Genomic DNA, 1,153,433 nt, shown 5'->3' on the forward strand with positions numbered 1-1,153,433 from the left:
TGACTGAGCCACCCAGGTGTCCCAAAAGCCAATTTTAACATATGCAAGAGTTAAACAGACATTCCATAAAAGATGTACACATGGAGAATAAAGACATGAAAAGACCCTCAATTTCTGTCATTAGGAACATGCGAATTAAAACCACAATGAATTAACACTACACAGAGTGACTAGGATACCTGCAGTATTAAAGGTGAGCCATGCCCAGTGTTGGTGAGCAACCAGAACCCTCATACACTGCTGATAGAAAGTGGCACAACCACTCAGAAAAAGTTTGTCAGTTTCTCTTTTGTTAATCTGCTGTTTTATTTGGATAATTTCTGCTATTTCATATTTCCTTTCCTGTGCTTCTTTTGGATTTAATTTGCTCACCTTTTTTGATTGTCTTAAGGTGAAGGTTGAAATCATTGAGAATTTCTTTTTATCTAACATAGGCTTTTATGCTCTAATTTCTAATTACTGCTTTCGCTGCCTCTGCGTGTTCTGATACACCATGTTTTTCTCTTTCATTCAGTTTAAAATGCTTTTTAATTTATACCTTGATTTCTTCTTTGAACCATATGTGATTTATAACTGTGGTATTTAGTTTCCAAATATTTGGTGATTTTCTAGCTATCCTTCCATTACTGATTTTTACTTAAATTTCATTGTAGTCAGAAAACATACTTACATTAATAAGACTATTTTATGGACCAGAAGATGGTCTTAGTAATTCATGTGCACTTATAAAATATGTGAATTCTAATGTTGGATAGAATGTTGTGTAAATGTCCGATAGGTCATGTTAGTTGATAATGAAGTGAAATTCTCCCATATATTTATAGATTTTTATGTCTATCTGTTCCGTAAAATATTGAGAGACATTCTCAACTATACTTCTGGACTTGTTTCTCTTTTTATTTGTGTACATTTATGCTTCATGTATTCTGAAGCTTTGTTATTAAATGCAGAAATATGGAAAATTGTTATATCTTCTTCACTTCATAACAGAGATTATTATGAATTAATTCCTTTAAGATTATAACATGATCCTGTTATTCCTGGTACTAACCTTTACTGTGAAATATACTTTGATAATAAATTTGCCATTCTACCTTTCTTTTGGCAGTGGTAACGTGGTATATCCTTTTCTATCCTTTCATCTGATTTGTGTCCTTATACAGTGAATTTCTTTTAGGTGGCACGGAGCTAGGCCTCTTTATAATAAAAAAGACTCTTATGCTCTTTGATTGGGTGTTTACATCATTTACATTGTGTTCTTTGACATAGTTTGGATTAAATCTCTCATCTTGCTATTTGTTTCAGTCAGTCCTTTTGTACTTTATCATAATTTTCCTCAGTTTCTGCCTTGTTTTGGATTAATTCAATGTATATGTTTTATCATTCCATTTTATCTTCTTTCCTAATGTTTTAGTTTTACCCATTTATCTGTATATTTGGTTTTTCTTTAGGGTTGATATTATACATCTTTAACTTCCTTAACTATTTTAATAACATGGGAGGTGATAACACCAGAGCATTCCATTTCTCCTTTCTCATCCTTTCTTATATTATTAATATACATTTTATTTCAAAATATGTCAAAAATTTTATAATGAATTATTGTTTTATTAGCCAATTAATTTTCAAAGAGAATTTTTTAAAAGGAAGAATTATATTCACCCACATATCTATCATCTGTCATTTTTAATTCGGTCTGAGCAGCTTCCTTTAAGCTTCCTGTATGTTGTAGTGCAGATATGCTAATGATGATCTCTTTCCACATTTGTATGTCAGAAAAAGTTGTTATTTCAACTTTACTTATTTATTTATTTTTAAGTAGGCTTCATGCCTAGCATGGGGCCCAATGCAGGGCTTGAACTCATGACCCTGAGATTAAGACCTGAGCTGAGATCAAGAGTTGGATGCTTAACTAACTGAGCCACCCAGGCACACCTTCACCTTCATTGTCGGTGGATATTTGTACTGGGTACAGAATTCTCAGTAATGGTAGTTTCAGGTTGTTTTGCCTTTATGTTCTGGCTAATACTGTTTCTGACAATAAATAAGTGCTTTGTCATTTTTCTCTTTGTTCTTCAGTACACAATATGTCTCTTTTATATCTGGCTGCTCTTAAAATTTTCTCTTTACTACTTTTAAAGCAATTTGATGTGCCTTGGACATTATTTTTTTCAAATATTTTTTATGCTCCTTCTGTGACTCCAAGTATGCATAATATTAGGCTTAATTAGCTTGTCCCATATTTTGAAATTTTATTTTGTCCCATATTTTGAAAACTTTTGCCATTGTATTTCATTAGGATAGTTTCTGTTGCTGTGCGTCAAGTAGACTAAGATTTTTCCTCATGATGTTTACTCTGCTCTTAACTCAATCTAGTAAAGTTTTCATCTCAGACAATATATCTTTATCTCTAGAAATTTAATTTTGCATATTTCTTAACATAGTTTTGTATACTTTCTTGAACATATGGGATGTATTTATAATTCTCTGTTATGTCTCTGTTTAGTAATTCTATTATCTGTGTCTTTTTTTGTTTCTATCAATTTTTCTTCTCATTATTGGTCATATATTCCTGCTTCTTTCATAAATGTTCATTTTTTTATTAGATGGCAGGCACGATGGATTTTTTCTGGTTGAATAATTGTATTCTTTATATGTTCCTAACTTGTATTCTGTGGTGCAGTTAGTTTTCTTAGGATCAGTCTCATCCTGTGAGACTTCCTTTTCAGGTTTGTTAAGTTGGTCTAGAGCAAGGCTAAGTTCTTTAACACTAGTTATGCATCATCCTCTGAGTCCTCTACCTGATGTCTCATAAAGTATTACATTTTTTACTCTGGCTAGTGAAGATGAATTATTTCTGGCCATTTGTGACCTTCACAGATCTTTCCACCTGGCCCTTAAATGGCACTCCTTTCCCTGGCCCTGAGTAGTTCCTCACACTCTTACCCAGCTCCACATTTGGATGAAGATTCAGGGGGAACCATCTGTTGATTTTTTCAGCTCTCTATGCAATTTTCTCCCTCTGTGAGTCTTTCTTTGTTCTGGTCCCTGCCCCCCAAATTATGGCTTCAAGTGTAAAATGAAGGATACTTTACCAGGTTGTTGTCAGGATTAAATGAGATTGACCATGTTGCAAACATGATACACTGTCTCTACTTATTAAGCATGTACCAAATGTTAGTTCCTGTCTATTCCTTCTCCTTACCCAAGAATAAATTAGGATGATTTGAGTATAAATTTAGCCTATAGGATAACTTATTATTTTTATTATTTTTAGGAGTAAAGAATGGAGAATAATTCACTCCCTTAAAAGCTTTGTCTTAGAAACATAGCATCAAGACATACTTTCCACTATGCTTTGTTGGATTAGACTCACCACTTTTACCCTTCTCCCTAAATTGGACAGAAATTAAACAGAATGAAAGCAGTGAATTACTTACCCATGCTTCATACATCACATGTCAGTGGGCTGCCTTCCACCTATAAAGGTATCAAAGGTAGTCTATGCCTATGCCCACGTAGCCAGCTTCCAAAAGGAGCCCGAGGATCCTGCCTCCTGATAGTCATGACCTTGCTTATCTGCCTTCAACAATATATCAGGGTTGGTCCGTACACTCAATAGAGTAAAGCAGAAATAAAGAAATGACAGCCTGTAACTATGGAAACAATAGTCCATAAAAGAAGCCTCTGGCTTCACTTTTTCTCTCTCTCTTGCTTGAATCACTCACTCTGGGGGAAACCAGCTGCAACTGTTTGAGAAGTCATACAGGGAGGTTCATGTCACAGGGAACTGAGGCCTCCTGCCAACAGCCAAATGAATGACTTGGAAGTGGATCCTTCTGCCCCAGTCAGGCTTTCAGATGATTGCATCTTCAGCACACATTTCAGTACAACTTCGTGAGTGATCTTAAGTCTGAACCACCAGGTAAAAGGCTCCTAGTATCCCTATCTTCAGAAAGTGTTATATCTTAAATGTTTCATGTTTTAAATCACCACATTCTGGAGTAAATTTTTATACAGACTAGATAACTAACACTGACTTCAGTACTTGGATGTGGGGGTGCTGTCATAACAAAAATCTAAAAACTTGGGAGTGGCTTTGGAACCAGGCAGTGGGTAGAAGCTTGAATGATACTCAGAAGAGTATTCATGAGGAAACTGTCTGCCAAACACAGCGGACTTTGAGAACGCTTCCTGTGATGGCTTAAAGGGATGTGAGGATCATACTGGAAAACAGAGGGGGGAAGATCCAAGGCATGTGGTAACTGAAATTTGAGCAACATTTTCATCTACAATAATACGGAAAGTAGAAAATATGTTTCTTGAGATGGACAATACAGCGAGGGAGTTTTCTGGGGAAAATGTTACCAGTGTCTCCTTTTTTTCTCTCTGCTGCTATAGTAAATGAGAACAAAGAGTGGTAAATAAAAGGAAGGGAATGAAGAATTAGGATGTGATTGTTTTGAAATTTTTAGGCCTCTGAAGATAGCGAGGGATGCTAAAGAAAAGAAATGGTTTCTGAGCAAAGAGCAAATCCAGGGACCTGGAAACCAGTTCCAGATGCAGGAAATACTATAACTGAAAAATGCTTTGATAAGCTCTTTGGTAGATTGAAGGCAGTGTTTCCATGTACCTTTCAGTCAAGCAGAAGGCCTTCCAGAAAAATTGGGCTTCTAGAAAATTTGAGGGCATTATCCCTCAGCATTACCCACAGAGACCTACAGTTCAGATGTCTTATTGCAATGGGATTTGTGATTTGGGGTCATGTCCAAGAGAGTGAACCCCAAGAAGATTCACAAAGTTTTTAAGAGGATTATGTCAGTACAAACAATGCCAGCTTGGAGCAAAAGGGACAGAGTACACAATGAAAGGCCTCTGGACCCCCAAACTTCAACTAACAGGAAATAGGCTCAGAAGACTACTCACCTGCAGTTAAGAGGAAGAATGGTTCCATGCAAATAAGAGCCCGGGCGATAAAGCCAAGAGCTTTGGAGAATAACTCCTGGACAGGAGTAGGGCTAAGCTGTAACAAAGAACTTTCAACATTTTTCAAACTCGACCTCAGAACTTCTAGGAAACATAACTGCTGTGTGTCACTCATTTCTTTTTTTGAAAAAGAATGCAAGTGTATATAGAAGTTGGTCAATGCTTCTGTTAGGTGTATGAGGGGCAGGTGACTGGTTTCTCTAGGTCATAGACTGCAAATTGAAAAGAACTATAATTTGAGGATTTTAACATATGAAACTATATCCAAGGATCTTTATTGGCAACTGGGCTTTCGTTTGATGACAAGATTCTGGACTTCAAGCAGATGCTATAGTGGATGAGGCTTTGGGGGCCTTGAGTATATATTGTATATTCACATATAGTAGGGATATGAATCATTAGATCCAGAGAGCAGATTGTGGTAACCAGCTTGTAGGATAGCCTCTACTGATCACCACCTCCTAGTACTCATGTCTTTATATATTCCCTTCCCACATTATGCGGTGGTTCTCTGTGTGTCCAATAAAATAAAACAGAATAAATTGTGAGGCTTTGGAAACTATAGGTCGTAAAGTGTACTGGAAATTTTCTTTCTCTCTTTCTCTCTCTCTCTCTCACTTGCTCTCTCGCTCACTCTCGCTCTCACTCTTTGTCTTTCTCTTTCTTTCTCTTTCTTTCTCTTTCCATATAGGAAGAGACATCTTCCATGTCATGAGCACCCCTCCAGATGATTGCAGCCCCACTATACAGCTTGGCTGAAACCTCATGACAGACCCTGAGTCCAAACCATCCAACTAAAAAAGGTTGACTTATGCTGATAAGTTTGGAAGTACTTTGTTAGCCAAAAATAGATAATTAATATACCCCATATGCAAAGTAATGGTATGCAGTATAGCTGGTCTGAGAATCACCCTGTCTTATTGCGCCAACAAATAAAAAATAAAGTGGGAGAGGGTAGAATCTGTCATAATCACTGAACAACAGTTGCATCTAGATATTTGTATTTGCTAAATGACTTGCACTGAGTTTTTGGCTGCAGTTTAGGCATGTTAACTAGTTGAGTTAGATGTACTGTTACTGCCCACCCACCATGTCAACATTGCTTCTATCACTTTCATGTTGCCATTCATACTTTACACACATAGAATTACTTATAATTCCCCAGTGTCTTATTTTTAGATACATTTGTATCTGATTTTTCCTTTACCCTAATATCTTCTTGTCCAGCTGATAAACTTCTCATCTTCAAGACCTTGTTCCAGTATTCCCCCTTCCATAATGCTTTCTATAATGCTTTCAAGAAAATTGGTTCATCCCTTTGTCTGTTAATGTGCCTTGACTATAATTCTTCCTAATATCTATTATACTACAACATCTCTATATTCTCAGTGCTTCATATAGTGCTGTGCAGAGAATAGGTATTATTAAAGTACTTCCTGGTTAAGGAAAAATGGACAGCTGAGACAACACTCTAAAGATAACTGATGAATATGAAATATACAATAAAAGCTTAATAACTTGAAATTCTAGAATAAAAAGATGTAATATGCAACAAAGTAGTGAGAGTTATTATTATACTATTTCTAAAATATTAGCACTTTAAAAATTACAAATATTCCACATATCACAAAGGCAAGCTACTTGATTTATTATGGAATAGAACTGGACTTTTATTACTGTGGGGTAGGATTGAGGGAGAGCTGTGTTTTCTATTCTGGAGATTATTGGTAGGACTAGTTGAGTATAATAGTTATAAAGACTTTGTGTCCTTATTAATATTTCCAGAGACATAAATTATGTTTCACAACTGGCATATCTGGTGGTGGCCAAAGAGTGGCCAAGCAATCAGACTTAACTAAAATTGAATCCCAGATTCCATATGATTCATTAAATAGCATGGGCAGGGCCTCAGGTGACTTCTCAACATGCATTTTCTAAACACCTTCCCATTAAGCTTGAGTTTAATAACAGACATGGACCCTACCCATTAGGTTCTTACACTTGAATACAAGAAATAAGGAAATGTGGAAAATGACTTTGAGAGAAAGATAGATGAGATGGTATAAGAGATGTAACAAATAAATATAAACGGAAGAAGGAAACAGGAATTGGGAATTGTGGGTAATAAAAGGTATGATAGAGAATGGCATCTCAGAGAGGTTTAGAAGTGTAGACACACACACGTATATTCAATCATTCATTGACTATAAGCATCAGAGTAGTGCAGGATTAAGAGCATCAGTCAGAGCCAGAAACAACATCTGGAGTCCTGCTTTTCCATCTTACTAATTATATGACCTTGAATATATGGAATTACCTTTCTGAGTCACAATTTTGTCATACATAAAATGAGGATAATAATAGTGCCTAGGGTTGTCATAAGGATTATGTAAGACCATCCATGGAAAAATAGTATACAACCTGGCACATATGTGGCAACAAATACATTGAAGGTATTATTGCTTCTATTATAGTTATTATTATTACTACTCTTATAGCTACCTAGAGACCCACAAAGATGAATTTATCTCTTTATTGCTTTATACTCTGCCATGAATGCCAACGTGATGCCTGATGGCCATGCCATGATCCACATGGTCATGAGAAAAGGCCAAAAGAAAAATACAGTGATAGAGATGTTCATCTGTTTTCACTGAGCCTTTGAACCATACAAGCAGCATCTTATTGCAAGACTGCTATTATAGGAGAGTCATAATTCATGAATTTTAAGTCACTGTTAATCAAGTTTTATTTACTTGTATCCAAAAATACTCCTGGCTGATCTATTAGCCACCCAACAAAACCCTTTCAGGATGGCTTTGTAGCAGGCATTACATGGCATGATGATTTTGATAGGTGCAAGTAGTCCCACATTTGTTTCAGAAGATAATAGCTCAAAGGCTTGCTAGATTCCAGATTGGGAGTAGGGAAGAGGACGGCAGCCTCCTGAACTCAAACTGCAAGTCTGTACCTTCCATTCCCCATATCTCCATGCCCAGGAGAATCTCTGTTTCCTTGGTAAAATGGAAGTAAATAACCGAGTCTTGTGAAAAATGAACACAGTTGGGGTCACTGGGTGGCTCAGTTGGTTAAGTGTCCGACTTCGGCTCAGGTCACGATCTCATGGGTTTGTGAGTTTGAGTTTTGCGTCAGTCTCTGTGCTGACAGCTCAGAGCCTGGAGCTTGCTTTGGATTCTGTGTCTCCCTCTCTCTCTCTATTCCTCCCCCGACTCACACTGTCTCTTTCTCTCTCTCAGAAATAAATTAAGATTAAAAATAATTAAAAAAATGAACACAATCATGTATACAAATTTTCTTCCATGGGGCCTGCAATGGAACTCACTCATCATTGGTAGTGATTTATGTATTCTAGCATCATATTACCATTTCCTAGTAGAGTTTCTTGAAAAACTCCCAGTTTTTTTTTAATATGTAATGACCTACTATTCTTATTTGAAATATAAGTTCCTCCTGGATAGGGCCCAAATCTTCTATTAATCCAATTTATTTCTCTTACCCCCCAGTCCTACTTCCCAGTCAGTAAGAGCCCAGCTCAGAGAACATGTTGATTGAATTGACTATTTCCAAGCTACCGTTAAGTATAACACTTCTCCCTATCTCTTATAACTGTCCCTTCACATATTTAAAGCTGCATCACACCTCCATGATATAAATGCAAAAGACCTGAGAGTTTTTTTGTTAAACAATTCTGTCATACTAATTTATTCTTAGAGGTTAAAGTTTCTAACAGATAAGAACCAAAGCTTTTCCTTGACATATACATTTATTTCCTGGATATAATAAGGAGAAGTTTGCAAACTGTGAGAGAGTTTCATCAGAAAAGCTCATTTTGATTATATTTTAAATGGTGATAATAAGGAAGCATCCTAAGTAATGGCTCTATTAGCATATTTCTTAGAAATCTTGTTAACTCTATGTGACAGAGTTGAATCTAAATTAATGAATAATTTAGAGATAAGAAGTTTCTGCTGTGATTATAATTTGCAGTTTCTTGAAGTTATGTAGTAGAATAGTCTTAAGGCCATAGGCACGGGGATCAAATAGACCTGTCTGATTTATCCTGATCCTATCTCCTGTGAGATTTTCAGAAAAATTACATAATACCTCTAAGCCTCATTGTTCATCTGTAAAATGTTGATGATCATTACATTCATTTAATAGAGTTGGGAGAATTAGATAAAACTATGTATGGGGAATGCTTTAAACAAGGCTGGCATATAGTAATTGCTCAATAAACACTGGCTGGTCATAGTGTGAGTTACAAGTATAATATAGACACCAGTTTGACTCTCCTTGCTTCTTAATACCTGGATTGGATTAGCTTGAATCCCTCTGTTACAGACCAAATTTCATGTCCAATGTTCCTGAAATTCTGAAGGAGGTCTATTCTCATGGTCATGTTTCACTCTGCATGTCTGATTTCATATTGTTCTTTGGTATTAATTTCAGGATTTTCCTTTTATTGCTGTTTAGTGATAATTTAAGCAATACAAAGCACATCCTCCTAATTTTCTCATATAAGTTTAGTTCTTACTAGACCCTATTGCCAAATTCAGCCTTAAATTTCAGCTTTCTATAGCCACAGCATAGAAATCTCCTTAAAGTACTCTGCCAAACAACTGGATTGACCCCGCCTACATTCTCTCTCCTCCTTATCTAATAATAATTATGCCACTTCTACCTGCCCCCTCCCTCCCAGCCCATATGCATGTTAGAAAGCCGCAAGGGCCATTATTATTTTGTGTTTAAAACGCCAATGTTTAGGGTGCCTAGGTGGCTCAGTCAGTTAAGTGTCTGACCTTTGATTTCATCTCAGGTCATGATCTCGCGGTGGTGAGATCGCAGATCATGATCGCAGATCTGCTCTGGGCGTGGAGCCTTCTTAACACTCATTCTCCCTCTTCCTCTGCCCTCCCCCATTTGTTCTCTCTTTCTCTCTCTCTCTCAAAAAAAAAAAAAAAAGATAAAGTTTAGTTTTGAATTTTTTTTTCAGTATTTTGAGTACTTTTGAGTCAAAAATTCATGTATCCTCATTCTGGTCTTATTATTCTTACCTATCCAAAAAGAGAACTAATATTTTCCCTGTCCAATATGGTGCTTGTGCTGGATAAATTAGAAAATCAATATTAGTATGTTTTATGAATTATAAAACATGATACATAGGTTACGTTGAATTGAATTGGTAAAACATGGTAGAATACAAAAAACATGGACTCTAATGTCAATAAAACTGGTGGGTGACCTTGAACAAGTCCTTTTACCTCCATTTATTTCACTGCCTCCTAAAAATGAGGCAAATAATAATAGCCTTTGACAGAGCTGTTATAAAAGCTAAGAAAAACAATGCTTTTGAATATGTTTTTTTTTTTCTCACAGCATTGTTGAAAAGGACTGCTCAGTGAATCCCATTCCTTTTCCTTTCTCATATATTTGGCTCTAGGAATCAAGAATATTGTCTGTTAATTCATGTCCGGAGAAAGATGTTGGTAAATCTGCAGCTGACAGGTGGCATTCTCCCGGCTATTGGAGGCACAGGGAACAGTACTGACCTTTGGCCTTGTTTGGACCAATGCTCATGGAGATGATTGCTTTAAGAACATTCGGCCTTCCTGTGATGTCTTTTTAGCTTCATCAGTTAGACGTCACTGTCAGCTTGCTACCCAAAGACATCAGTAGGTGACAGGCTTTCTGCTTGGTACTATTGACCAAGGAGCCATTATATCTGGTTTCTGCAGAGCATAAGGTAGAAATGACATAGGTCATACTGCTGACCCCTTAAGAAAAAAGGGCTGTAAAATCACCATCACAATTAACTGCCTTATGTAATAAATATTGAGTGTCTTTAATGTACAGCACCGTGCTAGTTGCTGGAGTTGCAGACAAGGACCCCGCAGGTGGTCTTGTTCCTTTTTTTTTTTTTTTCAACGTTTATTTATTTGTGGGACAGAGAGAGACAGAGCATGAACGGGGGAGGGGCAGAGAGAGAGGGAGACACAGAATCGGAAACAGGCTCCAGGCTCTGAGCCATCAGCCCAGAGCCTGACGCGGGGCTCGAACTCACGGACCTCAAGATCGTGACCTGGCTGAAGTCGGACGCTCAACCGACTGCGCCACCCAGGCGCCCCTCTTGTTCCCTTTTTTATGTTATTCTCAAATAAGAGACTTCTCTGAGGCTTCAGTTTTAATTCTTCATACGACCAGCTTAAGCAAAGAACTCAATATAAGTAAATGTTCACCACAGAGAAAAAGGAAAAGAAAGTTTTGAGTCTTGAGATCTCATAGCATGCTAAGAAGCCATTGTGTTCTTAATGGGGTAGAACTTAACAGGAGTGGAGTATGTAAGAGTGGCAGGAGAGGAAGCTGAATAAATAGGGGTCACAGCAGTAGACTGCTGAAGATGTCATGGCATCTATTTTATCTAGCAAGAAATCACAGGTTTGTTAGCAGGTAAGAGACCTTATCAGAAAAGTGCTCTAGAATTGTCACTCTGATATCACTTTGCTTTCCTTTTCTTCCAGGGCATGTGTAATTCTAGACTAGTCCCAGCTCTTGCAAATATCTTTCTGAGGCCAGTGCTTTGCCCAGTGAACTCCCCTCTTGACTTTGATTACATTAATGCTCTGAACTTAGACTCTGGGGGAAGACCTAGGCCCACAGCTGCTATTACTCTGCAACCCTCTGCTACCCTCTTCTGGTGGGAGTCTATTACTGCAATTAGATCTTCAAATCCAGATGAATCTACCATCTCTAGGTGTGGTTGGTAAAGGTTAAATTAGGAAGAATGACTTGAGACAGATGTTATAGCCAGAACCAGCCCCACACTCTAGGTAACCAAGTCCTGTCCCATAATTTGACATCTGAAGGCTATGATGAGACTTTAGACGGTGGGCCAGCCAAGCAGGCTGTAGCAGGCCAGTGACCCATGAAATTATTGACATGCTTCCTAAAAGAGGGTAAGCATGACATTAGTAATGAAAAGATTAGTTTTCATTAGTCCACATTAAGAAGCACAGGAAGCAAGTAGATAAGCACCTTTTTTATCATCCACTCCTGATCATCCTGTTTAAAATTATAATCTTCACACTTCTATTTTCATCCCCATTTCATTTTTCTCCATAATAATGTTTAATCGCCTAAAAGGCTATACTTACCTGTTTAATTTTATTAATTGTATATATACACATTAGAAACTAATCTTCAGGAAAACATTTATTTTTTTTCTTTATTTTTTTTTTTTGGTCACTACTATATCCCCAAAACATAGGTTAGAGCTTGATACCTACTAATTGCTCAGTAAACAACACCTGTAGAATAAAGAAACATAAGTAGGAATCAGAATCTGGTCAGTAGCGCATAGGTTGGGGCCAGAATCTGCCCAGTACAAATACAGTGAAGTCCTCCATTCCTGCCACTTAGAGACCCAGGCACAGGACAGTAGATATGAGTAGAGTTACCGAAACTGAACCCAACATTAGTCACACTTTGGGTAAGCGTGATTGAGGGGTTTGGCTGGAGTTCTTCAATGTTACAGTTTATAAGAATCACCTGGGGGCACCTGGGTGGCTTAGTTAAGCATCTGACTTTGACTCAGGTCATGATTTCATGGTTTGTGAGTTCCAGTCCAGCCAGCATCAGGTGAGCTTGAGCTCTACTTCTGATAAAATTGAGCCCCACTTTGGGTGAGCCCCGCTTTTCTTTCTCTGCTCCTCATGAGATTCTCTCCATCTTTCTCTCTCTCTCTCTCAAAAAACAAAACAAAACAAAACAAAACAAGAATTACCTGGGAAGGGAAGTTTGTTTGAATGCAGATTCCTGAATCCCCACCCCTAGAAATTATAATTCAGTGCATATGGATCGGAGTTCAAAAATCTGGATTTTTAACAATCATCCTCAGGACATTCTGATACATGAAGTCTTCGGATGGCACTTTGAGAAAACAAATGAATCTTTTATAGTTCAAGATTAAAATCATTCTTAGAGATTGAGGAAGATCCTGAGGGTGGGGATTTTACCTGTGGAAAAGAAGGGTTGCAGAGGCTGGGAACAAGTGAAGCCTGACAGTGTTAGAGCATCATTGCCTGCTCAATTTCGGCACTTGTTAAAATGTACTTTCTGCAATCTTATGGTCAAAGATTAAATTTTAATATACAAGTGACTCTGGTGCCAGAGCTCAAAAGTTAGACTATGAGAAATACTGGCATAAAAGGAAAGGCAGTGAGGGAAATTTAAAAATATATATTTATCATATGCATGTGGCAGGCATTGTGACAAGAGAGCTTTACACAGAGGTAAATATTGCCATCATTATCTTACAGATGAACAAAATGACAATCACCCACCAAGTAAGTCCCTGTGTTACACTGGCAGGAAAGATTACTCAAATACTGAATCTGCAGTCCATAGTTCTTGTACTGATCTTAGGTTATGTAGTATTCACAGTGATTGTCACATAGTACATTCTTAATATGGCCAACTATATATAGTTATATAACCCTTCCACAATCATGTTAGAGAATCTTTGTCATCATCCAAAACATTCCCTGGTGTCATTTTGCAATTATTCCCTTCCCCCAACACTAGCTCTTATCAAAAGATGATCTGATTCTATCCTTACAGTTTGCCTTTTCCAGAGCTTATGTAAATGGAATCATGCTTTATGTCACCTTTCGTGTCTTGATTACCATAGCTTTACACTAAACATTGAAATAAGATAGTGAGTCTCAATCCTCCAACTTTGTTTTCTTATTGTGAATCTTCTGCCTACTCCAGTTCTTTTACTCTCCAAACAAATTTTAGATTAAGCTTATAAATTTTTACTAAAAGTTAAAAAGCTTGCCAACAGATTGACGTAGCTTGAATTTAATCTGTAGATCAATCTGAGAAGAATTTGGGTCTTCTAATCAATGAACACTGTTTATCTGTTCATCAGCTTGAATCTCTTAATTTCTCTTGGCAATATTTGCAATTTTCAGCATACAAATCTTACACACATTATTAGATTTATCGCTGAGTATTTCAGACTTCGGTGCTATTGTACATATTATTGTCTTATTTTAATTTCATATTGTTTATTGCTAGTCCCATAATCCTAAAAATGAGTGTATCCTTAAATCTTGTATCCTAGGTGACTCTTTTCCCTTACCTCAATAGCCCCTGGCTTCTATATAAAATACAACTAAATTATGTATATTGAATTATGTCCTATAACTTTGTTAAACTTACTTATTAGTACTGGAGGCATTTTTTTTTTTTGGTATATTTTTGGTGATCTTCCCATGTAGACTATACTGTCATCTATAAATACTAATTTCTTCCTTTTCAATTCATATTCATTGTTTGTTTTTATCTTGTCATATTGCTTTAGTTAAGATCTACCTCCGGTAAAATATCCAATAGATTTAGTAACAGAAGACACTTTTATTAGCCCTTGATTTATAAGGGAGAAAGCATTTAATCCTTTGCTCTTAGGGGAAAGTCTTTCATAGATGCTCTTTATCAGGTTGAGAGAATTCCTTTATTTATACTGTACTTGGAGTTTTTATTACAAGTAAATGTTTAATTTTTGTCAAATATTTTTATACATCAATTTAAATCATTACCAAGTTTTCCTCTTTTCATATTTTGTTCATATACTGAATTCAATTATTTTCCAATGTTGACATAATGTTTCATTTATGAGATGAAAGCTACTTATCATAATGTGTTATACTTTTTAATATATTGATGGGTTCAATTTCCTATGATACACAAGGAAAATATTATCCAAACTTGAAGCTAATTGACTTCACAATAAGTGACAAAGATGGGCATGATGTGTAAAGGGTCAATTCAACAAGAATATATAATGATCTGAAATGGGTATGCATATACAGAGATTCAAAATGCAAAAAGCAAAAAATCTAATAATAAAGCCAAAAGGGCAACTAGACAAATCCACAATTATAGTTTTAGAATTCTTTGCTTATCTCATAATAATGGATAAAACCAGTGACAAAAATTTGTAAGAAAAGCACTGAGCTATCAACCAACTTGGCCTAATTGTTTTTATGGTACTCTATACACAACAAAACATAAAACACAATTTTTCAACTGTGTACAGAATACATCAAGATAGATCATATTCTGAACCTAAAAAAAGTCTCAACAAATTTAAAAGGATTGAAATCATAAGAGTATGTATGTAAACCATAATGGAATTAAACTGAAAAAAAGGGTAAATTTCCAAGTATTCAAAAATTATAGAACACATTTCTAAATAACATATAAATAAAGAATAAAGCTCAAGGGAAATTAGAAAGCATTTTAAAACAAGTCAAAATGACAGTACAATATATCAGAATTTGTTAGGTGCAGCCTAAAGTGTAATTAATGGAACTGAAAACACCAGTAAAAAGCCTGAAATTTATGTTTTAAGACTCCAACTTAAGAAGCTATTAAAAGAAAACCAAATTGGGGCGCCTGGGTGGCGCAGTCGGTTAAGCGTCCGACTTCAGCCAGGTCACGATCTCGCGGTCAGTGAGTTCGAGCCCCGCGTCAGGCTCTGGGCTGATGGCTCAGAGCCTGGAACCTGCTTCTGATTCTGTGTCTCCCTCTCTCTCTGCCCCTCCCCCATTCATGCTCTGTCTCTCTCTGTCCCAAAAACAAATAAACGTAAAAAAAAAAAAAAAAAAAAAAAGAAAACCAAATTAAGCATGAAACTGGAGAGAGGGAAATAGTAAGTGTAAATGAAGTAAAAATCAATGAAATAGAAATATGAAAAAAAATAGAGAAAGTTTAATGAAACCAAAACTTTGTTCTTTGAACAGATTATTAAAACTGATAAATCACTAGACAAGATTGAAAAAATACAAATTATCAATTTTAGGAATAAATAAGTCCCTGATATTGAGAGAGATGGATCACATGCACATGTGTAAGTCAGGGAACCACAGAGGGAGAGGAAGAGAGGGAATCTTAAGCAGGCTCCAGGCCCATGACCATGAAGTCATGACCTGAGACAAAACCAAACGTCAGACACTTAACCAACTGAGCCACCCAGGCATCCCAAGAAAACTATCCTTATTAAAGTGACAATAATTTATATCAAAAGGCAAAGGATCTGAATAATCAAAAATTTTTTTATAATTTTTTATTGTAAAAAATACTAAAAATTTTCACCATCATCACCATTTTTAACTATACAGAGACATAATGTTAATTATATGCATATTTTAATGCAATCAATCTCTAGAACTTTTTCATCTTTCATGACTGAAAATCTACATGCATTGAACAATTCCCCTTTCTACTTCTTTCCATGTTCTGTCAACTACAATTCTACTAATAGTTTGACTAATTTAGATACCTACTATACATAGAATCATGCAATATTTGTCTTTTCCTGACAGGTGTATTTCATTCAATACAATGTCTTCAAGGTTTATCTATGTTGTAGTAGATGTCAAGATTTCCTTCTTTTTTAAGGTTGTATAATATTCCACACTATGTATTATCACATTTTGTCAGTCCTTTCAATGATGAGCACTTTGGCACTTTGGCAATTGTGAATAATACTGCATTGAAAATGGCATGTGCAAATATCTCTTTAAGATATTTGCTTTGGGGTATATACCCAGAAGTGGGATTGCTGAATCATATGGCAGTTCTGTTTTTAATTTTTGAGAAACCTCCATATGGTTTTCCGTAGTGGCTATATCATTTTACATCCCTACCAACAGTGCACAAGAATTTTAATGTCTTCATGCCTCTACCAATACATTATTGCTATTGTTATTATTATTATTATTGATAGTGGCCATCTTAATTGGTTTAAAGGGATATCTCATTATGGTTTTGATTTCCATCTCTGTGATGATTAATGATATTAAGCATATTTTCATATATTCATTGGCCATTTATATATGTCCTATAGAGAATTGCCTATTTAAATCCTTCGTACCTTCTCCTAGGAACTTGAAGGGATGTTGTTGTCTAGTTGATCTCCCAAAGACTTCTTAGTCAAAATGTAGACTTCATTTCCTCTCTGGATTTCCTAATCTACCACAAGGTAAAAGTTCCTTTACTGTCTTGCTGGCTTCATGAATATCAGCTTTTATGTTGTGTGGGGACTGATTCAGAGCATTTATACACCAACAGTTGTATGCACAGAATAAGATGAAATTATTTGTTTCCTAAGCAACAATTTTATGGAACATATGAAGTTTTCCTTTGAAGGTGTGTTAAATGGTAAAATTTACTATTTACTATTTTAATTTGCTCATTTTTAAAGTAACAGTTTATGAACCATGTGCTTTAGTATGCATAGATTGTTAAATTAGGTAACTAAATTCTGACCAAGTTCTAACTTGTGCACAAGGAGGGCCAGATGTTCTTTTCTGTGGGAACTCTACATGGAAAATACAAAAAGGGTGGTGGGGTGTAGGTACAGAAGGAAGGATGGAAGGAAGGAAAAAAGATAGGAAGGAAAGAAGGAAAGAGACAGGGAGGAAGGAAAATAATTTTCTAATGAACACCTACCCATGGCATTGTTGTGTAGATGAAAGCAAGATGCTTGGCACTTATTGTATGCCCAATCACTGGTAACATTATTATTTTTTACTTTGTTAACCAAAAACAATTATTTCTGTGTCAAAACTTAGGCAAGGACTCAAGTGTTAAATGTATCAGGAAAATGGTCTGCAGTGGTGTCTGAGATCGCATATTTAGGCCTAGCACATCCCTGTAGGTAAGACATTGATACTAATTGATAGACAAATCTTTCCTTTATTTGCCTAAATTGACATTAGAATGTAGAGATGTATAATCTGGGTGAATTTCACCCAATTCCTTCAACTATTCAGCACCTCCTGTTTAGAAGACTTTATGTGAAGTATTTCATATATCTTAGCTCTTTAAATTCTGACATGGCTAGAAGAAAGGCATCATTTTTGGTATTTTAAAGATTTGAAACATATTTATAGATTTTAAGTATTCAGATAAAGCTTGCAAGAGCTATTTAAATCTAGAAACTAGAATTCAAACTCAAGTCAGATCCTTGATGTTCAACCACATACTAATCTAGAGGTCCCCTGCTTTCTTCTTTCCCCAGGAACTTGGCGTGGCATTCCCATAAATACAAAAGTACCTAATATTTGGCAAAAATGTGCTAGATAAACCAAGGTATGGGTTATCTAGTAGAGTAAGGAATCCATAATACCTGATAATCTAGGTTATGAGTAGAACACAAATCAAATTATAAATTATTTGGTAGTACTTTCCCACCAGAGACCTTTAGATCCAGTTAATACTACAATTTGATAAGTACATTTAACAGCAGTTCATGGTGATATTATTTCACACCTGAAACCATATAGATACCTCATAACAAAACTGCTACAGAATAGGTTCAAGGAGAACCCTAGGAGAGAATCACATCCTGTCCCTTTTTTCTTTCTCTGTCTTAAGTCACCTCAAAAATAAACCTCAACTATTGGGTTCTCACTCTCTAGACCACTAGTTGGGGGAATGAACTTCATTGGCTACTCAAGTGAAACCTGTCCCTTGGTAGTACTTTACTACAAGCTGGGGGACTCAAAATTGGGTCATGATACCATTTAAAAATGATATTACAGGAATATTATAGGATATATATATATATATATATATATATATTATAGGATATTATAGACATTGGAAAGAAGTTAAAATATATGACTCTTGTTATTTGTTGTTGTTGTTGTTGTTGATTGACTCTTAGATCCCTCATTTTTCTTGTGGACTAGATGTTCAGGTTTTGTTTTTTTGTTGTTGTTGTTGGTTTTTTTTGCCACTACCAATGTGTTCAACAACTCATTTCATTTTCCTTCTGAGTGTAAATGAAGATTATGTTTTCCAATTTCCCTCATAATTAAGTTGGGACACTTGACTTAATGCTGGCCAACAGAATGTGGGTAGAATTTATGCACATCATATTTAGGTCTGGCTATAAAACCCTTACTTTCTCCTTTCCCACTCCATAGACTTTGGAAATTATGTATTGAAAATAGCAGTGCCACAAGATAGAAATTACTTGGGTCCTAAATTAATATGTAGCTGAAAAGACACTATTTCTTGCATCTCAACCCCAGCTGCTCCATTGTCCCTCCTGACTAACATGAGCAACCAGTAATGAGGTTTAAGGATATATCTGTTGCAGGAGCTAGGGTTAGTTGTGTTAACACAAACTATTTTTTTTAATATCTATTTATTTATTTTTGAGAGAGAGAGAAAGAAAGAGAGAGGGAGAGTATGTGAGCAGGGGAGGGGCAGAGAGGGAGGGAGAAAAGCCCTCAATGATCAGTGTGAACCTGACCCAGATCACAACCTGATACGATGTCAAGTCCATTAACTGGCTGAGCTACATAGGCACCCTTAACACGAATTAATTTATCTGTGGATTCTTGGGCTTTTTTCAGAACAACAGCATTATTGGATAGGAAAACTTAGAATTCAAATCTCATGAGAAAGAATTTATGCTATTAGTAACGTATGACACAAATGCTGTAACATTCCTGCATGGTACAATGAAAACAGTATTTTTCTCCAGTCAAATACAATATAGCATTGGTGCAAAGATTCTGAATAAAAGATTAATATATAGAACTTAGCAAAATAGTGGAAGCATAACAACCTAATACCAAATGGAGCTTATTCTAGAAATAAAAGAATGTTTTATTATTGGGTAGCGCTACCTAATTTTAGCAAGAGTGACAATTTCCAAAAATGTTACAAAGATTGTCAGAATCCAACATCTATTTTCTATAGAATAGCAATCGATAGTTATGCATCATTTGCTGGAAAACATTTTCTCATTAAAATAAGAAATAAAACAAGGCTACCATTTATTACCACTATAATGTAGCATCATTTGTGAGTTATGAGGCAGTGTAGTCAGAGAAAGGAAGAAAAAAAAGAAGCATACAAATTAGAAAGGGTAGAAAATTATCATTATCATTCTCTGGGGATCACAAAATTGTTTACCGTAAAACAAATCAATTTTGCAGAACTGTTTAAAGTCAAATAAAAATATTTACAAAAAATAAGAGAATTTTTTAAGCTGAAAATTAATTTATAAAAGCCTATTAGTTTAAGACAGAGGACACCAAAAAATATAATGAAATTAAGACTCCCATTTCAAATAAAAATGAAAGGAAAGTAAACTTACAAACAAAGAGAGAAGATTTCAATTAAAAAAAGCACTTAGAGGACAATTGAGGGACACAAAGGAAGGTTTTTAAGGGAAGCAAAAGATAAAGACAACAATTCTGCCTAAATTGCTTAAAACTTAACACAATGCCAATAAAAGTGCCTCGAGATTTATTTGTTTTCAGGAGGAAGTAAGAGAAACAGATTTTTGTGTGTGTGTAAAATAAACAATTGGGAATAACCAGTAAAATTCCAAGAAAAGATATACACCAAAAAGGAATTAACTTTATCGGATATTATATCGAAAAACCATTATAGTTAATACTGTGTGATAGAGGTTAATGGAAAGACTGATCAATGGACTAGAATATAAATCAAGAACAGGGTTTCTCAACCTCTGCACTCACGACCTCTCAGGATGCATGGTTGTTATCAGGTGCAATGTAGTACGTTTACCACAAATGTGGCCTCTAACCAACATGTACCAGTACCACTTCCAAGTTATGACAATCAAAACATCTCCAGACGTTGTCAAATGTTCCTCTGGGGACAAAGTTGACATTAGTTGAAACTATTGATATAAAAATAAATCCAAATATACTTGACTATTTAGTTTTTGAAAAAGGTGGCCTTGCAAGTCTATGGTGAAAAGATGGGTATTTAATTTTATGGTTACTACAACTGGATAACTTTCTGGAATAAACAAAATTATATATATACCTCACAATTTAGCACAAAATAAAAATTTAGAACAAAATAAAATCTGGTATTTTAAAAACTGAAAATAAACATAGAAACAGATTAGAAGCCATAAAAGAACTGAAAAAAAAATAAAGGAGAAAAGTTTGATAATTTTGGTTCCTTAAAATTTTTTTTAAATATTATTTAATCAACACACACACAAAAGCCCAAAAGTCAACAGATAAATGAAAAACTGGAAAAATAATTGCAACTCATATCACAAAGATCTGCTTTTCCTGTCATAGAAAGTTTTATGCATCAGTAAAGAAAGCATAATAAACTCAAGAGAAAAAGAGGAAAAGGCTTGGGATGGCTGATAGAAAAAGAACTACAACTGACTGTTAACTATATAAAATGATATTTTAACTTATTCATCATAAGAAAAATGCACATTAAAATCATACTGAAAAGTCACTTTTCTTTTATCATATTTGTCAATATCATACATGTGAGGCACCTGGGTGGCTGAGTCAGTTAAGTGTCTGACTCTTGATTTAGGCTCAGGTCACGATCTTGCATTTCATGAGTTCCAGCACTGTGTTGGGCTCTGGGCTGACAGTGCCACCTGTATCTCTCAAAAATAGACAAACATTTAAAAAATACACTATGGGGGCACCTGGGTGGCTCAGTCGGTTAAGCGTCTGACTTCGGCTCAGGTCACGATCTCGCGGTCCGTGAGTTCAAGCCCCGCGTCGGGCTCTGTGCTGACTGCTCAGAGCCTGGAGCCTGTTTCAGATTCTGTGTCTCCCTCCCTCTCTGACACTCCCCGATTCATGCTCTGTCTTCCTCTGTCTCAAAAATAAATAAATGTTAAAAAAATTTAAAAAATACATTATGCATGTGATGAATATACGATGTTAGTGAATGTGTAGGGAAACAAGTTTATCTTGGGGGATGAGGATGCACTAATTAGGAAAAGAAGGGGATGAAATTAAGAGCATTTAAAAATACATATATCCTGCTGAAGTATTAACTAAAACAACATATATGGAGGGAGTTTTAGGAATAACTGTCAATATTATAACTGAAGATATTCTTTGGATATGCATATTCACAGTTGTGTGAAATGTTATGTTCAGTCTGGAAACTATTTATAGACACTGGTTAAAAATTATAGTATGTCTATACAAAGAAATCCTATGCAGCAATGAAAAATAAATCAAAGAGCACTACTTGCACTGATAAGGAAAAAAATGGTGCCAAACAGTGCACTTAATATGCTATACTCCATTTGTGTAAAGATAAAAATAATATATATGCATTTCAGATTATATTGGAAAGCACATGAATAATAGGAGGGATACTCAGTTACATTACTCCATTAACTTTTAAATAGTATATCATATGAATTTTAAAGTATTCCAAATGAATAATACATACAGTTTTAAAATGCAATAAAGGCATAGTAGCTGAAAGCATCCAGAGTCAGCAAACAGTATGTCCAGTGTGGCTGCTCTGGTGACCCAATGATTGGAGTTCCCTGTCTCAGAATCACAGCTAACCAATGGAGGTATTATCTTACGAGCCTCACTTGACCAGTAGGAAGGGACTGACTAGATAAAAATAATTTGCCATCTTAGACCCAGGCTTAAGGCTACTTAGATGGAAAACTAATCATGAACATTGCAGGGGCATGGAAAACAACCACCCTTCCTTAAAACGGTTTTATATTTTATACTGGAAAATATTTATATTGGAAAATAAATATTGAGGCAGCTGCCATCAGGATATATAAGAGCTCTGTAGGACTTCTTTGTTTTTACAGATCATTATTGACTTTGAGTTTTTTATGGGTGTACACATTAATCATTTTATTCTCTGGGGACCCTCTTTAGGTCTTAATTCATCCTGGAATGACCTGTCACAGTATCCAATGGGTCTCATTCCCTGGATGACATTCTTTCCCTCTACCTTTATGTCATATTATCCATATAGTATCCACACTGACATTTCTCACTAGGGTTGAATCTTACCATGAACCCCAGTAACCTATCTCATAGTGAAAGTTGCATAACCCTGGTTGGACCATTTTCATTAGAGGAATACAGGATGTTTGCTTCTCTGCAGAGCCCCAGTAGATCACCTGGGACTAGAATGTCTCCATCTATCATACATCAAGGATCATCAGACACTTTAGTGCCATTATATACATATCAGACTGCTTCCTCCAGATGGTAATTCCCACCCAAACCCAACATGACTTTGTTACCCTTCTTTGGTCATCATAGACAGAAATTCTTCTTATATTTACTCTATGAGGCAAGCTTTATAACACGATCATTTCCTATAGTCTTTGTAAGTTAGCCTCTCAGCTGAAAGAATACCAGCAATATAAGGAAGGAAGTAGGCCAAGTATTAGATAAAGCAGAGAGGATAAGCAGAATCACTAGGGGAGTGAGTATTAATTCATTTATTCTAAAAATATTTTTTGATTGCCAGGCACTATGCTGTGTTAGAAATACTGACATGAGTAAGGCTCAGTTCCTGTTCTCAGGCACTCAGATATTATTAGAGTAACTTTCATCAAAACTATTTTCAAATTTTCATAGACACTGCCAGTGGCTTCATAACTGATGCTTTCATGCATTTAAGAAATATCATCAATGGCTACGTTGTATTAGTCTGGGTGTTACTTTTTGATGAAGGCTCTTTGATATCTACTGTGAGTAATTACTGCAGGATGGATGCTCTTTGATATCATGACCTGTAGGCCCACAAGGCATCTTAAAGAGGAAAAAGGGCTATTTCCATTGTGCTGCTGCTCTTGCTTCCCAGTTACAGGTAGACTTTTAGCATATGTAACAGCGTATAACTATAACTTTCTAACATTTGATCACAAGATCTTAAGTTTCTTAAATTTCTGTCTCCTGGGTGCTTTCAAAGTGCTTGTCAACTGCCTTTATGTAGCAGCCTGTACAGTGCTCTCTCAGACCGTTGTTTTCTCCCCCATGTACCATACTTGATGGTGAGAGTCCCAGAACGTAGGGCAGTTTGAGTATATGGCTTAAAAATTGGGATGCCATATTAACAAATAAAAATACAGGACACCCAGGTACATTTTAATTTTAGGGAAACAAAAAAGTTTTTTTAGTGTAAGTATATCCTATAAAATATTTAGCACACACTTATGTTAGAAAAATAATTCATTAATCTGAAATTTAAATTTATCTTGGATTCCTATTTCTGTCTTTAAATATTATTTGCCTAAAGGACACAATTTAAGGGTGCTTGAGTGGTTCAGTCAGTTAAGCGTCTGACTCTTGGTTTTGGCTCAGGTTGTGATCTCACAGCCGTAGGTCATGAGGTTGATCCCCATGTTGTTCTCTGTGCTGACAGTGTGGAGCCTGATTGGGATTCTCTCTCTCCTTCTCTCTTTCTGCCCTGCTCCCACTTTCATGCATTTTCTCTATCTCAAAATAAATAAATAAACTTTAAAAAATAAATGATAAAGGACACAATTTAATCACTAGCAATGAGAATTTTAAAAATCATCATTATGTCAATCCTATTACCAAATATACCAGACTATAGTCTGGATATTCTACCTTTATGCCTACATTTATATATAAAAATAAAAACCATATATGTGTAACTATAAAAACCACAGATATACTCATATATTTATTCAATGTATTATATACCTGTTTCTAATTGGAAATTGATGATTCATAATAAAATCCATACAATCAAATAAAAAAGAATTGGATTAAAATTTTGAAGTAACAATTATGGATCTCACAAAATTCAGAACTTACATTTAGATAGAATATGTTTATAGTAGAAAATGCCAAGTTTTCTAGGGAACTTTCTTACTTGTATCTTGCATATTATTTGGTGCAAGATAAGTCATATTTAGAATGTTTTGAACTTGAAAATCAGTTTTGGGTTACTAACTTAATTCTGAAGCACAGCTTATGCCCCCAATAGTTCTATTCCCTCACTAGCTCTTTATTGGTGTTACAGATCCTTTGTTTCCATGGAAGAAGGAAATCTATGTTTATATGCATTTAATCAGAGAAATAAATATAAGGCTATTCTGCTCATCTATTGCCTATCATCTATATAAAACTTCAATTTGTAGTGCCCAATACATATTTATTTCTCTTTCTTGCACTTCTTTCTTGAGATGATAATTTGTTATCTAAGTTAAAGGCATTTAAGTTAAAGAGAGTCTTCCTTGGGATGCCAGGAATAGAGGAAAGATTTTAATTCAAAGATTCTGAAAATAAATGAGAGAAGATAAATTTTTCTTATTATTCAAAAGACTTATGGAAGTGGTCACCATGGAAACCAGACATGAGACCATAGAACATCAAGAGATCAAGAAGAGAGGTCTTGGGTCGAGACTCTGAGTCTTACATTTGGAATGCTGACACAGAGTTTAAACTTCACTTCAGGATAACTTCTTTATAAGTTACATGATTTGTTTTAAATTATGCCATCTTGGAATTTGACAATTTTTGTAAAATTCTACTTTGTACAGTCTTCTTTTCTTTCTCTTCTTCCCTTCCTTCCCTCCCTCCCTTTTTCATCTCTCCCTAGCTCTTTTTCTTTCCGTCTTCCTTTCTTCATTCATTCATTTTTCTTTTTCTTTCTCTTCATTTTCCTTTTTCCTCTTCTTCATCTTTTTACTTTTTGAGTGAAGATGTATGGTGAGAAATTTGAAAAAAAAAAAAAAAAGATAGGACAAAACCCCTTGGCTTATAATAGTACTTAGAAGTAGGAAAAATGATGCAACATTAAAATCTAAAATGAGACCAATAATTGAAAAATTGATCACTTAAATATTCTAAGTGAATATTCTAGCTAGTTAAGAGTGAACTCGTAGTTCTTCTAAAGTTTTGACCCTTTCTCAAGGCTTTCCTTATGTAATTATATATAAATATGAATAGAAGGTAGTGAAAAATAATCATCAGTCAGTATAATTACAAATACAGGAAACTGTTTAGAGAAATTTCAATTAAGACAATCAGAATACAATTTATATTCATGTATAATATAAATGCAACTAGACTTTCAGACCTGGAGGTTGTTGTACTTTGTAACCTTTGTACTCAGTGCAAATGTTGATATGTAATAGCCACTCAATATTTGCTCAAAAGTCTATAGATACATTAAAACACATCCATACACACACACACATAAACACATATATATCATTTTAAAAAGTTGAAAATATGCAAACAAACAAAAGTTACTGGACAATAAAATTATTTTTCTTTCTTTTTTTTTTTTTACACAGAACATTGAATCAGTGATCTTGTAATATTTTGAACACAGTTATTCCCGAAGATATTTTCACAAAATGAATCACTAATATGCTTTTATTTTGCTTTCTTCTATTTTCTTAGAAATTGAGTGATACCTATTTGAGATTTTATAATAAAAACATTTTGTTCTAGAATACATGAATCAAGTATGTCAATATTCAAAATTTACACTATTTATATGTCAAAGAGTAGGAGTGTTTGCACGGAAAAAAGGCAGCATAAGATACTGGAAATAGCACAAGTGTTGGATTTCAGCATGTTATTTTACTTTTTCAAGTTGCTATTTTAAACTTGTGTGATTAGGGGAAGTTACTGCACCTCTCTGGCTTTACCATCTACTTCCTACAATTGGTATGAAGAATATTTGGAGATGATATGTGTGTTTCTGATATAAAGTATACCTTTAAAGTATTTAGAAATGTGAAATGTGGGAGCCTATTTAATTTTTTTTTTTTTACATTTTATTTATTTTTGAGAAACAGAGTGAGACAAAGTGTGAGTGGGGGAGGGGCAGAGAGAGAAGGAGACAGAATCTAAAGCAGGCTCCAGGCTCTGAGCAAGCAGTCAGCACAGAGCCTGATGCGGGGGCCTGGACCCACAAACTGTGAGATCATGACCTGAGCCAAAGTCGGACGCTCAACAGACTGAGCCACCCAGGCAACCCTGTGGGAGAGCCTATTTTAAAAGATTCCCATACTCAGTGGGAACTAACAGGCCATTAATTTCACAGAACTTATTTTTCTGTGATCAAATTATACTTTGCTTAAAATATGGTATCTACACTCTTATTACTCTTACTTATAATTTATGCCATATTAATTTAAAATGAACACAAATGGTTTAAATCGATCAGGCAGTTGTTCTGAATATTGGCTGCACATTATAATCATCTGTGAAGGTCTTTAAAAAAACAAATTCCCTGGATCCCCACATGATACTAATAAAATCAGTGGTTTTAAAACTTTCCTAAATAATTCTAATGTGTAGTCCACATTCAGAACTCCTAAACTAGAAAGTTTGTGGATCTGAACTTATTTTAGGCTGCTTTAGAATCTAGCTTATGAGAATCTGGATGGATTGATAGAATATATTCATTAATTCATTCATTAAATATGTTTGCTAACCACTGCATGCTAAGCACAATACTGAGTACGGGGAATTCGTAAAATATGATGCCTACTCCCCCCCCCCCCCCCCCAAATTTGCATTATATCAGAGGAAGTGGAAACCTAAATGAGTAACTATGGATTAAAATGCTCACTAAATTATGCCAATAATAGCTAAAATTGCATGGTCACTATGTCTAAGGCACTGTTCTAAAAACTTAACAGTAGTGAATTCCTTTGATATTAACAGTGATCTTAAGAAGTGGTTACCATTCCTGACTATGAGGAAACTAATGCACAGAAAGTTTAAATAATTACTTTACACAACCAGTAAGCAATACAACCAAGAGTCAAATTCATGCAGACTGACTTCAGAAGTCGTGCTCTTACTCAGATAGTACATATGCAGCTTCTCATCCACAATACTTATAACTAACAATGTGCTGAATGCTTACCATGTGCCAAGATCTGTGCTTTACAATTATAGCTTATTTAGTCTTTACAACTAACTTATGGAACTAGTATTTCCCCCATCTTACAGATAAGAAAGTTAAGAACAGAATTGAATTCTGTTTATTACTTCAACTGTAGCTCATGGGCTCTTGGGCCATCTGCCAATGTTCTTGGTAGATCCATGTGCCTAGCATAGCTCAACATCCCTGCTAAATCTTGAAGAGATGTAGAAACCAAATATTTAGCAAAATAAAAGAAGGTATCAGTTCATCAAGTTTCAAGTTTCTGGCATTGTGCTGATTACATAACTTTAAATTATTGACTTCTGCTCAACAAACTACTTATAAGAAAATGAAACCTTGAAAAACAACAGAAAGCTCCTAAATCACTATGGTGAATGTTAGATACAATGTTAGATTTTAAAAGGTTAGGACGCCTTATATTTCAGTGTATTATGAACAGTTGCAACAGTTGTATGCACACCACTGAGAACATAACTGTCTCATGTATATGGTGCAGTTTCAAGGGATTCTATTAAGTGAAGATTCCAAATCCTGTTTTGAAGGATAAAATCTGTGTAACTTTATACTTGGTCATTTAAATGCAAAACAGAATGCTGTTGCCATTATATTTAATATATTTTTTATTGTAGTTGAAATAAATCATTTCTTTTGCCAAAAACATTAACTAGGAGTTTCCATAAGACCTTGCCCTGCAACTTAAATACATTTACAAAGAAATTCTACCAGACTAGAAAGTGGTTTTCCAATTTCCACATGTCTAAGAGTGAACCTCAAGTTCCAAGCTATATGTTTAGTGCTTTGCCCATTCTAATGTACAGGATGCAAATAACTCGAAATTATAATAAATTAATCCTCATATACATCATTATCATCACCAGATACCATGTACTTATCGTGTTTCAGGGACTGTACAATTGCTTACCCCAATATTACCCTAGCACCAACCCCACTAGAAAAACACTATTTTCGTATTTCAGACAAGGGAAATAAGAAATCTCTAGTCAATATAAAAAGGTAACCCAGAGAGGAATTTTATTTCGATATTTAAGACCCTAATAATCCAACACCATTATCAAAAATCTTGCCTCCATGTAGTTTGCACTGGACCAAAAAAGCCAGATTGTAAAGTAATGTGAAGAAAAAAGAATCATGATTTGCTTGAGATCTCTATAATACTTTTTGTTTTGCACAGTGACTTTATATATGACCAAGAAAACAAGGTATTTTGTTTTAAATTATAGTTTCCATTTTCTCATTTCCACGTAAGGAAATGAGGTTTTGAGGTTCAGTAGCTTGGCCAGTCCCATAGTAGGAAAAGCCAGAGCCAGTTTTAAAGTGTGAATCTCTTAGGCTTGAAATCCAGGAGGCACTATGATTCACCCTTTGAGTTGGGGCTCAAAGTCTCTTTGGATCTGATTATTCACTCTGGGCTTTAGGAAGGTGTTTTGCCTATCACAATGACAGAGTTAAGTGTGGCCAATAATCACAGAGTGGAGATGAGTTTCTCTGTGTTTGCCACATGAATGCCAAGAGCACTGGTTGGACAGGACTTCATCTAGGAAAACACTGACTGAAATGCTTGTCATTTCTCAAGTTCTGAGAAATAAAGATCTTTTTTTATTTTTTTCACCCAATATCAGACAAATGAAAAAAATTCCTGGGGCCATATTCTAAATCTGGCCTGCTTGGAGATAGAGATATGAGTGACTCTAGACCCATAATTTACAACTTCTTTGAATCAAATTTCCATATTTTGTCTGGGACCTAGATCGAAGTTTTATATAAGACCATGTAATATGAAAAAGGTTTTTATTTTTGTTGTAAAATCCTTCTTGAAGGCATTGAGTCTTTAAGGACAATTTATACAAGGGGCTATGTAATATTAGCATTTACTAACAAAATTCTTTTTCAAAGAACAAACTCGTTTTCTTATATTAGATAACAATATTAGGTGAGACACTTGCCCTTCTTTTTGTTTGCTAGTGAACTCATAACTAAATATTTTCTGATAGACCACAGATCCTGCACTCGTCAAAATTACTGGAGTGTTTGTCACCTCCTCTTTCTGCGTGGCTTTCATTTTCTATTTCCAATGACTTTTATATAGAATTGTTTTGTTCACATTCAGAAAATAGATAGCTGAAATTTATTAAATATAATCTGATAAAGTAGCGACCTCCATGTTGCAGTTAAGCAAACTGAGATATAGTGAAGGTTTTCCAAGCTCTAGTTCATTGACACCAATGTCCTCTACTTTCTAAAACATGGTAAATGTTCTCCTGCCCCACAAGTTCCAGTGGTTGTTCCGTATACCTGTAAACCCCTTCCTGTCTTCTTTCCCTCTGGTCAACCATGTCTAACCCACACAAACACAAACACACAGGAAACATTCTTTTCATGGTTGATTCTTGGATCTTTACCCAACATCACTATTTCAGAGATATATTTTCATGCTTTACGTTTTTTAAATGTTCTATAGAAAGATACCCAGGCCCTTTTCATGTCATACTATTCTTTATAACCTACTTGTCCAGTTCTTCATTGCCGCTTCCACAAGTTGCAAGACATATTAGTTTTTTCGTGTGACCCAACCTTTACTGGACCTTAAGTTTTTTAAGGACAAAGCTAATTCTACTTCATTCACCTTTGCATCCTCAACACCTAGCCATGCCTAGTTCATGGTAGTTTAATAAATATACAACAAATGGCATGAACAAATCAATAAATCAGTAAGCATATATATGACTATACACACATACTTAATAGCTTTAGGTTTCCTAAAGTCAAGCCAATATGTTGTTCATCATTCTCTTGTAGTCCTTTTTATAGTAACAGGCCAAAAAAAAAAATGCTTGATGACTTACAAATAATGGAATGAAAATAATTCACTTGGAGAAATTATTTTAGAAAGTTACTTATGATCTGTTATTTGACGGGTTCAGAAAACCAGATAGTTGTGAAACATTTAGGAGTACAATAATCCTTTCAGAGTTTAGAACATAAGCTGGCTAAGTCTAAGAAGCACAAATGTAAAAACAGAAGAGGGTAAGGGTGGGTAAGTGTGCCCAGGTTGGATACAAGTGCTGTCACTCAGTAGTCTTACAGACCTCCTGCAAACATTCACATGGCTTACTATCACTGATGCCAACTAGAAAAATGAAGGGTGGTGTGTACAATGTATACCTCTATTTGCATATTCATTTAAACATTCAAACATTTATTGAGTGGCTTCTATGTGCTAGAATTTTCTTCCAAATCTTTGGAATAAATCAATAAAACAAAGATTACATTCTTTGAAGAGTTTACATTTAATGGGAGTGAGGGAATAAACAGACAATAAATAGCAATGGCAACAAATGCGTAAATGATATAGCATACTGGACTGTATTAAGAGCTATGGGGGAAAATAGAATTGGGTAAAGGGGATCAGGAGCACTGAGATCATGAGGAAGAATAGTTGGTAGTATTAAATAGGTTAGCCTGGGAAGGGATCATTGGGGATGAGATTTTAGCAAAGATTTGAAGGAGAGAATTTAGCCCAATGACTACTTGGGAACAGAGTATTCCAAGCAGAATAAACAGCTAATGCAAAGACCATTAGATCGGAGCATGCCAGGCATGTTTAAGAAATAGCAAGGGGGCGCCTGGGTGGCGCAGTCGGTTAAGCGTCCGACTTCAGCCAGGTCACGATCTCGCCGTCCGTGAGTTCGAGCCCCGCGTCAGGCTCTGGGCTGATGGCTCAGAGCCTGGAGCCTGTTTCTGATTCTGTGTCTCCCTCTCTCTCTGCCCCTCCCCCATTCATGCTCTGTCTCTCTCTGTCCCAAAAATAAATAAAAACATTGAAAAAAAATTAAAAAAAAAAAAAAAAGAAATAGCAAGGGAGTCCTGGTGGCTGGAGTAGAATGAGCAAAGAAAAGGGAAGAGTACTAGCAAATGAGGTCAGAAAGGTAATGGAGTGGGGACAGATTATGTAGAGTCATGGTAAAGAACTGGGTGTTGACTCTGAGTGAAACGGAAAGTTACTGGAGGGTTTTGATTTAAGCTAACTTCTTTAAAAAACAAAAATAAAGAAAAAAAAAACCACTCTGGATGTTGTGTTGAATGTAGCCTATAGAAAAAAAAAATGAAGAAGCTGAAAGACCGTTTGGAAGCTATTGCTATAAGCAGGTAAAAGATGACAATGGCTTGATTCAACACAGTATCTGAAAATTGTTAGATAGGGGTAGCATTCTGGATATATATATTTTTTTATTTTTTTAATATTTATTTATTTTTGAGAGAGAGAAACACAGAGCACAAGTAGGATAGGGTAGAGAGAGGGAGACACAGAATCTGAAGCAGGCTCCAAGCTCTGCGCTATCAGCACAGAGCCCAACGTGGGGTTCGAAATTGTGAACTGTGAGATCATGACCTGAGCCAAGTCAGATGCTTAATGACTGAGCCACCCAGGGACCCCTGCATAAATTTGAAGGTGCAGCCATTTGCTGACAAATTGTTAAGTGTGAGAGAAAGAAAGGAATCAATGAAAATTACAAGTGTTACACTTAATTATAAGTATAAATAAATTTTTTCATTCCTGTATACTATTCTATAAAGAATTACAATATTTTGATTATTAATATCTCATGCTAAGGCAAAAGTCATACCTTTGAACATTTTACAATCCAAACTTGTTTGGGGGACTTAAAACATTGTTTCTTTTCTCCTTTAAATTTTAATTTTACCTAATTCACACTTTACCAATATGAGGTAAAGCTATACTGTGAAATGTCACTGAGCAATTTAAGATTATATAATTTTGGGGGTGCCTGGGTAGCTCAGTCATTTGGACATCTGACTTTGGCTCAGGTCATCATCTTGCAGTCTGATCTGTGAGTTCAAGCCGCATTGGGCTCTGTGCTGACAGCTTAGAGCCTAGAGCCTTCTTCAGGCTCTGTGTCTCCCTCTCTTTCTCTGCTCCTCCCCTGCTTGCTGTCTCTCAAAAATGAATAAACGTTAAAACAATTTTTTTAAAAACAAATATATAATTTTTTTTACTTCTCAGCTGAAAATATCACTATTGTTTAACACGAGTGAATGTCCTTTGCATTTTACCTTTTGTTGCAGAGGAAGTGGATATGTGTTGGTAAACTATGTATTACGTTCATAGAGTGCTTTATCATTTTTGGCATGCTTTGACATGTCCTATCTCATCCCATCCTCTCCACAACCCTGGGAGACAGCAGGGCAGGAAACATGTGTAGGAAATTGAAGAGTAGCCACCATGAGAACCCTTTCTTACTTAGGTTTAGCCCACTCATTGATGTGCTTTGAGCCAGTTTCAACTGATGATGAAGGATGAGGAACTTAGTGTGTCCTTTGCTCACTCAAAGTTTAGTGGCCCATGCCAGAATCAGATTTATGACCTTGTCCTTACCATCAATGGCCCAGACAATTGGGCTATAAAACCATATTGTACATCAAACCTAATCACATCTCCAGAATCAGCTAGCCATTAGATCCCCTTTATTTTCCTCAGAACCCTCACAATTTTTGTATTTTCTCATCTCTACCATCTTTCTCCTCTTTCTTACTCAGGAAGATCAACCACAGCTTTGCTGGCCTGTCTACAAAGTACTAAAGCTTGCTTCCTGGGTTGCAATAAAAGAATCTGAGAAATCAACAATGTCACCATCAGAGCACACATGAAAATGGGGAAAAGAAAGATGTCATTGTTGAAAGATCAACAAGGTGTGGTAGATAACATCTTTTTCTTGTTGAACCCTGAAGCTATCAAAAAACAACTTGTTTTGTTTTCAAGGGTCTGGTGGGAAATCTCCATCCCTAATATATTCATCAGGACCAGCTCCCTTAACTTGAGTGTCCTCAGCTTTTGATCCTCCATCCAACTGCTGCAAGCACCTGGCTGCTAAAATCCAGCTGGGGAAGTATCATGGGACTACTAATAATATTGCTGCAATGTCTTTCTTTTCTTTAAATTAAGCCATGCAATTAATTTATACCAATCTCCTTTTCAGAGGCAGAAATGAAGTCTGTTTTGGAATTTAAAGATAACTTCAGTATTTTTTTTTTTTTAACCATTTTGGTAGTTACGGGGGTGGTGGGGGAAGGAAAGGAAAGTCATTTGAGTTAAGTAAAACATATTTAACCACCACGGAGAAAGAAATTTTAATGGATATGGAAAGAATCGTTTGTAAGACGCGCAGACAAATGCAAAATGGTATTATTAATGAGTAATGCCATTAAAGAGACCGTTCTTTCTAAGCACTCACACCTCCGAATCATCTTGGGGTTCCCTGACTTCCTGGCTCTCTGTGCCCGCCAGCAGCGACGCCCCTTCTCCCAAACACTGTCAGGGGTTTCAGTGCCACCGTCAGAAAGAAGCTTATTATCTACCTGCTGCCCCGGCTTCTCGCTGAGTGACACCCCACCCACGCCTCCACGCACAGCTCTTCTCCTTCCGCGGCTCCCAGAGCGAAGCTGAAGAGCTGCAGAGGGAGCCCGAGGCTCCTCTCGCCTGAACCCCGAGACTACGAGGCTCCACGCTCCAGGTCACCCGCCGGGTCTGTGCCCCGGCCGTTCCGGCGCCCCCCTCCCCCGCCCCCACGCCGCGCGCTGCAGGAGTGGGAAGCGGCCCTGCGCTGCGCTTCCAGCTGCGTCCGCCCGAGCGCGGCACGTGCTCCAGGCGCTGGCGCGAGAGAGCGAGCGCCACCGCCGCGGGCCCCGGGGCCGCTCCGCCTGCCGCCGCCGCTACCACCGCCGCCGCCACTGGCGCTCCAGCTGCGGCCGAGGCCGGCACGCGAGCGCAGGAAGCCCGCGAGGAGCGGCTGGCTGGGGGCGCCGGGCTCAGGGCGCGCACCTGGTAAGCAGAGCGCCGTTTTCTTTCTTTCAGCCGCGAGTCACCACTGAGGGAGGATAGCGCCGGAGCCCCTCCCCCAGCACGGGGATGGAGAGCATTCAGGCGAGGGGCGGGAGCTTGGGCGAAAGACACCCGGGAGGGCAGGTGGTGGGCAGGTGGAGAATTGGTGGAGCCAGGGACACTACGAGGTCCTGCAAGTTTAGAAAAGTCACCCTGCAAGGACGTGTTCTGTGTGAATCAGACACGAATTTCTAGTCAGGAGCCCCGGCTACCGCGGCTTCGCTCCAATGAGAGGTTTATGAAGATCGTTTTGCTTTTATTTGCATAAGTGAGGGACTTAAGTGGGCTCGTTTCCATAGAAAACGAACTAAAAAAAATCAGAGGAGAAAATAGAGATCTGAGCCAAAGGAGGCGTTTGGATCTCTCTCTCTCTCTCTCTTTCTCTCTCGCATACCGATACATGTGCACAAAAGGGTGCATAACACGGGAGGGGGGAGCTTATCTATCTTTGAGACCATTAAGTATTTGGGGGCTAACAAGAGCATTTGCTGGTGCTTTACCTTGAAAAGAGGCAGCACAAGACGGACCTGGTGGGGTGTGAATGCCAGTGTTCATTTCTAAAATGACACTTCCATGAATACACTACAGGAGGGAGAGGTTTTCTAGAACAGGGGGCCATTTTAAGGGGGTGCACCTGTAACTCTGGACCTATATGCTCAAGTTCCTGTACTCCCACTGGGGATAAGGAAACATCCTTACACTAGGTTTCTTTTGGGAACTTTGGCAAAGGATGGGGTCAGAGAGAGGGATGGGGCGGTGGGGGGACTGTTGGGGGGAGAAAATGGAGTTGAGTAATGAGTGAATGGGGCGGTGGAAGGAGCGGGAGCCTCGGAGTCAGGTTTGGCATCACTGTATTCATTTAGTTCCAAACTGGGTAGTCTCTGGGCTGGTCTCTAGGAAAATGTGTGACCTTGAAAAAGTCCCTTAACCTTTGTGTGCTCAGTTTCTCCATTTGTGTCATTTCTGCAAAATGTAGAGAGATTCTTCTGTGTTTGAGGGCACTAGAGTTCCATGCAGTAGTGTCTGTCTGTGATTGTATGGGTTTTCGGGGCTGCATACAAGCAAGGAAGAGAACCCAGAAAATCCAATAAAGGAAGCTTCAGGACATTCTCTCTCAAAGTATCGAAGACATTTGCAGGGTTCTGGCTGTGGGGTTGGTGTAATGCATGCTGAGAGGTCTGTCGAGATGGGTGAGAAGGACAATCGGACACCTAGCCTATAACCAAGGGAACCTAGAGTTCTGAGTGATGTTTGAAGAGACTCAGATCCATAGAGCCTAAAGTCGCTTGCTTTTTTAAGGTAGCAATTAAAGAAGGAGGTTTGGTGCAAAGCTGTGAAGTTCTTTGAATCTGAGCGTTTGGGAAATAATCTGGAATTGATTCTAACACAAGGAAAATGAATGGCATCTCATTTTAAAGGTTGGGCACTCCAGATGGCAGGAAGATTTTAAAGTCAGATCTGAGAATACTGTAATCCAGGCAGAATGGTTAGGAGGGAGAGGGGAATGGATATTCTTCCTGAGACAAGGGATCTTAGGTTCCCAGGAGGCAACTGGCGTCTGCCCATTGTCCTTGACACCTCTGCCACTTGTCTGAAGAGGGCACAGGTATTTCTTCCCCCTCAGTGTAAGCTCATTCTTAGATCTCTGGGATCTGCATCACACGTGCTGGTATATGAGGGTGCACATGGGAAAACACAAGTCCTAGGCGTGCCCCTGAACCCCTGATCCTCTTATCATGTGATCATCTGGCTGTGGGGCTGGTTTACCCATCCAAATTCGACCCGAAGTCTGCGTTCCTAAAGGAACTCACTGTGCCACTTGGTGGCACCAAAAAGTTGCGCTGAGAACTCTGTTCTCTATAAATACAAACTACCACCCCTCCCTCCTCCGCGAGCTCCCCTTCTCCCCTTCCCCCCTTTCTCAGTAGCAGGGAGATTGCTGCACACACCGCCCTCAGCTCTGCTGTTCTGTGCGCACTGAGCACAGGAGATGAGCTTAAGATCATCTTGGTGGGGAGCCCGGGAATGGAGAGGCCGGCTCTGCCCCGCTGATCAGCACAGCCCAACTTTATGGGGGGCTAGCTAGACCGCGTCTCACTGCCCGCTGTGCGGCCAACAGGGGGGTAAGCTCGCTAAGGGTCTGTGTGCCCAAGTGTCCCTGTGCCCGGGAAGGATGTAGGAGCTATCAGCTTGCTGGGTAGCTCACAGTTTGGTTTGGGAGTGGGATGAGTGTGGAGCAGGGAGGCCAGACCTCCAGGTTGAAGTCCGCTCCATTTGCTGATGGCCTTAGTTAAACCTGTTGGGAGAAAGGGCGAGAGCAATGGGGTAAAAGAGGGAATGGCTGCAAGGACTGAGAAAGGGATTCTGCATGCCTTCGGATCCGAGTTTCCGCTCCCTAAGGCCAGGTGCGCGTGTTTAGTATGCAGACTGTGCTGCCCCAAACCACCCGAGGGCTCGGGATTGAGAGAAGCAAAGGTGGAGAGGGAAAGGAAGGAGAATCGCTTCCCAGTAGATCGGTAAGCTGCCGCGATCCTGGCGCCTGCTGCAGGAGGAGGGGGGACAGCGGGTGGTGCTGAAAGCACAGCTTTTTCAACTCAGGCTAGCGTGCTGCTTTCTGAACCCCAGTCTGCACCCTCCCGCTCTTTCCTTTCCTGTGGATGCATCTTTCCCTTCGGACACAAAGCCTGCTAGTTACCGGGGAGTGGCAGCACAAGCGGCATGCCGAGGAGGGAACCCAGGCTACAGTGACTTGGGGAAAGAACCCCAGTAAGGCCCGAGAGCTAGCTGATGATCAGAGCCTAACCTGGACTTCCACCTCGCAAAGAGAGGTGAAGAGTCTGCCTGGAAGGCTTGTGGTACTGGTGTTGGAATTTCCAACTGCCCTCATTTCCCTCCGGAGCAGGTGCTGTGGGGAAGGGAAATTGAGGAGAGGTTAACAAGCACTTGTGCTTATTTAGGCACAATCTTGGTGCTGCCTCAGCTGAACTGTAAGCTTGAGTAACCAGGCAGATAGATGCTCCAACACTTTACTTCCTGCTAAGAAATTGACACAGGCCAGTGGGAAGGCAGCATCTCCCTTCCACCTCTTTTTTCATTCCCTACCTATTGTTTTATTGTTTTGAGTCCCTTGAGACTGGGTCAGAGCTAATCTGTATTCTTAATGCTGACCTCTGGCCATTTGAGACAGCCAAGTTAACATTGCCTTGTACTCTGTGCAGCCTCTTCCCCCCAGTGGGGCTAAACGAAGGTTTTCTGTAGAATACTCCTAGTTATACAGAATTCTAGGCATTATTTGGAGTTTTGCCATGTTCAGGTATGCCACCTCTTGTTAGTTGTGGTTTGTGCCCCTCATTACCATTCTAGAGCACAGGGAATTTTCTCCTTTAATTTATCTCTTATATCTGTGAATTACACATTGAAGAGCCAGTTGTGACTATTTCTGTCCTTTATAGATTTCAATTTTAGTTTGAAAGGATGTTTAGTTTGAGACTTGAAAATACTGCTTGAACTCATCAGGTTAATGCACATCCCATGAAATCTCCAGCCTTCTCCAGTGGGGACCTTTTCAGCACTACGGACAGATCCCTTAATGTTTCTTAGGAGAAGAATGTGGCTAGAACACTTTCCACATAACTGCTTCTTTTAAGAGAAAAGCTGTCCCTAGTTCTTTACACCCTGCTTGACAAAATGTATAATCCAGGTATTTTCGTTGCATCCCCTAGATATCTGCTATTACATGAAAATATTTTGGCTGTGAGCTATCCTCTAATAGAAACCAAACTGGGTAATGTTCATTTGTTAAAGGACATACTGAGATTATTCGGGGAGAGGGGGTGGCATTTGAATAATCCAATTCAGTAGTTGTCCAGTTCTTCACTTTGCATCCACGGGGAGACACAGGCCTCTGTCATCACTTCATAGTGCAAGTGATGGACATGCCAAAGTGAAAACTGTCCAACCACCACAAAATATCTATTACTTTTATGACTAAAGGATTTTAGTAACTCTAATGTTCTCATTTTTATTCGAAACACATTGAAGATTTTATAGGAGTCTTATTATATTTCCTTTTATGGAATTGTCAGAGCAGTTTAGATAAACATCTAACTTAAATGCCAACAAACCATAGGTAAAATTACATGTAGAAAATATGAACTGACACTAATCATGGAACATATAGTACTTATTTGTACCCCATTCTCCCCCAGGCTTTCTATCCTCATGGGATGAAGACAAAGATGAATCCAACTATTCTTATACTGTTCGCCATGTTATTTTAATAGATAGAGTATAAATTGACTTTATAAAACAGTGAAGACTATCTTTTGACATCCATTGAGATATGCTGAAGCTATCCATTGGTTTGGAGTTTGGATATACTGGAGATGTATGGCTACAAAGCAGGAACATTCTACAATTTAGAAATATGTGTTCTTTTTAATATTCAGAGGAATGTTAATGCTAGTCCTGAAGCATCAAAATAAATATATTTTTAGTTCATGATATGCTTATATAAACCAAGAAAATAAAATTTGAATTTTGATTTTGAATTTTCAACTCTTTGTAAAACGCAGTATCTTCTTGGTGTTTCTTGATTTCAGTCAGTTAAAATTTAGTTCTAAAAAACATTATGCCATAGGCTTGCTCTCATTTCCTTTAAATTCACAGAGGAAGAAAAAAAAGTCTAGATTTTACCAGTCATAATCTTTTTTGAATTATATGTACCTTTATTCAGAAGGAGAACCAAGCAGGATTCTTGGTGCAGGCTCATCCCTGCTCCAATAATTACCCTTTATTGAGCACATCAGGCACCATGCCAAGCATTGGTGTGTTATTTAATCCTTGTAATAATTATGCAAGGCAATATTTGTTCTTATTTTTCTGTTGTTAAAACTGAGTTCTTGTTGTTGTTTCTTCTACTATCATATAACAAGGGGATGGGAAAAATAAATAAATAAATAAATAAATAAATAAATAAATACACACATCTGATTTATTTGGAAATCAAAATTACCTTCTTTCCATTACGTAGGTAACTTTAATCTATGGTGTGGCTAAACATCATGGAATTGTTTCAGTGTGGTTTCCAGTGAGTTGTGTATGCTTGGGAGGGCAGACCCTTGCAAAAAAATTGCCTGAGTTTGAATCCCAGCTTTGTGGCTTAATAGCTACATAACCTAGGATGAGTAAGTTAACATTGCTCTGCCTCTGTTTTCGTCCTTTTAAAAATGTTGTAACACTAAGTCTCACTGAGTGATTATGATGAATTAATTGTACAAATATTAGTAAAGTTCCAGACCCACAATGAACAATGTAGAAATGGTAGTTATGACTATAAAACCGATGTAGGCCTTTGAATATCAAATGTTTTATAGCTTTCCTGTGTTATTGAATTTAATCTTCCCAGCACCCCTGTGGTTGGTACATAGTTTGCTGTTTCAAATATCTTCTCTTATTTTAGTTAAACTAGTTAGCAAATTTAAAGGAAATATGTTAGATGTGAAAAAAATGTATCTTATGTAGATATGATTCTGTTGGTCTATGATTAATTCCCTAATGATCAGTTTTCTGGCTGTAGGCCATTGCTCTTAAATTTTGAGCATAAATGTTCTGAAGAAAATTAAAAGATAATAATCATGATGGTGCTAGTGGGCACTGTAATAATAATAATAATAATAATAATAATAATGTAGTCTGTTAACATTCATAATATTTTGCAGAGGAGTAATTGAAAAATATTTTTTCAAAGTCAATTTTCCTTAATGCACAATCATGTAGAACTCTTTAAATACCAGGAAGAAAAGTAAATAATATAATTATATATTGCTTTTTTTAAAAATAAAATGAGATTTTGAAAAACCAACATATAATTACTATATAAAATATTCTCTGTCTTGTTAAAATTAAAATGAACTTTGTGTTTTGTATTAAAAGTAGACTTTGAAATGGTAAAATATATTGCAGGATACTCTTCTCACATTCATTTATTACAACTTATGGATACTCAGAACCATGCTTATTTAATCTAAGACAATATCATCCTTCACTCTCATGGTTTAATCTGTATTTCTCAAAGTTGAAATTGCAAGCATCAAAACAATATAATACATCCAGAAACAAGTTACAAAGTAAAGAAGGGCTAAAACAAGCCTATTCCAAACTACTCTTCTTAAATTATTAGGATGTTTCAGGAAAAAGTTTTGTGGGGCTGACAAATCCAGAGATTAGCTCATAGTTGTATTCCTTTTGATGTTTTTGTAGACCTTCCAGATATAAATCAGCAGCTTTCAACTGGGGATGACTGTGACATGCAGGGGACATTTGACAGTGTCTGGGGGCATTTTTATTTGTCACAACTAGAGGAGGTGTGTTGGCTATTGACATCTGGGGACCAGAGATGCTGCTAAACATCCTACAATGCACAGGACAGTAAACCTCCACAATAAATTGTCTAGTCCAAAATGTTGGGAAACTGTGATCTAAATGATTCCAGAAAATAGAGTTACCTATATTTATTTAGTTGGTTTGTATGGTTTACAAATGTAGATGGTTGACATTACACAAACTTTTAATGGAAAGCAGAGTCTCCAGAATGTTTTGCAATCAATGCATAAGGTTTAACCAGCCAACCCGTTTGGTCTTTTGGGAGACATTATCATCTGATTATGTTGAGTGTGGGCTTTGGAGCCAGAAAGAATTGGGTTCATATCCTGACTCTGCCATTAATTATAGGTATAATATGGAATCTGGCAAGATTCTTCACCTCTAAACCTCAGTTTCTAGAGATATTTAACATAGGTAGTAATCATACCCACCTCACAGAATCAATTTGAGACTTAAATAATGCTTACACATTATTTAGCACAAAGTAGGCACTCAATAAATATTAGCCATTAATAAGTAACTAGAGATTGAGCTAGAAATGCAAAAGCACATTTTCAAGCACCTGATGATAAGTGATATAATATGCACAATAATGCTTTATAGTCTTTAGAGGTGTACCATAAATAACAAGAAAGCAGCTGAAGGCTGCAGAATGGGAAGATGCTTGGAATCCCTGCTTGATAATTAAATTGAGACTAGTTAACAGTAGATTACATCATTTTTATTGCTTTGCTGTAGAAGGCTGTTTTGGGTCTTCATGGACTACTAAACCAGTTGTTTCATGATTTACGGTGATTTAGTGAGCTTTATTCTACTACCAGCACCTTTTAATTAATGCGTAAAATTACAGATTTCATTTTTGTACAGTGTTATTTTATAGCCCACTTTTGGTTTAAGGGACTTTTGTTTAAAATATGTCATATTTTTAGATCTGGGCTAAACAGAAAGGGTGCTGGACTTTCTTGTTTACAAGGTCACAGATGTGTGCTTGAGATAGCTCCAACAACGAAGCTTTCCTAGACTATAAAGCTCTCGGTATCATACCTCACAGTATCTCTTATCTATGGGATGCACTTGTTTTCAGGAAAATACATCAAAGGCATTCATGGCATATGCAATATTGACACCCCTGTCTATTTGCGATGAGGCTATTGCTCAGGCAGAAGGAATCATTTTAGTGTTGATATCCTGAACTGTGTGATTTGCTTGTGTGGGGATTAAGTTATATAAGAGACATCTGTGCCAGAAAGATGGTCAGTGTTTGAGAAGATTGTTGAAAATAAAAGACAATGCGAGCTGTGAATCTGGTTACAGTGTAAGTTGCCATTTATGCAAATTCTACCAACCAATATTTTTTCTTCATGTTCATTTAGGATACAATATGAGACTGTATGATTGCCTGAGGCAAAATACTTATGCATATTAAATAGATGTCTACTGTTTTCTATAATGGGATGGTGCTTAGTTTTATTATGCTATGAGCCAAGAAATATGTTATTGAGTAAAGCAGACTAGTGCTTCTGAAAATAAGACCCTAAAGCAATCTATTATACCAGTTACACTATTTATGTAAACTCCTATCATTTACTGTTTTTGATTAAATTAAAAATCTCCATATTATTAGATTGTAGATCTATAACATTATGGAAGCTTTTAAATCATTGTATTAGTTACTTCCTCCCCATTATCCATAACAAGAACCTGATTTTTTCTATTTTTGCTACCAGCTTGTAACCTCTACCACCTCAGGGTTACAATTTAAAGCAAATAATTCATTCTCTTGGAGACTCTATTTCTTGATTATATGAAATGAGATACTCAGATTCTCTTGGCAGTAATTTTGTTGTAGGTTGAAGTGGGATTAATAATGGGGAAAGCCTCTATAAACTGCAAAAGTAATATGGTATTATTTTCCGTCCTTTTTTTTTTTCTACCAGACCCTTGTTAAGTAAATGAATGTTCCTTGTGGTGAGATAACCAAGGAGAAATTGCCTCACGTGTGAACATGAATACAAGCAAGAGGGAGCAGATCCTCATTGTGTGGTACCCAGAATTGATGAGATTAAGGATAAGGGACTAAGAGTGAAGTTGTTATTACCTTTTAAAATCTAAATTGATAGAATATAATATGTGAAAATATTTATGCCATCATGCATTTGTCCTATGCAAATACTTTCAAAAGTAAGTAGAATGCATTACTGTTTATAACAGTAGGAAAATCTATAAATAACCTAAATATCTAATAATAGAGGATAATTAAAACTTGGTATAAACATATAATTGAATACTATGTGACCGTTAAAAAGAAATCAATGTTCTGAATATGAATCTTGCTTCTGATAGTTGCTTGCTTTAGAATATTAACCAAACCATTCTACCCAAGCCCCAGATCCCTCATTTGTAAAGGCACAAAATTGTTTATCTGATAATTTTTTATGATGATTAAATGATATTTTATGTGAAACGCTAAGCATGGTAGTGCCTACCACGTGGTAAGCTGTCTCCATATTTTAGTTATTGTTGTTCCCATCAACAAAATTAACCAATATGGAAATATATTAGCAATGTGTTATACAGAGGAGAGCAAAATGTGTAGATTTCATACTAACACTCCATTTGAATTAAAAAATATGATAAAAAAGTATATGCTTACAAAATTATGGAAGAGCAGATACCAAGCTGTAGAAAGTGGTTAAACCTGGGTTTTGAGATGGAATTTTGCTGGGGTATGGTCTCAGGACTGCCAAAAATCATGTAATCTTCATGGGTCTCAGTTAAATTGAATTACCTACAGGGCCCTCTCTGTTACTTTGATGTTATTTTCCTTAGTATGTTGAAAAGCCATGGGAAACATTAAAGGTTTCTACCTGTTACTTTGTCAGTCCTTGCTTTTCTTTTTGAGGACCTCTGTTGCCTGGACCCATTGGATGGAGGGAGTTTTATTACCTATTTTTCAATTTTCCAGGATGGAGCAAGGGATAATATCTTGGAACTCAGTCAGGTAGTTGACCAGAAAGGCAAGTGGAGGCAATTCACTTTACATTATTTCTTCATTGGGCAAGATTTATTGAACATCTGTTTTGTGCAAGGATTATATCAGGTGCTATATATGGAACAAATTTAACCTTTAAGGGATCTGAAGTTTGTTAGAAGATAAAACATGTATAAATAGCTACAATATTAGCTTAGTAATAAACACAAGAAAGTATTGATAAAAATGTCATGTGAGTTCAGAAAATAGAGCAAACACTACAAGGTGAAGGATCTGGGAAGATGTTATAAAGTGACTATTTTAAAATATTATGTCATTCAATCCTCATTAAAACTCTTTGAGGTGATACCATTATCATTCCAATTAGGCTCAGAGAGGCTAAGTGACCAAGGGCACATATCCAATAAATGGCAATATTAGGATTCAAACCCAAGTCTACTTGACTCTAAGCCCATGCTCTTAAAAACTCTGCCATAAAGGCTATCAAAGCAAAACCACATCAGGGATCAGAAACAGCATGAACAAAACCATTGGGTAAAGCAGTGTAAAGGAGACACAAATTTGCTTGACTAGTAGACCCCTGAGGAAGGGCAGATTCAAGGGAGATAAAGCCACAAGGGACACTGGGGCAGAAATTTAGAAGGTAGATCCCTCAGTCCCACATTAAACTAATATCACAAATAATATATTTTCATAGTAAATGCAGAAATTTAGAAAACACAGATAAAGGCAAAGAAAAAATTAAAAGGTACACATATTACCACCACCCAGAAAACATCCTATTAATGTCGGTGTGTATGTTTCCAGACTTTGTGCATGCATACACACTCAATATTTTATATTTGTATGTTAATATTTTAAATTATATCAACATTTTTTTTAGTCTCCTTTGCTGGTTTCTCCTTATCTCGGAATTTAAGCCCTGGAATTCCTTGGGGCTCAGTCTCAGAACTAGTTTCTTTTCTATTTCCACTTCCTAGGTGATTTCACTTAGTTTCACGATTTACCAAAAATAATATCTGTATAGTGTCGCCTCCCCTATTTATGTCTTCTATGCAGACCTCTCTCAGAAATTTAGCCTCTTATATCCAGCTGCTTACTAAATGTCTCTTCTTGGATTTCTAAAAGGTATCTAAAAATTGATCTATCAAAAGTATCTTCTGTTAAGCCCACCCAAATCTGCTCCTCCAGTTTTTCTGTCTCAATCAATGTATCACCATCTTTTATTTGCTCAGGCTGAAAGCATGTCTTCATTGATTCGGATCTTTCATTCACATCCCAAGTCAGATCTGACAGCAAACCTTCCACTCTGTCTTTAAGATATGTTCAGAATCCCACCAGTTCTCTCCATCAATACCACCGTGTCCCCTTGATACAAGCCACTGCCATCTGTCCCACCTGGATTTTTACAGTAATTTCCTAATTTTCATCTCAGTTCTGCCTTTGTGCCCTACTTCTTGTTGAACTGTTGGTCATTGTGTATCTGTCTTCTATTGAAAACTCTTCCAGAAAATCATTGTCGCATGATGTTAAAGCCCAGACTTCTAAAGTCCAAAAAGAATCCACATGGTCGTACTATCTCCCCACTTTGCTTCCTCTGTCCCCATTTTTGCTTCGCTGCAGTCATACTCACCTTCTTGCCGTTCCTCAATGTACTAAGCAGAAGTTGGCCTCAGGGGCCTTGCGTTTGATTGTGACTTTATCTAGAATGTTCTTTCCCTAGATATTTGCATGACTCATTCCCTTACTTCTTTTAGGTTTTTACCCAGATTTTACTTTTAAAGTTTCTACTTCTTAGGCTACATTATTAAAATTCCCCCATGTCTCTAACACTTTCTATCTTCCTTCCCTGATGTATTGTTTCTTTTTAACCCTTATTACTGTGTACATACAATATTTTACCTCCTTATCTTGGTTATTGCCTGACAATCCCTCTCCCCCCCCATCCCGCCTTAGAGTATAGGCTTTAGGAGGACATGGATTTATGTCTACTTTGTCGATAACTGAAACCACAGGGCCTGGAAGAGTGCTTGGTACAGAACAGGTACTGATAAACACGTGCTGGACAGATGAGTGATGGTGCTAGAGCTAGTGTATACCCTACTAGTCTATTTGGAATTTATGTTCTATTAACTTCTTATATTTTGGGAACACATGGGCTTGCTTGTTTAACCTTATAATAAGCTAAGTTGTAGCACAATTCTGTCAAATTTCCAAGTCATACTTTATTTTAAAATGTACTTTTCAGGTATCTGAGCTTCATAGCTAATATTGATGAAATATAGCCATTGTGTACATCTGGGGAGGATTACAAAGCAGTCATTGCTTTATAATCTAGCAGGCCATAATCTAGTGGGGGATACTAGGGCAATATAAATACATTTGTACTAGACAGTTATACACATTTCGACATTCTAAGTGCTGGATTATCTCTTTTCCTGAAATTTTCTTCACTCTCTAGTTTTCAAGGAAACTCCTATAAGATTCTATATCCCTGGGATGTCGAAACTGTGTTTGGCTAGCCCTTCTTGTTTTTCATGGACTTTTGAAGTAGAAGGAAGGGACAGTAAGGCAGCAAGGAATAATGAAAAGAGTGTGTGATGGAGTCACTAGGCATAGACATAAATTCTAGCTCCATCACTTTCTAAGTGATTAGCTAGTGTATGTATGTATGTATGTATGTATGTATGTATGTATGTATGTGTGTATGTATGTGAGTATAGTTGACACACAATGTTACATTAGTTTAAAGTATACAATGATTCAGTAACTTTATATGTTATGCTATGAGTGACCAGATAATTTTCAAGTTATCAAACCCTCCACATCATTTGTAAAATAGAGATAATAAAATAATACTTATGTCTCAGGGTTGTCACAAGGATTCTTGCCACACACATGCCACATGCAGATACTCAATGCATTTTGAAAATAATATCTTGGGGAGGACAGAATGTATTTTATTGTTTGCAACCTGCAAGCCTTGTGTAATGTCTGTAAATATAAAGTGCCCAGGACATCCTATTCTGGCTTTTCTTACATCACATGTTCTTACTTTCTCTCCTTACTTTCTGATTTGCCTTTGTTTCCTTAGCTGGCTTTTCCACAATCTGACGTCTCTGTGGGGCTTACTTCTCAGCTGCACTTTTCTTTACTTATACTTGCTCTCCAGGTGACTATATTCATTGCAAAGATTTTATGTATTGGTGACCCTCAGTTTATATGTCTAACCCCAAACACTCCTTTTGGTCTAGTCTTACATACCCACCTTCCTGTTTGTCACCTGTACGTAGGTGCTTTAAAAGTATCTCAAATTTAGCGTGTTCAAAAGAAAATTACTATGTTTTTCTCTGCCTCCATCCATTTCTGTACCAGTAGATCCCATATCTTTTAATGGTACCAAAGTACACTAATTTTTAGACTCAAAACCCAACTTCTCTCTACCTTGTTATGCACATCCAGTCTATCAGTAAGTCCAGCTGTTTCTGCTTGCAAAATATATCTGATTGTGTCCACTTCGTTTCATATCTACTGTCCCCAGTAATAGCCAAGGCACTATAATTCCTTACTTAGATTATTTATGTCTTCTAATCAGATTTCTTCTGTACATTATCCAGAACAGCGAGTAGCTAGAACAACCTTTTCTAAGATTGAATTGTGCCATTCATTTGTTTACGTCTCCTCAATGGCATTCTGTTGCACTTAACGTCCAAATTCCTTGTAAGAGCCTACAGGATCCTACATGGTCTGGCCCTTTCTTATGTTTGCAGCCTCATCTTGTACCACTATTGCTCCCATTCTTTATGCTCTAGCCACACTTTTCACATGAATGACTTCTTTTCATTCTTTATTTTGTTGTTCTTTGCATTTACCCGGCTCCAGCTAAAGTCACCTTTTAGAGTACTGATCTGCAAGCCCCATGAGTATAGGAATCATGTACAACCTGTTCTCTCTTGCGTATTTAATTTCCAGGACAGAATCATAGCATAGGCATGAGCCATAAATATTTGTTAAATGAGTTAATGAACAAGTGTCTGGTGTATGATGGGTGTTCAATGAAAGATAATGATGGCAATTATCAATGTACATCATTGTGCTTCTTTGTTACATTAGTTTTTCCCACTCAATAGTAGATATATCTTGAATGAGTTAAATCATTAATTTAACTTATAGGGAGCTAAATAATAGGAAGGACTATTTCAGTGTTATATATTTACATATATATGTATATATGTTATGTCTCAATATATAGGTCTTATCTAAAATAATTTTAACAAATAAAATTCATGGGACTACTTTAGTTTCATCATTTTGATAGCCCACCTCTAGACTTGCATATCATTTTGATGCTCTTATGTAATAAAAATGAGTCTCATTTTGTTATTGGGTTTGTTCCTTAACATTGTAGATTTAGTAAAACACTGTAATTCCTTTTACCTAAGATTTTTTTTTTGTCTGCAGTAGAATTCACATGTTTATGAGAATAAGCATCGATCTCTAGGTCTTTGGTTTAAGCAAGTGAAGGGAATGCTTGAGAATATTCGGATAATTTCCCAAAAGAGAAAATGATATCAGTCTTTATTCTGTGCTCCTTGTCTACAGTGCCAACTTCTATACCAAAACTTATTTTTTGCCCTAAGTATTGCTAAGCACCTAGTTATTCTGGAACATCTAGTTATTTGATTTTTTAAAAATTTTAATATTTAGCATTATGCAAGGGAACCTTTCTGTTTTGCCATAAAAAATGAGAGAGAGGGGGAGAGAGAAATCCTAAGCAGGCTCCACACTGTCAGTGCAGAGCCCGATGCAAGGCTGAAACACACAAACCACAAAATCACAACCTGAGCCAAAACTGAGAGTTAGAGACTCAACCCACTGAGCCACCCAGGTGCCCTAGGGAATTAGTTCAAAGCAAGTTGAGATCCTTGGCTGGCAGAGAGGACAACATACAAAATAAGTCTCTTATTCTTTCAATAATCCAGATCACTAATTTGTCAGTTCCCTTTTACAAACTATGCTAGAATTTGCTGTAGGCAACTTGGGACAAATTCCCTTTTTCCCAGGAGTTTAAACTGAAATAGATGACTACTTTCAAAGCTGTACTAAGTTTCTACTTGGAAGGATAATTCCAAACATGCATCCCTGCAGCCCTTTGGGTCTTCATGATATGTAATTTTTTTTCCTGCATCAGAGATAGAGGACTGATTACTGTGAATTTTATTACAGGACTCTGTAATTACTTTGAAGACTCTGGAGGACTGAGTAGGTTGCCAGAGAATTTTCTGTCCTCACCACCTAGCTACAGAATGCCCTTGGAAATTTAATAACAGAAAAGGTCATGTCCTGAATATATATATAGTCTTATTCAATATACAAGACATTTGCATAGTTGATATCTTATGTTGATTCCCATAAGGTATCCTGGTACATATGATGGGACTTTTCAGATGAGGAAACTCTGGTACTGAGAGGTTAAACAGTTTATTAATAATTCTTAATAGCAGAACTAGAATTGAACTGAATATTATTTTTTCCACAAACTGGTACCCATTTCCCTATGTCTTTCTACCTACTTAGGGAACATTTTACTCTGTAATACCCCAAGTCTCTCCCTCCTTTCCTGTAGTTCATTTAGCGTGGAAATACCTACCTGACCTCATAATGTCTTTGTACTATATTATATGGAAATGAGACACAATACTTATTTATTGGGGAGATTGTTCAACTTGCCTTACACTGCATTTGAAGAGGGACTATGTAGCTTTTCTTTAAAGTAACTTTATTTTTGCAATTTCATAGTTAATACATGCTTACTGCCCAAAATTAGTTTTTTAAAAACAAAAAAATACAATCACCCAGAGATAACTAATGTTTATAATTTCGGAGTGCATACTCCCTGAAGTTTTCTGCTCATGGCATAGTTTTGCTTTTAGGATGCTTTCTCTCATCTTCACATAAGAATATAGTTTGGCCTGCCGTGCATAAGATTTTTTTTCGTGTACTCCAGAAGAACAAATGAAACAAACATTAATATAAGTGAAGTAGTATTAATATAAGTGAAGTGAAATAATATAAGTGAAGTGAAATCTCTATCAGATTGCTTCATCCAACCACAAAATTACAACAGATACAGACAAAGGAGATTCTGAAATATTTTTAGATTCTTTTTTCAAAAAGATTATAATCTTAATCTATATCGTCAAAGTCTACTAGTATAGACCATTAGAGTTTCTCAAAGTAGCTGCACTTACATTGTTAAATGCACATGCTATTTTTTTTCCAGGTTTTGAAGATCATGATCACATGGATGCATCTAACTAAATGGTACGTGGGGACATGGTGGTCCTTTAGAGAGCACATCTAAATTACTGGCTAATTCCTTGGTTTGCCACCCAACATAGGACATTGTTTGATTCTATCTATCAGAAGTCTCCTAAATTTTCCCCACCATGCTGTCTTTATTAGCTTGAACTCTTTTCCTAAAATGGTCCTTCTGTTGATCCTGTCAGTTCTGCTTTTGAAAGAAGATGTCCGTGGGAGTGCACAGTCCAGTGAGAGGAGGGTGGTGGCTCACATGCCAGGTGACATCATTATTGGAGCTCTCTTTTCTGTTCACCATCAGCCCACGGTGGACAAAGTTCATGAGAGGAAGTGTGGGGCAGTTCGTGAACAGTATGGCATTCAGAGAGTGGAGGCCATGCTGCACACTCTGGAAAGGATCAACTCAGACCCCACACTCTTGCCCAACATCACACTGGGCTGTGAGATAAGGGATTCCTGCTGGCATTCGGCTGTGGCCCTAGAGCAGAGCATTGAGTTCATCAGGGACTCCCTCATTTCTTCAGAAGAAGAAGAAGGTTTGGTGCGCTGTGTGGATGGGTCTTCCTCTTCCTTCCGTTCCAAGAAGCCCATTGTAGGGGTCATTGGGCCTGGCTCCAGTTCTGTGGCCATTCAGGTCCAGAACTTGCTCCAGCTTTTCAACATACCTCAGATTGCTTACTCGGCAACAAGCATGGATCTGAGCGACAAGACTCTGTTCAAGTACTTCATGAGGGTTGTTCCTTCAGATGCCCAGCAGGCACGGGCCATGGTGGACATAGTGAAGAGGTACAATTGGACCTATGTGTCAGCTGTGCACACAGAAGGTAAGCATCCTTTACATTCATTGATGTATGTTTTATTACAGATCTCAGTTAAAAATTCAGGTTTTGGAAGACTAAAATATTCCTGATTATTTGGGATCTTTTTAGTTGCCCAGTTATAGCAGTAATATAAGAAGGGGATGAGTGACAGATGCCTACAGGAGCATAGATTTAAGCAAATATGAGTGTTTATGTGGCATGATTTGGTGAAATGGAAAACTGTTTTGGATTATGTATTGCGTTATCTATACTTCTGCTATAATGATGCTAGAGATTTTTGAGTTTTCTAGATCTTCATTGAACACCTCATAATTGTCACATTTAAAGTTGTTCCAACTGCTTATTGTGTTTGATAAGGAGAGGTACACATAAATTCAGGTAGGAGCTCAATGCAGCCAGGTACAGTCTGCTTTGAAATATAGTATTTCATATTCTGGTATACTGTGACAGAAAATTACCAAACAATTTAGTCTTACCACTATTTTTTCAATAGAGAGTATAGTTAACTCTGGAATGATGATATGTATGAATTAATTTTATCCTTGTGTAGAATATACTCTTAAAGTATAAGTTTTAACAATTCAAAATCACATTTCCTTTGAAATTTGTTGCTTCTTATGCTCAAAGCAAAATGAGAAAGCAAAATATGACTGAGGTTCTGTAATAATTAATAATAACATTAGCCCTTTTTATTGGTTATGGTACTTTGAAAATGTTTTCATATACATTACTTGTTAGTTAATGACCAAGGCTGTTTGGGATAGGTTTGGTTTGACTACAGAAGTTAAGTGACCCAATGTGAAACTCACTAGTTACACAACACTCTAGCACAACTTATTGCATATACTAAAACAAGAAGGTACAGAATACTTTTTATAATTCATTGAATCATCATGAGGATTAGTTAAGATTGAAGAATCTTGCAACAACATTATCAATGTGGTCCAGAGAATCCAATCCTGTAAAATGTGGATTGAGTTACTGAACAGTTTATTAAATGACCAGAGTGAGCCTGCTTCAGAGGTTGGCAACCAATCACCAATCAGATGTAGCAAACTATTCATTATGAAGTAGCATAATACAGATTTCACTGTGTGCCCACTCAGTAGCAGTAGTCGGAGCTACACAAACGTAAAATGGGCTTTTATACTGGACTGAGATATTTTTATGCCTCTGGAAATTTTTACGTGTAAATTTATTGTTTATTTATCGAGATATTGATATATGGAGATTTTGAGCAATGGATAGGTGATTGGACGAGGACACCTTGGAGTTTCTCCTAATGCTGAGATTTTTCAACATAAAACTATTTCATTTTATTCTCACAACAAGCCAGTGATACAGATGATCTCGATATTTTATTCCCATTTTAAAATACAAATGCTTTAAGAGTTTAAATCATCCATCCAACATATATCTAATAGTAATTTTAAGAGTAGGACTCATAGTTACTTGTAGTTTATGGTCCTATAATTGTTATTCCAATGGAATAACACCTGAGGATATATTTATACAACACGTATTCATTAAGCACAAATACATGTAAGGACTTCTGATAGTCCTGTAAAGGACAGCCGTATATTTTATATATCACTACCCTCAATGGGTATGCAATCTGGCAAAGGACATGAGGCATGCATTAATACTTATAGAACCATAATTCAGATAAGAAGAAGTTACAAATATGTCTCTAAAATAAACAGAAAAAAAAATCAAGTTCCTCTCTGTGGTGATAAGGGCCATGGTGGAAATCTTCAAAAAGGAATTTGACAGTTGGGTTTTAACAGGAAGAGTACTGATAATTGGTGAAAATTAAGAAGGGTTGGATTTCCGGAAAAGGGCATGAGGAAATATGAGAAGGTGAGAAAGTAAAAAAATATTTACAAAACGCCAAGGATAAAGTTACGTTTTGGTTTGCCTGAAGTCATAAATTTCATTAGGGGCTTCCCTCCAGCTTCAGAAGAATAAACCTTGGTCTCTATGTAGGACATGACAATTCAAGATTGTGTTCTAAGAGAAATTAATGATCATAACCATTGGCTGTTACTAATTTAAGCTTTCAATTTTTTTAACACAAATGTACACTGATAGTGAGCTAATAAAATAAATTATGATTCATCCGTCTAAGTATTATTACTTAGCTATTAAATTGAATGAGGGAGTCTGTAGGTAATGAAATAATAATAATGAACTCCAAAATCATTTTAGGTGAAAAAGGCAAGGTGCAGTTTTGTGTAGTGGCATGTTATTTGTGTAAAATGGAGTTTGTATAAACCATTTGATTGATTTTCAAAGAACTGCTCTCAGAGAAGAACAAAACTGGTAACAGTTGCTCCTTTTGAGGAGGAAATTGAAGAGTTAGGGGATCAGGTAGAATGTATAACTTGTGTGTGCAAACCTTTGAAGCTGTGTACTATAAGCATAAACTACCTATTGTGACATAAAAATTAAAACATTCTATTTGTGGACAAAAAATAAGCCATTAAACATTCCATTGCCAAATTCAGGCAAATTTAATTATTTTTGCCAAAAATAGGTCAGTAGAAATGTTATTGCAAAACACTGTGGTATTTGGATACCACAAGAATTTAGGAGAGAACAAACCTTGAGACTGAACAAAGACTGGAAGAAATATTTTGGCTTATTTATTTATGTGGTTTAGTCAGAAAGTATTTATATTGTTTTGATCCCAAGCAACTTTGTGTATAATGAGGTTATGTAGGATTATCTCTTAAAATTTGTGAGTATAAGAGTGGTGTGGTAGGAAGTTTCATGAGGCAAAAAATCATATCCAGGATCAGAAAAGTGCTTGTGTAGTGAGATACACCTCTGTTGGGTACTGTGGAAACTCCCCAAGATGATTCCTGGTTTTCTGGGGCCTGGCCTTTCAGAAAGCCTTTCAGAAAATGTGGGATTTACCATGAAATGGTAATAGTAGTTCTTCCTTTAGCCTCTTTTTGTTGCTGGATTGGGATAACTCTCTCTAGACCCAAATTGCTCAGCCCCAGTATCTCAAAACTATTCCTATCTTCCTTTGACCAACTGATATTACTCTTTCTTGAAGAGTATTGAACTTTCTTTCTTTTTTAAAAGTATTTATTTATTTTTGAGAGAGAGAGACAGAGTGCAAGCAGGGTAGGGGCAGAGAGAGAGGGAAACACAGAATCCAAAGCAGGTTCCAGGCTCTGAACTGTCAGCACAGAGCCTGACATGGGGCTCAAACTTGTGAACGGTGAGAACATGACCTAAGCCGAAGTTGGCCACTTAACCAACTAAACCACCCAGGCACCCCAGACTGTTGAATTTTCCAAATGCTTTCACATGAGGCATTGAAGTCTATGAAAGGATGCTGTCCCATTTAAATCCCCTATCCCCCATCCCCAAATTGCTCATTTACTTTATACTTAAGCATGGTAGTACTGTGTCACTCAGTCCTCTTGGCAGTGATCACAAGATGTTCCTTCAAGAAAGTGTTGCTGTCACAGAATTCCAGAAGAGAGCACAAGGAGATTTGGGTTTTAGCTTCAGCGTTAATCACTTACACTTGCCATTTTCTTGATTTATGGTTTTTCTCTGGCAACAGAACTGAGTATTTACTGTGGCTTGTTGTACCATGCAGGCATTGTGCCTAGGCCTTCTAGACCAACAGGTCAATAGTATGAAAGTAAAACAAGAAAAAATAATTAAGGCAGACCACACTAGCTCTTCAACTGTGTGTAGGAAAGGAACATGCAATGACTCTGAAGGAAAAATGTTAACTTCTTTCAAAGGTGTCAATCCAGTCAGCACACTCTCTGCTCTAAGAAAATTTAAGGGGTCCTTTGCCTCAGCACTCTTACAAACCTTGGTATATGTGCCCATTATGGCACAGGATCAGTGGTGCTTGCCTGTTTGGAGAGTGACAGACTGGCTGCTTTGATGACTTCCTTTGCTTTGTAATTTGATAGTTCCCTTCTACTCCTGTGTGGCACCCGCCATGTGATTCCTTTGCTTAATAGGATGTGGTGGAAGTGAGGACTTCCTTTCTACTCTGTCTTAGAACACTATCATCACCATGTGAAGGATGAGAGCACCCAGGTTTTCCAGATAAGGCCATCTTAGACCACTTAACCTCAACTATGTGAGAGCAGTCAATGAAGATCAACACCGTTGCCTTTCTGCCTCTCACAGTTAACTGCAGTCACACATACAGCCCAGATGAAGCCATAAACATTACTCAGCTAACCGTAAATTTATGAGCAATAATGAATACCTTCAAGACTATAAGCAAACTCATCACCATGACTTTAACTGCCCCACTTCCCAATTGGATACTACTACAATGTTTACACTTCAAAATTAAAACAAAATAAATGCATTAACATGAATTAGTATTCTTTATATTTAAATGTGAAAACAATGTATTGTTCTACAAATGTGAAATAAATGCTGTGGGCCAGAAGGAAAATTTGGTCTTTCATTCATATTCCTGTAGCTAAAGACTTGATAATTCCCTTAAAGCCTTGATGCTTTAAATAATCAGACACTTATATACATTCCATTATTACATGCTTTCCCTGAATCTAGCCCAATTTCATTGAGAAAAGCAATTACAGATTGAATTTCATGTACAAAGTCATGTATATTGTACTTTATGGATGCCTTATAGGATTTTTATACTTCACAATTTTTGCCGACTTTAAATTCCACTATACATCCAACGGGCCTATCAGAGTTCCTAGCATATAATAGGTATTCACAGACTATTTGCTGAATGGATGAATTTGTGTTAGAATAGTACCTCACTATTTATGAATAGATAGCATGTAGAAAAATAGCAGGCACTTATAATTTTTCACAGTTTGCTTCTTTTTAAAAATGAGGTGCCAAGATGCCTCCCTTGATTAATTGTAAAATGCTATTCACACTCTACTCCTTTTTTGTTTGCACTGGTTCTTGAATTTATTATTTCTATCTAATGATATAGGAATGCTAATTTGTTCTAGCCAAAAAGCATGTCAGTGATGCTCTTGGGGAAAAATGTACGAATAAGTTGTACTGGTAAAATGACATCATTAAGAACATTGTCTTTCAGGTTAACCTACGTATTGCAATGTTGTACCACTTTTAAGTTGTGATATGGTTTTCCATCAATTATTTTAACATGTGAAAACACTCAAACTTTAGTTGAAAGATTTTCAAAGTGATTCATAGTATATATGCTTAGTTTAACTTTTAAAAAATGGGACTACATTTTCCTGTTACATTATTTCTACTAATTGGGATTGTATCAAGACAACAATTTAGTATGAAAAGACAAGAAATGTCATTACGGGCCTTATTGGTATTTTTAAAAGGGGTTTCATTTTGTTTCTCCAGGGGTTGAATAATGTTGGGAGTTGAGATGGATTTTTGAGATGATCATGATAATAATTCAGACACAAACTATTGTTTAGCTTTGTAAAATGTTAACATTGGAGGTGTCTTAGGTGAGCAAGTAATTTAATACCTCTGTTACTGTGGGGAAAACAGACAATAAGGACAGGTAATTGAGTTTTGGAACTCAATATTCCTGACCAGAATTCAGTTTCCACATCATTGTTAGGAATAATTACTTAAGTTCTTTCTTTTTATTTTTTTAATTTCCATTGAGGAAATTTTATTGCTGTATTCCCTTTTTCTTCATCTCAATGATGCCAGTCTGCTATGTTTTTAATTTTTTTTTATGTTTATTTACTTTTGAGAGAGACAGAGACAGAGCATGAGCACGGGAGTGGGAGGGGTAGAGAGAGAGAGAGAGAGAGAGAGGCAAAGAATCTGAAGCAGGCTCCAGGCTCTGAGCTGTCAGCAGAGAGCCCAGTGCGGGGCTCAAACTCACAAACTGTGAGATCATGACCTGAGCTGAAGCCGGATGCCTAACCGACTAAGCCACCCAGGTGCCCCTCAATCGGCTGTAAGTTTTAATGCCTATCTGAAGTCATAGTAGGTACTACAAATGAATTTATTAATGTAAAAGTTAGCTTTGAGAAATGGCATGATCTCTTTGCTCTTGAACGGTGAATTAGAGGAAGTGCTTCTTTGCCTGAGTCACTTTGAAATATTTTCCTTTGCTTCACAAAAAATCTGGAAAAATTATACCCCCATAAATCTTTGTGATTATGAAATGTTTGGGTAATTATATTGGTTACCCTGATACAATAATACATAAAAAAAACAGAAGATGCAGAGACTTCTAGCTGGGTTCTTCATTAAATTAGATCACAGAACACTAATCTGGAAAATACAGTGGCAACTTTAATAGTAAATAAGTAATTTTTCATATTCATACATCACTGTCAGAAACTTCATTGTTAGTAATGAAAGAAATACAGGTGGCCTTGGGAAATGCTTCTCACCTTCCATTCCAGATAGAATAGCATATGGACTATTAGTGGCTAGCCTCTGAGGGAGTTATTATTGCCTTGCTCAGGGGAAAAATAGAATCCATTGACATATTTAGCTGTGGCTTGGACAAGATCTTCCCTATTTATAGATTAGATCTGAAAAATTGGACTTTAGACCAGGTTTGACTCTGACTCACCTATAAAAGCCTCATGACAGAGATAGTATCCCTGTTTCCACCTTCTCAGGCACTATTTCTGTCCATTCACTGATGCAAATACCAGAATTTCCCTCCCAAATACTCCATGCCCAGGATGATTAAGTTAGAAGGAACTTTATTTTCAGAGGTTATCACTGCACCGATGCCCCAACACACACAGACACAAATATCTGGGGGGATACGCAGTTCCAACTAATCAGATGCTTCCTTTAAGGAAGATCATCATCATCTCTCTCTCTCTCTCTCTCTCTCTCTCTCTCTCTCTCTCTCTCTCTCTCTGTCTCTCTCTCAGAGAGGGAAAGAGCATGCACCTGATGGGAGAGGGGCAGAGGGAGAGAGAGAGGGAATCCTAAGCAGGCTTCATGCTCGATGTAGAGCCTGATGCAGGGCTTAATCCCATGACCCTGGGATCATGACCTGAGCCAAAATCAAGTCAGACGCTCAACCAACTGAGCTACCCAGGCACCTCAAGGAAGATCATCTCTTAGTGTGTATGCCTGTTAGATATATTTAGCATTTCTCTATTTTGTGGATGTGAGCTGCACACATTGTGTGTTTTTTCTTTACCTTCCTTATTCCAGACCCTAAAGAGATAACATTATTTTCTGAACTTTAGAGTTTGAATATTCAGAATGTTCATTCATTCTATTTATTAAAGAGATAGTCACATGACACCATTCCTTAATCATTAGAACTTTATTAGCTTCTAGATTTATAAAGTTTACTCTGAGTAACAAAGGTTGCTACTGAGTGAAGAAAACTGGAATGGGAGGACATGGTATGAGGTGCTTCTGTTCCAATTAACACAACTTCTGCACAGCAAACTCTACCCAGTACACATGAAGTAAGTACTTAAGAAAAAAACAAGGATAGGACTTCACAAAAGTCTAAACAGAGGATCTTTTCCCTTTCCTCCTTTTCTCTGTTTTCTTTCTGCCTGTCTCATTTATCACATTTTCCTCATCTCTTACTTGTAGTTGTTATACTTTGTAGGTTCAGTGAATCTGGTCAAGGGTAATAGCATCATTATTTCCTTAATTTGAAAATGAATACATGAGAGCTAAGGATTACATTCATGCTATTTTGGAGGTGGGGAAAAATAAAATTAAAAGGACAAGTTTTGCTAAAAGAAATGTCACTGACATCAGAGCTAAGAGTTTTTACTATGTGACTCTGAGAAAATCACTTCAGCTCCTTCTTTTATTTGCCCTACGAAGAATGGCTAGAAAGTTCTTGGAGGTACCTTCCAAGACTGATTTTCTGTGACTTGCTTTTATGCTTCCACAGGCTACACCTGGGATGGGTTAAATGTTGGGCATTACATTTAAAATAAATGCAGCTAGGGCATGATCGGTTTAAAAGAGAGTGGTCAAAATGGTTGTTAGACTTGAAACCATGCCTTCAGGGGCGCCTGGGTGGCTCAGTCAGTTGAGCATCCGACTTCTGCTCAGGTCATGATCTCACAGTCTGTGGGTTCGAGCCCCGCGTCGGGCTCTGTGCTGACAGCTCAGAGCCTGGAGCCTGTTTCCAATCCTGTGTCTCCATCTCTCTCTGCCCCTCCCCCAGTCTCACTTTGTCTCACTCTGTCTCTCAAAAATAAATAAATATAAAAAAATTAAAAAAAAAAAAGAAACCATGCCTTCAGAGAACGAATTTAGCACACACAAGACATGGCAGGGACATGACTGCTACCTTTAGTATTTGGAGAATTCAGGTGGAAAGGAACTGTACTCACTCTATGTGGCCAGGAGCATAACAAGAGAGCTAATTACTGAAATATCAGGGTAACAAATTATAGTTCAATTTAAAAAAAAGGTTATGTTTATTCATTGACACAACTGTTCACTGAAGAAATTGTGGGTTAGTTTTCTGTAAATTCTGTGCACAGCCTGGAATGGATAATCACTTGGAGGGGCTGTGGAAAATGAACTGAAACCTTATTTCAGGGAAGGAAGGAGTTGGACTATTTGTCCTTTTTGATAACTTCCAATATTGACAATCAAATGCCATTTAATTGAGATTCTATTCTGTGATTTAAAACATGACTACATATACTGTGATATTTCATTAATTTGTTTACTTATTCCACAACACATTCTAAAAAGTCATCATTTCATAGATTAGAGAATAGGTATGGAAAGAAGTAATTTCCCCCTAATACTGCAGCTAGTTGGTGGCAAAGCAAGGATTTGGAGCCAAGGGCAATTCTTTTTAAGTGAACCCACACTTCCTCCCTTTATATTGGGGTAGTTGTGACTAAAGGAAGAGTGGAATGCACTCTTATTGACTCTTTTTCCCTCTTTAGGAAACAAGACAACTCTTTGTTTTCCCACCGAGAAAATCTTTGAGCATGTTTCTTGTGTCTTTTTATTCAGCTTTGAAAGTAACACCTTTCTTTGTTCCCATGGAAGGAATTAATTATAGTAAAAAGAAAATAAATTAAGGAGGATGCTTGTGGCAACAAGTTGACCTCACAGAAGAACTTTTTGTGAGTCTGATGATAAGTACAGACTGTATCTGGTTGTTTTTATTCACATTTCCATTGCAGACGCCACACTCTGTCCTTCAGATGCCAATTATAGGAGGAAGCAGGATGGTACACATTTTTTAAGAACAGGAGAACATATTGTTAAATGATGTAGCCTTATGTATGAAAGACCTCTTTGGAATTCATCAGAACTAGGAGTTATGAAATCTCATTTTGGCACATTTGCATATATTCCAGAAAGACTTCTCAACTTAACCAAATGTTGAGTTGAGATTTTTTGGCAAGAGGTGTGATCGTCAGCTTTGTTCATTTCAGGGGACTTTGAAATGAGTGATTATGCCCCAATGATGCATTTTATGTATCATGGAGACTTTCAAAAGAAAGAGATTGCCTAGTCAGTGTTTAGTTTTATTTTTTCAAAATGTACATCATAACCCATTGTAAAACCTGTTTGGTGGCTTGAGACAAGCAGTTAATGTAAAGGTGAATAAAATAGGATAGAGTAGAATATAAACATCAGAGTATTACATGAGAGCAAGGGTAGGTATTGCTTTGTACATTTTTATTTTAGTTGTATGTAACCATATGTGTCCTGTGGGCTACCATTTGAAATGTATTTCATACTATGTCTTACAGCTAAAAAAACCTTGAAAGCAATTTATTCTACTTTTCTTTTTAACATCGTTAGTACATTTTTTGCTAGAGAAATGTAATATACATACTCAGGTTTATTCTTTTGTGACAGTATCATTTGGTTTGTCTCCCTGGTGCATGGGTTTTAAGTCTTATTATTAAAAAATAAGCAATGATCTAAGGCACCCATAGTGGGAAATGGCAAAGACTTTGAGAAAATATAAATAATTAATATGCTGTTGATACATGGCATAACCATCAACATAGGATAATGGTGAGGACACCTGCCCAGGAAGTTAGGGACAATTTCCTAGTCTGAGTTTTTATCAGAGATCAGGACAAGCCTGGGAACATTTTATTGTTTTAATATCCCAATATAGCACATTAAAAAATAAATACAAATGACATTACAGTTTTGGTACTAAAAGTGTACATGTAACAAATTCATACATCTACCCCCAACTATTACACACACACACACACACACACACACACACACACACAGAAAGTAAATACAATGCAGCAGTATTCCTAAGATGGTTCTTTGTTACATAAAATAAGTCATGGTACATATATATGTACCATGTATACATATATGTACATATACATATATACATATACATGGTACATATAATATGGTGTGTAATAAGGCACAAGTTTAAACATATAAAGTGATAGCTTTATTTCAGTTTTTTTCTTGAGTTTTCTAATGATTACATGTACAATCACATATGCTATGTAGTTCAGTCTACATTTGAGGTCTTTTGAGAATATGAAGATGAAGCCAAATATCATTAGTAAGAAAAAGTGAGATAAGATAGGACAGAGCATTTTTAGAAGTAAAAGTAGTTTCACAAAATGGGTAAACAACATTGGGGTCATGACCTTAAATTCACAAAGTTTGTTGCAAAGACATCTCAGGAATCAGTTTCCTGATACTTTGCAACCATTTTATTTAAGTAGTATGAACACAGGTTTGAGTGTAAATCCTGATTAACAAGTGTTCTTGCATGTGGAGGCACTTTGGACTAAGCCATTTAATTTAGTTTTCTCATTATCAAATTGAGATAATTCCTTTCACATAATACTTGTGAAAAAATAAATATAAGGCATTTAGCGTCAACCTTAGCACACAGCAAGTGCTCAATAAATGTCTTCTAAATTAGTTTGCCAAGAAATTGCCTTGCCTTATTTGGAAATGAAGACAAGATCCATAACTAAATGTTTCACTTTGGCTTTACTTACTTAAATTGATTAGTGAATGAGGTGGAAAATTAGGAAAGTGACCAGTAAATGCAGTGAGTTAGCTTTTTACCAATTTTCCTTTTGGAAGTTGGGTTTGCAATCGTATAATACAAGATAGCATGCTTAGCTCTTTGGCACAATTATTACTATGTCCCACAACCTCACCTCTAATTGCTGAGAGATGTTATGGTGTAATAAAATGAGCAGTCTGGAAATCCAAGAGCTAGACTATTAAGATGGTTATCTTCAGTGTGTGTGTGTGTGTGTGTGTGTGTGTGTGTGTGTGTGTGTAGGGGTTGGAGGTATGGGAACAGAGGAGGTTGAAGATGGAAAGTCAGTGCAATACCTTAAGTACTTCCGAATCATGCTTACTTTTATAGTAAGCATGAACATCTTTTGTAGTTAAAAAAAGGCACAATGGATACATGATTTCTTTGTAAATTTCAAGTCAGACAGGCTCTTGCCCCTTAACTAGTCAGTAACTGTGACTTTGCTAATGAAAACTATATTGTTGCACACTGAGGCATGCATAGGCCTGAGTATAAAACCAAGGGGAAGTAATATGGGCTTTAGAAAATAAAACAATTAATAGTTAGTTTGAAAACTAAACTAATTCTCTTTTGTAGATCATTGTAGCACAAATAATATGAATGGCAATAATACTAACTATTATTTATCTAGCCTATACTGTTACTGTTATCAGAAATAATCAGTTTTTCATAATCTATGAATTGATACCAGATATAAATTTTGGTGCTTTTATTAGCATATTATTAGTAATGCTATCTGAATGTCAGTCCTACCCATAGCTACAATGAAAATAGAACAGAGAATAAAAAGGATATGTCTTCCTTCATTTTTCTTAATGAATCTAAAAAGGGACATATTTTATATTTGTCAGTTTCTTCACAAACCTCCTTGATATTTCTTTGGTTATGTAACCTTTTCTTCCAGTCATATATGTACTTTTCACCAGATTAGGGTTGGGATTTCAAGCCTTGAGTCTCCCTAATAAGAGTAGAGAGTCATTATCCTTTCAGAAATAGGTATTATTGCATTGCTATATGGTGAATTTTTATCCTTCAGAGAAGCTGGAGAAATATAAAAGTTATGTAAGACATATTAAAGTTTCATGTTAGTTTACTTTCAATTTCATGGAATTTGAAAAAATTGAATTACAAATGAAACTGGTAATTAATATGTGTTTTTTGAAGTAAATTGATAAAAGAGAGAAAAAATATATCAAGATGCTGAAAAAGTTAGCTATCTGGCTGTGTTATTCATTATCAAACTTAATTTGGTTATTTTCAATCCCTAAATCAGTCCACTCATCCCTTATCACATGAGTATAATTAGTTCTCATTTTTTTGTTCTGAGGAAATAAAACTTTATAAACAACCATTAATTTTCATTACACTTAATGTTAAAACTCTAGGCTTTATTAAAAATATATATATACTGAAGAATCAAGCTGGCAATATTAATTATATGGATTTATATGTATTTTTATTGATAATAAATCCTCACATAAGTAATAAAATGCAAAAAAAATACAAGTTATTTGGGAGTTGGTGGTACTTTAATTTGCCAAGTTGCTTAAAGTTATAAAAATAATTAAAAACTGGCAGCAACATTTTTGATTATTTGAGAAAAAATTTTGCACAAAATATATCATACATTCTGGACAAAGTGCAATATATTTCAATGCAAGTATATACTGTATAAAAGCTCACCTAATGGACCTCAAGATCTATGTGATGCCATGATAAATGAACTAACTTATTCATTAATAAATTAGTATTATGGGAATATATTGTGTTAGACATTGTGGTGCACACTGTGGAAAAATACATGATGAAGTACTTGCCAGCACATAACTTTTCTTAGATGTACACTGTTCTGACCTCATATTAATGTAAAACTTACCCTCAGAGAAAGAATATGGTTATATGTAAGCAGAAATTTATAAAATGATACTTATGTGGCAAGGGATGAGCATATAAAGAAACTAGATTGAAGGAAGGAAGTCTTTTTTTTTTATTTTTTTTTTGGAAGGAAGTCTTTTTAAGTATAATTTGGAAAATTATGGCAAGTTTAAAAATGTTTTTATAAGAATTTCTATTTACTGTCATCACTAAGTAATACCAGTGAGATAAGTAATCCTAGAAGCAGAATATTCACGATTAAGGTGAATAGGGATGGAGATCTTCTGCCAGAAGTAAAAAAAAACAAAAAACAAAAAACAAAAAAGGAAAGTAATGTGTTGTTATTTGTGGTTATTTTGTTTAGTACAGTGTGGTTCTTATATTTGCCTAATACTTAATATTCTGAGATTGAAGGAAACCATGTAGAGAATCAGAGGTTACCTCGTTGTATCCTTTTGTTTATACAATTCCGTGTCCCTTGATCTAGGATGAAGTCGATAAGTATTATTCTATTCAAGATAGTCTAAGTTATGTACCATTAATATTTTTATATAAAATAATAAGATTTTAATCTCCTTCACTAACATATATTGCAGACAACCTCAAACAATAAACTATAAAGTGCATAATCACTAGTAATTAAGACATTCTCTGGCTTGTTTAACAAAATTGAGGTCATTTCTTTTTATGAATTTAGATCTCTGGTAATTATCTCATAATATAGGACTCTGGGAAAACTTACGCACTTTTTTATTCCTTTTAATCATACTGTATTTTTCCTGATACAAATTTACATTCTTGAGTGAAATTATTCATAAACTCAATCCTAAACTCTGATTTTGATGTTTCTTTGCTTCTTTCTTGAAATTCTCAACCTTCTGTCTCTTCCTGAGTCTTAGTTCTGAATCTTAAACTCTATCATACTTTTCAAATTCTTTTGAGTGATCAGTAGAATTGTTTTACTGAACTGGTTTCACTTACATAAATAGCACCATCCTTGAAGGAGGCAGTGAATTTTGTGACTGTAGAGAATAGTACTTTGGGTTTGTTTGGCAGGAATTTCTCTGCTAGCCTTAAGGCTTTTTACATGCCTTTGCTTTTACCTTCACTCTGTCAGTAGATAGCAAACCATATTGCATATGACTTTAAGGTTTAAAGAGGTTGAAGAGAGTTTAACACTTGTGCCATCCATAGGAAGAAAGAGTATCATTGACAAATGTGATGAATAAAGGTAGGCTCTCAAAATTTTAATATACAGTATACGAAGGTGGCCATGATTAGACTTTCAGAATTGTACGCAATTTCTAATCAAAAGGCAACTGAAATTGATCTTAACCATTCCTGAAAAAGAGGCAAAACTCCTACTGAAGTGATTGAACTTGAGTATGGAAAACTACCTCTTATCCAATTAGAGTGCTGAAGAATTTGTTTTTGAGATCAGTGGAGAGAGCATTCATCATGGAATTGCTTTGGGGACTATGTTCGATTTCCCACTTTGGGATGACCTTGGGCAGTTCACTTAACCTTTCAGAATACACAGATCCTCATTTTTAAGATCGTAGCTGGTTATATCTGCACCCCCTGTACTAATCTTTTGTTAGAATGGTCAATTGAATAATCAGTTAATGCACTTTATAAATTTAAAGCTGCCTGATGTGTTAATTAATTAAATATCAAATGAGTACTCACTGTGTGCCAAGATCTATATGCTTGGGCTAGGCTTTTATAAAGTACTGAGTACAATAGTGTGAAAATCAGATCCTAATCAAAGACTTCATTAGTGATGTCTTCACCACAATAAAACAGTGAGATTTTGACTGCCAGATATAGTTGGGGGTGGGGAAAGGAAGGTGAGCTCCTCCACATCATGTGCATGTCCGTAGGTAACAGATGTTGATAAAGTGTCAGATCTGAAATACACATCAAAACCACAATGAGCTACCACCTCACACCTGTCAGAATGGCTAAAATTAACAACACAGGAAACAACAGATGTTGGCAAGGATGAGAAGAAAGGGTAACTCTCTTACCCACTGTTGGTGGGAATGTGAATTGGTGCAGCCACTCTGGAAAACAGTATGGAGGTTCCTCAAAAAGTTAAAACTAGGACTACCCCACAACCTAGCAATTTTACTAGTAGGTATTTACTCAAAGGATACAACAATACTGATTTGAAGGGGCACATGCACCCCAACGTTTATAGCAGTGCTATCAACAACAGCCAAATTGTGGAAAGAGCCCAAATGTCCATCAACTGATGAATGGATAAAGAAGATGCAGTATATATGTACAATGGAATATTAGTTGACAATCAAAAAGAATGAAATCTTGCCATTTGCAATGATGTGGATGGAGATAGAGTATTATGCTAAGTGAAATAAGTCAGTCAAAGAGAGACAAATACCATATGATTTCACTCATGTGGAAATCTAAGAAACAAAACAGGTGAACATAGGGGAAGGGAAAAAAGAGAGTAAACCGCAAGAGACTCTTAATTATAGAGACTAAATCAAAGTTTGATGGAGGGAGGTGGATGGGGGATGGGTTAAATGGGTGATGGGCATTAAAGATGGCACTTGTTGTGATGAGCACTTTGTGTTATATGTAAGTGACGAATCACTAAATTCTACACCTGAAGCCAATTTTACCATATATGTTAACTAGAATTTAAGTAAAAACTTGAAATTAAAAAAAGGGAAAAAAAAATGAGATGACCTGGCAATTTTAGCAGTGGGAACACTGCAGAATTGAAAGAGCTCAGATACTGAATTCAGAGAAACCTGAAATCATATCCCAGCCCCATCACTATTTGCTGTGGATGTGAAGCCAGTTTCCTAAGCTTCAGTTACATCATTTCAGAAAAGGCATGGTTATCAATATTTTTGGTTCATTGGATAGTCATGATTATTGATTTAGTAAAATACCTAACACACAAAATAGTAAAAAATCTCAGCTGCCTTTACTTATTGGGTTTTGTTTGTTTGTTTTTTGGCCTTCTTGTTTTATAAGAGAAACTCAGGCCTAGGAAATTTAAGCTACTTGTCTAAGGTCATGGAGCTCTTGGTGCCAGGACACTGATCGGAAAGTAAGCTTAATGTTCAGAGATTTTTTATTTTAAGAACACTCAGTTTCATAAGCAATTATATTTTTATTACTTGAAATATGTACTTATTTACTCCTGTTACTGAGTTTAAGGGCTTGGATGCAATGGTTAAATAGACTAGATTTTAAACTAATTACTTGACCTCTGTGAATCTCAGCCTCATCAATTATAAAGGATTGGTGAGTGCTGATGATAGAAGACAGTCACAGGGCTTTCACCATATCCCGGTACTTTTCTGAGTACTCGTATATATGTTAATTCATTTAATATTCATATCAATCCTATGAACTAGTACTATTATTATCTGTTTTATAGATGAGGAAACTAAGTCACAAAAAATGAGAATAATGTAGGTAGACCTACATTACATATTTGTTGTGCAAGTTAAATGAGCATTTAAAAATACATAAAACCCTTGTTTATGATGTGCCAATTTTAGTAGGCAGGCAATAAGCATCATCAATTAATACTAATTTGGATATTATAATTACCATTTTTTGGGCCTAGTCATTAGTTCAAATATAATACCTTGGATTACCTTTGCACTTCTATCATTCTGGTGTCTAAAAACAACTTAAATGATTATTTATTAAAAGAAAATAAAGAAGGCAAAAGTGATATATTAATAAACATGCATATTATTTCCAAATGCAAAAGTCATACATAGATATTATTTAACATTTGGAAAAGAAAAAAGTGCAGAAAGAATTTTAAAAATCATTAACATTCCAACAGAAATAAAAATATTTTGATGTCTTATTTTTTATTATGTAAAATTTTATTTTAAATGTTTATTTGTTTTTGAGAGACAGTGAGCACTTGAGAGTGGGGGGCGCAGAGAGAGAAGGGAACAGAGGATCCAAAGCAGGCTCTGCACTGACAGCAGATAGCCTGATGTGGGGCTCAAACTCACGAACCATGATATGACCTGAGCCAAAGTCGGACACTTAACTGACTGAGTCACCCAGGCACCCCTCATATACAGCTTTAAAAACTAATTGTGGGGCGCCTGGGTGGCTCAGTCGGTTAAGCGTCCAACTTCAGCTCAGGTCATGATCTCACAGTTTGTGGGTTCAAGCCCCGCATCGGGCTCTGTGCTGACAGCTCAGAGCCTGGAGCCTGCTTTGGATTCTGTGTCTCCCTCTCTCTCTCTGTTCCTCCCCCACTCATGCTCTGTCTCTCTCTCTCCTTCAAAAATAAATAGAAACATTAAAAAAATAAAAAAAAATAAAAAATAATTGTAATTAATTTAAGAACTATCCATAATTTTGTCTTTTTTGTTTTTTGTATTTTTTGTTAACATTGTAGAGAGAATTTTCCTATATTGTTCATACTCTTTATGAACATTGTTATCTATAAATATATAATTTTTTTCCACAATATTAAATATTTGGAGATCTTTAGGCTGTTTCAATTTTTCAGAATTCTAAAAATCATATAAATGAGCTTATTTTATCTGGTATTTACCTCTGTGTTTATTTATTTTTTAATTGACAAGACAAAACACAAGCAAACAATATTAAATTCATGTACAGCTTGAAGGGTATGAACATTTTTAAGGCTCTTAAAATTTATAACAGCAAGATTTTAAGTTATTTCAACAAATAATTGTTGGCATAAAAAGTTCAGGTAAATAGAAATATATTTGTCTAATGAATAGCTTGCTTAAGAAGCAAACATTATATTTTCTCCCTCCATGGATCACCCAATCCAAGGTGCTTTTAAAATAAAGTTTGGGTATTATGAAATAGAATTTTGAAGGTTTAAACATAGAGAGTGTTCATTCATCAAGCATGAGGTGGTTATTAAACCTTTGTGAGAACTCATCTCTAGGATAAATCATCCTTTAATCTTCCTTTGTAAGCTTTGCTGTTCGTCATACACGTGAATTATATTGCAGCTTTTGTGATATTCCTTTAAAAAACAGCTTTATTGATATATAATTGATATACAAACCCTGGTATGTATTTATTGTTTACAATTGGATAAGTTTGCACATATGTATACACCATTGAGACCATCTTTTAAATACATCTGCACTGAGTGACCTTGTCCTTCCTAAACCACATTTTACCCATCTCTGAAGCCGTGTTTGTCCATCTTCCTCCATGGGCTATTTAATCAAACACACATGTGTCATTCTTATCTATTTTCTCTCCTAAACTTCACAGTGTTTGTCCACATTATTAGAACACTTGCAGTTTGGTTTCTATATCCTATGGTCTTAATGAGAAATGGCAGGGCATAATTGTGTGCTCTTATGCACACAATTTGGAGTCAAATAAACTGGATCTAAGATTCTCACATTTATACTAACTTGGGAAAATCACATAACCAATCTTAAGCACTTAGTTTAGACATTTTAAAGAAGTCGTTCTTTCTTTTTAATTTTAATTCTAGTATCGTTAACATAAAATGTTTTATTAGTTTCAGGTGGGCAGTATAGTGATTCAACAATTCTATACATTGCTCAGTGCTCATCATGATAACTGTACTCTTAATCCTCGTCACCCATTTCACCCATCCCCCCATCTACCTCCCCTCTGATAACTACCAGTTTGTTCTCTATAGTTAAGAATTTGGGGTTTTTGTTTGTCCCTTTTTTACTTTGTTTGTTTTATTTCTTAAATTCCACATATGAGTGAAATCATATGATATTTGTCATTCTCTGATTGACTCATTTCACCTAGCATTATACTCATTCATTCATTCATTTTTATGGGTCAGTAATATTCCATTGTATATACCACTTCTTTATCCACTCATCAGTTGTTGGACAGTTGGGCTGTTTCCATAATTTGGCTATTGGAAATAATGCTGCATTAAACATAGGCGAGGATATATCTTTTTGGGTTAGTGTTTTCATATTTTTTTGTGTAAATACCTAGTAGTGGAATTACTGAATCATATGATAATTCTATTTTTAACTTTTTGAGTAACCTTCATACTGTTTTCCACAGTGGTTGCACCAGTTCGCGTTCCCACCAACAGTGCATTGCATGAGGGTTCCTTGTTTTCCACTTCCTCACCAGCGCCTGTTGTTTCTTGTATTTTGATTTTAGCTATTCTAACAGGTGTGAGGTGATATCTCATTGTTTTGATTTGCATTTATTTGATACTCAGTGATGTTGAGCAGCATTTCATGTGTCTGTGGACCATTGGGATGTCTTCTTTGGAAGAATGTCTATTCATGTCTTCTGCCCATTTTTTCATTGGATTATTTGGGTTCTGGGGATGTTGAGTTATATAAACTCATATATATTTGGATATTAACCCTTTATCAGATATTTCATTTTCACATGTCTTCTCCCATTCCAAAGATTGCCTTTGAGTTTTGTTGACTGTTTCCTTTGCTGTGGAGACTTTCTATTTTGATGAAGTCCAAATAGTTTGTTTTTGCTTTTGTTTCCTTGCCTCTGGAGACATATCTAGAAAGAAGTTGCTGTGGCCAGTGTCTAAGAAGTTACTGCCTGTGCTCTCCTTTAGGATATTTAATGGTTTCAGGTTTCATATTTAGGTCTTTAATCCATTTTGAATTTGTTTTTGTGTACGGTGTATGAAAGTGGTCTGGTTTCATTCTTTTGCATGTTGCTGTTCAGTTTTCCCAACATCATTTGTTGAAGAGACTGTTTTTTTTCCATTGGATATTCTTTCCTTTCTTGTTGAAGATTCATTGACCACATAGTTGTGGGTTCCTTTCTGGGTTTTCTGTTCTGTTCTATTGATCTATGTGTCAATTTTTGTGCTACTACCATACTGTTTTGATAACTACAGCTTTGCAATATAACTCGAAGTTTGGAATTGTGATCCCTTCAGCTTTCCTCTTCTTTTTCAATGTTGGTTTGGCTGTTTGAGGTTTTTCGTGGTTTCATACAAATTTTAGGATTGTTTGTTCTAGCTCTGTGAAAAATGTTGGTGGTATTTTGATAGGGTTTGTATTAAATGTGTAGATTGCTTAGGCAGTATAAACATTTTCACAATATCTGTTCTTCCAATCCATGGGCATGGAATGTTTTTCCATTCCTTTGTATCATCTTCAGTTTCTTTCATAGTGTTCAGAGTACAGGTCTTTCACCTCTTTGGTTAGATTTGTTCCTGGGTATCTTATTGTTGTTGGTGCAGTTGTAAATGGTATTGATTCATTAAGTTTCTTTATACTGCTTCTTTATTGGAATATAGAATTGCAACAGATTTCTGTACATTGATTTTATATCCTGCAGCTTTACTGAATTCGTGTATTAATTCTGGCATTTTTTTGGTGGAGTCTTCAGGGTTTTCTATATAGAGTATCATGTCATCTGCAAATAGTGAAAATCTTACTTCTACCTTGCTGATATGGATGCTTTTTATTTCTTTTTGTTCTCTGATTGCTGTGGCTAGGAGTTACATGCAGTACTATGGCAAATAACCACGTGAGAGTGGACACTCCTGTCTTGTTCCTGACTGTACAGGAAAAGCACTCAGTTTTTCCCCATCGAGGATATTATCTGTGGGTTTTTTCATATGTGGTCTTTATTATGTTGAGGTATATTCCTTCTACTTTTTGAGGGTTTTTTTTTTTTAATTGCGAATGCATGTTGTACTTTGTCAAATGCTTTTTCTGCTTCTGTTCCCTTTAAATATGTATGCCAAGGGGAAAAAAAAACCAGTTACCTTTGAAAAAGAATGTGACCTGCTATCATATTATATCAGAATCTTAGGAACAAAGCGCTAATTATTAAGGAAATTTCAATTTCTATCCATGGACCCACTAAGTATGGATGGGTTAGTATATCTGCCTTTTTTATATGTAATTAATTGTTTTCATATTTAGTTCATTTCTTGTTGTGTTGAATTCTTCCTCAAAAATACTATTCTGACAAAATAATTAAAAATTATTTTAAATTGTGTTTCTACAAAATAATTTGTACCTTTCCTTCCCTTATTAATTGTTAGGTTTATTTTTGCCATGAATTCTATCTTTGTATCAGAAAAAAAGATGTACCATTAGAGATGGACCAAGACGATGTTCTTTTTTAACACCTAAAATTATAATGTGCATTGGTCATACAATATATAAGCTGAAAATTATGGTAGTCCAGTTCTGGTATTTGAATTGCTAAAAATTAGGTAATAAAAATTCTGTTGGAGTAAGATATTACATAAATGTTAGTTAAAAATAATGAGAGTGGAAGCTACTTGTAATAACGAATGACAAATTTGTTTACGTCTTTCATAGCACGTGTCAACATTCTGAGTACATGGATGTCAAATAAACACATATTGAATTACATTTATTCAAAGTTGAACTCAAATATAACCATATATTCTAATAAGGGCACAAAAATGCTAATGTGGAATTGTTTCTTTTTAAGGCCTAAAGTCACACTCTTAGAGGTTAGACTGGGGTGACTAATTTATGAGATCTTGGTCTGTACTCCAACCTTGGATTTATGGTTTCTTACTTGATACAGAAGTGTGAAAATCTGAAGCTTTGTCATAAACGAGTTTTATCTAGTAAAATAATTCTTCGTGACCTTCTTTGTTTCAATAGTCTATTGGGCACTATAGCTTAGTTACTAATTGCTACTAGGCTTTGAAATACTTGAGTGAGTAGCCAGGTGTGGTATAGGGCAAGAATTTGTGGGCATAGCTAGTGAGCAATCATCCAACAAGAAAAAGTGGGTGAGGGGTGTGAATAAGCTGGTCCTTGCCTCCTGAAAGGGTGTGAGGATTGTCCCTTGTGTGTCCCATATGTATGTGAAAGGATGTGTGACTGTCCCATGTACAATCACTTGGCCATTCTTTACTTCAACACTTTGTCATATGGGTCACTTAGGACATATGACTTCAATTATACATGAGATAGGGTGAGAAAAAAGTTTTTTTTAATATATGAAATTTATTGTCAAATTGGTTTCCATACAACACCCAGTGCTCATCCCAAAAGATGCCCTCTTCAATACCCATCACCCACCCTCCCCTCCCTCCCACCCCCACCAGCCCTCAGTTTGTTCTCATTTTTTAGGAGTCTCTTATGCTAAAAGTTTTAAATAACCATAAGAAATTGTTTTCCCAGATGGCCTTTGATACCACCCTGTCGATTTCTCTTTTTTCTAAATTTGTATTTAATTCACAGGGAAAGAAAGAGTGATTAATCTATTGTGTTCTTTCTTTCTTCCAACAGAGGCTGAGAATATGAGAAATAATAACAGTTTCACACACATTAAAGGACAGTAATGTGTATAGGTTTTCATATGCGTGACCTCATTTGATCTTCTTATTGACTTGTAATGTAGATATAATTATTGTCGTTTTATAGGAACCAAGGAAGCACAAGTACAGAGAAAATAAACTTACAAAGTTATAGTATGCCTTAGACAAAATTTCATTTTAGGCATTTCTGATTCCACAAACTCTTATATCATGCTTTATTCAATATTCTAAATTCAAATGCTACAGAAGAGTAGAGTGTTCCTATGAAATCATGACCCTCCAATTCCATTCATGGAGGTAACTACTAATGGCAGTTTTGTAATTTTCCCATATAATTTTTCAAAATCAGTTTCTTTTAGTTTTTCCTTTTCTTTCTCTCCATATCTTAAGCAACATATAATTTTTAAAGTTTATTTACTTTGAGAGAGAGAGCACGCATGAGTGGGGGAGGGACTGAGAGAGAGGGATAGAGAGAATCCAAAGCAGGCTTTCTCTGACATGGGGCTCGAACCCACAAGCGAGATCATGACCTGAGCCGAAATCAAGTATCAGCTGCTTAACCAGCTGAGCTACCCAGGTGCCCCTGTTAAATAATATTTTTAACAAAAATGTAATCCTATTCACTTTCTTTTGTAGCTTATATTTAAAGAGCAACAGCAATGACAATATGGCATGGATACCTTTTCAAGTTATAATGCATCTTTTTAGTGTAATTTACTTTCAGGTCATTCTTAGGTTCTGTTGCATTTCTTCTTTGTAATTTTATTGGCTCCGCATTCTTTATGTCTGCATTACCTTTATCTTATGTTTTCACTGTTGGTGAAGTCTTCAGAATTGGACTGCATTTTCCTGTCTTCTGTGTCTCTTGTTGCCATCTTCAGTAACTTCTAGACATAATTTCATGTCCATCTCAGGTACTGAGCTCACAATTCACCACCAGCCACCAATACAGATAGAAAGTGTTATCACTTAAACAGAACTACATTTTTTCCCTGGCAGTCAAGGACACAAGTGGGGTTTTCCCTTCAGAGCAGTAAAGTATTGTTCATGGTCATTTTTTTTTTCTTTCATTTCCCACTACTCCACACATCCTTACACAAGAATGTAGAGGGAAAATTGAGGCCAATATAACATGAACAAAACTTTCTAGATTACATCCTTACTACACTTGGTTTTCAGCTTTCAGTTCTTCTGCCAACATCTTACAGATTTCTGGCTAAGGAAAGACATCAAGAAGAGAGAAATTAATCTTTCACGGTGGAAGACTTGCCTAATCATGGTGTAGAACTGATTTGATTACTTGTCATTTGAGATCATCATTGTAGAACAGCCAGTTCTGGTTATTTAAGGAATTTACTATAATGCAGGGCTGGGACAAAGTGTAGAAGATAATTCATAAACAGTGTTGGGGCACAATGTTAGGTTGTAAGGCTTAATCCATAAATTTCAATCTTAGGCAAGGGTGTTCGATTTGTTCTTTCCAATTATACAAACAACAATTGAAAGGATTTTATTAAAGAGTTGAGCAAAGTAGAACACATTGTTTTTCTAATATTGTTGGCCACAACGTATTGGAATAGGACGCACATTTTTGAATCTTGGTATATTTTGGCTAAAAGAATAATATGGTAATATTAATGAATGTGTCTGCTGGTATTTTGTGTTTAATAAGGTCTACCTCAATTGAAAAACAAAATTGTATTATTTGGAACAATTAAATTAAAAATCAATTTAATGCTGAAATGGGCTGCTTCATTAATTCATAGAATATCATAATCATTTGTAATATGAGGATTCTGAAATCAAAGACAGGCTGGGGAGTATTTTAAAGTAGCAATTGTGCAGTTGAGTATACCCTTCCCAGTGTCTCTAGCAGGTAGGGTGAGCTGCCTGAGTCTTTATTTGTATAATGTTTCAATGAGTATCATCAGGGTAAAATAAAAGACTCTTTATAGGAGATGGGCAACCTCAAGATTAACATTAATATATTTTTAACAATATTTTAAAATATATGAAGGAATCCACTCTAAGGTAAAAGAGCATCAGGGAAGTGATGAAGCATGGATGGCTGGTCATGGAAAGACACTGCTATGTCTAGGACTAGAGTTACACATTAGTCTATCACCTTGACATTAGAAATTATAACCTCAGGGGCTCTTTTTTAAAAAAAAATTTAACTTTTATTTATTTTTTGAGAGACAAAGAGAGGCAGAGCATGAGCGGGGGAGGGGCAGAGAGAGAGAGGGAGTCACAGAATCTGAAGCAGGTTCTAGGCTCTGGGCTGTCAGCACAGAGTCCAACGCGGGGCTCAAACTCACGAACTGTGAGATCATGACCTGAGCCGAAGTCAGACACTTAACTGACTGAGCCACCCAGGCACACCGGGCTCTTTTTTGTTTTTTAAATGTTTTTTATTATTTTTGAGAGAGAGAGAGCACAAGTTGGCGGGGGAGGCAGAGAGCAAGGAGACGCAAAATCCAAAGCAGGCTCTAGGCTCTGAGCTGTCAGCACAGAGCCCAACACGGGGCTCGAACTCCTGAACCCTGAGATCCTGATCTGAGCTGAAGTTGGATGTTTAACTGACTGAGCCACCCAGGCACCCCAGCAGCAACCTTTTATTTCTTTTAAAATTATGATAGGTAGCATGCATCTGGGAAGTAGAAGGATAAAGGCAGTAGAAGAATGGGTAGATCCATGTTGTATACAATGGAAAGCAGAAAGAAAGAAAAGGGATAATGTTTTCCCTTGGTAGTAGAAGATAGACTGCTCTCCAGATTTATTCCAGTATTCTGCATCTTCCCACTCAACGAACACACTCACACTCTCACACACACACACACACACACACACACACACACACACACACATGCCTGGCATCTACTTCATTCATGCCCTAATTGATCAGGGGAGCGTAGTGATAACACCCTGGGATATCATATATCACTGTTTGGGAGAAATATCTGGAAACTTGCATGAGAATCATCTGGGAACTTGTCAGAAATACACATTCTTGGACCCTACCCCAGACTCAATGAATCAGAAACTTGGGCATGGAGGTGGCAATCTGTGTTTGAGGCATTCTGATGCAGGCTAAAGTCTGAGAATTAAATTTCTGGGAATTTCATTTTAAACAAAATTTCTGAAAAGCAGTTGCTCCTACATTTTAATTTTTAAATCTTTCTAGAACGAATTCAAAGTCCACCGCCTCCTTTAACATTTCTGGAGCCCCATGTTAAGTGAGTTCTTCTTTCTCTTGACATACTGAAAGTATTTCATGCTACACTTAGGAACCTTGGAAAACTCAGTCTTGTATTGCAGTTCTGTTTGGACACATTTTATTCCCATGGCCAGGCTAACAAGGAGAGTTGTACTTACTCTTATTTTTTTTTTTTTAAATCTTGCTCATAGCCCGTCATGGATCATGTTAAATAGTTGGTGAATGGTGACTATGGAGTCAAGGTCCCATGATATCACAACACTTGAAATTTTAGTCTATACCGTGCGCATTGAATCCTTTGGCCACAAAAATCAGTTTTCATTGGTATAGAAATAGAAATCATGAAACAAGTATCAGTTGGGGGCCAGGCACATATTCATTTAAAATATATCATGAATACCTGCTGTAAACCAGGCCTCATGTAGTATACTGGGGAAAAATCGGATCTTGCATCTGCCTTTGAGAGACATACAATCTGTCTTTGCTTCTATCTCTCATGTTGTCTTTGCAATGACATCCCACCTATGCCAGGCCGTACCCAATCTAAACCAAACCCTGAAGACACAATTTACCATATAACCTATTTTATTTTCTTAAGAACACTTATTATCTCAGATTCTCATGGGTTTTTTTGTTGTTGCTATTCTCTCGTTTCTTGTCTGCTCTTCTTCCAACTCGTCAGAGACTTCGCCCAGTATCCCCAGTGCCTAAAAGAGAACCTGGTACATAATATTCACTTATGAAATAATTTTGAATGGTTGAATTACTTAAAGGATAAACAATGTTATGAGGAAAACATTGCAACTCCCTTTGTAAGAGAGGAAACTGAGGCTCAGAGAACTTAAATGAACTGATTTAGAGCCTGGAACTCAGGCTAAATTTTTTCCATTTCTAAAGCTTTTGTTCCTTAGCTGCACTGGACATCTCCACATGATTTCCCCCCTTTAGTATCTCCATCTCTCTTTTTTCAAGGGTGCACAGGTATTTGAGCTGTAGTTCTCAGTACGCATTGCTTGCACTTTAAAGCTGCCTACTCAGAATGGTAGGAAGCTTTGCCATTAAGGGTTTCTTTGAATTAATATTCCTAGGAATACTCAACCTTGCCTAGAACAAGCTCTCCCAATACTTTTGGTATCTGCATTCCCAGCTTGTGGAAGCTTCCTTGAACCAAATCAAGGAAGCAGAAAGGGAAGATTAAGGGAGCAGTTAGCCAATGGATTGCTGCTGCTTTGAACTGACAGCAGGAACCTAGGCCATGAGCAGCATTTAAAGAGTCCTGTGCAGGTAATGGGGTGACCTTGTTGGGGGTGATAGCTTTCCCCACCTTTCTGAATACTGTTCTTTCTCTTTATGATAGGGAAGCAGAAAGCTCCTGAAGAACTTGTAAGATTTTTCTTCTTGTTGGGATTCCCAACATCCACTGAATCTTATTCATTTTATTTCTTCTGTAGTATGGACATTTAAATCTGGCCTTTTCTCATTAGCTTTAAAATATTCAGTATCAGATTGTTATACTAACAAATTCATTTATTATATAACACTGTGGCTATATAAAGATAATTCTGACATGGAACTTAGATGGAGAAATGAGGCAATTCCTCCCTCATGAGGACTCTCCCAGTGCTTTGGAAAGGGAATAGACCCAGTAAGAAGAATGTACCAGACTTGAATCCTAGTTCTGCCCCTTCAGATAGCATTTATCCCTTAATAAGCCTCCATTTCTTTTTATGTCAAATGGGATTCATCATGATTACATGGCAGGGATTTTGAGAATTAAGTGAGATAATGATTGTGAAGTCTGTTAGGACCTTGGTTGGCACATAGTAGGTACTGCATCAATGGGTGTTGAATTTACTATTTTAACATGGGATAATACATAATGAATTAGCTCCCAGGTGTAATGGATTAGTAATGTATCAAAAGTTAGTCTGGGATTTAGGACTGGAATTGATGTTGCCTACAGTTCTGTGTCTAGGCTGTGTAGGCCAAATTATCCGGAAGTCTTTAAGGAGGCTACCTACTAGTCCAATTGAAGGAGGACCATCATGGTGACTCTTTGGTTTGGTTTTATTCCTCTAGTTAATAGCTCTATAATTAGATTTTTCTAAGTGTTAGCACCCACCAACCTTTCATAATTCCAGTAGTCTGTCATTAAATTCTTCACTGGTTCACATTCTCAGTATGGACCTCTGTTATTTCTTCACTTGCTGGAAAGATGACAATGTAGCCTCAGAATGCTTTCTACGAGTGAGCATGCTCTGCAATTTCTGTGGTGGTAGAAATAATGGAATATGTTATTAAAGTTAAATCTTTCCTTAACATATATTTTTGTGCTGTAAACATGGGATTGAGGCTCCAAACACCTGGGCTTAATTCTAGTTCTGCTATTTACCATCTGGTAGGATCTGAGACTTTTACTACTCCGTTATAAAATAGGGCCAGTAATGCCTACCTAACAGGGTTATCATGTGGATTAAATTAGATAAGATCGTGTGTATTCAGCACCTTGAAAGGGAGAAATTAGCAATTGTTAATGCTTTTGCTTCCCTCCTGCCACAAACCATGCACAGCTGCATGTAACCCCTCCCCCTGCCCAGATTTTGCACAGAAGAGATCTTGAGGCACGTACTAAGGTTGCCGCAGCTGCAGCACATAAAATAGAGCTCAATGTGTGTGTGAAGAAAATGGTAATAAGTGGGGCTTCCAGAGTCACGTCACTTACTTCAGGCAGTGCACCGTCTGCCATTAAATCATATGAACAGTTAAACCAAAGGTCGCCTATTCATCACCCTATTTTATAGCAGAAAAATTTCTGCAGTTTCCAGCATCAGAAATAATGCTTCCACTCTGAAATTTGAGGTGTATTTGAGATGAAAAGGGACATTTTTAAGATGGTGTTTTTCTTTTCACTAAGCCTACATGGTATGAAAAGGTAGAAGAGGGTAACTTTACAGTAGAGAACCTAGTAAACATGACCTCAGGTGATCAAGTTTAAAATAAACAGTGATCAGCCATATTGGTTGTGTGCACCCTTGATGTCATGTGATGAGAAAGGCACTTTCTCTGGCAGTCCTCCTCCCCAAAACATGTCACTCCAGTCTAATTATGAGAAAAACATTAGATGGACAATTCCGCAAAATACCTGATCAGTACCCCTCAAAACTGTCAAGGTAATCAAAACCAAGAAAAATCTGAGAATCAGTCTTGAGTGTAAAGAGACATAGCAACTAGATGTAACGTGGTACCCTGAATGGGATCCTAGCCAAGAAAAATGAAACCAGGTAAATACTAAGGGTAAAGAGTAAAGTATGGACTTTAGTTAATAATACTGTATCAAAGTTCATTATTTGTGATGAATGAACCATACTAAAGCGAGATGTTAACAATAGGAGAAACTGGGTATTGAACACATAAAGATTCTCTACTATCTTTGTGATAATTCTATACATCTAAAATTATTCTAAAAATCTTTATTCTTATCCTTCAAAACTGAAGTCACTCCTTTGGGAAAACTTCCTCTTTTATAAACCTATAATCTCATATCTCCCCACTCTCCTCATACCCCACTATGGTTTGGGTTAGCATCTCCTGTCTATTTCATATCATATTGTTATTACAATTGTTTCGCAGGACTAAATGTTCCTTAAGAACAGGTATTTGGTCTTTTATCTCCATATTCTGGTGCTTTCCACACTGTTTGGGATATATGGTAGATAAATGCTCAATGAGTGGCAGAATAAGTGGAAAAATGGAACAAATCAATGTTAAAATCAATAGATGAGTTTTTAAAATGAATGAATAACTGAGGGGACAGGGATATTAGGGCTAGCAGATACCATGAACCGTGATTGTGCTGAGATGTTGGACAAGAGCAGTAACTGAGGGTCCCGGCTGCAGCCCCGTCTCACAATTTGTTGCAGCACTGATAACATAATCACTAACAGGTGGTTCCTTTTTGAGGTGCAGTGCTAGGGATTCTAGGGATTGGAAATGGTACTGGGTGCCTGCTTGTGTCAAGCACAGCCATTTCATTGACAGAGACTCCACGTACCCTGCCTGTGGGTGTCATTCATTAATTGATTTAACAAATGTGTAATGACAAAAGCATCAATAATCGATAGCATTTATTGAATACATGCCATATAAATGTATATAGTCCTATATTGTGCTGGCTGCTATAGTGGACTGAGTTCATTCATGCAACAACTTTGAGTTGTAGATTAATATCTTTAGTCCTATTTTACAGATGAGGAGATTGCAGCGGAGAGGTTAAGTAACTTTACCTAAGGTTGCATATAAAGAGGCTACCATGCTCCAGACACTGGTTATGCAGTGGGAATTGTGGGAGAGATGAAGTGGGGAGATGGGTGGCAGGGAGCAGAAACAGAGTGCTACTTTTCCTTCTGCAGCAGAAATCTGTAGTAAGGACTCAAACAAAATCTGACACAGTGCTTGTTAGAGAAAGCACATTGTTATTTTTAAGAGTTCAAGCCAGGATCAGATAGAGTTGGACTGGAATCCTGCGTTTTCAGGTAGTAGCTTTGTTACCTCGGCCAATCAGCCACAGCTTTCTCTTAGTAAGAGTGAAAATTCTCATTCTTCTCTTGCAAGGTAATTGGGAGGTTCAGTGATTTGTGTCAGACACTGGACTCCTGGTAGGTGTTTGATCAATGGTAAACGGCAGTTCTGTTACGTGTGGGGAGACAAGAGAAGCACAGTAACTGGTGGGAAGAGGAGGAGGAGTTATGCTGAGGCCAGGTTTCACTGTCCATGTATTTTCCTGGGCCTTGCTGGAATATGAATTTTAATGAATGTGCCTGCCCCATCAATAACATTTTCAAGAGAGCTTATTTTGTAGAGAAGAAAGTAATACTAGTGACATGTCTGCTTACTTTCCATCCAGCGTTGTTTACAGACTAGAGCCATGGTCATACCCAGCAGTTCAACTTTGATGGTCTGAGGGTCATAGAACAAGGGCACACTGATGAATTCCTGATTGTCAACAGAGTCAAGTACAGGCTTACTTTTTTTTAGTTGTTTTTTTTTTAAGCTATTTATTTATTTTGAGAGAGAGAGAAAACGTGTGTGAGTGGGGGAGGGGCAGAGAGAGAGGGAGAGAGAGGATCCCAGCAGGCTCTGTGCTGAGCCTGATGTGGGCCTTGATCCCAGGAACTATGAGATCATGACCCGAACTGAAATCAACAGTTGGACGCTTAACCGACTCAACCACCCAGGCGCCCCCAGGCTTACTTTTACATATAGTCTATTTTGTAGAGACACAATGTTAGAAGAGACTTGAGAGCTGATAGTATTTATTCCCCTTATATTCACCTCTGTGTAGTCATCCATGAGAGAATATGAATGACTTCTTGGTGTTACTGATAGTGACAGTCTTGCTTCTTATATCTGGTAATAAATATATATAGCTTCTCTTTCTACCAACTATTTATTTATTTATATTTTTATTTGAATATCGTTGGCACACAGTGTTATGTTACATTCAGGTGTACAGCATAGTGATTTGACAAGTTTGTATTTTATGCCAAACTTACCACAAGTGTAGCTGTTATTTGTCACCATAAACATTATTACAGTACCAATGACTATATTTCCTATGCTATACCTTTTATACTTGTGATTTATTCATTCCATAACTGGAAGCCTCTCTCCTTCACCCATTTTGCTCATATCCCCATTCCCTTCCTTTCTGGAAACCATCATTTATTCTCTAGATTTATATGTCTGGTTCTGCTTTTGTTTATTCATTTGTTTTGTTTTTTTTTTAGATTACACATTTAAATGAAATCATACTGTACTAGCAATTTAAAATATCCTTATTTTATAATCTTATTAGAAAGTTTTTGTGTAAATGACTATTAATTAAATTCCATTTCCCCATGGAAAACCAAGTGAAAGCAATATTTAATTTAGGATATATTCAAGACTTTTATCCTTGTATCCCTTATGAAGTAGAAATTGGTATCCATATGCCAAATCTGAAGAGACTGTATGTTCCTCTTTGCTTTGAGCTCTCTAAAGAAGCATGGCTGCTGAATTATGTGCAGATATATAGAACAGAACATGATAATGACTTTATATTATACCAACTCATTGACGAAAATGAAATCACTTAACTTCTTTAAGTTCTGGTTTTATCCTGTCTAGAAATGGAGATGATAATATCAACTTTTTAGAGATATTTAAATGACTATAGAAAATGTATGTAAAGGATTACCCATTGGCCAGCAAATCCTACATTCTCAAAATATTGAAAACATTGCTAATAATTTCTTTCTGCAAAACTGATACTAAAGACATTATCAATCTTGTTCAAAGTCCTTATATAAAGGAATATCAGCATGAAAAATTTCTGAGATAAATTTTATGAAGATATATGTGTATATGGAAAAATCAATGTTTTTCCATGAAAATAACATATAAAGATATGTATAATATAAATATATAATAAATATAAAGTATATTTTATATATTGTATTATATATACATGGTACTATAGATATACATAAACATATAATGGTGATGGATGGACTTTTTTTTTTTCTTTTTTGTTTTTACCTAAACTCCCTAAGCTTCCAGGGAGCTCAGTGCTATAATAAATTTCTATAGACAGTATTTTTTTCCCTTAGATTATGGATACCTTTAATTCTTTTTCCTTCCAAATGAATTTGGAATTTCCTTCCAAATTGGTTATTTGATTTCAGAAATCTGCTCCTTTCATTATAAATCACACTAAATCACTTTTAGAAGCAATGAAGACCTCAGTTGCAAACATATCATGCCCTCTATTTCAAGAGGAAGAATGAAAACAGGGAAGTTAAATGGCATGATCCTTACTTAAATCACATTGTTAGCTAACGGTAGACTCAAGGAGAGAATAACCAGGTGATGACTAATGTTCTTCCAAACTGGTCTGTGTAGTCACACTCAAAGTTTTAATGAGAGCTCATGAAGCTATTTTCAATCAATTAACTTTCATTCATTCAGGAAGCTTTTCTAATGGAAAGCTCAGTGAAAACCGTCCAAAGTATTTAACATATATACTGGAAAATGGCAATTGGTGCTATCTGTGCTCTTCAAAAATGCACAGAAGAAAATATATGTTTGCTGTTTAGTAGCTTCAGGGAAAAATGAGCTGACCATTGCCTGATGAAGAATAAGGCTCAGATATCCACATGAGGGCAGACTCATATCTAGAAAAATTTCTGTTTGCCCATGAGTAACTACCTCTAAATATTACCTAAGGAATATGCCTTCCAAATACTGCCAAGACACCCATTGATCTCTTTTCAGTCATGAGAAGCAGTGGCAGGAAACGAACAATAAAATGAACAGCCAACACATTTTCTCGGAACCAGCACCGAAGTGATATCATGAGTTACCTCACATCAAAGGGAAACAAATGTAATGAGATATAAATTTTAAGTTGTGTTATCTGGAATCACTGACTTCTGTATAATAATGAAGTTTACAAATTATATAACGTAGGAATCTTATGAAGTGTATTTATGAAATTTTAGAATTGTGCTCAATTCACCCATAAAAAATTTGAGGTTTAGACAAGCTAAGTGATCTATCCAAGTTCAAATAAATATTAAGTTATGGAATATTATTTAAACCCAGATCTTTGACACATTGTTCTGTGTTCTGTCAGCGGAACCATGTTGTGTTGTGTTTTGTGTGATTCCACTGATTGACCTAAGCATCAGGGTGTAGTCTTTCACATGGTACTGGCCACCTTGTGAACCAGCCTTGGTAAAAGATGAATGGGTGCAGATTACCTGAGCACCTGCAGTGGGCACTCTGCTCACAAGAAGTAAGCAGATCCAGAACCAGGCATTGAAGCAAGAGGAAGGAGCAGCCCCATCTGAAGGAATAATAAATTTAGGCAACAACTTCTAGGCCAAATTCGGATCAGCTCAGCAAACTTTTTTGTGCTTTTATGCTATGCCAGAACTGTTGACCAGTAGCACACATTTTGTTCTTTATACCGTGTGCTATGATACTGTATTATAAAAAGGGTCCATGGTATTTGCAATTTTTTTTGCAAAGAAATTCTTGATTAAGAAATAGAGGTTGAGTTACTAGCCACAATTTTGGAAAGATAAGGGAAGATGCCTGGAGTGCTGTGTGTGCGCGTGTGTGTGTGTACCTTGTATGTGATGCATGCACACGTATACATGCATATACATGTGGTTGGGATGTTATTAGTGATTACGCTGGTGAATCTTTTAGTAGAAGACCTGATTTATTGATGTTAGCCACTCTGTTTCCTGAACTAGTGTTGCATATGTATATATATAGCTTTATAGATTCAAATCTGCCCATACCTTTTATCTATAATGTCCTCTATAAGGACTGAGAGATCACACAATTAAGCAGCATGTAACCTCTACTCATTAGTGATTCACATTCTAGTCATTGAGCAAGGCACATACCCAAATAACTTCAATAACCATCTGGTAGACTGTGGTGAGTGCTATAAAAGGGTTAAAATTGCTAAAGGGTCACAGAAGGGACATTAGATTTAGAGTTGGGATGTAAAAACCGTTTCTCAGTAGAAATGACATTTGGCTAAACCCTTAATTATGAAAAGGATGGTGACATGGGATGATGAGTAGCTTTCACAGTTTATAGCTATTGCCACAACCAGGAGCAAAAGGATTTCTGCCTGAGAGTAGTTTGGGGTAAGTCTGACCTCACAGAGCAAAGATTTGAAAGCAGGTCAAAATATATTGAGTTGTTGGGGGGTTAGGGTGGGGTTTGGGTACCTGATTTTTGTTATTCACTCTCCTCTCCACCAGTATCCTGATTAAAATACGATGCCCGTAAAATGCAATGCAGAGATCTATAAATCAGCTTTATTCAGGTGTCACATGGAAGATTCTATACTCCTTCCTCTGGTGCTATTTTAAAAAATAAAAGAGGAGTTAGAGACCAATATAGAAGTTTCCTTCTAATACTCCCCTGAAGGCAGAATTACACACAGACATTTGTTCTATGTGGGCCAAGGCAGGAACATTCAGTGAATAGTGCCTGTTTTCTCCTCCAATAGCTATTGACAAGTCTAGAAAAACAATATGTATCTGTTTATTTCCAACATTTGTCATTTATCACATTTACAGAACTCTTACATGAGGTGAACTAACTTGTCATCCTAAAGACTGATCTAATCTGAGCTGAAAGGGAGATAAAACCGCATGTATCCATTTGGTCCACAGGGACTTAGATTCAGTGAAATATGGAGAATGGATCATATTAAATTTGTAATGATGCAGTTAATGAATAATGAATGTTCTGGTGTCTGGTGCTATCTTTGAATAATCATCTGCAAACATATGTTTTTTTCAGGACTTCATGGGATGTTGATTTTATGCAAACTAGAAATCCTCTACCATCTGTAATGGCAAACAAATTCTCAGTGCTTTGGCTAATAATAGAGCACCAAGTGAAATTTTATGAAATTTTTCAAATAGTATGGAACAATTTCTTAACATTGTTCTTGAGCATCGCTTTCATGCTCTTTGACCATTTGGGTTGGCTATAATGCTGATGTGCCGAGGCTTTAAAAAATGTAATCTTTGGTCTCTGTGTGGTCTACAAATTTTGTTAAATTTTGTGCGTGCTTTGAGTACATGTATCCTATGCCTTTCCTTCTTTGTCATATTAGGGTGTGGGTTGCCAAAAAATTCTGTTCAGTAGTATCTTTTGCTTCTTTTAGTAGCCTTGGCCATAGAGACAGAATTACATACACACTGAATTATAAGGTAATTATATTTTTCTACTTACCATGGATTGTAGCAAAAAGACCTCTATTTGCAATAAGCAAATTCACTCTCTCAATTCATGGTAACTTGATGCCAGGGCTCAGTGAATTAGATCTGGATGCTCTAACCTAAGGAATGTGAACCAGCATGTTAAATCCCTACTATGTCTATAGATCTTTACTTGTTAGTATAATTTGCAGGTATATTTTGCATTCTTTTTTCCAGAGCTCCATTGCAACAGAAGTCTATTCACTCTGCTGTTCACTTTATCTTTAATTTCTTTTCCTTCAATCATGTATTTTCTACTTTATTTTTTTTAATTTATGATAAAATTTTTTTCTTTCTTTCTTTCTTTTTTTCTTTCTTCTTTCTTTCTTTCTTTTTTCTTTCTTCTTTCCTTCCTTTCCTCCCTCCCTCCTTTTCCTTCCTTCTTTCCTTCCTTCCTTCCTTCCTTCCTTCCTCTCTTTCATCAGTGTGAAAAATACATCATCTATTAACCTGTGCATTATTGCCATGAAATAAGCGACATGGGAGATGAAATAACTTGGTGGTTAATAGAACTAGGTTTGGAATTGAAGTGATTTGGGGTCAAATCCAGACTTGGCTCCTTACTAGTTATGGAAGAAGGAGCCCATCATTTAACCTCCTTAAATGCAAGTTCCTCATCTATGAAAACATCTATGAGATGATGTTGGTATTTTGTAGATACTAGAAGGAGTGACAACATCCATTAATAGCAATGTCATGAATATTACATACAATAATGTCAGCAATACATTTAGTGGACTTGGTCATAGTGAAAACTCAGTTAACGGTCAAGATGCTGTTACTGCTGCTTCAGCAGTAGCAGTGGCATGTTGGTGGTGGTGGTGGCGGTGGCTGTGGCAGTGGTGGTGGTTCTAGTGTTGGTGTTGTTGGTGGTGTTGGTGGTGGTGGTGTTGGTGGTGGTGGTGGCAGTGGTGGTGCTGCTGGTGCTGGTAGTGGTGGTGGCAGTGGCGGTAGCGGTGGTGGTGGTGGTTCTAGTGTTGTTGTTGGTGGTGGTGATGGTGGTGGTGGTGTTGTTGGTGGTGTTGGTGGCAGTGGTGGTGGTGTTGCTGGTGCTGGTAGTGGTGGTGGCAGTGGTGGTAGCGGTGGTGGTGGTGGTTCTAGTGTTGGTGTTGGTGTTGGTGTTGGTGGCGGTGGTGCTGCTGGTGCTGGTAGTGGTGGTGGCAGTGGCAGTAGTGGTGGTGGTGGTGGTTTTAGTGTTGGTGGTGGTGGTGTTGGTGTTGGTGGTGTTGGCGGTGGTGGTGCTGCTGGTGCTGGTGGTGGTGGTGGCAGTGGTGGTAGCGGTGGTGGTGGTGGTTCTAGTGTTGGTGGTGGTGGTGTTGGTGTTGATGGTGTTGGCGGTGGTGGTGTTGGTGGCGGTGGTGGCGCTGCTGGTGCTGGTGGTGGTGGTGGCAGTGGTGATAGCGGTGGTGGTGGTGGTTCTAGTGTTGGTGTTGGTGGTGTTGGTGGCGGTGGTGGTGGTGGTGTTGGTGCTGGTGGTGGTGGCAGTGGCAGCAGCGGTGGTGGTGGTGGCGGCACGGGTGGATCATTGTGCTTTTGCAAGTGTATCATACCCATTTCCCTTTGAAAATACATTGCAAAATTCTAGTCATCAGTGTTGGGATGCCACTATGACTGAGGGCAATTTTCTGTGAAGTTCTGGTTTTCAATAATCAGTATTAATTCTCACATGTAGGCAAACTGAAAAATTCTTTCGCAGCTCCTGATGATTTATCTAGAATATAGAAAAATCCAGCTAGACACACTGAATTGAAAATATAGATGTCATCTCTCCTTTAAGGTATTTTTATAAAATCTGCAACCGTGTTAGCCTGAAAACCTTGATGAATACATCATTAAAATTTTTTAATCCTCTGCCCTCAAAAACTAACATCTAAATTAGCATTGCACTATTATGTTAAAATAAGATAAGAAATCTGACTGTAAATTACTGAAAGTAGGGCTTATGAAGGATTATAGGAGCTATAAAAGGGAAAAAAAGACTAATGCATTAGGAAAATGAAGCAGATGCACTATGAACATTAATTACAGCTCACCAAGGTTTTGTTTACTGAGGTTAGCAGGTTCTAAGTCATTGCGTTCTCTTAGAAAATGGCCACAGTTAGCCTTGCGCCATAATTTGTAAAACAGGAGATATTGCTTCTCTCTAAAAATTGAACCATGTAAAACTAACCACAGATTTTCTTATTGTCTTGAAAATCAAAGCAGGGAGGGACTTGTGGTCCACTTAACAACACTAAGACTTCTCACTTTCGTATTTATGAGTCATCCTCCACAGATCCAACTTTTCTTTTGCACATTCATGGTATGGAGTATTACATATGGAAAAAGTATTGGAATAGAAAGGAAGAGACCTTTGTTCTAGGAGCTGTTCTCCCACTATCCTGCTCTGTGGTTCCCTATAGTCATTGTAGTTCTCTGTGCTTGTAATTTCTCATCTACAAAACGTCATTTGTTTTATATCACTCATTCTAAACATTTTGAACCACAACCCCTTTGAGAATACCATGAAATCTGTGAATTTTCTTGCCAGAAATATGGAAATCTTCTCAAATAAACTTATATGCAGTTTCAATAATTCTGTGCCATCCTGACACTCTTACAGCTGCATGGACCTTAGATTAAGGACCCTTACTCTAGGCAATTGCTATTGTCTATTGTAGCTCTATAATTCTCTGATCCTTAGGCTTTTAAAATTTTTCCCTCAAATAGCTTATACATTTTATGGACTCAGGGGAATGTGTATGTGAAAAGACTCTAGGGAAGAATTCTGAGATGGGTGTGTCCATTTTGTACTTTCTTTAGCTTTGGGTGTACTGAGATTTGGGCATGTTACACAGTTTCTCTGGGTCATCTTTGCAGGGTAATGCAGTGCAAAAATCTTGGACTTTGGGATCAGATCTCAGTCCACATTCTGGCTACTTCATATTTCCACTCTGCCACTTTAAGGGAAAGTACTCTTCGGGCATGCTTTCATTGTATATAAATCTGCCTAATAGTATGAGGTCTTGAGGCTTAAAAAACTCAGTTAAAAAACGATTTGCCCAGTATTTACCTCAATCCCTTGCACTGATTCTCTGTCAAATCTGAGAAGATACTGACAGTGGTTACCCTGCATCCCCTCCCCCTCCTCTCCCTTTGCATCTCTAACCTCTTCCCTCTCTCAGCTTGTTCCAAGTCCTCATACTTTCTGTGTTGACTGCGGTATACCTGGGGTATGTGTGCTTGGAGCGGCTCCGATTCTTAGGTAGGAGTCGTCATACATGTCAGAACCATCTTAAGATATGTGTAAGTCTATGTAAGGGTATGTAGGTACCGTTGCACGTACACTTGCAATTCCCAAAGTAATATTTGTATTAAAATATGCTCACATTCCACATTTAAAAGTTTTCTGTTGCTAAAAATGTGAAAGCATTTTTATGTTTTATGATTTTGAGGTTCGAGTTTTAAAAATTCATTTTTCTATTGCTTTAATATGTGTATGCATCTGAGTGCATGTATATTTATATATGTGTATAATATATACATATATAGAGAATTGTAACTAATTACTTGAGGTATGTTTCAATTTGCAGATATTTCATTAAAATTATAAAATTTTAATTTCACATTTTTTATGGTTTGGAGACAATGATTATTTTGTTTAGGTCTTAAGTGTTTTTGGTAGTCTGTATAATTTTATATGTATTTTATTTATCATTTTACCTAGTGGATACAATGACAATGTGGGTCTTTTTTTCAGCTTTGCTGAGGTGTGACAATTAAAATTGTTTTGTAAAATTAGTTTTATGTTTGTCATTCAAGGAAATTTAGGCTAATTAGTGATTGAAATGAAGCTGAATATAACAATCTAATTCTTAACTTTTCAATTTTTTTTACAATTAAAATTAGGTCATTCAAGTTAAAAGTATAAGGAATATCAAAGAAGGAAAGGAGTTAAGAATAACGCCTATAATTATGTGACTTAAAATTTAGTGTCATTCCATTCATGCATGCTAACCTGTCAGCTTACCTTTGTTATAACAAATTAATTCATTTTATACACTTGAAGTTAACTTATAAACACTGGGAGTATTCTCAGTATTTTAGTTTTGTTTGCATTTTGTTTTTGTAGCGGGGAAAGAGGCAGAGATGAGTAAGAATGATTAGACACTGAGAATGTCTTTTATATGGTGTTTAAAGTGATAGGGTTATTGGCAACTTAGACTCTTCATTAGTGATATGTCCAGAGGTATCCTTTGTCAGTTACTTTTTGAAATAATATGTCCAAATGCCCTTAATTAGGAAACAAACTCTAAAGAAATAATAGGCAAATGAAAGTGCAGGGATTTTATTTATTTATTTAAAATTTTTTAGATATTTATTTTTTCAATGTTTATTTATTTTTGGGACAGAGAGAGACAGAGCATGAACGGGGGAGGGGCAGAGAGAGAGGGAGACACAGAATCCGAAACAGGCTCCAGGCTCTGAGCCATCAGCCCAGAGCCTGACGCGGGGCTCGAACTCACGGACCGCGAGATCGTGACCTGGCTGAAGTCGGACGCTTAACCGACTGCGCCACCCAGGCGCCCCTAGATATTTATTTTTGAGAGAGAGAGAGAGAGAGAGAGCGCATGGGGGAGGAGCAGAGAGGGAGGGAGACACAGAATCAAGAGCAGGGTCCACACTCTGAACTGTCAGCACAGATCCTGATGTGGGGCTCAAATCAATGAACTAGGAGATCGTGAGCCAAAGTTGGACACTTAACCGACTGAGCCACCCAGGAGCCCCAAAAGTGCAGGAATTTTAGAAGAATCCATGCACATCTGTTGTTCCTTCCATCCTCTAAATATGCTTTCTGTTGATTGCTTTTACTGAAACCATTACTTATGTATGACCACCTGGAAATCATAACTTATTGTATAGTGTGAAGAAACAGAACTTTGCCTAGAATTTGAATCCAAGTTAAGAAGGGATATCTTTAAACTTATACCAAGAATATAAGAAAGTAGAGAGGTCAAACTATATTCTCCAATATTAGAAGTTACAATGACATTTTGTACTGCATGAGACTACAGAACTTTAGTTTATGATGAAAACAAGAATAACAACAGAACTATTGTGTTCCTTGAGTTCAATTACAGTGAAAAGACTAGCAATTGGTGAATTATCATTTATCATCTACTCTAGCTGTAGTTTTGAATATATGCTTTTAAATCTTTTACAATCTTGGTTTTTATGTAAACATAGCAATGAAGAATAACATTTAGGTGGGTAAATACAGACTATGTAGTAAAACAATTTTACAGGAGAATAGGCCTTGTGTGTTTATGTATAATGGAGAGAAATAACAACAGAGAAAATGCATTACTTGTGATAGTGTTCTGAGCATAGTCAAATTTAATTTTATTTGGAATATTTGCTTAATTATCCAGTTAACCATGACTCTTAACTTTTGTTAGCAAAGTCAGTAGTTTAGGTAGTAAATATTCTGTATCCTACAGTTTACATGTAGGCACTTGATAAAGCTCTTTTTTGCAACATAAGATTTCAGTGAACAAATTTTGGTCCAAAGAAATTTTTTCTCCTTTATGCAATACTATTATTTTACAGACTCCTTTTTATTTTTTTTTATTTTTTAAATGTTTATTTATTCTTGAGAGAGGGAGACAGGGCATGAGCGAGAAAGGGGAAGAGAGAGAGGAAGACACAGAATCTGAAGCAGGCTCCAGGCTCTCAGCTGTCAGCACAGAGCCTGTTGTGGAGCTTGAACTCATGAATTGCAAGATCATGACCTGAGCCTAAGTCAGACGCTTAACCGACTGAGCCACCCAGGCCCCCCTGTAATCAGAAGTTTCTTAAACATCAACCTGTTCATGATGCTCCTCTGCTTTAACTCCTTAAGTGCTTCTGGATAAAACCCATAGTATTTAGGAAGATATACAAGACCCTCCATTATCTGTTCCCTTCCTACTTCCCAAGCATTATTTTTTCTCTCTCACTGACTTACATCTATACCTGATTTATAAATACCCTAAACATGAAATAATGGAGAACAACAACAGTAACAAAAACCACTCCCATTGATTACAGACAATATGATCAGTCACTGAATTGGAGTTTTTATTTAACCACCCATTCAAAAACATACTTCCTGAATACCTGCCATATACTTGGCATTATACTTAGTGGAGAGATCCATTGCCAAGCAAAGAACACTAATCTTATAGGTCAAGCAACAACAGATACATTCCAGGCTTTCCTGGAGTAGCAGTCATGGAGCTGAGAGGAATGCCCATTCTCACCCAAGTGAATGTAAACTTTCATTTTTGTTGAGAACTACAAAAGAAAGAGAGCAAGTATGATAGGGGCATATGACCTAATCAGGAAGAATGGGGAAGGTGCACTTGACATAAGACGTGGAGAATGACTAGAAATTATATAAGCAAAGTGGGAGACACAGGGGTCCTAGGTAGAGGCAGTATGTAAAATACAAAGTGTAGGAGGGGGCATAGACATGTGTGAACTGGAAGAGGGCCAGAGTGGCAGGAGCACAGAGCATGGGGGGAAGGTGAGTCATGAAAGTGACTTTAGTGAAACAGGGGACAAATCATGCAAGACCACATAACCTTTCATTAATTATTTGGTTTAGAAGGCAATGGAAATCATTTGGGGCTTTTAAACAGAGGTGTGCTTTTACCTGGTGTTAATTTTGAAAAGGTCCCTCAGCCTTCATGGTTAGAAGCAGAGAATAGGTTAGAAGCAGGGGTCTGAGAGAGGATGTCTGCTTATACTTATGCTAGTATGGAAATGTTGGGGGTAAAAAGAAATACATATATTTCTGCAGTAAAACTTATTTCATTTAAGCCTCACAACAATGTTATGAAGTAGGCTTAAAAGTCCACTTTACAGATCAGTCAGTTGAGGCTTAAAGGAGTTATGTAAATTTTCTTAGTCCCATAGGAACACGTGACATAGACCACAGAAACCAGGAGTCTGAATTGTAAATTGTATTTTATTTCAACTAGGCTGCTTTCTTTCCATATTCTGCCATGTCTCACTTTTCTATAATTCTGTTTCTTCAACTTGTAATGTCCTTCCATTTAAAAAATCCCTGTAAGTCTTCTCCAACCAATGCTACTTCTGGCTTCCAGTCCCTGTCAGTACCTGTCCCCTTATGATTTCATAGCACATTGTGTTTTCCTGCTATTTCCTTATTTCTTTCTCTAATAACTTGTAAGCTCCTAAAGACAGGGAGTAGGACTTTTATAGTCAACGCCTAGCAAAATGTCAAATGTATCGTGGGTAAGGAAAAATTTTAAATAAAAGGAATGCTTAAGATTATCACCTAGACCAAGTAACTCAAACACCCCTTTGCTAGCATTCCTAGCAAAGGGCCACTGAAGATATCTCTTGACAATAAATTATTGACTACTTTCTAAGTGTCAGCCACTAAGCTAGATACTACATTATCATATTTTATGCTTATGAAGTCTTTCTAAAATAGATGTTATTGTGTCCATAATAACAGATGAGGAAACTGAGTAACTTATCTAAGATCACCAGCTCCACAATTCAAACTTAAATCATTCCGAATTCAAAGATCTCTGACTTAGGGGTGCTTGGCTGACTCAGTCGGTTAGGTGTTTGACTTTGGCTCAGGTCATGATCTCATGGTTCATGAGTTCAAGCCCTGTGTCAGGTTCTGTGCTGACAGCTGAGAGCTTGGAGCCTGCTTCAGATTCTGTGTCTCCCTCTCTGTGCCCTCCCTTGTTCGTGCTCTGTCTCTCTTTCTCTCTCTCTCAAAAATAAATAAAAACATTTAAAAAAATCAAAGATCTTTGACCTAGATTGCAATGCGTCCATCCCTATTACATTTGTTTGGTCTTTTTTTAGCTCTCCAGTGCTAGATGGGAGATAACATTTTTTTAATGTTTATTTATTTTTTTAGAGAGAGAGAGAGAGAGAGAGGCAGAGAGAGAGAAAGGGAGACAGTGGATCTGAAGTAGGCTCTGCACTGACAGCAGAGAGCCTGATGCAGGGCTCAAACTCACAAACCACCAGATCATGACCTGAGCTGAAGTGGGACTCAACTGATTCAGCCACCCAGGTGCCCCAGTGGGAAATAACATGACTTTCCTTAAAAAATTACATACCTTCCCTACATCAAACAAACCTGACAGAAACAGGTGATTCTTCCTGGCTTCTGTGATTTCTGCTCTTTCCAACCTAGAGCATGTATGCTCTACTGTTAGTGTACAATGACATGCATTCAAGTTTTGCTGAAATGATGAGAAATCTTTCAACAAGTTTAGGAAACAACTGTTTCAAATATATTTCTTTTAAAATACATTAAAAGCTATAAACCATGGTAAAATATTTTAACAACCAGTTGTGGAACCTTACTTGTCAGCATCAATCTAAAGATAGACTCACCTAAGTAAGAGCTTTGCTAAATGTTGGCCCTGCTTCCAGCACATGAACTCCGTCCAGAGTTGGCAGTAGTGTCCTAAGCCCAGAAGTAGCTGGGTCTCCCAGACTGGGTTCCAGTTTTGGAGGTAAAATCATTGAGTTCTCCATTGCATGTAACCCATATATTATCTCCCTGGGCTTCATAGCTCTCTAAGTGGATCTGAGGAACCAAGCAGATCTCTGTTTGAAAGGCATGTTTTCTGTAGAAGAGAAGGGACTTCTAGTCTCAAAAACATGAATATTTCACCCCATTGGATGTGGGATCAAAAAATTGTAGATTTGGGGTGGACCTTATAGTTATGTAATCAACTTCCTTTTCTCACTAACCTTAAAAACAGCGTGCTTGGCCATGCTTTATAGAAGACAAAAAATGGGTCTTAGAAACATAAAGGTAACTTACTCAAGTCCCACAGGTTAATTTCAAACCAAGGTCTAAATGATACTAGAGCCTAAACTCTTAATCATTAAGACCTTGTCTTCAGAGGCTTCCCTTCATTATCTTTGGACTGCTGTATTTTTCCTTTTTGTTTCAGGTTAGATATCCCCAAATCCTATGAGCTTCTCTTACATGGTACGTCTTTATTCTGTCCTCACCAATGGCCCCCAACTGTGGTTACTAAAGTGGAAAAAGAAGACAGCCCCCCCCATCCAAATATAGAATATCTTTAACTGAGACAATCAAAAGTGTAAATGCAAAATGATGTGAGAAGCCCAATTTTAAATTGCAGCATGTAAGTGTCAGTATTAGAGACTGTTTCAGGCTTCTTAGAATTTCAAACCTACTAGTGGTAAAATAATATGTCAAAATATTGCAAACAATATTTTCTTGCTGAATAAATCAGAAACTTACCTTAGAAATCTAAACATAGGGACGCCTGAGTGGCTCAGTTGGCTGAGTATCTGACACTTGATTTTGGCTCAGGTTATGATCTCACCCTTGTGTGAGATCCAGCCCCATAAGGCTTCATGCTTAGCTTGGGATTCTCTCTCTCTCTCTCTCTCTCTCTCTCTCCCTCTCCCTCTCCCTCTCCCTCTCCCTCTCCCTCGCCCTCGCCCACTCTCTTCCCCTCCCATGCTTAAGCTATCTTTTTCTCAAAATAAATAAACATTAAAAACAAATTTAAATGTAAATCTTCTGGAATTTAACGTAGAGGGTTATAAGAGATCATTTGATCTAACTTCTGACATTTAGGAGAAAGTTGTAGTATATTCATTCATAAAAAAATATATAGTATTTAGCACCTATTAATTTTCCAGGAACTCTGTTGCCTTCTTTCTAATTGCATTCTTCCACTATCTTCAACTCCAGTAACTTTTGATTCCATGAAGACCTAAAACCCATTGACCTTATTACTTTTTAAATCTCCATTATCCTTCTCAAATCCTCATGACCATTTCATTCAGCTTATGTTTCTTTTTTTTTTATTTTTTTTTTAACGTTTATTCATTTTTGAGACAGGGAGAGACAGAGCATGAACGGGGGAGGGTCAGAGTGAGAGGGAGACACAGAACCTGAAACAGGCTCCAGGCTCTGAGCTGTCAGCACAGAGCCCGACACGGGGCTCGAACTCACGGACCGCAAGATCATGACCTGAGCCGAAGTCGGGCGCTTAACCGACTGAGCCACCCAGGCGCCCCACATTCAGCTTATATTTCAAGTTCAACTTTATACTCCCTCATTGACATAGCTTTATTTTCTCTTGTACATAGTTCCTGTCATCATCCTTGACTGGTACAGCTGCAGCCTCGGCTTAGCCCACTTTCTCTTTTTTTTATACCTGCACTTGAACCACTCAACAGGCCTGGAGAAAACACACAGTGATACTGACTGGTTTTACTTTAATGTATTATCATAAACGCTATGTGGCCCCAATTTACTGCCTGTCAATCCTACAAGCACATTTTGTTAGTCCATTCACCCTCCTAGTGCCCTAAATTACTATTTCACACCTGTTCCTCTCTTACAAAATCTGTAAAATTTACCTGGCTCTTTACATTCAATAATGACCTTTCTTCTTATTTCACGGAGAAAATGGAGAAAAATCAGGAGTGACCTTAATGTTCTTACCGAGAGATCCACCAAGGCCCCTGAAACCCAATGCATTTTGCTTTCCCTGCTGTTATAATGAATGAACTGTGTATAAGGTCCTAAGGACTACTGTGGTCATGGGGATGTGGCTCCTTTCTTCAGTGAATGTACTACCTAGTAAAGGTGGTAGCAATTGAACAGACACCTGTGCATGATGACTTGATATCAGAAAATTTGGGCAGTATTTCCACATTGGTCATTATCTAGCTGCATAACTTTGGGAGTGGGTGAAAATAAGTCTCTTAAACCTAATTTCCTAGTCTTTAAAAAAAAAATAGAGACAGGGGTATCCACTACCCATATTATAAGATTTTAATGAGATAACAAATGTGAACATGTTTCTTAAATTATAAAACATTTAAGCATGGAAAATAGTATTACTTTGTCAGAATTAGGGCTACATGGTCAGCTGCATAGGCTGTGTACTGAACTAATCCAGTAGAAGGTGGGAGGGAGGCTTTCACATAGACTTTGATGCTAATGCACCACTTAGCCTTATGCTACATGGCTGCCTTGATGGATCCATTCAAATAACAAGTTGTTTAGATGTTCAAGGTAGTGTGTTCCCCTTTGCAGTTCATTCTAGCTTTCTGATTTGCAGAGCACTATTAAAAATCAGTCATTAATCCTTTAAGACCTAGTTCAAGTGTTGCTCTTAGAGCCTTCCATGCCATCTAGACAGTCCTTCCTCCATGCACTGAGAATTCCCATTATTTGATTCAACCTAATGCACACAACACTGTATTATCTTATTTTTTTTTCCTCAACCAACCCCTGTCTGTCTCTCTTTATACCATGCCCTCATTAGGCAGATCCCTAAGGGTAAAGATTTTAAGGGCTATGTTGTGGTCTGTTTGTGTATCATTTTAGCAAGATGCAGCCTGGTCCTGTAGTGGGTTATTGAGCCTAAAGCACTATGTTGTCTGTTTTCAATACCCTTCTCTTGCTTCATCCTTTCATCCACGGTGGAACCTGTGAGAGCAGAGATGGTGTCTAGCCTGTAGTTGCTTCCAGTGCTAGCATGATGCCATCAACCTCATAAATACTAAACAAATGTTTGTGGAAACATGGCAAGGCAAGAAAAACATAAGTTCTTCCATTTATTCAGCATAACTGTTCAAGCACATAATCTGTGCCTTGTCATGAGAAAAGTGCTGTAAGTAGCGCAGTGAACAGTAACAGGTACAAATTCCTGCTCTTTAGATTATATTCTACTGGTGAAGATGGGCTGTAAAAATAAACAATCAATGAAGCCTACAGGATGTGTGTGGGATAGGCTAGATGGGATGTTAAGTAAGATTCCCAGGACAAACGTGTCTGGGGAGGGGACTTTTGAGAATAATTCCAGGGAGTCCAGGGAGGGGGGGATGTGGCTGTCTAGGGGAAAAGCATTTTTTCTGAGCAGTGGGAAAAGTGCAGAATGCTTGACAGAGATGGGAAGTCTTTGAAGAGTTTTAAACAGAAGAGTGGTGTTATCTGTTTTATGCTAAAATACAGAAACAAAAATACAAGAGAGTGCATTGATTGTAAAATGTACAATTGATTTTATTAAGTACTAATTTCCATTGGTTCTGTATATTTTATTGGTGCTGCACACATGCAAAACAAAGGTTGCTCTTGTTGCAAAGAATATGTTTGGAGAATATATTCACCAAATACACCCATCATGTATTTGGTGAATAAAGGAGCTCATGAACTGGAACGACGGATTGCCAAGGGGTAAGTCTACCAGGATTGATTGCAAAAGAAGCCTGTCTTTATTTGGGAATCAGGGTCAACAAATCCAGTTATAAGCATTAGCAGCTTCTCACTTTTGAGTATTTTTTTTTAGGAAATGAGGGCTCCAAAACAGGATTTTTCTAATGTTCTTGAATGGCAAGATCATGCATATCCGGTTTGCTAAATATATCCACCAACTCTTTCCCTGATGCAAATAAGTTACACATTTTAATAAAATTCTTCTGTTCCTTGTTATGATTTTATTTAAAGTATAATCTTTTGGAAATCTTAATTGTCTTCCAGATTTGGCACTTAACATCCTTCTTAACCTAAATACAGTTATGAAAGCAAGCTGAAAATAGATAAATTTGAAATAGAAGCCAGTGCATTTAAGCCAAGAGGTTTAGAAGACAACATGTGCTCCAAGCACTTCCTTTATGCCCACATGCCTTTTAAAATGTTATCACCATCTTTCCAGAACTCTCTTGGGGAAGAAGACAGCTCACAGTTCCAAGAAATATAGGTGCTTCTTATTTCAATATAAGTGGAAATCACCCTGAAGCGAGAGCATTAAGAAAAAAATAGGATTTAGAATTTTTCCTTTAGTAATGACAGTCTGCCTAAAAATATATGTGTTTTGTTTTTGTTGGCTTTATTATGATTAATGTGATGTTATTTAAAGTCTTTGATTTATTTTTAATAAAGCAGGATGCTGATTTAGGGATTTTAAAAATAAGCTTTCAATTTTAAGATAATTACAGATTGACATGCAGTTGTTAAGAAACATACAGAGACCTCACATACCCTATACAGTTTCCTCCAATGATGTTTTGCAAAACTGCAGTACAAATCATGCCCCAGATAGTGACATTATTACAGTCAAGACATGGACCAGCTCCACCGCTACAGGGATCCCTCATGCTTCCTTTTTTTCCTTTATATATTTAATATTTATTTATTTTTGAGAGAGAGAGAGAGAGAGGGAGGGAGAGGGAGAGGGGGAGAGGGAGAGAGGGTGCATGGTGGGGGAGGGGCAGAGAGAGAGGGAGACACAGAGTCTGAAGCAGGCTCCTGGCTCTGAGCTGTCAGCACAGAACCCTACACGGGGCATGAACACATGAACCAGAGATCATGACTTGAGCTGGAGTTGGGTGCTAAACCAACTGAGCTACCCAGGTGCCCCTCTTATGCTTCCTTTTTATAGCAGCAGCCTCTACCCTCCCCATTTCCACACCCCTCACTCCTGGCAACCACTGATCTCCATTTTTGTTATTTCAAAAATGTTATGTAAATGGAACTATATAGTATGTGACACTTTGGGATTGGCTTTCCTTTTTAGCGTAAGTCTCTCTGGAGATTTGTATAGATTGTTGGATATATTAATCAATGGCTTGCTCCTTTTTATTGACAGGCGGTGTCTGTGGTATAGATATACCACAATCTGTTTACCCATTCACCCACTGAAGGATATCTGATCTGATTCCTGGTTTTGGCTACGACTAATAAAGCTGCCATAAACATTTCAGTACAGTATTTCTGTGTGTGAACATAAGTTTTCATTTCTCCAGGATAAATACCCGGCAGTGCAGTTGCTGGGTTGTAATGTAGTAGAAAGCTTGTTTAATTTATGTTTTTCCCCCAAGAAACCTCCAACCTATTTTCTAGAGTGGCTGTGTCATTTCACATTCCTACTGCTGATATGTGAATAATTGGTGGTGCCATTCATTTCTTAACATTTTTAGCCACCCTGTAAAGTGGGTAGTGATGTCTCTTTATTTCTTTTGCATTACCCTGATGGTTATTGATTTTTGAACACAGTTTCATATGCTTATCTGTCATCAGTATATCTTCTTCAGTGAAATGTCTGACCAAGACTTTTGCCCATATTCTAATTGGACTATTTGGGTATTTGTCCATGTATTCATTTTTACTGTTGAATTTTGAGCATTATTTATATATTCTAGACAGTATTCCTTTGTTGCTTATTTGGTTTACAAATATTTTCTCCCACGCTGTAGCTTGTTTTGTTTCATTTTAACCTGCTTGTTATGGTCCTGTGCAGAACACAGTTTTTAATTTTGATGAAGTCCCATTTATCATAGTCTCCTTTTATAAATCCTGCTTTCCATGTCAATTTTAAGAACTGTTTGCCTGGCCCTAAGTTATGAATACTGCTTCCTATATTCTCCTAAAACTTTTATAATTTTATAAAGTCTATGATCCATTTTGAATTATTATTATTATTATTAGTAGTAGTAGTAGTATTTTTTGTATAAGGTATGAGGTTTAGATGGAAGTTCTTTTTTTGGCCTATGCATGGTGCCTTACATCTGCATCATTTGTTGAAAAGGCTCTGTTTTCCCCATTGAATTACTTTACTCCTTTCTCAAAAATCACTTGGCATATTTGCATATTTGTATGGGTTTATTTTTGAGTTCTCTGTTCTTTTCTATTGATTTATGCATCTATCCTTCCCCCAGCATCAGATATTGTTACTGTAACGATCTACTAGATCTTGAAACCAAGTAGACCGACCTTATTTTTTTCCTCCAAAATTGTTTTAGCTTTTCTAGTTCCTTTACCTTTAGATAAAACTTTTATTTTACTTATTTATTTTTTAAGTTTATTCATTTATTTTGAGAGACAGAGAAATGAGGAGGGAAGGGGAGAGAGAGAGAGGAGGACAGAGGATCTGAAGTAGGCTCTGTGCTGACAGCAGGGAGCCTGATGAAGGGCTCAAACTCACAGACTTGTGAGATCATTACCTGAGTGGAAGTCAGATGCTTAACTGACAGAGCCACCCTGGTGCCCTGATAAAAATTTTAGAACTATCTTAGTTTATATCTACAAAAAAAGCTGTACATGTTTTGTTAGATTTATACCTAAATATTTCATTTTCTTGAATGATGGTACATGGTACATAGAGTTTCTACTTTTTGTATCCACATGTTTATTGCTCATATATAGAAATACAATTAATTTTTATATGCTTGTCTCATATTCTCCAGCCTTGCTAAACTCACTTTCTAGGTTAGGAGTTGTTTTGTAGATTTCTTGAGATTTTTCTGTTTAGACAATAAAGTCCTCCACAAATAGGGATAGCTTATCCCCCTCCTTTTTTTTTTACATCTTTATACCTTTTATTGCCTATTGCACCGGTTAGAACATCTAGCTCTGTTTTGAATAAAAATGGGAAGATCAGGCATCTTTGATTTGTTCTCAAACTTAGAAGAAAGCATTCATTCTTTCACAATTAAGTTTGACTTTAGCTGTTAATTTTTGCAGATGTTCTTTATCAAGATAATGAAGTTCCACTGTGTTCCTGTATTCCAGAGAGGGTTTTTTTCTTTTTAATGAATTGATGTTGAATTTTGCCAAATGATTTTTCTACATTGATTGATACGATCACATGAGTACATATGGTGTGTTACAGTGATGATTTTCAAATATTGTACCAGCCTTGCACCCCTGGAATAACCACCGCTTTGGTCTTGGCATATAATTCCTTCTATATATTGCTGAATTCTGTATGCTAATATTTTGTTAAAATATTTTGTGCGTATATTCAGGGGGAATATTTGTCTTTAGTGTGTTTCTTTTTCTTTTTCTTTCTTTTTTTTGTACTAGTTTTGATATCAGGGGAATACTTTCTCTGGTTTGAGTATCACAGGTATATTAGCTTCATAAAGTAAGTTGAGAAGTGTTACCTCCTTTTTTCTGGAAGAGATTGTGCAGAATATGTCTTATTATTCTGTAAATATTTGGTAGAATTCTCCAGTGACACCGTCCAGAGCTGGAGTTGTTTTTATTTTTCCAGAATTTTAAATTATGAGTTTAATATCTTTAATAGTTATAGGCATTAAAATTCAAATTATCTGTTTCTAATGGGAAGGTTGTGGTTGTGCTTTTCAAGGAATTGATTCATTTCATCCAAGTTGTTAAATTTATGTTTTTAAGGTTGTTCATAGTATTCATTTATTATCCTTTTGATGTTTTGAGAGCCTGTGTTGATATCCCACATTTCACTTGTGATATTGATAATTTGTGTCACCTCTCTTTTCTTTCGGTTTTCTTAAAGGTTGGTCAATTTTGTCGATTTTTAAAAAAGATCTTGTTCTTTGTTGCATTGATTTCCTTGATTTTCTATTTTCAATTTCATTGATTTCTGTAACTATCTTTATTATTTTTTTTTCCTTCTGCTTGCTTTGGGTTTAGTTTGCACTTGTTTTTATTCTTAAGGTGGATTTATTTTACATTTATTTTTAGCCTTATTTTTATTGATTTGAGACTTCTCTGTTTTACTCATGCAAAAACATTTAAGTGCTATAAATTTCTCAGCTGTGTTTAGTTGTGTTACACAAATTTTGATATGTTATATTTTCAATTCAATTCAGTTTCATATATTTTTTAAAATTTTCTTGAGACTTCCCCTTTGACCATGGATCATTAAGATGTATATTGTTTAATGTCTAAGTATTTGGAGAGTTTCCTGTTGTCTTTCTATTAGTGATTCTGTCTTAATTCCATTGTAGTCACACAGTACACTGTTTATGACTTCAAATCCTTTAAATTTGTGGAGCCTTGTTTTATGGAGCCTTGTTTTAAGAATAAGGTCTATCTTGGTATATGTTCCAAAGGCACTGTTATCTTTCTTTTAGTGATTCTATCTTAATTCCATTGTAGTCACACAGTACACTGTTTATGACTTCAAATCCTTTAAATTTGTGGAGCCTTGTTTTGTGGAGCCTTGTTTTAAGAATAAGGTCTATCTTGGTATATTTTCCAAAGGCACTGAAAAAAGAAAAGTTTATTCTCCTGTTGTTGAGTGGAATGTTCTATAAATGTTCTTGATGAGGTTGAACGGTTCTGGATCCTTACTGCTTTTCTGCCTGGTTATCCTATAAAATGTTGAGAAGGGTGTTGAAGTCTCTCACTAAAATTGTGGATTTGTTAATTTCTCCTCTCAATTCTGTCAGTTCTTTCTTCACAAAATTAGCAGCTTTATTGTTTGTTGCATACATATTTATGTTTGGATTGCCTTTTTAATCATTGCATATAATGTCCTGCTCTATTTCTGGTAATTTTCTTTGCTTTGAAGTCTGCTTCATCTGACATTAATAGAGCCACTACTGTGTTGTTGTTGTTGTTGTTGTTGTTGTTGTTGTTGTTGTTGATTATGGTTTTCATAATACATCTTTCCCATTATTTTTTTAACCTGTAACCTGCCTATATCATTATATTTAGAGTTTCTTATGGGCAGTATATCATGGGTTATATTATTTTAATCTATTCTATCAATCTCTTTTAGTTGGTGTATTTAGATCATTTCAGTGTAACATTGCTATATTATGGTTAAAGTTTCCATTTTATTTTTGATTTCTGATAATTTTCTGGTTTTGGTTTCTCTGGGCTTTTTTTCTACCTTCCTGTTGGATTACTTGAATACTCTGAAAGTTAATTTTGATGTATTTATAGTGTTTTCGAATGCATCTGTTTGAATAGCTTTTATAGTGGTTGTTCTAGGCATTACTTTAGATACACATAGTATATCACAGTCTATGATGTTATTTTTTAAGTTCAAGTGAAGTGCAGAAAATGTACCTATATTCATATGCTTTTCCCATTCCCTGATTGTAATTACCTTAAATATTTCTCTTACATTCATTTATAACCATATCAGATAGTGTTATAAATTTTCTTCAACTGTCATACATAATTTAGGACACTGTAGAGAAGAGAAATGTAATTCATTTACTCATATTTCATTTTTTCTACTCTTATTTCTTCCTTTCTGATGTTCCAAGATTCCTTCTTTTACTGTTTCTTTCTGTTTAGAGAACGTACTCTAGATGGTCTTTTGATATAGATTTTTGATACTACATTTTCCTTGTTTTACTTCATTTGAAAATGTCTTATTGCCCCTTCATTTCTGAAGAATATTTTTGCTGAATATAGGTTTTCAGTTCAGTGTTCTTTCTTGCAGCCTTTGAAAAATATTTTGTTACTTCTTTCTGTCCTCCTTGGTTTCTGATAAGAAATTTTCTGCCAATTCAAATTCTTTTTTTCTTCAAAGGCAAGGTGCCCTTACTGTCTAATTGCTTTTAAGAGTTTTTGTCTTTACTTTTCAGAAGTTTAACTATAATGTGTTTTGGTGTGGATTTTATTGGGTTTATAATGTTTGGAGTTTCCCCAACTTCTTGAATCTGTAGGCTTATGTCTCTTACCAAATTTAGGAAGTTTTCAACCATTATTTGTTTCAATACCTTTTCTGCTCTATCTTCTTTCTTTTCTCTTTCCAGGACTCCAATGACATGATAGTTACGTTTTTTGTTATAATCTCTGAGATCCCTGAGGCTCTTTTCTTTTTTAATCCATTTTCTCTTATTTAGATTCAGTAATTTCTATTTTTTTTTCACTGATTCTTCTGCCCCCTGCATTCTGTTGATGAGCCCATCCATTAAGGGTTCTTTGTTATACTTTGTTTTTCAGTTACTGTATTTTTTTTTTGGTTAGTATATTTTTACATTTTCATTTAGTTCTTTATATCTTTCATTTCTTTGATGAGACTCCTATTTTTTCATTATTTTAACTGATTTTCATAATTTCTTATCGAAACATTTTAAGATAACTATTTTTTACAATTATTTTTTTATTTGAATATAGTTGACATACAATGATATTTTAGTTTCAGGTGTATACCATGATGATCTGACAAGTTTATCTATTATGCTGTGTTCACCACAAGTGTAGCTACCATCTACACCCACACATCACTGTTGGGATATCATTGACTATATTCCTTATGCTGTGCCTTCTACTTCCGTGACTTATTCATTCCATAACATGCTTGTATCTCCCATGCTTCTTCACTCATTTTACGTATCTTCCCTCCTTCTGACCCTCTTTCAGATGACTACTTTAAAATATATGTTAATATCTCAGTCATGTTGTTCCTGCATCTACTGATTGTCTTTTTTCATTCAATCTGAGATCTTCCTGTTTCATGGGATGAGTGTGTCAGTGATTTTCTGTTGAAACCTGAATATTTGGGGCATTATGAGAATGTAGATCTTATTGAGATCTTCTGTTTTAACTAGTTTACTTTGACATTGCTCTAGCAGGGGAAAGATGCGGTGTTACTTGTTACTGTCAGGTAGGGCAGAATTCCAAGTTCCCCATTTGGTCTCAGTTGATGCCCAGGGTGCGAGTGCTTTTCATTACTGCTGGGCAAGATTAGGACTTACAGGTCCAAATAAGGCCTCCCACTGACATCACTGGGGGTGGGGAGGAGGCAGTACTTTCATTACCACTCCATAGTGTTGGAAGTTCTGACTGTCTGGGAGGCCTCTCTGGTGCCAACCTATCAAGGAGGGTCATGGTCCCTCAGTATTGCCAGGTGAGAGTAGAAATTTAGACTCCACACAAGGTTTTCACTAATGAGGGTGTTGCTTTCTTAATACTGCCTGGCAGTTATTAGGATCCTGGCTTCTTACATCTTATTTCTTCATCCCTAACACTACCATGATAGGGGGATAAGGTAACTCATTATAGCTTGGCAAGCATATTGTAATACCATTGACTATATTCATCTTTCATTATTTTTTGATGCTAGAATAGTCTCTGGAATATATTAGCTGCTCAGAAAATGGTAACTAAATAATCTGAATTCCTTCTTCTCTGATTAGATGGGTCCTGTCTCTGGCCTGTGATTGCAGGTATTTGCCCTGGTTCAGCTTGTGTGCTTGGCCTCTTTTAAAACATTTATTCTCAGAGTGATCTTACCCGTTTTGATGCCTCCCAAGTGTTCATCACCAGCTGCTTTCCTATTTATAGCTTTCACTTATAAGATACATATATTATGACAACATGGATGAATCTAGAGGACAGAATGCTAAGTCACAGAAGGACAAATACTTTATAATTCCACTTATGTGAGGTATTTAAAATAGCCAAACTCATGGAATAAAAGAGTGTAATAGTGGTTGCCATGGGCAAAGGGGCGGTGGGGGAAATGAGGAGTTGTTCAATGGGTCTAAAGTTTCAGTTCTGCTAAATGAATACATTCTAGAGATCTGTATAACATCTGTTAAGAAGGTATGTTGTATTTTGTGTTCTTATCACAATAAACAAACAAACAAAACCAAAAAATAAAGAGTCAAAAGGAAATTCTGGGAGGTATTGACATATCTGTTACTTTGATCACTGGTTTTGCATAAGAACAAACTCATCAAATTATATACACTAAAAAGTATAGTTATCAGTTATATATCAGTTATACCTAAAGAAAGCCATTAAAAGGACAAATACATTAGGTTTGTATCATCATCCCCAAATCTGCACATCTAAAACCTAACCAACTATCTCTTTATTAAAATAACATTTTTCTTTTCCTGATTCCAACTATAATGTCAGAGATACCACTCTCATTCCTCTCTTTAAGACTTGACATACTTAATTCTGCTCTCTTCCTCACCCTCCATACATCATTACCTGCCAAGTCTTGCCAAATCTTTCTTCATGATGCTTTGTCATCTTTGTTTCCCTTTACATTCTCCTTCTGTCAGTCAATGTAACCCAGGTTAACAGTGTAGAAATATCAAAGTATTTTGTTCCTGGAATGCTGTAATTAACTAAATTTGCCATATGTATTTTATAAACACAAAATTTTTCATTTGATTTTCCTCATAATAATTGTTTAATAATTTGCTGTTACCAACAAGATTAAGTATAATATGCTTTAACTTGGAATTCTGGGGTCTTGTAAGTCTCACTCCAATGCATGCTTCCTTCTCTATGATACTTCTTGGGCAAATATATTTCCTATAATGGAAAGAGTTCAGGAGATAGTCAATTTGAGTTTTAAATACAGCTCTGCCACTTACTGGACGCTGGACAAGTGACCTTATTTGGTGACTTTTTTATGTATCAAATCAAGGTCTATAACTAGAAGATCCCTAAGGCTAATTTTAGATATATTCTAAAAGAATATAAAAATACTGCATTCTTCACCTACTGTATTTACTCCTTTCCCTCTAGAAAACCACATTTCTTTGTCATATTTGAATATCCAATTTGCTGTTATTTCTCCTACCCAGTGGATATGCTAAGTGAGGTCCATTAGTGGGTTGTAAAAACAACTCAGTGAACAGAAAGTGAATTAAAAAAAAAAAAGTTTTTAAATATTTATTTATTTTTGAGAGAGAGAGAGAGAGAGAGAAAACACAGGGGAGGGGCAGAGAGAAAGGGAGACACAGAATCTGAAGCAGGCTCCAGGCTCAGAGCTGTCAACACAGAGCCTGATGTGGGCCTCACACTCACAAACTGTGAGATCATGACCTGAGCCGAAGTCGGATGCTTAACCAATTGAGCCACCCAGGTGTCCCAAAAAGTGAATTTTTAAATAAACCAAAAAGTATATAAAACAATAGTGTAGAAATATCAAAGTACATTAAATGCATTAAAAATAAGTATACTTCATGACTTTTTGTTCTAAATACACACACACACACACACACACACACACACACAGGACATGATATAAAATGTTTCTTACCACAAGTCAGTAAAGTTACAAGTACAGCTTTAAGCCATACACCTCACATTCATAAATGCAATATTTGAATCATAGCAACTCTGTAGGACAGTTTTCTAGGTGGTGCCAATGACTCTTCCTCCTACTGTCCTGTGATTCCAGCTCAGTAGTGTTGGTTTTCTTCAACCTGGCCCTGACTCTTAATTTCAGACATAGCTTTAATATCTGTCTCTGGAAACCTTTGGTTTGATACTATGTGTAATTCTTTCCTGCTTCTAGCATCATAACTTCATTTTTGACATTCCACATATCTCAATATAGCTCCTGTCCTGATACAGGCCCCATGATGTCTCAGATACTCACCAGATAGCTTCAAATGGACAAAGTACAGCAGGAGAGAAGAGACAGGAGGAGAATTCAGATTTTAAAAAATTAGGTAGATGTTTCCTTTTGTTATTTTTGTCTTTAAGAACAAAAGCAAATGGAGAGTTACCACCTATTTATGGCATTTTGAATTTGTTACTGTTCAGATTTGTTAAGTAATTAATTCTAGTCATGCATGGTGTTCATGCATACGTGTCTGTGCGTGCTTGTGTGTGGTAAGTGTGCATTGTTTCAACCTGAATTATCTTGCATGGTTTATGAAGCCCAAATGAACCAAATGCCACCATTTCTTCCCTTCAGACCTTCAGAAGTCCTCTAGAAGTTCATCAGTATTTTTCTTCATGTTTTTGAAGATATTATTTTATTACAGGTATAGAGATAGCATTTCTCATGAACTTCAGAGACAAAGGCATAGTTGTAATCAAATTTTGTGCCTAGAAAATAGGCCATTTTGTAGTAAAACTATCCCACAGGGTTTGTTAGCTAAAAAATTGAGTGATAATTAAAACTTCCCTGAAAAATGTGAAGCTATAAGGTCTCACATGAGTATGTATTTGTTTTGATTAACAACTAAATATCATTGTCTTTCTGTTCCTATGACGGCTTTAAAATTTATTGCTTTAGCTTTTTTCTGTTTTTTTGTTTTAAAGATCATATCTAGGGTAGATGTCAATCACTGAAAACTCTCTGAATGAAGAATTCAGAAGAAAGCAATCATATGGTTCCTCCCTAGTCTATGCCCGTGGCTCTAGCTTATGCTCACTCATTGTACATTTATATATATGTTTTATCATTTGACATTTCCAGATCTGGGGCTTGCTGGATGCCCTTCCCATATTTGATACAACTTATACACTGTTTGTCAATCATGTTTTCATGAAATGAAAACTTGCATTTAGAAAATGCCAAAGGAGGGGCGCCTGGGTGGCTCAGTCAGTTGAGCGACTGACTTCAGCTCAGGTCATGATCTCACAGTTTGTGAGTTCGAGCCCCACGTCAGGCTCTGTGCTGACAGCTGGGAGCCTGGAGCCTGCTTCAGATTCTAGGTCTCCCTCTCTCTCTGCCTCTCCCCCACTCATGCTCTGTCTCTGTTTCAGAAATAAACATTAAAAAATTAAAAAAAAAAAAAAGAAAATGCCAAAGGATTTGCACCCTGGGGATCTCAATAGCTCAGCAGACATCATAGTTATTAATCAAGCCCATCTGGAGGGTTTCTCATTGTCTTTGCCCGGGGCCATGTACTGCATCATTAATGCATTAAACATCTTTCATAACATGTAGCTGCTACACCCCTTCTGCACTTTGCACTATATACCTCCCTGGCCTTATTTTTAAGTCATATGTTTACATATGGCTTTGTTCTGTCCAACTATCTCTTAGTGGTTCTCCTGTTTCATGTCTATTCACACGTGGGTGCTAATTGTTTCCTATTTTCTCTGTTTGAAGGCCTCCTGTTCTACTCTTACCCCCAAATCTCTCCATGTTTTTTAAATTAAATCTTGGTTATAGTGTCATCATTTCTCTGGGAATTGTTTTTACTACTCTCATACATGCAGGGTTTTTAGTTTTTTTTGTTTTTGTTTTATTTATTTTTGAGAGAGCAGAGGGGAAGAGGGCAGAGAGAGAAGGGGACAGAGGATACAAAGTGGGCTCAACGCTGACAGCAATGAACCTGATGTGGGGCTCACACTCATGAACTGTGAGATCATGAGCTGAGCCAAAGTCAGATGCTCAACCACCTGAGTCACCCTGGCACCCCATCATACATACAGTTTTTAAAGGTTAGGTGCTCCACAGCTAGACAGAACATATTTTGTTCATTTCTGTATCTCTCTCTAGTCTGGCAAATTATAGAAAATAAACATCCTTTAAATGATTTAATTTGGATAATAATTGCAAAAATGAGTGAAAAGATAGGTGAATATTCTGAGTATAACATAAGAGGCAAGTTATTGGTAAAGCATTTCCTAAGATAATTAAGATAACTTAGGTCTTATCTCATTGAAACCAGGGAGCTCTGTGGATCTAGTCAAACCCTACCTCTCTGGTCCTTGGATCTTGATCCCATGGAATCAAATGCACACTTGAGACGATGGTTTAGTAAACAAAACCTTGTGATGTGAAGTAAATTCAAATCCTCATCCTAATCAAATCCAGAAACTCATGGCACAGTGACTAGTCTTTTAATTTTTTTTTTACATTTATTTATTTTTGAGAGAGAGAGAGCACAAGTGGGAGAGGAGCAGAGAGAGAAGGAAACACAGAATCTGAAGCAGGCTCCAGGCTCTGAGCTGTCAGCACAGAGCCTGACATGGGGCTTGAACACACAAACCATGAGATCATGACCCGAGCTGAAGTTGGACGCTTAACTGACTGAGCCACCCAGGCGCCCCACGGTGACTAGTCTTTATAAAGGAATAAGTGTTGACTCAGTGAAATACATTTGGAGAACCTTGCATCAGGCATTCTATACTGATAAATGCCCAAGGACAACAAACAAAGGGCCAGAGATAAGTTTGGATGGGAGGCAGGAGCTAAAGGACAGAGTACCTTGTATGCCTAGATAAAATGCTTAATATTTGACTGGAAGCGATGGGTAGGGGACAATTTTTAACCACACATTTTTGTTAAACTCTTTATTTGGGAATAATTTTAGATTTGCAATGAAGTTGCAAAGATAAAACAGATGGTTCTCAGATACCCTTCACTCAGCCTCCTCTAACGTTAACATGTCACATATTCCTGGTACATTTGTCAGGAGTAAGAAATTAACTTTGGCTTAATATCATTAACTAAAGTAGAATCTTTATATGGATCTCTCCAGTTTTTCCACTAATTGCTCTTTTTCTGTTCCAGGATCCAACTCAGGATATTATGTTGTGTTTAGTAGTGTTGTTACCTCCAGTCTTTGATAGTTTTTCAATATTTCCTTGTTTTTCATGGCCTTGCCATAGTTTTGAAGAGTATTACTTACTCATAAACTTTAAAAATTTAACTATTTTGGCATAAATGTTAATTCACCTGCAGTTAAAAAAAATACAAACAAAACCCCTGTACCTTTTTTACCCACTTTCTGCTAATGGTAATATTGTGCAAAACTATAGTTCAGGTGTTATCAGGATATTGGCATTGATATAGTCAAGAAGCAAGAGTTCAGTTATCGGGATCCCTCACGTTGCCCTTTTATAACCACATCCACTTTCCCTTCCTTTCTCTCCCTTGACTCTTGTCAACTACCAATCTGTTGTCCATTTCTATAATTTTATCCTTTCAATAATGTCGTGTAAATGGAACCATACGGGGCACCAGCGTGGCTCAGTCAGTTAAGCATCCAACTCGGTTTCAGCTCAGATCATGATTTCATGGTGTGTGAGTTCAAGCCCATGTCAGGCTCCGTGCTGATGGTGCAGAGCCTGCTTGGAATTCAGTCTCTCCCTCTCTCTCTCTCTCTCTCTCATTCTCTCTTGCTCTCTCTCCCCCTCCTACATATCCTCTCAAAATAAATAAATAAACTCAAAGAAACAATTTTATATATATGTGTGTGTGTGTGTGTGTGTGTATGACTTGGGAGATTGATTGTTTTTTCATTCAGCAAAATACCCTGGAGATTTATATAACTTACATATATCAGTAGTTTGTTCCTTTTTGTTGCCCAGTAATATTCCATGGTATAGATATACCACTTTATTTAAATATTTGACCATTGAAGGACATCTTTTTCTACTTATTATTAAAATGACTATTGGGGCGCCTGGTGGCTCAGTCGGTTAAGTGTCTAACTTTGGCTCAGGTCATGATTTCGCCGTTCGTGAGTTCAAGCCCCACATCAGGCTCTGTGCTGACAGCTCAGAGACTGAAATCTTCTTGGGATTCTATGTCTTCCTCTCTCTCTGTCCCTCCCCTGCTTGCACTCTGTCTCTCTCTCTCCTTCAAAATAAATAAACACTAAAATATTAAAAAAAAAACGGCTATGAAGATTTGTGTACACATTTTTCTGTGAACATGAGTTTTCATTTTCTAGGATAAAGGCCTAGTGGAGTTGCTGGGTTGTATAGTAGTGGAGTATTTATTTTTATATAAATTGACAAACTGTTTCCAGAGTATATAGATAATTTTAAATTTCCACCAGCAATGTATGAATTATTGGTGTTGTCGTTTTTTATTTTAGATAACCTGATAGTCATGTAGTGGTAACTCATTATGGTTTTAAATTGCATTTCCCTGTTAGCTTATGGTATTGACCATCTCTTCATCTGCACATACGTTTCAGTGAAATATTTCTTTGTATCTTTTGCCTCTTTTCTAATTGAAGAATTATTATTATTATTATTATTATTATTATTATTATTGTTATTTTCATGTTGAGTTTTGAAAGTCCTTTCAGATATGGTTTGCAAATACTTTCTCACAGTCTGTAGATTGTCTTTTTATTTCCTTCACATGGACTTTCACAAAGCAAAAGCTTTTAATTTTGATTCAGTCTTATTTACCAGTTTTCATTTTATGGATTATGCTTTTGTTGTTAAGACTAAGAAATCTTTGCCCAGCCCTAGATACTAAAGATGTTCTCTTATGTTTTTGTTTTTTCCTAAAGGGTTTATAGTTTTATGATGCTATTGAATCTGTTTTGTATATTAGGTAGAGCATCATTTCTAGGCCTATGGATATCTACTTCCTCTAACATCATTTCTTGAAAAAGCCATCCTTCCTCCATTGTGTTGTTTTTTGCACTTTTGTCAAAACTTGTTGAGCATATTTGTGTGAATCCATTTCTGAGGTTTCTGTTCCACTGATCTTTTTGTCTATCTTTCCTCCAATACTACTCTGTTACGATTATTGTAGCTAACTAAACCTTACTATACTTAGCCATAGATTTTTAAAGACATACATAAAGCAAAAACTATCTTAATTTTCTTTTTGTATTCCACATTACGGATCTAAACGAAAGGCAAATGATTTTTACTAACTATAAATCTGGAAGTGAGAATGAGGGATCATGGAAAGAGTTCTGGACATAAATCCAGGTCCAGTTTCTGGCTTTCTTATTTCCTTGCTTGTGATTTTCATAATTTCACTTAAACTCTGTGGTCTTTGTTTCCTAAAAACATACCTCACCCAGATGTTGCAAGACTGAAAGAAAGTAAGATAAATTAAGAAAGCAGTTTTCAAACATTAAAAAAAAAAATTATTTATTTATTTTTGAGAGATAGAGAAAGGTAAAGAGAGAGGGAGAGAAAGAGAATCCCAAGCAGGTTCTGCCCTGTCAGTTCAGAGCCTGGCGTGGGGCTCCGTCTCATAACCCTGAGATCATGACCTAAGCTGAAATCAAGAGTCTCATGCTTAATGGACTGAGCCACTCACACACTCCTCAAACTTTTTGATCTCCATGTTTCTTTGCATTCTTAAAAAATATCAGGCCCCCAAAGAGCTTTTGTTTATATGGTTTATATATATTGATATTCTCCACATTAAAAATAAGAGGGCACCTGAGTGGCTCAGTTGGTTAAGCATCTGGCTTGGGCTCAGATCGTGATCTCACAGTTTGTGAGTTTGAGCCCTGCATTGGGCTCTGTGCTAACATCTCAGAGCCTGGAGCCTGCTTTGGGTTCTGTGTCTCCCTCTCTCTCTGCCCTTCCCCTGCTCATGCTCTGTCTCTCTCTGTTTCTCAAAAATAAATAAATGTTAGAAAAAATTTTTAAAAATAAGAAATATTGGAAAATATTTATAATTTAAGACAATAAAATAGTAATTATATGTTAAGTAACAATTTTTATGAAAAATAGTTTTCTTTTCCAAAGCAAAAATAATTATTCAAAAGAGTGTTTTTTTTTCTTTAAAGTTTATTTATTTTGTGAGAAAGCACAAACAGGGGAGGGGCAAAAAGAGGGAGAGAGAGAATCCCAAGCAGGCTCTGGCCCCATTTGGGGCTCAAAACCACAAACTGAGATCATGACCTGAGCTGAAACCAAGAGTTGGCCTCTTAACTGACTGAGCCACCCAGGCACCCCAAGAGTGGTTTTTTTTTTGTAAATATCTTTGCGAATTGTTTAAATGTCTGATTTAATAACACAAGACATTTCAATTCTCATAGCTGCTTCAGCATTCAGTCTTTTCAATATGTTGTTTTGATTTAAGTATTTGACAAAATTCTAGCATCATGCAGTTAGATAAATGGATATGCCTCATCAATTCCACCATGAAAGTCTACAAGTGGCATCTTCTAAAAGGTTAGATGCATTATAGCATCTGATACGCATATCAGTGAAAAATTTTCACTCGTTTACAATAAAATAGATTGGCCAATTTTTTTACTTTGAATAAATTTTTTATCCTTTCCTGGTTTTGTAATCTGTCTATTGGCCATTTGGAAAATATTGGTTCACTAAGTTATGAAGATCTTCCAAACTTAGACACATTTCATTATATTCTTTCAAGAGATCTCATTTGTTAATATCATCATTGATCTCATCAATAGTCTTTAAGTATTAAGATACTGTTAAACTCATAGTAGTGGATAAAGTTTTCCAAAATTCTTTCTTTTTTTCTTTTAGTCTCAAGTTTTATCATTGGCATAAAATACGGTCAGTTTTATTTGAAATGATGGAGTCACTTCATTAAATTTGGAGAAAAATCAGCTAAATATCCAGTCTCTCACTACCATTTGTATGTTAGTCTTTCTTTCAAATAAAGTTGCACTTGGCTAGTTCATCTTATAATTCAGTCTCGCAAGTGCTGTTCCTAGAGATACCAGCCTACTTTGGTATGCAGCAAAAGTGCTTCATGAGTACCTGCTATTTTATCATGCAGAACACTATAAGATGTGCATTTAAAAAAAGAGTTGATCTAAGTGAAACTGGAATTCTCTTTTTAATTTTAAAAAAAATGTTTATTGTAGTTTTAAGAGGGAGAGAGAATGAGAGTGTGCACATGCTCACTGTGGTAGGGGGAGGGAGAGAGAAAGAAACAGAGGATCTGAAGTGGGCTCTGTGCCAACAGTAGAGAGCCTGATGCAGGGCTTGAAGGCACCAACTGCGAGATCAGGACCTGAGCCAAAGTTGCAAGCTTAACTGAACCACCCAGGTGCCTCCCCCCACCCATTTTTTAAAAATTTTCATTAAAAGTGTGTCGTGGTGAAAAAAATTCCAACATTTACAGTTTAGTACTGATGTCAATTCATATTAAGGGCCCAGCAGTTTCACCAACCATTGCTTTTGCATCATCGGTGCAAGTGTCCATGTAGTAGAAAAAGATAGGCAATGTCTTAGTGATACTATGTAAGTCATTTTGACATAGTGTAGCCTCCCGAAGAGGGGTCCATGTCCATTCTGTGAAAACTGCTGAAGTAAAGCATTATATAAAACTGGAACACTCTGTTGGTGTTTGTAGTAGGATTAGGATTTGAATTTACTTCATATCAGAAGGTTTTGTTTATTAAACGTTTGTCCCAAGTGTATGGTAGGTTCTGCAGGATCAAAATCCAAGGACTGGTGAGGTGTAGGGTGTGACCAAGATTCACAGAGATCTCCTGTTAAAATGAGCTATAGCTTTCATTATTTTAATTTTCTTAGATAATGGTCTTAGTTTATACTCTGAACATTCGCCTATTGTTTTATCCACTCCCGTATTGTGTCCCTATAATTCGCCAGACTGTGAGGGTATAAACAAACAGAATAAGTCCTATCTAGCTGTGGTGGCATCAGGTGGGTCACACCACCTTTCTGGAGTTGTGGGCAGGGGGATAGTCAGAAAAAGAGTCCAGAGAAAATGAAGACTCTGCAACCAGGTCTTGAAGAGTATGGCGAGAGAGAGTGAGGGGTGGAGCGGGGTAGCAGGCCTTCTTCCTGGAGGGTGGCATTCATGACTCTGTGCTAATGCACCAGGGGTCAAAAGCACCCAATGAATGATTAAATTGCATCGAATCAAACGCAATACCAGGATTTAAGTTACAAATAATGCAATTCAAGAATGAATAAAACTTTTAAAATGGCAGTTTAACAACATCTTATATATAAATATAAAATCTCCTTGTCTTGATATTATCAGGTAGGTGTTCTCAGAATTTGAAGACATGAAATGAAGTATTTCTTTGGGATGCTATGCCTTGGAAAATAAAAGTACCTCAAGCCTCTCTGTAGGTTTCCCCACCAGTACTATAATTCAAATGATAGGCTTCCTTTCTCTTGGTGTTTTTAATAAACCAGGAGTTTACATAGTAAACTGAGTATTACATAGAATCGACACCCTTTAGATTAAAAATATTTTTTCTGACAAGTGTAAAGTGAACTTCATTTAGCCAGGTTTTACTTTTTTCACTTATTTGTTTAAATTTAGGGATGTAACTCTTACAGTTAAGAGAATATTGCTAATTAGTTGCATAATATACATATAGTCACCGTACACATAGAAGCTTTAGGTGCTAATTAAGATAAATTGGGAAAACAACGAAGGGGGAATAGAGTTTTACTTGTGTGTGAATTTAAAGTAGGAAGAGAATTGCTGGAAGAAAAAATTATAATGAATTAATCTAAAAGTTACTATGCCCGCATTGCAAAGACTTGTCTGTTAGTATCATAGCATAATAATGTGCTTAAAAATGTAAATGTGAGGGGCCCCTGGGTGGCTCAGTCGGTTGAGCATCCTACTTCCGATCAGGTCATGATCTTACAGTTTGTGGGTTCTAGCCCCGCATCAGGCTCTGTGCTGATACCTTGCTCAGAGCCTGCTGCCTGCTTCAGATTCTGTGTCTCCTCTCTCTCTGCCCCTCCCCAACTCATCATCTGTCTCTGTCTCTCAAAAATAAATAAATGTTAAACAATTTTTTAAAAAAATGTAAATGTGAATGCCTTGCAAAAGAAAAAGTGAAAAACCAGGGTCTATCATCATTGTGAAGGTTAGCTTAAGTTTTAACTTACTTGGGAAAATAAAATCAGCAGGGATACATATAGGAGAGTTCTGCCCTTCAGCTGAAGCTAAAACAATGTGGATTAACATAGACTTCTCTACTGTAAATTATTTATTCATTCAATACACATTTAATGAGTACCAAATATGTGCTAGGCCTTGCTATTCAAGGGACAGAACAACAAATAAAGTGCATTCAGACTGTAGCCTCAGGACCCTTCCCCTATTAGCTCATGAATCTTTTCTCTTCCAAATTGCCCCAGAATTATTTAAATGTAAATACTTAAAACTACTTAAAAATCAACTGCACTCATCTAGTCTTTCGCTGTTTTTAAACTCTTTTGCTCACATATATTCAAAAAGAATGTGCTCAGCCACACACACACACACACACACACAAAATCACATGTACACAGAAAAGGTACATATGCACACACTTGTACATTTTTATGTTGGTATCTAAAATGTTTAGTTATAACTTTCAACGTTACAAAGGACATGATTTCTGTTCATTGTATGTACATTTTAAAATAAACCATAACATCATTGATTTGAATGTAACCAGTGAATCTAAAAACTGTGGTGATTTGATACTCAGGATAAGCCCTTTAAAAATACAAATGTGGGAGGGGGGCTGGGTGGTTTAGTCAGTTTAAGAATCCAACTTCAGCTCAGGCCATAATCTCATGGTTCATGGGTTTGAGCCCCATATCAGGCTCTGTGCTGACAGCTCAGAGCCTGGAGCCTGCTTCAGGTTCAGTGTCTCCCTTTCTCTCTGACCCTCTCCTGCTCATGCGCTCTCTCTCTCTCTCTCTCTCTCTCTCAAATATACATGAACATTAAAAAAAATGAATGTTGTAAAATAAATACATAAATAAAATAAAAATACAGACGTGGGGCACCTGAGTGGCTTGGTTGCTTAAATGTCCCCCTCTTGATTTTGGCTCAGGTCATTATCTCACTGTCATGGGATTGAGCCCCAAATTGAGCTCCATGCTGGGTGTGGAGCCTGCTTAGAATTCTCTCTCTCCCTTTCTGTCTGCTGCTCCCCTGCTTGCTCTCTTTCTCTCAAAATAAATAAGCTTAAAAAAATGTTACAAATACAAATGCAGCAGAGCCTGGGTGGCTTGGTTAAGTGTCTGACTTTGGCTCAGGTCATGATCTCATAGTTTGTGAGTTGGAGCCCCGTGTCAGACTCTGTGCTGACAGTTCCAAGCCTGGATCTTGCTTTGGATTCTGTGTCTCCCTCTCTCTCTGCCCCTCTCTTGCTAATACTCTATCTCTGTCTCTGTCTCTCTTTCAAAAAATAAACACTAAAAAACAAAATTAAAAAAAATACAAATCCAATTTTCATTAAAAGTCACAAAATTAACATCATTTCCAGTTACTCTTGAATGTGTATTTTCATTCTACTCCCTTCAAAAAACTTTATCCTATGTGTTGTTTTTAATCTATTTAATGTTTCTAAAACAAAGAAAAATGCAGATAAATTGTGCATGTATATATGTGTGTACACACACACACACACACACACACACACACCCATATATACATATTTCTCCTGTGATTAAAAAATTATTTTGGGGGCGCCTGGGTGGCTCAGTCGGTTAGCGTCCGACTTGGGCTCAGGTCATGATCCCATGGTCCGTGAGTTTGAACCCCACGTTCAGCTCTGTGCTGACAGCTCAGAGCCTGGAGCCTGCTTCAGATTCTGTGTCTCCCTCTCTCTCTGCCCCTCCCCTGCTGATGCACTGTCTCTCTCTGTCTCAAAAATAAATAAAACATTAAAAAAAATTAAAAAAAAATTAAAAAATTATTTTGGATTAAGATATTCTCATAAATATTTTAGCATTAAATTTATCAAAAGATAAAATACTATAGATTATGAAATATAATTGTTGCATATGTAAAATAATTTATTAGAAATGCCAGCTTTTTATAAGCTGGATGAAGCTCTGTTTTTGTATTATTTATAAACCTATGGCTAAATATTACTTAATGTTAAAATTGAGATGTTAGCAAAAGATTTATATATCCCTTTTTTCCCCTGCATTTCAATTTTATAAATGCAAGAGTTATGAAATACTGTTTACATAAATAAAAAGATAGGCTGGAAAAAGTTCTGCTATTCCAATGACACTGCACTTGATCTTAGCCAAAAGGCCGAGAAGCGATGTTATTCCAATGACACTAAATTCTTTGAACTATTTCAGATTATTTTTTTTAAATAAATCACATGATGAACAATGGGAAGTAATTTTAATGGCCAGCCGGTCACCTGATAGAATATTCCTTCAATTTTGAGAGCATTATGGCAAGACCAGTTCGACCCTCTGTGATTCGAGAGGCTTGTGTTGCTTGAACAGACTGGCTGCTCTCAGAATCAGCTAAGCATTCACTACAGAACCCCAGGGCCCCATATTCTCCTTTCACCTGCCTATGGCTCTTGCCACTGTTCATCAGGGTCAGATTATTTAAGAGTTACTAGCAGCATCAGGGATGAACCTCTACAATGCTGAAAAAGAAAATGAATCCTGGGTCTTTGTTAAATGCATTTTTATTAGAACCAGGACACTTTTAGAGAAAGTGGGAATTTAATGAAGGGCTCTGAGACATCCCGTGGTGGTTCTGTCTTGTCCGACACGGGAAGTCTTTGCAGACTTAAAGGTGTATACACCGAAGCTAGGAATCATGCATGGAATCGCGGCTCGTCCACTCGCTGGGTTGGTGTCTTCTGACAAGTTGCTTACCCTCTCTGAGCCTCAGTGTTCTCATCAGTAAAGTGAAGGTAATATGCACCTAGTAGAGAATGTGAGGATAACATGACATAACAGTTCTGAGCACTTTGTACAGTAACTGACCATACAAGGCACCCAGAGAGCACCAGCTGCTCTCTCCCTTCTCTCCAACAGCAACCTCTCAGAGCAGGTTAAGCTGAGGAAGATTGATTTAAGTGAAAGAGAAACTTAACTGCTATAAACAAAAATGTGCAGACTTTTCTGTACAGTGTCAAATAGAGCAGATGATATGCCTAAGGATTTATACATAGAAATAATAAATGCTAGGGTAGTGGCACCTGGGTGGCTCAGTCGGTTGAGTGTCCGACTTCGGCTCAGGTCATGATCTCAAGGTCTGTGAGTTCGAGCCCCGTGTCGGGCTCTGTGAAGACAGCTCAGAGCCTGGAGCCTGCTTCGGATTCTGTGCTCTGTCTCTCTCTCTCTGTCAAAATGAATAAACTTAAAAAAAAATTTAAAATTAAAAAAAATAAATGCTAGGGGACATGAAAAGTTCTGTGCAAGATTTCTATGAGATCGGATGCCTTGGTGATGGAGTTATGTTGCTGGTCATGAGAAGGTAATTCTTCTCTCTACCCATCTTTACCAGTGCATTTTGAAGTCAAACAACACCTCCTTCAAATGTGAATACAGAGCCTCAGAGTTTTGAGGGAATCTTACTAATTCCATCTCCATATACAAAATTTCCTTTTACAGCAAGTTACCCTTCCTTAAACTCTGAAGGTGACAAAGTATGGCAGCTCAAAATAAAATCTTAATCTTGTCGCTGTAAAAAGTGCTTCTCACCTGCAGCGGTCTGTCACTCAGACCAAGTCTCAACCTCTTGCACATGACAGCACTTCAGATATTCACAACCTTCATATTTGATAGCAAGTAGATAGTGCCCTTGAAATTTAAACTTGTGCATTCTGAGTAGAGCTCAGAAGTTTTAAAAATTGAGCCTATTTTTTAAAGACTTCAGCTATCAATAATTATCATTTAAAGTTGTCATATGTTGAAACCATTTGGGATGAGTCTCCGATCATTTAAAATGTATCTTCATAGACAAAGGGTCTTTTTAACATTTTCCAATTAATCTATTATTTGAAAATGCAGTTTTGCTGGACTCTTATTCTGTGGACACCAGAAGTACTATTTCATTCAATCTGTAAGAAAATTAGAACAAACTGAGAGTTTTTGCCCCAATATTGACCAGTTTACTAGAGATGAAATTATTCATTTACTGTCCTCTTGAGCAGGATTATTAGGGAAAATATGCTAAACCTAGAGGAAAAATCAGCGTATCTAAGTATTTTTATTATGTTTATAGGGCGAGTTTAGTGGGAATAGGTCTTTACAAGCAATCTAAAAGAACTTCCATTTTTATTTCGGAAAAATAAAATGTTTTATGTGTTTGAATTTACTGCTAAATTGCACCACTGTAATATAAAAACTTACTCTGGATGCTTAATTCAGCAAACAATTATTGAGCGTTTCTTCTGTGTATAATAGAGTGCTGCTAATAATGGAGAACACAGTGTTGAAAAACAGCATCATCAACTTCCTCACAAATCTATTGTGAGTGAAATTTACATAATAATAGCTATTATTGATTAGTTTTATGCCAAGCCATGTGTTCAGCATTTGGATTTTTAAATGTATTCCTTACAACAACCCCATTTATTAGATATTATTATCTCCACTTATTAGATAAAGAAACAACATCTTTGGAAAATAAGAATCAGGCTAGGAAAGTCCTATAAAACATAGAGTTTAAGAAAGGAGGGGAAATAGATTCACAAGACTCCTAGGACTGAAGTACATTTCAACAAGAGTTTAGAGCTTATTCTTCAAGATATTTTGGAGAACTCTGAAACGGAAGCAGTAATAAAACAATAATAAAGTTTAAGGAAACTTTATATCTTTTTTTTAAAAAACAGAAAGTTTAGAAATACAAAGTTGTAAGACTTTGTAGGCAAAGCATTTAACAAAATATGGTATCCTAACATCTAAGATGGCAAACTGATGTGGAAGCCACAGGTGGGTGAACTGATAACTTGATAATGTTAAGAAACATGCAGATTCTCCAGGGGTTAAGAATTTGGGTTCTGTATTCAGAATCTTAATTGTATTTCCTACTGTACTCAGTTTGTCTGTAAAATTGTCATAGCCTATTGAATAGTTGTAATACATCTGTCCTGGATTTTACTAAGAATCAAAACATGGGAGCTATTATTTTGGATGAAATAATTGACAACAACCTAGAAGTCGTTACCTAGTGGTATACCGTGCCCTCTAATCTCAGCCATGTTCTTCTGGACATTTGCATTATTGATTTGGATACTGGCAGAGATAAAATATTGGTGAAATTTGGAAAGATTCAAATCTCTGAGATCTCACTTAAAAATATTAAACATAGTGATAACAATAACAATGAAAGGATAATATATCGTTTGCTGAGTCCCTATTATATGTCAGATACTTCTTATATATTATCTGTAACCATCACAGTAACCTAGAAGGGTTAGCATTATTATTGTCCTTTTACATATGAAGGACTTGAGGCACAGAGAGGTCAAGGAACTGACCTTCAGTTACACAGCCTTAGCAGTCTAGGGGTACAAAGGCAGATCTATCTCACAGAAAAGCTCAAACCCTTCTGTTACATTCTGTTGTCTCTAATGAGATGACATTTCATACAGATAAGTTAAAAATTTATTTTAGGTTAAAACATATTGTGCTTGAATATGAATAGAATAAGGTATCTGTGGTTTTCTAAAGCTCTCATTAAAAAAATCATAAAGGGGCGCCTGGGTGGCGCAGTCGGTTAAGCGTCCGACTTCAGCCAGGTCATGATCTCATGGTCCGTGAGTTCGAGCCCCGCGTCAGGCTCTGGGCTGATGGCTCGGAGCCTGGAGCCTGTTTCCGATTCTGTGTCTCCCTCTCTCTCTGCCCCTCCCCCGTTCATGCTCTGTCTCTCTCTGTCCCAAAAATAAATAAAAACGTTGAAAAAAATTAAAAAAAAAATCATAAAGACTAGGGCATCTGGGTAGCTCAGTCAGTTAAACATCTGACTTCAGCTCAGGTCATGATCTCGCGGTTCATGGGTTTGAGTCCCACATCAGGCTCTGTGTTGGCAGCTCAGAGCCTGGAACCTGCTTTGGATCCTGTGTCTGCCTCTCCCTCTGCCCCTCCCTCGCTTGGCCTCTTTTTCTGTCTCTCAAAAATAAATAAATATAAAAAATAAAATATGTATAAAAATCATAAAGACTTTAACTTACTATAAATTAAGTCTCAATTAGTAATAGTATGGTGGTGTTTTCGTGATAACCACTGTAGGCTCTAGGAATGATAAAGATGTATCCTGTGAAGATCTGTCTACCACAGAGCTGGGGGCATGGGAGACAATAAATGGTGGTGGTAGTGCTCCTGCTGAAGATGATAATTCTTTTTTTAATTTTTTTATCATTTATTCATTTTTGAAAGTCAGAGAGAAACAGAGCACGAATGGGGGAGGGGCAGAGAGAGAGGGAGACACAGAAACAGAAGCGGGCTCCAGGCTCCAAGCTGTCAGTCAGCACAGAGCCCGACGTGGGACTCGAACTCACGGACCATGAGATCACGACCTGAGCTGAAGTCAGCCGCTTAACCAACTGAGCCACCTAGGCGCCCCTGAAGATGATGATTCTTAAACTGAGCAGCTTTCCCTAGTAGAATTGTATTGCATTTTGGATTCAGGGGCTCTCATATAAGAAGGGCCAAATAAACTGGTAAATATCTCAGAGCAGAGTGACTAGATAGGTTTCAAGTCTAAGCCACATAAGGTTAAAGGAACCAGAGATATTTGACTTAAAGGAGAATTAATGGCCCTTCTGTATGTTACTTTTCCTCTTGAAAATTCATGTACATTTATATACATTATATTATACACACGCATACACACATGTACACACACATCAGAAGTATGTATAGAATTATGTATAGTGTTTGGCAGTTTAAGGTTATGGGGGAAAGCAATAAATCACTAAAATGTCAGTCTTGCACAGCAATCCTTTCTGTATCGTAAAACCAAAAGATATTCTTTTTGAATTCCTGGTGAACCTCGTATATAATTTCAAAACCTCAGCTGGCACAAAGGTAACCTAATACTGTGAAGTTTACAAAACAAGAATGCATTTATCATTGGAACAAAAGAATGAATACATACTATAGGCAGTGGTTATGACTCTGCATTTTGTAGAGCACAGAAATAATTTTATGACAACTCCTAGATTTCATTTGATGTGTAATACATCTGGGTCCAACAGCATTGACTCAATAAATTGTTCTTCAGAGACAGATCATCAGTGACCTTGTAATCTGCCCCTACTGCAAGAAATGGCAGTCTTCACCTATCAGGGATTTTACCCTGATAAGGGTAAAATTAATTTACCCTTTATCTATTAATTTACCCTTTATCTATTAATTAATAGATAATTAATATTATCTATGCCCATGTGCCCCCAAGTAATATGGAGGTCTTTGGGGAGGAGGCAAGTGAAAGCAAAAGGCTGCTGAGTTAAGACCAGCTGTATTTAACTTTCTCCTTAGCACTGTTACTAACTCCCTTACCTCATTTGACTTGGACCTTGTCAACCTATTAGAGCTAAAATGAAAATGAGTGAGATCCTCTAGGTCTTTGGTGCTTTTTTTAAAAATGTTTATTCGTTTTTTGAGAAAGAAAGCATGAGCAGAGGAGGGGCAGAGAGAGGACAGAGGTTCTGAGGTGGGCTCTGAGCTGACAGCAGTAAACCCCATGTGGAGCTCAAACTCATGAACTGTGAGATCACGACCCAAGCCAAAGTCAGACTTTCACCTGATGGAGCCACCCAGGTGCCCTTGTGCCTTTTCTGACACGATCTTTTGCAGGCTTATACTTGGGATTTGTGCCAGAACTATATTCCTTAACTAGCCTCCCATCCTGACTTCTCCTGAACAGTCCTCCAGACTACATAACAAAAGCTTGTACTAGGTACTGTCCTTTTACTGTCTTGAACCTAACATGGGGTCATCTTTCATGTTTTTCACCCAATCATGGGAAATCTTCAGAGAAGCCCTCGTATTCAGATATATTAGGATCTTTGAGGAGGTAAGGATGAAACATGGAATGAGATGCCTTTAATGTAATAGCATTGAAGTATTTAAGCAGAATCTGAATGATCATCTCATAAAAAAATTAGAAAACGAGGCAAGCTAAAAATTCTCTTTCAACTTAGAAAACCAAAATAGCTGACGTTTCCAGCATCACCGTTTCCTTCTTAGCCCAGTTCAGCTGTTCTCTGTCACTGTTCCTTGTTAAACACCAGGAAGTCAAGGTGGGTGGCCCAGAAGGCAGTTCTCGCATCAATACCCTGGTAATATGCTGACTTATCCTGGTAATGTATTCAGTGTCATAAATGTGTTAATGTATCAGAGATTTGTTTAACTTTTGCGGGTGGTTTGCATAATGAGTGGCTTTGCTTTGATGGTAGTACTAGGGAAAGGCTTTTAACCTTATTTGGCTAATTCCTTGGAGATAGAAGTTTCAAAATATACCTCTTAGGGGACTAACAAGGTCTAAGTTTGAGATATTGTTGCAGTCATTTCTCACTGCATATCTCAAAGGTCCATTTCACTGGAAATGGATAGTGTGTTAGAACTGTGTGAGACTGTGGAGTCTGTTATAGCCCGGTCAGTGCTTTTACTTAGTCTTATGAGACTGAAACACAGGAAGGTTCAAACTCATCCTGCACAAGTAGTATTTGAAAGGAAAATTTTCATTTAAGTGTTAAATTTACAGCCTTCACGTTCTGGAATTTGAATAGTCGTATTACCGATTTCATGAAATCCGTTTTAACTGGTGAAATCCCATCTCTCAAATCTTGAACGGTCTTGCACATTGAGGAGTGAATGTGCTATTTGGGGCTAGGATGACGTAAGTATCTTTTTAAATACTGATTGATTCATTTACACTGTAATTTGGTAAGTCACAGGCATTTCTTGAACCCGTATTTTATGTCAAGTTTAGTAGCATTATTTCCAGACATAAGTAACTCTTCAAATATGGTGATTTTTTGAGGCAATTGATGTAAAAAAAATGAAGAAGAAAAGCAGGCGAGTGAAAGTCCTGTAAGTTGCTTCCTCAAGAAACAGTCAAAATAGGGGCAGCTGGGTGGCCCAGTTGGTTGAGCGTCCAACTTTGGCTCAGGTCATGATCTCATGGTTCATGGGTTTGAGCCCTGTGCCGGGGTCACTGCTATTAGCGCAGAGCCTGCTTTGGATCCTCTGTCCCCCTCTCTCTGTCCGTCTCCTGCTTGTGCTCTCTTTCTCTCTCAAAAATAAATAAAGACTAAAAAAAAGAACATTCAAAATACAGAAAGTTTTCAGAGTTACCCAGCATCCTGATCACTTCATAGGAAACCAACTGCTGAGAGACATTGCTGTGTAACAGATAACCCTAGATTTCAACACTTAAACAAAAAATACTTATTTTCTTACAGTTTCACTAGGTCAGGAATCTTGGAGCAGTTTATCTGGGTAATTCTGACCCAAGGGTCTCTCCTGAGTCTCATGTGAAAGCTTGGGTCGGGGAGCAGTCTCTCCCAAGTTCCTCAGGCCTAAGTTCCTCGGTGACTAATGGCTGGTGATTTCAGTTTCTCACCACATAGGTCTCTCCTTAGGCTACTTGAATGTCCTCACAACATGTCAGCCAGCTTCTCAGAGACATAACCTGTGTAAGATGGAAATCTCAGTCCTTTATATTCTAATCATGGAAGTAAGAGGTCATTACTTCTGCTATATATATCCATTAGATATGAGTCAGTCAACTCAGCCAACATTCAAGCAGAGGGTAACTGAACTCCATTTATTAAAGAGAGGAGTATCAAAGAATTTGTTGACATAACTGAAAAACTATCACATGGATACCTTATGGGAGGAGCATTTATAGACCAGTATGGCTTAGTGCCCCTAATTCCAGCTCTGAGAGAACCCATCTGGTAAACAGGAAAGAGCACTCACTGCTCAGGAGAATGAGAAGATGTGATTTCTTGTTCTGATATTAACTCAAGGTGCAATCTAAGTTAATGGTTCTCCAACTTTAGTGTGAACACAAATACCTTGTGAGATTGCTAAAACATGGATTTCCAGGTCCCGTGCCCAGACATTCTAATTTGGTGAGTCTCAAGTAAAGCAAGACAGATTGAATTTCTAAGAAGTTCTCAGAGGGTGCTGATGCTGCCAGGTGGGACCAACTTTAAATCTCAAGACTCTGATTAAACCATCTTCCTCAAATGTGGCCCATGGGCCAACAACATCAGTATCACCTGGGAGCTTGTTAGAATGGTAATATGCTCCAGTCCAAAGCTACTGAATCTGAAATAGCAATTTCACATTTTCTCTATGTGGCATTCATGGCATTAACATGTGGCAAGCACTGCAATCCAGAAAAGATTGTTTTGCATATCAGGGCCTCAGTTTTCACTTCTGTTAAAATGGCTGTTTTGATCTTATTTCAATTCCAACAGTACTGTGGGATGAAAAATTGAGGGCTGAAACCAGACATCTGGGACTGAATTGTGCTTCCGCTAGCCTTACTTTCTACATGAATAAGATGGGGGTCATAATAGCATCCTCCCTTGGTGAAGCTAAGATGAAATAGCATTATGAATATAATGTGCTTAGCTTCCATTTGAACAGAGTGCTAGAGTCTGACATTGGTTTTACATGTTTACATGAATATTCAGGTTGCATGCAGCACAGCGCTGTTTGTGAAATTGCTTGTTATGTTGGTTCCACCTATTTGATTAGTTAATTTAGTAAATTTACTGATGCTGTAAGTGGAATGATTCCAGCTAATGATTATTGATTTGAACCTCAAGGAGAGAGAAATAAAATTGGTTCCTAGGTAATTACAACATAAAATACATATATTGAGTGTATGCAGATGATGATTAAAGATTATGAATATTAAAAAAAAAAGCGATATAAAATTGGGACCAAGTTGGAGGGAGGCAGATTATGGCTCACAAAGTAATTAAAACAAAGATGAGAGATGACTGAATGAAAACCAAATGGGTTTGCCTGTCAAGTGGACTGTTCTTCACTACTGGAAGTCAAGCTGTTAGGTATCCTGAAAATGTATATTGCACAGTGGTTTCTGTTTTGAGAACTTTAAAATAGATGATTTCCAAGGCCCCTGAAATTCTAATATGACTCAGGGAAGTCCATATTTTGATATGAGACTGTTGTTTTCCTCTGAGAGTTATTGATGAGCTTCCACCAAAGGACATAGCAACTTGTATTGCTGAGTAGGTAAGAGTATATTATTAGGAGTATATTATTAGTAGGAGTCATTCAGACCACAGTTAGAATCGAAGCTCTGCCATTTACAACCTATGTAACACGGGCAAGTTATTATACACCTGTCGGCATCTGTTTTCTCATTTGTTCATGGCTTTAAGAATAGAACCTGAGTCAAAATATGCTGTGAAGGCCATATAAAATAAGCCATCTGAGGGATTTAACAAAGTTTGACACCTGGTAAACTTTTAATAAATGTTAGCTGTTCTTATCCAAAATATTTATCTAGGACATGCATCTCATCAATTTTCAGAACCCTCACTTCTCTTCCAGCTATAGTGAGGGAAACCCATGTCTTACAAACTAAGTCATTTCCTGCATTACACTCTGACTCTGTAGCACTCACATGGCATTATTTTTCTGTATCCTCAGAATAATATAACTAGATACCCCCAAGTAAAATTTTACACTCACCAGAGCCTCTATATTTATTTTCAATGATGAGTTTTCTTTAATTTGAAGAGTTTTCAGTAGGTCTGTATTTGGACTGACTTGAGCAGACTTGCTAAACTACCGAAATTTGGTGTGCATCGCCTTTTCTCTTCCCAAGCCTTCTTTTCATTACAGCTCTCACAAAATATGGCTCTTTCTCTATTTTTCCCATGTATCATGTACCATTGTTCTAACTAATGTATTTAACAATCAAATCTGTTATCTGTTACATTCTTCCCCACTATTTAATCTTAAAATCATTTAAATTTCTTTTTGGAGTTTATATGATCACTTCTTTACACATTTCCAACTCACATTTCACTGGCAAGTATCACCAGTAGTTTCCAAATTACAGACCCAAGGTCTCTTTTTGATCCCTAACTTGCTGAACATCTTGTCCCATTTGATTGGTTAATTTAGTCCAGCCCTAAACTCTTTCTTCTTGTGGCATTCACAGCCTGTTTCTGTTGCAGTACCCCTTCCTTTGGTCAGGTAACAATGGCTGACTCTGTCCCTAATCATGGATAAAAAGATGAAACTTTCTTGTTTCTGATTCTTCACTTGTAAAACTGAGACAGCGATAGTAATCTTGCCTAGTATGTAAAGGAGCTATACCTAAATCTAGCAACATGGTGCTTTGCACATACTAGTAAATAGCAGCTATTATTGTTTCCTTGTAGTTTCTTTTTCAATTCTCTACCTGCCTTTAGGGTTTGTGAATATTCAAGGTTTTTATCATAGTTTTTTTTTCCTTCACATTTTACATAGTTTCTTCATCAAATCTGTCCACAAGCTTCAACTACCATTTACATGCAGAAGAATGTCAAATGTGTATCCCATGTTTTAATTTCTCTTAGTTCAAGAATCAAATATCTAATTATTGACTATTCATCTGCATAATGATGTCCCACAAGCACATCAAATTTCTTTGCCTGAAACATCACTCATTAATTTTGCACAATCTGTTTCTTACCAATTAATCTATTTTCCTGTGTTTGGTATTCCCATCCATGGAGTTATTGAAGAGAGGGTCTTCACAATAGTTATTGAGTACCCTAATCAATCACTCCTTGTACTTAATTATTACCAAGTTTTGGCTTTTGCATTTTTCCTCTCCTACTTACTTGCCTAATTTAATGAAGTGAGAGACAGACATTGAAGAGATGACAGAGAAGAGATATCAACAATTCAGGAAAAAGTTTGGATGGTTTTAATCTGATACCGTAACAGTGGGCACAAAAACAGAAATCCATAGACAAATCATCATGATACAAAATTTATATACCAAAAGGCAAATGATGGCATAGGTGTCAAAGTATTCTGAAATATCAGTGCTCTTTATATATCAATGGGATTCCACATTGAAAACTACATACTAATTAGGCTGATATTTATTCATATGGTTAATATGATCTTGGAATATTAGATTCATTAATTCACGCATTCATTCACACATGCATAAATTAATTCTACAAGCATTGAGTACATATTTAAAGAATTGTTATAAGACCTTAAAGTAAAGATATAAACATTGTCAAGGAGCTAACAGTCTAAAAGGGGTGATAGGCAACTGCATATAGGGTATATTGTTTATTAGTCAAGTTAACAGACATTTTCAGTTTTTTCCTTCATTACTGTATCTACTCAAGAAGGTGGGAAAGTAAATGCTCACCTCCACAGACTCTCTTGCAACTAAAGTTCTAGCTATAGAGAATTTCTAGAGATAGCTAGAAAACTTTTGATTTCTTGATAAAAAGGATATAATCAACTGACATGACCCTTTATCCTCTTTCACCACGCTTCTGATCTTGAAGACAAATGTGGTATCTATAGATATAGTCAACTTACAATTAGGAATTGAGAGTTTTGGGATAAAAGGCCAAGATTCTAAGCATGAAATAGAAAATTATGAGTCATAATCTCTCTAGAGTCTTTTCTTTATCTTCTTCCAGTTTCATTTTACTTGGGTCATAGCTCTTAACCTTTACCAATTTAATCTTCTAATTTTTAACTTTTTTTAAAATTTTGAAATAATTTCAAATTTATAAAAAAAAGTTAAAAAAATAAACAGAGCTCTTGTATACCTTTCACCCCGATATGCTTGTTAACATTTCTCATACTCTGAAAAAGTTGAGAAGTTTCAGAAATGATGCTCCATTATCCCTTGTATTAGTTTCTGTGGATGCCATAACAAATTGCCACAAACTTGATGCTTAAAACAACAGAAATTTATTTCCTCATAGTTTTGGAGACCAGAAGTTCAAAATTAGCATTACTGGGCTGACACCAAGGTGTCAGCAGGGTGGTGCTCCCTCCAGAGTCTCTAGAAGATACTTGTTTTTGTTTTATTGTTTTTGTTTTGTTTTGTTTTTGCTTCTTCCAGCTACTCATGGCTGTCCACATTCCTAGGTTTATGTCTACATTACTCCAATAAAAGCTCCTATCTTCACATTGTCTATTCCTATTCTGACTACCAAATCTCCCTTATCCTCGCTCTGGTAAGAACACTTGTAATGTCTTTTGAGGGCCCACTTGGATAATCCATGATAATTTTTCCATTTTGAGATTATTACTTTAGTCATATGTACAAAGACCCTTTTTGTCTCAAGGCGATATTTATAGGTTACAGGTATTAGGACCTGAAATCTTTAGGAGATCATTATTTTGCCTACCATGCCCCTTGATTCTCCAATATACAGTTCCTAAGTACAAGAACATATTCCCATCCAAGAGTATTATGCTAAGTGAAAAAAATCAGAGAAAGACAAATACCATATGATTCACTCATATACAGAATTTAGAGGAAAAAACAAATGAGCATTGGGGAAAAAGAGAGAGTGAAGCAAATCAAGAAACAGATTCTTAACTATAGAGAACAATCTGATGGTCACCAGAGGGGAGGTGGATTCGGGGGAATGGGGGTTAAGGACTGCACTTGTTGTGATGAGCACTGGGTGTTGTATGTAAGTTTTGAATCGCTAACTTGTACATTTGAAACTAATGTTACACTGTATGTTAACTATACTGGAATTTAAATAAAAACTTAAAAAAAATTTAAGGCACAATATAATATATCCATAAAAATGAGGAAGTGAACATTGATCCAATATTCTTATGTAGTCCACAGACCCCATTCGGATTTTCATAATTATCCCAAATACATACATATATATTTTTTAAGTGCAGGAGCCAATCCAGGATAAACTATTCCATTCATTGTCATATATGAATAATGTCCTCCAATTTGAAATAGTTCTTTTGTCTTTCCTGACCCTAACATTTTTGAAGAGTATAGTCTATATACTGTGTAGAATGTTCCACCATTTGGGTCTGTCTGATGTTTATCATGATTAGTGAATTTGCATATTCTGGGTACGATTATTACAGAGGTGATGCTGAGCTCTTCTCAATGCATCATATCAGGAAGCAAACAATATTAATTTGTGCCATTACTGATGATGTTAGCATTTAAAACATTTATTTATTTTTGAGAGACAGCATGATTGGGGGAGGAGAAGAGAGAGAGGGAGACACAGAATCCGAAGCAGACTCCAGGCTCTGAGCTATCAGCACGGAGCCCAGTGTGGGGCTTGAACCCACGAACCGTGAGATCATGACCTGAGCTGAAGTCAGACGCTTAACTGACAGAGCCACTCAGGCACCCTGATGATGTTAGCATTTGTCAGTTGATTAATGGTGTCTGTCAAGTTTCTTCACTGGGAAGTTAAAAAGTATGTGATATGTATTAACCAATAAATAATCAATATGTATCTTATGAGAAGTTATCTTCAGAGTACGTGAATATCTTGATTCTCATCAATCTTTCACATACCAGATTTCCCATCCATTGATGATATTTGCCTGAATCAGTTATCACTATGATGATTGTCAAATTGTGATCTTCTCTTTCAATAATTCATTTTAGGGGGTGCCTGGGTTTGCTCAGTTGGTTGAGCATCCAACTCTTCATTTTGGCTCAGGTCATGATCTTGGGGTCGTGGGATTGAGCCCTGCTTTAGGCTCTAGGCTGAGCATGGTGCCTGCTTAAGATTCTCTCTCTCTCTCTCTCTCTCTCTCTCTCTCAAATACAAAACAATAAATAAAAATTCATTTTAGATTTATTAGTTGGCATAGAAGCATTCTATTCACCCCATTTATATATGTATCCAATTATGTTTTTATATTAGTATAGTCTCATGGATTCTTATTTTACTCAAAAGATTACAATCTGTTATCATTATTATTTAGTTGATGTTCATATTGTCCCAGAGTTAGCTAGTGGGAGCTCCTTCAGGCTGCTTCCTTTGTTATTTTGACATGATGCCCATTTCTGGGTGCAACATGATGTTACCAGATCATCCTGTATTTTTTTTTTTTCTTCAGCCCTGGAGTCAACAACGTATCTCCAGGAGGAAGTATTTAGAAATAAATACTTGAGCACTGTGTGTGTTCTTTGTGACTGGAGATGTCTGTGTGTCAGAATGAGATAAGAAATATATGTGTGCAAGGAATATGTGTGTGTGCATATATCTGCCTGTTTCTATATCTTACCTTAATTTTAACTAGAGCTATATCATACTGGATCATTTTTCATATAGTTACTTCCATTTCAACATTATCTCTTTTCCTAATTCATAAATTCCCTTTTCAACAATGAAAAACTTGTTTTCCATTATCCTTAATAGATTTACTCATGTGTTCAATCTTGCGTGTTTACCAAACTCATCGCTGTGACAGCAAAATGCTGGATTTTGGACTCTGTCTTCCCCACTGGGTTTACTGGCGGAAATCTCATCCAAAGGAAGGGGAGAGGTTAGGGGAATAAAGATGATGGAAGAAGGATGATGAAGGCCATTTAGAAAGCTCAGCCCCTGAACTCTACCCCCTGCACTGACATGCTGACTCATAGCTAGACCCCTATCTGCCACTGGCCAACCCCCTAGTTCTGGGTGCACCAAATGAACGTTGAACCCTGAAATAGGGAAAGGAAGGAGGAAGGAGAATGGAACAGTTAGAAATATTGATTGCAGACATGCAGCACTCATCATACCAGTATGTTGACCCAAAGCTAGATCCTAACATGCTATCCCCTGTCCTCAGAGGGCATGCCAGCCAAACTCTTGGCTAATCTGCTAATTACTTAATTACTTTAAGCTAAATCTGCTACTAGCTTTTCGACAAAAATCAGTATCTTTTCTTCCCACATGTACAGTAAGTCTTCATTTTTCAGCTTCACTTCATTTTTAGTTAAGTGGGACCAGATGCTGGAGTTTTAATCACTGTACTGCAAGTACAAGTGATGTGTGGAGTTTCTGGACCAAGACTTTTAAGAGAAAGCTATACCTCTTTCACCTCCTTTTTCTTCTGTCCACTAGATTACCAGTTAGGGAAAGTTAGGGAAAGCAGCAGCTACAGGATATAAGAAGCAGGGATGCCTGGATTGTACTATGGGAAGCAGAGCCACCCACATTGAACTATTGGGTAGTGAGAAAGAAGCTTCCATTTTATTTGAACCACTCCCCTTTCAAATGTCTATTTGCTAAGGATGGTGATTCAAATTACCCAAACTAATACATCTTTATAAATTAATATTTTCCTTACAGTAGTATATCTGCTGACTACAGTTATGCATAGGGTAAATATGGGTCACTCAACCCATAATGGAGTATGGAAGTGAATCAGAAAAGGTTCCCCAGAAGAGATAATGCCTACTTGGGTCTTGAAAAATAAAGTATTAATTAGGCAAGCAAAAACTGAGAGTGTTCCCATTAGAGAAAACAGCATTATCTAAATAAAGGTTCAGAGGGTGGGTGTCAGTGGAAGTTGTGTTCATTGGAAGTCAGGTTTCTTGAAATAGCTATAACTCAAAATGTATGAAGACAGTGGATGGAAACATAGATGGGTTTATATATTTTGTGCTGAATTTCCTTTTGCGTATGGAACTAACTCATTGTTCAGGTGGAACATTGCAGGGTATTCATGTACTACATTTTTTTACATCAGTTAATTTCTTCCATGTTCATTATGGTCTCATGTCTAAAGAATGAGATGTAAAATAAATTTTTATGCAGAATTAGTACTGCTATAAACATCTGAGCTTTGATGAAGCTATTAACATCAAATCTACATAGTACATCTTTAACAAATAAGAGTTAAAAGTAATTTCAGTTCATTGGCTGTAATCTATTTTATTAGCACCCAGGAACCTTTTCTTAATGGGAGTTTCAGGAGATGAATGATTGATTTCAGTAAATACATCACTGATACGAAGATACTCTTGATAAAAAAGTTAGACTGGTTGTATCTCACAAAGGGCACTAAGATCTTAGTTTAGAGAGTAATTGAAAAAAGTCATATTGGCTTAGTGAACTATGTATAACAAAAGAAATTATTTTCATCCCTAAAAGTATCAGGAGAGCATTAAGTTTGGGCTGTGAACATAGGTATCTGCAAGTGTTGGTAGTGCCTCACATGGTTGGTGACTAAGCTTAGTTTCCATAGCAAGTGAAATACATAATCAATGATAGAAAAATTAAAAAGTGTTTGAAAAAAGCCTAGATGTTTTAGATCCTCTCATAGAATGCACAGTTGAAGGGGACAAGAGTTACATGACTCAAACATCTTCTTGTGTTCTCTATTTCATTTCCTCTTCACCCACAATCCATTGCCTTGTTCCATATTCATTGCCATTGCCCTAGTCCATGTCCTCATTGTCTCCCACCTGAGCTAACTGTCGTGCATCCAGCATTGTCCTCTTCTGTCCATAATACATCTTCCATGCTGATGCTGGAGTTTTCTTCTTAAAAGTCCAATCTAATTATTACCACCTCTAAAAATTCCTACAATTGCTAACCCATAACCTAGAGAAGGAATCCAAGATTTATTGGCATAGCATATAAGCCCTTTGATTATATGCCCCTCTCCTACTTTTTAAATTTAGTTTTTATTTTTTAAGTGTACAATTCAGTAGATTTTACTGTATTCACAAACTTGTGCAAAAATTACCACTATCTAATTCCATAACATTTTTATCACCTCCAAAAGAAACCTTGAACCCATGAGCAGTCACTCCTCCTATCCTCTGGAAACCACTGATCTATTTTCTGTCTCTGAAGCCTTGCCCATTCTGGACATTTCGCATAATGGATTGCGTACAATATGTCCCTGCCTGCTTTTTACACCCTCTTTCTTTTACAACCCTATCTCTCATAGCCTTTGCTCCAGCTATGCAGTTCTAATTGTAATACTGTACTAATACAGACTAACTACTGGACTGGACATTCAAAATTAGCAGTGGCTTTAATGAGATATGCACATTTCTTTTCCTCGTAAAAGACTGGGCTGAACTTTTTCATATAAAAGCCTTCATGAAATTATCAGAGGCCCAGGCTCTTTCTATCCTGTTGCTCTACCATCAGCACATGGCTTCCCATCACGTCCCAAATTCCAGCTCAAAGGAAGGGCAAAGCCACCTATCTCCTTCATGGATATTTGTTGGTCCTTCATGTGATGTGTTAAGCTATCTTCTTCACTTTTGCTTGTTCTGCTGTGTAATCTGGTAGATGACTTTGGCAAGTATTTCCCTCTGCCCGGCCTGCCTTTAGTGACTTCCGTAACAGCTGCATTCCTTCTGTGCCTTTGGCCTTAGAACAATGGTCTACACCCTTGTAATTTGGTCTCTCCATTTTCAAGCAGCCATCCACAGGGACTCCTATTTTCTTTCTGTTCCTGTAAGTTATAGTAGTGTCCTGTTGTTAATCTTTGATAAATAGAGGAGCATTCAGCTTATCTGTATCTTCCTTGATAAGTTTGGATGGTTTGTGATTTTTAAGGAATTTACTGTGTTTGGCTTCTCATATCTTCAGTCGCTGTGTAACAGATCTGTTCTATGAAAAACTTTCTGACTGAAACATACAGACTGGTTTCTGTTTTAATTGCTGAGCTATGTCTGATAGAATATATGACCTTGAATTCCACATGTCAGTTTTGTACTTCTTTTGGCCTAGGTGCCTAATCACTAACTTTAGCAGATTGTGAGAAATATAACTTTTTAGTCTGGATGGCCATGAACACAGCTAAAAATCATAGATCATGTTCTATGAGAGAAGGCAGCAGTGAAAATTAAAGAACAGCCAACATTATCTGCCATAGTGTGCTTCTTGGTCACCTAAATACATTTGTGCATACTTACTTCCTCCCACATGGAAAACATATGTCATATCTAAAAAGGACAGTCTCAGAGACCTGCCCAGTGACTGTATTTGGCACAAAGTCCATGATCTCTAGGTTATAAGTACTTGCATATATCAGGTCTAGCTGTAGTTCTTCACAATCCAGTGACCCATGACATATCCAGAATGCAACACTGAATTAAGAACAGGATAGCCGTTGTGAAACTCCCATATAACTTGTCAAATTCATGGGCAGTGAATTGCTCAGTTTTCCCTTATAATTTTAATGTCTGGGAGTATGTCATGATGTCCCTTATTTCATTCCTAATATGGATATTTATATATTTTCTCTTTCTTTTTTTTTTTTGGTTACCAACCTGACTAGAGTTTTATTAAATTTTTTCAGATATGCAGTTTTTAGTTAACTTGATTTTTTTCTGTTGCTTTTCTGTTTTGAATTTCAGTGATTTCTGTTCATAACTTTATTATTCCCTTTTTTCTATTTGGTTTTGGATTTAATGGTCTCTTCTTTTTCTATTTTCTTAAGTTGGAACTTATGTTACCAATTTAAAATCTAGTTTTTTATTAGGTAAGCATTTAATGCTATAACTTTCTCTCTAAAAACTTAATTAGCTGTATCTTACAAATGTTTTTATCTCTTAATTTATATATTCATTCAGTTTAACTTGTTTTTCTTTGACAGTTCAGCTTTGATCCTTATGTTATTTAAAGGTGTGTTGCTTATGCAGCATTATTTACAATAGCCAAATTATAGAAGCAACCTAAGTGTCCTTGTATAAATGAGTAGATAAAGAAGATATGGTGTTTATACAGTGGAAATGACTCAGCCATAAAAAAGCATGAAATCTTGCCATTTGCGTTAACATGGATGGAGCTAAAGAGTATAATGCTAAGTGGCATAAGCCACTCAGAGAAAGACAAATACCATATGAATTCAGTCATATATGGAATTTAAGAAACAAAACAAACAAAGGGTTAAAAAGAGACAAAGCAAAAAACAGTCTTAAGTATAGAGAACAAACTGATGGTTACCAGAGGGAAGGTGGGTAACAGGATAGGTGGAATAGATGATGGGGATTAAGAGTACAATTACCTTGATGAGCATGGAGTAATATATGGAGTTATTGAATTGCTATATTGTACACCTGAAACAAATATAACACTGTATGTTAACTTCACTAGAATTAAAATAAAAATAAAACTTCTTTAGTTTTCAAATATTTGAGTTGTTTCCCAGACATATTTCTGTTACTCATTTCTAGTTAAATTCTACTTTTGCACAAGAATACACCTTGTATAATTTTCAGTTTTATAAAATTCAAGGTTTATTGAATGTCTCAGTATATCTTTTGACTTGGTGAATGTTCCATATGTGCTTGAGAACAATGTGCATTCTGCTGTTTCAGGCTAGAGTGCTCTGATACGTCAAGTTGGTTACTAGTGCTTTTGAGGTTTTTTATGAGTATCCTGATTTTTGCCCACTTGTTCTTTAAATTAGTGAATGGAGTTTTGAAGTCTCTAGCTACAATTGTGGATTTGTGTATTTTTTCTGTTCTAACAGTTCTTGATTTATGTATTCTTAGGGTTTGTTGTTCATTGCAAACACAAGATTTTTTTTATGTCTTCTAGAGAAATGACCCAGTTATGTAAGTTTTTATTTCTGATAATATTCCTTGTTCTAACTTCTACTTTATTTGGTATTAGTAATGCTACCTCAACTTTCTTTTGGTTAGGGTTTTTTTTTATTACATGTCTTTCCATCTGTTTTACTTTTATCACATGTAAGCTGTATATTGAAAATAAGATTTTTTAGATAACATATGATTATATGTCTTAGATTTTTATTCATTCTGACAATCTTTTAGCTGGTATAGGTGTTCACCTTTATTGCTAATACAGACATGGTTGGATTAAAATACCTATAGACATAGATATTTTATATTTGTACCATCTGTTTTTTTTGTTTCATTTTTCTTCTTTTTCTGACTACTTGGGTTAACTATGCATTTTTAAAAGAAATTTTCAGTTTGTTTTCTTTCAGCACTTTTAAGATGTTACTCCATTGTCTTCCAGCTTGCATGATTTCTGAAGAGAAATCTGTAATTCTTTATCCAATTAGACTGTATATAACTTGACTTCATTCTTTGGCTACCACAAAGAAATTATCGTTGTCTTTGGTTTTCAAAAGGTTGAATATGATGTGCCTACATCTGGTATTTTGGGTATTTATCCTGCTTATTGTTCTGAGCTTCTTGGATCATTGATTTGTTGTCTGTTAATAATTTTAGAAAATTATTGTGTCTCACATAATCTCCTCAGGTATGTCTCTATTTGCAGTTTGGGGCCAGTTTGTTGCCATGTGACAACATCCCTGAGAAACATATGGCTTTAGTGTAGGTTTAAGTCTGGAAAATCTGGTCTTCTTTTTACTCCTTTATAAATCTTGTCTATTGTACTGTTCTCAGAATAATGGCAGCTATCTTTGTGTTTAGATGGGAATGTAATACCCTTAATTTGATTTTTGCTACTGCAGTAGCTCCAGTGTCTGACTAACATTTTTTAATTAAAAAGATTTGGTGCCGGCGCACCTGGGTGGTACAGTCAGTTAAGCGTCCAGCTCTTTTTTTTTTTTTTTTAATGTTTGTTTATTTTTGAGAGAGACAGAGTATGAGCAGGCCAGGGGCAGAGAGAGAGGGAGACATGGAATCCAAAGCAGGCTCCAGGCTCTGAACTGTCAGCACAGAGTTCTACATGGGGCTTGATCCCACAAACCATGAGATTATGACCTGAGCAGAAGTCGGATGCTCAACCGACTGAGCCACCCAGGCATCCCAAGTGTCTGACTCTTGATCTCAGCTCAGGTCATGATCTCACAGTTTGTGAGTTAAAGCCCCACATCGGGCTCTGCACTGATGTTGCAGAGCCTGCTTGGGATTCTGTCTCTGCTTCTCTCTGGCCATCCCCTGCTTGTTCTCTCTCTCTCTCTCTCTCTCTCTCTCTCTCTCTCTCTCTCTCTTTCTCTCTCAAAATAAATAAATAAACAAACATTTTTTTTTAAATTAAAAGATTTGGTGCCATATTCTTCTTTTTTACAGCTAAGATGCTTCTTTTGAAGCTTCGCAATATTACTGTTTCAGTCTAAGATTTAAAAAAAAATCAGTTCACCTTTCCAAATGATAAGACCACAAGTTACCAGAATATCTGCCAATTTGGATTACAAGCTGCATATAGAGTGCCTCATGTAGCTTATTTGTATAGTCTTCAATCTGCATGAACTCCTAAGTTCCAGTCCAGTGTGTTCCATCTCTTCTGAGCCCTTACTAAAATATTAAGGAAGAATCTGATATATATCAATATTCTGAATATTTCCAATCAATTCTTCATGAGTGTAAAGTCTCTCAGGAAGTGGTCTGCTTTTTCAGTATTGTGGCAAGTTTTACCAAATATTTGCCACCATATACTAAGAGTTGCCAAGTTTCCAGAATGTATTGTTTGCTTCATAGCTTTTCTCTATTACTTCAAAGACAATGCCACATATTTTATATGTTGTTAGAGAAGCATCCCATTTTAAGGTACCAAAGCCTAAATTGTTTAGAATATACATTCACATACTATTAAAAAATCTGAACAATAGACTGAAAGTGGCTAAAATAAGATAGAAGATAAAAGCCCAAGCTAGAAGATATTCAAAAGCACAAAGTCATCATGGTCTCTGAAGTTTTCTATCCTATTATTTATTCCATAATATCTTTTATTGGTTGCCTTTACCTGCATAATCCAAGGTGGCTTAATAGTATAATGGTATTCCAGCCAAAAGAAATATAAAAAGGATGTTATTTTAAATTTAAAACATAACATGGATGTTGCATACATTACTCCTGCTCATACTCAATTATCAAAACTTACATAAGTGGCAATATCTAACTAAAAGAAAGGTGGAGATGTAAATTTGATTTTGGATAACTATTTGCTTAACTATTCATGTTTTTATTAGTATCAAAGAGAAAGGCATAATGACTATTAGGAAATAGATAATAATTTTCCATATACATCCTATTACTTAATATGAATTTGCATTTACCTTGTCATTTACATTGCCTAAAGTAACTGTTTCTCTTGTTTTCCAACTTGTCAACTTATGTTTCTCTTGAAGCTGCATTTTTATATCACTGAACCGTCTCCTCTGCCACAAAGCAGTTGTTTTCTCCTCTGCCACACAGCACTTTTTCTAGGTTCTTGAAATTATTTAAACTCATACAAAATAAGTTGTTTTCTCCTCTGCCACACAGCACTTTTTCTAGGTTCTTGAAATTATTTAAACTCATAAGGCAGAAACTACATCTTACTCATTTTGGTATTTGATGTGTCTAGCAAGGATATGATATAAATAAGAAGCTTAATAACTGTAATGAATGAATGTATTTTTAATTATCAGATGAGTATGTGAGTTATTGGATGGATGGATGGATGGATGGATGGATTATGAATAAGTTAATAAATGAATGAGTGAGTAAGTGGACAGATTTGCAAGGGGATCAACATACAGATAGCTGAGAGAATTAAGAGTTAGGGAATCATTGGGTAGGTGAGTAGATCAATGAATGAATGGATTACATGAATTGTTAGATGAATGGATGAATAAGTGGGTGAAGGGGTGGATGACACAATGAGTGGATGGATGGATTGAAGGATGGATGCATGAATAGATAAGGGATGAGTGTATAGATACACTCATAGAAGGAAAGGTGGATGAATTGGTGCATCATTAAATTAATGGGCAAATGGATGCATAAGTGTTTTGGTGAGTGAATGGTGAGTGGATTTTTATATACATAAATATCTGAATGGACGTTTTTGCCATACTGCATCAGTTTAGGAGATAGAAAAATCTGGATTTTTAACACATCTCTGCCATATCTCTCTGATTTTCCCAAATTACTTAAACTCTGTGCATCTCAATTACCTTATCTCTAAAATCAAATTATAATAAATACCTTGCAAGTTTTTTGTAAGGATAAAATAAGGCATTATATAATGTGACTGGGTGCCAGTCCTATGTTCCATAACCAGTAATTGCTATTACAGTAATCATTATCATCATCAAATACTCAACTAACTTTTATTTCCTGCACATTTGACAAGTCCTTGGATGTATATGGAAATATATATGTAGTTGTGGCTCTCTGCCTTCTAGGATCTCTCAGCTACTGTGGGTAGATAGTACATACGCTTTAAAGGATAACCACGATTAATTAAAGGAATAGTCAGTGCCAGATGACAAATTTATTAGGAACTGAAAAAAAAAAAAAAGAGAAAGATCATGAAAAGTCAAGCACATCTTGGAATGTTATGTTGGAGTTTGAGAGGTAAAGGGAAAGAAGATTAAAATAACAGAAAAGATGATAACATCTTGTCTGTACTTCTTATTAAGTTGCAAATTATCTGAAAGATCTAAAAGTGGAAATGTGTAAGTAGCAAAAGTTCCATTTAACTGTGGAAAAGAAAATGAGGTCTTAAGACGAATGAATGGCCCAAGGACAGACAGTGACTTTGACCCTGGCACAATTGCAAATGGCACCCTCAGTTCTTGGCTGCTGTGCCTCTTTGGATTTGCCAGTGTTCTTAAAATAAGCAAAATATCTTTTTAAAAATGCTGTAACATTTCTCTGAGGACAACCTGGCTGAGTTATTTTGACTTAAACAAAAAAAGCAAATCGCTGGGAACAGCTCAGCTGCTTGAACATTGCACCCATTTGTTTATTTGCCTGTCTGAATGCTAAGAACAATACTCTGAAACAGTGATTCATTTATGCTGCCTTCTCTCAGTGTTCTCCTTTTACCCCACCTGGCTCTGGTCAAGCTTCTTGGATTGACTTGACTTGACTTGATTTATATATCTAGGTTATTCCTGAAGAAATTATCACCCAGGGATCTAGAGGCTCCTGAGTTATAAATCAAAGGGTTAAGAATACAATATAGCAGTTATTTTAGGCTCTGAAGTCTAACACAGTTGGGTTCAAATCCAAACCCTACCAACCGTTAGTCAATATCATAGAAATTCTGGTATCTGTTTACTCACTTACTCTGATGGGTCTATGACTTTTTTTTTTTTTTAATACACCAGTGGAATCAGAAAAAGTGGGTGACTTTATCAGAATCTACTTTGGGCTTATTATTTATACTAACTACAGTCCTGTAGGTTCATTTGGTTTCAGATTTGTGCTTTCATTCTACTGAACTCCTTTACTGCTCTTTTTGTCCCATGCTATCAAATGTAACTAACTTTATTAAGTCACCAGCAGTGATGAAGAATCCAGGATAAATAAATTAAAACATCTTCGTTTCTCACATTTTCCTAAGTATTCCAAAATTCCTGTATATTGTAAGTTTGCCAAATCTTCTTTCTGCTTCCACATTTGCTCTGCTACTGCCCACTCTCACCATATAGTGTGATTCTTTTACCTTAAAAATTAGTTCTGTTACATGAAGCATTAGCCAGAAATCAACATATTAGCAGTGGATGTTCCTTCCTAGAAAACTTTGTCTTTATTCATAGAGTTTTTATATTTAGCAATATTCTTTTTTTAAATCATAATTGTAAACACTTGAGATGTACAACATAATTTTATATATACATATGATATGTATATATAAATGATTACTATCATCCAGCTAATTAACATATTTCTTTACAGAGTAATCTCTTTTTTTGTGATGAGAGCACCTGAAATCTACTCTCTTATCACACATAGTTGCAATTATCTAGCAATATTCTTAACTGTGCCCTATTTTATAAGGTAGTTGTAAGAATTAGATAGGCTATGTAAAGTCTGTAGAGTAGAGCCTGACAGTAATTGTTTTAAGTGTTAATTGTTAGATAATGTTTCTACCCTGCTTATACCCTTTATGTAGTTCCCAAACTCATTCTTAGTAACTACAAATTGACCAACACATTACGCTGATCCCTGTGACTTCTCTGACCTCATGCCTGTACTCAACCCTTTCAGTCACTTTGCCCTAGGCAAATGGTCTACTTGCTCTTCCTCAAAAACTCCAAGCCCAAGTCAACCTCAGGCCCTTTGCATGTGAACTACCCTCTGGCTAAAATGTGCTTTCTCCCAGTAGTCTGTATGGCTTCTTCCCCTGCCTCATCCAGAGGTGTACTCAAACATCATCTTATCAGTGAAACCTTTGTTGAACATCATATATTTTTATTAAGTTTTTATTTTAATTTAAGTATAGTTAACATACAGTGTAATAGTTTCAGGTGTACAATTTAGTGATTCAACAATTCCATACAATACCCTGTGCTTATCACAGCCAAGTGCCCTCCTTAATCCCATCACCTATTTAACCCATCCCCCCACCCCTCTCCTCTGGTAACCATAAGTTTGCTCTCTCTAAGAATCTTAATTTCTTCATTTGTCTCTCTCTCTCCCCTATTTTTGCCTTTTCCTTGTTTGTTTTGTTTCTTAAATTCCACATATGAGTGAAATCATAAGGTGTTTTTCTTTCCCTAACTGACTTATTTCACTTAGCATTCTCTAGCTCCATCCATGCCATTGCAAATGGCAAGATTTCATTCTTTTTTATGGCAAAATAATATTCCATAAAAAAGAATGAAATATTTTATATCTATATCTGTATGTAAATGTATCTCACATCTTCTTCATCCATTTATCTTTTGATGGATATTTGGGCTTCTTCCATAATTTCACTGTTGTAAATAATGCTACTATAAATATAGGGGTGCATGTGTCCCTTTAAATTAGTGTTTTTATATTTTGGGTAAATTTCCAGTATGAACACAGTATTTTAAATTTCATTGAATATTTCTTCCTTATGTAAAATAAGAGAAGAAAACCTTTCCGAGTTCTTACTGTATCATTTCTCATGTTAGAAAGACTATTGACTTTAATGATTTATTCCACCCCATCTCGTCTAAGCATAGAAAGTCAGTAGTAGTATGATTAATAGCAAAGCACTGACCTCTTATCACATTTCCTTCTTGGCTGGGCAGTGGTTCTAACTCAGAGCTCTCTGTCTCTTGCTGACTCAACCAAGGTCAATAACTCAACACTTTCCCAAATCAGAGGTGAAACTCTGTATATGCTTGTGTGTTTGTATATGTGCCTGTATGGGGTAATTATAGTCTCTTGACTTGTTCCCAAAATAGATTATTTCAAAACTTTAAAAGAACAGGTTTTGAGATGAATAGTGTATTAATTCATACCTATAAAAATGTGTTTACTCTGGGACTTTATATTTTTAAATTAAATTTCAAAATTTAAAATGCATGCAGAAAATAAAGTTATTTCTATAAATAACATATTCATGTACATTGAAGCTAATTTAAGACTCTTTTTTTATTCAGTATCTGAATGTTGAAAATTATATAATTTGAACATTAGTAAAATTTTACGTAATTTTATCAGTTTCTTAGACCTATCTGTCTCTAATAGACACTGATACTTTCCTGCATGTATTTATTTCAAAATGATATCACCATTTTTATTTTTTCTCTAAAATTGCTGTGATCATCTTCAAATTTGCATTTTGAGTTACTAACTTTAAATTGTTGACACCTTCAATGGATCTTTTTTTGAAGAGCAATGATTAATGTAGTCCAAAAACCTGAGGGGACTCAGAATCTTTCACAGGGTCCATGAGATGATAACCACTTTTATATTATACTAGACTATTATTTACCTGTTTTGCTCTCATTCTCTCATGAATGTCTGATAGAGTTTTCCATAGCCTTATTGACATGGTATCACAACTGATTGAATGCAGACGCAAATATGAAAATCCAACTGCCTTCTATAAATCAGATGCTTTATAAAATTTGAAAAATGTAAAAAACAAAACAAACTAGCATCACTCTTCTCACTAAAATTCTATACTTTTTCAAATGATTTTATTTTAGGGGCGCCTAGGTGGCTCAGTCGGTTAAGTGCCTGACTTTGGCTCAGGTCATGATCTTGCGGTTTGTGAGTTCGAGCCCCGTGTCGGGCTCTGTGCTGACAGCTCAGAGCCTGGAGGCTGCTTCTGATTCTGTGTCTCCCTCTCTCTCTGCCCCTCCCCTGATCATGCTCTGTCTCTCTCTGTCTCAAAAATAAATAAAACATTAAAAAAATTTTTAAAAAAAGATTTTATTTTACCTTCTTTTAATGTTTTATTTATTTTTGAGACAGAGAGAGCATGAACAGGGGAGGAGCAGAGAGAGGGAGACACAGAATCTGAAGCAGGTTCCAGGCTCCAAGCTGTCAGCAGAGAGTGCGATGCGGGGCTCAGACTCACAAACCGTGATATCATGACCTGAGCCGAAGTCTGATGCTTTAGCAACTGAGCCACCCAGGTGCCCCAGGATTTTATTTTGTTTTTGAGAGAGAGAGAGAGAGAGAGAGAGAGAGAGAGAGAGAGAGAGAATGAGAGAACAAGTGGGAGAGGTGTAGAGGGAGAAGGAGAGAGACAATCCCAAGTAGGCTCCATATTTAGTGTAGAGCCCCAACTCGGGGCTCAATCTCACCACCATGAGATCATGACCTCAGCCAAAATCACGAGTCAGATGCTTAACTGACTGAGCCACCCAGGTGCCTATACTTCTAAGTTTTGATTGATGGTGGGTAGCAAAGAGGCAAAGGACATAATTCAGCATGCTGAAGTCTTTTTTTTTTTTAATTATTATTCAATATGCACTCATTATAAATATTTAAAAGTTTAGATACCCTTTGAATATCTGTACTTTGACAACTACAGATTCTATTTGGATTGATGGAATATTGCAGCTTGTTTTGATGCTCTTATGAATTATGTTTATACTTCAAGAAATTGCAAGTATATTTCTGCTTCTTGCTCTTCTTTGTATAGTAAGAATATTGTTTTTTCGTGGTACAGTACTCCATAAAAATTTGTCCTTTTCTTAGCATCATAAAAACAAGTCATCTTATCTTCAATGTATGTCTTTTAAACTGAATTTCTGATAGCATTCACAGTATTGCTAGATATTTCACCTTCAGTGGAAAGAACTTCCGGAAGTTTAATCTCTGAACTGGAAGAGAAAAATAAAAGAGATCTAATGATTCTTCTATGAACTGCATCATTAAACTATTGCAGTTAATCTATCTAGCACTACCATTTTATTTCCTTTATCTGCACACAATAACTTGAAGTGAAAATGGACAAAATTAATATAGAGCATAGTTATTTGATCTAAAAGAAAAGTCATGCACCTTATGCACTGATATGTGGGTTGCATTACTGTCTCAGGTGCAATGTTCTTAAACTAATGACTAATTCTTGAAAAAGATGCTGACTTCTTCAGAAGGTTTGTGTCATCAGCATTGTCCTCTACTGGGCATTTGCCTAAAGAAAACGAAAACAGTAATTTGAAAAGATACCTGTTTGTTGCAGCATTATTTACAATAGCCAAGATATGGAACCAGTCATGACTCGTTTTGATGCTACCTCATTCCTCCCTCATCGCCAACCATGTCATTTATCACTAAATTCAAAGTCTTGTCATCCATGGCCTGGGATAGTTGATGTAACTTCCCAACTTGTTTTCTCACTGAAAACTTGAGCTACCTCGAGCATATGTTTTTTTTAAAGATGTAACCATCCTGATCTTTGTAAAATAGAAATCCACTCAGAGCCCTCCCCTTCTGAATGTTTCTTGGATCCCTTTGCCATGCTCTATAGGTTCTTTGTATGCCTTCTGCTCCAGCCGCCCTGTGCTGTTTGCTGATCTCTAAATATGTTTCTCTGAGGATATGTCCTTAATCTAAAACAGCCATCCCTTTCTCAGTAATGTCATCAGGAAAATCCCTACTCATTGCTTAAGTTTTGCTTTCAACACTCCTGCCTGGGAGAAGTCTTCCCCAGCTCATTCTGACAGAATGAAGAGACCCTTGTCCTTTCACACGGGCATAGCAAACTCTGTGTTGCTTGTCGCTTTTCACCTGGAATTGCTGTTATTATTACTACTAATTACAAAGCACTTATTAAAGCCCAAACATTGGACTAAGTACTACATATCTTTATGCACATTGCATTATTGAATTGTCACAATAACCCAGTGAGGTATGTCTTTTCAGTATCCCCCGATTCTGGGTCAAGCAAAGCTAAGGGGATTTCCCAAAATTAAACGATCAGTTGATCAAGCCAGGAAATGAATGGAAGTCAGTGTACTTAAAGTTATATTTTGAGCTGTTTTGTAATTCTGCCTTTCCTACCAGATGAGTCCTTGACAATAGGGACGATGTAACACGTATCGTCCATCTCCAGCCTAACAGAATGCCTAACATATAACACATGCTTCATGAATATTTGTTGAATAAATGAATTAAATGCCTATCAAGTTATGGTAAAATATGTTTTTTAGAATAATAACTGAGCAAGAAAGTAATTCACTCAGTTAGAATAAGTTTAATTATGATAAATGCCACCTGTTACTAAGATATATTTTGTTCTCTGACTACTTAAGAATCTTGCTGAGGGAGCTGCCTTCTGAGCACCGTAGCAGTTTTCATGTGCAAAGATTGTGAAGGCAAAGTGTTAGGTGATTATTTATTCTGACAAGATTATCAGGCCGAGGGGATCCCGGGCCAACCTGCTACTCTAAGCTCTGTGCTTTCACATTCTCACTTCCGAGTAGTATCAGGAGTAGCTTGAGTAGAGTTTACGTTTCCTCCTGTTGCTGTTTTGTGAAACTGATGGTCTGGAGTCAGTGTGACAAAAACAACTGAAGCACAAATGCTGTTTTCCCATCTTGATTTTTTGAAAGAAAATCCTTAAAACTGGTGTTCAGAGCCAATTTTATAAGCAGGCACTTTGGAGGGATTCCAGTGGTCCTCGTCTCAAGGTGCTTGTTGACTACTAGCTAGTAACACGTACGTTCAGACATCTATTTACTGTGCAAAACATGATGTCAAGGTCAGAATTGCTAAGAGAACCCTGAGGAGGGAGTGATGACTTCTGATAAGAGAGAAAAGGGACTTGCTGTCATGGAAGGCACCTGATCTGTGTCCTGAAAATGCAAGACTTAGTAGGTGAAGGGCAGGTGAAAATGGCTCCCTAAGAGAACTACACCATATCTACATAAAAGCAAGAGGGTTCAGGGAGAGGAACAAGAGATGATTCGAGCGTAGGTGAAATGTAAAGAAATTTGATAGGAAGAATACGGGCATTGGCGCTAATGAAGAAGTGGATGGTGGAGGAAGAAATGTAGCAGATTATACATATATATTACTATATCTATATATTACTATATCTATATCTATATCTATATCTATATCTATATCTATATCTATATTACAATCACCAAGAGGCAATATACATGGTATACAAAATGTAGTGATTTTCAAGATAGAATATAAACTTACATATTCATCGGTAACTTACTGTGAAATCTAAATATTCAGAATCAGATTTTTCTGAATCATTGTTAATGTACAGCAGCAATCAGTGTGCAAAACATAAGGTGAACTGTTCAAACTATTTTGTATGGCAGATTTTAAAACAGTTTTTTCTCCCTCACCCTATCTATTCTTTAAAATCATAACACTACACCCCTTGTAGTTGTGTTACTGATCAAGTTACCATATCTTAGTCTCCATTTATATCTGTGTAAAAGCAGTATACAGTTGCTTACTTGTTGACTTCTTTGTTGTTGTTAATATATACTTGAAGTGTGAGAAAGGTCATAATTTTTATAAAATTTATTCACATTATTTTTTGGGAACTTAGTAAGTGGGTAAGTATCTCCATGGATTCCAATATTTTGGAAAACATAATAAAGAGTTCCTTCTCTTCACACTATTAAATTTCAATCCTTCAGCCTTTGCCTTGCACTCTTCCTCCATTCACCTGTCCCCAGTGTCTTCTCCTCCATGTACACAGTAGACAGTGAGGCTGGAAGAACCATTATTGCAAGCTGACTGAGCTCCCAGCAGTGGTAATAAAATCCACCAGGTCACTGCAGGGCAGAACAAGGAGGGAGTGGCCAGCACTGTTTTGCCCAATATAGTAGCTACTAGCCACATGTGGCTGTTTAAATTTAAATTAATGAAAATCAAATGAATGAAAATTCTTTACTTCTAGCCACATTTCAAGTGTTCAGTAGCTACAGTTATCAGCTCAGGTTTATAGAGCATTTCCATCACTGCAGAAAGTTCTCTTGGACAACGTTGGACTCTAATGTTAGATCTGAGTATAATACTAAGTTGTTAAATAATTGTCGATCGATTATCTATTCTCTCTGGGCCTCCTTTTTTTTATGTAACATTATGATAAACACAATAACACTGGCTTTCCCTACCTGAGGGAGCATACAAAGAAACGTTAGCTAAAAACCTTTTCTAACATTGTGTTAAAAATCACTATAAAGTGTCACATGTCACTGTATTATTTTTGGGGGCTCATGTTTTGATGGTGGGGATTTCCATCCTGCAGTAATTTTTTTAGGTCTGCATCATTATATCCCAGGCGGAACATTTTGGGGACTGTTAATATGGAGGATACCAACCCCGTTTACTATTGTGCTTTCTTCAGTCTTCATTTGGGAGGGAAAATCATTTAAACTATGGACTCACATGTAACATTGGATGAAACAACTCAGAAATGTCCAGAATGTGAATCTAACTCTAATGAAAGTTGAACAGCATGTTGATAACTATTCTTCGAATAGTAATTTTGTCTACAGCACTTAAAATCTAAAAGACAATTAACATGAAAAATAACGTGTTTCTTTCAGTGATGTTTACATAAGTCTTGGTTCCATGACATGCCCATTTAGGTGAAATGCTTGTCTTGAATCCTTGTAAGGCAGGATGCTACATTACAAAGGTCATACGCAAATGGCTGTTGAAATATCTTTAGCAGCATAAAACATTTAATTATATGATTTTCTGCCTCACTGTGAATTATTAACTTTTTATTAACTTTTCCTTCTCCATAAAATGACATTTTGTATTTTTTAAATGAGTTGTGTGATTAACTGCCATGGATATTGGGATCAAATTATTCTGTAGATAGCGCACTTGCCTAATAGAGGCTCGCTGTCTAGTATTTATTCAGGGGACAGAACACCCCACAGAGCCTGACATTGATGCCCATGGGGACAGGGAAGCTCATGAAGGTGTAGGCTTGTGTCGTCAATGGCTTATAAGGGGTCAGGATATGTGACTTTAAGGGACCCTCAGATTTTATATAGTCAAGTTATAGTTCTCTTGAACACACCTTCTTGTACTCCTTTAAAGATACTATCTGAATGAAGAAAAATATAAAATAGGCTTCTGCAATGTAAAGAAACATGACCCTTCTCAAGTTTCATTCGAAGAACCCATTTGTGCCAGATTATATGCTTGGAGCTTTTGATCTATTTGGAGAGACGTGTGTGTGTGTGTGTGTGTGTGTGTGTGTGTGTGTGTGTGTTTATGTGTTTACATCACAGTGAAGGTATTTATTTAAAAACTGGAGTGTTGATGTGTCTTGATCCCTCCTCTTTTCTCATAGCCCTCATCAGTAAACTGGGGCCCTTAAAAACTGCAAGGTATTATAATGGACTGGAATGAATTTTATCTGTAATATCAAGGTTTTTATGTTATTGTCTTAACAACATGAGAACTGGTAATTCAGAAACCTGGGTGCTTTCTTCAACCACTATTCATGTTACTGATTACTGTAAAGACAATTTAAGATTATAGGCAGTTTGGAAAAAGGAAGGAAAAAGAATAATCCATAGTCCCACCCCTCAAATATGGTTGTAGTGGCCACTACTTTTTTATTTTCCTTTTCATCTTCTCCCTATTCATTTTAGAAGATTTTTACAGATAAAAACAATCATGGGATAGCAGATGGAAATAGGTATCTACTCCCTTTTGTTTTTATTCTCACATAAGAAATGGAAACACTTGCTTAAGATTGAAGATAAATTGTTCTGATGTTTTAAAAAAGATATCCATTGTCTGATTTTTCTCTAGACACCCGCATTGATAGGACAGTAGACATTCTGACAGCCTCTGAGCCCTTGTGACATTCCACGATAGAAATGTTGGTGATAAAGAGCTCTCTTGCCAGTGAACCCTTTCCCAGGTACTGAGAGATTGAGAGGAAATAGTTGACTAAGTTGATGATAGAAGTTTTTTTGTCCATTTTGGAATATGAATTTTGCATTAGAGCATTAACGTGTTTATTCAACCATTCAACCAATACTTGTTGAGTGCCTAGGACATACCATTTACCATACAATTCACCAGCAATTGAATGGTGAGAAAGGGAGAAAATGTCTGCTCTTGTGCAGCCTCTAGGCTTGTGTATGAGACATACAATTAAACGAGCAGTTACAATCCAGTGAAACCAATGTCATTGCAGTGAAAATAGCTTTTAGTGCATATTAAAAAATCTAGGAGGTCAGAAAAGCCTTTGGTGAAGAAACTTAAAGGATGAATAGTTTTGCAGGGAAGGAGTAAATACTGGTGTTCCAGAGAGAGAGAGAGAGAAGATAGTGTGCATGAGCTTAGAGAAAAAGCAGAGAGCATGGTGGTGTGTGGTGAAGAGAGAGAGATTTTGCTGAAAGCTAACACTGAAGTTGGCAAGGGCATCACTCCAAAGGCCCTCCTGTGCAACCTAGACCACCTTATGAAAAAGTCGTGCAGAGAAAGTTGGGGAAAGCTCAGTGAGTTTTAAGGAAGCATGTGGTGAGGAGAGAATTGCATTTTAGAAAGATCACTCTGCCAGAAGTACAGAGTAATCAAAACTAAAGGGACTGAATGCACCCCTGTGTTTGAGAGATAATATACAGTTTGTTTAACAATGTATACATACATAACACATACGCACATGTAAATGCAGACATAGATCTAGGCCAGAATCAGTAATCAGTAATCATATGGCACTTGTTTATTGGGCATTTAACATGTGCCAACAGTTGCACATAGAATGTCTTATTCTCTCAAAATCCCTGTGGTATAGATATTATTATTTATAATTCAGAGAAAACTCAGGCTCAGAAGGGATCAGCAAGTTGCCTAGACTTCTCTATCACTAGAAAGCCCATATTGTGTCTACCATACTGTGCTCCTTTGTTATTTAACCAAGAGAACTGATATGGACCATTGTTGAGGTTTGATAGATTGAAAAAGCAAACTCAGATTGAGTCAGTTCTCACCTCCTAACATATAAAGAGAGGTTGTCAACTAGCCAAATGACTGAGATCTGCAGTTTAACCCATTCTGCTTCCAGGGAGGCCTGCAGTTCCCCAGAAGGTAAAAGTTCTTGTCCTTTAACTTCTCATGCCTCTCAAAAGCTAATTTTTCAATATCCCAATTAGCCCACAGATAATTTCCTTACATTCCAACCTTGGCTCTTACCTCACAGTTCTTGAATAAAACATTTGAAAGCTAAGACTGTTCTGGAAATGGAACTGATCCTGGAAATGTTAACCACTCTCTTTCTTGTTTGAATTCAACAATTTTGCCTACAAAGCAGAAGAGAAATAGACATGAATCTGTATTTTTTGGTGTAAAAAATTAGACAACCTCCCTCTCTCTGTGTCTGTCTCTGTCTCTCTCTCTCTTCCACACACACACACACACACACACACACACACACACACACACACACCTGACATTTGAGGAAGAGAAATTATGAAGCAGAAATTTGTAGACAGACTTTCTCTAATAAATATATTTTCTAGCTTCAGTCCTGGATCTTTGCCAACACTGGAGGTATCAAATAACTGGAATGTCATTTATGTGTCCCTTTGTACATTTAAGACATTTCCAACTTCTCTCCCTATGAGCATCTCCTTTGATCCCATCAATAAACCTGTGAATTCACTGAAAGTTGGACTTGGGAGGTGAAAATTCTGTTCAGTGATCACAATAAAATTGGTTTGGCTACAAAATAGCTTTTAGCTTTGTACTCTCAAAGAAAATAATGCCCAAAGAAGAGTTTTCTTGTAGTATGAGAAGATGGCATTTTGGACTCTCTGCCCTGAATCCCTGATAGCTTTTCTTAGTATTTTTCTAATTTTTAGTCTTGCATTTCTGTTTGCCTTACCATTCTAACAGTAGACTGCCCCATGCCAAAGGATATCAGTTCATAAATACTTGTTACTTCATAAATACTTGTATTGTTTTTAATAGTCTGTAACTCATTTCCTAGTTCCTCATTTTTTCCCTTACAGTTAATATGTTTACTGCTGAAAATTTAGAAGGTATTTCTAGGTAAAAAAAAATTTAAAAAATTCTCCAGAGATAATTTTGCTGCTTTCTCTCTCTTGTGGACTTTCCCTCTCTGTATGTGGTTGCATATTATACACAAACATGCATTTCTCATATACATATATATATATAGGAGAGAGATGTATGTGTATATATAGATGTATGTGTATATATAGAGATGTATGTGTATATATGTATATATATATATACACATCTCTCTCTCTCTCTCTCTCTCTGTGTGTATATATATATATATATATATATATATATATATATATCACATGTCTCTTAATAGGTTCTTCTTATAAATATTTTCAGTTATTTTTTTCAATTGCCAATGAAACGTAGATTCAACTGAATTACTACTATGTGCCGGGAGTTTGACTAAACTCAATTCTAGAGTTGTAATGAGAAAGAGTAGTTGTTCCTAATGGTGTCTAATAGATAACAGATAAAATATTGAATCATAAGTGATATGTAAAACATTTTAAGCTTCCAAAATATTTTTTCTGATGATTATATATTCTATGTGTATTAGATATATATATTTGCTATCTTAAAAATGTTGCAGTGACTATATCCTTATAGATTACTCTGTAATACATCTATATTTACTTGATTTGATTTTTCTTTTTACTTAGACTTTATTTTTTAGAGCAGTTTCGAGTTTAAAGAAAAATGGAGTGGAAAGTTCAGAGAGTTCCCATATAACCCTTTGTGTTCTTAAACATTAGGATAACAACTTGTGTTAGTATGGTATATTCCTCACAATGGGTGTATCAGTCTTGACACATTATTATCCACTAAGATCCATAGTTGTAATAGGGTTCACTCCTTGTGTTCTGCAGTTAAGTTGTTCTGACAAAAACATAAAGTCTTTATTTGCGTAAGTATTCATTTTACAGATTAGTTTCACTTCTCTGGAAAGTTCCTGTGTTCTACTCGTTTTTCCCCCACTGGATATTTATTTTAAAATAATATATTCCAAAGGTTTCCTTAAGCTTATCCTTAAGTTTCTTTAAACTGAAAGTCTTTGCCTTATTATATTTATATTTGGTGTCTTATAATAACTAACTGATACTTCATAAACTGTCCATATTACATTGCCTCAGGCTCAGTCATTGATCTGTTCAATTACTTCACATATATTTTTCAAATAGGGTAATATTTCATGACTATACTTTTCATGGTAAAATTTGTTCATTTAACAAATATTTAGTTGGTATGCCTACTGTATTTCAAAACTGGGGTACAAACTGGAATGTAATGGAAATTGAGTTGAGCAAAGCATTTCCCACATAGAGTTTACAGTCATGGAAGAAACACAGTGAACCAGCAGTTACAACACAGTGTAATGATTATATTGATAGAAGAAACTCAAAACTAAAGGAGCGCAAAGGTAGAAAAAGCACAACACCGAAGGGAAAACAATTGGAAGAGTGTGAGTTCATGGATGAAAGAAGGTGAGTTCCCTCTAGATGGCGCTCAGATTTAAATTGGGGTCTTATGCCTTGCTCACTGTATTTTTATTATAAACCCTAACTATAGTGGCCAGAAGTTGCTCATACATCTTATCAGGGTAGCTTCCAGGGACAGCCAGGAAATCAGGTATCTGCTTATCAGTCATCAATCCAGATAGTAAAGATGGAGCAAAGCAACTTGATTGTGAGACCGTCGTTTTGTTGGAAACTGCATAGTGCCATTCCAGATATAAAACGGGAAGGGACATTTTTTATGGGGCACTGCATGCCCCAATTGAAGGCAATCCTTCTTATTTGCTTCCTTTTCACTTTATTTGCTCTTGCCTTTATTACTCTTCTTTCTTCTTTGTATTATATTACTTTGGTCCAAATCTCATTTCCCCTTTTATTGTGCTCAATGATTTCCACGATTGACTTTATCTGTTTGAGATCTGATATTTTGCACATAGTAAGAGATCGGTAACTATTTCTTGAATTCATGTTTCCTTTTGTAAGTGAGCCTGGTCCTAAGAGTGATAATCAAAAAAAGGGTGCATGTAAGCTGGACAGGGTGTCGGGTAAAAACGTATCTGCTCCATGTGGTGGTAGAGACTCAAAACTTCAAGGAACTTTAGGAGATCTTCCTTGGACTCTGTGTCCAGCCAGGTTCTATCTAAGTTAACAAAGAAACACAATGCTTTCCCTGTTGGAAATTTCATGAATATGTAATTCATGAAAGAAGGAGAGAATTACTAAGGTCTCATTTTTTACTGCCATGGGTAAAATTTTGTTTTAGCCAACAGAGAATTGTGTAAACTGGCAGCAGCACATCACCTTAACCAAAGCACTAAAAGTGTACCATCTGTCCTTTCTGAACCACACTGGGAGCTTAATGAAAGAACCTGCATCTGACTGAAACTGGTTTGAATACCAATTCCTAATTCATTAATTGAGGAATAAAGTTCCTAATGCTTTGGACAACTAATATAGGAACTCAAATGTTTGTTTATGCCAGTAATTTTAAAAATAAAAAAAAAATGTGGCCGTTTCCTTCTTTTCTTCATTTTTAGAAAGGGACTCTTATATAGAAGGCCAAAACATAAAACAGGTAAAAGTGAGATTGCTCTGGCCAAGATGGAGTTGAGTTGTCCAAAGCCCCCTCCTTTCTCTCCTACCTGCTCTTTGGGCCTTCCTTCTTTTTTCCACTCTCCCAGTCACCTCTGATTTCCATGGAACCAAGGTTTCTGCTGATCACACTTAAAAGCCAGAGGCTGTACAATCCAATTTTCTAGTGTTGGCTCCAGAGCTTAGCCCTTAAAATCACAGTTGTTTCCCAGGAACATCTTCACACTCACACAAAATATTGATATTATTATTGGTAGTTTGGGGAAAGAAGACAGGAGTGAGGTATTTTATGTATAGCAGAATGTTCAGTTACTGCTTTTTCCTTAACTCTGAACAAGGTTGTTCAGTAAGAGGAGGGGAGCCCTGGTGATTCCCCCTCTACCCGTAAAAGCAGATCTTTCCTTGTGTTACTGATAGATGATATTAGTCTATTAATCAACCAAATTACACCAAGAACAGAGAGCGTAGTCAGCAAAGGCTTAAAAACCAGAGATAATGTTGGAAAGTTACACCAGACCTTTGAATGATGAGTTCACCAGGTAGAATGTGGAAGGGATACTAGGAAAAGGGAATAGCAATTGCTAGAGCACACAAGGGACAAGAGCACATTCTGTGTGGCTGCACCTCCACAGCCTGCATTGCTAAGCGCCGGAGTGGACTCGGGAGGCGAGGCGTGTGAGGGACTGTTGTCCTAATCAGGAGTTTGTGTCTGCCTCTGCATGGGAAGAAATAGGATTTGGGGGAAAGCTGTTTAAAGTTGCTTAGCCAGTAGGAATTCGGCAAACATTTTCAGCAGGAAAAAACAAACAAGCTGAAAATAAGGAGTCATCAACTTTAATGGAAAAAACATCAAAATAATAATGCAGGAGGTAGGATAAAATGAGAAAACTGTTTAAGTCACACATGAGGTTTTAGAAGTGATATAGTAAAAGGGAATTTTTTTTCATAATTCTAGCTATAACCTTTCATTTAACTATCTTGTGAAAACTTTTCTTGATCATGTGTTTCCTATTTCTCTAAAACAATACAAGGGGTGCCTGGGTGGCTCAGTTGATTAATCATCTGATTCTTATTTTGGCTCAGGTCATGATCTCAGTTTGTGAGATTGAGCCCTGCAAGCCCTGTGTGGGGTTCTACCCTGACAGTGAGGAGTCTGCTTGGGATTCTCTCTCTCCCTTTCTCTGCCCCTCCCCACTTGCACACTCTGTCTCTCTCTCAAAATAAATAAATAAACATTTTTAAAAATTCAATATATTCGATCGATTTTAAAAGCCAAAGAGCTCTTTACTGATAGAGTTGTTGGGTTCCTCAGTGAGTCTACCTCGGCAGACTTGCCCCATAGGTAAACATTCTCACCCTGATTAAAGCACAAGAAATAATAAAGCAGTTAGATTAAGAATGCTCCAAGTGATAACTGAGTGATTTCACTGACTGGTATTCTGTTAGTTGTGTGAATGTATGTTCCCATTTTCTCCCAGTGCCCTGTAGGGAAGCCAGATTGAATAACTAACCTAATGCAATAATAATAATAATTTTTGAAAAGGTCATAACCATTTGCTTCCTAAAATAATTGATTACTTTGTTGCATGGACAGATCTAGAATATGTGACAAAGAAAATTTAAGGATGCCATTATACATACATTTGGTGTTTGCATTTAGTTAAATGATAATTTACAAATTCTAAGCATCCTAGTGAATTGAAGTCTTTGTTTTTAACTCTTGGTAATTCAGTGCATTTTCTACCTGGAATTTGAGTCAAAATGGCTAACGAGAATTGTAAAATTATTAGGGTAGAAGTGCAGCTACAAGCCACACACTTATTATTTAAAAATAAAGGAATAATTAAGCAATTATTTTATTTTCCTGCCCTGACCCAAACACACACACACACACACACACACACACACACACGTACACATACAGATGTACACAACTTGATTATATTTTTTCCCACTTGTAAACCTTCACCAATTCTCTGTCACCCAAAATCTTGACTTTGTCCTAGAAGATCCTTTCTAATCTGGCCTCTCCCTATCTTTCCATCTTCAAGTTTAGCCTCTGTGTCTCTGCATCCTTTGTACCTATCAAAGTAAACTTCTCACTCAGCTTATCACAAGACAAGGCTGTAAGAATGAAACAACCCCCTTCTTAAAAAGCCTTTCCAAGACCCTGGGGTGGCTCAGTCAATTGAGTGTCCGACTCTTCATTTCAGCTCAGGTTATGATCCCAGGGTTGTGGGATGGATCCCTGTGTCAGGCTCCGCACTGAGTATGGAGCCTGCTTAAATTTCTCTCCCTCTCTCTCTCTTTCTTTCTCCCCTCCCCTGCTCTCTCTTGTGTGCTCTATCTAAAAAAATATTTTTAAAAATTAAAAAAAGCCTTTTGATGAGGTTAGTAGCAGTGACCAATTTAACCTTGACTATGGAGCTCAAATGTATCATTCTTCAGGTCAAAAATTTAAGAATATCAATTCTCTGTCCAAAACGATTAAAGTGCCACACATTTGACATTGGTTATTCATAGTTATGATTCACAACAACCTCTTGAGGTGAGTTTTATCTCTATTTTAGAGAAATCAGAGGCCCAATACAAGTGATGGTGTGTGACCAAAGGCGCAATCAGATCTATCAGTACCTATTATATTTCTATTACATTAAACTACTTTCTATGAGGGCTAAAGGAGAGGGGGAAGTCCCACAGGGCAGTCAGAGTTCTCACTTGGAAGCCTTGTGCAACATCATTAATTGATAAAGATATCATAAGAGAATGAAAGTTTTCATGGGAAGAATATAAACTTTGTTCTTATTTTGAAATGTTATCAGTGAGCAATAACAATATATTGAGATGGATGTGTACAAGAGAAAATTAGCCATACATAGTCAGACTTAGACTTGAAAATTTCAGAATTAGCAGTATTTATTTCATTATATATAGAGACTGAGAGTGAGAGAGTGGGAGAAAGAGGCAGAGGGGGAGAGAGAGAATCTTAAGTAGGCTACATGCTTAGCACAGAGCCCAACATGGGACTTGATCCCACAACCCTGGGATCATGACCTAAGCCGAAATCAAGAGTCAGATGCTCAACTGACTGGACCACCCAGGCACCCCAGGAATATTTACATGGGAGAAGAAATGGTGGACATGGATGAGATTACCCAATTGCTGCTAAATCTGAGGCTAATGTATAAAAGGGAAACTTAGATTTATTTTATGATGATTTCTAGTTGTCTGGAGAAATTTTAACAGCGTCTAATTTTCACAACTGAGAGTTAGTTTTGATTAAATGACTACTATAAATTTAAAAACTGTACAGAGCTCAAAATTTATTGCCTAATATGTGAGAAAAAAGATAATATTGGTCATAGAGTTCAGGAGTTCTTTACTAACGACACCTATGAGAAGCTGTTAAAGTGTATCAGTTAATCTCTCTAAACCTTAGAGTAATACCAGCTATTAATAACAACAGCAGTAATGTACTCAGATGGGACCACTTGCCCCTTGCTTCCTAGGGAGTTGTAAGGATTCAAGAAATGGTTCCACGTTAATGGAGCCTTGCTTGCATGGTACATATATTGCTTTAAAATTTTTGGCATGGGCCTCTACATTACATCCTGCAGTTGTTGCAATGAAAAATGAGAGAACTGGGACATCACAGATGTTGAAACCTATTTGTTGAGGTACTGGTAGAGCAAATGCAATATTATAACCATCAATTAAACCCAAAGCATCAAAGTAATTTCAAAGTTCAGCACTGACTGTCACACTGGTTTTGAATTTTAACACTGTTATTTTAAAGAAAGATGAGAAATCAATGTCATCAGGTCTTCGAATAGAAGATCTTGTATTGTGTTAGGCTGAGAAGTCATTCTGTAGGGCAACAGAAGCCCTGAGAGTGGGTTACATATGTGAGCAACCTGCTCAGACTTAACTTATGGAAAGTGTAACTCAGAGAGAACCATTGAGGGCCATCAGAGACTGGTGGGGGGTGGAGAGAGGGGCTGCTGCAGGTAACACGGTTCTCATTCGAGAAGGAAATAGGTAATGGGCGCATTAATCTGGGACTCAGTATGAACTGCAATTGTTCAGTGTCTCTAGCTTTTCTTTTCATTATAAAACAAACTAAAGGTTGAAAGAATGGTGCAATGCATACTCACGTATCTCTCACCAAATTTGCCATCGGTAACATCTCATACTGAACTTCCCTTTTGCTGAACCATTTGAAAACAAGCTGCAGATGTCATAACATTTCACTCACAAATACCTCAGTATGCATATTTCAAGAATGAGCCACTTCTCTGGCAGAGCTTCAGCACCATGACAATACCTAAGAAAGTCAACACGAATTCAGTAACATCACCAATACACAGCCTGTACAGATTACCCCAGTTGTCTTAAAAATGTCCCTTATGGCTATATTTTGTCTTTGTATTTGTGTGTGTTTTGTTTTTATATATTATATCCAACCAATATTCATAGAGTCACATTATTTCTCCTTGGTGTCTCTTCATCAAGCAACAGTCTCTTTCACTTGCATTGTTTTTCATCTCATTGAATTATTTGAAAGTCAGGGTCAATTGTTCCAAATACCACACAGTCCCCATTTGTCTGACACTCTCCTCCTGGCTAAACTTAAGGCAAACATTTCAGGCAAGACCACCCTATTGGTGGTAGTGTAGGTCTCTCACAGCATTACATCACATGCACAGTGTTACTTGGTTAAGACTAAAACCATGAGATAGTCTCCATTGTAAAGGTATCTTTATGGTTTAATGATCTTCTCTAAGTCAATTATTATGACAGTGGTTCTGTATTTGTAGATGCGATTTTTCTGTAAAAGAGCTTCTCTTCCCTTCCCTTCCCTTCCCTTCCCTTCCCTTCCCTTCCCTTCCCGCCCCCTCACCTCCCCTCCTGTCCCCTCTTCTGTTTTCTATTTTCTCTTCTCTTTCTGTCTCTGCCCATTTCCTTCTCTTATTGTTATGTGCACATGGTTCCTCTCCTTCCTTTTTTTTTTTAATTTAAATGTGTTACGTTCCATTAACATCATCATTCTTTTCTGATGTACAGTTTGTTCCAATTTTGTTACTGGGATCTCCTTTAAACTGGCATCTGTGTTCTTTTGTACTGTCCCCATTAGGCTTTTAACATCTCCTTATTTTCTGGCACAACAAGGTGTTCCAGGCTCACCTTGTACTCTTTCTGCCCCAGACTGGAATCAGCCATTTCTCCAAGAAGCTCTGGTTCTTATTATTAGACAATGCTAATTAGGAACAAAAATCTAAATTCTGAAGGTTCATTGCCTCTGGTATGTCATTATTCTTGGCCCTTTCAGGGGATTTAGTTAGGAAGAAAAATGCATGTGTATGTGAGCTCATGTGTGAGTAGATTCATACTGGTGGTTCACATTGAAATACAGTCCTACAGTGTTCTTTCTCACTTCTTCTCTCTGATACCTTTTGAGTTTATTCTGAGACAGAAAGAGACAGAGCAGGGGTGGGGAAGGGAAAGAGAGAAGAGAGAGAGAGAATCCCAGGCAGGCTCTCTACTGTCAGCACAGAGCCCAACATGGGGCTCCAATTCATGAACCTGAGCTGAAATAAAAAGTCAGATGCTTAATCCATGAGCCACCCAGGCACCAACCCTCTCTATATTTGTATTTCTCTTCTCCTATAGTGAATTATCTTGCTTCCCCCAAAATATCCATATTTGTCTCTTCAATCCCAGAATGTGTCCAAAGTAGTTTCTTTATTGTACCACCAAGATCACTACAAGTAAATCATCTAAATAAAGTTTGAGATTGTTTTTAGTTCTTTTTATTCTTAAGCTATATTGTACGTTGGTTTTACAGTAAAAATACTGTATTTAGGATTACTTGAATTAATTTTTTCCTGGTGTGAATATTTTAGCAATTTTTCATGGAATCAAAATTACTTTATTCTCGTTTTATTCACTTCCAGAGTGTTTTTTCCTTTTGTATTTGTTATATTTTTGAATAATTAATCCATTTCTGTTTCTTGAAAGTTAAAACTATATGAGGTAATAAACTTAGAGAAATCTTTTTTCAACGTTATTTTTATCAAAAAATCTCCTTTGGCCCAAGACAATGAAGTAAAAAAAAAAAAATGTTGACTATCTGTTGAAGCTGAAATGCTTTTAAAAGTTCTTCCAAAAAGATACAAACCTGAAATGAGATCACAGTATGTGGGGTGATTTCAGATTAGGAAAAAAAGGGCCACTTAAGTAATGTTGCAGATTGAAGCTAAAGCACAAAGAAGAAAGAAAACTACAATTGGTTTATTTTGGAGAATTTTGATGTGTGTCAGCTAAGCCTGGGCCACTTATAGGTCCCATGCTGGTGTATTTGGATGGGTTGATCTAATGTTGTTAAGAAGCTCCAAGTTTAGAACTAGGCCACTCAGCTCTGAGAGAAATCACTAAACCTCATTGAATGATATTCGACCAAGTCTACAATCTGGCTTCTTCTCTTTCTGCGTTTCAACTCTTCGTGTCATCTTTGCTCTGTCTGCTACAGCCACCCCAACTCATGCGCAGTCCCTTGCACACATGCTTTTATCATTTCTGTATTTTTGCGCATTGGTTGGAATGCCCCTCCTCTGGAGTACTTTTCACCTGGAAGCTACTACTTCTAAATACAAGTCTTTATGTAGACATTAGATATTATGTTTCCTTCCTGTCCCTCAACATTTGTTTATCCATTACCTACTAAATGTTAGGAGAGCTCATAGTATTTCACCAAATATACATACACTCTCAATTATTCCAGTCTGGCTTTGTGTTTGCTTTATCTGTTCTAAACTGTGAGCTCCTTGAGGGCCAGCTTCAGGGGCCCAGCACAATGCCTAACACATAGGGGTGTCCAGTAGATGTTTGCTAAAGACCAAGTGAGAATTACCAAAGAGGAAGGATCATGATTTCTTCCTTTGTAGCCCTCATGTGGAGATAAAATATGCACACAAACTACAACTTTTAAAAGCTATTAGCTTCTACTGTCCTTTGATCATTTTGTCCTGTTTTTTCCCTAGTGCTAGGATTATTTTCCCTAGTCTCTAGGATAATATTGGTATATCTTATTCGTCTGAGCTTCATGAAAATGCAATTAATGTAGGCAAGCTTGGCTATTTGATTTCAAAATTAATTGTTTTGTATTGTAAAGATACTATTTTAAAGTAGGTACACCTGGAACCCAAGTTGTAATGATAAAAACAGAGCAAAACACAATTTAGTAAACAATTCAGATCTTACAAGTGATATTGGGGAATGAAATCAGAATATATGTTGTGGTGATCTCAAGAGGAGAGAAATTATTTCAGATGTGCCAGAATAAAAAGGGATTCTTGAGTCATCCACAGATGAATTAGTCATCAACTAAAAATATAGAATATGCAAGAAAAAATATTGCAGAAGATGAAAAATAGAGCAATTATGTATTTGAAATATAGCACAATCAAGAACTTTTTAGGCAAGTATCAGGGTAGCAAGCACAGTACAAATACACAGCTATGGGGACAAAAGAGAATATGGACTATAATCCATTCTGGAACATGGAAGTGGTCTGTTTTCAAGAAGCAACACTAACATAACTTAGAAAATCTAAAACAAATGTAAATTTTACATATTTGATCCCAAAACATGCAGATTTAAAAATATAACCAAATGTTACTGTTGCATTCAAATGATTAACCTGTCTTTACTTAAACACCATTATGGTGCAGGTGCAATATGAAGACAGTAAGTCAATGCAGAATGTTTTGTACAGAGGTACTTGAGCATCAGAAAAACTGAGTTTGGTTCTACCACTTACTGAATGAGCAACTTTAGACAAATTACATGACTTCTCTAAGGCACAGTTCATTCTTTAAAAAAAAAATAAAGGCACAGTAATAATTACCTCAAAAGATTATTGTGTGGATTAAATTAGAAAATATGTGAAAAACATTAGCACAAGGCTTCAAATATAATACATACTCAATAATCCTTTTTTTCTTATTGAAGATCTGGCTTTTTCTCTTAATTTTTTGAATAATGGATGTTCAGCTCTTCAAAGATGAAAATATTAAAAGATTTCTTCACCTTTTAAATAACAATATATTTTCAAAAAACAAAACAACATATTCCATACTCTGCAGTCTTCCTAACCTGCATAAAAAGTACAAAAAAGAATTTTTTCTTATCCATAAGACTCATTGTTATGAACATTTGTTAATCACATTTTGTTTTAATACAACCATGTTTTCTAAAGTTTTTAAATCATTACAATTATTTGCCTCTTTTGTAAATGACACTATGTCATGTACGGTTTTATGTCTTCTTTTTTTAATTTAAAAAGAGCATGCACAGGTGGGGGGGGAGAGAGAGAGAGAGAGAGAGAGAGAGAGAAGAGAGAAAAGAGAGAGGGAGAGAGAATCTTAAATAGGCTCCATGCTCAGTGTGGAACTCGATCCCATGATCCTGGGAACATGACCTGACCTGAAATCAAAAGTCAGACACTCAACCAATTGAACCACGCAGGCGTGCCCTGTATTACTTCTCTTTTTTGCCCACATAGTCATTGCCTTTGCTCATTGATGGCAGTGTGACTCGGTCACAACCATCTCTTCTAACTTTCTGTTTCTATTCTGAAGTATGCTTGGATTGAGTTTGCCTCAAAATCTGTCTCTAAAATAAGAGGACACATACTGTACGTGAATGCCTGAAAGGCTGTCTTAAAAGAGATGCAGAGAGTTCAAGGATTCTGTGGACTACAATTTGTTTGGAAACCTTTTTTTTTTCCTTCTAGTTATTGAGAGTATATTTTGTTTAATTTGGAGTTTGAGACCTATGAATGCTAGAAAAAGAAACATTACTACAATTGCTTTCATTTGGTTCATTTATTATACTATGGCTCATAAATGGTGATACACAAATTTATATCAGAAAGAAAGCTCTGTTGTCATTGTTTAGAAAATGAGAAATCCATCAATTAGATTTCCATCATTATAAATGACAAAAGGAGAGAATTGTTAAGAAAAGCAAGTGTAAATATTGCTTTATCAAGTCCTCAAATTACTTTCATGTTTTCTTTATTCTACTTAGAGGATATTATTAATAATGTCATTTACTGTTTGATTTTGAGCATTTTGAAATCAAGCGTATATGATGTTTGGTATGGAAAATCATGAGGACATCCCCACACATTAAGGTCGAGGCCACTTGACTTCTTTGTGCTCTAATTAAGCTCAATACTTACTTTCTTTCTTAGAGGGCCCAAACAAACATTCTTTTCTTCAGATGACTTTGAGTATTTTTTTTTTACCACTGTCACCAATGTCATTTATTTGTTCCTGTCTATAATAAATTATAAGTTATATAGCATGGCGAAGACTGAAACTGCTCTTTCTTTACTAATCTTCTTTTTAATGTTTATTTTTATTTTTGAGAGAGAGAACACATGGGGGAGGGGAAGAGAGAGAGGGGGACAGAGGATCTGAAGTGGGCTCTGTGCTGACAGAAGAAAGCTGGATGTGGGCTCGCACTTATGAACCATGAAATCATGACCTGAGCCAAAGTCTGACACTTAACGGACTGAGCCACCCATTCACCCCTTAGTAATCTTGCTTCTAACTTCTCCAACTCCTACTTTCTATACCTCAATTTCTAGAAGAGTCCTGTATGCTGTTAGTGATCAAAGTGACTAACATTTTATAAATTGTGCCCAGGCTATAGTCTTCTCTCAATGGTAGGTTTAAATTTTAGTAGTCCAGTTGGTTCAAATGAAATTAATTGAGTGAAGTACCTGGCTCTTTAGGTGCCTTACATCCTGCTAATTTTTTGTGAACAAATTGATTAGTAATACTTCTGTTACCATTCATAATGATTTAAAATTAATAAGTTAAAATATCATGGGGGGAGTTTTTAATTATGGCTTTAGTCTCCATATCCATTGTTATATCTTTCGTATTAAAGTATTTGTTCTTACTGCATATTTTATATAGTTGTGTCAGATTTCCTTGATTGCATGTTAAATGCCATTTTATTTCATATTGTTTTTCATGTTTTCACAACTTTCCTTTCTTTCTTTAACATGGTAATAAACAGAAGAAAAGTGTGAGAAACAATAATGAGAAAGCTGGATGAGTCACATGTGTCTTACTGTTATTGGCCTTAATAGTCTAGCCTCTCTTTCCTTCAACAAGTGCTTTTATTTATTAAGATTTCACTTATGTTTAAAATAATAATCTGACTAATAATAGTATTCACTGTATATTGACTTCTTGCCAATTCCAGGCACTTGGTTAACAAATTTTCATGTCATTTTTAATCTATGCTATCGCCCTGCAGGAAATGTATTATTCAGATGAGCAACTCAAATCTTCAGCAATTTAAATAACTTAATTAACTCATATAGCTACTAGGTGGCTGCAGTGATATTTGATCCCTGGCCTTCCTGAGACTGTTTCCATAACTGCCTGTAGTCTTGATATTTGTATCCATTAATAATCAGCAGTTCCTATTGACTTCTGATAATCAGAAAAAAGGAAATGTGGGATTTACTTGATAGAAGATGTTTTAAAAAAACATAAAAATAGTTGTAATCTGCATGCCATCTAAATATTGCCAGAAAACATTAGGATTAATTGGGGCTTATATGTTCCCCAAACATATACTAGTCAGCCAACTCTCTTTCGAGAAATCATAGAATGTATATTTAAAAAAATATAAAGAGAATAACCAACAGAAAACAACATGAAAACATATGATGTATACTGTATATGTAAAGGTTATTCATCCTGTAAAATTTCCTGTAAAATTTCTATTTTATTGGGTTTCTCTGACAAGAATATCTCTTTCCATTAATCCAGTGAAGAAATAAGGCTCAACATGACGACCCATTGTTCTTTATTATTTTTTTTAAGATTATTTATTTATTTATTTAGAGAGAACATGCGCAAGTGGGGAATGGGCAGAGAGAGACAGGGAGAGAGAGAATCCCAAAGCAGGTTCCTGCACCATGAGTGCAGAGCCTGATGTGGAGCTCAAACTCACGAATCACCAGATCATGACCTGAGGTAAAGTGGGACGCTTAACTGACTGAGCCACCCAGGTGCCCCTGTCGTTTACTCTTATGAGGTCATCTGGTAATGGAAGAAATTAATGCCCAAACCACACTGATAGCTTGCAGGAACCCTTCCTTATTTATTTGGAAGCATGTTTGTGCATAATGACTACAGAACCACCTTGGAGCTAGGCAAGCATGATTGGTAATTCCTGCTCTATGGCTTTGGAACCATGTGACTTTCCCAGTCTTATTTACCTACTTGCAAGCTGGGAAGTCATTACTTCCAGGTAGCAAGGACTGGATGAGTAACAATTTAAAAATACACAATTATTTCTTGTCATCATCCCTGTCATCTTCTCTCTTCACTATTCCATTCACCCTTGTCATCTTAATCCATTTACTTTATTTTTGGCATCCTCTAAACTGAAAATTGAAAGCCAGCTCACAACACAGTTCCTTTGGAAGAGAACATGGGGTTGTAGAATAATAAAATCAGAATCTTAATCTCAGCTCTGTCATTTCCTAGGTTGGGACCTTGATGAAGTCACCTAATCTTTCTATACTTCTGTTTTCTCATTTGTCATATGGGGATATTAATTGTCAGAAAATTATAGTGTTGATGTGAAAATTAGATGAAATTGTTAGCTACCACAAAAGCTAGCACCATGCCTGGCACATACTAGGCCCACAGCAGACAATTGACAGATGTTAATTTGCCCCTTCCCTTTCCTTCACTGGAGCTTTAAATCATAGAATTTTGCAAACTATCTTGTGCATTGGTGGTCTGTTTCTGAACACCAGCATTTTTCAGATTTAACTTTCAACTCCTTTTAAAGGAAAACATTCACGTGAAATCCTACCACTGACATATACATTATTTTTACTCAAAATATAAAAGCACTGCATTATGAATTAAATACTAGTGTTTATAATGCCCATTCAATTTTAAGTAGAGAGATTTTTAAATAAAATTTAAATTACATTAACATCCAATAAAACTAAAATAAAATCATTACTGTAATACGATTATTGATGTTATTTTTTCTGAAATGAAATCAGGGTGTGCAACATGAGTATAATTCCGAATATGAGTTTGCATTTAGCATTATTCTGTCTCATTGTACTATGTGATGACTCAAGTCTCCTGTCACTTTTCTTTACTTCTGTTAGTCAAATCCTTTATTTTCTACATTGAGTTATGGTACTACTTAATCTCCACTTCATGTGAATAACCGTCTACATACAGTATGCCACTGTTTTGTTTCTTAAAACTACATGGCCAATAAATCGGATGTGGCTCTGGGCACGGAGATGTGCAACAGTATTTGGCCCTTAGATTATCATCCAAAAGATAAGAACTATTAACTTTTTGGGGTTATCCTTGACGTCAGTTGACAAGGTTTGAAAAATTTATAGACTCCATTATGAGCCCTGTTATCAAAGAATAGCAGATCACTATTTGAAAGATCCTTCCTTATTCAAAGACCAAACAAACAGAAAAAGATGCAAGAACAAAACGAAACCTTTAGTAATTCTTTTGATAACATTATTAAGACAGAAAAAATGGAGATGAAGCAATTTGGGGCAGTGTGAAATGAGTTTTTTTTTTTCTTTTTTTTCTTTTTGGTTTAGTTTTTAGTCATGTTATAGCAAGCATGATTTTTATGCTGTTAAACCCATTTTTCAAAGAAAAAGGTATAAGTAAGATAAAAACCAGTGTTAGGACTATAGCCCTCGTAGTCCTTGCCTTTTTTGCTAGTATTTCAGGGTACATTTTTATTTCAGTAGGTCTAGATCTGGTTCACTTTTATATTCCCTTTAATGCCTAGTGTAAGTAATGCATGTTCCAAGCCATTTATTGAAGGAAGAAGTGATTTTAATCTCTGAAGAGCATTTTTAAAAAGGTTTTATTCTTATCTCCCTGGAGCAGAGTAGGCAGCATATATGTAAGGAAATGAATGAATTAAGTAATACTTTTTAATGTAGTTTCTGGGTTTTCATGATTTGGGTCTAATGAAAGAGTAAGTAATGGATAGAATTAGGAAAAATGTCAAATGTGACTAGACGATTGTGTGATGGTAGATTGATTTAAGACTCTAAGTAGATCCAACAAGTGAGACTGAATGGAATATATGACATGGAATGATGAATGAGAACACTAATGGAAGTATTTAAATTTTTAGAAGTGAGGGAAAATACCCAAAGAGTAGCATGTCCACGGATTTTGAGAGATGAGAAAATATGAACAGTTGAAAGGCTATTAACATGCAGTTCGTCTCTAATACATCCATTTGAAATTTAGCAATGAACAGTGAGACAGGAGAGTCCCAGCCAAAGCAGCAGAGACATTTCCCAAATAGAACTCCAGCTCATGGACTTTGACATCGACATTCATTGCTGTTATTATTTTTTTTTTATTCTTGAGTCTCATTGAGGGCAAAAATGACACATTTCTTTTCCACTGGCAAGTAGAAGCATGTGCTTAGCAAAAAGAATTGCTCAGAACATTTGTACTGCACAGCCGAAGTATTTTCTGAAAACCTCCCAGTTTTTCTAGTTTATTAAATGCTACAAAGTAATGTAAAGTTTAAATGTTAATCACTTATGAGTGACCTTTCTGAATTGCCCATTTGGAAGGCTTGTCTGTGAGACAACTTAAAAGAATCTCAAAGAGTGTGTTTATCCAAATAAAATTGATTTGTAAAAAGGTCATCTACATGATTTAGAGACACATGGGTCAAGGCAAGTAGATAAGTAATTGCAAATTAAATGTTAACAGTTTAGGTGGTCTTTAGTGAAAGCCCACTGGCATTTTGGCAACATCAGGTTTTAAAGACTTTTTATCTAATGAATCAACAGGGCTCAGAAACTTCCGTGTAACACTCCCTTGTCTAGAGTGCATTTCAATTTGAAGTGAGCCAGTATGATTTAAAAATATTGGTAACCTCAGAAAGTATCTAGTGAATACCAAGTATATATAAAACAAAGAATGATATTTTTTAAACTGAAATATAGTTAACATACAGTGTTACATTAGTTTAGGTGTACAACATAGTGAGTTTACAATTCTGTACATTACACTATGCATACCATAAGTATAGTTGCCATTTGTCACCATACAGTGTTGTTACAATATTATTGACTGTTTTCCCAATGCTGTACTTTTCATTCTTATGACTTACTTATATTATAACTGGAATTTTGTACATCTTAATCCCTTTCACCTATTTCACCCAATCCCCACACACTTCACTCATTTAGCAACCACAAGTTTGTTCTCTGTATTTAACAAGGTCTGTTTCTGTTTTTTTGCTTATAATTTTTTGTTGTGTTATTTTGTAATTGTTTTGTTAGATTCTGTATATAAGTGAAATTACATGGTATTCTCCTATCTCTGACTTAGTTCACTTAGCATTATATCCTCTAGACCCATCCATGCTGGTGCAAATGACAATATCTTGTTCTTTTTTATGGCTAGGTAATATTCCACATCTTCAATGGACATGGGTTGTTTCCATGTCTTGGCTATTGTAAATAACACTGTAGTAAACATAGAGGGGCATGTATCTTTTCAAATTTGCATTTTCATTTTCTTTGGGTAAATACCCAGTAGTGGATCATATGGTATTTCTATGGTTAATGTTTTATGGAACCCCCATACTGTTTTCTACAGTGGCTGCATCAATTTACATTCCCACCAACAGTGCACAAGGGTTCCTTTTGCTCCACATGCTCATCAACACTTGTTATTTCTTGTCTTTTTGATACTAGCCATTCTGACAGATGTGAGGTGATATCTCATGTGGTTTTGATTTGCATTTTCCTAATTATGAGTGATGTTGAGCATCCTTTCATGTGGCCATTGGCCATCTGTATGTGTTCTTTGAAAAAATATCTATTTAGGTCCTCTGCCCATTTTTAGTTGGATTATTTGGGGTTTTTTTTTTAGTGTTGTATAAGTCTTTATATGTTTTAGATACTAACCACTTAACAGATATATGATTTCAAATATCTCCTCCCATTATTGTTTTGTGAATGGTTTCCTTCCTTGCGCTAAAACTTATTTTGATGTAGTCCTAATAGTTTATTTTTGTGTATGGTGTGGGAAAGCGATACAGTTTAATTCTTTCGCATATACCTGTCCAGTTGTCCCAGCACCATTTATTGAAGAGACTGTCTTTTCCCCCAAGACATATTTTTGTCTCCATTTCATAGATTAATTGACCATGTAAGTGTGATTTTATTCCTAGCTTCTCTATCCTTTTCCATTATCTATGTGTCTATTTTTGTGCCAGTACCATACTGTTTGGATTACTAGAGCTTTGTGGCGTATCTTGAAATCTAATATTGTGATACCTCCAGCTTTGTTATTATTTCTCAAAATTGCTTTGGCTAACAAAGAGTGATTTTTAAATGACTATTATACCATGACCTAAATATAACAACACTTAGCATGTTACTACATGTATAGCTATTCCTCTGATTATTCGGTATACACAGGTATTATAAAATCTATGTAGTATTATTTATATTATATTACATTTTCACTACTAATAGATAAGAACAGTAATAATAACTAAGTGGGATCAAGTGTTCACTATATGCAGTGAACTATGCTGAGCATCGCTTATACATATCTTGAACATTTCCATCTCACTAACTGAATGAATATATGTACATTATAATTTTAATATCTGCATAGCATGTCAGAATAGCATAGAATGACTGTCCCATAACTACCATCAGGCACTTATGTTATTTCCAAATATTCCATGCTGTATATATAAACATAAGGTGATTTTTTACAATCGAATATTTCATATATCTTACATTATTATTTTGGGGATAGTTGTTACAAGCATAATTCTCAAATCGAAATGTTTACATATCCCATTGAAACATCATTATTTTATTGTTGTATCAAAAAGGTAGAAAAAAAAGTGAGGTTTTGATATGGATGGATGAATTATCATCCAGTAACCTCATGTCAATTTATATCTCCATTAATAATTCATGAGACTTCTTTCCCTACAGTCTTGCTTACACTGTTGTTATCATGTGTTTCAATCTTTGATAAGGCTGGTCAACCTTGAAGCTGATCCAGGGGGATTTACTTGTGGAGGCACTTATAGATGGGTTCATGTATTAGGACATCTTACTAGATGGACCAAGTAGTGAGCCCTCAGAACATAAATAATGTTACATATCTGGAGACAGAAGAGAAGGTTTAAATAGTATTATCACTTTATTTCAAATGTGAACTGTAAAATGTCTGAAAAGTATTTGAGCATACTTTCCATTTATACACAAATAGCAAATGACAATAAAAATAAGATAATAAGGGCATTTATTCCCCAAATGGGGTATGACAGCATATACAATACAATTTCCAGGTTATAATATAGAGCCAGTACAAGGGAAAAACAACAATAACAACTGCATTTTATCTCTTTCAGAACACAAACTAGGGCTAAGAATTTACACATTTCTGTCCTTGCTCATGCCATCATTTCCTCAGCCTTGCTTTCCAGGCCTGTTCTAGGTTTCCTTACCTGTTTGTACTCAACTTATCACTGGGACCTAGATCAAATGCTCGTGTCTACTTTGGAGCTTTCTTGATCTTCCTAATTAGAATTGATTGTTTTTCTTTTTGATTTCCCAATATTGTTTCTCTGTTTAGTTTTATTTTTTATGATTAATTGTTACTAAGGTCACTTCTCCCATTTGGACGTATATTCCTTGAGTGGGATGTATCTTCCTCACCTTTGCAGTTTTACCAGAACTCAGCTTCACAATGCCTAGCAAAGTGTATACTTAAAAATATTTGTTTAAAGAATAATATGTAGTGTTCATTTATAATGCTTATTCTTATAGCCATAATATTCTAAGGTCTTTGGAAAAATTTTTTTTTTTCAACGTTTATTTATTTTTGGGACAGAGAGAGACAGAGCATGAACGGGGGAGGGGCAGAGAGAGAGGGAGACACAGCATCGGAAACAGGCTCCAGGCTCCGAGCCATCAGCCCAGAGCCCGACGCGGGGCTCGAACTCACGGACCGCGAGATCGTGACCTGGCTGAAGTCGGACGCTTAACCGACTGCGCCACCCAGGCGCCCCAGAAAATTTTTAATTTACTTTTTGATGTTTGTTTATTTTAGAGAGACAGAGAGAGCACAAATGGGGGAAGGGCGGAGTGAGAGAAGGAGACAGAATCTGAAGCAGGCTCCATGCCCCCAGCTGTCAGCGCAGAACCCAACATGGGGCTTAAATTCACAAACCACAAGATTATTACCTGAATCAGAGTCTGACACTCAATGAACTGAGCCACCCAGGCATCCCAGAGAATTTTTTTTAACTAAATTATTTTCAGGAAAATTTCCAAATTTTTCACAGTAGTCACACATCTGTAGCATATATAATGGTTTTTTTCTGCATTCTGTCATTAGAATAATGTCCTCCTTTTTTTATATTTGGTCTAACTTTCCATGGCTGGAAATAATAAAATCAGAAATCACACTCCCTCACCTTTATTTTTTAAAAATCTACTATGCTTTCACTTTATCAATAATTAAAATGGTTCTTATGGCCACTTCCTTTTGTTCTTTACCTATCAAATGAATGTGATATGAAGTCATATTTGAGGGCCAAATAATCCAAGTTGTGTTTCTTTGTGTAATGTGCCAGATTGTTACGTAATCCATCATTTTCCTTTGCCTGAGTTAACATAGCCAGTCTTTCTTTGGCATATCTTATGTTGGCAGGGCTTGAGAAACATACCCAGCAGTCAAGTTTGGAGAGATGACAGTCTCTTCTCTGTGTCTAACAACTTTATGTAACTATTTATATATGTACTTTTTGATATATCACACTGACACTGTATAACTACAGTGTCTAACAACTTTATGTAACTATTTATATATGTACTTTTTGATATATCACACTGACCCAATAATCTTATTTTAAGAAAAACTAGGGGAAAAAAAAGAAAAACTAGGGCAATAAAACAAAGATCCTCAGTCTGTTTACATGTAACAGAAATGAATCAGAATAACGTATGTATCACTTATATGTAATAGTGATCCAGTCCACGTGAATTGGGGAAATTTGTTTTCAGTTTTTAATCTTTCTGAGATCACAGATTACTTCTCAGATTACTCATATTTAATTAGAATACATTTATAACATTAGCAATTGATAAATATATTTGATTTATCCTTTGTAACATTTTTAAAAAAAGAATCTGTGAGGTCTCATTAACTTTATCAGTTCATAAAATACTTACTGATAAATCAACAAGATGGTAAACTCACAAAAGGGAAGATTAATAAACCCAAATTCTGTTGCCAGCTCTTAATTAGTTTTAAGTGGACCATTGTCCTTACCAAACACTTTTTGTGATAAATTGAAATAGCCTCAAATTTTGATCTTGCCTTTGGCTGTACCTAGGACAATCTGAATGTGAATAACAGAACTTCCTGGGGCACCTGGGTGGCTCAGTCAGTTGAGTGTCCGACTTTGGCTCAGGTCATGATCTTGTGGTTTGTGAGTTTGACCCCACATCAGGCTCACTGCTGTCAGCTTATCAGTGCAGAGCCTGCTTCAGATCCTCTGTCTCACTCTCTTTGTCCCTCCCCACTTGTGCTCTCCCCCAAAATAAATAATTATTTAAAAAAAGTAACTTCCTAATTAAATTTGTAAAATACCAGTATTTCGTTCATGTTTAATAACAATTCAAGATGAGTACATGGTGTTTGTTTTCTTTAAATGTTGGTTTACAAAGCATTCTTTTTATTTTTGGATTTATTAATATGATTAATTAATTAGTTACAATTTTATTTTAGATGGTAATTTAAAAGAGTATAAGTGATTGATGAATGGATAAGAAGATGTGGTATATATATATACAGTGGAATGTTATTCTGCCACAGAAAAGAGTGAAATCTCACCATTTACAATGTCATGGGTGAATATAGAGAGCATAATGCTAAGCGAAATAAGTAAGTCAGAGAAAGACAAATGCCATATTATTTCACTTATATGTGGAATTTAAGAAACAAAACAGGGGCACCTGGATGGCAGTTGGTTAAGTGTCTGACTCTTGATTTCAGCTCAGATCAGTATCAACAGCAGGGAGCCTGCTTGGGATTCTCTCCCTCTCTCTCTCTCCCCCTCCTCTGGTCATGCAAGCTCTTTCTGTCTCTCCAAATAAATAAAGTTGAAAAAAAAAAACAAATGAGAAAAGTAAAGAAAAAAGAAAAAGAAGCAAACCAAGAAATAAACTCTGAACTATAAAGAGAACAAATTGATGGTTAACAGAGGGGAGGTGGGCATGGGATGGGTGACATAGATGATGGGATGGTGTACTTGTGGTGATGAGCACCAGGTGATGTATGGAAGTGTTGAATCACTGTGTTATACACCTGAAACTGACATTACACTCTATGTTAACTAATTGGCATTTAAATAAAAACTCTTAAAAGGGGAAAAAATAAAATTCTATTTTAAAACATAAAACAAAACAGTGTAAGAGCTTCTTGGGTCTTAGTTGAGTACACATACCCTTGGAAGTGGAGATTGAACCAGTAATCCAGAACCAAGAACCTATTATACATGGAAGGTAGAATTCTAATTTTTGAGTATTTACTGTACCATGACTTGGTTATTATTGTCCCTATTTCTCATGATAAAACTGAAGTTGGAAATATTTATTTACTTGGTCACTTATTTGGCTAGGAAAAGAGCTAGCATATGAACTTAAGTTTGTCTGACACTAAATCTTATATTCAGCAGCCAAAATACCCAAGAAATAAATGCTTGAATGTATTTAACATAGGTGCATACCTCTAGATAATATTAAGGGAAAGAATCTTTCCATCCATAACTCTTAATATCATTTTACTATAATCATGCATCTACAAAAACATATGCTAGCAGATGGTCTAAATATTAAAATTATCTTCATGTAGGTAAACATAAATTTCAAAATTAAAACATAAAATTTAGGCTCATATTTGGTATACTTAATTAAATGTTTGAACTTCATATTTACTGAATTGTATATGCTATAAGAGTCATCTGGACTATCCCTTCCAGTATATGTTGGGACAGCCCATACTTAATTGTCATTTTTTTTTCAGTATTCGTTGATTCAAAACGTTTGTAGTGACCAAACACTAGAATTAATGAGGGATACTTTTAAGTGCTTTTGTATTTTATTAATCCCAGGAAAATCAACATTCTTTAGAAACATATATGTGAAATATGTTACCAATCTATAAATGGAGCTTGGTGTACTTATGGATTCATAGACTCCTCACATCATGTCTTTGGTGCTGTGGTTAATTGCAGTGCACAATGTGGAATCATTGGGACAGACTGTTATTCTCATTTCAAAGATAAAGTAACTATGTCCCAGAGAGAAAGTGATTTAATCACCATTATATAACTTGTGAGCACCTTACTATATTCAGAATCCAGAATTGCTAAATTTTGGTCTTATACAGTTTTCTCCACAATAAAATTTAACATCATTTTTGCTTGTGGTCCCTTTGAGAATCTGGTGGACTTTTAGCCCAGGAGAGTGTACACATGCCCATCTGTATAAAATGCACATAATCCTAAAGGATTTCACAATCCCATTAGAGACTACTCACAAACCCTAGGTAATAACACTTGTCAAGACTACCATCTTTATTCCTATGTTAAAAAAACAAACAATCTGGGAGGTGGAGTGAGAGTGGGCTACCAGAACATAGGTCTGAAATCCTAACGGTTGAAGGAATCTTTAGATCACATTTTTATGCACATTTTCCTCTGGATTTTAGCAGGAAGCACTTGATATAATGTGCATTTATTAGAGGTTTCATTTGAGCTATAAATAATGTCTTTGGAGAATGTTTTTAAGGAATCTAAATCTCACTATTATTTCATTAAACTTCATTGAGCGCACATACAAATAAAACAAATGAACAAACGAAACAAGAAAAAAATAGAGTGAAAATCCTTTCTGCCTGTATTGGTGGTTTAACTTTGTAGGGTTTTCAATAGTAATGCCAGCCTTTAGCTAGAGAAAAGATGGAACAGTTAATAATGTGGCTTATAAATATTGACGAGCATGATCTTCCCCCAGAGACATTGCCTACCAATTCCTGTGGATTCTGGTTGCCAAGAGACAAAGTTTTGCCCATTTAAATTAAGTTCAGGGGTCTGGCAAATACCAAATTTATGATAAAATGCTAAGTCTTCTGTGGTAGAAAAATGTCTGTTGAAATCATTTAGGCCTTTTAAAATGTAATCTTCTTTCTAAATAATGACAAATATGTGCAGCTTTCAAACTGAGGTGTTTTTTTTTCTTTTCTTTTTGGGGGGGTTGGCATTCACATTGCAAACTCTAAATAATGATGCCTTCTCCCAAATAGTCAAAACAATCTAACAGTGAGGTCTTACTTCTAGAATACATTCTTTCTGCCAAAAATTCTAAAGGCTTTAATTTTCGATCCTGGGGTATTTGGCTGTGTGCAAATAGCACTAGCAGATCGGGGGAGGGCCAACAGGAGGATGGAGCTTCCTGGATGACTGTGCTGATTTCCTTCCTTTTGGTACCTCCTCAGTCCTGGTGCACTGAGCTCAGTTCTTCCAAACCATTGAGGGAGAAAGAGGCCTTTCTTTATTCGAGACATTGTGAGGCTGACAGTGAATGAGTATGGTATGCCTTAGAGTTTTAGCCTTCTGAGAAAAAGACCAAAAGGCTACAATAAATGGAAAAGCAATAGATGATAACATTTCAGTGTAAATGGCTTAGATATGTGAATAGTTGAAGTATGAACATTTAACTGTTAATTAAATATTAAATAGTAGAAGTATAAATGCTAAATATTTCATTAGTTTATCTACTTAAAACAGAGGGACTAGATTCACTTATTCATTGGCTAGTATTTGCTGAGTAGCTACCATGTGTAAAGGACCATTTAGGAATGGGATCAACAGGGAGCAGGGAGTAGCCTTTGAGGGACTTATGTTTTGGTGAGTTCTGCATTGAGGCCCTTCAAAGAGTGGATCGCTCAATGATTTATATGTAAAACCACAACTTTATGTTACTTTAGAAAAGCTTTATAGGGAAACTTGGAGAACTGCTTCAGGGTATTGCTGTTTCTATGTTCCCCTCCTTCCCCCCTTCTCGCCCTCCTTTTCTTCCTCCTCCTCAATTTCTTTTGCTCTCAATATAATTCAAAATTAAGATATTTTTATCCTATTGAGTGTAGGTTGTGGTAGCCATACCTAGTGCCATAAATATTATAATTCTTGATTATACTATCTTCTGGAAAATGTGAACATTCACTTTTTCATAAAAGTTTTTTAAAAAGCCATTGTAAATCTTATTGAGAAAACCTTGATTACCTGAATATTTTCTTATCCTTACCTAAACACCAAGAGCAAGTAAAGATGACAGTCACCTTCATATTTCATTTTAGACAAGTTTTAATCATCAATAAAAGGTTTTTCACTGTCCTTTTAATTTTCCTAGGCAGCTTACTGTAATTTCATTTTTTTATGTTTGAGAAAACAAAAGGTCATAAATATTGCTAAGAAATAGTAAAATTATTTTCCTTGTCCTTCTGATGTATTCTTGACCTTTAATTCATTGTGAAGTTATTCACATGTTGTTTGAGGTGTACCAGTGAAGTGCTGAAGGGTTTGGGGGGGGGGTATGTCTCCTCCCTTGGGGTTCAGTGGAATAGGCAGTAGGGGAGGTAGGATGTATGCTGAGGCATTATCCTTAGCACCCCTGCTTCCCCTACCATGGTCTGACTTCTATGACCTTTAACCTGGATTACTCTAACTGTTCTCCAGCCTTCTCCCCTTGGCTCCTGACAGTCTATTCTCAACACAGCAACCAGCGTGATCCTTTTAAATTATGTCAGTCATGTCATTTAGTTGCTCAGAGTCCTCTGTTTTGTTATCTGTCACTCCTCACAAGAATATAAGCTTCATTAGGATATCAAATTTTATGTGCCTAGTCATTACTATATCCCTAGCACTTGGAAGAACACTTGACATATAGTAAGTATTTCTTCTTATTTGTTGGAATGAATGGATTCTGGAAGCAAATTTGTTCCAAAGATAGAAATTTGAGTATTATCAGGCTACAGATGGTGATTGAAAACATGGAAGGAAACAGATTAGCTACTGAGTGAAGCAAAGAAAATCAACCTTAGCCTTTTAGAGATATTTCCAAAAACATATGCAAACTGGTTGTGTTAATGGACACATGACATCTACACGCTTTATGATTTATCGTTTAGGGTATTCACAGAATTTACCTCATATGATTCAAAAAAAGATACTTTAATGAAGAGACTCCACATAAATGTGTGTTAAGCACCAAGGGACCAGCAACAGCAGGAAACCATTGCTACCCACTAGAACTGATGGAACAAGGAGAGAAAATCGTATTATGAGCCCAGTGAGATATGGAGCTGTGGGTGCCAACCAGAGGGAACTGTAGTCAGGGAGGGATGCAGCTCTGCAATGGGAGGTGCAGCTCTGAAATGGGAAAGGAGGAGAAAGAAATATCTTGAACTCTCTCTTCTATACCACCCATTCCTACTGCTTCCCATAAACTAAACCCCACTGGAAGCCAAGCAAGAAGGGATCCCAATTGCTGTCTCTTTAAGAATAAGCCTTCTTGGGCATAAAACAGGCAAAGAAGTCTAGAGATTTGGTTTCCAGTGGGTGGGAACAGGGAGACAGGGGATAATTGTCACAGGACACAATTACTTTTCTGATTTCCTCACTGGTCACAGGACCCTGTGCTTAATTCTGGGCACCACCTTCTAACATGGTCATTGACAAATGAACACAAGCTACCTAATGCAAGCCACTGTGAATGAAAGAACTGGGATTATTAAGCCTGGGAACAGATGATTTAAGAAAACATACAGAACTGGCTACATAAATTGCAAAGCCCACTCTAAAAGCAAGCTGTGGGATCATTGTTCTAAAATTAATGAGACTGTCAGAACTGTGATGGCAGAGGATTAAACCAAGCATGTTGCCTTTCTACTCCCAGGTCGTGTGCTCATGTAGGTAGCCCTGGCAACATGTTAGCCTCCATCACACATTGAAGGGACTGTCATGTAAATGATTGCTCAGTGGGTGAAGCTTTGTCTGTGTCTTAGGATGGTAAAATCCACATCCAAGGAAGTGCATTTTGTCAAGTGTTCTTTGTTTGCTTGTATTTTTTAAATAAGTTGATCTGTTTGATAACAGAATATCCTTCCTATACCTGGAATTTTCTGTGCTGAATTTAGCTACACTCGGTCAGAGATGCTATGGAAAGGGTTGCATGGTAAGCAAGATATTGGACAAAATGACCAACATGGATGTTTATAACTGTAAGGATTATAAATCTAACCTATTCTTTGACAAATATTACATTAAGAGCTGATATATTATCCTCAATTGTAGACAGATTAACTGGATTTATACACACACATACACACACACACACACACACAGAAATGATTAGCCAGAGTGTACTTCTATGGACTTTTTCTTTTTTCTTTTTTCTTTTTTTTTTTTTTAAATTTTCAACGTTTATTTATTTTTGGGACAGAGAGAGACAGAGCATGAACGGGGGAGGGGCAGAGAGAGAGGGAGACACAGAATCGGAAACAGGCTCCAGGCTCTGAGCCATCAGCCCAGAGCCTGACGCGGGGCTCGAACTCACGGACCGCGAGATCGTGACCTGGCTAAAGTCGGACGCTTAACCGACTGCGCCACCCAGGCGCCCCTATGGTCTTTTTCTTATGGAGAGATCTTGCAGGTCTTTTTCCTATACAATTGTGATGCCCAAATTTTAGGCATTTGCATCTCCATTATTATTAGGGCTTTATTATGTTTTTGTAATTATACTATGGTAAATATGTGACAATGTACAGAAATATAGGACAAATGCATAGAGGGCACAGGCCAGTCTTTGACTATAGAGTTAGTTTAGGGGCCCAAGACCAGAATCAGAGCATCTTGATTTCCATCTTGTAGTTTTTTTTTTTTTTTCATGAAATATGAGGGAATAAAGAAGCTCCTTAGTATAAGCCACTCCCTTATGAAAATAATAAGCATGGATTTGTTTGATGACAGTAAATTGTCAGTATAGCATTATTATTATTTTAGTTGCACTAAAGTAAACTTATAATTTAATGTGCTATCTTGATGCAAAAAAAAAAAAAAGAAAAACCGTTGAAGAACAAAATTGTGTCTTGTACTCCACAATCTCAACTTTTGAGCACTCTACTACTCTGCTACACAGCAGTTACTTATGATTGCTCACCAGCACCCCAAACTGGTAGATGCTATCAGTTTATCTGGTTTATATTAAGGAAATAATGAAGTTCATACTTGGATAAGGAATTTATTGTTACTAAATAGTTCAAATTTCTATGTTCCCAACCACTACCTCCAAGAAGAGAACTTTTAATTCTCCCAAACAAAATTGTGCACAGACTCCAAAAGCATGATACAATTAAAGTTAAAACCACCATTTGAAGTGAGGATAAAGAGCCCAGAGCCCCACCAATTCACTACCAAGGCCTCACATCTAATTTTAACTTCTGAGATAACACAATGTGTAAACCAACAATCTAGTTCAACCTCCTCAATTTACAAATAAAAAACTCGGAGAGATTGGTGTCTCAGTCAACATCACACAGCTTCTTAGATTACAGCCAGGATAAAGAACAAGGCTGTGAACCTCAGTGCTTTTTTGAGTACAGTATATGACCTAGGCTAAAGTCCTGTTGGTACGTGCATGAACTACTCACACTGCCAATCCTACAGATAGAAACATTTAGAGTATTCCATCAGGGAGGGAGAGCTTTACCTTTGAATCCAAGATACATAAATGCTTGCTAATTTGTTTGTTTTAATTTTTCCTGGCTTATTTTATTATTACTTTTCTTTTTCCAGTGGGAAATGAGCAGGAAACTCCAGATAGATAGAGAAAGATACAGACACCCACACAAGCTATGCAATTATAGTGTCCTATAGGCAAAAGGCTTGTTAAAAAATGGATCTTTTTTCTTATGATTCCCCAGAGTCCAGCCAGTTATCCCTGTACCTGGAGCTGAGTTGTGTACACCAGTCCTTTTTTATTGTTATTAGACTCTGTGTGGTGAATTTTTATCGTTTTCATTTCTTTGGGAGCAGGTGAGTCACATGGAAAAATCAAGATGTGTCTGGGAAAAAAAATATGTTCCTATTTATAAAGAAACCATTTTGTTCCAAATGTGATGAGGTGTTTACTTGTTAGTTTAGGATATATGCTCATTCCAGTAGAAGATTTAATACTTAAAAATCAGAAAGATTTTGAATTTCTCTTTGCTTCCCTCTTCTCTAGCTACCAAAAAGTCCAAAATGTTTTTTAGATTTCAGTTTGCATGAAATTTTAAGACTTGTATTGAAATAAAATATATTCTACATTTTATTTTTTAGTGATAAGCCCACTTACGTAGCTACATATTTATGTGCATAGATATTTCAGCTACTGGCTTCTTGCTTGAAATAGGTCTTAAATACCTCTGCTGGTTTGTCATGTTTTTGCTTATAAGTGCTTCAGATTCAAATGCATAGGTGAAAATATTTCTTCTTGTCTGCTTGACAATTTCATATATATATATATATATATATATACACACACACACACACACACATATATATGAGCAATTGCTTCAATAGTTTGTTTAATACATTCCCTGCTTATAAGCTCAGTTAAAGAAAAGCCAATCTAAACTACACTCACCAGAACATAATGGTGCAGCCTCTGTGGAAAACAGCTTGGTGGGACCTCAAAAAGTTAAATGTAGAGTTACTACATTACCATAAAATTCTACTTCCAGGTGCACACCCAAAAATTCAAAAACAGGGACTCAAAATATACACTGATACTGTAAAAGCACTATTTTACAATATCCAACAGGTGTAAACAACTCAAATATCCATTGAGAACAAAAGGCAGTATATCCTTACAATGGAATATTATCCAGCCATTAAAAAAGTTCCATTCCATGCTACAAGGGTGAACCTTGAAAAAATATTATGCTAAGACAAATAAGCTAGACACAAAAAGTCAAGTATTGTATTATTCTACTTATATGAAATATCTAGAATAGGTATATTGATAGAGACAGAAAGTAGGTTAGATGTTATCAGGAACTGGGGAAGGGACAATGGGAAGCTATTGGTTAATGGGTAAAGAGTCTCTAATTGGGATAAAAAGCTTTTGGAGATAGTGATGATGGTTGTACGACATTGTGAATGTAATGAATGCTGCCAAATTTTACACTTAAAGTAGTTAAAATGGTAAATTTTGTTATTTTATATTTTACCACATTTTTTAAAAAAGGAATAAAGTATACCTACCATCTCTAGAGGAAAAATAAAGACAAACAGCAGGAAAAATCTTATTTGCCCTCAAAATTACCATCATTGAAATAGCTGAGGCTGCCTACTGTGGGGCTCTGGGTGCCTGATTTCAGATGAGAATGTATTTATTATTATTGTGCTCCTTATCCCTGAGAGGCATTGCTGTGTGGACTGTGCATATGGAAGTGAGCCCTTGTGGTGCTTACATAGAAGTGGGGAAGGCTGAGAAACATCAAGCAAACAGACAAACAAAAAGAGAAAAATGCAAGTTGTAATAATTGCCATAAAGGAAAGAAGTCACGGTATGAAATATTGTGTGTGTGTGTGTGTGTGTGTGTGTGTGTGTGTGTGTACGTGTGTGTACGTGTGTGTATGTGTGTACTGTTGGGGTTGGGTGGAGGAGGACCCTCTTTCTAAAGAAACATAGGATTCAGAGTGAAGAGAAAAATCAAAATGAACACAAGGTCAGAGGAAATAGGGAAAGCAGATCATTGTAACCATTCAACCACATGTTAGTTGTAGATAAAAAAAAATAATAATAATATGACGTAGTTTACCTCACACATCAGCCACATTGAAGGAGTAAATAGATGTGCAAGAACAAAGTGCCAACTTTGCTAATATAAGTGTAAGTGTAAGATGAGTTTTAGAATGCTATTACATAGTATTTTGCTAGTGACCCAAGACTGCTAGAACAATGTCTTATAAATCATCTATTTCCCTTGAGGTTTCAGAGACAATTGTATACTCAACAAACAATGACAAATGAGAAATAAAAGTTCCACATTAATTTTAGTTGGGCTAGTGCCTATAACTGCCAAAGAAACTTTTTGGAAAAGCTGGATTGAAGTATGTGAATTAGACTCAGTATTACTAAGCAAAGTTTTCTACCTCAAAGTCCAAATCTTACCACTAGCTGGTTGCAAAGATCAAAGTGATGAAAATTCCTGAGCACCAAAGTACCAATAAAAAGCAACCAGGAAAGCAAGGTTGATAGATTTCCTTGGGGAGTGGAGAGAAGAGAGAGCCACATGCATTTGGGTGACCTCATTCTATTAATATGACCCATTATTCAGTGGGCATCCTGAAATCTGAGCAATGAGTTTAAAATTTTCTCTTTGGTGGTATGTTAGGTTAATCTGAGTTATGAAAAGGATTTTCAAAGGAAAATAATAGGGAATAATAATGCATACCAATCAGAGAGAAAAAATGACCAAAGGTTTGGATATTGTACTTCAATCTACCTAGGAAATGAAATACAGTAGTAAAAGTAGATACAATAGGATAATAAGCCAAAAATCAAACTTAAGGCCATATTACTTTTGGAAAACAGGCAAAAAATTAGCCTCTTTATGCTTTGGGCAATCATTTTTAAGTTCACAGGAAAATAATTACCTAATCTGAGCTAGGGGCTGTATGTAAAAGATGTATTTCAGAGGAAAGAGACTCCTGTAGGAATGATTGCAAGGATGCTATTACTACTGACCAGACCCAAGACAATGGTGTTTATTCATATTATCAGAAAAGTCTAATAATTTGTTTTCTCTTTTATCACATAAGAGAGATGATATCATGACTATTTTTTTCAAGAAACCTATCATGTAATTCTAGGCTTTTCAGGGGCAATACCTCCTATTGCAGCTACCGGATAGAAGGCAGGCACAGCGGGTTTGCTCTACTTTGAACAGCACTGCAAGATAGGCAATGTCAGCATGTAACTCTAGTCACAATTTTATTTCTATTGCATATGTAATTTGATCAACTGTTAAAAATATAATGTTTGTAAGAAAAGTATAAAATGTGGGAAAGGATAAAAAGAGAAACATTGCCCCAAGTTTTATCTCATTTTGATAACCATAGTTAGTATTTTAGTAAATAATTTTATTTTTTTCATGGCAATGTTTTATAATATAATTTTACCAGTATTCTCTTCTTTTGCTGAATACCCTCAGGTAATATTGTTTCCAGTTATGGGGGGTCCTTTGCAAATGGTATGAATCACATACAACAGAGAGAGCACGAGATGTTTTTAAAGCTAGTATTTATGAATACCACCACTGCCAAACTTTCTGCTATCAGATTCTGTAACTATATGTGTTTACACAGTTTTATTTAAACTTTTAATAATTCTGTAAGGATCATTTCTTAATTGCTGCTCTTCGAAGTTAAGTGACCAGATTATACAGGATGGAATGGCAGAGCTGGGATTTGATCCATATCTGCTTGATTCCATAACTCTAGGTTTTCACAATTATGTTATTTAGCGCTTCTCCCTTGTAAATTATAAAATTTTATACAAATTTTCCATGTAGTTGTAATAATTTCAAATATAGAGATGAGTAAAAACAGCTGCAGAGAAGTTGTGATATTTTAAAGTCATACACATATTTAGTGATAAAATACAACATAAGAGGCTGGGCCTTGGGTTGTGGCCTAGCACTCTGCCTTTCAAAGTCTATTCTCTTGTGATGAAATAGTATTTTATTGTATTTCCATCATTTTCTCTTTCTTAGTCTTCTCTTTCAGTTGCATTCAGTCTCTTTCTTGTCCACACATGGCACTAGAAGCATGCCTGGGCAGAGCAGAAGCACATAAGACCAGAGGGGATTTCTGTGGGGCTTTTGTGGGAAGCTGGAATATGACCAGCTGTGACTGTATGGTTATTAGGCTCCCATCCAAACTCTACAGTGACACCTACTAGCTAACATTAATGGGGTGGGTCCTATATGCCAGACAAGCCTCTAGGCTTTACATGTACTTACTTAATTCTCATAATTATCCCCATTATACAAATGAGGACACTGTGGCACAGAGAAGCCAAATAACTTATGCAAGGCCTCACAGCTAGAAAAATGGAACTTGAACTCTGGTATCTGCTTCCAAGCCAGCATTCTTTACCTATTAGCTAACCTATCTAAAATCCTCACAGTAACTCTTAAATTACTAGGACAGCCAGACAAAATAAGGTTGTAATTGGCTACTATAGATGTTCAAACTTGACATTACTTACTATTTCTTTTTATTAATAATAGTAACTGATGGTGTGCCTACAATAGGCAAAATGGGTCATTGCAGCCAAATGGACTGAAGGCAAACGTGACTCAGCCACAACAGTAGGGTGCACACAGCCCACATAGGAGATAGCTCTGGAGCTCCTGGTTCTAGTGAACAGGGAGCACTGCACTACAGTACACCATACAGCCTCTTCTTCATAAGGCCATGACTTTCAAAATCAGGAGATGTAGCTGACTTTCCTAACACACAGAAACAAAGACAGAAAATAAGACAAAATGAGGAAACAGAGGAATATGTCCCAAATGATAGAACAGGAAAAAAACAACAAAAGAGTCAAATGAAACAGAGACAAGCAATGTGCCTGATAAAAGATTCAAAGTAGTGGTCATAAAGATATTCACTGGACTTGAGAAAAGAGTGGATGAATTGAGTGAGAACTTTAACAAAAGAGGTAGAAAATATTAAAAAAAAAGAACTAATCAGAGGTGAAGAATTCCATGATTGAAATAAAAACTTCACTAGAGGGATGGAGCACCTGAGTGGCTTAGTCAGTTGAGTAGTTTTGATTTCAGCTCAGGTCATGATCTCATGGTTTGTGGGATCAAGCCCCAAGTTGCGCTCTGTGCTGACAGTGTGGAGCCTGCTTGGGATTCTTTCTCTTTCCTGTTCTCTCTGCTAATCCGCTGCTTGCATGTGCTCATTCTCTCTCAAAATAAATAAATAAACATAAAAATACACTAGAGGGAATCAATAGCAGATTGGAGAAGTCAGAAGAACAGATCAGTGATTTGGAAGACATGGTAATGGGAAGCAATCCAGCTGAATGGCTAAAAGAATAGAGAATATTAAAAAATGACAATAAGGTAATTCAATGACATCATCAAGTATAATAATATACACATTATAGGGATCTCACAAAGAGAAGAGAACAAGAAGGGAACAGAAAATTTATTTCAAGAAAAATAGCTGAAAACTTCTCTAATCTGTGGAAGGAAATTGATATTCAGATCCAGGAAGCACAGAGAGCCCCCAACAAAATTCAGCCCAAGGAGGTTTACATCTGGACACATACTAATTAAAATGGCAAAAAGGAGTGATAAAGGGAGAATTTTAAAAGCAACAAGAAAAAAACAGTTACATACAAAGGAAACCCATGTAGGTAACAGCTGATTTTTTCAGCAGAGATTTTGTAGGCCAGAAGGGAGTGGCATAATATATTCAGTGTGCTGAAAGGAAAAAACAAAAACAAAACTTGCAACCAAGAATACATAGCAAGGTTATCAGTGAGAACAGAAGGAGAGATAAAAAGGCTCCCAAACAAAAGTTAAAGGAGTTCGTGACCACTAAATTTTATAAGAAATGTTAAAGAGAATTGTTTGAATGGAAGGAAAAGACAATAAGAGGAGTAAGAAAATTATAAAGGAAAAAAATTTCACACATAAAGTCTAATGTGTAATAAAAGAGGTAGGTTAATAACTTATTAAACCAGTATGGAGGTTAAAACACAAAAGCAGATTCACAAAATAAAAAGATGTAAAGTGTGACATCATATACATAAACATGGTGGGAAAGTAAAAATTTAGTGCCTTTAGAATGAGTTCAAACTTAAGCAGCCACGGTAATATAAACTGCTATACACATAAAATGTTATCTTTGGACCTAATCATAACCATAGATCAAAAACTTATACACAAAAAACAGAGAAAGGAATTCAAGCACAACATTAAAGAAAGTCATCAACCCACAAGAGTAGAGATCAGGAGAAGAAAGGAAGAAAGAAGAAATACAAAAACAACTGTTAAACAAGTAAAGTGGCAATAAGTATATATCTATTAATATTTACTTTAAGTGTAAGTATACTAATGTTCCAATCAAAATACATAGGGTGACTAAATGGATAAAAAGACTTATTTATATACTGCCTGTAAGAGACTCATTTCAGACCCAAAGACACATGCATATTGAAAGTGAAGGGATAGAAAAGCATGTACCATGCAAACGGAAACAAAAAGAAAGCTGGGGTAGCAATATTTACATTGGACAGAATAGACTTTAAAACAAAGACTATAACACGAGGTAAAGAATGATACTACATAGTGATAAAGGGAACAACAAAAGGATATAACGATCATAAATACCTATGCACCTAATATGGGGTCACCTAAATACATATAGCAACTATTAACAGACATAAGAGACATAGTGATAATAATACAATAATAATAGGAGACTTTAGCACCCACATACCTCAATGGATAGAACATCTAGACAGGAAATTGACAAGAATACAGTGGCTTTTAATGACACATTAGACCATATGGACCTAATAGATATGTACAGAACATTTCATCTAAAAATAGAATATACATATATTTTTTTCAAGAAGATATGGAACATTTTCCAGAATAGATCACATATTACACCACAAAATAAACCTCAGTAAATTCAAAAAGATTGAAATCATATCATATATCTTTTCCAACCACAACAGTATAAAACAAGAAATCAATCACAAGAAAAAATCTGCAAAGACCACAAATACATGATTGCTAAATAACATGCTACTAAACAATGAATGGGTCAGTCAAGAAATCAAAGAGGAAATAAAAAAGATATGTGGAGAACATCTGACAATGAAAACACAACAGTGTAAAATCTTTAGTATGCAGCAAAAGCTGTTCTAAGAGGGAAGTTCATAGCAATTATAGGCCTACTCAAAAACCAAGAAAAATCTCAAATGATCTAGACTTATACCTAGAGGAGCTAGAAAAATAAGAACAAAGCCCAAAGCCAGTAGAAGTGAGGAAATAATAAATTTTAGCACAAAAATAAATAAAATAAAATAAAATAAAATAAAATAAAATAAAATAAAATAAAATAAAAACAAAATTTAAAAAAACCCAACAAAATAGAACAAATCAATAAAATCAGCAGCTGGTTCTTTGGAAAGATCAACAAAATTGATCAGCGTTCCACCAGACTCATCAAGAAAAAAGGAGCTAAGACTCAAATAAATGAAATCAGAAATGAAGGATGAGAAATAACATCACAGAAGCACAAAAGATTATAAGAGAATATCATTAAAAAGTATATGCCAATAAATTGAACAACCTGAAAGAAATGGATAATTTCCTATAAACATATAACCTTCCAAATGGAATCAGATATAGATACACACGCGCACACACAGGACTATTACTTAGCCATTAAAAAGAAACAAGATCTTGATGTTTGCAACAACATGGATAGATTTAGAGGGTATTTTGCTAAGTGAACTACAAGAAAGAGAAATACCATATGATTTTACCCATGTATGGAATTTAAGAAACAAAACAAATGAAGGAAAAAAGAGACAAAGAAAAAAAAAAAGACTCTTAAATACAGAGAACAAATTGTTGGTTGCCAGAGGTGAGGTGAGGGCAGAAAGGATAAAATATAAAAAGGGGATTAAGAATACACTTATAGTGATGAGCATTGAAATATGTATAGAATTGTTGAATCATTTATTGAACACCTGAAACTAATATAACACTGTGTATTAATTTTAAGTGAATTAAAAAGTATATTTTTTGAAAAATAATAGTGAGTGATTATGCCTACTTTAACTTTCCTGTATGGATCCCTGACCACTTTCAAACATGGTATTGTGTTCTAATCTAATTTCTCCATGCTAATTCACCCAGTTTTTTTGCAGGGGAAGACTATGTTTAAGTGGGATTAAGTGATTTTCACAAGGTCACATAACTAGTATGTGACAAAGATCAAAATTTATGCCACATTTCCCAATTCCAAGTAAAGTATTATATTCATTATACCATGATTGTGGTTATTTTTAATACAGATAATTTCCAAAATTTTGGCACGTATTTATTTTTCAAATACTTGCCAACATCTGTTTCTCCTAAGTGTAGGTTTGCTTCTGCCTAAAATGGAAGTAGACAAAAATAATGCAGAGGTTAATTTTTTTTCCCAAATGGAAAGCATTACTTCAGTAATGCTACTTATACTTTAGGGAGATACCTTGTGAGATAACCTCTTGCAAATAACTCACAGATTTATGTGTAAATATTTTCAAATTTTGGGGATGGTATTAAAGTATTAAAGTATGTCTTGCATCCTAAAAAATTCACTTTAGAGAAACTCTTGTTTCAACTGCCCTGTGTGTTGTTGTGTCTAATCAAAATGGCTCAATATAAATGCTGGAAGCTCTCCAGTGTCAGCTGAAATTAACAAGCCAGTAACTATAAATGGTTTTGATTTACTTGTCAATAAACAACGGTTCTTTTATCTGCTTTAGAAAGATGCTTTAAAATTAATTCAAGTTTACCAAACACGGACAACCAATATAATTCAATTTCTACTCTTTGTTAAGTAGATTTAAGGGTACTTCAAGAATTTTGAATATGGTATTTTTAAAGTTCTTAACATTCTTTAGATCTTGCTTTTTGTCTTCTAATTTTTTAAATTTTTTTTTTCAATGTTTATTTATTTTTGGGACAGAGAGAGACAGAGCATGAACGGGGGAGGGGCAGAGAGAGAGGGAGACACAGAATCAGAAACAGGCTCCAGGCTCTGAGCCATCAGCCCAGAGCCTGACGCGGGGCTCGAACTCACGGACCGCGAGATCGTGACCTGGCTGAAGTCGGACGCTTAACCGACTGCGCCACCCAGGCGCCCCTGTCTTCTAATTTTTAAAAATGTTCTGAAAAAATTAAAATGTAAGATTTGAATGTAGTAAATGCATATATTTCTCTTCCAGGCCCCAGAACCCCTTCCTGCTCAGGCCTTCTGCAGGCTTTATGTTTCCTGAAGGCAGAAACTGTTTTGTTCATTTGCTCATATCTGTATCTGGCATTAGAAGATGTCTAATAAATGCCTTCTAGAATGAGTGTTAGAGAGATCCTGAAAGAGTCTTGCACTCAAACTCAGCATGACAATCCTTTAGGAGAATCAATCTAACAAGAGATCTCTACCTCTGTAATAGATTAACCTCTTTGTTCTCAAGGGCATGTTCTCTGCTCTCTGCTAAGCCCTGCTTTCAGGGCCCTCATAAATGAATATTGAGCTATCCTTGGGAATAGGTGTCCAGACATGTTTTATTTCCCCACTGTCCCCTACCTCATAATCTTCCCCTCGGTGACAATGATTTATCTTCAAGAGTAACATTTTCCAGTTTTTGAAAGATCAACAGATAAAACATATGAACACAACAGGCCATCAAGTCCGTGTGATTGGATGCAAATGTATGACACATTCATGCTCCCAATGGAGCTCATGATTCAGTCATATAATCATGTACTAATAAAGAATGAGTATACTCTGACTGGATAGCAAGGGCTTCCATTTATGGGGTCTTTTATATTAACATAATAATCCTAGGAGTGCCTGGATGGTTTGGTTGAAGAGCCAACTCTTGATTTCTGTTCAGGTCATGATCTTGCAGTTCATGAGTTCAAACCCTGCATTGGGCTCTGTGCACACAGTGCAGAGCCCACTTTGGATCCTCTGTCTCCCTCTCTCTGCTCCTCCCCTGCTCTCTCTTTCTCTCAAAAATAAATATACACTAAAAAATACTTACAACAAACCCCATAATAATCCTAGCTACTTAACAGATAATACAGTGTAATAGCTCTTCTTTCCAATCCAACTTTTTTGAATGGTGGTTTTCTAAAAGATATATCCATGTCCTAACCCCCAGAGCTGTGAATGTCCTTATTTACAAGCATTATATACACAATATGTACATATATTTATGTATGATTTAATAAATATATAATGCATTGCATTGACACACTTTATATTTGTAGGTTTACATGAGTATTTTATCTCAAACGTATGGCACACAGATACCTAAGATTCCACCAAAGAAGTAATGGGAATATTCAAGTTATCTTCAGTATTTAAAGGAACCTAAGAGATAGCATATGATACTTGACGTAGGGTAGCACAGGCTGATAGAAATTGAGGTTTATTTGCTCTTGGCTAGAATGGTATCTCTAAGAGGGATGACATTAGTTTGCTGTCACCAATCAGAAGTTCAGATTGATGGTTATTTACAACCTTTGTGAATAAAATATGGCAGCATGAATTAACTATGATTATATTTGGCAACTAAAATGTTTCAGAGTATGCACTCTAAGTATAAAATAAATACTCAAATGTTCTCTATGTGGTGAAGACTTGACAACTAGCCACAGGCTTGCATTCATACACACATAGTCTTATACCTGTCACAATGCCTTTGTCTTCACTTTTCTATGCACAAAATCAGTTTAGGTTTACTCTTAATATATCCAGTTTGTGAATTCTTCATCTTTCTGAACTCCATCTTTTTAATGCATCCTTTTCATAAGTTGGCTATGGTTTTCTATCTGAAGGTGCCCCTCTTCCTAATTATTTATTTTATTTTCAACTGAAGCAGTCAGTTCATGCTGTAATCTTATTCCAAACCCTGAAGTGGCTTTCCACCTCACTCAGAATGAAATCCATGGTCCTTAACTGGCCAGTAGCCCTGAAGTTCTTTCACACTATCATGCTCACCCTCTCCTCCTAACATTCCCACCCCCTTAACTCGCCTTTGATCACTCCCCTTCTACCAAAGGAGCCAGTTGACTTGCTTTTCTTTGAAAATATCAGAAATCCTGTATCCTCAGGGGCTTTGCATTTGCTCTTCCCCCAGACAGAGATATACCCCTCTCTTCATATAAGTGTGTGAATAAATCTGATAATCAGGAGGCCATCCCTGGCTACCTGCTCTAAAATCACATTTCCTTTTTAATTTTCTATAATCTTACTCTTCTTTATTTGCACACATATCATGTTTATTTTTGTGTTTGGTGTCTTTGTCTCTTTAAGAGAGTGTAAGCTCTGTAGAACCAGAGAGTGGCTTTCATGTGCTCACTGCTGTTTCTCCAGGTCTTAGAAATATGTCTAGCATGAAGTAAGCAATAATAAATATTTTCTGAATATATACATTAATTTCTTTATTGATCGTTAAACATTTGAGCACCTAATAATAATCACATTTGTTGAACTCTTAGTATGTACCAGAAAACATGCCAAGCAAGTTACAGGGACCACTTTAATTCTTACAAAAATCTTTGGAAGTGAGTTGTCTTATTATCTGCTATTCACAAATGAGTAAGTGAGGCTGAAAGAAAGTGAGAAACTTTCCCAAGGTCACATAGCTGTTAGGTGGCAGAAGGCAGTATTTAACCCTAGATATCCTAACTACAGACCCCAAGTACTTTCACATTATGTTATATCAGTATTGTTCCAAATGCAGAAGATAAGCTCTTCCCTGCTTTATGCACCCTGAAACTTTATGAGAGAAAAGAGCACCGTGTAATACAATAGGATGAGGGCTATTACAAGGGGCTATAACAAGGTGAAGATGGGAATACTTGAAAGCTTCTCACAAGATCGTCTAAATCATAAATAATGACAATTCAGCCATGTAAAGAAACGGGTGAAAGGATGGAACCACTCCCAGAAGTAAGAACAGCCTGTGTAATTCCAGAGTTGTGAAAAAAACATGGCTCATTTGTGAAATTCATTTTGGCTGTCTGCATAGAAGGTGGGGGAACAAAATAGAAGCATTTGGCTTTTTTAGCCCTGGGTTTGAGATGCATTCAGAGTAGGAGGCTTCAAAAATGTTAAGTAATTAAAAATAAACAACCCAGAAGAGATGAAAATAAAATATCAGAGGCTATGGGAAGATCTCTGTTGAGAGCAATCAAGCAAATGATCACTTTTCAAAGGCCAAGGAGAAGACAGACCTCCCTCCTAATTGGTAAACTGGGGAATATTGCTGAAAAGTTAATGTGAAAACTTGATAGCAAAATTCCCTGTGATTTCCAGAGCTCATTCACAAGGGTGCATGTATGTGAAAGGAGCATACATAACCTGGATCCTTGTTTTCCCCAGGCTTTGTTGTGTGGTCAATATAGCAATTAAGGCAGCATTCCAAGATAATTCAGAAATGAAAGAATATTAAGGCTGGGAACTATCTCAGGAGATGTCTAAGCAATTAGTCAGGAAGAGCTATGTTGGAATTCTACTTCTGCCCCTTCTTAACTTTGGGATTTTATGCAGATTATAATTATCTCAAATCTCTTGAATATAAAGAGGGAAAGAAAAATATCTTTATATCACTTTATAGGTTCATTGTGAGAATTAAGTGAATTAATGTATGTGCAAGGATCTAACAGCATTGAAGTCAGACAGTAAGAAATAGCTGTTATTTTGTTACTATTCAAACTAAACCATTTATTTTGTTGATTAAAAAAACAGATAAGGGAAAATGACCAAGAGGAACTTGTTTATTACCTGGTCCTCCAGCTGCCATCAGAGCTCTCCATCTCACCATCACCACCAAACAACTTTTGATGACATTAAAGATCTTACATCTGACCTAAAAATTCCATCTGATTTTCATCCTCTGTTTACCATCCTCATAAAATCAGGGACCTGCTTCGCCTTCAAGTGAAGTCTCCAGAGTTCACGTCAAATATGGGGGCCAGATGTGGTTAGCAATACCTGAATGACTCTAAAGTGACAAAGCCTGTGTTTCATAAAGTGGCTCTGGCAGCACCATTTCCCCAGAAAGCCATATTGAGTCAGTCTGGACTATCTATCCCTTGTCTGCACTACAGAACAGGTTCTTACCTCCATGTTACTATTTGTTCCATCATCTACTGGATTTACCTATTTAGTGGCCTCTTTAGAATGTAAAGGGAGATGCAATGCCCTATTGATCTCTGAGTCACCTGCTTCTAGCACAGTGTCTAATATAACACATAGTAGGTGTTCTATAAAATTTAATACATATTTTGTTGCAGTTAACATGAGCTCAACAGAGAAAGTTTTTACTGTTTTAATTGCATTACTACTATGAGGATGACTCTGACCATTTAGCTATTTAAAATGGTAATTTTGACAGGCATTTTTTGGACATACAGGATTCTCTATGTTAGTTAAAAATTCACCTAAGTTCTTTAATATTCCGTTTGGCAAAATAATCATTCACTGTACCTACTTACATCTAAGCAGTGGTGCATTGAAGTTTGTTCACACCAACTCACGGGAAGCACCTGTGTGCATCTCTTCCCAACGCCATGTTTAGCAATTTCACACTGGTAACTTGAAATTGGCAATGGTAGGAGTGTTTGTCATGTCAGGGCTTTTTATCTCCAAGAGAGTAGGTGGTTTTGCACTTATCAGCATATAACTGTATATAATCCACTCTAATTTGTGTACATCTACATTCATGGTTTTATCTAAGGTAGAGCTATGTCTAGTTTTCTGGTTCCATTTCATTCTTTATGCCACATAGGTGCCCATAAATAATTTGTAGCAGAATTGTTTGCATATATAGCAGAGACCCATAAAATAAGCAATTAATTAATATGGGAAAGTCTCCATATATAACTTGTTTCTTTCCTAATGTATCTTTTAAAGTCTTCGTATATTATAAATAGCAGCTGGGAGAATCAGCTTTGTGAGTAGATCCAGCTCAAAGTTCAGTGTACTGGACATAGAATCTTTGTGGAGCTAGGAAACAATGCTGTTGCTAAAAGTGCCAATAAATTTCATCAACTGACCAAAAGTCTCCTTTGTCTTATTTATTTGGACAAAGAAATGTGGAGTTGAGGTGGTTCTGCAGATTATTTTGGAATGTAAGGCTGAGATTGTTTTATACCCCTTTGCATAGAAAATATGTAGGCTTTTTTTTCCTTTTAACTTCAAATTTATATTCATGATAATAAAAGATTATTTCATGCTATTCCAGTATTATGAATAATTGTTTCATGTCACTAAATGAAGCCTGGATTTCAAACTGCAGCTCATTATTATAAAGCAATCTTTGGTTATAAATCAGTCCATTTCCTCTGTCATTACTTGAGGGTGGAAGCATTCAGGAATATGAGTGTGTTTTAAAATTCTATTAGAATACTGTTCTCAGTTCTTTTTCTCGTAAATAACCAGTGAGGCTACTAGGTTTTTCTCCCAAATATAGTAAATGGGAAAGAAAGAATTTTTATTGCAAAATGTAAATTGGTTCCACATCTCCGCCATCTCAGAGAGTGTGAAATAACATTTAACTGTGATTGATAGATGTCTGATTATAACCAGCATCTTTACTGATGAGATTTCTCCCCACACTCCCCTCCCAGGCAGAATGTTGGTGTCTTTAAGATGAAATAACTTGAGAGAACAATGAATTATTTTGGCAGATTTTCTAAGAGGAAATTCCTGGGAAACTGCAGCGAACACCATTAGATTTTAAAAATCCAAGCTTGTATTAAAAAGATCTCAAGATCACAATCAGATAACTAGGAAACTATCAAGTGACAAGAACAAAAACATAAAGAAATTATAAAGCAGAGCATGTATATTCTTTATATTTTGTTACTCCCTACACTCTGACCAACTAAGAGAAATTGAGATTTAAAAGGAATATTTTGGTAAAGTCTAGGCATTTTTCGTTTCCCCATCATTTGTTCATTCCTCCTTTGATTTTATGAATAAATCCTTAGTTGAGTAAACTAAGTTATGTATTGGACATCTAAAAATTGCTGTAACAGTCTCTGATCTCAAAAATAGTAGCAAGCCAGACAGATAAACAGATATGCAGTTTGAATATAATAAATGGAAAGAAAATTGCATCATATTTTGTGTGAACACCAAGGAGATATAAATATCTGGGTGAAATGTAAATGAAAAGGGAACATTATATATATTTGAGCACCTGTGATACAGCAGCTGCTATGCTAGCTGGCTTTCTGTAGCTTATTTCTCAATAATGCCACAGACAACATATTTGCATTTTACAGATGAAGAAACAGAAGCTTAGGGAAATTAAGTAAGTGGTGTTTCAGTTGAATTGTGTCGTTTTCAAAAGATAGGTTGGATTCCCAACCCCCAAGTACCTCAGAATGTACTTGGATGACCTTATTTGGAAACAGGGCCTTTACAGAGGTAATCAAGTTAAAAGTAGACTATAAGGTTGGTCCTAATTCAATGTCACTGATATTCTTATAAAAGGGGGAAATTGGGGCACAGAGGCAGATGTGCATAGAAAGAAGACAATGGGAAAACACATGGAGAATGCCAAGGGAAGGTGGAGGATTGGACTGATGCATTCATAAGACAAGGAATGCCAGTGATTGCCCTCAAAACGCTGGAAGCTAGAAATAGGCAATACAGGTTTCAGTGAATCATAACCCTGTATTTTGGACTTCTGGCCTGCAGAATTGTGACACAATAGCTTTCTGTTGTATTGAGCCACCTAGTTTGTATTACTTTGTTATGGCAGCCTAACTAATGAACTCCAAAAAAAACAGAAGGCTAGTAAGTAGTTACTCACAACAACCCTTTTCTGGTCCCAAAGCCCACGTGTTTCTTCCTACACAAAGGAAGTGCTTTTTACCCAAAGTGTTAAGCATGAGTTTAAAGTGGAAACGTAAGGAAAGTGTCTTCCTTTATTAGAAAACTGAGTTGAGGCTAATTCTAAAGGCCCTGAAGAATGACCCAAGTATTAAATCAGTCCTGTCTTAAGGAGTCCTACAGATCTCAGTAACAAGTTAACATGGTTGATAGTCCCTAGAGTTGTTGTTGTTGTTGTTGTTGTTGTTGTTGTTGTTTGTAAACTCATCAATATAGAAACTCAGTTGACTGGTATGTAGAATGGTAAAGCTTAAAAATGTATTTTCTAAAGATTCCAGGCTATCATAGCTGCCTTAGATTTAGTACTCAAGTACTTAATTGTCTAAATGCCACAATTTTGACAACTGCATCCTGCCTTGTAGCTGTTCTAAAACTGGATTTTTCTGGTTTCCTATCCATATTTTACCTAGAACTCTTCAAATATTTTCAGACTGATATTTTTCATTTTCCTATTCAGAATCCAACATAGTGAAATCTAAAACCAATGTTGATTGTGTGGTGGGTAGTCCAGCAAATTTTTATCAACAGTGCATTTGTGTTCAATGTCCTGAAATAGGTATAAGATCTGTTCTTCTGAGGAAGGAAAGAAGAGTCAGTTCTATTTTTATCTCTGTTGATAACTGGATAAAGCCAAATGCTTCTACTCACTTTTATATTCAAAAATAAAAGAAACTTTAACATCACACATGAATGAAGACTTTAAAAATCTATGAGACCACACGAAGGGTATGTTCAATATTTATGTATAAAAATACACATAAGCACAATTTCAAGATCCAAGACATTGTATTAATACTATACCTTACATAAAAAATAAAATATAACAAATATGATTTTGGTAGATGATTTAAGAAAATCTTGCTTTAAAATGCAAATAGTTAGCAATATTCATGCTTCATTACCATAGAAATAACTTTATAAATAAGGAGCTTATCACAAACTCTGCACTTAACTTCCCTAGAAGGTATTGTTCTTTTAAGATAATGATTAATATGTTTTAATTTATTAAGCTGCAAAAAATATATCTTAATTATATTTTCATCAATATTTAGAGAATACACTAAAGTTTTAGCTTATTATAATTCTTTAAATTCTATAGAAAAAAATCACACCTCTTTTTTTGTCAGAATTTTTAAATTATATTTCTGACCTTTTGACAGATGTATTGTAGCTCATTTTGTTCATCGTAATAGCAATATGATCAATTAGAATATGGTGGAGTTTTTTTTCCTGTTTTTCTTTCTTCCATCTCTTTGATTCTCTACGACCAGAAATTCTTCACTTTTAAGGACTCAGGTGATTGGATAGAGACCACCTGAAAATCCAGGATAAGTGCCCCATCTCAAGGTCCTCAACCTTAATCACCTCTGCAAAGTGCCTTTTTCCAAGTAAAGTAATGTATCTGTTGGATTGTTAGATTAGGATTAGGAATTAGGGTATGGACATATTTAGAGGGCCATTATTTTGCTTTTGACAGGCAGAAAATAAATTCATATGCCAAGTCAAATATAGAGGTAAAAGAGGCATTTTATTTCTCAAGATCTGAGCTGTGAAACTTCATACAACAAACAAAAGCTGAGGTAAAATAATATATATTTGAATGGTAAATAGCTTTAGACAGTGTTAACTCTGGAATAAAATTTCTGTATCTTACTGGAATCAGGTTAGTATAAATCTGATGTAGATTTTGATGAGTTAACATGTATATTATTCATCCTGAGAAACACTAAGGAAATAAAACTTAGGTAAAAAAAGACTAAGTTGAGCTCTCAGTAGATGCCAATGGTTTTAGATTGGGGAGACTTGTATCACTGAATTACATAACTAATTCTGTTACACATTTTCATCATGTGTAGATTGGAGGTAATTCTGAAAACTACTTCTTAGGTTATAGGGGTTATGAACATGAATGAGTTTTGACAACAGGTAGACTGGAATTTTGAATCCTGACTTGTAGCTTTGTGACTTTGAGCATATCATTTAACCTCAGTAAGACTGTGTCTTTTCATTGTAGAGAAGGAATCATAACCATACCCATCTCTTAGTTATACCATGAGGATTACATAATAATACATTTAAGAATTTTGCACAGGTAATAATAAATGTTGACTATTATAATTGGGTTGTAAAAATATTTTTGAGCTATAAAGAATATAAAATATTACTATCTGTAATTATTATTTTTCCACAAGCTGCTCTGCCTATTATTCAAAGCAAAATGGACAGGTAAATCTGAGGAACCAATGAATAGTTATTACTTGGTTTCTTGATATGTATGATAATATTTAATTAATAATTCAACATTGTAGACTGTTATAAATTGTCTTTGCTGTAAAAATATTTGCTGTTCACTGGTGTAGATTATACAATAATCTCTCTCACACATATGTATCTATTCTTCTTTTGAGACCCTGATAATGCAAATGTTAGTATGCTTGATGTTGCCTAGAGGTCTTTTAACCTATCCTCATTGTTTTATTTTATTTTATTTTATTTTATTTTATTTTATATTTTATTTTATGATTTTTTAATCCTGATTTTTTTGTTTTTGTTTGTTTTTTTTAATGTTTATTTATTTTTGAGAGAGAGGCAGAGACACAGACAGAGTGTGAGCAGGGGAGTTAGAGAGAGAGAGAGGGAGACACAGAATCCAAAGCAGACTCTTGGCTCTGAGCTGTCAGCATAGAGCCCAACGCGGGGCTAGAACTCATGGACCATAAGATAATGACCTGAGCTAAAGTTGGACGCTTAACCAACTAAGCCACACAGGTGACCCATAATCCTCATTTTTTAAAAAATTCTTTTTTTCTTAGCTGTTCAGCTTGAATGATTTCCCTATCCTGTCTTCCAGATTGCTGGTCTATTCTGAATTCTCTTATCTGCTATTGATTCCCTCTAGTATATTTTCATTTCGATTTTTAAATTTTTTTGCTCTGATTCATGCTTTTTATATTTTCTCTTTGTTGAAGTTCTCATGGAGTTCATCTGTACTCTTCTGTCAAGTCCTGTGAACATCTTTATGATCATTACTTTGAACTCTATCTGGTAGATGCCTTGTTTCCATTTTGTTTAGCTCTTTTTCAGAAGTTTGTCTTTTTCTTTGATTTGGAATGTATTCCTCTGTCTCATTTCGTTGGACTTTCTGTGTTTGTGTCTATGTTTTAGATAGGACAGCTACATCTCCTTGTCTTAAAAGTAGTGCCCTTATGTAGAAGGGGTCCTGTGATGCCCAGTAGTGTAATCTGCCTGGTCACCAGATCCAGGCACTCCAAGGGTGATCCCTGTGTGGGCTGCATGAGCCTTCCTACTGTGAGTAGGGCATGACTGTAGTGGACACACTGGTGGGCAAGGCTGGCCTCCAGTGTGGGTGGCTGAGAGTTCTGGCTGCAGCTGCTGCTAGCTTGCCTGTGGGTGAGGTTAGCCTCTGGTATAGCTGGCTGAGAGGCCCAGCTGGAGCTGCTGTGGGGGTGCTGGTGGGCGGGGCTTGCCCCACCACCTCTTCAAAGCAGGTTTCTCTTTGGAGGGGTACCTGGTAGGGCTGGTTTGTTTGGTGGAGCAGGTTCACAGGGAAATGCTGAGGTGGGGCAAGCAATGGTAGCAAGAAAGATGGAGAATGTCAGAACTGGCTCCTATCAGCTTAGGGCTAGCTGGGCTGAAGGAGGGCAAGAAAAATGGCACCTGCCAGTACTTCTGTTCCCAGAGAAAGTTCCATCGTATCTCTGCCCTCCAGAACTTGCTTTAAAATTAGTCAATAAATATCCTTCACATATAACCCAGGTGCTTTTCAAACTGCCTCCTTTGCTGGGTGTTGGAGTGAGTGATATAGTGTGCTTGCCCAGAGTCTCAGTTTCCTATAACCCTCCAACTCTCCCAGAGTTAAACCCTGCTGATTTACAAAGCTCTCAAAGTAAAGCACTACTACTGATTTTCAAAGCCAGATGTTATAAGAGCTTGTCTTCTCTATGTAAATCCCCAGGGTGGAGGGTGTCTGATGTGGAGCTTGATCCCCCTGCTCCTCAGGGAGAACCTCCATGCCTGTGATATCCTACCCACATGTGTGTTTCCCTGTGGGGGTTTGGTTCTGTGCTGCATCCCTGCCCCTCCTACCCTTGTGTGTGTGTATACACACACACACAAACACCTATTTTTAAAATTGAATTGGGGCACCTGGGTGGCTCAGTTGGTTAAGCGTCCAACTTCAGCTCAGGTCATGATCTCACAGTTTGTGAGTTCGAGCCCCACATCGGGCTCTGTGCTGACAGTACAGAGCCTGGAGCCTGCTTTGGATTCTGTGCCTCTTTCTCTCTCTGCCCCTCCCCCACGTGTGCTCTGTCTCTCTCTGTCTCTCAAAAACAAAAACAAATACAAATGTAAAAAAAATTTTTTTTAATTAAATTGTTTGTTTCCTTGTTGATGAGTCTTGAGAGTACTTTCCATATTTCAGTACAAATCCTTTGTCAGATTTGTGATTAGCAAATACTTTTTACCAGTCTGTTGCTTGTCTTTAAATTCTGGGAATATCTTTTGGGGCGCCTGGGTGGCTCAGTCAGTTAAGCATCTGACTTGGGCTCAGGTCATGATTTCACAGTCTGTGAGTTCAAGCCCCATGTCAGGCTCTATGCTGTCAGTTCAGGAGCCTGGAGCCTGCTTCCGATTCTGTATCTCCCTTTCTCTCTGCCCTTCCCCATTCATGCTCTGTCTCTGTCTGTCTCGCAAAAAATGAATAAATGTTAAAAAATAAAAAAAAATTCTGGGAATATCTTTCACAGAGCATAGGTGTTTCATTTTCATATAGTCCAATATATCAATGTTGTTTTAATTTTATGAATCATGTCTTGGTATGAGATCTAAAAACTATTTTCTACTCAAGGTCACAAAGATATTCTCTTGTTTTCTGAAGAGCTATAGATTTAGATTTTATATTTATACCTATGACCCATTTGAGTTAAATTTTAATAAGATATAAAGTTTCATAGAGGTCCATTTCTTTACATGTGAATGCCCAATTTTTCCTAGCTTCAATTGTTTAAAAAGACTATCCTTTCTCCTTTAAATTACCTTAGTTGCCTTTGCAACTAAGTCAAACGACAATTTGCCATATGTGTTTGGATCTATTTCTGGACTCCGTTTTCTGTTCCATTGACCTATGCGTCTGTGTTTTCACCAATAATGTTTGGTCAGTGTAACTTTAGAGTAAGCCTTGATATCAGGCAGTGTGAATACTCCATTTTTTTTTAATTGGCTATTCCAGGTCACTCGCCTTTCCATATAAATTTCAAAATGAACTTATTACTATAAAAAAATTCTGTTGGAATTTTGATGGGAATTGTATCAAATCTGTGGCTGAAGGTGGGGGAAAATATCATCTTAACAATACTGAACTTTCTAATTCATGAACATACAAATCTCTCCATTTGTTTAGCTCTTACCAATTCCTTTTATCCAGGTACTTGTCAGTCTGTGGAACGTACACTGTTTTGTTCTGATATACTTTAAATATTTAATTTATGTGTGGTGCTATTATAAATGCCACTGTTTAAACTTTGAATTATAGTTACTTATTGCTTATGCTTAGAAATATGATTGATGTTTCTGTGATGTTGCTGTATTTTGTGATGTTGCTAAATTGACTTAATCTAAGAGCAGCTTTGTAATCCTTGGGATATTTTACCTAGACTATTATGGGAAATGATGTCTGTGAAAGGAGATAGTTTTATTTTCTAATTTCCAATCTGAATTTATCTTAGTTATTCTTCCTGCCTTACTGCACTGGTTAGGACTTTCCAGTATAATGTTGAATCATAATGATGGAGGGGACACACTTTCATTGTTCCTGATCTAAAGGCAATGCATCTATTCTTTCACATGAAGTATAGTGTTATCTTTATATTTTTGGTATATGTCTTTTATCATGTTACTGAGGTTTCTCTCATACTTTGCTAAGAGTTTTTATTGTGAGTGGATATTGAATCTTGTCTGAAGCTTTTCCTGCGAATAGTGACAGAATCATATTATTTTTTTCTTTATTATCTTAATATGATGAAGTATACTGCTTGATTTCTAAATGTTGACCTAACATTGCATCCCTAGAATAAACCCCACTCTCTTGTGATACACTGTCTCTTTTTTAAATTGCTAGAATTGATTTGTTAACATTTTATTGAAGATTTTTCTTGTCTGTAGTTTTCTTGTAATATCTTTCTCAGACTTTGGTATTAGAACAATTCTGGCTTTATAATATTAATTGTGAATTGTTTTCTTTTATCCTATTTCCTAGAAGAGATTGAATAGAAGTGATATTATATCCTCCTTAAATGTTTGGAAGAATTGGGTAGTCAAATGATTTAAACCTGGAGCTTTCTTTGTTTGAAGAATTTTACATATTAACTTTTTTTTTTTTTTACTAGATACGAACTATTGCAATTATCCATTTTTTTCTTGAGGAACTATTGGTATATATGTCTTTGAAATAATTGTCTCCTTTCATCTAAGTTGTCGGTATGTAATCATACAGTTGTTAATAGTATCCCTTTAATATATTTTTAATGCCTATAGACTGTGTAGTGGTGTCCTTGTTTCACTCCTAATATTTGTGATTTGTGCCAATTCCCTTTTAATCTTGGTCAGTATGGCTAGCTGTTCAGCTTTGCTTTCATTAATTTTCTCAATTGTTTTTCTGCTCTGGAATTTATCAATATTTTCTCTCTCTCCTTCCTTCTTTCTGCTTATTTTGAGTTTAATTTGCACTTTTTTTTCTACCTGTTTGTTAAGGTTGAATCTTATATTATTGATTTAAGACCCCTTTTAATTTCAAAGTTAAGCATTTAATGTGATCAATTTTCTTCTAACACTGACCTACTATATTATACAAATTTTGGTATGTTTCTTTTAATTTTTGCCTAATCAAAATAATGAATGCTATGAGTTCTATACATAGACCCTTTGAGGCCATGGAGATGAGGTAAGAAACCCTATAAATGTGGAGTAGACCCAGAAAAGCAAATACAACATCTCTTCTCATTTGAATGATCCCTGTAAGATGGCTGGCTATCAGGGCAAAAGATTCTCAGATCAAATGTTTGGAGCTAATTTACTCAACCCACACTCACCATCCTCTATAACTTGCCTTTATGTTGTGTTTTCAGTCCAACAACCTTCTCTTATACTGTGGGATTATTGCCCTCCAAGCCAAAGTGGATTATATGTCATTGATTAATGATCTTACACTCTTTCATCGATGTGCCTTTCTCTCTTTACTTGAAATGCTATCCTTAAACTTCATGTCTTACAAAATAGCATGTAAATTCTGGTCTGCTGTATTTTATTATACTATACATTTTATCAAATTGTTATTTCCGTTTTAAAGTAAGCATTTTTTTTTCTGTAACATAGACTTCTCAAGGCATGGACTCTGTCAGTCTTCTATATATGCTTCTCAAGGCCCAGGACTCCAAATGTAAATGTTCAGTAAATATTTACTGTTTAATTTTGGTCTGTACATCTTTTAGCTTATTATCATTTAATGGAAGTCTTCAGGATTAAAGCACTGTGATAGCATACCTTTTCTTGGAAAGGTGGATCTGATTAGCATACAATATTTTACATAGTCTATTGTACTTACACTAATATTCAGAATATAGTTTACATCTGACATTATTTTCATCTATTCCAAAAAGTCCCCCATTTAAAACATATGGGTCTTGAAGGAGAAAGAAATTAGAGCTTCACCTTACCTTATTATGAATTTACCTTTTAGAAGACTCACTTCAGTGAATTTTACGTTTTAAATTATCCCTGATTTCCATCATTTATCAGTATTATCATTCTTAGATGATTGAATTTATATCATCACGTTGTATTTGTGTATTATTTTCTGTATCTTGACTTGCTTTTCTTCTTAGGCTATTAATTTTATTTCTCATGATTCTTTACATATATGATAACATAGTGTCTTCTGGAACATGTAGCCCTCATTAGTCTCATAAGGATTCCCAGGAGTAACCACATAATGCTAAATAGCATTAATTTCTTTTTTTTTCTGTACTTCTCATTTTTCTTCTAAATGAAAATCTAGTTTTTCCTAATAGCAAAGTGATAATTAGATTTTAAGTTTCTGTGTGATATAATGGAAAGAGAACTTGATTAATTCCAGAAGGCTGGTTTCTATTCCAAATATTTACTAGTTTTGTGATCTTCAGCAAGTTACTGAAGTTTTCTTAACTTCAGTTTCTTTATCTGTATGTTGGGTATAATAATGTCTAACTCATTCTCCAGTGGTTATTATGGAATTATAATATATCTAGCTGCCAGTAAAATGCAGTTGAGGTTACCTAGTTTAAAATTATAGCCATTGGTTAATACTTGTAAATTATTTTTCATTAATTAGCATTTTATATTACTCCAAAGAGTGAAAATGTCATGTGAATGAAAACTTCCCTATTATGCTAGCATCTTCTTGCTAATGTTGATTTACCTGAGTTAGATTGGTTACATCCTTCCTTTTATTTCCATGAACTTTAATTTGCAGACTACAAACATTATCTAAACCTCCTAATTTCATTTTACCTTTGCACTCTGAGGTCTGATCTATGTTCTAGTGTTCCATGTAACCAACACTGTTTTCTTCTTAGAGGTGCCTTTACAATTAACTCTTTCTTCTCCATTCCTGCTGTCCATGTCCAATCTCAGGCTCTTGTTATCTCATAATTGGTTTCCTTCAGCAGGTTCTCAGGAGATCTCTCACTGTGTTCTTGCCGCTAGTCACTGCTAAAATCACTTCCAGGAAAATATTTTTAAAATGCTATTTTCATTCTGTAACGTTCCTGCTTGGAACATAAAAATGGTTTCATTGTCTGCTGTATTAGGTTGAAACTCTTTACCTGGATTTAAAACAGTCCTGTATTTTAGTGCTTTCTCCTATTGCTAACACACATGGACCCTGTAATTTAGAAAAATCAGATAACAACCAGTAATATAGTTCATATCCGCTATCCTTGCTCAACTCCAAATGAAGTTCTTTCCCATATCTGGAATCCCGTCTCATCTACTAAAGTATTTCATTTTTTTAATTCTTTTTTTTTAAAAATTCAAAGTAGTTAACATACAGTGTAGTATTGGTTTTAGGAGTAGAAATCAGTGATGATCACTTGCATGTCACCCAATGCTTATCCCAACGAGTGCTTTCCTTAATGCCAGTCACCCATTTAACCCACCCCCCTACTTCCCTCCCCTCCAGCAACACTCAGTTTGTTCTATTTAAGAGTCTCTTATGATTTGCCTCCCTCTCTCATTTTATCTTATTTTTCCTTCCCTTCCTCTATGTTCATCTGTTTTTTCTCTTAAATACCACAATGAGTGAAATAATATGATATTTGTCTTTCTCTGAGTGACTTATTTTGCTTGGCATAATACACTATAGTTCTATCCACATTGTTGAAAATGGCAAGATTTCACTCTTTTTGATCACTGAGTAATATTCCATTTTATATATTTATACCACATCTTCCTCATCCATTCATCAGTTAATGGACATTTGGGCTCTTTCCACAATTTGGCTATTGTTGATAGTGCTGTGATAAACATTGGGATACATGTCCCCTTTCAAATCAGTATTTTTGTATCCTTTGGATAAATACCTCCTAGTGAGGTTGCTGGACTGTAGGGTAGTTCTATTTTTAATTTTTTGAGGAACCTCCATGCTGTTTCCAGAGTAGCTGCACCAGTTTACATCACCAACAGTGCAAAAGGGTTCTTCTTTCTCCACATCCTCGCCAACATTTGTTGTTGCCTGAGTTGTTAATTTTAGCCATTCTGACGGGTGTGAGGTGGTATCTCATTGTGGTTTTGATTTGTATTTCCCTGATGATGAGTGATGTTGAGCATCTTTTCATGTGTCTGTTAGCCATCTGGATGTCTTCTTTGGAGAAGTGTCTATTCATGTCTTTTGCCCATTTCTTCACTGGATTATTTGTTTTTTGGGTGTTGAGTTTGATAAGTTCTTTATAGATTTTGGATACTAACTCTTTATATAATATGTCATTTGCAAATATCTCCTCCCATTCATTCCATAGGTTGCATTTTAGTTTTGCTGATTGTTTCCTTTGCTGTGCAGAAGTTTTTATCTTGATGGTGCCCCTATAGTTGATGTTTGCTTTGTTTCCTTTGCCTCTGGAGACATGTCAAATAAGAAGTTTCTGTGGCCTAGGTCAAAGAGGTTGTTGCCTGTTTTCTCTTCTAGGATTTTATGGCTTCCTATCTTACATTTACGTCTTTCATCTGTTTTGATTTTATTTTTGTGTATCATGTAAGAAAGTGGTCCAGGTTTCTTCTGCATGTTGCTGTCCAGTTTTCCCAAGACCATTTGCTGAAGAGACTGTCATTTTTTCCATTGGATATTCTTTCCTGCGTTGTCAAAGATTACTTGGCTATCTGTGGGTCCATTTCTGGGTTCTCTATTCTGTTCCATTGTCCTGAGTGTCTGTTTTTATGCCAATACATTACTGTCTTCATGATTACAGCTTTGTAATACACAGTTGAAGTCCAGGATTGTGATGCCTCCAGCTTTGGTTTTCTTTTTCAGGATTGCTTTGGCATTCAGGATCTTTTCTGGTTCCATACAAATTTTAGAATTACTTTTTCTAGCTCTGTGAAGAATGCTGGTGTTATTTTGATAGGTATTGCATTGAATATGTAGATTGCTTTGGGTAGTATTGAAATTTTAACAATATTTGTTCTTCCAATACATAAGCATGGAATTTTTTTTCCATTTTTTGTGTCTACTTCTGTTTCCTTAATAAGCTTTCTATAGTTATCAGCATATATACATATTTTTTTTACCTCTTTGGTTAGGTTTTTCCTAGGTGTTTTATGGCTTTTGGTGCAGTTGAAAATGGGATAGATTCCTTGATTTCTCTTTCTGCTGCTTCATTATTGGTGTATAGAAATGCAACGATTTCTGTACCTTGGTTTTATATCCTGTGACTTTTCTGAATTCATGTATCAGTTGCAGCTTTTTGGTGTAGTCTTTTAGGTTTTCCACATAGAGTATCATGTCATCTGTGAAGAGTGAAAGTTTGATATCCTCCTGCTGATTTGGATGCCTTTTATTTCTTTGTGTTGCATGATTGTTGAGGCTAGGACTTCCGATACTATGTTCGATAACAGTGGTGAGAGTGGACATACTTGTGTTCTGGGCCTTAGGGGGAAAACTCTCAGTTTTTCCCCATTGAGGATGATATTAGCTGTGGGTTTTTTGTATATGGCCTTTATGAACTTGAGGTCTGGTCCTTCTATCCCTACTTCTTAAGGGTTTTTATTCAGAAAAGATGTTGTATTTTGTCAACTACTTTTTTGCATCTATTGAGAGGATCACATGGTTCTTATCCTTTCCTTTATTAATGTGATGTATCACATTGATTGATTTGTGTATACTGAATGAGCCTTGCATCCCAAGAATAAATCCCCCTTGATCGTGGTGAGTAATTCTTTTAATGTTGTTGGATGTGATTCGCTAGTACCTTGCTGAGAATTTTTGCTTCCATTTTCATCAGGGAAATTGGTCTATAGTTCTCGTTTTTGGTGGGCCCTTTGTCTGGTTTTGGAATCAGGGTAATGCTGGCCTCATAGAATGAGTTTGAAAGTTTTTCTTCCATTTCTATTTTTTGGAACAGCTTTGAAAGAATAGGTATTTTCTCCTCTTTAGATGTTTGGTAGAATTCCCCTGGAAAGCCATCTGGCCCTGAACTCTTGTTTGTTGGGAGATGTTTGATTACTGATTCAATTTCCTTACTGGTTACGGATCTGTTCAATTTTTCTATTTTTTCCTGTTTCAGTTTTGGTAGTTTATATGTTTCTACGAATTTTTCCATTTCTTCTGGATTGCCCAATTTGTTGGCATATAATTGCTCATAATATTCTCTTTATTGTTCGTGTTTTCCTGTGGTGTTGGTTGTGATCTCTCCTCTTTAATTTGTGACTTTATTTATTCGGGTCCTTTCCTTTTTGTTTTTGATCGACCTGGCTAGAGGTTTAGCAATTTTGTTAATTCTTTCAAAGAACCAGCTCCTGTTTTCATTGATCTTTTCTGTGGGTTATATATATATATATATATATATATATATATATATATATATACCATTGATTTCTGCTTTAATCTTTAGTATTTCCCTTCTTCTGCTGGTTTTGAGCTTTATTTGCTATTCTTTTTCCAGCTCTTCTAAGTGTAAAGGTTAGGTTGTATGTTTGAGACCTTCCTTCCTTCTTTAGGAAGGCCTGGATGGCTGTATGCTTCCCTCTTATGACCCTGTTTGTTGCATCCCAGAGGTTTTGGGCTATCGTGTTTTCGTTTTCTTTTTCATTGGCTTCCATGTACTTTTTAATTTCTTGGTTAACCCGTTAATTCTTTAGTAGGATGTTTTTTTTAAATCCCCAAGTATTCATGGTCTTTCCAAAATTTTTCTCTTTGTACTTGTTGAGGGCTGATTTGTGACCCAGTATGTGATCTATTCTGGAGAATGTTCCATGTGCACTCGAGAAGAATGTGTATTCTGCTGCTTTAGGATGAAATCTTCTGAATATATCTGTTAACTCCATCTGGTCAAGTGTATCTTTTACATCACCTATTCTCTCCTCTGCTTCTCCAGTCCTCATTGTGACTATTCCCAGTTGGTACTGCATCTCAGCGTTTTTTTATTTCAGCCTGATTAGTTTTTAGGTCCTGCAGCAGGGGTTTCTCTGGTGCCCTCTTTACTTTTTTCAAGCACAGCTATTAGTTTTATGATTGTTGTTCTAAATTCTTGTTCAGGTATATCGCTTATGTCTGTTTTGTGCAAGTCCCTGGCTATGATTTCTTCTTGATCTTTCTTTTGGGGAGAATTCTTCCATCTTGTCATTTCAGGTAAATTTCTTTCTTAAAAAATGGGCCATACACTGTCCAGGGCCTGGCGCTTCAGGAAGTATTTCTGGTGTATGCCATGTACACTCTGCTGTTGCGTTTTGGCTGCTCTTCCCCACTGGTCAGTCCTCTGCAGAGCTCCTCCTTGCTCTTAGTGGGGACTGTTTGGACCTTTACGAGGTGTGCTTTGATTTGTTTGCTAAAGTAAGCCTGCCAAGCTGACTGCCTCCAACTGTGGAGATCCTTCTGCCATTCCACAAATCGATTTCCTGGGTGTTCAAGTGATTTGACCTCAAAATAGGTGCGTTTGAAGGTTTTGGGTCCCCCTACTTCTCTGCCATCTTAACTCCTCCTCTCTGCCTTATTTCTTTTTTTAACCTTCCTTTATGGCCTAACTAAGGTTCTAATACCTCTGTGCAATCTATAACCATGCTGAATACTCTTGGCTCACATTTTTGCAGAGAATCAAGACATTTTGCAGACAAGAAAGATATCCCCTAGATTAACTTTGAAATTGAGTTTGAAAATCCAAGCAAAAGACCTGGTGACTAGTTTAGGTAACATCTCACCCCTTTAGGCCAATCACTGAGGCCAAGGGGCTAAGGAATTGCAAGTATCAGCAGATTAAATACTCATCTCAAGTAAACAGGCAGAGGAATCTGTTGCCAGGTAAGGGTTTCCAAGATACCATGTTGGTATCAATAATAATGGGTTCTTATTAAAGCAGGACCATCATCATTTACTTTTTTCATAGCTGGCCCATAGTTCTATGAGTTCATGACCCAGCATAGTCTTGAATCCTAAAATCGTTTCTAAATCTAACTTGCTTTTTAAATGAAAAGCTGAAAATAGACAAGAATTCCATCTCAAGGATTTCTCTTAGCCAGGAGTGCCCCATGGAGCCTTGGGAGGAATCAAAGATACCTTGAGGGACAGGGAGGAAATAAGCCACATTGGCAGCCTTCATGTGCTTCAGAGAATAACTTGCTATTCCTATGTGTTAGATCATCCCAAATGGTTTACTACACTCTAGTATCCCAAAGGTATGATTAAAGGATTAGAGTATGGGGAAAAGAGCAGACATTAGTGCAACAGAGTGAAAAAAGCCAACACTTTGGTACTATCCTGGGATTTCATCAGCAACAAAATGAGGACAAGAGAATTGGACCGTGAGTGATTTTATTAAAACACTGGGTGAATCCAATCAAGATGCTTTAGCTATTAAGTTCCCTGATGACAGAGGTTATTTCTGTTCTAATTTGCTATGTGAGGTGCTTACATAGGCAATAGAGATAGAGATCATGTTTTTAAGAAACACTAAAATGTTGTTACTTTGTAGCAACACTACTGAACATTCAGTGCATCACCATATCTAATGAGCAGCTTTAGTCTTAAATTTCACAGAAGAATTCTTGGCAATAGTTGAATTAACATTTGCCAGGTATCTAACTGGAGATATACATTAGGAGCCATTGGTGTTAGCTGAAGCCTTGAGAATAGAGGTAAACCATGTAGGAAGAATTTCTCTTTTTTAAAATTTTTTTTAGGGGCGCCTGGGTGGCGCAGTCGGTTAAGCGTCCGACTTCAGCCAGGTCACGATCTCGCGGTCCGTGAGTTCAAGCCCCGCGTCGGGCTCTGGGCTGACGGCTCGGAGCCTGGAGCCTGTTTCCGATTCTGTGTCTCCCTCTCTCTCTGCCCCTCCCCCGTTCATGCTCTGTCTCTCTCTGTCCCAAAAATAAATAAAAAACGTTGAAAAATTTTTTTTAATGTTTATTAATTTTTGAGAAAGAGAGAGAGCATGAACGGGGGAGGGTCAGAGAGAGGGAGACCCAGAATCTGAAGCAGGCTCCAGGCTCTGAGCTGTCAGCACAGAGTCCGACGCAGGGCTCGAACCCATGGACCGTGAGATCATGACCTGAGCCGATGTCAGATGCTTAACCGACTGAGCCACCGAGGCGCCCCCCCCCCATGAAGGAAGAATTTCTATTGAGAAGAGTTGGTCATAGACAGTCATGGCAAATACCAGTGTCTAGGAAAAAGAACTTATAAAAATTGTATGTGATTAGTAATATTAATACTTGCTGGCTCATTTTTATGTATTCAGCACTATTTATGTTCTAAGCATTTCACATACAAAATCATATTTAATCCTAATAATCACTTTGTGAGAATTTTATCAATGAGGAAACAAAGGTTTAGAGAGATTAAGTAACTTGCCCAAATGCCGATAAGTGATAGAGCCAGAATATGAACCCAGGTTTGATTAATTCAAGTGAGATTTAAACTTAGTCTAACTTGAGAGCTGTTCTCTGTAATGTGACTGTAATGTGACTACCTGTTACGAAGAAAAAACTAGGAGAGAACTAACAACTAACTTTTGTTGTATCTGTTTTGTGCCAGACATTGGGCTGGTGGCTGTTGTATTATATATGATGTGATTTAAAAAAACTAAAGCTCAGAGACATTGAAATAATTTGTCTAGACTCATGCATTTTGGAAATTGCTGATGAAAGAATCAAACTCTATATATTACTGACACCAGCGTCTTTTCCAAAAATGATTCCTCTCATCACAAAATTCTATTACTTTTTATCCTGCCTAAGGATGGCTGCAGAGGGTTTCATTCGTTTGCTTGGGAAGCCTAACAAAGAACCATAAAATAGGTGGCTTAAACAACAGAAACTTGTTTCCTCACACTTCTGGAGGCTGGAAGCCTGTGTCAAGTGGGCTGTCCTCCTTAGGGCCTGGAGTTGTGGATGGCTGTCTACTCCCTGTGTCCTCACATCATCTTCTCTTTGTGCGTGCTTGTGTCCTAATCACTTCTTTTTATAAGGAAATAAATCATATCAGATTTGGGACCACCCATATGACCTCATTTTACCTTCATTATTGAAAGTTTTTGTCTCCAGATACAGTAGTATTCTGAGATACTGGAGGGTTAATATTTCAACATATAAATTTTGGGGACACATAATTCAGCCCATGGATATAATGTCCACTGACACTACTTTTAAGTTACCCCCATTTCTCACCCCATTAACTTCCTAAGTAGGCTTCCTGCTTTCTCTCTAGTCTCACATGAAGTAATCATTTGTCAGTTTTTTAAAGAGCACATAGCATAATCCCAAAGACCATCATTCACTTTATATTCCACATGAACTCCCTCTGAGTTATATTACAAAGTAGGCCCTGCACACCATTGTGTTTTTGTTTCCATTATCACCATCCTAATTCATTCCCTTTTTACTTCTAAATTTTGTAATTACATTACTCTATCATTTCTCTTTAGACCACCACTCCACTGTATTGTGTCATTACTACAGTATTCTTTCTTTCTTTTTTTTTTTTAAGAAAAAAGTTAGTTTATGGGGTGCGTGGGTGGCTCAGTTGGTTAAGCATCTGACTTCAGGTCAGGTCATGATCTCGCAGTCCATGGGTTCGAGCCCTGCGTTGGGCTCTGTGGTGACAGCTCAGAACCTGGAGCTTCCTTTGGATTCTGTGTCTCCCTCTCTCTATGTCCCTCCCCTTCTCATGCTCTGTCACTGTCTGTCTCTCAAAAATGAATAAATGTTAAAAAAAAACGTTTTTTTTTAGTTATCTATTTTGAGAGAAACTGAGACACCACTAGTGGGGGAGGGAAAGAGAGAGGGAGACAGAGAAACCCAAGCAGGCTCTGCACTGTCAGAACAGAGCCCAGTGCAAAACTTAAAACCATGAAATCATGACCTGGGCTGAAACCAAGAGTCAAACACTTAATTGACTGCACCATCTAGGCACCCCATTAAGGTATTCTTTGTTAAGTGCAATGCAGATGTCATTTGCTCTCTCAAGCCCTTTTCATTGTGCCTCTTCATCTGTCGAGTTAGGACCTCCCCACTGTGATCCTGGCCTGGATCTGGTCCTTTTTGTCACCTCTGAGGTGGGAAGATTGGGTCTTTATCACATGCTTATCCATCTCAACCTGTGCTTGTTCTTTTAACTCCATCTGGAATGCTATCTCCCAATTGACCAAATCCATTCCTTCTGTAAGACCCAGCTTAATTCTACTTCATGTGCAGGCCTTTTACTGAACCCAGTCAGAAGTGATATAATATTCCTTTTTCCACCATTAAACTTTCACCTTTACAGTATTGAATCTTTACAAAGGAGTCTGAATTATAGGCACTGTAACCTCAATGGCCTCTTCAAAGTCCTAGAATAACCAAAAATAACAGAGACCATTGGCTAGCAGAATCTTAAAAGATTTTATTGGCATATCCATTGTGTGCTGGCAACAGTTCATAGAGGTATGCGTAAGAGAATTTTTATATTTTCAGTAGCCTATTGTTAAGCTTAGCCATTATTAAAAATTGAATTATTTAATTTATAATTAAATAAATTTTTAAAAATTAAATTATCAATAAATTCTAATGAAAACAGATTATTACTAATTATTTGACCACATTTTAGTTTTCTGTACACTTTAGGCTATTTACAGTGACAGTAGTTATATGGTCAATATACTATATTGGTATGCTACTGTGCATTCCCTTCCAACTCCATTTTTACTGACCTCATATCAGTAGCTTGAAATTGGTCATAGTGGGAATATTTACACTGTAGAGATTGACAAACTAAAAACCAGGGCTTGTTTTTTATTGTCTGGACTTAAAATGATGGAGAAAATCTTAACCATTCAGATTAAACTTAAGTTTGTCAAATCTGTAACCATAACATTGTGATTGCACAATATATAAAAAATATTCTTCTAGCATTTGAAACCATTTTGTGATTCAGCAAATAAGTTATTTGTATCATTGATCAGTAAGCAGAGTTCTAAGTACAATTATTTGGCTTCACTTTTATCAAACACATTAACATATATAAAAATTTCAGTTAATATTCATATAAAAATGCACCGGTCAATTGTAAACATACATTGCCTGTGGATATAAGATTTTGGCAAAATTCAGTGAAAGCCTTTTGTGAAAGTTAATTGGCTATATGGAATTTATAATAAAGAACTTGTGCATTTTATTATTTTTTAAAGTGTGTGCCACATGAATTTTATAATCAGTAATATTTGTAACACATACACACAGAAAACATTTCCCTTCAGAGAGGTAGTTGTTAAACATTTACCACCAAGCATCCCTCATATCATGGGAGATAAGCAAACACCTCGTCGAAAGCTAAAAAAAACAAACAAACAAAAAAAAAACAAAAACAAAAACCAGAAGCACTTGCAAATAATTTAAATAACCCCAATGTTTGGGGTGCCTGGGTGCCTCAGTTGGTTGATTGTCCAATTCTTGGTTTCAGTTCAGGTCATGATCTCATGAGTTGTGAGATTGAGCCCCATAGCACAGAGCCTGTTTGGGATTCTCTCTCTTCCTCTCTCTCTCTGCCCCTTTACTGCTCATGTTCTGTCTTTCCCAAAATAAATAAACATTAAAAAATTAACCCCAGTGTTTTACCTCCCCAATATCAGATATCACTTAAGATACCATTTCAAATCTTCTTGGTTTCCTCTGTTTCCAGGCCTTTGTTCTTAGTTTCATTCCCCGGCCAACAATACAATAACCAACTTTTCATGGACTTGTAATAATTTCACATGGGTACAGATCAGTAGTGTATCGCCTTGTGTTTTCTCCACATCCCTCTTATATTCTACTTAGGAGCTCCCTTGCTGTGCTAAGGCAGACTGCTTGGAACCAGCTTATGATAAGGGAGAAGATCAGAGAAAATAATGCCCTGAGGAAGTAATCTCTAACTGTTGGCAAATGAAAGACTGTGAACATATTCTTCTGCCTTCCTCCTCAACATGGCCTTGAGAAGCATTCTTTATATGGCTTCCTGAAAGATGGCCCAACAAAATGAGCAATCTAGTAGCCTCAGTAATCCACTTTTGTATTGGTTTCCTTTCCTTCCCTGTCTCACTCTTGGTTTCCCTCAGCCCTACATTATTATTTTCCCATAATCATGTGGGGCAGATGGAGAAAAGTTTGATAACGTATACTTCATGTGACTAAACTAGTCATTTGAAATGAGGTGTAACTAAACTATTTACCATGTCAAATGTGGTGACCATAGCATAACGTATGGAGAAGCTGAATCTCTCTGTTGTATACCTGAAACTAATGTAGCATTGTTTGTGAACTCCACTCAAAAAATAATTAAAATTAAAATAATAAATTAATTACCTGGACATAATGGAAGGAGAAAACAGAACAAAAGGATGTCATTTATAAGTCACCTGATGTGTCCAATTAGAAGCAATCTCTTCTTTCTTTAAACTCTTCTGCCTACATCTTATGTATGCATATGAACATATATATATATGTGTGTGTGTGTGTGTGTGTTTGTGTGTGTATCATATAGCTATATAAATATATACACACATATGCACATACATATATATTGACATTCTTATATCAGTCCTCTATATGTTAATTGATATTGTATTAACAGACAACACTTCACACCTGTCAGACCTATATAGTTATTTATTATTTATTTATTTCAACAAATGCTTGGATATTGAGTGAAATGGAACCTATTGCTCTTAAAAGTATTGAATCTGGGATCCATGGAAACTACCCAAGATTAAGAAGCTGGTAAGCTGAGTTAATCTTCCTCCACCTACCCCTCCCTTTCCCCCATATCAAGCAAGATTTTTAGTGGCATTTATAAGTATATAAAACCTAGAGTCAACTTACTAATGCTTGAAACTGGGCTTTTGTTTAAATGAGATCTAAAATTACAGCTTTCATGGTCCTAGACCAGGAGCTTTTTCCCTTGCCTTAAAACAGACACTTAGACACTCCTAGGGAATTTTTGGTACACACACACACACACACACACACACACACACACACACCTCATTTACAAGGAAATGTACATTTCCCCCCGTAGGTTTCCAGTTATGATCAACAGACAATTTTATTTTTATTTTTTTTATCAGCAGTTTTAATTCTTTTAGAAATATATTTAGGGAGTTTAGTTCTCCCTTGGTTTGACACATATAAAAACGAATGTATTTTGTCTGGTGGAGAGTTTATTGAATTGTTGGAATCTTTTAACAAATTGACATAAGAACATTAAGGAGACAAAAAGAAAAAAGCCTTATCAGACTAAGCAGATCTTATGAAGAATGAGATATCTAAAAAAGACCAACTAATACTTGATATGATGTCCAGAAAGTATAGGTAGAACAGATGATTGAATTCAGTATAGTTAAATAAATTGCAAAATTTCCCACTTTGATGAAGACTATTTTTCATATATTACCAGAGACATTTTATCTGATACCTTTCCATTAACTCTGCATCAAGTAGAAGTTCTGATACTTGGAACATCTAAATTTACAAAGAAAACTTAACTTAGGAATTATCCTTAAGGCTCAGAATACATATTGCGAGACATTGAAAATGGAATTTGGAGCAACCATATGTAAAAGGAATGGAAAAAATGGTTACAATTCTCTTCATAATTATTACAATATAACAAAACCACATAAGATGCAGGTCTAAAGCTTAAAGGATCCTTAGAGTGCATATCATTTTATAGATACAGAGAAAAAATCAGAAAAAAAGTTATGTGGTTTCTCCAAGACCATGCAGGTGGTAAGGTGAATAACAAGTTTCAAAAACTGTCCCCTTATGCTACCCAAGGTGCAGGTTCCTGAGCTGTGCAGCCCTTCACCATAGACTTTATCTTAGTCCAGCTCAGCCCCTTTGGACGACAGCGAGTGCAGAGCAACTTCAATAGCAGAGCTGCTTTGCACAGCTGTTTATAATAGATGCTCCACAATAATTTTTAAATGAGAAATCAATGACCCTGGAGGGCATTATGCTAAGGAAAATAAGCAGAGAAACACAAATACTGTATGATCTGACTTACACGTGAAATCTAAAGGAGCTGAACTCAGAAAAACAAAGGGTAAATTGGTGGTTGCTGGGGCAGAGGGGTGGGAGAAATGGGGAGATGTTTGTCAAAGGGTACAAACTTGCTGGTATAAGATGAATAAATTCTGAGGATCTAATATACAACATAGCGACTGTAGTTAACAATACTACATTGTATACTTCAAAGTTGCTAAGAGAGTAGATCTTAAATATTCTCATCAAAAATAAAGAAACTATGTGAAGTGATGAATATGTTAACTAACTTTATTATAGTAATCATTTTCATATATATATATATATATATATATATATATATATATAAACTCATCACATTTGCACCTTAAACTTATACAATGTTATATCTCAATTGCGTGTCAGTAAACCTGGGGGAAAAGTTTATACTCATTTTCTAGACTACATTTATTGAACAAATACTTAGGCTGCCTAAACTCTAGAGAAAAAGGGTAATTAAGATGTAATCCCTTTTGCTGATTAGTTCATAGTCTTTTAGAGAGTCAAACAAATAAATAATTACAATAAAACATGAAAAATCTTCTGATATTGGAGGTGGTCAGTGAGAGCACAGTAGAGGGTGTATATTTAGATCTGGAGGGTTAGGGAGTTCTGTCATTTTCCTCTGAGTCTTGAGTATGAGCCAGAATTAGCTACACAGAAGAATATCTCAGGAAAAAGGAGTGTGTGAAATCTAGAGATGTGAAAAAACATGGTGTATTTGGCGATCGGTATATTCTTTGGTGTGGCTGAAGCATGTGCTATATGCATAAAGAAAATGCAGGCAGTGAGTCTAGAGAAAAAGATTAGACACTAGATGATAAAAAATCCTGGGTATCATAAAGTGTTCTAAGAGGTTTAGATTCTAGCTGAAATATACAGGATGTCAATATTCTCTAAATGTATAATTCAGTACTCTCGAATAAAGATATGAGTATATAATTGTGTGTATGTAATTTTAAGAAAGGGTAAAAAGAAACAAGTGATATTAATTTTAAAAACACACTTTAACCCAAGACATCAAAAATTTTATCATTTCAACATGTCATATCATAAAGTATTAATGGGGATTTTTACATTATTTTATCATATGGTCCTTGAAATCTATTTTGTTTTATCATGGCAGAATATCTTAATTTGAATTAGCCATATGCCAAATGCTCTATAGCCACATGTGGCCAATGACTACCATAATGGACAGCATAGGTCTGAACTACAGAAAACTGTCACCAAGACCATAATCCTAGAATACATATTGCATGGTTGGCCAACTCCTGAAAGAAGCTTAATTTGGCAATGACACCACAGCCATTGCACTACATTCCAATTCTTTCTGCTCATTTCTCAGCCCTGCAGTAAATGATGGTCCAGACAGATATTTCTAAACTGAGTCCCTGCTGTCTGTATTGTGGGAGTTATAGTCCTTCCAGACAGAATCTAACAACCGCAGAAGCCAGATAGGACAGATATAAACTGGAGAAGGCAGTGGCAGGCCAGGGAGCTGCTGTCAGAGAAGTTACTTCTTTTCAGCAAAGTCTGTCAAGCTTGAACAGCTTTGGCTGTGCTGCAGAGATTTTCTGCCTTCAGCTGAGATGGGGGAATTTCCGGGTTGCCATTAGATCCAGTTAGAATCCAGGATCATAGGTGACTTGTGAGCTAAAACAGGCAAAATGAATAACTCACCAACCCACCCGACCCATTGACACACAGTTCTATATAGAGGTTTGTCCTTTCTGTGGAAATGGAATCACTCTTAATGAGACATGCACCGCAGGCTTTAGCTGTGAAGTTGACAGCTTACAAAAAAGAAGGAAGTTGAATTCTGGAGGGTTAGAGCAGGAATCTGGGTCATAATTTCTGTCTCGGCTTTTTTTTATTTTTCTCTAGAAAGAATAGTCAGAAAACGAAATAAGTCGACAACTCCACTATTTTTAAGATTATTAATAAAGTGATATTTTTCATTTTGCAAATCTCAATTTCAGCTACAATAACAAGGTAATAATTACAACACTGCGGAATTTTTGATAGAAAAACAAGTTTTTTTTTTTATCTTCCTTCTGTCCCTCTGCAGTCATTCTTCCCTTACCAGCAAAGATTTAGTTAAGTAACAAATAACAGATGATATGGCAAGTCTATTTCCAAAACCCCCCTCTTATTTTACAGGCCTTTGTCTATAGAAAAGCTGTAATTAAGCATGTATGTTTCGTAGGAAGGCTTTGATATTTAAACACCAATTCTCAGCAGTGATGTGGATTAGATCATGTAGTGCTAAACCATATATGTCTATCATATATTTAGTCATTAGGCAAAACACTTGTTAAACAATGTATGTTTGCTGAGATTAATTCTGTTCAATAGTATCAAGCATAGGTTTCAAATGAAACATTTAGTGGTGAGTAAATCCTTTTGGAAGAACCACAGAACTAAATGAGCAATTCTCACTCAATGCTTTAAGGATATAATATGCTGTAGGAAGAGAGCCTAGGCTTTTAAGTTTGACAGATGAAGCTATCAGTTATTTCACAAATTCCTTAGCATAAATACTTTAAAAATGTGAGAAATAATAGCCACCTCAAGAATTGGTTGGTTTAAATAATTATTAATAAATTATTATTAGTAGTAATATTGGAAGTGACCAATAATATTATTATTAACCTTTTACCAGTTAATGCCAAATGGTCTAGATTGATGATGATGATGGTGGTGGTAAAAATGATCATATATTGAGTACTTACTCTGTCTTGGGCTAAGCCTTTCACCTGAGGTACCCCTATCTAAAAATAAACAAAATTTTTCCTTTGATTGCCACATTCTCTGCCAATCACCACCATTCCTCTTTGCTTCTCTTCACTGCCAAGTGTTTCAAAATGTTGTCAATATATTATCTTCATTCTTTTACTCCCATTCACATACAACCTTCTCCCATCTTACTTTACTATTCACATAATTAATGTACAAAATAAATGCAAAGCATTTTGTTATGATGGTTTCCATGACAATACATTGTCTTGGTTTCTTCTTCTTCTTTGTCTCTGTAACCTTTTCCTTCTCAATTAATGCATAAATATTTGAATTCCTTTGGATATAATCAGAGCCCTCTTCCCTTCACATCCTACAATTTCATCTCTTACTGTTGCTGTCCATATTCTAATGGTCTCAATAGTTCCAATTTAGATTTCTATTCTCTGAGCCAGAATGTCCTTATTCATTTTTCTGTTTGGCATTCCTACTTAGCTATTTCAAAGATATTTAAAAATAAATTCTAAAACTTGATCTTTCTTTTTTTCTAAATTTGGTTCCCTTTCAGTTTAGTCTATCTCAATTATTTCAGCACAGTTATATGGATTAGAGTTATAGGAGCGTGTACATCTCACAACTTTTGATTCTAGGGCTCAACAACTTATAGTACAGAACCAAAGATGGGATTCAGAGTTGTTGTATTTAACATATGTGACAGTTACAACTCTCATGTATTCTTTCATTATTTATTTTCCTGTCCTCTGCCATGCATTGATTTGTATAGTCAAATTGTATCTTTGCTTTTTTTTTTAAATTTTTTTTTAACATTTATTTATTTTTGAGACAGAGAGAGACAGAGCATGAATGGGGGAGGGTCAGAGAGAGGGAGACACAGAATCCAAAACAGGTTCCAGGCTCTGAGCTGTCAGCACGGAGCCCGACGCGGGGCTCAAACCCACGGACCGCGAGATCGTGACCTGAGCCGAAGTCGGCTGCTCAACCGACTGAGCCACCCAGGCGCCCCTTGTATCTTTGCTTTTAAGATCAAATTCCTTTTTGTAGCCTTTTTTCCTGGTAGCCAGTAGAAAATTCACCAATGTAGTACACTGTTCTGCTACTGCTCGGTACATATTTTTCTGACCATATTCAGTAGCCCTGGTTAATATTCCCATAAATAATATTTTATATATATAGTTCAAATTCTAAGGTTTTTTTTTTCTGCTGAATTCACTATTGGAATATTGCTCAAATGTTGCTTAAGTAATCCATGCCTTGAGTAATGCCTAAAGTGATTTTGCTAAATGATATCTTTCTAGTACTTTCAATAATAAAACACTTTGAATAAGATATCATCATGTCCTATATCACACTGAATGCTGTGCTAGCTGGGTCATGTCATAGAAAGACTCCAAGGTAGGGTTTAAAATAATTGGTGCAAACTTGTAAATCTGTTTGTTAGCAAAAGTTTTCATAGCAGAGGCATTTATAATAATTCATGGAGTCATGATAAGGGTACATGATAGATGATAATGTTTTATGTACTCTAATCCTTTAGCTTTAAAATCTTCCCATTAATTATATCTCTAGCATCCCAAACATCTAAATCTCAGTTCTGTGGGCCTATTTAGGAATATTTCTTGGGCCACTTAACTTCCTTCTTTCTTTTCATTCAACAAAAATATGTACTACATATACATTGTTTTTGTTGTAAGGATATAAATGCCTATACTTTGAAGAACTTTATTGTCTAGTAGCAGGAGACAAACATAAATTAGTGCAATATAGAATTTGGAATTGCTATACTTACTGCACAGATGGTTATAATGAGGGAGAAGACATTTTTTTAAAAAGTAGAACATCTTTATAAAAGAGATAGTAATACAGTGAAAAGAGATGTTTGTCTCTCTGGCTTTTCTCCCTTCTAGTTGTTTTAGTTAACCACTAGTTGAACTAAGACATAGCCCACTCAACAAGGACAGTTTTGGCTAAGATCCCATGATGAACATTTATGGCCCCATGAAAGAGCAGGAAGTGGTGATGGGATACTGATTTATTGATCCTATTCACACATATTCTGGGGGATGGTATCATGCCAGGCAGTAACTCCCATGAGAAATCGCAGTGTTTTCCTTCACTGGTAGTTGTCAATAAAAACAAACAAAGAAACATTGTTTGTAATAGCAACTAGATATTAGTAGTAAAGGCCAATTGGAATACATTTTTAAATCACAGTTTATATTGAGAATCTTCATTTCTTTTTTGACAAATGATAATTTGAGCCAACTGAAAGGAAAAAAATGTTTTAATATGCAACATCAAGCTCAATATTTTTTTTAAGTGAATTATAATTTCCTAAGGTGAATACGTTTTAAAAAGTAGTTATAAGGTAAATGAACCACAATTATAAACTTCTCTAACAATTATAAGTAACAAAAATTATTCCCTTCAGTATTATAAAATAGATAAATAGGCTAAATGTTTAAATATCTAGAGTCTACCATGTGCTTAGTGTTGTATCTGTACTTAATTAATCCATTAATATTTATTAAATGAATAACTAGGCTACACTATTCCCTGTAGGAAGATCCTTGAAAAGGATAATCGAGTAGGTCAGCTTAGTTCCACGAGTATATGCTGGGCAGTGTTATGGAGATATGGTCTATATCCTAAATAAGTATACAGTCTGGGCAGTTGAGGTGAACCGGAAGGAATGGGTAAGATTTCAACATTGAGACATGAGAAAAGGGTATTCCAGGTGGAAAGAGCATCATGAATAAAAGTGATTAAGTAGGAATGTGTTGGCCATCCAAGGGACATAGAGAAGAGCATAGTAAGAAATAAAGAAATAAGACCCGTAAACATAATATTTGGTAAGGTTTTGAATAAATGGAAGACAGAAGATGGTGAAAGGTTATGTTACCATGTAAACTTCTATGGAAGGAATAGTGATGGTCTGATTATGGTGGGAGAGGTAGGAGTACAATGGAAAAAAAAATAAACAAATGTCAAAGAAAAGTATTTGAGTCTTTTTAGTATAATTCTATTAATTTAATTTTTATTCTTATGATAATTTCCCCCAACACACACACAATTTATAAACGTGAACCATATCTCAAATGTATATTGTGCCAGGAAAATCTCTTCGTTTCTAGATATATCCTGTTTATATTGCCATACTTTATTACCTTAATATGAAAGTATGTTTAAGCCTCAGTAACAGCAGTGGTTACTGATACTGATTGGTACCATCTGAAAGAGCCGTTATCTTTGATTATACATTATATACTAAAGGATTGCTTAGTGCCTTTAAACATAAAGTTCAAATAAATAATCTTAGGTTAGAAGAAAGATTTAAACTTATTCTTTAGCCAGTTTTGTTTTCAGTGTGCACTTTGGAGGCCCAAATGGATGCAGGTACTTCCAGCCGACATGACATAGGTCAAATAGTACCAGTGAAAGCAACTATTTACAATTGTCCATATCTTCTTTTCGATTTCAATAACTTTAAATTATGTTATTAAATTTTCTTCACTCAAATTGTACTTTATATTTTTCAAAATCTAATAGTACAGAAGGGTAAAAAGTGCATTTTAAGGTTCTTTTTCTTTTTTTTAACCTTCATATTTCTGAGTAGGAACATATGCTTTTTTAATGCCTACTTTTTAATTTATGGACAACAGACATCTCTTAATTCACGTATCTTCCCTTAATATAATTACATTAATAGATCAGTCTCTTATTTTTGAGATTCCAACAATTCTCTTAACCATTTCTCTTTCATTCTCTAAATCATGACTTCCAGATTGTGCGTGAAGGATTTCAACACCCAAGCTCACCCTACTTCCACTTCTCAACCTATCATCTTTTTCTTTAATTTTTTTGTAAAGGTTCATCAGATTTATTTCTGTTGCATAATGAGTTTTTTACTTTGTCTATATGTAGATTCATAAAGCTGAAAATCAGTAATAGGCATTTGCATCATTGCAACTATAAGTAGTGCAAGCTAAGAGTCCAGTAAAGCTATGATTATATTTTCTTCAGATAATTCCAAATCACCAGCCCTTTGCTGTTTAAAAGACTGTCCGATGGATTCCTTCCTGCTTTTACCAGTTACTTAAAATGAAGCCACAAACCACTTTCATATTCTACACCATATCTTCCTTTGTCACTTTTATTTCCCTGTTAGAAAAATAAGCTTTGTTTCCTTAGTTCTTTCTCATTCTGTGCATTGCTTGGAATCTATTTCATTTCCTGTAATAAATTTATGAACTTTTTAATAGTTTCCCCTTTATTTTTATTTATTTATTTATTTTAAATATGTCTCATGGGGCGCCTGGGTGGCGCAGTCGGTTAAGCGTCCGACTTCAGCCAGGTCACGATCTCGCGGTCCAGGAGTTCGAGCCCCGCGTCAGGCTCTGGGCTGATGGCTCAGAGCCTGGAGCCTGTTTCTGATTCTGTGTCTCCCTCTCTCTCTGCCCCTCCCCCGTTCATGCTCTGTCTCTCTCTGTCCCAAAAATAAATAAACGTTGAAAAAAAAATTTTTAAATATGTCTTTATTTTGAGAGAGAGGGAGAGTGTGTGCCCAGATGAGCTGGGGAGGGGCAGAGAGAGAGAGAGGGAAAGAGAGAATCCCATGCAGGCTCGACACTTCAACGCAGAGCCCAACACAGGGCTTGATTCCATGAACTGAGATCATGACCAGAGCCAAGATTAAGAGTTGGATGATTAACTAACTGAGCCACCCAGGTGCTCCTCTCCTTAATCTTTAAATGTGTAATTCCAGAATACAGTCTTTATATCAGTTACAGAAAATCTCAACATTTCAGGCCTCCAAATTTTATTGGAATGAATGGAATACATATTCCCATTTTTAAAAGCCAAATTACCATGGCTTGCTTTTATTAAATCAAAATTATTCTGCAGAATTTTCATGTCACACATATAATGAAACTATTTCCTATTTTAGTTTTAAAGAGTACTGCTTGGGTTTTGTTCTCAGAAAATCATATTTCCGCAACTAATTTAAGTTCATTCTTTAATCCAATGTTGAGTGCTAATGCTGTTTGCTCCATTATTTGTTTTAGATGCTCCAGGAGAGAGCAGTTTAACTGTACCTAGAACATTCTATAGTCCCAATAGGTGCAATTAATTGGGTTCAGGCTACCTATTAGATATGTTGTATATTTAACATATATTGTTTTATAATATATATTATAATTATGTATAATGTTTATTATATATAATATTGTATAACAATTATATATAATTATAAAATAATAATTATAAGCATTTCTTATCATGTTTAAACTAGATATAATGTTTAACGTATATAATATACAAAATATCCATATATTAAGCATTGTTACCTCTGATTTTCAGGTGAAAAAGCAAGATTTAGAGAGACTGTCCAAGCTAAATTAGAACTCAGATCTCTCTAATAACAAGATTCTCTCCCTATTACAAGCTGCTTCCATATAATTTACTGTATAAACAAAAACAATGTTAAAATATTGTTGGGAGAAGTGCTAAAGATTATGGGTTTGTCAGATATTTTTTCTTGTTTAACTGTGAATATATTGAGAACTTTTATTATTGTCATCACGATCACTGTGTACCTAATTTCACATTATGTATGCAAATACCCCAGCATTAATGATAGTATTAAGTGCAAGATAGTCAGTTGAAAAATAGAGGTCGCTAAAAATAAACCAGAGAATAATAGATTACTCAGATTAGTGTAAAGCTAGTAATTAAGGCCCTTGGGCACATTTTTCAGAGGGGGTCCTTTAAACTTTGTTAATTGCAAAATAGCTATATTGCCCATTTGCCATCATCATCAAGGTTCCTTGTTATTTTATTTCTGGAGAAAAAGGAAAGATGCAGCTGTCCCATCAGTATTTGTGGTGGGGACTTAAACTGTCCTGCCCTGCCCTTTACAGTTTATTCATGAAGATAAAACTACACAAAAACCACTCTCAGTGTCTGAGGATCTCATTTGCAGCAAAATACCTGTGCTGTAGGAAAACATACACAGGGTCAGGAGTGAGAAGATCTATGTTTAAACCAAGACTCTGCCACCTATTTGCTAAGTGTGAACTTCAATTTTATCAGTTGTGAGTGGAATTGGAAGATAATATTACCTCTATCACAGAGTTGGTACAAGGAGCAGTGAGCTATAATCTGTATGAACAGACTTCAAAAATCAAAATGTTATATAGATATATGTATTTATAAGTTATCTCTACTATACTCATATAGTGAAGCCAATGCAATTGAATGCCTTGTACTTCTTTATTCATTTGAGATCCCCTCATGGTGAAATTCCAATCCTCGGTCTAGTTGATTGTTAAGCTAGTTACATCCTTATGTGCCCCATAGCTTGGTTGTCTTGTAATAGGCTCCTATATTCTTAAAATCTTTCCCCCTTATCCACCTAATCTTTTGGAAACTCAGAAAACGAGCCTGTTATGATTTATAAAGCCTTAAAATGCTCTAAAAATATTGAAAATTGAAGTATCATGACCTTTATATCAGAAAAAGAAATGTAGATATAATTGGGCTTCTGAGTCTTCCAAAAGTCAGCCATGGATGAGTGGAGGGAGCAGAATCTGCACTCTTAGATTTGAGAATTCGGTGCAGCCTTCCACCTTCTGGGTATGTAACTTTGAGTAAGTGTAAACCTAACCATCTCATCTGTTTTCTTATCTGCAGAATGGAGGTCATAATGCATACCTCAGTATATTATCATGAGAGTTAAGTGAGACCACATATATAAAGGTCTTGGTACACTTCCTGGCATACAGTTGATTGTCAGTATTGATCACCACTTTCCATTAATTTAAAGGACCACCATCGGTCCTTGGCTCCCCAAATTTGCAGAGGACATTGGAATTATTCCCCCAAATCACTAACTTCCCTGTGGTTGTGTAGAATGAAAATTTAAATATTTTTCATAAGCTTATACATTTATCTGTAACAAGACTGAAATCTCAATGATCTGGAATTTTTTGGTTGGGATAAAGCCACTAATACTTATGATTGCTAATAGAATATAATATGCATAATATTCTATAAAAATATAATACCACACGACATATAATATTCTACAACAACATCTATACTATATTTAGTATATGTATTATATCTTTAAATACAAGAATCTGATCTGGTGGGATGAGACGGTCATGCAGTGAGAAGCAAAGGGAAGTGAGATAGAATAAAAATACAGCAGATGAAAGTCTTCTATCATCTCACACTAGAATATGAACTTTTTAAGTAAAGGGGGAGCTGAATTGCTTTTGCTTGTGCTTTTTATACTATTTTCTCTCTCATTGGAAAAAAATGTTTAAAGTTCAATGCATATAATGTAATTTCATTGTAAATTGCCTAAAGTGAACAAGTTAGTGAAAGAGCAAAAACTTATTCAGGTCTTCAGGCTCCAAGTTCAACACTACCAAATGACCATCATGCTCCCAGCCCTTCGCACTGTAATTGGACTCAGTGCATCCGGCACTCTCATTCACTACTCCTCTACTTATCTCTTTTCACACAGGCAACTATGGAGAAAGTGGGATGGAGGCTTTCAAAGATATGTCAGCCAAGGAAGGAATTTGCATCGCTCATTCTTACAAAATCTACAGCAACGCAGGGGAACAGAGTTTCGATAAGCTGCTGAAGAAGCTCAGGAGTCACTTGCCCAAAGCCCGGGTGGTGGCCTGCTTCTGTGAGGGCATGACTGTGAGAGGTCTCCTGATGGCCATGAGGCGCCTGGGTCTAGCAGGAGAATTTTTGCTTCTGGGCAGGTGAGTGGCAATGAGAAAATTCACATGAAGGTAATAATTTGGCAACATAAAATGGTGTATTTTGGTGCATAAGGACAGATGCTTTGGAAATTTAATCTGTGTAGTAGAAGTAGAACTTAAATATCATAAAACAGCAAAGCCTGGAAATAATCGTGGAAAATAAGTAGATTTGTCATGTGCTGATTAATGATGATAACAGGAATCAACACATGAGATAATGATTACTTAAGTCTTAAAAAAATGGCTGTAAGGAAATGAGATGGGTTCTTAGAGAATTGGATAATTTCATCATTCCCTCAGGAAATAAACACTTTGAGACTTTTTGCTGTTGCTTTTGAAATTGATTTTAAAAATAGTTATATAAACTTGTTTCTATAATATAGAATCCTAGAATTTTAAGTTTGAAAGTGAGGAATTCCTTCAGGACTAATTTTTAAAAGCATTGGAAATGGATTCATTATTTTACATTACAAAAGTGTTATTACATTGCCTGATCATCTACACTGTTACCAGACAAGTTTCTAAAACATTAACTTCTACAGGGATTGACTTTAATTATCTGGATAATTCATTTGATTGGCACAACTTGGCTTATTCCCTGCTGATGCTATTGACTCAGAATATTAGAGTTCTCTTAGAAAAACAGAAATAGTAGTGTGTGTGTGTGTGTGTGTGTGTGTGTGTGTGTGTGTGTAAAGAGAAAGAGATACTCAGAACCAATGGTACAGTTCTGGTCTGAAAGCTGGCAGACTTGGGACCCAAGAAGAGCAGATGTTTGGGTTCAGTTCTGAAGGCCAGAAAAGACCAATGTCCCAACTCAAGCATTCATGAAGGAAGAGTTCCCTCTTATTCATTCTTTTTTATTCTACTCAGGTCTTCAATAGGTTGGATGAGGGCCACCCACATTAGGGAATCAAGCTTCACCACTTAGTCTATTGATATATATGTTAATCTCACCTGGAAACACCCTCATAGACACACCCAGAATAATGTTTAGCCAAATATCTGGGCATCCCCTGACCCAGTAAATTGTCATGTGAGATTAGCCATCACAGTTAGTAAAATGACCCCATAGTTTGACTTTATGGATGCAGTTCACTCTTCTATAACTTTAAAAAGTTTTGTTATTGCATATCTTGTTTTAGTAGGCAGCCAATTAAAAAAATAGAGAAAACCTTCAGAACCACTGCATCTTTCTCAGTATTTCTGTCCACAATAGAACGCTAACTCACTTGTTAGTAATTTTTAATGGCTCGTTAAAGAAAATATGCTTCCTTTATTTTCTAAATGCTTAACTGACCTTCTGTGATCAGACTTGGCTCCTGCTTGGCTACATTTTATGAGAGCCACTTTATGTACCTAATGCTTTTCTGTCTGACCTGATGGCAATAGATTGATGGGACTATTTTAGTATGAGGCCAACTGTCCTTCATAAAAATGATATTGAGTGAGATTCCTTTTTCACTGATGTCATACATTTCATCTAAAATCATCCCTAGTTGGCAAGAGTGATGCACCAGTTAGTTTCATACAACCCAGGAACATTCTCACTGCCAATATTAAATTCTAAAGTGCAGTGTTACCACTGGGGTAAAAAGAAAAGGAAATAAAGAAGCTAGCTTTAAACCATCCTGTTTTCCTTCTAGGGTGTAAGAGATTCTGTAGCTCCTATCTGCTACTTTGCCAACATTAATGAGACAAATCGGCAGTATTTTTTTTTTTAGCTATATGATTTGTCAACATGTAAATAGTTTTTGATCACATGTACACAAGGAAAATAGGTAGGTATTCACTATATTTGCCATATTCCATCTGTATTTTTTATTACCAACAGTACCACAAGGCCAAAATTCTATATTTTATATATACAGATATATGTTATATATCTATATATATGTTATTTTTAAGTAATCTCTACACCCAATGTAGAGCTCAAACTTACAACCCCAAGATCAACAGCTGCACACTCTACTGACTGAGACATCCAGGTGTCCCTATTTTATATTTTTAAAATTTATTTTGTATATGTCATTTATTGGAAGTTCTCTCCATATCATTTAACTCATGGAATAAGAGATGCATAACTTTTACTTAGGTTTCTTAATCACTTCATTAATTGGCTAATAATAATTCAACATTTACTTGAGCACCAGTTCATTTCACCTTAGAGGAGTTTTGTTAGAAAAGCCATTCTTACTTACGACTTAAAAAAATAGGTTCCTATAGTTTCCACCTCTTGGCTCATATTCTTTTCTTTGAAAGTAACATGATAGTCTTTCAGATATTTGGTAACAGTATGATGGTTGGTCCCTTTCATCTTCCCTTTGGGATGTTCCTACTTCTTCCTTTTCTACTTCTTCATGGTGAAATGGCACTCTAGGTATTAATAAAACCATTTATCAAGACCATTTGTAGAATAATTTATGAACTGTTTTGTGCCAATTACTACTCTAAGCTCTGTACATGTGTTGCTTCATTTATTTATTTGATAGATACTGACTGGCTGTTATATGTTAAGATGGTTGGGATATGTCAGTGAATGAAACAGATAATACTCACTACCTTTATGGACCTTGCAGGTGGTAAATTAGGTAGAAGGTGGCGAGTGCTATGAAAGAAAAAATAAATGAATCTAAGAACAACTTCATGTTGAATTCTATTATCATCTCCATTTTATAGACAAGGATTCTAAGACTCAATTTATATTGAGTAATAGTGATGTGGAGAAGGCCATATAGATCTATGCATTGAAAACAAAATTAAATATAAGTCTGTGTAATTGAGACTGAGCATTTAGCACTGTGTTCTATTACTTTTCAGTAAATTTAAAATATTCCTATTCATAGGAGTGGAGGTCAAGGGTAGTGAGCAGAAAGGCAAAATTTAATAATTATGAGAATATTTAGTTCATTTACTCACTCTCATTTTCCAAGTGAGGAAACTGATACCCCCAAAGTTTGGATAACATGGTCAAGGTCACACAAAAGCCCAATTGCTGTGGCCCATAATCCAGTGCTTTTCTCTACCAGACTGTCTCCTGTAAAAGAGAAACAGTGGAGAAGTTGTCTGATAACAAACTCCAAGTTCTTCATAGATTCTGGGTATGTAAAGAAACTATCTTAGATAATTCAAATTTAAATTAGCATTTTTAACACTCACCCCTAAAAATTCAGTTCACCCTATAACTCCTATAGTTGACACACAATGTTACATTAGTTTCAGGCATACAATTTAGTAATTCAACATCTCTGTATGTTACGCTATGCTCACCGTATGTACCATCTGTCACCATACAATGCTATTACAGTATCATTGACTATATTCTCTATGATGTACTCTTAGTAATTTGAGATTATTTTGTTTGCATATATTCTCCCAATCTCCCTGCATGCTCTTTCCTTCCCCTACCCAACTCAGACCTGGTTGGATGGTTCTTAGAAATTAGAAGTCAAGGCTATGAGAAAGGAATCTATATTCAAGCTTTCTAGAGGGTCCCGTTTTGTTATAAATCTGTCCAGTTGTCATGGGACAGCCATGTTTAATAGGTCATTCAACAAAATGCATGGTGGGACTAATAAGATAACACTGCTGCTGAGACAACTTCATCGTCAACATATCTCGCCATCTGTACTGCACATCAGAAGGGTGTCAGAGTGATATAGACCTGGCTACTGTGTCTTCTCGCTTGAACTCAGGGTAATCCATTGTCTCATTGCCAATGACAATGTCCTGTCCAGATCCCTGAAATAGTCTTGCTAAACATTTTGGCCCTGAAAGCAGATTGGGATCAATAATATGAACAGTAATGAAATTTCTAAAGGTGCTTTTCTAGAATGGATACAGTGTTTTAGTTTTTTACTTGGGAAAATATCATTTGAGGTATATTATTTACAAGTTATAAACTTAAATCTGAACTTGGAAACAAGGACCAACTTTTAGCAAATTAACTACTTCAAGATTGGTTTTTATCTTGTCTATAATTAACTAACATTATTTATCTATTTGAATTAAGAATCTCTGTCCTTCAATATGATGATTGTTACCAGGCTGCCAGAGGAAATGTACTTAAATTTCAAAGCTATTTGGGAATTATAACCAGTATTTCTTATCAGGTGGTCACTCTACATCAATGTTTTTCAAAATGGAAAGGACAAGAGCTTATTCTAATAAATATCTTTGTGGCTAGAATTACAAACAATTGTTCTACTAGAACTATTATAGTAGGCATTCTTCAGAAGTAGACATTAGTCTTTATCTTTGCATATCAGGAGTATTCATTCTAAATTAAAGCCATTTTTAAAATAAGTATATTTGTCTGCACACTGGGCCATTCATTATCATTTAATTGTGATGAGAAAAAACAAAACAAAACTTATTTTCATTGAGTTCCTGTTATGTGTCAGGAGACAAGGAGAGAGGGAAAGAGAGTGGGGAAGAAAGGAGGAAACAATGAGAAGAGAGAAGAGTGGGGGTAGAGGAAGAGAGAGAGATTAATTTAATGCTCTAGGCAATGAATATGTTAAGTTTTAGGTACCTTTGAGTTTGGTAATAATGACCCCATTTTTTCAGGGGAACAAATTGAGACTCAAAGAGGTTAAATGACTGGAAAAGATCATACCAGTTTCTTATACTAGTGGCCATTCTGAGTATCATAAAGAGAGAAGTGTTAGCAACATAACTGTTTCTACACTTGTGATAAGCTCCATTTAATTTTGCTTTCTTTTTGCTTTTGTTGTTTAAGGTTACCCTTTGAAAATTAGATAAACTTAATAAAATGCCTGGAAAATTATTGAGCTTTTTGTGATGAATGTATAGTGCAGATAAATCTAGCCAAACTATGCTCTACTTTGCCTGGAGATGTTTTATACTTATCCACATTTGAGTTCAGACTAATTGTGTGATGTTCAGTCTATAAACAAGCAGTTATTTAGATGCATCTGACTCAGACCATGTGCAAAACTCTCTAAACCACGAGGGTTGAGCACAGAGGGTAAGGGGAGCGTGTGTGAAAAAGTTTGGAGAGGAGCCTAGGAGATAATATTTTCAGCCTTGTAGTATTTTAACATTTATCCCATTATTGGAGAAGCCTTTCTGTGGGGGTAAGAATATGATAGATGTGATAGTTCCAAAGATAACTTGGGTATAGATTATGGATTAGAAGTGATAGGGTGGATACAGAGGAAACAGTGTCCCTAATAAAAATGATACCATCAAGGACTAAGCAGCAGATCAAGAGCTATTTACTAATTAAAATGTGCTTATTATGTATTTGTTATGGTGTTATCAGGGTATATGCATATGTCCAAATTCATCAAAATGTATCAAAATTGATACTCAGTACATTGAAAAAAATCAGTAGGAGCTGTTGGGTGCATTGGATATTGTAGAGAAGCATGGGGAAGACGACAGGAGTGACTCCTAAGATTCTGGTGCTTTATAACAAGATGAGTAATGATCACTACGGAGATGAAGAGAGTTGGAGAAGAATCAGGTGTGAAGTAGGGAGGAGATCATGAGTTTGGTTTTGGATAAACTGACCTGATGTGCATTTCAAACATAAATATAGCCAAGAAAACTTGAGAATATGTCAGTCTGGAGCTCAAAAGAGATATATAGCCTGTAAATAAAAATGCGTGAATCATCTGAGTAATTTAGATTTATGAACAGAATGCATGAGTATGTAAAATTCAAGTTGGTGAAGTCTGAGAACTTAGCCTTGAAAGAAGTCTCAAAATGTTATGATTGGAAAAAGGATGAACTATGAAAAGACCATAGGGAGAAAGCAAATCCAGAGTTGGAGGAGGAAAACCCAGAGAATGTTGTGTCATCCCAGCAAGTGTGGAATGTTTAAAGGAGGGGCTACCCGTGTCAAATAATTCTAGATCAAGTGAAAATAATACTGAAAGGGCCTTTGGATTTATTGAGGTAGAAGCAATTGGTGATTTAGCAGGAGATGGACAAATGGAGAAATCAAAGTGGATTGAGAATGAAGTAGCTAAATGTTAAGTAGGAGCTGGGAAAATGAACCCATGGCATGTAAGCCACTGTTTTGTGAGGTTAAACTAATAAGAAATGGAGATTGGAGAATGATAAAACTATCTCTCAAGGAAAAATTGGGTCAAAAGACAGGTGTTTAACACAGTAATTCTTTGTTTTCCAAAAATGTAATTTATGATCATGAAAAAATAATTTTAACAGTGAACAAAGCTATACAGTGAAAAGCACTTATATTTTTATACCTGTGTTAGCACAGGGTATTAATAAATTATTTGGTACTTGCTAATTTTATAGGTGAAAACTGGCATCATAGTGTTTTAATTTGTAGTCGTTTATGAGATTCTATGTCTTTCATATGTGAATGAGTGATATATATTTATGTTTTCTTCAGACTTCAGGAACTTAGTTTTTTCTGTTTATTTTTCCTTATTGATTTATACAAAAGTACTTTATAAATTAAGTAGTTCATTGACACGTGTAGCAAATATTTTCCCTCTTGTTATTTAATTTTGACTTTGTGGCATTTTGGGCAATGCCAGCCTTTTTCTTTTATGATTCATAAAGATTTGTAACCTGCATACACAGCCCAGTCACAGAGATTTGGTTGTTTAATTTTAGGATCCAGGTAGGATAGGGGGTTTAATAAATGAGGGAGGACACTTAATTCCGTAAAACTCCTCTAAGATGTAGGAATCAGGGGCTGTTAAAGCAAAGGTGGATGGAGCAAGTTGAGAAGGTTAATTCCAGAAGTGGAACATATTTTTTTAATAAGGTAGGTATGTTTAAAGGTTTAAAAACAGGAAAATCACTTGATAGCCCCCATTTTCTTCCTAATTTTGGAGGCAAGAACAGAATGTGTAGGTGTTACAGGGCTAGGGGTAGCAACAGATTGAGAAGTTGTCACTAAAAGTTGAAGAACAAGGAAAATTACACTGTTAATAAGTGATTTTATATATTATCTTTGTTTTATATTATTCTGTCTGTTACAAGCAAGAGAGAGAGAAAGATCTGTCTATACTATAATGGAGAAATACTCTTAACTGCAAATTTAACATTTGCATATGTACTGTCTCATCAAGTATTGTAATGAATTGTCACTGTTAGGGTTATTTTAAAGGTTGATTAAACAACAGCCCTGTTCTCAAATTAAAAACCAATGGAAATGAGTCAAGGAGATTAATGTATCTCAGCTAATTACAGACCAAGTCTTTGATCTGTGACCAAATGGACTTCCTAACATGATTCCCCAACCCCAGAGTCACAGCGAGGGCTGGACAATAGCAGGACTTTCCTGCTATAGAAGATAGATGGCTTTCAGAATGACAGTAGGAAAACTCAGATTCAGAGTCCAGACTGCTCCATAAAAAAAGAAGAGGCTAAGTCACACCTTCTCAATTCTTCCTCCACCTTACCAGACACGCCAGTCATTAATTCCCAGGAGAAGGGAGGGAGATGGTAAAGACAAGCTGCATGTTTTCTTTTCGTGCTTTTCCCTCCTGAAGAGGGGAAAGCTCTCTGGAATGCTACTTTGTGAAATTTAGAGTGAGAAATATTCTTCTTACTCTCTCAAGTCCTTTCTGAAGTAGATAAAGAATATTAACTTGACTTCACAAATGAAGACTCTGAGCTCAGAGACATTACCTGTCTCAACAATATCACCATGCTTATTAGATGTGCAGCTGAAATGTAAATGAAACAAGTTGCATTGTAAGGTGCTATGGATCTGACAGCTGAAAATGCCTAGAAGGAGAACATAAGGCCTTAATGTTATTGGACAGAGAAAGATTCCTGTGTGAGGGATGAAAACAACAAATGATTTCAAAGGCCTCCTCCAGTACCGGGGCTTGAGCTTTAGAGGCACCTGTATCTCAGAGGGTTCTGGTAACTTTAAGACAAACTGCAGTTGCAAAATATATTTAAGTAAAATTTAAAATAATTGGATGATAATAATAGCTCTTTATGGAGTGCTTTTTATGTAACAAGCCCTATCCTGAGTGGTTGGTTTTCCTGCATTAATTTGTTAACTTTTCATAACATTCCTATTTGAAAGCTATTATTATTAACCTTCTTTTATTACTGAGGCACAGAGAGACAAGCAATTTGCTCTAGATCACACAGGCAGTAAGTAGCAGAGAGGGCATTAGAAGGTGGTCTGTATCCTTAACCACTATGGTAAACTATTGAAATCTCTGATGATTCTTTATTTCAATAATAAACTTGATTCTTATGGTATAAAAGATTAATTTATTTTTCTCTATTACTGAAATAGGCAATATTTAATAAAGAGAAATTAGCAATGAAAGATGACTGTGAAAGAGAGATCCCCCCTCTTCCTCCTCCCCTTACTCCTCCTCCTCCTCCTCCCTCCTAATATAAATAAAATCTAGAGCAATCCAGATTGTGTAAACTAGAAGAATTCAATTATTAGATAGACTCTTCAGTCTGCATTACTATGTTTCCATGGCAACAATCTGATGAAATTTATTTTTCAGCAAACAGAAAAGTGTAAAGTTTCTTTATAAGAATGATCAAGCACCTGTGAAGAAACAAAGGCAAACATAGAATATTATTCTGTGGTGAAACCAGGTGAAATCCCTTTGCTCTTCCCTTGTTTTCTGGAATACTAATATGATTTGGTGGAGTGAATATGTTATGTACAGGTTTCTGTTAGTTTGAGGATACTAGGATATCATTCTAAAACAGGGGCTGGCTAACTAAGTAAGGCCTGTGAATCAAATCCACCTTCTGTTTTTGTAAATAAAGTTTTGTTGGAAAAAGCACACTCATTTACACAATGTCTGTGGCTATTTTGGGGCTATATTTATAGAACTGAGTAGTTGTAACAAAGACTATATGTTAAGGCCTAAACTATTTATTCTGTGGCCTTTAAAAAAAAAGTTTTCTGACCCCTGATCTCAAGGGTTTTTCCCCCATCTACTGAGATAGCTCTGCTTACTTACAAATATTTTAGGAACCTGAGGAGTGTTTATTCAGAGTCAGTCCTGGTTTGCACATAAACTCTACATTCTTTTCAATTCTCCTTGAGGTTTGAAGGCCTCTTGTGGGTTGTGGGATCAGACAGTCCTAGGAATTTTGATCAGAGTTAGAGGCACAGGTTTGGGTGCTGTGTTTAGTGTGGAGAGGTGAGCAAGAACAAAGGAGTTTGTTGTTGTTGTTGTTGTTGTTGTTGTTGTTGTTGTTTTAAGCATTCTGGAACATAATGTTCAAAGCAGTTGAAGCGTACAGTGCAAATACCTCTTGGGGCCCTTTGTGGCTCAGTTGATTAAGCTTCTGACTCTTGATTTTGGATCAGGTCATGATCTCATGGTTGTGAGATTCAGCCCCATGTTGGGCTCCATACTGAGCATGGAGCCTGCTTGGGGTTCGCTCTCTCTCTCTCTCTCTCTCTCTCTCTGATCTGATTCTGTCTCTCTCTTCAAAAAATATAAATATAAATAAAAGTAAATATTGAGCCACCTCTTTATTCAATCCTGAGTGATTTAATTTTATCTAAAATAAAAGAACGTACTAAGTTTAATAAAGAATGCACTGTTTGGTTGTAAATGTTAGTCTTTCTTAAAAAGTTATTTTTACTCCTCTCATTTACTAAATTAACTGATGACATAGATTAAAAAATTATCCTTTCTTCTTTTATCCTTCTTCCCCATTTTCCTGAGAGTTACTTTTCTAAAAAAGAAAATTTAGTTATGTAATCCTTCTACATAATAATCTTACTTGGCTCTCTTTTCTTTCATATTCAAGTCTCTAATTTGGCATACATGGCCCTTTAAAATATGGCCAAATCTGCCACTTATTTCCCATTATACTCAGAGGTGATATTTACAATATTGATAACTATTTACAACATGGGTCCAACTAGAACAGATGAGAATCATAATCAATGGGTACATCTGTGCCAATACATGCCACCTAAGTAGAGGAATTGCTACACTTCTATTCACCCTTTCACCACTATCAACTCCTTATCTTTCCTGTATCAAAACTCTAATAATTCACCAAACATACCAAGCTTACAGCATCACCCACACTGTCATCTCCTTGGAAAGATCTCCCTGCCTTTCTTACCGTGAAACTCAAGTGTGTCATGTGAGACATTATCCAACAGTTTCAAAGACTTCCTAAATTCTATTAGGACTTCCACAAATCCCTTAAAGCCCCTGTGACTTTCTGTTTTTCTGTTTTCCTCTCCCTCTTCTGCACTGGAATATGAGCTCTCTGAAGTGTGTGCAAAGGTTTATTAATCCCTGTGACTTCTGGTACCTAACATATTATGAACATTTGAGAATAGATATGACTACAGAAGAAAATCAAGTGTAGCTGTTATGTAGGGGTAGAAAAAGGCTTTCTCAACTCCAGTTAGCCTAAGTGAAAGGGAGGTTTTTCAAGCTCTTGTGGAATAGAAAGCATTATGTGAATGCAGGCCACTCTGCAAGGAAGCCAGCTAAAAGCCCCATGGTAGAGGGCAGAGGTAATTCCTAGGACACCCTCTGTGATTTCGCGTGAGAGGTCTATTTCACAGGTTTTAGTGTAGAATGGGAACGTCTGGCCCTCACAAAACACATCAGTGAAAAATGAGGCACTTTCTATGAAGCTAAGTCATACAATTGATCACTTTCAATGGTGAAAGTCAAATATTAGTGAAATGGTGAGATAAGGAATGCCATGACCATGTTTGTACACATGTCTGTGCCATTTCAAAGGAAGGCTTCACAGGTTTTAGCTCCTTGCGAATGGAAAGTTTAGTTTTTTCAGGACTCTGACCATAATGCATTAGTCTTGCCAACTAAAGTGAATGTAGATTAAAAATGGTTCAGTTGTTCAGAACACTTTAAAGCTTTATAGTCATCTACTGCCCTATCAAGACATGAATACGGATCTTTATTTTTCAAGATGACTTATAGAGACTCTCTAAATTTAACATTTTTGGACCTCTAAATCTGCTTTGTTACTAGAAGAGACCGGTTTTAGAGCAGCTTTGGGTTCATAGCAAAATTGAGAGGAAGGTAGTGACATTTCCCATAATCTCCCTCCCATACACATGCATGGTCTTCCCATTATTAACAACACTCCCTGCCCCGACCAGTGGTGAGTTTATTACAGTTGATGAACCTGCATTGATACATCATTATCACCCAGAGTTCATAGTTTACATTGTGGCTCACTCTTGGTGTTGTACATGCTATGAGTGCAGAGAAATGTATAACAAGTACCCATCATTATAGTATCATACAGAACATTTTCACTACTTTAAAAACCCTCTCTAAATTCTGCCTGTTCATCACTTTCCCCCCACTAACCTTTGGCAACCAGTGATCTCTTTACAGTCTCCATAGTTTTGGCTTTTCCAGAATATCATATAGTTGGAATCATATAGTATGTAGCCTTTTCAAATTGTCTTCTTTCACTTAGTAATATGCACTTAAGTTACCCTCATGGCTTTATAGCTCATTTCTTTTTAAAGAGGAATAATATCTCTTGGGTACCACAGTTTATTTTAACCATTCACCTACTGAAGAACATCTTGGTTGCTTCTAACTTGGTAATTACAAGTAAAGCTCTTATAAACATCCCTGTGCAGGTTTTTGTGTTGGCGTAAGTTTTCAGTTCATTTGGGTAAATACCAAGGAGCATGAATATTGGATTGTATGGTAAGGGTATGTTTACATTTGTAAGAAACTGCTAAACTGCCTTCCAAAGTGTATCATTTTGTATTTATATCAAGAATGAGTAAAAGTTCCTTTTGCTCCATAGTCTTGCATTTGGTGTTTTCAGTGTTCTGGATTTTATATTTTTTTATTAAATTTTTTAAAGTTTTTACTTATTTTGAGAGACAGAGACAGCAGAGGAAGGACAGAGAGAGATGGAGAAAGAGAATCCCAGGCAGGCTCTGTACTGTCATTGCGGAGCCTGATGCAGGGCTCAGACTCACGAGCCGTGAGATCATGACCTGAGCCAAAACCAAGAGTCGGGCGCTTAACTGACTGAGCCACCCAGGCGCCCCTATATTTATTTAATTTTAATATATTTTACAGTACTATATTGATAAAACAAAGTCAAAAAAGAATATTTTCCAAACTCCCAATTTCTAAAGATGAATGTTCCTATTTTTTTTTTTTAGTGTATAGTATAGTGTTAATGTAAATAGACATTACACTAATGCACATTTTTCCATTATTTCTTCTGTTTTTTCTTTACTTCTTGATTCTCACCCTACCTCACTCCTTTTCTCTCCTTCCTCCCAGGTAACAAATATGAATAACTTGGCTGTTTTATTCCTCAGATTTCTTCTTGATCTTATAGTGTACACATTCCCACCATACCAATTTTTCTTTGTTGTTGTTTTTTTTTTGGACTCTGAATATGTTCTGTCATACTTTTCATATACATAATCAAATATGGTTCTTTTGTAGATTCTGGATTTTCTTTGATCAAAATGTTTCTCTGAAAAAAAGAGAGAAAAGAAACATCACGTTTCTCTGAAACCAAGAGAGTACTGTTTTTTTACCTTTATTCATTTAATCCAACCAGAATTTTTTCAGTTAACTCACTACAGTATAAGATCCACCATTATTTTCTTTAAGGTAGATTCTCAGGTGTGCCTGCAGGAGTTATTCCATAAATAATCCTTTCCCAATGAAATAACAATAATGCTTTGTTTATTAAATTTTATGTTTTTAAAATTCTGTATTTTCTGTATACTAATTTTAGATTTTTCTTTGGTACCACTGTTTTCTCTTTTGCTAGCAGCATCGTGTTTTTATTATATTGTCTTTTTTTAAAAAAAAATTTTAATGTTTATTTTTGAGAGACAGAGTGAGAGTGGGGTGGCGTATGAGGCAGAGAGAGAGGGAGACACAGAATCTGAAGTAGGCTCCAGGCTCTGAGTTGTCAGCACAGAGCCCAATGCAGGGCTCAAACTCATGAACCAGGAGATCATGACCTGAGTTGAAGATGGACACTCAACCAAATGAGCCATCCAGGTGCCACTATTATATTGTCTTTTTAGTGAACTTCAATAACTAGTAATGCATGCTCCCCCCATTATTCTTATTTCTATAATTATTTTTATTAAATATTCTTCATCACTAACAACTTTAAGATTATTTTTCTAATTATAAAATTAGTTTCTAAATATTAATTTTTGAGGGGTTGAAATTTTAATATTAGATGTTCTAATCCAAAAATAGGGAACGAATTTTAGTCAAATGTTTATATCCCTCCATAAAGATAGATTACTTTATGAAGATTTTCTATTTTTATTGAATTATTACTGTGCTTGTAGTATTTGTTAGCATATTTTTATGTCCAGTTAATTTTTGCTGGTGTAGGGAGAGCAACTTGATGTTTGTATAATTCAAATTCCTTTTTTAATATTTGTAATTTTTTCCAGAAGCTTTGGATTTTCTAGATGTGCAGTAATTTTATCAGCACAAAATAATTGACTCATTTCCTCTCCATTACTTATACTGATGATTTAATTTTTCGATTTATTGTATTCACTCTAAAATTCTAAAACCTAAAATCTCTAAAACACTGGTGTGTAATAGTAATGATAACCAGTATCATTTTCTGTACTTGATTTTGATGAGCTTATTTCGTTATTTTACTAATTAGGATGAAATCTGTATTTTTTTTCCTTAGCGTATTTACTTCTTTTCTTCTTTTTACATTCATTTTAGCACAAGATTTGGTGCTCATATCTTCAGCACAAGCATTGGTTGTCATATATTCAGATCCAAATACACAAAGAACATACACACATGCTCACAGACACACATACACTCACACATACTCACGAACTCAGAACAAATAAAATGAGATGTGAAATTAGGACCCTGAGTGCTGATTTCACAGTTTTCTCTATCATGAAGAATACTTTCAAAAATGACACTTGGATCTGGTCAAGAAGGCAACCTGAACACACTAGTTTACCTTCCTTCTGCCTTCAAATCCATTGAACTGCCATGCCATTTCATTTAGAGTAAAAGCCACAGTCTTTACAATATGTCGCCAGAGTATCCCCACATGTATCCCCCACCCATCTCCTGTTGGTTCTCTCCTTTTTCACTCTGGTCCAGCCATAATGATCTTCCTACTGTTCCTCAAAAAATCTGAGTTGCATGTTCACTTCAAAGCCTATGTATTTAGTGTTCCCTTTGACTGAAACAGTCTTCTCTGAAGTCTTTACCTGAAGTTCAGCGTGCATTACCTTCTACTATGCTACATATTTTTCTTATTCACTTGGTTCATTGTCTTTCTAATCTGTGCCAGAAGATAAGCTCCAGGAGGGCAGGGAGTTTTATCATTTTGTTAATTTCTCTATCCTCTATCTCTGGAAAAACACCCCGTCCATAATAAGCACCTAATAAAAATCATCTTTAACAAGATAGAGAACCCTTAACCCATATTTTGGCAGGGAGAATTTTTTTTTAAACTTCCTGTTAGGACCCTGGAATCCTCAGAGATGAGAGATAGCATGTCTGTGAGAAAAAGCAAGTTTCACATCACCAGCCAAGTGAATCGTTTTATGATCTCAAAACAGCCGAGCTGGTTTCCTTGCTCTCACCAGCCTCATCTCACCAAGACACTCTCTGAACACCTGTATCTTCCTTCACCCCCAAACAAAGCTGTGGATAGAAACAGAGGCCTAAGGGGCACCTGGGTGGCTCAGTTAAATGTCTGACTTCAGCTCAGGTCGTGATCTTGCAGTTGGTGGTTCAAGCCCCATGTCGGGCTCTGTGCTGACAGCTCAGAGCCTGGAGCCTGCTTCAGATTCTCTTTCTGCCTCTCCCCAGCTCATGTTCTGTCTCACTCTCTCTCTCAAAAATAAATAATCATTAAAAAAGAAAAAGAAGAAAGAGGGGCCGAATATATTAGGACAAAATTAAAAGCTAATAGTTCCAGAGATCTCCATGAAATATGGGCACACATGAGGGGATGAGTCATGTGAGACCCAGAAAGATGAGATGTGCTTGAAGATGAGGGTATTAAAATGCAAGAGTGCTGATGTGGAGTAGTGCCAAATGAGGTCATGGCCCAGGAGGTGGCCCTAGGAGAGGGTGACTGAGTTAATATAAAGGTGAATGGCACTGCCAGTCACTCACTGATTGTTACTTACATGAATGTTGAATTTGCTAAGGTTTCTGTGTTTTTAGTGTCCAAATGTTCTCATCTCATCTCTAAAAAAAAAAAAAAAGAAAGAAAGAAAAAAAAAAGAAAAAACAAAACAAGGCCATTTGTCATGTGTACAAATCATTTATCCAGCCTGAGAAGAGAACAGTATTTTTGAAAAAAAAAATCCATTACAAATAAACTTTTTGTTTCCCACAATAGAATCTTCATTCTGGTAATATGCCAAATAACTTATAAGAGGTAACTACATTTAATATGGTAGTCCCTCAAGAGATTATTATAGCTTGGCAATTCCATTTTTATATTTTTGCAGTTTTTATAACAGGCTGGATTATGTGGTAAAATAATTGAAAAAAGCAGTGGTGAAAACTCCTGTGGGAAAATTTCATTTTTAAAAATATTACATAATCTTATGATTTCTAAGTAGACATGGAGGATATTTTTTAGCTTAGAATTTGCTACTGTACATTTTGAGGCAATATCATAACTAACAAAGTGCTAATACCTTATATTTCTGTAGTGCTTTAAAGATTACAAATGCTTTTATGTGCATTATGCAGTCTAATCCTCCGTGCCCAGTAAATGCATGATAACCATCAGGGAAAATATGTCCAGATGGCTGAAAATTGACATCGGCCACCCAAATAAACACCAGAATAGTGGCTACCAAGTGCAGGCCCATGGGCCCTTAGAAAGCTTTAATTAAAATTTCAAACGTCCACAGTGAAATTAAACAAACAATAATATGTACATGTCCATGCATCTGTGTCTGTGTATGTATAGTTGTTGTCTGCCCTTATTTTAAAAAATGATTTTTCCATTTATTTATTTCTTCAACAAGTATTTATTTGGTATTTACTATATTGCAGCACTATACATTGAATGTAAGGTAGCAAAAATGACCAATGTAACCCTGTCCTTCTGGAGGGTTTAAATAAACAACATAAAAGAACCAAATGTTTAATTCTATCTTTTCTTTATTAAGATATAATTGATGTACGAAATATTTTGGATGCATTGAAAGTATACAACTTGATGAGTTTGGATGTATGCCTAACCTGTGATACTATCACCATAGCCAGGGTACTAAACATATCTATAATTTCCAGAAATTACCTTGTGTTTGTATGTGTTGTATATGTGTTTTGGTAAGAATACTTAACATGATTATCTATCTTCTCAATTTATTTTAAAAAAATTTAAATTTATTGTATTGTTAACTATAGGTACTGTGTTGTACAGCAGATATCTAGAATTTCTTCATCTTGCATTAGTAAAACTTTATATGCATTGTAAAACAATCCCCCATTTCCTTCCCCATCAGCCCTCAGCAACTACCATTTTATTCTTTCCTTGTGTGAGTTTGACTTTTTATATACCTCATATGACTGGCATGATGCTGTATTTGTCCGTCTTTCACTGGCTTAGCTCTTGTAGCTTGAGGTTCTCCAGATTCATCCATCTTGTAACGAATGGCAAGATTTACTTCTTTTTATGGCTGAATAATATTCCATTGTATGTATATGCCATATTTTCTTTATCTATTCATTTGTCAATGGACATGTGGGCTGTTTCCATATTTTGATTATTATGGATAAAGTTGTAATGAACGTGGGGGTGCAGATATCTCTTCAAGATCCATATTTCAATTATTTTGAATAGACATCCATAAATGAGATTTCTGGATCATATGGTAGTTCTATTCTTATTTTTTTTGAGGAACCTTCATACTATTTTCTATTGTGGCTGCACCATTCTACATTTCTCACAACAGTGTATAAGGATTCCAATTTCTCCACATCCTCACCAGTACTTATGTCTTGTCTTTTTCATAATAGCTATTCTAACATGTATAAGATATCTCATTGTAGTTTTAATCTGCATTTCCTTGATAATTAGTGATGTCAGTCACTTTTTCATGTATCTGTTGTCCATTTGTATTTCTTTGGAGAGGTCTAGTCAAGTCCTTTGTCCATTTTTTAATTGAGTTATTTGAATTTTTTTCTGTGAGGTGTATGAGTTTCTTATATACTTTGGATATTGTCACCTTATCAGGTAAATAATTTGCAAGTTTTTTTTTTTCCCATTACATAGGTGGCCTTTTCAATCTGATTGTTTTCTTTGCTGTTACGAAGCAAAGTATAATAAGTGCATTGAAGAAATCATCTTTTTTTTTTAAATTTTTTTTTCAACGTTTATTTATTTTTGGGACAGAGAGAGAGCATGAACGGGAGAGGGGCAGAGAGAGAGGGAGACACAGAATCGGAAGCAGGCTCCAGGCTCTGAGCCATCAGCCCAGAGCCTGACGCGGGGCTCGAACTCACGGACCGCGAGATCATGACCTGGCTGAAGTCGGACGCTTAACCGACTGCGCCACCCAGGCGCCCCAGAAATCATCTTTTTTAAAGTAAAATATTCTTTCTCTATTAATTAAGGAGAGTTAATTTTGCTAAAAATTGGAAAACAAAAAATTGAATTGCCAATGCTCTGTTGACTCTAAATTATTTTGTCACCATGATCGTGTTTTGGACCTCATTCAAGGCTTCCCCATGATATGCATATACCTTTAAAGATACTATTTCAGAAGGAGTAGTGATGACTTTAAAAGCCAGCTTGACACCAACAGTGAGACTTGTCCTTTTCTTTTACATAAAAATAATTACTTTTTGTTGCATAACCCAGTAACTACTAAAGAAAATACAATGTATTTGTGTTCCAAATTAGAATGCAGAATATGGTTAACATATATAATGGTGTTTGAGCATGTAGTGTTAAAGGTGAAGTAAGTAAGGATGACTGAAAATATCAAAGAAAGCATGTAGTGTCATTCATACTAAAACCCACACTGCTTTAACTTTTTCTGGTGTTCCTTCAGAAATACATAAACAGTGATAATATTTCTTATGGATAGAACTGGTATTTGCCCTAATTAACTTAATTCCAAAAGCCATGATCATTTGAGTCCAGCTTGTCTTTCCTCTTTCATATTTTGAATGATTTAATCATATTTAAAACACAAAGCAGCTTTTTCAATTGTCTAGCATTCATTGCACCTCATTTGTGATTTATGTTATCAGTCTCATTTTACAAGGATTGTTGAGGTATTAGGGGAGAGACCCACAACTGTATGTCAAGTGATGTCTATTCCCTTGTCTTGATAAAAGTCATAGAAAAGATTGATTTGCTGATTGAAGACATAACACATTTCTAAATTAATATAATTAAGATGACAGAGTGGTAAATAAAGCAAATAAGACTGCCTCTTGTATTCCTGAATAATTAGGGCTGGTGCTAACATAATGCCTCTGGAGGGAAAAATTGAAGGCAACTGAGTGAAATAAGTGAAAACCTTTCAAACTTGTTTGGGTGGCATTTGCCTTATTGACTGGCAAAAATGGCATTAATCAAGGAAGAAGAAAGCAATATTGAGAAAAGAACAAACCTTAACTCAAACAAAGGATTCAAGATCCAGCTCAGTTGATCTTTAACCTGTTAATTGAGACAATGATGATCCTGAAGGTAAATTGAACAGACAACAGGGAGGTAAAAAGAATGAAAAGTTGCAGATGAAAATACAGGGATAAAACCCAAAGAGCAATATACTAAGAGTTGTGTAGGGTACTTAGTTTCAGACTACACTTATGGTCAGAAGAGAAGTGGTAGTTTTCATAACAACTCCTAAGTATTAACTCATATGTGTTTATATATCTAAGATTAAAAACATGTTGCTTAGGTTTACACAAATGATTATGTTTGAATTATTTGTAAATCTGAAAAAGAGTGCACAATATGAATATATGATTCCTAAAGGGGAGTAGTCGTTAAGAATGTTCAGTTTAACAAATACGCATACACACCCCCTCCCACACAGACACACGTGGATGCATGCAGAAGCTGGTTCATGACTTAGAACTTTCTAAATAAGCGATAGATCTCGTATATTGGCTGGTGGGGGAGAGGGAGGACAAAGTACATATAGGTTCAAAAAGGACAGGATCCCTTCCTATAATCTATCCCAGTAGTTCCTGATGTGTTCATCAAAGACCACTATTATCCACCAGTCTCCTCTACCACCCCAGCATATTCTGTAAAGCCTTAAAAGCCAATCCAAACAACTTCCAATAATGAAAGTTGAACACTGCTATTTAATTCCATTTTCTGCTGAATGCCTCCAAAATGGATAGGGGCAGCTGGGTGGCTCAGTTGGTTAGGCATCTGACTTTGACTTAGGTCATGATTTTGCAGTTTATGAGTTCGAGCTCTGTGTGAGGCTCTGTGCTGACAGTTTAGAGCCTGGAGCCTGCTTCAGATTCTGTGTCTCCCTCTCTCTCTGCCTTTCCCTGGCTCATGTTCTGTCTCTCTCTTTCTAAATAAACATTAAAAAATGAATAAAGGGATTTTTTTCTTAAATTATGCAAAGACAAAAAAGAATGGAAGAAGAGATGATAACAACACAAACTTTTAAATGGACAAGTGGTAGGAAGAAATAATGAAATAGAAAGAAAGCCAAATTGTCAGCCAAGAGATAATCCAATATACAATACAGAACCCACCCCCCCCCCCAACAGCTCAGGAATCTGTGATGGTATCTACCTCTGGAAGCTAAGGTAAAAAGCAGAAGTAATTACAATTTTGTATAAGTATCAAACACCTCCAGAATCCACTTGGATTTTGGCGGAAAAGGTGAAATTAATTCAGAGTATAAGGCAAAATAGAGGATCTCTGGATTGAAGGGCCCAAGCCAGTTGAGAGCTAGAACACTATACTTAATAAGTAAATAAGTAAATGTTTACACACCGAATATTGACAGCCTCCATCCTCTTCCCTACTTGGGATCCTCAAATGCAGGCAGCCAGATCCAGTGGAAATACCTTCTTCCCTGAAACATGTGACCAGCCCCACATCAAGGATAGCCCAATGACAGCCCAGTCACGACTCCCTGTTAAGAAATCCACAATAGACAGGCCCCACCCACAGGCACAGAATCTCCTCCTCCTGCTCCTCCTCCTTCTCCTTCTTTTTTAATGTCCCACTGTTAAAGATAAAGAGTCCACTGCATATCCTTGGACATCTGAGAAAAGCCTCTAACATGGAGGACAAAGCACAAAATCAATAAGAGGCTATTTGGAGGAAATAGAGACTCTTCAGGAAAATGAAAAGTTCAAATAAAGAACTAATAGTAATATTTTCAAATACATAAGATATTGCATCCTTGGAAGTAGAAGAAAATACTGAACATATGAATAGAATAATAAATAAAAAGTATATTTAATAAGAGAAAAACATTTATTAGAGAAATATGGAGAAACAAATTAAAGAAATATATAAAAATGTAAAACAAGGGGGAAAAGAATGTTATATAGAAGAGAAACTATAAGAAAACTAGAGAAACTGATTTAGGTATACCAACATTTAAGAGTTTGAAAGAAAATAAAGAAAATTAAAGAAATGCATCATTAAAATCATATTTTAAAAAATTTCTAGAATTGAAGAATACAAATTGCAAGATTAAAATGACCCTCTGAATACTTCAGTGGCTGAAAATCACTCCTCCCAATACTGAGACAAATTTTTTTCTCAAATTTCGGATAACTGGGGAAAAAGACTTGTATCAAGTTTCCAGAGAGAGGTGAGAGATAGTTGGGAGTAGATAGAAGAATACAGGAAGAATTAAAAAGAATAGAAATCAGGGGAGCTAAGATGGTGGCATAGTAGGAGGACTCTAGGCTTGCCTCGTCCCTGAAACACAGCTAGATAATAGATCATTCTGAATACCCAAGAAATTGACCTGAAGACTAACAGAACAAATTGCACAACTAGAGGGGAAGAAGAGGCCACATAGAGGAAAGTAGGAAGTGCAGAAATGTGGTTTGAGGCAGAAATGGATCTCAGGTTATCTGGAGAGGAGGTTGCAGAAAAAGAGAGAGAGGGAGGGAGGGAGAGATAGAGGAATGCACAGGGACAAGCACAAGAACACTTCAGCCATTGTCTTGGAAAATGAGAGAGGCTGATATTCTTGAGTTTTTGAAACCAGTGGGGCTCAAAACCTAGAATTTTATAGGTCCATGGGCTTGTCTGGGATAGAGATCTGAGGTCACTGCCCTACTCCCGGAGAGAAGGCAGGCAGACAACATAGAGGAAGGTGGAGTGATCTGAGGATTACATAAGACATACCTGGGGTGGGGAGGGGGCATGGTGATGGGGCAACTGTCCTCTCTTCTTGGAGCACATTGCCTCTCCAGGGACAAAAGAGCCAGCAGTTACCATTTCACTCCCCACCCCTCCACATAGGTGTAGAGACACCTGAAGGCAGCTAACCTGGACACGGTCTTGTTTAGCCGGCTTTGCTCCAAATTCCATGCTTCTGTGCTCTGGCACAACTGACCTTCTGGTTCAAACCTGGATTGATCCCAGAGCAGCAAGACCCTCTCCCAGAGAACCAGCGCAGGTCTCCACCATACCAAGTCCCTAAAGTTTTGAGTTTTAAAATTCAGCAGGCTTTAGGTGCCTTGTTAGTGCAGTAGGTATCACTCATAAAAGTCTCATAAAAGTCAGCAGGCTTGGCTGATACAGAGCCCAAAGTATACTGTGCTGCTCAAGGCAGGTAAGCAATCTGGAGACAAACAGCATGAAAACAGCGAACTGCAAAACACCTGGGATGCACGAGAGGAAAATTTTCACTATTCTGGGAGTGCTTTGAGAGTAGCAAGCATGGACTCCCCTTACCAGAGACAAAGGAACTGGCTGGCACCATTTCCTTTCCCCACCCCTCAGCACAAACCAATTTCAGTTAATAGCACACCACAGTAGTGGCAGGCTAAACCACTTACACCAAGTTCTGTCCCCCTGGCCTCTCCTGGTACCACTTTTCTCAGGTAAGTGTGCCTAAGGACCAGCAGAGTGGTCCCTTTCCTCAGAAGATCAGCACAAAACTCTGCATGCACCATATCCACTGACCATAAAGTTCTACAAAGCTTCAGTTCTATGGGAAATAATACCAGGTCTTATTTAACAAGCAGACCAGAGCATGCCTCGTTAAAACTCACCATACTCTGGCCAAGGCCCAAAAACTTCCCACTGCAGGCAAGGAGAACCCCTGCAGATGACTTACCTGAGAGATAGAGCAGCCAAAACACAGCAGCAGAGTGCACACAGCACACACCACAGACACTTCCTGAAGCACCAGGCCCTGGAAATTACATGACTTCTTCTTCACAAAACCATTACTCTCAGGAACAGAAAACATAACAGGATTTTCTAATGCAGAGAAGAATACAGAGACCTAGACAAAATGCCAAGATGGAGGAATTCATCCCAAAATAAAGAACAAGAAAAAGTCATGGCCAGCCAGAGATCTAATCAAAATGGATATAAGTAATATTCCTGATCCAGAATTTAAGGCAATGATCACTGGACTTGATAAAAGAATGGAAGACATCAGGGAGACCCTTCCTGCAGAGATAAAAGAGCTAAAAAGGCAATCATGCAGAAATTAAAAATGCAGTATCTGAGATTAGAAATCAATTGGATATTTTAACCAGAAGAATGGAAGAAGCAGAAGAATTAATAAGTGATACAGAAGATAGAATTATAGAAAATAATGAAACTGAACAAAAGAGAGAATGAATAATGATGTATGATGAGAGTAGAATTAGGGAACTCAGTGACTCCATCAAACATAATAACATTTGTATCATAGGAGTCCCAGAAGGGAGGGGAAAGGGGACAGAGAGTTTGAGAAAAATAATAGCTGAAAACTTCCCTAATCTGGGGAAGGAGGCAGACATCCAAATCCAAGAGAAATAGAGAACTCCCATCAAAATCAATGAAAGCAGGCCAACAACAAGACATATTGTAGTGAAATTTGCAAAATATAGTGACAAAGAAAAAACCTAAAAACTTCAAGATAGTAGAAGTCCCTAACTTACAAAGGAAAACCCATAACACTAACACCAGACCTCTCCACAGAACCTTGGCAAGGCAGATGGAAGTGGTATGATATATTCAACATGCTGAATCAGAAAAATCTGCAGCCAAGAATACTCTATCCAGCAAAGCTATCATTCAGAATAGAAGGAGATATAAAGAGTTTCCCAGACAACAAAAACTAAAGGACTTCATGACCACTAAAACGGCCCTGCAAGAAATATTAAAGGGGACTCTTTAAGTGGGAAGGCAAGACCAAAAGCAACAAAAACTAGAAAGGAACAGAGAAAATCTCCAGAAACAATGACAAAACAAGTAATAAAAATGACACTAAATGCATATCTATCAGTAATTACTCTGAATGTAAATGGACTAAACACTCCAATCAAAAGACAAAGTGTGTAAAAAATAATTTTAAAAAAGACATAGGGTGTCAATGTATAAAAAAAAAAAAAAAACAAGACCCATCTATATGCTGCCTACCAGAGATTCATTTTAGACCTAAAGACACATGCAGATTGAACATGAGGGGATGGAAAACCATTTATCATGCTAATGGATGTCAAACAAAAGATGGAGTAACCATACTTATATCAGACTAGATATAAGCCAAAACTAGATTTTAAGCCAAAGACTGTAACAAAAGATGAAGAAGAGCACTATATCAAAATAAAGGGGACCATCCAACCGGAAGATCTAACTATTGTAAATATTTATGCCCTAACTTGGAGGTACCTGAATATATAAATCAATTGATAACAAATATAAAGGAACTCATTGATAATAATACAATAATAGTAGGAGATGTTAATACCCCACTTACATCAATGGATAGATCATCTAAGCAGAAAATAAAAAAGGAAACAGTGGCTTTGAATGACACAATGGACCAGATGGACTTAACAGGTATATTCAGAACATTTTTATACTAAAGCAGCAAAGAATACACATTCTTTGCAAGTGCACATGGGACATTCTCCAGAATAGATAACATGGTATGTCACAACTTAGGCCTAAAGTACAAAAAGATTGAGGTCATACCATGCATATTTGCTGACCACAAAACTATAAAACTTGAGGTCAACCACAAGAAAAATGTGGAAAAACCACAAATACATTGATGTTAGACAATATGCTGCTAAGCAATGAATCAGTCAACCAGGAAATTAAAGAAGAAATTAAAAAAAAAATACATGGAAACAAATGAAAATGAAAACATGGTGGTCCAAAACCTTTGGAATGCAGCAAAAGCAGTCGTATGAAGGAAGTATATAGCAATATGTGCCCACCTCAGGAAGCAAGAAAAATCTCAAACAGCCTAACCTTACACCTAAAGAAGCTAGACAAAGGACAAGTGAACCCTAAAGCCAGCAGAATAAGGGAAATAATAAATATTAGAGCAGAAATAAATGATACCAAAAAAAGTAGAACAGATCAATGAAACCAGGAGCTGGTTATTTGAAAAAATTAGTAAAATTGATAAACCCCTAGCCACACTTCTTGAAGAGAAAAGACCAAATCAATAAAACAAGAGGGGAGAAATAACAACCAACACCACAGAAATACAAACAATTATAAGACAATTTTATGAAAAATTATTTCCACCAAATTGGACAATCTGGAAGAAATACATTCCTAGAAATATATAACTACCGAAACTGACACAGGAAGAAATAGACAACTTGAACAGACCCATAACCAGCAAAAAAAATTGAATCAGTAATCACAAAACTCCCAAGAAATAAAAGTTCAGGAAGATGGCTTCACAGGCAATTTCTAGTAAACATTCAAAGAGTTCATACCTATCTTCCAAAACGATTCCAAAAAATAAAGTAGAACTAAAACTTCCAAACTCATTATATGAGGCCAGCATTACCCTGATTCCTAAACCAGAGAAAGACCCCACAGAAAAGAACTAAAGGTCAATATCCCTGATGAATATGGATGAAAAAATTCTCAATAAAATACTAGCAAATCTAATCCAACAGTATATTAAAAGAGTCATTCACCACAATCACATGAGATTTGTTCCTGGCTTGCATGGGTGGGTCAGTATTCACAAATCAATCAATGTGATACATCACATTAATAAAATAAAGGATAAGAACCATATGATCCTCTCAATAGATGCAGAAAAAACACTTGACAAAGTACCACATCCATTCATGATAAAAACCCTCAACAAAATGGGTTTAGAGGGAGCATACCTCAACATCATAAAGACCATATACAAAAAACCGTAGCTAATGTCATCCTTAATGAGGGAAAACTAAGAGCTTTTCCACTGTCATCAAGAACAACACAGGGATGTCCATTCTCACCACTGTTGTTTAACATAGTATTGGAAGTCTTAAACTCCACAGTCAGAGATCAAAAAGAAATAAAATGCATCAAATCAGCAAAGAAGTCAAACTTATACTATTTGCAGACATGCTACTCTATATAGAAAACCCAAAATATTACTAGAACTGATAAATATTTTTCCATAGGGTTACTGGAGGGAAACTGGGCAGGGGAATGTGTTAAAGGGCACTTGTGATGAGCACTAGGTGTTGTATATAAGTGAGGAGTCATTAAATTATATACCTGAAACTAGTATTACACTGTAGATTGATGAACTGGAATCTGAATAAAAACTTGAAAGAAAAAAATGAAAATAAAAAGAATAGAAATCAATATCACTGAGAAAATATTGAAATCAATGAGAAGATATACCATATTCAGGGATTAGAAGAGTCATGGCAGTTCTATTCCTGCCCTGTCTGCTTCCATACTTTGTCACCATGTACCAGCTGAGCTATACTTATTTGAGCTCTTAAAGTATACCAAGCCTTCTTCAGCCTCAGGGTGTTTGCATATGATATTCTTTCAATCTGAATGCTCTTAGAGTTTTTAGCTCAGCTAATTCCTACTCATCCATCAAATATTAGTGTTGACACCACTTTCTCAGTGCATCTTCCCTTATTACCTAAAATAACTTCACTCCTGTTATATGGTTTCATATTATCCTTACTTTAAATCATTGTATTTGTGTAATTTGTAATTATATAGGAACCACCATTTTTCTCTATGTAATATCATTTTTCATAAGATTATAAGCTCTAATATGCCTGGCAGAGTGGCTAGGAACATAGTAGGTCACCTATCAAATTGAGTCATCCTGTGCTTAAATTATGTGTTTTTATAATTCTCATTCCAGATAAGACATAAATTCCGTGGGGCATAGATTATGTCTGTTTTATTTATCATTATGTTCACAATGCTTGGCATTTAGTAGTTGCTCATGGAATATATATTATGTAATGTCACTTAAATATTTGATACAAACAACAGTCCAAGATAGGAAATATCAAAAGGTACTTGACTAACGACTTCCAGTGAAATGATTGCTCATTAAAGAGGCATTCAAAAATTCAAGCCTCTCTTTATTCATCACTGAGTGATTTTTGTAGACTTGTCATGTGTCAGGTCCAAGAGGGACAGATGAGTTCATGGTGGGGAAGAAGTTAGGGATGCTGGCAAATGCTGTGGTCATCTCATGCAGACCACACCTCTCTGCTGCTTTCACGAAGTCATATCTGAACTTTACTCATGCTCTGGAATTTTCTAGGCAGTTAACCTTGGTTAACCCAGTCTCTTCTATCCTTTAAAGCCAGCCTAAAGGTTTAAATCTTCTTACATCAAGCCCTTAGTCTTTCTTGAAGACAGGGCTTTGTTGTTCATTCTTGATTTCATTACTGTTTTCACTGGAACACCCACTCCTCTCCATAATACTTCCCTATTTTTCAAGGGCCTTTTCAAGTCTGAATTCCCTGTGGCTGGAGAAGAATCTGGAAACATATACTAGGTTCAAAGTTTGAAGCAGTTTTTTTTTTTTTTCCCCAGTCTAGAATTTATCCTGAAGACAATAGACTTATGAGGTACTTTAAGCAGAAGAGATACAGGAGCAGGTTTGGTATCCTAAGGATCACTCCAGGAGGAAAACAGAAGTGGATCAAAAGGAAAACCAGGCTAGAGCCTAGGAAGATCAGCTGGGATATAATTACAATAATTCAGGAACTGCTAAGGGTCTGAAGTAAAGTAGTACTAGAGGAAAAGCAGAGAAACTAAGGGTCATGGCTTATACAGAATGGAGTAAGATAGGAAAAAATGAACCTCTCCTTTCTGGGGCTGGTCCTGGAACTAAGGGCTGTCTGCTCAGATGGTAGACATTTTAGATATATGCCCCTTTCCCCCTGCTTTATTCTCCCCATTTTGGCTCCTCAGGAAATTTTCCAAAGATGCAAACAACTTAAAAGATTTATGAGCATCTTTTTAAATAAGAAACAGGAAGCCAGTGAATTTAAGAAACCCAAACTGTGCTTTCACTGCTCACTTTTTGATGATTTACTCTCAGAAACTTAGAACAGCTCTTTTCGAATGGATTTTCAGGACAGATGCTTAATTATCTTGTTATTTATGGCCATTTTAACACTGCTGTAGAGACCTTTCAGGAACTCAGCTGAGGCCATCGGATCATTACCTTTGCTGACAAACTTCCTGACTTCAGTGATGCATATTTGCAGGCAGTGCCCTCTGTTTGTATATATTTCTAAAATGAGATCCTACATGTCTGAATATACAGAATTTTGCCTTTGCTGTGTGAGACTAAATTATCTAGTGCTCCAAAGAAAAGACTATTGACAGAACCAATTTGGTGCTTTTGTTGGCTTATGCAAATTTTAGAAAAGTCATTCTCTTAATGTTCACTATATTTTGTAATTAGAGTTTATATTTAGGAATCCATGCCTCTAAAAGATACACCTAGAAATATGTCATTCTATTTCAAAAAGGAGAAGGCATGAGGGAAGAGCATGTAGTGGAGACACCATTTGGTGTGGTCAGACATTGACTAATCACTGGGTACATGTTATTTCATTTGATTTTCATAACAAACTGGCAAAATAAAAATTATTCACTGCACTTCTATGGATGAACAAGCCAAAGCTCAGAGAAGCCAGGCTACTTGAGTAATTAATAAATGTCAGAGCCAAGTTCAAATCATAGTTTTTCCAGACTCCCAAATTTCTTTTTCCTAATACCTAACTGCAGGTAAGTCAATTGGCCAACGAGTACTTCATTTTCAAAAGGTATGTGGTTGGGGAAGAGAAGAATAGAAATAATAGGAAGATTAATTCTGCTGATTATATTGGATTTGTTTAAATTTGGGGCCCTTAAAAAAGGAATTATGCAATACACAGAAATCACATGGATTTACTAAGAGTGATTTAAGCAAAAGTGATATATTCCCCCCCCAACTTTAATATGAATGAGGGGCAAATAATGGTATTGCCATTAACAACATGTATTCTTTCATTCTTTTTCTCAAAAAGCGACAATTGAGATATTGACTATAGCAAAATAGCTGGTAAAAATCTATGTAGATATTATTGAGGATGATATAAAAATGGGAGTATAGATGAATTGATAGCTAGATATGAATTTGGATGAATTCATTACTTTATACATTAATATCAACTCAAAATAAGCCTTTAGTGACATATCTACTATACATCATGGACATCATCTATAAACTTATCATTTGCATTTGAAAAGATATTTTCATATCTTTGTATATTTTTTCTACTTGAAAAAAGTGAGCTATGGCTATCAATGTTATATGATTTGCCTAAGGTCACCAGCTCAGAAATGGTAGCATCAAGCCTCAAACCTAGTTATTTGATTACAGGATCTATGTCCTTTACACTCTACCTACACTGCCTTTTTGTTCTTCAAAACATTTGTATTAGTGATTTGTACGAAGTCATGTTACTTATCAAATTTGTCCTTCACAAAGAGCTGGAAGTTTCAACTAATGTGACTAATTACAGAATCAAAATCAGAAGGAAAAAACCTTCCCAACTGAAAGGTTGAACTTAAACTAGAAGTTGAAATTTAGTAGTGATAAATATAAACCCTGGCAATTAGGTTCTATTAACGCATTCAGTGACCTTGGAGATTTTGTCCAACTATAAGAATTTTTTGAGTGTACAAAATAATTAATGTTTTCTTTTTATTTCCTTTACTATATTATATAATTGAAATCTGCATTTACCTTTAACATCTACTGATTTTATGGAATATTTATATAGGGAACAATGATTTAGAGGCATATAATATGAATATTAGTCAGCTTTGTTCTGCAAATGAACTGATTGATACAGCCACTTTGAAGAGAATAATTTGAGAAATTGATGTAGAATGACTTAGGATTGAATAATGCCTACTGTATACATACTAATTGAATGTGTCATTCTGTTACAAATTTGCAAAATAATAATTTCTATGTAATGAATGTTTAACAGCAATGAGAAAATTATATGAATATCAAAGCAACCATGCATTTATATGTCTAATCTTGCTACAAGAAAGGGTATAACTTAATTACATTTGAAATACATATTCATCATTCATGAGCATTCTTTCAAAATGTAGGTTGGTCACATACTTCTGCACAAAACAGAGGCATTTAATAGAATGTCAAAAGCTGATTTTTTTTCTACATAATCATGATTATAACCTATTGCTGAATAAAGCCAGAGTTAATGGTGGCAGATAAACCAAATGTTCTGTTCCAACTTAAGACATGTAGGATTTTAGGGGCGCCTGGGTGGTTCAGTTGGTTAAGTATCCAACTTCGGCTCAGGTCATGATCTCAGGGTTCATGGGTTCAAGCCCCGCGTTGGGCTCTGTGCTGACAGCTCAGAGCCTGGAGCCTGCTTCAGATTCTGTGTCTCCCTCTCTCTGCCCCTCCCCTGCTCATGCTCTGTCTCTCTCTCTCTCTCTCTCAAAAATAAATAAACATCAAAAAAATTTTTTAAAAAGACGTATGATTTTATCTGTCTTCCAAGGCAACATCAAAATGAGACTATTATTATAGAACCTTTATTAGTTAATTTTCATTTTTTCTCTTTTTTATAATGGAGGTGGATTTGTTGTTTTGTAGGTTTATGTTTCATAAACTCTTTCTCTAACTTTTCAAAGCAAAGAGGAACTAAAGTTTTGATCAACTCAAGTAATGGAAATGTCAGTAAGCAATGTGCTCATGATTTTATAAGTAGTCCGTGAGTGCTTACTACTTCTAAGTTACCATGGAAGGTGAAACTATAGAAATGAAAGAAACAGACTTAGGGAAATAATATAGCATGGTGGCTAAAAATACATATTTCAAAGTAGAACAAAGCTGATTCAGGTCTTAGCTCTATGGATTACTGGGTGAGATGTCAGGCAAGTTATTTACCTAAATCTCATTTTTTCATGTGTAAAGTTGATTATCAAATAATCTCCTGTGACTTAACACAATGCCTAGCACAAAGTAGGCATTCAGTAACTTGATAAATAACTCAGTGTTTTCTCTTTCTCAAGGAGCTTACAATTTGTTTCTTCACATATTAAAAGTAATTTTTTTTTGTTGGTTGGTTGGTTGATGGATGATAAAAATATTCTTAATTAATTTGATGTTAATTTAAATTTAAATTTAATTTAATGTTAATTTAGTTCAATAAATTAGAACTCAATGTAAAATTTTAAATATGGTAAAAGATTATCAATTTCTAAGTTAATGTCATATCATGACACCAAATTGGAAACTAATTCTTCAGGATTTGAAAATTATGTTAAGTACAGCTGAAAATTAGATAAGTCATAAGTTAAAGCCATGAAGCAATAAGTCTAACAGGAAAAAAATGGATACAAAATGAAGAAAAAATTTCTTGGTATTATCCAATATTAAACTTTCTTGCATCAAAAAGACATTTTGTATACTGGTTACACTTCATTTGTAGAACTAAGCAAACATAACCAAAATTACTTGTGAAAAATTCCCATTTTTGTTCCTACTGCAAATTTTCAACCCAATTTGAATACATGTTAGGACCAATCAGCTATGTGTTAGGACATGTTAGGATCAAATAACTACAACTACAAAGCATCACAGAGTCCAAGTTTGTCATCTTAATCAACTGGTAATTTGGTTATTTAGTTTGTTGTTATATTTCATAGGCATTAATTTATTTCTTGTATGTGTATGTATTAGTTTTATTGCCTAAAATATGGTCTCAGTAAACATTCTATATAGACCTAAAAATGGATACATATTCTGCTGTTGTTTTGGTATAATGTTCTATAAATTTCAAATATCTCATGTTGGTTGACTGAGCCCTTATTGTTTTTCAGTTATCTTGATCTATCAATGATTGAGAGAAGGGTATTGAAATTTTTACTGTGGTTGTGAATTCAACCATGTCTTTTTTCAGTTCTATCCATTTTTATTTCATGTATTTTGAAACCCTGTCATTAGGTGCTTACATGTTTATCATTATCCTGTCTATTTAATGAATTGACACTTTGATCCATGGTAATATTTTTTCTCAATTCTGAGTCTGTTTCAGTTGAGTAGCCTTTTTTGATTAGGTTTGTGTTTTTCTACTATTATGTGTGCCTGGTAACTTTTTTATTGGAATCTAGATCATGAAAATGTTACCTTTGTGGTGGCTTTATGTGTGTGTGTATACTCAATTTTGTCTTGGGATACTGTTAGTTGGAAGCAGCCTGATCCTTACTGGTTCTTTTTTATAATTGGTTAGAATGGACTACAACTATGCTTAGTCTAGAGCTAAGTATTCTTCACCACAGAGGCAGGAGCCTTCTGAGTACTCAATGCCTGCCAATTATGTTTTTCCATTGCTTGTTATTTATGAGTTTTTCTACTTTGGCTTGTGAGAATAGGCACTATCCCATGACCTGTATACTCACTGGGTACTGTGCAATCTAATAATTTCACATGGCATATTACACAATTTCTAATAGTTAGCTCACATGCATGTACTGATCACTACCATGGTAAATACCTCAGGGAGGATTTTGGAGATCTCCAGGGTCCTCTTCTCCAGTCCTGTATCTTGTAAACTCTAGCAGTCTTTTTTTCCCCTAGACTCCTTGTTTAATGGCCTAGAAATTCTCTCAGAGCAGTAGGTTTATGTGAATTATAGGGTCCATCTTGCTTGTTTTCCATCTTTTATGGATCACTGCCTTTCATTGCTTGATATACAGTTTTGTGAAAACTTTTTTTTTTTGTATGTTTTGTCGACTTTTTTTGCTGTTTTAGATTCAGGGAGGTAAATCTGATCTCCGTTACAACACCTTGGTCAGAAGCCAGAGTCCAATGGCTCTAATATCTGAATCATTTACTAGTTGAAATTATTATTACATCCTAGAAGCAATTTGAATTTAGAAAACCAAATTTTGTTTTTCTTTATCTTTTGGATTAATGGCTAAATGACAAAGTAAATATTACTATGAAGATTCTATGTAAGATACAGATACAGAGTCAGTTGAAATGGGATAGAGAGAATATTTCTTTCGTAAACATTTTTGAGCTACTTTAGTCAGCATTCTACATTGTTGTTCAAACTTGGACTTATCTGGATAATCTAACATTTTTAACATGAATCATGTATTGTATGTGGGAAATGTATGCACAGAGTTGTATATCCACTTTACTTAATTTCTGAAGATAATGTGGATTAATTCAAAAGGTTCATAGTCTGTTTCACTTTATCATGAAGCAAATGTGACATGAAACCATTACTTGTCAAGATATATTCAGAAAACTTGCTCTGGAAGGAGATGAGGAAACTAGAAGACATTCTACCAATATAAGTCTTAAACTGTTTCAAGCATATGGCAGATTTTTCTTTGACATTTTCTTAACGAGATGTGGAAAATTGAAGTAAAGTAGGTGGTAGTAGAAAAAGCTGGACTGGAGCAGGTTGTAAAGTAGTACCTGAAAGGTGATTAAAATATCTCAATAAACCTATAGGGAGAACTCAAAAAGCCCAGCCTGGAGTGCTGTTCTTGGTACTGTGTCATTAAGTATTCATGAATTTAGTGGGTAGTATTTAATATCCCTTCCCTACCTGCAAGTCACAAGGGATACAAACACCAATAAAATCTCAGTAACTTATTAGAGTACTGAAAGACTAATGTTGAACACATTTATGAGTGATGCAAACCTGGTAAAAATCATCAATCTCTTGGGAAAGAAATTTAGAATTTTGTAAGATACTAGAATGGTAAAGCAATGTACTGAAACAAGAAAAAAAAGATAATATTAAAATGAAATAAACGTAAGGTCTTACACTGGGGTTAAAACCAAAACCAAATACAAATATATGGAATTGCGGATGAGGGTGAGGAGGTAGGACAGGAAAGCTGGGCTTTACCAGCATTTAGTAATAAAGGATATAAAAGATGAGGAGAAAATATATACACTGAGACTCAGAGGCCTTGGATTCAAGTCATTTTCTAGCTGTGAAACCATGCTCAAAATGTTTAAAATATTAGTGTTTATATTTCCCCACATGTAAAACCAGGTGTGTATTATGCCATTCTAGCTGCAAAAGGAGTATTATAACTCTTAGAATTCAAAGCTTTCTATTTTAAAATCTAGATTTGGGGGAACAAATGAAATTTTGTCTTTCATTATTAAAAAGATTTCATATTTTTTGCATCTCTTTATAAATGCCTTCAAGGTAGAGTCAAATATTAGCTGTATTTGTATCAATAATAATAGTTTATTAATGGAAAGCATTTAAGTCAAAAGAGCTCGTTCAGAATCTTCTTTTCCACTTACTGGGCAAGCCTAAGCAAATAATTTCCAGGTGTCATTTCCTTATCTCTACAATGAATGCACTAGAAAAGATTCTCTTCAGCTAGCTCATTCTGTAATTCTAAGAATATTATTCGTATATAATTGGACAGCTCTCACCAATATGATTTTGGTAGTTGATGGATCACATATAATTATATCAGGTTTGTGGTGGCTCTTCAGAGCCTCATCACTAAAATGGCTTTTCCTGCTGAGCTAACTGCAATATATATGTATAGTGGGACAATTTCTCTTGGATATTCATGGAATTACTATTGAAATGTAATGTTTCTTTTGGCAGAAAATGGTTAATATTGTATGTAGGTTATCATTATAATATTGTACCCTTCAGACTTATGAAGTGTGCTACTTCTGAAGCAAGGGAAATTAACTTCACCTTCCTCTTGCTACCACTGATGGCAGTAACATTAGGAATATCACCAAAGTGGCCTAGAGTGTACTCATTTAATGTATTATATAAGGACCTAATTCTCCCTTTACACTCTGGAAAAAAGATTTTCTTCAGGGAAAGTATAATGTCATCCCTGGCCGTTATCTATGATACTTGTACATTTGTACTGCCAGGCACTGGGGGGTTTGGCATGTTGTACCCTTGGTTGAGGACAGGCATTGGGCCTGGTAGAGTAGATTTGATTGGAGAAGGAAGGAGATCATCATTTATCGTGTGCCTGTGGTATGCTTTATATAAGATAGTTCATATCATATACATGACAGTACACGTATTTTGTTTCATTACTTCCCATCTTGTCAAACTTGTATTTTATCCTGTAGGTACTAAGTTACAGAGGCATATCTCTCTAGTTCTGATAAAATTTATTCTACTTTCGCTGACTGAGACAGAGTAGGTCCATTGAATCTACAGAAGTGCACCAAAGCTGATGTCAGACAAAACCATTTTCTTCTCTACTTCTCCAAGAAGCCTCCAGGAATCCTTTCTTCCCTTTGTGTCTGAAAGGACAAAGGTTCAGAATTTTTCTATATGTACAGAATACTAGGGAATACTGTGGGTTCTATAAAAGGTTTTTGTTATAAAATATTCAAAACAGGGTTTGTGATTCCTTATTCAGCTTATCAAAGTCCTCATTTCTTTATATTTTATAATTCATTTTAAGCCTTTTTTCTCTGTCCCCATTCTCTAGTCTGTCATAAAGTCTATTAAAATGTATTCAAAATATTTTTCAGAAAATATCTTTTGTTATTTGTCTTCAGTGACACCAGCTTCATCCATGTCCTGGTGGAGATACGTCTAAATAATTGAATTTTTGTTCTTCTAAGTTGTCCTTCTAATCTCTCATAGAATCATAGTTTATTGTAAATGGAAAGGATGTTGGAAGTACTTCTAGATCAATGGCTTTTGCAAAAGCAGGGAGCCCAGAATATTATAGCTAAGATAATTTTTTAAATGTTATCTAATTAAGTCTTCTCTTATTCCCATTGTATAAGTGAATGAACTCTGTTAACTTTTTAGTAGCAGATTCAGGTTTCCTGACTTCAGTCTGTTTCTGCCAAATACTGAGATAAACTTGAAAACTCTTTGAGGACAAGGAGACTGTCTGCCCATATTGACTTCCTCCTTGGCCATGATTGGCAATAAATGCTTAAGGAAAAACATACACTGTGATCCTGGGTAGACACTGAACATCTCTATACTTACATTTATATCTTACAGTGAATTTAATTGTGAGTGTTCTATCTGGCAACATATAAAATTATTGATAAAACCTATTTCTTTTCTTCCTATTCAGTCTCATTTTTGGAGGATGGGGGGATTTATTCTGCCAGTCGATGCCTTCTGCAGCATGCTTACCCTAATAGCCCCTAATTTATCTTCAGTATCTTCTCCTTTCCTAATTCAATCCTTGGTTTTCAAGAGTCCCCTCTAGCTTGTTCAACTTATTTATGGGCATTTATTCTCAGCTGTTACTTCATACAAAGTTTATAGATCTACAGGGAATATTAGGGCAGACGTGATGTTTAATAAAGACATATTCTCATGTGCTTATTTTTGTTAATGCTGCCAGATAGAGATACTAACCCTCCCTTATTCTTTTTTATATTCCCAAATCCTAATCATCTTTCAAGAGTCTGCCCAAGTTCTTCCCATCAAACCTTTCCCAACTACCTTAACCTCATAATTACTGGCTTTCCTGGGTCCCATGAGACTACCACACACAGTATTACTCCATTAACTCAAACTTGCTGATCCAGACTTCAGTTTTACCCAACTATTTTTCTCTGAAATCATCTCATTCATGGGGTCTCATCCCTAACAGTGAAGGGCATAGTATCAGAGGTCTAACCAAAACAGAAAATCCTATTGTATAAGCTCCTCAGTGGTTTCTGTCCTCAGTACTAACGGTCTTTCTGGCCTTTATTTTTTGTAGGTGAAAGTCCCTGTGTAGGGAGATAAAAATATAAGAGGCCCAGTCAAATTTCAGTGTCAAATTTAAAAAAAAAAAAAAAACACATTTGCCTAGTATCAACTATGCCAAATGTTGCATGGAAAATACACATGTTAAAAATATTAATTATTTTTTATGAAATTCAAGTTTAACTGGTAATTATATATTCGTATATGCCAAATCTGGCAAATCTGTCTCTGGGGAGTCCACACAACTTTTTGATATATTAACTGCATGGCACCTGGTCTCAGTCAATATTGATTTATTGTCCTTATAGGATGCAGTACTTTACATTTCTATAATGCTGCACTGTTTTCAAAGCACATTTATTACTTGAAGTTTCCCAAGTGTATGGTTAGTATCTTCACTGCTTATTAACTTGATTGCTTAATATCTTTGGGTTTCAGTTTTCTAGGATATAATATAGAGTTAATTACATATGCTTTGAGGAATGGTTAAAAGGTTACATGGAATGAACTGCATAAAGCAAATTCCCTGACAGATAAAAGAAAATAAATGACCTAATGAACCTACATAACCTCCACACTTCTCTGTTGTCACCCTAATTAACTTGCTTAAAATCACAGAGCCAGTGCATGGGGAAGCTGAGGGCTTAAGCTTCAATCAGCTAGTTACAGTTAAAACCTTGGAATATGCTCCACAGAGAGTAAAGGAAGCTCAGCATGAAGCTTAAGAAAATACACTTACTCATCACATTCTTTCCTTCGCTTGGATATTCCCCTATTTTCATGATGAGACTATTTTCCAAGAAATTCCTTGATTATAGGAAATATATAAGGCAATGTTCTTCATTTGAATCAGTTGCTCTGTGGTTTTTTTCTCAAGGATTCAAGAATTAAACAAAAAAAAAAAAAGAAGAAGAAGAAGAAAGAAAATGTTTTTAAGGAGTCTTGGTTAAACTAATTAACAGTCTCCACACAGGAACAAACACACTATTCAAAGATAAAGGAAGTGGATTGTAAATCTTTGTCCATTCTCCTCCGTGGATATACAAGAATGTTAATTAGTAAAACACGGATGCCAACAAATGCCAAAGAAGTGTCTCTCATAAATCTTTGTGAAATGTGAAAAATAGAAATACATCCTGGGGAATAGAATGAATTCATGTTCAGGGATCATATTTCAAGGTACATGATTAGTATTCATGAACATGGAATGAGCAGAATTCAGAGTGAACTTCTGCCAAGCCAGAAGTTCATCCAGGAAGACTGAGAGATTGAAAAGAGGAGCTGTTAAAATAGCTAATTTTGATCCCATTACTTTTATTTTTCCTGCAGTGATATTTTAGATTCCAACATAACATGCTGACACCTAGGAGTGTCATTTTCCACGGTTACTGTGTTGAAATGTGTTTTGAGAAATTGGTCACCTCTTACTAAAATCTAGAGAAACTTTCTTTTTCACTTCACAAAAGCTGCTTTCCACAATCCCATGCTATTTGACTGTAAATATCCATGCCATGTTCTTCTTTTTTTTCCTTTTATACTGGAGAAATTAGAAATAATAATTCAAATGCAGCATAACATTTTTAGTGTGTTTTCTGTTTATTTCTTTGTGTGCCTGCATATTCTTTTAGGAAAAGCAGTTTTTATAGTACATACACACTCTGCATATTACATCTAAAAGTTATGACTACAAAGTGATATGCAGTGTCTAAGGAGTCTTTTATCTTGCAAATTTTTTAGTGCTATAATTACTTAGGAAATAATGTCATTCCAAAATGTATTTTCCAGTGGAAAATTGAAATATGAGATGAAAAGCCTCTAATACACATGTCCAAATGCATTCCACATATATATAAGTAAAATGTTTATACAATAATTGCAAGTATATAGTATATATACTGTAACATACAATATGATTCAATAATATATATTACACAATGTTGCTTGTACACATGCCTATTATAGAATAAATAACTCAAATCTAGAAATTTGTAATTGAATATTTTACCAAAATATATGCTATAAAATGTCCAGTGTGGCCATTTTTGGATTAAAATTAGCATTCTATAAATGATAAATACTGAGAAAGAAATACTCTAAAGTGTTATAAAAATTCAATGGCAAGTAAGAAACAGCTTGTTAATTGGATGATAGATATAACTTAATTTCTTAGCACAGTGTATTCAAATAACACAAAAAGGTCTTATTTGAAAGATGCATTTCCTAACTTTTGAATCCTTAAAAAATAATAGTTGATATAAAGAGAATCTTCCTGTTTACTCTTTAATTGTTTTTGAAAAACATTAGATACAGTTTGCATATCAGATCTGTCTTTTAGTGACAGACTTGCTTAACAGCCTGATGGGCAATACTTACTTGCAGTTTTTAGGTTTCTCAAAAAGACAGACCATCAATCACTGCTGACTCACAGGGCTCAGCAGTGAGTGCTTAACAGAGTGGTGGTATTCTCTGGTGCAAGTCTGATCAATGGTAAATGTCACGTTAGCCCTTAGAGTGGGAAGATGTTTCACATAACCAAGAAGCAGTATTATGATTATTTTCCCATGTACCAAGTGCCTATGAGATAGATATAGGTCCTCGTGCTCTCCTAGACACTAACCCAGCCTTCGTTGTCACCCATTTGAGCAAAAGTCTCCTAAACAGTTTGTCCTTTTCCTGTCTCTTTAGATTTCAAAACAGCATCCTCACTGGAGACAGGGTATTCTTATTAACCCAAAATACAGTGACAAGATTTTATTAAATGAACATTCTGAGCTCTGAACACTGTTCAATGATTCAAGTGATTGTTTCTTTAATCATTGTGGTAACTAACAAAGCAGATTATGAGCTGGGTGTGAAAGTGTTTAAGTAACCTGCTTCAGATGACCCAACTAATAAATGGTAGAGCTGATGTCTGAATTTCAGTTTGTCTTATGTGAGAGGCCTTTCTGTTTCTTATAATGTCATGTCCCCTGCTGAGAAATTCGGTGGCTTCTCATTGATATAAGAAGACACAGTTCAAACTCTGTTGTACACACTAAAAGCTAGATATGATCTGCCTCCATCCTACACACCTTTTCAAACTTTTCTCCCAATCAAAGGAAATATACATGAACTCCATACGTTTTACTCACCTCCTTATCTTTGTGTATGTATTCTTTCTGCTTGAGAGGATAATTCTCTGCTTATTCAAAGACTGTATTTTCTCTAGATCCAGTTCAAAGTTCACTGTTCCTATGGTCCCTTCCTTGATCACTTTCTCCAAATTCTTGTAGAACTTTCTTTGTGCTTGACTTATAACACTGAATTGCTATTATCCATTGATGTGTTGTATCCTTCCTACTAGATTATAAATTCCTTGAAGGGAGAGTCTATTTCAGACTTAATTTTGCATTTAACAGTGCCTGTCTTGAATAGGATTGCAGACACAGTCTGCCTGAATCAAGGCTTGAGTGAATGGATGCTGCACCTTTACCTAAACAATAGAGTCATTTGATGGAACTTTTTTTTCCTTTCAGAAGAGGTAGAATACAGACTCACCAATAAGTTCAATTATGAAGAGATTTTAAAAATTCCTTTTCAAAATGGGCCTGAAGTTTTAAGATAGTTTTTAAAAACTGTCTAAAATTCTTATACTATCCATTCACTCATTCAACCAGCAACTTTTGAATGATGACTATTTGCAGAAATTATGGCTGGCAATGAAGATACAGAGTTAAAAAGGCAATGCCTTCCCCATCAAGAGACCTATAACCTAGTGAGAAATCTGTGTCAACAGATAATTAGTGCAGCATATAAAATGCAGAAGCAACTCAGGGGAAATAGAATTTTTATTTGCTTGGAAAAGGCAGGGAAGAATTCACTGAAGTAACATTTGAATAAAGTCTTTAAGGAGCAGGATTGATGTCTTAAAAATCTCTTTAAAATTTATGTTATATCTGACAGTTCAGGATAGAGGAATGAAGAGGTGGAGAGGTAACAGTATTAGCCATTAGTGACCCTGAGGACCAGTTAATTTATTAGGACCTTAACACATTAAACCAATGCAGGCATAAGAAGTTAGGGAAAATTTCATAGAGTACCAAAAATGCAGCCCAAGACTGTATTTTTGTGTGAAATCTCAGTTCCAGGTGTTGAAGGTAATAAAGGGCACCAGAATTGATGAGTGTGGCCTATTACATAATTAGGTATAAATCCAGCTACACCTTATGTGACCTGAGTAGTACTAACCACAGAGCTGTGTCTTCTTGAGCATCAGTCTATTCCTGGGAACTAGTTAGTGTCTACAATGGAGATTAACCAAAGGGTAGGGTGTAGTTTGCATATTACTTTCTTGGCACCAGAACTTGATTATCTAGAAGCAGAGCAAAGGAATTATATTTCATCTGTTAATAATTAAATTGACCATTAAAATTAATGACTAAAAAAATAATTAGGGAGACAAAGTTAAGATGGTGAAGTAGTATGGGGACCCTGAGCTTATCTCATTACTGAAATGCAGTTAGATAAGCATCAAATCATTTTGAACACCTAGGAAATTGATCTGAGGATTAACACAACAATCTGCATAATTTGGGCCAGAGAACTTGGCAGGTATGTGGTTTGAAGAGAGAATTGGGGAAGAGAAAATTGACAGAGATGTGGAAGGAAGGGAGCTGTTTTCATGGAGAGAGGACAGAGAAAGAAAGGGAAAGAGTGCAGCGCACTGGGATCATGCAAGAAAAGTACCCCCCACCCCCCAAAAAAATAGCTGGAGAGAAAGAGAAAGAGTGAGAACACTAACAGGGGACAGGACAAGAAATTTATTCCCCAAAACTATAGATGAGGAAAAAGGAGAGGGTTTAAATAATTCCAGGATTCTATAAACAGTGGAGCACAGAGTCTGAAGGTTTGGAGCTCAGTGTCTGGCAGTGCTCTGGTGAGGAAGTAGGGTTAATTTCTAAGAGCAGTCAGCACAGTCTGAGGGGTTCATGTGCCACACAGGGAGAAGTTTCCTTGCTTGGAGTACATTGGAAGAGAATACATGGCCTCCCCATGGGCAAAAGTACCAACAGACCCTGGAGAGCTGGCACGTTTACTGATATTGGAACAAGAATGCCAGAGTGGAGCAATACCTGGCACAGGCTGTGTGCTTTGGTTTACCATAAAATCTGAGCCTCTGCCACAGAGAGATTGCATGAAATTTTTCTGGGACAAGCTAGCACCTGGCCATTGCTTGGTGAGACCCTCCCCCAGAGAATCAGCGTTAGTCTACACCTTGGAGGTCTCTGAAGCATGGGGTTTTGAAACACTGCCCTGTCTGAAATAAAACTCTGGAGGGAGGTGCCACCCGGCAGGCAGACAGCTTGGACACAGACAAGGTAAAGGCAAGGAGCAGTTGGAAGCCTGATAAAAAGGAGGAGTACTTGATCACATGTCTGTGAAGACACAAAATTCCTGTGCCAGAGACTAGAGAGCTGGGTGAAGACATTTTCAACATTAGTGTGCCTGGGCACAGGAGCACATGCACATGCACAGATTTGTCTCCAGTGAGCTAAGAAGTTACACCACCAAGTTACACCAAGCCCTGCCCACCTGCTCCCTCAAGGACATCATGCAGAATATCAGCATAAATCCCTTCCACCTGCTTAGTCTACGGACTGTAGTGTGCTGCAAAGTTTCAGTTCTAGGAGAAACTTGATGTAACTTCATTCAGGTTTCATTCTGTTTGCTTGTTCATTTGTTCATTTCATTGCTTCTGTTTTTTCTATGTTGTTTCTTTCTTCTTTCTTTTCTTTCTCTTTATCTTCTTGGATACAGAAAGATTAATTAATTAATTAATTTTATTCTATTTTATTTTATTCAATATTTAAATTTTTACAATTTTAAACATTTTTCCCCTTTTTCTTTTTCTCTTTCTATCAAGCTTCTCTCAACAAGCAGACTGAAATGCACCTAGCCTCATCTGTTTGATTTTTGTTTTGTTTTGTTTTTAATTCTTAATTTTAATTTTATTATTTTATTTTCTTCCTCCAAAATGACAATATGGAGGAACTCACCCTAAAAGAAAGAACAGAAAGAAATGACAGCTAGGGATTTAATCAACACAGGCATAAGTAATATGTCTGAACTGGAATTTAAGACTGCAATTATAAGAATACTAGCTGCGAAAAAAAACAAAAAAAAATTAAAAAAAAAAAAGAATACTAGCTGCGTTTGAAGAAAAAAAGCATGGAAGACACCAAAAAATCCCTTTCTACAGAGTTGAAAGAGCCAAAATCTGGTGAAGCTGAAATTAAAAATGCTATCACCAAGATGCAATCTTGAATGGACACTGTGATGGCAAGGATGGTTAAAGCAAAGCACTGAATCAGTGATACAGAAATTATAAAAAAAAATAATGAAGCAGAAAAAAAGAGGGAAACAAGGCAAACAATCACCATACAAGACTTTGAGAACTCAGAGATTTATTAAAGAAGAATAACCTTCATATCATAGAAGTCCCAGAAGATGAAGAGAGAGAAAAATGGGCAAAAGGTTTATGTGATCAAATTTTAGCTGAACACTTTGCTAATCTGGGAAAGGACACAGACATCAAATTCCAAGAATCACAGAAAACTCCCATTATATTCAACAAAAACTGACCATCACCAAGGCATATCATAGTCTAATTCACAAAATACACAGACAAGGAAAGAATCATGAAAGCAGCAAGGGGAAAACAAGGTCCTTAACTGACAAGGGAAACAGATCAGAGTCACAGCAGATCTGTCCACAGAAAACTTGGCAGGCCAGAAACAGTGGCAGGAAATATTCAACATGCTGAATTGGAAAATATGCAGTCAAGGATTCTTTATCTAGAAAGACTGTCCTCCAAAATAGAAGGAGACAAAATTGCACTGGCATTTTTCTCAAAGCTAGAACAAACAATCCTAAAATTTGTATGGAACCACAAAGGACCCCAATAGCAAAAGTTGTGTTGATAGAAACCAAAGTGGGAGACATCACAATCCCGGACTTTAGCTCTATTACAATGCCATAATCATCAAGACAGTATGGTATTGGCACAAAAACAGATGGAATAAAATAGAACCCAGAAAGGGACCCACAAAGGCATGGCCAACTAATCTTTGACAAAGCAGGAAGGAATATCCAATGGAAATAAACACAGCCGCTTTAGCAAATGGTGCTGGGATAACTGGACAGAAACATGCAGAAGAATGAAAATGGACCACTTTATTATACCATACACAAAAATAAACTCAAAATGGGTGAAAGACCATAAATGTGAGACAGGAAACCATCAAAACCCTAGAGGAGAAAACAGGCAACAATCTCTTCGACATCAGCCAAGCAATTTCTTGTTTGACACATCTCGAAAGCAAGGGACATTAAAGCAAAAATGAACTATTGGGACTTCATCAGAATAAAAAGCTTCTGCACTTCAAAGGAAACAATCCAAAAAACTAAAGGCAACTGACAAATGGGAGAAGGCATGTGCAGAATGACCATATAGGATAAAGGTTAGCTCCAAATCTATAAGAACTTATCAACTCAACACCCCAACAACAATAATCCAGTGAAGAAATGGCAGAAAACATGATAGACCTTTTCCAAAGAAGATATCCAGATGGCCAACAGACACATGTAAAGATGCTCAACTCACTCATCACAGGAAATATAAATCAAAACCACATGAGATAACACCTCACCACCAGAGTGGCTAAAATTAACAACTCAGGAAACAACAGATGTTGGAGAGGATGTGGAGAAACAGGAACCCTCTTGCACTGTTGGTGGGAATGCAAACTGGTGCAGCTGTTCTTGAAAACAGTATGGAGGTTCCTCAAAAACTTAGTAATAGAACTACCCTATGACCCACTAGGAATTTACTCAAAGGATACAGGAGTGCTGATTCATAGGGGCACATGTACCCCAATGTTTATAGCAGCACATTCAACATAGCCAAATTATGGAAAGAGCCCAAATGTCCATCAACTGAATGGATAAAGAAATGTGGTTATATATACAATGGAATACTACTTGGCAATGAGAAAGAATGAAATCCTTCTATTCGCAACACTGTGGATGGAACTGGAAGGTATTATGTGAAGTGAAATAAGTCAATCAGAGAAAGACAGGTATCATATATTTCACTCATATGTGGAACTTGAGAAATTTAACAGAAGACCATGGGGGAAGGGAAGGGGAAAAATAGTTTCAAACAGAGAGGAGGCAAACCATAAGAGACTCTTAAATACAGAGAACAAACTGAGGGTTGATGTTGCGGGGGGGAGGCCAGAGAGGGGGAAATGGGTGATGGGTATTGAGGAGGGCACTTGTTGGGGTGAGCGCTGGGTGTTGTATGTAAGTGATCAATCATGATAAACTACCCCCCAAACCAAAGCATATTGTATACACTTGTATGTTATCTAACTTGACAAAATTACACATACATAATTTATTATATATGTAAAAATATAATATATTTATATTATATTTATATAATAAAAATAGTTGGAGAGATAAAGGGTTTTCCAGCCAAACAAAAACTAAAGGAGTTTGTCACCACTGAACCAACCCGGCAAGAAATTTTAAGGGGGACTCTTTGGAGAAAAAACAAAAAAAAAAGACTGAAAGCAACAAAGACTAGAAGAAACCAGAGAACATCATGAGAAACACCAACTCTATAGGCAGCACAATGGCAAAAATTCATATCTTTCAATAATTACTCTAGATGTAAATAGACTAAATGCTCCAATCAAAAGACATAGGGTATCAGAATGGATAAAAAACAAGACCCATGTATATGCTGCCTACAAGAGACTCATTTTAGATCTAAAGACACCAGATTGAAAGTAAGGGGATGGAGAACCATCTATCATGCTAATGGACATCAAAGAAAGCCCAATAGCCATACTTATCTCAGACAAACTAGGTTTTAAAGCAAAAGTGTAACAAGAGATGAAGAAGGATATTATATCATAATTAAGGTTTGTCCACCAAGAAGATCTAACAATTATAAATATTTATGCCCCCAACTTGAAAAACCAAAATGAATAAATTGATTGATCAGAAACATAAAGAAAGTCACTGTTAATAATACCATAATAGGAGAGGACATTAACACCCCACTTACAACAATGGACAGATTAAGCAAAAAATCAACGAGGCAACAATGTCTCTGAATGACACACTGGACCAGACCTAGCATATAGATTCAGAACATGTCATCCTAAGCAGAAGAATACACATTCTTCTCAAGTGCACCTTGAACATTTTCCAGAATAGGTCACATACTGTCATAGATAAGCCATCAGCAAGTACAAAAAGATTGAAATCATACCATGCATATTTTCAAACCACAATGCTATGAAACTTGAAATCAACCACAAGAAAAAAATTGGAAAGACCATAAATACTTGGAGATTAAAGAATAGACTACTAAAGAATGAATGGGTTAGCCAATAACTTATAGAGGAAATAAAAAGTACATGGAGACCAATGAAAATGAAAACACAAAAGTCCAAAACCTTTGGGATGCAGCAAAGGCAGTCATAAGAGGGAAGTGTATAGTAATCTAAGCCTTCCTAAAGAAGGAAGAAAGGTCTCAAATACACAACCTAACCTTACACCCAAAAGAGCAGGAAAAAGAATAGCAATAAGCCCAAAACCAGCAGAGAAAGGAACTAATAAGGATTAGAGCAGAAATAAATGATAAAGACATTTAAAAAGTAGAGCAGATCAATGAAACCAGGAGCTGGTTCTTGGAAAGAATTAACAAAATTGATAAACCCCTAGCCAGACTTATCAAAAAGAAAAAGGAAATGACCCAACTAAATAAAAACATGAATAAAAGAGGAGAGATCACAATTAACCTGGGAGAAATACAAAGGATAATAAGAGAATATTATAAGCAATTATATGCAAACAGATTGGGTAATCTGTAAGAAATGGACAAATTCTTAGAAACATACAGACTACAAAAACTGAAATGGGTATAACTAGAAAATTTAAACAGACCATAACAAGTAAAGAAATTGAAACAGTAATTAAAAATCTGCCAACAAACAAGAGTCCAGGTCCGGATGGCTTCCCAGAAGAATTCTACCAAATATTTAAAGAAGAGTTAACACCAATTCTTTTAAAGATGTCTCAAACATTAGAAATGGAAGGAAAACATCGAAACTCATTCTATAAGGCCAGAATTACCTTGATTCCAAAACCAGACAAAGACCCCACTAAAAATGAGAATTACTGACCAATTTCCCTTTAACATGGATGTAAAAATTCTCAACAAGGTACTAGCAAACCAAATCCAACAATACGTTAAAAGAATTATTCAGCATGATCAAGTGGGATTTGTTCCTGGGCTGCAGGAGTGGTTCAATGTCCATAAATCAATCAATATGATACATCACATTAATAAAAGAAAAGATAAGCACCACATGATCTTCTCAATAGATGTAGAAAAATCATTTGACAAAACACAGCATCCCTTCTTGATAAAACCCTCAAGAAAATGGAGATAGAAGGAACATACTTCAAGATCATGAAGTCCATATATGAAAGACCCAGAGCTAATATCATCCTTAATGGGAACAAAACTGAGAACTTTCCCCATAAGGTCAGGAACATGACAGGGATGTCAACTCTGACCATTGCTGTTCAACATAGTACTGGAAGTCCCAGCCTCTGCAAACAGACAACAAAAAGAAATAAAAGGCGTCCAAGTCAGGGAGGAAGAAGTCAAACTTTCACTTTTTGCAGATGACATGGTACTGTACATGGAAAACCTGAAAGACTCCACCAAAAAATTTCTAGAACTGGTACATGAATTCAGCAAAGTTGCAGGATATAAAATCAACATATAGAAATCAGTTACATTTCTATAAACCAATAAGGAAGCAGCAGAAAGAGAAATCAAGGAATCAATCCCAAAAACCTAGGAATAAACGTAACCAAAAAAGGTAAAATATCTGTACACTGAAAACTATAGAAAGTTTATGAAAGTAATTGAAGAAGACACAAAGAAATGGAAAAACACTCCATGCTCATGGATTAGAAGAACAAATATTGTTAAAATGTCAGTACTACCCAAAGCAATCTACACATTCAATGCAATCCCTATCAAAATAACACCAGAATTCTTCAAATAGCGAGAACAAACAATTCTAAAATTTGTGTGGAACTAGAAAAGACTCCAAATAGCCAACGTAATGATGAAAAATAAAAGCAAAGCTGGAGGCATCACAATTCTGGACTTCAAGCTGTATTGCAAAGGTGTAATCATCAAGAAAGTGTGGTATTCACTCAGGTATCACCTCACGCCAGTCAGAGTGGCCAAAATGAACAAATCAGGAGACTATAGATGCTGGAGAGGATGTGGAGAAACGGGAACCCTCTTGCACTGTTGGTGGGAATGCAAATTGGTGCCGCTCTGGAAAGCAGTGTGGAGGTTCCTCAGAAAATTAAAATAGACCTACCCTATGACCCAGCAATAGCACTGCTAGGAATTTATCCAAGGGATACAGGAGTACTGATGCATAGGGGCACTTGTACCCCAATGTTCATAGCAGCACTCTCAACAATAGCCAAATTATGGAAAGAGCCTAAATGTCCATCAACTGATGAATGGATAAAGAAATTGTGGTATATACACAATGGAATACTATGTGGCAATGAGAAAAATGAAATATGGCCTTTTGTAGCAACATGGATGGAACTGGAGAGTGTAATGCTAAGTGAAATAAGCCATACAGAAAAGACAGATACCATATGGTTTCACTCTTATGTGGATCCTGAGAAACTTAACAGGAACCCATGGGGGAGGGGAAGGAAAAAAAAAAAAAAGAGGTTAGAGTGGGAGAGAGCCAAAGCATAAGAGACTATTAAAAACTGAGAACAAACTGAGGGTTGATGGGGGGTGGGAGGGAGGGGAGGGTGGGTGATGGGTATTGAGGAGGGCACCTTTTGGGATGAGCACTGGGTGTTGTATGGAAACCAATTTGACAATAAACTTCATATAAAAAAAAAAGAAAGTGTGGTATTGGCACAAAAACAGACACAAAGATCAATGGAACACTATAAAGAACCCATTAATGGACCCACAGTATAGCCAACTAATCTTCAACAAAGCAGAAAAGAATATCCAATAGAAAAAAGATAGTCTCTTCAGTAAGTAGATGGTGTTGGGAAATTGGGCAGCAACAGGCAGAAGAATGAAACTGGACCACTTTCTTGCACTGTCACAAAAATAAACTCAAAATGAATGAAAGGCATAAGTGTAAGACAGGAAACCATCAAAATCCTATAGGATAAAATGGGCAACAACCTCTTTGGCCCCAACCACAGCAACTTCTTGCCCAACACGTCTCCAGAGACCCAGGAAACAAAAGCAAAAATGAACTATTGGGACTTCATCAAGACTTCATCCTTCTGCACAGCAAAGGAAAGAATCAACAAAACTAAAAGGCAGCCAATGGGATGGGAGAAGGCATTTGCAAATGACATATCAGACAAAGGGTTAGTATCCAAAATCTATAAATAGCTTATCAAACTCAACACCCAAAAAACAAATAATCCCGTGGAGAAATGGGCAGACAACATGAATAGACACTTCTCCAAAGAAGACATGCAGATGGCCAACAGACATAGGAAAAAATGCTCACCATCACTCATCATCAGGGAAATACAAAACAAAACCACATTGAGATACCACCTCACACCTATAAAAAAATGGCTAAAATGAACAGCTCAGGAAACAACTGGTATTGGCAAGGATGCAGAGAAAGGGGAACACTTTTGCACTGCTGGTGGGAATGGAAACTGGTGCAGCCACTCTGGAGAACAGTATGGAAGCTCCTCAAAAAATTAAAATAAAGATACCCTACAACCCAGCAATTACACTACTAGTTATTTATCTGAAGGATACAAAAATGCTGATTTGAAGGGGCACACTCACCCCAATGTTTATAGCAGGCCTATCAACAATAGCCAAATTATGGAAATAACCCAAATATCCATTGACTGATGAATGGATAAAGAAGATGCGGTATGTATATGTATATATATTTATATCTCCACACACATGCACAATGGAGTATTACTCGGCAATGAAAAATAATGAAATCTTGCCATTTGTAACAACGTGGATGTAACTGGAGTGTATTAAGCTAAGTGAAATAGAGGAAACAAATATATTATTTCACTGATATGTGGAATTTAACAAAACAAATGAACATAGGGTAAGGGAAGAAAAAATAAGATAAAATCAGAGAGGGAGGCAAACCTCCCTCCATTCCTGTTTAAGAAATTCTTGTTAAATAAATGAGAATTCAAGAAGTTCTAAAACTTCGAACTTACGTTTGAAAAAAATTTGGACCATCCTAGAAATACAGATGTTTAGGCTGCCTCCCTCTCCTCAGACCTACTGAATTAGAATCCTATGGATGTACCTGTGTTTGTACATGTTAATAGATTCCAAGTGTTATCAGTGTGCATTCCTTATTAATCACTAGTGTTAAAGTTCATTCTTTATATTGCACAGTTTGGAAACTGAGGTCTAGAGGGATTAAGTATACTGTTCAGGGCCATACAACTAGTAAATGGGAAGACAGGATTTGAAGTGTTATTTTCCTTTTCAGTGCTCTTGGCAGTACCTGACAGCTGCCCCTGAAGGACTTGACCTCTAGAGGCCTCAGGAAGAACTAGCAAGTCAAAGCCAATTGCAGAATAGAAGCCTGGTCAGAAATTTAAAATGGCAGTGGCAATGATGGAAGAAAGCATAGAGAAGAGATTATTCTAAAAAGATCAAATGCCCCTCGACAAAATTAGTCGGAAAGATATATATTTTTAATGAGATTAGTGGATTATCTCGTTGAATGAAATTTTTGAGCATTTATTATGTGCTAATTACTGAGAACAGGAAAAAGGAGAATACGTATAATGAAGCCTAGGCTTTACTCTTTGGTGTTTAAGACTTTTTTAAGTATTTTTGACTAGAAGTGAAGATTCATAGATCAATAATGTTAAATTTGCCTTGAAGCCTCTCTTTTGCATTAGTAAAGCTATACAGATGGTTAACCTGCCCTACTTTTCTGGAAACCAGCACTTAGTGTTTTAAGAAGCATTATTTTCTGTTTTCTATAATTCTATGGAGAAATGCCAGCACACATGAGCTGTTACATGTGAAGGCTTGTGAGACACAGTAGAATCTCAGGGTCCAACGCCTTAGTAAGCCATGTACTAATAGTTGCAATGATCCCCATTAGGTCTCTAATGCATATGTTTACAGGGGAGACACTGAACAAAAATCAATAAATTTATTAATTGAGATTTTGGCATCAACTTCTATTTGGAATTTCAGGTTGTTTTTTTTTTTTTTAACTGAACTAGAGGGGCACCTGGGTGGCTCAGTTGTTGGGCATCTGACTTTGGCTCAGCTCATGATCGCACAATTTGTGAGTTCAAGTCCTGCATAGGGTGAGCTCAAGCCCTGCCTCAGGTGAGCTCGTGTTCCACTTTGGGTAAGCCCTACTTCTCTCCCTGTCTCTTTCTTCCTCCCTCTCTCTCTCTCTCTCTCTCTCTCTCTCTCTCTGTCTCTCTCACTCTATCTCTGCCTTCCTCTCTCTCTTACTGCCCCTCCTGGGATTCTCTCTTTCTCTCTGCCCCTTGCTCACTTGTGTCTTCTCTAAATAAACAAATTGAACTAGACTTTGTAGTCTTTGAGCCTGAAACAAGTACAGAAGAAATCCTATTTTTGTTTTTTTATCCCCCACTTCATGTCCTTACTCTTAAACCTTGATCCATTTGATCCATGCATGAGTTCTTATCACTTTCATTCCAAGAGTTTACACACACACACACACACCGCACACGCACACACACACACACACACACACACACGGACATACAGGAAAAAGAGAATTTGTCTTCCTGATGCTTAGAAGAGCTATTCTAATTCCCTATTTGGTCAACCAAGGGAAGAGATTTCCCACAGCTTGGGAATATTCCTGGCCTTTACTTCATCGTGTAAATGGGAGCAACCAGAGAAAGGCCTAACTTGTTGTTAGCATACCAAATTCTCCGACTCCTGTCAGCATGGCCTATATAAGTTTTTCTCTTAGTACAGGTTATAAAACTTAACTGAGACTGTATATCTAGTAAATGGCAGGACCATAATTTAAATCCAAACTTAGGAATGTCAGCCTCCAAAGCAAATGTGCCTTCTATTTCACCACATTCACTGTCTATATGAAAGAAATCTAATTTTCCTATCATATGGGTCTCTCAGCTATGCCTCACTTTCCTTCCATTATCATATTGCTACACCTCTTGGGGCCTAAGAAAAAAAAACTAATGGGTCCTTGGAGATCAATTTATAGAATTTAGTTTAGGTGGTATGCTTAGAAAATAAGATGTCCTAAATTTTCTTCCATTAGGACTTGGATGGATGCTTATTACAGTAGATTTATTTGCCTCAGAGAACTACATCCATCTGTGTAGTTACAGCAGGATGTTGGTATTCTTGAATTTAACATTTACAATGTCTATTATCCATAAGAAAACCTAGCACCATGTGCCATGTAGTAGTTTATTGCTTTATATGCAAAGAGGAATCTCCAATCTAGAGACATACATGAACACCTCCTTTGGCCAGTTGTCAAGGATATACCTGCAAACATGCTTTCTTATCCTCCATTTGCAATTATTTATGCATTTGAGAAGAAATTTTTGTAATTCAAAGTTTTTCCACTTTATGGGAATCCCCTAATCTGTGGATGTGTCATTCTCAAATGTCAAAGGTTTACTGGTATGCCTCAGCACTGTCATTTTCTCAGGACTATATAGCCATTTCCTTTGCATTTATCAGCAGAGCATACCTGGGGTGTTACCAGTAGAAATAACCATATATATTCTTTTTTAATATAATGGTCATTGTATTTGAATGACATGGCTTGAAAAAGCCAGACTATGATTAAAAGCCAACACACCCATCCCTTCCATTCTTGTAATAATTTGCTATTAATAAAATTACTTTTACTTTCACTTATATCACATTTGATCCTTGTGGCCACACCTGGAGGTAGAATATCAGGTATTATTTTCTCTGGTTTATGAATGAGGAATATGTTGCTCAGGGCACTTAAGGGTCTTATCTAAAGTCTTGCATTTAGGCACTGATACAGATGGGACTTAAATCCAGGCTTCTTATCTATCAGAGCCTACTCTTTCCATTGTATCATGATACCCCTTGGCTAAACCATGAGCAGTAGTTCTTATAGTAGTTATAATAGAAGAGCATTAATTCATTTTTGAAATATTTACTGAGTGCCTGCCATTTTCTGGACAATGTAGTTGGTACTGAGGACTTGAGGTGAATAAAATATGAATCTTGTCCTTGAGGAACACATAATTTGCTATGGGAGATAAATTAATAATTTGATAACTGTTTTGCAGGTAAATGTTACAGACGTTTAAAACGGGTGCTTTATTACCACAAAATATTACATAACTCTGCCTGGGATGATCAGAAAAGAATTTGATATAACATAAATTCCTTTTGTCCAGAGATTTACATAACTTGCAGAAGCACTAGTGTTTTGGCTTAGGAGTTCTGAATAAGAACTGTACTAAATTGGGAATCAGGAGATTGATTTTAAAAACTAATTTACAGAGTGGCTTTGGCAATTCTTTCCCCTTTTGGGCCTCAGTTTCTTCCACTGTGAAATGAATGTTGAGTTAAATGATAGGTAAGTTTCTTTCTAGCCCCAAGGTTTGTTTGTTTGTTTGTTTGTTTTACTTTTCTCACATATGTGCAAAACTCCCTGCAGTGCTGTTTTCAGAAATTGCTGTTAAGATTTTTTTCCAGTTAGGAACACATTCATGATGTCAGTTTCTCTTTTCTCTGGAAGCTGGTTCTAACTTCCATTGTCTATAGGCCCACAGAGTCTGATGTTTGCCAGGAAGTCTGGGACCAAAGCCCAGACTGTTTCAATTGGGATTACTGATATGTGCTTCACTGCATTATCTAGTATTTGGTTTGAGCTGGGCACTTTCTAAACTATTCATGCCTTTCTCATTTATGTAAGTAAAGGGTAAGAAAATGTGGACTGAGAAATCTTTTGGCCTCTGTTTTCATAACTGCTGTGACTATAGATACACAGGAAAGCTAGCATTGTTCCAAAATGCCCCAAGACAGGTTGGACATATAAGTTCACATGCAAACTTAGGCTGAAATCATATCTGTTTTCCATTAGAGGTATGGAGTGTCATATTTTAAGATTAGAATATCTTTGTGATATGCAGTTCTACTTCTTTGTATTATTTATTTCATTGTATATTTGTCCATATTATCCATAACTGCACTGCCCTCAAATAAATTGTAATAACTTGATGCATATGCTTCAAAAATTTTCCATGTACATACATATGAATATCAGAGTATATCACATATATATAAAATATGTAATTCCCTTTATACATCCTATACAAATGGTAGCCATACTTCTAATGAACATAGTATAACATTGAGATGTTGAATCACTATGTTATACATCTGGAACTAATGTAACATTGTGTCAAATATACTTCAATAAATAAATATATACACATTCATAAAGACTTTTACAAAAATGAGATGACACTACATATACTGCTTTGTAGTCCCTAATTTAATTATTGCTGATACATTTCCATGTTAAATGACTAGCTTTAAATATTTATTTTTATCTTCATAAGTTATTTTGGAAATCAATAATAAAAATTTAGGTGCATAAGATTATTACTATTATAAACAGAAATGCAATGAAAATTCTCATATGAAAAGATGTGGACAATTTTAAAGCCATTATTTGAAAGCAAACTTCCTGAATGAAAGGACATATACTTTTTAGAATTCTTGATGCATATTACCAATTTGCCCTCAAAGAAGTACCAGAGGGTTTCTGTTTTTCACATTTTTGTCAACATTGGATACTAAACAATGATTAATTTTAAAAGTACTTAATTTTTTTTTTTACTTTATATCTTTGTCATTTACTGTGCGTGCAGAGCTATCTTAGAACAAGTGCCAAGGTTGCATGTGTGCCCCCTGAATCTTCTCTGATTTTTCGTAGAGTAGAATAGGTTCCACAATTGTACTTTTTCCATGCTCTTCTAAGGTTAATAAAGAGCAGAGAAGCACAACTTTGACTCAAAATCCAGGATTATAAATCCCAACTCCTTCCCCCAAATCCCTACCTATAAGGCAATATTTATGACCATAATGATAACTTTTTGCAATAGCACATGCTTTTTATTTTTTTTTTCAACGTTTATTTATTTTTGGGACAGAGAGAGACAGAGCATGAACGGGGGAGGGGCAGAGAGAGAGGGAGACACAGAATCGGAAACAGGCTCCAGGCTCTGAGCCATCAGCCCACAGCCTGACGCGGGGCTCGAACTCACGGACCGTGAGATCGTGACCTGGCTGAAGTTGGACGCTTAACCGACTGCGCCACCCAGGCGCCCCAGCACATGCTTTTTATAATAGCTTTTGCTTTTTCAAAGTCTTCCAGGTTTATTTTCTCATTTATTTTCCCTACCAATGTTGTTAAAACTAGAAAAAAATATGATATTTAAATATTAAAAGTTGACTTTTTAAAAAATAGAGAATTATGAATTTGATTATTTAAGAGGAAGATTGTGGTTCTATGCCCTTCCAGAACAATCACTGCACAATAACGAACTTTCCACTTAAGAATATTTTTTTAAATGAGCTGCATTTTGAAATTCTCCTGATAAGTTACCATTAATTCCACAGAACTATTTTCTATGTAATATACTGAACTTAGGGTCAAGAATTCCTAGCCCAAAATACAGTGCCTTGTCCATAGCAAATGTTCAACAAAAGTTTTTGGAATGAGTGGATGAGAGATTAATAAGACAAGTACCTGACCTCAAGGGATTTTTTTCAGCAAATGGAGAGAACAGGAGGAAAGTGAATTGAATGTTGTTGTCATATTCAATGATAAGGTTGAAAATAGAGTTGAATGCCACCTAACACTGATGTAGGTGGAAGGGATAGCATTTAGTGTCAGAAAAAATTTCCATCACAAATTGATACTTGGCCTGGGGACTTAAATCCTGAATAGGAGTTAATTGTTTGCTGAGTGAATGAGGAAAGAGCAGATGAGAAAGGAAATGGGATTCTAGTCCGTGAGAGGAAATCACAAGATTTTTACAAGTATGATAAAATACCTAGAAGAAAAATGACACAATGGCATTTTATCATACATTGAAATATTTTAAGGTTATTATTTTCTGTGCTTATGTCATATCTCTCCAATGAAATTTAGAGAGTTGTGTGCAGAGAGAGAGAGAGAAAGACTGTGAGCATGAGTGAGCATGGGCAAGAGAACTCCTTAACACTTGTGGTTAGCAACAATTCTTGAAACTATTTAAGTTCATAGAGTAAATTATATTTTCATAATCAAGATCGAATATAGGTGTCCTGACACCCATCTCAACTGTTTCAAACCACAATAGGATCCTATGTTATGACAGGTAGGAGAATCCAGAAAATTTAGAACCTACTTTAAAATAAGCTGTTATTACTGTTGGGAAATTAGTGTTGCCAGACTTATTCAATTTATTTTTTTGTGGCTCACAGTTGTTTTTTTTTTTTGGTATAGTCTTAAGCAAACCTCAGAAGTATTTAATGATAAAACCCTCTGGGCTATTACTGAGATTACTTAAGACATGCTTATTATATTTCGTATTCCTCAGGAGCTAGTTCTTTGATTTGCATTTGTGGATAAAAAAAACTGACTTAATGGAAACCCCCATCTTATTATTTTGAATAAATCAATTCTGTAGTGGTGATGCCCAAGCCTACACAGTCACTGAAATTAATTTGTAATTTATTAATTTAATAACAAACATTTCTTGATTGCCTACCTGTGTACCAAGAAATAATCCAAAATTTAAGAGTGAAATAAAATGACTCCCCTTTCCTAATATATATGTTTGTATACCTTCCTTCTACCTGTGTCATCAGGAAGAGAGATGAAGGCATCTGTTTATTCTGCATCTTTGCTGGAGAGCAATATTATTTCATGGCCCTCACAGAGGTAACGTGTGGCAAAGAATAAACACATATGACCCTAACTAAGATCTCAAGAATATTGTTTTCCATATACCAAGTTCCAGTTATTTTTTTAGGCTATGAATCAGGCATATATAATGCAGGACCCATGAAAGATGTTGATCCCTCTTTTGTGACCTCTCATGCATAAATGGAAATCAATCATGAAAATATCCTGACATTTACATTCTTTATGATTTGTTACCTGATTTTTTATCATCACAAATTTCTACAGAAGTAACAAAACTGAATTGAAGCTGTATGTGGTTTTCCGATCCATTTATCTGTCATTAGCATGAAACAACTTAAATTGACTAAACAATATAGTGACTGTCATGTATGTCTTTTAGATTGTGTCTTCCATAAAATTTGGAAGAAAATGGTGCTTTTTACAAAAATTGAATTAAGTTATTCAACAAGTATTTACTAAACACCTTTTGTTCCAAGTAACCCAGAAGTATGGTCTTAAAAATGATGGTAACTGCCCTAGAAAAAACCTTAAAAGTTTGATGGTTATTTTGCATGAATGACTCTTAAGAACTAAAACACATAGCAGCAAACCCAAATGCTGGAAACCTTGCTTTGGTTTCATTAACTAACCACACAACTGATTCCTTGAACCACATTTTGTTCATGGATCTTGTCTTTGTCACCACTTATTTTTAATTATGCTGGAAATGCAAGCAATCCTGAAGAAACATAATAGTGTTTATGCTAGCAGTAATAGTACACTAAGCAATTTAATTATATCCTTGAGATGATTTTCTGGACCAATTAGTTGAACCCATTTTCTCTGAGTAATTCATTGTAGTCCATTTCAGATTACTAACACATTTCATTAAATAAGTAACAATCCAGAAGACTGGCCAATTGTTTTTGTTTTTTTATCAAGAAAGCTTCTGAAATGTCTCTCTATGGCCTTTCTATTCAGTAGGGATATGTGACTATGAAATATTTTGTTTTCTCAAGCTAAAAGATCCACTGTGGCAACCACATTGGCAATAAATTGCAAACTGGTTGGGAACATAGAATGAATTCTAACTCTTCATTCACCACTTACTAGAGAAATTATTTTGGGCTAGTAACATAACCTCTTTAAGGTTTCATTTACGCATTTGTAAAATGAGGAATATAATAGTATCCAGGTGATATGGTTGCTATAGAGTACTATCCAGGCTAAGAACCTGTCACAGGGCCTTCTACAAAATAAGTATACAATGCTATAGTTACTGCTGCTGCTGCTGCTGCTGCTGCTAGTACTCCTACTACCACCACTACGACTACCATTGCTGATTTCTAATGACTTCTCAGATGCCTTCAAGCAATAATGTCATAAAACAATTCTTTTCTTGCCTTTCCCTATTATATAGAATTCATCCTAATAGACTATTCTATGTTCACGGTCAACTCTTCCTTCTTTTCCAGCTGCATTGTCCAGGTCAGGTCTTAACCTGTGTTGTGTCCCGAGGGAATCACAACCCTGCTGCTTGAACTTGAGTAGCCACTGTTATGTAATATGGAGGGCATGGGCTGCGAATCATATTGAATCAGAATATGTCACCAACTGTACAAACCTGGCCAAGTCACTTCCTCCTCTCTGGCATGCTACTTTCTCTTGTGAAATAACATTCACTCATTTCCAGCTTGCCATAATCTCTCTTATGAAATTCAACAAGTGGGGATTCCAATACCTTTCATATTCCAGTACTGTGGATCCTACCATCTTTCCATATGTCGAGCTCTGATTATTAAATACTTTTCCGTATTTTAATTTGAAATTTTTGTAAACTCTACTCATTGCATTTTGGTCTGTGGTCATTATTTGGTTTTGGTCATTAGAGCCACATAACCAAAATTCTTTCTAATGTAATTCACCTTGGAGGGTGGTAATTATGCCCTATGAGAGTTCTTTAGGTTTTACATCCATAGTTGTCTTAGGTATTTCTCATACTAACTGAGCTGTAGACTCATGGAGAGTATGGATCTCCATGCACCCCATCTAGGATGTATATCCATTAGGACGTGAATGTAATTTTTGGCCTAATTCTTTATCCAAGTTGACAAGACAGTCACAGTGACCATACAGTGACAGGATGTGACCCCTCATCCTAATACTCTCTCTTAATAGCATCATCATCCTCTTCATTGTTCAGGTTTGAAACTCTTCAATATTCTATATATATATATATATCTATTTATATATATTATGTATATATATATAAATAGAATGTATCTATTTTTATCTATATATAGATATATTATATCTATATATATAAATAGAACCTTGGATTGTGAGTAACTTGTACTGTGAGTGTTCCACAAGACGAGTAAACACTTCTAGTAAATTTTAACTTGATAAATAAGCAATATCTTGCAATATGAGTAGTACATGGTGCCGAATGTCACATGATCACAACTGAGCCAATGGTTCTTGAAATTCGCGTTGATATATGAGTGCTTTGGATGACAAGCATGTGTCTGGAGTGAACTATGCTTGCAAACCAAAGTATTGCTGTTTGTTGTTTTCACGTTCTATTAAGTTTACCTCCATGATGCTTGTCACATCCATTCCTATTAATACACTTTATTTCATGTTCTTAATCTCAGTTGCAGTAGATTCTTGGCCACATTGCTTGTATTATATTCACTTTCGATCATCTTCAAAAGGTTTAGCAGAATATTTCTCTTAAAATGTCACTCACCCAGGGTGCCACCGTGGCTCAGTTGGCTAAGCATCCAACTCTTGGTTTTAGCTCAGGTCATGATCTCACAGGTTTGTTGGTTTGAGCTCCGTGTAGGGCCCTGTGCTGACAGTGCAGAGCCTGCTTGGCATTCTGTCTCTCTCCCTCTCTGCCCCTCCCCAGTGATGCATGTTCTAAATAAATAAATAAATATATACATACATACATATACATACATACATAAAATTCATTCAGAGGTCTGTGATCTTACCTCAACTCAATTCTCTAGACTCACTACACTATCCCAGATCTGCCAGAGAATTTTAAGCCATGACAAACAATTTAGACTTAATAAGGGCAAAAATTACCCCACAAAGAGTTTTACAGAAGGGAATAAAACAGCATTTATTAGAAAGGCTGTTTTAATTTCAGTGCGAAGAATGGCTTGAATAATGTGGTAAGATGAACCATTTGGGAGGTTGTTGCATTAATCATGATGAGAGATACTGATTCCCTAAATGAGGGTAATACAGATGGGAATACATAAAAATGGGCATATTCCAGATATGTTGAGGATTCCAAACACCAAATTAATTATTCTTTCTCTGTCCTTCCCAATCTGTCCCTGATGCCTTCAGTTCCTTCCTTTTCACCTCATCACCAAGTGTGTCCCTATTTCAGTGTGAGCAAACATGGTTGGCTCTTCTGGTTGGTTTGTTTGGGCTCTAAAAAACTAGGTAATGACTATATAATAAAATAGAAGGAGATTCTATGACTTACTTAGAAACACATTCCAATTTTTTTCTTCATATTATGATAAGCACTTTGTGACTTTTTATTTTTTTATTTTTTAATGTTTATCTATTTATTTTGAGAGAGAGAGAGAGAGAGAGAGCAGGGGAGGGGCAAGAGAGAGAGAGAGAGGAGAGAGAGAGAGAGGGAGAGGGAGAGAAAGTGAGAGAGAATCCCAAGCAAGCTCCATGCTCAGCACAGAGCCCAAAGTGGGGCTCAGTCTTATGACTTAGAGATCATGACCTGAGCCAATATCAAGAGTGGGACACTTAACAGACTGAGCCACCCAATTTCCCCTATTCTGTTTACTTTAATTTCAGTGTGGTTAACATGCAGTGTTATAGTAGTTTCAGGTATACAGTACAGTGATTCAACAATTCCCCATCACCGAGTGTTCATAATGACAAGTGCACTCCTGTTTCACCTATTACCCAACCTACTGCCCTTCTGGTAACCATCTGTATGGGATCTATAGTTTTTTGTTTTGTCTCTTTTTTGCCTTTGTTCATTTGTTTTGTTCCTTAAATTTCACATATGAGTGAAATTAACTAGTATTTGTCTTTCTCGCGCTTATTTCACTCAGCATTACACTCTCTAGATCCATCCATGTTGCTGCAAATGGCAAGATTTCATTCTTTTTTTTTTTTTAGTTTATTTATTTATTGAGAAAGAAAGGGAGAGAGACAGCACAGCAGAAAGGGGCAGAAAGAGAGGGAGAGAAAAAAATCCCAAGCAGGCTCCAGACTGTTAGCACAGAACCTGACATGGGGCTCAATCCCATGAACCAAGAGATCATGACCTGAACCAAAATCAATAGTTGGACACTCAACCTCCTGAGCCACCCAGGTGCCCCAGTGTTTCGTTCTTTTTTATGGCTGAGTACAAGTCTATTGTATATACATACCATGTCTTATTTATCTATTCATTTATCGATAGATACTTGGGCTATTGTAAATAATGCTGCAATAAACATAGGGATAAGTGTATCCCTTTGATTTAATGTCTTTGTATCTTTTGAGTAAATACCCACTAGTGTGATTAGATTACAGGGTATTTCTATTTTTTAATTTTTGAGGAACCTGAATACCATTTTCCACAGTGACTGTACCAGTTTCCATTCCCACCAATGGTGCATGAGGGTTCTAGTTTTCTCCACATCAATACTTGTTGTTTGTTGGACCCTTTGAAATTTTTAAGAAATTTTTAAAACTCATGCACATAATCTTAAATCTCTGAGAATTCTTAATTCTTTGGGAATAGGGAATGGTATGATTTCCTTTAAGACCACTAAGAAAAAAATTTTCAAGGAAATACTATTAAATGATAGCATTTTATGATCAAAGTTATATCCTATACTTTTCTTACCTCTTCCAAAGCACAGAAGTATATTGGGTAGTCCAGGCAATATGTACTGACTAAATACTGCTGATGGATTTGTAGATAGAAAGTCTACTCAGTACCAGAAATCATAGAAGTCTTGTCTTAAATATGTTTTACTTCTTGAATGAAATATGTTAATGGCAACTCCTAGAAGAGTAGTTTCCCTGGCCACTACATTTATTTAGTTTTCTTCTGTTTCAAGAGTTAGTATCCATTGTGCTAATTCTGGCATGTAAATAGACCAAATTAGAACAATGGGACAAATATCTCAAGTTACCTATGACTGATTTTGCTCAGATAAGATTCATACATGCATACTCATCTAAGCGTGAGATGTGCTACTCCTACAGCAAAAATATCTGTGAGATTTGTCCAGCCCCCACTAAGTAAACTGTACTATTGGTTTAATTATAGGATTCAACCCTTAATGCCACCAGAAGAATAAAAAAATCAGAGTATTGAAAATAAAATTGGGTGCTGAGATGAAACAGCCTGAATGCTGATAGTCTTATTTCTGGGACTCTACATTGTGTCTGACTTGCTCTTCTGACTTTCTTTTATTTCTACAGATGTCCTTCTGCCTGTCCCTCTCTCTCTCAACCTAGGTAGTATAGTAATCAATGCCATCAAATCCATTTTACTCTTCTTTCAACGAAACTAAAACAGAATGCTACAAATATTTGAATAGGAAATAAATGACATAAAAGCCCAGGGAAAAACAAATGAGTTTACAGAACACAGGGTAAATACCGATTAAACAAACAAACACCAGCTAACCAACCAATAAAACCTTCTGGCTAGATGTTAAACATGGATTAACATCAGTTCCTTTTCTAACTATGCCATAAAATTGTAAGCTTGTAAAATATTAATATAATGTTTTAACATAAGTTAAATCCCCTTTATTTAATAGTACCCCATGTACTTCTGTATGTATTGTAATGTTGACCATTTAGTATGTATTGGTATTTTATAATTCTCAGAAATGCAATTTAGTAAACAAAACAAAAACCCCAGCAGTCCAAGTTATCTGTAGAATGTCCATTTATTGAACCTCTACTTTGTGACAGATTTGCATCTGTTACCTATCTAATCAAGAGAGCCTGGAAGTTGATATTGGTATCAGCTCAACATTAATGGCAACAGCTATTTGTTGAAGTTTCCTGGATCTACATTTGACTGAACATAGAAAGAAAATATGACAGAGTTGTTCTTCTAAGCATCTTATTATTTCCTCATATCTAAATTTCAACCCACAAATTTTACCTAAGATCTTCACTGACATATGACATTTTCAGTGAAGTTTTCATAAGTACCTCAAACTCAGCTAGCGTGAAACCAGGTTAATCCTACCATCTAGAGCTCCTCCTGCCTTCTTCTTCAGAAGTTTCAGTTCTGAAAAATGAGAGTCATTGTACAATATTTTTTGAAACCTTAACCCTCAAGTCTAATTGATGACTGATGTCTTCAGTCAATTTCTCTGCATTCATATTGCCACTGTTTTTAGATCTTCATCATCTCTTGCCATTGCTATTGTCTCCTATGTGGTCTTCCTGCATTCCCCCTACCATTCTTGCAATTCATCTCCCTCATTGCTGTCAGAGTGATCTTTCTAAAATTTAATTCTGCTGTTCTAATTTCCAGAGACTCCCCACCACATACAAGATAAAGTTCAAACTATCTATCATTGTAGTTCAAGCTCTTCATAGTCTAACTGTTGCCATCCTTTCTAAATCTACTTTTGGCTGTGTTCATTCTTGCTGTAAATGCTCCAGCCTCACCTTTGCAAAGTATATCAGGTTATTTCCTACCTTCAAATGATTACCTCTGCTGTCTAAAATGCTCTAACCCCCGGTCTTTGTTCCTCATTTCCACTTCATAAGTTTTCTCTCTTTTCTAGCCTAGGCATCCTGTCCTCTTATACTATCCCAAGAGTGTGCCTTGTGGCATATACATCTAATCTCATATATTTGTTTTAAAAGACTTATTGGGGCACCTAGGTGGCTTAGTCGGTGAAGCATCCGACTTCAGCTCAGGTCATGATCTCACGGTTTGTGGGTTTGAGCCCTGCATTGGGCTCTGTGCTGAAAGCCCAGAACCTGGAGCCTGCTTTGGATTCTGTCTGTCTGTCTCTCTCTCTCTCAAAAATTAATAAACTTAAAAATTTTTTTTAATTTAAAAAAATAATAAAAAAAATAAAATGACTTATTACATCTTATTTCTCAGTGGTATTTTTCTGTTTTAAGTGAGAAGAATATTATGCTTCATCTGAAGTTATAAATCTTGTGTGGTAAGATTTTTTATGAGGCAAACATTTCTAGTCAAAGTGCCTATTACATAGTAATAAAATATAAATGTTTTCATGTGTAGCTTTTTTTTGTTAACTTTCTTATTTAGTAAAGATGGACAAGATAGAGGCTAGACACTCAAAGAATTCAGTTGATGACAAAAACAGTCACATAAACTGGTAAGTACAGTGCACTGTGGTGTTGTATGTGTGAAAATAATATGAATAACATTTTATAAGTAATTAATGAATGGGTAGATAGATAGGAAGATAAATAGTGCAAAACAGCATGGAATGTCTGGAAAAACACTTAGAAATTGCCTGGCACATAATAGATGGTCAATAAATAATTGTGAATGAATTAATTTTAGATAATAGTAATTTTAACAGAGTCAAGGAAGACGTTATTTGGTATTTGATACCAACTAAACCTTGAAGGATATGTAAGACTTATGTAGAATATAAGGAAAGGAAGTATGCTGTAGGCCAGACAAATGGTATGTGCAAATACATAAAGGAACAAAAGAGCATTGTATATGAGGAAGCAACAAACATTTTAATACTGCTACAACATAGAATTTACTATTGGGAAAAGTGAAAGAAAAAAATCTCTGGAACTAGTGAAATTTTTAGCTTAATAGCTGTCCTGTGGACCAAGGAATTCCACCAGTATAGTTTAAAGACTTAGAAATTTTCCCTTCAGTTTTTAACATGGTACCAGAAGAACTTAAAAGGTTTCTATCATTCCAAAAGATAAAACTCATGACAAAATTTTCACAGTCCATACAAATTCTCTTGTATATTACAAAAAAAAAATCTTTTAAAAAACGGTTAAATGTGAATGATCAATGTTTCTATTTATGACACAAAATGAAAAATTATTATATATAGCAAATATCTCAACTGATATGTAGGCTTTGCCTAAATAACTCATTCTTAAACTTTCACTTAGAGAAGACCATTTCTTTTTTGCTTCTATGCTATTTAAATTGGATTTTGTCTTCAAGCCCTGACAGTTTATTTCATTACCCACAATTTCTTGCTAAGGAATCACACTCTGCTTCTTGGTTTTCCATTCTTCTTTCAATCATAGACTTGACTATTATAACTAGAAGGAACTTCAGCAATTATTTGTCCCATATTCTTCATCATCCAGATGTTGTAACTGAGAACCAGAGAGGGGAACAAACTTTCCTAGGTTCACATCCAGGACTGTTGTAGAACATGGTTCTACTTCTTGCTCCAGTGTTCTTCCCTCTAATTATGTTGTTGATCCAAGAAGACTGACTTTTCTTCCACAATTACCCTCCTTATCAATATACTCCCCAAGAGGCCAATAAGAAGATAGATGCCCACAAAATACCAATGGTTTATGGTAAAGGTGGCATAGAATATCAAAATATGAAATTTGGAAGTTTTCCTCATTCCCTTAGGCTATTATACATTACATTGTCTCCAAAAAGTTATGTAACCATATAAATCTCTACTTGATGTATTTTGCAACATAGCCTTCCATTTACAATTTAATAGCCTCTTTTCCATTTTCTCTAGCAACTGACAGAATTGGAAAGAACATGTAGTTGACCCTTTAACAACTTGGGGGTTAGGGTTGCTGACCTCCCACACAACTAAAAATCCATGTGTAACTTTTGACCCCCCTCCAATTTAATTACTAATAGCCTACCATTGACTGAAAGCCTCTTCTCTTCTCTTTAAACCATATGCCAATGGCATTCCATAATCTACAGGATAGTGATTAAGCTAAAAAGTTCACCAGTTCCTGAGATTTTTTTCTTCTACTTTCCCTGTAGTAAATTCTGTGTTGTAGCAATTGTAAAGAGTTTGCTGCTTTCCCCAATATATAATGCTCAGAAACAATGGATTAACACATGTTTTGTGTATGTAATATGTATATACTGTATTATTACAATAAAGGAAGCTAGAGAAAAGAAAATTTTATTAAGAAAATCATAAGAAAAATACATTTACAGTACTGTACTGTATTTATATTAAAAAATCCACATAAAGCAGACCTACATAGTTCAAACCTGTGTTGTTTGCTCAAGCATCAACTGTAGTTACTTTAAACAGAACTGGAAGTTGAGAAGAACTTTTTTTCCTTATCTTTTTTAAAAATTTTTTTAATGTTTATTCATTTTTGAGAGACAGAGAGAGACAGAGCATGAGCGGGGAAGGGGCAGAGAGAGGGAGACACAGAATCTGAAACAGGCTCCAGGCTCTGAGCTGTCAGTATAGAGCCCGATGCAGGGCTCAAACTCACAAACTGCGTGATCCTGACCTGAGCCGAAGTCAGACGCTCAAGCGACTGAGCCACCCAGGCGCCCTGAGAAGAACTTTTTTTAACCTGTTCCCATCATATGCACATTTTTGAGAGCTCAAATAATTTTAACATATTTTCAGTAATTTCTTCTCATTATTTTTACAGCCAAGTCTGACCATGTCTGTCTTTGTTCTCAAATAGAAAATGTCATGTGAAACATAGATGCTGGGAAACACAATATACCATAATTTCACTATATTTTTAAATGGAATTATTGGATAAAATATGATTCTCATAAAAGTCCTTTATAACACCCTGACTTTTCATGTATTTTACCCATGTGAGGTCCCTGGCCTCTCCCCACTCTATTCTTACTTTTTTCTGTTTATTCTTAGGCTCTTCCAGGCTAAAATTCTTCATGTTTCCTTGAGGATACATTTTTACCCCTATGTTTGATCTGCTTTGTTTCTCCTAAAAACTTTCCATCAGGTTTATTGTATCATATCCAAAGGGCCCATTAAATTTATTTACAAAAGAAAGAAAAACATTTTTTAAAGTTTTTCTGGAGCCCCCATTTACATATAATGACCTATTCTGATCTATGATGATAAGAGTAAGGAAATGTTTCTTGCAAACCTGTTAGCCAGCAGGATATAAAGAGAATAGCATCTATAATGTAAATAGTCATTACGACAACATTTATAAAACACCCACTTTGCCACAGAGATGAATAAGGTAAAATCTCCCCTTGAGAAATTCATAGCATATAATTAAGACAGGTATTTTGAACCTATATACCTACCTACATGACATCTCTACTTGGGTATCATACTGACCTTTCAAACTTAAAATGTTAAAAAAAACCAACCAAAAAACTAGATATTCATTCCTCCCCGCCACCATCACCAGTTCCCTGTCTCAGTTTAGTGGTATTTCATTACTAACACCAGAAAACAGGAAGTTATCCTATCTCTTCACTTCCTAAATTCAACCCATCAGCAACATCTGTTAATCTATTTTTAAAGTGGAACTTAAATATATTTGCTCCTTACCATTACTCCTCTTGTCTTTCTAACCCAAACCATTGAATCGCAGCTGGACTGTTTTGGGAGCCTTCTATTATTCCGGCTCCATTCTTGCAACAATCCCATTCACTCACCACACCCATATCCCAAAGACTCTTTTTGAAATCTGTAAGAGGCCATGCCACTTTTCTAATCAAAACCATTGACCCCTTCCATAAACGCCTTAAATAAATCCCAGTTTAATTTTAGACATCAGGTCTAAACATCATCTCTTCCAAAAGTCCTTTCCTGACTGCCCTAATTAAAACATTAAAACACACTTGAGAGCATGCATGCGCGCGCGCACACACACACACACACACACACTATATTTTTAAGTAAAGAGTTCTGTTATTTCCTTTATTATATATAATTATAACCTATAATTAATATGTTTTTATTTACTCTCTTGTATTTTTAGTCTTTTCCATCTGAAGACCATATTTAATGAACATCTGAAACATTGCAAAGGCTTAGTATTTTCAACACATGATTTTAGTTTTAATTCATACTACAAATATTTTTAGTGCCTCCTGCATGCCAGCAACTCTTCTTGGCCCAGGGTGAGCAAGACAAACAAAAGTCCCTGACTTCATGGAGTTTACATTCTAATTTATGGTAAATCATTGGATAAAAATATGATTTATTTATCTGTAAAAGTCTTTTCTACCACCCCAGCTAATGGCAGGGAGGGGAGATAGACAATAAACACAAATAGTAAAGCACTGAATATAAGAAAAATGAAACAGGGAAAGGATATTTCGAGAGTGTATGTGAAGGTGATGATTTAAAAATAAGGTGGTCAGGAATGACTTACTGAGAAGGTAATATTTGAGATGACTTAAAGGAGAGGAAGGATGGGGAGCCATGATGGTATTTATGGGAAGAACTGTCTAGACTGAGGACAGTACAAAAACAAAGGACCAGAAGTGGAAGATACTCCATACATTTCACGAGCAGCAAGAAACCCAGGGTGGCTGATATAGCATGAACAATCAGAAGAATTGAAAGAGATGAGTACAGAAAGCCAAAGAGAATTTACTGAATAATGGAAGAACTATGATCACTTTGGTTTTTACTTTTTAAAAAATATTTATTTTTGAGAGAGACAGACAGAGACAGAGCATGACTAGGGGAGGGGCAGAGAGAGAGGGAGACACAGAATCTGAAGCAAGCTCCAGGCTCTGACATGGGTCTGGACCCCACGAACTGTGAGATCATGTCCTGAGCCAAAGTCTGATGCTGAACTGACTGAGCCACTCAGGTGCCCCTGGCTTTTACTTTTAATAAGATGAAAAGCCCTTAGAGGACTGTGTGGTGTTATCTATACCAAGTCAGGGCAAGGCAATGCATTAAGCATTTTGTGAGCTATCACTTCAAATTCATTCTGGTTGGTGCAGGGATGGCAGAGGCAGCAAAGATTTCTTGGAGAAAATGATAGCTGAGATGACTCTCATTTATGTATCAAACTCCTACCCATCATTCAGAACACCTCCCAAGTGTCATCTCTATCATACTGCTGCTGCATCTTATGCATAGTTCTATTTCATTATGCTCTGTTTTTAATTTGTTTCTCTCCTAGGCCATGAGCTTCTTGATGCCAAAGACCATGTCATATTCCCGTCTGTATATTTAATACCTGGCACAATGGATAGCAAATACTTGATGTCTCTTAGACAAAAAAATCATAACAGTGGAGATAAAAAATGTGTGCTTCCTATTGGTGCTTCTGAAATAACAGATTTTTAAATTAAGAGGTTGGATATCTCCTAATGTGCCAGTTTATGATTGATGATATATTATCTTTGGCATCTGAGGAGAGCATAACAGTGCTGCCAATAAAAGCAAGATATTGTTTTATTTTCTTTCCAGTAGTTACCTTTAACCTTGCCTGCCACTAAATAGTTCGTGGTCATTATCACTGTTGCTAGCCATGTCAAAGATGACAAAATATAGATACACTTTTGCTTTTTAACTTCTTTTATGCTAAAATTTTCAGTAAAAATTGGAAACCTCACTTCATCAATAATAACATGCCTTTCCTAAACACTTACTATTTGCAGATATCTTTGGTAAAAGTACCTAATTGGGCCAAGCACCTGAATACTTGAGTGCATAATGGTATGTGTATGAGGATTATGTATTATTGACCAAAATATGCTTCTTTTTTTTTTAATTTAACGTTTATTTATTTTTGAGACAGAGAGAGACAGAGCATGAACAGGGGAGGGGCGAGAGAGACACACACACAGAATCTGAAACAGGCTCCAGGCTCTGAGCGGTTAGCACAGAGCCCGATGCGGGGCTCGAACTCACAGACTGTGAGATCATGACCTGAGCCGAAGTCGGATGATTAACCGACCGAGCCACCCAGGCGCCCCGACCAAAATAGGCTTCTAACAACATAACCAGTAACGTAATATTCTTATACATGATTGTTTCAGCCGCCTTTATACCTAATTCTTTGGTTTCACTGTAATTGTTTTGCATTACAAGAATATGGCAGTGCACACCTTCATTATATCTTTCTCATTGTTTAAAAACAGATCTTTGTCTATTTTTCTTAATCTGTTAATTTCCACATTAAGCTTCAGCATAATCTGACCTTCCTTCGTTCTTTATTTTTTTGATTATAGTTGACAACCAATGTTTCAGGGGTACTACAGAGTGATTAAAAAAGTTTATACACTTATGCTGTGTTCACCACGTGGATACTACTGTCTGTCCTTATATATCTCTATTATAATGGCATTATATTATATTACTATGGCATTATAAATATATTACTATATTCCTTAGGCTGTGCCTGTTATTCCTATAACTTACTGGAAATCTATATCTCTCATTCCCCTTTACCTATGTCACTCAACTTTCTCCACCTCCCTTCTGCAGGCCATCAATCTGGTCTTTGTATTTATAAGTCTGATTCTGCTATCTATTTATTTACTTATTGTTTATTTTTTTAAGATTTCAGTTACAAGTGAAATCATGTGATATTTGTATTTCCCAGTCTGACTTATTTCATTTAGCATAATGCTCTCTAGGTACATCGATGTTGGTCTCAAATGGCATGATCTCACCCATTTTAATGGCTGTATAATATTCTGTTATATATTTTACACACACACACATACACACAACCCACACACACACACACACACACACACATTAGTCCATTAGTCTATTGATGGATACTTAAAAAATGCTTCTACATCTTGGCTATTATAAATATACTGCAATAAACATAGGGGGTGCATATATGAATTTTCAAATTAGTGTTTTCATTTTCTTGGGGTAAATACCAAATAGTGGAATTATTAGATCAATGGTATTTCTGTTTTTCATTTTTTGAGGAATATCCATATCATTTCTACAGTGGCTCTACCAATTACAGTCCCACCAACAGTGTACAAAAGTTCTTTTTTTTTCCACATCCTCACTAACACTTCTTACTTCTTGTCTTTTTTATTTAACCATTCTAACAGGTATAAGGTGATATCTCATTGTGGTTTTGGTTTTCATTTCCCTGGTAATTACAGATGTGAGCATCTTTCATGTGTATTCTTTGAAAAAAAATGTCCTATTCAGTTTTCCTGCCTGTTCTTTGACTGAACTGTTTGCTCTTTTTGTTGTCGAGTTGTATAAGTTCTTTACATAGTTTGGATATTAATCCCATATTGGATATATCATTTGCAATACCTTCTCACATCGAGTAGGTTGTCTTTTTGTTTCGATGAGTTCTTTTACTGTTCAGAAACCTTTTATTTTGATGTAGTCCCAATAGTTTATTTTTGCTTTTGTCTCCCTTACCTACGGAGACATATCTAGAAAAATTTGCTATGGCAAATGTCAGAGAAATTACTGCCTGTGTTCTCTCCTAGGATTTTATGGTTTCAAGTCTCACATATAGGTCTTTAATCTATTGTTAGTTGTTTTTATGTATGGTATTAAAAGGCACCCTAACTTCATTCTTTTACATGTAGCTGTCTAGTTTCCCAGCAACATTTATTGAAGAGATTGCATTTTCCACTTCTATAACCTTGCCTCCTTTATCATAGATTAGTTGACCATATAAGCATGGGTTTCTTTCTGGGCTCTGTTCACATTACATTGATCTATTTTTGTGCCAGTATCATACTGTTTAATTACTACACCTCTGTAGTATACCTTGAAATCTGGGATTGTGATTACCTTCAGCTTTGTTCTTTCTTGAGACTACCCTAGCTCCTTGGGTTTTTGTGGTTCCATAAAAATTGTTGTATTATTTTTTCTAGTTTTGTGAGAATGCTGTAGGTATTTATTAGGGGACTTGCGTTGGATAATAAGGATATTAGATTCTGTAGATTACTTTGGATGATAAGGACATTTCTACAATATTGGTTATTCCAATAAATGAGAATGAATATCTTTCCATTTGTGTTTGTCATATTTAATTTTTTTCATCACTGTTTTATAGTTTTCAGAATCTAGGTCTTTTAACCTCCTTGGTTATGTTTATTCCTAGGTATTTTATTCTTTTTCATACAAATGTATATTGTGTGTGTAGGTGTGTGTGTGGTGTTTTAATTTCTCTTTCTGTTACTTTGACTGGTATATAGAAACACTACCAATTGCTGGGTAGTTACTTTTTTAAATAATTTTATTTATTTATTTATTTATTTAGTTATTTAGTTATTTATTTTTATTTTTTAATTTACATCCAGTTAGTTAGCATAATAGTGCAACAGTGATTTCAGGAATAGATTCTAGTAATTCATCTCCTGTGTACACCACCCAATGCTCATCCCAAAAGTGTCTTCCTTAATTCCCTTACCCATTTAGCCTATCCCCCTCCCACAACCCTTCCAGCAACCCTCTGTTTATTATCTCTACTTAAGAGTCTCTTATGTTTTTGTCCCCCTCCCTGTTTTTGTATTATTTTGGTTCCATTCCCTTCTGTTCATCTGCTTTCTATCTTAAATTCCTCATATGAGTGAAGTCATTAGATATTTGTCTTTCTCTGACTAATTTCGCTTAGTTTAATACCCTCTTGTTCCAACCACGTAGTTGCAACTGGCAAGATTTCGTTCTTTTGGATTGCCAAGTAATACTCCATTGTATATGTATACCACTTCTTCTTTATCCATTCATCTGTCAATGGATATTTGGGCTCCTCCCTACTTAAGCTATTGTCAATAGCACTGCTATAAGTATTGAGGTGCATGTGCTCATTCAAAACAGTATACCTTTATCCCTTGGATAAATATCTAGTAGTACAATTGCTGAGTCATAGGGTAGTTCTACTTTTAATTTTTTAAGCAACTTCCATACTGTTTTCCAGAGTGGCTGCACCAGTTTGCATTCCCACCAGCAGTGCAAACGAGATCCTCTTTCTCTGCATTCTTGCCAACATCATTTGTTGCCTGAGTTATTAATTTTAGCCATTCTGACTGGTGTGAGGTGGTATCTCATTGTGGTTTAATTTGTATTTCCCTGATGATGAGTAATGTTGAACATTTTTTCGTGTGTTGGTTGCCATCTGGATGTCTTCTTTGGAGAAATGTCTATTCATGGTCTTTTGCCCATATCTTCACTGGATTATTTTTTTTTTTGGGTGTTGAGTTTGATATGTTCTTTATAGATTTTGGATACTAACCCTTTATCTGATAGTCAGTGCAAATATCTTCTCCCATTCCATCGGTTGCCTTTTAGTTTTGCTAATTATTTGCTTCACTATGAAGAAACTTCTTATTTTGATGAGGTCCCAATAGTTCATTTTTGCTTTTGTTTCCCTTGCTTCTGGAGTCATGTTGAATAAGAAGTTGCTGCGGCTGAAGTCAACAAGTTTTTTGCATGCTTTCTTCTCTAGGATTTTGTTGGCTTCCTGTCTTACATTGAGGTCTTTCACCCATTTTGAGTTTATTTTTGTGTATGGTGTAAGAAGATGGTCCAGGTTCATTTCTCTGCATGTTGCTGTCCAGTTTTTCCAGCACCATTTGCTGAAGAGATGTCTTGATTCCATTGAATATTCTTTCCTGCCTTTGTCAAAGATTAGTTGGCCATATGTTTGTGGGTCCATTTCTGGATTTGCCATTCTGTTCCATTGATCTGAGTATCTGTTTTTGTGTCTGTACCATACTGTATTGATGATTACAGCTTTGTAATACATCATGAAGTCCGGGATTGTGATGCCTCCAGTTTTGTTTTTCTTTTTCAGGATTGCTTTAGCTATTCGGGATCTTTTCTGATTCCATACAAATTTTAAGATTGTTTGTTCTAGTTCTGTGAAGAATGATGGTGATATTTTGATAGGGATTGCATTGAATATGTAAATTGCTTTGAGTTGTATCAAAAATTTAAAAATATTTGTTCTTCTAATCCAGGAGCATGGAATACTTTTCCATTTTTTTGTGTCTACTTCAATTTCTTTCATAAGCTTCTATAGTTTTCAGTCAATAGATGTTTCACCTGTTTGGTTAGGTTCATTCCTAGGTATTTTATAGTTTTTGTTACAACTGTAAACGGGATCAATTCCTTGATTTCTCTTTCTGTTGCTTCATTCTTGGTGTATAGAAATGCAACTGATTTCTGTGCATTGATTTTATATCCTGCGACTTTGATAAATTCATGGATCAGTTCTAGAAGTTTTTGGTGGAGTCTTTTGGGTTTCGTGTATAGAGTATCATGCCATCTGTGAAGAGTGAAAGTTTGACTTCCTCCTGGCCAATTTGGATGCCTTTTATTCCACTGGGTTGTCTGATTTCTGAGGTTAGGACTTCAATACTATGTTGAATAATAGTGGCAAGAGTGGACATCCCTGTCATGTTCCTGACCTTAGAGGGAAAGCTCTCAGTTTTTCCCCATTGAGAATGATATTAGCATTGGGTGTTTCATATATGGCTTTTATGATCTTAAGGTGTGATCCTTCTACTCCTACTTTCTTGAGGGTTTTTGTCAAGAAAGGATGCTGTATTTTGTCAAATGATTTCTCTGCATCTACTGAGAGGATTGGTTCTTGTCCTTTCTTTTATTGATGTGATGTATCACATTGATTGTTTTGTGGATATTGAACCAGCCCTGCATCCAGGTATAAATCCCACTTGGTCATGGTGAATAATTCTTTTAGTGTATTGTTGGATCTGGTTGGCTAGTATCTTGTTGAGGACGTTTGCATCCATGTTTATCAGGAAAATTGGTCTGTGATTCTCCTTCTTGGGGGGGGTGCTTTGTCTGGTTTTGGAATCAAGCTAATGCTGGCTTCATAGAATGAGTTTGGAAGTTTTCTTTCCATTTCTATTTTTTTGGAACAGCTTCAAAAGAATAGGTGTTAACTCTTCTTTAAAATGTTTGGTAGAATTCCCCTCCTGCCCTGGACTCTTGTTTTTTGGGAGATTTTTGATGACTAATTTGATTTATTTACTGGTTGTGGGTCTGTTCAAATTTTCTATTTCTTGTTGTTTCAGTTGGTAGTTTATATGTTTCTAGGTATTTGTCCATTTCTTCCAGATTGACCATTTTATCAGTATATGATTGCTCATGATATTCTCTATTATTGTTTGTATTTCGACTGTGTTGGTTGTGATCTCTCCTCTTTCATTCTTGATTTTATTTATTTGGGTGCTTTCCTTTTTCTTTTTGATAAAACTGGCTAGGGGTTTATCAATTTTGTTAATTCTTTCAAAGAACCAGCTCCTGGTTTCATTGATCTGTTGTACTGTTGTTTTGCTTTGCTTTTTTTGTTTTGTTTTGATAGCATTGATTTCTGCTCTAATCTTTATTATTTCCTGTCTTCTGCTGGTTTTAGGTTTCATTTGGTGTGCTTTTTCCAGCTCTTCTAGGTGTAAAATTAGGTTGTGTATCTACCGTTCTTCCTTATTTAGGAAGACCTGATTGCTATACTTCCCTCTTATGACCACCTTTGCTGCATCCCAAGGGTTTTGGGCTGTGGTGTTATCATTTTATTGGCTTCCATGTACTTTTTAATTTCCTCTTTAACTTTTTGGTTAGCCCATTCATTTCTTAGTAGGATGTTCTTTAGTCTCCATGTATTTGTTATCTTTCCAAATTTTTCTTGTGGTTGATTTTGAGTTTCATAGCATTGTGTGCTGAAAATATGCATGGTATGATCTCAAATTTTGTACTCCTTGAGAGCTGTTTTTTTTTTTCCCCCAGTATGTGATCTATTCTGGAGAATGTTCCATGTGTCCTTGAGAAGAATGTGTATTCTGCTGCTTTAGGATGAAATGTTCTGACAGGTCCAGTGTATCATTCAAAGCCATTGTTTCCTTGTTAATTTTCTGTTTAGATAATCTGTCCATTGCTGTAGGTGGGGTGTTGAAGTCCCCTACCATTATGGTATTATTATCAATGAGTTTCTTTATGTTTGTGATTAATTGATTTATATATTTGGGGTCTCCCACATTTGCAGCATAAATGTTTAGAACTGTTAGATCTTCTTAGTGGATAGACCCCTTAACTATGATATAATGCCCTTTCTTCAGCTCTTGTTACAGTCTTTATTTTAAAATATAGATTGTCTGATATAAGTATGGCTACTCCGGCTTTCTTTTGGCAACCATTAGCATGATAGATTGTTCTCCATCCCCTTACTTTCAATCTGAAAATGTCTTTAGGTGGGAAATGGGCCTTTTGTAAACAGCATATGGATTGATCTTGTTTTCCTATCCATTCCATTACCCTATATCTTTTAATTGGAGCATTTACACCATTGATGTTTAGAGTGAGTATTGAAAGATATGAATTTATTGCCATTACGTTGCCTGTAGAGTTGGAGTTTCTGGTGGTATTCTATAGTCCTTTCCAGTCTTTGTTGCTTTTGGTCTTTTGTTTTGTTTTGTTTTGTTTTTCATTTTTCTCCTCTCAGATAGCCCCCCTTAAAATTTCTTGCAGGGCTGATTTAGTGGTCACAAACTCCTTTGTTTTTGTTTGGAAAACTTTTTTATCTCTCCTTCTATTTTGATTGACAGCCTTCCTGGTAAAGAATTTTTGGCAGCATATTTTTCCAATTCACCACATTGAATATATCCTGCCACTCGTTTCTGGCCTTCCAAGTTTCTTTGGATAGGTCTGCTGTGAATCTGATCTGTCTTCCCTAGTAGGTTAAGGACTTTTTTTCCCTTTCTGCTTTCATGATTCTTTCCTTGTTTGAGTATTTTGTGAATTTGACTATGATATGCCCTGTTGATGGTCAGTTTTTTTGTTGAATCTAATGGGAGTTCTCTGTGCTCTCTGAATTTTGATGTCTGTGTCTTTACCTAGATTAGGAAAGTTTCTTCCATGATTTTCTCACATAAACCTTCTGCCCCTTTTTCTTTTCATCTTCTGGGACCCCTGTGATTATGATGTTATCCCTTTTTAATGAGTCACTGAGTTCTCTAATTCTTATATTGCCCTCTTTTGCCTTAATCTCCTTTTTTTCTGCCTCATTATTCTCCATAAGTTTGTCCTCTATATCACTGATTCACTGCTCTGCTACATCTATCCTTGCCGCTGAGACATGTATTTGGGATTGCAGCTCAGTTATAGCATTTTAAATTCCAACCTGACTAGCTTTTACTTCTTTTATCTCCACAGAAAGAGATTCTATGCTATTTTCAACACCAGCTAGTATTCTTATTATCATGATTCTAAATTCTGGTTCAGACATCTTGCTTGTATCTGTGTTGATTAAATCCCTGGCTGTCATTTCTTCCTGTTCTTTATTTTGTGGTGAATTCCTTTTATCATCATTTTGAAGGAAAAAAGGAATTAATAAAGTAAAATAAAAATTAAAAAATTAAAACAACACAAAAAATCAATTAAAGGATGCTAGATCCTAGATGTGTTTTGGTCTGGTTGTTGAAAGAAGCTTGATAGACTAGAGGAAAAAAAAAATAAAAGGAAAAAGGAAAATGTTTGAAAAATTTGAAAAAATGAATACAATGAAATAGAATAAAATGAAATGATTAAATTAAAATAGAATTTAAAAATTCTACAAAAAAGTAAAAAATATAGTAGAAAAAAGTTAAAGAAAAATCTTTTAATAAAAACAGAAAATAAATTTTTTCTCTTTGTATTCAAGAATAAGAAATGAAAAAGGAAAAACATTGAATAGATGCACCAGCGAACAGAATAAAATATGATTGAAATTTCATCCAATTTCCCCTAGAAGTCAAACTATAAAGCACTTTGTAGTCCATAAACTAAGCAGGCACTAAGCTTTTGGTGTTCCTCAAGAGCACAGTTGGCCTAGTTGGGTAGGGCTTATTGTAACGGCTCCATTCTCCACTAGATGGCACTGCTTAGCATACTGGGGTGGATTGTTGTGGCACATGTAGGCATTTATGCACATGTACGGGAGGGGTGAAACTGGTGTCATGCAGCTGCGTGTTCTCTAGTGTCAGAACTCTGTGTGCTCCCTGTCTGGCAATCAAGCACCCTTCCACTCCCCACTTCTACACAGTCTGTGACCAAGTTGTCAGGTTGCCAGGCAGCACCTCCCTCCTTAGTTTTGTCTCAGAGGGGGCTGTGTTTCCCAACCCCTCACTTCTGGGGGACTGTGGCTTTGACCACTCAGACCCTCTGGAGGAGGGTCTGGCCTGAGTAATGGATGGGTTCTGTGCCACCCCCATCAGCTTTCACGTGACCGTGCTGCTGCCAATGCCCAGAGACTGAGCCCAGGTGCCAGCTCACCCCAGAAAAAGTTCACACAATCATGCAGCAGCAGTGTTTCATGGATTATCAAAATCACAATACATGTCTTGCACCACACTTTAACCTTAACATCCTTGTTCCAACACCAGTGAACATGGTTGTTCTCTGGGGTCCACTGGGACCTTTGCCTGTGAGGAGGCTGCACAGCCTCTACCAAATGTCCTCCCAGCAGGGAAATGGCCTCTCCTTGTGTGGCCCAAAGACCCCTCAGACCTTTCTCTCTGCTCCTGGGGATTCACCCTTCCCACCAGAGTTCTGCCAGGTATCAAGCTGTGGAGTTTCAGACTCTGTGCTCCCCTGTTTATAGAATCTTAATGGAATTTAAACCCTCCCCTTTCTCCTTTCTTCCTTTTTTGTTCAGTCCCTTGTAGCTGTTTCCACTCTTCCTCTTTCTCTCCAACTGCTTTTGTGGGATGGGATGCTTTTCCCAGACTCCCCCCACCTTATCTCCATCCTCCCTCCACAATACAAACAGCGCCCTGCCCTCCATGGCTTCTCTTTCTCCCCGTTCACCTCTCTGTGCTGTGTACCTGCTGAGTTCTTTGGTTCAGGTTGTGCAGATTGTTGTGTTAATACTCAAATCAGTTTCCTAGGTGTGCAAGATGTTTTGGTGTTGATCTGGCTGCCTTTCAGGGACAGGAGACACAAAAAGACTTCCATGCTATTCTGCCATGTTGGCCCCTCCCCTCTTCTTTCTAGATATTACTTTTTATCTTGCAACTTTACTTAATTCAGTTGTCACTTTAATCATTTTTTGGTGTAGTCCTTAAGATTTTAACCTCTTTAAAATGTACATAAGGCTTTATAAGGGGAGATCATGCTCTCTACATTTAGGAATCGAGTGAAATAATTACCAAGATAGAAAGAATAAAACTCTTGGGAAGTATGTAATTTGTTCACAAAAGTATTTATTTGATGGTCATTAATTGCAAGGGAACATAAATGCAATTTTAATGTTACTAAGGAACCAAATGCTTATTGTGGAATCGTTTCAGTTGAGATAGAAAGATAATCCCATACACTCCACCTCCACTGACAATCCTCTGCAGAATACATTTGGAATCTTTTAAGAGCTCTGTTTAATGTTAGTAATCAAAATGTTCTCCTTTTGTAGTGTGTTAGTTGCCATGGTGTGGTAAATTGAATATAGAATTTTACATTTCAAGACCTCTTGAGAATGGTTTCAAAATATTAGCTTAAGTTAAGTCTTCTCCTGTGAATAACATGGCATAAAACTATGAAAATATTTCAAGATAAATTTACCAGAAAGGATTATGTGATGGAGATAGGAGTTAAATATTTGCAACATGTGACCAGAGATTAACATTCCCAAAGATGGACAGTCCTTTATCTGCTAATCGGGTTTATGGACTTGCCTTGTGTTTGGATAATTCTCTAAGGAGAAATGAAATTCGGCATTTATGGAATTATTTTTAAAAGACATTCATTTCCTAATGCTGCAGTTATCTTCACTTATAAATTGAATATAAACTACCTATGGCAATGCAGTTTTTATTCAACACTATGGGAGAGGAAATGATATAGTGATAAAGAATACAGGCTTTGGAGTCTATCTGTGTTCTAGCCAGTCATGTGCAAACATTTAGAGTTTTGCTGACATTGGATTATTCACTTAATCTCTCTGAACTTAATTTTCCTCCTCTGTATTTCATTGTGGATAATATCTACCACATAAATTATTGTCATAATGTAATGTGATTTGCATTTAAAACACTCAACACAATATCTAGCACCTAGGTAAGAGTGGGCTCAGTGGGAAGAGAGCAGTGATCAACTAGTTCTCCAGTAGGTGTGAAAATGGAGAGTAGAAGTGTGGTTCCTATGGGTGGTTCTAAATCAGAAGATTTTACACTATGATTGAGTGTCCTATCTGATGGATCATTATCTAATTATGTGACATGCCTTATCTTTGACACCTGAGCTGAGCATGAGATTGCTGGGAACATAAACAAGATATCTGCTTACTTTCTTCCCATTAGTTGCTTTCTACCCTGCCTGCTTTCCACCCTTTCCACCCTCCTGTTTCTACCCTGCTTTACACCTTCCTCATCCTAAAGAGAAGAATATGATAGGTAAATTATGTCTTGTACTAGTGAATATATATAACTGGGTCTTGGAGCAAGAAAGTGGGGAGGTGACATGAGATTTGTAGCATTATGAGAAGATGGGAAGAAGTGCATATACTGGGCTCAGGTAAGCTGATATGAGGCTGACACCTGCACTCCACTGATTACAGGGAATTATTTTTTCTTATGTATATAGAAAGACTCACTGCTAGCAGATTTATGGGATCAAAAGGTGGAACATAAAAGTAATCACTAGTGTTTCCTATGAGCCAGTGTGTAAGATGCTTTGCAAGTGCTAGCTCATATAATCCTCCCCAAACCCTGTGAAATAGGTGTGTAAGATGTTTTCTAAGTGCGAACAAAAAAAAAATTAAGAAATAGAAGTGTTACTTCAATTCTGTCATTCAGAGTTACAAGGATCTTTGGTATCCAAAGTGATTATGGGTAGAATTGTCCTTATTATCCAGAAGGAGGACAAGGAAAAAAATAGAATTAAAAATCAGACTCCTGGAAAGTTATGGTTGTTATGTAGTAGACCTGACTATGGGACACATGCACCTCTCAAACTACCCATGCTTCATTGTTTTCCATTGTATTTGCTTTACTCTCATTTCTTCTCAACATGCATACCTACATACATTCTCTCTTTTTTTTCTTATTGAAGTAGTTTCTTAGAGCCTGCAGATATTTAAATACTTAGACAACATCTGGGGTGGTAACAGTCATAAAGTTATAATTATAGATGGGCAATCAGGAAAAGACCCACTATTTAATGCTGTATTGTTTACAGGATTTTAAAGACTCAGAGATGACTCTAATGAATAAATTGTTCGAATATAAGTCCATCACCTTGAGTTTAATTTGAAGGTATCTACAAATTACTGTAAGGGATGGTTATACCTCGCTAAATCTAACAGACAGCGTCCATGTTTTTACTATGTGTAAAGATGCCTTCACTCCATTTTGAAAGTGTGGAAACAGATACAATATTTAGAAAATAATTAATTTGGGTCCTAATCAGCATATTAATTTAGAGTCCAGACTTCAGAATCAGGCAGACTTTAGTTTTAGTCCTGGCTTTGCCACAGTCTCACACAATGATCCTGGGCAAATGGCTTAATGTCTCAAACAATAATGTCAGTAAAGGGCCTGACACCTTGCCTGACATACATAGTGAGTGGTCCATAAGTGAGTACACCCATTATCACTATTGGTATTTTTTTCTGAAACCTGTTAGAAATGCCAACGGGTCCGTCTTGGACCATTTGAATTGACATTTTAATTATTTTGGCATTATTTTAATAAAGGCACCCTTTCCTTGTAACATGGTGAAACTTAGAATTTTCCAATATACATAGCATAAAAAGGTACAGCTTCATTTTTAATAGGGATAATCTTAAATGAGCAAATACATGCAAAGTCACAGGGAAGTGTCTGGAAAAATGATATACACTTAGTAAAAGTTAGCCATCACTGTTAATACTACCACTGCTACTACTAATAATACAAAAACAATTAATGTTTTCTTATTATAAGTTCATTTTGATTTGGGGAACCTGGGTGGCTGAGTCGGTTAAGCGTCTGACTCTTGATTTCTGCTCAGGTCATGATCTCACACTTTGTGGGTTCAAGTCCCACGTCAGGCTCCTCACGGTGAGGGGGTCTCTCTTCTCTCTTTGCCCTTCCTCTGCTCTCTCTCTCTCTTTCTGTCTCTCTCTCTCTCTCTCTCTCTCTCTCCCAAAAACAATACTTTAAAAAAAGAAATTCATTTTTCTTAAATAATTTTAGAAAGAATTTAGACCTAATAATATATGTTTTCAAAAACATGTGATTCAAGGAAAAATCTGTAAAAATCTAAATAAATAAAAATAATTCCATGGGGTGCCTGGGTGGCTCAGTCAGTTAAGTGTCCAACTCTTGATTTTGGCTCCGGTCATGATCTCACAGTTCGTGGGTTCGAGGCTTGTATCAAGTTCTGTGCTGACAGCATGGAGTCTGCTTGGCATTCTCTCTCTCTCTACCTCTCCTGCTCATACTCTAAATCTCTCTCTCCAAATAAATAAATAAACATTAAAATGCTTTAAAAATAAATAAAAACTAATTTTGTGAATCACAATATTTTTCAATGCATAAATGCCACATTTTTATCCAAGAGGGATAGCATATAAGAAAGGCTTGGAAACACATGTATAAATCCAGTATTGTGTTAATGTGATTCTCAGGCTCCTCTGTCATGCAGCCACATTGTATGGCAGCTAAGAGTGTCCCTAATTCCTCTGCTCAGCATGGGGATCTCAGTTTTGTGGGCTTGTCAGTTTTCAACAGGTGTTCACTGAACTGAAAAGCAACTAGACCCAGGACTGTAGTTCTAGTAGAACCCCATGCCTGGGTTGTCTATGGTCAGCACCTCGAAGGTTCCCCTCTGTGTTCACACTTCTCAGGAATGCAGGGACCCTTCTGGAAGTCACTGAGCAGCAGAACAAGCTCACTGCTTGCCTGACAAATGGGCCTGGTTGGAAGCAACCAGGGGACCATCTGTGAGAATAAAATGTAGTTGTGATGGCCAGAATCACAGCCAGGAAAATCCAACCTGCTTGGAAATGCCAAGCAAAGGGCTGTACCACACCTTTGCTTCACAGAAACTGTATATCTAACACAATGCGTGCACAAAAGTATAGATATAGGCATAATTATAAATAGACTGGCTTGAATTCTGCATAAATCTGTAAACAAATGAAAGATTCATGGCTACATAATAAGTGTGTGTGTGTGTGTGTGTGTAGCTTCTGAGGTTCATCTCCATTTATGTAATGTTTTCATTTCTCTGCTGCCGATGCTCAGACCACATTCTGGTACTTTTTAGATTATCAGTGAACAGTACTGATAATCAAAGAGATATATCTTAAAGGTGTTGAATTTTCTCTTCCTCTCATGCTTCCTTTCTTAGTGACTCCTTCCCCTGTGTGCTTTGCAAAATAAGCTTTGCACAAAAGGTTACATCAAAAGAAAATATAGAGCACAGTAGCTTGGTTGTTTCTGTTCTGTCCCATTTGTTTGTTTCTCCAGCTCTGAAGCCATACATACAGCTACTCAGAAAGATGGGAATAATCCTGAAGTGATTCCAAAAAGGTTTTAAGACTTACTAGTAAAACAAAAAATATCTGTGTTGTGATGACTACCTAAATATAATGTGTGAGTGGATCAAAGGATGCTGCAAGTGTGTCTGTCTCTTGAGAGGTGCTCATTGGTAATGGAAGTTAATTTGGACAGTTTATTTTGATCACTTTTTCTATGTCTCTAATAACTCACTGATATAGCTATATATCTCCTACATATGTAGATATCCCCAAATGCAAACTAATACTTGACAACATTCATGGATTTATGTATGTACTCTCAAAGATACTGCCTGAATTAACTCTCTTGGCAATAAAAATTCTATGACATTAGCAATATTATTATCTCCATTTTCAAGATGAGCAAAGTGACTCACAGAGAACATATTTTCCCAGTATACAACTGGAAAGTAGCTTGGTCACCTTATCAGGAATAGACCAAGAAAAGAATTCTCAAACCATAACTAGTCTAAACCATGTTCACAACCACCTATAGGTTAAAATGTTTAGTTAAATTAAACTTTTTTTAATTTTTTAATGGTTATTTTATTTTGTGAGACAGAGAAAGACAGAATGTGAGCAGGAGAGGAGCAGAGAGAGAGGGAAACACGAAATCCAAAGCAGGCTCCAGGCTCTGAGCTGTCAGCACTGATGCGGGACTCGAACCCACAAACTGTGAGATCATGACCTGAGCTGAAGCCGGACACCCAACTGACTGAGCCAACCCAGGCGCCCTTAAATTAAAACTTTAAAAAAATAAAAATAGAGAAGACATTCAGTATTTTTCTAGTATTTTTAAAATTTGCAAAGATTTCCCAATAGAATTAATAGAGGAAATCCTTGATTAGAAAAAGCACCATAGTAGAGCAGAGAAGTAGCCTGGCATAATGTTAAGAGCATTCCAGCAGAGAAGTCAAGTGTTAAAATATAACTACACATTAATTATTATCATTATAAGTGCTACCAAAACAACAACAACCACAACAACAACAACACAACAATAAGGCTTTAAGGGACTATTTAAAGATGATCTTCATCATCTCCTTTATTTCTGAAGGAAAAGATTCTGCAGGAGAAATGAGACCTGAGTTATACTTTGCTAGGGAAAGGAGATGTGGGAGAACGTTCTATGCATAGGGAGTGGCATCATATTTTCTAGGAAATGAAAGAAGCCACAGTGGCTAGAGCATGGAGAACAAGAGGGAAATGTAGCCCAGTCCAGAAAAAGTGATGGGGGTCATGTCTAGGGTGGTTGTCGTGCTAAAGAAGAGGGAGATAATGCAAGAGACATCATGGAGTTGGCATTAATGGCCTTCATAATAGTGTTGATGTGTGATGTAAAAAAAAAAAAAAAAGATTGATTTGTGGAGTGCCTCGGTGGCTCAGTCGCTTAGACTTACAACTCTTGATCTCAACTCAGGTCAATATCTCACAGTCATGAATTTAAGCTCCACGTCCACATGTGTGGACGTGGAGCCTTCAAAAAAAAAGAAAGAAAGAAAGAAAGAAAAGAAAAAGAAAAGAAGAGAAAAGAAAAGAAAAAGATTGACTTGAAGCGGATGAGCTGTGGCTTCTGCTGTTTGGTGACTAAGAACCCAAATAAGGCAGGTTTTTTGCTGCATTGTAGAAGTTAGGAGGAAGAGAAGTTTCAAGGGTGATGAACCTCTTCAGATCTGTATGTGTGGGTAGCAATGAGTGTGGGTGTGCAAGGATATTAATTTCTTTAATTCTGAAATTAGAAATCTCTGATGTCATTTCCTCTTTCTCTTGCAAAAGCACAGAGCACAATCCTGTTATTGAAATCCTCAGATAATTGGGATTTTCTAAAAAGCAGAGAAATTGAACACCAATCCAAACTCAAACAGTGTTCTCGTTTTCCTTAGCCTCTGTTGCAGTGTGATCTTTTATACCCAACAGAACCTGATATATTTAAGACACCAGAGAACAAAATACGGTATGTTGGTTTTCTTTAGAACAAATGCCATCATGAGGCTGGCTTCAGCCAGATGAAGAATGAAGGGATTTCAATTGCCTACCCCTTCCCAAATTGCTGTGAAAGGCTAAACTGCCCTTACAGGGTTCCCATTTATAGCTCCAGCAGCTTAGCCGGACACATCTTCACCTATGCAGGAGGCAGTTGAGAATGGTGGATATCACAGGCTTTGATTGAAGATCCGATTTAAATCCCATGCCTACCACTCTCTTACTAGTCTGGTTTCTTAAGCAAATTTGCTCTCTGAGCATCCGATTCTCCATCTGTAAAAGACTTTAATGAGAATTAAACTAATAAGTGATACAAGTTATTATTATACAAAGTGAAGCCTTGGTCTAGATAGAGTAAGCACTTGATAAATGGTAGCTCATTTATTTAACCCAGAAGAGCTGCATGCCAAGATCTTGCTTCAGTAGAGAGCAGTGAATTATTATGTAAAGTATATTTAAAGTTCATGAAACTGAAGTGAAGATATCCTGATACATAATTTGAAACAGCTTTTCTTCCTAAATTAACAGAGGAACACTTTTGTTTAAAAATACCCAGCTGAACTAAGAACAAGACCTTGAATTGGTGAGATAAGTTCTCTGAGCCATAGTTTCTTCCTTTATCGAAAAAATCAAATTAGACTAGGTGATTGCTGCCCAGTAGAAATAGAATATAAGAGAAATACAGTATGAGTCACACATACAATTTTAAATTTTCTAATGGCAAACACAAAAAAAGTGAAAAGGAGCAGGTGAAAATTTTAAATTATATTTATTTAATCTAAAATACTTAAAACATTACCATTTCAACATGTAACAAATATAAAAATTCTTGAGCTAATTTGCTTTCTCTTTCTTGGTACGAAGTATTAAAAATCATGAGTGTGTTTTACACTTTAGTCCATCTTAATTCAGACCAGCCACATGTCATGTGACTAGGGGTTGTCACTCTGGACATCCTGGAGCTGGAGGGTCTATAATGATCTTTCCGTATCTAATATTCTGTGGTATTAACTACATATTTAGTCATTTGTTTTCCTTTTTATTTTCTTCCAAGTTGTGACTTAAATTCCAATTAGTTAACACACTGTGCAATATTAGTTTCACGTGTAGGATTTAGTGATTCATGTATACAATACCCAATGCTAATCACAAGTGCCCTGCTTAATACCCATCACCCGTTTAAACCCATCCCCCGCCCACGTCCCCCTCCAGCAACCCTCAGTTTATTCTCTGTAGTTAAGAGTCTGCTTTATGCTTTGCCTCTCTCTCTCTCTCTCTCTCTTTTTCCCCTGTTCATCTCTTTTGTTTCTTAAATTCCACATTTATTTTTCTCTGTTTTTATTGAATGTTATTTTTCATGAGCACATGGGTTTACCAATGTAGTGAGAGATGAATTTCTGATTTAACTGAGTTAAAAATGAGGAAAGGACATTTAAATTGCTTAGCAACTGCTGAGTGGCAATATGTCATATTTGTCCAGGAATCCATTCTGAGGCTAAGTGACAAATGTCCCTCTGTTATTCTTTTTGGAACTGATATATTATCAAATGATTATGTTTTAAATTAAACTCTGCCAAATTCTACTAATACATGTGCTGTAAATGATTTAACATCATTAAATGCCCCAGAATTGTAACCCTTATCAATTTCTGTCAGATACATTCTCTGCTGGAAGCGTATTCCTGTTACTCTCCTCTGCGTGATAAAATTCTGTTCAGTTTTAGTGACACATACTATCAATCACAAAGTAATAAAACAAATATATAACCAAGCCAACAAAATATTCCTGATTTCTGCATCATTAAAACAGAAACTATATGCATGCTTCATCAAGTAATTAAGAGCAAGGGTTTTTTTCAATAGATTTCTTTATGAATACGCTTTATTTTTAGAAGTTTTAGATTTACAAAAATGTTGAGCAGATAGTACAGAGTTTCCTCTTACCTCTAAAACAAGCACATAAGCATATTTCCCCTGTTTTTAACATCTTAAATAATACATTACAAATATTCATATGGTATATTTGTTAAAATTAATGAAAAATATTGATACACCATTAAGTAAAGTCCATACTTCATTAAGATTTTCTTAGTTTTACTTGATGTCCTTTTTCTGTTCTTCTGTCCCATCCAGAATACCACATTACATTAGTACATGTCTCTAGGCTCCTCAGGACTGTGACAGTTTCCTATTCTTTTCTTTGTTTTGATGACCTTGGAGAATTTTGATAAGCACTGGTCAAGTGTTTTAAGGAATGTTTCCAATTGAGATTTGTCTGATGTTCTCTTCATGGTCAACTGGGGTTAAAGGTTGTTGGAAGTTAGATCACAGAGGTAAGGTGAAATTTTAATCACATCATTTTAAGGGTACATATTATCAATATGATTTATGACTATTGATGTTGACCTTGGTCACCATGGCTGAAGGAATGTTTAGGTTAACTTTCTCCACTATAAAGTTACTTTCCCCTCCTGCTTCCATACTTTAGTCTTTGGAAGGAAGTCACTATACATACCCTCAGTTTAATAGTGTAGAGTTTTGCTCCCCTCCCTTTAGAGTAGAATACTTACATAACTTATTTGGAATTCTTCTACAGCAAAGATTTATCTATTCTTCCCAATTTATTAACTCAATTCAATTATTTACTTTTATCAGTATGGTCTTGTGGATATTTATTTTATTCTTTAGTTTGTAATCCGATAATACTGTATTTTGTTGCTCAAATTTTCCAGCTTTGTCCACAGAGAGTTCTTTCATTTTGTACTTGTGCCCCTTTTGACATACCTTTCATCAGTGTCTATTTTGTTGTTTTGTGAGAGCTTTCTAACTTTATAAGAGTACTACAAGATACTCTAGGGTCATCTTCATATATTTTTTGCACCTAGAATTAACCAGGTCTTCAAGCCGTACTGATTACTTTAATTGATCAAGATCCTGGATGCTAGGTATTGTACTGAGCCCTTTCAGCTTCCAGAGCAAAGGTCTGTGTGAACACTAACCCATGTTACACATATCCGTAAATATTCTGAATGTAACAGTCTGCATCTATGTTAAATTGAACATGACTTCTCCATGTCTCTAATTCTATTCTATTATCACGTGTATTACTTGCTGTATCTGTAAAATCCCACTTTAACGGTGAGAAAGTTGGCTCCCACTATCTGCTGCTATCCATTATTTAAACTATGCAATTGAGGGATACTATGTGTCAGTCATCATGCTTAAGCCATATGCCTATGGGAAACAACATTTATTACAGTACAGAACTTATGTCAGTTTCTTTTCCTTTATAGACTATTTATTCCAAAGATACTTAGGCTTGCACCTCCTTCAGTGAGCTTTTTCATGCATTTTTGTTGTTTTGTTTGTTTGTTTTTATTGTTATATTTTGTTTGTTTCATACATTTTTATATAGTCAGATACTCTTGTTATAGTCTGCATTCTTTCCTGGTATCTCCAAAATCCTAAATGATTTTTAAATTTGTATACATTAAAATTCACCCTTTATGTTACAAATTTACATAGGTTTTGACAAATGCTTAGTTGCATGTATCTACCAATATACTATCGTACACAATATTTTCACTGTCCTAACAATTCCCTGTGCTTCATATATTCATTTCTCTTTGCTTCCCAAACAACCACTGGCAACCACTATATATTTGGGCATCTCTATATTTTTGCCTTTTTCATAATGTAATAGAATTGCAATCACACAATATTTAGCATTTCGGACTAACTTTGTTCAGCTTAGCAATATTCATTTAATGTTCTTCCATGTCTTTCCATGGTTTGATAGCTCCATTATTTTTAACCATTGAATGATATTCCATTGTATGGATGTACCACAGTTTATTTAGCAATTATTCTCTCTGCATTATTCTCCTAATGCAGAATATCATGGTTGCTAATTCTCATTTTGGGACATTATTAAAGTCGCTATAAACATTTGGGTGCAGGATTTTGATGTGGATATTAGTTCTCAGCTCAATTAGCAACATACCTAGGAGTACAACTGGTGGATCTATGGATAGCATTGTAAAAAACTGCCACAACTTTCTTCCAGAGTGTACTGTTTTACATTCCCACCAGAATGAGTAAGAGTTCCTGTTGCTCTAATCCTCATCAGCAGGTTAGTATTGTCAGTCTTTGAATTTTAGCCATTCTAATAGGGTATCTGGTGGTATTCTCATTGTTGTAATTTACATATTCCCCAATGAGAAATGATGTTGAGCATCTTTTCTTATGCTTAGTTTCCATCTGTATATCTTCTTTGGTGAGATGTCTGCTCAAATCTTTTACCCAGTTTTTATTGGATTGTTTTCTTGTTGTTAACTTTTAAAGTTCTTTATTTTGGATAGAAATATTTTGTATCACATATTGGTTTTTTTCCGTATTATTTTCCCAGTATATAGTTTGTCTCTTCATTCTCTTAGCAGTATTGTTCTCAGATTACAGTTTTTAATTTTAATAAAGGTGAATTTATTTCTTTCTTTTGTCCGTGGATCTTGTTTTTGGTGTCATAACTAAAACCTCAGTGCCAAGTCCAAGGTTACTTAGATTTTCTCCTATGTTATCTTCTAAAGTTTTATAGTTTTGCATTTTACATTTACATTGTTTTTGCATTTAGCATTTGCACGTTACATAACCCATTTTGGAGTAACGTTTGTGAAAGGTGTAAGGTCTGTGTCTATATTCATTTTTCTTTTCTTTTCTTTTTTTTTTTTTTTTTAGAGAGAGAGAGCATGAGCAGGGGAGAGGGGTAGAGGGAGGGAGAATCCTAAGCAGCCTCCATGCTCAGCACTCAACCCGTGGCAGAGCTTGATCCCATAAGCCTGGGATCATGACCTGGCCCAAAATCAAGAGTCAGACACAGCTAACTGAACCACCCATGCGCCCCCTATATTCATTTTTTTAAAATGGATGTCCAATTCTTCCAGTACCATTTCTTCCAGTACCAGAGAATGAGAAGATTCTCTTCTGACACAATGAAAAGATGCTCAATCATCCTTATCATCAAGGAAATACATATCAAACCACATGACATATCATCTAACACACCTGTCAGAATGGCTAAAATGAACTCCGGCAACAACAGATGTTGGTGAAGCTTGGAGAATGCACACTGCACTGCTGATGGAATGCAAACTGGTGCAGTCACTCTGGAAAACAGTATGGAGGCTCTTCACAAGTTAAAACTAGATCTACCCTATGACCCGGCAATTGCAACTACTATGTATTTATACCAAAAGATAAAAAATGCTGATTGAATGGGTAACGTATACACCCAATGTTTATAGCAGCACTATTGACAATAACCAAAATATGGAAAGAGCCCAGGTGTTCATCAACTGACAAATGGATAAGAAGATATGATACACACACACACACACACACACACCCACACACACCCCTTATATATTGGCTATTGTTGGTACACACACACAGACACTGGAATATTACTTCACATCAAAAAGAATGAAATCTTGCCACTTGCAACAATGTGGATGGAACTAGAGTGTATTATGCTAAGTGAAATAAGTCAGTCATAGAAAGACAATATCATATAACTTCACTCATATGTGGAATTTAAGAACACAATAGATGAACATAGGGGAAGGAGACAAACGTAAGATAAAAACAGACAGGGAGACAAACTATAAGAGACTCTTAAATACAGAGAACAAACTGGGTTGCTGGAGGAGAAGTGTTTAGGGGTGGCGATGGGATAAATGGGGTGATGGTCATTAAGGAGGGCACCTTGTTGGAGTGAGGACTAGGGTGTTATAATGTAAGAATGATGAATCACTAAATTCTATTCCTGAAATCATTATTACACTGATAATGTCAACATACAATTAGGGATTTAAATAAAAAAATAAAAATAAAAGAAAAAGAGAGAACAGACCTTCTTCTCTCCCCTTGAATCACCTTTTCTCTTTATCAAAAGCTAATATTACCTATATTTGTATGGGTCTAGTTCGAGCCCTACTCATGTTTTTCATCACTGATCTCTGTAGTCCCATTATTCACCCATAATATGCGCTCTGTTTCATTACGATATAGCTATTTAGAGGAAAGTCCATTGAAGATGGTAATATGTTTCCTCCAACTTTATTCTTTTCTTCACTATTAGTGTTGGATAATTCTGGGTCTATTTGCTCTTCTTGTCCTACTGTACTCAACCATGACTTCCAGTGTTGAGTTAAATAGGGGGTTGATTAGAGAGGGGCATCTCTACCTTAGTTTCTAATCTTAGGTGGAAAGTACCAGTTTCTCATCATTAAGTATAATATCAGAAGTAGGTCTTTCATAGATATTCTTTATCAAGTTGAGAAGATTTCCCTGTAGTTTTTGATATTTTTAAAATCATAAATAGGTATGGATTTTGTCAAATGCTTTTTCTGCATCAACTGATATGATGACATGATTTTTCTTCCTTAGAATGGAAGGAATGTAATGTGATGTGATGGATTATAGCACCTGATTTCCAAATGTTGGACCAGTTTTGCATACATGGAAATGATCTGTCTGGGTAATTGCTTTTTTTTTGGAAGGTTATTAATTATTGATTCCATTTCTTTCATACTGTAGTCATAAACCTATTCAGATTATTTACTTCTTCCTGTGTGAGTTTTGGTAGTTTTTACCTTTTAAGGAGTTGTTACACTTCACCTAAGTTATCAAATTTGTGGACATAGAGCTATTCATAATGTTTCCTTATTATCTTTTAATAACCATCGTAGTCAGGAATTACTTTTACCTCTTTCATTGTTGATATTAGTAAATTGTGTCTTCTCTGTTTGGTCAACTTGACTAGAGGTTTATAATTTTAAATAATCTTTCAAAACTCTGCTTTTAGTTTAATTTATTTTCTCGATTGATTTCCTATTTTTAATTTCATTGATGCATGCTGAAATGTTATTACTTCCTCTCTTCTTCTTCTTTTTCGATTCAATTGCTCTTCTTTTTTTGGTTTTCTAAGGTGAAACCTTAGATTATTAATTTAAATATTTTTTCATTCCAGTGTATACATTCAGTGCTATAAATTTCCCTCTACTGCTTTTGCTGCATTGTACAAAATTTTGATGTTTCATTTTTATTTTCATTTAGTTAAAAAATACATTTTTTAGTTTCCCTAACACTTCTTCTTGGACATATGTGTGGAAAACATCTAACACTGTACTGTAGCATACATCTATACTCTTGCAAAGAGTTTTGCGGTCTTAGCTTCTCATTGTCAGGAATTGGGAAGCCAAGTTGGCAGTCTATGGGTTCAATGAGAAATAGAAAAATGAATACAAATAGTATTTTATTATTAAAATATTAAAGAGCATTTCTGACTTTGTGGAATCAGTTTTATACTGATGTGGATTTACTATCTGAAACACATTAATCTAAGTAAAAGTGTATAACTTTTAATAATTCTACTTCAATTGGATAATCTCTGTACTTAAAAATTCCAAAAAGAAATAAGGTGTAAAGTGTTTGATTGATAGAATTTGCATTTTTATGGTTGCATTTCTTGACTTTATTATAGTTTTTAAGTTTTTATTGGTAACAGCAACTATAATTCTTCGTTCTCAAATGCTGCATGCAATATATTTTTTCTGTTTGCAGTTAGCTTTGATGTGTGAATATGTAGAAAATTGTTATTCTAGCCATATTAATAGACATCCTCTTTGGCTGAAATAAGAGATTAGGAATTCTGAAAATCTGTCGCCTTCAAACCAATTAGTATGAAGAAGGCAGGAGAAAATCAACTTATACATTGGAAAAATATTTAGGCTTAATCTTTGTTTGTTTGTTTTTTGTCTCTAAATGCAAGGGGTGCAAACAAAATCCAGTTTCATCCCAAGAAAATAAATTGTTTATTATTGACACCATCATCATCACAGTTAGCATTTATTGAGCATTTGCAATATGCCATTGCCTCATTTAACCCTCAAAGCACCCAGTGAGATGGGGTATTAATGTTCTTTCCCTTTCACAGGTGAGCAAGTTGAGGCTTAGTGAGGTTAAATATTTAGTCTGAGTTCATGAAGCCTTCAAGTGAGTCAAAATTTGAATCTAGGCCATCTGATCCATCATATAATAGAGTATTTGATTAAGAGTCAGAGAAACCAGTAAAATACCATGAAATCAAAATAAGATGTCTTTTTTCAACATAAGGAATGTAACAAAAAATTGTACCATTTTCTTATTTGGGGAACCTATTAATAGAAGTTCTGTTTTGAAAAGTGCCTAACAATGGAAATAAAACATTGTATCATCATGAGTAGGATAGCAAGAATCCTGCCTATCAGCTGAGGATTTATAGTTGTCAAGTTGTGTAAGATAAAATTGGAGTGGTATATGATAAAATCCAGTGAGACTGTATTATACAGGACTTTGAGGACCAAACAGAGCTTAATCATATGTAGTAGAAAATAGAAGACCTTTGGAGTGTTACTGAAGAAGATAGTATAGCAAGGTGGAAGCATTGGGTCCCCTGAGACAAGCTAGGAACTAGTATTGGAATAGCAAGAAAGGACACGTTTGCTTTATATAATATTAGGGATTCATTCAGTAAACATTTATGACAGATACTATGCTAGAAGCACACTGAACAAAGGTGCCTTAAATATCATTTCTGTTGGTTTAAGCAGCTTATTGCCTAATATTAAGAAAAGGTAAATTAAAAATGGGGAGGAAGTACTTTATGATTTTTTAGAAGTCATTATGGAAGCCTATGAATGTCTCAGAGAAAGCACTCTGAGTGGTGGGAGTGACAGCAATGAGGCTGCCAGAGGGGTGGTAACTGAGTTTAGGTATTTGTTAGACAGCTAAAGAGGAGTGGAGGAAATCCCCGGATTATCAAATTCACAGCAAAGGCTCAAACTGAAGGCAACTATTATGGCCAACATTTACTGAGTGCTTACTATATACCAGGCACTCAGCAAAGGGTTATTCTTCTAATTCTCAAACATTCTTTGAGATAGGTACTCTTATTATATTCATTTTACAGATGAAGGGACTGAGGCACAGAAATGCTAAATAATTTGCCCAAAGTCACACAGGTAGTAAATGGAAAAACCCAAACTTGTTTAACATAAACAGTGTAATGACAGAGACTTACCACTGGATTATGCTGTCTCCATAGAAAATGGAGATCAAAGGTTAACTGAAGTGCTAGAATCAAATCTAGAATAAGAGTTCATATAGGAGTGCATATCACAAAGTAGAAAGCCAAATCACAATAGTCAATTCAAATTTAGGAGAATTAATTCAGAGAACAGAGAATAAGGCAAAGTGGCTTATCCTAAGTCAGCTAGAAAATACAGGCAGGAAACTCTTTCCTATAAAAGAATCAGAATCAGAGAAGCTTCTTGGCCAAGAGTCCCTGTCTGGCTAACCTTGGCCACATTGTTAATAATCCTCATCTTACCATACCAGAGACATCCTTACATTTCACAATAAAAACTAGTTTCAATTTTGAATTTCAGTGTTGAAATAAGTATTAAATAATATTTTAAATGATTCTTAATAATTTATTAGGTGTAACTATGATATTGTGAAATATATACATATATTTTAAATATCTGTTGGAAAGAAATACTAATGTGTTTACAGGTGAAATGCCCGGATGTCAACCTTTAACTCTAAAATACTAAAATGACCAAGATTTAGCTGTAAAATACTACAACGTCTATTTCTAAAAGATAGACAGACAGATGGGGAGAGAGAGAAGGAGACAGAGGTAGTTTAAGGTGGGACAAGATGACTGGCAAAATTTTGAAGAGAAGTGAATCCAAATGATGGATAAATGGGAGTCCTTCTTTGCATGTGTTTGAAACTTCCTACAGTAAAAAGTTAAAAGAAAAGTTTCATTTCAAAGTTTTATGTTTGTTTATTGATGTTTATTGATGTTTATTGTTGATATTTATTGAGAATGGGTAACTTTATCTTAGACAGTAGGTATCTGCTCAGTAGTCTCCAGTTCAACAAGGTAACTTGAAATGATTAGGCACATCAAATATTGTAACCAAGAATACCCATTTTTAAATCAAGACTTGAAAACAAAATACAGTTATTTTATGATATTTGAATATATTTGAGGTTAAATTATATAGCATTTTGTAAGACTAAAGAAGAAAAGGAAAAAAAATATTTCCTTAGAATAGTCTGCTTCTAATCTTGGGGAAATCAAAATAAGAACATTATCTTTCAAATCACTTAATTCAAGGAAGTTTCTCTTCAAGCTTGTCTCTCAAAATGAATTCAATTTATTCTGAATTTAGCTCTATTCCTAAATTTTATTAGTCCTTGCCCTTGGACCACTGATTGATGCCATTTGTCTACTTAGAGTTTTCCATTTTGGTCTCATTAGTAAAGGAAGATCTATCTGCTCTTCTATATTTTGAAGTGTTTTCTTCATTTCTGTTGCCTTCCCTGGGGACCAGGGTTCACTGTTGCTGGAATTTTCTTCCAGCCAGGATTTGGGATGTGGAATACCTGCAAAGGAGAGAAGAAATTGAAAGAAATATAATATGATTATGAGAGAGATGAGGAAATGAGATAAAGGGGACAAATCTTTTAAACAGAATCATTTGGGAGATCCAGTCAGTTGAAGTCAGCTCCATTTCCCACCTATCCTACAAAGAAAGATAGTTTGGAGTGTCATTAGAAAGATGGGTCCCAAGTTAGTGGGTATTATCAAACCCTAATGGTTTAGCTATGGACACTTCCTCTGGGCCTCCTTCTTGAATGCCTCAGGCAGTTCTCAGCAAGGACAGAAACTAGCAACAACAAAAAGTCAGGGTTTGGGATGCATTCTGGGGGAACCTCTCCCCAGAGTTTGCCTATAGCAGCCCTTTGCCAGAGCTATTGCTAATGGCATGCATTGTGTCAGTGGTATGTGAGGTAGCATCGTTCATGCTGGGGAGAATATAGAGTGGTGTCCAAGCATGCCATCTTCTTAGGGAGACAGGACTAGTACAGAAAGAAATAGTTAGAAATATGGGAAGTGTAGAAGTTTTACTGTAGAAGTTTACTGTAGAAATATTGGAAGTTAGAAATATGGGATATATAATGATGTCAATGTACAAATGAACTGTTCAGACTGAGAATTCTATGGGGTTCAGTGGAGAGTTAGGGAATGTCAAGAGATCTGAGTCATGGAGAAGCAAAAACAGGGGTGTTGGGGCCCATAGACCTGGGATAAAAATCTGACTATGCCACTTCCTGACCATGTAACCTCGTGGTGGTCATTTATACACTCTGGGATACATTGTTTTTTTTTTTTAAATCTGCAAGGTCTAATAATAATTATACTCAGGTATTAATAAAAAGTAAATTGTCTAGCAAAGAGCCAAGCATATAGCTGGTCTTCAATCAACGGGAGCCAACATTATTTGTCAGTATATTCTAGGGATTTTTTTTATTTCTAAATTAGTATATAGGTATATGACTATTCTTGGATAAGTAGGCCTTCCCCTTTACTAAAACTCAATGGTTGTCAAATGCTTGCCCTTTTTAAACATTTCCCAAGTACTATTTTTGAGATCCTAGAAAGGGCCTCTGATAGAATTGTTATTATTCCCTGGGTCAGGAATAAACTCCTCGAAATTGGAATCCAGTCCCAGAGTGCCACTGGCTCACCAAATGGGCCAGCCATGATTCCTTCCCATAAAGGTAGCAGGAGTGGGGACCAGCTCTACCACTTTTCTGAAGCCTTAGTTTCCTGTTAGTTTCCCAGTATGAACTGGGTCCAATGATACCTGCCTTTCAACGTTTATAAGGGGATTGAATGAGTAGGGTCTGTGAAAGGCGTAGAAATGTGCACCTTTCCATGACAAGTTCTTAATAATTTTTAGTTTCTTCTCTTCCATCCCCTATTCCTGGGCATCCATTTCAGAAGCTGTAAAATGAAGGGAATGGATTTTGTAACTTTTAAGGTCTCCACCAGCCAATAACTCAATGGTTGCTGAATATTACTTATAGCAAAGGTGACCTTGTCATAAATAATGGTTTGCTGCACAGAATGTCTGGCTGTTAATGTCTCCTGTCTGTTTGTAATGCATTGCCATTAAGCCTCAGTATCATTTTTTCTTATCCTGCCTTTTTCCTTTGGCCTTTCATTAATATTCTTCACTTGGAGATATTTAATGTAAATCAAATTGCTCTCATTTGGCTTTTTACTAGGTTGAGGTAAAAATTTATTCATCTATCATCCTAGATTTATAAATTCAGAACTTAGTAAATAGGCAGTACCTGTTTAATCTCCTTTTATAATTTACTGGCATGTTTCTCATAATAAAGTTCGTTTGACAAACCTGTAAACAGCTGCCCTGCTCACCAACCTTCAGTATCATTTTGATCTTTTCTTGAAACAGCTTTGAATTTTGCTTTTGATATTGCCTAACTAGTCAATATGAGCTTCATTACCACTGGCAATTAACTGTAATTCCTTACAGCATGTATGGCCAATCAGTGTGTGTGGTCAATCATCTAGCACTAATTAGAAGTATCTGCTGCTTCTGGGGCTACAATCTGCATTTTTGGTTAGTGATTAATTGTAGAAATTGTTGTTAGGTTTCTGATATTGATGCAATGGGGATTTTATTTGCCTCAATCTCTTCCAGACAGACAGGCGTTTGGTTCACTGATAATTTGGATCCTGCCAAAATGGCCCACGGCCTATCCTGAGGCTTTGTAATCATATCCCCTTTACTGTCACTGAATCCTGCAAGCCCCCTCAGATTTGGAGCCCACAAAATAAGAGATAATGTCCTCGAAGAGATCACCACTGAGGGTCATTTGGGAAAGTCCCAGGCTCTGTCATTCCAATCATGCTGAACATATCCAGCAGTGGAGAGGTAATGTCATGGGAGGTAAAGTGTGTATGTCCCAGATGTTTGGAAACTGAGGTAAGGATAAAGATCCAACATACTAAGGTTATCAAAATATCATCTGCCCACCACTCTCCCTTCCCCCACTCTCAGGATCTTGTGCCACTAAAAGTAAAACATAATCATGAGACCTATTGAATACCAAGATTCTGTGCCAAATAATCACCAGTTTGGGTGACTATTTTCTGTTGGGATTTCTTCAGAGCTTTGTATATTGCTTACCTATTGAAGTTCTACAGGGAATATGAGACAGCTCCTTAACTTTTGCTCTGAAAAACCTTGGCCCTGATATCCACATCCCCATGCAGGGGCAGATATGGAGTTCATATAAAATAGGGCTTAATGGGTGGCAATCTCATTGGAAGGAGAACCTAGGAAACTTTCTTAAAGCAATGTTTGAATAGCAAGCTTCCTTTTTTTTATATAGGATATAAAATATGGATAAGATTTTGTCTTTTCTGCAGTCCTGCAGAGATGTTAAGATAGGTTTTCCAGAGGGTTTCACACTTTGAAAGATTTCTCTATATGACATTATTATGCCTCTCCTCATAGCCCTTTCCACAGGAAGGAGACATCTATACATGGAGCATCACTAAGAGAGAAATCTGACTCTCATTTCTAAGTATAGTTCTTCCTTATCTTGTAACAGGGTTATGTACCAATAAACCGATCGTAAGCTGAAAATATCGTAAGTTGAAATGCATTTAATGTACCTACTGAATAGCAGTGCTTAGGCCTAACCTACTTTAAACATGCTCAGAACAGTTATATTACCTATGGTTGGGCCAAATCATCTAACACAATGGTTACTTTATAATGAAGTACTTTATTACTTTAAAACAAAGTGTTGAATAGCTCATGTAATTTTATTGAATACTGTACTGAAAGTGAGAAGCACAGTGGTTGTGCAGGTACAGAATGGTTGTAAGTATTGTGGTGGTTTACCTTTGTGATCATGTGGTTAAATGGGAGGTGCAGCTCTCTGCCCCTATCCAGCATCACAAGAGGATCATCCTGCATATCCTGGCCCAGGAAGTGACTCAAAATTAGAATTACAGCTTCTAGGGGTGCCTGGGTGGCTCAGTTGGTTAAGTGTCCAACTCTTGGTGTTTCGGCTCAGGTCATGATCTCATGGTGTAGTGAGACTGAGACCCACCTCAAGGCTCTGAGCTGACAGCATGGAGCCTGCTTCGGATTCTCTGTCTCTCTCTCTCTTTGCCCCTCCCCCACTCTCTCATTTTCTCTCTCTCAAAATAAATAAACACTTAAAAAAAAGGAGTGCAGTTTCGGGGCATCTTGGTGGCTCAGTCGGTAAGCACTGACTTCAGCTCAGGTCATGATCTAGCGGTTTGTGAGTTCGAGCCCCACCTCGGGCTCTCTGTTGACAGCTCTGAGGCTGGAACCTGCTTCAGATTCTGTGTCCTCCCTCTTTCTCTGCCCTACCCTGCTTTTTTCCTCTGTCTCTACCGTCTTCTTAAAAATGAATAAATGCAAAAAAAATTAAAAAAAAAGAAGTGTGGTTTCTATTAAATGCATATAACTGTCAAACCATTGTAAACTTGAAAAATCAGAAGTCAAACCATTGGTAAGTTAGGGACCGTCTATATCCTGCTCCTTGATTAACTGGCAAATTGGAGGAGTTGGTATTACGAAGAGAAAACTGGAAGAGAAATTAGAAACCTTGATTCCTAATTTGGCCCTACTTCAGGATTTGTCTTCTCCAGCCATCAAATTTTCGAGCTCCTTTAGTTTCCTCTTCTGGGAAATAAGGATTTTAATAATATAGTTTCTGCTTATCCCATAAAATTGGTGTGAAGGACAAATGAGATAATGGTTATGGAAGTGTTTTATAAGTAATTATGCAAATGTAAATAATTACTCTTACTACCTTGTCTAGAATTAAAATAATCAGAGATTGAACTCTATGACCATCTAGATCTTGCACAGCTCTAATTCCTATTATTAGGAATGAGTCACACAAGTGTCACTCAGTGCCACCTTTATGGCTATTTAAGAGTCTCTCAGCATCTCTGACACAACCTAACCTTACTTCCACTCTACATAGCTGAACTTGCTACTCAGAGATGGTAGTATATGTGTTTTTTTATGGTGTCCTCTTGCTAACACAGTCATCTTACTTGATGGGCCCACTTGTATTTTTAATGTGTTGCATTTATAACAGGTGTGTGCTTCTGTGGGCACTTGTCCTCAATTTCTCTGCCTTGATTATCCTCACAGCTGGATCTGTTTCCTCCCTTGAAACCTTCTGTTAACCTTCCTATCCAGACACACCACCACAAAGTTGGAATGACTGTTTCCTCCCATTGCACCCTGTATTCATTACTGGAGCACAGCCTCACTAGAACATGGATTCTTCGAACATGTCCCTGATCATGATCTATTCCTGAATATATGCACGGCTTATTGGAGGCACTTGATAAAGAGTGAATGCAGGGGGCGCCTGGGTGGCTCAGTTGGTTGAGTGTCCGACCTCAGCTCAAGTCACAATCTCATGTTTTGTGGGTTCAAGCCTGATGTCAGCTCTCTGCTGTCAGCACAGAGCCTGCTTCAGATCTTCTTGCTTCCTCTCTTTCTGCCCCTCCCCTTCTTCTAAATAAATAAATAAATAAACTTAAAAAAATGAATGAGTGCGTGGATTTAAGAATAATTGAATGAAAAAGCCCCATCTATCTGGTCAACCATGTCCACTCTTAAGATATTTGCTGGCAGATGTAGTGAGAAATGGCACCACTCTCAGGCCTACTGAAAGTTTAATCTGAACTGAAGCCCCTAGGCTTTTCCTGGCTGTGTGATAACTGTGCTGCTATGCCTACGAAGAGCAGGGGCCTTTAAGGTTTCCAAGTTGCAACATTCCTTCCTCCTGTGCTGGCCTGGTTATAGAACTGAAAGTTTGCTTCAATTCTCTGCTCTGTAGTTGGCCTGATTACCTGCCTGGTATTCAAGACCACTGATCTCACCTAACTCCTGACTAGTCCCATTTCCAGACTTGGATACTTATTCTTTTCATCATAAATATACTTTAATCACTACCATTAAACTTTTCATAAGCAATAGTTGCTGCCTAATTTTACAATTCTTGGTATTCCTTCTAGATATGGCTAATTACCTCAGGTGTATTCATTCTTCTATCCTGCACCCACGGTATACACTCCTCCTAATCAATTAAGACAGTGTGGAGAAAGATACTACCCATAGAGCATATCTGGAACATGATGAAACCATCCTGTTATATCTCCAATTGCTCTACCATTCTTGCTAGAATATACCTGTGCAGCCAGATTATCATTCTTCAGCCTCACCCTTGTGAGTAAGCTCTACCTTGTGTCTATGCTGCTGAGATCCTAACATGCCTTGTGTACTTACTGATCTTGGCTAGAGACAAGAGAGAAAAAAAATCCTCCTGGTTCTGACCAATCTTTATTAGATTAAATGTTTTATTTGATTAAAAACATGGAGTCTAGAGCCAGACCTGCTTAGGTTCTGGTCCTAACTCTGTTACTTACTGGTAGAAAGACTTGGGCAAGTTATCTAAGTTTCCTGTGTCTCATTTCCTCATCTTTAAATGAGTATATCCTCATAGTGTTACTGAGAAGATTGAGTTGAAACATGTGAAATGTTCAGAACAGTACCCTGCTCCATCCTGACCATATATATATATTCCCTAAAATATATGTGCTGCTCCAAGATTTCTATTAAAAATATTAAATGAAAAAAATATCTGAGTAAATAATAGATTACAGAAGTAATAATGGAAGTAAATATTAAATAAAGGTAAATGAGGGAGGGGATGGGAAGCTCTTCCTCATGGTAAAATTAAATTAGTGAGTGTAGAAAGAGTGATGACAATAGGGAAAAAGTCATCATTTGGTAAACATCACAGCAACTATTGTTTTAGCCAATATCATCAATGGATGGTAAATTAGTATTTTAAATAATGAGAAATTTCTGAAGGATCTCTCTACAATGCCCTCAGCTATTACAAAGGGAAAACTGGTAACCTGATATTAGAGAGACGTGACCAATATCATGTTAACCAAGTGATCACAATGAACACCAGTAGTGAGACATATCAATATCGCATGCCTGTTGATATGACTCCTTGAAAGGGCTCAAAATGGGTTCTGTTATATTTTTACAAAAAATGCACGATCCAAGTACACTCAGGAAGAAACATAGACAAACCCAAATTGAGTAATATTCTACAAAATAACCAACCAGTATTCTTCAGAAGTGACAAAGGTATCACAAATACAGACTAAAGATCTATCTGCCAAGATCAGTCAGCTGAGAGGTATACGGGTGACCATGTTAGATGAGGTAAAAGTAAGGATCAGGGCATGAACTATTGGCTGCTTTATATTATTTCAAAATTCAGTACTCAGAGAAGGAAAAGGAGTCTGCAGGTAGGAGCATTGTTTTCTTAACTGTGAAATAGTTGTTCATGTTTAAATAAACCATAAAAATTGTAAACTCAGAATCTTCATATTCACAGACACAGATGGTAGAAATGAGTCCTCTTATGAACAGCTATGTCACTAAGACATTTGCTACCAGCTGTTTCAAACAATAGTTGGGGCAGCTTTAAATAAAGGCTTGGAAGTGAATGAATATTTTTTTTAATGCAAATATTTAAGGAAGGCAGCATGTCAAGTGCAATTTAGGTTTTGAACACACCATTTTACTGAGGTTCTGACCATTAATTTTGTCATAGCATTTCTTAAATATCCATTTATTGCACAAACATTGAGACATAATATTTAGGTTACCAGCTTTACATTATATAATAAATCTTTTTATACTCTATTTTGTCATGTTTTATATTTATAAAAGATTTTATAACTATGCTAAAGTACAAATAATGAAATAACAGTATAAATATGGAAACATGAGTTTAAAAACATTTCAAAAACATGCCCTGTGTCTTCAGATGTTAGTAATAGTTCACAATGTTTTGGTGAAAACTACTCTCTGAATAACTGAAGTTAAAAAAATCTATTTTTATTAGATAAAACTTTCTAACCTTCTTCATTCTGGTTATTCATTTTCACATATATATTTCCAAGATATTGTAATTATCAATTTTATATCCCACCTTTTTTTAAGTAGGCTCTATGCCTAGCATGAAGCCCAACACGGGGCTTGAACTTATGACCCTGAGATCCAGACCTGAGCTGAGATCAAGAGTTGAACAGTTAACTGACTGAACCACTCAGGTGTTCCTATATCCTACCTTTTAAAATCACTCTAACACTTTTTCTGTGTGTTATGTCACTTTCTTATATTGAGAGCAAAATATTACATCATGTGCCTAAACATACCTTAATCATTCTACTATCACTGGAACTTTAGGTTATTTTTACTAATATTTATAAACAATGCTAGAACAAATACTCTTGTGCATGTATATAGTTTTTCTAAATTAACAAAAAAAAAAAAAATAGAAGCATTCACATCTAAAGTAATATTCTAGGGGCGTTTGGGTGGCTCGGTTAGTTAAGTGTCCAGTCAGGTCACGATCTCACCATTCATGGGTTACAGCTCCAGGTCGGGCTCTATGCTGACAGCTCAGAGCCTGTAGCCTGCTTCAGATTCTGTGTCTCCCTTTCTCTCTGCCCCTTCCCCACTCATGCTGTCTCTCTCTCTCTCTCTCTCTCTCTCAAAAATAAACATTAAAAATAAATAAATAAATAAATAAATAAATAAATAAAGTAATAATCTAGTCCCTAAAAGCAAAGTTACCTTCTGTAACCGATCAAAAAATATGTGGCATTTTAGTCACTGGATTTTCATTGTTGATAATACTGTTGATTTATGTTGAAATTATTAAATTATTAAAATCGTGAATACATTTATTCTGAAGTCCAAAGATTAAAAGGAAATCTTCCAAAGATACATAGTAAATTCATACAAAAAATAGGAAAGTGAACAAGGTTCATTCTTTTTGTGTAACCTTTCTTTCAAAACATTAAGTGCCTGGGGCGCCTGGGTGGCGCAGTCGGTTAAGCGTCCGACTTCAGCTCAGGTCACGATCTCGCGGTCCATGAGTTTGAGCCCCGCATCGGGCTCTGGGCTGATGGCTCAGAGCCTGGAGCCTGCTTCCGATTCTCTGTCTCCCTCTCTCTCTGCCCCTCCCCCGTTCATGCTCTGTCTCTTTCTGTCTCAAAAATAAATAAACGTTAAAAAAATTTTAAAAAAAACCATTAAGTGCCTAACATGAGAAACTCACCACTGCAGTCTCTTGGGCTCCAAGATGAGTAAGACCTAGTCTTGGACCTCAAGAAGGTTCCAGTCTATGGAGGAAAATGGTTGAGAACATTTATTTTTATGATGGTGGTTTCTATAATTTAATAATAATTATATATATTTGAGTATTTGGTATTAGATTATTTTTTTAATATTTTTAACGTTTTATTTATTTTTGAGAGAGGGAGACAGAGCATGAGTGGTGGAGGCGTGGAGAGAGAGGAAGACACAGAATCCAAAGTAGGCCCCAGTCTCTGAGCTGTCAGCACAGAGCCTGATGGAGGGCTTGAACATGCGAACTGCGAGATCATGACCTGAGCTGGAGTCAGATGCTTAACCGACTGAGCCACCCAGGTGCCCCGGTATTAGATTCTTGATGTGTGATTTTAATCCTCATAATAATCATTGAGATATAAGTTAAAGTATTCCCATTTAACAGATAAGGAAACCAAGAATTAGAAAGAGCAAGTAAATAGCAAAAGGGCACATCATAGTCGAGTTTAAAGTCTAAGTTCATGATTCTAAATTGCCTTTTATTATTGAAAAACCGGCATTGTTGCATTTTCTTTTAATTGAGGTATTAATTTCAGATGTACAACATAGTGATTCAATATTTGTATACATTGTGAAAGAATCACCACACTAAGTCTGGTTAACATCTGTCATCTTACATAGTTACAAAAATATTTGTTTTTCTTGTGATGAGAAGTTTTAGGATCTAGTCTCTTAGCAACCTTGAAATATGTAATACATTATCATTAAGTATAGTCACCAGGCTGTACATTATATCCCCAAGACTTACTTATTTTATAGCCAAAAGTTTTTGCCTTTCTATACCCTTCATCCATTTGTCCCCCAAGCCCCTGCCTCTGGCAACCACCAATCTGTTTTCTGTATCCATGAGCGCACATTGAAAAATGAGCACTGTTGATTAGATTAGTCTCTGGCTCATGCTTGGCCCAAAACTGAGAGGATGAGTATTCTCAGGATGAGCCAACCAGCATACCTTGGACAGGGTAACCACTTTCACTTCTGAAAGTACTACCACTAATTACACCAGGGCAAAAGGCTTAAATTCAGCCACTGTGGGCAAACCAAGACTGTGGGGACACTGATTATGCAACACCAGTTATAACAATAAAGAATATAATTCTGGTCTATATTGTTATCAGTGTAAGGTATACAGAAAAGTCTCAATGAAAATACTCCTATATAAAAAGCAAACACAAGGGGCACCTTGGTGACTCATTCCGTTAAACGTCTGACTTCAGCTCAGGTCATGATCTCACGGTTCCTGAGTTTAAGCCCCGCATCAGGCTCTGTGCTGACAGCTCGGAGCCTGGAGCCTGCCTCAGATTCTGGGTGTCCCTCTCTCTCTGCCCCTCCCCTCCTTGTACTCTGTCTCTCTCTCTCTCTCTTTCAAAAACAAATAAACATTAAAACATTTTTTAAAAATCAAATAAAAAAGCAAACATGAGAAATTCTCAGTGAATTAAAACCAGAGTCTCTTGGGGTAGCTCATTTGTAAACATAGTTCCATTTATTTGAAAGGTTCACAGACACGTGAGTTCAAGCCCCATGTCAGGCTCTGTGCTGACAGCTCAGAGCCTGGAGCCTGATTCAGATTCTGTGTCTCCCTCTTTCTCTGCCCCTCCCCTGCTCATGCTCTGTCTCTCTGTCTCAAAAACAAAATAAAAGCATTAAAAAAATTTTTGAAAGGTTCATGGGCATGGTAAGTATACAGTTTGGAGATTACGTAATTACTGCTCCCATTTATGAAGTTCCCACATGCAACTAAATAACACTTAAAAATATTTTCAACTATTTCAAAATATTTGAATTTCATTTAGTCTTTTAAAATTTGTTAAAAAGGAACATGTATCTTGTAGTATAGCTAGATGTGAATGAAGATTGGAGTCTAAAATCATGACAAGATGCTCCTTCACCTTTTATTTTATACAGATCTGGGGGAAAAAAATACCACAAGATGTCATGTACAAGTCTGTCATGTAGCTATCCTGTTGTTGGCCCCCTCAGTATCAGCCAATCAGGTCAGAGGACAGACCACCACACACGGAATTAAAAATCAGGAACTCTTATTCTGCCATTTACAGGCGTCATGAACTCCCTCAGTCTTAGTTTTTTATTTGTACAAAAGGAAAAAATGTGAAAGAACTTAACACATAAAAGACATTTAATCCATGTTACATGGCCCTAAATTTCATTAATTTTCATCAACATTTAAATTTTGGTGAATACCTCCTGGATGTAAGGCACTGGGGTCCCAGAGAAAGACACTGTCCCTGACTTCAACTTAGTTGTGGGGGCTAGACAGAAAAGGTCTAGTCAACTCTTAACACTGCCTATGAAAATATTGAGACCAGGATGTGCACCCTAATAGTACTGTACCTTTTGAAAGAGCCATCAACTATGAAATCTGAGTCTGGACATAGAAAGCAACACTTTATGAGAATTTGCTACTCTCTTTGCAGGCATGAAATCTTTTCACTACTTGAACTTCAAGTTGCAGGTTCATATTCAAATTGTTTCTTCCAGGGGCCATCTTTTCTTTTCTTTTTTTTCCTTTTCTTTTTCTCCTTTTCCTTTTTCTTTTTTTTCCTTTTCTTTTTTCCTTTTCCTTTTTCTTTTTTTTTTTTTTCTTTTTAGTCCTGGATTCCATAATCAATTTACTTAGGTAGATTCATGGTCCAGAGTTTCGTTAGATCTACTCTATGCACTTATAGGCTGGATAAATTTGGAGGCTAGGTGACAAGGCTACACAGCCAACACATGGGAACAGCACTGGTTTTCCAGTACTTTGCTAAACTATGCAGCCTCATTCTCCACATATTGGTGACAAATAATTTTGCATCCCTGGTTAAATGGCTACTAATGTAATGAAAGGAGCACTCTAATTTTGTAATGATGGATTATATTCATGCCCTGCAAGGGGATTTAACAACAGAGAATCAGCAAATGATACTGTTTCCTCATCCGTTCTTGTCCTGCAGAGAAATATGCCTGAGTGGGCCAATTGAAGGCAGGCACCATAGAAAATGATAGCAAAGCAGGACCCTGCCCTCTTCACACTCACATAATTGTAAGAAAGTTGGAAAGAGAGGCAGGGAATATCAACTCTTCTAGGTTATAACAGAAGTTTCTTGGTTGAAGAAATAAATAGCCTTGTTAGAAAGAGACGCCAGAGTCTAGCTGCTGGAATCAGCCTCTTCTGTCTCAGAGCTGACTCAGTCCCGTGAACCTAGCTTCTTGAAAAAGGTCCTGAGAAAGGAACAAAATAAACATCAGGACCATCAGAATGTATCTTTCTTTACCTGTGTAGGGTTGGGTAGGCATCAGATCAATTTGCATGTGAAAATACAAAGACTCTGGAAAAGTTAGTCTTTGAGTCCAAAAATAAAGTAAATTTCATATTATTACTTGGAATGGGTGGATTCCAGGGAAGTTTTTTTTTTTTCTTTTTTAATTCATTGTTTTTCTTTGTACTTCCTATGGACCTTATTTCTCATAGAATGTTAGAACTGGAAGGATCTTTAGAAATCATAGTGTTAAGTCCCTTTGAGGCTAAGAGAGGTGAACAGGTGTTTCAAAGGATGTAAATCGAGTGACCACTATTGATTGTCTAAATCATTACAACTTTGAGACTGCTGAAGAGAGTTACTACTCTGAGAGAATAGGCCTAGAGGGAGATAGCACAGTGAAATGGAGCCATGTGGTAACTCCAGACATAAATATAATTAATAATTATGTTTTTGCATTTGGCTTTCAGACAGTTGTCTGGTACACCCCCTTCATGACTATGCGGGAGAGTCTGTGGCTGGGTGTGCCTATTGTGTTGGTACAATGGAGAATGGTATTACCTGAGTCAGTGTCACCTGGACACTAGCATTTGACATATGACTTTGCAGATTTGAGAATAGGGTGAAAAACTGATGAGTTGTTTTCCAGTTATAAACTAGTGGAAATGCAGAAGCACCCAGTTATGCAGGTGTCGCCCACAGTACAGTATACACTCGGGCTGCCTCCTTAGCCAGGAAAGCAGGGGTGGGGGCAGTAGACACATTCCAGATTCTGTTTACTGCTCAGAGGGAAAGAGGACCCAACCCACTTCCAGATTCTCCTTGGCTCAGCATCTGGAGGACTAAGCTCACTCCTTGGCAAGCTGTTATTATAGACTGCTGTGTGAAAATAAAGCTGGCAGGGATGACTAGAGACAGGTAGGAAGTGACATGGAATAAGACAAACATTTTACCAGTGTGAAACCAAACAAGAACTTAATGGGCACAGAACATGTTAATCCTAAGGACTACTTTTATTTCATTTTCTGGCAAAATGGAATCCTAATGAAACTACATTTTTAGACTAAGTTTACTGACCACAAAATGCCATGGAAGCTGAGATTTCATTTCATGGTTAAATTAACAGTTATCTTCAGCAAATGAAGGAAAAGCCCATGAGACAAGAGTGAGAATGTGGTAAATATCAACATTAAAAACAATTAATAAATTTCATGGAGCACCTGGCTGGCTCAGTCGAAAGAGCATGTGACTCTTGATCTTGGGGTCATAAGTTTGAGCCCCACATTGGGTGTAGATATTACTAAAAAATAATTAAAAAATTAATATATTTCTGGTGTCATATATAAGAGAGGCTATCATTTAGAGCCAATAAATCATTATAAAAGCAGTGATAGCTTAAAATATGTTTATTTTGAAAGTGCACATAAAATGTCAAATCTCAGTGAGACCAGTTTATAAGTAGATTATAGAATTCACTTATTTTATTATATTATTAGCTGATTAAATACTAATTTAGTGAACCTAGATCCCATCCATGATGTCTCTCCCTGGTCACCTATTACAGCCATCTGGCTACCAAACAGTGTTACTTCCAGCTCTGGAATCCATTTCCAATTTACCATATATGTCGACTTTAATACACTCCTTAAAATTGCATAATTGGTGCCTTTACTTAGCACCTACTGTACTAGGTATTGTGTATTATAGAAAAATAATACACAAAACTTTTGCATCTGTGACAAAAAAAAAAACGGGATCCAGATGTCCTCAAATTAAAAACAGGTTCAACATATTGAGTACAACACCTGGAGTCTTTTATTTTACAAGGGAATTACAAAATAGGACTATTTGGGTCAACTTATACTGTAATATAATGTTTCTTGAATGTCACTCACGATTATTTCATATTTCAGAAATAATTTTTCATATCCATGCACTTCTTATACTACTAGTTTCTTTGTTATTTTTGAATAAAATCAATTCTATAATGAAAATAGTTTACTTAGAAGGAAACTTTGCTTTACTTCTGTAAATGGAAGAACAGAGTAATTTTAATAAAAGTAAGTGAACCATAAAAATACATGACTATTGAAATAAAACTATTCACCAGTAAGTACCTAAAATTGTCTTGTATATTCCCAGTGGTCCTCACAGCATGCTTTGGTAACTATAGCTTACCTACCGTCTTAGAAATGCAGAGCAGGCAGGCATCAGGAGACTCACTGATTTAGAATGTGTAGGAAACTGCTACAATAAGGGTGGGAATGATCACAGGCATACCTTTCCCCCAATTTTCTTTCACTACTGCATTTTGTTCTTACAGAACAACTGCCTTCTCTAAAGCTTATTAATTTCCTTGAGCTCCCCCAGAACCAAAAACATTTGCAAGAACAAAATCTGCACAGCTTCCTGAGAAATTTCTCTGCCATTATGTAACATTAGACAAGCAGAAAAAGCACCTGCAGTCCTGTGGGGTCAACTCTCAGAAATCTTAATATCTAACCACAAAAGCTTTGCTATTTCTAGCTTTTCAATTTTCACTTGTTAATGTGTCTACAACTACTATAGCATAAATGGAAGCATTGCTTATTTTCTCTAAATTAAAGAAGTAGGAAATTTGCTGGACTTGTCATATCAAAACATCCCCTGGCCCCCAATGTGCTTACATTGCAAACAGAGAGAAATCAGGGTCAGATAATCTGGGTTCTAGCCCTCACAATGCATGGTCTGAAGAAAGGATTTGATTTCACTGAATCTTAGCTTCTCTCTCTCTCTCTCTCTCTCTCTCTCTCTCTCTCTCTCTCTGTCTCACTCTGTGTGTGTGTGTGTATACACACACACACACACACACACACACACATATATATGGAAAAATTATTCTTTCTCTCAGTGTATATTTTTTTTCAGGCTTTACAGAATCTTCATGAACAGATGGGAGAATGATATATATGCTTTAAATATTCATTGACAGACTTTAATTTACAGTTATTGCATTTAAGATGCTGTTCTAGATGCTAGCGATAAACAGCTAAGCAGAATGTGGTCCCTACTTTCAAAAAACTTATAATGAAGAAACACCCAAAGGAACTTATAATATAATGTATAAACACCCAGAGAAACAAAACACTATAGTAAAAAGTAATGTTTTATCCTATAAAGACTAATTTTTTTCAATCTATCATTATATCTATTATTGCTAAATAGTTTTATTGGGCTATTCCTATGAAATCTATGTGTCAGGATGAATACGCTGTAGCAAAATTAAAGTGTTAAGGAAATTCAGAAAAAAATCAAAACTGCACTTAAGCAAATATAACTTTGCAAGGATCCTTTGAGGTTAAGCATCCAGACTCTTGATTTTGGCACAGGTCATGATCTCATAACTTGGGAATTCAAACTCCACGTTGGGCTCTGTGCTGACAGTGGGGAACCTGCGTGGGATTCTTTCTCTCCCTTTCTCTCTGCCCCTCCCTGCCTCTCCCTCTCTCTCTCTCAAAATAAATAAACTTAAAAAAATTAAAAATTAAAGAAAAAGAAAGTATCCTTTGACAAGGATCCCAGTTTAAGGCATCTGCTGATGTCATCCACTCCTGGAAAAGTATAGCCTGGACAGGCTGTCCAGTGTCTCCAGAGCAGAAAGAGTCCTATTTGCTTAGACACAGAGAGATGTGCAGAGACAGTCAAAAGGATCCAATGAGACTTTGTGTTCTGAGGCTGACAAAGTTTTGCATGGGAGGATTACTTTTGGCTCTTAATCAGCGATCACTTTATCTTCCTTCTCCACATATTCTCTCTTATTCTAAATTCGTTTCTTTAAATAATAGTCTCTCAATAGCAGTAAGAGGAAATTTGATGTCAGACATTTCTTATATTTATAACCCTATTCTCTGAATTAAGGTCTCCTCATCTGAAGAAATAAGTGGATTGTGTGTACTTTGACAGATTATGATAAACATGAAACCAGCACATTGACAAAGTGCTTAGAACTCAGCACAGTGTTAAGTACATAGTAGATATTGAGTAAGTATCAGTTCTTTCCCCAGAGCCAATGTTAAAGATTACTTTGTGTTTTTCAAAAATTGTGGCTCTCTTGGTTTTCAGGCATTTATAACACCTATTTATAACACTATACTTATTCCTATTGTATGTATTATTGTTAGTGCATCATTCAAAAACGTTGACTGATATGTGCATGAGCTAGCCACTGGATTCAACTCTGAATTTAGAGATTAATGAAACAGAGTCCTGCCTTAGGGAGCTTGCAGTCAAACACGAGAGACCTACAGCTCAACAAATGGTTTTCATACAACTTGGTAAGTGCTATGATGGAGACATATGCAAAGTATGGTAGGGCTCAGAGGAAGGAGTGCTGAAATTTGGTGATAGGCAGGGATGTTACAAAGAGGAAATGGATGAATGGTTATTGTTTCAGTCACTGAAGGAAGGACTAGAATGTGATCCAAGAAAACCTGGACAAATCTTATTCTGGGTTTCATTTTTGCGAGATCACTCTAATAATAGGGGCCTTGATTCAGTGGTCCTATGGAAGATTAAACTACAGCTGGGACACAATCACTCCTTTTATAGTCTAGAAGAAATAAATTCTTGTTATGGAAGTCAGCAAATTTATGTATTTTTAGAGGTGCTTAGGTTATCAATTAGATAAATAAAAAGGATGCTGTGATTGTCAGCCCTTAGGTTATCAAGGATGAACAAAAAGGATGCTTGAGCAAATATGCCCAAAGTAGCAAATATTACTAATTAATACTTTTTCGTATTGATCATTCAGTTACTTTCAGTAAACTTAGATCATGCCACTCCATGCCAGGCAGTGTGGATAGAGCAGTGGACAAGGCAAAGGCTCTCATTACTTAAAGGGAGATGGGAAAAACACATATTCTAATGATGTTGGTGTAACTTGGTAAGTGATAGTAAATCTCATTCATTAAACATATATTGAACATTTGAGCCATGATATAGGACTACATAGAGTGAGGTAGCAGCACACAGATATACTTGGCCTAGGCTGAGAATTCATGGAAAGCTTCTTGGAGAAGGTAACATCTAAATTGTACCAGAGGAATCTCAGGTGATATTCCAGGCAATGAGAATATTTCCGGCAGTAAAAAAAGAGTAAGCAATGTCACAGAGGACTGCAAAACAACATGGTGCTGGTGAGGAATAGCCAACAGTTCATTCCAGAATTACTAGAACATTACATATAAGGAAGAACTGGGAGGTGATGAAGATGGCAAAGCCTATATGACAAGGAACTCTATCAACTTTCTGGACCCCTTAAAAATACTGGCATTTTTTTATGGAGATTAGAATTTTCTGTCTTCAGTAGTGTCTTGATGAAGATTTTCTTTTAACTCCTAGTAATTAGTAATTACCACCTGGAGTATAATATTTATATGTTAGTTATCCATCCATTTGTTCACTAAGTATTCATTGATTTCCTACAATGCCCAATCATTATTACAGATTCTGACAATAAAGTCATGAATAAAATGCATTCAATCATACCCTCATAAAACATACTGTCTAGAGAAGGAGATAAATATCAAATAGACAATTACAAACTAACAGTTATGGGAGATACTGTGAAGAGGAAGTATGGGGTACTGGGAAGCCAGTAACTTTAGGGCCCAATATGAGCAGAGTGCCAGAGAAGGTCTCTTAAGGAAAGGTTATTTCAGTGGAGACCTGAAAATGTGTAAGATTTCAAAAGGTGAAGATGCAGTCGGAGTGAAGGGATGCCCCACACAAAGGGATGGCATGTGTTTAGGCTTTGTAATAGGTTAGTAACTCAATACTCTTATTTAAGAGAGAGATAGATAGCTAGTAGAGATGAGTAGAACTGAGCAGTCAAGAAAATGGTCAGAGATGGATGGGGAGACATAGGTTGTTACCAGCGCATGTAAGGCCTCGTAGGTTATCTTAAGAATTTGAACTATCTCCTAAGAGGGTTTAAGTTAGGATTTGCATTTTCAAAAGGTCACGCTGGCTACCAAGTGAACAAAGAGTTGGAATAGCTGCTGAAAGATCAGATATGTGGTTAGAGTAGAAAGCTTTGATGTTGGCCAAGATGGGGTCTGTGACTGCAGGGATGGAGAACACTGGAGATGCTAAATCACAGGGTAACTGCAGCTCAGAACCTCAGAGATACAGGCAAAGGATGCTCTATACTGAACAGTTGATTGTTACCTAGTTGCTTGAATTTTCAGATACTTCCCACATCTTTTTTAGAATTCATGTATCTTATTGACCCTTTCAACAGTAACAGCCATTTGATTGGAGAGATCAGCAAGAAAAAAGCAAGGAGCAACAGGGACTCTCATTCAGTGCTGGTGGGAATGCAAAATGGTACAGCCACTTTGGAAGGCAGTTCAGCAGTTTCTTACAAAGCTAAAAATACTCTTACCATATAATCCAGCAGTCACGCTTCTTGGTATTTACCCAAATGAATTGAAAACTTATGTTCACACAAAACCCTGCACACAGATGTTTACAGAAGCTTTAGTCATAATTTCCAAAACTTGGAGACAACCAAGAGGCCCTTCAGTGGGTGAGTGGAAAAACAAAGTGGGGTGCATCTACACATAAAATATTATTTAGCAATGAAAAGAAATGAGCTATCAAACTATGAGAAGACATGGAGAAACCTTGAAAGCATATTGCTAAACAAAAGAAATTAATCTGAAAAGCCTACATCCTATATGATTCCAACTATATGGCATTCTGAAAAAGGCAAATCTATGGAAACAGTAGAAACATCAGTGATTGCCAGCAGTTTCAGGGACATGGGATAAATGGGCAGAGCACAGGATTTTTAGGGCAGTGAAACTATTCTGCACAGTACTATCCCAGTGTACTATCCCAGTGTACTATCCCATTTGTCAAAACCCACAGAATGTACAACACAAAGAGTGAAGTCTAATATAATCTGTGAACTTTAGTCAGTAATAATTTATCAATATTGGTTTATCAATTATAACAAATATGCCACACTGATGCAATATGCTAACAATAGTGGATCCTGGGAATGGGGTGAGGGAGTATATAAGAACTCTGTACAGGAAACTTCTAAGATACTTCAGGTGTGTTTCCAGACTACAGTAATAAAACAAATACTGCAATAAAGTGAATATAACAATAAAGTGAGTCAAATGAAGGTTTTACCAGTGCATACAAAAGTTATGTTTACACTATCCTGTAGTCTGTTAAGTGTGCAAGAACATTGTGTTTAAAATGTACATACCTTAATTAAAAAAATACTTTACTGTTAAAAATTCTAACCATTATCTGAGCTTTCAGCGAGTTATAATCTTTTTGCTACTGTAGGGTCTTGCTTCAATGTTGATAGCTGCTGATTGATCAGGGTGGTAGTTGCTGAGCATTGGGTGGTTGTGGCAATTTCTTAACATAAGACAACAATAAAGTTTGCTGCATTGATTGACTCTTTCTTTCACAGATGATTTCTCTATAGCATGTGGTGGTGTTTTATAGCATTTTCCTGCAGTAAAACTTTCAAAATTGGGAGTCAATCCTCTCAAAACCTGCCACTGATTCATTAACTAAGTTTATATAACATTCTAAATTTTTTGTTGCCATTTCAACAATCTTCATAGCATCTTCACCAGTAGATTCCATCTCAAGAAACCACTTTCTTGGCTCATCCATACAAAGCTCCTCCTCATCCATTCAAGTTTTATCATAAAATTACAGCAATTCAGTTCCATCTTCAGGCTCCACTTGTAATTCTCGTTCTCTTGCTCTTTCCACCACATCTGCAGTTACTCCCTGCACTGAAGTCTTGAACCCCTCAAATTCATCCATGAGGATTGGATCCACTTCTTCCAAAGTCCTGTTCATGTTGATATTTTGACCTCTTCCCATTAATCACAAATATTCTTCTTTCCATCTAGAATGGTGAATCCTTTCCATAAAGTTTGCAATTTACTGTACCTGGATCCATTAAAGTAATCAATATCTATGGCAGCTATAGCCTTACAAAATATACTTCTTAAATAGTAAGACTTAAAAGTTGAAATTTCTTCTTGATCCATAGACTGTAGAATGGATGTTGTGTTAGCAGACATGAAAACAACATTAATTGTGTACATCTCCCTGAGAGTTGTTGGTGACCTGGTGCATTGTCAATGAGCAGTAATGTTCTGAAAAGAATATTCTTCCAGAGCAGTAAGTCTCAACAGTGGACTTAAAATATTCATTAAAGGGGCGCCTGGGTGGCGCAGTCGGTTAAGCGTCCGACTTCAGCCAGGTCATGATCTCGCGGTCCGTGAGTTTGAGCCCCGCGTCAGGCTCTGGGCTGATGGCTCAGAGCCTGGAGCCTGTTTCCGATTCTGTGTCTCCCTCTCTCTCTGCCCCTCCCCCGTTCATGCTCTGTCTCTCTCTGTCCCAAAAATAAATAAAAAATAAATGTTGAAAAAAAAATTAAAAAAAAAAATATTCATTAAACCATGTTGTAAGCAGATGTGCTACCATCCAGGGTTTTTTTTTTCTCCCATTTTTAGAGCACAGGCAGTGTAGATTTAGCGTAATTCTTTTTTTTTTTTTTTTTTTTATTTTATTTTTTTTTATTTTTTATATATATGAAATTTATTGACAAATTGGTTTCCATACAACACCCAGTGCTCATCCCAAAAGGTGCCCTCCTCAATACCCATCACCCACCCTCCCCTCCCTCCCACCCCCCATCAACCCTCAGTTTGTTCTCAGTTTTTAAGAGTCTCTTATGCTTTGGCTCTCTCCCACTCTAACCTCTTTTTTTTTTTTTTTTCCTTCCCCTCCCCCATGGGTTCCTGTTTAGTTTCTCAGGATCCACATAAGAGTGAAACCATGTGGTATCTGTCTTTCTCTGTATGGCTTATTTCACTTAGCATTACACTCTCCAGTTCCATCCACGTTGGATTTAGCGTAATTCTTAAGGGATTTTCAGGATGGTACATATCATTGGTGTTAAACTCATCAGTTGTATTAGCCCTTAACAACAGAGTCAGCCTGTCCTGTCCTATGAAGCTCTGAAGCCAAGTACTGACTTCTCTCTGGCTATGAAAGTCCTAGAAGGTATCTTCTTACAATAGAAGACTGTTTCATCTACCCTAAAAATCTGTACTTTAGTGTAGCCACCTTCATTATCTTAGCTGGATCATCTGGATAACTTGCTGCAGCTTCTACATCAGCACTTACTGCTTCATCTTGAACTTTCATGTTACGGAGATGGCTTCTTTCCTTAAACCTCATGAACCAACCTCTGCTAGCTTCAAACTTTTCTTCTGCAACTACTTCACCTCTCTGAGACTTTATAGAATTGAAGAAGGGTCCTCCTCTGGATTAGGCTTTCGCTTAAGACAATGTTGTAGCTGGTTTGATCTTCTTTCCAGATGACTAAAACTTTCTCCATACCCACAATAAGGCTGTTTCCCTTTCTTGGCATGTGTATGTTCACTGGAGTAGCAATTTTAATTTCTTTCTGGCCTAGTTTTCAGCCAATCTTGACTTTCAACATGCCTTCCTCACTATGCTTAATCATATCTAGCTTTATATTTCAAGTGAGAAGTGTGTGACTCTTCCTTTCTCTTAAACACTGAGAGGTCATTGTAGAATTATTAATTGGATTAATTTCAAAATTGTTGTGTTTGAGGAATTAGGGAGGCCCAATAAGAGGGACGGCTAGAACAAACACATTTATCAGTTGAATTTTCTATCTTTTATGGGCACAGTTTGTGGCACCCCAAAACAGATACAATAGTAACATAAAATGTCACTGATCACAGATTACCATAACACATCTGAAATATTATGAGAATTTCCAAAATGTGACACAAAGACATGAAGTGAGCAAATTCTGTTGGAAAAATGGTGCCAATAGACTTGTTGGATGCAGGGTTGCCACAAACTTTTAATTTGTAAAAACTGCAATTTCTACAAAGTGCAATAAAGCCATGTGTAATAAAATGAGGTATCCCTGTTCTTTCTGATAAAGTTTTCTGTAAACCTAAAACTGCTCTAAACTGATAAAGTCTATTAATTATAAGAATAATTAAATCATTCCATAGCCATTAATTACTAGAAAGTCCAAATTAAACAGACTGTTTTGTCATATAGCACACAATGGGAAATTTCTGGCTTTTTGCCAGGACATCTCCTTTGTCTTAGTGTAGAATTTTTTTTTTTTTTTTTTTTTTTTTTTTTTTTTTTGTATCAGTGCCTCCCAACAAATGTGAGAGATTCAGGAAATAGAAGCAGCTTCACTGAGAGTTCTTCATGTTATGGTCTCTGAAAAGTACAAAAGCCACCACAAAGTGATTCCCCCCATTTCTGGGTTTTCTCTCTGCTCAATGCTTAGAGATATGTCCAAACAATAGTCACAGCAAGGCCCTGGAGTAGGCTGGAGTGTGTCAGAAGCTCAGCACACTCCCCAATAAGCCACAAATAGCTGGAATTATATTGCATGATGTCATCAGGGTATCTCTTCAGTGATACCAACTCAAATTAACACAATTTGTTAATAGTGTTCTGTTTTTCCACCCTCCCCCTCTCCCCAAGAGGTCAAAACCAAGTATAATGCCAAGTATACTTATAGGCTAAATGTGTGGGTGTTGTTAGTGATTCTCAATAATGCCATGTAATTTTTACTAAATGTGGACCAAAAGAATGTTCAGTTATTGGATGTTTTCTTCTCATTGGCTTTGCTAATTAATTTGAAAATGTGAATTGACCCAATACTCAGTGACAGGCCATGTGTTCAGCTTGTGATAATTAGATATCACTAGTCATTCAGTCACACCTTATATCCCCAGTCTGTTTTTCTGGGGAGATATTAGGAAGCAATGAGGTATGTCTTCATAAAAGTGAACAGTCTTTCAAATTTGTATCCAGTATTGTGGAGAACAAAAGCTGCCTTTTCCTTTGTCAATTTCTTTTCACATATTTGAAGATCTTGGTTTAATAGGACATTCTTATCTATATTAACCTCAGAAGCATAAAAATTTCATTATAGAGAGAGACTTCATAGATATATATTTTGCACTCATTTCCAACAAACTATCAGTTACTTAAATGGCGCAAAATCAAGGTGTGGCTGTGCATTTATAACAGTGTGATTCTGGAGAGGTTTATTGTTTGGAATAATTACTGATACCTACCTTAAAAGTATAAGTATGCATGATTAATGCCACTTATAATGAAAGATAATGCTACGAACAGTAACTTTCATTCTTTTTTAATGTTTATTCATTTTTGAAAGACAGAGAGAGAGCACAGGCAGGTGTGGGGTGGTGAGAGAGGGTGACACAGAATCTGAAGCAGGCTCCAGGCTCTGAGCTGTCAGCACAGAGCCTGTGCGGGGCTCAAACTCATGAACCGTGAGATCATGACCTGAGCTGAAGTTGGACACTTAACCGACTGAGCCACCCAGCCACCCCTACAAACACTAACTTTAAAGTATGTTTTACTGTTGCTAACATGGAGTAAACATGCTTATCTAAATTCAGAAGAAAGGTCCTACTTTTAAAGTCCCTAGTTCTATATTCCTCAGTTAATAAAATCAAGAAAATATGAAGCAGTAAATTCTCTTTTTTTTCATGTTTTAATGTTTGTTTATTTTGAGAGAGAGAGAAAGTGCGCACATGAGCAGGGGAGGGGCAGAGAGAAACAGAGACACAGAATCTGAAGCACGCTCCTCACTCTCAATGCAAAGCCCAATGTAGGGCTTGAACCTGAAATCATGACCTGAGCTGAAATGAAGAGTCAGACGCTTAACTGACTGAGCCACCCAGGCTCCCTAAAGCAGTACATTCATATATTCAGATTCCTAAATGTTGCTGAGGTGGCTGTAATGATCAGATACAGCCTCTTCTGTGGACTTCTCAGCCCCATATTCCCACAAAAATATTCAATTTATGGAAAGAGGGGAAAGTTGTTGCTCTTTGAATGATGAAAATAGTATTATAGGTAACCATTACTGAGAGTGTTTCTGTGTCATAGGCATGATGATCAATGTTTTACATGTATTCTCTCATTTAGCCTTTCCAACAATCCTATGTTAAGGTTCTATTATTACCGAATTTATAGCTGAAGGGAATAAGCTTCAAAAAGGTTAAGAAATGTGCTTAAGATCACCTAAGTGATAAAGTGGTGATGCCAGGATTTGAACCCACATATCCAAATACTACATTATGGCTACCCTACATTAACTATGTGTACTTGTTTCTACTTACAGAAAAACATGTTGGAGGTTTGTAGACATTACTGAACACTTGTCGCTGTCAATAGGGACTGATTTTGAGCTAAGTAGTATAAGCTGAACAGGGACCTTCCACACCCCACTCCACACACATGGATGAATCTGACTCCATAGAAATGGTCTGAGTCCACTGCATGAGTCTGAGTCCATAGAAATGATCTTTGGGGAGGGTGCATAATACTTTCAGAGCTTAAACAGAAAGGTGCTCTCCAATGTTCCTTTTAAATCTTTCTACAGTGTGTTGACTTAATTTTGGATAAGCTGGGTAATTATTCACATTACAGAGAAAAGAATGCCTATGGTCTTCAGTAGCAGATAGTCTGTTTTTATTAAGTAAAAATATGAAATATCTGAATAAACAACAGATCACGATAGCTTCATATTGCCTGAAGAAAAAAGAGACAGCAAATACTCCAAAACAAAAGTAATCTTTTGTTATTGCTCCCAATCTATTGCCCAGACTATCAGTAAACTACCTCAGTTAGTCACCTCATTATCTCTCAGTCCATTATCCTGGTGGACTTCAGGGAAGAAGCTCTACCATAGTGTAGCATGGTGCTCTAAAAGGGGCTTTGTTGGAATTGTACCCTGTCTAGGATGAGTATCTAGTTATACTTGCAGTATGTTTCAAGCTAAAACTGTTTTGGCTATAATTTGTGGTTTAAAATATTATAGCCTTCATCCAGTTGATTGTATGAGAGGCAGGGTCCTAAGCAACTTTTAAGGTAGATGGCAGGTTTGCAGAAAAATGCTCATTCAAATACCTTGTGCCAGAGGCTGTGAGTAGCCTCTTAGTAAATTATTCATATTTTATGAAAGGATGCTCACCCCTTCCCTTCACCTAATTGTCTTCTAGGAACAGTTAAGATTCTGTTAGATCTTACTCATCAGTCAATATAAAAGACTCCCACTCCAAGCTCTCTCTAGAGTATTAGCTTGAGTTCACTGCCACTCATTGGTTAGATATTTGAGGAAAAGTCTTAGATTTTGCATAGTATAGTTATTCCATCCACAGAAGAACACACCTTCTGTGCATGCCTCTATAATTTTTCACATTCCATTCATTTATCCAACAAATATTGATTGTATGCCTCCTGGACACCAGGGCCTCTTTTAGGCTCTAGGGATACAGCAGTGAACAAAACAGACACATATCTCTGTCTTCATGGAGCTTACATTCTAGTATGGAGAGAATAGCAATAAAGAGATAAATAAAGTGTCTACCATGTTAGGTAGTAGTATTAAGAGAGTGTAGGACAAGGGATAGAGGATAAGTCCATTTTAGACGGCCTGGCCAGGCATGCTTCACCAGGTAGTGGCATTGGAATAACTACTGGAAGCAGATGAGGAATTCAGTCAAATGTCTCCTTCTCACTGAGGTCTCTTACAGAGTCTTTGCATTATTTGAGAAAAGGAGTCATGTGCATGTTCATTTGTAAATGCATGTATCCTATGAGTTAAGCTTTTAGAGTATAATAGTGAATTCAACTTATGCTCCCCCTCACATCATAATAGGGAAAACAGTCATAAATAAATTATTTCAATGCAGTAAAATATGTAGGTATAGAGACATAAAAAGCAAAATGAAAACTAGGAAGATAGAGAAGTGAGCTGAACCTAAAGAGAATACAGGGAGGCTTTAGGAAAGAGGTGATATTTGAACAGAGGATTAAAAGATGATAATGGCTAATAATAACAGCTAACCTTTTCCTTTTTGTCAAGAAAATTTTAACAAAACATGTTTTCGCATCTCCGTTTTGCAAATTACATAACTAGTAAGTGAATACATTTCTACTGTAAAACTTTCAAACAGAAATGCATAGAGGGGATGTGAAAGTTACACACCCACTCTTCCACTTCCGCTGGCCCTATAGCCTGGACCTAACCACTCCATTACTCAACAAATATGTGTGGAAGGCTTATGTTTTCATAAGCACTGTGTTAGATACGTTAAATATAAGGATTAAGACAACATGAACCTTGTCCTCAAAAAGGTTGCCCTCCAGCAATTTCAGGTAAACAGAACCACAATGGACAGGCATTAACATATGAAGACATATGTCATGTCACCTTCAAATGGTTTGGTAAAACCAGAAAGCAGAGAGTTTTAGGGATTAGGCCTTGAAAGATTACAAATCTTTCTGGGAAGATAAATCTTTTATGGATAGATAGTCAATGTCTAGATTATAAAAATCTGGGTCAGTAACCAAGGCATTTGGATTTAAAATATTTTTTGGGGCGCCTGGGTGGCGCAGTCGGTTAAGCGTCCGACTTCAGCCAGGTCACGATCTCGCGGTCTGTGAGTTCGAGCCCCGCGTCAGGCTCTGGGCTGATGGCTCAGAGCCTGGAGCCTGTTTCCGATTCTGTGTCTCCTTCTCTCTCTGCCCCTCCCCCGTTCATGCTCTGTCTCTCTCTGTCCCAAAAATAAATAAACGTTGAAAAAAAAAATTAAAATATTTTCTGTGAGAAGCCTTTAGAAATTATTTAAAAAGTGATATTTTTCTATGTTCATAGCTCTTTTGCCTAAATAAGAGCCTTTTCAATATTTTGATGAATTCCTTATAATCTTTCTAATGCATTAATAGATTTTATTTTAATTTTTCACATAATTATCCTTCTAATTATAGTTATTATAGAAAGTATGGAAAACACAGAGAAGTAATGGGTAGAACATAAAACACATCTGTAATTCTAACACCTAGAGAAAAATGTTAACATTTTGATGCATTTCTTTCACTTTCCTAAATATGTGTATATATTTCCTTAGTGTGTGTTATATATACCTACTGCTGTGCCATAGACATTTTTCCATGCCTTTAAAATATTTTTCAGAAACACAATTTAATGGCTAGAGAATAATATTCCGTTGTAAGGAAAGATCTATTTTATTTAGTTAGCTAATGTAGCATAGTGTTCAAAAACAAGGGCTGAGGATTCAAACGGAAGTAGGCTGAGTCTTTGCCCTGAACTTGTCCGCTGGATGTTTCAAGGAACTCAGTCTCTATCAACCTCAGGTTCTTCATCCATAAAATGGGGATTGAAAATGGATTTAGTTTATAAAGTTGTTACAAAGATTGAATCAGTTGTGGAAAATTTTCCAAAGCATAGTGCCTGGAAATATTAAACACTCAATAAATAAATGTTAGCACTCAATAAATAAATGTTAGCCACTGTACTCATTAAAAATATTAACAAATGTAATATTATATCTAATACTTAGTAAAACATTAACTATTTTTCTGATGTTTCAATGTTTATAAAGCAATTTTAACATACACAAAGACTAACAGATTTTTTTAGTTATATACTATATACTATATATACTATATACTATATATACTAATACTGGTTTTCTGTGATAAATAACTGATTCCTTATTTATTTTTTTAAATTTTTAACATGTATTTATTTTTGAGAGAGAGAGAGAGAGAGAGAGAGAGAGAGAGCAAGCAGGGTGTGGGGGAGGGCAGAGTGAGAGGAAGACACAGAATCCGAAGCAGGCTCCAGTCTCTGAGCTGTCAGCATGGAGCCTGACATGGGGCTTGAACTCATGGGTTGTGAGATCATGAATGACCTGAGCCAAAATTGGTTGCTTAATGGACTGGGCCACCCAGGTGCCCCAAGAACTGATCCCCATTTAAATGGCTCAGTCTACAGAGGACCTTTTTGTACTGACTTTTTTTTCCTTTAAAGAAAGGAAGCAGTTGCGTTATGTAGCTTTGCTATTAAGTCACAGACATACATGATGATTTGCTAATTTTCTAAATAGGAAGGATAAAAAAATACAGGCAAGTGGGCTGGCTTAGTGTCCATTAGTAGTACAAGTCAAACCAAGTTAGCCAAACCTGAACAGCCTTGGGAATCTACCTCTTGCCTAAACCCAGGGTTTAGGCTTATGTTGACCCACGTTGCCCATGACTTTCCAGACCAAACTTCTTCCTTACCAACAGCTCCCATGCCTTTTGTCCTAGGATTCCCTCTCAGAGTAATGCTCTGCTGGCACAAACACATACCTCTTTTTTTTCTATTTTTGCAGGACACTTTTAGAATAATACACAATCATATAATTCCAAAGCTGGAAGGAATTGTAGTATGCATCTAATTCAGTGTTACCTAAACGTGGCTGTGAATCAGAGTGATCTAACACCGTTGATAAAACAGAAATTCTTAGACCCAACCCCAGCTACTTTAATTCTGTATTTTTAATGAGCTCTATAGGTTATTTTCATATATAACCAGGTTTAGAAGATGCTGATTTGGTTCATCTACCCACCTAAAATAAAACTGAGAGGTAACTAAGGCAGGAATTATATCCTTTCTCCACTGTCTCCCTGATCCCTAATGCTGCATACCCAAAGCAAAAGCCCAGAGTTGGCACTTAGTAAATACCTGATGAAGTGAAAATGAAATCACAGTGTATCCTCAGCATTATTTTTTTTGTGTGTGTATGTATGTTTACTCATCCTTGTTCCAAAGTGGATTTAAGGCAGCTTACAAATATTCATGTAAAATCTCTCTCCATTCTGAATCAGGAGAGGATTCAATTGTAGAATAATCCAGGAAGGATCAACAGCAATGTCTGCTTCCTAGATAAATTCTAACTCTAAATTAGTAACATTCACCTTACTGATAATTGCATAGGTTTTTTTTTTCTTTAATGAAAAAATGTCATCATGGAGAGGTATTGCAATATAGTTGACAAATCCTGTGTCTTGTAGTCAGATAAAACTATATTCAGATCTTACTAGGCACCATGTTTAGCCCATAACAGCTCTGCAGTCCTGGGAAATACACTTTAACTGCTCATTACTATCATTTTATCACTGATAAGATTTCATTCAATTCATTTTGCTTCACAAGGATTTATTGAGCATCTAGTATATGACGGGTGCTATTTTAAGCATTTGGGGAACCAGACAGACAACTACAGCCGTCATGATACTTTTACTTTATAAGGCACAATGATGCCTATTTCAGAGGATTGTTATGAAGGTGAAAATGTACATAAAGGCTCCATATATTTACCCACATTCCATGAGTGTTCGTTCTCTTTGCCGCCTTTGATTCCTTTTAAGTGGTACACACACCCCAAAATACCATTGGAAATATAATTCTCCCAAATGGCCCTTTTTCTTCTAATTTGGCAGAAAAATTAGTAAGAGGGTGGGATTCAAAAAAAGACCCTTAATCTGTATTCAGGTTCTTTCTTCCATGCAGAATTAGTGGAATTTACAGTCTCATTTATGACTGGTGCCAGGGAGCAGCAGGTAGTCACATCCTTACAGAGTTCTAGATGCAGCTGTACCATATATACATGCTGTAATGTACATCAACAGGAAACATGCATCCGACTCATTCTTGTGTACATGAAACTCCATTTCACAGATTACTTAAGAACTTTATGAAGTAAGTGTAGAGGCACTTGCAAGCAGCAGAGGCAAAGCGATTGCCATCTAGGTGTGACCAAGCTGCAACTATGTCTTGAAGAAGGGGCCATAATGACTTCTAAAACTGCCAGACTCTTCAGTGGTATATGGCTGGACCTGTAAGCAGCAAGAGATGATCTAGATTCCCATCACTGTTTCCCAGAATGTCTCCATTAAAATAATTTTCCTCCTTTTTTACCCTTAATGACTACAGTGTTCCCGAAGACATGTGTTGTCATTTTTCAAAGCTGACCTTGTAGCTGACACTCACAGCACTTCCATGCATATCTTAACCTTGGGCACACCACTCTCTGAGAAACCTTCCCACCCTCCGTCTCTACCCACCACTGTTCTTATAGCTCCTTAAAACCCAGTTCATGGCCTGCAGCCTTTAGAAAACCTTCCACAGGCCCCCTTTAGCCCGTGGTAGCTCCTCCACCTTCTAGATTTCGCCAAAATGTATTGTCTGTGCCACTCCTTCACTGGTTAACTGAAACTACAGTTTCAGTTGTTAACTGAAACAACTACTTAAGTTGTTATCAAATTAGCAACCATGATTGAAAGAGCTAAAAACTGAAATCCATATTCTTTGCACAAAAAATCTACCTATTTGAAGTCTAAAAAAAATCTCTGATAAGTTAATTATAGGCCATAAGATTCATACATCTTAAAACTTCACAGTGTCAATCTTTTCCCTGTTACTGTCTTTGAAAAATGTACTGTTTTCAACTGGAAGAAAAAAATACTGGCTTCTTAATTTTCGTGGAGAACTGTCAATAGTTTGGGAGCTTTGGGGGAAAGATTGGAAGTGTTTTTCTCCCACAGCATTTTATCACTTGGGCCCCACGATGAATTTTAGTCTCCAAAGAAGGCCCTGAGTGCCTGAGCCAAGTTGCACATGCCTGCAGACATGAAGTTGCATACTTCTTCCTGGAGAAAAAGACTATGCTTCTTCCTTCCGTGGAACATTTACAACATCATATTCATGTCCCTGACATTTTAGTATTTGGTTATACAGCAAAATGTGTCTGGACATGAAAAGGAGATGGGTAAAGATACCTCTGTTCTTTCCCTGCATTGCACATGGCACAGCAAGATCTGTTGCTGTATGTGCCTTTCCTAATAAAAACAGCCATCACTAGCTGAGCACTTGTGCGACAGACACTGTGCTCAAAGCTTCATAATTATCAAGACTCTTTCATCTTCACAGCAACCTTAAGTGGTAGATACAATTATCTCTTTTCTCCACATGTCAAAATGGAGGCTTGGGAAAGAGGATCAGTTTACTTACCCAAAGCTCTTAATGTTATTCCCTTCACTGTACTGTAATAAACCATAAACTCCTTGGGAAGGAGGACATTTTTATTAATATTTATTTAGAAACCACTTGGCTAACATAGAACCAGACTCTTAGAACATGCTTAGTAAATATTTATTTCTACCAATGTCCAAAGTGAATTAGAGGTACAGTGTGGCACTATGCTCCTGGAATGCAGTTGCAAATTGTGAACATTGCAAAATGTTACTGTAATTTGCTAAGATCTTCCCAAAGCTAGAAGGGAATGGAAGGCAGGGATTCCTTTTTCTACACCAGGACCTTTCTATACCCAGGCACAGAGGCAAACATTAACCAAAAAACAAGCTTTGATGAATACCAAAGGCACCAAATAGGGAAAAAAATGTATAATTGTCAATTTTGTATAAACAGAGAGATAATAGCTTTTGGATTTTGTATTAGTCTTTATAATATTCACAGCATGTACAGGATAAAATTGCATCTGATTCTAATGATGTTCCTGAGATGGTGACAGGGCAAGTTATTATTTTTATTTTACAATTTAGTGAAATTACCCTGGTCAACCAACTGTCAATGATATGACCCAAGTCTTTGGCTCCTAGTCTGTTTTTCCTTAGAGATTATTGACATCAAACTATGGACAAGATTCACTCTAAGACCATTCTAACCTAAGATGACTATGTTACCTCTGTTATTTAAGACTCCTACCTTACCCTGCATGCAAGTAAGATATTAAGACCGCAACTCTGGTTATAAACTTTAGTCTCACTTTTCCCCTGAGAAACCCCAGGCTGTCCCTATAGTCAATGTCAGATGAAATGAACAAAATGCCAATGAGCCCACTAACAGTGTCTCATTGAATAATGCTTCATTCCTCTACCAAACAATAACAAAAACCCTAAATTCCAGAGAATGTTGGCTCTAATGAGTTCCTACAAACAGTAGACCATCTCTCCTTCCAACATATATGTGATGAAGGTGGGGAGGGCTTAGGAAATGGTGACTCAGGCATTTCAACCAAAGTAATGGACCTCAGAGCAGTCATACAATATGTCACTTGTTTACAATTTATTACTAAATCTCAGTACCTTCTTGAAGAAAGCAAGTTACATTTTGTGATTTATAGAATCATTTACATAAGACAAGAGGGAAGGATTTTAGGCTTGCAAGGGAAGGTCTCCTCATTCCTCCAGTAATTACTTCTGTATCTCTGTCACAGTGTTTTATATACTCATTCATCAAACATTTAATGAACAAAAATTGTGTACCATGATGGCTTCTTGAATGCAAAATGATTAAGATATAATATTTGCCCTCAAGGAATTAAGTCTTGGGTGTGGCGGGGGTGGGGGGACGGTGACGTGAAAGGAAATGTAGGTTACCATTATCAGAGTTAGTGGGTTATAATGGAATCTCTCTCCCTCAGTTCTGACATTGACCAGTTGTGTGACATTTTGGAAAAATTTCTGCACTTTGATTCTTTATTCTTTGAAATGTCGATAATATGAATTAGAGTAAGCACTTTCGAGTATTATTTGCTAAACACTGCTCTAAATGTTTTAAATAAATTATGACATTTAATCCCTTCAACAGTCCTAATAAAAAGATACCATATTATTATTCTGATTTTATAGATGAGGAAACTAAGCGATTAAATAACTTGCTCATAGTCATGTAGCTAACAAGTGGTAGGTCCAGGTTGTGAAGACAAGGAGTCAGAGTCCAGAGCGTGTGAACTGGAGAAGTACACGTCAGCATGAGAACCATAGGAGCTGTAAGGCAAAGGATTCTAAGGCTGAAACCTTCCACTGCCTTTAGAATAAAGACACGTTCCTTTAGGGAAAGCCCCTTCCAGTTGCCACTCCAGATACAGCATTGTCTCTTCTCAGCTTGACCCAGTGCCCTGGGAGTTAACACACGTGGACTCCATTCTTGGACTCTTTTGCCTTTGGCTGCAGTGGGGTTCAGCCACGAGGAGGCTGATGCAAGAAGTTTGAGGGAGGAGGAAGTGAGTTATTTACTCCTCTGGAGGGATCTCTTTCTGGGGGGTTATTTTCTTCTTTCCTAAGGTGTTCTTTCAGAGGACATCTTTACTCAACCCTCTCTATTCCTGGGTTTCTGTAAGGTCATGGCTTCCTCCCCTTGCTTCTTTGCTTTAAGGGCTGGTAACGAGGCTGCCCTGGCATTAGGATCTGGGTACGGCACTATCCCAAATAATTTCACCACACCTTGCCATCATCTTCATAATTATCTTCCCAAAATTGTTTTCTTATTTATCTTCTCAAAATGTCCTAATTATCCTAATCTGAGTGTCTCATCTGTTGCCTCCTGAAATGCAAACAAACACACTGGGCTCATAAGGTACTACATGATCAGCACCCCTGGCCCCAACTTACCCTTAATGGTGTAATTTTTCTACCTCAATTTTCAGTGTTTATATGACTGGACTTGTTGAAATCATCAAACTTGCATGTGCCTTCTTTTTGCATGGACTTTGCGTATCCTTTTCCTTCAGTTGAAATGCCCATTCTCAGCATACCCTTTCCTCTCCACAGACACAAACTCACACTCACACATACTTATACAAACCTACCTGATAGGTATAACAAGTTCCAATTATTTTTGAATAATTTAATGGAAGCAGGAACCAATGAAAGACTGTGTTCTTCAAATTTTTATCAAATAATTTTGATCCTTTAGAGTTGAGTACCTCATTATATTTTGCAAAGCAATTTATAATAGCATGTTTTATTTTCAACCACACTTACTCTGTGATGGTGGAGAAAATGAGCTCTGGGTAACTTAAGTGATTTGTCTAATTTGCTACAAGCAGTATGTGACAGAGCCATGATTTAATCTCAGGTTGGTGGGTATCCATGTCCCATTGTTACTGCCTCTCCTGGGCTCTTGCTAGCAAGCCAGGCCAACGTGGTCACCTCCTTAGCAAAAGTTTCTCTGAGGTCCTAAAAATAAAAGGAACTTTAATAAACCCTCTTAGCGATGTGCTAGAAACTGTTCTTTTCCAGAGATTTTTTTTTTTCTATTTTGTTGCCATTATGTTCTTCCCACCCACCAGTTTTAGGAAACCACACAAAACAACACTTTCTGTGGTAAACACAATTGCAACTTTGCAAGTGCTTCCTTTTTGAACAGATGAAGGAACAATGCCTGTCTTTAGGGAATCTTGTTTGAAACCTCTGCGTTGCAGAGTGCCACAATACTGAGAAACGTTAGCGGAGATAATTCAGCTCCTGGGGAAGTTTAATTTGAAACTATTGGAGTTGTGAATGTGGACACACAGCATTTTCCCTCTGGTTTGTGGAGGAGAGAGAACTGAAAGGACCTTTAGCAAGAAGCTGGAAGAGGCATCTTGGTAGGCAGCAGAGCTGTTTCTCGCTTGCTCTCCAACTTCGTCGTGCCAACTCCAGTGGCAGTTATTTCCTATTGAGAACACATTCGCTTGTTCAGTGTGTGTTTGTGAAGAGAGAGATTTTCAGACACTCAGATATAATGGGGCATTCACACATTCAAAACCCAGCTAAATTTGCCCCCAGGGCCAACGGGGATGATGCCAGCAGCACATGCTTGCCTGGGAATAGTCACAGAAATACAGCCTCTGTTGCCTTAGAGTGAGTTTGGGCAGCTAGCCCAGTATCCAGTGCTGTGGGTTCATTCCAGTTTCTGCTATGACATTTAATCCCTTCAATAGTCCTAATCAAAAGATACTATTATTATTCCCAGGCAGGATGATACAGGCAGCCTCCTCTCTAGAGCATCGTTTTGGTTACCTCACTTCAGACAACTAGATTCAGATTTCATTTCCAGGAAGTTCCTTCCTCATTCTGGTCCTCACTGTCATTGTCTGCTTTCTTCAATGCCAGTGGTCTTCGGAATTCTATTAGTATTGCAAATACAGGCTTGTCAGACCCTGCTTAAAGGATTCCTTGTTGCTCATCAGATAGAGGCCACATCGCTTAGCCTCTAAATGACCTGACCTCTAACCAGCCCTTTAGTTTCATGGTCAATCTCCACTTTAGTCTTCCCTTGGTTATTGTTACACAGAATCTCTCACTGGGGCCTTGACCATAATCACCTATCCGATTGTGTCTTTGCACATGACTTCCTTGCCATTTTCTTTCCTTGGTCTACTCACTGATCCTTCCAGATAAGTAAGCATCTTCTACTTTGGGAAGCTTTCTCCGGTATCTACTCTCTCCCTTTGCTGAACATGTTGACAGGCAATCGTATCCAGTTAGGTTACTTCCTTCATGTTGATCTACCTCTGTTAAAAGATTATGGCTTGAAGGATATTGTAGGGAGGTTGTTTAAAGGCAAAGAGAATGTTCAAATCCCATACTGGAAAAATGTTCTTCTCCAAAGAGTCCTGAAGAACTTACACACAAAGAATTAAAGTACCCTGCTTTATTAGATGGGTCACAGTCCATAGCAACGCTTCAGACCTAAAAGTCCTCCTTTTTCCTCAGCTTGAATCAAAACCTCAGGATTGTGTCCATCACTTACCAGAGGCCTCGTGGTACAGAAATTTGAATAGCAACACTCTCATCCAGATGTGGAGGGAAATAATTAGCAGGGATAAAAAAATGAGAGTCGGGGATGGTCAGGTTGGTTGGCTCAGCCAACTTGTACACCCTCATGTGGTAGAAAAGAGAAGAGGACTCTACATGTGTGCATGGCCTTTACATCCAAATGACACTGCTCATTTATTAATCCACCATATACTTATATATATCCAAATGCCAGACATTGATCTAAGTATTTTTAAATATTAATTTAAGAGGGCTGCCTGGGTGGCTCATTCAGTTAAGTGTCTGACTTCAGCTCAGGTCATGATCTCATGGTCCCTGAGTTCAAGCCCCACATCAGGCTGTGTGCTGATGGCTCAGTGACTGGAGCCTGCTTCAGATTCTGTGTCTCCCTCTCTCTCTGTCCCTCCTCCACTCACATTCTGTTTTTCTCTCTCTTTCTCTCTCTCTCTCAAAAATAAGTAAATATTAAAAATTAGATATTAATCAGCATAATAACAGTATGAGGTAGGTTTATAATATTTTATAGATGAGGAAATTGAGTCACATTAAATAATTTCCCCAGAATCAGACAGATACCAGGTGGCAGAACTGGGAGTCAACCCTAGACAAGACTACCTTGTTAATGACTAAACTGAGACCACTCAGATTATCCACTGGTTTCCCCTTGAGAGACTCAGAAGTGAGGTACACAGAGAGATGCAGAATTATTCCTTGAATCTCCTCCAGCAAGAATAAGTGAGAGAGAGAAACATCATTAATCCTCAAACACTTCAATCTGTATAGCATGTCAGTCAGTAGTTAACTTTACCGTAAGATCACCAGTTTCATGAGTTTTCTCTTAACAATGCCAAAGACTGGTCACAACTAACTAAATACCATCTCCTTTAATGAGACTCCAGTCCTGTATACAGCTGGTAATTCTTAAACTTAGCTTTAAGAAAAAGTAAAGATGCTGGAAAACTATAAGAGCTCATATCTTGGAGAATTTGTATAACCTTTCTTGCACAATAAAGAGATTAACCTGAAGGTAGATCAATTTCTGTATTGTCACAATTTGATCAAATGGGGTATCGTCATCTAAGGAAGCGGCTTTTAAAATAAGGTAATCTGGGGCGCCTGGGTGGAGCAGTCGGTTAAGCGTCCGACTTCAGCCAGGTCACGATCTCGCGGTCCGTGAGTTCGAGCCCCGCGTCAGGCTCTGGGCTGATGGCTCAGAGCCTGGAGCCTGTTTCCGATTCTGTGTCTCCCTCTCTCTCTGCCCCTCCCCCGTTCATGCTCTGTCTCTCTCTGTCCCAAAAATAAATAAAAACATTGAAAAAAAATAAAATAAAATAAAATAAGGTATTCATACATCCAGTTTTAGACCTGTTATCCCTGGACAACTGTTAATAGTGCCTCTTTCACCCATGGATTGGATGATAAATTATATGGCCACTTCGTCTAAAGGAACATCTCATGTCAGAGACTTCACTCTCCACTGTGGTGGATGATAACAATGTACAGATAAAATACAGTCCCTGCCCTCAAGGATTTCACAGGTTGAATTTCACTCCACTTTGAAGGAGATGAATAAAAATAAAATTACAGTACAGTGCAGTAAATGCCAGGATAGAAATGTTGGGACAAAGTGACTGTACAGTACAGGAGAGGTACTAAATGTGGAATGAAGTGTGAGGGCTTAGGTACTGCTTCTCAGAGAAAACACTTCAGCTGAATATTAAAGGAATATTTAATAGATATTAATATATTAATAGATATTAATATATTTAATATATTAATATTTAATGGATATTAATATATTTAGTATATATTAATATTTAATAGATATTAATCAATATTTGAGGATATAGTGAAAGGTAAGCATTCATAATAGAAGAACAACAAATGAAATTTTGTGGGATATGTCAGAGAGGTAATAATATATAGTGGTCAAGAAACACAGGATTTGGGATCAAAGTGTCAGATTTTGAACACCAACTCTCTGAAATGCTAGCTGTGTGTTATTAGGAAGTTACTGAACCTCTCTGAGTCTTGGTTTCTTCATGGAGAAAATGGAGAAAAATGATATCTAACTCATAGGGTAATGTTGTGAGACTTCCATAAGTTAATGTATATAGAAAACTTTAAAAAGTGGGTGACATGTAGTAAGTGCTAAAAAGATTGGTTATTGGTTTAATAAGACTGAAACATGCCAACTGTATACATATGAATATCATAAGTGTGGAGAGGAGGGTAGTTTCTTGTGTGACACAGCCAAGGAGTAAGCACCTGAACCTGACGGAAATAGTTGTTATTGAAGGGGAATGACACACACAAGAGTGATACAGTCAGATTGGATTTTTAGAAGATTATTCTTGCAAGTGTGTAGAGGAGATGCATTGGAGATGAGATGAGCAGGAGGCAGAGGGAAAAGCTACATCAGTAGGTGGTAAATGGGAGCATCACCTAACCCCATGTCAAAATTTTCACCATACTTGTGGGAAATCCTTGCCACAAAAGCTAATTAGCCAAATTAGCGTTGTGGAGATGAAATTTGAGCCTTCAACACAGTAATACTTTTAGCATCTATTTTTATAAAGGTTACATTTAGGGGTGCCTGAAATATTACAGTGAGAAGGTACCTAAAGAAATGATCCAGCCTAGTGGTTCACTTCCCTGGCTACAATTAAGACCCTCTGGGAAGATTCTACAAAATACCAATCCTCAGGTCCCACACTTGGTCATTTAAGTAAGGGTCTCTGGGAGTGGAGCTCAAGCATCGATGGGTCTTCAAAGCCCCCCAGGTAATTCTCATGTGAAGCCAGGAGCCAGGACAGAGAACCACTGCTGACCTCATCCAACCCCCACTCTGGACACGGGTGGAAAATGAACCCCATGAATTCTTATTCTTTCAGGATGTGGGTGATAATTGTGTTACCTGTCTTACCTATAATATATAAACATACTCTCTTATGTACTTACAACAACATTGGAACCACTCGAGCATTTGATACAAAGTCTTATTTTATAGTAAGTTTATGTTGATGCTTGGAAATGGGGACAGGGAACAAGGCATGAAAAGAAAATCACTAAAACCAGAAAACAAAGAGAGGAATAGCTTCATGCACACAAAAGGAAATAAGACCACATATACATTCCAGCAACCCAGGGTAGACAAGGCTTACTAAGTTATATGTAATTGGTTTCCTTCTGTGGTAGTTGGGAAAGGGTAGTTATGATAGAACAGAAAAAGCATAGTGATCAGGAAAAAAAAAATCCCATGAAAGCAAGGCGCTATGTCAGTCTTCTTCACTTTTGCATCCCCGGCATCAAGGACATCATTTTGCAAATTGACCAGTTCCATGCCTTAAAGACTAAATAAATGGAAGAAGGGAAGGAATGGAAGGAGAACAAAAGGGTCAGGGAGAGTTACTCCTTTGCTTTTTCTCTTAGGTCCATTAAGTCTTTCAGAATAGGCTCAGGGATGAGAAAATAATTTTCAAAATGTCCAGTTCCATTTTAATATTGGGCTTCTTTTTCTGCCCGAAGCGGCTTTGAATGTCTTTGGGAGAGGAATATGCAATGGTCCCATCCTAGGTCTGATGCTGTATGTAGAAAAGACATTATTGACATTGTTAGACACTGGGGGTTGACAGTTCAACATATGAGTTTCTGGGGAACATAATTCAGCCAATAACACCTTACTAGTGAGACTTAAATTCAATGAATCACATGGTTTTGACCCTATGAAATTATCCAAAAACACATTTTAAGTTACCCTCCATTACACATCACCTCCCCATAAAATCAAGTAAATACCAAAATAGTTAAAAGTGACTGAATTTCCTTTTGAAATCATAACACAATAACTGGGTCTCTAGGAAATAGACACCAAAAATCAGAAAAATGCACATAGGGGCTTTACTAGAGAGGATCTTGGTAACAGCAACTGTGAAGAATAAAGCAAAGCAGGACTGAACAGGAAGAGAAGTTGGACCGTGAGGCAGTTGCAACTGCAGAAAGATAACTTTCTGTGATCCTTTAGGACTCTTGAGCTACGTAAACTTTCAGGACTCCCCCTATTGCAGTGAATCCTCTCTCTTCATACAACTACATCATACAACTACAACCGTGGATGGGGTGTACCTTGGACAAAACAGCTTTCCTGTATCTGCCACAGTCTATTTCTTGTACTATTTGGACCTAGTTGCTTCATATACTGAGTTTACTTTCCTAGAAATATCTGCTACAAGATTTTGACTAGTCTTTTTTCCAAGGGAAATATACAAAAGGAAGGTGGTTAGGACAAGCCATAGCTGATCTTGAGTCCTTCACTGATACTATTGTTATTCTCTTCTTCCTGCACTACCAATTTTAGATTTGTATATTAACATTGTAGACTTCCCTTACTTCAGCACACATCCTCAGCTATGCTTGTCTTATTGGGTTACCTGCTGATTGTGATCCAGAACTTCATCCCATAGGGGTCTGAGCTCCTGGTCACTGTGTCCTTTATAGTCCATGGCTACTGTACTCATTAATTTTCTATCAAGATGAGACAAGGACATATCAAAAGATATTCCTGTGATTCGCCCAAGTGAAAACCCTATTCTTCCCTATCACTGTGGCTATTGTGTGTTGGTAGCTCTTCCTTCCTTATGATTTGGTCAATTATTTATGCCAGGATGGTGGTTCCTTTCCTTGATTTCTGCTTTCTTCACCCAAGAAATCTAAAATGACTGAGTGGCAGCTAAAGCTAACAATTTATTGAGATGCTTGCTGTGTCACCTCCTGAAATCATCTCTTTTTGGGAACCAGGACCTCTAGAACCACAGAACCTAGGTGTGTCCATGTGAGACACATAGAGTGATGATACCTGGGACCACTCATAGTTCCACTCTTGGTTGCTGAGCCAGTATTCTCTACCTATGAAAGACACAGCACCACTTCATTGATTAAAGCTATCTGCTGAATCTTAGAGAATGTCATCCCATCTTTGCAGGGCATTGTACCCAAGCTAAAACCTCAGTTATGCCTTTCAAGATGCTTTGCCATTACTATGTAAGGCAGACAGCTTCTGGGAGGTGCAATATGATAGGACCAGTGAATCCCATGGATATGTGACTACTGCCACCCGTGTTTGGCTGATCAGTGAGTCCCTTGGTCTAGCGCAACATTATGCAAGATCCCATATTGGTGGATCAAAGACTCTGTGAGCCACATATAGAGGTGCCAGCTGAGGCCCTGTGTGCAGGAAAGGTAAATCCATACTTGCATGTGTTGATATCCATGAAATTATTTCCCCTTTTAAGGCTGAAGAACAGCAACAAAGACAACATGTCCCAAGTTGTTGGTTGGTTTCCTTGAGCGATAATGCCATATTGGGGATTTGACCTTGGTCTCTGTTGCTTATAGGTTAAAACTTTGACAGTGCCAGTAGCTAGACCAATCTTGGAGAATAAAAGCCCATGCTGTAAAACCCATGCATAACCAATAGTTACTGTCTTTTTGAGCTCATTGTGCCAGCAATGGAATGGCCAGTGACAGAGAATGGCTGGTATCAAGAGGTTGTTTGGTGGCCCTTCTGTGGTGATGCTTTCTGATGAACTTTAACATGCAATATGCAATGCTCTTTACACTTTGGCCACTTCTATAGGTTCATACATATATCATCAGACACCTTTTCTTCTCACATGGAGTGAATATCCACCAAAGCTCTGTCCATTGGGAGGCTCTTCTCTCACCATAATTTAAAAAAAAATTAACTTTTTTTTTTTGAGAGAGAGAGAGAACGGGGGGAGGGTCAGAGAGAGAGGGAGACATAGAATCCTAAGCTGGCTTCAGGCTCTGAGCTGTCAGCATGGAGCCCAACGTGGGGCTTGAACTCACAGAGCACAAGATCATGACCTGAGCCAAAGTTGGACACTTAACCAACTGAGCCACCAGGTACTCCTCAACATTATTTTTCAGGGCTACCCTGAGAACATCTGTGATGTAGCAACAGGCCATTTTTTATCTTAGACTTTTTTTTCTCTTCTATCATTGGGTCATAAGAGACTCCCCATGCAGCCATAGGTGTTAGTCCTGGGATAATTACTGATTTAATAGTGATGACATGGGATATGGAGTATCTATTTATGAGGCATAGTAGCTTTTGTTGGACTGGCTTATTCTCAATCCAAAATATACCACTTTTTCATTGCACAGTGGAATGCTACTTCACCCTCCAGAAGTAAGGGGGTCAGACTTTGTATACCTCCATATCCACCAATCATTGGCAGACTACTCCCATGGATGGTTAGTGCCTAGAGTAGGGCAGGTTCCTAGCTTCTTTGGCTGTAGTAGCTTCCTGTATAGGAGCTCAGATGTGCTTTGTCAGTAGTCAACACTCCTGGCAGCTGACAGAATAAATACCCTTGTCCTGAAGAGAAATCTTCATGACCCCTCACAGCAACCATTGCACATATTTTAAAGGATAATACTGAACGAGATAAGGCCTAGGAAGTGAGGGAAGTTTGGTAACACTGACCTTGTTTGGAATCTGATTATACAATAAGTTTTTTATTTGTATATGTAAAAAAATGCTTTAATGAAAATTTAGGCCCAGAAATTCTCTATCCACATGTCTAAGTGTCCCTCACAAGTGGCTTGTTGAATACAAATAATTGACTATCTCAAACTATATAAAATGTCATACCAGAATATTTTAGACATCATAATCAAGGAAGGCCCTTAGAGAATAGCTAATGCAACTCTTTCATTTGTCTAAATGGGAAACTAGCACATAGGTGGAGTGATTTATCTATTTGTTACCACACCTCAGTTTTCTGCATCTATAAACTAGAAATAACAATAGTTGCTACTCATAGATTATAACCACTTCTAGAACATGGAGGCTCAGAAGGACCCAAGAACATACAACTAAAAGTGAATAGAGAGGGCATCTGATCTTAAGAAATATGGTTAGAAGTCCTTCAATTTATTCAATCCATTATATATCTATAATTTCTACTTCTAAAAACCTTATAGTTCAACAGAAGAGACTTTATTCATTCATCAGCAAATGTTTATTGATGCTTCCTCTGTAACTGGCACCCTGCCAACCTGCAGAAATTCAACAGTTAAGAGTACTTGCTTTCACAGTTCCTGCAGTCTAATTGGATGGATTCACATTTATCAAATAATCATAAAGTAAATAAAAACTTAACAGTTGTAATAAGTGCTCTGAAATAGAGAAACGTGGTTCCATGAATGTGCATAAAAGTGGAATTGACCTAATCATGGATGTCATGGAATATTTTGCTAAGGTAATGTCTACTGCATGGAGATACAAAGCATTAATAGCATTAACTAGACAAAGAAAATAAAAAGGAATATTCAAGGCAGAAGGAAAAATACATGCTGAGAATTTTTGCCAGAATAGGACATGGCACATATGAAGGGCTAAAAGTTTATTCTGGCTCGAGTAGAAAAAAACAGGAGTGTGCAGTACAGTGGGACTGGTAAGCAAGGGCCGGACCATACGGGGTTATGTTCAGGTTTGTCTTTACCCTGACAGAACTCACTAGATCGTTTCATCAAGGAAGGAGATAATCAGATTTGCATCTTTAAAATTTCCCCTAATTTCCCTGTGGAGGATGGACAGGCTGGGGACAGGATTGGGTGGTTATGGAGAGTTATGGGGTCATTGTGATTGTTCTGATAAAAGACGATGATAGCACAGACTATATTCAGCCGGTGGAGTTGGAGAAAGTGGATGGATTTGAAAGGTATTCAGTCAGTACCATGGACAACACCACATGCTAGATTACGTATGGGAGAGAAGATAATCATCAGGGTTTGGGTTACCATAACTGAATGGAAGGAATGCCAAGACAGATACATATAAACATTTCCAGGCAGGGACACCTGGGTGGCTCAGCCAGTTAAGTGCCTGACTTCGGCTCAGGTCATGATCTCATGGCTCATGAGTTCTAGCCCTGCATCAGACTCTGTGCTGTCATCACAGAGCCTGGAGCCTGCTTCAGATTCTGTCTCCCTCTCTCTCTGCCCCTCCCCCACTCATGCTCTGTCTCAGTCTCTCAAAAATAAATAAACGTTAAAAAAATAAACATTTTCAGGAAGAATGTGATTAAATATTTAATGTGTTTACTTAAAATCAAAGAGAATTCGATGAATTTAGAGACTTGGTCTTCAACATGGTCCTTAATTTTTGAATGGTAGATCATGTAAGAAATTGATGAAAGTTCTGAAACCTCTGTACAGGCCAAAAAAAAGTGCTTTCCCATTATCTTATGATTTTACATGTATTTTTTGAGTCATCTTCATCTATGTTAATTTCAATTCACATGTAATTTATGCAGTCTATAGGTCTGAGGCAAAACAAGCTCTACCAAATCTTTATTTTTCTAATTTCTACCCTGCCACTTCACTTGCACACTGCACCACACAAAGTTGAAAGATAGGGAACATGATTTCATGCAGCTGCTACAGTTATCCGTTTATCTTGTATTTTACTGTTGGTTAACAGATGAGTATCTAGTGGGCATTTGCAAAGCACTGTCCTAATTCTCACAGGGAATCACAAAACATAAAATGCTCATCTGGGAACCCACGCGAAAGTACATTAATCCTTAATGACGGAACCAAACACAAGGGTTACTCTGGCACTACCATCAGGAGAGAGCAGCTTTCCCTCAGAGAAAAACTGCCTTCTGTCAGCTCCTTTTTGAGTTGCTGGCTTCATGTGGCCTTGGGGGTGGGGGGCAGATAATATAGTTCCTTCTCCAGGGATAGTCATTTGGATGCAGCTGCATTTGAAAGAGAATTGCTGACTTACGATTTGATTACATGATGAGCATTTTATAAACATTCTATATATAGAAATTATATACACTACATGCTGTATACACATGAGACATAAATTATAAGCTAAAGCAGCTTCTGTGCCAATCCAGAAATAATGGAAAAGAGAATAAGTGCTTAAATTATAGCTGGCAGGCTTGGAAGGAAACAAAATTTTTAATCACATACAAAGAGATACACTATCACTTTCTCCAGAGAGTCTTTTAAAAGTATACAATCATGTGGGTAATCAGGCAGTTGAGTTTCCAACTCTAGATTTTGCCTCAGGTCAGGATCTCATGGTCATAGGATTGAGCCATGAGGTGGACTCCACACTGACTGTGGAGCCTGCTTAAGATTCTCTCTCTCTCTCTCTCTCTCTCTCTCTCTCTCTCTCCTCCTCCTCCTCCTCCTCCTCCTCCTCTTCCCTGCTCACTCTCTCTCTAAAATAATTTAAAAAATTATATATATATATATATATATATATATATATATATATATATAACCATCATCTGGACTTTAGAGAGAAGTTTGATGAAGTTCAAAGATTTTTTCTATTTCTCTCATTCAAAGGTAGTAACTCCACGTGCATACTGAGGGGTTTGCCACTTGCAAAATATGCAAAACCCTGTGCCAATAATTTATATACATCATCCTTTTTAATCCTTCGTAGTCACACTATGAGGCAGGTACCATTATAAAACCCATTTTACTGAGGACTAAACTGAAGATCAGAAATGTCACATAAGTTTCTCAGTGGGAATTCACTGTCAAATATCAAACACCATAATCAAATCCAGGTGTGTCTGACTTGGACTGTCCAAGCACTATCTTATTGACCATTTCATCTAAACCACACATCCCACCTAAGTGTAAATAATGATGAGTAGTTTAATATGCAGATTATCTGACAGTCTTTTTTTTTCAAATTATCTGTCATTCTTGTCACCACAGTAACACAACTATCAAATATATGTGTTGAACCATTAAAAACTATTAGTCTTCTTTCAGGGGCACCTGGGTGGCTCAGTCAGGTAAGTGTCTGACTCTTGATTTTGGCTCAGTCCATGATCTCATGGTTCGTGAGTTCCAGCCCGACATAGGGCTCCTCACTGACAGTGTGGAGCCTGCTTGGAATTCTCTCTCTGCCCCTCCCCCACACAGGTGTGCATGGGCATGTGTGTGTGCTCTCTTTGTCAAAATAAATAAATAAACATTAAAACAAAACAAAACAAATACTCTTTTAGGACCATCGTAATTGGAGGACACAGAAAATCTCACCAGGTAATACTCAAATATGAAGACCAAGTGTAATCTAAGTCATCATGTTAGAATCATATCAATGCTTCTTTGGTAATGGGAAAGGTAGACTTACCTGGGACCTGGATAAAATCCTCAAAAACTAAAAATAAAGCCATAGTTATTTCCTAAAAATACTGACCTGGGACCTTTTAAAGCAGTAGTATGATCACACCAAGTAGAAATATGCTCTTGTGTGAAAAGTTTCTTCTTAGTGAATCTCAGTATTTGGTCTTAAAAGCAAGTAGGACGGCTGCGCTAAAGAAATAATGGAAGTCCATATTTGGAAGGTGGATGAGTTAAGTGGTCAAGCAGGGATACAACATCTAAGATCTGTACTTTTTAAAAAGATAAACTCATTGCTACGTGGTTACATAATCATTTCTAGAGGTTGTTAAATTGCAGTCAGACAAGTCTTTTTGCTTCCTTTCTGAAAATATATTTGATAAAGAATAAGAGGCATACAAGTTCTTTGCTATTTCTTTCTCCTTGTCAGGTGCCACATCTACATGGCTACAAATATTCCCTCCCAGCTATTCTATAACCTTTGATCCAGACATATAACCCTGAAATTAGTCATTAAACTGGCTCAAGGCCAAGGCTTATGTGGTTAAATTCAGAGCTCATTTAAGAGCAGGTACTGGGGCGCCTGGGTGGCGCAGTCGGTTAAGCGTCCGACTTCAGCCAGGTCACGATCTCGCGGTCCGTGAGTTCGAGCCCCGCGTCGGGCTCTGGGCTGATGGCTCAGAGCCTGGAGCCTGTTTCCGATTCTGTGTCTCCCTCTCTCTCTCTGCCCCTCCCCCGTTCATGCTCTGTCTCTCTCTGTCCCAAAAAAAAAAAAAAAAAAAAAAAAAGAGCAGGTACTTAATCAGGAAGCTTAAAAACATTTCCATTTGACAATCCCATGTTTCTAAAAAAAAACATGTGTGATGGATGTGTTTTAGCATTCTAGCACATTCATATACAGGAGTAATAGTTCATCTTCCCCTAAATCCAATGTAATCAACAGCCTAAGATGGTTCCATAGCCATAGACACTCATATTTGTATAATATAAATACCCATAACCTTGCTTTCTAGAAGACCAAGTAAGTGCATTCCTGAATAATCTTCAGATCTTCAGCTGTATGATCATGATGTTCTTCCGATTTTTCAGTCATGCACTTAAGGGCATTTAGGGCCCCTAAACAGTCAAGGTTCTGTTTAAAGCTTGTTTAGGCTCATTATCCTGGTCCCATCAAAAAAAGTTAGATGCTCTAAAAAGTGTGCAACTGGAAATGAAATTATTCCCAGTGTTCTTTCCACCCTGATGTCCTTTGGCAGTCTTCGTTTACAATCCCACCACTTCACTTAAACTGTGTCCCATCCTTGCACTTACTATACTATGCTTTTTTGTGCCATTCAATGCACATGCCTGAAATGGTCTTCTCTCCTACTACACAAATCCATAGGAGACTCTTTCTGTGCTAATACACTACATAAATATGGCGGACTAAATGTCTTTAATAGGACCAATTCACTTCAAAAAAATCCAATACCCAGGAATTTGATTCACCAAGCTGATATATCAGAAAGAAAGAGATTATTAATAAAACCCAAATACCCAAGTCACTTTGTGAAGGAAGAAGCTGTCTGATTGTTCTACATATCTCTTTGTCCAGTTACTCTGGTAATAGAAGTTAACATAGCCACTATTTATTGAGTTCTGTGAAATAGGTACTGTTATCCCCAACTTGAAGATAAAGAAACCAAGGGTCAGAGAATTTGGGTGATTTGTTTACATCAAGAAGAACTAGGATTAAACCCATGTCTGTTTTATTCACAGAGTGTTCTTAATCATTACATTATTCTGTCTCCCCAGGGCTTGCTTATAAAGTTCACATTCAGTGGTTCCCCTGCCTGAAATGCCCTTCCCTCTCTCTCACCACTCAGATCCTAACATATGTTGGGAAAATTTCTTCCCTAGCCCTAATATTTCCTTCCTCAGAAGGAGCTTAATCAATGTATCTCTGGGCTTCTCTCTGAGGAGGTAGGATGCCTTCTCTTACTAGAAAGTATGGGAAGAATAACTAGTATCAGCTCATCTTTATCTTTCTTTTGTGGGGAGTGATCCTTATTTTAGAGCAAGAATTGTCCTGAGTTCCATAGGTTCAGCTTGTCCATATGGAAAGTTATGTCCAGGCCAGTGCTACCATGGTGGGTGGGTAAGTCTTCCTGTTTCTGGGGATCAGTTTTAAGAAGCCCACTTGTTTCTCTACCAGAGTTGTCTCCAAGTTTAGTGTCATTAGTGATTATTGTGATACTTGGCCCTACATGTTACTCTATTTCTCAACTTTTTCAGAATTCAGCAGGGATGAGGGGTGCAGTTTGGAAGCCTGCCCAGACCCCAAGATTCTGCTTCCTCTGAAAAGCTTTTCCCAAACACCAGATAAGAAATTGCCTTTTCTCTTCTTATCAACACAATCTTTTGTATTTTTATACTAGCTTTTATAACAGGTTAGCTATATTAGTGACACATTTATTGTTACCTCTGTGAAACTGTATCTTCCACAGAAGAAACAGTGTATCTTCTATGGAACTTAACATAGTATTTTGCAAATAGTAGGATCTCAGATGTTTTTTGGACTCAATTGAATATAATAGCTTTTATGTAATGTCATCTTTGTGTGTGGCTTTAAACTTTTTTTTTCACTTTCCTTAATTTCCCAGTTGGTTAAAAGCTGTAGGAGATACAAAATCCATTTTCTCTCCTCTGCAGTAGACCACTCAGTGAGGCAATTCAGGCCCAGTGGAGAAACTGTAAATGCTGGCCTTCTGGCTGACAATGTGCCCATCAACTGCTTCCATTAGGAGAACTGCCTGTTTGCCTCTCCTCCCGTCCTCTCTGATCACCCATCCTGCACAGGCCCTCAGGTGCAACCATCAGGAAAGGTTACTCTGGAATTAAGAGAAGGGACTTTGCCATAAAAAAAATGGCAACACTCTCATATTTAAAACTGAGGCATCTTCAGGAGCAGTTGGGAGCCAGCTGCCATTAAGTCTATTTCAGGCAAGAGAGAACCTCGCATTTTTAATTGAAAATGGAGTATTGTTCCATATCTTACAGTTTTATTCCAAATGAATATGAGCATGACACTGTTTCTGAAGCAATGTATTTAACACCTAGCATTTTAAGAGCTTGCACTTAGTGCTGAAGCACTAATTAAGCTTTACAGATGAGAAGCTAAGTGACTCATTAGAAGTCACAGAGAACATCAGTGACGAGGCTTCTGAATGTCATGAGGGCCTCCTATGAAAGTTGGGCTCTGCTCATTCAGCGTTATTTTTTTTTTTTAATTTTTTTTTTCAACGTTTATTTATTTTTGGGACAGAGAGAGACAGAGCATGAATGGGGGAGGGGCAGAGAGAGAGGGAGACACAGAATCGGAAACAGGCTCCAGGCTCTGAGCCATCAGCCCAGAGCCTGACGCGGGGCTCGAACTCCCGGACCGCGAGATCGTGACCTGGCTGAAGTCGGACGCTTAACCGACTGCGCCACCCAGGCGCCCCTCAGCGTTATTTTTTATTTGAAGTTCATGCTGTTAGTGATCATAATCTAATTCATTCACTCATTCATTCACCTGCGCCCATGCTTTAATACATTCAGAGAACTCTTACTGAGCACTTACACTATGCAGAACCCTATAGGAGGTGCTAGAGACAGAAATAAACAGATTATCGCTCTTGCCCTTAAGGGGCCCAAAGGGAAGGACAGCTCAGAAAATGAAATTAATTAGAGGACAGATACTATGAGATAAGGGTGCTATGGGAGGATAAAAGAAGTTTCTAGCCAGCTTGAGGTCTAAGAAAGTTTCCTAAAGGGAGGTCAGTTTTGAGCTGAACATGGAGGGCTTTCACAGAAGTTATCCAGAGACAAAAGAAAATGTTGCAGAGCCTCCTGAGTTTCCAGAGCAGAGTACTCCTCTGGAGAGAACTACAGCACATAAGGATTGAATCTGGGGCCATGCTCAGTTAGTAAATTGGACTCTATCCTTCTCCTCATGGGAGAGATTGTAGAACCATGGGAACAGCATGTAGGCTGTTGTAATATTCTTGTCTAATAAGAGTCCCTGAGATGGAGAGGAGTCTTGTTTGAGGGATATTTATGATAGAATGATAAGACTTGGTCCTGATTAAATGCCTGTTTATTGGAGGTGCATAGGAAAGGTCAGAGGAAAGACAGTAGAAGAGAAGGTGGGAGTGGTGGGTAATTCCTAAAAGTCTGGCTTAAAGTATTTAAGATATTACCCAGTAATAAGATACTACCCAGTGGTAATATCTATTAACAGTGCCAGGAAACACAAGGTAACAAGTGTGGGGAAATAAATGATAAATCCGGATGTTGACACTGGAGTATTTGTGGACTATCCAGGTTGGAGTGGACAGACAGAGTAGACAGCAGCTGAGGATTCCGGTCAGCAGCCATAAAATAATCCTCAATACAGAGACAGCGGTTAAAATTATGGGTGTAGATAGAATTTTTTCTACACGTAACCATATTTCTAATTGCTTTGACTGCCTAGATGGTGTTTCTTATTTCCAATACGAAGGTCACTCTTGGGTCTTCCTACATGGCTGAGCAGAGTATTATTTTTTTGAAATACCGAATGCCAGAAATATGACACATCTACATATTATTCTTAGGAATACAGAAAAATGACCACATGGGTCATTGCAATAATTAAAATGTTAAAATGTGATCTTCCTACCATAAGAGAGGAAAAACAATACAACTGTGGTTACAGTAGAAGAGGTATTTGACTCAAGCCCCTATTTGACTTTATTAGAAATGTACTGTCTTCTCCTACACCCCCTTTTGCTGCTCCCCTTCCCACCACCCTTCCCACCCTATCACCCCATGGAATTTGCATAACTGCACGGCAGCTCTAGCCCTCTCTTCCTGTTAGAGGCAACTTATTTAAAGAACCAAAAGGACAGTCTCCTCTTTCTGTTCTACAACATTTGTGTATCAGGTTAAGTAAACTTGTCTGTATGCTGGTTTTAAATTGGTTCTCTTCCAAATTCCACATGTGTGAGTTCCATCTGTAAAGCTAACTCAGATCACTGAGCGGACAGGTGAATAAAGATGTGAGGTCAAAACTGAATGTGGATTCAGTGATTAATCCACTAATCTACATTCAGTGATTAATCCATTAATCTACAATTCAGGTTGTACCTCTAGCGTTGGAAACCTTGCATGGCCCCTTTGCCTTCCAGTCCCCAAGCCTGATTTAGAAGAGTGCTTTACCAGACCATGTCAGAAACACTTGTATCTCTGTGACCAGAGTGACTACTTCTCGAGAGGAGGAAACATGCCATTTGTTTTAGTTGCCTCAGCACCTAGTGTGGCATCAAATCCAACACAAGAATTTAGTTAGTTATCTATCAATGCCAAACCATGACAAACCATATGAATTAGGAGCTGTTTCTTTCAAATAAATTGTAACTCATTCCAGAATTCGTCCTTTTAAAAAGATAAAGTATTATGAACAAAAATGCCATTGGGGAATTGCATATCATAGCCTATTTAATGAATAAATCCATTTCATTATATCACTTTTTAAAAATTATTTTTACTTATTTTTAAATTTTTTTTTACTAAAGTATAATTGACATATAATATCCTATTAGTTTCAGGTGCATATCATAATGATTTGATATTTTTATACATTATGAAATGATCCCCACAGTAAGTCTTGTTACCATCTGTTATCATATATATTACATATTCTTTTTTATGGCAAGTAATATTCCATTGTGTGTGTGTGTGTGTGTGTGTGTGTGTGTGTGCGTGCGCGCACACCACTTCTTCTGTATCTATTCCTCTACTGAGGAAGCAACTTAGGTTGCTTCCATATTTTGGCAAAAATAAATAATGATGCAGTGAACATAGAGGTGCATATATCTCTTCATATCAATGTTTTTGTTTTCTTTGTATAAATACCCAGAAGTAGAATTGCTGAGTCATATGGTAATTCTACTTTTAGTTTTTCGAGGAATGTTTATACTATTTTCCACTGTGGCTACACTGGTTTGCATTCCCACCAGTTTGCAACAAGGGTTCTCTTTTTCCCGCATCCTTGCCAATACCTGTTATATTTTTATCTTTTATGATAGTAAATCTGAGAGTTTTGAGGTGATATCTCATTGTGATTTCCATTTGCATTTCCCTGATGATTAGTGATGTAAAGTATCTTTTCATGTGTCTGTTGGCTATCTATGTCTTTGGAAAAATATCTATTTGAGGTCTCTGTCTAGTTTTTAATTGGGATTTTTTAAATCTTAAGTTGTGTAAGTTCTTATATTTTGAGTATTAACCCCTTATCATATGTGTGGTTTGCAAATATCTTTTCCTATTCAATACATTGCCTTTTTAAACTGTTTTTGTTATGTTTTTTTAATTTTATTTAAATACAAATTAGTTAACATATGGTGTAATAATGGTTTCAGGAGTAGAATTTAGTGATTCATCATTTACATTTAACACCCAGTGCTCATCCCAACAAGTGCCCTCCCTAATGCCCATCACCGATTTAGCCTATCCTCCCACCCACCACCCCTGTAGCAACCCTCAGTTTGTTCTCTGTATCTAAGAGTCTCTTATGGTTTGCCTCCCTTTCTGTTTCTGTCTTATTTTTCCTTCTCTTCCCTACATTCACCTGTTTTGTTTCTTAAATTCCACATATGAGTGAAATCATATGATATTTATCTTTTTTGACTGACTTATTTCACTTAGGATAATACACTCTAGTTCTATCCACATTGTTGAAATGGCAAGATTTATTTATTTTGAGAGACAGAATCCCAAGCAGACTCTGCGTTGTCAGTGCAGAGCCTGATGTGGGGCTTGAACTAATGAATCCTGAGATCAGATGCTCAACCAACTGAGCCACTCAGGCACTCTACCCCCTTGCCTTTTTGTTTTGTTGATGGTTTCCTTTTTGTGAAAAAGCTTTATAGTTTGGGGTAATTCCATTTGTTTATTTTAGCTTTTTCTGCCCTTGCCAGAGAAGACCAGTTTAAAAACAAAAAACAAACAAACAAACAAACAAAAACCACGCATTGCTAAGACTGAAGTCAAAGAGCTTACAGCTTTTGTTTTCTTCTAAAAGTTTTATGGTTTCAGGTCTTACATTTAATTATTTAATCCATTTTGAATTTATTTTTGTGTGTGGTGTAAGATAGTTGGCCCAGTTTTCATTTGTTTGCATGTAGCTGTCCAGTTTTCCCAATACCATTTGTTGAAGAGACTATCTTTTCCCATTTTATATTCTTATCTTCTTTGTTGTAGATTAATTGACCATATATGTGTGGGTTTATTTCTAGGCATTCGGTTCTGTTCTTTAATGTACCCATCTGTTTTCATGCCAGTACCAGACTGCTTTGATTACTACAGCTTTGTAGTATAGTTTCAAATCTGGGACTGTGAGACCTCCAGCTTTGTTCTTTCGCAAGATTACTTTGGCTATTCAGGATCTTTTGTTGTTCTATATTAATTTTAGGATTATTTGCTCTAGTTCCCTGAAAAATTGCATTGGTATTTTCATGAGGGTTGCATGGCATCCATAGCCTACTTTGAGTAGTGTAGACATTTTAACAATATTAATTTTTCCAATCCATGTGCATAAAATATCTATTTCTTTGTGCCATCTTCAGTTTCTTTTATTAATGTCTTACAGTTTTCAGAGTACAGGTTTTTCACCTCACCTCATTGGTTAAATTTATTCCTAGGTATTTTATTCTTTTTGATGCAATTGTAAATAAGATCGTCTTCTTAATATCTCTTTCTGATAGGTCATGTGTGTATAGAACACAACCAATTGTGTATGTTAATTCTGTATCCTGTGACTTTACTGAATTCTTTTATTAGTTCTAATACTTTTTTTGATGGAGTCTTTAGGGTTTTATATATATAGTATCATGTCATCTATAAATAGTGACAGTTTTACTTTTTTTGTTCAAGGTCTATAATATGCCTTTTGACAATCATGGAGTTCCTCTTCTCCACCACCACCCCCCCCAAAATAAAACAGATTGAGGTCTGTTCCAAGAATAAATTGTGAGCTATTAAGTTAGAATCAATTATTCTGAATCATATATCTGAAATCAGGGTCAAGAAAGCTGCTCATATTCTAAAATCATAATATAGAAGAGCTGATTTAACCATAAATGAAAAAAAAATAACACTGTGATGCCTGATATATGTCTCTGTGTCATATATGCTCAGCCATAACATTAAATTTTTTTTAAAGAGGTGCCTGTGTAGCTAGTTGGTTAAGCGTCCAACTTTGGCTCAGATCATGATCTCATGGTTTGTGGGTTGGAGCCCCATGTTAGGCTCTGTGCCGAAAGCTCAGAGCCTGAAGCCTGCTTCGGATTCTGTGTCTCCCTCTCTCTCTGCCCCTCCCCTGCTCATGCACTCGCTCTCTCTCTTTCTCTCTCTCTCTCTCTCTCTCAAAAATAAATAAACATTAAAAAATTATATATGCTCAACTACACTCTTATTTATCTGCATGAATACACTGACTGCTAGATAAGAATCATCTCTCCTAGACCTTTGCACAAAATTTTATCAGCATCTTTCTTGCTGTGCTATGCATTTGTTTTCATGTTACTCAACCCAGCTGGGTGGTGAGCTTTTGAAGGACAGTTTGTTTTGATTTCTCAGTATCTGTGATGGTGTCTGGCATAAAGAAAGAACTCCAAATATGTCTCCTCAATTAAGAAAAGAAGACTGTTTTTTTTTTTAAATTAAGGACCTCCCAGTTTAGTTTTGGATGGTATCTGGTGGTCACCTGTATCACCATGCTCCACAGCCAAGCTTCTGTCTTCATGCCAAGAGCAGTGCAGAGGAAAGAAGCCAAGGAAGGGTCATGAACTGATGTCACACACCATGAGGAATAAGCACAACCTCAATGCTGAGCAGGTAGAAGAAAAACAGAGCTGGGGATCAGAAAGTGACCTGGTAAAGTGGAGTCCAGATGCAAGTGAGAACAATGGTGCCTGAGGGACTATCTGGGATCAGGATCCAAAGAGGGTAATGAATTATGAAATGAAGAAAATTAGCAAGCACATTTGCAGTGTACAAGTTGCTCACTGTGGCCACACAGGCCCGTAATGAAGCAGGCTTTCTCTAGTGTTTATACTACCCCCCCAACTATAATATACTTTCATCACCTCAGTTGTTCCACTATTTTTGTAAAGACTGATACCTCTCAGTCATTCTCTGAGAATTCTTGATAAGCTCTTCAAAACTAGGTTGGGTACCCTTCCCGCAAGTTCATATTACCTTTTGTGCTACCAAATGCATCACAGTGTATGGAAATTGCTTATTCAGGGATCTGTTTTACTAACTTGTCTGAAAGTTACACTTATTCGTACAGTGCCTAATACAGAGTAGGCATTTGATAAATATTTCTTCAATGAAATGGAAAGAGGAATGTTTTGTTTTTCCATATGGACAAGAACTGTTGAAACACTGAGTTTTTTCAATATTACAGTTAGCAATTTCTAGTATTCATTCCTTCAACAAATGTTTATCAAGTGCCAATTACATTGTCAGGAACTATACACAATGCTGTGAGCATTACATTATAAATTTTATCTTTGTAATAACTCCTTCATTTAGTGTGTTTTCTATCAGTGCTTTTTATATTTTAAAATTAATTATAATAATAACCATGTAGAGGTGGTACTTTCTCTTACATTTTGCAGATGATGAAAGTGAATTTCATGGAATCTCACTAACTACTCAGGGTCTAATCTAATAAATTGAGGGGATGGCTGGACTCAAACTCATATCTGTCAGATTCAAAGGCAATTCTTTTTCTACAATGTATCTATAAATATTTACTTACAATTTATATAATTCTCTCACTCAGTGAGCAGATAAAGGATATTGGATTTTTTTTTAAATTTTAATTCCAGTATACCTAATATACAGTGCTATGTTAGTTTCAGGTATACATTATAGTGATTCAACCATTCTCTACATTTCTCAGTGCTCATCATAAGTGTATCCCTTCATCTCTATTGCATCCCTCCACCCCACCTCCCCTCTGGTAACTGTCAGTTTATTCTCTATAGTTAAGAGTCTGGGTTTTGTTTTTCCGTTTTTTGTTTTTTATTTTTGGTTTATCTCTTGTTTTCATTATTCATTGAAATTGTTCTTAATTTCATTGTTCTTAAATTCTACATATGCGTGAAATCATAGGTTATTTGTCTTTCTCTTACATTTCACTTAGCATTATGCTCTCTAGATTCATTCATGCTGTTGCAAATGGCAAGATTTCGTTCTTTTCATGGCTAAGTAATATTACATTTATGGTTGAGTAATATTACATCATATATTATATATATACATATATACAATAATGTATATATAATATATATGTGTGTGTATTTATACATATATATGTATATGTATAAATACACACACACATACACACACATACATAAATGTAAGTAATATTACATTTATGGCTGAGTAATATTACATTATATATTATATATATATATATATATAATGTACATATAATGTGTGTGTATGACCTCTTCCTTATCCATTAATCTATAGATGGACACTTGGACTGCCTCCATATGTTAACCATTGTAAATAATGCTGCAATAAACATAGGGGTGCATATATCTTTCCAAATTAGTGTTTTAATATTCTTTGGGTAAATGGAATTTACCAGTAGTAGAATTGCTGGATTGTACGGTAATTCTGTTTTTAATTTTTTTTAGGGAACTCCATATGGTTTTCTACAGTGACCCTACCAGTTTGCATTCAATTTGGTTCCTTTTTGCTATGGTTTGGATTAGTGAATGAAATGTTTTGGCAATTTTGTTTCTTTGAAAATGTAACTGGGGGCAACTGGGTGACTCAGTTGGTTAAGCATCCAACATCGGCTCAGGTCATGATCTCGCCATGTGTGTGTTCCAGCCCCTCATCGGGCTCTGTGCTGACTGCTCAGAGCCTGGAGCCTGCTTCGGATTCTGTCTCCCTCTATCTCTGCCCCTCCCCTGCTCTCTCTCTCTCTCTCTCAAAAATAAATAAACATTTAAAAATATTTAAAAAAAAATAAAATATAACTGAAAAAAAGAGTCTCAGGATAAATAAAAAGCTTTCTGGTTAGTTCTTTCTATGTGCCATAAAATTAACTTTAAATGGGGCACCTGGGTGGCTCAGTGGATTGAAACTCTTGATTTTGGCTCAGGTCATGATCCCAGGGTCATGGCATCAAGCCCCACATCAGGGTCTGTGCTGAGCATGGAGCCTGCTTAAGATTTTCTGTCTCCCTCTGCCCCTCTCCTTCACTCTTGCTCCCTCTCTCTCAAAATAAACTTTTTTTTAAAAAAAAATTGGTTTTTACTAGGCTATATTTAATTATGAAATTAAATAGATTTTATTCAAATATAGAAAGTCCCACTTTTGGTCAATATTTTTTGAATACTTTTGTATTTTGTACTGAAAATTGGAGACTGTTATTCTTCACTCTTGCCTAGGTATCCTCTAGCCTGGGCATCAGAAAATAACTTGTCCACTTGCACTTGAATTATAGTTATTAGGAATAAAGTGATTTAAAATTAAGTACAACTAAAGATAATCACAAAAGATTATATAGCAAGTAGATGTTAAGATATGAACTTTATTTTATCCACTATATAGTGCATTTAGGACATTTTTTTAAATACCCAATCACCTGATTCTAAGTCTTTAGTTTAAGTCTAAGTTTAAGTCTTTAGTATATAAGTCCAGTATTAAAGGTAGATCTCTGTCATACTGCCCTGCTCATTTCTCATCCAATACCTTTACAAAAGGTATAGCTTAATTGACCATTTAATATGAGCGAGTATGTATGTACAAATGCCTGTGAGTGTGGGTGTGTAAATACATAGAGTGAAGGGAAAAGGAAAAGGTTAAATTTAAATGAAGGCTTAAATTAAATATTTGAGACTTCTGAATAAGCTGTGTTAGACTGGAGGGAAGCTGCAATGATAGGTGATGTTCTGGATTTGATTCTCAGTATTACCACTACCTTGCAACTTAGATAAAGTTTTTAAACTTTCTTAACTTTTCTTACATATAGCATAGTAACACTAATAATTGATTAGCATGAGAACTCTAATGAGTTATTTAATGTTGGTTAAGGGGCTTTTCTAAATATAAAGCACCATGCAGATAGATATATATATTAAATTGAAAATTCCCATTTTTCCTCAGTGAAACTGTATAGAAATTTAGGTGCAAAGTATGGAAAATTCATTTTCCACCATCATGTGTAGATAGATGTGGAATGCATATTTTTTAATGATGAACTTCTGATACAGCTTTCTTACCATGGGAAATCCTTAAGTCTAGAGTTTTACCAGGGGGCCAAGGAAGACTCTAGGGAGGAAAGGTCCTGTCCAGTGAGAAAGTGTAGACCAGATAAAATATTGGGGAAGAGCAGGGGTCAGGAAGGAACATTTCCAGGCAAAATGAATAGAAAACTCCCAAGTGGGACCCTTATCTGAGGGTGTAGTAGAGGAGATAAAGCTAAAATAGAACTGTAATAGAAAGCAAAACCTCATCAGTGCCTTGAGTGCCATGAGATAGCAAAAGGATAATTTGAGGAGAGTTTGGAGAAAGATCCCTTCTAGCTGGGCAGTCAGGGAGGATGGGGTGGGAATATGTGGAGGGTGAGGAGAAGGAAGTTGGGGAGGAAGGGGGAGAGTGGCTTTGTTAAGAGCACAGTGCTGTCCTATGCTCTTTGCCTCACATTCTCATGTTTCCTATGGTTTTGAAGACCACCTCCCTTGCTGCTCATTCTGAAATTTATTGTCTCCAGGCTGGACTCCTCCCCTTGAGACCCCCCCAACCCCTTGAGTTCCAGATGCATCCATTCAGCTGCCTTTTCAACATCTCAACTAGAATGTCTACTAGGCATATTAAATTTAGCATAGTAATATGTATAACTTGATCTGTGCCTCTAACCCTTGTACCACCCCCAGATATCTCCACTTTATATTTCTGCCATGCATCCTTGAAGCCAAAACCTCTGGGCTTACCTCTTACTCCTCTCTGTAACTCTTCATATCCAACCAACAGCAAATTGCACTATGTTTAAGCTTCACGGTGTACACCCAGTGCAATAGTTGGTATCACCGACATTTGCACGTCTCAGTTCCTAGCCACCATTATCCCTTACCTGGACTAGTGTGTTAGGTTTCACATCACACTTAAAATAAAATGGCCTACAGATCCAACATGATCAGATCCCTCTCTTTACCACTCTCCCTTTTGTTCATTATGCTTCAATTACACTGTTCTTCATTCTAAGAACATACCAATGCTTATTTCTGCATCAGAGCCCTTGTGTTCCCTATTTTCTCAGGGAAATATTCTCTTTCTCAGGGAATATTCTCTTTCCAGACTCCCTATGCATGCTTCCTTCTCATTGTACAGGTCTCAGTTCAAATGTCACCAACTCAGAATACTCTTTCCTGATCACTCTAGCTAAATACCACAATCCCTTCCACAATTGTTCTTGATTATAGGACTTTACTCTCTTTTACTATGGCCTATATCACAATCTAACATTACTATGTATGCATGTGTATGTGTGTGCCTATTTGCCTTCATGCAACTCCCTCTGAAAGAGCTCAGTAAGAGCAGACACCCTTCTTATCTCTTATTACCACTGATTTTCCAGTGCCTGAGCCAGTGCTTAGCACATAATAGGGCTCATTAAGAATTTTTAACTGTTCAGGGATTTTTTCCTATATCATCAATTTTCATTTATCCAAAGTAGATGTTGAATCTTGCGTGAGAGCTCAAAGAATTCTTTTTAAACTACCAATTATATATGAATCTATTCAGAAAACTAATTTCTAAATAATAATACTTTAGGTATTTTATGTGGTTATTAGTGTGTGAGGACAGTGCCAAGTGACAGTCTCCATTCAGATACTTCCATGCACAGCTTATCACACTGTGCCCAGGAAATCATTAGCATGCTTTAGTCTAGCAGGAGATAGGTAAATACATACATATATATGTACATACAAGTAATAGGTGAAATATAAAATGCTACAGTACTAGATGACTCTATGCAAAGTTTATATGATGTGTCATCAGCACTGTTTTCCCTGGTGACAACTTAGTGGGAAGGATTTCTTGGTAAAGGAATAGAGTGAAAGCCATGTAATCAGGAAACATCAGGGATTCACAAACACCCATACCTCATGGGGGCATAGACAATACCATTAATGAACCACAGTGTGAAATTAATGCAGTTCCTTGTGAGGACAATGATCCTCTGAGACCCGCCTGTGGTGGCATTGTAGCTATGACTCATTGTCATAAATTGTTAGGAGGAAAAGTACTTTAAAAATAGGATAGAAACTATATTAATAACATAAAGTTTATATGAGTTGGGAGGAAGTATCTTGCTTTTAAAAGTTGAGAAATTAACTATTTAAGGTAGTAACGAAGTTGACATCATTGAAAATTCTCAGTACAAAATAGTTGCCTACAATGTTAGTTGATTAGTAGCACCTGGGTGGTTCATTCGGTTGAGCATCCAACTTCGGCTCAGGTCACGATCTTGCGGTCTGTGAGATCAAGACCCATGTCGGGCTTTGTGCTGACAGCTCAGAACCTGGAGCCTGCTTAGGATTCTGTGTCTCCCTCTCTCTCCACTCCTCCCCGCCTCTCAAAAACAAATAAACATTACAAAAATTTTTAAAGAATGTTAGTTGATTAAAAAACTATTCAATTTGGGGCTCCTGGGTGGATCAGTTAGGCATCAGACTTTGGCTCAGGTCATGATCTCACAGTCTGAATTCAAGCCCTTCATAGGGCTCTGTGCTGAGAGCTCGGAGCCTAGAGCATGCTTCGGATTCTATGTCTCCCCCCTTTCTCTGCTCTTCCACCACTCGTGTGCACTCTCTCTCTCTCAAAAATAAGTAGACAAAAAATTTTTTGAAGACTATTCAACTTAAACACCAGTAAGCTATTAAATAGCTATAATGAACCAGACATGTTGGAAATATCAAGAAAAAGAAGAATAAAGGGAAGGAGGAAAGGAGGAAGGGAGGGAGGGAAGAAAGAAAAAATACTCCTTTAATTCATGGAGATCACAAATTAGTGGTAGTATACACAAGTAAACAGTTGACTGTAACCTGTCCAACTGTGATTACAGATACCTGCACTAACAAGCAAACAAGCAAAGCATCACAAATGCATGTATAAAAAATTGATTCATTATTAAGAGAGAAGGGAGGATTGACTAAGGTGTCAGGAAGTAATTAATGCCAGAATGTGTTCTCGGATGATAAATAGGATTTAAAGAGAAAAAAGAAATAGTGCCCAAACATTTTTCAGTTGTCAAATAACTGATATTCTGGTGGTAGTTCCATATAGATAAATATATAGGTAACCCATTGTCCTGGATATTATTGCTACACATGATTATATCTAACACAATACCTGATTATAATCAATGTTTACTTCTTACTGATTTGAGCCATAAGCTCAGTGTTTTATTAAAATCATTATTCTCCAAGGCTAGGTTGTTGCTGAATTTTTACATTACATTCACCATAAAGTTGCCTGATGCCCTTGCATCTTCCAGGCTCTGCCTCTTTACTTCAGTTACCAACCCAGCAGCCCCACAGACATGTATTGATACATAAGGAAATAAGTTACCTATCCTGGGCCCTGAGTCCTAGTTTACTTAAAGTCAGTTTACTGGATTTAAATCAACCATAAGTTTTAAATTGTGCTAACAATATTGGTAATCTTGTTGTCCTATGAGCACTGGATTTTTCATTTATAAATATGTGGTGATATACCTGGTGGCCACAATTTGGATCATTTAATGAGTAGGACAAGTGATCACCATGAGAATAGGTAAATTTCTCAAAAAAAAATACCATGCAATATGAATAACAAAAAAGAGAAGAACTCTACCTCTAGAGTTTGTGAATAATGAGAAATATAATCCAGAAATGAAAAAAATGGAAAGAAAGAAAAGGAGCCAGAAAACCATTCTAAATCAAATAGCCCTGGTCATGAAACCAAAGAGGAGAGTTTCAAGAAAGGGCTCCAGATAGGTCAAAGGGAAAAAAAGAAAAAAAATTGTGATAGATAGATAGACAGACAGATAGATATCTCTGTGTATATTTACATGCATTGATTTACATTGACAAAGTAGTTTCTGTAGGAAGGGTAGAAGGGAAAACAGCTTAATAAAGACTTGAGATAGGTAAGGGACTGATGAGGAAGTGAAAGTATAAAGCATGCTCCAGTAACACAAGTTTTAAAATGAACATAAAGGAATAAATATGACATAACTTAGAAGAGGATAGAAACAAGTTAAGACCATTTTTTAAAGAATGTTGAGGCTGTGCAAATTTTAAGATGCAGGAAATGAGAGAATGCAAAGAGAAAAATTGAAATGCTGACAAGGATTCTGAGAGCAAGTCCATTCAAGTGTTTTTGAAGAGGAGAGTCTGAGATCTAGAAACAATGTAGGGCATTGAATCTAAGACTTAGAATCAGTCACGAAAATCATACAAAAGACAGAGTCTTGCAAAAGTCTTCTAATTGTCTCTTATTTATAATTCTCAACTACCTTTTTCACATAGCATTTCATGCCATGATGAATTTTTGATTACCAAATTTGTTCCAACATACTCCCTTTTGTTAAGTGATGTAGGCTCTTCATTCAAGAGGTCTCTCAATCCAGCTGTGTTGTTGTTGTTTTTTAATATATTACATTTAAAGAAGTAGCCTCTTCACGGACCTTCTAAGATTCAAGTGGGAAATCTATATCATGGACAGTCCAGAGTGTAACCCATACCATCATTCCTCCTTCACTATCTTCCTTATATACTTCTTTCTGAGTGCTTTTCAGAGCATCTGGAAGGCTCAAGAAGGAAAATGGTGAGGGCAATGTGATATAAGTGAGATGCTGGCATGATGAAAGATGAAGAAGGTGTGATATTTTGGTTTAATAATGACTGCTCCTGAGTTATTGCTCATAGAATACCAGCATCCACATCTGGAGAAGCCAGAAGGCTGATAGAAGACGTTTATGTAAGTAGTGGTTTAAACATTGAAATTGTAGCAACTCTTAGGTCTTTGGGTTTTGTTTGTTTGTTTGTTTCTTATTAAATAGATGAAACAGGTGAAGAGTAAGGAAGGTGTGAATCAGGGTGTGAGTGCCAAATTTAAGATCTCAAAAGCAGAAAACTGTCTTACTTAAAATGGATTTGTCCAGTATGTGGCCAAGCTTGTGTTTTCTTGAACTTCACTTATAGAAAGCAAGCTAAGTGGCATCAACAGAGATATCCCTCAGAATGACACTTGCTGTCCAACTTATTCACTTTCCACATGGTTTTTAAACTAATTTATTCTTTTTAAGTTTACTTATTTATTTTGAGAGAGAGAGAGAGAGAGAGAGAGAGAGGGAGAGAGAGAGAGAGGGAGAGAGAGAGAGAATGTGTGTGTGCATGAGCAAGCAGAGGAGGAGAGTTGGGGCAGAGAGAGAGATGGAGAGAGAGAGAATCCCAATCACCAGCAGGCTCCACACTGTCAGCGCAGAGCCTCACACAGGGGCTCGAATTCATGAACCTGAGCCCAAATCAAAAGTTGGATGCTCAACAGACTGAGCCCACCCAGGTATCTCTTAAACTAATTTAATCTAACTTCTCCCCCAACTTCTAAATGGAAGGTGCCAATAAAATTATTTGAACCCCAGGACATGGTGATACATAAAGCCAAATCTATGAGTGGACTTCCAGTTATATAAGGCAATAGAACCCACATGGATGACCAGAGGGATAGATGGATGGATAGATATACAAATAAGTACGTACATACATACATACATACATACATACATTTATGCAAGCTAGTTTGCATTTTATTTCTTTTATAACCTAAAATCCCTGACTCCTTATTCTCAGATTCATGTGTCCAGTGCAAAATTTTTGCAATCCCTAACTAGTATATCCAATATCTCTAAATGCATATTCAAAAGTCACCATCTATAAAATAGAATTCATAATTTCCTCTCCAAAACTGATTTTGCTCTGTGTACCTTCACTTAATGACTGGTACAACTAGCCTTCAAGCTGTTTAAGCAGGAGATTTGAAAATCACATAATCCTCTGTCTTCATATAGCTAGTATGTCTGAAAATCCCAAAGTTCCATTTCTCACAGTCTCTCAAATTTCTTGGGTATTTTCCATCTCGACTGCCATCCCCCAGGCTGCACTGACCTCTCTCTATAATCCATGCAGTCAGTACAGTTGCATCTTAATTTGCAACTGTGTCTTCTACTTTTGGCTGTCACCACTAATGTTTCATATTTGATGTAGTTTATAGAGTAATGTTTCTAAAATGCAAATATGATCCATCATTGCTTACTTGAAACTCTTCAGTGAGTTTTCATTCTTAGGACAAAGACTAAAATTTTTAAAGTGACCTGTGACGTTCCAGTGATGTGAGTTTGGGCACATTGGGCCACTCCCTCTCATTCTCTGTCCTGGCTTTCATCACTTCCTTACATGAGTCATCTCCTTTCTCTTAGAGACTTCAAATAGGGGCTTCAAATAAGATACTTCTTCTCAGCATCCTGCTTTACTTGGTTAATTATTACTGGCATATTTCTTTAGTTGTTAATTATCATCATCTTGTGAGCTCAGATTAAACATTCACATCTTCATGAAAGTCTTCCTGGCCCCCAGATGAGGTCAAGTCAATGTATGAGATTTCTTCATTGTTGTGCCTCTTTCTCTTGTAATCAATTAGTAATTTAAAATTATAATGTGATCTTGGTGTAGATGTTTTTATTCACTGTAATGGCATCACATATATCATTTTTTTTTCTTTTTTCTTTAGATGTTCTGTAACTAAGTTCATTGTCTGGCATATAGGAGTTGCTAGCTAAATGCATTGGATGAATGAGTTAATAAATAAATGAGAAGATTATGGAGGGGAAAGAACTAGGAAATTGCTAAAGTATGTTAAAAGGTTGAAAAAGAATGCTGATGGCCAGTGGACTTGAGAAGCAACAGTTTCTCTGGAGTGATTCAGATAATGGACAAGAGAGGAGAGGTTCAGGATGGGCTAGAGCAAATAAAAGTTTATCATGTTTGTAATTTTAAGTCCACATTATTCTGTATATTGTGATTTTTAATTTGCTAAAGATCATAAGTTCATTATTAATATTATATATGAATTCCAATATCTTAAAATATATAGACAGCATAATTGTCAGTAACTGATTATCTGACAGTAATAATAAAATTCCATGTATTGTGATAGTATGCAACATTAATCTAAAAATTTCCAAATTTTTAGTATTTAATGCAATAAAAGTCTTTTTCTTCCAGTTAAGTGTTTAAAGTAACAAATCAAACACAAAGATACAGCTTTATGAACAATGATGATCCATAGCCACATTTCAATTTAGCACCTACTTGTAATATTTAATGTTTTTGTTTTTTTAATTTAAAAAAAAATTTAATGTTTATTTATTTTTGAGAGATAGAACATGAGCAGGGGAGGGGCAAAGAGAGAGGGAGACAAGAATCCCAAGCAGGCTTCAGGCTCCGAGCTGTCAGCACAGAGCCTGACACAGGGCTCTACTCCATGAACCCTGAGATAGCCACCTGAGCTGAAGTCAGGCCCAACCAACTGAGCCACCTAGATGCCCAGTGTTTTTATTTTGGATACAAATGACAGATAACTCAATGTAGACTAACTTCAGCATTAAAGAGAACGTATTAGTTCATGTAACTGAAAAGTCCAGAGTGGTCTGGTTTTAGGTATGTTGTGATCAGAACTCTGACTCCATTTCCATGGGACTCTCCGTGAAACATGAAGCTGAAATAGATTTGCTCTCAGTTGGTTTCTCCCTCATGGTGGAAGAATAGCAACTAGCAGCTTTACCACTTCGTATAACATTGCCCTCAGGGAAAAAGAGAATATCTGCATCCCATAATTCCCAGCAAAAGTTGTGACTAAGCCAGAAAAAAATATAAATTCTAACTATACTGGCTAAGGTTACCTAAACCAACAGCTGTAGCAATAAGATAGATAACTCTGATTGACTGAGACTGATCAGGACATACATGTAGAGTTAAAATGTGTTACTACAAAGGAAGACAAAGATGAATATTGACGGGAAACCATTACCCAACATAGATCAGGGCTTCTGGATAATTCTGCAAATGTACAACTGAATAAAAATTGTGATATATATTATATAATATATAATATCATATATCTATATATATTAGAGACAGGGAAAGAGAGATACCTTCTAGTCACATAAATGCATGCAGTAAAATCAACATAATTAGACATTAACATAAATAAAGATATGAAGTTGCAGGCTGTCCACCAATAAAAGAACTTAGAGTTATTAATTTATAGAACAATTTGTTATTATCTTATTGCTCTAACTGCATTTCAACAGCTTTGAAGTATTTTTTCAAGTGGTTGGTTAGCAGAAGAGATTATTTTCATTTTTTAAATATAAATTGCTTTTCTGTAATTTCAGATGAATAATCCTTGAATTTTTTCAACAAAAAATGATTATGTCTTGGTCACCATTTGACCACAAACATTAAGTGCAGTGCTGATGCACAGTAGGTGTTAAATAAGAGTATTAAATAAACACATAGATGAATGTATTAAGTTTTAAAGACTCATTAACTTATTAATTCTGTAATTCTCACTTTAAAAATAATTACTTTCAGGGCACCTGAGTGGCTCAGTCAGTTAAGCACCCAACTCCAGCTCAGGTCATGATCTTGCGGTTCGTGGGTTTGAGCCCTGCATCAGTGTGCTGACAGCTCAAAGCCTGGAACCTGTCAGAATCGGTGTTTCCCTCTCTCTCTGCCGCTGCCCTACTCATGCTCTCTCTCTTTCAAAAGTAACTAAACATAATTTTTTTTAAATAATTACTTTCTTTATCTAGCAGCTTGATAATGATGAAGTACTTGAGTTGAGAGATTCACTATGTCTAATTCACTTATTCATTCCAAAATTTATGAACAAAATTGAGAATCTCTCTACAATACCCTATTCTAGGCAATAAGTAATAATCATTCTTTTTATACTTCCTATAGCATCCTGTGCATATATAAATCACAGCACTTACAATGTGTAATTTGTCATCCTTTAATTCAACAAATATTTACTCAGTGTTCACAATTTGCCAAGTACTGGGACATAAATATAACAGAGATACAATACCTGCCCCCAAGGAACTTGAGTATGTGTGGGTTGGGAATGAAGGTGAATAAAGAATGTATTATTTATCATTGCAACTCAAATGATAGCATAGATAGATAGTAGGTGCCTACTAAATATTTTTAAGTTTACAAATAATTCATTGAAGACTGAATTAATAATGTTCTTTGGAGAATTTTATAGCTCACTCGTTCCCCTGGAAGGGATGGGAGTGGGACTCAAGTCAATCACGGTTATAAAACCAATCAATTAAGGGAATAAAACACTGAATTAGAGAGCCTACATTTTATGAGGGTGTTACAATAAAATTCAAGACATTAAATTAAGTTTTATGGAATGCTGGTAACTTCCCTAAAGGATAAAATATGTTGACTTCCCTAATGATCCCTCTTGCCAAGTTCTTTGTTATAATGAACTTCAGAGCTTTTATCCAAGAGTTCATGAAACCAGAGCTGCAGTTCCCAGCACCTAATGTTTCTAACTCTCCAAACAGTATGTTTGATTCTCTTCCATTTAAGGATACCCAGACCCTTGATTATGGCTATAATTCTTTCTGCCTTTCCATACCTCATCCATTCTTCCCCGTGTTTAACTTTCACATGGTCACATTGGATTCCAAAGCCCTTCCTTTTGTTGATTAAACATAAATAGAATGCCCATTATGTGCCAAGACCATTACCAGACTCTTTAGGTGTAGGATATGGAAGAATGAGTCCAAGCATTGAAATCTGGATGACTTGAGAGAGGTCAAGACAATGCAGCTGACTAAGGGGGGGAAGAAGATGAGTTTGACTTTAAATATAGAGTTTCAAATAAGGATGGGACACCTAGATAGAATCATCTGAAAATCATTATGATTGTGGGACCAACTCTTTGAGGGGAGTTTGGATTTTCATGGAAGTAATAGTTAAAATGGAATACTTACCACCACTCACACATGCCAGGAAAATCTCCATTCTTGTGCCTGATGATCCCTTTATCTTAAAAAATCCTGTTTATCCCAGCCTACATAAAATCTATGGATAATGAAAACTCAGTTCAAATCCTTTCTTTTCTTTAAACCCTGCTCTGAATATCCTCATTCCTGTAAATATACCCTACTGTGTTTCTCTTCTAGTGTCCATCATAACACCTCTGCTTATAGATAGCCTTAGGTTGTTCTAAATTATTTTGTGTACTGAAAGTTTGTCAACCAAAAAGACTTTAATCTTCTTGAAGACAGAAAATATTACTTCCCCTCTCAAATACCCTACAGGCCTGAAGCCTCAGCATAGCCTCCAAAATACTTATCCATTTTAACTGCTCACGTATCTCTCTTTTCATTGTCATGAAAATGTTCTTCTTTAACAACTGCTACACTCCTTCCATTTATCCAGTATTAAGGAGTCTCTGTTTTATCAACAAGCAAAGAATTAAGTGTTGGGGCTATGGAACTAAAGTTGTTCTCCATTTCTTGAGGAAGAGAAACAGATAAACGATTGGAATGCAATGTGATACGTGGTGAATTGAAATTAAGATATGAAAGCATCTCTTTCAGACAGGTAGGATCACAAGAGGATTAGAAGAGAAGGCATCTGAAAAGAGGTCAGAAAACAGGTAGAGTTCATGAAATGAAGGGAAGAAAGTTGTGACTAAGCAAACACGAATGATTATTAAAATCATTCTACCTAAAATCAAACTATCTTCCTTGTAGTAGAGAATATTACAGGAAACCATGATATCTTCTGGGAACTTAGAGTAATCAGGGCATAGAGAAAGAACAGGAGAATGATGAGAGATAATATTGAGCAGAATAGTATCATGAATGGCTTGTGTGCTTTGGTAAGGAGTTCGGACTTTATTTAAAGACAAAGAAAGCCAAAGAAAATGTTTCAGCAGAGGTATGTTATTATTAGATTTGTGTTTTAAAAATCTCACTGATAACAGCAATGGAAGACCAGTATCACCTAATCCAAGTGAGAGAAGATGGGGGTCCTAAATAAATCTGTCCCTGGGATGGTCATGGGAAAAGGAATAGATTCCCAGGGTAATGAGGACATGGAATCACCATGACTTTGTCTCTGGAAAAAGGGAGCCCCTGGTAAGGAAGATAGACACTGCCCCTCCCCTAAGACTCCGGTTTGAACAATTAGAGGAGTAATAGTAGTATACATCAAGAGACATACAGCAAAGAGGGAAATAGTTTCTTTGGGGGAAAATAAGTATTGTAGTTTTGGGCAAGTTGTACTGGAGGTACCCCTGTATCCAGCTGTCTCCTAGGTGTTGAATACTCTGGTCTAGAACTTGAGAAGGACAAGGCTAGAGGTAGAGATCTAAAAGTAATTATATTAAAGTGGCAATTGAAGTCATAGAATGAAATGTAGAAGAGATGCTATAAGAAAGTTCAAGTAAAAAGTACCAAAGACAAACCCAGGGAGCACTAGTCCCTAAGGTGTAGGTGTAGGTAGAGAGCCTCAGCCAGAATGGAGAAGGCAAGGCAGTGAGAGGAGCTCCAGGAGAGTGTTGTGCCACAGAAGCCATGTGATAAGAGATTCTCAAGGAAGTAGTAGTCAGTGCAGCAAAGGTCAATGACTGTAAACATCCCTTCACCACCCAAATGTTACCCATAGTGATTTTCCAGTTCACTCTGCAATTTCTTCAATCTACCATATAAATAAGATATGCTGATTCTTCCCTCATACTTCTTTGAATCTTCTCAGTGCTTCTCTCTGTAAGCCTGAGCCTTACCTTCACATCGGCTGTTTCAAACACTGCAACACATAGATTGTTCTTAATTATACTTTTCCCCCCCAAATAGCATGGCATCTCCTGGTCTGATATGGACATTAAACTATAAACCATTGGGCCCTATCACCCCCATCTCTATTCCTCTTACATTGTCTAGGTTCATATTTTCTACTAAAAATAAGATACACTTCCCTGAACACCTTTTTCTCTCTTTCTCCTTCTGAAACATAATTTTTGCTCTAACTGAACATTCAGACATGTAGAGCCAGTACATTCAAACCATTGAGGGGCAATAGCAAACCAAAAAGTGAATTTTATTCCCCTAAAAATATCTATAATAAATGAATTTGGTAAGATGAGGAGCCAATGAATCTACTTCTCAGAAATAAATTATTCCTAAGTTGACAGGCTTCTCTGGGGTGACTTTAATAACTAGACATAGTTCCAGAGCAGAATAACTGAACTGCCTAAATTCACATTCTGAGTGTTATTTTTTTTTTTTTTGGTTGCCTCTTCTGATTGAATTGTGACTAAAATCTTGTACTACTCATTGCCAGTAATTTTACAGCTGCAGATCATCATACTGACTGTTATTTAGAACAAATGAATTTTTGTTTGTCTCTTTCCAAATCATCCTATAAGGTGTTATCCTGTAAGGTGATGCTTACACGGAACACTGGTTTTATTTTTCCTGTGCAAATTTATGTGCATCCATGTGTCTGTGCATGCACATATGTGTGCTTGCATGTGTTAGCATGTATATTGATGTGTGTGCACATGGATGTGACTGTGTGTATAAGACCTTAACTGCTCTAGAGAATGGATATTAACAGTGATTTTCTGGTTAGCAGAAAAAGTAAGAAAGTCATGTACCAGTTAGGTAAAAACGTTCTGTCCAACAGATGCACATCACATTAGGTTAAAACAACTCAACAAACAAATAGCAATAACAAACAAAATAACCTCCCTGTTATTAAAACATTGTTTACTGAATCCTGCTCAAAAGTTTCCCTAGTTGATGCCTGGTTAACTCAGTCAGTTGAGGGTACTACTTTGGCTCGGGTCATGATCTCACAGTTTGTGAGTTCGAGCTCTGCATCAGAGGCTGGAGCCTGCTTTCAGATTCTGTGTCTCCCTCTCTCTCTGTCCCTCCGCTGCTCATGCTCTATGTGTCTGTCTCTCTCAAAAATAAATAAATAAACATTTTAAAAAATTTAATAAAAAAAAGAGTTTCCCTAGTTGTAAAATTTCTTTATTATAATCTAACATGATAATATATTGGTCCTTAAACATAATGTGTTGCAGTGAAATTTAATTGAAAAGAATAGTTTTGCATTGGAGAGGAGTAAAGAAAATAAATGTCCAGTCTATCCTAGCATATGCCTAATGGCACATCATCAGTTCTTCCGTCCATCTAGAGATACTAAAGTCAGTATCCTACTCTGAACAAGCATGTTTTGTCATCTCTTAATAATTTCTTGTATCATCCCTAAATTTCATTTTTCCAATCTATTTTTCGCTTTTACCATCCTGTCCTGTTTTTACTGCCTCTTCATATGCCCTTGCTCTCACAGAGGCCCTTATTTTATGCTTTATCCATTCTCCCCTATATCTCAGCTCCTTCCAGGCAAGCCTGAGTTTCTTAATCATCCTACACCATAGTTGATTACTCAAACCAGTTCCTCAGCCTAACTCTCAAATGTCTTGTAAACCTGATCTTTACATATCACTCATTTGGCAAATCCATTCTATAATCCACCTTCTGGAGCCCTATTTCTAAACTGTTGAGAAATATGAGAGAAAAGCATGCAACTCTACTCTGTCATGACCCACACCAGCCCTCTCTTTCTCTCTTCTCCTTCAATCTTATTCCACTGAGATATGGCTTCTATCCTTACTCCGCTAGAACGTCCCCATGATGTTGTCAGATCCTAAGGACAGTTTTTAAGTCTTGTGTTTTGTGTTGGATCCATTGGTGGCTATATTGTTTCTTTTGAAGCTCTTGCCTTTCTTGGCTTTGTGTTAGTACCCTACTCCCCATCACTACACCATTCATTGTTATTCTATTCCCTCTTTATCTTTTCTTTATCAATTTCCTAAAAGCATATCTTCTCCTCCAAGTATTCCTTAAATGCAGGTATTATTTGGACTTAGACATTTTTCCCTTGCTCATGTCACACAAAACACTCTCACACTATTACCTCCTAACAATTCTACCAAATACTAATGTGTTGACAAAATTTAAATTAAATATCTCAGGCCACACTTCTCTAAGTTCTAAACTATATATGCATCTGTATTCTTGATGTAATCCACTTGAATATTTCACAAACATTTCAGAGTCAGCATATCTAATAAAACTAAACCCTCAATGTACATTTCTCTTTACTAAATTGTATATATCATGCAAAAGAAGAAGATTCAGAGTCATTCTAGATTCCTTTACCTTACCCCCAGTCTACAGAATATTAATTGACAAACCCTGCCTCTTTGAACACCTAAATATAGTATTTCTTACTTTAATCCTTTGCTTTTGACCCTGTGACCACTTGTGTTTCTCAAATGCTCATCAGTCCTCATCTGAATTATCGCAATAGCCTTCTAATATGTCTCGCCTTTCTTCAAATATTTGTGTATAGGAATCATCTATCAAAACTGTAAATTGAACTGTGTCACATTCATGTCTAAAACTTATGTGAAAACCAAACTGCTGGCCAGAGTGATGTCATCAAGATAGCAACATAGGTTGTTCTTGCCTTCAGTTGCCCTCACAACTAGCAATTATCCAGAGACAAGACATGGTTGTGGAAATCCCAGAATCAAAAATGAAGCTGAAGCTTCCCTTGAGCACACAGACTGAGAAACGTTGCACCCATTGTAAGGGCAAAAAGAGCAGCTACATGCAGACCCCATCACTCCTACCCCAGGCCAGCACAGCTCCAGAGCAAGATGGGTCCCTGAGCCTATGTTTTCTCCAGTGGGAAAAAAAGAATCCAAGGTAGGCATCCAGCTCCCCCAGTGTTGCAAGGTGCTTCCTAGGAAGTGCACTTGCTTCTCACCTCACATGGATCGCTGGGGAAATCCATGAGGCTTGACCACTGAGGACCACATAGAAACAGAGAATGGTGTTAGGGTTTTTAGCAATTAGCACTCAGCTCTTGGCAGACGACATTCTTCCTTGCAGCTGTACCTGAGTGGAGATCCTAACCAGTGGCTCTGCCCAACTGCAGAGCTGAGCCAGTTTCCCTGTCTGGCCAGGGAGCCCAGTGGGCAGTTCTGCCTGGTTGGTATCATCAGCCAGTGAGCTGTGCTGGTTGTAGAGCTTGTTCTGCCACTCCACCCAGTCAGAGAACCAAATTGGAAGCCCCACCTATTGTTGAAGATATCCTTCATACCCACATGACCAAGAAGTCTAACCAGAGAACTGGGGCAACTCCACAGCATAGCCTTCAGCTGTTCTCCCAGTGGCATCTGAGCAGAGAGCCCAGCCAATGGTTCTGCCAGTCCACAAAATTGAGTCTATGGCTCTGTCTGCCTGGCCAGGGAGCTTGGTGGACAGTTTTGCCTGATTCAGGCCACCAGCCAGTGAGCTATACTAGCCTTGGAACCTGTTGAATGGCACTGTTTGGGCATGGAAGCAAATCTGAACCCTTGACTACTGGCTAAATATAGCTTCAAGTCCTGCCTAACCAGGAAGCCTTACCAGAGAACACAGGCAGCTGTGGAGCCTAACCAGTGACCATTGGTAGTTTTGGAACCCAGTCTTCTTCAATCATACCAGAAAAATGAAATAGAAAACAACAGAATTGCAGCAGTAAGTCTTTACCTATCTATAATTAAACATAAATGGATTAAATTATCTAATCAAAAAGCATAAAATGGCTGAATGGATAAAAACACAAGATTCAACAATATGCTACCCACAAAAAACTCAGCTTTAAACACACATAGACTGAGAGTGAAAGGATGGAAAAGATATTCAAGCAAATGGAAACCAAAAGAAAGCAAGGGTAGCAGCACTTGTATCAGACAAAAGACACTTTGTTAAAAATGGTCAAAAAAGACAGGATAGGTTATTATGTAATGATAAAAAGGGCCAATCCATCAGAAAGATAAAACAATTGCAAATACTTATGCATCCGACATCATAAATTCTGAATATATAATCAAATACTAACAGAACTAAAAGGAGAAATAAACATCAAAACATTAATAGTTGGGGACTTTAATACCCCACTCTCAACAATGGATATATCATCCAGACAGAAAATCAATAAGGAAACAGAGGCTTTGAACAACACTATACATCAAATGGACCTATCAGACATATACAGAACATTCCTTCCTACAGCAGAAGAATACACATTTTTCTCAAGTGCACACAAAACATTTTCTAGGATAGATCATATGTTAGGCCACAAAACAAATCTTCACAAATTCAAGAAGATAGAAATTATGTCAAATATCTGTTTCTACCACAAAAGAATGAAACAGCAAATCAACAACAGGAGGAAAGCTGTAGCATACTTATCAAAAGGAACCAATATCTTAACTTCTAACACTATAGGTTAGTATTGTCTTTGTCTTAATTTAATATGAATGGAATAATATGTTTTGTGTATATTTTTCACTCAATATTATGTCTATATTACACATTTTGCTTCATGTAGCAGTAGCTTGTTCATTTTCATTGCTATCAGTACAGATATATGAATAAACCACAATTTATCATCTGTTTTACTAGCAATCAAAATTTTGGTTCTTTTCAATAAGACTATTGAAAATAGTTCTCATGTAAACATTCTTCTGCATACCTTTTGGTGTGTATATGGTAGCATTCCTGGTAGGGACATACCTAATAGTGGAATTTCTTGGTCATAGTGTATGCTTATATTCAGTTGTTATAGACACTGCCAACTACTTTTCAAAAATGGTTACATCAAGCTATACTTTTACTGTCAATGTTGAAGAATTGTAATTGCTCCAGATTTCATTCTGCACTTTGCCAATCTTTTTTTAACTTTAGCCATTCATGTTGGCGTGTAATGCTATTCATAGTGATTTTACTTTGTATTGCCCTAATGTATGAAGTGGAGCATTTGTTTCACCTATTGCCCATTTCAAAGATATTCTGTTAAGTGTAGTGTTCAAACATCTTGATCTTTTTTCCTATAAGACTTATTTTTATATTAATTTATGTGAATTCTTCATATATTCTAGATATCAGTACTTTTAAATTATCTATCAGCTATTTACCTACCTATCTGTTAATCCACCTGTTATCTATGTATCGACTTACACACACACACACACACACACACACTCTCCAGAGATCTTCTCTTAACTTGTGGCCTGCCTTTTCACTCAATCAGTAGTCTCTGTCTTTGCCTCTCTCTTTTATGTAGGCTGTATTCCCCAGCTAGAGCCTAACACAGGGCTTGAACTCATGATCCTAAGATCAAGACATGAGCTGAGATCAAGAGTGAGACACTTACCCAACTGAGCCATCCAGGTGCCCCCAGTGGTATCTTTTGATGAAAATGAATACATCAATTTCATTATAAATACTTTTAATAATCCTGATTTTATGGTTAGTCATTTTTGTGCTGTGTTTGAGAAATCTTTCTTATCCTAAGGTGATGAATATATTCTCCTTTTTGTTTGTCATCATCTAGAAGCTTTATTGTTTTATCACTTACATATATATCTATAATCAGCCTGGTTTTAACTTGCATGGATTAAGTATCAAGATTTTTTCCATATAGATATAAATTTACCCAGAATAATTTATTTAGTTGAACATTTTTTGTACCTCTTTACAGTGTTGCCTTTGTCAGAAATCAAGTCTCTGTATAATGTAGGACTCTGTTCCATTGGTCTATTTATCTATCTCTACAAAATTGTATAAAGTTGTGACTTTATGATAAGCCTGGGTATCTAACAGTGCATTCCCCAACTTTTTTTCTTCTTTATCAATATAATAGTGGCTATTCTTTGTCCTTTATATTTCCATACAAATTTTAGAATCTGTTCATAGATTTCCTCTATGTCTCACCCCTACCCACCCACCCCAAAAAACTGCTTAAATTTATTTTAATTGAATGATAGACAATGTATATGAAACATTGTAGAGATCATCTGAAGCTATGTCTAATAGTACATTCCTCAAGAAATTATTTGCTTTTCAAGGAGTTATAACAGAGAATGACCATTTTAATCTAATTCAGCATTGAGGTGATTTGAAGTTGGGCCTCGTTGTTGGGGTTTGTCTTACTGGTTGGGCCTGACAACTGGGGTATAGCCTTTAAGCACTGCAAATGGAAGCCTGGAATATTTACTGGGAGTTTTTCTTTTTGGGGGTCCAGAAGTCCAAATCTTTTTTCTTTAATCCACTATGTGTAACACTCTAACCATCTATTTGAGCCTCTTAGCCGTTGTTTATGCTCAACTTCTAAGCTTCACAGCAACTGCCTACCAGTAAGCAAATGATTGAGGAATAATACCAAATGTCTTTTTCACATCTGTGCTCTCTTCTCTCCCAGATATTTGCTGATAGTGTTTTTGGTGTAATGTTAGCCCAAAATTTAAAAAACTTTGAGCGTGACCGTCTGCTTTTGTTCCAACCTCTTAGCCACTCATCCTTGCCTTTCAATGAATTATGACTACCTCAAAGGGAAAGTCATACCTCAGTACATTTTTTTTTCTCTCCAGGATCTTGGTCCCTGAGATCTGGCTGACTTGACAGCTTTCTTAAAGCATAAGTGGATGTTTTTCAAAGTTTATCTAGATTTTCTAGTTGTCTTCAGGAGCAGGTTTGTCTAATCTATCATATATCATAGCTGAAAGTGGAAGTATCTGTTTAGTTTCTAATCTGTGGCCTACATTTTCCACCTGTTTGGGTTAATTATTAGGCCTGTAGCACCAAAATTCATGTAAGTGTTCAGACTTTGAGGTTATGAGTTTTGTCTGGCTTCTTAAAGAATGATTCTTTCTAAACCTTAATCTCACACCCAGAATAATTTTTGATTATTTACTGGTCTTCTACCACTTGTAAGTGTTCACTGGTAAACCATATCTGATAGATGTGAGACATTAACAACAGATTTGGTTTCAGTGGGTGTCATGGGAATATTTTGTCAAGGAAAAACATGTTGCCTCAAAGTGAAATGTGAACTGAAGAGAGTCCATTCAGTGTTTATGTACAGATACCAAGGTCTCTTGAGCATCTCCTAATAGCTTTTTCCCTTGTGAGTAGAAAGATTCTTAATAACTGTGCCAATGTATTCTAACACTACAAAGATAGCATTTTTTCAGAAGATGAATGCAGTGGTTTAAGGCAATTCTTTGTTTACAGTCTCAAGGAGGAAAAAAAAGAAGCCAATTCCAAGATGTGTGTGTGTGTCTGTGTGTGTGTGTGTGTGTGTGTGTGCGTGTTTAACAGAAATTAAAATAAATCTTTCCTCTGTACACTCTCATGTACAAAACCAGGTAATTTTGGACACATATTGGGATCAAATACCACATTAATAGGTTGTACAGGTTCAGTTTTTGTTTCTAGGTTTAGGTGGACTGAGTTTGAATCCTGTATAAACCTGGGTGATTTATGATTTTTCCACCTGAATTTTCTTCATGCAAAATGTGAAGATATAAAATATCATATAACATATAAAACATATAAATAATACATGGCAGAGAGGAAGTACATATAGAAAGTGCTGAGAACAATCAATGCCTGGCGGGCAGCAGACCCTAACTACTGTTACTACTCTGTAAGTTCTTATTTCCCTGTCTCTAATGCTGAAGTGTGGGTAAGGAATAACAGCTTTTCTTCTCTTTATTCCTCATACATGGCACTCTGCAGAGAAATGAGCATGTGCAATGTTGTTTGTTAAATTTTACTAAATGAAAGGATAGGTTAAATACTACAGGAAGGTTGAGGAAAGTATGAGGAAAATATATTAGATCTGAAGGACCTGTTTTAAGATATAAAGGAAGAAAACACATTGGTGTGTGTTTGGAGTGGAGGGGGTGAGTATATTCTCCAGCGTCATCATGAAATATGCCTTATTTCTTGGAATTTCATAGATGTTCTATAAATAATTATTACTCTGAACATTATGCTTAGTTTACCAGCATAATAGAGGAAATCAGTGGAAAGGGGGTCTGAAAACTAGAAGGTTATCCTAAGTACAGAAGCTTCATGAGAAAACATGAAAAAGGTTATAGAAAGCTGTGGGTACAATAGCCTGCTCATAACGCACTTTCTCTATTTAACTGAATCAATTATCTTACCATATTGTACATTTTACACAATTGCCTCAAACAGCTATAATATGACAAGGGAAGCAATACATTGTGCAGCTCACACAAAAAAATCTATTCACAAAAATTTTTCTCAGCTTCTCCTCTGTGAAGAATATGTATGGGAAAGAAGCATCCCCTGAGAAGCAAGTCTTTAAAGCAGAAGGGAGAATGCCTACCATCCTAAAGTCTAAATTGAAGCAAGGTGGATGTCCCAATGATTCCAACATATTAAATACTCTCTGTAATTTTTGGTGAATCCCCAAGCCTTTGGAAGCCTGTCTCTTGTGGCAAAACCAAGAATTTGGTCAAACCTCTACATTTGCATTCCCTTCCACTATTAACGTGCTTCAGTCTTCCAAGTGAAGAAATGTAGAAGAGAGGTGGAGAATAAGTAATAACTTTCTATGGCAGTATAGCAAATCACCACAAGTTTAACAGCTTAAAACAATACTTATTTATTATTTCATACTTTCTGAAAGTCAGGGGTCCATTCATGGCATAAGTGGGTTCACAACTCAGGGTTGAACAGGCTGAAATCAGGGTATTGGCGGACTGCATTCCTGTCTAGAGGGTTTTTTTTAGAAGAATCTACTTCCAGGCACATTCAGGTTTTTGGCTGAATTCAGTTCCTTTTGGATGCAAGCCTGAATCTCTGTTTCTTTGCTGGTTGTTAGCCAGGTGGCATTCTCAGCTTCTAGAGGCCACTAGAAGCCAGCAGTGGAGCGTCTCCTCCAGTTCTCTCATCTCAAATCATTCTCATATTTGAATTTCTTTGCCCAGGTAGAACCAGTCACATTTCAGGGATTACCTGATTAGGTCAGACTCACTGAGGTTGATCTCACTATTTTAAGATCAATTTATTTGTGACCTTAATTACATCTTGAGATTCCTTTTCAACAGCACCTATCTAGATTAGTGTTTAGTAAACTAGTACACTAATTAGTAATTAGTACACCAGAGAGCAGGAATCTTGAGTGCCATGTTAAATTTCTACCTATGTGGCCCCAGCCATACACTCTGCTCCCTATCCTTCATTGTATGCCTCTTAAATATGGTACCCTTAGGAAGTATTTCTCAGTGCTGTCATCACTGTATGTCTTACTTTGGAGACTCTATGAGGTATGGAAAGCACTGGAGTTTTGCAGCTAGAAATATCTGGATTTAAATCCCCTCTATATTTGCTGTGAGATTTTGAGTAGGTGCCTTAATCCCTCAGAGCCTCAGTTTCCTCAGTAGTAGAAAGTAGGGCTAAAAATAGTCACTGCTAAGGCCTACAGAGAATTAAGAAAAGTAATAAAATGGAAATCACCTGACCCCCATGATAGAGACATAGCAAATTTTAGCTTCCTGACTTTTTGTTCTTCTTTTGAATGTCCTAATATAGCTCCACCAATCTACATCTACTTATTCTTTATAAAGCCTTGGGGATGAGAAAAACTAAGATTTATAAACCCCAGTTATTCTCAGTAAATAACCATTTTCTTGAAAATTCTGCATTGTGCTTCTCTTTAGAATTAAACAATTCATTAGTGTTGAATGGTATATATTCGTAAGAACTTTTATTGAAAAGCTCAATATCCTTCCTTGTTTTTCACTATTATTTAGATTCTAAGACCTCCTACTCCCCCCCCGGGGGGGGAAGAAATGTTATATGAAGACAACCAAGCAGTCAGTAGACTCCCACTATTAGAAAAAAAAATCCTGAAATATCTTCTAAAATGCTATTGGTGAAAGATTTGGCAGGATGATGATTACATGTGGGTAGAACAGCAGTTTCCATAATAATTATGTGGGTTGTGAACAGATTTTGGAAAAAAAAAATGCTGGGATGCAGCCTAATGAATGTACTCATTAACCTTAATAGTATCAGGTAGAAAATGGAGAGGACCATTTTGGAGGGGGGAATCAATTCAGCTTTTCAGAGATATTTTATAAGGTGCATCTGACAGCACTGCATTCTCAATTAAAAATGAATATGTGCAGTTATCTGGAAAGAATTCTCTATAATTTGAAGTTTGATTTCTAAATTCTAATTTTCTAATAAGTTATATTAGACATTTCTTGTGTGCTTAGTATGTTCCAGGCTTTATAATAGACATAAAGATGAGATGTCCAAAATATAAAATTTCTAGTTGACTTGGAAAGACAGAAATAAATATGATGACAAATGCAAAACTAAAAGCATCATAATATTCCCTTCACGAGAGCAGAAATCTCATCTTCTTGTTCACCTGTATACTCCCACATTTAGAATATTAGTTACCCAATACTTGTTCAATTAATAAAGGAATAAATGTCCCAGAATCTTGGAAGTGGAGAGGAGAAAACTGTTCAGCCCAGGGAAGCTCAAGAAGGTTTTGATAAGCTGCATTCTAGCCCAGTCTGTTGGCTTCACAGATATTGGATTTTATCAAATCAGAGAACACATGAGGAGTTGAAGAGCTGACACTTTTGCAGAGGGAATAGTGTACTCAGAGGCCTGGAGGTGTGAACATGTGACATATTTGAGGCAGAGGAATCAATGTGTCATGTCTCTGATACACAACATGTGTGTGCTTAGTCTCTGCAGCATGGATACTGTGACAAAGCAGGACTGAAGAATGATCACGTGTGACTGGCACAGCCCCACCTCCACATCCCCTGACAGAAATTTAATGGCTGCTAACTTCTAGGAATAGTCATTCTGATGCTTACATTTTTAGTCTGGTGTTGCTCCCTTTGAAACAGACTCTGAGGTGATTTTTTATGTTGTTTGCCCACAGCAGATGCCTCCTCAAGAACTCTGTGGAGTTATACTAAATAATCATCTTGCCGTCTGAGAGAGTTCAACTAATGAAATCCATACCCATTGTATGTGATTAGCCTTCCATGTAAATAAATCAAGAAATTGTAAATGTTAAGGACTGAGAGTTTGGAAACACCCAGAATACTAATTGAGGTGACTAGGGAATAATCTCAGGGAGGTAGGATAGGAATGTGATTTTCAATGTTTCAGTGACTGGAAACCTAATGAATTATACTGTTTGCATATAGTTTGAGTAAAAAGGAAAAGGGATGTTCAGTCTGAAGGATAGATGAGGAAACATCTAATGGGCTGGAAGTCAGCATAACCCATTCAGGCAGGTCATGCCTAATGGACTGTTGGCTCCTTGAGCGCATGCACTAGAACCCACCACAGTGTCTGTGCAGTTTGAACACATAGATCTTCAAAATGCTTATTTAATTAATGAATTCTAATGAATAGAACATGGAAACTGAAACTAAAGGATCATCCAATGCAGTTTTCTGCGCTACATATATTTTTCTGTTTTCCATAGCTTAAATAACTTAAAATATATTAATAGGAAATGAGGAAGGGAAGAAAAGATTATATCATCTGTATTATACAGCTTTAGATTTTGATAAGAGAGACACTTTTTTAAAATTATTTAAACATCAGGGTGCCAGGGAGGCTCAATTGGTTAAGTGTCTGACTCTTGATTTCAGCTCAGGTCATGATCTCATGGTTTGTGAGTTTGAGCCCTGTATTGGGCCCTTTGCTGATGGTGGGGAGCCTGCTTAGGATTCTTTCTCTCTCCCCCTCTCTCTGCCCCTCCCCTGCTTGTGTGCATGCACTACTTTCTCCCTCTCTCTCTCAAAAAAAAAAAAAAAAAAAACTTTAAAAGAATAATTTAAAAAATAAAATAAAATTTAAACATCTCTAACATTTGATAATTAATAAATCTTTTTTCTTCATAATTTTCCAATATTTTTTATTCCTTTTGACATGTAGCCCTCAGGGGCTTCCACATTCCAGAAACATATTTTGATATTAAATCTATTGGTTATAAACCTTGAGGTAATTATTTTATAACCATTAAGTATTGATATGCTTTATATATATGTAATTTAGTAAAATAAATGATAAAAATAATAATTCTAAGGTTAAAATATTTCTCTTATAAGGACATAATGATATAAAGTATCAAATCTTTGAAGTTCTATAATTTTCATTATTTCTCATTTTCTGATTGCCAACAACTATTGTTTAGCATACAAGAAACTAAACAGAATGGGGTGGATTAATATAGTACTGGACCAAAGGTAAGAAAATTGTTAACTTGTTTTTTTTTAACATTCAAATCAACCGTATATGTCAAGAATAGGTAGAAATTCAGGAGAAAGGAACTACTAGAGAGCATATAAAGGGAAATCTAATCATCAGAGACCCCACCTTGTATTCGTTTTCTTTCTTTTTCAGCCCAAACCTATTCTGTTCCTCTACTTCACAGCCTAGGACATGGAGCTGCAATATCATTTACACTGTTGTTAATGTCTCCCCTAACTCACAAAATCCTCCTTTACCTCTATTCTCCGTACATGTCTTCCTAGGGATTCTTAGAATTCCTTACAAATAAGGCTCCACATCCCCACTGCTACTTCTTTAAATTCAGGCCTCCATCAGTTTCCTTGACCACTGCAACACATTTTGCAACTCGATTCCCTTAACACTGATGTACAACCACTCCAACCTGTCGCACTGCTACCATAGTTCATCCAATTCTCATCGGCTCCTCATTTTATTTCCCACCTTAAAAGCCACCATTGGCTCCCTGTTACCTGAATGAAAAAGTCAGGTAATGATGGTGTGATATAAAAGACCATTCGCAACTGGTCTTCCCCCGCTGACTTCTCATTGGCGCATTGCCCTAGGTGATCTACACAGCTGCAGTGCTTCATAGTCACTACTTCCTGAATCTCAAATACCTTCTCTTGTCTTAGAAAATACCATTTCAAAATACTGTTATCACTCCATTACCCATATGTGTCAAGTTCCATTTAAAACTGATCTTCCTACATAGAGTTAGTTGTTTTCTGATGTTCTCTCCCATTGCTGTTGTTTCATGCCTGCGATGATATTTATTTATATGCATTTATATGTCTGTCCTCTGTCATTCCTCTACTAGACTGTGAGCCCTGCCTGGTGTGTAGTATCTAATACCTATTTAATTTATGTGTTTCTCCATCTCAACACAATTTCAATACATCATAAATATGGTGAAGTGAATTTTTCTTCACAACATTCACTGGTGTGGGAAAGATCATACACACCTGTCCCATTTAGGTCTGGTTTGGCCATATGACTTGCCTTCATCAATGAAATGTGAGAAGTGATCTGTACCACTTCTGAGTAGACAACTTAAGAACCATTGCATATTTTTTCCTTCTACAAGATTGGCCACGTCCCAGGAGGAAACTGCTCTTTCAGACTATGTCTCAGAATGAAGGCGACATGGAGTAGAGTTAGAGACCATCTGTAATGAATCTAAAAGCTGAGCAAGAAATAAACTTTTGTACTACACCACTGAAATATTGACAGTTTATTGTCACAAAATAATTTAGTCTAAGATAGGTAGATTTTTAATAAATGTTGATGAAAATAAGGAAAGCTATAGAGATGGAGAAGATGAATTAGAACTGGAGATTTCGGGTCAATTTTGTTAAAAAAGAACCTTCTGTTGAAAACACATAAAAGTTCAATTTTCACGAATTGCTAATTATGTGAAATAATAGGAATTGAGGCTTGAGAGAAGAAAGGAAGAAGGGGATATCATAGAATAGGAATATATATTTTGGTAATGCAATCTTGAAAAGAAAATGAAAATAAATTCTTGCTAGATAATGTGTCCTAACGATGTCTTCAGGGAGACATTTAAAGGGAGAATATAAAGAGTCTAAGGTAACTACTGAGGAGGTGTTTTGAGAATGGGTACATAGAAAAGATTCCTCCTTTAGTTAAGCCAACCTAATCTAAAAATATTTTTCCTGTTCAAATGTCCAAGTCACTGTTTCCATAGTCAAAGAAAAACTGGAGGCCTGACTAAAACAACACTCAAATTAAAAATATATTTGTGTACTCAATTCTTGTTATTCACAGTATTTATGTTCCATAAACGTGCACCAAACACCAAATCAGTGAATACTGACCATTGCCCCCAGTGAAGATACAGGTTTAAATTGCTATGGGCCTCTGGTCACAACATTCCCATCAACTAGTCTGTACATAACCTTGTTTTATGTGTTTCTGTATTGAATAAGATTTCTTCTTTAATATATACTGTTTTTTCATTAACATTGAACTCATAACAAACAACGTTTTACTCATTACTCACTTTACTCATGCAGCTGATTTAAAGAATGCATTTTCTATATAGGATATATCACAGCCTTTTTTATTTAGGAACTCTAGATAACACTATGCTTGGGGGTTATTTTAAACAGTGAAATCAATGAAAAAAAAACATAAAAAATACAAGAACCCTTATACTAAATAGATCATGAAAAGGATACTTGTTTAGAATATGAAAGCTAAAACAAGAAAGCAGAGGATGATCTCATTCAACCTCAGCTGGGAATGTGCACATCCAGAGACTCAAAATTTTTGCGACTCTGTGCATGTGCACAAATGACCACAAAGGTGCCATGAGTATTGATTTGGGTGTTGCAAATAAATTTAGCAAGTAGATAAATCTTAAAATAATGAGGATTAACTGTATATCAAGGAATTGAAAGGAAAATAATGAAATGTATTATGAGGAGATGGTTAAAATGCCCACCAGTGAGGAGAGAAATTAAATGGATGGATGGATGGATGGATGGATGGATAGATAGATAGATGGATAAAGATAGATAGATAGATAGATAGATAGATACTAAATCTAGAAAAGTGCTTTAAATATGGTATTTTTAGTTTCTTTCCTTGTCTTCCTCCCCACTTTTTTTCCCCTTATTTGGTAAAATATATGTCCCCTGAAAGCATTTAGGTAGTACTTGACAGTCTAGTCTATCAGTGTAATGTAAAGCATTAGATCATAGAAAAGTACGTTCAAGTTTTTCTTGGCGTTTCATTTTGCATTTGGATTTATTATTCCTTACTTAGAGATACCCTATCATCTTAACACAAATCTTGAAAGCACACTTTTTGTGAAAATGTTAATATTTAATAACCTAAATGACATATGACACCATCTAACTTAGCCAGCAGGGAGTGAAGTTTCTTAAAACTTGCATAGTAGATATTCCCCTGTAAATTTGAATAGAATAACCCTGTTTTGTCAAATAGAAATTGGAATTTTCTGTTTACATTCACACTCCTCTATGATTTTTATTTTGCTGTTGAATGGAAACATCTGGAACTAAATTGTTTTAAATTCACAAGCCAAATGTATAGGCTGCTAATAAAACATCATCTTTTGCCAAATTCTTTTAACTATGGTGAAGAGATTTATACCTGAAAAAAAAAAGAACTAAAGAACATGATGAGAAATGAATCAATTAACACACTCTGGTGGGGATACTTTTTTTATGGAAATATTACCTCCAAAAAAGTTTATCAAGACAAGCTTTTTACAGTCCCCATTAAATTCAATGAATGAATTGTGAAGGGTAAATTGGACCCATTATAATCTTAAATTTCTTATGTAATATTCATAATCATAGTGTTACATAAGAGCGAGCTAGCATTAACAAAAGGAGCAATTTAAATTACCACTTCTTGGAGAATGGGGCTCTGCTTGACAAACAGAGCTTCCTGCCCCGTTTGCAATACGCCCATGCATCTCCTCCAGTGCCAGTGAGACCCACACTCTCATACCAGTGATATAATAAACCCTCCACAACAGAGGGAGAAAATGAGGCAAACAAGCCCACATCATTTCAACTTGTCAGCTTTAAATAAAATCTTCTGCGGCTGAAAATGAGAAATTTGAGGGAAGATAATGTGTGAAGTAACTAAATTCAACATTGGGACAAAACATATTGCATTACTTATTTTTTTTCCTGATCTTCCACAAAGGTTTTTGAAATTTCACCATAATTTTAATGAAATATCTTTTGTCAGAAATGACTTAGAAGAAGAAATCGTTTATTTTGTTTGTTTATTTTTTTTTTCTCCTCTTCCACCCACTGATGCCTTAGGAAACATCTCAAGTTATCCCAAGCCCCTGTGATATTTTAATGAGTAATCTGTGACCTTTGGAAAAACTCTCATTATCAGTTTTTAAGTCAGAGTTGGTATAGCAGAACATGCTGGAAAAAAGTACATGCTTTTTATACTTATTTTAATTAATTACTTACATAATACCTTCCCCAGTGCTGATTTTATATGTGAAATATTGGTGCATGGTCTCCACCTACAAAAAATATATAAAAGAGACAAAAATGCATTTGAAGGAAGATAAAAAGAAATTAACATTCTGATAAGTATATCTGAAATGGATGAAATAAACACTGATTGTGAATGTAAATCCTTTCCCTCTCCCTCTCCCCAGTGCCCACTTCCCCCAACCCTGTGTAACTCCAAAAACTTTACTGCTGTGCATTCAGGAGATTCCATTCTACTCTTCCCTTCAGCTCTCTCCAAACCCCTTCTCTTCCTTCTTTGTTACTGTTTTTTTCGGTATTAAAATATCCCTTTACTTTCTTTATCTTTCCTGAAAAAGTACTTGCCTTCTTCTAAGGAAAGACACCACCACTAGGTCCCAGCAGATACTTAGCACAAGTTGTGCCTATTCCAGTGGAAGAGGGTGAAAAAGTCAGTCTCGTTTGTCCTGAATGCCCCAAGGTGTGCCCAAATTTGATATAAACATCTTTTTATGTCTTTTATTTCCAATGTTGTGCCTCACTTGTTTTCCAAATAAGCTTAGAGTGCTTTCCTCTTGTACTATTATATTCTTATACCATTGTAACATGAAGTCTCTGATTTCTAATTCTTTTATCTTGAAATTCCTCGCTTACTTTGAGTGATCAGTGGATAGAATGAGAGTAATATTGAAGAGTATGATTCCTGACACTATGCTTGATATACCATTGTTAAGAAGTTGTGGTTGTTGTTGTTTTGTTTTGTTTTGTTTTTTGAGAGAGAGAGAGAGAGAGAGCACGAGCGGGTGAGGGTCAGAGGGAGAGGGAGAGAGAGAATCTCAAGCAGGCTCCACACCCAGTACAGAGCCTGATGAGGGGCCTGATTTCACGATTGTGAGATCATTACCTGAGCCTAAATCAAGAGTCAGATGCTTAACCCACTGAGCCCCCCAGGCATTCCTGTTAAGAAGTTTTTAAATCCATCCAATGCAAAACATGATTCCATATGTGTATTTTAAATATATTAGAGAAGTACCATGGGACAGGAAAGAGTATATGGACAGTGGATTATAGGATTTCAGTTTGAGGTGCTGAAGAATCAATATTTAACAGAATGACCATAATCAGCAGGTATTTTTAACCTCTCTATTATTTACTTGTAAAATATGAAAACAATGAATATCATGTCATAGGATAGTTAAATTAATACTAGGTGTATGTTAGAGATATTTTCATTTTTACTCTATGGTCATTGAACTAATTGTTATAAAGGAACAGAATGGATTTCAAGTTAACTTCACTTAGCCACTAAGCATTCAGTAAATAATGTGAATGGTGATATCATGCAGCTTCCATACAGTGTATGTGAAAAACAGTCACATTCTGCCAAAAGTATTAGGTTATTCTCCACAGTTTGAGGTTAGTGAGACTGGTGCCTTCTAGTACTCTTAGACCCTAAATTCCCATGGTGTATTATACTCTTTATTCTAAGTTTCTATCTCAGTAATCATGTAAGTATAATGTAGGACCATGGTGTGGCTGAGTAGCCATTTAATTACTGATCTTTTCAAAAGGAAAGCAAATGGAATCATTGGCTTAGAAGGTATCTGTTGTAAGCTGAGCTGGTTTTTGTCTCCCCACAGTGATGGCTGGGCTGACAGGTATGATGTGACAGATGGATATCAGCGAGAAGCTGTTGGTGGAATCACAATCAAGCTTCAATCTCCCGATGTCAAGTGGTTTGATGATTATTATCTGAAGCTTCGGCCAGAAACAAACCTTCGAAATCCTTGGTTTCAAGAATTTTGGCAGCATCGTTTTCAGTGCCGGCTGGAAGGGTTTGCACAGGAGAACAGCAAATACAACAAGACTTGCAATAGTAAGCAGATTTATTGTTTCATTTAAAGTGGATAAGGCTAGGGCTCCAATTTATGTAAACTGTGTCATGGGGATAGTGGCTATAATCTGTTGGAGAAGAGGACTCTTACATAAACAGAGGGGCTATTGCCACTTACAGTGATAAACAGGCTTTATTCTCACTAAGAACATATCAGAGAAAATTTTTACTCCACAGAGATTTAAAACAATTTTGTTATTTATATCATTCAAGAAATTGGCACTGTGCTAAGAGGGTAATGTGAGCTCTAGAGAGGAACTGCGATTGCCATCCCTGAAGGCAAGAACTACACTCTGCACATTTTGATTATCTTCAGCAGTTAGCACCGAGTTAAACACTTAGTAAGGGTGTCATATTCTGAAGAATGAATAAGGGGGCTCCTGGGTGGCTCAGTTGATTAAGCGTCTGACTCTTGATTTCAGCTCAGGTCATGATCTCATGGTTCGTGAGTTTGAGCCCCGCATCAGGCTCTGCACCAATGGTGTGGAGCCTGCTTGGGATTCTCTTTCTCTCCCTCTCTCTGCCCCTTCCCTGCTCTCTTGCTCTTGCACTGAATCAGGTGAATGTTAAAGGACAGAGCCAATTCCTACTTCCATCAATATATAGAACAGGAGCAGGGATAGGGTTTTATGTTTCAGGAGACATAATCTGAATGTTGCCATTCATTCTTCTACACTTATAGGGACTCATATTGTACCAACTATTGCTTTTTTTCCCTCCAACTATTGTTTTAGTTGTAAAGATAACAAGGTGAGGAAAACTAGTTCCTGCCCTTAAAAGGTTTAGTGTCTAGAAGGGAGATAATCCTGCCAGCCAATGTTGTAATCCAGTGCTATAAATGATATTATAAGAGCTAAACACAGGGTTTAGTTGCAATTATTTGTTGCACATTGAAAGGGAATCTTGACTCCAGTTACCAAGGTACGGCCAATATTGATCTGTATGTCAAAGCCTGCAAAAATTAAGGTTTGTCAAAATTGATAAGTGATTTGTTGATACTTCCTTATCATCACATTGTGTAACAAGAACCCCATATGCATTTGCATAGGAGTAAAGTGTTTTAATTGGTGATATGGGTGCCTTTATCTATGATGCTGGAATACAGGAGTGCATTGAGATAGTGGGGTTGAAATTATGGCCCACAAACCAATTCCAGTGCACAGAGAAGTTGTCACATACAAGCACAAAAATGAGAATAATGTAAATAATATAGTGAATTTTTTCATAATGCACTTTCCCTCCCAGTTCATGTCCGTCATGTTTTTGGTATCACTTCATTCTTTTGTGAAATTAAGAAGGGGGTGAATGATGATTTGTGATTATTTTAAATATCGGTATCTGGTAAAATAAGAACTTGGCATCTTTATGTCAGTTTCTGTTTGAGTAAAGAGGGGGGAGAAAGATGCTGAAGTGTGGGATATTGTATTGATCAGTGAAATCCAGAAATCACAGAAGTATGGTGTGTATGTTTGTTTCTTTCTGAGTTCAGATACTGCTTGTCCAAAATCTTCAAATGCTTATTCATTTCCTTTGTTTTGTTTTGTTTTGTTTTATTTTCATGAAAAAAAATATATGTGAATGAACAGCATGATGACTTCTGTTTCACAATTTCAATGTTTATAGCTAATTTCATATCTTTCATCATTCTATCTAGTTTCTGATGGACACAGACTTCTTTCCTCTCTTGAGATTTGGGGGCTATGCCTCTCTGTATTCCAGTTCTATGGTTGTGTACAGATTTCTATATGTAGCTACACTGGAGGAGTTATAAAGTATAAGCAATAGATTTGATCTCATCTCCAGTTATCCTTTATTAAGGAGTTAGTGACAGTCCCTAACCAGTGTGTCTAAGGTAATGTTTCCAACTGATCCTCACCCTTTTCCTCTTTGTGCCAATATTATTTTCCTTTTCTTTTTTGTCTAAAATGTCTTCCCTTTGAGGGGCGCCTGGGTGGCGCAGTCGGTTAAGCGTCCGACTTCAGTCAGGTCACGATCTCGCGGTCCGTGAGTTCGAGCCCCGCGTCGGGCTCTGGGCTGATGGCTCAGAGCCTGGAGCCTGTTTCCGATTCTGTGTCTCCCTCTCTCTCTGCCCCTCCCCCATTCATGCTCTGTCTCTCTCTGTCCCAAAAATAAATAAAACGTTGAAAAAAAAATTAAAAAAAAAATAAAATGTCTTCCCTTTGAAATGGTTCTTTGTTTCTCTTATTTTTTCCCCACTGTTGGAGATCTTATTTAGATATAGTTTTAAAAAACTCTTTAATTGATTTCCAAAGAACATTATTTCCGTGGAAAATGTTGTGTAAAATCCTCCCTTTTAGCCTGCTGTTGATCTCTGTCTTACACATGAATACCCAGATATGATTACTCTGCTCAGAACTGGCTCCTTACTCCAGTACTGGAAAGCACTCGTTAACCACTTCCCCCCGCCCCCAGAATCTTATCTGACAAGAGATGTCATTTTGTACATACATGGACACTTATGTGTAATACCTCTGTTATTCTTTTCAATAAGGGAAATAATATTATTATCTTTATTTTAAAGATTATAAAATGAAGATTTAGGAGAAAACAATAGCTTGCTCAAGGTCAGCTAACTATTAAACACTGGAACTTATAATTGAACTCAGATTTGTCTGAAGTTTAACCAGTATGGTATGCTAAAAAGATAAAATATTACAATTTTTAAAAATTGCCATAAAATTTGCTTTATATTATAGTTAATATATAGGTCAAAGATACAAAAAGGAAAAATCTTAAAATTATTTGTACATTACTATGGAATTCATAATAGATACCTAATTGTTCACTACTCTCTACCTTTGACTGTATTTCCTTATTCACTCACACGTCCTCTTAGCATCTTTATCCCCACCTCCTTAGGGGCCCCAAATAGTTTACTCATATTTAAATTACTAAATATTACCAGCATTTTCCTAAATATAATGCACTTAAGCCCTTTCATCAGGGAGTGTGCATAAGACAACCATTTTTGAGTTGGAGTGTTAATATTAGGAGTTTCCAATTCATGTCAATCAAGAAGCTTTGCTTTGCTCACTTTCTCCAGTACCTTAAATCTAATAGATAATTCAAGAAGAAAAATGGCTTCACACAAAGGATAGAAATACCCATAGCTGAAGTACTGCTTATTTTGTCTTGGGAGATTCTTTGAAGGCAAAGAATAAAAGTTAGGAAAGGTATCTAAATCTAGTAGTCCATAACTAGCAGTAGCCTTATAGAGAATATGCCCCATTAATATGAATTTTTTCACTGCCTGTTAGTCTTGCCTATTCTTATACATTATATAAATAGACACTTACATTATTTGCTTCTCTGTAATGGCCTTTTCCCCTCAAAGTAATGTAGTGATTTTCATCCCATCATTGCATGTATTAGTTTATTCTTTTTTTATGTTTTATTTTATTTTGAGATAAAAAGAGAAAGAGAGAGTGAGAAAGAAAGAGAGCATGTGCAAGGGAGGGGGCAGAGGGGGAGAGAGAGAGAGAGAGAGAGAGAGAGAGAGAGAGAGAGAGAATCTTAAGAAGACTCCATGCTCAGTGCAGGGTCCCATGTGGGGCTCAGTCCCATGACCCTGGGATCATGACTCAAGCCAAAATCAAGAGTCAGACACTCAACTGACTGAGCCACCCAGTTGCCCGTAGTTTATTCTTTTTTATTGCTGTGCAATATCCCTTTGTATGGATATACTACCAGAATTTACCTATCAGTTCTCCTATATGATAGACATTTGCATTATTTACATTTTTAGGTATTATAAATACTTTATGAACATTTATGTACATATACTATGGCAGACCTATATCCTAATTACTGTTAGATGTATACCCAGTATTGGAATTGCTACATCATAGACTACATATATATTTAGCTTTATTAGAAATTGCCAAGCAGTTTTCCAAAGTAATTGAACTAATTTCCCCTTTCACTGAAATGTATGAAATTTCAAGTTGCTTTGCACTACTGTCAACACTTGGTACTATCTTTTTGTATTTTAAACATTCTGTGAGTATGTGTTTGTATCATATTGTGATTCTGATTGCCTTTCCATGTGTATTACCAAGTTAAGTTCCTTCTCATATGCTTATCGGAAATTTGGGCATCCTATTTTGTAAAATGTCTGTTCAGGTCTTTTGCACATTTCTTTGAATTGTTTATCATTTAACATCTATTTTAAGACTTCCTTATATACTGTAGAGATGAGTCTTTGGTAGATATATGTATTGTGAAAATTGCCCACTTAGAGAATAGCTTATTCCTATTTCCTATCCCTCTCATGTGTTGTTTTCTATTTATCCACTTTGTTCTTTAATACTTATTCCTCTTTTACTGCCTACTTATGGATTAATCAATAATTTTTTTATCTTATTCTATCACCCCTCTTAATAATTATAATTTTGTTTCATCTCAGCATAATTCATTTAGAGTTTTCAACAGAAATTACTAAATGAATCTTTAATACAAACAACTTTATGTTGGTTCTTATTTATATTAAAAAATCTTGCAGGGGTGCCTAGGTGGCTCAGTCAGTTAAGGGTCTGATTTCAGCTTAAGTCATGATCTCATGGTTCGTGAGTTTGAGCCCCACATAGGGCTCTGTGCTGACAGCTCAGAGCCTGGAGCTTCCTTCAGATTCTGTGTCTCCAGGCTTTCTTTGCCTCTCCCCCTCTCATGCGCGCAATGTCTCTCTCTCTCTTTCAAAAATGAGTAAACATTAAAAAAAAATTTAAATCTTGCAAATATTTACATTTGTTTATCCCCTCATACTATATTTTGCTATTGCCATATAATTTATTTTTATCTGTATTATATATAAAAATATATAAATATAATAATATAAATATTATATATACATATGTGTGTGTGTGTGTGTGTGTATATATATATATATATGACTTTCTTCATATTGTTGCTCTAAATGGTTAACAGTCATATTTCCCCACTCCAGTGTTTTTCATTCCTTCTACCTGCTTGCTTTCACCTGTGATTTTTTTTCAGCCTAAAGAATTTCTTGTAGTGTTTCTTACAATATAGATCTACTGCCAACAAATTATATTGACTTTTTTTTCTGAGAATATCTTTATTTCCCCCTTTGTTTTTGAGGAGTGTATTCACCAAGGATAGCATTCTGTATTGCCAGGTTTTCTTCATTTTTTTTTTCTTTGAAAACAACATTTCATTTTTTTTCTCTGGATTCCATCATTTCATTGAAAATTTAGCCATCATTCTAATGTTGTGTCTTTTTTTTTTTTGGCAACATGTCTTTTTTTCTAGGCTTAAAATTTTTTTTTTAAGTTTTTATTTGACTGTGATAAGGTTAGGTGTGATTTCCTTTATATATGTCATTCTTTGGATTTCTTAAACCTGTGGATTAAAAATGTCTATCAGGGGGCGCCTGGGTGGCGCAGTCGGTTAAGCGTCCGACTTCAGCCAGGTCACGATCTCGCGGTCCGTGAGTTCGAGCCCTGCATCGGGCTCTGGGCTGATGGCTCAGAGCCTGGAGCCTGTTTCCAATTCTGTGTTTCCCTCTCTCTCTGCCCCTCCCCCGTTTATGCTCTGTCTCTCTCTGTCCCAAAAATAAATAAACGTTGAAAAAAAAAAATTAAAAAAAAAAAATGTCTATCAGTTTTGAAAATTTCCTAGACATTACTTCCTAAAACATTCCTTCTGCCACATTTTTCTCTCTCTGTTCCTTCTTGTGCTCAGATATACCTATTAGATTATTTGACTGGGTCATACAGGTGACTTTTTCTCTGGACTTTCTTTCCTATCTTTTTTTTCTCTCTGTTCTTCTATTTGATTCTTTTCTATTATTTTGTCTTTTATTTCACTAACAATGTTTCCACCTATGTCCAGTCAGCTGTTAACCAAAATAAGTTTTCAACTTCAGATATGTTGTTTTACAGTCCCAGATGCCCATTTAATTCTTTTTATAGTTACTAATTTTCTTTTGAAGTATTCTTTCTCATCTAATTTTCAATCCTTTATTCCATGTCCTTGAACATAGTGATTATAGTTATTTTAAGGCCCCTTTTTTTTCTAATTCTAACATCTGGATCTTCTGTCAGTCTTCTATTGACATATTTTTCATTGGTCACATTTCATGCTTCCTGATACAACGTATTTTCTTTTGTGTTAGACATTGAGATTAAATGCCGTAAAGATTGAAGTTTATATTATTTTCCCCCAATGATGGTTTGCCTTTTCCAGGTTCAAAGAAATTGAGATGAGGTAAGTTGCAACGTAAGACAGAAGTAGTCAACCTGTAGTTAAAAGTGTCTTTAAGGAACAATTGACATAGAATTTTGATGGAGAATCTAGATAGTATATCCTATGCCCTGGATGACTGACTCAGTCAGATTTTTGTTGTTTTTTGAGATTTTTTTCCTCCAGGCCCCTATACATACTGTTTCTAAATTTGGCATCCATTGTGAGGAAAAGACTACTTGAAGTTTGAGCAGTTTCTAATCCTCAGGTGGGGCTTTTCTTCCAAATAGTATAAAACAATGGGACATTTCAGCCTTCCTCTTCAAAATCTTGAGCCTCATGCAGCCCCCAGAATCAGCAAGTGAATCACAAGGGGAAAAAGCTATCATGTGGTTAGGTTTCCTGCACTTTATATATTGACATACCATATCATTTTAATATCCAAAAGTACTTTTGGCTTCTCTTTTTTCCCGAAGTGTCAGATACTATGTGAAGTCATATATTTTCCAGCCACAATTCATGTACTATCCAAGAACCTCAAAATGTGACTTTATTGAGAAATAGCATCAGTGCAGAGTTAAGATGAGAGGATGTACTAAAATAGGATGGGCTCTCAATTCCCCCAAAAGAGGAGAAGTGACACAGAGACAGACACACATAGGAAAAGTGGCAGGGGGAAGACACAGGCAGAAACTTGAGTGATGCAGCACAAAGACAAGAAATGCCAAAAATTAATGGCCACCACAAGAAGCTAGGAAGAGGCAAGGAAGGATTCTACCAAGAGTCTCAGAGGGAGCATGGCCCTCTTGACACCTTGACTTCTGACTTTGAGCCTCCAGAACTGTGAGAGAATAAATTTCTGCTGTTTGAAGCCACATAGCGTGTGGTATTTTGTTACGGCCGCCCTAGAAAACTAATGTCCCTTCATTCAGACCATGTTAGATTGGCAGCCTGGTCCAGAACCTGCAGATGCCCTCCAATGAGAAAGCAGTGGGTGACACCTGCCTACTTTCATAGGTCTCCTTTTTGTTTGTTCATTTTGTCTTTGTTGAGTCCATACATCTTCACTGCCTTGAAAATATTTTATTTTTGCATTTCTTTGGCCTCTTAAAGTTATATAGTAAAAGAATGTTCATGTGCTTTCTTCTCCACCCTACATAACACCAGAGGTCCCTCTTTTATATTTTAATCTTGTCACTCCCCTGCAATCCCAATTTGGATGCATAAACGAACCCTGCAGTTTATAATGTCCAAAATGTTCATACTTTTGTTAATTTCTGTTTTTATCTTTAAGCATTTAAAAAATTAAGTCAAACTATTTCTATACCCTTAAGTGTTTTAACTATGTGGTTTTTACAGAATCCAGGTTTATATACTATTAACAGTGAGCCCAATTTCAGTAAGTGTTACTTAAATTGAACAATCATGTTAGACTTGAATTATAAGTTAAATGACCAGTAACGATAATAAGTTAAAAGTATAAAGAATATAGTTTAATTTTTCCAATTGTTTAAGTAACCCAGTAATAAAAGCTACAGCTAATTAAATTAAAACTGTTTTCTAGTAACTGGATCCTATTCTATATTTGAACCAATTTAAAGACCCATTTCCTATACAGTTATTTGAACCAATTTAAGGACCCATTTCCTTTACAGTAATACTGTCACCCACTGACATTCATTTACCATCTCCTTTCTATGATTTCTCCCTGTCACTTCCAGTAGCTTCCAGAGGTGTCATTTATGACATTAACACACAAACATTCTCGCCTGGATGTCCTGAGGGCACCTCCAACTTACATATCTAAAACTCACCTCATTATAACTTTTCTAACCACAGTTCCAAACTTTGAGCTTCTCCATTATGTACCTCCAGTTTGAGTAAACGATACACCCATCCGGCCTGTCCCCCAAGATGTGGGAATAAGGGGTCTTCTCATATTCCATTCTCTCATCCTCACAGCCAACTGGTAACCAGATACTATTAAATCTACTGTTCATCTTCCACATCTGTTCTCTGTTTTTCATTACTGGCTGAATTCAAATCTTTATACCACTGCTGTGATTTGTTTCTTCATTATCTGTCACCTCACATATGAGAATAATCTTCATATCTAATCTTCTTTTTGATACCAGCTTCTTTCTCCTCCATTTTATGCTAAAAAGTAGCCTCAAAAGAGTCCATCTAAAGAATGAATCTCTTCGTGTTACTTCCATTCTCAATGCTCGTCCATGGTTCTCTAATGTCTACAAAAAAGGAATTCCACCCCTTTGCCCCCAGTCAAAACTCTTCAAATTTGCCATATGTATTTTTCAAATCTTATCGTCAATTCCTTAAGCCCAAGAAATCTATGTTCCAATCACTTCACGGCACAATTCACAGATTGTGCTCTTCCATTTTAGAGTGGCATGCCTACTTAAGTCTCTGCATTTTTGCTCCATGAAAAACCTTCTTCAGGATATTTGGTAGTTTCACTGAGCACATATCCTCATGGTTTCCAATAAATCCAGTTTCCTGTTCTCAAAGAAATTCTGTTTCCCTCATGTCACTTCCTGTACTTTTTGTCTTTTTTGACACGTACCAATCCAGATATTGAACACAGATCCTCCCCTCTCCTTATTTTTATGCCTTCAAGTAACCACTCACACTGACATTTATGTGTATGCCACCCTACTATCAACAAAATGAAGATGAGAAAAATGGGTGCAGAGCAACATAAAAGTCCTTTAGCCAGAAGGGCATTTCTGGGATTCTAATGATGTGCTATTTCTTGAGCCAGTGGTGATCACTAGGATGTATTTCTTTTGAGAAAAAATTAATGTGTTGTTATGATTTTTGCACTTCTCTGCATTCGTGTTCTAATTTCATGAGAGTTTACTTTAACTACCCCACCTCTAAATAGAAGTTCTGCAGCCCCTATATCCAGTGTAACATTCCTTCCAGTCCAAATTTCTCACAATAGATTCCCCCACACATTCTCACTCCATCAGATTTCTCCCACCATGTTGCTTTATTCCTGTCCCTTTACTTCCCTGTAACCCTTACCTCATTTCCTCACAATGTTTTTAAACACCACAGTAAATATTTCTCCATTTCATAGGTAGAGCTATTGAGCTGTTTCTTTGTTTTCTTGTCTCCTTTAAAATTCTGCCCTTAGATACAGGAGTACTGATGCATAGGGGCACTTGTACCCCAATGTTGATAGCAGCACTCTCAACAATAGCCAAATTATGGAAAGAGCCTAAATGTCCATCAACTGATGAATGGATAAAGAAATTGTGGTTTATATACACAATGGAGTACTACGTGGCAATGAGAAAGAATGAAAGATGGCCCTTTGTAGCAACATGGATGGAACTGGAGAGTGTTATGCTAAGTGAAATAAGCCATACAGAGAAAGACAGATACCATATGGTTTCGCTCTTAGGTGGATCCTGAGAAACTTAACAGAAACCCATGGGGGAGGGGAAGGAACAAAAAAAAGAGGTTAGAGTGGAAGAGAGCCAAAGCATAAGAGACTCTTAAAAACTGAGAACAAACTGAGGGTTGATGGGGGTGGGAGGGAGTGGAGGGTGGGTGATGGGTATTGATGAGGGCACCTTTTGGAATGAGCACTGGGTGTTGTATGGAAACCAATTTGACAATAAACTTCATATATTGAAAAAATAAATAAATAAATAAAATTCTGCCCTTAGAGAATGGATGCTGCTCACCTTTTGAGCCCAAAGCTGCTGCTAAAGTTACATCGCCAAACAGAAGGCCATTTACTCCAGAGAAAAAAATGATACCATCCTCAGAGGGGATAAAGCAACTACAGCAATATAATATTTTCCACTGGATTACACTGACATATACATAGATTTTTCACATCATTACACTATTACATAAACATTTTATGTTCAGGGGCTCTTGGGTGGCTTAGTCACTTGAGCGTCCAACTCTTGATTTCAGCTCAGGTCATGATCCCAGGGCCCTGGGATCAAGCCCCAGCATGAGGCTCCACACTCAGCGTGGATCCTGCTTGAGATTCTTTTCTGTCTCTCTTTCTTCCACTACACCGCTTGCATGTACTCTCTGTCTCCAAAGTAAATTAAAAAACAAACAAAAAAACAAACAAAAAATGTTATCTTCATCTGTCTCTGTTAAACTATAAATTTCTCCAGGAGAGGAACTGTCTTACTCATCTGTTTTCCAAATTCTGAGCATGATGCCTTATATAGAGCAAGCATGTGAATAAATATTGTTAAATGAATGTGACTTCATGTCTCTTATACCCAAGCAGAGTTACAATGGCTAGAGGATCTAGAACAGTGGTTCCCAGTCTGTAGGCTGCAGGTCCCAGGGTCACTGTTGATTTGTTGACTGATCTAGAATTCTTACATTGTTGAGCATTATCAGTGAACTGAACTATGCTTTGCATATCCTTGTGTGAACATGTGTATGCTTATACACATAAGTACCTTATTTTTATGCACAAGCTGCTGCAGTTAACAAATTATAAATTAATTTTTAAATTGCTATAATCATGGTAGCTTATTGCCATTAGGTGTTTTCTATAGTACAAACAGCATTTATGGAGTGTGTGGAATTTTTTGACATTAAAAGAATTGCCTATATTCAAAAAGGTTGATTCCACTAGCTTGGAGGTATCTCTTTTCCCTTTTTTTATAGCAAGTTTCCATCCAGAAGTGTCCACATTTTTTTTGATGAATATGTGTCATAAGGATTTGAGATGGGTTAGTTAAAGGATACTTCCTTATGCATCAGAATTTTTTTCTGCCATCTTGTTTGCTTTAAAAACACTTATTGGTGATTTATCCATTGCTCAAAACACTTCAGTATCTCTGAAAACATGACTGGAAAACCCAAAACAGTACATTGAGAGGAAATAATTATCTAATAAGAGGGGCTGAACAATAGTAAAGGCATCACAAGTGCCAAGTAAACAAAATGCCACAGCTAACCCCAGTTTAAATATTTCTCATCCTTGCACTACATTAACATTTCCAAGGTAGCACTTGGAAAGAAAACTAATCCAATGTAAAAAAAGGATTCTGTGGTTGCATATATTGGATTATTACATTCTGTATCCATTATTTTTAGAGATTCATAATGTATATCCACATGTTGGAAAAGAACAAATCCCATTGTAAACATTTTTAAATCCCTTTCTTTAATCCAGAATCTCCTTTTTGTTGTTTTGTTTTACTATGAACTCATCTTCTTATGTAACACTGATTAGCATCATACTTTTGGAAAGACTACACTGGAAAAATTTAATAACCATATCTTTAAAAATAAATTTGATCACATTATCCTAGTGTATGTGGTGAAATCTAATCAGAAACATACTTCTGTCTATATAACAGACAATGAGTTAAGTTAATTAGAATTTGATGTGTCAGTTTTGGCTTAATACAATTCTTGGATTTGTTACATGTTAATACTTCTCATTTTGAGGAGGGAAAAGTTTCTCCATCTTGGACTCTGCTTTAAAGAAATGGTTTCAGAGCCAGATCAAGGCCCCAGATATTAACATATCAAAGTTTTGAGACATATAATCTGTCATATTTCTTTTTTGAATTCCAAAGTTTAAGAAATAAGAGTAATTATCCATCCAAGTAAGTGTCAGTGTATGTAATTCTTCATGATGAATAGCTACCATCAAAAACTACTAAAAAAATAATCCTCGCATTAGGAATTGCAACAGTTTCCAAATTCTTAAGATATTGGAATTGGAATCCATGATGTATTAAAGATATTTAAGATAAACCAAAGAGAGACCTGACAAGCTTGCTCAATCAGTCACTTAAGGCATGCAAATGTGAAAAGCATTAGATTTACACCCAGAAGATCTATATTAAAAAACTCAATCTGTAGCCACTACTAGGCCTCTCTGAGTCTCTGTTTTCTCAAATGTGAGATGAGATGTGTATTAAAACTGATACCTAACTGGGGCGCTGGGTGGCTTAGTGGGTTAAGCGTCCAACTCTTTATTTTGGCTCAGGTCACAATCTCACAGTTCATGGGTTTGAGCCCCGCATTGGGCTCTGCGTTGACGGTGCAGAGTCTGCTTGGGATTCTCTCTCTCTCTCTCTCTCTCTCTCTCTAACTCTCCCTCTCCCTCTCCCTCTCCCTGCGCCTCCCCCACTCTCTCTCCTCTGTCTCAAAATAAATGAATAAACTTAAAAAAATTTAAAAACCTGATACCTAACTGACAGAGGACTCTAGTGAGGCTTAAATATGATGATGTATGAGGGGACACCTGGGTGGCTCAGTCGGTTAAATGACTGACTCCTGATTTTGGCTAAGGTCATGATCTCACAGTTGCTGGGATCAAGCCAGTGTTGGACTTTGCACTGACGGTGTTAGACCTGCTTGAGATCATATGGGATTTTCTCTCTCCCTTTCTCTCTCAAAATAAATAAATAAATAAACATTAAAAAAGCCAAAATAAATAAATAGGATGATGTATGAGAAAATGCTTAAAAGATGTGAGGGCAAAGTACCTGCTTTTAGCAAAGACGAAGTAACAGAGACTGGATTTACTCTCCTTCTTAAAATAATAAAAAGAACAAAAGACAATAATAAAAAGAACAAAACAAAAGTTTTCTAGATATTGGATATCAAGCAATGAAGGACAGTTATTCTTATGAAACAAGAAATAAATGAGGTATGCTTTCTGAGTTAAGAAGATGGAATTCTGACTTCAGAGAAACCAAGGAAGCTAGAGTTCTAGCTAGAGCACAGAAACAAAGAGAGGAGAGGTGCAGGAAGAGAGAACTCTGGAGATGGGCAGAGGTTCCCTCGAGTATGCAGCTGACTATTGATTACTGCATCTATACAAGGATAATACTTCAGATCTGGGAAAGGACCCTTATGGGATTAGAGAGACAGTGTGGCAGCCATATGGGACAAGGAACAGTGTCTGTCTCTAGCTGTCAGACTAGAAAAACTTACAATTCAGAAGGCTAAAACAACAGGGGAAATTTCATAGCATTAACTTGCTATATCGGAAAACAAAAATATCTCAAGTCAATGACCACAGCTCCACCTGAAGACATTTGGAAAAGAAGAACAAATTAAACTCAAAGTAAGTAGAATAAAGGAAGTAATAGATCAGAGTGAAAATCAATGAAATATAAACCAGAAATACAACAGAGAAAACCAGTGAAACTAAAGTCTGGTTCTTTTAAAAGATCAGTAAAATTGAAAAAAAAAAAACTGATCAGGAAAAGAAAGTAAAACAAATTACAAATATCAGGAATGAGAGACATATAGCATCACTCCAGAGACAACAAATATGGGAAGGAAAATAAGGGAACATTTTTAGAAACAATTCTATTCAATATTCTATTCAGTATATCACAAAAAAGAATTATATACCTCAAAAACATTGGTGTAAATATTTTAAACAAAATTTTAGTAAATTATATCCAATAATATGTAAAAAATATACTATATCATGACAAAATAAGATTTGTCCCAAAATGTAAGGCTGATTTAATATTCAAAAATTGATCAGTATAATTTATTGTGTTAAAAACCTAAAAAATTATTAACTTTCAAACGTAATATGAATTTATGATAAGGTTCTCAGCAAACTAGGAATAGACAAAAACTTCCTCAAGCTAGTAAGATTTCCCCATATGATCAAGTATTAAGGAGTCTGGCTCTTACCACCAGAGTTTCTAGACAATGAAACTAGACTGTGTCAGCTAAAGAAATAAAAGTTACTAGATTTGAAATAATTAAGTTAAAATGTTTTTACTAATGAATGACATAATTGCCTATCTAACAAATCCAATGGAATATTCATAAAGTTCGAGTGAGTTTATTAAGTTTGTAGTATAGAAGATTTATGTACAAAAATCTATTGTATTTCTTGGACCCACAACTAAATGGTCAACTAGTCTTCAATAAAGCAGGAAAGAATATCCAACGGGGGGAAAAAAGCAGTCTCTTCAACAAATGGTATTGGGAAAACTGGACAGCAACATACAGAAGAATGAAAGCAGACCATTTTCTTACACCATACACAAAAATAAATTCAAAATGGATGAAAGACCTAAGTATGTTATAGAAAACCATTAAAGTCCTAGAGGAGAACACAGGCAGCAACCTCTTTAACCCCAGCCGCAGTAACTTCTTACTAGACACGTCGCCAGAGGCAAGGGAAACAAAAGCAAAAATGAGCTAAGATAAAAAGTTTATGCACAGCAATAGAAACAATCAACAAAACTAAAAGGCAACCTACAGAATGGGAAAACATACTTGCAAATGACATATCTGATTTAGTATCCCAAATCTGTAAATCATTTATCAAACTCAGCACCCAAAAAAAATAATCCAGTAAAGAAATAGGCAGAAGACATGAATAGACACTTTTCCAAATAAGACATCCAGATGGCAAAGAGACACATGAACAGATGTTGAAGCATCTGAGTGGCTCAGTTCATTAAGCGTTCGACTTCAGCTCAGATCATGATCTCATGGTTCATGAGTTCGAGCCCCATGTTGGGCTCTGTCCTGACAGCTCAGAGCCTGGAGCCTGCTTTGGATTCTGTGTCTCCCTCTCTCTCTGTCCCTCCCCACTCATGCTCTGTCTCTCTGTCTCTCTCAAAAATAAATAAACATTAAAAAAATTAAAAAAAAAAGATTCTCAACATCACTCGTCATCAGGAAAATACAAATCAAAACAACCAGAGATACCACCTCACACCTGTCAGAATGGTTAAAATTAACGACACAGGAAACAACAGATGTTGGCAAGGATGCAGAGAAAGGGGAATCCACTTACACTGTTGGTGGGAACACAAACTGGTGCAGCCACTCTGGAAAACAATATGGAAAACAGTATTTGAGGTGCCTCAAAAAGTTAAAAATAGAACTACCCTATGACCCACAGTCGCACTCCTAGGTATTCACCCAAAGGATACAAACATACTGATTCGAAAGGGCACATGCACCCCAATGTTTATACCAGCATTATCAACAATAGACAAAGTACGGAAAGAACCCAAATGTCCATTGATTGATGAATGGATAAAAAATATATGATATATGGGGCGCCTGGGTGGCGCAGTCGGTTGAGCGTCCGACTTCAGCCAGGTCACGATCTCGCGGTCCGTGAGTTCGAGCCCCGCGTTGGGCTCTGGGCTGATGGCTCAGAGCCTGGAGTCTGTTTCCGATTCTGTGTCTCCCTCTCTCTCTGCCCCTCCCCCGTTCATGCTCTGTCTCTCTCTGTCCCAAAAATAAATAAACGTTGAAAAAAAAAATTAAAAAAAAAATATATATGATATATATACAATGGAACATTACTCATTCATCAAAAAAGAATGAAATCTTGCCATTTGCAACAACGTGGATGGAACCAGAGTGTGTTATGCTAAGCGAAATAAGTCAGTCAGAGAAAGACAAATACCATATGATTTCACTCATACGTGGAATTTAAGAAACAAAACAGATGAATATAGGGGGAGGGAAAAAGAAAGAAAGGGAAGGAAATCATAAAAGACTCTTTTTTTTTTTTTTTTAAAGACTCTTAACTATAAAGAACAAACAGGGTTGCTGGAGGGGAAATGGGTGGGGGATGGGCTAGATGGGTGATGGGTAGTAAGGAGGGCACTTGTTGTGATGAGCACTGGGTATTATATGTAAGTGATGAATCACTAAATTCTGCTCCTGAAACCAATATTATACTATATATTAACTAACTAGAATTTTAATAAAAATTTCAAACAAAACAACAACAAAACACTACATGATTTCAAGACTCAGTCTAAAAATAGAGTAATCAGAAGTGTAGTATCAGGATAAAGACAGACACATAGATCAATAGGGATTCAGACACAGACCCCATGTATATGGAAAACTGGTTTTGACAAAGATGTACAAGCAATTCAATGCAGAAAGAATAGGCTTTTTAAAAAAATGGCAGTGGAAAATTTGGATAGCTGTAGGTCCAAGGGAATATTACTCATTACCAGAAAGCATTGAACTATTGCTATACCTAACAACATGGCAAATCTCTAAGTAGTTATGCTGAGTGAAAGAAACCAGGAAAAGAAAGAGTACACACTACATGATTCAATTTCTGTTAAGCCTTAGAAAATAAAATCTACAGTGACAACAGATTCGTGGTTGCCTGGGGATGAGAGGGATTAAAATGGTCCATGAGGAAACTCATGGAGGTGATGGATACATTCATTACCTTGATTGTTGTAATGGTTTTACAAAAGTATAAATATATGAAACCTATCAAATTGTCCGCTTTCAATATGTGGAGTTAATGTATGTCAATTATACTTTAATAAAGCTTTTAAAAAGTTCTTAAGTACAAATACATAAATATATACTTTCCAGACTTACTCTCAGTCTTCAGAGAACTCTAGCAAATACCAAATCCTTTATCCCTTCTATCTCTTATGATATTGATGCCCATAACCAAATTGAAATTCATTTTTCTAGGATTTATCCTCTTGCTTTTAATCCCAAAGCTCATCCCCTCTGAGCAGCCTATGAAGCACTGTGTCCTAGTCTCTGGCATGGCTCAGTAGCCTGTGCTGTGCAGCGAATAGAAGAGCTTTGTAGTGGGTGGGGGACTGTATTAAGTTCATCTCCACCTATCACTCACCCTGTAACCTTGGGCCAGTTACTTATTCTTGCCTTTTCACTTATACAATTTAGATAATACTTACATTTTAGACTCATTGTGAAGATAAGACAAGACCATATATATGAAAATCCTAAAGAAGGATCTCTAGAAGTGTTGTATTAAACCTTTGTACCTATAAAATTATAAAAATAGGTTTTGCTTTAAGATACTTGTATTAGTGGCTCTGTTGGTTAAGCATCCAACTTTGGCTCAGGTCATGATCTCATTGTTCGTGAGTTCAAGCCTCATGGTGGGCTCTCTGCTGACAATCCGGAGCTTGGAACCTGCTTTGGATTCTGTGTCCCCCTCTCTCTCTGTACCTCCTCCACTCATGCTCTGTCTCTCCCTCTCTCTCAAAAATAGATAAACATTTTAAAAAATAATAAATAAGTAAATAAAAATACTTGTATTAAATTATTCTGAAATGAAATTGAAATGCACCATGTGGTATTAATAAATATATTTTCCAAAAATCTCCAGGCTAGGAAGGATGATTAACAGCATTTTATTTTATTTTTTTTCTTTTTTTCTTTTTTATTTTTTTTTCAATATATGAAATTTATTGTCAAATTGGTTTCCATACAACACCCAGTGCTCATCCCAAAAGGTGCCCTCCTCAATACCTATCACCACCCTCCACTCCCTCCCACCCCCCATCAACCCTCAGTTTGTTCTCAGTTTTTAAGAGTCTCTTATGCTTTGGCTCTCTCCCACTCTAACCTCTTTTTTTGTTTTTCTCCTTCCCCTCCTCCATGGGTTTCTGTTAAGTTTCTCAGGATCCACATAAGAGTGAAAACATACGGTATCTGTCTTTCTCTGTATGGCTTATTTCACACAGCATCACACTCTCCAGTTCCATCCACGTTGCTACAAAGGGCCATATTTCGTTCTTTCTAATTGCCATGTAGTACTCCATTGTGTATATAAACCACAATTTCTTTATCCATTCATCAGTTGATGGACATTTAGGCTCTTTCCATAATTTGGCTATTGTTGAGAGTGCTGCTATCAACATTGGGGTACAAGTGCCCCTATGCATCAGTACTCCTGTATCCCTTGGGTAAATTCCTAGCAGTGCTATTGCTGGGTCATAGGGTAGGTCTATTTTTAATTTTCTGAGGAACCTCCACACTGCTTTCCAGAGCGGCTGCACCAATTTGCATTCCCACCAACAGTGCAAGAGGGTTCCCGTTTCTCCACATCCTCTCCAGCATCTATAGTCTCCTGATTTGTTCATTTTGGCCACTCTGACTGGCGTGAGGTGATATCTGAGTGTGATTTTGATTTGTATTTCCCTGATATGGAGCGACATTGAGCATCTTTCCTGTGCCTGTTGGCCATCCGGATGTCTTCTTTAGAGAAGTGTCTATTCATGTTTTCTGCCCATTTCTTCACTGGGTTATTTGTTTTTCGGGTGTGGAGTTTGGTGAGCTCTTTATAGATTTTGGATACTAGCGCTTTGTCCGATATCTCATTTGCAAATATCTTTTCCCATTCCGTTGGTTGCCTTTTAGTTTTGTTGGTTGTTTCCTTTGCTGTGCAGAAGCTTTTTATCTTCATAAGGTCCCAGTAATTCATTTTTGCTTTTAATTCCCTTGCCTTTGGGGATGTGTCGAGTAAGAGATTGCTACAGCTGAGGTCAGAGAGGTCTTTTCCTGCTTTCTCCTCTAGGGTTTGATGGTTTCCTGTCTCACATTCAGGTCCTTTATCCATTTTGAGTTTATTTTTGTGAATGGTGTGAGAAAGTGGTCTAGTTTCAACCTTCTGCATGTTGCTGTCCAGTTCTCCCAGCACCATTTGTTAAAGAGACTGTCTTTTTTCCATTGGATGTTCTTTCCTGCTTTGTCAAAGATGAGTTGGTCATACGTTTGTGGGTCTAGTTCTGGAGTTTCTATTCTATTCCATTGGTCTATGTGTCTGTTTTTGTGCCAATACCATGCTGTCTTGATGATGACAGCTTTGTAGTAGAGGCTAAAGTCTGGGATTGTGATGCCTCCTGCTTTGGTCTTCTTCTTCAAAATTCCTTTGGCTATTCGGGGCCTTTTGTGGTTCCATATGAATTTTAGGATTGCTTGTTCTAGTTTTGAGAAGAATGCTGGTGCAATTTTGATTGGGATTGCATTGAATGTGTAGATAGCTTTGGGTAGTATTGACATTTTGACAATATTTATTCTTCCAATCCATGAGCACGGAATGTTTTTCCATTTCTTTATATCTTCTTCAATTACCTTCATAAGCTTTCTATAGTTTTCAGCATACAGATCCTTTACATCTTTGGTTAGATTTATTCCTAGGTATTTTATGCTTCTTGGTGCAATTGTGAATTGGATCAGTTTCTTTATTTGTCTTTCTGTTGCTTCATTGTTAGTGTATAAGAATGCAACTGATTTCTGTACATTGATTGTGTATCCTGCAACTATACTGAATTCATGTATCAGTTCTAGCAGACTTCTGGTGGAGTCTATCGGATTTTCCATGTATAATATCATGTCATCTGCAAAAAGCGAAAGCTTGACTTCATCTTTGCCAATTTGGATGCCTTTGATTTCCTTTTGTTGTCTGATTGCTGATGCTAGCACTTCCAACACTATGTTAAACAACAGCGGTGAGAGTGGGCATCCCTGTCGTGTTCCTGATCTCAGGGAAAAAGCTCTCAGTTTTTCCCCATTGAGGATGATGTTAGCTGTGGACTTTTCATAAATGGCTTTTATGATGTTTAAATATGTTCCTTCTATCCCGACTTTCTCAAGGGTTTTTATTAACAGCATTTTATTAGAATATGACATTAAAACACACACACACACACACACACACACACACACACATACACACTTATTTCCTCTTCCTTTTGATGGCCTTAGTCTTCATGTTAATGTAAGTGTTTTAGTCTAGTGTACCTGCTTTATAGCCAGGTGCCTTTCCTTGAGCCAATATATAAGCTAACTTTAATTTTAAATTTATGTCTGAGTGTCAGATGCTATATATGAGTTTACCCACATCACCATGGCAACTATGTGGGTTGGTTGTTGCCACAGCCCCCATGGCTGGCCTAGTGTTTTGACATTTCAGTAATTGCCAGTGTCACAACCTTTAAAAATTGTAGAGAACTGCCACCCAGGCCAGATGGTTACTAAATAAAGAAGCTCCTGTCCCCCACAGCTGTGATGTGGCACTGAGGTGACAAGAGAGCCTTTCGTCAAAGATATGATCACTTAGAAAATGATGTGAAAGAGCTTGACTGTTAAAAGATAATTCACATTGGTAAATTATTGTGCTCTAACAACATTGGGTAATACTGGGTGGAAATCAAGGGAAGCATAAGATCTGGTACTTGACTTTAAGGTACCAACATAAAAGAATAAAATATATTAAAACTAAATAAGTTATTTATCCCTTCAGCAAACTCTTAATTGAATGCCTACTATGTGCCACTGATTTATTTATTTTTGTTGTTGCTGGGGCTATAGCAGAAAACTAAGCAGACAAAATTTCCTGCCTTCATGGAGCTTACCTGCTTATTAGGGGGAGACAGATTAAAACAAACTAGATAAGTAAATTATGTATTATATTAGATAATGATAATCACTAAAAGGAAAATAAAGCAGGGAAGCAAGATTTAGAATGTAAGGGAGGATGCAGTTGAATAGGGTAGACAGAGATGACCTTTCTAAGAAAGTGACTTTGTATAAATCCAAGGAGGAGATGAGGGAGTAGCCCAGGTGGACAGGGGGGAAGATGTTACAGTAGTAGGAAATCATGGGTCAGAAGTTCAGAGAGGGGCAAGAGTTGGAAGGCCAGTGTGGCTGGAGCAGAGTTAGTTAGAAGAAACTAGGAGGAGATGATGGCAAAGAGGTAACAGAGGGAGAGATCTTGTAAGGTCTTGTTGGCATTGCATTGACTTTGGCTTTTACTCAACTGAAACCTTAAGCCATTAAAGGATTTGGGCAAAGGAAGGACTTGAACTGGCTTTTTAAAGATCACTTTGGCTGTCATGTTAAGAATAGTTGGTAAGTGTGGGCAAAAAAGAATGTAGGGAGGTAATTAGAAGGCTATTGCAGTAATCAAATGATAGATGATGGCTTGGATCTCAGCAGTAGCAGTGGAAGCAGTGAGTATTTTTAACTAGTGGAAGTGAAGCAGAGGGAACCTTTATTTATTGAGGGATTCTATATGCCAGGCACTGTGGAAGGGAGACTTAAGTACAGTTGTATCTCTTATTCCTCATATAATTCTCTTGGGTTATAGTAGTATAACTGTTTTTTTCAATAGACACTGAAGCTTAGAGAGATTCACTAGATTTTCCAGGACAAGTTGCACTGCAAGTACTTGTACCCAATCCAACTCCACAGTCCCCAGTCTGCTCACTATGCCACAAGATCTCTCAGTTTTAAAACATTGCTGAAATTCTTAACTAGCAAGAGTCATAGAAGTCTATTGATAGGAGAAATCAGTGAAAACCAGGGTATCCAAGGATCATTGGATTGGATAGCTTGGACATAGTATGGGTAAGTGGAGAGGAGAGACCAAGCAGAGAGACTAGCCTGAGAAAATGGGAAAGTAGTGCTGGAGTAGCAGAGTCCATTCTATTTGTATATGGACAATGACAGCACTTCGATTCACAAGTCATGGGATAGAAAGAGCTTGGTTCCGAGGTCACTTGGAAGACCCAGGACAACTTCACCATCTGCATCAGACTGTGATATGAGCAAGAAATGAATGTATTGTATTAAGTTACTGGAAATGCAAGGGTTGTCACAGAAGGTACTTTCATTGTCCTGACTTGATGTCTCCTCCTACTGCTGCTGATGGTCAGCAGCTCCTAGACTTTTGTCATGATACTTAAATGTTACTCTACTCCAGAGGGATTACAAGAATTAGAGAATCCATCTGTTAACCATGTTGATTCCCAATGACTCTCTCAATCCAATTTTTGCAATATGCCCAAGATATTTGAGCTGTTGCTTCTAAAATATTTTGCAGATTACTTCAAAGCCTCAGAGAAGATATTAAATATGACCTAAGTGGCACATGCTTTCTTTTCAAAAAAATAAAGTACTGATGCAAATTCATGGAATTTATTCAATTTTTATTATATCTTCTTTATCAAATTATCATTTTTGAACACTGATTAAGTAAGATCTTGAGCTAATTCAAAAGTCATAAGAGAGGATGCAAAGATTAGCTAGTGGTTGACCTCTTCCCTTGGGTATCTTACAATTTACCTGGGGATATTTTTAATGTAATGTTATAGTTGTTAAGTAGAAAATTAGTGAAAGAGGCCTTAAGAGCTTTAGGCATTAGAGAAGTGGTTATTGCTTGTGTCTGGGGAGGTTAGGGCTTAATGATATAGCTGATATTTAAGTTAAGTCCAGAAGTTTAGTTGGGCTATGAGTCTGACACAGATTATTCTAAGCTTTGAAGTCTAGAGAAATTAAGGATAGAGTTGAGAAAATACAAGGCCCATTCAGGTAATAGCAGGGTGAACTTGTTCAACTGGAGTGAGGTATGATATATAGTAACTGATAAGACTGGAAATGAAAGTGGGGAAAAGTTTCTTAAGGATTGTGCATGCTAGACCATGATTTGAAGAATTTTCTTTTACATATTAAGTAATTGTTGAAGATTTTTTAGCATGAAGGTTATATAATCAAAAATCCATTTAAAAAGCTTTATTTGAGGGGCAGCTGGGTGGCTCAGTACTCTTGATTTCAGTTCAGGTCATGATCTCATGGTTTGTGAGGTCAAGCCCCACATCCAGCTTGGTTGGGATTCTCTCCCTCCCTCCCTCTCTCCCCCTTTCCTGCTCTCTCTCTCTCTCTCTCTCTCTCTCTCTCTGTCTTTCTCAAAATAAATAAAAAATAAATATTTTTTTAAAAATGTTCATCTGACAGTATCTTTGGGAGTTTTTTGGATAAAGGAAAGATTATTGTTAGAAGTGAAATAAACTTTATTGTATTAATCCACTGGGAATGTGAGAATGTCATGGTAGCTACTATTGTATAACAGAAGAGCGATATAAACTTGGAGACCTTGTGTGGGGCTGAGAAAAAGGGAGGAGTCAAGGGTGACTTCAAGTTTTCAATTATAGGTGATTGAGAAAAAAAATTTTAATAGAAAAATAGAGAAAATAGAAAAAAAGGGATATCGGGAAGAGAAAATGAGTTTCCTTTCAAATATTCCATGTTTGAAGTTACACAGGCATAGAGACAGAAGTGGGACTGGTACTTTAGTAACATGCAGTGGGAATGAAGAGCCCCTGGTGCAAAATTACATTAAAAACAAGACTAGAAGCCTGGGTGGAAGCATGGAGAACTCCAGGCTAGAGGCCAATTCAAAACTGTCCTTAATGCCCATCATTCAGACAGTAACTGCAGAAGGAGCACGGACCATTCAACCTAAAAATATTCCTCAAAGAAATATGTCGTAAATGCATATATTAATAAATATGAAAGATGTGACTAAATTGATTGATGAGTGTCAAATTTTCAAAAAATGTTGTACACATTGGAGCCATCATACCAGAGTGGTTATGGGCCAGCTTTGGCACATGACAGGCTAGATTTATATACCCAGCTCTGCCACTTAATAGCTCTGTGACACTGGACAAGTTGCTTACACTCTCTTTCCTTACTTTCTTCAGATGTGAATTTGGGATGGCATTAAATGCCTACCTGATAGAGATCTTATATAGATGATGCAGTAGTACCTATGAAACACTTAAATGGTGTCTTAGTCAGCTGAGGCTACCATAACAAAATGCCATAGACTGGGATGTACAAGTAGCAGAATTTATTTTCTCACAGTTCTGCAAGCTCAAGATCAGAGTTCTAATATTATGAGGTTTTGGTGAGAACCTCTTCTTCATGGCTTGCAGACAGGTGCCCCTTCACACAGCAAAGAGAAAGAGAGCAAGCTCTCTGATGTCTCTTCTTATAAGGATCTTAATCCCAACATGAGGGCTCCACGCTTATGAACTCATAGGCCCCATCCCAAATACCTTGCAAAGGGCCCATCTCCCAAAGGCCTTATATTAAATATCACATTGGCAGTTAGGGCTTTTGAGAGGACACAGTTCAGTCCATAGCACTTAGTCTCTGGCATTTAATAAAATTCAATAAATCCTATCATTATCAGAATGTTTCTTCCACGCCATATTTTTCTCTAGTAGTTTCATAGAGTTGAAAATCTCAATACTTCAGAACAAATAAATGATTCTAAGAAAGAGTTCAGCCAAAGATTACAATGTATGAAAAATGTTACTCAAACAAATGAATTCAAAAACCCCTATAGGCCACACCACAGTAGAGAGCGACACAAGAGGTTTGTACATTTACAAACTATGTGCAAACTCTTGCTTCTATGGATGTTACAAGTTAAAATGTTTTCCATATTCTGTTCAAGTTGGCATATGCTACATCTGGAAATTCTAACAAAATATAAAAACAATATTCAAGGGTGTTTTATAGTTCTAGAACACCTTATCTACCATATAGTAAATTGCTTCAAAAGGGGAGATATTTTAAAAATCCTGGATAACTAGATATTACCAGTCATCATGTGGAAGATTTAGAAAAGAACACTGGTGTTTAATCTGACTATCTCAGAGGCACATGGCAAGTTTTCTCTAGTAGGAATTCCCTTGATGCCTGAAAATTTAAGTTTCTTATTCCAGTTTCTCTGTTGTCATTTTTCCTTCCTCTCATGTTTTTCAGTTTCTTTGGAGGAAGCAAAGAAATAGGCAAGGACTAGGGTTTCCCTCTGTGCTTTCGGGTAATATTTAATTAAGGCTCAATCTGCAATGAGACAGACAGACAAGAAAACTGATCTGGTGATTCTGTCTCTAAATTGAATCAGCTGGTTCAAATAGTCACAAGTAATTGGAGAGTGCTCTCTCTTATGAAATCAGCTTCCAGGGGTGCAAGGCATCTGCTGTCCCTGACAATGGAAAGCAGGAGTAGTGAACCAAATTTGATGTCTGCATTCTCTTTGTTTAATAATTCAACTCAGGAAATTTTTTGGTCCGTGGCTCTACTTCAATATTAAAATTAAATAATTTGCCTCTGTTGGACTGTAGGCACCCACATAAACCCATGGAATACTGGATAGAGCCAAGCCAGTAATTATTATAAAAATTAACAGAGAATTGGAATTCATATAATTAGTGAGTAGTTGTCCCACTGATAACAGGTTGCTTTTGCAAACAATTTGACTCCTGTCAGAGGTTTTGCTTGTAATCACTGGAAACCACTGTTAGCTTGGCTCTCTAAGGTAAAACAAATGAATATGAATATAAATATAAATAAATATTTGAAAGAATATTGAGTCCTCTCAGGATCTACTGGCTGCTGTAGGACCAAGTTTGAAAACTTGGACCAATTCCCTAAAGCCATGAAATAAGCCCTGCTTTTGGCTGTTTAGCCAGAATATAACTGCATTTGGCCCCTACCATTCACTTCATTATGAATAAATACCAGCCATCCTTTAGCTTGACTTCACTTTATACAGATTCCTGGGAGAAAATTTATAATTTACTGAGCCTGGATTATATATATTCCCATTACATGGCAACCAGGGCCCAGAGAATGCAGTGAGACAAGGCCACTTCAACTTCCCTAATGAAAGTATGATAAAGCCTACTAGAATCTAGGTACAATAAGGAGTTTATCAAAATTAGGAAGGGGATTTGGATTGTGTGAGGCCAAATAATGAAGATTACTATAGATTAGTTCAATAATTGTGAATACTGTAATTGGTCTCATTATCACTATCATAATTAACATGTAATATGCAGTTACTTGCTTGCTAGGCTTTATTCTTACCCACACTTTCCCAGCACTATCTCATGTTATACTCCCATCAATCTTGAGGTAGCTACTATTAGAGTCTGTTTATTAAAAAATGGAAGGGGATGCCTGGATGGCTCAGTAGGTTAAGCGTCCAACTCTTGATCTCAGCTCAGGTCTTGATCTCATGGTCGTGGGTTCAAGCCCCACACTGGGCTCCACATGGGATTCCACTCAGGTCTCCACACTGGACTCCATGCTGGGCTCTGCACTGGGTGTGAAGCCTACTTTAAAAAATAAAAAAAAAGGAAGGAAAAATGCTTAGTGAGGTTAAATGACTTTCCCAAGATTGCACAGCTAGTAAGTGGCAAAGCTGTGTCAAACCTCAGGCTGTACAATTCCAAATAAATTAACCCATGATCACATATATGGGATTGACTTCTCTGCTGCCAGTAAGCAATTTTACAGATTATTGAATACAGTAGGTACTTAATATTTGCAGAAAACACTGACTACAACAGTTCTGATATATAGTTGGTACTCAATAAATACTTGTTAAATGAAGAAAAGAATATATGTTACATATTTATTAAATGACCATAGTTCCCCCCAGCACACAGCTTTGAGCTTTGTGCTGAATTGGTGATCCCATGAATTAAAGAGATTGAAGTCCAGGCTATAATGAAATCATTACATATTCACAATGATAAGATGAACTGTGCATTTAAGCAGTAATGTATCTTTATTCTTTTTAAACATGATAATAGTTTAGAAAATATTTTTTTACACAAGAAACTGTGTACAGTTTAAAATTCCTTTGTGAATCATTTAACTTTTTAACTCCATAACTTTCTACTCTGATTTTTTTTTTTAAATGGATCAACCCTGGAGACTAAGCAGGGAAGGAGAAGTATTTCAGACACAGGAAAGAAACCTCTACAGATGGGCCACAGTTAATATACCCAAGGGCAGGTCTGCCTTGAATTCCAGCAATAATTAGACCTAAGAAGCAGGACTTCTCTCCAAAGGACAATGATTTTTCAATTCTTATTTGCTTCACTACAGATAGATATCATGCCAGAATGAACCAGCTCACAAATTTCTTTGGAGAACTGGTATAACTTGCCCTCATATCTATAGATTATAAATTAATAATACTAATTTGTAGTCATTGTAAAATGGTTTATTTTGCTCTTTCATTCACTTGCTCTGTCTTGATCCTCAGAAATTATGATTGTTGTTGTTTTATAGATGAGCAAACTAAGGCCCAAAGAGGCTTACAATGGCTTGCCCAGACAAGGACAGATCACTGACAAATAAAGAGCTAAAATTTTTGAATCCAAGCCTCTAAAATTATGTTATTTGTATTATATTGTGCTGCCTTCTATATATGCAAAACAAACCTGTGGAACACTAGGTAGAACCTAACAAATAATTATTGTAAAAATTAATAGACGAATTAGAACTCAAATTATTAATAAGTAGTTATCCAGCTGATAATATTAAGCCACCGTTGATTGAAACTTGAAATTTTGCAGAATGATGTAAAGCAGGAAAAATCAGTCTCTCACTGAGTATCAATTTCAAAGAGATTTAGCTTCATGGTTTCTATGCTACTAGGTTTTGTCTTCAACCCATGGCATTAAATATGAGTCCACTGGAAAGGACTTACAGTGTGTTGTATCTGTCTGGTACTCTGATGACATGTATCTGCCTGGTGACATGATGGCAGAGAATTAAGTTGGGACTAAGCCTAGGAGATAAAAAAGTTAATGTTTCAAAGGCTGGTTTCTTATATTACACTCCTCCATGATTCTCTATGTTAATACAGTGCTAGAGTATTTGAAAAACTATTCAGTCCAGATACTAGCAATGCTTTACAATTTGCTATGTTTTGTTTTGTTTTGTTTTGTTTTTTGGTCACTTTCAATTTCTTATTCTGTTATTAGTTATTATTAGTTATGTTCTTCTTTTTAAAATATTTTAATTCCAGTATAGTTGACTTACAGTGTTGTTACTGTTATACAATATAGCGATTCAACAATTCTATACATTGCTCAGTGATCATCATAATAAGTGTACTTTTAATCCCCTTCACCCGTTTCACCCATCCCCCCACTCCCCTCCCCTCTGGTAAGCATCTGTGCTCTATAGTTAAGTGTCTTTTTGCTTGTCTCTTTTTTTTCTTTGCTTGTCTGTTTTGTTTCTTAAATTCCACATATGAATATCTTTCATCATATGGTATTTGTCTTTCTTTGACTGACTTATTTTACTTAGCATTATACCCTCTAGATCCACCCATGTTGTTGCAAATGGCAAGATTTCATTCTTTTTTATGGCTGAGTAATATTCAAATATATAGTTTTTCAGATATTTCATATATATTTTTCTATATATAATATTCCAATATGTGTTTCTACATCCATTCATCTACTGAGGAACACTTGGTCGCCATCCATAATTTAGCCATTGTAAATAATGCTGCAATAAACATAGGGGTACATATATCTTTTTGAATTAATGTTTTTGTATTCTTTGGATAAATACCCACTAGTAGAATAACTGGATCATATGGCAATTCTATTTTTAATATTTTGAGGAAACTCCATACTGTTTTCCACAGTGGCTTAATAAGTTTACATTCCCAACAGTGCATAAGTGTGCCTAGCAACTATTTTCAAATGCAGTTGTTATATCTTATATACTATAGAGATATAATAAATAACTTGGGATTTATCATAGGTTAGTCACTCTAGATGAGCCAGAGAGGTAGGCAGAGTATAAGCAACATGCTTATTTTTATCTTAAGACAATGGGAATTCATTCAAAGTTTTTATGAGTGATGAGAATCACGGAAGACTATGGTGACATGATCAGATTTGTTTTTCAAAACGTATCTTTATGTGTATGGAGAGTAGATTAAAGGGTGGATGAAGCTAAATTGGTTGGGAGGCAATTATGGTAATAAAAGTGAGAGATGATGGTCATTTGGACTAAATCAGTGATGGCAGAGATGTAGAGAAGTGAATAGAGTTTGAAGATATATTGACAGGACTTGGATATGGGTATTTCAGAGGATTAAGAAGAAGTGAGAGAAAAGTGTCAAAAATGTATATTAAAAACTAGAATCTGACACACATAGATTTGTATTTGTCTTTCCCTTTTTCTTCCTCTACCCCCTTTTATTTTTTTATTTTTATTTTTTGTAATTTTTTATTTTTTAATTTTTTTAATTTTAAAAAATTTTAATTTATTTTGTTGATTTTTTTAATTTAATTTTTTAAAGTTTTTTTTAATTTAAACTTTTCCCTTTTTCCTCTTCATCCCCCCTTTTATATATAGTATATATAGAATCAACCCAAATTTTGGGATATATATATATATATATATATATGTGTATATATATATATATATGTGTATATATATATATATATGTGTGTATATATATATATATATATATATTTGCTTTATTTTATCTATATTTTAATCTTTTCTATTTCATTATTATTTTATTTTTATTATTATTGTTATTATTATTTAGACTAAGCATATAATTATATAATCAAGAATATATTTCTAGTTAAGATCTTTCCTAATTATACATTATCGAGGCAGGAATTTCCTAATTTCTGACATGCCAGAAGTTTATTTTCTGAAATTATACAATTTAATTTTTCAATCTGTTTGTCTTTAGAAAACTTGTTTATCATAAATGAACCTCATTTTCCTTGTATAAAAATTGAGGCTAATGGTAGTATCTACTCACAGGGCTTCTATAATGACTAATTAGAATACTGATAGTTCCCCAATAAATATTACTTATTACTATTAATGAAAACATTTTACATATACTTTCTCATTTCTCCTCAAGTCTTAACCCTCAGAAGACAATAGGGATAGTGATTCTCACTCCCAAGTGAAGTAAAATGACATTTGCAAAAGTGACTTTCTTATGTTTATATAAAGTTAGGGGAGATATTGGTGTGGAAAGGTCGGTCCATAGAGCCAGCCTGAACTGAGTTTGAAATTTCACTTTAGGTGAGACAGTTTGGACTCAGAGATTTAAAATGCCCAATAACATAGAGCTAAAATGTAGTAAAGTGGAACAAAGGCAGAAAATAATGTTAGGTCATATGTCTGCCATGAGGGTTAAATTAGGTAATGAATGGAAAGCACCTAGTATCCAGCATCTGTGGGATACTCTCTTCTCCCAGCTCTTCTCCATTAATGCCCACTTTTTAAATTATTTTGAAATAAAATAGTTTATATAAAATAATTACTGTCATAGTTAAAAGTGGAATTATTGTGATTTTAATGCAATATCTATAATGAAGAAGCTAGTACTAGTGGTACAGTACCTAGCACACTCAGCAGAGGGAGCTTCATAAATAGTTTCTGATAAAAATGATCCAACGTTAAGGGCGCCTGGGTGGCTCAGTTGGTTAAGGGTCTGACTCTTGATTTTGGCTGAGGGATGATCTCATGGTTTGTGAGTTCGAGACCCGCGTTGGACTCAGCACTGACAGTGTGGAGCCTGCTTGGGATTCTCTCTCTCTCCCCCCACCCTCGCCTCTTTCTGCCCCTCCCCCACTCAATGCACATGCACACTCTTTCTCTCAAAATAAATAAATAAACTTAAAAAAAATGATCCAATGTCTATCAAGTCTTTCTATCCTAATCAAATCTCTAGTATTAGACATGATAATTAATCTTTCACATGTACAATTTGTGAACTCTACATTTTGTTTATATACAGAGGGTTTATATGCTGAAATATAATTCATTTTTTCAATTTTCTTTTTTTTTTAATTTTTTTTCCACGTTTTCATTTATTTTTGGGACAGAGAGAGACAGAGCATGAATGGGGGAGGGGCAGAGAGAGAGGGAGACACAGAATCGGAAACAGGCTCCAGGCTCCGAGCCATCAGCCCAGAGCCTGACGCGGGGCTCAAACTCACGGACCGCAAGATCGTGACCTGGCTGAAGTCGGACGCTTAACCGACTGCGCCACCCAGGCGCCCCCATTTTTTCAATTTTCTATTTCATTTCAATCACACTGCTTATTAGATGGGGTTTTCAACTAGTATGTTATTTTTAATTAGAAGTAAAAGTCATAATGAAACTTAAATTTTTTGCATCACTTACTTTCAGAAGCATAAACTCTGGAACATTTTGTAAATTAAAAGGTATAGTAATTCTCAAATTTTCAAAGGTGGGGAGCAATGCTAATTTTACAAATAACTTTGAATAACCAAGTGATCTCTTGGAAATAAATTGTACTAGATATACAACAACACCAGCAAGAGCTTCCAAGTATTTGGTACCATAATATTATGGGGTCATGGCTTCTATACATACTGTCTTGAATTCTCACAACTCTATAAGAAGGTATTATTTTCCTTGTTTTCCAAATAAGGAAGGCCTGAAAAAGGAATTATTCAACTCTACTGGGAAACCCTAGCAAGGCTTCACAGTGGAGAGATCATTAAATTGTGTATCAGGATATGATAGGGGAGCACCTGGGGGACTCGGTTGAGCGTCTGACTTTGGTTCAGGTCATGCTCTCGCAGTTCATGGGTTGGAGCCCCGCATCAGGCTCTGTGCTGACAGCTGAGAGCCTGGAACCTGCTTTGGATTATGTGTTTCCTTCTCTGTCTCCGACCCTCCCCAACTCGTGCTTTCTCTCTCTCTCTCTCTCTCTCTCTCTCTCTCTCTCTCTCTCTCGTGTGTTTCCTTCTCTGTCTCCGACCCTCCCCCACTCGTGCTTTCTCTCTCTCTCTCTCTCTCTCTCTCTCTCAAAAATAGATACACATCAAAAAAAATTTCATGAAATAAAATAATATGATAGAAAGCTCATTGGTTAGGATGGGAATGTCACATCTTTAAGAAATATTATAAAACAAAATAGGGAAGAACAGTGGCAATGAAGATGGTTGGCCAGATAGGGCCAGTTGGAAAGCTGTGGCCTAGGAGTCTGGTCTTAGTATAGTAAGGAGAACGTAATGCTATGGCTTTTTGCCATGTACTCTTTTAAATAATACAACCACAAGCCTTCATATCCCTATGGAAGTCTTCCTTCATTTACATACCATATGGAAGTTCCTCACAATACTGTAATGTGAATGAAAGAGATACACTATCTGAAATCACATATCCATCACAGGCCTGCCAACCAACCGGCTGCTCACAGTGAATCATTTACATTTAAAATTTGGTGTTCTGCACATAGAAGTGTACAATCCCTGTTGAATTTCTGTAGCTCCCTGAAGATGCGTCTTCTTTCTGCAGCTGCTGCATTCATTTGCATTTCAATATGAACATTTAGAGGTCAACTGCCTGTATTTCAGACACAGTTATAAATTGGAGCCAAAGCAGATATTAGAATTTGGTATCTCTACAGGTGTATGGATACAGCTCTGGGCTCCCAGTGCTGCCATGCTTCCTGATATAGAAAAAAGCACATGATATAGTCTTAGGAAAGTCTGAATGAGTTATGTGATGTCATTGGTCAATTCAGCCCTTTCATGGACTTTTGTTTTTCCTTCTTGAGATCTCTAATTTCTGTCCAAGCCCCAGCTCACTTAACATGTCCTTTATTTTATTAATCTTAACCTATGGTCCCAAGAAGCTAGTTGCGTCTTCATTATAACACAAATTTCTTTGTCTGGCCCACTATATGTAAAGTTCCATACAGGAGTTCTATCCATAGTCATCCATCATTCATATGACCCACCATTACTGACAATGTTGAATATTATTCTGGGTACTGGAAAGCAAGATCAATGTGGGCCTGACCTGCATAGAACTCATTGCCTAGTGTGAACTAAATTCTGAATCTCATGGTATGTTTTGAGGCTTTTGCAAAAAACAGGTGCGTAGTAAATGTTAAATGAAGGAATGGATTGCTTACTCACCACAGCGTTAGGAACTGTGGAGCATACAGTGTACCCAAGACAGTTTTAGCCCTCAGGTGGCTCACACCCCGTGGTAGGCACAGACAAGCACATAGGTAATTCTAGTGCATGACGGAAAGTATTCCGTAGTAGAGGTATACACATATTTCTGTGGGAGTGTGTAATGGCAAAAGATGAATTCTGGCTTGGGGGATGTTCTGCCCTTCTGTCACAGTGAAAACAAATTATTGTGTCAGCCACTGAGCATAATTGGAATCCATTTGCCATATGCATAAGGAATGAATAGATTCAGAAAATAAATGACGTTAGGGAGAATTTGTTTCCCTGCTATTTATTTTCTCTTGCACCGTTACAGTATGTTATCAAGTGACATCTTCCAGATTTATAATCTCCTTCCTAGAAAATAATTGAATCCCTTCCCTCACATCTCCCTTTCCTTTACTATCCTTCCCCTACTGGTGGGTAGAGAGGAAATAACGGGGACAATCCAAAAGTATTTTAGTAGCTAGTGTAAGGGATAACACAAAGAACTGACTTGGGATTTTTAAAATATTTTTTAATAAATTTTTGCCAGATTCATTACTCTATGGTCATAGGTTAGTTTGCTGAAAAGAATTTTAAACCATGGTTTCCTTTGTTGCCCATATGAAAATAACACTAGTCTAAGAGTTTAAACACAAGATGCCAGCTGCCATTAACCAAAGGTGTGACTTTCAAGAAATCTTTTTCCCTCATTGGCCTTATTCTTCATCTACAAAATGAGTTCATTGGACCAATTAGGAAGTCCCAACATCAGAGGAATATAGGGGCTAAAGATGTGATATAAAAGAGAGAAGCAGGTTAGCATTTGCCGTGTGAGAATCTGAATGAAGCCAGTATTGTGACATCTGTTTTTTTTTTCCCCAAGAGTCTACAAAGCTGGATTCTCATGTAAGATTTCCACAAAGTAGCATTTAGCCAAACAAAACATATCTAAATGCCAATTTAGTCCAAAGGCATCCTTTCTGTAGCCTCTAGACTAGATGCTTTCTGAAGTCCTTAGTATCTTCTCTGATTCTGCCTTGTTAAGACACTCTGATTTCCCTCTGTTTGACAGCTACTAAGCTTCAAAGTTCTGATTCCCCAGATGAATTAAAGAACATATTTTTAAAAAGAACATATTTTAAGTGCTGTAAAATTAAATTGTAATCACAGATTGAAGGATTTCAGTTTCTGCTAATCCTTTTAGAATCTTCTCATTTGATTAAACAATAGTAAAATTAGGATTGAATGTTAAGTGTTCTAAATCAGTGATCCAGTTTTGAACAAAAATAAAATAAAAAGGGACCAGCCTCTCTTCCTTGCTTCCATTTCTTCTCTCCAGGCTGCTGTGAGGCAGATGGAGCCTGAGAGCAGCTTGCAAGTTTGGGTTGGCACAAATCCTCATGCCTGCATTGGGCTGGCCCATAGTGGACCCTAAAAAATAATCCTTAAGCAAAGTAAATACTGTTGACTAAAGTCCAGTTCTTTTGTGCATTAACAAGCCAACTAATTAACATGCCCTCTCTTTCCTAACGCTTACTGGGTATGAAAAGAAGTCTAGATAAAATGAGCTGTTTCATTGTGTGCACTCAGGACTTTAAAATTTTCCTAATAAGGTCAAACTTCTTGGGCCTCCCAAATTTCTTTCACTGAGCCCATGGGTTACATGCTGAGTGTTTCTGAGGAGAGAGATACTGTGTCACTTGTATCACCAGCATCCATCACAGTGTCTGACATACAGTATGGGTTCAATAAATGTCTGTTTAATCAATAACCTAATTAATCTCTGAATGAGTCAATGAATAAATTAACTAAGAACTAGAATTTCTCTCTAGGGCCTAAGAAGCAAGAACAAAGGAATTGAATAGAACTCTGAGTTCTATTAAGACATCTAAAGAAAGGCTGTGTCAACCAACAGAAAGTAAGGAGTTTGAAAATGTAGACAGAAGATCAGCAAAAAGGTGGTTGGGACCCTTACTGCTCTCACACATAATCATAGATAGTCCCCTGACTCCAGGTGTCATCTCATGATTCTGGACATTTCAAATATGATGTTATCTTAGATAGAAGGGTGATTAACAAAACAAAACAAGAAATCAGCCTGGTCAGCGTCAGGCTGCAAGTTGGTGCCCACCGTCTCTAGGCTGCGGTTCTACTGTCAGCCCAGTTTTCAAAGCCTCTGCAGTTTTCTCAGAGCTTGTTGCTTATGCGCCTGGTGCCAGGAGTTCATATTTGACTTTGTAGGATCACTTTCTTGAGCTCCCCCCTTCCCAGTTTCCCTGACATTTTTCAGCTCTCTCTCATCTCCGTCCTGATCCCCTGGGTAGAAATGTGCAGCTTTGGTGTCTACCTCTGTCTTTCACCTTTGTCCCTTTGACTAGATTACCACGGAAGCCACGATTTGGGGGAGAGGCTAGGAGAAATGAAAAAAGCATTTCCCCACACTCTTGAGACACAGTTCCTTTGGTCATGGAGAAGGGCTCCCACCTTAAAGTACAGCAGTTTGCCCCACTACCTCTGCAGGGCTGCCTGGGGCTCACACAGACCAAAACAAAAATAGAATTTCCTCCACTCTCTCTGACTCATAGGGAGCCCCTTTCCACTCTTCAGACCCGAAATAGAGGACTTCTCTTGGCGATCCCTCTGCCCACACCTCAGATTAGCCCACAGCTCCATGTTTTGGGGCTACCTTTGCACCCAAGCCTGGAGATACTGGAGGGAAAAGATCCAAGAATCTCACGCATGCTTCAGTGGTGTTTTAAATTCTGGTTTCCTCCCCCAACCCACCTGTTACCATTTACTTTTCAAAATCCTCTGAAAACTGTTCCAGTCATTCTGTCCAGGGTTTTTAGCAGCATTCAGTGGGAGAAATAGGGTGGAGAGGGCTTACTCCATCTTGACTGGACCAGAATTTTCTCAAGTAGTTTTATTAGGTGGTAAAAGCCCATGAGATTGCTTAAGGGGGTTGTTTGGTCCACCTGGCAGATCCTATTATAAACTGGCAGTATTAGTTTTGTTTATTGTTATTCTACAAAGGAATGACTGCTCTTGTAAACTGATTTGACAATCTGGAGACCAGACCTGGTATTTGGTGACATCCTGTCATTCATCAGGCCACATTCATGTACCTAACATATATTAATAGTACCAATTATATGTCAGGGGCTGTGCTAGGCACAGGGGCTACCTGTATGAATGACACAGAATCTCTGTCATTGAGGAGTCCACAGTGTACTAGAAACCAGCCAAAGGTCACCACCAGTGCTACAAGAGGACAAAGCAGAGCTTTAAGTCTAGACCAAAGACATAGGTAAATAGGCAACTTGTGTATAGGGTGTTCAGTGTGTGATAAATGCTAGCATCAGTGCTGTGGGCGAATAGAGCAAAACTTTAATTCTAAACTGGAGGAGGGTCACGACCAATTTCTGAGAAGACGTGAGTCTTAGACACACACAAAATAATAAATAGAGAATCTGCAAGAGAGTATGTTCCACATATATAGAGCGAAATGCACAGAGGCCCAGATACAAGGGAGAAGAGTTTACAATGTGACTACAAGAAGTTTCGAATATGTGGTATTATACAGTATCATGGGTCAGAATTGAGGGGTAAATCAAGGGCAGAAAAGAAAGGTCTGGAAAGTTGGGACAAGGTATTTGGAGTATAATTTGGTTATCAACTGAATGGTTTTAAAAGGAGACTAATAAAATCAGTTTTGTGCTTTAGAAGACCACTCTTTATATATCTACGCTGGGAATATATAGATTCCAGCAGAACAAGATTAGAGGCAGTAAGATCTGTTAGGAGGCTATTGCAGTAACCCAAGCAAGAAATTATAAGACATTCTGGAACTAATAAAAAATAAATCATGCCATGTCCACACAAGGAAACACTGTACGGCTGATAAAATAGTGCAGCACCAGAAACTCAAAAAGGAGTCTGATACCTGAGATAGATCCAGTCTGTCATCTGGTCATGTCAGTTCTGTTTTCAAAATGTGTCCTGAATCTGAATGCTTCTCACCCTCATCTAAGCCACCAGTGTCTGTTGCCTGGTCGGTCACATCGGCCACTGACTGATCTCCCCGTTCAATGCGTGGCACGGCACTTTTGATTCCCCATCCCCACCAACCTATTTCTCACACCTCAAATGTACACTAAACCATCAAGTTGCTTAAAATGAAAACCTGGACTAATCCATGATTCTTCTTTTTTCTTAATACCTCACATCCAACCCATTAACACATCCTATTCTCCCTGCTTCCAAAATGTACTTAGAATCCTATCCTAAACTAGGGCACCATCTTCTGTTAGCTTCCTATTTCCACACTCCCTCGGTTTTCCCACCCTCATTCAATCTTCATCCTCAAAATAAATTTTTTAAAATGAAAAGGATATCGTGACATCTCTGATAAAAGCACTCCAAAGTCCTATACTAGGCATCCCTTATCTCATTACCCTCCTTGTCTTACCCTTACTCACTATTCTGGCCTTTCTTGTTATTCCTCAAAAACACACTAGGCACATTTGCTCTAGCAAATGCCTCTACTTGTGAACATACGTCTTCCAGATCTTTATATTCTGCATATGAAGAAACAAGCCAGATCATTTGTAACAGAATTTGGATCAGGGGCCAAGTAACATAAACCATTTTACTTTATCAAGTGCTTTATAAATATAAACTCAGCTAATCCCTGTATAAATCAATTGCTTAGATATTATTATTAAACCCATTTTTTTTCAGGCACAGAGAGGTTAATGACCTAGGCCAAAGTCACACAGCTAGTACATGGCACCGCTGTGATCCTAACCTGCTGCCTGGTTCCAGAATCTGTACTCCCATTCTTTATACTCTGCTATTGTTAGTAGTTGATGTGTACTCTCTAACACAAAGTAAGGTATTTTGCGGATTTCACCCCCTTCTGATGTGTGTAGAGTTAGGGAACAGGTAGAGATAGACAGAGATCTAAGCCTGAGGAGGTAAGAGGCAGGAGAATTACCTAATTAACCAAATTTGCACCCCCATATACAAATACTAAAGCTATTGCATTAATTGCTTTTATATACAGCTACCACTACCCTGTGCACAAAAAGCTAGGCTTGCCAGCTACTGACAGGTCATCTTGATTTCCTTAGTTTCTTCATCTACAGTGGAAACAACTCCTAAACCTCCTTCAGTTTTATGAAATTGAAGCATTTTTAAAGTATTTATTTTGTTGTCACACATTTCAAAAGAGCTCTCTCAGCTACCTAAAGGTGATAACTTAGCCTGGAGCTGCTGCTTCTGATGGAGGGAAAGGCTGGTATGTAGGTGAGGTGGTGTAGGCATAATTTAAATGTGAATTTCTCTTAATTGCCCCCCTGTTGCATCCTGAATGCTAAAACAGATTAAGATATCCTTCTTTAAAAATTCCTCATCAAATTGACTTAAGGAGATATTACAAAGGTTAAATTTACATTGGTTTTCTTCTGCAGGTTTTGTTTGTTTTTTGAATTTGCAGTCCTTTGGTAGTGTGGGTGACAAGAGAAAATAGTTACCAGGAACTTCTGTAAGAGCCTAATGCTACCCACGTAGGTCAGGTGTTTGAAGATGCTCAGTAACAACAAATGATACAACAGACTGTGCACAGACACATGAGTCCTTTGGTTTCTGAGCTCCTGCTTTTTTTTGGTCAGCTCCTTTTGTGCACTCCTGGGCCCAGATTCTGGGCAGCGTTAGTGGACATTATTGGAAGGAACAGAAACATAGCACTTTCCAGGAAGGATTCAATCTTGTTACCAGTTTGTTTTCCCTCACTTTATCTCTTAAGTAGAATACTTTTTAGAGGTGATACAGTAATATCGTACGGGGACTATTTCTAGAGAAAGCAATATAGTATAGCAAAAAGGGCACCGATCTTAGTGTTAGAAATTCTTGTCTATTTTTGATTTTTATATCCACGTAACCTTGGAAAATCTACTTAAATTGTCTACACCTCAGTTTCTTTATCTCTGCAGTGTGAATACAGGTATTGATGCACATCACTGATACACGCAAAAATTATTTTGAAAAGTGCCAAACAAATGCAAATTTTCATTCTTGCCCCCATTCAGTTCAACAAACAGTTCACAGTAACCATGCCCTAAGCACTGTCATTTGATTTACAAATGAATAAGCCTCAAATGCTGCCTTTGTGCCAGTTGCTGTCTATTGTATACAAGGCAGAAAGAAAAATCAGGAAGGGAACCTGAAACATGACTGCCTGAGAGCTCTACTGCACATCATATTAGACCAGACCTTTGGCTTGCTTTTGTTTTCCAAAGTGGTGACCACAAAACATGGTGGCTAAAGGGCTTTATGATTTACATTTTGGTACAGTTACTATTTATGAAGCATCTATCGTGTGCCAGCCTCTGTGCAAGGTATTTATGACTTGTCGCCATTTAACAGGTGATTAAACTGAATCTTAGAGAATTTAAGTAACTTGCTCAAGTCACAGAGCTAGTAAGACATAAAGCAAGAATTTACATCTCCCTCTCCTGCTCATAAGAGGAAAAAACAAAATGAGACTCAAACCACCACCTATCTAGTAGCCACAAAAGCAACTATTGCTGACCTCCGATAAGGGTTAGGAGGCTGAGCTGATGTGTGAGTAAGACACATCCTTTTAGGGAGTTAAATGGAGGAAGGTAGGAGATGGACTGACGTGGGGACCGGATGTTCCAAATTCTCCTCTCCCTAAGTATGCCCACATTTCTATAGTATGTTGTGCAGGGTGCCTGAGATAGGTATAGAGAAAGTGGTAGGAAGTTTGAAAAAGCAAAGTTAATTTTAGTATCTATAATCATGGTTGTCTTCATGAAGGAAGTCCTCTTGGAGCCTTTGAGAATGGATAGAAATAGTGTTGGTAGGGTCAGGAAGGAAAAGAAAATAGAAAGGAGAATTAGAAGGGACGGTTCTTTAATTTACTCAACAAATATTTTTTGAGGACCCACTCTGTGCTAGGCACTATTCTAAGCACTGAGTAGTAAAGGAAACAGGCAAAAAAATCCCTGGCTTCACAGAGGTTACATTTTAATGGGTAGATGTTTTAGGCAATAAACAAGACAAATACATAATATTTTAGATAATGGTAAGGAGAAAACTACTGTCGGGAAAGGAGACCCACCGGGAGTATGTGTGGAGAGTGGGACAGAGATGAGATGTAGCCAGGGTGTCCCAAGGTCTCACAGAGAGGATGATATTTTAACAAAGACCTGCACTTAGGAGGGAGCAGGTTCTGAAGACCTCTGTGGCAGAGCCTTCTGGGTAGAAGGAACAGCAAATACAAGGGCCCAGAGGCAGGGGCACCCCTGAATATTTGAGAATCAGCAAGGAGGTGAGTGTGGCTAGAGAGGAATAATTCAAATCAAGAGTGTTAGGAGATGGAGTCAGAAGCATGAGGGGTAGGGTGCCATGAGTCAAGTTCTTGTATGTCTCTGAAAGTCATTGCAAGGACTGTGGCTTTTACTTTCAGTAATAAATGCCACTGAAAAGTTTGATCAGAGGAGTGTCGTGATCTGATCTACATTTTAAGGGAATTTCTATGGCTGTTGGGTTTAAAATTGGCTGGAGTAGGGGAGGAAGGGCAAAGATAGAAAATAAAAACAGTTTAAAGACTATTGTTATAATCTGGAAGAAGACGATGTATATTAAACCCGGTAGAACAACCAACAAAACTAAAAGGCAACCAACAGAATGGGAAAAGATATTTGCAAATGACATATCGGACAAAGGGTTAGTATCCAAAATCTATAAAGAGCTCACCAAACTTCACACCCGAAAAACAAATAACCCAGGGAAGAAATGGGCAGAAAACATGAATAGACACTTCTCTAAAGAAGACATCCGGATGGCCAACAGGCACATGAAAAGGTGCTCAACATCGCTCCTCATCAGGGAAATACAAATCAAAATCACACTCAGATATCACCTCACGCCAGTCAGAGTGGCCAAAATGAACAAATCAGGAGACTATAGATGCTGGAGAGGATGTGGAGAAACGGGAACCCTCTTGCACTGTTGGTGGGAATGCAAACTGGTGCTGCCACTCTGGAAAACAGTGTGGAGGTACCTCAAAAAATTAAAAATAGACCTACCCTATGACCCAGCAATAGCACTGCTAGGAATTTACCCAAGGGATACAGGAGTACTGATGCATAGGGGCACTTGTACCCCAATGTTTATAGCAGCATGTTCAACAATAGCCAAATCATGGAAAGAGCCTAAATGTCCATCAACTGATGAATGGATAAAGAAATTGTGGTTTATATACACAATGGAGTACTACGTGGCAATGAGAAAGAATGAAATATGGCCCTTGGTAGCAACGTGGATGGAACTGGAGAGTGTGATGCTAAGTGAAATAAGCCATACAGAAAAAGACAGATACCATATGTTTTCACTCTTAGGTGGATCCTGAGAAACTTAACAGGAACCCATGGGGGAGGGGAAGGAAAAAAAAAGGAGGTTAGAGTGGGAGAGAGCCAAAGCATAAGAGACTCTTAAAAACTGAGAACAAACTGAGGGTTGATGGGGGGTGGGAGGGAGGGGAGGGTGGGTGATGGGTATTGAGGAGGGCACCTTTTGGGATGAGCACTGGGTGTTGTATGGAAACCAATTTGACAATAAACTTCATATATTGAAAAAATTTAAAAAAATAAAATAAAATCTTTTTTAAGTAAAAAAAAAAAAAACCCAGTAGAAGTAGATTGGTATGAAGTAGTTTAATTATTAATGGTAGAAAAAATAAGAGTTGAGAAGGTATGAAGGAAAGAGGAGGGAAAAGCGACCCAAAAATATTCGACTTAATACCTAGTAGCATGGAGTTTACAGTGGAGGGGGGTCAGCAGGGGTGGGAAGTATGAAGCGAGCCTATGTAGAAAAGAAAATTATGAGAATTGATTACTAAGCCTGGGTCCAGTGCTTAGTCCTTAAATGGAAATGGGATTCCTCATCTTAAACTTATGTCAGGATGAGTTGTGCTGTTTTCTTTGTTTTCTGCTCAGGGAAAGTATCAGCATTTGGGCCAGCAATCAAGAAGGGGGTAATATGCCTCTACAGTTTGAAAAGTCATGAAAAATCATGCTACCTTTAGAAAATTCCTTTCTATCTCTCTTACAGAAAACTTTTTTCCCAAATGACAAGCTCTGTCTTTATTTCAGCTGTCACTTTTGCCTTCTTTCCATGTTCTCCCTATGTGTCTCAATCTTCCCCATTCTTCAGTTACCAGCCCTGGTAGTAGATTCTGCCTCCTGAACACTTTTGCCCATAACCATGGCCTCTACCTAGGCAAGGCCACCTTCAGCTATCATGGGGATCATTGCATCAGTTCTTCATAGGTCTTTCTGGCTCCACTCCTGTAGCCCTTTTAATCTTTCTCCATGCTGTAGCCAGATCAGTCTTCCTAAAATAGAAATCTGATCATGCCCCTACCTAAACACTGCAAGGGATCCCAGTGATCTTAAGATAAAGTACGTCATAAAGTACACTAATCTCAATGTGGTTTAAGCAGCCCTTCCCTCCTCTACTTCTCTACCTCTCCCCATTCTCTCATCTCCCATATCATGTTCTGAACATTCCAACCTTCTTAAAGTTTCCCAAACACAGCATGCTCTATCTCATCTATGAACCTTCAAACACGCTTCCCTCCACTCTTCATCCAGCTGATACTCAGCCATAATGCTCAGCCTCAGTGAGTCTCTGGGTCTGATGCCCCTCCTGACTCAGTCCTGCCTCAGGACTTACCAAACCATACTGCAGTGGCTTGCTGAGATGCTCACGTGCCTTCTTGACTCTAGGGCAAGCATCAGGTTTATCTTGTGCCACATATGTCCCTCGCTCCCAGCAAGTTCTAAGCAGTCATAAGTAACAGACACTCATTCCATACTGCATCAATAACCTATAACAAATGTTAGTTCTTTAATGAAACTTTCCCAAGAGCTGTCCATTGGAAGGGTAACTCGACATGTGCTACAAATTTATCACCTTCCACCTTTTGCTGTGGTTACATAATTTATCTCTATTATTGAACAAGTTCTTCTTAAGTGCCGAATCCATGCCCAATTTATCATTGTTTTGTCCCTAGATCGTCTACCAATTTTTTTATGTTCAGACTCTAACAATTAATTGATTAATGGAGTATAAATGTTATATTTTAGAATTTCCAAATAGGCCAGTTTACGGAGAGCAAATGCTTTGAGGTTGCAAGGGGTGCATGATAAATCCAAGCAGGTAAGTTGAGACAAGATGGTAGAAAATATAGTTTGTTTAGCTATGACTTACTGGTTTGGAAGCTGGAGATTTGTTGTGGATTTCTAAACCAAGGAGGTAATATTATCATAGCTGAGTACTAAGGAGATTAATCTGTCCTTAAAATAAGTTTATGATACAGAAATACAGTGCTTTCCTGCATCCATCTCCAGGATTGGTAATAGAGGAAGTTAAACTTGGTCCTGTTGGGGATTCGGGTCTTTCTTCAAGGTTTTTTGGGGGGAAAAACTGGAAATAGAAGACAATTATTAGACATACGAATTTCGGACCTCTATCTTTGTATTTACTCTGGTTCTAACTCTGATAAATTGCTCAGTGAATGCTCAAGTTATTCAGAATCCATGGGTATAGCTATAGCAGAATTAAATCTCATAGTTAATCCATAATTTGTTTCTCAACAGGTTCTCTGACTCTGAGAACACATCACGTTCAAGATTCCAAAATGGGATTTGTGATCAATGCTATCTATTCCATGGCCTATGGGCTCCACAACATGCAGATGTCCCTCTGTCCAGGCTATGCAGGCCTCTGTGATGCAATGAAGCCAATTGATGGACGGAAACTTTTGGACTCCCTGATGAAAACCAATTTTACTGGGGTTTCTGGAGATATGATCCTATTTGATGAGAATGGAGACTCTCCAGGAAGGTACTGTTCTGATTCTCTTCCAGACAATAGCACCTGAACAATCATCTCTTGATCCTAAGGTGTCTGTTTCTGTCTTTTGTAGTTATCTCGGCTTACTGGTCATATTTGGCCAGTTCTGACACCAGAAAGTGATGAAAAATAGAGAGGGGAAGCCCCATTTTCTGTAGCCAGGTACATTACTGATGCTGACAACAGACTCTTGGAACCATCATATTTCAGAGACCTGCACTTAGAGACAGGAGCCTCATGTTATTGTAGCAAATCAAAAGCCAGCCCTGTGGTTTCTCTGTACGTGTTTTCTGTTATTCTCTGTATTCTGCTGTCTTTTGGGGTCATAGAACTCTTCTGAAACATGAATGGTTCCATTTGTGGTAATTCAGAAATGGGGCTGAGGTGCTGTTACATTGTTTGCTGTACCTATAGTAAGTTATAAGTCATTTTATTATCCTGTAGCTGGAAGACTTTCTCCTTTCTCGAGGACTAAATTGCCTTTTCCTCTGAAATTCTACCTTTCATTATTTATAGAGGAGCCTGAGAAATATGAACTTACTGTTAATTATAGGTCAGCCTCCAGGGAAGTCATTAGGTACCTAGAACTTACCACTATTCACATCTATCTCAGACTCAAAATCCTTAAGTGACTGTACACATGAGACTTTTAATCCATGAGGGATAATGTTGTTAAAATGATATTCAGAGTTGTAGCAGGGCAAGGTCTTCACTCTGCCTTACATTGGCACAGTCAGGGTCCTCTGGTCTCCCACTGCAAAATCCCAAGTATTCTTCCAGCAACAGTTTATGCTTGACATGGTGTCTTTACACTCTGCAGCTGATCCTGCCAAGAGAAGGTTTCATGACTCCATGACTCACACCCCATGTGCCCACACATGTACCAGCCACCTTGGTTCTAGCTTGTTTCCACATTACTGAGGTGAGCTGGAGCTTGTCCCTGACTGCAGCTGTTACCATCTCATAAGCTGAGCTTTGAAGTGACAGTTACTTCCAAATCATGCAGCCAAGAGCCAAGCTATATATTTTCTCCATTCTAGAGGCTTGAAGAATATTGCTCCAAGCAGGCGCTTTGCCAAGAAAAGCTGACTTTTCATATATAGTTTTCTTCTTTTTGGCTATTCAGTATATCCATGGGGAGTAGGGAATACAAGTGTTCTATCGGGGCCAAAGAAAACTTCTCGTTTGTTGTAAGGCTTCATAGGGCAGGTCAACCAATGAGCTCAGTCTGTAGCCTCAGGTCAAGGGCTAGTCCCTGATATCTGCACATGGATTTACTATTCTTATGAGCATACCAATCGCACCAACATCAGCTTAGGACTTGTTCCTCAACTTTGATGACTACAGCTCCAATATTCAGAGTTTTCAAGGCATGTACCCAAGCCAGTTCCACAAAGCAGATAGTGAAGAAATGTCTCAGCTCTATTCCAATGGAAAAGCTTAATGGATCAGACAGAACATCACTGTCTCATTCATAATCCTCCAAATTTGCTGCAATAGGGTACATTTATGACATTGGTTCTTAACCTTTTTTAGAACACGAATCTCTGTTAAGACTCAAATGAAATTTATAGATGTTCTCTAAATTACAATATACATAAAATTTTGAAAACAATTTCCAAGAATTCACAATTGTCTAGAGATTCCAGAGTTACAAAATTATAAAGGTTTGGTATTACAGTAACCCATTAATAAATAAATCTGAATTGGACTCTGAGGGCATGAGCCAGATTCAGGAGGATGGTTTCTAACTTTTTATTTTTCCAATTAATCCAGTTCTATTTACAAAATAACTAAACTAATATTGACTGAACGTGTGTTCTGAGCCAAACACTTAGCTAAGTCCTCTACATTTTAATCCTATGAGGTAATGTTATCATTCTCTTTTCCCACTCCAGGCTCACAAAGTGAAGCTTACAAAGATTAAATTACTTCCCCAAAGATACAGTCTAATACATGATAGCTCAAGATTTGAAATCAGTCTCCTGGATTTCATTCCTAACATTACACAGTAGCCTGCCAATTAATCAACCGGGATCAAAATTAAAAACCCACTGTTTTTTGAGAAATGTATTGGGAGACATTCTGTTGTTATTTCTGTGGAGTAAAAGTTATGGTTCTGTTGGATCAAAGACATTCCAAACTGAGAAATGAACCAAAGGAGCCCTGGGGGTGACTAAGCAGTCCCCTAAAATGCCAGAGTCACAAGAGGAAGATCCTAAACAAAGAAAGCAGAAACAGGTAGCTCACTCTGGCAAACACACTTGGAGACTACTGGAGAATTCTTCAACCACTGCTTCTAAACCTCACATCTAATCAAACTACTATTAGTCCACAATTCTTTAATGAAAGCTTTGGGACCAGGTATGTTACAGAATTCAGGATTTTTAGATTTATAAAAGGTAACATAGTCATATAGTACCACCAGCATGCTGTGGAGCAGGCTTTAATCAACATATTAATATTTCTGTAGCAAAACACACAAATATTCACACAAAGTGTGATACATAGGCTATATGTAGCAAAACATACAAATATTCACACAAAGTATGATACATAGTATAAATAGCCCCATTACAGTGCAGGTCAAGTTCTATCACCAGATGAGTTCAGATTGGGTCATGTTTTGTTGCCAAGTGAGTTATAAAATAATTTTCAGAGCTCTAAGGTTTTCAGAATTATAGATAAGAAATACAGACCTGGACTACTTACCACCAATGGTATAGATCACAGGTCGGCAAACTGTGGTCTTCAGGCCAAATTGAGTCTGCTGTCTGTTTTTGTAAATCAGGTTTTATTGGAATACAGTCAGCCTCACTTACTTAGATAATGTCTATGGCTGCTTTCACACTACACTGGAAGCGCTGAGTAGTTTCAACAGAGACCATCTCACAAAGCCTGAAATATTAACTGTACCTTTACAGCCAAAGTCTTCTGACCCTTATATGGAGACCATTGAGAACTAAGGTTTATGAGGACTTGCCACTGCCTGGGACTGAACATAAATGGGCAGAGGAAACATGGAGTCAACATCAGACTAAGTACAACTGACTACTTAAAGCAAAAAATTTAACAATATATTGTGATATTTATAAGCGTGGCTGTGTAAAGTATTTGGCAACATGGCATAAAGAAAGGGGGTATAGAATTATACAATGGCAAGTTTCTTATCTACATTAAGTGACACAACATTAACTTTAAGTAGAATAAGATAAATAGAGTGCATATTTAATCCCTTAGCAAGAGGAATAGCTAAAAGACCAACAGAAGACTACTTTAAAATTTTTGATTAATCCAAAAGGTAAGAAAAGAAGAACACATGGACAGATGTGACAAAGAAAAAAAAAAGACTAGAACACTAGAAATTTGAAGATACTGAGCTGGTTTGCACAATGGTTCTTAATATGTGGCTCTGTCCACGGAGGGTCCATAGAGATGATTTGTTTCAACTTCCTAACTCTCTCTGGGGTGACAAAACAGTCTCAGAGAAAAGAAGAGGCATGCCCATTCCCATGCAGTCAGTTAGTAACAGAACAAGGACAATATACAATTGCCAGGCACAATCATTAAATTCAAATGAGAAGAATGTAACTTAATTTACACCCCCTCCATTTTCTTTATGTTACATGTGAAATGGTTCTATGTATATCCTGAAAAAATATCTCATTATTATTTATTAAAGGATTTGGTCAAAGCAACCCTGTGGTCTCTGTTTAATCTCTGATAATCCAACCCCAAATTCACAGATCATTATAATCACTTTGTTGCATGGACTTGTGTGTGGAGTGTCCATTTTGTTAACCAACAGACAATTTATCACATTTTTAAGAATTAAACTTTTAAAGAACACACACCTTAGAATTATATACTGAGCTGATCTGAGGAGCTATAGACATCTAATATTCTGTACAGTCAGTTCCCCTCACAATGTTGCAGTTCCCCTGACAACCTTGCTTCAGCCTCTTGGGTAAACAATACCTCACTATCTTCTGAGGAAGGAAGACTGCTCCAATTTTCAGGGACTTATAACTGCTTAGAAAGTTCTTTATTTCTGTTAAACTGAACCCTGCCTGCCTCTAGTTTCTACTTAGGGCTTTGATAGGACTTTTTTTTTTCTTTTTGGTTAGAACGCATTTCATGTTTTATTTTGTTTTTGAATGCTATATAAAATTCATTTTTTAAAATGTTAGTGGGGCGCCTGGTGGCTCAGTAGGTTAAGCATCTGACTTCAGCTCAGGTCATGATGTCGGGCTCTGTGCTGATAGTTCGGAGCCTGGAGTCTGCTTTGGATTCTTTGTCTCCCTCTCTCTGCCCCTTACCTGCTTGCCTGCTTGTGTACGTGTGTTCTCTCTCTCTCTCTCTGTCTCTCTCTCTCTCTCTCTCTCTCTCTCCCTCCCTCCTTCTCTCTCTCTCTCTCTCTCTCTCTCAAAAAATATTTAAAAATAAAAATAAAAAATGTCAGTATATTTCAACTGTAAATTGTGGTCAGTTAAGGAAGAGAGACGAGGGAAGGCAGAGAGAAAGGAGAAAGAAGAGAGATATTGCAGAAGACAGATCACACCTATCACACACAGTGATGAGAAAGAGGTTTCAGGAGCACAGAGATGTAGAAACCAAGAGGCTCAGTGAAAGACAGCAAGAGAGAAAGACAGGGAGAAAGAGAGGGAATGAAATAATGGGAAACAATTGCAGAAAGCTATTATGTGTTTCAATTCTTAGCTAATTAATTCTTCTCTCACTTTTGATGGAGAATAAAATCTATATCCTATCTCTGAAAATTGAAAGAATTCATATCAATTGATAAATGAAGGCAAAAAAAAATATTTTTCATGGAGAATTATTTTTACCTAATTTTTTTCTAATATACTACTACCAAAGATTTTTACAGTAATGTTATATTTTCATCACTACAACTACTAATGATAATATATCTGTGTTTGTCTTACAGATAAGAAATAATTACCAGAAATCTGGAGGCTAATAATTGCATGGGGAGGATTCATTCTCTCTAACATAGTTAAAACAGGTTGACAGGTTTGAACCAAATTTAAGGTTTAACTTTTCTTGAAGTCACTTCCCTGTCAAATATAACATTTTCCATTCTATACAGTTTTCATATTTATTTGTCAAAAACTGGATCTCTTCATGGTTTACCATTCTCCTACATAAAACAGATTTTTGTGAAAGGGAAGCAACGAGGGTTGATTCTTTGCTCTATCAAATAGTTATGGCACATTCTAATGGAGAAGAACAGCAGACTGGAAGTCTAAAGGCTGAGTTGAGGTTTGCTCTGCCACTTGTATACTCTGCAGTCTCGTACCACTCAACAACCTCACCAAGCTTTGGTTCCATTATCTGTAAAATGAAAAGTGTGTACTAGACCTTATCAGAGCTAAGAATTGGTAGGAATGGGTTGATGGCTCAAATGGGGCTCGCAATTAAACCCTCATATCTCTTCAAATCAGTAGCAGCAAAGAAAGAAACTTCCTGACACCGATAATTCTTTATTTTCCCAAGCCTAGAATGTCCAAAGGTTATTGGCCACAGAGTATTTGCTACACCGAGTACCTTTTGAAGTCTCAGAAGCCCATATATTTGAAGTAGTGACATAATATAGGAGTTTCTTTTTTAACCTTAGTGCTCTATTTTCTAATATCTCAACTCACTGTATTCTTAGTAGCCACTGGATAAATGTGACCGAGTGGAACGGTTTAGGACTCAGTTTTGTATCCTATAGATTGGTACTTTGGGTTTAGAAGTGGACTTTCGACAGTTACTCAAAATTGTTGCTTACTTCAGATAAAACACTTTAGGATAATCCTTAAGCTACTAAACAGTGAACAAAATTTAAGAATGAATTAAAATTCTGAAAAAGACACTACAGTAAAAAAAATGTGATTGGGAGTAAAAACAGAATGGTATTATTTTACAATGTAGATCCAAACAGACTGATTTCATATTTGTTCTGAACATTTCCTTACTGAGCATTGGTCTGAGTATGTCAATCTGTCACTGGAACCCAAAAGCTAGAAAGTTTCCCATCCATGTCAATTTGCAGATAGCTAAAACAAGCTGAGCATGAAAGGATGAAGGGATCACGTGTAAGAGCCCACCTTCCAATCATTTAAGTCCTAGGAGGAAAACACATAGGGTACTATGTGAAGACACTGTATACCTAAGACATACCCACAGTTTACATCTACATGAGCCAATAAAGTGATGGTATTGTTTATCCACTGTCCTGACACTAGAAAATTATTTCAAAAATGCTTCTCTGGAAATGTTCTTACATACAAGAAAAACCTTGTAAATAATCACATTAATTTTGCCTCTTTACATCTCTATCCCCATACTCAAAATGAGAACAATAGCTAATAAAGGCTGAGAACTCACAAGGTACTCCTATCTTCTAGCATTTTTACAGTGCTTTAGAAGCTATTTTCACACTTATTTTATTTTGTTTTTTATTTTAATTCCAGTTAGTTAACATACAGTGTTATATTAGTTTCAGATGTACAATATAATGATTCAACAATTTCATACATCACCCAGTGCTCATCCCAAGTGCACTCCTTGATCCCCAACAAGGATCAAGAACCCATCCTCCCATCCACTTCCCCCCTGGTAACCATCAGTTCTCTACAACTGAGAGTCTGTTTCTTGATTTATCTCTCCCTCTCTCCCTTTATTTTCCTCTTTGGTGTTTTTTTTGTTTGTTTGTTTGTTTCTCAAATTCCACATATGAGTGAAATCATGTGGTATTTGTCTTTCTCTGTCATATTTTGCATATCATTATACTCTCTAGCTCATTGCAAATGGCAAGATTTCATTCTTTTGATGGCTGAGTAATATTCCATTATATATACATATATAGTTAATATATTAGTATTATATATAGTATTATCATTTGATGAATGGAATTCTTATTATTCTTATTATTATTTAATAAGAAATTATCTCATTTGTCCATTCATCAAATGATTGACACATGGGCTGCTTCCATATCTTAGCTGTTGTAAGTAACAATGCTATAAACGTAGGGGTGCATGCATCCCTTTGAATTAGTGTTTTTGTATTCTTTGCGTAAATACTCAGTAGTGTGATTACTGGATTGTAGGGTAGTTCTATTTTTAAACATTTGAGGAACCTCCATACTCTTTTACACAACAGCTACACCAGTTTGCATTCCCACCAACGGTGCAAGAGGGTTCCCTTTTCTCCACATCTTCACCAATACCTGTTGTTTCTTGTGTTGATTTTAGCTACTTTGACAGGTATGAAGTGATATGTCTTGGTAATTTTGACTTACACTTCCTTGATAGTAAGTGATGATGAACATCTTTTCATGTGCCTGTTGGCCATCTGCATGTCTTTTTTGGAGAAATGTCTGTTCATGTCTTCTGCCCATTTTTAATTGGATTATTTATTTTGGGGGGTGTTGAGTTTTATAAGTTCTTTATAGATTTTGGATAGTAACCCTTTGTCAGATATGTCATTGGCAAATATCTTCCCATTCTGAAGGTTGCCTTTTAGTTTTGTTGATGGTTTTCTTCACTGTGCAGAAGCTTTTCATTTTGATTAAGTCCCAGAGTTGTTTCCCTTGCCTCAGGAGACATATCTAGAAAAAAGTTGCTATGGTTGATGTCAAAGAGGTTATTGACTATGTTCTCTTCTACGATTTTTATGGTTTCAGATTTCACATTTAGGTCTTTAATAAATTTTTAATTTATTTTTGTGTTTTCTATAATAAAGTGGTTCTGGTTCATCTTTCCTTCTTTTGCATGTAGCTGTCCAGTTTTCCCAACACCATTTGTTGAACAGACTGTCTTTTTCCCATTGAATATTCTTTCCTTCTTTGTCAAAGATTAATTAAACATATAATTGTGGGTTTATTTCTGGGTTTTCTATTCTGTTCTGTTGACCTATGTGTCTATCTTTGTGCTAGTACCATACCATTTTGACCACTATAGCTTTGTAATATAACTTGAAATCCAGAATTGTAACACCTCCAAGTTTGCCTTTCTTTTTCAAGATTGCTTTGGCTATTCACAGTCTTTTGTGGTTCCATACAAATTTTAGAATAGTTTCTTCCAGTTCTGTGAAAAATGCTGTTGGTATTTTGACAGGGATTGCATTAAATGTATACATTGCTTTAGGTAATATGGACATTTTAACAATATTTGTTCTTCCAACTCATAAGCATGGAATGTCTTTGCATTTCTCTGTGTCATATTCAATTTCTTTCATCAGTGATTTACACTTTTCAGAGTAAAGGTCTTTCACTTCTTTGGTTAGGAATAAGCCTAACCAAAGAAGTGATTATTTTGGGTGCAATCATATGGGTTTGCTTTCTTAATTTCTCTTCCTGCTGCTTCATGATTGGTGTGTAGAAATGCAACACATTTCTGTATATTAACTTTGTATCCTGAGACTTTACTAAATTTGTTTATCAGTTCTAGAAGCTTTCTGGTGGCGTCTTTCAGGTTTTCTATATAAACTATCATGTCATCTGCAAATAGTGAAAGTTTTACTTCTTCCTTACTGACATGGATGAATTTTTGTTATTGTTATTGTCTAATTGCTGTGGCTAGGACTTCTAGTACTATGTTGAATAAAAGTGGTAAGGGGCACCTTGCTGGCTCATTTGGTAAAGCATGCAGCTCTTGATTTTGGGGTCGTGAGTTTGAGCCCTATGTTGGCTGTAGGGATTGTTTAGATAAATATATTTTTAGAAATTATATTTGTTTGTTTGTTTGTTTGTTTGTTTAGAAAGTGCGCATGCATGAGAGTGAGGAAAGGGCAGAAAGAGAAAGAATCTCAAGCAGGCTCCATGCCCAGAGCAGAGCCCTACATGGGGCTCAATCTCACAACCCCAAGACCATCATCTAAGCTGATACCAAGAGTCTGATGCTTAACCAACTGAGCCACCCAGGTGCCCCATAATTTTTTTTAAGTGGTGATAGTAGACATCCTTGTCTTGTTCCTGACATTAGGGGAAAAGTTCTCAGTTTTTCCCCATTAAGGATGATGTTAGCTATGGGTTTTTCATATATGGCCTTTATTATATTGAAGTGTGTTCCCTCTAAACCTACCTTGTTGAGGATTTTTATCATGAATAGATGTTGTACTTTGTCAAATGCTTTTTCTGCATCTATTGAAATGATCTTATGGTTCCTATCTTTTTTCTTATTGATGTGATACATATCACATTGATTGATTTGGCAGTATTGAACCACCCTTGCAATCCTGGAATATATCCCACTTGATCATGGTGAATGTTTTTTTTTTTTTTTTTTGGTTTTGTTTGTTTGTTTGTTTTACTGTATTATTGAATTTGGTTTGATAGTGTTTTGTTGAGAATTTTTGCATCTATGATCATCAAAAATATTGGCCTGTAGTTCTTTTAGTGGTGCCTTTATCTGGTTTTGGTATCAAGGTAGTGCTGGCCTCATAGAATGAATTTGGAAGTTTTCCTTCCTTTTCTATGTTTTGGAATAGTTTGAGAAGAATAGGTTAAATCTTCTTTAAATATTTGGTAGAATTCACTGTGAAGCCATCTCTTCCTGGACTTTGTTGGGAATTTTTGGATTTCTGATTCAATTTCTATGCTGGTTATTGATCTGTTCAAATTTTCTATTTCTTCCTGTTTCAGTTTTCACAGTTTATATGTTTCTAGGAATTTATCCATTTTCTAGGTTGTCCAATTTTTTGGCATTTAGTTTTCATAATATTCTCTTATAATTATTTTTATTTCTATAGTGGTTGTTATACCTCCTCTCTCCCTTGTGATTTTATTTGTTTGAGTCCTTTCCCCTTTTTTCTTGACAAGTTCGGTTAGTTTTATCGATTTCATTGATTTTTTTTTCAAAGAACCAGGCCAAGGTTTCATTGACGTGTTCTTTTGATTTTTAGTTTCTACATCATTTATTCTGCTCTAATCTCTATTATTCCCTTCCTTCTGCTGGTTTAAGATTTTGTTTGTTGTTCTGTTTTTAGCTCCTTTCAGTGTAAGAATGTTTATTCGAGATTCTTTTTCCTTCTTGAGGTAGGTCTATATTGCTATAAACTTCCCTCTTAAATCTGCTTCTGCTATATCCCAAAGGTTTTAGAATGTTGCATTTTCATTTTCATTTGTTTCCATGTACCTTTTTATTTCCTTTAATTTCCTGGTTGGCCCACTCATTGTTTAGTAGCATCTCATTTAATCTCCATGTTTTTGTGAATTTTCCACACTTGTTCCTGTGATTGACTTCTAATTTCATAGTGTTGTGATCAGAAACTAGGCATGATATGAGTTTGATTTTCTTGAATTTGTTGAGGCTTGTTTTGTGGCCTAATATGTTATCTATTCTTGAGAATATTCTGAGAGGATTTAAAAAGAATGTGTGTTCTGCTTTTTTAGGATGGAATGTTCTGAATATCTCTGGTAAATCCATCTAGTACAGTGTATCATTCAAAGCCATTGTTTCCTTGTTGGTTTTCTGTTTAGATGATCTATTGATGTAAGTGGGGTGTTAAAGTCCCCTACTATTATTGTATTATCATAGATTAGTTGCTTATGTTTGTTATTAACTGTTTTATGTATTTGGGTGCTTTTTGTTGAGTGCATAAATATTTACACTTGTTATATCTTTTTGTTGGATTCTCCCCTTCATTATTATATGTCCCCTTCTTTGTCTCTTTTTACAGTCTTTTTTTTTAAGTATTATTTTGTCCAATATAAGTATTAGCTATCCTGGTTTTCTTTTGACACCTATTTGCATGATAAATGTTTCTTCATCCCTTCACTTTCAATCTGGTGTTTTTAGGTCTAAAAAGAATCTCTTGCATGCAGCATACAGACAGGTCTTGTTTTTTTATCCATTCTGTCACCCTGTGCCTTTCGATTGGAGTGCATAATCAATTTACATTTAATTATTAATAGATATGTATTTATTGTCATTTTATTATTTGTTTTGTGGTTGTTGTGTATCTGCTTTTGTTGATTTTGTTGGGAGATCTCTGTGCCTCCTGGATATGGATGTTTCCTTCCCCAGGTTAGAAAGTTTTCATCTATTATTTCTTCAAATAAATTTTCTGGCCCCTTTTCTCTCTTTTCTTCTGGGATCCCTATAATATGAGTGTTATTACATTTGATGGAGTCACTGATTTCCCTAAGTATATTCTCATTTTGCATAAATCTTCATTCTCTCTTTTGTTCAGCTTGATCACTTTCCATTACTCTGTCTTCTAGGTCATTAATTCATTTCTCTGCTTCTCCCAGTCTGCTATTCACTCTATCAATGTGCCTCTCTTTTAGTTTATTGAACCTTTTATCTCTGCTATGCTATTCCTCATCTCTGTGTTAAGGGTCTCATTCATGTCTTCCACTCTTTTTTTGAAGTCCAATGAATATCTTTATGTTTATTACTTTAAATTCTGTACCAGGCATGTTACTTTTATCTGTTTCACTCAGATCTATGGCCATGACCTTGTCCTGTATCCTCTGTCTTCTCATTTTGTCAAAGTCTGTGTGACTGCTTCTCTGTGTTAGGAAATTCAGCTACTTCTCTTGTTCTTAAGGGTAATAGCCTTATGAAGAAAAGGTCTTGTGGTGCTCTACAATACAGTGGCCCCTGTTCCTTAGGGACTGGCACTTCAGGGAGTATCTCCAGTGTGTGCTGCCAGTGCTCTGCTATTGTGCCCTGGATGCTTTATCCTTTAGGCCAATCATCTATAGAGGTTATCTTTGTCTGTTGTGGGCAGTGTTTGGTTTCCAGCCTGAATGTGGTGCATTTTGAGTAAGTATGGTCTGGTCTGCTTGTGAAATGAGACCTTTTGCCACTACCTCCAGAACCAAGGCCCCACAAAACTCCTGGGTCAGGAGATGGGGTGTCAGCAGGGGTTTGGGCCAGTCTTCTTGGGGAGGGGGACCACCAAGATGGGATTAAGGCAAGGGTGACTGGGAAGGGCAGTTCCACTGGATTGCAGGGGAATGACTTGGTATAAGCAAATTAGGTAGTGAGTGTCAGTGTTGGGCTGCTTACCACAGGTGGCTCTGTGTTTATGCTGAGGGGTGGTATGGGGGAAGGGTGCCTGCCAGTTCCTTTGTTCCTGGAAGAGCCTCTCTGTGAATGTTGCCTCTCTGGGACACACTCCAAAGTGAGCAGATACCTCTCCACTGTGTGCCCCAGGCGCTCTTCAGCTCAGTTTCCATGCTACATGTCCATGAGTTGTTTGCCTGCCTTCTCTCCAAGAGTAGCCCCCTCTATCCTTCTGGAGCCAAGTCAGCTGACCTTTAGAACCCCAGGCTTTAAGCCCCACTGGTTGCAAAAACTCATGAAATTCAGCCCCTCTCACTTTCCAAGCCAGTTGTTATGGGGTTTCATTTTCCCTGTGCACTCCCCTATGTGTTAGTCTATCTGTCGCATCTCCACAACAGCAACTCCTCCCACCACACCACAGCAGCTATGATCCATTTCTATTCCAGACTGCATCTCCACACCTCCTACCTTCTTCAATGTGGCCTCTTCTCTCTCTTATTTGTGGAGTTTTTTTCTGCCAGTCTTCAGGTTAATCCCTGGGGTATTTAGGATGATTTGATAGTTAATGTAGTTGTATTTGCGGGATGAGACGAGCCTAAGATCCTCCTACTCTGCCACCATCTTCCCATCTCATAAATTCTTTTCAGATTTATTTTAAATACCACTCCTGATAGTCTCTTTAGACAACGACTTAGCCACTGATAAAGTGTAAAATAATAAAGGTAAAATCAGTCCGTATCCAGATTATCCCCACATTCCCTACAGCTGAAGACAAGATTAAACATTTACCAAATTTGTTACTTGGCTAGTAAAGGAAAATTTTGTCATTTTATTTGAATGGAGATAAAAACCTTTCTATCTTTTTTAGAAGTCTAACAGTAGTACTTGTTTAAACTTCTTGAAGTTATTTCAAAACTGTTTTTCATCCTGCTGAGGTCAAGTCACCTTCTCACATGGGATTATCTTCTATTTCATGTATAAACTTGATGGTAAAAAAAAAAAAAAACAGTCTCTTAAAGGAAAGTGAAGCAGACAGGCTTTTTTGTTATTCTAAGTGTACTGTCATGGAAAATTCCAGTGTCACTAATATGATAGTAGATACATTTTTGGGAAATGAAATCTATTGCTTTTTCATAGCTGAATACTTATATTCTTAGCTGAATAATCATTATGTTCTTGTTCCTAAGGTATGAAATAATGAATTTCAAGGAAATGGGAAAAGATTATTTTGATTATATCAATGTTGGAAGCTGGGATAATGGAGAATTAAAAATGGATGATGATGAAGTATGGTCCAAGAAAAACAACATCATCAGATCCGTTTGCAGTGAACCATGTGAGAAAGGCCAGATAAAGGTAAAATCATGTTTTTTAATTTTTTTTTGTAAATTCAAAAGTATTCACTGTCATTGGCTATTTCTGAAACTTTTAGATACTTGTCTTACCTTTTACATTATAAGCTTCTAACGTCAAAATAATTTTTTTTACTTTTCTCTCATTAATTCCTTTTGATAGTATGACCTATAGTAGTCTTAGTAATTGGACTGATTGAACCAATTGACAGTTGAGTCATGTTTATCCACACTCTTTGTACTCATGTAAGCCTTTTAAGGACATGCTCCTGGGGATAGATAGTTAACGGTTGGAAAACACATTAATTCCTAATTAACTTAACAAATATTTGTCAAACTATTACAAATGTAATAGTTTATATCAGTGGGGAAAAAATAAGTAACACACACTTACTGCCAGAAGAATTGTAGTCTAGCTGAGGAAAAGTACCATAAGGCACAGATAAGCAACATCATATAAAATGCGATGATTTCATTAAGAAAGAAAAAAAAAACAGAGCTATATAAGTTCACATAAAAGAATGGGAGAAATTACTTCTGAGTAAAATGTTAGACACTGGACCATGAAGAATGGATATGATTTCAGAGCGAGATGTGGGAAAATGATCACTTACATAGAGGGAACAGTAATAGGAAAGATACAGAAGTGGTCGATTGAAGAATGTTCTGGAATAATAGTGAATAATCTAGAGTTCATTGCTTTAAATGGTTATTATAAAAGAGAAAGTCAAAATGATAAATTGAAGCCATATTTGTGGAGAGTTTTGAATGGCATACTAAGCAGATTGAACTTAATTTTTATTAACCAGGAGTCAGGATAATTTTGACAAAGATGTTGACATAAACTAGGCTATAGTAGGTAAAGATGCATGAGTAGTTATAAACATGAATAGCGAAAGAAGAGACAAGTAAGGACACTGATAGTGATAACAAGAATCCTGCATTATGGAAGAAACAGTGAGAATGGAGAGGGTACAGGGGAGGTATTTGAGAGAAACATTATATATATATATAGGTATACTTAATGAACCCTGGCTACCAACTGGAGGTCAGATTGGAGAAGAAAAAGAAGTCTAAGACAACTGCAATTTCAAGTCTTAGTAACTAGAAAGTCAAGCATAGAAAAATGGGAATGGTTTTAGAGAAAAGGCAATGGGTTAATTTGGCAGCCTATTGGTTTTGAGATATCTATCCAGTGATAGAAAACATTGGTCTACAACAATGAGAAATAAGGCTGAAGATACAGAGTGAATTGAATAGAGCTAAAGTTGGAGCTGTTAGAGTAGGTAAGTCACTGAACCGGAAAGTATACAGAGGAAATAAATGTGGACCAAGAACAGACACTGAAGATATACTTTGAAAGCATAAAGGGGGTAAGGGGAGGGTCCCTCCCCTCCAGTGGTTCAGTCAGTTGAGTGTCCAACTTCAGCTCAGGTCATAATCTGACGGCTCATGATTTTGAGCCCCGCGTTGGGCTCTGTGCAGATGGCTTGGAGCCTGGAGCCTGCTTTAGATTCTGTAGTCTCCCTCTCTCTCTGCCCCCTCCTGCTTGTACTCTGTCTCTCTCTCTCTCAAAAATAAACATTAAAAAAAAGCCTAAAGGAAGAAGAAAAGGTAGGGAATGAGGGACAACAGGGCCAGGGAGAGATAGAGAACCAGAAAGCAAGCTGTCATGCAAGGTGGTAGTCAGTGGAAAAGAGAGGTCAAGGAAGAGAAGCACTGAGGGAAAGACAAGAAAATTAGGGTTAGCCCTTCACCTGGGCCTTCTGGAAACAGAAGCTTGTAGATTAAAACAATAGAATGGTAACTGAGCAAGAAGTATGTGATGAAAAGCAGTTAAGGGGCATGTCTGATAGTTAAGGACATTGAAAAGTTACTTTTAGGCTAAGTAAGTTCTGGCCACACTTCCAGGAAATAAAAAGTCAGTGAAAGAGAGAATGAAGATATAATAAAAATAAAAGAAGTTTAGCTATTGAGGTATAATGCCCTAGGGGAAGAAAAATGGTATCAAATTATTCATCAAATAGTTATTGAAGTACTAGACTACCACACTTCAGGCAGTGTATATACCTGGAGCAGTCAGCCTTGGTCTTTTCAGTCAATCTCATGTTTACTCTGTTTAGAACATTTGAGGTGTTTATTCATTGGTGATTACAAATTAAATGGAAATAATTCAGTGTCAACTGTAAAACCTTCAAGGGGTAGTTCTGAAGATTTGGTAAGCATAAGACCAGAAGGAAGAAAGACAAGGTAAATAAAGATAAATAGACATTCATATTATCTGCTAAATGGCACAATAGCTTATGGAGTATCTAAATATTTCTGTATGTTTTGTTATGGTATACAACACGGGTTAATAAACCATAACCCATGTGCCAAATCCAGCCTACTGCTTGTTTTTGTAAATAAAGTTTTATTGAAGTACACCATGCTCATCTGTTTATGTGTTGTCTATGCCTGCTTTTGTGCTACAATAAATGGAATTTATCAGTTGAGTTGAAATAGAGACTGTATGGCCGACAAAGACAAAAATAATTTACTTTGCAGAAAAAGTTTCCTAACCTTTAATATTCAGTGACAGGCTGCATCTTGCCCAGTCATCTTGCAATTAGATTCTGTATGTGAAATTATTTTTAGACTCACTCAGAATATTGATTGTTCATAATTTCCATTTCCTCCTGTAGAAAGATAAGCCTGGATAAATTACCACATGGACATTGTTTGTTTTGACCTTTCACAGCAATACAGTTTAAACCTGTAACTTCAAAATGCTGAATGGCTGATTTGTGAGGTTTTTTTATATGTACTTTTCTACCCCATTCTACTGGGAATAACTTACACAATGGAAGAATTTGACTCCCTGTTATCATATTTTTAATACTAGTTATTTTTTAATGTTTAGTCTTTTTTTAATCCCAAATTTTATTTTCCTAATCACATATTATTTTCACTGTATTAAATATACAAGTGACAATATTTTCTTAATATGGCTTAATGTTGTCATTGAGCAATTTTATTAAAGATGTCAACATCTCATGCCATCTTTCAGATTTGTTAACTTAGCGTCCATGCAAGTACACTTGGTCTAGCAAAGGTTCAAATATGTTACATGTTGTTATTCACAAAGAAAGCACCACTACTTCCAGGATCTTCAAAAAGAATGGGAGTCACGATGTTACAGAATTGTCACTACCTTTTCATGAATGTGAAACAGAACATATATAATATGTGGGAAAAAAAAGGAAAATCAATTCTAAACAGAAGAAATACCAAGTTGTCACCACTGATGTAAAAAAAAAAAAAGACTATAATATTGGAGTTATTCTTAGAACAGGAAATGATTTTATTTTGGTAAAAAAAAATTGAAATTTACAAACCAATGCAAACTAAAGCACAGGAACTGAGCATATTTCTAGAAGGAAAAAAATACAGCTACTTTGTTTGCCATGCCCTCCTAAGAAAGAGAATCCTTCAGTATTTCAGATGTGCTTGTTTGCATTACAAAATGTAATAATTGTCCAACAATAGTTTTACCAAGTGTGGTTGAAATTACCTTAAAATGACATTTTTTCTCTATATAAATATTCATATGCATATTACTAATAAAACAGTTAACATTGTTAGAGTGTCCTACAGTTTACAAATCACTGTGCTATTAATCATCAGGAAACCCTATAAAGCTAGATATTACATGTAAAGCACTGGTCTTGGTTTGAAGAAGTCAGTCAATCAGCTGTGGAACTGTTCAAAGCTACACAACTATTTACTGGCTATAAGTAAGACCAGAACCCTGGTGCCTCTTGATTCTCAAGTCCAGGACTCTTGCACTGCATCTTTCAAAATATCATGAACTCTATTGTTTTTACGTTTTTATTTTAATTGCAGTTAGTGAGCATATTAGTTTCAGGTATGCAACATAGTGATTCAACAATTCCATACCTCTCCAGGTGCACATCACCCACAAGTGCACTCCTTAATCCCTATCACCTATTTAACCCATCTTCCCACCCCCTGAACTCTATATAGACCAATAAGGCACATTTATGAACATGAGTCTTGAAGCCCAACAGGCATTGTTTGATCCTTCATTTGCCCATATGTGTTATCTAAGCTCACCACACTTCAGTTTTCTCCCCTTAAAAAAAAGAATGAAATAAAACCAACCATCTTATTACAGAGCTACTCTAATGTTTTAGTGAGATAACAGTATATGGCATGCAGAAAATAGCCATTAGTCAGTATTATTATGAAGACTACTTTAGGTAGATTAAGCAGGTCTAATTAGCAATGCTGTCTTACTTATCTGTTTATTTTAAGGAAGGGACCATTCAGACCCTTCTGTCATTCTCTACTTGTGTGGTGGCATTGTCAAGAGTCGGCAAAAGGAATAGGAAATATATAAGAGGTGCCAGCTTACAATTGTATATGGCTACAGATATCTAGACACTGTTACTATTGAAGGTCATTAATAGAGTCAGCATGGAGGACAAGGAATATGCAGTGTAATCATTGCTGTGTCTGGTTATTGCTGGTTATTAATCACAGTTTTAATTATTTATAAGAATGTTTAATGAATGCTGTCTCTATTCCACAGAGGCTATTCATGCACCAGTGGTGGAAAAAAAATAAAAGACATCCATTTCTAAAGAATAACATCTGGGACTCCTTCAACTGTTAAATTATTTCAATTATTTTCCATTGCCTTAAAAAATCAAACAGATGAAGAGGTATATAATAGTCTCAATGACCTTATCCACCATCATCCCAAGCAAATCAAAGCTACTAGAATAGGAAGGAATGGGCTGTGAATTATTGAACCAGATTTTCATTAGAAATAAAGACCAAGAGATGAACTCCAGAAAAAAATTCATGTTGAGTCTCTTAATTCAATAGGAATTCCTAAGGATTTTTTTATCATATAAGTAGACTTTTGAACTTTAGCAGGTATACAATGTTTCTTGCTAACAATTATTCAACTGATGGAAGGAGCCAAGATAAATTTAGAGAGCAAAAGTTTTTAATTTGAGGGAAAACAGAAGACTCTGGGGAAAATTCAGTTATATACATACAAGTGTGAATGAGTGTGTATTTATATATAAGTACAAACACAGACGTTTCATTAAATATAGATATCTAGGGGCGCCTGGGTGGCTCAGTTGGTTAAGCGGCCGACTTCGGCTCAGGTCATGATCTTGCGGTCCGTGAGTTCGAGCCCCGCGTCGGGCTCTGTGTTGACAGCTCAGAGCCTGGAGCCTGTTTCAGATTCTGTGTCTCCCTCTCTCTGACCCTCCCCCATTCATGCTCTGTCTCCCTCTGTCTCAAAAATAAATAAACGTTAAAAAAAAATTTAAAAATAAATAAATAAATAAATAAATATAGATATCTAAAGCTAAGTAACCAAAGACTTGTATTTATTTTTTTCAATATATGAAGTTTATTGTCAAATTGGTTTCCATACAACACCCAGTGCTCATCCCAAAAGGTGCCCTCCTCAATACCCATCACCCACCCTCCCCTCCCTCCCACCCCCCATCAACCCTAAGTTTGTTCTCAGTTCAAAGACTTGTATTTAATTTAATTCTAAACCCTGTCAGCAACCAATTTTATGATGTGGGACTAATTGCTTAAACTCAGCTTCAGTTTCTGTGATTATAAAATGAGAATATTAATAAACACACTACCTATTTGATAACATTTGAAGTAATTTATGTTAAAGCCATTTCTGCTTTGCAAAGCAGCATATTTGAATAACAGATTGCTGGATTTTCATCTATACAAAAAAATAATCAAAACTTTAAATATTTCCCTTAGGTGATCCGGAAGGGAGAAGTCAGCTGTTGTTGGACCTGTACACCCTGTAAAGAGAATGAATATGTCTTTGATGAATACACCTGCAAGGCGTGCCAGCTGGGGTCGTGGCCCACTGATGACCTTACAGGTATACGTATCACAATGTCAGCATGGATACATGCTTCAAAAATTAACTGAAAAAGGATATACACATGGAGGAGGTCACATCTCAAGTACTTCTCATCTTGGTGGTATTGTTCACATGACAAAGAATTCCCTTAGGGACAGAAGCCTTCCCAATGCATGGGCTAATCTCAAAAATCTTTATATCTCAGGGAGAGATTGGTCAATATTCCTGCTCACACCCCCAAAGTAGATCAGAATTCCTAGGTTTTCTACTGGACATTTTCAGCCCATCCTCAGAAGAGTTTCAGAAGGTCCTAGGCAGGGTCCCAGTTAACCATCTATTTGAGGTGGAGAGGGAGAGCTGTTAGCCAATAAAAGACTAAAACATATGACATATCCAAGAGAAAAAAAGCACAGAGTTGGGTGGAAGTTGGTCTCAAACTTTGCTACTCTTAGTAATTTTCCTTCTAAACCAGGAAGCTCCAACAAATGAGTTTTAAAATAATGTTGGCACAGGGTAAAACTTACCTCTACTTGTTTTTTTTGTTTTTGTTAGTGTTGCTTGTTTGCTTTCTTTGTTTAACTTTTGTGTTGTTTGGGTTTGGGTTTTTTTTCCTCCAAAAATGTTAAGGAATATGTCATTGTGTTCTCAAGATTATAGTTCATGGCTATTCCTAATTTTTCCAATGTAAAAACAGAATATAATACCTTTCATCCTTCCTTCCAATTATGCAATAAAAATTTATTACATGCCTGTTTGCCCACCATTGAAATAAAGATATAGAAATAATGATGCAAACTCTATCTTAAAGAAGTTAATATGGGAAGCAAAAGGCAAAAATATGATTACAATATTATTAAAGGGCACAGATTTGTGGACATGGAATATGAGGAAAGGACCTATAGGAGTAGGTCTTCAAGGAAAATAAGAGACAAACAGTCTAGGCAGAGGGCCCACTATGTGGGATGTCAGATCATCTAGTGATTCGACAATTAACACAGATTTAGTATCAAACTCCTAGAGGCTAGAAGATTATAAAATCATCACTGTTAGACTCCATCCCTCACAGGATGAGAGATTAGCCATGATAGTTATATTAGCAATTCCAAAAGCCTGGTTCTAAAAATCCTGTGATCCTGGGCCTTTTGAGACCAGCTTACATTAAGGCTTTGTTTCAGTGATTGTCAGTGATTGGTATTTATACAGAAGACTTCTCTTTTCTTAAAAAGTAAAAAAAAAAAAAAATCTGATTTAATATAACATCCAAGTGCCTTCTGATAGCACTTGAGTCCTGTTTTCACCATTAGACATTGAACTTTCTGATAACTCATACATCCTGGTATCCCTAGAGCCAACTCAGTGCTAAACATAAAGCCTGCAATAAACGTAGTTGAATGAATGAGCTACAGCACACACACACACACACACACACACACACACACACAAATTGTGTTTAATATAAAGTAAAAGAACTAGAATAAAAATGAAAACATTAGGGAAGATACAATTTAAATTTGTAGTTATAAAAGTTCTCTTTGAAGAAATGGACATTAGTTGAGGCCTGAATAACAAATAGAAATAGCTAGCCAAGAATGGTGAAAAGGGCATTTCTGTCTAAGGGAAAAGCACACCTAAGGTCTGCCTATGTGGAAACAAATGGGAAAATCAGAAAGGTAGCAGGAACTAGATCATGTATAACCTCATAGCACATGTTCAGGATTTGAATGTTTGATATAAAGTATAATGAGAAACCATTGCATGGAGTATAGCAGAAGAAGAAAGCCCAATATGATTGAATGTATATTTTCAAAAATATAATTCTAGTAGCTGTGCAGGAGAATGATTTGGAGGGGACGGAAAGCAGGAGAAGGGACACAGGTTGGGTGGTTACAGCATGTTGCCATTGCAGGCAAGAGTTCTTGGTGTCTTGGACTAAACGAGATACTAAGTAAGGGAACCAAATTTTCTGCTTTGAAAACTAAAGAAATAAATGCATTCTTCGATAAAGACCAGTAGTTTGGTTTAAGACAAGATCAGTTTGACATAAAATTTGAGATTTTCAAGTATGACTTAATTAATTTAACAAATGAAGTCTGAATTAATTTAACAAACTCCTTAGTTTGAGCCAGAAAATGTAGTAGGAACTAAAATTCAAAATGCAATCTAAGTTTTCAGTAAACTTATAATCTAGTGGAAGAAAAATATGTAAATAGTAACAACACAGTATACTAACTGCTGCAGGTAGATAAGGAATGAACAAAGTATTATGGAAGAATGAAGGAGGGCATACTTAAGATGGGAGAATTCCAGAAAGCTTAATCATGAGGCATAATTTTCAGCTCACTTTTTAAAAAGTGAAGAAGATCATATTAGAGTGTGCCAGATCAAGGCTTTTAATGGCACCACCATTCTCCTAGATGGTGAGCAAAACCAAGGGAGCCATCCTAGACTCTTCTCTATGCCAGGCCACGCATATCCAGTCACTGGTCAAGCCCAGCTATTTGAGTTGCTAAATATTCTTATTCCCTCCTTTCTTCTCCATTTGTACAACTCTTCCCTTGATTAGGTTCTCAGATTTCACACTTGACCCTTGCAGTAATTTGCCAGTTTATTCCCCTACTCCCAAATGTATGCCACATGCCTCCAAGTCTACTTTTCATCTTGCTGCTGGATAATGTATCCAAAGTACAGATTTGTCCCATTTACTTCATTGCTCAACACTTACCAGTGTTTTCATATCTCTACAGGATATATTCCAAGTTTTTCAACATGGCATTCAGAATTCCCTCTCTTCCCCACCCTCTTATAATCTTTCTAGTTTCAATCAGTACCACTTTACAAATCTTTATGATTTTGCCTTCTAGTATCAAGGGCTGTTTAAATACTTTTCTACATACAATGCCATTTTATTCTTCCATGCCCATACATGTGTTATCTTCTCTGCCTGGAAGGTACTTCTCCTCCTCCTTTACTTGAGTAACTCCTACTCACCCTTCCTTATTCTGTTCAGATGTCACCTCTATGAAATCTTTCTTGATGTACTTAGACTGATAAGCCCCCTATTCTGTATTTCTAAAACAAATTCTGCTTCCCTCTTTACATCAATTTTCAAATTGGATTTTAATGGTCTTTCTCCTTATCTGCCTCTTCTACTGAATCATTAGTTTCTCAAGGACATAACTGTATGTCAATCGTATTACCATTCCCAGCATGTAACAGAATGCCTGGCACAGAGCAGGCACTCAGTCAATGTATGTCAACCTGCAGGAAAATTATGGGGAGTGTAACAAATGAAAATGAAAGCAGGTATTAGGGTCATCCTGTGAAAATAGCTATTAACTAAGGAGTTTGGACTTTTTCCTGTAAACAGTGGAGGGACAGGGTCTCCTGGGTGGCTCAGTCAGTTTAGTGTCCGACTTCAGCTCAGGTCATGATCTTGCGGTTTGTGAGTTCCAGCCCTGCATCAGGCTCTGTGCTGACAGAGCTTGGAGCCTGCTTTGGATTCTGTGTCTCCCTCTCTCTCTGCCCCTCCCCCGCTCATTCTCTCTCTCTCTCTCTCTCTCTCTCTCTCTCTCTCTTTCAAAAGTTAAATACAGATTTAAAAAAATTAAAAAAAAATCAGTGGAGGGACAGTGGAGGTTTTCAAGCAGAAGAATGAAATGTTTTTCCTCTGGCTATATGCATACATGTGAGTTTGTGTGTATGTGAGGGTAGAGGAGAAGAAGTTAGGGGGAATAAATGCCAAACTTAGAAAGGTCTCCACATTGATATTATGTGAAGTTTAACCTTTAATTGAGATCTACAGAATTTTCCCAAGGAGCCTATAGCTGTTTGCAACCCTATCTCACTGACCCTGATTCAAAGTAACAGATCACTTGGGGCTGCTCTCTAGCCAGAAGACTGCTCTGATGACTTCAGCTCTTCCAAAGCTGCCACAGAGAAGCTTGGGGCTAGCTTCAGGGAGTATTTTAAGTCTTTCTTCTACCCACTTACTTACCCTACTTCAGCCTATGACAGCTCAGGTCACCTTTGGGTCAGTACCCTCATGGTGATAATGGATAGCAACTAACACATACATTATGCTTTCTATATGTGTGAAAGGAGAACTGTTTGAAACATTTTACAAATGTTAATTTAGTTAATCCCAACACAATCCTGTAAGACTGTTAGTGTGGTTAAGAGATTTGAGCCTACTAACAACTGAATGATTATTTAGAAAAAAAAAAACAAACAAACAAACTAGATGTGGCAAACAACTGACATTAATGTCTATATATTCAGGCATATATTTGTATATATGTATATATTAATGGAAAGATGTCTGAAATGAAGGTTACTCACTGTTAGGAAAACATGTATGTGAGCGCTGGGACTATGGGTTACTTCTTCATACACACACATACACACATATATGTGTATGCATATAATATTGAATTATGTTATGAGCACACATTTCCATCAATGAAGCCATTAAAATAAATTTTAAGCTATCTATATTCTTAATAGCTATCATAATTATCAGGAACCAGGAACTAGGAATTAGGAAGACAGATAAAGAGAATTTGGCATGAAAACCAGGAAGACTAAAATAAAATTTAGATTTAAAACTGGAGGATGAGGGCACAACATAGACAGTGTCCCTAATCCATTGAGAACAAAGTAGTTATTCTCTGTCTAGCACTCTTATCTATGTTAGCAGTGAAAAGGATAAATGGGATCCCTGCCCTCAAAGAGATTATCATCCTAAATGTTGACAGAGAATAGTAAGATGTTGAGTGTTAACAACAGGGGGGACCAGAATGCCATAAGATCCTGAATCAGTGGAAGCAACTTAAATGAGATGAAAATTTGCCCCAGTGGACAGAGTACATGCAAGAATTAAAGTAAAGGTGGACATTGGCCAAACTGAAATGAGGAGAAGAGTGTTTGGGACATAGAATACAGGAACTGAGGACAACCCAGAGTATTGGGTGGAGGGAATAAGACAGACAAGCGAGGCCAAGATCAACCCTTGGAGGGCTTTGCAAGTCATGGGAAATATTTTGAAGTTTATTCTAATGGAATTTAAAAACCATTATTTAATCATTTAGTCCTTTGTTCAACAAATATATACCTAGCACTTCCTCTGTCCCAGGCAATGTTCTAAGGGCTGAAAATATTCCCATGACCAAAACAAAATTCCCTGCCTTTATGATGTTTACATTCTAGTGGAAAGAATAGTTTCAAACAAGGCAATTATCACCTCCAGGAATATCCAAAAACTGAATAAGAAAGGAAATGCAAACAGGGTGGGCTGTTTTATGAATATTATACAAATAGCAATGTAGAGAGTGAATATGCTTAAAAGCATGAACAGGAAGGGTAGTGATTTCAGAGCAGTGGTTTAATCTGCAGAGATAGAAAGGAGGGAGTTTGGTGGGAGTTAGGAAAGAGGTTTCAATTTTATCTGTAAGCTCTGTGTGTTTGATTTGAAACAATCATGACGAAATATCACTGTTTGCCAAATCTAGATTTTTTTTTTATGTTTGTTCTGTAATTCCCTGCATGTTTACAATCTTTATAACTTAAGACACTTCATACTAGTTGAGCTATTTAAATACTGAGTACTGAAAGATACAATTTAAAAATAAAGATTAGAATTGGGATTTTAAAAGGCGGTAAGAGAAAACCACAGCAATGAAATTTTGCAGATCACAATGTGAATCTATTTGTCTTTTGGACTATGATGATGTAGTGGGAATAAAGAGCAACGAAGAGATCTGATTAGGAATTAAAATCAAAAAGAGAAGGTAATTGTTTCCCTGAGAGAGGACAGTAACTAAAGTATAATCTGGCTGGAGCAAGTAAGGGGGGCTGAGGGGAATAGTGGAAGGCAACAATTTGGGTTCAGTGTTCAGAGAATTCCCTAACAGCCTCTGCCAAGACAATTTCTTCATTGCACACCATTCCCCACCAGATATATGCAAAAACTGTCCTAGAAAGAATCTTTAATTTGTTTTCTCTCAAAGAATTTGGGTTAGGTTAAAAGTAGCAGATCTTTGGCTCCTTAGTCTAAAGCCCAAGCCACAGAAACCCTTTCAGGTGGGTTTGCCAACTCTGGCAACCTTCCAACAAACCCAACTGAAAGGAAAAAGCAAAAACAACATGACTTTCAAAAAGTAACTCAGTGAGAAGCTTTATGACAGGAAGTTAGAATGAATTCCTGCTTTTCACTTATAAAGAAATGTATTTTATTCATTTTAAAGGCAAAGCTGTAAAATAGAAGGAAGGCAGTGCCTATCAGCATTTTAATGTCAATAGGAACATTCTCTGGGAAGTTTCTTTGGTTCCCTCAGTTACCTAATTGCTTTGGAGGTTGAAACCTTTGTATATTCATTAAGGGAGAAAAAGAGAACAGAGTCAAACAAAAGGGAGTTGGTGGGAACCTGGGAGGGATTGGAGGATGAGCTCCAAGGGGACAAAACACTGACAAGTTTTATAACTCCAGCATTTCAGATACTTTCTTCTTACAAATAATTACTTCATTTGTGTTCCTCAGTTTGTCCCACTTTTCTTGGGAGGTTTTTTTTTTGCCTTTTTTAAAAATTTATTTTTGAGAGAGAGAGAGAGAGTGGGGAAGGGACAGAGAGAGAGACAGAGACAGAGAATCCCAAGCAGGTTCTGTGCTGTCAGCACAGAGCCTGATGTGGGGCTCAATCCCATGAACCACGAGACCATGACCTGAGCTGAAATCAAGAGTCTAATGTTTAATCGACTTAGCTACCCAGGCACCCCTTTTCTTTGCCTTCTAATAAATAAGTACATTAAAAAAATCATAGGGAGGATTGATTTTCATTACCAAAAATTATAACTACCTTAGGCATTATCCTTTTGAATCCTATGAGGTAGATATTATTATTTTATAATTGAATTAATTAAGACCCAGGAAGATTCTGTAAACTGCTCAAACTAGTGACTAATTGACCAAACTAGTGGAAAATCAAGCCTAAGTACTGTGATTGTACCGTATTATGCCCTACCACCTTCCCTTCTCCACAATCACGTTTTGGAGTCCTGTTTTTGTTTTTTTGTTTTTTGTTTTTTGTTTTTTTCCAGAAAACCATAGAAAAGAAAAAAAAATTCAGCTTTCAAGCCGGTCATATGTTAATTATCTCCAAGTCACTCTGATATTTTCATTTAAAATGTGCTGCCTATTTATTACAATTCAATCTAGATGAGGAAAGGGGTAAAAAATTATTGCCATGTATTGAATATCATTGCTTCTGATTCTTTAGGGTAGATGTGTTATGAGTTTAGATGAGAAATATGTTTATTTTTATCACTACAATTGTAATAAATAGTTTCTGTTAATATTAAAAATGGAACAGGTTTTCATAATGGTGAACCTAATTTCTTGGCTTCTGGGTTAGAGAAAAATTTGAATAGGAATATATGTTATACAAGCTGATTATTCTATCATTCATTCAGCAAAAGTTCTTTTATCAAGTTTTTATACTGTTGTCAACTTGTGCTAAGTTCTACTGATAGAGATGTAAATGGAAGGTGTCTGACTTTCCGTTTATATAGAATCACATGTCCATAACAGAAGAGGGCTGACTTAAATAATTGCATTAAGAGTATAACATATGATACATGCTATAAATGAACCATATGGCAGGTTCACTGGCGGCACAGAGGATAGTACTCATGAGCAAATAGTTCTAACAAGGTTCAAACATAGCACTGGGCACTGGACACAGTGATCATGGAGATACAATTCCCACCCTCAAGTATCCCAGGGCCTGGGCAGACAAATATACAAATAAAGAGGCAATTTCAATTTAATATATTAAATATGCCAAGCATATAGTAGAAACTGATTTAATGTTTGTCCAATGAAAAGAATAAAAGAAAGAAGAGGAGGAGTGCCTGGGTGGCTCAGTTGGTTAAGCATCCAGCTTCAGCTCTGGTCATAATCTCATGGTTCCTGAGTTTGAGCCCCACATCAGGCTCTGTGCTGACAGTGTGGAGCCTGCTTGGGATTCTCTCTCTCTCATCTGTCTCTGCTCCTCCCCAAATTGCACTTTCTCCCTCATTCAAAATAAATAAATAAACTTAAAAAAAAAGAAGAGGAAATAAAGGAATGGATGAATAAACAAAGGAAAGGAACAAAGGACGAAGGAAAGTGTTAGGATGAGAGTATGCAGTGATTACTACAGGAACACTGAGAAGAGAAAATTAGCCAGTTCTGTAGTACCTTCTGGAAGGAAATGGAATTAATGCATGTGAAATGAGAAGTTAACCAGGTAAAATGGAGAGGAATTTTCAAGCAGAAGAAAAAGACTCTAAGTAATGTTACAACATATCATATCTGAGGAATGTGTCTGAAAATACTTTTTTCCAAAATAACAAAGCTATTCAGGAAAGAGTAAAGCACTATTTCACATTTGCCCTTCTTACAAAGCTGATATTATGGGGACTATCCTTTTCTAAAGACCAAACATCATAATGGTGACCAGAGGTAAAAGAAAGTAACTACTTTGTTTAACAATGCAATTACCAGGGGCGCCTGGGTGGCGCGGTCGGTTAAGCGTCCGACTTCAGCCAGGTCGCGATCTCGCGGTCCGTGAGTTCGAGCCCCGCGTCGGGCTCTGGGCTGATGGCTCAGAGCCTGGAGCCTCTTTCCAATTCTGTGTCTCCCTCTCTCTCTGCCCTTCCCCCGTTCATGCTCTGTCTCTCTCTGTCCCAAAAATAAATAAACGTTGAAAAAAAAAATTAAAAAAAAAAAAATAAATAAATAAAAAAAAAAAAAACAATGCAATTACCAGATCTCTAAATACCTTCTAGATTTTCCTTAAGTTTGCTACATAAACACCAATACAAACTACGGAAGGTGAATTTATGACAAATGTAGTATAAAAAAATACAGATGAGAATTTTGGCTGTGTGCATGACATGTCTGCAACAAATCATCTCTATTTTCTGTCAACAGCATAGTGGTTTAAATCAAAAGGCTTTGGAGTCAGACATATCCATGTTCAAATCTATACTCCATCAGCGATTCGTTGTGTGACTTTACGCAAATTTCCTTCTCTGAGCTTCATAAAATGAGCTTACATAAAATGGCGGTAATAGTAGTAATTAGTTCAAAGAATTATTGGAGAAATTAAATAGTATGCAAGTAGTTCAGTACCTGTTAACAGTTCAATTATACTATCAGTCTAGTATTAATAAAATTTTAAAAGATATAGTGATGAGAAAATAATACAGGTATAGATTAATTGATTGAAGTTGAATGAATGATAAAATCTGGAAAAGGTTCCAATCTCTCTCTATGGGGTGTCTTCCACATTTGAAAGTAAGATCCTTTAAATCAATGACTATCTAGCCCAGTGAATGGCACAGAATAGCCATTGAACTAACTTTTATAACTATTATAAGCATTTCCTTTAAGGTTACTCAGATTTTCTTCTTAGGCCTTCTGATTCTAAATGAATGGATTACAGTGCGTTAATGGTGATCTGAAAACCCCAGAAAAGTAGTCATGAGCCATAACTAAAAGGCATTTGCCATCTTTTTTTATAGCATTTTTTAAGTTTATTTGTTTATTTTGAGACACAGAGAGAGTAAGCAGGAAAGGGGCAGAGGAAGAGGGAAAGAGAGAATCTCAAGCAGGCTCTGCACTATCAGCACAGAACCCGACACAGGGCTCAGACTCATGAAATGTGAGATCATGACCTGAGCGGAAATCAAGAGTCAGACACTTAACTGACTGAGCCACCCAGCCCCCCCCCTTTTTTTATAGCAAGTTTTTTATTTATTTTGAGAAAGAGAGTACATGCAGGGGAGGGGCAGAGAGAGGGAGAGAGCATCTTTTTTTTTTTTTTTAAATCACTCTCAGTAATCAAAAGTTTTCTGGTTTCATTGAAGGCATCATTATCCACTTCTATTTTTCTCAATCACAAGAGAAAAAAATATATTTTTAATCCTCCCCAAAGGGATCTAGCATCTGTCGACTTCAGCATTTTTACATTTATATCCAGCTATGTGTTTGAAATAAAACTAAGGATAGCATTTTGGAGGGTCCCAGGGCTCAGTCTTTTCTATCTATATTTGCTTCATTGGTAATCTTACCCAGTCTCATGTTATTATTCTCAGTTATACACTGAAGAAATTTCTGAATTTAAATATATAGTCCCAACTTCTCATCTAGTCTCCACACTTGAATATTCAACTGCCTACCAGACATATTTATTTGAATGTCTAATAGATATCCCAAACTCTACATTTCCACAGATGCAATCCAGGTCTTTATCTTCCTCATACCCAAGGATGCTCTGCCCCTTAGCATTCTATATTTTACCTGATGGCAAATCCATTCTTTCAGTAGCTCAAGCCAATAACTTTGGAATCATCTTTTGTGTCCTCTCATGTCCTATAATCAATCAATGAGGAAATTCCACTGACTCTTCAATTACAGAATTCTACCACTTCTCACTACCTCCACTGTAAGATCCCTTGTCCTAGAAATCATCATTAATTACCTTTACTATTGAAATACCTCCTAAGTAGTATTCCTGATTCTACCCTTGCCCCTACCTACAGCCACTTCTTAATACCCTAAACAGAGAAACCTTTTTGAAAGGTAAGCCAGATCATGCTACTCCACTGTCTAAGAACATGCAATGGTTTCCTATCTCATTCAAAGTCAAAGTCCTTACAAATTTACGTTCTATGTAATCTGGCCCTTTGTTATATCTCTAGAGTACCTTCCCCTTCACTTCATCTCCCCTTCCCCTAACACATTAGTCCTTTTTTTCTTCTGTCAGATCACCTAAAAGGCTCTTATCCTAGGGTCATTGTTCGAGTTGTTCTCTCTGCCTGGAATATTCCACCCCCAACAACCAAAGTATTATCCTTCCTTCCTCCAAGTCCTTATCCAAATGTCTACTCTGAGCAACTTGTTTAATACTACCAGTTATCCCTCCTTACCCTTTTCTACCTCTGATTTTCTACATTCACATATAACCTTTTATTCTATTATTTTGTTTATGTATTAATTTATTTTTATTGATCATATGCATATTGTCAGTATCCCCAATTGGACTATTAAGCTAAAGAGTAGGGTTTCTTTTTTCTTGCATGCTATGTTCACTTTGGAATATGAAGCTCCTAGAACATAATAGATACTCAAGAAATATTTGCTGAATAAACCAATTACAGAATAGAAGAAAGGAAACAAATCCCCATGTGTTGAGTAACTGACACCCATTTTAATAGGAATTTTGTGTTCTGCCAGCTAATCTCCCTTATCCTCCAAAAAGGTTGGAATCATTATCTCCATTTTAGAGAAAACCGAGGTTGAAAATGTAAAATATCTGTGCTTGTAAAGCACAGTAAAGTAACAGAAATAAGGTTCAAGCCTTACTGTAAAAGCCCTTATAAAACTTTTGCTTTTTCTTTGATACGATGCTGTAGGCAATATGGAAATGAGCATGAATCACTGGATCCTTTCTAAAAGGATCTCTAAAATGTAATGAAAAATTTTGTGCAGTTGTCCTTTTCAAATAATGAGCTTGATGAAGCTGTTTTAGTTCATGCTGAAAAGAACAATGATTTTTTTTTAATGAAATTCCAGGGCTCATACATCAAAAAATTGTAAAATGCCTTCTTACTCTTCCAAATTCTTAATTTTCATTAACTGATAAATATGTTTATCCCACCAAATAAGTCAAAAAGTTGGAGTATTTATAAATGTAACACTATTTGTGCCAGGAGAAATAAAATTGCTAAAAGGCCCTCTCTCAAAGGAACTTCTCAAAATAAGTCTCAAAGAGAACATAAGCCAGTTTTCATCTTGCCAAAAACCATGCAATGAAAAATGTGCATTGCATTCTTCTTCACAATGATAAATTTGCGGCTAAAAACAATGTCATCTTGGTCAAAAACCACTCTGATATAACCAGACTGAAGAAAATCATGTGGTTTCATTGATTTCAGTTTTTGATAAATATAGCTTACCCAAAATAAATTATCACATTTCCCCCCAACAACATAAAACATTATAACACAGTGACTACCACTACATTACCTAGCCCACTTGGAAAATGCTTCATAAAGCATTGGTATATTATATGAGTAATATGAAACAGATAAATGTCTCCTATCTTGCCACCTCTTAAAAATCACATTAAGTCAAGTGAAAAATTTAGAGAGCATATGTGCTGCCTTGTACTTACAAACAATTTAAGGCAATATAATACCATTTACTTGGGGCTGTATATATATAAACAGGCTAGAAAGATGAAATGGGCCTGGCTTTTCCCCAGAAGAACATAGGACAATCTAATAAAACACACAGGCAATTTAGCAGATGTTGAGTCACTACTATTTTATGCATATACTCTTTTTCCTCCTTTTCTCACTTCATAATTATCATGCCACTCTTCAAGTCACATGTTATTTTATATGGTCCTCATTCTAACCCCTGAGATGGAGGCAGGAAGGGATTATGATCTTCCCTCCTAAAGCTTTTACTGACTTCCCATTTGAACTCTCAGCAGTAATTGCCAGAAATATTATAATTCTCTTATGACGCTCTGTTATGAGGCTGTAGAGATATGGCTCTGCACACCTGATTTCTGCATTTCACCCGTTTCTTTACATTTCTTCCTCTTTTTTCCACATCTGTTTTTCTCCTCCTGTGGTTCCTTTCACTTCAAATGCTCTCCAGCTCCAATCCTACCTTACTTGTCTTAATTAAAAATGCATGAAATAATGGTGCCTACCTAGTAGAGTGTGGGGTATTAAAGAAGATATGTATATAGTGCTCGGCACAGTGCCTAAAGAGTAGAGTCACAGAGCCCGAGTGTTTGACCAAGACACTGGTTTAAAGGAATAAATGACTGTCTTTGTGTCATCGTGGCACAGGCCAAGTGCCTTGAATGGAGTGGGTGCTCAATAATATGCACTGAACGGAGAAGTGAGTGGCATGCTGTAGTTGTGCTAGGTGAACATCTTTAATCTCCTTGATGGTAGGACAAGGCATTCATCTGGCCCCAACAATCTCTGTTCCTATATTTTCTTTTTATAGTAAACATGAGCATTTTAGTTAATAACATATATGCCGGTGACTCAGTTAAGAAATACTTACAATGAGGGGCACCTGGGTGGCTCAGTCAGTTAAGCGTCCGACTTAGGCTCAGGTCGTGATCTCACGGTTTGTGGGTTCGAGCCCCGTGTCCAGCTCTGTGCTGACAGCTCAGGGCTTAGAGCCTGCTTCGGATTCTGTGTCTCTCTCCTGCTCCTCCCCCACTCATGCTCTGTCTCTCTCTCAAAAATAAATAAACATTAAAAAAAGTGTTTGAAAAAAAAAAGAAATACTTACAATGAGCATAGGAGAAAGGAAGGAAAAATAAAATAAGATAAAAACAGAGAGGGAGGCAAACCATAAGAGACTCTTAAATACAGAGAAAAAACAGGGTTGCTAGAGAAGTGTTGGATGTTGGGTGGGGGGATGGACTAAATGGACAAGAGGCATTAAAGAGGGCACTTGCTGGGATGAACACTACGTATTATATGTAAGTGATGAATCACTAAATTCTACCCCTGAAACTAATACTACACTATATTTTAACTAACTTGAATTTAAATAAAATCTTGAAGAAAAAGAAATACAATATTATGACTCTTATTAAAATTCAGGAATTAGTAGGCTTGGGAAGAGAAACGATGGGCAAAATCCAAGGCAGAGTATACATGTAATTTTGCAACCAGCCTTAGGGAATATAAAGTAAGCCCAGGCCTTAGAACATTTCTCACATATTTCCAAGGCAAAAATAATAATAATAATAATAATAATAATAATAATAATCAAGACCATGTGGCAGGGCCTATGGGAACACAGAAGGAATACTGTGGGACCAGCAAAACTTCTGTCATAAAATCAGAAAGCCTCTGAACAATTTGATGGAAGACCAGCCATACAGGAGGAAAATGCCTTCCAGTATGCAGATTATTTGAAAAAAAAAAAATCATAAGAGTCTGACTAAAACCAGAGGAAAGGGCCTGGGAAGCCAGAAAATTAATAGAAATAAATATAAATGAATTGTAAAACACTCATTACAGCTGATAATATATATGTATAACTTTATTAATAGTCTATTGGTTTTAAAGGGATGACTTTAATGTTTTATTCTAGGAAAACACAAAAAAGTAGGGTTTTTTAAAATGTTTATTTATTTTTGAGAGAGAGAGAGAGAGAGAGAGTACAAACAGGGGAGGGGCAGAGAGAGAGGGAGACACCGAGTCCAAAGCAGGCCCTGAACTATAAGTGCAGAACCCAATGCAGGACTGGAACTCATGAACTGTGAGATCATGACCTGAGCCAAAGTCAGACACTTAACTGATTGAGCCACCCAGGCACCCCAAACACAAAAATACTTTTAAGCATTTTGTACACTCAGTCCTTATAAATTGCTTCACTGATGCTTTTCAGGTAATCAGTCTTTAATTTCTCATACATGAATTCCTCTACAAGAATTTCTCTAGATTAAAGCTCTCACTATAGGCAAGAGAAAGGATTGGAATTCTGTATCATTTCTGTTTCATGTGTAGAAAAATTGAGACTTAAATTGAGTAAAAGTCTCACATTCACAGGAAATAGTTGTATGTAAGTTGAAAATAAAGTGCATGTCTCCCACTTCTTCAATTGTCCCTCTTTTTTTTATTTTTTAAATTTTTTCAAATTTTTATTTAAATTCCAGTTAGTTAGCATATAGTGTAATATTGGTTTCAGGAGAATTTAGTGATTCATCATTGACATACAACACCCAGAGCTCATCACAGCAAGTGCCCTCCTTAATGCCCACCACCCATTTAGCCCATCCACACCCATCTCCCCTCCAGCAACCCTCAGATTATTCTCTATAGCTGAGTCTGTTATGGTTTGCATCCCTCTTTTTTCCCTTCCCCTATGTTCATCTGTTTTGTTTCTTAAATTCCACATATGAGTGAAATCATATGGTATTTGTCTTTATCTGACTTATTTCTCTTAGCATAATGTACTCTAGCTCAATCCATGTCATTGCAAATGGCAAAATTTCATTATTTTTGATGACTGTGTAATATTCCTGTGTGTGTGTGTGTATAACATGTCTTCTTCATCCATTCAAGAGTCAGTGAACATTTGGACTATTTCCATAATTAGGCTATTGTTGATAATAATGCTATAAACATCAGGGTGCATCTGCCCCATTGAATCAGTATTTTTGTATTCTTTTGGTAAATACCTAGTCGTGTAATTGCTGGACCACAAGGTAGTTCTATTTTTAACTTTTTGAGGAACCTTCATAGTGTTTTCCACACTGCCTGCATCAGTTTGCATTCCCACCAACAGCATAAGAAAGTTCCCCTTTCTCTGGTCCTTGCCAGAATCTGTTCTTTCCTGTGTTGTTAATTTTAGCCCTTCTGAGAGGTGTGAGGCAGTATCTCATTATGGTTTTGACTTGTATTTCCCTGACGATGAGTGATGTTGAGCATCTTGCCATGTGTCTGGCCCTCTTCTGCCCATTTCTTAACTGGGTTGTTTGTTTTTTGGGTGTTGAGTTTGATAAGTTATTTATAGATTTTGAATACTAACCCATCAGATATGTCATTTGCAGATATCTTCTCCTATTCCATAGGCTGCCTTTTAGTTTGGTTGATTGTTTCCTTCACTGTGCAGAAGCTTTTTATCTTCATGAATTTTCAGTATTTCATTTTTGCTTTTGTTTCCCTTGCCTCTAGAGATGTGGTCTAGTAAGAAGTTGCTTCAGCCAAGGTCAAAGAGGTTGCTGCCTGTGTTCTCCTCTAGGACTTTGATAGTTTCCTGTGTCACATTTTGGTCTTTCATCCATTTTGAGTTTATTTTTGTGTATGGTGTTAAGAAAGTGGTCCAGTTTCAGTCTTCTGTGTCCCTCTTCTTCTTTAATGTAATCACACATTCATTCAACCTGTTTAACTCCCTATTGTGTGCCAAGCACAGTACAAAAGCAAAGGTGCAGCATCCTGCTCTCAAATTTCTCACAGTCTACCAGGTAAAATAGACATGCAGACTCACTATGAGCATGATAGTTGTGCTACTATGTGCAAAAAAAAAATGTGGAAGTGCTGTGATAGACACAGGCCCAAGAGGTTGTCCACCTGAGAGGAACCTGCCCTTAGGGGTCAGGAAATCAGAAAAGCCATCCTCAGAGGACCTGTCAAATGAAAGAGTCAGGAGGAGTTAGCTAGTGAAAAGGGAGAGGGGAAAGGTAAAAACGGAGCAAAGTATTCTAATCAGCACATTTTACTATTTAAATTCATACACTGTGTTTTTCCTCTCTTGTTCATCCGCAGTATGACCGGAAGTCATATTTTTCAAAGCTGTTCGCTACAAATGTGCATCTATGATAATCCTTCCCCTTGGTACTCTGCAGTATCATTAAATCATCCTTTATGCTTTAATTATGAAATAAATCTTTCCATACAATTTCAAACTCCCCTATTAAATATAACAATATAAAAGAACAAAAATAAAAACTAAATAAAAGCTATAGCCCTGAGTTGTCAGCTCTCTGAGGGGATTTTATTAAGGGAATCTAAAACAAAAATATTCAATAAACCATGAAAGGCATGATATAGGCTGGATCCAATAATAAATGGATAGCTGTGAGTCCCCGATGTGGCAATGTTAGAAATATCTCACAATCAATCCTTGGGGATTTGGTGCCCATTCAAAAAAATTTCTACACTAGAAAGCTTTAGGGACGCAAAAGCAACAACTTAAAAATCAGTGTCTCTGGTCCAGCAGTGTAGGACATGTGTGCCAGGATGAGAACATTGCCGATGAGTTTGAACCCATGATATTTCTCAGAAGAAGGCAGGGACTTTTGTGAGGATAACAAATATCAAATATGTATGCCACCACCAGCCCCTCCTTGCTCATGGGCTGACACTGTTGATCATGATTCTCCTTCCTACTAAGTAGCCTTAAGACCCCTTTCAAAGAGGCACTTGATCAGTTTCCCTCTCCTAATATAGCATCCATTAATCAATTAGAAATCCCACAGGATTTTTATCCCAAAAAAGTTAGTTTATTAAACATTAATTGATTCTATTATAAAATAGAATTAATAATGCCTACCTTATTGATTATTATGAAGATTACTAAAATATCTAAGAGAACACCTGACATATAGCAGGCACTCAATAAAAGCCAATTTCCTCCTTTTTGTAATGCTGGCATAAACAGGAATGGGGTGGCTTCCTATTGAGGCAGTTTCAGATATAACTTACCCAATATTTTGGATACAGACTAAATTTTTATTTCAGGGAGTAATCATGGTATGCTTTGTTTCATGATTATAATAGTAAAAATCAATCAACTCTAGAGTAAGCCTTCCTCACTGAGAACTTTTCTGGCCTAAAGTAAAACATGTTACAATTAACAGCCTTCTTGAGAAGAGTGAATCTGAACTTTATAGTTAGATGGCACTTATTAATGAATGACTTCTGTATACTGCCTTTCTCTTTCCTCCACCCATGATTCTCAGATCCAGTGAATTACTCATAGTTGGATTAATTCATCAATCATAAAGCATTTATCATTGCCAAGTTAGTACCAGGAATATTTCCAATGTGAAACAAGTCACCTCTAGGCAGAAGTAAGCTCTTGACATACTTAGTTTCACTCTCTCTGGTTACCAGAATCTTTAATCTAAAATTCAGGTGTAATCCACTGAATTTAGACTTCTATCTATAATGGAAACCAAGAGTCTGTAACTTGGGACTTTTTAAAGGCAACAACAAAGGTTTGTGAAAATGACTTGATCCATACACCAGGATGAAAATTATAAACTTTCATTACATGGTAAATATATTAATTTCTGAATTGCTATGTTAACCATATGAATAAGGCACTGTACCAGGGATCCATTTGTGAGCAAACAAGACAAATTCCCTAACCTCAGAGTGTTATATCAAAGGAGGAGGATAAACCTTAACAATATAATCTCTCTCTCTCTCTCTCTCTCTCTCTCTCTCTCTCTCATACACATACACACAAGATAGATGACATTATAGTAAGTGCTACAAAGAAAAATGAAGTACCTAAATATAACGTACACACACACACACATGCATACCACTTCTAATTTTTCTAAACCATGGAAGTGATAAATAAATAAATCTATATCTATCTATATCTATATCTATATCTATATCTATATCTATACCTATATCTATACCTATCTAATCTATATCTCAAAAGATCAGGAATATGAACAATGCAGAAAGAATTCTGTCTACATTCTTCTGGTATCTCAGATCATCAGATCAACATCCTAGAAATCAAAATCTAGGCAAGTAAAGAAAGGAGTAAAGACAGACAAATGGTCTATGGATGGAACAGACTGAAATAAGCATGGTACTCATCACTTGTTGGGGCACCTGGGTGGCTCAGGCAGTTAAGGGTCTGACTTCGGCTCAGGTCATGATCTCATGGTCTGTGAGTTTGAGCCCTGTGTTGGGCTCTGTGTTGGCAGCTCAGAGCCTGGAGCCTCTTTCAGAATCTGTGTCTCCCTCTTTCTCTGACCCTCCCCCGTTCATGCTCTGTCTCTCTCTGTCTCAAAAATAAATAATTATTTTTTTTAATTTAAAAAAATAATTTAAAAATAAAAATAAAAAATATATGGAGCTTGTTAAGGAGTTCCTCCCTAACTTACTTATAGAATATCAGCAATCCATCCCAGGTTCTTTGACTCTTCATTCCTTCTGCATAAACAGACACCTGGAATGGGATTTGAAAATATAATAGTCTAGGAATTATTAACTACAGAAATATTAATCCTATAGGACTAATGCCCCCCCAAATAAGCATGTGTACTAGTTATTGCTAAGCAGTCATATTGTTTTGAAGTGTTCAGGAAATCAGTGGAGTATCCATTCTCTCACTAGAGGTATGGAAAGCACATTCCTGGAATCACAAGATGAAATGTGGATAATACAGTTTTGGCAGTCCACTCTACCTTTAAAAAGAAAGCCTCTTGTATTTTCAATATATATCACTTCAAGCTATGCAAGGATAGATTATACTAGAGAACCACAGAATAAGAATCAAGCATGAAAGAGGAGGACAGTGAGAAGTAGATAGCTACTTAAATAGATGTTATCAGAAAATAGGTTTTGGTTTTCTAGTGTATTTATCATCTGCATTTCTAGAAAGGACTGCAATGTTGTACATCCTCTATGAAACTCTAATATGCTTGCCAGGAGGGAACTTCATTGACATGATCAAGATTCTTTAATCTAAAACATAACATATGCTAAATTGATTAAATTTATAGTAAAACAGATAGATAGATAGATAGATAGATAGATACATTCTTAGTTAAACTTTATATATCCTGCTAGTATGTAGTAACTGACCAGTACACTAAGACTACTTCCAGCAACTTACCATTATACAAAGAAGGAAAGAGGGACTTAAAAAAAATCAATGGAAAAAAATGCCCAGTAATTCTAAGAAGGAAATAAAGAAAGATTTAGGAAAAATAACAGGGCATTCAGTGCATTTGTAAACCAATGCACACAGAAGAGGTAGTAATCAATGAGAATTTTAATTTATCTCATAATAGAATTAGCATTATTCTGAGATTTGGAAGAATATGTTCCATGATAGGAATATAGCAATGGAAGGATACCACCTTGTTCAAATAAATACTGTAGATCTAACAGTAGTAAAAGGGGAAAGATATAAGAGAAAGATATATCCCCAGAAGAGATATCTGTAAACATGAAGCTCAAAGCTTTGTGTGATCCCCCTGTAAAGGCTTTTTAAAAAAGAAAACTTGAATTATATTGTTAGAGAAAGGTGTGGTGGGCCATCCAATTGACCACTTTCCTTTGACTTCTGATACACTTCTTTCCTTTCAGCTGGTCTACCTTATGTCTTCCTGACATATGTTCTTCCTATGCCATTCCTTAATATTGGTGTTATGCCAGACTTCTAGGCTTTGCTCTCATCAATATCTGTGTGTTTCCTCATTAATTGCCTTTATTTCCATGTCTCTTATTTCCACCTGTAAACAGATGATTCCTAAAGCTATAACTTCCACCCTGATATCTCTTATATACCTCTGCTTCTACCTACTCAGTAACTCATAGACATTTCAAACACAACATGTCCAAATTGGAACTAGATATCATCCTCATAAAATGTGGCTATTTTCTTCCCGCAGCCCTCATCTTAGTTAATAGCATTGCTGTCAACTTGGTTAAAAGCCTCTCTCCTGACTCTTCTGTCTGCCTCATAATCTTTTTCAATGCTAGGTCTAAAATGTCTTTACCAGCCCAGTCTTTCCTTGAGTACAATGACTTAGTTTTTGCCCTATATCCCATGACTATCCTCTTGTGATATCCTTCTAACCAGTGTATTCACCTCCAACCTCCACCTGTCATCCTGACCTATGGTTTTTCTAATCTATCTTCCTCCACCCCTAATCCTGGCCCTGAGACAATATAGTTTATGGAAAGTTGTAGGTAGGGTTAGGGTGATCACATCTTAGAATTATCATGTAAGACATTCACACACTGGATGAGAAATCACACACTGCATTAATAGTTTATGGTTGGGCTGCCAACCAAGGACCAGTGATCAGTTGTATAATCATTGAGCTTGCTTATTCAAAATAAGATTCCTTTGTCTTATCCCAAATGTACTGATTAAAAATCCCCTAAGTTAGGCCCTTGAGTTGTATTTTTGTAGACTCTGCAAGTGATTGTGATGCACATCCGTTTTTGGAAACTCTAAGAACTTATCCAATTATAAGATTCAGTGATTATAACACTCTAATCAGAATCCAATTTTCTATTCCGAGAGAATAGTTACAAAAGTATTTTGTGCAATGGCAGCATCATTAAACTAAACATAAAGTCTTCTGAGTGGTTCACATTAAATGAAAAAAAACATGCATTTGAATGTATAAATTCTTGTAAATTTGTGAAAATATTCACACCACATTAGAGGCATGCCTTATGTACATTTCTTCCTATGTATGTATCTGATGGTGTTTTCTTTAGTTTCAGACATGATGTTAATGGGTTACATAGGAAGAGTTCAAGAATATGTTTGATGTAAAAATAGTGGTGAATGCTGTCACGGGAGAACATTTAGAATTACGGTGCTAATTATATCTATACAAAAGCAATTAAGATTTAGCAGAGCAGCAGAAAAAAGTAATAAATATTTATACATTTTTTTTCAGTTCATTATCTTTAGCTAATGAAAGGATTCCCACTTCACGTACCACATAACATGCTTCCTATACCAGTAAGTTACTGTGGACATTAATAGCTCATGACCTAGGAGGAGAAACAGGACCCTTTAGAATTAACTATAGTAGATAATAAATTTCATTGTAATATATGTCTTCTAAACAAACAATTATGGAAAAATAAGGGGAGGAGTGATTAATACCTATTTTTCTGTTGTAAAATAGTCTCTGCAAGGAACAAATCTCTATAAGTATGAAACTAAACCCCATTGTATACTAAAGCCTCAAATATTGAATCCCTACATATAATCAGTATATGTAAACATAGATGCCTAAAAATAAGGATTCAGGTATGTTCATTAGCAATGAGATATGTGTTTATTTATAATTAATGACATTATGCAAAATAATTATATTTAGTCTAGGCCATCTACATTTTTTAAGTTAAAAGCACTTCGTTTCAATATTAAATAATCAAGTTTTTAAAATAAGAATGCATTTTTCCATAGAAACAATTTTGTAAATTGTGCTGAAAATTCTATGCTAACTCACAAATTCTATTAAACCTATAATGAATTGGGATGCCTGGGTGGCTCAGTCCGTTAAGCCTCCGACTTTGGCTCAGGTCATGATCTCACTGTCCCTGAGCTTGAGCCCTGCATTGGACTCTGTGCTGTCAGCTCAGAGCCTGGAGCCTGCTTCGGATTCTGTGCCTCCCTCTCTGTCTGTCCCTCCCCTGCTCAAGCGCTTGCTCTCTCTCTCTCTCTCTCTCTCAAAAAATAAAGATTAAAAAAATTAAAAATAAATAAACCCCATAATGAATTTAACAATAATATTAATGGTACTGTTTGAAATCTGAGATCTTGAAGAAAGAGACAGGCAAGGCAGAAATAAGGGACAGAGAATGTTTCCTTTTTACAAGAGCTGCTTTTAGGCGTATTTTGAAAGAACCAAATGCTTCTTTACTACCAGTACTTATTGTCATCTCTCGTACCTCCTAGTAACCATTAGTATTCAAAACCACTTACTACAACACCCTTGATCATGGGTAATGGGAATTTAATAGAAAAATCTTACACCTATATCAATTAGGATTTGGGTTGGCTGCATACATCAGGGGGAAAAAGTAGCTTAAACAAGATAAATGTGATATACATAGTCTAGATCTAGTCAGGGGTTCCATAGTTAACAGGGATTCAGGCTCCCTCTATTTTTTCTCTCCCAAAACTCAGAACACATTTTCTGTCATTAGTTACCTTATATTCCAAGGTAACTGCTGGAGCTCTAGCCACCATGTTTATATTCCAGGCAGGAGAAGGAGAAAGCCAGAAAGGGCAAAAAGGGTACTCTCCAAGATGAGTCATGTTCCTTTAAGGAGTTCCCGGCTTACATCTCTCTGGGTAAAACACCATCACATAGCACATTGGACTAAAAAGGTTGCTAGAAAATGTAGTGTTTTAGCTGCACCCTTTACTACCCCCAACTGAAATTGGAGATATGTTGCTGAGAATAAAGGGGAGAATGGATATTTGTTGGCGAGTAGTAAAATATTCCTCAAATATCCAGTGCTCCAGATTGTTTAATTCCATTCCTACTCACTCAAGATAGTTTCTTTATTTTTATGTTTCTATTAAATGTAACACATGCTACTTCACACACACACACACACACACACACAGAAATGTGGCTAAAGCAGTGGTTCTCATCTTTGGCTGCACATTTAGAAGCATTTAAAGTGTCTTTTAAAATTCCTGATACTCAGACCAATTAAATTAGAAACTTAACACTGAGACCCAGGCCACAGTATTGTAAAAAAATGTCTCCAGGTGATTCCAGTGTGTAGCCCAGTTTGAGGACCACAGTCCTAAATAAAGAAATGTGAAAAGAAGGTGCATAACCTAAATGATGCCAAGTTTTGTCACTTTTTTCTGATGTGTAATGAAGTGATATAAAAACCTGCAAGCCATGAGTCGAAAATAATTTTAGGAGTATTGGCACTTCCCACACAGGCCAATTTTTTGTCTTTGGGGTCATTTTTCCTCTCCTGCCTCCCACTTTTCTTTTAAAGTGTCTTCTCTTGATAACACTGGAACCATAGAGTTCTCTGAAAATCCTAACTGTTCTATACAGTGGATTCAAGGACGGCATAGATGGATCCAATGATCACCATCCTTGATGTCTTGACCTCTTACGTAGCTCCACATCCATTTAAACTCTCTATATTGCCTCAAATAATTTTCAAATCTGTCCACACTTTTATCTCATTCCAAATCCACACAGCAACCAAAGGAATATTTAAAACAGGTCTGACCATGCCATTCCTCTCCTGTACATAGATCCCTCCCATGACTTCCTATTACTCTAGGACTCTCTGCACTGCAAGATCCCTTGCTGCCTACCTCCCAGCCTTATCTAGGCCACCCATTACACTTGGTAGGTGGCCTCCTTTTGTGCCTCCAATGCCCCCTAGCTCTTTCCTTACAATTAATCTCTGTGTGCCAAACCTACTGAATCCCCAAACTCAGCCAAACCAACACTTCCATTTGCTAATTCCTGTTGAAGGAGGCTTTTATTGCTTACACAGTGTCAGGAACCATGCTGTGCTTCTTAATGGCCTTTATCACAGTTGTAAGTAATTATTTAGAAGCACTCCCTCCCCAATTATTTTTTATGAGAGCAAAGAACATGTTCTTCACCATTTTGTTTTCAGAACCAAGAACAGCTCCTATCCCAGAGTCTGTGTTTAATACTATAAAGATAAATATTTTATGAATGAATATATGAAGAAATGAGTACTATAGGAGACTGAGATTAGAAGGGCAGATTGTAGTCAAAGTGAAAGGGTCATTGGCAGCTGCTTGTAACTTAGGCACAAGTGACCCAAGTAAATGTTTCTTCCTTTTTTTTCCCAATATGTGTCTGTGTCTCTGCAGGTTGTGATCTGATCCCAGTACAGTATCTTCGCTGGGGTGACCCTGAACCCATTGCCGCTGTTGTGTTTGCCTGCCTCGGCCTGCTGGCCACCCTATTTGTTACTGCAGTATTCATCATTTACCGTGATACTCCAGTAGTCAAGTCCTCCAGCAGGGAACTCTGCTACATTATCCTTGCTGGCATCTGCCTGGGTTACTTATGTACCTTCTGCCTCATTGCAAAGCCCAAACAGATTTATTGCTACCTTCAGAGAATTGGTATTGGTCTTTCTCCAGCCATGAGCTACTCAGCCCTCGTAACCAAGACCAATCGTATTGCAAGGATCCTGGCTGGCAGCAAGAAGAAGATCTGTACCAAAAAGCCCAGGTTCATGAGTGCCTGTGCCCAGCTAGTGATTGCTTTCATCCTCATATGCATTCAGTTGGGCATCATCGTTGCCCTCTTTATAATGGAGCCTCCTGATATAATGCATGACTACCCAAGCATTCGTGAAGTCTACCTGATTTGTAATACCACCAACCTAGGAGTTGTCACTCCTCTTGGATACAATGGTTTGCTGATTTTGAGCTGTACCTTCTATGCTTTCAAGACCAGAAACGTTCCAGCTAACTTCAATGAGGCCAAGTACATCGCCTTCACCATGTACACCACCTGCATCATATGGCTGGCCTTTGTGCCAATCTACTTTGGCAGCAACTACAAAATCATCACCATGTGTTTTTCAGTCAGCCTCAGTGCCACAGTGGCGCTGGGCTGCATGTTTGTGCCAAAAGTGTACATCATCCTGGCCAAACCGGAGAGAAACGTGCGCAGCGCCTTCACCACATCTACCGTGGTGCGCATGCATGTGGGGGATGGCAAGTCATCCTCAGCAGCCAGCAGGTCCAGCAGCCTAGTCAACCTGTGGAAGAGGAGGGGCTCCTCTGGGGAAACCCTAAGGTAAAGGTTGTGGGGGGGGAGGTGTGGGGCACTGGTCCCTGTAGCTGAAGCAGTGACATTTGCTTCCTGTGTCTTTTAAGTTTAAAATATCTGAGTGAATGAAAACTGTGGGAGGCAGGGTGCTGGGAAAGGGGCCTTGGCCTTCTCATTGAATGGTTTTCATGGGGTTAATTGGATGTAGAACCAGTTACTTATGCCAAAGCCAGAAACAGAGAAGTTGAGATAAAGAACAAAAGCAGAGTTTCGGCAAAAGAGAAGTGAGGTCCAAAGGGACAGGGAGAGCAAGGTTAAGTCATTAAGCCAAGGAAAGGACCTCCAGGTCCGGAGGGTACAGAGGAATATAGTGGACCAAATTCTAGTTCCCAGAACACAGTAGAGAATTTATTGTTAACAAAGATCAATGCTGAGCACAGAGTGCCAAGAACCTCACACACCTGACTGCGTTATGTGCCTGAACCTTTTCCAAGCTCAGCAGAGTCCTTGACTGTTCATCCCATAGAGGCATGTGAATGTAGAATTTATATTTTAGTTCTTAATGGGCAACTTGAACTCTTAAGGAAATGTCTAAGAATTTGAAAGGGTCAAAACAAAGGGACTTTGCATATAATCTTCCTAAACAACTAGCCAGTTTCCCATTGTGGCCCACAGTCCCACCCCATCCTTCATGCTCAGTATCCCAGGTAGTAGTTATTGGTCACCTCTTATCTGCAAATAAGCCAACAGCCAATGATTTACCCCTATGTGAGGCACTTCTCTAAGTGATAAATGACGCCTATAGCACTTCAAAAGGCAATGAGATCATCTTTTTTTTTTTTTAGCCAATTAAGATTTGTATCTTTAATAAACATGTGGAGAATACTGGCAGCATAGATTACTATATTCCATGTTGTCCCAGAGAAGTGTGGTTCCTTAAAGTCTGTTTAAGTATGACAGACTCTTAAGAACTGAAAGTGTAACCTATCATCCCATAGAGCTGCTCAGATTCACACCAGTGGTAAGCCTGGCTAGTAATCACTTGCTCCTTCCCTGCTTCTCTGAGGAAGGGGAGACGGTGGCCTCAACTAATAACTTCCCAGTATGGGGGAAAAGAGATCAGTGGCTTGGGAACAAATTGGGAGGTATTAAAAAGGCTACATAGGGTGTTACTGGGAATAAGGACTTCCTCCATTTAAGAAGGGCATATCAGTCAGAAGAGCTAGTCAGAACATTATCTGCTCACTCTACAGAGATTTGACAATTTTCCTAAAATCTAGATAAATAAGTGGAAGACAAACCACTTACAAGTGGAAGATAAATAGCTAAATATTATTGCTTGAACAGTTCTCTTATACTATCATTTAGCCTGCATGGAAAGTCCCACCTTTCCATCAGCCCTAATTCTTCAAAGCCTGAATAATGGTGATGATAAAGATACCATGTCTTCTGAGGATTGAAAAGCACTCAGAATACTTAATCACATAGCTTAATTCATTTGCATTATTAACTTCTATCCTTGCCTCTTTTATTTTTTTTTTCCTAATTCTTGTATGCCTCTCATTGCTTTCCATGTACATTGTTCAAGGTATTTAACTAAATTGTAAATCTTGGGTAAAACAACAGTGTCTTCTCCTACTTCAATAAATTGTGACAATATCATGGTCTGTCCACAGAAGGCCCTTCATATATTTAACTTGCCAGAATATTTTCCATCTGCTTTCTTAACTCCTCCCTCCCTAAAATATTCTTTTTCTGAAACTTCTGCAAGATCAGCCTTTTATTTTGTCTAAGAAAATGTATTATATATATATATATATATTTTAATTTTTTAACATTTATTTATTTTTGAGAGAGAGACAGAGTGTGAATGGAGGAGGGACAGAGAGAGAAGGAGACACAGAATCTGAAGCAGGCTCCAGGCTCTAAGTTGTCAGCACAGAGCCCGATGCGGGGTTCGAACTCACGAACCGTGAGATCATGATGTGAGCTGAAGTCGGACACTTAATCACCTGAGCCACCCTGGCGCCCCGAGAAAATGTGTTTTTCAAACTTCAATTTTACCAGCCTTTGTTTAAACTCTTTCTTCAAGTAACATGTACATTGTTCAAGGTACCTTCCAAGGCACCTTCCAAGGCATCCTGTGCCTTCCAAGGCATCCTGATAGGTAAAAAAAAAAAAAAAACAGGTTGCCAGAGGGATAGAATTGTGAGCTTGTGCCTAAGCACCCCAAAAACTCACTAGGGCAGGCTACTTAGACAGTGTGGAGCAGTAGTGAAGAACATGGTTTTGTAGCCAGTTTCTCCTGAGTCTGAATACTGGCACTGCCATTTCTTCTGTCTGAGGCTTAGTTTCTTCATCTGCCACGTTAAGATCATATCATCTACCTCAGAGGATTGTAAAAGAGTGAAAGAAATAATATATGTGTAAAGGCCAGGTACACAGTAGATATTTCAATGAACATATCAGAGTGCAGAGCTAGGCAGCTCTGGGATTGAACATTGGCAGCATCGCCCACCAGCTGTGGGACCATAGACAAATCAGTTAACCTCTCTATGCCTTAATTTCCTCCTCTGATGAATGAAGATAATGAAATACAGACTTCACACAGTGGTTGTGAGACTAAACGAGTAAATACATGTAAAGTGTATACCATGCAGGAAGCACTTCTTAAGTGTTTGTTTGCTATTATTTTTAACTACGTTAACAATTGTCAGTCTTCTTCCACACCTGAAAACTTCTGTGTCAGGTATGCAAACAAGATGATCCTAATAATGAAGAGAGCATCATAAAAGGCAGTATAGATCTATAGACACATTAATTACACAGCCTGAGCTTCCAGAGTATCTCCATTTTTACATGGTCTAGTTCCTTGCCAGATTGTAGAGGATACCGTTCATCCTAATTTAAGCAGAATAAGCTCCTTGGGAGTGAGAGCCTTCTCTATCTTGTCATTGCTGTGCCTCCAGTGCCTGGAAGTCCCAAGAAGGGTGCTTGACACATAGAAGACACTAAATAATCTTTGGTATATTTATTGAACAAATAAATTTGGCAAGGTAGTAATGCATCCCCTGTACTACTATCCCCTGGTGGTTCTACCACCTTTTATAACATTAAGCCTACTGTGATCTGTATTATAAATATCTCCTGCACTCCTGTGGTCCTCAGTTTCTGCTCAAGAATCAGGTCATTAATCCCATCCACTGATCTGATGCATTGCTATAATTCTAACATACCTCTAGTAACATTAAGTTACATTTTCAACTATTTTCTTTATACTTCAGTAAATAAGGGGCAACATAAATAACAAAATTCACTAATAGTGCCAATAGAAAACAGAAACTCTCGAGATTTGTGGCAGTATTTTAACTTGTGTTCGTTACATGGCCATGTAGTCCTTGATGATTGGATTTTGCATTCAGCATTATTTGAGTATGAAAACATCAAAGAGAATAAGGAGGGACCTTTGGCAATTGTTGGGTTTTCTGCATGCAGTCTTGTCAAATGCTGGTCTGTATGATTATAGCTGAGACAGGCTATAGTCTGATTATATAGTGACTTCTTTTTTGCCCTTAACCAGCACACTCAGACTGGAACCTGCTTTCAATAGAAGAAAGGCCAGAAAAAACTATAATACCCTTGTATCACACAATCCCCTGTCCCCTTCTTTTAAGCTATAACCCTAAAAAATAAATTAGATCCAAACTAAAATGATTTTCCTCTGTGTTTCCCATGAGCTCTCATATGAAGTATTTCTTCTCTGTTATCCAACACCAAGATGTTTAGAATCTTAATATAGTATTTATCACATTGTAAGACATAACTGGCTATGTATGCATTTATCTTCCCTTTTATTTTATAAAGGCCAGTATGTATAACATTATCTACCTCTAGGGCTTAAATAATGGGGAAACAAGTTATCTCAGAGCTTCTAGTATTTTCACATTTTATTCTAAATTACTTTCATTAGTTGGACTTCTCAGACTTGAATTCTGTAATATGCCAATAAACCTATCCATTGGGATCTATGGTGGGCTTAAGTAGTTGACTCTCTGACTGTAGGTCTCTGGGGAAAAGCAGCTGCTATGCAGGACCCAGCCTGGTTCTGCTTTCTTACATCTGTTACATGGAGAAGTGGGCTCCTAGAAACCCAGAGTGGGTCTGGGCCCTGTTTGAAAAGGCCTATGCATATCCCTTCCGTATCTGATGGCAGAAAGCTAGGGCTCCATTTTGAAGATGGCACTAATTTCATACTCTAGAGTGAAAATAATACCTCCCGAGATTATAGTGACTGTGTTTCCAAAAGTTAGGACACACTCTTGGAGCAGTAGATGTAGGACAGTAGATGCAAATACGGAAAGCTAGTTTATAGTTCTGGCTTTGGAGCCACACCTAGAATGAAATCTAGCTGTGTGAATTTGAACAAGGTATGCCAGTTTGTCTCCTTAGCTGTAAAATGGTAGATAACGATCCCTGTTGTGAGAGTAAATGAAGTGATGAGTGTTAAATGCTTAGCTATTAGTGCGTTAAAAGCATTCAATAAGTGGTAAACTTTTTAGAAATGTGTTCAGCTGCAAGTAAGAGAAAGGCTGATTTTGAGAGACTTACAGGATTTGTATGTGTTTTGCTTTCCTCACGTTACAAGAATACATAGACAGATAGCTCCTGGTGTTCCTCCAATGCTCTCAGTGGTGCCAGAGCCGACGTCTCTGCTGTTCCCCAGGCCTTTTACTAATGGTTCCACAACAGTTCCATGCATTGCATCCTTTTATTAGGGAAAACAACAGTCTTCTCAGAATCCCATAACAACTGCCTTTATGTCTCATTGGCCAAACTGTCTCACGTAGCTACCCCTGGCTGCAAGAGAGTAGTAAAAAGCTTGCATTGAGCTTTTACACCTTCTATAATGGAAATGGAGAGGGAGGAGGGAAATGGAGAAAGAGAAGCAAGTCAAGTGCTTGTAGGATAAGCCCATGAATAGTGTCTACCATGGAAAGTGGTAGTACCTAGCAGTAGTAGTGGCAGTAGTAATGGTGGTAGAATTATCTAGTGGTCACAAAATATTGAAAGTAGAAGCAATAATCTTTCCCATTTTTCAAATGTGGAACTTGGGGTCCAGCATGGTTAGAATACTTGCCCACAGTCTTGTAACTAATTAGTTATACAGCCATTCTTAACTCAAGCCTTAGCTTGTTCGCGTTAGAACTCAGCATTCCCCAGAATGTATTCTTCAGAAAGCTAGTCTCACAAATTGTTCCACGAAAAACAAAAATTATTTGGTCAAACAAGTTTGAAAAAACTCTGACTATTCTTTGAGAACCTTGTGACTTAGGGATAAACACTGAGAAGTTCTGCAGCATAGAAACCATTCATTTGTTAATTCTTTTCCATCACTTCCCAAGATGGTTGAACACAAGACTATTTTTTTCAAGTAATCTCTTAACATTCCGGAGAACCGGTAGCACAAAGGGGACTCACTATGGAAAATATCATCACAGCCGAAGGGAAGACACGTTTCTAGGGGACCAAAGAGTAATTCATATCTTCAGTGAGAGGGGGACCAGAAAGAGCCAATTTCCACCTCTGGGCATGTAAAGAGAATCACTTTTGTTCTCTGAGCACCTAAGGGAAAAACAGAGCTAATTCTAACAGATCTAGCAGTTTTCTGGGAAGTTAAATAGGCTCACCCTAGAGTACCAAAAAGAAAAGCACCCAAGAGTCAGTCATTCAATTCACTGAAATAGCAAAGGGAGATTTTTATTTAAACGGGAGTGAGTCACTATAGATTTCTTTTTTTTTTATATAGAAACGTACTATTTATGCCATCAATGTATAGAGGTCCCTGTGATTAACATTTTGGTTCTAGACACTAATTCTCCAGCACGACATGGTGCAGCATCAAATCACTGTCAAGCGGATAATGCCATGCTTCCATTTAAGGCCTTCACTTCAGCTGCAAATTGACAAATGAACACAAAACCAGTTCTGACCTAAATAAAGCATTGAATCTGATGAGTCTAAACTTCTGGCTCTCCAAGATTCAGAATTTCCAGGGTCGTGGGGCTGAGTTTCTAAGATGCAGTGGGCATCTCATGGTTTCATTAACAGCAGAGGCCTGTAGCTCTAAATCATAAATTTTCTCAGAAGGTAAAACCCTCTCTGGGCATTCTACTAAGGTGGCAGAAACATTAGCATTGCCTCCACCTTAGTTTTAGAAACTATCATTTGCCACTTTTGTTTTAATTAACTAATTAACTCTGCTTTCATTAAGATTGTCATGAGAGCCCAGTTAGACTGTCTGCTAAAGCAACTGCTACCCTTTCACATGTATCGTCCAAATCATAATGCGCCTGGAAAATTAGTTCTCTTGGGTGAATTCCAGTATACCTGGACTATTATCCAAGATCTGATGATTTCCAATTGTTTAGATTTCATTAAGGAATTATTAGTCTGTATGAAGTGATTTTCGTGTGATCCTTTCTCTTTAGAATCATCTGCTCTTTCCTTCCATCTTACTAGGGGTTTTTTATCATCCAGGTCCCAGCCTATCAGATTAAACTATCTCACAGATATGTCCTCATCTGGACTCTCAGAACATTTAGCACACATTCGTCAAACCTTTTTTGTTTATTATTCATTCACAAACAGAAGTGAGCACTGTCAGGCACTGGTAGGCCATGGAGAGTTGGGGGTTGTCTTGTATATATATACAATATTTTCACAACTATCTAATGCTGTCTTAAGAGTATTTATAACTTCCTCAGTGCCTAGCCTAGTGCCTGACATAGGAGTGCTCAGTGATGGATTCTGAATCTGGTAGAGAACAGCTTTCAGGGCTCACACTGCCATTACAGGGAGCAGAACCACTCACTGTGGACTTGATTGCCCAGATTTTATCTGATAATGCTTTGTTCTAAAAATATAAGAAAAAATAGTTTTTGCTAAAAGCAACCTTTTTGTTTTCAATCAAGCTTCCATTGAGTGCCAGCTCTGTGCCAAGCACTATTCTAGATTCTGGGGATACAAAGATAAGTAAAAAACAGTCTTTGAGGAGCTCTCAGCCTCCCAAACCTGCAAACAGGTTAAGTTCCATAAAGTGCTATAGTGCTGTGATAGGAGTCCATGGGAGAACCGAGGGACCCAGAGACAGAAGCAGCAAATTCTACATGTCAAGAATTAGAAAAACCTCCCAAAGGAACCAGTTCAAACAATAGATACTATTTAAATGCTTTCTCCCTGGGGTGCCTGGGTGGCTCCCTTGGTTAAGCATCCAACTCTTGGTTTCTGCTCAAGTCATGAGCTCACCATTTGGTGGGTTCAAGCCCTGCGTCAGGCTCCGCACTGACAGTGCAGAGCCTGCTTGGGATTCTGTGTCTCCCTCTCTCTCTCTGCCTTCCCCCACTTGCGCTGTCTTTGTCTCTCTCAAAACAAATAAATAAATAAACAAACTTAAGTAAATGTTTTATCCCTGCTTAGATGTCCTCAGGGTTCACCAGCTGGGAAAGGATAGAGCCAAACTTCCTTATGTGGTGGCAGGAAAGGCCCCTTGTGGTATGACTGCTCCCTCCTCCCCCACCCCTGGGCCAGCCTTGCATCTAGTCACTCCCTGCTTGGGTTTCCATTCTGACCTATTCAGTTTTCTTGCTTTCAGGCCTATACCAACACAGCTAATTCATTATAAAACACACCTGTCCCATCACCCTCAAGTCTCAGCTAACTCACACTCCTCTTTGATACCGCTTTTACTGGAAAGCCTGTCCTGACCCTCTGAGACTACATTAGATCCCACTCTTCATGATCTAAATGAGTTGTGTTCTTCTCCTCTACAACATTCATCATCCTGTGTTATAATTACATGTTTAATTGTAAGACTCCCTTGTACACACACACACACACACACACACACACACACACACTATACTGTGAACTTACTAAGCAGAGGGTCCATGTCTTTTTTATTTTCTGTGCCATTAGGAACCAGCACAGTGCCAGGCACACAGTTAACACTCAAAAATATTTGTAGAATAAATGGATAAATGGATGGATATATGAATAATGACATTTGAACTACACTGGCATTTGACAGAGAACATAAAGAAGGGCTGAAGATAGTGAATAATTATATTCATTGAGCACTTGTGATGAGCTACGTACTGCTCTAAACCCTTATATGTATTAATTCTTTTATTACTCAAAACAATCCTCATCTTACAGATGAGGCAACTGAGGTAAGCAGAGGCTAATTCTCTTGCTCCAATCCATAGAGTACATGGAGGAGGCAGGCCTCAAATAAAGACAGAATGGCTTCAGGGCCCACAAAGGTAACCATTAAATAATGGTTCTCCATTCCAGCTCTTCATTTTTTACAACGTGAACTGAGAAAAACTGGAATTGAATAGGTGTGAAATGTGACTTCCCCTGCAAGAGTTTCCCTGAAAACTGCTCCTGTGGAACTTTATGGTGCTGTACTTACTTGACATGGTCATGCTTCCAGCTGAGCCTGATCTGACTTGTATTTTATCAACTTTAATGGCTGCCTGACATCTTTTCTGTTTAGTGGGTTTTTTTTAAGTTTATTTATTTATTTATTTATTTATTTGAGAGAGAGAGAGAGAGAGACAGTGTGAATTGGGGATGGTCTGGGAGAGAAGGAGAGAGAATCCCAAGCAGGCTGCATGCTGACACTGCAGAGCCTGAAGCAGGGCTTGGATTCACAAAACCACTAGATGGTGACCTGAACCAAGAGTTGCACACTTAACCGACTGAGTCACCCAGGCGCCCCTAGTGGTGATTTTTAACTATCTGTATAGATTTTGTGAGAGAAAAATCTGACTGATTTGTTTTTACTATTTATAGTATTTATTATACTCATTAATATTACCATCTTATTATAACTAGGAATTTTGAGGATTTACTAATTTCCTGTATAATTTTTTGTTTGTTTTTTTGGTATGCCTAATCTCAAATAAAATCTCACAAAATAGGCATGGAATCCTAATGTTTCCACCCTGACCCCAGTCCATTTTAATTCCAGTTAGTGTTTAAACACTGTACACTAAGTACATCACTGAATTCTAGGAATATAAAGATAAATAAGACACAAACCCTGCCCTTAGGAGCAGCTCATGGAGTAGTGAGAAAGACCAAACCATAACCAAATCACTAATTTTGGGAATGTATGAAGTAGTAAAGGAGACTATACTCACGGAAGTCAGGCTCAAAAGGGCACTTTGCCCAATCTGCAGGTTTGCGGAAGGCTTCCCGGAAGGGTGATGCTTGCACTGAATCCCAAAGAATGAAAGATTAAGTGAAAATCTTGGGTGAAAATCATGGGGTACACAGTTTGGGGGAACAGATGAACAACAGCCCAGATGGATGACCCATCATGATGTGGTCAGGGAATTACAGCATATAAAGTGTGTGTGGGCAGGTGGCAGGAAATGGATTGGAGAGGCTTGTAGGGAAGGGGCTTAGCCTGATCAGAGGGCTGTGAGCTGACCACCTTCCGGCTGTCTCAACTTCCTTTCAACAGCCTTTTCTGTTTACCATCCAAATTCCTCATACTCATGGCCACTTCTCAACACCAACGTGATGCCTCCCCAGCTATCGCCAACCAAAACTTACGTGTCCTCACCCTTCCTCTCCACTAGACAACAAATTCATTTGTGCTTTTACAGTAATGATCATTAGTGACCTGCTTCATCCTTTATGCAGTAAACACTTATTGAGCAACTACTTTATTACAGAGACTGTGCTAAGTACAAATACATGATCTCACAGGATCTTCACACAACATTTTATAACAAAGTGTTATCCTCATCCACATATAAGAAAAAAAAAACTGAGGCATGAAGAAGTTAAGCAAGCTTTATTTAGTGCACAGCTAATAAGTAATAAATTTGGGATTCAAACCCAGATCTATATGTTTCTATAGCCCTTTTTTATTTTAATATTGCTTTTTTGATGGATTCATTTTCCCAACCATGTATAATCCACTTTGTCATTGTTGTTGATAAATAAAGTCACTGTGAATATATTTCTGCCAAATAAAATATTAACATTTTGATTCTAATTTTTACTCCCAGAGAAATGACCCTAGAGGTGACTTTTTTTTTTTTTTTTTTTTTTTTTTTTTGGCATACAGGCAGATCAGTCAAGGCGACATCATGGAACAAGTAGCCTGTCAGTGTCTCTCATGTTATAACTTGGCATAAGTACTGTGGTATAGGAAGTGAGCCTTGACAGCAAAGATATGGATTCCAATCCCGGCTCTGCCATTTACAAACTGGAACTTTAGACAAAGCATTTAATTCTGAGAGCCTCTGGACAATGAGGATGATAATACTCATCACGCTTTGTATTATGCACACAATGATCCTGTGATCCTGTGATCATTGTGCACATAATACAGCATCTCTCCCATAGTCCAGGTTCATGTGATGTGAGTTTCCTTTTTCCTAATCATGGGGTCATCTCAGTTCATGTCCACCCAATATACAGCTCTGGTGACATAATATGAGGTTCCATGACATCATTCTTCAGGAAATTTACTGGAATGGAAATATCTGACTTTGGGAATCTGGCCTGAATTACTAGTAAATCATTGCTACATCCTGGGAGCCCACAATTCTCTAAATTTCCATTATATTATTAGGCAGTAGGTTACAAAGTTTGTGTTAGTGCTTTTTCAGAAGTCAGGCTTTCCTCAGAGTTTGAAGGTGATTTGTGTTAGCCATTTTTCTCATTCCCCTTGTGGTTTTGGCAGTGAATTTATATTTCTTCATAAAAAAATATTTTGACTTTTAATTTGGCCCAGATGAATCTATTTTACTTAATGTTTAGAAACTACATGATGAATCACTATGGTAAATTTTGTACATAACATGATATGAAGCTCTGTTTGCTAAGGCAAGTGTGTGCTCATGTTCACTTACATTTAGCCAAAAAACAACAACAACAACAACAACAACAACAACAAAGCAAAACAAATAAAACAACTGACAGGCTCGCTGCCTGGCCTTGTTCTCAGGCTTCACGACTGCACACACTCAGGATAGCAGGAGCTGCCAGAGAACGTGACTCTCTCTCTGCTGAGTTAAAATGACATGGCCAAAATGCAAACTAATGACACTGTTTTCTCTAATTTGTTATTCATGTGGCTTTTTTAGTTGGGAAAAAAAAAAAGAGAGACCGTGAGTTGGTAAACAAACATAGATCTGTCACTGACCTTGCTCTTCCAAAACAAACAATAACTGAAAAACAAAGTTTGGTAAACTTAATGAAGCTCCCAGAGAAGATAAAGATAATTATAATCAACATTTGTTAAGGAACTACTAGTCCTGTGTGAGACACTTTTACCATGTGTATTACACACCATTGTCTTATAGAATAAAGCTCTCCAACCCCAGAGTTTCCGAGGCAGTATGTCTTGGGTTGGGGCCAGAGAGTTTGCATTTGTAACAAGCTCCCAGGTAATAATGATTAATATTGATGAATGAATGTGCTGGTGACATAGGGATCACAGATTGAGAACCACAGACTTAGATATTTTCAGCTAACAACAACCTTGTGAGTTAGATAATGTTATTATTATTCTCTGTTTTAAAAGTGAGAAAACTTTAAGTGCAGAGAGGTTAAGTGATTTGTCCACAATTGTACAGCTCTTAAGGGATGCAGGTGGGATTCAAACCCAAGTCTAAACACCCTGGCTTCTTCCACAGTAATTTGGCTGACAAGCTTTCAAAAGGATATATCAAGTGGGTAATTGTTCCTCCTTCCCGTTTGCCCCATACTAGGATTTTTGCTGTGTGGACTCAAACTCTAGGGCATTGCCTGCCCACCTGGGCATAAGAAACTAACACTGCTATTGCAAGAGGCTTGCTATTGGTTGGGTTATTAAGCATAATTTCCACTCTCTGCTCATAAATTCTACAGCAGTCTCAGAGAAGACTCTAGAATGTCCTCCCACCTTCTTCCCATATGACTCAAGGGCATACATTTTTGCCTCAGTGGAGCCAATGTCCAATCAGGAGATCAGCTGCCATTCCTCTACACTCAGGTCCAAACAAACAAGTGCATCAGTGCCAAATGGGAGGGCATGGTTAACTAATGGAGGGTGTGGGGAAAGTCCTTGGCATATACATTGACTAGTATTTCAGTGTTTGATCACCATATAATATTGCCATAAAAAGAAAAGCAAAAGCAAACCGGTGGAGCCACCTTCTTCAATTTTAAATGGAATGGGTAGAACAAGGAAGGTAATGGAGCAGTGTAATATCAACATGGATGTCCTCTATGGATGTCCTCTGTAGGAGGCAGAACAATAACCCTCAAACATGGTGACATTCCATTCCCTGGAATGTGTGAATATGTTACCTTACATGACAGAATGGACTTTGTGGATGTGATCATGTTAAAGATCTTGAGATGAAATTATCCTGGATTATTCAGGTGGAACTAAGGTAACCACAAGGGTTGCTATAAGAGGAAAGCAGGGGTATCAGAGCCAGAAAGAGATTTAAAGATGATACTCTGTAAGATCTGCAGCTCAACTAAGTGATTCTATTCTAACCATAACACTCCTTAAAAGATATCTTGGCTCCGACAGAGAGAGAGGAGATACTGGTCTTCTCTACACAAAACTCTGGTGAGGTTCCATGACATTCCACAAGGTTTTACTCTGGTCATATGTATCACACATACACACACATGTACACATTCTAGCAGAAATCACTGAGGGCAAGAACAATTTCTTATTTATCCCTAAGGTGGCTCTGGGCAGAAGCTCAGTAAATTGCTACTGTGGTCATACAGGAGGTAAAAAGGAGATGGAGCTCTACTGATCCCTGCTACTTATTATGATCCTCAAGGGAGAAGAGGTCCCCACTGCCCTACGTTGGCCATCTGTGTGATGTCCTGGTCATTTCACTCTGACCCCCACAGATGACTTGGTCAGAAGCTGAAGAGAGCAGTACATACTTGACCCATTGGTGGGAGTCAGGCACACCAGAGAGTGGGTTCTGACTCAGGGAGACACATTATGACATTGAGGGGAAAAGGCACAGTAGGAGCATCTGAGGGAAATGAGAGGGAATTTGAGTTCAGAGTGAAGAGTGGATGCTTCTCTCAGGGACTATCCAGCCACGGGGTACAGCCAAGTGTGCAGCCCATTGCTGGAGAATGGACTGGGGCAGAAGTACACAATGTCTCCTCCATGCACAGAGCTAGTGCCTGCCAGGACAGCAAAATGAGAACCAAATGTTCTAGCCCAAATGGACCAGCAAGCACTTTTCCCTTTCATTGGTTAACCAATAAAAATATAAGGAAAAATTGATTTCAGCATCCACTCATAAGAGAAGTCTAACTTTAGGACTTCTTTTAATCTAAAAGATGTTTGAAATTTTTGATGATACTTGAGAAAAACTGAGCAAATTGACTTCCGAGAGGAACTTACAAAGACACATTAGCAGAATGCTAATGTGCTGAACTGGAGCTAAACAGATGCAGACTTCTGATGTCTTGCCTATCTTTTTCACCTTCAAACTCCAAATCCCTGCATCAAAGCACATGTTATCTAATTTCCCCTTGGACATTTCCAGAGGCTTTCATTTAATTGTATTCACAGTGCAGACACTGCTTTGAGACTGCATCTCCAGGGAGAAAAGTGCCAGACAGAGAGCAAGTCGAGAGCTGACAGGAGCAGACAGCCTTTAACTCCAGGGCATTTCTAACCAATCCTCAGTTGTGCCAGTGAAGAACCAGGCTCTATGTGTCAATTGTTTACAGACTCTCCCCTTCTTTCTTCTTTTCCTTGCCCCCACAGCCCTCAGGCCCACCCGGATCAACAGGGGACTGGTCCCTCTTCTGGCCAGTAGGTGGCAGGCTGGGTTCTCTGGGCAGCTCCAGTGGCAGAGAGCATTTCACCTGGCTTGTGCAACGATAGAGGACTGCCACTGTGGGCTTGTACAGAGAGCTTGATGCAAGCAGCTGGAGGCAAACTTTTGTAGGAGCAGTGCTAACAGCAGATGTGCTGATTCCCAGATGCACTGACTGAAGAATACTCCTAACACAAACTTGTTGGTTTTCTAGTCATCATTGGTGACACATTCCCATACCTATAAAAATGATGTGACATATAAAAGCTGAAAAAAAAAATCAGCATTGCTTCCTAGAATACTGATGCTAGATTTTAAAAACATACATGTTATTGTCATACACTGTAGAGGTGCCTCACCTAAATATTTTCCTGCCACACACTTTGCCACCAGAAATGCCTTTCAAATTCAGTTGATCATGCTTCCAGTGTTTGTTCTTCTGGAATCAAACCAACTTTTATCAAGATCTTTGGTTTATTGGGGATGCAACAAGTGCCCATGCATACTATTTATTTAATGCAATTCATTTTTTTAATTTTAATTCCAGTATAATCAATATACAGTGCTCCATTATTTTCAGGGGTACGATATAGTGATTCAACAATTCCATATAATATTCAGTACTCATCATGACAAGGGTACTGTCATCCTCTTCACCTATTTCACCCATCCCCCCACCCACCTCTGGTAACCATCCCTTTGCTATCTATATAGTTAAGGGTCTGGGGTTTCTTGTTTGTTTATTTGCCTCTTTTTTCTTTGTTTTGTTTCTTAAATTCTACATATGAGTGAAATCATATGGTATTTGCCTTTCTCTGACTTATTTCACTTAGCATTATGCCTTTTAGATCCATCCATGTTGTTGCAAATGTGACTGAATATTCCATCATATATATATACCATCTCTCCTTTTTAAGTTTTTTTATCTATTTATTTTGAGAGAGAGAGTACAGAGGGGCAGAGAGAGAGGGAGAGAGAGAGAGAGAGAGAGAGAGAGAGAGAGAATCCCAAGCAGGCCCCCCACTGTCAGTACAGAGCCTGATGTGGGGCTCAAATTCATGAACCTTGAGATCACGACCTGAGCTGAAACCAGGAGTTGGCTGCTTAACTGACTGAGTCATCCAGGCACCCATATACAACCTCTTCTTTATCCATTCATCTATCCATGGACACTTGGGCTGTTTCCATATCATGGCTATTATAAATAATGATGCAATAAACATAAGGGTACATATGTCTTTTTCAATTAGTATTTTCATATTCTTTGGGTAAATACACAGTAGTGGAATCACTGGATAATATGGTAATTCTATTTTTAATTTTTTTGAGAAACCTTCATACTGTCTTCCACAGTGGTTGCACCAGTTTGCATTCCCACCAACAGTGCATGAGGGTTCCTTTTTCTCCACCTCCTCCCAACATTTGTTATTTCTTGTGATTTTGATTATTACCCATTCTGATAGGTGTGAGGTGATATCTCATTGTGGTTTTGATTTGTATTTCTGTGATGATTAGTGTTGTTGAGCATCTTTTCATTAGTCTGTTGGCCATCTGGATGTCATCTTTGGAGAAATGTCTGTTCATAGCTTCTGCCCATTTTTAACTGGATTATTTGGGGGTTTTTTGGTGTTGTATAAATTGTTCATATATTTTGTATACTAACCCCTTACTGGATATGTCCTTTGCAAATATCTTCCCCTATTCAGTAGTTTGTCTTTTTATTTTGTTAGCCCAATACTTTTCTTACACCCACCCTGCTCAGAAGGCTTGTTATGTCCATTATACCAATAAAGACACCAAAGTTTAGAGAGATGAAGACACTTATCCAAAGTGATGAGTGGCTAAACCAGTGTTTGAACAGTGCTGATGCAGTTAAGAACTTTAGCCTTAAAATGTAAGGCTTTCTCTAAAGCTTTACCTTCCGAAGGAGAAGCAAATCTGCCCTGTCACATGCTTAGTCACACCATTTCTGGAGGGCAACAAAGCATGAGGAAGGGGCAGGTAGCGTTTTACTTCAGTACAAGTTAATGAGTCAGAGTCTGTAGTATTTTGTACCTGAGTGTGTTCAGTGCAAGTAAGACGGGGTTGGGGTCTGCCAGTGGGAGGCAGATGAAGAGGACCCCAAGAACGGGGTGCGGCAGTCACTACTACTACTGGACTTAAAATCAAGCTTTTAGGCACTCCAGCCAAAAGTTTACACAGACAGAAACTATAGAAGACAAGGTGGAGTGTAGGATGTGGAAAGAGGATATCAGAATGATGTGTTTGACGCTGATAGCTGTTCCCAAGCATTTATGATGTGGCAGGGACTATTATCAGTGCCTCATAAACATTCTTCAGATCCTATTCAGATCCTAAGACAACCTCATGAGGTAGGTAACATTAGGATCCTCATTTGATAAATGAGAGAACTGAGGCACAGCAAGGTAAAGCAAATTGCCCATGGATAGATATCTGAAAAAGGTTGGACCTTGAATTCTAATCCCAGGAGTTTGTTTTTAGAGTCCACAACCTTAACTACCAGAAATTATAAACACTAATACTATATTTGAAATTGCTGTAAAGAGTTTGTAGGAATCAATGAAAGGTCGGGATTGAAAAATGACATTTGTAAAAGTGTGACCTTCACTCTATTTTGATTTAGGTCTGATACCCTCCTGTTTACCACCCTTGACAAATGAAATGATTATCCATTGCCCCATTTTCTTTTGTGAACACTTTCCTTTAGTACTTGCTCTTTCTGTGAGACTTAAAGCCACTGTCTGGTGTACTCTGCTGAGTTATGATCTAGTTGAGATCCAAACTCAATACGGTTTGATCATCTAAACAAGAATGCACAAGGACATTTCAGTTTTTCTTAAGTTTATTTATTTATTTTGAGAGAGAGAGAGGGCAAAGGTGGAGGAAGGGCAGAGAGAGAGAAGAGAGAGAATCCCAAGCAGGCTCCACACGTCAACACAGAGCCCCGTGTGGGGCTCCATCTCACGAACTGTGAGATCATGACCTGAGCTGAAATCAAGAGTCATATACTTCACAGACTGAGCCACCCAGGTGCCCCAGGACATTTCAATTTTTGGGGGGCTGAAATATCTACATAATACAGATAGCATTTACTTGAATTAAATTAATACAATGAATGGGATATGTTTCCTAAAAGCAGATTCAGACTAAGTACATGGTTACATTTTTACCAGTTATAATTTTTAATGATTTATTTTTATTTTCTTTCTTCAAATAAAGACTATTTCTAAAGTTGTCAATATAAAAACATGTGAGACAGTGGAAGGTATCTTTTAATAAGTGGTCAATCTTGACTCTTCACTTTCCTTGATAAGACTTCACAGCCGATCAATCATAGTTTCTGCTTATGTTAGTTTATCTTTTACATTCTCACCAATATTGCCATGGATCAGAACTCCATAACCTATTGTCTGTACTGACATAATATTATAAATCTCCATTATTGATGCACCAACCTGTCCCAACTGCTGCCAGAGCCATCTTCCTAAATTGCAAAGTTGATCACATGACCCAACCTGAAAATAGTAGGTATACAAGTCTTAAAATATAAAAATCTTAAAACTCTTTTACATGACTCACAAAGTCCTTAAAGACCTGGCTGGCCCTTCAAGATTTAACCTTGAGGTCTAGACACCAACTTACTGCACCAATCCCCCAATGTCCCTTCCACCAGTGGTCCTCCAAACACATAATTACATATCCCAGCAGTACCAAACTGCATATAATTCCCCAAACATACCATGCCTCAGCTATTTCTTTCTTTGGTATGTTCTGCCTATGTATATTCTATTTTTTCTGCCTCTTCTAATACCAGTATTTATCTCCCTTTTACCTATAAAATACCTTCTTACCCTCCAATTACTAACCCAAATATTACATCTCTTTTATAAATTGCATTTCCATTGGACTTGCTGGGTCCCTTCATGTAGTACTCCTTAAGTTGTATTATATTTGTATGCTTTTCTCCCGGCTAGACTGTAAATTTCTTGTAGGCATTGCTTTCTATGTCCCCATCATCAGCAACTGACTATTTTTAAAGGTTCTCTGGGGCACCTGGGTGGCTCAGTCAGTTAAGTGTCCAACTCTTGATTTTGGCTCAGATCATGGTCTCATGGTTCATGGGATCGAACCCCGCATCAAGCTCTGTGCTGACAGTGCAGAGCCTGCTTGGGGTTCTCTTCTCCCTCTCTCTGTCCCTCCCCTGCTCATGCTCTCTAACAAAATAAATAAATAAACTTAAAAGAAAATTAAAAGTTCTCTAATAAGTAAGTGAGTGAGTGACCAGCAAACATTCATTTCTCTAGCCTCTGGTGAGGACCTAGTTCTTCCCCTAATGGTGAGTCAGCACTCAGTAGTAGTTCATTTTCCAGGAGAATAAGTCAACTTGCCACTGCCTGATAATATACCATTTAAATATATCTCTGTCTCTCACTGGGTATGTAGAGGTAAAAGCTAAGAAGATTTAGATCCGGTGGATTGTAGTATTATGAAGGATCTGTTTCAGGTATTTAATTTGGGGGAAGAGAAATGCTTTGAAATGATTAATTAAATGGTTTGGCTCTGCAATAATTGAAGTATATTTGTGGAACTATAAAAGACTATGTCTGGATGATTTTGATGAATTGCATCTAAAACATTCCCTTTGTATAATGAATTGATATTCTTGAATGCTGTGATTACAGTGAATTTTAATCTGCATGTGATGTTAGTGATCTCATTTGTTACTATGTGAATTTGATTAAAATATTTTCAATTAATTGACATAAATTGTCTGGGTGGTGGGGTAAACTAAGCATTTTTTTTTTCAAAATTCTGTTTCCAGAAATATTCCTTTTATTTGCATTAGCCCTGCTTGGAAGTGAACTAGCTACACCACATGTGGGGCATGCAAGGCCTGTCTCTTTCAGAAAATAACATTTCATACGAAGAAAGTATGCCTTAGGCATAATTCTGTGAGTTAATGATTCTTTCTCTTGCCTCAAACTCCATTCCCTTGGTAAAGATGGAATTGTCAAGGAAGAAATAAACAATAGAAAGATAGGAATATCCTTTTCCCTAGCTTCTTGTCTAAAAGAAGTTTTCCACCTTTCTTGAGTCATTTGGCCACCCATTTCTCTAGCATTCCTCCCAATTTCCCCCAACACATACGTACACATGAGAAGAAGAGAACAAATATTTACCGAGCTCTTTCAGTGTGCTCTGTGCTATTATATGTCATTTAATTTATACAACAACCTTGCAAAGTAAAGATATACCAGTTTTCATAGCTGTAGAAACTGAGACTCGGAGATGAAATAATTCTTCCAAGATTGTACACTTAGCCTATGATTGAGCTGATTTAAACCCATGACCACCAGGCTACTCCTCATGCTGTTTGTATTGTGCCTCATTATATCCTCCATTACTCTTTAGCTGAAAAAAAATATATTCCTGTTGGAATAGGGAGAATCAGTTATCAGTTTCAACTCTCAGTGATCTACTAAAGAAATTAATAGAGGAGGTAGCATTGAAAAGAAAGATAAGTAGGAGTGTTTGAGTTGCTTAGGTAGGGGAAGGCATGCCAGCAAGAGATAACAGGCACAAAGGTGCAGGGTTTAGGGCTCCTTGGGGGCCACTTCCTGTCTCCTAGTTGTAAGGTATTCTCTAAGATCAGTCCATGGTCCTTGGCTCTTTTCTCCTTGTGTTCTTTTCTTTGGAGAACCCAACCATCAGTGCACTTTCAATCCTGAGGTATTCTTCCTTAAGCTCTAGTTGTTAGTCTTCAAATGATAACTGGATAGTGCCATCTTCATACCTGGCATCATCTCAACCTCAACACATCCAATACTCACTCTTTTGTATCAAATAAATTCTTCTGTAATAGTTTCATTATCTCTGTCTTCCTGTCAAATGGAACAAATACTACTTCCCAGCCTTAAAATGTTAGACATGCTTAATTTGTCCTTGTCCTAAAATTAAACATATTTAATTAGATATTAGATACTATTGAGATATTAGATGCTATTATAAAATGTTTTCAAACTAATACATAATATATTATATATATGTGTGTATATATATATATCCCCATTGAAGATCAAGCAAAAGTTATATGAGTTATATAAGGACTTGGATTATATTTCAATACCCTGATATTATTAGCCAAGTATATCTAGCAAGTATTGAGAATGTGCTGCGTACCAAGAACTGCTCTAAACTTTGTTCATCATAAAGTGGTGAACAAAACAGAATCTCAGCCCTTACATAATTTCAATTATATTTGGAGGATGATAAGAAAAAATAAACAAACACATAATGTAATTCTAGATATTAAACAAACACATCATATAATTCCAGATAGGTATAATTGCTATAAAGAAAAGTGAATAAAGGTGAGGGACTACAGTGAGGTTTGGTGAGTTACTTGAAATATTTTTGGATATGGTGTCATGAACAGCCTCTCTGAATAAGTTGAACAGAGAGCAAAATGAAGTAAGAAAATCAGATACATAATGATCCAGGAGGTGGAGGCTAAGTGTTTCAGGCAGAGGGAAAAAAAAAAAAAATCTTGAGGCAGAAACCAGACTGTCATCTTAGGGGGCAAGCAAAGTCCATCATGGTTGTGGTAAAATAAGAAGAGGAGAGAAGAGTAAGAGAAAAACGCAGACTAACACTTAAGGATCAGAGTAGGTGAGGTGCAGATTTTTGTATTTTGTCTTGAATGTGATGCAGAACTTTGGAAGGTTCAAGAAATTACATGATGAGATTAATATGTTAAAGAGATCCCTCTGGTGTCTATAGATAGAATAGAATGTAGAGTAGAAAGAAGAGAAAGAAGAAATCAGACATCCATTGTGACAGGCTAGGTAAAGGGCTATGATGATTCCAAGTGGAAAGTGTAATGATAGGACTTAATTAAGTTGTATGTAATGGAAAGAGAAAAATTAAAGGCGAGTCTAGGTTTTTGACCTGTGTAAAGGGGAGGACTGGGACCACTGTAATTCAGATTTGGGGAAGAGAGTTTTGAAGGGTAAAATCAAGTGTTCTATTTTGGACACATTAATACAATCTCTTATAGCTTAGAGAAGTCCAGGCTGGAGATTAAACTTGAAAAAATGGAGGGAGCCATCCACATTTGATGATAATGGGACTACATGAGAAGTAATTTGGGACCAGAGATGATAAGGTAAAGGAGAGAAAGTTTGAAGAAAACATGAGTTTGGTTTGGGAATTGTTAAATTCCAGATTCCCAAGAGAACATCTAAGTGAACAAATCCAAGAAGCTGCTGGGAAAACTGGCCTGAAAATTGAGAGTTTGCTGTTTGAAGTACAATTTGGGAGAGTCAAGGGCACAACCAGAGACTAGAAAAGAAAGCAAATCTGAGAACTTGGCAAAATTCCTGAATGTTGGACTAGGTACACCTGAGCCCCAGAGTCAAGCGATAACACAAAATGAAAGGAGTGATTCGTAAATGAAGGCGTGGTCAGTAGCTCCAATGTTACAGAGAAGCAAATTAGATAAAGTGTCATCATCATTGGATATGGCAACCAGATGTTGGTTTAAGCTTTAACAAAAAGCAATTTAGGCCCCAGACAAAGACAGGCAGGCCCCAGGCAAAGACAGAAATCACTGTTTATTCATCAGGTAGAACACTTCCATTAGTCAGCTCCTGGATTCCATAGAATAAATTTGATGTAATATATAAACTACCAAGAGGCAAGTGGAATACCCATAACCAAGGATCCTATTAGTACCAAGAGCACTAAGACCCCACAGCAGCCTGCTCAAAACCTCCACTTGTAAGGGGTTTCAGTTACAGACATCCTCCTAGCTTGCTGAAGCCCAAGTTTCGTATCCTTGAACCACTACACTACATAGCCACAGTTTGTGAGTCACGGATGACAAGAGCAGGCAGAGGAACCCTAGAAGCTGGCAGTCCAGCCTTGAGTCTGCTGGTCCCAGCCAAGGACCATGCTGCCAAATGCAGATCAAACTGGGTCCTGAGAAGTGTGTGATGAACAAGGCCCCCTAGAGGGCAGCAGAACCTCACAGGAAGGAGGAGAAATACCAAAAAGGGGTTCATGGGGTGTTTTACTGAAGGAGACACAAGGGGGCAATGCACACTTTTATGGAGAATGGGATCAAATTAAACTTTGTGAATTGAAGTCAGTAGAGGTAGGGCGATCTAAGTTGTATACCAGACCAGAAAAACAAGTTGGCTAGAAAGAGCTGGGAGGAAGTCAGTACAAGAAAACAAGGTTCTCTGCTCAGTGAGTGTTTATTATCCCAACAGTAGTAATAAACAGGTACTGTTTCCTGAGAAACTATTATACATCACGTCTTCTGCTGTGAGCTAGATGGTATTTTAGACACTGGAGATAATAAAGATGAATATAACACTGTCCTTCTCCTAGATAATGCCTGTATCTGTAAACAGGTATTGTCAGTAGATAGTTGTAAGTGTTTCAGGTCTTTGTCGGGGGCACTGTGGGGCACAGAAAAGGAAAGAGTTAGTTAAGAAAGACAGTAAAGTCCTCAAAGAGAGGATAACATGATAGTACCGGTCCTGGTTGTGTTTTTTTCTCTTGCCTGTGATTTCTCTAGGTCTTCCCTGAAATAATCTTTTTTTTCCTCCTTCATTTATTCTTTAAGTCAGCACATTTCTTTATTAAGTCCTGCCAGGTTCTAGTCACTGTTGTGGGCACAGGGATACAGATGTGGCTCTGACATAGCAATAACAGGCAGAACAGTGAGCTTGCCCTATTGCTTTTCCTCTTCCTCCCCCCTCTCTGCACCCTCTCTCTTGGGATGAAGGAGAAAGTTGAGCCCTACAGTCTAACAGGTCCTATGTGAGGAAGAAAGGTAATAGAAAAATAACATCATGTCTTTTCACTTATGCATTCAACAAACAGTGACTGCACGATGTACCTGTCAGGCCCAATTAAGTTCGAATTCCTTCATGGTATATGCCATTTTAAGATGTGTCAATCTTGGCCACACTTGGTGTTGTTATCTTCACCATGAATTTCGTGTTCTCTAATTGTTTATGGTATCCATTTTTGTCATTCTCATTAGATTATAAACTCTTTGAGGTCAGAGGCTATGAAACATGTTTCCTTAATGTCAACTACAGAACCAAGGACTATGCTGAGTATCTAGAACACACTCCATATGTGTTTGAATATATTATTTATAAGAAGGACCTAATGTTGAATTCCAATATCAATATTCATCAGCTATGTAAACTATAGTTCTCTTTTGAATAAAGTCATTACTACCCTTCCCCAGGGTTATAAGGATGCTTGAGACAATATATAAAAACTCCTAACACAGAACCAGCACTTATGTTTGCCCTGTCTCCTTCTCTTCCTATTCTTTGGCTTCTCCTTGATTTTTTAAATTGAGTTTTCCTTTCCCTTTTAGTCATCCCTTTGTTAACTTTGGTTATAGTGTTTTAGAATTCAACAGCTCAGATATATCTGGCTTTGCCCCCTCTTATTGTGTAACTTTCAGCAACTTATTAACCATTCTGTAGCTCAATTTCTTTATCTGTAAAAAAGGATTATAATAGTACCTACTTCATAATGCCTTTGTGAAATTAAACACTAAAATCCTCATGTAAAACATCAATGCTACGAGTTAAGTAGCATTATTCCTATTATTCAAAGAGGAAAATTAAGAAAAGTTACATAAGTTACCCCAAACCATTGGAATCCAACTCAGGTTGGCTAACTCCAAAGCCAGTACTCTTAATTACCCTAATTTATTGCCTATCTCAAGCAAACTGCAGCCCAATCTGTTTAGAAAAAATTTGGAGAGCTATTGTATATCTATCTCTATGTGTTTGTTTATGTATATAGAGATGTGTGATTGTGTGTGTGTGTCTGTGTGTATATATATATATATATATATATATATGTACGTGTATACATATATGTGTTTATGTATGTATAAATCATATATATATACATATAATTTTTATGTAATGTTTCTTTGAGTATCTCCCATTATGAAATCTTTAAAATCTCACTTTCATCTTACTGTGATAGACACTGAACAATGTGGAATCTGCTCAGAAATGGCAAAATTAATAAATCCATCTGTTGTAGTTATATGTGACTATAATAAACCATAAGACATCATCCTAAAAGCAGGAGGAGTATAATTCCCTTTATTAAAATGCTACTATTAAAACAATGAAATGAAAGTGAGAAGGGGGTCCCTTCTGTGGGGGGCAGTCCCTAGTCACAGACTTGTGATTTTAGTAAATTTTGTCCCATGCAATAGAGTGGAGATGATTTTTTGAAGCTTATGTGAGTCAGAGCACAACTTGGCAAACCCAGGATTGCCACAACTGCCTCTCTCTCTTGGGGGAGAGGGGTCGTCCCTGCTCTCAGGCATGTAACTGTCACAGAAGCATGGCCTCCCTGCCCTCCTCAGCCCCTCACATGCACGCAGAGACCAGGAACCCTCTGTCACCACCACCTCCTCTTGGTCTTGTCAAAATCAAGCGATTTTAAAACCTGAGAGAAATGGGAACTAAGATTCTTGGCAACACTTGGAAACACTTTTTCTTTGTCCCTCAGGGGTCAAGAGACAGACGAGTAGAGAAAAGGAAAAGTTTGGTGTGTGGCTATGGTACCCGAGCAAGGAAGGTGAAGGAAGAGGACAGAGGAAGAAAGGAGGGTGGGGAACAGAACAATTCTTTAAGAAGAACTGGTGAATGACTCTGTGTACAGGAGGAGAAAGCCAGTTTGCACGGAGCTAGGTTTGGATACAGATTACCGCCTCACCTTTGATAAATGTTCTTGCTTTTACCGTTTCTACAGCTGCATTCATGCAAAAAAGCATCTGCCATGTTGCTGCTGTATACCAGGCCCTGCCTTAGGCGTTTGCAAAAGGAACGCACGTGCCCTTGCTCCTGTGCAGTTTACAGTTTAGTGAGGAAGATAACAAGCTAGTGAGCAAACTAATATCTAATTAGAATTTGAAATAAGTGTTCTGAAGGAAGAGAACAGGGCGCTAATAAAGACTAACAGGAGAGAAGGGCTGAGATAAAAGAAAAGAACCTCAGGGTTCCTGGGTGGCTCAGTTGGTTAAGTGTCCAGCTTCATTCAGTTCAGGTCACCATCTCACAGTTTGTGAGTTCGAGCCCTGCATTGGGCTCTCTGCTGTCAGAGCAGAGCCCACTTCAGATCCTCTGTCCCCCTCCCCCTCTTTCTGCCCCTCCCTTGCTGGCTCTCTCTGAAAAAATAAATAAACATAAAAAAAAAAAAAAGAAGAGAAGAGAACCTCATCTGTCTCCATTTCATTTTCAAATCCAGCCTAAATTCTGGCAGCCTAAGTTAGGGCATGTGGGAGCAGACAGATCCTGTGAGCTAGGTCTAGATGGTAGTAAAAATTAAAGATTCACTAACCCATAGAATGTAATGGAGATCATACAGATCATGTCCCATAGGCAGACTCGTGGCATAATATTCCTAAGTATTAGGGGACAGGTGGAGAAAACAGGACAGAATATTTTGCATCAGAATTATCTGGGAAAAACCTGCCTGGTTATAGAAGTTATTAGAACAGGGAAAAAATGACAGGTATAAAAGTACCACTAATATGCACCTATTAAAATTAAGAATTTTAGGGGCGCCTGGGTGGCGCAGTTGGTTAAGCGTCCGACTTCAGCCAGGTCACGATCTCACGGTCCGTGAGTTCGAGCCCCGCGTCAGGCTCTGGGCTGATGGCTCAGAGCCTGGAGCCTGTTTCCGATTCTGTGTCTCCCTCTCTCTCTGCCCCTCCCCCGTTCATGCTCTGTCTCTCTCTGTCCCAAAAATAAATAAACGTTGAAAAAAAAAATTAAAAAAAAAAAAAAAAAGAATTTTACATAAACTATGTTACCTGATCCCTGACATTTCCATTTGGCAGATGGGGAAACTGTAACTCAGAAAACATTAGCAAGTCTACTAATATAACACAGCTGGCTTATGGTTTCCTTGTGGGATAGGAGGCAAACTCTGGGAAGCAGTAGTAGATTCGAGTTTTTGGAGACTCAAGGTCATACAATTTGGGGAGGGGACTCTATTTAAGAATAAAGGTAACAAAATATGAATACAAAAATAGGGACAGGGCCTTGCAAGGGACTGCTGTGAGGGTCTCTGCTTTTCCATTACTTTCAGAGCAAATCTGCTTCCACAGAGAAGCACTGAGGGCTGGGCTCCAACCAACCCCAAAGTGAGAAAATCAAGTTACTTAAGTGCAGATTGTAACCAAGGTCAGTACCAAAGAGGGAAACAGGGATCAGGTTTCCTATCCAGTAGTGGTAAAAAGGGTCAGGATAAGAGCAGAGGCAGGGGCTCAAGCCAGCAGATCAGGAAAAAGGTAAAAAGAATAAAAAAAATAGCACAGCTCCCTGTGTACTTTCAGCCATTTGAAGACAGAAGCAGGCCCAAGAAAGGGCCCAGCTAGTGTCTGCAACCAGCATTTTAGTGAGAAACAATATACATCAGAGTTAACCAATCCGCTAACCTTGGACAAATTACTTAATCTCCCTGTATGCTGGCTCTTCCTCCCTTGTAAAACAGGGATATGAGTAGTACCTAATCCCTAGGCCAGGTGCAGAGATTCATTCAGTAAATAAATTTGGGTGCTTAGCATGTGTGTGGTATATTCCCAGTGCTTAGTAAACATTGGCTTTTCTTGTCATTACCCAGCTTGGTCTGACTCCAAAGCTTTTCCAGTTGTTTATGCACAAAAATGTTAGAAAGAATTCCTCTTGGAAAAGTACTCATCTGATTTCAGGAAGAATAAATTATTTTGTCTGAAAATCCCTTAGTCCTAAAATAGAAGGCAGTAACTTTTGGTTAATACTTTGCTAAAGCGTTTATTTAGACTGATCCTATTCTCATATAGAGATCCTCTGCCCGGTCAATGTGTTGTTCCTCCCCGAAAAGTTTTCCCTATTGAGGAGGTTGTGTAAGCTTGTAAAGTACTTTAGAATTAGTTTTGAAATCTGTATCTTCCTGGGTTTCTATTGATTGTGAAACAAATAGCCAAGTCAAAAGAAAGCACATGGCGAAAGGCAGTGACTTAAGATGATTCATATTTGAAAACAAGTTCTCATCATAAGTGGGATTAAAATACATCCTTGGGGAATTCTCTAGAAGCTAAATGAAAGGCTTTACTCCATACAAAATTTAACACATTTCCATAGTAGTGCTATGCTGTAATTTATTAAACTATTCTCTGGTGGTTTGTTGTTTTGTTTCATTTCTGCTATTCTTCTAGAACACTGAAAGAAAAAAATCTTTGTATAGAAGCCTTTGAGCTTCTGTTGAATAATTTCCTTAGAATAAATTCCTATGACTAGAATTACTGGGCCAATGTAGCTGATTCTTTACATTTTAATTGTTTATTTGCATTGCTTCCCACCTGTCAACTTCTACCTTCCTTTTATTTTATACAGGACAGGGCAATATGTTCCCTGGCAGCTTCTCAAGTTCTTTCCCAACTTATGTTCATTTCTGACATTACTTTCTCGGGCTGTTAATCATGCTTATTTCTTTTGTTTTTAATCTGAAATCTCTGAGTGAATCAACTTGACATTGCAAGTCTGGACACAAGCTGTTTTTCTGGATAGGGAGACCACAAGATCTGCCGGAACAAGTAGTAAACCATCTGAATATACTTACTTGCATACAGACACACGGAGGGCAGAAGGAGGAGACTGAAGTAGGGAATGACTTCATAATCATGAACTAGATTTGGCCTTACTCCCCTCTCAAGTGAAAATCCTTAAGGACTTCTCCTCTGTCTTCATCTAGAATTCTCCCCTGAGCAATCTAACCTGAAAAATTGCCTTGGGACTTCCTTTGGCTGTCTTTGGAACACTTTAGAGTTGTTGGAAAGTCTACCACCTCATCCTGTCTTCTGATATCACACGGTCTCCCATACTTTAACACTGATTGACAGTTACTCTTAGCAATGCCTCTCTGACTTTCAGATTTTTGTGAATTGCTGTGGAGGTAAACTCCAGTCAGAGGAATGGCAGTCTGTTTCCATGTTAGCAAGAGGCCTGGAGGGAGCTCTGTTCTACTTGGCCATTGGGTAGTCAAATTTGACCTTTGAAAAAAATATGCCTATATTGTGCCCAAAGTCCAGCTGTGTTAAGTACACACTATTCCCTTCATGTATGGTATTTTCAATCCCTCAAATAGGTTATCTGATAATTGAAATAAGTTTTTTTTTAGCATAAAATGAATTTAAGAAGTGAGGTGTTAATAAAAACCATGATGTTTAGGGCGCCTGGGTGGCGCAGTCAGTTAAGCGTCCAACTTCAGCCAGGTCACGATCTCGCGGTCCGTGAGTTCGAGCCCCGCGTCAGGCTCTGGGCTGATGGCTCAGAGCCTGGAACCTGTTTCCGATTCTGTGTCTCCCTCTCTCTCTGCCCCTCCCCCGTTCGTGCTCTGTCTCTCTCTGTCCCAAAAATAAATAAACGTTGAAAAAAAAAAAAAAAAAAAACCATGATGTTTAGAGGTAAAACATGTGGTTTCTCGCCCCGTTTCTCTAACCATTTATGGAGACTTGGCCAGACGGTGAAGCTTTCTGAGCCACAGGTTCTTCTGAAGGATGAGGATAATAATTACTTAGTTTGTTGAAAGAATCAAATCGTACAGGAAAAGTTTTCTACAATAGTGTAAAAGCTATTCAAACACATATCATAGTTTCTGTCCTTACTTGATGACTATCATGATCCAAAATTAGGATAGTCCTAAAGATAATGTATCAAAAAAATCTGGAAAATAAAATGCAAAGGGTTGCACTCTGCTTCATACAGTTTTAAAATTAGAAGCTGTGTTTTTGGATGATTGCTAAAGATGTTACCTACGGGCAGATGTTTGATCTGAACTTTGTCTAGAGCCCAAAAACTGAGGGTAGGCTGGTGTTTGAGGAACCAACATGAGAAAAGAGTTGAATATTTCCAAAGCTGTTTGAAAGGTCTCTGGTGGTATGGAGGGGAAATAGAAACAATGACTAAAAACCAAAAGCAGAACTCTGTCTAAAGCCAGGGAGGGAAAAGGAAAACTAAGAAATAAAATCTGGCTCCAAAATTTGCTAAAGTCAGCCTCAAATATGATGGCACCTAGAAGAGAATTCCAAAATCATCAGAGCCAGGACCACTTTTACATGGGTCTATAACTGGACGAGGTAAGGGATGAGCACATAGGGACACAACTATGTATTCTTTATTTTGTTTTTCTTGATACTTTCTTAGTCTAGTGACAGGAAAGGTAATTGAGGAGAATCTTTGACAAATGCATGCACAGCAATGCCAGTTCTACAAACGTGTGACCAAAAGCTTTATGGAAGTACTTACAAGTGCTATGACTTATGATAGTTCCCATTAGGTAATCAGTTTGAAAATGCAACACTAAATCTGTAGTAACTAGTTATTTTGGGTTCAAGGACCCAATTCCAGTGTGAATGTGTTGGTGTGGGCAAGTCCCATACCAACAAGCAATTCTCTTGACCAGCTGGGTGTCTTATAATTGAACTCAATTCTGGCACTATCCACCTGGAGATTCCACAGGTTAAAGGTTCAGTCCTACAAGATTGCTGCCCCTCCTCTTCATGCCACTCACGAGTCCAGACTATCGCTTTTGCTTCTGTCTGAGCTGTAGACTGGAGGTTCTAAGGACCTCCTCTTTAAATTTCTGAGCCAGCTGCAAGTCAGGCTGTTACCTATATTTTTGACCAACTGGCTGTGAACCAGAGATTCTCATGACCCTCTCCTCAGGTTCTAATAATTTCCTAGAGTGGTGCACAGAACTCACAGAAATATTTTGCTTACCAGAGCAACGGTTTATTGTAGGATATAACTCAGGAACAGCCAAATGGAAGAGATGAGTAGGGCAAGATATGTGGGAAGGGACACGGAGCTTCTATGCCCACTCCAGGCACACCACACTCCCAGCAGCCCCGTGTGTGCACCAACCCAGAAACTTTCCAAACCCATCCTTTGGACTTCTATGGAGGCTTTATTACAAGGCATGATTGATTATATCATTGACCACTGGTGATTGAACTCAGTCGCCAGCCCCTCCCCTCTCCTTGGAGGATAAAGGGGTGGGACTGAAAGTTCCAACCCTCTAATCACATAATTGTCTCCACTGGCCACCAAGCCCCATCCTTAAGTGCTTTTGGGAATCACCTTATTAACATAACAAAAGCCATCTTTAGGACTTTTAGCACTTAGGAAATTCCAAGGTTTTGGGAACTGTGAGCCAGAAACAGTGGAAGAAGACCAAATATATATAAGAAATATATATATTCTCACATATATTTAGTCACCTATATTATCTATATTTGGTCATCTGAATAACCAAATATATCTATATATCTATATATCAATATCTATATCTATATATCTATATCTATATCTATATATATATATAGATATATATTTATAAATCACCATATCACACTGGTTAGGGCTATAATTAGCATAGCTTCCAGTAATTAGCAGTGGAGTCTGTACCATGTTATAAGAGCCAGTTGTTTAGGTGTTCTCTAAATGTGGGCTATTGAGAAAACAATCCTTTGTTTTTTCCCAGTCTATCTCCCTCTTATTCTACCTATTCAAATCTAACTCTTTGAAGACTCTCCTACTTTTTCATATACAATAGTGTGTATAAAAAGGAATAATATTTAAAAGAAGACAAACGATTAGGTAAGACTAAAGCATTTGTTAGTAACTTGCTTTAGGGTCTTCATAAACACACACACAGGCACACACACACACACACACACACACACACAGAAAAAGACAGAGAGAGAGAGAGACAGCTTACAAATATCCAAACCAAATGCTATAAACAACCTTAGACATTCTAAGACTCAGCCTTGGTATGAGAAAGTAACAAAAGTAAATAAGAGGTAGGGGGATTTCAGTATCAGAGAATCTAAAACTTAATTCAAAGTGGCTGACATGATAAGATTCATATAAAAAGTAATTCTGAGCTTAAATAGGTTAATTTAGTCATTGGATTGTCTAAAATCTACATTCTTCTAATCTTTCAGGCCACCATTTTTTAGAATGTTGGCTTAGACTCTCTCAAGCCTGCAACATGGTTGTAGCATTGCCAAGTACCACACCAGACAACTGTCCATAGCAAAAAGATACCATGGTTTCCAAGTGTTTTCTTGCCAAGAGTAAAAATAAGAACACAAACAAAAACAAAAAAACTGTTCTTAAAAAATCTCCAGAAGACCCTCTCTCATGATCATTGGCTGAAACTGATAAACAACATACTGCCTTCTTCCCTTCCTTCTCCCACTGCACTGTGAGCTCTGTGAGGCAGGACCTGTGGATTAGTTATCTCTATGTTTCCAGACCAAAGTCCATTGCCTAGAATTAAATGGATGCTGAACTAATGTCTGTTGAATAAAGTAATCCATTCTATCCATTTGGCTTGATTTAATAGGCCATTTTTATTCAAATACTAAATACTTTTAACATCTTAGAAGAAAAGAAAATTCAGAGGGAGGCCTCTATCCAGGACTAATAATGATTTTGCTTTTGTTGCACTTCTTAATTAATTTTGAGGCAGCAAGAAAAGAAACTTATGGCAAAAATGACATTACCAAGGTTAAGCAAGTCTTCTGACACTACGTCATTTTATCACGGCCTGTTGAATACCAGGGACTTGGATGAAGTGATATCATATTAGGCTCCAGTTTGAGAGAAAAAAGGCAATAAACCTTAAGAGTCTTGGGCTGCTGCAAGGTCTATCAGCAGTCATTCTCTACCAATGAGGCTTGTGACTTTGGTCAAGTCAGTTAAGTAAGTCGCAGTGTCCTCCTGTGGCAGTGAACACAACAGTACCCTCTTTAATTAGCCACAGGCTTAAACCGATGTATAAGAAAAGATGACTTCTGTGAGAGCATGCTGGCTTTGAAAACAGTCATTCAAATATGAAGGTTCTTCTTGATTCACCATGTAGCAGATTAACACTGGGAATCTTATAACTCATTTTAGACAAAACATCTAGTACCTTCCAGTTGTGGTGATATGCCACTTCTGATACAAAAGGGGTTTGAGCTGTCTTCCACAATGTAGGCAGCCCGGTACTGACTGTTCAGCTTCAGCTTAATGGTTATATAAACCTCTTACATCCAAGAAATATCTCTTCTCTTGGCATCACCAGTCTCTCCTATAATTCTCAAACATAATACCACTCAATGAAGCTTTGTTAATGATAAGAGCAATTTATTTTATTTATTTTTTTAATGTTTATTTATTTTGACAGGGCGGGAGTATGTGCTCTGGCATAAGTGGGGGAGGGGCAGAGAGAGAAGAGGAGAGAGAATCCCAAGCAGGCTCTGTCAGTGCTGAGCCCAACACAGGACTCAATCCCACAACACTGGGATCATGACCTGAACTGAAATCAAGATTCCAACCGACTGAGCCACCCAGGCACCCCAGAATGATTAAAAACAAAATCATAATGGAAGGCAACATTACTTTACAATGACTAAAAGTGTGGGTTCTAAACTTGGACTTCCTATGTTCAAAATCCTTGATCACTCTACTTAATCCTTAAAATCTTAGGTTTCTTTTCTTCAGTAGAGTGGATATAATAATAACAGAGCCTCTGCCATAGGGTTGTTGCCAAGATTAAATTCAGCGAAAATCCTAGCACCATGTCTGGTGCATAGTAAACACTAAATAAATTCTAATTTATTGATATGAATCTTTTTCTCAGAGGCTAGGAATTGCACTCCTTTTGCCTTTGACTATTGAATGTGATGAAATCACAAATCAATAGGCAATCTGGAAGGGTAGATCGTGTGTGGTTTAACAAGAAGTAACCCTGATGTGATGCATATACCATCACAAGCATCCAATAAGTATTACAGGTCAGCCACTGCCGTGAAAAGCAGACGCCTGTTTTAACACAGGACAACCCTCTGCAGCCACAGCTGTCCCTCAGCCTGGCCAGTGAAGCACACAATCATATCTTTCTGTTTGCTCCTGTCCTTGTTCATGCTTACCAGGTACAAAGACAGGAGACTGGCCCAGCACAAGTCGGAAATAGAGTGTTTCACCCCCAAAGGGAGTGTGGGCAATGGTGGGAGAGCAACCATGAGCAGGTAAGCAAACCGTGAGTGGCCCAAGGCGGTGTGAACTACATGTACGCAAGCTACAGGAACAGGTGGCTCCCTGGTCTAGGTCCTCACTCCACCGTGCACCCCATGCAGTGTGTCCAGCCTGGGCCACCATTGGTTTTCTGTGTGTGTGTTTGATTTGCAAAACCCATGCCATCCTCGTGTGAAGTGATGGGAGCCTCCTGTCCCGGATGCTGCTGTCTCCCAGGGTTGTGTGCTTTGCATGTCTGAAGCCTTAGCTCACAGCTCTCCCATGGATTTCGACTTCTTGGTCAAATGCTTCTGGAGTTTGCAAAGTGGAAGAGATTGGAGGAAATTCATGTTTCAGGACTATCCGATCGTTTGTCAAAACAAATGCAAAAGCCTAGGACTGGTTCTGAGGGAAGGGCTTCAATGAGGGAAGATTCCAGCCCTGATCCCAGACAAACCAGGGAATTAATCTGACTTATTTTCAGTGGAACATCATCTGACAGCCAAGGGCAAATGCCAAGGCCAAACTAGCAAGGTGTAGAGTCAAGAGGCTTTTCATGAACTGAAATCAGGAAAGCTAGTCCTCCTCTGGCTACCATAGCTTTGCAGCTCCTTTATTCTCTGTGTTCAGTGGCAAACACCCCCTGTTGCTGCGCTGTGCATGTTCCCTCATACCAGGTACCCCCAACTGAGCAGTGCCCAGTAATCTGGGTTGTTTAGAACTATAAGCATCAACTACGCTGTGTTGCATGAAATGAACGTGCTTTATTGCATGGGACTGGGTTTTAAGAAAAGGACTCCGAAGAGAAATACTGTCAAGATTGGCATTAAACGAGTACAGAGTGCTGGAGCAGCCTTGAGCTGGGGAATCAATCAACGTGAACTAACTCTCCACGTCTAATTTGTTGTGCCATTTCCCCATCCACCTGTGCTACAAAACTGTGGAAGGGAAGCTCTTACAAATCAGCCTGAGCTAAAGTAAAGGGAAAGTGCAGAAAGTGCAGCGTGTACATGTGTGTGCACGTGCTGAGAGCAGAGTCTGAGATCCAGCTGCACAGCAAGAAGATAATCCTGTTGAATCCTGTTGAACTTTCACCCAAGCATTGTATTTGCTTCCTCAGTAGTTGGCTCCCTCTGGTTTTCAAAATGATGTCTAACTTTCTCCAAGGGTGACCGCATTGCACAACTTCTGGGGGTGTAATTCATGTTGCAGTCTGTGAAAATGGTATGCCAAACTGTGCGGCATAGTCTGACCAATCATTTAAAGCAGCCCTGGATGAGAGGCTGGCCCACTTTGTCCCTGGCTCCCAGACAAAGCAATGAGAGCATGTATATCTGTATAGGCATATATGGTGCACATTAGTGTATTTGATGCCCTTATACCCATGAAGCCTTTATAGGGCAAGGTTTGGATCTCAGTGTGTTTGAAAGATAACCCTCAATAGATCATTCTGTGGGAGTAACTCAACAGACTGCTATCGGGCCTACTGGTTTCCTTCCATTCAGATATGACAAAGTGCCATAATTCCTGTCCTTGAAAATCAATCAAACAGCACTGGAGTTAGCTGGACAAGGTGAAAATGACTGTATCGAACGTGTTACATTGCTACAGAATGTAGAATCAGAGTGACTTCTGATTTGAAGCAATTGTCTAGGATGGGACTTCCCAAATGTGGCTCCCTACCAAACATACTAAGACAGAATCTACAGTGTTACAAGTTTCCTAGGTCGTTTCAATTTAGCCAGCCCATAAACTTATATTTTGGAATAATCCATTTGTCTAGGATGTGATATGCAGCTATTCCCAGCCAACATCAGGCCTCAATTCTGCCATGCATTGTTCTTGGGAGTGTTTGGTCAATGCTTAGAACTCTCACATCTGATCAGCCCAGTGGTTGGATTTGCTTAAGACTGTCTTGATTGAGAATGGTAAGAAGGAGACAGCAGACAATGGGACACAGAGGGTAAGGTGACTCCAGAGCAACTGGACCAAGCCTTCCTGGATCAGGTCCAGATCTACAGAGATAGCAATTCAACATATCTACACTGAGAATAGTCCAAGTTTCTCTATAATAGCAAGATAATAGTTACCTTTGTTTCCTCACTTGTTTGGATATAGCCAAGGTAATGACAAGGGCTTATTACATCCTGGTGAGGCATAGGAGACTAATGCATGCAACAGTAAGGATAGTTCTGTTGGAATGACCAACCTCAGCCCCATGGATAAGCATAATTCATTGAGAATAAATGGTTTTCCCTTCCTACTTTTTCTTCCTTACTATTTCTTTAGCATTGAATAAAAACTGATGGAAGAAAGTGAAAGTGAATGGGAGGGAGAGGGAGCCCTTCAGCCTTTAGGGAAGAGAAAAGGCCTAGCAACACATAAAAGGAGAGGCCAAAATGTCTAAGACCATTGAGTATTTTTTTCCAACTTCATATTTGTTCACATAAATACACACATACACACACAATGACATTTATCCAGGAGAAATAAGTTTATCTTTTTAATTTACTTTTATTTATTTTTTACATTTATTTATTTTGAGAGAGAGGGTGGGGGGCAAGGGACAGAGAGAGAGAGGGAGAGAAAGAAAATCCTAAGTAGGTTCCACACTGCCAGCATGGAGCCCAATACAGGGCTCAAGTTCATGAACCAAGATACCATGACCTGAGCCAAAATTAAGAGTTGGATGCTTAATGCACTGAGCCACCCAGGATCCCTTTTTATTTTTTATTCTTTGAGAGAAAGAGAGAGAGCACATGCATATGCAAGGAGGGGAGGAGCAGAGGGAGAGAATCTTAAGCAGGCTCCATGCTCAGCCCAGAGCCCAACACGGGGCTCCATCACAAAACTGTGAGATCATGACCTGAGCAGAAATCAGGAGTCAGATGCTTAACCAACTGAGCCACCCGGGCACCCCAGGAGAAATAAGTTTAAAATGAATATTAAGAGAAAAGATATCAGAGAGGAGACAACTGCAATGTAAACTGTTTCTAAATAAGAGGTTAGAATAGTTAATCCCAGTTTTCTCCCTCTGGAATTGAATGGAAGGGCTGGGAAAGAAAACCTAATCAACTTTTACAGATACTTTTAACATCCACTGATGAGGTCCTTTTTCTTGTCTGCTCCCACTCCTTCCCCCAATTGCTTCCCAGGGTCATAGTCAAGCACATTCACTCTGCAAAGATCTGGGCTGGATCTCTGGCCATAACCAACCAACCAGCCCTGGCAGGGAGGTGCTGAGGGAAGCTCAAACCACCACAGAAAACCAGAGGAGTGTGTCCCTGCACCTTATTTGCCTATGTTTTCTATGTTGAAGCTATGAACAGGACAGGACCTGGTGAATTCATGCCTGAACTCTTCTTCCAGAGCCAAGTAACCAGCAGGGAAAGAGTTTTACAGTACATGTAGCCCTAGAGCTGAACACTATTATCTTCCCTGAAACAATGACAGGGCCTTAGAGATAGTCCGTCACTTCCCCCTTTTCCCTCCACCCCCACATTTGGAAAAGACTAAGAACATTATATGCATCCATAGCACACTAGCTTCCTGAAATATTACGTTGTTTTCCTTTTATGTGAATTTATTTTTTCTTTCCATCTGAATCTAGCATAACTTGTCATCTTTTCATATTTTCACAGTGGACAGTCTAAGTGTGTTTCAGATCAGAGACCTCCTGATTGCAGGAGAAGTGAAAGAGAGTCCTAAACAGGGAGGTGCTCTAAGAACCGGAAATTCTCTAAACCCTGTTATCGTGTGAGTTCATACTGAGAGAGTCCACCTCAGGGATGGCTAAAACCTCAACAATGAATGTTATTATCTCCTGTCTCAGCAGGGCCATTCCATCAGAGTGCTCACTGGAGTCTGCATTCTGAAGCACTCACGATGTATCCCATGAAGGGGGGGAGGCACAGACATTCTGAGCCTCTCAGTCTCTCTTTGAAAAAGAGCTCCCTAATCAAATGAAATAGACTGATCTACAGTGTCCCATCAGTGCTTGAAGGGAGGAGGGTGGTGCGAGGTTACTTTTACTGTTGCAATGTCATGATATCAACCACCTGAGTCACTGATTTTTACCTAGTAGATGCAGCATCTAATTTTAGTGGGTATAATAAATGTCTACTAGAGCCTTTAGAGAATCTAGTAACAGTGATGTCATAATCACCAGGAACTCAGATTTCAAAAGCAATCCCAAATTGTGACGTCTGTGTTAAGATTGTTTTGCCTTTCATTAATTCAGTGATTTCTTCCTTGGTGTTATGCTCACTCATTAAGCACCTACCATGAGCCAAGCACTTACAGGACTCTGGAGATAAATAGATGACCAAGACTTGACTAATGCCCTTGCAAATCTATAGTCCATGGGGGAACAACATCAGAAAAGATAATTGCAATGCAGCAGTAACCCCTGTCCCACAGGAACATGTATGTGTCTAATTAAATCCTCATTTAATGTCAGAAAGTACAGCTTATGCCAGTGCAAACAGAATTAGGAGTAAAATAAACAAAATAATATTAACCTGAATTGAGTGTTGAAAAGGACTACACACAGTTATACAAAATTCAGAGCCACAGAAGAGCAACGTTGTTTCTTTCTACTATGAAGCCAGCTAGTTTCATAATGTTAGGAATGCTGCAGTAGTCTTCTCTTCATTCCTCCCCAAAGTCAGTTTCAAATTAATGTTCCAACTTATAGAGACATTCTAAAACAGGTAACAATATCAGTTACTACCGTTGCTGTAATTATTATACATCAGACACTGTAGCAGTACCTTCTCATTGGTTATGCACTCAATTCTCCCAAGAATGACCTTTCCATAGTACAGATGAGGAAAATGATGTCCAGGGATATCCAATAACCTAATATTAAAATGTTTTAGCGAAAATTCTGAAATCAAAGACCTTAAAACCTGGTTCCGGCACTAGTCAGTGTGACCTGGAGGTGCCATTTTACTTCCTTAATCTATATTTTCTATAAAATGAAGATAATAATATAGCACTCCCCTTACTATATAATCCTGTGAAAATTAAATGAGATAATGCAAGCACAACACTTAGCAGACTGTGTGGCACACAGAAGGCATTCAATAGATTTTATTTAGTATTACTGTTACCCAAGGCTACTTAGAAAGTCCCTTTTTTTGTTTGCTTTTTGTCTTCTATTCTCCACCTGCCATCATGGGTGTTTTCCCAACAGTCAATTCTGGAAAAGTATGTAAAATAAAATAGTAACATCAACAAAATTAATTCAATGGTATAACTTCTATGCTTTAAAATTCATGTTCTTCCATGGTTACCTATAAAAGCAGCTAACTTTTATTGGAGATACACAAGACACTAGTATAAGTGCTTTACCTGTATGATCTCTTATTTAATCTTTAAAAAGGTAAATAATAAAGTCCACACTGGAGACAAACTCAGTTTGATTCTGGAATTCACACTGTAACCACTATGATATCTGCCACCTGGGATAAAATCTAAACCCATGCACTCAGAATAGAGGGATCTTCCCACACTAACTCTAACTCTTTGACTTTTATTCCCTCTGTTTCAGTACATGTGTCTTCTCTTTCAGACACCCCAAATTTCTTACCATTCTCCAAACACGCTGACTCCTTTCTACAATTTCACACCTTCATACATGCTGTGTTTCTACCTGGATTGCCCTTCCTTTCTCCTTGTATCCATCTTCTCCAACCCCCATTCCTGTTCTCCCTGGTAAACTCTTACTCAGTTTTCAAAACCCAAACCTAATGTCAATTCCTCTTTGAAAGCTTTCTCAAATTTCTACAATCTATTTTACATCTGACCAAACTCATAATTCTAAAGTATTTTGAGTTTACCTCTGATATTGCATGTTATCTCTGGTCACCTGTCTCTTCCCACTGAACTTAAGGTTTTTAAGGGCAAAATCATGTCTTGTTCAATTTTCTACCCTCAGAATCCAAAAGTGTTCTGGGACTGTTAATTCAGTCAATCAATCAATAATAGTACAAGAAAGAAGAACTTCTCTGTATGTAGATTGCACTGTTTTAGGGACTATGGGGTGTTCCAGAAAGTATGGAATAATTTCCACCCTAAAAAACTGACAATCTTAATAAAGGAACAAAACTCATTCTGATGGAAACTGCAGGAGCATTAGGCTACATTAAGGTGTTAAATCTGTGATCCAGGGGCACACTCTGTGAAGCATCTGACTCTTGATGTCAGCTCACAGGTCATGATCTCACCGTTTGTGAGTTCGAGTCCCACATCAGTCTCTGTGCTTATGGCTCAAAACCTAGAACCTGCTTCTCATTCTGTGTCTGCCTCTCTCTCTGCCCCTACCCTGCTCACGCTCTGTCTCTCTCTCAAAAATAAATATTAAAAATTAAAAAAAAGAAATTTCTTAGGGAAATATTTTATAAGTCTGACAAAAAATTAGTTCAGCTAATGTCTTGTGAATGGACTAGAAATACTTAACTTTGGTAAGTGCCACAACTACACAAATATAAACCAGAGTCCTAATTTCCTTTGCTTATTTTTCCAAAATAATCACCTGTTCTTTTGGAAACAGAAAATTACTGTAAGTATATTCTACTTCTTTCAGCCTGTAGCATAATTCAAAATAGTAATGGGACTGCTTGGTTTCCCTGGCTCTCTCATCTCACTTTCTGTCCTCATCTTGTCTAACATCCTTTTTGTTGGGGGGGTTGGGGTGGGAGGGGAGGGCGGGAAAGGAGCTGGTCAAAATCTTTTGTAAGGCTGCTGTCCTTGTCCATGAAATACATATATATGATAATGTAGTAGTTATGTACAAATATAAATATTTGTATATATTTTGAGACAAAAGATTTAATAGCTTACAATTTCCTGTAAAAGGGAAGAAGGAAATCAGAACAGTCTCTGATATGACAAATACCACAAAGGGAGCAGCCTTGGAGTTATCAGTTCACATTCCTAAGCTCTAAAGGAAGAAGTCAATGCTAGAGGCATACTCGCTACTTTTACACCCACAGCAAAATATGGATAAAATCTTGCAATGTCCACCGAATCTTACTGCCATGTTCCCTCAGGTGGATAATACCAAAATAAGGACAAACTATTCCACAGAGCTGAATGCTCTGTAAACTTGAATCACTATTTCATCTAACTCTATGTTTCATGAGTCATTTTGAACTGACTTTTCAATGTAAGGATTATTTATTTTTTTAAATGTTAATTCACCACTTATTATGCATAAAGCTCTATGCTTCATGCTAGACAAAGATCTATGAAATAGGGTTTCTACACCTAACAATTTTTTGTCATTATACTTAACATGCCTTCAAAGGGGAGACTATGCTTTTATGACACTATGTCTTCCATACTCCTAGAATCAGAAGCCAATGGAAAGACATAGGCTTTAGTATCCTACATATCAAGATTTTACACCTTAAATATTTTCTACCTTTGTGCACATAAATCCCATGAATCTCTGTAAGCATCAGCTTTATAATCCATAAAATAGACATGATGTTGAGAACTGCCTCACATATTGTTTTGAGGAATTAAAAATAACATGTATATGAAAATACATATAGATGGATATTTTAAAGTAGTAAAATAATTTAAATGAGATCAGATACACATACAGAAGGCAGTATACTGCAAGAAAAAGACAAAAGTAAATATTAATCAGGAACATCTGTTATTTTTTATATGCACCTACCTAATTAATTTTCTGAGAAGCCAGAAAAAGATTTCTGTCATCTGTGAACCAGGCAGATTGACATAAACAAGATAATAGTGTATACGATACATGTAAGAAGTTGTTTGAATACTAAAAGGATAGAATTTCTTTTTTTATTGAGATAAAATTGACATATAAAATTGTATTAGTTGTAGGTGTACAACATAATGATTTGAGATATAGATGTATATATATCTCAAAATGATTACAATAAATTTAGTTAATGTCCATCACCACACACTTACAATTTTTTTTCTTGTGATGAGAACTTTTAAGATCTATTCTCTTAGCAACTTACAAATATACAATAGATTATTATTAACTATAGTCACTATGCTGTACATTAGATCCTCAGGACTTATTTATCTTACAACTAGAAGTTTATACCTTTTGGATCTCTTCACCCATTTCACCCACCACCTGCTCCCTCCTCTACCAACCACCAATCTGTTCTCTGTATCTATTAGTTCAGGGTTTTTAGATTCTACATTTACATGATATCATGCAATATTTGTCTTTCTCTGACTTATTTTACTTATCGCAGTGCCTTCACGTTTCATGCACATCATTCATATTGTAACAAACAGTGAGATTTCCTTATCTTGGGAATGGCTGAATAATATTCCATTGTATGTTTGTATTTGTATGTGTGTGTATGTATATGTGTGTGTATGTATATGTATTTTGTATGTATGTGTGTATATATATATATATCACATTTTCCTTATCCATTCATCTGTTGATTGACACTGAGGTTGTTTCTGTGTCTTGGATATTATAAATTATGCTGCAGTAAACATGGGGTGGTAGATATTTTTTTAAGACAGTGATTTCATTTCCTTTGGATAAATACCGAGAAGTGGGATTGCTGGATAATATGGTAGTTCTATTTTTATATTTTGAGGAATATCCATATTGTTTTCCATAGTGGTTGCACCAATTTACATATCACAAACGGTGCATGAGAGTTCTCTTTTCTCCACATCCTTGCCAATGCTAATTATTTCCTGTCTTTTTGATTCTAGCAATTCTAATAGGTGTGAGGTGATATCACATTGTAGTTTGCATTTTCCTGAGGATTAGTGATGATGAGCACCTTTTCATCTAACTGTTGGATATTTGGATGTCTTTTTTGGAAAGAAAACACATTTTGTCTATTCATCCATCAGTGGACATTTAAGGTGTTCCACATCTTTGCTACTACAAATAATGCTGCAGTGAATATGGTAGTGTTAATCCCTCTTTGAGATCCTTATCCTAATTCCCTTGGACATATACCCAGAAATGGGATTGCTGGATTATACAGTAATCTATTTTTAATGTCCTGAAGAACTTTCATACCATTTTTCACAGTGGCTGCACCAGTTTGCATTCCCACCAACAGTGCACAAGGGTTCCTTCTTCTCCACATCCACCAATACTTTTTATCTTTTTTTACGATTATTATCCATCCTGACATGTGTGAAGGGATCATATTGTATTGTACACTAAAAAAACCTGTTAAGAGGTAGGTTTCATGTTAAGTGTCCTTGCCACAAGGAAGAGAGAGAGAGTGTGTGTGTGTGTGCGTTCACCATCTGAAGCATCCCAAAGGGAATAGGACTGAAACTTTCTTAGCACTTTATATCTGTGGCAGGTGCCTATTTACATCCAGTAAGAAAAAATAATCAAAAATTACCTTAAGCCAGGAGCTTCATATAGATAATAAGCACGTTGGTGGTAGATAACAACCAGGATTCAAACCTCAAAACTAAGGTACTCTTCACACATTAGATTTAAATTAAATATGTTAGGCAGAGGTACTTTAAGATCAAAAGGAATCTTTTTTTCTAAGCAGAAATCATTTTTTCAGCAACCATTCTAACAGTCTGGGGACACTTTCTTATTCTACAGTCCCTCAGTATTCATCTCTGCAATCTTCAGGTCAATATGTTGATAGAGAGCTTTGGAATTTATGATCAGGTCATTTTAAGGATACAAACTTGGTTGTTATCATTTCCCTGGATGCTCCATAAGGATGTGTCTTGTTAGCCCCTTAGTTTTTGTGCGCACCTAGCACACAGACAGTATTGCATGTGTGACTCTGGATCTAAGGTCCTATTTGGGGCATACTGTTTTGCCTTTTATTTGACTTGGGCATATTAGTGAAGTTCCATAAGCCTTGGGTTTTGCATCTATAGTAGAGGTTAATAATACCCGTTTACCAGGCATTCAAGGAAAGCATTCTAATTTGTTTCCTTTCCCTAACACTCCCAGCCCACCTACTCTGCCCCAGACACCATACCAAGCATTGGACATACTCCCAGTTACTGCCCTTGGAGTGCTCAGGTTTAATCCAGAAACAGACTTGTAAATAAGTGATTAAAAATACCATGCAATAAGTTCTATATTATACAGCTGTTGTGAAGGTCAAATATAATAAAACAGATGAAAACACCTTGTGAGGTATAAAATTCTATTCAAAGGGGAGCTATTATCATTCCAGGACCCTCCTCTTCTTAGTCATCAATCCTAATCCTATGTTTTATTCAAGGCTTTAAATCAAGCTGGATTTTCCCACAAAGACTTCTCTGTGGTATCAGCCAATGGGTGCAAAATAGCTGTGTCTTCTTTTGTTCTCTCTTTATGAAATGGTAATCTGTGCTTTATAGTAATTGCTGGAGAAAATCATTTCCATTTTGGGGAAAAAAATCCTCTAATCTTAGTTGAAGCACCTCAAGTGTAGAATTTACATCTCAGTATGAGGAGTAGTTTAGTTTGAGGTTTGAGTCTGAGTTCCTGAATTTTGAATGAAAAAAAAAATAGCTTAACTTGAGAAAGAAAATGCTCTGATGATCCAACAAAATGCCTCTGCTTGGAACATGCTTTACATCCTTTGTTAGATGCTTCTCTTTATGGGGACATGGGGCAAGTACCAGCTGTACTAGAACCACTGGGCACTTGAGTAACCCACCCTGAATGGATCGTGACATGTCGTCGAAACAGCCGCCTGTTAAACCAAAGACTAGTTAAAATAGAGCCACTGGTTCACCTCCCACAAGGACTTCATTAGAGACTGAATGCCTAGTGAGAGACGTTCTCTGGGGGGATTATCATAGAAGCAGGCAGCCCCTGCTCGATCACAGCTACTTAAAAGGGAGGCGAAAGTCCACCTCACAAGGTTGTTGGAAGGGTTTCAAGGGGTTGGGTGTGTGGAATTACCTTCTTTGCCATATATGCAACACATAAATATTAATTGGATTTTGTTTATCCATGTTATTTTAACACTTCCCAGTCTTTAAGGCCTCGTTAATCTCCACTTTATTTGCAAATCCTTCCTTGAAACTTTTTTCCCCAGTGAGCAACCTTTTGTCTAAATTCCTCCAGTACCAAGGACAAACATCTTTTCTTTCACAATAGTTTTAGAAAACCACTATATTCCTTTTCATCATTTTTTCACACCTGTTAAGATCTTAACACTGTATCACCGCATTATTAAAACAGCTTCTTAAATCTACCCTGGACACCACTATTTTGCTTGTGTCAATCTTCTTGGCTCCTTATTGCCTGAAGGACTAATTAACCTAACAGATGTTAATTAGGTCCTAACATATTCCTGAAGTAGGACCAGGACTGGGGCCAAACAAGGAATAGGGTCAATGGATGAAGCTGCAATGAGGGTTTAAAGAAGGTTATGGCGTGATTCCTAAATTTAATTGCTTTTGTTGAGCTTGAGAAATACCAAATATATAAAATACTAAATAACAAAAAATAATTCCTGCACTTAAATAACATAGAAAATAACTCATGAGTATTTGTTTATATATTCATTCATCTATTGATCTAGCGTGTAGATTTCATATATATCTAATAATTAGACCATTTCTCTGGTCAACTATATTAGACCATCTATCTATCCCAGAGTCTAACAAGTCCAAGGTTAATTATGAATTAGTTATTAAAATAGCAAAAGAAAGGAAAAGGAAGATCCTTGTAGGTCAGGGGTGACCACAAAGAATTTTTACAGCAGACAAAAATGTCCCAACTCTACTCCTGATGCTTCCACTTATTCTCCATCCCCACCTAGTCAAACTGGACTACTGATTATCTTAGAATATCCTTATGGATTCCTGAACCTATGTCACTGCTATTTTTCCTGGATGCCAATGCCTACTGCTCCTTTTGGATTTTGCCATAATCTACTAATTTTTCAAGGTGTAGATTCAATCTGTCTCTTGTACACAAGCATCATTCCCTGGCCCCTCCCCTCCTGCTGGAAAGTTTCTTCTTGTTGTGAAGTTTTGAATCCCTTGTGATCTGTACCCTATAGTTAGTTACCCCATGAACTACTTGTTTCCATGCTCCACAATCTCTCAGGCTTTGCCCTTAGCAACATTCCACCTGCCCATCTACTTCCTCATTTCAAGGTCCTAAGAAAAAGAAAAATAACCCTCCTATCAAAATACTATGAGTAACTCATATTGCTAGCCTTACTATGTGCATCTTTACTCTTGCCCTCTTTGAGGCAAGTCTCATATCAGTAACTCACCGCCAGAATATCAAAAAGTACTGATGAATAGGGGCACCTGGGTGGCTCAGTTAGTTAAGCATCCAACTTCAGCTCAGGTCATGATCTCATGCATGGTTTGTGGCTTTGAGCCCCGTGTCGGGCTTTATGCTGACAGCTCAGAGCCTGGAGCCTGCTTTGGATTCTGTGTCTCCCTTTCTCTCTGCCCTTTCCCCTACTCATGCTCTGTCTTTCTCTCTCTCAAAAATAAATAAACATTAAAAAAAATTTAAAAAGTACTGATGAATCACAACCATTTGCAAAGGTATCACATATCATTTATTACCACTATTAGTTGAAATACCAAAATTTGCAAAATAGTGCAGATTTAAGGTTATCCTCAAATTTATACCATTCTTTTTAGTGGTATTTCAAAGTAAGTCAGAGAGAAAATAAGTGGGCTACATTTATTAGGGCTGTCCTTATATAGGACAACTGTCTTTTACCAGATCACAGCATGGGGAAAAAAAGAGGGGCTGAAAATTGCCATATAATATTTATATGGTTGTAAGCTTCAAGTGCCTTCATTATTGAGGCATCCAGTCATTATCTTTGACAAATATAAGTGCTTGATCAACCTGTGCTATTTGAGGCCAAAGAGTGATATAGGGTGCTTTCTTGAGACCTCAAAGTAGATGATTAAGAAGTACAAAGACATGGTAATAGAGAATGTAAATCAAATGACTAATGTTTCTACTTAAAAACACACATCATCACCAGGTAACACCAGAGGTCTTCTATTCCGTGAAATAAGGACAGCTCACTTCACAAAGCAAAGATGGGACATTGTACTGTCAGGAAAAATGGAATTGGAAATCATGAGATAGTATTGGTCCCAGGTTGCCATTATCTAACTGCTTAACTTTGGGCAAATCACCTATCTCACTGAGCCTCAATTTTCTTATTTTTGGAAGGAGGACAAAGACATTGATCCTATCTACCCTTGACAATCAGTGTCCGGAAAAGTAGTTTTAAAGCACTATGCAAATATAAGGTGATATTGCTTTGATTATTGTGTCTTTGGTAGATAATTCATTTTCATTTACTCAAGTGTTTTTGTCTGTACATATATTTCTAATGCATATGTCATCGCAGCCATTTATTTTTTTTTGTCAGTGAGATGGCTATTTATACCCATTTATGCTTAACTGGGGAAATTTATATAGATGATTCTATCATTTTCTTATATATTATGGTGTATTTCTCAGTGTAATTGTCATAATCAAGATGTCATATTTTAGGCAAGGCTCAGAAAGAAATTGTCCCACCTAATTTAGAATGTCTGGATATAAACAATATCCAATTCCTCATTATCTTTTAAAAACTTTATTTCTATACTTTGCAACTCAAAATATATTGATAAAAAGCTTAAGAAAATGTACAGAAAATGGAACTGCAATTGGAAACTTTCTACTTATAATATTCTTAATTCATGAAATTGTTTTTTTGGCCTAGTATTTTCTGAAGTCATTCCAAAGACATATTTGCTAGTGACATTACAAGCTTTAAAAAAAATTTTTTTAAGTATTTTTTTTTTGTATTAGGAAACTCATTATCTTACTATTCCTCTCTCCTGGCTGACCCTGGGGGAAAAAAAAAAAAAAAAAAAAACTTCTAAGAATAAAGGTAGAAGGTGTCATTTTGGCAGACACAAATGTAAACAAAAAAACCTAAGTCTCAAATAACATGATCAAAATGCACCTTCCCCCAAGAAATAAAGAACAAATTGTCATAGTAGTAAATTATGCAGTATTATATTTGATAAAGGGTTAACTGGTACCTGGAAAGAGCACAAAGTTTTTATGGTTTTTTTTTGGGTTTTTTTTTTTTTTTTTTTTTTTTTTTGCCAAATTGTCCTCCTTTCCAGGTGTAGCAAACCATGTATTCTGTTTCTTTCCTCCACTCCTCTCTCCTCCTCCTTCTTTTCTAATGTCCAAAATATTCAGTGGGGAAAGTCAAGTGCTATAGACCAGTACGGAAAAGTTTGCTTTCCCTTTTCTTACCTGAGGGTCCTTAGGAAAAATGTATAATCCTGATGTTTAAAAAAAAAAAAAGTTCTCAGTAATAACAACAACAATAATAATAAATATTTTACCTCAAGTGATTGGAAGATTTTTCTAAGGTTTATTTATTTGTTTTTATTGTTTTTGTTTTTGTTTTTTTGAGAGAGAGAAAAACAGAGAGACAGAGCATGAGCAGGGAGGGGCAGAGAGAGAGGGAGACACAGAATCCGAAGTAGGCTCCAGGCTCTGAGCTGTCAGGACAGAGCCTGACACAGGGCCTGAACTCACGAACTGCGAGATCATGACCTGAGCCGAAGTTAGATGCTTAACTGACTGAGCTACCCAGGCACCCCGGAAGATTTGATGGTGAGGTCTGCAGAGGTACTATGCTTTATAAAGTACCCTCACGTGTACCACCATTTAGTTTCTTCCAGAAATCATGTGAGGTGAGCAGGAGAGGTTTATTTCTTCCATTTTTTACCAAAGAACAAAGAGGTGCAAAAGTGTTAAGTGATTTGCCCAACATCACTGAGGGCCATACCTTAAACCCACATTCTGGGTCTACTATCCATACTGCCTCCATAAGCTTTCATCAATAAGAAGTTTCACTATACACACACACACACACACACACACACACACACACAGATACATATACATATAAGTTACAGAAAAGGAACAAATACTTCCTTTATGATTTTCACAGTAGAGATGAAGATCTGTGTTCTTGTACTTGGTTAATGAAATATGTACTAAGTACTATTGATTACAGTGAGTTTATAAAAAGATTGATTCATAAGACAAAACAGAATTTCATTAACAATGAATTATTTTTTTACTATTGAATTATTTTTAAAACTTAATTCTACCAAAAACAATTCAGTATGGATTTTTTTAAATCAAATTCACTTATCCACTCAGTTATTAGTTCAAAATATTATTGAGCACATAACATGTTCTAGGCAATGCACGAGGTACTATGGATATAACAGAAAACAAAGAACCCTCTGTCTGTACCCTCAGAACACTCCACCCAGCAGGTGAGGTAGATATACAGCAAAGAGTTATTAAGTGCCTAATGAAAGGACTCTGGGAATCTAACCTAGTCGGGATGGGGTCAGGAATGCTTCTCTCAAATAAAAGCAATTAAGATAAAATAAAAAAAAAATGGTAAGAGCTTAGGCAAAAGAAAGAAAACGGCAGAGAGGAGGGAGCACAATGAAAGAGCATTTCAGGAAGAAGTAAACTGTGGAAGAGAAATAATGCAGAATTTAGTGGAGTGGATTTGATCACCAAGGAGACAAATTAGCATGGAAAAAACCCCAACAGAGCAAACCCGATGGAACTCCAATTCTTGGTACAGTTGGTCAGGTTAAGGAGGAACAACCAAAAATATTTTTTGGCTTTACTACATATTTTACTTTGTATTGAATTCTTTGTTTCTCAACCAGAGCTCAAAACCACAAGTATACTGTTTTTATTTTCTGAAATGTAGTGTTCACATAGAATGCAAAAATTAACACTCTTAGATACCCTCTCCTTACAAGAAGCTTTCATCTATATGGTCTCATTTAATCCTCATGACAGCTTTCACCAAAGGATTGCTCTCTGCTTTTTACCAAATCTTAGAGACTATTGTTTTCCAAGCATCCAGGATGGCAGATCCAGGATTAGAATCCAGATTTGAGGGTCCTTTGTCCATTGCACTTTCCAGGACACCACACAATGGTTCTTAAGACTGGTTAGCTTAAGAATCCTATTCGTCCATCAAATGCTTATTAACATCCTGTGTGCTAATGAACAAGATAGATTAGTTTCCTGTCTGTTTCCTGTGGAAACTACATTCTACTAATAAACAGATTAATGTCATAAGTCAGGATTTAAAAAAAAAAAACTTTTTAAAAAGTTCTCATTTATTTTGGAGTAAAAAACCTTTCATGACCCAAGGAATGAAATGAGGTACTTACATTTGGACTCCATTTCTCTGGTGTCTCCTGTGTCCATTTCCATTGGTATTCAGATTGTTTGGCGCTCTCTCTCCCAAATGACCATGGACACAATGAGCAAAGGCATGGCCAGGAAAAATGTCAGTATTTTGTGCAAATTGGCTGGTTAGGATAGTTTCCTTCTCACACATTCATCCAAAGGCTTTTCCATCTGCTGTCAAGTTTTTAGGCACTACTGCATGTGATTCCAAAGACTGACACTGTTAATACCCAGAGTTATGTTCCATCAAAACCTCTCCATGTTGGGAGCAAGAACTTTCCTAGAGTAAAGCTTAGTAGGATAAATCCAGTTAAGCTGCTAGTTTATAGCCCAAGCTTTGTATTAAAAGTGGCCTCAGCAACCTGAACGACTAATTTTCCTTTCCAACATGCATGTTTCTTACCTTGCTAGTAGGAGAGAAAGGGGGTTGTTGGCAACCATCCTCCCAATCAAATCCCATAAATAGTCTGGCCCATTTCTTCTGTGCCATGTTCCAGAACTCAGTAGACACCTAGGAAGAAGAAAGTAATGCACTAAAAACATAAAAGGTGGCAGGTCAGGTTAATGCAAAACGTAGAAACATTCCTTTCCTGAAACTCTCCTGGAAAGGAAAGTTAGGTTTGGCAGGGCCCATTCTGCTACCGTGGATGTACAGCAACCTCCAAACCTGGAAATAATTGATCCATCCTTCACAGGAAGAGGGGCAGGGGTGGGGGACATATCACATTCCAGAATTCTAAAGGACACCAGGTTGCAAACTATTGGGTAGATTAAGTGGAATGAGATTTCAGAGGAAAGAGCAGAAAAAGGAAGACCACAAAGAGGAAAAGGAAAGATGGAAGAAATGAGAAGCAGTATGGGAAAGAGACAGAAAGCATCCTGTTATAGGAACTGCAGAAACAGAGATTTGTTATCAAAGGCATAGGTATCTCAGGCAGAGTGGATCTGGCAGTTGAAGTCCGGTAGCCGCAAGGCAAGTGAGCTCCAAATACAATTCAGCCCCCTGCCAGGCAAAGGCTGTCCAGCAAGGAGGCCAAGGGAGCAATGGGAACCCAGAAAGAAAGGACAGCTTCTTTGGGGATGGAGTGCTTACAAAATGCATAGATCTTTGGAACCTTATCTAGGTGATCAGAATCTTCTGGGGTCCTGCCTGGGCTATTTGACAAATACCCTAGGTGAGTTTTAGGCACAATTAAGTTTAATCACCACTGGCCGAGATGATAAAGTTGGGTGGTCAAAGCCTTGGGTCATAGACTGTCCAAGGCTATCTCCTGGTCACAGCACCTAGGGCAGAGCTGTCTGGACAAAACAGACCCCCTAGTTACAGAGATCTTGGATTTCTTTGTGATGAGCCATCACCCGAGGTCTCTCCATAGAACATCCCTGAAGGTCAGGCCACATTCTCTGACCATAAGTGAGGTTTCTGACAGAGGGTCTGTAGATTTAGAGGTTGTGTCATATTTAATAGTAAGGAGGACACAGTCAGGATCTGAGGCTCAGGCGCCAATTGTACCATCAGAGCAGCTTTCAGACCTCATGCTGCAGGACCAAAATGCACTGCTTAGGGAAAGGGAAGAGGGAGAAAGGCCGTAGGAAATCATGTCAGGTAACACTCATCAAGACCCTAGTTGGAGGGGCGCCTGGGTGGCGCAGTCGGTTAAGCGTCCGACTTCAGCCAGGTCACGATCTTGCGGTCCGTGAGTTCGAGCCCTGCGTCGGGCTCTGTGCTGACTGCTCAGAGCCTGGAGCCTGTTTCCGATTCTGTGTCTCCCTCTCTCTCTGCCCCTCCCCCGTTCATGCTCTGTCTCTCTCTGTCCCAAAAATAAATAAACGTTGAAAAAAAAAAAAAAAAAAAAAAAGACCCTAGTTGGAAAGCAATATGCTAGGTGCCAGAGGCAATATGCTCCCTCACAGAACTGTTATTCAAGTTTTAGGCCTAAAAATAAATTTGTGAGGAAAATGTGGGTGAAGTAGAAAAGCTCTAATTGATTAGAACTTTGTATATGTGTTCCTTGAATTTCTGTTTTCCAGCAGATAAGGCAGACTAACTAAAACCATGTTCAAGGTCAGGAATTCAAACAGAAATCCCTAGCCAAATACACCAATCATTGGCTCGCAGAATAAAAACTGAACTGGAACCACTGTCTATTGCCTGGTAACCCTTGACCCCAACGCTTTCCCTGCCCTCTTGTGTTTGGGTTGGTTAGTTGTTCTAGTTCCAAGTTTTCCTTTCAGAGGCTGCCAACTGCAGGAAGCCCTTGCCCTGTACCAGGTGCTTCTGCTCAATGGCACCATAATAATCCAGGCCCTGGCTTCTAGGTTTGCAACATAACCAGCTGCTGCTCAGAACTACTGCAGAATCTCCATAAATACTCCTCAACCCTTACTTACTACTCTCCCCTCTGATACACTTTCATGGTAAGGATAAAGGCAAGGCCAATACAATAAAGCGGCCTTTAACTCAAAACAAGGAAACAAATGCCGCTTCCACGATCTCTGGAGGTGTCCTTTGACGCCGTCCTTCCCAATCCATAACCCAGGGCTGGGGACCCGCTCCCCCTGAACCTCTGAGTCACCTCTAGTCTCCCTTCTCTCCGCAGCTCCAATGGCAAATCCGTCACGTGGGCCCAGAACGAGAAGAGCAGTCGGGGGCAGCACCTGTGGCAGCGGCTGTCCATCCACATCAACAAGAAAGAGAACCCCAACCAAACGGCCGTCATCAAGCCCTTCCCCAAGAGCACGGAGAGCCGCGGCCTGGGCGCAGGCGGCGCGGGCGGTGGCGCGGGGGCCGCGGGCGGCGCGGGGGGCGCGGGCGGCGGCCCCGGCGGGCCGGAGCCCCCGGACGCCGGCCCCAAGGGGCTGTACGACGTGGCGGAAGCGGAGGAGCACTTCCCCGCGCCCGCGCGCCCGCGCTCGCCGTCGCCCATCAGCACGCTGAGCCAGCGCGCGGGCTCCGCCAGCCGCACGGACGACGACGTGCCGTCGCTGCACTCGGAGCCCGCGGCGCGCAGCAGCTCCTCGCAGGGCTCGCTCATGGAGCAGATCAGCAGTGTGGTGACCCGCTTCACCGCCAACATCAGCGAGCTCAACTCCATGATGCTGTCCACCACGGCCCCCGGCCCCGGCGTGGGCGCCCCGCTCTGCTCGTCGTACCTGATCCCCAAAGAGATCCAGCTGCCCACAACCATGACGACGTTCGCCGAAATCCAGCCGCTGCCCGCCATCGAGGTCACGGGCGGCGCGCAGCCCGCGGCGGCGGCCCCGCCGGCTGGGGGCGCTGCTCGGGAGACGCCGACGGCCGGGCCGGAAGCTGCAGCCGGCAAGCCGGACCTGGAAGAGCTGGTGGCTCTCACCCCGCCGTCCCCCTTCAGAGACTCGGTGGACTCGGGGAGTACAACCCCCAACTCGCCAGTGTCGGAGTCGGCCCTCTGTATCCCTTCGTCTCCCAAATATGACACACTTATCATAAGAGATTACACTCAGAGCTCCTCGTCGTTGTGAATGTCATTGGAAACCACGCTGGGTTCCGCCAAGGGAGCCAAGACCTCCCGTGTTCACGCAGACACAGTGACAAGCATAGTCGCCTGGTTAAGACCCGAGGTGGAAGATGCCAAGTACACCCGTAATGGAAACACGAGATTAATAGTGCTATTTAACATCAACCGACGAAGACACCGACCACAAATCCTTTGGCAGATTTTCTTCTAGTGGCCTTAGAAAACATGGGCTTTTAAGAAACACTGCTTATATTTTTGAGGGCTGACAAGAGTCTGTTGAACCAGTTCCATACCAAGTGCTTTGCTCTAGGGAAGCAATGAGTGTGTAACAGCATAATGGAGGGGGAAAAGCATACTTATTAAGCAACTGTACAAAGTTTTGTTTGTTTACTTTAATTCTTTTCCCAGAAGATTCTTTGATTCACCAAACATGAATGTACATTTTCTAACAAACTCAAAATCTGGGACCAAAACATCAACCTTTCGCTCTCTTTTTTTGTTTTTTGGGTTTTTTTTCCGTTTTTTTTTTTTTCTTTTTTTTCTGTCCTTTAAAGACTTGGAAAAGCAGTAACTTGGGCCCAGTATTTACTGAGGCATTGTTGTGAGTGTGTCCCATGCATAACACACAACTGGATAATGAGTGCTGCGCTGATGTGTATAAGGCTTTTACCAGAGACATTCCTCTCCAATTTGGTTTTGAAATCCTCTTTGAAAAGCCTGCATCCGGGAGTCCACCTAGTTATTTCAATTCACCTCCATTAACCAAGAAAACCAATGGAAGATTTCTTGACTATTTCACCATGTTGCCAATCAATACTGGAGTAGCAAAAAAATATTTTCTGGAATACTGTTTTGTAATTCCCTCACTGGGGTACCGTTGTGTAGCTGGAAATTCTCTTTATAATAATAATAATTCCTGAGCTCCAGCTTGGCTATCACTTTCATGAAATGTGGCCACTCCTCCTTATGAATGCTGTTCCATTAGCATTGCCAGCTAAAATATTAAAATATGCATTTGGGCTTCTCCATTCCTTTCTTTTGAGAACCTGATGCACAAAGAGCTCCTCTGTTCTTTCCAAGTCCCACCACTGGAAGAATGGTCTATAGACCCAGCGAAGACAGCGACATGATTAGAGGGACTGTTGTTCAAAAAGTTAACACAATTTTAATACGCTGGAAATTTTAAACTGTGTCAAGTCGGCTTAGCAGAGATTTAGCTATGCCAGTGAGCAGTGATTTTAACTTTTTTTGGCTGCTTAAAGAGGGCAGCTATGAACTATGACAAATGTAGATTTTTCAAAGCAATACAGAATATTAAAACAGAGGAACCTTAATGAATATAAACCACACAGTCTCTTAGCCATTCCAAAAAGAGGCAAAGCAATTATTAGTATTTCCTTTTTAAAATAATTATTAATATGATTTTGTGCACTTCATACTGTCACTTTTTAAATACTGCAGAAAAGAGATTTAAAGATATACTAGAAATACATGTGCTTTAATAGGCTCATATAGGTAGAATTCATAGCTCAAGACCTGCATCCACAGTCATCTCTTTCTTCTTCTCATTACAGTTGTCCTCAGGTGCCAAATGTTTTTTTGTGTTGTTTTGGTTTGGTTTGGTTTCGTTTCGTTTCGTTTCATTTTAAATTTTAAAATAAAGATAGTAATAAAAGGAGGAGGTGTCCTATAAATTTAAAGTTCAGTTGATCCAGCCTTATACTAAAGCTAGCCTTATGAAAAAGATTTGCTGTGAGGCAGAAGTATATTTTTAGCAGAAAGAAAAATAAATGAAACCTTTTTCCTTGAGCTCAATATCCTTATATTGGCATGTATTTTTTTATTTCATATATACTTTAAAAAAGGAATTGAGAAATGGAAATATATCCATTGGTGTAATTTATCATGCCCCACTTTTAAAAGTTATAGGAAATATACTTCTTGATTTTCCTTTACTTATATCTGTTCTTATATTAAATTTAAAATCAAATCTCCCAGTATAAAATGTTAAAAGCTGATATTAGTTTACTAAAATATAAACTTGAAAATCAAACTTACCATACCACATTTGAAAATATCATCAGAGCACCCTGAACCCACATGTTATAATGAGACTCTTGAAGCAGAGTGAATTTAGCTAAGCTTTATAGTTTCATTGAACGTGAACTCTGCCTCTACTTAAAAAACAAATGTAAATATTTTGATTAACACCCTTCAATCCTCATGAAAAGGGTGGCATTCACCTGAGGATTACCATTTTGATTTCTTAAACATTGAAACCTTTCCAAATATACTCAACTAAGTTTTAAATTCGTTTCCCATGACTTTAGGTTGATTTCCATTTTATTCTCAAGTGTAAGTTTCACCGTGTTGACCAACAGAATATTTTTAAAAAACTTTCTCCATGATCAAATTTCTCTTCTAAATTTTTAGTAACATATTTCTTTAAAAAAATACACCACTTTATGAGAAAATTCATCAGAAATTAAAATGTAATACAAATAAATTGCTGTCTGATAATGCCATATGAAATTATAATCAACTGTAATAAGAAAAATATTCATCCAATTAGAGGAGAACAAGGTGTACTTTTCTCTGTGTTTTTATGCCCTTTGCCCTTCATTCAATACATTCTATAATGCATAATATTAGTAATGCACTTTTGGGATCTTTTATTTTGGAATGATGCTAACTCTGTCTCTTTGCCAATTCTAATACCAGGTTCCAAGTAATAAATCTACAAGGAAAACTGAATATTCATTCTAGGGCTAGGATATGAACTTCGCAATTCATTTGGGTACCTATTTTCATTGAATTTCCTTGAAAACAGTCTGTTCCTGGTGCCCAGTGATCACTCAGTTGGACCAGCATGACTAAAAGGAAGGGGAAAAGAGAGTGAAATGCTGAGATTCAGAAAAGTGACCCTAAAGGACAGTTTGGTCCAAGGATGAAAAGAAGAAGACCTACTTTGATCGAGTTATATGGACCATCTAAGGAGTCCACTCACTCTTCTGTTCTGGGAGAGGAGTAGGGGCAGCCTGAGAAGACCCTATGTGGATTGGGAAGAAGCTTCTCTCTGGGTTAGGGGTGGGGAGCAGAAGAGAGTACGCAAAGGAAAACCATATGAGATTTGACTGAAGTAAAGAAAAACAGTAAATCCCCGAATGTACTAATCCTTGTTAGTAAAAGTCTTTCCCAAACTTCTGCTGTTACCAGCAAGTGATCAGGAAGACTAGGAGCTATTTCTGACTGTGAATGAATTGTGTAATGGCTCTGCTGCAGTTCTGTGACTTCCAAACCAGGAATTAACCACTTTTTAAGAAAAAACAAAAAACAAAAAAACAAAAACAAAAAAAACCCATTTCCTATGCTAGTCTCCCAGCAAAATGTACATGTTTTGGAGACTTCAAAAGTATTATCTGAGTTCACATTTAGCCACAGCTTATTAATAACCCTCAAGCTGTCAGAATCTCTATAGTTACCATTTACAATTTTATACTGTGAAAAAAATACAGATCAGTGAAAAACATAAAGATAAATTGAAATTCACTTTTAAGAGGGTCTGAGGCCTGGGAGATTCTCTACTATCTGTTGAAGAGTGAGGCATGTATAAAATAGTTGGCTGAATTTCACTGATCTTCCCAATGTGAACAAATATACTATGTATATTGTGTGTATTTCTAGAATTCAATGGCAGCTGCTGGTGGTGTTGTAATTAGAAATCTATATAGAATATAGATGTTTTAGAGAGATGGTGCCAATCCTAAAAGATTTGTGTGGGCTACAAGTGCTTGTACTTACTTTTTTCTGCACTTTAACGGATTTGGTTTTAAAATTGTGTGCGCGTATCTGTTCTTTTTCTGTTGTTGCAGCTTGTACTATTAAAACAATAGAGAATGTTAAATTATTTTGATGTGAATTGCAAATGATTTTTTTTCATAAAGTTTAACATTTTTATCAGCATTGTTTTGCTTTGTACTTGTATAAATGTGTTTTATTTTAGCCTTCAAAAGTACACTTGCCTGTTTCTCAGTTGTCTAAATCATGTTATAGTTGGTGTTTGTGAAGTCAGTTACTTTTTGAAAAATATTAAAAAAGAAACTATGGTATGACTTTAAGATTCTTCCCCTTAAATGTTTAGAATGTTGTCTTAATAGTGTTTTCTAAGACCCAAAGAGCCATACTATTAATTAATCTTAAATTCTGAATGATATATACATTCAAATTATGGGATTGACAAAGTAGCCTATGGACAATAGATTAAATTAAAAATGTAAACCAACCATAAACCAACCCAAGATGCTGTCCTCAAAGACATCTACAAACACCTTTTAAGACAAATATTTTTTTAAAAAAACAATGAAGCATGTAGGGATTATACCTTGCTTTTGTGTCTGGAAATACAAATACGAATTATAGTGCCACAATTATCTGTGTTGGTAGAGGTTACATCATAAAAATAATATAGATTATGTGTGTTTATGTATCTGTGAATGTCTGGATGTATATACAAACAACACACATCTGTGTAGATTTTTTCCTTTTGAGTCCATCTGTGTATGTGTCTCTGTGTGTATGTTTGTTTGTGTGCGCATGTATGGGCATATCTGTATAATTTTACCAGAAAAAAAAATTACTTGTGAAATCACTTTCTACTTTGATGGATTCTTAAGCAAATTTACACTCCTTGAACACAAATTATCTAAAACCTAAAAGCATGATGTGTGGAAGAGAAAAACAATGTAGACTTTAAAACATAGCTTCTCTCTGCTTCCCTACATTGTATTATTTATACACATATAATATGTATACATATATTCTTATACATATGGAAATTGATACAAAATATGTTTGATCTTAAAAAAGAAAACCATTTTGTGTGCTTTGTCAGACTCTCCTGCTTCAGTGTCTTCTATTGTGAAGTAATACAAATGGGCATATATTTATATAAACTTAAGGCTAAGGTGAGATGACTGAGGTGAGATATCTGGACCACATACAGCAAATCATTTTCTAAAGATTAAATGAGTCTTGTAAGACTCCATAGACTCATGGTAGGACAGTCAAAACCAGCTGATGTGATAGAAATGGCAGTGAATTAAAAAATCCATTACCCTGACCCATATAACTTGGAAAAATTACCTTGAGTTCTCTATAACTCAGTTCCTCTTTCTTTAAATGCAGAGATGAATTACAATAATCTGTGAGATTTCTTTCATATCCAGCATTTCTGGTACATGACAAATGCTCAATAGATAATAGTTATTATTAGTGGCAATATAGAATTTATAATACAGTTAATATTCATCTTAAATATATGGAATATTACTATAAAAAATTCTTGTCCCACTTAAAGTATATATCATTGTGGGGGGGGGGCGGTGGGAGGGGCGGGTAGCCTGTCGAGGTTTGAACTCATGCAACCTTGGAACTGTCCATTTAGGATGACTTAGCAAATTGATCTTAAACACCACAGAAAGAATGCTTTTCTTCTGTTATAATCTATGCTGAACACTGGCCACTTTTTGGTTATACTGTACATGAATGATCAGTTTTTAAAAACAATTCTCAATCATTTACTTTTTAGTGTAGTTAGCTAGATACATAGGTAGATAAATAGATTATATTAATGAAATTATCTCCTTAGAAACAGTATAGTATTTACTTTTTTTTTCTCAAAGTATTTTGTAATTCAGAATCAGCTACTACATTTCACCCTGTTTATTATTTTTAAGAAGTATTTTGGAAGATAAATTCTGTGAAGAAAACCTGGAGACTCAGCTTATATGGCCATTCTTAGAGTCCTAAACAAAAACTATTATAGAAAAACTTAACCTCCACATAAACGAATAGTTTAAATTAACTTTTACTCCAAACCAAGAGCATTTATTTTTGCCATGACATATGAGTGTTTTTGAGGTTTATGACCCATGTAAACATTTATATAAACAGGCTAGTCATGTGGTATAAATATATATATATATATATACACACACACATATATATCAGACACATTTGGCTTATTTATATATAACTTGTATCTTTACCAGTTGTCACAAAATAAAGCTTTACATAACTATCATGCTTCTATAACAGGAAAAATGCTAAATAATAAATTATATGATATGTCTATGAAAATGACATAATGCAGTAAATTGGCTTTCTGAACTGCTAAATAGTAATAGGTGTTTCATAAAATAAAAGATTTTAGAGTTTTAAAGGTTTGGAAAACCTAATAGCTCTAAGTTAAATGGATACTTTTCCTTAAGAACTTTAAATATGCTAATGTATATTAACTCTAGAATTTTATTCTTTATGAATAGTCTCCTCTGAGTCCAGCTTCATAGAATGAATTTTGAAAATGCTGATATAAAATTTATAATTTGTACACACTTTCTTCTTTCAGTCTTGAAAACTAATTGCTCTTTCCATAATTATCTCCTAAGACTTTTAGAGAAGAAAATCAGGATTGATAGTGTCACCTTCAGAGACATTTTACTGAGCCATGGGAAGTCTTAATTTTATTTTCAACTTTCCTCCTATTTGCTGATTTCTCAGGGTTCTTCCAGCACATTAACTTTACTCTTAGGGATCAAGCTGAAGATTTTCTTTTCCCTTTTTTTTTTTCTTTCTTTTTTGTTTTTGTTTTCACCAGACATGTTGGATGTCTCCAACAGCTTTGGATGAAGCAATAGATGACACAGTAGCATTAGGAGATGTGAAGTAGCCAGTGGACTCTGTGCCAGGAGCATTAGAAGACTATAAGAGTGTTATCCAGAAGTCATTTTAGAAAATTTTTTCAAGTTTTTTGTTTCCAATTTACCTAAATAAAGCCAAGTTACATAGGCATATCTATTACATATACTATATTAATGTATTTCTACTCTGACATGTTCAAATAATGATTTGTACCTTTTGCTTCCCTGTGTATTGTGGTACTGTCACATACTTGTCTCTGAAGAGTTCAAATCACAGCATGAACCCTAGTATATTCACCTCATCCTACACTCCAAGTAGATATTAAAAACTCTAAATGTATACAGAGAGAAAAGTTCTTATTCTGGGAGGCCAGTGCCCACCCTCATAATCTAGGACAAATCAGCAGCAAAATTAGGTCAGTAAGAGAGAAGCCAGTAGAAATGCTTTCTTGCTCTTTGCATAGTAACAAAAAGCCCCAAATTCAATTCCTAAGAAATAAGGGGCTGAGATAGAGCCATTACAAATGGACAAAGTTGGAGTGAAAGATACAATAAAAATACAAGTAACGATGGCCTAGGCCAACAAACAAAAGCCCAAATAAATTAAAGCTGAGGCCTAAAGAAAAATAATGTAATTGTGTTACCGAATGACATAGCACCTTCAGTTAACACAATTCTTGCATATGCAAAACATTGAGACAGACAAATGTTAAATAAACAAAGGTGGGTGTAGGAATATTAATGTCCAACAAGAAATAATTCAAAGTGAAATTAATATAGAGGGTCAAAAGGGATATTTTGAATTGGTAAGAACCTACTCAGAATACAGAACAGTCCTAAACCTACGTGTACTTAGCAATATGGTTTCAGAACATATAAAGCAAAGACTAATAGAAATATCCACACACAAAAATTCCACAATAACAACCTTTTTAATATACTGAACTCACAAATACATCAAGAAGCCAAAAGAAAAAAAATGAAATAAAATTTAGATGAATCAAGTAACAAATACCATGAATAATCAAACTTATTTAGAGCTTTGTTCTTTTCATTCTTTTCATCATCCATGAAACGTTTATAAACATTAATCTTGGATTTTACCACAAAGGAAATCTTAACAAATCCCAAAAAACAAAAATCATATAGTCTACATTCACTGACTAAAAAAATAAATTTTGAAATTAAAGAAAAAGATATGCAGAAGAAATATGTTCATTTGGGATCTCTTTTCTGAGATCTTTTTTTTAGTATGAAGAGGAAATCTTAACTGAAATTACACCCTACTTAGAAATGAACATTAGTAAAAACCCTGCATATTAACATCCGTAGAGCCACTAAAGAGTACTCCAAAGAAAATATTTTACACTAAATGTGTACATTAAAAAACAGACTGAGAGTAAATTAAACATTCAAATGAATATGTTGAAAAATAAGCAATAAGACAAAGAAAATACAAATAATTAATACTGATTAAGTCAAAATTAATATAAGAATGCAAATAAATAACAGAAAATTAAAAGTGATCATTAAAACCAAAGTCTTCTAATTTGAAAAGACCAATACTTTGACAAACATGTGTCAAATTTAATCAAGTAAAGAGAGACAAACCACAATTAGTAGTAAGAAAGGAGTCAGAGCTACACATATAGAGAGTACATATAAGGAAACACTAGGTAAAACTTGATACTAATAAATCTGAAAATATAGGTGAATATTATGCTAGGAAAAAATAAATTATCTAATTGAAACAAAAATAAATAGAAAATGCAGAAAAACTAAAAATGATAAAAGATCATGAAAGAAATTTTAAATGACTCTAAAAGGCATATACCTAAATATTTTACAGGTGTATTTGATTATGGAATATAAATATAGAACATGGAAAAACGTGGAAATATCTATAACTCATTTTATTAGGCTTTTATAACTTTGGAACACAAATCAGACAAGGTGGGAAATAGTTATATAGGCTATTCTCATAAACATAGATTTTAAAATCCCAAATAAACTATACATCAAATTGTGAAATTTGATACACTAGTAATACACCATGATAAATATAGTTTATCATATTTTTGTTCAATATTAGAAAATCCATTACCATAGTTTACTAGATTAACATATTAAGAGAAAAAATATAACCTATATAACAAGTATGATAAAAACACTTGATAAGTCAATGCCAATTCCTGATCAAAATAAAACAAAGTAGAGACTAGAAAGTTTTTTAAGATTAAAAAGAAATCTGCTAGAAACATATAGCAAACATGATATTGATAGAAAAACATTAGAATTCCCACTAAGTCAGGAATGAGAGATGTATGCCATTTATGCACAATTTCTAAAGTGACTATGAAATTTTTGCCTAAAACAGAACATTTCTGAGAATTAAAGTGTAAGCATTAATTATGTTAATTAACACAGTGGCTTTACCTGGGGCAACTACTTGCACCTGCACTGTTCTGGGAAAACCAGATCAGGCTCGCTCTAACTCACTACTATTGTGATACTTGAAGTGCTAGATAAAATCTAAGTCAAGAAAGAGAAAGTAGATTCTAATAATTTAAAGAAACAAATCTATTAGCAGATTCATTAACCTATAAGATCTGAAACAAGGAATAAAATCTTAAATGTAATGTGGAAAGACAAAAAACAAAAAAAGTAGTGATGAGTTTGTGACTTTGGGCATGTGATTTCATGTCACAGGTTGTTCATGAGCACTGTAAAATCTGCTAAACTAGTAGAGAAAGTTGAAGACATAAACATAGTAATTTTTTGATTGTGAAAAGAAAAAGAACAGTAAAGTGTGCCTGACAAAGAGGAAGTAAGAGGGAAAGGTGTGGGTGAGATCCACATCTTGAAACACTTCCCAAGGATGTTTCCAAAGAAAAATTTGAAGGCTAAATAGGACTGACCCAATGCATACAAGAGAAGAAAACTTTTAGGCACAAGGAACAGCACATCTACTGACACAAGAAAGTACCTGGTGTGTTCAAGAAGGTTCACCATTAGCTTAATTTGTCTAGCCCTTCTTGGGAGAATTAAATGAGAAAATGTACATGAAGTGAAGTGCACAGTGTTTGGCACAGAGTATGTTCCTGCAATGCTAGTTGCTGCAGTAGCAGTAGCCATATAGTGATAGTAGTGTTAGATGTTTAGACTTAATAAAATATCATATAAAGTATGAAACACATATGATCCTACGCTAGTGCAAAATTGGTTATTGCTACTTTTATTCCTGAGCACATATGCATCTTTCTCTAATAGTTGGAACACAAATAAATTCAACCAATCAGAATTCATAAGGATCCTAATCATCCATGGTTCTCTCTCTCTCTCTCTCTCTCTTTCTCTCCCTCTCTCTCACATATGCACAAGCTCACAAGCATTTACTGTAGCAAATATCAGAACTAAATGTAAGAAAGAAGTTGATATAAACATTTACAACCAAATTAGATTAAATGAAAAGGTGAATTAGTAAATCACTTCTGGTTAGTAACTAATAAAAATAAATAACACCCAATAAGAACATAAAAGAATGGGAGGGAATGTAGCAAAGACTTGGCATTTGAATTGGGATACTTAAAACTGGGAAGGGAAAAAAAGGAAGGACTTTAGAATACAAACTACATTGTGTATGACTTTGATAAAGAGCCTTCTTCAGTTCTGGAGCTTTCTCCACGCAGATAATCCCCCTTCCCTAGACCTTCTTTTTTCTTCTGTAAACCAGAACAGTTGTTTTAGTTCAATGTTTCTAAGATTTTCAGTTATGCAAGGGCTTATATGCCATTAAGAGAGTATATGTATCCATTTTAATTTCTCTCTTTTTTTATTGTGGCAATAGCATTTATCATGAGATCTACCCTTTCAAAAAATTTTTAAGTGTATAATACAGTATTATTAACTATAGGCACAATATTGAACTCGACCAGGAAAAAGCTCTCTAGAACTTTTTCTTCTTGTGTTACTAAAACTATACCCAATGAATAGCAACTCTTTACTTTTCCCAACCCGTTCCCCTGGTAACCACCAATCTACCCTCTGAGTTTGACTATTTGAGATATGTCATATAAGTGGAATCTTACAGTATTTGTCCTTTTGTGACTAGGTTATTTCAATAGCATGAAGTCCTCAAGGTTCACCAAGTTTGTTATAAAAAACAGCATTTCCTTCTTTTTTATGCTGAATAACATTCCATTGTATTTATATATAACATTTTCTTATCCATTCATCTGTTGATGGACATTTAGGTTGTTTCCAAATCTTGGTTATTGTAAATAACTAAAAAGGAATTAAATATTTAAATCCATGTTACCCAATACCCTTCTAGAGGCTTGCTTTCTCCTTCCTTCTTTCCTTCCTTCCTTTTATTTTTTTTAAAATAAACTTTATTTATTTTTGAGAGAGAGAGAGAGAGGGAGCAGGGGAGGGGCAGAGAGGGAGGGAGACAGAGAATCCCAAGCAGGCTCCACTCTGACTGACAGGGGGCTCAAAAGCACCAATCATTAGGTCATGACCCCAGCCTAAGGAAGAGTCCTGTGCTTAAGGGACTGAGCCACCTAGGTGCCCCTCTCCTTCCTTCCTTTTAAGAGAAGGCTGTATCTTTATTGGCAAGCAGGCTATAAAGCTACTGCGGTGGGTGGCTCAGACATTGGGCCAACCATGCTTTTAAGCCTCAGGTAGTATTCAATCATCTCAGCCTGGTCTTCCACCTGGTTGAAGGCCGGGCTGTTGCAGAAGCCCACTACCTGGGGCTGGAAGTCCAGATAGGCCCGCAGGTGCATTTTCCCACCCGGCCGCCTCCCAGGGCGGCGCCTCGCTGCGCGCTCTGCGCAGGCGCTGTAGCAGGGCGTCTGCTTCCCCCTCCGGCTCTGGCGGGTCCCAGAGCGCCAAGGCAGCCTCAGCCGGGGTAGGTGGTGTCGAGCTCCACACCAAGGTAGGTGAACTTGCCCAAGTTCCACTTCTTCCCCGGCTCCACTTCTGTCATCTTGTCTGTTCTTCGGGAAACTTGTTTCCACCGCATTTGTTTCACATATAAATGTTTAAAAGAATTCGTTCCCGGTTGCCCGGCGGCTCTGATCCCTCACCCTTGTGCACACAGCTCCTGACCTGTTTCCCCAGGGTCAGTTCAAAACGGAACCTGTTCACAGCCATTTTCACAGCAGGCAAGCAGTGCACGGGAGGGAGGGGAAGAAGGTCAGAAGAGGGCGGCAGTCCTGCCCGGGTTCCAGCCGGAGGAGGGCCCCGGGAGGGGACTGGACGCACTCCAGAGGGTATAGGGGACGCCTCAGGTGTCAAACCCACAATAACCGGCACCGGGAGAGGCTGCGGAGGACCCGGGAGGCGGGCTGGTGGAAAGTTTCACAATTCTGCCTTTGTGGGGACGTCTAGAGGGCACCAAGAGCCTGGCTCATCTTGGCAGAAAAATTGACCCTAGTGTTGGGAAGTCGCAGAAATGCCAGGGACACTGAGAGCAGGAGGGGATGAGCAGCTGATAAGAATGAGATGCATGGGTTCGGAACACCTTCGTTCATTCCCCTAAACACTGTGAGGCCTCAAGTCGCTTTGGGTTTAAACACGAACATGTCTGGTTTAATTTAGAGACAAATCATGAACATTTTAAGTTATAAGCAACTTGATTATTTAAACTCCAAATATACTCTTTACACAAATCATGAAGGCAGGTTGTCTTTGTCATATGTAGTGTCATTTCGACCTACGTTTAAATTACATTTAATATATAAAGTAAATATCAAATAATCTTGTCTTATTTTGTCATCCAAATATGGATTTTTCTTCCAAAATATAAATTTTAACAAGTTTTTTGATCAATGGAAAAGAGTTGAAATGTCTCTTTATATGTAATTCATTCAAATAACAAATACTTAATAGGTGCATGATATGTGCCAGGGCACTTTTCTAGATTCTGGCAGGTCCAGCAATGAACAAAACAAAAATTATGTTTACATGGGCCTTCCTTTTTATTATGGATAGGAATGTATGTGGGGGAGGGCGGGGGGAAGAAACCAAAAATAAATTTAAAGCAAAGTCTAGTATATATTAGAAAGTAATAAGTAATGTGGAGAAAAATAAATTGGGTAAAGGAGAAACATTCAAGAAAGAGGAGTAATTTTAAGTAAGTTCATCAGCAAAGATTTAACTTCTAGGTAATATCTGAGCAAACACTTGAAGAAGGTACAGAAGCAAATCATGAGCATACCTAGGGAAAGAATGTGCCAGACAGAGGAAATGATAAATGCAAAGACCCAGAGAAAAGAATAAGTCTGAAAATGTGAGGAACTGCACCAAGTCTAATGTGGCTGAGGGACTGATCCTGCAGTAGCTGATGATGCCAGTGAGCCCAGAGTCCACTCATATAACGGCTTCCATGACATTAAAAGGAGTTTGGCTTCTACTTTTAGGGCTTTTAGCAAAAGAATAACTTTATATAATTTATTTTAAGAGGACCATTCTGGAATCCCTGGAATAAATGTTTAGAAGGCAATTAGTAAGCAGGGAGGTTGTTAAGAATCAATTGAAATTAACAGACAAGAAACTGAAAGTGAATTATAAACCATGGTGATAGCAGTGGAAGTCACAAGAAGGGGTGATACTTTGTATGTCTGTGTAGGATGGATGCCTCAAGATTTGTTGATGGACTAGATGTGAGCTGCTAAAGAAAGAAGAGTTGAGAATGACTTCAAGGTTTTTTGACCAGGATTGAGCTCCCTCTGAGTTGGGAAAGGCTGCAGTTGGAACAGATTTTGGAAGGAGAATCAGGACATGTTGAAGTTGAGATGTGTCTTAGGGAAGATGTGGATATTAGGGTTTAGAGCTCAGGGAAGAAGTCAGGGCTGGCGCTGTAAAACATGTATCAATTACTGAAGATAATACAAGAGCAAATCCTATTACAGTTGACCTTTGAACAACATAGGTTTGGGAGCCGAGAAATGACACATTCCCTTTCTTCAAAGGTGCCCACATGTCTCACATGGGCAGTTGACTGTATGAGATATACTTACACAGGAGAGGTGGTAGTCAGTCAACTCTAATAGCTTGTCCCTTGCATTAGCCTAGGGAGACTACTCTATTAGCAACATTTTTAACCAATTATCTTTGGAATATACAGCATTACATTTCTAAGTAACTCTGACAACTGTTTATCTATATAATCCTAATTGTTTGATAACCAGGGCAATTAGTTAAACCTGTAAATCATTAAAAATAGAAGGGACCTTCGAGATCACCTACTAAAGTTGATTATTAACACATTTCTGGATGTGCATGTATCTAGGAACTAACACTGTGAAGGGAACACATAGAGTCAGAAAATAAACACAGCTATAAGGCATTCATTTTTTATCAAAACAATCACACATGCATTATGGGATAGAATGCAAATAAACCCATGTGAATTTTATTTTATTTATTTTATTTTATTTTAATTTTTTTAACTTTTATTTATTTTTGAGAGAGACAGAGACAGAGTGTGAGTTGGGGAGGGGCAGAGAGAGAGGGTGAAACAGAATCCAAAGCAGGCTCCAGGCTCCAAGCTGTCAGCACAGAGCCTGATGCGGGGCTCAAACTCAGGAACCATGAGATCATGACCTGAGCTGAAGTCAGATGCTTAACCAATGGAGCCACCCAGGCACCCGAAACCCATATGAATTTTAAAGACAAAACAGAAGATGTGAGGTAATCTCATGTGTTCCCATTCCTCTGCCATGAGGAAGACTTTGAGAAACATTGCTTCCAATTCTCTCATTGTCCTTGATATTAGAGTCCACAAACCCAAAATGTCATTTAAAGTTTGCATACCCGTTATATGAACAACCCACAGTTGACATCATCCTTATGGGGAAAAACTGAGAGTTTTACCCCTAAGATCAGGAACAAGACAAGGATGTCCACTCTTACCACTTTTATTCAACGTATTCAAAGTCCTAGCCACAGCAATCAGATAACAAAAAGAAATAAAAGGCATCCAAATCAGTAAGGAACAAGTAAAACTTTCACTGCTTGCAGATGACATGATACTATATATAGAAAACCTGACAGACACCACCACCAAAAAAAAAAAAAAGACTTCTAGAACTGATAAACAAATTCAAATTCAGTAAAGTCTTAAGATGCAATATCAATGTACAGAAATCTGTTGCATTTCTATACACCACTAATGAAGCAGCAGAAAGAGAAATTAAGAAAACAATCCCATTTACATTGGCACCCAAAATAATAAGATACCTAGTAATAAACCTAACCAAAGAGGTGAAAGACCTGTACACTGAAAACTATAAAACGCTGATGAAAGAAATTGAGGACCACAATTACTCAACAATCAAAATGAACGAAATCTTTCCATTTACAACAACGTGGATGGAACTAGAGTGCATTATGCTAAGTGAAATAAGTCAGAGAAAGACAAATATCATATGATTTCACTCATATGTGGAATTTAAGATACAAAACAGATGAACATAAGGGAAGAGAAGCAAAAGTAATTTTAAAATAGGAGACAAACCATGAAAGTCTCTTAAATACAGAGAATAAACTGAGGGTTGCTGGAGGGGTGTTGGATGGGGTGGATGGGCTACATAGGTGATGGGCATTAAGAAGGACACGTTGGGATGAGCACTGGGTGTTATATGTAAGGGATGAATCACTGAATTCTATTCCTGAAATTATTACAACACTATATGTTAACTACCTTGGATTCAAATTTTTAAAAATTAACTTTAAAAAAGGAAAAAGGAAGTTGAGGACCACAAAGAAATGCAGATATTCTACGTCCATGGGTTGGAAGAACAAATATTGTTAAAATATCTATACTCCCCAAAGCAATCTACACATTTAATGCAATCTCGAAGTACCAACAGCATTTTTCATAGAACTAGAACAAGCAATTCTAAAATTTGTATGGAACCACAGAAATCCCTGAATAGCCAAAGCCATCTTGAAAAACCAAAGCAAAACTAGAAGCATCACAGTTTTGTACTTCAAGTTACATATTACAAAGCTGTAGTGATCAAAACAGTATGGTACTGGCACTAAAATAGTCACATAGATCAATGGAACAGAATAGAAAACCTAGAAATAAACCTACAACTATATGGTCAATTAATCTTCGACAAAACAGTAAGGAATATCCAATGGGAAAAAGACAGTCTCTTCAACAAATGGTGTTGGGAAAACTGGACCACTTTCTTACATCATACACAAAAATAAATTCAAAATGAATTAAAGACCTAAATGTGAGACCTGAAACCATAAGAATCCTAGAAGAGAACACAGGCAGTAACTTTTGTGACATCAGCCATAGTAACATTTTTCTGGATAGGTCCCCTGAGGAAAGGGAAAGGAAAGTAAACTATTGGGACTATATCGAATTAAAACATTCTGCGAAGTGTAGGAAACAATCAATAAAACTAAAAGGCAACCTACTGAATAGTAAAAAATACTTGCAAATGTTGTAGCCAATAAGGGGTTAGTATTCAAAATATATAAAGAATTGATAAAATTCAACACCCAAAACACAAATAATACAATTTAAAAAAATGGGCAGAAGACGTGAACATTTTTCCAATGAAGACATACATATGGCCAATGGACATGTAAAAACTTTCCACCAAGGAAATGCAAATCAGAACCATAATGAGATATCACTTTATACCTGTCAGAGTGGCTAAAACCAGTAACACAGGAAGCAACACATGTTGGCAAGGATGTGGAGATAGAGGAACTGTGCACTGTTGGAAATACAAACTGGTACAGCCACTGTGGAAGACAGTGTGGCGTTTCCTCAAAAAGTTAAAAATAGAACCACAATCCAGCAGTCACACTACTGGGTATTTACCCAAAGAATACAAAAACACTAAATCGAAGGGATACGTACACCCCTACATTTATAGTAGCATTGTTTACAATAGCAATTACAAAAATATGGAAGAAGAGGTGGTTACACACACACACACACACACACACACACACACACACACACAGGAATATTATTCAGCCATAAAAAGAATGAAATATTTCCATTTGCAATGACCTGGATGGAGCTAGAGAGTATAATGCTAAGCAAAATAAGTCCAAGAAAGACAAAACACCAAACGATTTCACTCCAGTGAGAATTTAAGATACAAAACAAATAAGCAAAGGGGAGAAAAAGTGCAACAATTCAAGAAAATAGACTCTTAAAGGTAGAGAACAAAAAAAAAAAAGAGGTTAGAGTGGGAGAGAGCCAAAGCATAAGAGACTGTTAAAAACTGAGAACAAACTGAGGGTTGATGGGGGGTGGGAGGGAGGGGAGGGTGGGTGATGGGTATTGAGGAGGGCACCTTTTGGGATGAGCACTGGGTGTTGTATGGAAACCAATTTGTCAATAAATTTCATAAAAAAAAAAGGTAGAGAACAAATTGATGGTTATGAGATGGGGGTATGGGTTAAATGGATGATGGGGATTAAGGGGTGCACTTATTGTAATGAGTTCTGGGTGATGTATGGAATTTTGGACTCACTATATTGTACACCTGAAACTCATATAACACTGTATGTTAACTAACTGGAATTAAAATAATAACTTAAAAAAATAAAGTTTGCATGACCTTGGGCAAGAGTGTTCTATGTCTTATTTGACTCACGCTGATAATATCCACCATAAGGGGTGGTTATGAGGATCAAATGTAACAATTTATGTTAAACACTTAGCACAGTGCTTGGCAACATAGTGTCTAAATATGAGCTCTTCATTCTGGGCTCTTCTTCCACCAGAGATGAGATTGTAGAGAGCATGGCTCATTTATTCAGTACCACAATTAATTCATGAAAGAGTCAGGACCAGGAAAAGGAAAGATGGAGCATCTGCTGTGTGTCGTAACTGGACGTAGAACATATGTAATGTCACTTCATCTATACAGAAGCCCTTGTGGATTAGACTAGAGCCCATTTCCTAGCTCACATTCCAGTCGCTTTCTGCTACAGCATGCAGCTTCTCTGGTTTGGATCCTCTGCCTGCTCAACATGTAATTGCATTTGCTTCCATTGACAGAGAGGCTCACAGAGACATTCACATCTAATTTGCCCTCTTGCTGTAGCCTCTCTCCTGCTTATCATACTGACAGGTGGCTCGAAAATCATAAATGGATGGGGTTCAGGAGAGGCAGAGCAGAGCAGCTGGCAGGCCAAGGTTAGGAAGACACTCCGGTTCAAATGATTTGCGAGATTGGAATCAGATTTGAAAATCTTTCTTTCTCTCAGCTTCTTTCCTAGAGAGAATAATTTAGGAAGATCCCAAATGACTTCTCACTTTTTTTTTTAAATAACGAATATCATATGCTTATGCAGTTGCCAACTTGGAAAACACTAGCAGCAAAGGAGTGAGACATGCTATATAGCAGCAGTATTCTCCAGAGATGAGTCTGACACACTTCTGGCTCAGAAGCCTGGGGCAAGGGATTGTAGCCACTCCTAACATCATCCATCTGTGGACAATATGCTAAAAATCCGTTCTGCCAACAGATGGGCAAGGCTGCACGTGATAGTATCTATACACCCATGGAAAATGGTCCTCTTTCAAGATTATTCCATTATACCCTTTCTTGCCCTAGCAGGGACCATTTTGATTACTGTGTGTTAATTCCTTTTCATCAACACATGCCTCTGCTGCTCAGGAAGCACATGCAAAGAAAGCATCCAGAGAGACATTAAGAGTGCTAAGAAACATGCACAATCGGAATCAGGCAAACAACTGAATATAAATTCACCTTGCCATGCATCTGGCATTGACTGAAGTGACAAGTTGTGTTTGGACAGAGAATGGGCAGAGAGGAAGAAGAGCTAAGGAGAGAGCTTAGACATTTTTTCACTAACATTGTATTTTAGGGTTTTTATTAGATCAAGGGTTCCTGAATTCAGCCAAAATTCCTGGCAAATGAAAAAAATAGAGGGTTAGCCCAGGTGTTTCAGAGGACTTAGTATGACAAGTTTTCTATGAAGAGTAATGGAATTGGGCGCCTGGGTGGCTCAGTCAGTAGAGTGTGTGACTTCAGCTCAGGTCATGATCTCACAGCTCATGAGTTCGAACCCCGCGTTGGGCTCTGTGCTGACAGCTTGGAGCCTGGAGCGTGCTTCAGATTCTGTGTCTCCCTCTCTGCCCCTTCTCTGCTTTTGCTCTCTCTGTCTCTTTCTCTCTCTCTCTCTCAAAAATAAACATTAAAATTTTTTTTTAAAAAGCAATGGAATTAATGTCTTTCACTTCTGTTTACCAACAGTACCAGCTCTACTTACTGACGTCAGAGTTCTCATCAGTAAGATCCTCCTTTGCAGGATGAATGGTAGCTAAAAAATATATAATGTTTGTGATCAGTGCCATTCATGAGTTGTTAATTATTATTATTAACTTTAATAATAATATTTCATCCTAAATAGGATTTGCATTAGCTTTTTGACAGAAACACCATCAGACAGCTAATATTCTGGAAAGCTAAAACTTGAACTAGGTCTTCTAACTTCAAGTCCCAATGTAAGGGCTACCTTCATGACACCTGATTGCCTCCTCCTTTTAACTGAACTCTTCTATATCTCAGAAATTTGCAAAAGAAGTTGCCACTTCAGGTCACAAGTGTGCATGGCTAAGTGTGTCCATTTGCTAGAGAAGTACAGTTATACATTCAAGCATTTCTCTCACCTTTCCCTTTGTGTCTGCATCTCCCCAGAATGGCATTAGCTGTAGCTGCTTTGGTTACATAGATTGGAGTATAAGAAATCACTGTGAAAGCAGAAGTACTCTTAGTCTGAATAAATACTAGATAAACAGTAAATTAAAAGGCAAAGTGTAACCTGGATGGATCTGTCAGGCCTGAGTTAAAATTTGAGTCCCATCACCAACTGGCTGTGCAGTCTTAGGCCAAGTAATTTTATTTCCCTGAGTCATAGTTTTATTTTCTGTAAAATGAGATGACAATAATTCTATCTCAAGGTTGTCCAAATGATAAAATAATGTAATAATATAAGTTCCCTTGGAATTATAAAGAACTGTAAAATAATTTGCTGTTTACTGTTATATTAGGCATTAAAATACTAAAATGTTTCTGCCAAACCTGTTGTCCACTCCATTGCTCAGTCAAAACAATTGCTTGTTTCTTCTCTTTCCTTCTTTCCTCTTTCATACCTTCATAACTATCATTTGATGTACATTTAAAATACAGAATCAGAACACTTCACAGCAATCTATTTGCACCTGGTTCAAGATACCATTATCACTTGCCTGGATTTCAGCAAAAGTCTTCTAATTGGTCTCTGCTTTCACGTTAAATCCCCTCCCCACACCCCAATGTATTTCAACACAATAGCGAGAGGGATTCCTTTAAAATATAAGTTGGATCCTGACAGTCCTTTGCTTAAAACCTTCCAAGACCCTCTCATATTACTGAGAATAAAAGCCAAATCTTTACAATAGCCTTCAAGGTCTTTTCATTTCTTAAGGTATCTTGCTAATGAATCAGAACATCTGTGTCAACACAATTCTTTGTCTCAGAAGACTATTTACAAGACAATGAAACCTTATTCACCTCCAATTTTAGCCTCCCACAGGGCTTGGCTTGATCTTCTCTATCTGTTATTATTTCCTTTTTTGTTAATAAGACACAGCTTTGGATCAGGCTCTCAAAACTCTACCAACCTTTAAACATGGGCAGCATCAGGTACCCACATGGAATTTTCCAAAGCTCAGGAGAATCATGTTATAGGCAAGTCAAGGGAAGGAACAGAGTTGACCTCTGGTGTAAGCCCAAAGAGATGATGCTACAGTGTCAGACCTCTATGCCTGTGCACACAGTGCTCCCTTTGCCCAAACTCATATTTCTCAGTTGTCACTTGTCAAAATCCCACCCAGTAGTAAAAACTGAACTTAAATGCCACTGCCTTCCTAGACCCTTACCTAATCTGTCCAGTCAAGAGTGGTTGTTCCTTCTTTTGCTCCACCAAAGTTTTTCCTTCTAGTTTAGCATGTGAATCATTTTCTGCATTCTAATCCAGTGAATATGTCTGCTAAGTACTGATGGATTGTCCCTTCCCTGATGACAGAATTAGTCACAGTGGCTCCTATAACATAATTCTCAATGCAAGTAGGAAGAAAGTTCTTCAGAATTTCAGAGTAAACTAAAAGGGAATGGGAGAGGATAACACTTCCCTGCAGTGTAAAATGTCTTCTCAGAGAGATCTGTGCTTTCAACTTCCCCAGTTCCCTCCTCTGCCTCTCACTTCAGTATATTAACTGTATTAGAAAAGCTGTAGACTAGACCACTGATTCCTAGAAGCAGGCCAGGGAGAGTCATTCGGCAGAATCATCTGGGGGCAATTTTCAATACATGGATTCCTGGGCTACCTCTCTTTAAGTCCCTATAAATTCAGGTTAAGTAGATCTGGGCCAGGACCTAGGTATAAGTTTTAGCATCGAATAATTAGCAAATTTTTGCAATAACTGACTTAGGGGCTAATTTTAATATTTTTTAAAGAGAAGATGGGAAGTATAGATGATACGGGGGAAAAAGAAAAAGAAAAAAACAAATGTGAAAAGGTCAGTATGAACCCAGCATGCCACCAGAGAGAAGGTGGCATCTAGCTAGAGGATGTGATTTTCCAATTTAAGCTCATTTTGTTTTTGTCTTACCATTATATTCACTAATAACTCTCAAATAAAATTTTGGTTTAGGGTTAGGTCACCCTCAGGGAATGAATATGTAGGCCAAGTATTATAGTGTCCTTTCCTTCGGAAGTTCTATGTCTCAGTGTAAATTAATAAGTTGACATCATAATAACTATACATTGGTTAGTGTAGGCTTGTTTACTGCAAGTCTGCTCTAAGACATATCTGTTATCATTAGGTTGACAAAATCAAGTTTCAGAATCTGTAAACCTGTAGGCCTTGGAAGAAAGGACCAAGCAGAATTCGCCCCATTAAAAACCTATACATTAGTAGCTAGTGGAAACCTCTAAATATCCCACTATGTTTTACTCATTAATATATTACTAATACATGATAAATGAAAGAGAAGAGCTGGAGACCTAGATACATACAGATCTTGACTCTGTGACTTATTTGCTTTGTAATATGGTCAATGGTAAATGCCGCTTAAATGCTCTACTCCTATGTCCTAGGCAGTGTCCTTGACATCTTATACACCTCATCCTATTTCATTATCTCACCTACCCTGCAAAAGACTTATTATGTGGCAGATACTACTAGATTCCTACATGTTAGTAATTCTCTCCTTTTCCTCAGAAAGGGAGCCCCAATTTGATTTTAGGTTCTCAATGCATTAAATGTATACAAAATGACTGGAGTTCTAGCAACTATCATGGATTCAGGATGACTTTAAGGATGCAAGCCACTTGTTAAGGATGCAGAATAGATATGGCCTGGGGTTCCTGGGAATACTAGAAAACACTGTTTATTTCATGTATGGTCTCCCTCTGTGATTCTTGTACATAATAAATAAATAAATAAATAAATAAATAAATAAATAAACAAATAAACAAACAAACAAACTACCATAACTATATGCTGCTAGACATAATCCAAAGTACTACAGAACTAGATTCTTATTTTACATTGAGGAAACCAAGTACAGAGAGATTGAGTAACCTACTTGAGATGACACAGCTAAGTACTGAGCAGAAATTCTTCACTGGCAATATGATTCTAAGGCCAATGTCCTTGAATCTCTGCTTTATGACATAAAAAAAAGATATTTTTCTTTTACATTTGGTATAGACCAGGCAAACTTATATCTGTTGATATTTTTTATGTGCCATACGTTATGCTAGGTATTGTCAACATATACTGTATTATCTCATTTATCCATTATGCTTTTTTTTATATCTAAAAACTATGTGATTTAAGTACATTCTCTCTTCTTTTAATCTCTATGAACTGAAACCAAAGACCTTTTCATATAGTCTAGCAGGAAACACTTGCTAATCTATAGCCAATGGTTGACTAAGATCTTTTCTGAAAGTCATGCAGAAAATAATCTCTTCATCTTTGATAAACATCATACATGAGATTTAAACAAGGCAAACTTGTTCTTGTCCTTTGTTTCCCTTTCAAAGCCACTCACATATTGGGGAAAACTTAAGACCTATTCAAAATAGGATAAAATAAAATAAAAGTAAGTAGCTCTCCTGCCAGAGGAAAGAGATGAGAAAAGAGAAAGGCTTATTATCCAAAGCATCAATTCTACATTTTATTAAATAACTAAATAAGGGTTAAATAAAGAAGAAACACACACACTCACACACACACACACACACCATAAAAATAGAGCGTGTAAAAACCAAAATTAAAGAATTTAGTAAACACCATACTCCACTCTATATTTAAGTAAAATTAAACTGTTGAGTATTAAAAAAATTAGTGGTGTCTTAAAATAAACAAGAAGAAAATTGATTATTTAAGCTCAGGATTAAAAAAAAAATTTTTTTCAGGGGTGCCTAGGTGGCTCAGTTAAGCATCCAGCTTTGGCTCAGGTCATGATCTCATGGTCTGTGAATTCAAGCCCCACATCAGGCTCTGTGCTAACAGCTCAGAGCCTAGAGCCTGCTTTGTATTCTGTGTCTCCCTTTCTCTCTGTCCCTCCCCACTCATACTCTATCTCTCTCTCAAAATAATAACATTAGAAAAAAGTTTTAAAGAAAATAAATTTAAAAAAGATTTGCTAAGGATAGAAGTAAAGGAGATTGCAAAGGGAAAAATCAATAGATTTTATTATTAAGAAAAATTGAATACAAATACAAATGACAAGAGGAAAATGTTGAATTTTTATGAGAAGCGAAAGAATTACACATCACAATGATAAATAATTGTTTCTAGCACATTAGCAAACATTTAAATGATAGCACTTAATATTAGGAGAAAGGCAATTAAATAAGCGTCTTTATACACTGATAGTGGGGAGATAAAATATACAGCTCTAAAAACAATTTTGGCAATGGCTATTTACCCAAGAATTTAGAACAAAATTTACATGCAAGTATTTTCGTTTTTTCAAATATTTTACCAAGTGTGACCTTTGACTCCTTTTTTATGTATAAAGGCCACTCTTAAATTATGAATATTTACTTCCATTGAAAATATTTATTTAACAAAATGCACAACAGCCTCTCTAGACTTTCAGGAAAGATTTGGTAATGATAGGTTTGTCAGCAAAAGCTTGAAGTTCCCCAGTGGACTACTTAGAAGTACTGTAAAATCCTTTAGAGTATGAATGTTCTAGTATGACTGGGAGAAGGGCCTCATTCATTCATTTACTTATCCATTCAACAAATGGTTTTTATTATATGTTGTGTATGAAGTATGGTGCTAGGTGCTAAGGATGCAATGGTGAACAGAAAACATGGGAAGGTGGCCACCCTTGTGGGGGTCATCTAGTCCAGTGATACAGATAAATTAACCAATAATTACACAAACTAATAGGAAAATGGCAACTGTAGAAATACATGCTTTGAATGAGGTTATAGGCTACTCAGAAAACAGACAATGGAGAAATGAGGTGATGACAAATTCTTAATTCATTGTGAGTGTAAGAGAAACTTTTCATTCACAAATTTAATGGTCTTGATTTCAGCTATTCCATGATATACTTGAAGGTCTCTAATGTTTAACTAATGAATGAGCCCTCCTCACTGTGGTTTTGTTGTTCTCCTAGTTTTGGGGAATTTGTGAAAATCTCTGAATCCATACCTTATGAATCATAAGGGTCTTTCCTACAGTTAATATTTCTCCCAGGATTGGAACTATCTGAAAATTTAGGCTTTGAAGAATCTACTGTCTTTAATTGCTATGAAGTCAGGATCTATTTTATCCACAGCTATATCCTTTGTACCTAGTGCCTATCATATAATAGATACTTAATACATATTTCTTTCTTGATTGAACTACTATGATGACTGGTTTAGGAGAGCCATGAGGAAGCTCTAAAGAAGTGACTTACAGGGGTGCCTGTGGGGCTCAGTTGGTTAAGCCTCCAACTTCAGCTCAGGTCATGATCTCATGGTTCATGGGTTTGAGCCCTGCATCGACCTTTATGCTGACATCTAAGAGCCTGGAGCCTGTTTCAGATTCTGTGTCTCCCTCTCTCTCTGCCACTCCCCTACTCATGCTCTGTCTCTCGCTGTCTCTCAAAAATAAATAAACGTTAAAAAAAACTTTAAAAAATTAAAGAATAGATAAAATGGTTTATCCCTAAGACATACACAAGGACAGTTTCCCAAATGCCTCTTTCCCTTAAATAATATAATGAGACACAGATTCTTGGAAAGGACATGGATAATGGTTCACACATGACACCCTTAATGCTTTGGGGAAAAGCACTTTTACTTCAAATCTCTATTTTTTTTGTCTTAGAAAATAATTTTAAGTTTCTTTACTTATTTTGAGAGACAGAGAGAAAGAGAGAAATAGAGCACATGGGTGTGTGAGTTGGAGAGGGACTAAGAGAGAGGGACAGAGAGAATCCCAAGCAGGCTCCGTGGAGGGGCTCAATCCCACAAACCATGACATCATGTCCTGAGCCGAAGTCAAGAGTTGGGCACTTAACCAACTGAGCCACCCAGGTGCCCCTCAAATCTCTATTTTGTTCAATATGTCTGAGTTATGGTTTCTTTCCACATAACTGGCATCTAACCTGAACATAACACATGCACAGGCCTTCTCCTTTTATTAAGTAGAAAATAGCATAGTTTAAACTGTCTAATGTTTACCTCTTTGCAGATTTCTTTTGTGAATTGATTTGGGATTTAAAAAAAAAATCAAATTCCTCAGTTGTAGCCTTTCTGCAACATGTCAGTTCACATTAGCTGAGTGATGCCTACCTACCTAATGTCTGCAAGTTTGCAGCCTACCAATGAGCAAATAAAAGCCAGAAAAAGAATATTTTGACCTGGCTTTAGTCCCAAAGTGGAATTTATTATAAGCAGAGTAGCAGCGAATAGTTATTGAGCATTTATAGTCCCACACATTACTCTAAAAGCATTATAGTTTTCTCATTTTTTCTTCATATTGGCACTGATGAGGTGGGTACTATTGTCATCTGCATTTTACAGATGAGGAAAGTGATCCCAGAGGTTTTAACCAAGGTCACATAGCTATTAAATGATAGACACAAGATTTGAGTTCGGATAGTCGAATCCAGAGTTGGTGCTATTATTCACTAGTCAACATTTCCTTGCTATGGCTAAGTTTTGTCTCATGGACTACTCTTCCTCTCTGAGGGAATATAGCCAGCTCTCAGAAAGGGTGAAAAATAGAAACGGGAAAACTGTTGGCAAATAAATAAGTATTCATCTTTTATCTTTCATTTCTGCTTCATTAGGCACCTAGTGGAATATAGTGATGCAGGAGGAACATGGCTACTTATAGTTCCCAAGATTACATGTTTGAGCTCTAGCCATAGTGGGTTTCTCACTCTTTCTCTCTCAGTTTTATTTTTATTTTTACTCTTTCCTTCCTAGATTCCAGTTCCTAACAAAAGAATACTCAATGAACTATGATTACATGCCCAAGTCTGGTCTAGTCATTGGGGGCCTGGTGCCTACTAACACAGCTGCTTGAGGGACCATCTGTGTATATAAGAGGCATTTATTTCTTGTCAATCAATGTGAATTGTATAGATAGTTCCAAATTTTCTATCATCAAACATCCTTGGACTTGAAGTTGAAAAGGCCTCGGAGGGGCGCCTGGGTGGCGCAGTCGGTTGAGCGTCCGACTTCAGCCAGGTCACGATCTCGCGGTCCGTGAGTTCGAGCCCCGCGTCAGGCTCTGGGCTGATGGCTCGGAACCTGGAGCCTGTTTCCGATTCTGTGTCTCCCTCTCTCTCTGCCCCTCGCCCGTTCATGCTCTGTCTCTCTCTGTCCCAAAAATAAATAATAAAAAAAAAAACGTTGAAAAAAAAAAAAAAGAAAGAAAAGGCCTCGGGACATCTGGGTGGCTCAGTCTGTTGAGCATCCGACTTTAGCTCAGGTCATGATCTTGCGGTTCATGAGTTCCAGCCCTGCATCAGGCTCTGTGCTGACAGCTCAGAGCCTGCAGCCTGCTGCAGGTTCTGTATCTTTCTCTCTCTCTTTCCTTTCCCTGTTCATGCTCTGTCTCTCTCTGTCTCTCAATAATAAATAAACATTAAAAAAATTAAAAATTAGAAAATAGCACACAACTACCATTAACAAGTCATTAGTTCTCTCAGAGTGTTGATTTCCTCAAAAATAAAGTATCTATAATTATCTTTGCTCAGCCTACCTTGCAGGGTGATTGTGGAGACTGAATAGAATTATTCCTCTTCCTCCTAGCATAGCTAAGACTAATAAAGTGCTTATCATGCATAAGCACTATTTTAAGTGCTTTGCATATTATTGACATTAACTTTCCCATTGACCCAATGACATAGATGCTAACTTGTTCCCATTTCACAAATGGGGAAACTGAAAAACAGAGAAGATAAGAAAAACTTGCTCAAGTTCACACAGCTGTAAGCAATGGATCAGGAGCCATAGCTTTTGAGTCCATGTTCTCAACAACTTCTAATGTGGACATGAAACACTTAGTAAATGACAGAGCACTATTCAAACATAAGATATTGTTATTACTGTCAAGCAATGCATTTTAACACCAAAAATCCATGTCGGGTCAGAGGATCAAACAAATGAAATATGATCGAGCATTTGGATCTTTGTTTATACCGGATTTTGGTAGTCTGGTTTTGTCCTAATTCAGTAGTTATAGAAAAGGTATGTATTCAATTCTGGCTCAAATTTTTCCATGAGAGTCTGTTGTAAAACATTTTGTTTCACTTTTATGACAAATATTTTGATACCTCCATCAGAAACCCTTATTTTGTTTTGGTTCACTCAGTTTCATGACTCATAAAACGTGTACTACAATTTATTGCTACTTTGGGACCTCAGTTTCACTGTGTTCTAATTCCAGAGTAAGGTCCCATGACAAAAGAAAAGGCAAACATGAGAAAAATGGCAAGATTGACCATGTCAAGGAACAAAGAGCCAAAGGACCATGGCAGAGAGCCAGGGAGGAGAGAGAAATCTTGGTCACTTCCCAAAGAACATGTTTTCTCAGAAAAGACTACCAAACTAACTTAGAGAAAATGGTGTCAGGACATGATGGGGCTTGAATAATGAATATAGGATCTGTGGTGCAGCTGGGCACCCTGAAAGCTGGGGCTGGAGCAGTTAGAAGAGGGCAAGAGTCTTTACCAGAAGGCCCTTTATTAATATGACTCATTGATTGTATGTGTAACAAATTTCCCTCTTTTCTGCCATCAGCTAATTTAGTTTATCAATATATATGAACTAAATTTAAACTATAGCTAATCTTTTTGCAGTAATATGGATGGCCAAACTTTTTGCAGTAGTTTGGATGATTCAAGCGTTCACCTGGTTTAAAAAGCTGTTTCCCAAGGAAATATTCAAGGTCTATACATTGTTTACTCAGCCAAAATTGTGAGCAAAGAATATTCTATTAGAAGAGGTTTTGGTTAGGGTGCCTGGGTGGCTCAGTCATTTAAGCACTTACTTTGGTTCAGGTTATGATCTTGTGGTTAGTGGGTTCAAGCCCCACATCAGGCTCTGTGCTGACAGCTCCAAGCCTGGAGCCTGCCTTGGATTCTGTGTTTCCCTGTCTCTCTGCCCCTTGCCTTGCTCATGCTTTCTGTCTCTCTCTCTCTCTTTCTCTCTCTCTCTCTCTCTCTCAAAGATAAACATTTTTAAAAATGTTAGAAAAGGTCGTGGCTGGGTAGATACACTAAATTATCTAATAGCATTTACTAGCCCTGACTTGTTGTTTATTTATGTAAGGGGTTCAAAATGGCACAAGGCAAATAATTTTTCTTCACAAAACTTGAGCTTTCTTTTGAGAGATCAGACTATCTAAAAAACAATAAAAGAGAACTAAAAGAGAAATTGGTGACTACTGAAACACTTTGTGATACAGTAAGGACAACAGATGCCGTGAGAACTCAGAGAAAAAAAAGCAAATGATCAGAGTGGTAGGAAAAGGCTTGCCAGGTGAGGCTGGCCTGACCTAGACATGGAAGGATCACTAGGTTTGGATATGGTTGGGTAAAGGCCATTGCGTGTAGGAAAGAGTGGAAAAGGATTCTTTGATTCATAGACTCATTTATGCAGCAAGTATTAATTGAACTTCTTTTATGTGGAAGACCCTGTGCTCAGTGTGCAGATGTGAATGTTTGCTCCATAGGTTCATGATGGATGGATGGGTGGTGCATCTGTTTAAGTAGGAGTGATGAATTAGAGAACAGTAGAGGAGGCAAAATAGAGATGAGGCCATAATATAGAGAGACCCAAAAGCCAGGTGACGGACTTTTAGGAAACAGAAAACTATTAAAGGTTTTTAAACTAAGAAATGTCATGATGAAATTGGCATTGAAAGAGGACATATTGAGCTGAGATGTACAGCCAGGAGACAGAGACGCCAGACAGAAGAAAATGGCCACAGCCTAGGTGTGAATGATTGAGGATCTGGTCCAGGTTGTTGGCAAGGCACAGAGAGAGGAAGGCTGACACGAATGATATTCTAAATGATGAAAACAGGAGAGAATAAATCAGTGATACTTCTGAGATCTTTATGCCGTAAGTATAAGTGATAGGTTAGAAACTGAGGATTGGGAGGAAAATGTGTTTGGGTAACTTTCTAAATGTGATGTGATGACAGTTTTACATAGTAAAAACTTACAACCCTGATTGTAACCCTGTTAATGACATGGTCAGGACATTTCTTTTCTTGTTCCTTTGTATTTTTTCCTGGTACCTGATTTTCAACAGATACAGATAAAAGAAGCATGTCTGATATCAGGCTTCTTCAGATCTTTGGTAAATGACAAGCCTTAGAAGTCTTGGCTGTCTCCAAATTGAAGGCAGGCCTGGCACAGCTGGCTGTTTCCCTTAGGATACGTGGTTCTTTTATCGTATAGCGATTTACTAACTGGGGCTCCTCTCAACAGAGTTGGAAATACTGAATTAATGACCCTGGCTGAGCAGGTGAGAGTGATGGGAAACAAAGACAAGTTACATAGGATAAATACCAGCCTTATTTTACCCCACCATAAGGAAAACATTTGTTATTCACCCACAAAGTAAGGTGTGTTCTGAAAGTACAGCACCAATGACATATATCTAGATTAGAATGGAAAAGTGATTTCAGCCAACTTACTTTAAAGAACAAAGTGTATTACTACCAAAATACTACCTTTCTCTACTAAGAAATGTTTCCAACTCTTAAGCCTCTTTCTTTGGCCAAAGCAGAAGACTGTAATGCATGTTCATTTTGATCCCTCTTGGAAAACTCTTGTTTTCCACTGGAAATAAGTGGACTGTCTTCACACAGTGCCTAACCCAGAAAAATCTGCCCATAGGCAGTGTCTGTGGACAGCAAAGGCTTTGTATCCCTCTGCAGTCCGCTGCTAATAGGATTTTACCTTTTGAACCAAATAATTTTAACCCAAAGAGTACTGAAAAACCATAGCAGCTTGGCTGTGGCTGACACTCAAATATGCTTGAAAGATGGAAAATTCAATTTTACTGTTGTCAAGTTTCTGGGTCATTTCTCTCAAGTGGGATATGGGACCCATAAAGTCAAGGCAGCTTGAGGTGTGATTCCATTTTTCATTTTACGGTAAATCCTCACTCAGATTCAATCTCATTCTTAAAGTGAAATAAATATCTCTATCCATGGTGGTACCTCCAACTTCAAGTATTTCCCAGTCTTAATTTATCCTGAGTGTACCCATTGACCGCATCTCTGCTTAATAGCTCAGCCAGGCCTAACTTTACCACTTGAGACCTTCCACAACCTGACCCCAACTTAAGTCTTAACTCCTCATATACCTGGCTTCTTACGTGTCTTACCACCTCTGTGTATTTCCTCATGTTCTCCCTGCTGCCTAGAAAACCCTTGCCTCTTGATTCCAAGCATTTACATTCAATCTTTATTTCAAAACCCAAAATGTCAAGATGGGGAGAATGGGAAGAATCAGCATTTACTACCTGGGAGGCACTGTGCTATTATGTACTTGATATAATTATCTCATTTAATCCCCCTAACACCATGATGCTGGTATTAATACTCCCATTTGAGAAAATAAATGAGGCTCATTGAGCCAAAGTAACTTTTTCCTGAGATCACAGTTAAGATTCAAAACCAATCTGCCCAGAGCTTGAGTTCTCATTATCTTTGATGCTACTTCTTTGACTTTTATTAGCCTCTGCAGAGTGTCAGCAGAATCACCTCTCTTCCTTGCCCCTCCTGGAGGCTGACTGTGCCCCCTCCCCTTTCCTCCTCACCACTGCACTCCCTCCCTACCAACAACTCCTTTTTTTCTTATGTTCCCAGAGGTTTTCAAGAACCCTCTCTTTCCTACCACTATCCCCAAGAACCCAAAGTGTTCATTCTTATTGCTACATGGGGTTGTGCTCTTTTAGAGGTCAACTTAAGGGATGGCCCAAACTAAAACACATCTAATCATTTTTTGAAAAAAACTAATAGCTAGTGAGTGTCAATTTTGTGTGATGTCACTAACACAGGTTTCTAGATAATTTTTATTAAGTATAATGAATACATAAAAGAGTATATATCATAAGTATAAACTGAGCACATAGATAAAACCAGCACTTCAGAAACCGCCCCCCATGCTTCCTTTCAGTCTCTGCCTCCCCCAAAGATTAACACTTTTCTGACTTCTAACATCCCAGATTGGTTTGTCTCTTTCTGTTACTTTTATAAATAGAATAATACAGTTTATACTGTTTCTTGTCTGACATCTGTCTCTCAATACCATGTCTGTGAAATTCATCCCCATTGTTAGAGCACTTATAGAGGGATCATTCTTATTGCTTCTCTTGATTTGCTTAGTTTTCTACTCTCAGAAATTATGAAAATGCTTTACTTGTGAAATAGAAATTTCTACTTACCAAATGTACAATATTTGATAGATTATATAGATTTTTTCTTTTTAATTTTTAATATTAGACTTTTTTACAGCTTCATTTAGAAATACTTAACAAGTAAAAATTGCATATATTTTAGCTGCAAAATGTGATGTTTTGATATACATGTATGTTATGAAATGATTATCAAAATCAAGGTAATTGGCATATCCATAACCTCACATAGTTAAGATTTGTGTGTGTGTGTGATGAGAACACTTAAGATCAACTGTCTGAGCAAATTTCAAGTGTACAGTGCTGTGTTATTAACTATAGTCATCATACTGTACTTTATAGTCTCCAGAACTTATTCATCCCACATTATTGAACCTTTGTACCCTTTGACCAATATCTCCTCATTACCCTTGCCACCCCCCTCCCCATCAGCTGTTGGCAACCACTGTTTGCTTTATAAATTCAACATTTTTAGATTCCACATATAAGTGAGATCATACAGTATTTGTCTTTCTGTGTCTGGCTTATTTTGCTGAGCATAATGTCCTCCAGGTTTATACATGTTGCAAATAGCAGCATTTCCCTTTTTTTTTTTTTAAGGCTAAATAATATTCCCTTATATTTTACATTTTCCTTAGTGAGTTATATAGTTAGAAAGTGATGAACAAAAATCTCACTGTTTAAATATTCACTTACTTGTTCAAAGATCATTAATCAAAAGCTTACTCTGTGCTGGAAAAACAGTATATATATTTTTAATCCTGTAGCTGTTTTATCATCACTATTTTGACCTGGGAAGCACTCTGATTCTGTGTTAATAAATATAAACATTTATATCAGAATTATACTAGTACCAATAAATTATTGGTGAGAAATGATTCTTAATGATTCTACAAACCCAAATTAATTCCTTGATCAGTTTCCCATATAGCACACTTAAAATATTTCCAACTTTTCATGTGAATAAAAGTACTGAAATTAAAAAAAAGAGAATCTCACATGAGATACTGTCTTAAGACAGAAGAAGTTTTAAAGTTTATAGCTAGTTAGGACTTATAGATCATTTGATCCAATATTTTTCAAACATCTTTTTATCCAACCAACACTTAGTGATTGTGTGACCACAGGCAAGTCAACTGACCTTCTGTAAAGTGTAGATTACTCCTACCCCAGAGAGTACTACTACTCAGATTACCTTGTATGATGTTCATACAAATTCCAAGTAATATGCTTGACATATACTAGGGACTCAACTTTGTATATGTTTTAAATATGAGTAGGTAGTTTTGCTTATATGACCAACTTCAAGCAAGTGGCTATTACTGTAAGTTAACCAGTTAAAAGCAGAGAAGCAGCATGGCTATGCTATAAAGGAAATCTGTCTTCATTTCTGAATACCTGTGTTCTGTTACTACCCTCTCCTTTTCCTACCCAAGGAATTTCAAGACTTAACATTTGGAGCCTCATTGTTCTTAACTATTCAATGAGGATGTTTTGTATACATATATCTTACGGGATTGTTGTAGTAACATTCTGCATGCAGAGGTGGTTTATAAAATAAAACACTTTTTAAATCCAAATGATTCGTTTTACTACAGAAAAGACTATGGAGAAGCATTGTGGCATTACTAAGGAGAGAAGCCACACTTGTTTTAGTTTGAATCTTAATATCTGCACATTATGGAGAATCTACAATATGCCAGTCACTGCTAAGCACTTTACAAACACATTCACTGGCTCACTAAATCCTCACAACAACGAGGATTTAGAATTGCTCGCGTTTTCACTGAGGAAATTGAAATTCACAGAAATTAAGTACCTTGTCTAAGGCCACTTGGCAATGAGTAGGACCAACGCACAAGTCCAGGTCTGTCTGGCTCCAATGCTCATACTTTTTGCATCACGTGGTACTGCCTCAGCAATGTGAAATAACAGATGCTGCCCACATTAAAATTACATGGAGTTGTGGTAAGCAGATCGGCATGGGCTGTGTGAAGTGGGTGGGACAGATGCTGAAACTAGGCAGAAGTATGTGTACTGTCTGAAGGGAACCAGGACAAACAATCAAATAATGTACTTATGGGGGGAAAAAATCTGTTGCTCTCAAAATGTTAAAACATTTTGTTTAAATAGAATCATCATTTTCCTGTAATGAGGAGCACCAGAGATAGTGAAATACGATTAGTGAGGCAATCAGGAATGCTGTTTCAAGTTACAGTATGCCTGGTCTCAGGAAAACCCCGTAAGTATACTGTGACCTTTAAATGGGCCTCATTTAGAGTGTGACCCTTCAGTACATTAATGTCCCTTTTGGCAGTATTCTTAAATTGCTTATAAAAATGTCATACCGCTTGTTAAAAGAAACATGTAGGAGGTTTTAAACCCTAATATGGCTAATTTGGTCATAGAACACTTCAGGGGGAAAAAGATGTTTGATTGGGAAATAATGTTCTTTCTTTTTTAATTGTGAGCAGAACAACTATAACAACTCTGTTAATCTAACGAAGGTTGAATGTCATGGGAGCAGAAAACCTAGGCGGTTTTGTCTTTCCTACCTAGTTATAAAATTCTTCCTGAAAATATAAAAATGGAAACTTTAAAAAGGAAATAAAACCACAGGGATCCTTCAGTAAAACTTGTGTTGTATTTCCCAAGCAAATATTTGGAGAAGCTCATTTCCTTTTCTGTTCTAAACTTCACTCAGTCCTTTTGTGTTTTTACCGATCACAAGCATAATGCATTCTTACTGTAGATGCTTTAAATGATATCACAGTTATATAGAACAAATGTTATCATCTAAACATAAACACTGTGCTTTGATGAACATTCTTCTGCATGTATCTACTGAGTCTCTTTCTTGTGAACACACACACACACATACACATATTCATACATAATCCTATATAATTGGAATCAGACATATGTAACATTTCATTAATCTTTTTTGCAAGTTTCCATGGATATCTTTCCAAGTTTTCTATTATCATGCTTAGTGCCTGCTTAGCATTTTCACTGTATGAATTCATGAAGCATATATGTGTATATATATATATATATATATACAGTTTAAATATTTTATTTCAAATTTTTATTTAAAATCTAGTTAACGTATAATGTCATATTGGTTTCTGGAGTACAATTTAGTGATTCATCACTTACATACAACACCCAGTGCTCATCACAAGTGCCCTCCCGAATGCCCATTGCCCATCTAGCCCATCCCCCACCCACCTCCCTCTATGAAGTACTGTTAAAAGGCATATTAATAGTACTGATTACATACCCTGAAATCAGAGTCAGCCGCTTCTGTCAATGCAAAGTCCCTTTCCTCATAGTTTTTAAGGTTCCTGCTTATAAAATGAGGTGTTTGAAGTAGATGACTTAGCTAACACTGTATGGAACAGTATGGAACATACTTCTTCTTTGCCCTACCTTGAATTGTTCTTTCCAGTTTTGTGTGCCCCTGTCTTCCCACACCTCGCAGAATGGTACCATGAGAACACACAAAGGAGAGAGAGGGAGAGGAAGAGGGAGAAGCAGTGGCAAGGTTGGGAATTCTTCACTTGAGAATCAAGAGAGGTTTTTTTTTGGAGGAGAGCTTTAAAAAGATGAACTTGACTTTGAAGAACTGGTAGTACTGAACATGTGGCATGCTGTGGAAAAATGTATTCAAAAAGTCAGGGAACAGCACAAATATGAGCACTGAGACAGGACAAAGCACACAATCAAGGTTGATATAACCCTACTTAGAGGAAAGTGACAATAAGGAAGTTAGGTTCATATTATGGTGGAAATTTCTAAATTGTAGGAGTTGTGAGGTTGGGAAGGAGACAGGTAGGTGATGAGAATTTTTGAAGGCTTTAGGTGGGAGATAAAATTGTAAGGGCAAAAGGATTTCTCTTACCTCTGTTCACCTGTTGTTTTTGAATGGTTCAGAAGAGGAGAGTTAGTAGATCAGAAAGACCGGTTGGGAGGTTGTAGGACCTGAGTCTTGTTAGCAGCACTGGGATGGGCAGGCTGCAGGATTGAAGCACCATGCAGTCAGACTCTAATAGCATGGCCTCTAGGACCACACTGCCTGGTTTGAATCTTTTCTCCAGGGTTCAGTAAGTATGTGAGTTCAGGGAGTTACTTAAACTTTGTTTCAGTGTCTTCACGTGAAAAATGAAGATAATGCTATTAACTACATTCATGGGAGTATTAAGAGGGTTAAATAGGGGCGCCTGAGTGGCTCAGTTGGTTAAGCATCCGACTTGGGCCCAGGTCATGATTTCACGGTTCATGAGTTCAAGCCCTGCATCGGGCTCTGTGCTGACAGCTCAGAGCCTGGAGCCTGCTTCGCATTCTGTCTCCCTCGCTTTCTGCCCCTCCCCCACTTGTGCTCTCTCTATCTCTCTCTAAAATAAATAAACATTAAAAAAAGAGGTTTAAATATGTTAATATTTGCATATAGCAAGCACTATCTTTTTGGCAGAAGAAGTGTAAAGATGTGATGAAGGAGACGTTTCAGAAATAGAGTTAGTGGGACATTTAGGGAAAAAGATTTGATGCTACAAGATAAAAGAAAGATGATTCCAGCATTTCTAATTTGGGTTACTGAGAAGATATTAGAAAGAGAGCTGAGGAATGAGAGAGCAGGTTTGCAGAGGGAAATCGTATCTGATTTATGCTAGGTGGATTTTAAGGTACCTAAAGGATATTCACATAAAACCTACAGTTTGAGATTTGAGACATTATTGTACATAGGAACCCAAGGAGAGCTGTAAATTTTGGAGTCATGAACTTCATATATTATGGGGGTGATTTTTGGCTTTGGACATGATTGAGCGAAAATTCTAGGCTTAAAGAGATGGAGGGCATGCATCCATTCAACAAATAGATGTTGGAGGTATCTAATAGGTGCATGGCAGTTTATAATTTTAACATTGGTCTAGGGTAACAAGGATTGATTTGACACACAACTTCAAATCATCTGTTATTACCTCCAGGAAACCTTGATGATCCACTGTTTCTGATACTAAACTAACCTGTAGTATAATTTCCAAATGGTGATTTTCCAACTGGGCTGCATAAAACAATGACAAATGCTCTACTTAATAAGCCTCAAAGCAATTCAGACACACATATCAGAGAATTTTATTGCATTTAATCATCAGAGAAATAAACAAAAATGTACTGTTATGAGTAAATGAATTTGATAAATCAATTATAAGTTAATTTCTAGAACAGATTTTGAAGGCTATAGAACTCTGATATGGCATGGTTGTAGGTTGTTAAGTTCTGACAGAATGAGAGAAAAATAATGGGAAAGGTACTTGGCTGGGATCTAGAAAAACTAGGTGTTTGTTTGGGCTCTCCAAATAATTTCATGACTGGTCAAATCGTTATACTTCCTTGAACCTTAATTTCCTTGTCAAATTACACTAAAAATAACATTTGTGATACTGTGATGAAAATAAGTATGATATTGCATGTAGAAATTATTTCATTGTCTGCTAATCAGTTTTGCTGCCACATGCAGGGACCAGGTAGGGTGGGTCATTGGTGTTTGTGGCAAAGAAAGTGGGCCCAGGTGCCAAGAAATCTCATCACAGTTCACTTCCACTTTGATGTGTTCAGTTTACTATGTCAAGGTCTGGACCTTAGCCCTGCAGGCTCAATACAGAGGGGACAGATCTATTTCTTAGTGATAGACTTATATATACAAGTGAATAAAACAGGAAAGAAAACAATACCAATGTTCTAATTTATAAAATGACATAATAATCAGTGAGAATTGAATATGAAGTAGAAGTTCTGTCATATTCTCTTCCTGGGAAGACTTTCATGAGACAGATGTTAATAATGCCATTTTAGGGGTGCCTGAGTGTCTCAGTCATTTGAGCATCTGATTGATTTCAACTCAGGTCAGGATCCCAGGGTTGAGGGATGGAGCCCCACATTGAGCCCTGCATAGAACTACACACTGAGCATGGAGCCTGCTTAAAATTAATTCTCTCTCTCTCTCTCTCTCTCTCTCTCTCTCTCTCTTTCTTTCTCTCTCTCTCTCTCTCCCTCTCCCTCTCTCCCGCTCCCTCTCTCTCTCTCCCTCTCCCTCCCTCTCCCTCTCCCCCTCCCCCACTCATGCACACTCTCTCTCTCTCTAAAAAAAAAGTTTTAAAGTACCAAATTTAAAGTACTAAATTAAAAACAGGAATTACATAAAAGTGTAACTGTATAGCATTATACACTGACCTGCTGCAAGCATCTAGAGAAGGTCTTGTCTTTTCTTGATTAAAGTTCCTACTCCTTGGATGGTAGTTAAGTGGTCATGGCCCAAAGCTCACCTATGTGATTCTCCCTTTCTAGTCTTTAGTGACTGATTAAACACCATTCTAAAAGTCCTATCTTTAATATGTTACTATAGTCAAGCAAGTTATAGTTAAACCCATTGGCTGGTGAGCCACTACCACTAGATCTTTGATTTCTCTGATATGATCAAGATGGCATTGATTCCACAGGTTTCTTCTCAAAGGAACATCTTATTTTCAGTTTCTTTAGGAGAAACTCATTTTGCTCTACCACCACCACCCCTGCACTCTCCCCTGTTAGCAAAAAGTTTTCATTTATACCCAGTGACACTATGAAATCCTAGGAAGCAGAATGAGACTAGAAGTGTTTCCAATAGAACTTTCTTCAATGATGGTAATATTCTATAATCTGTGTGGTACAACACAGTAGCCACTAGCCATATGTAGCTATTGAGCCTTTCAAATGTAGCTAGTGTAACTGAAGAGCTGAATTTAAATTTCATTTGATTTTAATTTAAATATAAATAGTTACATAGAGCTAGTGGCTACCATGTTAGACACCAAAGGTAGAGTGGCATTTCCCAAACTCCCTGAATCAGAAAAGTGAGTAGGTCCCAGGCATTTGTGTTTTAGAGAAAAAGCTTTCTAGAGAATTCTGATGCACAGCTACCTTTGGAAACTTTTTAAGAGAAAGTAGAGAAGGCTAATCCTGCCCTCGATCTTTCTACCGGTTTGGCTTTGGACAAATAATTGATCTGATTTTCAGCTTCTTTCGTGTAGAAGGGAAACTTGCCTAGGGGTCATTATATGTGTTAGTTAAATTAATACTTGTAAAAAATTGTTAGGTTAAAATTCTTGGTGAGTCCTAAAGTTTCTAGCACAGTAGAAGATGCTAAATAAATGACTGAATGAATGATTAAAACTATGGCAGGAGAAAATCTCTAATAACATTTCTTAGTTGTTCATAAGGATCATCTAATAATAATACTTACAACTAAAAATCATTAACCAATTATTATATGTGACCTAATATGCTAAATACTTGTTTTACTCTGTGTGGTAGATATTTTACAGGTGTGGTGTGTAAGATTCAGAGATGTTAATTTTTTTACCCAAATTTTTTTACCCAAGACTACATAGCTAACAAGCGGCTGGGAAGGGGATCAAATTCATATTTGAATCCAATATCCCATGTACTTGAACAATAAACTCTTCTTCAATTTCAAAATGGCAGTAGCTTTTCTTCCAGTGAGATTCTAAAGCAGAGCAATAGAAGAAGCAGCACTCAGGGCCTTCAACTGCTCATACCCTGAATGATTTGAAGTGGCCATCAAAGTGAAGAGACTGGGGGCGCCTGGGTGGCTCAGTCGGTTGAACGTCCGACTTCGGCTCAGGTCACGATCTCGCGGTCCGTGAGTTCGAGCCCCGCGTGGGGCTCTGGGCTGATGGCTCAGAGCCTGGAGCCTGCTTCTGATTCTGTGTCTCCCTCTCTCTCTGCCCCTCCCCCGTTCATGCTCTGTCTCAAAAATAAATAAATGTTAAAAAAAAAATTTAAAAAAAAAGTGAAGAGACTGGGTGGATCAAAATCAGAGAGGTTTGACAGGAACCTCATGTAAGAGTGGAGTGGATTTGGGGGTGGGGCACCAGCAAGCTCTGGAGGGGAGTACCAGACTTAAAGAGGCTCCAAGCACCTGCTTACCTCAGCCCAAGGTAACTTCTCTACCCAATTCTTAGTTTTAGCTAAGATATCTGAAATATAATGCTATGACAGATTTTTTTCTCTGTATTTAAATTTTTTTTTTTTCAAAATTTACATCCAAGTTAGCATATAGTGCAACAATGATTTCAGGAGTGGATTCCTTAGTGCCCCTTATTCATTTAGCCCATCCCCTCTCCCACAACCCCTCTAGTAACCCTCAGTTTCTTCTCCATATTTCAGAGTCTCTTCTGTTTTGTCCCCCTCCCTGTTTTTATATTATTTTTGTTTCCCTTCCCTTATGTTCATCTGTTTTGTCTCTTAAAGTCCTCATATGAGGGAAGTCATATGATTTTTTTCTTTCTCTGACTAATTTCACTTAGCATAATACCCTCCAGTTCCATCCACGTAGTTGCAAATGGCAAGATTTCATTCTTTTTGATTGCCAACTAATACTCCATTGTGTACTCCTTCTTTTTTTTTTTAATATATGAAATTTATTGTCAAATTTGTTTCCATACAACACCCAGTGCTCATCCCAAAAGGTGCCCTCCTCAATACCCATCACCCACCCTCCCCTCCCTCCCACCCCCCATCAACCCTCAGTTTGTTCTCAGTTTTTAACAGCCTCTTATGCTTTGGCTCTCTCCCACTCTAACCTCTTTTTTTTTTTTTCCTTCCCCTCCCCCATGGGTTCCTGTTAAGTTTCTCAGGATCCACATAAGAGTGAAACCATATGGTATCTGTCTTTCTCTGTATGGCTTATTTCACTTAGCATTACACTCTCCAGTTCCATCCACGTTGCTACAAAAGGCCATATTTCATTTTTTCTCATTGCCACATAGTATTCCATTGTGTATATATACCACAATTTCTTTATCCATTCATCAGTTGATGGACATTTAGGCTCTTTCCATAATTTGGCTATTGTTGAGAGTGCTGCTATGAACATTAGGGTGCAAGTGCCCCTATGCATCAGTACTCCTGTATCCCTTGGGTAAATTCCTAGCAGTGCTATTGCTGGGTCATAGGCTAGGTCTATTTTTAATTTTCTGAGGAACCTCCACACTGCTTTCCAGAGCGGTTGCACCAATTTGCATTCCCACCAACAGTGCAAGAGGGTTCCCGTTTCTCCACATCCTCTCCAGCATCTATAGTCTCCTGATTTGTTCATTTTGGCCACTCTGACTGGCGTGAGGTGATATCTGAGTGTGGTTTTGATTTGTATTTCCCTGATAAGGAGCAACGTTGAACATCTTTTCATGTGCCTGTTGGCCATCCGGATGTCTTCTTTAGAGAAGTGTCTATTCATGTTTTCTGCCCATTTCTTCCCTGGGTTATTTGTTTTTCGGGTGTGGAGTTTGGTGAGCTCTTTATAGATTTTGGATACTAGCCCTTTGTCCGATATGTCATTTGCAAATATCTTTTCCCATTCCGTTGGTTGCCTTTTAGTTTTGTTGGTTGTTTCCTTTGCTGTGCAGAAGCTTTTTATCTTCATAAGGTCCCAGTAATTCATTTTTGCTTTTATTTCCCTTGCCTTTGGGGATGTGTCGAGTAAGAGATTGCTACGGCTGAGGTCAGAGAGGTCTTTTCCTGCTTTCTCCTCTAAGGTTTTGATGGTTTCCTGTCTCACATTCAGGTCCTTTCTCCATTTTGAGTTTATTTTTGTGAATGGTGTGAGAAAGTGGTCTAGTTTCAACCTTCTGCATGTTGCTGTCCAGTTCTCCCAGCACCATTTATTAAAGAGGCTGTCTTTTTTCCATTGGATGTTCTTTCCTGCTTTGTCAAAGATGAGTTGGCCATACGTTTGTGGGTCTAGTTCTGGGGTTTCTATTCTATTCCATTGGTCTATGTGTCTGTTTTTGTGCCAATACCATGCTGTCTTGATGATGACAGCTTTGTAGTAGAGGCTAAAGTCTGGGATCACACCACACCTTCTTTATCCATTCATCCATTGATGGACATTTGGGCTCTTTCCATACTTTGGCTATTGTTGATAGTGCTGCTATAAACATGGGGGTGCATGTGTCCCTTTGAAACACCATACCTATATCCCATGGATAAATGCCTAGTAGTACAGATTTTCCAAAAGTCCAAATTTTCCTAAAGCTCAAACTCACAATTTTGACATTAGATTTTTTACGTAATTGGGTTTTGTTCCTTCTCAAAAATTTCCAGTGTCCTCTACCAGACTTCCTTTTCTGTTAAATACCACTTTACCATACATTATATATACACACATACATTGTAAAATCTTGACCAGGTTTCTCTATGCTTAAGTAGCAGTTACAAGGGACTAACCCATCTAATCCTAACTTCTTGCCAGTCTCTACAGTAGGGGTGTAAAAACTAATTACTCAGTTTTCCATTCCTTCCACGGAGGAGTAATCATATCACAGGGGCCCGAGTGATAAAAATAGAAGTCTGGTTTAGATGCTCCCTTGGCCCTTTTATCCTTCATCACAATTTTACCCTTGGTGGTTGGAAGTGGAGAAGTCATCTTGAGAGAAGATCCAGGGAATAGAAGATCTAGTGGTCTCACCCTTCTAACCCATGGAACTAAGGTCAGCAAACCCCTGCCTCAGACATACTTGTTTTGAGGCTAAAAGCAGCCTTTTGTTGGGGCATATGACTCTTGATTTTGGCTCAGGTCATGATCTCGGGGTTTCATGAGTTTTAGCCCCACATCCAGCTGTGTGCTGACAGTGAAGACCCTGCTTGGGATTCTCTCTCTCCCCCTTTCTCTTTATCCCTCCCCTACTTAAGCTGTCTCTGTCTCTGTCTCTAAAAATAAATAAACTTAAAAAATTAATAAAAAAATAAAATAAGCCTGTTTTTTCTCTGTAATAAGGTTTCTAATATGTACAGTTAAAAAGAACTCTAACCAATATAACTGGCTTTATAACATGAATTGGGGTATTTTTCTTTTTCAGTGATCTGTAATTACTGCTCATTGTAATTATTCATATTTTTTTTAAAAAAAGAAAGAGCACACACATGAGCAGGGGATGGACAGAGAGAGAGGGAGAACAAGGATCCCAAGCAGACTTCATGCTGTCAGTGTGGAGCTCAGTGTGGGGCTGGATCTCATGAATCTGAGCAGGTATCAAGAGTCAGTTGCTTAACCAACTGAGTCACCCAGCTGCCCCGGAATTATGTATATTTTAAAGTTAGGTCTTAGCTGTGAAACCATCTGATCCTATTGTCTTTTATTTGTTTGTATGTTTGTTTGCTTGTTTGTTCATTTTGGGTGGTCTTTTTTTTTTAATTTTTATCTTTTAAAAAATTTCAGTAGAGTTGATAAACGATGTTACGTTAACTACTAATGTACAACATAGTGTTTCCACAAGTTTATACATTGTGCTATGTTCACTGTAAGTGTACCTATCATCTGTCCCCATATGTAGCTATTACAATATCACTATGTTCTTATGCTGTTCCATTCATCCCTATGACTTATTCATCCAATAACTGGAAGCCTGTATCTCCCACTCCCTTTAACCCATTATCCATCCTCCCCACACCCCCGCCCTGGTAACTATCACTTTGTTCTCTGTATTTATAGTCTGATTCTGCTTTTTGTTTATTCATTTGTTTTTGTTTTTTAGATTCCACTTATGAGTAAAATATTATGGTATTTGTCTTTGTCAGTCTGACATATTTCACTTAGCATAATACCCTATAGGTCCATCCATGTTGTCTCAAATGGCACCATATCGTACTTTTGTATGGCTGCAAAATATTCCAGTGCATGTGTGTGTGTGTGTGTGTGTGTGTGTGTGTGTGTATACACAGGACATCTTATCCATTTGTCTATTTTTTTTTTAATTTTTAATGTTTATTTATTTTTGAGAGAGAGACAGAAAGAGACAGAGCATGAGCAGGGGAGGGGCAGAGAGAGGGAGACACTGAACTGGAATCAGACTTAGGCTTCATGCTGTCAGGACAAAGCCCTATGTGAGGCTCGAACTCACGAATTATGAGATCATGACCTGAGCCGAAGTTGGAGGCCCAACCAAGTGAGCCACCCAGGCACCCCCGTTTGTCTATTGTTGGATATTTAAGTTGCTTCCATATCTTGGCTATTGCAAATAACAATGGATAAATATAGTGGTGCATATATTTTTGAGTTAGTGTTTTCACTTTCTTTGGATAAATACCCAATAGTGGGATCATATGGAATTTCTGTTTTTAGTGTTAAAAACTAAACTTTCATACTGTTTTCCACCGTGGTTGTACCCATTTGCATTCCCACCAACAGTGCAAGAGGGTTCCTTTTTCTTCACATTCTCACAAACATTTGTTATTGCTTGTGTTTTGACTTTAGTTATTCAGACAGGTATAAGGTGATATCTCTTTGTGGTTTTGATTTGCATTTTCTGATGATTAGTGATACTGAGCATTTTTTTCTTCTGTCTATTGACCATCTTTAAGTCTACTTTGGAAAAATGGCTATTCAGGTCCTTTGCCTATTCTATAATCAGATTGTTTGTTTTTCTGGTTTTGAGTTGTATAAGTTCTTTATATATTTTGGATATTAACCCCTTACCAGATATATCATTTGCAAATACCTTCTCCCATTTAGTAGGCTGCCTTTTCATTTTGTTAATGGTTTTCTTTGCTGTGCAATTTTTATGTAGTCCCAGTAGTTTATTTTTGCTTTTGTTTCCCTTGCCTTAGGAGACACATATAGAAAATCATTGATACAGCCAGCATCAGAGAAATTACTGCCTGTGTTCTCTTCTAGGGTTTTTATGGTTTCAGGTCTCACACTTAGATCTTTAATCCATTTTGATTTATTTTTGTGTCTGGTGTTAAAAGATAGTCCAGTGTCATTCTTTTACATGTAAGTGTCCAGTTTCCCCAGCACCATTTATTGAAGAGACTGTCTTTCGCCTGTCATATACACTTGCCTCTTTTGTCCTAGATTAACTGACCATATATCATGGATTTATTTTTGGGCTCTTTATTCTGTCTCACTGATCTATGTGTCTATTTTTGTGCCAGTACCATACTGTTTTGGTCACTATAGCTTTGTAGTACATCTTGAAATTTAGAATTGTGATCCAGAAATTGTGATCTAGAATGCATCTTTGTTTTTCTTCCCCAAGATTGCTTTGGCTATTTAGGGTCCTTTGTGGTTCCATAAAAATTTTAGGATTATTTGTTCTAGTTTTGTGAAAAATACTGTTTGTATTTTGATAGGGGTTTCATTGGATCCATAGGTTACTTTGGATTATATGGACATTTTAACAATATTAATTCTTCTAATACATGAGCATGGAATATCTTTCCGTTTGTGTTGTCTTCAATTTCTTTCAGTGTTTTCAGTTTTCAGAGTACAGGTCTTTCACCTCTTTGGTTAAATTTGTTTGGGGTATTTTATTCTTTTTGGTGCAATTATAATTAGTGTTGTGTTTTTTCCTCTTACTTTCTCTTACTTTTTCTCTCTTTACTTTCTCTCTTACTTCATTATTAATGTATAGAAACACTACCTATTTCTGAGTATTAATTTTGTGTCCTGCAACTTTACTGAAATTATTTATTACTTTTGGTAGATTTTTAGTGGAGTCTTTAGGATTTTCTATGTATAGTATATCTGCAAATAGTGACAGTTTAACTTCTTTACCAATATGGATTACTCTTATTTATTTTTCTGAAAGCATTGCTGTGGCTAGAACTTCTAGTATTATGTTAAATAAAAGTGGTGAGAGTGAACACCTTGTCTTGTTCGTAATCTTAGAGAAAATGCTCTCAGTTTTTCACTGCTGCATATGATGTTAACTGTGGGTTTTCATATATAATTATGAATGAGGTATATTAAGGTATATTCCCTCTAACTCCACTTTGTTGAGAGTTTTTATCATGAATGATTGTTGCATTTTGTCAAATGCTTTCCCTACATCCATTGAGATGATCAAATGATTTACATCCTTTATTTTGTTGATATGATATATCGCATTAGTTGTTTGCAAATATTGAATCATTCTTGCATCCCCAGAATAAATCCCACTTGATCTTTTCAGTGTATTGTATGTGGTTTGCTAACATTCTGTGAGGATTTTTGCAGCTATGTTCATCAGGGATATTGGCCTGTAGTTTTCTTTTTTTGTGTTTTCTTTGGTTTTTGTATCAGGATAATGCTGACTTTGTAGAATGTATTTGGAAGCTTTCCTACCTCTTCTATTTTTTGGAGTGGTTTGAGGAGAGTAGGTATTAGCTCTTTAAATGTTTGATAAAATTCAACTGTAAATCCATCTTGTCCTGAATTCCTATTTTTCTCATACCTTTTTCATACCAATTCAATTTTGTAATTTGTAATAGGTCTATTCAAATTTTCTATTTCTTCCTGGTTCAGTTTTGGAACATTGTATATTTCTGAGAATTTATCTATTTTCTTCTAGGTTGCCCAATTTGTTGGCATATAGTTTTTCATATTATTCTCTTACAATCCTTTGTATTTCTGTGGTATCAGTTGTCATTTGTCCTCTTGTATTTCTGATTTTGTTTGAGTTCTCTCTCTCTCTCTCTCTCTCTCTCTCTCTCTTTCTCTTTCATGAGTCTGGCTACAGGTTTATCAATTTTGTTGATCTTTTTAAAGCTCTGATTTCATTTTTTTTTCCTATTGTTACTTAGTCATTTATTTTTGCTCTGACCTTTATTATTTCCTTCCTTCATTTCCTACCTTCTACTGACCTCAGGGCTATTGTCTTTTCTCTTTTTGGTAATTGGTTGATTCAAATTATGTATTGTTGTTGTTTTTGTTCTTATAACATACTCATTAGGAAGTTATCAATTTTTATAGATTTGAAATTTTTGCTGAAGAGTTGCACATAATATTCTTTTTTACAGCATCATGCTATTTATATATAAATGTATACACATTTGTATTTTATATAATTTAATAATACATTGCTTTGGCATATATACATATGTGGTTAAATTATTGTGAAAAGAAAAGAAAACATACAGAATAATCAGAGAAGCAATTAACATCAATGGAAGAGCAACTGCAGGTAAGCAGGAGAATGCAAGAAGTAGTAAACTGGGTCCTTAAAATTATTGATAATATTACATTTTTAAAATGAGTGGTTAGTAAAAATAAAATGAGTGGTTAGTACATATGTTTTGGTCTATTATACTTCATACTGTATATAAAATACAGTTTTATTTACATATGAATATTTCTTTTTTTTCATTTTTTAAATTTTATTTAAATCCAAGGTAGTTAGCATATAGTGTAATAATGATTTCAGGAGTAGAATTTAGTGATTCATCACTTACATATAACACCCAGTGCTCATCCCAACAAGTGTCCTTCTTAATGCCCATTGCCCATTTAGCCCACACACCCAACATCCCACCAGCAACCCTCAGTTTGTTCTCTTTATTTTAGTTTTTCATGGTTTGTCTCCCTCTTTGTTTTTATCTCATTTTTGCTTCCCTTCCCCTATGTTCATCTGTTTTGTTTCTTAAATTCTACATATGAACATAATATTCTTATTTACACTTTCATTTTTATACTTCTAGATATATTTTTTTTCTTATTTCTAATTTTAACTGCTTTCACTCTTTCACTATTTTGCTTAGTTAAATCTTATCTATTGTCAAATGACAACTCTGGAATTTATTTTTCTAATGTATTTTCTATTAGTTTTAAGTGTTATTAGTTCTTTTACCCTATTTACATTTTGCATAATTTTAATTGTTTTATCTTGTAAATTAGTGATATAAATATTAAATTTATTGACTTTTATATTTTATTCCTTAATAATGAAGACACTTAAGGTATGTATGGTTTTCTATTAATTGTTTTAGTTGTTTCCCATAGTTTGGGTTTGGAGTATTCACATTTTGTCTTTTTATAAGAATTAGGTAATTTTAGGCTTTATTTCAATTATGGTCCAAAGATTATCTAAATGTGTGTTAATTAATTCCAAGTACTTGTGACTTTATTTATCTTAATACATTGGCTTATTATCAGAGAGTACTTATAAAATCTTTACTTTTGGGAAAGCTGTGAAGATATACTTTGTAACAAAGCACATGACTATTTGTTAGTGATATATATATATATACACATACATGTATATATATATTTGAAATGTATTCATTATTAATGAATACAAGGCAAAAATCAAGAAATTTAATATTTACATCACTAATTTGGAAGATAAAACATTAAAATTATGCAAAATGTAAATAGAGTAAAAGAATTAATAACTTTTTTAAGTGTGAAGCCCAATATGGGGCTTGAACTCACTACCCTGAGGTCAAGACCTGAGTTGAGATCAAGAGTTGGATGCTTAACTGACTGAGTCACTCAGGTGCACCAAGAATTAATAACTTTTAAAACTAATGAAATAGAAAATATATTAGAAAAATGAATTCCAGAGTTATCATTTGAATTTAAGACTTAACTAAGCAAAACGGTGAAAGAGAAAAAGCAGTTAAAATTAGAAATGAGAGGGGGACATCTGGGTGGCTGAGTTGGTTATGTGACCGACTTCGGCTCAGGTCATGATCTCACAGTTTTGAGTTGGAGCCCCGTGTTGGGCTCTGTGCTGATAACTCAGAGCCTGGAACCTGCCTCAGATTGTGTGTCTCCCTCTCTCTCTGCCCCTCCCCTTCCTCATGCTTTGTCTCTTGGAAATAAATAAAAATTAAAAAAATATTTAAAAACTTAGAAATGAGAAAAAATGTATCTGGGGGTATGAAAATGAGGACAATGAATATAAGAATATTATGTGCAACTCTTTGGCAAAAAAACCATCAAATCTAGAAAACTGATAATCTCCTAACAAATATGCTACAAAAATAACCAAAAAATCAATAAGTAAATGGTACTTGAATCAACCAATTATCAAAAGGAGAATGGAAAGATAATGTTAAAAAGAAAAATAGACCCAAAAGCAGAACAAATTACTTTTAAAATGATTTTTTTGACTACCTTGGAGTATATTAAAATCTCACATAGTATTAATCTCTCTACTTTTGACTGAATGAATAAAATTAGTTATTAGATTATGTTAAGGGATGATTATTTATTACACTGTCATGATTAGTTACCCAATTTTATTGAATCATTTTTTACTACTAACTCATAGAGCTTTGTAAACATCTTTGGGCTAACTTTTGAGACTCAATAAATTAGAAGAAATACAAAATTTTATTATGTATTTCATATTTGTCAGCTTATAAGCACATTTTCATATAACTTATTAGGCAATCTAAGCCTCTAGAAATTGTGATTTATTTTATTTCAAATGATATGTCATATTTCTTCATTTCTAGAGTTTCACTTCTCTTTTCATGGATTCTTTGCTTTGAGTTAGACATTCAGTCACTCTGTTTATTGAGTAATCTATCAACTTTAAAACTAATATATTTCTTTCTTATAAAGAGAAAAAAATACTAGCATCTCTATTAAAATATCATTTAGAAGAGCCAAGTGTAATTTAAAATTTAGTTTAAAAATTTTTAATGGTCTCCATTCCATAATTTCCATCCAAACCACTTCTGTAGCTAGAACACAAGTTGTTGCCAATTTGGTTTGCATATGTATTCTTCCAATTGCTAATTTCCAGATCTTCAGATATATTATTTAATCCTCTTTTATATTTATATGTTGACTAGAAATAAATTTAAAGTTTATTGGAAAAAGATGACTACAGTAACTTACCAATTATTGCATCATCTAGAGATACTTTTATTTGGAGACAGTGCCAATTAAAAACATCTGGAAATTTTCAAAATCATGGCTCACACTCCAGTCTCTTTTAATATTACAGTGAACCATCTGCATAGAGATTTAATACAGTTTTCAAAGTTTTCAATAACCCAACTTTTCTCAGCCACAAATAATAAAATGAGCTGTATTATTTCAGATAATGTTCCTTCTAGTGCAGAAGACCAACCTAAGCCATAAAAATAACTTAAAAGTCATGAGTTTTACATTTTTTTAAATGTTCATTTATTTTGAGAGAGAGAGAGAGAGAGAGGGAGAGCAGAGGAGGGGCTGACAGAGAGAGGGAGAGAGAGAATCCCAAGCATGAAACATTAGATCATGAACTGAGCTGAAACCAAGAGTTGGTCGCTTAACTGACTGAGCCACCCAGGTGCCCCTTTGAATTTTACATTTTAAATTAATTCTTAAAATAATTCAAATAGTTGAAACATTGTTGATGATAACTGAATTTTTAAAAACATTTTTGAAAAATATAATATTTCAAACACATACAGAAACACATACAGAAAGGTGCATAGATTATAGCTCTGTAAATTATCACCGAAGAATGCCTGTTATTGTTATATTTTTGAAAGACTTTCCTTTATCTTCCATATTAAACAGAAACTTTAGTCTCATTGTACCCTTGAAATCTTCTTCCTTATTTCTCTATAGCATTTATTGCCATCTCACATAGAATATATTTCCTTTTTTGTGTGTGTGGATTCTTAACATAGCCACCTAAGTCTACCTGCTTCTACCTTTGTACTAAGTTGGTTCTTAGTCTCTCAAAATTTCAGTACTAAAATGGCCACACTGCTTTTTTTTTCTTAACTGAGGTTCTTTCCTGTAGAAGTAATTATAACAGTAATAGTAATTGTGGTAAACAGCAATATTAATTAATAATAAAGTTATAATGTAGTTATTTATGCTGATTGTCTTAGGATGCCACAGAGACCACTGGTGATTTGGATTCCCATCATGGTGGCATCTGTAAAACACTCAGCACTGTCTTCCAGGTGGCCTAAGTCCTGATTAGTTGCAAGTCTGCTCTGAGGATGGTTTATGAAACTCACTGTCCTTTAGATGAAGCATTAGTTTGTCAATCCTTGAATTGTGTTGTGACTAATAATTCTTAGTTTAGATTGATTCTTCTGAATCTGTAAGGAAGAAGAAAATAGCATTAATAATGGACTGTAGTCTAGACATTTTTCTGATACTGTGCAAAAGTCAGAAAAGACTGGAATGTCTTGTGATGTGGAAGAGAGTACAAAATAAATAACTTACATTTGAGGAAATAGAAACTAAATGATTATTTCAATCAAAAATATGAGTGACTAATCCTAGTAACATAAAGGTTGGATACAAATGACACTCAAAAGTTTTATCAGTAATAGTTGAAAGTGCTACAAAAATAGTTGAAAGTGCTAATCATTTACTATTTCTATGAGAATGACACTTAAAAATGTTCTGTTTAAAATTTGTGGTTCAAATAAAGAATATGTGCAGTTATTAATGAGGAAGAAGAATTTAAAAGAACATGAATCAATTTCACATAATAAAGCAATCAAAAACTGAAATTTTGAAAAGATTCTTAATCATAGAGTGTCTAAAAATCTTACTGGAGAAGATCTTCAAGACACCTACCCCCTTTTGGAACTTTTTTGTCAGTCTGAGAGGTTCTATAAAACATCGTCTTACATATTTTTGATGTCTTAACAAAGGATCTGACAACCCTACCTTAATTTTGATCTTTGGAGCTCATTTCTTAAATTCAGAATAATTTGACATCTGGAGAAGGTGGGAATTAAATAGTTATATTTTTGAACCCAACAAGTGCTGGTTTCTTTAGATTTATTTTTTTTTTCTTTTGCTTATCTCTCTCCTGTCACATTTATTATGCAGTGAGAGAAAGCCAGGTGGCACTTTCAATAGTCTTCCTGGAAATCTCCTCCAGTATGTCATCAAGTGTATTAGGTGTGTATCTTGTTTTCCTCACTGCAGGTGATTGTTTTGTGGAACTTTTCACTAATAAGTAACAAGGTTCCCCTTTCCTCCAACTGCTACTAAAATGTTACTTGTTTTCTTCAAGCCTTTGCTTACGGCCTCCTCAAAACTGCTGGATCCGCTAATACTTTTTTTGAGGCCTTCTGGTTTTCACACACTGCATAGTCCCAAAGTCAATGATAGCTGTTTTAGCCTTTTGTGATAGTAATACACAACTTCAGGTACCAAAATCTCTCTGGTTACTCCTTTGCTTCACAGAAAACCCAGCCTAGTGACATAAAGCAAACACTATTTTATTATACTCATGGATTCTGTAGGTTAGAAAGTCATAAATACTACTGTGGGAACAGGTTGTTTCTCCTCTGTGATGTCTGGAGCCTCAGATGGGAAGATTCAATGGCTAGGAATGATTTAGTAACTGAGATCTGAAATCATTTCAATGTTTGCTCACTCACATGCATGGTGGATTTTCCTGGCTATCTACTGGGACTTCATACCTACATACGAACCCCTAAAAATGACTACTCTGTATGACTGATTAGGCTTTCTCATGCATAGTGACTGAATTCTAGGAGTGAGAGTCCCAAGAGAGTCAGGAGGAAACTGTATCACCTGTTTTGACCTAGCTTCAGAGGTCATACAGCATCACTTAGCTGGCATATACCCAACCAGTTCTAAGAGGACAGAACATAAGTCTCATCTATCTATGGTAGGAATGTCATGTAGGAAAAGCATGCATGGTAGGAAATAATTTTGTGGCTGACATTGGAAAATACGACCATCAATAATAGTGTTTCCAAAACAATTTTACCATAATTTTGACAATTGAATCAGATCAGAATCCATTAGAAAGAGATGGCATACATAAATTATAAATTTTGAGGGGTATCTGGGTGGCTCAGTGGGTTATATGCCTGACTGTTGATTTCAGCTGAGGTCATTTTCTCAGGGTCATGGGATCAAGCCCTGTGTTGGGCTCTGCACTGCCAGCAGGGAGCCTGTTTCAGATTCTCTCTCTTCCTCTCTCTCTGCCCCTTTCTGCTCTTGCTCTCTCTCTCTCTCTCTCAAAAATAAACAAACTTTAAAAAATAATTATAAATTTTGAGAAGAGTTTACATGTGTGAGAAGGTTATAGTGATAATTTCGAAGCACAGCACTATTACCACTCTTAAGTTTGAAACTTCATACCTAGTTTTGAATTATGCTATATTCATTATTTCATGTCCTGTTCCTTTTTTCAGCAATCTGTTTGTAATCTTTATCCATGTTCTTGCATATAGCTTAGGTTCATTTTCATCATTGTATTGAATTCTCTTTTAGGATTACACCACAATTTATTTATCCATTCTCCTATTGAGAGACTTGTTTTCTAGCTTTGGCCATGATGCTCTAAACATTCTTGAACATGTATCCTAGTGCACACAATGCATGGATTTTCTAGGATATATATCTTGAGTAGAATAGCTGCATCATAGATCATGTGCATCTTAAACTTTTAACTTGATAATGCCCAACCATTTTCCAGTGTAATTGAATTAATTGCAATACCACTAACAGTAAATATGAATATCATTTGGTTAACATCCTTGATAACACTTAGTATTGTCAGACTTTCCTATTTTTGTCTATCTGCCACTCTGGTGTTAGTGGGTGTGGTTTCACTTTTCCTGATTATTAATGATATTACCCATTTTTTAATATTCATTGACCATTTGGATTTCCTGTTAATAGAAGTAATAGTTCAAGTTTTATGCCTAATATTCTTTTGAGTTTCCTCTTTTATTCTTATTGTTTTTTCAGATGTTTTTATATATTCTGGTGCAACCACTTTGCTAGGTATATGTGATACACATACCTTTTCCTTTTTTTTCACTTTCCTTAAGATGTCAGTCTTTTATCAAATGGTTAATATTTTCTTTGCATAAGCAGTTTTTCCATAATACTAGGTGATGATATTTTCTCATGTGATCTTCTTAAAGCCTTATAGGTTTTCTTTTTTATCTTGGTCTACAACCTACCTGAAGTTAATGTTTTCGTTCTATGTTTGGGAAACATCCAATTTTATTTGTTTCCCTATGAATACTCAATTAACCAAAGCCTTTATTGAAAAATATGTCTTTTCTCCATTTTTAAATAAAATATCTCACATTTGTTGTAACAACTGATATACTTGCTTTTATTCTTTCCATTTTACATTATGTTCATCACATTAGTTTTTCTTCTTATTCATTTTCTTTATTTTGTTTTGGTTTTAGTCAGTTTTTATTCAACATTTCTCCCTTTTTATTAGTGAATATTTATATTCTTCCAAGACATTGTGTTTACTCTTCATTTCCTGAAACTCAGACATCTATATCTATCTGTATTTATAAATCTATATATTCAGTATAATATGAAAACAAAACACCAAATATTTTACATCTCTATATTTCCTGTTTCTCTTGCTTTATTTTACATTGTATTAAGATAAACATTTTAGTGTATTTTATTTTCCTAACCCTTAGATTACTATAGGATAAGAAGTTTAGAAAGTTTTAAGATTTCTTGATAGTCTTCTACTTCCTGAAAACCTATATTTGTTAAGATAATTTAGAATATCTAATCACAGATGACTATCAAGTTTTCCTTTACAATATGACTGTATAAGCTGAAGAGCTCTTGTTTAGAATTTTTATTATACCTTCACACACTATCATTATCCATTTACAAACATATATAGATGGAGGTTAGGAATGGGAGAGAGATTGAATCATTGCTAACCAGTTCAGTTTCTCCCATCTTGATTCTCTGATAAATTTCATTTCTTGATTTGTTAGAATCCTTTCAGGAATATTTTTATCAAATACATCTGTTCTCCAAATATTTGAATATCTAGAAATTATTTCCTTTTTTCCTGACAGATAAATAATATTTGATTGCGTATAAGAGTCTACTGTAGTAGTCCTGGGGTGCCTGGCTGGCTCTGACAGTAGAGCATGCAACTCTTGATCTCAGGATTATGAGTTTGAGCCCCATGTTGGGTATAGAGATTACTTAACAATGAACTCAAAAAATAAAGAGTCTAGTGTAGTTCTTTTCCCTATTATCTGTAGCTGTCATTCTTTATCTTTTAGATTTCTATTATTTTAGATTAAATGTCTGGTATGACTCTAATATTTTATTAAAATTTATTTTTCTGTCAGGAATCTTTCAAATTTTAAACATTATTTTAATCTTTTAAAAAAGTCTTTATCTTGGGGCTCCTGGGTGGCTCAGTCTGTTAAGCATCTGACTTCATAATCTCAGATCATGATCTCATAGTTCCTGACTTTGAGCCCGTTGTTGGGCTCTGTGCTAATAGCTCAGACCCTGGATCCTGCTTCAGATTCTGTGTCTCCCTCTCTCTCTCTGACCCTCCCCTGCTCACACTCTGTCTTCTCTCTCTCAAAAATAAACATTAAAAAAAAAGTCTTTATCTTAAAAAAAAAGTCTTTATATTTAGTGTTCATGTGTTTTATCGGGACATGTCTACGTTGATAACTTTGTTTTCTTCATCTTGCCTGAATGTGGAGAGGACTTGAAATTAGGAGATTTAAATGTTTTTATGTTTTAATGTTTATTTTTTAGAGAGAGAAAGAGTGTTGCGTGCAAGTGGGGGAGGGGAAGAGAGAGAGGGAATGAATCCCAAGTAGGCTCTGCCTGTCAGCACAGAGCGTGAACCTTCAGATGATGAGCTGAGCCAAAATCACGAGTGGGACACTCAACTGACTGAGCCACAGAGGCACACAAATTTAAATGTTTTTAAATTCACAGAGATTTTCTTCTGTCATTTGTTAACCATTGCCTCTCTTATGCTAGATCCTTTCTCTTCTATAAGTCCCATTGTTAGCAAGTAAAAGCCCCTGGCTTTTTCTTCTGAGTCCTTTATCATTTCTTCATTATCTTCATTTCCATATATTTTGTTATATGTTTGGTCATATATTTCTCCTTGTTCTTCCAAAATACTAATAACCATCTCAAGGGTGTGTACCTTTTCTTTTTATTCCCCTGACACATTTTCAAATTTGAAGATTATATATATGTATATGTACATGTATTTTTTTTCTTTTTTTTACCTCACATACTTGCCTTTTTTCCTTTCCATTTTTTGTTTTTTGTGTGAATATTTATTTATTTATTTATTTATTACTTATTTTTGAGTGAGAGAGAGAGAGAGTGCAAGCAGGGAAGAGGGGCAGAGGAAGAGAGAGAGAGAGAGAGAGAGAATCCCAAGTAGGCTCCACACTCAGCATGGAGCCTGACATGGGTCTTGATCCCCATGGCCCTGGGATCATGACCTGAGCCAAAATCAAGAATCAGAAACTTTCCACCACAATATGACAAGGATCTTTTTTCCTTCAGTTTCCAATAGCATATTTCTCATATTCTTGTGATCCCTCACCAGCAATATCTTTAATGCTCATATTTCTACCAACAGTCTGCTTATAATGATTTATGTGTGCACTAAGACAATATAAGTTTTCTGTTCACTTTTCACTTCATTCTGAGTTTTCACTAGCAGAGTTGTTAATGTCCACATTTATATTAACAGTCTATTTTTTTTAATTTTTTTTAACGTTTATTTATTTTTCAGACAGAGACAGAGCATGAACGGGGGAGGGTCAGAGAGAGAGGGAGACACAGAATCCGAAACAGGCTCCAGGCTCTGAGCGGTCAGCACAGAGCCCGACGCGGGGCTCGAACTCATGGACCGCGAGATCATGACCTGAGCTGAAGTCGGAGGCTTAGCTGACTGAGCCACCCAGGCGCCCCATTATATTAACAGTCTATTAAAGGCAATCTAGACTTTGCTATATGCTCCTCAGAATTCTTTCATCTTCTGCCCAATTCCTAAATGCTTGCACATTTTAGGTATTCACATAGCACCATCTCACTTCCATGCACCAAAATCTGTATTAGTTTCTTACTGCTACTGTAACAAAAGGACACAAATTTGTTGACTTAAAACAATATAAATGTATTATCTTATAGTTCTAGAGGTCAGGAATCTCAAATAGCTTTCACTTGACTAAAATCATGGTGTTAGCAGGGCTGTATTCTTCTGGATACTCTAGGAGGAATCTATCTCCTGGCCTTTCACAGCTTTAGAGGCCTCCTAATTTTTTTGGCTTATTGCCCCTTCCTTCATCTTCAAAGTCAGCCAGGTATAACAGCTCCAAACTCTCTGACTCTTCCTCTCCTGCCTCCCTTGTGATTATGTTGGACATACCTGGATGATTCAAGATGATCCTTCTATCTCAAGATCCTAAACTTAACCACACATGGCGAGTTCCTTTTCCTTTGTCAGGTCAAGTAACATGGTATAGTCAGGGTTATCCACAGAAACAAAACCAAAAGACATAGATATATAGATATATAGATATATTCCCTCTTCACTGGAGAAGGTCATTTTTTTTTCCTATTAAGGTCTTCAACTGATTGAATGAAACCCACCCACATTATAGAGGGTATTCTAAGTCTAATTATTTAAATGTCTATCTCATGTAAAAAAAAATAATACCTCTACAAAAATGTATAGAATAATGTTTTGTCAAATATCTGGCCTAGTTGACCCATAAAATTAGCCATCACAACTAGAAATAGGTTTCAGGGATTAGTAGTTGAACATCTTTGCAGGGCCATTATTCTGCCTACCACAGTGAAGATCTAAAAATGTGAATAATGAAAGGAGTAAAATAAGACAGACATGACAGGGAGGGGAGTACAGATGTATAGAATTGTAAGCATGTCAAATACAAAACATAATTTTCAATAGTGGGAAGGTGTGGGGGGATAGATGGGAACTCATATCAAAAAATGTGGCAAGAGACAAAGCTATAGAGGTGGCCATAAGCCAACCTATAGAATAAGGGGTCAGTCTTCATTAAAGGCCTTGATTCTTACCCTAAAATGAACTGTGATGTATGGATAGTGAATGAGACAACCCAGTGAGTCACTGATGAGTTTTAAGTAGGAAATGATGAGATTATCATTATAAAAAGGAAGACTACTCTGGAACCAGTGTGAAGGCCTGATTTCCAAGGAGAAGCACTGGAGGGAAGGGAAAAATAAACAGTGAAACTGAAAAAACACTGTAACAGTGGCATTGAAGGGAAGGAGTTTAAGGCATAATAAGACTTGGTGATGGATAAGTTATAGATGGTAAATGGTAAGAATATGCCTTGAAGCATTTGGAAGATTATGTTCATGTCTAAGACAGAAATGTGATTTAACAATTGAATGTATGATTAGAAGACATGTAGGCATTAGGCAACGTTTTCTTAGAGTGATGATGATATTTGATTATATTCTAAGAAAATGTCATGGTGGAAATGGTAGGGACTTCCCATTATGAAGAGTCTCAAGGAAATTTCAAAGATTCTATAGGTAAGATGCTTTTTTGGTAGCACCAAAGTAGAGTGGAAAAGGAGGGTTTAATGAGGATCCTAAGAATGAAGTAGAAGCAGTGGAAGTCTTCCAACTTAGAGATAAAATGAGGTGGAAACTCCATCATTTACTAGCTACTATTTGTCTTAGGCAAAAATTTATATATAATTTTTAAAAATCTTAATGACTCAACTGTTATTAAGCATGGTATCAAGCTTCAGCAAAAAAGTTTGCATGCATTTGTCATTTAATGTCTGTGTATATGTACTGTCAGTATTATCATATTAAAGTTGAAATTATTGCAGCTTAGAAAGCTAAAACATCTTACCCCCAGTCACATAGTGGAGAAGTAAGAATATAAACAGACCTCCCGGACTCTAATATCTATTCTCTTAAGGAAAGACCTCTCTTTACTGACAAGATACTTAGTATAATGGGCCAAATAGCAGCTATGGTGTAATGTACAAGAAGCACAGCCAAGAGACTCAGGGGTGCATCTTCAAACAGCCAATGTGTGACCTTGAGCAAATCTTTACTCTCAAATTAGATCAAATATCTAATATGCAATACTAGATGTAACATAAAATCTATGTAATATCTAATGTAATGTAATATCTAATATGCAAATTAGATATGTATTTTCCATCCACTGATTTACTATTCAGTATGACAAATTGTTTACCCTTTTATGACTATTCCTTTTACCATTCCCCTCTGTGGGATTGAGGCTCAGATTCCCCTTCTTTCTGGCTCACATTCTATATTTTACCTGGTAGACAGTGACCACTGAGTCTGTAGTATGATTTGTTTTTCAAACTAGTAGACTATAAGACCTCTAAAGCTCATTATAGATCATAAAGTCTACTAATGTGCTGCATTTGACAATGTTTTCACTTTTTTTCCGAAGTGTAAATGTATGTAGCTGTGAAAGAGAAATGTTATTTACTGAGACACTTTGAAGGTGCATTTTATTTTGTACAAAGGAGAAGTCCCACTCAAAAAAAAATAAGACTAGGTGGAATTTCTTCTCTGTGGGAGAGATTAAAGAAATGCTAAAGTGCATTAAAGACAATGGAATGCAAACAATATAGATTGGTTACAGAACTTTGAGACATCTTCACAGTCTGGAATTTGTTACAGAAAGTGGATAAAAAGAAATTAGAACTTCCTGAAGTGAACACAGAAAAAGTAATTTGACATTCACAAAACTCTTCAGTCCTGAATCTCCCCCAAAATAATTATTTTACTTAGAAATTTAATTTAATTTAACAACAGCTGTTAGTAACATGGAAATAGCTGGTGGGCTTTTAAAAGTAAGCACTGAGATACAGAAAGCTATTATATAAGGGCATCACAGTCTGTGACAAACTGAGAAGCAATATCTTCCTTCAACAGAAGTGTGTGACAAGGCTTGAGACTTTTAAAACAAGTAAAGTTACTTATAATTGGTAAATTGCCTGTTTCACACAGTCCATCAGACACTCACATGGCTGTACTTAATGGAAGATGCTGATGACAAGCCACAAAGGTGTCACTTGGGTGACATTCCATTTAAAGTCACCCCCAAACAGACAGCGTGAGCTTTCCAAGGGGAGGCATAACCATTGGGCTGGAAGCAGGCAGGATTATAGTGCAGAACCTAACAATACAGGAGAGAGTTCTCCAGCCCAGTGACTTGGGGAATGGGGCTCAAGTGGGTAAGTAGTGTCATTACTGCTTGCACATGGATTTTGTGTCCCTCTTCCAATACCTCTCTAAGACCTGTCTACTCCCTGGAGAAAGAATGAAGAATATGGAAGCAGTGTGTACTTCTATTTGATGGACAATATACCTAAGTGAAAATGAGGAGTGTAAAGGAAAACAAAAGTTCTTGTTAAATGGCATCAAAAGCAGATTAGAAAGGAGAGCAAACCATATGTGTGGCCTCTCACAGTGAGACCTCCATTCTGTCTAATGAGGGAATTGCCTTAGATAATGTCAAACTCAGCTCTAGAAGTTTATTTCTCTGTATTCATAATTGCTTATTTTAGTTGGAGAGATGGATTTAAGGGATAAAACAAGAGAAAATATATAGGCATTGGCAGGTCCTTTTAAGAAATAAAAGAGAAAACTGACCTAAGTTGATTATGTTGACTGGTGATAACATGACATGGTACCTACTGACTGACTCTTGAATCCACTTCCCTTCATCTTTGATCAGTGGCCTGTCACTATTCATGTCTCAATCATTACAAACAACTCCATGGATTCCCCTCCCTCTATTTTTATCCTATTCCAATTTATTTCTACACTTCAACCAGAGGGATATTTCCCAAAATGCAAATCTGCTCAAGTCATTCCTTTGCTTACACATCATTAATTGTTCACTGTTGGCCTCAAAATAAAATCCAAATGCTTTAGCATATTGTACAAACATTTTGCAATATGACCTGTGGGAGTGTTCCCCATGGCAGGACTAAAGAGAAAGCCAACAAAAACTGGGAATCGTGTTTATCTGAAGTACTCTCAGAAATGTTGTCAAGAGAGAGAACAGTGAAGGATGTGCTTAGAAATCAGCAGAAATGCCTTGCATCAAATATGAATGTTTGAGGTGGAAGTCCTGCCCCAGAAGTGGAGCCAAGCAGGCCAAGGTTACACCTGAATAACAGTGGACCCTGCAAGACGCAGCCCTGCCGCAAGATGTGCTGTTCTTCGTGTGTGAACGGGGCCACTTCTTCTTAGTCATTGGGCTGTTCTGCACGGTCCAGAGCATCATCTGGGCCTCCCTAGCATAGCTGCCTTGGCCCGACTCCTGCTCCAGGCACTGCCTGCAGATACAGACTTCCCAGACTGTGGCCATTGGACCTGCACTCCATGCCCTGGTGCTGCAGCCTGGCAGTCCACTGTGGCACCATCAGGACCCTGGTACGTGGTGCTGGTCTTCTCTTCTCCCTTTATTCTGTGAGTTCAGTGATGCTACAGGCTAGAGGGTTCACCACTGATGGTTCCTTTGAACCAGGTATCCTGCATGGTCCATCGTGGTGAAGTCTATGCCATGTTGTCTCTGAAGATCAAAGGCCAGCACTTCTACTAACTCTTGGACAAAGCTGGACATTTCCCCAACATGATACCCTGACAACACTGTGGGTGCCTACTGCAGCTTGTGAAGAAACCACCTTGGGTTACTCACCCCTCCTAGAGGGGAACAAAAGCAGAACCTTGGTGATGGGGTGATGACCAAGGTCACACAAGGGGCCCCAAAGTTCATTAACGGCAAATAAAAGAGCAGTCACCCCCACCCCAAAACAACAAGAACAAACAAACAAAAACAAATATGAAGAGTTGAAGACAAAAGCATGAGGACAGGAAATAAATTAGAAAAGTCTGAAGCACAACATACAGAACTGGTACAAAGAATGGGTAGCAAGGAAGCTTCAGGAGGACATTTGTGTAAAGTGAGGACAGAGCTCTTCATTTACTCTGTGGTGTAACAGAGTGAGAGTGTAAGGGAGGTGGAATGACTCCACACTGCCTCCCTTTCCAACCTCAACTCCTGGAAGCTGACCTCTCCTGTGCTATCCTCTTTGAGTAAAAGGGAATACTGAAAAATGCTCTGTACTGTTTCACGTGACTTTATAATTCCAAATTAGCACAGTAACTTTTGTCCCAGTAAAAACTTAACATTTGCAGAATTGAATTTACTTAAATTGAATCCTTCATAGTGAAATATTCTCTTCATTCCAGAATGAGAGGCTCACACTGCCTCCACTGTAGTGGAATAGGCTTTCTTTTCTCCTGCCTGACAAACTCTTTTTCAATCTTTGAGACATGACATCGATTTCAAAAACTGAATGGGCCCTTCTATCAGAGCCATTCTTTCTCTGTGTCTCCACAGGACCTTATACATATCTAAGAAATATTACATACTGCATACCAGTGTTATTTGCTAATGTGACTGTCTCCACACTGTAACATAAGTTTCTGGAGGTTAGGGATGTGCCTTACTGGATACACTAAATGTATGAGAACGAGACTGAGGGAGAGACCAAGACCCATTAAAGACACTCTCCTTTCTCATAGATTGAATCCGAAGGGCTAAAATAGAGCTCTACTTTATGTATTTTGCTGTTGTTGTTTATTTTAAATAACCTCTTGGAATGTTTTCTTCTGATTTAAAATAGCTATACCAAAATTGTTATTTTTACCTACTCATAACAGGGACACCTGCATAGAAGAAAAGGATAAGGAAGCTAAGGGCTTTAGATCAAAATAATAGAGATGCAGGGTAGGTAGCAACTTGCTTCCTGCACCACACAGAGTTAAAGAAATGGTTTTAAACTGCCTCCTGGAGAAAGATGACTTAGCCTGCCTTGTGGGAGCAAGTAAACAGTAAAGGGAGCTGGAGCTGATCTAGCACTGCTTGTTTTGAACAATACTTCTCTTTGGATGAGAGGCTACATATCTAGAAACCTGGATTTGGGGAAAGAATGCATCTCAAAAGACATGAAAATCAAAAATCTTAGGTTAATGGTTGCTTTTTATTTCTCCATTATCTTTTTGGAATGAAGAGAATACTTCACTATGAAGGATTCAATTTAAGTAAATTCAATTCTGCAAATGTTAAGTTTTTACTGGGACAAAAGTTACTGTGCTAATTTGGAATTATAAAGGATAAATGACGTCATGTATTCATGAATGAAAGAGGCAATGTAGAAGAATAACTAAATCCATAGCTTTGGAACCAGATAAAGCTGGATTCATAACTTGACTCTTGCCATATTCTGTCCAACATACATTGATGTTATTATAAAAATAAAAAAACTAAAGTATGTGGATCAGTTAGGATGATTCCAGCTGAAAGTAACAGAATACCCATCTAAAAGTGGCTTATGCCATATGGTAACAAAATGTCTCTATAACAGAGAAATCAAGAGAAAATGTGATACGATGGTTAGAACTATATGTCCCATTGATGTCAGTAGGGGCCATGCCTTGTCCACTGTGTTGTGAGTTGAATTATATCACCCCAGTTAGATATGTTGAAGCCCTATTCCCCAGTGCCAAAGAATGTGAGCTTATTTAGAAATAGGATCTTAACAGAGGCAATCCAGTTAATGTAAAGTAGACCTTCATACAATATTACTTGTGTCCTTATAAAAAGGAGAAATTTGGACATAGAGTCTGACATGCACAGAGGGAAAATATAAGCAAACATAGGGAGACTACCATGTCACGATAGAGGATTGGAGAGATGTATCTATAAGCCAGGAAATGCTAAAAGTTACTAACAAATAATCAGAAGCTAGAGATGGGCAAAGGAGGATTTCCCTACAGGTTTCAGGAAGCATGGCTCTGCTCATACATTGATAACAGATTTGTAGCATCTAAAATTCTGAGGCACTAAATTTCTGTTGTTTTAAGCCTCACAATTTATGGTTCTTTACTATGGCAGCCCATAACCAGGGCACTACTACACATTGTTTCAGCTCTGCCATCCTCAACTTTCTTCTTCTTTTTTTTTTCAATATATGAAGTTTATTGTCATATTGGTTTCCATACAACACCCAGTGCTCATCCCAAAAGGTGCCCTCCTCAATACCCATCACCCACCCTCCCCTCCGTCCTACCCCCCATCAACCCTCAGTTTGTTCTCAGTTTTTAAGAGTCTCTTATGCTTTGGCTCTCTCCCACTCTAACCTCTTTTTTTTTTCCTTCCCCTCCCCCATGGGTTTCTGTTAAGTTTCTCAGGATCCACATAAGAGTGAAACCATATGGTATCTGTCTTTCTCTGTATGGCTTATTTCACTTAGCATCACACTCTCCAGTTACATCCACGTTGCTACAAAGGGCCATATTTCATTCTTTCTCATTGCCACGTAGTACTCCATTGTGTATATAAACCACAATTTCTTTATCCATTCATCAGTTGATGGACATTTAGGCTCTTTCCATAATTTGGCTATTGTTGAGAGTGCTGCTGTCAACATTGGGGTACAAGTGCCCCTATGCATCAGTACTCCTGTATCCCTTGGGTAAATTCCTAGCAGTGCTATTGCTGGGTCATAGGGTAGGTCTATTTTTAATTTTCTGAGGAACCTCCACACTGCTTTCCAGAGCGGTTGCACCAATTTGCATTCCCACCAACAGTGCAAGAGGGTTCCCGTTTCTCCACATCCTCTCCGGCATCTATAGTCTCCTGATTTGTTCATTTTGGCCACTCTGACTGGCGTGAGGTGATATCTGAGTGTGGTTTTGATTTGTATTTCCCTGATGAGGAGCGACGTTGAGCATCTTTTCATGTGCCTGTTGGCCATCCGGATGTCTTCTTTAGAGAAGTGTCTATTCATGTCTTTTGCCCATTTCTTTACTGGATTATTTGTTTTTCGGGTGTGGAGTTTGGTGAGCTCTTTATAGATTTTGGATACTAGCCCTTTGTCCGATATGTCATTTGCAAATATCTTTTCCCATTCTGTTGGTTGCCTTTTAATTTTGTTGGTTGTTTCCTTTGCTGTGCAGAAGCTTTTTATCTTCATAAGGTCCCAGTAATTCATTTTTGCTTTTATTTCCCTTGCCTTTGGGGATGTGTCAAGTAAGAGATTGCTACGGCTGAGGTCAGAGAGGTCTTTTCCTGCTTTCTCCTCTAGGGTTTGATGGTTTCCTGTCTCACATTCAGGTCCTTTATCCATTTTGAGTTTATTTTTGTGAATGGTGTGAGAAAGTGGTCTAGTTTCAACCTTCTGCGTGTTGCTGTCCAGTTCTCCCAGCACCATTTGTTAAAGAGGCTGTCTTTTTTCCATTGGGTGTTCTTTCCTGCTTTGTCAAAGATGAGTTGGCCATACATTTCTGGGTCTAGTTCTGGGGTTTCTATTCTATTCCATTGGTCTATGCGTCTGTTTTTGTGCCAATACCATGCTGTCTTGATGATGACAGCTTTGTAGTAGAGGCTAAAGTCTGGGCTTGTGATGCTTCGTGCTTTGGCCTTCTTCTTCAAAATTGCTTTGGCTATTCGGGGCCTTTTGTGGTTCCATATGAATTTTAGGAGTGCTTGTTCTAGTTTCGAGAAGAATGCTGGTGCAATTTTGATTGGGATTGCATTGAATGTGTAGATAGCTTTGGGTAGTATTGACATTTTGACAATATTTATTCTTCCAATCCATGAGCAAGGAATGTCTTTCCATTTCTTTATATCTTCTTCAATTTCCTTCATAAGCTTGTTATAGTTTTCAGCATACAGATCTTTTACATCTTTGGTTAGATTTATTCCTAGGTATTTTATGCTTCTTGGTGCAATTGTGAATGGGATCAGTTTCTTTATTTGTCTTTCTGTTGCTTCATTGTTAGTGTATAAGAATGCAACTGATTTCTGTACATTGATTTTGTATCCTGCAACTTTGCTAAATTCATGTATCAGTTCTAGCAGACTTCTGGTGGAGTCTATCGGATTTTCCATGTATAATATCATGTCATCTGCAAAAAGTGAAAGCTTAACTTCATCTTTGCCAATTTTGATGCCTTTGATTTCCTTTTGTTGTCTGATTGCTGATGCTAGAACTTCCAACACTATGTTAAACAACAGCGGTGAGAGTGGACATCCCTGTCGTGTTCCTGATCTCAGGGAAAAAGGTCTCAGTTTTTCCCCATTGAGGATAATGTTAGCTGTGGGCTTTTCATAAATGGCTTTTATGATCTTTAAGTATGTTCCTTCTATCCCGATTTTCTCGAGGGTTTTTATTAAGAAACGTTGCTGAATTTTGTCAAAGGCCTTTTCTGCATCGATTGACAGGATCATATGGTTCTTATCTTTTCTTTTGTTAATGTGATGTATCACGTTGATTGATTTGCAAATGTTGAACCAGCCCTGCATCCCAGGAATGAATCCCACTTGATCATGGTGAATAATTCTTTTTATATGCTGTTGAATTCGATTTGCTAGTATCTTATTGAGAATTTTTGCATCCATATTCATCAGGGATATTGGCCTGTAGTTCTCTTTTTTTACTGGGTCTCTGTCTGGTTTAGGAATCAAAGTAATACTGGCTTCATAGAATGAGTCTGGAAGTTTTCCTTCCCCTTCTATTTTTTGAAATAGCTTGAGAAGGATAGGTATTATCTCTGCTTTAAATGTCTGGTAGAACTCCCCTGGGAAGCCATCTGGTCCTGGACTCTTATTTGTTGGGAGATTTTTGATGACCGATTCAATTTCTTCGCTGGTTATGGGTCTGTTCAAGCTTTCTATTTCCTCCTGATTGAGTTTTGGAAGCATGTGGGTGTTTAGGAATTTGTCCATTTCTTCTAGGTTGTCCACTTTGTTGGCATATAATTTTTCATAGTATTCCCTGATAATTGCTTGTATCACTGAGGGGTTGGTTGTAATAATTCCATTTTCATTCATGATTTTATCTATTTGGTCATCTCACTTTTCTTTTTGAGAAGCCTGGCTAGCGGTTTGTCAATTTTGTTTATTTTTTCAAAAAACCAACTCTTGGTTTCGTTGATCTGCTCTACAGTTTTTTTAGATTCTATATCATTTATTTCTGCTCTGATCTTTATTATTTCTCTTCTTCTGCTGGATTTAGGCTGTCTTTGCTGTTCTGCTTCTAGTTCCTTTAGGTGTGCTGTTAGATTTTGTATTTGGGATTTTTCTTGTTTCTTGAGATAGGCCTGGATTGCAATGTATTTTCCTCTTGGGACTGCCTTCGCTGCATCCCAAAGAGTTTGGATTGTTGTATTTTCATTTTCGTTTGTTTCCATATATTTTTTAATTTCTTATCTAATTGCCTGGTTGACCCATTAATTCTTTAGTAGGGTGTTCTTTAACTTCCATGCGTTTGGAGATTTTCCAGGCTTTTTCCTGTGGTTGATTACAAGCTTCATAGCATTGTGGTCTGAAAGTATGCATGGTATAATTTCAATTCTTGTATACTTATGAAGGGCTGTTTTGTGACCCGGTATGTGATCTATCTTGGAGAATGTTCCATGTGCACTCAAGAAAAAGGTATATTCTGTTGCTTTGGGATGCAGAGTTCTAAATAGATCTGTCAAGTCCATCTGATCCAATGTATCATTCAGGGCCCTTTTTTCTTTATTGACTGTGTGTCTAGATGATCTATCCATTTCTGTAACTGGAGTGTTAAAGTCCCCTGCAATTACCACATTCTTATCAATAAGGTTGCTTATGTTTGTGAATAATTGTTTTATATATTCGGGGGCTCCTGTATTCGGTGCATAGACATTTATAATTGTTAGCTCTTCCTGATGGATAGACCCTGTGATTATTATATAATGCCCTTCTTTATCTCTTGTTACAGCCTTTAATTTAAAGTCTAGTTTGTCTGATATAAGTATGGCTACTCCAGCTTTCTTTTGGCTTCCAGTGGCATGACAAATAGTTCTCCATCCCCTCACTGTCAATCTGAAGGTGTCCTCAGGTCTAAAATGAGTCTCTTGTAGACAGCAAATAGATGGGTCTTGTTTTTTTATCCATTCTGATACCCTACCCTTTTGGTTGGCACATTTATTCCATTTACATTCCGTGTTATTATAGAAAGATATGGGTTTAGAGTCATTGTGGTGTCTGTAGGTTTCATGCTTGTAGTGATGTCTCTGGTACCTTGTCTCACAGGATCCCCCTTAGCATCTCTTGTAGGGCTGGTTTAGTGGTGACAAATTCCTTCAGTTTTTGTTTGTTTGGGAAGACCTTTATTTCTCCTTCTGTTCTAAATGACAGACTTGCTGGATAAAGGATTCTCGGCTGCATATTTTTTCTGTTCATCACATTGAAGATCTCCTGCCATTCCTTTCTGGCCTGCCAAGTTTCAGTAGAGAGCTCAGTCACGAGTCTTATAGGTCTCCCTTTATATGTTAGAGCAGGTTTATCTCTAGCTGCTTTCAGAATTTTCTCTTTATCCTTGTATTTTGTCGTGCAGAAGATATGTCACTAAATGTGAATGATGTTTCACTATGATATGTCGTGCAGAAGATCGATTCAAGTTACGTCTGAAGGGAGTTCTCTGTGCCTCTTGGATTTCAAAGCCTTTTTCCTTCCCCAGATCAGGGAAGTTCTCAGCTATTATTTCTTCAAGTACACCTTCAGCACCTTTCCCTCTCTCTTCCTCCTCTGGAATATCAATTATGCATATATTATTTCTCTTTAGTGCATCACTTAGTTCTCTAATTTTCCCCTCATACTCCTGGATTTTTTTATCTCTTTTTCTCAGCTTCTTGTTTTTCCATAATTTTATCTTCTAGTTCACCTATTCTCTCCTCTGCCTCTTCAATCCGAGCCGTAGTTGTCTCCATTTTATTTGGCAGTTCATTGATAGCATTTTTTTAGCTCCTCCTGGCTGTTTCTTAGTCCCTTGATCTCTGTAGCAAGAGATTCTCTGCTGTCCTTTATACTGTTTTCAAGCCCAGCAATTAATTTTATGACTATTATTCTAAATTCACTTTCTGTTATATTGTTTAAATCATTTTTGATCAGTTCATTAGCTGTTATTATTTCCTGGACGTTTTTCTGAGGGGAATTCTTCGTTTTGGATAGTCCCTGGAGTGGTGGGGGACTGCGGGGCACTTCCCTTGCGCTGTCTTGAATAACTTGCATTGGTGGGCGGGGCCACAGTCAGACCTGATGTCTACCCCCAGCCCACCACTGGGGCCGCAGTCAGACTGGTGTGTGCCTTCTCTTCCTCTCTCCCAGGGGCGGGATTCACTGTAGGGTGGCGTGGCTCGTCTGGGCTATTTGCACACTGCCAGGCTTGTGGTGCTGGGGATCTGGTGTATTAGCTGGGGTGGATCGGCAAGGTGCACAGGGGCGGGAGGGGCAGGCTCAGCTCGCTTTTCCTTCGGAATTCCACTTCGGGAGCGGCCCTGCGGCACCAGGAGGGAGTCAGACCCGCTGGAGGGATGGATCTGCAGAAGCACAGCATTGGGTGTTTGCGCAGTGCAAGCAAGTTCCCTGGGAACTTTGGGATTTTGGGGATGGGCGAGGGAGTTGGTGCTGGCGAGCGCCTTTGTTTCCCACCAAGCTGAGCTCTGTCGTCCGGGGCTCAACAATTCTCCCTCCCGTTGTCCTCCAGCCCTCCCGTTCTCCGAGCAGAGCTGTTAGCTTGTAACCTTCCGGATGTCAAGTCCCGCTTGCCATGGGAACACACTCCGTCCGGCCCCTCCGCTTTTGCAAGCCAGACTCGGGGGCTCTGCTTGGCCGGCGGACCGCCCCGGCTCCCTCCCGCCAGTCCGTGCAGCGCGCACCGCCTCGCGCTCTTCCTACCCTCTTCCGTGGGCCTCTCGTCTGTGCTTGGCTCTGGAGACTCTGTTCTGCTAGTCTTCTGGCGGTTTTCTCCTCAACTTTCTTCTTTATGGCATTCCCTTTGCATAATCACAAAATGACTACTATACTCCAAAGCACCATATCCTGCCACACCAAAAAAGAGAAAGGAAGGTATTTTCTCCTGGTATACCTCTTTTTTAAGAAAAAAAAAAAGAAAAAAGAATTTCCTTTTACAGCGAGAAAACTTAGGTTTAGGTCCCCAGAAAGACGTACCTTCAGGTCCCATTGGTTATTGTGGTCATATCCTCATGCTCTGTGTGCAAGCATGGGTGGCCACATGGATGTCTGGAATGTTAAATCTCTATCATGGAAAGTATATACTGTTTTCAAAGAAAAAAGGAAAAAAGCACAGCTTTTTGGTAGGCAACCAATGCCATCTGCCATAGCACAGAAAGACTTAGGGAGGTGAAGAAAGCTATTAAACTTAAAGATTCAACTTTATTTTGACACTTTATGTACCTCTAAGTGGAATGAAATTTTACATCAAAATAATAGCTAGCTAATATATATTTGGCAATCTACTATGTGCTAGGTACTGTGATAGATTTTACATGTCTCCTAATTTTATTACATACCACATAAAGGCAGTACAGTTAATGTTCCCATTCAACATAGGAGAAACTTGAGATAGAGAGCATAAGAAAATTGCTCATTGTCACACTAGTAAATGGTGGGGCCAAGAAAGGATCTTAGTTTGGTACATATAACATCTTTCCTATGAGATAGAAAAACATGTCCCTTAATAATCTGATTCTCTTTGGAAGTGCTATGACAAAATTGAGATTTTCAAAAAGCCAAACAAACGCCCTTGGAGGTTTTTACAAACTGCACCTAATACGGACTTCCATATCTACCCACTCCTTACATATAAAAACCTTATATTCCTCAGAGGAAAACACTTTTAGCTAAATTCAAGAAAGAATATTTAGAAAACAAATGTGAATTGTCTTTTTTTTTATCAGAGAGGTAATTTCGATATATTTTAGAGTCTTTGAATCCCAGTTTAGTCATTTAGAAAATATATAAACTTGAGCCAGTTAGTGAACTTCTCCAAACCACAATTTCCCCATCTATAAAACAGGTAGAACAGGTGACTAAGAGAATGAAATGTTACTATATGTAAGATACCTAACACACTGTGTGTTGCAGAGTAGCACTCAGACACTCAATAATTAGTAGTTCTTATTATTCCACATTAGAATTTGTTGTCTCAGTTCTCCTGCATGAGCTCTGTCATTGACATTAGCATCATCTTAAAAGATATAAACATTGGCTAATTTATTTAAGTGTCAATGAATCTAACTTAAGAAAAGTCCAAAAATGAAATTTTCTTATGCATTGGACCAGCCCCAAGGGAATGTTACATTGTTAAGTGACCATATTTTCAAAGTAACTAAAGTTGCTGCTATTCCCCCCCCCCCCCCCCCCGCAAGATTTTATTTAAATTCAAGTTAGTTAACATAAAGTGTACTATTGGTTTCAGGAGTAGAATTTAGTGATTCATCACGTACATATAACACCCAGTGTTCATCACAACAAGTGCCCTCCTTAATTCCCATCGCTATTTTAGCCCACACCCACCAATCTTCCTCCATTAACCCTCAATTTGTTCTCTATAGTTAAAAGAGTTTCTCATGGTTTGCCTCCCTCTCTGTTTTTACCTTAGTTTATTTTTCCTTCCCTTTCACTATGTTCATCTGTTTTGTTTCTGAAATTCCACAAATGAGTGAAATCATACAGTATTTATCATTCTCTGACTAACTTATTTCACTGCCTTATAAAATTAGCATTACAGCAATTAATGTCATATAGCAATAGCCTGGGAAAAGTGGTGAGAAATGACCATATTTAGCACCATAAAAACATTGGAAATATATTAAATAATGTTAGTGCTCCTTGCTAAAAATGCCTGTATGGCATTGGGCATTTGGTCCTTTGAATTTCTGAATGTGTCTTAGAAGTATTGTTCCTTTTTTTTTACTTCAAATTTATTCCTTCTAAATGCTTTCAGCATATACCTCTGCACAAAATGGAGATTTGACCTGGCAACCATGGTTTGCTTATTTTGGGGTTTAGTAATGCCTAACTCTGAGAATTTTGTGAAGATTAAGTGAGTTTATATGTACAAATTGTTTAAAACAGTACCTAACACATAGTGAGCATTCCATAAGAATCAGTTATCATTGCTACTATTATCTTTGCCATCATTATCAATGTACTATTAAGAGGTGAAATTAATTTATGCTGTAATATTTTCTAATAAAAAATAAGGAGAAGCACATAAGTGTTTTTGCTCAGAGAGGTTTATGTGAATTCCTTCATGATTATAATGTCTAGACTTAAATAAAAAAAATTATTATCTTCATGCATTGTCAAAACCTTAAAACCTAAAAAGGTGTGTAATATTTTTCCCCAAATGGATGAGCATGTTGAAAGAAAAGGCATATTGATTTTTTCCTTTACTCTATACAAAAAATTATGATCTTATCCCAAATCTTCCTGAAGCAAATAAAAAAAAAGTATTTACCTTGTAGAAATATCTTTTTCTTACATGATAAAATATTCAAGGCTATTGGATTATTTAGAAATATTATACATATCTAATATCTATTACATAGATGGATAGATTGATAGTAGGTAGAGATATACATAATTTATTATTTTATAGATGGAAAATGTATTCCAAACTGGATAACTTAATACTTTTAAAAAAGTTTATGCAATAAAACTATAATCCCCTTATATTTTTTTAATCCCTTAGAGTTATTCAGTTGCTCAGGAGTCATTTAATACTGACTCTTTTTACATTAAAATAAATTCTCTCAACAAATATGAATTAGTAGTTTTTAATTATAATCTGTATGCTTAGCATTAGGAAAAGAAAGATAGAAAAGGCACCAGAGCCCCAGCCTTCAAAGAATTCATAATCTAGAATAGGAAACATATATGAATAGAACTAATCATAATATAATGGGTTATACAATAAGAGGACTACGAAGGTATGATTATTTTGTCTTGTTTACATGTTTCTTCTTTAATGAATTTATTATTTATTTATCCAACATCTTAGTTTTCTTTCCTGACATAAAAAACTATAGCAAATTTAGTGGCTAAATATAGTGCCCATTTGCTACAGCAGAGTTCTGTAGATCAAAAGTCTCGGTGTGCTTAAATGACTCCTCTGCTTAGGATCTCAGAAGACCAAATCAAGGTGTCTGCCAAGCCAGGCTCTTGTCTGGAGGCCCTTGGGAAGAATCTACTTCCAGGCTCATTCAGATCGTTGGCAGATTGCAGTTCTTTGAAGCTGTAGGACTAAGGTCCCTGTCTCTTTTCTGTCACCTAAAGATCACTCTTAGCTGCTAAAATGAAGGCTGGCCCTCTGCAGTGGCAGGTCACAACATGGATGTTTGCTTTCTTCCATACTAGCAGAGCACATCTGTTTGATTGTCTTCTATTTTTCTTTTCTGCCCTTGCCCTCTGTTTTCAAAGGTTCATGTGGTTATATTGCTCCCATCTGGATAATCCAGGATAAACTCCCTATTTTAAAGTCAATTGATTAGTAACTTCAATTAAATCTGTAAAGTCTCTGTTGCCATGCAAACTAATATATTCATAGAAGGATATCTCAGTTTCCAGAAATTAGGAAGAACATCTTTTGAGGCCATTATTCTGCCTACCACACCTAATAATAGTTGTGAGTAGTTTTAAAAGTCAAATAGTGTCAAAAGACTTAGAATGGAAAAAAAAAAAGAAGTCCTATTTTCTCTCTCAAAGACTTTCTCCTCTGCATTGTACTCCTCCAGATCAACTATTTTTTAATAGTTCTTTCTTCTAAAATTGGTTTCCATATTTTAAAAAATACATTTACTGACAGTTGGGTTTTTAGTTTGGGACAAGATGGAATAGATTCATCTCTCCTCGTTCCTCGCACTAAGTACAACTAAGAAACCTGGAAATAATACAGCAAGCAGTCATGCATAGAAGGACTCTGAAATGTGGAAAGAGAGCAGAGCAATTAGAGACCACATAACTTGAGGAAAAACAGTGGCCTGGCATCTCCCATCTCCCCCATGAACAAAATCAGGGAGGGAGCACCTGACAGCACTTCTGACTACAGAAGCAGCACTGGCAGGAACTGAAAGGGGGCCTTGCTGGCATCTGGTGACCAAAGGAAGAAGTTTCTACCCTCATAGACCCAACTTACCTCACCTAGAGTTACAAAGTCCAGGAAGCACATGTGTCCGTTTCCAGATGGTAGAAGCAAAAATGAAACAAGAAACCCACTGGCATCAAGTAAAGGAAGCAGGCCAGAATCACACACTGAAAACTCAATTGTCAGTGGAAACACAGCCCACAAAAGTAGACCAGGACCTGTATGCTAAGCCTAAAGAGGTTGACTACTACCTAAAATAAAAGATTTAAAAATTTAAGAATTTAGAATCTCCTAATATTCCAAATTTTGATGATCCACCCCAAAATCACCTGCCATACCAAAAAACAGAAAACATCTCAACTAGAAAGAGAAAAGACAATCAAAAGACACTGAGGTGAATCAGATACTGGAATTATTTGACACAGATTTAACACAGCCAGAATAAAAATGCTCTTGGAAAAATTTAAGTAAAAGAAATATCGCCAAATGAATAAAATATATAAAAAAGAAACAAAAAATGCAGAACTGAAAGTTACAGAAATTAAAATAAACTTTCACTACTCTTATTTAACATAGTATTAGAAATTCTAGTCAGCACAATAAGGCTAGGGAAAGAAATAAAAAGCATACAGATTGGAAAGGAAGAAGTGAAACTGTCCATATTTGCAGATGACACGATTGTCTACATAGAAAATACTAAGGAATCTGCAAAAACAAAAACAAAAACAAACCCTCCCAGAACTGATGAGCAAATTCAGTAAAGCGATAGTACACAAGAAAATAATTTGAGAGACATACTGTGTTCATTGATTGGAAGACTTAAGATAGGGAAGATGTCCACTCTCCCCAAATTTGTCTGTAGGTTTAACAAAATTCCCATCAAAATCCTACCAAAGTTTTCTTTTTTATAGGTATAGACAATATTATTCTAAAATGTATATGGAAGTGAAAGGACCTATCATAGCTAAAACAATTTTGAAAAAGAATAAAGTGGGAGAAATAACTCAACTTGAGGTTAAAACATATGGCTACAGTAACAAAGTGGTATTAGAGAAGGAATAGGCAGTTTAATGCAACACAATAGAGAATGCAGAAATAACCCCATACAAGTATGGCCAACTGACTTTTGACAAAGTTCCAAAAGTAAATTTGATGGTGCCAGAGCAATTGGACATCTATAGGTAAACATACACACAAACCTCTCAATTTAAAGAAGAAAGAAACATAGGAGAAACATCTTCAGGAAGTAGGGCTATGTGAAGACTTCCTGTTCTTGATATTTAAAAATTGCTCCAATGGATAATTGAGTAGTTAAATTTTCTTTAAAAGTAAAAATTTCTCTGCAACAGACACATTTAAGGGGATGAAAAGACAATAAGGTGCAGGCTGAGAGAAAATACTTATAAAACATATCCAATAAGAGGCCAACATCTAGAATGCATAAAGAACTCTCAAAACTCGGGGCGCCTGGGTGGCGCAGTCGGTTAAGCGTCCGACTTCAGCCAGGTCACGATCTCGCGGTCCGTGAGTTCGAGCCCCGCGTCGGGCTCTGGGCTGATGGCTCGGAGCCTGGAGCCTGTTTCCGATTCTGTGTCTCCCTCTCTCTCTGCCCCTCCCCTGTTCATGCTCTGTCTCTCTCTGTCCCAAAAATAAATAAACGTTGAAAAAAAAAATTTAAAAAAAAAAAAAAAAAAAAAAGAACTCTCAAAACTCAACAGGAAAAAAAAAAAAAATCAACTCGAATATAGGAATAGACCCAAACAGACATTTTACTGAAGAGCATATACAGATAGCATATAAGCACATGCGAAGAGGATTAACATAGTTAGCCATTAAAAGAAGACACATAGAAACCTCAATGAAATATCACCACACACCTGTCAGAATGACTATAAAAAAGAGCGGTCACAACAAATGCTGACAAAGGAGCAAAAAACCTGGATCACATACAATGCTGGTGAGAATGTAAACCCAGTATAGTTGATCTGGAAAAGCGTAAGGCAGTTACTTACAAAAAACTAGGTAAAGGGTACATGGGACTTCTCAGGACATCTTTGGGCAGCTTTCTGTGACTTTGTTATTCCAAAACAAAAAAAATTATATATATTATATATATATACATATATATATATACACACACACACACACACATATATACACATATATATACATGTATATATATACACACGTGTATACACACATATATACACATATATATACACACACACATATATATACACATATATATACATGTGTGTACATATACACATATATATATACACGTATATATATACATATATATATACATACACACATGTATATACACATACATATATATATGCATATATTTACTATTAACTTTTATGTTATCATGATTATACATTCTCAACTGACTTCCTGTTATGGAAAATGAAGATGTTAGCTTTCTTTCATTCTGTCTTCTCTTATATCCCACATTACCCCACTATAATTATCATCACTATTTTTGGTTAAATCTGTATATGGTGCTTTTATTGTTATGATGACATAAATATTACTGCTGAACCAAATAGTCTACTGTCATTACATTTCTCATACAATTTTCTAGTTACACTGGAAGTTAAAATTTACCTTTTTGTTTTCATTTGCTTACATAAATATATGACTAAGCCTTCTTCCTACCATTTTAACAGATTTATTACAATATTGCAAACATAAAACCTATCAGACAACAAATTCCATTTCTTTTTTCCATTTTCTCTTTAGAGTCTTTTCTGAGATTCTCTGTCCTATACTCCACTCTGGAGGCTGTTCTACGTGAGTTCTGCTACACAGTTTAGCTCCCGGAAATTCTGTCACCATTTTAGGAATTCACCTCTTCTTTCTCCTGCTCTGGATTACCTACCTAGTCCCACAAATCCATCTTCCCCTATGTCTCGATATACTCCCGTTTTTTGGTGGTACAACATCTTTCAGTAGCTTTTTGAGAAGAGGTGTGTGCAGACTGAGATTGTATATGACAAACTATCCTTTACCCTCACACCTGATTGATTATTGAGTTGGACATTATGATTCCATGTTGAAAAAAAATCTCCCCTCAGAATTTAGGAGGCATTAGTGCATATTCTACAAACTACAATTCTTAATGTAAAGTCTTTATACATACTGTTTTTACTGCCTGGATCAATTTTAAATTAACATGTTATCATTGGTTTTTGCCAACTCATGACAATTTGTTTTGGGCCTTTTCAACTAGGAGATTCATATCCTAATAATTTTCTTATATTTTCTTTGAAAATTTCCTGCTTTTCATTTCCTGTTTCTTTTTCCCCAGATTTCTGTTGTTTAAATATTTCCTAAAATCCATTTCTTCTATTTTTGTCTCTTTGCCTTTTTGTTGTGCTTTGTGGATGATTTCATTAATTTTATCTTCCACACATTTTTCTTTTACTTTGGATATCATATTTTAATTTCTGGGAACTCTTTATTACTTTCTGATTGTTCATTTTTTGAAGCTGCCTGTTCACTTTTCATGGATGCAGTACCTTTCCTTATCTATGTGATATTAATTTTTAATCTCATATATTTTCTTCTTTCATTGTCTTTTATTTTTCTAAGTATATTTTTGTTTTGATTTCTCTCTTTCATTTTAGATACTTTGTTTAATAATTCATTCTTTCCCTTTCATATTTAAAAGTGGGGTCCTGGGGCGCCTGGGTGGCGCAGTCGGTTAAGCGTCCGACTTCAGCCAGGTCACGATCTCGCGGTCCGGGAGTTCGAGCCCCGCGTCGGGCTCTGGGCTGATGGCTCAGAGCCTGGAGTCTGTTTCCGATTCTGTGTCTCCCTCTCTCTCTGCTCCTCCCCCGTTCATGCTCTGTCTCTCTCTGTCCCAAAAATAAATAAACGTTGAAAAAAAAAATTAAAAAAAAAAAATAAATAAATAAATAAAAGTGGGGTCCTAAGAGCTGGTTGGAAGTACTATGCTCATATTTAAGGCTTCTTAACTGATATACATCACTCTAAACTAATTGGAAAGTATTCCAGCCTTTATATTAGACATCCCCAATTTTCAATAGATGTAGGTCTTTTTTATGTATCAGTTATGTTATTTTCCTCTAGAGAATAATCCTCTAAACTTCTATCACTAATCTATAAGCCTAGCTACTGATACTTTAAAGCTGGACACTTTGAAGATGGGCAAAGGGGCCTAGGATGAGAATATTACCTTTGATATATAGACTGTCAATAATCACTGGGTTTTTTTTTAAGTTTTTATTTTTATTTTTGATAGATAGAAAGTAAGTGGGGGAGGAGCACAGAGAGAGAGAGAGAGGGAGACAGAATGCCAAGCAGACTCCACACTGTCAACACAGAACCCGATGTGGTGCTTGAACTCACAAACCATGAGATCATGACCTGAGCCAAAATCAAGAGCCGACACTTAACTGACTGAGCCACGCAGACACCTCAATGATCACTGTACAGAATTTCACCTCTTTCCTGTGTGTTCCCAAATCCATAGTGTCTTTGCTTTAATTTTTTAAGAACATATACCTCCAGTGTCCTTCATTGGTGGAAGAAAGGACCTAGATGGACTCAGCCCTCCTTTGTAGACTGCCAAATAGTTCTGCTGTTGTCACTCCAGCCATAAATCTCAAGAATTATTATATTTTTTAACTTGGCAAAGAAAAAATAACAATGAAATTATTGACCCAGTCCCTGTTACATCTTTGTCACTGTGTTACCACTATATTTAAATCGCCTCACTTAATTCACTTTACTACTCTATGAGATACATCATCCTTACTTTACAAAAGAAGCTGAAGCACAAAGAGGCTGATTTAGTTTCCCAGTATCACACAGCTAGGTCATGTTGGGAAAGTTAATGTAATGCCTTATTGGAGTTCTTTACTCTTCTATCAAAGTTTGTGCAAAGATTCTAACAATAGAGTACCAGAGGATTAGGAATATCCCTCTGGTCTTTGTTTATCAGTCCATACTGATGATTCCTAGACACTCCTTGACTTATTAATAGTTTGATAAATTATTCTGCCACACACATAGTACTTTTTTGAAAATCTGGTCACTTTTTAGCAAGCTCTCTGTACAATGTCACTGATTTTTTAAATTATGTCATTGTGTTCTTCATTAAGGCCACTCTACAATGCCAATTGCTTTTTTAAAGAGTTTTGCAATCTTTCTAGTAAACTTCCCCTCCAGATATTCCATAATGCTGTGTCATGGCTGTTCTTTTTCTTGAACTTGAAATCTGCTTTGCAAAACTAACTTCAGACTATGCTTGGTCTTTCCTTCCCTGACTATGATAAACTAATAAACATGGCAGCTTTCTACCCAGAGACCAATCTTTGTTCATTTCACTATATGTTTAGGCCCCATATTATCAGTTCCCTAGATACTTTATCTCCTTCTCAGGAATGAAACTATCCAAAAGATAGTAAAGAATTTGTCAGAAACTCTTCCTTGAGCCAGAGGAATGCTTTGGCAGATGTTGCAGGATTGGCTTTGTGTCCTTTCTTGGTCAGGATATGTTATTCATTTCTGTAAGTGGTCCCTGCTGCTTCAAGTGAATATCCACTGTGATATCACTGTTATTTCTCTCCTTCTGTTCTCATGAAAATAGACTCTCAAGGGGCGCCTGGGTGGCGCAGTCGGTTAAGCGTCCGACTTCAGCCAGGTCACGATCTCGCGGTCCGTGGGTTCGAGCCCCGCGTCAGGCTCTGGGCTGATGGCTCAGAGCTTGGAGCTTGTTTCCAATTCTGTGTCTCTCTCTCTCTCGGCCCCTCCCCCGTTCATGCTCTGTCTCTCTCTGTCCCAAAAATAAATAAAAAACGTTGAAAAAAATTAAAAAAAAAAAAAAGAAAATAGACTCTCAAATCTAATTTGCAGATTTCCACAATATATTTCTTGATATACAGTAGATCTCCAAATTCTAGCCTAAAAGGTGTATTTTTTTTATGTTTATTCATTTACTTTGAGAGCACGCACAAGAAGTGAGGGTCAGAGAGAGAGACAGAGAGAGAGAGAGAGAGAGAGGGAGGGAGGGAGGGAGAGAGAGAGAGAGAGAGAGAGAGAGAGAGAGAGAGAGAGAGACCCAAGCAGGCTCTGTGCTCTCAGTGCAGAACCTGACATGGGGCTTGATCTCATGAACCGTGAGATCATGACCTGAGTCTAGATCAAGAGTGGGATGCTTAACTGACTGAGCCACCCAGGTTCCCCTAAGAGATGTATTACTTGTTAAATAGGGCTCACACTTAAACCCAGCAAATCACAGAATCCTTACAAGATTAATGTTTATTATCTGAGATTAGATAGTCTCAATTTCGCAAGTTAATATGTAAGTATACGTTTTTTGTCCTCTTTATTACTGTTTTTATTTTATTTATTTACTTATTTAATTTAAATTGTAGTTAGTTAATATACAGTGAAATATTGATTTCAGAAGTAGAATTATTCCATATTGCCCATTTTATTGGTGTATAATTGCTCAATATTCTCTTATTATTGTTTTTATTTCTGCTGTGTTGGTTGTGATCTCTTCTCTTTCATTCTTGATTTTATTTATTTGGGTCCTTTCCTTATTTTTTTTTATCAAACTGGCTAGTGGTTTATCAATTTTGTTAATTCAAAGTATCAGATTCTGGTTTCATTGATCTGTTTTTTTGTGTGTGTTTTGATAGCATTGATTTCTGCTCTAATCTTTATTATTTCCCGTCTTCTGCTGGTTTGGGGTTTTGTTTGCTGCTTTTTTTTCCCCAGCTCCTTAGGGTGTAAGGTTAGGTTGTGTATCTAAGACTTTTCTTCCTTCTTTAGGAAGGCCTTGCTATATACTTCCCTCTTGTGACTGCCTTTGCTGCATCCCAGAGGTTTTGGGCTGTGGTGTTACCATTTTCATTGGCTTCCGTGTACTTTTTAATTTCCTCTTTAACTTCTTGGTTAGCCCATTCATTCTTTAGTAGGATGTTCTTTAGTCTCCAAGTATTTGTTATCTTTCCAAATGTTTTCTTGTGGGTGATTTCGAGTTTCATAGCTTTGTGGTCTGAAAATATGCACAGTATGATCTCGATCTTTTTGTGCTTGTTGAGGGCTGAGAAGTAGAATTCACTGATTCATCACTTACATACAACACCCAGTGCTCATCACAAGTGCTCTTCTTAGTATCCATCACCCATCTAGCCCATATCCCACCCACCTCCCTCCATCATCCCTTAGTTTGTTCTCTGTCATTAAGAGTCACTTGTGATTTGTTTCCTTCTCTTCTCTTCCACCCCTTCCCATATGTCCATCTGTTTTATTTCTTAAATTCCACATAAGAGTGAAATCATACGGCATTTATCTTTCTCTGATTGACTTATTTCACTTAGCATATTACTGTTTTTAGTTCTGTTTTTGTTTTTAGAATTATCAGATACTTGATATATGTTCCTTTCCTCATATTAGAACTTTCTTAACATGTTTTCACTCTTTCCCTGGCTTGGTGCTCTTTAATTGACACATAAACTATCTAGTAGACTATAAATTCTCAATGCTCAGAATGCATAAGAAGTACTTGTAGCATTAATTTAGAGTTGCAACTTCATGAACTTCCAATCCCCTTTTCCCAACGGGCTCAGTGAGACTTTGGTAGAACCCAGAAATTGGTATTCTGGGTAATAATTCTGATGTAGACCACCCTTTGAGAAGTACTATTCCTGACAAACAAATGTTCCTGCTTTAGTGAAATAGGCTACATCATCCAAGAACCCATCATTCCAGTGTCTTGGGCTATTGTTCAGAAGTCCAAATGATTGCCCATACCATCTGTGTAGCCAAATGTTCAATTCTGAGACCATTTTTCTCTTCTAAAGTCTCATGGATAGAAAGCTATGTCAAAAATACAACCTGGGATCTGTAGTTCCTTCACTTAAACTTCCTACTCAACACTTAGAAAGAATTCTATTTTTAAATGTCTTTAATCCTGATATAAGTCATCAGGAGTGAGAAATGGTTAGCCATCTTACTGAAGCTTTCCTTCCTCTATATGATACATGCTTGGAAAGAACAAGGCAAGGGTGCCTGGGTGACAGCTCATGATCTCTCTGTTCAGTAAGTTGAGTTTGAGCCCCTCATAGGACTCTCTATGTCAGGGCAGAGCCTCCTTTGGCTCTGTCCCCCTCTGCCTATCTCTCTCAAAAATAAATAGACATTGGGGGAAAAAAAAAGGAAGAACAAGGCATCTCTGGTTGATAAGGATGTTTACATTCATCTGCATCTAAATGAATGAGTAGAAAGTACAAAGCCATTCCAATTTATCCCTGCCTCCTGTGACCAATGGCAAGCTTTCCTTTTCCCAACGAAGCTTGAAAATCCTCCATACTGGATCGTGTCTTTTCCAGAAGATCTGAAATCTCTAAATCAGTGGTTCTAAACCGGGTGCAGTTTTGACCCAGAGGACATTTGGCAATTACCTGCAGACATACATGATTGTCATGAGGGAGAAGGGGGAGCTACTGGTACCTAGTGAGTAGAGCCAAGGATGTTGCTAGGCATCTTGCAATGCAAGGTCAGCATCCTCACACTCCCAATACAGAATAATTGTAAATTGTGCAGATACTGAGAAACTCTGCTATATATAAAACAAACTTCATACCTGTGATGAAAGCACAATAGGTAGCATATGCTCTTTAACTATTTTTGTTGCTTGTTAAATATATATATCCCACTAGTCAGTGTCGTAACTTTTCAAACTTCATTCTGATGACTCAGCTTTTGGCTTTTTTATACAATCTTTTATTTCCTCTTCTTCCTCACTCTTCTGTCCTAGAAGCATTATCATAGGTATCTGTATTTTTGAAAGTCCAGCAGCTTTTCCTTGGGGGAACAGCATCTCACCCAGCTCCACCCACGTGATTCTTATGAGTCTGCCAATCATGAACAGAACACATATGTGATTATGGGCTTCAAAGGTAGGCCAGTCTGGCTTTTTATAGTGGGAATGACACAGGAACCCACCTGAGTGAAGACAGCAGGAGTACAAGATTGTTGTAACTGACTGGTGCATCCAGTGGCAGCTCTCAAGTGAGAAGGGTCCCATGTTTCTGCTGCTACAAGCTGCTCTGAGTCCTCTGTGAATTAGGCAGAGTCCTTCCACTAAACATCCTTTCCTTATTTAAAATCAGTAGAGACCTGTACTGTTTCTAGCAGCCAAGGAACCTATAGGATACACGTTTTTTAATTTTTTTTAATTGTTTTAATGTTTATTTATTTGTGATAGAACAAAAGAGGGAGAGGAGAAGAGAGAGGGCGAGACACAGAATCTGAAGCAGGCTCCAAGCTCTGAGCTGTCAGCACAGAGCCTGACATGGGGCTCAAACCCATGGACCGTGAGATCATGACCTGAGCTGAAGATGGTCACCTAACCCACTGAGCCACCAAGGTGTCCCTAGGATACACTTTTCTTTATCACTTTTTGACTGATCTGCTGAAACAGAGAAGAAATATTCTTCCAGCTGCTTCACCTCTTCTTTTGGGAAGAAACCAGCTTGAATTAGTTCACAATTAGTTGGGGTGTACCTCTGGTAAGAACAAAATCTTAGGACGCATCCCTGGAAACTAAAGAGTGTTTACCTTAACATCCACTCAGGAAAGAGAATATTTTACAGCCTTGCTACTCACAAGGTGGTCTGCCTTTCAGTGGCATAAGCAGCACCTGTGGCTTGTTGGAAATGCACAGGAGGGGCTTCTCAGAACTGCCTGTTTTTCAGATTTCAGCTAGCATAAAAGTCATCTGGAAAGCATGTTAAAAAGGATCCCTGGGTCGTGCCCCAGAGATCCAGTAGGTCTGGGGTGGGGCCCGAGAATTTGCTTTTCTAACAAGTTCCATGGTGATGCTACTATTGTAGCTGTTCCACAGAGCATGTTTAGAACAGTTGAGAGCATGTCACTTTTTTCTGCTTTTATCCTTCATCTTATCTGACATAAAGCTCAGCTGCTTTCAGTTGCAAATAACAGAAACTGGCTTAAATAACAAAGGGAATTTATTTCCTCCTATGAATTGTAGTTCAGAGGTTTGATGGCTTCGGCTGTAGCCCAATTATGTTGCCAACTACCTGGTTCTTTCCAAGTAAATGACCTCTTTTTAAATATTACTGAAAAATATGAAGCTCTCTGGTATGGTTGTATTTACTAACTGATCACCACTCTTCAAATGTATCTCTCACAATATCCACACAACATTTTTAGCACATTTTAGGCCCTCAATAAATTATTCGTATTAATTTCTGTTTCCTCCTCCTTTGAAGATGTCTATTATCTCTATATAAAACAATTTCTATTTTCTTCTTCCACATCCCTTCCCTGTACCAGCATAACTCCCAAATGCCAGGAACTTAAAGATAGTGGGCAGAGAGTAGAGAATAAAATAGATGTAGTCCTTCTTTAAAAAGTTTTAAATTCAGTTGGGATGACTTTCTAAGTTCTCCTCATCTTCTCTCCCTCATCCCTTTTCCCAAACCAGCTTAGGGATCTTTGTGACTCCAATCCTTTCTCTGACAGAATGTATCACATTATACTGTGTACATTTAATAAATAGAAAAATATGAATAAGCATAGATTCGATCAAGTAGAAAGACATAATTGGGGGAATATGACTATGTGGCTACCAAAGGCCATAGTTTTTTGTAACTTGGATCAGGATCCATTCAACAGATCTTACTAAGATTTTGAAATATGAAACAGTGTAATAAAGATTGGGAAAACATAAAAATCCCATAAAAGAAATTGTATTATACTTTATTGAATCCAAACCTTAAAATAGCTGATGGTATCTTGAGAAATCAATAACATTTTAGAGCATTCTTTTTTAATAATACTCCTCTGCCTTGGGATAGTTAAGTGTATTAACTGTTATTTCTCCACATACACAAAATAATAATGATAATAAAGTCATGAGGGCCTGGATTGAACATGTCATCAACTGAATAAATCCTCTGAAGAGAACAGAGTTGATTTATAACTCCATTTGAGCCATTTGCTTCACTGATGGTCTTTTCTCCTTCCATCCAGCATGGTAAAGCACTGTCAAAGAAAACAAATGACTTAGAGTCTGTCTGTTGTGTCAGTGTCTAGTTTATCTGGAGTTTTTCATGTTTCTCCATTGTGAATATCTAACCGTGTTCTCTCAAGGTCAGGGAAAGAGTGAGCACAGACGGCGGAGCAAATCAAACAAAAGTAGGAAAGTTTGTGGAGAAAGGGCAGCAGAGGAGATGCTGTCTCCTGCCCCAGCCTCTCTTTGCCTTTAGGTTTCTCCTTTTTGTCCTTTTCTCAACTCATTAACTCAGGAATTGGCATAGCCAAGATTACTTGTAATGATTGCATTTTAATCTGTTGCTATAAACAATAATGATGGAGATTATTACCCAATAACTTAGATAAGGGCCAAGAAAGTGCCAAGACTGTGGTGTGGGAAACACGACCTCTCCTTCTATTGTTTGGGTCATTCCCAGTGGACAGATGGGTAAACAAGTAAAGGAAAGTAGTGAAATACCTGCTGGGCTAATTATATAGGAGAGGATCAATATTCTGTGAGACCAAAAGACAATTTTGGGTACCTAAAGAAAAGAACCCAAGATAACAAAAATAAATGTATAAAAGTGTGTTTAAAAATGGCAAAAGACTGGGGAAAAATTAAAAATATAACAGTGCTGACAGTACAAACATCACAAAATCTGGAAAAATAACATAACATTCTCATTAATAAATTGTCTCTCCCAGCACTATTATACTTTTTTTTTTCTCATACATACTGCCAACTCCAGGTGACATAACACATTTTTACATAGCAAATATCTCTGACCTTGCAGATTCACATTATGACCGTAGGTGAGTTGCCACATTATGACATTAGGTGAGTGAACAGTAGGAATATAACTGAAAGCCATTGCTGCATTTAACAATAATTTAGCTATTCACTGAAGAGACTGAAAAGCTCGTAAGCATCTCTTCCTAAACATAAAATGTGTTCCCACTTCAGTGTCTCCTTGGCCAGAGCCTAAAATTGCCCATAGGTACTCTCCCAACACCTTTCAGGAGGGAGAGTTTGGCAAGGGGAATTCAAGTGAAGGGAGTCAAAAGTCTTAACTAATATGGTTAAAATATATTATGATTGTAAATTTTACAAAGGCAATTTGATAGTGCTCCTGGAGGTGACTTGGAAGGTGCCTGCTATAGACAATGTTTGTGTCTCCCCCAAATTCTTAGGTCAAATACTAACTCCCAGTGTGTCAGTATTAGGTGGGAACTTTGGGAGGTGCTTAGGTCGAGGATGGAGTCTTTATGAATGGGATTAGGGCTTTTATAAAAGAGACCCCGGAGAGCTCCCTCTCCCTCTCACTGTGGGAGGACACAGTGAAAAGATAATTATGAACCAGGCAGCAGGTCTTCATCAGATACCAGATCTGCTGTCACCTTGATCTTGGACTTCCTACCATCGAAAACCATGAGAATAAATTTCTGCTGTGTGTAAGCCACCCACTCTATCGTGGTTTGTTACAGCATCCCAAACAAATTAAGGGCCTAGACTAGTGAAGTGCCCTGAAGCTTAAGGCTCATTAGCTTCATAAAGTACATCTCATATATTATGTATACTTGGCTAGCAACTTGATTGTTAAAATTCAGTGAATATTTTGAGGTCCTATACTAGAAAAATTGGAAAGATGTATGAGGCACATGATGGTGTGTAAGGGAACCTATTTATCTGCACAGGTTCATCTTAGAATTTTAATCTAGGTGAATGAATTACCTAAAAAAATTATTTAAAAAATCATTTTAAATAAAATTTTAAAAAGAAACTAAGGAGATATGGTTGTTACTTTTAGCTTTGATAACTTTCTTCAAATTATGCTGAAGTGGAAGAGGGAACAAATAAAATTGACAAATTTGAGAACTCTTAGGAGTCTAACAGGGGTACAGACACTAGTCCTTATGTGAGAATCTGGACATCTCAACTTGCGCTTAGTTCTGAGCTAAAGAGTAAAAAGGGTGAGGCCACACAGGATAAAAGGTAATCAAGAGGGGCTATTGTGATCTCAGCAGATGAGTCCCTTCACAAAAGTCCATTCTTAGAATATTGTGTAGAGTGAGAGTGAAGATCCCGGCCAAGTCACCTGGTGCTAAGCAGGAGTCCAGCCATGGAAGGCCACACAAGGCCTATTGAGGGCTGGAACAAAGAAACCAGAGGAGGAAGTCTGCCTCCAAAAACTCTCATGCTCCCCTTGCTTGCCCCACCCACACCACACAGTCCTAGTAGTCCACCCTGAGACATATTCTTGTACTTTATAGGAGGTAGCCTTAGGCCATGGATGTGTAACAGACTTCTTCCTTGGTCCTTCATGAGCTCCTGACCTATGCAATCTAAGCATGATAAAATGGTGGTTGTTTTAAGCCACTACATTTGGAGCAGTTTACTACACAGCATAGTAACCAGAAAACACTATCATCCATTCATTTATTTCTGAAGCAAGATACTAGGCACTTTGAGCATTAGTTGTTTTTAAGAGTTGGAACTTTTTTGTCCACAGGCCTAGAGAATTCCTTCAGTGTGTAATCACACGTTTGTAGGTGAGTGGATTGTGAAGAAAGATATCACTCAGAGACCGGCCATTGGCCTAGCTTCCCAAGAGGCAGAATACATTCCAGTCCTACTGTCCAAGCACACTCCAGAAGAGCTACACTTCTAGCCTTTCTGTGTTCTCCTTAGTCTCACCTGTGTGCATGCTATTCCACTGCCAGGAATACTTTCCCCTGTATCTCATTCCTTCAGTCGCTTTCTTCCTCTCCATTACTACCTGCTTCTTTATCCAACTCCTTGCACTGTAAGTGACCTTCTTCTCTAATTACAAAGCACCCTGCTTTTATCATTGTTAGCAACCATCACACGGCATAACTGTCTTGCATCTCTCTCTCACAATTATGAAATCCTTGAGGGTGTAGACAAATTCTTACTCATTGTTTTATCCCTAAAGTTCTAGCATGCACATAGAATCTGGCACATGGTAAATGTTCAAGATACTGACTGACTAAAAGGATAAACTATAACATAAAGGATAAACTAACTACTACAGCGATTCATTTAAGTAACACTTTATTCCACATTAGTTTTTCTTAATGTATATTGACCAAATGGAATTGAACCTTTATTCTCTTCTCAGAGAAGACAAGAGACCATTCTGTGAACCAATATCCAGACTTGGGCTTGTGAAAGCAACTTGATATGTTGACCTGGTCATATAAAGCCACTGGTCATATGGACCCAGATCCTTACATTCTATAGCCTCCTTTAATGGCCCAATATAAAATGATATTCATCAATCCTGTTGGAAACAATACAACTTTAGAAATCTCTTAGGAGAGAGCTTCCCTCTGAGGGGTAAAGGAAATGTGCAGGCTTCTCCAAGCCCTGAGCAAGAATGGGGCATGTCCCTGCCCTGTATCCACAACTTAGGCCTTCAGGTAGCTATGATCAAGGGAAAGACCTGGCCCTCAAAAGGCATTAAAAACACCATGTGACCTCAAGTGAGGCTAGGCAAGGGGGTTTGGTGGTCTGAAGAAGAGTGAAATCTGTAATCAAACACCTGGCTCAATTAAGGCACCAAAACACATTTCCCATGGACTGTGGGGAGCCCTGCGCATTGATGAAATGAGGAAAATAGTAAAAACCGCATTGCAAAAGCATTCTTGCTGTTAATAAGCTGACAAATGGGTAAAATGTAAAGCCTTTTACAAATGTTAATTATTGTTACAAGGAAAAATGTAGTTAAGACATAGTAAAGACATCAGTAAGGTTTAAGAGTATATTATTTGTATCAGTATTGCAAAAAAACCAGCTCCACCATTTACCAATGGCCTTGAGCATGTCATCTAATCATCCTTGCATCTCTTTATCAGTTTCAAAAGGGAGATAAAAGTTGTATTTACCCTACAATGTTAGTATTTATAAAGTGCTTAGCCAAGAACTTGAAATCCACTGAATTCTAATTATATATTAGAATTTGTGCTGTTCATGCTCTGTGCTCTTTGAAAGTTTGGGAGAGGGAAATCTTTTATTTATTTATAATTCTCAAAATGTATTTATTGTTTGGTTTGGAAGAATTAAAGTAGGCTTCATGGTGAAGGAAGTATGTTGTCTGTGTTTTGAAGGATATGTGGACATAGAGAGATAAGGAGAAAGATCTCAGAATTTTCTTCTATCCAGAGAAGTAAAGAGGCATACTCTGCCAGCTGGCTATCCTTCTGGAAAAGTTATGATGATGTTATCATCTTTTTCTGTAGAATATGGTAGACATATTCTATAGAATATGTCATAGAGACAATGGAGGGAGGAAGACAAAGGAAGGTAATCTGAGGATTTCTGTCTAGTGCTCAACATTTCACAAACTGAGACCCTTAGATTCAATATCAGAATTGGACCAGAAGTCTTTGTTCCAGGGAAAGTTTAAATAGAGGATTAAAACTCAGTTTTAAAATTGTTCACTGAGGGGGTGCCTGGGTGGCTCAGTTGGTTAAGTGTCTGACTTCAGCTCAGGTCATGATCTCACAGTTGGTGAGTTTGAGCCCCGCGTCAAGCTCTGTGCTGACAGCTCAGAGCCTGGAGTCTGCTTCAGATTCTGTGTCTCCCTCTCTCTCTCTGCCCCTCCCCCTCTGTTCTCTCTCTCTGTCTCTCTCAAAGATAAACATTAAAAAGGTAAATAAAAAAAATGTTCACTGAATCAATCTTCTGCTCTGTTTTTAGCGATTGGTAATATGATAATTAACCTTTCCCAAATCAAGGTCTCTCTCTCTCTCTCTCACACACACACACACACACACACAAACACACACATGCACACACACACATGCACGCACATGCACATGCACACACACACACAGGCAAGCACGCATGCTCATGGTTTTTCCTGCCAGTAAGGGCAGGAGTCCTGCTCTGCTTTCTGACTTTCTTTATTTCACACACATCTCTCCCCAGGGAAATTTCAGCCCCTTCCAGAAAAAAAGACCTAGCTTATAGAAGCATAGCCCAAATAAGTCCTTTTTAAAAAAATATGAAAGGAATAAAAGGCAACAGAAATGTTGTTGTGTATTCCCATGGGCCTAATCAGCGTTAAAATTATAAAGTAAGCTTCATTCTATTTCATTGGCAACAATTCAATTTTATAGACTTTTTTTTCTTAAGTAGGCTCCATACTCAATGTAGGGTTAGAACTCACAACCCTGAGATCAAGAGTCACATGCTCTACTGACTGAGCCAGCCAGGCACCCCAGCAGTAATTCCATTCTAAAAAGAAAATCTGTTAATGGTAAATGATTAGGAAAATGGTAATAAAAAGAAAAATTTTTTAAAGTTCCCAGGAGAGTATTTACCACAGGAGAGAGCTGCCCTCTGAGGGGTAAAATCTGCAGGCTTCTCTGAGCCACATTGGAGGGTGGGGAGTGGGGTGGCAGGGTAACTGTTCTGGCCTTGCTAACAGTGAGCTCCTTTAGGACTAGCTAGCAAGAGGAAGCTGTGGGAGGGTGTTTGCCAAACAAGTCTTCTCAGGAAAGCAGTTCCTCAAATCTTCAAGTTCCTGGAGGTCATGTGACAGGTCATTTCCTGGTGTCCAGTCTGAAAATTTTGGGGCCCAAAGCAGCTCTCTCTGTCACCCAACCCCATCACCTATGGCCTCCTCATATTTCCTGTACCTTGGAGCTTTTTGCTTAGGAAAGAATTTTCACTTGAGTTAAAAGCAATAAACACAAAGATACCAAACATATTTGACAAATCCCAAGTATATTTTAATGTAGGGCTAGTGTGAGGCACATCCCTTTGACACTCAAAATAGGCCTCACTGAAAAGTACATCCCAGGGGCATCTGGGTGACTCAGTTGGTTAAGCATCTGACTTAAGATCAGGACATGACCTTGTGGTTTGCGAGTTCAAGCCCTGCATCAGGTTCCCAGCTGTCAGCATGGACCCCACTATGGATCCTCTCTTCCCCACTCTCTCTGCCCCTCCCCAGCTTTTGTTCTCTCTCTCTCAAAAATAAAATAAACATTGTTTTTTTAATGTGCCTCACTGTGATTATTACCTGTGGCCTTCTAAGCTGATTCAGTTTAAACCCTCTGTTATCCTATAGTGGAAAGCTCACTTTTGTAGATTACTCTCATTTTCTGCAAAAGCTCAAAATAATTGTTATTTTCAATCCTCCTGGCCCATGGAATCTAAATGGGAACATGAAAAGAATCTTAGGGGTTACCTAAGGTGATCTAACCTACTCAGACCTCACCAGAGATTTGACTTCCTCAAGTAGCGGAATTGAGAGGGCTCTTCAGAGAGATGATGCTATGGGCCTCTCTGGGCATCTCTTCAGAAGGCATGTGTCATAGGTGCTACAGACTTCTCAAGTCAGGTTCTTTGCACTCTACCACAAAGCCTCGCTGTGTTCCTGACTCCTTGTTTTAGGGCTTCTCTTGTCCCCTCCTACATCCTGTCTACACATCCATGGAGGTCTGCCAGCAGGAAGGCAGAGATCAATCACAACTTGGTTTGGATTTCAATACTTACATACACTCATTGTATAAGGAACAGGAAGATTTGTCTCTTAATTGGAAGGTTTTTAGACACTTCCCATGTGTATGGTCAGGGAAAGATGATTAAGAGAAAGCCTCGAAATCACACCAGGAAAGCATTTGCTCACTTGGCGCAAACATAAAACAGACCTTGAATGAGCTAAAGCATGGGCCAAAGAGAGTTTGAGGATTTATTCCTCCCCATGCCTTAGGCCCCTCCTTAGCATGGATAGCCAAGTTGTTTCTCACTGCCAGCAAACATGTCTTGACATCCTGTTCCCATGACACACTCAGGCTCTTTGCTTTGTCTGTTAATTCCTGACTCTATTTATGCCAGTTGGAAATCGTGCTGCCACGAAAACTAAACATGACTCAAAAACAAAACTCCCTCTCTCCCTTTCCAAGTTACATCTCTGCACAGCCTGTCCTTTGACAGCCCACAGGACTGCAGGTGCTCCTCTGGTCTTGTCTGCAGTTGAGGCCTATTGGGTCTTCCTCAAAGTCTCTCAGTCTCAGCGCTGTTTCCCATCCCTACACAGCATCATCCTAGGCCAGAGGGTGGCAAATTTCTAACCCTAAATATCTCTTCTGTACTTGCAGAAATTAGGCTTAAGCCAAATCATGAGATCCTCCAAGGTCTTTGAGTCTTGGCCTTCCCATCCCCTTTGACACTATTCTTCCAGTTGGAAAATCACTTAGGCATTGTATGTAGGCACCTAAGTTTATTCTCTTATATGACTGTTGTTAATTAACACTGTAGTATCACATTGGCAGAATGGGATATAAGCCCTAAATGTTCCTTAATTATCGAATTAAGATAATTGTGTTTCTTTTCATTCTCACTACATTGTCCTGGTCCAGACCTCTATTATTTTTTTTAACCTGGACGCTGGCCTGCTGACAAGCTTCCATGCCCCCTGTCTGCCTCTAACCTTTCTATTCTACACGTTTCACTGCTACCACTATAGTCTGCCAAAAGTGAAGGTCTGACTCTAAGTGAATTATCTGCTTAAATGTCTTGGTGCTTAAAGGATAAAATCTAAGATCCATAGTATGGCATTCAATTTCCATTTCCTGCTCCACCCCAAGACACACTTCAGGCTGTAGGAACTACACACATAATTGGTTTTTGACCACTCCATGCTGAGCCTCTCTTCCTCCTGAGTCCTCTTCCTGGAATGTCATTCCCTAGGTTCTGTCCTAAAAAAAAAAACTTTTTTATTTCTCAGAGCTAAGTATAGAGATTCCACTTAGGTTATCATTTAATTTAGAAATATCTACCTGCCTCCCCACCCCCCCCCAAAATCTACTCCCATTACATCCTATGTATAACTTACTCATAGCACTTTCCACTTTATGGTCTTACTAACGTGTGTGGGGATACTTTTCAATTTATAAAATGTATTTATTTAAAAAATTTTTTTTCAACGCTTGTTTTTGAGAGAGAGAGAGAGAGCATGAAAGGGGGAGGGGCACCAAGAGAGGGAGACACAGAATCCGAAACAGGCTTCAGGCTCTGAGCTGCCAGCACAGAGCCCGACACAGTGCACGAACTCACAAACTGTGAGATCATGATCTGAGCCAAAGTTGGATGCTTAACTGACTGAGCCACCCAAGCACCCCTACAAAATGTATTTATTACAGAAAATTTGGAAAATATGAAAAGAAAGCCAAATTAAATTATCTAAAATCTGCTAACATTTGAGGTACATTTTTCCAATCTTTGGTTCTCTGCATAAATTCATATTTTTTCTCCTTGTTTGCTTTCACACACCACACGTACATACACATGAACATGTGCTTGACCAATCTAACATAGTTTGTAATAACTTTTCATTTCCACTTAAAAATACATTATGAGCTTTACTATATACACTTAAGTGTTCAGAGAGTAAGCTCCACATGGGACAGGAATTGTGCTTGTGTGTGCATGTGTGTAAAACAAATATGTAGGGAAATTTAGATGAGTAAGTAGTATATAATGGGCTCTCTAGAATTATTTGTTGAACTGATTTAATAAGAAATATGAACTAGAATGGAGAGAAAAAAGAATATGAGAGAATTGGAGCACATGAAATGTAAAGAAATAAAGAAGAAAATAAATCATTTGAGGAAGGCATTTATGACTTTTAAAGTTTTTATATACTCTAGACTTGAGTCCCATAATAGCCTTTTGAAGTATCTATAAAATTATTCACAGATAAAGAAAGGGAAAGTCAGAAAGATTAAGTGATTTGCCTTAGGTTGGGCACTTAATAAGTGGCAAAAGTAGTTTTGAGAAACTGTAAATTTTGTTTTATCTTATTCCGTGGACTTTTCAAAAAGGAAGGGCAGCAACATTGAGGTATGGGAGCTTGGAGTCGTATCCCTGCTGCCAGCATGGTGCCTTGCACATAACTGGTACCAAACAAGCGATTGTCAAACTGAATTGAGGAACAGAAGTGAGAAAGAACAAACAGGCAGGTGATAGTCTGTAGCCAGGGTTAGGCATCCTCAATCCACTCTTTTCCAAACTCATCATGCTTGTCTGATCTAATTGGTCTGCCTGCTTCCAGTCTAACCCCATTTCATCCATTCTCCATAAATGCAAACTGATCATTCTAAATAATTTATTGACTCCCTTTGCTCTTAGGAAAATGTTCAAAATATTCTCCTGGCTTAAAAGGCTCTTCATGATTGGACCTACCTCATTTTATCTTTATTTCTCATTTCTTTTCCTATTGTGCATTCCCAACAGTTCTAGATCTCTGAAAGTGCTAAAACATTCTTCCCCTGCTTTTCCTCCATAACTATTACTCTGGGCCTTTCTTTGTTGATTGTATTATTTTTTTTATTGATGTGTAACAAATTACCACATATGAAGCAGCTTTATACAACACAAATTTGTTATCTCACTGTTTCTCTAGGTCAGTATAGAATGATTATCTTCTTAAGATCTTACTGGGCTAAGATCAATCTATTGGCCAGATCTGGAACTGAGATTCCGCTTCCAAACTTCATGATTATTGGCAGAATTCAGTTTTTCAAGGTTATAGGACAACAATCCCCTTTTCTTGTTATGTGGTTCCCTTCATCTTCAAGCAAACAATAGTGCATCAGATACTTCTAGTACTTCATATCTTTCTGGGTTCTGCTTCTGCCTCCCTTTTCTGTTTTAAGGGTTCATGTAATTACATTAGGCACACTTGGATAATCCAGGATAACCTCTTTATCTTAAGGTCAACTACTATAGAAACTCAATTAAATCTACAAATTCTCTTTGCCATGTAACATAACATATTCATGGGCATAATACAAGAGAGTGAAGATCATGGGGGTCAAATTTCTGCCTACTCCACTGATCTTTCCAAGTTTGGCTTAGATGTCCTTATAGGACCCATGCCCATTTATTTCGCTGCCTCCATTTCTGGACTCTAAGCTTCATGAGGGCAACAACTATGTCTATTTCACAAGTCAGTGGTGTATTGGAGCCAGCTTGTACCAACTTGCAACAGCCTATTATTAATTATTCAGAAATTTTGCAATCAGAGTGTTAAACATAGATGTTAAATTTTTAAATTTGTGATAAACTATTTTCAAAAGTTTGTAAATAATCAGAATTGATCACTTCCTATTTATTGTATTCTGTTTGCTATTGTCCATTCTCTTGAGGTTATTTTCATTGATTTTATCTCCATAGTAAAAATACTATTTATCGTGCAGTAGCATATCTCTTCCAAACTCCCTAGTCAGTGATGTCACATTGGGAGCTTGAAATCATCCATAGTAGAAGCATTTATACCATAGAAATTAGCAAATATTAGTTGATGACTTGATTTATTGTTTATTTTCTTGTCTAGACTTTAAAAAATGGCAAAAATGTTAATAACACAGATTAAGCTTGAAAGGCTGGGTTTATAGCTGTGACACAAAAACTTTAAGAAATGTTACTCTTCCAGTATTCAAAACCTGAGATTATAAGGAAGCATGTAGTTGACAAATGAAATTACAACATTTGTTCTAATCTTGCTTTCATGTTACTACTCATTAATATAAAAAAAAATCAAGTAACATTCCTGTATGAACTGCATTTATTCATCAGTTGCAGCCATAAATTGGCTGAAGACACAAGAATTTTCCAAATAATAATAATAATAATATTCTGTGGGAACAAATTGGCTCTGTGACATTTACAGCAAAGGGTACTGAAAATTGCATGCTGCACTTTCTTTGTATCAGTGTTTAACATAAAAACATGTATGTGTGTGTGTGTATATATATATGTACACATACACGTTTATGCCCATTAAAATTTACCAGCTGGCCACTGACTATATTCCTAGAGCTTACCACAATGCCTCCCACATATGAGGTGCTCAGAAAATATTTAATGAGTAAATGGATGGAAGGCATGGTCTTCATGATTGACCAGAGAACACAAGTGGGTGGAAAGGGAAGAGAGGCTAGGGGAGAAATAATGGATGGGGAAGTTGAGAGGATTCAAGGGACTAGAGGTCAGCTGGGTGAACTGAGAATTTCTGTAAGATTCAATAGAAGTGAGTGAGTAGAAGAGAAAAACCATTAAAGGAGCTCTGATGAGAGGAAGTATTTGAGGAGTTAGAGATAATAATATTTAATATGTATTAGACACTAACTTTGTGCTAGGCCCTGCATGTAAGTCCACTTAATTTAAATTAACAATCTTTTATAATCCTCACAAAACCTTCATTTGTCCTCATTTCATACATGAGGGTGAAGAAACTAAGTTAGTAGGTTAATAAACTTGTCCAGACTTGATCAGCTAGGAGAAGGTAGAAGTTAATGTGGTCAGAAGCCAAAGCCTGGACTCTTAAAAGCTATACCAAAATTGAAGTGTGAATGAGGCTGTGAGTAGGTGTAATTTAAGGTCTTGCTACTCAGTGCGTTCAAAGGGCCAGCAAAGGCAGCACCGGGAACTTGTTAGAATGTTAATGTTCGCACCTCACCCCAGATTTATTAAATCAAAACATGTCTTTTAAAAATTAATTTACAAGATACCCTGGAAATTCCTATGCATCTTAAATTTGAAAACCACAGATTTAGAGGGCAGATGTGCCAGCAGGTGACTACACTACAGATGGTCATTCAAGCAAAAGAAGTCAAGAAATAATGTAAGGGGTATTACAAGATTGAAGCTGCCCAGAGCAGAGTAAGGGTGCTTCCTCTAGTATGTGGTATATTAAAATCACCTGGAGAGCTTCATATACTATCAGGGCATTAGTCACTTTAAAATGATCCCAATATATTAGTTATCAAAACCAAAAATGAAACAAATGTGTATGGATCTGACTTGGGATTTTAGAGGCTCTAACCTTCTCTTGTCCAGGGGTATAATCACCCCTCTCCCCACAGTGGTTTCCTGGCCTTGCTTTCTATACAAATAGCACTTTGCCTTCCTACCCCAAGCCCAGACCCTCTGATTCCTAGGATTTCACATGTCATGTGCTCTCCACCTAACACACCCTCTCTACTCCTAGCCACCAAGCCACATCCTTTCCTTCCCCTAGCCCACATTTATTTCCAGTCTTAAAATAGTTTTTTAATATAAGCCTTCTTCTTCTTTTTTTTTTCTCCTCACATGACATCACATTCCTCTCCAGGATCAAATTATACCATAGATCCTTGGAAACAAATTGTACAAAATAAACATAAAGATTTAAGGGAGGGTACATAGTTTTGTTTGTTCAAATCAATTCTTCTTTAAAAAAAAAAAAGAACAAAACACTGAAGCTAACTAATTCCTTTTGTCTGGGTCCTCTGCTGTCACAAGCCAAGGCCCACAAAAGAGTGCCAAGCCTTTTCCTATGTATACTGCTTTTTCTCCAGCAATAGACTGTGTTCTGGTCGACTGCAGAGAAACAATAATCAGCTCATGCTGGCCCACTTTCATAACAGGTCTCCAAAGAAGAGAGGGAACAGGGCAAATTGATGCTTCTAGTTTTCTGTCCATAATCCCTCGTCAAGGTTCAGACTTACAAATGACTCCTATTATCAACTTTATATGATCTCCTTAAAGAGATCTCTTGTCTCCTCTTGGTGATACAGAGCCTCTATGAGAACAACAATAAGAAAGCTTATGAGCTTCCCCTCACATGATCAACAGACTGATTAGATCTGGTTTAGTCCCTTCCTCTGCTTTCACCAGCTGCTGAGCCTGTCGACAGTAACCCTGATTGGGGACGTAATTGGTTCTTTGGATTTTGCTCCATTCTTAACAGGCTTTCAAGCTTCTAATTAGATAGTGGGTTATGTAGACTGAAGAATGGTTCAGCTGAGTGTAAGGGAAAGTGTTTCCAGGTTATTCTTTGATCATAATAATTAATGAAGACATGCAAACCAATTTCATTTATTTCCTCTTGTGTTTCTCCGATAAAGATTTGCTTTGTGGGGGTGGTGATGATCGTGGTGGCTTACAGAAATTATAGAATAAAGGACATGGAGATTAAATATGCTTAAAACAAGCAAACTAAAACAGTCTCTAGGAAGGAAGTCAAGCAAAATTCCTTTTAACATTTGCAAAGCTTTGATTTGATTTGGGTCCTCACTCATATTTTGCTATTCATATTTTTCTGTGTTTAGATTGTAAGTTCTAGGAACATAGATACTCATTCTCATTCATTTATTTATACGTGCATACTTTAACCACTCATTCATTCATTTATTCAATAAACATTTACTCGATGATTGATATAAATAACAGGTTCAGAGTAAACATGAATAAGACACGTTCCCTGCCCTCAAGTAGCTCACAGTCTAAAGGGGTAGAAAAGTATGTATGTAAAAATTTAAGTTCTCTAGGGGTGCCTGGGTGGCTCAGTCAGTTAAGTGCCCAACTCTTGATTTTGGCTCAGGTCATAATCTCATGGTTCCTGAGATCAGTCCCCATGCAGGGTTCTATGATTACAGCATGGAACCTGCTTGGGATTCTCTCTCTCCCTCTCTCTGTGGCCCTCCCCCACTAATTCATGCATGCTCTCTCTCTCAAAAAAATTAACATTAAATTTTTTTTTAATTTAAGGTTTATTTATTTTTGAGAGAGAAAGACAGCATGAGCAGGGCAGGGGCAGAGAGAGAGAGGAAGACAGAGGATCTAAAGCACAGAGCCTAATGCAGGGCTCAAACTCAGGAATGGTGAGATCATGACCTGAGCCGAAATCAGATGCTTAACTGACTGAACCATCCAGGTTCTCCTCAAATAAATAAATAAACTTTTTAAAAAGATATAAATTTTCTAAAATTGTATGGGCTGAAATAGAAATTCCTACAGAATACAATGGAATTCCAAAAGATGTTCAACTCTAACAGTGGCAATAGCTGAATGGAAAACTTTTCTTAAAGCAAAGGGAGCAAAAAGAGGAGGAAATTTCTGGCGGTAAAAAAAAAAAAATAGAGCTTTGGGATCACTTTTCTATAACCCAAACTGAGGAGCTCAGATTTTATGTCTGGCTCATCCTATTGTTTCTATCCATGACATGACATTCCACTTCAAGTATCAGATTATACCACAGATCCTTGGAAACAAATTGTACAAAATAAAAAGAAGGATTTAAGGGAGGGTATAGTTCTGTTTGTTCAAATCAAGTATTCTCCTTTTAAAAAGTCTGTCTAGCACTGTCTTTTACATGAAACCCATATGTCAACTGGGATAAACCTACTCCTTTGTTAAGCTAAGACTTGTCAGAACTTCCATGCTACAGTGAAAGCCTTTTCTGAGAGCTCTATGAATCCCTGGAGGATTTAGGTTTCCATTGCCACTTCTAGCACTAAACTCCTATTCCCAAAAATCAGTTCTATTTGTGGATTATTTCATCATCTGCATGGTGTCTCTGACTTATAGCACTTTGACTCAAGTATAGAATTTCAGATCTTTTCCTTGATCTTAAAAACCACCAACAATAAAACCATGGTATGGTGCTCATACTTGCAACAACAGTGTAAGCAGCAAAGAACCAAATCCCCATATGAACCTATCTACTTTTGTCCCCTAGCCACCCAGGCACAGTGGTGTCACTTGCTCTCTCTTCATCTTGGTGGTGTCTCTCTCCTTTTCCCACTCTCTTCTCCTTCCTGGTGGGCTCGCCCTGGCTTGCTCCTAGAACTTCAAATTCTTTTAACACGGTGCTGATTAATGCAGTACTCTCCAACTCCAATCCAAAATTTCAGCTCTAGGACACTTTTGTTTATTCAAACTCCTCCAGGGCTTGAGTAACCCTGGAATGGTGCTTTTGTTCTCAGAAGAAATTATGCCTCTAATACAATCTGCTTTTCTTAGAAAGTACTTATGGTTTTATATAGCAATCTCCTCCTACATTACACCCAGCACTCTTCACATTTGAGGATGACATTGCTATTCATCAAACCTTGCTTTTTTTCTTCTTTCCTTCCTCAGAAGAAAAATTTCTCCTGAGCTTGTTTGCAAGAAATCCAGTTCCATCACTGTATTGTCATGCTTCACTTGTGAACTCTAAACATTCTTTGCTTAATTATGATTTTGTTTAATCTGGATGTCTTAACTTTCTAGAAACCCAAAATATTCAGGGACAAGTATTAGCCACCAAACATGACATTAAAAGTGTGCCATGGTCTCTGGATTTATTTACTTGTTTTATAAACCTTAATCATACACCATACATTAAATTAATTTTTGTTGTGCTCTAGTAAAGTTCAGTCTGACCAAATATAAATTCCCAATACTTTAAGGAAAAGCAGCATCTTTGGAATTACAGAGTAGCCCCTCAAAAGGGAGACTCTAAAGGGACCAATTTCTTTTGCAGCATATTTCCCAGTTCATTGCTTAGAAATTTCATCCCATGCTTTGCTATTGTGCCTCATGCTACATGCTCTATCTCTTGGGATATAATGATGATAATATAGGAATATCTTTTTGAAAAGGAAAACCAGTTGTAGAAATGAAAAGGATAAGACTGTTTTCCCATCTCTCCCAATTGTGACATAGAAAATTCCCCTCCATGCTTTCATATAGTACAGAGCATTGCACATGTTACATTATATGATAATTGTGCGATCACTTGTCTGTTTCATCTCCTAGTTATGAGCCCCTGGAGGGCAGCGTTATGGTTTACCCAAACTTGATTACTAGCATATGAAACACCTAGTACCTGAAACTGGCATTGTACTCACAGGAGCCATGTGGAAAAAAAGAAAGAGGGAAAGAGTAGAGAGGGATGAAGAGAGAGAGGAGAGAAATATTATGATTTTCATTAGTGGGAGTGAGATTGCTTCAGTTTAGCATCTGAGAGAATTCCCCTGCAGAACTGTGGTCAGTCGTACACAGCTTCTAGATGGCTCAGCTGTCAGTTGCATCAAAGTGGGGTACAGTCTCAGCACTGGGATTGAATGCCTTTTGTAACATGTGTAAGTAATAGTAAAGTCTTATAGATATTTTATGCCAAACTCCTCTACCTGATACTCTGTAAAAAATCACTACTAGTGAAAATTACAGTGGGATTGTAGCCATTTGTTTTATTTTGTTTTTAATATAAAATGTTATCAGTTGGTTGTCTTAGTGTTATGGGCTGAATCTAGTCCCCACCTCCCCTCCAATTGATATGTGGAAGCTCTACTCCCAGTACTTGAAAACATAACTCACCCCAGGAGCACATAAGCACAGAGGAAATATCATGTTAAGGATACAAAATGAAGACCATCTTCACATCAAGGAGAGAGACCTCAGAAGAAACATGAGAAACCCTGCCAATACCTTGTGGACTTCCAGTTTCCAGAACCATGAGAGAATAAATTTCTATTAATCCAACAAGTCTTGTAGTACTTTGTTATGGCAGCCCTAAGAAACTAATATGCATAAAAATAGCTCTGATCTCCATGATCTTGGATTGGAAGAACAAATATTGTTAAAATGTCAACACTACCCTAAGTAATCTACATATTCAATGAAATCTCTATCAAAATAACACCAGCATTCTTCACAGAGCCAGAACAAACAATCCTAAAATATGTATGGAGCCAGAAAAGACCTCAAATAGCCAAAGCAATCCTGAAAAAGAAAACCAAAGCTGGAAGCATCACAACTCCAGATTTCAAGCTGTATTACAAGCTATAATCATCCAGACAGTATGGTACTGGCAAAAAACAAAAACAAAACAGATACATAGATCAATGGAACAGAATAGAGAAACCAGAAATGGGCCCACAAACATATGGCCAACTTATCTTTGACAAAGCAGGAAAAGAATATCCAATGGAAAAATGAGAGTCTCTTCAGCAAATGGTGTTGGTAAAACTGGACAGCAACATGCAGAAGAATGAACCTGGACCACTTTCTTAAACCACACACAAAAATAAACTCAAAATAGATGAGAAACCTAAAGGTAAGACAGGAAGCCATCAAAATCCTAGAGAGAAAAAAGGTAACAACATTTTTAACCTTGGCTGCAGCAACTTCTTACTTGACATGTCTCCAGAGGCCGAGAAACAAAAGCAAAAATGAATTATTGGGACCCCATCAAGATAAAAGTCTTCTGCACACTGAAGGAAACAATCAAAACTAAAAGGCAACCAACAGAATGGGAGAAGATATTTGTAAATGACATAACAGGTAAAGGGTTAGTATCCAAAATCTATAAAGAACTTATCAAATTTAACACCCAAAAAACAAATAATCCAGTGAAGAAATGGGCAAAAGACATGAATAGACACTTTTCCAAAGAAGACATCCAGATGCAAACAGACATATGAAAAAATGCTCATCACTCATCATCCGGGAAATACAAATCAAAACCACAATTAGATACTACCTCACACCTGTCAGAATGGCTAACATTAACAACTCAGGCAACAACAGATGTTGGCCAGGATGCAGAGAAAGAGGAACTCTTTTTGGCGGGAACTGCTGGCAGGAATGCAAACTGGTACAGCGTGGAAAACAATATGGAGGTTTCTCAAAAAATTAAAAATAGAACTACCCTATGACCCAGAAATAGCACTACTAGGTATTTATCCAAAGGATACAGGAGTGCTGATTCAAAGGGGCACATGCACCCCCACGTTTATAGCAGCACTATTGACAATAGCCAAAGTATAGAAAGAACCCAAATGTCCATCGACTGATGAATGGATAAGAAGATATGGTATATTTATATATACCACATATATACATAAGGTGTATATGTGGTTTATATGTGTGTGTACACACACACACACACACACACACACACACAGTGGAATATTACTTGGTGATCAAAAAGAATTAAATCTTGCCATTTGCAACAACATAGATGGAACTGGAGTGTATTATGCTAAACAAAATAAGTCAGTCAAAGAAAGACAAATATATGATTTCACTCATGTAAGGAATTTAAGATACAAAACAGATGAACATAGGGGAAGGGAAGCAAAAATAATTTAAAAACAGAGAGGGAGACAAATCATAAGAGACTCTTAAATACAGAGAACAAACTTAGGGTTGCTGGTGGGGTGTTGGGTGGGGAGATGGGCTAAATGGGCAATGGGCATTAAGGGGACACTTGTTGGGATGAGCACTGGGTGTTGTATGTGAGTGATGAGTCACTAAATTCTATTCCCGAAATTATAACACTATATGTTAACTAACTTGGATTTAAATTTTTAAACAATCACCCAATTCAGAAACCACATCAAAAAAAAATTAAAATTAAAAAAAATAAATAATACTGGTCTCTAGCAAAAATCAGTAAGACTAATCTCGGTTATTCTACTAACCAGCAAATATTCACTTTTAAAAATTTCATTGAAAAACTCTATGAATAAATGAATGGAATTACCAAGTGCAAAGATCTAGAAAAATATTACAAGTTAAAATTAAAAATAAACCTACCTATATGATCCTAGGTAAATATTTTGAAAATCTGAGCTTCCTCATTTCTGAAATAAGATTATTAGAAAGAGAACTCATTATATTTCTTAACATTAAGAGTCTGCAATTTACTACTAAGTACATCATTGGTAATGCTGGTTATGATGATGATGATGAAAAGTGAAGGGATTCAAGCCAGGATTTCACCAGACTTGCATATTAGGAGATCTTCTAATCAATGCATGGCTTTGCATTGACTTGAAGACTATCATTTAGAAACTAACTTTTCAGTCTGAGAAGATAAAGGCTAAAAATCTATTATGCTACTGTATTTTATTGCAAAAGGGTAGATGATACTGTAGTAACAACCATCCTCCAAATCTCAATGGCCTAACAGCTGATTTATTTCTCTTTTCACTGTACACTTCCAGTGGAGTTCAGGACTTCTCATACTAGTCACTCAGGGATTTATGCTGTAAGGGTTTAATTGTCAACAATTATTTTTTCACAGAACAAGATGGGACAAATTGAGCATGGCTCTTGAAACTTCTACTCAGAAGTGGCCATATGCCACTTTCATTCAAATGTCATTGGGAAAAATAATTACTTGAGTATGCCCAATATTAAAGTAGATAAGCACTAAGTGAAATAAGTCCGTCAGAGAAAGACAAATATCATATGATTTCACTCAGATGTGGAATTTAATAAACAGATGAACATAGGTTCAGGGAAAGAAAAATAAAATAAGATAAAAACAGAGAGGGAGGCAAACCATAAGAGACTCTTACCTACAGAGACCACAGGGTTGCTGGAGGGGTGTTGGGTTGGGGAATGGGTTAAATGACTGATGGCCATTAAGGAGGGCACTTGTTGGGATGAGCACTGGGTGTTATATGTAAGTGATGAATCACTAAATTCTACTCCTGAGACCATTATAGCACTATATGTTAACCAACTTGGACTTTAAAAAAATGGAAAAAAAAATAAGTAGATGAGCAGTACAATTTTTCTGTGCCAAGATAAGAAAGGAAATATTTGTCAATAGCCTGGAAATGTTGACAACCAAATGGTTAAAGATATTCTGCAAATCTGATTTTATTTGTGGGTAAACATAATTTGGATATTCTAGCCTATGAGAGCTAGGAAACTCTGCTTTAAGCTTGAGAGTTAATTTGACCTCAAAAAGAAGAAAAAGGAGAAGGAAGCAGAACAAGAGGAGGAAAAGGAGAAGAAAGAAGAGGAGGAGCAGGAGGGGGAGAAGGAAAGGGAAGAGAAGAAGGGAGATGAAGAGGAAGACTTTGGAGGAAAAGACTTATCTCATATATTATAAAGCAAGCCTCTGAAACTCATTACTTCAAGAGGTGGTATAGACTAAAAATTGCTTCAGAAAAAGTCTAAATTAGTACATGGAATTGACTCAATGCCAACTGATAATGAAAAAAAATTATGATACCCTAAGTGCCCAGTCATTGAATCATTCCGTTTTGTTTTGTTTTAAACAGGCACAAATGTTCAAACAGGTACAGATTGAATCATTCAGTTTTGTTTTGTTTTAAACAGGTACAAATTAATGTATTAATTAATACATTAATAGCCAGTGTAGTAATATTTCAAAAGTACCAGTACTTCTGAGTGCTCATAGAAATAAATATAATGTGTCTTAAAATTTGAATTTTCTGGAGCTCCGGGGTGGCTCAGTTGGTTAAGCATCCAACTTCGGCTCAGGTCATAATCTCGCAGTTCATGAGTTTGAGCCCCACGTTGGGCTCTGTGCTGACAGCTCAGAGCCTGGAGCCTTCTTCAGATTCTGTGTCTTCCTCTGTCTCTGCCCCTCCCCCACTCATTTTAAAAAAATCCAAGAAAGCTACTCTCAATATTGTCAGTATGTAAATTGCTATGAATATATATTGGATGTAGGTTCTCTTCTAGACACTTTACATTTAGTATCATGTTTCCTCTTCTCAACCTAGAGATGTAATTTCCAGTGATCCTGAGTTGTCTCTTGAAACATGTGGGGTCAAAACTGATGGACATTTGACATGAAATTGTTTTCCCATTCCTGAGAACATTTGTATTTGACCAACTGTCAGTAGTGAAAGTAATATATAGTATCAAAAAAGTCTTCCAAAAAATTAACTATGTAAATAACAAGGAAGAAGAATAAAAACATGAAATCATCTTGCCTTTCAAATTTCTGATCAAATCATGTCCATGAACTATGAAATTGGGAAGACTTCTTTTAGTCCCCAGTTTCTAACCTAAGATGACTTTGAAAACAAATAAAAGAATTCTTACTAGATAAGGGCCAAGAAACAAATAGATGAGAGAATAGAAAAGACTCTCTTAATGATATTCATCTCTGAAATTCCAAATCTTACACTATTTGTTTTGTAGAGGGAACAAAATAATTGAGTAGTTAATTTGTCTGGCAAAGGAAAGAGAGTCCCTTCTGGTCATTGACCAAACATACCTGAAAAAAATGTTACTGGTTCCATTTTACAAATGAAAAAACTGAGGCTCAGAAAGGTCAAACTATCAGTTCAAAATCCAAAACTGGTCTTCTCTACTTAACATCTCCATTTTCTGAACCCTTGTCTCCCTGTTTACTTCTTCAAATGCCTTCCTCTTTCTGTGTGCAGCTAGAATTTGAAAATCCAGGATCAGAGAAGTGCCCAATGGACTGCATTCTCAAGAAACAGTGACACGCATTGCTCTAGCTTTTCCCCAGGCCCTTAATTTGCTTTGTAAGAGATTCAGATAGAATTTTACTTGTTAATCCTTGTATTGGGATTTACATTTTAAAACTAAGTTTGAGATACTGATTGATTTTGATGAAAGAAGGAATCCCTTGTGGCGGGATTATGAACTTCAGGGAGAGAGAAATGTGAATGAAGGCTCTCCTGGTGACCTTGACATCACACCACCACAGAAGCAGTTTATGTACAGGGATGGCTTTTCTCTGATTCTTCCAATCCAGCCATCAGAAATCTGCTATGCAAAAGCAGTCATCCTTGAGTAGGACCCATGAATCAAGAAACTTAATTTGATAGTTTCAAAAAAATATAGGGCACGAGGGGGATGATTTCAAACATTTAATCCAAAAAAGAAAATCCACAAGCATTTGTGTTCTGCTCAGAGATGAGTCATCTACTGTTTTGCCTTTTTTCTGTCATTCACTCAGCATGTGGTTCTCCTCTAAAGTAAAACATCTGGTTACTCCCAGAGATGTTCCCAGACTGACTCTTGCACTCTTCCTTCACAGCTTGCTGGATCCCTGTCTCGTAATAAAGTATGACTTTTTCAGTTTGTGCTTGGTAACACTTCAACACAGGACTGGCATGAGAATGATTTGAACTGATTAGAGGTAAACCTAAGCTAAAGACAATGGTCTGTGAAGGAAACAGCTACACCACCACCACAACAAAAATTGTGCTATAATCCAGTTAAAGAAAGACAGGGAAATGAATAGAGGGGCTGTTTGCCAGGAACCTCCACTCCTGCCCTGATTTTCCCAAGCCTATTTGGTGTACCAGAAACCACTTGAGAGTTTAAATTCTTTGTTGGTACTTGTCTCCTTCCCCACCGCCCCCAGTGTTGCAACTTGCTCACCTAAGCTTCATCAACCCACTTAAGCAAGCATGAATGGGAATTTCCATCTAACACATTTCTAAAGAACTTCTGATGCTGGTTAAATGAAATGGAAGCAGCTGTGTTATCTAATGTACACAAAACGCTAATTAACCCCTTTTTGCTATCATCACCCTTCTAACTTCAGTTTTTAATGTTCAACCAGAGAGACTGGTTAGAATATGCCTCTTTTCTGAGAGCTCTAAGTAAATCTAAAGACCTAAATCTGATCTATAAAATCAGAAACTGAGATGTGACCTGGAAATGGGATTTCTCTGTGGCTTCTTATTCAATAAGTGTCTCAGCTCTAGGTACTTCAAGATGACCATATAAGCCATTGAAATGGTAACGTGGATACAAAGGAGAGAAAGACCCATTCCCTGACTAACATTTTTCACAGTCTAATGAAGGAAATAAGTAAAATAATTTAATTCTATACTGATCAGTCTAGGAGGCAGACACTGGTAACTGATATTAAGCATTATTTTTAAACATGACCATGAAGTGGTCTTGTGCCTCCATAATGCTGTTGCTGATGTGTTTCTTGGTGTAGACATACTTAGTTTGTGTATCTATGGGCATTTTTCTATAAATTTTTTGTGCGTGTCTGTATCCTACATATACTATTTTAACTTAACAAATGTTTCCAAACCCTTTGACTTATATATGTTTGGCTCTAAATCTCAAGCATTTCTTCTAATAATCATTCTAGTAATATTTAATGTTTGACCAGCTTAAATACCTTTTCAAACAAGGGACAATAAAGACAAGTAAGCAACAACACCAAAAATGGCTTCCTTAGTTAAGTACTTCAGTGTGTCAGGTACTGGACCAGGCATATGAGGTCAGAAGTCATCATGCTGCAAAGAAGTTTATTGGCCATCAGAGGTTTCAAACTGTGCACTTTTCAGGCATTGGGTTAAAAGGAACAAAGGAGAGAAAGAAGAATATGAAGATTTTTAGGTGAAATATGCTTTCTTATTAATTGCTAATCACATCTCTTCCAATTGTCTTGTGCCCACCTGCTTCCCGCATTTATGTCCACCTACAGGGTCTCATAGGGTGGTCTAGTTCCCAGCCAGGTCTAGGCTCTTATGTTCTCAGGGTTGCTGTCTGAAATTCAGTTTTTCATACCAGCATCAAGCTCTATAAGGACCACTGAGAAACCTCCCAGATTTCCAGGCAGCTATTGTGCATTGAACACAAATCTATGGGCCAGGTTAGGTAGTGACCACATCAATAAAAATAATAATCAGCTATGCTATGTTATGGGAGGTGTGGAAAGTCCTGTGAATCCCTTGTTAACCTTCTAACAAGGCTAAAGTCATATAGTCAGCACTAACCAGCCTCCTAAAACCAAAATGAAAATGAAAATCCTACCCAGTTTTTACCTCAAAGCAGTGGCCTTACTTATGTCCTCAGAAATTATACAATGTTTTGTCTTGTTCTTATCCTTTTCAGTCTATCTCCATCCCGGCCTCTCTTCCCTAGCCATCTTCTTTGCTCCAATTGCTATTTTGCTGTTTATAAAGCTGTGAGGAAGAGCATGGATTGAAGAGACAGAGGGGAGATTAGGTCAATTAGAAGATAAAATTATGGAAAAAGAGAAAGCTGAAAAAATAGAGATAAAAAAATCCAGGATGACGAGAGGGGAATTAGAGAACTAAGTGATTCAAACAGAACACTATCTGTTATCATAGGAATTCCAGAAGAAGAAGAAGAGAGAGAGAAAGGAGTTGAAGGTGTACTTGAACAAATCATAGCTGAGAACTTCCCTTATCTGGGGAAGGAAACAGGCATTGACTTCCAAGAGGCACAGAGAACTCCCTTCAGACGTAACTTGAATCAATCTTCTGCATGACGTATCATAGTGAAACTGGCAAAATGCAAGCATAAAGAGAGAATTCTGAAAGCAGCTAGGGGTAAATGGGCCCTAACATACAAAGGTAGACACAAAAGTGTAGTAGCAGACCTATATACTGAAACTTGGCAGGCCAGAAAAGAATGGCAGGAAATCTTCAATATGATGAACAGAAAAAAAAACATGCAGCCAAGAATCCTTTACCCAGCAAGTGTGTAATTCAGAATAGGAGAGATAAAGGTTTTCCCAAACAAACAAAACTGAAGGAATTCATCACCATTAAACCAGCCCTACACGAGATCCTAAGGGGGACTCTGTGAGTGAAATGTTGCAAGGACCACAAAGTACCAGAGACATCACTACAAGCATAAAACCTGCAGATAACACAATGACTCTAAACCCATATCTTTCAATAATAACACTGAATGTAAATGGACCAAATGCTCCAACCAAAAGACATAGGGTATCAGAATGGATAAAAAAATAAGACCCATCTATTTGCTGTCTACAAGAGACTCATTTTAGACCTGAGGACACCTTCAGATGAAAACTGAGGGGATGGAGACTATCACGCTACTGGAAGTCAAAAGAAAGCTGGAGTAGCCATACTTATATCAGACAAACTAGACTTTAAATTAAAGGCTGTAACAAGAGATGAAGAAAGGCATTATATAATAATTACAGGGTATAAAGCTGTGAGGCAGTAGATGGCAGTTATCTTACCCATCTTGTGTGCTCACTGCATAACACACTATTCAAACACCAGGCAGCCACTCAATAATATGGCTTAAATATGAAGAAACTATAACGACCAAAATATATGAGACGAAATATAAATATAAAACTTAAAACATAAAATCAATATGATCTGCTAGAAAATTCTAGCCATCTGTAAACTGTTAGAATTGAAAAGAAACTTATATATGACTTAATCCAATCTTCTCCTCTAAAAAATGAGGGTACAAAAAAGTCACATCACCAACCAGGGCAAAGCTACACGTAGACCTCACTTCAGGAGCCAGGCAAATTTCTCCATCTCATGAGTGGAGGCATACCTCATTTTATTGAGCTTCACTTTACTGCACTTCACAGATCTTGCATTTTTTTTTTTTACAAATTGAAGGTTCAAGACTTCAGCAGAGGAAGTGCAGGTGTGGGGAAAATAACAAGAGAGCTAGAATTATCCGTGAAGACTAAAGATGGGACTGAATTGTTGTAATCTCATGATAAAATTCAAATAGATAAGGAGTTACTTCTTATGGATGAGCAAATGAAATGGATTCTTGAGAATCTATGCCTGGTGAAGAAGCTGTGAAGATTGTTGATATGACAACAAAGAATTCAGAATACCACATACATTTAGCTGGTAAAACAGTGGCAGGGTTTGAGAGGATTGACTCCAATTTTGAAAGAAGTTCTACTGAAGGTAAAATGCTATCAAAGAGCACAGCATGTAACAGAGAAATCATTCATGAAGAGAGTCAGACAATGCAGCAAACTTCATGGCTGTCTTATTTTAGGAAGTTGCCACAGCCACCCCAACCATAGCAACTACTACCCTAGTCAGTCAGCAGCCATCAACATCCAGGCAAGACTCTCCACCAGCAAAAAGGTGAAAGCTCACCAAAAGCTCACCTGATGGTTTAACATTTTTTCACAATATAATATGTTTTAATTAAGATATTTACATTGGAAATTTTTAGATATAATACTATTACAGACTTAATAGACTACAGTATAGTATAAACATAACTTGTATATATACTAGGAAACCAAAAAATTCATGACTCACTTCATTGTGATATTCAATTTATTATGGTGGTCTGGAACTGAACCTGCAGTATCTCAGAGGTGTGCTTATAATCTTTTCTGACTAATTTCCTATTCTCATCACTTGCAGCTTTGGTAGTGTTTTGGCCAGATACCCAGAATGTTCTCATTATTTTTCTTTTTACTTGTTTTTTGTCAGTTAATGTGTTTTTTCCCTAGTGACTCAGACTTTTCTTACTAACTGTAGTGACCTTTTCTTAACCTTCCAGCTACTTCTCTTTTGTTTTATTTTTGTTCTCTTTTGTTTTAAATATTATCTAAGTTGCCTAACTAAATGCCCACCATCGTTTTCAAATTTAAGAAGAAAAACAAGAAACAAAAAACCTTGTACATAGGGGAAGAGGATTTGGAAAATATCCTCAAATGTGATGTAATTAATTGGGAGTTGGTGGAGGGGGAGTGAATTGTCCCAGGCTGGGGAGGAAATATCCAAACCTAGAAAACTCCAAACCAGGTAAGATAAGACACACCTAAGAAATCTGGAAAGGAGGTCCCAAAGGACATTTTTTTCAAAAGAATAAAAAATAGTTGAGAAGTCTCATTTGGGACGTCAAATGACAAAAGTAATGCAATTTGGTAATGAGCTTGATGTCCTTTATGTAAGAGAAAACAATCTATGGACTGGGGGAGTACAGTGCCTCACAAGTAGTAAAGCCTTTTTCCTGAGAGATTTGGGGCAAGATCAAATTTTATAGAATCTTAGAAGAGGCAGTACAGACACAGAGCATGATTGACTAGGAGGTCAGGGACTTTTTGGTAAGGCTAGCAAGTCCTGTTTTCTATAGGAAGGTGAGCTCACTAAAGCTAAGTTGGAGGATTGTGACTGGTATATGTTAGGTTTCCTAGACAGTGAGGTGTTTCCCCTAAGTGTGTGCTAACTTTGGTTTAGATTTGGGGTGTGTCTCAATTTTATGGGTTCCTATATACAAATTTCCTTTATCAGAGATATCTTTCCAAAAAATAAGCCTTGTAAAAATGAAGCAAAATCCACAGTTAGTAAATTCATTCAAATATTCATTTATACAACTAACATTTAGAAAACATATTCATTTGTACCAAACCTCAGACCAGATAATTGAGCTGTAGTGGAAAGAAACAAAACTTTCTCAAGGAGTTCAAGAGACAAAGGAATATTGAAGGAAATTTCTCTTATGTATTGATTTTGAGCAGAGGTCTAGGCTTATTTCAAACTTGCTATAAGAGTACTAACTTCAAAGAAAGCCAGTTCAAATCTTGCTTCTGCAAAAAGCCTTTATAGAAACAAAACAAAACAAAAGCACTGTCTTGATAAGATTGTTAGTCTAGGTGCTAGAAAGGAATGTCTGTTAAAATTTATTGATCTAGTCCTAAAACTGCTTAAAGATTTTAAGTTTGTAAAAGTATCATACATATGTCCATTTTTTAGGCTAAACTATAATTTCACTGATCAGGAAGTTAAACAAATATACTACCAATTAGTAAAGAAAAATTGCTATAGAATGATATCAAAAAATAATTAAGTTTTTGCTTAGTTTGGGTGTAATTTGTTTCTTTGTTATCCTTAAAATTTCTCTTGAGAAAAAAGAGAGATACATAAACTGAAAATTACAATGTACACCGCCTGTAATAACTAAAGATGGTGACAGGAACGCTTTGTGACTAATGAGATTTATTTTTTTTTTAATTTTTTTTTTTAACATTTATTTATTTTTGAGACAGAGAGAGATAGAGCATGAATGGGGAGGGGCAGAGAGAGAGGGAGACACAGAATCGGAAGCAGGCTCCAGGCTCCGAGCCATCCGCCCAGAGCCTGACGCGGGGCTCAAACTCACGGACCGCGAGATCGTGACCTGAGCTGAAGTCGGACACTCAACCGACTGAGCCACCCAGGCGCCCCTGAGATTTATTTTAAAAAGCAAAAGCTTATGGTATAAAATGTTCAGTGTCTAGAGCATCAAGTTATAAAGACACATGATCAGTCCCTAGTAGAGGAATTTCAATGATTTTCTATCCTCTACCCCCAGACTAGGTGGAATATTCTCTCAGCTAACAAATTCTCTCTACTCTGACTCTCATTAATCAAGTATTCTTATTATTTGACTAGCAATGAAAAGAACTTTGAGTATTTCCCCATCACTTAACCAGGTTGAAAGGTTGGAAAAGTTATTTCAGCTTTGTGAACATTAGTTCCCTCACTTCTAAAATGAAAATAAGGGTGCCTAGATAGCTCAGTAATTTAAGTGTCCAACTCCTGGTTTCATCTCAGGTCAACCTCACAACTCATAGGTTAAAGCCCCACATTGGACCCTGCGCTGACAGCATGGAGCCTGCTTCGGATTCTGTCTCCCCCCGCCCCACCCCTCCCCAGCTCACACTCTCTCTGCATCTCTCTGTCTCGAAAATAAATAAATAAACATTTAACAATAAATCAATAAAAATAAAATGAAAATAGTTTCCCACCTAATAGAGTTGCTAGGAATGTTACGTAAGATAATGTAAAAAGCACCTGGCTGAAAGTAAGCACCCAATAAATTATAATTATTTTAATTATATCATCATCATTTTTGTTCCAGTCACTGTGGATGCATTCTACCCATTTTATGGGATAGAAATCAAAGAATCTTAGGTTTGAATCTTAGCTTCAAGACTTAATAGCTATGAGAACAAGGAAGATCATTTAATGTTTCTCATTTGAATTCCTCATGTATAAAATTGGTATAAAGTAAGAACTATATCACAAAATTGTGATAACAGCTGCCTAAAACAATATGAGTAAGTTCCCACTGCTATATGGGGAGTTCTTCACTAAATGCCATTCCTTTTACCAAGAATGACCGGATCTAATATTCTGGCCATTGGAGAGGCATTTCTGCGTTATCAATGAATAAATGGGCATTTGATTTGTCAGTTTGGTTATAAGTTTTGTTAATGAATCAGTCTACTAGGGACTCTAGTGCCTTCTCATCTCTGGAGAAGGTGATCAAATCACATTAAAGAACCTACAAAATTGATGACAAAATCAGGGTATCTTAACAATAGTTGTCTTTATAAGAAGCTCTGCTCCATGAAATAATTGGTTCTCTGAGTTAAACTGAGTATATATAAGACTTAATGAAAATCAGGTGCACCTGGGTGACTCGGTTAAGCTTTGGACTATTGATTTTGGTTCAGGTCATGGTCTCACAGTTCATGAGATTGAGCCCTACGTCAGGATCTGTGCTGATAGCACAGGATTCTCTCTGGTCTCCCTCTTTGTGTGCCCCTTTCCCACTTGCACTCTCTCTATCAAAATAAATAAACATTTTAAAATTAATAAATAGCCAGATAAAAGAAAATCAGACTACTGAGTTTCATGTTGTAGTCTAAGAAGGAAACTACACTATTTCCTAAGAAGGAAATAATGGTTAGAAAATTTCTGAAGGTAGAGTGCAGGAAACTGAGTCTAAAGGTTTAGGTCCAGTTGGTTGCTAGACATGAGTGATTTCCCAGGAGTTGGTGTCCCCTGTCACTACTCCCCATGTTTATTTCCACGTGCCCTATATTGAAATCTCTGCTCCAGGCTCCAGCCATTCTGAACTACTTTGTGATTTTTAATTTCAGTACCTTTGCACCCATCTAGCCCGTCTGCTAGGAGTGGCTCTATGCCATTCCCCCCTTACTTTTCTTCTATGCCTGCGTACCTGTTAAGACCCAACTGAAGTGTACTTCTTCTGGGAAGACTTCCTTTTCTCACACAACCAATACTCTTCCTCTGTGTTTCTTTGGACTCTGCCTTGACATTCACTGTAGATATCCAGGCAATATCTTTTTTTATTCTCTATACCCTGTAAAGCATCGAATGTAGGTAATATGTTTTATTCTCACCCCATTCCCAAGCTGGTTTTTTTTTTTTTTTTTTTTATCTCAAGCCTAGCCCAAAGTAAGTTCCAACTAATACTAACCTGAGATTGCCAGGTCAAAAATTGAAATAAAATAAGGTCAAGTTCCAAGTAAAGATAACAATAAGTAGCTTTATCTTTAATTGGAGGGCAGAGGGTGTTAGAATCATCCAGTATGTTATTCTTAGAAATTTTTAAATTTGTTTTATTTTAGTATGTAGTACATTTTCATTTCTAAAAGAGGAATAAAAATCATTATTCAAGGTAATTGTAAAAATTGAAAAAGAGGGGCGCCTGGGTGGCGCAGTCGGTTAAGCGTCCGACTTCAGCCAGGTCACGATCTCACGGTCCGTGAGTTCGAGCCCCGCGTCGGGCTCTGGGCTGATGGCTCAGAGCCTGGAGCCTGTTTCCGATTCTGTGTCTCCCTCTCTCTCTGCCCCTCCCCCGTTCATGCTCTGTCTCTCTCTGTCCCAAAAATAAATAAACGTGGAAAAAAAAAATTTAAATAAAAAAAAAAAATTGAAAAAGATAACATGTGAATTGTGGATGGCATAGTACTTGGACCAAGGTCAGTAATCAATACATGTTGTTAATGTAACCCAATTATCGGTAGTCTTTTCATTAAAAGCAGCTTACACTAGTAACTAGTTGCTGACATACATCTTAGTGAATATTTCATAGGGAAAATGAAGTGACGTGTTACATCTGACTCTCTGCCACAAACCACAGAAAATCCTCTATATAAAGCCTCTTCTCAGCCATAGTCCCACTGGGGATCTCCTCTGTGACCCCTAGGTAACCACCTACGTGTAGAATAGCTAAGGTATATAATAAATGAATGCTGAATTTTCTGTAAAAATCTGCCAAACAGTTATACAAAATAATTGTATCATTTTACATTTCCATCAAGAGTGTATGAGAATTCTGGTTTCTCCACATCATTGTCAACTTTTGGTATAGTCAGTCTTTTGAGTTTTAGCCATTTTTTATCTAATATCCATAATGGTCTTATAGCCATAATACATAAATAACTACTTAAACTAATAAGAAAAGGACAACAAAAATATGGGCACAATTCTTGAATAAGCACTTAGCTAAAGAGAAGGCTAATTCATCTGCTGAAAGGGCAAGGAAGATCTTAAGGAGAGAGGTGAATCTTCAAAATAGACCATGAAAGGAATGAGAATAGTTCATGACCACAAGCACACAGGAGGATTACACAGCAACACTGGGAACCCAGTTGAGACATTATCCAATAGTGTTGCATAATTTCTCCAGCACTATTCAGTCTTGGGAATAGCAAGCAGGAGAGAATCAGGGACTAAATCAGGGATAGTAGTTATCATATCAAATTATTCAGCAAAGGGTATCAGAGTGGGATAACTGCAGGAACAAATAGTTCCTCAATTCCAACTGTTTACTGCCAAAAATGGTGTGTGTATTTCCCACTTACCATGAAATGTAGTACAGGGGATGGTTTTGGCTGTATACCATCACTCAGGCGCTCAAGATCCTTTTATCTTGGCTCTTTGTCATCTTGTAGGTCTTTGAAGTTGTCTCCATTCATCCAGTGGATGCAGGGAAAATGCTAGAATTAGATGGGGGCTTTCATAGGCTAGTCCTGGAAGTGCTGCCCCTCACTTCACTCACACTTCACTGGAAGGACCTTAGTCACTGGCTTTATCTAATTGCTAGGAAAATGGATAAAGAAATAATCTGTCCCAGAAGAGGAAGATGATAAACATTCTGCTCCTTTCTGACATACAAGGCAAAAATCAGTTACCACAGTATCATTCACTATGGGGTCAAATATTAAATTTTTTTAAGTTTAGTTTATATAATAACATGATATATTACACATCCTCATCTTTCATTTTTTCCCCCTGAAGACTAGTTCATGCCCCAAACCCTTTATATTTAGTACTCAGTGGTCAGTCTTTATTTTTATCTCATTCCTGTCATTATTCTCAGTTTTATATTATGAGTTCATATTCCTCCATCAATTTTCAGCTTTGTGCTAAGAACTCACCATTCTGCTTGAGTTCACTCCTTCTCTAGATATCCACTCCGCTCCCCGGGGTCTGATTTCTACTTGTGATCAGGTGGTTGGTTTCCTTTGCCCTGTTCTTTGTCTATTCAAAATTCTAGTGATTTATTCAAAGCTCAGCTTAATCTAAATGACACTTCCATGTGAAGCTTTTCCATAATAACCAAATACCTAGGTTCTCAACATGCTTTTTTGATTCTAGGGCTTTCACTTATTTATTTTGATTTAGGACTGGGAACTCAAGAACTTTGAGAATCTTGTTCTTTCTGTAAAATGGAAACAATAGTTGTCTCACAGAATAATGTAAATGTTCAATCTAATGTGTAAAGTACAAAGTATCTAGTATATAATAAGCATTCAATAATCCTAATGATAATTTCTATTCTGCTCAGAACCTCTTTGGCATTTCATTTTATGAATCCTTTCACACATTACCACATTTTCACTAGTGTTATTGGTCTCTGTGCACTTGTCCTCTTCTTGTCATTGGATTTTGGATTATGGGCAGATGTTCTTTTTTTTACGTTTGTTTATTTTAGAGAGAGAGAAAGTGGGGGAAGGCAGAGAGGGAAGAGAACAGAGGATTTGAAGCGGGCTGTGTGCTGACAGCAGACAGCCCAATGCAGGACTCAAACTCACAAACTGTGAGATCATGACCTGAGCCAAAGTTGGACTCTCAACTTACTGAGCCACCTAGGCACCCCAAGCAGATATTCTTTCTTAAACATGTGTGTGTGTGTGTTTGTGTGTGTGTGTGTGTGTGTGTGTGTGTGTGAATTCTTGATAGTACTGAGCACATTTATTCATGGCATAGATCTAATAAATGTGTGCTGAGATTATCATCAAAAGAAGTAGATAATGAAACGGTTTAAGCTAATTTGGTAAGTACAAGAAATACACAGACTTTTGACAAGAAAGAATCTTATATAAGAAAGCACAAGTTATATCTTAGTAAACATGAAAGTTCTATTTGTAGCATATTACACAAATGCAAAAGATTATTATTATAAAGTAGAATAAAATTGAAGTCAAAATTTTATTCTCCAGTTTGCAACTCCTTTTTTCATTGCTTTTCTTCCCCAGCAAGGAAGGCAGAATGATTTCCTATTGAGAGAAATTAAACTCATTGGTCATTTTCCACCAAGAAATTGCTTGATAGAGCTGCTTGTCTTTTTAAATGCTATAGGAAGGCCCCATGGATATCTGGTTTAAGAAAATAGAGAAAATCTTTAGCATGTGACCAACTTTGCATATATATTGGAGAGAAACTAGATGAAAGATTCAGAAATTGAGGGTCTACAGCAAAAGGAGTGGTCTTTAACACATATCATGTGTTTCATCATGTGTTTCTACACACATTTTTCTTTCTGTCACACACAAAACTGACAAAAATAAATATACCAAACTCTATTATTGTATGTAATTTTCTTCTTTCTATTAGTATTAAGATCTTGTTTCCAAAATTGCTTTTCAGGAAGTTGGTTTATAAATGTGAGTTGCTATTACTTAGTGTTTCTAAGAAACAAAGTTACTGAGATAGTATGTGGAATTAAGAAGTGGGGCTAAAATAAAAAAGACAACTAAAAATATTTCATGCCCTCATTTTTTTGAAGCCCTAAACCATTTTTTTTAAAGAGTTCATGTTATGGCCCTAGTTGAAAATACTTCTATCATTGACATTTTATTCTCTAGAGCATTAAACTGGCATGGAATCTAGGTTACTTCTGATTATATAAAGATTGGAAGAGACAGAATCCCTTTCAGGTGTAAAGACTTCTAGGGAAGACTTCTAGGGACTTTTGTAGTTAAACAAAATGCAAGCATATCAAAACTGTTTATTTCTTTAATTAAATTAAAATAGCTTCTGATAACAAAACATTTGGGCAAAGCATGTCTGTAAAATGGTCACTCTTTTATAGTAGCAACCATGATATAAAGTATGAATTGCTTTATAGATTCCACCTGTTGACTGGAGTACAATCTTCCCAATATCCCTTTCACTATTTACCAGACACATATATCTGTAAAAGGAAGTCTGGAACCAGCTATATTGGAGAAAAGGTATAACCACCTAAATCTACCACCCTGTTTTTCTTCATCATGTCCCAAGATTTAAGGCTCTCCACTCAGCTGCCTTTTTAGGTACTCAGTCACTCTCATTCATCTATTCATCCATCTATTTATTCATCCATTTATTCAAAGCTATTCAAGAGTATGCACGGACTTACTGTGAGTTAGGTACTTCTTGATAGGATACAAAGCAGTTATGGTTCCTATTCCCACAGAACTTTAGTAGAAGAGATAGACACTAATCAAATAGTCACCTAAATACCTAAATACTTCAATATACTAAACTAAGAGCTATGGTAGAAAGGAATCATATGATATAATAAAGAATAACAGTAAAGTCTAATTCAGTTTGGAAGCTTAGAAAAAAAATAGGAATTGGTATTTAAATGGGCATCTAAGAATGATTAGGAGGTAGTCAAATGAGAAACGGGATAAGAGGGAAGAGTATTCCAGGAAGAAGCATTAGAGGTGAATAAGCATTAAGCATCAGAGTAACTGGAAGAGGACTAGTGAGGCAATAGTATAGTAAATAGAAAGAGAGGTACGACAAAGCAGAGCCAAATCATGGGGGACCCAATATGTCTTTCAGTGGTTTTAGATCTTTCCTTAAAAGTATTAGAAAATATTTATAATGCTTATTATATTATATTATATTATATTATATTATATTATTTGTATATTTTATAATATCTTTATAATCATTATAAATTATAAGTATTTTTAATACAGATGATTTAAAGCAGATGACTAACAATCAGATTTATCTTTTGAAAAAAACACTCTGGCTCCTACTAAGAAGTTTTGTGAGGGAGTTTAAAGAAGATATGGGATATGAGACAAGAGATAAATGATTGTCCCTTAGACCACAGTAGTGGCAGAGTTGAGAGATATTTCTCATGTAAAATGTAGAAGACCCAATGATTGTTGTAGCCAGCCTCCAAGATGGTACCCAATGATCCTTACTTCCTGTTATTCATGTTTTTGTATATGCTACTTCCACATTGAATCAGACTTATCTTTGTGACCAATAAAATATTTATGGAAATGATAATGTATTACTACTGAGGTTTGATCTTAAGAGGCAGGCATTGCAACTTCTGCCTTAATGTCTTAAATCACTCATTCTGGGGAAAGACAGCAGTCATGCCATGAGGATACTACAGCAGCCCTTTGAAATGTCTATGTAGAGGAGAATTGGACTTTACACCAAAATCAGGACCAATTTGCCAACCATATGTATGAGTCAACTTCAAAATAGATCTTCCTGCCCCAGTCAAGCCTTCAGAGAACTGTGGTGTCAGCTGACATCTGACTACATTCTCCGTAAGAGACATCACATGCCTGGGGTGCCTGGGCGGCTTAGTCAATTAAGTGTCCAACTTCAGCTCAGGTCATGATCTTGCAGTTCTTGAGTTGGAGCCCTGCATTGGGCTCTGTGCTGACAACTCAGAACCTGGGCCTGCTTCGGATTCTGTGTCTCCCTCTCTTTCTGCCCCTCGCCTGCTCATGCTCTGTCTCTTTCTCTCAAAAATAAAATAAACATTAAAAAAATATTTTTTTTAAAAAAAAGAGACACCACATGCCAGAATTGCCCAACCAAGTCACATCTGGATTCTTGAACCACAGAAATTGTGAGAAAAAATGAACAGTTATTGTTGTTTTAATCCACTAATGTATTACACAGAAATAGTAATTAATACAGAAAGAAATCAAATAGTGGTAAGTGAAAAAGAATATATCAGAGGTAATTCCTACATTTCTGGCTTTCACAGCTATTTTGACAGAGAATATAGGCAATGACCTAGGTTTTGAGGGTTGAACAAATTCTGTTTTATTCTGGATGAATTTGGGGTGCTTTTGGAATATCTAGGTGATTATAAACAATAATATTCTTAGTTGCAAGCAAAGTAAACAAGCTTTGTCTGATTCACATAGAAAATAATTCACCTAAAGTTATTGGGGAAAAAATCTTTAGAAGAAAACGTAGGGAAATATCTACATGAACTTGTAGTAGGCAACTGTTTCTTAACAGAACACAAAAGCACTAAAAATACAGAATAATAACTTGGAAATTCTTTTTTTAGAGCTCATCTTTATCAAAATACTCCATTAGGAGACTAAAAAGGTAAAAGCAACCCACAGACTGAGACCAAAAAAAAAAACAAAAACAAAACAAACAAACAAAAAAAAATATATATATATATATGTGTGTGTGTGTGTGTGTGTGTGTGTGTATATATATATATATATATATATATATATAAAATAAATGACATGTTGCCTTCTTATATTCCCTTTTCCAAAAACAGTTTGCCCCTGCTTTTGATTTCATGGAAACTGATTTATGAATAAAGTGTGTTCTATTAAAAAAAAAGGGTCATATTCAGAATATATAAAAAATATAAATATTTGCAATACATATATTAACAAAACAATATATCCAAAGTATGCAAAAAAAAAAAGGCCTATAGATTAAGGAAAAAGGCAGAGATCTCGAAAGAGAAATGGTCACAGAATTGAATAGGCAGAGAAGAAGCTATCCAAATCAAAAAAACACACATAAAAAGGGTTCATTGTCATTGTTGCAATGGACAAAATGTTTGTGTTCCTCCAAAACTTACATGTTGAAACCCTAATCCTCAATGTGATGATATTTGGAGATGGAGCCTTTGGGAGTTAATTAGATCATTAGGGTGGAGACCTCATGATATTAGTGCCCTTATAAAAAGAGTAAAGAAAGAGTGTGATTCCTCTTTCTCTCTCAGCTATTGTGAGAATATAAGGAGAAGATGGCTATATATAAGACAGGAAGCAGGCCTTCCCCAGTCAACAGATCTGTAAGAGTCTTGATCTTGGACTTCTCAGCCTCCAGAACTGGAAGAAATAAATGCCACCCACTCTATGATATTTTTGTTACGGCAGCCTGAACTAAGGCCATTGCTTACCAAAGAAATGCAAATTATAACAAGTTCCATACTACTACATACTTACCAAAGTGACTAAAATGAAAATGCCAGAAAATACCAAGGATTGATGAGAATATGGAAGAACTGGGAATTTTATGCCCTAAAATAGAAGAATAAATTGTTATGAGCAATAATTGCTACACTTTAGAGAACCATGTGGCAGTACTTAGAAAAACTGAAAATTCATAAACCCTATGCCCCAGCAATTCCATTCTTAAGAATGAATCCAATTGAATTGCATACACACATTCACCAAAAGACAAATACAAGAATGTTCATAACAATATATTGCAAATAATAATGGAGATACCCCCCATCTGGCAACTACTCAAATGCTTGTAAACAGAAGAATGGATTAATAAAGTGTGTATATTCACCTGGTGGCAATTATAAACCAATAAGAATGAATAAGTCTACTACTACATGGAAAAACATGGATGATTCCCAGGAATATAATGTTAAGCAAAAGAATCCAGTCAGACATAATGGAGTGTGTACGTATGAAACTATATAAAGCTCAAAATTGGTTTTAGAAGTCAGGGTTATGGTTACCTTTGTCAGAAGAGCTGTAGAAGGAAGTGAACATACAGGAGGTGTCTGAGGGTGCTGAGTTTACATGTTTGTTTTAGTTTGCAATCATTCACTAAGCCTGTACACATAGGATTTGTTCACTTTTCTGTGTTAGTGTTGTATTTTAGTAAAGAGTTTAAAAGAAAAAAACAACTTATCTAGTATCCCACAGAACCATCACTCTGGTAAACAGCCAGGTCCATGAATATAGATTCAGGGACAATGGCCAAAATTATGCCATAGAACTAGTCCAATTGGGATCCAGTTGTAAACACTGTAGCTGTTCCTATGACCCTGTAAGCACTGAACACTGAGTCCTGTCACTGACTCCACCAAAGCTACTGGTCCAGGCTTTGATCGTTTTTCTCTCAACACCACGGCCAGAGGACAGGTGTCACAAATTTCAATTTATTATGTCATCGGTTCTCCATTTACAGTCTGTGACAGGCACATATGATTGATGGATCATAGGTCATGTCCCATGCTCTAAATACAAGGAAGTATGGGAAATCCAGGATTTGGAATTTTGAAATTTCATTGTGGAACAAGGATTATGCATCTTAATTTTCTTAAAAAAGAAAAAGGGGGGGAAAAGGAAATAAGGTGCTGGGCAGTTGAAAACAATGTCGGGTTTGACTATAATTTGTCATGCATTAGCAAGAATATGTCAGGATTTGCATTTGTAACTCACAGGAGAAATCTGGGCTGGAGGTATAAATTTAGAATTACTAACATACAAATGTTAAACTTTATTTATTTATTTATTTAATTTATTTACTTATAATATTTTTTATTGAGAGAGTGTGTGCACATGCATGCACACACATAAGCAGGGGAGGGGTAGAGGGAGATGGAGAGAGAGAATCTTAAGTGGGCTCCATACCCAGTGCAGAGCTGGATGTGGGGCCCGATGTCACCACCCTGGAATCATGACCTGAGCTGAAATTAAGAGTCCAATGCTTAACTGACTGAGCCATGTAGGTGCTTCTGGAATTACTAACATATAAATGTTAATTGACCCCATGTGTATGGATAACGTCATCAAGAATACAAAAACTAAAAAGAAAGAGACCTCAGGTCCAGCTCTGAGGAATTTTCACATGCAGTGAAAGAAGAGGATAAGCTGGTAAGGAGGAAAACTCAGAGTGTGGTGTCACAGAGGGAGGGTTTTTTTTTTTTTCAAGAAAAGAGGAGCATTTAATTGTGTCACACCATGTTGCAAAGACAATTAAGACAAGACACCAAAAGGTATACATTGTTTTAAGTGACACGAAGATCACTGGTGACCTTAATAAGAGCTGTTTCCATGTAGTAATGAAGTAGAGATGGGAAAGGCAGATTAGAGAGAATCAGGAAGGCATTGGGAAGACATAGAATGGAGACAAGTATAAATAACTATTTTGAAAAGTTTTGTGATGAAGGAAAGCAACACATTTTTCTTGATTGTCTCATTTTGTCCTCATTAACAACAATTGCCTCCCTATATCGTCAATCATACCTGTACTTCATAATACTTTTTTTTTTTTCTTTTTTTAAGGTACTGTTATCCCTCACTAGAAATTCATTAGGGGTATGACCTATATTAGGTTTTTGTTGTTTTATTTTATTTTATGCTCTCAGGGCTTGGAACATTCAATATTTTTAAATAAATGAATCTGTGTTTTCAGATATAAACTTTACAGGGACCTTAACAAGTAAAAAGTAATGAGAAAACTGAAAATTTACATATTATTTTCATGTTTATCCAGCTAAGTCTATGAGTGGAAGCTAACATTTAAATTCAGGTATATGCTGGGGTGCCTGGGTGGCTTAGTTGGTTAAGGGTCTGACTCTTGATTTTGGCTCAGGTCATGATCTCATGGTTGGTGGGACTGAGCCGCACATAGGGCTCTGCGCTGAGCATGGAGCCTGCTTAGGATTCTCTCTCTCTCTCTTTCTCTCTGCCCCTCCCTTGTGCATGTGCTCTCTCTCTCTCTCTCTCTCTCTCTCTCTCTCTCTCAAAATAAATAAACATTTTTAAAAAGTAATAAATTATGTTACACTAACTCCTGAAAATTTTAACATATATGCATAAGTTGTATCCTTCTTATGGTCATAATTCACTTCTAGACATTGCATCTTCCTATGAAAGACAAGAAAAGAAAAAAGACAAAGATGCTAAGAACAAAAGATGTGTGCCAGGTGAGTCTGTTACATTTTATTCAGGGAAGCATTGCTTTTCTGAAAGTCCAATCCAGTAGCCTCCTGGTAATATCTTTTTGACCAAAGCTATGTCACATGGCCGTCACAAATACAATGGAGCATATGACATCACATTTTTAAACTGAGTACATTGTTGTCCTGAATAAAGTTGAACTTAGTAAAGAAGAGGAAAGAACCAATATTGAGTAGACAACTAGCAGCATCTATCTTAGCACTTGATCAGAAAATCACATATACTGAAAATTACCATTGGGGAGGCTCTATATCAAAGATATGAGTACCACACAACTAAATTTTCTCCAACAATAGAACACATCAACTTCTTTTTTCCAGTTGAAGTTTTTACCAGTTGAATATCAGTTGAAGTTAGGTTGATGCACTTTAATACCTAAAATTTCATATGCTACTTTGACATGGGTTACTAGCATCCCAAAGGGTCCCAAGGATTTGCATCAGATATGCCTCCCAACCAGCAGAAAGGGCTCCTCACTCAGCTAGTTTCCTTAAAACCTGGACCAGCTGCACTGTACTTCAGCCTAACTGCTTCAGTTCCCTGTTAGCCTGTGGGATTATTCAAACAAGCCAGTTACATTCTCCTGTTGGAACCAAAGGAATCTCATCGTCTTGTTACTCTAAAGTCTGCCTTCCACAGCCCCTGCGTGTTCACTCTGCTCCCAAGTACAAACTCTCATGGCCCTACATAGCAAGCAATATCTTCCTTCTTTCCAGTGTTGAGTATCATATGATTGATCATCTTGTATTATTTAGAGTATGGGGTCCCTCCCTCACCAAGAGAATCAATAAGAGATTATATGAACAGTTGAGCAATAGGAAATTGCTAGAAATTTGACAGTTTTTGACCTACAAAAATGACAAATTTATATGATTCAGCATAATAATTGGTTTACATTTGAAACCATGCTCAAAAACATACAAACTTTTGGGGTTCCTGGATGGCTCAATCAGTTGAGGGTCCAACTCTTGATTTTGACTTAGGTCATCATCTTTGGATGATGGGATTGAGCCCTGCATCAGGCTCCATACTAGCATGGAGCTTGATGAAGATTCTCTCTCTGTCTCTCTGTCTCTCTCTCTTCCCCATCCCTGCTGCCCCTCTCCCTGGCTCATGCTCTCTCTCTCTAAAATAAAAAATAAAAAATAAATTAAAAAAAAACGTACAAATTTTAAAATCTTGAAATGACTCCAATTTACTAAGATAATCATTCTATGCTAGGCAAATGGAAAGAGCCTATATGAAGGGACAAGAAGTCCTCTTGCTCACTCAATAAGTAAAACAGATGTCTTTTGAATTTCTCTTTCTCTTATTGTTAATCTCACTCCACTTTTTGTATGTTTATGTGTTTGTGTGTGTATCTTGCTATCTGTCTCTTTATGTTTCTCTTCCTAGAGCATTTAATTAATGTAAAATAATGAAATTCCTTGAGAAGTCATGAAAATTATACCTACCATTGTAAAAAATTGACTCATGGCCTTGTGGGAAATTGGAGAGTCTTGTGAAGACATAAAATTTGGTAAAGTCATTACTCTTGTGTTTCAAGTTTGAGTTTCTGTAGAGGAATTTAGGAAGATTTAGGGAATTGAATATTTTCCTGACCTGAAAAATAGTTGTGAGACTTGTATCTCTCTCAGGAAACCAAAAGGAACCAGCTAAAGGTCTATGATGGAATGAACCTGATAAACACCTTCTGATATTCCACTTTAGGTTTCTGAACACCAGCTCCATCCTCAGCACCCCAAACAAAATATTTATGTGTGTTTCCAAAATTCCAAGGGGAAATCTTCTTGTCCAAAAAGTGTCTTAAGTTGCTTTTTGAATTAATCCTTTAGAGTATATAGAGAGACATGCTGCTTATCATCCTGAATAATCTAAAAGAGTTTGGATTAAATACCAACATTTTTACATTAAGGAAGGTGATTAAAAAGGATTTGAATACTTCAATTTAAAGCACCCTGTAGTCTCGCCTGTGGACTTTTACTTGTGGGCAAACTTTTAATTTTTACTTTCTTTTTCAAAGGAAATATTCCAGCTCAAATATGTAGATGGCTCAAGTGTGCAAAATAAACCTTAAAGCAGGGAACTTGAAGCACTGTATATGACATTTGAACACCAATAAGCATTTTCTTGGATGAAGAATTTAAAAAAGAAAAATTCTTTGACTTGTTTTGCTCTTATATCCTGAAATTTGTATCCCACTGTATTTAAAAGAATTATAAACAACTTAGCCTCATTTCTTAAGGAAAACCTTTATATAAGAGCTCTGCCTCTTATTCTGGCTTAATGTGTTTGTGTTGTTTTTTTTTTTAATTAATTAAACATGTATTTAGTGTCCTGTCACTTACTGCACTAAGAATGGGAAATACAAAAAGAGATAAGACCTTCACTTATAAGGTGTTTTTTTGTTTGTTTGTTTTTTGTTTTTTGTTTTTTGTTTTTACAACTTACACATACTTTACTTGATTGGTACATAAGATGTTTAATATAGCTGACTTCAGCTTTGTTCACACTGACTCCAGTGAATTATGTTTGGGTTTTCTAAATTTGAGTCTCTGCTCAATTGCTGCTGTTGCTGTTCATTTGTTTTCTTTCAGGATCAAAGTGGGTACTTCCATATAAAATCTTATTTTTAATTCTTTCTCTGGCAATTCTTTCCTAGATACTTAGCCTTGCATAATTATTCCTACAATGGAAACAGCATCCTAAATTCACCAAGAAAAATCCTCCCTCTTCAACATTAGTTGATCTTTTAATTCTGTTAGTTAGCAAAAAATGTCTAAGGATAGCCACAACAGATCCTAATGAACCATATAATATTGAATCCATGGAATGTTTTCGACATCTTACATTCCTAGAAGCTTAAAAGTCTTCTCATTGGATGGGCTCTGGTGCAGCAACCATGGGCTCCAGTCAATTACAAGTATTTTCTAGAAAAGGATATCTTCTCTTTTTTATCTTTACAATCTATGAGAATACCTTATTCACAATACAATAAAAGTTTGATTGGATTAATTGTGATTGGATTAAATTTCAGCCAGGATTTTGAGGGTGCTCCTTCTATGAGTTGAGTTCTGGATGGGTCTTCCTAGAAAATCAAGATCGACTCAGGAGGCGGGAAAGCGGGAAAATGCTATGGGAGTTATAGCCCACATTCAGTTTAAGATACCATTTAAGAATGATATGTAACATGTCTGACCTGGTCTACTGTATTTGTTAGGAGTCTTCAATCCTCTTTGTCATCCCAGTATGTGTCACAGAGTTTTAAGAAGGAACATAGAAACAGTGGTCTCACTGAGAAGTAAGAGTAATAATTTAGTTCCAGGAACACTAGTGGAATGAAGACACATAAACTTTGTTGATGGATTTAAGCCATATTGAGATCCTGGATAGTAATCCAATCTGCAGGTCCTTAGGGAAGGGGATGACGCAAGAACTGTGCTGATGCGTTGGCCAACACCAAAACACATCCCTCCTGTGATCTTGTTTGATTTAATGGACTCCAGGTCAGCAATACCTGTTTCTCAAGACAAATGGTTTACAGATGAGGTACACTGATCATTCAGATTTTAGATAGAAAAAAATGATTATAGAACAGAAAATCAGCATTAAACTGAGAAGAATTTAGGGAAATGATTATGTTTTAATTTTTTAAATGTTTATTTATTTTTGAAGGAGAGAGAAAGAGGGAGAGAGGGAGAGAGAGAAAGAGAGAATAAGCAGAGAAGGGGCAGAGAGAGAAGGTGACACAGAATCTGAAGCAGGCTCCAGGCTCTGAGCTGTCAGCACAGAGCCCAACGCGGGACTCAAACTCACGAGCCCTGAGATCATGACCTGAGCCAAAGTCAGAAACACAACTGACTGAGCCACCCAGGCACCCCTAGGAAAAGGATTTTTATATCATGGAATGTCTAACTATAGTGAAAACATTTAAGAAGAAATAAAATCCATGATGAGAACTTGGTGAAACATTAACAATACTATAATTTACAAAGCAGAGAAATAAAACCATGTGCATTAAAATAAAGGCTGTCATGATCTGTTAGCATTTATTGCATCCTTATGAGGTTTCAGACATTCATTCTGAAGTAACTATTATCTAATTGAATACTCACTGAACCACTATGAGGTAGATATTATTATTTTTTTACAAATGAGGAAATCTGAGGCTAAGAGACATTAAATAACTTTCATAAGGTTATGGAACTAACTAGTACATAATGGAGTTGATATTTGAAGCATGCTCTTTTTTTTTTTTTTTTACTGTATCTATTTTGAGAGAGAGAGAGCGAGCATGTGAGTGGGGGTGGAGAGAGAGAGAGGGAGAAAGAGGGAGAAAGCAGGCCAGGTTCTGCCCAATTTGGGGCTTGATCTCGCAAACCACAAAATCTCAACCAGAGCAAAAATCAAGAATTGGACACTTGGCAGACTGAGCCACCCAGGTATACCTGAAGCATGCTCTTAAACATGTTTGACAGATGTTTGGATCAGTTCTGAGAATTTTGTTAACACATGGAGTATTTCTTAGGATTATATTCAGCTGAGTATTACAGAAAAATTCCAAAACCTAATTAAGATGGAAACTTATTCTCTCAGGTAAATAACTCCAGCACAAGACAGTGTCGAGTTGGTAGAACTGCGCTAAGCCTTTCTTGAAGTTCTGGACAACAGCTACTCGCAGCTCACGGCCACAAACTTGGTACCTATTCCTAACTATAAAGGAGGATGGGGAACAGTCTCTCTTCTAGGTGGCAGTGTGCTCAGCTCAAAAATCAGAGTACTTTTATGGAAGAAGAAAGTGAAAATGGATGTAAGGATAGGAATATAATTATCTCTGCCCCAAAAATCTGCAAATTGTGTTTTTTCCCAGTTTTATTAAGATGTAATTTATACTACTGTTGTATTGGTTTTACGTATACAACATGATGATTTGATGCATAGATATTGTGAAATGATTACTACAATGTATTTAGTTCACATCCATCACTTCATGTGGTTATAATTTTTTTCCTGGGATGAGAAGTTTTAAGACTTAATCTCTTAGCAACTGTCTAATATATGATACAGTATTGTTACTTTAGTTGCCAAACTATACATTATACTCCCAGAATGCAAATTGTGTTTACATATTCATATCTTATCCACAATCCATAATGTTAAAACTATTCTTTGAATTATTTGTGGGCAGAAAAATCTTAAATAATTGAAATATTCAATGAAATGGGAGGTTATGCTTAATTTAACTTTTAAGATTTATCAACAACCATTTTTGTTTCAACTCTTTAAAAATATATTGTTGGTTATATAATATATAAAAATATATTGTTGCTTTTATTATATAAATGCTAGTGAGCACAATCAGTACTAATCATTGAATTCTCTGAAGTGCTGATTAGCAATCAGTTTAATTATCATTGGTTTCTGTCCATTCTTTTAGATTTATTTGTTTGATAAACCTTTTTTGAAAGTATCTCTTGAAGCTGTGCTAGGTGCTTAGATGGGATTAAAAGAAAATAAAGCATTTTCAAGCATCTCAAGCACTTCAAGTCTAGAAATACATACATTTTGATTATTCATTTTTATTTTGAAATAATCTCAAATTACAGAAAAGTTGTAAGTACAGTAGGAATAGTTTTTCCCTGACCTTTTGAAAGTAAGTTATTGACATGATGCTCTATTACCTCTGAATGCTTTTGCATGTATTTCCTACAAACAAGGACATTATTCTATATAATCATAAAAAACTATTAAAATCAGAAAAGTATTGAAATATCACCATTAATGAATCTTTAGATCCCATTAAAGTTTCATTAATTGTATCAGTACTATTTCTATTAGCAAAAAGATCAAACTCATAATCATATTGCCTATTTAGTTTTCATGTCAGTCTTCTTCAATCAGCATTAGTTCTTTGGTTTTTCCTTGACTTTCATGAACTTGATAATTTTTGAACTTGATAATTCCAGCCTAGTTACTCTGTAGCCCTTTCATCAATTTGGGTTCATCTTACATTTCCTCATAATAAGGTTCAAGTAATCTATTTATTGCAGGAATATCACAGCGGTGGTGCTGAGTACATCCTATTAATTGGCAAATAATTTTGATTTGTCCCATTACTGATAACGTCCACTTGATTAGGGTGGTGTCTGCCAGGCTTCTCTACTGTTAATTTATACTTTTTCCCTTTGTAATTAGTAAGTATTTAGTGGGGAGACACTTTGATCTTTTAATATTCCATTCCTCATGAAACCTTCATTTTATCCATGCATATATGTCTGTATATACATCAGTACAAGCTCATAGAATTACCTTTTTTTTTTAACATAATTTATTGTCAAGTTAGCTAACATACAGTGTATACAGTGTGCTCTTAGTTTTGGGGGTAGATTCCCATGATTCATTGCTTATATAAAACACCCGATGCTCATCTCAACTAGTGACCTCCTCAGTGCCCATCACCCATTTTCCCCTCTCCCTTGCTTCCACCTCAACCATCAGTTTCTTCTCCATATTTAAGAGTATCTTATGGGTTTGCCTCCCTGTCTGATTGAAAGTTTTATATTTCCCCTTCCCTTCCCCCATGGTCTTCTGTTAAGTTTCTCAAGATCCACATGAGTGAAAACAAATGGTATCTGTCTCTCTCTGACCTATTTCACTTAGCATAATACCCTCCAGTTCCATCCACGTTGTTGCAAATAGCAGGATTTCATTCTTTCTCATTGCCAAGTAGTATTCCATTGTATATATAAACCACATCTTCTTTATTAATTCATCAATTGATGGACATTTGGGCTCTTTCCATGATTTGGCTATTGCTGAAAGCACTGGCATAAGCATTGGGGTACAAGTGCCCCTGTGAATCAGCACTCCTGTACCTTTGGATAAATTCCTAGGAGTGCTATTGCTGGGTTATAAGGTAGTTCTGTTTTAATTTTTTGAGGAAACTCCACAATGTTTTCCAGAGCAGCTGCACCAGTTTACGTTCCCACGAACAATGCAAGAGGGTTCCCATTTCGTCACTTCCTCACCAACATCTGTTGTTTCCTGACTTGTTAATTTTAGCCACTCTGACCAGTGTGAGGTGGTATCGCAATGTGGTTTTGATTTGTATTTCCCTGATGATGAGTGATGTTGAGCATCTTTTCATGGGTCTGTTGGTCATCTGGATATCCTCTTTGAAAAAGTTTCTATTCGTGTCTTTGGCCCATTTATTCACTGGATTATTTGTTTTTTGGGTGTTGAGTTTGGTAACTTCTTTATAGATTTTGGATACTAAGTCTTTATCTGATGTGTCATTTGCAAATATCTCCTCCCACTCAGTCAGTTGCCTTTTAGTTTTGTTGATTGTTTCCTTTGAAGTGCATAAGCTTTTTATCTTAATGAGGTCCCAGTAGTTCATTTTTGCTTTTATTTCCTTTGCCTTCAGGGACAGGTCGAGTAAGAAATTGCTGCGGCTGAAGTCAAAGCGGTTGTTGCCCTGTTTTCTCCTCTAGGGTTTTGATGGTTTCCTGTCTCTTTCTTTCTTTTTTTAAAATATAATTTATTGCCAAATTGGCTTACATACAACACCCAGTCCTCATCCCAACAAGTGCCTTCGTCAATGCCCGTCACCCACTTTCCCCTTTCCCTCCACCCCATCAACCCTCAGTTTGTTCTCTGTATTTAAGAGTCTCTTATGGTTTGCCTCCCTCCCTCTCCTGTATCACATTTAGGCCTTTCATCCACTTTCAGTTTATTTCTGTGTATGGTGTAAGAAAGTGGTCCATTTTCATTCTTCTGCATGTTGCTGTCGAGTTCTCCTAGCACCATTTCCTAAAGAGACTGTCTTTTTACTGTTGGATATTCTTTCTTGCTTTGTCAAAGATTAGTTGGCCATACATTTGTAGGCCCAATTCTGAGTTCTCTATTCTATTCCATTGGTCTATGTGTCTTTTTTTGTGCCAGTACCATACTGTCTTGATAATTAAAGCTTTGTGGTAGTGGTTACAGTCTGGGATTGTGATGCCTCCTGCTTTGGTTTTCTTTTTCAATATTACTTTGGCTATTCAGGGTCCTTTGTGGTTCCATATAAATTTTAAGATTGTTTGTTCTAGCTCTGTGAAGAATGCTGGTGTTATTTTGACTGGAATTGCATTGAATGTGCAGATTGCTTTGGGTAGTATTGACATTTTAATAATATTCATTCTTCCAAATAATGAGCACAGAATGTTTTCCATTTGTGTTTTCTTCAATTTCTTTCATAAGTTTTCTATAGTTTTCAGCATACAGATCTTTTACATCTTTGATTAGGTTTATTAGATATTTTATGATTCTCGGCGCAATTGTAAATGGAATTGATTTCTTGATTTCTCTTTCTTCATTATTGGTGTAAAGAAATACAACCAATTTCTGTACATTGATTTTGGATCCTGCAACTTTGCTGAATTCATTTACCAGTTCTAGCAGTTTTTGGTGGAGTATTTTGGGTTTTCCATGTAGAGTATCATGTCATCTGTGAAAAGTGAAAGTTTGACTTCTTCTTTGCCAATTTGAATGCCTTTTATTTCATTTTATTGTCTGATTGCTGATGCTAGGACTTCCAGCACTATATCAAACAACAGTGGTGAGAGTGGACATCCCTGTCCTGTTCTTAATCTCAGGGAAAAAGCTCTCAGTTTTTCCCTATTAAGGATGATATATAGTTTTTATGATGTTAAGATATATTCCTACTATCCTGACTTTCTTAAGGGTTTTTATTAAGAAAGGATGCTGTATTTTGTCAAATGCTCTTTCTTCATCTATTGACAGGATCATATAGTTCTTATCCTTTCTTCTATTAATGTGATGTATCACATTGATTGATTCATGAATAAACCAGCCCTGCAGCCCAAGAATGAATTCTACTTGATTGTGGTAAATAATTCTTTTTATATACTGTTGAATTCAATTTGCTAGTATCTGGTTGAGATTTTTTACAACCATGATCATCAGGGATAGTTACCTGTAATTCTCCTTTTTAGTAGGGTCTTTGTCTGGTTTGGGAATTAAGGTAATGCTGGCTTCATAGAATAAGTCCAGAAGCTTTCCTTTCATTTCTATTTCTTGGAACAGCTTGAAAAGGATGGGTATTAACTCTGCTTGAAATGTCTGGTAGAATTCCCCTGGGAAGCCATCTGACCCAGGACTCTTATTTGTTGGGAGATTTTTGATAACTGATTCAATTTCTTCACTAGTTACGGGTCTGTTCAAATTTTCCATTTCTTCCTGTTTGAGTTTTAGTAGTGTGTGGGTGTCTAGGAATTTGTGCATTTCTTCCAGGTTGTCCAGTTTGTTGGCATATAATTTTTCATGGTATTCTCTAATAATTGTTTATATTACTGTGGAACTTGTTGTGGTCTCTCCTCTTTCTTTGTGATTTTATCTATTTGGGTTCTGTCTCTTCTTTTTGAGAAGTCTACCTAGGGGGTTATCCATTTTGTTTATTCTTTCAAAAAACTGGCTCTTAAGATTTATAGATCTGTTCTACTGTGTTTTGGATTCTATATTGTTTATTTCTGCTCTAATCTTTATTATTTCTCTTCTTCTGCTGGCTTTGAGGTTTCTTTGCTGTTCTGCTTCTAGTTCCTTTAGGTGTGAAGGTTTATATTTATAATTTTTTTTATTTCTTGAGATAGGCCAGGATTGCAATGTATTTGCCCCTTAGGACTGCTTTTGCTGCATCTTAAAGTATTTGGACTGTTGTGTTTTCATTTTCATTTGCTTCCATATATTTTTTTAATCTCTTCTTTAACTGCCTGGTTAACCCATTTATTCTTTAGTAGGATGTTCTTTAACCTCCATGCATTTGGAGGCTTTCCAAATGTTTTCTTCTGGTTGTTTTCAAGTTTCATAGCACTGTGATCTGAAAATATGCATGGTATGATCTCACTTCTTCTATATTTACTGAGGGCTGTTTGTGACCCAGTATATGATCTATCTTGGAGAATATTTCATGTGTACTCAAAAAGAATGTGTATTTGCTGCTTTTAGATGAAAAGTTCTGAATATATATGTCAAGTCCATCTGGTCCAGTGTATTATTCAAGGCCATTGTTTCTTTACTGATTTTCTGCCTAGATGACCTGTCCATTGTCTTAAGTGGAGTATTAAATATTAAAGTCCCTTGCAATTACTGTATTCTTATCAGTAAGATTACTTATGTATGCGCTTAGTCAATTTATATATTGTTTTCAAGTTGGGAGCATAAACATTTCCAATTGTTAGCTCTTCTTGATGGATAGACCCCATAATTATGATATAATACACTTCATCTCTTATTATAGCCTTTAGTTTAAAATCTAGTTTGTCTGATATAAGTATGGCTACTCCAGCTTTCTTTTGACTTCCAGTAGCATGATAGATGGTTCTCCATCCCCTCACTTGCAATCTGAAGGTGTCTTCAGGTCTAAAATGGGTCTCTTGTAGACAGCAAATAGATGGGTCTTGTTTTTTTAACCAGTATGATACCTTGAGTCTTTTGATTGGAACATTTAGTCCACTTACATTCAGAGTTATTTTTGAAATATATGGATTTAGTGTCATTGTGTTATCTGTAGGTTTCATGCTTGTGATGATGTCCCTGGTCCTTTGTATTCTTTGCAGTGTTCCACTCAAAGAATCCCCTTTAGGATCTCTTGCAGGGCTGGTTTTGCTGGTCATGAACTCCTTCAGTTTTTATTTGTCTGGGAAAACCTTATTGCTCCTTCTATTCTGAATGACAGCCTTGCTAGATAGGGGATTCTTAGCTGCATATTTTTCTTATACACCAAATTGGATATTTCCTACCCTTCTGGCCTGCCAAGTTTCAGTGGACAGGTCTACTACTACCCTTATGTGTCTACCCTTGTAGATTAAGGCCTATTTGTCCCTAGCTGCTTTCAAAATTCTCTCTTTATTTTTGTATTTTGCCAGTTTCACTATGATATGCTGTGGAGAAGACCTATTCTTGTTAAATCTGAAGAGAATTCTCTGTGCCTCCTGGATGTGGATGTCTTTCTCCTTCCCCAAATTAAGGGTTGTCAGCTATAATTTGTTCAAGTAAACCTTCTGCCCCTCTCTCCCTCTTCCTATTCTGTAACTCCTATGATATGGATATTATTATGTTTCATTGAATCACTTAGTTCTCTAATTCTCCCCTTGTTCTCTAGTATTTTCTTATCTCTCTTTTTCTTGGCTATCATTTTCCATAATTTTATCTTCTATTTCACTTATTCTCTCCTCTGCTTCCTCCATCCTTGATGTCACTGCATATAGTTTATTTTGTACCTCATTTACAACATTTCTTAATTCATCATGACTATTTCTTAGTTCCTGATCTTTGCAGCAGTGGATTCTCTGTTGTCTCTATGCTTTTTTCAAGTCCAGCTACTAATCTTATGACTTTTATTCTAAATTCTCGCTCAGATATATTGTTTATATCTGTTTTGAGCAATTCTGCTGCTGTTATTTCTTTCTGGAATTTCTTTTGAGGAGAATTCTTCCATTTTGTCATTTTGGCTAGTTTTCTGTCCCTTATGTGTTTTAATAGCTTATTATGTGTCCTGCACCTGTGAACACTATTATATTAAAAAAGGGTCATACACCATCCAGGGCCCGGCCCTGCAGGAGGTGTTTTTGGAGTGTGTTGCATGCTCTCTGTTATTGTGACTCTGGTTGCTTTATCTCCCTACTTGTGGTGGTGGTTTGGACCTTCCAGAAGATGTGCTTTGATTTGTTCATTGAAGTAATCCTGGAAAAATTTATTAAAAACGAAGGGGAGTGGTGTAAGAAGCCTTATCCCATACAAAGAGAGAAATGATAGGGATGGGGAAAAAGAAAAGAAAAAAAAATTGACCAGGCAGAATAACCAGAATAGAGAAGGGAATGAATAAGAGGAAGAAAAGGAAGAAGAATAAAATTAAATTAAATTAAATTAAATTAAATTTAAAAAGTGTGTGTGTGTGTGTGTGTGTGTACAAATCAGAAAATGCAAAACCGCTGGACTGATATCTGATGGTGCCTTGGAACCAGTGCCTGTGCTGGTCTGGAGGAGACTGTCTGGTTGGGTCAGTGTCAATCTTACAGTGGTAGATACACAGTTACCAGGCTTGGAGGCACGTGACTTGGTGTAGGGGGGTCCTCCTTCCTCTCTGTGCCTGCTCTCTGTTCCCTGAAGCCCCACTTGTTGATGATGGGGAGAAAAATGGCAATGCCCCAGTCTGTCTGCTCACCCTCTGGACCAGGTGTCCCAAACACTGTTCAGGCCATCCTCACAGTGGTGTGCAGGCACGAACTGGCTGGCTTGTCCTATTCCACAGTCTCCCATGCCTCCCAGATGCTCAACTAGGATTCAAACCCCAATGTCTTAAAGGATCCTGCTCCATGTGGCCCATTTTGGGGTAGCGCCACTCCGCCAGCCAGCCGACAAAAAGCCTCTGGGTGGTGGGAATCTGCAGGGTCTGTTGTCCTTGGAGGCTATTTGCCTTCTTCCCACAGCACTCAAGGGAGAGGACTGCTCTCTCTGATTGCGCCTCTGAGCTGGCTACTGAGCCCAGGGCTGGCTCCCCTCTTCCCCAGGCATGCCAACAAGGTGGCATGCCCCAGTGAAGAGAAAGCCCTGAAACCCTAGAATGAGGTAGAAATTGGTTCTTTCTCCATTTTTTCCATTCCCTGGTCCGTGGTTTTTCTCTTGTCCAAATTCAATCTTACACTTCCACAGCCTCTCTTTCTCTCCCTTTTGTCTCTCCACAGAAGGAGATTCCTCCCCTCCATGCCTACGCTGCCTGTTTTATCACTCCCAGTTTGTAATAATGCACCTGTGGCCTGCCAAGTTGTCTCTGTGGGCCCCTGGAGATGCTTCTGTCACTCTATAGCCTGGATACCTGGAATTTCAAGTCTCCTGGCCTCAATACTGCTGTGTTTGAGGAATGAGGGAACTTCAGGTCTCCCTACTTCTCTGCCATGTTCTAAATCTCCTCTTGTAAATCTCAGGAGGTCTACCTCTCATTCCAGTTGAGCCTGCTTCATTTTCACAGCAGACTAATTCTGCTCTAGTCTCATAGACTTCTATTTAATTCAATGGGTTTTCATCTACGGATACCATTTTAATTCTCATACTCATGCTGTCCCATATTGGGCCTTTAAGAGCCCATTTTAGCTGGCTTCTGTATCATTTTAATATGTCTTCATCTTCTTGGGCACCTCTTTGTTTTTGACAGAACAGGATAATCTAGGCTCATTTTGTATTTCCCCTTCTTTAGACCTGGAACTAGCTATTTCTCCATGAAGTCCTATTATAATTATTATTATTATTATTATTACTACTGGAAAAAGATATTTACAAACTAACATCTGGGTACTAGATGTATTTGCTTCCATTGAGCTACAGCTGACACTAGGCCTCCTCAGTAGACAGGGTAAGAATATAGATAGATACAGAGATAAAAATTTAGATTTAAATTTAGATATACATACCTATATGTAGGGCGCCTGGGTGGCTCAGTCAGTTAAGTGTCCGACTTTGGCTCAGGTCATGATCTCACATTTCGTGAGTTCAAGCCCCACCTCAGGCTCTATGCTGACAGCTCAGAGCCTGGAGCCTGCTTCGGATTCTGTGTCTCCCTCTCTCTCTCTGCCCCTCCCCCACTCATTCTCTCTCTCCCTCTCTCTCTCTCTCTCTCTCTCTCAAAAATAATAAACAAACATTTAAAAAAAGATATACATACATACATGCATACTCACAATTACATCTGTATTTATGTTGGCCTATACATTGTATATTATAAGGTCACAGTGATATCTCAAGTCCAGTCTAACACTACAGGTTCATTCTAGTTTTCTCTCTTTCCATATTTCCATCCTTTTCTGAAAGCAATAAACCTGGCTCACAATACCCTTTATCTACTTATTTTGTCCAAGGCCTGGGAATTTCAACAATTTTTCAGTACTAATGCCCACTTTTCCCTCTTGCAGATGTTTTCTTCTCCCTACCTGGACTCTGACACTCTCTCTGAGCTGCCTCCACTCCCCATGTGGACACCCTCCTTCCTCTACTGCCCTCCTACCTCCACTCAGACTACATATCCTATGCTATATTGCACAGGGATTGAGATTCAGCAACCTGCCTGGCAAGGAGGGGTGTACATGGGGACTAGGGATCCCAGAGTGGTCTGAGAACTGTTGATTCCAGTCCCCAGCATGTGCATGCTATCTTCATCCTTCTCTGGCACCAGCACAGTGTGCAGGGCCATGTCCCCCAACTCTCAGGTTCTGATGCCATCACTGTAACACCCTCCTAAAAAGACACCCTTTCTACCTGCCTTGAGCTCTGACTCCTCATGCTGTGCCACAGTGGCCCTCCTCCCACCACAGACACCTACTACCTAATGTTTTTTGGACTGGATTATTTAGGATGGAAAAAGAAGAAAAAGAAAAGAAAGGGAAGAAAAGAGAAAAAAAAATTAAAGTGGGGAAAAGGGTAAAAAAGAAACTAATGAGGAAGAAAAAGAGAAAACATAAGATTTGGGGAAAGATAAAGTCGTAAATTTATTGAGGATCATAAGAGTATATATCTAGTGATCCCTAAGTCTGGCTAAATGTTGACATCATCTGAAGAACTTTTAAAAGCTTAGATCCTGGGGTGTCTGGGTGGCTCAGTCAGTTAAGCATCCAACTCTTGATGTTAGCTCAGGTCATGAGCTCATGGGTTGTGGGTTTGAGCCCCACATCAGGCTCTAGGCTAATAGTGTGGAGCTGTGTGGGATTCTCTTTCTCTCTCTCCTGCCCTTCCCCTGCTCGTGCTCTGTCTCTCCCTCTCAAAATAAATAAATAAACATTTAAAAAAACCTTAGATATTGAATGTTTTGGTGAAAAGGCTGTTATTCAACCAGGTCTCCCAATTCCCTGTTAATGACTTATTTTAGTATACTGGTGTTTTCATTCTGTCCTCTGCAGGACTGCATGGTTTCCTCAAGCTTCAAGGCAATATGTGCATGTGTGTGTAAGTGGAAAAGACATAGAAGGATGTCCACCTAGTGAAATATTCCCCACTTCCACTTCAAGCAGAGGAGAAGGGGAACTCCAATGTATTTTCTGTATTTGGCCTCCATGTTATCGCATTAAAAGACTTATCTGGCTTAAAAGTGATGAAAAAACATTGCATTATACTATTTTGCTTCTCATAATCATTGCATTTGGCCTTTACTGTAATCAAGGCAAATTCTGGAAATACTCAAGGATTCTTTTAGAAATACAAGCATTCTTCAGTGCAACAAAAATTACTCCAACTTGCCAATCTCATTTAATATTGTACCTAGTAATAATACTATCTCATAATGTTTTGTACATAGTTAATAGGCTTCATTTTCTCATACAAAGGGTAAATTGTAAAAACTCATTGTTTCTAAAACAAACCTGATGTTTTAGAAACATTGATATTTAGAAAATGATGTACTATCTAAATAAATCATGACAAATATAGCTATAGCTTTTTCTTTACCATTAAGAAGGTGAAGTATAGTGACGTATCTTTTCACATCATAGAGACAGAAAATTAATGTAACAAATATTTATCATGTTCTTTTTGTATGTTCAGCACCATGAAAAATAAGACTAGTTCACCTCTAAGAGACGAATTCATACTCTATCTGGAAAGACACCGAAAAACAAAAGTAATGCAACACTATTAGTAAAGTATAAAGATAAAAAGAGGAGAGAACTATGGAGCCCAGAAAAAGGGTGTATAGGTTAGTCTAGGGGTTTTAGAAAAGGCTTTTTTTTTAATTTAACTTTATTTTTTATTTTTTAAAATTTACATCCAAATTAGTTAGTATATAGTGAAGCAAAGATTTCTGTAGATTCCTTAATGCCCCTTACCCATTTAGCCCATCACCCCTCCCACAACCCCTCCAGCAACCCTCAGTTTGTTCCACATATTTCTGAGTCTCTTTTGTTTTGTCCCCCTCCCTGTTTTTATATTATTTTTGTTTCCCTTCCCTTATGTTCATCTGTTTTGTCTCTTAAAGTCCTCATATGAGTGAAGTCATATGATTTTTGTCTTTCTCTGACTAATTTCACTTAGCAAAATACCCTCCAGTTCCATCCACGTAGTTGCAAATGGCAAGATTTCATTCTTTTTGATTGCTGAGTGATACTCCACTGTGTGTGTGTGTGTGTGTGTGTGTGTGTGTGTGTGTACACCACATTTTCTTTATCCATTCATCCATCAATGGACATTTGGGCTCTTTCCATACATTGGCTATTGTTGATAGTGCTGCTATAAGCATGGGGGTGCATGTGTCCCTTCGAAACAGCATACCTGTATCCCTTGGATAAATGCCTAGTAGTGCGATTGCTGGGTTTAGGGTAGTGCTATTTTTAGTTTTTTGAGGAACCTCCATACTGTTTTCCAGGGTGGCTGCACCAGCTTGCATTCCCAACAGTGCAAAAGAGATCCTCTTTCTCCACATCCTCACCAATGTCTGTTGTTGCCTGAGTTGTTAATGTTAGCCATTCTGACAGGTGTAAGGTGGTATCTCATTGTGGTTTTGATTTGTATTTCCCTGATGAGTGATGTTGAGCATTTTTTCATGTGTTGGTTGGCTATCTGGATGTCTTCTTTGGAGAAGTGTCTATTCATGTCTTTTGCCCATTTCTTCACTGGATTATTTGTTTTTTGGATGTTGAGTTTGGTAAGTTATTTATAGATTTTGGATACTAACCCTATATCTGATATGTCATTTGCAAATATCTTCTCCCATTCTGTCAGTTGCCTTTTAGTTTTGATGATTGTTTCTTTCGCTGTGTAGAGCTTTTTATTTTGATGAGGTCCCAGTAGTTCATTTTTGCTTTTGTTTCCCTTGCCTCCGGAGACGTGTTGAGTAAGAAATTGCCACAGGCAAGATCAAAGATGCTTTTGCCTGCTTTCTCCTCGAGGATTTTGATGGCTTCCTGTCTTACATTGAGGTCTTTCATCCACTTTGAGTTTATTTTTGTGTGTGGTATAAGAAAGTGGTCCAGGTTCATTCTTCCTCATGTTGCTGTCCAATTTTCCCAGCACCGCTTGCTGAAGAGACTGTCTTTATTCCATTGGACATTCTTTCCTGCTTTGTCAAAGATTAGTTGCCCATACGTTTGTGGGTCCATTTCTGGGTTCTCTATTCTATTCCATTGATTTGAGTGTCTGTTCTTCTGCCAGCACCATACTGTCTTGACGAGTACAGCTTTGTAGTATAGCTTGAAGTCTGGGATTGTGAGGCCTCCTGCTTTGGTTTTCTTTTTCAAGATTGCTTTGGCCATTCAGGGTCTTTTCTGGTTCCATACAAATTTTAAGATTATTTTTTCTAGTTCTGTGAAGAATGCTGGTGTTACTTTGATAGGGATCACGTTGAATATGTAGATTGCTTTGGGTACTATCGACATTTTAACAATATTTGTTCTTCCTATCCAGGAGCATGGAATCTTTTTCCATTTTTTGTGACTTCTTCAATTTCTTTCATCAGCTTTCTATGGTTTTCAGTGTATAGATTTTTGACCTATTTCGTTAGATTTATTCCTAAGTATTTTATGGTTTTGGCTGCAACTGTAAATGGGATCGATTCCTTCATTTCTCTTTCTGTCACTTCATTGTTGGTGTACAGGAATGCAACCGATTTCTGTGCATTGATTTTATATCCTGAAACTTTGCTGAATTCATGAGTCAGTTCTAGCAGTTTTTTGGTGGAATCTTTTGGGTTTTCCATATAGAGTTTCATGTCATCTGTGAAGAGTGAAAGTTTGACCTCCTCCTGGCCAATTTGGATGCCTTTTATTTCTTAGTGTTGTCTGATTGCATAGGCTAAGACTTCTAATACTGTTGAATAACAGTGGTGAGAGTGGACATCCCTTTTTCCTGACCTTAGTTTGTCCCCTGTCTCAGTTAGTCCCCATTGAAGATGATGTTAGCATTGGGTTGCTCGCATATGGCTTTTATCATCTCGAGGTATGATCCTTCTATCCCTACTTTCTTGAGGGTTTTTATCAAGAAAGGATGCTGTATTTTGTCAAATGCTTTCTCTGCATCTGTTGAGAGGATCATACGGTTCTTGTCCTTTCTTTTATTGATGTGATGAATCACGTTAATTGTTTTGCGGATATTGAACCAGCCCTGCATCCCTGGTATAAATCCCACTTGGTTGTGGTGAATAATTTTTTTAATGTATTATTGGATCCGGTTGGCTAATACCTTGTTGAGGATTTTTGCATCCATGTTCATCAGGGAAATTGGTCTATAGTTCTCCTTTTTAGTGGGGTCTCTGTCTGGTTTTGGAATCAGGGTAATGCTGGCTTCATAGAAAGAGTTTGGAAGTTTTCCTTCCATTTCTATTTTTTGGAACAGTTTCAAGAGAATAGGTGTTACCTCTTCCTTAAATGTCTGGTAGAATTACCCTGGAAAGCCATCAGGACCTGGACTCTTGTTTTTTGGCAGATTTTTGATTACTAATTCGATTTCCTTACTGGTTATGGGTCTGTTCAAACTTTCTATTTCTTCCTTTTTCAGTTTTGGTAGTGTATATTTTTCTAGGAATTTGTCCATTTCTTCCAGATTGCCCATTTTGTTGACATATAATTGCTCATAATATTCTCTTATTATTGTTTTTATTTCTGTTGTGTTGGTTGTGATTTCTCCTCTTTCATTCTTGATTTTACTTATTTAGGTCTTTTCCTTTTTCTTCTTGATCAAACTGGCTAGTGGTTTATCAATTTTGTTAATTCTTTCAAAGAACCAGCTTCTGGTTTCATTGATCTGTTCTACTGTTTTTTGGTTTCAATAGCATTGATTTCTGCTCTAATATTTATTATTTCCTGTCTTCTTCTGGTTTGGGTTTTATTTGCTATTCTTTTTCCTGCTCCTTAAGGCATAAGGTTAGGTTGTGTATCTGAGATCTTTCTTTCTTCTTTAGGAAGGCCTGGATTGCTATACACTCTCTTCTTATGACCACCTTTGCTGCGTCCCAGAGGTTTTGGGTTGTGGTGCTATCATTTTCATTGACTTCCATATACCTTTTAATTTCTTCTTTATCTGCTTGGTTAGCCCATTCATTCTTTAGTAGGATATTCTTTAGTCTCCAAGTATTTGTTACCTTTCCAAATTTTTTTTCTTGTGGTTGATTTCAAGTTTCATAGCACTGTGGTCTGAAAATATGCACGGTATGATCTCAATCTTTTTGTACTTACTTAGGGCTGATTTGCATCCCAGTATATGTCTATTCTGGAGAATGTTCCATGTACACTGGAGAAGAATGTATATTCTACTGCTTTACGATGAAATGTTCTGAATATATTTGTTAAGCCCATCTGGTCCAATGTGTCATTCAAAGCCATTGTTTCCTTGTTGATTTTTTGAATAGATGATCTGTCCAGTGCTGTGAGTGGGGTGTTGAAGTCTCCTACTATTATGGTATTACTATTGATGAGTTTCTTGATGTTTATGATTAATTGATTTATATATTTGGGTTCTTACATTTGGTGCATAAATATTTACAGTTGTTAGCTCTTCTTGGTCTATAGACCCCTTGATTATGATATAATGCCCTTCTGCCTCTCTTGATACAGTCTTTATTTTAAAGTCTAGATTGTCTGATATAAGTATGGCTACTCTGGCTTTCTTTTGTTGACCATTAGCATGATAGATGGTTCTCCATCCCCTTATTTTCAATCTGTAGGTGTCTTTAGGTCTAAAGTGGGTCTTATTTTCTTATCCATTCTGTTAGCCCATGTCTGTTGATTGGAGCATTGAATCCATTGACATTTAGAGTGAGTACTGAAAGATATGAATTTACTCCCATTATGATGCTTGTAGAGTTGGAGTTTCTGGTGGTGTTCTCTGGTCCTTTCTAATCTTTTGTTGCTTTTGGTATTTATATATATATATATATATATATATATATATTTTCATCTTTTGTCCCCTCAGAGAGTCCCCCTTAATATTTCTTGCAGAGCTGGTTTAGTGGTCACAAACTCCTTTAATTTTTGTTTGTCTGGGAAACTTTTTATCTCTCCTTCTATTTTGAATGACAGCCTTACTGCATAAAGAATTCTTGGCTGCATATTTTTTTGATTCAGCACACTGAATATATCCCACCACTCCTTTCTGGCCTGCCAAGTTTCTGTGGCTAGGTCTGCTGCCAACCCGATCTGTCTTTCCTTGTAGGTTAGGGACTTTTTTTCCCTTGCTGCTTTCATGATTCTCTCCTGGCCTGAGTATTTTGTGAATTTGACTATGATATTCCTTATTGATGGTCAGTTTTTGTTGAATCTAATGGGGGTCCTTTGTGCTTCCTGGATTTTGATGTCTGTATCTTTCCCCAGGTTAGGAAAGTTTTCCGCTATGATTTGCTCACATAACCCTTCTACCCCTATTTCTCTCTCTTCCTCCTCTGGGACTCCTATGATTCTGATGTACCTTTTTAATGAGTCACTGATTTCTCTAATTCTTAAATCGTGCTCTTTTGCCTTAATCTCCCTCTTTTTCTCTGCTTCATTATTCTCTGTAAGTTTGTCCTCTATATCACTGATTCTCTGTTCTGCCTCATCCATCCTTGCTGCTGCTGCATCCATCCCTGATTGCAGCTCAGTTATAGCATTTTTAATTTCATTCTGGCTATTTTTTACTTCTTTTATCTCTGCAGGAAGGGATTCTAATCTATTTTTGACTCCAGCTAGTATTCTTATTATTGTGATTCTAAATTCTGGTTCAGACATCTTGCTTGTGTCTGTGTTGGTTAAATCCCTGGCTGTTGTTTCTTCATGCGCTTTCTTTTGGGGTGAATTCTTTCGTTTTGTCATTTTGAAGGGAGAAAAGGAATTAATGATGTAGAAAATTGAAATTAAAAAAATTAAAATCAAAAAAATATTAAAATTAAAAATTAAAAACACACCCACACAAAAATCGAATAGGTAATGCTATATCCTAGGTGTGTTTTGGTTTGTGTGTATAAAGTGGTTTGACAGATTAGAGAAACAAACAAAAAAAGTTGGGGGGAGAGAGAAAAAGAAAAAAAGGAAATCATTTGAGAATTTGAAAAAATGAATACACTAAAGTAGACTAAAATACACAAAAGTAGAGACTATAGTAGAAAAAAATTATAGAAAAATATTTTTAATAAAAATTAAAAAGAAATATGAATTTTGTTCATTTTCTGTATTTAAGAAAAAAGAAAAGAAATGAAAAAGAGAAAAAAGATTAAAAAAGAAAAAAGGAAAAGACAAAAAAAAGAAATAATTTGAAAATTTGAAAAAGTGAACATACTGTGGTAGACTGAAATAAAATGAGGGAAGTAAGATAGAATTTGAAAAAAATTATAAAAAAGCAAAAAATATAGTAATAAAAATTAAATAAAAATATTTTTAAAAGAAATTGAAAATAAAAGTGAAGTTTTTCTCTTTCTGCATTCAAGAAAAAGAAAAAGGAAAAAGGGAAAAAAAGAAAAGGAAAGAAAAAAGGAAATTGTTTGAAAATTTGAAAAGGTGAGTACACTGAAGTAGACTAAAATAAAATGATGGAAGTAAAGTAGAATTTGAAAAATTTACACAAAAGTAAAAAATATAGTAATAAAAATTAAAGACATATTTTTAATAAAAATTGAAAATAAAAATGATTTTTTTCTCTTTCTGTATTCAAGAAAAAGAAAAGAATTGTATAAGAGAAAAAGGAAAAAGAGAGAAAGAAAAATTGAATAGATGAACCTGCTTACAGATTGAAGTAGGACTGAAATTGCTTTGTTTTCCCCTAGAGGTCAGTCCATGTAGCTCTTTATAGTCCTTAGATTAAGCCGGCGGTGAGGTTTGTGTTGTGAAGAGCAAAGGTGGCCCAGTTGGGCAGGGCTCAGTGTAAGAGCTCCACTCTCCCCTAGATGGCGCTGCTAGCCTACTGGGGTGGATTGTTATGGTGCTGCTTGGTGCGTATATGCATGCGTGGGAGCAGTGAAAATGACGCCACCCAGCTACCCAGTCTGTTCTCCCAGATCAGTAGTCACGCACCAGTCCTCCCTCTTCAGCTCTCATCCACTCCCTGCTTTTCCACTCTCCATGACCAGGCCCCAGGTAGTACCTCTCTCCCAAGTTTTGTCTCAGATGTGGCTGTTTTCCCTGGCCCCTTACTTCTGAAGGATTGCGGCTTTGACCCGCTCTGCCCCTCTGTGGGAGGATCTCACCGAGCTATGGCCTAATGAGCAATGCCCAAATATCGGCTGTACCCAGGAATGCCCGCTGGATCCTGCTGTTGTGGGTGCCCCGAGACTGCGGCCAGGTGACAGCCTGCCCCCCCCCCCAAAAATCGTGAGACAGTGTACCCTCAGCATTTCAGGGACCTTGGAAAATCGCAACACACATCTGGCACCAGTCTTCACCCTTAACGACCTTGCCCCAGCAGTAGCGAATGTGTCTGCCTTCCGGGGTCTGCTGGGACCAGGTGGCTTCAACATTCTCTACCAAATGTCCTTCCAGCAGTGGAACCACTTTTCCCCGTGTGGCCCAAGAACCTCCCAAACCCCACTCTGTTCCTGGGGATTCACTTTTCCTACCAGAGCACTGCCAGGTATAGAGGTGCAGAGTTGCAGCCTTTGCACTCCCCTTGTTTACAGTCTTAATGGAATTTAAACCCTCTCCTTTCTCCTTTCTCCCTTTTTAGATTAGTCCCTGCAGCTGCTTCCAATTTTCCACTTTCTTTCTTTTGGGGAGGGGTGCTTTTCCCGTATGCTCCTCCCCTCCCCAGTCTGTGTCCTCTCTCTGCCTGCAAAAGGGGTTCCCTACCTTTTGGGGCTTCTTGCCCCCCAAGTTCAGCTCTTCGAGTCATGTACCTGCTGAATTCTGTGGTTCAGGTTGTGGAGATTGTTGTGTTAATCTTCCAATCGGTTTTCCTAGGTGTGTAGGATGGTTTAGTGTTGGTCTGGCTGTATTTAATGGACACGAGACACAAAAAGCTTCCATGCTGTTCTGCCATCTTGGCTCCCCCCCCAGAAAAGGCTTTGTATAGGAGGTAAAGTTTGAGCTGAAAAGCTTATTCCTGCTGGTTATTAAAAAAAAAAAAAGGCCCTTTAATGTGGCCAGGATGAACTTCAGCATATGAAGCCCATATGCTATATTGATTCTAATGCAAGATCAGCTAACAATCTCTATGCCTTCTTTACATAGGTGTGAGTGGGAAGGTTCTGAAGCATGACATAATTCACTCCTTCTTACACACCTCACTTAATGGGCATTAATGATTTTGCTTTTTATTTTTTTCAAATATCCACTTACTGTAAATATTTGGGAAGTAGCCGTCTATGAAAGTAGGTACATAAAAGCCAAAACTAGTCTGAATAGTGAGAATATCCACCACTTGTTAGTTATATGGTGACAATTTATGTCAGTTTTTTACAATTGTTTCATTTGTAAATTTGGTGAAAACATATTTCCAGATACTTATGTGTCATGAATAAGGCAATAAAAGATCATATCTTTGTTATATTTAATATTTCATAGATATGAAAACATTCATATGATAAAATGTATGCTTTCATCATTTTCAAATAATGGCTTTTCTTCCCCAAAATATTAAGATGATTACCATAAAAGTGGTAGAAGAATATAGCTGATATTTTAATAAATTCTTAAAGGCTGGGTATGGACCAGCGTGACAGTTTAGTATTCCTGGGAGTCTTGAATACAAGGGAAGTCTGCTCTTTCTCACCAGCTCTTTTGTGTGTACATCTGCCAGGTGCTCATGAGGAAGACTGGGGCAGGGCAGGACCTGAAAGAGTCCTGTTAGTGGCACAGTCATGCAGGACCTGCCAAGTGTGAGTGGAGGAGTACTTGGAGATGTCCATCTGTGTACTATGGGTTCTGTAAGAACACAAGGTGTTGATTGGCTACCACTTGGGAATAGAAACACTGAAAAACCCTACCACTGAGGCCCTTGTATGCAGGGCCTACAAGATTGAGGCAAAAGCAGTAGAACCAAGAAAGCACTGCTCTTACCACAAGTAACAAACAATAGCAGTCTTTCACCAAGAGAGAGGAAAAAGCATAGAGAGAAACCACCTATGTGGCATAGGCTTGCAGACCCACAGAAAGCCAAGGGTGGAACAGGAAAACTTCTACCACTCTGTAACTTGCATCAAGCTTAAGGCAATACTGCCCCACCACTAGAGGAAGCCCAAACCCAGGCCAGCTATAGATTAGATTCACTCAAGTCTTTCCCTCAAATTATATGACAGAAAAAAAGGTTGGCCATTGCCAGGCATAAATTTTATTTACCTTTAATTGACATTCCACTCACAATGTCTGGCATTTATTTAAACATTATGAGACATACAAATCAAGAGAAAAAAAAGACCTATATTCAGGAAATAAAAGCATGAATAGAACCGGAATTGGAGATGGCCCAGAGATTGACTCTCAGGCAGGGAGCTTCAAATAACTGATTAACCTGTTGAAGAAATTTAGTAGTGAAAAAGATGACAGCATGCATGAAAAGATGGATGGATTTCAGAATAAAGAAGTAAAATATCAAAAAGATTCAAATGGAAATGTTAGAAAAAAATATATGAACAAATTACTTCAACAGGCTTATCAGCAGGGTGGATACAATACTGGAAAGAATCAGTAAATTTGAAGACAGTTCAATAAAATTATCCAAACTAAAACACAAAGAGGAAAAAAGAGTGCAAAGCAAACAGAAGCATCTAAGTTGAACAATACCAAATGGTTTGATATACCCATAATTGGAATTTCAGAAAGAGGAGAGACAACGTGGCAGAAGAAATATTTGAATAAAGACCAAGACTTTTTCAAATATAATGAAATATAATAAGTCAGAATTGCAGAAGCCTCAGAGAAACCCAAGAAGCAGGATAAATACAGTCAAATTTATTTTAAAGAGATTTAAAAAATTAAAGTCTGTTATATTTACGCACGTTGTTACCATGTCTAGCCACTGCTTTCTCTTCCTCCTGCTTCTCCTCCTCCTTCTCTTCCTTCTCTCCTTCCTCCTTCATTGGTGTGTGTGTGTATGTGTGCACGCGTGCGCACACATGCGTACACATGCGTGTCTGTCACAGTTTAAGAAAAGAAGTCTGCCTAATTTTCTCATTTGTTTCTTAGTGTATTATAATGCCTTTTTTCTCTGACTTCAAGATTTTCTCTTTTTTCTTTTTCTTTGTTTTTTAGCTACTTGACGATAAATTGTGAAATTGTGTTTTTCTTCATATTTATCCAGAAAATTTAAAGTTAATTATCACTTCCCAAGTGATAATGAGACCAGCATTATCCTGATAGCAAAACCAAATACACTTAAAAACCTCCAAAACTGTAGGCTAATATCCCTGATAAGCATGAGAAGAAAAAATGTAAAAAAAGAAATTAAATCGAATCAGAATTTTAGTTTTTAAAAGAACACTAAATCATGACTAAGTGGGATTTACTCTAGTAATTCAAGGTTGGTTCATCATTTCAAAAGCAATCTTCATTTTATAGTTGCAATATACTAAAGAAAATACAAGCTATGTGATCATTTTATTAAATGCAGAAAGGACATTTGACAAAATTCAATATAACTTTAAGATAAAAACTAAGTGAACTAGATATATTACTATCTGGATTGTTTATTTCTTTGTGAGTAAATCTTGTTACTTTTTTCTTTCAAGGAATTTGTTCATTTAATCTATGTTTTTTAATTTATGTCATGAAACCATTGAAAATATTCTCTTCTTTAATGTCAGAAAAATCTATAGTTATGACCTTTCTTTCCATTATGACATTGGTAAATTGTGCTGTCTCTTGTTCTTGCTCAGTCTAGCTAGAGATTTATCAAATTTATTGAAACTTTGACAAGAAGCAGCTATTAGTTTCACTGTTTTTATCTTTTTTTTTTCTCTATTTCAATTTTAATAATTTCTACTTGTTCCTGTTATTTGTTTCCATGTCTTACTTTGGAGTTAATTTGCTCTTCTTGTTTTCAGATTTTTATTATTTTTATTATTTTGTTTAGAGAGAAAGAGAGAGGGGGAGAGAGAGAGAGACAGAGAAAGAGAGAGAGAGAGAGAGATGCAAGCTGAGGAGAGGGCAGAGGGGGAGAGAGAGAGTCTTGAGCAGACTCCACACTCAGCATGATGCCTGATGCGGGTCTTGATCCCACAACCCTGGGATCATGACCTGAGCCAAAATCAAGAGTGGGATGCTCAATCAACTGAGGCATACAGGCATCCTGTTGATAAATTTTTAAGGCTGAAATTCAGACCATTGATATAAGACAATTGTTCTTGTCTTAATATCAGCATTTATGCCGTAGATTTTCATCTAAGCCCTGTTTGAGTAGCTTCACACTAAGCTATAACATATGACATGTTATGTTGTTATTTTATCTAGTTTAAAATATTTCATAACCTCCCCCTGGAAGGGGTCTTCTTTGACCCATAGATTATTTAGAAGTGTGTTGTTTAATTTTCAAATATTTTAGAATTTTTCAGAGAACATTTTGTTAATATTCTGGTTTAATTCTTTGTTTTCCCAGAACACCCTTTGAATAATTGCATACTTTTTAAATTTGCTAAGATTTGTTTTAGCTATATCTTGGTGATTATTTCATGTGTACTTGGAAAAAATGTATATTTTGCTTTATGGGAGTATATTGGTTTATACATGTCAATTATGTCATGTTGATCAATAACATTCCAATCTTCTACACTCTTACTGATTCTCTCTTTACTTGTCCTATCAATCACTGAAAGAGAGTTCAAGTCTACAATTATAATTATGGATTTGCCTATTTTTCCTTTCAGTTCTAGCAGTTTTTGCTTTATAATGTGCTTACACATTAGGATCATAATATCATCTTCATGAATTGACCCATTTTTCATTATGAAATGTTCCTATTTATCTTTAGTAATATTTCTCACTCTGGTATCTACTTTGTCTGATATTAACACAGACACTCTGGGTTTCTCTTGGTTAGTGTTTTAATGCTATATACTTTTTCATTCTTGTACATTTAATCTAATTCTATCTTTATTTATATTTAAACTTAGCTTCTTGTTGATGGCATGTAGTTAGTTCTTGTTTTCTTTATCAAGTCTAAAAATCTCTGAGTGGCATCTCCTTTCGTTGAGATGTTTGAATCATTTATAGTTAATGTGTGTATATATATATATATGTATAATGTATATATAGTTAATGTATATATATTGATATATTTAGGTTTAAATGTACTTTCTTTCTGTCTGTTTCATTCCTGGGCTTCCAAGTATTGGGGTATGTATGTAAAATTGGCTACAGGGATTGCATGTGTAATTTTGCTCCAACACTCTGTGTATGTCAGTATACAGAGAGAAAGTTCACTATGAGAACTTCATTTTGTTGATACTTTAGAAGGGCAGGATTTTATATTATTATTTATGCTCCCTGCAGTACCTAGCACAGCATTCTACATATTTTAAAGCTCAATGAATTTGTTGATATTCAATATTTTTGTTTCTTTTTGATTACATATTTCTTTTTCCCTCTAGTCCTTTTAAAAAAAGGCATATTAGGGGTGCCTCAGTGGCTTAGTTGGTTGAGTGTGTGACTCCTGATTTTAGCTCAGGTCATGATCTCACAGTTCATAGGTTTGGGCCCTGTGTCTGGCTCTGTGCTGACAACTTGGAGGCTGCTTGGGAATCTCTCTCTGCCTCTCTCTCTGCCCCTCCCCAACTCACACTATCTCTCTTTCTCTCTCACTTTCTCAAAATAAATACATAAACATTAAAAAAAGGCAAATTATTTGATATGGTGAAATATAATATTAGAACCATGGAACAAAAAATGAACAGAAACTTAAGAGAGAAAACTTTGTTGGGTTCCATTGTGAAGAATATGAACTAATCACCTCTTTGGAGCTCAGTTTCATTTTCTGGAAAGCAAGGAGATTGGTCAAGGTGATCCTCTAATCTCATTCATTCATTCATTCATTCAAATGACACTGTTTTGTTTGTTTTGTTTTGTTTTGGGTCAGTTCTTCTATTACAGGCACTGAGCTAGGTAGTTTCTGCCATAATGAATCTTTATAAAACTGGTTCTAATTATGTGTATTTTTAATTAGTTCATCATTGCATCATCAGAAATCTCATTACCTTGCAATGTAATAATATGTGCTGGGAGAAAACAGAAATGGTGAGTAGGATACTGGGGATTGCCTTAACATCCATTCTAATCACCTTTTGTATTGTAGAGGCTGGGAAGCTGAACATCACATTTTCCACATTCCCCTGCAGCTAAGGTTCTGGATATGTGTATGTTTCACCAATCACATGCACAAGCATGAAACCTGAATTTAAATTGGATTAAGTGGGGAAAATGGCCAGATGTGAGGCATTTATTTTGCTCTTGTTGATCACAGCAGACTAGAATGGTTATGGAATTGTCTGGAGAAGCACCTTCTTGATTCAGCAGATGTATTCTTGATCATGATAAAAGTGGTAGCACCCTTAAAGATAGTTCTGTGGTGTAGCTTTAGGAGTCATTGTTGGAAGTTCAGCCTAATGTCTTAGTAAATTTCTTACTGCTTCAGTACTCTGCAACTAAATGCTAACTGACAGAATTGATTAACAAGAGGGAAAACATGCTTGGGAAGAGTTGTGAAAATAGACTAAATCAGAATTTCCCAGATGGATCTGAAAATATTAGTGATCTGAGAGATGTTTAAATAGGTCTTCAAGTATAATGGATTTCTTTTCAGTAGGACTTCTGAAAAACTTTAAATAGTTAATTTGTGTTGTAAATCACACTGTGCAGCATTTTCCCAATGTACTTGACCAGGAAATTAATTATTCATTTCAAGAGAAATCTATTATCAACTTAAGAAACAGAGGCAGAGTGAGTGCCTGAGTGGCTCAGTTGGTTAAGCGTCCGACTTCTGGCTCAGGTCATGATCTCACAGTTCGTGAGTTCAGCCCCACATCGCGCTCTGTGCTGACAGCCTGGAGCCTGCTTTGGGTTCTATGTCTCCCTCTCTCTCTGCTCCTCCCCTGCCTGTGCTCTGTCTCTCTCTCCTTCAAAAATAAATTAAAACATTAAAAACATTTTTTTTAAATAAAAGAAACAGAGTTTGTGAAACATTGGTCTAAGAAAAATACCCAGCAGTCTGAACCAAAAAACCTTTGCTTTTGTTCAAGTTTATTTTTTCCAAGCAATCTCTTTAGACTTTTTTCTTTTCATGTATCTTATTGTCATGCTATAGTAGGCAGTTTTCTGAATAGGGATATCAATATCCAACCAGTATAAATAGTATATACTCCTATAAGTTGGAGGCATTACTTATTTGGACAAAGTAATTTCATTTCAGTTTGGATAGAGTAATGAAAACCAGATGTGAAAGAAAGCCCAATTTGTTTTACAATTCAAAAAAAACAAGGTGATAACAATAAGAAGATAAATATATTTTGTATTTATTTCCTAGTTTTTATGTAGATCTAAATGAGTTCAATGAGGATAAGACTTTTATAAGAGTAAGAAGGAACTCCAAGTATTTTTATGGTGAAATAGTATTTGAATACTATAGAATCCTAGGTTTAAGATCAGCCTTAGCTTTACAATGTTAATGATATCATAGTGCATTGTGATAGGCCACATTTCTAAAGTAAAGGCAGAAATTAATTCAGCCCAGAATGGTAAGAAAAGACATCACAGAAGTGATGTTTGATGTGTAGAAGGCTTGTTACAGCTGAAGTCAGTTGGCATAGAATGGAATGTAAGATGATTGAAGGTGGGTCAATGTGATTATAGAACCAGGGTATGACTTCTGTAAGTCTAATGAATTTCAAAAATCATAATCAAGACTCAAATCTTGGCCGTGTGTCACAATGAGAATTAAGTAATTAGAAAAAAGATCACAGCATTAGAGTGTCATTACTATTATTAATTGTCATGAATAAACTTCATGCCTCAGTCTTAAGCAGGCACTATATTCCTGGCCTTAGAGCCCCAACTTTTCAGCATTCCTGCTCACTGCTTCCCCGTGGCTACTTTGTGTCAGGTCTTGGGCAGGGAGAGTTTCCTACTGATCTCTCAGTAGTAGCTGACCTCTACTTTGTATCAGTCCTGGACCCTTTGTATCCATCACCTTTTAATTCTACCCTTTTTTCTAGATTTTTCTCTGGGTCCAAGGATGGGAGGAAACTCTTAGGGGTTAGTTTCTTAACCTTTCTCAGAAACAGATACATTTACATCATCACTTTTCACATAAGTGAGGACCCTTTCCTGGGCTCTATGTGTTGGAAGTGTTGCTGTCCCTCTCCAAGTGGCTTAAGAATTTTTTGTATATAAGACCTAAATCTGGGAACAAGGTGGATGATTTGCAACTTCCAGCGGTAACCAATCACTACCTGAACACCCACATGTGGGTGTCACACAGGGGTCTCCATCATGCCTGGAATCCTGCACCCACTCTTCAGTAGGAACAACTTTGGAAGCTCATGGGTAAGAATCTGCAGGTTAGGGTGAATTCTACTTGTACTAATGTTCTCGCATCATTCTAAAATGATAAGCTATCCCACTCACTGACTTAAAGAATGTGTGAAATTGTAGCTGATTTCCTTTTACCTGATTTGCTGACAGCAATATTTTCCTTTCATGTTCTGTCAAAAATGAAATAGTTCTTTAGTCCCATCTCTTTTCAGAAGGGCATGACATTCATTGGAATTGAACTGCTTTGCCTTGCAACCTCAGCTCTCTTATGATTTCAAGAAAATTCATGATTTTGTAGATTATCTAACCTTTCCTCATTGTTACAACAAAAGTGACATTTGCTTGCTACTTTCTACATCTGAAGCAGAAACAGAAATCCGTATCCACTAGTTTTAGCACTGATTAATGATTTTTGCCTGAAATAGTTATTACTATTATTTTTCACAAATTTCTCTAATTTCATCATCCATTACACATTTATTAATTGACATTTGAAAGCTGTGTGTTTAAAACAAAACAGGTGCTTTCCACCCGACTAAGGGAGTGTCAATGAGTTCCCTACTTGTTGTAGGGAACCCCACATTGTGTTTCCCGAGACATAAGAACTATGAAGAAAAAAAATTACATTTGAGACAATACCATGAAAGTAGCTTCCAGAAAATTCTCCTAATTTATGCTATAAGTATAAAATTGAGTTCCACAATCAATTTTTGAGGGTTTGCTAAGTGGTAGGCATTGAATTAGGTACCATGCTGAAATCTATCAATACAAAAGAAAAGAACCTTTTATCCATCCCCAAAACAATTAACCTTTAACTCAACCTTTACCATGTCCCAGGAACTCTTCTAAATGATTAATAAGTATTATTTTATTTAATCCTCACAGCATTCTATAAGGTACATACTATTATTACATTTTCATTTATAATTCAGTTAACTATGACAGAGATTAATAAAAGTTATACAGCTTAACTGAGGAAGGGTTAAGATCTACCCTAGGAAGTCTTATTCCAGAACCAATTCCTCTAAGTGCGGTGTGGCAAAAAGGCTTGGACTCTGCTGGAAGTAAGAGAAAGCTGCACAGGGCAAATGAGCCTGGAGTGCTATAAAATGCATGGCCAAATCTGTCTACTTTGAATGAATGATAATAATCACACTCTAATGCTGAATTCCTTTGCAATTTCTCAAAATATTTTACTCACATTAGCAGATGTAGCTGATGCATGGATCTTGATGACAACTTGAAAAAGCATTGGACCCTTGGAACAGAAATCTTTTTCCATGAACAAACTTGTGTTTGTCCTGACTCTGCACTCTGCTGTTTACAGTAACACAGACAGGACATTTCTCCTCCAGTTATCCACTCTTAAGAAACTAATAGATGAGATTTGTGTCCCCTTTAGGTCTTTTCTTGTCCTGCAAAATATCTCTAGGTCTTCCAACTATTCTTCCTGTTCCACAAAGCTTATTTATTCTAGAAACAGTCACTATTGTACCAGACACTAAGCAAGGCATTGTGAATTCAAAAGCAAGTGTGACTATAAATCCTGCTAGAATGAAGACAGACAAGTGAATAGATGTTCTCTCATAATGCTCTAGATTCCAGGCTCTTCTCTTGCCGTGTTTTCACCTCTAAACATACACCAATAAAACATGAGCGAGACTCCTATTTCAATCACATTTGATAATGCATGTAAAATTCTTGGAATTTCTTTTTTTAAATAGGACAACATGACAGTGAAGTTATATCTACCTTATCTCACAATAAGACATTCCTGGTTCTGGTTCAGGAAAAAAATATTGCAGAATCAGAAAAGCAAATATGCCTGATCGGGCAAAGGAAGAAAGCAGCAGAACTTGGAAGCAGGAGAGCAAAGCTGACTGGTTCCAAATCAGTTTAGATCACAGTAAAAACCATTTAATGTAATCTGAACCCAGAGCCATTGCATTTCCTATTCTCATAATCATGCGAAGTATCTTTCCTAGAAAAGACAATGTCCTTTTTTGGGCTCTCCTGAGACTCTGCCAACTGAATCACAAAGGAATCAACATTAATCAGTTGGGCTGCTTACCCAGTGACTTTCAGTATAATTTGAATGAGTTCAGTGGAATTACTTCGGTCATCCCTGCCCCAGCCACACTCTTTTCATTTCAATTTTTTTGACTGCACTGTATGCAAAGAAAGATGGAAATATCTGGGCACATAATTTCCTATCCGAAGTGGGAAGTGAGGTTGGAGGTCAGGACTCTTCCTTGCTTTAAACATTTTACCTCCTCCCCACATGAAGTTGGGAGTTCTGATCCATTATCAATGGTTTTCCTGTTGTGCAATCTTATGACCAAAGGTCTACATTTACAAGGTGGCCAGTCAAGGTTAGCAATTCATTCTGTGACCACAGATTAGTTTTTCTCTATATACGTAGCAAGACAACTTCTGTAGACACCAAACCTTAGAAACATATCTTTACTAACCAGCCCAGACCTCTGGACTAGATAGGTTGTCTTCACAAGCTTGAAATCAGGAGAGATGTGAATGCCCCAATTTGCCCAAGAAAAAATACTGTGTTGGAGGGAAGGTACTGATGGTTTAAGGAGAAGATCATTATTGAATCAGCTTTTAATACTTCTCTCCAAGTAGACTCAGGAGAAATAGGTAGGTTCCATAACCCAGAGTGGGATTATACATGTCTCCCTGGGCCTCAAGCCAAAAGGAGAAGACTCTACTTATCGCTCTGAGTTACATGAGTTTTGTACCAGAAAAGAGCAGTTACAGCTTTAATAAAACAGACTTCTGTGGGAAAGAACTTAAAAGTTAATTTTAGGAATTAAATTTAAAAAAACTGCTAAAAATATGTCTTGATCATGATGTGTGTGTGTGTGTGTGTGTGTGTGTGTGTGTGTGTGTGTAGTGGTAAGGAAACACTGCAGTACTAGGCTATAAAATCTATTCCCTTCATCTCCAAGAGTGATCATGGGAAATGTATGGATTTCCTCATGATTTCTTGTTTGGAAAGATCACAACTAAACATGATAAGTGTGTCAAACACACATCCAACTTCTGAATAAACAAAAATTTTACTAAACAGTTTTGCTTTTGAATTCTGGGGACCTTCCATGCTCCATCCTGATTATTTAATTAATATCATGCATGAGTATATATACATAAGAATCCCAACAAAGGGAGTCATATTCATTAGAGAGCAACTTGGCTCTATCAATCCTACTGTCTTCTTTCCATTCAGGATCTATTTTTCTGAGTTTAGTTCCCTTTGTCTGAAATTCTCCCCCATTTTCTCAATCTCCCACTTTTTTTTAAACCTAATTCTTATCTTTTCTTTGGATATCAACCTAAATATCACTTCCTCCAGGAAGTATTTCTTAACTCATCTGATGAAGTTAGAGTCCTTTTTTGAAAGCATTCATAACACCCTGTGATTTTCCTACACAGCAGATATCAAGTTTTAGTTATATAACATTTTGTTTAATGTTATGTTTTCTACTAGATGCTGAAGCTTCATGAGGGCAGGAATAATTTTCACTGTATTTCCTTCTGTATCCTCAGTGACTAGTAAGCACTCTGGTTCAAATAGATGTTCAGTAAATGGTTCTTTAAGCAGTGAGCAAGTTAAATAAAGGTATAAAGTCAAGGAACAATATGATAATCTGAAATGAGGAAAGATTAAAAACTTTTAAGATTCACAAAAGCATAGGTAAGCAACGTGACGGTACCATTTTCAGCCAGAGATTAGGTAATAGCCATGCCATTCAAGTATGTACAATGAGTAATTCACTAATTCAAGCAAAATCAATTAAATATGGAATCTGTAATATATATTGGAGGAGGCATCAAGAATATAAACAACAAAATAATAACTCCATATATCAAGGGCTTACACTTTGCCAAGTTACGCATGCATTAACTCATACAGAGATGAATAAGACATGATAGCAGCCTGAGGAACTCATCATCGAGAGGGGAAAATGATAATGAGTAATGCAAATAATTATCTCTAATTTAATATGTAAACATTATCTCTAATTTAGGATAGAAGTAATTACAGAGAGTTTTAGAAACCAGAGAGCATGAGAGAGATTAGTTCTGCCTACAGGCATCAAGGAGAGATTCAAAGAGGTGACATTAAGCTAGGTCTTGAGTTTAGCAGGTAGGTAAGAACAGAAGGGTGTAATTAAGGGTATTACTGAGAAACATTGCCTGAAAAGGGGCATGAAGGCTTGAGAATGGTTAGGATATTTGAGGAGTAAATGAGAGGTCTGTTGCAAAAGGGAAGAGAATGGGAAAGTAGTGTAAGACAAAGGAAGAAAAATAAAATTGCGGTCAGGTTAGAGAAGTCTTGGCATATGGTGCTGAGGAGTTTGGATTTGATGGTATTCTGTAACCTGTATGGAGACTTCTAAAGATTTTTATGTGGAAGACTGAGGAGACCAAATTTATATTTTAGAAAAGGCCTTCTCTTTGATCCAAGACTTTGTGATAACCAGAAGCTTTAAAGAAGAGGTATCAATCAGCAAAATCTGGGCTTAGTTAGCAACTAGGGGGCTTATATGCAGGATAAATACCACATGATTTTGGCATTCAAAGAGAACTGATTCCACACTGATCTTTCACCACATTTCTTTTTTTTTTTTTAAGTTTATTTACTTATTTTGAGAGAGAGAGAGAGAGAGAGAGAGAGAGAGAGAGAAAGTGTGCAAGTGGGGGAGGGATAGAGAGAGAAAGAGAGAATCCCAAGTGGGCTCTGCACTATTGATCCAGAGCCCAGTATGGGACTTGAACCCATAAATTGGGAGATCATGATCCAAGGAGAAGTCAGAGGCTTAACCAATTGCACCCCCAGGCATCCCTTTCACCACATTTCTTAACAGATTGCAACTACCCTCAGCAATACCACCTGTACAAATCAAGAGTAAATATACAGTCACATAACCTCTCCCTTTTATACATTGGTGTAGTCAACATCCCAATGTTCAAAACTGTTAATAAATGCATTTTTTTCATGTCTGGCATTACAAAATCCTAAAAGGTAGAATATAAATTTCACATAATTTGAATTCTAGTGAGCACATCAGAAGAAATTTTTTTCTTCTATGGATTTCTTTTAATTTCAAAAAGAAAATATGCTTTTAAAATATTTAAGTAGCATGTTAGTATATAAACCCACCTTCCATTGAAAACCACCAATGGCACTTGTTTTAATATATTATCATGCATTTTTCTATGCATAGACAAGCATATACACATATTTTTTTCCTTTGGGAAATGTACTTGCCATACTATGCATATTTTTAGCCATGTAATTATTTTTTAATCTAAAAGACTATAATGGATAACTTTTCAAGTCAGCATTTACAAATCAATATTTATAAGCAACTATAAAGTTGCATACTACAAACATATCACAATTTACTTAGCCTATTTTTGTACTAATGGATATTTAACTGAGTTTCTAACTATTCATTCTTAAAAATTATACTGCAATAAATATCATTTGATTTTTTTGCACATTTTCAAGTATTTGTTAAAGTGTTCATAATTACTACTCTTAATATTGCTAAGTCAAAATGTGTCTGCCATGGGAAACTGGGTAGCTCAGTTGGTGAAGTGGCTAACTTTTGGTTTTAGCTCAGATCATGATCTCACACTTCCTGGTTTTGAGACCCATGTGGGGCTCAGCACAGAGCCTGCTTGGGATCCTCTCTCTCCCTTCTCTCTCTGCCCCTCTCCTGCTCATGCACTCTCCCCTCTCTCAAAAGAAATAAATAAACTTCAAAAAAAAGCGTCTGCCTTTTAAATTTTGATTTTTCCAAATCATTCACCAAAAAAATATATTATACTACCACAAAGTATTTAATGAACTGCCCATGTTCTCAAACCTGTGTTTTCTAATACAAGAACCATTAGCTACATGTAGTGGCTTAAATTTAAATTTAATAGAATTTAAAATTCATTTCTCAGTTATACTGGTTATTTAAATGATCAATAACCCCATGTTGTCAGTGGCTACCATATGGGATACCACTGATATAGAACATTTCCATCATCACAGAAAAATTTTTTGGGCAGTGCCACTCCAAAATATAGCCAACATTGGATATTATTGATCTTTTATGTTTTTTAAATGTTTACTTATTTATTTTGAGAGAAAGAGAGAATCCCAAGCAGGTTCCACACTGCCAGTGCAGAGCCTGATACAGGGCTTAAAGTCATGAACTGTGAAATTATAACCTGAGCTGAAATCAAGAGTTGGATGCTTAACAAACTGAGCCACTCAGACACCCCTGGATCTTTTATGTTTTCATCAATATGATGATTTAACAAGGTCTAATTTTAATTTTTATGTTTACTTGAATTGTAAACATTTTCCGAGTGTTATTATTTATATTTCTTTTAATGTTAAGTGTCTATGTATACTCTTTCTCAACTTTTCTCCATGATTTCTTGGCTTTTATTTTTAATATAAGACAGTTACTGAATGACTCACTATATCTATGAGCTAGCAGAACAAAATATAATTTGAATAATATTATGGTGACATTATTTGATCCATACAAAGGTTTCGAACTGGTAATAGTAATTTATTGCAAAAAAACTTTATAATATTATTCAAAATAGTACTAAAATTCCTAACCACAGCAATTAGACATCATAAAGAAATAAAAGGCACCAAAATTGGTAAGAAAGAAGTAAAACTCTCAGTTTGCAGATGACATGATACTCTATGTAGAAAACCCTAAGGACTCTACCAAACTACTAGAACTGACAAATGTATTCAGTAAGTCAAAAGATACAAAATCAATATACTCAAATCTGTTGCATTCCTATACACTAATAATGAAGCTGCAGAAAGAGAAATTAAGAAAATAATCCCATTACAATTGCACCAAAAACAATAAAATATCTAAGAATAAACCTAACCAAAGAGGTGAAAGACCTGCACCCTGAACACTATAAGACACTGATGAAAGAAATTCAAGATGATGCAAAGAAATGGAAAAACATTCCATTCTCATGGGTTGGAAGAACAAATATTGTTAAAATATCTATACTACCCAAAGCAGTCTTCACATTTAATGCAATCCCTATCAAAATACCAACCACATTTTTCACAGAACTAGAACAAACAATCTTAAAATTTGTATGAAACCACAAAAGACCTTGAATAGTGAAAGCAGTCTTGAAAAATAGAAACAAAACTGGAGGTATCACTCCTCATCAGGGAAATACAAATCAAAACCACACTGAGATATCACCTCACACCAGAGTGGCTAAAATGAGCAAATCAGGAGACTATAGATGCTGGAGAGGGTGTGGAGAAACAGGAACCATCTTGCACTGTTGGTGGGAATGCAAACTTGTGCAGCTGCTCTGGAAAACAGTGTGGAGGTTCCTCAAAAAATTAAAAATAGAACTACCCTATGACCCAGCAATAGCACTGCTAGGAATTTACCCAAGGGATACAAGAGTGCTGAGGCATAGGGGCACATGTACCCCAATGTGTATAGCAGTGCTTTCAACAATAGCCAAATTATGGAAAGAGCCTAAATGTCCATCAACTGACTAATGGATAAAGAAGATGTGGTTTATATATACAATAGAATACTACTTGGCAATGAGAAAGAATGAAATTTGGCCATTTGCAGCAATGTGGATGGAACTGGAGGGTATTATGCTAAGTGAAGTCAGGCAGAGAAAGACAGATACCATATATTTTCACTAATACGTGGATCCTGAGAAACTTAACAGAAGACCATGGGGGACGGGAAGAGGGAAAAAAAGTTACAGAGAGGGAGTGAGGCAAACAATAGGAGACTCTTAAATACTGAGAACAAACTGAGGGTTAATGAGGGGTGGGGGAGAAGGGAAAGTGAGTGATGGGCATTGAGGAGGGCACCTGTTGGGATGAGCACTGGGTGTTGTATGGAGACCAATCTGACAATAAATTATATTTAATAAAAAAAATGGAGGTATCACAATTCCAGATATCAAGTTTTATTACAAATCTGTAGTAATTGAAATAATATGGTACTAGAATAAAAAGAGACACATGGATCAATGGAATAGGAAACCCAGAAATAAACCCACAGTTGTATCATCAATTAATCTTTGGCAAAGGAAGAATGAATATACAATGGGAAAAAGAGTCTCTTCAACAAATGGTATTGGAAAACTATACAGCAACATTCAAAAGAAATAATTTGGAGCATTTTCTTACACCATACACAAAAAAGTGGTTTAAAGACCTAAATGTGAGACCTGAAACCAGAAAAATCCTTGAAGAGAGCACAGGCAGTAATTTCTCTGACATCGGCCATAGCAACATTTTTCTAGATATTTCTCTTGAGCAAGAGAAATAAAAGCAAAAATAAACTATTAGGCCTACATCAAAATAAAATGGTTTTGTGTAGGGAAGAAAACAATCAACAAAACTGAAAGGCAACCTGCTGAATGGGAGAAGATACTTGCAAATGACATATTCAGTAAAGGGTTAGTATCAAAATATATTTAAAAAACTTATGTGGTTCAACACCCAAAAATAATCCAATTAAAAATGAGCAGAAGAGGGGTGCCTCAGTGCCTCAGTCAGTTAAGCATCTGACTCTTGGTTTTGGCTCTGGTTATGATCTCACAGTTTGTGAGTTCAAGCCCTGCATCAGGCTCTGTGCTGCCAGTGTGGAGCATGCTTGGGGATTCTCTCTCTCTACCTCCGTCTACCCCTCCCTCTCCCTCTCTCAAAATAAATAAATAAACAGAAAAATAAACAGGAGATATGAACAGACATATCTCCAAAGAAGACATCCAGATGGCCAACAGATACATGAAAAGATGCTCAACATCACACATCATCAGAGAAATACAAATCAAAACCATGAGATATCACCTCACACCTGTCAAAGTGGCTAAAATCAATAACACAAGAAACAAGTTTTAGCAAGGATTTTGAGAAAAAGGATCCTTTTGTACTGTTGGTGGGAATGAAAACTATGGAAAACAGTATGGAATTTCCTCCTAAAGTTAAAAATAGAACTACCCTGTGGTCCAATAATTGTACTCCTAGGTATTTACCCCCCAAAATACACTAATGCAAAATTCAAAGGGATACATGCACACCTACTATTATTGAAGCATTATAGCCAAATTATGGAAACATCCTAAGTGTCCATTGATGGATGAATGGATACAGAGGTATAGATATACAATGGAATATTATTCATCCATAAAAAAGAATGAAATCTTACCATTTGCAATGACAGGGATGGAGCTAGAGAGTATCATGGTAAGCAAAAGAAGTCAGAGAACGACAAATACCATGTGATTCACTCATGTGGAATGTAAGAAACAAAACAAATGAGCAAAGGTTTAAAAACAAAAAAAGGGGGGGCGCCTGGGTGGCGCAACCTGTTGAGCGTCCGACTTCAGCCAGGTCACGATCTCGCAGTCCGGGAGTTTGAGCCCTGCGTCAGGCTCTGGGCTGATGGCTCAGAGCCTGGAGTCTGTTTCCGATTCTGTGTCTCCCTCTCTCTCTACCCCTCCCCCGTTCATGCTCTGTCTCTCTCTGTCCCAAAATAAATAAAAGTTGAAAAAAAAATTAAAAAAAAAAAAACAAAAAAAGGGGGAAGGGCGCTGGGGTGGCTCAGTCAGTTGAGTATCTGATTCTTGATTTCAGCTGAGGTCATGATCCCAAAGTCATGGGATTCAGCCTCACACTGGGCTCTGTGCTGAGTGTGGACCCTGCTTAAGATTCTCTTTCTCTCCCTCTGCCCATTTCCCATGCTTTTGCTCTCTCTCTCCCTCTCTCTCTCTCTCAAGAAAAAAATAGGGGTGCCTAGGTGGCTCGGTCAGTTAAGTGTTCAATTCTTGATTTTGGCTTAGGTCATGATCTCAGGGTTCCTAAGATCCAGCCCCATGTTGGATTCCATGCTAAAAGTATAGGACCTGCTTGGGATTCTCTCTCTCCCTTTCTCTCTGCCCCTCCCCCCCTTGCACACACTCTCTTTCTCTCTCTCGAAATAAATAAACTTTTAAAAATATAAAATTAATTAATTTGTCATACACTCTGTTTCTAAAGTTCTCTCTTGTCTAGCAAAAGAGTGGGATGCAGTATTGAAAGCGAGAAATGGCTAATGTCCAGGGAAAGACAAGAGCCCTGAATAAGGGTCCTTGCCCTGTTTTTATTAGGATCAGAAGGTTTACAAACATGGTGATGGACATGAACAAAGAGATGATGAATCTGTGAACATTAACTTGTGACGTGAGGGAAAGGGGGTCTTGAGGATATTTGGGGTTAGGGATTTAGGTTAATACAAAACAAAATCTGGGCGCTGGGCAGTCAGGAGGAATGTTGTTTACAGTGGACATGAGGCAGCATGTCTGTTTATCTTAGCTAGCCTAGGGGATGGGGTAAATAGGAGAAATAACCTTGAGGATAATAAGGCACCTTTTCTTTCGTTAACCATCTCCACTCTGGGCTGCTTTGCCTGCAGCGCAGTTGTCCATAGTCCAATTCACCAATTTACCTAACCTGGCCCTTCCTCCTGTGAAAGTAGCTTTTCCATTATAGTACCAAATTGGGGGTGCTTTCACGTTGAATATCTAATCTTGTTTATTTCATATACCTATGTATTGGGCACCTTTGCACCGTTCCTATTTTAGGCCTTTGCCTCTCCTTCTTTATTTTGGGGGCTCTGCACCCCCTCTCTATTTTGGGGTGCCTTTGCACCTTCCTATTCCTGGCACCTTTGTGGCTCCCTATTATCAGGGTGCCTTTACACCCCCTATTCTTGGGGTGCCAATCTGATTTACCCAAACTCGGGTGTGAGCATTTTATGCCTTTGTATTTCTTTATACCTTGTTAACCCATTAGTGCAAGCCCAGGTGATTCCTAAGCTTATCCCCCACAGTTAATCAATTTACAAAAGGAAGAGAGAGAGAGACAAACCCAGAAATAGACTCTTAAGTATAGAAGACAAATTCATGGTTACCAAAGGGGAAGTGGGTGGGGGGATGGGTGAAACAGGTGATGGGGAGTAAAGAGTACACTTATCATGACGAAAGTAAAATAAAATAAAAATGCTCTGTAATAAATAATAAATTATATATCTATTCATCCAAATAATTTTCTAAAGATCCTAGATTGCCAACACTTGATTAATAAATTTAGGATTATGAATAGAAACTAATTAAACTGATATACTTAATAAAAAATTCTCTGCATCCGGTTCATTTTACATAAACTTAACTTTATTCCTAAATAAAAGGCTAAAGAGGTTTTACTGATTTGAAAGACACACTGCATAGATGCTCAAATTTCTGGAAAAGGAAACTACACTAAGTAAAAATAGAAGTAAAAATATAAGTAAAAATGTATCTCTGTTTGTTTTACATGCAAAAATATAGAAGAAATAAAAATGTGTGTGAGATTTTTAATACTTTAGTTTTCATGATTGGAATTTTGTGGTAACAATTACTAACAGCTGCCAGAAGACAAACAATAACATTTTCAACATTTAAAAACACTTTTTTAACATTTATTTATTTTTGAGAGAGAGACAGAGCACAAGTGGGGGAGGGACAGACACACACACACGCGCACACACACACACACACACACACACACAGAATCTGAAGCAGGCTCCAGGCTCTGAGCTGTCAGCACAGAGCCCAATGTGGGACTTGAACCCACAAACCATGAGATCATGACCTGAGCTGAAGTCGGATGCTTAACCAACTGAGCCACCCATGGGCCCCAACATTTTCAACATTTCTATAGTACTTTGTAATTTCCAGAGAATTTTCATATAAATCACTCCTGAGCCATATTAAACTAAAGACAACAATTAACGTTTGGGGAAAGCTTGAAAGTATAGAGTTAGAATTCTGGTTGAGAGTTTAACATAGAAAATAGAAAAATGTCTCTTGGAAACTTATCCTGGCTGGTGTGCAAGAAACAGGGTTGTTCTCATTGGTCCAGATGGTACTCAGCAGACGACCGCTATCCAGGCATCAAGGGGCAATGAGAAAACAATGTGGGGGCACCTTGGTTGCTCAGTCGGTTAAGCGTCTGACTTTGGCTTAGGTCATGATCTCACAGCTCTTGAGTTTGAGCCCCGCATCAGGCTCTGTGCTCACAGCTCAGAGCCTGGAGCCCGCTTCAGATTCTGTGTCTCCCTCTCTCTCTGCTCCTCTCCTGCTTGCACTCTGTCTAGCTCTCTCAAAAATAAACATTAAAAATTAAAGAAAAAAAAAGAAAAGAAAACAATGTGCTCTGAAGGCTAGAAAAATACCAAAAGACCTGGGGTACACTCAAGGAATTCAGGGAGGTAAGAAATGAGTCAAGGTTTCAGAGAAATGTCTAAACCTGAGGTTCAGAAAGAATGGGCAGTATAACCCAACACGGAATCTATAAATGTTTTTAGATCTATAAAACAATGATAGTAATAATGATGATGACAATGATGATGCTGCATAGCTACACTTACTCTTCACAATAATTTAATGAAAAACATAATATTGGCTTTGTCATTTTACAAAAACCAGTTCAGAGAGGTGTAATAAATTGCCCAAATCTAGTCAGGGACAGACTGGTTATTCCAGTTAGAAATATTTTAACTTGAAGTTTTATGCTCATAACCACTACTCTCCTGACTCTGGGGGAGTGAAATGGACTGAGGACCTGTCTATATCCTTAGGCACAACTGAAATGATTAACAAGAGTGTCCTTTAAGAATGGAATTTGTGCAGTTTGAACTCCAAGATTCCAGACACTGTGGGGAAGCAGTTTGAACTCTCTTTGGTGGACTAAAAAAAACATGGCTTCTGTGGAAGAGAAAGAGAAAGACCACACATTCTAGGCTATGGCCTCTCCCTAAACCCTGTTCTTCATTTAGGGAGTTTTTCAGAGGCAGAATATGTGGCGTTTGTGTAAGTAACAGACGTTTTTATTTAGAGGTGATCTTATCACCGTGCAATGTCAAAAATAAGTTTATTTTCAGCCTCTCCATTAAACTCACCTCGCCTTTCCCTTTGTTCCCTGTACATCAAATACCTCAGAAGTCCCTGGTCCTGCTGTCTTTTCATCCTTCCAGTTTCAATGAAATGGAAAGGGAAATCTGGGGACATATTGAGGAGGAAGAAGAACTTGAACCTACCTAAGGAGAACTGAGATGGCCACTGTTGTGGTAACAGTAATGGAGAAAAACTTGCAACAGAGAGTCCCCCCAACCCTGTGCTTGGGGTGTAAATGGATGAGTCTATTCGTCTACTCTCACTGTGAGATGGCACCACTTACTAGTGTTGCTTGACACTCTTATTAGCAGTCTACCAATTTAGTCCCTGATACACCTATACTTTGTTTTTTCTGAATTTTCTCAAATGTAAATTTGAGATAAAGATATATATTTTGCTGGAGTTTTTGGAGGATTAAACGTGATGATTATGTAAGCATTAATCAAGTTCCTCATTCAAAAGAGGAAATTTAAAAGGTTTTTTTTTTAAGTGGTGGTAAATTATACCCTCCTTACAAAATTTCTCTGAATTTTCAATTTTCAATTTTCTTATTGGTAAAATAAAGATACTAATACTGTCTTATTTTGAGAATTAAGAGGCATATAGGAAAGTGCTTGGCTAATAGGAGGTAAACAGGAAGTAAAAGGTATCAATGTCACTGTTTCCATTCTGTGCAATAAGAGCAATACTGGGTGACATCTCTGGGATCCTATCTGTAGTTTTCTTAAAAGCCTCAAATGTCTATGTAGATATTAACAACTCATTAGATGGCAGCTCCCTTAACTGAGAAAGGGTGTGTGTATGTATATGTATATGTATATGTGTATATATATGTATATATGTGTGTGTGTGTGTGTGTGTGTGTGTATCCTAAATGTCTAACTATAGGGAATAATTGTGTATATTTCATGGCTTCTCTTTGATGGAATATTCAAAATAATAACTATTGTGTTCATAATAAGATATAATCTGAAGCAAAATAATAGCAGATATAAGTTCTATGCTATGGTGAAGAAAAACATATATGTACACAGATAAAGCCTGTTAGCTCTATAAGAGCAAGAACCTGAGAGTGTGTGTGTGTTTGTATGTGTATGTATGCACCTGCACAAGTGTGGGCAAGTGTGCTAGCACATCGACTGTAGTTTTTCAGCAAAGCACATGGTGCAAAGTACTCAAATAAGAAATGCAGGGGGGATAAAGGAACACAGAAACATAAAAACAATTGTTTTCAATGAGGTAAGGTTGAAATTTGCTTTAAAATTGTTCTCTATTGAGTTTACAATTAAAAATTTAGGTATTAAATATCATAGCCTCCTAGAATATTATAAATAATCCTCACTTGGATTGGTATGGCCTCGCACCTACACACACATCTCCACCTCGAAGCAACCATTGTTAAAAATTTTCTGATTATCCCACACAATTTATTTATTTGTAAATACAAATATGAAGTTACACATATTATTTTACCATGTAACTTATTTTTATATCATTATGACCATCGTTCCATGTCTGTATTTAAAGCTCTGTCTTCTTTTTTGAACAGTTCCAAAAATATTCCTTAGTATGGATTTTCCTTAACTTACTTAGTCACCCTTCTATTACTCACCATTTCACTTTTTTAAAAATTTTTATTTATTTATTTTGAGAGAGACAGACAAACAGAATGGAGAGGGGAAAAGACAGAGGGAGAGAGAGAATCCCAAGTAGAGCCCAATCCCACAAACCGTGCGATCATGACCTGAGCTGAAATCAAGAGTCAGACACTTAACAAACTGAGCCATCCAGGCACGCCACACCATTTCACTTTTATAAGCAATACTGTAATGAACCCGTAACCCATGGAATTGCAGGGTTAAAGTGCTACATTTTATCGATATTGTCAAATTGCTCTTAAGAAAGGCTATTTCCATTGTTGTGCCCATCAAAAATACAGCAAAGTACCTATTTCTCCATGTCTTTACCCAAAGTGGATATGCTCAATCTATTACACTTTTATCACTCTTATAGGCAAAAATATCTCATTTTAATTTGCATATTGAATTAATTGGTAAGAATCTAAATTTTTTTATTTCACTTAAACTGCTAATTCATATCCCTGGTTCATTTTTCTATTGGATTTTCTTTCATTATTAATGAAGAATGTATATTTGTTCAAAGGGAAGATTGAAATGCAATCACTAAATAGCCCTGTTAAATTTATGTCTTTTCCCTGGGAGAAATAAATCATTTATAGCTGTGCAGAAAAGAAAAGCCCTGAGGGGAGCAGAAAGAGTGAGAATTCAAACTTGACAATTAGAGCAAGAACTAGCCTTGCCCTTATTTCTTTCTCATAAACAGGGGAAACCTTCTATTCATGAAGCCCAAAAGCAGGAAGTTGAGGATTAGACAGGGCTCTCAGTTTTCTACTGGGGAAGGAAGCTTCTACCAGTCCTTCCCATACTTCAGCTTGAAGGGATACCAATTTATTCATTCAACAAGTGATTGCTAATTAATGGGGATACAGCAGGATAAAATAAATGCAATCACTGCCCTCACTGAGCTTATGGTAAACCTGGAGAGAAAAACAACTCATATTCTCCTCCTTCCTTCTCTTCAGTGGAGGTTGAGGAATAAGGTGGATAAATGAGGGGCAAAGATGGACAGGGATGAGTATACAGATTGATAGATTTTGGGAAACTTGTCAGAATGGGGAGAGACAAAAGATGTAGGGTTGGTAAACATGTGTTTGGGTTATTATTTATCTAATATGACAATGAAAAATGCTAATGTTATTTATTATTATTATTATTATTATTATTATTATTATTTAGCAAAGTTAACTGAAAACAGTCCTGTGTTTTTCTCTTTCATCTGGTTAAGTTTTCTGTGGATTAAACCTCCCCAACTCTCCTTACCACATTCCAGAGATGTCCATGTTTACATTCAAGTAATAGACCATTCTTACAGTGGTATTCACCTATTTAGCTGTATTAACTTGTCAGAAAAACCTGTAAGTCCTTGGTCCTTTCCATGTTAGAAGAATTAAGCCTATTTCTGTCTATCCCTAAAAGTGTGAAATGTTTTCAAATGTTTTATAAATCCTCACCTAAAATAAATTTCTAAATTTAAAACTGTGATTGCCGCATGTCAAAACTAAAAGAATAAACTTAGTCCAATTATCCACTTTTAGACAGAAGAGAGCAAGACTCAAAAGATTTAAAACCCTTTTCCATTAAAAACCTTCTACTCCTTTCTTTCAAACCTTTTGTTTGAATAAGAAAAAAATGAAGCAAGGGTTAAAGATAAGCGAAGGGGAAATTAGTACAGGGTTTCGGTGTCATATGTATTCTGACTGAGCACGTGAGAGTTTTATCAGCAGCTACAGAAACCATTTTATCTTTTATAGGACCACCCTGGTATCTGTCAACTGTTCCTTTGAATCATTACCCCACCTTCTAGAGTGCCTCCACCCCTCTCACATCCCACAGTCCACCCCAAAGAATGATAGTATGTATTTCAGTGGTAGATGCTCTGGTTTCAAAAGAAAGGAAGTTAAAAATTATGCACCAAAAAATGAGAGATCTGGTCTTCTGGTTTTGTGAGATCTGCAAAACTGTTTAGCTTTTTGACTTTGAAGCTTTCTCTAATGGAAGACACATTTGTTAAATAACATAAATGTTTCTTGAGCTGTTATAGTTTCCCAAGGGATAAGTTGCAGAGAGAAGTAAATGCTCATGGTAATGTTAGATTTTTAAGGTGTTGGAAGACAGGAAACTTTCCTTGTGTTTTTATATGATAAAAAATTGGGCAGATAAGGCTGTGTTGTAATGAAAGGGCATGGAGATTGGATGTTGACCTCGGTCAGATGCAACATCACCCCTGAGAAGCTGTGGGTTGTCTACAGGTCGATAATGTGCACATTGTTATACCTATATCAGGTTTTTACAAGGATTGTATCTTTTAAAAATTAATGCAAAATATGCAAAATAACAGGTGCTCTTCTCTTCACAGTAGAATTCAAATAACCAAATTTCAATTGGCTGCAATTTCGGTAAGTCTTTATGTAATGGAATTATCTTCCTAAATCTAATTCAGAGACTTTCATCATTACAAAATACTCATTCTTAATCATTCCAAGCCACATTTGATTAGCACAGAACAGTTAAACCAAGGCACACCCAGTGAAACAGAATGACATGCCCAAGATCACCAGCTAGATAGCAGTTAGGTTTGGCCTGAAACCCAGTTTTCCTGACTCATGGGCAGAGAATGCCAACAGCTGCTTCTCAAAGATGGAGTGCAATAGTCCTTGCTACCTTTTCTAATAAAAATAACCGTTCAAATGAGTTTCTTAATGTCATTGACAATCTGTGTTTCACCGCCATCTCAGTAGCACTACCTTTAGAGTTAGTTGCTAACATATGTTTCTTTCTTTCTTTCTTTCTTTCTTTCTTTCTTTCTTTCTTTCTTTCTTTCTTCCTTTCTTCCTTTCTTCCTTTCTTCCTTTCTTCCTATTTAATCCAAGTTAGTTAACATATAGTGTAATAATGGTTTCAGGGGTAGAATTTAGTGATTCATCACTTGCATATAACACCCAGTGCTCATCCCGACAAGTGCCCTCCTTAATGCTCATCACCCATTTAGCCTATCCCCTTACCCAATACCCTCCAGCAACCCTCAGTTTGTTCTATATAGTTAAGAGTCTCTTATGGTTTGCCTCCCTCTCTGTTTTTATCTTATTTTCCTTTCCCTTCCCTTATGTTCATCTGTTTTGCTTCTTAATTTCCACATATGAGGGAAATCATATGATATCTTTCTCTGACTTACTTATTTCACTTGGCATAATACATTCTAGTTCCATTCACATTGTTGCAAATGGCAAGGTTTCATTCTTTTTGGTTGCCAAGTAATATTCCATTATATATATATCTATATCTCTTTATATATATATATATATCTTTATATATATATATACATATATATGTATATATGTATATGTATGTATATACATGCATATGTATATAATATGTACATATATGTATATATATGTATATATATTATATATATATATATATATATATATATATATATATATATATATATATAATATATACACCACATCTTTATCCATCTATCAGTCAATGGACATTTGGGCTTTTTCCATAATCCAGCTATTGTTGATAGTGCTCCTATAAACATTGGGGTACATGTGCTCTCTTTAAATCAGTGTTTTTGTGTCCTTTGGATAAATACCTAGTAGTGCAATTTCTGGGTCATTGGGTAGCTTTATTTTTAATTTTTTGAGGAACCTCCATACAGTTTTTGAGGGTGGCTCCACCAGTTTGCATTCCACCAACAGTGTAAAAGTGTCCCCCTTTCTCCGCATCCTCGCCAACATCTGTTGTTGCCTGAGTTGTTCATTTTAGCCATTCTGATTGGTGTGAGGTGGTATCTCATTGTGGTTTTGATTGGTATTTCCTGATAATGAGTGATGTTGAGCATCTTTTCATGTGCCACTGGTCCTCTGGATGTCTTCTTCGGAAAAGTGTCTGTTTATGTCTCTTGCCTATTTCTTCACTGGATTCTTTGTATTTCTGTATATGTCTTTACATAAATTTGCATCTTAATCAAAATAAGACTTCTTAATACATACATGTGAAAAAGAACCATGCATCTGAATATGAGACATAATGCTCATTTACATGTGTTTTGTGGCATTTTACCCCATAAAAGAACTTCATTTGGTCTGTATTTGGAAATCCTGTATATATACAGTTCATTTTATTATTGTTGGGTTTTTTTCATGTCACTCTTCTCAAACGAACTGTAAATTCTTGAAGGCAGATAGGAAGTTTCTTGGAAAAAATATGAAGACCAATGTTGTTCATATTGCTTTCCCCTTTCCTTCCCTCTAGCTTTCAGGAAACCTCCCACAATTGAGGGGGCCCCCTGCTATGATGTTCTCTCTGGGCTTTATCCAAATATGAATCCCTTTGTCACTCCTATTTCTTTTTTCCTTTTAATGTTTATTTATTTATTTTGAGAGAGAGAGAGAGAGAGAGAGAGATAGCACAAGAGTGTGGGACAGGGCAGAGAAGGAGGGAGAGAGAGAATCCCAAGAAGGCTGTGCACTGTCAGTGCAGAGCCCAATACAGGGCTCAATCTCACAAATCGTGAGATCACAATCTGAAACAAAATCAGGAGTTGGATTCCTAACTGACTGAGCTACCCAGGCACCCCTTTCACTCCTATTTCTACTATTATTGTTAAAGAGGTTGTATGGAAAAAATAATTCTAACCAACTGTGAAGTTAGAAGTGATTTTTTAGGGGTGCCTGGGTGGCTAAGTCAGTTTAAGGGTCCAATTCTTGATTCTGGCTAAGATCATGATCTCAGGTCATGAGATTGAACCCCTAATCAGGGTCTGCACTGAGCGTGGAGCCTGCTTAAGATTCTCTGTCTCCCTGGAAATGCAAGCTGGTGCAGCCAGTCTGGAAAACAGTATGGAGGTTTCTCAAAAAACTAAAAATAGAACTACCCTACGACCCAGCAATTGCACTACTAGGTATTTATCCAAGGGATACAGGTGTGCAGTTTTGAAGGAACACATGCACCCCAATGTTTATAGCAGTACTATCAACAATAGCCAAAGTATGGAAAGAGCCCAAATGTCCATCAATAGATGAATGGATAAAGAAGATGTTTTTATTCACTAAGCTGTAGAGTTTTTTTTAATTCTTTTGCCTCTATATATGGAATAATAAAATTGTGGAATCTAAAGTAGAGTTTAGACAGCCAACTAGTCTTAAAAAAAATACTTCATAGAAAATGGAGCCCAGGGGCGCCTGGGTGGCGCAGTCGGTTAAGCGGCCGACTTCAGCCAGGTCACGATCTCGCGGTCCGTGAGTTCGAGCCCCGCGTCAGGCTCTGGGCTGATGGCTCGGAGCCTGGAGCCTGTTTCCGATTCTGTGTCTCCCTCTCTCTCTGCCCCTCCCCCGTTCATGCTCTGTCTCTCTCTGTCCCAAAAATAAAAATAAAACGTTGAACAGAAAATGGAGCCCAGAGAAATTATGATAGCTAATTAGTGGCAGAAACTTCCCTAGATTGGCTGATAGTTTTGATAAGGAAAAGTCTGAGTCACTATGTAGGCAACTTCCATTTTCCACTCAACTATGAATATCATGTACTCATTATAGTAATTCTTGCTAAAACAGCATTAAGAATTAGTAGCAGTGGGGTGCCTGGCTGGCTCACTTGGAAGAGCCTGACTCTTAATCTCATTGTCATGAGTTGGGGCCTCACGCTGGATGTAGGCATCACTAAAAAAAAAAAAAAAAAAAAAAAAAAAAAGGCTTTTTAAAAAAAAAAATTGTTAGCAATAAAATAATTAAAAAATAATAGTCATTGGGGTTGGGGTTTGGGGCAGACAATTCTCCACAGCATTTCTATACATTTGTTGTGGACTACCTTTTCAAGGTTGTTCCCACAGCAGAAAGCCATGAAAACCAGAAATCTGTCTCCCTACAGGTGAAATGACAGATTTGTTTACTGATCAGAATAAGAAAGGTGAGATCTTTCCCTCTTCTCCCAGGCGATATTTCAGGGTAATGAAGATAATATCTTTCTCTGGAGGGATATGAGACTGATTTGCCAGTAACCCTTATATAAAATGGGGATACTGGGGCGCCTGGGTGGCGCAGTCGGTTAAGCGTCCGACTTCAGCCAGGTCACGATCTCGCGGTCCGTGCGTTCGAGCCCCGCGTCAAGCTCTGGGCTGATGGCTCAGAGCCTGGAGCCTGTTTCCGATTCTGTGTCTCCCTCTCTCTCTGCCCCTCCCCTGTTCATGCTCTGTCTCTCTCTGTCCCAAAAATAAATAAACGTTGAAAAAAATAAAATGGGGATACTTTCTGAGAGTTCCTCAACTGTGATCTAGATCCAGAGGTGAGCAATAATATGAGAAAACATTTGTTATAATATACTTTATTTAATAATAATAAAAGAAGAAGATGGCAATGAAGGGGAGGGCATCCCACTGCTACTAATTAAGACCTGAGCCAAAATTAAGAGTCGGATGCTCAACCAACTGAGCCACCCAGGCACCCCTACTTTAATGAATATCTTTATTCCTAACTTTTTTCTGTATTTCATATGATTTTTCAAAGGATAGATATCCAGATGTGAGATTCTTGAGTCAAAGGCTAGAAATGTTGTTGGCTCTTTTTTTTGAGATTCTTATTTCATATTACCAAAATGTTTTCTGAAATGTTAAACCAGTTTATGTTCTCACTAGCCATGTCTCAGTGTATTTTCATAACCATTATTTTTCACTTCTTCCCCATCACTCTTTGTATTTGCTTTTCTGAACCTCACACACCTCCTTAAATTCCTTCAGACTTTACATATGTTCTCCCTCTACTTAGAATTCTATTGGCATATACAACTCTTATCCTGCAGACCTCAGCTGAAATGTCATTTTCCTCAGAGAGTTCTTCCCTGCATTCCCAAGCTACCATACATCATCTTTATATCCAAATCTTACTGTTGTGGTACTCATCCTCATGTGACTGTAATTATTCTTGGCTTACATTTAAGCTCTGTGAAATCAGGGGTCTCATTTGGCATGTTCTTCACCAACCCCTGGTGCTAGAACAAAGCTTGACACACAGTAAACACTTAATAAATACTACTTGAATGAATTCACCTTTTTCAAAATTCATTAACAACAAAGTAAGGTCAGTAGGGCAATTACTACTAATATGACACGGGAGAAATCACAGGGATAGTTTGAATTGATCTCCTCAAACTCTGCAAGTGAGTTAATAGCAGTGGTACAGTTATAACCTGGCTTTACTGGTCCTCAGAAGACACTTTTTTTTTTTTTAATAGAGTCAATACTTTGGTAAAATTTTGAATATTTTTGTTATTAAAAATAACATATTCATTCAAATTGGATTATCAGTTAGAGATAACCTTAGCGGGGCACCTGGGAGGCTCAGTCGGTTAAGCAGCCAACTTCGGCTCAGGTCATGATCTCGTGGTTTGTGACTTCGAGCCCCGTGTCGGACTCTGTGCTAACAGCTCAGAGCCTGGATCCTGCTTCAGATTCTGTATCTCGCTCTCTCTCTGCCCCTCCCCTGCTCATGCTCAGTCTCTCTCTGTCTCAAAAATAAATAAAACATTAAAAAAATTTTTTTAAAGAGATAATCTTAGTGATTCTCTAAATAGATAATTTTCTCTGTCTGTAGAGATATAATAAATACCTCTAAATCAATTGTTTCCCGTTAACAGATTCAATTGAGCCAAATTAGGAATGATATGAAGTTGTTTTTATGGTCTTTTTCAACATGAAGTCTTGCTGCACTTCACATTGTACAGAAAATGAATTTTTTTTTGAGAGAGAGAGAGAGAAAGAGAGAAAACAAGCTGGGGAGAGGGAAAAAGGGAGAGCAAGAGAGAGAGAGAATCTTAAGTAAGTTTAACACTCAGCATGGAGCCCAATGTAGGGCTCGATCCCAGGACTCTGGGATAATGACCTGAGTGGAAATCAAGAGTTAGATGCTCAACTGACTGAGCTGCCCAGGTACCCCAAAAATGAAATACTTTTGTTTTGACTTTCAGACATGTCAAGTGAATGATGAGCAGATGAGTTTTTTTATTAGCTCTTGCATTTATGCAACAGCTATGCATTTATGTTTGTTTATGCAAACATAAATTTTTCAAAAAACATCAATAAAGAAATTCAAACATATCACAATAATTCCTATTTATTCATGTTCTAAGCAACTAGAAAAGTCAAACTGTGGTAATGTGTCTGTATCCTTTTTTTTAACTGAGTTTTTTAATGTTTATTTATTTTTGAGAGAGAGACAGAGCATGAGCTGGAAAGGCGCAGAGAGAGGGAGACAGGGAATCTGAAGCAGGCTCCAGGCCAAGCTGTCAGCACAGAGCCCGACACGGGGCTCAAACTCGTGAACTGAGAGAACATGACCTGAGCCGAAGTCAGAGGCTCAACCGACTGAGCCACTCAGATGCCCCTGTATCCTTTTATAAGGAGAGGCCAATGATAAATAAGTTTATGTAAGAAATTTATTTTAATGTTTATTTATTTTTGAGAGAGAGAAAGAGAGAGAGAGAGGACATGAGCAGGGGAGGGCCAGAAACAGAGGGAGACAGAAGATCTGGAGCGGGCTCTGTGCTGACAGCAGAGAGCCTGATGCAGGGCTCAAACTCACAAATGGTGAGATCATAACCTGAGTCAAAATCAGATGCTTAACCAACTGAGCCACCCAGGCACCCCAGGAAATTCGTTTTTTAAAGCAATTCTCAGTATGTGCCATATTGTGGTGTAATGGTATAATGGAACTGACTAGGTTCAAGATATTATTCAATCTGTATATCATAAAACCACGAAATATGAACCAATGCTTATAGTAATGTCCATCAAGAGTAGCCATGCTCTAATTTCAGAGCCTTCAGTTTTCTAGAGGATTTGGGGACTATCCAGGTTTCTGATCAGTTTCCCAAAGATCTGAGAGTCTTTGCCCCGAGCCCAAGAAATGGAACACCAACTTGCATATGGTGTTGGAAGAGGAAGCCACTGTTTATCATAACCTAGGGATAGGTGAAGCAAAAATCCACTCATTAAAGTTTAGACTCAAAATTTCTTCTTCCTGATTTTCAAAATGTTATTATGTTTCTTGATCCTCTTCGTGATTCTCTTAATTTTTCCTTCATGAACTTTTTTCTTGAGCTTATTCCTTAAATTTTGGTGATTATTATAACAGCTGTCTTCAGCCTTTCTCTGCTCACTATCCGTGCCCACACTGTAGTCTATGGACTTGCTTTGGGTGATCTTCTCTACTCCTTTAATGTCAACTTTTATTTGTCTTTCTTCCCAAAACACCTACTCCACCATCATTTCTTCTTGCTTAGTGACTGCAGCACTAGTACTATGCTGAACAAATATTTATTAAACAAATGCAATTTTTGTGGTTAAGTATTATACTTCTACAATCTATGGATAACCATTTATTCAGAATTTCTTCTTAATCTTCATACAAATAAGGCAATGGGTATAGTGGGGGAAAAATGAGTGGTGGGATTCAGGCATACTTTGGGAATCAGCCCAACTTTCTAATTAAGCCACTTATTAACATGCATGGCATTTGTCAAGATACCTAATCTCTGTGCTCTAAACACTCTTTCATTTCTAAAATGAAGTGAATAATGCCTACCCTATAGTGCTGCTATAGGGATTAAACAGTATGCATATGTACATAGTGTCTACACATAGTAGACATTCAATAAATGGTCATCATTATCATAAAAAGGAATTATACCTGCACATTTTGCCTCTCTCCATGATCTCACTTTCTCACTTTTAATTAAATTCCTCTGTCCCTCTTAATTTACTACTAATAACTCTTATCAATATTCCGTACACTACATGGGTGAGAAGGCTTGTTAAAATCATAAAAGTCAGGAAGGAAAAAATATAAATTAAAAACCTAAAGCATCCAACAACAGTGTGAATTTGCATCCCAAGCATTCTCTCCCTCAACGCTCAAAGTTAACTGAGTCTTGGAGCACAGCAATATGCAGGACTGGCAAACTACCAAGTTTTGGAAGGTACTTTTGAGGATGCAGGTTTAGGTAGAATTTCCAGGGGAGAGAGCTATTGTGGGACATCTATGAATAGGTAAAAAGAATATGTTCCAAAGAGATATACTTACATGGAAATGTATCAGATTACAAAGCAATTAGAATATTAAAAAATAAACAGAGGGGTGCTTTGGTGGTTCAGTTGGTTAAGTATCCAACTCTTGGTTTTGGCTCAGGTCATGATGTCACGGTTCATGAGATCAAGCTCTCAGTTGGTATACGTGCTGACAGTGTGGAGCCTACTTGGGATTTTCTCTCCTCTCTCTCTGCCCCTCACCTGCTCACACTCTCTCTTGCAAAATAAACATTAAAAAAAAAGAAATAGATAACTAAGAACTTTATTAGAATTAGGTTACATTAAAATATTTCAACCACTCTTTCAGAATTGAAAGATGCATTAGACAAAAAATAACTATAGTCACAGAAAGACTTAATTCAATCACTTTGTATATCAGTTGCCTTGAGTAAAGAAAATGTAATATTATATGTTGCTTTTATAGACCTGCCATAAAATTTGCTACAAAGAAAGTAATAAAATTTTAAGTGCTGATATTTTACAGAATATAATCTAAGAAAATAAGTTAAATTAAAACTTAACTACTTAAAATAAGAGACTCCTAAATAACCTATGGAGGCAATTGGAGTCTAAATCTAAATTTAAAACGTTTTAAATGACAAGGGGAAAAAAAGGATTTCACACTGTTCATACTGTAACTTGTGAGATACAGTCAGTTCATCTCAGAAAAGAAGTGTGGGCCTAATATACCTTTATTATTAAAGGAAAGAGTGAAAATGAGCTGCTAAGTATTCATGCTAATTAATTAAGGAAAGAAAGATAAAATGAACCAAATGAAAGAGAACTTACTACAAATAAAAGGTGAAATTAATTCATTAAAAAATGTGAAAATTATCACAGGAAACCACACTAAAATGGAGTCAGGAAGTTTTTGCTGTAGCTTGTTTGTCCCAGACTACAATTCTCTGCTATTCCCCAAAACAACCATTTTCACTTGTAAAATAACTGGTAGTTTTATTTTAGGGTTTATATTGGTGATCAAATGTGGGATCCAGAGCAAACCTCCAAAGACCCCCAGGCTGGAGAGCCAACATCAGACAATGCCCACAGAGCCGATGGGGCTCACTGCTTTCTCACTGACCCATGAGTTGGAAGGTAAGTTTTCTCCTGGGTTTTGAGCTCCATGCTTTGTGTTTGAGCTCTTTAGGCTTTGTTTGGGATCTTTGTTTTTGTTTTCGTTTTTATCTCAGAGTAATAGTTTGGCCTCTCATACAACTCCTTTTCAGAATTGGATTGTTCCTGATGGAACCATGCTGGCCTTTGGTCTGACTCGTTTTCAGAATCAGACTGTTCTTGTTGGACTGGTGCCAGGAGGAAATGTGCAGGCCTCCAATCCCACTGTTTGGGATCAGACTCTTCTGGTTGGAACTGTACGTGTTGGAATTGTGCTAGCCTTCAGTCAACCTGTTTGGGATCAGACTCTTCCTGCTGAAACTGTGCTAGCATTCTGTCGGACTCCTTTTAGGAACTGGCCCGCCAGCCTTTGGTCCAATTTCTTCCGAACCGGGCAATTCCTACTGGAACTGTTCTGGCTTTTGGTCTGATTCCTACTGGAACCAGGCTATTGCTTTTGAAACTGGTATTTAGAAATGTTTCTGTTTTCTCTAGAAAAAGCTTTAATAAATGGGATCCCAATCACCAAATGCTTTGAGGGTGCCCCCCTCACTTGGACTTGGGCCGGTTTTATGTTTAAAAACTATGGTCCCTCCTCATGTGCATTTCTCACTAAGTAGTCTGAGTTGTCCAAAAGTAATTTAGAACTTCAATGGCCATTGTGGGGGAACTTTACCTCTCTCCAAACTTATTCTACTCAAAATTAAATTAGAAAGTTGTGGTTCCAAAGAAAAAAAAGAAAAAGAAAAAAACATCTGAACAGGATGCATATTTTTAAATGGTACCTTGAAACTTCCAGATGTTTTCAGGACTCTAAGTTTGCGTCTTTGCAAAATACCATTTCTAAGTTAACCGGGGCAAACCACTGAAAGAAGTCAAAATGGCTTCTGAGGCCTCTTGTTCCCCACCCCAACTTTTTTGTCTGCAGACACATGGCAGCCATCTTATGCTCAGACCTCACCTTTAGCACTATTTTCCTCTATTGTCTCTGCTGAACTTCCCTTTTCCTCTGAATCTCTCCCGCTCACTCCTCTTCTGAAACTATTGAAACTTGCCTCTTTAAAAGTTAAATCTTCAGAAGATCTAAATACACCTCAAATTTCTTATGTTCCCTGGACTAAGGCTAAAATGCAAGTCATAGTTAAGGAGTTGCTTAAAGTGACTGAGGACCCACATAAGTTTGCACAAGAATGTAGCATAGCTATTGAAATTTACCAATCTAGTTTCTCACGTTTATATCAATTAGTCCACATACCTGTTGGTGAGGATCAGGCCAAGCCTTGGATGAAACTAGTCAGAAGGGAACATCCCGAAGGGGATTTAGAGAAACAGACTCCTGACTTTGGGGCAACACGATAGAAAATTCATTGGAAATCTCCACTGGGCTATTATAATAGCTTTTCCTAAGCCTGTTGATAGGAACAAAATTCAAGCTTCACACAGAAGTCTTGTGAACCTGTCTATTTATTATTATTACAATCAACTCCAAATTATCTTTTAAGAGTATTCTTGTCTTCTTTTGGATATTGAATCTACCTAGTAGCATATAATTCTGCTTATTGATGAGCTAAACTGGAATCTTTCTCTTAGTCAAAAGGACCAGGATGTAATAGAAAACTGCCCACTCCAGATTTACTTAACATGGCAAACCAATTTACTTGCATCCTAGATGAGCTACCTAAAAGAAAGACCACTAAAATTCTTTTTTCAACTTTGGCAAATGGACGCCCCTAAATAAATCTCAAAACCTTCTAATTTCTGTTATTATTCCAAACAGCCAGGGCATTAGAAAAAGAATTGTTACAAATTTCAGCACTCCAGGCACCTTCTAACCAGCCTTTCTAGTGTCCTCCTGATTCCCAGTGATGGAACTCTGAGGAACTGGTCTCAGGAACCCCTCTGGGAACTGAGGAACTCTTCCCAATTCTCCCTATTAATCAGCTTGGAGAAACAACTCTCCAGATTGGGAATGAAATCTTTGCCCGTATTGACACCAGAACTACACTCTCAGTGCTTAACCCCACTGCTATAAAGCAGCCCCTGCCTTGGAGTATGAAAAAACAGTTCAAAAGTAGAGTCTAACAAATGTCAACAGGTCTCTGGACCTATTCCCTTTGTCTAGGCCTTTTGAGACATACCCTTTTCCTCCTTAGTTCCTCAGTTTATTGGGCTGAGATTTCTTAGAAAACTATCTTGCCAGAATTTCTCCCAAAAGGGGAAAATAATTCTATAATTTGACAGTAGTAATCAAAATAGCCAACGAGGGGAATTAAATGACCATTAAACATCTTTCTATGCTGTGTCTCTGATGGCATTATAGTTGAGACCAGGGACAATGATCATTTGTTCCTATTGGATCAGCTACTAGCCTCTTTGAGGGCAAAATCTTCAGTTGATGTCAGCAGAATCCACAGTGCACCTCCCATCAATATTCAAATAGATCCCTCCAAATCTCATTCCACAATTAATACCCTATAAATAAAGAAGCCCTTCAGGGCATCAAATCCATAATAAAAGATTATGAAGTCCAGGGCCTCAACATCCCCTGCACTAGGCCCTTTAACCCCTATTTTACCTATGAGAAAACTGAACGACTGAGGGTGAAGGTTTGTCCAGGATCTTTGAGCAATAAATAACACTGTTATCCCTAGGCACCCTATTGTTCCTAACCCCCATGTGCTACTAACATCCATTTCCACTGAAAGCAAATTTATCACTATAATTGATTAATGCAGTGCAGTTTTAGTATTTCAGCTAAGAAGGATAGCCAATATCTTTTTGCTTTCACTTGGGAAGAACAAAAATACACCTGAACTGTAAATAATGCCCCAGGGTTACAGAGAGAGTCCCTCTTACTTTTCACAAACCATAAAAGCTGATTTGGATGATATAAAGCTTTCTATAGTCTCTACCTTGCTCTAATACATAGATGATTTGCTTCCCTACTCCTATTTTCAAACTTCTTCATAGGAAGACCGCATCTACCTTTTGGCCTTAAAGGGACATAAAGTGTCCAAAGAAAAATTACAGTTTGCTCAAACTCAGTTTAGACACTTAAGCATCTGATCTCAAAACAAGGACTACATTCTATCTAGACAAAACCCCTCATGACTGCTTAATGCTGACAGATTATCTTTTGACTTCCTGTGACAATTTACAGGAAACTCCTCTAGCCAATGCAAATCTTTCATGCTTTACTGATGGTTCTTATTTAAAGGATAAAATATTTCTGTGGTAAATATTATACTGGGTATGCTACTGCAACTCTTTTGAAGTCATTGAAACAGCTCCTTTACCTGTGGCTACTTCACCCCAAATGGCTGAATTATACACCCAAGGGTAAAATAGATAACATTTATACTGATAGTTGGTATGCCTTAGGGGTAGCTTCTGACTTTGGAGTATTATGGAAATAGTGAGATGTCCTTACCTCCAAAGAAAGATAAAATTCAAAATGACTCCTATATCCAAAATACATTAGATGCCATCTTCTTGTTGGCTTCCCTGATTATTATGGTTCCCAGGCATTCCCTGGAAGATGAAGTAATCCACCTTAGTAATATTTCCATAAAAAATGCTGCTGTTGAGGAAACCAATAGTCAACTTCTGTCATGGCCCAAAGGAATCTTCTCCCAAATGAGAATTTGGAAAAATTGACAAGAGACATTGAGCAATTGGCTCCAGAGAGGGAGAAACAATATTGGAAATCTACTAACTGTTGTCTCAATAATAAAGGAGAGAACTTAGGTTTGGAAAAAATAACAATCCAGCCCTATCAGAAATTCTAAAACTCCCACTACTTACCACTGTGCATACATTAAGCCATTGTTCTACTGACAAAATGATAGTGTTTATAAACCATTATTGGTGAGGAAATACCAAGAAGGCCACAAAAAGTTCCTATCTTGCTTGTCCCACTTGATCAGAATACAATCCTGGGAAACCTGTCTGTACCACTTGTGCACATTTTAAATTAAATAATGGATCATTTGAGGTTTGGTAAATGGATTTCATATACCTCGCCCCATATGATAGATATAAATATGTTTTAGTCATGGTTTGTGTTCACTGGACTAAAGCTTTCCCTTGTAGACAGATCAACACTTCTGTGGCAAATTGTGGCATTCATGATCTAGAATCTGAGCCCTTATATATCATGTGCCCTGCTTTTTATGCATGTTTGTAAAGAGCTGGTAAGTTTGGTAAGGGATCTGGAAGTCGACACACCAGGAAGTGAACCCAGATTACCTTTGCTTGGCAGGGTGTGAAAGGGAAGAAGAAGGAGAGGAGAGAAAGGGGGCGGGGAACTTTGTGTAGTATCATGGCAAAATGTACTTGGTATAATTTTATATCTAATCATATAATAATATACATATGGTTAAATATTAGGGACAAAAACAAGCAGTAGGAGGCAAAATATGCCTCTTTGGCACATTGATTATCTTAAACTGGTTATTTTTAAGAAATGTCAGACACATGAAGCTCTGAAAACTGGGTAGATGTTAGAAGAGACATTTACATTTGTAAAGGGAATTCCCATTTGTAAGGGTGTCACCTTCACTGCACCAGGAAGAAAGGAAATGACTATATCTCTAGACACTGTTATCAGTGGAGAAGGCAGAGACTTAAATCTGCACAACAACCTTATTCTTGTTTATTGTGCTTCTCCTGGTAACCTCCTATGTGTGATAATGATGTGATGTGGGGTCCTGGAGCAAAAGGTGAAGAAAGGATTTTTGAGAAGCATTTGGTGCATAAATGTGGTTTTATTAAAGCACAGGGACAGGACCTGTGGGCACAAAGAACTACCCTGGGATTGTGAGGAGGGACTGATGATACACTTTTTAATTAGTGGAGGTTAGGGATAGCAGAAGTGACTAAGGAATTTGGAAGTGAGGCTTCCAGCACCTTGAGGGGCTAGCTGCTGTTAGGATAAGGTCATTTATTACTGTCTAGGAAAACATCAGTCTGAGACCCTTCAGATGAATATCAGGGAACCATATGTTTGAAGGATGATTGCTAACATGTATCTTGGGAAGGGGGTTTGAGATATGGAGATATATGGAGAAGATATAATGATGTATGGAATCTTCCCTTTTTTGGTAACTGTGCCTAATTGTAAGTAGCGCATGGGTCTGTTAAGGCCTATGTCACCTGATGGGTCTGTTTGTATTCAGCCAGGTGGTCACTGTGGCCCTTTCTACATTCCATTGCTCAAACCTGTTTCCCTTAAGTGGCCTCTACACAATCAAGCTAAGGTTGCTTTTTGCCTCTAGCAAAGTCTTGAAGTTAAAGCAGTTAAGTTCCTGGAGGAAGGTCACTCTGCCAGTCCCAAGTACTTGTCAATGGGCTGCAAGTTGTAAGGAAATTCAATTTTTTTTGACATTTCTTTTGTGTTTCTTTTTGACATCACTATCACTGACTCCCCACTGTGAATATCTTCTTTTGTCTTTAGCTAAAGATGGTATTTAAGGTGATGGCTTTGGCCATTTTGGAGAGTTACTCAATTTTCCTGATATTATGAAACTCAAAATTGTCTGGGCACCCAGGGCACTGTAAGCCAAAGTCTGAGACAACAGTTTTGAAACAAAGAAAGCTTTATTATCAAAACGACAGTCCAACAAGAAGCAGGGGGATCATTCCCAAAGCTGCCTTGTCCCTTGAGCCTAGGGACAGCTTATATATGTTTGCAAAGGAGGTGAATACGTGAAGAAGGGTGAAGGGTTTCTTGAAACCTTGGGGCGGGGAGTTGAAATAATCTGGAGGTATGCATTCTTCTGTTAGGGAAAAATCCCTTATATGACTGCTGACAGGACTGATAAGGGAATTTCAGTCCCTGCCTGAAAACTTCCCTTCCAGGTTCTTGTTCCCACCCTGCTGCCTCAGGCACCAAATTACTACTAATTAGGAATGCGGAAGTAATAGAATATAAATTGTCCCCTCTGTTGATTCTCTGAGCTCAGATCTCTGGAGAATGATCTCCTCTGGGCCCACTGGTGTAAAATAAACCTCCTGCCTTCCAACATCTCCAAGTGCCATGTGGTTCTTCTGCTGGGTGATCCAGACTAGTTTCTGTAACACTTCCAGTGAGGTGCCTTTTGAGACCTGGTGTATCAGGTGTGTCAGATAATTTCAAAACAAATGCTACCATCGGGTCCCCATTAGGTTTCTCTAATCAGTGGGTATTTGTGGAGTAGGAGTGGAAAAGGCAAAATGAACAATTGATAAGAGGTGCATAAAGCATAATTAAGTAGAGAACAAAACAAAATGTGGATCTAAGTTAATAATGCAACTAATACAACTATAATTCACAGAAAAGCCACCCAAACTGAGGTGGGATGTGTCTCCCCCCTCGCAGGAGGACCTGGATCCTGTGAGTGGAGGTGAATCCCAGATGGGCCGCCAAATTATTAGAAATAAGCCACTGACCCAATCAAAGGAGTCAGAAGATCAAGCTGATTTATGCATTCCTCTTTTCAAACACTTAGTACCCTTAGAGCCCTTAGAATTCAAAAATAAATCTATTAATAATAGACATATAATTAAATATATAAATAACTTTGATGTGGATACAATGAAGGTAACAGAACTCTGAGGAAAGAGGACCTCAAATTTATCATTTTTATTTGTTCTGTAGGAGCTGAAACCTCCCTTTCTCCCTTCTAAGTTTTTTGGCTAGTTTAATAATTAAATTGATTTAAGACAGAATAACATGAGAAATGAAATATTTTAAATGTCCCCATATCATTACCTGGGTGTGATGCGGTTTTGGAGTGGTGGGGGTCCAGAGCCTATGGCAAAGGAAGAATTCTTGAGACATCTTTGATGCAAAAAGATGAATTTCTTAAAGCACAGGAAGAGGACCCATGGGCAGAAAGAGCTGCATTATAAGCCTAAGGAGCTAGTAATTATATACCTGGGAGTTGGGGGAAGTAAAAGCAAGGTTTCCAAAAAGGACTTTGATATGCTAAAGAAGATTCTCAAGATACTGGATACCTAGCTTTGTGGAGCTAAGGTGGTTTTTCCTCTAGTAAGGCATTAACTTTGAGACAGTAGGGAGTTCTTGAAGAAAGGTTATACTCTGCTTATCTTAAATATTTGTCAATGGGCTGCAGGTTTCAAGGAAATTCCATTTTATTTACCATTTCCTTCTTGCCTTTGTTCCCCCCATCACTATGGAGGGGAGGGTGATGTTGGGGCTCCAGGAAACTGAGTCTATAGTTTTCTGGAGATTGGGCTATTGATAAGATTGCCTATTTCTTGTAAATTACTAAGACATTTGTATACTGATGGAGTCTCATGTTTTGCATAACTATGATATCTATCAGTTAACCATTTGTTTTCTCCTTTACTTAGTTTTAGGGCATCCAGGAATGCCTAGGAATGTCCCACCTTGGGGGGTGGGGGGAGTATGTGGGTTGCAGGGTGTTAGCTTATGCTTTGCCCTCAGCTTGCCTTGGGCTCCCTCATTGGGTGAGTTATATGATTCTTGGAAAACGATGCTCTTTCTCTACTTGGAGAAACTGATAGTCTTGACCTTTAAACCTGTCATCCCAGTCTGATTTTGCTCTTCATGCCAAAACTCTACAGTTTTGCTATTTTAGAACTCACCTTGGTTCACTTCATGTGTCCTTCGCAGTGATAATGTATATAAAGGGAAGTCAAATAAAAACACATAACTTTGAAAATAAAATGCTGAGACATGCTTTGGCCTTCCTATTGTCCAATATGCATTTATAACTTCAGGATAGCAAGTCAAACATTTATGAAGCAGTCCATGGTCAACTTCCAAATGAATCCACACAGGTATACTAACTTAAAGTTCCAGATGTTGCTGGGGCTCTCAGGTTGGTCCCATATACTACTTGAGTATCTCTGAAAGTGAACAGTATGAAGTGAGACATATAAAATGCATCATCTTATGACACAAACATTTGCCACACAAACAGAAATGAAAATTTGCTTCCAATTGTCCTGATTCTTAAAGTTGGAGAGTAAAGAGTTTCAATCAACATTTAATAAGTATTTATTGAACACTGTGAAAATTAATTAAGGGAAACCTTGCTGAAATGGAGTCTGGAGGTTTGGCACTGGAAGCTCTCATGCCCTACCACTAGTCCTCAATTGCTAATCCAACAAGAAAAGACAGACCTTGCACATGGATACTACTTGAGCTACTACTTTCCTATCCCAGCAGAAGGAAGAAAGACTCCCCCTGCCCTGCAGTAGTTCAGCCAATAAGAGACATTCACAGCTCAGCCAATGAGAAGCCACTATACTTCCAACTCCCAGTTTACTCCAATGGACTTTTTGTTTATGACAGCTCCTCCAATGTCCCCCTTTCCACTATAAAAGAATATTTCTTTCCTTTGCTATGCCGACTTGCTTATGGTTCTGTCATAGCTTGCTTGTCCTTGATTGCAGTTCTCTGCTATTCCCAAATAAGCCCATCTTTTGCTGGTAAAATAAATGGTAGGTTTTTTTTTTTTTTTTTGTTTATTTTTGAGAGAGAGAGAGAGAGAGAGAGAGCAAGTGAGGAAGGGGCAGAGAGAGAGGGAGACAGAGAATTCCAAGCAGGCTCTGCGCTGACAGCAGAAAGCCCTATGTGGGGCTCGAAGGGCTCAAACTCAAGAATGGTGAGATCATGACTGGAGTCAAAGCCAGACACTTAACCAATTGAGACACGCAGGCACCCCATTTTTTTAAGTTCAAATCACCCACTATGTGTTGGAAATACCATGGTGATCAAGACAGAGAAGTCCTCTGGAGCTTACATTCCAGTGGGGCAGAAACACAATAAACAAGAAAATTCAATAATTACAGGCAGTTTTAGGTGTCATGCAGAAAGAAACAGAAATAAAATTGAATAGCTGGAGAAGGCAACTTCAGACAGTGTGGTTAGAGGAGGCCTTTCTAAGAAGGTAAAATATTTATCAATGATAGTTTCATAAACAGTGAGTATGAGCAGCCATGTGAAAAAGTAGGTAAATTATTTCAGGCGCACAGGATAGCAAAGTGCAAATGTAATGAGGAGAGAGGAAATCTCGACGGTTTGAGGATCAAACAGAAAGCAAGAGTTCATTCCTGATACAGTGAGCGATTAGAGGAACAAAGAGATACGTAGTTCATGCAGGTCTTTCATGTAGGATTTCATTCAAAGATGATAACAAGGTAACCTCTTGGGAAGTATTCAGCTTCCCAATATTGAGAGTAACTTGATATGATTTACATTTAAATTAAAAAAAATCACAGTGTTGAGGGTAGTCTCAGTGTGATATGTTGGCAGATCAGATGGGGGGAGGGTGGGAAAAGGAAGAGTCAAGGATGATACTTAGGTTCCTGGCTTGTACCTTAAATTCAAGAAAAAATGGATGAAATTAGAAGTTAACCACAGTTGTTCAGCCAGAAATGATGGCATGTTGGACCAGAGTGATGCTGGTGGAAAGGGAGCAAAGTGGACAAACTGATTACATCTGATGGGTCTGTAGGGTTGCTCTTACTTTCTGTGACCCAGAGGGTAAGCCTGGTCTATCTGTAAAAATAATGCTTCTTCAAAATATCATTTCAAAAACTTGCTTAACAGAAGGAAACAGTGCAGTGAGAATGGGATCAAATAGTAGAGACTATGTCAGTAACTGAAAGTTCACACCTGCCTCAATGTGCGTCTTCTGTCCAGGTCTCTTGGAGAACCTTTCTTTGTCTTAATTTTATATCTGACTGCACCAATAAGTAGGCCAACCTTCATTTTTTTTTTTAATTCCATTCCAACAGTCTCACTAAAAACCAGAAAGTCTTCAGTTGGTTATCAGACTTATACTCACAAGCAGGATGACCACAGAAAAGTGACTTATCTTTTCAGAGCCCCATTTTCCTTATCTGTAAAGTGTGAGCAAAGATATCTATAAGACCACTAGCAGATTTATATAACATGTTAATGTATTGTGCAAGTTATAATAAACCTTTCAAATAGAAAGCAGAATAATTTTTTTAATTTTTATTTTTTTTTTTATTTTTTAAGTGTATTTATTTATTTTGAGAGAGAGAGAGAGAGAGAGAGAGAGAGAGCGCATGGGTGTGGGAGGGGCAGAGAGAAGGGGAGAGAGAGAATCCCAAGCAGGCTCCACACTGTCAGTGAAGAGCCTGATATGGGGCTCAAACACAAATTGTGAGATTATGACCTGAGCCAAAATCAAGAGTTACAGGCTTAACTCACTGAGCCACCCATGCACCCTTATAATTCTTTTTTAAAAATATATTCATTTTGACAGAGAGGGAGAGAGAGAGAGAGAGAGAGAGAGAGAGAGAGAGAGAGAGAGAGAAAGAGAAAATGCAAGTGGGGGAGGAGCAGAGAGAGAGGGAGAGAGAGAATACCAAGCAGGCTCCTTCCCATCAGCACAGTCTGATGTGGGGGCTCCATCTCACAGTCAGCAAGATCATGACCAAAGCTGAAATCAAGAGTTGGATGCTCAGCCAACTGAGGCACCCAGTCTCCCCAAAAGGGAGAAGTTTTATAAGAGAAATACATACAATAATAAATGCATAATAAATGTAAGTCAGATCTCCACAGAAATCTGTATTTACTTATTTAGTCTTCTCAAAACCCAGATGAGGCAGATAGGGAATACAATTATGCACATTTTATAGATGAGAAAACAAAGGCACAAGATGAAGTAAAAAAACTTCTTCAAGATTAAACAGCTGATGAGAGGCAGAGCCCAGTCTGCCCTCTCAAGCAGTGTGACTGGAGTCCTTGCTGATGCTTAAACCAGTGATTCTCCAACTGTAGCTATAGTAGGAATCCTGAAACGGGATTGTTAAAACACAGATTGCTGGGACCTACCCAGACATTTTCTGATTCAGTAGGTTATGAGGGAGGGGTCAGGAATGTGCTTTTCTTACAAATCCCAGGAAGATTTGGCAGCGACTGGTCCCATTGATCCTGGGACCATGCTTTGAGAACTACTTTAAAAAGGCTGCCTACTTATAATGATCTGAGCACCAAATTCTGGTTTGCATGTAAAATCAATTTCATTTCATATCATTTCAATATATGCCAAATTTTCAGGAATGAAACTTCTGGATAAATCAACAGAGGATAGTATTTTTTTTTTTTTTTTCTGCTGGGACTTGACCAAGAGTTATCTAGCATCAACATCAAGGTATGGGTTGAATGACCATCTGATGAGATATTTGTATTCTAACTCGCTGAAATTATCTCTGTTTTCAGAGAAAAGGCACCCATCACTTTTCCCGATTCTATAATTTTATGTAGAGACATAATGAGTATCTGAACGTCATATTCTGTTTTCCAGCACATTGATCCATGAGCATTTTAGATGATGAAATATATCTTTGCATTAGAAATTTACTTAAAACATCTTTCCATTTATTCCTTATATTAAATTTGGTATTTTAGTTTTCTTTTTTATTAAATGTATAAGTACCTTATATTGTATACATATTTCACTTCAGAATGGTAAAGGTCTCTATAAAATATGTTATAAAAATAAAACATAGGGCCTGATCAGTTTGAGAATCACATAATTTTCCTCCCTGCTAACGGAAAGAAGACCAGCACTTTATTTTGAGGGGGAATAGTTTGTAAATAGTAGATAATTGGAAACAAACTAAATTTAAAATCAAGTTATCTGAGGTTTATTTTTGAATCTCAGTAACAAGCATTGTGACATCTAGTGAGTTATTATGATCTCTGGATCTCTACTTTCCAATACTAAAATTAATCCATTAGACTAAAAGTTCTCCAAGATCCCCTTTTAGTTATCATTCAGTGAATAAAGACTATTTAAACTATCTTCACAATTAAGTATGCTACTTGATTATATCTATCAAAGAAATTTCCAACTGGATTGTTCAACTCTTCAATATTGACAACCTAGTAAAAGACTTCATGTTTTAACAAATAACACACTTTGGGGAAAATTCAGAAGGCAATGCTACTCTGTTGGTGTATCGTTAAGTGTGTTACTGTAATTACATGATGTCAACTTTTAATCTCAAGCATAGGGCTATGAAATCTAAAAGGCCACACCCTTGCCTTTGCAGTTTTTGCCTACATTAGAAAGCATACTCACTTCTGAGCTTTCAAGAGCAGTTCCTCTTGCCAAATTGAAATTGGCTTCCAGGCTTCGAAACCAAGATAAGGTTATACAGGGGAGAAAAAAAATTTCCTCTACCCTTCAAAGGTTCTCCTAGCTGGGATAAGAATTAAATCGACATGAAACAGATTAACAGGAGGAAATAAAATGTGATTTTGTACGTATGGGAACCCCACATACAATGATAAGTTCAAAGCCAGAAAGGCAAAATGAGGTATGGACTCCATCCTGAGCTGAGGAATAGGCTAGGGGCCTGGCACATCAAAGGAGAAGGGGACAATTCACAGGGCAATAAGAAGAAGAGTGGATATTTGGTAATTAGATCTTTGCCCTACCATGCAGATAGGTCAGTCAGATAAAATGTATCTCTGGTACTGAGTCTAATTCTGGAAAAGATCCTCAATTAGACTTTTCTAGGTAGTTGAGGGATAAAAAGTTTCTTTTCTTAAAAAAATTTTTTTAATGTTTATTTTATTTTATTTTTTGAGAGGCAGAGCATGAGCTGGGGAGGGGCAGACAGAAAGGGAGACACAGAATCCGAAGCCAGCTCCAGGCTCTGAGCTGTCAGACCCAGCCCCATGCAGTGCTTGAACCCAGGAATGTGAGATCATGACCTGAGTCAAAGTCAGACACTCAGCCGACTGTGCCACCCAGGCACCCCAAAAAGTTTCTCATGGCCAGGTAGGGCCTTGATTGCCTTCAGCTCAAAATAGTCCACATGCCTCAGTGGCATGTTTTGGGGAGACTTGCTCTGAACCCCCTCAGTTATTATGCATTTATTTTAAAACCCCAGGACAATTTCTGAGTGTGTGTGTGTGTGTGTGTGTGTGTGTGTGTGTTTTGTTTTTTTGTTTTTTTGAGAGAGAAAGAGCCAGAGAGAGAGTGGGAACATACACTAGTGGGGGGGGGGGGGGGTGGGGGGAGAGAGAGAGAGAATCCCAAGCATGCTCTGCATGCTGTCAGCATGGACCCTGATTTAGGGCCTGATCCAGGAACCTGATGGAAATCCATGACCTGAGCTGAAATCAAGAGTGGGATGCTTAAATGACTGAGCCACCCAGGTGCCCCAATTTCTGGGTGTTTTTAAGTCATAATCTAGGGAGACAAAGGTGAATAATGAGCATATTTATTTGTAACCACTGTGATGAGGGCAAAATACGTGTGCCCTAGAGGACAGGACACATAAAAGTCTATCTTGTTCATCACTTGCCCTTGATGCTGACACACGGCCTGACACCTAACAGGCTCTGTGTATAAAAGAAGCCCCAACTTCCACCAATAGTCAGGAAAAGTCACAGGAGCTCTCCCAGAAAAGGGTGATATTTAAGCCAAGAGGCACTTGGAAACAGTGTTACGTAATAATTATTGGCAGTCAGACTGGCACACTGGACCTGCTCATAAAACCAGCTTTCTCCTACCAGCTTCCTTCCTCACCCTGGGCAAGTTACTTCCTCTCTCTGGGCCTCCTGCTTTTCATCTGTAAAAGAAGGGGTGGAGGTCCACAATCTCTGACAGCTTTTGTGCATGTGTGTGAGTACTTGCCTTAACTAAATCCTATAAAGTTTGCAGGGGAAAAAAAAAAACAACTGATACACAAAAACCTGCAAGTTTGCACTCCAACTGAATTCTCTTGCGGATAATAAGTAAACAACGTTAACAGGAAACCAAACAAAACCAAGCAAAAAACTGCTGTGAAACTTTTGGCAAACGGAAGGAAGAGCAGTTCTCAAACAGCTGGGGTGCCTGGGGGTAGCAGGCAACATTTTCCCCAGTGGGTACAAAATAACTGAGTTGGTGAGGACAAACTGGGGAAGGGGAGGGAGTAAAAGAAAACTCCACTTGTTAGATCGCTTCCTCTCTGGGTCTTTTTCACACTTTCTGTCTATTCCCACCCCCACCCCCTCACCTCCGTTGTATGTCTGTCTCTTTCTGATCTGTAGTTGCTGCCTACCGCCGCACATTGTTCCCCCCCTCCCCCCGGGGTTACTTCTCATGGAACAAAGTCACTGTGGCTCTTAAATCCTATTTGGAGACGTCCCATGGTAATAGACCCTGTCCGCAGGTTCAAGCCAGGTTCAGGTGGAGCTGCGGCCAGGTGTGGAGCTGCGCGCACCCGGGAGCGCGGTACTGCGCCCGAGCGCCCCTCCCCCCGCCCCTGGGGCCCCAGACCCCGCCCCCGCCCCTTGCAGGCCGTGGGTTTCCGGCAGCTCAGGCTATTTTAAGGCGCGCGCTGGGCTGATCGCTTCGCTGTGAGCCCTCTGCTCTTCGGTGACGACTTCGTCCTTCTCCTCCCCTCTGGGGCCCCGCCAGCATGGGTCCCAGGCCCCAGTCGCTGCTCGCCGCCCTCCTGCTGCTCCTCGCCGTCGCTGGCCCCGCGTACTGCGACACACCTGCCAACTGCACCTACCCTGACCTGCTGGGCACCTGGGTCTTCCAGGTGGGCCCCGTTGGTTCTCGGAGCGAAGTCAACTGCTCGGTTATGGGTAAGCCGCGGCGCCCCGGCCTCTCCCCCTTCCCGCTTTGGCCCGGGACTCCTTCTTTGCCTTCCCGAGGTCTCTGCCCCCAGCGTCCACGCGGAGCGCCGAGACCCGAGGCCGGTGCTACTGGGAAGCCAGGATGGACTTGAGGCCCCTTGGGGTGCCTTTTCCCGCTCCAGGGCCGAGAAGCCCAAGCTGAGCGGCTGAGAACTTCTAATTGCACGTTTCCTTAGCCATTCCCGGGGCCTAAACACTTTTTCGAGAACTTTTTTCCCTTTTTAGTTTTTGGGTTTTGGTTTATTTGATTTGGAAGAGAGTTGAGACCGTGCAATCTTAGGATCTCACTGCCCAATCTGCATATTTCTTTAAAGCTGTGCCCATGAAAAATAAGCTCGAATACCGGAGAAAATAGCAAAAAAAGTTTTTTTTCCTTTTGTTAGCTTGTGGGAAAGAGCCTTTTTTTTTTGCCCAGAGTTTTTGACTTACACGTGTGTTGAAGCTACTAGTCCGAGAAAACTTTCGGTATTGGCTCTGCCCTTTTTCGTGTATTGCAGGGAGATAGATAAAAGTACTCCCTCACCCCCCCCCCCCGCCCATTCATTCTTTTTTACTTTCTTCTACTTCGTCGTCGTCTTTTTTTTTGGGGGGGGGGAATAACTCTTTAGTCAGTGATTATATTTGGGAATGTCCAGAGCCAAGCACAAAGTCTGGCTTATGGAAACCTCTGAAAGAAATGTCTCGTGTTAGAACACACTGGGATATTTCATTTGTCCTCAGAGAACATAGCTACCCTGAGGACAAAGAATTTAGAGAAGGGAGAAGAAAAAACACACAATCTCTGTCAAAAGAGGCACTCTTGTTCTGCCCAAACCCTTACCACCCTGTGGCATGCGCAGAGTGAGGGAAGCTCTCTGCCTCAATTTCCTTGTCTCAGCAGGAAAAGATTGCCAGGTCATTTGTTACTAAAACAGACCTATTCAACTATTCCAACTCCAGATGACTGTGTGGCATTTTGTAATCCTGGGCATTATAACCACCTTCAGTTTTAAAAGTTAATTTGAAGGTCCGAAGCAGAAGGAGAACTGTTCTGTCACATGCAGTCTCCTCTTTCCGAGTATTCATCTGAACCTGGAAAAACTAACGTGTGAAACCCCCAGATGGACACAGCAGAACCCTTTCAGACAACCTCTGCTTATAAATCGTGCCTTTGACTTTAATCTAGTAAAGACACATGTAGATCCGAGCTGTTATCTTCTGAAGGTTGAAAGCTTAGTTCCTATTGGCACAAACTAGCTTTATAGGATAGAAACCTTGAGTTTGCCTAACAGCGTGGAAGGATTCAGATTATGAGGTTCTGAACTGCTAGAGCCATTGAGAAGGACACCCCATTTCTTCCCTAAAGAGATCATTTCCTTTGTCCTTGTGATATGATAGCAGATCTTTTATATTTTACATTTTCCATTTTTTGACTACCATTTCGTATTCTACCCATTTTTGGCTGTCATTTGAAACATCCCTAATCCTCCTTTTCTTCAGTGTTTGGATGCTCTGGGAAGGTAGGGCTGTACTTTTGGGGGACTCTCTGCCTGGTGGGCCACTGGACATATTTCTGTCTTTTGAGCCTTCACTTCACTGGTTTTCCCGAGACACCTGTGGGAGTGTACAGGATGGAGACTCTGATATCTTCACAAGCCAGACTGGTCCAAATCCGGTGGCATGAAAGGAAAGCAGCTTAAAAATCATGGAAATTCTAGAGATTTCCCTGCCATTTGCCGTCCAAATAATTTTCCTCTGTTGTGCATTATTATTTATTTATTTATTTTTAGGACCACCAGAAAAAAAGGTAGTAGTGCACCTTAAGAAGTTGGATACAGCATATGATGATTTTGGCAATGCCGGCCATTTTACCATCATTTACAATCAAGGCTTCGAGATTGTGTTGAATGACTACAAGTGGTTTGCCTTTTTTAAGGTTAGTTTTGTTGGGAACGCATTTGTATTTTCAGTGATTTGATATCTGAAGCTTCTTCTAATCAGACTCTCAGAATTTTAATTTTAGATTAAGAAGATAACCAGAATTGACACCATTTTTCCCAAGAGATATTAGATGGTGTAATTTTGTCACTTTATTTAAAATTGTGAATTCAGTAAATTAAAAAGAGCTGTGTTTGAATATGTACAACCCATCTGTATTGAAATTTACATTTCGGTAAGTATGACTAAATTTATTTATTACTACACCTTTACTTTTAAATGTTGCCTTAGTCACTTGGCTCTGTACTGAATGTGTAGGAAAGATATGGGCATTATAAATTTCTTTTTCTTGGAATTATTATCCTATCCCAGCATTGCTTGTTGACTCTGAAAAATTGATGACACATTCCTCAACTTAATAATCATGGATGGGTTATGTCCCAATACACCCATTGTAAATGGAAAATGTGTTTGATTCCTATCAGACATCATGGCTTAGCCTGCCCTACCTTGAACATGCTCAGAACACCTAAATTGGCCTCTAGCAAAATCATCTAACACAGTCTATTTTATAGTGTGTTGACTATTTCATTGAATTAATTGAATACTGTAATAAAAGGGAGAAACAGAATGGTTGTAAGTGTATCACTGGTCCATCCTTGTGATCGTGGGGCTGACTGCTACTGTTCCAACATCACAGGAATGTTTCCTACTGCATAGTGCTAGCCTAGGAAAAAATCAAAATTCAAAGTCCAGTTTCTACTGAACGTGTATAGCTTTTACACCATATGTATGTGTGTAGCTTACCAAAGATGGTAAGTTGGACCACCGTAAAGTCCAGGACTATCTGTGTTATAATGTACTAGATGTATTAATGTGAATAACTGCCTTTAGTGAGCTGAGACAGAGATAGAGAGCGTGAGTTATGCCTTGGGCTGAAGTAAAATGTAGCTCCGCCAGTCCAACCTGTGTTCTTCTTTCACTGGGGAAGAAGCATTGTCCATTCTTGTTCTTGTATTTTAACACCTTGCTTCCCGTTGCATACATAAGCTGAGGTATAATAGCTTATTTAGCACAGATTTCAGTCCATCCCAGATAACTTTCTGAAGTTGGAACTTTTCCTGTTGGCAGAGTATTAACTGCTGTAAGTGAATTGAGGACACAAGCCTGAGACTCGCTGTTTCTTACTATAAATAGAGTATAAACAAAAACAGACTTGCATGGAGTAGGGTTTACAACTTTTGGAACATCTGGTAAGAGTTGGCCAATTACAGGGATCTGTGGGAAAGTGGGGAATGAATCTGTTTAGGATGATGAAAGACAGGGGACTAACAAAAGAGTCACCTCTGAATTTATTGTGATTTTTCTAACCTGGCTTGTGATTTAATCACTGGGCTATGGTGCTACATCTGAGCCAAGTATATTTCTTAGAATAACAACTTTCCTTTTTTTTTTTTTTTTCCTTAACCTTGAGAATCCCTCTTTAACATGAATAAAGGGAAGAGAGACCAAGAGGAAAAAATTATCCCCCTCGCCTGTATTAGCTGGTTTGATACTCAGAACTGATCTATCCTTTCTGATCTATCCAGTTGAGAGCCAGCTGGTCATGTTTTTTAGTTGGAACCCATGCTTGACCATTTATGAAACGTTTTAATATCACCCCTGGATACTATGTATTTAAAAAAATAGTATCTATATGAATTTTTAAAATTGTGATACATAGGTGGTAAGCATAATTCACTCTGAATATAATTCTTGGTCTGCTTATTCATGAGCCTAGGGCTTTGCAGACTCCTTGTCGGTACTCTGCTATAGCCCTTCAAAAGTTCTTTGCCTTTGAGGTGAGAACCATTTGCCTATGGAATCGATGTACAAGGAAAGACCTATTCAAGCTAGTTGTTGACTATGTACTCTACCCGCCTCCCCCTTGTCCTTTTTTGCCTGACACTTGGTAGACACTTAGTTGGTAATTTGTTTAAATACTGAAAATGAATCCATGAAGTGGAATTCACTTGAGAAATAGGAGGTTGAAGTATAAGATGGGAAGTTGCATACAAATAGATGAGTAAGTAAAATAGTTTTACCCATTTGGGTTAGAAAAGTTTTCTTTCTTCCCTTCTGTAGAATGGGAGAAACTGTTGGGCAAACTTCTAAAGTCAGCATTTAATTGCCTGAGCGATAACTAGAAATAGATCTGAGCAGTTTCCTTTTATTAATATTTTTCCATCAGTTTGTCTGCTCTCAGCTTAAATAAGAGTCCAAAGCTGGTAGGTACAGAGGGGACAGCTGGTGGCTGGAGGAGGAATCAGAATGCCTTTTTGTATTTCCCTTGAAATTACAGTGTAAGCACATTGGGTATTTTTCCATAACCTCAGAATGTTAAGTCATGGGTCAGTAGAGAGCCACTTCATAAAGTCAAATAAGGTTTTAAGTGTACTCAACCACAAGTGGGAAGAATCAATACATACACTGTTGTTGGGTAGACCCCTACTTAATCACAGGCTTCTGGATGGCATTCTCTGATTAGGAGCAAGAATAGGAAGAGTGTTCTTGCATTAACTGATTTCAGTATATTTTTTGAAGTGCTTTTTTAAACAGAACCATTATCAGGGCTGTGTTTTCCTGCTGAGAAATCAGTCACTCTGACTGGTCAATAGTTAAGTTTTGTGATAGGATCATAATTTTAATAAACAGAGTAGAATATACATAAGATACTTGGTTTTAAAATTTCTCTTAAGCTAATCAAGCAGTTCTAGATAAACATGTTTTGCAGAGTGAAAGAATCTATGATCTTTTGGCAAATCCAAGTGACTTTTGGCAAATCCAAGAGTAATGGGGAGCTGAGTTTTAAATTTAACAAAAATTATAGAGTGGAATTGACTGTAGATAATAGGAAAGGCAAATATTTTTGGTGACACTGGCTAACACAAAAAGCTTGCTGGATTTTTACCATAAGTATCGGCATTTCCTGCAGAAGTACCAAATTAGGTGTCTAACTCAAGAAAAACGCAAACGTCTTTTTTTAATAAGATTTTTTTTTTTTTTTTTTTTTAATTTTTTTTTTTTTACTCTTTATTTTTTATTTTTGAGACAGAGACAGAGCATGAACAGGGGAGGGGCAGAGAGAGAGAGGGAGACACAGAATCTGAAAGAGGCTCCAGGCTCTGAGCTGTCAGTACAGAGCCCAACACAGGGCTCGAACCCACGAACTGTGAGATCATGACCTGAGCCGAAGTCAGACACTTAACCGACTGAGCCACCCAGGCACCCAATAAGATTTCTTTTATTTTTTTTTTAAGTTTATTTTAAGAGAGAGGAGGGGAGAGCAAGTGTGTGTGAGCAGGGAAAGGGCAGAGAGTGCGCGAGAGAAAATCTCAACCAGGCTCTGTGTAAGTGCAGAGCCCCATATGGGGCTTGATCCCATGAACCATGAGATAATGACCTGAGCTGAAATCAAGAGTCAGCTGCTTAACCATCTGAGCCACCCAAGCACCCCAACCAAAAACCTGTTAATGTCACAGAGCTTTGGTCATTTATTCTACAGACTTAGAAAATATATTTTATATGAAAATTTATTTTTGAAAAGGTAGAATTATCAAGATGTAAGCAGTATTTGTTATTTAGAGTGTCTCATGTAAACTACAACGTAGTGTTCAACCTACCACTGTTAAAGAAATACCTGACATTTTTGCCATGAATATCTACTATCTATATGTTCTTAGTCTGCAAATCAATTGGATTTCCAGATCTCTATGTTGACTCATACCAGGCCCTACCACTTGTTTCCTTTTGTCCTTTTCAGATATGCCTTCATTAGATTACATATATGCATTAGATTGTTTCTTGTTGTTGTTAGTGTTTGTTGAACAGGTGATACATGTAGGATATTGTTAGCTCTGTTCCACGCAGCCCAGTAGAGCTGACAGCTCCCACATCATTCTCCCTGCATTCCAACTTTGAAGCAATTGTGATACCACTACTGTTGGTAGGAATTTGCTTTATTTAGTTCTCAAGCCTCCCCTGGAAGGTGGGCATTTTTCATAATCTAAGTTTTTGTAAGCTGTTTCTTTTCCCCCCTTGGTTTTAACTGCTTGAGAAATTGGGAGTGAAGTGGGGATAATCTGTTGTTGAATAGGACTTCAAGCTAGATAAAAAGCTTGGAAGGAAATAAATCTGGACACTGAATTTTCATTCCTGGATAGTTTGAACTTGATAGGAAGCACTAGGTATATATTCTTAAAAGGTATATTTTTCTACTCCCCTTCCTGCATACATTCAATTATCTGAAACGTTATGGGGAGTTATAATCTCAGATGTATTTAGGGCTCACCTGGGCAGATACCTAAGCATTTGAAATGACTGTAATGTAAAACAATAAGGAGTAATAAGATCAATGGAAAAATGGAAACTGTCTTAGAGGCATTCATACTCAGTTTTTTAAAAAAACAGTGTACTGGCCAAAGTAAATGACAGGACTATCTGCAGGCTAGTTTCTAAGAGTTATCAAATTTAATAGCATTACCATTGGCTTATAATTGGTATGCCCAACAAATTTGTATACCTTCAAAGTACCTGCAGATCAAAAGCAGCCAACCTCTTTTTTTTTTTTTTTTTTAAATTTGTGTGTGTGAGAGAGCGAGAGAGAGAATATCTTAAGCAGGCTCTGCTCCATGCTTAGTGCAGAGTGTGATGTGGGGCTCAATCCCATGACCCTGGGTTCATGACCTGGGCCAAAATCAAAAGTCTGATGCTCAACCAACTGAGCCACTCTGGTGCCCCAAAAGCAGCCAACCTCTTATGTGAAAACAGAATATAACAAAACAGGATGTTAAATAATGGCTGACTATGTGTTGGGTGGATAAGTGATTTTTTTTATGCTTTTATGTACTTTATTTTTTATCATCACGTGTAAAGCTCCTCTGTACCGCATCTTCTCTAATGGCACAGAGGAAGGAAGTCCTATGAGCGAAACTGAGTTCCAAAGAAAACCCTCGAGTTAAATAACCTTTTCCTGCTTCCCATTTCACTTTCTCTGAGGCTGCAAAAAAGGAACAGTAGAGCAGGAACTCAGACTTCATTTTGAAGATTAAGCCACTCACGGGTGGAGAAGATGTGTTGAAGAGAAACTAGTCTTCTGACTGAAAATTTTATTTTAGGACTGGCAAGCAAACCTTATTGATCTAATTGCGTTTTTGTTTGCAACCCACTAGTCTTGGTAGAACTTGAAGCTAAAAAAGACTTCCATGGTTCGTTCTTTCTTCTTTTTTTTTTTTTTTTAAGTTTATTTATTTTGAGAGACCACTGGGGAGGGGCAGAGAGAGAGAGAGAGAAAGAAAAGAAAGAAAGAGAAAGAAAGAAAAGAAAGAAAGAAAGAATGAATCTCAAGCAGGCTCTGCACTGTCCGCATAGGGCTTGATGTGAAGCTCAAACTCACAGAACTGAGATCATGACCTGAGCCAAAACCAAGAGTCAGATGCTTAACTGACTAAGCCACCCAAGCGCCCCTTCCATGGGTATTTCTATATCAGGTTGGCTCTTGAAACAAGAGTGGTATGTTGGGAAATCCATACCAGGGAATTTATTTGCACATTTTGTGTGCTAGTGACTTGTAAATTTCAAGCTTGTCACATCAGCCAGAAATGTCAATCATGTTTCTACAGTTAAGAATTTGGGAATCTTGTAATGTTTTTTTTTGTTTGTTTTTGTTTTTTTGTTTGTTTTTTTACTGTGCTTTCTGGGTTCATTTTTAAGATCTAACAGTTTAGCTTTTAGAATACTTGTTTTTAGCCTAATTTACTTGTTTTAGTATAGGTTTAGCATACTGAGATCCAGATGTTGTCTTTTTTTTTTTTTTTTTTAATTTTAACAACTTGAGATTTACTCTTGAGTATTTCATTTTATGGGAAGAATCAGAAGTTTAACAATCCAAGCCTAGTTTTGTTTTCTTTTTCATGGTGATGCTTAATTGTAACATAATGACTTAGTTTACCATTGTGAACTCTTCATAGGATGTCACTGATTTTATCAGTCAGTTGTTCATGCAGCTGGGAACTGTCAGGGTACATGATTTGAGACATCTGAGGAACAAACTGGGTGAGCTCCACTGAAATTTTTAACTTACTAAAGAGCCAGCTTCCCTCCTCCGTGGTGGCTTATGCAAATTACTATTTGTTTATTCATCTGGGAAAGGGAGATGAAGACTGGAGAGATTAGGGTTTTCTTATACATTTCTTGCTTGAGCCTGCTTCTTGCTTTGCTACTTCTTACCTGCCTGCACTATTTTATGTGAGTGATCTTTCACTTTAGTTTATTCTGTTTGCAACACATCGAATTGGTTGTCGCAAGTATGATGCTCATAACATAAGCAGACATGAACCCAAAAAGGTAGAGACCCAGTTAAGAAAAAGTTAGCTCACAGTCACTTCACTTATTTGAAGTAGTTACACTGCCTCAGGTTGCTCATTTTTTTCCTATAAAGACTCCAGAGGGAACCATGTGAAGCTATGGCATATTAGGTCTGTTTTCTAGTAGAGAGGGTGGCTCTTCCAGAGAAATTCATCTGCCTGGCACTCATCGCTGTGAGACATCACCCATCTTTTGAAACTGACTCCTTCTCAGAACAGAGACTACTGACTAGGAATAAGAGGGTCTTTTTCACTTTTGACATTCTTCTCACACTTAGAAAAGGTGTTTTTTAAAATTTTAATCTTATTTTAGAGTGCACGCGTGTGCGGTGTGAGCACAAGCAGGGGAGGGGCAAAGGGAAAGTGAGAGAATCTCAAACAGGCTCCTTGCTCATCACAGAGCCTGACATGGAGCTCAATCCTACAACCCTGGGATCATGACCTGAGCCAAACTCAAAAGTTGGATGCTCAAGAGACTAAATCACCCAGGCTCCCCAAAAAGATGTTTAAATCATTACTCTCACTGGATCCATAAATTTAGAGGTCTTAAAACTTTTTATGGAAGGGGCGCCTGGGTGGCTCAGTTGGTTGAGCATCCAACTTCTGCTCAGGTCATTATCTCATGGCTTGTGAGTTCGAGCCCCACATCGGGCTCTGTGCTGATGGCTCAGAGCCTGGAGCCTCTTCAGATTCTGTGTCTTTCTCTCTCTCTCTCTCTGCCCCTCCCCCACTCACACTCTGTCTCTCTCTGTCTCTCAAAAATAAACATTAAAAAAAAAATTAAACTTTTTATGGAAAAAGGGTGGTTAGAGAGTAAAGTTGATAGGGACTTAACTGTTCCTTGCATTTTTTTTTTTTAAGATTTTATTTTTAACTAATCTCTACACCCAACATGGGACTCGAACCTTCAACCCTGGGATCAAGAGTCGCACGCTGTACTGACTGAGCCAGCCAGACGCCCTACCATTCCTTGCATTTTAACACAATTTTATTTCCCCTTTCCTCTTTCCCTACTTCCTTTACTTAGCTCCTAAGTAAAAAAGAGCTATGAAAAAGGGAACTGGGATAAGTGTTGAAATTTCCATAGCTTTATCCTGTATCAGTGTTTTCCAAACTGTTAACACACCCCTAGTGGCCCACACATGTGCTGGGTAGGCTTACTCATCACTTGTCACTGTATCTTGTTAAACTTCAGAGGTTGTTCTAGGCAGCCACTATTAACAGATCAAAGTGAAAATTAGAGCTGAAATTAATAAGTTCTTTTTTCCCTGAATTCCTGGTAGTTGAATAAGTATAGATTGTGTAGTTTCCCTTCTTTCAGAATCTCAGGATCTTTTATAGAGTGGATGGTGGTAGCTTTGGAGGAAGACAAAATAGGAAACTTGCCCAAAATAAGCTACCCGTTTTTTCCTCACAAAAAATAAGGTATCTTCAGAATGCAGTTGACAAAATTCTGTCTTAAAACTCTCTTCCTAATAATTAAGGAATGCCTCTATTAAAAGATAAACCCCCGGGCGCCTGGGTGGCGCAGTCGGTTAAGCGTCCGACTTCAGCCAGGTCACGATCTCACGGTCCGTGAGTTCGAGCCCTGCGTCAGGCTCTGGGCTGACGGCTCAGAGCCTGGAGCCTGTTTCCGATTCTGTGTCTCCCTCTCTCTCTGCCCCTCCCCCGTTCATGCTCTGTCTCTCTCTGTCCCAAAAATAAATAAACGTTGAAAAAAAAAATAAATAAAAATAAAAGATAAACCCCCTTAGTAAGTGGGATAAATAGAGGGATAAATACCTGGAAATACAGATCAAAGCAGCATTAAGCCTCCATTTAGGTTTCATAAGGAATGCATGGTAACCTATCTATCTAGGTTGCTGGATTGGCCTGTTTCTTTTAAGTATATTTCAAAATTATATTAGATTCATATAGTGGTAGTTGATTTCAAATGCCTCTGCATGTGCTTCTTGAGCATGTTGGCTGCATGCGTGATACATGTTGCTTAAGCTTTCAGCTTTGGAGAATGGCAGCTTTTGTGAATGTCTTAAATAGCATTAAGATTTACCAGCATTTCAAATACTAGCACTGTTGTTTTTTTTTTGTTTTTTTGGGGGGGGGGTTTCTTTTTTTTTCTGAAAAGAAATTAATATGATTAAACATTCTTAAGAGACCATCTGATTCCGGTTGGCTTGTAACTCTAGTTTTTATTGTCTTTTAGTTATTAAATAGAGCATCTGTTGAGGGGCTCTTTTAAAACAACAACCAAAAACAGACTTTGGGGCTAAGAGGCAGAGCAGCATGCAGCCGTGGACCTTCTTACCTCTAACAGCTAGCCGAGGCCTCTAGCAACTACATTCCCCTTCTGGAGTCTTTCTGTGCATGTAAAATGCTGAGGAGTCCTGGTGACCTACCTCCAAGGCAGCTACCCTCCTGAACCATTTCTCTGGAAAGCAGCAACCGCCATTTTGAAATGTGAACAACCAGAGACTACACAGGAAAAAGACATCTGGAAGTCTTAGGTGGCTTCAGCATTCAACCTTTGAATGAAAGGAACTATATGAAACTCGAGTTTTTCCCTTTTGAATATTCTTCTATTGAAATGATTTTTCCAAACTCATTAGGATTTGAATTTTGTGTTGTATTTTGTTCATAGTGCAAATTTTATTCCCAGTTAAATTATCTTCTTGTGTGCCTTTCTTTCTTTAATTATCTTGACGAACCACAGGACCCATTGTAAGGAGAAATTAATGCTTCAGGATATCTTGAGATGCACAGATGTAAAGGGTAGAAAGATCATTCTACAGAAGACATGTTTGGGGGACAGGTTTCTGAGATAAGTCAAACCACAGAAGGGTATCCTTGTAGATCATAGGCCTGTAGTACCCTAGCCAGAAAGATGGGGTGATTAATACATTTTTTTTTGTCTGTTTTTTTGATTAGGTCCCAGTTTTGTACTAAGAACTTGACATATATTACCTTACAAGATCTTATGAAGTAGATATTACTAGCTTCATTTTACAGATAGGGAAAATTAGTCTCTTACTGGGCATCTAATTGTAAAATGACAAGGGCTGGCCTTTCAAGCCTAAGGACCTCCCTGGGGCTAAAGGATAAAAGAAATAATGGTACTTGAGTGACAGACATTTCCGTGGATTTTTTTCTGGAGACTCCCAGTTCATAAGCATCATGAATGTTTAATGGAATGAAATACGCATTGCATTGGCTTCTTTTGAAATGGTTTACAGCTTATGTTTCCTTACCAAATTAGGCTATTCTCTTTCTTTCCTAAACCAGGGTCCTTTCATTCAAGAGAAAACTTACCTTCTCTCCTTTTGTGTTCTTAGAAAGGAAGGTTCTGAAAAACGTCACATTAAGTAACCTTGCCTAGTTGACTTCTCTTAATTACACTGTTGTTCTTATTGATTGCTATCTTTTAGCTCTTTCCTGCTAAACAGTGGACTAGTTTCCTGCTCAGTTCAGAATTGATGAATATCAACCTCAGTAAGCTGAAAATTTGGAACCATACCTAGTCCCTATTTTCTGGAGGGCTTTTCTCTTGTATCTGTGCTTGAATGGAAGAATCTCTAGATATCAGATTTTTATCATTTTATTGGTTCAGAGAACTTTTTATGACCTCTGAGTGGCCACTGGTCTGCTATTCTGGAAAGGTTATGTCTTAAAAGGTGAAGTAACTGTATACCCAACTACTTCTACCTGGATACCTTTTTCACCCTACCTCTGGACCTGATCATTCAGTACTCAGGGCCTTGATGCCACCTCTGTGAGACCTTCCCTAGCTCTCTCCATTGGTGAGAGAACTGCCATTGTTTTGGTTCACATTGTGCTTGCAGTTACCTCTGCTCAGGTAATTCTGCATTAACTGCTGTAATGGAGTGATTTGATAGTGTGTCTTCTTCCATGCTGAAAAGCTGTATGTCAACCTGTGTATCTTCAGATCCTGATTACATAGAACTTTATAAGTGTTTGGAAAACTGACCACACTTCTCTTGTCTTTTCAAAGACTTTTCACAAGTAATATCAGCTTACATAGATGTAATTCTTCTGTATTCCAGGAGCACAATCAGAAATGATGCTATGTTTATATTTCTGGTTCTGTGCCCTAAAAATACATACCAGGTTACCTGTCTCCAGGGTTCTAAAAGAGTTGCATTTTTCAAACTAATTTTCAGGATGTAAAGTGACAGAGCAGCTAATGTGTGTAAGAATGTATTTAATATGGAATTTGAAACCACCTCTACGAAAGTTTTTTTTTTTTTTTTTTTTCCTATTTCTCTGAGAAACTTTGCATCTAAATGTTTTGCTAATGGAAAAGAAGACTTGGTAGGTACAAAATTACAGATACTTGTGTTAACAGGTGTCCTAAAATAATACCGCTTTGCATTTTCTGTCACAATTGTTTGTCTGCTCTGATCTTTAAACTCTGAGGGCAGGGATCAACTCTGTACTACTAACCATTTTATTCCTTTTGTATAATGTGATGCATGATAAATAATAGGCCTTCAATAAATGTAGAAGAAAGAAAATTGAATAATATATCATTGTATTGTCTTGTTTTATTGACATGTTTCTGGGTATATTGTTACCTTTATGTACTTAAGAGTCTGTAGTGGACCCTCAGGCCATATTTGTTGAATTGGCGTGGTAGAAAACAGTGGAGGATTTTAGATTTTATTCTGTTCATTTATTTACATTTTAATTTTTGTATGAGACTAGAAAAACCAAGATAGGGCTCAAAGTTAAAAACAGTAAAGTTGTAACTTTGAGAATTACTAAAAACTAAGTTAGCTGTCGGGGTAGATAGCTTTATGATGGCAGATTCCGCACAGCCTGGAGTGCTGTGGGCTGTCCTGTTCCTTCCCCCATTTCGGTACATTGAGAGGCACCAGCCAAAGGTTAGATTAGGTGAGCTCTTAGATTTGTTCAAATCTCCCAGTTTAAAAATTTATGAACGAGGAAGTGAGGAATGAGCCAAGAGATTTTGACAACTGTATTGAAGGATAAATTGCTATTTTAACTAATTCTAGAACCTATATTTTGGTTTAACCTGAATGTGTTTTAAGCACTGGAAATAAATGAATTCACTTCCACATACAAATCTGTCTTTACCTCAGTAAAATCCTGGAAGGTATTTGGTTACAACCACTGTAATGATTTCTTGGCAGTTTCAAAATTCATTGAAATTCAACTTTTCAAACAAATGGTTAAATCTAGTTAGGTAGAAAGCTAGAGCTAATCCTTGAAGCCAGCAGAGGGGAGTTTGTTTCTTTCTGAGGAAATATGTGGTACTCTTGGGTAGGTCTGGGAAAATAACAACTTAGTAAAAATGTGCCTTGTTCTCTTTTGTTGATGCTTTTTACACTCCAGACCTGACAGCAAATGAAAGCAGTTAATCTATATACAGGAAACAGGGCAGAACTCAAGTAAACATGTTTTGTTATTCAGTATTGCTGGAAATGTACTATCTCTGCATATATGCTTTACCATTAAATCATTGAGCTTCACGCCAGGTGTCTTTTCCTGAAATGTTGAATGATCTTGATGGATAAGACATGGTTCTCCAAATTTTTTGTCATGTATTCCACAGTGTGTAAAGGTACATTTAAAACATTATATACGTGTACTGCCGTACTGATGTTTGCTATCAAACACATGAGGTAATATTAAATGATTAAATATTTGTCACAAAAATGGGTTTCGCCAAAATATATTCCACGATGATATTCTTTGAAAATAATACAAAAAGCATGCTTCATTATCATAAGAATCCGTTACCTATAATTTTCATTACTGAAAGTTTTCCACATTTGGAAGCACAATTTTCTAATTAAAATCTTTAAAAGATGTTAGTAGTTTTGATCCATTTTATTAAAAGTATGAAAGTATCACAGGTTTAGTAAAGTCTGGAAGTGCTGTTGGGTATTAGGGGTGGTGACAGTTTAATGGACTATTTTTTTTTTTTTTCCAACGTTTATTTATTTTTGGGACAGAGAGACAGAGCATGAACGGGGGAGGGGCAGAGAGAGAGGGAGACACAGAGTCGGAAACAGGCTCCAGGCTCTGAGCCATCAACCCAGAGCCCGATGCGGGGCTCGAACTCACGGACCGCGAGATCGTGTCCTGGCTGAAGTCGGACGCTTAACCCACTGCGCCACCCCGCCCCTGGACTATTTTTTTTAAATTGGGGTAGAGCTAACACTGTTCTGATAGTGTCAGATTCGACAGCTCTCTGTTATGCCATGCTCACCACAAGTATACCTAGACAGATTTTAAGTGAAACGTGTTTTATTGGTAACTAAGATTAAAAACTGAGCACTGCTGTGATGGAACCATTAGAAAACATCTGATTTCAGAAACTTGTATTTGCCCGACAACTTCTACCAGGAACAGGGCAAAGGTAAGCTTTGTCAGTTTTCTTATGTTTGCTTATATTAGTATTTGCAAATTCGGGTTTCTCTGCAAGTATTTTAAGCCACTTTGTTTGTGAAAATTAGCTTCATTAAATCAGATAGGTACAGAAATCAGTGTAAGCAGGCCCATGTAAAAAGGATATCCTGTGTCCTACCCATCACATGTGTAGCACACTGTGCCTGGCAGGTGAACTGACCGTGACACTGAGCGGTGGCATCGGTTGCTTTGTAAATTAAAGAACAGTGGAAGTTGTTTCTCAATTTTATTTGTATATAATTACAAATGTAAAAAAAAAAAAATGTTTTTCCCAATATTCTAATGGATCATCTTTCATCTCATTTTGGAAACCACTGGTTGACAACCAGTATCAACTGTTAAGCTGACAGATTGGGCTTAGTGTTTAAGTTCTTTGATGGCATAGTTACAGTCTTAAAACAACTTCTGTATCCCCCGTGGTAACAGATAATCATACTTCTACTGTTGCTTGTTTCATGTTCCTAACTTTTTTTTTTTTTTAATTTTTTTTTTCAACGTTTATTTATTTTTGGGACAGAGAGAGACAGAGCATGAACGGGGGAGGGGCAGAGAGAGAGGGAGACACAGAATCGGAAACAGGCTCCAGGCTCCGAGCCATCAGCCCAGAGCCTGACGCGGGGCTCGAACTCACGGACCGCGAGATCGTGACCTGGCTGAAGTCGGACGCTTAACCGACTGCGCCACCCAGGCGCCCCATGTTCCTAACTTTTTAAACTCATCAAAGTTACAATGTCATCTTTATCCTTCAAAGGCATCCAGTGTTGTAGGTATCATTCCCACTATCAGGTGAAGAAATTGGGGCTCCTTAGTTGTGGTTTGCTGAAGGTTACATGAATTGTAAGTGTCAGAACAGGATTTAAAGGGCAAAGTCCTTTTACGAGACTGCCTATTTCTGATAGCCGGTACATTACATAAAAGTTAAGTATTCCAATATTTGCCAAGTATATTAACCAGGGAAACCATAGAACAAGGTGATTTTAAACTTCTAAAATATCCCAACCTGTTCTTTTTCAATCAGTTAAATAGGTAACAGTAATGATAGTTGATGAAATGAGTGGGAACTTGAAGAGGGGTTTGAGAATGTTTGGCGACCTTGGGTAATTTTGAAGAAGCAAATGGATAGCTAGTAAATCCTAGTAGTTTTCTAAGCCTAAATGCTAGCGTGTGGAATTTACATTTTATGAAATTATCTGTTGAAATTGGCATGAATGAATGGAAACTTAAATTACACCATCTGTGCAGGACGGTATTCGGACACTGATGTTTATATAAATGAAATAAATGAAAACCCTTAAAAATACTTTGGCTATATTTCAAGCTGGATAGTGTGGCCAAAACTTCAGCTTCTTAATTGGTAATAATGTCAGAATCACATGAGAACTATTTCACAATGGCAAAAATGACAGATACCATGAGAACGTTCAAATCGAGAAAATAACATGAACAGCATGTGGTCCTTTCAAGGTGTGGGGTACTGACTAGTCGGCTTCTAGAGTGCTGAATGCTTCTTCTACTGAATCCTGCACAGATTACAGGGTATTACAACCCCGTCCTACCTTTTATAAGGTAATTTCAGGGTCTCTGTGATATCTTAGAAGCACTGCACTTTGATTAATTACAAACTTCGTATCTTTTCTGAGTTTCTTGTGTTATTGCTAAAGAGGACTTGGCATTTGTTGTTCTTTCTCTTATTCATTTATTCACTCATTCCATAACTAATTGCTTCCTAATGCCAGTTTCCTACTTCCTGAATAAACAATCCTATTCTCACCTTGCCTTTTTTTTTTTTTTTTTGAGGTGAGAACAACCCCATAAGCTGCTGTGAAAGTGAAATGAGTCAATGTATGTAAAACAGAGTATGTGAGGTGGAGTCTACTATCATCCTGATCTGATAGATGAGGGTGCAGAAAGGATAAGTAACCTGCTTAGGATCACACAGACAGTAAGTGTCAGAGCTGGATATAGTCTAGGAAGTCCAGCCTGAAGACCATGTCTTTGACCTTTGCTCCCCATCAAAAAACCTTGGCAAAAAAAAGGTAAAAAGATTGAATTAGAAAATGACCATTAGGGTTGCTAGAGAATGTAAGTGGCCCTTACAGGGCTGTGAACAGCAATTTGGACTTTACTCTTGAGAGTCTGTTAATCTTCAACTTTTTTTTTTTAAAGGAAACAGTGAATAAAGTAATGATCCTATAACTTGTGAACCCATGTTTGAATTCTCTCTTCTCCATTTACTTTGCAAAGCATGTAATTTTTTTTTTCTTTATGAAAAGAGTGATGCCTATTATCCCAAGGAATCCTTGTGAGGCTCGAATGATACAGATGGAAACTCTTTGCTGCATGGTTTCTCGGTATCTCCTCTCTGTTTTTGGAGTTGGCTAGTATGTTTACTTCTCTAGCTCTTTGTGAAAAGACAGAGTATATGAAGTGGTGTGTGGTATTGGGAAGAGCCCTTGGTTTTATAAATTCTAGTTTGACTACTTTTCTTATTTTGTCCCCTGAGACTATATTATCTCGGTTTCCTTGAACTTAGAAGATTTATGAGTGATGGGTAAGATATTTATCAAAATGTGAACTGATAAGGTGCTATAGTTCCATAATGTTGATAAAAAATACAGAGTCCTTAATGTGGTAAGAAACTTGAGCAAAATCAGTCATGCTTTGGTGAATTTTTTCCCCCTCTATCAAAATAACAAGTCAGCCTTCCCATCACAGGGAAAGTTCATTTGGTGTTAAACATGATGCTTGTAACTATGACTCATTTGTGCCAACCAGGTGAGCAAAACCACACTGATGAAAAACATGGGGCCCGGTTCTTCTCACTTGAATGCCCCTAACTCTTTTGGTATTAGGGGAAAGTTATTTCATCTGTGATCTAAATTCTGCCTAGATGGGGAAGTTTCCCGGGCTTCTCCAGCATGGTTAGCTTCTTGAACCACATGATGTTGTAATGAATTATTTGTTTCTTTCATTGAATTGTGAACCTCTTAAGGGCTAGGGCCACATCAATACGTTTATGTGTGCGTGCCTCGTACCTTGCACTGATGCCTGAGAAATAGGTGGCCAATAAATATTTGATAAATGAAAGACCTTAGCAAAATACTCAATAAGTTCTATAAATAATTTTTTTCAAGTGTAATAGTAATTCCAAAACAGATGAGTGTTAACAGCCTCTAACAACACCTTGACCATCTCTCATAGGCGTCCTCTTCCAGGACTTTGTAGGCTATGAGTTTCATTCTTAGGAAATTTTTTAATTTATTTTTTTTAATGTTGATTCATTTTTCGAGAAAGATGGCACATGCGTGTGCACAAGTGGGATAGGGGCAGAGAGAGAGGGGGATGATCTGAAATAGGCTTTGTGCTGACAGCAGACAGCTCCCTGTGGGGCTCAAACTCACCATGAGATCATGACCTGAGCCAAACTTGGACACTTAGCTGATGGAGCCACCCAGGCACCCCAAGAATATTTTTTAAAGTGAATAATTGTATATAGCAGTCCTCATTTTATAAACAAGAAGATTCTACCCAGAGACTGATTTTGCCTTTTATTTCCATTTTTGAAACTTCTTTGCATTTGTATTCAACTTAAGTGCTATCTTGTAATTTTTTTTCTTAACTTAGGTTTTCTACAGAGGTCGATAAACTTTTCTTATAAGGTCAGATAGTAAACATTTCTGGCTTTGTGAGCCTTAGGTATTCTAAGGTGGCTACTCAGTTCTGCTGCTGTAGTATGGAGGCAGCCATAGACCATATGTGCACAAGTGGTCCTGGCCGTGTTCAATAAAACTACATTCATAGAAGCAGGCAGCCGTCTGTCCTGTAGAACTCACATTTATCATTTAAAATGCCGTATAATACTCCTTTATTTTTATACATGAACATTTAGGACACAGTTCTTGGTTTTAACTTTTCTGTTGCAATGAGTGTCTTCCTACGTAGTATTTTTTTTTTTTTCATTTATGTGTATCTGACATATTTTGTAAGGTACATTTCAAGAACTCTTTAAAGTCTTGTCAGACTGCTTTCTGCCTTGGCTTAACCCCACCTGGCCTGTCTGACCATCACACTGCAGAGAATGGAACACGATCAAGAGCCTGTGCCAAAGAGACACTGAAAAGAATGCTAAGGGGTTTAGATTCCATCAAATGAGGTACCAATATTAGTGTGTTTTTGATCTATAAAAATAGCAGTTGCATGTAGTTTTGATTTTAATAAATATAAATTTTACTGATCTTTTTATGCAACACACCCTCTAATGTTGCAGCTTGGTCATATTCTAAGGCCCTTGTTTCAGTGTTTCTCATCCTGAGTTGGGGCTTTAGCAGGGACATGAGCAGGAAGCTGAACTCACACAGGTGAAGACATGCTTAGCCAGCTGTGGATAGACAGGTTTCACAATATCATGAAACACCAATACGGATGCAGAGTATAAATCTATGTGAGTAGTCCATACTCACTTATCCTGTGTTGTATAGCTTAGTGGGTGGTGAATCCCAAGGTTCAAATCTAGTTTTTTTGGATTCTAAGGCCAAACATTTTTAACTCCATTCGTAAATATGATTTGAATTCAGAGAGAGTCTGATGCAAAGGTAATTCTGCCTTTAGGTATAGTTTAGCCCATGCATTCCTCTAAACGCAGGGGTTGCAAACCTTGGGCCTGGTCTTGTAAATAAAGTTCTACTGGCACACAGTCTACTTCATTCATTTCTGTGTTTCCTATACAACTTTTATATTGTGGTGGCAGAGTTGAGTGGTTTTGACAGAGGCCTTATAGTTAGCAAGCCTCCAAATGTTGTTTCTCTGGCTTTAGAAAAGAAGTTTGCCAACCCCTGCACACTGGTAAAGTGATACCTGTTTTGTTAGGAGTTTGTAAACTATAGCCTGTGAGTCAAAAATAACCTACTACGTACTTTTCGAAAGAAAAGTATTGCAATTCAGCTGACTGCTGGCAATTTGTTTATGTGTCATCTGACTGCTTCTGTGCTTTTGTTCCAGTAAGTCAGTGCCTGAAATTGTGCCCAAGACCCTCCTCATTGAAATTTAGCATGAATTTTCCCTTTCTTCCTCCCACATTCTGGGCTTTCCTTCTCCATGAGGAGATGTTATAACATGAGGGTTTGTAAGCTCAGGAACCTATGTATTTGAGTTCAAATCCTAGATCTATCACATTGTAGGTGTTCAGTATTAACATTGGAATAGGACAAGGGGCCATATTAATGAAATATAATGGAGAGAATATTAATAATCAGGTTACTTTTCTCCCCCATAATCAGATTATCCTAATAAATTGTGAGGTTGACAGGAAAAAGGATTTTGTTTAGTTCTATGGAAATTTTTCATCCTTTATTTTTGTAGTTTGCTGGAGTACATCTTCTTTGAGTAGAAAAGTATAGTCTGACAGTTGAACAGAAATTTGTTTCTGCCGTGTAACTGCTCTGTTATTTTAGGAGCTACATACCCTCTCTCAGCCGAGCCTCCACTCACTTGCTGGTAAAATGGGCCTGTTGAAGGCTCTTTCCCCATTGGCTTAGCGAGGACTACATGAGGAAACTATTGTAAAATGCCTGCCATGGGGCAGATGCTCTAAAAATGTTAGGTTTTTTCCCCCTGATTTTCATTCCCAGAAATGTTTTGTTATGCAAATTTTGTTTTTGGCAGTCAGTTCCTGCAATCATAGAAAAGTTTATTTCTCCTCCTTTTATAGAGTAATTCTCAGAATGTAACCTCTCAGGGTGAATTTTTTTCTTTTGGTTGGCAGAGGCTGGTTCCCAAGATGAAAGGACTGTGAATGGGAGCCGGGAAAAGGGATCTGACCGATGAGCACAGATCCATTTGCTTGACGTTTCCTTCCCTTACTTGGTTGCAGTATGAAGAAGAGTGCGGCAAGGTAACCAGTTACTGCCAGGAGACCATGCCTGGATGGGTGCACGATGTGCTGGGCCGGAACTGGGCTTGCTTCACGGGAACCAAGGTGGGAAGTACCTCTGAGAATGTGAATGTGAACACAGCACACCTTGAGAGTCTCCCGGAAAAGTGAGTTGTTACAAGGGAAAAATACATTTAGTTTTATAGTATGTAGAAGGATGCGTCTATGTTAATTCTTGGAAAACATTATTTTGATGATATACAATTTATTTAACATAGAAACATAGGCCATATTATATAAAACCTAACTGGAAAAACATGTTGAGTAATGGAACGGAGAGAAGAAAATATTTTTTCCAAGAGTAATGGACCACTGATGGCTTTCAAGAAAATTTATATGAAGGACCATAGAATTGCAGTGCCAAAGAAAGAAAAGAGCGGTTTATCATTGCCATGTGATTGCTTAACACTTGTACATGCCAATGTTTATGTTGCAACAAATCATAGGTGATACTAATGGAACATAACTTTTAAACAAGGGCGGTGAGTAACTGAACTGACAGTTCTTAGTAGTGATGTAGCAGTGTATTAGTTTGCTGGGGCTGCTGAAACCAAGTGTCACTGAGTGGCTTAAGCAACAAAAATTTCTTTTCTCACAGTTCTGGAGTCCAGAAGTCCAAGATCCACCATGTCAGCCGGCTTGGTTTCTTGTGAAGCCTGTGTCCCTGGCTTGCACACAGCCACCTTCTCACTGTGTCCTTACATGTCACCCCTCAGTTTGTTTCCTAATCTCTTTTTTTCCTGAGTGCACCAGTCATATTGGGTTTGGGACCACTGATAGGACCTCATGTTTCTGTAATTTCCCTGTTAAAGGTCCTGTCTCCAAATCACTTTCCGAGGAAGTTTAGACTTGAACCTATGAATTTTGGGAAGACACAATTCAACTCACAATATGCAGTTAAAGTTTTTGTTAAGCAAGGTCCAGGTTAAGTAACTGTGAACCACACAAATGAGAGATTTCAGACTTTAGTTATTTGGAAGGAAAAGATAAATGGGTATTATTGGTAGCAGCCTTTTCTGTTTTATTTAGTTGTGAAATCCACTAAAAGTACCCATGAATAAATTTTCCCAGGCCAGGCCACATGGGCAGTGAGTGATCCTACAGTAGAGAAGTTGGGGATGTGGTTCTGAGGTAGAGACAATGGGGACAGGAGTTTAAAGAGGACAAGTTGCACTTGTCTGGGAAAGTACTCATAAAGATCTAGACTAAGGCATCCTCTCCATTTTGAATTTAGCTTTTAAATTACTTTGCTTGACTTGATCCTTGAGCAACACTTTTCTTATTAAACTGTTCACTTTTCACTCTCCCACTTGGGATGTGCTGTGTACTAATGTGCTCTTTTCGGTATTTTAAACATTGTCCCACTTAATGAAGAAGCTACTCACTGGCATGCTCAGAACCTATTCCGCTTCACCTGTAAAAGGAGCATTTGGGACTGTGCTTTAAGGTCTTATGCTTAAGACCTTAAGGTCTTCTGCTCTATGCTTAAAGAGATCTTTAAGGTCTCTTTCAGCTCTTAATGATCTGTTATCCCATAGTAAACTACGTTATTTTTAATTTCCTTGGATCTTAAACACTGAAAATAACAGTGTTTAAGACCTACCTTGTCATTAGTATAGTGCACATGTCCCTGTCTGATGTGTTGCTAGGATAAAGCAAGAAAAGCAGGACTAACTTACTGCTTCTTGAATACCTGAGAGTCAACAGTGACTCCCATCAGTGGAAAACACTTCAAAATAGACCTTTACAATTTAAAATTTACCCTCGTATCTAAAGAAACAAACAACTGTAACTTGTTTTTATTTTGTTAGTGTTGTCAGAAACCAGATACAGGAAGTTTTAAAATCTATTTAATAATCATAACTCTCTGGTTTCACACTTTGCAAGAAGGAAAGAGCTTTGATAAAAACATGTATACACATGATTATCAAAGTAGTTGCACATTTTTCTTATTATTTTCAGTGCTCCCAGGTTTCTTTGACTATGTCAAAATAATTGCTCTGTGAACATCTAAATAAAAAGGGAAAGAAAAGTTCACAACATGCCTAGGTGTTACTCAAATTAGGTGTATCTTGCTTTGCATATTTGGGAAGTCTTGGATAATGAGTCACACTTCAGTGACAGAATCTTCTTAAGTAGAAATAATTATCCGTAATCCTAGTACCTGGAACATAGGTTTGATACAAGTTTGTATTGTATGACTAATCAACTTCTCCAGTCTTTTTGCTTTGTAAGCATATTCTCTGTGTATTAGATTTATTTATGTCCGTATCCATATCCATACCCAAGCATTTGAGATCAGGGAAACCAGTGCTTCTCAAATTTAATGTTATTGTGAATCACCTGGGCGTATTGTTAAAATGTAGTTTCTGGTTTTGGTGGTCTGGATTGGATACTTGGAATCTGCATTTCTAATGGGCTTTCAGGTGTGGCTGCTAATACTGGGTTCAAGAACCACATTTGAATAACAAGGATGTAAACCTAACATCCATATGTAAAAAAATTTTTTTGCCTCCTATGTTATAGTGTTTGCCACGCTATATGTACATTATATACAGTTTATGCTGTCATCTCCTTTTTTTCATTATTACAAAGTTATAAAGGTGCATTGTAAAACTTGTAGCGGGTGGGGCAAGGTAGTGATTCTATGTTGCCACTCAGAGATAACAACTTTTGGCCTTTTATTTTTTACTTTTTAAAATTTATTTATTCTGAGAGAGAGAGTGTGAGAGAGCACGTGGGGAAGGGGCAGAGAGAGGGAAAGAGAGAATCCCAAGCAGGCTCCACTGCCATCACAGAACCCAAAAAGTGTGAGATCATGACCTGACCCTAAATTAAGAGCCAGATACTTAACCGAGTGACCCAGGCACCCCTTGGCATTTTAAAAATGTATTTATACTCTAAGTATATTTTCACAAAAATTGGTTGATTGTGTATAAACTTATTTGATATCCTACCTTTTTATTTATATACAGTGCAAATACTCTTCCGTATCACTTGTTAACATTAAAAATAAAACTGACAGTTATTTTACCAGCAAAAGGTGATTTTATTTGGGAATAGCAGAGAATTGCAACTGTGACCAGCAAGCTATGGCAAAAACCGTACACAAGTGTGCAGAGCAAGGGAAGCAAGCTCTTTTATAGAGGATAGGAGGGGACTGGGAAGGTTATGATAACCAAAACAGTCATGCAGGAAACTGGGAGTTGGAAGTATAGTGGCTTCTCATTGGCTGAGCTGCGGCTCTCTCCAATTGGCTGGGCCTTGCCAGGGGAGGAGGTAAGCCTTTCTTCCTCCTGATGGGATAGTGAAGTTGTATCCACTGGCAAGATCCTTATCTTCCTGTTGGATTTGCCATTGATGAAGAGTGGTGGGGCATGAGAGCTCCCCTTGCCAAACCTCCAGACTCTATTTTAGTGAGATATCATTTAATTTTCACGCAGTAAATAATCTTTCCTGTACATTTTTACTGAATAAACTCATAGTCAATGAAGTACCATTGTTAATCAATGCTTTATCTTAGAACATTTATTTAGGTTATTTATAATCTATCAGTATTATAAAAGTGTTTCATCAAACATCCTTACACATAGATCTTTGTTAACTTGAACTTTTATTTTATACGAGACATTCCAGTTCTAGACTCTTGGTATACATGTGCTTTCCCTCAGGCAAAAGTGAAGGGTACTTTTTGGACCTTCCTTATAGGTCATGTCTTCGTATACGAACAAACTCAAATTTGCTTTGGTGCCAGAAATACAGCTCTATTTGAACAAAAGCTATTAACACAAACTGCTATAAACAACAGTTTGTTTAAAATATGACGGGTAAGGAGTAGGATATATTTCAGAAGCCTGATGACGTTAGAGTCAAATTAAGGGGATTTTTCAGATCAAAAATTGGTTACATTTATTGTTAGAGTGTCTGATGCGGTTACTAATGGCTCCCAAAAATTCTTGAACTGGATTAATAGGCTCATACTCTGAATATGATACAAGACAAAATGACTTGAGTCTAGTGAAATTTCATTAAGATTGAGTATTTCAGGAATCCTGGTAGTTTGGTTTTTGTTTTCTGAAATTGGATTTTATTTTATCTGATAATTTCAGTTTATCTAAATTTTGTGTTCTCTTTGTGTGATTCTGGATTATCATTGACTATTATGGAAATTCAGTGTTATGGCTCTTTCTAAACTGTGGTGCATTTAACTTACTGAATTTTATACTAAAAATGTAAAATAAAGATTATTTTGAAGATTTGAATAAAGTGGTTCAGTTGCATTACCAAAAAAAAAAAAAACAAAAAAAAAAAAATTGCCTTCCTAAAATATTATTCCACTTTCCACTTAGGCCCAGAGTATAAGGATGCCTACTTTAATGAAGTGTAATTACATCTGTAAAGAGGATAACTGAGACTGTCTTATTTTTGTTGTTAGCTATTCTAATAGGCTCTACCAATATAACCATGACTTTGTGAAAGCAATCAATGCCATTCAGAAGTCTTGGACTGCAACCACATACATGGAATATGAGACTCTCACCCTGAGAGAGATGATTAGGAGAGGTGGTGGTCACAGCCGAAGAATCCCAAGGTAATAAAGCATATCTGTTTATCGCTAATAAAGATATTTTAATGCCACTCTCCCCTCCAACCTGCTCTCCCTGGTTTGCCCACCATGTTGTTGCTCATTCCAGTTTGTTACATTATCTTTTTTTCTGACCATCTCTCTCTCTCTCTCCTTTTCACATACATCCTAGTGCTCTGAGTCCTATTTATGGCTGTTGCTTTCACAGCATCTGCCGCCGCCATCGTTCCCTGGCCATTTTCTACATGCCAGCTTAGGGTTTTGTCATTTCTCTGCTGCATTATGGATCAGCCTCCCACCTCCTGTCTCTCTAGTCCCATCTCTTTGGTTTCTTTTCCTCCTGGTCCCCATTCTTAGACATTCTTTAAAATACCAGCTTCATCTTCCTGTACCCAGCTATGATTGTGTTACTACCTATTATCTAATAAACAAACTTAACCTAGTTAACCCAAGCCTTTTAAATTTGTGCCTATATTCAGTATCCTGATCTGCTTTCAGAAAATAAGACACACAGTTACTGAAAACTTTGCTGTCAAGCTAACTCCATTCATGCCACTCTTTGTTTCAAATATCCCTCATCTTGCCTCAGGAACTGTCAGATTTGTCACTGTAAGAATCTCAACACTCCCTGTTATCAGGTCCAGCAAAAAGAAAATTGCTCCTTATTTATCAGTGTACCTCTGTCTACTTCCCTCAGCCAGAAGTGACACTTCCATGGCATATTTCTTACTTTAAGAAAATGAATTTATATTAGAAATTTGGTAGATTTTTAAAAATTTCCTCAAAGCTATAGGTGGATCTATCAGAATATATAGTCCCTAAACATTTGTTAAATGACCAAGGTTATTCCGGGGATGCCGTACCTTGTTGAGGAGAAATTGATCTCACCAAAGGGCAGAGAACTGGAAACCAATAAGGAGTCAGTGGGACTCAGTAAATTGTGTAGGTAATTTTTCCTTGGTACATAAAAACATTTTCCAGGTTTCAGAGAATACAGTGATTATTTCCTTATTAATCTCTATAGAGTTTTGGTTCAGGTTTTGTTTGAATGGGCCACTAATTAATTAACTAAAATGCATTTCGGATTTTTTTCATTTGCAGACTAATAATCCTAATACTCTGACATTTTTCAATTATGACTCTGGGTAGAGATTTTTCCTATCTAACTGATAGCATTCTCTGATAATCCTGCCCCTTTCTCAAAAGACTCTCCTACATGGGGCGCCTGGGTGGCGCAGTCGGTTAAGCGTCCGACTTCAGCCAGGTCACGATCTCGCGGTCCGTGAGTTCGAGCCCCGCGTCAGGCTCCGGGCTGATGGCTCGGAGCCTGGAGCCTGCTTCCGATTCTGTGTCTCCCTCTCACTCTGCCCCTCCCCCGTTCATGCTCTGTCTCTCTCTGTCCCAAAAATAAAATAAACATTGAAAAAAAAAAAAAAAAAAAAAAGACTCTCCTACAGTATTTCTCAAAGTGTATTCTAAGGAATTTCCAGCCCATGAGACTCTGGTGAGTGGAAATTAGGGAAGAGAGCATGTTGTATCCAGGTTTGAGAAAGTGAAGGAACTATATTGTGTGTGTGTGTGAGACAAGAAGTGAGAACTGTTGAGTAAAAATCCAAAGGGGCACTTGAGAAAGAGGTTTGAGCATCTGAGCCTCAGACACAATTCCTTTGCCATGGGCCATGGGCCGTGTTTCTCAGGAACTCTTTTGTGTTTGGCACTTCTGTCTCTCCACCCAACCACCTTTGTTTTAAAGAAGGTCTAGCTTTATGAAGCGCTGCTTCTGTGGCTACGGCTCCATAGAAGTTTAGACATAGGAGATGGAATTGAGTGAAATGGAAAATTCTGAAGCAGACATTGTGGTCTGGCTGCCTGGTTTTCAGTAGCATTTTTGTATATAAATTAGTTCTAAGAATCCAATGACATAATAGAAACTCTCAGATCCTTAACTTGAGGTTCAGGGAGTCATTGAAACTGCTGAAAGTATAGAAAAAGTATTGGTTATGGTCATCTCCCTGAGGTCAGAGCTTTCACCAAAGTTAAAGAATCTAGACCCAAATGATTAAGAGCCCAAAATGTGTGCTGCACCTATAATGTTTGTAATTCTTCCCTGTCTCACAAATGGCTTTTGCTCTTCATTTTCACATCATCGAGCTTCTGTTGTCACATTCTTTTAGTTTTGTCTGTCTGTGCATTGACAGGCAAATACTCTGCCTTATAGCATGGTAGGAAGAAGGAAGTTAACATCTGAGTGCCTGCTTTGTGCCAGACAATCGCTTAAATAAAGGTATCCGCATCATATTTAATCCTCTTAATGGCATGGGTGATGATGATGATGATGGGAGTTATCATAAGAGCTTAATCTACTAAGGATTTGCAGAGATAGGAGCTGTTCTAAGCACTTGGTAATCATTACCATATTTGAATTATTTTGTAGTAATCGTTTGAGGTATGTATGATTATACCCATCTTAATAGGAGTCAGTTGTAGTTTTGTGATGTTAAATTCTTTCACAAATATCAGACAGCTAGTAAGTGGTGAAACCATTTGTAGGAGGTCAGTATGACCTAAGATATCTGCTCAGAAATTACATTTTGCTGCCAAACTTCAATTTCCTTTTAAAAAAAATTGTGTATTTATTTTGAGAGAGGGAGAAGAGAGAGAGAATGAATGGGGGAGGGGCAAAGAGAGGGAGAGGCAGAATCCCAAGCAGGCTCCACAGGATCAGTGCAGAGCCTGATGCAGGGCTCGAAATCATGAACCATGAAATCATGACCTGAGCCAAGATCAAGAGTCAGACGCCTATCGGTGCTGACAGCTCAGAGCCTGGAGCCTACTTCAGATTCTGTGTCTCCCCCTCTCTCTACCCCTCCCCTGCTCACATTCTGTGTCTCTCTGTCTCTCAATAATAAATAAGCCTTAAAAAAAAAAAAGAAAAAAAGACGCCTGATAGAGCCACCCAGGTGCCCCCAATTCCTTTTTTAATCTTTCAAATTACTTAGTGTATTCTTAAGTATATACAGGACAATTAATATGTATTGATTGAATCTTTTATCCTTGCAGTGCAAAATCATGGAAACTTTATTTCCTTCCAAAAATTGTTCACACCTAATTTTTACTTATAAATCTTGAAAGAAATATCCAAGATTTGTTTCTTGATTTGTTTTTTTCTCCTGCCCTAAAATTTTCATGGTGCATAGCTTTTTTATGTACCTTGGTCATTCCATTGACATTATCTAAGTTGTATGTTTTATAACTTACAAATTCTTTGTGTTATTGTAATTGCTCTGTGTTTCATATCTTTTTTTTTTATGTTTATTTATTTATTTTGAGAGAGAGTGTGAGTGGAGGAGGGACAGAGAGAGAGAGAGAGACAGAGAATCTGAAGCAGGCTCTAGATTATGAACTGTCAACACAGAGCCCGATGTGAGGCTCGAACTCAAAAGCCATGAGATCATGACCTGAGCCAAAGTCAAATGCTCAACCAGCTGAGCCACCCAGGCGCCCCATATGTTTCATGTCTCTTAATGCAGTCTTTCATATGGTCACAGATCACATCAAGTTCATCTCCTTGTCACGTAGTTTCCAGCAATGTCCTGGCTTAGTTAATATTTTAGTGAAAAATTGATACTTCTTTATGGAGTATGCTATCTTTACAGTTTCAGAAGGTTATGATTGCTATTAACGAGTGGTTTTTGTTTTTCCTCTTCCTCTGTTTCATTTCCATTGTGTCCTAGCATTGACTCACATCATCTCTAAAAGAAGTGAGAGAGGGAATTGATTGGGAATAGTTGCAGAAGACATGAAGAAGCCCAGAAATAATCTTTGCCAGTAACTAAATTGGAACCTGGTAAACCGGATAAGCACTGAAAAGTTAGAACAGTGTGATATGGCAATGCCAAGTTGAATGAGAAATTCACATAGTGTATAATCAGAAAGATACATGTTATCACGGTGTAATAGTAGTGCCCTAACTAAAGAGTTGATAGAGCATAGAAGTGAGTTTTTGTTGGCGGCTGGTGGGTAGACCTAGCTGCTGTGTGAGTGGTCTTTAAAGTAGAAGTTAGGGAAGAACTTCTAAAGGGATTTCTTCTAAGCAGCAGGCAGCAGGCATTTGGGGTAAAAGGAGCAGCAGGAAGACCTGGAACACTGAAGTCATTTCACAGACTGGAAAATTCCTAAGAAATCTAGTGTGTCTAGAGCTGGAATGCTATTTGTTTTAAATTGCTAACATGGAGAAGCTTGTAGAACAGTTTTCTCATTTCCGGACAATGTGTCTGTCCCTCATCCATCATCCCAGGCAAGTCCTCTCTTTGTGTCTTGCTTTCCAACCATATCCTATAAGGTACAGTTCTGTAATGATGAAGCATTTTCATCTGTTGTTTATGGAGCCAGTCGTCTACTTGACTTGATCTCTAATCTCTGTGCTACTTGATTTCTTTTATAACCACTTTACCATCACCACTAACCATCTCCTGAGTCAAACCTCTGTAGTTCCTGTATTTTCTCTGTATCCTTTGTAGGCCATCTTCAACTTCCCATGTGTCTACTTTCTTAGTCACAATCTGTTTAAGAAAATGCAGCTATTGAAATATACTAAAAATAGCATCTCAGTGATGTACATAACCGGGGTCCTTTCATAGAAGAAAGTTGCTAACCCTGAAAAAAAAACCAATTGTGAAAGCCATTTGTAAAGCCATTTATAGAACTTAGTTGTGTAGTTGAAACAGCCTAGTGGACACATTGTTGCATAATTGAAACATTGATAGGACAAGTGCTCCTTGGGCCTGAATGTAGATTCTAGGCAGCCATGTAGTTGAAATCATGGAATTAAGGGTTAGGAAATCATCCTCAAAGGAATGACTATATGTTGATGTCAAATGTATTATTTCTGTCCTAGACCCAAACCTGCACCACTGACTGCTGAAATACATGAAAAGCTTTTACATTTGCCAGCATCTTGGGACTGGAGAAATGTTCATGGTACCAATTTTGTTACTCCTGTTAGAAACCAAGGTAAAAAAAAAAAAAAAAAGTCTGATTTTTCATTTATTCATTCTGAAATACTGAACACTTACTATATACCAGGCTCTCGGGTTGATTCTGGGGATACAGGGATGAAACAGGCACGATCCACTTTAGTAAAGAAATGGAAAGTATATAGCCAATGGCCACTCCTTCCTTTTTTATCCACGACAGATCAGAGATAATAGATAATCTCCAGCTGAGCCCAGCATTTCTATAGTAGCCTTCTCCAAGTACTTCTAGGCAGCTAATGAAATTAATCAGTAACCGGTAAGACAAGCTCATCTGCTCTCCCCAGTAGGAGAGACTCATGCAGAAACAAAGAACTGCACAGAATTGAAATTGGTCTTCCTTCTGTAAGTGCTTTGGTGGAATCTGCCTTGGCCATTTGCCCCTACACATTCCACCCTCTGCTCCCCACCATTTAGTTTTTAGTTACTGTATGAGCCCAGAAAAATAGATCCTTAATTTTTTTTTTCTGTTACAGTAGATTTTTTGAGCTGTGTAAGGACCTTTTTAATTCATTTTATGTCAACAGGACATATGATGGTAAGTATTAACCAAGCTTCCTGAGTGGTGACCTTGTGGAGCCCAGCTTTACCAAAAGTATCATCATAATTGCATTTTATCCATTATTTTCAGAAATTTGATACAATATGAGTAGATTGAATAACTCTTCCTCTAATAGTGCTTGATAGCAAATTATCTTGTTATCCTAAATTTTAGCCAACAGTGACTTGGAGAATCATTCATACCGTACTCAGGTTTATTGCTTCTAAGCTCATTTTGAAGATAATTACAGTACACACGACTGATTTGTTACTGTAAAATAGGTGTAGTATTTGCTGTCTGGAAACATTCTGATTAGTGTCTTCTGAGAGGATTATAAGTTAATAACACCCCAAAATAAATTGTTCTTCCCCTTTCCTAGAAATTCCATGATAATCAGCCTGACTTCTCAGCATTCACCACCAGCCCTTTAATTCCATCCTCACTGAATCCTGGCAAAGTCTTCTGAGTGTACAGAGCTTTGAGCAGGCCTTAGAGCAGCCAGCCAGCAAGGTTCCTGTACTCCAAATGACATCAGAGGTCATCTCTTTGTCTTTCCTTTCACAAGTTGTTCTGGGACTCTTCAGCTCTAGAGAAAGAGATCCTGAAAATTTTCCCCTACTTTTTCTTTCCTGGGGAGGGCTTCTTTGGAAAGGAGGGATGGGGGATGAGAGAACTTTGCAAGTAATCGAGAAATGAATGGAGAGTGAAATTAAAGGGCTGATGTCCAGAGAGGCTTAAAATTTACTCTGTCATCAAAGAGATGCTCTATATTTATGTGAGAGGATTACGTAAATACTGCACGTCAAGTGTTGATTATTGAGGGCCTGGCACATGGTTGTTCTTGCCGTATTATAGGGTGTTTATAGAGCATCAAATGTGTTATGATTTTTTTTTAACGGCTGAGGATATAAAGACTAATTGATATAGCTCTTGTCCTAGGGATTTGCAGTTTAGCAAGATCTGCAAGCCAAAAACATTAAAATATAATATGTAACTGCTTTTGTAGTGTTTTTAAAATTTGCTGGGGGCATAGAAGAAGGTCAAAAGAAAAGTTTAGGGCTCCTGGGTGGCCCAGTTGGTTAAGCATCCAACTTTGGCTTAGCTCATGATCTCATGGTTCATAAGTTCGAGCCCCATGTCTGGCTCAGTGCTGACAGTTCAGAGCCCGGAGCCTGTCTTCGCCTGTCTTCAGATTCTGTGTCTCCCTCTCTCTCTCTCTGCCCTTCCCCTGCTAGTGCTGTCTGTCTGTCTGTCTCTCTCTCTCTCTCACTCAAAAATAAGCCATAAAAAATTTTAAAATTAAAAAAAAAAAAAGAAAAGTTCCACTCACTTCCAGAAAGACACAATTGACTGGTGATGAGACAGTAATGCAAGGGAAGGAAATTAGAGTTTTTAAAGCCGAATTCTTTAACACTGGTTTTCTTATAGCTTGGTAAAAACCATTGTCTCCCATGTTCTATATTCTGTGAGTGCTATAAATATGATTTGTACAGACACGGGCAATTTTTAAAGGTTCCTCTTTTGACTTCCTTTTTGGTTGTCTTTACTTTGGGTTGGGGAAAAAATTAATTATTTTTTCTTTTGGGAAACTGGGCTACTTGGAAAATTCCACTAACATTAGGAACACCAGTGTTCTAGGTGACCCAGAATCCAAAATTACCCAAGTTAAGGTAATTCACAACTTTGCTGTATTCAGAAAGCAAATCAAGGTGAGTGACAAAAGGAATATTGCGAGGAAAATGAGGTTTTATCTTGACTCTTGAAGGCTGCTTTAAGCACCAGCTGTGTGGCTAGATTTATGTCTAAGTGTGAGAGGGAAGAGAAACTAGGAAATTGGAAGACTTGGACTTTCTTTGTTCTTCCCTCTTACGTGCTCTCTTTATTATTGCACCTTCAAAAGGGAAAGGGGGTGTCTCTCAGGTCACATTAGTTAGGGAATGCAGTGTTTTTCTAATGTCTAAAACCTAGTTCATTTAAGTCTTGTTCTAAATGCCATCTGTACGCAGGGCTGAAATTGTTCTACGCTATTCATTTTACATACAAGATAAAAAGGAAGTGCCAGAAAGGTCCAGTGACTTGCCCAGAGTCACACAGCTGAGTCATGGAGTAGGGATGGGGAAGACTCCTGATTCCTTACTAGTTCAGTGTGTCCTCCACTGTGGGAAGGGGCAGCCGAACATAGTTAAACCATATGGAAATCACATTAGCTCTTTGAGTTGGTGGAAATTTGATTACTGCAAAGCTCTGTCTGGGTCAGACCCCCTTAATTCTTTGTTGCCTTGTAGTCTTAAGGAATAATGGTTCTTTTAAAATCTACATTCTAGTCTTAACTTTTTAAAAGGAGGCATTAATTTCCTTGGCAGCTGACACATTATTCTGGGAGTGTCAATGGCTTGAAGAAGGTTGTGTCCTTACCTCATTGCTGCAGTTTCTCTCTCTTAACAGTACATTCTGAGCCTTTGAATGTACATGTGGCCTATCGCTCCCACAGTGCTAGATGGTCAGATGAAGGTTCAATGGTTAGTACCAAGAGTCATTATTTCTGTAGATACCCATGGCCCAAGAATGCTGGATGATCAAAATGGGGCCATTTCCCTATTCTTGGGATGTTATTTATTACAAGTGTACCTTGAAAAGAACACTGGCTTTATCTATTTACTGTTGCTGATCTAGTTCTCTGACACTATCATTTAAAAGAGGGGTCCCAAGGATAGCATTATTTAGATGGTTTCAAAAACAAAATGTTCAAGTTAATTTTGGCCTATTTAGTAACTTGATGACAGGAAAGAAAATTTGAAAATTCTTTCAAGTAGATGCAGACATATGAACTGAAAAGAACACAACCTGCCTTAGGAGACGCTTAGATACTAGCACCTGCCATCTATTCATTTTGTGACTTTGAACAGATCATTGCTTCTTTCTGAGTTTCAACATACACATTATCAAGTGGGTACTACACCAGGTGAATTCAAGATCCTCTTCCAAGTGTTTGTCCTAACCTTCATCATTTAGGAGATCTCTTAGCAGTAAAAGCAGTATATGGTATGGATAAATCTGAGATGTTTATAGGGACAAGTTTGGGAAACATCTGAAATGGTAGCAGTTAAAGGGTAGTAGAGTTCTAATGGACTCTAGTCAAGGACATGTGGTATTGTTTAACTACTGGAGAGGACTCACAGTAGAGTCTAGGTTTCTGCCTCCCTTATAGCTTAGAAACAAGTAAAGGTTGACTACTACCAATGAAGTCGCTTTTTTTCCCCTGGATGTAAATCTGTATCCACTTGTTAGTAACTGGAATGTTCTTTCTACAAACACGCATTGAGTTTCTTGATTGCATCAGGCAGCTAGATGAAGAAGGCACATTTCTTATGTACACTCATGGAAATTCACAGTTCAGTTTGAGGAAAACGGTATAAGTAATTCAGCTGGAGTGTAGGATGTTAGGGGCTGAGCATAGAGTATCCTGGCTTTCATTTGTACTCAGGGACAATTGTGAATCAACATCACCTGGTGAAAGGGAAGAACAGTGTCCCGATAGATAGTAATCTAATACATAATGTTGTTTTGGATACTTTTCTCTCTAAGGAAGGCAGTTACTAAATTTTACTAATTTCAGGTTTATTAAAGAGAAGGCAACATACTCTTTATGTGAAATGGATTTTTTAATGTAATATTGTCTATTCATTAATCTTAGTGCATAAGGGAGTGCTCACCATTCAAATAATTTGGTAAATAATATATTAGTACGTTGAATAATATCAGTTGTGTGTAACTACATTTATACCAATATTTTTGATTTGTTGCAAGCCTAACTCTGTGTAGAATTTGTGTCAGTGGCAGAGGTGAAAGAGGCTGTATAATAGAGATACTAAAACTATGTTCATATTTTTCTAGAATGTAACAAGTTGAAATCCCATTTTTGTCACATGTGCCGTATTTTCTTAAATGTATTTATGTGTTTACTCACACCTGTTAAAGAAATGTAGAAAAATGATATTGTTCATATAAATTACCTCATAATAAAACATTTTTCTTCTCTTGAAAGAGCAACTATATCCCTAGCATTTGCTTCTTAATAAATTAATTTTGTCTTCACCAGGACATCCGGGTATTAAATAAAGCAGTTCTCTTTTCCCTTCTCCCTTACCTCTATCCAGCTACTTTTCGTGTTCCTCTTTCCTCTGGGTGACACTTCTCAGGGAACCATGACTGTATTGCTCTTACCCTTTTCCCCTTAGAACCAGTCTGTTTTCAATTTCATTACCTCCATATTCCTTATACCTTTACTTCCTCATTGGCCACCTTAAATACCGTATCTGTCATTATAATTACTCTCTTACCTTTCTTGGACTTTGTTGTATTTTGCCTCCTCGACCCTGGTTAAATTGAACTTTCTATAATACACCCATACCTGAGCCATTCTTAGTGTTAATTCCACCCAACAAGTAGCTTTAGAAAATGCTGCTCTGGAGATATTTAAAAGCTCAGCTCACATGTGTCCCTTCATAGTTTTTCTCAACTGAATGGCTCAGAATGCTACAGACATACATTATTTCTTGATTACCAGGAATAGTACCAAATTCTTTTCAGAGACTAGAGGAGTTTTTTGGTTTCGTTTTGCTTTGTTTTGCCTCCTAAAATATTCTCACGGAAAGCCCCATAGAGTAACCTTGGCCTTTTGAAAGCTGACATCTTAACATTTGTCTATAAGGTTAATAGTGTTTGTCTATTGAATCTTCTATATTGGGCTGATTCTTATAACAACAGCAGCACACAATATAAATATGTTAATTGTATCTCTCCACTCACATATTTCTGTGTTTCTTTGTAAGTGCTTCAAAGTTCTCTTGGGTTATATATCTTGCTTTTCCATCACCAGCATCTTGTGGCAGCTGCTACTCATTTGCTTCCATGGGTATGCTAGAAGCAAGAATTCGTATATTAACCAACAATACTCAGACCCCAATCTTGAGCCCTCAGGAGGTTGTCTCTTGCAGCCAGTACGCTCAAGGTAAGTGTTGTATTTCAAGCCCTTTTTACCTGGGTGTGGTAGGCCATTGTTGGCAAAGGTAAAAGGATAGTGTAGTAGAGAGCACACCGTCTGTAGTCAGAGCACCTAGGTGCAAGTTCTGGCCCTATCACTTATTCATGAGTGATTCTCATGGAATTCACTGCACCATTCAGCAAAATGTCACTAGTTACTATGTACTGAATGAGCACTAGCTCTTAGGAGCCTTTTATGGACATTATCTAGCAATGCTCAAAACCTTGAGAAGTAAATATCCCTGTTTATAAACAGGACAGACACAAAGTTCTGTAATATTTTGAAGGCCACACAGCTTCTAAACAGTAAAGTTTCAGTTCCAACTAAAGTCTCACCCCAAAATGTAATTTGTATTAAAACCATACTAACACTGGTTTCTCTCTAGGAGGAAACTAAAATTCTGAAAGTGGGCTTTCAGAACAGGGCATGGGTAAGCTATGTAGAAAGCCCAGCTGCAACTGATTGACAGTGAAACATTCTCAGGTTAAAGTTTTCTGTCAACACCAGATTGGGCCAGTAGAGAGTGAAACTACCAGGAATGATTATTTGTCATTGAGCCTCTTGTTCTTTTTGAAATACTTATTAAACCCCAACATTGTAACTTCTAAGCCCTGGGAACTGTAAGTATCAAGACAGCCCTTTATCCTCATGAACCTTACACTTAAGTGAGGAAGGTAGAAATTAAGTAATGAAAAGAATGGTGAAGAAAAAATACACGTTAATGGATGTTTATAATAAGGTAAGGACTGGAGGCAGGTGATGGGGACCTGATTTAGACTTTTTTTGCAGTAGGTAGTCAGAGAAGACTTCCTTCAGGAAGAGCCACATTGTGGTGTCTGGCTATTTAACAATGATGGTAATAATAGCCAACTTTTATTGCTTTTACATGTAGTAACCAGTGCTACGAGGAAGGTACTATTCCTATCTAAATTTTACAGATAAGTAAACAGAGATATGGAGAAGTTAAATTCTTCACAGTTTTGGATCTGAACTTCACTACATAGTCAGGCTTCAGAGCCTCCCCACTCAACCACTGTGCTATTATAGCTACCTTCCATGTCATGTGCCAAATAAATGTCTGTTAATTATATGGGGATGAGAGGGTAGTTAGCTTATGTGGCTAATGGATGATGAGAGGGTAGTTAGCTTATGTGGCTAATGGATGAATGAAGTAGCATTTAAACTAAGAACAACTCGGGCGCCTGGGTGGCGCAGTCAGTTAAGCGTCCGATTTCAGCCAGGTCACAATCTCGCGGTCCGTGAGTTCGAGCCCTGCGTCAGGCTCTGGGCTGATGGCTCAGAGCCTGGAGCCTGTTTCCGATTTTGTGTCTCCCTCTCTCTCTGCCCCTCCCCCGTTCATGCTCTGTCTCTCTCTGTCCCAAAAAAAAATAAATAAACGTTGAAAAAAAAATTAAAAAAAAAATAAATAAAATAAACTAAGAACAACTCTTGGGGGTAACAAAAAATTAATGGAGTAGGAAAGGAAAAATAGGAAATGGGACACTTTCTCCTCTGCCTCTTTCTAATGTGTGTTATTCATCCTCAGGCTGTGATGGTGGCTTCCCCTACCTCATTGCAGGGAAATACGCCCAAGATTTTGGGCTGGTGGAAGAGGCATGCTTCCCCTACACAGGCACAGACTCTCCATGCAAACCGAAGGAGGACTGCGTCCGTTACTACTCCTCCGAGTACCACTATGTGGGAGGTTTCTATGGAGGCTGCAACGAAGCCCTGATGAAGCTTGAACTGGTCCACCACGGGCCCATGGCAGTTGCTTTTGAAGTCTACAATGACTTCCTCCATTACCGCAAGGGGATCTACTACCACACTGGTCTGAGAGACCCTTTCAACCCCTTTGAGCTGACTAATCATGCCGTCTTGCTGGTGGGCTATGGCACTGACCCAGTGTCTGGGATGGATTACTGGATTGTGAAAAACAGCTGGGGCATTGGCTGGGGCGAAGATGGTTACTTCCGGATCCGCAGAGGAACCGATGAGTGTGCAATTGAAAGCATAGCAGTGGCAGCCACACCAATTCCTAAATTGTAGGGTATGCCTCCCAGCAATTCCTACTGACTTCCATCAGTCATGAGAGGGGATTGGTGTATCACAGATGGAGACGTTTATAGCAGTAATTGCAGAAGATTACGAATCAATTCCTATGAAGATTTTTGCCTTTAGAATGAAAACTGCCTTTGATTTGAATATACCTTCCCATTGACTTCTGGCCTACTTTACTATGCAGGAACAAAATGCAGGATTTTGTTAATCATTTGTAATTCAAACATGCTATATTTTTAAAACTCTTTGTGAAAACACAGATTTATTTTTCAATTGTAAAAATCAAGAAAATATGGAAATTATTAAATTTTTTTTAAGTTTTTAATCAGTGTTTAGGTGACATATATGTGTGCTTAGCAGTTTTCATCATTGGCCCCTTCAGTTAGACTCATGTTATTACTTATGTAAGTACTTAAAAAATAAGAATTTGAGTGTATTTCAACTAAAAAAAACCTATGAACCCTTATGATAAGGGTAAATAATGACTAGTTAACCCTAAAATTATTCCCTGGATGTTTGATGAACCAGAGGCCATAGAGAAAAGAAATAAGGTATTTTGTTTTTTTTTTTTTAATGTTTATTTTTGATAGGGAAAGAGAAGTGGGGGGACAGAGGATCCAAAGCAGGCTCCACACTGTCAGCACAGACCCCGATGCCCTCAAACTCACAAACTGAGATCGTGACCTGAGCTGAAGTCAGACACTTAACCGACTGAGCCACCCAGGTGCCTTTCTGTTTCTATATGACAGGGATCACTACCTCATCCACAGTGGCAGAATTTATTAAAAATGGTGACTGCATGGAATACCCTGATTCTTCAAGCCATGGAATTAAACTCTTAAGCTGTACAAAAAACAAGTTTCATAATCTAAAACTTGTTTACATTCGTGCTAATAGAACATACAATCAAAGTCTGGTGACAAATTGAGCTCGCAGAGGATGGGAACTCTGGCTAACCTCCCCAAAGACCTTTCCAGGAGAACAACATGTGTTGTATGTGTGGAGACACCGCCATCCACAAAGGAAAATAAAGTTTAGCTGCGCAGCCAAGCACAAGCGAGACATTGACTTTGGTGCTTAGTGCCTGGATAAGCTTTCTGGCTGTGCCTCATAGGAGCAACAAAGCCTTAGGCAGTTTTCTTAAACCCACCTGTGTTTCAGTTTGCTGGTCTGTGAGTTGGAGATAACGGGATAGATAACCCTGTGTAAGCTCTCCATGTCTAAACCCTTGCACTTTTCTATGGCATGGTTTACTTTATTTAAGCTTTATTTAAGCCTCAGCCTTTCAACATCCCAAGTGGGGAAACAAAAGTAGATTCAGATGATGCAATTTCACAGCATCCAGACTTGCTCGCTGACCTTTATTTGACCTCTAACCACTGAATCCAGGAACTGAATAGATTTGAATAGTAAAGGATACATGTACCTACTTCTTAGACCTCCCCGAGGGTTAAATGCCTTCATAATACGTAGAACATGTAAACAGTATTTGGAATGTAGAAAAGAGTATATAAATATTAGATATCACTCAAGTCTTCTTTTTCTGAACACAAATCGTAAAATGTTTGCTGTGAGGAAACAGCTAACACATGTTCTATAAATAAACATGCCGTACCTTGCTATGAGAGTGGAGGAGGGGCTTATGAGATTTTTCCTTTTTTTTTTTTTTTAATGTTTATTTTTGAGACAGTGCAAGCAGGGGAGGGCCAGAGAGAGGGGGACAGGGTCAGAAGCAGGCTCTGCACTGACAGCACAGAGCTCAACATGAGGCTCAAACTCCGGAACCATGAGATCATGACCTGAGCTGAAGTTGGACACTTAACCGACTGAGCCACCTAGATGCCCCAAGATTTTTTTTTAATTTTAAGGTAGAACAGAATCTACAGAGGCACACTGGCACAAAGAAACAAAAACCTTCAAAAACTTGAGATAATTTTGATTTTTTTGGTGTAGAGGTTTTTACATCCTTGACTGCACTGTTGCCTCTGCTACTCCCTCTGGAACAGGATGAGAGACCATCATTTGGAAGCTACGGCTGAGAGAAAAGTCACTGCAATTCTGAAGTAAAAATGACTAAGGTTAATCTATGGGTGTAATACGTTGATTTTCTTATTTGGGGTTTTCCTGTAAGGATAAGGTAAGCATGATAGTCACAAAACGTTAGTGCTGGAAGGTCATCTGGTCCACCTCTCATTAAAGTAAAAACAGGCCGGCAGAGGTGAAATAGCATACCTGGGGTTCTAGTTAATAAAGATAAATCTGGATTCCACTATGTTCAGGGCTTTCTACTGTTCCTGCTGCTTCTCAATTAAAAAAGGAGAAAGGAATCTGTGTTGTGAGACCAATAAACTCACCGTGTTCTGTAAAATCATTTCTAAGTTAACTTTCCAGCTTTCAGAAATCTTATCTCTCTGGGGCAAGTACTCTAAGCTTCAATCTGCATGTGGTAGTTTGGAAGCCTTAATTTAACAGTTGTCCTCTAAATATAGTGATATTTATATTTCTTAACTGTAGTAAAGATTTATTTTTGCTCTAAAGTTAAGTGGAAACTTCCTGACCACAATTGGAAAGCTTTAGACATATCAGAGTCTTCTGCTTCGATGGAAATTGCGTGGACTTGAAACTGAATATTGGTAGTGTCAGTTAGACACCGGACCTTAGTTTCATTAGCTATAAAACATTGACCTCGTTGAACTGCAGTTGTGATTGAAAGTGTGAAATTGCCTGGACTGTAAAACAGTTGAAACCTCAGCAGACATTCTGGTTGTGCTACACAGTGTTCTCATCATGACAGCCAACCAAAATCGGAGGAGAGAAACTGGCCTTTGGACAGAAAATGCAACACATGTCTTTGTTGATGTCCTCCTTTTTCCTTTCAGAAGTCCATTTATCGAGATTGCCTTTCTTCAAATGCTTTTTAAATGTTTATTTTTGAGAGAGAGAGAGAGAGAGAGAGAGAGAGAGAGCAGGGGAGGGGCAGATGGGGAGACATAAAATCTGAAGAAGTCTCCAGGCTCCAAGATGTCAGCACAGAGCCTGATGTGGGACTCAAACCCACGAACAAGATGATGACCTGAGCTGAAGTCGGACGTTTAACCGACGGAGCCACCCAGGTGCCCCTTCGAATGCTTTTTAAATTTTTTTAATGTTTACTTTTGACAGAGAGAGCATGAGCGGGGGAGGGGCAGAGAGAGAGGGAGACACAGAATCCGAAGCAGGCTCCAGGCTCCGAGCTCCCACTTCTGCAAGCTAAAATACAGCTGAACAGTAACAAGAATTAGCCTATGGAGACAAAATAGCTTTGTGCTCTGAAAATATGGACTGAGTCTTTGCTTCTCTAATGCTTGTTATTTAGTCCTTAGTTCAGTTACTGAACAGAGATCTCTAGTCTTTAGTGTTTGTTTAAAAGGCAATGCTAATACTTACATGGGCTATGTGTGGCAAAGTTTAAAAGAAGCAATGGGTATTTGTTTTTATACTACCTGCCCTGTAAAACAAAACAACAAAAGGTTTAAAGTGCTTTGTAAAGTTAAAGGTGCAGTAAAATAACTTCAGGCTAAATGAGTGAACGAAAGTAAAGGAAGATGAAGGTAGCAAAATAGGGTATGACCATGAATAAAGTCTGTACAGTCTAGCACATTGGCTGATACATGGGGATCATGCTTCAACAGCAGTTCTCAACCAGAGGTGATTTTTGTCCCTCAGGAGACATTTGGAAATGTTAGTAGACACTGGGGTCATCATACTGGGAGAGGGGACACAGTCCACAAGGAGATATTATCCAGCTCAAAATGTCAGTAGTGCCATGGTTGAGAAAGCCTGCTCTACAACATGAAGACTGACTGGCACATCTTTTCCAGTGTCATTGACTATGAGTCTGGAGTTCTCTCTTGTGCAACAAGAGAGTGGACGCAGAATTGAATACAAGAGACGCTCATGTCCGAGAGGAGACAGGGGCCCCAAACGGGCATTTCGTCTCTGTATTTATTGAGCTCACAAGATATTACCCATGTGGGTAGCATGAAGACAACAAGATCTTACACATGTGTCGAGTATGGAGAAAGCAGTCAGATAGTAATCATTAACTTGTGTGAGTAAGAAGCAAAGGATCCTGGGGGGTGGGGGGCGTGACAAGTGGAGTTTGTGATCAAGGTACATTGTCACCAGATGGGAAGTAATTTCCTGCAGGTGATATAACAAGTTACTTGTGATCCTATTACAATATCTCACTACCTAACCTCAGTGCTTTCGCCCCATGGTGGCGGCTTTCCACCCTAAGCTTTTTTCTAACCCACTTATGTAAGTAGAACCTATTTCCCCACATCCCAGCAATTAATGGTGGTATAGACTTTGGAGAATGGGGAGAATTCCACAGGCTCAAGTTATCCCAAAAGCTTCCAGAGAGTATATGAAACTTGAGCTAAGCTGTGAAGAATCAAGAGGGGGAGTAAAAGACCTGCCAGGCCCAGGCAGTGGGGAAGATTGAAGCAAGGGGAGAAGATAAGGCACTTCCCTCAGCTTCAGGATGACATACAATACCCTCCACCCTATAGGAACCCATGGATATGATTTTAGAAAGATTTTAGACTTATTAAACACTTAGCCATGTAGTAAGAACGGGGGTCATTAGTGGACCATAAATTGGTGAATCCATATTTTGAAAAAGGAGGGGAGCAAATGGGAAGATAGAATGATAATTGGAAGCCCATGTTTGAGAAAATTCTGCCATAGAAGGTGAACATATCATCTCAACTCATCAAACATTTGACCAAGAAAAGAGGTAGATTGTAGTAGTTTTGCTTAAAAAAGAGCATTTGTTTAAAGCATTGATCTTTTGCCCTTGCGAGGTTGTGGATCGTGGGCCCTTTTGAGACTGGTAAAAATTATGGATTCCTTCCCCATAGAAAAGCATGCACTCTTCTAAATTTTGCATAAAATTTCAGCAGGCTCTTGGAGAGGTACAAGCCCCAACATAGTAAAGTACAGTTTTGTGCGTATAGGTGCTTTTCCCCCCTGCAAGTAGTCATTTCATGGTGCAGATATAATCATTAGTTTTCTTTCGACTGTTGGCTGGGAGGAACCTTTGGAAAGTCTTGACAGGTGGGGTTCTGGGATCCTGTATCAGGTGGATAACTCAGCTTCCAGTTGGAACCCCACTCTCACTCAGACCCTGTTTGGACACTGAGCTCCCCATTCGTTCTTGGAGCCTAGTGGCTCTTTTGGTTCCAGCCCCTTGTTTTGGTTTCTCTGGGGTTGGGACCTAGTTGGCATCTTTCGAGCAGGACTCTGCCAATAAAACCCCACCTGGTAACTACAGTTCTTCCAACAGCAGAGAGACTCTTTTGATGCCTGCTGTCTGCTTTCAGGAATTCTTCTTGTGCAGCCCTGGATTCCCCTTATCTGTAGTCCTGCTGTCCACAAGAGCAGCACCATTACTTCCTCGTCCCCTTGAGCCCATGCTGCTGCCTGCCCACTGCAGCAGCTCCACCCAGTGGACGCCTTGTTGATTCACAAACTGCCCCCCCCCCCCCATACACAGAGGGCAAGGAGAGACTGAAGAAAGAGGAAGGTCACTCCAGATTGGTAGGTGGCAGGTTTGATAAGCAAGAGAACTTCTAAGGCTTGTTGTCTTCGGTGGCCACAAGGCAAGTAGATCTTTACACCTGCCTGCCAGAATCTTAAGAGGCCTTATGTGGGTTAAGTCACAAACACCATGTAGATGGCCTCAACAACTCACTCAAGGCTATGCCGTTGGAAGAGCTCCCACTGTGGGGACAGGCAGGTTGCATTTCCCAAGGACAGGGGAGGAGGTGAAGAGATTCTAATTGCCTGGGTCCCACTCAAGGGTCAGCCAGAAGTCACCTCTTCTCCATTATCTCCTCTAACTTAACTCTAACTGCCAAATCTACTTTATTTTTGCACTCAGTTAGTTGTTTTTATTGATAATAATAGCCACCATTTATCAAAGTCTTATTTTGTGCCAGGTGGTATAGTAAGCCCTTTAAAAAAAAGACTTAGAGCAATAGGGACCATTTCCTGAAAAGTCAACACCACTGGGGAAGACAGAGGAAGGACGTCTTGAGGGATGAAATATAGAGCTGTACTTTGATAACATAGAGACCTGGGTTCTAATCCCAAATAAGTGGATGAGCTCTATGATTTAGGGCACATAACTGCCCGGATTCCGTATCTGTAAAACAGGATCTTTACAAGTAATTGAACAAGACATTATATGTAAAGGCATTACTTACTTCTTCCTTGTCTTTTGTAGGTGACTATCATACTTGCACTAGCCCTGAGATGTGAGAAGAAGATGCCTTCATCATCTTAAACCAGGATGAATAATAGAAGGGTGATCTCAGAGACAGAGAGGTTAATCACGAGATGAACAGTGAAAAAGGTATGACATACTCTATTTTAAACATGGTGAGTTTCAGCTGACCACTGCAAAAGCAGTAAAAGCTTTTCCTCTCAAAAAGCTTCTCGCCAGAAATACGACAGTGATTCACAGAAAGGATTTGTTTAGCAGATTTGCAACAATTGCTATCGGCTCAAATGGAAAATATTTTCTGGTAGCACACTTGGCCCTCCAAGGGAAGTTGATTATTTTACTTAGAGTGCAATGGCAAGGAAGGTATTAAGGACAGCAACATTTCTTCCAATATAAAAAATAAATAAGTAAAATTAGGAAGGTGATTGAGGCCTTCTGCTATATTTCGTATACTGGGTGTTAGTAGAAAGACATCAACCCAGGGTGGGCTCACATTTAGGCTCACTGCCAGCTGAACATCAATCTGGGTGCTTGGTGATCTCTTTCTGTATATTTGAACTACCCACCTATTGGGCTTGTGAAGTTTGGGATAATAAAAGAATAAAAAAAGAAAGAGCCCCTGCAGTTTTTGCATGAATTTTTATTGAATTCAGCTCAGAGCCCTTTAGCAGGAAGAGTGCTTGCTTTGGCAAGCGTCCAGAGAACATCTTTTAGGAGGACCCTTTCTGTTTTTGTTTTGGAGCAACTTTGTGCAGTTAATCACCGCGTTATTTACAGCTATGAAAAGTTGGAAACAGCCAAGAGGTCCAATAAATAGGAAATAGATCATTTACAGTTTGCAAGCTTGACAGTATATTATACAATATTAAAATAGCTATGTTGTTGATATACACTGTTAACAAATGTTTAGACTATATAGAAAAATAATGCTTTGATTTGCTACATAAAATGCAAGTGGACATATAAGCACCTTCAAAAAGGCAGGAATATTATGAATTGCTAAACATGTTATTTCCTTTATTGTTTTTGTTGTAACAGCTTAGTTATAAATAACAGAAAATGTAATCAAAATTTGCATGACCAAAAAGCCCTCATCACGCAGATGTGCTCAGGTCAACTCTCCCCTCATAAAAAAAGCCACCAACTTTCCACATTACTGCAAATATCATATTATTCTTTCCTTCTCTCAACAGGTACACTTCTTGAAAGAGGTTTCTTTTCCCTTCTCACTTTGTGTTTTCTCCTCAATCTATTGAAATCTGCCTTCTGCCAGGTCACTTTGAAATTGTTCACATCAAAGTAAGTGAAACACATCTTGTTGCTAAAAGCAGTTTTCTATCTTTATCTCAGCACTTGCTATTTGGTTATACCTTCCTTAACCTTGCAATTCCCAGCTTTCAGATCTCTGTTGTTGTTGTTGTTTTTACACTTCTTTTTTTTTTTTTTTTTTAATTTTTTTTTTTTCAACGTTTATTTATTTTTGGGACAGAGAGAGACAGAGCATGAACAGGGGAGGGGCAGAGAGAGAGGGAGACACAGAATCGGAAACAGACTCCAGGCTCCGAGCCATCAGCCCAGAGCCTGACGCGGGGCTTGAACTCACGGACCATGAGATCATGACCTGGCTGAAGTCGGACGCTTAACCGACTGCGCCACCCAGGTGCCCCTTTACACTTCTTTTATTAGGCTCCTGGTCCTCCAGTTTTCCCTTAATTTTACAATTCCTCCAGCTTCTGTGTCTCCTTTCCCCATCACTACACTTTGTCTCTTGTTGAGCGTTTCACTGTCAGCATAAATCATCTCTGTGCTGATGAATCTCAAATCTAGTCCCCATCTCCAGAGTTCCTGCATTAGTTATCTATCATGGCAAAACAATTACCCAAAACCTAATGGCTTAAACTGGCGCACATTTATTGTCTTACAATTGCTGTGGGTCAGGAATCTGGATTCCGTTTCACTGGGTTTTTTGCTTCATGGCTTCTCACAAAGCTGCACTCAAGGTGTCTGCTGATGGTCTGCATTCTCATCTGAAGACTCAGCTGGGGACGGCTCATATAGTAACTATAGTCAGCATCCAGTTCCTTGCATGTTTTTGGATTAAAGTCTTCAATTCTTTGCTGGCTATTGGCCAGAGAGCACCCTGAGTGCTTCGCCACTTCATGTGGGCTTCTGCAGTATGACAGCTTGCTTCATCTAACTGCGCAAACTCTAAAAGCAATGGAGAGAGTGTACTAGAATATAGGATTCAGTCTTTGTAACCTGATAATGGAAGAGATATCTCCTCAATGTTTCCATATTCTACTGGTCAGAAGCAAGTTCCTCAAGGAGAGAGTGTTAGGGAAACCCTGAATATCAGTAGGTGGGGCCTTTTGGGGCCAACATAACAATGCTTACCATAGCTCTAAACCAGATATCTCACTTCCCACTTGTACATAGAAGTACAAGTCCCATTATCAAGTGGAAAATGTACAAGTCTGAGTACATCATCTTTTTCCCATCCCCAAAGTAAGCTCATTTCCATCCTTTAAGTTAATGGCACCACCATTCACTGCATTTCCAAAATCAGAAATGACAGGTATTATCATGGATTTATTCTTCTTCCCCACCCCCAATGTCCAATTATTCATGACCTCCTTCTAGTTCTCATTTCTAAATACCTATTATATCTGTAGTATGAAAATGCACCTTTAGTCTACCTGTGGTTTTTATAACGCAGGCTACACAAATTCACACTCATCAAAATCTTCTTGGTCAATAGGGATACATGAAGTTGAATGACAAATATTATGAAGGGAATAGCTTTCTACCTGAATGATATCAAAACTTCCTAATAGGATGAAGTGGTTTAGTATAGTTATTTCCAGTATGGGGATGTAAGCTCAAAACAGTCGTGTTTGTTTGCAATAACTTCTATCAGCTGTTCTTGAAAATATTATCTTCCTGGAAGGATGAATCCCTGGAAAATGTTTCAGTCCTACCATATAACTTTTCAGGTATTTTCATTTATTAAATTTTCACACCAGTCCTAAGAAGTTCAGACCTATTTGTTCTACTATTTCATCCTCTCAGGGTCTCCACTAATGCACAGGATGGCAGTGTAAGGGCAGGAGGGTGTTCCTGTGCAGATCCTGGAAGCAGCAGGGGCCTGCACACATCAGTTCAGAACTCTAATTCCTCCCCAAACCTCTTCAGTTCTAGCTGCTTGGAATTTAGACATTGTGGTCTGTTTTTAACAAACCTCCTTTTTCTAATGTGACCATGAGTTGGGGATGGCCAAGAGTGACAATGGCATTTTCTAATTAGTTATAACATGATTGGTTGTCACATATTTCATATATTTCCCTAACTGCTATGTCCTTCCAAGGCAGTCCTGGAATGTTTGTCTGGGAGCTGTCTGCGCAGAAACAGATTGGGGTATACCACCTGTAAACTGGAGGCCTTACTCCTATGCTCATTTCAGTCGCTGCCATCCATGCCTTCAAGACCTAAGTCACCGGAATCCCTAAAATACTCCTCATCCTTAGATTCAGTTTAACTGGATCAATTTCCCAGGCCTAGAAAACAGTTGATACTTGTTATCCTGACAGCCCCATTCAAAAATGAGATATGAAAAGTAATGCTTTCATAGCGACATGTGGGAAAGAACTATAAAAACCCTTAAGACATGGTTTGGCAAAGATATTTTCCCCAATTCAAAAATGAGTAGTGTTTTCTGGCATCTGCTGTAGTACTTTGTGGCTGGCAGCTGAATTATCTTGGTCTCTGCCCAAAACTCTGGCTTCGAAAGCTGATCTTCAAATCTCCTGTGTTAAAGAAGGATATAAAACATTTAATGGTTGTTTGTGTGTCAAAAATAAGACATTGTATTAACCAGATTAGGAGATGCTGTGCTTGTCCAAATGGCCACAACAATAAACAAAATAATTACTTTTTGCCTGGTAATGTAATGTTTATATTATTCTTCCAAACAACCTATGAGATAGGATAGGTTTTAACAGCCCATTTTACAGATATAAAAACTGAGATTCAGTGAGACTAAAAGGCTGGCTTGTGGGTATTTGAACCCACAGCTTTATTTATTTATTTATTTATTCATTCATTCATTCATTCATTCATTTTTAAATATTTATTTATTTTCAGAGAGAGAGAGAGCATGTGTGCGTGTATGCACAAGCAGGGGAGGGGCAGAGAGAGAATCCCCAGCAAGCTCCACTGTCAGCACAGAGCCTGAACTGGGGCTCGATGTCATGAATCATGAGATCATGACCTGAGCCCAAATCAATAGCCAGATGTTTAATGAACTGAGCCACCCAGGCGTCCCTTGAACCCACAGCTTTAGACTTGAGCCTGTTTTCTTGCTAGTTTGCTAAATTATTTTTAAGGTTTATTATCTGAAATGCCATGTAGTAAGCAGCAAGTTAGTAATTCTTCCTTTAACTATGACTGAGAGAAAATTATATACCATTCTCAGCCAATATTGACTTGGAGAATTGTTTATACCTTCCTTAGCATTAGTAAGTTTACAGTACTTTTGAAGACAATTATCCTACTCATGACTGATCTGTCACTGTAAAACAGGTATGGACTCGAGTGCCCATAAGTAAATTTGTTTTGGTGTCATAAATATGTGTTGGTGTCCACATTCCTTTTTCCTAGAAAATTTACTTTAATCAGGTTCTCCTGCCTCTGTGAATTCACTGTCCTCTAACCCATGACCTCATGTCATTTAGTGCTTTGAGACCTCTAAATGGGTTCTTTATATTGAGGTGAGGACATAGCTTGCCCTCTCTGTTAAAAGCCTATAGCATTAATTCACTGTCTTTCAATTTGATAATTGAAATAATTCAATCCTGTACATATTGCTTTCTGTCATCCTTTGCTTTTTTATTTATTTATTTATTTATTTATTTATTTATTTATTTATATTTATTTATTTATTTATTTTTTGAGAAGGGAGATTAGAAGTCAATAAGAGAAGAGGCAAATGGAACAGTGTTATATAAATCTTTGCTTGTGAAGCAATCTCGGACCTCAGAGGTGGGTTGGTGTGCCATAAAGGGAAGCATCAGTCTGATATATGGACTTCAAGGAAACCCAGTGATGTGATCCAGGCAGCACTGACATTTAAAGGGGCATCTTCTGTAATTGACGGAACATGGCTGCAGGAGTCTCCTAGGCACATGGGAGACATAATATGGTTCTACATTTTGGCAAATGATTCCCAGTTAGTGCCCAGATGAAATAAGTAGAAATAATGTGAGGACCCAACAGAATAATGGGTAAGCATGGTATCTGGAACCAGGAAATTGGGCCAAGGTTCTAGGGGGTACCAGGGGGAGACAGTCTAGGAGAGTATTCAAGGTTCTGGGGAGGAAGAAAGGGTGTAGCACTAGGCCTGGGTTTTACCCCCACATACATTGGACTTTAACAATATTAGATGGATGCACCTGCTGGTGAAGACAGGGTCAGTGGTAAGAAAAATTTTGTGCAGGAAAATAATGCAATCAAATCTTTATTTTGATAATATTTTTATCTGCTATTAAGGACAGCTTGAGAGGGAGGAATGAATGGAAACAGTGAAATCAATTAGGAGGCTGTTGTTATCTTCAAAGCTTTGTCTGTCTCACCTTTATTCTTGTCAGATTTCTTTTTCTAGATATCTTTAAGAGTCTCTCTTACGAAATGTTTTAACACTCATTATCTTTATGTTTCTGTATCATGAATCCCTAATGAGATTGTAAACTTTGATGAATTTGATGCACTTACTTCTGCTTGTTTATAGCATTAGGTTAATGATAAACAATCAGAAAAATGCATGGGCATGTTGCTGTGAAAAATACAAAGCATGACAAAGTGTGGCATGAGCAGAGAAATGGAGGTATGTTGTATTCGAGGATATAGCTATGTCAAAAGGGAAAGGTTCATTGACTCCTATAGAAAGGTGTTATGTGGGGAACTTTTTTTTAAGTTTATTTATTTATTTTGAGAGAATGAGAGAGAGAGAAAGAGAGAGAGAGAGATTATGTACATGAGTGGGAGAGAGAGAGAGAGAGAGAGAATGAGAGAGAGAGAATCCAAAGCAGGCTCTATGCTATCAGCAAAGAGCTGGATGCAGGGCTCAAACCCATCAACCATGAGATCATGACCTGAGTGAAATCAAGAGTTGGACGCTTAACTGACTGAGCCACCCAGGTGCCCCTGTGGGCAACTTTTTGAATCACAAGTTGCACCGTCTTTCTTACAGTTAGTGTTCAAAGATATATTACTTTATTTCTTTTTCATTCAACTTGTTTGTGTTTTTATGTGTTACGTGTAGACAGTATTAGTTGTTGTTGTTGTTGTTGTTGTATGTGTTTTAATCCTGCCTGGCAATCCTTTAATTTTACTCCTGTATTGAATCCATTTGTACTTAGTATAGTTACTGAAATGGCTGTATTTGAGTCCACCATCTTGGTGTTCAATTTCCATTTGTCCCATCTGCTCTATACCCACCCTGTTTCATTATCCTCTATGTACTGCAGTCCTCAAATTCCTGATGACAGTGATGCTTTCTCATAATTACTAAGAGGCATGGAGTGCTGGCAGGCCTCTTGCGGTTCTCCTGCACAATTGGCGGGCCCCATGCCTGCTTCTCAGGAAGAGTCATCTCTTATAGCATTCCTGCCCTTCCTTCAGTGATGTCTGCGGTCTCCCACGATTTGTGCCTGGGATGCAGATGGCTCCTCTCAGGTACCTTTCTTCACCATCACCTAGACAGCCATATATCTTGCACCCCAGAGAGAGTCCCTTTTATGTCCTCTGTCCCCAGTGTTTTTTGTGAGCACTCAGGGAAAGCTCAAGAAAAGAGTTGGTGAAGGGATGCAGAGATCTTTGTGCCTCAGCCTTTGAAAATTAATTAAAATTCCATCTACTTTCTTTTTACCCACATCTATAGCAACATCCTCCACTCACTGCCCTGCCAAAGGAGGGTATGCTGTCTCATCAGAGAGGCTTGTCACCTTTTGCATTTCAGTTCACTAGGTTACCTGATGCCGTCAGTTCTCTAAGAGACTAAAAATCCTTAATGGTTTTGTGTATTAACCAGTTTGTTCTCATTAGTAGAGTGGAAACAGCATGTCCTCTCACTTTCTCTATCCTAAGGAAATGGAGAACTCAGATGATGCATTTTCCATGCTTACCATAATTGCTGGCACACGATTGCTGCTCAAAAAATACTTGCTAGTTGAATAATATGAGTAGTCCCATCTACTATTTATACATCTTTAAGTTATTGTTCAGTTGCATCTGTGCTTAAATCCAGATATTGTTTTAGAGAGAATCAATACAATAAACTCTAAAAAGAAATGCGCTCCTTCATGTCATGTATGTAGATACATAGATGAGGAGGAAAAAGAATCCTTCTGTTGTGCTAGATAGTAGCAAATCAGGGCAAAGAAGGAAGAAACCTTCTACAAGGAAGGCCTTTATGATAATCAGAGATACTCTGGGATTCTGGGATAACTATTCTTAATATGATTACAAAATCTAATAAAGAACAAAAATGTTAGTATCCCTGTAGTTTCTTTGTTGTGGGTCATAAAGCTCTCTACCTTTTCCAGACAGATCCATACATCATGCACACACATAAAGTACCTTACTTAGTCATGCTTTATTTCTGGGTCTTGAGTGAATCTGTGGAGAATAATTGTTATGTAAACATCATATTGTCTGTGATAACTGCACAGATATTCTGGAATGGGAAGGATTAGGATATATTTAGAGGTCATCCATGGGTTATATAATGGAGTAATATTCCATATAATAACATCTTGAAGTACAGTCAGGGGAAATGACCAGATCATTGCAGAATATCTAGGTCAACAGCCTCACCTCTGAAAAATAGGCTGGTTGCCAAGGAGGGAAAAGATGGACTTCTTTCTTTTTGTAACCAGAAATAGCAAGACTTCATGTCCTATAAAAGCAAAGATGGACTAAAATATCATGAAACAGACCTGGGTTATAATAAATAAAAAAGCTATTTCTTGTTGCCCTGAGTCTTTTACTTATATTACAGATAGAGGCAGACGCTGAGCCAACTTTGAGGGAATCTAAAACATAAAAATACATTATTTTAAAACATAATAAATACATTTTTTTTTTTGGTTCTCAAGGAACCAAAGAGCATCCTGAGTTAAATGAAAAGGAACAAAAGAATATCCCTGTTATCTGGAACTGAAGTTGTGTAAACACAATATACCAGAAGAAAAGTAATCACTAAAGTATGCAGGCCTATGTGTGTATATGTATTTATATATGTATGCATGTATACATATGTGTTTATGTGGGGATATGTGTAGTAGGGAGAGAGAAAGAGAAGAGAAATTGAGAAATGAAGGCCAATTGCTGAGAGAAATCTGGTTTTCATCAATTTACAAATAGAAATTGGGACTGTACCAGATATGAAGATGAAACATTTTGAGTCCATTAGGCTTTCTTTGAGTTGCAATTGTTAGGGCATAGAATTTGCAACACATAGATATTTCCTTTGCTTTGCATGCCTGTGCTGCAGAGATATTTAAACTCATGCCTCATGTATCCCTCTGGAGCTCATGCTCAGTCTGATCCTGGAAATGCTGAATATCTGACTGATCTCTTCATGAATCCGAGGCTGTTTTATCTCAAGGCTTAGCATGCTGTCAGTAATTCAAAAGTCCTTAGTCCTTCCATTAAGCTAGATTTTGCCTCACAAGAGAAAAGAGGGAGAACTAAGGCTCTCTGAAAAGCCAACATGTAGGGTAACCTTGTTCTGAACCCTTTAAAATCATCAAGGCTGGGATAGAATCATCTGGGTTATTTTGAGTCACATATATTTCCAATTTCTTTGCACAGAATTATTTTTAGTCTTAATTTTACTAGCAATGCTGAAAGCTAACCTTTATATCTTTAAGTGTTCTCAATTTTATCATCTAACTGATCTTTATAAAAACCAACCTGTCTCAAATTGTTTCTAAAATTTCATTGGTTAACACCTTTACAAAATCACCACTGTCTTTGGGTTAAAATTCACCCTGAGGGTCAGTGTAATATAGAGGTGAAGAGCACAGACCCCTGAGTCAGACTGATGAGCTCCCATTCCACATTCTACTACCTACTTACTCACGTTTCTGTTATTTTCATTTCCTCATCTGGAAAATGGGATAATGATAGCACCCAAGTCATACAGTTCAGAGTATTCGAGAAGATAATTTACCTAAAGCCATTCAAAAATTGCCCGGCACACAGTAAGTGTTTAGTGAATGCTAGTTAATATCACTGTTGACACAGAATACAAAGCCCTTTGTGGTGGGACCATACTTGACTTTTAAATCACTGTGGGTCAGGAAATCAGCTAAATTTCTTCATGTATGTTTTTGTCTGGTATTTACAACAATCATATTAGATAGGTATAACCCTTGTTTTTAAGCACAGATAGTAGGTACTTCATATCAGCAGCAGCAGTATTATCAGAATCATATTTTCCTTCATCATGTATTATCATTCCAACTTTATAGAGAAGGTAGTCCCTTCATATGGATTTGAATAATTTAAACAGAGCACATCCATCTGGAAGAGAAAGACAGAGAGACAGAAATGCTAGCAGGAAGAGAGATAAAGAAACAGACCATTCAGTTTCTTACTGCTGGCATCAATCTCTTTGAGACACAGCAGCACCAAAATTTTTCTAAATTTGCCCTTTATCTTTATCATGAAATCCCTATTTTGGGTAAAGCTACTTTTTTCTTTGTAAACTCTAAAGTCCTACCTGCTGCAGTATAGGAGAATACAGAGGATTAAAGTCTCAGAGATGGTGTGATGGATGATCTTTGACTACGATTTGCTGTGGGGAGCACAAGTGATGAGAAGCCAACTTGGTACCCCTAAGGGTAATTAAGGCACAGCCTAGTTTGAACCTCAAGCGATCCTATTCATCCTTCCCTTAATTCAATAAATGTCTCACCACTTTATATTTACACATCTACAAGTTTCTACTGAAAGGACTCTACCTATAGTACTGAATATTTACTCAAAGTAGACCTACTGCCTCTACTTGTAGACATGAATTTGTATTTCTATCTCCCTGGGCATTTAGCTACATGACAAACCCACATGCCTCGTGGGTGGGTAGCGTGCTGCCAATGAGACAAATCCTGAGATGAATGCACAGAACGGATAAAGGCTCAGAGAGAAGCCTGGAAAAGGCTGGAACAAGACCAGCACGCACGAGCCACTGAAGCTGTTCTGGAGGTCAGCCGGGGTGATGCACATTTTAACCAAGAGCGAGTTCTGTCAGTATTGCCAAAACCACACTCATTCCTCTTGAACCAGTTCCCATTATAAGCCTTTGTTTCTGCTTGAAAACATACGAAGTGTTTTCAAATGTTCTGTCAGAAGAGTCAAGGCCTAAACTCCTTATGGAAAGTCGCACTGTAAACTGGATACAAGTTCCATAACTCACTGTTGGTGGCTCAGAACTAAGCTGTACTTTTTGTTCCTTCTTCTCAAGTCTCCCATTTTCTCTCCTGTTATTCTCATTTCATGTATATCCTAAAAATCCAAATGAACAAAATTGGTTCAATATAATTTTTTAATTCTGAATGTGGAAAATCTTCGGCCTAAACTCCGTGATACCAAAAAAGATGGGGCTATTGAATTAAACAGAATAATAGGCTAGCAGAACCAGTTTGGAAAATATTTGATGTAAGATTCTTATTTTTTAAATGCAAACCACACACACACACACACACACACACACACACACATACACACACACACACACACACAAATGCTTTGCATTTAAAAATACATAGACTAAAAATTGTGATGGAACAAATTCATTCTTGGCTGTATTTATTTCATGTATAACACTGTATGTAGATGTTTTCAGGCATCCCAGATCTCAGGAAATATAAAATCTCAGAGTTAGTTTGGTAAAACAAAAACTCTACTGGATAATGAGATCTAGAGGATCAACAGATGTATTTAAATTTTTTTTTTCTGGGGCGCCTGTGTGGCTCAGTCCGTTAAGTGTCCAGCTTCAGCTCAGGTCACAATTTCGTGGTTCATGAGTTGAAGTACCGCATCCAGTTCTCTGGTGACAGCTCAGAGCCTGGAGCCTATTTCAATTCTGTGTCTCCCTCTCTCTTTGCCCCTCCCATGCTCATGCTCTGTCTCTCTCTCTCTTTCAAAAATAAATAAACATTAAAATATAAATTAAAATCAATAAAATTTTTTTCAACGTTTATTTATTTCTGAGAGAGAGAAAGAGAGCACGAATGAAGGAGGGGCAGAGAGAGAGAGGGAGACACAGAATCCAAAATAGGCTCCAGGCTCTGATCTGTCAGCAGAGAGCCTAACACAGGGTTTGAACTCACAAACCGTCCGATCATGACCTAAGCCAAGGTCATATGCTTAAATGACAGAGCCACCCAGGGGCCCCTCAACCTATGTATTTTAAATGAACAGCTCATTAATAGAAAAAAATGGGGTTAAAACTGCCAGCACTTAATTATTTAAATGTAGGATTAAAGTTAAACATCTTTTGGAGGTATTGTGTGTTTTAAATATAATGATATTGATGTACAATGATATAGCAAAAGAATGGGATAGAAGGAAAGAAGAAGGAATAATATATAATTGTACTAATTTCTCACCTATCACAGATGGTAGTTAACAGAAATTCTGAAGTTGAAAAAATACTTTAAAAATATGACTAACATCTCAACTTTAAAGGCACATGTAATAAATAGAAATATATTTTAGGACATAGCTCTTGTGATAGACAAAGATTTAAAAAAGTACAGTACTTCCCTTGGAGTACTTAATTTTTTTAAGTAAACTTTTTCCTTTAGAATAGTTTGAGACTGACAGTGAAAATGGTACAGACTCCCCTTCTACCTCCACAGCCATCTTCCCCTATTAATAACACCTGACATTAGTATGGTCCATTTGCCAACAATGATACATTCTTACTAACTTAACTTCATACTTTAATTCCTTAATTAAAGTACCTTAATTTTGATCTAATATCTTCTATTCTAGGATGTCATGTAGCATATCACATTACCTTTAGTGATCATGTCTGCTTAGGCTCCCCATGGCCATGACAAGTTCTCAGACTTCCCTTGTTTTTGATGACCTTGGCAGTTTTGATGAATACAACTCAAGTATTCATAGAATGTCCCCCAACTGGGATTTGTTTGATTATTTTTATAGTTAGACTGGGGTTATGGGTTTTGGGGAAGAAGATCACAGAGGTGAAATGCCATTTCCATCACATTATATCAAAGGTCCATACTGCCAACATGATTTATCACTGTCAACCTAACTTACCTGGTTGAGGTGTGGCTGTCTGGTTTTTCCACTGTCAAGTTTTCTTTTTCCCATTTTTCATGCTTTACTCTTTGAAGGAAATTACACAGCCCACACTTAAGGAGTCAGGAGTTATGCTTCACCTTTTTGAGGGTGAAGTATTTACATAAATTACTTGGAATTCTTCTGCAGAGGTGATTTGTCTATTCTAATCTATTCTATTGACTGATTTATAATTTATATATGCATTGAATTTTTAATCATGTCAAGATGTCAAGAATAAAGTCACCTATTTAAAAAAAAAGAAGGAAAGAAGAAAGGAAAGAGGGAGGCAAGGAAGGAAGGAATGAAAGAGAAAAGGAAAAGAGAATTCTGGAACTGAAGTCAGTCCTTCACACAGGTGACCTGATCATATCAGTCTCTCCTAGTTCCATTTCATTACCTGTCCTGAGTACATCCTACTATATAACTAGAGAAAAGCTGAAAATTGTTTAACAGTTATAGTTTACTCGGTTGTTACATCCTAGATGAAAGTTTGTGTTCAAAAATACTGAACCTTAAGTCTTTAAAACAATCCTGATTTCCACTTAGAGTAAGCATAAATCACAGGCTTGTATTGCAAAACTGTTAAACTTTTTTCTTTAAAAAATGTTGACCAAGAGTCAGCGATCAGGATCAATTACATTCCCCATCCACCACTCATACTGGACATGCTAGACATCCCTCCCATTCCGTTCACTCCCATAGATGCATGGCTTCCACTACTGTAGTAGCTGCTGTTCACTGCTCCTTGGCTGCCTATGCAATGTTTGATTGAAAATCACTGGAGTTTTCCTGTAAAACTTGGTCATATCCACTCATGCTGCTCTGGCCGCCATAGCCGCCCCCATAACCACCACTCAGCTGCTGAGAAGTCTTTTTATTTTTTTATTAAAGAGACAGCTTGAGCAGGGAAGAGGCAGAGAGAGAGGGAGACACAAAATCCAAAGCAGGCTCCAGGCTCTGAGCTGTCTGCATGGGGCCCAACGCGGGGCTCGATCTCACGAAGTGTAAGATCATGACCTGGGCTGAAATCAAGTCAGATGCTTAACAGACTGAGCTACCCAGGTGGCCCTGGGTATAATATATTTGAATGCATATTTAGTAACAATTAGGGTACCATACATAAAAGCTGAAATTTAGCTCCTATTATAGTGTAAGTAACTAAATGTAGGCAAGTATCAAATAAAAAATTATCTCCTCTCTGTCTCTCTCTCTCTCTCTCTCTCTCTCTCTCTCTCTCTGCCTCTGTCTCTCTCACTCTCCCTCTCCTCTCCTTCTCTCTTCTACACACAGAGCTCAATTTATATATCTAGAAGCAATGACAGCTATGTTACAACTTAGGCTAGTCCTTTTTGACTTTGATTTTGAGAAGGATCTTGATTTCAGAAACATTAAAATGTGGAGAGGGTGTGCATCTTAGAATTAAGACACTATACTATTTATCATTTTTAGCAAAACATAGGGCTAAATCATGAATCAAGGGCAGCTGTATAGATCAGTCTTCTACTTATGCAACAAATATATCATTTTATTTTTAAGAGCCAATACTCTTTTTTTTTTTTAAGTTTATTTATCGAGAGGGGCGGGTGGCACATAAGCAGGGGAGGGGAAGAAAAAGGGAGAGAGAGAATCCCAAGCAGACTCCTCTCTGCCAGCACAGAGCCTGATGCAATGCTTGAACTCATAAACTGTGAGATCATGACTTAAGCCAAAATCAAGAGTCGGAAGCTTAACCGACTGAACCACTCAGGGGCCTGAGCCAATACTTTCTATTAGTTAGCCATTCATTCTTTGTATCTATAATTCATTGATAATTGGAATTTTTCATAGTGAAGTAAAAGCAACCTTACAACATATATTTTCAAAAAGCAAAAACCTTACAGATTATATCACGAAATAATATACTGGGGTGCCTGCGTGGCTCAGTTGGTTAAGCATCCGACTTTGGCTTAGGTCATGGTCTCATGGTTCCTGAGTCCGAGTGCCACACAGGGTTCACTGCTGTCAGTACAGAGCCCACTTCAGATCCTTTCCCCCCCCCCCCGCCCCTATCTCTCTGCCCCTTCCCTGATTTCTTTCAAAAAAAAAAAAAAAAAAAAGAATTTACCAATTTGTTAATATGTGCTTTGGTATTTTAATTACTTGAAAATTGGCCACTTATATGAACCACATTTGGAAAAATCCCCTCAAACAAAGTGTATCCAGAAAAATTAAGGCAGGAAAGTCTTGAAATCAAGCAAGTTAAAGCCCTCCCTAAACATATATACTTCCATTTCTCAAGGTGAAGCAACTGAGACTTAACATTTCCTAAATTCATGGCAAAATTAGGACTGTAAACCACACTTCCTGGTTCTGTGCCCAAAGCCCTTCCCACTTCATTGTCCAACCATAATGTGTTTTCTTCCTTGACCTATAACAGGTAACTAAAGATCTGCAGTAAATAACTCATGATTGAGAGCACACATTATGTAGTAGGTCAAGGCAAGCTCATCACCCATAGAATAATATTAGGAGAGATCCAGTCTGCCATTAAGTGGGCTCTATGATCCCTGCCCCAATCCTTCCTGGTTTGTCTCTGAACCTACTCCCCCTGCCCTTAAAGCTGATTGGCCAAACCAACTCCTATGTATACAGGTGGCTTGAGAAATAAAACCACTTATCTGGTTTCATTAAAACAATAACAACATTGTAAATATTATCAAGAAAACATATTATTTTAACCTAAAAGTTTCCTTCTGGGAGCCTGGGAGTGTCTGTTAGGGAATGTTCCACATTCTAAAAGCTATGTTTGTTTTCAGTCCATTTTAAGTGGAATATTTTTCACCCTTCTGAGTAGGGCAGACAAAAGCTTTAATTAAACAAATGTCACATGGGAACTCTTGCCCCCAAAGCCTTTATTGGCCCTAATTAGCAGATGCAGCTGTAGACTCTATCAATATGAGATGGTCTGTTTATTGTGTCCATTTATATCATACTCATCAGGGAGTATGTGGAAGACACCCCAGAATTATCAGCTTTAATTAAAACTGGCTCAAATGGTGGAGAAAATAGCCCACGCAAAAATGGGTCAGGTAAAAGAGGAAGATTAAAAAAAAAAAAGCAGTAGCCACAGCACACTGAGAATATTACCATGGCTTCTTTGGGAAAACTGGAGGAGGGTGTTTGATGTTCTGATTGTCAGCAACTGCCTGAGAGACACGCAGACATTTCAGGGCTGGGCTGAATTATACAGACAGGGGAGCTCCTGAGTCAGAATGTTTTCTTCTCCTCCCCAAGGTTCCTAAATGACCCACCGCTCCCCTAGCTTTCATTCTAAATAGACTGGGAAGGAGAAGTGGTACATTCATTTAGACGTATTCATTGAATCCATCATTCAAGGAATTATATACAGTTAAATCTGGAAGCTCCTGGCAAGTTATTTGATGTATCTTAAATACAAAATCTAACAATATTTATTCAAATTCTGCTGTGCTTTTATATATTTTTCTTATCCTTACAACTCAAAGCTGGTACCTTGCATTTTCCAGATAAACTATCTTAGGCTCAAAAATTTTAAGTCCTTTCTAAATGTCATAGAGTTAATACATGATAGAAGCAGGATCTAAACTTCAGTGTGATTCCAAAGCCCAGACACCTTTTTCCAAACTGAGGCTTCTTGATGTTAGTCAAAAGAATTTAGTATTTTGGCCAATAACTTGTTAACATGGATAAAGGAGCTGGGATTTCTGAAGACCAACAAACTGAAGTTTAAACCTTTTCCCACAGTTTCTTCACTCATGAAATCAGGATAATAAATACTTTTTATGAAAGTTGGATTATCTGAGATAAACTTTGTGAGAAGATTTTGGCCTGTGGAAAATGCTTGATAACCATTGTTGCTTATTCTATTCTCACCATTCCATTGTGACCCTATTTTGAAAGACACTGAGATGGTGGTTCATCATATCTCTTTGGTATGTCATTGGCTTGCTTAATATAAAGCATATACTGATGCTCACCCTTTGTGTTCTAACAGAAATATAAGCTTTATTTGTTCTGTTTCCCAAGGAAACAATTGCTAGAAGTATTACTCTTCAGTTTAAAAATTGCGAAATTTGAGGGGTGCCTGGGTGGTTCAGTTGGTTAAGCATCTGAGTCTTGATTTCAGCTCAGGTCATGATCTCACAGTTCATGGGATCGAGTTCCATGCTGACAGTGTGGAGCCTGCTTGGGATTCTCTCTCTCCCTCTCTCTGTGCCCCTCTGCCCACCAAATAAATAAATAAACTTTCTTAAAAAAATGTGAAATTTGAAAGTAGCAGTGATCAGCCAGTAATGAGAAAGCTGTAACTATTTAGAATGGGCTTTATAAACTTTTCTGGTGAAGTCCCCTTAAAGGCACAGCAGAACCAGCCTGTGTCTCTATGTGGTTTGAATGCTCTTCAGCAAGCATGAGATTTGTTAAAAGGATATAGTGTTATCTTTAAAATAATGCAGTTTTGTGCTCCTTAATATATACGCTTTTTTAATTGAAAATCATTAAACTGTTAAGTCTACTCTCTTCCTCCCTGCCTTTCAAGTCATTTAATCATGTCTATGCTCCAGAAGACTTGCCTTCTTTTTTTTTTTTAATTTTTTAAATGTTTTATTTATTTTTGAGACAGAGAGAGACAGAGCATGAACGGGGGAGGGTCAGAGAGAGAGGGAGACACAGAATCTGAAGCCGGCTCCAGGCTCTGAGCTGTCACAGAGCCCGATGCGGGGCTCGAACTCACAGACCGTGAGATCATGACTTGAGCCGAAGTCAGACGCTTAACCGACTGAGCCACCCAGTCGCCCGACATGCCTTCTTTAACCATGTGTCCTCATGCCTCACTGAGACATACCCAAGAAGTCCTGGAGAAATTCTATATTCCAACCTAAGAATTACTGGTTTATGAAGTACTTCAGCCAAGGTAGGAATAAGCCAAATAATGATTTTTGCCTTCCAGGAATTATTTCTGAGGTGATTGCCATGAAAATAAGTTCTCTTTTGGCATTTGCCCTAACATAGGGAAATTATTCCTAATGAGGACAAAAGAGAGGCAAGAGAAAAATAATATAGGTTCTATGCCAACTATGCATTTTTTACAAATGTCACATTTGTAAATGTTTATAAATGTAAACACCTCACTATTCAAGTGGAAGCACAATGTAATGAGAAATCATGACAAGTCATAGTCTGGGTCCTTCCAGTTTCACAGCCTATTCCACTTCCTGGTTTATATTTGTTTAAAAAAAATTTTTTTTTAAGTAATTTCTACATCCAACATGGGGCTCAAAAGTTGCATGCTCTGTGGACTGAGCCAGCCAGGCATATACCCCCATCCCTGCTGGTTTACTTTCAAAGTGGATCCCATGGTACCTGGCTCAGATCCCTTCATTGGGCCTGAAGCCCTCAGTCCCTCACCTTCCTTAGCTGTGGTAGTTTGCTGGCTACAGCTCCCAGCTAAGTCGCTCTCCAGAAATTGCCCTCTAAGGGCATCACCTGGTCCGAGGTTAGGCCTGGATCCCTGGCCACAATCCAGCACATCCCTGAAGGGCCACCCCAGCTCCAGAGCTCCCGGGCAGATTGGTTCTGTGATTGCCGCATCACAAGTCAACTTTTCTTCTTACCCAGTCCTACCTTACTCATCCCTTTACAGATGTTATTCCAGAAACAAAAGTTGACCCCAGAGTTGGTTTACTGGGGAACACAGCTTATGACAGCTTCTCATCTAGAGTTGACTTCCTCCAATTCTCCCTACACAGTGATTTCCCAAGTTTCATTAGACACCATCTCTGAATTTAAATATGAAAATAAAATAACAATTATGTGGGGTACCTGGGTGGCTCAGTCAGCTGGGCGTCCAACTTCGGCTCAGGTCATGATCTCACAGTTTGTGGGTTCAAGCCCCGCATCAGGCTCTGTGCTGACAGCTCAGAGCCTGGAGCCTGCTTTGGTTTCTGTGTCTCCCTGTCTGTCTGCTCATTTCTCTCTCCCTCTCTCTCTGTCTCTGTCTCTTTCTCTCAAAAGTAAATAAACATTAAAAAATATTAAAATAAAATAATAATTATGTGAATCTGAAACGTTGGTATGTGGATAGTTAATTGTAGTTAGCAAAGTGATGATTTCTAATTCAACTAGTTTGAGTGACAGTATCCATTATGCTTCAGGCACTTGACTGTTTGAAATGACAAATGTAAACTTATTATAACCATATGGTGTTAGTATTATTATACTTGCTCCAAAAAGGAAGAAACTGAGATTTATTCAGTTTGTTAAAGTCCCAGCATTAGCATAGTATGAACTCAGAATTTGAACCTGGGCTCTCTTTCCCCAAGTCTAGTGGTTTCCAGTTTACCTGGGAACCTTTGTACTGTTCATGTATATTTCCAGCTCTCTGCCCTCTGAGCACAAAGAGCAGTGAAATTTCAGGTGGTAGTGGCCCTGCCAGTTTGTGTCCCTGAGAAAAGATAACATGAAATAGAACTCCTAGCAAAACTCCAGATGGGCATAGAACATGAGTAAAAAGGAATCTGAGTTGTCTTAAGTCACTATTCTCGGGGCATTATTTATTATCACAGCAAAAACTAGCATCATTAATATGTGAATTATAACTCAAGGACAGATTTTTTTTTTTTTTTACAAATTTCATATGTTTATTGAACAAAATGCATAGCACAGTGAAGTACCCACTGCCACACACATTTGTGAGTTGCTTCTTCAGAATCTGTTCACCTCTTCTGATAATGAGGCCCTGATTTTTCACTGGGGTATTTACCTTCTCAGCCATTCAAGGGTTGCTGGTTTATGGTCCAGCTCCAGAGACAAGCCCAGTTTGGCTGAAGCCAATTGTGACTTCCTGGCTACCATGATGGTTCAGAATTGGGCACACTCCTAACTTGAGCACTAGGAGCAAAACCCAGGACTTAAGCAAGAGGTATTGGAAGAGACCCTTTCTCTCCCTCTGAATGGGGAACAAGTTGGTGAAATCTGTGGCTACATGAGGGCATCCCTTGGGGCCAAGAGGTCCCCCTCTGTGGACTGAAGATGAAGTGGACTCTGGGGAAGGGAGCAAGAAACCACATTTTTGTAACTCTGAGGAGTGGGATAATTCCTTACTTAAAATGAGCACTACTTCTGGACTTTAAGTTTTGAAAGTTCCCAGATACCTTAGTTCTATGTGAGTCTGATTTTCTGTTCTAACCAGTAAACTCACAATCCCACTGTCCAGAGAGAACCACCATTGACATTTTGGGTTCATTCTTCTTATACATTTTAATGCATTTGTATAGCTACAATTAATTTTCTTTAGTTTTTTACTTTTACAAAATTGAGAAAAAATATGTACTCTTCTGAAATATTTCTGTTGATAATATTGTTTACCTTTTTTTATGTCAACCAAATCTATCATTATCATTTTTAATTACTGCATAATATTCCATTCTAGAATATGCCATATTTTAACAAATTTCCTACTAAGGAACATTTATACTTTGTCCATTTTTCATATTATAAATGTGCCATTTTTATACACTATTTCTATTATTTCTTTAGGCCCTAGAATCACGGAGTGATTTAGGAGCTAGATCACAGAGTATGTACTTTCTTAAGGCTTTGACGTATTTTACCAGATTATCCTCCAAAAGAAACATATAATTTATATTCCCATCAGCTTGGAAATTGATATGTTTGATGGGTAGAAGTAGGTGACTAAAGGCAAAATTCTGGCTAAAATGAGACTATCTGTTTACTGAATACTTATTGTCTATTATTTGCACAACACTTTGATAGGTGCTGGGGATATACTGGTGACCAAAGACTCTTGAACTTTTTTCTCTGTATTCTTCCTTCTCCAATTATGACAGATTTGTAAAAAGGTCTAGCTTTGTGAATGAATTAAGTAACATCACACATCATGATGTTACAGAAACGTGTCACATAAATGACATCAGATAGAGCAGCCTGGAGATAGTGGAGGTGTATTTGCCAACCATGTCAAACAGTGATATGTGACATCACTATATGCAGTATTGTTCACCCATACTTTCCTCCTGTGCTCACCCCTGTACAGATGTAGCTAGAAGCCTGGAAATTTTATTTCCCAGACTCCCTTGCTAGTAGGGTTGAACAGATTATTACTGCTATTTTTTTAAAATTTAAGATGTATTAATAGAGAATTGCCATATTTGCTAAAATTGAAATGTCCCTAATACTAAAATCTATTTAATAATGTAATATAATTGAAAGAGTTTGGGTTTTGCAGTCATGTAGATATAATTTAATTTGAATCTCATCTAACCCATACTTATTTAATGACCTCGAGTTTTGATTTCTTTCTCAGCTCCTATTTACTCATCTATAAAATGAGGCCGATAATATTTGTGTTATAGCATTGATGTGATGGTTTGATAAAATAAAGCCTTTAAAGCTTTTAGGCAATTGCCTGACACATGGGTATCAAATAAGTGTTTTACAGGGGCGCCGGGGTGGCTCAGTCGGTTAAGCATCCGACTTTGGATCAGGTCATGATCTCACAGTTCGTGGGTTTGAGCCCCGCATCGGGCTCTGTGCTGACAGCTCAGAGCCTGGAGCCTGCTTCAGATGCTGTGTCTCCCTCTCTTTCTGCCCCTCCCCTGCTCATGCTCTGTCTCTGTCTCTCAAAAATAAATAAATGTAAAAAAAATATATGTATATAAGTCTTTTACAGAAAGTGGTCCTCTCACCTCCTGCATCTGAAAATCATTATTAAAAATACAGATTCCTAAGGCCCATACCAGACCTATTGAATTAGAATCTTAGGCTGTGATCTCCATTTTTAACAAATTCCTTTAACAATTCTTCACTGGGATTTCAAAATCATTATACTAAACAAACATTAAATATTTCTATCATATATAGATTCATATATGATTCAGCAGACAAATAGCCTTCAATGAGGTTATTACAATGATCTCAGAACCATCAACAGGAGTATCACCCACTGCACTATAGATGCATCAAAGGAAACTTAATAGAGGACTTTGTGGAATTCAATACATACTCCAAAGCAATAGCATCTAAAAGAAAAACCTTTGTGAATTCTTTGTGTCTTTAAATACCACATGACTAAGGTGATCTTAGCTTATAAGAATGGTGCAGACCAGTCTGGGACTTGAAGACTGGCTACAATCAGATGCCTTTTGATAGCCAATGAAGGTCAAGGCAAGGATCAGAAACTCATATGAATAAACAACAGTAACGCAGAAATTTTCTGGTAGAATTCTAGGCCAGAAATTTTATTTTTGTTGCTTTTAGCAACAAAGATGCCTTCGATGCCTGCTGGTTCTTCTTAGTTCTGGTGAGCGAATTTGGAGCTATGTGTTACCCTCCCAAACCCCCCTATCACCAAATCACTTTTCCCTACTTCTCCTCTCTTTCTGAGTGTGTGTTTACATATGCCTATGAATTTATAGACCAAAAAAGGGAAGTTGAAAATAACCAAGGTTCACTCTAGTTCCAGTGAAGCTATTAGGCTTTCTTGGTCAAGAACAGGCAATTAGAAAGTACTTTTGACTTTTAGTTTTGTGGATTGAATCAATAAGATTCTGGACAAAAGGGCAAGGCGGGGGGATACAGGTCAAGGCTAGGCATTGTGGTCCAAGGTACAAAGATACAAAGAAGAACTGGAGCTGAGTTTAGCTTTGAGGGTCTACAGTCCTCCCAAAGAGCGGACTTCTGAGGCAGAGGTGGGCAAAGAGACTTTACTACAGCCTGGAGCAGCGAGACAAGGGCCACCACTCTTCAAGCCACCACACAGCCACAAGGAACAAGGACAGTAGAGACATGCATACACTGATCTTGCTTCTCCCCTGCTCAAGGTTTTGATGCCTGGTAGGCACCATTTCCAGCTCTACACAAGCCTCACCTCCCTCTTGCCCTGACAGTGTTCTTGTATCATACAAAGAAAGAGGGAAAGGAACCCATACCAACAGTCCTTCAAATAACTGACATTGGATTTCCCCAAAAGTTGAGTGGATGAGGGAGTCCTCAGTGAACCTTAAATAAAACAGAAAAATTTTTAAGTTTACTTATTTTTTGAGAGAGAGAGAGAGAGAGAGAACATGAACACACCAGTGAGGGGAGAGCAAAGAGAGGGAGAGAGAATCCCAAGGAGAATTGATGAGGGACTTGATCCCATGAGCCACAAGATCATGACCTGAGCCAAAACCAGGAGTCAGACATTCAACCAAATGAGCCACCCAGGGACCCCTAAAACTGAGAAACTTTTCAAAATGTGACATTGCTTGCATTTTGAGTGTTGAAGAGGGAGACATCTGAACTTACGTTCTAATCTCCTCATACATGCCTGAGTTACATCAGAGCTAGCTGGCAGATTTCTGCCAGACATTGAAACGGAATGTAAATAGAAGGTAAAGCTGTAGAATTCAGTTTCAGCATTGTCTTTGGGAAATACACTCCTATAGTCATCACTTCTCCACTCAAAGAGAATGTGGAGAAGTGGAATCAATCTCAGATTTGCCTTCCTTCCTTTTGTGCCTTTTATGGAGCCAAATCCAAAAACACAGAGAAGAATTTTACATTGTTTTTACTACTGTCAATGAACTGGATTATGATTTAGAATTATATCCAGTCACTGGAAGCACTTGAGAGAAGCAAATGTGCTTTATTCTTTCATGAGTGACCTCCCATAGCAGCAGCTATTGGGTACCCCGCTCATTACCCCACACCTTCCTGGCACTCCCTTTCTAGTACATGCCTATGCAGTTCTTCCAAAAGCCCCTGTGATTCTCACCTGAGGGCATCCTCAGGCCCCAAACACCAGCAGGCCAGAAGTGCCAGGAACTGATGCACTAGGAAATAGCCCTCAGTCAAAAAGAGATGGAAATTAGTGGATAAATATATAGCTTCCTTGCCCATGGGGGCTGAGAGGAGAATAACTCTGTGTCATGTTCTACATTGTCTCCCTGAGTTCCTATTGAGATTGAGCCCAAGTTGCCCCCAACATTAACTTGCTTGATATTATAAACATTACTGGCTTTCTTTCATGTCCTACCTTCTACTCTCACTTTTCTATTGGTGCTTCCCAGGATCACCTCCCTGATATATTAATTGCACACAAATATTTGTCTTGGACAGTGCTTTAGGGAGCATTTACCCAAAGACGACTCCTTGGGATAGAAAAGAGATGCAACGAATACTTCACAGGTGACTAGGATGGAAACTAAAGAAGATTTAACCTAGTCATAAAGTGATACTGGGCTGTCCCATGAAAGGAGGCTTCTAGCTCTTCTTTCTTCACCAGGGGACATTTATTTCCTTGTTGAATTTTTCCTGCACTGAGGTCTTGCTGATGTTGTCAATACATAGAGTAGATCCATCTCTTGGAAAGGTCATATAAAGCAAGCCTACAGAACTGAGATACAAAATTCAAATACCAGTTTATGAATTTACCATAAGAGATAATGGCCACAGGGAGTGGAATACTCAGTCTCCAAGTGACCACTGTGTACTGTGTCTAGAGGCTGACCTACGTGGGTTTCCAAACAAGCAGTAGAGTTTGCATGAAAAGCATGGAATCAGGACAAAGGAATCCAGTGGCACCCAAGGTCTAAAGACATTAGTCTCAGACACCTGATACCCACGCCAGCGAGTAAGGGCAATAGTGCCTATGAAAATAGGAATCTAAAGCTCCTTGGCAGAAGATCCCTCCAACCATTCCACACTGGGGATCCTCTCATGAATAGGACTTGCAGATTATTGGCTAAACATGAAAAATCATCCAGAAAATGCTTACACATGGAATGCCTCTGAGATTTTCAACCTCTCCTTCTGATCTTCACCTTCCTTTAAATGTTAATAAATTCAATCAGATACAAACCAATTCTGCTGGGCTGTAAATTATTCAGACTTGCTCAGTGCTTTTGCATATGTCAGCCTGAATTTTAATTTCCAAGGGGCAAACTCATTTCCCTAGCATTTAGTTTGAGGAGGGCTGATAAACTTCAGTGCCTACTTACTAATACCACCTGTCATATCCAGGCTGCATTTCATTTGTCCTCACAACCAGTCTTTGAGGTAGATGTTACTGTCTTTACTCACAAGAAAGCAGAGGTTCAGGTAGGCCAAGCAACTTGGCCAGGAATGGAACTGGAGTCAAGCCTGGTTTGTCTAAGCTTGCAACTTCTGCCCTTTTGTTTTGTCATGCTACTTACAGGTTATAATGGAAAAACTTGTATTTAAGGGTTGAGTTGATGAAAAGCTTTTATTTCTAGAAGAAAGTTTGATGACTCCTAAGGGTCCATCTAAACCTAAGAATGTATAATTCTTTTTTTTTTAAGTTTATTTATTTTGAGAGAGACAGAGAGCATGAGCTGGGAAGAGGCAGAGAGAGAAGGAGAGAGAATCCAAACAGGCTCCTTGCTGTCAGCGCAGAGCCTGACACGGGGCTTGAACTCATGAACCACGAGATCATGACCTGAGCCAAAGTCAGACACTTAACTGACGGAGCCACTCAGGGGCCCTAGAATGTATGGTTCTTGAATGCACCTGATTTTTTTAAATTTCAGAATTGAGACCTTTTTCTAAATATTTCTGGCAAAAATTAATTGCTTGTTGTTATTCAGGGACAAAAAACAATGCGTGAGTTATCTTTCTAATTGCCTCAGTTTTTCACTTCACCGACCTTAGGATCATGTAATTCATTCACGCTACTCACCATGTCTCCTTGCTAATGCATACTGCATCTGATACTGATGTTTCACAGGGAATGAGAGTAACTTTCTAAAGATTTTAAAAGATCTAATTACCTGTATTGACCCTGCCCAGAAGCAACCACAAACAATGCTGTAATTAACTGAGTCTAGCTATAAATGGGAAACATGTGGGTGATTTTTATTACCCATGAAGAAAAACAAGCTTCATAAGCTGATGGGTAACTTATATAACATTCTGAAATTTGTTCCAAGCTTCTATAGCTTTCTTTTTATCTTTATTCCTTCTTTCCTTTTTCTTCTCCATTCTTCTTAATTGAAAAATTGTTTATTTAGTCAGTTATGAAATGAAATAGATGATCATCAAAGGAAGTTTTCAAAAACACAAATAGAAAGATAGGAAAGATCCATTAAAAAATATCAGTGGAGATGGCCTTTGAAGATTCCATCTCTGTTTCCCAGATGAGGTGAGTTTAAACAGGCCAGGAGGACATGGCCAGCTGCGGAAGAGACAAGCATGCGTGTAAAGGCTGTGAGGAGTATGAACACAGTGTACCAGGGAAAAGTCAAGCAGTGCAGGGGGGCTGAAACACGACATGCTGAAAAAGGTCAGAAGGTAAGCCCTAAATGCCAAGCTAAGGGAGGTGGACTATAACAGAAAGACCATGGTGAGGGGTTCAAGGTCGGGCTAGTGACATGATCAGAGCTCTAGAACAGTGCCTGACTCATAGAAGGAGTTCAGTATATATTTATTGAGTGAATACATGGCAGACTCAGTGGCAGTCTATTGAAGCTGGGTGGCGGTAAATTAAAGGTGAGGCACAGAAGCCTGACTCTGACTTCCTAAATTACTAAAGACCAGAACTAAGGTTCTGGAAATGGAGATAGCAAAGATAGAGTGGATTATAGGGAGGTTAAATAAGTTTCCTCTTTCTCATCAAATGTTCCTCCCTTTCCAGAAGGGTAGGATACCTTTCCTTGGTACCTCATATTCCTCTGCATAAGTGTCTATTAGCTGGCTTCTGAGATTGAATTGAAACTTTTGGTTCAATTGACTCTTAGATGAATTAGCAATTAAATTAACATGCAAAGAGTGTTGGTGGCTTTATTTTTTTTTTTTTTTATTTTATTTTATTTTTTTTTTAAATTTTTTTTTTTTCAACGTTTATTTATTTTTTGGGACAGAGAGAGACAGAGCATGAACGGGGGAGGGGCAGAGAGAGAGGGAGACACAGAATCGGAAACATGCTCCAGGCTCTGAGCCATCAGCCCAGAGCCCGACGCGGGGCTCGAACTCCCGGACCGCGAGATCGTGACCTGGCTGAAGTCGGACGCTTAACCGACTGCGCCACCCAGGCGCCCCGAGTGTTGGTGGCTTTAAATGCACATCTATGTTAAGATAAATTTCTGTTCTCCAGGCATCTAGTCTATTAAATTCCTATAGATCTGAGTTATCTGCCAGGTCTTTGCTTGAACTAGAAACAACCTATAACTAGGCAGTAGAATTTGGAAATTTAAACAAGCAAAAAACCCCAAAAAACTCTGGGTGTAATTTATATTTTCAAACTTATTTTAAACATTTAAAGCCATAAGGTTGTGTCACTCCCTGTGGCTATTTTAAATGTAGTTAACGAGGGAACTGTGCCTAAGGGCACAGACATTTACAGAAAGAAGCTTGCAATGCAATATTCTCTAACCCATTTAGGTGGTACACATTTTATTTTTTGGTGGTTCTTTATTATGTGTTTTAGACAAAATACACATACTTATATGTATTCGAATAAATTGAACCAGCATATCAAACTTGTGATTTCTTGGATGATATGGATAAGAAAAAAAAAACTTAGTTAATTAAGAAAATAATAATGCAGATAATACTCACATGTAGCAAAGGCTGATAGCAGCGAGCCCAATGTGGGGCTCGAACTCACGAACCATGAGATCATGACCTGAGTCAAAGTTGGGTGCTCAACTGACTGAGCCACCCAGGTGCCCCTCTTCTGCCCATTTCTTAACTGGGTTATGTGTTTTTGGGGTGTTGAGTATGGTAAGTTCTTTATAGACTTTTGATACTAACCCTTTATCAGATATATCTTTTGCAAATATCTTCTCCCATTCCATAGGCTGCCTTAATTTTGTTGATTGTTTCCTTTGTTCTGCAGAAGCTTTTTATCTTGATGGAGTCCCAATAGTTCATGTTTGCTTTTGTTTCCCTTGCCTCCAGTGACATGTCTAATAAGTTGCTCTGGTTGAGGCCAAAGAGGTTGCTGCCTGTGTTCTCCTCTAGGATTTTGATGGTTTCCTGCCTCACATTTAGGTCTTTCATCCATTTTGAATTTGTTTTTTGCATATGGCTTAACAAAGTGGTCCAATTTCATTCTTCTGCATGTTGCCATACGGTTTTCCCAGCACCATTTTTTGAAGCAACTGTCTTTTTTCCATTGGATATTCTTTCCTGCTTTGTCAAAGATGAGTTGACGTATAGTTGTGGGGCCATTTCTGGGTTTTCTATTCTCTTCTATTGATCTATGTGTCTGTTATTGTGCCAGTACCATAGTATCTTGATGATTACAGCTTTGTAATATAGCTTGAAACCCAGAATTGTGATGCCTTCATTTTTGTTTTGCTTTTTTAGGATTTCTTTGGCTATTTGGGGTCTTTTGTGGTTCCATACAAATTTTAGGATTGTTTTTTCTAGCTCTATGAAAAATGCTGATGGTATTTTGATAGGGATTGCAGTAAATGTGTACATTGCTTTGGGTGGTATACACATTTTAACAATTTATGTTCTTCCAATCCATGAACATGGAATGCTTTTCCATTTCTCTGTGTCCTTTTCAATTTCTTTCATTAAGTGTCCTACAGTTTTCAGTATGTAGATCTTTTACCTCTTCAGTTAGGTTTATTCTTAAGTATTTTCATTTTTTAATGTTTATGTATTTATCTTGAGAGAGAACATATGAGTAGGGAAGGGGCAGAGAGGGAGGGAGAAAGAGAATCCCAAACAGGCTGCATGCTCAGCACAGAGCCCAATTCAGGGCTCGATCTCACAAACCATGAGATCATGAGATCATGAGGTCATGAGATCATGACCTAAGCCAAAACCAAGAGTCAGACACTTAACTAACTGAGCCACCCAGCCGCCCTTGGCCTTTCATTTCTTAATCCATTCATCCATCCATCATTATCACCATTATCATCACTACTAAAAGTAAAACCTGTATTGAGGAGATAATGTGGTCAAATATGAAGTTATAAAGTAAAATAAGACCAGGTCTGTGCTTTTTAGGGTCTCACAGTACAAGGTAAGAGATAGATATATTAAAAAAATAATTCTATTCTAAAATGGAGAATCTAAAACAGTGGTAGAAAGATTACTGAGCCTTAAGGATGGAACAAGAAACTAATGGGGAGGGAGAATGTGATGTAGAGAAAGCTCCATGCAGGAGAAGTCACCTGAAGAATGAGGAGTTTTAGGTGAAGAAGCAGAAGGAACTTTGCAGAGGTGAGGTTTGTACTAAGGCACAGAGTTACTGAACACTCTGATATGTTTGGATAAATGCATGTGCTTCTAAATTACTGGATTGTAAAGTGTGAGGAAAGAAATGTAGAAGTTGAGAGACAGAAATAGTGCAGGCCAGAATAGATCTCCCAGCCAGAAGGAATCCAGGAAGAAAGTTGATTCTAGATGTACAAAGCTGAGTTTGAATGTACATCTTTTTTTTTTTAAAGTTTATTTATTTTGAGAAAGATAGAGAGTACATGTGCACAGGAGTAGGGGAGGGGCAGAGAGCAAAGGAGAAAGAGAATCCCAAGCAGGCTCTGTACCACCAACGTGGCACATAACCCAGGACTTGATCTCAAGAACCTGAGCTGAAATCAAGAGTCAGATGCTCACCGACTAAGCCACCCAGGTGCCCCTGAATGTACATCATTTATAGAAAGTAGGATATGTGGCAGTTTATGTGTGTGTGTGTGTGTGTGTGTGTGTGTGTGTGTGTATGTGTGTGTGGTGTCAGGGGCTTGAGATACTGAGAATGAATATAGAGGGGAAAAACGGGTCTTAGACCTAGCAGGAAATTGAACAACCAGTTGCTGGCTTTTTCAAGATTCTTAGGTCCTTTTACATCAGTTGCTCTTCTGTGTCTTAGTGATCTTCTTTTAAAGAAAGTTTTCAAGTAATGTAAGTACATGTGGAAAACAAAACAAGAGAAAGAAGTATAAATATACACATATATCATCTACAATCATATTCTTATATAATATTCACTGTTCTGGTAACAGGCTGTGTATTTATTTCCTACCTTGTTTTTATATCTGTTGATAGAAAATTAAAGGTGAGAGAAAAAGGAGTCGTCCATAATCTATTATGATAGCAATTTGTCTCTTATTTCTTAAAGGAAGTAGAAAGGAGACAGGTAGGGTACAGGGGACCTAAAAGAAATCCATGACATCAACTGCTCTTCTCTGTATTTGTCCACTCTCCAGTTCAGTGCAGGTCTTCTCATGGGATTACCTGGTGGGATGGATATGACTTGTGAGGGATGTGATATCAGTGTCCCTTCTTTACTCGGTGTTCTTAAAGAAGCTAAGGGGTTGGATTTCAGTGCATCTTTGTGGTCAGCAGGTTGTGCACTGCTTTTCATGGGCTCACCTTCCACCTTGTCATCACAGGAAAGGCAGGGAGGCTCTTCTCCAGTTTAGGTCCCCAGGCGGGGACATCAGAAGCTGAGGTTTTGTTCTTACTGGCTTCATTACTTCTAAAATCTACTTATCAAAAACAGGGACATAATGAGTATTGTCTCAAAAGCTTATCCTTCTTTGGTAAGACAAAGCTTAGTAACACTAGGAACTAAAACATTCTCATATTTAGAACCTGCTGACCACAGTGAACTTATTAGGTTTGCTTTCTTATTCTATACCATGCATGAAAAACTTGACATTTGTTCTCTTTATCTTCCAAAGGGAAGTTTTTATACATATATAAAAGACTTTCAAAAATAATTAATATAGACTTATGTCACATTTAAAAAAGTTATTATACTATAAACCCTTTCCATGTTTTTATTTATTATATATACATACACACAGACACACACATATACATACACTTTCAGATGGTTATATATTGTTTCATAATTCACTCCATTTATTGTTCTCCACCATATGATCTTTACTTGGCTTCCAGTTTTTTGCTATTATAAGTATAACATATAATATAAAATACATATTATAATATATATATATATATATATATATATATATATATATATTTCTCTATTTGCAAGTAGCTTTTTCCATAGTTTATTTTCTTAACGTTGAGTCCAAGGAAGCAAACAATGAACCTAAGTATGTAGTGGTTAGGAGCACAGGTCTTAGGGCCATAGACCAAATTCAAAATTTCAACTTTGACTTTTAACTGTGACACTGTTTGTTTTGTTGCTGTTCTTGACATTTTCTTCTGAAATGTTGTGATGATATTACCTAACACACAGATTTGGTTGTAATGTGTAAGTAAAATAATCCTTGTACTGGCAATTTAAACACTGCCTAGAATAAGTAAATGCTTTGTGATTGTCTATATTTTAATTTTACTAGATTACAGAAATGCTTCTCGAAGGTTTAACAACACGGAATGACAGTAACAAAGTGCGAGAGCACAACTGCCTTCAGATATTATCCTTTCTGTACATTTCATAGAAAGTTTATTTTCTTTTAAATGCTTTACTTTTTACCTTCAATTTATAAATTTTAAAAATGAAGATATCAGAGGTGCCTGAGTGGCTCAGTCGGTTAAATGTCTGACTGTTGATTTTGACTCAGGTCCTGATCTTGCCATTCATGAGAGACCCACATGGGGCTCTGTGCTGACAGTGCAGGACCTGCTTGGGATTCTCTCTTTCTTTCTTTCTTTCTTTCTCTCTCTCTCTCTCTCTCTCCCCCTCCCCTGCTTGTGTTCTCTCTCTCTCTCTCTCTCTCTCTCTCTCTCTGTCTCTCTCTCTCTCTCTCTCTCCCCCTCCCCTGCTTGTGCTATCTCTCTCTCTCTCTCTGCCCCTCCCCTGCTTGTGCTATCTCTCTCTCTCTCTCTGTCTCTCTCTCTGCCCCTCCCCTGCTTGTGCTATCTCTCTCTCTCTCTCTCTCAAAATAAATAAATAATTTTTTTAAAAAAGAAAACCTTAAAAATGAAGGCACCAGCAGCCCACTTGATCTTTACATATGAAGCATCTCTATTTGGAGTGGCTACTGCCAACTATGTATAAATGTATTAATGACACGAAGGCTCTCTGTTGGACCAGAACTCTTCAGCTGTGGAGATGAAGACATATTCTCATTTTAGTTTTTGTTTAAATATAAATATATCTGGGAGGAATGAAGCAGCAGAGAAATAGCAACCATCTTTGAACATTGCTGTGTGTATGCCAGAGATTGTGCTAGACATTTTACACATATTATTCCTAAAGCACAATCATTACTACCTCCATTTCTCAGATTGCTGTATATAATTGTATTTGTTTGCCATATTCCCTCTGTAGGACAGAGGCATAGCAGAATTGAGGACACTAGGAAAAGGAACCTGATAGAATTGAAGGGGTGGAGAAATTGCCAGTGATAACCTGTCTCAGTTAGTTTTGTCCTGCAATTATCTGATCCCAAATCCCGATAACTCCTTGCTCCAGTTATGCCCGTTAGCAAGGCATACTGCACCATTTTACCCCTTAGAAACAGTGGGCAGGAAACTTGTCAGTAGAAAAGCTAAGGACAGTTCTTTCCACCCACTCTGCACAAACCCTTTCCTACAGTTGAAACACACCTGGAATACAAGGTCTCTTTGACTCTCCAGTAAGAAGTCTAGATACCTTCATTCTAATGCACACTAATGCTGACTGACCTGAAGCCCACTTCCTCTGGCTCAAGAATGTAATTCTGTAACAGAACAAACAGTTCACTTCTGGGTGAGTCACAGATAAAGACTACACCAGGTGGAGTTGTCACACAAAGGAAACTTTATTTGCAGCAATGAGATCACCAGGCACAAGTTTCAAAGCCAAGACTCCAAGAGCAGGCGTGAGTGGGTTCCTTTTATTCAGGATTAGGATGAATATTCAGAAAGGGGAGCTCTAGTCATTGCAGGTAAAGGCAGGCAGAGGGTTGCGCGGGCACTCCTGCCTAAACCCGCATCCCTCTGTTATGTTAACGAAGCTTGTGCTCCAGCCTGGGAGGGGCCTTTAATATTATAGTGAAGCAGAGGTGACTATAAGACAAGGGGAAGGTCTGTGAGGGAGCTTCCAGCGAGGGTATTAACTGGATGGGGTCCTGGGCTCCTCATCTCAGGTAAGAAAGGCAGGGTCTGGCTTACTTTTGAAACAGTTACTAGGACTTTTTACCACTGATTTTTTGTCTCTTTACCACTGACTTTTTGTCTCTGATCAGGTGAGGCTATTTCTTGGCCTGTTAGAAACTGTGAGTTTTTGCCTTTCCTTTGTTCCCTTAAAATCCTTAACTACTGAGGCTTTTGTATTTCTTTGTAATTCTAACACCTTCTGGCAAGTTCTACAAAAAGTCTTGGGCAAGTAGGATGTAGATCACGGAAAATAGCTGGGGGCTGAAAATAACTTTTCCCATATCTTGAAAGGTGTATCTTCTTTTTCTTTTTCTGGGGCTCCTCTAACTCTTTGTGCTTGCTATTCTGGAGCACAAGCTCATTACTGTTATGCCAGTACTGCCTTGTCTCGCCATAGAGGCGATTGATCAGCCATGTCACCTGTTTTTATTTAAGCACCTGTTTTTATTTAACTCCTTTTCCCTTCATAACCCTGGCGGCAAAATAATCACTGTGACAAATGTAAAGACCTGCCAGCAACACAGATTCTGGGTGCCGATTTGGGGTCTGCTACTAACTCATTGAGTGGCCTACGCTAGTCCTTTTCTTGACTGGCCCTTGCATTCCTTCTCTGTGAAAATGAAGGGGTTGGTTTGTTTTCCTTGGTCCTTTACGGCCTCAGCATTCTGTGGGCTAAATAATAAACAGGCCAGAGGCAAGGATAGATTTTATGAGGTTCCACCTAGTGGCTGTGCCCCATATTGCAGCTCTATGTTCTATAAGGTTTTCTTGGGCCTTCTGTGAGCTGCCCTGGAGAGGTTTTGGTTGATCTATCACATAGTACCTTCATGGTTAATAACCAAAGGAGAAGTGAATGGGGGGGCGGGGAGAAGGTGGGGAACAGGACAAATATTTATTTTGAGGCTCACATTCAGTAAAAGCCTCAAATTTACAACAAATTTAGCCTTTGGTGTTATTTCTAATTGAGATAATGCAGACCATTGGGTCTGTGTGTGTTTAAGCATTAACTAGTTAAATGAAAACACTTGAAATATGCTTCAATGCCTGTAGTCATGTGTCAACATTTCTTCACTTAAAATAATGAAATTTGGAGTTTCAAATGATGAAAGCAGTTTAGATCATTTTTTCTTTTAAGAAAGTCCATATCTAGAGAGCACACCCCAAGCAATGTTTTGTTATGGTAGATTCCTTGAGGGAAAAGGAAGTAAAAAGTATGTGTAAAAATAATTAACCCTATAAAATAGTGATCATGTTTTCACTGTGCACCTCCTTTATGATATGTTAAACACTGGGGGTAGAAAAATGCAGACTTGTTTCCTATTACCTTCAAGAGACTGGTAATTCAGTAGAAGAGGAGATGTTTATAAACATATTCACAATGCTGTATGTAAATACATGGGCTAGAATAGAGGCTTTTTTTTTTACTTTTAAGTTTATTTGTTTATTTTGAGAGAGAGAGAGAAAGAGAGAGAGAGCATGAGCAGGGGAAGGGCAGAGACAGAGGGAGAGAGAGAATGCCAAGCAGGTTACGTACTGTCAGCACAGAGCCCAATGTGGGTCTGAAACTCATGAACTGTGAGATCCTGACCTGAGCTTAAATCAAGAGTCAGATACTTCATCAACTGAGCCACTCAGGTGCCATGAGGGTTTTTTTGAAAAAATAAACGCAGTGGTAATATAACAGATCTATTGTGTTGGGAGAGTTCAGGAATTCTTGGGATCTATGGCACAGAATAGAAGAAGAGAACAGAAGGAATTCTTCACAGAGCAGAAGCTGGCACTTAAAGGTAGTTTAAAGTTTTCTTATAGAATGAGGAAGTGCTCTTCAGAGAAATTGAATAGCATAGAGAGGCACATGTTCAGTGGAAAATGATTCAAACAGTGCTGATGTCAAATGTGTCAAATGTGTTAGGGTTTAGAGAATGAGGAAAGTTTATCTTTTCCCTGTTCTATTTTCTCTTTTTCTTGGACAAAAGTTCTGCTTCCTTTTGCTCCTTCTGTCCCCCCTACCCCCACAAGAGGACTAAAATCAGCATCTAGCCATGACTACCATATATTTTTGAAGTGAGTATGATGTGGTAGTAAAAAATGTAGGCTTTTGACAATAGACCTTGCTTTGAGTCCCGGCTCTGTGCTTACTAAGTAAATTTGGACAGCTTCTTAGCTCTTTGAGATTCATTTACTCCTCTGTAAAAGTGAGAAATTGATAATATCTACTCCATAGAGTTATTATGAAGATTAAATAATATCAGGAATGAGAGTGAGGGCATTATTATTAGATTCTAAGGAAATTAAAATAGAGATAACGAAAACATTTGCGCCACATTATACAATTTTGAGAAAATGAGCCAAGTTACTTTAAAATGCAATTTATTAAGAACATACACAAAATATACTATACAAATTGAGTGGTCTGAAGCACCTGGGTGGCTCATTTGGTTAAGTGTCTGACTCTTGATTTCAGCTCAGGTCATGATCTCACAACTTGTGGGTTCTAGCCAGCTCTGCACTGACAGTGTGGAGACTGCTTGAGAGTCTCTCTTTCTCTCTCTGCCCCTCCCCTGCTCTCTCGCTCTCTCTCTCTCAAAAAATAAATAAACATTAAAAAAAAATGAGTGGTCCTATATCTAGTAAAGAAGTGTGTCTGAAAATAAAAACCTTCCCACAAAGTAAACTCCAAGCACAGATGAGTTTAGGTGAATTATTCCAAACATTGAAGGGAAAAAAAACACCAATCTCATCGAGACTCTGTCAGAGAATAGAAACGGAGGGAACACTTCTAATTTTATTAAGCCAGTATAATCTTGATAACAAAACCTGATAAGGACATATTAAGAAAGAAATATTACAGGTTAATATCCATCATAAACGTAGATGCAAAAAATCCCAAATTATATTGGCTGATAACAGTATCAAGTGAGATCGAGGGGGGCTTAGTCTATGGCCATACCACCCTGAACGCGCCGATCTCGTCTGATCTCGGAAGCTAAGCAGGGTCAGGCCTGGTTAGTACTTGGATGGGAGATCGCGGTGGGCTTACTTCAGATTGTTTCAATTTTTAAAATCAATATAATCTATATTAAGAAAATAAAGTAGAAAATCATATGATTATCTCGGTAGTTGCAGAAAAAATGCATTTGATACCACTCAGCATGAATTCACGTTATAAAATCTTTGCTAGCGTACTAGAAGAAAACCTCTTCAATCTTGTAAAGAACATCTACAAACCCCTCCTAATTAATGGCAAAATCTACAAACCCCTCCTAATTAATGGCAAAATCTTTGTTTGCACCATGCGATTGGGAGTGAGAGTAAGATGCCTGCTTTCACCTTTTCTGTTTAACATTGTACTGGAGCTCCTAGTTAGAAGAAAATGGGACGAGTTTTGGAAAGGAAGGAATAACTGCCATTATTTGTGGATAACATGATTATAAATGTGGAAAACCCAAAAGAATCTCCAGGTAAACTATAAGAATTAGCAAGAGAGTTTAATAAATTGAGTATATAAATATCAATTTGCATTTTATATACCAGCAAAAAGTAATTAGAGAAAAATTGAAAGCTGTATAGCTAATAATGATGTGCAAAGTCTCCCTCTTCACAGAACACTTTGTTGAGAGATTTAAAACATTCAGTCAGATAGAATCCAGATCAAAAGCAAGCACATTCAGAGATACCCCTAAAATGTTGGCACTAATTGCATCAACTCCCAATAAGGAAGAGACAACCTATTAACTGCTCATCATAGAACAGCTGTCAAAAAACTACCGTGAAAAGTGTCATTGACTTCAAAGCTTTGATCATGTCTGGCAGAAAAGGTTGTGGTATGTCTTATGAATGTCTGGAACATCAGAGGAGCTAAAGAAGATGTTAATAGTGACCTTCAAACTACGGATGAGGGAAGGTCAGGAAAATGGACAGAGCTGGTGGGGTATGCACATAAACTATCTTCAGGATCTGAGGACAAAGAGTCAGTCACCTGACTTGATTTTTCAGCTCTAACCAAGGCGTAAGATTAGCAATAATCTCTGCCTTTTGATTCAGCACTAAAGTGTACCCACATCTAGCTTTTTTGTATACTAAAAGTCATTTATAGTTACCCCTCTGTCTAACTGGATTTATTGGTAAAACACTAAGGACACGTAGTGAGAAACATCAGGATGATGTTCTTCAAAGCATGAACAAATTTCCTGTGCCTACGGTTGGGCTTGTGAATTTATTGAGTACCTATTCTGTATCAAATGCTGTAGAAGAAGTTTTACATGTGTAATGTCTGTTAAATATTATTGTCCCTTTCTTAGAGACAAGGGAATGACACTCAGATAAGGATTTGCCGCTTATTCAACGTACCCCAATGGTTAAGAGTCAATTTACCTGGCTCTAAAACATTAACTCTTTTCATTATGCCTTGATGCCTACAAGCTTGAGGTTTGTAAAAATTACCATTTAGTTTAGTATCTGATACATCACAAGTTCTTTTATTATTATTTAAATATTGACTGAGCTTCAAGGGGAAGTTACTGGGTTTTTTCCCCAGTGATGTTGAGCCTGAATCTCTTATCCAATAAGTAATTGTTTTTTGTTCACAGCACATATGATGAAAAAAAGTATAGGAATGGTAATGCAAAACATGGTAGAGATAAATTTCCGTAAGCTTTTCTCCTACGAAGTGACAGGTAGTAAGTGGATACCTCATCAAGGAAACTTCAGCTAGGATTTAGCAAATACTGTATGGCGGGCTATTTTCCCTCTATGACATTTCCTTGCTAATGAACTCTTAAAAATCCATGATACTTCAAAGAGAAGGAAGTTTTGCTGCAAAACTCCGAGGACTGTTTTATTCTTGCAGTGTATTTGTCATTTGATGAAGGCTTATTTTATTTAATAGATAGCAATCCTGAAAGCATCATAAATATACTGCTAGGAACTAAATTAGTTCTTCCATCTTGACTGGGTTAGATCCATGGAGTCCTGCCTTCTGAGTGGGTGGCAGATTGGGCAGATCAAAGATAATTTCCTTTTTGTATTTGTGTGAACTTTAGAATTACACCTGAGTAGGTATACTCCAAACAGTCGGATGATTATGGAAAATTACGAGTTGTCTTAAAATTTTTATATAAGCTAGCATTCTCAATATGGCTAAATAAAAAATGTTCTAAATCAAAAGGAAGAGGAAGTACATATGTTGTTTGAGATTTCTTAATACAACACATCAAAATTATATATTTGCTTTGTATAAGCAAAAAAAGTATAACCTTGAAATATAATACTTTACAATTACTCAGATTTTCAGAGAGTGTTCCCTTTCTTCATTCCTCATTTCTATTAGCCTTGATCTTGTGTCTGAATACTCTTTAGCTCTGTGGCCTTAACCCTGTGAAGATTTTTTTCCCCCATGGCGTGACTATTAAGCCCTGTTTTGTGGTAATTTTTTTGGTTTATTTATTTATTTTGAGAGAGAGAAAGAGTTGGGGAGGGGCAGAGAGAGAGGGAGAGAGAGAATCTCAAAGAGACTCCACACTGTGAGCACAGAGCCTGATGGGAGACTCAATCTCACAAACCATGAGATCGTGATCTAAACTGAAATCAAGAGTTGGAGGCTTAACCAACCAAGCCACCCACACACACCTTGTGGTGATTTTTACCCGTAGTTTCCATATAAATATCTTCTTTCCTGTCTGAAATATATAGTCCTTAAAGACAGTTGATCATTTTAAAATTTACATCTTTTCATCCATAACACTAGATATACCAAGTAAGAGAGAATTCTATTAGCCCATTTATCTTTAAGACCTGCAAGCTCTTTTTTAGTTAAGCTTAACAAAATACAGTTACTATTTCTCTAATCAGTCGGGATTCATTTCATCTCCCACAACTTAACAGCTACTGTTCCCACTTTACACTTCTTTCTGGCAAATCTCATTCCCGGTTAAGAACTCAATTAGCACATGATACACGTGGCTATTGTTTCAACACTCACATTCAACACTCATCCGGAGCCCCAGTCCTATATCCATAAATGCCACCAGACAGTGCCACTTGAATGACAACTACCTCCTGGGCATTTTCTAGCCATGCCCATCTCTGTCATCTATAAATATCTAAAATTTAAATATATAATCTTCTCCCCACTGCATACAATGTTGCACTATTGGAAGAGATACTATGTACTTAGCCACTTAACTGTACTCTATGTACTGTGCAAGGTATCCCTTACACACTGGAGATCACTTTAACTAAAAATGAAAGAAAGAAAGAACGAAAGAAAGAACAAAAGAAAGAAAGAAAGAAAGAAAGAAAGAAAGAAAGAAAGAAAGAAAGAAAGAAAGAAAAGAAAGAAAAGGAATGAAGGAAAGAAAGGAATGAAGAAAAAAAAAAAGATATTTAGACTCAGAAAGTTATGTGCCCCAGACTTCATATGACAGAGAGAGGATTCAAGCCAAGTTTGTTAAGATTTCAAAGTTAAAGCTCTTTCCACTTCTTCTCACTGCCCCCAACTTTCATTCTCTTATTAAAATACAATATAATGGTTAAGAGCATTTACTACTGTCAGACTCCTTGAGTCTGAATTCTGATGTTACACTTAATGAGTTTATAACCTGAGGTCAAGTTCTTTCCCATGCCTCTATGTTCTTGTTTATAAAATGAGACTATAAAATACATACCTCACTGGATTATAAGAATTAAATGAAATATAAAGCATGAAGTACAGTAACTGGCACATGGTAAGCTTTCAATATATTATCCCTGGAATCATGTAGTAGTTATGCTATTAGCAACCCTTTATTTAAAATTCTCCCATATCCCTTTTCATCTTGTCAGTCTTTTTTTTTTTTAATTTAATTTTTTTTAAATTTACATCCAAATTAGTTAGCATATAACATCTTGTCAGTCTTAATGTTCATGGTCCAGTACAGGAATCCATGATGTAAGGGGCACCTGAGTGGCTCAGTCAGGTAAGTGTTCCGACTTTGGCTCAGGTCATGATCTCTCAGCTCACGAGTTCGAGCCCTGTGTCGGGCTCTATGCTGACAGCTCAGAGCCAGCTCAGAGCCAGTTCAGATTCTGTATCTTCCTCTCTCTCTGCCCCTCCCCTGCTCACGCTTCTCTCTCTTTCAAAAATAAATAAACATTAAAAAAAAAAAAAAAAGGAACCCATGATGTTGAATGACTGGTCTGTTTTCTGCCCTAGCAACACACCTATCTCTGCATCTGCACCCTTTTTTGTGCTGTACTTTCCTCCACAAACACCCTTTCCATTCTTTTCTGTCTGATTGTATCCTACCTACCTCTCTAGGCCAAGCTCACATTTGTGCTTAACCCAATTTTTCTCTGACTAATCCAACCAGAAGTCATAATTTCTTCTTCCTGCTAAGAAACCAGGAGTTGCCCTTGTTTTAGGTTTGGATAGGGTTTAAATTATCAGCTCATCTTAACCATTTCGGTGGACCTCAAATAGACAGACCCTACTCTTCTCTCCACAGCCTTGTGATGTAGTCCTTGTGCCCTGTCCACTGAAGGACAGATTTCTGTGATTCTGTGTTCTCATATGGCTTTAGGGGGGAGACCTTTGGATACTTGGTTCTCCAAGGAAATAATTCTCTATTTAGGTTACCACTCACTGGTTAATCACAGTCAGTTTTGGGTATGATACATATAATTCCTAATATTGTCAGAAAGAGAATTGGGCTGTGTATTCATCAGGATAATTAACACTAGCTGCTGAGGAAAACAAATCACACTGGATTAAACAATAGTGTTATGCCCAGAATTCATGATCCCCAAAGACCACCAGGGAGCCGAGTCCAATGCAAAAGCAAAAGAGCCTTTATTTGAGCTAGCTCGAGCTCAGTCTCCTACCTGCACCGACACAGCGGTGAGATACTGGAGAGAGAGATCGAGTTTCAAAAGCACAAAGGTTTTATAGGGGTCTAGGGGCAGTTGGAAAGGTAATGTCTGTGGCCTCAGCCGATTGGCTGGGGAAGGGTCGGAGTCCTGTTAGGCAGGTCGCCGGGCGTGTTTTGATCGGGAAGTTTGAAAGGGTGAGATTACTCAAGGGGAGGAGGCATGGTCTGAGGTTTCTGCAATTTTCCCAGAAAGGGGCCATGTCGGGGACATAGTCACTCAAGGTGGAGGACACAGAACAAGATGGAGTCGGCCGGCGTAGGTCCGCTCTTTCAAAAGGTTTATGTATTGCTTTTGTTACAGTTTGCATAGTGTCAGGTGCTTTTCAGGGGATTTGGGAGTAGTGCTGGCTTCCAAACAGTGACTCGGGGGTATTGATTTCCCATCATGTAACATGTTTTCCATCATCCATGGTCCCAGACCCCTCACTTCTAGGCATAAGGTCAGAGAAAATTAGATAAGAATCACTGGGGTGGTTAGTAGCCAAGCCTATATAGTGGTACATCTTCAGTCATTTTTTATAGCTCAGACTCTAGTCACATGACCCCAATCCAAATACAACGAAAGCTGGATAATTACTTTTCCTGTGTTCCCTGGAAGAGGAAATGGAATCAATCTGCATCTGGCTAGTCTATGACAGGAGGCTAATAGATACAACTATCTCCCCATAACCAATACCAAATCCTAGGACTACCGTGAAGCTGTTCTTTCCCAGCTACACCCGAAAAATAGATCAGGTACTAAGACATTTTCAGTCATTCCCAGATAATTAAACATCACTTTAGTTCTAAGAAAAAACTCAGTTGTAATTGAAATGTCCAGTATGAAAAAAAAAAAAAGGGTATGAAATTCCTGTGAAACTAAAGCTTTCCTTTTCATCAATTTGTATGAACATCATGTTGGAAAGCCAGTTTTGGGGTAGGAAACTTCTTTTCACTAGATGAGATCCTTGAATTCTCTAGCATTGGTATAGGGAAACAACACAGAGGTCAGATTCAGGAGATGCCATGTTTCAATTGTATGCTTTTGATCTGGAGCTAGTGGCCTCTGGGCATGGTGAATGGTCAGTGATTTTCTTTTTCCCCTGTCATGAGGCACATTTGTGGCTTCCTTGGAGATTTCTCAGTTGGAAACATCGGATTTTTACACCCTTGATGTTGGAAATGTCTTCCTCTTGGCTATCCACTCATGACTTCTACCCTTTTCTTTATGAATCTAAGAAACACATTTGTAGTGAGGCTGACTCTTGGACAGAGTCTATTTTAAGGCCCTCTCCAGGCTGACTCCCTCCTATGCAGTTCCTTGTTGGTTCTTTGACAAACACACATCTTCCCCCATATCAGTGAAAATGAAGTTGCTTCATGCTGTGGATACCACTTTTCACTGTGGCACTGGGACAGTAGTTACAGATTCATTTAATATTTCTCAGATATTAGTTCCCAAACTCCAAGGGGTGTATATCAAGTTGTCTAAGTGGTCTTCTTACAACCTTTCTCAGTAGGATGGAAACAAGGAGAAACACACCTTTTGTCTGGAAGCAAGTCATGGGGAGAAAATATCATCACATCCTCAATTACTTTCCTTCAAAACTTCTGTTTCCTTTAACCTCAATTCGGGAGGTGGCTATTTAGTCATGTTCTTTGCAAAATCTGTATAGCATCCCTGTGGAATTTTGAGGGAGTGGGTATTGGCATATATTGTTTTGTTTCAGCTACAGGGTTGCCCTCAACCAATACTGAGAAAATTACCAATTTAACATATTTTTAGGTTAATAGTAAGTAAAATTTCCAAGGAATGATTTACTTAAAAATTAAATTAGAATGGATTGGCTAAATGTCATGTCATACTCATTTGCTTTCGAACTGGGAAAGAAACAGAAAGAATTAGAACTTAATGCACTGAGAATTTCTGGACATCATCTTGAGTGTGCTCAACAGATTGTTGTGAGTGTGGGAAGCTCATTGCTTGTATGTGTCTCTGCAAAGTGGATGTTGAGAGCGTATGGGACATGAGAGCATATAGGAAGGGACATGAAAGTCACATCCTATTTCATGCCTTTCATGGCATGGCATTCACACATATCCGTGCTGGATATTCAGCATGTAATGTGAAGCCTTTTTGATCACTTATTAAGCTGAAGGCATCCTATCATACTATCAAATTATGAGAGAAACTGCCATGGGAGAAGGAGATGTGTACATTTGTACCTAAAACTAATCAAAAGCACTTATGTGACTATAGTAATGTGAGACAAAGTAGACTTTAGAATGTGGAATATTACTGTAGAGAAAGAGTGTCAATACAAAATAATAAAGAAGACACTTTACCAAGAACACAAAACAATCCTAAATCCTGGGGTTTAGACTGAGGGATTGGCAAGTCTTAGTCTCTTTGGTGCTGAAAAACTGGGGGAGATCCAACTATGTTTTTCAGAGGTTTCCACATAGTTCTTGGGCCTCCTGCCTCATACTACTTCAAAATCTGGTAAATGTCGCTAGGGAGCAGTTGGCCCTATGCTTGAGGCTGACCTCCTTGCACTGGTCTTTCTATTCTCATCATCCCAAAACTAAGGGAATTTTGACTTTCCCTTTAGAATCTTTTGCATAACTCCCAGCCTTTGTGTAGCCCCAGAATTTAGGAACTATTTTATGAGGGCTTTTGTGATATTGGAATTTAGTAAGAGATACATAGTTGGTCTTTGTCCCAGTTTTTGGCACAGAGCTCCTAGAATCCTTGGAATTTCCTAACTGCTGACAGAGATCAAGGTGTCTTTTGTTATGTTAATCAAGTGACTTAGAAAGCACCTAAAGGTAAGAAGCAGGAGGGAGGGGCTACTTGCCTATGAAGCCAACCTTGTGATTTGAGGGTTGAAATTTTCAGTCCCACCCAACCTCCACCTGAGGGGAAAGGGGCTGAAGAATGAATTCAGTCACAAATGGCCAATGGTTTAATCATCCCTGTGTAATGAAGCCTCTGTGAAAACCCAAAGGACTGGGTTAGGAGAGCTTCTGTTGGTAAACATGTGGAGATGTGGGGAGTGGTGTGCTTGGAGAAGGCATGGAAGCTCTGTGCCTTTTCTCCAGACCTTGTCCTGTGCATCTGTTCTATCTAGGTCTTCTTGAGTTACATCCTTTTATAATAGACCAATGATCTGGTAGGTAAAATGTTTCTCAAGAGTTCTGTGAGCCATTCTAACAGTGAATTGAACCCAAGGAGGTAATGGTGGAAACCTCTAGTCTTTATATAGCCAGTTGGTCAGAGGCATACATAACAACTGGGGCTTTCATCTGACATCTGACATAGGGTGGGGAGTCTCATACAATTGAACCTTTACCCTGTAGAATCTGCTGCTGTCTCCTAGTAGATAGTGTCAGAATTGAGTTAAATTGTAGGACACCCAGCCAGTGCTGGAAAATTGGTGGTCATGTGGAAACCACCCACACCTGCCCGCGTGCTCACACACACACACACACACACACACACACACCCTAGAAATTGGGAGCAGAATCATTATAGCCTTTAGGGTCCCTCAAATTTCCAGTTTGTTTTATACCAGCCATGTGTGGCTGGTAACAGCTTGTTATTTCTCTTTCTCCAGCAAAGGTCCTAGGCCTGGGCCACTCCCAATCCTCTGCCTGGGGTAAGAATGGGCCATAGCCTTAGTGGGGAACAATGACTGGAGATCATCAGTTCACTTACCCAGGACACAAGCTTCTCTGAAATTTCAATCTAATCCTTGTTCCCACAGCATCTTGATGTCTTCAAAATTAGGATTTATATAATTTATCTGACTTTTTCTAGGCTTAATTTTTTAAATCCAGTGGAAGTCATTGTATGGAAACCAATTTGACAATAAATTTCATATATTGAAAAAAAAAATCCAGTGGAATCTAGGTGTGACCCAGCCTACTACATTTGAAAGTAGAGATCCTTTGCTCTAGTAATTTTTGAAAGTTAAACTATCTTTCATTATATTAAATCTTCCCTAATTTTATGAATCATCTCTTGAATTTGGGAATTTCCTGTGTATAGAGATATAATCACCAAACACAGTTTATCAAAATAGATTATTTTCTTCACTGTTTTTTGTTTGTATTTTGTTTTTGTTTTTGTTTTGAGAGAGAGTATGTGCATGGGGGGTGGGAGCATAGGGAGAGAATCTCAGGGCTCGATCTCACAACAGCTAGATCATGAACTGAGCCAAAATCAAGAGTCAGAGGCTAAACACACTGAGCCACCCAGTCACCCCTGAAATAGATTATTTTCCTTGAGGAGCAATGTAAAAGGATTTCTTTGAAATTCAGTCTCTGTCTGGAAACATGAATTAATAGTTGCAGAGTTGTGAAAATAATATAAAATATATAAAAAGGCTTTGGGTAATGAAAAAGAATATACAGATCTGAAAGGTTTTTTATTATAAGGTGGAGGTAAAGAACAATCTGAAAGTAGGATGACTTCCCTTTTTACTATTTATTTTTGTAAGAGCTATAGAGATATTATGCCCAAAGTAAAGTTATAGACACTCTTCTCCTAAACAAAAACGTCTCAGACATTTAAGTCCAAAAGAGGAGAACAAATGTCTTTTTGAGCATATATTTTTTATTGAGCTATTTTCATGTAGATTATCTCATTGAATTTTCAGACTCTCAAAGATATCTTCTACATTATAAAAATAAGACAATTCAGGCTGCAAAGGGTTAGGAATCTTACACAGAGTCACACAGGTAGGAGATCAAAGGGCCAGCATTCAAACCTCTGGAAGTAACTACAAACCTAGGTAGACTCTTTGGACGATACCAAAGACCACTTTCTTAATCACAGAGAAATGAGAAATGAGATAACTCAAAGATTCTCTGCAGTCTTTCCTGTTACAGTTACAGGATAAAATACATAAGAAAGTTAAATAGTGTCTCCCATGAAAATTACATGATCACAAAGCTCATTTACCTGGACATTGAAGCAAACCACCCTGGAAGTCTCCCTGTAAAATGATCTTTTCTCTCAACTACTAACCATGTATTAGTATCTTATGATTATGGTGGTATGTTAGACAGCCATGGGGAAGGCAGGATCCTTCTCAAAAGTCAGTTTCCAGAAGGTGGAGAGACACTGTTACAAAGTAGAGGACTTTGGGGATGACATAATGGAGACCAGTTCCTGAGGATATCCTGGAAAGATTTCAAATGCTGAGTCCTCAATAAGAAGCAGTATCACAGGAGGGGATACAGAGCTACAGAGCAGTTGAGAGTCTAGAAGACAACGAATGATCTGGGAGTCTGGAACTTCGGGAGGTGGCTGATGGGAACAGGAATAAAGACAAAATGAATAGAATTAGTGCTGAAGGTTTTTGAGGGAGATAGCGCAAGTGGGGCAGTAATGTTGGGTAGAGAGAGGAGTCAGTAGTAGGTGACAACTAGAATGAAGAAAAACAGAGTGGGTCTTCCTGTGGGGAAGTCATGAGGGTGATACTCAAACCACAAAAGGGTGGGAAGACAGCCCCAGTGAGGGCAAGGGACTCAGGTTGACTCATGGAAGAAGCTGAATGAGAAATGCTTCAGTTTTTCAGCCATGATCTCCTTTGATTTTCACTTGCAAGTCCTTACATTTGGCAAGATGTTGCAAATTTTCAGGCTCATAGTTCCAGTTTTTAGAGCTAAAAGTATCACTGATTGTCGTGATTAAGTAAATCTAGTATTTCCCAAGTATTACTTTTTAGTAAGAATAATTTTTCTTACTAGATTTCTATTAAAATATATTCATCTCAGTTTCAATGCAGTCAGTTGAAAGCTTTGATGAGTAATTTCAAGGGCACTTAATCCCTGATTTGATGATTGGAAAGTTAGTTTGGCTCCATTTACTAATGGTGTGTTTTACACCATTAGCTTCCCTTATTCTCAGGCCTTCAGACTCATACTGAATTATACAACTTGCTCTACTGGGTTGGCAGCTTGCAGACAGCAGACTGTGGGACTTCTTAGCCTCCATAATCAATGGGCCAATTCCTATAATATCTATCTATGTATCTATCTATCTATGTATCCATGTATCTATCTATCTATCTATCTATCTATTAATCATCTATCTATCATCCATCTGTCTGTCTCCTACTGGTTCTCTGGAGAACCCTAATACACCAGATGAAGTGTAAAATCGTAATGTCTGTAGTTTATATGCAAACATTTTAAAATATAATATTCTCTTCTTTAGTTTAAGGAAGAAATAAGTTTAGTTAAATAAATGTAGTACATTCAACTAGGTGAATTCAAATATGCTACTTAGTCTAAGTAAACATAATGTATTACTTTTCTAAGTAGTTTATTCTGTCATAGAATTTACCACTCCATATAGTTAGATTTTTTTAAAATCTGGCCCTTGGGGCGCCTGGGTGGCGCAGTCGGTTAAGCGTCCGACTTCAGCCAGGTCACGATCTCGCGGTCCGTGAGTTCGAGCCCCGCATCGGGCTCTGGGCTGATAGCTCGGAGCCTGGAGCCTGCGTCCAATTCTGTGTCTCCCTCTCTCTCTGCCCCTCCCCTGTTCATGCTCTGTCTCTCTCTGTCCCAAAAATAAATAAACGTTGAAAAAAAATAAAAAAAATAAAAAAAAAAAATAAAAAAAAAAAATAAAATCTGGCCCTTGTTTTCCTAGGGCATGCACTCTCCCTATGCCTAGAATGATCTTCATGCTCCATACCATTTAAGAAAGTCCTTTCAGCTTTTAAAAACTAAATCCAACCATCTCCTCTGTACATGTTTCCCTGACCCTTCCCCCTCTACTGCTACCATTCTGAAATGAATTATTCTATCCTCTGAACAATTTTTGAATATATATATTTCTGAATATATATACACACACACACATGTGTATATATATATATATATATATATATATATATATATATATAAAATAGGGGAGGGGCAGAGGAAGAGAGAGAGAGAGACAGAGTCTTAAGCAGATTCCACACTCGTGGGTCCCAATATGGCGCTCTATCCCTCGACTCTCAGATCATGACCTGAGCCAAAATCAAGAGACAGACGCTCAACCAACTGAGTCACTAATGCGCCCCAACATATATATGTCTTATTTTTACCATACTGTTTTATAGTTTCTATGTCTATCTCGCAGTGATTATTCATGGAGTTGTATTATATCATTTTCATTTGTATATCCATAGCACCTAGCCTAGTAACTGTTCTCAGTACATAATCAGCAAGTTTTGTTGAATTGGAATATGTGTGATCATGGACTAACTTTCCACTTCCTTAATTTTGACAGATTTTGGGATGTATTTATTTAAATACACATACTAAATAAGATAGAGTATAAGATAATGATGAATCAGGTATGAAAACTTCCTTAAGGCACTTAATGTCTAAGATGGAACAAGAGGCATAATATCTTCATTCATGGAAGGTTTTTAAAAATTGTCTGAGGTGTGAGAAATTTCTAGGTAGTATATTTCCATCCCATAACCCTCTTCTGCCTTTTTCTTCTTGATCCCATTTTTTCCAGTACTTTTCCTATCAAGCTTGAGAATCTCAGATATGTAGAGCATGCCCTCTACACATTTAATTAAGGAAAAGTTTTATATAAGATTTTTTCTCAACCTTGAGTAAAATGTAGACTTCCCTTAAAATGAAAACATTTTTATGGATTCCTAGTACTGGTTTAACTTATATTTATTTATGACATTACTAAAATATGTGTAAGGATAAATCTGGATAAAAGCACTGATATACTAGTGCTTTTGGAACTAAAATATCAAAATACATTTAGAGACTAGATACATAAATCTAGAACTTATTTAGGTAGAATTAGAATAATAATTAAATGTGATAAAGGATGTGATTGAAATTTAAATGCCAGTTTTGAATTTAATAGTACAAACTTGCATTTGCTTGTTTTATGTTTTATGTTTTGTGTACTTGGTTGTTCTTTTGAACTGCCCAGACTATTTGGTTATTTTTCACTATCACTCTCATTTTAATTAATTAATTAATTTATTAATTAATTTTTAGAAAGAGCACACGCTTATGTGTGAGCAGGGGAGGGGCAGACAGAGATTGGGGGGAGGGTGGAATCTTACACAGGCTCCATGCTCCAGCACAGAGCCTGATGCAGAGCTCAATCTCATGACCCTGAGATCATGACCTGAGCTGAACTCAAGACTCAGATGCTCAAATAACTGAGCCAACCAGGCTTCCCTTAATTTCATTTTTAATAGAAATATTTTTGTAACTACCAAAACATTTTAGTAGGCCAATTTGATTCATGGTACATTATAAAATGCAATACTAAAAAATTTAAAAGACAATATAATAAAAATTCCTTCACTTTATATGTACTAACATACATACTGCCAGTGAACTCATAAAAGCTGGTAGGTGCAAACACATGAGCTTCCCAGCATGTTTGCTTGCATCCTGAACTAACTGTTGTTCTACCAGCTGAGCTTGAGTTCAACAAGACCTACTAACATAATGCTGTTATAGCTTTGAGCCATCACATAACACCAAACTGATAGAAACAAAAACACAAACCAGGGCACAGGAGTGAGCGGCAGCATTGATTTTTAATTTGTTTCTCTAGATGATTCATTTACTCCTATGTTTGAGCTCCTGGATTTAACAGGACTTCTCTGCTGCATCTCGGAAGTGTCTAGGAAAACTCCTGGGGCACTGCACCCATCAAAACATTTTCTCACTATTGGTCGTTGTGGGATATAACACACTGCATGCTCAAGCATTCATTTCATTTCTTGTTTTGAGAGAAAAGGAGGTGGCATAGTAGCATTTGCCACCTAAGTACTTTCCACTCAAAATATAAATATTGCTGGAACTCTTTCTAATTATACCAGCTTTTCCTGTGTTGGCCAAAAAATGCTGTCTCCATTCAGTCCCACAGGAGTTTTGATTCACAGTCCTTCAACCTTGGCTCTCTCTGTGGTTGTATTCCTAATTTGTTACATGCATGTAATTAATTATAATTCAATGTAGAAAGTTGTAATCAATGTAAGATTTTTTATAAGATAAAATTGTGTAAGATTTCAATTAAGTGGGATTGCTTTCATCTAGGGTGTTGGAAAAGATATATAGAAATGTAATAAATGAATGATAGCCATCCCAACAATTATAACTCCATTTTTTCTGGTTCACTTTGCCCCTAGCTAGCATTCAGTTCCCTTCCCTTCTCCTATTAGAGTCTATCTTTCTGACCACCAACATCAGAGTCTGCACAAGGTTGTGTGTCAGCTCTGGGCAATTAGAAGAAGGTGCCCGTTTCTCCAGGTGAATGTAGCCCACCATCAGATTGCATAATTTGGTAAGCAGGGCACATGCTGGGTTTGAGTTCTCATTTTTATTTCCTTTGATTGGATGTCCCTGTTCAAGGCATAATCTACACAATTTTCTATGATGGTGTTGACCATCACTCACTTAGATCTTGTAGCATAAATCGATTTTTTAAAGATTTTATCTTATTTTAAGTAATCTCTATACCTAACATGGGTCTCAAACTCAAAACCCTGAGATGAAGAGTAGCATAGCATGAATCAATTTAAACTCATAAAATACGATGGAGGCTCTCGGAAATATAATTTCTTTCTTCAATGGAAGCTACTAAAAAAAAGATACTCTGTCCCATCAGACATGGATAAGAAAGCATATAGTCTTACTGACTACAAGTTAATATCATGCGACTATGAGGTCTTGGGACAAACACTAATTAGAAGCAATATTGGTTAGGATATAACATACAAACAGGCAGAAATGGCTCAAATACAATACCGGTTTGTTTATAACTTACATAAAGACTAAGTGTTTTAATTGCTTTCCATACTTTCACAGATTAGGATCCTTAACATTTTTTAAAATTTACATCATTTACATCATTTAATATACATCATCATAAACTGCATTTGAAGTATACAATTATTTAAGTTCTTTTGTTTTGTTTCTTTTGTTTTGTTTTGTCTTGTTTTGTTTGGAGAGAGAAAGGGCAAGAGAGAGCATGAGTAGGAGAGAGGCACAGAGAAGAGAGAGAGAGAGAGAGAGAGAGAGAGAGAGAGAGAGAGAATCTTAAGCAGGCTTCACATCCTGCACAGAGCCTAATTTAGGGCTTGATCTCATGTCCGTGAGATCATGAGCTGAGCCGAAATCAAGAGTTGGGACACTTAACCGACTGTGTCACCCAGGTTCCTCAGAAGTAGATAAGTTTGATATATGTATATACTTATAAAACTATCACCACATCAAGAAAATTAACATATTCATCACCCCTAAAAGATTCCTTGTTCTCTTTTGTAATTCTTCCTGTCAAGCCATTCTCATTCTCTCTTCCTCTCCCTAGGCAACCACTATTCTGTTTTTGATTACTATGCATTAGTTTGTATTTTCTAGAATTTATATACATATATACATAATATATATGTATATTTATATGTATATGTATATGTAATATATATACATATATGTGTATGTGTATATATATGTTATATGTGTATATAGTATGCTATATATATATATGGCATATATATATGGCACACACATGTTATTGCATGTATCCATATTTAATTCCTTCTTATTGCTGAGTAATATACCATTGTAGGGATATATGCCGCAGTTTACCTATTCAGTGGTTGATGGACATTTGGGTTGTTCCCTGTTTTGAGCTATTACAAGTAAAGCTGGTATGTACATCCACATATAGGTCTTTGATGGACATATGCTTTCATTTCTCACGGGTAAAGATCTAGGAGCAGTTGGATCGTGTGGGTGGTGTATGTTTAAAGTTTTAAGAAACTGCTAAACTATTTTCCACAGCATTTGCTGTATTTTACATTCCTATTTATTTCAATTTTTTTCTCTCTGTTTTCATTTAGGTTAGTTTCTATTGCTATGGACTCAAATTCACTAATACATTCTCCTGAAATTGGTTGTTAATATCATCTAGTGTGGGGGTGCCTAGGTGGTTCAGCTGGTTAAACATCTTACTCTTGATTTCAGCTCAGCTCATGATCTCACAGTTCGTGAGACTGAGGCCCATGTTGGGCTCTGTGCTGACAGCGTGGAGCTGCTTGGGATTCTCACTCTTCCTCTCTTTCTGCCCATCCCCTCCTCACTCTCTCTCTCAAAATAAACTTATTTTTTTTTTAATGTCATCTAGTGTAGTTTTCACCTAGAAGCTCTGATCTTTTTATTATCCCTTTCTCCAGTTTTATTGAGATACAATTGACATGTAACACTATGTTAGTTTAAGGTGTACAACATAATGATTATACACACACACACACACACACACATACACACATACATATGGTTTTTATATGCCTTATAAACCATTGTTTTAAGTATTTTGTCGTGTATTGATAGTTTCAGGAAGGAGAGTAAATCTGATCCCTTTACTCCATTCCAGTCAGAAGTTGAAGTGCCTGAGCTCCTTACATCTGGTGGCTCTTCCATTTTCGACATATAGCTTGCAAAATTTCTGTGCTTTTTTCCATCAAGCTGTGGAAAGAGAAAGAATATGAAGGATTATGTGTAGGTAATTTTATGAGTCAACTCTGGAAGTTGTTGCTCACATCTGTAACATTACCCTATGTTTGTAGGTCACATGGTTATATCTGACTGAAAGCCCAGTGGAAAATAATAGTCAAGCTGTAATCTCAGGGAAAAACAGGAAATGATTTTGGTGAATGGCTCACCAACTTCTACCACGTTGTACATTTATGGGCACCAAATAACCATTTACTCTTCCTCTCACATTAAAAAATACATTTATTCCATGTCGAGAGACACAGCCATCCAGGTATTTATGATCTTCAGGTGACGCTTTTTTCTCACTATCAAATCTAAACTCCACCTCTAATAATTTTGCAGCATATAAAGCAAAAAAATAATATTTTTGCTCTCCCATGCCCACCCAGTAGAAGGTATTGGAGCAGGGATAGGATAATTGCAATTAAAACTTGCATTCTGACAAAGAAAAGAGTGGGATTCTACTGTAGTGTGTGCAGTCCTTGCCAATGATGTACATTCTGCCAGGCAGGCATTGTGCAGTCCCTCCTTGCTAACAAATGGAGGAGATTCCTTGATTTGATGTTTATTCTACTTTCTGAAAACATTTCATCTTTTGTTTTTTGCATGTCCCGACTCCTCTCCTGGGGGTTCCCTTCCTATTAATTATCCTCCACTATCTTTCAGCAAGTTCGTTTGGGGGAAAAGTCCTTTCTTCAAGGTTGCACAACTTTCATACTTCTGTTCATGAGACTTGGGGGCCTGTATATGTTTGAGACATGAGTGTTCCAGACATTTTTAGTATCGGTTCATGGCCTCTTCAGCAATTCAATTTCCTCAAAAATAAGTAGATCTACTTGCATCCAGTCAGTTTCATCTGACTGTAGATACACCAACATTCTTTTCTAGACACCAGTCTAAAGCCTGATTCAGTTTTGTGCTTTCTCATCTACGTATCTCTTATTCTCAACTTAACAAAGCCTGGAAACCATCTGAAGGAATCTGTAGGAATGTCACCCATTACTAGGCTACTGTTGTGTTAAGCTGCTTTCAATCTTACTTTTTGCTATTTGAGGTCTATAATAAGTATCTTTTTCAGTCTTTTGGGGCCCTAAATTCTGGAATCAATAAATTACCTTTGATTTCTAATTGAGAAATAAGTATTTAAACTGATCTCTTTCTTGCAGTAACTTGTGAAAAGCAACAAAGGGTTGCAACACATACTAAGATTAAGGATCTTTTCAACCACTTCTCTGAGTGCTACAGGATCATAACATACCTTTCAAATTACTGAAGCATTTGTTTCATCAAATGTTTTTTATCACATAATATGGATCACCAGTTTTCAAGTGTGTTCTATCAACAACTAACTTAACTAAAACTAAACAGCTAAACCAACTTTATAAAGTTTAGGTCATCCTTGGTGACTCCTTCTGCTTCTGGTATCAATATTTTAGAGTAAATCAATAAAGTAATACAATGGCTTGAACATTAGAATTTATTTCCCTTTCCCATGAAGCCCAAAATGAGTATTCTTCATTAGCAGGTATCTTTCCTTCAGATTGCACCAACCCAGGCTTTCCATCTTCCACAGATGGCTCCTAAGATTTTGAAGCTTTTCTCCATTAGCTTGTGGGAGGAGAAAGCATGGAGAATCATGCATGGGCTGTGCGTAGAAGTAGACATGTCAGTTTTGCCCACCTCTTCTTAGCCAGAACTCAGTCACATGGCCAGACCTAACTGTAAGGAGGGTAGGGAATACATACAGGGTAGTTGTGTCTAAAGGAGAAGGGGCTGAAAACTTTGGTCAATAGCTAACTAATTTCTGCATAGAAGCCAATACTGTGGAAGATAGAGTAGGAAAACCAACAAAATGGAATTCTTGACATCCTTCTTCAAGTTTCATGATCAAGTTTCACCACATGACTCGACTTTTCAACTATGTTAGCTAACATTCCTTTTATTGTCAAAGGTTGTTTTAGTTGGATTTTCTGCTACTTGCTATGTCAAACATTGTAATCAGTAGAGTTGCCAAATGGATTTTCCATTAACATCAACAGTCTTTAACACAGCATCACTTCCTTTAACATAGCATCACATGCTGCCTTCCTGTTACCTCTTTGAGTAAAGTAAGTTTTAATGTTGAATGCTTGAGTTTCCAGTAAAGCATTTGATGTATCAGGCTGCATACTGGGAGATTCAGCTCTGCCCAAGTGGTGAGGCCTCAACATATGTCAGATAGGAGTTTGGAGGCAGGCTAAGGTCTGAAGAAGCCCTTGCAATTCATGTTTCTTTGAGGGTTAATCTTGTAGTAGGAATGTGGTCTGTGATGATCCCCTAAGGCCTCAGAATCTATGACCACACCTTTGAATTTCCCTAGAACAAAAAAAAAATCAACAGATTAGTCTCTGTTTTAAACTTGACTCCTGTTTTTTGTTTGTTTGCTTTTTCTATCTTACAGATCATCTGAGCCCAAACTCTTCTTCTTGGCGATACTCATTCTGAATTCATGTCTTCAGCTAAATTCAAACAGTCGTACTTTCTTTCCAAGGTCAAAATAGAGCTAAGGATTGTTCTCATCTTCTGGTGTCTGCCTCCTTTCATTTCCTTCATAACAACAGAAGCTCATTTTCCTATTTCTTTTTTCTGATTTCAGGAATCATTTATTCATTCACTGATTCAGTCAACAAATGTTTTCTGAATGTCTGCTGTGTATCAGACACTCTTCAGTGTGCTAGAAAAAAGCTAGATTGAGCTACTTCCATAAATCGGACATAAGCTCATATAGCATTCAGGCAATTTCTAGAATGGTAATGTGATATATTGGAAAAAAATAGAGGCTTTGAGGTCAGATACTATTGGGTTTAATCTCCAACTCAATTACTTACAGGTTGTGTTAATTATGAAATGAAGCTATCCTGTGAACCTCAATTTCTCCTTTATAAAAATGTGGGTAATACCATTATTCAAGGTTAGAATAATAATTAAATGATACAAGGCTAGCAAAAGTCTTGGCACAGAGTAGTATAGCGAATGCTTCCTCTTTTCCACTTTTTTCTTTCTTTCCTCTCTCTTACCTGTCCTCTATTCTTTCACCTTCTTTCCTTCCCTACCTCATTTTCTATTTTACTTCTTTCTGTTCCAGCTTTCTAAGTTCCTAACTTCCTTTCCAGGTAAACATGCTAATGGCTACATTTTAATTTTCCAAGATTATATTGAAATTCTAACAGATACTCCTTAGCATAAACACTCCAGATTAGATGCTCTTTGAATGACCTAAGAAAGAATATAAATACTAATTCTCTTTATGAGATCTGTACATTCTTCCCTTCCTAGATGGCTGCATAGGTAGTTTCTCTTTCTGACTCTAGAAGTACATATCACTGTCCAATTGGGATGATGTCCACTGCCACTTTCCAGGCATATCTTAGAGATGTTGGCTGAGAAAGAGCAATTAGATATCCAAAATAGTAACCACAGAGGGCTGAAAACTATTTTTAAAAAATGACAGGGGGAAAATTTATTTATTTATTTATTTATTAATTTATTATTATTTTCACTAGGCAAAGAACTTTATTAATCTTGTTTCAAACTTTATTCCCAGGCTTCTTCAGCTTAATTAGCTACAAAGAATGAATTGTGTCTAAGCAAAAACTGAAAAGAGCTGCAGTGTCCCAGGGGCTTGGGCTTAAAAGTATTAGAGATCCATGAACAAAATTTTAAAAAGCAATCTTAGTATAAAATAGCAGCTCCCCAGAACTTCTTCAAGTTCTGTCTTCTTCAGAACATGACTCCATTCAGTTTGCTTCAATTTTGGAAGCTTCATCAAAATTCTTCACAAGATCTGGAATTTCCTCCTCCTCCTTCTCTCAGGTGGCAAGTGGTCCTTTTCCATCAACGGATTGTGTGGGCAGAGCTTCAGCCAGTCTTAAACTAGTCAGACTGTCTGCACCGAGTTGATTTAAGATCCCGGGTAGCATTTCTGTCAGCCATTTCCTCTCAGCATGACCTAGAATGGTCAAAGTATTCACTGCCAAGGATGCATTAACTTTAGGCTTGTTGAAGTGGATCACTGTTCCTTGGTTTGTGAATCTATTTGCTTCTTCAATACGAGAGGTATTGTTTACCCCTAACTTTAAGGAGAACTGAAGTTTTTTATCATCTTCTGTAGCCGTTCTATGAGCCACTTTGTTCTTTTGGTTCCTTTTCCACCGATGCACACTAGTGCTTGAATTTGATGAATTTCTCTTGGTTCGTGATAGTTTTGTTCATCTGGTTGGAGCAGAAATAGGACCGCGGGGGACTAGGGTTGGCGCTTAGGGGGCCTAGGGCAGACTAGCCACGATTAGGTGCACATGAGCCAGGACGCAAGATGGCAGCTCAACAGGGGAAATGTATTTTTATTTTATTATTATTTTTTTAACATTTATTCATCTTTGAGAGACAGAGAGAGACAGAGCATGAATGGGGGAGGGCAGAGAGAGGGGAAGACAAAGACTCTGAAGCAGGCTCCAGGCTCTGAGCTGTCAGCTCAGAGCCCAACACAGGGCTCTGAGATCACAGAGATCACAAACCATGAGATCATGACCTGAGTCGAAGTTGGAAGCTTAACCAACTGAGCCACCCAGATGCCCCAGAGGAATGTATTTTAAATGGAAGACAGAAAAGCATGAGGATTTAGTAAAGTTTTTAAACCTATTTATTTATCTAATTGACTATACTTGATAAAGCTATTTGAATCTATTTCATTTTAATAGAAATTATCATAGGTAAAAAATGAGAATAAATGGGTTTGTTTGGTTCCATTTGCTATAATATTCATCTTGAAATAGAGTATTCATTTTAGTGCTCTAGAAATTGAGTCTAACCATGTATTACATGTAGCATCATATAAAGGATATTTTTATAGAATTTCTTTGTTGAATATCACTCCAGATTAAATCTTTAATTAAATTGAAAAAAAACTTTGAGTCTTTATTGAGATGTGTGAAATGCTTTGATGCTCTTAAGATAAGAAGTGTTAAGTGCTAAGTATAATTAGATATAGAAAATTTGCACATGCTAGAAATTATGTTCAAAGACCACATTGATTTTTTGTGAAATTTGCATTTTGGATGAACTCCCAAAATATATGAAAGATAATTTATATAGCTCAAGAAGACTATTTTTATTACCCTCTGTTTCACTATGGAAAAAAAAAAGAAACACAGATGTTTTATTATCTTTTGAAAAAGGAAATGATATTTTCTTAACATGCCACTTCCTGGGATATATCACTTCATACATAATGTGTTAAAAATAGGAAAAAACTCATTAAGTCTAGTGATGTTATGCCTAAAAAGCTCTATTTGAGTTCACAACTGATAATTTTCTGGGCTTTATCTTAAGTACGTTCTTAAGGGACAATGGACGATGACTATTTGGAAGAAATATGTTTCATGTTTGAAACAAAGGAAATCCCAATTACGTAAACGATTAAAATTAAGAAATCAAGGCACCTATATGATATCACTGTAATTGTATTTACATATCTACACATACACAAATACATTCCAGAGAAATAAATATAGAAATAAGTAATAAGATACAATGCGGTAAAATGTTGGCAGTGATTGTTGTTAGCTGATGAAATTATGAATGATTTCTTTTTTCTACTTTCTGTATTTGCCACACTTCTTGAAAATGTACTTGAATGAATGTATAATTTAAAAAACTTAAAAAGAATCTCTATTTGTCTCAGTGTGGTTAAAGAAAGAATTATTTCCTTTTAGTGACTACATTTTTCTCCTTCATAAAGGAGACAGTAATATATGTATAGTACAGATTGGTGAGCACAAGTTCAGAAAATTATTGCTGTTAAACACTTACTCTAAACATTTATATGCATTAACTCAGTACACAGAATAACCTAACAAAGTTGCACTATATCTCCATTTTACAGGGGAAGAAACCGAGGCACAAAGAGACTAAGTTTCTTGCCAGAATGAATCCAGGCAGTTTGGCTCCAGGGTCCACCTCTTAACAAGTATCCTATGCCTGCACTTAACATATATCTACTATGTGCTCTGAACTTTTGATAATGCATCATTGCTTTACGGTAAGCATGAATACCTCAGACCTGGATGGTTCTGCGTTTAAATCCCAATTCCAGTATTTACATGTAGTGTGTCTTTGGAGGAGGAACTTAGCCTCTCAGCCTGAGTTCCTTCAATAAAAGGGGATAATGGTACGATTCAGCCATAAGAAAGAATGGGGTGGCATTACATACTGGATACAGACACAAAAACTCCAAGATACATTGCTAAGTAGCTTCCCCAAGATCATATGGATACTGAGTGGAGAGTCACAATTTGAACTCAGGCCTGCTTAATGCAACAGTAGCATGTGTTATAGACTCTTGGAGTGGCTAGAGAATCACTCTAGTTGGCAATGTTCAGTGATGCTTTCTTAGAGGAGGTTGAATTCTTTTGGTCTTTTAGTTTTATTGAATGGGCAATAAAGTTCTTTTAGCTCCAAATAAAGGTCTTGTAGTAGAGTATTGGTATTTAGTCTTATAGAAGATTTCCTTTGGTCTTATAGTGGGGGCAACAGGAGTACTGAGAAATCATGACTCACTTTTGTATAGTAATCTCTTTAATTTCCTAAATAATTGCTCACCCATTTATCCAGTTTGATTTTTATAACTACAGAGGGTAGATAATATCACTATTACTGCTAAAATATCTGAGACTCAGAGAGATCCAAGGACTGCCCACCGTCACACTGCAAATGAGTTGTAGAGCTGAGACTAGACCAAATAATTTGTCTTTTTCAGTGGAGTCTGAAGAGCCATGAATGCAAAGTGAAGAGTTCCCATTGGCCTCCCTGCTTGTATGTCCTAGGGGTCTGCTATATACATTTCCTTCTCTTAGCCAAGATGGCTGTCACTTCTCTTGCTGGGGCCCATAATTACAGGCTTTTCAGTAATGCTTGTGGGCCCAGTGTTCCAAATCTTGTTTTTCCTAGTTTTGCTAACTTCTCTGTATAATAAATGCCAGGCAGCACTGACTAATTAGCAAACAGCAGACAATGCATGTTGATACATAACTTATTCTTCCAAGGCCCCTATTTACTGCCAGTGACTTGTGACCTCACTGTGAACCCTGGTGGCAATAAAGCTACCACTGTGATTAGGGTTAGAATACATGTAATCTTCTTAGCCTTAGTTGAAACTGTGAAAATCCCTTTCATCTTCAATTATTATTTATTTGGCCCTTTTCTCTGGAGGGCAAGGGGCTGTCTAATCCCCCGGGCTGAGCCTCAGGAGTCTGTATCAGCAGGAAAGAATGCCAGCCTTGCATACCAGGAGCTGGAAGACCTGGCCATGTATTGGAGAGGCCATGACCCTGGTGGGGGTGGAGATGGGGGAGCATCAGGAGCTTGCTTTCGGATGGTTATTCTCCAAGGAAACTGCTCTAAAAGTGGCTCAAGAAAACTTCCTAGCAGTGTAAAGTGTTCCTAAGTGGAAGAGAATGAATGAACTGTAAAACCTTTATTAAAACAAAACAAAACAAAACAAAACAATATATAACATAGAGTAAACTGAAGTACTATGGAGTGACTCAGGAATGATTCAGCTGATTGAACTATTGCACTCCAAAGGATCTTGGGTCAGCACAGCCAAGAAGTGCTCACTGGAGATGCACAGACTTTATTCCAGAACGGCTAAGAGTGTTGGAGTATGTGTTCATCAAGGTTAAATGCCTGCATTTGAGTACCTCGGAGTACCTTAACTTTAATGAGTCAGTAGCAAAGGCTTCGTTAAATAATTATTTCATTGAAGGAAGGAAGCAGTAGCAAAAAACACTCAGCAATGGCTGTCACCAGGAATACTAAACAAGACTGTTTCAGTGGAGGAGAAGACCCTCTTACCTACAGCTGTAAACACTTATTCCATGAGCCTGGAGCCTGGAATTTTGAATTTCTGTAGCTCTGATCTTCCTGAGCCTTCTGGTACCCAACAACCTAAGGATGCTCCCCTCCCTTTTTTTTTTTTTTTTTTTTTTTTTTTTTTTTTATCATGGAATTACCAGCCTTAAGAAGCCCAACAGACATGTCTGGGAGGCCTCTGGTCATCCTTGTGGCTCTATTCCTGTAACGTGGGCCAGTTTGTGTAACAGAATGCCTTCCGTGGGGAAGGTGATCCCAACTGTCCAGCCAAATATCTCTCTTCCAAAGTGAACTGGCTGAGGGAGGCTGGCTTCTAACCCAGGTCGCTAGCAACTGACAAAGATCTGGGATCTAAACCCTGATCAAAAGAAAGATATTACCAAACCTCTTTAATGGGTTACAGTGGAGACTAAATGGACCAGAGCTAAGAGGTTTTATTACTCCCATCCTTCTTTTTTGCCCATATTTTCTTTTCTTTGACTGCTTCCTAACCAAAATTTCTGAAATAAACAGGGCCCTTGGGTAACTAGGGAGAAAACAGCAAAAACTTGTCAGTTTTGTCCCCAAGGTGAGCTGCTATGATATTGTTGGCAAAAATCAACAAAAAAGAGCTTATTGATCAAGATGTATATTTATGTTTTTGAAAGATGTCACATTTAAAAAAAAAGGAATGGCTAATAAAAAACTTTCAGTGGAATACTTGGGAAGCAAGTTGAGCAAATTTTCTAGAAAGTCAGATAAAGAGAAAAAAAGGATGAAACCCTAAAAAAAAAGTCTTCATAATGGTGGTTAGATTTTAAAAAAACTTCAAGATACTGAACACAAATAAAAAGGCAAATCAAGTTATCAAAGAAATAATGCAAGAATGCTTCTGCAAAATGAAGGGCATGAGATTACTTAGTGACTTAAGGGGTAATACTATAAAATTTCAAAATACCAAGAGTAAACGAAAATAAGTGGTAAATCCTAAAAGATTTCCAAAATAATTATACATTAATTTTCACTGATTTTAAAGTCAATACACGTATATTGTAGAGAATTTAGAGAAGGTATAAAGAAGAAAAATCACCATGAAGTCTATATTTTGGCAAGGTTCCTGCCAGCTATACATATAATTATGCACATATGTTTGCAAAATTGGGATGATGGGAACGTCACTGGGCACTCGGAGCCCCATCTCCCCCACCCCAGCCTGGGAATGTGGGTCCTACTTGCCTTTCCTGCTCTCAGAGGGTGCTCCAAGGACATAACCCTGAGATAGTTTTACTGTGTTGAGAACTGCACAGTATACCTGACTAAGCCCAGTTAGGACCTCTTCATAAACTTCTAAGATTTGGAGGACAGGTGTGGGAATCTACTCGTCTTGCTGCCACCCAAGGCAAGCGTCATACTTAAGTTCCCTTTGCTTATTAAAAATGCTACCTATCAACCTGGAGAGGCCTAACTCTGTTCCTCTCTTCCTGTCCTCCACGTATGGGGCTGGTTTCAGATTATACCTGGGAAGTTCTCCAGAGGGTTGTGGGCAAACAGATGATAATACTGACAGCATAGATGTGTTTCATGTGTAATTTCATGTTTGCTTTTTTCCAGATTATATCCTAAACATCACATGGCACTAAATATTTTTACAAATGTGATATTTAATGGCTATAAAATACTAAATTCAATTAAAATTTTTGGATATGACATTGTCTTTTTAACCAATTTTCTATTGATTGGTACTTGGGTTGCTACTAAAAATCTTTTGCATAAATCTTTGAAACACTGATTATTTTTTAGGATGGATTCCTAAAAAAGGAACGATTGATAAAAGGGCATTTACTATTTGTTAGATAATTATGCCTATTTTCAGGACTCACTTTTAATGCATATGGCCAGATTATCTTTGAAAAGGTCTTATCAATTTAGAGAAGGTATTTAAGAGGGGTCTGATGGTGTGGGGTAAAACAACCAGGCTGACCTGGGAGTTCGTGGGAGAGTCAAAAATGGAACACAGCTCTTAAAACTTATAGTCTCATGGTGCGGGGATGCCTCCCTCTCCTTTGCTTTCTGTGGAAGCCAGCCGCAATGCTCAAGTTCCTTGTAGGAAAAACAAGCAGCTTACTGCATCCAGGGCTCAGAGTGGTTGGCACGGGCATAAGGCATGGTCTCACGTGGTTCATATTTTCCATTGTCATTAAAACATTTACTGTCTGCTTAAGTCAGGACACAAAATGCAGCCCGGTCTGAAAGAGGACACAAATCCATTGGAGCCTTCAGGTGTGACATGGCAAGTACTGTGCCAGGTGCTGATTGGTACAATAGATTGGGAGGAAATCTACGAAAATAATTCAGTTACGACACAGAGCAGTGAAATGACCTACGTATAAACCGCTGTTATGTGGGTGTGCTACAGAGGGAAATGACCTTGTTGGACTCTAGGAGGTTTATCACTTAAGATGTGGTTTGGTTGCATGAAACAGAAAACAACTCAAGAAAGATTAAATAAGACAGAATTTATTCCTCTCAAACATAAAATAATTTCAGAGGTTGGGAATAGAGTGTCCTACTGAAAAAATGTAGCTTTGAAGGCGATCCATCTCAGAGTGGTAAGATAGGTCTAAGTAGGGGAAACAGAGCCAGGGAGATTTCCTTAGGAAGCAGCTGCTGATGAGCTGTCATGAGACACTGAAATGAAAAGCACAGGGTGAATGGGAGGGATTTTGGAGGGAAGAATCAGCAAAGGTGTCTGGGTGGAAAAGCAGGACACCAGCAGGAAGGAGACGAAGACGGTATCAAGGTTTGGGAGGGCCATCTCTTTGGGGGAAAGATGATGTTTCCTTGCAGGCACTTGGAGCTTGTGGGGATGCCTTCCATCAGGGCCTTGTGAGCCGAGCCTGGGCTGCTGTGGTGGTGTGTGGGGTGTGGCTGCTGCTCCAGGATAGCATGGGGACCTCGTCTGAGGTTCTCGAGTGTCAGCCACCCGCGAAACGGTGCATAGGTTACTTTGGGAGGGCAAACATCTTGGCACTGATAAGATCAGTGGCATCAGGATGAGAAAGGTTGGCTGCAAAAATACTGAAACCTAAAACACTGATTCAGAGCATCTGGTGGAGAGGCCTAGAAAAAGTTATTACACAAAGATTGCTGCTGAAACCTGGAACTGGAGCTGGGAGTCTTTCGCCAAGACCCGTTCAGTGTGTAGTCATTTCTTTTAAAATTTGTTTTCTCGCTTTGAAATCAATAATGTTCCCAGTAAAAATAAAATAGAAAATATACAAAAGTAGAAAAATATAATATAGCAAAGCAGTAACCTCATGATCCAGAGATCTATACCTTTCCATAGTTTTTGTATGTGTATTATGCCAAATGGGGTATTATAATATTTTATAATTTTTTTTCCAATTTCAGATTTTGTGAAAAATATTATGAACATCTTTCTAAGTCATTCAGTATTTTTTCTTTCACCTCATTTATAAAGATTGTATGATGTGTCATTATATATTTATACCTTTATGATAAAGTTTTTAAGTTTTACTTATTTAAGTAATCTCTATGCCCAAATTCATAACCCTGAGATTGAGAATCACATGCTTCCCCCACTGAGCCAGCCAGGGACCCCTACCATTGTGATATTTAACCTGATGCATATTTAGGAAGTTCTCATTTTTTTCTGTGACAAACAACAGTATAATATGCATTCGTGAAGTTAAATATGTACAAATCTCTAGTGATTTTGTTATTATAAATTCATACAAATGGAATCATTAGGTCAAAAGGCACATACGTTTTTAAGGTTTTTGATACATGTAACCAAATTTCCCTCCAACAGCTTTTTCTTATAGTACCACCACGATCACATGATAGTGTCCATTTCTTTGCATCTTCATGAAGACTGGTATTTTTAGTATTAAAACATATTTGTCTGTCTGAAGAGTGAAAAATGGTATCTCATTGTTTAATTTTCCTACTTCTATTGCTAGGGAAAAAAAAATTTTTTTTGCATTATTACTGGCCTTTCTATTTTTCTTGTGTGGTGGTTGCTTATTTATAGCTCTGTCCCTTTATCTACTTGGATGTATTAAAATAATTTATAAGAGCTTTTTATATATAAAATATATTCCCTTTTTGCCTGTTGTAAATGTTCCAATTTTTCCCTCAGTTTGCATTTACCATTTGTCTTGCCTCTGGTAATTTTTAATATGTCTACATTTAAAATGTTTTTCCTTTTATGATTTCTGCCCTTTGCAGTATGCATAAAAATCCTTTGCCCGCAGTAATGCTGAAATAGATATTCACCTCTATGTCCTCATAGTACTTTCACAGAGTATAGGAAATGCACGCAGGAATTTGTCTGAGATAGAATCAGAGGACTCAGATGATGCGATGTGTGGGTAATTCAGAAGGAGGAGTCAAGTGTGACTGAGTTTTCAGGCTTGGTAGACTTTGGTGAGGGTGGAACCACTGACTAAAACCAGGAATACAGGAAAAGGAACAAGTCTGTTAGGGTAGATAATGTGTTCGGTTTTGCACAGGCTGCTCTTGAAATGTCTGCCAGGGATCCTGGTAGAAATGCCCAAAAGGCAGTTGGAACAGCGAATGGAATGCACGAGTGAGGTTGGGGTTTTAAACACAGATCTAGAAGCCATCAGCAGACATTTGATAGTTCAACCAACATTTGCTTTTCAGTGAACATCCTGGGCCAAACACTAGGCTAAGGTACTTCACTGCCTTATTTCATTTAGGGTTCCTAAACACTTCAGGAGGTAGAAATTATTATCCTCATCAGGTTATACACACCAAGGGACAGGTTTACAAAAACTACATTTCTTTACTGAAGTCCTATAACTGGTTGGTGGTGAAATTTGAGTGTGAAACCAAGTTAAGTTGGCCTGATTCCAGAGTTGAAGCGATAGCCTTGTTTGCTCCATTGCCAGAGAGGTGGATGAGCTCAAGCAAGGAAAGGCAGAGTCCCATTGGTAGGGACTAGCACACTTGGGTAGTGGGCAGCAAAGAAGGAAGGAGCCAGTGAAGGGATCTGGGGGAAGGTAGAGGCCGACATGTATACCTGCTGACTGATGGCCAGCAGAGGCCAAACATATTGATGGTGGGGACATTCTCGTTGATAAATCTGAGACCCCACTCCTGCCCTTGCCCCTGAAAACAAATTCTGTCACGGTGCTTTGCACATAAATACTCCTTGACTGACACTCCATCAGAAATTTTCTTGGGTTATCCTCTGAGCTAGACCATACCAGTCCCTGTGTCCCCACTTGTTGTGGGTTGGGGGCTCACTCCCAGAAGATCCTTAGTATTATCAAACTATTGCCTCCTCTGAGAGCAACAGAAGTAGACTCCTTGTTTTATGGCAGAAACAAGGCCAAGAAGTCTGGATCTGGATTTTACCACATGCTACAGGAGTGTGAAGAGTAGGAAAAGCAGGGATTTAGGAATTATGAGTTACAATTTTCATTCTGTCACTTTGGGTAAATTATTTAAATTCTCTGAGCCCATGGGGTGCCTGGGTGGCTCAGTCAGTTGAGCATCTGACTTGGGCTCTGGTCATGATCTCCTGGTTTGTGAGTTTTAGCCCCGCTTTGGGCTCTGTGCTGACAGCGCACAGCCTGCTTCCGATCCTCTGTCTCCCTCTCTCTCTGCCCCTCCCCTGCTTCCACCCTCTCAAACATAAATCAACATTTAAAAGATTCTCTGAGTCCCATTTCCCTCATGATAAAATGGAGACACCCACTAACAGGGTGGTCGTGAAGGTTAAATAAATTAACTAAGATAAAGGGCTTGGTGCATTGTAGGCACTCAGTACAAGGAAGTTAAAACTCTGAGTCATACTGAATTATTTCGCTCAGTGTTCTCCGATGCTTACCTTTTGGCTATTCCAAAGCTCATTTATACTCATCCATGTTGGGTGGGTTAGGAGGAAAATAAATCCTAACTCAGCCTTCCCTATCTGTCTAATGCAAGTCAAATGTGTTCAGCGAAAGCATAGAAGTTTAGATGGTAATAAATCTGCTGAAAATGATTTGGGTAATGATCTGCTTGTTTTGGTCCAAACTAAGTGGTGGATTCAAAAACTCACCTGCAATCAATTTCTGATGATAATCTGTAGATATCCTATCATAGTTTTTCTTTCTGGGTAAAAAGTCCGACATCAAAATTCTCATGGACTGAAGTGTATTCATTTGAAGCACTTTCCATACAGAATCCATCCTGGCCTCTCTCCACATAGTTTGAAAATGGTTGCCTGCTTCCAGACACTTGCTCTGTCCTGAGTCAATACTGGATATAACTCACATTGCAAGTTAGCACAGGCTTCAGACAAGCCTAGTAGATAAAAGGGGGGCTCTTTGCATTCAACAAGAAATTAGCACAGCCTTCACTTGGCAGAACTATATATTAAAATGGTGATTTAGGAGAATTTTCAAATGTCCCTCTTTCTTGTGGATCTCATCCTCTGCTTCAGGAATAAACATTCTTTTGGACAACCCTGGCTTGTTCCTGGGGCTTGTTGTAATTATTTAATAGCCCCCCCCCCCCTTTCACTCTCAAGGGTCCCTTTTTGGATGATAAATTCTATTGTTATCTCTTACAGGGCTTTTTCGAAGATATATTATTTGCATCAATCTAAGAAAAATTACCATACCTTTCCTCCAGCAGAGTCTTTGGTACCCTATCTTGAAGTCATTGAAGTATTTCTTCAGAGCAATAATTAAGAGCCATATAAACTAATGAATAACTCCCTACTGCTCTCTTATTGGTGAAAGCAAATAAGGTAACTTTATAAGGACTCATCTAATAGAACAGCCCTAGGAGGGAAACATGTGGATTTCGTGTTTCTGTTTGCAAAAAGCAATTCCCAATTATTTTATTTATTTATTTTTTAAAGTGTATTGATTTAGTTTGAAAGAGAAAGCATGAGCAGGGGGAGGAGTAGAGAGAGAGGGAGAGAGAATCCCAAGCTGGCTCCAGGCTGTCAGCACAGAGCCCACTGCAGAGCTGGATCTCACAAATGGGAGATCATGACCTGAGCTGGAATCAAGAGTTGGACACTTAACCGACTGAGTCACCCAGGTGCCCCATTTCCCAATCAATTTAATTAGTTTTGCCACTTAATATGAGCAGAGTATGAACCTACATTGAATAGCAAGGGAATGGAGACCTAGAGAAATCTAACTCTGTGCTTTCTGGAATGCCATTCCGTGCCTGAATTCTGAGAACTCTGTGGTCACATACAGCTTTTACAGACTTGAGTAACCTCCCTTCCTGTTCTTCAGGATAAGGTGTTCTGTAGTGTAGCAACTTGAGGGCAGTAAGATTATCAAAGCATCACCAGAGATGCTTTGAGGGTTACTGCGGAAAACAGGTTTCCATGGCGCAGTGTGGCTGCTGGGAGGAGCCACATAGCACAACCCCAGCCATTCTCTCTGGAGGGAAGGAGAGCCAGCTTGTCAGGATAAAGCCAGGCATCCTTCTGGATAGACTCAAGGTATCTGAGACAGATGGATTATCAGGTTGGGCCAGATGGGTTCTTACAGAGTCTCATAATTTGGGGGGAGAGGAGGGACAGTAGGCAAGGATGATCTACCTATTTGCTAATATTCTTTTCATCTGAAGTTACTCTAGCCTGAATCTAGCTTATGGTCTTTCCTCAGCTACCTGGTTTGCTATTTGCAGCCTAGTTCTGAGGGAAGAAAAGTTCAAAGGAAAGCAAAGGAGCACAGGAATGGCTTGCCATCCAAAAAATGTGCTTGGAGAGCTCTTATCTTGGGGGCAAATGCACAGCAGCTAAGGAGAGAACAGAGCCATGAAACCGGAAGAGAACCATGTCATGATGCTTGTTTTGAAATGGCTTTTCCACAGTCTTTCACCCAAATGTCCTAATTGGGGGGTGGGAGGGGAGGGAGCAAATGGAGTACAGGATAGGAAATGCCACAGCTTTGGTAATGGTGCCATTGCAGGAGTGATTAGAATCAGCTGAGTGTCACTCCTGCCGGAAGGTGTGGCTAAAAGACCCAGAACTCTGACAGGTCAGTCACAAGTACACTCCACAGATCTTGTAACCCAACTCCCTCATTTTACGTCGGATCTTTCAGGATGTCACTGAACTGCTAGCCTGGCAGGATCACCAAGCCGCTTTAGTCTAAAAGATTTAAAAAAACATAAACCAGGAGTTATTTCTCCCCACTGTGAAGAACTGTCATGAGACCTAAATGAATGACTCTGGAAACAAATTGTAGTACTTCCTGTCTGGCCAGGGAGCTTGCTCTCCACAGTTGCCCACTGCCCCTAACAGGGAGGCCCTGTTAGAGGCAGTGAGGCTGAAGCTTTAGGATCTGTTCCTTAATTTTGTATTCTTTTGCTTAAAGACCACTGCCCACCCAATTTTATAAGCTTTAGGTCTCAGAAAACCTGAATCTTGGTCTGCCTGTCCTACATGGTAAATCTAACTATCTGGTGCTCCAACATGCTCGCAATCAGAAGAGGAGACCAAGTAACGCTGGGGATGGCTCAGCTTGGACTAGGCTGGGAAACAGGCTGGGGCCTGTAAAGCAGCTGGGGCAGGCATAACACTGAGGGCTGCTGGCTCATGTAATGTCTCAACCCTCTACCCGCTCCTTGTTTCCACCCCCAGTTCCTTGCCCAGACCAAACTTGTCTTCAGGTCTACAGACCCAGGATTTTAGATCTAGGGAAGGCCTTTGTCATCATCCCTCATTCTGCAGGCTCTCAGAAGGGCCTGACCCCTTGAGGTTTGTGAACTCCCCTCCCTGCATAGTGAAGCCACAGCGTTGGCCAATACTTTAAGCAGGAAGACTAGTTGGTTCACTTGTTAGATATAATCTGCCTGCTGTGTCCCTGCATCGGTGGAAACCAAAGAGTGGTGTCCACCTGTCTAGGCAGCCAATAAAACACAAACCAGTGCAATGCTGCACACCTTCACTTAGTGCCCATTGTGAGCCAAGCTACTCCCTGAAGGGACAGAAAGCTGACAAGATATGATGCTGGTCCTCAGTATTTATATCAGAGAACAGGGTGTGAAAAGTTTGCCCCTCGTTTGCTATTTATAGCTGCCATTTAGTCAGCACCTGCTATTCAGCGGGACGTTTTATTATACATATTGTCTCTACTTTGACCGACAACTCTAGAAGGTAGATACCATTATTCTCACTTTGTGCCTGTGGAAACTGAGGTGCAGAGAGGTTATGTGACTTCTCTAGGTTAGGCAGCTGGGGCATCGCTCTTCTTGTTAGGGGCTCATGGAGGCTGAAGGAGAGCATGTGTAATGTCAGATGAAGGCAGAAAGATGATGGGCGTGCCTCACCTTCTATTCTCTGTTTCACACAAGCCTGTATTGAAGTCCCAGTTGTAACACTCTGCATGGGTTTGGGAGAACTGCTCTCTGTCTTGCTTTCCTCCTCGATAAACTGGACAAAATACTTCATAATATAGTTGGAAAGATGAAATGAGATAATGTGGACATGGCTCAGTTCCTGGCACTTTCGGGTACAAAATGATTCACTTTGGTACAAAATGCTCATCACATGGATCTGCATGCCACTTCCTCAGAAATTTATGTTTTTACTAAATTGTTGCCTTCTCAGGGAGGCCTTCCCTGGCCACCCTATCTAAAAGGCCAACCCCATTCCAACTCTTCATACCTGTAGCCCTACGTTATTTATCACCAACTAATATGTTACAAATTGTACTTATTTATTTTTGTTTTTTTCGTCTGCCTTCACCTACAAGAAGGTAAAGTTTTTGAGACCAGGAATCTTTGTGCTATTTCTGTATCATCCCAAGCACAAATATATATTGGTTAAAAGAATAAATTAAAAACCAAACAAAAACCCCCTCTTTGGCTTAGAAAATTGGCTTTTAATTTGACTTTTTCCTATTTGACCCTGGGTACATTACTTAAAATGTCTAGGCCTCAGTTTCCTCTTCTGTAAAGGGGGAAGAATGATGGTATCACTTTTAAGACTGCTAGGATAATTAAGCGACATGCATATAAAAACTGGCACATAGCAAGTGCTGGATAAATGCTTGCTATTATTATCACTTGAAGTATTCTGACCAGTTATTTAAATCGTCTTTCAATGTCGCCCAGAGCTTTTAGGATAGAAGAGGAGGCTAAAAGCCAAGGATACCCTCTGCGTTTTCAGCCCAGTGATCCCCCTTGGTAGACCACTGACAAAGAGTCAAAATGCTCAGTGTTCTCACTGCAAGGCTGCTCACGTGTCTGGATTACCATTACCACGTCACTGAGGAAGACAGCAAACTGAGGCTTGCCCAAGATCAAAGGACTTGTCCAAGATCACTCACCTCTAAAACCAGGGCATGCTGAACCCAACCCCCCATGTTGGGCCTCCTACAATTGTATTATCCGCTGCCTCTCTTCCAAGCTCTCTCTGCAGTGTGGGTTGGAGACGCGGCTGTGAGCTCAGAAGCCCTGTGTTCACCAGGCTTGTCACTTTCATCTCCCGCAATACACTGAACTTTTCTAACTCAGTTTTCCCGCACGCAGAACGTGGGAAATAAAGCCCACACCTCACAGCTTTGCGTTCAGGATCACAGGCGAGGAAAGCTCTTCGGAAACTGCAAAGCGCCCTACGAATAACCTCCGCAACAGGCATTCACACTCGAGCTCCCCCACTTCCCAGTCCCGGGAGACGCTCCCGTCTCCGCCCACCTCCTAGGCGGCGCGGCGCGGGGTAGGAAGGAGGATTAACCCCTGGGCGCCTGTCTGGGCGTTTCTCCAGGCGGCCGGGGAGGAGTTCCGCCTCTCGCCCCCGCCCCGCCGCTGGGCTCCCTGGCGCCCGCACTCGCGCTCTCGGAGTCCCTCTCCCGCCCAGGCCCCTGCTGGCTGCGCTCCCTTGGTCCGGCACGGCACGCGGGCGGCCCGCCAGGATGCAGGCCGCGCACAAGGAGCACCTGTACAAGCTGCTGGTAATCGGCGACCTGGGCGTGGGCAAGACCAGCATCATCAAGCGCTATGTGCACCAGAACTTCTCCTCGCACTACCGGGCCACCATCGGCGTGGACTTCGCGCTCAAGGTGCTCCACTGGGACCCTGAGACAGTAGTGCGCCTGCAGCTCTGGGACATCGCAGGTGAGCACCCGGGGAGGACGCGAGGGCCGGAGGGCCTCGAAGCGGGTCTGCAGGCCCCGGGGCAGCGGGTTGAGGTCTAGTGTAGTCCGGGGCGCTGAGCCGCAAGAGTCTTTTTCTGGTGGGTTGAAAACTTGTTTCCAAAGAAAACAAAAAAGTTTCTCTCTCTCTCTCTCTCTCTCTCTCTCTCTCTCTCTCTCTCTCTCTCTGGCTGAAACTTCAAGTGCATTCCCTGGCGCTTTGGGATTGTTGCTTGAACACCCTCTCACACCCTCCCCTGGGATCACTCGACCCAGCGCGGGCCCCCGAAGGGACCCAGAGAGAGACTATCTGGAGTTGCATTCAGTTCTCCCTCTCCAGCTCGTTTTCCGGGCGTGGGCAACGCTGCGGGTGACGAGGCCCTTAGTGTCATGCCAGCCACCAACGGGGGAGTCTTCAGACCTGTTAACAGCGGGAACTAGGAGAGTTCCAGGCTAGAGGGGTTTACTCACTGCTCTTTTTAATTGCTCCTTGCTCTTGCCTCCCTCTTTACCCTTCAGTCAAGAGAGTTTGAGGTTCTCAGCTTTGGTGAAGCCAAGGATCTTTGTGTGTATGTACTGGGGGCAAAGTATTATTTCTCTCTTTCTCTGACTCTCTGTGGTCTATGAAAAGGAGCCTGTGCACATACCTTAAGGTCACTTTTGTCAAAGAGTCTATGACATTAGTCATTTCTTTCTTTCATTTTTTAAGTTTATTTATTTTGAGAGAGAAAGTGCAAACAGGTGAGGAGCAGAGAGAGAGGGAGAGAGAAAATCCCAAGCAGGCTCCAGTCTGTCAGTACAGAGCCCATCCAGGGGCCACCCAGGCACCCTGGCCGTACGATTTCTTGATCTGGCCTTAAAGTTTTCAGTGAGAAATCTGCAAACTGTGAAGCTTCATTACAATGTTTGAAACCAGAATTTGATTCTGAGGGTTTGTACCCAGAGCTGGGCAGGGCATTAGGCAAATGTATGTCTGCTCCAAGCGTGAGTTCTCGGACTGAAGCTGTTTGCAACCTGGGCATGTCCAACCCCTCATTATAGATCCTGGCTCTGCCACTCACTAACCTGCTCAGTGGCTTCAGACAAGTCCCTTCAGCTCGGTTGCATCCTTGTTAAGTGCAAAGGGGTTGGACATGGCAGCTCAGGAATCTTCCTGCTCAGTTTTAAGGTCCTCTGGGATTCGTTGTGAACAGTCCCACCTCACCTCTGACTGTTCCATGGTCTGTGGTACCAGGAGTCTTTGTAAGTGCTGGACCCAAACCCGGCACTTGTCCTTCAGAAAATAGCTTCATTTTTAGCTGGTGTATTTGACTGGAAACACTTTATCATGACTCGAAGCAAGAACAAATGTGGAAAATTTTTGAAAGGGCACTTCAAGTTCTGGGGACTGCGGTGCCTCTTTAATCATGAGCTGCCAAGTCTTATGATAAACCTTTTGGCATGTGAACAGATTCATGCATTTGAAGTCATCTTCAGCAGCTCCAGTAGCATGGGGGTTATCAGAGACCGGAAGATGTTACCAGCCACTATCTGATTGGGTTTTTCATCTAGAAAAGCCACACTGTGTCTCTGTACTCGGTTGCTGCATTTTTTGGTGTCTGAAAACTCTTCTGGCTGTACTGGAGTATCCAGGACTCAAGTTTAGAATTAGCTTACTGTTTCAAAGGGGATATAGCTATAATTTAGACTTTTGTGTCAAATGCAAATAAGGATGTGACCTCAGGCGTGTTATATAACGTCCATGAATCTCAGTGTCCCCACCTAACAGAGAGGAGAGAAAGGTATAGTGATTAAGAGACTAAATTCCAGAGTCGAACCGCTTTCGACTGAATCCCTGTTTTACCCCCCCATGTCCTGGGCGATTTTAGGTTAAGTTTCCTAACCTCCTGATTTCAGCCGACTCATCTGTGAATTAGGCAGAATGCTTTCTCCCAATAAATGGCAAATGAGCAAACAGATGCCAGCTAAAGGTGACTAAAGTCTCCACTATCTAGGAGAGCTGCAAGGATTACTGTTATACTACCATTTTTTTTTGACCATGTATAAATGCTAGGAAGAAGGACATGATATAAATATGTGGACTAAATCTTAATAAATGAGGGGGCCCCCCAGATGCTCAGTTCGTTAAGCATCAGACTCTTGATTTTGGCTCAGGTCATGATCTCAGGGTTCATGGGTCTCAGCCCAGCGTCCAGCTCAGTGCTGACAGTCTGGAGCCTGCTTGAGATTTTTGTCTCTCTCCCTCTCTCTCTGCCCCTCCCTGACTCATGCTGTCTCTTTTTTCTCTCTCTCTCAAAAAAATAAATAAGTAAACTTTAAAAAATTATAAAAAAGTAAATCTTAATAAATTTGGAACATAGAATCTGTTCCAAAATGCCCAGCACCATCTTTTAGCTTTATCAGCATTACAACATGCTGACATGAGCAGCTGAAATCCCAAGTTTAGAAATGCCCCCTGAGCCATGGTTCTGGACTAACATGGCTGTGGAGGCTCTAGTGACAGAGGCCTGTGTACATAAGAAACGTAAGAGGTCTGTGTACGTATAGTGGTGTGTAGCAGGTCAGTTGGAGAAATTCTTCCCAGAGCTCTGATGTTCAGTGGGAACCTGTCTGTGTCAGCCTCCAGCCCAGAGACCCTGTGAGGTGAGTTATAAGCTGGGCATCAAGCACAGCTGGTTGTGGGGAACCTGTGCCCTGTGGGAAAGGATGATAGGAGCATTGTGGTGACATGTTTCGTGCTACATCAATAGCCCTGTGAGGAGTGAATTCATATGAAGTCCAGCCTCAGTTGCCCACCCAGATTCCAGTTAACTAACTGTACCTCACGGCACCTTCAGATCAGCCTGTCTGTCCAAACACAGGAATGATTCCCTTTCCTCTTTATTCTCAACTCTGCTATGTGTGTGGAAAGAAGAGGCGAGACTAAAAAGTGAACGGTGAGCCTCACTTTGAACTAGTTAGGAGTGTGGGTGAGATAGAGGGGATGGCCCTGTCTTGATAGAATATCAGATCCATCTGCTATAGAGGGGATCTTTGCTCATTAGACCTTTGATATTCATTTGATTCAATGCCAAGTTGGGCCTTATTTATTTGTCCAACTAATTTCCATCATATATCTCTTATAGCCGCTTCAGCTGGCCAGTCTGTTCCTGAAAGACTCCAAAATACTTCTCAGGAGGCACCTGGCTGGCTCAGTTGGGAGAGCATGCCACTCTTGATCTCCAGGGCATGAGGTCATGAGTTGGAGCCCCACGTTGGGCATAGAGATTACTTAATTTAAAAAAAAAAAATTGCCTCTCAGGGCTTGTGAAGTAGGCCTTGACACCAACATGGTAAATTCCACAAACCTTGTAGGGAATAGCAATCACCCTGAATCCCAAAGATTCTACATAGAGGAGCAAGTGGGTCAACTCTGGGTTCCAAAGCTCTTGATAGCATCAGGAGAAATTAAGTCATTTTGCCCAAGGCCACCTGCCTAATAAGTGGGAGAGCTGGATTTGGTACAGTTTTGTTTTACTTGGAATCAAGCCATGTTCTTCATGACTAAAGCCCATGAGTCCCTGGGACATTGCTGGCCCATTGGGGTTATGCCTTCCTCTCCTTTACAGGTATTCCTTCCTTAGTAAATAGGTTGTCCTTGCTTTCTCCTTCCTATTTCTTTTTCTTTTCTTTTCTTTTTTTTTATTAACGTTTTTATTCATTTTTGAGAGGTAGAGGGAGACAGGGTAGGAGTGAGGGAGGGGCAGAGAGAGAGGGAGACACAGAATCTGAAGCAGGTTCCAGGCTCTGAGCTGCCAGCACAGAGCCCGACGCGGGGCTTGAACCCATGAACCATGAGACCGTGACCTGAGCTGAAGTCAGACACTTAACTGACTGAGCCACCCAGATGCCCCTTCTACTTCCTATTTCTAACATATTTTTGGATATTAATCAGAGCCACTATGCAGATAGAAAGAGGAAATGCAATGAAAATCTATTTCTGAAAATTTAATTCTTGGTTGTAAGGTTTTTAAAATAGGTTTATCAAGAAAAAAGTAAATAAAAGGTTCACACTTGAGACTCTTCTATTTCTCTTCAAATCTGATACTATAATTACTCCATTAGCATTTTCAAAGAGAACTATACAATTTTGTCTAGAACTCTTAACGTGCTTTGGGACCCAGCTGCAGGAATTGAGATAGCCATAGTAATAGTAGCTCACATTTCATACGCATTTATTCTTGCAGTTGTCCACACATTTTAATTTTTAATTCCCCAGTAAAATAGCTGATTAGGTGGAAGTGCTAGAATTTAAAATGTGGCCATGCTCAGTTCACCATCTAATGGTTTGTGGGATCGAACCTCGCACTGACAGCACAGAGCCTGCTTGGGATTCTCCCTCTCTCTCTATGCCCCTCCCCTGCTCATGCACACACACACACACATTCTCTCTCTCTCTCTCTCTCTCTCTCTGTCTGTCTCAAAATAAACAAATAAATTAAAAAAAATTATTAAAAAATATTTGGTCATGGAATCTAGTACCCAGTCTCCTAACAGTTTTGCTCAATTTCCCACAATTTAAAAATAAAACACTTTCAACATACTACAAATATATTTTAAAAATACACCTGACATTGAGTAAGCAATGAAACCTGGCTGGACCTCAGTTGCCCTGTCTGTAAATGGCCATTGTTCCATTTTCCTATGACATCACGTATTTGTATTATGTTATATCCTGCAGTTCCTGTCAGCTCTAGTAGGTTTTCACTCTTCCCAGGTTGTATGTGGCAGCATATTTTAGCTTCTTTCCTTGCTAGGTTTGTGACTTGGGCAGGTCACTTAGCTTCTGTGCCTCGGTTTCCTGTCTGTAACTGGGGACAATAGCAGAGCCCGTACCTTAGAGTTGGTAAAAGAATGAAATGGGTTAATTTGTGTAAAGTTGTGCCTATCTGACACAAAATCAATGCTAAATAAATGTTAGCTATTGCTCTTGTTTTTTTCTATTTTTTTTTCATTGTATTTATTTTAGAGAGAGAGAATCTTAAGCAGCTTTCACACTCAGTGAGGAGCTCAGCGTGGGGCTTGATCTCACGACCCTGGGATCATGACCTGAGCTGAAATCCAGTCGGACACTCAACAGACTGAGCCACCCAAGGTGCCCTTACTCTTGCTTTTAATTGTTATTACAAAATACCTTCACAACATTTTCCTGATTGATCTTCCCAGCATCGCTGAGGGTATAGACAGATCAGGTGGTACTAAACTAAATCTATTTTATATCAGACAAGATGAAGAATCAGAGTTAAGGGACTGGTCCAGGGTCGCAAGAGTTAGCAAGGGGCAGAGGAGGAAAAGTAGCCGAGGAAAAACATTTCCATCAGGGCACATCTCTGCTAACTTTCCGTGCCTATGCTGTGTGACAAGGAAGCACTGGAGGACATTAACTATCCAACAGGCAGAGCGATGGAAGGAGGCAGCATGGGCCTAGAATCAGGAGCCCCAGGACACTGAATCCCCACTCCAGTGGCCATGAGATTCATCTGGATTACAGTGCTGTGTTGTTTCAGAATTTATAAAATGCTTCCACATTGTGACAGTCAATTGGGGGAAGGTTTTGGACTTTACTATCTCTTCAGTGTCAATTTCCTAAAAAAAAAACCTGTAATTCTCCAAGGAAGTTTAGAAGAAAGGTCTTAAATATCAACATAATAGATCTAGAAATGTAGAAAGAGCTAAATTTGGCAACCATCATGTCAAGCAAAAAGCAAAAAATAAAAATGCATGTCGAGTCTGGGCCACATTCTGCTGGGCAGTTTATTGCTTTGTTTCTAGCCTGGCTAATTATAAATTTTCTAAATACCATGTGGACTAACATGGTGTGTGCTTACAGGTAAGCGGTATGTGCACTGAGCAAGATGGTGAACTTTCTAAGTAGGGTGAATGATGTGTGGGGAAAGCACCTCAGGGTTTTTTACAGGGCACTCACTAGAATCTCCATCTATCACAGACACATGAGCATTAGGCATGTGGGACATGTCCACTCATCTAGGTTTTAGAGGACTGGTTCTGACAGGAGAGCACATAGCAGTCTGACCAAGGAAAGCCAAGTCATCTGAAAGAAGGAAGGGATGGGGAGGAGCAGTTCTAATGTGTGTGGCTTCAGCACAAATGTTTATGAAATGCCTGGTATGTGTTAGGTACTGTTCTGGGTGAGGGGAAAACAAAGAGGGGTAAAGTATTGAACAAGACCCGATTCCTGACCTTAAGAAGTTCACAGTTCAGTGGGCATGATGGCACCAAAGCAAATCACAGTAACAGCGAGTGAACTGTACCAATATAGGCTACTCCAAAATATTCTGGCGGTGCAGATGGGGTCCTACCTGCACCACATCCATCCACTCTCTGAGCTTAAATTCAAGCAGGCTGGATAAAGCCTCTAACTAGTGGGATGTTTCCTGTACCCTTACCTACCACCAGCTACTCCTTGTGAGTGATTTCAGGGCTGTACAGCTTGAAGCAGAAGTTCATCTTCTGGCTCTCGTCAATTCTGTCTCCTTCTCTTGAGAATCTTAGGCATTCCCATGGCTTTAAACTCCATGCAGATGACTCCAAAAATGTGCGTATAACCTTGACTTCTCATGCCCTTCAGACGTACAGTTCTGTCTTCATGCCGGGCATCTCCTTTATGATATCTCACACATATTGCAAGATTAGTATGTCATAGCAAAGTGGCATAAAAAACAAAGATTGTTGTTTTTTCTCTTTTAATAAAGTAATGTATGCTCAGTGTAGCAAAAATTGGAAAGCCCAAAAGAAAACAACAATAGCAACAACAAAGGACTACAAAGAATATCCACAATCACCCCTTTTAATGATAAGTAGCACAGGGTGCTATTTGTCTGTCTATACTAGATATCTTTCACCACTCACTGGACTTGCTATACACCTTTCCGCCACTCACTTGGACTTGAAACTTGTGCCATCTTTTCTTCTTTGACTCTCCAAGTCAGATAGTGATTATGCTTCTCCTGTCACTGCTTTAGATCAAGGGCAGCGCTATTATTACTTACCTGTATAATAGCCACTTGTATAGCTCTAGTCTCTTCTTCCTGCAGTTGTTATGTGTACCAAGGTCAAGTTCATCTTCCCAGAACATCACCTTGGTGGCTCCACATTGTCTATAGATTGTGCATATCATGAAAAGAAGAATTAAAGCAGTAGGGATGAGGTGATGGAAGGTTGATGGCTAGAACGAGGATGGATTTCAGGCCATAGAGCCATTGGGGGCAGAATTGGTGGGGTCCTAGCAAGTAAGAAGTGATTGGAGTCCTTGAGGCCTGACCAGGTCTAAAGGAAACCCAGGATCCATTTCATGGTGGCTTCTTGTCATGAATATAGTTATTCTCATTGAGGGTTGAAATGGTACTTAAATTTTTTTGTTTTATTTTACTGAATTTTATTTAAAAAGTCATTTTAAAATTTGAGGATTTGAGAGGTATAAGATTTTTCCTGGGAGAATTTATTCATTCACTTGATAAGCAGAGGGATTTAGGGGTAAACAAAATGGATCAATTTTCATGCTTATGGAATCTGATAGTCTGGTGGGATAATTATTTAATCACTGTTCTGATAAGTGCTCTGAAGGGGTGCTAAAAGAAAGTCAAAACAGGCCACCTACCCTAGCTATAGTGTAGGGGTGAGGACACGGTGTGGACAGCGGTAACCTGGCATGGCTATAGGTTACAACATGTGGGCCCATGAAAGGATGCATATGCTAAGCTAAAGGTTAAGAGTGATGGTTCCTTATATTTATCAATTTGTCAAGTCAATCTTTGCAGTTTAAACACCACAGTGATTCTGTCAAATAGGTCTTATTATTTCCAATTTTGTAGGTGAGGAAACTGGGCCCAGCAAAAGTAGAGCATGGTGTCCGGTATATAGTGGTTGTTCAGTGAAAGTGGTTTGGTGTTAAGCAGTCACTGGCATTAATACTGGAGCCCTCGCTCACCTGAAAAGTTTTTGAGAAGAGCTCCTTTGTAGTAAGGCTTAGAGCCCTTTCCTTCTTCTGATGATTCACCCTAGGGAATCCTGCAAAGCTTTCAAGTCGTTGAGAGCCCCCATGCCCTTTTTTTTTTCTTTCACTTTCTTAGATTCTGAGATGGAAATTTCCAGAGGGATATGCTGACTCTACTACTCCTGGGCTGGAAATCACGTTTATTCCCTCAAAGGAAGATTCTCATCTTCTAGGCTGGTGTACTAGAATAGTCTCCAACTTGGCAAGGTCAAGACTGTGACTGCAGCCTGGGTTTCAAATTATTGAGTTCCGCTATTTTTTTTTCCAACTGTTTGAGAATTCAATTAAAAAGTATATGATCTTAATTTACTCTTTGAAAAAAACTCAGGTTTTAACTTCTACCATTCCCCACTCCTTTTTGTTTCTCATGCACAGGTATTAATTAAATCCTCTCTCTTCTCTCTTTCTCTCTCTCTCTCTCTCTCTCTCTCTCTCTTTTTAAGTTTGTTTGGAGAGAGAGTGAGAGTGTCTGCACAAGTGGGGGGGGGGGAGGGCAGAGAGAGAGAGAAGGATAGAGAGAGAATCCCAATCATCCTCTGTACTGCCAGCATGATGCCAAGCCTGATGATAAGGGGCTCAAACTCATGAACCCTGAGATCATGACCTGAGCCTACATCAAGAGTCGGATGCTCAACCAACTGAGCCACCCAGGCTCACTGCCCCCATTTCTTCTATCTTGAAAAATAACTGTCTTATCCCCTTATGAGTAGCCATGTCTTCTTCACAACTCATCTGGACTACTATAGCAGCTTCCTTATACCCATACCTTCATCAGGCTCCTCCCTCTGCCCCCATGCCCCATCAGTTTGTCATCCATAGACATGAGACTTTGCAGCATGGCTTCATTCTCCAGTCAGATATTCTCCAGTTTGGCATTCTTCGGTGGATCTCCATCACTTTCAGAATTAGAGGCTAAACTTTTTACGATGAAATTTGAGCTCACCCATTCCAGTCTCATATCTTATACCTCTGACTCTTGACCATTCCAGATATCTTACTAGTGGCTTCAATTCACCCACCTTCCCCTCTGTGCTGTGGCTCATATGATTGCCACTGGCTAAATACACTTTCCTCCTTTTTACTTAGATGATGTCTATGGATTCTTTGTCACAAAACCCATCTCACCCCCTTTATGAAGTGTCTGCTTGAGCCCATGTGTCCCTGGGAGGCAGTGTTTCTTTGCTCCCATAATAGCCATGCTTATCATTTTAGATTAGAAGCCCTTCACTTCTGCATTACAATGTCTTTTTCTTCCAATTTATGACCCTAGGTCCCAGCATAGTCCTTGGTATTTAGTAGGTCCTCAATGAGTGTTTGTTCATTAAAAAGTTTTTCAGCCAAGTATTTCAGCATTGCTTTAATTCTAAGATATACTGTTGATCTAAACATTTCTCCAATAAAACAGAAAATAATGAATTTGTTTATGCTTGAAAGACTTCATAGTTTTATGAATATTAACAATTAAAAATGCATACATTTTATAACTGACAAATATGGTAGTCACTTTCCTGAAGATGGCATTCTATTTTATTTTTTACCATAAAAACTGGAGAGTGAGCTTAAAGACCATTCTTTTTTTTTTTATTTTTTTTAACGTTTATTTATTTTTGAGACAGAGAGCATGAACGGGGGAGGGGCAGAGAGAGAGGGAGACACAGAATTGGAAGCAGGCTCCAAGCTCCGAGCCATCAGCCCAGAGCCCGACGTGGGGCTCGAACTCATGGACCGCGAGATCGTGACCCGAGTTGAAGTCGGACGTTTAACCGAGTGAACCACCCAGGCGCCCCTAAAGACCATTCTTAAAAGCCGCACTTCATCATTTAACCGAGTCTTTATAATTTGGAATGAAGTGTCATTTATTTGGAGGTCACATGGCAAAACTGCATCCTTATGATTTTTGGATACATTAAATGAAGTCATTATTTTGAAGGGTAATTTTCACAGAGGTAAGACCTTGACAGCTCATCAAACCAAATCCTTCATTTTACAGAAGAGAAAGCTGTGCTCTGAAAGGGGGTTTGTATTAGTTTCTCAGAATTTTAGAACGAGTTAATGGTAGAACTGGAACCAGAATGTAGGCATCTCTAGTTTATTAATGATGAGATTTGAAGAAGCTTATTTTTTTTTTAATTTTTTGGTATAGTCTTAAGCACTGAGACAACAAAATAATTGAATTTGGTGGGCACCAGCCCTATGGAAATTCATGCAGTGAAGAAGAGAGGGTGATGGTCCCGGGGGCACCCAGAGACATCCATAGTCTGGCTTCAAATAGCATTCCTAGTATTATTTTCCTCTCTTCTCCATGATGAAGCTTTGCTTCCTTGTTCACACCCCATGGTCATTGCCTCTACGCCCTTGTTCCTGCTCTTCCTGTTGGTTCACATGCCCTTCCCTTTATTCCCACATATCCAAATCCTATATCATGTTTAAGACCCATCCAAAAGGGCAACTCCTTTACAAAGACTTCCCTAATTCTCTCTTTCCAGCAGTAACTTCCTCTTCCCTCGAACCTCATGCAATTTTTTTAATGCCCTTGTAGCACTTCTTCTTTTAACCTTGTTTTAGAGTTATTCATACCTCTCCAGATAGCCCTCATGTGTTTTAGCAGGCATTGCCACAGATTGTTGCATAATTTACTGAAATGACTGTGGAGTCAGCAAACAGGTAGAGAAGGAGAAAGCACTATATAGGAGGAGAAACAAGCAAGGGCAGGATTTTGGAAGCAAAGGAGAAAGGATTTTAGGAGAGGATAGTCAATAGTGTCAAATGTCTGAGACAGATCAGTTATTTCTTTCCGCTTGGAGTCTCTACTTTTTGTAGTCTCTTTTATCCTGATATGTTATTTAACCTTTCTTTCTCATCAGCCTTGCATTAAACTGTTCTCTCAAGAAAAGTGATGAAAAACTTGGCTTCTTGTATAAGCTCCTCAGCCTAATGGAGACAAGGAAAATATCTGTAGTGGGAAGGATTCAGACAATTTTCAGTCTAATTTCTAGGGAAAAATTTAAAGCTAATCGACAAATTTTTTGTTGGGAGGACTATTTTTCTCTATAATATAATGTGTTATTAACAGCTACCACTTATTGGGTGTCAGGCATAGTGCTATGCATTTTTATGTATCATTTTATTCATTGCTCTCAGTGAGAGTATCTGGTAGGTACTGTTTACTAATCCCATCACAGCACTGAGAGAACTGTGCTTAGACAAGCTAGAAAACAGATAAGCAAGGAAAAAAAAAAATACATAAAACTTTTTTTTTTAAATTTTTTTTTTAACGTTTATTTATTTTTGAGACAGAGAGCGACAGAGCATGAACGGGGGAGGGTCAGAGAGAGGGAGACACAGAATCCGAAACAGGCTCCAGGCTCTGAGCTGTCAGCACAGAGCCCGACGCGGGGCTCGAACTCACGGACCATGAGATCATGACCTGAGCTGAAGTCGGCCGCCTAACCGACTGAGCCACCCAGGCGCCCCTACATAAAACTTTTCAAAAGCCATACAAATCGTAAGGGATGGTGGTGGGTAGGAACTGAGATTTGTTTACTGTTTTCTAACTACTCTGTTCTGCTGTTTCCTAAGTATCATACAACAGTGCAATCACTTTCACATGCCGTAGATTAAGCTGCAGTTAGAAAACACACCTTATTCACCTCACACCTATCAGAATGGCTAGCATTAACAACTCAGGCAACAGCAGATGCTGGCGAGGGTGTGGAGAAAGAGGATCTCTTTTGCACTGCTGGTGGGAATGCAAACTGGTGCAGTCACTCTGGAAAACAGAATGGAGGTTCTTCAAAAAATTAAAAATAGAACTACCCTACAACCCAGCAATTGCACTACTAGGCATTTATCCAAGGGATACAGGTGTGCTGTTTCGAAGGGATATATGCACTCCAATGTTTATAGCAGCACTATCAACAATAGCCAAAGTATGGAAAGAGCCCAAATGTCCATCAATGGATGATGAATGGATAAAGAAGGTGTGGCATATATATACAATGGAGTATTAGTTGGCAATCAAAAAGAATGAAATCTTGCCATTTGCATCTACGTGGATGGAACTGGAGGGTATTATGCTAACTGAAATTAGAGAAAGACAAATATCATATGATTTCACCTATATGAGGAATTTAAGATACAAAACAGATGAACATAAGGGAAGGGAAACAAAAATAATATAAAAACAGGAAGGGGGACAAAACATAAGAGACTCTTAAATATAGAGAACAAACAGAGGTTTGCTGGAGGGGTTGTGGGAGGGGAGATGGGCTAAATGGGTAAGGGGCACTAAGGAATATACTCCCGAAATCATTGTTGCACTATATGCTAACTAACTTGGATGTAAGTTAAAAAAAATTAAAAAAAAAAGGAAACATACCCTATTTATTTTAAAGGAAGAATTTATTATTTTTTGAACGTTTATACTTTTGAATAGAGCTAAGAATTAAATGCACACATTATTGCTGAGATCATGGGGTTTGCTTGGCTTAAAAACAACCATCTTAATATACTACTTCTAGGCAGGATAACCATAGTGACTAAAGATAGAAAGAATTGTGATGCTTGATGGTATTGGAATAAAAAATAAGTCTTATGTAGGACAGAGGGTACATGTGCATGTGCATGTGTGTGTCTTTCAAACTTAAAACAGTAATTTAGAGAATGTAGTGGCTATAGCATGTGTTCAAACTTTTAGTTCATAGCATTCTTAAGTGTCAAGTCATGTTTTCATGGTTCCTCTAGGTCAGTAGGATAACAGGCCAAGTTCTATATATTTGGGACATGGATCACCTCAAAATTTGAGTCAGAGTAGACATCACCACTCTCATTTCCTGTTTCACATTGATTTTCACATGGAAGAGGGAGAATCCCAAGCAGGCTGCTTGCCCAGCATGGAGCCCAAGGGGCGACTTGATCTCCTGATCTCAGGACTGTGAAATCATGACCTGGGCCAAAATCAAGAGTTGGACGCTTAACTGATGGAGGCATCTAGGTGCCCCTCTTGCTTTTTATTACACAAACTGAAAAATCCAGTTTCAAAAAGATAGGATCACATCAGCAGGAATGTAGTGTTATCTAAGGTTAAAATTGTGATCTACCTCAAGCTAGTAGTTCCTGAGGTGTTTGATTGATCTTGAGTACCATTGTGTTTGCCTTGAAATTTTAAAATATCTTATTGTACCCCTGTGAGTTCACTGAGACACCCCAGAACACCCTGGTACACATCTTGGGAATTACAGCTCTGGAGGAATCTGGAAATTCTTTAAAAACAAAAACCTTAGAGTCCTAGACTTGTGAGTCATTTGTGAAAGTGCTCAGACTTGTGAGGTTTTTGTTTTTGTTTTTTTACTGTCTTGTGAATTATTTATAAAAATATCTATAAATGTTACTTAGAGGTGATATCTCAAATGCTAAGTAATCCAAAACATACCTTTTTACTTAATGTGTTTGAGCTTATATTCAGTGGAGATATTTTTAGGTTGTTTGTTAGGTATTTGTTTCAGTTGTAATTAGTTTAATTAAAAACATGGCATGCTGATTGTTTTATATCCATTCATGCCAACTTCTCTTCTGTGATTTGGTTTCATTCCCTCCCTCTATCCAGTATTGGCCATTCTATCACTATATGATCTTATTTCTCCATCCAAGTGAGTTATTTTATCTAAACTGAGTAGTTTAAGACCTCAGTCAAAATAAATTCTGACAAAAAAAATTTTTTTTGAGATACCAAGACACTGTCTCTCTCTCTCTGACTCTCTCTCTGTTTCTCACTCTCCCACATACACAGCCTGAAATTTAAATATAAATATAGAATTGAATGAGAATATTTTGAAATTTAATTTAAAAACAGATCACTCTAATTCATTCATCTTTCTTTTCTAGAATGTTATTGTTTATGGACACCTGAGAAACCAATTGTTATTTTTTATGTCATCTTACACTTTCACGCTTTAGCTTAATTCAGTACACTGCATCTAACTTTACCTTCTTGTTGAATAGAGGTAGGATTTGCCCGTAAGAGATGACAACCAGTAATAGGATGAAAGGAGAGCCATCATTTATGGGGAAACTAAAGAAATTGCAGAAGGAGCTTCGATGGTTCTGAATTGGGGACAAGTTTTTTCAAAGTGAATCTTAAGAATGAGCAGGAGTTTAGGGGTGCCTGGGTGCCTCAGTCAGTTAAGTGTCCAACTCACGACACGATCTCACAGTTCGTGGGTTTGAGCCCCTTGTTGGGCTCTCTGCTGACAGCTCAGAGCCTGGAGCCTGCTTCAGATTCTGTGTCTTCCTCTCTCTCTGCTCCTCCCCCACTCATGCTCTGTCTCTGTCTCTGATTCTGTCTCTGTCTCTCTCAAAAATAAATAAATATTAAAAAAATTTAAAAAAAAGAATGAACAGGAGTTTGGTAGGCATAGAAAATAAATTAGTTGGATCAGAGATCTTGCTTTATTCAGTTCACCCCTCTCCCTGCTGCAGTTCCTGCTCACAAATAAGAAATCGATGTTAGCTGTTATTTCATTACATAAAGAGTACTTGTATTACAGTTCTGTTCTATCACATGAGTCTGCTGTGAGCATAGCCTAGGAGCCTCTCAGAGTGTGTGTATGCTATGGAGACATAGAGAACAGTACTCGAGTAATTCAACAATGAGCTCAAGAAGCTCAGTGTAGTTAGGGACATAGACTGCAGAAATTTGCAGCCCATCAAAAGCAGTACAAGGCAGGGCCTGCATAAGTGGGCAAGCAAGTGATAGAGTCAGTGCCATGTGAGTATAATCGAGGAAAGAGTTGAGTATGGGCCAAGTAGAATGCTCCAAGAAGGTAGGGTTTTGTACAGATTCGAAGAATAGTTAGGACTTAGAGAATAAGGGAACGGATATGTTCCAGTGGGAGTGGAGGGTGCCAGGGAGTGAATGTGAATGAAAGCAAGAAGCAGAATTTAGGAGAGCTGTGCAAGTCAGAGTTTTATAGCAGGACCTTGAGCTCAGTCTGAGGATCAGCCTTTAACTTGATCAAGGTGTGCAACTTTGAAAATCCCATAGGAGCCCAGAGGATAAGAGTAAATGAACTCTTTTTTCTACCTGGCAAACTCTTACTCATCTTTCGAGGGCCGATGTGAAGTGTTTGTTACCAGTTCAGGATCACTCAAGCTACTGCTCCCTGTTTCTGTAGGAAATAGGAACACAGTTTCCTTGTAATCCTGGCTCACATTTTGTTTCTCTACAAAATTCCATTTACAGTAGGTGGATATCCTGGAACAAGCCCAAGTGCATTAAAGAGTATTTTGATGCAAAAATAAGCAAACATGGGATCCTAAGTAATCATTTATAAGAGGCTTGCAATAAGAAAAAAAGGATCAGTAGCAACAATTTCTTTAAAATAAAATTACATAGAGGAGGAGGGGAAGATGGCAGCATAGGAGGACGCTGGGCTCACCGCGCGTCCTGCTGATCACTTAGATTCCACCTACACCTGCCTAAATAACCCAGAAAACCGCCAGAGGATTAGCAGAACGGAGTCGCCAGACCCAAGCGCAGACGAGAGGCCCACGGAAGAGGGTAGGAAGGGCGGCGAGGCGGTGCGCGCTCCACGGACTGGCGGGAGGGAGCCGGGGCAGAGGGGCGGCTCGCCAGCCAAGCAGAGCCCCCGAGTCTGGCTTGCAAAAGCGGAGGGGCCTGATGGACTGTGTTCAGACAGCAAGTGTGACTTAGCGTCTGGGAGGTCATAAGTTAACAGCTCTGCTCGGAAAGCAGGAAGGCTGGAGGACAAAGGGAGGGAGAGCTGCTGAGCCCCCCGGACGACAGAGCTCAGCTTGGTGGGGAACAAAGGCGCTCGACAGCGCCATCTCCCCCGCCCATCCCCCAGCCAAAATCCCAAAGGGAACCGGTTCCTGCCAGGGAAATTGCTCACTCAGTGCAAACACCCAACTCTGTGCTTCTGCGGAGCCAAACCTCCGGCAGTGGATCTGACTCCCTCCGGCTGCCACAGGGCCCCTCCTGAAGTGGATCACCTAAGGAGAAGCAAGCTAATCCTGTCCCCCCTGCCGCCGTGCACCTTGCCTACCCACCCCAGCTAATACGCCAGATCCCCAGCATCACAAGCCTGGCATTGTGCAAGTAGCCCAGATGGGCCACACGACCCCACAGTGAATCCCGCCCCTAGGAGAGGGGAAGAGAAGGCACACACCAGTCTGACTGTGGCCCCAGCGGTGGGCTGGGGGCAGACATCAGGACTGACTGCGGCCCCGCCCACCAACTCCAGTTATACACCACAGCACAGGGGAAGTGCCCTGCAGGTCCTCACCACACCAGGGACTATCCAAAATGACCAAGCGGAAGAATTCCCCTCAGAAGAATCTCCAGGAAATAACAACAGCTAATGAGCTGATCAAAAAGGATTTAAATAATATAACAGAAAATGAATTTAGAATAATAGTCATAAAATTAATCGCTGGGCTGGAAAACAGTATACAGGACAGCAGAGAATCTCTTGCTACAGAGATCAAGGGACTAAGGAACAGTCACCAGGAGCTGAAAAACACTTTAAATGAAATGCAAAACAAAATGCAAACCACCACGGCTCGGATGGAAGAGGCAGAGGAGAGAATAGGTGAACTAGAAGATAAAGTTATGGAAAAAGAGGAAGCTGAGAAAAAGAGAGATAAAAAAATCCAGGAGTATGAGGGGAAAATTAGAGAACTAAGTGATACACTAAAAAGAAATAATATACGCATAATTGGTATCCCAGAGGAGGAAGAGAGAGGGAAAGGTGCTGAAGGGGTACTTGAAGAAATCATAGCTGAGAACTTCCCTGAACTGGGGAAGGAAAAAGGCATTGAAATCCAAGAGGCACAGAGAACTCCCTTCAGACGTAACTTGAATCGATCTTCTGCACGACATATCATAGTGAAACTGGCAAAATACAAGGATAAAGAGAAAATTCTGAAAGCAGCAAGGGGTAAACGTGCCCTCACATATAAAGGGAGACCTATAAGACTCGTGACTGATCTCTCTTTTGAAACTTGGCAGGCCAGAAAGAATTGGCACGAGATTTTCAGGGTGCTAGACAGCAAAAATATGCAGCCGAGAATCCTTTATCCAGCAAGTCTGTCATTTAGAATAGAAGGAGAGATAAAGGTCTTCCCAAACAAACAAAAACTGAAGGAATTTGTCACCACTAAACCAGCCCTACAAGAGATCCTAAGGGGGACCCTGTGAGACAAAGTACCAGAGACATCACTACAAGCATAAAACATACAGACATCACAATGACTCTAAACCCGTATCTTTCTATAATAACACTGAATGTAAATGGATTAAATGCGCCAACCAAAAGACACAGGGTATCAGAATGGATAAAAAAACAAGACCCATCTATTTGCTGTCTACAAGAGACTCATTTTAGACCTGAGGACACCTTTAGATTCAGAGTGAGGGGATGGAGAACTATTTAGCATGCTACTGGAAGCCAAAAGAAAGCTGGAGTAGCCATACTTATATCAGACAAACTAGACTTTAAATTAAAGGCTGTAACAAGAGATGAAGAAGGACATTATATAATAGTTACAGGGTCTATCCATCAGGAAGAGCTAACAATTATAAATGTCTATGCGCCGAATACCAGAGACCCCAAATATATAAAACAATTACTCATAAACATAAGCAACCTTATTGATAAGAATGTGGTAATTGCTGGGGACTTTAACACCCCACTTACAGAAATGGATAGATCATCTAGACACACGGTCAATAAAGAAACAAGGGCCCTGAATGAGACATTGGATCAGATGGACTTGACAGATCTATTTAGAACTCTGCATCCCAAAGCAACAGAATATACTTTCTTCTCGAGTGCACATGGAACATTCTCCAAGATAGATCATATACTGGGTCACAAAACAGCCCTTCATAAGTTTACAAGAATTGAAATTATACCATGCATACTTTCAGACCACAATGCTATGAAGCTTGAAATCAACCACAGGAAAAAGTCTGGAAAACCTCCAAAAGCATGGAGGTTAAAGAACACCCTACTAACGAATGAGTGGGTCAACCAGGCAATTAGAGAAGAAATCAAAAAATATATGGAAACAAACGAAAATGAAAATACAACAATCCAAACGCTTTGGGACGCAGCGAAGGCAGTCCTGAGAGGAAAATACATTGCAATCCAGGCCTATCTCAAGAAACAAGAAAAATCCCAAATACAAAATCTAACAGCACACCTAAAGGAAATAGCAGCAGAACAGCAAAGGCAGCCTAAACCCAGCAGAAGAAGAGAAATAATAAAGATCAGAGCAGAAATAAACAATATAGAATCTAAAAAAACTGTAGAGCAGATCAACGAAACCAAGAGTTGGTTTTTTGAAAAAATAAACAAAATTGACAAACCTCTAGCCAGGCTTCTCAAAAAGAAAAGGGAGATGACCCAAATAGATACAATCATGAATGAAAATGGAATGATTACAACCAATCCCTCAGAGATACAAACAATTATCAGGGAATACTATGAAAAATTATATGCCAACAAATTGGACAACCTGGAAGAAATGGACAAATTCCTGAACACCCACACTCTTCCAAAACTCAATCAGGAGGAAATAGAAAGCTTGAACAGAACCATAACCAGCGAAGAAATTGAATCGGTTATCAAAAATCTCCCAACAAATAAGAGTCCAGGACCAGATGGCTTCCCAGGGGAGTTCTACCAGACGTTTAAAGCAGAGATAATACCTATCCTTCTCAAGCTATTCCAAGAAATAGAAAGGGAAGGAAAACTTCCAGACTCATTCTATGAAGCCAGTATTACTTTGATTCCTAAACCAGACAGAGACCCAGTAAAAAAAGAGAACTACAGGCCAATATCCCTGATGAATATGGATGCAAAAATTCTCAATAAGATACTAGCAAATCTAATTCAACAGCATATCAAAAGAATTATTCACCATGATCAAGTGGGATTCATTCCTGGGATGCAGGGCTGGTTCAACATTCGCAAATCAATCAATGTGATACATCACATTAACAAAAAAAAAGAGAAGAACCATATGATCCTGTCAATCGATGCAGAAAAGGCCTTTGACAAAATCCAGCACCCTTTCTTAATAAAAACCCTTGAGAAAGTCGGGATAGAAGGAACATAGTGAAAGATCATACAAGCCATTTATGAAAAGCCCACAGCTAACATCATCCTCAACGGGGAAAAACTGAGAGCTTTTTCCCTGAGATCAGGAACACGACAGGGATGCCCACTCTCACCGCTGTTGTTCAACATAGTGCTGGAAGTTCTAGCATCAGCAATCAGACAACAAAAGGAAATCAAAGGCATCAAAATTGGCAAAGATGAAGTCAAGCTTTCGCTTTTTGCAGATGACATGATATTATACATGGAAAATCCGATAGACTCCACCAAAAGTCTGCTAGAACTGATACATGAATTCAGCAAAGTTGCAGGATACAAAATCCATGTACAGAAATCAGTTGCATTCTTATACACTAACAATGAAGCAACAGAAAGACAAATAAAGAAACTGATCCCATTCACAATTGCACCAAGAAGCATAAAATACCTAGGAATAAATCTAACCAAAGATGTAAAGGATCTGTATGCTGAAAACTATAGAAAGCTTATGAAGGTAATTGAAGAAGATTTAAAGAAATGGAAAGACATTCCCTGCTCATGGATTGGAAAAATAAATATTGTCAAAATGTCAATACTACCCAAAGCTATCTACACATTCAATGCAATCCCAATCAAAATTGCACCAGCATTCTTCTCGAAACTAGAACAAGCAATCCTAAAATTCATATGGAACCACAAAAGGCCCCGAATAGCCAAAGGAATTTTGAAGAAGAAGACCAAAGCAGGAGGCATCACAATCCCAGACTTTAGCCTCTACTACAAAGCTGTCATCATCAAGACAGCATGGTATTGGCACAAAAACAGACACACAGACCAATGGAATAGAATAGAAACCCCAGAACTAGACCCACAAACGTATGGCCAACTCATCTTTGACAAAGCAGGAAAGAACATCCAATGGAAAAAAGACAGTCCCTTTAACAAATGGTGCTGGGAGAACTGGACAGCAACATGCAGAAGGTTGAAACTAGACAACTTTCTCACACCATTTACAAAAATAAACTCAAAATGGATAAAGGACCTAAATGTGAGACAGGAAACCATCAAAACCTTAGAGGAGAGAGCAGGAAAAGACCTCTCTGACCTCAGCCGTAGCAATCTCTTACTCGACACATCCCCAAAGGCAAGGGAATTAAAAGAAAAAGTGAATTACTGGGACCTTATGAAGATAAAAAGCTTCTGCACAGCAAAGGAAACAACCAACGAAACTAAAAGGCAACCAACGGAATGGGAAAAGATATTTGCAAATGACATATCGGACAAAGGGCTAGTATCTAAAATCTATAAAGAGCTCACCAAACTCCACACCCGAAAAACAAATAACCCAGGGAAGAAATGGGCAGAAAACATGAATAGACACTTCTCTAAAGAAGACATCCAGATGGCCAACAGGCACATGAAAAGATGTTCAGCGTCGCTCCTTATCAGGGAAATACAAATCAAACCACACTCAGGTATCACCTCACGCCAGTCAGAGTGGCCAAAATGAACAAATCAGGAGACTATAGATGCTGGAGAGGATGTGGAGAAACGGGAACCCTCTTGCACTGTTGGTGGGAATGCAAATTGGTGCAGCCGCTCTGGAAAGCAGTGTGGAGGTTCCTCAGAAAATTAAAAATAGACCTACCCTATGACCCAGCAATAGCACTGCTAGGAATTTACCCAAGGGATACAGGAGTACTGATGCATAGGGGCACTTGTACCCCAATGTTCATAGCAGCACTCTCAACAATAGCCAAATTATGGAAAGAGCCTAAATGTCCATCAACTGATGAATGGATAAAGAAATTGTGGTATATATACACAATGGAATACTACGTGGCAATGAGAAAAAATGAAATATGGCCTTTTGTAGCAACGTGGATGGAACTGGAGAGTGTGATGCTAAGTGAAATAAGCCATACAGAGAAAGACAGATACCATATGGTTTCACTCTTATGTGGATCCTGAGAAACTTAACAGGAACCCATGGGGGAGGGGAAGGAAAAAAAAAAAAAAAGAGGTTAGAGTGGGAGAGAGCCAAAGCATAAGAGACTGTTAAAAACTGAGAACAAACTGAGGGTTGATGGGGGGTGGGAGGGAGGGGAGGGTGGGTGATGGGTATTGAGGAGGGCACCTTTTGGGATGAGCACTGGGTGTTGTATGGAAACCAATTTGTCAATAAATTTCATATATATAGGGGCGCCTGGGTGGCGCAGTCGGTTAAGCATCCGATCAGCCAGGAAAAAAAAAATAAATAAAATAAAATAAAATAAAATTACATAAATTTCATTAAATTCTAAATATTTCATTAGAGTTAGTTTTTATAAAATTGATATAATTACCCATATTTAAATGTAAGGTGGAGTTTTGTGGTATATGACAATGTGACATGCATAGCATCTCAGAAAGTTATTTTCCCTTTAAAATTGGGTGTTTGGTACTAGTCAGCTCAAATGAACTAACTCCTAAACATTACTCATATGATGTAGATGATTGTACATTACTCATATGATGTAGATGATTGTAGATGATGTATGTATTTCTAAATATTCTGAGTTTTCAAGACATTCCAATATCTGTCTTATTAGAGATCTTCCAATTTATAACTGTTGGCAAGTCATCCAAATTGCCTTAAATCTTGTGTAGGTCACAGAACATGTTAGCAGCCCAACATCCAGTTTGTGGCATCTGCTGTAGGCAGTAGGGGATCCCTGAAAGTGTTTAATTAGGAAAATGATAGGGTGAAAACAGAGCTTTGGAAGGTGAATTTGGAAGAGGTGTATAGAAATTAAAGTACAAGTTCAATATCTAGCCCTGACCACAGCCTGAAACTTCAGCCTTATATATACAACTGCCGACTCAACGTATCTGCCTAACAGACATCTCAAACCTAACATATCAGATCCTGACCTGCTTCCACAAAACCTACACTTCCAAAAGTCTTCTCCATTCCATTTAATGGCAACTCCATACTTTCCATTTTTTTCAGCCAAAAGTTCTGGAGTCCTGCTCGCATCATCTCATACTATACATCTCCTCTATCATTTCAATTTCCAGATATACCCAGGAAGCCAGCAATCTTTACCACCCTTCACCATCACCATGTTGGTCCAAATTATTGTCTCTTGCCTGTCTCCTCACTTCCAACCTTGACACCCATAGGTCATTCCTTAATGCAGCAGCCATACTATCCATTTACTCCTGCTCTTTGATGTTTCTCAACTGCTCACAATCCTTCAATGCTTCCCTCTCTCATGCAGGATAAAAGGCAACCTTCTTATAATGGCCTGAAATTGTTTCCAGTCTGGACCCTGAGATCTGCCCATCTCACTGCACACTACTCTTCCCCTTGCTCAGTCCTCTCCAATGCAGACTCCTTGTTCTTCTCTGAACACTTGCTTCAGAGTCTTTGTGCTGTTCTGTCTAAAACCCTCTTCTAAATATCCATATGGCTTTCTCCTTTACCTCTTTTTGGTCTTTACTTAAATAACACCTTCTTTGTGGGCCTCCACTATCTATCCTGCTTAACTTTGCCCTCCCTCCCACATACCATTTTCTCCTTTCCTACTTTATTTTTCTCTGTAACACTTCACCAGCTAATGCAGTTTTATGTGTACCTTACCACTGTTTATCTCTTTCCACTAGAATGTAAGATTCATTAGGACACAGACCTTTAATTATCTTTTCTAGTTGCTAGAACAGTGCCTGAAAATTAATAAGCATTCAAAACTTTGTTGTTCGGTGAATGAAGGAGGTGAGGCAATCCTAACTAGAGTGGTTTCGATGGGAATGGAAAGAAAATGATGAATACAAGAGACATGGCAGAGGGTGAGCCTTAAAGTCCAGTTAAGCCTGCAAGTATCTGCTGGGGTGAGGGGAGGTAAAGAATTAGGGGTTATTCCTTCACTCGGTGAGGAGACCTTACTGAGCACTCACTGTATACTGAATGTTCAATACACTTGTCATGGGGGTGCTTAAACCTGGTTCTGGCTAGGGGGAACTTACAATTTTGTGAGGGAAGATTACCATGGTTAATGCCAGTATATCAGCCTAGGTGACTTGGAAAAAAAGTGATTGATACATTTCTGTCACTGGCTTGGTGGGGCAAAGTAGGGAAGAGAGAAGATGAGACAGTTTCAAAATGCTGGACAGAAGGTCAGATGGGCCCTTAAAAAGTGGACAAAACCTACTCACGAGGATGTCAGCCAGACTCTGATCCTAGTCTAGATTTCCTTGACTCACTCTTCAAAACCAGCTTAAGCTATTGTAAATTCAGTAATTAGATAGATTTTTTTTTCCTCTAGATCCTTGTGCAAGGTCCATATTTACTCTCATTTTTATCTTCCTGCTTTTCATTCTATTATTCCCTAGAAATAAAGAGCATATCTGTATCTTGGAGGAAATTTTAGCTCTATGGATTGTACCATGATCCAACATATGTTATTTTGAATAGAGTAAATTGATTCCAAATTTCTTAAGAATATGAAAATGATTACAAAAGCATAACATTCCAGTCTAAAACTTGTTGCAACAGATATGCACCTAGCCCTGTTAGAATAATGTTAATTTTCTCCATCAATGAACATCTTTCGATTATTTACTGGAAATGAGAGTATAATATAGAGCAAGTGTGTTAGTACACAGCACTCGTTCATGAATATACGATGATGTTGTATTTTAGAGGAAGAAAGAACTTTAATTTTAGCTTATTTCTGCAAGAGTATCTTGAGTTTTTACTATATCAGATAGGTGGAAAATAGGCCTCAGATTTATAAGATCAAAATATGATCAACTTGCTCTTCAAGATTTTACAGTGCTGTAGTGGAGACTGAAGCATGAATATATAGCATAATAAATGTAAATGATGTCAGGTAAAGAAAATGCTACAGGGTCGTGAAAAAGTTGGGAGGCCAGGGAAGGTTGCAGAACTGTAATGGCATTTCAGGGCACAATTATAGGATGTACAGGATTTCATTGGACAGAGTGAGAGGAAGAAAGATGGGGAAGGAATTCAGGTTTTGGGAATAGAGATATAAAAAGGAAAGAAAAATCCAGGGAGTAATGGAGGATGTGTTTTAGAAAGAGTAAGTACTCTAGTGTGGCTTCGCCATGGAGCACTTGAAGAAAGTGACAGGAGGAGAGTTTGGAAAGGTAGTTGGAGCCAAAGTCTCCTTGTCTGCAGTTTTAATAAAGGTGTCTGTTTTTAAGCATGTAAGAGGCACTGAAGGGCTAAAGCAATAGAGCATAATGGTAATGTTTACATTTTGAAAGTGGATTAATACAGAAATGGTTTTAAGATTTCACCTAGGGACTGCTTAAAAAGACAGATTCCTGAGCCCCATATAAAACTACCATGTAAGAATCTCTGAAGAACATGGCCCAGGAATGGGTGTTCTATAAATACCTAAGATGCATTTTCTTTCCTGCTATATTGAAATATAATTGGCATATAACGTGTAAATTTAAGCTGTACAGCATGATGGCTTGATATATTTATATATTTCAAAATGATTAGTACGATAGGATGGACACCTCCATCACCTTACATAATTCCCTTTTTTTTTTTGTCTGTGGTGGGAACATGTAAGAACTACTCTTTTAGCAACTTTATACACATAATACAGTATTATTAATTATAATCATCATACTATATATTAGATCCCACCACTTATTTATCTTATAACTGGAGGTCTATATCCTTTGGCCAACATCTCCCCGTTTCTCGCACTCTCAGACTTCGGCAACCACCTTTCTACTCTCTGTTTCTACAAGTTTGACTTTTTTGGATTCCACATATAAATGAGATGATATAGTATTTTTTTCCTCTGTCTGACTTATTTTACTTACCATAATGTTCTCATAGCATTTGCCATGTTGTTGCAAAAGGAAGAATTTCCTTCTTTTTTGTGGCTGAATAATATTTCACTGTATGCATATACCACGTTTTCTTCATTCATTCATTCATTCATTCACTGATAGACACTTAAGAGGTTGCCATGTCTCATTCCTTGTGGACAATGCTGCAATGAACAGGGGGGTGCAGATAGCTCTTTAAGATAATGACTTCATTTCCTTCCTGTGTATGCCCATCTGGTGATCCCTTATGCTGCCAGAATGTCTGAAGACCTATGTTTATATTTATATTTATTTTAAGATCAGTAGCAGTGCTGATGGGGAAGAGGACTGATCAGGGGCTGCTTCTGAAACAGAAGCATTGGTAGAATGTTGGAGACCCTTTGGACAGAGAGGCGAAGAAAGAGTCAGATGACTTGAAGGTACCGCTCTGGGGCACAATATTACTAGTGATGCTGAGAACTGAAGGGAACACGGAGGGAGTAGGAGGTGGAGAGCTGGTTGCCTGCATCTGAGGAGGTTGATTAGAGGGGTTGCCAGAGGCAATAACAAATTTAGTTTCCGGTATCCAATCCCATTTCCCTATTTTACCAATAAGGAAAGCTGAGGCTCAGAATGGTACGGTGACTAATCTGAGGTCACAGAGCTGGTTGGTTAGTAGTGGAGTGGTAAATGAATGTGCCCAGTTTAACAGAAAACCCAACACACTTCCTCCTCTTGTTTCTATGCCTGTGTAGAAGATTCACAGCTTGATTATGTGCACTGAGAACATCTATAGAGTATTAATTACCAAGTGAAAATCCATTAAATAAACATTATGACTGTATTGCTTGTGTATATTTTTAGATGAGTCTGTGACACCAAATGGACCACTTAAGGCCGTTGGGACAGAGGGCCAAGCATTAATTTACTAGGAATATTTTAACTCCAGAAGCAGGAAAACAGCAAGGGACCTAGGAGGTCAGCCAAAACAAATTCATGCACGTAAAACATGCCTGACATACAATAATAAGCACAGGTGAGAAAACGTAGTCTTACGAAGAGGAATACATTTGTCTAAGGCTGCACTGGTAACCAGTGATTAAAATGAAGACCGGTATCTTCTGACCATTTAATTTACTGCCTTCTGCAGCAAGGTTTTCCAAATTATTACTGCAGCCATTGTATTAACTTTTGTGGTTCAGTTGATTGCTTTGTCATTTAACTTTCCTGGAAGCTGAACATTGAATCATGAGTCACATCAACAGGGCTATGGATGTGTGTGTAGAATCTAAGAGAAAAGAGAACCTACCTGCTGAATTGGATCATTTTTAGTGCAAGCATCCAGTATGACACTTCTTAGTTTAGCAGTTCAAGGGCAAAAAATTATGTATTTCCAGCACAAAGTACAGAGCCTGGACCGTATTAGCTATCCAGTAAATGTATGTTCAATGAGTGATCTAACCCCACAGGGAATTTTTGAACTATGGTCTTTTTTTTTTTTTTTTTTAAGTAAGTTACCTATGATACTCTCCTCAGGTCTCTACATTGGCCATTTGTAGGGATTCATGAAAAGTCACATGGTTCTCATTCTTTTAACAAAAAACAGCAGAGAGAGAGCTATCAGCTGACAAAGGAAGGATAAAATGTGAGTGCTAGAAATGCCCTTTTCTGAATGTGACCTCTTATCAGATCACCGGAAATATAAACTTTTCAAGTCCACCAGCCCAGTGACCTCAGTGTACAAAGATCACTTTTTTCTCTTTGTTTCTGATCTGGCACACATACCCTTATGAACTCAAACACACACACATATACATACAGATTTTCCTTTTTGAATTCCTATAAAGGTGTTAAGCCTATACATTGTTTTTTTGCATTAGTCTTAAAAATGACCCTTTGCCATATATTTTAAATGTAAAAATCTTTCTTCTTCAAGACCCCCTTACTCTACTATGAAAATCTCTGGACAAGCAGATTATTGAATAACCCGTGACTTTGCTTTTCATCTGATAAGTTCCCTGAAAGGGATCATAAGACAACTGTGCAAAGCCTAGAGGCCTTCAGAGTCCCAAATGATCACAGAAGCCTTTTTTTCCCCTCTCTTCCTGAAATGTCATGGCCACCCTGAGCAGTATCAAAGGAGATCACTGTTTGCATTAGGAACTAAAAAAAGAAAGAAAATAAAAGAAATTTAAAACTCATTTGGGAGAAATGAAAGTTCATCTGTGGGTTGTGTGTCATATGAAGAGTATTATACCACTTTCTTTCATTGACTAGACAACTATGGGGAAGAAAACAAAGCTTCTGTGGTGAAACCCATGTAAGGAATGTTTTAGGATCATCATGTGCTGGCCCCCACCAAATGCTCTTCTTTCCAGTGATACATGCGTGAGCACACAGGCTCACACACTATAGGACCATTAGGGCGGAACCCTTGACCTGAATCCATTTTCACTAGTGCTATGGATCATTTCCTCTTCAAATCTGCAATGCTAATGCCCATGTGAATATCACAACCTATAAAAGAGTTTTTTAACTTGAATTAAAACTCACCATCACAACATCTTGTACTCAGAGTTAAATGTAAAGTGTTTTTAAAATTGTTGACCTATATGTCCTTAGATATAGGCCAGTTCCGGCGTTTTATTCTTTTTGAGAGAAGTTGGCTTATTAAATACACACCTCGCTTTATTTTAATTTGTATAACTTTATAAGACTCTTCACATGAATAAATTACCAAATCAGAATAAAAGGCCTTTGGCCATACACTTCTGGAGTTTTGGGTTCAAAAAATATAAACCCACCCTTCATTAGCTCCTGTCTTCAGCTACTGCTAGTGGATAGAGTTACAACCAATAAGATTCATTCCATTTTGTTAATTAGCTGAAATCCCAGTCAATTTTGGTCATAAATTCTGCTCCGGAACTCTGGTTTCACTACCTACATCATACTGATTGTGTACTTAGCTCACTCTTTAAAGATAAGTACTGAAGCACTTTAGTGAGGTATCTGCTCACACTGGACACCTTGAGAGGTTCCAGTATATGATTCGGTTTACAATTGTAATGAGTTTTTGATTTCTCTTTCTTTTTGGTGATAGGTCAAGAAAGATTTGGAAATATGACAAGGGTCTATTACAGAGAAGCTATGGGCGCATTTATTGTCTTCGATGTCACCAGGCCAGCTACATTTGAAGCAGTGACAAAGTGGAAAAATGATTTGGACTCAAAGTTAAGTCTTCCTAATGGCAAACCAGTTTCAGTGGTTTTGTTGGCCAACAAATGTGACCAGGGGAAGGATGTGCTCACGAACAATGGCCTCAAGATGGACCAGTTCTGCAAGGAGCATGGTTTCGTAGGATGGTTCGAAACATCAGCCAAGGTAATGTGACCTTAAAGGAGAAACCTATTAGGCAAGATTCACAAAGACAATAATCATATAATCATTATTATCATCATAATGATGATAATATGTGTTTGTTTAGTCATTTGTATTTCCCAGATTGTTTTAAGCTCTTTCTCATCTCAAGAGGATGAGTTGCCAGGGCAGAAATTACTATCCACAATTTAAGATGATTTTGGCAGGGGCACCTGGCTGGCTCAGTTGGTTAAGTGTCCGACTTCAGTTCAGGTCATGATCTTGTGGTTCTTGAGTTCAAGCCCCACATCGGACTCTGTGCTGACAGCTCAGAACCTGGAGCCTGCTTCAGATTCTGTGTCTCCCTCTCTCTCTGCCCCTCCCTCGCTCCCCGCTCTCATTCTGTCTCCCTCAAAAATAAATAAACCTTAAAAAATTTTTTAAAAAGATGATTTTGGCTAAGAGAGCAAAAAGCAACTTGTACATGGTCACAGTAATAATAGTTAATAACTGTGTTTGTTTAGTGAGTGCTTATTATATGTCAGGCATGTTTTATGTGCATTTTCTCATTTAGTCCTCAATAACAACCCTGTTAGGTAAGTATGATTTTAGAGTGAATGAAAGAAATGGGCCTTGCATTCAGTGTCACTGCCTTATCCATGTATTAATTAATTTATTCCATCAATATTTAATATGTTCTTCTGTATGCCAGGCATGGTGCTTTGCCCTAGAAATGAAAAGATGGCAGGAACGCAGAACTACCACATTGGGAATACTGGAATAGTGGAGTGAGAAAGTAGTTAGCAAGTATCACTGTGAAGAACATCATGTGGTTTGGCACTGCTCACTCTTCAGGTGGTGGAGGAGTAGCAGGGAGTGGGGCAGAGTCAGGGCTGGAAGATGAAGAACCCAATGTGGTGTGATAAGGATATTATTGTTCCCATAATGCCCCATGCTGCCATCTCATCTGTCAGATGCATGGTTTTTGCTTTACTCCCTTTTGTTTTTGCTTATATTTTTGTATCTCAGTATCAGAGAGAGAAAAAAAAAGCTTTTATGGTAAATTTTGAAAGTGAAAAAATACATAAATTAACATAACATAATGTAAGTTTACATATATGTTAAAAATATAAGTATAAAAATATATGAAACATTTTATATATTTTATATTTATAAATTATATTTTATAATATATATTTGTATAATATTTATATATTTTACATATAAATGTATACATATATTTTACATTATTAGGATTGCATTCTGCTTAGTTTTATATCATAATTTTCCCATTTTATTTGTTTGTGAAAAACACAAAATAAATACTTAGGGAGTGGAGCACAGGCATTGTGCTGGTTGTTTGGGATTCAACTATGAATAAGATAGGCATTGTCTCTGTACTTATGGACATCACAGTAAGGCCTTATTGTGAACATTTGTGCAATCACTAGAGAATGGTTTGAAAATATAACTTTAGTGGACATCATTCAAATAGGCTGAGGAGGAGTCTGAGACCTGTTTCATGCTGGAGAGAAGAATGGTCAGATTTTCCCTGGGGACTAGGGCAAGACAGACTGGAGGCAGGTCAACCTGGAGACAGAGTAACGTAGTAGTGATTGAATTCCTGTGGGAAAATGGCAAGGCTTTGAACGAAGGTAAAGGCTATAGGGATTGGAAAGAAAAACCTGAGTTGAGACTATCACTGAAGTTCATTTATTTATTTTTAAAACTTTATTTATTCATTTTGAGAGAGAGAGAGAGGGAGAGGGCGGGGGAAGGACAGAGAGAGAGGGAGAGAGAAAAGCCCAAGAAGGCTCCACGCTGTCAGCACAGAGCCCAATATGGGGCTCGATCCCATGAATCGAGAGATCATGACCTGAGCTGAAACCAAGAGTCACATGTTTAACCAACTGAGTCACCCAGGTGCCCCTCACTGAAGTTTGAATACCAGCAGTCGTTAAGCAACTGAGTGGGTTGGGGGATGCTAGAGATGGAGAAGAGGGTGGTGGTGCCACTTTTTCTGTCCTAGTTGGGATGTTCCTTTGTTCCCCTCATGTCCTGGAGAGTCTCAATGAGAGTGATGTCTCTGAGCTGAGGTTTTGGGAAGTTGCTACTTCTCAGTGCCTGGCATTTTTGCCTTCCTTGGAGCCACGGTGTGCTATTTTGTCTTTTCTTCCAAAACCTTTTGTTTCCCTTATTTCTTGGGATTATCTTTTAATTCAGGCCACAGTATCCATCATTTTCTACCGCCTTTCTACTCTACTTGTCAGTGAACCTTTTTGGTTTGTTTGTTTGACGAATTACTGTAAAGAGAGAGATGCAGAGCAAAACTCACAGGTCTGATTAAATTACACAAATTAAAGAAATATGACATTTTTTATAGTTTGATTTTTGGATGTTGATATTGCTGTTTTCTTTTTAAATTCCAAAATGTGTGTGAATTCACCTATTCTCTTTATTCCTTAGCCCTATCCTAAGTTTCACTCTACAACTTCTGCATTTTCCTTCAGATTCCTTTCTTTCAAAATAATTGCTCTCCTGCTCAAAACTCCAGGTACAGGGGTAGAAGAATAAGATTTTAGAGAACTCTTTTTCCCAATAGGTTACTTTCCATTTGAAGGGCAAACTAGAATGAATGACTCATATATATGATGAGGGAGTCTTCCATCATTCATTCATTCATTCATTCATTCATTCATTTAACAAATATTATTGAACACCTGTTATGTACCAGACACTGGGAATACAGAAATGCATAAAAAAGACAAAATCCTGACCTCATGGATAACAATAAAATATAAATTAAACATATAAGGTGGTATATGGGGAAAAGTGTTAGCAAAACAAATAAATAAATAAATAAAATAGAAAAAGAAGAAAAGAAAGGAAAGGAAAAGACCTATGAGTTTGTGAGGAGGGCTGAAATTGCTTGTAGACCAAAGGACCTTCTGGGCATTTTCTTTAACCTCACTTTGACATTTCTTGTTCCACCATGGCAGTCAAACTCTGCTTAAGAGCATGAGGTTCATTAACTTAAGGCCTGACTGACCCACTGTACTTAGATACTGGATTTTTAATCCTCCAAATCCCTGCCAGTGTAAACTTTGAAGAGAAGCTTTGTACAGAGAGAGGGTGGAGGGATTTCACAAGCCTAAAGTGTGCTGAAATGCTAAAGAGGGTACAAGGCCTCATTGTATTGCACTCAATGCCTTCTTCCCTCCAAACATACTGCTATTGAAATTGTCCCAAATGTCTTAATAATGAAAATGTCTTCCCAGTGCCAGGTTAGTATTCAAAGTTAATATCTAGCATCTCAGGAACAATACTGCAGCATTGATGCTGGAGTGTCAAACTGCTCAAAAAGTCATTTTTAAATGATCTCTGATAAAGCTCTGCTTAACTTCTGAGGATAGTATTACAGCATTTACAAAATAGAGGCCCAGATCAAACTGTCTACCCAAAGACAAGATGGCAGCATGTGGAACTGCGATCCATTTATTCTTTGATTACAACATTTGGGGGCAGGGAACATTTCCTATAGAGATCTTTGTCTTAGAAAGTGAATCTACTAACAATTAGAATCCTTTTGTGGGATGTCATGATCTGTCTGGTGATAAACAACTGATTTCCTTTTTTATGACTCTAAAACTTCTGATGGACCAAAGGCCATGACCTTTGGCTTTGTCGCCATGGCCACATTTTGTAGCAGTCCTGCAGCTTGGCCATTTCTAAAGCTGAAACTAACAGGTTGTTTGAAAAGTCACTGGGACTAGCCTCCATCTTGATGCTGACCTTGCTGCTGAGGGAAATTTGCCCTTTTGCTCTTCAGTCTTGTCGAATAATTTTCCATAAGAGTTTTTATGTCTCACTGCTGTTGTTGGAACACTCATGGTAGCCTCTGGCTGTGATTTAAGAGAGAAAAAATTAGGTGTATGCTAGCATCTATGATCTTTTTACACCATTTCTTCAAATATTAAAACCAGAGGAATAAAAAGAAAAACTGTTGTGAATAAGTTTTCTTTAGTTTTCAACCTTTATATTCTTTTTTTTTCTCAGCCATGTTTACTTGAATTCTACCTGTGGATTCACTAGGACCAGATAATATATAATTGGGGGTGATTACATGTCCCATTTTCCAAGGGCGTTCCTGGTTTATCCTGCTGTTTGAATTTACATTGTCACCATATAGATCAGGAGCTCTAGTACATCTCACTGTCCACATCAGATCTTAACTCTACTAATGTCTATTTTATGCACCCTTGTGCCTAAGCCCAGTCTCTATAATATGTTTTGGTAGATTTGTCTCTTTACGATGAGAGCCTTGGTCTGTTCTTATTGGAGCATCCCCAGAGTTGGCAGTCCTATCTTCTGGGCCCTTCTCACTGGCTGATGGGGCCCTGCTACCTGTTGAGCCATTTACCTCGTCTATTCTTGGTGCCCATTACCTGAATCTCCACCAGTTGCTTCTTTTGGATTCACTTTCTGGCCACACCCACTTACCTTCTAGGGTTGTCAAGAACATTAAGTGACATAATGTATATGTTATGTCTGATCACATATACACACCACACCTACCCCTCAAACATAACATCTCTGTTATCTGTTTGCACAACCCATCCGCTGGTCTGGATATCACCATCTGTACTTAGCTCTGATGCACACAACAGCTGCACTTGGTGGAAGGGTATGCTTCTATATCTTAGCTCTTTACAGGCTGTCCCATCCTGCTTTTATGGTGCAGTGGTTCACGAATGGCTGTGTTTAGAAACAGGAGACCAGGGAAATGCCTGGGTAGATGGGAAATAGTGGAGCAAGTAATAGCTATCCAATGGTGGTGACAGGAACCAAAGTCACAGAAAGAACTTCAGTGCTCCTGGCTCATGCTCCCCTCCACCTCATGCCCTACTCCTGGCAGATTTCCATGGCTGTTCCTATCCTATGTATAGCTCCATTTTAGGCCCACTCTCTTTCTTAGAATGTTCTAAAATCACTGGGTTCCCCAGGAAGAAATTTTCTTACATTAAACTCCACTCAATTTTGGTCTCTTCCCTGCAGTTACAAAGAAAAATGTTGATGTTTGTCCTTCTGGGAGAGGGAGTATACTCAGAAGTGTTCTCTATAAGAACGTATTAATTTCTTACAGGGAGGAGTAGGTTTTCCTCAGTGTAATGGATGTTTTTCATGTATTTTGGATTTCTAGCAGTTACTATACATGTTTGCTATCTTTAGGGGAACCCCCAGCCATAGCAGGCTTACCTTCTCAGGAAGAACCCATAGAACTTTCTTCTTTTGCTTTCTTTGCAGCCAGACCACAGGCATGTGACCTAGATTCCACCAATAATACTTATTTTGAGAGAGAAAGAGAGAGAGCATGAGCAGGGTCGGGGCAGAGAGAGAGAGAGGAGGGAGAGGATCTCAAGCAGGCTCTGCACTGTCAACACAGAGCCAAATAAGGGACTCACTCTCACAAACCATGAGAGCATGACCTGTGCCGAAACCAAGAGTCAGACGCTTAACCGACTGAGCCACCCAGGAGCCCCTCCACCAATCATACTGATGGAGAAGTGGGCAACTAGAGGAAGAAGGTACAATGTAAAATCCATTTTTTGGTGGTGGAGAGGGGGGTGGAGGCAGAGCAGGACTCCATCCTTGGGAGACAGCAGAATTTTCAGGGTCCTGTGTTTGACCCAGAAAGATAATCACTGCTGGCCCCAGGGACAGTTGCATTCAAGTTCAGTTTCTCGAAGCTTCACAGATTATGGGACGCAGTGCTCATTGGTGGCTGGCATTGTGTCCTTATCAGGCCTGTTTTATGTAGGGCTTGAGTTTCTGGAAGCTTAGGCTTGAGCCTATTTCATAAGACTGCTGAATAAATGTACAAGCTACACAATACCTCTTGAATACACTATTCTGTATTTGGCACTTCAGATTCTGTGTCTTACAACTGAGAACCTGGATTAATATACATGGTTGCATATGTTTGAGAAATCCAACCTGAATAACTGCTTCCCTTGCTGCAGGACTTCTTAGGACTTTGATATTCTAATGTGCATTCTGAATCTCCAGGAAGAACTGTGGCCGTATCTCTTGCTGTTTTCTATATGTGAGCTTCATGTGGAGATTTTCATGCACATGCACTCATTCAATCCTTCTCATGAGCCTACAGAGTAGGCATTATTATTATTACCATTTTAAAGAAAAAAAAAGTTGAGACTTGAGTGACTTTCCTAAAACTGTATAACTATGGCCTTCAAAAATTTTTTTTCAATGTTTATTTTTTAGAGAGAGAGAGACAGAGCACAAGTGGAGAAGGGCAGAGAGAGAGAGAGGGAGACACAGAATCTGAAGCAGGGTCTAGGCTCTGAGCTGTCAGCACAGAGCCTGATGCGGGGCTTGAACTCACAAGTCGTGAGATCATGACCTAAGCCCAAGTAGGATGCTCAACCAACTGAGCCACCCAGGTGCCCCACTACTGCCTTTTTTTTTTTTAATTCTAACATACTCTTTTTGTTCTTTCATATGTTAACATTTCAAAATCAAAGTGTGCCCTATAGCCAGTGTGATTTCTAAAAATAAAAATGATGGCTTTTTCTGCTGTCTCCTTCAAGAAGAGGAGCACCTGGGTGGCCCAGTCGATAAGTGTCTGACTCTTGATTTCGACTCAGTTCGTGATCTCGTGGGTTTGTGACATTGAGCCTCATGTCCAACTCTGCCCTGAGAGCGCAGAGCCTACTTGGGATTCTCTCTCTCCCTCTCTCTGCCCCTCCCCCACTCATGAATGTGCGCTCATGCTCTCTCTTTCTCTCAAAATAAATGAATAAGCATTAAAAAAAAAAAGAGGGGTCTACACCATGCAGCAGTACCTAAATGTGTTTGGTCATGTGGAACACTTAACAAAATAGTGGAACAAGCTTAGGAAATGCTGGCCTAGAATTTTCATTTAAAAGGAAAGTTTTCTATGTTTTGTTGTTTACTGAGCTATTATTATTATTATTATTATTATTCTGCAAGCTAAAATATGCAGCAGTTAAGAAGTGGCTAGTTTTTCTGGAAGCTGCCTGAAGAGTAGTATCACATATGATTTATTTCATAGGCTTCTAAAAAATATACACTTAGAAACATAATGCATTCATACAAACTGAAAATGCATAGATAATGCCATCTGGGTATGGGTAGATGGCTATTCTAATTCACTTTTAGCGGATTGAGTAGAGAACACCATTTAAAAAAAAAAAAACCTTTTATTTTTAAATTGGGTAGTAGGCCATCTCTGATTATTCTCATTTTTCAAATGTCAAACCATGAAAAAATTCTTGACAGTCACTGATGCAATCACTGATTCAATACAATTTGTATTGAGTGACTGTCCAGGTCTGTGCTGTGAATGATGTATATTAAGGTCTTTCTGAGTTCAGAGCATGTTATGAGGTGCCAGTTCTTATTCTTAAAATGTTAGAATTTCCTATAGGAAATAGATCTTACAGGTTTTAAGCGTCTGTCTCCAAAGAATTTAGGATGAGCGTTCACTCACTTACTTTGTCCCAGCACATTTAACCCTATATTTTTAGCTGGTCTGATTAGAGCTGTTTGTAGTTAGGGACATAAAAGGAAGGGCCCAATCTGGAATCTATAATCAGAGCCAAGTTAGAAGACGTTATTTAAAGGAAATGGTGGCAATGTTTAATAGTCTGTAGCACAACCATTGGAATCACTGCTTCTGACAGATTCTTAATGCCCTACAACAACAACAAAAAAAGTGACTTGTTTCTTGAAGTTGAGAAGAGCTTAAGTGCCAGAGCCTGAAACTCAAGCTACTCACCTGCTTGTGAATCAATGTAAATTAATAATAATGTTTTAATTTTTATCTTTAGCCAAATTGGTTCTCTAGAGGTTTTCTAGTCTGTGCTTAAAATTTTCTAGAGAATCTGAGATCCAACTATGACTAAAATGTTGTAGGAAAGTAGATGTGGATCCTCAGAGGATATAGTCATAGTTTGGTGTGCAGGGGGCAAGGTGTTCCATATGTCCTTCTCTCCTGCATGTTTTACATTTTCATTTCATAAAGCTTAGGTCCTGCCTGACATTTGGACAGTTTTAATAGTCTATTTCCAGACTTTGCTTATGATAGTCTGTACTGCATGGTGCTAAAAACTCAATCTACCCAAGGGATCACTTTGATAATTCAAGAATCTTCTGTAGGCCCTACTTTTTGATTCAAATTTAGACACCTTGGAACAGGGATCAGAGAACTATAGCCTGAAGCCCAAGTATATAGCCTACCTCCTATTTTGTAAATAAAGTTTTATTGGAGCACAGCCATGCTCATTGATTTATGTTTCTGGAGTCAGCTTTCCTCCTGGATCTTGATCTCTAACCATGACTTCTTTCCCAAACTTCAGACTTCCATATCCTTCTGGGTCTCTACCTGGATTTCACCCAGACAACTCTTCAAACCCAACACATCTGAAACTGAATTCATTGGCTTTTCTGCCAGTCAGATCATCTGATGTGGAGACCTCACATCCACCTGGACATCTAAGCCATGCACCCTTATAACTAGGTTACTCACCCTTCAGAAACCCCTTGTTCCTGAGCATAGAAAACCCACAGTGATGGGGCGCCTGGGTGGCGCAGTCGGTTAAGCGTCCGACTTCAGCCAGGTCACGATCTCGCGGTCCGTGAGTTCGAGCCCCGCGTCGGGCTCTGGGCTGATGGCTCAGAGCCTGGAGCCTGTTTCCGATTCTGTGTCTCCCTCTCTCTCTGCCCCTCCCCCGTTCATGCTCTGTCTCTCTCTGTCCCAAAAATAAATAAACGTTGAAAAAAAAAATAAAAAAAAAAAAAAAAAAAAAAAAGAAAACCCACAGTGAGATTCTTTCTTGCCCCTTTTTTGTCCTTCCATTTATCCCTAATGTTACTGAACTGCTTCACATCCCCTGTTCACATCTTGCTTTTCCCTTTGTCTGGGACATGCTTCTTACAGTTATTCACCTCCCTCTTATTCTTCCTTCAGAACTTGACTCAAGTGCTATTGGTTACTAACCCTCAGGTAGTCTCTCCTGTTTCTTATCACAATTGGGTCAAGATTCTTTCTTTGTGAGCCTGCCCTCTGTACTGCACTGTGAAATCTTCCTGGGCAGCCACCAGCTCAGTGGCTTGTGCATCCATAGTGGTCATTTGGTCAGTGGTCATTGGATGGAACAGAATTGTTTGCTACGCTGCTTCTCAAGGACTCTTTCAGAAGATTCTTTTACCCTATTATTCTTTTTCCTACCCTTTATGGGGGTATTTCTGTCCTTAGAGAACTGTGCAGAAGGAGAAAAATTAATTTACTACTGTATTTCCCAGGAGGACTCCACATTATATAACTGCTTTCATCCAGAAACCTTTATAGATCCTTTGCACAGCAGGGAGGTTGCAGTGCCCTGAAGTGTGGAGGGGGGAGCAGAGAAAGAAATGAAGATGAGGGAAATATCCCCCCTAATGCCTTGGGCCCTAAACTGGGAACTGCAGAATTCTTTTCTTGGTAACACTGCACAGCATCCCGCAAGAATCTCCCATTAGCCTGTGGATCTTATTATCTGGCTTATTCCTCCTTCACACCCCAGGACCAGAATTTAGTATCTTTTCCTCATTGAAATTCCCATCATCTTGTTTCCATGCATCTCTCCTTTTGTTCAGCTCCTGTCATTTGAGCCATGCACAATGGCTAGCATATTGGCATTTTCTTACTATTCATAAAATGGAGTTCCAGAGAGGCTTTGGAGAAACCAGGCCCAGACTTCAGATCTAGTCCAGAACTCTATCCAGTGACAATGATTCTTGAAAAGTTGTACATCAGGAACTCCTGAAGAGCTTGCTAGGATTCCACATGGCTCAGCCCTGCTCTGAGGTGTCTGGAGGTGCATAGATATATGTTTTTAGAAGACGGTCTTTGGTGATGTTGGTATGCACCTTGGTTGAGATGCATTGTGTTATACTTTGTTCGTTCACTCATTCATTCATTCATTCATTCATTCCTGAAGTATTCCTTGAATAGCTACTATGTGTGTGTTCAGGTAGGCACTTTGCCAACCACTGGGGCACTGATCATAAAGGGCATAGATTCTTCCCATTAAGAACTTCCCAGTCTCCTAGAGGGAAACTCATATAAACAAATAATTATAATACAGTATGAATTTCTGTAAAAATTGGTGGCTTCTATGTGAGATGTAGGAACACTTGAAGGAAAGGCTGTTATCTGTGCCTGAGAGTGAGACAGCTTCCTTGATGTTTGTTGTGTGTCACCAAGGATGAGAGAGTCCCCAAAGGAAGATCCAAAGGGGACTCGTGAGAAGAACTCCTTTTTAAGGGGTGCCATTCAGAGGGTCTTTAGAAGCCACTGTTAGGAGATTCTGGGTGTTCTTAAAAGCAAAGACAAGCTTTTCATCTTTACTCTTAAGATATCTTAAGTGAGAACATGTCACTACTGCAGTTAGTAGCTTTACAGTAATCAGAAACTTGTCAATACGAAATCACAAAGAATCTTATTATTAAGAATCATAGTTGGTTTATATTTATGAAACACACTCATACTCTTATTCCCAGGCCTTGTCCTAAGTGCTTTATTTGTTTCATTTACTTCTCACAAACCCTCATGAACCACATAGTGTTATGCATGTTTTACAAATTAAGGAGCTGAGGCTTAGAGATGTCAAATGATTTACCCATGATCATATGGTTAGCAAGTGGCAGAGTCAGAATTAGAACCCAGATCCCTCTATTCAAAGGGATCTTTGAATAGTTTTTATAAATCCACTACTATTCTCCATTGTGTTCTGATTTCTAAAAATGTGTTGAAATCTCTTGAATGCTGCTGCATATTTTCTCATTCTTTTAGTTCTTGAGATGCTAATTGAAATGTTTTATTTCTTTCAAATCATTTGTTTTCAGTGTTTTGGCAAGGATAGGGAATAAACCTATTCCCTCAGTCTGCCATGTTTAACTGGAAGGTACCCGTGCTCTTTGACCTTTTTGCTGATTATATACTTTATTTCTGACTCAAGTTTAGTCATTATATAATTTAACTCATTATAGTTTCTTTTAAAATTAGGGTTATTTTATCCTCATTTTATTATGTGGAAACTACAGCACAACAGGATTTAAGTAACTTACCCAAAGTCACACAACTAGTGAGTCTCAGAGCTGGGACTTAAACTCAGGTCTGATTGATTCTGGATATGCCTGGTGCTTTCCATACCAGCTTTCTACTTTGAAAAAGACAACCAACAGGCAAAAGCTGTGTCTCCTTTGTCAGAACCACTGTCAGAACATTCTGGGAAGTGTTGCTTCCTTGTGTCTGTAGAGGTTTTGTTACTAAGACATGTTTGTCTTCTCCCTCCCTGTGTTACTTCATTATTTTTCGGTATTGATTTTGTTTGTTCCTGTTTTGTGGTCATTTACCTTCTTTGATGTGTCTTGTTTGCCATCTTTGACACAAGTGGTCTTAGATTTGCGGGCAGCAGCCCTGCTCTCCCAAGGCCTTCTGTTTCATCTCTGTCTGCTTCACTGACTAGTGAGGTATTGATTTCTTGGGAGGGCCTGCTGGGATTGGAGGAAAAACCAATATCCCATTAGATAGAAATGAGAAGCAGCAGCAGCTTCTCAGAAGCCTATTCATTGACCTAACATGCTAGGACACTGTTCAAAGACTAGGTTAGCCTGACGTGTCCAGGGGTATTCTGAAGTGATTAAATTTGTCCTAGGTATAAGGTAGAAAAGTCAGTGATGGTAAAATCAAGGGTTGTAAATCTGTTTCCATGAACTAAATGAGGTAGAATCATCTTTTGAGAATCATTTGCCTGTCAAAGGTTGCTTCAGGGAAGGAATTTCTCTGTAGAAAGCTTTTCTAATTCTTGGTCCCTTTGAATTTTCTAGTGTAGGCATAATCTTTGTGTACCATAAAGCAAGTCCTCCAGTTTTTATGTTTCCCAGGATTCCCAAAATGAAAAAGAGGGTCAGAATCGGGGTGCCTAGAATTGCCCATACAATATGTTTCTGAAACATTGTATGTAAGTCCCATTTTTTAGTGCTACCTCAAGAAGCTCATTATGACAGCTCTCCCTTTGACAAGGAAAAGTTCCTTTGGAAGGAGAATTATCATCCTCTGGTTCATCTGGTTATAACTTTAGTTCTTATGTTTCAGATTTCATAAAGGACAGACATGAACAGTAATTTCAAATGACTAAGGTCTAAAGAGCTCAACTGTTTCCATAGTAACAGAAACCCATACTGAACCCCCAAATCATCATGTCATTATATCTTCCTCTACCATTCTGTGGAAACCTAGGACAAGTAGATCTGGAGAGCACTTCATAATCATCTTATGGTCTAACTACTTATTTTGTAGTTTCATTCAGCCATTTATCAAATAATCATTGAGCACCTCTCCTCTATGTGACAGGCACAGTTGTGAGCACCAGAGCTATACCAGCAGACACAACAGATAAAATCCCTGCCTTCTTGAAGCTTGCATTGTAATGGTGGAGGCAGGTAATAAAGAGATGAATAAGTGTAATGTGTAGTTTGTCAGTAGAGCTAAATGCTGAGAAAATTTAAGCGGGGAAGGAGTGTAGAGCTAGTGTGGCATGTAAGCTCAGGATATAGGAAAGAGTTCAAAGAAGGAAAGCACTCTTGGGTAGGTGCTACCTACCTAAGGTTGGTTTCACTAGAAAGTGTGGTGTTGTATTTTTTTATTTTTTATCTTTTGAGTTCAAGATTTGAAAGAGGACAATACTGAGCTGTAGAGATTGCTGAGGGCAATGATCCAGGAAGAAGGTGTGGCATGTGCAGAGGCACTCTGGTGGGAATAATAGAGATGAGGTCAGGAAGATGACAGGGGTCATGCTGAGTCGTTAGAGCACTGTAATAACTTTAAGTTTTGCCTTGAGTGAGATGGGAAGACACAGGGTTTGATCAGAGATGTGATAGGATTTGATGTAAACAATCATTCTGGTGGTTATGTTGAGCCTGGATTTTAGTGGGAAAAACTGGAAGCAGGAGATTAGCGAGGACTCTATTTGTAGCATCTGAGAGAGAAATTGTGGGAAGTAGTCAAAGACGACATGCTTTTTTGAACAGGCAGCAGATAGGATTTCCTGACAATTTGAATGGAGGTTATAAGAGAAAAAGGATTCTGGGACGGCTCCGCAGTGTTTGGCTGTAGCATCTAGAAGAACGGAGTTGCCATTTTCTGAGGTTGGAGCCCTGAGATGTGAAGGAGATGTCAAGACCTAGTTTTGTATATGTTAAAATCTAGAAGACCTCTAAGATCAGATGCCAAGTAGATACCTGTGCATGATTCTGGAGTTCAGGAGGAAAGTCCAGGCAGCAGGTCAGAGGACCAAGTACTGATTCCTGGGCACTCCTACATTTGGATGAGAAAATGAGGCTATACAGAGGAAAAGTAGTAGAGGGCAAAGGCATTTTCCAAAAAAGCTGAGATTGGAACTCAGTGATCTCTTCTCAGTGTGTAACCCTAATAAGATTACATGTAATTAGCCTGAAATTTATTTTCTTCTGCTATTTTCAGTAGTGAGGTGGGAAAATGATGAACTAGAGAAGAGTACACATTATAGGCTCTCTTTTGAAAGCATCAAAACTTGGGTTTACTCACTGTATGTCTGCTAGTTGGTGAGTCACTTTACAAAGTAGGAAAGTGATTAAATGGTTGTCTCCCTCTATGCTATCAACAGTGCACTTTCTTTCAAGTCACTGGGAGTTCTAACCTAGGCCAGAGTGTCCGTGATATGATTGGAGAGGCTTTCACTAGGTTTTGGTGAGGTGGGAAATGTTTAAATCTAACTCTGAGAGCAATTATGTAAACTTAAGTTTCAGGTCTATGAAAAAATTTGTAAACTAAGTTCATCATGTAGATTGAAAGTCAGCTTTTATTTGCCAAGAATGTTCAAAATGATGATAATTAACATTGGAATAGTACTTTCAAATGTAGAAAGTTTCTAACATTTACTTTCTTATTTGGCTTTCATAAATCCTCTGATTTTTCTCACTCTTTTGTGAAACTCTTTGTTAAGAACTCCTGCTTGTTGTTCACGTGAAATGGCTTTAAGAACCCTAATCATTCTGATTCCTTCCCCTGGATACTCTGTAATTTGTTGATCGCCTTCCCTTGCTTCCTTCCTTCCTTCCTTCCTTCCTTCCTTCCTTCCTTCCTTCCTTTCATGTGTAGCAGCCAGGTCTGTTGATTACATACCAACAGACTGGACAGAGCATGGTATAATGAGGCTTTAACTTACCTTGGTTACATCACATTTTAAATTTTATATAGTATTTTACTGCATTAATTTATCTTAACAGCTGTATCAGGCTGTTGACATGTGTACACTCATGGTCATCTAAAAGCCTCCTTATTTTTGCAAATAGTATGCTATCAAATAAAATCTTTATGCTACTGATATAAGCTGCTGATAATTTGAGCCCAAGTGTAGGATTTTACACTAATGTCCATTAAATTTTCTTCTGAAGCTTTAATCTATGGTTCCAGTTTCATTTTTAATCTATTTGCTTATAAAAGTAAAGTGTCAGTTTCAGTTAGGGTTATGTGCATACACGTTTGGAAGAGACCCTAAAAACAACGACAGATGGCTGTTGATGAGGGGTTGCTTTCAGGTTCTAGAGGCTCACGTCACTTTCTAGCCATGTGGCCTTTCACAACATGGCGATTTACCTCTTCAAGGTCAGAAGGAGAATCTGTCCCCAGTCATCTACAATGAAGTCTTATGTAAGGTAACCTAATTAAGGGAGTGAGTATCCCATCATATGCATAGGTCCTGGCTATAGTCAATGGTCATGTATCCCAGGAGGTAGAAATCTTGGGGATGGCATAGACTTCTGCCCACTATACTTGTTTTTAGACAAGAATAAGTATTCTGGAAAGGTTAAGGGTAAAAGACATGTAACAGCTGGGTTTGTCCACGCCAACTCCTCTTTTTTAAAGTTCAGAAAACAATAGCTTTACTAGAAGTTTACCCAATAGACGTCTGCTTATATTTCATTAGTCATAGCTACCCTTAGCACAAGGAAGCCAGGGAAATCAAGTTTTTGCTACCTACATATATTGGGATTCTGTTGGAAAGGAAGAGGAGATATCATGTATTGTGTAGATAGCCAGGGCATGAATGGAAATGCCAAAGTGCAGAAAGTAAATGTTATCTAGTTTAGGAAAAATAGGACTTAATAATGAAAAACAAGGGGTGCCTGGGTGGCTCAGTCAGTTAAGCATCCAACTCTTGATTTCAGTGCAGATCATAATCTCACAGTTCATGTGTTCAAGCCCTGCGTCGGGCTCTGCGCTGATGGTGCAAAGCCCGCTTGGGATTCTCTTTCTCTCCCTCTCTCTCTGCACTGTGTGCTCTCTCTCTCTCTTTGTCTCTCTCTCAAAATAAATAAACTTAAAAAAATAATGAAAAATAAACTCCTACCCAGGATTAATCACTGTTAACATCGTATTTCCTAATTGCATCATATTATATGCAACCTTAACATTTATCATGGGCATTTTCCATGGCATACTCTGTAAATATAATTTTTAGTAACTGAATCATACTGCATCATAAGTCTGTACCATAATATCCTCTATAATTGGCCCTCCTTTTCTTATTATACATTTAGGCAATTTTTACTTTTCACTGTTATAATGTCATGATAAGTATCTTTATATGTAAATTATTTTATATATTTAAGATTCCTTAATTGGGCTTTATTCTTTTTTATTGGACTTTATTCTTAATAGAATTACTAGATCAAAGGGAATAGACATTTGTACAGTTCTTATTATATATTTCCATATAGATTTTCAAAAATGATGAGCTAATTTATACTTGCCAACAATGAACAGAAGTGTTTATACCTCTATAAGAACACTCTAAAAATCCAAATTTCATCATGTCACTTCTGCCTCTCGTATGTCTAACAAAAATTTGCTCAGCATGCCTTTTATGACTTCATCCAAACTTCTGATAAAATGAGGTTAGTTCCCAGCAGAATCTTGAGCTCTGTGCTACGATCTACTCATTTTACCACAGAGCCTGTCCAAATGCACCTTGTTCACAGGATGTGATGGGGGATATTATACTAAAGAAAGGATTTGAAAGGCAGTCTCTTGATTGCTCAATCTGAAATATTTATTATAAAAGAAAAAGAAGTTAGTTTCTTGTGTTAGGTTTGCCTTCTCTGTGTCATCTGTTAACCTTGTGCTACATTATTTAAGCATTCGGCTTTCCCTTCATGACAATACTTTTGCTCTGAATAAATCCCAGTACTGTCTTCTGCTTTTATCATTTTCTCCAGGCATGTCTTTAGACTTGGTTTGAGCATCCTGAGCCTATTTGGATGAGTTCAGACCACCCTTGAATCTTTTCTGAGTTTACTTCCCTTCTACTTGTGTACATGTTATTTTTAAAACTAATCTTAACTGAGATGTTCCTGTAGTCAAACTGGTTTCTTTTAGATCTCCTTCCTCTTTCTTCTTCACTGGGCTACTCATGACTGTATAGTTAGAATTTCTGTTCCTGAGTTTATTGTCTTTATTTTTCTCCAGACTCAATCTTATGGGTTGTTTTCCATCTGTGAAAAAAACCTACATATATGTTTCCATTTATTCTCTATAATTTTATTTTCCAGTTTATGAAATATTTCTAGATGTGATGTCTCCTTCCTATTGTCTGGACTTTGATAAATGAAGATATTAGGACCTACACTATTCATGCTTCAAAATTAATTATTCCTCTGTTCCACACCTTTGAATGTGAATGTTAATGTAGTATGTGTACCTTATAAATAACTTATAAAATAACCAGACTTATAAAATTGAGTGTTGAAATTATCTGTAATCAAACCACCAATTGATTTCACTGCTATCATTTTAGTCTGTTCCTTCTAATCAAGGCTAGGTGTCTATTAAAAAGAACTCCTTTATAGCCCTTTTAGGCTATATTTACACTTAGGGTGTCAGTGCATAAAGTTGGCTTAGTAGCTGTAGACCTAAAGCTGCATATACACAATATCATCAGAAGAAGGAAGAGAGGAAAAGTAAAAGGCACCCAGGGTCAGCAAGAAAAGCTAGGTCCTCTGAATCGTATTTTACAATGCAAGAAAGTATATAATACACCTTGAATAGTTCTCCAGAACAAAGTTAAAATTTTTTTAAAATTAAAAAAGTATGCTTATATATTTATTTTGAGGGAGAGAGAGTGAGTGGGGGAAGAGCATAGAGAGAGGGAGAGAGAGAATCCCAAGCAGTCTCCTTGCCGTCAGTGCAGAGCCCAGTGTGGTCTTGATCTCATGAATTGTGAGATCCTGACCTGAGCTGAAATCAAGGGTTGGTCACTTAACCAACTGAACCACCCAGGAGTCCCCAAAGTTAAGATTTTTAAAGTTTATAATTGAAGCAGAAATGTTCTTTATCTGGCAAAGTTACTGTCCTTTTGAATAGACTTAATTCAGTGAAAATCTGTAAAAATAACCAGAAATCTGAACTAAGGTCAAGTCTTAACTTCCAGGAGCCTCACTTATTACTTTAAAAAGTTATTAAGCAACTACTTCATACCTTTCTGATGAGGTACATCTTTTCAGGTCATTTCTGTCTCAACTCTACTTACCTCTTTTTGCATGTCCAATATAAGAGCTTCAATGTCCACTTATTCTGCATATGTTAAAGTTATCAGACACCACTAGATACGTATCTGCTTAATAGTGCACAACTTTATGGAAAAATATTTTCCTATTTTTTAAAAAAATCATACCTTTCTATGTCTATCTAAAATATGAATATACTAGTGTTGGGTTGCCTGGGTGGCTCAGTTTGTTAAGCATCTGACTCGATTTAGGCTCAGTCATGATCTCATGGTTCATGAGATCGAGCTCCACATTGGGCTCTGTGCTGACATCTCAGAGCCTGCTTGGGATTCTCTTTCCCTCTCTCTACCTCTCCCCTGCTTGCTCTTTCACTCTCAAAATAAATAGAAAATAAACATATAAAAATAAAATAAATAAAATAAAACATGAATACATCAGTGTAGATAATTACAAATGTGCATAAAGCTGTATGGTAGATACAACTGAGCGTTTCCTGATTTTGTGGTGATTCTTTCGTGGCCATTTTTGTGCTTCTACTCCCAAACATTCCCTTTGAGGTCCCCCCACAGGTTTTCCAAATGAAAGTTACCATTTCCTGCATACTCTGTCCCTGAAGTCATCATAATTGGCCAATAGTGTCTATATGACCTGAGTGGGGTCTCTCCTGGGACCATTCTCTCCTGGACCCTTAGTTGCTTTAATCTTCAGTGTGAACATGTGACTGAAGCCAGACTCATCTGAGTTCTTCCCCAGCACTTCTCCAGCTGAGTTTGGGGCTAAGGGACCTTTCTCTTGGGTGGTAAAGCTATGAGGATGTAAGCCCAGAGCCTGCTGGCAGCTCTCGCCCTCTTTACATGCAGAAAGCTGCTGAACAGATAGGGAAGAATGAAGCTGACCTGATGGTGTTTGAGAGCCTAATTTTATTTCCTAAGGTTTTTGAAGTGGCCTGGGTCATTCAGCAATTCTGTAACTCCTGGGAGCTACCCTTCAAATGACCTAGGCAATTCAATGGATTTCTGATTTTTGCAACCAAGAACTTATGGCTAATCATGTTGATAGAGTGCACTTGCTGTAGTAAATGATAGCTTAAATAAACGTCTTGTTCTTAAATTCTCAACTTGAGAAATCTTTCCCATTAAAGAAACATTATTCTTAGGACTTGCACCAGTTTAACTGCATTGGAAAAAAGGCAGAATATAAATTCTCTCCTTTCACAGCTGATAAAACTAATGCCTGAGAGAAGACTTGACCTGTTCATAGTGACTAAGCTAGTTGTAGTAACATCAGGGCTAGGACCCAGCTCTCTTAATTAATGAACTGTCTAAAGCTATCCTGAGTTTAAAGAAAGTTCAGTATAATAGACTACAATATAAAAGAGCTCACAATATTTTGTTGTAATTTTAATTGGTATTAGTCCATTCTTCTCTCCCTTTCACAGCTCAGTTCATTCATAAATTACTTGTTGGGCATGTATGTGCCAACAGGCCCTATATAAGCTGCTGGTAACAGTCCAAGTGCATAAAAGTGCCACTTCTGCTCTCAAGAAGTTTACTATCTAATGCGAAGGTAATTTCTAAAAGACATTGCAACCATTAAAGCTACTTTAGGGACTATGATGGAAGCACCTGAGAGACATACCCAACCCGACCCAGCTCAGGTTGGGACGTGGGGCATTGGCCAGGGAAGGCTCCCCAAAGGGGATGATGTCAGGACCTTGTCATCACCAGTCAGGCCCATTGTTTCCAGCTTTTCCATTGTCTCTCGCTACTCTCCTATTAAAAACATACATAAACTTCGTTTGGGGCTAGCATCAGAAAAATGGAGAAAGGCAAAAATATCTAGCGCTGCTTAGGTAAGGGTGGAAGACCACAAGTATAACACAAAGTCAGTTAATAGATGTCTCTCTGCATCCATCCCTTCACCATCCATAGCCACTTCTAGATGTGCTGCACTACTCCTCAGCATTAATTGCCAACTTGTGCAGAGAGGAACACTAGTTATATGAGATAGCGTTCTGTGAGATAAGAGTTCTGTGATCAGATGAGCTAATGGAATACTGTATACTTGTTCTCTACTTGGAGATGGGAGAGGAAAGTGGAGCTGCTTAATTCTCTCTGACCCTCCCATCCCAACCCGAATCTGCCTTTCCTCGATTCATGTTGTTGTTGCGGATCCTTACCCTCTGCTCCCAGTTCTGCTGTGTTTCTTTGGTTCCTCACATGTCCCCCCACCCCAGATGCTAAAACCCTTTTCCATCTAATGCAAGAAGTTCAATCACATGCTACATTGCATAAGCTTCTAGGACTCGAGCAATCCAGTGGTAAAGAATCATCTTGAGGGGCGCCTAAATGGCTCAATTAACTGTCCGACTTCGACTCAGGTCATGATCTCAGGGTTCATAGGTTCCAGCCCGGCTTTGTGCTGACAGCTCAGAGCCTGGAGCCTGCCTCAGATCCTCTGTCTCCCTCTCTCTGCCCCTCCACCACTCATGCTCTGTCTCTCTCTCTCTCTCTAAAAAACAAATAAACATTATTTTTTTAATAAAGAAACATTTTGGAATTTTTTTAACTTAGCTTTTCATAAAATTATTTTGCCATAAGATGCCTTTTTTTTTCCTACCTTGTTATGAAACTTCAGAACCCACTTTGGCATACCTTGCTCTAACAAAGAAGTATATTATGTTTGTGCCTGCAAACTTTCTCATAGACAACTTAGTATTTAATCAAGCGTTTTCTTTTTTTTCAGGGCTTATTATATTCTGGCCCTATTGCTGAGTTCTTTCACGTAGCTCATTTTGTTTTAATAACATCTTAAACAAACTTGTGAAGCTGACATTTTTTCTCACAATTATAGGTAAAGAAACTGAGGCACCAGTCATGCATGATTGCATGCTTGATGACTTTTGGCGATTTCCCTGAGGTTACATAGTTAGCAATTGGCAGGGCTAGGATAGTTCTGAGTCCTTTTACTGTACCTTTCCTTTTAAATAAACCAATTTGTAAGCAATAAAAATTCAAGATACCCAACGATTATGAAACTGGAAAATGTACCCAAATTTCACCTAAAAGTTCAAAGCAGAGTAAAATGAAATCCTTGTGAATCAATTAGATGTCAGTAGCTAATTACTTCCAAATGAGATATATCCACTCTGTAGGCCTACAGATAGAGATGGAGTAAGGATAATCCAAGCAAGGCACATTGAAAGAATGGCCTGTGGTTTAGTTCAGTTGGAGTTCAGCTAAGTGAGGGGAGCCAGCAGAGATGAGCCAAGAGAATTAAGGGGGAGCCCTGTTGGTTGGCTCAATCTAGTGGTTTGGACTAATTCTGATTAGGCAAGGTGAGACAGCAATGTTTTTCGAGCTGGGAATTAGGGTGAGGTATCATGGTCACTACACTTTAGTTAGAGTAGTCAGGGGATAGTTTGAAAGGAGTATGGAAAACAGTGGCCATGGGAAGAAAACAGAGGGATGTGACCATAGACGAGACTACATAGGGCCTGGCTTAGGGCAAAATGTCACAACAATTGTGAGATGGAGCTCATCGTTATCGTTATGTCTGAGCAGAGGCAGGAGAGGCCAGGGCTAATAAAATAATCACATAATGACTGGCACAATAGTTTATTAAAGTGAAGATTGTAGAGACTTTGATGAATAGTGCCTGGTCCATGGAAAGAGATCAATGATTATTTGCTGAATAATAAGTTATTTCATTTAGTTACATGATACATCAATATTACATGGTAGGAACTATGAAATGAAGCATCTCTTCTTTGCTACTACAAGCTTGTAGAATGAAGAAAAGGGTAGTGTTATTCCACAGAAAAAATAAAATTAAAAAAAAAAAAAGAAAAAAATTATATAGCTCATGCTAAGCACTGCCTTAAGGAGGTTGCCCAGTCCAAGAATGACTTGTTATCCGAGTGTGGAATTTAGGAGTTAGACCTCAGAGACACGGAAGTGTAGACTTTGGTTCTACCGTTGAAGCCAGGGTTCTGGTAGTTGGCTAGTACCATGACATTCCAAACATAAAGGGAGTGCTAAAAGATGCATTTGTTTATTTTGTCAGTACATCATCTTTTATGCATACTTTTTGTTGCTTGTGTTTTCCCCCACGCTGACGTTATTCTAACAATGGTGGTAGAAAGCATTTCATTTATGCTATCAGGAAAAGCAAAGGTTTCAAACTCTCTGCTAGAGTTAGTTGAAGGCTGGACAAAAGGGCCGTATATTAAGAAAATATAAACTACAGGCCTGAGAATAGTTGTAAAGCTCGAATTGACCATTCATTCAGTTTCATAAAAATTCTTGAGAAAAGATGATAATAAAATATTCATATATAATATATAGTCATAAATATATATGATGTTACCCAATTTCTACTTTTGCCCCTAATATAATTATTTCTAATTCTCCTAATTCTGTCAGGAGGGTGCTATTATCTTTATATTCTAGGTGATGCCCAATAAAAGTGAATATTTTGCCTAAGTTTATCATCTAGTTATTAAATAGTGGAAGTCACCTGAAATAGCTTTTGAAATATCAGGGCATAAATAATTATTTTTAAAAGAGCAAAAGAAGTATCTAATGCAGGTCTGCTCAGCTGCAAAGCCTTTAGTAGTTCAGCTTGATTTTTATAAAATGTTTCAGTCAGTCTTCCTTCCATTTCACCCAAAAATAATGGTGTCAGATCATAACTGAAAAACAAGATAAGGAAAGGCAGTTTGACTTGTGAAATAAATTCTGTTGTGAATAAGTTTTCCTTTTCACTCCCTGCAGAGATCACCCCCATCTAAAATTATTTTCGGGTTGAAACCTGGACTTGTTACTCTGGAGGGCCCTTGTTAACAAGCTCATTCATTTGTTCATGCATTCATTCATCCGCTCATTCATTTACTCAACGTGTTCCAGGTGCCTACTGTCGGCAGGCACTGTGCTAGACACTGGGATGCAGCCACGAAGCCCCCAGGAGCTCCCAGTGCAGTGGAGGACACAGACTAACAAGCCATTACGTATTGACCAGTGGCAGGTGCTAGAATAGAGGGATGTTTGTCCAGCCTCTGGGAGTCAGAGGCAACTTCTCAGAAGAGGGTTGTATTTATCTGAGGACCGATACGTAATGTGTAGGTGCTTCATCCATGTGTATCATTTAATTCTTACATTCTAACAAGAACCCTATGACATGTGGTTATCATTAGCCTCATTTTACAGTTTAAGCAGGAAGGCTCAGGGTTTGGACTGTCCCACAGTCAGGGACAGTAGCAAGTTTTAAAGCTTGATTCCAAAGCTCATTCTCTTTCCATTATATCCTGCTGCTTCCTGGGACAACAATGTTCCAGTCTTAATCCTCAGACTTAGCACACAGAGGTTCCAGAGTGCAAGCATTTAATTATGATAGAAATGAATTATTAAACAGATAATTTCTACTCATAGTTAACACTCAAAAAATATGACTTTGAATTGAGTAAGTCCAGCAAATACTGTGGACACACAGTTTATTCTGTAAGTGTATTACTCCTCAGTCTTCTAACCTGTAAAATAGATTAGTAATATATCCACCTCTCAGCATGTACTAAGGGTGAAATGTGGTTATTCATGAAGCATATATAGCATAGTACCCGAGTAAATGTTCAATAGTAAGTGTTCAGTAAATACTAGCAAGTATTACTATTAAAAAATATATATTTATTTATTTTGAGAGAGAGAGAGAGAGAAAGCATGCATGTATGAGGGAGGGAGGGACAGAGAAAGAGAGGAAGAGAAAGAATTCTAAGCAGGCTCCACGCTGTCAGTGTAGAGCCTGATGCAGGGCTCAATCTCACGAACCGTGAGGTCATGACCTGAACCAAAATCAAGAGTCAGATGTTTAACTGACTGAGCCACCCAGCAAGTATTACTGTTAATATTTTGGGTCTGGTGGGCCATTTATCTTCTCAAACTGATGTATGAGCAAGTATTTTTACTGAAGGCTGCTGTCTTCATTAATAAGGTTTATAAAATCTGGCTTAATGGTAGTTTTTATGCTTATATTTATTCTTTATTGTCTTTTCAAAACTGATTATTGGGTAGGCAAACACTGTTTCAGTATACTACTCATAGTGAGGGACATTTAAAAAAACACTGTATTGAAAGCCAAATGTTAATAGAGACAAAATCTATGAATGTTTTGATTCTTTATAGCCATTAGTGGTAAGTCATACATTACATATTGAAGTTGGCAGTGTATCTCAGGAATGGCAAACTCTAAAAAAGATCTTGGGAACTTTGTGTCCCCAGTTAGCCTGGTGTGGGAAAAGAGACAGGGATGGTGAACTCACATTCCTCCAGGAGCCATGAAGTTAAGGGTATGAGAGAGGTAGGTGGCAAACTGGAGAGTGAATATGTGCCATTTAAAGACATTTAAAATAAAAAATAAGTAAATAAATGCCTGTGGGCCAAACATACCACATTGCAATTGCTCATTCATAATTTTTGAAATTTAGAAAGAAAGCCCTGGCCACCAAGGTAGGAGACTTGAGTCTTCATTCTTTCCATGGACATTTATAGAGAGGAGTATGGCTCAGTAGGTTAAGAGCAAGGGCTCTGGGCTTCAGTCTGGCTTTGCCATCTAACAGCGCAGAACTTTCAGGGGTCAGAGGAGAAGGATCTGAGCATGGGCTGGGGAACTAGGTGCTGAAAGTTTGACTTGCTGGCTGTGTGACCGACCCTGGGAAAAATTTTAACTTCTCTATCCTTCCATTTCCTCGCCTGAGTTTTTGTGAGGATTAGCTTAGTTCGTAAAGGTAAAGTAGATAAATGGTACCTCGCAGACAGTAAGTTTCAACAGGTTTCAACTAACTTTGGCAGTTTTGTTTAGAGGCTTCTTATGCACCAAACACTGTGCTGGGAGCCAGGAACACAAACATAATAAGATAAAATCCATTTTTAAGAACACAAGCGATAAGTGGTTATGAGTCACTGGTAAGTGCCAGGTGTGTACAAAGTGCCAAGCAGCCCTGATGATACATTTCATAATGCTGAGAGAAGGCTACTTAGCAGAGATATTTACAGAAACAAAGAAGTGTGCAAGCAGCAAGAGCTAAGAGGCAGCCTGTGTGATGCCAGGCAAGTCACTTTCCTTCTCTGTTGCGTTAATTTCTGCATGTGTCAAAGAGATCAATTTGAATTAGTGGTATCTGATTTCCCTGGTAAGTGGCAAGTTTGGAGATGTTTCACGGCTGAGGTGGGGTTTCTGAGGCTGCTAGATTGATGGCAAGGGCATCAGAGAAAAGAGCTTTAAAGTATGAGGCCCAAGGGCTACAGAAGACAGGGGAGAAATGGGGTATAACATGAACTTGGACATCTAACATGGAGGACAGGGGCTGAGGCAGGGCTACAGTAGAGTGGAGAGATCTTGTCAGAGGAACACAGTCTTTGGAGCTTATTTTATCTGTAGACTTTCCTCTTCTTCACCAGTATCTACATGCTGACAATGTGACTCTGTCCTATGTTGAAATCAATTACAATATAGCTCCATCTGTCCTTCCCAGTGCCTGTTAGGTAGATGCAAAGTAACTTTCAGACAACAGGGCATCATTAGGACCTGGTTTTTCTGAAGCACACTCTTCAGTGTAAAACCATGGGGTTTGGATGCAGGCAGACCTTTGCTTGGGCACTTACAACCTGTTGGCCATAGACCTTGAGAAGTCAACAGGGAGAAGAAAAAGAAAATACAGAAGCTCCAAGGGTTGGAGCTGGAACCAGATTCTGCCCCTTCCTGTCCCTGAGACCTGGTGTATGCCATTTAGCCTCCCTGTACCTCACTTTTCTCATTGGTAAAATGAGGTCAGAGCCTCCCACCTCAGCTTTCTTGTGAAAATTAAATGAAATGCCAACTTCTGAGAACAGTGTTGGAGATAGAGGGCTCAGTTTAGAGGAGCCCCAGTAGAAGCTCAAGATTGAGAGGAAGCCATTACCGGAAGGATGGGGGGTGATATTACAGATGAGGGAGGAAAGAAGTACAAAGCAGACAAAAACACAGGTGTCCATTGTGCCTGCCCCATATTAGATATGAACTAAGGCAAATGAAAGCCAGCAAACTGCTTAGCACTTATGTGCTCAATAAACAAGTACTGAATCTTAGAGAAAGAAAGGATTTGAAAAGCCCTGTTCTGCGCAAGACTTCTTACAGTGGTAGTGTTACCCTGCGGGCCATCTGCTCTAATTAAAATTTCACGGGGCTGAGGAATTTAGTGCCCTAACCTCAGGGCCTCTGGTACACTTGGTGTTTTGTTTGAGGTTGATGTATTTGGAAAGATTAGAGGAGGAAGAATTCTTTGCCAGTTTTTAACTAGGCAGAAGTGAAGGTTTTCTGCTAGAATATTTTTGCTCTCTGGCACTGGGGGGTCAGAGATTAAATAATTTGCCACCAGACAGATGTTCTGAAGAGCTAATTAAAAAACTGACAAGAACCCAAGACCTCATATAGTTAGATTTATATTCCATCCTCTACAGGAAGATCACAATCACTACAGCTTAAAATCGCTATATTAAATGATTCTTCCAGAAAGTTCATTTTGAAATTAAAAAAAATGGCATTAAAGACATTCTTAATTATAGAAGCATGTCTCAAATCTGGATGCATATTTTAAAGAAATGGAGAACCCTTTTAAAAATACTTGCGCTGGGCCCCATCCCAGACCAATCATATCAACGTCTGGGAGGAGGGTCTCAGTAACAGATTTTTTTGAACTCTTTAAATGATTTGAATATGCAGCCAGGATTAAGAACTACTGATCTGGGGCGCCTGGGTGGCGCAGTCGGTTAAGCCTCCGACTTCAGCCAGGTCACGATCTCGCGGTCCGTGAGTTCGAGCCCCGCGTCAGGCTCTGGGCTGATGGCTCAGAGCCTGGAGCCTGTTTCCGATTCTGTGTCTCCCTCTCTCTCTGCCCCTCCCCCGTTCATGCTCTGTCTCTCTCTGTCCCAAAAATAAATAAACGTTGAAAAAAAAATTTAAAAAAAAAAGAACTACTGATCTAGAAATAAAACTATTTTAATCTCTGTATTAATCCTGGGAGACACTACAATGTAATATATGTGAACAGAATAGGAACTGGAGTGAGGTCAGTTTTAGCCAAAAAGACAGGTTGATCACAATCACATACTCCCCTGGGTAAATTACTTAACCGTGTTAAAGGTCAAAGTTTTGTTACCTTTAAAATATGGCTATTAGCTTTTTAATAGATTTTTATGAGGATTGGATGTGAACATTATGTCATAAGTAAAGGACCTGCTATACGCCCAGCATGGAGTAGACACTCAGTAGTCACCCTGTTGGTCACTACCATTTATTTATTTTTTTTGGTTTTGTTTTTTTGTTTTTGTTTTTGTTTTGTTTTTAACGTTTATTTATTTTTGGGAGAGAGAGAGAGAGAGAGAGAGAGAGAGAGAGAGACAGAGCATGAGTGGGGGTGGGGCGGCGGGTAGACACACACACACACACACACACACACACACACACACACAGAATCTGAAAAAGGCTCCAGGCTCTGAGCTGTCAGCACAGAGCCAGATGCAGGGCTTGAACTTACAAACCGTGAGATCATGACCTGAGCCGAAGTTGGACTCTTAACTGACTGAGCCACTCAGGTGCCCCATCACTACCATTTATTTTTACTAAAATGCTTTGCTGGGAATTTTAAGTCTTTTTCTTAGGTATGCTTATTAATATGAATGAAAAGATTTTGAGTAGAGGCACAAAGATGAGCATACATAAACCTAACACAGTCTGCACAATAGAGCATCTTGTCACACTGCAATTTGTAAATACATCATAGTCAGATTCAGCCTGAGTGTACATATCATCAAAGTCATAGAGCGTATAAATTTCCTCCTAGAGATGTTACTACTCTCTAGAATGAATGCCAATAAACATTCCCAGGTAGCATTTTGCACTTAAGCCAGCCACTGTGTTTCTTTACAATCACCTGGAAAATGTGGACTTAGCTGTGACGACTTGGGTGCCAAGTAGCTCAATCAATTATATTGCAATATAATTGCCCAAAGGGTCTGAACCTGTAGTTCTCAGGTGCATTTTGATTATCCACGCTAGCCATGGACAGAAGGAGAGAGGGAAGTTTGCTGTTTTGCCATTCCTTATCTGAGCCTAGGCCCTTGGCTGTGACCTCAGTGGTATATAGACAGACAGTAGGACCAGCAATACAAATGAACCTTGCTGGAGGCCCTGAATACATGTTCCTACCTTTTTTTTTTCTTTTTTAAGAGAGGGGTTTATTTTATTTTATTTTATTTTTTAAATGTATTTATTTGTTTTATAGAGAGAAAGCAAGCAAGCATGGGGAAGAGGCAGAGATAGAGGGAGAGAGAGACTCCCATGTAGGCTCCAAACTGTCAGCTCACAGCCTGACATAGGGCTTGATCCCACAAACTGCGAGATCATGACCTGAGCCAAAATCAAGAGTCAGACACTTAACTGACTGAGCCACCCAGGCACCTCAGCTCCCACCTTTTTTATGCTGGAAACATGTGTCCTGGCCATAGTGTTCCTTTATTTGTTTGTGGGACTATTTTGGCGGAGCTGAGATGAGGGTCTGGCGCTAAGCCTGTGCTTTCAGCATTTTATCCCTTACTTTTTATTGTAAGCATATGGTAAATATTGTGGTACGTATTAGTGTTTACTCTTCTCCTTGGACTTGTACCTGTCCCCACCACTTACTAGTGTGTGTCTTGAGGTCAGCCAATTACCCCTTCTCAATCTGTTTCCTCAGCTGCAAAATGAAGGAATCGAATACACATATTATTGTGTTCTGCTGATGATAAAATGAGAATATAGTGATAACATTTGTTGAATGTGTATTTCTGAGTAGTTGAGTATTTCACGTGTTCTCACTATTAATATATATTAACTTATAACCACCTGTAAAGTAGATCCCTTAATTCCCTTTTTTACAGATAAGAACACTGAGGTATGGAGTGGTTAAAGTAGTTTTTTCAAGGTCACCCAGCCAGAAAGTGGAGGAGCTGAGATGACTTTGGCTTCATGCCTGTGCTCAAAACACTGCATACCAGGCCTTTTCATAGAGGGCATGTGGTAAATAATAGTGTTTGCTCCTCTTCTGAGCTTCCTCTGACAATTTCTGATCTGAAATAGGTATGGCATGGCAACAGCACCATGGTTCGCCTGATAGCCATTTACTAAATACTTATTGATAGATTAATTGATAAAACAGTGCTCAGGTTGTGTACAGTTTTGCCTAGTAATGGATTTGTATCATATTGTGTTTATTGACACTTGACCTGCAGAAAACCCTCAGTGACTCTACGTGGCCCCTTAGCATTCAAGGCTCTTCAGTGATCTGGAATGATCTGCCCTTTCCAACATCATTATACCTCTGCTATTTATACAAACCTTGCTGGGGTTTAAGCTCAGTTAAGGATGGGACTTATTTGGTCATCTTTTTCTTTGTATGTCTACTACTTGGGGGAATCTGAATAATATTGACGGAATGAATGACTGAATGTGTCTCAGCCATTATGAGCTGCCACATTGTTCCTATGTGCAAAAAAGCAGGTGCTAGCACTTCTTGGCTCTGATGGATCCCTTTGTCCAGCCCCATCCTCCATGATCCCATGTCCTAGTCCTGACCCCAGCTAGCCTTTACCAGGTGTTAAACTTTCCAACAGTTTTACCAGCATCATCCTATCTTTTGTGAAAATGATCCTGCTAGGCTGCCACTAATTGGGCTTAGGTTTTTGTTGTGTTTCTTATAATGATGATGAGTTTTCATAAATTTGTCCACACTTGCATTTCACTCACCTCATTACTGGATTTTGCCAATTTGCACATTAATGAAAGTAAACCCTATTTAAAGGGCATGCTAATATATGAATGGAAGTTTAAAAAATACTACTGACTAGTCTAACTTTACATTGTAGGTGAAGGGGGGCCTTTTTAATGCTTAAGATGTATTTTTCCTATTACATAAACACGTTTTTCTTCTAATGTAAGGAGCTAAGATTTATTTAGCACCTATGAGGCCTAACACTGCAGTAAGAACTTCTGTTTGTTATTGCACTTGATCTTCAAAACAATCCTGGAAAGGAATATAGCATGATAAGAACCAGGCTTTGATGTCAGAAAGACCTAGGTGTGGCCCCCAACCCACCCACTGCATGATCTTGGGGAAGTCTCTTAATGATCTTGGCAGGTCAGGTCTAGTGACCCAGAAGAGGTCCTACAGGATGAGCCAAGAGGATCTCTGGCTGAGCTTAGGATGGAAATCAAATGCAAGCCAGCAGGAGGTGAAAGCAGAACTTGATGATGTAGAGAAAGCAGATACAGATGGAGGGTCCAGGAGACTCAGAAAGGAAAGGAGCATGAGTCTTGTCTTTGTTTCAGGTCTGGGGGTTTTGATTAAGGATAGGTGGTCCAGTGGTGTATGTACTCTCTCAAGAATCCAGGAACTGGTTAGACAAAGACAAAGACCCAGGTGTCATTCATGGGAACCAAGGGTCCTTGGTAAAAATATGTCTAGTGCTGGTGGTCTGGAATATGCATATAGTTTAACACACCTAGTAAAAGCCAGTTGGTAAAAGCCAGGATGTCTCATCTGGTCCTTCCTTAGATGTTATCTCTTCTAGAGAAATCATTAACTCCTTGTCCCTTACAAGGAGGGCATGAGCTATATGCATTCTGAGGTGTGTGTAAAGCAGAGTAGGGGGTGCAGATGTTGGCAGAAATAGAAGCAGGAAAGGGAGAAGAAAGCAGATTTTTATGGAGTCCTTCAGTTTCCCTGTCTCAGGAATCTACCTAAACTTAAGTTTTCTTATCTATAAATAGATATAATGACATCCATTTGGTATTTGAGGTGATATTTTATTGCTTTCTTCCCTACACACAAACAATTGCCAAATGGGAACAAAAGTGTTGGTTTATTAATGGCTAGATAAGCAACCAAAGTTGCTTGGTTAAAACCAACCAAATGTAGGGCTTCTGCAGAGAGATGTACTGGCCCATGAGGCCAGGGCTCAGAAGGCTGAGTGAGGCTACTCATTTCCACTTTGCTGAAACTGGAGACAGTAGAGGACCTGGACCTTCTAATTGGTCACATAAATAAGTGGCTGGGCTCAAGAGCAAACGTGGAGCTGAGTCTCTCCCAAAGAGCCAGGCTCTTTCTAGGTCAGATTGCTGCCCGAGAGCAGATAGTTCAATTGTGACCCCTGGGCATAATAACTGGCAGAGGAAGAGGGGCAGAAGGCATGCCAAGCGTGGGTAAAGACGTGAAGGTGCAGTAACCCACCCAGCAGGGAACAGGGCAGAGGAAGCTGTTCTCTGTGGAATGGCTTTCAGGGAATGGGCACATATAGGAGCGAAAAGTAGAAGGCCATCCTCAGGCCCAGCCTAACAATAACAGCAAAATCAGTGAGAACACAAACCAAACCCTTACTTCATAGGGCTTTAAATGGGATTAAGTAAATTATGTGTATAAAGTGCCCGGCATGAACACACCGGGCAAGCACCAATGACCACTATAACCTTTAAAGAGAAGCAGTTGTTCATCAGGTAAGTAGTGTCATCAAGACCATTGCATAGATGGAATGGAATGCATAGAGGAATGGAAGGCTCAGAGACATGAATTCTGGTATGGTATAAAAACCAGTAACAACAACAAGAACATCACAAACAAGCAAAACATAATTTTACCTTGTTTTAGATTTGGGAACCCTTGGAAGCATTTTTTTTTGTTTTGTTTTGTTTTTGTTAAGGGTCTGGACATGAAAGAAAATAATCAGAGGAAATATCCTGGAACTCCAAAAGTTACTTTAAGCTTTCATAGGAGGTGAGCTCGGAAGTGGACTTGAAGGATGGGGAACATGCTAATGAATATTTGCATCCAATGTCATTAGCCACAGGTGCCATTTGGAAACCATCACCACTTCTTACGTTTTCCACGTAGTATGACTTCATGCAGTGATCTCAAAATGTATCAACAACTGACATACATAAAAAGCTCAGAGATCAGAAGTTATATTTCAGATTGGACAAGGTCTTGCAGTGAAACAAGTTGACAAGAAAGTCCTTATCTCTTTATATTGACTATGATGAAACATGTCAGAGAAGTTTAACAAATTTGACTTTACTGGAGATCAAGGTTTTTTGTTTAGGATGCCAGTAGTAAATATTCTGTATTTCTCTGCTTTCTATTAGCAGGGGGAAAAAAAGCTATTTAATCTAGATTAACCTAATAAAGAGCATATTTGAGATTTAAATGTTTGCTCCACATTTTCCCCAAATTAAAGCTTATTTTATTCTTGAACACAGATTCAAATTTCTGATGTCATATTTTTCTTTGAAGAGTTATATCCATCTGGATTGTCTAGGTAATATCACAGTAATAACCTTAAATGTAGTGACGTCAAACAATAGGGTCATAATTCTCACTTGGTGCTACATGCATCATCACGGGCCACTTGGCTCCTCTTGATTCCCATTCATAGACCTAGGACAAGAGAATTTCCATCTTTGTGCTTCCACGATTTCAGAAGCAGGGAAAAATAAACATGGCAAATTAAGCATTGCCTTTTATTGCTTCTATACAATAGGGAGACACATCACTTCTCACATGTCATTGTCCAATGAAAGTCACATATCCGTGATTAACTTCAAAGAGGTCAGAGCAGTCCACTTCTCCCATTTGACCGAAAGGCAGACAGCCAGAAAATACTTATAAAATCACTAATGACCGCTGTAAGAGGTGTCTTATTATTCCTATTTCATATCAAGGTCACAAAAGTAGTATGTGAAAGAGGGCAATTATGAACCTAAGTTAGACTGAAGACTTATGTATCTTATATAATATTATGCTGTACTATAAGAGTATGTAAAAATGAGAAAGTTGCCCTCTACCTTCATTTCAACCTACTAAAAGTAAGTGAGACTACCAAACACTATTTCTCTGAAGTAACAAAATAAATATATCTGCTTTTGTGAAGGAATGAAAAGTAAAGTTTCTCAAAGGAATGTGAGGGAGGGGAGGAGAAAGAAGATGTGTGGATAGGGCATCCAAGAGATACTTAAATGAGTTGCCAAAAATATTGCTCTTTTGTCATATATAGGTCTCTGCTCCAGCATTATTTTAAAATATTGATAAGAATGGGGCGCCTGGGTGGCACAGTCGGTTAAGCATCCGACTTCAGCCAGGTCACGATCTCGCGGTCTGTGAGTTCAAGCCCCGCGTCGGGCTCTGGGCTGATGGCTCAGAGCCTGGAGCCTGTTTCCGATTCTGTGTCTCCCTCTCTCTCTCTGCCCCTCCCCCGTTCATGCTCTGTCTCTCTCTGTCCCAAAAATAATAAAAAACGTTGAAAAAAATAAAAATAAAAAAATAATAAAATATTGATAAGAAAAACTTTTTTTGGGGGGGGGGCGGTGCCTGGGTGGCTTCGTCGATTAAACATCTGACTTTGGCCCAGGTCATGATCTCACAGTTTGTGGGTTCGAGCCCTGCGTCGGGCTCTGTGCTGTCGGTTCAGAGCCTGGAGCCTGCTTCAGATTCTGTGTCTCCTTGTCTCTATGCCCCTCCCCAGCTCATGCTCTGTCTCTCAAAAAATGAATAAACGTTAAAAAAAGAAAAAAAAAAGAAAAACTTTTTTTAAAAAATTTTTTTTAAACGTTTATTTATTTTTGAGTCAGAGAGAGACAGAGCATGAACGGGGGAGGGTCAGAGAGAGGGAGACACAGAATCTGAAACAGGCTCCAGACTCTGAGCTGTCAGCCCAGAGCCTGACGCAGGGCTCGAACTCATGGACCGTGAGATCATGACCTGAGACAAAGTCGGCCGCTTAACTGACTGAGCCACCCAGACGCCCCAAGAAAAACTTTTTATTTATTTATTTTTACCCCCTCTGTAGGAGAATATAAACATTGATGAAGCCTCCAGATGCCTGGTGAAACATATACTTGCAAACGAGTGTGACCTGATGGAGTCCATTGAGCCGGACGTCGTGAAGCCCCATCTCACATCACCCAAGATTGTCAGCTGCTCCAGCTGTGCCAAATCCTAGTAGGCTTCTTTGCTGGCATATGATGGAAATAATCCCATTTATCTCATGTCTCAGTTCTTATCAATTTGAGTAAATGTCAGGATAGGGATACACATGCAGCAAGCCAAAGATCTATGCCTGTATATTTCCTATAAGAGAAAAATAGCAAATGTTCTTTTCATGTTTTTCCCAGCATCAGCACAGTGTTTACGAGCTTGTTAAATATTTAGTCTGTTACAAAATTCTGTCTTGTAGCCGACCACAGTTCTGGAGGGCCACAGTTCTGGAGGGCCAGCGTCTGCCCTGGTATTTTCTTCTTGGATTCGGCCACGGCCTCTAGTCTTAAAGAGAAAGGGGAGAAGAGCAGACTAGCTGTCAAGTTCAGCACTGGCTTTCACTTTGCCCCTGGTGCCTTTGTCCAGATTTCAATACACTTTCTGCTGGGCTGACAGGCCTATTAAGTAGAAATGTTTTTTTTCTCCAGAGATGACCTCCATTTCCAACAGCCCTAAGAGTTGTCTCTGATTTAGCCCTTCAGAGTCGAGTACACAGGCTTCCTGTGCTTTTCTTGCTTTTATTGTCCCTTGCCATGCCCTGAATGTTGGTTTAAGTGAAAACTGTATGAAAAGACTTGCCTCCATATGTGCCTTTCTGTTCACTTTCTCTGACTTAAGCCGTGGGGCTCTTCTGTTCATGTAATATATATTATATATATTTTCACAAGTGGAAAATAAAACATTACAAGATGCTGTTTCCCTATTTCTGAAAATGCTTTAAGTGTCTTAGTATTGTGATTTTTTTTTGATTGTGTAGCCATGGTTCTCAAGACCCATTTCTAAAGTTTTTTTTCAAAACGCAATGAGAAAAATACACTTAAAGGAACTTCTGGGCACTATTATACTTAGATGAGTCTATCTATTGTTCATTTCAGCATTTAGGCCAAGCAGTGTATCTACATTTTCTTGGTTAAGCAGAGGAATATATTTTCATATGTTCTAATCAAGAATATGGTCTAATAGCACACCAATCAACATGCAAAGAAGCAACTAAAATATGCATGATAATATTTTGGTTTACCCAATGGCTATGGTGCTGATATGCTGAAGATAGGTACTGTTTTTGTTTTTTTTTTCATTTATTTACTTTTGAGAGACAGAGCAAGACAGAGCATAAGGGGGGAAGGGCAGAGAGAGGTGGGGACACAGAATCCAAAGCAGGCCCCAGACTCTGAGCTGTCAGCACAGAGCCGAACGCGGGGCTCGAACTCACGGACTGCGAGATCATGACCTGAGCGGAAGTCGGAGGCCTAAGCCACTGAGCCACCCAGGTGCCCCAGGTACTGCTTTTTAATAGCATTTAATGGTGTTCGTATTCATATTATACTCACGGGAGCTTTGTCTTTTGTAGCAGATATTTTTGGGTGTCCTACCCATATTATCTTGGCATTCACTGTTTCTGTAAGTACCAACCACTCTGCTTCTTATTGTTTGTGACCTATTCCCCGAGGGCATTCTCTGGCCTTTGGCGCACTTGACATGTGAGGCAGACAGACGAGAAGTTCCAGGAGTTAATGTCTACAGGAGTAGCTCTCAACCAAGGATAGCAGGAAGTGGGAGATGAGTATCCTGGGTTCCTTGTCCCTCAGGAACCACATTCTTTTTGTTGTTGTTGTTTTATTTTTTTTTAATATTTATTTATTTTTGAGAGACAGAGCATGAGCAGGGGAGGGGCAGAGAGAGAGGGAGACACAGAATCCAATGCAGGCTCTAGGCTCCGAGCTGTCAACATAGAGCCCCATGTGGGCTCAAACCCATGAACTGTGAGACCATGACCTGAGCCAAAGCTGGACACTCAACTGACTCATCCTGAGGCATACTTTATACAGTCTCACAGGGGTCCAAGTGGGATTAAGCCCTGGCTCTCACAGGGGAAACCTGCCATCTGACTCATCCTGTATGGGCTTCCTTTCCTTTTTTCCTCACTTCCTCCCTCCTCTACTGGTCATTCCTGGGTTCACTTCCTAAATAAACTACTTTCACTGAAATCCTTGTTTCAGGGTCTTATGGGGAAACCCAAGCCCAGTCTACATTAGTTGGGACATAGGTGGCCTAAGAAGCAGATTCTCAACACCAGCTTCTTGAACCGAATCATTCATCACCCAGCTGGTAGCAAGGACCCCCTTGCTGGTAGACAATGTGGTGGAGCTAATCCCTAGCAAGCTGTAGCACCATAATTACTAAAATTGTCATCACGTGGATTGGGATAGAATCTAGATGGAAGGAAAGTCTATTGCTCTTGGGTTTCAGAGACATGAGATTATGGAGTTAACTTCCAGAAACTCTGTAGGAGAAAACATTATAGAGTTGATTCAGCTAACACTCAACTCAGGATTTGGTGTATAATCTTGAAGACCTCCAAACAGCAATCAAAATAATCCTCATTTCCCTTAGCTACAGGATAGACAGGATGGATGCTGAAAATCAGGCCTAAGATTTTAGGAGAAGCAGACTTTTATTTTTATTTTTAATGCTTATTTATTTTGAGAGAGAGAGAGCGCACACCCACAAAAAGAGTGGGGTGGAGAGATAGAGAATCCCAAGCAGGCTCTGAGCTGACAGCACAGAGCCCGATATGGGGCTCAAACTCACAAACCGTGAGATTATGACCAGAGCCGAAATCAAGTCAGACGCGTAACCAGCTGAGCCACCCAGGCTCCCTGAGAAGCAGACTTTTAAAAGAGGCTGACCCCACAGAGCTAGCAAATTTCCTCCACTAAAATCAGAATTTTTATAGGAAAGAAATCATACACTGAAATATAGAAGGAGATAATTTGGATGGATGCTCTTAAGAATCTTGAACCCAAAGATTGTTCTGAAACTATGGCCCAGAAAAAAAGACCTTTACCCTTTCCTGGGGGGAAAATAGCCACTTGTCACATAAAAGCTCCACCTGAGTAGGATGTTTTAGAAGGTGATGCTTTTCCTTCTCAAGTTCTGCTCCCATCTTCCCTCATTGCTTCCAGACAAATAACTAGAATCAAGTCTCAGTGTGAACAGTCTCAGAGAAGAAAACTATGCTCTATGTTGCAGGGTGAAAAGGATTATTAATCAAATGAACTATAAAGCCTGACTAATAAGTATGGGTAGGAATCTGGAGAACGTTCTTGAATTGGTCTTAAGATGCTGCATCAGGGAGGACAGAATGTAGCACCAGATGATGGATAATCTATTTCTATGAGAGCACTCTTTAATGAGTTAATTTTTAACATTCTGGCAAGGAAACCTGGAGCTGATCCCAATGTGCTACTAGAATAGCTCTTTGAAGCTTGGAAACAATGTTGGCCTAAAATAAATGATGTGGAGATGCCAGAACTACCTTGGCAAAGTATTAGAGAAGAGCTCTAAGGTCTCAAAGAGGTGGGCATATTATAATGTATTTATTTTGTAATATCAGAGAAACTACCAGCTGATTATGTTCCTCAGGAGAGCCCAGAAGACACTCCCTTCACTAAAACAATAAGGAGTGTCCCCCAAACAGGGATACCAGCATCAATGAGAAGCTCACTGGTGGTTGTTCTCTGTGCCAGATTTGAGACTGTAAGTATGTTGCTGTGTTCACTGGGAATGACACCAACATGGTTAAGGTTCAATATGTGGTATGAGCATATTTAGTGCTGGGTCCTGGATCTTGAGCATCAAAAGGTGGAAGTGGAAGTAAAGCCTCCTACTATCTCTTTAAAAAATCAACTTAAGAAAGTGAGCTTCCCCTTTGTACAACTTCAGGCTCTGCAAAGTTAGAGGTCTTGATCATTCTACCAGGGGACATAGTAAAGATTCCGCCAAATCTATAGCTTCTTCAGCTGCTGCCTGATGTTTTTGGCTCCTCATGCCTACGGGCCTGTTGTTAGAGAAGGTTGTTACTGTACAGGCAGGGGAAGGTCATCCTTATTACCAAGAGGAGAGGGTTGCTGCTAAATAATGAAACAGGGAAGAGTATGTCTGGAAATCCTGGGGCTCATTGGAGTGCCTCTTGATGCTTCCATGCCTAGTGAGAACTAAAAGGGCAATTGCGGTGATAACATCTGGAAGAGTACAAGTAACCAGGGACTCACACTCTCAGGAACAAAGCTCTGCATGCACCACATCATGACCCTTAGCTAGGAGCAGGTTGGTCAAGGGACAGAAGTGGTAGAGGAGGGAAATGCTGCATGTCAATGATGGTCTCAAAATTAACTACAGCAGTGGAGATGGGAGCGTATCCCACCAACCCTTTATTGTGAGTTCTCTAGTGCTCTCCCTCTGTCTTTGGGAATTATGACCAATGACTTCCTTAAAAACATCAGTGAAAGGACAGACTGAACTTAACATTAGCATAAGTGAATCTGAGAAATGCAAGGCATGGGCTACAGTAGTCAACAGCGGAGGAAATACCTGTGTCCGCCCAGCACATGGCTTCCAATTGCAGTCCTCTGAAACTCTGCCTAAAAGCATTCCCCAGGTGCATGGAGTGTATTTGTTTTGCATGCTGGACAGGCCAGAGTGCTACAGAGTTAGTTATCACCTCTAGGAGCAGTCTCATCTGAGACTGACAAACAGGCAGATAAGTACTTCAGTATCGTCCCCGGCTCAGGTGGGATAAATCTGAGGCTAACTCTATGAACCCTCAGAGGTCCCTGCTGGGATTGAGGCAGAATTTCACACAGTGGTGACCTGCTCATTATCACAACTGTTTTGGTTTCCCTTCCTTGCCTGTCCTGGTTCTCTACTCCTCTGCCAGTGCTTCCAAGGATCATCTCCCAGTGAGGAGATTTCCATTTTTGATTGACCTTCAAATGCTAATAATTCCCTGGGAAAAGATATTTGCAAATGACATATCGGACAAAGGGCTAGTATCTAAAATCTATAAAGAGCTCACCAAACTCCACACCCGAAAAACAACCCAGTGAAGAAATGGGCAGAAAACATGAATAGACACTTCTCTAAAGAAGACATCCAGATGGCCAACAGGCACATGAAAGGATGCTCAGCGTCGCTCCTTATCAGGGAAATACAAATCAAAACCACACTCAGGTATCACCTCACGCCAGTCAGAGTGGCCAAAATGAACAAATCAGGAGACTATAGATGCTGGAGAGGATGTGGAGAAACGGGAACCCTCTTGCACTGTTGGTGGGAATGCAAATTGGTGCAGCCGCTCTGGAAAGCAGTGTGGAGGTTCCTCAGAAAATTAAAAATAGACCTACCCTATGACCCAGCAATAGCACTGCTAGGAATTTACCCAAGGGATACAGGAGTACTGATGCATAGGGGCACTTGTACCCCAATGTTCATAGCAGCACTCTCAACAATAGCCAAATTATGGAAAGAGCCTAAATGTCCATCAACTGATGAATGGATAAAGAAATTGTGGTATATATACACAATGGAATACTACGTGGCAATGAGAAAAAATGAAATATGGCCTTTTGTAGCAACGTGGATGGAACTGGAGAGTGTGATGCTAAGTGAAATAAGCCATACAGAGAAAGACAGATACCATATGGTTTCACTCTTATGTGGATCCTGAGAAACTTAACAGGAACCCATGGGGGAGGGGAAGGAAAAAAAAAAAAAAAAAAAAGGACGTTAGAGTGGGAGAGAGCCAAAGCATAAGAGACTGTTAAAAACTGAGAACAAACTGAGGGTTGATGGGGGGTGGGAGGGAGGGGAGGGTGGGTGATGGGTATCGAGGAGGGCACCTTTTGGGATGAGCACTGGGTGTTGTATGGAAACCAATTTGTCAATAAATTTCATATATAAAAAAATGCTAATAATTCCCTTTTTAATGTTTATTTATTTATTTTGAGGGGAGGAGGGGTAGATTGGGAGGGAGAGAGAATCCCATGCAGGCTCCTCACTGTCAGCCCAGATCCTGACATGGGCTTCGAACTCACTAACTGTCAGATCATGACCTGAGCCAAAATCAAGAGTCGGAGGCTTAACCGATTGTGCCCCCTAGGCTCCCCCAACTGCTAATAGTTCTTAAAACATCAGAGCACCCAGGCAATAATTTTCATTACCATGGAATCTCTAATTCACTCTTTTTCTTTCTAAATATCCTCTGAAATGTGGTGTTTAAAATAAGCATGGTAAGATTTGAACTGTCTTCTAACCCTCACCCAGCATAGAAAATTGTTATTTACAGCCATCAAAATGAGTATTTATTGATTTATTGATTCCTTTACTCCCTCAACAAATATTTATTGAACAATTAGTATATTCCCAGCACTTGGCTAGGCACTTTTCCGAAGACACAAATGACTAAGTCATGGTCTCAGATCTTAAGGTGTTATGATCAGGTAGGAAACTCAAATATGTAAGTAATCTACAATGTATCAAGAGAGAAGTCAAATGTCCAAACTGAGATATTTCTTCCGAAAACATAAGTTGTTTTTAAATGCAGGGACTTCAGCTCCAATTGTGTTTAAGGAAATAGAATATATGTGCCTACCATTCTCTTCCTAAAACACCAGGATCTAGCCACACTAGACTATTTTGTTCAGCTAGGGCTTCCTATTGTTTACAATATTCTTTGCTTTTTTTTTTTTTTTTTTGCCTGGAAATCCTACCCATTCTTCAAGGATCGGCATAATGACACAGACTTTGTAGACTTGTAGGTCTCTGTAAGTAATTCAAATCTCTTCCTATACTTGCTCAACTCTTGACTCTGTTGTCACTCACATGCCACATTATAGTGATATATTATCTGCTATTTATAGAACGTGTACTATGGACAGTCATTGATATGTAAGCTCACTGTTATTATGTCATTAACAAAATTTGTTTTTAATGTTTATTTATTCTTGAGACAGAGACAGAGCGTGAACAGGAGAGGGGCAGAGAGAGAGGGAGACACAGAATCTGAAACAGGCTCCAGGCTCTGAGCTGTCAGTACAGAGCCCGATGCAGGACTAGAAACCACAAACTGTGAGATCATGACCTGAGCTGAAGTCAGATGCTTAACCGACTCAGCTACCCAGGCACCCCTATTATGTCATTTAATCCCCACAACAACCCTTCATAGAACTACTCATTTTCCTATTTTATATATGAAGACATTGAAACACAGAGACACTGAGCAACTTGCCAAAACTCACACCACTACAGACTGGCAAGGCAAGGATTCCAACCCAGGCAGCCTAATTACAATGTCCCCACTCTTAACTGTTAAGCTAGTAAATGGTAGACAGTCTGACATTTCTGGAGGGGGCAATGTTCTGAATGCAGAGCACAATAGTCAGCCCAGGAAATGCTAGCAGAGTTTACCATATGCTGGCACTGGAGAGATCGTGTCATCTTGTCCTGTGCTAATACATGAAAAACACTTAGCATGGTGCCTAAACCATAGTAAGTAATTGATACATTTGGTTATTATGATACTAGCCTGTCTGCTATTTATTTATTAAATAGTAGTAAGAACAAAGCTGTCAGATAAAAATGGCAGATATTTTTGGAGGTATCAAAATTAGGACCACAACAAATCTATAGAGACAGAAAGATTACTTGTCCCCTAGGCTTAAAGGATTAGGCATGACTGCTGAAAGGTATACGTTTTCTTTTGGGGGGTAATGGTAATATTCTAAAATTGATTGTGGTGATGCTTGCACAACATTGTGGATTTACGGAAATGCATTGAATGGTACACTTTAATTGGATGGAATGTATGATATGCAAATAAATAATAAAGTTGTGATAAGAAAAAAAAAGGTGGGGCCATAGGAGAAAGCAGTACACAGTTATTGATTCCCCTAGTACATTATCTTACCTTACCACAGAGAATAGTCCTGCTTTTATTCCACGGGGAGGAATCTCATGAGCTGCCCTTTACCGCTGCTGACATCTGCCTGGTTAGTCATCACTTCTGAATTCATGACTTGCTCTCAGATGTTGGAACCAGTGTTATACGTGGATTTAGATCAGCTGCATCTGAGCTGTTTCCATCTGAAAATATCCTTTTGTTTTCTGGGCCCCAGGCACATACAATTCCCCAACATTAAAAAAGAGTAAAAATCTCAACAGAAAGGTCAGAGGTGCTGATGGACTTAGCTTAATTCTCAAAGATGAGGGCAAAATGAATCTGGGAAGTTTATATACACTATCTCACTGCCTTGATGACTAAAAATTTCCATTTCAACAAACCAACTTATTTTGTTCAATTGTATTGATTTTCAGACTATTAATCTCCAGATCCAGGCCTTGGTATATTCCTAAGTGCAATGTACTCGTAATTAATGGTAGACATACGACTCTGGAATTCAAAATTCCAAATGGCCCTAATTATGCTTTCTATTAGGACAGAATTTTCTTTAAAAAAGGACTTAAAAAACCTTATTAAAGTGTTTTTTTTCCCAAATGTGAAATATCAAAGCATTCTATTACTTATAATACAATACAATGTTTTCTGTTTTTTCTTGAACTGCTTTTAAGAATACCTTATGCCAGATGTATAACATCAGTCACTTTGTATTCATTGAAGTCCTTAATCAAACAGCTATGAAGTGACTGCTCTGAACAAGTTGCTGTATTTAGTGTGTTTAAGAAGATCGCATGTCAAGGTCTCTGCTTAATATATGTTAGTTTCTTTCCTTTCTCTGTGATAGTTGTTGTCATGGAAACCTGAGGACTAAAAGTCATGGGTCCCTGATCTTTAAGTTTGCTATTTCCTTGGGGAGATGGGGATGGGTTAACAAGACAGACAAAAGATACATTTATGGATTAAAAAAAAAAGCTATTTCTGTTTCTACTACATGACATTCTTCATTTTTATTTGATCATTATAATAAATGTTAATAGTTATTGCTCAGGTCTTATATCTTTTCTAAACATAATGTCGTTTTATCATCATGACCACCCTATGGGGGCGGGGGTGATTTCACAATTTGTAGATAAAAAAAACAGGATGATAGAGACCAATGTTCATGTATGTCATATGATTCTGGCAGGATTTCTAGTCAGTGTATCTACCCTTTTGGCATAGTGGGCTAATCAGAGTACTTCATTCTTCCTGCCTGAAGTGACAGATCTAGGGGTATGTTAGTGATTCAGTGGAACCATTCAAAGGTCTTTTTTGTGCCTAATGTACCCCCCCACCCCACAAAACTTTTTTTAAAAATTTTTTAATGTTTATTTTTGAGAGACAGAGAGAGACGGAGTGTGAGCAGGGGAGGGGCAGAGAGAGAGGGAGACACAGAATCCGAAGTTGACTCCAGGCTGAGCTGTCAGCACAGAGCCCGATGCGGGGCTCAAACTCACAGACTGTGAGATCATGACCTGAGCTGAAGTCTGATGCTCAACTGACTGAGCCACCCAGGCGCCCCTACAAAGCTTTACGAAAGAGGACCACAGGAAATGGCCATCATTTTCTCACCCCATGGGACATGTGACAATTAGGTGAGCACATGCCAATACATAGATGAAGAATCAAGAATGAGAGAAAGGAGGGCGGGGAGAAATGAAAACCCCATCTGAGTCCCTTAGTCCAGCTGTGCTTGAATCCTAATTTAACCTTTAACTTTGCAGTTGTGCAATGCAATAAATTCCTCTTTGGTTCTTTGTTCATTTTTTCAGGGCAGATTGATTTGATTTTCTGCCACTTGTAACTCAGATGCCCCTAACTAACATGGCCACATGGCCATTAAAAGTGGAGCTAGTGATGTTGAGCATCTTTTCATGTGTCTGTTGGCCATCTGCATGTCTTCTTTAGAACAATGTCCATTCAGGTCCTCTGCTCATTTTTAGATTGGATTATTTGTGGATTTTTCTCTGTGTTGAGTTGCATAAATTCTTCTTATATTTTGGATATTAACCCCTTATTGAATATATCATTTGCAAATGTCTTCTCCCAATCAATAGGTTGCCTTTTTGTTTCATTGATGGCTTCCCTTACTGTACAAAAGCTTTTTATTTTGATGTAGTCCCAATAGCTTAATTTTGCTTTTGTTTCCCAGAGGAAAAAAAAATGTAGAAAAATGTTTCTATGGCTGATGACAAAGATATTGCCTGTGTCTTCCAGGAATTTTATGGTTTCAGATCTCACATTGAGGTCTTTAACCTATTTTGAGTTTATTTTTGTGTATGATGTAAGAAAGTGGTACAGTTTCGTTATTTGCATGAAGCTGTCTAGTTTTCCCAGGATCATTTTTTTTCTTTTTTTCCTTTTTTTTTTAAATTTAAATTTTACTTAGTTAACATACAGTGCAATATTGGTTTCAGGAGTAGAATTCAGTGATTAATCACTTACATATAATACTCAGTGCTCATCACAACTACCCTCCTTAGTATCTATTCCTCATCTAGCCCATCTTCCACACACCTCCCTCTTTCAACCCATAGTTTGTTCTCTATCATTAAGATCCCTTGTGGTTCCAACATCATTTGTTGAAGAGACTTTTTTCCATTGTATATTTTTGCCTCCTTTGTTGTAGATTAATTGACCATATAATCATGGTTTAATTCTGGACTCTCTATTCTGTTCCACTGGTACATGTGTCTATCTTTGTGCCAATACTATATTGTTTCAATTACCACAGATTTGTAGTATATCTTGAAATCTAGAATTGTGATACCCTCAGCTTTGTTTTTCTTTCTTAAGGTTGGTTTGGCTGTTCATCACTACTTACCAGGGAAATGCAAGTTAAAACCACAATGAGATATAACTTTATACCTGTCAGAATGGCTAAAATAAAAAGCACAAGAAACAGGGATGCCTGGGTAGCTCAGTTGGTTAAGCTTCCAACTTCGGCTAAGGTCATGATCTCACAGTTCGTGAGTTCAAGCCTCACATCAGGCTCTGTGGTGTCAGCACGGAACCCGCTTTGGATCATCTCTCTCTCTCTATCTGCCCCTCCTCTGCTCACACTCTTTCTCTCTCAAAAATAAATAAACGTTAAAAAACCACACACGCACAAGAAACACAAGTGTTGGCATGGTTGTAGGGAAAAAGGAATCCTTGTACACTACCGGTAGGAATGCAAACTGGTGCAGCCACTGGAGAAAACAGTATGATGTTCCTCCAAAAATTAGAAAAGAATTACCATGTAATTCAGTAATTCCACTACTGGATGTTTCTTCAAAGAATATGGAAACACTAATTTGAAAATTTTACGCAGCTCTGTTTATTGCAATATTATGTACAATAACCAAGTTATGGAAGCAGCTTAACTGTCCATTGGTAGATGAGTGAACAAAGAAGAACAAAGAAGATGTGATATTATATATATTTTATATTATATATATAATATATAATGGAATATTATTCATCCATAAAAATTAATGAAATCTCTCCATGTGCAACAACATGGATGGAACTAGAGAATATAATGCTAAATAAAATAAGTCAGTCAGAGAAAGATAAATGCCATATGATCTCACTTAGATGTGGAATTTAAGAAATAAAACAACTGAGCAAACAAAGGAAAAGAAGAGACAAACAAACAAACAAACAAACACAAAAACCGTAATCTTAAATCCAGAGAACAAAGTAGGGGTTGCTAGAGTGGAAGTGGGTGGGTGGGATAGGTGAAATAGAAGAGATTAAGAGTACATTCCTGATGGTAAGCCCTGAGAAAAGTACAGAATTGTTAAATCAAACTGTAGACCTGAAACCAATGTAACACTATATGTTAATTATATTTGAGTCAAAAAAAGGGGAGTTAAGTCTTGTACCCAGTGTGTCTGTGTACATGGTCCTCACGGTCCATGTTCTTGACCATAATGTTTATTTAAAATAACAGCTCCCACTTAAATGGAAGACTTTTATAGGCATTGGAAGTTTAACTTCAAATATTCTTCTAGAAGGGAAATATATGAAGACATAGTCAATGGAAGAACAGGTGCTTCATGCTAATAATAACTAAACAGTCAGTATCCCCAAAATAAATATATAAATAGTGACAAGTGGCTTACAGAATAAAAATAAAGCACATAAATACTTTTTGAGACTAGATGATATCATGAAATTACTGTAGAGGAAGTTCTAATAGACATATCATACCACATGTTGTATTTAAATTAACATTTAAAAATTAATATAAAAATGTTTTAAGCAGATGGTGTTTGCCTACATAAATCAGGAGGTAGTTATTCTTAAAATTCTATAAAGTATGATCTGGGAATCTCTCTTTTAAAGAGAGAGAGAATATGGAGAGGGATCAAAGAAGGATGGAAAAAAAACTTGTGAAAGTGTAATGTGGGGTCATAGAGTTTCCCAAAAGAAGCATGAGAAGGAATTTGATAAATGCCTTAAATACTGATTACTTTTAACAAAAGTGACATTCAACTATAATCTTTGGCAAAAGAAAATGAGAGGACAAAATTTAAGCTGCATTCAGAAATGCTTTGTTAAGACATAAGTACACAAAGAACTACAGTGAGGAGGTGGGGGACACGATCGCTTGAATAGGACAAGGAAAGGCAATAATGCTCAATCACAGGTGCTGAAAAATACTCGTAGTAAATTATTATTTAAAATGCCATTTGTTTGGGGCGCCTGGGTGGCTCAGTCCATTGAGTGTCCAACTTCCCCTCAGGTCATGCATGATCTCACGGTTTGTGAGTTTGAGCCCCGCGTTGGTCTCTGTGCTGACAGCTCAGAGCCTGGAGCCTGCTTCAGATTCTGTGTCTCCCTCTCTCTCTTTTCCTCCCCCTCTTATGCTCTGTCTCTCTCTGTCTCAGAAATAAATAAACATTAAAAAAAATTTAAAAAAATAACATTTGTTTGACACCTACTTTGTGCCAACGAAATACATACGCTACTTAATCTCCATAGCAACAGAGATATTTAGAAACTCCTAATCAGAGATATTTAGAGACTCACTGAAGGTCACACAGCTAGCAAGTGACAGAGCCACTCTTCAAACTGAAGACTGGCTGACTCAAAGACTTTATTTTCAATATGCCTCCATATGACTATATTTTATATGACCATATGTTTAGATGGCACTGATTTTTAAAACATATATTTATTTCATAGATGTATCAGTTAAGGTTCAGTAAAGAAACAGACATGATACAGTCAGTTGAAAGGGAACATTTAACATAAGGAATTATTAGCCAATAAAAGGAGGTTAATTATTGACAGTTAAAAAGAACTCTACAGGAATGTCAGGTATAGGGAAAAGCCACCACTTTTGTGGCTGAAGGAGAGCATCCAAAGAAGGAAAACACTTGGCAGAGCCTGGCCACTTCCCACCTCTTGCCTGAGGCTGACATCAGACCTTGTTGGAGATGGTATGGCTGAGGTCCATTGGATGGTGGAGGAGTTCACTTAGGCTGATGAGTAGAAAACCACTTGCTGGGAGGTTGCTTGCTGGTGTGCCACTGACACTTACTGGGAGGTGTGCACCTGTAGGTCTCCATCATTGCCAGGACCGTCTGACAAAAAACCTGTCTGCTGGCAGCATTGGTTCCGAGAAAACAATCCCCTCCTTCCTACAGTACTTCTCCACAGCACCCTGCACTGGCAAAGCCTTTACACTGCACCTGCTGGCAAAGGAGAAATGTTTGTAGTGTCCAGTTCTAGAATCATAATGCAAGGAAAAGAGGGTGGATTTGGAACACAGAGGCAGTAAGTTGATAACAGGCAGTGTGTTAACTAGGCTAAGTCATGATAACTGTGAAAACAAATAACTACAAACTGTCAATAATAACATAACGAAGGTTCACTTCTACTTAAATGATCTACTTCTACTCATGATCTACTTCTACTCATGATCTGGTCCCAGTCACGTAACTCTACAAAGCTACCCTTCTACAAGCAGAAATTCAGCTATTTTAGCTTCTTCCTTTGTGTTGCTCCATCACTGAGGAGTTCTTTGTTTCTGGGATGTGCAATGGAGGAGAGGGAGAACATAGATGGTTGAGGAACATACTTTAAAGCCAATCCTGTAAGTGGTATATGTAACATTTGCCAGAACTTAGAACCTCCCACCCAGCTGTAAGAGTGGCTGGGAAATGTGCTACAGGAAAATAAAATGGACAGTGGACATGTAGTCTTGCTTCTGTCACACTAGATTTCAAGTGCATGGTCTGTTATTAGCAGTGAGTTTAAGCAAGTTGTTGTACCTCTGAGTCTTAAATAGCTCATCTTTAAAAATAGTAACATTTAGCTCAAAATAATGCTGTGGGATTTAAAGAAATATTATATAAAGCACTAGACAATACATACTTAGGCATTCAGTGATATGAGATTCCTTAAATCAATAATTATCAAGAGTTAAAGAGGGCATGTGATATGTATTAAAATCTCACAGAGGTGGTAATAATAGGAAAAATAGTCGGTCTTATAGTTTTATATGTGGAAAAGTAAAAAAAAAAAAATCTACTATTTTTGTGATACAAATCTCAGAAGATTTAAACATCTTCCATGGGTGAGATATGGAGAAGTTAACTTCACAAGATGGATTTGCAATGGAAGGGAATGGCTGATGGTAATAAAATGTAGACGGTAGAAAGTCAGGTGAAATGACATATCAGAATCTGGTGTGTGTGAGAGTAAAAGAGGGTGGGAAGAGAAGAGAGTGATGATTTAGTATTGATTACAAAGGGTATGGGTTAGGGGAGGTTGAGAACCACTGCTGTAAATCCTTGTTAGGGATATAGAGTAGTCCCTGCCTTATCCACGGTTTCAGTTACTCCCAGTACTCCCTGGTCTCGAAGCAGATGATCCTCCTTGTGACCTATGGTGGGGTCAAGAGTAGTCTCACCTAGCTTCACAGTGCTTACACCCCTCACTTCCCTTCACTTTATCACTCGGGAATTTTATCATCTCACATCATCACAAGAAGGGTGAGTACCGTACAATCAGGTATTTTGAGAGAGAGAAACTGCATTCACATAACTTTATTATAGTATTGTTGTAATATTTCTATTTTATTGTTAGTTATTATTTTTTTAATATGAAATTTATTGTCAAATTGGTTTCCATACAACACCCAGTGCTCATCCCAACAGGTGCCCTCCTCAATGCCCATCACCCACTTTCCCCTCCCTCCCACCTCCCATCAACCCTCAGTTTATTCAGTTTTTTTTTTTATTTATTTTTTATTTTTTTTTTTTAAATTTTTTAACGTTTATTTATTTTTGAGACAGAGAGAGACAGAGCATGAACGGGGGAGGGTCAGAAAGAGAGGGAGACACAGAATCCGAAAACAGGCTCCAGGCTCTGAGCTGTCAGCACAGAGCCCGACGTGGGGCTCGAACTCACGGACCGTGAGATCATGACCTGAGCCGAAGTCGGACGCTTAACCGGCTGAGCCACCCAGGCGCCCCTTATTCAGTTTTTTTTTTTTTTCAACGTTTATTTATTTTTGGGACAGAGAGAGACAGAGCATGAACGGGGGAGGGGCAGAGAGAGAGAGGGAGACACAGAATCGGAAACAGGCTCCAGGCTCTGAGCCATCAGCCCAGAGCCCGACGCGGGGCTTGAACTCACAGACCGCGAGATCGTGACCTGGCTGAAGTCGGATGCTTAACCGACTGCGCCACCCAGGCGCCCCCCTTATTCAGTTTTTAAGAGTCTCTTATGGTTTGCCTCCTTCCCTCTCTGTAACTTTTTTTCCCCCTTCCCCTCCCCCATGGTCTTCTGTTAAGTTTCTCAGATTAGTTATTGTTTTTAATCTCTCCCTTTAATCTCTCCCTTTAATCTCTCCCTTTAATAAATTAAAGATTATCATTGGAGTGTATGCATAGGAAAAAACATTGTGCGTATGGATTTTGGTATTATCCGCCATTGCAGGTATCCACTGTGGGTTTTGGAACCTATTCTGGCAGATAAGGAGGAAATACTATAATCTATTTGAAGCATTTAGGAGTTCCCTAGAATCTTGAACCGAGTAAATACTAAGTATTATTATTCTGATATGAATTAAAACTCAAATTATCACAAGGCAAGACAATTATCCTATGTGCCAAAGGTCTGTTTTGTAGCAACCATAGATTTCAATTTAGAGATATTAGAACCAACACTCTGGTCCTGAGAGAATGTCAAGCACTGTAACTGTTGGAGGATGCTCATCTGGCATATTTTAACATATGTTCCCATTTATTAAGCTCCCAGTATATGTGTATGTATGTATGCATATGCATACATGCACCTCGTATAGTGTTTCAATTCGACTATGCTCACACTTTGGGTTACTTTACTCTCCTCAAGGGATTCTAATTGCTAACAATGAAATGTTAATATGAGTTAAGTAGAATTTCCACCTGTGTCCATTTTACATTCTCTTCCTCCCTGCCTCCTTTTGATTTTTGGAATGTCACTCAAAGAAAGCCTGAGAGATTCAAGAAGAGGTAATGGATTTTGTGAAAATTGAAAAATAAAATAATATAATAAGGAAAGGGATTTTCTTGAGCTCTAGAGCATAAACATTACTGAATATTTAATAACATACCAGGCTTGATTTTAATCCCAGAGTCTATTTTTCATAATTTTATTGTATTTAAAATATATTACATATAATCAGTTTGCATGAGAAAAAATTGCATAGACAAATTTCTTATTCTACCGAGATTGTGTTTGATTTTTATATCAGTTATAATTCTATTTGTGTTTTAATAATTACTAAAACATAGAAATGATTTAAAAGCTTTATTTGAAACAAAATACATAGGAAAGCATTTTCATTTCCATTGGTCCAGTCTATGCTCGATTCAAAATAAAAAATGATTTAGAGTGGAATTAGTTTGAAAAGAATTATTTTCTTAAAACTTTTATTTAAATTCCAGTTAGCAGTGTTATATTAGTTTCAGGCATACAATATAGTGATTCAACAATTCCATACATCACCTGGTGCTCATCACAGCAAGTGCCCTCCTTAATCCCTATCACCTATTTAACTCATTCCAATCCCCCCCCTAACAATCAGTTCTCTATAGTTAAGGGTCTGTTTCTTGGTTTGCCTCTCTCTTTTATTTTTTTATCCCTTTGCTCAATAGTTTCTTAAATTCCACATAGGAGGGAAATCATATGGCATTTGGCTTTCTTTGACTGACTTATTTCTCTTAGCATAAAACTCTCTACTGCCATCCATGTTGTTGCCAATAGCAAGATTTCATTCTTTTTTATGACTGAGTAACATTCCATTGTACATATATATATACCACATTTTTATTCATTCATCAATCGATGGACACTTGGGATGTTTCCATAATTTGCTTCTTGTAAATAATGTTGCTACAGACATTGGGGTGGATGTATGTCTTTGAATTAGTATTTTTGCATTCCTTGGGCAAATACCTAGTAGCGTGATTGCTGGATTGTAGAGTAGTTCTATTTTAAATTTTTTGAGGCAGCTCCATAGTGTTTTCTACAGTGGAAATACCAGTTTGCTTTCCTATCAACAGTACAGGGGGGTTCCCCTTTCTCCACATTCTTGCCAACATCTGTTGTTGCTGGTTTTCTTAAAAATTTTAGTATTCCTGTTAAGACCCAAAATGAACACGGACTATTTTTAAGTAATGTGGGGGTTTGTTCTGTTGTCTAGGTAATGATGGAGATGCCAGAAGTAAATACAATATATAGGATGCCCTTAGCCATTAACTGAGTCAGAATTCTAATGCAGTAAACTGAGGTCAGCAGAAAAGTATACTTAACAACACTGGCCTCAGGACTGATTCTCTTGCTAAGTCCCAGAGGTGCTTTTGTGAGATATTAGTAAAAAGAAAATAAACCTCCTTTACACATCCTCCCCCAAAACCAAGGTTGCTTTAAAACATATTATTTTCAGATTTTTTTCCCCAGCCCCTTGTTTTACAGATGACACTAAAGTCCAAGGAGATTCAGGGTCCTATATGAAGTCATGCAACTAGCTAAGATTTAGAATAGTGGCTAAAAGCCACATCTCTACAATTCCTCCAGTATCTCCTGTCACTGAGAGTCTATTGGGTACCAGGGACTCTACTTACATTAATTTATTTAACTGGCATAACAAATTTGCAACATGGATTTAAATTTACACTTGGCAAATAAAGAAACAGAGGCTTAGAGAGATTAAATAACTTGCACAAGGTCATACAAAAGTAAAGATGGGTTCAAATCCAGTTATGACTCTTAGCACAGGATCATTCTGGTACACCACTCTGTCTCCTTCATATCAGGCTATTTCATCCTACTCTCTAGTACTGAAAGCTCTCAGTGTGTTCTGTCCTGTGTCCTGTGCACCAAGTTTCTGGTAAGAAACAGGTGGGCACCATCAAATAAGACTATACACACACACACACACACTATGTGCTGTATCTATATCTAGCGCTCTAACATAGCTGGTCTGCACTGGTTCAGAAGGCGCTCTAGGACAAATTCCAAAGGCACCTAATTGTTCTCCTTGATAAATCAAATCAAAATGCAAGTTAATGGATGCCTAGAGGGTTTGACTTCACAAAACAGAAGCCTGACCAGTAGAGTGTTGATAGAGTGATACTATTTTTTAAAATGTTTTTATGTCTCTAATATATTCAACCCTCTCCAGCCACTTATTTCTTTTAATATAAATAATACATTTATTCATCTATAATAATAGTATAACCAAGTTTCAGCATAACAGTATTCCAAGTACCTAAATCTCAACATCTTAAAGTTAACAATCCTATGTATTATAGTTTAGAAGGCTTAAAATGCTATAACATATTAAGGGTATTTTTACTCATTTCTTTTTTTCCCCAGTCTTAATGGGAAGTAATTGACACACCACACTGTGTAAGTTTTGAGGTGTACAGCATGACATTTTGATTTACATACATTGTGAAGTGATGGCCATAATAGGTTTAGTTAATATTCATCATCTCATATACATACAATAAAAAGAAAAGAAAACTTTCTTCTTGTGATGAGGACTCTTAGGACCTACTTTCTTACCAACATTCCTATCATACAGCAATATTAACTATAGTCAGAATGCTGTGCATTACATCCCTAGTACTTACTTATCTTGCAACTGGAAGTTTATACCATTTAACCACCTTCCTTCAATTTCCCCTCAATCCCATCTCTGGCAACCACAAATCTGATCTCTTTTCTACAAGTTTGGTGGATTGGTTGGTTTGTTTAGATTCCACATATGAGTGAGGTCATACAGTATTTGTCTTTCCCTGTCTGACTTATTTTGCTGACCAGAATGTGTTCACAGTCCATGCATGTGTTGCAAATGGTAGATTTTCCTCTTTTTATGGCTGAATAATTTCCCATTGTATATAGATACCACATCTTCTTTGTCCATTGATGGGCACCTAGGTTGTTTCTATATCTTGACTGTTGTATATAATGCTAAATGAATATGGGGGTACAGATACCTTTTTGAGTTTATGATTTTTGTTTCCTTTGATGTATTCCCAGAAATGAAACTTCTGGATCATATGACAACTTACTTCACTGATAAGAAAACTGAGTCTCTGTGATTTCAATATACTTACAACTTCAGTTATTCAGAAACATAGAGCTTACTCTTCTCCCTCAGAAGCCCCATCCTGTCCTTTTCTAATTTTCCAGGGCTTTGATTTTTATAGGAGTTCTTTTAAATTTGAAGGTGGTACAGATTGGATATGAATATGCAGAGGCAACAGTGTTACAGGAGGAAGGAACCCAAGCCCTCTGTGAAGCAGATAATGGATTAGATCCTGGGGTACTAATCATATCCCCACACATGTTTGTGAGTCACAAGGCTGAGGCCCCACAGAGCAGCCCTGAGGCATCCTGACTGTGCCCTAAGGAGGGTTTCACTCTTTAGTCTTTATAACCCTCTTCTCTGTGTTCCTGCAGAACAGGCACACATATTACTCACAATCAAATATTGCTTTACTTTATAAACACAAACTCAGTGTTTTATTCCCAACAGTTTACAAGCTCTTTGGGGCACAGATGGAGGGCTGTGTTGCTTCTGTACTTAGCTCACAATCAGATAAGTGCTAAGTGCATGCTGATTGTCTTATTGAGTTTGTTCGACCCATGCATATGAAATTGGACCTGAAACACTCTGTTCTCTACAGAGTGACTGGTACTTCACGGAGGTATTGAGGGATAGCCTGGAAATCTGAGAATGGGAACAGAAAGGAAAGTTCCTCTTTGTGTGTAAGACCAAGTCTGTTTTTAGTTAGTCCAGTATTTGAGATTTTTGTGTAGGAAATGCATTTTTAAAATATGAAGACCCAAATCTATTTTCCTTCTCATGTCGTCTTCTCAATTTTTCTTTTTAAAAATTTTTACTTATAAATTCTGTTCCTTATTTAAAACACACAAAAATAGAAGATAGACCAAATAGTTCCCCACCCCCAAAATCCTTTCATCATAATCACAGTATTGAAAAATATACTCTGTTGACATTTTGGTGTGTGTGTGTGTGTGAGAGAGAGAGAGAGACAGACAGACAGACAGACAGACAATTTTCTATGTATATATACATGTTTTTATTTTTTTAATTTTTAAAAATATTGCATCAAATTATGTATATCCTGTTACCTCAAATAAAAGGAGAATCTTTTCTATGTACAGAACCTTTTTAAAAACACAAAGTACTTCTTTCCTTCTTCTCTTCATTCATTTCTTTAATTTATTATTTTTGTTGTAATGGAATCCTTTCTTCAAGTGAAATGCATTTATTCAACAGGCTGTCAACATTGTTGAGGGTGCTGTGGATAAAGCAGTGAGTAGATCAAAGTCCCTGCTTTCATGGGGAGTTGCATTCCAATGGTCTGCAGTGAGCAGTGCACACATTAATATATGTTATGTTAGGTGCTAATGAGTTTCATGGAGAAAAATAAGGACATGTAAGAGGAAGAGAGAATGTTTGTTGGGGTTACTGTTTATGTTACATTAGTCAAAGAAGTCTTCTATGGTGCAACAATTGAACAGAGATCTTAGGAAAATGAGGAACTAAGCCATGAAAATGTCTGAGAGAATAAAATTCCAGACAGAAAGAATAGGAAATTCAAAGGCCTCAGTGTGGGAACATATGTGGAGTTTTCCAAGACCAGTGTGGCTTGAAGACACTGAGCAAGAAGAATAGTAGGGAATAAGGTAAGAAATGTGTTGGGTAGGGAGAAGATGATGTGATAGTTTTTATCTTGACTTTCCATAGGAGTAAAATAGGGAATGGTTATAGGATATTGAGGAGGAGAGTGGCATGATCTAATTGGCATTTTAAGAAAACCCCTCTGGGTACTTTATGGAGAAGAGTTTATAGCGGTCAGAGGGAAGCAGAGAGTCTGGATAGGAGATTACTGTGATAATCCAAGGAGGTGATGCTGCTGCTGCTGAATCAGAGGGCAATGGAAAAGGTTTGAGGGGGAAATTAAAAGGCATGAGATAATCTAGGAAAGAAGGAAAATGATTTGACTAAAAAAGTATATAATTTCCTGCCAGCACGAAGAACTCACTTAAGGTTGGTTGTTATGAATTTAAAATGAGATTAGCAAGTATGTTGTGTCTTTTTTTTCCCAGTGACATTCTACTAGGTAGGCTTAGGTTAAAGTAGGAAGAGATTTAGATTCCGCCTCAGTTGGCAATTTAATAAGAAAGTGCAATAGAGAAAAAGAGGAGCAATGGATATGTAAATGCATGTAAGAGAGTTAATATAATAATTGACAATGGAATTGAAGTGGATAAGAGAAAAGTAAAGACATGAGGAGTTGAGAGACAGTGAGAAGGTGGTAGGATCACTCTATTGGGAGTACAGATGGAGTTGATGGAAAGTGAGACTCCTCATTGATAATGGTAGATCCAGGGCAGACTTCAGAGGTGAGTTGCTGAGGTAGGTAGAGGAACAAGGATATTAAGATCAGGTCCATGATACTAGAAAATTTATCCATGTGCACGTTGAAATCACAACAGGTAGAATTGGAGAGTGATGCTGAGTAACATAAAAATCTTCAAATAAAGAGGAAGAGAGTAAATTTGGAAGTTCTAGTCAATCCAGGAAGTGGGGGAAATGGTAGTATGTTGGAAAAAGCACTAAACCTGGCTTCATTCATTTACTCTTTTATTGAGTCCTTCAGCACGTCAGGGAGTGGAAATGTCAACATGCATAAAATAAAAATTCTGCTTCCCCCGGGTTTCTGGCCAGTGCAAGAGGCAGAAAACAGATCATTAAAGCCACATCCTGTGCAATCCACTAGTTATGGAAGCCCCTATAATGTGGGAATGGCTTATTGTATTTAGGGGATGGAGAAACTTTCTCAGGTAAGGTAGAAAGGAATGCTTGGATGGATAAGTATATATTTCAAGATCCATAAAGAGGGCAGGACATCTGGCAGAGACAGAGTATGACAATGAAGTGGAAGGTGAGGAGAGAGCAAATAGGCAGATATGGCGGGGCAATTCCTCTGCAGGTAGCAGAGAAGCTGCCAAACTGGGGCTGAAACACAGGTTGAAAACATGATTAGAATGTCTTCTATTGTAAGCAGTTGGAGTCACCATTGGGTTTAAATGGGAGTTTAAATCAGATCTAGATTTCAGAAAACTTTTTCTGGCTCTAGTAGGGCAGATGGATTGAAAGCAGCAATGGAGGTAGAAGACGTTAGCATAGTAAAAATAAGAATTATCAAGGTCCTCAATTAACAAGAGGAATAATTAAGAGGGCATAAAATTGCAGCAGATATTTTTTTAAAAGTGTGTAATAAAAACGTTTTTTCAGTATGTCCACAAAGTTGCCTGATGATGACTACAATCTGTTTTAGAATATTGCCATTACTCCTGGAAGAAACCCCATAACCATTAGCACTTACTCCCAATTGCCACCCCACCCCCAGCCCCTGGCAATCACTAATCTATGCTCTGTCTCTATGGATTTGCCTATTCTGCACACTTTATGTCAATTGGATGATATAAGGTGTGGTCTTTTGTGACTGGCTTCTTTCACTTAGCATTCATATATAAACATTTTTTGTGGACTCATGTTTTCAATTCTCTCGGATATATACCTAGAAGTGGAATTTCTGGCTCATATGGTAACTTTATGTTCACCTTTTTGAAGTACTGTCAAGTTCTTTGCAACATTGCGGTATCATTTTGCATTCCCATCAGCAATGCGTGTGCCTTCCAATTTCTCCATATCTTCACCAACACTTGTTATTGTCTCTCTTTTCAATTATAACTATCCTAGTGGATGTAAAGTGGTAAATCATTGTTTTTCTGATTTACATTTAACTCCTTTCTAAGAATGTTGAGTATCTTTGCATGTGTTTATTAGTCATTTGTATAACTTCCTTGAAAAAAATCTATTCAGATCATTTGCCCATTTTAATTGGGTCTCTGGTCTTTTTGTTTTTGAACTGTGAAGAGTTCTTTATACAATTCTATATAGAAATGTTTTGTCAGATAGATGATTTGTAAATGTTCTCTTAATTTCTATGCATTATCTGTTCACTTTCTTAATGGCATCTTTTGAAGCATAGCAGGTTTTTATTTTGATGACATTTGATTTATCAATTACATTTTTTGTCTCTAATATAGTTGCTGTCCTATCTAAGAAGGTTTTATGTAACTCAGTTGTAAAGATTTATTCCTATTTTTTTTTCTAAGAGTGTTTTAAAATACTTTTAACTCTTATATCTAGGTTAACTCTATGATCCATTTTTACTTAATTTTTGTGTATGATGTGAGGAAGGGGTCCAACTTCATTCTTTTGTATGTGAATATCCTTCTGTCCAAGCAACAATTATTGAAAAGAGGATGCCAGTACCTGATTTTTCCTGAGAGACCGAGTTTTGACCTAGGCCTGATTCCCAGAGCTGGGACCCATTGAGTAGCCAGCCTCCATATTCTAAAAGTTCACTCCCTCTTGTGGCCCAAGAGGATGCTGCTCCTGCAGGGAAATATTGGAAGAATAGAAAACAGGAGGTGGTAAAATAGAAAAGGGAGCACATTCAGGGTAACCCTATCTATACCTCCCTTCTCCTCCTTCTAGATTGGGGTTGGGTGTAGAGAGCACTAGCCTAGAAGATAGACGAGTATGGGAGAAAATGGACACCACAATGACCATCTACCACTTGGATACATCAGTGGAGCTAATGGAGAAAACCCAAGCTCTAGCAATCACCCACCCCTTCAGAGAAGGAGAAGTTTCCTCTAAGTAGGAGGGGTTAGTCTTTGGCAGAGGGGGTAAAAGAGACTTCCTGGATTAGGTACTTGCTGTAACTGGTTTCCTTTTTCCTGTTCCACTTGCCTGCCTGATTTGGCCCAATTTTTAATTGTGTTGTTTGCATTTTGACTCTGGAGTTGTAAATATTAAAGGATGCTTAAATATTCTGAACATAGTCCTTTATCATTTTTATAGGTGGCAAGTATTTTCTCCTAATACATGGCTTGCATTTTCACATTTCTTTTTTAGTGTTCTGGAAAAGCTAAAGTTTTAAGCTTAGTTGAAGGGCAATTTATTACTTTTTTCTTTAGTTTCATATATTTTGTGTTGTGAGAAATATTTACATAACTCAAGTTCATAAAGATTTTCTTCTAGGTCTATTTAGTCTTAGCTTTTATTTTTAGAATATGGTCTATTTCAGGATAATTTAGCTCAAAGTATGAGGTAAGAGTAGAGAGGAAGCAAAAGGAATTCATGACAAAAGAAATCTTTTCTACAATAGGCAATTAAAACACTCTAGGACTTGTAGTGATGTACATAGGTGACAGAAACCCTGCTGATGCTATCTGAGGAAGTGGAAGGATTTTCACCAGGCTGGGCCATGTGGTGTCTGTTTGTGGGGAAGGATTGCAGTGGAATGCCTCTCCCAGTGCACTTTAAATACATGAATATTCATAGAAGTCTTATTTGAATTAAAAATTTTGTTTTTCAACATTTATTTATTTTTGAGAGAGAGAGAGACAGAGTGTGAGTGGGGGAAGGGCAGAGAGAGAGACAGAGGGAGACACAGAATCCGAAGCATGCCAGGTCTGAGCTGTCAGCACAGAGCCCGATGTGGGGCTTGACCTCACAAACCATGAGATCCTGACCTGAGTTAAAGTCACATGCTTAACCTATCAAGCCACCCTTGCGTCCCCATAGCAGCCTTATTTGTAATAGCTGGAACCTAGAATCAATCTGGATGTCCTCTGGATGAGTGTTTAACCAATCTGTGGTATAGCCATACTATGGCATGCTATTCAGCAATGAAAACAAACTTTTGGGACACACAACAATGGAATATGGTGAGTAAAAAAGTAAATCGCAAAAGGTGACATACTGTATAATTTCAATTATATAACTTTTTTAAATGACAAAATTTTAGAAATGGGGGACAGACTAGTGATTGCTAGGGGTTAGGGGGAGATGGAGGTAAGGGAGGTAGGAGTGATTTTAAGAGGGCAACAGGTGTTATCCTTGTGGTATTGAAACTGTTCAGTCTCTTAACTCAAGTGATGGATACACAAACCTATACAGATGACGAAATTGTATAAAATTTAACACACACACATACACAAATAAAATAGGAAATCTGAATAAGATTAATGAACCATATCTGTGTCATTTTGCTGATAGTGATATTATACTACAGTTTTGCAAGCTGTTACCATTGTTGGAAAATGAGCAGATTTTACAAGGGATCCCTACATATTATTTCTAACAACTGTATATAAATCTATAATTATCCCAGTAAAAATGTCATTTAAAAAGTAAGAAAATTGAGCCAAGGATTTTGACATGCTTTTATTTAACCAAGAAATACACCTAGGTCATATGAAAATACATGCAAAGATAATTAACATCATTAGTTATTAGGAAAATACTAATTAAAACCCATGAATGTTTTGGAGAGGATATGGCACAACTGGAACTCTCATTTATTGCTATTTGAAATGAAAAATGGTACAGATACTTGGAAAACAGTAAGGTAGATTTTTAAAATAAAAGTCAAACATAGAGCTGTCACATGAACCAGGTATCTTACTGCTATGTATTTATCCAAAATGAATGAAAACATGCCTAGACAAAAAATAGTACAGAAAATGTTCATTGCTTCTTTAAGTATATTAGCCCCACATTGGAAATAATCCAATTATCTATCTACTGATGAATTGATAAATAAAGCATGTTATATATGTAGGATGGAATACTATTCAGCAGTATTCAAAATGAATGAAGTGATGATAAATGCATTAACATGGACTGAAAAATCATTATGTTAAATGGAAAAAGCCAGACACAAAAGACTAATGATTTTATTTATGGGACATTAAAAAAAATAGAAAATAGTATTGACTTAAATCAGATTAGTGGTTACCAAAATTATGGAAAGAGCCCAAATATCCATCATGAATGGATAAATAATATTGGGGAATACACACACACACACACACACACACACACACACATACACACAAGAATATTACTCAGACATCAAAAAGAATGAAATCTTGCCATTTGCAATGACATGGGTGCAGCTAGAGTGTATAATGCTAAGTGAAATAAGAAAAAGACAAATATCGTATGATTTCACTCGTATGTAGAATTTAAGACACAAAACAGATGAACATAGGGGACAGGGGAAAAAAAGAGGGAGGCAAACCATGAGATTCAACTGTAGAGAACAAACTGAAGGTTGACAGAAGGAGGTGGGTGGGGATGGGCTAAATGGGTGATGGGTATTAAGGAGGGCATTTGTGATGAGCCCTGGGTGTTATATGTAAATGATGAATCACTAAATTCTACTCCTGAAACTAATATTACACTATATGTTAACTAACTAGAATTTAGATAAAAATTTGAAACAAAAAATGCTAATTCCAAGAAAAAAACAATATAATCACCATTTGAATAAAATAATGATATATTTTAACATTATCTTATCAATAAGGGCTCAGAAGGCAGTCGAGAAAAGTTAAAATCCTGGTGAGATGAACTTGTTTAAATGATTTGCTGCTTTACTGGATTATGTGTGTGTGTGTGCGTGTGTTTGTGTATAAAAGAATGTTGGATGGCTACCTATCTGAGAGGTATAAAAATGAATATGATTTTAAGTTGAAAAATAAAATATCAGGCAAAGGAGATGCTTATTGAAACAAGGGAAAAAATTAGTGGTTACTGAGGCTAGGATTGACTGCAAAGACACATAGCAACTTTGGGGTCATTGGAGATGTTCTATACCTTGATTATAGTAGTGGTTACATAACCATATGTGTATTTGTCAAAAAGTATTGGACTACACACCTAAAATGAGTGAAATGTATTTTATGTAAGTGTTATATAAATTAAACTGATTTTAAAACATTCAGGAAAACCATGAATAAATTCTTCTATAATTAAATTGGGGATTTCTGAGCTGTGTCTTATTGTCTCCATTTGCTTTAAATCTCAGAATTGGAAGGAATGTTAGACATAGATACCTGGGTCACCCTCTTGTTTTCAACAGGATGAAATTGAGGTTTAGAGAGAAAGTCTTTCCCAAGGCCACACAGTTAGTTAATAAGAAACTTGGACTAGAAGCCACTGTCCTGAATTTCTAGTGTGTATTCTGAGGTTATTCATTATACGGTAGTCTCCTCTGAGGATACTGACCATGCTGTATCAATTTTTTTCTCTTTAATTCTCAGCTGCCCTTTCTACCTACAGTCATCCAGCTGGGGCCTTTTGTATATGTCACTCAGTGCTGTGTATATTGTTGATTTAATATCAGAATCTGAGAGAGAGGCAAGGAGAAGGGACACAAAAAGGGGAAAAGGATAGAGCATCATTCATTATGTACCTATTACCTCAATTTCACTGCATACAGATGAAAAGGAAGGTATCTTATTTTTAAAATTTCAGTTTAATGCCATCAATTTAATTTCAGATGTTTCAGATGTTACATATTTTAATTCTACAATTTGAATTTGATGGTCTTTTATAAGATAAATTTTTAGCTAACTTTTTAATCTTTTTGTCAGCCCCTACCCCTGCCTTAGTCACAATAGTCATAAAGTCTGAATTACCTAACTCCAGCAGCTGAATTACTTGTGAGTCTGTTTTTGCTATCTGATTTAATATTCTATTTTTGTTTTTAGTTAGTCAGTCTGTACTTTGTTGGCCTTATTAATTTTTTTAAATGTTTGATTATCTATTAAAAATAGACGCGAGATGGTATCTTTCACCCTTTTCTTTCTAGGTAGAGTAGGGGTCTGAATCCAATCACAGGCAGTTCTGAGTCAAGGCTGAGGTACAGCACTATCAAAGGTTAGTTTACCTGGGTTCTCCTTATCCCCTTTTCAACAGAGAGCCTAATGTATTCCCAACTCCTCCTCCTTGTGAGTACAGAAATGTCATCTTCGATTCCCAAGATTCCCAAACCTGCTGAGCTCTTTAGAGGCTTTTCACTTGGGTTTAGCCTCCTGCCTCATGTAGCCTAGTATTGAGCACAAGTCCCAAGGGGAAAGCTGGCAGGGCTTTGAAGCCCATCAAGTTTCTTCCAAATACTCTGCCAGGTTTTTTGTGCCCTCCACACATTCAAAGTCTTAACTGTCAGACTCCTGTCCAAACAAGAACCAACAAATGCCCCCAGGGTAAAGGAAGTGGAGAAGGTCAGGCCACATGATAAGGCTCCTCCTTTCTGAAAGTTCAGTCCCTTTAGTTCTGGCTGCATCTTTCTGCTACTTTCTAACATATTTTCTAAATTGTGTAATTTTTTTTTCTAATTTCTCCTGTCAGGAGCATTGACCCATCATTAGCTAGTCTACCGTACCTGAAATGCAAATCTAACCCAATGAAGTAAATGTCAGTAGGTAAAATGTCTACAATTTAAGTACTTTAAATAAACTTGGAGAAAACAAAGACTGGGGTGCAGGATTAAGAAAATAAATCTAGTGACTTTCCATTTTTTCAAAAATCAACAATTTGTTTTCATCTATTTTAACAAGAATATTACCACTTTTGTTGACATTTATTATACACCAAGTACTGTTCCTAGAACTTTATATACATAATCTCGTTTAATCCTTGCATCAATACCATGCATGATGTAGGTCAACTATTCCCATTTACAAATGAGGTTATTGAGACACAGGGAGGTCACACACTTAGAGGGAAAGCAGAGATTTGAGAATGAATTTTCTTTCTCTACCACTAGACCACTACTCACATGAAAACCAGTTTTACAATTAACTCCCTGTTGTGTGAGTCACAATTACTCTACCAATGACTGAGTAAACTTCCTAAGAGTCATTCACAGTTGTAATATAAAATAATCTCTTGAATTGGAAGACAGGAAAGAATTTCAGAAGTTACAGTCCTCAGGGCCTTTGCATTAATTGGTAACATTGATTAAAGCTCCAAAATGAAATTCAATACACATGGCTGTAGTGAGGAGCTGTTGATCACATTTTCCTGGAATTCATTCATCAAAGATGGGCAGTTGCAGGAAGAAGGGTTCTGCACATGGATTGCCCAATGGAGGGTTCTAGTTCACAGGGCCCTATGTTTCCATTAGAAAGTAGTGTAGGTGAATTCTTAGGCTTTTCTGAACCTCTTGTGTTATGAGATCAGTAGAGTAGAAACAGCCATGGTATAGGCCAGGCAGAGGTCCATAGACAGCCTCAGAGCTGAGAGGGGCCAACAGTTTTACCACTGTGGCCAGGAATGGTGTGTCTTGCACAGACTGACCATCACATGTGGGAATAAAACATATTTTGAATCACCTCATGGATACATGCTTATACCAGGGTTTCAGACAAATCTCTGCACCCCCACCTGCACAGACAATGGTGCCATTAGATAAAGCCAGGGAGATGGTGGGTGACAAATGCTGATTTTATGGGAAAGACTCTAAACACTCTCAGTGTTAGGATTAGGATTAACAGATTAGGATTCTGTTAAAAGGTGAGTTAAGATTTGGTAGAGAAAGTATGTTCAATATAGAAAAAGTCACTTTTTTTAAGATCTGAATTTGCAGCCTATGAAAATCCTACCGCTAAACTACTAGCCAGATAGATTTAAGCATAGGGTCCTTTTAGGATGCAAGAAAAACTTCTCTAATGGACAGCTTAACCAAAGTTATGAAAGAGAAAAGAGACAGTTCTCTGAATATGAACAAGCAGGATATTCCACGGAAGAAGTAGGCATTTAATCCTATGAAAATCCATGAGATAAATATAGCTCCATTTTGTAAGACACCAGAGTCCCAAATAAATTAGGCAACTTGTCTAAGATCTCAGAACTAGTAAGTGTTTGAACCTATAATCAGTTAAGGGTATATATAAATTGCAAGATGTTGCCTTTCTACTATAACCTACTGCTTTTCTAGCCATTAATGCAAGTGGGTATACCTCACTAAGTTGCATTTGTGGAAAAGGACATTACTAAATGTCTTATTTTATAAGATTGTTATTAGATGTTCTTTTTCTATAAAGCTTTTTTTTAGAAGTTTATTTATCTTGAGAGGGGGCAGGTAGAGAGAATGAGTGAGGGAGGGAAAGAGACAGAAGGAGAAAAAGAATCCCAATCAGGCTCTGTGTGGAGACCAAAACAGGGCTTGATCCCATGAACTGTGAGATTATGACCTGAGACAAAATCAAGGGTTGGACATGAAACCAGCTGAGCCAGCCAGGTGCCCCTATGAAGTTTTTGTAGGTGATCCTCTTTCCTCCTAGACATAACTGTGAAAATCTCTTCAAATACTACATAACTATGTCTAGGTCTCATTGCATTCCATGTTGGTATCTAAGGCCTCTCCTCCCTGAGACATGAGTGCTATCTGCTCATTTTGGGGTTTTTTTTGCTGCTCTTTTTCCACTTCTTTAAGGTGTAAGGTTAGGTTGTGTATCTGAGAATTTTCTTTCTTCTTTAGGTAGGCCTGGATTGCTATATACTTTCCTCTTATGACCGCCTTTGCTGCATCCCAGAGGTTTTAGGCTGTGGCATTACCATTTCCATTGGCTTCCATGTACCTTTTAATTTCCTCTTTAGCTTCTTGGTTAGTCCATTCATTCTTTAGTAGGATGTTCTTTAATCTCCAAGTATTAGTTACCTTTCCAAATTTTTTTCTTGTGGTTGATTTCAAGTTTCATAGCGTTGTGGTCTGAAAATATGTACGGTATGATCTCAATCTTTTTGTACTTGTTGAGGGCTGATTGGTGTCCCAGTATGTGTTCTATTCTGGAGAATGTTCCATGTGCACTGGAGAAGAATGTATATTCCACTGCTTTAGGATGAAATGTTCTGAATATATCTGTTAAGTCCATCTGGTCCAGTGTGTCATTCAAAGCCATTGTTTCCTTGTTGATTTTCTGTTTAGATAATCTTTCCATTGTTGTAAGTAGTGTGTTGAAGTCCCCTACTGTTATGGTATTATTATCAATGAGTTTCTTTACGTTTGTGATTAATTGATTTATATATTTGGGTGCTCTCACATTTGGAGCATAAATGTATATAATTGTTAGGTCTTCTTGGTGGATAGACCGCTTCATTATGATATAAACCCTTCTTCATCTCTTGTTACAGTCTTTATTTTAAAGTCTAGATTGTCTGATATAAGTATGGCTACTCCAGCTTTGTTTTGTTGACCATTAGCATGATAGATGGTTCTCCATCCCCTTTCTTTCAATCTGAAGGTGTCTTTAGGTCCAGCATGCGTCTTTTGTAAACAACAGATAGATGGATCTTGTTTTCTTATCCATTCTGTTATCCTGTGTCTTTTGGTTGGAGCATTTAGTTCATTGACATTTTAGAGTGAGTACTGAAAGATATGAGTTTATTGCCATTATGTTTCTTGGAGAGTTGGAGTTTCTGGTGATGTTCTCTGGTCCATTCTAGTCTTTGTTGCTTTTGGTCTTTTTTTTAATCTTTTCTCCCATCAGACAGTCCCCCTTAAAATTTTTTTGCAGGCCTGGTTTAGTGGTCATGAACTCCTTTACTTTTTGTTTTTCTGGGAAACTTTTTATCCCTCCTATTTTGAATGACAGCCTTGCTGGGTAAAGAATTCTTGGCTGCATATTTTCCCAATTCAGCACATTGAATATATCCTGTCACTCTTAGAATTCTGGCCTGCCAAGTTTCTGTGGATAGGTCTGCTGCAAACCTGATCTGTCTTCCCTTGTAGGTTAAGGATTTTTCCCCCTTCGTGCTTTCATGACTCGTTCCTTGTCTGAGTATTTTGTGAATTTGACTATGATATGCATTGGTGATGGTCATTTTTTGTTGAATCTAATGGGAGCCCTCTGTGCTTCCTGGATTTTTATGTCTGTGTCTTTCCCCAGGTTAGGAAAATTTTCCACTATGATTTGCTCACATAACCTTTCTACCCTTTTCTCTCTCTCTTCATCTTCTGGGACCCCTATGATTCTGCTGTTGTTCCTTTTTAATGAATCACTGATTTCTCTAATTCCTAAAGCATGCTCTTTTGCCTTAGTCTCCCTCTTTTTTTCTGCTTCATTATTCTCCATAAGTTTGTCCTCTATATCGCTGATTCTCTGCTCTGCCTCACTCATCCTTGCCTCCTTGGCATCCATTTGAGATTGCAGCTCAATTACAATAATTTTTATTTCATCCTGGCTAGATTTACTTCTTTTATCTCCACAGAAAGGGATTCTAATCTTTTCGCCCCCTCTAGTATTCTTATTATCATGATTCTAAATTCTGGTTCAGACATCTTGCTTGTATCTGTGTTGGTTAAGTCCCTGGCTGTCTTTTCTTCCTACTCTTTCTTTTGGGGTGAATTCCTTTGTTTTGTCATTTTGAAGGGAGAAAAGGAACTAATGATGTAAAAAAAAATAAAATTAGAAAAAAATTCAAATCAAAGAAAAATTAAAAATTAAAAACAACACACACACACACACACACGCACAAATCAAATAAATGATGCTAGATCCTAGGTGTGTTTTGGTCTGGGTGTTGAAAGAGGCTTGATAGAGAAATAAGGGGAAAGAAAAAAAAAAAGGAAATCACTTGAAAATTTGAAAAACTGAATACACTGAAATAGAAGAAAATGAAATGATGGAAGTAAAATAGAGTTTGAAAAAATTTACACAAAAGTAAAAATATAGTAGGAAAAAAATTAAAAACATTTTTAATAAAAATTGAAAATAAAGATAAATTTTTTCTCTTTCTGTATTCAAGAAAAAAAAAGAAAATTGAATAGATGGACCAGCGAACAGACTGAAATACAATTGAAATTATTTCATTTTCCCCTAGAAGTCAAACTATGAAGCACTTTATAGTCCATAAACTAAGCAGGCAGAAAGATTTGTGTTCCTGAAGAGCAAGGTTGGCCCAGTTGGGTGGGGCTTAATGTAACAGCTCCATTCTCTACTAGATGGCGCTGCTTAGCTTACTGGCGTGGATTGTTGTGGTGCTTGTAGGTGTGTATGTGCATGTGTGGGAGCCGTGAAAATGGCGTCACCCAGCTACCCAGACTCTAGTATGGGAACTCTATTCTCTCATATCAGCAATGGCGCATCCATCCTTTGTCTTCAGCTTCCATCTACTCCCTGCTTTTACACTGTTACCAAGCCCCAGGAAGCACCTCCCTCCTGGGTTTTATCTCAGATGCAGCTGTTTTTCCCGACCCCTTATTTCTGAGGGACTGCAGGTTTGACCTGTTCTGCTCTTCTGCAGGAGAGTCTCACTGAACAGTGCCTGCATGCCGGCCATACCCAGGAATGTTTGTGGGACCTTACTGCTGTTGATGCCCAGAGGCTGCAGCTAGGTGCCAGCCTGCCCCAGAAAAGTTTCACACGATCATGTAGCAGCAGCATTTCAAGGATTATGGGAAATCACAACACACATCTGGCACCAGGCTTCACCCCCAACGACCTGTTCTGGCACCAGCGAATGTGGTTGTTCCTCTGGGTCCACTAGGGTCTTTGCCTTGTGTGTGTGTGTGTGGGGGGGGTCACATAGCCTCTACCAGCTGTCCTCCCAGCAGGGGAACAGCCTCTCCCCATGTGTCCCAAAGACCCCTGGACTTCACTCTTTTCCTGTGGATTCACCCTTCTTACCAGAGTACAGCCAGTTATTGAGCTGTGGATTTTCAGACTCTGCCCTCTCCCTGTTTAAAGAGTCTTAATGGAATTTAAACCCTCTCTTTTCTCCTTTCTCTCTTTTTAGTTCAGTCTCTGTGAGTGTTTCCACTTTTTCATTTTCTCTCCAGCTGCTTCTGGGGGGTGTATTTCCTGTGTTTCCCCCCTCTCCATCTCCATCCTCTCTCTGCCCACAAAAACAGCTCCCTGCCCTACATGGCTTCTCTCTCCCCCAGTTCACCTCTCTGTGCTGTGTACCTGCTGAGTTCTGTGGTTCAGGTTGTGCAGATTGTTGTGTTAATCCTCAAATCAGTTTTCTAGTTGTGCAGGATGGTTTACTGTTGATCTGGCTGTATTTCATGAATGCAAGACACACACACAAAAAAACCTTCCATGCTGTTCCACTATCTTGGCTCCTCCTTGGCCACTTTATCCTTCAGGATAGTCATCTGTAGAAGTTCTCTTTGTCTGTTTTAGGCAGTGTTTGGTCCCTGGCCTAAATGTGGTACATTTTGACTAGGTGTGCTCTGGTGTTCTTGTGAAATGAATCCTGTTACCACCAGCACTGATACTGAGGCTCTGCAAAACTCCTCTTTTGGGAGATGTGATGTGAGTAGGGCTTTGGGCTGGTCTTCTGGGAGAAGGGTTCCACCACACTGGGATTGAGGCAAGAATGACTGGGAAGGGTGGTTCCACTGGAGTGCATGGGCAAGGCTTGGTATAAGCAAGTTAGGTGGTGAGTGTCAGCACTGTGCTGGTTCCCGTAGGTGGATGCTGATGGGAGGTGCAGGGAAATGGCACCTGCCAGTTCCTTTGTTCCTGGAAGGGTCTCTCCATGAATGCTGCCTCTCAGAGACACAGAGCAGACAATCTTTCCACTGTGTGCCCCAGGTGTTCTTCAGATAAATTTTTCCAAGCTGTGTGTCCATGGGTAGTTTGCCTGCCTTCTCTCCAAGAGTAGCACCAATGTCCTCTGGGCTGTTCCTGAGGCAAGACTACTGACCTTTAGAATTCTAGGTTCTAAGCTCTGCTGGTTTAAAGATCTCATAAAATTCAGGATCTCTAGCTTTCCAAGCCAATTGCCATGATGATTCATTTTCCCCATGTTCTCCCCTATGTGTTAGTCTTTCTCTCCTGCCTTTCCTTGACCGTGGTTCCTCTCCACCCTAGGAGTCACCATCTGTTTCTCTCCCAAACTGCATGTCTGTACTTTCTACCTTCTTTGATATGGCCTCTTCTCTGCCTTTAGTTGTGAAGATTGTTCTGCTTGTCTTCAGGTCTATTTATGGGGTATTTAGGATGATTTGATAGTTATCTAGTTATATTCATGAGTCAAGATGAGCCTAGGGTTATCCTACTCTGCTGCCATCTTCCAGACTCTCCAATTAAGGCTCACTTTGATGGTGGATATAAAATGTGCAGCATTCCAAGTTCCCTGATATGTCCAAATGAAATCTCTTGTAAGTATTTTCATAGAGGAAATGAAAATAAATTATTTGGAGTCCCTTTGGAAAATAAGAGTAATTTTGAGAAAATTATCCTTATGTCAAGTTCATATCTCTTAAATTCTTACAAATCCAAAATGGATTTCTGTCCTAAGAACAGATTTTTTAAATTGTTATAATTCGTTATTCTTTAAGATATGTTAAGATTCAAGAAAAGTGAGTCTTGGGGACATAGACCTCTACCTTCTAAGTTTATGACATGGAATTAAACTAAGGACTGAGGACCAAAGTCAGAAATACATATGTCAAGATCAATATAAAATAAAGGAACTGATAGCAGTTGAGGTCAAATTATTAGGCACAAGTATAAAACAGAGAAGTTCATGATATGTGGGAGTTTGTGAAGCAAGGAGAAGCATAAATGAACTATCTGGGGATGGAAGGTTACCAGACAGATAGAAGTAGTTGTGGTATTTATACTTGAACCATAGCATAACCTGGGTTTAAGTCTTAAACCTTGATTTTCTAACTCATCTTTGCTTTTATGGTCTACAGGAGTAGAGTTAGAGACAAAGGATAGAAGAAGGTGGGAAAAGTGGGTGTTGCCAGACATACTAGGGAAGTTTAGAACATATAATAATTTTACACTTGGAGGAAAATACAGTATGTAATAGAGAGACACCTGTTACATTCTGAATACTTGCAATATCCAGAGCCTACAGAACCAAATAGTGTTTTAGTTGAGGTTGAACTGATTTGCAGAATATAAATTCACTCCTCTGGTTGTTGTTGGTCAAATATGAGGTGAGCATCTCACCCAAAGGCAGTCAGTCAATTTAGGCTAGCCAAAAGTCTGTGAGGTTGCCTAGTGGGTAAACTCTGGCCATATGGACATCTAGGGATGCAAACAACTATCTCAACAAACCAATCAAATTTTCTCTGAAAGAGTCTAAATTGGCAAAATATAGGGAGAAAGATGGTTAATTGGTGGTGCTGGAAAAAAAGGAGGCAAAATTTTTTGGTCAACCACAAAATGGAGCCCTAAAGTAGGGATCAACACATCCTTTTTATCTCCTAAAATCTTCAAATTCTAGAATCCTTCGAATCTTCATGAGGTCTGACTGTATGAAAGAAAGTCATCATTTTTTTGTGATTTTATATATACTTAAAATGAACTCCTGTGTCTTTAGGCATCTTTTCTCAAAGTTTATTCATTTGTATACTACCTTTGAAATACAGGTTTCTCAATAGAGTCTGTCTGATGTTAATCATTCACCTTGAAGAGTGTATTTTTGGTTAGGGAATAATTCTTCTATTAATTTATCATGCCTATAGTGAAGATGAGAACTAACTAGCATCTATATACATAACATACTCTTTAGGATAAAGTATTTGAAGTAAATGAAGCAATATAGTAAATAGCAAAGCCTGGTCTCTTCCCTGGGAACCTCTTGCTCTGAGCCTGGGTGGCAGATGAGATCTTCATCCTGAGTTCACTACTTGGGCATATGACCTCAGAAAAGAGTCTTGAGAATTAAGTATTTGATTCTAGGCACATTCTGCTCAACAAGCCATATGATGCCTGCCAGAGGAAAGACAAAAGTGATAAATGTCCTTCCTGTCTCCTCTCTATCCCCCTCAGTTGTATTGAATATTATATTATGAGACTTTTCCTTATGGGACATTCCACCTCCCTTCCATTGTTCCCATATCATTGTATAACCCACTTTTTAACTTTTTCATTTCTTCTACAAAAATAACAGATATCACATATTGAATGCTTGCTAGATTTTTGGAGCTGGAACTGTGATTAGCACTTTACTTCTGTTCCAGAAAAGTCTGAGTTATCTGGAAACAAGATAGTACCCTGCTTCCATATCTCAGAGGGTTTGTGACCTAAACTACAGGTTCTCCTAGAAAAGACAGGGGAAAATCCAAAAGAAACCCTCTATTTATCTATTTATCTGTATTTTCTAGTTGACCCCAAATTCCTGTGCTATTTACTGCAGTCTTAAGGAAGTTCAACCACAGAACAGCCTCAGTCCACGTCCTTCTGTAAAGCAGGGGTTGTTGATTTTTTTTTCTGTAGAGTCAGATAGAAAATACTCTAGGCTTTGCATGCTTTATAGTCTTTGTCCTAACTACTCAACTCTGCAGCTGTAGTACAAAGGCAGCCATAGACAATATATAAGCAAAAGAAAATAAGCTGTGTTTCAGCAAAACTTTATTTATAGAAACAAATGACACGTGAATTTGGATTGTGGGCTGTAGTTCAATGACTCTTAGTGTAAAGAAATCTTTCAATGATTGTTGCCCAAGCATCTCTTTTCTTCTATTTTAGAATAATAAGTCACCACTTATTCCTTACAACCATGGGGATTGCTGAAAATATTTTCCTTGAAGACATAACTTACAGTTAATGAAGTTTTCCCAACCTTCATTGTAATGTTTAATTTTGATTATAGCATTTGGCACCAGGTAGTGACATAATTTAATGGAAATATAATTAGGTTTGGAGACAGAATATCTGAGTTTTATTACTGCTTTTGTCATCTTTGACCTGTATGACTATTAAAGTCCCTTCATTTCTTGTGGCATTTTCCCTTTGCTCCTTGAGATACACCTTCCACTCTTTAATCTGCTCTATGCCCTTGGAGGTCTACCTCTAAGAACTGCATTCTTTAGTTTTCATGCCTTGTGGCTTTCAGTTGGATTTGACCAAGGGGGAGAATGAAGAAGAGTTAAAAGTAAGAGAGATAAATGAGGTTTGTTTTGTCCTGCAGGGTCATCAAGTGCTGGCAAATTCCATTGCCAGAATGTCATTGCTTCTGTAAAGGCAGTCCCAGTAAGAGTCTCTTTCTCCAGGTTCTAGTAACTATTATGTACCAGGTATATGCTCTATCCCTTGTGATTCTCTTATACTTGTCCATTCTTTTTAAATAGTCCTATTAGTAAACTATTATCAAATTATCCATTTTGAGTATGTCATCTATTTCTCACGAGGCTCAGAGTGATGTTTCTTTACACCTTAATTATTTCTCTGTTAATAGGACCAAAATATGCAATTTGACCACCTCACAGGGTTGTTTGTTTTTCTAATACTTTATTAAGCAAATACTCATTCAGCATGATTATGTTCCAAACACTGAGGTAGACACTGGTGCTATAATAATGGCCAAGATGGAGTCCACCCTCAAAAAATTCCCCAAGGGCTGGAAAGAACAACACAAAATAACAGATTTCTATACAGACAATGCTACTATCAAAGTGTGAAGAAAGCAGCAAAACAGGAAAGGGAAAGATTATGTGAGGGAAGTAGAAGAGCTCAGAGAAGGATCCAGGCTATGCAACCAGCTCTTGAAATGTAAAATAGACCCTCAGTCAAAATAGATACAGTGATATAAGGATCTTTCACATAAAAGTATGACCTCCCTGACCAAGCAATCTTGTCTCACTTCATTCTATTCCTTCCTTTCTGATCAATCTCCAACTTCTTCAATGGGTCATTTTTTTCCTCATAGTAACAGTGATTATTCAGTAAGACTTTATTCTCCTTTTTTCTCTTTTACTATAGCCCTCTTATAGTTCCCATTTATTTCTATAGTTTTTCTCCTTTTTGAGAAAATGGGGTCAACCCTCCAGCTTTTTACTGTATATCTGAACTCTAGCTCCAGATTCTCAATGCAACATGAAACACAAAATTCCCGACTTCCTTCCCTTAAACTACAGGTTAAGACTTTCCTCCCAACTTACCTATTTCTGGTAACTCATTGTATATTCAGGTACCTGGGTTCCAGGACTTAAGTTAACTATCACTACATATAACACTACTCTTAACATGTAATCTGTTGCCAGATGCTTCCTCTGTATACTTGTCTGCAATAGTCATTTATTCATTTAATATTCTTATTCAACATTCATTGGATAAATATTTATTGAACACTTAACTATTAGCCAGAGGCAATTCTAGGATCTAGGGATATAGTACTGAGCAAGGGAGACAAAAATAACCACTCTAGAATTTATATTCAAATGAAAATAAATAAATAATAAACTTACCCACATTTAATTGAATCTAAGAGGTCAGTGATTATCAAATACCATAAAACCTTGGACTGCAAGTAACTTGTTCTGCAAATATTCTGCTACAGGAGCAAACATTTCTAACAAATTTTAACTTGATAAATGAGCAATGTCTTGCAATATGAGTAGTATGCGGTGCTGAATGTCACATGATCACAACTGAGCCAGTGGTTCTCTCTCTCTCTCTCTCACTGTGGAATTGTGGGTGATCATTAATGCAATGTCACATTTCCACAAAATCCTTGAAAGGAGGTAAAAGCAAGCATCATTGATAAGTTCCTTGTTAAAGTTGCACAAAAATAAAAAGATTCCATTGAGCCAATAGATAGAAGTGATTCCATTAGTGATAGTGAAAGTCATCCTACACAGTAACCATCCTCTCTCTTGTCTCCCTTACACCAGCCACAAAGGTTTTCAAAGTCAAGTACAGGTTAATTTGTGTATTTTTCCATATTTTTTGTATTTTTTTGTATTATTTTGTATTATATTACAGTACTGTAACCATTTTTATATGAATATTTTTGGGTTGTGGAATGAATAATCTGAGTTTCCGTTATTTCTTATGAGGAAATTGGCTTTGATATACAAGTGCTTTGGATTACAAACAGGTTTCTGGAATGAATTATGCTCTCAAACCAAGGTTTTACTATACTTTATTATTTTGTGTATCACCACAAAAAATGCTACCAGTTAAAATAATACACTATCAATTGTGAGATACTTTGATTTCATAGATGTTAAAATGTGATAAAATATGAATTTTTTGCATCTTCAGATCAATGAAATTCAATAATATAAACACATGTAATATCTCAGATAATGGGAAGTGCTAAGGAGAAAAATTACATAGAGAAAAGGGATAAGAGGAGCTGAGGGTGAGGGATGTGTTTTTTGTTGTTGTTTTCAGAGTGTGTGTATGTGTGTGTGAGAGAGAGAGAGAGAGAGAGAGAGCATGCACGAGGGACGGAGGGAGAGGGAGAGAATCCCAAGCAGGCTTCATACCTAGTGCAGAACCTTATGTGAGGCTTGATCTCAAAACCTGAGTCAAAAATCAAGAATCAGATGCTTAAGCTACTGAGCCACCCAAGAACCCCAGAAGGATCTAATTTTAAATAAGGCATCCTGAAAGGTCTGATGGCACAGATGATATTTTAAAGGGAAGTCAGCCTTGCAGACATCTGAGGGAAGAGCAGACCAACAAAGAGAATAGTGAATACAAAAACCCTGAGGCAGGAGTGTATCTATTCATGTTCAAGGTACAGTGCAGTGGCAAGTACTACTGGAGGGGATTAAGCTAAAAAAAGAGTAGTAGGAGATGAGGTCAGGAGGAATAGAAAGCCAGATTATGTAGGATCCTTTAGGCTACCATAGAACTTTTGTTTTTGTGAGTGAGATACAAAACGATTGGAGGTTTCTGCACAGAGAAGTTAAATAATCTGATCTATTTTTTAAAAGAAGGACTCTGGCTACTGAATCGAGGAAAGACTGGAGAGTGTGAGAATAGGAGCCAGTTAGGGAGCAATGGGAAAAATTAGGAATGTGGTATTGGTGGCTTGGACCTGGATGCCTTCAATGAAGTTAATAAGAAATGAGAGACTTTGAGTAAGTTTTAAACATGGAATTTACAGATTTTCTGATGACTGAGATGTGGGATTGAGATTAAAGAATCAACAATGATGATGATGATGATGCCTCTGTTTTAGATCAGGGACCCTGGAAAAGTGGAGTTGCTGTTGCCTGAGATGAAGTAGATTGTGAGAGAAGCATGTTTAATACGGAACACTAAGAGTACAGGTTTGGCAATCTTAGATTTGAGATTCCTGTCAGGTATCCCAGTGGTTATATTTTCTGACACTGTTTATTCCCTACTGCCTCTGCCACCAGACTGACACTTTCCATGCTCAGATTCTTAAAACCATTACCCTTCTTTCTAGGCTTTGCATGTCCTGATTCAACAAATCATTATTTTCTTTCTAAGATTAAGGTGATTATCATGTTTATTATTTTTTAAATTTTAGTTCCAGTATAATTAACATACAGTTACATTAGTTTCAGGTGTACAGTATAGTGATTAAACAATTCTATACATTACTCAGTGCTCATCATTGTAAGTGTACTCTTAATCCCGTTCACCTATTTCACACATTCTGCAACCCACCTCCCCTCTGGTAACCATCAGTTCTCCATAGTTGAGTCTGTTTTCTTGTTTGTCTCTCTTTTTGTTTTTCTTTGCTTTTTTAAATTCTACATATGAGTGAAATCATTTGGTATTTGTCTTTCTCTTATTTTACTTAGCATAATACCCTCTAGGTCTATCTATGTTGTTGCAAATGGAAAGGTTTCATTTTTTATGGCTGAATAATATTCCATTGTATATGTATACCATAGGGTGATTAACATTTGTACTCAAAAACTTTCAATGTCTCCCCATTGTTTATTAAACATAATTGACTCTCCTTGGCTTGGCTATTGTTGGGCCTGAACTACTCTGAGTGCTGGCAAATATATACAGATATGTAACTACCATAACAATTAAAATGTTGATCATTTCCATCATCCCTAAAAATTCTGTCTTGTGAAAGATATTTCTATCTTTCATCCCCACCCCCTGAAAATTACAGATCTGAGTTTGTCCCTAAATTTTAGCTTTTTCCAGGATATTGTATAGATGGTATCACAGAGCATATAGCTTTTGTGTCTGGAATTTTTCACTTAGCAGGAGGCCTTTGCGATCAATCCATTTTGTTACATGTATTAGGAGTTCGTTCCATTTTGTTGCTAAGTAGTAGGGGTGTTCCACAATTTATTGATCCATTCACTAGTTGAAGAATATTTGGGCTTTTCCAGATTTTGGTGATTGTGAATAAAGCCACCCTAGTGGAATGAATAGTAGCCTTGCAAAAGACATGTCCATCTGGTACTTCAGAATGTGACCTTATTTGGAATAAAGCCTTATGCAAGATGTAATTAGGTAAGGCTATTGAAATAAAATCGTCTTGGATTAGTGTGAACCCTAAGTCCAATAATGAGTACCCTTATAAGAGATGGAAAAGGAGAAGACACTAGTTGGTCAGGTAAAGATAGATGTGGGGATTGGAGTGATGGACCTACAAGTCAAGGAGTACCAAGGATTGCAGACAGCCGCAAGAAACTATAGAGGAGGATGGAATGGATTCTTCCTCAGAGCTTCCAGGAGAAACTAACTTTATCAACACCTTTATTTTAGCCTCCTGGCATCCACAACTATGAGAGAATACATTTCTGTCATTTTAGGCCATCAAGTTTGGGATGATTTGTTGTCATAGTAGTCTCTTACGATCTTGTGTGTGGTAATAGTTGTAATGTCTCTTATTTATAATTTAATTTAACTAACTTTAATTTTCACTAACTTTTTTTTGGGTAAGTCTAGTTAAAGGTTTTTGAATTTTGTTTACCTTTATAAAAAATCAGCTCTTAGTTTCATTGGTCTATTAGGTTTATAGTCTCTATTTTATTTATTTATGCTTTGTTCTCTGTTATTTCCTTTTTTCTACTTACTTTGACTTTAGTTTGTTCTTTTTTTCCCAGTTCATTGAAGTGTAAAGTTAGATTGTTTATTTTGAAATTTTTCTTTTTTCTTAACGTGTTTATTCCTCTAAACTTCCCCCTTAGGACGTGTTTTGTTTTGTTTTGTTTTGTTTTGTTTTTCTGCATCCCATAGGTATGTATTTGTGTATTTTGCAGTTTGCTTATAATTGATTTCTAGTTTTCTACCATGGTAGTAGAAAAGATGCTTCATATGATTTCAAGATGCTGGATGCATTAAACTGTGCATCCTATTAATTATAGGTCCTATACCAGGCTCTGTGTGTCACTGGTAGAACCTGTATTTTAATACTGTTCCCAACCCTTCATTTTACTAGCAAGAACTCTTTTATTTCACTTTATTCTTTGTAATTCTAGACACTAGTATATATAGTTGACTCTTTCTTTCTACAGTATCAGACAATATCTACCTTTTAATTTGGGCGTTTAGGTCATTTATGTATAATACAATTATTGATATATTTGCATTTAAGTAAAACATCTTGCTATTTTTTTCTGTTTATTCCATCCATTATTATTTATCTTGCTGAGTCTTTCTTATTGACTAATGTAATGTTTTTATATTTCATTTTATCTTTAATATTAGATTAGTAGTTATATCTCTGTGCTTTAAACTTTTAGTGTTTAGTTTAGCATTTACAATATCCATCTTTAACTTATCTACTTTCTAATTACAGTTCAACACTTCCTGTGTAGTTTGAGAAACTTACAACAGAATGCTCCACAATAATTACCCCATCTTTTTTGCCATTGTCGTCATACATCTTACTCTACATATACATACCCTCCATAAAACATTGTTGCTCTGTTTGTTTTAAAAATTCAATTTCTTTTATAATAATTAAAAGGTAAGAATATCTTCCATATTTATCCTAATTTTACTATATCTGGCACCTTTGATTTATTTGTATAAATCTATATTTCCATCTAGTATTATGTTCCTTCTTCCTGAAGAAATTATTTTTAACATCTCTTAAAAGTACTGATCTTCTAGCAATGAACTCACTCTCTTTTTGTTTGTTTAAATATTTTTATTTTTAAATTGTATTTTTATTTTGTATAGAATTCTGAAATGACAGTTCTTTTTTCTTTCAGCACTCTACAGATATTTTCCATTGTTGTCTTGCTTGAATAATTTCTGAAATTGACTCTAATTCTTAGATTTTTAATTTAATTTAATTGTGGTAAGAACACTTAATATGAGATTTGTTTCATTTTATGTAATGTTTCCTTATTTTCTGTGGCTTTAACATTTTCTTTTTATTTTTGTTTGTCAACAGTTTGAATATAATGGATATAGGTGTGTTTAATGGAATATTATTATTTAAAATTAAATCTTCTTAGGATTCTCAGAGGTTCTTGTAATTAACTTTGAAAATTCCTAGCCATTAGATCTTAAATAATTGTTATTTATTTATTTTAATTTTTTTAATTATTTTATTTGAGAGAGAAAGAGTGTGCAAGCAGGGGAGAGGGGTAGAGGGAGAGGGAGAGAGGCTCTTAAGCAGGCTCCACACTCAGTGTAGATGCCAATGCAGAACTTTATCCCATGACCCTGGGATCATGACCTGAGCCAAAATCAGGAGTCAGATGCTCAACTGACTGAGCCATCCAGGCGCCCTTCAAATAGTTATTTGTAATACTCAATTTCTCTCTTTTCTCCCTCTGACAATCAAAGTACATGTATGTAAGACCACTGCTACTGTCTTACAGTTCAGTGATGACCAGGAGGGAGGGAGGGTGTGTGTGTGTGTGTGTGTGTGTGTGTGTGTGTGTGAAGTTTCCCTGCCCCTTCCTCAATGGCTTAAAGCTTTTGCCTTCTATGTGTCCTAAAGGCAGGAAATGTTTTGTGCTCGTCTCTTCCAGTCGCAGTGATCATGACTTACATGCTTGTATCACTGAGCAGGGCTGTTTCCACTTGTCTGCCCTAATTCCATATTTAATATGAACATCTTGTTAAGGCCCATAACAATGAGCTTTTGAGTGTATACTTGCAAACTCCTCCTGAGTCTTTCGGGCTCCAGGCTATTTTAAACTTTCATGCTAGCCATAGTTGGCCTTTAGAAATCCATTAAATTTTAGCTGAAGTTTTCTTACTAACACTATGGCAGCCACTTCTTCCTCCCATGTTTTATAAATGGTGACAAAGTTTACGTGTACTCTTTGAAATTCACTCCAGGTCTTCCTGTCTTGCAACTTCAGCTATCTAATGAGCTCAAGAGAACTTATAATTTTGGAGATTGCTTGTTTTTTTTTCTTGTTGCTTGAATGGGAGCACCATTCTCTTTTTGCTTTCTCCATCCAGAGTAAAAGTAACATTTTTGTCCATTGCTCTGATCTTGGTATCCTGACGTCTGATAATCCAAGATAACTAGTATGTCATTCCTGACCTCAATCCTCAGGGTAGTTTTCTCTCTTTCTCTCTCTGTCTCTTTCTGATATTAAAACTTAGGAGAACATTGTTGGGAGGACATCTATATTTTTAATTTCTGGGAAAGTTCTTAAAATAGTTCAGGCTCAAGTTGTCTTCTAATGCCCTACTTAAAATAACTAATTGTGAACTGAGAAAATTGCCTCAATGTATTTATCTTCATCAAATTAGAATGGGTTGGAGCCAGAGTTAGAGACCCTTTGACTTCATTTGGTCTCCCAAATTTCTTGATTTTATAATTCCTTGTTATAGACAGCAGTACTTTGTTTAGCACAGCCTGATTAAAGATTAAATTGCCATTTTAAGGGAAGTATAGGCTTGAATATAAAAGGTTGATTTGGGTCAATGCATTTCTATAATAGCTTTATAAAAAATTTTCAATATTAAAGTGTCACAATATATGGTTTTGATCAAATATTAGTTGAGTAAAAGGAAGACACTTATGGCTTATAGACACTTTATAGTGTCTAAAAGTCCCAAATTCTCTCTTGCATTCTCTTGCTTACATCATAGCCTTGAAATTTACTGTTTTTAAATGCTGTTCTTTTAAGATTATATGAGTTGCTGAGTTATCGATTGCTTTATTTCGAGATCCCAAGATCAGACAATGCCTCCATATATAAAAGAAATAATAGAATTTTTAAAATAGCTACAAAAAACTCAGAGTGTAGATGATAGATCACCCAAAGTAACTATGATCAATTAGCAACATCTAGATATTTTATGCAAACCCATCCATGATTTAAAATGTGTATACAGGGGGGACCTGGGTGGCTCAGTTGGCTAAGCATCTGACTGTGGCTCAGGTCACGATCTCACAGTTCGTGAATTAGAGCCCCGTGTTGGTCTCTGTGCAGCCTGCTCAGAGCCTGGGTCTCCCTCTTTCTCTGCCTCTCCCCGACTCATGCTCTGTTTCTCTCTCTCTCTCAAAAAGTGAATAAACATTACCAAAATAAAAAAATAAATAAATGTGTATACAATGAATGAAAGTGTAACTTCCTAGACCTGACATTATACCGTATGATCAACTTTGATCAACCTTCTTTAACTTCAAATCTAAATATTGAGATCTCAGTTGGCCCTTTTGTGGAGTGTGTTGAGAGAGCTGAGTATTTGTGGCCTGATTTAATCCAAGCATTCTTTCTTTTGATAGACAGTCGGAAGACACTGTTATTTGAAGTTAAACTAAAATTTTAATTCTGACTCCTCAAATATACAGTGTGTGTGCGCCGGTGCGGGGCATGGGAGGAGAAGGAATAACCTCTTTGAGAATTAAATGAGATAATGTGTGAGAAGCACCAAACTTAATACGTTGTCATTTTATGACTCAAGGTTGTTTTTCTTTCCTTTTTTTATGTCTTTTAATATGGGGATTCTAGTGTTCTACTAGAATGAGTGTCACTCTAGAGCCCCACAGAGGCTTCAGTCTCAGCCCTGTTACTTAGCAGTGTGTTGTGATATGAGGAAGCTTCTTAACTGGCCTGAACCTCTGTTTTCCTATTTGTTCATGGGGGGCAGAGCAGAATCTCTTAGAGTATCATGAATATTAAATCATATAAACTTTTGCATTAGTACTGGCATCTGAAAGCATTCAGTGACTTATTTTGCCAGGTTTGTCTTTAAAATACATGAAATAAATGTGTTTAAAGTAAATGAAATCATCTATTGACCTCTTTCTGCTGCTGATTAAATATGGTGCAAGCTAAAAAAAATTCTTCTTTTACATTTTCTTCTAATCTTTATTTTCCTCTTTTCTTCGTTTTCTCAATACATCTCATTCCCTGTCAGTTTGGACATTTTCCTCTAGTGTCTGCTGTGCATCAGTTATCCCAATTGTAACTCTGTGTAGAACTATTAATTATAATAATCGGTACCCCTTACTGAATACTGACTAGATACCCAGAAATATTTTAAGCACTTTATAGACATTATTTCATTTCAAACTTAGTCTTCCTTAAAGGAAAACCTAAGATGTAATAAAATAAATCAGAACAGTGGTTGCCTCTGAAATGGGGCAGTCAGGGCTTGACTGAGAAGGAAACCATAGGAAGTTTCTGAAGTAATGAAAATAGGCTAGATCTCGATAGAAGTGCAACAGCATTTGAAAAACTCATCAACTGTGCACATAAAATATGGGTATTTCATAAAAAGGTGAATTATACTTCAATGAAAATTGAGAGAAAAATTAATCTTCTTAAAAACATCCTATGGGGGCCCCTGGGTGGCTCAGTCGGTTGCGCATCTGACTTCAGCTCAGGTCACGATCTCACGGTCCGTGAGTTCGAGCCCCGCGTCGGGCTCTGGGCTGATGGCTCAGAGCCTGGAGCTTACTTCCGATTCTGTGTCTCCCTCTCTCTCTTCCCCTCCCCCGTTCATGCTCTGTCTCTGTCTCAAAAATAAATAAACGTTAAAAAAAAATTAAAACAAAAAACAAAAAACAAAAAACATCCTATGGAATAGAACAAAATTTAAAAGTATTTTCAGATGAGGAAACCAGTGACCTGAATGTTCAGGTAATTTATTCAAGTTCACATTTACTGATGGCTATACCAAAATAAAATCCAGATATGTTTAAGCACACAGCCCATGCACTTAACTATTAGGCTATGCTGCTTCTGGTGAGACAGGTGCATCCTGACCCATGGTTTGTGATTTAACTTATTTTATCCTGTGTAACTATATGATACAGATTGAAGCAGAGAAACACGTTTTAAAATGTCCTGACTTCTTCCTGGAGATATGAGTTGCATATTTTGGATAAAACTCTAGAAAGAAGACCTATCTATTCTAAAATATTTAGCTAGGATGATGTGACCCAGGATACATCTAGTGGAATTACTTTCTCTCCCTTGTCAGCATGTGTTTCCAAGAACTTTGGGAGGTTTTGAGAGTAATATTTCAGCTATGGTAACCTCAGGCAGCATATTCGCATGGCAGCTCACTAAGTCCTGTGGTATAAAAACTGCTGCCAGTGTCTGCTGTGTAGTGAACTAACAAGGAATCAGCAGTATCCCTAAGATGGGATTTTAGCAAACAACGTAAACCTGTTCTCTCACCCTCTGTTACAAAGCATATGTTTAAACTGCTAAATCAAAAATGTCAGCAAAGGTCCCTTGCTCCTTTGGTGATTACAAAACAAAGCAATCTGCAATGCCTTTGCAGGGCTTGGGTCCCTTCAGTGTTATTTCATTCTTGAATGAGGCAGCAGCTTTTAAATTTACAATAATAACCTTGCATGATATTACTCCTCCCAACTTCCCAACATAATGGCCATAAATATACAGAAAACTAAATCTACAATGTAAATGTAGCAAAAGGACAATTGATCAAATCAAAGGGACATTCTCCCTCTGTGTCAGGATGAATATAAACTGAGAAAGGCCTTATTGTGCTGTAACCTATGTGGTTCACCCTCTGAAATTCAATACTAATGCAAAGCACTTTATATGCTCATTTAATCCTCACAGCAACCCTATGAGAAATTTGCTATTAATATGCTCATTCATAAATTAAAATGTGTTAGCTAGGTTAATTGATTTGCCCAAGGACAACATCACACAATTGTAGAGGAGAGAGCCAAGATTCAGGCCTCTTTAGCTGCCCTCCATTCCCTACTACCAAATATTCTCTCCCCACCTCCCCTGCTGCCCAAATTAGAAAAACATGTTGATCTAGTCTTCTGTCTCTGCTGTGATGTTTCTGGGAATGCATTGGCCCTGGTCAACCAATTTTGGAGTTAAAGCCAGTCATTTTTCCTGTCGCTCTAAGTACCCTCTCATGCCCAAACATCTCTTCAAGCTCAGAGTCTCAGGGCATTGCAGATGAAAGCAAGTGCATTAAAATCTGGGTTTAAGGCAGGAAGAATATTAGCAATATTAGATGACAGGTCATATTATCTATCTTATACTGGACTGATAAAAAAAATTGTAAGTAAAATCTTAGTTTCAATAAAAATTATAGAACTCACTATTGTGGGCTTTGAGTAGAGGAGAGTCCACATTTGTAAAGTAAGTATACACCTGAGCATCACACAGGGACCTTGGAGATAAACACAAAATCTGCCCTTTGTATCTGGATCTAAGAGGGAAATTCTGCAAGCCTGTTAAAGGCTGGGCTTGATAGAGCTCTACCCACTTAAAGATCACTAAAGAAATGACAAGAAAGACAAGGCAGAGATCACAGGACCCAACACAGGGTAAGAAACCATTTCCCAGAGACTTCAACAAATCCTTGAAAATGATTATTTACAAGAACCAAAAGAGCTCTCTATTAGACTGTATACACTAAGCGAGCAGAAACGATCTGTTTTTTTCCCCCTAGGAATTCCCAGCACCAACAACAGTGTTTGATAAATAGAAGGAACTCAACATATGCTTCTTGAATGTCTGTTGAACAAATAGGTGAGGAAAAAAAGCAAAAGCTTATGACCAAAAAATTTCCCAAAAGGTAGAGTTCAAAGATAATCATAAGCACATAATATCCCAAAGTATATAGCATTCCTGTATTATTCCTGGGAAAGCTACTTGAAGAGATATGCTTGTATCAAGCAGTGAATCTAAGATAATTAATGCTAGCTGCTTCAATAAATATTCTCTAAATCTCAGTGGCTTAGCAGAATAAGGTCTCTATCTAATGTTATATAGTCTGATGTGGGAAGAAGGTTCTTCTCTGTTGCTTTTTTCCAACTGATAACTGGGGGATCAAGTCTCCTTCCTTCTCAGAGTATTACACATCACTTCCAGTAGCATGGGTGAGGGAGAAACATAAAAAAATTCTCATGCATCATAGCAGGGCCAGTCCTGGAAGTAGAATTTATCACTTTATCCCACATATCATTAGCCAGAAGCCAGCTACATGGTTCCAGCCTAACTAGAAGAGGGGTTTCAGAATGTATTTTTCCTGTCTGCCCAGCAGGAAGAAGGGAAATTTGTAGGCATTTATCCCCTTTGCCACATTTCACTGTGTTTTTTTCTTACACACATAGAATACACTCAGCATATCCATAAGACAATAACCCAAAGTCTCATCTGGTTACAGGGCTGCATCCATCTCAAAGTTTAGAGTAGCCATTGATAAGTTCCTCCTCTGGATTTTAGATGTGGCTCCTTACAGTTATCTGGCTCCTTGTATAACCATTTACAATGGTGGTACATACCCAGCATAATCAAAATAAAGGGATACAGCAGTCACTGTTCCATATCAATTGTGAAATCTCACTGGCCACATGTTGGGATGTCCCCCTACCCTAAGTATAGAAGGAAGTTCCTAATTAGGCCCTGATTTTGCTTTCTGACAGTTTTCTTGCTCTCTTGCCCACCGAAAGACAAGATCCTCTGCACATTTTTCTCCTTGGCTCTTCCAAGTGGATATAAGGTGTGTGCTCTCTTTCGGGGATATAGAGAGTTCAAAATCTGCCTTCTGCTTGTAGAAAATTGGGAACTTAAGTGTAATAACAAAGCTTTAAAAATGTTTTGGGGATTTTTTTGGGTGGTGCACTTAAGGGGAGAGATGCTGTCTTTGGCAATACAGTTACCTAAAAAACTTAGTAAGTTTTGATATATTGGGTTCCAAGCTGTTCCATTTGTTTCCAACTACAGTAAAAGTTCTATTGTAGATATATTTATAAAATATACTTTATTATTTTTCCTTCTTGCCATCCCAGAATGACTCTTTCCCTTGATATAAGTGGGGCTACCTTTAGACAACATATGAATTGAGATACTTTATTCCATTAAGAAATTTGGGCACTTTATATAAAAGTCTTACAAATAATTATGGAAAATTTCTAACATAGAAAAGTAAGTTCATAATGAACCATTCTAATCCTATTACCCAGGTTCAACAATATTTAACACATGGCTAATCTTGTTTTTCTATACCCTCACCCTCTGGCTCCCACAATCCACACATTATTGTTTTGAAGCAAAGCTTAGATAGTAGATTAGTTGCCCATAAATATTTCATTATGCATCATAAAAAGATAATTATTCTTTAAAAATATAGCCAAGAATGTTCGTACTTTAAAAAAGCAATAGCTTCCTAGTATCAACTATCTGATAAATTGGGTATTTTTCTGTATTTGTCTGATTTAGGATTAAAATGAAGTTCATTCGTTGTACTTGATTAATATTACTTGAGATTCTTCTCCCCTTATGACTTTTTTTTCTCCTCATAATTCAATTGGCAAATAAAGAGATAATTGATTATGAAGTTTTTTATAGTGTGGTTTTACTGTCTGGAACTCTGTTGATGTTTAATATGTTCCTTTGCCACTTGTTTGTCCGTAAATTAGTAAATCAATCTACAGGCTTGATCAGATTTCAGTTTACTTTTTTGGAAGGAATACATAATGAACAGTCCCTAGGGTGATCCCAAATAATTGTCACCTTATGACACTCATGCCTTTGTATAGTTTCCTTCCCTTGAGTGTGTACAGAACTTGTGTCTTAATTCTAACCAATAGAATATGGTAAAGGTGATGAGATGTCACTCCTGTGATTGGGTGACATTATTTAAGATTCTGTCATAGCAGACTGGAATGAGAGATTCTCCTTGCTCTAATGATACAAATAACTATGTTGAGAGAGCCTGTGTATCAAGGAACTACAAGTGGCTTCCAGTAGCTGTAGGTGGCTGTTGGAACCTAAGAACAGCCCCTAGTCAACTGTGAATTGCCAACTAGCCACTCATTCCTACCTCCACAAGGAAATAAATTCTGTCAATGACCTGAATGATCTTGGAAGTAGGTTATTCCCCATTTGAGCCTCCAGATGAAAACCGAGCCCAGCTAATGCTTTGATCACAACCTCATGACAGATCTTAAGCAGAGGGCTCAGCTAATCCATATCTAAACCCTGACCCACAGAAACTATGAGATACTACAGTGTATGTTGTTTTAAGATGCTATGTTTGTAGAATTTTGTTATACTACATAGAAAACAAATCCAGAATATTTCACAAATAATGTTGTGTACTGTCATCAGGGATACAAACTATCTGGTGGTCTCTCTATGGTGTTAGTAGGAAAACAGTTAAAAAAAACGGTTTTGAATATTGAAGTGAAGTATATTTTAAAGAGTTGAAGGTAATCTCTATTTCTGTCAAAATATGTCTTCATAAATAAAATTGTTGATAGTAAAGAAAAAACATAGATGTATATCAGTTCTGAGGCATTCTTTTTCAGTAAATGAGTTTTCAACAAATGGTTGAAATGACAACATAATCTTACCATCGTCCTTCATTCCTCTCCCTCCTCTCACCAGAGGAAACAACTGATACATTAATGGATCACTAGTAAGTCATTCATCTTAAACTTTCTATCCCAGAGACTCCACTAACAGTATATTTCTTACAGAAATGATGCTGACCTTCAAGTATGAAAATAATGCAAACTGTCTATTGAGACTGAGAAAAAAATGTGTTCATATTCTCTAGAGGCCTATAATATTTTCCATTTAAGACTAACTGGATAAAAATACCAAACTGAAATATTGTCAACTACAAACATACCTACATTATATTATAAAGTTTTCAGAACTTCTCAACAACATTTTTAAAACATCATTTAATATAACAATTTCTTCAGTTCAATGTGATATTTCTAAAGCTGTAATTCCCAGAACATGTTAATGAGCCACTTGTCCTTTTAAAAATGTTCTGTGAGAATAGGATTCTGTAGTGTAGTAAAGTAAGTTGGGAAAAATAGTGGTTTCTTTTGGAAAACTAATGTACATCAGTAAATAAAAGCTCTGGAACACCTGGGTGGCTCAGTCAATTAAGCATCAGACTCTTGATTTTGTCTCAGGTCATGATCCCAGGGTAGTGATATTGAGACCCTTGTCAGGGTTAGGACTAGGATTAGATTTAGGATTCTCTCCCTCTCCCTCTGCTGCTCCCTCCAGATAGATAGGTAGATGGATAGATAGATAGATAGATAGATAGACAGATAGAGATAGTTCTGATAAGTGCTGCACTAAAGGAATGTATTTAATGCTTTACTATAGTTTCTCCAACTGTTTGAACACAGTATTTTTTTTCCTCAGGCAACATCTATTAAAATCCCATAGACATCTATTCTAAATGTTTAACAAGCATAGTATTTTGAATATATTGGATTACCACCAATGGACTCATCTTTTCAGTGGGTCCTGCCCAAGACTATTTCAGGCTTGGCTTTCTCCTCCTGGCACAACACTTGTAATTCCATTATTTATTTTCGTTCTCTGTCTCTTCAATGTTTTCAACATGAGGTGATAAATCTTGTCTCTCTTGTTCATCATTCATTATGTCTCAATACCTAGAACAATACTAAACACGTAGTAGGTGTTTAATAAATGCATGCTTAATGATATTGTTGCTGAATCCAAATATCTGAAAGCAAAAAAGTATTTGGCATCGTCTTCATGAAATTCTTATCTGATTTAAAGAAGTTCCTGGAGTGTGAATAGTGTGTAACACCCACATGTTGGCCAGGAATGAAGTACCATGGGAATGCTAATTCCTCCTTCCTCCTTTGCACTGAAAATGATCTTTCTTCATATGATCCTGTGTTTAGGGAAGAGAGAAACTATTAAAAAGTGATAGGGGTCAAGATTGCCACTGATATTAAAAGCTATTCAACAGTACTATCACTGCTATTCCTGCTACTAGCTGAAGTGTATTGGACGTGTTGTATGTGACAGTCATATGGCAACCTTGTGAAGTAGGTACTGTTATTCTGACTATGTAATGGCTGAGCAAATTGAAGTTAAATAAGTTTAAGTAAATTCTGAAAGCTAGCATTTGACCAAACTTTGTGACTCTGTAGTCCTTAACATTACTTTTAGACTTAAGGGGAATAAGTTATGCATGGTTAATATACCCAACACTCATTTACTAGGTGAGACACATACAATCTGAGAAGCTCAGTGACTTGCTGAAGATCACAAATGGTGAGTGGGAAACCTGGCACTAGAAACACAAGTCCTGGGATTCTTGTCGAGTTCTGCCATGTTGTACTTTGGCCCTGCTTGGGTTACTTAAGGGCGATTAACTTAGGCAACTGCTGTATGTTTATCACTTTTTTTAAAAAAAAAACAAGTGCTACCTTCCATAGGGAGCCTAAAGACGCTTCTGGAGAGATGAGATTCACAAAACAAAAATAATAACAAAATAGGTACATTTGAAGCACCATAAAGTTAGTATTTCACTGCCCAGTTTCTTCCTTGTTTTATTTTAAGTTTTATTTATTTAAGTAATCACAACGTCCAATGAGGGGCTCAAACTCACAAGCTTGATATCGAGTTGCATGCTCTTCTAAGCCAGGCACCCTGCCCTCATCTGTTTCTTCAAATATTTTTGCTTTAATTTTCTTTATTTATTAAAATTTTCTCCTTTTTTCTATTATATTTAGTAGTAGATACAGCCTTATGTCCTTCCATCTGACAATTCCAAAGATGTGGAAATTGAAAATGAAAAGAAAAATTCTACAACAGTGAAATTGAAAAAGGTATTAGAACAAAAGACCCTGTTTCATATATATGTATACTTTAAACTCATATCAAGCTATTGAGTACAATATGTATCTCATCTTTTAAAATCTGTGATGGTGAACATGTTTTTTATATATTTATTGGCCAATGCTTCTTTATGTGAAATGCCTTCTTATACACTTTATTTTGTTTTTATTGAGTTACTCATTTTTATCTCCTACTTTTATGAAAGCTCTTGATATATTAAAAATATTAGGTTTGTTTTTTTTTGTGTGTGTATGTGTTAGAAATATTTCTCATTTGTTACATATACTTTCTTACATATATAAATTCCATTTTCCTTGTACTTTAAACACTTAAAATTTTATTTAAATGTTTTTATTTATTTTTGAGAGAAAGAGAGAGAGAAAGAGTGCAAGCAGGGGAGGGGCAGAAAGAGAGAGAGACACACACACACAGAATCCAAAGCAAGCTTCAGGCTCTGAGGTGTCAGCACAGAGCTCCATGTTTGGGCTCCAACCCATGAACCACGAGATCATGACCTGAGCCAAAGTTGGATGCTTAACCAAATGAGTGAGCCACCCAGGTGCCCTATTTTAAAGACTTGTAATGGAATCTGTTTAAATGATAAAAAAAAATCTTTCTCTTACCAAAACGAAAAAATTTCAAGAGAAAAAGACCCTGTTTCAGAGCAGACTGAATCTAGACTTTGTGCAGTCACTAAAATGAAGACTTGTAACCACATGAAGATGACAACATAGTGAACCTGACCATTTACTCTCATTGTGACACCTCTGCATGTTGCCAGATGGGCTCCCAGCAGAGTGGATTGGCAGGTCTTCCTCACATGCTGTGAGTCATCACATGAGAGGAAATCAGGTCTCACCCCTGTGCTGAACCATCCAGAGCAAGTCTTTATAGCCTACAGAAATTTTTTATAAACACAAAGGGCAGATAAATCTCCAGAATGGGTTCAGCCTATGAACAAGCTAGGATAAAATACTGTATCATTTGAGTTATTTTTCCTATAGGCAATTAAGGTTATATTTTTTAAAAGTGTACTTCCATTGCCTTAATGTTTCTAATTTGCTCTAATATAATATTTCTAGTTAGACTCAGCCGTCTTTCTAGAATCATCCCTTTTTGCAATTTGATTCTTAAATGATCATAAAACAAAGTGATGTCTTCAATTGCAATATATAAATAGGTTAATGTCACTAGACATCTGGGATGTCTCTTCCAAATATATATGATTTTTTCTCATTTTGTTCAGCACTTCAACTCGTGGTTAATTTGCTATTTTCACTTTATTCCCAAAGCTTTTGCTAACTGCTTGCACTTGGGTCTCTCACAGCATCTGTGACTTTCCACCATTGGTGACTGTCATTTAGAATGTTGGTTAAAATAGTGCAGAAATGGGTCCTGGCCTGGCCTTCTCTCTTTACAGCTACCTCATCTGGAGTAGGCTGCTTTATTTCTCTTAGCCTCAATTTCCTCATTTGCAAAATCAGTAAAACTAGCAATATCATAGGATTGTTGTCACAACTGTAATTGTTACTATCCACATTATTATATTATAGGGTATCAATAATGTTGACCAGATCAGTGAATGGACAACAGTGCTTAAATAGCTCCCACTCCTGATAAATTAAATGATTGTCCCCACAAGCAATTCCAACTTCTTTTAGATTTATCTATCTATCTATCTATCTATCTATCTATGTATTTAGTTTAATTTTTATGTTTATTTATTGTGATAGAGAAAGAGAGTGCAAGTGGGGTAGGGGCAGAGAGAGAGAAAGAGAGAGAGAGAGAGAGAGAGAGAGAGAGAGAGAGACAGAATCCCAAGGAGATTCCATATCATCAGCGCATAGCCCAATGCAGGACTTAAATTCATGAACCATGAGATCATGACCTGAGCCGGGATCAAGAGTCTGTTGTTTAACCAACTGAGCCACCCAGGTGCCCCCCACCCCCCCCAACTTTTTTTTCTTTATTTCAAGACCTTTTTATTAAGTTCCTCCAAGGTAGAATGTTTCATGCATGTTTTCATCCTCACAGTCCCTAAGAGATTGCCTTATATAATTTGAAATCTCAGCAATTTTAAGGAGGTTCAAGTACTTATATTGGATGAATGGCTTCCCTTAGTTTATTATAGGGCAAATGTTTTTTTTTTTATATATATGAAATTTATTGACAAATTGGTTTCCATACAACACCCAGTGCTCATCCCAAAAGGATAGGGCAAATGTTTTTAATGCAGGGACATTGGCATTGTCTGGAGAAAATGTTGACTTTCACAAGTGGAGAGTACTACTAGCAGCTAGTTAGTATAGGTCCAGAATGATGGTATACATCCTAAAATACATAGGACAAACAAACAAGAGAGAATTATCTGGTCCAGAATGATAATATTACCAAGGTTGAGAGGCCCTGGTATAGTGGAAAATATGGCTTTGAAGTCGGATCTAGGTTCCCATCCCAACTAACTCACTTGTTCACTTGCTTTTATGATCGTGGGAAAATTGCTTGACTTCTCTGCACTTTGAAAAGTTCTGACATAAAATGTTACAAGAATTTAGACCCAGTGAGACAGATGAAAGCAGGGATTCTTGTCATAGTAAGACTCAGGGATCTTTGTATCTTAATAAAACTCAAGGATCTGGCTATTCTTTGGAGACACAAAGTCCTGATCAAAACTATGCTTACAGAAAGAGAAACAAATATGGTGCCTATTTGTTACCACTCAGAACACTTTAGTCTTTGCCTCTTAAGGACGCAGACAGCTTTAAGAGAAACCAAAGCATGCCAAAGTGCTAACACAAAAGATGTCAATTCCATTCCTTTCCCAAGCTCTGTGAGTATCCACAAAATTAAATATTTGCTCAATTGATTTCATAGAATAACAAAGGCTTACTTTTACCCAGATTGTTATAGTGAGGCTAAAGCCTCCAAAAGAGCCTATGATGATCCAGAGAATCAAGGCACATGCATGCCCACTGCAAACCACTGGCCCTAGCTCAAGGCCTGCCCCAGGACTGGCCGTGAGCCAGACAAGACTCTTGGAATACATAGACTGTGGTGGATAGGAGCCAAGGATCCTCTCCTGAGGCCTCAAGACCAAAGATGTCATCTTGTTCACTATAACAGACTCAGGACGAAGCATAGTACCTGGCACATGGTAGTATTTAATAAATGGTTACTGAATGAATGCACAGAAACCCTGAAACCAAATACTCCTGAGTGGGTCTAGTAACATGTGACTCTGAACGCTGAGGGGAACACTCTGGGCAGAGACAAAGGTAGTCCCTTCCCACAAAGGGCATGGGGCATATGGAGGCCTTTGAGCTGCATGACTGATGACTATTGTAGGAACATCCTTGAAGGATGACTCCTCTAAGAAATGAGACTTAAGGTTTCACGTAAAGTGGATAACAACAAAATCAAGTAGATTCTATTCCTCACATTAGCAGAGATACTGAAGGAAACTCCTGTTAGAACAAATAGGAATTATAAGCCAGAGAGTAAAGTATAACCAAACTCAACTGAAGGAAACAACTAGTCATGAGAATCAATGATTAACATTTATTAAATGGTTACCATATCCCATACATTGAGCTAAACTCTTTTTACACATTTTGGTTTATGCTCACCATAACCCTAAGGTATAGATCCTATTGTTATTCCCATTCTATTGATGAAAAAAATCAAGGCTCAGAGAGGTTAAATGATTTGCCTAAGGTCATAGAATTAATAGTAAATAATAGGTCAGTATGAGTCTAGAACCTGGGTTCTTAACCACTATGCAATGCTGCTGCTATGCTGTTCAGGTAGCAGATTCCCAAAGTCACAGATGGTCCATGCCTGTCAAACTGGCTCAGAGAAATAAGTGTTTATGCAGGACTGTCTGAAGATTCTACTGTCCATTTGTTCCTCTAGGTATTGTAAAGTGTATCTCTAGATTGCAAATGACCAGCAGGAATATCCCTAGGTATCTTGGTTACTGTCATCTTGTTGTATGCTATATTTACAGCAAGGATGCTCTTGTGGGCATTGTTAATTAAACAGTGTCCTTTGTTTGAGGCCCCAGAGAAGAGATTCTCTGGTTTTAATACCAGAGATCACTGTGCTCTTACTAATGCTTCTGGTTTGCTTTCCTCTTTTGCACATCAAATTATGTAAATATTCATATCTCCTTATTTGTTTTGGCTGCCAAAAATGTATGGCCACTCACCTGGAAATTTATTGAACCTTACACTTCAGGTAAGTACCTCTGACTGAGGCAGAGATTTGCCAAACAATGTTTTCCATTTGAGAGAATTCCCTGACTTCCTGTCGTTTGCACCTCCTGTTAATGGGAAAGTCATGGTAATCCTGTAGGGGAGGGAGGGAAAGAACAGTTAAAAGGTTCCAAGCACTGAACTAGGGCAGGACTACACATATATTCCCTATCCTCAAGGAGTTCATAGCCTGGTGAGGAAACATAGAAATTTAATTTTTTTTAAATTGCATTCAAGTTATGACAGGAGTACAGTTACACACTTGGGAAAAGGAAATTAAAGTTTTAACGTGGGGATTGACAATTGGCCAGGACCTTGAAGCACAAAGAAAAATTTACTGAACACTGCATGCTGTGTTATTCTTCAGTTAGATTAGTCTACTGGATCCTCACCACAGCTCCAGAAGATTGCTGTGCTTTCCTCCATTTTCCAGACAGATGAAAGTGAGCCTTGGGGGAATCTGCTCTTCACAAAGCTCCACACAGCTGCTGCAAAGCTTTGTGGCTGAGTTCAACCTAGCTGTCTTCAGACATACTCTTTCCCTCATATGTTTGGGCAGTACAGGTCTAAGGAGGTCTTCAAAGGGAGAATGGGTACTTTGTGTTTGGTTTTGGGGAGTGTCCTTTGTGCAGGCAGAGGAAAGGGGACAATCATTTCTGAGGCTGCTTCCCAGCTTGTGTGCTGGGCACCCTTTCCCAGGGAAGGGAATGTCTTCACTTCTAACTTGTGATAAGTGATCCTTTTGGCTTAAGTCTTTCTCCAGCTGTGCAATGAAGATTTTAGATGCGCTACATTTAAGCTCAGTGATGGAGGGGATCAGCCAGTCTTGCTCATTGCTGTATATGCCAGTGCCTGTCCCACAGAAGGAAATAACTTCATTAAATGTTCACTGGATGACCACATGAATCACTGAAGAAACTTGGGAGTTAATGTTAATGCATCAGTTTTGGTAGTTTCTATGTACCCCAAATCAGCATGAAAATTTCAGGTACTCATTAAATGCATTTAAAAATTAAAAATTAATTTTTGCATTATAAAATCCATTATTTAATGATAATCCTCTGTCCAATCCTTCCCACCCCAAATTAAACACACAATTTCTACCAGGATTGCTACAACATTGCATGCCTCCTATTAGAGCAGCAATGAACCTTCCTGTAATTGCTGCTCAGCTGGCCATCTTCCCTGCTCCCCTGGAAGCAACCTGAAGTAGCCTGCAGGCAGAGGCAGTGGGTCCCTGCTCACCTTTGTATTCATAGCATCCAGCCAAGTGCTGGCATAATGTAGGGCTGGCGGGTTAACAGAAAAAAGAATTAATTGATAAATTCATTAAATATTTTAGCTGCTATTACTTACCATATCAGATGATTTGCAAGTTTTTTTTTTTTCCAGGGGAGTCACAATCCAGAGGAAAGCTCCAAATATACTTCACAGTATTCTCAAAGCAAAGTAGTACATATAAACTGTCCTCTCCCTACATGTACACACACCCCAAAGAAAGAAAAGAAATCACAGTTCTGAAATGGCGCCTAAGAAGCAGTGTGAGAGCCTTCAAAAGCAATGCAAAACAAAACAAAACAGGTTAGTGTTCATCATTGGACCTCCCGGGCCTCCCTGGTTGTCTCATGGCCATAGTTTCTTCTTTAAGACTTCTGCTGTCTTATCTTCTGAGCTGCTGAAGTCTGAACATCAGATGTCTCATTCTGAAAGTTTTCTATCATGTTTTTTAAATAAACCACGCATTCAAGTATCTTCTTAAGCTTTCTTCAATTATTTTTCTCTCATAATACTTCTTTCATGTGAAAGAGATGGGAAGTTTCTTTCCCTGCACTTTGCAGTCCTAAGAGATGGAGGTTTCTCTTCCTAGTCAGTAAACATTTTGAAAGTGATTCAAATCATCTAGATCTTTCCCCACCTATTTCAATTCCTAGAACATTTTAGTGGTATCCATGTATTATTTACTATTATTCAGGCACTGTGTACCTGTTGCTTTATAAATATAACTGTTTTTTTAATTTAATTTTTTATTTTTTTTTAATTTACATCCAAATTAATTAGCATATAGTGCAACAATGATTTCAGGAGTAGATTCCCTAGTGCTCTTACCAATTTAGCCCATCACCCCTCCCACATCCCCTCCAGTAACCCTCAGTTTGTTCTCCATATTTGAGTCTCTTCTGTTTTTCCCCCCTCCCTGTTTTTATATTATTTTTGTTTCCCTTCCCTTATGTTCTTATGTTTTGTATCTTAAAGTCCTCATAGGAGTGAAGTCATATGATTTTTGTCTTTCTCTGACTAATTTCACTTAGCGTAATACCTTCCAGTTCCATCCATGTAGTTGCAAATGGCAAATTTTCATTCTTTTTGATTGCCAAGTAATACTCCATTGTACATATATACCACACCCTCTTTATCCATTCATCCATCGATGGACATTTGGGCTCTTTCCATACTTTGGCTATTGTTCATAGTGCTGCTATAAACATGGGGGTGCATGTGTCCCTTCGAAACAGCATACCTGTATCCTTTGGATAAATACCTAGTAATGCAATTGCTGGGTTGCAGGGTAGTTCTATTTTCAGTTTTTTGAGGAACCTCCATACTGTTTTCCAGAGAGGCTGCACCAGCTTATATTCCCACCAACAGTGCAAAAGAGATCCTCTTCCTCTGTATCCTCACCAACATCTGTTGTTGCCTGAGTTGTTAATGTTAGCCATTCTGACAGGTATAAGGTAGTATCTCATTGTGGTTTTGATCTGTATTTCCCTGATGATGAATGAAGTTGAGCATTTTTTCATGTGTTGGTTGGCCATCTGGATGTCTTCTTTGGAGAAGTGTCTATTCATGTCTTTTGCCCATTTCTTCCCTGGATTATTTGTTTTTTGGGTGTTGAGTTTGATAAGTTCTTTATAGATTTTGGATACTAACCCTTTATCTGATATGTCATTTGCAAATATCTTCTCCCATTCCGTCGGTTGCCTTTTAGTTTTGCTGATTGTTTCCTTCACTGTGCAGAAGCTTTTTATTTTGATGAAGTCTCAGTAGTTCATATTTGCTTTTGTTTCCCTTGCCTCCAGAGACATGTTGAGTAAGAAGTTGCTGCAGCCAAGATCAAAGGGGCTTTTGCCTGCTTTCTCCTCAAGGATTTTGATTGCTTCCTGTCTTAAATTGAGGTCTTCCATCCATTTTGAGTTTATTTTTGTGTATGGTGTAAGAAAAGTGGTCCAGGTTCATTCTTCTGCATGTCGCTGTCCAGTTTTCCCAGTACCACTTACTGAAGAGACTGTCTTTATTCCATTGGATATTCTTTCCTGCTTTGTCAAAGATTAGTTGGCCATATGTTTGTGGGCCCATTTCTGGGTTCTCTATTCTGTTCCATTGATCTGAGTGTCTGTTCTTGCCAGTACTGTACTGTCTTGATGATTACAGCTTTGTAGTATGGCTTGAAGTCTGGGATTGTGAGGCCTCCTGCTTCGGTTTTCTTTATAAATATAACTGTTTATGATTAATTGAATATGAGTGATTTATAAATGACCATATCTAAAGTAATATCCATAATAATAAACATCTGTATAGATTTAAAGTTTGAAGAATACTTTCATATTAGCACATTCTCACAACAGCTGTATGAAGCAGCAATGATCTTTAACTCATAGACAAGGAAACTAATACTCAGAGTTGGTTGCCCAAGATCAAATGGTTAGCCTAGTCTTTTGTCTACATATTATTCCCTGCATTATCCCATGTGGGCAAAATTTAGAACCAGACAATCCTGGGTCTAGGGAAAGGGATTTTTGTCCTCATGCTTTCATTCTGGGATCATGGTAGATTTAAGGAGATCTGCTCGTTTCTCCCTGTAATCACTTGGTTCTGTGTTTTTGTGTAAGCTGTTACTCTTGCCTGTAAAGCCTGTTCCCACTTCCAACCCAAGAAATATTACACATCTTTGTGTTCAGACATGACACCACTTTTTCTGTGAAGTATACCTGCCCTCCTGAACAAGCTAGTGGCTTCCTTTATGTTACCTCTGTTCTTTGTATATATTTCCATTACTGAATTTGTCACTCAGGAGTATCTACTCAGATTTCTGTGTCCCCAGGTGTTCTTTAGGCAGCTAGAGAGCAGAAAGCATGTCTTATCCAGTAGGTGCTCAGTAAATTCCAAGTTGAGCTAAACTATCAATAGGGTTGGTTTTAAAACTGTGTTTGAGATACAACAGGTGATATTTATTTCCCTTTTGCTTTTTTCTAAAATTTGTATTCATATACAGGTGAATAACTTGCTTCACTGAAGTGTTTCAAAGCCAGGAAGTTGAAGTATTATATGTTTTATTTCTCCATTTAATATCTAAAGTTTGAGGCTGTTGGAATGCAGAAAACTACCCAGAGATATAGTCAACTCAAAGAGACATGGTTTCACCCAAGGCTGATTCAAGATTCACAGAACAAAGTCAAGATAAAAGGTCTTTCAAATGAGTGTAACTGCTACTCCATGTGCAGGAAAAATGCTCCCTTCAGAATATCACAGCTTGAAGAGGTGTGACCTGGTGCATTAATGTTTATAAAAGTTATGTGAGGCAGCATGGTATCTTCATCCTTCACAGTTTGTAAAAGTGAGTTCAAGACAGAGGTGTAATGACTTGCCCAAGTTCATGTATAAAGGGAGACATGAGTTTTACAAAGAGTTCTGATTTCAAAATAGGTATGCTTAAAGGTATACCACATGGAATTTTCTCCCTATATGAGCAGCAGTGACATAAATAAGAATGTCTTTCTCATCTCAACCATTCAGATCCCATCACTCCCTACTCCTGCCCCCAGCCCCACCACTGACTTTGCTGTGAGAAGAAAATGCTTAATCCTTTTCTCTAACAGTGTACCTGGTTGAGAACAAAAAAAGCCTATTTGTCCTTGGTAGCCCTGTATGTAATTAAGGCTTTTGGTAAAATTTATTTAAGTACTCTGGCTTGGTCTTATGGTCCCAACCTCCTGATATCATTTGTTTATTGTTTGTTTGAATTTTTAAAGATAGCATTTTAAAAATTTTAATGTTTGGGCCTCCTGAGTGGCTCAATTGGTTGTGTCCGACTTCAGCTCAGGTCAAGATCTCACAGTTCATGGGTTTGAGCCCTGTGTCGGACTCTGTGCTGACAGCTCAGAGCCTGGAGCCTTCTTCAGATTCTGTGTCTCCCTCTCTCTCTGCCCCTCCCCTGCTTGTGCTCTGTCTCTTTCTCTGAAAAATAAATAAACATTAAATTTTTTTTTAATTTTAATGTTTATTCATTTTGATAGCAAGTGAGCAAGTTGGGGGAGGGGCAGAGAGAGAGAGAGAGAGAGAGAGAGAGAGGAGAGAGAATCTCAAGCAGTCTCCCTGCTGTCAGTACAGAGCTGATGCGGGGCTCAATCCTACGAACCTCAATGTCATGACTTGAGCTGAAATCAAGAGTCGGACACTTTACCGACTGAGTCACCAGGTGCCCCTCTCATTCGGTCTTTACTACTCTTTACTAATGTGAGTGAAGCTCCTTCTGGTTTTTATAAATGTACCTTTCTCATTGGACACAACTTTCTGGTGACTTTCTTATTTGATAGTTTTTTCAGACAAAGTATTGAGACTTCTACATACTTTACATTCACACAAGCACCCCCCCCCTTTCTTTTTTGTCAGAAAAGACCCAGCAAGTGAAGAGACCCTACACTCTGAAAGCTTTCCATGCAGATTGTCAGAGTCAGGCCCGGTGTTTTTTAGGTCCCTGAAGATTTTTATCTATTAAAAAGAACAGTTTTGAGGGAAACTGCTCATAATATAGTTGTTAATGCCACACTGATAGTTCAGTGTCAGGGATTTTTGAGAATGAAAGAAATTATGAGGGCCAAATAACACCCTTCACTTCACATTTTACAGAAGAGACTATCTGTTTTGTAGAATTCAAATGCAGACCTAAGGATGCATATGGACAGGATCTAAATAAGCTTTTGAGAAAAAGAAACCTCGGTTTGAAATCTAATTCTGTTACTTGTTTGTAGTAGGGTTATATTATTCAATACATGCATTAAAATTATTAGAACTGTACACCAAAATATTTGGAAAGTTTTTGGCCATTATTTCTTCAACTAATTTTTCAGGACCAAACTCTACCTCATTGCTTTCTGGGATTCTGATGACACACACATGAAGCCTGTTTTTATTATCCTGCAGATATCCAAAACTGTTGTTGTTGTTGTTGTTGTTGTTAAATTTTTTTTTTAACGTTTATTTATTTTTGAGACAGAGACAGAGCATGAACGGGGGAGGGTCAGAGAGAGGGAGACACAGAATCTGAAACAGGCTCCAGGTTCTGAGCTGTCAGCACAGAGCCCGACGCGGGGCTCGAACTCACGGACCGCGAGATCATGACCTGAGCCGAAGTCGGCCGCTTAACCGACTGAGCCACCCAGGCGCCCCTGTTGTTGTTTTTTAAATCTCATTTCTCTCTGTTGTTCAAGCTGGAAAATTTCTATTTATATATCTTCAAGTTTTCTGACTCTTTTCTCTATTTTCCTCTATTCATGTCCATCTCACTACTGAGTCCAGTTAGTTAATTTTTTATTTCTGTCATTTGTATTTTTTTAGCTAGATCTATTTGGTTTTTCCTACATCTTCTAATTTTTTACTGAGACCGTCTGTATTTTCATTTGTTTGCAGAGTGTTCATGATTGCCTGTTGGAACATTTTATAATAGCTGCCCTAAAGATGTGGTCAGATAATTCCATCAGATAGTGCCATCTTAGCTTTGGCAGCTGTATTTTCCAATGTGAGTTGAGATTTTCCTTCATATGCTGCCTAATTTGAGGTTTTATAGCATGTAAATACTATAGAGAGTGTTGGTGTAATTTGTTTCTGGTAGGTTCAGGCTGCAAGTCAACCCCAACCTTCTGTAGAATTATCTTGTCTGTGGTTCCAATGTCAACTGAGTTTTCAAAACCTTTCCTTCTATCTGTCCTGTCTGTGCTCTACCTAGTGACCAGTCAGTGTCCTGGGCAGTGATGTATCTTGTCTCAGTTCTCACAGATTTTGATTTGCTTTTTAGAATCTGATCCATGTCTACACAGCTGGGTGTTTAGACCAGGAGTTAATTTACAATTGTCATGGAGTCACTTTCCTGAGCTCCTCTCTATTCTTTCTTTTATTGTTATTTATTTATTTATTTATTTATTTATTTAGGATAGGATGGGGATGGAGGCAGAGGGAGAGGAAGAATCTTGAGCAGGCTCCTTGCTCCGTGTGGAGCTAGATGCGGGGTTTGATCCCATGACCCTGAGATCATGACCTGAACTGAAATCAAGAGTCAGATGCTCAACTGACTTAGCCACCCAGGCACCCCACTCCTCTCTATCCTTGATCTCCTTCACAGTCTCCTGTTCCCCACAGTTCCACATTTTCAGTTCCCCAGAAGAAAATAGGTTTTAGTTGTTCTACTTTGCTACAGGGCTATGACTAGGGTGAAATAAGCGAGGTGCAAAATTAGGGGGTGCCAAAAAATCAATAACTAAGATAAATAAAATTTAAATGCATTATTTAAAAAATGCATTGCATCAGGGGTGTCTCGGTGGTTCAGTTGGTTAAGCATCTGTCTTCGGCTCAGGTCATGATGTCGTGTTTACAGTTTCAAGCCTCACATCAGGCTCTGTGCTGACAGCTTGGAGCCTGGAGCCTGCTTTGGATTCTGTGTCTCCCTCTCTCTCTGCTCCTCCCCCACTAATTCTCTCTCTCTCTCTCTCTCTCTCTAAAATAAATAAAAACATTAAAAAATTTAAAAATGCATTGCATTAAAAATTAATGCAAAATACATCATGTACAAAGTATTACAATTTTAAATAAAGACAGGTTCTGACTCTGTACTTTATGACCCTGTCTCCATTGCCTTATTATAATCCCCATCCTGTACTGTTGTGTACTTCCACAACTGCATCCCATGTGGTGCAGAACAGCAGGAAGACAGGGAAAATGGCAAACATTGAGACTATGGTGGAACCTTCAATTCTGATCTTCTTCCTCAACCTGTCTGCCACTATTTATTTTTCAGCGTCAAGTAGCTGCTCTACACATTCTGTGCAGGTTTTATTGTTGTACTTAGTGGGAGTGAGGTGGAGGGTGCTTCTTACTCCATTTTAACTCGAACTAGAACAAGAACCAGAGAAGAGTATTCTTAAATTGCTACAATGAGCTAGAGGAGAAGCAAGAGTTTGGCAATGGGAGTGATTTCGGGGGGGGGGGGGGGAAGGGGTAAAAAAAACAGTAAAAATTTTATAACACAATTGTGTTGAACTATACTTCCTAGTAAATATGTGACCTTGAAAGTAAAATTAACTTTTCACTATCGAAACCAAAAAACCGGTAGAACAGACCAATGAGACCAGAGGCTAGTTGTTTGAAAGAATTAACAAAATTGATAAACCACTAGCCAGTTTGATCAAAAAGAAAAAGGAAAGGACCCAAATAAATAAAATCAAATGAAAGAGGAGAGATCACAACCAACAAAACAGAAATAAAAACAATAATAAAATATTATGAACACTTATATGCCAATAAAATGGGCAATCTGGAAGAAATGGACAAATTCCTAGAAACATATATACTACCAAAACTGAAACAGGAAGAAATAGAAAATGTGAACAGACCCATAACCAGTAAGGAAATCGAATTAGTAATCAAAAATCTCCCAAAAAACAAGAGTCCAGGGACAGATGGCTTTCCAAGGGATTTCTGCCAAACATTTAAGGAAGAGTTAACACCTATTCTCTTGAAGCTGTTCCAAAAAATAGAAATGGAAGGAAAACTTCCAAACTCTTTCTGTGAAGCCAGCATGACCTTGATTCAGAAACCAGACAGAGATCCCACTAAAAAGGAGAACTATAGACCAATTTCCCTGATGAACATGGATGCAAAATTCTTCAACAAGATATTAGCCAACTGGATCCAACAATACATTAAAAATATTATTCACCACAACCGAGTGGGATTTATACTTGGGATGCAGGGCTGGTTTAATATCCACAAAACATTAACATGATTCATCATATCAATAAAAGAAAGAATAAGAACCATATGATCCTCACAATAGATGCAGAGAAAGCATTTGACAAAATACAGCATCCTTTCTTGATAAAAACCCTCAAGAAAGTAGGGATAGAAGGATCATACCTCGAGATGATAAAAGCCATATATGAGTGATGCAACGCTAATATCGTCCTCAATGGGGACAAACTGAGAGCTTTCCCCCTAAGGTCAGGAAAAAGACAGGGATGTCCACTCTCGCCACTGTTATTCAACACAGTATTGGAAGTCTTAGCCTCTGCAATCAGACAACACAAAGAAATAAAAGGCATCCAAATCGTCCAGGAGGAGGTCAAACTTTCACTTTTCGCAGATATCATGATACTCTATATGGAAAACCCAAAAGATTCCACCAAAAAACTGCTAGAACTGATTCATGAATTCAGCAAAGTTGCAGGATATAAAATCAATGCACAGAAATCGGTTGCATTCCTATACACCAACAATGAAGCAACAGAAAGAGAAATCAAGGAATTGATCCCATTGACAATTGCACCAAAAACCATAAAATACCTAGCAATAAATCTAGCCAAAGAAGTGAAAAATCTATACACTGAAACTGTAGAAAGCTTATGAAAGAAATTGAAGAAGGCACAAAAACTGGAAAAAGATTCCGTGTTCCTGGGTAGGAAGAACAAATATTGTTAAAATATCAATGCTACCCAAAGCAATCTACATATTTAATGCAATCCCTATCAAAATAACACCAGCATTCTTCACAGAGCTAAAACAAATAATCCTAAAATTTGTATGGAACCAGAAAAGACCCCGAATAGCCAAAGCGATCTTGAAAAAGGCTAAACTGGTAAGGGCACTAAGGAATCTACTCCTCAAATCATTGTTGCACTATATGCTAATTAATTTGGATATAAATTTAAAAAAATTTTAAATTAAAAATTAACAACAACAACAATGTAAAATTAACTTTTCAGATTTCCCAGGAGTTATCCCAAGTGTTCTTCTAGTCCTCTTCATCTTCCAGGGTTAGAATAGGCGTGTGTGTGTGTGCGTGCGTGCGTGTACATTCATAGCTGAGTGACGGAGAGATGAGGGGGCAACTTAAGTAAGGATGCTATAGACTGAGATAAACAGAGGTTTCCCTTCTTCCCTTCAAAATTAGTGGAAGAGATAATGTTAGGATTGAGAACCTCTGAGTCCTTCTCTTGGCTTCCCCCTTTCTTCTGTTTACAGAGAATTATCAGGATAAACTTCTCCCAGAGGGATAGTATTTGCTAGCATGGGCCAAATTGCAATTTGTCCTGTTTATAAGAAGAAGGATACTTACATAAAGTGTAGATGGTGGTTTTGAGCAGGGCGGGTCAAGTTAAGTGCTACCATTCCTTCAGCTCTCTGTACATTCTGCCTTGAAAAAGGCTGGAAAACCTCTTCAAGTGCCCTGTTTGAAGCTCTTGTTTAGGATTTCTGGGTTTTTTTGCCCCCTGGGGCCCAGGACTGTTTTGTTTATTGAACATGGCTGACTGCAGGCAGAAGATGGTAAGAAGCAGTGCAGAATGTTATTGAAATATTGTTTCATCATTGAAATTAGATTGGAGAATTAGAGCTGTGTACAAAAACTGCTGACTGCTTTTTAAGCTATTGCATAGCTTCTGGATATTTTGTATTCATCTCAATGCCAAGAAAAATTTAACCTATATCTTGGCTCAGAGAGTGGATTCCTGTGTAATTTTGGAAAGCCCTAAAACATCCCTCATCCATTTTCCTCCTTATCTCCTTTCCTTTCTCCATCCTGCCCCTGCTCCTTTCTCCCCCTTATTTCCTTCCTTTCCGGAAATGTTGATTTAGCACCTTCATTGTGCCTGTCACTTTCATAGGCACCGCAGACTATACAAATGGGGATGTGTTACACACTGATCTAGCCAAGAGCATGGTCATCTGTTTGAGGAAACAGGCATGATCACATAAAAGTATTGAAATGGTCCTGGAACAATATTGGTATAACAATATCTTAAAGAGATGACCCTTCTAGTTTATTTCTGATCTCTTTGGAGTCTGTCAGTATCTTTTATGTTTGTTACTTTGCACAAGTTTCCTCTTTTCCAAAAAAAAAAAAAAACAAAAAAAAAACGGAGAGAAATTCTCTTATTGCTCATTGTATGTGCATGTGTGCATGTGTGTGTGTCTGTATGTGTATGGTAGGAGATCTTTATTTAAAAATGCATGGTAGTTGTGTTTCAAGTGCTTGTTACTACCCCCAAACTTAGCTATTGTTTCATGAAGTTGAATTTTCTTATATTGTTCTCTGTGGACACGTTTCTGTTCACAGCGTCTGAGCCACATCAGGTGACAATTATTCATCCTGTATTAAGTCCTGAGCCCCAGGTCAGACATTCTCAGGGCTACAAGAGAAGACCACCTGCGTGTCCTATTTTACTATGTTCTCATTCATTCAAGGCAAAACTTCCTCATGAGGTCTTGGCTCTCTCCTCTGGTTTTATCTCTAGTGATGACCCTGTAGGCAGCCAGCATCCCCTCAGGTCTGCAAGCCGAGACAGCTTCTTCTGTCTGCTCCCCCTAATGAGGGTGAGAGAGCTGACATGGTCTCCCTTGTACAGTTATCAATTTTCCTGTGTACACTCCCTGGCTTCCCCAGGCGCTGTGCCTGGGAATTAACTTTCTGTTCTATCATTTGGGAGGGAGGGTGCCCATGATGCCTTCCTTTGGCATGACTGACTTGGGGTGCTCTGGGGAAACCTGGAGGGCTGAGTGTCTGTGAGGATAATGAGTGCAGGAAGACAGCCCTCGAGAATTATCTCAGGATATTGCCAGGCTTTTGCCACCCCAGCTTCTTGTCGTGTCCCAGGAAAGCAATTGCCACTGGGTGGGTGGTGGAATAAGCCTGTGTGCAGAAACTGCAAGGCTGCTCCATGTAGCAAGGAGAGGCACAGAGGCTGTGTCCCCTGCAGAGACAGACCAATCTGGGAGACTCTGTTGCCTGGGGGGAAGCTGGCCCGTGCCTTTCCTTGGGAGGCCTATAACCTCAATTTGATAGAAATAACTTTTTTTTTTTCTTGAGAAGAGACAGATACAGAACATGGATGTGATGAAAAAGCTTTTAAAATTTTAGAACCTAGACTAGCTTTTCAATTTGTTTGAAAGGCTCTCTTATATGTCTCCCTAACCCCCACTCCCTTCCCTGAGTTATGGGTTTTGGTGGAATTAGGTTCCAGGACCAGGGTCTCCATCTGAATAAGGTAGGAATAAAAGCCTCTGACACCTGATAGTAACAGCTCCCAGCAGGGTCAGGGAGAGACAAGGCTGTCAGGTGTCAAGCGAAGGCTGTGTCCAGGCATCGCAGAGACAGTCAGCCATGTGTACATCCTAGCCACTGAAGGAAAGCAGTGGTGTTGTGAAAGTCTCAGCAGGAGTAACAATTCTCAGGAAGTACATATATCCCCCCCCCCCATTTAGGTGCTCCTTCTGTCATTGGAACAGAATCTCAGAAATACTTTAGTTTTTTTCAAAAACTATTTTTTTTTCCAATTTCATGGGACAAGTATGTGCCACCAAGAAATATTTGTCACCAACATCATCAATAACCAATTTATTCATTAAATTATTCATTTAAAAAGTATTAGTTGAGCTAATAATATTCTACATGCCAAGCTCCAGACATTGAATCATGAGAGGTCCACTCCTTACATTCAAGGCATTCTGAATCCTTTTGGTAAAACATGCAAAAAAAGTGTACAATTCTAATCTGATATAATGTGTATTGTGACAGAGGCATTATTCAATGATACAAGAATATAAATGAGACAAAAAACTAGATGGCAGGAGGCAAGGTCATTCTAGGGAAAGAGAAGCGCTCATATAAGGAAGGGAATGGAGATATATGCATGCAAATGATGTGTTTAGCTCACCATTGTTTGGGGCAGGACGGTGAGTGGGACCAGAAAGGCAGGTAAGGATAGATCTTTTTTCTTTTTTATTTTTTTTAACGTTTATTTATTTTTGAGACAGAGAGAGACAGAGCATGAACAGGGGAGGGGCAGAGAGAGAGGGAGACACAGAATCTGAAACAGGCTCCAGGCTCTGAGCTGTCAGCACAGAGCCCAACGCGGGGCTCGAACTCACGGACCGTGAGATCATGACCTGAGCTGAAGTCGGACGCTTAACCAATCAAGCCACCTAGGCGCCCCAGGACAGATCTTTAAAAACTATGCCATGCTAGGGAGTGTGGACTTTATTCTGACGTTGACATTTATATAAGAATTTTAATCAGATATAAATGGTATGATCTACTTCATCAGCTTACAATGCCAGGAAATTTATAACAGAAGAATAAAAACATCCATAGGAATGTTGTCAGGGTACATACCGATGACCTCAACCACATCTTCTATTTTCATCAATATGTTTAAACACAATCTCTGAAGCAAGTTGACAGAGCATTAGATCTGAAAAGATTGGTGATGGGTAATGATTAGACAATAAAATAACTTTTAAAAATACTAGGAGTTTTATCTTTTCAACATTCAAATTCCCTTAAGTCTCCATTTGTGAATTTGGCCAGTGTTATAGGCTGAACTGCATCCCCTGCAACCCTACAGACTTTATATGTTGAAGTCCTAAGTGCCTCAGTACAGGGCTGTATTTGGAAGTAGAGTCTTTAAAGAGGTGATTGAATTAAAATGGGTGGGTCCTGATCCCATATGAGTGGTATCTTTAAGGAACGAGGACACAGACTCACATCTAGAGAACACCATGAGAAGACACGGAAAAAAGACAGCCATCTACAAACCAAGGAGAGAGGCCAAGGAAGATACCAACCCTGCTGACATCCTGATCTCAGACTTCCATCCTCCAGAACTGTGAGAACATAAATTTTGAGTGTTTAAGTCATCCAGTCTGTGGCATTTTGTTATGGCAGCTCTAGCAAATTAATACTACAGGATTATAGAGTTCTCTCCTCAGGCCTCCTCAGTACTCAACAATTGTCTAAGAACTACTGGAGAGTTATTCAGCCCAGACCCAGTGGCTCATCCTGCTTCTAGGCTAAAACATAACTCAAGATTAGACATGGCCACAAGCAGATGCTAGCTTTTCGACTACTTGTTTTCCTTGCTGCCAAATTGTGCAGTTGAGGGCTGCTGCTGCCCTGTGGGATATTTCCTGATCATCTGCAGGAAAGACATCGTTACTGGTCGGGATCCCATCCCCCCACTCCCACCACAGGTGCTCAAGAGGACGTACAATGTTAGAGTTCTTTAGTTTAACGATGAAGTTCCAACAATTGTGCCTAACATTTTCTTCTCTGGTAGGGATGCATTTTCAGTGTCAGCCACATGCCCATTCTCACCTCTCTTTAGGCCCCCCTGTTGAACCTGGGTGGCCAGTCAGGCTTTTCTTTCCCTCCTGGCACCTTCTCTTTCAGGTCCTTTCCTGTCAATGGGTCTTTTGTAGAGCATAATCAGTTCAGCAGTAAAAATGTGATAGCATTGAACTTCAAATAGAAAGAAGCTGAGATCTTAATCTCTTCCTCTCAGGAGATTCCTAGTCCCTTTGCACGTTTTTTCTGCTCCCCACCCACCCCCCTCCCCCACCACAGTTCTGCTGATTTAGGGAGTTAGGTGCTTGGTTGATTAATATTGGCCTAAGGGACCTGTTAAGTAAGTCTCTGCAGAATAAATAGATCTGATTTATGGTGCTTTGCAGCTCCATCATGAGAAAGAAGTTGTGTGTGTGTGTTTTAATGTTAAATTTTCTTGTTTAAATTCCAAATAATCACTGTCAAATGAGAGAAAAAGGAAAATGATCAAAATATTTGAATTTCAACAAGACTCAAATTGTCGTTAATGCTATGTTCTAAAAATTAAAATAACAGCCATTTCCTACTTGCGACCCTCCACTGTCCATAGGACACAATCCAGATTACTCCTTAACCTGGTTCCAAATAGAAAGCAAAGGAACACACACAAAATAAATTTCTACCCTTCTCTTAAGATTCAGCTGAAATATTCACTTTTCCTTATGTGCTCCCAAACATATTGATTCATGATTGTTTTTTTACTCCTTTTTCAAATTAAAAATAAATTATCATTTAAATATAGTTGATATTCAATGTTATATTAGTTTTAGGTGTACAAAATAGTGATCTGCTAAGTCTATATGTTAAGTGGTCATCATATATCACCATACAACATTATTGCAATATTATTGTGACTAGATTCTCTAGGCTGTGCTTTTCATTTCTGTGACATTTATTTTATAACTAGAAGTCTGTACCTTTTAATCCCCATTATCTTTTTTGCTCATCACGCCCCACCCTTCTAGCAACTATCAGTTTATTCTCTGTATTTAAGAGTCCGTTTGTTTTACTTTTTAGATTAAACATATAAATAAAATCATATGGTATTTGTTTCTCTCTGTCCAACTTATTTCACTTAGCATAATACTCTCTGGGTCCATCCATGTTGCTGCCAATGGCAATTTCATTCTTTTTTATGGCTGAGTTAAATTCCATTGTATGTATATGCTATATCTTCATTATCCATTTACTTATACTGGACACTTGATTGGTTCCATATCTTGGCTATTATAACTAATGCTGCAATAAACATAGGGGTGCATATATATTTTTAAGTTAGGGTTTTATTTGGGTTAATACCCATATTGGGATTACTGGATCATATGGGATTTCTATTTTTAAGTTTTTGAGAAATCTCCATACTGTTTTACATAATGGCTGCACCAGTTTGCATTCCCACCAGGACTGCACAAGAGTTCCCTTTTCTCCACATGCTCACCAACTCTTGTTATTTCTTGTCTCTTTGATTCTATCCATTCTTATGGATGTGAGGTGATATTTGTGGTTTTAATTTGCATTTCCCTGATGATTAGTGAAGTTGAGCAGGTTTTCAGGTGTCTGTTAGTCATCTGTATTCTTTAGAAAAATGTCTGTTCAGGTACTCAGCCCATTTTTTAATCTGATTGCTTGTTTTGGTGTGGAATTGTATAAGTTCTTCAAATAACTACGTTTTATTTATTTATTTATTTTTAAAGTTTTTTTTAACGTTTATTTATTTTTGAGACAGAGAGCGACAGAGCATGAATGGGGGAGGGTCAGAGAGAGAGGGAGACACAGAATCCGAAACAGGCTCCAGGCTCTGAACTGTCAGCACAGAGCCCGACAAGGACTCTAACCCATGAACTGCGAGATCATGACCTGAGCCGAAGTTGGACGCCCAACCAACAGCCACCCAGGTGCCCCGATATAACTGTATTTTAGAGGTTATATTTTGTGTATAACTATTTTTTGGAGATGAATCCCTTGTCAGATATATCATTTGCAAATATTTTCTATTCAGTAGGTTGCCTTTTTATTTTGTTGATGGTTCCTTTGCTGTGCAAAAAATTTTTATTTTGGTGTAGTCCCAATACTTTATTTTTTCCTTTTATTTCCCTCACCTGACGAGACATATCCATAAATATGTTGCTAAGGACAATGTCCAAGGGATTATTGCCTAAGTTTTCTTTTAGGAATTTTATGGTTGCAGGTCTCACCTTTAGGTCTTTATCCATTTTGAGTTTATTTTTGTGTATGGTGTTAGAAAGTGTCCAAATTCATTCATTTGCATGTTGCTCTCCAGTTTTCCCAGCACCATTTATTGAAAAGACTGTCTTTATCCCATTGCATATTTTTGCCTTCTTTGTCCTAGATTAGTTGACCTTAAAAGCATAGTTTATTTCTGGGCTCTCTATTCCATTGATCTGTGTGTCTATTTTTGTGCCAGTACCATACCATTTTGATTACTATAGCTTCATGGTACACTTAAAAAAATTTTAACATTCATTTATTTTTGAGAGACAGAGACAGAGCACGAGTGGCAGAGGGGCAGAGAGAGAGAGAGAGAGAGAGAGGAGAGAGGGAGACGCAGAATCCGAAGCAGGCTCAAGGCTCTGAGCTGTCAGCACAGAGCCCGACAAGGACTCTAACCCATGAACTGTGAGATCATGACCTGAGCTGAAGTAGGACACTTAACCTACTGAGACTTCCAGACACCCCAAGCTTCATAATATAGTTTTAAATTGCAAATTTCAGGATTTATTTCCAGTTTCATTCTTTCCCAAGGTTGCTTTTGCTATTTGAGATGTTTTGTGGTTCTAAACAAATTTTAGGGTTATTTGTTTTAGTTCTGTGAAAAGTGCTATTGGTATTTTGATAAGAATTGCATTGACTCTGTAGGATGCTTTGAGTAGTATGGACATTTTAACAATATCCGTTCTCCCAGTCCATAAGCACGGAATATCTTCCCATTTGTTTGCATCACTTCCACTTGTTTTCATCAGTTTCTTAAAATTTTCAGAGTATAGGTCTTTCACCTCCTTAGTTAAGTACATTCCTAGGTATTTTATTATATTTGCTGCAATTGTAAGTGGAACTATTTTCTTAATTCTTCTTTATGCTACTTCATTACTAGTATAGAGAAACACAACAGATTATATATATATATATATATATATATATGCATATGCATATACATATAAATTTTGTATTCTAATCATTTCTTGGTGGGGTCTGTAGGATTTTCAACAAATAGTATCATGTCATCTGCAAATAGTGACAATTTTATTTATTCCTTACCAATTTGGATGCCTAATTCTTTATTATTCTTCTTAAGTTTGTCTATTCCACTTGTAAAAGTAAAGCCAAGGACTCTTCCTTTTTTATCCTAATGATCACAAAGCATACCAGAGTCCCTGCTTTTGTAAATAAATAGATGAATGAGATAGATTTTTGGAAAGTATTGCTGATTGCAATGTAAGTATTTTTTGAAGTGGTTTTAAGGTTTCACTCACTAAAATCAGGAAAACGAAGTGAAAATGCAAAATAATTTAAGCAAGAAATGATGTGTTTGGACTAAATAAATAATACTGGAATGGAGAATAACAGATTTTAGAGATAAAGAATTCTCAGTGCTTGATGTTTAATTGGTTAAAGGCAAAGGGGAAGGAAATGATTTTCTAATTGCTGGCAGGGAAAATTCCATAAAATTTGCTGACTTTTTCTGATAAAAGACCAGAAAAAAAAGAACAAGTTGAACATACTAAGATCTTTTTTTCTTTTCCTTGCTTTCTTTTCTTCTTTCCTATTTTTTGTCCTTTTAGTACTTACAAAGTTTGTGAAATGTGTTTTGCCAATAAAGAATTCAGCCTCTAGTTGGGAGTTGAGACACATATCTAAATTAAAATTTTAAACTATAAAATGGCTTAGAAAAACTATAAAATCTATGGAAAATAAACATTACAGGGGAAAAATATACTATCTACTTCCCAGAAATAATAATAGTCAACATTATAATTACTGTATGATCTGGAACCAACTACTCCACTACTCTGAGCTTGAGTTCCCAAATGGCAATAAATATTTTTGTTGATTTGACATCTTGACTCAGAGAAAGCTGTTGCTAGATTGCCTTGAACTCAGTAGGCTTTATTGAAGATTCTTTATGCATGGCAGAATCCCAGATTACACTGGGAAATTTCTTGTGTTACATAACTGAAAGACCAGAGATAGTAGGATAGAGAGGTTGAATGCAAGGCAAGGCTCTCCAAAATAGTCCATTACTGAAATAAAAGGGCAAGGTATAGATTGGCAGAAAATATTTTATATTCTCTCTCTAAACACATGCACAACATTTCTTTGTGATTTTTTTGTATCTTTGTGAATGAGTACTCCTACAGCTTTTAATAAGATGGCAAAAAACCCAATATACAAAAGCAAGTCTGAAATACACACTTCACAAAGAAGATATATAAGGTATATAGTAAAAGTACATATAAATTGTTACATTTATAGTGTTATATTCATACAATTATATTCATTCATAGTGAGCAGTAACAAGAAATGAATTACTGACATATGCAGCAACTCTGATGAAGTGAAAGAAGGTAGACACAAAAGACTACAACTGTATGATTTTATTTATATGACATTTTTAAATAGGCAAAATGAGCCTGTAGTAAACAAATGATGAGTTGTTTCCTAGGAACAAGGGTCATGTTGGTGATTTATTGCAAATGTGCATAAGTTTTTGTGATGATGACAGTGTTTTATATTTTGATTGTGTTGTGGTTACAAAAGTGCATTTTCAAGACTTCCCAGTCTATCTACCCCTAGAATGGATATATTCTAGGTATATTTATTATATTTTATTTATAAATCAATAAATTGGTGTTAAAAAGTTAAAGTAATTAAATTATCATTCTTTGGGACAAACCAGCAAATAGACAAACTACTTTTATCAAAAAAATAGTGAAAATATATCTAAATATAAACAAAATGAAAAACGACAGAGGGAAATAACTTTTAAAAAGATAAAATTAAGATCATAAAAGATTATTTCACACAAATTATGGAGATATAGTTGAAATCGTAAGTTATAATACAATTGAGCATAGCTGACCCTACTTGTGATAGAAAGCTTTAGGGGCGCCTGGGTGGCACAGTCAGTTAAGCGTCCGACTTCAGCCAGGTCACGATCTCGCGGTCCGTGAGTTCAAGCCCCGCGTCAGGCTCTGGGCTGATGGGTCAGAGCCTGGAGCCTGTTTCCGATTCTGTGTCTCCCTCTCTCTCTGCCCCTCCCCCGTTCATGCTCTGTCTCTCTCTGTCCCAAAAATAAATAAACGTTGAAAAAAAAAAGCTTTAAAACACTAATTATCATACTAAAAAAGGATGAAGAATTGAAAGCGCTACCTCCTAAAAATTACCCAAACTAGACGGTTACAAACGGAATTCTACCAATCCTTTAAAAACTATTCCTACTAAAATTCTTCTAGGGCATAGAAGTAAAAAAGAAGAAAAGCTCTATGTATTTTTTCTAAAACAAATGTAATATTTAAAACTAAACCTGACAAAGAAAAAAAGCTAGAAAAGTTGTTTCCTTTATGAATATTAATTTAAGAATCTTAAACTATTTGCAAACAGAATCTTCCAACTACTTATTAAGAAAATATGTCATGGCCAAATTATATTTAGTCTGGGGATCAAAGAATGACCCAATATTAGGAAATCGATTAACATAAATAATTATATTGATAGTTCTGAAGCAAATAATCATACATGGGTCTCTAGTGATATATATAGCAACATTCAAGACCAAAGAGAAACAAATGAATTTATTTGTATATCAAATGATAACATATCTGCATAGAAAAATTAATGCAATTAATAGCATCCTGTTATTTTGAATGCACACCCTTAATAAAATATGCACTAAGAATTAAAAAAAAATACAAAGATACCTTGAACTTTACGAAGTTGTGTTACTAGTTAATAGTAGTGGTATTAGTTTATACTTTTTGAAATTATTTTATATGGTGCAGGATAAAGCAAATAGGAAATGTGGTATGGAAAAAAAAAGCTGAGGAAGAGCACTGTGGTGTTAGGTTTGAAATTTTGTTAGCATGGATGATTAAATGTATATATTCAGCAGGAGAAAGGGCCACAAACACTGTCACATCAATAGCTACTAGTATACTTTCCTCTTAAATATTGGCTTGTCAACATTTAACATTATTAACATTATTAAAATGAACCTGGGATCCTTGGAGATATAACTGAAAACATACCTTTGGCAGAATAAGTACCACAGAACTTCAAACAGCTTTATTATGTTAGTAAAAAAGTGTTACATATTGAGGGTACAAAATAGCCCAGAATTAAGCTCAACTGGATTTCTGTTGCCCAAATTTGGGATGACTTAATTATTAAAAGTGTAATAATGAGGATTATTAAAAATAATGATAATTTCTGTAATATGAAAGTTTCATTCATTTTAAAAAGATACAATTAGGTGAATGGTGATAGATTGATAATGATTGATAAGGAATAAGAAATAAGGAAACTTATCCTAAGGTTTTTGTTTTTGTTATCATTAGAAGAAAAAGAATCACAGAGTATTAAGAGACAGACTTATACACTTAAAACTGTTTTTGTCATTTATTAATTCTGAGATAAAATCTCTGCCCAATTATTCTTCACCTGTCAAATGGGGGAAGTTAAAAGTATTTCACTCATGGTAACGTTGTGAAGGTTACCTGTGTTCATACATGTAAATCACTTAAACTAGCATGTAACATAAGAAGTGTTCAGTCAAGTGTATAAACTTTCTTTCAAGTAGCATCTTCTTTCATTAAGATAGAAGTCTTTGTAAAATTACGTGTACAAGCGTGTCAGAATAGCCTAAGCTTAGTTCATTAAAATTACACTGTATAAAAAAAGATAGAGAAAAAGAAAAGAAAAAGAAAAAAATGAAGAAAATTGGAATGTTCCAAATAAATAATCTTTGAAATTCTAAAAAAAAGTACTCAGTAAAAAATTACTATTACCATATTAACAGTATTAGATTTATACCAAGGCATCTGTTTTTTTTTATATATATATGAAATTTATTGACAAATTGGTTTCCATACAACACCCAGTGCTCATCCCAAAAGGTGCCCTCCTCAATACCCATCACCCACCCTCCCCTCCCTCCCACCCCCCTTCAACCCTCAGTTTGTTCTCAGTTTTTAACAGTCTCTTATGCTTTGGCTCTCTCCCACTCTAACCTCTTTTTTTTTTTTTTCCTTCCCCTCCCCCATGGGTTCCTGTTAAGTTTCTCAGGATCCACATAAGAGTGAAACCATATGGTATCTGTCTTTCTCTGTATGGCTTATTTCACTTAGCATTACACTCTCCAGTTCCATCCACGTTGCTACAAAAGGCCATATTTCATTTTTTCTCATTGCCACGTAGTATTCCATTGTGTATATATACCACAATTTCTTTATCCATTCATCAGTTGATGGACATTTAGGCTCTTTCCATAATTTGGCTATTGTTGAGAGTGCTGCTGTCAACATTGGGGTACAAGTGCCCCTATGCATCAGTACTCCTGTATCCCTTGGGTAAATTCCTAGCAGTGCTATTGCTGGGTCATAGGCTAAGTCTATTTTTAATTTTCTGAGGAACCTCCACACTGCTTTCCAGAGCGGCTGCACCAATTTGCATTCCCACCAACAGTGCAAGAGGGTTCCCGTTTCTCCACATCCTCTCCAGCATCTATAGTCTCCTGATTTGTTCATTTTGGCCACTCTGACTGGCGTGAGGTGATACCTGAGTGTGGTTTTGATTTGTATTTCCCTGATGAGGAGCGACGTTGAGCATCTTTTCATGTGCCTGTTGGCCATCCGGATGTCTTCTTTAGAGAAGTGTCTATTCATGTCTTTTGCCCATTTCTTTACTGGATTATTTGTTTTTCGGGTGTGGAGTTTGGTGAGCTCTTTATAGATTTTGGATACTAGCCCTTTGTCCGATATGTCATTTGCAAATATCTTTTCCCATTCCGTTGGTTGCCTTTTAGTTTTGTTGGTTGTTTCCTTTGCTGTGCAGAAGCTTTTTATCTTCATAAGGTCCCAGTAATTCACTTTTGCTTTTATTTCCCTTGCCTTTGGGGATGTGTCAAGGAAGAGATTGCTACGGCTGAGGTCAGAGAGGTCTTTTCCTGCTTTCTCCTCTAAGGTTTTGATGGTTCCCTGTCTCACATTTAGGTCCTTTATCCATTTTGAGTTTATTTTTGTAAATGGTGTGAGAAAGTGGTCTAGTTTCAACCTTCTTCATGTTGCTGTCCAGTTCTCCCAGCACCATTTGTTAAAGAGGCTGTCTTTTTTCCATTGGATGTTCTTTCCTGCTTTGTCAAAGATGAGTTGGCCATACGTTTGTGGGTCTAGTTCTGGGGTTTCTATTCTATTCCATTGGTCTGTGTGTCTGTTTTTGTGCCAATACCATGCTGTCTTGATGATTACAGCTTTGTAGTAGAGGCTAAAGTCTGGGATTGTGACCAAGGCATCTGCTTTTATTAAAAATTATTGCCTTCACCAATTTCAAATACTTATTTTCTCCCCAACCCATTACTTCATTTATGTATACTTTAGAAACCCTATGTAAATTTTGTGTATTGTAGAAAGAAATGGCTAAAGGCAAATTAGATGATTTTTGTCAGCTTTAGTTAGAGACCCTCTTTGGACCAGACCTATGTGCAGGCTGTCACATAGACTCATTTACCTCTGCCCTCTCTTATTTATTGCATATATGAACCATGCACTGGGCACTGTTCTAGTGAGGATACAGTGGTGAATTGGAGAGAAATCTCTGCTCTCAAAAAGCTATATGTGTGGAAAAAATGGACTACAAACATACAAATGCACTTAGGTTAAATACTATAATATCAACTACGGATAATTCCAGGAAGTAAAAAAGAAAATTCAGGTGCTATTCTTGATAGGTCAGAAGACTCTCAGAGAAAGTTACTTTTGAGACCACATGAAGTGGAGGAGAGGGTCATAAATATTTGGTGAAAAACAGTCTTAGTAGAGAAGGCTGTAACATAAAGAAACTGAGGCAGGATGGCATTTGGGGGCATTCAAAGAATGAGAGTGGAGATGGGGGGTGGTAGAATATGAGTAAAGAGAAGTACATAGGGACTAGATTTCATGCACATGTCATTATAAGGACTTTAAATGGGAAGACTTTTGTATTTAGCAGGGAATGGTATTAATACGATTTACATTTTAAAAATATTAAGTCAGTTGCTCTAGATTAGGGAAGAAAGAATGAAAACAGAATAGTTAGGAGTCTGTTGCAGGAGAGCAGGTGGGAAATGGGCCTTAGAGCAGGGATGGGGGGGAGCAGTAGCAGAGATGGAGAGATTGGACTGTGAATATATTTCAAAGGGAAAGCTGAGAGGATGTGAGAGTAGATCTGTATCTTTGTGAAAGAAAAAGAGAGTCCAAAGTATTTGGTCTGTGCAAGGGGGGAGAGGAGGCGGGGGGAGGGGCAGGGAATGGTGGCACCATTTACAAAAATGGGGAAAACTGGGGATGGAGCAGGTTTGTGGGTGGTAGTGTAGGTAGAAAATTAAAAACAACTCTTAGTCATCCAAGCAAAGGTGTAAAGAAGTGGTTGAGCATAGGATTCTGAAATTTAAGGGAAAAGTCTAAGCTACTGATTTAAATTTGGAAACTACTGAATAGGAAGTATTCCAATTGATTTATGGAAATTACCCAAGGAGTGAGTATAACGTGGTGAGAAGAGGAACAGGCATGAACTGTGGTGTGCTCAGTCTTTCAGAGGTGGAGAAGACAAAAATAGTCCAGCAAAGGTAATAGAAAAGGAGTGGCCAGTGAGTTAGGAGAGAAATTGGGAAAATGTGCTGTCCCCTGTGAGTGAAGAACCTACTTCCAGAAATGGGAATAATTGAGTATGATGGTGTTGCTGGTCAGTGGAAAAAATATGAAGGCTGAGAATTTGCAAATATACCTGGTTCCTGCTAGAGACAGAAGGTCCCAATGAGAAACAGGAGTTGAGAAATGGGGACAATAAATACAACCCTTTTAAGGAGTTGTGCCATAAAGAAAAACATATAAATGGGGTGATTATAGAAGAGGGATATGAAGTTAAAGGGAGGATTTTCTCTTTAAGATCAGAGATAGTTCATTGTGTTTGTGGTAGTGGAAGAATCTAGTAGAGAGAGAGAAAATGATGATACATGAAAAAGAATGGACAATGTTAGAGAAATATCTTTAAATGAGGAGGGGATTCGGTGCACCAGGGAGGGGTTGACTAGAGATAATGGCAGGAAGGTTAACAGAGTAAACTGTACAGACAAAGGCAGGCCACGGGCTATGGAGGGAAGACAGGAAAGTTGTGTTCACAGTGCTTCCCTTTTCTCAGTAAAATAACTAGCAGGGTCTTTGGTTGAGAGAGGAGGTGACAGGGGATGATGAAGATTTTAGAAAAGAGGAAATCACATGGAATTGTTGTTTACCTTCCTCTCCACTATTTAGACATATTTTAGGAACTCACTGGCCAATTTAGTTTTAATACATAAAAAAATGAAAGAAAAAAAAAAGGTCTGGGTAACATGTAGAGACAGAGTTGAAATTGCCCAAGGCTGTTGAAAGCAGGTGTCTTAGAACAAATGCAGATTTCTGAAAGTTGCAAAGGAGCCAATGTGGGACTAGGGTATGTAATAGTTAATCTATAGATTAAAAATCATTGCATAATAAGAATTGGATATAACCCTTGAGACATAGAGTTAGTTTTATGTACATAATTTCTTTATTGAAAACCAATACCATAGAATTATGGAACTGGTTATGTATATTTAGAGATTTTATAATTCCCTCATCGTATATAAATGTGTGTGTGTGTGTGTGTGTGTTCTCCTTATTACCAATCAACTTGGGAATATGAAATCAACAAATAGATTCCCTCCACAAAAAAATACAAGTAAGCACATATGTACAATTTCATAAATAAGGAAGTATCCATGAACCAAAGGATAAGAAGAATCTGGATCTTACCTCAAATGTATCTTGAGCTAAATGACTTCCCTCTCTCAAGTCTGTGGTTGCATATTTTCTCCTCTCTGCCTGCAGTGCCCATCTTTGTTTTCCATGCCTACCAAACTGCTGCTTCTCCTTCAAATTGGAAGTTAAGCTTTGCCTTGTCTGTGAAGTTTTTTCTTACTCTTAACAAACCCTAGGGGCTCCTTCCTCCAAGCTCCTGCTTCTTCCATAGTAGCATTTATCACTTTGCTTTGGAGCTGTTGGTTTGGAACTCTGTTTAACCCATGATACTGTGGATTCTTTGAAGGCAGAGACTAAATCTTTTCATTTCTGAATCATCTCTATCTAGATTAGTGCCTAGCAAGTTTTTAATGAATTTTAGAAATAAAGAAAAAATGAGACCTAAAAGAATTTAGGTAACTTAAACAAGCTGGTTGTAGTACAAGGCAGGACCATGGTGTTTTTCTTGCTCAGTTTAGGTCTCTCTTATGCTTTCTGCATCTATCTGTTTTTAGGTAGGGAAACATTTACACCAGGAAATGGTAGGACAGCAATGAAGCTGTAGTGAACCTCCAGAAGGATAAGTGCTCCCCCTTGTGTCACCTCTGGGAGGTGGAGGTGGAGATGAATATGGACGCTTAAATCCCCGTTAAGAAGCAAGATGGCTCTTTTGCTAGGAGTAAAAAACTGTGCCTTTCAACTTTGTTCCCCCAGGAGGAAGTTAATAAGATGTTTTCCTTTCTTCACTGTAAGCAAAAAAATATCTTCATATCCATGATCTGAGCCATTTTCATTAGATTGCATGGTCATCTGAGTAGGTTGCTTAGGCAGGTGGACTCATCTCTCTAATCTGACATTAAGTTCTCACTACAACCCTATCGAATCAGGTTCTCATTCTAATGTTACAGGTGAGCAAACAGAGATTAATAAAGGTAAGACAATTATCTTACGGGTGCATAGCCTGGAACTCAGGTCTTTGAAATCTATGAAGTGCGCTTTCCAGGGCAATGTGCTGCCCACTTATGCAGAAGTGTGAGAAGTTACAAAACAAGTTAGCTACCCTTGTTACCAGAATTATGTTAACCACCAAGTGGGTAAAAAGAGCTGACTCTTGGCTGACAGTTCAGGGTCAGAAATAAAAGTTTCCTTTTCTTGCATAATGGCTGGAAGTGGTCAAAATATTAGGTGGACACAAGGGCCACTGGGAGTGGTGGTGGAGGGGAGATCCCAGAGAAGCGCAGGGATTTCTCTGTCTGATCTGACCTCAGACTTCATGAGTAGCCGACAATGGTCCTAGTACTTTGCCCAGCACAGAGGTCAGAGTAGAGGGGAACAAATCCTCAAGCTGCCTCAGAAAGGTGCCAAAGTCCAGCCTGGAACATTTTTCTTTTCTAAGACTCAGTAAATTCTTTGAACCAAGCCAATAGCTTGGGGACATGTGATAGCCTATAAGTGACCTTTTAGAAGGACTGGCTACTTTCTGTAGTGGAGGAAGCAACATTAGCTTTGATTTGATGAATGCTTTCATAACCTACTCTCCCTTCCTTCTCCAGACTCTTCTCCTTAATAGAAGCTAATAAACATCCAAATCAGCACAATAGCATAATTAACACATTTCCATATCCTGAACCCCTGCAAGGCAATGATCAAAATAATAGCTAACACCTATTGATCAATCATTATGTGCTAAATGCTTTACCAGCACGATTATTTTATCCTCACAGCAAACTATATTATACTGACCAAGAAAGGCTCTAGAGTTTAATTGACTTCCCTAAGGTCACAGTGAGTAGTTGATAGAGCTGAGAATGAAAGAAAGCAACCAGACCCTATACTGTAGAGTCATTGCCCGAAGATCTAAACATAAATAGCTGATCTCCTGAGTTTCTCAGATACTACATGAGTTTCCACCTATAGGGCTGCTCCTCTAGTTTACTCAGCACACCAAAGATGGTGGAAGACAGAGAACAGCTGATGCTTCTCTTTTTCCCAGTCTGTACACCTGGTCAAATGGCTGAGGAACAGCCCATGATCTGGGCAGCCCTGTGTTTCTTAAGAAAAATAAAAGCAATTAAAATTCTCACCAAGAGTTAAGATTATAGGGAAATTTTATAACTGACAAAATTTGTAAAGAAATACAGCCAACTGGGTACCTCTTTGATTTTAGAGTTGACCTGTTGTTGATTAGTAGTTCACTGTGATTATCAACTTTACTTTCACTAGATTGTCTTTTTATCACTTTCTAGAGGTTCTCATTTCTTTCTTTTTTTTTCTTAATATTATTTTATTTTAATTTCAGTATAGTTAACAGTTTTATATTAGTTTCAAGTGTACAATATAGTGATTCAACAATTCCATACATCATCCAGTGCTCTCCTTAATATTCCTTCACCTATTTCACCCATCATCTCACACCCTCCCTCTATAGTTTTGTTCTCTATAGTTAAGAGTCTGTTTCTTGGTTTGTCTCTCTCTTTTTTCCCTTTGCTCCTTTTGTTTTGTTTCTTAAATTCTGCATATGAGTATGTGAAAGTCATATGCTTTTTCTCTTTGTCTGACTGGGTTATTTTACTTAGCATTCTACTCTCTAGCTCCATCCATGTCATTGCAAATAGCAAGATTTCATTCTTTATTATGGCTGAGTAATATTCCATTGTATATATATACCATTCATTAATTGATGGACTCTTGGATTGTCTCCATAATTTGGCTACTATAGATAATGCTGCTATAAACATCAGGATGAATGTATCCCCTTGAATTAGTATTTTTGTATTTTTTGGGGGGGTAAATACCCCATAGTACAATTACTGGATCATAGGGTAGTTCTATTTTTAATTTTTTTGTGGAACTTCCATACTGTTTTCCACAGGGGATGCACCAATTTGCATTCTCACCAACAGTGCAAGAGGGTTTCTTTTTCTCCACATTCTTGCGAATATTTGATTCTTGTGTCATTGATTTTAGCCATTCTGACAGGTGTGAGGTGATATTTCAATGTAGCTTTAATTTGCATTTCCCTGATGATAGATGATGTTGAGCATCTTTTCATATGTCTGTTGGGAATCTGTATATCTTCTTTGGAGAAATGTCTGTTTATTTCTCCTGCCAATTTTTAATTGGATTATTTGCTTTTAGGTGTTGAGTTTTATAAGTTCTTTATATATTTTGAATACTAACCCTTTATTGGATACGTAATTTGCAAATATCTTCTCCCATTCTGTAGGTTGCCTTTTAGTCTTGTTGATTGTTTCTTTCACTGTGCAGAAGCTTTTTGACATAGTCCCATATCTGCTTTTTTTATTTCCCACAGAAGCCCTGCAGTCCTGTACTGTCTGTGCTAGCCCTACTAACATTTCCAGTAGTGGCCCTGATGATTGTGCCTCTTGTTACCCTGGCCAGTGCCACCCGTCTCCATTGCTGAGCATCAGAGGCTCCAAACTGTCTCTTCCCATCCTCAACCCAGTCACTGTGCATTTTCAACAGGAAACAAAAGAATTGGAGAATAATCCTTCCTTAATCCATGTGTTTGCCAGCATTAAAAACAGGTTTCATCAGTAGGGGAGATGGTGAGGAGAGGATTTGGGATCACCTCCACCACCCACAGGGCTTGCTATAACTAGAAGATAATGGAGGACAGCTTTGAAGTCAGAACATCAATATTCACTCTCTTAAATGTGGGTAATAATACCTACATAGTAGCAATGTTTTGTGGTAAGAGAAGTAACAGATGGGTCATTTCCACTTTTGTAATTTTAGGATATGTAGATTAGGGAGTAATATGAGGTAAGTGCATGGGGAAGGCATATCTGGGTTTGTGTCCTAATTTGCACGACTTAACAACTCTGAATTTGTTGAAAAAAATTTAATAAATGTTTATTTATTGATTTTGAGAGCCAGAGCAAAAGAGAGAGAGAGAGTAAGGGAGGAGGAGAGAGAGAATCCCAAGAAGGCTCCTCACTGTCAGACTCAGAGTAGAGACCGACTCAGGGCTTGATCCCATGAACCATGAGATCAAAACGTGAGCTGAAATCAAGAGTTGGACTCTTAAATGACTTAGCTACCTAGGCACCCTGTTGAAAAAATTTTTAATTCCACATTCTCAGTTTTCTCATCTGTAGCACAGAGTTGAAGCTCCCTACCACATGGAGTTCAGAAATAAGACAGTATATATAAGTAGCTGCTGTAAGGACTGGCATACATATTCCAAACCCTTCATTTCTTCCAGTAGAGCTCTCATTATCTTTGACCTCTGGATACCAAAGAGGAAGATTGGGAGAGGAGACTGCCCCTAGATGTGCCCTTGTCTTTTACCTCCCACTTGAAAATAGGGTAAAAATAGCAACTACTCCTACAATCACTTCTTATATGATGGCATTTTTTTTTAAACTGCTGCCGCCACTGCTGTTATTCTGGTATTATTTATTGAGCACAGCTATGTAGGATATGTAAAGGATACTGTGCTATGCATTTTACCTACATTACTGATCTTAATCTCAGTGTACCAGCCCTCTATGAAGTTTTTATTGTATGGCCTTGAAAAATAGCTATTCCATCCCTGCCCAGGGTGTTTGCAAGGCAGGATTAACACATGAGGCCCTCATTAGGAAATAAGCTCCAGGGCCTCTTGGAGAATAGGACTGGACCACACATCTTCCTTTTTACCATCTCAGCCCCAGCACCTCTGAGGAGTCCCTCTCTGACTGATTTCACGGCTCGCCATCTTAACCGTTGTGGGTTCCTTTCATAGTGTTTCACCGCAGCATTTTGCAGGCAAGCATAAATCTCCAAATCCTTAGGTTTTCAGTCAGGTAGAACAAAACCTCAGCATTCCTTTTCATGCTGTTAGTCATTCTCAAGCGGTTCCTTTCCTTTTGTTGCAGTCATTCTAAATGCTGAAAAACAACAGAAACAGAAAGCAATCATGAAGCCATATCCTTGGATATTAGTAGAAAATAAAACAATATCCATTTTTATCCTGTTGAATGTATACTCCCTCTAAACAAAAGAAATTGGTGAACTATAGCAAATAAAGTATGCTTTCCTCAGTTCTGTTTTAGACAGATAAGCAAGGACAATTAATATCAAGGATGTTTTTTCTTTGTTCCCATTTTCTATCTCTGTTCCTAATTGATATTCCCAGAGGTATCTGAGATTAGATAACTGCTTAAGATTCCCTTCTGGATTATTTTTTGGTACTTATTGAAAGTTTATTTCCTAGAGGCATTCTGAGGCAAATAACTCTAACATATTAATAGATTTACAGAATGTTAGAACTAGAAAGAATCTTAGGTATAAGCTCTTTCTGGGGCAAGACTTTTGTTTTGCAAGTGGGGAAATTTGAATCCCTAAGAACTTTGGGATGTGTGTGCTTTGGGAGTTCAGAGATCTTCTTTATAACCTAATATTCACTTCTTTGTACATTTGATTCTTGGAAATAATTTTAAAATTATGCCTATTAGATAACAGTTTCCCCTCTGAATTAAAAAAAAATCAGATTCTTTCAATAGCATAGTAGAGCAACAATGCTTTGATCAGATTCAGCTTCCTTCTTCCAACATCCACTGGGGCATTGAGGAAGGGCAGGAAGTAGAGAAATTATACTAAATATAATTAAGAAATAATCCTATTTTTTCAAGACAAAGGGATTTTAGAACTGTATTGCTTCTTACTTGGTAGATGGGATTTGCTGTGTTTGTAATTGCTGTGTCAGGGGCCTGGGTCCACATGATTATTTTAGGGGACCTGTCAATTTTTTAAAAATTCCCACCCAGAAGCCTGAAAAATATGCTGCCAGACATGCTAGCTGTCCAGGCTTAAAAATCATTTTAACAGAAACCTTAGTAGGAAAACAACCCATTAAGACCCAAAGCTCCTTACCATGCTTGGTGCCTACCATTTCCCTCACTGTTAGCTATGAACAGTCCTACCTCCAGTCTCTTCACTTCAGATGCAGTAGCTTCTCCTGCAGCTGCTTACATCTCCTGACACAGATGCTAAATTGTGCCCCTTGGTGTCCTTCCAAGGAGCTGGACATAGTGGCGACTCTGTTCCTACCCCAGTTGAGGAGAGAGAAGCTCCTGGGTGATCATCAACTTCATATATCAGTGACTCACAGCCTGAAGGTTTCTACTTATCTGCTCCATGCCTGTTGGTGACTAGATATCCAGATGGGAAGCTGATGAGGCCCACAGAGGCAAAATGATTTGACCTAATGAGTGGCAGGGCTAGGATCAGGGTAGGGATCTCTGAGACCAAGGCCATTGCTGTTCCATCTCTCAGTTGAATGTCACAGGGATTGAGGTAAGTTAAGGAAGGAGAGTGTGGAAACGTAGTAGAGAAAGAAAGAATGGCCATGGCTTTTTAGACAGGGACAAGCAGGAATAAGCAGGAATGGGGGAAATTTTCAAAACAAAGTCTTTTTCTCAAAATACAGTATGTCTTAGTAAATAATAAAATACAAAGTTGGACAGCTCTATGCTTGAATGTCAGTTACTTACTATCTGACTTTGAGAGAAACTGCTAAACCCCTCTGAGCCTTGGTTTTCTAATATATAGATAAGAACCAGAATATCTACACCATGAGGTCATTTTGAAGGGCTAAATGACATATTGTACATAAAAGACCTAGAAAAGCTCCCATAGGCACAGGCCAATGTACTAATCATTAATACCAAGGCTAGCCTTGCTGCATTCTCATCCTTTATTTATACTTTAAAATTTTCTGGCTCTTCTGCCATTTCAGTTATTTTTTTGAGATTATTAATCTGGAGTAGTTTTTAACAGCATGTGATTTTGAATTGGATACAGATTGGGGACACAATATTTATTTATAGTCATATTTATTTAAAGTAAAACAGGCCAAGCCTCTGCAAGGCTCAGTTTTTGAACCTGTAATATGGGAGTAATAATACCCACCCTGGTAGAGATGGACTATTTTGAAGACTAAATTAGACTGAATGAGACTATAAATTTTAATGAATGTAGGATCCTTGTCTTATACAATGTGGTATTCCTTGAATCTGCAATGCGCTTGCCATATAATTAGTCTCAAATGAAAAATTAATAATATATGCAATATAAGCTTTTAATACAGTGTCTTATGCATACTAAGTGGGAGTTACATCTATTTGATTCCAGTTAAAATGTATGAAGGTGAAACAGAATTGCATGACCATTTAATACCTTCTCACAATAGAAATCGGTCTGGAATTGCCTATTGGATTACCAAGATTTCTCCTTAAGTAGCTCTGACAACTTTATTCCCAATAAATAAATCACAGAGACTTAAATGTCAGAGAAGGTATATGGAAGAAGTTAATAGATGATCCTGGGATCTCTTGCAGAGACCTCCAGAGAGGAAGAGTAGCTTCTGATGTTTGGGAATGCTAGGTGGGGAGACAGGGAATGGAAGAGATATTAAAGACTGGGGATCTGGCACCTAAGAGAAAACTGTGAGGAAGGTAAAAAGGATGAAGTTCTTAATGACTAGCTTTAAATCCTGCCTTGGAACTTAGGCAAGTCATTTTTTTTGTATGAATTTTCCCATTTATAAAATAGGAAGAATGATACTTTTCAGAGCTATTGTAGTGATTAAATGAGACAGTGGGTATAAAAGTGATCAGTCAAACACTGGATGAAAAAAAGTAGTTATTCCTTGAAGATAAAATTATATTGTAGAACTTTGCATTCTCTACTGAGGTTTTGTTCACTTTTTAAATATTTTTTTTTCTTAGGATTGGCCAATTTCTGCTGATTTGTCCTTGAGTTCCTGATCCTTTATTTTGCAATATCAAATTTGTTGTTCAGCCCACTCTATGACTTTTTCCTTCCATATTTATGGCTTTTCAGTTGCAAAGTTTCTATTTGCTTCTTTTGTTGTTGTTTTATTCTGTTACCATTTTTTCTGCTGAGCTCCATTTTTTGTCTCTTTATATCCCTTTTTAAGTCCTTAAATACATGTATAACCTCTTGCTTTAAAGATTTTTTTCTGCTAATTATGATAACTGGATTATCTTGATATCTGTTTCTATTGACTTTTGTTGTTGTTTTGCTTGGATTTATTTTCCTACTTCTTTGGGTAGCTAGAAAATTTTTATATTATGTTGGTGTTAGGGAGGAAAAATTTTTCTATACACTTTAAGATTCTTTATGCTGGTCTAAGAATTAAATTGACATGAGACAGATTAACAGGAGAAAATTAAATTCAATACGTACTTATGAAGAATCCACATAAACATGAGATTCCAAAGTCAGTAGGGCAAAATGAGGTATATGGAGTTATATATGTCATTCTGTATAAAGGAGAAGTGGGTAGAGGTCTAAGTCTACAAAAGAAAGGAAGGCAATTCACACTAAAGATGAAAAAGAGCAAATATTTGGTAAACAAATGTTTTCCTTTTTTAAAATTTATTTTTAATTTATTTTTTTAAAATTTACATCCAGATTAGTTAGCATATAGCACAACAATGATTTCAGGAGTAGATTCCTTAATGTCCCTTACCCATTTAGCCCATCCCCTTTCCCACAGCTCCTTCAGCAACCCTCTGTTTGTTCTCCATATTTAAGAGTCTCATATGTTTTTGTCCCCCTCTCTGTTTTTATATTATTTTTGTTTCCCTTCACTTATGTTCATCTGTTTTGTATCATATGAGTGAAGTCATAAGATATTTGTCTTTCTCTGACTTATTTCACTTAGCATAACACCATCTAGTTCCATCCATGTAGTTGCAAATGGCAAGATTTCATTCTTGAGTGGTGAGTAATACTCCATACATATACATGTACATACATATACACACCACATCTTCTTTATTCATTCCTCCATCAATGGACATTTGGACTCTTCCATACTTTGGCTATTGTTTATAGTGCTGCTATAAACATTGGGGTGCATATGCCCCTTCAAAACAGCATACCTGTATCCCTTGGATAAATACCTAGCAGTGTAATTGCTGAGTCATAGGGTAGTTCTGTTTTTAATTTCTTGAGGAACCTCCATACTGTTTTCCAGAGTGACTGCACCAGTTTGCATTCCCACCAGCAGTGCAAAAGAGATCCTCTTTCTCCACGTCCTCGTCAACATCTGTTGTTGCCTGAGTTGTTAATGTTAGCCATTCTGACAGGAGTGAGATGATATCTCATTGTGGCTTTCATTTGTATTTCCCTAATGATGAGTGATGTTGAGCATTTTTTCATGTGTTGGTTGGCCATCTGGATGTCTTCTTTGGAGAAGTGTCTATTCATGTCTTTTGTCCATTTCTTCACTGGATTATTTGTTTTTTGGGGTGTTGAGTTTGATAAGTTCTTTATAGATTTTGGATCCTAACCCTTCATCTGATATGTCTTTTGCAAATACCTTCTCCAATTCTGTCAGTTGCCTTTTAGTTTGTAAACAAATATTTTCTGAGCACATTGAAACAGTGGGGCAGAAAGAGGAGTTTTAACAAACAGACTTTGCTAGATCCCTCCTTGTCTACCATATCTAGTGCATATTATACTATTGTTATCTACAGAGATAGCTCCCTTCCTAGGACAGACCTCTATCTAAATTCTTTTAGGCAGATAGGGAGAAGGTCACAGGTTCTTCCTGTGCCTCTGTTTTCTTAAAAATAATCAGCCTAAAGTAATTTATATGTCAAAGAAATACTTTTTGCGGTGGCAAGTTTTACGCCCTGCATAGAACATTCTTAGTAATACATTGTAGAAATACTGAATTATCTTATATGTTTTTAATTACATTGTCTCTTTAAAAAAAAAGTTATTAACTGGCACACAGTTAAATAATGATGGGTTTTATTGATCATATCAGACTCAGGTTTACTTTTTTTTTTGGTGGGCAAGGGAGCTATTTTAATTTTGTTTATAGTCTTAGGTCATGCCCCTTAACATGGGGTGGTTCTCACTCATAAGGTGGAGCATTTCCAAGGTCTCCAATGATTGAGCAAGGTGCTTACCAAGACTTCTTCACTTTAATCCTGGATTGGTACTCCCACATATTCCAGCACTGTGTGACCTCTGGTATTTTCATTTAGGTTCAGTGCTGCACCAGCTCCCCTCTTCTGGGACTCATAGGGTCTCACCCTTCACATGTGCAACCAGTTTTTAATAAGGTCTATGAGGGTGAGACATACAGAATTCTGGGTACTCTCAGATCTGCAGCTTTCTCCCCTTTGGTAGCTTACCCCCAAATTCCAACCATTTCAGAAGCCCTCGTCTCAAATCCCTGATTCTTCAGCCCAGGAAGACTGCCACACTCTGCTTGGTCTCCACCTTCTAGCTCCATGGACAGGAGTGCCTCTAGACTGAAAGCCTGGAGAAACTTGGACTCTCCTTCTGTTTTTCTCTTATTTCAGAGATCACAGTACTGAGTTGTCAATGATCCAATTCCTGAAAACAGATGCCTCATGTGTTTTTCTTTCCTTTTTGTTTTTGAGTTTCTTTTTTTTTAAGTTTATTTATTTATTTTTGAGACAGAGAGAGAGAGAGAGAGAGAGAAGGAGAGGAAGCAGAGATAGAATCCAATCCCACACTGTCAATGTGGAGCCCCTAAGTCAAAATCAAGAGTTGGATGCTTAACCGACTTAGCCACTTGGGTGCCCTGTGTTTTTCTAGTTTCATAGTTGTTTACAGCAAGAGGGCAAATATTAAAATGTTACTCTTTCATGGCCAGAAGCTGGAGAACAAAAGATCTTTCTTTTTCTCTGATTATGATAGTGTCCTGCTCTTTAATGGATGAAACATCTTTTCTCATTTCCCCGGGGATATTAATGATTATTTTCTTTCTTTGTTTATTTAGCTCCCTACATTTTATTTCTTTCCTTGATATGTCTTTTTTCTTTCTTTCATTTTTTCATATTTATTTTACCTCTGACTCATATTAGGGGTACCTCAATTATATAAGTAATAATCATTCTAAAAGATCTTTGGAAATATTTTGCAAGGGTGGGAGTTATTGAATTCACCAGAATGTGATTAATTGGAAGAATTGGTTGCTTTATTGAGGGACCTCCAGATGTCAGTAGGTGTAGGTCTATTTTTATAAGCTGGCTACCCATCTCAGAGAGGATTTCCCTGAATCTGTTAATGTGAAGAGAAACATGAACTTCTGTCTTCCTTAAGCTAATCTAAAGGATACATAGTCACCTGGTGACTATGTGGGCTAAGGGAGGAGGCCTATGGTGAGGAGCACTTTGTAAATATTTTCAACCTATTACTCTACTTTCAGCTCCACCCTATTCCTGTCATCAGAGATAATCTTCCTATTTCCAGTATACTCTGCAGTGGTGAAACATGACCATCTTTCTTGCTGTACTTCCTCAGAAGGAAAGTTTCAGGTTTCTGTGTACTGCTACCTCAATAACTATTCATGTATCTTCTAAAACTGTGTGGATAATTCAGTGGGCTGTTACTTGATTTAAAAATATATTTTTTAAAACTTTTACAGATATTTTAGTGAGATTTCAGGAATGAAATGCAATGAACATGTGTGTTTGATCTACCATGTTCAACAAGAACAATATATATATATATATATATATATATATATATACATATACACATATACATACACATACATACATACATATGTATACACATATATATTTTACAGAGTGAAAGACAGGCATGGACAAAGGGGGTATAATTCAGGAATGGCCCTTTAAAAATTGTATTTAAGTTCACTCATCTAACAGTAGGTCCAATTCCCACACCCACTCCTCCACATATTAGAATCTGGTCATCCCGTCTTGCTCCAAGATCTCTGGTCTTTCATTCTTTGTCTACTGAACTGAAGCAAAAAGAAGCCTTTAGCTTCCACTGACCTTACTTAAACACATTATGTCCATGTTACTTACTCATATAGGCAAGAATAGAAGCAGAAAAAGAAAAAGGAAAGTTGAACAGGTGTGATAGGAACTGAAGTCACTTTCTCTGCCCTTCTGAGTTGCATACTAGTTCAGGATTCCTCTGATTGCAGAGGTATATTAGTGGTAGCCCTATCATTTCTAAGCATGAAAACAATTTGCAGGGCTCTCTCTTGCCTTTCCTGACTTAATCTCAACAAAATAAACCCATTTGGAAAAACCCTTGAAGCAATGTTCTTCCTGCCTCATTACAACTACATCAACACATCAGCATTCTGGAACTGCCCTGCCTGTCTCCCTTCTCAGCCAGAGCATCTCATAGGCGATTAAATCCACTATAGCTCAGCTCTGAGACCTTGTCCTTGCTCCCTTATTGCTTTTCAATAGCTTTAAATCTAGTCATCTGAAAAACCAAACCGATAACCAGATAGGAATCATCACTGAAGTGAGAAATGATGGAAGAACTTTGTGCAATGTTGGACTGCTGCATTGGAATGTGGTCCTGGATATGAAATGAGCCTTTTAGCACCCACTTGAGAACAGCTATGAGTTTCTACATTTGGGTGCTCTGTTTGTGTTTCAAATACCAGGGATGGAAGGTGACATTTAGCTGTTGCTCAGGGACTCATTCTGTCCCTTGCCATCTCATGCCAGCATTGTTTAAAATGTTTGTCACAGCATCCAAGAAGCAAAGGAAAAATCAAAGTCCTGAATGTAAGGAACTCAGTGGTGACATCTGGAGCCAGCTGTCAGCTTTCAGCTCTCCACCTCTTCACCCATAAGCTCTGCTTCTTTTGCAGGTCCTAGTGTGCTTATACATCCATATACATGTAATGTCTCAGCCCACCTGGAGAATGTCGCGGCTGAAATGGATGTTGGAAATCATCCAGTCTAAGATTTCCACTTTACAGAAGTAAATAAGCAATAAGAAATTCTTTTTTTCTAAAATAGTAGAGCACATTTATGCTCTGGGGAAGGCAGCCTAGTTCAGGGCTGGGACCTTGGTGAGTCTGAGTGAGGCACTCACCCCAGGTGTAAAATGTAAGCAGGCATCAGTCAATTCAGTGAGCAAGATAACTACTGTTTTAGTGCATATTTAAAATTTTTTTAATGTTTTATTTATTTTTGAGACAGAGACAGAGCTTGAATGGGGGAGGGTCAGAGAGAGAGGGAGACACAGAATCTGAAACAGGCTCCAGGCTCTGAGCTGTCAGCACAGAGCCTGATGCGGGGTTCGTACCACGGACTGTGAGATCATGACCTGAGCTGAAGTCAGACGCTTAACCGACTGAGCCACCCAGGCACCCCTAGTGCATCATTTTAAATGTTTAAATAAACAAACATTTATTTGTTTTTGAGAGAGAAAGAGAAAGAGTGAGCTTGAGCAGGGTAGGTGCAGAGGGGGAACAGAGGATCTGAAGCCAGTTCTGCAATGACAGCAGTGAGCCCAACGTGGGGCTCACACTCACAAACCATGAGATCATGACCTGAGCCAAAGTGAGACCTTCAACTGAGTCACCCAGGGTCCCCTCGAGTGCAATATTTTTAAGAAACAAAATTAATGCAAAAGAATCTATAGTGAACAAAATGTCAACATTTTAAATAAAGATAGGGTACAACAGGGCCAGGATTAGGGTGAGGCAAGTGAGGCAGGTCTGTTCAAACATAGAGCTGGAGTTGGTGTTTATAAAATGTTGATATTTTGTTTGTGATATTTTTGTGCATTTTTATTTTTAAAATATTGCACTGAAATGCTATTTCTCTAGATTACTGCGATTTTTGGGGTCCTCTTAAGTTTTGCTCCTGTGTTGAATGTCTTACTCCCTTTAGCTCCGGCTGTGTTCTTATTCTCAAACCTGTTCTCTGTATATGCCTTTTTGCTTGCCACTTCCCTGTCAATCTTCTCACTTTGAATTTTTTTTGTTACAACTTTGAGATATAATAGACATACCACATTGTGTAAGTTTAAGTAAGATGTACAATGTGAAGATTTGATACACTAACATATTGTGAAATGAGCACCACAATGAGGGTTAACACCTTCATCACCTCTTATTATTACCTTTTTTTTCCCTTGCATGATATAAGAACATGTAGGATATACTCTCTTGGCAACTTTCACTTATACAATACAGTATTGTTAACTATTGTCACCATGTTATACATTAGGTCCCCGGAACTTAGTCATCTTTTAACTAGAAGTTTGTATCCTTTAACTAACATCTCCTCCATTTCCTTCATCTCCAAGCCTCTGACAACCACCATTCTACTCTCTGCTTCTGTGAGTTCAGCTTTTTTGGAATCCACATATAAATGACATCATACAGTATTTGTCTGTCTTTGCCTGACTTATTTCACAATAGTATAATGCCCAAAAGGTTCATTCATATTGTTTCAGGATTTCCTTCTTTTTAGCTGAATATTCCATTGCATATACCATATCTTCTTTATCCAGTGTCTTAGGTTAGATACTGATAACCTAAGACATAGTGTCTTAGGTTAGGAAACAACACTTAGGTTGTTTCTGTATCTTAGCCATTGTGAATAATGCTGCAGTGAACACAGGAGTACAGAAATCTCTTTGAGATCCTGATTTCATTTCCTTTGGATATATATCCAGAAGTACAATTACTGGATCATACGATAGTTCTACTTTTAATTTTTTGAGAAACCTCTATTCTGTTTTCCATAGTGGCTGCACCAATTTACATTCCCATCAACAGTGCACAATGGTTCCTTTTTCTCCATATCCTTGTCAATACTTTTTGATAATAGCCATTTTAACAGGTGTGAGGTGATATCTCATTGCGGCTTTGATTTGTATTTCCCTGATGATTAGTGATGTTGAGCAGTTTTCGATGAATCTGTTGTATGCCATCTCTCTTTTTTTAAGGTGGGGGGGGCAAAGGAAGAGAAAGAGAGGGAGGGAAGGAAAGAGGGAGGGAGATAATCTCAAGCAGGCTCCATGCCAAGTGCAGAGTCCAATGTGAGGCTGAATCTCACAACTCTGAGATCATGATCTGAGCCAAAATCAAGAGTTGGACACTTAACTGACTGAGCCACCCAGACACCCCTCCTGTCCCTTGATCCTGCAATTCACCAGGCTGGAGGCTGACAGCCTCCATTTTGCTTTCCCAAGGATATTGCTAAATGCTCATTGTGATCTCTCTCAGGCACACAGATTCCAGCTAGGTTTCTGCACATGCTCATTAACTGCCTGCCAAAGCTTGCTCTTGGGACATTGAGATCATACATAGGGAGCCATTAATGGGTAGGAGGTATATGGATGAAGCATGCAGAATGCTTGGAGCATCTATGAGCCAACTGGGGGATTTAAGGAAAGACATCCCAGTGACTTATGGACAGGTCTCTTGCTAGAGTATGTGATGTGGTTAGTAGGATCTGTGTCCCTTTTATACTTTCTGAGCTCTGGCTGTTCTCCAAATGGCTCATTGCCTCCCCCACCAGCCATGTAGCTCACAAATCAGCACTCGGGATGCGCCAAGAGAGAACTGGGCCTCTTTGACAGCATCCGATATAGCTGAGGAAACCATGTGCTCACTTACAAACTCTCACTTCCCCCATGGGAGAAATTTTAGGCTGAGAAGGGCTCTCCTGGCGCTGAGCTGTGCTGTCTTGAGCTAGAAGTAATACAGGTAAAGTCAAAACTTCTCTATCCCTCTTCAGTGTATCAAATACCAGATTTTTTTTTTCTCCTGTGGTATGCTAGAGCTACTCCACTGGACTCCTGGGCTCCCACAAGTCTCTCTCATCTGTGTTCATTGTCTAAGTTAGTATTCTCCAGGGGGTCCTAGACCATGGCTGAGTGAGGATAAAGTCCACTGAGCATACACAGTTGGGACCAAGGTCTATATGCCTCTTACCTACCGAATGGGAAAGGTGAGACTCCTCTCGGGTTCCTTGGCATATGGTGCTGTATCCCATAGCTCCCACAAGCTGGTCTATGGAGGTATGCCCAATTTTTGTCTATGGAAGAATGCCCAATTATTGTTATTGAGGAAGGGGATAGAGTGATAGCCATCTTCTTTGGTCCTTTTGCAGACATCACTTCTTTTTTAATATGAAATTTATTGTCAAATTGGTTTCCATACAACACCCAGTGCTCATCCCAAAAGGTGCCCTCCTCAATACCCGTCACCCACCCTCCCCTCCCTCCCACCCCCCATCAGCCCTCAGTTTCTTCTCAGTTTTTAAGAGTCTCTTATGCTTTGGCTCTCTCCCACTCTAACCTCTTTTTTTTTTCCTTCCCCTCCGCCATGGGTTTCTGTTAAGTTTCTCAGGATCCATATAAGAGGGAACACATATAGTATCTGTCTTTCTCTGTATAGCTTATTTCACTTAGCATAACACTCTCCAGTTCCATCCATGTTGCTACAAAGGGCCATATTTCATTCTTTCTCATTGCCATGTAGTACTCCATTGTGTATATAAACCACAATTTCTTTATCCATTCATCAGTTGATGGACATTTAGGCTCTTTCCACAATTTGGCTATTGTTGAGAGTGCTGCTATAAACATTGGGGTACAAGTGCCCCTATGCATCAGTACTCCTGTATCCCTTGGGTAAATTCCTAGCAGTGCTATTGCTGGGTAATAGGGTAGATCTGTTTTTAATTTTTTGAGGAACTTCCATGCTCTTTTCCAGAGTGGCTGTGCCAGTTTGCATTCCCACCAACAGTGCAAGAGGGTTCCCGTTTCTCCACATCCTCTCCAGCATCTATAGTCTCCTGATTTGTTCATTTTGGCTACTCTGACTGGCGTGAGGTGATATCTGAGTGTGGTTTTGATTTGTATTTCCCTGATGAGGAGAAACGTTGAGCATCTTGTCATGTGCCTGTTGGCCATCTGGCAGACATCACGTTTCTTTGAAATCTCTTGATTCTGCCTTCATTGGTCTAGCAACTTTCACTCTTCGCATTGAACATGAAGCTACTTGCTTACTTGGGCTTTGCTTATAAAGGTTTTTATGTGGATTGATACTCCTTTATTGAATCCCAGCCCCCCTCAGAGTCAGAATTCTTTCTGCTTCTCTGGCCATGGCAGCATATGAGCTTAGAGTCTCTTGACCCCACAATCGTGTCACCACAGAAACAAAACTCCAATTGCCAGTTCTAAAAACAGTCACCTTTGTGCTAGGCCATGTTAATTTATGGTCTTGGATAAATAAATAGAAAAGCAAACATGGAAAGTAAAGTGTGTATTAGAAATGCATCAGTTCTGTACTAAAATTCTAATCTATCTTTTGTGAATAAAAATTTACAATACAGATGTAGCTCTGAGGTCTATCTCTAGGCTCCTTGATCTGCAGGCTGCATTATATTGACTTCGCTTTCCTTTTGGTAGTTCAAAATTTTGATAATTGAATCATAATAATACTTAACTTACAAATTAAGGACGTCATGAAGTCATTTTTTTTTTCTTTTGAAATTGTTTTTGCTCAGGACCCTGGACTTCCTCCTTCATGCCTAGTGTGCCTTTAGATAATGTAGCTGTGCAACACGCAGCACTTGAAAAATCAGGATTTTTAATGGTTAACCTAATGGTGACTTCATCATGATGATTCCTATGTTAATAAATGCTTACCTTTGGAATTCAGGATACCTTTTGTATATGACACCTTTCCTTCGTTCACCATGTGTCTATTTGTCTTTGGAAAGGAGTGGCCAACTTCATCAAAGGATGATGATGGTCACATGAGATGAGGACCTTCTAGTGCAATTGAAGAATGTTAAGTAGAAAAGGCATTTGCATCATAATTTTTGTATTGTTAATGTAATCTGAATTAACTTTTCTTCTTCTTCACTCTCACTACCTAAGGACTCCTGTCAAAGTCCACTGGAAAAAGATAAAGAGGGAGTCAAACAAGCCATCTGTCCTACAAATTTCCTTAAGATACTGATGAAACAAGGTCAGGGTTTGGGGCCTTTCTAGGGACAAAGTACAAAGTATGAGACTAATAGCAAAAGAGTTATTGCCAGAAGGCATTGGTTAAAATATTATTTCAGTTGTTTTTATGGAGAGTAAAGAACAGAGGCTTGAATAAGAGAGAAGGTTTTTTCATTCTCACACTAAAAAGTCCCAGCTGCCTATATTCCCCAGGGATAGAGTGGCTCTGCTCCACATGTTCTTCAAGGGAACCATATTTCTTTAGTAATATCACTATGCATCTTACGGAGGTATTTCTACTCAAAATATGGTCCATTGACTTTTTGTTACTGGTCTTCAATAAGATAACAAGCTTGTGCCAGTACATAAAATAACCACATAACTAAGCACACTGCTTTGCTTTGTCCAAATAATTTTCTTTCTTAACTAGATTTTCTTAATAAAGAGAGCAGTATTTTGAATTACATTATGATAGTAATTTTTTATGTCCTTTTGCACTGCCATCTGAGTTGCACTGCTAGAATGTGTTGTTGTCTATGTTCTCATGGTTGAAGCAGGCTCACCACTGCTATTTATGTGTCCTAACTGGGGGAAAAGAGGAAAGGATATGTATAAGACAAACAGCTACCTTCTAAGGACATGCCTGTGAAGTGTCCATTTTATCTCTGCTCACATCTCTTTGACCATATCTTATCCACAGTGCAACACCAAGAAGGATTGGAAACTGGAAAATGTAGTTGCTAGCTAGGTAGTTTGTGCTCAGCCAAACCTTATAAGTTCTAGTACTAAAAGAAAAAAGGGAAATGGATATTGGAGACAATTTATAGTCTCTGACATAGCCCATCTTAGGCATGGAATGGCTATGGCTAAAACCAGCAATGATCTTGGTACCAAATTTATAACATAAAAAGAAATTATAAGGCATAATGTAACAAGATAAAAACATCAGTTTTTGGAAAATTAAGAAGGTACAATAAACAGCACGCTTCTTTACTCTTGTGAGTTCTGAGTCATTTAAAAAATAACCCAAATTAAGACAAATGAGAGACAAAAATATAAACTTTATCACTGGAAAATAATATATTGGGTTTATATTTACAGACAAATGTGTTTCCAGTAAAGAACCTCAGAATTAAGAGAGTTACTCATCCAATGAGAGGCTCCTCTAGACTACTAAGGGTGGTATCCCCTCTTCCTCCCTGACAATGCTGCCAGGGCTTTTCTTATTATGCCCATTGAAAGACTGAGAGCAATCAAGAGCACATAATCTCTGCAGACAAGAACATTCCCAACAAAGAAGGGAAGACAGTGAGCTGAGCTCACCCATTTTATTCTTCCCAGGTTTTCCCACAAAATGAATCGCCTCCTCTGAAGAGGGTAGCCTGAGGGGGAGGAAGGAGGCCAGTGGTGTTATACTTACAGAGCTTCCTCCACCTGGAAGGAAACATCATCAGAAGAAAGGATACAATCCTCCTCTCTCACATTCCCAAGCTTTTGTTGTTTTAACACATTAGACTTAACAATTAAGCTGATGACCAACCTGAGGTATGCCTATCTCCCTAATGTATGTAGATCTGCCATTTCTCAATCCAGTCTTATTTTTACTGTCATGCGGATATTTTCAGGTTATTAACCACTAATTCTTTGGATGTAATCCTGAAGCCACTAGTGGACAGAAGTTTCTGAATCAACAACGCAAACAACGCACAATTTTATTTCAAGACCATTGTTTTCCACACCAATTTATCTAGCCATTTTTGTCCAGCAGAGTCAATAATACGTTCTTCAAAGAGATCCAATAACTACATTACAATACTTTAATAATAAAATGCCAAGAGAGAAGAGCGACAAATTTGGATACACATGTTTCTCAATACAGAGTAGAAAATAAATTTTGAAGCATAAACCTCTTAAAGTTCAATGACTTCAGAATTCAAAGGAATTAAATTTGGAAATCAAATCCTCTGGCCTTCATTATTTCCTCTCCAAGTTCATATTCTGTTTACTCTCCACCAGAGGAATGACCCATGCCTGACTGGAGTTAGGATTCCTTCCATAGATGAAGTCCAGATGGGCATCCACCTGAATTGCTGTGGGTTCTTTATGACCTTAGGAGCTGAATTTGTTCAATACCAAATCTCTTATGAGCCTCCCACTTGAGAAATTTAAAAAGATAATAGGACATATATGATCATCATAACACTGACACGCACCCAAGAAATTTTGAAAATGACCTGTTCCCTAGCACCTAGAGAAATTATTCTAGGCACAATTATGTATGTAATGTTGCAAAGATTACAGAAGATTCTTGGTGGGATTTATACGGAAGAGGGAAGATAGAGAAAATTATTTTTTTTTTCAGTCTAAGGATAATGTCAGTTATCTAGCACCTTGTCCAAAATCCATGACCTGTGTCTTATAAATTTAACTGAGAGGTTTATCTTGGCATTGTTAATTTACTAAATGAGAAGTGTAAAAAGCATGGAGTCAAACTGACCAGAGTTAGCTTTAACATAAAAAGGAGGGATTGTTTTTTTTAGGAGAAAATAATATCCATTTTGTTTTGTCTTTGTTTCTAGATTTGAGCCTCAAATGGATCTACTGGATTCTGATGTCAGGGAATAAATGCTCTTAACCTCTAGGGTTGGTTCTGACATGTAGAATGCCATGGCTGCCACTTGAGCAGCTCTGACACTTTTTAGGAAATGCTGTTACACATCCACATGTTCTGTAGCTCAGAACACTTCAGTTAACCACTTCATCTCAACATTGTGTGGATTACACAATCTCTCTTTAAACTTGTTATTTTTAAAGAGCATTCACTGAGATCGTGAGGTCCTGAACTTAGTTCTCAGAAAACTTCAAATTATCAGATGAGACAAATATCCACTAAGTCTCCTCATCTCTGGCCTTGGCTAAGATTAAAGTGCCCTCCGAGTGATTGTTTCAGCTGTTCTGGCTGAAAGGAGAACCAGGAGAATAAGTGTCATTAGGTTTTAGAGGAGGCAGAAGAGGATCAGATGTGCTTGGAAATTTGATTTTATTCTGATCGCATGGAAAGAGACATTGAGACTGAAGAACTGGATGGCTAGTTTAAGGTTGTTTTCTACCTCTCCTCAGTTTGAAGTGACTTCAATATCTGTTTAAGAGTGGATGTGTCTTCAGTTACTTCCCTGGTACTTTTCTTCTTAATACTAGTAATGTCTCCCATTAACTGAGCCCATCTTCATATGCCATCTTTAAGTTCTTACAACACATCTGCAAGGTACTACCATACAATATATAGGCGGAACTGAAGCTTAGAGAAGTCTAGGTATATTGCGCTGGTCTGGCTCAGTGCAAGGTTAGACTTCAGCCTCTCTAGAGAAATGAAGTAGGGCATATATCTCAGCCTCCTCTTTATGAGCTTTGTTTACTTTATAATGAGCATTAAAGAACTATAATTCTGAAATTAGACACCATGATGAATAAGGAAGTTGTAAAATTCAGAGACTAAATGGAACTCCAGAGTGGAGGTCAGATATATGTGTCACATGGTCACATGTGTCCAATGTGAGCATGTAACTGTATGCCTACAGGAATTAATATCTTTAAGTCTCGGCTTCCTCATATATGAGAGGCAATTTTTAAATTACCTTATAGAGTATACATGGGGATTGAATCTGATACACATATAATACTTCAAGCAGTGCCCACCACACAATAAATGCTGGCTTTATCTTCATTGTTATTACCATCACCATTATTCAGTTCTTTATACCTTTTTGCTTTTGGTCATGCCCAGGGCTTCTGCCTTTTGAACTTAAATATTTTCATATTCTAATTAAAATCCGGTTTTTCTAATTCTTTTATCTACCATCCCTATTTAAGGAGTGTGCTGTCAGTGCTACTCAAACCATTGTCTCTAGATAGGCAATCTTTGAATCATATAGGAGCTTGTTAGAATTACAGATTCTTAGGCTAAGCCAAGACCTCCTTGATCCAAATGTCTGGGGAAGGAATCTCCACTGTAATAAGCTTTCTAGAAGGTCCTAAGGCCTGTTAAATTTTGAGAAAGCAGTCTTCTAAGTCAATTACACAGTTTAATGAAAAAGTCCTGAAAATGGGTTGGGATTTGGATTTAAATCCTACCTGTGCCATTTATGAGCTAAGTGAACTTTGGCAAATTATTTAATCTCTTTGACTACCGTTTTGATTTTATAATGTGTGCAAAGCTCCTTGGAGTTTTATTTATTTATTCAGATTATAAGCTAAGCTATACCAATGAAGAGATCCAAAAATACAGTTTGTACAAGTGATTCATTTATTTTTCTCTGCATAACAGCCCAAAGGTAAGAGGGTGGTCCACAGTGAGTTGTTGCCTCTGTTCATAAGGTCATCTAAGGATTCTCTCTTCTCCCAGGATTCTCTCTCCTCTCCTGGGACTTTGTTTTGTGTCTATGCTTGACTTGTGTTCAATGACTATGTCAGGCTTATTGACAAGGGAAAAGGGAACAAGAGAATAGAGAACAAGAAAGTTTCTTTTAAGGAAGTGATGTAAAGTGATGTAAAATGATTTCTTTTAAGGAAGTGATGTAAAGGTTGCACGTATTTCTACTCCTCATATTTTCTTAGTGAGAACCTAGACTTTGGGGCATACTTACTAGGAAGTGTCTGTGAACTAGGTGACCAGGTATTCTATACAACTTCAAGAGCTGTGGGTTTTCTGACTCTAATAAAATAGGCATTTGTGGAAAAATATAGCAGAACACTCAGCATGTAATAAACACTCCACAAATACTAATGTGAGTGAGGGTAGCCCAGTGTTGAAGAGTCAGGCAAACATGAGCATGAAAGCAAGTTCTGTTACCTACACTGTATTTCACATTGGGAAGATTATTTCTTCCTTGAGATTCAATTTCCCTACTGTCTAAAATAGAAATTATAGTGTCTTACCTCAACGTGTTGTTTTTAGGATAATGCATGATTGCCTGATTTAGGCTACCTCCAATGCTAGGTCAGAAAACATTTTGATTCTTTAATCACAATGGAACAGGAGACATCCATAGTTAGTTAGAATGGTTCACATGTCATTAATTCCTTATCAAGCACAACTCCAAGCAACTTGCTGCAATTACTGTACAACTTTTGGCCCTCAGCCTGAAGATAGGAATCTTAATCCTAGGGCCCATTTGGTGGTTGGTGGGGCATGCATAACAGAGATCTTGCCAACAGCCTAAAGCACAGATCTCAGTTCCAAAGAAGGAAGGAGTGTTTCCATCCTTTTACTATAATCTCCAGGGCAGAAATTGTGGGCTAGCGGTGAAATATAATTACAATTCTCCGTTGTCTTAATTGGGGTATAAACAAACAAGTTCCTTTCTAATCAATTTGCAGAAAAAACATGGAAAAGCAAATATGCAGACTTCCTACAAAAGGAGAATTAAGCAGGATTTGCATATACCATTTGTTCTGGCAGAACAGAAATGCAACTTTGTCTTTAAAACAAGGCAAACACTCACCTTGTTGAAGAATAATGCTCTTTATCAAAGCTTAGTTCCATCTGTCTTGACATCAAAAAATCCTTTTTGGTAACTATTTTTTTCTACCAGTAGTTTTCCATCTTTCAGAAAACATGTTTTCTGTATTCTCTAAGTTAATAAGGTCAAAGACATCTCTAGTCTCTCTGCTCTCTACTTCCTTCATTCACAAAACACATTAGAGGCTGGGAATAAGAGAATCCATGATTTCTAAGTGTGTTGCTACATTGCTGAGAGTCTGGCTTCTCAGGGTTCATTTTCTCTGATTACCAAGAAAAGTGTCTAGTAATGGGAAGAGGAGCATGGGTGTTAAAGAAGAAGATGGGAGTCTTTCTTAGCCTGGATATCCTCCAAAGCAGAGCCTGAGACAAAGGCTTGCATGCAAGTGCTTTAGTTGGGAAGTCATTCCAGGGAGATTCAGGAGAAAGAAACAGGAAAAGGAGGAAAGCCAGCACAAAGATGTGTTACCAAGTTGTCTACTGCTGCTGGAAAATAAAACTCAATCCTGTGGGAACTTCTGGGAAAACTTGTGACATGAATCTTGGAGTTGTCTGCCTAAAGGGTAAGGAGTGGAAGAAATTACATATGGATTCCCATACCCCCTGGTCAAGGTTGGACCCATAGGGATTCATCATCCTTCCTTTGGTTTCCACACACGTCTCTTGCTGTGGCATCTGAGAGACCACAGGGCAGAGTGTGAGAGGTCCACAGAGAAGCTATGGTCCAAGACCACACACAACGGGCCCCTGAAGCTGAGGTGAGCCCAGAGGGAGGCCAAGAGAGGTTGAGGTGGCGCATAAGGGGTTTCTGATACAGGTGCCTAAAGAACAATTTTTCTCTGTCACACTTTTCTGATTCTAGTCTTGTACTCTGTATGATTTTATAATAATAATAGCTACCATTTATCTGCTATTTGCCAGATGCTGTTCTAGGCACTTTTCAAACATGTTCCCATTTTGTTTTTTGTAGCAATCCTTTATGATAACTTTGTATTATTCACATTTTACTTATTAATAAACATGTTGAGAAAGGTAAATAATTTACTTAAGTTCATAAGGCATATACAAGTGTGCATTTTTTAAAGTAATTTCATTAATTATGACATTCTATTATCCCTATCATATATTAGAGGGTTTTAAGCATTTTTTTTATCCAGCATTCACTACACTGATAGAAAACTTTAACAAGAATTTTACAAAATCATATTTAGTCTTTTTATACTTGCTGTATTTTAGTATTTTCTATTCTGTTCTATTTGTGAGTGTGTGTGTGTGTGTGTGTGTGTGTGTGTGTGTGTGCGTTCACTGTTTGCTGCTACCCGCTAAATAGATTTCATCATTTACTAGTGTATTATGAGTCATAACCCCACAGTGTGAAAAATGGTGGCCTAGTAACCGATATTTGATAGACACTATTCATTTTCAGGTGGTGGGGTCATCTGAAACATCACAAGTCCTGTAGTTTGATAGATAGATGATATATAGATGATGGATGGATGGATGGATGGATAGATAGATGGAAAATAACAGATACCTGTTGTGTTTATTAATCCATTTATATATGGCTTATAGCCAACTATAGACTTTATACAAAGGCTTTAGTCTTTGTGGGGGGAAAAAGCCTATAGGATGAATTTTGTGACCTAGTAATATGTTCTTTCCCAGAAGCTGTTTACAGTCATCTCTCCATAGGGAAAGTCTATACTCTAGTGAGGAGGGAAAAACACCTGGATAGTCTGCCCATTGCTGATATACAAAGAGTTATTAAACATAACCAGAATAAATGAGAAAATATGGTGATAAGTTCCTGTCACCTCTTGTGTATCTGAACAAATAACTATTGGTATTGCTCTTACAAAATAGTATCTTTGAATAGAGACAAAAATGTTCTTTCTGGTGCATCCATATAAATTAAAATATTTAGTTGCATCCTTATATATAAATGCCTTATTTTTAACGTAAAGAGAGATATGAATGGTTTATTAATAAAAAGCCATTTCTCCCTATAACCACTACATAAATGAGGAGCATGTTTTTTTTTAACATATGAGATTTATTTTCAAATTGGTTTCCATACAACACCCAGTGCTCATCCCAAAAGATGCCCTCTTCAATGCCCATCACCTACCCTTCCCCCCCCCCCCCCCCCCCCCCCCCCCCCCATCAACCCTCAGTTTGTTCTCAGTTTTTAAGAGTCTCTTATGCTTTGGCTCTCTCCCACTCTAACCTCTTTTTTTTTTCCTTCCCCTCCCCCATGGGTTTCTGTTAAGTTTCTCAGGATCCACATAAGAGTGAACACATATAGTATCTGTCTTTCTCTGTATGGCTTATTTCACTTAGCATCACACTCGAGGAGCATGTTCTTAAACAAAGGACACCAAATTACCAGCTTGCCCTGAGTACCCATCAGACGTAGTCCAGCTCTGACCTGTTTTACCCCAAATTGGTTGGAATTCCAACAACTTTTTGTTCTTACCTCTCTCTACATTTGTCCACTCTATCCCCTTTGCTGGAAATGTCTTTCCCCATTTTAACTGGCTCCTTCTTATTCTTTAGTATTCAGATCAGGCATTGCCTTCTCCAAGAACTTCCCCTGAAAATTGTCCAGCTCCAAATTGGATCAACTTTCCCTTATCTGAGATACCAAATAACATAATAGTGTAATCTCTCAATTTCATTTACGTTAAACTGGTTGAACAAATAACTCATGAGTGAACAAATATTTTGTAATCATTCCCTTGCATTTAGTATTATTAGAGCTACCTTAGATCTCCTGGGAGACTAGGCTTTTCCCTTTATGTCAACATGCAAAACAAATCTTCCTTCACAATGCCACAGTTCTCTTTTTAGCAGACTAGGACAATGCAAATGCAGTCATTTCATTAAATAAGAACTGATGTCAAAGATCTCTTAACCTAGATTTAAAGGTTCTAAATGCTCAGAGATCTCATCCTCTAGAGATCTCTAAACTGTGATTATGAACAATTAGAATGAAATTTGTTTGTGAAATGTAATTAGAAATAGAAATAGTCCATGTTCCTGTGCATTTTAATTGATGCCTTGTTTTTTGTTTTTTGTTTTCCTGAAATATTCCCTTTACTTGTCTCTGGCAACAGTGAAAGCAGATCCAATTAAGGACTCATTCCTTGGAATTAAAAACAACTAACAACACTAGTGTCAAAAAAACAGGTAAGTTATAGCTTATAGGATTTTACAGAGCTGTTCAAGTCCTCAACAGGAGGGATTCCAATGTGGATAAATACTGGCATCTCAAAGGAGTTAGACCGTAGAGCCCTCGTCGCTCATTGTAGCAGTGCATGAACACTGTGGCACGGCATTCAGTCAGGCTGTTGAAATGTAATGGACTACACTTGGCAGTGTCACAGCTTTCAGGGGAGAAACCAAAACCTTAGCGTTGGGTACAAGTTATAGCTTTGTCACTACCATCTTAGTCAACTTACTTTGACTTTTAAGTGTTAGTTTATTGATCTGTGAAACAGAGATAATACAAACTTCCTTAGAAGTTTCTAGAGAAGCAGACAAGCCTGGGTGGCTCAGTTGGCTGAGCATCCGACTTCAGCTCAGGTCATGATCTCACAGTTCGTGGGTTTGAGCCCTGCGTCGGGCTCTGTGCTGACAGCTCAGAGCTGGGAGACTGCTTCAGATTCTGAGTCTCATTCTCTGCCCCTCCCCCACTCATGCCATGTCTCTCTCTGTCTCTCAAAAATAAATAACCATTAAAAAAAGTTTCTGTAGAAGTGGACCAAGATGATGGATATACAGGTGCTATTACAACGTTGAGAATGTGGTGTCTTCTCTATCAGTGTCTCACCCTTCTCCATCCTCCTTGCTTATATTTTAGCAGACAGCCCTGCTGAACTAATGTAAGGTCTCTAAGGCCTCTTCCTCATTCCCTTCTTCCTCTTCCTCCTTCTCCTCCTCAGGGGTAGGCAAGACTCTGTTCCCCAGATTTTTGTATTTCGTGGACCACTAGTGTTATTTTAATGGAGCATTGAGAAGATTGGCTATTTCCTTTGCAATGTAAAGATATTTCAAAAAACGAATGCCATCTACTCTAGCCATCATTTCAAAAAGGAAAAGACCTTTTATTTTTTCATTTTAATTAAACATTTTTTAATATTTATTCATTTTTGAGAGAGAGGGAGAGAGAGAGAGAGAGAGAGAGAGAGAGAGAGAGAGAGAATGAGAGAATGAACAGGGGAGGGGCAGACAGAGAGGGAGACACAGAATCTGAAGCAGACCCCAGGCGCTAAGCTGTCAGCACAGAGCCCGGCACAGGGCTGGAACTCAAAAACCATGAGATCATGACCTGAACTGAAGTTGGACGCTCAACACACCAAGCCACCTAGGCACCCCTATTTTAATTTTTAATTTTTTTTTAAAAATGTACTTATTTTTGAGAGAAAGATTTTGCAGTAACATTTGAAGACTCTGCCTCCACCTCTATAGCTTAGGACTTACTTAGGGTGAACTACAATGTGGCTACATGTGCATGTGTTGCTGTACGTACGTATGTGTGCATGCTATATATACCTTTCCAGATGTAAGTGCACACTTATGTGGATATGTGTGCATGTGTGCATGGATGTAGGAGTTGTGGAGCAGTTATTGGTCAAGTCGAATTTTGCTAATACCATTAGGTGTTAACTTTCCCTAAAAAAGAGCTATTTACAATGCATACATCGACATGGGATTTGGGGGCTCTGTGGGAAGACCTGTGGTTTTAAAATCAAAGACGGAATTCCGAGTGCTTTCCTAGATAAAGTAAGACCTAAGGCTGGCCCACGTGGCTTGGAGGGAATGGTGAATCATCAAAGATCTGAATAACCAATCATGGCACTGAGGAGCACTAAAACATTTCCCCCATTCCCCTGTGCCCCAATCCAGCCTTAAACTGATAGGCACTGCCTAAGTTTTGGAGCAAGAAATTCAATCTCTAAGATATGTGGCCAGTTTGTATGTATCCCCCTACTATTCACCTGCAAATGTTTATGAAATCAGACCAATCAAGGTTTAAAGTCAGGCTTTACCATATACTACCAGTGTGATTTAATCTCTACCTTGTGATTTAATCTCTGGCTATAAATCAGAGGTTCCCAAGAACCCTCCTTAGTTCTGATTAATTTGCTAGAATGGCTCACAGAACTCAGAGAAATATTTTACTTACTAGATTACCACTGTATTATAAAAGGATGTAACTCAGGAACAGCCACATGGAAGAAATGTACACAGCAGGGTATACAGGAAGGAGTGCAGAGCTCCCATGTTTTCCCAGGTGTGCCACTCTCCCTGAATCTCCACATATTAACCAACCTGGAACCTATCCAAACCTTACCCTTTGGGGTTTTTATGGAGGCTTCATTACATAAACATGATTGATTAAGTCATTGGCCATTGGTGATTGATTCAACCTCTAGCTCCTCTCTCTTCCTGAAGTTTCCTGATTTTAGTGGAAAAGGTTTCAGTTTTTACCATTGAGTATGATGTTAGCTATGAACTTTTATATATGGCCTTTATTATATTGAGGTACATTTCCTCTAAATCCACTTTGTGGGGAATTTTTATATTTTGTTGAGTGCTTTTTCTGCATCTATTGAGATGATCATATGGTTGTTATTCTTTCTCTTGATAGTGTGATGTATCACAGTGATTGATTTGTGAACACTGTACCACCCTTGCATCTTTAGAATAAATATCCTTCTCAGTTGTGGTGAATGATCACACAGGTGAATGATCCTTTTAATGTATTGTAGAATTTGATTTGCTAATACTGTCTTAAGGTTTTTATATCTATGTTCATCACAGATATTGGTCTGTAGTTTTTGTTTTGTTTTGTTTTTTTGTTTTTTGGTGAGTGTTTGCCTTTAGTGTCTTTATCTGGTTTTGGTATCAAGGTAATGCTGGTGTAATAGAATGAATTTGGAAGTTTTCCTTCCTTTTTTTTTTTTTTTTTTTTTTTTTTTTGGAATAGTTTGAGAATAGGCGTTAACTCTTGCTAGAATTCACCTGTGAATTCATCTGATCCTGAACTTCTGTTTAAGAGTTTTTTTGATCACCAATTCTATTTTGTTACTAGTAATCAATCCATTCACATTTTCTATTTCTTCTTGATTAAGTTTTGGAAGATTGTCTGTTTCTAGGAATTTATCCATTTCTTCTAGGTTGTCCAATTTGTTCGTATGTAATTTTTCATAGTATTCGGTTATAATTCTTTGTATTTCTGTGGTGTCTGTTGTTATTACTCTCCCTTTATTTCTTATTTTATTTACTTGAGTCCTTTTTTTCTTGCTGAGTTTGGCTAAAGGTTTATGAAACTTATCTTTTCAAAGAACTAGCTCTTGGTTTCATTGATCTTTTCTTTTTTTAGTCTCTATTCGTATTTCTGATCTAATCTTTATTATTTCCTTCTTTCTAATGGCTTTGGACTTTGGTCTTCTTTTTCTAGTTCCTGTAGGTGTAAGGTTAGATTATTTATTTGAGGTTCTTCTTATTTCTTGAGGCAGGCCTCAATTGCTATAACTTTGCTCTTAGAATAGCTTTTTCTGTGTCCCAAAGATTTTGAACCCAAAGATTTTTATTTGTCTGCATGTATTTTTTGATTTCCTCTTTGATTTCCTTGTTGATCCATTCATTGTTTAGTAGCATATTGTTTAGCCCCTTGTGTTTGTACTCTTTCCATTTTTTTTTTAAGTCGATTTCTAGTTTCATACTGTTGTGGTTTGGGAAGATGCCTGATATGATTTCAGTCTTCTTAAATTTATTGACATTTGTTTTGTGACCTAACATGTTATCTATTCTGGAGAATGTTTTGTGTGTTGTTTTAAAGAATGTATATTCTACTTTTATATGGTATGTTCTCTATATATCTATTAGCTCTATCTGGTCTAATTTGTTGTTTAAAGACACTGTCTCTTTATTGGTTTTCTGTCTAGATGATTTATCCATTGATGTAAGTGGAGTGTTAAAGTTTATTAATCTTATTGTATTACTTTCAATTTCTCCCTTTATGTCTGTTAATGTTTACTTTATGTATTCAGGTGCTGCAATGTTGGGCGCATATATATCCTCTTACGGATTTATTTATTTATTTATTTTTTTTTTGTCCTTACGCAATGCTTTCCTTTGTCTCTTGCTACAGTCTTTGTTTTAAAGTCTATTTTATCTGAGGTAAGTATTACTAACCCAGTTTGCCTCCATTTACATGATAAGTATTTCTCTATCTTTTCAGTTTCAGTCTGTTTGTGGCTTTATGTCTGAAATGAGTCTCTTTTAGGCAGTATATAGATGAGTCTTATTTTTTGGTGTTGTTTTTGTTTATTTTTTTATCCATTCAGCCATCCTATGCCTTTTTTTAAAGTGTTTATTTATTTTTGTGAGAGCACAAGTTGGGGAGGGGCAGAGAGAGAGGGACAGAGGATCTGAAGAGGGCTCTGAACTGATAGGGGCTTGGATTTACGAACCACGAGATCATGAACTGAGCTGAAGTCAGATGCTCAAAAGACTGAGCCACCCACGTATGTCTTTGGACCTGAGCATTGATTTATATTTAAAGTAATTACTGGGGCACCTAGGTGGCTTAGTCAGTTAAGCATCCAACTCTTGATTTCAGCTCAGGTCATGATCTCATGGTTTCTGAGTTTGAGCTCCATGTCACTGATGGTATGGAGCCTGCTTGGAATTTTCTCTTTCTCCTTATCTCTCTCTGTCACTCTCCTGCTATATTACTATATAAATAGTAATTACTGGTAGGTATGTATACATATCCCATTTTATTAAATGTTTTCTGGTTGTATATTTCTTCTTTTCCTCTCTTGCTCTCTTCCCTTGTGGTTTGATGCTTTCTTTAGTGTTATGCCTGGATTTCTTTCTCTTTATTTTTTATGTATCTATTATTGGTTTTTGATCTTTGGTTTACCATTCAGTTCATATATAATATCCTATATGTATAGAAGTCTATAGTAAGTGGGTAGTTACATAAGTTTGAACACATATTACAAACACTCCCCCTTCATATTTTATGTATACGATGTTATATTTTACATCTTTTATTTTGTGTATCCTTTCCCTAATTTTTGTAGATATAATTGATTTACTACTTTTGTGTTTTAACCTCCATATTGGCTTTATAAGTAGTTGATCTATTACCTTTACTATGTATTCTTTTACCTGTAATTTTTTTCCTATCATAATTTTTTTTTTCTAGTTGTGGACTTTTCCTTCCATTTAAAGAATTCCCTGTAACGTTTTTTTTATAAGGTTGGTTTAGTGGTGATGAACTCTAACTTTTGTTTACCTGAAACATTCTACCTATTCCTCCTTCAATTCCGAATGATAACCTTGCTAGGTAAACTATTTCGGGTTATACAATTTTTTCTTTCAGCACTTTGAATATATCATGCCTTTCCCTTCTGGCCTATAAAGTTTCTGTGGAAAAATATGATGATAGCCTTATGGGGTTTCCCTTGTATATAATGGTTTCTTTTCTCTTACAGCTTTTAAAATTCTCTGTCTTTATTTTTCTGCCATTTAAATTATTTTGTGTCTTGGTGTGGACATCCTTGGGATAATCTTATTAGAGGCTCTCTGTGCCTCATGGACCTGGATGTCTGTTGTCTTCCCCAGGTTAGAGAAGTTTTCATATTATTTTTTAAAACATTTTCTGCCCCCTTCTCTCTTCAACCTTCTGGAATCCCTATAATACACATGTTATTGTGCTTGATGATATTGCAGAATTCCCTTAACCTATTCTCAACTTTTGGGGGTTTTTGTTTGTTTTTTTCACTATCCTGTTTTCCTGATTGCTGATCCACTGTTCTACATCCTCTAATGTGTTGATTTTCTTTATGTATTTTTTAGTTTAGTCATTATATTCTTCAGCTCTGACTTTTTAAAAGTATTTTCTCTTTGTTAAAGTTCTCACTGACTTCATCTGCTCTTTTCTCAAGTCCAGTGAGTATCTTTATGACCATTACTTTTAATTTTTAAAAAAAACATATTGCTTATCTCCATTTCATGTAGCTATTTTACTGTGATTTTTGTCTTAGTCTTTTATTTGGGATGTAATCTTTTGTCTTCTCATTTTGTCTAGCTCTTTGTGTTTGTTTGTATACATTAGGTAGGTCAACTACATCTCCTGGTCTTGAAAGTAGTAGGCTTATGTAGAAGAGGTTTTGTAGTGCCTTGTAGCACAATCTTCCCTGTTCATCAGAATCAGGCACTCTACAGGTGTCCCCTGTGTGGATTGTGTGTGACTTTGTGTTGTGGCTGAGTGGTGATTGCCTTCAGTTCAGCAAACTGCAATGATTTTCTTAGCCTTTCCTGGGTGGAGTGAATAGGGTTTGTTCCTCATGCTTTTGAGCAGTCTAGCTCCAGCTGCCACAGGCTCACTGGTGAGCAGGGATGATACTTAGCCTTGCTATCCTCAATTAGCCTTTCTGCCACAGCTGCTGGTGAACTGAAGGTCAGAACTTTCTCCCTGTGCAGCCAGCTGAAGTCTAACTGCATGAATTGTAGATGCAGTGGTGTGTGGGGTGATCTTCCCTCCTCCACAGGGCAGGAATCACTTTGGAGTGGCACCATCTTGACTGACACTGTCTGTTGGGTGTTGTCAAGCAGGAACTATTTTGGCTGCTGAAGTTGGTGGATTGGGTGGAGTAGGTGCACAGGGAAATGTCAGGGTGGGGCACACAGTGCTAGCAAGGTAGATAGAAAGTGTTAGAATTGACTCCCAGAACCATTTGGCTATCTAGGTTTGGGGAGAGCAAGAAAAATGGTGCCTAGCTAGAACTTTTGTTCTCAGAAACTTCCTGCAGATTTCTGCCTTTCTGGCACATATTCTAAGATTAGCTAACAGGTCTTCACATACAGTCCAAGAGCTTTTCAAACTGCTGCTTCTGTGCTGTGTCTGACATTGAGTTACTTAGTATGCTAGCTCTTTAGGGGCAGGGACTAGGTTTTATTTTTAATGCCCTCTAGCTGATCTAGAGTCCAGCCCACTGATTTTTAAAGCTCATGGAGTTAAACCTTATTGGTTCTCAAAGCCAGATGTTATGGGGACTTGCCTTCTCAGTTTGGGTCCCTGGTGCCAGGGGTGGCCAGTATGGGGTCTGATCCTCTTGCTTCTCCATGTCTGTGATGTCCCTCTCATTTATGTTAGTTGTGCTGTGGCTTTGGTTCCCAACTATGTCTCCACTCCTGTTATTCTTTCTAGTGTGACCTTCTCTTTACAGCTAGCTGTGAAGATCTGTTCTGTCAATCTTTAGGTCATTTTCAGTGTTAGTTGTATACATGTAGCTATTGCCTCAGTATGACTGTGGTATGAGGTGAACTCAGGATCCTGCTACTCTACCATCTGTCCTACAGGATTGACTCTTGATGTTGTGAATAGCTAAACTAAGATGACTACAAAAGTAGGCAAAATAAGCATAGCTTTACATTTGTATTATGAGTTGTAAGTTCTTAATCCTTTTATCTACATCTTATGTGTCAATTCTTACACTCTGGGAAATCATTGGGAGGTAGGAGGAGGTTATTTATCGCAAAGTGATAATTAAGAATATTGAAACACAAAATGGCCATGTCTTTCTTACTCAAAGTTTGATGGATAAACCAGTCACATCAGTGGGAACTTCTCAGAAATACAATGTTTCAGACTCCATCCAAAACCTATTGCAAAAAACCTGGAATTTAATAAGATCCCTGGGTAATTCTCTTTAAAATTTGAGAAGCACTCAGTTATGTGATTTTTTTCCCCCCAAGGTCCTATATCATGTAGAGCTGATGATGAGCAAAAGCATCAGGGAACAAAAAGATCATTTATAGTGAGAAGTATCATTGCAGCCAATAACTTAACAAAATCAGGTTGTATATCATTTTCTTGGTGAGAAAGCTATAGGCCACAAATTAGAAAGTAAGGCTGTCAGTGGCTTCATCATCAGACACCCACACAAGAAGCAACAGAGAGACAGGTGAAAAAGATTTCCCCTTGGGGGTGTTTCCAAGAGCAGGGCTTCTTCTGACAGGTAAGGGGAATGGTGTGCCTCTTAGGGCCTCACCTTGAGATTTATGCCCATAGTAAAACAGAAAGGAAGGAAAGCAGGGCAAAACTGGGAACATACTGTCATCCCAACAGTAAATAATCATGTCCTTTATTTGGCCTCAATATTCCTCGGTAATTAAAAAAAGAGAGAATATTTGAAATTCCCCCATTGTTCTTTGACTTGTAGGAAATACTTGGAGTCAGAAATGCCCACTCCTTTACTCCTTCATTTGTCCATTCCACATTTGTTGGGCATTTACTAGATACTTGATGCTTGGGATATGAAAATGAAGGACATAGATTCTTGACTTATGATGGAGGGGGAAGAGAATCAAGTAGAAGTGTGATTTCAGACAGATGGTATCATCTTATTTCAATTTTACATCATGTGGGGCTGTGCCTACTTGTTTTTCAAAGAACCCACCCTTATACCTCCTGACCAGAGACAAAAGAAAATGGTCTAGCTAGTCCCAGCCAGATAAAACCCAGCCAAAACTGTGATGAGTCTAAGTTGCATTCCTGTCTATGAACCAATCATTGTGGCCAGGAGATGGGAAACTCTGGGCCAGTTTGAGCCATTAGGCCATTTCTGTGATAGAAGTGAGGATAGAGATGTTACCAAAAAGACATAGGGTAAAGAGTGTTAGAAGTTAATATTTCTAGCAAAGAACTGACTTCTTTCTAATACATCTCCATAATTAAAATTCAGAGTTTTCTATGGGCAAGAATCTTTCTTTAGCTGTATGTTCATCATGACACGTACTTCAAAGATAAAAATTTTAAGCTGATCTTGGCTGGGAACTGAATGACTATAAACACATTCAATCACAAACAATAATGCTAAAATCTCTACAAGGGGTAATATTTGTTGTCTGGCAGACACTCTGAAAAGTATCAAGAAAAAACAGACCATCTAGTGATTTTTAGGAGCTGAGGAGCTATACCATGTTGAGTTTTTGGTTTGCATTTTGCTTTACATATACCTGACATGAAGCTGAAGAAACCAGCAATTGGACATATGGGCAGAAAAATAAATTTAAAAAATAATAGTAAGCCTTGACCTAAGTCTCACACCTTCTATAAAAATTAACTCAAAATGGATCATGATAATTAATATAAAATATAAAACTATAAAGATGAAAACATAAGAGAAAACCTTGAGTGTTTAGAGCTGGGCATATAGTTATGCAACTTGACACCAAAAGTATCATCTACAAAAGGAACACTTGACAAATTGTGATTCTTCAAAATTTTAAAAATTTACTCTGCAAAAGACCCTGTTTAGAAGATAGAACAACTAATAGGAGAGAAGGGAAATGTATTTGCAACTTACATATTTAGCAAAGGACTATTGTCTAGATTATACAAAGAACTATCAAAACTCAAGACTCAATAAACTAAAAAACAAGAAATCCAATTAGAACATGAGCAAAAGACATGAAGAGACATTTTATCAGATAAGTTATCCAGATGGCAAATAAGCACATGACAAGACGTTCAACATCATTAACCATGAAAGAAATGCAAATTAAAATCACTCTGAGTGAAAAAAGTCAATCATGAAGGCTACATACTGTTGGATTCCACTTGTAACTTTCTTCAAATGACAAAATTATAAAAATGAGGAACAGGTTATTGGTTGTTAGGAGTATAGAGGAATTTAGGGTGGGAGGAAAGCAGAAAGGCTATAAAAGAGCAATATCAAGGATCCTTGTGGTGATAGAAGTGTTCTGTATCTTGTCTATATCTGTGCCAATATCATAGTTATGATATTATACAACAGGTTTACACAAGGTAACCATTGGAGGAAACTGGGTAAAGACGCACGGCATCTGTATGTATTTGTTCTTCTACTGCATTTGAATATATAATCATTTCAAAATGAAAAGATTAATAATGATGAAGGAAGAAAGGAAAGAAAGACAAGGAAAGAAGGGAGGGGGAGAGAGGGAGGAAGGGAAAGAGGGAAAATAAAAAAGAAAAGAAAAGGCAAACTGCAGCAGGTTCTTCTTTGAAAATAATATTATTGGAATAGAGAAAGATGGCGGCGTAGGAGGACGCTGGGATCACCGCGCGTCCTGCTGATCACTTAGATTCCACCTACACCTGCCTAAATAACCCAGAAAACCGCCAGAGGATTAGCAGAACGGAGTCACCGGACCCAAGTGCAGACGAGAGGCCCACGGAAGAGGGTAGGAAGGGCGGCGAGGCGGTGCGCGCTCCACGGACTGGCGGGAGGGAGCCGGGGCGGAGGGGCGGCTCGCCAGCCAAGCAGAGCCCCCGAGTCCGGCTTGCAAAAGTGGAGGGGCCTGACGGACTGTGTTCCGACAGCAAGCGCGACTTAGCGTCTGGGAGGTCATAAGTTAACAGCTCTGCTCGGAAAGCAGGAAGGCTGGAGGACAAAGGGAGGGTGAGCTGCGGAGCCCCCGGACGACAGAGCTCAGCTTGGTGGGGAACAAAGGCGCTCGCCAGCGCCATCTCCCCCGCCCATCCCCCAGCCAAAATCCCAAAGGGAACCAGTTCCGGCCAGGGAAATTGCTCGCTCTGCGCAAACACCCAACTCTGTGCTTCTGCGGAGCCAAACCTCTGACAGCGGATCTGACTCCCTCCGGCTGCCACAGGGCCCCTCCTGAAGTGGATCACCTAAGGAGAAGCGAGCTAAGCCTGCCCCCCCCTGCCGCCATGCACCTTGCCTTCCCACCCCAGCTAATACGCCAGATCCCCAGCATCACAAGCCTGGCAGTGTGCAAGTTGCCCAGACAGGCCACGCCACCCCACAGTGAATCCCGCCCCTAGGAGAGGGGAAGAGAAGGCACACACCAGTCTGACTGTGGCCCCAGCGGTGGGCTGGGGGCAGACATCAGGACTGACTGCGGCCCCGCGCACCAACTCCAGTTATACACCACAGCACAGGGGAAGTGCCCTGCAGGTCCTCACCACACCAGGGACTATCCAAAATGACCAAGCGGAAGAATTCCCCTCAGAAGAATCTCCAGGAAATAACAACAGCTAATGAGCTGATCAAAAAGGATTTAAATAATATAACAGAAAGTGAATTTAGAATAATAGTCATAAAATTAATCGCTGGGCTGGAAAACAGTATACAGGACAGCAGAGAATCTCTTGCTACAGAGATCAAGGGACTAAGGAACAGTCACGAGGAGCTGAAAAACGCTTTGAATGAAATGCAAAACAAAATGCAAACCACCACAGCTCGGATGGAAGAGGCAGAGGAGAGAATAGGTGAACTAGAAGATAAAGTTATGGAAAAAGAGGAAGCTGAGAAAAAGAGAGATAAAAAAATCCAGGAGTATGAGGGGAAAATTAGAGAACTAAGTGATACACTAAAAAGAAATAATATACGCATAATTGGTATCCCAGAGGAGGAAGAGAGAGGGAAAGGTGCTGAAGGGGTACTTGAAGAAATCATAGCTGAGAACTTCCCTGAACTGGGGAAGGAAAAAGGCATTGAAATCCAAGAGGCACAGAGAACTCCCTTCAGACGTAACTTGAATCGATCTTCTGCACGACATATCATAGTGAAACTGGCAAAATACAAGGATAAAGAGAAAATTCTGAAAGCAGCAAGGGGTAAACGTGCCCTCACATATAAAGGGAGACCTATAAGACTCGTGACGGATCTCTCTTTTGAAACTTGGCAGGCCAGAAAGAATTGGCACGAGATTTTCAGGGTGCTAGACAGCAAAAATATGCAGCCGAGAATCCTTTATCCAGCAAGTCTGTCATTTAGAATAGAAGGAGAGATAAAGGTCTTCCCAAACAAACAAAAACTGAAGGAATTTGTCACCACTAAACCAGCCCTACAAGAGATCCTAAGGGGGACCCTGTGAGACAAAGTACCAGAGACATCACTACAAGCATAAAACATACAGACATCACAATGACTCTAAACCCGTATCTTTCTATAATAACACTGAATGTAAACGGATTAAATGCGCCAACCAAAAGACATAGGGTATCAGAATGGATAAAAAAACAAGACCCATCTATTTGCTGTCTACAAGAGACTCATTTTAGACCTGAGGACACCTTCAGATTCAGAGTGAGGGGATGGAGAACTATTTATCATGCTACTGGAAGCCAGAAGAAAGCTGGAGTAGCCATACTTCTATCAGACAAACTAGACTTTAAATTAAAGGCTGTAACAAGAGATGAAGAAGGACATTATATAATAGTTACAGGGTCTATCCATCAGGAAGAGCTAACAATTATAAATGTCTATGCGCCGAATACCGGAGCCCCCAAATATATAAAACAATTACTCATAAACAGAAGCAACCTTATTGATAAGAATGTGGTAATTGCTGGGGACTTTAACACCCCACTTACAGAAATGGATAGATCATCTAGACACACGGTCAATAAAGAAACAAGGGCCCTGAATGAGACACTGGATCAGATGGACTTGACAGATCTATTTAGAACTCTGCATCCCAAAGCAACAGAATATACTTTCTTCTCGAGTGCACATGGAACATTCTCCAAGATAGATCATATACTGGGTCACAAAACAGCCCTTCATAAGTTTACAAGAATTGAAATCATACCATGCATACTTTCAGACCACAATGCTATGAAGCTTGAAATCAACCACAGGAAAAAGTCTGGAAAACCTCCAAAAGCGTGGAGGTTAAAGAACACCCTACTAACGAATGAGTGGGTCAACCAGGCAATTAGAGAAGAAATCAAAAAATATATGGAAACAAACGAAAATGAAAACACAACAATCCAAACGCTTTGGGATGCAGCGAAGGCAGTCCTGAGAGGAAAATACATTGCCATCCAGGCCTATCTCAAGAAACAAGAAAAATCCCAAATACAAAATCTAACAGCACACCTAAAGGAAATAGAAGCAGAACAGCAAAGGCAGCCTAAACCCAGCAGAAGAAGAGAAATAATAAAGATCAGAGCAGAAATAAACAATATAGAATCTAAAAATACTGTAGAGCAGATCAACGAAACCAAGAGTTGGTTTTTTGAAAAAATAAACAAAATTGACAAACCTCTAGCCAGGCTTCTCAAAAAGAAAAGGGAGATGACCCAAATAGATAAAATCATGAATGAAAATGGAATTATTACAACCAATCCCTCAGAGATACAAACAATTATCAGGGAATACTATGAAAAATTATATGCCAACAAACTGGACAACCTGGAAGAAATGGACAAATTCCTGAACACCCACACTCTTCCAAAACTCAATCAGGAGGAAATAGAAAGCTTGAACAGACCCATAACCAGCGAAGAAATTGAATCGGTTATCAAAAATCTCCCAACAAATAAGAGTCCAGGACCAGATGGCTTCCCAGGGGAGTTCTACCAGATGTTTAAAGCAGAGATAATACCTATCCTTCTCAAGCTATTCCAAGAAATAGAAAGGGAAGGAAAACTTCCAGACTCCTTCTATGAAGCCAGTATTACTTTGATTCCTAAACCAGACAGAGACCCAGTAAAAAAAGAGAACTACAGGCCAATATCCCTGATGAATATGGATGCAAAAATTCTCAATAAGATACTAGCAAATCGAATTCAACAGCATATAAAAAGAATTATTCACCATGATCAAGTGGGATTCATTCCTGGGATGCAGGGCTGGTTCAACATTCGCAAATCAATCAACGTGATACATCACATTAACAAAAAAAAAGAGAAGAACCACATGATCCTGTCAATCGATGCAGAAAAGGCCTTTGACAAAATCCAGCACCCTTTCTTAATAAAAACCCTTGAGAAAGTCGGGATAGAAGGAACATACTTAAAGATCATAAAAGCCATTTATGAAAAGCCCACAGCTAACATCATCCTCAACGGGGAAAAACTGAGAGCTTTTTCGCTGAGATCAGGAACACGACAGGGATGCCCACTCTCACCGCTGTTGTTTAACATAGTGCTGGAAGTTCTAGCATCAGCAATCAGACAACAAAAGGAAATCAAAGGCATCAAAATTGGCAAAGATGAAGTCAAGCTTTCGCTTTTTGCAGATGACATGATATTATACATGGAAAATCCGATAGACTCCACCAAAAGTCTGCTAGAACTGATACATGAATTCAGCAAAGTTGCAGGATACAAAATCAATGTACAGAAATCAGTTGCATTCCTATTCACTAACAATGAAGCAACAGAAAGACAAATAAAGAAACTGATCCCATTCACAATTGCACCAAGAAGCATAAAATACCTAGGAATAAATCTAACCAAAGATGTAAAGGATCTGTATGCTGAAAACTACAGAAAGCTTATGAAGGTAATTGAAGAAGATTTAAAGAAATGGAAAGACATTCCCTGCTCATGGATTGGAAAAATAAATATTGTCAAAATGTCAATACTACCCAAAGCTATCTACACATTCAATGCAATCCCAATCAAAATTGCACCAGCATTCTTCTCGAAACTAGAACAAGCAATCCTAAAATTCATATGGAACCACAAAAGGCCCCGAATAGCCAAAGTAATTTTGAAGAAGAAGACCAAAACAGGAGGCATCACAATCCCAGACTTTAGCCTCTACTACAAAGCTGTAACCATCAAGACAGCATGGTATTGGCACAAAAACAGACACACAGACCAATGGAATAGAATAGAAACCCCAGAACTAGACCCACAAACGTATGGCCAACTCATCTTTGACAAAGCAGGAAAGAACATCCAATGGAAAAAAGACAGCCTCTTTAACAAATGGTGCTGGGAGAACTGGACAGCAACATGCAGAAGGTTGAAACTAGACCACTTTCTCACACCATTTACAAAAATAAACTCAAAATGGATAAAGGACCTAAATGTGAGACAGGAAACCATCAAAACCTTAGAGGAGAAAGCAGGAAAAGACCTCTCTGACCTCAGCCGTAGCAATCTCTGAAAATAATATTATTAATCTCAGGGAAGAATAACAAACCTCCACAGAGGCTAAATGTAAAAAGCAAGGTCTTCTAAATTTTTTTTTTCAACGTTTATTTATTTTTGGGACAGAGAGAGACAGAGCATGAACGGGGGAGGGGCAGAGAGAGAGGGAGACACAGAACCGGAAACAGGCTCCAGGCTCTGAGCCATCAGCCCAGAGCCCGACGCGGGGCTCGAACTCACGGACCGCGAGATCGTGACCTGGCTGAAGTCGGACGCTTAACCGACTGCGCCACCCAGGCGCCCCAAAAGCAAGGTCTTCTAAATGAGAAATGGCAGTGGGGTAAAGAGTTGATTTGTTGAAAATAATGCATAATAAAGAATTTTGAATTTTCAGGGGAAATTCCAGGGGAAGAAGCAGTAAGGAAATCAGGAAATGAAGAAAAATGAGAGAAACAGCAGACTAGAGCTTACTGGGAGAGTCTCCAAAAGGAATTAAGACCAGAGAGAAATTCCACAGGGATTAAATGACAGAGGAGCTATTATACAAAAATGTATATCTAATATATAATTTTATAGTTGTTTATCACATAATAACCCCTCATTCTCCAAACCTTTGATAGTAAGTTTTTTGTTAGTGTTCCTTTGGGGTTTTAAAGGAGAATAGGTCCCATTCCTTCTTTGGGATGATGCAAGGCAGAGAAGAAGACTTCTAAGGTGAGACTTTGATGACAAGAAGCATTGAATAAATAAAAAGAAAATCAGAAACAGAGGTGACTGTAAAATAAAGCCCCTGAGTTGTGCAGAAAATTAAGTCCCTCGATACTGATTATATTGTATGTAAGATAAATATTAAAGCTCCAACCTCCATTACTACTATGTTGCAAAAATTGGTAAAGAAAAGGTGTTCCCAGAAGATTAAGGGACCAGTGGACTTCCTAGTGATAGATGCTTGGGTTACATACTTATATTCTTAATTTAATGTGAATGTTACCATTGGTCAAATCCTTTAGAGTTACAAGAGTAATCATATGTCAGGTATTTAGCTATGGCCTCTCAACTCCAAGTCCACTATTTTTTGCTCCTCTCTGTAATGTAGGAACTGGAATTTTGCACACCACATTCATCCTTTACCAGCTGGCTCCCTGCTGTGTTCCAGGGCACCTTAGGAGACCTGAAAACAGGAGGAAGGGAGAGAGAACTTGCCCTTTCCCACATGCTTGCACTTTCTGTCAGCCTTGCTCTAGCAAAGGCTCTTCACCTTGGCAGCAGGAGACTGTTTGCAGTTTCTAGCTTTATTTTCCCTACAGCACTCTCAGAACCAACTTCATTGTTTTCTCAAAGATAACTGAAATAGCCAGGTTGCAACCCCTCCTCAGAGGTCTAGTCCCAGCACTGCATGGTGTTTTCCTCAAGCTTCAAAAGTCTGATAATTCCAGTCTTTCCCACTGTTGCCCTATCCTACAAGGTGGTAGCTGTTTCCCACAAATACTATTTCAGTGTTACCTCAACATTCATGTTCCCCTTTTTTGTTCTTTTATATTAAACTTTAAGTATTATGTTAATATGTTTTGTTGAAATACATTGTATGTTTTCTTTTTTCCTGGCTAGGCTCTGGTCAGGAAATTATACTATCTTCATATAAATGATACTCACAGAAGGCAGATTTTTATGAGAACACATGGGAACAAGTAGTAGACTTGGAGAAGATGTATGCAGTGAATGTTTCACTTCCTTTGAGACTGAGATGGACGATAAGAAGAATTCAGAAAGTAGTTTAGCATTGCTTGGGAGAACCACCTTATGCTACTGTGGTATTTATATTTTCCCAAAGAATGGATTTAATTGGGTCAGCTTTTGCCACTAGTTATAAAATAACACTATTGGGTAGATTTTCCACCAGGCCACATAGGAGATTAACATGTAACTCACTTATTTGTATTCTAATCCAATATGTTATGATAACATGGAAGAAAAGATTTCACTAACAACTTTATAGAAGTCATAGCAAATGGGGTGAGTGTTGGGAAGACTAGAGTTGAGCCTTTAGGTTTTTCTCAAAAGGTGGTTGTGTAGATAATATAGACTCTTACCATTTCATGGATTTCCCCTTCAGCTATTACAGTGTTAGTTCCAAGCACATAGTCATGCTAGCTGTAATTGAGATACACATCCAGATTTCAAGTTAATTTAAAAAACCTCTATACAAACACTAGATATACTCAAGTGCTTCCTTGGGTAGCTAGGAGAGTCACAGATTAATTCACGAAGGTTTGGTTATTTAAGAATGGATTTAAATGAGAAGCAGGAAAGCTTGGGTAGGAAAGGTGTTTTCAGTTAATATTTCCTGAATTGAAAATTGCCAATCTTGATAGGACTTACTCTACTGCCATTGATGTATTAGCTTATGCTTAAGGGAAATTTGTTGCTTTGTGTAACCGAAAAATCCAAGGCTAGTCTTTCTTTAAGTAGAGCTTAACTCAGGACTCAAAGAATAATACTTGGACCCATCTCTTAACTCTGCTTCTACATAGCTGGTTTGTTTTTCAGTTCTGTACTGGCACACCAAGGAAATTTCACATTTATATTACCTCATCCCTGTGTAGCAGTTGACAGAATCTACTTTTCTGAGAGCTCAAATTAAGTCCTCAGGTTGTATCTTCTTGACTCTGGGGGACTTGCCTTGGGACAACTGCCTTTATTTTATTTTATTTTATTTTATTTTATTTTATTTTATTTTATTTTCTAATGTTTATTTTATTTTGAGAGAGAGAGAGAGAGAGCACGAGCGAGCAAGCAGAGGAGGGGCAAGAGGGAGGGAGACACAGAATCCGAGGTGGGCTCCAGGCTCTGAGCTGTCAGCACAGAGCCCGATGCTGGGCTTGAAGCCATGAACTGCGAGTTCATGACCTGAGCCGAAGTCAAACATTTAACTGACGGAGTCACCCAGGTGCCCTCACAACTGCCCATTTTTTTTCAAGTTTGTTTGTTTATATATTATTATTTTAAGATAATTTATTGTATAATCCAACTGCCCATTTTAAAAACATTCTGTGTCAAGCAGGATGGAATAAGATGACCAGGCTAGTCTGAACCACATGTCCCACTCATGTATATTTGCATGAAGCCAGCATTATGGAGATATGAGTAGGCAGAGTGGCTTTCCCAAAGGAAAATGGGGGTACCAGTGCTATAAAGAGGAGGAATGGATTTAGGACAACAATAAATACTACTAAATTTTATTTCTATTGCAAAGTTATGCTGAAGTATGTCTGAGTGCTAATTTTTATTACTATCCATTTCTGCTTTCAAAATACCTAGCAATTGCATGGCTAACTTGGATCTCAAGTCAGCTTCCTTCTTGGTGTAGTCATGGAGGATTCATCTCTGTTACCAGATGAAACTCTGTATGCGACATTTTGAGTGGTGTAGAGCAGGCTATGCTGTTACCTTTTAAAGGGCATTGATGGGTCTCTTGAGGAAATATGATTTAGTAGACTGAAGACTCTGTGTTCTCATAATTGCAACAAAGATACCTTGACTCCAAATTAAAAAAAAATAATAAAAATGCAATAAGTCCCTACCTCCCATTGCTGCTGATTCTAGAATTAAGGATGTCCGGTTTAGAAGATGTGAGCAGCCAGTACAATTTGAAGCCTGAGGCTCAGCTGTCCTAAAGGTGTAACTATGTGAGTCAGGCCATTTTTGCATGCATGCTGCACAACTAGCTATAGTTCTGCTTACACAGAAAAAAGGGGAGAGGATGATACCTAAAAATGGGATCTAAATATTTACCTAACACATGGGAAAGTAGGCTCTGGAGAAATCAATTTGTTGTTTTCCCAGCAGGATGATAATACCAGGATCCAAGCAAGATATATCCTATTTTTCTAGGCAAAAGCCTATTAGATGAACTAAAGGAAACTCAGGGGGGATTGTAGGAGGGGCCTGATGGTAGAGCCATGATGGTAGAGCAGCCAAGCAGTCTGAACCACCCTGCCCAGACAGGGTAGAAATTCTCTCCAAGATGGCCTGCTAGCACCTTCCAAATCTGTCCATTTTTCTGATGATGTTAAAGTGTAACAAAAGGGATTTCAAATTTTCCCTGTTCATGGTCATAGCTGAAGGTCTAGGGTGGACATTGGACCCAAACTTCAGCATCTGGACTTGAGATATGAAAAGAAAGAGCAATTTAGCCCTTGAGGATCTGAGCTAAGAGGTCATATACACACAGTGTTCCTTGTTCACATGTTCTTCATGCTCCAGTTACACAGTAAGGCAGATACCGATGCTCTTCTCCACCCCCACTTCTGCATATTGTTCAAATGCCCCTATTTTTCCTCTTTACTTCCCTTCCTCTTTTGCTTGTAGCAGATTGAAGTGCTGCTTCTTCAATAAGAGAACACATATACATTTCATTTTTGTTCTCATTCAAGAGTTTAAAAACACAGAATTATAGGGGCATTTTGTGTACTAGCTAAGGAAAAGGTTACAGATGTCAAACATTCTTAATATACTTGTTAATTTAACACATACATTCCCTCTGAGTCATCAAAGCTAACAGAAGGGACTGGTACTATATGTAATCCAAATATAATTTCTGTTTGGCTTTAAAAATTGTTCTATTCTGACATTTGAATACTGGTGTACCTGGAGTTCAGGGAATTTACAACAGGGAAGCAGCCATATGATACCAGGTGGTCAATGGCCTATGGAAGACCAATTTCTCAATCCTACCTGCTGCTACATGCCTCCCAGGGATGAGCAGAAATGTCTCCCACCCCCGTGCACAGCACCAGTTGGCCTAAAGCTGTCTACATTCTCTCATCTAATATGGCTCTCTCTTTGCTCATACTGACAAGAAGGACAGAAAATGCAATGAGAGGGCCTCAACCAGAAAGAGAAAGCCCAAACCATCTTGCACCTTCTCTCCTCACTTCCCTTCTTTCCTTAGTAACATGAATTAAATTCTCTTTGGGGGCATGGAGGTCATGGATGCTTAAAATATTACCCCTGTGTTTAAAGATTTTGTTTGGTTTATTATCTACATGATGTTTTAAGAATGAAAATTAATTACAACTCTAGCTAAAATAATTTTCCAAATGCTTATTTGAAATGATCATTTGAATGATTATTTGAAAAGGTTCAATGACTTGCCCAAGACTACACAAACAGCAAAAGAGTAGCAGAAAGAAATTTAAGGACAGATAAAATCACCTACAATTAAACTCTTATTCAGGCTGGTTTAAATAATTATGGTGTATTCTTAGCATAGAAAAGTGTAGACGCTTTAATAAAAATGAGATATACATGTGCACATGAAAATATTCACATGCCCTATTGTTGAAAAGAAAATACAGGTGATAATATATTGTGTATGGCATTATGTCTCTAACTAGTTCACTAAGACAATGTTATATGAGTGTGGAAAAAAAGTCTGGAAGGAAGCCTGCCTCATTTTTAACAGTGGTTACCTCTGCAGGGGGAACTGGGTAGGTAGGGATGAGGAGCTTTTACTTTTTATCTTATAGCAGTCAAAAAATAGTAGAGAAGTGAATGATTTTTTGTTACCCTTTGTTTTTATTTTAATATTAAGAAATAGAGTATTTCCCGGGCACCTGGATGGCTCAGTCGGTTAAATGTCTGACTTCGGCTCAGGTCATGATCTGACGGTTCGTGGGTTTGAGCCCCGCGTCAGGCTCTGTGCTGACAGCTCAGAGCCTAGAGCCTGCTTCAGATTCTGTGTCTTCCTCTGTCTCTCTGCCCCTCCCCTGCTCATGCTCTGTCTCTCTCTGTCTCAAAAATTAATTAAACATTAAAAAAATTAAAAAAGAAATAGAGTATTTTTCCAACTCTTTTTGGTCTTATTCTTTGAAAGTTTAAGACTTTTTTTAAGGTCAAGTCATCAAAAATACCTCTATTCCACTGTTAAGTTCCTAGTAACTATCACGTTCACAGTATTTCAATGAATGGGAGAGTTGTTTTGTATCCTTCTGGTTTTACTTCTTTTAGCTTTGCTCACTTAAAAATATTTTTAGGAGTTTATTTTGATGGCATTTGCTTTAAATCTTTAAATTATTTTAGTTAAGATTGAATTACATTTAAACATATTTTAAAGATACCTTTAATAGCTACATAAGTCATGCAAAATAAGGCTCAACTTAAATTCATTAGGTTATATAAGAAATGTGTATCACTGGGGAGACTGAATTCAGAAGAACTTTCAAATTTGTAACTTATTTTAAGAACATGAGGGGTGCCTGAGTAGATCCGTGGGTTAAGCAGCTGATTTCACATCAGGTCATGATCTCATGGTTGGTGACTTTGAGCCCCGCATCAGGCATTGAGCTGTCAGCACAGAGCCTGGAGCCTGCTCAGAATCTGTGTCTCCCTCTCTGCCACTCCCCTGCTCAGGTTCTGTCTCTCTTTCTCTCTCTAAAATAAACAAACAGTAAACAAATTTAAAAAAATGTGATCAGGTAAAGTGACCTTCTACAAGGATTTTCATTTCCTATAAACTAGTCTTCAGAGGAATTGATTAAAAAAATTTTAATACAATTTTTAGACCAGTTTTAGTTCAGAGCAAAACTGAGGAAAAGGTACAGAGATTTCCCATATTGTCTGTGGAACTGATTTTTTAAATAAGCTAATTTTATCAAAATGGCATTTCCAAAAGTATAACATAAAAAAGAGGGAAAAGTATTGCTACAAATAATAGTTAAAACTTTTCCCTGAAACCAATACTATACTGTATGTTAACTAACCTGAACTTAAATAAAATCTTGGAAGAAAAAACAAAACAACAAAAAACAAAACAAAAAGTTACCAAACACATTATTTGGCAAGTACTGTTTTAACTACATTAGACTTATTAACTATTTAACCCCCCACTATAAAACTATTATAATTCCTATTACCCCTATATTGCAGATCAGAAAACAGGCATAGAAAAGTTAAGTAACTTATCCAAGTATTCACAGCCTAGCAAGGGTGTAGTAGGAAGAGATTTAAGGACTGATGAGATTGTTCATAAATTTAGGAACCACGAGCTACTGGAAACTAAGAAGGGGGAGGCTGACCACCCCAGGGAAAACAGGAAAGTTTCTCAGACTAGATGCTGCCTTGTACCATGTGGGCTATATGGTTAAGAGATGAACAAATGGATTTGCTATTTAGGCAAAGGAGGAGATTCCATTTAGAAAACTGAAGTGCAAAAAGATGGGCCACACCATAGGCAACCCACTTGAAGATAAAAACTGAAGTACAATATTATGGGTACTTGTAAGAAGAGAGAATATTTATATTCCAACAGCTTTAAAATAAAAATGATTCTCACTTTTCCTTTGTCTGTCAAGCGCATATTGAAGACCAGCTCTATCAGCAGCGTTCTCTTCTGGATGCTGGGAGGTAGGGTGTATTCCACATAATTCTTGCCTACAAGTAGCTCGCAGTGTAGGGATGGATAGCTGAGAATCTTACAACAATGTTATATAGTTATAGGTATGTTACAAATTAATATCCAAGGGAGAGGTTTCCACCCGAGTAATAACTACCTGTAGTTGTTGTTTATAAGCCTCCTGGGATAGATGGAACATATGCAGATATATGGGGCATCTGAGTGGCTCATTCTGTTAAGCATCAGACTGGATCTCAGCCCAAGTCATGATCTTATGTTTTGGTTTCTGAGATCAAGCCCCTCATTGGGCTCTGCACTGACAATGTAGAGCCTGTTTGGGATGCTCTCTATCTCTCTCTCTCTGCCCCTCCCCTACTCATGTACATGCTCTCTCTCTCTCTTTCAAAATAAACAAACTTAAAAAAGTTGCAGAATTAACATCTGAGACAGTACAGCCAAAATCTGTTTGCACTTTGTCATTCACATGCAAGTGCACATACCATCATGTTACCTATCTCCTTTCTTCTGAGCAACCTCTCTGCACTGTTGGGTCCACCTCCTGTCACTGCTGCTGCTCCCGAATAGATAAAACTAGGCCAGACAGGGCTCCCAGGGGGAAACAGATGAGCTTGTGTAGAGGAAGCCTGGGTAGAAGACGGAGCTGTAGCTCAGTGCTGCAATCAGCCCAGCATTGATGGATGAGCGCTCCTTTACAGCTTGGCCAGTGGGGCCCTGTGAGGAAAGCTCACCCTTTTCTCATCACCATGTAATAAAGCCCAACTCCTCAGCAGCACCAGCCCCAGGCTGTCACCTGCCAGCATAGTTTCTTCCCCTAATCCTCATTTAGACTAATCTGCAATAATTTACCATCTCTCTTGGGTACTCAGGCTTTATTATATTATTTCAGTGGGTAAAATTGCTATTATTTTGTACTAGGAAGGCAAAAGAAATAATACTATTTGATTTATTTAAAGTAGAGTTGGAAAATTCTTGAGAGATTGTTTAAGTCAGTCTTGTCATTTTATACATGAGACCCAGAAAGGTGACTCTCCTAAACTCACACAGGTTTTTGGTGACTGAGTTCGGGGTAGTCAAGTGATATCTTACCTTCAGGGCCAATAATATTCTACTACATTTTAACTGGAAATAATTTAGTAAAATTTTGTGATTTTTTAAAAAATTTTAGGGAATGAGATAACTTCTCTGGAGTTTCAGAACATAAGTTAATAAAGACCATAGGTTTGGGGCTTTTGAAACACAAGTGTGAGGGAAATTAGGCTGGAAAGGACCTGAGGATGGAAACCTGAGGTTGGTAATCATGACAGCAAAGGGGCTATCAGAGATTCTTTCATTATTTGGACCTCTCTGCTCATATCCGTGTGATGAACTCTGTGCTCAGAGTCAGATGTAGGCCACAGGTCAACAGAGTGGTCCCCTCTCAGGACTGCATTGAGCTTACATAAGTAGAGTCTGGATGGGTAGTGCTGTGGGGGTATATTGACATGAACTGTCCTTTCCTGCTTCACATAAGGCCTAATACAATTGCTATTCCCCTTTATAAAGTCTTCTGATTATAGGATGGCAGATATTGATGTTTAAAGAGATAAATCAATGTCAAATAAACATGGAAAATCCTACCAGATCACTCCAGACAGATAAAGGAATATTTACCTAAAGTGAATTATTTCCAGAGACAGCCCATTCTGCAACTGGATAACTTAATAGGAAGAACATTAGCATGGTGTATGCCTCCTGTAATGCTGACATGTGGTTCCTTCCAGGGTGTGTAAGACCACCCATTGGAATTCCTAGCCCAGGAGCGAGGAGTAACTAGCTAGGAGTATCTCTGCTTGAAATCATTGATCCTTTCTCCGAATGCCTTCACCAAACAAACATTTATTATACACATATTCTATGTCCAGACTATACTTAAAACTAAGCATACTGAGCAGTTAAGAGATTTTGTTCACAACACAGTTATTTTAGGAAAAAAATTATAGTGCAACATGATTGGTGGTGGGCATTATAAAAAGGAAACAAATATGCCTAATAATGTCTTGTGAATGGTAGCTGCTCAATAAATATTTGTAGGAAAATAAATTCTTGGTGTTACCAGTGAGGAGAGGGTAATTAGAAGAGCTTTGGGGATGAGCTGGCATTTGAATTAAGCCTTTGAAAGCTAAGTATTTATGACCTACACCAATTAAGAGGTACCAAGCTGAACTCAATTTTATCTTTTTAGTGTACTGGGATCTTGGTTATAGTGAAGCCAAGTCTGGTGAATTTTCAAGGCAGGGGCTACATCCCTTTCTTCTGCTTTTCCAGTGACCCTAGTGGGAGAGATGAGCCATCACCAACAGGAGGCCCTGTTGGCTGTCCTCAGTAAAGATGTCACTATCTCTACTTCCCTACCACATCCAACTCTGCTCAGTCCATTCCTGTTATTCACCCAGTGTGCACACACTTGGGAGGGAACAAAAAGCATATTCCTTTCAAAAGCTGAGCTCTGCTGTAGCCCACAGCATTGATTTTATATGTCATTATGAGACATTTACCCCCCTCACCTACACATCTATAGCAATAGGTTTAAAAATAATATCCTGAGGAGAGTACCAGGAGACAGAAAAGACAAATATAAAACCTGAATATAGTTGATAACTCTATATTATATAATTAAAATTTGCTGAGAAAGTAGAATTTAAATGTTCTTACTCCCAAAAAAGTAAATACATGAGGTAATGTATATATTAACTTGATAGGGAAATCCTTTCACAATATATATGCACATCAAATCATCACCTTAAACTATTTATTTATTTATTTATTTATTTATAAGTGTTTATTTATTTATTTGGAGAGAGAAAGAGTGTGCATACATGAGAAGGTAGGGGAAGGGAGAAGAGAGAGTCCCAAGTAGGCTCCACTCCCAGTGCAGAGCCCCATGCAGGGCTTGATCTCATGACAATGAGATCGTGACCTCAGCCGGAATCAAGAGTCTGATGCTTAACTGAGTCACCCAGATGCCCCACCTTAAACATTTTAAATATTTTAGAATTTTATTTGCCAATTATACCTTGAAAATTGGATTTTTTAAAAAATCAGGATCAATAGGAAACATTCATTTATCATACACATGCACACACATATACCTATGTACATAGGTAAACAGATGTGTGCACATATATATGCATTTGTATACATACGGAGGTACACTGGAAAAATCAGTTCTCTGGAGTAAGATAAACATAGGCTTGAACCTGACTTCCAATAGATATTACTTAAACACACTACCTACAGGTTTGACCCAAGGTATTTATCTTGATTTTTGTAAACCTTAGTTTCCCTAAGTAAGAGGTGACTAAGAGTTCCCACCCGGAATATAAACTGGTGCAGCCACTCTGGAAAACAGTATGGAGGTTCCTCAAAAAATTTAAAAATAGAGCTACCCTATGACCCAGCAATTGCACTACTAGGTATTTATCCAAAGGATACAGGAATGCTGCTTTGAAGGGGCACATGCACCCTAATGTTTATAGCAGCACTACCAACAACAGCCAAATTATGGGAAGAGCTCAAATGTCCATTGACTGATGAATGGATAAAAAAGATGTGGTATATACACACAATGGAATATTACTCAGTGATCAAAAAGAATGAAATGCTGCCATTTGCAACAATGTGGATAAACTAGAATGTGTTATGGTAAGGGAAATAAGTCACTCAGAGAAAGATAAATATAAGATTTCACTCATATGCAAACTTCAGAAACAAAACAGATGAACACAAGGGAAGGAAAGGAAAAATAAGATAAAAACAGAGAGGCAAACCCCAAGAGACTATTAAATACAAAGAACAAACAAGGTTGATGGAAGTGTGTTGGGTGGGGGAATGGAATAGATGGGTGATGGTCAGTAAGGGGCACTTGTTGGGATGAGCACTGGGTGTTATATGTAAGTGATGAATCACTAAATTCTCCTGAAACCATTACTATACTACATGTTAACTAACTTGAATTTAAATAAAATTTTAAAAATGCAAAAAAAAAAAAAAGACTTCCCACCCACAAGCTGTAAAAAAAGATTATCTGAGAGCATATATGTAAAATGTTTCCTCTCTGAGATAGGGGAAGGCTTGCTTTCACCTCTTAAAACATGTAGCCTGGTGGCATGGAGGAAGTGCCCCTCACTAATGATGCACATGAGAATTAGCTCCTCTCCCACAACTGGGCTATTAAAGCAAATCAAAGATTTGCCTAACAGGAAAAAGGACACTAGTAAATGTTCCAATTTACAATCTCAAGGACTATTTTGCAAGCCACTTCACATTTCCTCATAAATGCTACTTCAGCTCAGTTATTTTGTGATTGCAACTTGCCTTTGAGTTCAAGCCTATGTCTTGTTTATCTTTGCAACACATCAAGTGTCTTGAACTTGCAAAGTGTTTTTACCCAGCAGGTGCTTTGCAAGTGTTTGCGGAACACAGAAGGTCAGTGTGACATGGAAAAAGGGCAGAGTCATATGTATCTTGAATTCAAATACGTATTTCCTCATTGGCCAGGGAATTCGGCAATTTAATTTCCCAAACTTTCCTCATCAGTCAAATAAGGAAAGCAATGTCAGACATGGACAAGAGCATCAATGTCAGAAGATTAATTAAAATACATTAGCAAAGACATTATTAACAGCAATGCCAGGCACCTCATATAGGATGAATGTGTGTGTGTGTGCGCGTGTGTGTTTACCCTTAGCTCATTTTTATTTTGTCCTCTGAGATGAAAGAAGACCTTGAGATGTTTTTTTTTTTTCGTTTTTTTTTTTTTTTTATCTCACTGGTCCTCAGTCACTCTCTGAAGGTGAACATGATATAAAAAGGCACGAGCTAGAGTCTTCAGAAAAGTTAACTATTTTCTCTGAGGCTATAATTCCTCAACTTCAAAACTGTGATGCGAATGCTAACTTCACAGTGTTGCCATGAGAATTAAATGAAATGGCATCTATTGAGACTTGCTCAGAGCGGCTGCTTAATTAATGGTAGTGATGATTTTTAATGCTATCATTAAATACATCTATGGAACCAACTCACTTCTTTCTTGATACAACTCTAGAATTGTTCGCATGAGAAATAATATTACCTCTTTTTAAAACTTGTCTGTTTTAGGCTGCCAAACACACACACACACTCAGAGAGAGAGAGAGAGAGAGAGAGAGAGAGAGGGAGGGAGAGAATTAAGTGGTTTTTGCTTATTGGAGCAAGATTCAAATACCTTTTATTCTCTTGTGCTGATTCTGTTTGTTTATGTGCCCCAACTAATGAATGAAGTTTATGCTCAAGGGCAAAATAAATGAAAAATTTCTAACTCCAATATCAGAATCTGAGAAAATTTAAAAAGTACCCTGCTGTTTCCTGAATAAATACCCTGGAAAATATAAAAGAGGGCAAAAAGTCTCTTTCTTTAGGGTTTCATTAGCTACAGAATTTGAGAATATCATTCTCTCCTGGTTTCATCCTCAAAGGAAGTACTGTTAATACTAATAAAATAGGAAATATTACTACTTGCATCATCCCAACATAAGGTCACTATGTCTAAAATTCAAGTAAAATTAGTCACTTTGTTGTTATTTATGTTATATAGAAAGGAAACAGCCACAGCAATTATCAGTTGTTCAGGTACAGCTTACAGTCAAAATTAGTCAACCAATTACATAATAGCCATGACTTTTCCTCTCTCCTACCTTCCTTCCTTCCTCTCTCCCTCCCATCCCTTCCCTTCCTCTTTTCTCTCATCCCTCCTTCCTTCTTTCATTTCTCTCCTCTCAGCCTCCCTTATTTTTCTCTCCCTCCCTCTCTCCTTTTTTCCTCTCTGCCTCCCCTTTCCTTCCCTCCCTCCCCTTTTTTTCTTCAGTCTCTTCTATCACCCTTTCTTCATTCTTCATTTCCTTTAAAATATGTACTGACTGTGACTGTTTCAGCCTTGTATAAGGTTGTTGGGATAAAAAGATAAGTACCCACAAAATTTCCATATAGCATAAAACTTATACAGTCTATGAAGCACAATCAAGTAGAACACAATAAAATGAAGTATTCCTGTTTGAAAAGTTTTCAGTGCTTTGGAAAGAACAAAGTACAAGGAATTTTTTCTCCTTAATTTTAAGAGTGAAAGAGATCTCCATAAGCTAGACACATATCTTTTTTTTTTTTCTGATAAGAAACAGACTCAGAAACTTGCATGACTTGTGTAATAAGAATATGACAGGGTAATTAAGCCTTGCCCTTTACCAAAAGGATGAAAAGAAATAAGTGGGGAAATTACATATTTAAAAACACTTCACATGAAAAAGAAAGATCTCTGTGATTGAAACAAATACATGTTCCCTAGGAGTTATCCTGTACCTCAATATTTAAAATAGGTAATTTTTAAAAAAAGAATATTAAATGAAGATTATACCAGAAATAATAGAATTCTTCTCTTTAGAGGGTGTGCATTCTGGGGGTGGAAACAGATTTACCAGTATATTCTTTCCACTTTTGAGGCTGCACAATCTGTCTCCCTAATGCAATATAATTACCATCTAAAGTGACACACTGCATGAAGCATTTTGGCACGGAAGTGGAGTTTATTGTGTTCTGGAAATATTTACAGTCATATAAGTTAGATGCTGTCATGAACCAGTCTAAAACACTGTTTAAAATCCTCACTTAGAATGTATTTAAAGCATTATTTTTGGAACAAAGGACATAGGTGCCTTTGAGAATATATATCTGAAGTAGCAGATGTCCTTGGTTGTCTACCTAACAGCCATTTTGCTCCTTCTTCATGGCTGATGGGACCCTCACTTTGCTTAGGTTCAACTCTAAACTCATGTGTTTCAATGGCTTTAGAGACAAAGTTCATCTCTTCATTAGTTTTTATTGAAGATGCTGCTTCAAAAATGGGATGTATAGTGATCTAGTAAACTTCCTGCTATCTGAGGAGAAAAGGCATCTACTTACCAATATTTTTATTCAATCATTTATTCAACCAATGTTTACTGAAGCCTTACTATGTGTAGCTATGTACTAGGGCCTGAGGATGTAGGATGAATAAAACCAATAAACCAATCTCTAAGCTCAAGTAGCTGCTGGCTGGTAAAAGAGATAAAAAGCACTTATAAGACACTTATAATACAAAGAAAATAGTGTTATAGTGTGTTTTATATATACATATACTCTTTGTTATATAGTGTTATATATATACACACACACACGCACACACACGCACATATATGTATATTATGTGTATAACACTGTGTTAGAGCAGCACCTGAGAGTTAGAGCAGCACCTGAGAAGGGTATTTGACCTTGCCTTGGGGTTCAGGAAGATGATTTTGAGCTGAGAAATGAAAGTCCATTTTGGAATCATATCCTGTGTCAACTTTTATCAATTAGTAGTATGGGAAATATAATATTAAAAAGGATTCTAAGATTTATAGATTACTTTTCCAAACAAGATAGAGTAATAAAAGCTAGATTTAGAGTTTTAACTGAAAAACTAAAAGAAGACAAAATATAGGAAATGACAGTTCTGAAAGGGGATATCTGTTAATGAAGGAGGGCAATCTGTAAGAAACAGGGGACAAATGAGATTAGTCCTAATTGCCCCAGCTTCCACCTTGAGAGTGCGTTCAGATCATGAGGCATGGAAGGGGAAAATCCAGGCAACAATTTCCCAGAGGTGAGCAGATGGAGCTGGCAGTGTGGGAAAGAACAAGAACTCAGAAGGCAGAACTGGGAGGACAGAGCTGCAGGGAGAGAAAACTGCTTAGATCCGCAGACGGCTTCCCTGGAGTAGACAACTGAGTACTGATTAGTGCATGTGTGTGAGAAACTACCCAGACCAGCACACTAAGGTAATACCTGAAAAATTAAGAAGAAATAATGCCTAGCCTTCACCAGGCATTCCCTGGTTCACCAGGTTGATAGGCTTCCCATCAACCAGAGTGGGAAAAAGCTCATAATTCAGAGACTATCAGTTAAAATACAATGAAGGGTCTTGCTTTGATAGCAGCGAAAAATTAGCCCAAGATTAAACACTGTTTGGACCCTAGCTAACAAAACCTAAATGCAAAACCTAAAAGAATTCAATGGTTTGCAAATAACTTTAACCATTAACCTAGAAAAAAAAAACCTCAAGAATAAATCCAGAAATAAAATATATCTAGCACTTGACAAAGTAGAATCCATAATGCCTAACATCCAATAAAAAACTACCATCATGCAAAAAAAAAAAAAAATCAGGAAAATAAAACTCACAATGAGGAGAAAAATCAATAGAAACTGACATAAAAATGATTCAGATCCTAGAGTAGTAGACAAGGACATTAAAACAGTTAATATGATTTCATTCCACATGTCCAAGTAGCTAAAAGAAGGATTAAACATGTTAAGTGTGGAAAACAAACCTCTAGTGATGAAATCTACATGTCTGGGATAAAAACACACTGGATGGGGTTAATGGCCAATAGATATTGCACAAGAAAAGGTCATTAATGAACTTATTTCCATAGTAATTCAAACTATCCAGATTGAAATACACAGAGCAAAAAGCTGAAAGAAGAAAATAGAATGGTACATAAGCTAACTGGGAGGTAGTTGCGTATAATTAGTGTGCCTGAATAGGACAAAATATTTCAAGAAACAATAGCTATGAATTTTCCAAATTTATAAAAATAGTTCCCTACACATCTAAGAAGCTCAGCAAACCCCAGTCACAAAAAGAAAGAAAGAAGACAGACAGAAAGAAAGAAAGAAACAAACAAAGAAAGAAAGACAAAACCATGAAGAAAACTTCACCAGGGAATGAATGTGATAATCAAATTGCTTAAATGAATAATATAGAAAAAACTGTCAGAAGCAGACCCTGAATAAAAGACAAATTATATTCAAGGAAATAAAGAAAAAGATAGTACTAAATTTCTTGACAGAAAAGAAAAGCACAAACTAGAACACAGTGGAATAGCATCATTAAGGTGTGGAAATAAAAATTAAAACTGAATCCAGAATTTTTTACCCAATGAAAATATCAGATAACTCATAGCAAAAAATATTACCAGGGATGTAGAGGGTCTTTTTAATAACGCAGTGGGAGTCAATTAATCTGGCATATAACAATCCTAAGTTTTTATGCACCTAATAACTTCAAAATCCTTGGGAAATAACTTGATAAAACTGTAAGGAGAAATAAATCCACAATTAAAATTGGAGGTTTCAACATTACTCCATGAACCAGTAGACAGTTAATTGATAGAACAACTGGACAGAATATCAATAAGGATATAGAAGATTTGGAAAACACTATAAACCAACTTGAACTACTTGACATTTATAGAACACTACACCCAAAAAACAGTATGTGCATGATTTTCAGGTACAAATGAAATATTTATCAAGATAGATTATATTCTGGCAATAAAGCAAATCTCAATAAAATTAAAAGATTAATGTCATTCAAAGTATTTTAACTCTGATGGAATTAAATTAAAAATCAATAATGGAAAGATAGCTGGAAAATCCACAAATATTAGGAAACTAAACACACTTCTAAGAAAACAATGAGTCAAAGAAGAAATCTAAAAGAAGATTCCAAAGTACTTTGAACTAAATGACAATGAAAATGCAACATATCAAAATCTTGGGATTCGCTAATGCAGTACATGAGGGAAATATTATAGTACTGACTATCTATAATAGAATAGAAGAAAGCTTTCAAATCACTGACCTCAATTTCCACCTTAAAGAATTAGAAAAAGAAGAGAAAATTAAATCATTAAATCTGAAGTACAAAGAAAAAAAATGTCAAAGCAGATATCAATTAAATAAAAATAGAAAAAGCAATAGAGAAAATTCATGAAACAAAAAGCTAGTCTTTTAAGATCAGTAAGGCCAGCATTATTCTAATACCCAAATCAGACAAAGACATTAAATGAAAAGAAGAATTCTTTGTATATTTTTGATAGAATATTTATCAAATATGTAATGTGTGAAGTAAAAAGTAATGAGCATTTGGTTACACACAGTAATATGGATGAATTTGAAAATAATTATGCTGAATAAAAGAAGCCAGAGGGCGGAAAAAGAGTATACAGAATATAATCCTAAAAGGGAATAAGGGTTAAGAGGGCAGAAGGAAACACTAGTATGAGGAAACATTTGTGTTTGACAAATATATTTGTCATATTGATTTTAGTCATGGTTTCATGGGTCATGTGCAATTTGAACATATATAAATACATAACATGTCAATATACTTCAATAAAAATGTTAAGAAGAAATGATGACTCTGAGGCTCCATCTTGGTTTAGTTGAGAAAGAGTAGAGTGAATATGCTTTACAGATGAGAAATGCATTTCTAACTCCTCCCCACTGTGAGAAGTAAGCCAAGGTACTGTAGGAGTACTTACAAAGGGCATGAAGACAAGCTTTGGGAAGTCAAGATATCATCCCAGAGAAACTGTATCTATGTTAATCTTTAAACACTAAACAATTGGAAAGCTAAACAGAAAGGAAAAAAAAAAGGCAGGAGATTTTCCCCAATGGGGAGTCTTGCATTAGCAAAGACCCAAAAGTAAAGGAGAGAATGATTCATTTTAAGAGCTTAAGATACAGTAAATGATTTTTAAATGCAATAATGTTGGAGGCAAGAGGATATATGTGAGTAGAAAGATCTGTGATGACATTATTTTGACCCTGAGGAACTGGAATACACTGAAGCATCCCTTGCTTCAGTAAGGTTCAATTACTTTCGTTAGTTTTCAGTTGTGAGAATTTTGATGCATTCCACTTTTTTCCAAGACGGCAATCCACACATGGTAAAATTTCTGATAAAACAGACATCTCAAAATGCTCCAGTCTTTTTAACATTATGGAAAAGAAAGAGCTCAGCATCTTAATTAAGGCAATGTTGTCCCTGATTAACATGAATCCATAAGGTGAGATCCTCATTATCTGCCTACATATTCCAAATTTCAAACTTCTCAAGCATTTCCTTTAATTGAATCAATATGGGTTTGTAGGTTAGCATTTAAAAACCACACAAGCTGCAACTCATTTGAGTCTAAACAAATTATTTTTCCAGCAGATTGCTATGTGACAGGCACAGTGGTAGGCACTAAAGAAATAAATAGAAGAAAAACACAATCCCTACAATTGGGAAAAAAGGAGATTGTGCTTGATTAAGAGTAAGTATGTGGGCCTAATTTTCCTTTACTAACCACAAAAGTCAATGTGCTCTGTTGAACACCAATTTAATGGAATTAAAAATTTGTTTGAAGCCTGAAATTTTCATAGAGTTACCAATTTAATCACTAAGGGAGTGTTCACCCATATTAAGAGAAAGTGGAATGTGACCTGAATTTTGCATTCTGATGACACTGTCTTAACTATGAAACCCTCTCTGTGAGGTCAAGATTAGAAAGACTAGGGGCACAGAACAATTTTTCTTACAAGAGCAAGCTCTAGGCTTGTAGGTCTGCTTGATAACAAGGCTTTGATCTTTCTCATTTTCTTAATCTGTAAATCCAATCACACTCCATTGAGCACACAGATCTCATTCCCTCTTATGAGCATAGCATCCCTCTCAACTGCTATATGTCTAGGCAGAAACTTTCCCTAAGAGAATTCATGTTAAGTCTCATGACTTGGATTTATTGTTACAAAATGCATTTTAATGTAAAAAGGAGACAGGTGAAATATGATAGCTATTGCAAATATTGTGTATAATTTAGATACACTGTTTGAATCAGTAAATCACATAGCTTTCTCTAACATAGTATATTCATTCTATATATTTAAGTGCATTCATGTTATTAAAATTTCCACCAGGAAACAAGTGTTGGCAAATTTAACCCACTATATTAGATTTATAAAGGCTTCCAGAATTATAGTAGAGGAGAAACACAGGATTTACAATGGAAAATAGAAACACATCATTGAGTTGGATTTCCAACTAGTTATTAAGGAAATGGAATTATTCAAAGAATAACAACTTACTAGCTTTTTTAAAAAAGTTATTACTTCAGTCATTATACAAAAATCTATTGCCTGTGAATAAAAATTTAAATGTTGGAAATTTGAAAAGTGCATATTGGAAATTTAACAGTGTCATAAATTGCCTGAAGGATAATTTTTAAATAATAGTGGAGTAGAGAGGAAAGGGCACAGAAAAATGAGTATCATAATGGAAATTATTGAAAATGTTTATATAAAAAATTTAAACCTCTGAGTACAAGAAAATGTCCAAAAGAAAATCAAACAAAACAACAAAGTGGACCAAAAAAAAAAAATAAGCTTCTAAGAAAGTCAATAATATTTGCAATATTCACCACACAACTAATTTCTTAATTGTAACCTAAAAAAATCTTGCAAATCAGTAAGAAAATGACAAACCAACTAAAAAGAAATAGGAAAGAGGCCAAGATTAACAATAGGCAGTTTACATACAAAGAAATGCAAATGACTCATAAACAAATGATATTCTGAATTCGAAGCAGGCTCCAGGCTCCGAGTTGTAAGCACAGAGCCGGACAGAGGCTTGAACTCACAGACCTCAGGACCATGACCTGAGCCGAAGTCAGATGCCCAACCGACTGAGCCACCCAGGCGCCCCGAGTTATAGATTTAATACAGAAGCACAACTATAAAACTGAAAAAATATTAGAAAATGTTGATAGTGGTTAATTGCAAATGACTGAGCATAAGTGATTTTCATTTCTTTCCATTTCCTAAAGTGTCTCAGTCACCTCATGCTACTTGAATATCTGATCCCCGCATGTTCCTTGCATCCCTAGGACAGAGGTAGGGAAGTCTGATGCTGTGGTAGCTGAACAGACACTTAGACTTGGACTCGTAACTCGGGCCTGTTTTCTGCAGGAAAAATATATTGAAGCACTCTTTTCCTCCAAGCAATAGGCAACAATTGGGTCCTGGACGCGCCAGGCCCCATACTGGCAGAAAATTAGGCTGGGAGCATAGAATAGCAACTTCTGCAGTGATCAGTGCGCCCAGGAAGGGATGTGTCACCTGGGCAGGTACCCGAGGTTAGGGGTCGGATCCCTTTCCATCGCTGAGATCCAGGGAGAAAAGGGGCCCACCGCACTGCATAGTCCCCCACCCCCAGGGAAAGTTGGTCCAGAGAGGCAGCAATGGAAATCTGAAGGAGACACAGGTCTTCGGTAGTCAGTATGCTGAAAGTGAAGGGAAAGAGGGGCACCTGGGGGCTCAGTTAGTTCATTTCGGCTCAGATCATGATCTCATAGTGCCTGGGTTCGAGGACAGTGTTGAGCCTGGTTGGGATTCTCTCCCTGCTCTTCTCTCTGCCCCTCCCCTGCTCATGTGCACACTCTGGCTCTCAGAATAAATACATGTTAAGAAAAAATAAAAGCGAAGGGAAAGAAAGTAAAAAATATATAAATGGTATTCTACTTTAGTCATAGTAAAAGAAATACAGATTAAAATATTAAGATTCTGTGTCACATATCAAATGAGGAAGATTTGAAAGTTTGATAATACAGTGTTGGAAATGGTGTGGAAAAATAAGCAGTGTTTTTGGAAATGTAAATAGAGAAGCTCTTTGGAAGGAAACAGCTATATTGACTAAAATATAAAACTATACATGACTATTTAACAATCAGTTTTAGAAATTTACCTAGTCATGTTCATACATACAGAAAAATATGTGTAAAAATGATTAATAGAGCTATATTTTAAAAAGTAAACCTGAAAATAACACTGATTCTATAAATATGGGAGTATTTACAGAAATTGTGTTACACCTATGTAAAGCAACATGATGCAGCTATTAATGAGGTATATTTGTAGGTGTTAAAATGAACAGAACTCAAGACATATTATTGAACGAATAAAAGCTGAGAAAAGTGTGTATAAAACATTTTTATTTGCATGAACATAAGGAAGCTACAGAAACTCATTATCTATATAGCAACGGCGAAATTTTGGAAGAATACAGAAGAAACTGTTGATGGCCTTACCTCTCAAAAGATTGGAGCTCTGAGATGGCAGGCAGACAACTCGTATTGTATAACTTTATATACTACTTGGATTCTTTTTATTATATGTATATTCTATTTTTATATAATGAAAATATTTTTAAAATATCACTACATTGAAGATTTTAACTTTTGACGTCAGAATAATGATATCCATTGGTTAAGTGCTTGTTGTGTCAAACACTATGTTATGTGTTGTTGTTGTTTTTTATCATTTATTCATTTCTTGAGAGACAGAGGGAGACAGCACAAGGAGGAACAGAGAGAGAGGGAAACACAGAATCTGAAGCAGGCTCCAGGCTCTAAGCTGTCAGCATAGAGCCAGATATGGGGCTCAAACCCATGAACTGTTAGATCATGACATGAGCTGAAGTTGGATGTTTAACCACTGAACCACCCAGGTGCCCCTGTTATGTGTTTTCTTTTAACTATTAATGATTTTTATTTATAAAATATACATCCATGATTCTTTTTTGGGTATATAGACTTTTTTTTTTAATTAACTTGTTTTATTTTTTATTTTTTTTTAATTTACATCTAAATTAGCATATAGTGCAACAATGATTTCAGGAGTAGATTCCTTAGTGCCCCTTACCCATTTACCCATCCCCCCTCCCACAACCCCTCCAGTAACGCTCAGTTTGTTCTCCATATTTATGTCTCTTCTCTTTTGTCCCCCTCCCAGTTTTTATGTTATTTTTGTTTACCTTCACTTATGTTCATCTCTTTTTTCCTCTACAAGTCTTCATATGAGTGAAGTCATATGATTTTTGTCTTTCTCTGACTGACTAATTTCACTTAGCATAATACCCTCCAGTTCCATCCACATAGTTGCAAATGGCAAGATTTCATTCTTTTTGATTACCAAGTAATACTCCATTGTATCTATATACCACATTTTCTTTATCCATTCATCCATCAATGGACATTTGGGCTCTTTCCATATTTTAGCTATTGTTGATAGTGCTGCTATAAACATGGGGTGCATGTGTCCCTTTGAAACAGCACACCTGTATCCCGTGGATAAATGCCTAGTGGTGCAATTGCTGGGTAGTAGGGTAGTTCTATTTTTAGTTTTTTGAGGAACCTCCATACTGTTTTCCAGAGTGGCTACACCAGTTTCTATTCCCATCAGCAGTGCAAAAGAGATCCTCTTTCTCTGCATCCTGGCAGACATCTGTTGTTCCCTGAGTTGTTCATGTTAGGCATTCTGACAGGTGTAAGGTGGTATCTCATTGTGGTTTTGATTTGTATTTCCCTAATGATGAGTGATGTTGAGCATTTTTTCATGTGTCGGTTGGCCACCTGGATGTCTTCTTTGGAGAAATGACCATTCATGTCTTTTGCACATTTCTTCACTGGATTATTCGTTTTTGGGGGTGTTGAGTTTGATAAGTTCTTTATAGATTTGGATATTAACCCTTTATATGATGTCATTTGCAAATATCTTTTCCCATTCTGTCGGTTGCCTTTTAGTTTTGCTGATTGTTTCCTTCGCTTTGCAGAAGCTTTTTGTTTTGATGAGGTCCCAGTAGTTCATTTTGCTTTTGTTTCTTTTGCCTCCAGAGACGTGTTGAGTAAGAAGTTGCTGCAGACAAGATCAAAGAGGTTTTTGTCTGCTTTCTCCTCGAGGATTTTGATGGCTTCCTGTCTTACATTGAGGTCTTTCATCCATTTTGAGTTTATTTTTATGTATGGTGTAAGAAAGTGGTCCAGCTTCATTCCTCTCATTTCGCTGTCCAGTTTTCCAAGTACCACTTTCTGAAGAGACTGTCTTTATTCCATTGGCTATTCTTTCCTGTTTTGTCAAAGATTAGTTGGCCATACGTTTGTGGGCCCATTTCTGTGTTCTCTATTCTGTTCCATTGATCTGAGTGTCTATTCTTGTGCCAGTACCATACTGTCTTGATGATTACAGCTTTGTAGTATAGCTTGAAGTCTGGGATTGTGAGGCCTCCTGCTTTGGTTTTCTTTTTCAAGATCGATTTGGCTATTCGGGGTCTTCTGGTTCCATAAAAATTTTAGGATTATTTGTTCTAGCTCTGTGAAGAATGCTGGTGTTATTTTGATAGGGATTGCATTGAATATGTAGATTGCTTTGGGTAGTATTGACATTTTAACAATATTTGTTCTTCCCACACAGGAACATGGAATCTTTTTCCATTTTTTGTGCCTTCTTCAATTTCTTTCATAAGCTTTCTACAGTTTCAGTGTATAGATTTTTCACCTTTTTGGCTAGATTTATCCCTAGGCATTTTATGGGTTTTGGTGCAATTGTCAATGGGATCAATTCCTTGATTTCTCTTTCTGTTGCTTCATTGTTGGTCTATAGGAATGCAACCAATCTCTGTGCATTGATTTTATATCCTGCAACTTTGTTAAATTCATGAATCAGTTCTAGCAGTTTTTTTGGTGGAATCTTTTGGGTTTTCCATATAGAGTATAATGATATCTGTGAAGAGGGAAAGTTTGACTTCCTCCTGGCCAATTTGGAAGCCTTTTATTTCTTTGTGTTGTCTGATTGCAGAGGCTAAGACTTCCAATACTGTGTTGAATAACAGTGGCGAGAGTGGACATCCTTGTCTTGTCCCTGACCTTAGGGGGAAAGCTGTCAGTTTTTCTCCATTGAGGATGATATTAGCGTTGGGTCGTTCATATATGGCTTTTATGATCTTGAGGTATGATCCTTCTATCCCTACTTTCATGAGGGTTCTTATCAAGAAAGAATGTTGTACTTTGTCAGATGCTTTCTCTGCATCTATTGAGAGGATCATATGGTTCTTGTTCTTTCTTTTATTGATGTGATGAATCATGTTAATTGTTTTGTGGATATTAAACCAGCCCTGCATCCCAGGTATAAATCCCACTTGGTCGTGGTGAATAATTTTTTTAATGTATTGTTGGATCTGGTTGGCTAATATCTTGTTGAGGATTTTTGCATCCATGTTCATCAGGGAAATTGGTCTATAGTTCTCCTTTTTAGTGGGGTTTCTATCTGGTTTTGGAATCAAGGTCATGCTGGCTTCATAGAAAGAGTTTGGAAGTTTTCCTTCCATTTCTATTTTTTGAAACAGCTTCAAGAGAATAGGTGTTAACTCTTCCTTAACAGGAAGGTTTGATAGAATTCCCCTGGAAAGCCATCTGGCCCTGGACTCTTGGTTTTTGGCAGATTTTTTTATTACTAATTCAATTTCCTTACTGGTTATGGGTCTGTTCAAATTTTCTATTTCTTTCTGTTTCAGTTTTGGTAGTGTATATATTTCTAGGAATCTGTCCATTTCTTCCAGATTTCCCATTTTATTGGCATATAATTGTTCATAATATTCTCTTATCATTGTTTTTTATTTCTGCTGTGTTGGTTGTGATATCTCCTCTTTAATTCTTGATTTCACTCGGGTCCTTTCCTTTTTCTTTTTGATCAAACTGGCTAGTGGTTTATCAATTCTGTTAATTCTTTCAAAGAACCAGCTTCTCGTTTCATTGATCTGTTCTGTTTGTTTTTTGTTTTTGTTTTTTGTTTGTTTTTTTTTTTTTTTGGTTTTGATAGCATTAATTTCTGCCCTAATCTTTATTATTTTCTGTCTTCTGCTGTTTTTGGGTTTTATTTGCTGTTCTTTTTCCAGCTCCTTAAGGCATAAGGTTAGGTTGTGTATCTGAGATCTTTCTTCTTTCTTTATGAAGGCCTGGATTGCTATATACTTTCCTCTTATGACCACCTTTGCTGTGTCCCAGAGGTTTGGGGTTGTGGTGTTATCATTTTCATTGATTTCCATATACTTTTTAATTTCCTCTTTAACTGCATGCTTAGCCCATTCATTCTTTAGTAGGATATTCTTCAGTCTCCAAGTATTTGTTACCTTTCCAAATTTTTTTTTGTGGTTGATTTCGAATTTCATAGTGTTGTGGTCTGAAAATATGCACAGTATGATCTCAATCTTTTTGTACTTACTTGGGGCTGATTTGTGTCCCAGTATATGGTCTATTCTGGAGAACATTCCATGTGCACTGGAGAAGAATGTATATTCTGCTGCTTTAGGATGAAATGTTCTGAATATATATCTTTTAAGTCCATCTGGTCCAGGGTGTCATCCAAAGCCATTGTTTCCTTGCTGATATTTTGATTACATGATCTGTCCATTGTATGAGTAGGGTGTTGAAGTTTTCTACTATTGTGTCATTACTATCGATGAGTTTCTTTATGTTTGTGATTAATTGATTTACATATTTGCCTTCTTTCACATTTGGCACATAAATGTTTACAATTGTTAGGTCTTCTTGGTAGATAGACCCCTTGATTATGATATATTGCCCTTCTGCATCTCTTGATACAGTCTTTATTTTAAAGTCTAGATTGTCTGACATGAGTATGGCTACTCCAGCTTTCTTTTGTTGACCATTAGTATGATAGATGGTTCTCCATCCCCTCATTTTCAATCTGAAGCTGTCTTTAGGTCTAAAGTGGGTCTCTTGTAAACAGCATATAGATGGATCTTGTTTCTTATCCATTCTGTTACCCTATGTCTTTTGATTGGAGCATTGAGTCCATTGATGTTTAGAGTAAGTACTGAAAGATATGAAGTTATTGCCATTATGATGCTTGTAGTGTTGGAGTTTCTGGTGGTGTTCTCTGGTCCATTCTAATCTTTGTTGCTTTTGGTATTTATATATATATATATATATATATATATATATATATATTTATATTATATATATTATATATAATATATTTATAATATAAATATAAATATATATATATATATATATATATATATATATTTCATCGTTTCTCCCCTCAGAGAGTCCCCCTTAAAATTTCTTTCAGGGCTGGTTTAGTGGTCACAAACTCCTTTAATTTTTGTTTGTCGGGGAAACTTTTTATCTCTCCTATTTTGAATGACAGCCTTACTGGATAAAGAATTCTTGGCTGCATATTTTTCTGATTCAGCATATTGAATATATCCTGCCATGCCTTTCTGGCCTGCCAAGTTTCTGTGGCTAGGTCTGCTGCAAACCTGATCTGTCTTCCCTTGTAGGTTAGGGACTTTTTTTTTCCCTTGCTGCTTTCATGACTCTCTCCTTGCCTGAGTATTTTGTGAATTTGACTATCATATGCCTTGTTGATGGTCAGTTTTTGTTGAATCTAATGGAAGTCCTCTGTGCTTCCTGTATTTTGATGTCCGTGTCTTTACCCAGGTTAGGAAAGTTTTCCGCTATGATTTGCTCACATAACCTTTCTACCCTTATTTATCTTTCTTCCTCCTCTGGGACCCCTATGATTCTGATATTGTTCCTTTTTAATGAGTCACTGATTTCTCTAATTCTTAAATCATGCTCTTTTGCCTTAATCTCCCTCTTTTTTTTCTGCTTCATTATTCTGTATAAGTTTGTCCTTTATATCGCTGATTCTCTGTTCTGCTTCATCCATCCTTGCTGCCGCTGCATCCATCCGTGATTGTAGTAGCTCAGTTATAGCATTTTTAATTTCATTCTGACTATTTTTTATTCTTTTATCTTTGCAGAAAGGGATTCTAATCTATTTTCGACTCCAGCTAGTATTCTGATTATCGTGTTTCTAAATTCTGGTTCAGACATCTTGCTTGTATCTGTGTTGGTTAAACCCCTGGCTGTCGTTTCTTCGTGCTCTTTCTTTTGGGGTGAATTCCTTCGTTTTGTCATAATGAATTAAAAAAATTAAAAAATGAATTAAAAAATTAAAACCACACACGCACACAAAAATCTAATAAATGATGCAAGATCCTAGGTGTGTTTTGGTCTGGGTGTTGAAAGTGGTTTGACAGATTAGAAAAAAAGGGGGGGGGGAATCATTTGAGAATTTGAAAAAATGAATACACTGAAGTAGACTAAATTGAGACGATGGGAGTAAATTAGAATTTGAAAAAACTTACACAAAAGTGAACAATTTAGTAGGAAAAAATTAAAAATATTTTTAATAAAAATTAAAAATAAAAATGAATTTTTTTCACTTTCTGTTTTCAAGAAAAAGAAAACAAAAAAGAGAAAAAAAAGAAATAAAGAAATTGTTTGGAAATTTGAAAAAGTGAATACACTGTAGTAGACTAAAATACAATGATGGAAGTAAAATAGAATTTGAAAGAATTTACATAAAAGCAAAATATATAGTAAAATTAAAGAAAAATATTTTTAATAGAAACTGAAAGTAAAAATGAAGTTTTTCACTTTTTGCATTCAAGAAAAAAAGAAATGAAAAGGAGAAAAAAGAAAATGAAAAAAGAAAACAAGGGAATTGTTTGAAAATTTGAAAAAGTGAATACACTGACATAGACTAAAATAGAATGATGGAAGATAGAATTTGAAAAAATTTACACAAAAGTAAAAAATATAGTAAAAAAATTAAAGAAAAATATTTTTAATAAAAATTGAAAATAAAAATGAATTTTTTCTCTTTCTGTATTCAAGAAAAAGAATAGCATAAAAGAGAAAAAAAAGGAAAGAAAATTGAATAGATGGACCTGCTAACAGATTGAAATAGGACTGAAATTACTTACTTTTTCCCCTGGAAGTCAGACTATGTAGCACTTTATAGTCCATAAACTAAGTAGGCTGTGAGACTTGTGTCCTTGAAAAGCAAGGTTGGCCCAGTTGGGCGGGGCTCAGTGTAACAGCTCTATTCTCCACTAGATGGAGCTGCTATCCTACTGGGGTGGATTGTTGCAGTGCTCGTAGGTGCATATGCACAGGTGGAGTGAAAATGGCGTCATCTAGTAACCCAGTCTCTAGTATGGGAACCGTTGTCTCTGATCAGCAATCGCGTACCTGTCCTCTGTCTTCAGCTTTCATCCGCTCCCGCTTCTTCACTGTCTGTGACCAAGCTCCAGGCAGTACCTCTCTCCCGAGTTTTGTCTCAGATGCAGCTGTTTTTCCCAGCCCCTTACATCTAAAGGACTGTGGCTTTGACCTGTTACACCCCTCTGCGAGAGGGTCTCACTGAGCAATGGCCAAATGAGCAATGGCCGAATATCGGCTGCACCCAGGAACGCTTTGGTGGACCCTGCTGCTGCCGGTGCCCTGAGACTGCAGCCAGGTGCCAGCCCGCCCCAGAAAAAGTTGTCGAGATAGTGTAGCAGCAGCATTTCAGGGATTATGGAAAATCACAACACACATCTGGCACCAGCCTTCATGCTTAACGACCTTGTTCCAGCACCAGCGAATGTGGCCATTTTGGGGGTCTTCTAGGACCAGGTGGCTTCAACAGTCTCTACCCAATGTCTTTCCAGCAGTGGAACTGCTTTTCCCCATGTGGCCTGAGAACCTCCCAGACCCCACTCTGCTCCTGGGGATTCGCCCTTCCCACCAGAGCACCGCCAGGTATGGAGCTGCAGAGTTGCAGACTTTGTGCTCCCCTTGTTTATAGTCTTAATGGAATTTAAACCCTCTCCTTTCTCCTTTCTACTTGTTTAGTTTAGTCCCTGCAGCTGTTTCTGATGTTCCACTTTCTCTCCACCTGCTTTTGGGGAGGGGTGCTTTTCCTGTATTCTCCCCCACCCCAGTCTCAGACTTCTCTCCACCTGTAAAGGTGGCTCCCTGCCTGCCGCCAGCTTCTCTCTCCCCAGGTTCATCTCTCCGTGCCACGTACCTGGTGAATTCTGTGGTTCAGGTTGTGCAGATTGTTGTGTTAAGCCTCCAATCAGTTTTCTAGGTGTGCAGGATGGTTTAGTGTTGGTCTGGCTGTATTACATGGACACAAGACACACAAAAAACTTCCATGCTGTTCTGCCATCTTGGCTCCTCCCCTCCTTTTATGTGTTTTAAAATCACTATTTCTGGGGGGGAGAGGAAGATGGCGGCGTAGGAGGACGCTGGGCTCACCGCGCGTCCTGCTGATCACTTAGATTCCACCTACACCTGCCTAAATAACCCAGAAAACCACCAGAGGATTAGCAGAACGGAGTCACCGGACCCAAGTGCAGACGAGAGGCCCACGGAAGAGGGTAGGAAGGGCGGCGAGGCGGTGCGCACTCCACGGACTGGCGGGAGGGAGCCAGGGCGGAGGGGCGGCTCGCCGGCCAAGCAGAGCCCCCGAGTCCGGCTGGCAAAAGCGGAGGGGCCTGACGGACTGTGTTCCGACAGCAAGCGCGACTTAGCGTCTGGGAGGTCATAAGTTAACAGCTCTGCTCGGAAAGCGGGAAGGCTGGAGGACAAAGGGAGGGTGAGCTGCGGAGCCCCCGGACGACAGAGCTCAGTTTGGCGGGGAACAAAGGCGCTCGCCAGCGCCATCTCCCCCGCCCATCCCCCAGCCAAAATCCCAAAGGGAACCAGTTCCGGCCAGGGAAATTGCTCGCTCCGCGCAAACACCCAACTCTGTGCTTCTGCGGAGCCAAACCTCTGACAGCGGATCTGACTCCCTCCGGCTGCCACAGGGCCCCTCCTGAAGTGGATCACCTAAGGAGAAGCGAGCTAAGCCTGCCCCCCCCCCCCGCCGCCGTGCACCTTGCCTTCCCACCCCAGCTAATACGCCAGATCCCCAGCATCACAAGCCTGGCAGTGTGCAAGTAGCCCAGACGGGCCATGCCACCCCACAGTGAATCCCGCCCCTAGGAGAGGGGAAGAGAAGGCACACACCAGTCTGACTGTGGCCCCAGCGGTGGGCTGGGGGCAGACATCAGGACGGACTGCGGCCCCGCCCACCAACTCCAGTTATACACCACAGCACAGGGGAAGTGCCCTGCAGGTCCTCACCACACCAGGGACTATCCAAAATGACCAAGCGGAAGAATTCCCCTCAGAAGAATCTCCAGGAAATAACAACAGCTAATGAGCTGATCAAAAAGGATTTAAATAATATAACAGAAAGTGAATTTAGAATAATAGTCATAAAATTAATCGCTGGGCTGGAAAACAGTATACAGGACAGCAGAGAATCTCTTGCTACAGAGATCAAGGGACTAAGGAACAGTCACGAGGAGCTGAAAAACGCTTTAAAGGAAATGCAAAACAAAATGCAAACCACCACGGCTCGGATGGAAGAGGCAGAGGAGAGAATAGGTGAACTAGAAGATAAAGTTATGGAAAAAGAGGAAGCTGAGAAAAAGAGAGATAAAAAAATCCAGGAGTATGAGGGGAAAATTAGAGAACTAAGTGATACACTAAAAAGAAATAATATACGCATAATTGGTATCCCAGAGGAGGAAGAGAGAGGGAAAGGTGCTGAAGGGGTACTTGAAGAAATTATAGCTGAGAACTTCCCTGAACTGGGGAAGGAAAAAGGCATTGAAATCCAAGAGGCACAGAGAACTCCCTTCAGACGTAACTTGAATCGATCTTCTGCACGACATATCATAGTGAAACTGGCAAAATACAAGGATAAAGAGAAAATTCTGAAAGCAGCAAGGGGTAAACGTGCCCTCACATATAAAGGGAGACCTATAAGACTCGTGACTGATCTCTCTTTTGAAACTTGGCAGGCCAGAAAGAATTGGCACGAGATTTTCAGGGTGCTAGACAGCAAAAATATGCAGCCGAGAATCCTTTATCCAGCAAGTCTGTCATTTAGAATAGAAGGAGAGATAAAGGTCTTCCCAAACAAACAAAAACTGAAGGAATTTGTCACCACTAAACCAGCCCTACAAGAGATCCTAAGGGGGACCCTGTGAGACAAAGTACCAGAGACATCACTACAAGCATAAAACATACAGACATCACAATGACTCTAAACCCGTATCTTTCTATAATAACACTGAATGTAAATGGATTAAATGCGCCAACCAAAAGACACAGGGTATCAGAATGGATAAAAAAACAAGACCCATCTATTTGCTGTCTACAAGAGACTCATTTTAGACCTGAGGACACCTTCAGATTCAGAGTGAGGGGATGGAGAACTATTTATCATGCTACTGGAAGCCAAAAGAAAGCTGGAGTAGCCATACTTCTATCAGACAAACTAGACTTTAAATTAAAGGCTGTAACAAGAGATGAAGAAGGACATTATATAATAGTTACAGGGTCTATACATCAGGAAGCGCTAACAATTATAAATGTCTATGCGCCGAATACCGGAGCCCCCAAATATATAAAACAATTACTCATAAACAGAAGCAACCTTATTGATAAGAATGTGGTAATTGCTGGGGACTTTAACACCCCACTTACAGAAATGGATAGATCATCTAGACACACGGTCAATAAAGAATCAAGGGTCCTGAATGATACATTGGATCAGATGGACTTGACAGATCTATTTAGAACTCTGCATCCCAAAGCAACCGAATATACTTTCTTCTCGAGTGCACATGGAACATTCTCCAAGATAGATCATATACTGGGTCACAAAACAGCCCTTCATAAGTTTACAAGAATTGAAATCATACCATGCATACTTTCAGACCACAATGCTATGAAGCTTGAAATCAACCACAGGAAAAAGTCTGGAAAACCTCCAAAAGCGTGGAGGTTAAAGAACACCCTACTAACGAATGAGTGGGTCAACCAGGCAATTAGAGAAGAAATCAAAAAATATATGGATACAAACGAAAATGAAAACACAACAATCCAAACGCTTTGGGACGCAGCGAAGGCAGTCTTGAGAGGAAAATACATTGCAATCCAGGCCTATCTCAAGAAACAAGAAAAATCCCAAATACAAAATCTAACAGCACACCTAAAGGAAATAGAAGCAGAACAGCAAAGGCAGCCTAAACCCAGCAGAAGAAGAGAAATAATAAAGATCAGAGCAGAAATAAACAATATAGAATCTAAAAAAACTGTAGAGCAGATCAACGAAACCAAGAGTTGGTTTTTTGAAAAAATAAACAAAATTGACAAACCTCTAGCCAGGCTTCTCAAAAAGAAAAGGGAGATGACCCAAATAGATAAAATCATGAATGAAAATGGAATTATTACAACCAATCCCTCAGAGATACAAACAATTATCAGGGAATACTATGAAAAATTATATGCCAACAAACTGGACAACCTGGAAGAAATGGACAAATTCCTGAACACCCACACTCTTCCAAAACTCAATCAGGAGGAAATAGAAAGCTTGAACAGACCCATAACCAGCGAAGAAATTGAATCGGTTATCAAAAATCTCCCAACAAATAAGAGTCCAGGACCAGATGGCTTCCCAGGGGAGTTCTACCAGACGTTTAAAGCAGAGATAATACCTATCCTTCTCAAGCTATTCCAAGAAATAGAAAGGGAAGGAAAACTTCCAGACTCCTTCTATGAAGCCAGTATTACTTTGATTCCTAAACCAGACAGAGACCCAGTAAAAAAAGAGAACTACAGGCCAATATCCCTGATGAATATGGATGCAAAAATTCTCAATAAGATACTAGCAAATCGAATTCAACAGCATATAAAAAGAATTATTCACCATGATCAAGTGGGATTCATTCCTGGGATGCAGGGCTGGTTCAACATTCGCAAATCAATCAACGTGATACATCACATTAACAAAAAAAAAGAGAAGAACCATATGATCTTGTCAATCGATGCAGAAAAGGCCTTTGACAAAATCCAGCACCCTTTCTTAATAAAAACCCTTGAGAAAGTCGGGATAGAAGAAACATATTTAAAGATCATAAAAGCCATTTATGAAAAGCCCACAGCTAACATCATCCTCAACGGGGAAAAACTGAGAGCTTTTTCCCTGAGATCAGGAACACGACAGGGATGCCCACTCTCACCGCTGTTGTTTAACATAGTGCTGGAAGTTCTAGCATCAGCAATCAGACAACAAAAGGAAATCAAAGGCATCAAAATTGGCAAAGATGAAGTCAAGCTTTCACTTTTTGCAGATGACATGATATTATACATGGAAAATCCGATAGACTCCACCAAAAGTCTGCTAGAACTGATACATGAATTCAGCAAAGTTGCAGGATACAAAATCAATGTACAGAAATCAGTTGCATTCTTATACACTAACAATGAAGCAACAGAAAGACAAATAAAGAAAATGATCCCATTCACAATTGCACCAAGAAGCATAAAATACCTAGGAATAAATCTAACCAAAGATGTGAAGGATCTGTATGCTGAAAACTATAGAAAGCTTATGAAGGTAATTGAAGAAGATTTAAAGAAATGGAAAGACATTCCCTGCTCATGGATTGGAAAAATAAATATTGTCAAAATGTCAATACTACCCAAAGCTATCTACACATTCAATGCAATCCCAATCAAAATTGCACCAGCATTCTTCTCGAAATTAGAACAAGCAATCCTAAAATTCATATGGAACCACAAAAGGCCCCGAATAGCCAAAGGAATTTTGAAGAAGAAGACCAAAGCAGGAGGCATCACAATCCCAGACTTTAGCCTCTACTACAAAGCTGTCATCATCAAGACAGCATGGTATTGGCACAAAAACAGACACACAGACCAATGGAATAGAATAGAAACCCCAGAACTAGACCCACAAACGTACGGCCAACTCATCTTTGACAAAGCAGGAAAGAACATCCAATGGAAAAAAGACAGCCTCTTTAACAAATGGTGCTGGGAGAACTGGACAGCAACATGCAGAAGGTTGAAACTAGACCACTTTCTCACACCATTCACAAAAATAAACTCAAAATGGATAAAGGACCTAAATGTGAGACAGGAAACCATCAAAACCTTAGAGGAGAAAGCAGGAAAAGACCTCTTTGACCTCAGCCGTAGCAATCTCTTCCTCGACACATCCCCAAAGGCAAGGGAATTAAAAGCAAAAGTGAATTACTGGGACCTTATGAAGATAAAAAGCTTCTGCACAGCAAAGGAAACAACCAACAAAACTAAAAGGCAACCAACGGAATGGGAAAAGATATTTGCAAATGACATATCGGACAAAGGGCTAGTATCTAAAATCTATAAAGAGCTCACCAAACTCCACACCCGAAAAACAAATAACCCAGTGAAGAAATGGGCAGAAAACATGAATAGACACTTCTCTAAAGAAGACATCCAGATGGCCAACAGGCACATGAAAAGATGTTCAGCGTCGCTCCTTATCAGGGAAATACAAATCAAAACCACACTCAGGTATCACCTCACGCCAGTCAGAGTGGCCAAAATGAACAAATCAGGAGACTATAGATGCTGGAGAGGATGTGGAGAAACGGGAACCCTCTTGCACTGTTGGTGGGAATGCAAATTGGTGCAGCCGCTCTGGAAAGCAGTGTGGAGGTTCCTCAGAAAATTAAAAACAGACCTACCCTATGACCCAGCAATAGCACTGCTAGGAATTTATCCAAGGGATACAGGAGTACTGATGCATAGGGGCACTTGTACCCCAATGTTCATAGCAGCACTCTCAACAATAGCCAAATTATGGAAAGAGCCTAAATGTCCATCAACTGATGAATGGATAAAGAAATTGTGGTATATATACACAATGGAGTACTATGTGGCAATGAGAAAAAATGAAATATGGCCTTTTGTAGCAACGTGGATGGAACTGGAGAGTGTAATGCTAAGTGAAATAAGCCATACAGAGAAAGACAGATACCACATGGTTTCACTCTTATGTGGATCCTGAGAAACTAAACAGGAACCCATGGGGGAGGGGAAGAAAAAAAAAAAAAAAAGAGGTTAGAGTGGGAGAGAGCCAAAGCATAAGAGACTCTTAAAAACTGAGAACAAACTGAGGGTTGATGGGGGGTGGGAGGGAGGGGAGGGTGGGTGATGGGTATTGAGGAGGGCACCTTTTGGGATGAGCACTGGGTGTTGTATGGAAACCAATTTGTCAATAAATTTCATATATATAAAAAAATAAAAAAAATTAAAAATTAAAAAAAATAAAGAGGATGAAAGAAAGATTTATATTAAAAAAAAATAAAATCACTATTTCTAGACTTAACAATAAGATAGCTGTTGTTTCTATCTTCATTAAATGTCTTATAAAAATTCACGTAAGTGCTATACATTTACTCCATCTAAAAGTCTCATTAACCAAATGAGTTAGAAGTTTGAATTTTAAGGACCAGTGCCAGGATCTAGCACATTTGTGAAAACAGGAATAATATGCTATCCTCCTGAAGCTTCATTGGTTCATTTATTTGATTTTTAAAATGTTTGTTGCAGGGAGAGGACACCTAATTCTAGTATGATACCATAGCTGGTAATAGTCTAGTCCTCTTGTAATAAACAACTATACACTGGATAAGATATATGAAAATTTTTTTCAGATATTGCACAATAGGCACCACAGAGCCAAGACCACCAAATAAGGGAGACAAATGACATGAGCCTCACAGTTGTCCCAGTGTTCTGCTCAGAGGCATGTTCTTGTCCTTAGCAGTTTGGAGTTTGAGACCAAGAAGAGCACAGGTATCTTGCTGAGCTAGAGACATGGAGACCGGTTTGGAGATACTGTGGGAGACTTGAGTTTGCAGGCAGAGTATCAGCAAGGAGACAACTGTGCAGAAAAAGAGAGCTCTAGATGACTGCATCAGATTCCCATTTGTGCAGCCTGTGACTGCATCAGACTCCCCTGGGCTGAATACTGAGCTATGCAGCATAAGGTGAGACTCAGAAAAGCCAAGCAGAGAACAGTCCCCAGGGAGCTGAGAAGGCAATGGAGATTTCAAAGTGTACACATGATTAGACACATTTGAGTTCCAACCACCCAGAGTAATAAGACTTTGTTGAATACTTCAGATAATTGACACTTTAGAAAGGCCGCATCTCAAGATTAGAGCTCCTTTATCCTAACCCTAACAAACCTTACAGACAAGTCTCAAAATGGTCAAGCTGATAGACAAATTAAGAGCCTGCAAATAAAAAACTTAACTCCCTTTAACTAAGACAAAATTACAGTGTCTATAACATCTAGAATTAAATAAAACATCACCAGGCATTCAAAGAAATTGGAAAATCAGGAGAAAAATCAATTATATAAGGAGATGCAGAATGACAAAGATGATGGAATTAGCTGACCAGGACATAAAGCAGCCACTCTAAGTATGTTCAAGGACTTAAAGAAATACATGAGCATAAGGAGGGAAGAGATAAAAAATGGAAACTATAAAAAAAATAAAACTTTTGGATTGAAAAATATAGCATCTTAAATTTAAAAATTCATCAGGAAGCTTATCAGTAAATTGTAAACTGAAGAAAAAATATATCAGTGACACTGAAAACAGGAAAATAAAAAGTGTTCAAACTGAGATTGGGAGAAACAAGAATCTATCTCAGTGAACTATGGGGTAATATCAAATAATGGGTAATTGGACTCCCAGAAAAATCCAAGAAAGAGACTGGGGGTGGGGAGGAATGTGTGGAAAAAATATGGAAAGAATGGTTGAATTTTTTAGTTTCCATGAAAAATAAAAACTCATGAATCCAAGATCCAACAGGCCCCAAGCAATGTAACAAAGAAAACCACACCAATGGATGTCATAATCAAAATGTTACAAACCAATATAAAAAGTCTTAAAAGCAACAAGCAAGATGAAAGGAAATAATAAAGATGACAGAAAAAATCCATAAAACAGAAAATGGAGAAAATTAACATAGCCAAAGTTGGTTCTTTGAAATATTACTGAACTACTAGTAAACTCTTAGAGAAACTAAGAAAGAAAAGACAAAACATATTGCCAATATAAGGAATGGGCAAAAACACATCACTATATATATGGTACAGACATTAAAAGGTATGTAATAGAATTCATGAAAAATTTAGGGCCAATAAATTTGATAACTTAGATAAAATGGATAAAAGTTCTTAAAAAACATAACCTTTCAAATCTTACCACCAAAGAAAGAAAATATGAAAAACACTTATCTATTAAAGAAATTACATTTATAGTTACACATAAATTTCCTGCAAAGAAACTTATAGGCCCAGATGTATTCTCTGGTAAATTCTAACAAACATTTAGGGAATAGAGTAATCTTACACAAAATCTTTCAAAAAAATAGAACATGAGGAAACATTTTCCATCTCATTTTATGAGGCTTCATTGCCTGATACCAAAATCAAATAAAGAATTTATAGGTAAAACCTGTCACAGACCAATATCATCAAGAATATAGGTTTAACAATCTTTTACAAAATATGAATAAATACAGACCTGTATAAAAGATAATACCTCAAAAACAACTTAAAATTTTCCCAGGATTGCAAATTTGATTTACATTAAAAAATTATCGGGGCGCCTGGGTGGCGCAGTCGGTTAAGCGTCCGACTTCAGCCAGGTCACGATCTCGCGGTGCGTGAGTTCGAGCCCCACGTCAGGCTCTGGGCTGATGGCTCGGAGCCTGGAGCCTGTTTCCGATTCTGTGTCTCCCTCTCTCTCTGCCCCTCCCCCGTTCATGCTCTGTCTCTCTCTGTCCCAAAAATAAATAAACGTTGAAAAAAAAAAAATTATCAGCGTAACTCAACCCATGAGAATAAAAGGGGAAAAATCATATAGCCATTTCCGAATTTCAAAAAAAAGAAAAAAGAAAAATTAAAAAGGCAAAATTTCATATTAATTTATGAAAAGAAATCCAGCACACTAGAAATAAAAGTAAACTTTCCAAAGCTGATAAAGAACATGTACAAAAAAACCACAGTTATCATCATTTTTAAAAAGATTTTATTTAAATTTCAGTTAACATACAGTGTAATATTAGTTTCAGGTGTACAACATAGTGATTCAACACTTCAATACAACACTTGGTGCTTATCACAAAAAGTGCACTCCTTAATCCCTATCATCTATTTCACCCATCCCCCCACCCACATCTCCTCTGGTAATCATCCCTTTGTTCTCAATAGATAAAAGTCATTTCTTGGTTGTCCTCTCTCTTTTTTTTCCCTTCTGCTCATTTGTTTTGTTTCTTAAATTCCACATGTGAGTGAAATCATATGGTATTTGTCTTTCTCTGACTTATTTTTCACTTAGCATAATACTCTAGCTCTGAACACATCATTTCAAATGGAAAGATTTCCTTCTTTTTTATGGCTGAGTAATATTCCATTATATATATATATATACACATATATGTATATATATATATATATATATATACCGCTTCTTTTAAAAAATAGTTTATTATTTATTTTGAGAGTGAGAGAGAGCACATGTATGTGAGCAGGGGATGGAGAAAGAGAGAGAGAGAGAATCTCAATCAGGCTCTGCACTGTCAGTGTAGAGCCCCATGTGGGGCTCCAACCCACAAGCCATGAGATCATTACCCATGCAAAATCAACAGTTGTTTGCTCAATCGACTGAGCCACCAGACACCCCAATACCACTTCTTTATCCATTCATCAGTGTTGATGGATACTTGGGCTGTTTCCATAATTTGACTATTGTAGATAATGCTCTTATACATATTAGGGTGCATATATCCCTTTGAATTAGTATTTTTGTATTCTTTGAAGTTACCATCATTCTTAACAGCCAAAGGCTGAATGCTTTCCTATAAGATAGGGAATAAAGCACGGATATCTGTTTCATGTTTATCCAACATGGCATTAGAGATTCCAACTAATGCAACTAGTCAAGAAAAAGAATGACATAATATTTGAAAAGATGAGTAAAACCATCTTTATTCACAGACTACATCTTGTTCATGTAGAATATCCTAAGAGATCTATTGAAAAAAGTCCTTCTCAGAATTATTAAATTGTAATTAATTATTAAAGTGTATATAAATTATAAATGATATTTAGAATGATTAAAATAAGTCATAATTAATATGTGTACCTAGAACTGCTAAAGTGTAATTGGGAAAGTCATAGAATATAAAATTAATAAAATTTGTGTACATATGCATAGGTAATATATATATTGTGATAAACAGATTATTCATACATTTTCCCATGGTCCAGTCTTTGCACTTTCTTTGTTGATGGCTTTGTTGAACTCTGTCTTTTCTTTGCAAGAGATTTCTCACATGCCTGGAGATAAAAAATAAAAAATCAGCAAAACACAGTAACATATTCAACGTAGTGATTCTAGACGCTACATAAGCCAAATTCTACAATGTTAATATGGTTTTAGCCAAACCATGAGTTGAAGGACTTTCCTGCTTGGTTATGATTATTAATGTCCCAAAGTCCTTTTTATAATAGAATGATACTTTTAAGATTCTTAGAGTAATTACATTGTTCTGGAATGATTTACTGTTTAAGTTGAATATGTGGAAACTGTTCCTCTCTTGGAATTCCTGATCTTATGTGCCTATTTATTAACTTCCTTGCAAGTCAGCACATCTGTTGTTCTTTTGAGTGGAGGAGAATGAATAGTTTAGCAACCTTGGGAAATATGCTTCCATGTGTTTACAGGCTGATGCTTATAGAGCTGTTGTTGATAAAAGTTGAATGAGGCTAGTGGAAGGATAAAAGTCTTTAGGGAAAACATTTTACACTTTACTTATGGGATGTGGAGCTCCAAAACAATCTGGAAAAGGAAATGAGAGCCCCATTAATTTTTGTGGAGTCTGGGAATGAAATAGCCTTGACATTTTGAGCATTTAATTGAGACCATATTATATGCCAGCCCTGTGCAAAGATCAGAAAAACATAGATGCATAAGGTCAAAACCTTGCTCTGAAATTATTTCATGTATAATGGTTTTCATTCCTTGGCACATGTTAATCACTTGGGAGGTTTAATAAGCATTTATTAAGGGAACACACCCTAAGCCAAATGAATCCTCATCTCTGGGAGCAAGGATAATATAGCTACAATTTTTTTTAATGTTTATTAATTTTGAGAGAGTGAGACAGAGTGTAGCAGGGGAGGGGCAGCGAGAGAAGGAGACTCAGAGTCCGAAGCAGGCTCCAGGCATTGAGCTGTCAGCACAGAGCCCAACATGAGGCTCGAACTCACAAACCATGAGATCATGACCTGAGTTGAAGTCAGATGCTTTAACCCACTGAGCCACCCAGGTGCCCCCAAACAGCTACAATTTTAAAAGTATTTCTGTTGATTCTCATATGCAAACAGGGTTTGCTGAGGGTGAAAGTACAGGCAGGCTAGAGGAAATAGGACTAGAGCTCTCTCAAAAAAGTTGTGATTTAGTTGATGTTGGATGTAGAGAAAGATTCTGCATGAATTTTGAAGGTTCAAAGAAGTCAGTTAAAAATGAAAGACGAGTTCTAGAGAGTATAACATAAAGGATTTGGATGGGAATCAATAAAGGACAGGTATTTGGGTAAAATGCATGAGAGAAGAAGATAAAGGATGAGAAAGGAGAAAGTGCCAAGGTTCTCCACCACCCCCACTGCCATTTTTACCCCTTTTTCCTCTTCTTTTTTCCCCCCTTGGTAACAGAGAGTCAGAGAACATGGCAGAATTAAAATTAGATGAATATTGGGAACAGTGAATTCTAGCTGACATATCAGACAGAAGGTAACATTTAGAGCAAGAAAACTTGCTGGTAAAGATGAGTATTCAAGAAGGGAACAATACCATGTTTAGGCACTTGCTGAAATGTTATTTGTTGTTTTCTGAGCAAGCTTATGGGTGTAGTGCATAGTGGCCTTTCAAGACAATAAATGCTCTTACAATTTTGTTTCCTGTCCAGATTGGTGGGGGCACAGGGTCTTAGAGAGGCTGTGAAGTTTGAGTTCATCTGTGTCAATTTTTACACCGTGAGAGGGTTAATTGAGGACAAGGAAAGGCTTTGGGACCTTAGCATATGCTGTTTTCTTCCTCCAGAAAGTTTTAGTTTACTCCCACCTCTTGGTCTCCTTTCCCCCATGTGACTCCAATATGTCATAATTCCTCTCAATTTTTCTGTCTTCAGGTAGACCATTCCTAACTCACCTGACCAGGTTGATTACTCAATTATTCAGAGTCAGTCTCCTGTATACCCTTCCTTCTTCGTTGCCATTGTCATTTGACTTTTATTTTTAAGATACTTTTTTTCATGATTATAAGTCTTTCTGCACAGATGAAAGCTTCATGGCATAGTGACCACGTCTTTTTTTTCTCACCATAAGAGTTCTACATCTAGCTCAGTATCTCTACAAGGGCTTAATGAATGAATACATGGTGGCCATCGGGAAGAAGAGAAGGACTACGAAGAGAGACAAGTATGTTGCAGTAGTGTACCAACTGAGATTTTGCCACAGAAAAGAGAGTTTTGATTTGACATTGTTTTCAAATAATTGCTGTTTACATGAGGAAGCCTAATCAAATCATGCAGATAACGTCATGACTTTTGGCAGTTATATCCTATAGAAACTTTTTTTCCCACTGTGAGAACTTGCAGTGGAGAGTTTATGCTCTGGTATCTCAGGAGAAAAGCTGTCTATGATGGAGCCTCCGGGGAATCCAAGTGCCCTGGATGAGTCAATCCTCTCTCTCCCACTAAAGACATTGGGGTAGAGAGGCATGGCAGTGCCCCTTCCCTGATGCTAGTTGTCCTAAAACTTTCCTTCCAACCAAACTATGTAGCAATGAAGATACAGGAGTTTTTCTTATTATAACAGTAGTAAAAAAATGTACATAGAACATATACATAGTGCTATATAGTTCATATAAAATGTTACAGCTGTTTTTTTTTTTTTTTTAATTATCCCAAAGCTCTTCAAATAGTCATTATTAAGAAATGGAAGCAGGCTTAGGGAAGTTAAGTTTTTGCCAAAGTTATTTAGCTAGAAAATGTCATTTTTCAAACTTGTACAGGACTTTCACTTGTGCCTTTCCTCTGCATTTGAAAGGCATTCTGTCCAGTTCATCAGAGTGACAGAAACTCATAGCGTCTTATAGACATAGATGTTTCTAGAATCTTAGGGGCCATCCCTCCATCTCTGTACCCAATACAATAATCCCCAACACTATGTTGTTCACTAGTAGGCATCCTGCTTTATTTGAGTATCCACAGCAACAGGCACTTTATTCTTTCCTCAGGTCGTCCATTCATTGTTATGGGGTCTAATTATTATCTGCTTCCATACAAATGTCTAGTATCAGCAAATGTGTGTTGGTAACCCAATTCCTGTCTAAGTGTTAGTGACAGGCATCATTCTTGAGAGTATTTTCATTAAAAAAAAAAAAAGCTTCTGGAACACAAAATACTTTAGCAGGAAGCAAAAAAATATAAAAATGTGATAGCAGGAATCAGGAGGGGTTATATTTGGGTCATGCTGCCCTCTGGAGGCTCTCAGTCCTTACTACATGAGGAAACTCCTAGTCTGTCTTGTGGCCACATCCTTGGCACCTTCTCCTGCCACCTGTCTTAGTTATACTCTCACCATGGTGAACTGTAGTAACACAAATTATTACCATAGTTATTAAGGTAAGGATGTATTAAAACACCTACAAGTGTAATTGATAACTAGTGAGAAACTAACATTCCCTATTCCGCTAAATTAAAAAAAAATGGGTAGCAAGACAAAAATAGAATGCCTTGTTAACATCCTTATAATAAGATTGAAGGACAAACCAAGTGTTGATGAAGGCAGGTAGGTGGGAGACGGGCTAGATGGTGTTGGGCATTAAGGGGGGTACTTATTATGATAAGCCCTGGGTACTGTATATGAGTGATAAATCACTGAATTTTATTCCTGAAGCCAATATTGCACTGTAAGTTAACTAGAATTTAAATAAAAATTTGAAAAGAAAAATACGCATGACAGTGTACTCATTGATTTAGTCCTTCAACAAATATTTATTAAGCATGTAATACATGCCACATGTTAAGCATAGTGCTGAGGATATAATGATGAGCAAAACCCATCATGCATCTGCAGTTGTAGAGTCCATAGTCTAGAAGAGAGCCAGATACTCATTTTATTTTTTTTTTTTTTTTTTTTTTTTTTTTTTTTTTTTTTTTTTTTTTTTTAGTATTTTTTTCTTTTGTTCTTTTTTTTTTTTTTTTTTTTTTTTTTTTTTTTTTTTTTTTTTTTTTTTTATATGAAGTTTATTGACAAATTGGTTTCCATACAACACCCAGTGCTCATCCCAAAAGGTGCCCTCCTCAATACCCATCACCCACCCGCCCCTCCCTCCCACCCCCCATCAACCCTCAGTTTGTTCTCAGTTTTTAACAGTCTCTTATGCTTTGGCTCTCTCCCACTCTAACGTCCTTTTTTTTTTTTTTTTTTTTCCTTCCCCTCCCCCATGGGTTCCTGTTAAGTTTCTCAGGATCCACATAAGAGTGAAACCATATGGTATCTGTCTTTCTCTGTATGGCTTATTTCACTTAGCATCACACTCTCCAGTTCCATCCACGTTGCTACAAAAGGCCATATTTCATTTTTTCTCATTGCCACGTAGTATTCCATTGTGTATATAAACCACAATTTCTTTATCCATTCATCAGTTGATGGACATTTAGGCTCTTTCCATAATTTGGCTATTGTTGAGAGTGCTGCTATGAACATTGGGGTACAAGTGCCCCTATGCATCAGTACTCCTGTATCCCTTGGGTAGATTCCTAGCAGTGCTATTGCTGGGTCATAGGGTAGGTCTATTTTTAATTTTCTGAGGAACCTCCATACTGCTTTCCAGAGCGGCTGCACCAATTTGCATTCCCACCAACAGTGCAAGAGGGTTCCCGTTTCTCCACATCCTCTCCAGCATCTATAGTCTCCTGATTTGTTCATTTTGGCCACTCTGACTGGCGTGAGGTGATACCTGAGTGTGGTTTTGATTTGTATTTCCCTGATAAGGAGCGACGCTGAACATCTTTTCATGTGCCTGTTGGCCATCTGGATGTCTTCTTTAGAGAAGTGTCTATTCATGTTTTCTGCCCATTTCTTCACTGGGTTATTTGTTTTTCGGGTGTGGAGTTTGGTGAGCTCTTTATAGATTTTAGATACTAGCCCTTTGTCCGATATGTCATTTGCAAATATCTTTTCCCATTCCGTTGGTTGCCTTTTAGTTTTGTTGGTTGTTTCCTTTGCTGTGCAGAAGCTTTTTATCTTCATAAGGTCCCAGTAATTCACTTTTGCTTTTAATTCCCTTGCCTTTGGGGATGTGTCGAGTAAGAGATTGCTACGGCTGAGGTCAGAGAGGTCTTTTCCTGCTTTCTCCTCTAAGGTTCTGATGGTTTCCTGTCTCACATTTAGGTCCTTTATCCATTTTGAGTTTATTTTTGTAAATGGTGTGAGAAAGTGGTCTAGTTTCAACCTTCTGCATGTTGCTGTCCAGTTCTCCCAGCACCATTTGTTAAAGAGGCTGTCTTTTTTCCATTGGATGTTCTTTCCTGCTTTGTCAAAGATGAGTTGGCCATATGTTTGTGGGTCTAGTTCTGGGGTTTCTATTCTATTCCATTGGTCTGTGTGTCTGTTTTTGTGCCAATACCATGCTGTCTTGATGATGACAGCTTTGTAGTAGAGGCTAAAGTCTGGGATTGTGATGCCTCCTGCTTTGGTCTTCTTCTTCAAAATTCCTTTGGCTATTCGGGGCCTTTTGTGGTTCCATATGAATTTTAGGATTGCTTGTTCTAGTTTCGAGAAGAATGCTGGTGCAATTTTGATTGGGATTGCATTGAATGTGTAGATAGCTTTGGGTAGTATTGACATTTTGACAATATTTATTTTTCCAATCCATGAGCAGGGAATGTCTTTCCATTTCTTTAAATCTTCTTCAATTGCCTTCATAAGCTTTCTATAGTTTTCAGCATACAGATCCTTTACATCTTTGGTTAGATTTATTCCTAGGTATTTTATGCTTCTTGGTGCAATTGTAAATGGGATCAGTTTCTTTATTTGTCTTTCTGCTGCTTCATTGTTAGTGTATAAGAATGCAACTGATTTCTGGACATTGATTTTGTATCCTGCAACTTTGCTGAATTCATGTATCAGTTCTAGCAGACTTTTGGTGGAGTCTATCGGATTTTCCATGTATAATATCATGTCATCTGCAAAAAGCGAAAGCTTGACTTCATCTTTGCCAATTTTGATGCCTTTGATTTCCTTTTGTTGTCTGATTGCTGATGCTAGAACTTCCAGCACTATGTTAAACAACAACGGTGAGAGTGGGCATCCCTGTCGTGTTCCTGATCTCAGGGAAAAAGCTCTCAGTTTTTCCCCGTTGAGGATGATGTTAGCTGTGGGCTTTTCATAAATGGCTTTTATGATCTTTAAGTATGTTCCTTCTATCCCGACTTTCTCAAGGGTTTTTATTAAGAAAGGGTGCTGGATTTTGTCAAAGGCCTTTTCTGCATCGATTGACAGGATCATATGGTTCTTCTCTTTTTTTTTGTTAATGTGATGTATCACGTTGATTGATTTGCGAATGTTGAACCAGCCCTGCATCCCAGGAATGAATCCCACTTGATCATGGTGAATAATTCTTTTTATATGCTGTTGAATTCGATTTGCTAGTATCTTATTGAGAATTTTTGCATCCATATTCATCAGGGATATTGGCCTGTAGTTCTCTTTTTTTACTGGGTCTCTGTCTGGTTTAGGAATCAAAGTAATACTGGCTTCATAGAATGAGTCTGGAAGTTTTCCTTCCCTTTCTATTTCTTGGAATAGCTTGAGAAGGATAGGTATTATCTCTGCTTTAAACGTCTGGTAGAACTCCCCTGGGAAGCCATCTGGTCCTGGACTCTTATTTGTTGGGAGATTTTTGATAACCGATTCAATTTCTTCGCTGGTTATGGGTCTGTTCAAGCTTTCTCTTTCCTCCTGATTGAGTTTTGGAAGAGTGTGGGTGTTTAGGAATTTGTCCATTTCTTCCAGGTTGTCCAATTTGTTGGCATATAATTTTTCATAGTATTCCCTGATAATTGTTTGTATCTCTGAGGGATTGGTTGTAATAATTCCATTTTCATTCATGATTTTATCTATTTGGGTCATCTCCCTTTTCTTTTTGAGAAGCCTGGCTAGAGGTTTGTCAATTTTGTTTATTTTTTCAAAAAACCAACTCTTGGTTTCGTTGATCTGCTCTACAGTTTTTTTAGATTCTATATTGTTTATTTCTGCTCTGATCTTTATTATTTCTCTTCTTCTGCTGGGTTTAGGCTGCCTTTGCTGTTCTGCTTCTATTTCCTTTAGGTGTGCTGTTAGATTTTGTATTTGGGATTTTTCTTGTTTCTTGAGATAGGCCTGGATTGCAATGTATTTTCCTCTCAGGACTGCCTTCGCTGCGTCCCAAAGCGTTTGGATTGTTGTATTTTCATTTTCGTTTGTTTCCATATATTTTTTGATTTCTTCTCTAATTGCCTGGTTGACCCACTCATTCGTTAGTAGGGTGTTCTTTAACCTCCATGCTTTTGGAGGTTTTCCAGACTTTTTCCTGTGGTTGATTTCAAGCTTCATAGCATTGTGGTCTGAAAGTATGCATGGTATAATTTCAATTCTTGTAAACTTATGAAGGGCTGTTTTGTGACCCAGTATATGATCTATCTTGGAGAATGTTCCATGTGCACTCGAGAAGAAAGTATATTCTGTTGCTTTGGGATGCAGAGTTCTAAATATATCTGTCAAGTCCATCTGATCCAGTGTCTCATTCAGGGCCCTTGTTTCTTTATTGACTGTGTGTCTAGATGATCTATCCATTTCTGTAAGTGGGGTGTTAAAGTCCCCTGCAATTACCACATTCTTATCAATAAGGTTGCTTCTGTTTATGAGTAATTGTTTTATATATTTGGGGGCTCCGGTATTCGGCGCATAGACATTTATAATTGTTAGCTCTTCCTGATGGATAGACCCTGTAACTATTATATAATGTCCTTCTTCATCTCTTGTTACAGCCTTTAATTTAAAGTCTAGTTTGTCTGATATAAGTATGGCTACTCCAGCTTTCTTCTGGCTTCCAGTAGCATGATAAATAGTTCTCCATCCCCTCACTCTGAATCTAAAGGTGTCCTCAGGTCTAAAATGAGTCTCTTGTAGACAGCAAATAGATGGGTCTTGTTTTTTTATCCATTCTGATACCCTATGTCTTTTGGTTGGCGCATTTAATCCGTTTACATTCAGTGTTATTATAGAAAGATACGGGTTTAGAGTCATTGTGATGTCTGTATGTTTTATGCTTGTAGTGATGTCTCTGGTACTTTGTCTCACAGGGTCCCCCTTAGGATCTCTTGTAGGGCTGGTTTAGTGGTGACAAATTCCTTCAGTTTTTGTTTGTTTGGGAAGACCTTTATCTCTCCTTCTATTCTAAATGACAGACTTGCTGGATAAAGGATTCTCGGCTGCATATTTTTGCTATCTAGCACCCTGAAAATCTCGTGCCAATTCTTTCTGGCCTGCCAAGTTTCAAAAGAGAGATCAGTCACGAGTCTTATAGGTCTCCCTTTATATGTGAGGGCACGTTTACCCCTTGCTGCTTTCAGAATTTTCTCTTTATCCTTGTATTTTGCCAGTTTCACTATGATATGTCGTGCAGAAGATCGATTCAAGTTACGTCTGAAGGGAGTTCTCTGTGCCTCTTGGATTTCAATGCCTTTTTCCTTCCCCAGTTCAGGGAAGTTCTCAGCTATTATTTCTTCAAGTACCCCTTCAGCACCTTTCCCTCTCTCTTCCTCCTCTGGGATACCAATTATGCGTATATTATTTCTTTTTAGTGTATCACTTAGTTCTCTAATTTTCCCCTCATACTCCTGGATTTTTTTATCTCTCTTTTTCTCAGCTTCCTCTTTTTCCATAACTTTATCTTCTAGTTCACCTATTCTCTCCTCTGCCTCTTCCATCCGAGCCGTGGTGGTTTGCATTTTGTTTTCCATTTCCTTTAAAGCGTTTTTCAGCTCCTCATGACTGTTCCTTAGTCCCCTGATGTCTGTAGCAAGAGATTCTCTGCTGTCCTGTATGCTGTTTTCCAGCCCAGCGATTAATTTTATGACTATTATTCTAAATTCACTTTCTGTTATATTATTTAAATCCTTTTTGATCAGCTCATTAGCTGTTGTTATTTCCTGGAGATTCTTCTGAGGGGAATTCTTCCGCTTGGTCATTTTGGATAGTCCCTGGTGTGGTGAGGGCCTGCAGGGCACTTCCCCTGTGCTGTGGTGTATAACTGGAGTTGGTGGGCGGGGCCGCAGTCCGACCTGATGTCTGCCCCCAGCCCACCGCTGGGGCCACAGTCAGACTGGTGTGTGCCTTCTCTTCCCCTCTCCTAGGGGCGGGATTCACTGTGGGGTGGCGTGGCCCGTCTGGGCTACTTGCACACTGCCAGGCTTGTGATGCTGGGGATCTGGCGTATTAGCTGGGGTGGGAAGGCAAGGTGCACGGCGGGAGGGGGGGCAGGCTTAGCTCGCTTCTCCTTAGGTGATCCACTTCAGGAGGGGCCCTGTGGCAGCCGGAGGGAGTCAAATCGCTGCCGGAGGTTTGGCTCCGCAGAAGCACAGAGTTGGGTGTTCGCGCGGAGCGAGCAATTTCCCTGGCCGGAGCCGGTTCCCTTTGGGATTTTGGCTGGGGGATGGGCGGGGGAGATGGCGCTGGCTAGCGCCTTTGTTCCCCGCCAAACTGAGCTCTGTCGTCCGGGGGCTCCGCAGCTCACCCTCCCTTTGTCCTCCAGCCTTCCCGCTTTCCGAGCAGAGCTGTTAACTTATGACCTCCCAGACGCTAAGTCGCGCTTGCTAAGTCGCGCTTGCTGTCTGAACACAGTCCGTCAGGCCCCTCCGCTTTTGCAAGCCGGACTCGGGGGCTCTGCTTGGCCGGCGAGCCGCCCCTCCGCCCCGGCTCCCTCCCGCCAGTCCGTGGAGCGCGCACCGCCTCGCCGCCCTTCCTACCCTCTTCCGTGGGCCTCTCGTCTGCACTTGGGTCCGGTGACTCTGTTCTGCTAATCCTCTGGCGGTTTTCTGGGTTATTTAGGCAGGTGTAGGTGGAATCTAAGTGATCAGCAGGACGCGCGGTGAGCCCAGCGTCCTCCTACGCCGCCATCTTCCCAGAATCCTCCAGATACTCATTTTAAAGATTGGAAGCAAATGTGAAATTATACCTGAGGTTTGTAGTCTCAAAGACTTATTTTGCATGTTGAAGTTATTCAGTGAAAGTGATTGGTCTGAGATGTGAAGAGGATTAGAAGCATATCAGGGAAAAAGTAGAGAACAGGGCTAAGGGAAAGCTTTTCCCTCCATAAAGATAGCAGCATGTGCAAAGACCCTGTGGTTGGTCGGAACATTGCACATTTGGGAATGAAAGAGTAGTGCATTTGAAGAACAGGAATATAATGGGATCATAGTGCCTGATGAGGCCTTTCCCTGATGAAGGTCAGATATTCATTTCATCTTGACCCAATTTTTTACTGTCTCTACTGAGTTGGTAACTCTTGGAGATTATTCATCTATCCAGTTGAATAGTTGAGATACTTCTCTCTCTCTCTGTTTCTCTCCTCTCTCTCTCTCTCTCTCTCTCTCTCTCTCTCTCTTTACCTCTGGAAACTATAACATAGGTCCATAGATAAAAAATTAAAGATCATTCAATTCTGAGATAGAAAATAGATATTATTTCTAGTTCTAGTCCTTGTAGATTCATGATGGATGCCTGTAATCACATATGACAAGGATTCTGGGTCATATCTTTGCCAAATCCCGTCTTCCCCCTTCTTGTCGTCAGTCTTTAACTCAGTTCTAGTTTTTGAGTCTGAGTCTTTAACTTAGTTCTAGTGTTTCCTGCCTTTGTTTGGGAAAGTAAAAAAGGCTCTTTTCTACTGACTCTGAAAAGTACTTCGAGATCCCCTTTCCCCTTGTGCATTAACAGTGGATGAGAACACCATTTATGGCATTTACCCTGATAGGTAATTCTGCTTTGAATGAATTCTAGAGCTATTTCTTCTTTTTTAGCTCTTAAAAACAATTGCATACGGGACACCTGGGTGGCTCAGTCAGTAAGCGTCCGACTTCAGCTCAGGTCATGATCCCACGGTTCGTGGGTTCGAGCCCCGCATCGGGCTCTGTGCTGACAGCTCAGAGCCTGGAGCCTGCTCTGGATTCTGTGTCTCCCTCTCTCTCTGCTCCTCCCCCACTCACATTCTGTCTCTCTATCAAAAATAAATAAACATTGAAAAAAATAAAAAAATTGCATATGAATGGGTACTTTGCAAATCCATGCACAATTAAGGCAAATGTGTACATTTAGAAACTTAGAAATTTGAAAGGAAACCATTCCATTTATCAACATTTCTATTGTTTTCCAGTTTCATTAAGAGAGAACAACAACAACAAACCTACAGAAGAAATTAAAAAAAAAAAGACCTATCTTAACACTATTCAATATTAACTTCAAGACCTTCAGATTTCTAAGTTCTGGGAAATCTGGCAGTAGAACTTCATTTCATATATGGCATGCTACCCAAGAAGATGAAATATTTAGAAGCTGGAGATTGCTGGAGGCATGAAAAATACCAGTGTTTGCAAAACTTACAATAGTAAAATATTTATAATCTTCCCAAATGGAATATTAATAAAAGTATGAGTAGGTATAGCTTTGTGGTCAGATCTGAAGGCATATTGGCTGTTCCATGATTTTTAACATATGGGATAAGTTACCAAGAATGATGCCAGTTTTTATTTATGATTTACATTAGTCTTTGGGCAAGTTTGAAGAATTATTTTAAATGCCTATTGACATACATTTATTCTATTTACTTTAAAATTATTGAACTTCCCAACTGATGAAAAAAATATATACTCTTCCAAGCTATAGAGTTACTCAGATGTCTGCACTTAAAAGGCAAAAGGAAAATCAGTGAGACTGGTTTCAAATAAAAGATATATATGGAGTCTTTCCACAAGCAAGTAAACTATTAATGAATCATGCTAGTGCCTGAAACAGAGTAAGATAAAGCCAACCTGGATACACAGCAGAGGAATATGCTAGCTTTTTTGAGTGACTAATATGTGTTGGGCTATTTGCTGCATATTTTGTACATATTAGACTCTTTGATATTCACAAAGAAACTTCACATGTGCAATCCCAGCCTGGATTACCAAGGAGGAAATTGAAGGTCAGTGCATGAACATCTGAGACTTGAACCCATGTCTGTCTGACTTAGAGATGTCTTCTGTTTTCCACAGTCTGGAAATACTGGTTGAAGGAATGACTAATTCTCTGTACTTTTTCTGTTTCCTAGCTCGATACCCACAGGAGACTTTTGCTTTGTATATTTTTCAGCAGCTGTGTTTTGAGATTAATGGAGAGTTTGAGGCTCAAATTCTTCTGTCATAATGCTCAGCAGAGAGCAGTATGTTTGATGTAATGTGTCTGCACCCAATTTGTAATGAATGGTTCTCTTTCTCCTAGATGTTTTGACCCAGATTCTAGCAAACACTTTCTCCTGATTTCAAATCAGATTTTTCCTCCTCATAATGTACTACTTTTAGTATAGACATCTTGTGGTCTAGAGTATGAGAGACTCTTACAAAAGGTGTCTGAAGAAGGATTAATGATCCCTTGGCATGGACTCTTTCTAAATGTCTTGGTGGAAATGGAAGGTCGGAGAGCTTATGGCTCAGCAGTGGTCATGCAGCTGGTGACTGGCTGAACCAGGATTTTAATTCAGGTCTGTCTGAATTTAATCTCTCACTCTCTTTTACCAATCCCTAATGAGTAGGAATCAATCTTATACCTTGCTATATCTTCCTAAGTATTTGGTACAAGCTTGATTACATGACACTTATCTAAATAGGATTTTTAAAAAGGTATCTGAATGATTAACTGACTCTCAAAATAATAAGCAGGCTTAAATCATTTAGAAGGCATGGGAGAAGCAAATAACATGTACAAAGGCACAAATAGGTATGAAGGGATAGTATGTGCAGGATGTTCTTTTCGAAGACTTCATTTGTACCTTAATTTATAGCACTCATCCTAATCTGGTTTTCATCTACAATAAGCACAAGTCTGTCTTCTTAAGTAGGTTGTCGGCATGCTCCATGTTTCATTTCTGTGTAGCTGAAGTGACCAGGACAAAGTAGGCTTTCACATTGTGCTTACTGCATGGGTTAGAATTACAGATTTAGGGCAAAACAGGGTAATGTACACTGTCCTTTCCTGAAGCTGGGTGGTGTAGTAGAAGCGTGAGCTTTGGAGTCAAGGAGATTCTCCATTGTCTAGCTGTGTGCCTTAGTTGCTCATCTGTGAGAGGGAGCTAATAGTACTTGGCTTGCTGAGAGGGTGAGAGAACAGAATGAAAAACTTCACAGGGTTTCCCGTCACAAACTTGAAATGAAACAAATTTCTGGGGTCCCTGCCATGCGCTTCTCCCTTGCTCCTCAAAGCAAAGGACTAGGGAGTCTGGCTGTCGGTGAGCCAGATTTTCCTCTCTCAGCACCCCATGCAAGGACTGTGGGCCTGCATTCCCTACAATTATTTTTCATCTCCTAATTGTCTACTGTGTTTGACTACAAGAATAGAACTATTTTAAAGTCTTCATCCCCCATCCCATCATCTGTGCTGTGTTTGACTCTCATCTAATAGGGACAGGGATGTTTCATGCCTTCAACTTAGCAACCACCCTCTTAAGGCAAACAAGCAGCTTTCTTTCCAAGTCCCTGCTAGAGCAATTCACCCCCAGTTCATACCTGGGGGTGCTTTTGTTCTTCTCTTTAAGTAAACTCATTCTGTTCTCCAAGCAGCCACTTCATTTGAACTCTGTCAGCCCTACAAAATGGGGCTACAGGGTGCTAGCAAACCAGCACATTTCTTTTGCAAAAATTGAAATGACTTAATACACTGATAACTGGTGCCTGCTCCAGGAGACTCATTTGTAATCAGAGCTATAATCCCTTCTTTTTTCCAGAGAAAGGAAATACAATATGTTTATAGTTCTAGCTCTTTCATAGTACTATTTTATCCATATGACCCTCTCAATTATTATGGTGAGTAACATATACATATACACATCACAGGTGTAATATATACACATATGTATGTACACATTTGTATGTATATGTGTATGTATTATATATATTCACATATAAAAATGTAATTTTATATATAAGTTCATGTTTCATACACAATAGCAAACACACTTGATATTTTTTTAATATCAAGAAAACACTTAACACTTAACATTATTTATTTTGAGAGAGAGAAATAGTGCATGTGTCAGTGGGGAGGGGCAGAGAGAGAGGAGGAGTGAGAATCCCAAGCAGGCCCTGCACTGTTAGTGGATAGCCCAACATGGAGCTCCATCCCATGACTTAGATCATGACCTGAGCCAAAACCAAGAGAGAGACGCTTAACTGACTGAGCCACCCAGGTGCCTTGCTTGTTATTATTTTAACACTGTAGCCCCAAATTTGAATATGAAATGAGTACGATCACTGCCAGGGAAGGCAATAAGGTACTGAGGGCATTTCTTTAACCAACACAGCAGAAATATGTTCACATGATGATGGTACATATATCTCCAAGTGATCATTTTAAGAGGCAGCACGTTTGATACAATACTTTTACCATGCATCCATAATATTTTGGATCTATTTTTAGGGAATCTGCTGCATTATCATTGTTATAATAATTATCATCATCATCATTGTTCAAATGGCTGGTATAGTAACTACATATTGGTTTTGACTGTCAAACAAAACTCCTTTACTCTGTGAATAGCATGTCCTTTCTCTGCAGAACTGTTTGTTCTTCCCTCACAACACACCACTCGCCCTCATTGGCCCTCCTGTGTTAGAAGTAGGATTATCTTGTTATCAACACTCTGCCTCCTGACCACAGTTGATTGGTCCAGCAGAGGGCTTAGCTAGCCCCTCCTGACCTTAGCTAGGCCAATCAAATCCCTTCCCAGCATGTTTTTTTTTAAAACAAGAATTGGAAAAATGACCAAGTCACCTTTAGTAACTAAAACTCTAAGAATTAAAAGATTTGGAAGCTGCTAGTGTGGTATTTCCTGACTTATGAAATCATCGATCTTCAGTAAGAGAGAAGCAGAGTGGAGCATTGAGAAAAGATGTAAGATGCACTAGCACTAAGAGCTAGCTGAATCTCTGCCACTAATAATGCCATCAACATTACCTAAACAACAGGTTATATATGGAGCATCTGTGGAACAGTATACTAAATGTTTTGTGCTCATTATCTCATGATGTAAGATTACAAATCTTACACCATGGTCTTTAACTTCCATAAGTACGTCAGGATTATTGAACATGCAAACAGATAATTTCAATAATACTGATAAGGTCTGTTAGAGTTATATAACACTGAGTGAAGGTGAGAAATATTGGGCTGACTTAGTGGAGACAATGATTAGAACCCTCTCGTAGGAAATGTTATCCATGCTGAGTCTTAAAGGATGAATAGGACTGAGCTAAACAAAGAAATGGGGATATAAGATGTTCTTGAATAATGCATGAAGTCAAGAAGCAGTGCCAAGAATTGCCAAAGATTTCACCAAGAAGTGAGATAGGGGGATCTGAATTAAAGAAGGATTAGTTCAGATGACCCTGATTGACCATGTTCTGAGGAGATTCTGCTAGTAATTACTAACTTCTAAAAGGCTTCTGAGTAGGCAAATAACATGTTGAATTTTCAACTTAAGTTGATTACTACCATATTACCATCATGGTGAAGTATGAATTGAAGGGAGACAGAGGTCAGGAAAACCAGTTGGACAGATGTTACAATAGTCCAGGAAAAATATTAACAGACTTATAAATAAAATAGTGATGGTAAAAATGGAGAGAATCTATATGCATTCAGTAAACTTTTAAGACCCAGTAATTAGTTAGATGAGGGAAAGAGGTTAATAGTGAGGAAATTAAAAAGTCAGATTCCAAGATGTCACAGAGGTTCAGCCAAGATCCTGCTCCCTCCTCAAGGGGTGAGCTGGTTTTATTATTCCCAGGTCCATGGTTGTCAGGGCTGTCACTTCCCTTGGCAGTTTACGCATTTCCTGGGTGTCCATTGCTAGTTTTTTTTTTTTTCCAGCCAAGTATTCCTTATTAAATAAATATTGACAATCTACTGTGTAGGTAACCGGGGACATGAGGTATGTAAATTATGACTCCTGTCTTTAGGGAGCTCAAAGGTGGTAGACAGGTAGGCAGACAAAAGAAAATATCACATGTCAGAAGCTATTATTCAGATGTGTAAAAAAGGCTGTGAGAGAATTTAAAAAATAAATATATCATTACACTATAAAGGCTTTATAGATGAAAGAATGTTTGATCACCTAGATTCTAAATTTTAGCAGGGCAAGAAATTCTATTCTTTCTGTTTATTTCTACATTCTGGGTACTTACCTATAGTAATTTATAACATGTGTTTCAAACCATTAATATACAGATAACATAATATAAATATAACATACAAAATCTTGGTATTATTCATTTGAACACCTGGGTAGCACATTCACTGGGCTAAGAAGAACTTTGTAACCAGAAAAATTGTCCCAATTTATAGTTTAAATATACTGTGGAAATGCTCAGCAAAATATAAGAAAACTGGACTGTTCTTATTTCCAGAAACCTTTTGTTCTTATATTATGCTTAAATATCACTTACTTTTAGCCAGTAAATGAGGCAAAGCACAAAGCCAGTTCAGCTTACTCACCACTGCAAGAACAATCCCATAATCTCCCTGATTAATTAACAAGTGGTGAGCAACCATGTTGAGTGGTATTCATTCTTCCTCTGTGCCTATGATAAACATGGCATAAAAAACATTGGAATCAAGGTCAGGATTATAAATTTATGTATTTTCCTTGGTACCGAAGCACCAGACTGAATTTCCTCCTTTTGTCTGCATTTTTGGGGATGTCTGTTAGCTGTTTGATAACTTGGAAATGATGAAGTACAATAAAAGAAAGGAACAAGATGAAATGCAAATGTTCTAAGGCTACCCCGAGCCAAGACCTTCCCTAACTAATACTCCTAGCATTCCTATGTAATGGGACTTTCCTTTTCTTTAAAGGAAGTAAAAGTTTAGGGTTTTTACTCTTTACTGTTAGACACACAGTAAACAAATACAGTCTAGATGAGAGAGAGAGAGTGAGCAGAGCAGGACTGGCTTCATAGGCATGTGATCTGTGCAGCTGACTTACAAGGGCCTCACTCTTGGTTTAACATTTTGCTGTGGCTATCTTGATATTATTACTAATTTTTAAACAAGAGGCCCCATGTTTTCATTTTGCACTGGACCAATGCTAGAATGTATATACTAATACAACACTTGGCACACAATGACTATTCATTAAGTGAATAAGTATGTGAATGAATAAACCTTTTTTCCTGAAAAATAAGTTGGAGTTTTCCAAGTATGAAACAAATATGGCCAGTCCAAAAAAAAAAAAAAAAAAAAAAAAAAAGATTTGTGAAAAAATGCAGAAGAGAAAAGGACTTGTATGTTTCAGGAAGTGGCAAGAGGTTTTGTTGGTGGCTGGAGCCCAGACTGTTTGGAGTCTATTAGGGCTCTCCCTAATAGAGATTTCTAATGTTAAAAAGATATGAGAAAATTTAAAGTTTTGGATGCCATTCTAAAGAATTTAGAATTTATTTTTGTGGCTTAAACAATTTGTAGAGGTCCATAAAATAGGTGAATAACAAGGATAGAATATAAATTTTAGAAATTCTCTGTGGATGGTAACAGATGGACTAATGGCTGGGTAGGTTTCATGGATACTAAAGCAGTAGAGAGATGTGCAGGAGGAGAAATAATTTTCTCTGTACCCTTCTTAGTTATTGGTTTATAACCCCTGTAATAAAAGACAGATTAACAAAAGAAAACAAATAGAAGTTTATTGGTATGCATCTCATGAGTAAATGGAAAATACCCTTGGAAAAAGAAGTAACTCTTTTTTTTTTTTTTTTTTAATTTTTTTTTTAATGTTTATTTATTTTTGAGACAGAGAGAGACAGAGCATGAATGGGGGAGGGTCACAGAGAGAGGGAGACACAGAATCTGAAACAGGCTCCAGGCTCTGAGCTGTCAACACAGAGCCCAACGCGGGGCTCGAACCCACCGACCGCGAGATCGTGACCTGAGCCGAAGTCGGACGCTTAACCGACCAAGCCACCCAGGCAAGGAGTAACTCTTTGAGGTGGCTCAAAACTCTGGCTTGCATACAATCGTTAGCTAAAGACAAAAGAAGAAAGGGGGTGGGCAGGCCATTTGCAGGGAGGTGACCAGGAAAACACACTAAACAAGCTTTGTTATACAGGTTTAAGTTGGTACCTTTTCCATTGATAAGATTCTCCTGATTTATTCTTCTCTTCCTGGTACAAAGAAAGAGACTCTTTCACATATGGAAATTTCCTTTATAAATACAAATGTGACTTCTCTGTTTTCAGAGCTTTTCCTATCTGTTCTTTCTCAAAATAATCATATCAAAATAATTGTTATGCCAAAGAGGCTTATTTTGGGGTGACATATTCTGTTAGTATTTACCAATCAATCATGGTTTTCAGGGGTGCCTGGGTGGCTCAGTTGGTTAGGCATCCGACTTCGGCTCAGGCCATGATCTTGCAGTTCGTAAGAGCCTGGAGCCTGTTTCGGATTCTGTGTCTCCCTCTCTCTCTGACCCTCCCCCGTTCATGCTCTGTCTCTCTCTGTCTCAAAAATAAATAAACGTTAAAAAAATTTAAAAAAAATCATGGTTTTCAGTTTTTGCCATAGGTTTTACATATATTTCCTTCCTGGGTAAATGCTATATTTAAAAATATATACTTAGTAATTTTATCTTTTCAACTTTTTGTTGCTAGAATACAAAAATAAAATTAGTTTATTGTTTGCAATGAACTATATTTACATAGTTATACACTATGATTCAACTATTTTTAAAGTTAAAATTAGCAAAATTTTATTTTGTATATGTTCAAAAACACTGTATTTATCCTATATGGTAGTTTGTTTGGAGAATTCCTTGTTATACAATCAGTCAACCCCAAAAGACTCAGCTATGCACATTCCTAGTAGATATCTCCACTTAGAGGTTTAACAATCATCTTAAACATAACATAATCAAACATGAGCACCATATTTGCACTTCCAAATCTGCCCCACTTGCAGCTTCCCCCATATTAATTGATGACAGCTCCATCCTTCCGATGGTTTCAGCCAAAACTCTTGGAGACGTTCTTGATTCCTCACCTTCTTTACATTCTACATCCAATCAGCAGATCCTGGTGGTTCTACCTGCTAAAATATACCCAAAATATAATTCTACTTTTAGAAGCTGACCTAAAAACAAAGCTTAAAATATTCAATGTAGTTATAGAAGTAAATATAAGAACTCTCAGCTTTGACAGGGTAAAATAAAGCTTTGGGTGACAAAACTTGAGAGAAAGGTAAAAGCTGTGATATCCTAGTCTTTCCAAGAGGGAATTTAGGACATATTGTCTGTAAAGATTAAAAGAATAAATAGATATTTATGGTTTTTTTAATGTTTATTTATTTATTTTGAGAGAATACCAAGCAGGGGAGAGGCAGAGAGAGAGAGAGAGATAGAGAGAGAGAGAATCAATTCTAAGCAGGCTTCTCGCTGTCAGTGCAGAGCCCATTGTGGGGGTTCTATCTCATGAACCATGAGATCGTGACCTGAGTCAAAATCAAGAGTTTGATGCTTAACTGACTGAGCCACCCAAGTGCCCCAGTATTTGTACATTTTTTAAGTTATTTATGTTGAACCATAAAATTGTTATTTTTGTGGGTCAAAATGATTGAAAATTGGTGAATTCGCATGGTTTAAAGAAATTTAATTTTCTTTCATCCTAGATAAAATTAAATAGTAAGTGTGACGTTCTTGTGTATGGGAGTAATCATTGGAAGAAATAAAATAAGACATATTAATAATTTCATGTAGATAGGAAGATATTTTATAGTAAAGCTTTCTTTCCATTTTTTTTTTGGGAATTAAAAAAATACCCATCTGTGGGCTTATTATGTATAAGGATTTGGGGGACTCTTCTGTGTACAAGTATTAAGGCAATCCCTTGGTGTGAGTTTCATTTCTCACTCCTGTCCTGTATTGTATCTGCCATCTCTGCACCCAGAAATACTCAGCGTTTCAGGTAGACTCCATGGCCTCCTCCTGGGCTGCAGCCCTTCAGCCTGTCTCACAACTATGTTTGTTCTGCCCCCATTCAATATTCAATACTCTCCCTTCTGCATTTCTTCATTCATAAATTTGTTGAAACTCTTCATATATTGATGCCTCCATTATCTTTACTATCACTTCAATTTAATTTTAAGTGATAAACGTGTGTCCTGGTCTGCCTTGTCTTCCAGTACAAAAGATAGGCAAAGTCTGAGCTCCCACATTTCTCCTTATAGAATTCTACACTTGGGTTGTATACAGAAATGAGATAGAACCCATTGCAAAGTGAAAGTGTAGTCACTTTAAAATAAAATGTATTTAATCTTAGGCAATATACTTAAATCTCCCAGCCGACTTCCTTATCTGTATCATAAACAGACTGAATTACATGATCTCTGAAACCTTTTCTAGTCTTAAGATTCCATGATTTTGTAGGTTCCTATGTGAAATTATGTAAAAAAAATATATGAAGATGATTCTGTCTGCAATTTCACTAGACTATGAGCTCCTAGAAGGCAGGTAATTTTTCTTCTTCACTTTTCCATATCCAATACCTAGAATAGTGTCCTGTATATACAAGGTCTTTAACGAATATTTTTAGATGAATAAAAAATATAACATTCTATCATTTATAATTTATGTAAGTTTTATATAGTTATCATAATGAATAAATACTCATTGTGCCTTTAATATTATGAAGGTCTCTGGGGCGCTTGGGTGGCGCAGTCGGTTAAGCGTCTGACTTCAGCCAGGTCACAATCTCGCGGTCCGTGAGTTCGAGCCCCGCGTCAGGCTCTGGGCTGATGGCTCGGAGCCTGGAGCCTGTTTCCTATTCTGTGTCTCCCTCTCTCTCTGCCCCTCCCCCATTCATGCTCTGTCTCTCTCTGTCCCAAAAATGAATAAACGTTGAAAAAAAAATTTAAAAAAAATATTATGAAGGTCTCTCTATTAGTTAGTGGTATTATAGAGGAAAGATATGACACCTGCCCTTAAGTGTTATGGCAGCAAAAATAATAGAAAAACAAATATACATATACACACAATCACACACGGAGAGTATAGAATAGTGTCATGTATGAGGGTAATATGATATAAAAGAAAGAGTATGAGCTTCAGAGTAGTGCCTGGGTGGCTCAGTTAGTTAAAGTGTCTGACTCTTGATTTCGGGTTAAGTCATGATATCACAGTTCATGGGTTCAAGCCCCAAAGCTCCATGCCAATGGTGTGGAGCCTGCTTGGGATCCTCTTTCTCTCTCCCTCCCCCAATCATGCTTGCTCTCTCTCTCTTTCTCTCTCTCTCTCTCTCTCTCTCACACACACACACGCACACACACACACTAAACAAACAAACAAACAAACAAACGAAAAAGAGTATGAGCTTTGGAATCAGAAAAACATGTGTTCAAATCTAGACCCTGTATCTTAGCTACTGTGTCAGCTTGGAAAGCTTATATGGCTTCTTTGTGCTTCCTTTACAAAATTGGAGATCATAGTTTTGTTTCGGAAATGTTATGAGGGTTATATAATAAATTCAAACAACCTCACACATTGTAGTTACTCAAAATTCTATCATTATTAATTATTATTACCAATGTAGGTGCATCTGGGTGACTGAGTCAGTTAAGTGTCTGACTCCTGGTTGCTCGTGGTTTGTGAGCTCAAGTCCTGCATTGGGCTCTGTGCTGACAGTGTGGAGCCTGCTTGGGATTCTCTCTCTCTCCCTCTCTCTGCCCCTCTCCTGCTCCCACTGTCTCTGTGTCTCTCAAAATAAATAAATAAACTTAAAAAATATTATTACCAATGTATACATATGGAAAAAAAATCTAGGTTGAACAAATTAGGAACAGCTTTTCAGATTAGTTGATCTTGAACTGATTCTTGAAATATGGAAAGAAATAAGGTAGACATAAATAGCAAATATATAATCCTGAGCAGAGGAAAGAGCATGTGTGCTTGGTAGGTTATGGGTGTTCATGTCAAGTAGTTCTGTTTGGCTCCAGCAACATAAAAGCTACCTGCAGGAGTCAGTCAGAGAGCAGATGGGGGATGGAGTGAGCTAAGGGACTCCTCTGCCTGTGCCCTCTTTCTTCCTTCTGTACTACGCGGAGGGCACTTCAGTGATTTCCTGACCTAATAACCAAGAATTCTTTCATTTGGAGAAAAACATAAGGTCATATTCTTTTTCACACCCATATTTTCAAACTTTAAAAACTATTGTTGGCAAGAAGAAAACAAAGCTATTTAGTGAGGGTTGTGTTCTGTGAGCTTTTCCCTTTAGAGATAGATGAGGGCTAATATGAGAGAAATATTTTCCTTGAAGTAGTGTTATCTGCTTTGAGCACTACAACCCTGTACTTGCAGAGAGCACTAATTGCCAGTGGTAGCTCCTTGGAAGTAGCCCATGCCTTCATTGTCCTTGTGTTCCATCAGTCGGATGGTACAGAACTTAATTCCACCTTTCAGGCAACCAATACATTGGACTAAGTGTATGAGAAGTTAGTTCTAATATCTTTCATTTAGGACAAAAAAAAATCCTTGAAATAATCCAAGTCTCTTTCCCCCTCCTTACCTTATAGCAGTCCTAGGTCTGATTCCTGGCATGATGCCAGGAGTGTGGAAGGAACAGGTAGGGAAATCTTTTGTCTAAACACCTTGCTTTTGAAGGTTTATCAGAAGGCAGCTGGTGAAGAAGGAAAGGTGAGAAAATTAGTGTATCACCGATGCTTTTATGTATACAATCTGATTCACTCCTCCTAATTTCCCTCAAAAAGTATATTATTATCCTTATTCAACAAAAAGAAAACTGAGGCTCAGAGGGACTAAGTAATATGTCCAAACTCACACAGCTAGGGGTAGGACAGGCATTTAGTCACAAATTTGTCTAACTCTAAAGCGGACGTTCTTTTCATTATTACAGTGCTCTCCCATTTCCCTGGCTGTTCAAAGCTTACTGTATTTCATCAATTCCAAAATACTTCTTTTTTTTGTTACACTATGAGCCTATATGAAAAGAGAATACATAGTGTTTTATAATTGCTGTTAGCAAAAGAGAGTTTTAACTATGTCATTACCTATGTGGGCACAATCTTGGGTGTTGTTCTTAAAGCATCATTTGATATTTACAGTCCCTTGATGTTTTTACCAAGTCATTTAAGGAACATTTAAAGAAGGAATATGAGTTTTATTTGTTTTCCGAAAACCTTCCTTGATACATGATAAAATCAAGAAATTGCTACCTTTATTACATGCAGAATGAGAGTCTGGGGCTTGGGAGAAAATCACAAAGAAGATATTAGAGCACTTTTCAGAAAGGCTGCATCACCAATGCCCCTGATGGCCCAAGAATATTGTACAGAAAAGCAGTAATTAAAACATTCTTAGACCAAAGTTATTCAGAATAGTCAAACTGGTTTTGCTTATATTGTCATTGTATTTTTGCTTATATTGCCATTTTCCTTTATTTTCATGTTATGTAAATGTTCTATATGATAAAAATCTATGTTCAAAACACCCCACATGGTCTTTGGATCTATTCATGAGTTTATTGTCTGCCTTTAGCCAGATGTGTTTCAAAGAACAAAGGTCTGGCAATGACAAAACTAGCCACCATGTTTTTTAGATCGTATTGTCTTTCAAGTATTGTGCTGAAGCATAAATTATATCTTTTAATCCTAACAACAATTTTGTCAGGTAGTTATTATCTTCATGATTTTATAGAAGAGGAAATAAGAATTAGAGAGGTATATAATTTGCCCACATTCATACCATGTGGATTTTTAACCCAGGGTTTTCAGACTCAACCATCTTGTTAAACATCACATTCTTTACATTTCAAATCGTTTCTGGACATGACATTAGAGGTATAGCACTTTGCGGAGCACATGCAAGTACTGGTCAATTTCTGACTAATTAAATAACAAATTTCTATTTTGCCCACTGAAGGAAGAAGGCAAGCATACCCAGAGCAACAATGAGTGACTAACTAAAGACTCTCAGCTTTTTCTTGGTATAGAAGAGTGGGATCAGGCAGTCTTTGGAGTCAAACATACCTAAGGTCTGAATCTCTAATAAGCCACCCATGGACTGCAAGAACTTGGCAAGTCATGTAGCCTCTCAGAGTCTCATTTTTATGTAAAAAGGGTATGATAATCACAAGTCAGCAGGGTTTTTGATTGCCTTAGAGGAGATGATGAATGTGATTTTGTCACACTTAGCACACTGACTAGCACAAAGTCACCACGGGAAGACAGTTCTCTTTTCCCATTTCACAGAGTTAGTTTTGGGCTGAGTATCTCAGTCTAATTTTAGCCCTAGTCCTTTTTTCAAGAAAGTTAAACTAGCTGAGGAAAATTATTTTCTATTTCTTCTGCTCCAAAACTGGTGGCACATGTAATCTTTTATTTATTCAACACATATCCATTCAGCACAGTAATGCTCCACACAGAGTGCCAGGCATCAGTATAAAAAGAAAAACAGCAAGAGCTTTGGCATCAGGATAACTTCTGAGAGCCCTGGCTCCATCACATGGTATGATATTGGACAATCATCACATGTTTCTGAACCTCACCTTGTTTATGTAAAATGGATAATAGTATCATCTTCCCAGGGAAACTGTAAGGATTGGAAGAGATAATCAAAATAAAAGTGTTTTTCACTAAGAAGGAGTTTGTGTAAAGGCTAGTTCCTCTGACACTGTTAGTCTTGAATCAAATACCAGTTAGAATCAAACTCTTGACTAGTTGCAAAACCACTGATGGTATGTTGGCAAATGCTTCACAATGGGTTCTTTGGGTAGGGTGGGGGAATCTTTGGTGCAGCATTTGATGATTTCCATTGCATAAATCTTTCCAGGCTGCTCCGGCCCACCACTGACAACTGTTTCTCTTGCCTGACCTTAACAGCATACAGGCCCGTGCCTTGATTTCTCATGTGAGGCAGCATATTCACAGGTTCTAAGGATTTGAGTGTGAACGTCTTTAGGGGGCCATATTCTCACCTACCACAAATTGCAATCATTTATTATGCTTTCTGTGCATTACCTTATCCTCTCAGCAACACTACTGTGTACAGACTCTTATCCAATTTTGCAGATGAGGAAACTGTGACTCAGAGAGATGAACTTGCCAAAAGTGACCTAGGCAGCCAGTGTCAAACTGAGGTTTGAACTGAAGTCATTTGATTCTTAGGTCAAAGTTTTTATCCACCCTCCTCTGCTGTCTCCTCTGTCAAGGATTCAGTAAACCAGCTCCCTGGTTTAGTAGAGAATTTCCATAGAAACAGTTGGGTTGCTGTGGTGGTGGTGGAGGGGTGTTTATTATGAGGTGCATGGCGTGCTTTAGAGTGGATGCTAAAAGTAAACATTGATTTGGGTGGCATATCCGGTCAGTGGTAACCTCCTGCAGTAATCAAAGTAAAATCCGCTAAGAGTGTTTCTAGGCTTTAGCTAGGGTGATTTCACGAAGCTTTGTCCACCACAGTCACACATAGAAAAACAAATGTAAACAAACAAACAAACAAACTGAAAATTAAATGAATCCTCTCCAAAGAGCTGTATTGGAACTCGAAGCTGTCTTACAAAGAAATAAAAATAGGGAAAATAGAGTATATTACACCTTTAATCTCAGCCAGATTTATTATCATCTTGGGGAAAAGGGGAAGGCTTAGAAAAACAATGCCTTGTAAAGCTATTTTCTGAAAAATAACCCAGACACTCCTTAAGGAAACAGGTTAACTGAGTTTCCATGAGAATGGTCCATGCTGCTGAGCTACTATGGGCAACAGGAAAAAGTGACCATGGGAGAGAGACAAAAATGAGGATAGCTGGAGAAATGTCTTGTTTAAAGATCACATCCTATTCTAATTGTCCCTTTACACTTCAGACCTCACTCCCCCTTATATTTTGAGGAGAGGATCTAACTCAGTTTGTATACATATCATTTAGCCTAGTGTTTAGCAAGAAGTACGTGCTTCATCAATGTTGGTAGACTGCAGTTGAATACTACATTACCCTAGTGGAGTGGTTCTCAAATGCAATCTTTGGGTTGGTAAACCTAGAATCACCAGAGGAGATTTGAAAAATATAAGTTACCTATATTTTTCATAGAGATTCTCAAATATAAGATCTACAGTGGAGTCCAGATGCTTGCATTTTTATAATGCCATACAGAGGATTCTGAAATGCACCCAAGTTTTAGAAACACAGTTACTTCTACACAAATCCATAGGTAGCATGCTAGACTCACATTTGTCAAAAGCCACACTTCAGTTAATATCACTTATGACAAAGCATAAGAACTGTTTTCACTCATCATGGGCCTCCTATGTGCCCCAAACTGGGCCAGGGGAAGTCAGGAATACCAGAATGATGACCCTTATCTCTGAAACAAAATTATTTTATAAAACTAAAGATATCTTTATAATTCAAATCAATTTGATTGTCTGGTAGGCTGTTAAGTAACAGAGGAAATGTCAGAAATAACCTCTGTTAAAGAGGGAGGATGAAAGTATTGATTTGATTCCAGGACAATGGAAACTTATGGCAGGAAAGGAAGATTAGTATTAGTTACTGCTGAAGGTGGTGCTGCCTGACTAGACCCTGGCCAGCCCTGTACATGCGGAACAGCAGTGCACTTGCTATGGACATTGAGGCATGAACAGCAGCATGAGCACCACTCACACAATTTGGCTGTTATTTTAGCAGAGAAAAATACAGTTCTGGCTTTTAATATTGAAGTGAGAAGAATGTGACTACAAAACCAGAGCAGAAAATGCGGGAAACCAGAGGAAAAAAAACTTGATGGCAAAACTGGGAGTCCATAAGAGACAACCCACTAATAATTCTTAAATACCTGCAACCAGAGAGGTATTGTTGTCATTATGGTCCTATTCTTACTCTTAATGTGGCTAAAGAAACATTGGTTATACTATATAAGAATAAAGAAACGAATAATATGTGACAAGATGTAGTCTCTAAATTCAATATGAGTTTATGCCCAGCAGATAAGGACAGAAACAAAATTAATGTGAAATGGATAAAAAATAAAGGTAGAAAGATAAGAAAAAGTCAACAGAAGATCCAGAATTACTTTATTAACAATTGGACAAGCATCCAATGCCTTAGAGCCTAGTCTGGAATCTGTCTTTTTTTAAAAAAGTTTATTTATTCTGAGAGCGAGAGAGAATGAGGGGAGGGGCAGAGAGAGGGAGAGACAGAATCCTAAGCAGTGTCCATGCTGTCAATACAGAGCCCAGTGTGGGGCTTGATGCAGAGCTCAAACTCACAAACTGTGAGGTCATGATTTGAGCTGAGATCAAAAGTTGGATGCTTTCTTTTGGGATAAGCACTGGGTGTTGTATGGAAACCAATTCGACAATAAATTTCATATATTAAAAAAAAAAAAGTTGGATGCTTAACTGACTGAGCCAGCCACGTGACCCTGGAATCTGTCTTTTAAGTCAACACTCCATCCATAAAATATGGCTCAATACATGTCCTGAGCTCTGAAATGAGGCTGGAAGGGACAGCGGTTCCCCCAACATAGCCCACATTGTTTCATTCCCCTCAGCATCTTCTGTGTGCAAGTGTTCTTATGTATCGAGGATATCATTACAATAAGACAACATCCCTGTTTTACTTTTCACCATAGCACTCAATGTTAGTTGGTATTTTATTATAAATTCATTATTTTAAATTTACTGCACTATATGCCCCTCACAAAAATGAGCTCCATGAGGGAAAGGACCTTTCTCGTTCACCGCTGAGTTCTCTATACCTTTTGTAAACATTACTCACAACTATTATTTAAACAGATGAAGAAATGACAGAGTAAGTGAACAGTATGCATGGGCATAAAGTAATTAAAAAGGAAATTCTGAGTTTCTTTTGAACTACTCTCATGGAGGATAGTTTATCAAGCAAAGAACATAGAAAGAATTGCTGGTCATATAAGATATATACTTTCTGTTTTCATACCAAACAGAAAATGACTCTTCAAACCAAAATGGAATCTCTCAGCTTAAAACATGTGTTAGTCAGTATAGTCTAGGCTAAATGTGGTGAAAATAAACTTCATACTTTATCCACTTAACACAATAAAGTATAACTTGTTTTCATATGGCTGTCCTTTGAGCGGTTCTCCTATAAGCTGTGACTTGGGGATCTAAACTATTTTCATCTGTGACTCCATCACTTTGAACTCTTTCTTTTCAAGGTTTTAAAATGCGGATAGATAGGGACACCTGGCTGGCTCAGTCAGTTAAGCATCCAAACTCTTGATTTCGGCTCAGTTCATGATCTCATGATTCATGAGTTCGAGCCCCATGTCGGCTCTGCACTGATGGCACAAAGCCTAGCTGGGATTCTCTCTCTCCCTCTCTCTCTGTCTCTCTGTCTCTCATTTTCTCAAAATAAATAAATAAATAAATAAGCAAGCAAGCAAACAAACATTAAAAAAATATAAAATGAGGATAGAGCAGGGAAGCTATGTGTGACATATCATTGCCAGGAATTGAAGTGCTGCATGTTGCTTCCATGCATAATCCATTAGTGTGGTCTCATCCAGTTGTAAGAGGTCTATACATGTAGTCATCTTGTCCGCCAAGGAGGAAAATTAAGTGGTTTGGTGAACATGTGACATTGTCTCATGTTACATTTCCAACACTGGGTTTAAAAACAAGAGGAGTGTTGGTATTTCTAGCCATAGCCAAGAGGTACAGAAAATACAGATGGGAAATAAAATAGTCCAAAGCAATCCTTTAATAAAAATCCAATAATCAGATATTAATTAACTCAGTCACTAGGTTTTTATGAAGTTATTACTCTTTACAATTATTGCCACTCTCTTATAGCTTATAGTCTAGAAGGGAAGATAAATGAGCCATTATGATGAAATAAGAAGAGTGCCGTGATAGAGAAATATAGCATGTTGTGGGAAAACTATAATAATGTTTAAGTAATTACTAATATTTTAGCATTTGCCCCATATATAGCACCTTAAAGATATTATTGTATTTATTTTTACAATGCTAAGACATAGGTATTGTTTTATGGATGGGTAAACTAAGACTTAGAGAAAAACAGCAACTTGCTCAAGGTCACACAGTAATTAATTCACTTTGCATAACTGAATAAGCAATAATTAGCACTAGTAATGAAAGTTTTTAAAGCAAGAACTGGATGGTTTTGCCCCAGATTATGTCATGTGGAATAAAAATAATGTAAAATTCCCGGAAGAAAATCCACATGAGATGAGCATTGAGTATATTTCATGCAAACACAGAGATTCTCACCAGTGACTTGATGAAGAGCCAGAGATGACAGATAACCCATTATACACCCCCTTATTCTGCTGCACAGAGCTCTAAAAATAAAGCTCACAGACTTACCATTCCAGAATATGGGTCCTACCTTTTTAAACAAATCTTTTTGCTTTTTTGCAGTCCCAATTTAAAAAATCATCTCAGTCACTGTAAAACTCTCTCTTTCTTCCTCCCTCTCTCTTTCTCTTCCTCCCTCTAATTTATCTTACCCCCTTCCCTCCCTCCCTCCCTCCATAGAGAGAGAAGGGAAGCAAAGCAGAGCAAAGAAAAGCAGGTGATCCCTCTGAAATCTCTCCCTTTTGCTGGGTTGTGTTATGCCCTGGCCATGTGGTTATATATTCACATAAACACATAGGAAAATACTTGTGAGTGCATACAGTCCTATTCCAAGTAAATAAGAAATTTTATGCCCAGCTCAAGTAATTTGTTTTAGTGATAGATGTAGGAATTAGTAAACAATGTAATTTATATTTATGATATTCTTAATATAAAAACCATTATCCTTCCATAGTAAAAAAAACAAAAGTACCTGGAGTTCTGCCTATCTTCAGTATGACCTGTTTTCCCACCCTTCCAACTCTTTTGCCAGAATTTAAATTCCTAGGCAATATAAGTTTCCCACTGAGGCCAAAAAAAAAAAAAAATCAATAATTGCCCTGCAAATTAGAGAAGCCAGCTAGGAGACGATACTCTACTTGGATATTTTCCATTGCAATAATGTGGAAATAACTGATTTAATGAGAATAGTATAATGAGGCAGGGTAACAATTTCATCCTTGAGCCAAAGTCTCATTTTTCTCTCCATGGGATGGATTAAAGAGGTGGATTGAGCAAGGAGCTCACCTGGTGAACCCACTGTTTTTGCAGATGTAAGTGGCGCACAGCTGGCTTTAACTGCTGCGATTTGCTTGCCCATATGTGGTAGTACATGAAATAAAGAGGAGCTGAAACTGGGGAGTGGGAAATGCAATTTTTAGCACAGCTTCACTGTCAGCAATGGGAATTGCTTTTCTAACACTGAGATTATCCTTGATGAAAACATTCTTCGACATGCTCAACATTGCCTTGGGATAAATTCTTCCAGAAACCATGGAACGCTTCCTCTTCATTTTGCAGTTTTATGGCATTTTATTGTCTGCTTTATGGAATGTTGTGAAGCTGTTGCACAGTCCTTTGCTGTTTTCTGTGCTGCATAACCAGTGTGTTCACAAGTAAGAGACTGAGATCATTTAATTCAAATTAAATACTTCTTTGAGCATGTGTTAAGCATTGGGGATACAAGAACAATTAAGTAAAAAAAAAAAGTATAATGGGCAAAGCCTATGTTTTAGTCAGGCAAAATAGTCCTTAGCTTACGCCCACCTCATGCCAGCTGTGGGATTATGGGGAATTGATTTAAATTCTCTCAGGCTCAGGGCTCAGTTTCCTTCTATGCAAAATGGGAATAACACTTATTTGTATCATGGTATAAAGATAAGTAATGAATGCAGAGTGTCTGAAACAGAGTAGAGTGCATAGTATGGAGCTATTATAACAGACATTGGTCATAAACTCAAGAATAGGATAAAGTTAGCGGGGAATCTGGGAGCATGGGATTATGTAGTAGGAGAAGAGTGTGGTTTCATGGCTACTACAGTGACCTGGATGGTAAAGTGGGCCTCACTGAGGATATCAGCTGTGAGGATGCAAATACTTTAGGAAAACCACACTGGTAGCTGAGAGGAGCTCATTCAGTAAGGTTGGTGGGGAGAGACAGGAAGAAGATAGATTGGGCTGTATACTTAAGATTTGTCCATTTTTCTCTATGTCTATTTTTATGAAATTGTACTTTAAAATGCCCAGGATTTTTTTTATGGGACGCCTGGGTGGCGCAGTCGGTTAAGCGTCCGACTTCAGCCAGGTCACGATCTCACGACCTGTGAGTTCGAGCCCCGCGTCAGGCTCTGGGCTGATGGCTCGGAGCCTGGAGCCTGTTTCCGATTCTGTGTCTCCCTCTCTCTCTGCCCCTCCCCCGTTCATGCTCTGTCTCTGTCTGTCCCCAAAATAAATAAAAATGTTGAAAAAAAAAATTAAAAAAAAAAATGCCCAGGATTTTTTATGGATTAATTTATGCTTTTCATTGGAAGACACTAAAAAGGATTTAAAATGTGTGTGTGTGTGTGTACCTGTGTGTGTACATCACAATCTTCTGGATCAACTTCAAAATCCAGCAACATAGCACATGTTTGGGGATTTGTTTTGTAAAATTAGTCTGTTTCTATTAGTCTATTGTGAAGCCTGACATTTTACCTAAGCTGAGTTAGCTAAGTTCTGATCACTGCTTTGTGGGAACTGATGGCAGAAGGTGGGGAGGGGTTGTTGAGAATAGATCACAGTCTGCTTCTCTGGAATCTAGACATTTCACAGCTTGTCCTGAAGGCAGTCAGAATATGCAATGACATGCTTTGACAAACAAACTAACAACATACTGGAATCATATTTGGACCCTCAGGTGAAATCAGCTAAACATAAAAATGATTTTCTCAAAATTGTTTAGTTTAATATTTATGTATTATATGTTAAACCCAATGTTTGGATCCAGATTAAAGTTTAGACAAATGAAATAGTTTGCACGTAAAATATGGTTATAAAACAACTTTAACATTTTGCATAATAAAGTAAAACACAACATAATGCTATGAATGGTATAAACAATTCAATTACATAAAATACAGGAATGAACGGTTGCATTACAAATGGAAAGCCATAGTTTTTATTTGGTCTGAGGAAAAAGTACAAACATACAGACTATGATAGCTATTCTATACACAAACACCAGACTAAGAAAAATCCCACATGATTTTGAGGCTTTCACTTTTAAGCATGTGAATAATTATCAGTTCCAAATAAATATTTACTTTAATTTTTTTAATGTTTATTTATTTTTGAAGGAGAGAGAGAGACAGAGCATGAGCAGGGGAGGGGCAGAGAGAGAGGGAGACACAGAATCTGAAGCAGGCCCCAGGCTCTGAGCTGTCAGCACAGAGCCGGTTGCGGGGCTCGAATTCATGAACTGAGAGATCATGACCTGAGCCAAAGGTGGATGCTTAACCAAGTGAGCCCAGCAGGCGCCCCAATAAATATTTACTTTAAAAGGCTAAATAATATCAAAACTAATCCAAACCAAAGCTACTAATTTTAGAAAGATCTAAACTGACTTGAACAGAGGATTAGAGAAGTCGTGTTACATCTTTCCTGAGTTATTTTCCTTCTGCAATTTATGTGGGCATCTTTTTTTTTTTTATGTGGAATGTTATTAGCAAATACAAATAGAATGATATCTTATCTCAGAAACGCTAAAGGAAAAATAAGAATAAAGAAACATGAATGGCCAAAAAAGCCAGAAGAGCCAAAGGCCATAAGCAGAGAAAAGTGATGGGGCCCCAGTGACAATAGGTGTGTAGATCCTGCAATGATTTATTTTTTATGATTTTTTTAATTTGACATAGGCATTAAAAAAACTGAATTAAGAATAAAAGTGAGCACACTAGCTACATCATAAACATAAAGCCTATTTCAGCTTTGCTTTACAGCTATTTTATAAACCCGTATACAGCAATGTTTTGGACCCATTGTCATGATGACTCATGGAGGAAGATGTTCATATGTCTGACATTCTGGGCATATACAGATTTTTTTTCATGGAACTGTAAAAGCTTTTGTGATGAAGTACAGTAAACAGCCCCACAGAAATATTTTCTTTTGATGAAGCACTCATAAAAAAATTTACTATGAGCATGTGAACAATAAAATCAGTCCCAAATAAGTGCTTAAAAGGATAAATAATATCATGTCTAATCTAAACTAAAGTTATTAATTTCAGAAAACCCTTTTTCCCCCAGACTTCTATTCGACAGGTATTATTAAGATGAACAATTGTATATTATTTCAGGACAAGCACATAATTTATTTTGCTAAAACTATAATCAATAGAATTTCTGACTCTTTAACTGTTTATTTATTTTGAGAGAGAAAGAGAGAAAGAGTCCAAGTATGAAAGGGGCAAAGATCAGGGGAGAGAGAGAATCCCAAGCAAGCTCCACGTTGTCAGGCTGTCAGCGCAGAGCCCAACGCAGGGCTTGATCCCATGAACTGTGAGATCATGACCTGAGCTGAAACCAAGAGCCAGGCACTTAACTGAGCTAACCAGGTGCCCCTAGAATCTGACTTTTAACACATATTATGTAGTACTCTTTTTTCCATGGTATTATCCCAGTCTAGTTGCCTTTGATTTGGTAACATTTACATGCTTTTGTGAATTTAGTTATGGAAGTATCCTGCACATCTCCCTCACTGATATACATCAAAAATGGGTGCATAGAAACACAGTTGGTTGGGCTGTGTTGCATAGATAGGAAGTATGTAGCTTATAGGCCGTCTCCCATTCAAGAAAGGATAACAATACAAACAATTATGAAGTTATTAGAGATAATCTCCAATGTACCCCAATGGTTTTTTTTTTTTAGTAAATCATTCACATACACTTGAACTTTAAAAAAATCATTGAAAACAGAAGGAAATATATACCTGATATAAATTTTATAATACTAGCACTCTTAACATTGCTGTTGTGGTATATCCAAAACTGTAACTATTGCATTTTCCAAAGAGAATCAGTACTTTTGTTAATGCGGTCCTGCCTACAGAAGTTTTGTAGTACAGTGAGCAAGGCACTAATTTGGGGCAAATGTCCATGGTTCACATTCAGGCTCTGAAGCTAAGTGACCATGAGTGGTCATTTGGTTTCTTATGAATATTAAATGAGATACTGTGTTAGGTGCTTATCCCAGTGCTTGGAGCTTGATAAGCGATCTAAAAAATAGCTGAACTTATTGTTTGGTTGATGAAAGCAAATGATCACGTAGCAGAGAATAGTAAAGGACAGTTTGCCACAAGAATGACAAGTTATAGTAATAGTGACATTTAAAATAGTTGCTTTTATGGTTTCACTTTCCTGATAGAAGAGTGGATATTACAGTGGAAATAGCGAATCAACAATGATGTCTTAGATTTGGACTCACTTTAGTTTATTCCCAGTGTGAAGCTCTGAAGTATGAACAGTCTAACAGTCTTCATCTCAGTTTGGGGCAGTGGAGGCAGCCTTTGCCACCCCCTCAAGCACTCAGTCATTGGCCACAGTATGATGATCTAAAGGAGCAGGGACTGGAGTGGGGGTTCATTCCTGCCTAGTAGGGGGCGATTGTCTAGAAAAGGAGGAAATATTTGAAGTGGCTGGGGTGGTGCACCAGCCAGTAAATGGGCAGAGCACCAATAATAAGGTCTCCATGACTATCATGCTTCTTTAGTGGAGAATACTCAATAGCACAGAAGCCTTCTGCTAGGAATATATGGCCTAGTTGTATGCCAGCCCTCCAAATTATCCTTTCTTTTCTCTCTCATTCTCCACCCCCCAACCCCGATCTAGATCACTCTTTAATTTCTGTTGTCACATTCTCTGTCCCAAAATATACTCCATTTCCAAATATTCCATGTCAGATTGGTCATTTCCTTGTATCTGCCTTGACTTGTCCACCGCGAAGGGTTTCAGTATCTCTGTCCATAGCTCGAGTGTTATACCTTTTAAAGTGTGGGACACTGCAGACGGTACTGGGTAAGGCATCATAACTTGGGTTTGAAACTTATTTCCTCCACTTAGCAGCTCAGGGAGCTGTGCTCTGTGTCTTAGTTTCTTCATCGGTGAAACAGAAATAATAATATAAGAGACTGTTAAAAACTGAGAACAAACAGGGTTGATGGGGGGTGGGAGGGAGGAGAGGGTGGGTGATGGGTATTGAGGAGGGCACCTTTTGGGATGAGCACTGGGTGTTGTATGGAAACCAATTTGTTAATAAATTTCATACATATAAAAAATAAAAAAAAAGCCCCCCCCCAAAAAAAAGAAATAATAATATAAACCTACCTCTTAGAATTCTTTGATAATTCAATAAGCTAACATGTTTAAAGCACTTACAACAGCATCTATATAGGATAGGCACTAGTTAAGTATTCAGTCGCAAAGTACAAAGTCACATCTGTACAAAATACAGAGGCTGCCTTTTTCAACTTAAGACTCTATCAGTTATGTTTTTAATTCTCTGGTTATTACCATATTGCCAAATTGTTATTGCCCACATTTGTGCAGTTTGGAATATAAGGTCCAATTCTTCCTAAATGTCAGGAAGCTTTACTAATGTCTTCTGCTTATTGACAATTACCAGAAAAGCCTTAAGAGTGCTTTCTGTGGCTATACTAAAGAGGTTTGGTTTTTAGCGAGGCAATGGATGACTTTTAGGTGAAGTGTCGCCTAGAGGACTCTTCCCCATTGAAGCCCTTTCTTTTTATGGAATTTTTTTTCACCTCATATTTACTGTCTTCCAAACTCCAGAGACTGCTAAAATTACCTCATGGAGATAAAATTTTAGTCTTTGAAAATAATATGTATCCCTGCTTGGCTACTGTAGTATTCATTTAATCCTGAAAATTACCCTGAGGCGTATTATCACCATTGACTTAGAAACTAAAGCTTGGAGGCATTCAATTCACACAAAAGGTCACAAAGCAGGTTTTAGTGTTTAACTGTTTCATATTTACTACTTGTGCATTACCTGAACTGCCCCAGCAGTGCCACCCCATGCACTACTCCAACAAGGAGAAATCCCAGGAAACACACACTCATACAAAGAAAAGATCTACTCAGGCCAGGTTCTAAAGCATCTGTTGTGTCTCATTTCTTACCAAAGCTTATATTCAGAGGAAAGCAATTATTAGTCTTTTCTGTTATCTAAATAATTACTATTGAATGATCTTTTAGTGAGTAAAGATAGGATAAATGTCACTTTGTAACTAAAGTGTATTGTCATTTCAATGATCACCAGATCCCCGATTCCTCCTCCATTTACATCTTGAAGTTTTGGAGGTTTTTACAGATAGAACACACTGGGGAAAGCACTATGCTGTAGTGGTTCCTCAGACCATTGCACCACTTCATAATGGTGAGTCTGGACAGTCATCAGACCGCCCCATGCTACTCCTTCTTCTGTCAAATTAAGACTAATAATAGTACTCTTTGTAGGATTATAGAGAAAAAATAAGATATGTATAAAGTGCATCCTTAAATGTCAGCCGGTATTATTACAGATGGTTCTGCGAAGATAGAGTGAAGCGCGGTTCGTGACTAAGTATTAACTAAAGACTTGTAGTATCTTTGGATAAATGGAGGACTCATGATTTTAATAAGAAAACTATTAGACAAATACATATATGGGGAATTCTATATGATGATAGGCTTAGATTCTTTGAAAATTCACTGTCATTAGACCAAATAAATAAATAAATAGTCCATAACTTTGCAATAAAGGATACTAAAAAAGTGAGATACCTAAATTCTATGTGTGGTCCTCCCAGTTGGATCCTGGATTTGAAAGGGAAAAAAAAAAAAAAGATACAACAGTGATTCTTAAACTTGAATGTGTTTAGAACCACTGGGATCTTGTTAAATGAGTAGACTCTGAGGTTCTGCATTTCTAACAAACTCCCAGGTAATAAAACTGCTGCCCAGTCTGCAGACTGCACTTTATGTAGTAAAGGCTAAATAGACATTCCTGGAACAATGGGGATATTTAAATATGGGCCACATATTAGACAGTATATCCATTATAAAGTGTAATAAAAGTTTTACGTGGAAGAATGTGATCATTTTTAGGAGATTCCAATTTAAATACTCAGTGCTAAGATATTATGATATGTGAAACATACTTCCAAAAGGTTTGAGGAAAAAAAGGTGTATGTGTGCATGTGGGGAAGGGGGAGAGGAACAAATGGGGAAAAATATTAACAATTTGTCATTTTAGTTGAATATCTATACTTTGACATTTCTCAAAATGAATATATTTGAGAAAATAATATGGCTTCTCTCTATGATAATTTTTACCAAGTTTCCAAGATCTAATCCCATCTCACAGTAAAACTTGAAGCTTCTTTACCTCCAGCATTCTCTCCCCGTTCAATTAGGAATCTACCCCCAGAAGTTTTTTTTTCTCAGGGTACGAATTTATCTTCTGGATGAATTGGTTTGTAGTTACTTGTATTTGTAAAGAAACATAAGTCAAGAAAGTCATAGAAAGCAACGGTGTCGAAGGTAACTCAAGTGGAAAGATATTGCCCATTGAATAGCATCAGTGCTTACCAGGGAGCTTGCCACAGATTAAAGGTCATGCACCTCTGAAGGCCCAGAAATGTTAATATTTATTTCTTGTTGAACTCCTTTATCGATATCCTGATAATATTCAGTGACTCTCAGTCTCTCTTCCTCCACCCCTATTCCCTTCAGGCTTTGGATATCCTTGTTCTTTTTCCACCTTGGTTGTAAATTCTGACTCCATTGTTTCAGATAACTTTCTAGATGTACTCTCCTGGAAGCTTCCAATGTGCACTATGCTACCATTAACTATAGTCACCATGCTGCCCACCACATCATGATCTGTTCATTTCACAAGTGGAAGTCTGTACCTCCCGATCGCCTTCATCCATCTTGCCCACCCCCCACTCGTCTCCCTCATGGTAACCGCCACTCTGTTCTCAGTATCCATGAGTTTTGTTTTGCTTTGTTTGTCTTTTAGATTACACGTATAAGTGAGATCATACAATATTTGTCTTTCTCTGCTTGACTTTTTTTGCTACGCTTAGTAACCTGAAGGGCCATCTATGTTACGGTAAATTGCAGGGTTTTCTTCTTTTTTATGGCTGAGTGTTTTTCTTTGCAACAGGGCAGTGACCACTTCCAGGTATGGACCCATATAGCATCCATTATGCTTTTTTTTTTTTTTAATAATAAAATCCAAATGCCTTTTGTTGGAATCTCCTCAATGACTCTTCCATGTTATTCATAATGACCCATTTGATCCCATGAGCATCATGGCTTTCATTTAATTTAGAAGGAAGAAAAACATTATTTTCTACTGACTATTAGATACAATACAATGTGGAAACTGCTACCACTTTTCTGCCACCACCTGGCTGGGAATGGAGCCAAAATAAGAAAGCAGAGCCAAGAACTAGATAGAGAAGAAAGTCCTATTAACTTAATGCCAATCCCTGAAACAAGATGTTTGTGATGCCAGCAAGAAGGAGCCCTGGACTTTATACTTATGTGAAACAATAAATTTCCTTTTTTTGCCTAAACCACTTGAGGTCAGCTTTTCTGTTGATCACAACCAAAAGATATCTTGCAGATGCTGATAGGTATCTTAAAGTATAAGTGTCAGACATTGAGAGTATGTACAGTTAAAATTATTATAGATATTGACAAATTGCCCTTCCATAAACTCTACCAGCCAAGACACAGCAAACCCTTCTCCATCAAGAATATTATAAGCAATTTTATCTTTTGATAAAACATAGTAAAAATATATATTTTTTTAAATTGAATTACCTGATAACTAGGTAGATTGATCATTTTTTCATAGATGTTTGACCACTTATCATTTTTCCCCTGTGGCTTTATTGTACATACATTTTCCCAATTTTTTAAAATTAGGTCATTTATGTGATTTTCAGATGGTCTTCATATACCCTATATATTAATCCTTTATTATATAAGGTGAATATATTTTCTTCTAAACTACCCCTTTCCTTGAAACATTATTTATGATATTCTCATACAGATGTTTTAAAATTTTACTAGTGACATCTGACAAACATTTTCTCTATAGATGATACATTTTTTGTCGTGTTTAGAGGTTATTCCTAAAAGTATATTAACTGCCTTAAATTTTCAAAATTTTATATTATACTTTATTTTTTAATTTTAATTTACTACTTGCTTTTTGAAACATTTAAAATATTTTTTTAAAGTTTTCTCTTATTTACTATTTTCTTGGTATATTTGACACACAATGACACATTACTTTCAGGTGTACAACATAGTTATTCAACAACTCTATAGTTTATGCTATGCTCACCGCAAGTGTAGCTACCATCTATCACCATATGCCATTGACTATTCATTTGGTTGTATATTGTGAGATAATATATAATAAGTAACCAGTTACTACATACATACATATTAAATAGTTCATTCTTTCCCAGTGATTTAAAATGCTATTTTCATCATTTGTTATATTCTTATACCTAAGTGTGTTGTTTGACTTCATTCTGTTTCACTAATCCATTTTACATTTTTACATTTTGAACACAGATGCACAAAATTTTTTTAATCATATCCCTTGTTTTATGACATGTTGCCAACATTGGTACATGAATTACATGGTTTCATTTATTTGGTTGATTTGGCAATTTAAACAACACCTGCAAATCTAGTACTGAGAGCAAAATCCAGGACTTTGACAATGACCTACATCTAATTATTTGGTTATCTTCTTCCAGTCTTTTTTTAAAACAAGTTTTTATTTAAATTCCAGTTAGTTAACGCACAGTGTAGTATTAGTTTCAGGTGTACAATAGAGTGATTCAACACTTGCATACAACACCCTGTGCTCATCACAGCCACTGCACTCTTTAATCTCTATCACTGTTATTTTTTTCCTGTCTAAATATTTATTTTAATGGAAGTGGTTTTAGTATTTTTCACCCTTGAGAACAATATTTGCTGTTAAGTTTTAGTACAAATCCTTCATTATATTTCAGCAGTTTTCCTCTTTTTTTCATTTTTACTTAGGATTTTTATTAGGAATTGTATCAAATTAGGCTGGCTCTAAATATTAAATATGGGAGCTTTCCTTCTTTTTTATAGTTTTGACTAAATTAAATGGCATGGAAGTTATCATTATTTAAGAACAGATAAAAGCTAGCTCTGGTGATATCTATCACCTTTTTAATGCACCCTCCCACCTAACTTCCTTCTGGTAACCATCAATTTGCTTTCTATATTTGAGAGTCTATTTCTTGGTTTGCCTCTCTCTTTTTTCCCCCCTTTTCTCATGTGTTTTGTTTATTAAATTCCATATATGAGTGAAATCATATGGTATTTGTGTTTCTCTAATTTACTTTGCTTAGGATTTTACTCTCCAACTCCATCCATGTCATTGAAAATGTGAAGATTTCATGGCTGAGTAATATTCCACTATATATATGTGTGTATATATATATACATATATATGTATATACACATACATACATATATATATACACACATATATATATACACACACATACATACACACACACACACACACCACCACCACCTCTTTATCCATTCATCAGTGTCAGTGGACACCTGGGCTAATTCCATGATGTGACTCTTGTAGATAATGTTGCTATAAACATTGGGGTGCATGTATCCCTTTGAATTAGTAGTTTTGTATTTTTTGGGTAAATACCTAGTGGTTCAATTGCTGGATCATAGGGTAGTGCTGTTTTTAACTTTTTGAGGAACCTCCCTACTGTTTTCAACAGTGGCTGCACCAGTTTTCATTTCCACCAACAGAGTAAGTAGGTTCCCTTTGCTTCATAACCCCACCGATACCTGATGTTTTTTTCTGTTTCTGAAAGTGAGGTGATACCTCATTGTAATTTTGATTTCCCTGAGGATCAGTGATGATGAGCATCTTTTCATGTGTCTGTTGCCCATCTGTATGTCTTCTTTGGAAAAATGTCTATTCATGTATTCTGCCCAGTTTTAATTGGTTTATTCATTTTGGGGGTGTTGAGTTTTACAAGTTCTTTATATATTTGGATACTAACCCTTTATCAGATACATCCTTTGAAACTATCTTACCCCATTCCATAGCTTGACTTTTAGGTTTCTTGATTGTTTCTTTCACTGTGCAGAAGCTTTTTTATTTAGATGAAGTCCAAATAGTTTACTTTTGCTTTTCTTTCCCTTGCCTCAGGAGATGTATCTATTAAGAAGTTGCTACTGCTGATTTCAAAGAAGTTACTATCTTCTCCTTTAGGATTTTTGTGGTTTCAGGTCTCACATTTAGGTCTTTAATCCATTTTGAGTTTATTTTTGTGAATGGCATAAGAAAGTAATCCAGTTTTATTCTTTTGTATGTTGCTCTCCAGTTTTACTAACACCATTTATTGAAGAGACTGTCTTTTTTCCATGGGATATTCTTTCCTGCTTTGTTGTAGATTAATTGATCATATAATTGTGGTTTTATTTCTGGGTTTTCTATTCTATTGATCTGTATCTATTTTTGTATTAATACCATACTGTTTTGATTACTACAGCTTTTTAATATAACTTGAAGTCCGGAATTGTGACGCCTCTAGCATTGCTTTTCTTTTTCAAGGTTGCGTTGTCTATTCAGAGTCTTTTGTGATTCCATACAAATCTTAGGATTATTTGTTCTAGTTCTGTGAAAAATGCTGTTGGTATTTTTCATAAAGAGAGAGACAGAGACAGAAACAGAAACAGACACACTTAAGCAGGGTCCACACTCAACATGGAGCCCAACATGGGGCTTTATCCTCTGACCCTGGGATCATGACCTGAGCCTCAATCAAGAGTTGGACGCTCAAGTGACTGAGCCACCTAGCTGTCCCACCTGTTGGTATTTTGATAGAGATTGCATTAAATGTGTAGATTGCTTTAGGTAGTAACATCATTTTAACAATATTTGTTCTTCAGATCCATGAACATGGAATGTTTTTCCATTTCTTTGTATTATCTTCAATTTCTTTCATAAATGCTTTATAGTTTTCACAGTACAGGACTTCATCTCTTTGGTTAAGTTTATTCCTAGGTATTTTATTCTTTTTGATGCAAGAATCAGTTTTTTGGTGGGATCTTTGGGTTTTTTATATATAATAATATGTCATACACAAATAATGTAAGTTTGACTTCTTCCTTGCCAATTTGGTTACCTATTATTTCTTTCTCTTGTGTGATTGCTGTGGCTAGAACTTCCAGTACCATGTTAAATAACAATGGTGAGAGAGGACATCCCTATCGTGTTTCTGACCATAGAGGAAAAACTTTCAGTTTTTTCCCATTGAGGATGATATTAGCTGTGGGTTTTTCATATATGGCCTTTATTATGTTGAGGTATGTTCCCTCTAAATCTACATTTTGGAAGGTTTTCATCATGAATCAATGCTTTTTCTGTGTCTACTGAATGATTACACGGTTCTTATCTTATGCTTTTATTAATGTGATATATCTCATTGATTGATTTACAAATATTGGACCACACTTGCAACCCAGGAATAAATCCCACATGATTGTGGTGAATGATTCTTTTAATGTATTGTTGGATTCAGTTCACTAGTATTTTATTGAGAATATTTGCATCTGTGTTCATCAGGGATATTGGCCGTAGTTCTCTTTTTTAGTGGTGCCTTTATCTGGTTTTGATATCAAGGTAATGCTGGCTTCCTAGAATGAATTTGGAAGTTTTCCTTCCTTTTCTATTTTTTTTGGGAATAATTTCAGAATAGGTATTAACTCTTCTTTAAATATTTGGTAGAATTCACCTGTGAAGCCATCTGGTCTTGGACTTTTGTTTCTTGAGAGTTTTTTGATTACTGACTCAATTTCATTGCTGGTAATTTTTCAAATATTGTATTTCTTCCTGATTCAGTTTTGGAGGTTATATGTTCTAGGAATTTATCCATTTCTGCTAGGTTGTCCAATTTGTTGGCATATAATTTTCATAATATTCCCATATAATCTTTTGTATTTCTGTGCTTTTGTTATTTTTTCTCTTTCATTTCTGATTTTGAGTCCTTTCTCTCCTTTTTTTTTCATTTGTCATGAGTCTTGCTAAAGGTTTATTAATTTTGTTGGTCTTTACAAAGAGCCAGCTCGTGGTTTATTTGATCTCTTATATTATTATTTTAGTTTCTATTTCATTTATTTCTTCTCTAACATTTATTATTTCCTTCCTCCTACTGGTTTTGGGTTTTGGTTGTTCTTCTTTTCCTAGCTCCTTTAGGTGTAAGGTTAGGTTGTTTATTTGGCATTTTTTCTTGCTTCTTGAGGTAACCTGTATTGTTATAAACTTCCCTCTTAGAATTGCTTTTGCTGCAGCCAAAAGATTTGGAGCCATTAATTGTGTTTTCATTTTCATTTGTTTCCATGTATTTTTAAATTTCTTCTGTGATTTCCTGGTTCACCCATTCATCGTTTAATAGCATGTAGCATAACCTCCATGTATTTGTGGTCTTCCCAATTTTTTTTCTTGTGATTGACTTCTAGTTTCATAGCATTGTGATCTGAAAGGATTCATGGTATGACTTCAAACTCTTTGTATTTGTTGATGTCTGTTTTATGACCTAATATGTGATCTAATCTGGAGAATGTCCCATGTGCACTGGAAAGAATGTGTTCTCTGCTGCTTGGGGATGGCATGTTCTGAATATATCTGTTAAGTGCATCTGGTCCATTGTGTCATTCATTGTTCCTTTGCTGATTTTTCTGCTAGGTGATCATCCATTGATGTAAATGGGGTGTTAAAGTCCCCTATTAAATTGTATTATTATGAATTAATTCCTTTATATTTGTTATTATTTGTTTAATATATTTTATAAATATATATATATTACAAATGTTTTATCTTTATCTTGTTCGGTTGTTCCCCTTATGATTATACAGTCCCCTTCTTTGTCTATTTTTACAATCTTTATTTTAAAGTCTAGTTGTCTAATATAAGTATTGCTACTCTCACTTTCTTTTGACATCTATTTTCATGATATTTGTTTTTCTATCCCCTCACTTTCAATCTGCAGATGTCTTTAGTTATAAAATGAATCTCTTGTAAGCAGCATACAGATGAGTCTTGCTTCTTTTTTTTTAAATCCATTCTGATACCTCATGCCTTTTGATTGGAACATTTAATCCACTTACATTCAGAGTAATTGATACATATGTATTTATTGACATTTTTTACTTGTTTTGTCATTGCTTCTGGAGATTTTTCTCTGTTCCTTTGTTTGTCACTTTTGTTCTCTCCTTCACACCCAAAGGGTCCCCTTTATTATTTCTTGCAGGGCTAGTTTAGTGGTCATGAACTCCTTCAGTTTTTGTTTGTGTGGGAAACTGTTTTTTTATCTCTCTTATTCTGAATGGTATCCAGCCTTGCTTGATAGAGTTTTTCTGGATGCAGATTGTTCCCATTCAGCATGTTGAATATATCATGCCACTCCCTTCTGGCTTGCCAAGTTTCTGTTGAGAAACCTCTAGGTACCTTTATGGATTTTCCTTTGCAAGCTAAGGATTTATTTTGTCTTGCTGCTTTTTTAGTTTTTGTTGTTGTTGTTGTTGTTGTTTCATATCACTATATTTTGCAAATTAAACTACAATATGTCTTGGTGTTGGCCTGCTTTTGTTGATTTTGATGGGAGTTCTCTGTGTCTTATGGATCTGGATGCCTGTTTCCTTCTCCAGATTAGGGAGGTTTTCAGCTGTTATTTGTTCAAATAAATTTTCTATTATTTCTTCAAATAAATTTTCTGTTCCCTTTTTTTATGTCTTCTTGGACTCCTATAACAGGAATATTATTATGTTTTGGTGTCAATGAGTACTGTAAGTCTATTCTCGTGTTCCATAATTCTTTCTCTCTTCTGTTCAACTTCATTACTTTCCATTATTTTTGTCTCCTAAGTCACTAATTTGTTCCTGTTTCTTCCATCCTGCTATCCAGTGCATCAAACGTGTTTCCAATCATTTATTGTATTGGTCATCTCTAATTGATTCTTTAACTCTGTTATCTCTGCTTTATGGGACTTACTGATGTCTTATTTTCTCAAGTCCAGCGAATATTATTCATTTTCATTAAAAAATTTTAATGTTTATTTATATTTGAGAGAGAGTGAGACAGAACGTGAGTGGGAGAGTGGAAGAGAGAGAGGGACACACAGAATCTGAAGCAGGCTCCAGGCTCTGAGCTGTCAGCACAGAGCCTGATCTGGGGCTCAAACCCACAGACCATAAGATCATGACATAAGCTGAAGTCAGACACTTAACTGACTGAGCCAAGAAGGCATCCCAGTCCAGTGAGTATTCTTAGGTTTGTTACTTTAAATTCTCCATCAGGCATGTTAGTTATATCTGTTTTGCTTAGATCCCTGGTTGTGGCCTTATCTTATTCTTTAATCTGGGATAGAATCCTCCATCTCAGCATTTCATCTACATCTCTGCCTTCTTCTCTGTGTTAGAAAAACCATTTATGTCTCCTGCTTATGAAAGTAATGGCCTTATGAAGAAGAGGTCATGTAGTGCCCAGATCCTGGTGCTTCAGGGATTTTCTCTGGTGTGTGCTATACATACTCTGATATTCTGTTTTGGCTGCTCTGTCCTTCAGCCAGTTGTCAGCAGAGGCTCTCCTTTCCTGCTGTGGGTAGTGCTGGGTCCCTGGCCTGCATGTGACCAGTTTTAACCAGGTGGATTTCTCATCTGCTTGTGAAATGAGACCTGTCACCACCTCCACCAGAACTGAGGCCCTGCAGAACTCTGGTCAGGAGACGTGGTATGAGGAGTTTGTGCTGGTCTTCTGGGGTAGGGGACTACCACACTGGTACTGAGGCAAGCTTGACTGAGAATGGCAGTCCCACCAGAGTGCAGGGTGTTGAGACCTGGTATATGCAAGTTAGGCAGCCAGTGTTGGTTCTGTACTGCTTCCCACAGGTCGCTCCTGTTTATGTTGAGAGGTAGGGTAGGGAAATGGCACTCTCCAGCTGTTTTGTTCCCAGAGAGGCATCTCCATGAACACTGCTTCTTAAGAACACATTCCCAGAAGAGCGAAAAATCTTCCCACTCTGTGCCCCAGGCAGTCTTCAGATCATTGTTTCCATGCTGTCTTCCCCCAGTCGTTTCCCTGCCTTCTCTCCAGGAACAGTATAGTTCCCTCTGGGCTCTATCTCAGCCAAGCCTGCTGACCTTTAAAACTTCAGGCGCTAAGACTTGCTGGTTTCAAGAATTCACAAAATTCAACGTCTCTTGTTTTCTAAGCCAAACACTTTGGGGAAGCATTCTTCTTGTGCATTTTCCTATGTGCTCCTCTCTCCCTTGCCCTTCTCTGCAACCAGGATTCTCTCTACTCCACAGGACCTGTAATCCACTTCTACCCTAAACTATGCCTCCATAGTTTCTACTTTCTTTGGCCTTTTCTTTCCCTTTAGTTGTGGAGTTTGTTCTGTCAGTCTTCAGGTTGATTTCTGGTATATTTAGGAGGATTGATAGTTACCTTGTTGTTTTCCTTAGAGGAAGTGAGCCTAGGATCCTCCTATTATGCTGCCAACTTCCTCTCTTCCACTTCCTCCTACCTTGTTTCCTGACAAACCCTTCATTCTTTTGCTTTCTTTGTAAATACTACATGTGATTTATAAATTCTATATGTACTCTAGAATTAAAATTTTTATTTTAATTTGCTCCTTTTAATATAATGGTTTCAGAAACACCCTTAGGATTTGCAGGGCCTTGGAGAATTTTTTTCGTGAGACCTCTGTCTAAAAATAATTTGAATTACTCCAAATAAGCATTCCAGAAAACTTCTGGCTGCCTAATCTTATGTGATCCCATGAATGAATTACCTTTCTGGCCTATAAGAGCAATCCATTTGTCAGACTATCCTCCTGGAGCCAGGATGCTGCCATTGAGTCCTAGGAGGACATCATAGGCATGAGTCTGGAGCTCCTCAGAACATTTGATCAACTCCGCCATAAAGAGTCAGAGAGTTCCCCAAAGGGGAAAAAAGGTAACCAAGGCCCATAGGTTCTAGTCTTGTATCAGGGTCACCCACCTGGATGGCATTTGGGATGAGTCTGGTCCTACTCATTAGAGGGAAACTTAGAAAATTTTGAGAAAGTCCCTCTAAAGCATAGAGTTCTTTGAGGTAAGGGCCCAGGGCAAGCACCCCTTCTTGCCTAGCCTAAGGGTAGTATTGATAAGTATAAAGTTATCTCTTGGATATATAGCCAGGAATAAGTAGGTTATATAAATATTCAAAATTAGGAGATAATGCCACATATTTTTACAATGTAGTTGCACTATTCTGTGTTCTTACCAGCATGTGAATCTATGAGTCTATGTTCTGTGTCTCCAAACCTTCTCTAACACTTGGAAATGTTACAGTTTTTAATTTTTCACAAGCAGGCATAAAATATATTTCAATATAGTTTTGATTGGCATTTACCAAAATAATAACATATTAAACATATCTTTCTATGTTTACTTTATTCATTGCTTCACCTGTGAAATGTCTGTTCATGTTTTTGGAATTCTTGTGATATTTCTTATTAAAAATGTATTTACATTTCCTTTATGAATCATTGATATTAAGCCTTTATCGGTGGTATATATTGCTAATGCCTCCATTTACAATTTTTTTTTCAACGCTTATTTATTTTTGGGACAGAGAGAGACAGAGCATGAACGGGGGAGGGGCAGAGAGAGAGGGAGACACAGAATCGGAAACAGGCTCCAGGCTCCGAGCCATGAACCCAGAGCCCGACGCGGGGCCTGAACTCATGGACCGCGAGATCGTGACCTGTCTGAAGTCGGACGCTTAACCGACTGAGCCACCCAGGCGCCCCTGCCTCCATTTACAATTTGTCTATCCTTGTTTTTTGAGGTGTTTATGAATCATAGTTGTGTATTTTCATACAGACACAATTATATATTTTTACTTTTATATTGAATAATCTTGTTATTTTGCTTAAAAATATTTCTCCAAAATTGATCTAAGAGGTATTTAATTATATAATATACTAAGGGTTTTAAAGTTTATTATATTTATTAATCCATCCCAGACAGGGATCAGAATATTTTCTGCAAAGAGGCAGATAGTCAATCCTTTTGTTTTTTAAACCCAAATGATTTCTTTTATTTATTTGTTTGTTTGTTTATTTACTTATATTTTTTTATTTTTTAAAAATTTACATCCAAATTAGTTAGCATATGGTGCAACAATGATTTCAGGAGTAGATTCCTTAATGTCCCTTACCCATTTAGACATCCCCCCTCCCACAACTCCTCCTGTAACCCTCAGTTTGTTCTCCATATTTATGAGTCTCTTCTCTTTTGTCCCCCTCCCTGTTTTTATATTATTTTTGTTTCCCTTCCCTTATGTTCATCTGTTTTCTCTCTTAAAGTCCTCATATGAGTGAAGTCATATGATTTTTGTCTTTCTCTGACTAATTTCCCTTAGCCTAATACCCTCCAGTTCCATCCATGTAGTTGCAAATGGCAAGATTTCATTCTTTTTGATTGCTGAGTAATACTCCATTGTATATATATACCACACCTTCTTTATCCATTCATCCATCGATGGACATTTGGGATCTTTTCATTCTTTGGCTATTGTTGATAGTGCTGCTATAAACATGGGGGTGCATGTGTCCCTTCAAAACAGCACACCTGTATCCCTTGGATAAATGCCTAGTGGTGCAGTTGCTGGGTTGTAGGGTAGTTCTATTTAGTTTTTTGAGGAACCTCCATACTGTTTTCCGAAGTGGCTGCACCAGCTTGCATTCCCACCAACAATGCAAAAGAGATCCTCTTTCTCTGCATCCTTGCCAATGTCTGTTGTTGCCTGAGTTGTTCATGTTAGGCATTCTGACAGGTATAAGGTGGTATCTCATTGTGGCTTTGATTTCTATTTCCCTGGTGAGGAGTGACATTGAGCATTTTTTCATGGGCCGGTTGGCCATCCGGATGTCTTCTTTGGAGAAGTGTCTATTCATGTCTTTTGCCCATTTCTTCACTGGATTCTTTGTTTTTTGGGTGTTGAGTTTGATAAGTTATTTACAGATTTTGGATACTAACCCTTATCTGATATGTCATTTGCAAATATCTTCTCCCATTCTGTCAGTTGCCTTTTAGTTTTGCTGATTGTTTCCTTTGCTGTGCAGAAGTTTTTATTCTGATGAGGTCCCAGTAGTTCATTTTGTTTTTGTTTCCCTTGTCTCCGGAGACGTGTTGAGTAAGAAGTTGCTGCGGGCAAGATCAAAGATATTTCTGCCTGCTTTCTCCTCAAGGGTTTTGATGGCTTCTTGTCTTACAAAGAGGTATTTAATCCATTTTGAACTTATTTTTGTGTATGGTGTAAGAAAGTGGTCCAGGTTCATTCTGCATGTCGCTGTCCAGTTTTCCCAGTACCACTTGCTGAAGAGACTGCCTTTATTCCATTGCATATTCTTTCCTGCTTTGTCAAAGGTTAGCTGGCCATACGTTTGTGAGCCTATTTCTGTGTTCTCTGTTCTGTTCCATTGATCTGTCTGTTCTTGTGCCAGTACCATAGTGTCTTGATGATTACAGCTTTGCAGTACAGCTTTAAGTCTGGGGTTGTGATGCCTCCTGCTTTGGTTTTCTTTTTCAAGTTTGCTTTGGCTATTTGGGATCTTTTCTGGTTCCATAAAAATTTTAGAATTATTTGTTCTAGCTCTGTGAAGAATGCTAGTGTTATTTTGATAGGGATTGCATTGAATGTGTAGATTGCTTTGGGTAGTGTCGACATTTTAACAATATTTATTCTTCCTATCCAGGAGCATGGAATGTTTTTCCTATCCAGGAGCATGGAATGTTTTGTGTCCTCTTCAATTTCTTTCATAAGCTTTCAACTTTGATGTTGTAACATGTAAGAAGTTATAAGCATAAATTAATGTGTGTGACTGTGTTCCAATAAAACTTTATTTATAAGAACAGACAGTAGCTTGGATTTGACCAATAGACCATTGTTTGCCAACCTCTGATCTAGTATTTTTATTTTTATAAATGACGTGGAGCACGGAACTATCTTTTTTCATATAGATTTAGCAATTAATTTAATTTCCATTCATTCAATAGTTATACTTTTCCTCACTGATCTGACATGAAACCTTATTCATATGTCAGGGCATATATATATATATATATATATATATATATATATATATATATATACACATGCATCTGTATGGACTCTATTCTATAACATTAATACATTTATTCCTATAGCATTATTATATTTTCTTGATTATTATAGCTTCATAGAAATTTATATATCTTATAGGGAAAATTTTATTTCCTTCTCTTATTCTTCATAAGTGTTTAGCTATTCTTGGCTCTTATTCATCTAAAAGTAGATCATATCCTTTCTTTGTCAAATGAAATATTTACCTACTAGACTGAAATATAACTTGTAACTTACTTAAGTACGATAAACCCTGATGATGATTTCATGACATAATTCAATCCCCATATTATTTAGAAGCAGTTATTCACAAGTTATACTCTGATGGGAACAAGGCATTCTAATGATAAATTTGAATTATTTCAATTATTCCCAGGTGTGATGTAAAGTTTCTTTCAATAATAAATTTATCTAAAACTTTTAGTATTTGTTATTATTTTCAGATGCTAAAGTCTATATAAGATATTATGATAATTATGCCTAGTTGCTGAAAAAATAACCTTGAAATCTTAATGGTTTTAAAATAATAAAGGTTTACCTTTTGCTCATATCATAGTCCAATGTAAATAGGTAATAGCTGTACTCCATGCAGTCATTCAGGAACACAGAATCTTTCCATGTCATGTAAACTCCATCTTTAAAATAACATTTCAGTAGGACAGGAGAAGAGTATGTGAAGAATCATCTAGATGGTCTTATGTGTCAGTCATGGAACACATCACTTCCACTAAATTCTGTTGGCAAGAATGAAGTTTATCATGCTAAATTTACTGCTAATGGTTAGGATATGCAATCTTCCTGTTTAACCAGGAAGAAATGAAGTAAATTTTGTAAATTTATAGCAGTTTCTCTGCCACAGATGATCTCTTATATATCACGATGTATGTTTTTAATTGGTTTAAGTTTGTATTTAAGTGCATCATGGTGTTTTATAAAATTGTTGACTTTTAGAAAACCATTAGTTTAAAAAACTTAAGGAACACTTAAGTGTTGGAAAGGTCTGAGTGTCTTACTACCAATTGCATATTTCCCTGTACAAAACATATAAAAATCATACAAATATATAAAGATAGATTTGCTGAGCAAATATGCTGAGGCTATACTAATTCACTAGTAGAACTATAAGAATTATTCATGTTTATTTAAAAGATAAATGTAAAAAATAAATAAATATCTAAATATATATTACAACTGGAATGTAGAAGGTATTTTCTATGTAGGAAAAGACTAAATGCTAACACCTTCATTTCTATTTTTATATCATAGGTTAGGTGTTTATTTTATAAAACTTTTTATGTAATTTTTCTTCTCTGATATCTTTGCAAATAGGTATAAACCATTATTTATGAAGTCATATTTTAAAACTTCCACTTTACCTTCTTAATTTTCCACATTAACTTTAATAACTTGAATAGATAAAATTGAAACCATGGTTTACAGTAAATAATGTCTCCATTGTCATGACAGAAAAAAATTATGACTTGTTAATAACTGCATGATGCTGACATTGCCACTGTTCTGAGTGGATTTATAACCTCAGTGAGCCAGTAGAAGTCTACAGGGTATTGTTAAAATAGAAGAGCAAGAGATTATTGAAAAAAAGAAGATCACCAAAGAAACTGCCTTTCCCTGGATATTTCACCCAAAGACTTTATGGAAACATTCATATACATTGAATAAATAACGAAAAATTTTAGAAAAGATTAATTTTGATGAAATCTGAATCTTTAGAACAATGGAACAAAACAGATTTGCTCTGCTTACTAACATAAATATTTTCTGAGGAAAAATAGAGGGAATTACTACCCCAAATTTCAATAAGCTTATATTTTTAAGGAATCTCAGCAAATCGAACAAACACATAAAATGCCCACACAAAAAAAATAACACTATAACTCTCTGTATTAACCTTTTTTAAAAATAAAATTAAGGAATGTTTGTAAACAAGATGTTTTATTTTTAATTCAATTATTTTTAAAATAAATTTTGGTACTTCTATGGCATAAAATGTATTTTTGTAAACAGGTCCAATTATAAAATTTTGCTGCTAGGAATAAAATACTTCACTTATGGCTTTACTTGTGGATGTTATCCATGGTGGGGGGGGGGAGGGGAGTCAAAAGACCAAGGGAAGAGAAATGGCTTCCTATTAGATACTCAATTTTCTCAAAATTCATATTTAAATAGCAACTTTACATGCTGAGAATGAATCATTTCCCCATTCACTATCACATGTTAAGTTTATTCCATAGAAAGGAGAGATAAGAAAAGAAATTAAAGCAAAAGAAAGTAGATTCTTCCAATTTCCTAGATCCTCACAGCCAACACTCTTCTATGTGTTCAAAGGACAAATTAGGCTTGAATATTATCCAGATACCACATTTTCAGTCAAGTTGTATAGAATCAACTGAAATTCTTCATTTACCAGCTGTGGTTGGCAGAATAATAGTCCCCCAAAGATGTCCACATGCTAATCCCTAGAACCTGTGAATACATTACCCTACAGGGCAAAAGAGACTTTGCAGATGTGATCATGGTTCAGGACCTTGAGATGGAGAGATTGTCCTGGACCATCTAGGTGGGTCCTATCTAACCCATGAGCCATTAAAAGCAGAGAATCTTTCCTTGATGTGGAGAGAGATGCCATGTGAAAAGGACTCCATCTGCTATTGGTGGCTCTGAAGATGGAGTGAGAGAACATAGGCTTGAGCAGCCTCTAGAAACTGAAGAGGCCCTCACCTGGCAGCCAGTAAGAAACAAAGGGGGAAAGGGGTGGAGGGGTGTCATCAATTCTGCCTACAACCTACATGATCAGAATTGGATCCTTTCCTAGGGCCTCCAGAAAGGAATGCAGCAGCTCTGCTAACACCTCGGTTTTAAGCTAGTGAAGATCATGTGATACTTCTGGCCTACAGAATTGTAAGATAATAAAGTTGTATTGTTTTAAGACGCTAACTTTCGGGGCGCCTGGGTGGCTCAGTCGGTTGAGCGCCGACTTCAGCTCAGGCCACGATCTCGCGGTCCGTGAGTTCGAGCCCCGCATCGGGCCCCTGTGCTGACAGCTCAGAGCCCGGAGCCTGTTTCAGATTCTGTGTCTCCCTCTCTCTGACCCTCCCCCGTTCATGCTCTGTCTCTCTCTGTCTCAAAAATAAATAAACGTTAAAAAAAAAATTAAAAAAAAAAAAGACGCTAACTTTCTGATTTGTTTTAGCAGCCATAGAAAAATAATATACAAGCACTTCAGTCCCATCCAAGACTTTTCTGAATTAAAGATTCAAATTTTTGGCAGCTCCATCTTCTATTACTCCCATAACACAAATATCTGCTCCGATCAAATTTTTGGTTCCCAGACCACAGCATTCATTTTATGCTTTCACGCTTTGGCCCATGTTACCACTTCTGCCTTAAATGAAATGTCATGTCTTTTGTGCAACCTACACAAATCTTCCCAAATATAGCTGACCATTCCCTTTCTTTTAATCCAAATGTGTGTTCTCCACCTGTGATATCACAACTATTACCTGTTAATTTTAATAATTTCATTTTAATAGGCAGACTTTAAAATTTACCTCACAATTATTAAAAGTGTTTTTGTTTGTTAGGAAGCATTCCATTTTGTTGTGAAATATATCTTAAACAGTCAACTTCAGGTAAATGTGTAGCACCAAGATCTGGATCTTGGGTAATGTCAAGGCTTTAGACAAAGGATAGTGTTTTGTTTTTTTTTAATTTTTTTTTTAATTTTTTTTTTAAAGTTTTATTTATTCTTGAGACAGTGAGAGAGCACGAACGGGGGAGGGGCAGAGAGAGAGGGAGACACAGAATCGGAAGCAGGCTCCAGGCTCCGAGCCATCAGCCCAGAGCCCGACGCGGGGCTCGAACTCACGGACCGCGAGATCGTGACCTGGCTGAAGTCGGACGCTTAACCGACTGAGCCACCCAGGCGCCCCAAGGATAGTGTTTAATGGAAGAAGCATCATTGAGAGATCCAGGGGGGATTTGAAAAAAAGGCAGTAAAAGGAGAACAAGAGAAGGTATTAGAGGAGATCATCAGGAGGACATGACCACCAGTTGACCTTCAAGCTAAATCTGGGCTATCAGAGAGTCCTCCCTCCCTGCCCTGTCCTTGGAATGTACACCCACTGTTTCCACAACTGGAGCCATTTTAGGGACCCAACTTGAGAGAGATTGAGACCATATAGATGGTACATGCCACTGAATCCTGTTAAGGTCTCTGTATAAACTCATCAGATTCTGGTGAGCAGATGCAGATATGTACTTGTCTTGCTACTGCCTGAGACAAGCCTTGTATGTAAGTTCTCTTGCTTGTTAAAACTTCTTCCTACCAATCTGGAATAGTCTGCCTCTTTTTTTTTTTTCCAGTCTCTCCTTGACTTCCATGTACAGGGGCTATTTTGCAAACCAACAGAAGGGGAGAGGAGAAAAACAAGAGTGTGTGCTGTACTATATTATATACTACCCTGCCTAACCCTCAGTGTTATTTATTGAATATGTAAACCATCCTCTTTTCAGCATCATTTGATTTTAGCCCTGTGGAAAAAAATATAAAAGATACTTAATGCAGAGATGGAGAAAGAAGACCTTATTTTTACACTGAAACTTTCTATTAGAATTACAATTCTTGCCCGTCATTGAACCATGTCATATCTCAATTCAGAATCTTTAGGATAAATTTTAAGAAAGACACATTAACCAAACATTTAAAAAAGAGTTAATACCTATTCTTCTCAAATTATTCCAGAAAATAGAAAAGGAAGGAAAGCTTCCACAATTATTCTATGAGACTGCCATTACTCTGAAACCAAAACCAAATAAAGACACTACAAAAGAAGAGAACTACAGACCAATATCTCTGATGTACATAGATGCAAAAATCCTCAACAAAATAGTAGTAAATCAAATCCAATAGTACATTAAAAAAATCACTCACCATGATCATGTGGGACTTATTCTCAGGATGTAAAAGTGACTCAATATTCACAAATCAATCAATATGATACATTACATCAACAAGAGAAAGAATAAAAACCACATTATCATTTCAGTAGATACAAAAAAGGCTTTTGACAAAGTACAATATCCATTCATGATAAAAATCCTCAACAAAGTAGTTTTAGAGGAAACACCTCAACATAATAAAGGTCAGATACAACAAATCCACAGCAAGCATCTTAATGGTGAAAAACTCAGAGCTTTCCCCCTAAGATCACGAATAAGACAAGGATGTCCACTCTCACCACTTTTATTCAACTTAGTACTGAAAGTCCTATCCACACCAATTACACAAGCGAAAGAAATAAATGGCATCCAAATTGGTAAAGAAGAAACAAAATTTTCACTATTTGCAGATGACGTGATTGTATATGTAGACAACACTAAAGACTCCACCAAAAAACTACTAGAACTGATAAACAAATTCAGGATACAAATCATAGGATACAAAGTCAATACAGAAATCTGTTGCATTTCTTTGTATTAATAATGAAAAATCAGAAAGAGAATTACAAACTACATTTACAATTGCACCAAAAAGAATAAAATACCTAGGAATAAACTTAAGACCTGTACCATGAAAACTATAAAACATTAATGAAAGAAACTGAGGACGACACAAATGGAAAGATATTCCATTCTCATGGATTGGAAAAACAAATACTGGTAAAATTTCCATAGTATCCAAAGCAATCTACAGATTTAATGTAATCCATACCAAAATGCCAATAACATTTTCACAGAACCAGAACAAATAAATCTAAAATCTAGGGGTGCCTGGGTGGCTCAGTTGGTTAAATGTCTGATTTCCACTCAGGTCATAATCTTGTGGTTCGTGATTTGGATCCCCACATCAGGCTCTGTGCTGACAGCATGGGAGCCTGGAGCCTGCCTCAGATTTTGATTCTTCCTCTCTCTTTGCCCCTCCCCTACTCAGGGTCTCTCTCTCTCTTTCTCAAAAATACACATTAAAAATAAAAATCAATTTTATATGGAACCACAGGAGACCTCAAATAGCCAAAGCAGTCTTGAAAAAGAAGAGAAGAAAAAACTGGAGGTATCACAATCTCAGATTTCAAGATATACTACAAAGCTGTAGTAATCAAAACAGTATGGCACTGGTACAAAAATAGACACATTATTTGCAAGTTTTTACTTAAATTCCAATTAGTTAACAGTGTCATATTAGTTTCAAGTGTAGGATTTAGTGCTTCATCACTTACACACAACACCCAGTCCTCATCACAAGTACCCTCCTTAATACACATCACCTATTTAACCCATCTACCTACTCACCTCACCTCTAGTAACTCTCAGTTCATTCTCTATAGTTAAGAGTTTGTTTCTTGGTTTGCCTCTCTTTTTTCTCCCCTATGTTCATCTGTTTTGTTTGTTAAATTCCACATATGAGTGAAATTATATGGTATTTTTCTTTTTCTCACTGACTTAGCTTAACATAATACTCTCTAGCTCCATCCATGTCTTTGTAAATGGCAAGATTTCATTCTTTTTTATGGCTGAGTAACATTCCACTGTATACTCACACACACACACACACACACACACACACCTTTTTTATCCATTCATCAGCTGATGGACATTTGGGCTCTTTGCATAATTCGGCTATTGTTGATAATGATGCTCTAAACATCACGGTGCATGAATCTCTTCAAATCAGTGATTTTGACATATAGATCAATAGAACAGAAAAGAGAGCCAAGAAATAAACCCACTATTATATGGTCAATTAATCTTCAACAAAGGAGGCAAGATTATGCAACAGGAAAAAGTCTTTTTAACAAATGGTGTTGGGAAAACTGGACAGCAACATGCAAAAGAATGAAACTGAACCACCTTATTTTACCATATACAAAAATAAACTCAAAATAGATTAAGGATCTAAATATGAGACCTGAAACCATAAAAATCACAGGCAGTAATTTCTCTGACATTGCCCATAGCAGCATTTTTCTAGATATGTCTCTTGAGACCAGGAAAATAAAAGCAAAAATAAATTAGTAGGACTATATCAAAATAAAAAGCTTCTGCACAGCAAAGGAAAAAAAAATCAACAAAACTACAAGACAACCTATTGAATGGGAGAAAATATTTACAAATAACATATCTGATAAAGGGTTAGTATCCAAAATATATAAAGAACATACACAGCTCAACCCCCCACCCCCAAACAAATAATCCAGTTAAAAATCAGCCAAAGACATGGACAGATATTTCTCCAAAGAAGATATACAGATGGTCAACAGACACATGAAAAGGTGCTCAACATCACTAATCAGGGAAATACAAATCAAAGTCAGAATGAAACATCACCTCACATTTGTTAGACTGGTTAAAATCAACAACAAAGAAACAACAGGTGTTTTGAGGATGTGGAGTAAAAGCAACCCTTGTACACTGTTGGTGAGAATACAAACTGTTGCAACCACTGTGGAAAACAGTATGGATGTTCCTCAAAAATTGAAAGTAGGATTACTGTATGATCCAGCAATTCCACTACTTGGTATTTACTCAAAGAATACAAAAAGACTAGTTTGAAAGATATATGTACCTCTATGTTTATTGTAGTATTATTTACAATAACCAAATTGTGAAATAAGCCCAAGTGTCCATTGAAAGATGAATCAGTAAGGAAGAGGTGGTGTAAATGTATATATATATATATATACACACATATATATATACACAGTGTGTATATGTATATATTATATTATATTATATTATATATTATATTTATTATATTTATTATATTTATTATATTATATATATATATAACGGAATATTACTGAGCCATAAAACAGAACAAAATCTCGCCATTTGCAACATCATGGGTGGATCCATAGAATATTATGCTAAGCAAAGTAAGTCAGTCAGAGACAGTCAAATACCATATGATTTCTGTCATATGTAGAACTTAAGAAACAAAACAATGAAATGAACAAAGGAAAAAAGAGACAAACAAAAAACCTAACTCTTAATTATATAGAACAAATAGATGGCTACCGGAGGATAGGTCACTGGGGGAATGGGTGAAATAGGTGAAAGGGATTAAGAACACACTTAACTTGATAAGCACTGAGTAATGTATAGAATTATCAAATCACTATGTTGTACATCTGAAACTAACACAACACTCTATGTTAATTACACTGGAATTAAAATTAAAACAAATTTTTAAAAAGAAAGATACATTAGGACCAGAAACAAACATCATTTTCTTAAAAATATTTTGCTCAGGATCTTTTCAAACAGCATTTCTTTTCAGCAGCAAATTTGCTTTGATATTGTTGTTTCCAACATCTGTAAAAAGGAAAAAACAAAAGTAAAATGATTAGGAGCAGATGTCAGTGAATTTCCGAGGTCAGTTGACCATTCCAGGTGGTAGGTTCCCCAGAAGGACCAAGGGTCTGTGCAAATGGTGAGTTTGCAGAAGGATCCAGGCTCTGCAGAGAGCTACAAATGGCAAAGTTAATCTTGGGATTAAGATATGACAACTTTTACCTCACATATTTTTTTTTAATTTAGAAAATGGAAACTACTCTCCCTTTCCAGCTATGTAGCAGCAGTTTTCTTACTTGGTGTTTCAACGCCATTAGGTTTAACTTGTCTTCATATGTAGGTAATAACTGGGAAAGAGTGAGGTAAGCAAATGACCCAGATAATTCAGACCAAGCAAACAAACAATAACAAAAAGTTAACCTCTAATCATCAACTCATTTAGCTATGAAATGCCGTTCTAAACACTGTTTGTAGGTAGTAAAGGCTCTGTAAATTGTGGAAAAAATAACTTGTAATTCACTTTCATTTAAAATGGTGTAGCTTTGGGGCACCAGGGTGGCTCAGTCAGTTGAGTGTCTGCTTTTGGCTCAGGTCATGGTTTCACCATTCGTGAATCCGAGCCCTGCATGGGGCACGCTGCTGTCAGTGCAGAGCGCACTTAGGATCCTCTGTCCCCCTCTCTTTCTTCCCCTCCCCCACTTGCATTGTCTCTCAAAATTAAATATTTTAAAAATAATAAAAATAAAATAGTATAGCTTCTATGATGTCAAAATCAGTTCATTTTCATTAACACCTACTGTGCCTTGAAATAAATGCATGTCATGCTAGATGCTGAAGTCAGCAAAACACAGCCTCTACATTCAAAGGGTTTACAATTTAGTTGTGGGGTGTTGGGGAAGGAAGATGGGCAACAAATAGGTGCCCTCAGGTTACCAGATACTAAATTTAGTCTCATAAGTTGTCTTACTATCATTTTCAATTGGAGGTATAGGAAATTCCTGTGAGACTGTATTTTTTCCAGAGAAAAGGCTGGAAATTCATACTGCATTAAGGTCTAAGTGCATCCTGCTCTTTTACCTCCAGATCTGGAGCTATTATCCCAACCATGAAATGCAGACCCTCAAAGCTACATTGGTTTTAATGGCTGTATTTGAATTTTAACAATAGCAATGAATTTCTACACAGCTCAATGAAAAGGACAAGCCCTCTGATGCTCCAAGATGCAGGTGATATGTTTTGGAAATCAGTGAAGCATTAAGTTAAAATTCTTAAGATTAAACACAAAGAAGTACTTTTAACACTTTGATGGTAGGATGCAGGCATTATTTGTGTGTCTACTGTTGTGTGTGTGTTGGTACTGTGTTGGATCATCAGAATTTAATTCTTCAATCAGTTTTTGGTGCCAAATTTTGGGAGTTGGGAGAAAAGATTAAGAAAATATATGCAGTGCCTAAAATATATTGACTAGCAACCCAAGGACTGCAAAATTGAGTGAGACTTTGACCCACCACAAAGAGGAAGACCCCATCACCCCCGCACCCACCCCCCACAGATGTTTCTTTAGAAGGATTATATGTGGAGGAAGGGAAGTATAGTTAAAAGCAACAGAGTTATGGGGATTCAGTGAGGGATTTGGAACCTCTAAATTTATGAAATGTGCATATGTTGTGTGTTAAAGGGAGAGGCAAGGAAAGAGACTCTTTCCATTTCTAGGAAAAATCAACTACTATAGGATGATATTCCTGGGGAAAGAGGCTGCAGCAGAATTGATAATATTTTGCTGAATCAGTACTTTGGTACTTTAGTTGTGGTTTATTTTATGATGACTTGGTACTTTTGCAGACAAAATTAAATTGGTTGAGCGAGTTACTTTGCTAACTTTGAAAGATGTTAATGTAGGATGTGTGTGTGCATGTGTGTGAGAGAAAGAGAGAGAGAAAGAAGATATGTGAACTTAAAAGGAAGTTCACAGTGGAGCAGAACTTTTTTTTTTCTTTTAAAGAGAATAGCCATTAAAGATGCTTGCTATTTCTGTTGATAATGGTGGCATGACCAAGCTACGTGTGACCAAAATGTTACTGGTTTTTAACATGTTTATTTATTTTGAGGGAGGGAGAGGGAAAGGGAGAGGGAGAGAGAGAGAGAGAGAATGAGAGTGAGAGTGAGAGCCTAGAGCTGAGAGCTGGAGCAAGAGCAGGAGCATGAGTCAGGGGAGGGGCAGAGATACAGGAGAGAGAGAATTCCAAGTAGGTTCCATGCTGTCAGCACAGCAGGGGGGGGGGGGTCATTCTCATGAATTGTGAGATCATGACCTGAATTGGAATCAAGAGTTGGATGTTTAACTGACTGAACAACCCAGATGCCTCAGAATGTTACTATTTTAAAAGGTCATCATAAGGATCCTATTGTTATAGAAAGCAAAGTGAATACCCACACACGGTTGGGCTGGTGGGGGTGGGGGAACAGGATCCTTTTTTGGCTCTGGGAGATTCTAGACTTTAAATCCTATTTGAAGATGAAGTTCCAGGATCCTTACTTATTTCTCATTTATTTGACCTAGTTTTTCAGGTAAGTTTCTAGAAAGAAAGATGGCAGGATGGAGATTATTTCTCTTTGAAGACTAAAGTTATTAAGCACTCTAGCCAGCTGGCAGAAAAGGACAACAAAGCCTTCCAAATAATATTCATAATAAGTAAGGAGTGAGCTATCTGGTTTCAACATGAAAATCCATATTGTTGTAGGGAGGCAAAGGGTTCATGGCTGGTGCTGAAACCCTTCTGAGGCATTACACTGATACCATTAAGGGACCTTATAACTTACAACCCAAACGAAGAGCTGTTTAAAAGTGGTAGTATGAGGGAAGATTGCTATTAATAATTATACCAAGAAAAGAGGCATAAATTGAGGCTGTCCTGGGAAAACTGGGGTACAAAACCCTAGACATTTGAACTGGATTAATGGGGTGGTGTGTCTCTTTTGCTACAGCAGTTTCCATGGTGCACAAAATTTTGCACCAATGTATGAACTCCCTGATTTGAAATTAATACTCTGTGGTGGTGAAAGTCATGATATTGGGTCCCTTTGATTTGTTGTGAGGAATACAAAGTATTGCTGGGATTTGAGTAAGCCCTGGTGTGAGAAACTGGAACTTATTCCTGAGCCCACAGTAAAAAATACCTTCTCACCAGTGGTCTAGAGATACCATTTTTATCAGCATAAAAGAGGACCTGACTTACAAATACAGCAATATTAATGTTGGACTCAATGCTTGACTATGTGAATCAAAGATTAAATTAATGGTAAAATTGCTTGTTCCTATGCAATAAACTAATAACTCCTTTTCTCCCTAAGGTATGCAATGATTTTTCTGATAATCTGTTTCAAAACCATCTAAAGCTTTTTCAGTCTCAGGTGTGGACCTGATGGGTTGGTGCCTTGGTTAGCTTTACTGTTTTTCCTGGTAGCCTGGAGAGATAAGAAACTTCAAAGCTATGTGAGCACAAAATGTTAGTGTTTATTGAACATTCATTAGCATGTGAAAGAAAAGCATTTTTAAATTTGGTGCTTATTATTTTAAGTCTTTGTTGGCTAGATCTTGTTGTGGAAAACAGAGGAATGTGAACATATGTTTGAGATTTTGAATGGGAGATACATAGGATGATAAAATATAAATAAAAGTAAACCATAAATTGTAAAAAGGATGATGGTGAGATAGTCAATTAATTAGGCTTACTTAATAAAGTAATTTTCATTGCCATTCATTTCTTATTATCAGAA

At 37.5% G+C, this 1,153,433-nt stretch overlaps 3 protein-coding genes, 2 long non-coding RNA genes and 3 pseudogenes across 8 annotated transcripts; 4 read left to right on the plus strand and 4 right to left on the minus strand.

Annotated features, from left to right (window-relative positions):
• Nucleotides 1–36,637: 36,637 nt before the first annotated feature.
• GRM5 (glutamate metabotropic receptor 5) lies at nucleotides 36,638–558,050 on the plus strand. 2 transcript variants are annotated; one of them, XM_030333012.1, is made up of 10 exons: nucleotides 36,638–36,804; nucleotides 50,341–51,202; nucleotides 230,097–230,346; nucleotides 413,189–413,424; nucleotides 456,731–456,977; nucleotides 470,197–470,365; nucleotides 476,173–476,299; nucleotides 500,484–501,423; nucleotides 534,319–534,414; nucleotides 553,247–558,050. In XM_030333012.1, exons 2-10 carry the CDS (start codon nucleotides 50,542–50,544, stop codon nucleotides 554,145–554,147), a joined length of 3,627 nt encoding a protein of 1,208 aa, XP_030188872.1. In that variant the 5' UTR covers nucleotides 36,638–36,804; nucleotides 50,341–50,541; the 3' UTR covers nucleotides 554,148–558,050. The 2 variants fall into 2 exon arrangements, with proteins under 2 accessions (XP_030188872.1, XP_030188874.1); XM_030333014.1 differs by lacking the exon at nucleotides 534,319–534,414.
• LOC115526673 lies at nucleotides 119,494–119,666 on the minus strand (annotated as a pseudogene).
• On the minus strand, nucleotides 549,877–553,856 carry LOC115525711. Its single transcript, XR_003972443.1, has 4 exons — nucleotides 553,800–553,856; nucleotides 551,050–551,157; nucleotides 550,628–550,866; nucleotides 549,877–550,453 (listed from the first exon to the last, which is right to left on the minus strand). It is a non-coding gene; the product is annotated as an uncharacterized LOC115525711 (long non-coding RNA).
• Nucleotides 558,051–614,356: 56,306 nt separating the features above from the next.
• On the plus strand, nucleotides 614,357–615,078 carry LOC115526226 (annotated as a pseudogene).
• Nucleotides 615,079–748,513: 133,435 nt separating this feature from the next.
• CTSC (cathepsin C) lies at nucleotides 748,514–789,119 on the plus strand. Of its 2 annotated transcripts, XM_030330737.2 has the most exons (7): nucleotides 748,514–748,742; nucleotides 750,563–750,708; nucleotides 769,434–769,600; nucleotides 773,929–774,084; nucleotides 778,976–779,091; nucleotides 784,532–784,663; nucleotides 786,243–789,119. In XM_030330737.2, the coding sequence occupies exons 1-7, from the start codon at nucleotides 748,571–748,573 to the stop codon at nucleotides 786,743–786,745; spliced, it is 1,392 nt and encodes a 463-aa protein (XP_030186597.1). In that variant the 5' UTR covers nucleotides 748,514–748,570; the 3' UTR covers nucleotides 786,746–789,119. The 2 variants fall into 2 exon arrangements, with proteins under 2 accessions (XP_030186597.1, XP_030186598.1); XM_030330738.1 differs by lacking the exons at nucleotides 769,434–769,600; nucleotides 773,929–774,084; nucleotides 778,976–779,091; nucleotides 784,532–784,663; nucleotides 786,243–789,119 and adding exons at nucleotides 756,719–756,803; nucleotides 759,318–762,808.
• Nucleotides 789,120–789,926: 807 nt separating this feature from the next.
• Nucleotides 789,927–926,720, plus strand: RAB38 (RAB38, member RAS oncogene family). 2 transcript variants are annotated; one of them, XM_030332438.2, is made up of 5 exons: nucleotides 789,927–793,157; nucleotides 850,809–850,964; nucleotides 862,898–863,899; nucleotides 892,028–892,308; nucleotides 925,818–926,720. In XM_030332438.2, the coding sequence occupies exons 3-5, from the start codon at nucleotides 863,698–863,700 to the stop codon at nucleotides 925,968–925,970; spliced, it is 636 nt and encodes a 211-aa protein (XP_030188298.1). In that variant the 5' UTR covers nucleotides 789,927–793,157; nucleotides 850,809–850,964; nucleotides 862,898–863,697; the 3' UTR covers nucleotides 925,971–926,720. The 2 variants fall into 2 exon arrangements, with proteins under 2 accessions (XP_030188298.1, XP_032450946.1); XM_032595055.1 differs by lacking the exon at nucleotides 789,927–793,157 and adding an exon at nucleotides 794,226–794,327.
• On the minus strand, nucleotides 848,426–860,613 carry LOC115525306. The gene is made up of 3 exons (XR_003972344.1): nucleotides 860,602–860,613; nucleotides 857,410–857,413; nucleotides 848,426–848,510 (listed from the first exon to the last, which is right to left on the minus strand). It is a non-coding gene; the product is annotated as an uncharacterized LOC115525306 (long non-coding RNA).
• Nucleotides 848,665–849,139, minus strand: LOC115525305 (annotated as a pseudogene).
• Nucleotides 926,721–1,153,433: the final 226,713 nt, after the last annotated feature.

This window comes from Lynx canadensis, chromosome D1 (genome assembly GCF_007474595.2).
Source record: "Lynx canadensis isolate LIC74 chromosome D1, mLynCan4.pri.v2, whole genome shotgun sequence".
Taxonomy (NCBI): Eukaryota; Metazoa; Chordata; class Mammalia; order Carnivora; family Felidae; genus Lynx; species Lynx canadensis.

What these genes read in the sequence shown, in the direction of transcription:
- GRM5 (XM_030333012.1), top strand. Translation starts at nt 50,542, where the DNA reads ATGGTCCTTCTGTTGATCCTGTCAGTTCTGCTTTTGAAAGAAGATGTC. An exon ending in GAATTTTTGCTTCTGGGCAG is followed by an intron (nt 230,347 to 413,188) that starts GTGAGTGGCAAT and finishes GTCTCCCCACAG; the next exon opens with TGATGGCTGGGCTGACAGGT. An exon ending in TCCTCTGGGGAAACCCTAAG is followed by an intron (nt 501,424 to 534,318) that starts GTAAAGGTTGTG and finishes CATGCTTACCAG; the next exon opens with GTACAAAGACAGGAGACTGG.
- CTSC (XM_030330737.2), top strand. Translation starts at nt 748,571, where the DNA reads ATGGGTCCCAGGCCCCAGTCGCTGCTCGCCGCCCTCCTGCTGCTCCTC. An exon ending in AGTCAACTGCTCGGTTATGG is followed by an intron (nt 748,743 to 750,562) that starts GTAAGCCGCGGC and finishes ATTTATTTTTAG; the next exon opens with GACCACCAGAAAAAAAGGTA. An exon ending in AGTGGTTTGCCTTTTTTAAG is followed by an intron (nt 750,709 to 769,433) that starts GTTAGTTTTGTT and finishes ACTTGGTTGCAG; the next exon opens with TATGAAGAAGAGTGCGGCAA.
- RAB38 (XM_030332438.2), top strand. Translation starts at nt 863,698, where the DNA reads ATGCAGGCCGCGCACAAGGAGCACCTGTACAAGCTGCTGGTAATCGGC. An exon ending in GCAGCTCTGGGACATCGCAG is followed by an intron (nt 863,900 to 892,027) that starts GTGAGCACCCGG and finishes TTTTGGTGATAG; the next exon opens with GTCAAGAAAGATTTGGAAAT. An exon ending in GGTTCGAAACATCAGCCAAG is followed by an intron (nt 892,309 to 925,817) that starts GTAATGTGACCT and finishes CCCCCTCTGTAG; the next exon opens with GAGAATATAAACATTGATGA.